The sequence below is a fragment of the Emys orbicularis genome, chromosome 6 (genome assembly GCF_028017835.1).
Source record: "Emys orbicularis isolate rEmyOrb1 chromosome 6, rEmyOrb1.hap1, whole genome shotgun sequence".
NCBI classification, from domain to species: Eukaryota; Metazoa; Chordata; order Testudines; family Emydidae; genus Emys; species Emys orbicularis.
Genome location: NC_088688.1, coordinates 59,944,742 through 61,098,174, shown reverse-complemented (window position 1 = coordinate 61,098,174; position 1,153,433 = coordinate 59,944,742). Strand labels below are relative to the sequence as shown.

Here is a 1,153,433-nt window from a genome sequence, read left to right as displayed (position 1 = left end):
GCATGTATAATATCATAAACCTACCAGTTCCCTAGTCGTCTACATAGTCTTCCACAAAAAACAGGGCAGACGAGACCTGGATTTCTGTTATAAGAAATCAAGCAAGGAAAGTGCTAAAACTAACAAATACTTTCAGACCTTCTGTGAAGTGATGAGTCATCCCTGAACTAGAGCCTGATTAAGCCACATGCAGTGATGTGCAGTTCCTGTGCTAGGCTCCAGACCAGCTCCTGGCTTGTGGATTGATTGGTGACTTTCAGAGCAGGTAGACAGCCTCATAGGAAAAACAGCAGCTCAGTCTGCCCAACATCACTTCGTGGCTTGGAACTCTGCCCTGCCTGATAGTGGTGACACTAAGTGGCCTTAGCCTGCTCCAGTTCTTCTCCGGCTCTAGCTGGCCTCACGCCAACCTAGCTTCTTGCCCTATGCTTGCCTATGCCCCAGCTCTTAACCCCTGATTCCTGTCTCGGTATCCAACAGTTTGGCCAGACTCACCTGTCAGACTCAGTGCCCAAGATGGATCGCCTATGCCCGCAGGTGCCCCCCTACAGTTGAAATGAAATCTATAGGCAGTCCCCCATTTGAGATGGCAGACCTAGTTCAAGGTCTTCAGAACCAAGTGGCCTAGCTACAATGGGAAAATGCCTTCCTGCACTTGCAGGTCCCAGCAGTATAGGGCCTCCCACACCATTAGCCATGATGGCACAAGATCTAGGCCCGAAGATCCCACTACCAGAAAGATTTAATGGGAACCATCAGAAATTTTGGAAGTTTCTCAGTCAATGGTGCCTGCTATTTCTGTTGCACTGGGCAATGTACCTGAATGAACAAACCAAGGTAGTGGTTATTAACAGCTTATTGATGGGTGAAGCATTGGATTGGGCTCTGCCACTTGTGGTGTGGGCAGACCCAATTCTCCACAGCTCTGATTAATTCATTTATCTCTTTGCTCATGTTTGATGACCCAAACTATTCCTGTTCTGCCGAAGTTGCCCTGCAGTTACTCAATCAAGGCCCCCGACCCAGGCGGCCTACCCCACCCATTTTGAACACCTGCTTGCTGACACAGTTGAAACGATGTGGTGCAGATTTACCATTTCTACCTAGGCCACAGTGAATAAAAATGAACTGGCCTGGGTTAATCCCCCACACACTGCATTTCACCCTTGCATAAAGTGGTGTATTCAAATTGACAGCTGACCGTTTGAACATTGTCAGGAAAGCCTAACCCTGCCCTATTCCCATTGCCGCTCTCCGCCCCCAGCAATTGCTGGAGTTGAACCCATGCAGGTAGACATAACACATAGGCACCTCAAATTGAGAGAAGGAATATCATCATCTGAATGGCTTCTGCCTGTACTGTGGGAAACAAGATGGCTTTGCCACCAGGTGCCCTCTCAAGTCCTGTTCTATGGCTAGTCTGGGAAGACAGGCAGGTTCATCCACATTAGGGGATGTGACAGGATAGCAGAATCAGGTTCTCCAGGCAGACCCCCTCTGCTACCTATGTGTATCCTAACCACAGTGGACAAAGGCCAATTGCACCTTCATATCAAACTCTGGCATTGGGCCCTACCTACACCCAAAGCAAGCTGCACCCAGCTCTGCAGTGATAGACTCCAGAGCCTCTAGTTATTTCATGAACACTGGATTTGCTAAAGCAGCCACCTGCCGGGACAAAGGAAGCTCACCCCCGAGCTGGTGGAGGCAATTGATGGCAGATTGCTGTCCTCAGGCCCAGTTGTCTGAGACTGCACCCTGCCATGTTGTAATTCAAGACCACCAGGAAACCCTGCAATTTAACCTGATTGACTCACCCCACTTCCATGCTTGGTAACCCTGGCTCTCCTTCCAGGATCCAGGTAGGTCCTGGAGAGCATGAGAAGCGCAGTTCAAGTCTAATTATTGTCAGCACCAGTGTCTATTCCAGGGGCAGGCAAACATTTTGGCCTGAGGGCCACATCAGGTTTCCGAAATTGTATGGAGGGCCGGTTAGGGGAGGCTGTGCCTCCCCAAACAGCCAGGCATGGCCCGGACCCCCACCCCCTATCTGACTCCCCCTGCTTCTCACCCCCTGACAGCCCCCCCGGGACTCCTGACCCATCCAACCTCCCCCCCATTCCCTGTCCCATGACGGCTCCCCTGGGACCCCTGCCCCATCCACCCCCCCTGTCCCCTGACTGCCCCCCGCCACCACATCCAACCCCCCCTCTCTCTGCCCCCCCGGGACCCTTGCCCCCATTCAACCCCCCCCGTTTCCCATCCTCTGACCGCCCCAACCCCTATCCACACCCCTGCCCCCTGACCACCACCCCGAACACCCCTGCCCTCTATCCAATCCCCCCCCCGTTCCCTACCCCCTTACTGCGCTGCCTGGAGTACTGTTGGCTGGCGGTGCTACAGCCATGCCACCCAGAACACCAGGACAGGCAGCCATGCTGCCCGGCAGGAGCCAGCCACGTCACCGCGCAGCACAGAGCACCGGGTCAGGCTGCGGCTCTGCAGCTGCGCTGCCCGGCAAGAGCTCACAGCCCAGTCGCCCAGAGCATTGCACTGGCAGCGCAGTGAGCTGAGGCTGAGGGGGAGGAGGAACAGCAAGGGAGGGGCCAGGGGCTAGCCTCCCTGGCCAGGAGCTCAGCGGCCGGGCAGGAGGGTCCCACAGGCTGGATGTGGCCCGCACGCTGTAGTTTGCCCACCTCTGGTCTAGTCCAACCTGGTGTCAAGGACACTAGATGGAATCTGGGCAAGACCACCATTTTCTGCACAGGGCAGGTTCTGCGTGAGCATAATTCACCAATTACCGTGAAATACAAGGACTTTGCAGATGTATTCAGTACAAGAAATACCAATGCCCTGCCCCCACACAGGACTTATGACTGCCTCATAGATCTCCAGTCAGGGACTAAAACCCATTCAGCCAAACTTACCCTTTGTCAGAACCTGAACTTGTGGCCCTACAGGAATACCTTTATGAAAATCTAGCAAAGAATTGTAACCATCCTTCTTGATCCCCTGCCAGGGCCCCAATCCTGTTTGTCAAGAAAAAGGAAAGTACCCTGAGCCATTGTGTAGATGAACAAGCTTTGAACACCATCAAGAATAAATATTCCTTGCTATTGCTGAATGAACTACTGGAGAGGATTAGCTCAGCAAAATTTTTCACTATGTGGCACTTATATCCTGGTCTGCATCCAACAGGGCAGTCAATGGAACAAACAGCCTTTTGTACTCAGTATGGACATCTCATGCTTTATGGTCTCTGTAATGCCTCCAGTACTTGTATCCCATTTTTGGACAGAATTATTCAAAGTCCTGGAAGTCCCTTCTATCCCAGTTATAGCTTCCACCCCCAATTCCAGCCATCCATATCACCAATCTCCCACGACCCCATGGTCTTTAATTTGTTTCAACACATCTATCACATCCAAGAGGAATTAAAATCACACTTAAACTCAGCCAAGGAGGACTACAAACAATATGCTGACCTCCATCAACAGAAGTCTTCTTCCACATCAGTCAGAGACAAAATGTGGCTCTCAACTCAGCCCTTGGATTCCTTTCAGCCCTTAAGGAAACTAGATCACCATTAGCTTGGCCCATTCTGGATCAGCCAACAGATCAATCTGGTAGCCTTCAAGCTCTAGTTACCCCATACCATGAAGATACATCCAGTATTCCATGTTTCCTTGTTAAAGAAATATGTGGATAATACACAAACATCCCCCCATCATGGTTCAGGGGCAGGAAGAATACCTGGCAATTTCCTGCAGTATCCTTGAAAAACCTTATTGAATTAAGTTTAGGTATATTTGGATTCCACTGTATTAAATGCAAAGGCTGTGAGTCTGGATGATCAAGGGACTATATTGAACAATTTGGCAGATAAGAATGGTCTTTTGTGACCATACATGTGAAGATTTCCTGCGCAATATCTAGGGGAGATGAATGCAAATTCCCTACTCCCAGTTATGCAAAAACCCAACCTTTTGAAGCTACACCCTGAGAAGTGGGCCTTTGTCTGTTGATTGTCTGTTCCTGGAGTCCCAAGATCACATGATCAAGCTGTATAAAGAAAAGACTACCCCATTCATAGGGGTGTGAGTTCTCAAGTAAGGCTGTTATGAACTTGTAAGCATAGAAACACCCTTTTGTGTGATTGGAAGAACTGACTCCTATCAGAACCCTTGTTGAAGGTGGGGGTGATCTCTGGTAACTTATTAGCATGTGTGTACGTTCTTTTATTGTTTTTAATATGTTTTTTTCTATAATGCTTTCACCTTAAGAATCAATGTGCTTGCTTAGAAAGTACTTGTGTGGTAACTTATACCTATGGACAATTACTTTGCTCATAGCCTTCATAGCGAAAGCAAAGCACAGATGCTGGCTGGTTAGGCAGTCTGGCTTGCTGGGGATCACACTGTAAGCAGGCTGGAAAAACCCCAATCATGAGGGGGAGAGAGATGCATGTCTACCCAAGAGATCTGATGGCTGAAAAGCCAGGAGCCTAGCGTGGGTGCCCTTGGTGGACCACAGTGGGAGAATAAACGTGCAGTTGCTCTGAACTGTGACACTATGGTCTCCCACCTTGATGAGGGGAAGCAGCAACCAAAACTCGCATGAGGTGCAGCAGCAGCAGCAGCATATCTGAATTGAAATATTTCAGTTTTCAGGTATTCAGGTTTTTGATTAAAAATCAAAATTTTCCATGAAAAAAACAGTTTTGACAGAAAAATTTGACCAGCCCTAATCTGAGGGCACAATTTGTCCCAAGACATTTAGTTCTGGATGCAGATCCCCACTAAAGCCTAAGGTAAAGGGGACATGTTGCATCACTTTGGAACATACCCTTCAGATGGCGATTAGAGCAGCACCAAGAGTCCTTGATGGATCAATCTGTAGCCTCCCTCAGCCAATGGGAGGGTCACTGTGAAACTTTTGAAGGTTGTGAGGAGCAAGTAGAGAAAGATGCTGACCCCAAGTTAGTAGTGAGTTCACGAATTGCCACGGTTGTTTGTTTTTTAAAATGTCATAGAAGAAGAAATAGTGCCCGGTGTAGGATTTCCCCCAAACTACTAGAGAGTGGGGATCTCAGCATGATTTCGCTATTTTTATTTTAATGTTTTCTCCCTTTGCCATTTAACTCCATTTAAAATAATGGCAGGGTATATGTTCAAGCCACTTAATAGCGTCCCCCCCCCCCAAAAAAAAACAAACAGCGGTTGCAGATGGTTTTTTTGGATTTTTCTAATGGGGCACTTGTAAGGAAGCCAGCTAGACTGAGATTAGAACTAAGGGGAAGGTACATAAGGCATAGCAAACTTCCTTGCTTCTTGGATACCGCTACACCTTCTGGAAGGGAGATTGGGGAGTGGACATGAGATGGGACTGGTGCTAACAACTTCCAGTTTCAGAAACTGTAGCTTGGCTCAGTTCAAGTTCTAAAAATGGGCAAAGATTCATGAGGATTCTTTTTTTTTCTTAACCAGTTCCCTATTGATGACAACCCAATTAGGCCTGGCATGAAAAGTAAAAAAAAAAAAAAACAGAGAAAAGGGTGGTAAGAGTCTAGTTTTATTACACAATAACCACTATGCAACACATGACAGTGTATGTATGAAAGAGTGTATGGAAAAAGTGTAGTATACCTTTAAGGAACAGGCTGGGCCTAGACCTGGGAATAATTAAGGAGACCCTGCAGCATCCTGGGAGCTGAGTCATATGAACAGGTAGCAGGCTAGCAGAGAGAGAGGGAATAGAGACTGTAGTGGGTGTGGCAGTTGTTTTTTTAGGCACCAGGTGCCAAAGCCAACCTGACCCAGACATTTGGGTGTGAACAGTACGTTTGGGAGCCCTGAACCTGCAGCCTGATGACTGGGCTGTTTTGTTATAATGATGAGCTGTCCTGAACCCTTAGCATGTCCTCTTTTTAATATCTGACTAATTATGAGTTGACTTCTCCTTGACTTGGGTTGTTAAAGTTAATCTAGTGCTGCTCCACTTAAGGAAATGAAGGTGGAGTACACCTGCAATACTACACCAGGCTGCAAAGGAGATGTGCAAAGGCTGCCTACACCTTTACAGTAAGCAATTAAACAGTACATGAAAGCTTGATTTTAATTCCAGTACGATTACTACTGTTACTAGGATGCACTTGTTCCAGTAAACCTGTCTCAGCTGAGCACTTACTGAAGTATTGTTTTAAATCAATCCTGGCTGTAGAATAGTAAGAAGCAACTAATATTGTAAATGATAATTAAATGCCTAATCTTCCCAATTTGTGTATAGTATATAATTTTACCAACAATAGCATTCAAATACCCATAAATGAACCATAATGTGATGATAAATGAACTGAAAGCTTATCCTAATTGCTTGCTCAATGCTAGCTGTATAATCAAAGCACACAAAAACACATAAGTGGACAATAATTACTTTTAACTACTGCAAGTCCAGTTAAAAAAATTTAAAATACCATTAATTCCATCACAGGTCTTGCCACTTTCTGAATAACCCCACTATTCACTGTAACTAACCCCCAAACCTAGCACAGCCTGCTTGCCCAGTGAGGGCAAACATTTTGCCTCTAAAATGTCCTGGGCTGCACTAAATATCAGTGCACCTATGTCAATACGGGTGGTGGCTTGAGCTACCTGCCTGAGTACTATGCAGACGTTGGGCGACACTATGCTGGCAGCTAGCCCAAGCTGCTGCCTGTGTCACTGTGGCCACACTGCTATTTTTAGTCACTAGCTCGAGCAGAGCTAGTGCATGTATGTCCACCCATACTGGGAATTACACCTCCCAGCTGCTGTGTAGACATACTCTAAAGCTTTAAGCTCCGTGCTATATGGAGCCCTCCCTCCTGTCTTCAGAGTATAGAATGTTATCCTCATAATAGCACTCCAAGTCAATGGGTGTCTTGAACCCTGATCCAGCAAAACGTTTAAGCACATACGTGTAGTCAATGACATAGTCACTGAAGTCAACGAGACTGCTGCTCACCTGCTTTAAATGATGTATGTGTTTAAATGCTTAGCTGGATTGGGGCGCTGGTGTGGCTGTTGCCTGGCATCTTAAAAGTAAAGCCAGACGAAATGGAGTGTTTTGATCACCCCTGAGTCTGAAGTGCAATCACAGACCAGTCAGTGGCATCCCCTCCAATCTGCTATCGTTATCATTTATTAATTTATTTAGATTTATAAGTCAAAACCAAGAAAAGGTGCTTATTCTAGTGTAGGCTCTAAGTACCCTTGACAACTAGTTAAATAAACAAGCTAACAATAAAGCCAGCAGCAGCCTCCAGCATATACAGCAGTAACAGGTTAGTCCTTGTAGAAAAGGAAAGTGAGGAAAATACTCTCTCCTCCCTAAATAACAAAATGGAACTTCAGGCCTTAAAAAAAATGACTAGAAAAGCACCACACCATACTGGACAATCCAGGCCTTGAAATGCTATAGAAATTACTAGAATCAGTTAATCACTTCTTTCATGTGTTCTGCTATAATGGGAGAAATGGAACTACAGTGTCCAAATAACCTAAAAGCTTTATGACAGCTGCACTAAACTGTTTCCATCAAAGCATACAATCCTCTAAGGCAGTGGTTCCCAGACTTGTTCCGCCACTTGTGCAGGGAAAGCCCCTGGTGGGCCGGGCCAGTTTGTTTACCTGCCGCGTCCGCAGGTTCGGCCGGTTGCGGCTCCCACTGGCTGCAGTTCGCTGCTCCAGGCCAATGGGAGCTGCTGGAAGCAGCGGTCAGTACGTCCCTCGGCCCGCGCTGCTTCCAGCAGCTCCCATTGGCCTGGAGCAGCAAACCGCGGCCACTGGGAGCCGCAACCGGTCGAACCTGCAGACGGGGCAGGTAAACAAACCGCCCAGCCCGCCAGGGGCTTTCCCTGCACAAGTGGCGGAACAAGTTTGGGAACCACTGCTCTAAGGGAATCTTGGAATGCAGAAACTTAGGATCTGATTCTTGGTTACTTTTTTCTTGTACCTGGAGCAGGGATGGGGGCAAAGATGGCTTCAAGCCACATTTGTACTCTCCTGTATTCTGAGGCTGTGTACCCTTGATGGCCCAATGTCAGTTAGAGGAGTCTCTAATTTACAACCTACATCCATGGCTCTCTAAGGACTCTCTGAGGCAATGCATTCCAGCCACATCCCCAACATGTCTCCAATCTCTCCCCTATGCTGGGGGCTCTCCGCATATGGAGTATTCCCAGGGGGCTATTTCTGCCCACTGCTACACTGGCTACATAATACAAAAGGTCGTTAGTATAGTTGAGAGTTAGGCTTCTTGTCTGGAAACTACTCTTCTGTCTTCCCTCAGGAACAGCACCCTCCTAGAACTACATATAACAGATTATTTTAAAGTAATATCTCCTTCAAATCTGTCAATTAAAGTAGCTATTGGTAACATGTGACATAAAGGTCCTACCAGAGCACCTTTAGGTTTTTAGGTAGGACCAAAAAACACCATTTTTGAAGTGTTCATTTAGTTGTAGCTATTATTTCAGGCCAACTGCACGCTCAAGCAGACATCAGTTAGCCCTTAGCTAGATGGGAAAGTTTTACTAGTTATACTAGTAAAATTATACCAGCATCTCTCTAGCTCTCTTTCTCACACTTACATACCCCCGCCCTGTGTGAACACTTATTCCATTATGAGGGCTTTGTTGTTGTTTAGATTAAACTCCTCCCCAGGTAACATAAACTAAACTGAAAAAAAGGCAATTTTACACCAGAATACCAATGTCTGCATGGAGAATTATCCCAGTATAACTGTAGCACTTAAACTGACACCTTCGGCTACACTGAAAAAGCATTCCCATGTTGCCAAGGTCTTACACTCTGTTCTGATTTTCAAACTTTTCTTCACAACCATGATGTCTAGAAGTTTTTGTTTGTTTGTTTTTATTTGAATTGATTTGGGTTTTTTTATCATGAAAGCGAAGACTATGATCTCAAATATGATTCTAGGAGCAGGGGCCATAGGCACTGGCCTGTAGTGCCTATGTCAGGGGTCTCAAACACGCAGCCCGCTGTTTGGTGGCGTTTAGGACTTTCCAGGAGGGGGGGGGAGGAATGGGGATGCGGTGCTCTCAGGGGAGGAGGCGGAGAAGAGGCGGGGCTGGGGCGGGGATTTGAGGAAGGGATTGGAATAAGGGCAGAGAGGGGGCGGGGTAGGGGCGGGGCCTCATGGACTAGATGAGCAGTCTGAGGTATGAAGTTCAGCATGTATGATTCTTTGCTGTGAGTAGTTGGGAAGAATGTTTGTTAAAAGTGGCAACGTATTTTGTATGAATAGTTACTTTAAAAAGTTCCTGCCATTACAGCTATGTGGATAGACTGTTAGTGTAGATCATCATCAGTGTTACTGACCACATAAGCAATAGTTACAGGTGTTTATTAAAACCCCTCTTTGCATTACAGTTTTTAAAAAGTTAATACATTGACTTTTAATAGCATACTATATTACTCTTCATTTTTTACTATACTTTTGTATCGTTGTATGAAAAGGTTTCAGTGATGCGGACCTCTGGCCAATGTTCTAGTCCTCATGTGGCCCTCGTGGTGATTTGAGTTTGAGATCCCTGGCCTTTGTCTTTATCTGGCTCCAGTCACATACATAAAAATATATGTTAAGCTTTCACTAAATCCAGGGCCGGCTCCAGGAACCAGCCCACCAAGCTTGTGCTTGGGGCGGCACCTGGAGGGGGGTGGCGCGGTGCTCCGGCCGCCGGGGAGAGCGGGGCCACGGCCGGGCTCGCCGCCCTCCCCCCAGCGCTCTGGCCGCCGGGGAGAGCGGAGCCCCGACTGGGGCTCGCCGCTCTCCCCCCGGTGCTCTGGCCGCCAGGGAGAGCGGAGCCCCGGCCGGGCACTCCGCCCTCCTCCCAGGGCTCTGGCCGCCCTCCCCCCCGGCGCCCTCCCCCCGGCCGCTGGGGAGAGTGGAGCCCCGGCCGGGGCTCACCGCCCTCCCCCCGGGGCTCCGGCCGCCCTCCCCCCCGCGCCCTCCCCTGTCGCGCTGGGGGGGAGGGGGGGCGGCCGGAGGCTTTTTTGCCTGGGGCGGCAAAAAAGCCAGAGCCGGCCCTGACTAAATCCATCAAAAATGTTTTGTTAGGGTCAGGTGAATGAACTTTTATTTTAAAGGAAAAATTGTCAAGAGTTAATAATATTGTATATAAAGGTGGTTTGGATTAGTTCACCAAACTGGGCTGCCTAGTTCTGCTTTTTTTCCTTTAACTAACTATGGTACAGAATATCCTTTGCCAGAATTTTAGTACTAAGACTCTTGGAGAAAAGTGCTTGGAAAAGATAAATTTAATATATGGAATAAGCATAGAGAACTACCTTATGCCTTCTGTAGGTTTATTGTGTGAATCTACATAGTTGTGATAACAGGAATAACACTGCGCAATAGTCCATATAAACTGGGACTTTCACTTTTGAATCAGTCCAACTCATGTTAAATTACCATATGATGATGGAATAATACCTATATGAATTATAGTTGTCTACTGACTCAGCTCATACAATGATCTTTGCAGTAGCCAAATGGGTAAGAGCAGAGCCAGAGCCTAAGCCCTGTAATATCCTCACATTATTTTTCCAAATTAATTTTAGAATTACAGAAAACACCGTACAATTATGCATGTAATCTTTCATACCATATAAAGGTATTTTAATCCACTCACATTTCTGAGAGAGAGAATTTAGCACCTAGATATTTCAGCAATAGGCACTCTAAATATCATAGATACTGTAATGGATAGATAGATCTTAGTTGGATACCAAACTATTGGTCCTCTTTGTTGCAAATTCTTGGACTAGTAATAAAGAGTGGCCAAGTAGCACCAGTGTGTTGTGTTATTTCAGCTGGGAAAGCAGCAGTGTGAACTAATACCGCACACCTAACTCAAAACAAGTTAAATCACTTTATTCTATCAGCAGGGAGCCTGTTTTCTGGTCATTTAGGAATGGTGTGCTGTTACACTGTATAGCAAGCATAACATGTCCAACATGTCTAAAAAAATGAAGACTTGTATTGAATAGTCTATTTTCAGATCAGAAAGCAGTTGTGAACTCATCTAGCAACTCTTTGCAGTTGAAGTAATGTGAGGAAATGATACAAAGTGGGCATGAAGTGAAAGCAAGCACTAAGTGGTTCTATCTCCATAGACTCTGAATCACTGCACACACACAAAAATGGAATGCTTGGTTGTTTATGTTCTTGAGCATACATAATTGTAATGCAGTTTTCATTCTGTAACTGTCTCACCTGAGCTGTTCCTGTATTCTGTCAAACAAGTGTTTGTAGGGATGGGGCAGGATGTATTGCTCCCAAACAAAACAGAAGTTCCTAAATACCAAAAGCATCTTGAGACTGGAATAAGGAAACAACTAAGATCAAGTTTCTCTGCTGTAGTTGATATCTGCTCAGTACAGCAGGGAGGAATGGCCATAAGGGAGCCAGTTACAGCTCCCCAGTTCTTTGCACTGCTCTGCCCTACTTTGGCTGCACTAATCTAGGAGGGATAGCTCAGTGGTTTGAGCATTGGTCTGCTAAACCCAGGGTTGTGAGTTCAATCCTTGAGGGGGCCACTTAGGGATCGGGGGCAAAAATCAGTACTTGGTCCTGCTAGTGAAGGCAGGGGGCTGGACTTGATGACCTTTCAAGGTCCCTTCCAGTTCTAGGAGATAGGATATCTCCATTAATTTAATTTAAATTTAAGCAAGTTGGCAGCAGTTCCAAGGGACCATTCGCCAGCTGGAGATAGCTAGAGGGCCAAGCACTTTAGTTACACCCCATTTCTGCCTTCAGCACCCTCTGCAGAGAATGATACAAGAGGTGGCTATGCCAATTGCTGGGGGAGACTTCCCCATAGTAGAAGAGATACAGGTGATTTCCCCAGTGTTAGTGCCACCTGACCACAGGCATTGTGCAAAGGATGCTAGTGAGGAAAGCTGCCCTATGCACTCACAAAGGGGCCATGCACAGTCTAGTCCAAAGTTGGCATTTATATATTTAAAGGTCCCTGCCACAAAAATAAAAAAGTTCACTGAGATAAAAATTTCCCTCAGACTCGCCAAATACTATTTTTAAAGATATAAAAATAGAAATAATTTACTTCAGGTTATATTCAGAGATGATTAGTTGCAATAAAATGCACTCTGGTCTAATCATTCATCAGCCTACAATACAGCTGCTATTTATCCCTTGTATATACTCTGAGGCAAACTGAAAGAGTACTTTTGAAGTGTTCATTTAGTTGTAGAAGCAGCTACATATACTGTGATCCAATATATCATAAACAGCTGGAATAAATCACAGTATGCTTCAAAAGTATGGTATGCAAAAGTGGCTGAAAGCAATACTAGCCTTTAAAAAAGCCAATAAAAACATTGGCATAGCAAGGAAGCTGTGCAAATTACTATTTTATATACCTTTCTAAGGAAATTAAATCACACTTATCATGAGAGATAAATCAATCAAAATCTTTAAAGTGACTAGCACAATGGAAATATTTACAAAAGTCTTACATTAAGTGCTGACAAGCCCAGAAGTCAGAAAATTCAAACCTGAATCTGAAATTCCATCTTTAGCCTTGCATATAGTTACTGCAGCATGTGGTATGTAAAATTGCTTATCGCTTAGAGACCACTGCAATCTCTAGGCCAAAAAAATGAGTTAATCTTAACTTCTAATTTCCTGGCTTTTGCTGATTTAAATTAATCCAGTAATGTTATTTTAACACATTTAGTTTATATAATTTTTCTTTTAATTTTTTCTTTAATTTTGAAGAACCCTCATCAACAAAGATTGCTAAAGAGTAAGTGCACTCTGCTATGCTGGAGTTAGCCCTAAAAAATCACTCTGATGCTGTACAACTAACTTTTGTATAACCCACTAAAAATTCCCCCTAAATCGCTTTGTCTTAAAAATCCTTATTATATATTTTCTCCATACACTTTTCTAAATACAATAATGGGCTTTTTAGAAAGACATTTACTAATACAGGACCCAGTGATGCAAACTCTTTCTCACAAATTCAGTGGAAAACTATTCTTTCAGAATTTTTCACACGATTAAGGACTGTCAAGACTGGGTTTGTAGTTCAGATGGGACTAGTCCACATTTTACAGACTAATTGCCTACAAAGTCACTTGTAAATTACAGGAGTGTGTAACTATAGCTGTAATGGTACAAGCCCTAATGTAGTTACAGCTATCCTGGTACAAAGGTGACTATACTACGGACTTCTGTCATCATAGCTACATCAGTCTGAAGTGTGAAAAGGTGTGATTTGTGACCAATATAGCTGTGCTGGCAAAAGCCCATAGTGTAAACTTAGTTAAACAGGCAAAACTGGACTTTTACCAATATTGCTTGTTTTGCTTGGAGTGGGTGGAATAAGCTATACTGGCAAAAGCACACTTTTGCAGGTATAAGATGCATCCACATTAGGAGCACTTTGCCAGTATATAATATGCTGGTACAAACAGACAGTGCTCATGGACCTTGTCTTTACTGCAAAAACAAAAAGTGGGATAACTAATGTGCATTAGCTACCGTGCTGTAAAATCCTAATGCAGACAAGACATTGTAGTTGTTACCATAAAGTGGCTAGGCAAGATCAACACTATATTCCTTTCTGTGGTTGACCTTGCCTAGTTTACCTCGCAGTAAACCCCACTCCCCAACCACTCTGAGGCAGGATCAAATATACCTAGACCATCCCTCACAGATGTTTGTCTAACCTGTTCTTAAAAGTCTTCAATGATGAGGATTCCGTAACTTCCTTGGTGTAACCTATTCCAGTACTTAATTATCCTTATAGTTAGAAAGATTTTCCTAATATCCAACCTAACTCTCCCTTTTTGCAAATTAAGCTCAATACTTCTTGTCCTACCTTCAGTGAACATGGAGGACAATTGATCATCCTCCTTTTTATAAAAGCCCTTAACATACTTGAAGGCGATTATCAGGTCCGTTCCCCCCACCGCCTCCCAATCTTCTTTTCTCAAGACTAAACATGCCCAATTTTTGTAACCTTTTCTCATTGGTCAGGTTTTCTAAAATTTTAACATTTTTGTTGCTCTCCTCTGGATGCTCTCCAATTTGTCCACATCTTTCTTAAAGCATGACACCCAAAACTGGACACAGTACTCCAGCTGAGGTCCCACCATTGCCGAATAGAGCAGGAAAAATTCCTTCTGGTGCCTTACATACCACACTCCAGTTGATAAACTCCGGAATGCCATTTGCCTTTTTCACAACTGCATCACATTGTTGACTCATATTCAATTTATGATCCACTATAACGTCCAGATCCTTTTCTGCAGTACTGCTGTCTAGCCAGTTATTCCCCATTTTATATTAGTGTATTTGATTTTTTCCTTTCTAAATGTGATACTTAGCACTTGCTTTACTGAATTTCATCTTATTCATTTCAGACCAATTCGCTGGTATATCAAGATCATTTTGAACTCTAATCCTTTCCTCTAAAGTGATTGCAACCCCTCCCAGGTTGGTGTCATCCGCAAATTTTGTAAGTATATTCTCTACTCTATCATCTAAGTTAGGCTAGGTCTACACTGCAGCGGGGGTCCGACCTAAGATACGCAACTTCAGCTACGTGAATACCGTAGCTGAAGTTGCGTATTTTAGGTCGGCTTACCTAGCGGTGAGGACGCGGGAAAGTCGACCGCTGCTGCGCTGCCGCCGACTCCGCTGCCGCCTCCTGCCGAGGTGGATTTCCGGAGTCGACGGCAGAGCGATCAGGGATCGATTTTACCGCGTCTTCACTAGACGCGGTAAGTCGATCCCCGAAAAACCGATTGCTACCCGCCGGATCGGCGGGTAGTGAAGACAAAGCCTCACTAATGAAAATATTATAGTACCGAACCCAGGTCAAACTCTGGTGGGACCCCCTTTAGATAAATCCAGCCAGTTTGACAGTGAATCTTAGATAATTACTCAACTGTATGTTTTTTGACCAGTTGTGGACCCACCCTATAGTACTTTCATCTAGAACACATTTCCCTAGTTTGCTTATGGGAAAGTCATGTGGGACTGTGTCAAAAGCCTTCCTAAAATCAAAATGTATCATGTCTACTGCTTCCCCCCCCACACCTCCACAAAGTCAGTAACGCTATCAAAGAAGGAAATCAGTTTTGTTTGGCGTGATTTGTTCTTGACAAATCCATGTTGGCTATTATTTATGACCTTATTTCCCTTTAGATGCTTACAAATTGATTTTTACAGCTGGCTAGCTAATGCACATTAGCTATTCTTGTAGCAAAAACAAACCTTTTTTGCACTGAAGACAAAACCACACTAAATTGTGCAGACCTGTTACCCTAAAATAGTTAACAATGTTGACATTAAAATGATCATCACTTGGCAGCTGCACTAACAGCTTATTGAGATGAATGGGACAGTGCACAGTTCTCTGGATTATGGTTTCAGGCTCACTGCAGACTCCGGGTATGTCTACACTTAAACCGATAGAGTGGCACAGCTGCCTTCCCACAGCTGCACCACTGTAGCACTTCAGTGTAGACACTGCCTACACCGATGTGAGGCATTCTTCCACTGGTGTACGTAATCCATCTCCCCGAAAGGAGGTAGCTAAGTCAATGGAAGAATTCTTCCATCAAAGTAGCACTGTCTACACTGGGGGTTAGGATGGCATAGTACGTCTCTCAGGGATCTGGATTTTTCATACCCCTGAGGCCTGGTCTACACTAGGAAATTAAGTCAGTATAACTGTGTCACTCAGGGGTGTGAAAAATGCACTACGCAATTAAACTGACATAACCCCCAGTGTAGACAGCTCTATGTCGATGGGAAAATTCCTAGCTACCACCTCTCGGGAGGTGGATTACCTATTCCAACGGGAAAAGCCCTCCCATCAGTGTTGGTAGTGTCTTCACTGAAGCGCTACTGTGACACTGCTGCAGCATTCTACAGCCATGTCTACACTACCACTTATGTCAGCAAAACTTATGTCACTCAGGGATGTGAAAAAACACCCTTCAAACAACATAAATTATGCTATGTCAGCAGGAGAGCTTCACGTTGGGGGTGCCTGGGGCCACTCGTTGGGAGTGGTTTAATTATGTTGATGGGAGAGTTCTCTCCAACCAACATAAAGCGGCTACCTGTGAGATTTTACAGCGGCGCAGCTGCATTGGTACAGCTGTGCCACTGTAAACTCTCTAGTATAGACATATCCTAAGTGTAGACAAGGTCTGTGAGACATAGCTATGCCTGTGTAAGTTCCCAGTGTAGATCAGTCCTCACACAGATGTCTCTGCAGGTACACGTGATTCACATTGTTGAAGTTTTCTTTGCAACCATAAGACTAGACACTTATTTCTTCTATAAAATGAAATCTGAGACTCTAGGGAACAAGACCATAGCTTCAAAGTGATGCTGGTATGGCCTATGGGCACATACTGGCTGTTTCTTAGTCCTGGCCCTAACTGGCCCTAATACACTGTTAGATCTGAGCCTTCGTGTCCACATGCAAAAGTTTCTGCAACAGTGTATGGGACATCATACCTGTGTTCCATCTGCTATGACTATCTTCTCTTCCTTCAGTATTGACTTCTGCCACAATGTCTACCAGAAATGAACCAACTATAATGACTTGGCTCAGGAGTGGTTGGGGAAAGTCTCTGCATGTGTAATTTCAAAACATATATTCATACATTTACTATGTCTAGCAAATGCACTTGCTTGGAGCTACTCTCATCACCGCTGCATGCTGCATTAGGTCATTGTACCATTGCAGTGCGGCTTTGCTATAGACTGAAAACACTGTCATTGCAGCTGCAACAATGCCCTTGGCCCTCCTAGCACTAACTCTACAAGTCCATCTGCTATCTCCTTCATCAAAACCAGTTTGGGTCTGCCTCATCCTTCATCTCACCTCCAGACAAGTATGGACTGTAAACAACATCCTCATTGACCATCCCACTCCTGTCCCGCCATCAGTCCTAATGATCCAATAATGACATTTTCAAAATGGCCTTGTCCTCCTCAGCCACTTCAAAAAAAACCTTTGGAAATCCAAATCTGAATGCATGAACTAAGCAAAAATTTTTGAGTTGTTCAAAAAACACCAGTGCAAGATAATCATATAGAAATGACATAAAGCCTCAAAAGTTGAATACAAAATTATAAATTGGATATTTACACATGGCTGTCCTGTCACAAACCGATTGTGGATTATTGCATCTATCCCACATCTCCCGCCACAGAATGTCTATGATTTGTACTGTAGTTGTAGCTGTGCTGGTCCCAGAATACTAGAGAGACAAGGTGTTTGAAGTAATAGCTTTTATTGACCAATCTCTGTTGGTGAAAGAGGGACAAGTTTGCAAACTTACTTAGAGCTCTTCTTCAGGTTTTCATGTTATAAAAGTTACTAATAAAACTATGTTATATGTTATCTTTGCTGCTCTGCCCATTTGGAAGTAGGGCGTGCCCTAAACTGGGAGGTAAAAAGTAGGGGTGTGATAGGCAGGGCCTTTGTCAGGGCTCACACTCACGCAGCTTCAGAAACCTCCACCCCCATCTTCTCCTCTGTCACTTTCCCTTCTCTGAGGGGAGGGGCCACCTCCTCTCACTTTCTCACAGGGAGAGGCTACCTCCTCTCCATTGAAAAATTACAGTGCGTTCACCCTGATCACACCCTACATCATATATAACCATACAGAGCTGAGTCCCTTTACCATATTTACATTCTGATTGTATACTCACTAATTCAGCCATTTCAGATCTAATAGAACTGAAATAAACACCATTAAATTCTTGCTCTCTCAAGGTTCTCTCAAAAGCACTATTTTTAGGAGATGTTGAATGATGTCTAGGAAGGAAACCTTTATTGCTGAGGAGATTATTCTGGGGCTGGGAACAATAGGGGAGAGAGAAGAATGCTTCCAGAAAGAAAACCCTTTCCTTATGTAAAAAACAGCCATTCTGTATTGACTCTGAACTTCCTACCTCCTCTTAAGAATGAGCTGGAGAAAGAAGCGGGATGTGTTACCTGTCTGCTTGAACTGACTGGATGGTTGAGCAGCTTGTCCTAATTTATTAAAAGAATGGGAGCGGGGGGGAACCTGAGTTTTGATGGTCTGTCCCTCACAGGGCACTTTACATTGACAAATTAGGCCACAAGTGCCCAAAGGAGCTACAGCAAGCTAGAGGGGGAATCCGCTAAGAGTATGGCTTTGTTTGCAAGGATTCCTTTAGAACAGAGACTAACAGCATTTATGTCCCCTAAATGTCAGGTGTCCTTGAAAGGTGGAGACATCAATTTTATCTTGTCACTGAAATCTTTGGACCAGGCAGAGCTACGGGGCCCTCCTGGTAACACCAAGGAGCTAATTAGATTTGCTTCCAACTTAATGAAATCCTGAGTAAAGTCATTAAGGGTTTAGATGGCAATAATTGACTTAGAAAGAAGCTAGTGAGATTCCATAGGGAACTACTTTATTTGACTATAGATGTGAGATTCATTCTATGGATGCTCTGGAAATGTAAAATTCATAAATGGTGGCTCCCAACTGAGAATCTGCAATCTTGACATTTCTGTACAAGACCTTTTCTGTATTATGGTCCCGCACATCCCTAAGGGATACATTGGAGTCTAATGGGCCCACAGAGGATTTGTTGCAGGGTGCTGAAGAAGGGGGAGCTAACAGACAGAACCCCTTGTTTGATTGTATTAACATTCTTAGCTAGTCACTTGGGCTGCCCACCAACTAGCTACTTTTGATGCCCTCTCGTTTGATTGTTGCAGTGACCATGAACAGTACTATAAGGCCTAGAGTCATATAAAGAAACTGTCCACCAATTAGCTACTTTTTCTTAATGAAAACCAACATACACTTTTCTTTCTAGGAATTTTTTGGGAATAAAGGAAACATTTATCATAATTTCTTAAATTTGGCTAAATTTACAAAGACATAGTGATATAATTAAGTAGATCAGCTCTTGCTGAGAGACTGTAGAGGGCTGTGCCTCTAAGGCTCAGAACCACTTCTCCATACCCTAATTTCAACCATAACAAGGCAATAACCACTTTAAGCTGTGTGAAACCTAAAGTGTCACATGAAAATCTAGGTCCACTCCTGAAGATCCAGCCTCTCCCTGTGTAGTAAATTTCACTCATGAGCCATGTTGCCATAAGCTCCCTCTCCAAAGGCTGCATAGTCCCTCATGCTCACCCTCCCAGGTGGGAAAAGTTAAAGGAGAGGAGTTTTTACATCTAATAAACCCCAGAGTAGATTTCTAAAATCACTGGATTTCTAGCAATGAGACTACTCCCATAAATAAGTATTACTCATGTAAGAAAAGGTTTGCAGGATCAGTTCGAAATTTACTAATGTAATATAGTATAACATAAGTTCCAGACTGTTGTTCTCTTCAAGTTTGTCTCAGTACTATAGCTCTTTACATGGACATTTTTCACAGATAAGTGAATTCCATAATAAATAATATGTTTGTACTTATACAGCTCCTTTCATTACAGGATCTCAAAGCACCTTACAAAGGTGGGTAAGTAAGTCTCATCTCCATTTGTAGATGCAAAAATGAAGTGCAAAGAAGTTATGTCTCTTGCCCATGGTCAGTGGCAGAAGCATAAATAAGATACAGGTCTCTCTACTCAATCACATTATTAATTTATTTATTATTACTGTAGAGACTAGGAGCCCTAGTCATGGGCCAGGAATCCATTGTGCTAGGCACTGTGCAAACTCTGATTCCATATTCTACATTTCTATACCCCCTCCCTCATTCACCACCATACAATAACCTCATCCCTGATCCCAATGTTTTTCTGCATTGTCCTAGGGTAAAATCCTGGCCCCGTTAAAGTCAATGGCAAAATCGCATTGATTTCAATGGAGTCAGAATTTCACCCTTAGTACATTATGATATTACTATTTCTCATAAGACATAATTTTCTTTATAAAGGAATGGGTGGTTTTTTATTTGTTTTCTTTTCTTTTTCTTTGGTTGATAGTTGTTGGGTTATTTTTTAATTACACAGTAAAATATATTTATCTGTCTAACACAATGGCTCTCATTAGGTACCTGATTTTTCCACCAAAACTCACAAGTCTTCATTTCAAATGTATAGCACAAATCTAAAGCCTGGAAACTAATGTGGCAGGCAATCATTCCTAGTCATACTTGACTGTTGTGGATGAATGAATGAGCTTCATAGAGCAAACGTAAACCAAAACCAAATGAACATAAATAAGCTGTTTTCACCAGTTCCAGCCTAAATCTAAATTTAAACGTCCCTTCAACAAAATAAAAAGCTTACAACTGAAGAAAAGAGAGACATTTTATTATATAATATGGGTCAGCAAAATCAGATATCTTTAAAAATGCACGTGGGAAACAAGCTGGCAATTACTTTATCACAGAGTGCGATTCACAGTTCTAGTAGTCAGAAGTTATAACAACAGAGGTGGTATTCTGACAGAGCCATAGGAGTGAGTGGTGACTACAACTATTTATAGCAAATGGGATAAACAAACACTTTTACTATACAGCAAACAGGGCTATTTTGTAAAGAAAACACACTGAGGCATGTTCCTATTTAAGGAACGGTATCTAAACCTGTGGGACAATAAGAATGGTGCAGGAAAAGAGAAGAAACCCAAATGTCTGCTACATGTTAAATTACATATAAATTATAGGCTGGAGACTCAAAGAAATTATAGTGAGGAACAATATATTCTTCTAATTGGTTAAATGATTCTCCAGTATAACATAGGTTTATAAAACATATACTGCAAAAAGACTGAAATTCTATTTATGGGAAAATTATAATGAGAATGCAAAAAATCTGACTGTATTTTAACAAGAAATCGGTTTAACAAATAAACTCTACTACTGGGAAAGTATATCAAGGTTGACATGCTAGTAATCATGCAAAAGTGAAGTGGAATACATTATTTTTTTAAATAACCTATATAGTCATAATTTTTAAATATATATGCAAATAACAAAACTAAAACAATGAAATTATATACCAAATAATATGAAACAAGGCCAAGGTCAAGAAAAACATGTAACGCAGCAAAGATGCCCTAAATACACAAAATACACAACATTGCAGATAATCTTCTCCTACTCACACAGTTTAAAAAAAAAATGTCCTTCTACTTCTAGTTAACGTCTTATACTGCATCCTCACTGTCATGTTTTCCCAGAACTGGGAAACACAACAAATATAACCACTTCCTTCCTCCTCATTCAGAACACCATGTAGAAAGTTAAGCAATAATTATCACTATTGTCTTCTAATATGATTCTGACTTGTATAGTACTCTTCATGTAAAGTCAACAAGTTTAATTATATATAGTTCAATCATATATAGGATACTGAGAATAATTAAGAATGCATATTCTTATTTTAAAGATGAACTGAAAAGTAAAAGTTTGGCTCTGTGCTCTTGACTGCTCCTTTTTGCTGTAGAAAGATTGCGTCCAATTTTTGTATTTCTTTTTATTTGTATTTATTTATTTTAAGTTTCTCTACTAGTTTTTAATATTGGAAATATTGGGTCCTCATATGCCAGATCCAAAGACAACTAAAAAAGAAAATGCTCAATTTCTTCAATTGATCTTAATCATACCAGTGAGAGTTTTCCAACATAGACAAAGCCTGAGAGGATAGGAGACGCCGAGTCTTATGCTATCTATGAATTAGCACCTCTACACTTTCATATACGTTGGAGAGGGACGACTACAACTCAGATTGCAGCTTCTTGAGACATCACTGTTCATCACTGCCTCCAAAAATCTTCCTGAGATCCTCCAGCAGAGAGTAGGAAGTGAGAAACTAACATTTCTACTATTTAAAAAGGAAAAGCAGAAATAAAGTTTGACCAGTCTTTATACATCATACAGAAGTATGAAAGGACAAAAACATTCTGCTTTGCAGTTCACTTTTAATAACAACACAGACTCATACACCAGAAATCCCCTAGTTAAAAGCTAAAATAACATATAAATTCAGAGCCTCACCTTTAAACCACTTCTGCAATTCCCAGTGCTGGGCCAGCTGTGTGCCAGACAACTCCTTCAATGTAAATTAAAAGTAGTGTGAAGGCCAATGTAATTTATGCTGACTGTAAATCCCCCCAATGGGCCAATATAGCAACTGGGGATCAGCAAGCTGTAGGGAAATCTTGGCCTTATCTCTATTTCCCAACCACAACCTCTGTATCAGCCATAGGTGTGATGCAGGCACTCTCACACCATCTCTATACTATTAGTGTATATCCCACACGCGGGTTATATTCCCATGAACAACTGTACCGGCTTTAAGGTCACTTTGCATTTGGCGTGTGATGACCCAGGCCATAATCTTCAACCATGAGGAAAATATACCTGAACCAAGGTATATAACAGACTTATTTTTAAACATTTCATCTCCTTTTCATTCATCTGCATTGAAGACTGTTTTAACAAGTGAAAAAAATCATTTCACCATCACTGCCAAGGTACATGAAAGACACATTTTGATATATAGGGAGAAATGTTAATGGTTTGCCTGCTCATCTTTATGACTAGATTAATTAAATCTAACTCTGAGGACAAGAAGCAAATATTTATTAATGTTTATGTTTTAGAAATATATGCCTTAAGTTTGCCTTTGTTAAAATAGGGCCCCCAATACTGCAGGCACTTATGCATGTACTTAACTTTTAGCACATAAGTAGTTCTAGTGTTTATAGAATCATGGCCTAAAATGTTAATAGGCAAAAACAAAAGGCTAAATACAAAAACACTATAAAAAAAATCTTTCTTTGAACTAGCCTTCCATTGTGTTCAGAACTTCCAACAGAAGCTTTAAGTATAGTTATTTCAGTTTATCATTGACTTGATTATATTTTCATTCCACCCTGTTAAATAAATTACCCTCTTTTAATCCACTCTCCCTAGTTTAAATCTTTTAAGCAATACTTTAGTCAGTTTCCTAGCTAATTTAATCCATGAGCTACAAGAATTTATTCCTACTGACAAAAAAATATTGCTAATTGTGATTAGACGTCTTGATTCCTAGAGGTCAAATTGTCATGACATGATTACATTGTATGTACTTGACTCCAAAAGTTGTAATGGTTATTTTCCAGATAAATTATTGATTGGTTTTTCCTACTTCTTAAATCCAAACCTTGGTTACCTTAGCAACTTTCCCATATCCACTGGGATTTAAAATGTTTCTGAGCAATAGGACTTCTGCTGAAAAAAAGAAGACACATCATGCTGTGCAAGGTCGGACTTTTCACATATATCGTGTCCATAGGTAATGTTGCTATTTTAAGACACAGCATTTAATAAATTGATTGTTATCTACAAAGGTCTAATTTCAATGACTACTGTTTTTAAACAACATAAAGCAAAGGATTGTATTTAATGGTAGAGCAAATTGTATGAATAAAGAACAGTTTCATTTCATTTCATGTGCCATTTACCTTTTCTTCTACAATTTTGTTGAATCTCCTGAAAAAAAAACCCACCTAAGTGATGGCTATTATATTTACATAATCATAAAATAATTTCCAGCTATTGTTCTTTTCATCAACCTTTTTAAAAATAGGATCCCTATCTGTTTTGATATATACCTTCTGGGAATAAGCATTATACTCACAGGCTAAACTACAAATTAAATTTTAGGGGAACAGCCTAACACTGCATAAGATTAAATAAAACAATTCTACATTCCAAATAGTGCACTGTTCTTTTAATATGCCTCCTACTAGACTACATGTTCTTGGAGTTCTTTGCACTATTGTTGTACCCATCTGAGGCTGTTGGTCCCAGGATATGAGAGTGACAGGATGGGCTAGTGATATATTTTATTGGACCAACTGCTGTTGGTGAAAGAGACAAGTGAAGGAGGGCTCTGTGGAGCTCAAAAGCTTGTCTCTTTCACTAACAGAAGTTGGTCCAATAAAAGATATTAGCACACCCACCATCTCTCTCTTGGAGTTCTTGGAATTTAACAATGATATTACCTCTAATTTCACAAAGTCAATGACCAGTAGAGACACTAAATTACAAAATCCCAAATATATGCAAGCCCAAATCCAGCACTCTAGAGGGTATGTTGAGTTGGATACATGAGGGATAGATGACCACTATGCAGGTCTACAAGGAAACTGTATGCAGGTTCTATTGCTTGCTACAGCAATGAACAACTGTACAGGCCTATATGAATGGTGTTTGCAGAGCTGATTGCTTGTAAAACAAATACAAATTACACAGTATCTAATTCTGCATAGCTAGTATTCAAGGTGGCATTTCAATAAATTCATAGAATCATAGAACTGGAAGGGACCTTGAGAGGTCATCTAGTCCAGTCCCCAGCACTCATGGCAGGACTAAGTATCTAGACCATTCCTGACAGGTGTTTGTCTAACCTGCTCTTAAAAATCTCCAGTGATGGTGATTCCACAACCTCCCTGGACAATTTATTCCAGTGCTTAACCACCCTGACAGTTAGAAAATGTTTCCTAATGTCCAACCTAAACCTCCCTTGCTGCAATTTAAGCCCATTGCTTCTTGTCCTATCCTCAGAGGTTAAGAAAAACAATTTTTCTTCCTCCTCCTTGTAACAACCTTTTACATACTTGAAAACTGTTATCATGTCCCCTCTCAGTCTTCTCTTTTCCAGACTAAACAAACCCAATTTTTTCAATCTTCTCTCATAGGTCATGTTTTCTAGACCTTTAATCATTTTTGTTGCTCTTCTCTGGACTCTCTCCAATTTGTCCACATCTTTCCTGAAATGTGGCGCCCAGAACTGGACACAATACTCCAGTTGAGGCCTAATCAGCACGGAGTAGAGCGGAAGAATTACTTCTCAGGTCTTGCTTACAACGTTCCTGCTAATGCATCCCAGAATTATGTTTGCTTTTTTTGCAACAGCGTTACACTGTTGACTCATATTTAGCTTGCGGTCCACTATGACCCCCACTTCCCTTTCCGCAGTACTCCTTCCTAGGCAGTCATTTCCCATTTTGTATGTGTGCAACTGATTGTTCCTTCCTAAGTGGAGTACTTTGCATTTGTCCTTGTTGAATTTCATCCTATTTACTTCAGACCATTTCTCCGATTTGTCCAGATCATTTTGAATTTTGGAGAATCCTATACTCCAAACCACTTGCAAACCCCCTCCCGCCCATCTTGGTATTGGCCACAAACTTTATAAGTGTACTCTCTATGCCATTATCTAAATCGCTTATGAAGATATTGAACAGAACTGGATCCATAACTGATCCCAGCGGGACCCCACTCGTTATGCCCTTCCAGCATAACTGTGAACCACTGATAACTACTCTCTGGGAATGGTTTTCCAACCAGTTTTGCACCCACCTTCTAGTAGCTCCATCTAGGTTGCATTTCCCTAGTTTATTTATGAGAAGGTCATGCGAGACAGTATCAAAAGCTTTACTAAAGTCAAGATATACCATGTCTACTGCTTCCCCCCATCCACAAGGCTTGTTACCCTGTCAAAGAAAGCTATCAGGTTGGTTTGACATGATTTGTTTTTGACAAATCCATGCTGACTGTTACTTATCACCTTATTATCTTCTAGATGTTTCCAAATTGATTGCTTAAATATTTGCTCCATTATCTTTCCAGGTACAGAAGTTAAGCTGACTGGTCTGTAATTCCCTGGGTTGTCCTTATTTCCCTTTTTATAGATGGGCACTATATTTGCCCTTTTCCAGTCTTCTGGAATCTCTTCTGTCTTCCATGACTTCTCAGAGATAATCGCTAGTGGCTCAGTATCTCCTCAGTCAGCTCCTTGAGTATTCTAGGATGAATTTCATCAGGCCCTGGTGATTTGAAGAAATCTAACTTGTCCAAGTAATTTTTAACTTGTTCTTTCCCTATTTTAGCCAATTGTATTGATACCTTATGAATGCAATACAAAAAGTGTACAAAAAGTTAAATTAATGTTATTACAGTAATCCACGGAAATTCTAAGTAGACATTTCCAAAAGTAGATGCTTTGAATAACTTTTTTTTACAAACTACCTTACTATTGAAAGATTATCAGTAAGATCAAATTTTTCATATGTACATTTAAAACAGTCAGTGATTCAGGCACTCTTATTTCAGAGACCTGTACCTGTGGAGTCATGTTTTTAACATGTTCAGACGAGAAAATGAATAATTTAGTTGACAGACCACAAAATGTGCCCACATCATTCACCACTCCAACAGCATCATGAATTACACCTGAAGCATCTGTTTACACCTAATCTACAAGGTTCTCACCGTGTACTAAACAGTGCACAAATGATAAAAGAACAGGAGTACTTGTGGCACCTTAGAGACTAACAAATTTATTTGAGCATAAGCTTTTGTGGGCTACAGCCCACTTCTTCGGATGCATAGAATGGCACATATATTGAGGAGATATATATATGTGCCATTCTATGCATCCGAAGAAGTGGGCTGTAGCCCACGAAAGCTTATGCTCAAATAAATTTGTTAGTCTCTAAGGTGCCACAAGTACTCCTGTTCTTTTTGCGGATACAGACTAACACGGCTGCTACTCTGAAACCTGTCAAATGATAAAAGGGGGTGCTTTCTGGTAATACTCAGTTGTTCCTCCCACCCATACACTGACTATTTCATAGCTTTCTCCCAACACAGACTACCTTACATTTAAAACAAACAAACAAAACCTTTACTGGTTAGATTAGGGGACAGCCATCTGGACCTCAGGGATTTTGTTCACCCAAGTGCATCTGAGATTTGGCATTCTATGGATTTTTAACTTAAAGTGATTGAATGACAATTAACTCAAATTAAAAAATGAATGTAGACAAAACCCATGTGAGAAATGGACTGTGGCAAATCTTGGGGGGACAAAAGGTAGTGCTTAAAATGATTGTGCCCCAATTCCCCCTATCCCAGCTGACTGTGCCTATGATTATGCACAGTAACAAGTACTTGCAAGATTGGGCCCCGCTTCTGATTAAAGTGACAAAACTGTAGAACATTTTTTTTAAATGACCAGAGGTCCAGCTAACTAACCAGGGGCTGATCTGCTAGAATTAAAGTCTGTGGGAGTTTTGCCATTGACCTCAAAGGGAGGAGGATTGGACCAAAGGCTTTTCATTGTAAAAGCTCTTTTGTGGTTAATGTCTCCTATGTTATGGTCCCATCAATCTCTTGGAGCCCCTGATGTTGCACTCTCTTGCACCAATGGGACTTTAGCAATGTTCTCCTGATGGGAACTCTCCCTCTCAGAACTAAAATACTTTAGGGGACCCTTTGCCACAAACAAAAGGCGTTTCCAAAGCAGGATTCTATCTCCTTTGTCCCATTCTGTACAATAAACAAAGTAATCCGGATTTGTAGCCATGTGGCAATGACACTGCAGCAACTATAGCCTATTTCTTACTGACAGTAAAGTAAATCAAATACTGTAGGATAGTGAAAACTAAAAAAACATAAGTGCCTTGTGATTGTTGTTACTGCATGTTCATTATCTTTTTTTAAAATGAACTAAAATGTTTAAAACTTTTTGCTTATGTTAGTATCGAATAAAATACAAAAATGAAAAAAGTTGGCAAGAGAAATTTCCTTTTGTTTTTTTTTAATTTGCAATCTGTATAATCATGCATCACTGATCACATCTGTTTTTTCCACATTCCCTCCCTCGTCCCTTCTGTATATGCACTAATCTATCATGCAGGCGAAGGCACTGGAGGAATGCCTCAGTAACCAAGCTACTGACCGTTTTACTGAAAAGCTCCTTGCCCCACAGCATGCAGCTCTCCCTGGGCAAAACTGGCAACAGATGGGAGAAGGTATAGGAATGTCTCCTAACTCTTTCCCCTCCCTTCAACCATACTTCCCCCGCCCCACTCCAAAAAAAAAGCCTGAAATATCCTAAGAGATTTCCCTCTACTTATAAAAAAGAGCCTTTAGAAAGAAACAATTAAATATAGCTTTTTTTTTTTTAACTGGAAGTGGATTTCTTAACTCTGGTGACTATATGATACCATCTCATGAAAAAAATAATCAGTTACTAGAAAGGGAATAGAGACTGTACAAATTTTAGGGCTCATCTACCTATAGAAGTTGCACTTTAAACTTCTATGTGTCCACGCCAATGCTGCACCAATTGAACTAAATCAGTTTAAGATCACACCTTTATTTAAACTGGTACAACTTTGCATCCATCTACAAAGCAGCCGAGAGGTGTAATTCCCAGCTGGGGTAGACGTACGCAGACTAGCTCTGCTCAAGCTAGTGCCTCAAAATGGTGTGGCTGCAGTTGCACAGGAGGCAATTCGGGTAGCTGCCCGAGTGTGCACCCAGGGGGCTGGGTGGGATTGTACATGGGCGACTAGGCCAAACTGCCACCTGTGCTGCCACAGTCACATTGCTATTTTAGGCACTAGCTCAAGCAGTTAGTGCGTGTACATCTCCCCTGCTGGGAATTACACCTCCCAGAGGCTGTACAGACATAACCTTTGTGTGCAGACTACGCCTTTAGATTCTTTCTCTTAAACAAAAATCTTACTTAAAATAAATAGAACCTAGAAAGAAAAAAGAGAGTGGAAGGGCAGATATCAAATAAAACACATAAAAAACATAGCCCAGGCCATATGGCACTAATCTTGCAGCCTATAAACCATAGGCTCATCCTGCAATCAGATCCACAAACAAGAACCTTGACTCCCTTGCAGTGTCCCATTAGCTCTGTCCACACTAGGGAATTTTTGCAAAAGTTCCCCATCATTCAGTTAAAACAGTGAGAGCATTAGCTATACTGAAAGGGAAAGGCTGCCAATGACATTTTAAGCACTGTGTTTTAATGAAATGAATCGCTCTGAGCAGGGTTAGATGAGACGGTGATTAAAAATCAAGAAGCAGTGATAGCCATAAAATTATGGCTCCCAAACTTAGGAAAGTCTTAGATACATGGGGAAATTGACCAGAATAGCTTGTGGAAACTTATTCTCCAATATAAACAATGAGGAGTACTTGTGGTACCTTATAGACTAACAAATTTATTTGGGCATAAGCTTTCGTGGGCTGATGAAGTGGGTTTTAGCCCACGAAAGCTTATGCCCAAATAAATTTGTTAGTCTATAAGGTGCCACAAGTACTCCTCGTTTTAGCTGATACAGACTAACATGGCTACCACTCTGAAACCTATTCTCCAATAGCTATTCTGGTCTATTTCCTTGTGCAAACAAGCCCTAAGAAGACCTGGATCTGTGGTAGAAAGTAGACAAGACCATTTACTTCAGTGGAACTCTGTGCAGGATCCTCATATGTGGATCCATTTACAGGACCAGGCCCTTAGGTCTCACTTTATAAAACAAAACAAAACGCTTTGATACAATCAGCAGCTTTCCCAGCTGTACCCATCACCATTCACGAGACACACTTTGTTTGTGAGCTTTTGGGACCTGATCCAAAGTCCACTGAAATCAATGAGAGCTCATTGACTTTAAATGGGGTTTGGATCAGGCCCTAAGTGAATGAATGAATGACCTGAAACTTTACATTTCTGCTCAGGATTATTTATATCACTGCATCTCCTCAGATGGGGAAATTAACAAACAAACCAAAAACAGATTATATATGGAACATGCTTTCCTTTTGCAATTGCTAAAAATATGTTTGTTTTCATCAGAACAAAGATCACTGACTATCTAATCAAATCTCATTTTCTGCTCTATAGCACACACACAAGGCTTTTTTTTTTTTTTGCTTTCCTTGGAGGAGGGGGTTGGACAGAACGTGTCTGTCTTATTGCCAGGGCTCCTGCAGTGAGTTGTTTGAGAGAGTCCTAGAGGGAAAAGCAGCAGAAAACTCTCGAAGTCTTTAACTGAGGTAAATAGTTCCAAAATGTTGAGAAAATGATTATGCAAGCCACAGAAAAATGGAAAGAGGAGGAGGGGAAAAATACACTCAGTGCAAGGCTAAGTAATGTTTAGAGTAAGGGAACAGATGATTTAGAGGGGGGAATTCCCTGGCTTCTCCCAGGTAGGAAAAGCCCCATTGGCAATGTGTTTTTTCCCTCTATCTCTTCCTCTATCTGTGGTCTGTATTATCATTACATAAATATATTATGACACAGTCCGTGACTTCAAGACCTATATATGGAGTTGTTTATAGCAGTGGTTCTCAACCAGGGGTCCAGGGCCCCCTGGGGGGCCACAGGTATGTTTCAGTGGGTCTGCTAAGCATGGTTGGCATTAGACTCATTAGGGCCCTGGGCAGAAAGCCAAAGTCCCACCATGCAGGACTGCAAGGAATATTGCAGGGCCTCAAGCCCTACCACCCGGGGCTGACGTTGAAGCCTCAGCAACTTAGTTTTGTGGTGCCCCCTGTGGTGTGGGGCCCCGGGCAACTGACCTGCTTCTACCCCTTAACGCTGGCCCTGGCTTTTATATGCAGAAAAACAGTTGTTGTGGCACAGGTAGTCGTGGAGTTTTTATAGCATGTTGGGGGGGGGGGGCGGGGGCTCAGAAAGAAAAAGGTTGAGAACCCCTGGTTTATAAGACACCACTGGCTGTCTACTACCTATATCCTATTTGTCCCTGCATTTTTACTAAGTGACACAGTCCTGCTAAGATTTACATTCTTTCTAGGGAATCAGTCCTGCAAAGAGATGTGTATTGACAGACTTGATTTCAATGGGGCATTGCACGGAGGCATACCAACAAAAAGGTCTTTGGAGGATTGAGAGGGAGCCTTAATGAGATAAACACTTACATGCAGAGAATTACACATTATACATTCAAGAGGTTATTTCTTTTATTTCTTTTCACATATGTATTGTGTTAGTTCTATTTGTGTGTGTGTGTGTGTTATTCTAAAGTTTATTTTTACTAATTTGACCCAGGAGTGGGGTCTATCATTGGCAAGAGAAGCCAAAAGAAGTGTATATTGAGGAAGAATTTTGAGTAGGGAGATTGTATGACATGGAGGATCAGAAAGGACGGTCCAGAGATAGGGAGCAGCTTAGAAGAAAGTGCAGCCACTTCTGGAAGAAATGAACAAAGGGGGTGCAGAAGAAAGCAGAATTAGTAGTGTGCGGTGTCTGATCAGGACAGTGGTGAAAGTCAAGTGATGCAGGACCTTGATGAAGAGGACAAAGAGTTGAATTTGACGCGGAAGGAGATTCAGAGCTAACAAAAGGACACTAAGGGCCATCTACTCTAGGACAAAAGACATATTTTAAAAACATGTTAGCTAACACATTTTAACTAACACGTTTAAAACCCTAGTGCAGACAGGGTAAGTTGTATTTTATCACATCAGTTGGGGAGGGGGGGGTTGAACCTTAGGGCTGGGGTCAGAGTGGAGAAAAAAATAAGGTAGTGGTACTCCTCCAAGTTCTGCCCACAAAATATGCTTCACCAGCATAAGCCACCAAAATCATATGCTGCTCAGTAGCCTGTGCATATATTCCAAATACGATTTGTGTTGCCTTTTGTGGGCTCATTAAACTTGGCTTGTTCTCCATGGGGCTTAAATATGCCTAGGTTCCTTGTGCTTGGCTCTTTCTTGATTTGGGTGACTTGGGTCACCTAAACAAGAAGTACAGATCTGTAACTCTCTATCTCCTTTTTTACAGGAGGAATTAAATAGATGACATTTAAATGATCAACTCTGGGCATCTGTGTTAATGGTTTCCAGGTTCACTGCAGACTTATACAGACATCTGTGCGTCAGGCCGAGTCTACATTAGAAAAGTTATATTGGCATAACTATTTCAGTTAGAGGTGTGATTTTCTTACAAAAAAGTTATACCAGCGTAAACCCTAGTGTAGACATAGTTATCAGTTGCCTTCTATGGAAATAGTTTATTTTGCTTTCACTGGGGGGAGGATGCCATTTCAACTAAAACACTGTAAAGCAGCCTGAGTACTTACCCAGGGGGTCAGGTGGGTTTGTGCTCGGGTGGCTAGCATAGTTAGCAGAGATAGCACTTATCTGTCTACCTGGGCTGGGAAGCACCCTGCCAGCTCCTGTGAAAACATACCCATAGCATAGACAAGCCTCAGTTAGCCTCAAAAATGTGAATCGAGTGTTTCTCCAAAACCATAGCAGCTAGAGACTGACCTCTTTAAAAATACGAAAATTGACACCTGGCCAGTAATGCCACAATCCGCTAGATGCTACCCATGCTACCACCTGGTGAAGTAAAGAAACAGACTGACAAAGCCAGAAGGGTACCCAGAAGTCACCTACTACAAGACAGGCCCAGCAAAGAAAGTCACAGAACGCCACTAGCCGTCACCTACAGCCCCCAACTAAAACCTCTCCAGCGCATCATCAAGGATCTACAACCTATCCTGAAGGACGATCCCTTGCTCTCACAGACCTTGGGAGACAGGCCAATCCTCGCTTACAGACAGCCCCCCAATCTGAAGCAAATACTCACCAGCAACTACACACCACACAACAAAAACACTAACCCAGGAACAAAACCCTGCAACAAACCCCGATGCCAACTATGTCCACATATCTATTCAAGGGACACCATCATAGGACCTAACCACATCAGCCACACCATCAGGGGCTCGTTCACCTGCACATCTACCAATGTGATATATGCCATCATGTGCCAGCAATGCCCCTCTGCCATGTACAATGGCCAAACCAGACAGTCTATGCCAAAGAATAAATTGACACAAATCTGACAGCAGGAATTATAACATTCAAAAACCAGTAGGAGAACACTTCAATCACCTTGGTCACTCAATAACAGACTTAAAAGTGTCAGTTCTTCAACAAAAAAACCTTCAAAAACAGACTCCAACAAGAAACTGCAGAACTGGAATTAATTTGTAAACTGTACACCATCAAATTAGGCCTGAATAGAGACTGGGAGTGGATGGGTCACTACAGAAACTAAATCAGTTTGTTAGTCTCTAAGGTGCCACAAGTACTCCTTGTTTTTACAAAAACTAATTTCCCCTTGCTAAATACTCACACTTTCTTGTCAACTGTTTCAAATGGGCCACCTTGTTTACATTGGTCTCATTAACACTACAGAAGTGATTTCCACTCCTTTTTGTTAACTGTTGAGAATTGCCTACTTCCAATTTAAATTGAATTGGCTCGTTAGCACTGACCCCCCACTTGGTAAGGCAACACCCATCTTTTCATATGCTGTGTATTTATACCTCCCTACTGTATGTTCCACTCCATGCATCTGATGAAGTGAGTTTTAGCCCACGAAAGCTTATGCCCAAATAAATTTGTTAGTCTCTAAAGTGCCACAAGGACTCCTTGTTGTTTTTTCATGTAAAGAAAGACAGCACCTGCCTCAAAGAACTCACAGTCTAAGGTTATGTCTACACTTAAAACACAACAGCAGCACAGCTGCACGTCTGTGCCACTGTAGCACTTCAGCATAGACACATAGACTCCCATTGCTGTAATAAATCCACCTCCCTGAAAGGCAGTAGCTAGGCTTTTGATGGAAGAATTCCCCCATCAACCTAGTGCTGCCTACACCGGGGGTTGGTAGGGTTTAACTGTGTAGCTCAGGGGGGTGGATTTTTCATACCCCTGAGCTACATAGTTATACCAACCTAATTTCCTAATGTAGACCAAGCCTCAATATTTAGGTCAACCTAACTATATTAGTCAGGGGTGTGAAAAATCCACACCTCTGAACGAGATAGCTACATCAACCTAAGCCCTAGTGTAGATGCAGAGTGGTACTCAATTAACTCAAGTTAAATTACACATGTCTAGAGAAACCCAAGAGGATGATAAAAGTGATGGAGGCAGGAGAAGACAAATTAGGTGGTGAAGACTACAAAACCACTGATGTGGGTTGGGCACTTGGCTTGGGGTCTCGGGAGGAAGACATGGATTTTGTGATGTTGTAGATGTAGAGGAAGAAGCAGCAAAGAGTTGCAGCAGCATGGATGTGTGAGGCCAAGGAGGTTTACATTTCTCTATCACCCTTTCAGCCACACATGAACAAACTACACCACCTTGGTTGGGTGGGAGAAGGTGGTGGGCCAATTGTATTCACAAATATGATTCAACACCGCAGCAGACAGCACAGGAGAGGGGAAGAAGGAGCATGAAAAGAGAGAGGGGCCAGATAATCAGATCGCATGTCACAGGGAGCCGGGGGTGTGCATGAGTTTTGATGGGGAGTCACAACATAAACCGACAGTTAGGGCAGCGAAGAACGGCGCTGCTCCCCTATCTGCCTCCTGTTGCTGCAGCTCCCAGGCAGCTTTACAAACGCTGGAGGAACAAGGGGTTTGTTTGGTCAGTCAGCAGTGGCGGCTGGAGCCCCCGGCCTGAGCGCTGGGAGATTCCCGTTTGTCCGCGCAGCCAGGGCAGGCGCGGGGAAGGTGATTCACAGGAGCGCACTGATGGGGAAGGGCTGCTGTGGGGTGTGTGCGGAACGTGCGACCGGATCTGTGACTAACACCCCCGCACGGACACAGCCCCGGGGACAGCGGGGGAGGCCCAGTTGTGCTCCTCTGTCCCCCGTCCTCCCATGTCCGTGCCCCACCCCGGGGGCTCAGGGAAGGGGTGCAGAGCGCCTGCTGGGGGGGGTGGACAGTAACGAGTCACGTGAGAGGCTCAATCCCGGTCGCTGGGAACGTCAATAATGACATCAAACATGACTAAATAAGTCTCCGCTGACGTCAGCACCTCACACCTCCCCCCGCGCGGAGCTTGGCTCGTGTTGGCCCCCCCGGGCCGCTGGCTTGGCCGGCCGGGGCGGCTCCGCTCGTGCAGTGGGCGTGTCCCGCTGGGGCTCCGTGCGGCGCGATAGGCGGAGTGGGCGGGCCCGTTAGGCGTGTCCCCGCCGGAGAGGGCGGGGCATTGTGCTGAGTGGGCGGGGCGTGGTGGCGGCTGCGCGCTGGCGGGGATGGCTGGTACGTCAGCAGCAGGATGGCTGTAGCTGCGGCGGCGGTGGCAGCGGCGGCAGGCAGCGCAGCCCCGGCGGTGGCAGCAGCGGGGTGGGGGGCAGTGTAAGATGGCGGCGCTGCGGGAGGGGGGCAGGTACGGCGTGTCCTGCGGCAGGGTCACCCAGGACAACATCACGGTGCTGCACGTCAAGCTGACCGAGACCGCCTTCCGGGCTCTGGAGAGCTACCAGGGCAATAAGGTGAGGGGCGCTCCTGGGGCTGGCTCCCATCCCTGGCGGGGATGAACCGGGGGAGGGAGGCGGCGAGGGCTCGCCCTGCCCTTCCGTGCCCGGCGCTCGCCCTGTCCGCTCCCCTGGGAGGCGCTGCGAGAGGTGGCAGCTGGTGAGGAGTAAACGTCTCTCTGCGGGGCTGCCAGGCAGCGAAGGGGTCCGGCTGGGCTCCCCTCTCCCCCCGGGGGTTCCGGTCCCTGAAGCCCCCCACCGGTGGGGTCTTGCCCCAGTGAGACCGGCCCCTCTTCCCCCGTCGCCTGCTGCCGAGCCAGTGCCCGTGGCACGGGAACAACACAGCCCTTTCCCCCTTGTTGGTGCCAGCTGGTGTCCCTGGAGTCAGCGGTGACCGGAGCCAGCGGCTCCCAGATGGGGCAGATTTCGCTGAGCTGTCATGTCTGTGTTTGGCTCTGCCAGTCTCCTCCTCCTCCTTCTTCCCCCCCTTCAGACCTGACTCCTAGGGAAAGCGGGGGGTGGCTGACTGTGGGTCTGAAGTGACAATGCCATCCATGACAGTTTTATTACACATCTTTATAATGCTGCTAAGAAAACTTTATTTTATGGCAGCTCTCCCCCACCCTCGTTCCCTGGGCCTCCCTGCAGCAAGGCGGCCCTGAGAGATTGATATGCCCCACGTCTCCAGTGGCAATGGCTGCTGCTGCCTCCAGGGGCTATTGTTCAACACAAGCGAGTTAAAGTTGCAATAGATCTGCTGCTAGTTGGGGTGACCTGCCTTTTGGGGGGTGAGGGTCTTGTCGTTTTTGCCTCTTTGTCCTTAAATCTCTTTCTAGAGGGGGAAATTGATCTTAGGTGTGTCTTGGTATAGTTAAACATTAAAAATTCTGGATGGGAAGTTTTGTAAAGTTTCAGGCAGCATTTTACATCTTGTGTTTAAAAAAAAACAAAACAAACAAAAAAACCCTTCTTTAGAGACTTATGCAGCAGGGCAATGGTGCCCATAATCTTTTTTCCTGACTGTAGTTTTCCAGTTGAAACTTGAGACCTCAAGTTGCATTTAATGGAAGTTAAAAGTGGCTACGTGCTACAGTATGTCCCCGGGAGGAGGAGGAGGAGGAGGATTAAGCTCTAATTAGACTGTCCTTTCATTGGATTTCAAGCTAAATATCTGTCTTTTCCCCTATCCCTTCACTTCATTATGTTTAAAAGATAATTGGGGCTTCTGTGTAATTTATTTTGTAGTGTGTAATGCAGGACTTGGGGAGGAGAAGGTGCTGATTGAACCTTTCTTTTCTGAATATGCTTTCTTAAGTGCCAGCAGGCCTTCATCCAAAAGACCTCTTTCACTCATTGAATCAGCTTCTAGAAACTCTTCTTAAAATATATATATAAAGAGTTAAGTGGTCACACTAAAAGGAGAGATGAAGTTGGGTGATGACTTGGCTGTCAGTAACAGGTTCTTGATTGACACCAGATGCTCTCCCAACCTGGGCTACTCTTTTCCTTTACAGCCTCCTTCACAGTAAAGGCTGACTCAGACCTGGATTTCCCAGAACTGACCCCCAAATTGAGCCTTTCCCTATGACTAATAGCTGCTTCTCCTTCCTCCATAATAAACAGCTTACTCTAAAAGGGTGTTCAAGTGTGCTGTGCTCTGTCTCCTCTGATGTGCTGGCATCTTATGTTTGTTTTAACATGTTTGGCAGCTTGCTTTCATGTTGCGCTCTTACCATTTAGCAATGTCTAGCCAGTTTGGGTTCCAGTGCTACATAATTATACCACAGCTTGTCTTTTTTTTGCCTGTAAAACTGGCTTACTGTTGCCAAATCCAGAGCAAGAATCAAACTCTGAATTGCCACTTGTCCTATATATGATTGGGGAATTGCAGCTATTACTATGGCATGAATAGTTGGGGTTTCTTTTCGTCTGGTGGGCGACTTAATTCCTGCAGCTCTATGTGTAAACCTTGCTTCCTTGGGTTTTATGCATTATTCACAGCCCCAGAATGAGTTCTGTCTGGGCAGGGTTAAAATGGTCACTCATACTCTGTAAACTTTTAAAGGGATGGCTATCCTTGCGAACCAGTGGCTTAAGGACACTTCCAGATGTTAAATGGAGAACTTTAGAAATACTTATAATGCTCCATCTAGTGCCACTTGGTTAAGTAAGTTACAGCATTCTTCCTTATAACTGCTGACTAAATTGTTTGTTACCTATATAAACTGTTTCTGAGCTTGGAAAGTCACAGCAAGTTAAATAAGTATGTGGGAGGGCTGTAAAATCTATTGGCAATGTTATTAAAGGGTTTAAAACAAACTTGCACAATGCACATGTGTACTTAAATGACTAAAGTTTTTGTTGATATTTGAAGTTGCAACCATATTTCAAGTTGTTAAAATCATAAAGACAATTAAAGTAATTATTCAAGGTGTCTTGCTTGTGGTAGTGAAAGAAGGAAACATTCTTACTGGTCCATATATCAGGTGAAATGTGTACTTCTCAGATCAAGTTTGACTATAAGGAAAATATTTCAAATGTGGTTTTTAAGATCTGTAACTTTTAAACAAGTTAATATTTTATATTCAAATTTAATTCTAAAAAGTAATTTTCATGTGTGTAAACTAAATATGTTGTATAATGTTGTAATCTGAAATTGACGCATCTTAGAACAGATAACATTTTGGACACTCTGCTGATGGCAGTAAAACTGCTTTCCTCACTGCAAGTAAATGCTTCTTGAATGAGGTTTAATTGTCTGGGACTTAAAAATAAGGTTATAATTTACCATAATTGTTTTATAAGTGATAATCAGTTTCTCAATTCTTGTGGTCTCTCAAGAAATATACCTAGAAAAATATTTTTATCATTCTTCATTATTCTGCAGTTTAAAGGAAAATTGAAGTATTAACAAAACAATGAAAAATCTGAAGAAAAATTAAATGTCTTCATAAGTACATGTTGCTCTTTTATTATCTTCGTAACTGTGAGTGGGATTCTCTCTATGGAAACTGACTCTCTAGCTACAGTTTAATACAGCAGGAATTGAAAATGAGGGTGGGATCTGTCACCATTTGAACAGATGGCAAGTTAAAGAACTACAAAGCTGTTACATAATACTAATTTTGTTTGAATAAACAAATTTCAAGTTGGTTTAGTCAATTAAATTTGTAGTTTAAAGTTTAAAAAAACTGACCAGTTTAAATGATTAAATCAATTTAAATAATTTTATAACAACTCTGACATTTTTCTACCCAAGCAGTCATCTACATCAGACTGTCAGTGACTGCTTCCTGATCATTGAATTCTATTTGACATGCCTTTCAGTATTTTAGCAATTGATTAGAATATCTTTTTATATCACTACATTTTCTGGGTGGAGAAAAAAGGAGCCACTTTTCATAATCAACATCTAAATGGTCCCAATTATGTCTTGCAATTCACACGTTATTGAGATGGCTGGGGAATGAAGAGTTCTCACTCCTGCAGCTGCTATTTTTTTTTTAGCTGGTAATATCTGTCCGTTAGCCAAAACACTAGCTTAGTTTAGGAATGCACTTTTTGCAATAGGGAACTTTTTTATTGAAAATTTAGAATTTGAATTGCATAGAATTGAGGAATGCTGTAAAATTCTATTCACCTGTACCTGTAATTTCTCTGCTCTCCCTAATATTACCAATTCTTGTTTTGAAGGGTTTCTGTGTAATACACGAGCAACATTTCAGAGGAGGCAGTAGCCAAACTTGCAGAAGTATGAGGAGAGGTCAGGGTCAAGTCCCAGTGAACCCGTCACTGTAGTGTCTAGATACCATGTTAGTACGCTGCAAAGCTGTATTGCGCTTGTGTTTAATACTCAAATAGTTTACATAAAAAAGTGACTGAAAAGCACCCTACCTTGTCATAGCTATTAAACTAAAAGTTTGCCTCCTTGCACATAAACTGAATTCTTAATGCAAGGATTCTTTATATTTTGGTTTAAAAAAAAAAACCAGTCATATCTGCAACAAAACAGTTAACTGAATCTCTTCAGCATGGTTCATGTTGCAGGAAATCCTGATTCTTTACTTGGGATGAAAATGTAGGAGATGGGGCCAGCAGTAATCTATGCCGGAAAGGTCCTAGAGCAGTGTTTCCCAAACTTGGGACACCGCTTGTGTAGGGAAAGCCCCTGGCGGGCCGGGCCGGTTTGTTTACCTGCCGCGTCCGCAGGTCCGGCCGATCGCGGCTCCCATTCGGCGCAGCCGAGGGATGTACTGGCCGCCGCTTCCAGTAGCTCCCATTGGCCTGGAGCAGCGAACCGCGGCCAGTGGGAACCGCGATCGGCTGCGGACACGGCAGGAAAAACAAACCGGCCCAGCCCACCAGGGGCTTTCCCTAAACAAGCGGCGTCCCAAGTTTAGGAAACCCTATCCTAGAGCATATGAAGTGCCCTTTTTAGCATTTTTATAAGGCCAAGTATATACACACTTTCTGGATAAAATCTTGCACTGTTGTACTACCATGTTTGGTAGCAGTGGTGGGAGCACTAGTGTACGCAGGCTCAGGTGACTGCTGGCATTCTTATTGCTGTGTTAGGTAATCCTGCAACGTGATAGTGAAAATGGCTGAGCTCTGTTCACACTAGTATTCCATTCAAAGGTAGAGCTGAATGGAATACTAGTTTGCTTTCCCATGCAAAAATAGAGTGAATGTTGCAGATTATTCTGGGTGCCTTTTAATGGAAAATCCTTCCGTTTTCAAAATCTGAAATGTAGTTATCAAATGACAATGGCAATTGCTACTAGTCTTGACCAATGAGAGAATAGAGAACATGGATTCCAAAAATATACTACCTTAGATTGGTTTTACTCAAAAACTAAGTACATCTCTACCCTGATATAACACGAATTCGGATATAACGTGGTAAAGCAGTGCTCCCGGGGGGGTGGGGCTGCGCACTCCGGTGGATCAAAGCAAGTTCGATATAACGCGGTTTCACCTATAACGCGGTAAGATTTTTTGGCTCCTGAGGACAGCGTTATATCGGGGCAGAGGTGTATTATTTACACTTTAAGCTTATGGAACTCAAGCGGCTAATCCTTTAAAAAAAAAAAAAAAAATCTTCTAGGCAGTGTTTTTGCCCACGTGAGGCTTTTGATTTCACTTGATTGGACAAATCTCTTGAAAATGTACATTAAGGAATAATCCTAGTTGGCAGGAACATGGACCAAAATACCTAATAGGTTGGTTGGATTGATGTGGTCCATGCTTCCTCAACTACCTTCATCTGGCTTTCTGCTCTTTAGTCTTCTCCAGTTTGACTATTTTCTTTTTAAAGACCTGTCAAAGTACAGAAGGTTTCATTATGCATCAAAATCTCTAAGGTGCTTTTGTTCTATCTGTTGAGCCAACTTGGTAGAAAACTGGTGGTACATAATTAACCTTATTCAGGGAGTGGGAGATACCTGCGCATGAGACATGTGAGCAGACAAGATCTCTGCCCAAAGGATCTCTTGATAAACTAAACAGTAAACCTAGAAGAGGACAAGTTTGGTGGTGGTTTTGTTTTCCTCCCAAAACTAGACCTTGACTAATTGAGTGGAGCAGTTCCACTGCAGTTGTTTTGTGACATTCTGCTACACAGGCTTGTATTCATTCTTTACCTCAAATGTGTGTTTAGTTGGAAACTACTTTTTTTCCCCCCTGGGGTAAAATGTGACTGCAGCAATGTTTGAAAGACAAAAGCTGCATTGTATTGCTATTTGATTTAACTTTTACATTAAGGTGGTGATGCTCTGAATAAAGTACCTCATAGCAGTATGGGCATGAACAGTCCTGCCAGAGGGGTTCTCCCTGTGGTCACAAGCACGTCTGAGTTAGACTGCACTTAATACCTCAGTATTTTATTTGTGATCTTTCTGTCTTTCTTGTTGCTATTGGTCACTTACGTTTAGTGCAAAGAATGTATTGCTTCTTTGTTTGACCACACAAACTACTGGATCATTTTACTTGGCAAGGGTGCTGCAAAGCAATAAAGCCTGAACCCTACTTAGGCTTCCACTTAGCAGCTGCAAGTCCGCTAATTTAAGATTTGAACTTTGGGTCCTTCATGATCAGAAAGTCCTGGTGTCATATCAGAATTTGAGATTAACACTGGGTAAATTACTGCAGTGCAGAACTCTTTTGAAGGTTGGGATTGAGGGAAGAAAGCTTGCATTCTGAATGGTTATGTCCTTTTATTTAGATAACATGTTATGGTCTCATTTGCTTATTTTGGGTTGCTCTGCGATTAGAAACTTAAAGTTCTTATGTGGCATTTTCTCAGTTGAAATAGATAACCTAGTGTCTCAGCCAGCATTCCTTTGCTGAATTGAAAACTGGCTTATATTTCAAAATCTGTGAGCTCGTCTAAAAGCATATGGCTATTGCGTTAGCCTACACAGTCACTACATTACTATCTGACTCAATGCTTTGTGAGGAACCTTGATGCATAACTTTTTACTTAGAATATTAAACTAAATTTTACTCCAGAAAATGAAACTATGGATTGTTTCCTCTAAATTTTCTTTGTACTGAGCAGGCTATTAACTCCACTGAGCACTACATTTTTGTCATTGGGCAAGTGTTAGCTTGTATTTGTCACCCCTCTCTCACACAAGTTGTGTGCGTGGAGGGGGGGGGATTGTATGAGGATGAGGGGTATGGTGTGGAGGGGGGAAAGATGTGGGTGGGGAGGTTGCTCCAAGGTGACTCCTCTCCAGTATATCACACTAGTCTCTGTCCCATTTGCAGCCTTAGGAATTCGGCCAGGAGTCAGTTTGGGGGGGGGGGTGTCAGACACACACACCCTCCAGCCAGGTTCTCCACTGCCTCTCAGTGGTAGCAGCAACTGCCACAACCCTGGAAATCAACTGCTGGGTGGGGGCGGGGTGCAGGATTTGGCCCATTCAGACCAGAGCCACTACTGACCTGGATTGGCAGCGGAGAGCCCAGGCAGCCCTCTCCCCTAAACTCCTGTGCGTGGGGCATCCCAGAGCTGCTGCCTTCTCCCAGTTGTGCAAGCATGTCTGTGAGACCTCTGTCCTCCTGAAGTGCTTTCACTCCTCTCCTCTGCAGCGAGGAGGCATGGCCTCATGCACCCTGTGGAGTGGAGGAAGGGAAGAAGCAGGTTCTTAAAGGGCCACACCACATTCCTGCCAGGGCCACCCAGGCATAAGCAGCACTGGAAAAGATTGCCACATGGCCATGCAGTTTGCAGGGAACATTACTACAGACCAACATTAGGAACTTTTACTACGTAGGACGAATTATATGTAAACTGTTCAGAGTACAGTGGATTATTTGAATTGTTGGATACTTGATATGGACCCATAAATATATGCTGACTAGATATATTCATTCAAAAGTGCACCTGAAGAACACATTAAAATGGGCCGTATTTTGAGTTCTGCAGGCTTCTGTGAATGGGAAATTTCAACAGAATGCCACTAATTTGAGGTTGATCTTGACTAGCTACATGAATGTAAAAACTACCTGTGTCTAATCGCTGAGGATTTTATAGCAAGATAGCTAATTTCAGTTAGCTATCCTGTTGTAAAAGGACCTGTTCTTTTGCAGTGAAGCTATGGCCAAAGACAAAACAGTCTAATTTTAACACACACAAGTAGGTTGAGTTAATGACTAGGCTCCCCCAGAGTCTTTAATTTGACCTGTAACTTGTGTGAAAACTACAAATTGCCTTATCTTCACTAGGATTTTAACTGGAATTAAGAATATATCTCTTCTAAGTAAAGACAAAGTCGCAGACATCTTTGCATCAATTACATTCTGGTCATAGTTTTTGAGGGTTGTTTAAACAAGGTGGCTTGGAGTATCTCAAGTGTTCACAAGACACCTAGCCCCATATCGCTTGACAACAAACTTCGCAAGTTCCTTTGATACTATTTCACTCAGTGTGGAGGCAAGATCCTTGACCTTGGAAGCTTCACATAGTTCTGAATGAAGTCTTAAAATTAACTTTTATGTCAGCAAAACATTGCTTGGTGCATATGTTTAGCTACAAGGATGGAAATACGGCTAAGCAAAACTGGAACATGGTATAAGCAGTATTTCTATTAGCGTCATTCAAATTTTCTCTTGGTTTCATTCATATTTTTTTTTCTTGTTGCTTGTTTCAGAGTGGTCAAAACGAAGTTAGATGAACCAACTAAATTGTCTTCTGTATTAGGAAACTGGTAAATTTTAATTGTTTACCCTTGGTAGCTCTTTCTTGGCTTCCACAGTGAAACGTCAGGCCTATCAGACTAAGGGTATGTCTTCATTGCACAGTTAATCCAGACTCTTACCTGGGTTTTAGCCCAATCCCCTATACAATCCACACACAAAAACCTCTAACAGGTTTGGAGGTGCGTTAAGCTCAGGCTAGTTTATGTGGCTGGGGTATAAATAGAACATGAGCTCCAGTCTAACTCAGACTGGAATTTGCCGACTTTGAAGTGAGGATGCAGACAATATCACTGCTGATATTCCTCCAATGCCCTTCCCATAATTCCTCCCAAAAGTCAGACAAGTTTTCCCACAATTAACTTGGAGAAGGAGCCCTATAGTGTCATCACAAAGAACCACGAGATATGCCCCCAGAGTCACAGGTGAGTGCAGAAAATAGTAAGGCCATGGTAAAACATATAGGGCTTAGCCTCGCCAAAGCAACCCCATAGCAAACCTAGATGATCAGATACCAGTGCCAATCACTAGGGTTAACAGTGTTGTGAAGACATACCCTTAATTTGATTACTTTAAAAAGAAATACTGTGTCTGAGAAGTTAGCTTAAACTGCAAATGGTGGACTGTTTCATTTTGTTGGGTAATAGGGAACACACTGTACTATTAGGAGCAGCATAAAAGTTCCATCAACATGAAGGGGTTTTTTTTTGACAATGCTTTGGCTGTAGCAGTGTTGCTAGCATTCACAAAATCAGAGTGATATGATTTAGTCCTGCTGCAGGAACTCTCACGATAATATGAAGAGCTCCTGCTTTCCCACAATCTTTAGCCCTGTGCTTGTGGAAGCTCTCATCTTCCCTCCGTGCAGCCACTACTATCCAGTCTTTTCCTCTGCTCCTATCCTATCACCCCAAACCCCACTCTGCCACTATTCCTCTGTTTCTATTCTGCCCTTCCCTCCCATCAACTCCTGTCACCCCTCATTCTCTGCACTTCTCAGCCTCTTTCCTCTCTCCTCTCCCCCCGCCCCCCCCCCCAACTTGAGTCAGGAAGCATGGAGGGGAAAGTTGTCTCTAAGTTCTTATGGCTAGCAGCCACTGAGGCAACAGAGAGCAATTTCAGGAGAAGTTGTGCTCAGTCCCTTGCAGTCTGGTTTGGGGCACGTCTCAGTTGTTTTGTAGTGATGACAGATGAGTGGTCTGCCAATATATTGGAGCTGTGTAGGGATGCGGTATGATCCTTGTGGATGGAATCTTCAGAAAATTTAGTTACCAGCCTCTAACAAACTTCTACTGAGATATGTGAACTGCAGTTTTCAGAGACTTGTAACTTGGCCAAATTTGGACAGATTGTCAGTGATAGCAAAAGGTACATACCTGACACCAAGGAGACCTCTCCTACCAAATCTCAAATTCCTGCTACAAGACATGGGGCCCTAGAGGTTTCCAGTGAAATGGTTAAAAGGGTTTTTTTAACATGGGTAAAGAATCTTTTGTTACCCTAACCCTGTACTTGGAAACATCTGAAATATTTTGCCTGAAATTTCCCAAATTCTGTCTGAAACATACCTGGCATGGAATATTTCAGCCGAATGGCTAAAGTTTGGCAAATTTATAAGCAACTAGAAACAAGGCCTTATAGAAAGTATTGAATAGCCATAACTACAGGCAATGCTACCAGCTCTACCTATAAATATTTACTGACTGTATTATATTATGTATTGTTTGGAAGAAATAAATGTAATTATCATACAATCTGATAACTTTAGATGGAAAATGTATGCAATTTTCAATCTGATAATATCTCCTTGGAGGGGGAAGGGAGTTGAATCAGACCAGGAAATATGATTTTTATTTTAAAAAAACCTCATGATTTGCAGGGATCTGGTTCAAGCTTTTTGATTTTTTTGGTATTGGCATTATTATGTAGAATGTTGAGCATTAGTTGGTATGCCTTACTGCATTTTTTTAGCACAAAAGCTACACTTTAACATTGTTGTCTAATTTAAAATTAAAACTTTAACTTTAAAAATTACATGGGACTTCTCAACACAGATTTGAGTATATTTTTTGCCACTTAGTGTGTGCAAGACTGGCTACCTTTGTAGTACTTTTACAGTGAAGAGTTTATGTACTCTAGTTTACTGTATTTTGATCAATCCCAGAGTTTCCATTCATGTAGTGTTAGGATGCCTAGCGTTTTTTAGGTTCTCTATTATAGCTTTTTCTGATTAAAATGAACCATGCTGTGTAGGCAGTTAAAACAGGGTGCCATTGAGCATCTTTTAAAAATATTTAAAACGTTCTGAATCAGAGTTAATGATTACATGTATTACCATAACACACGCCTCTTTATTCTTTAACAGGCATCCAGAGCTATTATAAGACAAAATTATATTGCCTTAGTTGTCTTTCTGTGAAATTTTGCTGCTGCCCAACTATATTCAAGCACCTCCTCTCAATTTTTTAAGTTTGTTATATTCTGATCTAAGGAAACCAAGAAACTATAGACTTTTTATGATGCAATATGTAAATGTAAACTTATGGAACACTTGAATGGGCCTTAACACAGTTTATAAAATGAGTTATTTTTGGCTGTTACGTTTACCTTTCACTTAATTATTGGAACTAAAAAGTCATGGAGAGAAACTTCAAACAAGAACTTTAGTTTTACAAATTAACAGACACTTCACTGCCCCACTCCTGGTCTCACAAAATGCTATCTAAGTTGTCTCTAACTACTCTTTCAGAACAAATCCTGAAACAGACTTTCTGTGTTCAGTACTTTTTTTGGAATTCTTTGTTTATGGTTTCAAGTAATGTGTTCCTAACACATTGTTGTAAACTTCAGTAAGTGTCAATTAAAAGAATGATGAAAGACTCTCCTTCCTTTTATGTTGGGTAACCTGCTTCTCTTTGGTTTTTGACATGCAAGAACAGCATGTTTCTACAGTCATATAGTCCCAGTCAGTTTAGTCCCCTCAGTACTCAATTGTTGAGCATGATTTGCAGTTAGCTTCTTACTGTATATTAGCTAAATATCTAGCAGGGAGTGACAAGCATTTTAAAAAAAACCTCTCATTTTTCTTATTCTGGGTGAGGTTGCTATGTTGCTGAGTTGCAGTTAACCCTTTTAGATCATTTAATAATATACGTAGGGCCCTACCAAATTCACAGCCATGAAAAATGCATCACGGACCATAAAATCTGGTCTCCCCCTGTGAAATCTGGTCTTTTGTGCGCTTTTACCCTATACTATGCAGATTTATGGGGGAGACCAGCATTTCTCAAACTGGGGGTCTTGCCCCAAAAGGGAGTTACAGGGGGGGTCGCGGTATTGCCACCCTTACTTCTGCGCTGCCTTCAGAGCTGGGCGGCCAGAGAGTGGCAGTTGCTTACTGAAGGCCCAGCTCTGCAGGCAGCAGCACAGAAGTAAGGGTGGCAATACCATATCATGCCATCCTTACTTCTGCGCTGCTGCTGGCGGCGGCTCTGCCTTCAGAGCTGGGCTCCCAGCCAGCTGCTGCTGCTCTCTAGTTGCCCAGCTCTGAAGGCAGTGCTGTCGCCAGCAGCAGCACAGAAGTAAGGCTAGCAATACCACAACCCCCTCTACAATAACCTTGCGACCTCCCCCACACACACTCCTTTTTGGACTCCTACAATTACAACGCTGTGACATTTCAGATTTAAATAGCTGAAATCATGAAATTTACTATTTTTAAATTCCTATGACCCTGAAATTGACCAAAATGGACCATGAATTTGGTAGGGTCCTAAATATATGTAATCTTAGGAGATCCTCAGTTACAGTTGTACTCTGACTAAAATTAATATAATTTGAAGGATAATTCAATGCAACTATAACTTGGTTTTAAACCATGTAATCTTTGGTATCTGTGCAGTTCAGTGACCAACTCAACATATGGAAGAATGTTAGGTTACATCTGACAAAGCAAATAGCTCTTAAGGGAAAAAAGTTGGATCCAGGCTGAAAATCTTGAAAAATTATTTAATGCATATTAAACCTTTTGTTTGGTTTCTAAATAGTATTATGGCATATATAGCTATTTACAGATTATGGAAACAGTTTTACATCTTCATCAAACTTGTATAAATTTAGAAATACACTAGGTTTGGAGAGCTAAACAAACTTGGTACAATATACAAGTATTTCTTTTACCTAAAGGTTCAGGTTTTCATTTTATTGATAACACTTCTATTTTCATTTAGGGATTGAAGTTCACGGTCAAATGTATTTACATTTCTTCAGATTATAAAACATTTATAAAAATGTAGCTTTTAGCGTATCTTTGTCTCTTGTTACTAAAAGGAATACAGCTTTGTAAATGTCTGTTTATATTATTTTGTAATGGCAAACCCCGTTCTGGGTTGGAATTGTGAAGTTTATTATAAGATTAATGAGTTTTTCACTTCTTTTTTAATTTTTTTATAGAATCGTATTCCTTCTCGACCCTCAATCCAATTTCAAGGACTCCAAGGGGTAAGTTGTTGTTTTATTTTAATTTTAACTTGGCAGATAATGCAGTAAATAAAGCTTAGTTCTTACTTGCACGTCTGCCTTTTTTCTTCTAGAAGTGTTCATAATTAACAACTAATGCAATAAGTAACAACTAATGTATATCTCACAAATAGTTCAGAAAAGATTCAGTTACCTCCTCAGTAAACTCCTTTTCCTTTAAATAGATTTAGATATTAAGCATGTGTTTTCCCTTAAACCCTAAGCACGAAGGAGAGGAGTTAACTTGTATTGTAAATCAGCAGTTTAAACAGAATAATAGTGGAATCAGAAGAAATCACAAATGTAGTCTGCTTGAAAACAGTGTAGGCAGGCGAGTTCTTAAACTATTGTGTCTGAGCTATCAGTGATCTGAGCTCTTCTTGGAACTCTGTAAAATGAAATGTTTTTGGAGCCAGCTGGTGAAGGGTTGAGCTGAGGATGGGAGTGGAAATGGGGTCTATGAAAGGATCCTTCTCTTATGAAGTGGTCCATTTAAATGAAACCGAGTGAGACTTAATGCAGGAGACAAACTTGAGTACAGGTTATGATTTCCAGAAATACTATCATGCAGTGAAAGCATTTTAGATGATTTTCTTAAGGTGGACAGTAACCAGCCTCTATGGAAATAGATTCTGTCTGTTTATAAAACAGACACACAATGGAAAAACATTTCATAAATTTGTAGTTCTACAACAGGCTCAGAGGTGTGGTTTTTTTTTTTTTTTTTGGACTTCATGCCAATATAGTTAACGACTTATTAGTGTTTAAATTCTAAACTTAATTGCCTATTCTCTCCCTCAGCCCCCCCTTCCATTGTCTGTTTTCATTTGTGCAGAAGCTAATGTGACAGATGTTTACTTGTTCCTATGCCCTACTGAGATTGTTCTTAAATAATTGCTGCAAAGAAGCAGTGGGAAGGTTTGAGGTTACTAAATTGGTGATACATTTAACGCTAAAGCTTAAAATCTGTATGGAGTGTTGTGGCCATGTTGGTCCCAGGATATTAGAGAGAGAGAGTGAGAGTATCTTTTATTGGACCAACTTCTGTTGGTGGAAGACACATGAGCTTACACCAAGCTCTTCTTAAAATCTGGGTTTTTATCACAGTATGTCAGATACTGAATTTTTTATATAGGTGAAGTTCTTAACATGTGTAATTTGTGACTGATTCTAAGACAATTTTCCTACTTTACTGCCTAAACAGTTTTAATGCCAGAAGACATTAATGTATATTTTAGTTTTATTCATCAAGGACAGTGTTTTGGAGGCCTCTTCCCTTTCCCCTGCAGTACACTGGAGGAAAAATGTGTGTTCTGTGTACTGAATGCTACTAAAATTCCAGAGTCATGTTAAATACATGTAGTACTTATTAGTATGACACCATTAATGCATGCTCTTCCACACGCAACAGAACAGTAAAATACACTTAGAGGAAAGGTAAAATGTTTACATAACTGTTCTAGTCCTTCAAGGTATCCTTTTTTTTAAATGAATGTAATTTGTGCTAGTATTTTCTATTCACGAGGATACACTACCTTGTGAGGCATTACTAATAAAGCATCAATTTTGTTTTAAGGATAGTCTGGTAGTTATTTCAAAATGTATCCTTTCAGCAAGTGTTTTGAAAGCTTCCCAATCCTCTACACCTCTTTTTGTTTTTTTAGAAGGGATTTAGCAGTGTTGTTCAGTATCTTGCAGCATTTGTTTTTGTCAAATTTCATTTTAAGTCATCAAAAGCACTGATTGATTTGCAGTTGCTAGACTTCTAAAGTTGAACTGACACTTATTTAATATTTTTTTATATTTACTTATTCAAAGATTGCTAATCTGTAATGCAGATGTAAACATTCTTAACAAATATTAACACGTAGTTCAAAAATGGACTCATCTGTCACTTAATTGTTCTGTGACTGAATTCCATACTTGGGATTTTCTTTCCATTGACGTGGTTGATGCCAGAGCTAACATCTAAAACAGAATAAAGAATGCAGCTGCTAAAATACCTCAGCTGTTTGTTTTGGGAGAAATATGCACAAGACCCTGGGCTTGCTTCTCAAGAAAAAAGCACTTCAGGTGATCATTATAAATGTATTTGTAATAAGTTCTTAATGTGTATTTTGTTATTGACTTAGGGTCTGGAAGTTTCCTATGTTTGCTTTAGCAAGTATTAAAAAGATGTTGCATGGAGATACTCTTATGAAAGGGGGATGGTATTTTAGTTTAGTATTACCGTTCATACAATAACACAATAGAAATTGTAAAAATGGTCTTAGTTGTAGGTATCTACCCCTTTCCCCCCAAAACTAAATGCTTTAGACCAGATGGTGGCAAAACCGCAGCTTGTGAACCACGTGCTTCTCTTCTACAGTTAAAGTGCAGCTCGCAGAGCCCCTCATTCCCCACATCTATTCTCTGCCTACCAGACTGTTGGGGGTGGGGGGGAGCTCAGGGTTTTAGCCCCGCAGGGATGGGGGTGCTGGGGCTCAGGGCTTTAGCGCCTCCCGAGCCCTGATGCGCGCCCCTCCACCCTCCCCGCCCTCCTGTAGGACAGAAGCCTAAAGCCCCTAGCCCTACCAGCCCATCAGGTAGGCGGAGAATGGGGTAGGTGTGGGGGGCTCCAAGAAATACTTCAAGAGAAGTTAAGCCCTGGTGAACCCGATACTGTGAAAATGAGATATAATGTGCATGTGCAAGCTTTTCTTTCTATCAGGAAACTGCATCATTCTGTGTTCAGATGTTGTGCTGTGTGGTCCTCGTGTGCTTGCGATCTCCTTTAATTCCACAGAATACAGACTGCATTTACTGTTCATAAGTCACAGTTGAATAGTTTTAGATTGAAGTGTTAACTCTACGTTAATTTCATGGATTGCAATGACCTCTGCAAATTGTAAGAAGTGCAAGTATGAAGAAGAAAACTGAAGTTTTAAACTAGAATGGGAGAAAGATTTTTGCATTCACTGTTAAAGATGGCAAACCCTTGTCTTATCTGCAATGCATCATTCACTCACTACAAAGCAAGCAATTTGAAATGTTACTATGAAATGTATCTCAGCAACTTTTTTCATCTAAATACCCTCCCGAATCAGAATTAAGGAAAAACAAGCTAGCTGCATAAAAATTACACCTAAACAGTCAACAGACACTGTTTTTGGCATTCAGTAAGGAAGCTGACACAACGACCTGAGCTAGTTTTGTTACGTCGTTGGATATCACTCGTGCAAAATGTCCATATTGTGATGAAGAATTTGTTAAGAAAAATATTGCAGAAGGGGTTGCAATTTTACATCCAAGGAACACAAAACTTCAATGACTAATAAAGCAAATTCCAATTTCATGCCACACTGTAAAGAGGCATATCTCCCAGATCAGTGCTGATGTTGCAAGCAAGATGCAAAACAATCTAAAGAATTCTCTATCATTCAGCCTAACTGTCGAAGAATCCACAGATATACAAGCTAAACTGCAACTAGCGATATTTGTTCACTGTTTCCACAGATGTAATTGTGAAAGGAAAAATGTTGGACTTAGTGGCGCTAAAAGAAACAGCTTATGGTGTTGACATAAAGAACGCTCTTGACAAAGCAGTGACAAATGTCGATGTACCGCAGGATAAACCTGTCAGTTTTGCAATGGATGGAGCACCTGCAATGGCGGGGGGAAAAGTAGGCCTTATCGGATTCTTGAAAAGTGATCCCAAATTTCCGGAGTTTATCCCTGTTAATTGCATCATCCAGTGTGAATATCTCACAGACAGATACTTGAAGTATGAAAATGTTATGAAAACGGTCCTAACAATTGTCAATTTCATCTGCTCAAATGGGAAAAACATTTAATCAAAGAGCTGGATCTTGAAGACAAACCTAACCATGTCTCTTTCTACTGTACTGTGAGGTGGTTATCAATCAGCAATGTGTTAAATAGGTTTGTGGAACTGTTGGAGGCTATCGGTGCTTTCCTTGAAGAAAAGGAAAAGGGGAAGTCCTATCCACAACTGGGGATGAGCAATGGATGCAGGATCAAATTTAAGGGAGAAAGCCATTGTAACTGATGATTTTCCTCAGATTACTTCCAGTTTAATTATAAACTGACTTGTTCACATTCTGGCCAGTGAAGGGAACCTTTCAGCTTGCTAGAAAGCTTATACATTTCTTTGATTATAAAGTTCATACAGTCACCTAGATGCCATGGCAATGAGTGCCTTCTAAGTACTTGTAATAGTAATAAGTGGGATATTATAAGGACGGTCATTTAGAAAACGGTTTACTTTTGAGGTAACATAGCATGACTGCCATGCTAATATCTTGCCATAATAGGCTGCACAATAACTAGCTAATTTTACATAAATGTAAAATACAGCATACTTTATAGACACATCACACAAATTTAGGAGCAGTCTGGAATATGATAAACATTACATAACCTTTGTCTAGCAGACAGAGGTTTAATCAGATCTAATGGCTGGAAGATGAAGCTAGACAAATTTGGACTAGAAATACTGTATACATTTTTAACAGTGAGGGTAATTAACCATTGCAATAATTTACCAAGGTCTGTGGTGTGTTCTTAATCACTGGCGGTTTTTAAACCAAGATGGATGTTAGAAATGATATGCTCTAGTTCGAACAGGAATTCATTAGAGAAGTCCTATGTATTAGGGTCACAATGGTCCCTTCTGGCCTTAATCTAGGAACCAAAAAGAATAAGACCCACTCATTATATCACCTGCTTTCTTTCCTACTTTCAAAAGGGTGCCCTAACACTAGAATCTGAGGGGATATACTTCTCTCCTTTGTGCAGCCATAGTCCCCACCAAAATGTCAGCTCAAGAGCAGAACTTGATTGCACCGAGGGAGTCGAGAGCCCACAGTAATTGGAGAAAGTACAGCAACTTCTAGTCATTCTCCTAATACAAAACAACAATCAATGATATTAAAAGATGGCAAATTCAGAGCTGATAATGGGAAATCCTTTTTCATACACAACACAAAATTAGCCTGTAAATCTGATTGCCATAAGATATCATTGATGCTGAGAGTTTAGGAAGATTTGAAAAAGCATTGATCAGTAAATGGATAAGAATTTCTAGAGTTTGTATAGTAAATGTTAACATGTATATGCAAGAGTTTTGTCAGGGATATAAACATTCATGCATCGGGGTATGACCAACTCCTTATTAATAGAGATTAGGAGAAAACTTTCCTTGGAGGCAGGTTGTTTCCGAACTGCCTGATGCATGGTTTCTTGCACCTTCCTCTGGAGCAGCTGGTACTGACCACTGTCAAACAGGATACTGGATTAGATGGACCACTGGGCTGATCTAGTACAGCAATTCTTACATACAGAGAAAGCAGCCACAAAGCACAAACGAAACAAAGACTATGTGGAAAGAAGTTGAGTTACTGTCCCAAGTTACAAAGACTAGCTGTATGCTTTTTAATAAGAAATATCAGTAAACCCACATCTCTTATGCCATTGTTGATCTAGACTTCTAAGAAGTTATGCTTCTTTTGATCTCCTATGATAGTGAGTACTCCTAACTATTGTCATTATTCTCCTTGTTACGGTATTGTGCAGTAAGATGACTAAAAGGAGGGTCTGCTCATTATCCACTATGCCCTCCAATTTTGTCTACATTTTAAAACACTCCTACCTTTCCAAGATAAATCTCACTCTCACAGCCCTGCACTGCGCTAGGGGATCACACACTTTGTAGTTTCTGTAGGATGATCTTATGGCATACACCAGGGGCTCCTTGCATTCCTCTGTTCCACCACACAATCTCCTTGTGTGCCACCCTCCCATCCCTCTCTATTTCTAAAAGGACTTAAGTCATGCAGAGAAAATAGATTTGCTTCTTTAAACCAAGAAACTCACTCCTCCAATTCAGCAGTTCCCGTAGGTGAGAGTAAATCGGGGATTAATTTAATTGGTGTGGTGAATCTCCATACAAACGCAGACTGAATCTTACCTTCCTTTCTCCTCTGCCTTGCCCAAATTGCAAGCTTTAGGAGTGGGTGGTACCAGAAACAGTTTCCTGCCACTGCTACCTAATTAAGTATGGACTTCTCCGTTTTTATGTTCACAGTTTCATTTCATTTCCTATATAGATCCTGTCACCTCCAGAAAAATACAAACTTTTTCATATCCGGTAAACTATAAAGATCCAAATTCAGCACTAATTAATGTTTAATACCCTGGAGTTGGCCACCTCTGCATACTCTTCTTCTGTTAATCCAAGTAATACAAAATTTTTGGTCTAAAATAGTTGTGATTCTAGTAATCCCTGAATGTTTAGACACACCTTCTTTAATCAGCCCAAGATTCTTTTACCTTCCACAGTTACTCCACTGGTTAACTAGGTGTTCGTTAAGAGGGATTTGTCTAAACAGAAAGACAAGGGGAAGGGAGACTCGGAGCAATAGGGAAAGAACAGGTGAGAAAAGAGAGGGAAGGAAGGCAGAAGAGAGGTGTGGAATGAGGCTAGGGTAAAGAGACTGGGGGCTTGTCCACACTTAAAAAGCTGATGTGGCATGTCAGTGAAGATACTACCTAGATAATCCACCTCCCTAAGAGGCGCTGTCTGCACTGGGAGTTAAGTTGGTATAACTGCATCGCTCAGGAGTGTGGATTTTCCACACACCTGAGCAACATAGGTTATACTAGCATAAGTTGCTAATGTAGACCAAGCCTGAGACAGGGTTAGAGGGGGTTGAAGCAAACAGCCAATCAGCACAGGGCAGAAAAAGTCCCGTCAAAATTTTAGAAAATGTGTCCATTGGTCCCACCTGAAGGTGCCTCTGCAGCTGCTGTGCTGGCTTCAGTCTCTGGTTGGCTCTTCCATGTAGTCTTTCTGAAACACCATATAGCTAAGGGGAGGGGATGCACTAAATGGGGTCTGAGGTTAAAATGGGTGTCTCCCTTATATAGTTCTCAGTCCCAAAGTAGGGTAGGTCCAATTTTACCTTTTCTCACATACCCCAGTGCAGCAGTACCTGCTTAAGCTGCTTCTGTATTTACATGCATTGTCTAAGAAAATTTCCTGGCTTTTCAGCATTTGGTGCTGTTGGGCACAGTTTAGCTGACAATGTAGTTACAAGAGATGAACTGAGAGAAGCACTTAGACCAGGTCTTGTCAAGTGGGCTTGGGCTGAATATGGAAGAGAAGCTGAGTTACTTGCCTGGAGGAGGAGGCAGCGGCAGCAGCTGGAAACAAAAAGGCTGAATTTCCTGCTTCAAGTGTTAGAGATTGTACAAGGAGAGCAAAGGGTCATGAGAGCTCTCCTCTGGTACTTTGATGGAGGCACAAGCTCTGTGAGGAGTAGCAGTTGCACATTGCATTGTACACTGTACACCATGGTAACTGAAGGAATTTTCCATGCTTTGGAATACATGTTTATTGAAAACAATGGGAAGGAAGATATATCCCACTTACAAGTTTGTGGGGATGAGAGGAAATGATGCGGGAGGAAACAATAAAGGCTCTGGTCTCCCATACTAGTATTTATTTGCTGGAAAAGTGTCAGATTAAATAATTCTCCCTTCAACAGGTCAGTCTCTTCAAGTATGAACTGGAGAGGACAGTAGTAGAGAGGTAGACCGTTAATTTCACTGTGCCCATATCTACACTAGGGGGGAAAAGGTGTTAAAACATGTTAGCTAACTTGTATATAAATATTACTTATTTTCCTAGTCTAGACAAGACCTTGGTGATTGTGTGGAATATACATCCAGAGACTTTGCAGAGCTTTCTAATCTTTTATTGCCTTTTTTGGGGACTGGGAACTAGTAAGGACAAAGTAGGCCTAATGAAGTATTGAGGCAAGGATTTAATTGTTTTCAGACGGAGGTAAAGAGAATGTATTTTGCTGGTTGTACCACCTTGGATCTATGCTTTCCGACATATGGAGGAGATACAGTACTTGCTGATTTGGAAATCTGTGGGAATGAGATGTAAGGGGAATATGACAACATTCTTTTAAAATGCATTGCATACTATCTACATGGATGCATTTTATTGTAAAAAAAGATTAATCAGAGTTGGGTATATACAGTAGCCTTTCAATAGAACTTAAAACCAAAAAACCATATTACTTCCTGATAGCCAGGAATAGAAAATGCAAGCTGTTCCTGCTAATACAAGTGTTGACTGAAGAATTCTTAAATTATGGCTCTCTGACCTTCTGCTAAGTGTACATCAAATAGGAAAAACAAACATTATAAATGTCCAAAAGTTTATCTTAAGTTGAAACATTGCACTTTCATTCTGATTACCCAGAAGTCCTTGACTTGTGCATGGAAGTTCTCTGAGGATTATTTAATTTTAGTTTAAAGAAAGCACGACTAATAAAAAAAAAGTGTAGTAAAGTTTCTGTTTTACCTGAGGGTACAAAGGCAGAGAAGATTTTTGAAGTTGTAAAAAGATAAATATAACATTTGGGGTACCAGATCCCAGATAGGAGAGTCAGAAGGGAATTGGAAGTGAGGAAGGTGAGGTGGTACCCTCTAAAGAGCCTGGAGGTATGACAAAAGAGAGGCAGCTGGGAATGCTGCTTAGAGATATGGAAGTCAACTGCATGTTTAAGGGTGGAGTAGAAGGAACCAGAGTGACATTTCAGAGTCAAGTGGCACCTGAGCTAATCCAAAGGGTTGTCCTGGGCAACTGCTCTGCCTTATGGTGTCCCATTACGCTTTATTCTCTCTCCCAGCTTTTCAATGGCTACATGAAGCCATTGGGAGAGCTAGTGAGACAACATGGATTGAAGTGTGAGCAGTACATGGATAACACCCAATTCTGTATAGTCTCTACGTCTGAAAATACTACTTCCAAGCTTTTCTTGCTAAGATCATCATGTGGATGAAGAGAAGCTGGCTGACAGTTAATGTGGATGAGACTGAAGTAATGCTAGTGAGATGAGGGAAGCAACCTAATGAACAACTCCTGCATAACTGTCCTTTCTAGTAAATGCATCAACCTTCAAACTGTAATAGAAGGAATGGATAGATATGTCATCTTGGTATTGTCCTCTGTACTATCCACAGTAACTATTTTGTAATATTAAGTATGTAAATGCTTCTATGTAATGTGGTGCTTCCACCAGGCTTTTTTTTTTAAGACTGTCAATTAACATTAAGGTGTATACACTTTCAAAGTAAACTTGAAGCATATGTGGCTGCAGTCATCTGCTTCAATCTATTTAATTGGTTTTGGGGAAATACTCTTGAAGTATAATTTTAAATGGAAGGAAGATACCCATCAATGGAGTGTTTGGAGAAAGCCAAAACAGTCTGCAAAGTACATGGAGCTGTGGGGAGGGGGAGGCTTACTCTTTAGTGGGTCAAAATCTCACAGAATTTCATACAGAATTATCTATCATGCAAGGGACACATACATGAAAATTAGTCAGTTGTATTTTTAAATATTTTCAGGTACCATGCCTGCATCTGAACTTTGCCAATTCTTGTGGGTTTACAATCAATCTTTAAAATATGAAAAAGACAGTACAAATGGGAAATCATGAAACTGACTCGATACAATGCTGTCAGATACACTAAACTTGGGGAAATATTTTTATTTCAATTATAGTAATTCGTGAACGATAGTAGGCTGAAAAAAATTCTGCATAGTAATATTTTTAGTGTTCTATAATAGCCTTGCAGACTCTTAAGATAAATCTCTGTTACAGGATCAAAAATGGCCTCTACAATAGGTCTTTTTATAGCTGATGTTTTATTATTAATCTCCCAGTTGGGAAGATAAACTGTTATAACAGGTTTAGATACATGATCCAAGATTTGTATCTTCTAATTAAACTACTTCACTTAAATCCTTTCTCTTTACTGTATAGCGTTTCATTGAATGGGACAAATACACATGTTTTGAGTTTAAATAGCTGAGTGGTGTGCAGGTTTAGTCCCTATCTTTCTCTCTGAAGGCCAGCAGTTGTCCCAAGCTGCTGATATGCTCTGTCCAACATTGGTGATCAAACCATAAATGGCAGTGACTTTTTTCCTAGGCTTTCATTTCAAGGAAGAAAATCACACATTGGTACTAGTTGTTTAAGTTAACACCAATCATGTCTATTGGCCAATTTTATAAGCAAAATAAAAGGTGTGTACCAGAGGAGGATTCCAAAAAGGGCATTGTGAATGTTGCTTTTAAATAAACAAATGTTTTCCTTCAAAATAGGTTATTTAATGTGTTGAACCTTCAAATAGATTCCACAAGAATCTCTTAGATAAGAGTTTGTCTAACTGCAAAATAAGTTTAACTTAAAATATATAGTACTCAAAAACATCTGCTTTATTTTTGCTTTTGTAGAACGGCATGTTAGAGCATGCATCACATGGTTTTGCTATTCTATTGAGCATGTGAAACTGATACTTTTTAAATCTTCAGAATACAGAACACGTTCTGTACTATGCACAAAGCATAGGATGAGTGTATTGAACCAGGAAAGCAAGTTTTATCATCTGACTTCTGATTTCTTGTACAAAAAGCTATGTGTATTTTGTATTTTTACAAGCAACTTGATTTAAAATAGATAAAAGTATTTGTCTGGGAGGCTTTTAGTCCAGGAGAGTTTAAACAAATCCATATAACTAAGCTATTTTAACAGTCTTATTTTGGTTAATATTCTTGTTTTCTCTCCTCCCATCCTCCTCCTTAAGGTTTGTGCCTTAATTTTTATTCTAGAAATCTAGTCCTGTCTAAATTCCACTAAGAATAACTGTCATTTAAAAGCCAGGAAACAAGGTACTGTAGGTTCTACTTACGTTGTTCTGTGTTTGCTTGGTTGGCCAAACAGTAAGGCTTTTGCTTATTCAGTAATGCACCTAATCAATGCTTAACTTTCAGTACACTAATAGTCCTATTGGAGTCAGATGGGCTCTACACATGACTAAAGTTAAACAAGTGCTTAAGTGCATGCTGAATTAGGGCTATTTATTGTAGACCTGAGCAGGGTTCAACTTGTATAACTACAGGTATAGTCTTGTATCCTGATAAGATTATTTTTGAGAGGAAAGTGTGCCAGCGTTAACTCATTTTATTATATGCTTCATAATTTGAGTGGCTGTCATATCACAAATATTAAGTACACTTTATCACTGCACTTGGATTTAAAGTAAAAAAAGAAAAAGTACTATACAAATCACATTGATGGGCACATGTAAAACTTCAGTTTATATTTATCTTTTAGCTTGTCAAAATTCCCAAAGCTGATCTCCCAAATGAAGTGCATAACTTTAACTTCTACTTGTCAAATGTTGGCAAAGATAATCCTCAGGGAAGCTTTGATTGTGTCCAGCAAACTGTCTCAAGGTAAGCAATACTTAAATTTGTCCTGAAAGCAAATACTACGTTGGTTGTGTGGTCTAGAACAGAAACAGTGAAAGGTTGTAAAACTTCTTTTTTTTTTTTTTTTTTCAAACTACAGTAAAATATAACCTCTAGTTAAAATAGTATGGTCTCTTAAAAACTATAAATACCTGTTTTTACATATCACTGTTTTTGTTTTGCTTTCCAAAAACTAACTTCTGAATACTTTCTCACTTCACTAGTGCCATACTTGAAAAGTAGGCAGTATTGTCAATGCTTGGATCAGATCTGTGCTACTACTGTTTAAATATGGCTATACCTGGCAGCATTCTAGCATGGTTTCTCTGACCATGATGGATAAGGATTTTAAGAACTACTACACTAGTCAAAAATCTTATCCACAATTGTATGACTACCCTGTTCCAGATCTGGTTGCAACACAGCAATTCCTTGACACTGTACAGTTGGGTTTGCAACAAGGCTTATACTGTTTACTTGCATCTATGCAGGCAAGACGGCTGTACCATGCTGGAGTAGAAACTTACAAGTGGGCAAAGGAAAATGGTGTTTCTGGTACTGTAGATGAATCCTGTCTTATAGACCAACTCCCTGGCTAATTTACAATGTTAGAACATGTATCGCAGACAAACAGCTATGCATACTGATCAGGGAAATTGAGCTAAAACTGCAAATAAACATCCATGCTTATACATGGGCGTAGATGACATAGTTCTACTCTCAGTCTAGGCAGTGCTAAAAGTCTGAAGTTTTTAAACCTGTGTGGAGAAACTACTAGAATCCAAAATACCAGTTTTTATGGTTTTAGAACAGTTGTGCAGAAACTTCTTGTTGAAATTTCACACAGTGTTTAATTTGTTCAGTTTTGAGAAGATCCTATGAATTATGATGGAAAATGCAACTGACACTTTTTAAAATAAAAATTTCCTGAAGTTTCATCACTGGAGTTGAGAAACTTAAATTTTAAACTGCAGTGGTTTGGAGTTGCCAACTGGTCAACCCAGGCTGCAGAATTACCCAGCAGTCCCTTTTCTTCTCTGGTCCCTTGTCTCCTTTACTTCTCTCTCCCACTCCAGTAGGCCACCCAAAATTATTAACCATTAGTGGCCATTTTGTAAGTGATAGCGTGCCCTACTTATTTTTGTTTAAGACATAACTAACATGTTTATCAAGAGTCTCGAGCAATTCATTAACATGAACATTTTGGTGTTAAAATGCCAAAGGATAAACTGAATCTTACTTGGGGAAAAAAAAAAGACTGTGCCCAATTGAAGGCTGGAGACCGCATTCAAGGAGTCAAGCAAGGGGTGCAATTTGCCTTGGGTAATGGAATGGAAGGGATATTACCTTGGCTTTTCAATATCCTAGTGCATTCTTTGAGATGTAACAAACTAAAGAACTTGGAAGTTACACAGTATTATAAAATACAACTTAATTTTGTCCATAGTAGAAATGGCACCCTACTCCAGTGGGGCACTCTTGTAGCTGTGAAATCTTAAATGTATTCTGGGATGTTAAAGCTGAGCTTGACCTAGCTGGCATGACTTCAGGGGAGTTAAAAATAAAATGGTAAGTGAAGGAGAAATGATCTGCTGAATGTTCCTTACCCATTCTATTTGGAACATTAAGCAGAGAATTGTGGGGTTGCTTTCAAAAATGTTGCAGGTCAGCTAGAGTCACTGTCCTTTATGGGATCAGAGCTACTCAGATACCACTGTAACTAGTATGCTTTTAACTAGGCATTTATGCTGTACTTGTCACAAAGTGTTAAAAACATAGTCATTGTTTTGAATTTGAATAGTCTTCCCTGCCCAGTACAGAACAGGAACTTTTATATTAAAACTCTTTGAGGAACAACTGTCTCTATAAATATTTACAGGTGTAGCACAGTTTTAATCCAGGTATGTAGGCTTCATTGTTGTTATAGTGTGCTTTAAGGCTTGAAGGGACACTGAACTACACATCTAGTCAGTGTTTTAATACACAAGTTACAAGACACTACACCTGCCCTTGAGTTTTTGTGGTTTTATTATCACACTTCACTGTTTTTCAAATGTTTGTCCCCTGTTCTTACATGTAAGACCCACACAAACAAATGTGGAAACTATGAAAATAGACTCTCTGGTGTGGAGTCAAGTGCAGAAAGTAAGCAAGTTGAGAAACAGAATTGTTTAACTGAAGGGTTAGAGAAATCTTAGGCTATGAGTAATGGTAAAATTGACACTGAGAATTAGGTTGATGGTTTTCCTTAAAAGGTTGGAGAGAGTTAATTAGAACTACATGAATGATTAAGGCCCTGTTACAACAGACAAAAAATATCACTTTTTCACTTACGTGAACTCAGTTGAGTGAGTTTAACATAATTTGAAAAGTCGTCTGAATGCTTAAGACACCAGCTAGGCATGCTTTATGTAGCGTTTTGGTACCATATAACTTTTGGTTAGAGGGGTGACTTTTTTTTTATTGAAATAGCTATACTGTTTTACAACCTCTAATAGCAGTATAAGGTTGTCTTAATCCAGCATCACTGTGTCCACTGGGGGGAGGACGGGGGAGGGGGGGAGGGAGGCGGTGTTCTACCATTTAACTGTACTTGTATAGTTAGTGGTATAACGTCTGTGTAGAGATGCCATAAAACACATATGAAGCTGTGTTAGATGACCGCTAGCTGTGGGATTGAAAAATGCACCCTTTATGGCAAATCTTAATGGGCAAAAATACCTCTAATTTTTATTCTGTATTGATACATTTAAGTTCAGAATAAAGTACTTATTCTTTTGAAACTGTATTTTCTTTCAATACTTTCATAGTTCTGGAGTCTCGCAGCTCAATTGTCTGGGATTTATACAGGATAAAATTACAGTATGTGCAACAAACGACTCTTATCAGATGACAAGAGAACGTATGACCCAGGCAGAAGAAGAATCTCGCAACCGCAGTACAAAGGTCATAAAACCTGGTGGGCCATTTGTAGGTATGGTTGTATCTAACTTTTTAATCTAATAGACAATTAGAAGGTAGTAATTCTGACTGTCTTCAAGATCAGAACTTTTTAGTCTACTGACACTGCTTACATCAGAGCATCTCAATTTTTTTGGTAGTACAGCTTCACATCATCTATTCACACTGCCCCATTCACCTCTTCTCCTTTTTCTCCCTTATTATGCTTCCTCCTTGTTCCCTAGCACATGCTGCCTGGATTTCCATTCTTTCCCAGAACCCTGTACATCCATTTCCTCAGTTCACTACTTCCTGTGCTCCTTGATTATTTCCTTCCCTTCTTAGACACTTAATATTCTCATTGTTTGTAACTACCATTACAAGTTATTTAAATATTACATTTGTTCATGGATTGACTTAGTGTTTCAATTTATAAAGCTATCAATATTGCCTTAACCTGTAGTCTGGAAAAGTGACACAGTGAAGTTTTGGTATACAAGATCATAAACCTAGGAGCTACAGAAAAGTGAATTCTGTATGCAGTGTGATGAATGTATTTTGATTTTAAAATCCAAATAGTCTGCTCTTATTATATAGAGATCCATGACAATAGAAACCATTCCATGCATGGTTGTTAGGCAGAGTCTATAGCCGGTTTGAAATAGTACCAAGATCACAGAACCTAGAGATGTATAGCTGGAAGAAACCTCAAAAGGTCATCTTGTCTATCCCCTCCCCCCCATCCTCATGCTGAGGCAGGGTCAAATAAATCTTTCTTAAAAACCTCTAATGATGGGGATTCCACAACCTCCCTTGGTAACCTATTCCAGTACTTGGCTATACTTTATAGTTAGAGAATTTTTCCTAATATCTGACCTAAATCTCCCTTGCTGCAGACTAAGGTATTACTTCTCCCTTTTATCTTCATTGGATAAAGAGAACAATTGATCAGCATCCCCTTTTCAACAGCCTTTCACTATGTGAAAACTGTTAGGTCCCTCCCTCAGTCTTTTCTGAAGACTAAACATGTCCAGTTTTTCTAACCTTTTCTTATGGGTCCGTTTTTCTAAACCTTTCATCACTTTTGTTGCTCTTCTGAGTCTCTCGAGGTTGTCCACATCTTTTCTAAAGTGTGGCACTCAAAACTGGACACAGTACTCCTGGCTAGAGCAGGACAGTTATTTCCTGTCTCTTACATGTGACAATCTTGTTAATGCACCCCAGAATACTAGCCTTTTTGTAACTGAATCTCACTGTTTGCTCATATTCAGTCTGTGATCCACTGTAACCTCCAGATCCTTTTCTGCAGTACTAAGGTCTAGCCAACTCTTCCCCTTTTGTATTTGTGCATTTTATTTTTCCTTTGTAAGTGAAGTACTTTGCACTTCTCTTTATTGAATTTCATCTTGTTGATTTCAGACCAATTCTCCAATTGTCAGGGTCCTTCTGAATTCTAATCTTGTCCTCCAAGATGGTTGCAACTCCTCCCAGCTTGGTGACATCGGCAAATTTTATAAGCATACTCTTCATTCCATTATCCAGTTCATTAATTAAAATGTTGAATAGTACTGGAGCTAGGACAGACACCTGCAGGATCCCACTAGAAGATTCATCACCCCAATTTGACAGTAAACCATTTATAATTATTCTTTGAGTGTTTTTTTTCCAATCAGTTGTACACCCATCTCATCTAGACCACATTTCCCTAATTTGCTTATGAAAATGTCATGTGGGACTGTGTCAAAAGTCTTGCTAAAATCGGGATCATGTCTACTGCTTCCCCCCATCCACTAGATCAGTAACTCTATCAAAGAAGGAAATTGTATTGTTTGGCATGACTTGCTCTTAACAAATCCATGTTGACCATTACTTACGACTTTATTATCCTTTAGGTGCTTACAAATTGATTGATTAATAAGGTACGCCTGAAGTCCCTGCTCCCTTATTCGTATTAGTGATCCAGTCAACTGTAGTGACCCTCTGTAGTAATAATATCTGGATGTGAATTTTGCCATATGGGAATGTAGAATTCCCTTAACACATATAGCTCAAATGACCTCAGGAAGCACTCACCATGCTGTGCTCCAGCTTACACACTCTTCTTCCTCCTCCTTCATCCAGCAGTGACCTCTGAAAATCTGGAAAGAAAGAGCAAGATATTTAAATCTTACAACAGTACTTCGCTGCCTGCATTTAACATTCAAGTCCAGTTATACTGCAGTGCTGAGTTGGCCTACAGCAAGCCATCTTAAATAGGTACCTACCTGGCCTGTTGAAATGCAAAACTGAATATATGCTGTCTGTGAACTGTAGACTCCAGGAAGGCATATTTGCTTATACTGGAACTATATCTGCTGCTCCTCTGTACAGTGAGGATCAAAATTCCTTCTTCCTGTAGACTGCCTTCAAAGAACAGCCTTTTGTTGCTTTACTGACTGAGATGCCGGTGGGTTTTTTTACTATTTTATTCCATTTTCAACATTCTGATGGGATATTCACCTATTTACTTAAAATTGTGTTCTCTTGAACACATCGTTCACTTTGGCTACATAAGCCTTCTAATTCATATCAACAAGCTTTAAGATGAGAATGTGCTTACCACAAAGAAATAAAAAAGTAGGTTCTATAGCCCTATGTCAGTCTCTCAGGATGTATATCCACAACTCCACTGAATTTTCAACCTCACATAGCTATTCCCTTCTTGAAGAAGCTGAGACAGGGATGGTTCTAATTCCTGTTAAGACAGGCCAAAAGTTTAGTATGGGTATGGAAGGATCTTAATACACTACAAATTTAAAACTAGGTTGCAATGAGGAATTTAACTGACTACAATTGTGTGAAACTAATCCAACTAAAATGACTCACTATTTAACACTGTTGTGCTAAAAATGCAAAGATTTATCTGTTCACATAGTTATGGTTATTTTTGAAACCAAAAGTGCAAGATCTAAGGCATTAATGTGATTCTAGGAATAGTTAAAAATGGTTGTTAATCTACACTGCAAAATGGAAATTTTTTTACTATTCCAGGAGATGACAGCCAACATAGGTGATTTCATACCATAAATGGAGTGGTTTTGTATGAAGTTTTGATGTCAAAGAAAGTATTTAAGAACCTGTTTTCTGGATTCCAGAGTGTCTAGCCTGTATTAAGGAAGAGGCCAGAGCCTCAGGAGTCTTAACACTCTCAGGTTTCTATTTTCCTACATAAGAACAGCCATACTAGGTCAAACCATTGGTCCCTCTAGCCCAGTATCCTGTCTAACAGTGGCTGGTGCCTTATGTTTCAGAGGGAAGGGAAAGAACAGGACAGTTATCGAGTGATTCATCCCGTCATCTACTCACAGTTTCTGGCAGTCAAGGTTTGGGGATATCCAGAGCATGGGGTTGTGTCTCTGACCATCTTGGCTGATAGCCATTGATGTTCATAGCCATGAACAGTTCTAATTCTTTTTTAATCTAGGTTGTTTTTTATTTTGTTTTTTTGTTTTGCTTCACAACGTCCCTTGGTAATGAGTTCCACAGGTTGACTGTGTGTTGTGTGAAGAAATACTTCATGATGTTTGTTTGAATCTGCTGCTTATTAATGGCATTGGGTGACCCCTCTTTCATGTGTTGTCTGATAATTCTGTTCTTTACTATAGTTTCAACCAGATTTCTGGTACTGAAGTTAAGCTTACCGGCCTGTACTTGCCAGAATCGCCTCTCTAGTCTTTTTTAAAAATCAGCTTTACGTTAGCCATCCTCCAGTCATTTGGTACAGAGGCTTATTTAAGCGATAGGTTACAGATCACAGTTAGTAGTGCTGCAGTTTCATACGAGTTCCTTCAGAACTCTTGGGTGAATACCATCAGAGCCTGGTGACTTATTACTGTAAAATTTATCAATTTACTCTATTGACACCTCATTCTTGGACAGTTCCTTAGATTTGTCACCATAAAAATAATGGGTCCCCTCACATCCTCTGCAGTGGAGACTGATGCAGAGAATTCATTTAGATTCTCCACAATGGTCTTGTCTTGCTTGAGTGCTCCTTTAGCACTTTGATCGTCCAGTGGCCCCACTGATTGTTTGGCAGGCTTCCTGCTTCTGAAGTACTTACAAAAACTAACAACAAATTTTTATCATCTTTTGCTAGTTACTCTTCAAATTCTTTTTTGGCCTGCCTAATTATTACTTGACTTCCCAGAGTTTATGCGCCTTTCTGCTTTCCTTAGTAGAATTTGATTTCCGCCCCCCCCCCAACCACTTCCTTTACTCTGTTTAGCCATGGTGGCCTTTTTTGGTCCTCTTACTTTTTTTGTTTTGTTTTTGTTTTGTTTTAATTTGGGTATACATTTACTTTGAGCCTCTGGTCTGATGTGTTTAAATAGTTTCCATGCAGCTTGCAGGCATTTCACTCTTGTGACTGTTCCTTCTAATTTCTATTCAACTAGCTTTCCCATTATTATTCCCCTTTTGGAAGATAAAAGCTACTGTGGTGTGTTTCTTTGGTTTCTTCCTCCCTACAAGGATGTTACATTTAATTACATTATGGTTGATAATACTGATCAGTTCAGGTATGTTCACCTCTTGGACCTAGTCCTATGCTCTGCTTGGAACTAACTCAATAATTGCCTCTCCCCTCTTGGGTTCCAAGATTAACTGCTCCAAGAAGCAGTCATTAATGGTGTCTAGAAATTTTATCTCTGCATCCCATCCTGAGGTGATGTACTCCCAGTTAATATGGTGATAGTTGAAATCCTCCATTATTATTGGGGTTTCTGGTTTTGTAGACTGTCTAATTTCCCTGAGCATTGCACAATTACAGTCAGTCACCATCCTGGTCAGATGGTTGATAGTACATTCCTACTGATCTACTCTTATTAGTCAAGCATGGAATTTCTATCCATAGAGATTCTATGGAAGTTTTGCTTCATTTAAGATTTTCAGTATATTCAACTCTATGCTTTCTTTCATATATAGTGTCACTCCCCCACCAGGGCAACCTGCTCTCATTCCTATATATTTGTACTCTGGTATTACTGTGTCCCATTGATTATCATCATTCCACCAAGTTTCTATGATGCCTATTGTTAGGATCAAGATCCTAATTTAATAACAGGCACTCAAGTTCACCCCCTTTGATATTTAGACTTACATTTTTATATAAGCACTTATAATATTTGTCAATATTTAGTTGTCTGCCTGTGTGATGTAATTGAATGGGACTCTTTTTGTTTGTTTGTTCGTTTGTACCTTATCAACTTCTATCCTCTCCTCTTTCCTAGGATATATAGTATCCCCTTTAATAAATCCTCCCCTAAGGGATGTCCATCTGAATCACATGCACCTTATGCCTGTCGGCTTTCCGCCAGCCCTTAGTTTAGAAACTCCTCTACAATCTTTTTAATTTTACATGCCAGAAATCTGGTTCCGTTTTGGTTAAGATGGAGCACATCCTTCCTGAATAGGCTCCTCCTTTCCCAGAAGGTTCCCCGTTCTTAATAAATTTAAAACCCTCCTCCCAATACCATTATCTCATCCACACATTGAGACCATGCAGTTCTGCATATCTAACTGGCCCTGCGTGTGGAACTGAAACCATTTCAGAGAACGCTATCAAGGAGGTCCTGGACTTTACTCTCTCACACAGCAGCCTAAATTTGGCCTTCAGGACCTCTTTTACCTTTCCTTATGTCATTGGCACCTATGTGTATCATGATCACTTGCTCCTCCCAAGCACTGCACGTACATCCATCTAGATATGTCTAAAGGTTTGCAACCCAGCAGGCAATTCACCACGTGGTTTTCCCGATCATCATAAACCCAACTGTCTATATTTGTGATAATCGTATCCACCTTTACTATTGCCTGTCTCATTCTAATAGCCTTCTGGGGGAGGGGACTCCAGTTATCTTCAGTGTGAGAGGATACCATGACATCATCTGGAAGGAGGGTTCCAACTACGGGAGAGTTTCCCTCCGCTCCAGCTTGATGTTCTTTTCCCCCGAGATTTTCATTTTCCTCAACCTCACAGAAGCTGTCAGACTGGGGGTGGGACCACTCTATTGTGTCCCTGAAAGTCTCTATGTACCAAACTTATAAGGAATTGGGTTTGGAGGAATACTCAGCTTTTAGCAAGTCTCAACTTTACTCCTTGATGGGAGCCAAAATAGTAAACCTATTACAGTAAAGTTCTTAGCATCAATAAATCTGAGTCCTGACTATAGTGGTAAATATTTAAGTGCTAAAAAAAGAATGCCTGGCCACTTTGCTTTGATTTTGGTGGGGAAGAGCTATTGCTACTAACCATTTATCTTTATGGAAAAATAGCCTGTTTGATTAAATAAGCTGTTGAACATGTTTACTTCATTATCTTTGGAGGGTGCCTTTACCAACATGCAGTATCACTTGAATTTATTGGGGAACAATGTTTTCTAGGCATGTAAAACTTTTCATTAGAAAGAGCATTTTTGAAACTTCTATGGATTTGATCCTTGGAACAAAGGTGTTGCATTTGACAGGTTCTTTCTAGTGAGAAATGTCAGGTCAGTTACATGGATTGTTTGGGTAATGGAGGTAAAATAGTTTCATTTTTGAAATTGTGTGGCACCAATGATTGGCTCTGACACTCCATTAATCAATTCAGTACTTGGTGTTGAATGTAAGTTTTTTGTTTTTTCCCCCCAATAAATTTCACAACCATATGGCTTGTACATTCACTTCCAAGTTATGGTGCTGTTAATATGTAGATTTGGGTTCCTTAGGCACCAATGGAGAACATGTTACTCACAGGAAGTACTTATTTGCATACGAGTTTTGTCCTCATTTAAAACATTAAAATATCCCATTAGTTTGATGATTAACTTTTCTCAGCCTGTAAATTACTTAAGAAAATATTGAAGGCATGCATCTGTATAAACAGAGCAACATATCTTGCCCTCCTAGCAATATCATTTACATTTGGGTAACTTCATATCAAACTTTTTGAGTTCTTAAAATGTTGCATTTTATGATACCGTCTTTGGACTAAACAGTACTTGTTCATATAACTCTCTGAATTAAACTTTGGGAAAAATCAGATGTTAATAAATCATACAAAAGCTATTAATTTCCCCCCCCCCTTTTTAAATTCTGGACTTAGGTAAAAGAGTACAGATTCGGAAAGCACCACAAAGTATTCCAGATGCAGTGCCTGAGAGGAAAAGGTCAACACCCATCAATCCTGCAAATACAATACGAAAGACGCACGTAAACAACAGTGTTTCTCAGCGACCATATAGAGACAGGGTGATTCACTTACTGGCACTGAAGACCTACAAGAAACCAGAGCTACTTGCTCGCTTGCAGAGAGATGGCGTTAATCAAAAAGACAAGAACTCCCTTGCAGCTATCCTTCAGCAGGTGAGAACATCTGGACAGGATGTCTTTCCTGCTCTTTCTGCTCCTTCTCCTGGTTGTTTCTTAATATAGTTCAGGACATTACTGCCATATTTCATCTAGAAAAGTGAGGGTTCACTTTGGTGAATGACGGACACATTCATTGATACTGGCTCTTTGACAGACTTCTTGAAAAGCTGCCCTGTTTTATGAGTACTTAAAACAAAACAAACTGGAAGTTTAATGAGTTATAGGGGAAGTTTGTACTATTGAAGACTTCTGAAGCTCTTCATGAGTGTTAGGGAACAATTGCTGGGTATATTTTTAGCTATCTTGTTCCTACTGCAGTTTTTTTCCCCAGGAGGCTTACTCTTGTTACTCCAAGCTGCTTAATTTGTGAACATAGTTTCTCTTAACTGTTCAGACTAATTCATTAAGGAACTTATTATGTTTCCATTGACAAGTTTACTAGCCCTTTTTATAAAGAGGAAAGCAGTTTTGGGGGTAATGATTATGCAGATTTTTTTCTCATTTAAACAAGTGTAGTGGCCTATAAGTTGGTGCCTAACCACATTGAGTTCTATTTCAATCCCAGGATAGCTAGTTAAATATTTTGTAACTCTTATTTAAATGTTACAGTAAACGAAAATATTGGTGTTCTGTCACAGAAAATTTCTTTAAATAGTTCGTTCTTCCCTAAGAAGATGAATGATATTTTAGAATGAACTTCATATCTCTTTGCAAAAGAAAATATGGGGGGACCTGCTATTTATCTCTCTCCACTGTGAAAACTGACCATCTATTCTTTTGTTTCCTATCTTTCAACCAGTTACTGATCCTCTTATCCCATGGCTGCTTACTTTGCTAAAGAGCCTTTGGTGTGGGACCTTGTCAAAGGCTTTCTGAAAGTCCAGATACACTATATCTGCTGGGTAATCCGTGTCCATATATTGGTTGATGCCCTCCAAGAATTCTAATAGATTGGAGAGGCATGATTTTCTCTTTACATAAGCCATGTTGACTCTTCCCCAACATATTATGTTCATCTTTTGTTCTCTCCATGAACGTAACTTTTTTTGTAGTGGAGTTATAATTCTTTTGGCGAGGGTAGTGGATTTTTATCCTTCACCAAAATTATCCTTAAGTTTGCGATCTGTAATTTTAGGCATGCTCTTGGACTCCTGGACTCAAAGAGTTGAGTTCTCATTTCATGTCCCATTATAAACAGTTGTGAAAAAAAATGCTTGCTAGGATACCTTTTTAACACTCTGCTTTGCCTATCCCCATATTGGCTACCAGGAGGCTGTAAATTTAGTCTCACTTCATTTTATTCATCTCTAAAAAAAAAAAAAAAAAAATGTGGTATGGCTTAAGCCACCACTTACAGTAAATATGTATGAAAAGAATTCTGTAATTTCCCTCTCCGTAATGGTTAATTCATTGACTTTTAAACCAGGAATAAGTGTCTTGTGTCCATTTGTGAATTGAGCAATAATAAATATGCTTAAATCAGTTTTTCAGACAGTAAGATTAAATTTTAAGTGTATGTAGACTGAAGTATTTTTATGCAACTGTTAGTGTGTTAGCAATTGTCATTTTCTGTAGCTTACTGTAATAGTTCTAAAAGATTAGGATGACAGATTCTGAAACTTCAGCCACGGTGTAGCTGCGTAGCAAAGGAATTGGACCTAGATGAAACATTGACACCTTTTTAACCTGGATCAAAGAAAAGGATCGCTAACAAACTTTGTACATCTGCCAGAACAATAAATTGAAAGTTTGAATAGTGCTTTTGTTAAAACGTTCAAGGTCAGATGTCAGTTAATTGTCAGCCGGTTGGGACGCATTTTGTCCCGATATCCGCCGGCAGCACTGTTTTTTTTTTTTTTTGCTCAGCCAGCAGGACTCGGCCACCCCTCCACCCCCATGTGTCCCGATATTTTCTTCCCCTCATCTGGTCACCCTATTTTTACTATGACACTGCAGTTCCCTTGTACGACCTACTGATGCTAATATAAAATTCTAAAGGCCAGGCCTGCATAAGTGCACAGTGGGGGAAGGGGGAGAAGGGTTCAATGATTTTTCTCCAATCCATCCGCCTCCATGACTGCGGTATGGAATATCTGTCTCAATGCCTGCTACCTCCCCAGCGCATGCACCTTTCAGAAAAGTGTGCCATGCAAAGTGCTTGAATTACTATTTGGCCTTCAGAAGCCAGCAAGGATGGTTGCTGGTTCAGTATAATGCTAACTCATCTTATTTCTACACTACAAAGTTTTTATTTTTAGTTCAGTTCGCTATCATTTCATCAGCAAAGTTCTAATAGACCTTTTATTAGAAAGTGTTATACCATAAATCAGGGGTGGGCAAACTACGGCCCATGGCTCAGCCCCGCTCTGGCCAGGGTGCAGGGTTGGGGGCCGCGCCCCGTGGCTCCCGGAAGCTGCGGCATGGCTCTGCTCCGGCTTCTACACGTTCCAATGGGAGCTGCAGGGGCAGTGCCTGCGGACGGGGCACCGTGCAGAGCCACCTGGCTGTGCCTCCACATAGGAGCCAGAGAAGGGACATGCCACTGCTTCCGGGAGCCACTTTAGCTAAGCGCTGCTCGGAGCCTGCCCCAGCCCATATCCTCTCCCCACGTCCCAACCCCGTACCCAGCCCTGATCCCCCTCCTGCTCTCCAAACCCCTCGATCCCAGCCCGGAGCACCCTCCTTCACCCCAAACCTATCATCCCCAGAGCCTGCACCCCCAGCCAGAACTTGCACCCCTTCCCGCACCCCTTCCCGCACCCCTGCCCCAGCTCTGATCCCCCTCCGAAACCCTTGGTTCCTGCCCAGAGCACCCTCCCACACCCCAAACTCCTCATCCCCAGGGCTCGCACCCCCTCCCACACCCCAACCCCAATTTTGTGAGCATTCATGGCCCGCCATACAATTTCTATTCCCTGATGTGGCCCTCGGGCCAAAAAGTTTGCCCACCCCTGCCATAAATGGTCTTGAGTACAAAATATATTCACTTTTAGTTAGGGGCTGAAACTGAGAGCCTAAATGTACTTACTGTTTGCACATGTAAGAAAGCATTCTTTATTGAAAGTACTACTGTTACGTTGCTGTTCCTAACAAATGGGTCTACTCTCTTTGATTTGGGTAACTTATTTGTTTCAGACAATATGGTGGATCACTAAAAGGCTTTACAGGCAAAATATAGGCATATACAAGTCCTAGTATTTGTTTCTTGAAATACAATATCACAACCAGCTATGACAGAATACATAAAATACTTTAAAAATGAGATGTGTAACAATACAAAACATACCTAATAAATGTACTTGATCCACTAGCACACATTCAGATACCCTCTTTCTTTGAGACTTAGTCCAAATTTTTTGGGGGGAAGGCAAATCTGCATAAATCACAATGATTGTGTCCATATGCTTTTCAGTGTACAAGGCTCTTTAATATCTTGACTAGGAGTAACAGGCAAAGGGCCGGTTTCTGAACTTCAGAGGTCTGTTACAGATAGTACAGTTTGAAGGTCTAAAATGGGATTTGAAGGGGAAAAGTTGCCAAATTAATGCTTTGATGTGGCAGGCATCAGTGAGCACGGCCTTTTACCAACATGACTTTTTTCAAATACACAAGGAAAGGAAGGGGGACCTGTCAGAAGCTGTCTTAAAGCAGAGCACTAATAGGATGTATATGCTAATAAACAACAAGGCATTAACTAGTATGGAATTATGAGTACAACATTTTTTCCTGGCATTCATGGATATCTGTTTTGCATGTACGCTTGGGGCTTATAGATTTAGGTGTGGAACAGGGCATGTACATCCTTTCTCAGTTACATTTGTGCAAAATTTTACTTGTACCCTTATTGCATGACTAAAATGTATTGATGTACATGGCTGAAATTGTTTTACATCTTCATTAAACCAAAACTTTTTAGGTATACTTAAAAAATAAAAGTCAACTCATTAAACTTCCAACACTTTTTGTCCCTTTTTCATTAAAGGGAAAATTTAGTGCCGGGTCAAGTGTTGTACTATTTTGACAATCTCCGGTGGAATGCTACAACTTCATGTGGTTTCTAGGAAGTGTGCATGTACTAAACTCCATGACCCAGTCTCTGGGAAACAAGAATGGCTACCTATTTTTGTCATAATCATTTGGCTAGATAAAACTGCGATTACTGGCACTGCAGCATGAGTTACCACTATTCTTAGTGCTGTGCCAATTTTCTTTTTTTTGTGATCTAGCATCATTGATGTCAGCAGAACTGTGTTGGCTGCTATTCCATTAGAAATACAGGAAAAATAAACACTGGAATTATAATGTTCGAACTTGAATGCCTAAAGTTAGAATTCTGCATTTGTATTTAGTCACGTAAATATGAATAAGCCTGACTAATGCACATTGACCTTCAGATCTTTTAAAAAATCAGGCCATTCTTTTATAAGTACCTAAATTCACACACCCAAGATTGAAAATTTTGGCATACAAAAATGTTCACTATATGAAAGGTCTGTCCTTTATTGCCTTTAAAGCCGAAGGCTAGTAAATACAGAATACATTTTTCATAGTTATATTTTCAACCTATATTTAAACTGTCCAATTTACTCTAGTATTATAACTTGTAGATAGCGTTAATATTTGTATTTTTAAATATATGTTTGTAGGTAGCCAACTTGAATCCCAAGGACAACTCTTACACTCTGAAGGATTATGTATTTAAAGAGATCCAAAAAGATTGGCCTGGATACAATGAGATAGACAAACAATCACTGGAGTTAGTACTTTCTAGGTAAGTTCAATCTTTTTCTTTAAAGGTAACAATAAAAGAATACATTGTTTGAGAAGTAACAGGCTTCTTTCTTCCCAAATAATGGAAGATCTATTAGAGCATCTTTTTCTTGATTTTTCCTTGTAACCTGGAATATGGGTGATCTTTACAGAAAACTAAATTCATCTCAGAATGCCACCAGCACCAGTCATTTGGAATCTCCTCTAAGTTCTTCTAAAGATGCTGCATCTGCTTCTCCTTCCCAGGTATTTAATTTGTGATTTTCTTTACATTGCAATATGATGCAGTCAGACTTAATACATACGAGTTTTATATTGGTGTGAAAGCTTTAATAATGTAATGAGAAGGCACCAATACCCCTTCTAATGTATGAAGAAGGTGAAGCAACTATTGCTATATAATTGGATGGTGGCATAGAATATAACTTAAAAAAAAATAGTTGCACCATGGAAGACTGTGGAACTGATGTGTGGGGTTTTTGAAAAAAATTCTTGTCATGTAGTTCCTAATAACCCTGTGCAGTAACTCCTCACTTAACGTTGTAGTTATGTTCCTGAAAAATGCAACTTTAAGCAAAACGATGTTAAGCGAATCCAATTTCCCCATAAGAATTAATGTAAATAGTGGGGGTTAGGTTCCAGGGAAATTATTTTCACCAGACAAAAACTCTCTCTTGCTCTCTCAAGTTTTAAACAATTTAATACTGTACACAGCAATGATGGTTGTGAAGCTTGGTTGAGGTGGTGGAGTCAGAGAATGGAAGAGGGTGGGATATTTCCCAGGGAATGCCTTACTGCTAAATGATGAACTAGCACTCGCCTGAGCCCTCAAGGGTTAACACGTTGTTAATGTAGCCTCACACTCTACAAGGCAGCACAAATGGAGGGAGGGGAGACAGCATGCAGACAGACAGAGATACACACCCTGTGTGTGTGTGTGTGTGTGTGTGTGTGTGTGTGAGAGAGAGAGAGATGTGCATTGCTCCTTTAAGCTGAACTGTCAGCTGTTGCACAGGGAACTTAGGGGAGCTACCGGTCCACCCTGGTTCCAAGCCTCCACCTAGCTCCAACAGGCTGCTCTTTCTGCAAGCAGTGGACAAAGCAGGCGGCTGCCAAACAACATTATAAGGGAGCATTGCGCAACTTTAAACGAGCATGTTCTCTAATTGATCAGCAACGTAACAACATTAACCGGGACAACTTTAAGTGAGGAGTTACTGTATTTGGAGAGCAGATAGCGTTGTAGTAAACCAGACTTCTACATAGATGGCTCATAAAATGTTTTGCAAACATAGATTCTCAAACTGTGCCTATTGCTATGGTATCTGAACTCGTAAGTGACCATACAAAATGTAACTATTAATAGCATGCTGGCAAAAGCTGTGTCCTTACTCAGGGTTGAACTTGTCCTCAGAGGCTTAACTTTTTAGGTGTCAGTCACTTTCTGGTTGTTAAATACTTAAACAAAAAATATACCTCATATATTGCCAAACAGTTTATCTTGGTGTGTCTTGGTATTTCAAATGAAGGCAAGGTATTTGTATTACTTAACTCTTGTACCCCGTTGCATGCTGTGGGTGTTTGGTCCTTCTGTACTGTCATATTGTTTTGATATTTCTGGCATGCAGGCATTTTTATGCTGCAGCCTTTTAACCCTTAGTTTAAATGCAGTATCTACCCTGGACAGGACAGAACTAAGGTGTTTTAGGGCAGCAATATTCTGTTTCTGCAAAATATACTTGAATTTATTTTTGCTGTGGGTGTTATTGAGATATCAGTTATGATTAAGTGTAGTCCACTGGTTAAAGCATGGAACGGAGTTAGAAGATCTGGGTTCTAGATTCAGCCTGACTGCAGGTGTCAGAGACCTTGGATAAATCACTTATTTCTCTGTGCTTCCCTTGTTCATATATAAAACTGAGAATACCCACTTTAATAAAGCACTGGGAGACTTGTAGATTAAAACCACTATTTAAGATAAAGTATCAGTGATTGCAGTAAAAATATAAAATAGCACTATAAGAAAGGCAGTAGAAGAGCGTTCTAAAAATGATTGGGTGGTGCTTTCATTTGCTGTTTCAGGACAGGTGAAACTAAGTACTGAACATCCTGTACTGAGGCCATTAACATATTCGGGACGGGGAAATAAAAATACATACCTGTTTCTTGCCAACTTTGGCTACTGTTTCTCATGGTAACAGTGAAATAGTATAAATTGTGTGGTTCTGTCTTCTCATCTGCTTCAACACACACATTGAATCTGGAAGTAATTCAGCTGTGTGGTACAGAGCTGTGCCTGGCACTTCTGGTCAGAGGCACTGCTTTGTACTGAAACATAAGCAATATATGCTTGTTAAGCAAACTGACATGAGTCAGATAGTATTTCAAAAGAACTCCAGTATTCTCTGAGGATAATTTAGACCCCAGGCTCCCTATAGCAGAAACTAGATTTTTCCTTGCCACTTTTTGAGGTTTAGGATTTCTGATTAAAAAAAAAATGTTCCACGTTGGTTGGAACTGCTTGAATAAAACAGACTATATGGAGGCAGCAACTGTTTACTTACTGAATGTATCTGCACTGCACAAATATCTAGAGTACTGACTAACCTGCCATGTTCCAGCATGGACTGTGATACTTCCCCAGACAATGTCTTATGTGGTTCCAAAGTCTTGGTCACAGATCTGAAGGGGATCTTCTCAGGATGACAATTTTTTTAAAGCTATCTAGATTTATTTTTTAAGCATGAAACAATGCACATGTAGCTGTCATGATCTTCATCTTATCTAAAATAAACTAGCAAGCATAAGAGACTAGGTTTTAATCAGTTTATTTTAGACATACCTTAGAATTGGACTAAATGGAAACTAATGGTCTTTTTTTATTGCAGAAACGGCTGTTGGATTCAGATTTTATTGATCCTTTAATGAATAAAAAACCAAGAATATCTCACCTTACCAATAGAGTTCAACCAACATTAAATGGTCACTTGACTGCTTCCAACGAGAGAGCTGCTGCTGCACCACCACTTCCCCCTGCAGTCGCTGCCACCCCAGCTCCTCCAACGCTTCCTTCAACTCGCCTTCCTGTTTCAAATCCTCTTCAGCCTGTAAACTCTAACTCCAATTCCCCTAGCACTCCTGAAGGCCGGGGGACTCAAGACCTGCCTGTTGATAGTTTTAGTCAGAATGGCAGCAGCATCTTTGAGGACCAGCAAGAAAAATATACCTCTAGGACTCCTTTGGAAATGCCAGCACCCACTGTAGTTGAGTTAGCGTGTCCAAAGTCAACAGATGAGATACATTCAGTGTTGCACAAAAAATCCAAAAAGAAGTCAAAAAAACATAAGGAGAAGGACCAAAGCAAAAAACATAACATGGAGAGTATTGAAGAAAAGGAGAAAGACCTTAAGAAAGAAGAAATTGTCAAGCTGAAAAATTCCAGTTTGGATTCAAGTGAAGGTATTTAAAGTGCTGCTTTTTTAAATTACTTTATGGATAAGTGAGACTGATCTGGTGGGTAAAACAATGGACCAGAAATAAGACCTCAGTTCCACTCCTATCTGCTACTGACTTACTAAACTTGGAACAAGTTACTTAACCTCTCTCTGCTGCCTCCTTCCATAGCTTTAAAATGGGAATAATGATAGTTACCTGCCTTTACATATAACAATTTTCACCTGAACCAAAGTGCAAATTATTACCTTACCAAGGTTTAAGGCTATATAAAAACAAAGAGGAGAAATGACACATGTACACAAGTACAGCTATATTGGCACTCCAGACAAAATGTTCTTCAATTTTATTTTTGGCCAGATTGACTTCAGCTTTTGAATAACAGGAATAATTCATATTTTAAAAAAATTATAAACAATTCATTGTTGGAAGGGATTGTTGGATAATCAAAAGGATAGAACAAAAAAGAATACTACTTTGGTTTTGTTTTATAAACTACAAGGTGTTCACATACCACTTTGAGTGCAGGGCAGTTCAATTATTAACTGTGTTGGGTCAAATCAATTTATCAATGGGCATCAGCACTGTTGATGTTTACCGCATTCTTCAGAGAACTGACTGTGACTTCATGGCTGTGAAATAACTTCTAAAGAAAAAGCAAACTAACTGAAATTTGACTGACCATACAGTAAACATTGTTATTGAGAACATTGTACTGTGTGATTCATTTCACAGTGGCTGGGAGACCAACCCACAGAAAATTAATGAATTTTGAAAATTAACAAGTAAAAGTACACACTAAAGGCTAGAGATAATGTTGCATAACATACACTTAATTACAATTTATTTTTAATTATTGTACAGTAGCAATTGTAATTTTGTGCGTTTATAAAAAAAAAAAAAATCTAGCATTGTGAATCTTTACTCCAGAGTATTCCAGATCTCTCAGAGTTGGGAAGAGACTATCAGTTTTCTCTTTACAAAAAACCTTGCAGTTTACTCAGATGGTACTAAAGTCTCGATTTGGAAACTTCTCTCCTTCCTCTTTCCTGCTCCAGAAATTATTCTTACAACTACTTTAAGCAGTAGTGGAGAAGATATAAAAATCTTAAAATCCTGCTTGCAAAACCAAATAAAAGCTTACCTAATACATTTGCTTTCCTAATGCTTTTTAAAAAAAAAAAAAAAAAAAAAGGTTGTGGAATGTAGTTGTTAATTCAAAATCCATAAGATATCAGTTGGAGCTACAAAGTTTTTTAATATTGACATTTAATAAACAAATATCAAGTGTGAGTACGAGCAATTCCTTTAATCTTGCATTTGACGTTTTAAATAGGTTTTGTTAAATCAGAAGTCAGATTCAGCCCTCACCTAGTCTAAAACTGTTGTTTCATCTCTGGAAACAGAGCTGATTGTATAGATTGGACTCTCTTTGAAGGCATCCCTGCTCTTGTAGACTGAAAATCTTTGTGCTCCGTACACCAGTATATGATAGCATTCAGGATACTGTCGGTCAGTTACAGAATTCTAAATGTCTAGTAAAATTCTATATTGTGCCTTAAATTGATATTTATATTGCTAGAGCACCCACAACCTGCTGGGCACATTCAGAGGAAGACCTGATTATAAAATATTTTTATTTAAAAGAAATACTTATTCCTTTTTAAAATTGAATTTTTGTTCAGAGTACTGAAATTTGGATAACATAGGTTTTATTTGTATAATAAAATTAATTTATTTTGTATATCTCACTGAATTGATAGTTACTATTAAACTTTACACTTCTCCTTTTATCATCTGTAGAAACTCCGCGCTGATTAGGCTTCAACTGGACTATTGTGTCCAGTTCTGGGCGCAACATTTCAGGAAAGATGTGAATAAATTGGAGAAAGTCCAGAGAAGAGCAACAAAAATGATTTAAAGGTCTAGAAAACATGACCTATGAGGGAAGATTGGAAAAAATGGGTTTGTTTAGTCTGGAAAAGAGAAAACTGAGAGGGGACATACCTTTTCAAGTACATAAAAGGTTGTTACAAGGAGGAGGGAGAAAAATTGTTGTTCTTAACCGCTGAGGATAGGACAAGAAGCCATGGGCTTAAATTGCAGTAACGGAATGGTTTAGGTTGGACATTAGGGAAAAACTTCCTAATTGTCCAGGTGGTTAAGCATTGGAATAAATTGCCTAGGGAGGTTATGGAATCTCCATCATTGAAGATTAAGAGCAGGTTAGACAAACAACGCTCCAGGTAAACAAAAAATGTATTAGATCAGGGATCGGCAACCTTTGGCACACGGCCCGCCAGGGTAAGCACCCTGGCGGGCCGGGCCGGTTTGTTTACCTGCTGCGTCCCCAGGTTCGGCCGATCACGGCTCCCACTGGCTGCAGTTCGCTGCTCCAGGCCAATGGGGGTGGCAGGAAGTGGTGGCCAGCACATCCCTCGGCCCGGGCCGCTTCCCACTGCCCTTGTTGGTCTGGAGTGGTGAACCGCGGCCAGTGGGAACCGCGATCAGCCGAACCTGTGCACACGGCTGGTAAACAAACCGGCCCGGCCCCTGGCGGACCGCGTGCCAAAGGTTTTTGATCCCTGTATTAGATATTCAATTCAATGATTCCATAGAGTTTAAAATCAGAAAAATTTTGGTGTAGACCCGTTTATAAGCTGACCCCCGCTCTTTGTGTCACTTTTTTTACCAAAAATATTCGGCTTATGAACGAGTATATACGGTACTTGCTTGTGTTTGTGTTAAACCTGCTGCCTGTTAATTTCATCTGGTGACCCCTGGTTCTTGTGTTATGTGAAGGGGTAAATAACACTTCCTTATTCACTCTCTCCACACCATTCATGCTTTTATAGACCTCTTTTATCTTTTAATTGTTTCTTTTCTAAGCTGAACAGTCTGCGTCTTTTTAATCTCTTCTCTTATGGAAGCTGTTCCATCCCCCTAATTTTTGTTGCCCTTCCCTGTGCCTTTTCCAATTCTAATATATCATTTTTTATATGGGGCGAGCAGAACTGCATGCAGAATGCATGGGGTGGGTCTACTATGATTCTATATAGTGGCATTATGATATTTACTGTAGTCTTATCTATCCCTTTCCTAATGGTTCCTAACATTCTGTTAGGAATATGAGAAGAATTTAAAACACAGGCTCTTCCTAAAGTAGAGGAAATAGTCCCATTTTTATTGCTTGCAAACAGATGGATTATTTAGGGATTACATTACTTTCATAACACCTTCCTGAAGAGCAACATATTGTCTTGCTTTTTTTACTTGTAAAAACCAATGTCACCATATTAATGAGGAAATCTTCTTCTGTTCAAAATTAAAGCCTGAATGCTAATTAGATTTGCATAAAATGCTATAAGGACTTCTTTTGTATAGAAAGTGTTAAAATTAAATTATAAACTTGGCTTACCCATAGTTGGGGGAGGGTTGGGTAGGGAAACTTGCACCGAGAAAAGCACTTTGGCTTTCCACCCTATTGTCCTTTAGTTTGGTCCTGTGAGAGTTGCATATTGATGTAAAACTTCTAGCTCCTATTGTGTGGCCACATCTGCCCCCTCAGATTTTGAATTGTTGTGCAGATGCCACAATTTATCTTGATAATACAAGGTTGACCTTGGGTTAAGATTGCATTATTTTGTTGTACAGATTCTACAGTAGCTAGTGCGCTTTAAACTGCTGGTATTGCCTATTGTAGAGTTGGTCATATGGCCCCTATTGTAAATATTCAGTTGTGCGCATGATTACATGGTGAGACAAAAATAGAATTCCTGGGAAGAAGCGTTCCAGACCGTTCAGATTTGGATCACATTCGGTATATTAGAATCTTGTTATATGTCAACCTTTTATTTCCATATAGGTGTTAAAGAGACTTGCACTGACTCTACAGATCCTTCATCAACAAGTGAACTACCAGACTACTTTGTGTAAGTAAAATTATGCCTAAGATTGACATAATCCATGCAGTGCACTAACAGGCAGTTCAAAAATCAACTGTGAAAGGTCTTACGTAATTAGAAAATGGAGTTACCAAAATGTAACTTTTTAAAGGGCCCCGTCAATGCTGCTGGTTCTAAAAGTGGGGCCACACTATTAATCAGTAATCTGTTTAGGGCTCCGTCCTGCAAACACTTGTGCACATGAGTAACTTTACTCATTGAAAGTTGCCTCACTGACTTCAATGATACTGCCCAAGGGAAAAGGGTTATCCATGTGCATGAGCATTCATAGGACTGAGCTCTTTGGCTTTATGCAGGGTGCATAAAGCTATATTATTTAACTGAAATGCAGCATAGTTACAGTTTTTTTAATATAACTGTATACACACACTATATATAATGTTATAGTCACAAAGACCATTAAAGAGACAAAACGGTTGACAAGTTCAACTTTAACATACTGTACACCTGTCACGGACTCTGAAATCTGGTCTCCCTCTGTGAAATCTGGTCTCTTGTGTCCTTTTACCCTATACTATACAGATCTCACGTGGGGGGGGAGACCAGTGTTTCTCAAATTGGGGGTCCTGGCCCAAAAGGGAGTTGCAGGAGGGTCACAAGGTTATTTTAGATGCGGGTTGTGGTATTGCCACCCTTACTTCAGCGCTGCTGTCAGAGTTGGGCGGCCGGAGAGCGGCGGCTGTTGGCTTGGTGCCCAGCTTTGAAGACAGCATCCCACCAACAGCAGCACAAAAATAAGGATGGCAATACCATACCATGCCACCCTTACTTCTGCGCTGCTGTTGGCAGCCGCTCTCCAGCTGCCAGTAAGGGTAGCAGTACCACAACCCCGCCGCCTACAATAACCTTGCACACCCCCCCACACACACACACACACATCTCCTTTTTGGGTCAGGACCCCTACAATTACTATACCGTGATATTTCAGATTTCAATGTCTGAAATCATGAAATATGACTTTTAAAATCCTATGACCGTGAAATTGACCAAAATGGACCATGAATTTGGTAGGGCCCTACTGATGAAGCACTGATAGAAAAGATGAAAACATTTTTTTACTTAAACTTTTTCCCCTATAACATTTATTTTATTTGTACCCAGCTGTTAGCTCTTGCCTTTAACAGTTTAATTGTAATACGTATAAAATTGTCTACTAACTTTTTAACCCTACCTGCAATGAAATTATGGCTAAGCCTCACTTTGTGACATCTAAACTGATTCCATTTATTCCTAAAGACTTCCACAAGACAAAATGTTCCTCCTCGCTCAGCATAGATGAAAATGTTGAAAGAACAATGGCAGGTGCTTGAGGACCGCTGCTCCACTAGGCTAACGTGCACCTTGGGAGTTGTACTGTCTTTCACGTAGCTGGGGGCCTTGTGTTGTAGAGTGGCTCAAGTTTGTCTGGTGTTGGGGCCAAGCAAGGAACTGGCCAGTCATGCCATACACCTTAGCATACTGCTTCCTGCTGAGTTTCCTCCTAATCTGAGGCCTAGCATTTCATGTTTTTTCTGTGATAAAGAGCAATTTGTCACTCTGTAAGTGGAATGGATGGGGTTTTCTGCCCTGCTTTCAATATATCAGAGATTTGTTCTGAGCAAGATGTCTTCCTCACCACCCGTGTTCATATTCTGATATTCCAATGAAGTCATAACACAGTTTAGGACTTCACAATTTCCACAACAGGTTGTGATGTAATAAATGCAGGACTGACATCCTTGCAAGATTAAGTAACAGGAGAAGGTGGGCTGTGACAAAACAAATCGTGGCTTAAATATAGTTTTTGTATTGCTACAAATATGTAAGAAACTAAAATGTAACTGAGGGATTTCAGTGAATGTTTGAATACTTTCACCAACATAAAAGTTCCTTTGTACAGTATGTTAAAGTTGAACTTGTCAACCGTTTTGTCTCTTTAATGGTCTTTGTCACTATAACATTATATATAGTGTGTGTATACAGTTATATAAAAAAACTGTAACCTTGCTGCATTTCAGTTAAATAATATAGCTTTGGCTAACGTGTGTACAAAATATCTATACAAAACACACATTAGCAATGATCATGAAATATGTGCTCAGCTATGTTTCTTTATGAGCTACGTATATCGAACTACAACTTTACATTCCCTGTTCCCTGTATGAACATTCTGGGCTTATCTGACATGAAAAGAACACCAATTTCAGTTAAATCATAGGAACACTTCTCTGTTTCTGTGATATACAGTTTTAGCCCTGTAGGAGCCTGAAGCCCTTGTTGTTTTTTCTAAACTAAACTAAAGCAGCACCACCTTTAATAGGCAAATAGTTGGAAGTCAGCACTTTTTTAGTGAAACACAGTACTCGATGTATTTCTAAAGTGGGAGATTTGTGACCTAGTGCATAGTTTATAGTTTCCAAACTTGCCTTGGGTTTAAAAAAAATAAATAAAAAGACTCTTCAGAGAATATTGTAATGCTACGTCACAGATGTCATCCACTCAGAAACTGTGTTAAGCTACTAAAGCTTTGATGCAGCCTGACCACAGGCTGAACTTGAAACTGCTGCAGAAAATATCCATTTTACCATAAAACTGCTCACCGGAGAGCTGCAAAAATCAGGGGACCTTGATTCAAAATTAAGGTTGAGCTTTCTGAAGAGTACACAGAGCCTTGGTTATGACTACATAGTGAGAAGTAAAAATGTATCAGCAAACACATTTTTCCACTTGCATATGGCACCTAGAAACTAGAGTGGTGAGCATATTAAAATGAATAAATAGGTGTGAAAAACTGCTAATAAAGCTTAATTTTAGCTCCTTAACTCATTCCATAGGAGATCATGTGAAATTTTTCAATATGCCAAAAATGTAAGATTTAGCTGTGTAACTCTTGTCTTGGCACAGCTGAATGTTGAACATTTTCTAGTATTTAAGAACTTGTCTCAGACTGAAACAACTATTGTAGCAGAGCCAATCTGTTGGCTAAATACGTATTCCTAGAACATTTAAAAACCAATATTTACCAGAATTCCTTGGAACAGTTCTAAAAATCCTACATATAGCTTCTGCATTTGCTCAGTAGCTGTTTTTTACTGTTTTATTGGTGGCTTTACATTTTTCTTCAAAATGTAAAAATCAAATAATATCTTGCCCAGTTCCAGTTGTGCTACTAACAAAGCACTCTCTTTTGCTATTCTGTGAAGTTTTTTCTTTTATACCAAAAACTACAAAAAAGCCAACATGGATTTTCTTAAACTCATTCCTCAACTTAAAGAATGAAAATAAATTTGGCCCAGCTTTCAAACTCTTTTGTCTCTTAATTCCTTGCCCCTTGGAGCAATTGATAATCCTGCCCCTCCTACAGAGCTAATATGGCAGAGCAAGACAAGTACCATAATACCAATAGATGCATGTATGGGGCTAGGGTGAAGCCACAAAGCCACCACCCAAGCGTGGTGATGACAAAGCTAACTTACAACTTGACACGTTGGGTGCAAATAACATGGTTACAGCTGGGAAGAGAAAGATATTCCACTTCATGTAGGAATTTTGCTTTTTTTTTTTTTCATATTTGTTTCTGTTCTGATTCAGAATGTAAATTAGAAATTTCCTGCAAAAGGGGATGGAGCAGTCCACTTGGCAGACCCTGGAAGCCCTGCGGTCAAGGAACCAGAGCAGCAAGCTGGCAGGAAACCAGGCAGTGTCATCAGAAACCAGCCTGATTTCCAAAATTGAATGATATACACCAAGCAATTTGATTTTGACAAATTGGCAAATTCCATTAAAAACCTGTGTGGTTGGCATTTTTCTGACCAGCTGTAATTATTACATTAAGGCATATAATGTAATAAAACATGCATGGAGTTAGCATAGAAATATTGTCCAGCTTAATGACACTGCTACACTGATCAGAGTTGATAAGACCTACGTGACTTCATTTTGCTTTTGCATAGATGTAGGAGCAATAAAATAAAACAGGTCTATATTCCACTCTAGTGTATTCTCCTCTTCATGTGGGCTCCTTCTGCTGTACAATAATGGTAGTACTTTGCTTGAGCACTCAATTCAGTGATTACTGCAAAATAAGAATTTGCTTCTATCTTATTTACCCATATGAAATACCTCCTTGTAAATCACCATAGTTGCAGTGGATCAGTCTATTGTGCCAATTAAATTCAATAGACCCTAACAATAAATGTTTATCTTTAAATGGACTATACTAACTCCAGCTATGTGTAGTATAACATACTGCTTCTAGCAAAACAACCTAGGATTATACAAAAATAGGTCACAAAGGGAGATGAATAAACATGGATTGAGGTGTATTACTAAACAGAGCAAGCCTATTGAATTTAAAGAAAGAGTAGTCTGTGGAGGATGTCTTATGTGGAATACCAGCTGATATAGATAGGCAAAAGTATAGACAAAGTTCAAAACTCTTGCCTTATTCTTTGTTGGATTACAGTTGGTCTTGATTTTGTGTATTGCCTATATTTCCTACAATATGAATTTTAATGTAGAAAGACACTATTGTTCTCATCTTATTCAAAATTACCATTTCATCAGCATTTCCTGAAAAGTTGAAGGGTACAAATTGTGTTTATTGGTCATCTTCTATAAGAACATTAAGCAGCAGCTTTTAGAACATTATTAGTTGCATTTGAAAACTACTCCCTAAATCACTCTTAATTTGGACCAGATTGTATCTGTAGTGGTTGAGAAAACAAATATGCATCTTTTCTGATTCAGTTTTGAACAGTGCTCATAGAGTCTGGAAGTGCTATTGGAGTTTTTGGGCTATGATCAGTTGTGTGATTCATGTTCTCCTAGCCTTTTGATATCTACCAGAGACACATCTGTCAATCCCCTTCAGGAGAAACTTGCAGATAAATTGCTTAAAAAGAGGAATGAGTGAGATAAGCTGGTGGCAAAGCAGTTCTGCTGATACTTTGGAGTCAAACTTCCTTGATCCCTGTCAGCCTGCTCGTTCTTTTTAGAGCCTGGGTGTAGAACAGACAGCTGTCAGATTTTTAAGTAGTCTCTAATGTCATTGATCACAAGATAAACATACTTCTGGGTCATGAAAGGAATAGATGGAGGTGCTCCTGCTCCATTACTTTATCTGAGAGCATCCAGAGAGTGTACTACTGGGCAGTGTCTCATCTGCCCTAAATGCTGCTGTTGTACCCTTCTGCTCAATGTATGTAGGGCACTTGGGATTGTAGTGCCTCTGGCAACACGGACATAGTAGTTGGGCTTTTCGAGTGTCTGGTCAGAATAAAGGTTTGGATGAGGACCAGTTGGCTGAGGCTAAAGTCAGACATGACCAAAGGTAACAGTGTATTTGGGAAACCTGAAAAAAAGACAAAGATTCTATCTACTCTTTTGATTGTTTGCCTACTTTTAATCACCCACACAGGTTGGCAACTTGGCCTTGCTAGGTCCTCAGCTGCTTTTGGGGATCTGGTAGCATCAGTGGCCAGAAGCATTTTTTTGTCCCTGGCAAGGTTGTGATAGTCCCTTTCAGCTGCAGACCTCATCACAGCTTGTTTTATGTTGCCTATCATGTACCGCAGATTCTTTAGATGAGTTTGACCCTCACTTAATACAGCACAATCATTAGGATAAAATATTAATTTAACTTCCTATTCAAGAGCGACACATCTGCCAAATCTTGAAATAAATTCTTGTATCGATTCAAACCCTCCCAAATGCCAGCAAAAAAACTGGTCTGCTTAAGCAGCGTTCCCAGAAGGTAAGTGCACTTTGCTCTAGCAGGTCAATACAGGAAACAAATTCTGAAATTAAGGGGCCATCATAGGAAATGAGTTGCTAGCAGCTCCACTCTTATTTAAACAGAGGTATTGGTTCTGTTTAATTTGAATGCATGTTAACTATTCTGTGTATGCACCTACAGTTGTAGATAGTTTAATGACTTCTGAATAAATACCATATAGAGCAAAATACTTATACATGTATAGACTGCAACTTGCCACTGAAATATTGTAGGTTCTGTTAAATACCGTTTGTAATACACTGACTCTAAAAACCATCTCAACCAAAGTGTACAGTTTAATATTTGTCTATCACAACAGGACAGAAGTATATTTTAAATTAGTCAAATCTTTGACTTACTGAGAAGTGAACTGCCTACTAATGTATGTTCCAGCTACTTGCAATGAACTGTAACAATTTTATACCAAGGGCATTTCATGGAAGATAAGTGTAACTTTGCTCTTTCCATTAGAAAATATATAGCTATTGTCTCATATGAGCAACGCCAGAGTTACAAGGATGACTTCAATGCAGAGTATGATGAATACAGAAACCTACATGCCAGGATGGAAAATGTCACTAGAAGATTTATGAAACTTGATGCTCAACGTAAGCTCCTTTCTCCAGGATCTAAGGAGTATCAGGTAAAGAGGAATAGAAGGCATTTTGTTAGCCAGTTTTACCTTTTGCTTTGTTTTTACATCACTCTCTTCTTCCTCTCCCCAAACGTTTAAGCATATAGCCAAATACTCCAAACTTTCTAAAAACTAATATACAAGATAAAAATCAGACTTCACAGAAAATCCTTAGATGAATGTATAATTTGGTAGAGGAAAACACTTAATTTGGCAGAAGCATCTTTTGTCTCAGGTACTTACTTGGATCCCATCACCAAATTATCTGAGAGCCCCACAATCTAATGTATTTATCCCCTCAGCACCCCTGCAAGGTAGGGAGGTACTATTATCCTCATTTTACAAATGAGGAGCTGAAGCATGGGAAGGCTCTGACTTGCCCCATTTCACAGGAAGTCTGTTGCAGAGCAGAGAAATGAACCCAGGTCTCCCAAGGTCAAGGCTAATCACTGAAACAAATTGCAGGGTGCCAGATCATCTAACAAACTATTGACCTGAAGTATATTCTTCTAGGATTGTGTAGTATGTGGCAGTGTAGGTTTCTGCAAGATGAGAAGTTTAGTGTTGTTTGTAGCTCACACTCTTGTGCAGGATTAGAATATACGAGTGGGAGGAAATAAATAAATTAATGAATAGTCTCTGGAGCAGCTACTCTAATTTTTTCCCCATAACCTGCGTCCCCAAGGGGGCATGTTATGGGCAGCAGATGGGCCAGGAAACTGTACTCCTAAACTGTAGATATAGTCCTGCTGTGCAGAGGAATTTGTTCCTCTATAATCTTTACTCCAACCATAGCAGCCCCATAGGACCAATAACCTATGCTGCTATTGGTTACTGGCCTCAGTTTCTCTGACCTCTGTTGCCCGCTGTTCTTTCAGGAAGGTTAATACTGTCTCAGGCAATATTAACTCCACAACTTTTCTTACAGATTTGCCAGGCTTTGGGAGGGTGGGAGAAGATCCCTCCCCTTAGAAGGAGGCAAGGCCTTACGTTAAGTAGCACATGGCTGCACAAAATTTTACAGGGGGCATTGAGAAAGTGGCTATACAAGAGGATCTTCAACATAGCCACTTCCCCTCCATGGCCTTATCGCAGCTTTGTCTGCAAACTTGCTCTTCTCCACAGCAGGAGGGTGACCAGAGAATAAAGGTTTGTCTTTGCAAACATTTATTTCTTGACAAGCTGGGATGTGAATCTATTTGCTGCAGACTAACTATCCATGTGGACTAAAAGTGCATTAATGGACTGTTAATGGACATCAGCAGGACCTACATGGGCAGTTAATCCATGGCAGGCTAGTGCGGGGTAGATTCATACTCCAGCTTGCCATGAACTAAATGTTTGTGTAGACAAGGCTTAAATGTCTGTGTGGTAAAACTGAAAATCTTCATCCCACTCTTCTAGCCCTTTTTAATATTCAGTTGCACTTTGCAACAGTGAAATGGTCTTCAGGTGGTCTTTATTTCAATTTTCTTACTTGCAGGTAGTTCATGAGGAAGTCCTACAGGAATATCGGAAGATCAAACAGGTGTGTACAACTGGGAGGTGGGAAGTATGGATATGTTAAACACTTTCATAATCATTCTGTGTGCAGGGTCTGGATGCCCTTTTTAGTGACGGGCATTCAGATTAAAATATTGCAAAGATGTTTCTGCATCCTGACTCGTTTCTCTTTCTTTGCAGTCTAGTCCCAACTATCAAGAGGAAAAGTACAGATGTGAATATCTTCATAACAAACTGGCTCATATTAAAAGACTAATAGGTGAATTTGACCAACGACAAGCAGAGTCATGGCACTAGAGCTCTGCTTGGACCAGATGATGTGAATAAACTTAAGCTTATTTATTTAAAATTCCAAATGAGTTGCTCTAAGATTCTAAAAAAATTAAACTTTTGCATTACAAAAGTTTCAGTATTAGCAGACTTGAGTTACTACTTTTGTTGTTGAGGTTGCTTCTCTGCATATTTGAAGCTGCTTTTTTTTCTGGTCCCTTCTTTTCTTTAAGACTTATGTTTGTCCATGGAAATCATTTTACCAGTAGATACTGGGGACTCAGTGTCTCTACTTTAAAGTTCTGCACACTTAAAAAAAAATAATGTAGCAAGTTGAAATGCTTTTGGATAAATATAAGCCTGTTTTCTGACCTTTCTTGTTAATGCAAACTCTTTGCCTTAAATGGTAGAAGGTTTAAAATTTGCACAAAATTTTTAAAGAAAGTGAAAACATTGTTTTGGAGGGTTAAAAAGAGGTATTTGTATATATGAAAGCTATATACAGCCTCTTTATCGACAACAGTAACTTACCCCTGCAACTTAAACCCCCATTGCAATGGTTGCCTTAAGGTGTTTGCTTGTGTGTGCTTAGTGTAGTTAAATTATTAGCTACACTGCTTCCCATTTTATTAAAACAACAGGAAGCATTCTGTGGCCTACCAGCGTCTGAAAGCGTGTGCTTGTACTGTATGTGTGCAAGGTTGTGTGGGTGTGAGCATGATGGGGGGAGAAAAAAAGCTGCTACTCGAAGTAGGCCAAACGCTCAGGTTAAAACAACAGACGAGTGTTGCTGTAGGTTTTTTCCTATAAAATTGCTACTTCTATTGTGGAAGATGAAAGCATTTCCATTTCAACAGTTTGTCAGCTTTATTAATGTTGGGGAAAATTGATACTTTACAAAAATTAAACAGATCTATAGTTTTGGGGCAAAATTATAAAATTAAACATGTAGGTGACCTATTTATATACTGCTATAAAGTATTTTTTTGAAGAGAGATATGCCAAGAAGCTATTGCCTACATGAAATGTATATTTAAAGAGTTTTCTCCTGGGTGCCAGGAATATAACACAGAACAGATATATTTAACTATAAAATACTGTGATCATCAAACAGCACAAACTTTCATTTCATGCAGTTTATTGGTTTAATTTGATTTAAACCATCACTTTATCATGTGGGAACATAAATTATTTGGTCAAAAAATTTAGCATTTTGAATTAATTTTTGTTTACTTGTTGTCTTACTGTATTTGTCTTTTCAAAGTGCTGCCAATTGAAAAGGGAAGCATTATGTTTACAAATCTGGTTTTGGAATGTTTGCCAAAATTTTGGTAGTATCTTTAATAAACTTTATCTCCAGCATCAAAACAATTGTTGTGTATCACTGTAAACCAGAAAATGTTTTATAGAATTGCCAGAAAGTATACAGTAAAATAACTGGAACAGTGGAGTTCACCTTTAGTGTCAGTTCTTCTGATACATTAACTAGAAAGATTCAATAGCTTGGAAGACAAGTCCCTCTTAATCAGACCTTTGTTACAGGTACACTACAGATATGTACAGATTTCACTACTTTAATATAGAGTTGAAGTCTCTAACACAATATGTTGAGATTTCAGGTGCTTTTACCTGATTAATTGTAATTGGTACAATCACCATGTTAAGTTTTGAATCACTTGAATGTTTATTAAAAGTGTAAGAGGATGCAAAGGAAATTGCATGCCTCCCATTGAAATAAATGTGTCTTTTAGGGCTGAATTAGATCCCAGAAATGTTATGAAAGTAATGTGTAAACACAATGCCTTGTCACTTGACTTCAGCTTTGGTATAACAACTTTAGATGTTGGTCCATCAGCAAAAATGAAATCACAATGGCTGTATTGTTCAAGCTGAACAAATAATGTATGGTTCTAAAAACGGGCTATTTTAGGTAATACATGTTCTTGTATCTGAAATGTAACTGCAGGGCAAAGCTGCTACTACTACTCTGTTGTTACTCTAGAGCAGTGATAGTATGTGTAGTAATTATCTCAGTGCCTACTTTGTTTGTAATACCATCACTTTATAAATTAGCCTACTGCAATTGAAGCATTCATATTGTCTTTTTGTGCAAAAGGAGTCCCCTGTGCTGGCACACATCTTCTGGTTTACAGGTATCTATTGCAGCTGGAGGTTAATCTTTCATAAAGGTCCAGCATTGCTTATCATTAGACCTGACAAACTACTGTAAAACCCTTATTTTAAATTTTGTTCTTTGCAGTGAGCGTTTCTCAAGCCTTACATAGGCTATTGGGTATATTTTGCATGGCAAAATTCAACATATCTGCTGTTTCCCTGGAGTCTACATTCCTGTTGAACAAATGTCAGAGTCTATTGAAGTAAGGCCTCTATTAGTATTGCCCTTCCTGCAAAATTTGCCCACTCACTCAAACAGATTCAACTTTTTGCAAATGGTGGCAAAACTTGGCTTGAGTTACGCTACTGTTAAGTCTCTTAAAACCCTCTGTAGGTTCTAGAGAAACGGTGAAGGGGAGCCAGTGTGTCTGGTTTTAGGGAACCCAATGAGTCTTGCATTTAAATAAACTGTGATGAAACATTTGAAACACCATTTTGATAATTTCTGTCAAAGGGAATGAATAGTTGCCCACTGTTGGCAAAAAATTCATACACGAAGGGGATCGTTTTTCAGTGTTACTAGTTTGTTAGTCTGATGGGACGAATTGAGGGGAGGAGAGTTAGTGCATTTTTAAAATTGTAGAGGTTAAGTGGTTGTTCTGAGAACATAACAGTTGAAATAAGTTTTCTCTCTTTGCTGGCTACTTTAAATTTTTTTTAAATTTGGTGTTAATTTTTCTAAGTATCCAGTTGATTTTGCAAGTTTTACAATAATTTTCCCCTAAAAGTATTTAACTAAGATGCTATTGTAAAGCATATGCAGACAAGTGTTGGAGGCACGTTACTTAATGGGCCTTAAACAAAAATTGGGTTGATTAAGCAGTTCAGTTACTGTAACTTTTACTTTGCAATAATAGTAATACCACAACCAGTCTCTTTCTGGCAATGTAAATGTGCATTCATTCCATATAGGCTTGCTGTTTGCCTTTGCTACTTGGAAGTCTCCTTACAGCTAATTGTTTTCATAAGTGTTACTAAATAATTTCTTCATGTGTACCTGATGGGAAGAGATATGGGTAGCACTTTGGTAGCCTTTTCAGTTTCGGGGAAGTATATCATTGACATTACTAAAGGAAGATAGGGAATGTCAGACAGCACTGTGGTAATGTGAAGAAAAACAGGGCTGGAATCCCCCTTTCTGCCTTTTTTGAAGCGTTGTTTTAAAACAACTATTTTTCAATAATTCCACACAGACTATGTTAAGAGTCACAAAGTAAAATGCCCTGGAGCATTTTGTTAACTAATGAACACTTGAGCCATTGTTGCCCCTCTGTTCTACACCATTTAAGTTCAATAAAATGTAAACTTTGCAATTCTGACACTTGTTTTTTCTTTGATTATTTACGTCTTTACAATGAAACAATCAAACATGCTCAGTTCTATTGCCAGAATGATTTGCTCACTTTTATGGTGTAACCACATAGGCAGGCAGGCAGGAACGTTGGTGGTGTCTTACGGTTAATGGGTATGTTTCAGAGGGCAATGCAGGAGATGGTATTCTGATGGCTCACTATATTAGTGGCTGCATTGGGGGCACACTCTAGCTGTGGAAGTACTTCAAATGCAGCGGTCAAGTCCCCTGCTCTCATTCTCTACTTTAGAGGAATTTTCCATTCCTCCGACTCCGGCACTTCATCCCCCTCTCCTTCTTTACATCCTTGGGAATTTCTCCTCTCCTCCCCCACTCTTTCCCACCTTAAAATCTCCCCCCTCCCTTTTCCCCCCTCTTCCTTCATTTCTGGTGGTGGTAGAAATTGGGGAGCAGGGGTGTGGTGTTTGAAACTGAGCCTCTCTCTGTGGGGCTTGATAGTGCTGTTGTGTTGAAAAGGGATTGGGGAGTGGGGGCTGGCCCAGGCCTAAAAAGAAATTAAAATATTGTTAAACCCTTGTTTTATTGTTACGACATTAAACAGTTAACTTGACACAAAACCACAGACTAAACTGTCTCTCACTCCCAAGGTAACAGTCAGCACTAAAATCTTTTTTTAACAACACACAACAATTAAAGCATTTGATATGTAAAGAATGAAGGCTTTCATTTGAATATTGCCCGTATTCCTTTTCACATTAGCAGTAGAGCCTCTACAGGAGGCGCCCCCTGCTTAATAGTCCTTCTAGATGACACTAGATGGTACTTAACTGTTCTTTTTCATAGCTTCCGGGGCCAGAAAGGACCACTCTGATCATCTTTAGTCTGACCTGTATAGCACAGGCCAGAGAACTTCCCCAAAATAATTCCTGGAGCAGATCTTTTAGAAAAACAGCTAATCTTGATTTTAAAATGGTCAGTGATAGAAAATCCACCACAACCCTTGTTAAACTGTTTCAAAGATTAATTACTCTTACCGTTAAAGAGTACACCTTGTTTCCAGTCTGAATTTGTCTAGCTTCACCTTCTTGCCATTGGCTCTTGTTATACCTTTCCCTGCTAGACTGAAGAGCCTGTTATCAAATATTTCTTCTAGGGCTGTCGATTAATTGCAGTTAACTCATGTGATTAACTCAAAAAAATTAATTGCAATTAAAAAAATTAATCGTGATTAATTGCACTGTTAAACAACAGAATACCAACTGAAATTTATTAAATATTTTGAATGTTTTTCTACATTTTCCAATATATTGATTTCTATTACAACACAGAATACGAAGTGTATAGTGCTCGCTTTATATTTTTTTATTGCAAATATTTGCACTGTAAAAATGATAAACAAAATAAATAGTATTTTTCAATTCACCTCATACAAGTACTGTAGTGCAATCTCTGTATCATGAAAGTGTAACTTACAAATGTAGATTTTTTTTGTTACATAACTGCACTCAAAAACAAAACAATGTAAAACTTTAGCGTCTACAAGTCCACTCAGTCCTATTTCATGTTCAGCCAATAGCTAAGAGAAACAAGTTTGTTTACATTTACGAGAGATACTGCTGCCTGCTTCTTATTTACAATGTCACCTGAAAGTGAGAACAGGTGTTCGCATGGCACTTTTGTAGCTGGCATTGCAAGGTATTTACCTGCCAGATATGCTAAACATTCGTATGCCCTTTCATGCGTCGGCCACCATTCCAGAGGACATGCTTTCATGCTGATAATGCTGTGACTGGTTGGATCACAGAAACCCCCTTGGGAACTGCCAAGTGATGAGCCAAGACTACTTCTGCCCCTGCTTTCCCTGTCTTGCTGAGCCAGACACGCCCATCTGCTCCAACATAGACCCAGGGTCTGAATTACTTGACCCAAAGCTGCAGACTTATCTGAAAGCAGCTTACAGAAGTGTTCTTGTCTTTAACACTCAGATGCCCAACTCCCAATGGGGTCTAAACCCAAATAAATCCATTTTACCCTGTTTAAAGCTTATACAAGGTAAACTCATAAATTGTTCGCCCTCTATAATACTGATAGAGAGATATGCACAGCTGTTTGCCCCCCCAGGTATTAACACATACTCTGAGTTAATTAATAAGTAAAAAGTGATTTTATTAAATACAGAAAGTAGGATTTAAGTGGTTTCAAGCAGCAACCGAGAGAACAAAGTGAATTACCAAGTAAAATAAAATGGAACACGCAAGTCTATATCTAAGAAACTTAATACAAATAACACCTCACCAGTTCCAGTAAGCTTCCTTTTACAGACTAGTCTCCTGCTAGTCTGGGTCCAGCAATCACTCACACCCTCGGTAGTCAGTAGCGTAGCTGGGGGGGGAGCGGGGCAGCGGCCGCTCTCGCGCCGAGCACAAGTGGCACCTTTTCAATTTCTTGGCGCCTTTTTAATTTTTACTCACCCGGCAGCGCTTTTACTGATGGGGTGGCACTCCGGGTCTTTGGCAGCATTTCGGCAGCAGGTCCTTTGGTGCTGCCGAACACACCGCTGAACTGCCGCCGAAGACCCGGAGCGCCGCCCCGTCAATAAACGCGCTGCTGGGTGAGTAAAAGCGCCGCAGCAGGTGGCGCCTTTTTTGGTGATTGCTCCCCCTGTTCGCTACACCTGGCTATGCCACTGCCTGTAGTTACTGTAGTTTGTTCCAGTGTCTTTCAGGTATCTTTGGGGGTGGAGGGGCTATCTCTTTAGCCAGCAGAAGACCAAAATGGAAGGGTTTCCTGGCATTTAAATAGACTTTCTCTTGTGGGTAGAGACCCCCTCCTCTCTCCTACGCAAAGTCCAGCTCCAAGATGGAGTTTTGGAGTCACATGGGCAGGTCACATGTCCATGCATGACTCAGAACTACAGGTAGCAGCCATGGTTCACATGCTACCTTGAACGTCCTCAAGTAGACTTCTTATGTGGATTGGAGCATTCCAAGATCCATTGTGCCTCCATTGTTCCTTAAGTGCTTCTTGATTGGGCACTTAACTTTGCAAATTCCTTTCTAAAGAAGCTGACCAAATGCCTTACAAAGCTTACTTAGAAATCAAGCAAGTATACAGCCAATATTCTTAACTTCAAGTACAAAATATGTGCACAAATAGGATGAATAGTCATATTCCCATAAAGCATTATGGGGTACAGCGTCACAGATGCTCGTTAAACAAAATAGCTAATTAAATGCGACTGAACTCCTTGGGGGAGAACTGTGTGTCTCCTGTCCTGTTTTACCTGAATTCTGCCATATATTTCATGTTATAGCAGTCTCGGATGATGACCCAGCACATGTTCGTTTTAAAAACACTTTCACAGCAGTTTGGACATGCAAAGAAGGTACCAATGTGAGAGTTCTAAAAATAGCTACAGCACTCGACCTAAGGTTTAAGAATCTGAAGGGCCGTCCAAAATCTGAGAGAGATGAGGGTGTAGAGCATGCTTTCAGAAGTCTTAAAAGAGCAACACTCAGAGCAAACTACAGAACCCGAACCACTAGAAACAAAAAAATCAATCTGCTGGTGGCATCTGACTCAGGTGATGAAAATGAACATGTGTCAATGGTCTGTTCTGCTTTGGATCGTTATCCAGCAGAACCCATCATCAGCATGGACATGTTCTCTGGAATAGTGATTAAAGCATGACGGGACATATGAACCTTTAGCGCATCTAGCATGTAAATATCTTGCAACGCTGACTACAACAGTGCCATGAGAGAACACCTGTTCTCACTTTCAGGTGACATTGTAAACAAGAAGCCAGCAGCATTAGCTCCTGCAAATGTAAACAAACTTGTTTGTCTGAGCGATTGGCTGAAATAGGACTGAGTGAACTTTGTTTTGTTTTTGAATGGAGTTATTTTTTGTACATACTGGTAATTCTACCTTTGTAAGTTCAACTTTCATGATAAAGAGATTGCACTACAGTACTTGTATTAAGTGAATTGAAACTTGCTATTTGTTTTTTACAGTGCAAACATTTATCAAAAATAAATATAAAGTGAGCACTGTACACTTCATATTCTGTGGTGTAATTGAATCAATATATTTGAAAATGTGGAAAACATCCAAAAATATTTAAATAAATGGTATTCTATTATTGTTTAACAGCACGATTAATTGTGCGATTAATTTTTTTAATCGCTTGACAGCCCTAATTTCTTCCCCATGTAGATACTTATAGATCAGGGGTCGGCAACCTTTCAGAAGTGGTGTGCCGAGTCTTCATTTATTCACTCTAATTTAAGGTTTCGTGTGCCAGTAATACATTTTAACCTTTTTAGAAGGTCTCTTTCTATAAGTCTAAAATATATAACTAAACTATTGTTGTATGTAAAGTAAATAAGGTTTCAAAATATTTAAGAAGCTTCATTTAAAATTAAATTAAAATGCGGAGCCCTCCAGACCAGTGGCCAGGATCCAGGCAGTGTGAGTGCCACTGAAAATCAGCTCACGTGCCGCCTTCGGCACGCGTGCCATAGGTTGCCTACCCCTGTAATAGATTGTCACCCCTTAACCTTTTAACTACATTTAACTCTCCTTTTTGGGAGAAAAGAGTTAACTTGGGGAAACTGCTCTATTCACCATCACCTTTCTGTGAATTTTTGTAATTTCAAAGACCTTCCAGTTCTGGATCGGGGCAACCTGAGACCTTTCAAAGTTTGTGAAGAACTAGAGCGACCACTGCAGAATAGCCCACTGGTTAGGACACTCACCTGGAGTGTGGAAGACACAGCTTCATGTCTCTGCTCTGAATCAAGACATGGCAGGGATTTGAGACCTATGTTCAGTTGCTCCTAGGACCCCCCGTGTTTTGTCCAGTAATTCCGTTCTGGACCTGAGAAATCTTCCTGACAAAAGTTAAGTCAAAACTGATACATTTTTGTGAAAAAATTTGTTCCTCTGTGAACTGGCCTTTTCTGACAAAAGTTTGGTTGAAAAATTCCTGACTAGCTCAAGTTCTGAGCTGCTGCTATTGTTAAGTGTAATTCTGTTCTTTGTAAGGTATAATAAAACACACACAAGGGGGAGAGAAAAGAATAGCAGCAACAGTAGGAAATACAACTTCTGCCTCTGAAGCATGCTCATTGCTGGCAAGTTACAGGCACAACACACACTTGTCAACCGTTCTGAGGCCTGGCAAACTTTTATTGTCAGGCTGTTTAAGGTTTTGCTTTTAGCTTGCTTTCCTGATTATAAACTCAGCTGTGTTGCAAGAGGAGTTGTCTTGGCCAGCTAGGCCAGATTCCTGCAAGGGCTGATCTACATACAGCTGTTGTACGGATTTAAATTAATCTCTGTAGAGAAAGCTGTTTATATTGATACTTATTTCCAGTACAGGAGTAAATTTTACATGTGTGTATACCTTATGCCGGTATAACTGCATCTACACTAGAGCGTAAACCAATATAGATAATCAGTATAAAAAACAGTTTGTAGATGAGAAGGCAAAAAAAGAGAAGAGGAGAAAAAGGTGGGGAAGGAAAAAGATACACGAGGTACGGAAGCCGGAGGAACGTCAGTCACATTTTAATGTTCAGAATTTAACAGTGGAGGTGATGTCACTTGATGCCCTCTCTCTGGCTTGGTCTGATTAATATACCTTTCAGGATCAGGACCCTGAAAGCTGAATACTGGCATGGCGAATGTCCAGTCCCAGGAGAGGCGGGCAGGCATGATGGTAAACCTTGCTCCTTCTAGTCTGCCCATCCCACTGGCTCTGTCAGTAACGCCTACATAGGGAATGCCCCAAAAAGGGTGGAAAACCTCAACTTCAATCCAAACACATTTTGGGATGTCAACTATAAACACTTCTCCCATTTCTAGAATCATTCAATTCAACATTATGCCAACTCATGACTTTACCAGAGCCTTGAAGATTCCCGTCGCAGTTCTTTTCACTAAAACAAGCCTGTTTGTACCAATATTTCCTTTCATAAACTTTAGATAGCTGGCTAAGCTGGACTTCTATCAGCTTGGACAACTTAAGACAGGCCTCTGTCCAACAGGGGCGGGAGGTGAGGCAGCCACTCTCCTCGGCACAATCCAGTGGGCTTGGCAGGGATGTGGGAAGGCATGGGAGACTGGGGAGGAGCCACTTCCAGTCTGCACCCAGGCTGAAGGTCCCCACAACTACAAGGGAATGCAGAGGAGGAAGGGCTCAGGTGCCTGGGCCCAAGTAGGCAAGAGCTCCTGATTTCTATCAACTCTAACTCTGATCCTTCCTGGTCCCTTTGGACAAGCTGCAGAGGAGCAGCTGTGGCCTGGGTATCTTTGAGCAAAGGCAGCTGTGGGCTAAATGAAAATGCCTAGTAGGCTGGATCCAGCCCATATGCTTGACACCCCACCCTGGTTTAGAGAATAAAATGAGAACTTGAGATGAAGTGTGTCAATAAAACACCTTTTGTGGGCTGGCTTCAGTTGGAGAAGGCATGGCTTGTAGAGTTGTGTGCTCTGAATCCAGGCAGTATAGTTGTGGGAATAATTCAGAGAAGCCCTTTGAGAAACTTGACCATTGATGAATGTGGAAAAAACAGTATGATCTTGAATCAGTGGATGATGAGCAGACATGGAAGTTAAATGGATGCATAATGAATGTATGGACAGTCCAGAACTCTTTAAAGATTGGTCAAAACTTTCAGTGGAAACCAAGTTGGTAGTCAGGCAGGATGGTTGGCTGGTTCCCACCCTGGTGGATGTCCAAGATCCCTGGTTCCCTGAGATCCACAGTTCCCCCAGGGAAATAGTAGCAAGGTTTGGGATGGAGCAGATCTTAACTGCTAATAATAAGGTCCTACAGGAAGATCTGGATAACCTTGTAAACTGGAGTAATAGTAATAGGATGAAATTTAATAGTGAAAAGTGCAAGGTCATGCATTTAGGAATTAATAACAAGAATTTTTGTTATAAACTGGGGATGCATCACTTGGAAGTAACAGAGAAGGAGAAGGAACTCCGAGTACTGGTTGATCACAGGATGACTATGAGCCGCCAATGTGATATGGCTGTGAAAAAAAGCTAATGCGGTCTTGGGATGCATCAGGCGAGCTATTTCCAGTAGAGATAAGGAGGTGTTAGTACCATTATACAAGGCACTGGCGAGACCTCATCTAGAATATTGTGTGCAGTTCTGGTCACCCATGTTTAAGAAGGATGAATTCAAACTGGAACAGGTACAGAGAAGGGCTACTAGGATGATCTGAGGAATGGAAAACCTGTTTTATGAAAGGAGACTCAAAGAGGTTGGCTTGTTTAGCCTAACCAAAAGAAGGCTGAGGGGAGATATGATTGCTCTCTATAAATATATCCGAGGGATAAATACCAGGGAGGGAGAGGAATAATTTAAGCTCAGTACAAATGTGGACACAAGAACAAATGGATATAAACTGGCTATCAGGAAGTTTAGACTTGAAATTAGATGAAGGTTTCTAACTATCCGAGGAGTGAAGTTCTGGAATAGCCTTCCAAGGGGAGCAGTGGAGGCAAAAGACATATCTGGCTTCAAGACTAAGCTTGATAAGTTTATGGAAGGGATGGTATGATGGGATAGCCTAATTTTGGCAATTAATTGATCTTTGGGAATATTTACCGCTAATAGTCAATGGCCGGTGAAGGGACACTAGTGAGGGTGGGATCTGAGTTACTACAGAGAATTCTTTCCTGGGTGTCTGGCTGGTGAGGCTTGCCTACATGCTCAGGGTTTAGCTGATCGCCATATTTGGGATCGGGAAGGAATTTTCCTCCAGGGCAGATTGGCAGAGACCCTGGGGTTTTTTCGCCTTCCTCTGCAGCATGGGGTACGGGTCACTTGCTGGAGGATTCTCTGCACCTTGAAGTCTTTAAACCACAAGTTGAGGACTTCAATAGCTCAGACATAGGTTAGGGGTTTGTTACAGGAGTGGCTGGGTGAGATTCTGTGGCCTGCGTTGTGCAGGAGGTCAGACTAGAAGATCATGATGGTCCCTTCTGACCTTAAAGTCTATGAGTCTGAGTCCTTGGGCTGGAACCCAGAGTAGTGGGTGGGCCCGATTTCCCCTACCAGCCACTGGGGAAGGGGCACAGTCTGGTCAATAGAATGAAATACTGCCTGAGACAAATCATCCAGTGGGATCTTGATACCCCAGAAAGGGAAAACTATGGTGACCTGGCTGGAAGGTCAAGCCATGAAGAGGAGCATCCTGACTCTCGGGGAAACTACTGTAAGTACTGTATGAGAGGGGTAGCACAAGCAAGAGATGGGAAGGGACATCAGATTGGGCGGAGCTATTCCCCAGATGCAGCCACAAGGAGGCGCACCCCAGCGGTGAGTAGAGAATGCCATCACAGCAACTGTCAAGCAAACTGGATTAAATGGAATTCTAGTCTGATAACTCATGTTCCTCTTTACAGAACGATCTGCTTACTACAAATATTACTGGCTCACATATAAAAGAATTCTGGCACTTATTAGTCCAAATAGGGATGATTGTTTACCCTTATTTTGAAATTGCAAACAACGTGCAAGACCCTCAAATTTATCTTAGCTGTTGGGTTAAAGTTATATTTGATTGCTAGTAAGTGCGGTTTGTGTACTGACAGCTTGAATACAGAGTCCCAGACAACTGTTTTTATCACTTAGGGATCTCTACCACAACTTTAGACTGCTAATCCAAAAAGCACCTACTTAGTCCCCAGTAGTACTGCTTTGTCATAGCCATGTAATAGAATTCCATTGTTTGGCTTGTGTATTGAGACTGATCTTTTCAAGGCAGAGATTCTTTTACTGTGTGTCTGTGCAGTGTCTAGGACAGTCAGATCCTGATCTTCGTGTGGCCTCTAAGTGCTACCATTCATATAAAATAATATTCCTGGCCTAGAAACCTCACAATCTAGGCTGTGACAAGATGTAACAGATGATGAATGAGACAAACAAGCCAGGAGGAATTTTAAGGATAGCTAGTGGCTTTGTAGTGTCCCCCCACTCCAGGCAGTTCTTCCCACTTAAAGGGGTGGCATGAGAAAGAAGCATAGAGGTGTTTGATGGAGATGCAATGAACACTGGGTTTGTTAGCTGAGTAGTGTCATAAGTAAACATTGCAGTGAAATAATAGAGCAGATAAGTAGGGTGGGGCTAAATCATGAAGGGTTACCAAGGCAGACACAATCAGTTGTGCTTGATGGTGTGGCAAAGGGGGAGCCAATGAAATGACACAAAAGAGGTGACATGGTAAATGTGACAAGTATGATGATCTTAGCAGAAGCATTTTGAATTAACTGATAGGCAGCAAAGCATCAAAGCCAGGTTGCAGTAGTCAATATTCATTATTGGATGACTGAGGAAAGGCTAAATCTTATATTACGTAAGGAGGAGTGGTGACATTCCATGGATGAGAGTTCAGAGAAAGGGCCAAATCAAAAGTAACTCCCAGAATATGGGCTTGAGCAACTGGGAAGATAGTGATATTATCTGCGGTAACAGAGAAAAGGGGAGGGAGAAAGGCTTGGGGAGACAGATCAAGAGCTCAGTTAGGCCATGTTAAATTTCAATTGATGGCTGGATGTCTCGCAAGGAGATGTCACAGAGCCAGACCAAGGTACAAGCTTGAATTCTTAGATTTTTAAGTTCAAAAAGAGATATGATGGTCCTCTGATCTCCTGTATAATACAGGCCCCACAATCTCACCCAGTAACTTCTGCATCAAGCCTATAACTTCTATTTGAGGTACAGTAACGCTTGGGGCATTTCTACACTTAATGGGGATTGGTGCTGTGGCGATCGATCCTTCAGGGGTTGATTTTTAATGGGTCTAGTGAAGACCCGCTAAATCGACCGCAGAGCGCTCTCCCGTTGACTCCAGTACTCCACCAGAATGAGAAGCGTAAGGCAAGTCGATGGGAGAGTTTCTCCTGTCGATCCAGCACGGTGTAGACACCTCAAAAGGTCGACCTAAGCTACGTCGACTCCAGCTACATTATTCACGTATCTGGAGTTGCGTAATTTAGGTCAACTAAGCCCTGTAGTGTAGACCTGCCCTTAGAATGATATGCAGTCTTGATTTAGAGACTTCTAATGATGGAGAATCTACCACATCCGCATGTAAATTGTTCCAATGGTTAATTGCCCTAAATGTTAAATTTGCAACTTATTTCTACTCTTAATTTGTTTAGCTTCAGCTTCCAGCCATTGCCTCTCATTATGTACTTTCCCACTAGAACAAAGAGCTCTCCACTATCAGGTCACTAACTAAGGTCACCTCTTAACCTTCTCTTTGGTAACTAAATAGAATTCTGATTCAAGTGTCCATGGAAAGCAAACACGGGCTATGATCATGAATACCAGCAGAGGTGAATTAGTGATTTTATGATTTTTTTTTCCAGAATTTGTCCAACTAATTATGATAAACCTGGAGTTGATTTTTTTCCCTTCATTAATATTTTGGGGGAAATTAGGTGCTCTTGCTTTCGAAGAAAATCCTCTCTGTTTCTGTCTGTTTTGTAAGACTTGGATTTTGATTGGTTTAGCATGTCTGGACAACAGTGTGGAGAGAGAGGGAAAAATTAACAACTAAGTTAATTCATTTTGTGATAAGGAATAGAAAAGGGAAAGGAGGCCAGGTAGCTCTCCTTATCTCTTATACAATGCCCCTTATCCAGAAGGATCAAGTGCAAATTGATATACAATGGAACTGTACCAACAACCACTTATACTGGGCAACCTGTTGTCTTCAGAGGCCATCCTAAAATATCCCCAAATTTACTGAGTACAATTCTATTTTTCTCCACCTTTATACAGTGACTACTTCTGTTACAGTAATTGAATTGTCAGCTTCGAGTAGTTGCTTAAAGCAGGTTTTAGTCTAGAGACTTTCACCTCAGCACTACTTATTTCAGTAGTGAATGAAGTGATCCTTATGTACAAATTGTTGAACAATATCCAGCATCATTACACAATAATTTAGGATAGAAAGGGAAGAATCATTTTCCAGTTCAAACAGTAGCATAAATATGTAAGCCCAGCATACAGTTGCTTGCATTAGAATTTGGCCAGGACAATGCGTTAACTACAGGCTTGTCTGCATGAACAGTTATTCCAGAATAGCTCTGGGTGGATTCTCTTATATGGAATGAGTGCCTACTGAAAGATCAACCCCACTTGCTGCAGTATCTAAATGTTTCTTATCTCTGGTTTTAATTTCAACAAATGAGGAATCTGTAATGTATCTCCCCTTTTTTCTGTTACATTTGCTGCTCCCCCCCCCCCCCACACACACACACACATCCACACAGTTAAACACAGTAGCCTTTTCTGACTTTTCTCTTGGGTTTTTAATTTGATACGTTTCCCATGAGATCAGTCTATTTTTTTTTAAATACCCTCCTCTCTTCCTAAACTGGTAATTAGGTTTTATGATTATTTCCCACATCAATAATGTCTGACATCAGTGACTAATAAATCCTATTTTTGACTTCTGATGCCAGCAGGAGAAAAAATGGACTTGTAGCATGACTAGTCAGAGTCAATTGTTAATTAAAGTGATGTGTATAGTCGTCTTATTTAGTTGGAGTGCAGCAGTCTGATTGGTTTAAAAGCAGTTTTATGTCACAAGTGAATGTAAACACTAGTAATTTCCCTGAAATAAAATACAGATATTAACTATGCTCAATGGAATCAGATTGCTGGTTGTTTAACCTGTGCTGACAGAAGTGTGCATTTAAAAACAGCCCCAAAATTTAAACTGATCAGAAACCAGCTTTTGAACACAGCACTTAGCAACGGCTTATGTAAAGTATAGGCCAGTATCCCATCTCCAGTATTAGCCTATTGGTATGCTAGTGGAAACTATACATAGAAAGCGCCTGGGTTATTGTGCCATGCTATACTAAGAAGGAAGCCTCTTTCAAAGAACTCTCACTCTTTTTAAAGTTCACAATTTTCCCATAAAGAAATCTCTGCTGACCAGTTCCAGTATGACACTCTCTTTCCTGAAGGGTGCACCCTGGAAGAGAATGCAGAGAGGAAAAAGTACCTGAGAAGAAGAGGAAATGATAGCAACTGAGCTAAGAAGAGGCCCAACCACAAGAGAAAAGTACAACCAACCAAAGTCTTTCTCTAGCTTGGATCTCCTTTCTTCTTAAATTTGTAGTTCTCTTTTTTTCTCTCCTTCTGTAAATGGGTAGTGACTCAGTATAATTAAGCTGGGTTGGCTATGCCTATGCCAGCTGGCCAACATATTTCCTGCTTGAATTTAGCCTTAGCTTGTATTTTCTGGAGGCAAATATAAGCAATGTTACATGTTTCTCCATGAGTTATCCAGGAAACAGGAGCTGCTTCATTAACAGTTTATAATGATTTAACTTTTTTTCAGGGATTGCTGGTAACTTGTAAACTAATTGTTGGGTCACAAATGATAACAGGTGACCATCAAAATGTTCAATTCTCCTCAGCATCCCAAAGTTCAACCAGTTCCCATCCAAAGTTTTATTGGCCAAGACCAGGCCTTTTCACAAGATTTACAGATATCGTGGTTGTGGCTGAGCCAGAACTGTTGCAAAATTACCTTTGATCCTGGTCAAATCCTGGAAGTGCAGAGACTCATGAAAATACTATTTAAGCAAAAATTTAATGAGTTTTTCAAACCTCAAAACAGATCCATAGGTTGAATACTGGGTGAACGATTGGGTCAGTTCTTTAACGGAGCCAGTTTCCCTATCCCTAATTCTTGCCCATTCTTCCCTATTAGTATTGCGGTGTCTGGGTGGTTTAATATTATGCATACGTGCTGGTGATGTTGTTACACAGCCTGCCCTTTGTTCTGTATGTTCTTTAATTCTTTCCACGTAGGTATGTACTTTTGTGTCTTATCTGTTTGCTTTCAGCAGTGAGAGTCAGGGAATCTTTATTTCTACCTGATTAGATTCAGTATTTTACTACAGTCAGTGTAACTCGACCCTCCTAGACCATGAGATCCTTTCTCCCATAAAGGAGCAGCAAATATTAACCTTTGAGATGTAATAAAAGGCACACAAATGGGTGACCCATATGCAAGGTATAAACTCTCTCCCCTTTCTCTTTTAATCTATATTATAATTTCTTTATTTTTAAATGAATTTAGGTGTTGGATCGACAGTTTGGGGATCTGCAGTCCTCTCTTATAGCTACAGAACATGAAAAGTTGCCTCTGAAACTAATGTTTTACACAGTGACCCAGTGTTTGCTTGGAAGAACTTCCAAAGTTTTTCAGAGGCACAATGCTATAAAAAGAAAATAGGTCAGATTGTCTTGGAGACGTACTACATGGCTTGAGATCAAGCTCCCGTCTTAGTATGGCTTCCAGAACACCACCTATTTACATTGCAAGTTGTAATGGTTGCCTTTGATAGACTTAGGAAGCGGATGGTCCTGAAGTTAACGGGCTTGCTGAGACAATTTTTCAAAAGGCCAAGGCAGGTATACTGACAAAACTGCCCCTGTGGTTATTCAGGTAATTATTGGAATTGTTGGTGCAAAAGGGTTTTGAGAGACTCAAATAACTATCTGCATGTGGCAGTTGCCCAATCCGCTTATGCAATGGCAGGTGCTTTTGAGATGCAGAACTTAGGCCTTGAAAAAGTGGCCCTTTCTATTCAACAAGCCATGCTGAAGGTAGAGAGCTTGAAAAACAGATCTACCTGCTACAAGGATGGGAGATGGAAGAGCTAAACTGAAAATGGGAATGCGAATATTTGCAAATCATTTGACAATTGTGGTTTTTCATGATTTCTACAAGTGCTTCTTTCTAGTCAAAATATTTCAATAATATCAGAAGTGGAAGGTTTATACTAATAAGTCTGTGCATGTCTCCCTGTCCCCACTGTTCCAATACTTGACAGAACTTTTATGCCCAATGCAGTATGGCTAACAATCAGCCTTATACAGCCACATGATAAATTGCAAAGAGGCAAGAGTTAATTTATTTACAAACTTGAAAACATGAATTCTACTTGATTTCCTGTCAGTGAAAGTGTGTCTATAAATAGAGAAGGACAATTCAGATGGTTATTCTGCCTACATTATGACTAAGGGCCACATTTACAAAGGTACTTAGGTACGTACTGGGATTTACAGAAGTTCCTAAGAAGGGTAGGTGCCTAAGTTTCATTGGGAGTTAGGTGCTTTTGTAAATCCCTACGCACCTATCTGCATGTTTAGGTACCTAGACATCTAGGTCTGGCCCTACGTGGTTTAAAAAACCCTCTCCTAGAAGTTTTGATCTTCTCCCCTTTATTCATCACTCCACTATTTCCAATCCACTTATAGTCTGATATTTTTACTCAGGTCCTTTGTATAAATTACAGTGTGAGTTTTTAAGGGCAATAACCTTGTCTTATTTCTTAATGCTAATGAGCCTTGCATGACTATGGCACTGTATTAAAAACTGAGACTCAATTTGCTAACAGATTCAAATATGAAACAAACTTTGATTATCTTTGGCTATGCAAGAGGAGCTAAAGTTACCCCGAGTGTAAATCTTGAATGCAGGGAAGCCACATGATGTCAGAACTGAATTTTACAGGCACGTGTTTCTTAATTCTAAGCTACCTAGTATGTTATATGTTAGTTAATTGCTTAGGTTGCCTTTCTGCCTCTTCTCTGTGATAGAAATTTGCTTCTTGAAAGATTTGGGGTACATCTACACAATGATACAAAATCTGCGGCACCAAGTCTGAGCCCCAGTCAGCTGACTCAGGCTGCGGGGACATAAAATTGCAGTGTAGACATTTTGGCTCAGGCTCCAGCCCAAGCCCAAATGTCCATCCTGCAATTTTATATCCCCACGGCCCAAGCTCCACCAGTTCAAGTCAGCTGACCCAAGCTCCCCATAGCAATGCTGTGGTTCTTTAATTGCAGTGTAGCTGTGCAACAGAGTTCTGAAAGCCAGCAACTCTGGTCACTGTAAATCCAGTGCATTCCCCTGGAGAGGACCCCATTGAGAAGGAATGTCTAATTACTCGATTAGTCTGGGCTGGAAAGAGCTAAGGAACTAATTATCCCATTAACTGCAAGAGTAGAAAAGGAGCAAAGAAAGTGCAAGGGAAGGAGGAGAGAGGGAGAAAGGCTAGGGGAGGGCAGCGTGAAGGGAGATCGGTGCAGAGAGATCTCTCTTACGATTGTATAACACTGTCAATGAGAATTGCTGCACAGGACTATAAGTGGGTGGAGGTTAATAAAACAAAGTACCCAGTGGGGAATTACAGACCAATGGTGTCAGAGCCATTTACATGGGAAGACAGGAGCAGAGGGCTGCACCCTGTCATAAGTAGGCGCTTGTCAGATCTGCCGTCTCCATGCTGATGGAGAACCTGACAATGGAGCCGGTGCAAAGATTCGGTGGTCCGGGCATTTGAGGAAATATTGCAATGGCTCCTAGAACTGCAGAAGATCCAGCAGTCCCACCACCTGGAGAGACGGTTCTTGCAACAGAAAAGCCCATGGGACTTTACTCAAGAGCAAGCCCATGCAAAGCAGCAGCTTCTCTTCCAAGGTATCCCTGGAAATACAGGTTTAGATGGAAACAGGTTGGGGTAGTGGACACGTCCCACACCATCATACTAGGCATGGACTGGAGCCTCTTCCCATTAAGGAAGCGGGCTGTGGCCTGGAGTCCCCTGTGGGGAGGAATAAAGCCCTCAGGGAATCAAAAGGAGAAACTAGACCTAGAAGGATTGGAAAACACTAGACACAGGAACACAAGCCCAAGGGAAAGTAAGAAAAGGGAGGCCCCCTAGAGATAGAGGGGGAGAAGGAAGAAAACACAAAATTAGCCTTGCAGGATCAGGACAGCCTGTGCTTGTTGACGGGTTGGGTGGTCGCCCAAAACAGGAGGCGGGAACCCATGAGCTGTTTGGAGGCCTGAGAAAACCTGAGATCCCAGATAACCAGGAGGGTGAAGGATGGCAATGGGCCCTACCACAAAACAAAGGGGGTGTGAGATTGGGGAGAGTGTTCTAGCAGGCTGCGCCTGGTGTGAAGATGTAAGGGCTGAGACGGACTTATGTGGGCAGGGCTTGCCCCTCAAGGTGATTTTTGGGTGTGGAGAATGGGTAGACCCCATAAGGGGAGCCTGGAGGACCACCCTGGGGGCAAAGAAGGACTCAATGAGAGCAGCACCTCCAGCAATGGGGAGATCCCATAAAAGGAGAAACGTTTCCCCCAGACAAGGTGGGAGGTGTATAACCAAGTGCTGAGAGCCAGGAGTTGAACCAGCATTCTGGTCACTGTAAATCCAAGTAATTCCCCTGTAGAGAGCCTGACTGAGAGAAGGAATGGCTACTTACTAGATCAGCCTAGACTGGAGAGCACCAAGGAGACAATTAGCCTATTAATTGTAAGAGTTAAGATAGAAAAGGAGCACAGATAGGAAACACAAGGGGAGGAGGGGAGAGAGAGGGAGAAAAGCCAGCAGGGCCAGGGTAAAGGGACATCTCTGCTTGGAGAGATCTCTTCCCTCCCTTATGATTGTATAGCACTGTTAATAAGAATTTCTGCATGGGACTGTAAAAGGGTGGTGGGTGATAAAAACACAAATAAAGTACACAGCGGTGGCTACAGACCGGAGGTATCAGAACCGCTTTACAAGAAGACAGGAGCAGGGGGCTGTGCCATGTCACATGTACTGTTTGTGAGTAGGTGAGTTCAGACTTGAGTATATGTTGCAGAGTGTATAAGCCAAGTCCAAAATCATCTGGTTTACAGGAGGAGAAGTGACGCATGTCTGCCAATTGACATTCCATGGGCAACTTTAGGTAGGCAAAAAATTGCTTCCAGAATAAGTAGGCCAGAACACTGGGCTTAAGGCTTCTAAGGGTTGGGAAGGACATTGCAGGATCTTTAATGACTAGCAGTAGTCAGAATCCTGATTTTTTTTTTTTTTTTAATGTCTCATTTTCCAGCCTTGCAGCGCTCCATGTTAATCACAGATTCGGTATTAACTCAGGGAACAACGTCCCTACTGAATCAACAACAACTCCATTTCCTGCACCACCTTCAAAGACCAAGTACTGACCAAGCCTGACCCTGACTGAGCTAATGAGATATCAGAATCACAGCCAGCGACTGCATGGCCACAGGTTTACTTGCAAGGTGTTACAAAAACCACATCCAGAGATGTTAGTCTGTTTATAATTAGGTGTAACCCTTAATGATTTATACCAAGCAAATCATGTGTTACCAACAGACACTGAAGTGGCATCACACAATAAGCAAGATGTGCTGTTTGCTACAAGGTAGAGGCAGGGAGCACACTAAGTACATAGAGAGAATGGGAGTCCTGCCAGAAGTCTGAAGCTTCTCTCTGAGCTGTTCCAAAAAAACAGGGGCTGGGGTACCTAGGAAAGGCAAGTAGTGTTTTATATCTCTAGCTTTGGCCGTTGCCTAAAGAGGGTGACTAGTTGATTGTCAACAGTCAAAGTAGAGATGCAGCACTTTAAATACAAAGAATTGCAGCAAAAATAAGGGAAGTCAATTGTAAGTACTTGAACAAATAGCTTTGTAACATCCAGCCTTATGTGGGTGCTCATCCCTTATTGTCCAGGAAATTTCACTGAACAAGTGGGTGTAAGACTGGAAAGTCTGCTTGTAATGAGCAAACAGGCAAGTTGTTGCGTGTGGCCGAAACTCTGTGTCCCTGTCTTCCTGCACTCTTCTGCAATTATGACTACATTGTTGCTCTCATATGATTTCAGATTATGTTTGGCTTGTAGCTCTAAATGGCCATTTACTTATATCTGCTATTAAAATAAACTTGGGGCTGCCCCACTATCCTTCTCATTGGCCTCTCTTGAAGGGGAGACCACCAGTCATTTGAGATTATAGGGTGGTGAGGTGATATGAACAAACCGGAGCAAAAAAATCACTTTCCCTTGTGATGCCATCTCTTCAAAAGTTGCATCACCTGAGTATCTGTCTAAAGTGCCTGTCACTATGATATCAAAGTGCCATAGGGTAGGATCCACAAAGGGATTTAGGTGTTGCAATGTTGAACGTCATGGCGCCAAATTTTTAGCCACCTAGAAAATCACAAGAACCAACCCTGCTATCTAAAAAGCCTGAGTCAGGCTCCCTATACAATGAATGGAGAGAGAGAGGTGCCTTGAAATGTGTTCCACAAAAGCCAGCATGCTAGGTGGGGGAGCTGCCTAAGCTAGCCAATGGGAGATGCCATCGAGAGGTGTGCGAGAGCCCCACCCCTCTCTGAGATTGGTGCCTGAGTGCAGGCTGCAGGGAGGCACCTATCTCTGCTGGGCAATCCACAAACAGGAACCTGCCACCATCTGTAGCAGGCGTCTTTGGAGCCTAAGTTCTGTAGTTTCTTGCAGGAATGAGTTAGGTGCCTGCTTCACTTAATACAAAAGAGGAGAAGGCAGGCTCACCTTTAACTTTTATCCCAGTGATTATCACAATCAGCTTCGATGTAGGAAACCCAGGTTCAATTCCCCCTCGGTCGAGGGTTGGGGGAGGAGAGAGGTTTTGAACAGGGGTCTCCCACTTCTCAGGAGAGTGCTCTCACCAGGGGGCTAGGGGATAGTCTGATGGGGTGCTTTCTCAGCCTCTCTGATTGAAGCTGTCCCACCGTAAATAAGAATGAAAGAGGGATTGGTGCAGGGGGGGTAGACTTGGGGTCTTCCACCTAGCTCAGGCCCAATGACCATTTAAATATTTAGCCACAGTGAAACAGCTTCAACAGGAGAGAGACTGAGGGAGTCTCATAGCAGAGTATGCCATCACTCAGTGATTAGTGCACCCTGCTTAGAAGTGGGAGACCACAGTTCAAATCCTTTTTCCCTCTCTGGCAGAGAGGTGGGGAGTGAACACGAGTCTCCCCCTTCCCAACTGAGTGCTTGAATCACTGGGCTAAAAGTTGTAAGATAGGCCCCATCTCCTCTGGCAGCAGTGGGAGAATTCTGAATGGGACCCAATCTCGTAGATGGCCTCTGAGCATGCCTACCGGACTAAGCACTGCATATGACCCTGGTTTGTGGATTGCTCTGGGGCAGTGCACATGCTCAAAAGCAGAAACATAAGCTCGTAGGGAACTTTCACTGAAATTTTAAGTGAAGTTTAGCTGCCTACAGGCAGCCGGGGGAGTTTTGTAGATTGTAGTGGAGGCAAAACTGGGACTGAAGTGCCTAAATAGACTTGGGGATCTAGATTTCCCTCTCCACAAGAACTCAAGACTTTGACTTATAGCAGAAACTGAGATACTAAGGTAAGTGCTTCTTACATCTCCAGCCTGATTAATCACAGCACATAATTCTTTCCTTATACCAAGTCTATTGAAACTGCTCTCTAAAAAGATTGAGTACAAAACTGTTCAGGGGAATAAAATTCCCTGTGTCGTCACCCGCCTTAAGGATGTGTCATATTTTCCTCATTCCTTTGAAATTTGTTCTGTCCTATTAAAATGTCTCAGGCATCGTCTGCCTTAGCATGCAAAGGGTTATTACGCCTCTTACAAAACTGCTAACTTTTAAAAAGACTCCTATTACACTAAGTTGGAAAAGCAAAAAATGCTGATATGCGAGACAAGGCTGTGTGTTTGATTATACAAGTTAAAAATAAGGAGCACTCATTAGATATGTATCGTAGTTTAGATTAAGTTCCTCGCTATAAATTATGTCATATACCACTGTAAAGCAACACAGCCTGAAAAATTAAATATAACTAATAATTGTGTACTGATACAGTAAAATGCCTTTTTAATCCATGTTTTATCCAACCTTTGTCACTGCTTGTATGCACAATACATATTAGTGTACTCTGCCACAAAATGAAATCTATCAGCAGGTTTAAGGGTCTAATCCTACAAGACACTGATGGCCCTGGCCTGGCATACATATCAATGGATATTGAGGGAACTCAACGCCTTGTAGGACATGTTTGACACATGTCAGGAGTGACAGAGCAATGTCACTCAGGAGTTTGATAGGAAGTGAAGAAGCCAATTTAGAAATAGTATTTCGGGAATCTTTCATTCATATTTTTAATTGAAACAATGTAATAGCAATCTCAATTTTCTCAGGTTTGGCCCAGATTTTGGTCTGCAGTTGAGGATGGGTGAGTGCAAAGGAGGTGGTAAACCTGATCCTGGGGCCATCTGGTTGCCAGGACAGTCTCAGGCATAAAGTAGATAATATGCCTCTGGATTTATCTCCTACACTGTGGGCCAGGAGCAGATTCCATGGGTAGGGAGAAACCTCAGGAGCCATATCCACCTGATGTAAGATAGCTCTGGAGGCACAGAACAGTGCCAAGTAGCTCTTACAGGGCCCCATAGTTTTGGAATGGTTAATTTTAGGGCTAGGGGGCATCAGAGGCTATGTAAAATGTTACCGTTTCTCCAAACCATGCAAACAGATTTTGAACATGGCTGTGTGTACATTCATCATCAGTTCAATTGTCAGTGTGACTTTCAGTGTTGCTTCCTTGTGTGTCTACTCCAGTTATAACGGAAATATTTACATGCAGCATTGGAGAGAGACTGTGGTGGCACATCTCTGATAATGGCAGCAGGAGTTCAGGCAGCAACTTCTTGGTGGTGGTGGTGGTCACTTAAACTGCTTTTAGTCAGTCAAAGGCCTGTTTGCAAGCCAGCTAAGGGCTAGCACTGAAAATCTAAGAACATGCTCGGTCCATACTGACTCACAAGGAAATGCACCACTTCCTGCACCATCTAGGATTTCCCTGGAGATCTTCCACCCAAGCATTGGACACAGCCTAGCCATTGTCTATTTTTGAAGGTGTAGGATTAGTGATATTACACATGATCTTAGCTCATAGTGTTACTACATCATCTGTATGGGCCTGCACCTGTGAGATGCTACTGAGCATCCCTAACAACTGCTGCCTTCATTTGGAATTGTGGACATTCAGTACCTCACCGGATTGGGTCCTTTCTCAGCTAGAATTAACATTAATTAATTAATTAAAAAGTCCTTGGTGGGGGAGGAGAGGAGACAAGTTTTTCCACTCTAAAAAGATTTTAGATACTATTATATTTTGAAAGCCACTCTCAGAAGCCATGAGCTATCACCTACTCTTCCTCCTTTAGAATCTGTGCTAGCTGAGTTACTTGGATACCTGTTCAGGCAGGATGTGTCTAGTGGCAACCATGTAATATAAACATCCGGATTTGTCATCTAATAAGAACTTTATCAGCAGCTATTTGGCTACTGCTTTCTTACACACGCAATGGCAATAATTACTTTAGCATTTAGTAGTGTCACCTCCTTTGGAAGATGCATCATGCAGTGCCTAACGCTGTTTTTGCAGTGCCTAACGCGGTTTTATATTGAAGTTTTGGCTTGAACTGTGGGTGTAGTGCTGCAACCTTCACTTACAATTAGTAGGACTTATGCAAGTGGATCTACTGAGGCTGCTTATGCAAGCAAGTACTTGTCCAGGTGTGTACAAGTGGCAAACTCAAACCCTGAAATTGTATTAAAATGGTCAGAATTGAGAAGTCAAATGTTATTCTTGAGATTAATTTTGGCCAACTGGCATTACTGTTAACAGGAGAGTAATTGTTATTTAAAAGTTGTAGCTGCGTCAGTTCTGCTCGTAAGTACATCATATAGATTTGTTCTGTTTGATTTGCAGCTGCTCTTCTCAATTAAAAAGGATTTAAATTGTTCCACTTCTGTTTTAAAATGTATTAATAGAGTGCCATAGGCATCATGGCAGTTTACAAATACCTAAGACAAGCTCCCTACCCTGAAGAAGTTATCATCTAAATTAGATGACTAGCACAAGCAAGAATCTTTGTCCTCCCAACTCTAATTACAGACTATGGAGGAGAGCCTGGATCAGTTAAAATAATTATTCTGTGGTTCAGAATTCAAATCCTCATTTACATTTCTCTGCTTCACTTCAGACCAACACCCCTGCTAATATTGGAATAAGTGATACAGTTTGTCATAGCAGCAAAGAAGCAAAGTTCTGACGCAGTTGTTTAAACATAAGGCTCAGATGCCTAAATTGCACAACAGTCGTGTGTGCAAACTTGATGCTCTGAGCAGTACACCCAAATATAAAAACTGTCGTGCAGTAATCAAAACAGGAATCACTGTGACGTGGATGTGATTTATATTTTCTCAAAGTCATTTCCTTCTGATGGCCCTTCCTCTTATTCTGTTCATTTAATTCTCTCTTTCTTTTAATTATGAAACCTATGGGCCTGATTTTTCTCTCACACCAGTTTTATACCTGAATAACCCCACTGACCTCAAGGGTTGGTGTACTGAGTGTACACCGGTGTAAGTGAGAGGAAAGCTCTATTTATCTGAGAGCACTGTAGTGACCTAGAAGCTTGAATACATTCATAATATAACCTCAACTGTACGAACAATTGAGCAGGATCACTAGCGCCAGGACGTTACATTGATTTTTCCAGTGGGATTATAAAGGCAAAAAGAAATACATTTAAGTCCACACAACAGTCAACAGATGACTGAGCAGCATCTCTGCTGTAGTAGGAGTCAATGAGCAATACTTGAGCAATGAGGGGAAATTACAGCTGGAGAAATACAAATACAGGAAATCTACTCAGCTGTGCAAACATACAATAGGAACAGAGGGGGAAACGTTACTAATGAAAGCCATGGTTAAGTTGAAGATGCTGGACCAAATTCATTCCTGATGTCACTCCACTGAAGTCCATGTCAATACACCAAGGATGAACTTGATCTCCTGTCTTCTTCTGCATGACCAAGTAAGACCAATGGCTTCTCAGCTGATAAGCAAACAGCACTGAGACCATTTTTAAAAGAACATAGTGATTGTTATCATGATGAGCAAACACACACAAAGCTCCCTCACCAGAAACCACTGCAAAGATGATCTATACACACAGGCAGAGTTCCAAATTCATTTGAGAGGACGGATGCCAGTCTTGTGTTTAACGCTCAGATTAGGAGACAGGATCTTGGGATTCAGTTCGTGGCTCTGCCACAGACATCCAGTGTGACCTTTGGTAAATCTCTCAACCTCTTTCCTCTGTGAACTAGGGATAATAATGCTTCCCTACCTCAGAGAAGTGTAGTGAGGTGTTCAAATGGAGTACTGTAAAAATCCATAAAGCTACAATATTTAGGTGTCTACAGATACAGGGCTTGAATATGGTTATGGTAAATAAAATTTAGGCCTGTGAAATACTGAGGTTATCTGATGTTGTATGAAGGAAGGGATGAAGCAGTTTTCCTAAAAGAAGAATCAGACTTTTACCCATCCCATGTTGCTTCAAATCCATTTGCTCTTGCATGGAACATGAGCTCTTCAAGTGAGGACATCTGACATGCCTTTTGCCTTACTGTCTAACTCAGCACTTCAAGGTGACCTGTGAAGGAGAACAGGCTGGGCATTTGCCTTTTTTAATACTTTATGACAGAGAAAGAAGAAATACCAGAAAGATTTGGGGGTTAAATGTTCCTAAATATTTTTACCTTATAAATATCAAGAATATATAGTCTTTTCACCCCTGCTTTCTGCTGGAGGTCTACTTTAGAGCAGTGTTTCTCAACCTTTCTGATACCCAGGACCAGCTTGCTGCCTTCCTAAACTTTGTGAGGGAGATCTCAGGGACCAGCACCAGTCCCTCAACAACAGACCAGTTGTTGAGAAACACTCTGTTAAAGGACTCAGAGAAGGGGATTGGGAGATGTTCAGGCTTTTTAGTTAAATCAGGATTAATGAAAAGCCAAGTGTTTTGAACAGAATAGAAATCACATCTCAAGTAATCAGATTTCACTTTTCTAGTATCTGCATAAATGAGGGTAGACAAGACCTGAGCTTCTAGGGGACTTACCACTATGTCAGTTGTCTACCTGCAACTCTTGAAGTCAGGAGATGAGAATCCTCATCTGCGGACAGAAAAAAAAACAAGTAGAAAGTAACCTTAAGAAAAATCATTCCTTCTTTATATATTGTAAAGAAGCAATAAAGGGCACAAGCTTTCGCAGGTCACCCTTTAAAAGTTATGGGTATAAGTACATCCCACAGAGAAGGGGTTGTGTTTGGACCCAACATGGCCACTCTGTTATCCCTATGCCTTCACCAGAGCTCTGCTGGCTGCCAACACACACACTCTCCAACAGACTCGTCACCTCTCACCGATACTGCAGAAGCACAGCACCCTCTGCTGAGCCCAAGCCCCCATTTAATTACATCTCGTGTAACTGGGTGCTGGGTCCTGCTGCAAGAAGGGGAGCCGTAGGCAGCCTAACTTTTCCTTCCCCAAAAATGGGTGTGGGGCGTGCACACTATGAGAAAACTCTCTCCTGCTATACTGCTGAACATGCCTTCCCAGCCACACACCCCTAACTAGAATCTCTTAACGTCCAAGTGATAAATATCTCTAACAGGACCCCCCCGACCCAGCTGCTGAGCCCTCATATACACACTCCAGTTAGCATGCAGCCCTTCTGAGCCCTTCTCCCAGGCTGCCAAACCCTCTGACAAGCTGCCTTCATTAAACAGCCAGCACCTGGTTATGGAGGAGGGCAAATTAGATTATCACAGTGGTCCCTTTTGACTTCAGAATCTATGAACACTCTTATACCAAGTACAACCTGATGTCACTGTTCCCAGCTGGGAAATCCTCCCAGAAGATACCTACATCCCCTGCTTCCCTGGAGCAAACCTCTACCACCACTTGTCATCCTCCCGCTCTCAGCCACTCACCCCCACTCTTAAAAGCTGGGGCCTCTAGTTTTAGGGTAAGGGCGGGGAAAATGGGAATAGTGTCTCCTAGCTCATTCAATAGAGGAAAGTAGTAAGAGGGACAAATAAACTCTAATTGTGTCTTGTTCAATTTGACCATGTAGGGCCTGATCCAATGCCCATTAAAGTCAATGGGATCCTTTCTATTGGCGTTAGCGGGTGCTGGATCAGGCCCTTAATCAGCTACATTTAATGTAATGTACAGGGTAGTTGATTTCAGAAATAGCACAGCTTTATGTGGCTGAGTTGTTCCTTTTTCTAATTCTCTCATTAGATGTGAAACATCTGATTGGGCCATGAGACCTAAACAATACATGGAAACCGATGAGATCTTGAAAGGGGCTGACTCATTTTTTACTGAACGTGAATTGGCAATAAGACAGCCACACATGCTAATATTTTTAACAAAAAGAAATGAATGTTATTTACTAATGTGATGCTGCTACCTGCTGGACAGCATGCATAGCACAGGGACATCATTACCTAACAGCTTGTGTATGGCAATAAAGAAGCTGATCAGAACAGTTTATTAAGTTTCCTACCAAACCCAAAAGGGCTTGATCCTGAGAAGTGCTGAGCACTTGTAACTGTTGTTAATTGAAAATATAAGGAGAATGTAAACCTGAAGGACTCAGTTCTGCTTTCATGCCACTGTAAATGAGAAGGAATGTCATAAAAGTCAATGAAAATGCGCCAGTCTAAATCAGAATAAGTGATGAGAATCAGCTGCAAATTGTTAGGAAATTTTCAGTTAAGGTTCCACCATCAACCTTACCTGTCCTTATTTTTCAGTGTGCACATCACAGTTACAGAGGGACAAAATGGCTCTGTCAAAATAAGAACTGGCCTAAACTTTGGCCCTTCCCTCAGATCACATCAAAGCCAAATCTTTTTGGAGGTTTGGAAGTGACCTGGTTAACCCTTTCCCCTACCTCTGGCTGGGATCTCACACAAAATTATTATTCGTTGAGCTCCATCAACGTGCTTGACACTGCACTACCATATAACAGAGCCAGCCAGCCTCAAAGACACCAACACTCTGGCTTCTCCTGTCCTATATAGGGTTTATCTCACAGTGCTTGATTGGCCACTACCCTGCCACTGTGTGGCCATTTACTCATATGCCAAGTGGGGGTAGAACACTGCCAGTCTGATCTGGTAGCATTTTACATTCACTTTGCACCAAATGATTACACAAGATGCATGACAGTGCAGAATGAAGCCCCCGGAATTCACACTTCATCTAGGAGGAGCCACATTTCCCTGCTTTAAGCTTCCCATCTAGTCTTCTCTGCCAGGGCAGCTCCAAACCAGGCTAAATTCAAAATAGGGACCAGTGGTTAGTTACCACCTGCTGCTAATAGGGAGAGCCACAGAACATACAAGTGGGGGAAGGGCAACCCCACAAAGAGAGAGGAAGGGATGGTATTGAGGCTAAGGCACTAGGCTGGGTCTCAGGAGATGTTCCTGGCCAAGTTGCATGGGGCCAGATTTTCAGAAGAATTCACCATGCTACAGCTCCCGTTCAGATACCTAAATGAAGTGGTTGGATTTTCAAAAGTGCTCAGCAACTCCCACTGTTCTCAATGGGAACTGCTCTGGTGCAGAGCACTTCTGAAAACCTGGCCACCTCATGGAGATGCCTGAATGCGATCTGAGCTTTTTTTGAAAAAAATGTATCTAGCCTAAGTTATACGGCCCTGTCTACATAGTATCTGAGCATCTCCCAATCGTTAATGTATTTATTGTCAAAACTCCCCATGAGGTAGGGCACTGCTATTATCCCCATTTCACAGATTGGGGCTGAGGTGCAATGAGATTAAGGGACAGGTTTTTAAAGGTGTTTTAGCAACGACTGACGCAGATAGATGCCTAGTGGAGTTTGGCTCCTAGGCACTTTTGAAAATTCCAGTAGGTCCTACCTGCAACTTTAGGTGCCTAAATACCTCTGAAAACCTGGTCCTAAATGACTAGCCCAAGGTCATCCAGGAGGCCTGTGACACAGCAGGGAACCTGAGGCCTAGGCTAGTGTCCTAACCAGTGGACAATCTTTCCCCTCTACAAAAAAAAAAAAAAAAAAAAAATATCTAGCCTCAATTATGGAAGCTGAGAACCTGAAAATGTCACCTTCTTTATCTCTAGGGCTAAGTTCCCCAGTGGTAAACTGAGATAACTCTTTCCTACCTCAGCTATTTGGGGGGTGTTCATTGATGTTTGTGAGGTGCATGATGCTGGCAGGGGTGTATAGGCAGCTACCAGTAGGGAGGTGGAGTGATAGGAAGGCTGTAGAGAGAAAAGACTATAGCAGCATGAGGTCCATTTGAATTTCGAAATGCTTCTCCTAACCAAAGCAAACCTCTGAACTGTTGGAGGTTTACCCATTGCTAATCACAATAGGGTCATTTCATGCTCACACAACACAGGGAAATGTGACCTGCTAGTCGGCAAATAAGACAATGTAACATAATACAAAGGAACTGCACCTTCTGCTCTTCTAGTAAATCCCCTCTGAGCGCTGCATGCTGTGTATATATCACTGCTATAGAAACAGCAAAGGCTTTGCATATAGGCCATGTTTCAAATTAAGATCCCCAAATATTAAAGTTCCTTTAGCTATAAGATCACTGATGCATATTAAATAAAAAGCATTGCCAAAGCCTGCTAGTGTCATTGCCTTGTGGATTTTGTGATGTTCACTGAATACTAATAGTTGGCAGATGTTTTTAGCAATCTATGCAATATGTGTCTATCGGAGTAGTTTATAGCTTATCTAAACACCACATATATTCCCCCCCCCCCCCCCCCCCACACACACACACACACACAGGATGCTTCCCTCCTAATTTCTCCCCCCTCAAAGGGCCTGTGTTTAAGTGACCGTCCTTCTGATGAAGGATGGGACACATCTTCCTAGTGTGACTGACAATTCTGTGCCTTGCATTGGCGAGAAGGGAGTTAGAGCACAGAGGCAACAGGAACCAAACAATGGGCTTAAACTGCAGCAAGGGAGGTCTAGGTTGGACACTAGGAAAAAGTTCCTAACTGTCAGGGTGGTTAAACACTGGAATAAATTGCCTAGGGAGGTTGTGGAATCTCCATCTCTGGAGATATTTAAGAGTAGGTTAGATAAATGTCTATCAGGGATGGTCTAGACAGTATTTGGTCCTGCCATGCGGGCAGGGGACTGGACTCGATGACCTCTCGAGGTCCCTTCCAGTCCTAGAATCTATGAATCTATGTTGCTTCTTTGGAACATCTTGTCCCTGTTGGCCTGGGAAACGAGAAGCCCAAGTCAGATCCTTGGGTCAGCAGCTCAGCACACTGCACAGCTACTAGTGGGTCAGCCAATAAATAGGTTATGTATTAACTGGCATTTAAGTTACATTCCTTATTCTTTTATACACCATGTCCTATGAGTTAGAACCGACGAACATCTCATGCTCTAAATTGATGCCAGTAAATTACACACATTTATTTTAAAATGATATAGTCGATGTGCATCTGCAGTAAAGTAATTAAATATCTATTTTTCAATTATCAGTTTATTCATATGCAACATTACCTCTAACTCTCAAACATTTGAGAACATTCATTTTTAGCTGTTACTATTGTACATGCTTTGCAATAGTAAGATATCAGATCTTAACTCCCTTCTTTATACCTTATTCATTTTCTAAATTTCTCCAGTTAAAACACCACCACATTTCTAGGTAACGAGTGAATATGTTCCATATATGCAGTGACAAATTGTATTTTTCATGTTATCAATGACCGCTCACCAGGCCTCTGGTTAAGAATTGACCTCCCCAGGCCCACCGCTAACATTTCTGATCACTTGAAATGTTTCATACAGCTGCCATGTTAAAAACAAAGCAACTGTCAGAGACAATTATTCCCATGTCCCCCCATTTTGCTGAACTACAGGCTATACCAGGGGTGGGCAAACTTTTTGGCCCGAGGGCCTCATCCGGGTTGGGAAATTGTATGCAGGGCCATGAATGTAGGGCTGGGGCAGGGGGTTGGGGTGTGGAGGGAGTGTGGGAGGGGGTGCAGTGTGCAAGAAGGGGCTCAGAGCAAGGGGTAGAGGTGCAGGAGGGGTGCGGGGTGCAGCAGGAGGCTCAGGGCAGGGGGTTGGAGTGCAGGAGGGGGTTCAGGGTGCGGGCGCTGGCCCAGCGCCATTTACCTCAAGCGGCACCGGGGTGGCAATGGCTCGCAGTGGGGCTAAGACAGGATCCCTGCCTGCCTTGGACCCGTGCCACTCCCAGAAATGGCCAGCATGTCTGGCAGTGGCTCCTGGGGGAGGGTGGGAAGAGGGCAGGCGACTCTGCTGCATACTGCCCTTGCCTGCGAGTACCACCCCCGAAGCTTCCATTGGCCACAGTTCCCCGTTCCTGGCCAATTGGAGCTGTGGGGGGTGGTGCCTGCAGGTGAGGGCAGCGCACGGAGCCCTCTGCCCCTCCCTCCCGCAGGGGCCACAGGGACATGGTGCCAGCTGCTTCCAGGAGCGGCACGGGGCCAGGGCAAGCAGGAGCCTGCCTTAGCCCCATTGTGCCATGGGGCTGGCAATCCCACAGGCCGGATTGAAAGCCCTGATGGGCCGGATCCAGCCCGCGGGCCGTAATTTGCCTTCCCCTGGACTATACACTCCTGGATCAATGACAGATACAATACCTCATGACCATTCAAGGCTAGAGAGAGGGGTCTGATTCTCCATGGCCTTCCACTTCTGTAACCATTTCAACCTGTGCACGTAAGGTGTAAATCATTACCAGCTCAGACCTTAAAATCACAGCATTATCATACATGGGAAAGCAGCCTTGGGTAAATATTAGAGGTTTCCAGCATGTATTACTTTTCATCTGAAAGCCTGGCTTCACAGACAGAATGGGCTAGAATGAAGTACTAATACACATGTTAAAAACTCATTAAATCATTTTTTTCCTATAAAATATGCTTACTGAACACGTGATGATGTCATGTGGCATATAGGTTTTATTGGCACTTGGCCTGGATGACCTGAGTAACTTACGCATTACTCACAAAATGGCAAAGCAAAGCAACCATCACTTTATGCTGATAAAATGTTTATACCCACACTTCAGCATCACGGATTCTCTAGACACAAGTGTGCTCTCAGTTATAGCTCTCTAGAAACTTTGCCTCTCTGGAGAAATTTTAATTATTAAGGCCCCAATGCTGCACTGAAGCCCATAGGACTATCCAATAGCCAAAAGTTAATTATATCATGTGCATCAGTCTTTGCAGGTTTGGGACTTAAATCAGGTTAAAGCAGCACCACCCCCCCCTTTATTCACTAGTTACAGCAACATCCCCCCTTTATTCACTAGTTACAGCATTTATTTCTAATGAAGTAAATGTTACACAGAGTAACATCCCAGAAGTTCCACATTGTGGTCACAAAACTTCTCTCCCCTGAACTCCCTAGAACTGTATCTATGTAGGAAAAGAAACACAGGAATGGAAATCATTACAGCAAGTCTAAGACTCTCCCATGAATTACTGGAACTAAAAGAGCATAGCATTGTAACAGGTTTTTTTTGCTATCAAGTGAAAAAGGGCTAGAGAGAACGTAAACTTTAAGGAGTGTTCTTATTTCCACAATACCTCCACTATTCACATTGTTCTTATCAAACGCTCTGAATGGGCCATTATTAAGTTACCTCATGATGCTACCCATGTAAAGAATATTTTCTGTTATTAAATCATAGAATCTAGAGATGGGCAAGATCTGATTAAGACATCTAGTCCAATGCTCTGCCAAAGCAGGCTTGTTCCCCACTGCACAGGTCTGCAGTTCTGTCAAGTCTGCTTTGTTCAACTCTGTCTGCTTTTCCCCTTTGGAGACTGAGGAGGGGAGGATTCTACTTCTGGAGCTCTCTAGAGATGTGGACAGTGGCAGCTATCCCTTCCATCTGCATGGTGCCACCTGCTCTTCCCATGAATGGGAAGCTCCTACCGCCTCTGGGCTCTTTGGTGATGGGGAATAAGGCCAGCATAACCTCTTCTGCATCTTCTGACCGTGCAGCCCCAGCTGGTCTGCCCAGAGATGTGAGGATTCTTGGGGTGCACAATGTGATGGGGCCAGCATATCCTCACCTATCCTGTTCTGGCTGGCTGGTGCCAGCCTCCCTTTTTTCATGTCTTCATTCCTAGTGTAAATAGGATAATTGCCTATGCTCCAGGGCAGATTGCCTCAGAATTGGCAGACATTCTTCTTAGCACAGCTTGTTGTGCTGCTAACTGATTTATATTACGTCATACATTACTAATAAAGACAGACGGGGTGCTGGAACAATTTGTATAGTGGGGAGAGGAGGGGCTGAGAGCTATTGACCTTGTATAAACCTTGTATAGAATGGAAACCACTTCTGCAGCAGCAGCACCCTAGTTCCAGCACCTATGAAGACAGACATCACTGGGTTTAGCTGTCCCAAAGCAGATTTTACACCTGCCTAAAAAAATACTTCGTTTCTGCCACTAGAGGATGCTATAGACACAACCACAACCTGATACATCTAATTGTAATTATTTTTGACAGTAGCCTGGAGGTCTTTGCACTGCAGTGAGTTATTGCTCTACCTGTCTGTGGTACTTTACAAGGAGAAAATGGTGCCAAAGTAAAATTGTATCATCAGTAGGACTGGAATTTTATTCAGAGGTTTTTCATATTAAAAACATTCCTTATCTAATACTATGACTTCATTTTCATTCCTCTTTCATGAAATCGGGCTTCGGGGCTGGCCATGTGGGAGGGAGAATGACTGCTCCTGAACTTGGACTCTGAGTGACTAACACAGATCCACTGGTAATTAATATGCTTAGTATGTAAATAATGCTTTTCTTCAGACATTAACCAGTCCCCAAGACACTCTTGAGAGGTAATAGGTATTATTTTACAGATGGGGAAACAGACATGCAGAGGTTAAGTAACTTACCCAAGGTCACAGAGATAATGAATGTCAGAGCCAAGATTAGAATTCAGTAATTTCTGGCTGCCAGTCATGTGCTCAGAAGTTTGTTTTAAAAATGCCTATTAGGGTAATAGATACCGGAATGGCCATGGGGCAGCAGCATACCATTCTCTGGGCTTGTTTTCACTGCAGAATTAACTTGAGTTATGACCAGGGCATAAATTCTTATATAATATTTTCTGGAGCCCCTCTCAGACCTCTCTCAACATGCTATAAAATCTCCAGGGGCACTGAAAATATTTACCAGAGCTTGGCTCTGGACAGCTCCAACTGAATTTAAGTCCTGGTTATGACATAAGTGTTGCCCCTAATTAGAGTCCTGTCCACACTCAAAAATCCTTAACCCAGCTGTGGTGATACTTTTAACCTGAGATGACTGGCCCATCAAGAGGTATAGGGGAAAGCTTGAGTTAGCACAACTCATCAGCTGCTAACACAACCACTATGTGCAGCTCCTGAGTTGTTTTGTAATGAAATCACTCGCCCTCAAACAAGGCTATCTTGAGTTAATTCTACAGTGAAGACATACCCTATATATGTTTTCCTTAATATGCATAGAAAACTATTGGCTTAACAAGGATGCATCAGCAAGTCTGAAGAAGCTATGCTCTTTAGCAACTTACCAGGAGTATCTATTTTTCTGTACACTCCAAACACTTCTATAAAATATACAGTTTTTCACAAACACTCTTAAGAGCATCCTGAAATAAGGCCACTAACTATGTATTCATTTTAGGGTTTGCCTATATGGGATTATTAGCAAAGCATGTTGCTTTCTCTCACAATCTGCATGGCTTTCTGTCTTTGATATATAACCATAAGCAGTCTCGCCAGGTTTTATTTCCCCACATAGGGGAGAAATCCTGACCTATTGACATCAATGAAGTTTGATGTCAATAGGGTCAGGATTTCTCCCATTATACTGATGTGATAATCAACAAAAACTAAGGACATGTCCACACATACAGCACTGCAGCGGTGCAGCTGTAGCATTTCTGGTGAAGACGCTCTATGCTGACGGGCAAGAGCTCTCCTGTCAGCATAACAAAACTCTCTGCAAGCAACAGAAGTTGTGTCGGCGGGAGAAACTCTCCCACCAACATAATGCTATGCACATGAGTGCTTATGTTGGTGTAACTTAAGTCACTCAGGGGGGTGGTTTATTCGCCCCCTTGAGTGACTTAAGTTATGTCAACATAAGCTGTAGTGTAGCCATAGCCTTAATTAAAAACTCAATTGAATTACAAGGTTATGGCCTTGGTACTATTTGCGCTTGCTTCCCACAAAAAACTGATCAAATATAATGTGCCAGGTTTTCAAAGTTTTTTTATGTCACTTCTGACACTTGCATGAGTCTAATTTATGCCTGCAAATCTCTACCACATACTTGCAGTCCAGCTATGTTAAGCACCTTATGGCCATGTGCCGGTGCAAATACCTTCTGAGGTCCCAGTTGTACAAGCACTTAAGCACTTGTTTCGTGTTATGCACGGAGGGTGGGTTTTTCAGAAGGGCAAGTCCCACTGCATTTCAAATTCAGTGGGACTTCATTCAGTGGACATTCAATAGGACTTGTGCTCCCAAGTTGCTTATGGTTTGTCTACATACAAGAACGGTATTGTTTTAACTATACTGGCATAGTTAAAGCAGTACGGGCCTCTAGTGTTAATGCAACCATACCAATATAAACGTGTATATATTCATATAGCTTATTCCCATACAGAAAAGGGAATCAGCTATACCAGTGTAAGACTTGCCAATATAACTGCATCTACACTAGAGGGATTGTACTGGTATAACTATTTTGGTTTAAAACAAACAAAAAAAATTAACACACCTCTGACTGCCTTGTTATACCAGTGCAACAACTGTGGGTAGATCAAGCCCTAATCCCAGTCTGCAACAGAGCTAACCATTGCTGTTAGTTTTGTTCCTATATCTTTCTAGGAAACATATGTTTTAGGTTCCTGCCAGAATGTGGCTTTAAAAAGCTGCCTCTCCTTGGTGATTATTGTTTGGCCAGGATTTTTTCTGTTTCAGGGAATTATTGAGGTAATAGAAAGTTCACTGGAAGCCTCTGACTTGAATTTCTGCAGTTGGCTACAGTTCACTGAACTCCAGGAGGACCCTTGATTTAATTGCAGTGTGTGCGAGTTTCCTGGGTGTCAGAGGTGTTTCAATGGGCCACATTCATCATGGTTTAATTGATTCATTTGCTGTTTGTTTCAGTTAAATTTCAAAAACTGAGACAATTTAAAAAACTTCCTAGTGGTTGTGTTTTCTTTTCCCTTCCCCTTCTTGATCAGATCACACTGGACACCACAGCAGCAGCCACTTCTGTGCCCTCCCCTGAGTGCCTCTTCTCTTTGGGTGCCTTTCTGTGAGTAGTCGCATTAAAGTCTCAGGATGTACTCAGAGAAAACTGTCACTGACTTCAATAGGGCCAGGATTTCCCCTATACACATAAATTAACTAAATGTCTAGGTCTGTGCAGAACTGATGCCTAGGTGCACACATACTGGGTACTTACAAGCATACGTTAAATACAAAAAATGTATGCACATAAATGCATGCACCTAACTTTGAACATTTTGTCCTATCTCTTGCCCTCATTTACTAACCTCACAGTATATTTTTATTGGTTCTTACACCCAGGATTTTCTTAAGGAGAAGAAAAAAAAAAAAAAACAATAAACTTTTACAGGTCAAAGATAGGAACGTTTGCACCTACCAGTACATTTTAGAGCTACTTATTTCTAATGCCAGCCAGGATGTCCATGATGAAACTAGAACAGAAGTCTAAGTAGCCTACCCTTACTCTTAGCAGACTCCTCTTTGTGAGAGATGCATAACCATATCACTGCCCAAACTAATCTCTGGGGTAACTCCATTGGCCCCAATGGGGTTACATCAGGGCTTAATTTAGCCCACTGTACCTACTAGTGCTTAGACTTGACAGCAATGTGTGACAGAGACCCCTGAGCCTTGTGGTGAACCTTTGGCTGGTGTGAGATGGGCCTGCCACAGCCACAATAACGCCAGGGAGTGAAACTCATAGAAATGCAGGATAGACTTGCCACAGCCTAATCAGCTTCATAGTCCCAGACAACAAAATTAACCCACAGGATAGTGTGATTAACAGGGCCTCTTATCCCCAGGCCTCAAAATATAGCCTTCCTATAATAAGGTCTAACCCTAAGAAGACCTGTCGTTCTGGCAATGTGGCATCTACTCCACCGTTACAGCTCATATGAATGTCCAAACCCACCCCTGCACAGCTTTTTGACTTCACACCACACATTCCATATCGGGACAATAACCTCATACACCAAGAACTCTCATGCTTCCTATTCCAGAGTGAATGGAGACCAGGTTAAATTTAACAAGTGAATAACAGCCAAAACCGCCCTCTCGCCTTATAGTCTGTTTGCTTTTCCTACTAGAATATTAGCCCCGCCCAGGCCTGGAGTGGTCTGGCAGTTACTATATCAAGGGCAGCCATCTAAAGAGCTTCTGTTCAGCTGTAAGGTTTTTTTAACCCAATCTCTACCACATGTTGTCAGGAGCTTATGTTCTGCTGCTTCCCTGTGAGACATTATGAATAATAAAACAACTCAGATCATGACTAGAAACATAAAATATTCCTGACGCACTGTATAAAACACAAACTGTCACCTTCTCGTTTGGAAATACAAGCTGTGGTCTTTGTAATGTGTGTGGGTGGCAAATATCAGGAGTGACTCCCCAAAGCCAAACTGCAACTCTGAATTTCCTGGCATTTGTCTGTTTGTGTCATAATCTTTATATCATTTAAACATAGGGCTGGTATTTCAGTTACTTACTGAAAGCTGACACCAGAGACCCAGAGGCTCTTTTATGTGGTAAGTTGGTAATTACTGGACTTTTTGCCTAGTAAACTCTGGTAACTCACTCTTTTATTCATTTAGATTTACACAAAATATTATAAAGTACCCAGCCAGGGCTCTAGGTACCTTAACCATGTATTATAGCCAAGCAAAAATAAATGCAGTGCCAACCCAAAAACCAGAAAAGAAAAAAAAGAAGAAAAAAAAACACACAAAAAACAACCCAGTCACAAATCTCAGCCCTTGGCACAAACCTCAGCCCTCCCTCCCTGCAAGTGCCTAGTAAGAGAAATGGATTTTGCAGCTTACCCCACAGGCCAACAGATCCATGTTGTTTCTAACAGAGAGGAGTAAATTCAAAAATGCAGTGCACCTCACAGAAACTGTCTTCTTTCAAACTGAGGGGGGCATGTGTTTCCCTCTCAGACAACTTCATTGGCTGTGGCAACACTGCATGGAAAGTGAGCTAGTCCCTCAAACTAGCCCAATCCAAAGTCATGGGGATGCAGGTTTTCAAAAGTGCTTGGCATCTGCAACTGGGGCAACATTTTTGAAAAGCTCATTTCCCATCAGGGAACCGAAACAAGGGCCTGGTTTTCTAAAGTGCTCAGTATCCAATGTAGTGAGCCCCAAGTGTAGGTGCAAAACACCTGATAATCTGGGCCTTACCTTAAGGGCTTGTCTGCAATAGAAAAATTCCTTCCTGTAACAGCAGCTGTCTCCAATAATGCATCTGCCCTGCTTACAGCAAGTGTGGATCAGGTGTTTTAATCACTATGAGTAAAATTTTCCAAAGCACCTAAGTGACTTGGGAGTGTAAATCCTATTGAAAGTTGCTGGGTCTGCCTGGAAAAGTGATTTCAATGGGACTTAGAAGAACCAGCAGTTCTGCTGTCTCCACTAGCAGTTTTTAGTGACAAAGCCACAACCAGACTCTAAGCCTTATCTACAGCAGTGCAACCTCCTCATTGCTGCACTATGGGTGCCAGTTTTACTCATATCTTTCTAGGAAATGTATGTTTTAGATTCCTGACAGAATGTGGCTTTGAAAAGCTTCTTCTCCTGAGTGATTATGTTTGGCCAGGACTTTTGCTATTTCAGGGGATGACTGGGTTAATAGAAAATTAATTGAAAGCCTTTTTGATTGGACTTGGTGCAGTTGGCTGCAGTTCCTTGAACTCCACCAGGATTTTGACTTAACTGCCATGTGTGGAGGGTCTCCTGGATGCCAGAGGTGTGCAGATGGGATGCATTCATCATTGATTGATTGTTTCATTGTACAAGGGAGTGGGGTTCAATTAAATTTCAAAAAACTCAAATTACTTTTTAAAAAAGTAAGTACTGATTTTGTTATCCTTTCCCTTCTAGAGCAGGCCATGCCAATACAATATCAGTTGCAGCCACTCCCCTGAGTGCCTCTTAACCCCATTCCAAAGCTCTATTTGTAGCTAATATGGGTCAGGTTGTGGAACATTTATTCTGATGGTGAGCAGTTACACAAGTAGAATCATAGAATCATAGAATATCAGGGTTGGAAGGGACCTCAGGAGGTCATCTAGACCAACCCCCTGCTCAAAGCAGGACCAATTCCCAACTAAATCATCCCAGCCAGGGCTTTGTCAAGCCGGGCCTTAAAAACCTCCAAGGAAGGAGACTCCACCACCTCCCTAGGTAACGCATTCCAGTGCTTCACCACCCTCCTAGTGAAATAGAGAACAGCCGAGCTCCATCCTCTTTGGAACCCCCCTTCAGGTAGTTGAAGGCTGCTATCAAATCCCCCCTCATTCTTCTCTTCTGGAGACTAAACAATCCCAGTTCTCTCAGCCTCTCTTTGTAAGTCATGTGCTCCAGACCCCTAATCATTTTTGTTGCCCTCCGCTGGACTCTTTCCAATTTTTCCACATCCTTCTTGTAGTGTGGGGCCCAAAACTGGACACAGTACTCCAGATGAGGCCTCACCAATGTCGAATAAAGGGGAACGATCACGTTCCTCGATCTGCTGGCAATGCCCCTACTTATACAGCCCAAAATGCCGTTAGCCTTCTTGGCAACAAGAGCACACTGTTGACTCATATCCAGCTTCTCGTCCACTGTGACCCCTAGGTCCTTTTCTGCAGAACTGCTACCTAGCCATTCGGTTCCTAGTCTGTAGCTGTGCATGGGATTCTTCCGTCCTAAGTGCAGGACTCTGCACTTGTCCTTGTTGAACCTCATCAGGTTTTTTTTGGCCCAATCCTCTAATTTGTCTAGGTCCCTCTGTATCCGATCCCTACCCTCTAGTGTATCTACCATGCCTCCTAGTTTAGTGTCATCTGCAAACTTGCTGAGAGTGCAGTCCACACCATCCTCCAGATCATTAATAAAGATATTAAACAAAACCGGCCCCAGGACCGACCCTTGGAGCACTCTGCTTGAAACTGGCTGCCAACTAGACATGGAGCCATTGATCACTACCCGTTGAGACCGACGATCTAGCCAGCTTTCTATCCACCTTACAGTCCACTCATCCAGCCCATACTTCTTTAACTTGGCGGCAAGAATACTGTGGGAGACCGTATCAAAAGCTTTGCTAAAGTCAAGGAATAACACATCCACTGCTTTCCCCTCATCCACAGAGCCAGTTATCTCATCATAGAAGGCAATTAGGTTAGTCAGGCACGACTTCCCCTTGGTGAATCCATGCTGACTGTTCCTGATCACTTTCCTCTCCTCTAAGTGTTTCATAATTGATTCCTTGAGGACCTGCTCCATGATTTTTCCAGGGACTGAGGTGAGGCTGACTGGCCTGTAGTTCCCCGGATCCTCCTTCTTCCCTTTTTTAAAGATGGGCACTACATTAGCCTTTTTCCAGTCATCCGGGACCTCCCCCGATCGCCACGAGTTTTCAAAAATAATGGCTAATGGCTCTGCAATCTCATCCGCCAACTCCTTTAGCACCCTCGGATGCAGCGCATCCGGCCCCATGGACTTGTGCACGTCCAGTTTTTCTAAATAGTCCCGAACCACTTCTTTCTCCACAGAGGGCTGGTCACCTTCTCCCCGTATTGTGCTGCCCAGTGCAGCAGTCTGGGAGCTGACCTTGTTCGTGAAGACAGAGGCAAAATAAGCATTGAGTACATTAGCTTTTTCCACATCCTCGGTCACTAGGTTGCCTCCCTCATTCAGTAAGGGGCCCACACTTTCCTTTACTTTCTTCTTGTTGCTAACATACCTGAAGAAACCCTTCTTGTTACTCTTAACATCTCTTGCTAGCTGCAACTCCAAGTGTGATTTGGCCTTCCTGATTTCACTCCTGCATGCCTGAGCAATATTTTTATACTCCTCCCTGGTCATTTGTCCAATCTTCCACTTCTTGTAAGCTTCTTTTTTGCGTTTAAGATCAGCAAGGATTTCACTGTTTAGCCAAGCTGGTCGCCTGCCATATTTACTATTCTTTCTACATATCGGGATGGTTTGTTCCTGCAACCGCAATAAGCATTCTTTAAAATACAGCCAGCTCTCCTGGACCCCTTTGCCCTTCATGTTATTCTCCCAGGGGATCCTGTCCATCTGTTCCCTGAGGGAGTCAAAGTCTGCTTTTCTGAAGTCCAGGGTATTCCTAGTGAGACTACTGGCATGAGGAACTGCTCACCGGTAGGAGCCAGTGGTTCACAATCTGGCCCAGAGCTCTCAATACACTCCCTTAAACTGTATTTTTTATTTACTCTTACTTATTTCTTTTGATTTACATAAACATTCAGTGAAACGGGGCCCTTAGCCTGTATTCTAGGCTCATCTTGACATGTTGTAAAAAACTGATAGATTAAAAACAGATTACTGCTGTTAACACATATATCCCTTCCTTCGATAAATAACATAATCACCCAGCATTCAAAATTTTAGTTAAGATCTTTATAGGCTCCCACCCGAGTGCTCCCAACCCTTCTCAGCTAGAGAAACAAATGGATCTGCCTAGGTCAGGAGCCAGTATTGAGAACTGTGCAGTTGCACACATCAGCCTAGGGAGTTCTCAATACAGGCGAGGGGCCTTAGAACCTGCAAATCAGTTACCAGGCTGACCAAGTGAAAGGGAGAGTTTTCTTTTTGTTATTTAAAAAGACATAATTGTATTTATAGTTCTTCTGTATTAGGCCCCAAGCCTGCAATGGAATTTCTCAAATATATATAATTATGTGCATAACTGTTTGCAGGGCTGGGGCCATGTTCAGTAAACTGCCTTGGTCTAGTAGAGGTTAGAGCACAGGACTGGGATTTAGGATTTCTTTTCTGTCACTGACTCAGTGTGTGACTTTGAGCAAGACCCCTAGCCTCTCTGTATCTCAGTTTCCCCATCTGTAAAAGTGGGATACAACACTTAGAGAGCCTCAGAAGGAAAGCTCTATAGAAGCACAAAACATTTATAATTTATTAATCGGGAAGAATGGGGACTTGATAGTCATCCCAACCAGAGCTTAAACTCCTACATCATTCGCTTTTCAAATCCCTCAGCTCAGGGCTTTTCTAAACAGTACAGAAGGGATGGGAAAGGGTAACACAGGCAGAAACCCTAAACTATTCTGCAGATCTATCAGAGAAGTTCTTCTTATGAACATTAGCCTGGGTAAAATTTCCAAAAGTGCCTAGGTGACTTAGGAGCTTAAGACCCATTAATTTTGAAAGTAATTGACAGTAAATGGGGTGTGGGAGCCAAAGTGTCTAAATCACTTCTGCAGTTGGGACTGAGATGCCCAAGTCATATAGGTGCTTTTGAAAATATTATCCCGTTTCCTTGTAGGAAGTCAGGGAATCCTATTAATTTTCACAATGGAATTTGGGTGGGTGTGCATGCGCACAAGTTAATTTTAACTTCTGGGATGAGAAACGTGATCGAAAGAGGGATCTCAGTTAAGTCAGCTATACAGGTTTGCTGCCGTTTCCCTTTAGAGCAGTGTTTCTCAACCTGGGGGTCAGGTCGTAGGATGTGTTTAGGGAGGTTCGCAATCAGGCCTGGTGTTAAGGGGTCAGAAGCAGGGCAAGTGCCTGGGGCCCCATCCCACAGGGGCCCCAGCAAAGCAAATGTACATATTTCAGCCCCAAGCCCCATGAGGCTGAAGCCTGAAGCCCCGAGGAGCTGAAGCCCCATGTCCTATACCCTGTGGGGCTGAAGCCCCATGCCCTGTAGCACTGAAGCCCTGAGCCCCTAGGAGCTGAAGCCCTGAACCCTGCACCCTGTGGGGCTGAAGCCCTGATCCCCGAGGAGCTGAAGCCCCATGTCCTGTGCCCCATGTGGGGCTGAAGCTCAAACCCCACACCCTGCGGGACTGAAGTCCCGAGTACCGAGGGGGTGAAGCCCTGAACATACGGTAGGGAATCACAATTTTCCTTAGTGGGGGGGAAGTCCAAAGTGGGTCACCAGCACAAAAAAGTTGAGAAAAACTGTGTTAGAGTGATATCCACGCTTCAGTGCAGCTGAAATGAGCAGCAGGCAAGCCACCACACAAACTCAAGTCTGGAGAGAGAGGCAAGGCTGAAGGCTTAACTCTATTTGCATGCATTAGTTAATAAGGCAACATTGCCGAGTAGCCCATTTGTATAAATCTTCTCATATCACAACTCAGAGATGCTGAAATAACAGCTGATGGGCAAATTGCTTCATATTTGAAAACCATTCATCTGTTTGCAACCATGGAATTGCTAAAACAGTGCCCGGAAGTTTGGTGCATTATCTCTTTAAAATCCAAGACTGAGTGAAGGAAAACTCCTCCTACAGGGTGGGGGCCCTATAAGGAAGGCAGTTTGCAGCTTACAAAACCCACAAGCACTTACTGCTTTAGCTATTACTGTTCTGCTTGAAGGATAGAGCTGTCTGACTCCTTCTTAGAAAGCAATACTGTAAACATGACTCAGGAATTTGTGCAGAGCAAAATCAAATCTGATAAAGTGGCTGTTTTTATAAAGCCAACCTGTCCTTACTGCCAGGATGCAGTGAAACTACTCAACAAATATTCCTTCAAGAAAGGCCACCTGGAATTCATTGACATTACCACCCAAGATGATATGGATGGCATTCAGGATTATTTCCAGCAGACAACAGGGGCAAGAACAGTAAGTTTTTCAATTATTCATATTTGACAGTTGCTTAATTGTGGTCACAGTTTTCTCATTTATGTAGTGCCCACCAGAGTGCTAGGTGCTCTGCAGGCACAGAGGGCAGGTCCCTCTCCTGAGGAATTTGCAGTCTAGCTAGGTGGAATAGAAGGGGAAATAAAATACAGCCAAAGACTTTTTTTTTCTCCCAATCCTATTTAATGGGTTTTTAATGTTCTTTGTGGTGTCTTTTGTTTGTTCTCTTGTAAAATGGCTTCCCATGTTCAGAGTAACTGCAGTATTGCTGTCTTGTGTGCTGTAGTATTTTAGTTCACTAAGGTTCACCGTTCTCCTCTCTGTGAGTCTTGCATCTGATTGGTGTTCTATAGCTACTATGTAACTAGTTTAATTAAGGTATGTGATAACTTTTATAGAAATCATTCAGCTTCCCAACTGGATTTCTATGCATTTGGGTCAGTCAGGTTAATTGTATCTATGATGCCTTAGACATCACAATGAGCACCTTCCAAACAGCCAAAAGTTGTGATCCCTTGGATTGTTTCTGTTAGGAGGAAACCTGGATGATGGAATCAGCTATTTGTTTAATGCAATCCCTGTTTATTTACAAAGACTTGTTTCCCTGAACACAGCAAGAGATGGTTATCTGCTCCAAGTCTCTTTCAGCCAGCACTGGGTCAAAAAGCTCTATTAGCTTTTTCTCTGGGCCATGCTGTCTGTGCTTCTGTGACTGTGTTTTGTGTCTGATGTCCTTGCTGCCTTTTCTCAGCTTTTCTGGTCTTTCTGCTGTTTCTGTCCGACACCCAGATGAACACCGCTCCAATCCAGTCAATGCTCTAGCTCCTGCATTTGCTGTATCATTCACCAGGGATACCCTTTGACCCTTATAGTTCAGATTTTACTCAAGCCTTGCCAAGTGCAAGTGTTTGGGGTGATGCTCATATTGTGTCAGCTATCTGGTTTTATAAATGAGCTTAATGGCTTCTTATAACTATATTAAATGGAAGATGGTGGATACGTTTCCCCCAGTTTCAAAGATGACTCTTCACAACCCATAATAATAGGGTTACCATATTTTAATTTAAAAAAAGGACACTCTGGCCCCGCCCCAACTCCGCCCCCAGCCCCTTCCCCAAAGTCCCCGCCCCAACTCTGCCCCCTCCCCTGAATGCTCTGCCCCCCTGCTCCTCCCCCTCCCCTGCTTCCCGCGAATCAAATGTTCGTGGGAAGCCTGAAGCAGGGAGGCAGCAGGTAAGCTGGGGCTGGGGCGGGGCGCGGCCCAGGCCAAGAGGCTCCGGCTCGGGCCCTGGGGCGCCGGCCCTGGTTCTGGCCCGCCCTGGCCCCGGCGGCGCCGGCCCCCGGCCGAGCGGCGCCGGCCCCAGCGGCCCCGGCCGAGCGGTGCCGGCTCCCGGCCGAGCGGTGCCGGCCCCTCCCTCCCTATTTTCCCGGACATGTGCGGCTTTTTGGGATTTCCTCCCGGACGGGGATTTGAGGCCCAAAAAGCTGGACATGTCCGGGAAAATCCGGACGTATGGTAACCCTACATAATAAGCCTAATATTAACTCACTCTGAACATACTGTTCTTGCCTTGTCATTTGTACTGTACGAGTAGCATGGAATCTTAATGTACGCAGACACTATGGTGATAAGCACCATGGAAAACCTGTACATAAGTTAACCTTTCACAACACAAGCAAAGTGAAAGTATGGTATGCTTGAGCATAGGACTAGGAGTCTAGAGTCTTGGGCTTTAGACTCAGCTCTGCCACTCATTTTCTATATAGCTTTAGGCAGAGCCATTATCTGAATTGCCCCACTTTATCTAGTTGTAAAGTAGCTATAATATTATCTACTTCAAAATGCCCTCATTGTGAGTCATAATACTTGGGAATACGTTCCACCAGTGGAACTCCAATTGCTTCACAACTACTTATGAAGCAACTTCCTCATTTGCAGCACAGAGGACACGTTGTTACACAAATCTCACTTGTGACCCTTCAGTTTTATATTTCACAAAGTTGCACAAGGATTGGTAAGCAGATTTCCTCCCAGATAACTATTTGCATAGTAGCAAGCCAGCCTGTTCTAGTAAGTTAAAAAATCATTTCCTGGAAACCTGACTCAGGCTTTACATAGAAAATTCAGTTTTGTTTTGAACATAACATAGATTTTGGTGTCAAAATCATTTGGACAGGCATAGAGATTTGCTTCTGAGTTGGCAATGTGCAGATATCTCATAGGGATGGGCAAGAATCAATTATGACACTCTTCTCCCCAACCCCAACTCTTTTTGTAGTCCTAAAATCCAATGTCTTGAGGTTTGGCAAAGGTCCAGTTAAGAGCTTCGGGCTAGATTAACAAAGGTAAATTAGGTGTTGCAACACCTACATCCTAGGATTCCTGTAGCTCAGTGGAATTTACAGCCCCAAGTTAGGGTCCCAGGTGCTCCATCAATACATGGGAAGAGTTAGGTGCCTAAGGAAAGGATTCTGAGAAGCCAGCCTAGGTGCCTAGACTGACCAGCCAGAGGGAGATGCTTCCTCCACTGGGGATTTTCAGTTGTGAACCCTCTCCTGGAGTTAGGTGCCTAAACCAGATCAGATCTTTCTCAAAAGATAACAGAGCAGAATAGCCAATAGCCTCCGCTCCACCCCTTTCCTCTGAATTTTGCTCTTGGCTAACTTAGATGGCCCCTGCTCAGTTTGCCGGTTCTGCGACTCCTTTCCTTAGGTGCCTACCTCTTTCCATATAACGGATGGCACCTAATGCAGGATTGTGAATTCCACTGGGTGACAGAGCACCCAGGGATTAGGCTTTGCAACATGTAAGTATCCTTGTGAATCTGGGCCCTAATGTCTTCAGAGATCCTGCTGTGCAGCTTGTTTTTCCTCGCCACTGACTAACAAATGTCATTTGTGTGCATGTCTAGGTCCCCCGTGTGTATATTGGAGAAGTCTGCATTGGTGGATATTCTGATCTGGCTGCTTTAGAAAAGCAGGGAAAACTCTCTCAAAAGCTAAAGCAAATTGGTGCTCTATAGTAACATGAAGGTAAGTGAGGGGGAACATAGTCCGATCACTAGGAACCAGCTCCTGTATCGGAGAGGAAATTTGAATGTCATCCGGTAGATCAATGAAATCAATGCTGCTTCTGACTCAAGTGTAACTGGTATTGTGCTTACTGCACCTTTCCAGGGAAACAAAATCAGGGCACCGTCAGTTTCACTCTGCAACCCAAAAGCAAATGTCCTAGTGGTGGTTTTGTGAAAGGTTAGTGGAGGATAATACAAAGCCAGCTCTGCTTGCAGGGCTAAGGAGGCTGCAAAACCATAAACGGCTACATTATTGGTAGCTCTTGTTTCAGATCCAGGAGAATACATGAGGTCACCGCTTTTGCCCATATCCAAATATATTTCAAGACTATTCATTCCCACAGAAAGGTGGAGCTTTGTGTTTCTTAGGTTGAAAACAGAAGCACTCTTGTGGTATTTGGGGTTTTGTTTTAATGCTTATGCCTGACTCAGTATCATAATGCTGAGTGCTGTGATACAGTTGACCAGCATTTGATTCCCAGGTCCACTCATGGTTTCTTTCTACTTGCAACGGCTTGGCTACCAATTGATTATCCTACAGGAGAGAATGTTACACTTGCCCTAGTTTTTGACTGTTTTTTACCTTTTCCTAGCTGGTCTGTGTAGGATATAGGCTGCTGAAAACTACTGCAGCTAATAGACTCTTTACCTCACAGGGCAGAAGCTCCTTTTGGAGTAGAGAGAGAGATGTAGCCTGACTGACAACCATGGAGAAGATGGTGCCATGGTGTCATCATGCAATAGATCTCCTAGAGCCCACAATCTGTTAATTTACCATATTTGTTACCTGATGGTACTACAGGTGTAAAATTACTTTTTAAAGTGGTATTGTCTAACATGTATGGGCAGGGACTGATCTTCATTTTAATCTAATCCTCGGGGGGGGGGGGGGGGAGGGAAGTATTAAGTGGTCTTTCCTAACTTGCCACACTTGACTGAGGAAGATAAAGGGTGGGTAATGCATTGATGGGGTTTTATAGAAACTCAGCATAATATCACACCTAAGAAAATGTGAGGTAGCCACCCTACTGCAGAACTTCCTATACCTAGATTTACACAGCACCAGATCTTGTGCTGCTGAAACATGAACCCCCCCCCCCCCCCTGCTTGGAGAGTGTGAGCATGAGCTGTGTATTATCTACCTCTTTTTAAAAAGGGTGGGACAGAGCACTGGGAATCCACCTTATTAGAACTGAAATCCCAGTACTGTTCTGGCATCGCTAGCATTGGCATAGTGCACTGACGTGTGACTTGAGTCATTGGGTGTGCTGCTATGCAAATATGAGTAATACAAATATTTAAACTTGGATCTGTTCTCTTTTCCTAACTAAACTACTCATTAAACTCAGTCTTCCTTTGTCTTTGGTGCTTCATGGAGCTCAGTGGATGGCATCTCAGCCAGCAGATAAATAGTAATAACACTTGTTACTTTATTGTAAACTTAACTTTCATGCAATACCCTGCTTACTACCCAAATATTGGTAACTTAGATGCAGCTCCTCTAAATAACCCTCTGCTAAATATGCACTTTCCATATGTGAAACTAACCAGTATGTGGTCAGCTAGCTGTTTTGCTTTCTTGAAATTTCATGTTCTTGCCACATTACAGCACTCTCTACCCTCTGATATGAAAGCAATTATCTTGCTCTGAACTAGGGCTGGCCAGAAAACAAGTATTCCATTTACTGAAAAATGCTGAAGTTTTGACACTTGCTTTTATATCTTAAAAAAAAAAGGGGGGGGGGGAGGGGGGAAGGTGGAGAGAGACCATCCCAGAGTCCAGGGATTTGGGAGAACCAGATTCAAGTCCCTGTTCTGAATTAGGCAGGACTTGAATCTGGTTCTCCCACTTTCCAAGTAAGCTCCCTAAAAATTGGGCTATTGGTTATTCTGGTCTCTCTTTCCTTTTGACCAGAAATTTCATCCTGGACCTGAGGCAAGTCTTGTCAAAACGGATACATTTCCATGAAAAGTTTTGGTTTCAACAAATCGGCCTCTTCTGACAAGCTGTTCATCAAAATTCCCAACAAGCTATACTCTGGACTATGACATCAGCCAGTCATATCCTCCATCTGCCTGATCTCTTCATTCTGAAAAATCCCTACAAGTTTTTTTTTTTTTTTTCCTTAATGATTTGAGCAGTAGATCTGTCAGTCAAAGTCGGCTACACTTCCTTGGAGTATCATGCAGTACTTATGTCACTAATGTAACTAGACTTCTTAAATCCATTCTAAGAGCTCTTCTAGGCATGTATTCTTTTGGTAAACTGGCCTCTTCCAAAAAGAACCTGTAATCTCTACTTGTATCATTTCTAATTTCAGGCCCAAAATGACTGGAATCTGTGACTGCATCACCCTGCCACTGGAGCCTTAGCAGTGACTTTCCTGTTGCCATCTGATTTCCTTCTAAATCTACAAGAGAAGTGGATATTGGGCATCTGTTCTTTTGATGGTGTTAATAGTGGTGCAATATGTTATATCCCTTCATCCTGGGAGCAAACCCAGAAAATGATTAGATTTTGCCTAAAGGAATAAAATGTTTGCACTAATGAGGTGTATTTACCCGTTTACAGTACAAACATTCTTTGTACTGCTCAAGCCTTACACTCATGCTGTCTCCCTTCTCTGCGCATTTCTCTCTCTGCCCACCCCCCCCTTAGGATAGTTATCCAGCAACTCACCTCTTCCTTAGTAGTGTAGATAACTTTAGCTGTTTTCCACTTTATGACAATGTATTAAGCTGAAGCCATATAGGGGGAAGTGTAGGATGTTGATGCTTAGGGCCAAATGGGGTCCTGGAACCCTGTTTGAAAGTAGCCACCGGAGTCCGTGCATACTGAGCCAGCCATCTGACAAGCATATGACCCTCTGTTAACCCTGGCATGCCTCTTAACAAAGGTTGAGAAAACAATATTCTCTGCTGTGCTTCCCTTATTACAACATACAGCTACAGGCAGGTGGTTGCAGCTCAGGTAGTTCAGAATGGGTGCAGCTGGATAGGAAAGGAACGCTACATGGGAAAGTGTGATTTTTTTTTTTTTTTTTTTTTTTTTTTTTTTTTTTTTTCTGCAGGGGTGCAGCCTGCCTGTAAACTGTGTTGGGTCTTTAAATAGAAATAACTTGAAAATGACTATTCTGATGGTACTGGCCAATTTCAGGACTCCAGGAGGACGGGGTTGGGCGGGACAGCAGAGTGGGGGCGGGTCAGTGTGTTGGCTGTTAATGAGTAGAACTGGTCTAAACTCTTGGTTCAAAAACTTTCTGCATCAGAAGTGGCTTCTTTCTTTTTAAAAAAAATTTCAATGTTTTTATTATTTCCCCTCTCTTTGATGGCAGAAAACAGAACATTGGACACTGCTCATTTGTTTCCACAGCTGTGCTTCCTTCCCTTGCCTGGTAAAAAGCCCCACACACACACCCAAAAAAAAAAAAAAAAAAAAAAGTGTTGGGGGAAGGGCATACTGAAAACTTTCAGTCTTGAGGAAATCCTGTGTTGAGAACTCCTTGAGGAAATCCTGTGTTGAGAACTCTTGTATGAAATTCTGAATAAAATGGATTCCTCTTCAAAAGCTGCCATTTGAATGTTACTTCACATTTTTTTGTGAAAAATATTTACCATTTTTGGAGCAGCTGTACTGGTAAGGGAATAAGAACCCAGGCTGGTTGATGGGGGTGGGGTGGGGGAGGGAGTGCTGTGGCAGGGACTTGGCAATGTTGGGGATCACCCTCAGCAAAGCATGCTATACAGCACAATTTGTCTCCAGCAGGCCAGCCTAATGTGACTGTGTGAGTCTGTTGTCTAAACTTCTGGCTAGGCCCAAGCTTACAGTCATGCAGCATTCTCATATTGTAGGAGTCCTCCAGAGAGTTCAGCGCTTTATTTCTGCTCTGCTTTTACTTAAACATTGTAGAAATGAAAAGCGATCCAATGAAAACACTTCAGTCCTGGCCGGCAGCTAAACAACGTGCCATGTGCTTCCTTCCATTTTGGAAAACCCATTGGGGAGGGGGGGAAGCAAAGTGGTTCTTGGCCAGCTTAATACCCTCTTCCTCTTGGAGGAATAAAGGTCACATACCTATAAGTTAGCTGGCTTTAGACAGTAGGGTACTGCACAGCTTGTTCCACAAAACCTTTTCTATCACTCCCCGTTTCTTCTCGGTGGAATTTAGCAGACTCTTGTATGCAAATAAAAAGTTCTGTTCCTTAAATTTAACATTTATCAAGTAGAGATTTCTTGAGTCACAAATGCTGCTTTTTTTTTTTTAATCTGTTTAAGTTACACTCAGTACTGTATGCCTAGCATTATGTACAGTATTTCCAACTATCTATTGTAGCAGCTAGAGTTGCTAGTGACTGGGTAAGTCTAATAATAGCAAGTGCCAGTGTACCATGCTTTGGCTCTGCTATAGGAATTTCCCCTGCTCCACTCACAACTGTAGGAAAATCAATCTCTCTCAGAACTCCACCTGCTTATGTGATAATGTAAGCAGAACATATGACTACTCTTGCAGAAAATTACCTGACATTTGCAGCCACAATCACTTCTGATGAGAGAGAATATTTAAGACAGCATTACAATTACCATATATGCATGAGTATTTTATTTGTAGTGATTTATTACATTATGCAGCTGGTGCCTTGCTCATCATTTTCTGGGTAGAGCTGGCTTTTTGGGAGGAAGGGGTGTTATGTATATGATGCAAGTTAGTATGCTTTCTCTTTCACTGAAAGGCATAAATTCCACACTATTGTGACTAGTAAATAGAATATAAAGAGCATTTATTAGAAAGTACTAACTTAGACCACTGATCTAGTAAAATATTTGGCCTCCAGCACCATCCACTATAGGATTCTTCAGAGCGACGTGGGGAGCCTATGCAGTTATATTAATCTAAGGTGAGCTGCAAAGCAAAAATTAAAACAGTTAAGTTTAGACTTCACAACTAAAAATCTGCAATATTCTAGTCATACAGCACAGAAGTTTTGCACAGTTCACCTGTGGTACTTTGTTGCCAGGGGATGTTGTGAAGGCCAAAACTTTACTGGGATTCAAAAAAGAATTAGATACATTCACGGAGGATAGGGCCATCAGTGACCATCAGCCAAGATGGTCATGGATGCAATCCCATGCTCTGGGTGTCCCTAAAGCTGGGAGTGAACAATGGGGGATGCCTCGCTCAATGATTGCCTGTTCTATTTGTGCCCTCTGAAGCACCTGGCATAGGCCACTGTCAGAAGACAGGCTACTGGGCTAGATGGACTATTGGCCTGACCCTGTATGGCTGTTCTTATGTTCTTAAAATCCTTTCTCTCAGCATAGTTTTCTTTGGGGGATGAGTTACAACAAAGGAAGGTTATTTACCTTATAGTACCTAGAGTTCTTCCAGATATGTGATCCCCCTGGGTATTCAATAGCAGTGGTTTTTGGTTTGCACTTGCGTGCTACACTACCTCATGCTGCAAACAGAGGGTATACATGGTGATATGGCCTGACCACCTCTCAGTTCCTACTCTACTGTGGTTCACATGATGATCCAAAGCAGAGAGGAAAGAGGGCGGCTTGTGAATAACTCAGGGACCACACAGCTCTAAGAACGCCAGTTACCTATAAAATAGGTAATAATCCTTTGAGTGCTGGTCCCTAGGGGTAGTCACTGTGCATGATTCCCATTGAGGAGGATGAGGTGAGGTGGTACCTAGCACCACATTCAGAAGTAGTGAACCAAAGTATGCACCAGCTGCCAAGGGACCACTCCGGGCATACGGCCTGGTGAATGTATACACCAAATTCCAAGTAGCTGCCCTGCAGACTTCAGCAAGGGGGACACTATGTAGTAACACTACTGAGGCAGCCTGTGTCCTAGTTGGGTGAGCTTTGATTCACCTTGAGAGTCTCTGAGAAGAGCTGGCTTTGTCCTTCATTCTTTCAGCAAATATCAGATCATCTTCAGTGGGATTCTGCCTGTTCCTAGATAAGGGCAGCAAAGGGGTGACAGGATTGTGATGATAAATAGTTGGCTAAGGGAGTGGTGCTATAAAGAGGGCTTTGGGATGTATGGCCACTGGGAGGCTTTCGGGGACAGAAAACTGTTCTCAAGGGACGGACTTCACCTAAGTAGGGAAGGAAACAGACTTCTGGGAGGGAGGCTGGCTCATCTCATCAAAAGAGCTTTAAACTAGGAATTTTGGGGAGATGGTTGGGAGATGTCCAGTTAATCTCCACGCCAGATTATAACATTGAGAGGGAGGTCGATGAGATAAAGGATATAGCCTGGGGGAAGAGATTGGACATAAGGAGGCGGGGGGGGGTGTGTGGATACTAGACTAATAGGTCATACTGGCGGTACGGTGTCCGTACCAAATTGGATAACGAATGTGAGAGAGGCCAAACGGCATAAATTAAGATGTTTATACACCAATGCGAGAAGCCTAGGTAACAAAATGGAGGAATTGGAGCTCCTGGTCCGAGAAATGAAACCGGATATCGTAGGAATAACCGAAACGTGGTGGAACGGTAGTCATGACTGGAGTACAGGTATGGAAGGGTATGTGCTGTTTAGGAAAGACCGGAACAAAGGTAAAGGTGGGGGAGTAGCATTGTATGTCAATAATGAGGTAAACTGTAAAGAAATAATAAGTGATGGAATGGATAAGACGGAGTCTGTCTGGGCAATACTCACACTGGGTAAAAGAACTACTAGAGCCTCCCCCGGGATAGTGCTTGGGGTGTGCTATAGCCGCCGGGATCTAGCCTGGATATGGACAGATAACTCTTTAATGTTTTTAGGGAAGTAAATACTAATAGGAACTGTGTAATCATGGGAGACTTTAACTTCCCGGATATAGACTGGGGAACAAATGCTAGTAACAATAATAGGGCTCAGATTTTCCTAGACGTGATAGCTGATGAATTCCTTCATCAAGTAGTTGCTGAACCGACGACGGGGGATGCCATTTTAGATTTGGTTTTGGTGAGTAGTGAGGACCTCGTTGAGGAAATGGTTGTAGGGGACAACCTTGGCTCGAGTGATCATGAGCTAATTCTAAACTAAATGGAAGGATTAACAAAATTAAATTGGAGACTAAGGTTTACGATTTCAAAAGGGCTAACTTTAATAAATTAAGGCGACTAGTTAGGGAAGTAGATTGGACTAACATATTTATGGGGCGGAAGGCGCCTGGGATTATTTCAAGTTGAAGTTGCAGGAGCTGTCGGAGGCCTGTATCCCAAGAAAGGGAAAACGGTTCGTAGGCAGGAGATTTAGACCGAGCTGGATGAGCGAGCGTCTCAGAGGGGTGATTAAGAAAAAACAGAAAGCGTACAAGGAGTGGAAGATGGGAGGGATCAGCAAAGAAACCTACCTTATTGAGGTCAGAGCATGTAGAGATGGAGTGAGAAAGGCCAAAAGCCGTGTAGAGTTGGACCTTGCGAGGGGAATTAAAACCAATAGTAAGAGGTTTTATAGCCATATAAATAGGAAGAAAACAAAGAAAGAAGAAGTGGGACCGCTTAAAACTGTAGATGGAGTGGAGATTAAGGATAATCTAGGCATGGCACAATATCTAAACGAATATTTTGCATCGGTCTTTAATGAGGCTAATGAAGGACTTAGGAATAGTGGTAGCGTGATGGATGGGAATATAGGGGGGGGGTTAACATTACCGTATCCGAGGTAGAAGCCAAACTCTAACAGATAAACGGGACTAAGTCGGGCGGACCGGATGATCTTCATCCGAGAATATTAAAGGAACTGGCGTGAGAAATTGCAAGCCCGTTAGCGATAATTTTTAATGAATCTGTAAACTCGGGGGTGGTACTGTTTGACTGGAGAATAGCTAATGTGGTTCCTATTTTCAAAAAGGGGGGGAAAAGTGACCCGGGTAACTACAGGCCTGTTAGTTTAACATCTGTAATATGCAAGGTCTTGGAAAAAATTTTTGAAGGAGAAAGTAGTTAAGGACCTTGAGGTCAATGGCAATTGGGACAAATTACAACACGGTTTTACGAAAGGTAGATCATGCCAAACCAACCTGATCTCCTTCTTTGAGAAAGTAACAGATTTTTTAGATAAAGGAAATGCGGTGGATCTAATTTACCTCGATTTTAGTAAAGCGTTTGATACGGTACCGCATGAGGAATTATTGGTTAAATTGGAAAAGATGGGGATCGATATGAAAATCCAGAGGTGGATAAAGAACTGGTTAAAGGGGAGACTGCAGCGGGTCATACTGAAAGGTGAACTGTCAGGTTGGAGGGAGGTAACCAGTGGAGTTCCTCAAGGTTCGGATTTGGGTCCGATTTTATTTAATCTATTTATTACTGACCTCGGAACCGAATGTAGGAGTGGGTTGATAAAGTTTGCGGATGATACAAAGTTGGGAGGTATTGCCAATTCAGAGAAGGATCGGGATATCCTGCAGGGAGATTTGGATGACCTTGTAAACTGGAGTAATAGTAACAGGATGAAATTTAATAGTGAGAAGTGTAAGGTTATGCATTTAGGGATGACTAACAAGAATTTTAGTTATAAGCTGGGGATGCACCGGTTGGAAGTAACGGAAGAGGAGAAGGACCTCAGAGTCCTGGTTGATCGCAGGATGACTATGAGTCGGCAATGTGACGTGGCCGTGAAAAAAGCTAATGCGGTCTTGGGATGCATTAGGCGAGGTATTTCTAGTAGGGATAAGGAGGTGCTGGTTCCGTTATACAAGGCACTGGTGAGACCTCATTTGGAGTACTGTGTGCAGTTCTGGTCTCCCATGTTTAAAAAGGATGAATTCAAACTGGAACGGGTACAGAGAAGGGCCACTAGGATGATCCGAGGAATGGAAAAGCTTTCGTATGAAAGGAGACTCAAGGAGCTCGGTTTGTTTACCTTAACCAAAAGAAGGCTGAGGGAGGATATGATTGCTCTCTTTAAATATATCAGAGGGATAAATATCAGGGAGGGAGAGGAATTATTTCAGCTCAGTACTAAAGTGGACACGAGAACAAATGGATATAAACTGGCCGTCGGGAAGTTTAGGCTTGAAATTAGACGACGGTTTCTAACCGTCAGAGGGGTGAAGTTCTGGAACAGCCTTCCGAGGGAAACAGTGGGGACGAAAGACCTCTCTGGCTTTAAGATTAAGCTTGATAAGTTTATGGAGGGGATGGTTTGATGGGATAACGTGATTTTAGTCAATAGGTCAATAACGTGCCATTGCTGGTAATTAGTAACAATGGTCAATGATGGGATATTAAAAGTTACTACAGAGAACTTTTTCCGGAGGGTCTGGCTGGAGAATCTTGCCCGCATGCTCGGGGTTCAGCTGATTGCCATATTTGGGGTCGGGAAGGAATTTTCCTCCAGGGTAGATTGGCAGAGGCCCTGGAGGTTTTTCGCCTTCCTCCGCAGCATGGGGCAGGGGTCGCTTGCTGGAGGATTCTCTGCGACTTGAAGTCTTTAAATCATGATTTGGGGACTTCAACAGCTGAGTCAAGGGAGAGAATTATTCCAGGAGTGGGTGGGTCAGCTTTTGTGGCCTGCATCATGCGGGAGGTCAGACTAGATGGTCATAATGGTCCCTTCTGACCTTAAAGTCTATGAGTCTAAAGTGAAGGGGAGGGGGGAGATTTTTGAAATGGCTTTGTCTGATCTGAGTAGAAAGCCAGAGCTCTTCAACTAGTCAGAAAGCATAATATCCTATGATCTCCAATGGTATGCAGCTTCAGCTAAAATACTGGTAAATTAATCATTTGATTCACATTAAAGTCCCACTGGGACCTTAGTAGCAAAATTAGCATGTAGCTGGAGGGACACCTTGTTTCTGTGAAAGATGGTATAAGGTGGATCTGCCTAGAGGGCAACAAGGGTATCTATCCTCCACATTGAAGTGATCACTGTCAAAAAGGCCACCTTTATTGCTAAATCCAGGAAGGAGCATGAAGCTAAGGGCTCAAAGGTAAGCCACATATATGCTGCTAGTACTAAATTTGGATCCCAGGGAGGTGTAGGTCAAGCTGCCAGAGGGAATGTTCTAACAACGTCTTTAAGGAATTGGAATGTTGTGGGATGAGTGAAAACTGAATAGCTCTCTATAGGAGGGTGAAATGCACTGATAGGCATGAGCTGCACACTATTAAATCTAAACTGGCTTCCTCAGTGTAGAATATGCAAATTACTCTTGAACAAGAACCAGCTGATAATTCAGGGAAATACATTATATTGCTGGGCATGTTTGTATAATCACCTTGCATTTGTTCTTAAACAGTATTAAGACAGAGCTTTTGCCTTTGTGTGTGTGATACATGGGTAAGGTGGGGGCTGAAGGTTAAAATGTAGTCTGTTAGCTGAGACACAAGGATTTGAGCTGGGTCATACCAATGTACCATGTGCTCGTGTTGGTTTCCCAGGAAGTAGGAGCTTGGGCAGAAATACTGTGTATCACTGGAGAAAAACAGGCAGGAATTTCTCCTAGTATAAAGAAATGCAGATGTGTGTGGCATGAGATGGAAACTAATTTGTGCATGATTAGGGAGGAAGTATGGTCTTGTTGATAAAGCTCAGAACTGGGAAGTTAGGTCACCTAGGCTGCATTCTTTACTCTCTTGCAGGCTTCCTGTGTGACCTGGGGTAAGTCACTTAACTTCTCTGTACCACACATTGCTCATTTGTAAGTCTGAGACAACTAGAGCTGGTCAGAACCCAAAATTCCTCTTCTATGGGAAATTTCAAAATTTTCTCTTTTCAATTTTTCATTCTAATGTGAAACAAAAAATTTGCAGCGTGAAATATTGTTTTGGAAAAATTGAAATGGCATTTTGTTTTGACCTTGACTGAACTCATATTATTACTATTAAACTCAAAACATTTCAACTTTTATGTCATGCATTATGTATATCATAATAGTTGGAACAATGCATAAGAATAGCCATACTGGGTCAGTCCAAAGGTCCATGTAGCCCAGTATCTTGTCTTCTGACAGTAGCCAATGCCAGGTGCCCCAGAGGGAATGAACAGAACAGCTAATCATCAAGTGATCCATCCCGTCGCCCATTCCCAGCTTCTGGCAAACAGAGGCTAGGGACACTTCAGAACATGGTTTTGCATCCCTGCCCATCCTGGTTAATAGCCATTGATGGACTTTTCCTTGCATAGCACCAACAGAACCCCTCAATGCATTTTTGTAAAGAGGGGGGCAGCCATGGATGGCACCTAAGGGAGGCTAACCCTCCCCAAACCTCATGCCCCCATTTGGGGGCCCAGGAAAAATCTGCCCCCGCTGTGGCCCTGGGGCTGGAGTAGATTTTGCTCCCTGCTGCAGCAGTACAGAGCTTTTCCCATCTTGGGGCCACAGCGAGGAGGCAGCAAGAGCGGGGCAGGGCCTCAGGGGGAAGAGGCAAAGTGAGGGTGGGGTGGGATGGGGCCATGGCAGAAGGGGTGAACGGGGATGGGGCCATGGGTGGAAGGAGCAGAATGGGAGAGGGGCTCCAGGCTTGGAGCTCCAGCCAAGGCTGAGAGCTCTGCTGCGGTCCTGGACGAGGCTGAGAGCTTGACCTTGGCTGGGGCCGAGCTCTCAGCACTCCTCCCCATGTACACATACACTCTATAGCCCGGATCAAGCCTCTCAGCCCCTTGCCTTGGGCCACGAGGGGGGGAAAGAGGGGCCTGAGAGGAGCAAGCGGGGGCAGGCCTTGGCTGGAAGAGGAGGGTCAGGGGGCCAGCCTCCCCCAGGGGAAGCTTCACCCACGGGCCCCATTACAGTAACAAGTTGTAACTAGCCCTCCCCCCTGGACTGTAACAAATCCTCTTACAAAGAAAGATGTTGGCACAAGCTTTCACCTCTCTTCTGTCCCCCTCAACCTTAGGATGATAAATGACTGCTCTCCTTTCCCCTCTGGGATTTTATTATAGTGCATTTTGTCTTTCACAAATACCTCCCCTTATGGAATATCTGTGCCCCTAGAAATGTCACTTACTTAGAAGCAATAAATCAAATTGCTTATGGGATGTGAGTCACTGAAATACTACTTGAAAAGGTCAGATTGCAATAAGAAGGAAAACAACATTTCTGCTACTGGCAGAAGAGCAGATAAGTCATTTCTGTTTTAAATTTGTGTCTGGGTTGCTTATAAACCATCCAGGCAGCCATTTTGTTAAAGCAGAAGATTTCCTCTTACTTTCATCACTATTTCACCAGCGAGGTAGTGGTATATGGGTGTTTATGGAACACCGTCAGGGTGCCTGTGGCCACACAACAGCCAACCCTGCTTCCGAAGGAACTCATAGTCTTAAGACGAGTCATTAGAGGAGATAAAACAGTTAGATTCAGTTGGAAAGATGATCTGGCTAAGGCACTGGACGGGTAGGAGACAGGGGTTCAGTTCCCAGTTCCACCATGGAGTTCCTGTTTTACCTTGCACAAGTCATTTAATTTATGTGGTCTTTCGTTCCCCATTTCGTACAGTAGGGGAATAACTATTTCCTTTTTCCCACCCTCTGTCTTTATTTAGAGTATCTTACTACCTGAATGTGGGACAGATGTGAGGCCGTGGAAGCATGGAAACTTTAGCTTATTGTGATGAGATGTGCCAGATACTATTGGCACATAGGATATTCACAGACTCCTATGTCGATAAATGCTTTATGTATATTTGTGAACTGTGGGTTGTGTTCTGGCTGGGGGAATTAAAATTGGGAGTGAGGGGAAGAAAATAGACTAATGCAAATCCCTGGACAGATAAACAACTTTAGAGAAGTACTACCATTCGGGGGATAGGGGCAGGGGGAACTGTAGCTACTGGTTTTGAATGGTTTCAAGAGGCACAGGAGAAAAAGAATGCAGAATGGTATAAAGTGGACAGCCGGATGTAGTGGAGGGGGGACTCTCATTCGGTCCAAGAATTGTCATGAGACTTTAACCAAGAGTGTCACTCTGCTGGAAGAATTTGAAGGACTTTGAAACCTACCAGGGTCTCCATGGGAAAGATGGATAATAGCTGGTAGGCTTACCATGCATATAGACTTTTTATTTTTCGGTATGTTTTCTCTGCAATGGTTTTGTCCTATGTGAAAAGGTGGCTGGTCATTGTTGATCCTGTCCAAGGTTTAAAAAATAAAATAAAAAAAATCACTCAGTATGTTTGAGACTCTTACTTGAAAGACAGTAGCATCTAGATCAGGTGTGGGCAGACTACAACCCATCACACCTTTCAATTCAGCCCTCGAGCTTCCGCTGGGTAGTGGGGTTTGGGGGCTTACCCCGCTCCACATCTGCCATGGCTCCCCGAAGCAGCAGCATGTTTCCCTCCAGCTCCTATGCATAGGGGTAGCCAGGGGGCTCCGCACGCTGCCCCAGCCCCAAGTGCCGGCTCTGCAGCTCCCATTGGCAGGGAACCACAGCCAAAGGGAGCTGCAGAGGTGACGCCTGCAGACAAGGCAGTATGCAAAGCTGCCCGGCCAGGGACGTGCCTCTGTGTAGGAGCCAGAGGGGGGACTGCCGCTGCTTCCGGGAGCTGCTTGAGATGAGTGCTGCCCGGAGCCTGCACTTGCCCCTCTTCCCATGCCCCATCCCTCTGCTCCAGCCCTAATCCCCTCCCGCCCTCTGAACCCCTTGATCCCAGCCTGGAGCACAGTCCTGCACCCCCAGCCCCTCATCCACAGCCCCACCCCACAGCCTGCACCCCAGCCAGAGCCCTCACTCCCTCTTGCACCCCAACCCCCAATTTTGTGAGCATTCATGGCGTATCCTACAATTTCCATACCCAGATGTGGCCCTCAGACCAAAAAGTTTGCCCACCCCTGATCTAGATGCTCCAACGCTGTACACCAGACAGTTTGTTTACATTTGCATGGCCGCCCGCAGCTCCCAGTGGCTGTGGTTCGCTGTTCCTGGCCAATGGGAGCTGCGGAAAACGGCGCGGACCATAGGGATATGCTGGCTGCCGCTTCCCGCAGCTCCTATTGGCCAGGAACAGCGAACCGCGGCCACTGGGAGCTGCGGGCGGCCATGCAAATGTAAACAAACGGTCTAGCACCCTACCAGCGGATTACCCTGAGGGGCCGCAGGTTGCCCGCCACTGATCTAGATGATCAGAATGGTCCCTTCTGGCATTTAAGTCATGGCCCAGATTTACTTCAAAGGAAAAATCCTCAGCACATAAATCCATGTCAATTTTTAATATGCAGCATCAGGACTCAAATCCGTCCTAGCTTCATACCAAAGTATCCTGTTCTATTTCTCTTTTCTACTACCGAGCTTCAGCTCATCTAAGAGATCAGCACTGAAGAGCAAGTGTTGGCAGGAAGTGCTATGATGGAGCTGGCTACGCTCTGATGCATCACTAAGAAAAAAAACTGAACAGAAACACCTCATATGTCATTCTTTTTCCTCACTTCCCCCTCTCACAGGCCAGTTCAAAAAATTTCTGAGAGTATTAGAGAAGGGATGAAAATAAAGATGGAAGTGTGGCTATGAAGAGGCTATTGCATCTCTATCACTTAATTTGGAACGCTTCATTAAAATGTATCCTCAGTATTTATATACAAACTATGTGAAGAACGCAATGCTGTTCAACACCAATCCTCTTACAAAATGTCTTCCTATGTACAACATGTAGTTCAGTGGGGTCCTAATTCTAATTTGGGCTCTGGAACACTACAAATGAAGAATAATAAAAACAACATTGCTTACTCTCACTTTATCTACCAGCATATGAATTACACAGTTTTGCTGTTTAACTCTTTCCAGCACACTATTCAAACTTTCTAAACAAAAATGGGTAATCACATGAAATTGAGATGCAGTAAAAATGTTTATTGTTTTGTTACAAAGTGTTAAATACTAAATCTAGAAATTGTAAATTTTAGTCAAAGAGAAAATACCATTCCATAACTTATGAAAATATCAAAAGCTGAATTTCAGCACATGCCTTGGTAAAATAATTATTTTCTCCTAAACATTCTTACCTTGTTCACCAAGATCTAAAGACTACAGCAGAGACTCTCTGTCCTGTGGAATTTAATGTTTCTTAAGACAGAAGACTTCCTATGTTAGCCTCAATATAAGCCTCCATACTGGCTTGACGTAAGTGTACATGTATCATAAACAAACATGGAAAAAAGGTGTGTAACAATGTTGTTAACAGGGTTCACTAATAAGGTAGAGGTCTAGTCTCTCAATATGCATTCAAAGCAGTTATAAAAGAATAGATCCTTGAATACTACTATACCATATATTAAACTGATAAGAGGTGATAATCCTACTTCAGAAGAAAAGTGCAAGTTATTAGCAGAACAGCTCTCTTAAAAATGGACTTGATTGCCTATACTAAGCCCAAAGAGTTACTTTCCTAAACTAATGTACTGGTTTTCCTTTTCTAAGCTATTTTAATGTTTCCAGATCTTTTAATTGTTTGAATCAAGTTTTCAGTTTTTCCTAATTTTTTATTTAAACCAATGCAAAAATATACATGTAAAGTCACATATATCAAATTCAGTGGTGCTTTGACTAACTTCTGAATATCATATATGGATTTCTGAATTGTACCTAAGTAACGAGATATTGTTAGCAAAACCTATATCTAAGGCATAGATTTTAAATTTAAAAAGCACATTTCTGAAGAAAAGCATCCGTTTGTTATTCTGTTTGTGTGGAGAAATCACTCATTTTCTCAAATTATCAAATCATTCTGGGTTTGACCTAGTGTCTCCACCTGATATAGGTAACATAATAGGGACACCTGCGAAGAATGGAAAGATATTTTGTGTTTGAGTAATTAGCAAGTTATAAATCTATGGATAAATGTCTCCTCACATTGCTTGGCCTCACTATATAAAGTGTTTGTGGATGATTAACACAAAAGACTAAAATAAATAGACAATACCATAAAATATTCTCTGGTCCACAGAAATGGTTCATATTTCCATTTTACTTTTTTTTTTTTTAAAAAAGCTATTAATGGGGAAAAGGATTTATGAAATCTCCTTCATGAAAATAAATATCCCACTACATTGAGTTACTGGCAAGAAATTCTAACGTAGCAAATCAGATTTTCAAAATATTAAAAACCTAGGGCCACATACAATATGGGCAAACATACAATTTGTGTGTGAGAATATGTAATTACCATGACTGCACACATGAATTTAGTATTTGTGCATACAAACACCAGTTACATGATTAAACTGGCCATTTGTAGGTGCAGATTCTGTGACAGAGCATGTTAAGTAATTGTTCATGCAAATTAGACTTACAATTCTGTAGTCATTTTTGCTGATGGCCTTAAGCTTTCAAAACTTCAAAATTTGTCATTCATCCAGCTGATCTACATCTAGAATTTTTAATTTCTACTGCAACAGATATAAACATTAGGAAATAAGGAGGTAGTTAAATCTTTACTTTTTTTTAAATTATATGCATATTTTGTTTCCACTTTAATGTATGACCATTTTTATTCCACCTTTAACATCTCTTAGTCTCCTGCAAGGAATAAAACAGATGAGTCTGCTACCATGGAGAAAATGTGCTATTCCTAGTTCTGTCACTGACTAGCAATGTGATCTTGAACAAATCTCAACCACTCTGTTTCAGTCTTCCTCATCTGTGAAACAAAGATAATAACGCTGCTCACATTTGTAAAGCTCTCTTAGATCTTCAGACACAAAGCTATATATAAATACTATTAATTAACATTCCTAACTGAGCTAACCTTCGATATTTGGAGCCAGCGGAGTACCATTATTTTTGTCCCAAAATAGGAAACGCTATCTGGACCTCTAAAACTGCACCAGAAGAAAATCCCTTATCGTTCTAGTGTGTAATTTCCAAAAGAATAACTGTGTAGAGATACAAAAACTCCTCCTCTTTATTAACAGAATAGTATAGGTACTAGTTAATATGGTGGGTCTCACCTTCGCCTGGCAGCAATTTTTTCTGCAGGTGCCTTTAAAATGGTTCATCCTGCCTTGTTTTCAGGACTAAGTAACCTTTTCATTAATCTTCCTTTTTTCACATTGTCCCTCTAGGACCAAACACTGACATACCACGCACACCACTCCCTACAATACAAGAACAGTTGGCTAAAGCTGAACCTAAATAAGATTGTGGTTTTGCTGGTAGGCAGAGGGAACCACTTTGAAGAACTTGCTTCCTGCATAAAATTCCTGCTATTGTAGACCTCTATCCTTCAATTGTTAAGATGGTCTGAGCCTGGGGCTCCTTTTGGACTCAGTGCTATTGAATGTCTATACATCAATAGTTGAAAAAAAGCCACTCACTCATCTATGCCTCACCAGAATATCGCACAAAACTATGGTGATCCTATTTAAGATCTCCAGGCTTAATTATTTTGGCTCATATCAAAAAATGAATCCACACAACCTGAACCAATCCAATTAGTACAACATGGAGCATCCCAACTGCTCAGAAACACAGGTCACCGTGAATACATTGGGCTGATGCGCCACTCTGCAAAGGCTTCCCATTGAACAGAGTTGAGTTCTAGGTTTGTTCTGGTAGTCAAAGTTCTCCATAGAACTGGCCATGGCTACCTCTTTCTTTGTGAATATGATCCCCTTGGCAGCTGGGTTCAGCTGAAATGATTTAACTGTCAACCAACAGGGAGGAAGTTTGACTGTGGGAGACAGAACTTTCTCAGGAAAGTTTCCTATGCTATGGAATTTTTACCTTTCACAATTGAATACAAATTTATTCTTTGCCTTTACTTTCCCTTAATTTCTTCACACACACACATATATATAACATTACCACACAATAACAGAAAATGCCCTAAAAATTAAACCAGCTTTTTCTCCTACAGGTTGGGAAGATTGTTATTTCTATTTTTAAATACACAGGAGACGCTCAGACAGTACAACGATGGGGCCATATAAGCACCTAGCTAGAGAGAAAATACCAGTTCATATGATTGTAAGGGCAACTTATGCAGGGAATAGTTATACACTTACCCTAATGTTTTGACCATACTCTTTACCTAGAAAGCCCATACATATGTTACAAGGATCATGTGATAATCCTAGGCTAAAATAAGCAAGTAGGGTGGGATATTCAAAAGCGCATCAGAAAGCTGGGTACCGAACTCCCTTACACTTCATTGAAAATCTCACCCATAGAAGGTTAAACAAAAGATTTACAAAAGTTAAAATGTTTTCAACACCTCATCTAGAAGTTGAAACCACCACTATTGCAGCAAAGAATCCTTAGGGAAAACAGGTTGCAGCTAAACAACAGAGACCATGTCTACATTGCAAACTTTGGTTGACGCAAGTTACATCAGCATAAAGCCACCACTGTTAGTACATCACTCATGTGTATGCATACTTGGCTCCTTGTGTAAGTATTACACATACTCACGAGTGCTTGTGTCAATACAGGGTAGGTATCTCAGTGCAACCCACTACTGTCCAATTCACTGTCTTTTGGGACGTTTTGGCAATGTATGGTGGGGCAGAAACACATCAAGCGCAGTGACTGGGGGCAAGGGGCCAGTTTGCAATTGTTTTTATCCGATCCATGCCATAATGTTATCTATATCCCATAATTTTCATGCCTTTTTCCCATAAACCTATGCAGCCCTCCTCACTGTCCACCGTTTCTGACAGAAGCATGGCGCTGGCACAGCTCTGCACTATTGTCACAAGCGTTGAAAGCACAGGACGCATGATCTTCCGATGTTTGCAGAGCCATAACATGAACCAAATAAGCAGGGAACACAACAGTATCTTGGAGCACAGACTGCTCTGGGACATAGCAAGAACAAATTCAAGTTTGTTGCTGGTGTTCAAACTGGCAGAGCACCACTTCTGGAACCAAGAAATGAGCACTGACGGGTAGGATCACATCATAATATAGGCTTGGGATGACGAGCAGCGGCTGCAGAACTTTCGGATGCGCAAGGCCACATTCTTGAATCTGTATGCCAAGCTGTGCCTCAGCCCTCCAATATAGGGACATCAAAATGAGAGCTGCACTGATGGTGGAGAAGAGAGTAGTGATTGCACGGTGGAAACCTGCAATGTCAGATTGCTACTGGTAAGTGCAAAATCATTTTGGAGTTGGAAAATCCACTAAAGGGGCCACTGTCATGCAAGTGTGCAAGGCCACTAATCATCTCTTGCTATGCAGTACTGTGACTCAGCAACGTGCAGGACATGCTGGAAGGATTTTCAGTAATGGCATTTCTGAACTGTGGTGAAGCAAAGATAGCATACATATCCCTATTTTGGCACAAGCCCATCTTGCCACAGAGTACATCAACAGAAAGGGCTACTTTTCTATAGTTATGCAAGCATTGGTGGATCACTAGGGTCTCCTCACTGACATCAACTTTGGCTGGTCAAGGAATGTGCATGATGCTTGCATCTTTAAAAATACAGAATTGTTCAGAAAGCTACAAGCAGGGACTTTCTTTCCCAACTGGCAGATTACCACTGGTGATGTTGAAATACCAATAGCAATCCTGGGAGACCCAGCCTACCCCTTGGCTCCCCTGGCTCATGAAGCCGTACACTGGCCACCCCAACAGCACCAAGGAAAGTTTTTGCTATTGGCTTAGCAGGTGCAGAAAGACAGTTGAATGTACTTTTGGAAGACTGAAGGGATGTCTGTGTGGTTTACTCACAAGACTGGATCTCAGTGGGAAAAAAAAAAAAGACATCCCACTGGTTATAGCTGCCTGCTGTGTTCTGCATAATCTCAGGAAAGCAAAGGGGGAAAAGTTTCCGCCACAGTGGACTGGCAGTCTGCTGAGTTAGAACAGCCAAACACAAGGGCTATTAGAAGAGCTCAACACCAAACCATACAGCTCAGAGAGGCTTTGAAGAGCATTTTAACAGTGAGCCACAGTAAGGTGTGGTGTACTCTGCTCTACCTGGCCCTGCTGTTTTGGGGCCTGTTAGGAATTGTGTAGTGTACATCTATGAATATAGCACTGTCAATGCTCCTCTTAATTTTGTTGTGCTTGCTGTACATTTATGATTATTATGCTGTTTGTCACTGATCCTATGAGTTGTGCCACACTGTACAGTAATAATTAAGTAGGTGCTTTCAGAATTGCTAGGCACTCTGAAGCATGTGTTGTGAACTAAAAGATTATTTTCCAAATAGAACGTTATTCAGTAGCAAAACCAGTGCAAAGAAAAATCTGTGCAATTTAAAAGCAAATACATTAAAAACTTAATAAATTAATGAAACAGAAAAAACAGCGGAAAGAACATTCCTGTCCATTAATCTACATATACAGCAACCATGGATTTCACAGATCAGTTTGTGAGGCTGTGGTTGTCCTTAATGTCTGCTGGGGTGGAGTGGGAGGGATAGGGATAAAGCCCCTGATACCACATGGAATGTAGGGTGGGAGAGCATAGGGAGGTGCTGTTATGGAGTTTGCCATGGACTGCAAAGGGAGGAGAACCTGGGATTGTTGAAACTAAGTCCACAAGAGTCTGCAGCATCTCTGTTTGCTGTTGGAGAAGCTCCATTATGTCTTGGTGCATCTCCCTCTCCTTTTCCTGCTGGGACTCCTGGGCCTCTCTCTTCTCTGTTTTTTCCTTCCCCAGGCTGTCTGTAATGTTCACCCTCCAGACCCTTTTCTCACGGTCTCACGCAGCACTGGCTTGCAGGATCTCATTGAACATGTCATCCCGAGTCCTCCTCTTTCTCCTCCTCACCTAGCTCAGGCTTTCCTCAGGTGCGGAGGGGGGAACCTCTCAGAGCCGCAATGGCAGCAGCTGCAGATAAAACACACAGAGGTACCACTGTCAATATAGTTACAACAGAAAGTGAAAGTTAAAATTCAGAACCCCCTTCTCTTGCACCCCTAAAATTTTAAACAAGACATGCTTATTGATACTTTTGCTTCGGAGTGCTTGTGCACGGTGCCACTCGATAGTCAGCCATGGTGAGTATGGCCCGCCAAGGGAAGGAAATGAGGGAATTGCTCAGTTGCATGAAACTATGAGTATAGAGCAATGGTACTAAATACTGGCACCACTGTCCACAGGAGGTGGTGATTTTAACTGCTCTCTCACTCCTGATATAACAAAGGCACAGAAAGCACAGCTGCTGCTTATTGTCCTGAAGCCACCCAGGCCTGTCTGCTGCTAGCCTGTGTACTACAAGGGTGCCTGCTGAAGTTATCGCTGAGTGGCATGGGAAAATGTCCTACCAGAAAGGAAGCAATAAGGCTGCCATCCCTAGAAACCTTCAGGAGAGGATTGCAGAGTACCTCCATGAAAGTTTCATCGAGATCTCTCATGAGAATTCAAGGGACATCCCTGTGTACATAAACTGCTCCACATGCCCTCCCTTGCCTAATTCTACAAGAGAATGAAAAGCAGATAATAACAATAGCTGTCTTTGTTGTACTACTACCTCTTTTAGTACAAGTAAATTAATGAAAAGTCAGTAACTGTGCCCTGTTAAATTGGGGGCACCAGCAGTACGTCATTGTAATGGGAAATTCATTTACACACTTACCCAAAGTTCCTTCCCATGCATCGAACTCACCCGTGCTCAACTGCTGGGACTGACTGGACTGCGGTGGAGTCTCAAAACAGGTCCTGGCTCCCTGGTCGCACGTCCCCCATCCTCCTCCTAGCTGTTCATGCCAGGGACCTGTGGCTTGGGGTCCTCAAAGGTATCCATGGTTATGTGCGGGATATCAGTAGGGTCTCTGACAATTATGGCATGCAGCTCTTTGTAAAAGTGGCAGGTCTGCGGGTTAGCACCCGAATGATTGTTGGCCTCTCGATATGGCTGACCAAATTCCTTCACTTTCACAAAGCACTGCTGCTGGCCCCTGTTGTACTCCTCCTCCTACATCCCCTGTGCAATCTGCTCATAGATGTTTACTTTTCTATGGCTGGTCCGTAGCTGTGCTTACACAGCCTCTTCTCCCCACAGGCCCAGAGGATCCAATATCTCTTGTCTACTCCAAGATGGAGTGTGTCTGGAGCATGTAGCTGCCATGGTCAGCTGCACAGTTGCACACAATGGAGAGCTGCTAGGTGTGCTCTCCAGCTGGACAATCAGGAAAATCCATTTCAAAAATTTGCAGGGCTTTAAAAGAGAGGGAGGGCCTTCCAGTCTCCATGACCCCTGGACAATGGCATTCACAATTGTGACCAAAGAGGTTAGCGTCAGACACTGTGGAACAGCTGCTGGAGGACTGTTAGAATTCATATAAGTAACGCAGTGTTTACACTTGTGTTGCGTCGACCTCAGTACATCAACCATGGCTTAATGCTGCTCAGGGAGGTAGTGTTACTGCATTGCTGTTAACGGGGCACTTACATCAGTAAGAGACAGATTTAGGTATAGGCATGCACATGCGGTTTACATCAGCCTAACTTTGTAGTGTAGACCAGGCCTGATTAACTCCTTATGCTGTCCTATGGTATATTTCTTAATCCCTTTAAAACATCACAGTAATTCCTTATTAATGAAAAGAGTATTAGCAAGCACATTATAGAGTACAGCAGGACTTAAATGTTTATTTTCATCCCTGCACAGTTTTAATAGCCTCCATGTAATTCCCAGCCTGTGATTCTCCAGTTTATGAACAGTTTGTGAATAATCAATCTTCTGGTTACATTACTATGCAGTGGCATTTCTGGGAGTTGATGTAATTCCTGTAATCTGCAAGCTGTTTCAAGTACATATGGGAAGGCCATCTGTGCATCTCAACAAAATTGCGCTCTTCCTCTAAAAGTAAATAAATAGTATTAATGTTAAACATGTGTATACACACACACAAATTACAAACTGAAAAACTTCTAAAAATTGGTTTAAACGACATTAAGGACACACAAACCCATAATAGAAGGGAGCGGTAAAGTTAAGGCTGAAACTCTGTTCATTGTGCCTACGTGTTTTTGCAGCACATAAACTGTAAAAATCAACTGCCTGAATACCCTTATTGTTGTGCTAGGCATAAATAAGTTAGTTAATTTTAAATGAACGTAGTATTCAGAAAAGATACCAAAATGACAGTCCTGGAGACAAATCCTCTATCCACAAAAGAGATACAGCATAGGTAGCAACAGTGCGGGATGCTTTTTTATGCAACCACAACAAACAAGGAGTAGTTCATTCTCCACACCTGACTTCCTATACTGAGAATGACAACAAAGGGGATGTGGGTACATCTCTAATAACTGAATTTAAAACTACTACTAAATTTCACACAGACCACCGAAAGCCTTCTGATAGTGACAAAAGGGTAAAATAAGCCCTAATGCTGAATTTCCTTTTTGTTGTGGGTTTAGCTTAATTTTTTTATTTTTTGATTTTGTTACTGATCTTCCTAAAAAATAACTTTTTTTGAAACACAATTTTAGGTCATCATAATTAGGCAAGATACATCCTTCTTCTTAACTCAGTGTCCCAGCATTTCCTGAATCAGATTGCAGCAGCAGATGTCCACAGCCAATTTTCTTGGGCTAGGGACAGGCAGAATACAGATGTCAGCAGAGTACAATAGGGCCATATTGTGAGAGGTGCTGAGCTAACACAACTCCCATTAATCCGTCAGGTGGTTTCTACATTTCTCTTAAAGCAAACTGGGTGGGTGCACCTCACAAGGTTTGGCTTTTTAAAAAAAATGAACTATATAATTTACCTCTTCCACTTCTATTTCCCAAACCAATTTGACTGACTACTTTGTCACTTGGGTTTACTTACATGAATGAAGTGCCATTTAATCATTTGGTTTCATGATATGCTATATCAGCTATTGGACAGCATTAGAGATCCTAAATTATTTTTTTTTAAATGTTATGCTTATTATGTGGTGTTTAAATAGCACGTCCTTGGAAGCAACTTGTAATCTTGATTCAATGTATAAAATAAATAGACTTAAGTACATCTCTCTGAAGTCTTACTTATCTCCTCACATGCTCAGAAGCAGCATTACTTTGCATTTATTCTTCAGTCCAAATATAATGGAAAAAGTGTTTTTTTTAATTTTTAAAATATAGGAATTGGTTAACTACCTGAAAGATCTTGAAATTCAGGCTTTTGACTGAAGATGAGGTAGTTAGTGGCAATAAAATGAAGGAGCCAAGTTGAAAGGCAGTCAGAGTTGTGAAACTGCAAGGAAAAAAGGAAAGTGAAACAGAATACAAATACTGTTCATGATTAAAACAGATAAAAGATAGCAGAAGGAAAAAAGCAAAAGTCATAATTTAAGATTTCCAGTGTCAAAGTAACAGCATAGCAAATGAAGAGCAGTATCCATGGCAAAAATAAATGAGGGAAAATATAGCACAACAAACTGGCAACGACATACAAGTTCTGAGAATGTGTTTGAAATAGCAGAAAACTGGCAGCAAACAGGTAGCTGCCAGACACCATGACAGTCTCACAAAGCAGATTAGGACTGAGAAAATTCAGGGCCAGTTAAAAATCAATTTCAAAGTTGTTGTTGAGAGTATGTATCTTTTCTAAAAATGTTTTGGTTAATATAACAGTGGCTAAACTAAACTAAATTTAGCTATCTAATAAAGTATAACTAATTGCTGTTTAATGCCACAGCAAGATCTCCTAACTCCTCTTCTCCCTTGTCTTTTTGTGTACATTTTTTTTTTTTGCAAGAGTTTATTGTGGGTAAGCTAATTCTGCCCTCTCCTATTTTTTTTTTAATGAAACACTGTTTCTTTAAGAGGCTGCACTTTCTATCCCTGAGCAGTAAAAATGGTTTTATCTGTCTTGTCTTTACTCTCCTTTTCTGTTCCCCCAATCTGTCTTTATTTTTGTCTCTCCTCTTTTCTGTCCTGTTTCTCAGCTCGCCTATCTTCTCTTACCACTTGGTTGTTTATTCATCATTTCCAAATGCACACTCTGTTCTACCCAGTCCTTCTGTGCATTTGAGACGTGGTGCACAGTTGGAGACAGCTCTTCCAGCACTAAAGAAGGAACCACTTCATCTAGACTCACTGCAGTGCTTCTACGATAGAATTTGCACAGTTTAGCTGAATTACTACTATGTGGCTCACGGGCAGGACATGTCACAAATGCATAGACACACTGCAAGTAAGAAAGTTCTCATGGTACAAAGGTGGGGGAAACTGTGCTCTTGGCAGGCTGTACTCTGGCTATCCTTGTGCTACCACAAATCCCTAAAGAACAGATATACCAGTAAATATCCAACCCTGAAAAGTGAAATATCAACAAAACATTTTTTTTAAAGAAATTCCATCACTCATTGTCATAACTATAAAGGGAAGGGTAACAGCTCTCCTGTGTACAGTACTAAAATCCCTCCTGGTCAGAGACTCCAAAATCCTTTTACCTGTAAAGGGTTAAGAAGCTCGGGTAACCTGGCTGACACCTGACCCAGAGGACCAATAAGGGGACAAGATACTTTCAAATCTTGGGGGGGGGAAAGGCTTTTGTTTGTGCTCTTTGTTTTAAGGGGTTGTTCGCTCTTGGGACTGAGAGGGACCAGACATCAATCCAGGTTCTCCCCATCTTTCTAAACAAGTCTCTCTTATTTTCAAAATTGTAAGTAAAAGCCAGGCAAGGCGTCTTAGATTTACTTTGTTTTCTCAACTTGTAAATGTACCTTTTACTAGAGTGTTTATCTTTGTTTGCTACACTTTGAACCTAAGACAGAGGGGAGTCCTCTGAGCTCTTTAAGTTTGATTACCCTGTAAAGTTATTTTCCATACTGATTTTACAGAGATGATTTTTACCTTTTTCTTTAATTAAAAGCCTTCTTTTTAAGAACCTGATTAATTTCTCCTTGTTTTAAGATCCAAAGGGGGTTTGGATCTGTATTCACCAGGAGTTGGTGAAAGGAAGGAGGGGGGAAGGGTCAATTTCTCCTTGTTTAAGATCCAAGGAGTTTGGATCTGTATTCACCAGGGAATTGGTGAAAGGGTTCTAAAAGCTTCCCAGGGTAGGGAATGGTGGCAGCGGACCAGAACTAAGCTGGTAGTTAAGCTTAGAAGTCCTCATGCAGGCCCCTACATTTGTACCCTAAAGTTCAAAGTGGGGATACAGCCTTGACACTCATACTTTACATGTTCATGTATGAGCAATACATACCTTGGCTTTTCTGAGCAAGCTGACAACGCTAAGACTTGTAGATGCTAATTCCCTACTAGGCATACTCTGCAGCTGTGTGATGATATAAAGCTCACAGATATGCTGGAGTCTGGATACCTGGTACATCTCAGCACAAATCAAGAGAGACATGGCTTGCAAAATACTGGCTGGTAAAAAAACCAAACATGACTTATGGTTAGTGCAATCTCATTGGCAGGCTGATCAAAACCATTTTTACAGTAACCACTTAAATTTGCTTGGAATAGACACAAAATCAAAGTGCTTCTGATCATCTTATGTTTCTGCACTGTATTTCACAATTTTTGACAGGTGAACTCTATTTTAGCAGAAAAGTATTTAATTTCAAAAAGAGTGACCACTATTTTATCTTCCAAAAAAAATGAGCTAATGCAATGTTGTTACTAAACTTTCCTATGTTGTAGATCGTGGGTCAAATATTGCTGCTGAAGTGAACAGTCTTCAGTGAATTTAGGATTTGACCTTCCAATTTATATCATTTTGCTGTGTGGAGAAAAAATTGTTTTTATACAATTATGCAAAGTTTCATGAAAAAGCCAGACATAACACAGCAAGGTCTTTCTTTTTTCCCCCCCAAACAGTAAATTACAATAGTAACATTTAAGCAGGTAGTGTTGGACAGAGAGATGAAAAAGAAAAAATAAATAAAGAGCATTATTTAAAAAAAAATAATTTTCATTCATGTCCTCTAGTGGGAGTCACTTGAAATTTTTAAGTACTACAATGTAAAATTTCAATATTTCTTATGATAGCTTATAAAACCAAGGTTACTTTAACCAAAATCTGTTTTAGGGATTTATTCCAGTTCAGTGTAGTCATCCGGTTTTGTATAACTGCATTACGAGATTAGATAGATTTAAGCTTTAAAAAAAAAATGAAACTTGACAAAGAGAAACAACTTTGTACTAACCTGGAGCTCTGACTAAACAGTATTTAAACTGTATTTCTTTTTTCATCTAGAAAATGGCCTCAAGGCATTGGAATGGCATTGAAATGACTTAAGATTTAATTTTCAATGTGTTACTTAAGTAGAAGATGAATAAAACAATTTGTAAATTCTATTATAAATATACTTCATTGTAATGATACACTAATGCATCATATTTTGATAACTTACAAAAAAAATAAAGTTTTCCTTTTTAAAGGAGAGAGAACTTCATTCTCATGTTGTACCACAGAAAGCTACACCTAAGACAAAAAGTTTCTAAGAAATATCTTCAGCCAATAGAAATCCTTAGCCAGAAATACATCGACCAATATGAATACTTTTACTAGTGAATTTAAAGTATCTGGTAATGCAAAACTCTTCCCAATGTACTTTGTTTACAACATTGCCATTTTGACACAAAATGCTAAAGGATGAAGCTGTTAAGAATACGACTAGAAACTTTTCACTTAATTTTTTTATATTGGCATTACACCTGAATATTAATTTACAGAGACGTGTAAAACTTCAATCCTTCATTCAGTATGTTGCAGAAGCAGGGAAATGAAAAGTCACTGGTGTATCTCCTCCCCCTTACTTCCCCCTTTCACCCCCGTAACCCCCACAAAATCTGGGGGCAAAAATATGCCTGAAGTATGCAAGGAGTTAAAGGATATAAGGATATTTTTACATTTGCTTACCTGGACAACAGGAATCAGTATACAGATACTCTAGAAAGGAGAGGAAAGTATCTTTGGAAACCCCATAAACTGGAACCAGAAAACTATTTGCTTCTATATAACTTCCATTAAACATAGCTGCCATTACTTCACAGCGAGCCACTAGAACTGCTCTGTGGGCTGGTACAGTAGCACCTGTCAGATTTAAAACAAAAAATGACACATTTATTACTGCAGCCTGCTCTCTACACCAGTTTTGCAAGTTAGAGAAGTACTTATCACTTCAGGGCAGATCCTCAGCTGGTATAAACTGACATCACTCCACTGAAGTCAATGGAGATATGACAATTTACACCAGCTGAGGATTTGGACCATTGTGTCTTCTGTATGCAAATAAAAGGCATGTGTAAGAATTTACAGTATACCCAAGTAGTTTATTGATTTCAGGAGCATCACTGACATGACTAAAGCTTTGCGAGATCACATTCAAACACACTAAGGCAAATCATCCAAGGTGGAATGCCATTGTACTAGGTGCTGTATAGTCCTTTCTTTGAAAAGCTTATAATCAAGGCCCTGATCCTGCAATTTTTTTGAGTCTAGGTGGATTGCTGCACCTGTGCAGCACTGTACTAAAGGGAATAGGCTCCACACAAGTGCAGCAATTCACCCATATGCAAGAAGTTACAGGATCAGGGCCTACCAAGACAGATAATGTCTGAAGGGTGGGAAGGAGTTATATAGTCAATATATAGAATGTTCACATAAGTATATATATTAGCATTTAACTGATCTGTTTATTATGACAACGTACCAACCATCTTCATTTCCCTCTGAACCTAACCATCACTAATTGGCAGATTTCTTATAGGCATCAGTAAATGGTGTTTGCTTTTTGTTCTGTTACTATTAATCTTTGCTTATATTTTCAGATTATCTAATTAGCACACATTAAATACACTGGTACACCTGTAGCATACATTTTATAGCTATATATGCATATATGTAAGAGGTGCACATTAAATAAAAGACATACTACATAAGATTATTTACAAATATTTGCATACATACACGCATTCAGTATTTAGGGGATTAAATAACCTTCTGTATTTTTTCAACTGGGAGCCACTGTATTTGTATAATGTTTCAATAACACTTACTGAAGTACCAATAGTTTTATAGTCTAGGGGTCCAAATCCTGCAAACTCAATGGAACTGCTCACATACTTAACGTTAAGCACATATGTTTGCAGGATCATGACCAAAGTCCTGTCACAATATATAAAAATGTCTTAATTGTACAATTCGAAAAGTTAAACTGTGCTACTTAAAAAATCAAATCAATTACTACAACTGTGATTGGAAAATTAGAGTAAAACTTACTCTGAGAAAATAGTACGTAGCCACTATTTTAATCCTTTAGTCACCATTTTGGTAATGGATGGCATGCTCCTTTGTAAATGTCAATTTATTCATCAGTGATATTTTCTTTGAAATATGTAGTGGGTGCTATTGTTTCATCAGCTTCCCACAAGGAATATCCCAAGAGTGGAACTTAGAACTGAACTGTTGTGTTGCCAAGTTTTGCATTAGTGTTTTGTTTTCATTATCAAAAGTCCTTTTGTTTTTATTGCATACTGAAAGGGACATCTAGAAAAAAATCCCCTTTTCTCCATGCACCCATTTTTGAGGGATTAAATCTTCATATTTGACCCTGGGTGTTTCAAGTTGAAAACAAAATAATTCAACAATTGTCTAGTGTTTGGGGAGAAGTTTTTTTGCATATGGGGTAGGAGTGGACAAGTCAGGAAAACTGTTAGTGTTCAGATAAGTATCTTGTCTGATACTGATTTGCAACAGCACACCCCAAATGTGTCATCATTTTTTCCATTCAACTGTTCTTTTAGTGGATAAATGCATTTAGTTCTTGTGAAAGTTATCTAGAGTACGCCGTTACTTTTGTGGTGAGCACACATTCTTCAGAGGCAGTGAGAAAACAGATCCAGCGATTTGGTCCCTTTTGGGGCTTCTGACAAGGAATACTTACAAATCTTCATAAACAAACAATCAATCCTGCTCAGTTAACAGTTAATATCCTTTCAAATTATCTATTCAGTTATCTTAAAAAACTTGTATTGTATTTAATCATAGATGGGCAAACTCTCTGGGCTGCTCCAGTAGCATGAAGGGACTAAAAACTGGCTGCATTCCCCCAAGTCACGATTCCCTCAGCAGGCACAGAGGCTGCACAAAGCAGAAAGCTGGTGATAGAGGAGCTAGCCCAGGGCGGGCAAACTTTTTGGCCTGAGGGCCGCATCCAGTTTCCAAAATTGTATGGAGGGCTGGTTAGGGGAGGCTGTGCCTCCCCAAACAGCCAGGCGTGGCGTGGCCTGGCCCCTGCCCCCTATCTGACCCCCACAGCTTCTTGCCCCCTGACAGCCCCCTCTCCCCCCGGGACTCCTGCCCCATCCACCCCCCTACTCCCTGTCCCCTGACGGCCCACCCCCCGGACTCCTGCCCCATCCAACCCCCCTGTTCCCTGTCCCCTGACAGCCCCCAGGCCCCCCGCTGCCCCATCCAACCCCCCACTCCTTCCTGACTGCCCCTCCGGGACCCCTGCCCCATCCAACCACCCCTTCTCCCTGTCCCCTGCCCACCCCCAGAACCCCTGCCCCTGACTGCCCCCTGCCGCCCCATCCAACCCCCTCTCTCCTTCCTGACTGCCCCACCTGGGACCCCTGCCCCCATTTAACCCCCCTGTTCCCCACCCTCTGACCGCCCCGACCCCTATCCACACCCCCGCCCCGACCACCACCCCCTGCACTCTATCCAACCCCCCCTGCTCCCTGCCCCCTTACCGCGCTGCCTGGAGCACCGGTGGCTGGCGGTGCTACAGGTGCGCCGCCCAGAGCAGCAGGGCAGGCAGCCGTGCCGCCCGGCTGGAGCCAGCCACGCCACCGCTCAGCACAGAGCACCAGGTCAGGTCATGGCTCTGCAGCTGCACTGCCCCAGGATCTCGCAGCCCCATCGCCCAGAGCATTGCACCGGTGGCGTGGTGAACTGAGGCTGCATGGGAGGGGGAACAGCAGGGGAGGGGCTGGGGGCGAGCCTCCCGGGGCAGGAGCTCAGGGGCCGGGCAGGAGGGTCCCATGGGCCCGATGTGGCCCGCAGGCCGTAGTTTGCCCACCTCTGAGCTAGCCTGTACTCTTCACAGTCATTTCAATAACAATCAAGAAATTTAAAATATTTAATGTTTATTAAGTCTTCACCTACAATAGATACAGCAACAGAATACAAACAGCACACTGCTCACTATAAAGCAAAACCTTAATCCCAACTTCAGCAACATCACTGTACATATCTGTTAGACACCATGAATTAAAGAAGTGTATGATGTATTATTTTCCATTAAAAAGTATGAGGGGTGTTATTTTCCAGGGTGAGTTCAAGTTTTGTGTCCTAGTGCAGTTGTGGGGAATGTGGTGTGTGTATAGTGTTACTGTACCTGTTGGTGGTGTATGGGACTTACTCATAGCGGGGCAAGTCTGTGAAAAGTAGCAAATGCAATGTGTCTGGATTGGCAAATGTTAAAATGGATACTTGAACTGGGCATTATCTTATTTTAAAGTATTTGGATGGGCTGTTTTTTTATAAGCTAATAACTGGCTTTCAGAAAAGTTTCTTTTTTCTATGGAAATTTATTGGAAAATTATATGGTGATCATGGATCCTATGCACACCTACCACAACACATGGTGTACCTTGTCTGTGCACTAAATGCCCCAAAAGCAACTATGTGGGTGAAACCAGACCATCACTATACTCTCAAACGAACTCACACAGAAAAATTATAAAAGACAAACACCGTTTCGCACCATATCACTTCTCACAAAACGATCACTCCATATATGACCTCTCAGGCCTCATCCTCAAAGGAAACCTGCACAACACCTTCAAAAGACAAGCTTTGGAGCTTAAATTCATAACTTGGCTACACTCTAAAAAACATGGCCTTAAAAAAAGACACTGGATTTATGGTTTATTACAACTATCTGTAATATGCTACTTCCTCTTTTTTGTCCTATGACTGTACGGGTGTTAATGGGCCACTTCCCCTTGAATGGTCCCTGTGACAGGGTGCTGACCAGGAATTGCTGAGCCAGCCCTCTGTCACTCCAGCTCCAATTAAGGTAGGTGAATTGGAGCTGACTTGAGGTACCTGAGCCTGATTGGCAGAGTCAGAACAGCTGCCAGGCTGATTAGCCTGGGGCTATATACAGGTTCAGAGGGAGGAAGGGGCGGAAAGCCAGAGTGTGGAAGGAGAGGGGTAGCTATTCCCTCCTGGCTGCAAGAAAGAAAAGCCCCTAAGGCTGGAACCCCAGCGATATGTGGTAAGAGGTGGTGGGTTTGCACTGTGTAAATAAAGTGCACCAGTGACTGTTGAGCCAGAAGGTCTCTGAGTAATTTTTGGAGCAGTGGCAGAACCAAGGGGGGCCCTGCTACGCCCTGTTACAGTCCCTTATATTATGTGCTAACTATTTATGCTAACCAATCTTTTGGACTAATTTCTGTTGGTGAGAGACACAAGCTTACACAGAGCTCTTCTTCACATCTGGGAAACTTACTCAGAGCGTCAGAGCTAAATACTAGATGGGTCACTGTAGCATTTTAAATATAGACAAGCCCTGAGTACCTTTCCCAGAGCTGAAGAAGAGCTTGAAAGCTTTTCTCTTTCACCAACAGGAGTTGTTGGTTCAACAAAAGATATTACCTCACCCACCTTGTCTCACTAATATCCTGGAACCAACACGGCTACAACAACACTGCAAACTAAAAATCAAGAAGGCGTTTTCCTTTCACAATCTCCTTCTGGAAAGAACATCAGAAGATATTACTCAGCCTCTAAAATATTTAAGGTTCATTAAGATAGGGGGGAAAAACACAAGGAAAAACTGAGACACTATACCTTGTATTTGGAAGATGACATCAGCTAACACATGTGTGTTAAAGAAAAGCCTGAGAGAAGTATCACATAACTGCAAGGGTCTTGCTGTCTGATGAGATCTGCAATTCTTTGAACTATTCACCTGCAAGAGAGAGATACTGACATGTATAATTGCCTACGAGTGGTACACAGGTGTTGCATATGGTTTCTATCATGAAATTAAATGATTCTCATCTTTCCTCCTAATTCCTTTTTCCATCACTGACAACTCCACATCTCTCAAATTTTTTAATCTTGAAGATCCCTGGCACCATTTTTGTCCTCCGCTCACATGCAAAAATCTTGACAAAACCTACGGCTTCTGCTTAAACATTTCTAAAATCTGCCTCTCTCTCTCTACAACCCCCATTATCACAACCTGTTTCATACCACTATTCTCTCTCATTTGGACCATTGTAAACTCTTCCCCTCCGGTCTTTCCATCTCTCACCTTTTCAACATAAAAGAGCTATAAAAATCTTTTTGCCATGTCAGTCATATCTTTACCCTTCTCAAGTCCCTTCACTGGTTCCTTGTCTCTTCCTTTGAAAAGCTGTAATTGCTCGTCCCCATTGTTAAAGCTCCCGTTTCTACATCTCATGTCAGCTTGTGATCAAACCATTCCTCATGTCATTATTCTCTTGGTCTCCTGCTCCCACTTACACCTTTGTGGTTTTTTCCCCCCAATACACTACAGCCTACATCTGCAACGACACCTCTCTCCTGAAAACCAAGGGCTTTTCTACACTGACAGCATTGCAGCAGCACAACTGCAGCTGCGCTGCTGTAGCATTTAGTGAAGACACTACCTACACTGACAGGAGAGCTTCTCCCTTCGGCATAGTTACTCCATCTCCCTGAGAGGCAGTAGCTATGCTGATGGGAGAAACTCTCCCATCGATATAGCATTGTCTACACTGGGAGTTAGGTCGGATAACTGCGTCGCTCAGGGGTGTGGATTTTCCACACCTGAGTGACATAGTTATGCTGACCTAAGTTGGTAGTGTAAACCAAACCCAAGTGCCCTCACTTTCTCCCTTCAAATCCCTCCCCAAAAGCTAAATCTTTCACTTTGATTTCAATTATTGATTTTCAAATAATTTTATGAATTTAGAAACTTTAAAGTAAAGCTAAAATTCATAACTAAAGTTCTGTATAAGAAATTAAGGGAAACCAAATTAAAAATAATAGTAATTAAAATCATATTGCTGATTTTGCTGAATGAAGTTTAATTAAACAGGGCTCAACTGATATTTAAAATATGATCTAATTTATGTAATATTTTTTAATTTTACAAGAAAACCCCTGACTATATATCCAGAGCAGCTAGAGAGGCCGGAGGGAGTACCAATTGGAAAGATTCTCTTTTCAGTAGGAGTCTTCTCTCTCTTTCCATGCCCCTTCCATCTGCCAGTCAGGGAAGCAAGAGAAATGAAAGCTCCATTTAAGACAGAGGTGGCCAAACTACGGCCCGCAGGCCGGATCCGTCCTGCCAGCCATTTCAATCCCGCCCTCAAGCTCCCGCTGGGGAGGGGGGTCTGGGGCTTGCCCTGCTCCGGCGCTCCAGCCAGGGAGCAGGGTCAGGGACCACTCCACGTGCTCCCGGAAGCAGTAGCATGGTCTCACTCCAGCTGCTACGTGTAGGGGCAGCCAGAGGGCTCCGCTCTGCATGCTGCCCCCGCAGCTCCCATTGGCCAGAAGCTGTGGCCAATGGGAGCTGCAGGGGCACCACCTGCGGACGGGGCAGTGCGCAGAGCCACCTGGCCATGGCTCCGTGTAGGAGCCGGGGGGGGGGGGGGGGGCATGGCTGCTGCTTCCAGGAGCCGCTTGAGATAAGTGCCGTCCGGAGCTTTCACCCAAGCCACACACACACTCCCCACATCCCAACCCCTTGCCCCAGCCCTGAACCCCCTCCGAACCCCTCAATCCCAGCCCGGAGCATCCTCCTACACCGCAAACTCATCCCCAGCCCCACCCTAGAGCCCATCCCACCCCAGTTGGAGCCCGCACCCCCCCCACACCCCACTCCCCTGCCCAAGCCCAGAGACCCCTCCTGCACCCTAAACTCATTTCTGCCTTCACCCCAGAACCCGCACCCACAACCAGAGCCCTCACCCCCCTCCTGCCCCCAACCCCAATTTTGTGAGCATTCATGGCCCGCCATACAATTTCTATTCCCAGATGTGGCCCTCAGGCCAAAAAGTTTGTCCACCCCTGATCTATTATATATTTTAAAACAGCTGATAGAATACAAGATTCTGTAAGCCACAATACTTGTACAACAAGGATCATTACGAAAAGTTATTTTTTAATGAGTCCAGCTATTCTACACAAAAAGTGATTACAAAAGAAAATAATGGCAATTGACCTTTCCTGGAGTTTTCAGGATACATTTAACTTTCTCAAGCACAAGCTCAGCTTCTCCTGGGTCTTTCAACTTCTTTTTTATATCTTCTTCCAACAATTCCCATTGGAAAGCACCTATGACAAAACCAAATAACACCCATAAGGCATGGAATAGCTTTCTGGTCCATATTATTAGGTATAAATTAATGTGCATGGGACTTCGCAGACAGATAAAAGAATGTCCATGCCCAACAGTTCAGTTTTATAGAAAAACTTTCACAGCACTTTTGTTGGTTAGATATTTTCAGCAAGTTTGTGCCCTAGAACGCACAAATTATAATTCTGCAATGGTGAACCCTACGCATTGATGTAATGTTGACTTTATCAGGATTGTTCAAGATCAGGCCCCCATATCTTAATTTAGATTCTCAAAGAAGTCTAGGCAATTTAGATATGTACATGTCATGGAAAAAAGTCTAAATCCCCTGGACTGCTTCAAAAATCTCAAGATAAATTTAACTCAAGATCCTGTATAAACTTTGTATGCGCAATTTCAGAAAAGATGCTGTTTGAGCATGTAGAATTAGGCACTTAACTATGTTAGTTTCTCCTAATATATCAGTTATTTGACATTTTGAATGATGCCTACATTGCTGAAGCTTAAAGGATCAGCTGCTTAAAGAAATTTACACACCAGGCAAAACAGGGAAGGGAGAGGACATTTCTACCAAAATCGGTTTATTTATATTTTCGTTTTCTGTGTTTTCCCTGTTATTTTTTCTAGTCCCAAGGTTCTCAAACTACTGTCCTTGGGCCATGAGCGGCCTGCAAAGAGCTGGCTGATAACATAGTGTTGGCTCCTTCCTATTACATTAAAAGGACTAGAAACTACATTAAGTATTTTCCTAATATTACTTTTCCATGTAACCAATTGCTGTAGTTTCCACAGAGATGCTGCTAAATTGGAGAGGAGGTAGTCTGCACAAATGTGAATGGGAAATAACTTTTCTATTAAAATCTGTTTTATGGAAAATTTTGAAAACCCCAATCTATTTCGGGTTTTATACTATGCTCACCTCCCTAGTATGTATGCTCCCAACAGTATAAGTTTGTTCTTTGGCATATGGCTCTCTCTTCCTTAATATCCTAGGATACTGAGAAGAAATTAGATTTTATTTTTATAACACTTTCTAAAATAAAAGTTATCTATTGTGGAAGATATTTGTGTTTCAAGATCTTCCTTTCCAAACCAACTTCTTCTCCTTCGGATTCTGGATTGAATTTATATTTGATATCTCAATGAATTGCCAAGGAAACTACAGCAACATCTTAAATATTAATCAAAAGTTTCCTGCAAGATCAAGTAGAAGAAGCTAGACTCAGAGGAAGAAAGCCACTATTGAAACACACATAAGTATCAAAAAATTCTATTAAAAAAAAAATACAAGTGAAATCTTCCCTAGTGAAAGCCTAGTATCTACAGGTCAAGAACTGTATGCTAAAGTATCCACAAATATCCTACACATATACCTGATCAAAATTTGGAAACTATTCTGAAAGAGAAAAAAGATCAAATATCCACAACTTTCTCAGGTCTTGATAATTCTTACATAGGTTCCAGTTGTTCAGTAGCTGCTCTCCTAGAAATTTATAGTACTTGCTGATATGAGAGAAAAATTCCACCTCTCCAAAGACTGCCGAAATGCAAGATTAAGCATTTCATGGATATTTTGTTTTTAAGAGGTGAAGTCTATGACTCCATCCAGCCCAATCACCATAAAGGGCAACTGGACCCTTAGAAAAAGATACTGAAAAACTTGCTGAATATGGGAGTCCATTAGCATCTGACTGAGAGCTGTTGCTTTGTAACATAGATGCTCCCAGCTGTCATCTGAAGAAAAAGTTTAAACATGTTGTTACAGTCCAAAAAGCGACTATGTAAAAATGGTGCCATCTAACATTTTCAAAAAAAATCTGCTCCCTGTGGGTATTCTGGGTCATAGTGATATGTTAGGCTCTCCACAGATGGCAGCTCTATTTTGGAGAAAGGAAGTAAAATATCATGGACTTCAAAGATATGGAACTAGAAAGAACAGTATTACTCTGTTCTGCTTCTTTCATGGGTCTGGAAGAAATAAGCCTATTTATGAATAAACTAAAGAATGAAAAATGCATAAATGAATATACAGGAGAAAAACTTAAAACTAATTGAAATCTTTACTGTTACTAAGAAAAATAGGTGTAAACAGAAAACACTAACTTCCAAAAAGATAGGTGTTCCCAGTGCTGATCATCCCTGCTACAGGAAAGAAACCTTTCAAGATTCTAAAGGAGCAAAGAAAGCCTTTCTGGTTGATCTGCTTTATGACTGACAATTTTAGCTGTCTCCAAAGAAATAAACCATTCTATAGTGGAAGACTGGCTGACAGGATACCAAAAAAGGAATTGTGTTGCTAAAGGCCTTAGATGCTGTGGTTTTCTCGTGTATGGGCATTACTTCCACAGGCAAAAAAACTTATTTTACTAAAATCTGAACCCAAATACACACAAGGGTACACTAAACAAAAGGTATTTACTGAGCAATTGTATTCAGGGTATTTGGTAACCAGATGAACAGAATAGCATTACCTGATAATTTGATGTATGGTTTTTATACTAATTATAAAGAGCCCCAAGCATCTATGACTATGAAGACTTTTAAAGTGGCAAATTCTGTGAAGATTCATGTTTTCTTCATTTTTTTGTACTTTTTATCATTAAGAGAGGAAGGATGGACCAACGGTTGGAGTGCTGGCCTAGGACATAGGAGATCTGGGTTCAATTCCATGCTCCACTATGTAATTCCCGTGTGACCTTGGGCAAGTCACTTGGCCTCTGTGCCTCAGTTCCCCATTTGTCAAGTCGTTGAGAAGGTGCTGCCAGAATAAAAAGTGCCTATGGAAACATGATGCCCCTATGACCAAGTCAGTCAGAGGATGGACACACACACATTATTATACACCTTTGAAAATTTCAAGGTGCTCATTCTTAAGACACACTATCCCCAGAAAGTGTATCTGAATTACATGTACATGATTTTTAAAGACAATTATCCAATTGAGGGAGTATGTATATTTTCAAAAAAGACTAAACTGCAATTACTAAAATTTTTGGTAGTAATTGTGAAAAACAAACTTTTTAAAAGTTATCTATAGGACTTCCATCTGAACATTACCAAATGGTTATAAGGTTAGTAAGGAGAAAGTCTTTCAGAATATTCTAGCATTTAAAAAAAAACCTCTCCCTTCTTTCGGAGACCTTTATTCTATTCACAACTGCCCTTAACGGGGGTAGGATCCAGCCCTAACTGCACAGTAAATATCTATTTTGCAATAATGTATACTTAATTATAAGTAAATAGCAAATCTTATGGTATCATTTGAAGAAACAAGGTAAACATGCTTTAATATTTTGTCTGAATAAACTTCAAACATCAATGCTTTGTTTAAATGACCATTCGGGTTGGGGGACTCAACTATAGATGAAAGGTACGAAGTCTGAAGGGGTAAGGGAGATGAAAAGGTGGCATAAGGCTCATATTCACATCCTTGTGATGCTGGGGCCCACATTATGCAGGCCAGTCCCCAGGCATAAGTTAGAGCAGACCTCAATGTGCTTTAACATTCATCCACTGTAGTCCAACCCAAGGGGTTGAAACAGCAGCTAGGGATTGATGCAGTATAAAATACCCTGATCTCACCCCCGTCCGCCAGTCATGCCACTTACACCAGCAGTGACGGGAGAGAGGGAAAGGCTATTTCAACTTTATGAACAGAATCCATTGATAGTGGGGCAGAAAGCATCTACACTGTATCTCAAAAACTAGACTTCTATTCTTCCTGACTCAATATTTTCCTTAAAAATCCTCTAAATGGGAAGACCCAAGTTTGATATGTGCCAAATTCTGCGCTGACTTACACCATTTGCGATCTCAATGAGATCACAAGCTATAACTTAGGGAAGAATTTGATCCATAAAAGTATAAATTGCTTGTGTGTTCTGGCTAATATACATGAAGATAAAATTAAGACAGAACACCAGCATCGGCCAGTAAACTGTATTTGCAAGCCAAAGCACAAAGGATTACTGCACTAGTCTTTCTTCTCTGAAGATCTAAATTTGAACCCTGATTTATGACAGAAATTAAACTAATCAGTCACTATTGGTGCACATTAGAAAAACACCACACAGTATGAAAGGATTGGCAGACTGATCAAGAAAAGCCTAGGGCTAGAATAAAAGGGATATTATTATTAGTCACAAATGAGGTATTGTTGACAGAGGCTCACACAGTGCATGCCCATGGTATTTAAACCAACATTATAAATTCTTCACTTTGGTAAGTACTAAAGGGGAGTTGGCTGTTCAATTCCTTTGTGTCTTTGAAAGTCCCCCCCATTTCCAAGTCAGTCACACTTAAAAGAGGCTGAATTTACAGCATTATCAAGGGCTTGAGAGACAAACTGTGAGGAATCTTCTTCCCCAATATAGTGTTTTGTCCTCTGCATCTAATGCAGAACAACATTACGTAATGAGGAAGCAATAGCACACAACAAGGTGTGCATTCAGCCAATACGCCCACATCTTCAGTGTTTGTATACTGGGTAAAGCACACGCCCTTGAGCATGTTACTAAGCTTATAAAATGATTTATAAGAAGTTTAACCATTTAAATATAATATTTATTAAAACAAATAAGATTTACTAGTACCGGTATATTTTTAAATTAAGGAAAATTACTTATTCATTCTATGTAGACTGATTTAAAAAAAACAAAACAAAAAACACAGAGAAAAAGGTTCCAAAACAGTGTATTAAGAACATTTGGCATAGATTTTAAATACATTTCTTTTTGCAATTTTGTAAACTACCTACCTATATTCACTTTTCTCCTTACCCTCCATCTCTTTTCCTTTCCTTCTTCTTGCCCTACTTCTCCCTACCTTTACAACCGCCCCCGTTCCTTCATCTGTATTTCCTCAATCCTCTGCCTGCTTCAAAAAAATAACCCACCCATCAGTCCAGAGATGCTGAAGAGATGAGCCTTTTCAGAGAAGCTGCCACCACTAGTTGAACAGAAAGACAGGAGCAAAGATCTACAGAGAAGCAGTTCACTCAAGTGCTGCTCCTCCTAGTAAGGACTGCTCCAGCCACTCAGCTAAAATACATGGGACCAGCAGAGGTTTTCCTTCTGAAGCCCTAGTTAAGCTGCTAGCATTATACTCAGTGGATTAGTTCCAGTATCATCCTCCTCCTCTGAAGTTCGGAAGAGGAAAGGAAATGGAGTGAGGCAAAGAAAAAGATAAGGAGACAGAGATGAAAATTAAGAACTTTAGAAAGTCATTAAAAGAATATTAATAGTTAAACATTTCCTATATGAATATTATTTGATAAGTCTGCATGTAGCATAGTGATCTAGTTGGTGAAGTTGCTTTATAGACCTAATGTGTGTTCAGTGGGAGATAATTACTACAGAAAATCACATAGGATGATCATCTCCTAATTTCTACTTTAAATTTTGTTTCAGATTATTGACCAGCATATAAATAGTGGGAATATACACAAGTATATAAGGCAGTAGTGAACTGCCAAGTAGCAGCACTAAGTCCTGCCAGGGAAATCCAACCCCACTGCAGCGAGAGATAAGCCATGAGAATCAAGAAGCATGCAGAGCTCCTCAGAGGTGCAGTGTCATTACTGGGGGAGGGAGGCTCAACTCTCTATTTCCTCTAATGTAAACCTCATATAAGATGACCACTCCTCCAAAGGTTGGCATGAGACTTTGGTCAAAAATAAAAATTCAGCTTACACCTAATATGGTACATTGGCTGAAAGCTCTTTCAGCCAACCAGATAAAAATTTACATCCAAATTATTTTTACAAAGAAGTTTGATAATGCTCCGTACTGGTTTACTGAAGGCATAAGCTTGGAATCAGTCTTTAATTCCTCCAAGTAAAACATTCCTGGCCCTTTCCAAAGACTACGAACTGCCATTCCAAGGGAACAGTCCTTTAAATACTTTTGACAACCATCATTCTGGAGATAAACTCAGCTCCCTTACATATAACATCTCTAACTATATAGTTACACATTTCTAATTACAGTGAATGTAATGATGCATTATTTAGAGAACTACTACTTTCTCCCACAAATCTCTTATAGTTTTCATTAGTGGGGATGTCATATGTAATACAATTAGAAGTCATATCAGTACAAAGTAATAGGCTATTCAAACAAAAAAGAGTTGCTAGATGATTTAGTGTTCTTTAATAATACTTCACACTTATTGTGTCTTTCAACTGAGTCTCACAAAATGTTTTACAGTGACAGAAAAATATCATTAGCACCATTTTAATAGATTGGGAAATGGAGGTTAAGTGACTTGCCCAAGGTTACATAATGAAACAATGGCAGAAATGAAAACAGAACACAGATCACATGACTCCCAAGTTTCTGCTCTCACAAACCAGATAATGTTGCTCCCCATTCTCTTTAATACACTATTGTACACAATGTTTTTAACCATTTTTTAACAGTTTTATTTTGTTCTGAAATTATCTCACTGAACAGCTGTTTTTGGCAAGGCGATGTTTGGCGTTACATTCATCTTTACCTGTTACTTATGGAAAATGTATTAGCTTTATAGAATTTTGGAGGAAATTTTTTTCCCACTTTAGAAGCTTCTGGTTTACTAGATTCAATGACTTTGGAATTGAATATATAGTGCTAAAAGCAATAAATTGTAAGGTTAAGCTCCATTTCCACGTAGAAGCTGTTCCAAATAATGGCCTATAGAGATGGACTATTTTAATCAAACTGATTTAATCCTAATAGAGGAATATATTTTGGTAGGGTAATATATACTCCAAAGCAATATGTTTGCTCTGTAAAAAGATAGTAAACAGCTGGAACCATTCTGACAGGATACCTGAATAAATGAAGTGCAGAATGTCTGACAAACAAAAACAGAAGAAAGAGTCTTTAACAATGACTCTAACCGGTGGGCCGCATGGTGAACCTCGGTTAGAAACTGGAAACATAGCCTCACTGTTCACTGCAAAGAGAGTCTGTGCAGTCCTTATGATAGAGGAATCCTGAATATCAGCTGGACTCTTCACATTGAAAAGTAACATGAAGACATGGCTTACAGAGCACAAAACAATCTTGTGTGCTTCTACTACTTCCTTTAAATCTTCTGAGTAAAATATCACATCCACACACTGGCAGCAGATCAGCAAGTTATGTAAATCGGAGTTATAATGCGAGGCTTCACCTTTTAAGATTGGCATTTTTTCTATAAAAGTGAGATATTAAAAATAATGAATGAACGGTTTTGTAACTCTAAACTCCTATTAGTTGCTATGCAAACAAAAGCATCTTTATTCTCAGAAACTGGATTAAATGGAGGACATAAAAGGGTATTTTCTTAATTATCTTCAATAAAAATTTGCTCTTAAAAACTATACATCACCTTCACCATTAGAACAAATCCAGTCTTTCATTCACCTTAAGTGATGTTAGAATAATTAACATTAGAACTGTTTTGTAAAAAGGTTTCCACCATTTTATAGATCTTCCAAAGAAAAATTTAAAATTTCTAATTATATACGTCTAGTCTCTCATGTCATCACATGGTTTTTACATAAAAAGGGACTTCATAAAAAAACCCTATACATAAGTGTATACTTTACCCATAATACGGGTAAGGTAAAACAATCTTTCCTAACTCAGAACTTTAACAATTTAATTCTTTTGCATGCCCACCAGATAAATGCAGTCTCAACACCTTACACTTTGCAGAAATCAGAGAGAGGTTAGAGACAGAACCTGAAAGACTCATAGCATGAGTTAATTGTCAGTAAAAAATGTTTCAGTGCAAAATTATTTAAAGAACAACTCCATTAAACGTTCTAGGCTAAATCCTTTCTTCCCTTAAACCCCATGCAGCCCCTCTGACTTCACAGATGGAGCTCAGATTGGTTACAAGTACTACTCTGATTTTAATCTCAGAACTGAGAGTGTAATGATTTAGGAATGGCTATATAATTATGAGAAGTTTTATAAGAGTATATATTTTGCAATGGGTGATAATTTCTAATATGTTTATCATCGTAATTTAAGGTAACTTCATTTTTACAAGGTAACCAGTGTGGTCTGGTCCTCTTTTCATTTACATTTATAGGAACACTGCCATTGACTTGAACTAGGGACAGGACTGGGCCCCAGATTCTGGGCTAGGTTCAATATTTAGCATTTACTAGAACAAGTTATATTATGCGGAGTTAACATGAAGCACCTTCAAGTTATTATACCACTGGTCTGACCCAGGGTGGCCATTCTTATGCATTTAAATTTGTAATTAAGTTACCAAATTTTAATCAAAAGAACTATAAAAACTAATATGATGTTAAACTGCTGAAACCTATATTAAAAAAAGAAACTACCTTTTAGCCTTTCACGCCTTCTTTCTAACATCTCCCTTTACTTTCTTGTGTTACTACTATTCTCTCTTATCTCTTCACGTGCAGCTTGTATAAACTCAGACTTCATCCATAATTTCACTAAACATTCCATATTCTGAGTTCACTTCAATGAGCACAACTCCTGATTTTTTTTATAAAACATACTACAAATTTTAAATGATCACCCATCACTTATATATATAGTTTTATAAAATCCTCAAGATTCACGAAGTACTTCCCTAAATAATTAAGTAATCCATTCTGAGATAAAAATCACACATCACAATAGTTGCTAGTAATGGATAATTTATTAAACATGTTTTTAAATAATCAATCTGATCAGTACTACACGGAAAAAAACTAATTACTATTATAAGCACCTGGCTGTTCAAGCTGAGGCGGTTTAACTCCATGGCACTTGTGGCTTTTTTTTCTTTTCTTCATTTTTTCAGAGGACTTCTGATTCAAGCTTTGGATCATAAAATACTCCAACTAAAACATGAGATGCATTTTTAAAAACTACAAATAAAGTTATTTAAGAATAAGTTAAACAAAAACATTCTCACTTTTCCCAGTTTGTATACAGAACTGACACTGATGCCAATGTGAGTAGCTGTGCAATGTTGACTGAGTACTAAAATTTTACATAAGAAATCAAGTAAAGTGAATTGTGATGAACTGTTGTTTGGATTAACTTAATTAAAAAGACTATCAATTCAAAGGTTAGTCATTTGTTCTCTGGGGCAATCAAAGCAGAAACCACAGCTGTACAACCAGAAAATAATTCAATAAATCAACCATAACAGGTACTGATATAGGATCTGGAGGAAGGAAGAGCAGGGATTGATAGGTAAACATGGGTAATCTGATGCAAGTCCCAGAAATAATGGTAAACAGTGTAAGGGCTTTATTACTAAGAACTATCCAGGAACACTATATAACATCAAACTTTTATGAGCTGCTTTATTATACAAATAAAGTCAAAATATAAAGAATGTATTTAAATAAGAGCTTAGTTTTCTAAAAGCAGAAGATAAAAATGTAATCAACATAATAGGAATGGTATATATAGTAAAGTTATCCGTTTTCCAAAAGTCTTAAGACAATGTGAAGATGATAAAGTGTAAATACAGAACTAAGGGATCATAGAACAGAAGGAAAGGTGGCAGTAGTGAAGGGTAATTACTTACAAATGAGATGGGTAAGGCAGTTATACTATTACTAAATCTTATATGGTTTGTTGCCCCACAGGTAGTAGGGAGATATCATTTCATGACTGGACAAGCTTTGGTCAGAGGCTTGGAATAAGAAAAAGGTTTCCTCCCATGTTGGAACCAATGACACAGATAAAGGTAGACTAGAGGTCATGCAAATGAGATGCAAATTGTGAGAAAATAAGTGAAACCAGGCCCTCATTAAGTCTCAGAAATACTAACTTCACCCTAATTGTGGTACAGTTTAGAAATCGGAATAATGCAGTTGGCAATCAAATGATAGTTCTATGCCAACAGAGTCAAGTTTGGGATGCAAGTTCTCTCAATCAGTAGATACCACAGACAGCCTTAAAGTGAAAGGGAGCAATTCCATCACTTCTGAATTACCCCTATAATACAATACAAAGGAAAGCACTGAGGGAGGAAAAATAAACATCCTTCTTTGGGTCTTAAATATCAGAAAGACATGGAGACTTTTTCTAGATGTTTTAAGCACTTGGAGGAAGTACTCCAAATTGAAGAACTAGAAAAACATGAACATAGATGGAAATACAACATAAGCTACATTTTCTAAGTAAACCCTAATAGTGTGAAAGACATTGACACCAAAAACGTTGACACCATTGGGATAAACAATGTAACAATGGCATTGGCGTAAATACTGAAGTATTTCAAAGTAAATCAAGAGCACTGAAAAGAGAAATGTAGGTATTGGCATCATTAACCCGGCACACTAACGGCTCTGAAAGTTCAAAGCTGGCTCTAGATCAGTGTTTCAGCCAGCAATGAAATGTGGTGCATGTGTCACTGACAAAGCTAAAGCTATGTGATGAAATGTGTTCTTCAGGCTATATGAGCTTAACTGTAGCTCAAAGCCATAGGTCTGTCCCAACACCACCAATGCTGTTGAAGCTAAAGTAACCAGAAAGAGATCTCCGCAAAGAAAGACAGATAAGGTATTATCAGTGGAGATATACGGTCTCTCACAGAGGTAGACTTCCATCTCGGGAGGTGGTACTTCAAATTTAAATTTGGAATGGAGTATAACCAATGCTGTAAGCGTACCAAAGCTCTGGTGTGCCCACTGACTAACCTGGAGGGAGCAGCTGGCCACTTGTAAAAATGCCAGAGGAGCTGCCCTGAAGCCTATTTTGGTACCAAAACAAAGACTCATCTGGGTTACAAGTACTGAAGTACTTGTGGACTTGTGCTTTGAGGCCTTCTCAGCTACTTAGCAGAAGCCTTTATGAGATCAAGAGAAGTTTGTGTTGCTCACCCTGAGACCTAGCAGCTTGCAGTGGAATCTGAGCATAGATTCCTTAATCAACAAGCTATGACTCACTAAGAGACATCTCAAGCAATAGTCAGGTGCATCTGTAATGGACATTGGTTATACTTATGACTACATCCAGGGCAATGTTTTAAGCCACTGGACTACTTCTCTAACCTTTTCTGAATGTAGAACAGTACATAGCAACAATAACAAATGCAGTATAAACCCAGTGTCAATAAGAAAACTCAAATGAGGCTATAAAAGTAAATTTAAGGTCCATGCGATGCTGAGGTTGGATCTCTTCATAATGTTCAGAATTACATGTTAGTGTGATGGAGGTAGAGGTAAATTCATGTAAAAAATAATATGAAAGACTAAAGTCAGCTACTGCTACAATAGCAACAGTTGTCAGAGGAATTCCCCCAACATCAGCAGTGAAGAAAAAAAAAAAAAAAATACAGGCAACAGGGGGTGTTGTAAATCTTCAGTCGGAACTGATGTGTGCTGCCTGCTGAGGTTTAAATGTACAGCTTGGAGAATTCCAAACAGTTCTGCACTAGGACCACTGACGCAGCAATATAATATTACTACATTTTTTGTAAAAACAACAACTCTTATCAAGTATAGTGATGTGGTTATCTGTTGGGAAACTGCACAACGTGATTTAATCATACAGGAGCATTTTGCTTTTGCATTTAAAAATAGTTTCAGATTTCCAGTTTTTGTATATTGTCTCCCTAATCATTGCACCAACCGTATATCCACTTGGGGTGGGGGGGGTCCACTTTAGAGCACTATACATGTTTTGAATTCTTAAATTTGCTTTTGAATTTGAACACCTCTATATTGCGAAAAAATGACCATAGTTGTGATTTCAGTAGGTTTTTAATACTTTAGCTTTTCATTTACTTCCCCTTTCCCATTGACTTAAGATATTATACTTTTGAAACTTCATGCATTTTGGAAACAAAATAGCAACATGATATTCTTGCAGGTTCCCGAAGAAAGTCCTATTTAGTTTTATTTCAGGGCATTTAATCTGTATTACATTACATGCTCAGTCATGCAGTGAGTGAAAAAGGTCAGTTTCTGACTCAAGGAGAAACGGTTATAAAATGCTTATAAAGTTAACACTCTCAGTGTTAACAGTATAATTCCATTTTCAAACATTACATAGATGAAAAATTATTTTTTGTCTCGCACAATAAGATCTAGGTTAATCAGAAAAATGAGGTGAAGTTAAATAGTTTCCTTCTTAAAAATAACCACACTACCATGCACAGTAAAAGTTGCTTCTATGAAACAGGGCTACTGATGAGATTACATATTTAACAAATTTTCACTGTCTAAGGCACTGCACTCCCTATATGCATGAGTTTTTCACCTTAAAAGATGGGGAAAGAACTTTCAGTTCACCGTAAAAAGTGGAGTCACTAAAGATGACTTGCAACGAGGGAAATAACTGACTTGTATAATTTTTTGGTTCTTTAGGATTGTCTAAAAGATGTTTGTCAAAAAGTGTTTCACTTTTTTTACATTAGACATGCAGGTCCTATCTACTTTGGAAGCAGGGTGAATAAAAATCAATGATTTTAAAAAAAATGGTTTTTGAGGAAAAAAAGTCTAAAGATAGTTTTAATTAAGATAACTTTGAGCTATAATGTATCTCATCATGGAATAGGGATTATAAATTCTAATTCTATAGTATGAGACAATATATTCATGTAATGTTTAAGAAAAGTTTTGTAAATGAGTTCCAATAGTTCATGGATTAGGGACCCAATCTTACGGTGTTTCAGGGGCTTCTGTATAGATTATTTAGGTTAATCTTGCTATCTACTGAATGAGACTCAGTGCTCAGACTAGAAGATACCATCAGAGATGCTTAGTTTTGCAGTTCTCAAATTGTGGATTTGTGTCTTCAGAGATAACATGCTTGTTAACAACAAAAATGTTTTAAAATAAATAAATAATATATAGAGGTGAGAAATAACAGACCTCAACCCTATTGTCTCTCTGCAAATTTGTGTACACAGAGTCAATCCCTTACCTCTCTCTAAAAGTGCAAAGTTTCAAAAAGTTCAATGAATAGAAGATTGTTGGGTGCGGAATAGATCTGGACAAGGAGAAGAAGTCTGGAGATAAATGTGAGAAGGAAGGGACAGGCCGTAGAAACAAAAGTGAAACTGTTTGAAAACATATTCCAGAAGTCTTGAGGTCTTTCTGAGTGTAGCCTTCATTGATTTGAGATCTACCATACCATTCTCTCACTAGAAGGGAAATGCTATAATGGCAGCAGGCCGTAAAAGAGACCCAATTTGGGAATATTTTAATGAAGTTCCTCTACCTGTGGGTAAGACAGGAACGCGTGCAAAATGCAAACAGTGCAACAAAGAAATGCAAGGCCTGGTTGCCCAAATGAAACAACATCATGAGAAGTGTTCCTTCTCCGGAGGAAGCTGCGTTGAAGATGATGAAAGGAATAGGTCTGAACATGCAGGATCTTCAGGTTGGTAAACTTTTTTATTTCATACTTCTTTCTTAAGGACTGCCTGTCTTCCTTCTGGACTATTCTTGAATTCTCATGTTTGAGCAAAAAATATAGTTGTTACTCTATGGTACTATCATTTTAGATGCAGTTGTGATAAAAAAATTAATAGCTGAAATAGGCAGATCTTCCTTTTACAATTTCCCCTCTAAAGTAGTACTGAGTGTCAGTGAATGCAATGAGTAATACTAAATGAGCAATATGGTAATAATAATTAAATAACTGCATTGACTTATTTTGTTTAGGAGAATCCATCCTCAACATATAGGATTCTGAAGACTAGCCACCTTCAAGATCACCATCATTTTCTATAGTTTCAGAGTTATCTGCCAATGATAGTGTTTCAGTCACATCATGTATGTCACATAGCCACAGTATATCACCTGTAGCAAAAAGAAAAAAAAAAATCTCCATCATCCAGAAACAACCATAGATAAGTTTGTGATAAGAACCAGCAGATTACAAAGAGGTAATTGATGAAAAAATTACCTGGTTTGTTTATGCAACAAACTCTCCTTTCCATATGATTGAAAACCCACACTTCATTAACATGGTTCAGTCATTAAGACCAGGATACAGTCCACCCAACAGAGCAGATGTCGCAGGCAAATTGCTGGATAAAGTGTATGAAAGAGAAATTGAGTAGTGTGCAAAAGGTCTAGAGGGTGAAATTGATAACCTGAGTCTTGACGGATGGAGAAATGTCCACAATTATCCTGTTGCATGTGCTTGTGTGACAGCAGAAGAAGGGAATGTCTTCCTTACAGAAACAATTGATACGTCAGGAAACGAACACACAACAGAATACTTACAAGTAGCAGCAGTAAAAGCTATAACAAATTGTGAAAAAAAATTCAAATGTCTAGTACGCAGCTTGGTCACAGACAATACTGCAAATGTATCCAAGATGAGAAGAAATTTAGAAGAGAGTCCCAAGCCAATAACATACGGTTGCAGTGCTCATTTCATGCACCTCCTAGCCAAAGACTTCAGTCTTCCAGAAATAAAGGCTAATATTGTTGAAATTGCAAAATACTTCCATAACAACCACTTTGCAGCAGCGGCTCTGAAAAAAGTGGGAGGAACCAAGCTAACCCTCCCACAACACATGCGATGGAACTCAGTAGTGGACTGTTTTGAGCACCATATCAAGAACTGGCCTAATCTGATGCCAGTTTGTGAAGAAAATCATGAAAAAAATAGATGGCACTGTCACAGCCAAAGTTCTCAACACTGGGCTTAAGAGAAATGTTGAACACGTTTTGAGTACCCTGAAGCCTATTTCTGTAGCCTTGAACAAAATGCAGGGAAATAGCTGTTTTATTGCTGACGCTGTTGAAATCTGGAAGGAACTGAGTGAGATCTTAAAAAGAGAAATATACGACAGAGTTAAATTACAAGCATTAAAAAAAACGAATCGGACAAGCGCTATCTCCAGCTCATTTTCTTGCAAATATTCTCAATACTCAGTACCAGGGTCAAACCTTAACTGCTGAAGAAGAGTTGGCTATGACATGGACATCCAGCAATCATCCCTCCATAATGCTAACTATAATAAACTTCAGAGCTAAGGGTGAACCATTCAAGAAATATATGTTTGCTGATGATGTTTTAAAGAAAGTCACACCAGTGAACTGGTGGAAGTCACTTAATCACTTGGATTCAGAGACTGTTGAAGTGATAATCTCACTTTTAACAGCAGTAGCTTCTTCTGACGTCGTAGAATGAATATTTTCTTCCTTTGGACTAATTCATTCCAAATTGAGAAATCGTTTGGGACCTGAAAAAGTGGGAAAGCTTGTTTTTCTTTTCCAGATTATGAACGAACAGGAAAATGAAGGTGAAGACGACTGAGTTAGCTGCAGAAGCCAATATTTTAAGTTTCTCATGTTGACCTGGCTGACGCAGTCGATTTAATTTTTGTTTTTTAAAAAATATTTCATTTAACTATTTTAGTTAAAAACAATTTTAACCAAAACAAACCTGATTTTAAAAAACTTGAATGTTTAACTAAACAAGCGTATGAATTTTTGAATTTTGTTAAAATATGTTTGCTGTTGAAGAAAAAAAAATCCAGAATACATAATGTTGTTGTTTTAGTTAACTAAAACAATTTAAATGTCAGTCTGGTGATGTTCTCCTAATACAGCATGGCAAGAAAATCCTCCAAATATTAATGATTAACCTGTTGAATTGGAGATAGTTCACCTCCCAATGACTTCATACATATCTGCTTCAGTTACCTTTGGTAAATGAAATAACCAATCATTCATTTTCTGATATAGCTGTAAAACTAATCTGAAAAGTTTTCAAAATAAATGACTTTAAAAAGGTACAGTGTGTACCTTCTAAAAAAGAAACCTACATATTCTTCACAACTCAGAGATAGATGTATTAAGGTTATAATAACCAACAACAATGTACTTTTATGTAGAAATCCATGATTGAGTCTTCCTGACTAGTGATTTAAATCAAATCTACCCTGTTTGGAAGGCTATATGATGAGTGGAAAATTAATTAGAATATATCACAAAGGCTGAAAACTAGCAAATGAGATTGAAAGTGATTTTTTGTCAACACATTTAAAACTCTGTTTAACTTCTATTGAAAGATTGTCTTAGTTAGAAGTTTTAAAAAATCCTTTAAACTAAGTTGTGAGAACTCAGAATAAACATCTGAGATCCCCAAGACTTTATAATTGATAGGGAAGATCACATTTAACATTTCTGATACTCTTAAAATACTAATAAAAAACAGCAGAAAATAAACGTTTTTGGAGAAACAAAAAAAACTTTCGGATCTCCATACACCAAAAAGAAGCAAAAAAGGTGCAACCCAGCATTTTTTAAATTCTTTACAAGTTATCAGTATGGACTACATTTAAAAAAACATGCACTTAAGCAATCTCACAAGCAAGACTTCACTGTTTAATTTGTATTACGCATGTAATCACTCATTTCATATTTGTAAAAAATATGTTTGTTTTTGAAATTTTAGTCCTAACTATCTAACATTAAGGGCTCAATCCTACTTCCACCAAGATTAGTAGAAATATTGTCATTGATTTTAATGGGAGTAGGAGCGGGCACTAAAAAAACAAAACAAAACACCTTATTACGTTACATCTCAAAGTGGGAGAGAAAAAAAGCTAGTATGATAATCCAAGTAAGGATTGATTGTCTTGATTATTATCTGAGGCCTGCTGTATGCACAGTTTTTGTATCAGTATAAGAAAAGGTTACTCACTCTGTGCAGTAACTGAGGCTCTTTGAGATGTGTGACCTTATGGGTGCTCCACTGTAAGTGCCGCAGTGCCCCGTGTCTGGGATTGGAGATCTTGGCAGTGCACATTGGACCACACATGCGCACCTCCCCGTCTCATGCCATGAGCAGCAGGTATATATAAGCACTGTGCGATCCAACCGCCACCCAGTTCCTTCTCTACTGCAGAGCTCATCTTTCAGCTCCAAAGCAGAAGGGCAGACAGCGGAGCACTCATAGGGACATGCATCTCGAGAACCTCAGTTACTTCACCCGGTGAGTAGCCTTCTCTTCTTCTTCGAGTGATGTCCCTATGGGTGCTGCTCTGTAGGTGACCATAGAGCAGTGCCTAGTTGCAAGGCTGGGGTTTCAGAGCAGCATTTAATGCGGACAATAGGACAGTGTGTCCTAGTAGAGTATCTGATGTTGTGTCATGAGTAATAGCGTCATGACAGCTAAACGTGTCCACGGATGTCCATGTGGTCGCTTTGCAAAGGTCAGCGATCAGGACATTGTTGAGCAAGGCAAACGAGGTGGAGAGAGAGCGGGTGGAATGTGCCTGAGTGCCAGGAAGAGGTAGTTGATTATGCAGCTGGTAGGACAGGTTTATAAACTGTGAGATTCGCTTGGAAAGGCATTGCTTAGAAATGGCTGTGCTTTTTGATCTTTCAGCCATTGATAGGAATAAACATGGCGAGCATCTGAAAGGTTTAGTTCTGTCCAGGTAGAAGGCTAATGCTCATCTGACATCCAGGGTGTGTAATGCCACCTAATGCTGGTTGCTGTGCGGCTTTGGGAAGAAGCAGAGAAGGTAGATAGGTTGGTTTAGATGGAAAGAGGATGGTACCTTATGTAAAAATTTAGGATGTGGATGTAACAATCTTTTCTTTATGAAAAAGTATGTGTGTGGAGGGGGGGAGGGGGGAAAAGACGCCATGAGTGCTCCAATTTCACCAACCCAACAGGCAGAGGTGATTGCAACAAGAAATGCTGTTTTCATGGATAAGTGAACATAAGAGCACATTGCCACTGGTTCAAATGGTGGTCTAGTAAGATAATGTAGGACAAGGCCAGGATCCCAAGCTGGGATGGGATCCCGTATGTGAAGATAAAGATTTTGGAGGCCTTTCAGGAATCTTTTCATGAGCGGGTGAGTGAACATAACAGTGGCCGTCTATCTAGGGGTGAAAGACCGTGATGGCTGCCAAGTTCACATGAATGGAGCTGGTGGATAACCCGGATCTTTTAAGGTGTAAAATATAGTCCAGGATGAGTGGTAATGGAGTGCTCATTGCCTTGACATGATTGGAGGTGCACCAAGATTGGAATCTAGTCTATTTGTGGAAGTAAGTGCATCAAGTTGTATCACATCTGCTATTCAAGAGTACTTGTTTAACAGCCTCTGAACAGGTCATCTCTGAATCCTGGAACCATGCCTTCAGATGGAGTAGCTGTGGATTGGGATGGAGGATTTGACCCGCATCCTGTGAAAGGAGACATGGAGTCGGTCACAGAGTATTCGGCGGGCATACTGTCATGCAAATAAGTTACGTATACCAGATCTGTCATGGCCAGGTCGCAGCTATAAGGATGACTCGGGCTTGGTCCCCTTGGATCTTGTGAAGTACTCTGAACAGAAGGGGAAAGGCATAGAGCAGCAGCAGCCTATCCCATGTGAGGAGGAATGCGTTGTGATGCTACGCCCCATATTTTTCATAGAGATATGTTTATGATATTAATATGGCATAACTAAGATATGTTTTATGCAAGATGGGTCATGTGAGAGATCATTGGAAAGGTTCTGATTTACTGAATGTGATTATCCAATTTATATGCATTTATCATTTCTGTATCTGAAGTAAGGAATATTGACTATTTAACAATTACAACTGTGTTTTCACCTGGGGAACACCCACCAGACAGTATGCAACAGCCTGGATGGGCCATTAGGAGGAACAATAGATGCTAATTTCCTCCTTCCTGAGAAGTTTCCTGGGATGGAACTTTGACACTGCAGGGTCAGGTGATCATGTCACCTGTTACTGGACACCATCTTGGACTTCTAGTGGCTTTTCATTAAGAGGGGGTGGGGGTCAAATTGGGAAACAAAGGATTCCTGCCATACGCAAACCCTATTTAAAGTTGGGGAGTAAGTTAATCTTGGTTCGTTCTTCACTGAATTTCCACCCAAGATGACTGCTTGAGACATCGAAGAAACAAAGACAAAAGGGAGGGGGTGGACCCCAGATTGGGAATGGTGTCTGGCCCATGAAGGATATACCTGGAGTTTTAAGCTGCAAGCAAGAGCTATCTGTCCACAAAGAAATTCTGCAATCTGCTTAAAACAACATTTAGGGTGAGAAATGACTATTTGTAGCCAGTTTCTTTAGTGTATTGAACTTAGTTTGCAAGTTTGTTTTATTTGCTCAGTAATCTGCTTTGTTCTGTTTGCTATCCCTTATAATCACTTAAAAACTACCTTTTGTAGTTAATAAACTTGATTTTTGTTTATTCTATAACCAGTTTGTGTAATTCATCACAGGGGATGAAGGGGGGCAAAAAGCTGTGCATTACTTCCTCCACATTGACGGAGAGAGCAAATTTCATGAGTTTACACTATAGGCTGAAATTCGAGAAGAGGTCCATTGTCATTCATACAGTATGAAGGGTATCATGTTCAGATGGGGCCTTGAGGAGACAGTCATCTAAGTATGGAAATATGACAATGCCCTCTTTGCATAGGTAGGGGCAGCCACTACTGTGAGGAGTTTGGAGAACACTCAAGGGGACTGCAGAAAGTATGAAGGGCAGTACTTTGTATTGATAGCAATTGGTTCCCATGATAAATTGGAGGAACTGTCTGTAGGCAGAGTTTATTGTGATGTGAAAATATGTGTCTTGGAGGTCAAGGGCTGAGAACCAGTCTCTCTGTTCCAGTGCTGGTATAATGATGGACAGGGTAACCATCTTCAAGTAGTGCAGTTTGACAAACTTGTTGAGGTTTCGAAGGTCTAGGATCGGTCTCCATCCGCTGGATTTCTTTGGGATCAGAAAATAATGGGAGGAAAAACCTTTCCCTCTGTGCTGGGATGGGACTGGTTCTATCGCTTCCAGTTGCAGAAGGTGGTTTATTTCTTCTCGTAGAATGTGTTTGTGAGAAGGGTCCCTAAAGAGACTGGGAGGGAGGGTGAGTATGATAGATAGGAATGGGATGGAGTATCCTTCCTTAATGATCTCTAGAACAGTGGCTCTCAACCTTTCCAGGCTACTGTACCCCTTTTAGGAGTCAGATTTGTCTTGCATATCTGAAGTTTCACCTCACTTAAAAACTACTTGCTTACAAAATCAGACATAAAAATACAAAAAAGGGTCACAGTACACTATTACGGGAAATTTGCTTACTTTCTCATTTTTACTATATAATTATAAAATAAATCAATTGGAAGTCGCAGCCGAATGTTCTGATCTTTTCTGGCCCTGGCAGTCAGGTTGTGGCAGTGTGTAGTATGTAGAGCAGTATAAACAAGTCATTGTCTGTATGAAATTTTAGTTTTTACTGACTTCGCTAATGCTTTTTATGTAGCCTGTCGTAAAACCAGGCAAATATCTACATTAGATTAGTTGATGAACCCTCCTGGAAGACCTCTGCATACCCCCAACGGTACGCATACCTCTAGTTGAGAGCCACTCCCCTAGAACCCACTTACATGAAATAATTAGCCGCCATGATGGAAAGAGAGGGGCCAAATGGTCATCAAACTGGTGGGATGTTGGAGATGGCTGTTGTGACTGGAACAGGGGGAAGGCTTCTTGGGGCCTCGACCACACCTTCAAAAATTGTTGTTTGGCCAAAGGTGTGAGAGAGGTAGCCCTGTGAGGAGTCGTATGTCTGCACTTGGGGGAGGGAGGGAGCTTCTGTTAACAGTGTTGTGTGTTGTACAGTAAGTGAGGAGCAAACGGCGGTCAGGATCGCAGGGGTATTGCTATTTCCCCAGTCATCTCTTCAGCACTGGCATATAGATGCAAAGAGAGCAGAGAGTACTCGAACATCCTTCAGGGAGTGTAGGTACTCATCCGTGCACTCTGCAAATAATTTGGGGCCCTCAAAGGACAGGTCCTCAATGACGGTTTGTACCTCACTGAGGAGCCCAGAGAGGTGCAGCTATGAGATCTGACTCATGACTACAGCAGTCACAATGGAACAGGCAGCAGTATCTGCAGAATCCAAGGAGGACTGTAAAGCTATATGGGCCAAGAGGTATCCTTCAAGTATAAGCGCCTAGAGCTGCTCCTTCATGTCATCAGGAAGCTTGTGGCAGAGTTCCCGTATTTTGGAATAATTGACAATTATATTTGGCCTCACAGTTGGAGATGCAGAATTGGAGTGTAGCAGATGAATAAGCCTTGCAGCCAAACAGATCTAATCGCTTCCAATCCCTGTCATAAGGAGTGGATCTAGGGTGGTATTGGCAGCCCTTTTTGTGCACGGCCTTGACAACTACGGAATTTGGAGTGGGTAATTTTTTTGGTGACCCACTTGCATATGGTCGCTGGGATCTGCCAGAGCACGTAGGCCAGGTCAAGAAGGGACTCATTGACCGGGAGGGCTATTTTGGAGGATGAGGATGTGTGCAGAATGTTGTGCAATTTATGCTGTTCTTCTTTCACTTCCTCCAAAATAATCTGGAGGGAGTCTGCTATCCTGTGAAACAGCTCCTGGAAGTGTTTAAAGTCGTTGGCTGACGTAGGGGGTGGAGACATGATAGCCTCATCGGTGGAAGAAGAGGAGAAATAGAGTGGCAGTGTAACCTCCTCCTCCAGTTCTTCCTCATCCGCTATCGGTCTCTGGTGATCAAGAGATGGATAGAGATGGTGAATTTGTAGGCCTCTGGCTTTGTTCTATGGGAGACTTCCCAAACTGCAATCTGTATATGACCCACGGATTCCAGTATAGCTAATGTGGCGGGAATGGCACGTGGGGTTGTCCTGGGGTGGTTGGGGGTCGTGGCTAGTGAGGATGTGTAGATGATGTGCTTTGTGCCTGTCCCAAATGTAAGGGGGGGGGAGGGGAAGGCATAGTCTTCCTTTTCTTCCTCATCTTCCTCGCTTGGGAAAGGTAGTGCCGTCCTTGGAGGAGAAACGGAGCAGTGCTGTGACTCCAGAGAAGAGAACAGAGATGGAGGGAGCTCATGTCTGAGTACTTGTGATTCAAGCAGGTCATATACAAGCAGGTCCTTAGGGTATCTGACCTCCTGGAGAGGAGAGAGAAGCCCCATCAGCAGATGCATCAATGCTGAGGAAGAGGTGCATTTTCTTGAGCAGCCAGCAGATGGAGTCAAGGACTTGCTCAGTGCCAAGGGTTTGCTCAGTGCCAGAGGGTGAACCGGTGCCGAGAGCTTGGCTAGTGTTGCATGTTTTGTTGGTGCCGAAAGCAATGTCAGTGGCAACAGAGCTGCCAGTGCCAGTGGTTTCGTCAGTGCCATGGCACACAAAGTTGATCTGGTCGGGGTGGTCAGCACCATTTTTGAAGGTCTCGCATTGCAGTCTCTGGTGCCGAGAGATGATGCTGATCCTGCAGGTCTGCCCGTTTTAGGGTCTTTAGACATATGTTTAGCTCCGATACCAGAAGTACTCGGACAGTCCCTAGAGCTACTTTTCATATCCGAAACTGATGTTGCAGGGAATGGTGTTCTGGCGGGCAGTAGGCAATGAGAAGGCTGGTTTCTTCCCATCAGCGCAGGGAAAAGATTTGCTCTTAGAAGGACTTGGCGAATGAGGATCAGTGGACGAGCTAGCAGAGCGTGAGAACTGTACGGAGGAAGCATCTGGACCAGGGTACAATGCTGTACTCAATGATCTCTCCATGAGGAGAAGACATAGCTGAATGTCCTGATCTTTTCTGCCCTAGCAGTCAGGTTGTAGCAATGGGTACACTTCTGCGGGACGTGTCCCTCTCCCAGGCAGTGGATGCACTGTGGGTGACCGTCGCTTACCAGGAAGGCCTCCTGACGGGAAACGCACCTCTTAAACTCAGGAGATCTGAGCATAAGGACGAGAGAGAAAGCTTCCCAATCAGGAAGGGCAGGAAGCAGGAAAAAAAAAGTGTTAAGCTATGAACTAACAGAGAGGGTAAGAAGAAAGAGAAAAAAAAAATGAAGGGAGAGGATGATAAAGGAAAGAATTAACTACACTAAAACTAACAGGTAAGGCATTATCTAGCAACTCAAAGGATAGGAGGGCTCTGCTGCGGATTCCATCCCAGACCAAAGGCAGTTAAGAAGGAACTGGGAGGCGGTTGGTCCACACAGGGCTGTATGTACACATGCCGCTCACGGCGCGAGATGGGGAGGTGCGCATGTGTGATCCAACTGGCATTGCTAATGTAAAATCTCCAATCCCAGACACAGGGGACACTGACACACGTACAGTGGAGCACCCATAGGGACATCACTCAAAGAAGAGCTTTTTTTTTTTAAACCTAAATAGTTATACTGGTACAACTCCAACTGTGAAAACAGTTTTTAGGCACCTTTAATACCAGTGTAACTCATCCACAGTCAGAGTACCACTTTACCTATCCTGATATAAAACACAAAGACAACATATTTTGCCACATTACAAATGCTTTGCCAGTACAGCTATAACAGCACAGCCTCATAGCACGATGACAGTAGGAGTTCTGCCAGCATAGTAACACCACCTTCCTGAATGACATTAGCAGTGCTGTTGTAGCCGGGTTGGTCCCTGCTGAATATTAAAGAGACAAGGTGAGTGAGGTAAGATCTTTTATTGGACCAGCTTCTGTTGGAGAAAGAGACAACCTTTCAAGCGAACATTGAGGTCTGGGAAATGTACACAGTGTACAAGGTAAAACAGATTGTTTAGCAAAAGTAATTAACACACATTTCAAGGGACCATTCAAAATAAAGTGCCCAGTTAACTCTCTAGTCATAGAGAGGAAAGGGGGAGAGGCGGGAGAAACCCCCCTGGGTGGAGGGTTTAAGTGGGTTACAGATTGTTGTAACAAGCCATAAATTCATTGTCTCTATCCAGTCCATGATCTTTAGTATCTAGCAAAGTTATGAATTTAAGCTCCCAGGTTTGTCTTTTGAAGGTGTTAACACCAACCTTTCCCCCACACCCACCCATTTTTCCCCTATGACTGGCGAGGTGTTAACAGTCCACTTCACCTTGAATGGTCCCTTCAAATATGTGTTGACTATTTATTCTAATCAATCTTTTCCACTTTGTATTTAGCTGTGACACTCTGTACATTTCCTAGACTTGAAGAAGAGCTCTGTGTAAGCTTGAAAGCTTGTCTCTCTCACGAGCAGTCCAAAAAAACACATTACCTCACCCATCTTGTCTCTCTAATTAGCTATGCTCCCAGAAGCACTCTTCTGTCAGCACAGCTACATCTACACTGGGATTTTTGCCCACATAGCTATGTTTTTTTTCCCACAACCCTGACAGACATAGCAATGCTGACAAAACTTTGTGGCACAGACCTGGCCAGAGTCCTTGCCTCAACAAGTGTAAGTGTAACTTGTAATGAAAATGTTCATGGTTTACTTTTTTCAATCACTCTCCTTCCCCTTGTTTTTGCATTTTCAGGCAAAATAAATGAGCTCAACTTTATTTTAACTGACTGGACAGACGGCTTGAGACTGGAAACTGTTTAATGACTGAAAACAAAAGTAACTTCAGGCATATATTAAAATTCAAACACATTAACATGCTCATTTACAAGTAGAACACAACTGTAAGCAATTAACACCAAATATCCCACCTAAGCATCTTGAGTAATTTGGAGCACATCATTAAAGTGACAGGACAGCAGATTATATAACTAGGAAAAAGATCTGTTCCTTGAGTTTGTCATATAAACTTCCTGAAGTTGATTGCAATAGAGGAAGTTCTAGTACTCCCAATATTGCTACAACTGGGGAAGATGCACCACCAGTGGAAAATTTTAGAGAAAAAAAGTTTAGTGTAGATAAGGCCCCAGAGTCACTATTCCAGTTATCCAATTCTCATTTACATAGTACACACTGTTTTAAAGTAAAGCCAACATTTGGCTTTAGAGAGATATCACAAAGATTTTATCTATGCTCTGCTTAGTACAGTTTCTCACTTACCACTCCTCCAAAATATTTTCCTATATAGAAATCACTGAGACTGTGCAATTCAAGGTAAGTAGCTCCTAGTTCTTTAGCGAGTTGAATCCCTTCAGAAGCAGTAACACAGCTCCCTCTGTCTAAAGTGCACAGTGGACAAGTACAAGGTACTTCTGAGAAAACAAAAGATTTATAGAAGACATTTTAATTAAATAGTCCACTACACACTGGCTTGTAAATACTAGTAAAGATATACATTATATCGTAGAATCATATAATGTAGGGCTGGAAAGGACCTCAAGAGATCATCTAGTCCATCCCCCTTGCCGAGGCAGGAGTAAGCATACCTGAAAGGTGTTTATCTAATCTGGTCTTAAAAACCACCAATGACAGGGATTCCACAACCTCCCTATATAACCCTGTTCCAATGCTTAACTATTCTTGTAGTTAGAAAGTTTTCCTAACATGAAACCTAAATCCCCCTTACTGCAAACTAAGCTGATTACTATTCTTGGCAGGCATGGAAAACAATCCATCACCATCCTCTCTGTAACAATCTTACACATGTGAAGACTGTTTATCATGACCCCCCTCAACCTTCTCTTCTCCAAACTAAACACACCCAGTTCTTTCAACCTTTCCTCATAGCCTGTTTTCTAAATTTTTTATAATTTTTGTTGCTCCTCTCGACTCTCTCCAATTTATTAACATTTTTCTTACAGTAAGTATATAGTAAGCAACAAATCAAAGAGTTAACTAATTAATACTGGTACATGCAGTGTTGTAGCCGTGTCGGTCCCAGGATATAAGAGAAACAAGGTGGGTGAGGGAATATCTTTTATTGGACCAACTTCTGTTGGTAAGAGAGAGAAGCTTTCATTAGCTTTTCTATGTCACCAACAAAAGATATTCTCTAACCCACCTTGTCTCTCTAATACTGGTACAGTAAGAAATAAAACATTTTTTTGCAAGTTAGAATATTAACGATCTGATAAAGACTGAATTTAACATAAAAAAATAGTATCACACTAAAAGAATGTGAAGGTTGCTAAAGCAAGCACTGAAAAGTTAGGAACCACCAGCATTAAGGATGCGTGTGCAAATCTAATTCAGCCCCCACGTGCTATGGAAGTAATTACATGATTCCAGCAATACGTGAGAGAGAAGCAGCAGCCCCATGGTGGCTGTTCTGTCCCCTGCAATGTGACCCGTGATGCAGGAAACGTGCAAAGGAGTAAGGGGAAGCATTACCTTTATGACCCCTTTACTCCCCAGTGCAAGTGTATATAGGGAGTCATGATTTTGTCCTGTGTGACTGTCTGTTAAGAACCTTGTACTTTATATACAATCTGTGCCTAGAACCTTGCATTTCCCTGGAACCACTGGTTAATTGAGGAAGGAACAACAATTTTAGCATTAGTCAAGGTGGCTTTGCTTTAACTGACAATGGAAAAAAACTTTTGTCCACCTATAAATGCGTTCTTTCATAATGTATACATCTCACAACCCAAACACGGTCCACCCACCTCAGCAAGCAGCAAATTATGCCAACACATTTTTTTTCCACCATACCTATTTGAGTCCCAGTTCTGTATTGTGATCTGTTTGAGCAGACAGCTGTGCTCACACAGAGCCCCTCTGAAGTCAGTAGGGCTCTATGAGTAGGGCCTACTGACATCAGAGAGGCTCTGTGTGGCACAGCCGTCTGCTCAAACAGATCACAATACAGGATCCAAGCCTAAACTTGGCAAAATATTGCCTACTCTCCCAATAACATTATTTCCAAAGCTTATTTTCACTACCAAAAAAAAAAAAATAAGCTACAAAGGTTCAGAATCATTTGAAGTGGTGATGCATATGTTATTAAACAAATTTATAGGAAAAAGTAAATGTATAAGTAAAAGAATTGGCTTAGCCAAACATGTAGTTAGTTAAATTAACCCTCGCTTTATTATAATCGGACAACTGGAAGATTTATCATCCACCTATATTACTCAAGCTGTCATGTTTTGCCATGTCAATGAATTACAAAGGAAAAAACTGTTCATAAAAGATTTAACATATACAGAATAGCAGCTCTTTTTGGTTCACTGAATAGAGATACCCAAGTAGGCTTTGGCAAAACTGAATGTAATATCTCCAAAGTAGTTATATTTTTATGTACACAAAATTTGTTTGCATATTATAAAATAAAGTTATTTTTGTTTGATTGTTTATACAGTATTGACATGGGATAGAAATCTGCTTATGCTATCTGTCTCGGAGAGTACCCACTTCACAAATTATATCCCTTATTTTTAGTTCATTCCATGTCAAATTTAAAATGCTTCCCTAAGTAAAACAGATGCAGATTTCTTTAATAAGTCATGGGTCTGAATTTTAAAGTGTATAAAAATCAGCAATACCACAATGCTTGGAAGAAGTATAGAATAAAGAATGAAAAACACCAAACTATCAACATCAAGCAAATAAAAAAAAAAAAAAAAAAAAAAAATTTCCCTAGTGTAGGCAGGACAAAACACAGTACCACACATTACAAACACAGTAACGTGTGATCACTGGAGGTCTCCCAGCCAAGTACAGACCACATTTAATTCTGCTTAGTTTGAGAATTTTGAGAAGTCCACACACCATGATTTCAATTTTTAATCACAGTGAAATATTCTGTATTATGTATATACGAAATGTTAAATTATTTTACCAAAATTATTCTGGTACCTGATGTGTCTTTTTTTCCTTTTTAAACACTATACTAGTTTTTATTCTTTTTGTATTGCTACATAGGAACATTGGAACAGTGATCCTCAACCTGCGGCCCAATCAGCACACAGCTGTGACATCCTCAGGGCCATAACTAGGGCAGGGCAGGAGGGTGCAAAAATGGGGCAGCACACGATCGGGCCCTGAGGCGTCAGCTCCCCGCCGCAGGATTGGGCCCAGAGGCATCGGCACCCCCCTTATCCCACAGGCTCGCAGGCCGCACAGCTGAGCTACCTGACGAGGTAGGAGACCAGTGGGTACGGGGGACGAGGGGGCTGTGAGGGGGTGCAAGGTGCTAGGGATGCAGGGAGGGGGGTGCGGCAAGTGCATGGGGGATAGACTCTCCATTGGGGGACCGGTGGCAGTCCCTGGATGTAGGGCTAGATATTGGGGCACAGTCCCTGGATGGGGGAGGTTCTGGAGGGCAGTCCCTAGGTGAAGGGCTGGGTTTATGCAGGGACAGTCCCTGAGTGGGGGACTGGATGCTGGAGGGGGCCATCCCTGGGGAGGAGAGGGGCATTCTGCCCTGGACAGGGTACCTTGTCTCTGCATCGTATTGCTGTCATAATTTAAAGCAAGAAAGAAAGAGAGATGTACGGGTATTATATATATTTGTTATGTGGGCCGCATCCACACGAGAGCTGCATATGCAGCCCAGGTTGAAAACCACTGCTCTGGAATATAGCGCACACTACAGTTATGTGTTTAATCAAAACTCATGTCTAGAGGCTCTACATGATCTTGAGTACAGTCCTGATCTCTCTCCACTTTGTAGTCAGAGGGGTTAGCCCTTCTGTCCCAGTGTCACGCACCCTAACACACTGTAGTTCTTAGTCCCTCCTCCAAGCTAACAGACCTTTAGTTCCAACATCAAATCCAGATCCAGAGGTCCTGGTTCAATTCCTGCAGATGATGAGCCATGCAGGAGTGTTATTTGACAGATCAAAGCATATTATTAATTTGCATTGTCTATATTCAAAAACTTAAAATACATAATATTGATACTAAATTAATCACTGTCAATCTACAGCACCTTAACACATCACATCTTTTTGTCAATGTGACAAACTCTGAAGAAAACAAACTTTTACCATGACTGGACTGAAGATGTAATCAGACTTCATTGTGATTTACCCAACATCTAACTTCAAGATAATATTTCAGCTGTTCATAATATGAGATTTAATACATACCACTTTTTCTTGCACCAACAGCAGAAATTATGACTGGAATTGAACAATGATTTAATGCTCTTTTTATCATTGGAACATAACTGTCCTTTACTTCTTGAAATGAAGATTTGTCATTTACAGAGTATTTAATCACAATGATATCAGCTCCTCCAATAAGATTTTGAGAGGTGTACCAGTCACTGTCAAAAATATCCTAAACAGGAAAAAAAAAATGCATCAAAAGTCTTTTTTATTATTATTTATAGGCAAGAAAGAGAGTCTATACAAATATTCTTGCACATAAAATATAGATAAATTATGTTTTTGAACTGACGAGATGCAACAAAGAGAAGAGTGGGTTTGTGCTTTGTAATTTCTCTGTATAATTTTCTTGTCTGGGAAACAATTTATGCATTTAATAGTAAACTTATGAATACCTGGAATCCTAAGAACAGCAGTTGAAACTCACCGTACTTTTAATAAGCACTGCACGCAGAAATATACGTTGCTCTTTAAATAATTTAACTTCAAAATTGTATTACTAAGGAAATAAAGCAGTGCCATCATCTTCAATTGTAAAAGTATGCAGCAATTTCTGTGATATTGTTAAAGTACTGTAGGATCTTTCTGGGTGGATACACAAACCCTTTGCTGTGTACTTATAGAACTTTTAAGGCAAATTTTAAAAGTTACACAGTTGAATACTGAATTCACTACACTGTATATTTCCATTGAAAAGCCTGCACAAAAGATTCTGGTATATTCACTAACAAGTTACCTATTAAGAGTTTGCAGTTTATAGATTTTATATGACAACTGTATATATCATCTCTAGTTCTGGTTACAAGTAACTATGGTTACTGATTTATCACCGACACTTATCATAACAAGGTTTACACGCTAAAGTTGTTTCATGATTCTAATTAATTACAACTAAAGAAAAGCTCTTCTCTGAAAGCCTACCTACACAGGGATAGTCAGGAAAAGTAAGGCAAATTAACTAAGCTGACCTCTCTTCAGAGATTGGTATCCAGGGTGACAATCTATTGAGAACAGGGGAACAGTTCTCATATCCTATTTCCAATCTCATGTACCAATCAGTTTATCTCACAGTTTGCCTAAGGAACACTAAGCTGGAGAACTTCAAAGTGGTCCCAGCAATATGAGAGCAGCATAATAAGATCTCCCAACACTCTGTATCAGGCAGGAGAGGAAACCAGAGAACCACAGGACGCGGAACCAAACAAAGCCAGGGATGAAATAAGCCACAAAGCAAAGGAGGAAGGAAAGTATGGAGCAGAAAATAAGGCAAGGATGGGCAACTTTAAGGTAGCGGAGGGCCACAAAATCCACTAAAACCCTTTGGCGGGCCATACTCTTTTTTTTTTTTTTTTTAATTAAAAGAACCTACATATTTTATAAACGTTTGCTACAATACGCCTGTGAACATACAATTAACTGTGTATTAACAGTGTAAAACCAAAGTGTTCTTAAAATATAAAAACCCTTTATAGCACATCCTTCAAATAAAAATAAAAACATACACCCCACCCCAAAAAAATTACACACAAATCTTTCACTAACCTTTTTTCAATGTGCTGAAGAGCAGGGAATTAATAAATGAAAATAACAAAAAGTAAAAACATCATTCTTAATGTTTTTTCTCCACTGCTTCCCCATGCACACAGGCTCTGCTACACGAGGTGGAGCCTGGAACTGGGAACAAGAGCTCATGCACTGGGCTGCAAAGCCACTCAAATTTGGCCTGGCCATTCTCTTTCATGCCAACAGGTAAGGAGTTCTGCCACCGTGCCACCCAGCTCTGGTTACTGTCCCCAGATGGCAGACAAGGGGGCTGGGCACAATCACATTGTGGGAGCTGGCAGACAATGATGTTCTTATCAGACGCAGAGCTTGCCAAGCCAATTTGTGGCAGTCTCATCAGCAAAGTTCAGAGCCCTCAGAGCACCATCAAATATGATCAGAGGGTGGCTGTCAGCATTGAGACATCGTCTTTGGCCACAGCCTCACATGGGATCCCTTCTTTGGCCCTAGGTATGAAAGCTGGCTGCACGTTAACCCTGGCCCATTCGAGAAAAACTGTTCAAAAGGGCCCATGAGCAGCATGGCAAATCAAAGCCGGCTACACACATGGTCAGGTCAGTTACAAGAGGGGAGCCACTGGGAAAGCAGTAACCAGAGCCAAGCAGGGCAGAGCCCTGCTCTAGCATGAATGACTGATAGATGGGCCAATGACAGGCACTGCAACGCAGACCATGGGCTCCTGCTCCCAATCCTGGGTTTCACTCCAATCCCCACAGTCACAGACTATGGCTCCATCCCATGCCACCTAGTTCTGGTTACTTACTCTGTTGATGGAGGTGAACCCTACCCTCACTCTGCTTTGTGGGGGGAAGAGGGACCTGGCCAGAACCTGTTTCTCACATCCCAATCAACCAGCCACTGGGGAGGCAGTAACTGGAGCTGTGTGGTATGGGGCTGAATCAGAGCCTGTGTTAATGGGGAAGCAAAGTGGTCTGAGGCAGCAGCAGCTTTACTAAAAGACACGCCCCTCAGCGACTCCGCTCAATTTAAAAAAAAAAAAAAAAATTATTCTCAGGCTGTGACCCCACCTATGGGCAGGACAAATAAAATGATCTGGCAGGCCCGGAGTGGTCCCTAAGCCACTAGTTGCTCATCCCTGAGGTGGAGGGAGGGAAGAAAGATAGAAAAGGGCAGAGGAAAAGGAGGACAGAACAGAGGGCTCAGAAGGAATGGAAAGGAAAGAAGCAGTGTAATCTGTGAAGGGAGGTTGCAGGAATGAGAGAATTGAAAATGGAGAGAAGAGAAATAAAAGGGAAGGAAGGAGAGAAAAGGCAACAAGAGAAAACAGAGAAGGAGAGAGAAAACGGAAGTTAACAGGTAGGAACAAATGAAAGAAAAATCACTAGAACATACAGGTGTGACTGCTTTAATTCTAACTGGAATGTATTGATAACCTCAAAAATATATTTTGTTTTAAAATTGTTAAATTAGTTTGTGAATTAACTGTTGTGTTCATGTAAGTGAAACAAGTAGCAATGACTTGACCTAAATATAGCATTGGCACATATTTGTATAAACTCCTAGATAGCTCCTTACATGCACCTCACGCCCACCTTAGGCAGCAACACTCTTGACATTCCAGTTCTTGGCCATCCCAACTAGAGACTGGCAATCATGCAGAGTTCTGCAATAATCTTGTGCAAGGAAAACTTCTTCTAATTTGGCACCAGAATCCCATATTTATTTTTGTTCAACAACTTAACCTGCACAGTTGTGGATCATCATATTCAAATGGATTTATCCTAGAGACAAGGCTTCTCACACCTGAGATGAGTCACAAAAGACACAGCCAACCCCTTTTCTCTAAATTATGCTGGACTGCATATTCAGATGGTGCAAACAGAGCTAATATAGGGGCAGCTGTAACATTAAAGTTGATATTCACTAATACAGACAAGATCAGGTGCCTTTTCCACAAAGAGACGACAGATGGCTGCAGTCTTATTAGTGACCACCATACATTAAACATCAGCCAATAGTTAGCACAATCATTTACAATTTCTCCAGGCCACTGAGATAAAACATGTGGCAGACAAGACCAGTTGAACAAATCACAAATGTCAACCATCTGGCTTATGGCTGACAATGGCCCTTTTATGTCTAGTCTTAGTCATAAAGGAATGTGAGCAGATTTTTTAGAACTATTCACTCACTAAATCTGCCAAATCCCCATTCACCAGCAGGAGCAATTACAAACGCTCAACCACCATAGGCATGTGGCATTGAAGTGGCACAGTCACCAAATATACCTACAACCTTCAGCCTGCACAAGATAGAAGTCCCCAAGGGATCCATCCTTGAAAATAACCCAAATAACCAGAGACAGCCTCAAGTGTAAGCAAAAACTGCTCATCCTACTGTTCTCCACACTTCACAAAGGGCTTGTCTACACTGGCACTTTACAGCACTGCAACATTCTCGCTTAGGGGTGTGAAAAAACATCCCCGAGCGCTGCAAGTTTCAGCGCTGTAAAGTGGCAGTGTACACAGTGCACCAGCGTGGGGAGCCGTGTTCCTCGCACTGGTAGCTACTCCCCTTGTGGAGGTAGGTTTTTTATAGCACTGGGAGAGAGGTCTCCCACCGCTGGTGCCGCAACTACACGGCAGCGCTTTAATGTTGCTAGTGAAGTCATGCCCTGAGAAAACTCTCACCTGCCCGAGCTGGGAAAGGTTAGAGCAGAAGTTATAATGGTAGCATTCCCAGAAGCATGAAGTGGGTGACAACAGTATAAGCTGCCACTGCTGTTCAGTCACTGTGATCCTAAGGTCTTCAGAATTGAAGTTTTGGTTCTATTAAGACATCCAAAAAGTTCATACGTTTATAAAACTAAAACAAATCCCTGAATGTGTGACATCTCTCTGCAAGCCAGGCAATAGGACATTCTTCTTATACCATTCTCCAACTGTTCACCAACCCACCTTCCAATTTATCCTACTGATTTCCTACAGTCTCTTAATTAAGGGTTCAATTCTGCAACGTTTATTCATGTTGAGTAGCACTTATTCACAGGTCTGGTCCCACTGAGGTCAACAGGACTACACACATAAGTACTATGCAATGGGTGAGAGACTTTCAGATTTGGATCCTCAGTTTCATTTGAATTTTTGATTAAGCAAAGTGATTGATAAAAAAAAAAAAAAAAAAAAAAACAGACCACCACTAGAGAACAGAATGCTAACTAGCCCAGGTTTTAAGCCTTAAACTACCAATGCTTCATCATGCATTTCTTACACTCAAAACTCCTGCAGACTCCAACAGAAATTTTGGGTGTGCAAGGAATGCAGTATCAGGCCCCATATAATATTATTAAATTGAAACTAATGAAGTTGCCAGATGGAACAAACATTTAAATAACCATTTTTAAAAAAGAACAGTGCTCTGAAATAATCACAAAAATAGAGAAGTGCTGTTTCACAATCTCACAAAAACAGAGAAATCAGTCCATTTTTGCATAATGAAAAAACTAACAGCTAACAAAAGCTGAATTTAAACAGTATCAATATTCTTATGCTTTCTGATTTAGGAGCTTATTTTCTACACTTGCTCATTCAGTATTTTTGTTTTCTATTGGATTATTTTCATGCAGTTTTCACTGAACAACGAAGTTGAAAAATACTACCTCCATATAGATGCAACAGATAGGGGCCCTGCTAATGGAGGAACAGGAGTAAAAGACCCTCAAGAGACTGTCAGTATTTATTTTGGTGGTTGTATTTTAACATTAGAAGTAAACTTCCAATCTTTTTTAATTAATATTTTGATTGGTTAAAATACCACTAAAGAGCTAAGACCATCAAAATCATTTGAAAAAACTGTATTTGGACTGAATTAGGAGTGGCTACAATGCTGAATGCAGAACATAGTTTCAGACTAATTGCTTACCCAAAGGGGACAGTCATGCACCACCAGTCTGACATTTCCAAACACACAGGCTTGATATTCAGTAAACATAGGGTTTCCAATGTGGTTGGCAGAGTTCAGCAGCAAACTGCTTTCAGTCTCTGAAATGAGAGCACTTCTCCCAAGATAGGTCCAGATCAGACTTGATTGCTGATTGTCTTCAGAAAATCCATCTCTCTCATTTCCAAAGGCTACAACATGAACAGACCTAAAAACAGTAACAACAAAAAGTGCTATTAGCATAGATTGGGGGAGGAGAGGGGAGAATGGGGGGCTAAGAATATCCTTTCATATCAAAACAAGAATATTAATCCTTCTCTAGCCTCTTCTTTCACCAGACTAACACCCCAGGAGTCAACATTGAGTTACATACATGATCTCAAATCCAATAGCAGAAGGAGAGTAAAATGGAAAGGAGTGCTGTAAATGTTGTTTGTTTTATAAATCACCAGCTTGTTTGGCTTTTTATTTGTCCATTTCCATATGTAGCTTCACAGATGTAACCTCAACGATTCCTGTCACATATTCAGTGGCTTTGGTGTGTTTTCAATGTTCTCTAACCTCCTGTTCAGTCCTTCAGCCCCTGCAAGTCAATGAATGTAACTGCATGTGACAGCAGCAGGACAAGCCCTTGCTGTTAATCCGCTGCTGTTGTAGAATTCAGCACATATCCTCGGCAGCAGGCAGCCCCAGGCTCAGCCACTGCCTCCTGACGTCAACCCTACCCAAGAGCATAATTCATACAATGGAGAGACTTGACATTTCTGCAGAACCAACATAATGTGGCCAGACCAGCAAAGAAAGACAAAGGCTCTTCAGCAACAGCAGCATTCGACTGCACCGAAGGGAGCTGATTATATGGTGCTCTTCTGCTGCTGCCGGGCAAAAAATTACATAAATATATGAGCTCACTGCCAGCCAATCTGTATGAAGACAGCCTTCTGAACTATGAAGATCCTACCCAAATGAGAGAAGAGCAAATGAGGGCAGCCCCCGCTAAGGAAAGGCTGCAAAAAGAAAAATGAAGTATGAAAGGCTGAATCTTTCTACTAAAATTAAATGGTTTCTACCAAATAGCACTGCACATATTGTGGGCTGAGAGAGAGAGAGAGAATGAATAATATGGTACATATAAAACTGATTATAGGAGCAAATTCTCCTCTCAGTTACGCTAATGTAAATCCAAAGAACAAACATTAAATTATGTGGAATCACTCAAACATGATCATTCATAAAATGACCAATGGAATCATCAACAACAAAGTTCCCACTGCAGAATCTGGATTATTTAAAAAACACTAATGCAAAATTAGTAAAACAACAGAAAACTGTATGAGATACTAAACATAAATATCAGTACGCAAGTTTCATACCAGTCAATTGTGAATATCCATACTGACTGGCTGGACCATTTATATAAGCTTCAGTGTCTGACCCTCTCCTCTTAAGTCAAAGGGAGCATTATCAATGACTTCCAGAGGCACAAGATCAAGCCCTAACATATATGAAACACACATATGACAACACCCAAAAATATTTAATACCTATTATAGCAATGAAATAAACTCTACAAATCTTTCCTCCTATTTTAATAGCCTTTATACACTATAAATATTAGACTTTTACAGCAAGAGAGACCAAATGTTAGTTTTCTCAAAAATTTCCTCTCTTTCGTCCTACTTCCCAGTTTCTCCCACCAGGATTAACTTTTGCTTAGGAAGCTGAAAGACCATTGATGTAGTTTCCACTTTGCAATCTGGTTGCCTTTTCTTGGTAGTTCTTCTCAAGGGACAGTTTCAAAACAAAACAAAAAAAGTCACCACATTTGTCATTTGGCTCTCAAACTAGTTGGCAGCGTCACCTAATACATTCTCCATTAGTAGCGACTGACGCTGGATAAAAAGTCAAGTGAGTTAGTGCCAAAACAATGCTTCGACTGTGTCCATTAATCCACTTATATAAAGTAAGTAAAAGCCTTTGGAGACTGAAGGTCTGAACAGAAGAGCTGGGGTTTGCAACATACTAGACTTACAGTAAGACCAAGGTTGAGGAGGATGTTTGAGTGGAATGTTTCCTGTAACCATGCATTTAGAAGCATGAACTGTGAATAACCAAGAACTCTGAAAACGGGTGACTATGAGAATAACCCTGAGGAGAGAACTGTAACGTGAATGAACCAGAACCCCAGAGGATGACTGGGTTTGAGACTGTGACCGGTTGTGAGAATAAAGTACATCCCCAAAGGGATGAATTTCATTGACCTTGTTTGGCATGTGGACTGTGTGAAGATTTTCTCCACTCTGCTTAAACAGTGCAGCTCAGTCATTTTATGAGCACTGGGTCCTGGGTTTGAGCAGGGAGGGGGAAGGAACTGGATGGTCTAGAGCAGGGGTAGGCAACCTATGGCACGGGTGCCAAAGGCGGCACACGAGCTGATTTTCAGTGGCACTCACACTGCCCGGGTCCTGGCCACTGGTCCGGGGGACTCTGCATTTTAATTTAATTTTAAATGAAGCTTCTTAAACATTTAAAAAACCTTATTTACTTTACATACAACAATAGTTTAGTTAAATATTACAGACTTATAGAAAGAGACCTTCTAAAAACATTAAAATGTATTACTGGCACGCGAAACCTTAAATCAGAGTGAATAAATGAAGACTCGGCACACCACTTCTGAAAGGTTGCCGACCCCTGGTCTAGAGCAGGATGACCAGAGGGAACTCTCATTGTCCACTCCCCTCCCCCAGACAGAGAAGAGATTACAAGCAAAATATATTACATTTTGTCTGTATTATCTTTTCTATGGAGGTCATTATGCATTGGGCTGCCTCCTTCAAGGTGACTGCCTTGTGCAAGCACAGCTGAGGAATTCCCTGGCAGTACAACTTCAAGGCAACAACACTGCCAGGGTCTGGGGGAGAACTGTCATAAAAAAGAATTGCTATAAAGACTCAGGGCTTCAGACACCCCAATCTCCTACAGGTACTTGGGGATTCATTGATTGGGGTAAGCCCTGTGGGGGGAACAAGTTCCAGCACCCAATGAAACAATATAGTAGAAAATGTTTAAGGGAATCTTCCCTGAGTTTTCCTCTCCAATCCCATTACATGGGTTTTTCTACAGGTGGGGGCTATCCAATGATCTGTCACAAAAGCTCATTGAAATTTTAATATTGTAAATAGTATTCACAGATACTGGTTGTTTAGGTTTCTTTAAACATGTACTTATGGTCTAACACAGGGGTCTCAAACATGCGGCCTGCGGGGCTATTTCCTGTGGCCCGCCAAGCAGCCCGCACCCGTCCCGTCCCCCCAGTCTACCTCCAGGCCAGGGGTGGGCAAACTACAGCCACATGATTGCCCCCCTCGAGCCCCGCGCCGCTCCCTGAAGTGGCTGGCATCACGTCCCTGCGGCCGGGGTGGCTTCCAGGCACTGACCCCCTCTCCCCCCCGCAGCCCCCATTAGCCGGGAACAGGGAACCGCGGCCAATGGGAGCTTCAGGGGAGGAACCTGGAGGCACGGCAAGCAGCGTGAGGAGCCCTGCATTCCCCTCTCCCAGGGGCCGCAGGGACATGGTTCCAGCTACTTCCTGGAGCGGGGCGGGGGCGGCAGCCTGCCCTGGCCCCGGTGTATGCTGCTGCCACCCCAGAGCCCGAAGCCCTCCTGCATCCCATCCCGAGCTCCCTGCCTGCACCTCAACCCCCTGCCCTGAGCCCCCTGCTGCATCCCACACCCCTTCTGCAACCCAATCCCCTGCCCTGAGCCCCCTGCCTGCACCCCAACCCCATGCTGCACCCCAACTCCCTGCCCTGCGCCCCCTGCCTGCACCTCAACCCCCTGCCCTGAGCCCCCTGCTGCATCCCACACCCCTTCTGCACCCCAATCCCGAGCCTCCTGCCTGCACCCCAACTCCCTGCCCTGAGCCCCCTGCCGCATCCCACACCCCTCCTGCACCCCAATCCCCTGCCCTGAGCCCCCTGCCTGCACCCCAACTCCCTGCCCTGAGCCCCCTGCTGCACCCTAACCCCTGCGCTGAGCCCCTGCCGCACCCCAACCCTCTCCTGCACCCCAACCCCCTGCCCTGAGCCCCCTGTCTGCACCCCAACCCCCTGCCCTGAGCCCCCTGCCGCATCCCACACCCCTCCTGCATCCCAACTCCCTGCCAAGCCCCCTGCTGCACCCCACACCCCAACCCCTTGCTCTGAGCCCCCCTGCTGCATCCCACACCCCTTCTGCACCCTGAGCCCCCTGCCTGCACCCCAACCCCCTGCTGCACCTCAACTCCCTGTCCTGAGCCCCCACCACACCCCTCATGCACCCTCTGGGGGCAGGGAGGGGGCGGAATTGGGGTGGGAACTTCAGGGAAGGGGTGGGAAGAGGCGGGGCCTCATGGAAGGGGTGGAGTGGGGGAAGGGCCGGGGGCAGCGAGGGGGGGGGTGTCAGTGATGCGGCCCTCGGCCCAATGAACTAGCCCTCATGGTCATTTGAGTTTGAGACCCCGATCTAACAAATGAAATCAATGAAACAGTGATTTTGTATAAACACAACTTATTTACATGCATGCATTTTAATAGTCTCATTTAAGGGGAAAATTCACTCCTTTCCGGACAAAGCCTGGGTAATTAAGCTTTGTGTAAGGAACTTGGCTGGGGTTGAGTGTAATAGAATCTTTCCTTCCCCCTCCCCACCACGTGCCTAGGTCTAACAGATTCTGCCCTGTGGGCTGGAATAATGGTACACCCTCTCCATATCCCTACACAGAGGTTTGGATTTTTAGATCTTCACCTGGCAATCTATAACATTTCCTTCCACTCCCACCTATTCTAGAGTGGCAAGAACTTTAACTATGGAGAAGGCTATCATCAGGATTCCACTAGGCTAAACAGGTACTTTTCTTGCACAGTAAGTCAGCTATTCCCCAAGTCAGAAATCTCACAGACTGCCTGTCACTAAATTCTGCTAAAGCCTGACCCCTACTCATCTTACACATACCTTCCTCCGCCTTATAGGGTGAAAAAGTAGCTCCTCTTTTTGTAATGTAACTGACCATTTCCTATTAACATGGACTTGCAAGACTGGGCAGAACATTGCTCAAGGCTTCCATTTAAAGCAAAACAAAACAAAAAAACCCCACACACAAATACATACATAGTAGAAGTCTGAACTTTGCAAAACACAGATGCTGAATTTAATCCTTGTGGGTCATATACTAGATCTGAACTTTGTCTATCAGTTATCAAATACTTTTTAACTGCCTCATCTCTTGTGTTTTTATTTTTCATTTCAGGCCAGAGAGATATTGCACTACCCTGCAGTGTGATGGGAGCCACATAATATAGTAGTGCCTCTTGGGCTCAAATATTTTAGCAGGACGTAGAAGAGGCCACACAGAAAAGGTTCAAGCAAAAAATTAGATGTATACATACTGCTCATGTGCAGTGAACTAAACAGACTCATTGCTTTTACCGGACTGAGCTGTCACAAAAGTTCCAGAAGTCCTTTGTAAAGATTCTGTATTATGATTAAAGATGTATTTATCATTAACAGATCCAGTTAAATATTAGAAATGTCATATGCCATGTAAAGTCACCAGGAGGACACTAATTTCAAACCAGGAATCTTGAATACAGATGCACTATGCACAGGATAAGTCCATTTTACACAACTACATGCTCTGCTATGGTAAATTAGCAGCTATCATAGCAAGTGAGGTACACTACATTAATATCATAAATTAGAGATGCAAAATCTTACTAGCTCTAGTACATACCCCTCAAAGTGCAGGATTGTTCTCACTGTGTAGAGAATAATCCTGTTTTCTGTACAATACCATTGTTCTCTGAGTTCTCATGGAAGGGATGCAATATATTACACATTATTAAATGAATCTTCTGAAAGTATATTGATAAATGCAATTATAAGACAGAAGATTTGGATTATTTTTACAATGTTTTAAGGAAAAACATGCACAATCAAAACTAATATTTATTGCATCCTTTTTAAAGGAAACCTCCAACCACATTTTCATACTAGCAATCAGAAAGTTCAAAAAGCACTTATGTCCATGTACTATGAATGTATTGGAAAATAATAATTGTAATCAGAGGTGGTGTTTCTAACCCTACTGGGGACAATATCTTCATACTAAAAAGTAATGAAATGTTACCTCTATATGGGATTTAAATCTTTCATATTTGTTATACCACAGCATTCAGAGACCCTTTGCACTAAATGTCGTTCTATTTTAATGCCAGTTTAACAACATGAAGAAAAATTTTATGTTTAGTTTTGAAAATAGTTATTGCAGCTACAGGAATTGAGTCACAATGAACATTGCAACTAGCAGACACTTGTTGTTACAGCTGCCAGATGAAAGCAAAATTGTAGAACACTGGGCCAGTCTTTGGCAGAAATCAGAAAACAATGACATATCTGATATCAGTGACATTTAAACAATAGATCATCAAATTGTCTCAAATTATTTCTGCTGATGTATTCACTGGAAATCTGTCAGACAAAAAGATGAACAGGGACAGATTTTCTTGGTTGCTCATGAGGGGAAAATATTGGTTTTGATGGAGAAAAGGAAAGGACAGCTTAGTCATGGATGAAGACTTCATTTTCCTGGAGGTACTGGTGTTACCTGTGGCTTTTCAGATAGGACTTTAAGTGTCCTTTACTGCAGAGAAGATAGAGCTTGGTGCACTTGGTTAGTGTGTGATTTGACAGGAATTCAGAAGAGCTGACAGTTCTCCTGGTTATCTGATCCTGCATTCTTTATGCACACAGAGCTTCCACTGATGTCAATTGGAGTTTTAGGTGCGCAAGGAATGCAGACACGTAAAGATTCTCCAAAACATTTAACGAGAGAAGGAGTGAGAAAGCATTTCAAATTACACATTTATTAAAATTATTATTAAACATAGTTCTCTTTTTCTGAATGAAACAAAATAAAAGCTTACATCGGGTTTGGTTTTAGGGAGCCTGCCATCAGGAATGTTCTTCAGCTATAGGATGGGTCATAAACCAAGCGGCAGCCTTTCCTCTCTTCAGACAAGTATTGACATAAATGTCCCCAACTGCGTGTCAATATTTTGAACACTAGAGCTGGAGAACTGAAATAGCATCATGAGTTAAAGCTGTGTAAACCATGAGTAACTCCATGCACGTCAATGGAATCACACCACTGCAAAGCCCATCAGAGGGGAGTCGGGTCTGGTGCGCCTCCCACCTTTGTTAAACAAACAAAAACCCCAGATTGTCTTAGTACACTGGGCAAAACAGCCCTACCTCCAAAAAATAACCCCCCCCCCCCCAAAAAGCCACGCCAGCGCCGGCTCCAGGGTTTTTGCCGCCCCAAGCAGAGTTAAAAAAAAAAAAGCCGCGATCGCAATCTGCGGCGGCAATTCGGCGGGAGGTCCTTCGCTCCGAGCGAGAGTGAGGGACCGTCCGCCGAACTGCCGCCAAATAGTTGGACGTGCCGCCCTTCTCCGGAGTGGCCGCCCCAAGCACCTGCTTGGCAAGCTGGTGCCTGGAGCTGGCCCTGGCCAGAGCAACAGCACTGCCAGAGACAGAAGCTCTTCACAGGGCTGGCCCAGATTATAGGGGGCAGGGGCTCTGTCAGCTCAGGAGGAGGGCGAGGCCTTGAGCCAGCAGCCTGGGCATGGTAAAAGCAGGAGGTGGCCTCTTAGGCTACAGCCCTTCCCCACCCAACTTCACCCCTCACCCAGCCCTTCTAGGGCCCCGGACACCCAGCGCACTCGACAGGCCAGAGCCGCGCAGAGCAGGCAACCAAAAGCGCTGCCCGAAGCCTCAGGGGCAAGCGGCGCGGCGAGGCTGCCACGGGGGCTTCGGCAAAGACTGGGCCAAGGCGACGCAGCAGCGTCAAACCCGGGCTGCCAGGCAGCCAAACTTTCCCCGCCTGCGCCTTAAATCCTCTAGTCTCCGTCCCCTCCTGTGGGAGGCGGCCGAGCACCGGCAACTCAGCGGGCTGAGGCCAGGCGCCTCGCCCCGGCTCTCCCGTGTCCCCTATTTTACCTGCGTGCTCCCAACACGCTGCTGCGTGGCAGGATCCTCGGGGCAGCGGAAAGCCGCTTCGCTCCCCTCGGCCGGAGAATTTGAAACCGCCCCTGTCCCGCGCAGGCTCCCCCCGCGCCCCGGGCGGGGAATCGCAGTCCGTTCTAGAGCATTCTCTGCCCCTCGTCGCGCTCTTTCCCTCTCTTTGTTCTGGCCGTTCAGGTTACTGGGCGCCGCCGCGCAGGCGCACAGGTTGCCTACTCTGCGCAGCCGCACCGCTTATTCCTTCAACCGCCGCCCTCCCTCGCGGAGGTGTTGGTATTAGCGGCTGCTCGGTTCCCATCGCTGGGGTGCTGAGCCAGGCCCCGGGTCCGCAGCGAAACATGCTCCGTGCCCGGCCCGCGTGCGGCGCCGTCCTGCTGAGGCGGCCGGGGCCCGTTGGGCGCCGCGGGTACTGGCGCACCGTGGGGCTGACCGAGAGCATCATCTCGGAGCTGGACACGGACCATCACTTCGTGCACAGGAGCACGATCCCCACCATGCACTTCCAGGACAGCCTGCCCAGGTGCTGCCCTGGGGCACGGCGGGGAGCCCGGACCCTGGACACCCGAAATGGGGGAAGAGGCGGCTGCAGCAGCAGCGGCGAATTCTCGGGCAGACTCTGGACGGTCTCCCCGCTCTGATACTGCCCTTGGGGCTCCCCCCCTCACCCAGCCCCCGATAGCCGGCCTTCCCCACACATCTCTCCCCCGCACCACCATCGTTCTCGTCCAGGGCCCCCTGGGGGCCGTGAGCAGGGGAGATCCACCAAGCAGGGCTAGCATTACAGTCTGGGGCCCAGGGCAGAAAGCTGAAACCACGCCGCATGGGGCTGAAGGGCCCAGGGCCCTGAGTCCTGCAGCCTGGTGCTGAAGCCAAAGCTTGAGCAATGTAGCGCGGGGCCCCAGGCAATTGCCTTGATTGCTACCCCATCACAGTGGGGCTGGCCTTTATATGCAGTAAACCCCGTGGTGCAGGTGGGCCGTGAAGTTTTTGTAGCATGTTGGTGGGACCTCAGAAAGAAAAAGGTTGGGAACCCCTGCTCTAGAGAGCCAGTGCACAGGCTGGAGCTGATGTGCAGCACAGGCCATCCTAAGGCCCCCTTGCAAACACTTGGCAAGAGCTGCAGTTCTTTGTGGAGGGCAGAACACCCATGCTCTGAGACTGCACTGGAGTGCAAGCCTGTACCTGTCCTAGAGCTGCAGAAATGTTCACGCTGCACCCCCAGACATGGAGCCCTTCCCTACTCACTGCCTCCCTGGTCATTCAGAATTTGCTTCTTCCCTGCAAGGGCTGTTGTTTGCCTGCTTTACTATCAGCCTTTGTTTGGAGCAACTCCCCAGTGCATGCATTTGCTCCCTACGAAGGTGATGAGAGTCCTTGAGCAGAGACAGAAAACTGAGTGGGATGGATCTGTAAAGGAGATTGTCTCCCGCCCTCCCACAACCTGCCTCTGAAGAGTTGAGCAAGGGCAGAGCTAAAGGCCTTAGCACATGCACATCTTCCCCGTTGGAAAACAGAAACTTCCATGCTGGATCAGACCAATGGATTGGCTATCTAGTCTAATATTCTGTTGACTGTGGCTAGTACTAAATATTTCAAAAAATGACTCCCCTCCATAGATAGTTAAGAAATAATCTTCCTATTAGGAATACCCCCCTTCCCAGTTTGATTTAGTGGTTGCTAATGCCCTGGCCCCTGAGAGTTTACATCCATTATTTTTAAAAAGAAAACACCTATTTAATATATTTGTTTTACTCATCTATATAAATGCAATAGTTTTTCAGTCCTTATTTAGATGTTGGCCTCTATGGGTATGTCTACACTACAGTTAAAAACCCACAGCTGGCATGTGTCAGCTGACCCAGGCTAAGGGGCTATTTAATTGCGGTGTAGACACTCAGGCTGGAGCCCAAGCCCAAACATCTATACTGCAATTAAACAGCCCCTTAGGCCAAGCCTCACAAGCCTGAGTCGGCTGACCTGGGCCGGTCATGGATGTTTAATTGCGGTATAGATATACCCTGGGATATATTGTGTAAAATAGTATTTCCTTTTCACTGACATGGTTCTCTTTCAATGGAAAAATATAAACTTGTCTTAAAAAATAGAATTTGCTGACTAGTGTGGAATGTAATCAAAACTATCAAGAGAGACTAACATTATGGGACCAGTACTTGCTTGTTCCCCTTTACCCTCCCGCCCCCCCAATAATGCCTTAGTCAGGTCAGAAAGTATAGGTCTCCTTGTTCCTGTGTGATGCTACACAGGGGGTAGAGTTTTATTAGGCATTGATGAAAGCTTAGATGCCTACTGTGCATGTTTAAGAGTGATTATTTTCAATTTTTTAAATGTTAGCGAAGAAACAGTTCCTTAAGTAGTACAAGTTGCGTGCCTGCTTTGTAGGTAGTTGTGTTCACCATGTTTTAATGATTAGTAACCAAAAAGAATAAAAAAAACAGGAACACTACTACAACCATGCTGGCCACTCCTGTAGCCTGCAAGCAAGTAGGGCCAGCTTAAGCTTAAGGCATACGCACAGTATGGCCATGCCTAGGGCTTTGGCTCTTTGATTTATGTGATGGTATTAGAATATCAACGTTAATAAAACAAAAAATGTTTTTAGCCCTCATAATTGTGAAGAAAATCTTGAAAACACAAACTCTGTGTAACTACTTGATAGATGCCTATTTAATGCATTCTCTCTTGCTTTTAAGAGAGCCTAACTGAGATGGAAGAACTGCCCCATTCACCTAAATGGGGAGCTAACTGTGAAACATGCTGCTTTGGGGGCTGGCGGGGGGAGGGTCCTGCCAACACTATCCCAACAAAAGAATCAGTGTGTGGAGGCCTTTACTGATACCACCTCATCGTGACTCTGCTAGGTGCTGTCAGAAGGGGACTTTGGACAGAGGATTGGTTATAGGCACAGCCAGCGTCCTCCAGGACAAACCCCAGCCTCCCAGAAGGGAGAATGTTATGATCCAGGGAAGTGGGAGTCCCAGCCTGCCCAATTGGAATGATGGGCCACCCACCAGTCCACCTACCAGTCTCATGTGACCCCTTCCACTACCCCCCTTCCCCCACCCACAATGAGGAATAAGGCCATAGTGCAGGTGACATTGCCACAGTGCTGGGGCTGGGTCAAGGGGAGCCCCATGCAGGGGTATGGCTAGAGTCCTGGACTACTTTAATCTGGTCCTGCAGGCAATAGCAGCATCCTTGACCTGTTATGATCCTCTGGTTACATTCTTTGGGCACACTGACCTAACACACAACATCTGCAGAGTGAAATGCCACAGAGCTCCATTGCATATGGTATTTGTAGAAACCCTCTCTGTGGCCTCCCCGCAAACCACAATAGGACTTGCTCAATAGTGTACAAAGTTTCAAGGTCTCATTATTGCAAAATGTAATTGCCTATACAGAAGCATGAGTCATGAAATGAAGTAAAAATATAGTACACCTCTACCCCGATATAACACGAATTCGGATATAACGCGGTAAAGCAGCGCTCCGGGGGGTTGGGGCTGTGCACTCCGGTGGATCAAAGCAAGTTCGATATAACGCGGTTTCACCTATAATGCAGTAAGATTTTTTGGCTCCCGAGGACAGCGTTATATCGAGGTAGAGGTGTATAGATATTGGAGATTGTACCCAGATAAGTAAACTATGTAGTAGTTAACAAAATGAAATTGGTACTGGGTAACAGTTCATAAGATGAGATGTTCTCTTCAGGAACAAATAGAGACTTTTGGTTTAAAATGTAATTCTTGCTTTTTTATAAAAATGCATTTGTTCAGGGCTGCAGTTATAATTTTATTATTGTTTGTATTACTGTAGAATCTAGGAACCCTAGTCATGGACTAGGACACCCATCATGCGAGGTGCAGTAAAAACAGAAGAAAAACATACTAAATTAATAATTGGTGATCTCAGCACAAATCTCAAATACTTCCTGTAGTTACAGAATTATTTGGGATTATAGCCATATCATTTAAAAAAATTATGTATATAATACATAAATCTAGCTCTTGGATGCGGGAATCTATGCCTTAACTTATGTCTCCACTCTCCTTTCAGCTTCTGTCTCCACTCTTTTACTTCTCTTTTCCCAACTTCCACTGCTTCCCCAATTCACCCAGGTTTGCTGTCAGTACAACATTCACCTCCCGTTCAAGAGACTTTGATTAGTCACATAGCATCTTTCATGGGTGCATCACCATACATTTTTTTCATGGTTTTTAATGTTATCGTTGCTCTCCCCATATTAGTAATAAATATATTTTTAACTTATTTAATAGTTTTTTGTTAAAATTCTGCACTTCTAGATTACCTGTTCCAAAATTGGAGGATACTGTGAAGAGATATTTGGCTGCTCAGAAACCTCTACTGGATGATGATCAGTACAGGTACGAAAAATGACACGGAGTAGGAAGCATTTAAATGAAGACCGGATTGTAAATGGGCTATTAGAATTCACACTCATCTTAAAACTTGGCATACAAGTTCCAAGCACAGCATTACTGTTATTTTCACAATATTTCATTAACATGTTTGCTGCCTTTTTTTCTTTGAAGTTTGCTTCTATATTGAAGAGTCACTTTGTTTAAAAAGGGGGGGGGCATTTTGTGGTTCCATATTTATTGGCTCTCAGTGACTCCAGATTAGATCTGCTCACTTTTCAAGTAAAAAGATATTTTTAAATGCCAGCCCTAAAGATTCTTACTAAATCTTAAAGCGAGCTGTTGTTTTTTTTCTGGCTCATGACCATTAATAAAGTTCCATCTATCTGTTTTGCCATCAGTCCTTTGAAGTGTCACAAGTGCAACTGAGGATAAAGTTTGGCTTGACAATTGGAACTTGCGTTCTTAAATGTCTGTAGGATTAGTGCCTTAGTTTGGAACCCTACATATCTTGAAGAAAGAGTTCTTAATCTATTTTTAACCTACAGGAGGGTCAAGCTCAGCAAGAGTTTTCCCATGTTCCCTTGCTTTATAGAAATTATTCTACAAGTAGGTCATGCAAGGATCACATCTCTTGTGAATCAAGTAGGTAGAGACATCTCTTTATTACTGATGAAATGTGTGCCCTTGGGATAATAAGACCCATCCTACTGTACCTCCTATCTACTCTTCTGCTTTTGAACAAAGGTAGGCCCTCATCCTGCAAGTTGTGCAGTGCAGGTAGAGGTTGAAGTCAAGAACAGCTTGCAGGATTAGCATTTTCTGATGACTTTCTTGAATCAATTCATTCCACAAACAAAGCCGAGAACACAAAATATGCCAGAATCCTGAATAGAAAATTAGGTAACTCTTCCTATTACTTGATTTAGTTCAGGAAGAAGCAAGAGCTTACTTATATTATAAGGCAGCAACTTTTTATTTTTTATATCCTAATTCAACTATAAAATACATTAGCAGAAGCTCCTTTCCAAAATACAACTTAATCAAAAGTCAAAATACTCAAAATTTCTCCAGCAAGTACTAGGTACTTTGTCAAGTCATTAGTGGACAGAGGAACAGTTCTCATTTTTCTGTGTGAATCCTTGCACACACACGCAGCCCCATTGACTTGAGTAGAGCTCTGTGGGAACCTAGTGGTCTGTTTATATGGAATTAGTTGCAGGATTGGGAGTATGGTTACCTAATTGGATCAACCAATTGAAGAAGATGTGGTTCATGGACCGGTGGAATTAGGTGCCCTAATCTGTACTTTAAAAAGGGACAGTGTTAATCCCCAGTGTAATTTCTGTGTTGACATTGAAATAGAGCAATAACTACTTGTACTGTGGCAGCACCTCAGGGCCCCAAACAAGAATCTGGGCCACATTGCTAGGTACAGTTCAAACCCATACAAAAAGACAGTTCCTGTCCTAAAGAGTTTACAATCTCATTACATAATGAGCTACACCATAAAGTTGTACTAAACTTTGTTACTACACAAAAGGGAATAGCATTTTAATGAAATACTGTAATTAAAATTTACTCTTAAAAGAACCTATATTATAATAATAATATTGTTTTCAATACTATAGAAATACTGAAAGAATTGCCAGGGAGTTTGAAAAAGGAGTGGGCAGGAAGTTACACCGAGATCTTGTTGAATTCGATAAAAAGAATAAGCATACAAGTTATATATCAGGTTTGTTTTCTATTTTATCATTATTTTAAAAGTTCTAACATTCAGTTGTCTATTGGAATCATTAACCTCTTTTGAAACTTACTATTAAAGTACTTGGATTACTTTTTCTGCTGGATCTGTATGGCAATTGCTGTGCATTTCCATTGAAATCAACTAATGTCAAGTCTGAGTCTTACGGACTATTCCTTCTGACTCGGTTTTGATTTGGCCTTAGTAGCAAAACCTCAACTTGTCTTGTTAATTTAAAACATTTTAGTTTGAATTTGGTATTTCCTAGCTCTTGCCTTCATGTCCTGATGGTAGGCATTTGCTCTCCCAGATCCCGGGAAAAGGGACAACAAGAAGTCCCCCCAGAATCACTCTCTCAGTTCCTTTTAATCAGACAACTGGTTTCTGACCCTTTTCCCTAAATTAGTTACTCAGATGGGATGCAAAGGGAGACCTAGATAAGGCTCCAAGTCATTAAGATGCTCTGCCATATGAACATTTAGGAATAAAATATTGAATATTACATAGAGGTAAACTGTAAAGCATAAATGTACTATTTTGTTTTTATTCTTTACTGCCTCTTTATAATGTGTAAAGACTACTTCAGACTTTTTCCCAAATAATAGGTTTGTTTGGGGTATTTTTGCTTGTTGTTTACTTTTGAAATGTCAGGGATATTATGTCTTCACTCCCTTCTCTTTGGCAGAGAGTCCTAAACTTTATCATCCATTTCGACTTCTCAAATGGTGGTAGGGAGAAATGCAATTTGGGTTAAAGTCTTGTGTGACATCACTATTCGGGTCCTCTGAAGGTATAGCCAGGATCTTCCAACAAAGAGTGGAAAGTAAGGATATGAAATTTCAAATATAAAAAGCAAGCAGAATGAAATAGTTATTTTGAGGAGTGGACAGGGTGGGAATTGAAACAATTTTCAGGCATTATAAAGAAGCAGTGAAAAGCAAAACCAAATGTTTATATTTCTTTTTTTTTTTTTTTGCAGTGTTTTGTGCTTATATAGTTGCTTTCACATGAGGCTCCACAAGTATTTTATAAATATTAATACATTAAGCTTCAAAACACTCATATGAAGTAGATAACTGTTATATTCATTTTACTGATGGGTAAACCTGAAGCACTAACAAATGTACTAACATGCCCTATGTCAAAAAAACAAATCAGTGGTTTTGCTGGGAGGGGAACAAAATATTTGGGTCCTTACTCCTAGTCTACTTTCAAAACTGCTATTCAGTATAGTTTGTATGGGAAATGAGATGTACAGCTTGTGATTATCTATCATAGATATTTCTTAGACACCTGTTACTTTGGTATTGAAGAGCCAACTGATTGCAAGTTTTATGCCTCAGGCCAAATTAAATCTGGGTTTAATGCTGTTGACTTCAGTGGAACTACCCAGTGTATGAATTTACCCCTTAATCCCTATGCACTGCAATGAAAGCGTGTCCTTTTCAGATCTGAAGTGGAAATTGAAAATAGAAAAGATAAATTGGTTATCTTTTCAAAAACTCAGTATGTATCTATAGTTTGAGTGCTTTATACTCTTTTTAGATTATGTTCATAAATGTCTGTACTCATTTGAAACAAATTCATTAAAATAATGAGATGCTGTATACAAATGGTGTGTCTATAAAACTACGTTTGTACATCAAAATGGTAAAATAGATTTTATTAACTTAATTTTCAATTGTTTTTTTGTGTGTGTTTTTTTTTTTGTAGATCCCTGGTTTGATATGTATCTCTGTGCCAGAGACCCTGTTGTTTTAAACTTCAACCCTTTTATTTCTTTAAATCCTGATCCAAAAGAAGCATACAACAGCCAGGTGGTGCGGGCAACAAATCTGGTAGTATCATCAATAAAATTTCTTAACTCTCTAAATAATGAATTTTTACGGCCAGATATCTATTATGTCAATCCAAAATGGAGCCAGAGTAGGCTCTTCAAAAAGTTTATCAGCCTTCTTCCAACCTCTGTGTCTTGGTATGGAGCTTATATGGTAAACGCATATCCCTTAGATATGTCACAATATAAGCATCTCTTCAACAGTTCCAGAATTCCTAAATTAAACAAAGATGAACTGTTTACTAATGAATGGGGAAGACATTTGTTGGTGATGAGAAATGGACATTTTTATGTTTTTGATGTTTTGGATCCTGGTGGTAATATTCTGCATCCATCTGAAATCCAGGCTCAGTTAATTTATATTTTGCAAGATGCAGATCGCTTGCCTGAGTTTTCCCTTTGTTATCTCACCACGGAAGACAGGAATACTTGGGCAGCAGTAAGACAACAGCTTCTCGAAGCAGGCAATGAAGACAACTTACAAAAAATTGATAGTGCAGTTTTTTGCCTATGCTTAGACAATATTTCCCTAAAGAATGATACTGAGCTGTCACATTGTATGCTTCATGGACGTGGTTTTAATCGTTGGTTTGACAAATCCTTTAGTCTGATTATCACTAGTGATGGCACTGCAGGGGTAAATTTTGAGCATTCTTGGGGAGATGGAGTTGCAGTACTTCGTTTTGTTAATGAAGTATATAGAAACAGTACAAGGCACCCAGCTATTGTACCACATTCTAGTCCTGCTGCGTTAAGTGCTACCAAGTGTGAGAGACTGGAGTTTAAATTGAATGATTCAATCCAATCTGCTATAAACGCTGCACGTATGAAATTTGAAGAAACAAATGAGAAAATATCTGTGAGAATGTTTGAATTCAGAAAGTTTGGAAAAGAATTTTTAGTGAAACAAAAGCTGAGTCCAGATGCTGTTTTTCAACTTGCATGTCAGATGACTGCTTATCGACAGTTTGGAAAAATTATTTCTTCTTACGAAGCATGTAGCACTGCTGCTTTTAAACATGGCCGCACGGAAACTATTCGACCCACATCTATATTAACAAAACAATGTTCACGTGCATTTGTTGAAGAACGAAGCAAACACAGTGTAGCAGAACTGAGAAATATGATTGATGAATGTTCAAAATATCACAGACGGTTGCAACTGGAAGCTGCATTAGGTTAGTTCCATGCCAATGTGGTCTTTCAAATTTTAGTAATATTTTTTCTAGGTGTTGTGATACCTGAAGTCGTTTTTAGAAAGGTATGTTAAGATCCCAATTCCTGTTGTTATATATCCATTTTAAACCTGCAAAGGATTTTTTTTAAAATGACCTTCTGCCCTTTTCTCTTCCTTATCATTTATTTATAAAGATTGTCTAAAACCATGGCATTGTTTAAACATGGATTTTGCTTGTTTTTTTAGCTTAGAAATATCAGCAGTGTCAACTCTGATTTGCTGGAGAACTTATTGAGGGTCCTGGATGACATATATTTTTAGATCTTGCATCTTAATTGAAGCAATTAGAGTTGTTGAATCATTAACAGAAGCACTTCTTTTGTCAAAACCACTTATTAGGCATTGAATTTAAATAAGTGTTAACAAAAACAAAGAGTTTTAAAGATTGACTAAAAGTCTCTTCGGATACCCATAGTTCAGTCCCTTTTCTCTTATGACAATTTAGTTGCCACCAAATCTTCCAGGATTAGATATACCTTATACCTGAATTTGTACAGTAAAAAATACAATCTGACTCCCCCTCCCAACCCCTGCTCATGCTTTTTTGAATCTTCCCCCCACCCCGCCATCTTTTCAGGCCTTCTGTATACTTCATAATGAAGTCAAGAACTGGTATCACCCCATTTTTTTCCCCATATCTGCCTTGTAGGCCACCTTTAAGAATTCCTGTTTTGTATTCCATCCACTCAGAGATTAGAATTATAATCAGTTCTATTATGCTCATATACAATACAGTGAAGTGGAGTAACAAGGGAAAGGCAAAAATAAGAGAAGGGGAGGGCTTGGGGAAGTACATAATAGAAGGGAAGGAGGAACAAAGCTGGAAAAAGGAATTTTGATCATAAAAAAGTTAAGTGGAAACAAAATATTGGTGTAATAAAAGCTGAGGTGCATTGAGCTGATTCATCTCTATTTGGATATGAAAAGTATATTGCGTAAATCAGTACATATTTACTCTTATTTAAGTTGCAAGCTGACTGGGGCATGGACCTTTCACATGTATATGTTTGTAAAGCATCATAGCTCTGTATAATGAGTAATACAGCTGGATGTATGTTGCACATCATTTTGTTCACTTTAAGTATGAAGTAAATACAGCCTTTGAGCATGTACAATGTCCCAGTAACCAAGAGAAGGCAATATGGGGAGCTTCTGAATATTTACTTAGGTTTCAAGTAAAAGAATAGAATTATGTGTTTATATATAATGCCTTTCACACTCCAGAGTATCTTAAATCTTTAAATAGTAATTAATTGAATACTAGTGGTGATGTGACAAAATAGGCAATTGGAGCAGCGCTTAATCCTTAGAATTCTTTATTTTGATTTTAGGATTTTAAGTGGAGTAAGTTTACCTGATGTCCTTTCCCTAATCACTCTCAGTAGGAGCCTCACTTCTGTTTCTGTTCTTCCTTCCCTTTTCTTAGGTCTTGTCTGTGCTGGGAAATTGACTGGAATAGCTGTTGCAGAATAAAATTATTTTAAATTATTTTATTCCAGAATAATTATCCTACTGTCCTTCCAAAGTGGAGTAGATGATCCAGTATAATGTAACTTTTATTCTGAAATAGTGTGCACACGGGGTATAGCCTTTATTCTCCCTACTGACTCCCACTGTGAGTGCCAGAAGAGTACCAAATTAAATGCATAAAAGGCTGGCCTGGAAATTCCATAGTTTGTTTTAATCTGTTGGTTTTGGGAAAGAGTCGTATTAAAGAAGCAGTTTCATTTTTGGGGGTGGAAGGGAAGGTGAGGTAATAAGGGAATTGCTTAATTATTAAGAGAAATTTATGCTTACATTATGAGTCCTATGAAGTGCCAAAATTTTCAAAAATGGGTTGCTAAAGTTAGGCTCTTAATTTCCTACTTAGATGCCTAAATAATTGGCCTACATACAAGCAGAAAATATAAGATTGTCAATTTTTAATGTAAGACAATGCCTCTTTTATTATTATAACTACAGGATGAACAGTAAATATCTAATTGATTAAAATGTTGGAGCATACCAACATTATTCTTAGCTACAGGAAAGTTTTGTAATATTGCACTTTAATAAATAACCTGCATATTTTCTGTATTCTTAACACAGTTTGCACTTTTTTGTTTTATTTAGGTAAAGGATTTGATCGCCATTTGTTTGCATTAAAACATCTTTCAGTGTCCAGAGGTGATCCTATGCCTGAACTTTTTCTTGACTCAGCCTACCAAAAACTAAACCATATTATCCTTTCAACTAGTACATTACACAGTCCTGCAGTTCATCTTGGTGGATTTGGGCCAGTGGTGCCAGATGGTTTTGGAATTGGATATAATGTATTTGATACATGGGTAGGATGTAACACAACTGGCTATTTAAATAGAGAACTACAAGAATTTCTTAGATGCCTTGAGTATAGTTTAACTGATATTTTAGATGTTTTAGAAGGAAGACCTCTTGTGTAATAATGGCAATATTAGCAATTATTTTAAAACTAATTTCTGACCCATAAAAATAACGGTGCAAAATCAACAGCAAAAATCTAATAATGAGAATAAGCTATTGGGAAATATATTTTCTACATCTGTAGAAAGTAACTACAAGAGAAAGGGAAACTCTGAAACCTTTATTAGTGGACTGACAAGATAATGTTAAAATGTTATTCTGTTTTTGTCCCTTTTTTTTTAATTATTACTAGTTTTCAACATCCATTAAGGCCTTTAAGAATGTTTTTTCCATATATTTTCCAAACTCTTCCTATTTTAATGAATCCCTTAATTTTATACTTGTTTATTCTTTTTCATACTCTGCTTATTATTTATTTTTCGGAGGAGGATTGTTTGGTTGGGATTTGTTTTGTTTGCTTTGTATTGTTATACTGTATTATGTCTTCATGGCTATGCTTGTTCAAACATGATTATAAAATACAAGTTTAACATCTTAACTACAAGAGACAAATTTTCATAACTGTGCTGCAATTATAGTGGAAGCCAAACTTTTTCTTAGTTTTTATGTACATTAATGTGGAATTGATGTTTCTGTTATAAATCCTGATTTGCTTTGTGGTGTAGTTGAATATTTCTTTTCACTAGTAACTAGATGTACCAATCAAACTGGGTAATCAAATTACAAACAAAAGTGGAACACACCTGGTATCTGCCCAACTATGACTAACTCCTGCTTGCTTTACTCAGTCATGCACACTGCCCTCCAGAATCCGGAATGGAACCCAAGATTTTTGACTTTCACCATTCCTCTGTTGCCAGGAAATGTCTCTGAAACATACTGGCAGAGTACGTGTGTCATCCTCTGCTTGGGCTGGTCCTCATAGAGGATGACAAATTACTGCTTGTGTCAGTTAATCAGCTCAAGTGGCAGAGGTACATGAAGTGGATCTAAAGGCTTCAGCCCTGCTGAAGAACCATATGGGGTGTCAATATGCCACATATATTTTTTTTTTCAGTTTGCTTTAAAAAAAAAAACCAACAACCTAGGAAATTACACAAAAAACTAGGTCAAAAGAATGACTTCAGCCTTCACCAGCACTCAGAAGTTAGGAAATGCCAGTATTAAAGTTATGTGTGCTATCTTAATTCAGTCCTCTTGTACTGGGGTGACCATACCAGGTCAGGACAGTCCCTTTTTTAAGCCCTGTCCCGGCTGTCCTGACTTTTTTGACAAAAGTGGGCATTTGTCCTATTTTTTTTTTTTTTTTTGGCCAACTTGATCAAAGTGGGGTGTGGAAGAACGTGGGGGGGAGCAGCAATGTCAGCCCTGCGTAGGGGGGCAGGCAGGGCTTGGGTGAGCAGCGATGCCAGCCCCATGCAGGGAGGGGGGGCAGGGCTCAGGCAAGCGGGTTGGCCAACCCCTGGGGGAGGACGGGGAGGGAGGACTCGGGCTATCCCAACACGGTATCCCGTTTTCCCTTTAGGAAATATGGTCACCCTACCTTGTGCATATGCATTATGATAGTCTTTAATTACATTATCACATACTATTTTTTCCACAGGAACCCAGCCTCATTAAGTATACAGACTGTACCATGCTCTGGGGTGAATCAGAGTTGTGTAGTGAATGAGACTGTTCTCTGTAGGACCCCTGCTTCCTTTGTTGCACAAGTTAGAAGTTGTGTAGTGAATGAGGTGGGGATTGCTGGAAAAGAAAGCTTAGTCCTATGATAAAGGCAACTGAATGCTTCCTGTGTGAATTGGATTCTATCCTTGCCTCAGCCACAGACTTCCTGTGTAAAGCTAGGCAAATCACTTAAACTTTTCACAGGTGGTCATGAATTATCTGCTCCTCATTTTGTGAGTGCCCAGCTTGAAACCCTGGGGTCTGATTTGCAGAAGTGCTGAGCACTCATAGCTACAATTAAAGTCAGTGGGACCAGTGCTCTGAACATATAAAATGCTATATAATGCTCAGTAATCTGAAAAAATCAGGCCCTCAGCATGTTTATTTGGGGACCCAAAATTAGTGCCTCAGTTCCTCTTGTGTAAAAGGGGGATAATACAACCCCTTCACCTCACAGGCATGTTGTGAAACACTCATATGCTATAGTGATACAGTTTGAAGAGTGTGCAGTAAATATGGGGCCACACATCTTGTGCACTGAATGAGTCAGGGGACCTGTTCAAAACATTAGCATAAGTGCATACACACTCTTCCTACCCTCTGGCCCTTGGGATAGGGATGTTCTTTGAAAAAAGGCATAACGGGGGTATCACTGTTATTGGCAGCTGCCAAAATGGTCCATTAGGAACATACAACTTAAAGCAGTTATGAGAGTGCTCTTACACTGGGATCTCGGAAGTTGTAAATTGGCGTAAAATTATCTTTGTCCTGTTCCCATCCCTTCACTTTAGTCCTCTGAGCATAGTTTAGCAGGTCAAAGAATCTGTGCCAATATATTTAAAACAGGCCCTTTCAGAGTGAAAAAGCCCTGAATACTTCATGAACTACTGCGTACAATAATTATTTCACCACTGAAATTCTGTTGCATGCACCAGAGTCCACTAGCTAACAGTTTAGAACTGGAAAGGCCTGATCTGGTAACTAGTTAAAACTGCAGGAAAAATAAAAAGAATCACCAGAACTGGAATTTAGCCAGGATCTCAGTGTTAACTGGCCTACTGTAAAAAATGCCATGGAATCTTTAATTCTTTGTGTATGTGTCAGTATTGATCCCACTGTAGGTATGCATGTGCCCCAAGCACATAATATCAGATTTTTTTGAATAGCAGTGTCTGTTGGGGTGTATGTACTCTGTGCTGCCTCATGCCCCGGTATGAAGGCAGGCAGCTGCAACCCTCCCTCACATTCCTCTTACCACCCATGACAGCAAGATGGAATCTAGCTGGTCTCTGACCCACTAGACTTTAGCCCTGGCTAAATTTCTCAAAAACTTCTGAGATTCTTCAGAATCACCTTCATTCTTTTATTTTTATTACCCTAGGCTGCTTTAGCACTTGCTGAAGCAAAAACTGCTTGCAGACTGCCCCTCTACCTACACAACCCTCCCCCATAACACACACACCCTGCACAGGACTCAAAAAATGGTGGACTCAAAACCCATTTCAAGCCTTGTCTATCCTGTAACAGGCTAATTCCACTAAAAGGCATAGAAGATGGCTGTTCTGCTTGGGAGAGTTTTGATTCCCAAGCAGGTGCTCACTCTGCCTCTCCTTTTCTGCAAGAACCCACAAGTGGAGGGATGAGAAGCTGAAGCTCTGTCTTCTGGAGCAATCTATGAGAGATCCAGAAAAGCCAAGTTCAAAGACCCCTCTTAACAGTCAGACTCATATCTTCCAGTGTTCCATCTAAAATGCAGACAACCATGAAGACCTCTGCAGAGAAAGCTGCACCAAATCCATGCCCAGCTCCAGCATTGGCATAATCAGCACCAGTGCTGATGCCATTAACAGCCCCAGCTTCAAATTTGACACCTCAAATGTCAATACAGTGTGCCAAAAGGGGCCAGCCAAAATAGAATTAAAGAAACTTGAGAAGGAGCTCTAGGTCCTCCCATAAAGAGGGACAGAGAAGATGTCAAGAGACAAGCTAGCCAAGTCACAAATGGCTTCAAAGACAGGTGGAAAGGAGCAGACTGCAGTGCAACATTCTCCACTGGTACCAGGCCCATCACCAGCAATGCCCCATAGATGTCAACTCTGATACCAACCGCAGAGACACACGGCACACTGGAGCTGCACTTGGCACTGAGCTATGCACTGGCACCAACAGAGTCTGTTGCTGATACTGTTTTACCGGTTAGCACTGCGTATGGAAGAGGTACACTCCTCCTCACCATCACCATCCCCATTTCATAGCAACCCTGTCCTCTCTGGGAATCTACACACCCTATTGGAAGGTGTACCTCCCTCAACCATTGCACCAGCAGAGGCTGCATACCCCATCTTACCACAGATAGATGGAGTACATGCTGGGAATGTCCAAGATACAACAAGGGAGGGGCATCAAGCCTCCTTGACCTCCATCCCAGACTCTACCTTGATGATTCATGAGCAAATTTGATGAGACAGTTGGGAGGCGCATAGGAACCAGTCTACAGAACACAACCTCTGAAAGCCACCTTGCCCCATCCCACAAGGTATGGTTCTGTTAACATCAGACAGATGGGTACTGGAGATTATAGCCCATGGCTACCCCATATAGTTTGATTCCATACCCATCCCACCTTCCCTGTCCCTCTTCATGGACTTGACTCACAAGAGCTTATTGAAAACAGAAGTGGCTTCTTTGCTTTAGCTTGGAGCTCCAGAGAAGATTCCTCAAGCGTACAGGGGAAGTACTGTTAGTATTTTCTTATTCCAAAATAAAAAGACATCCTTGTCCTATCCTAGACCTGAGGGACTCAGCAAATATATATGCTGTCTCAGGTTCAGGATAGTAACACTTGCCTCCATCATTTCCATCACTCCAACCTCAAGATTAGTTCACATTTCTTGACTTTCAGGTTGCATACTTCCACATGGTCATCCATCTGGCTCACAGGAAGTACCTCAGATGCACAGTGGGGACCAACCATTACCAATACAGGACTATGCGTTTCACACTCTCTCCAGCACTGAAAGTGTTCACTAAGTGTCTGTCCATAGTAGGACTCATCTAAGGAAACAGGGAATTCATGTCTACTTATAGGTAAGTGAAGGAACAATAATCCACACCGTGTAGAGTCAAGCACAGGAGTTTATTACGCACAGCGCTGGCGGAGTGTCACTTTGCTTATTAGGCTCAGAGATACTGCAAAACAATTAGTTACAATAGATTATGGTGCTCATTGGGCGGAGAGACGCGACAGGGATGGGTTTTCCCAAACCCCTGGATAGGTTCTAACAGCAAGACAAGATAAGCACAATAAGCCAATGGTCTAAAAGATTACATAATGGTTCTGCCCATGGCCCAAATTAACATATTGCTGACACACAGGTAATTACCCCCAAACTATGTCTATTAAAGTGTATAGGTTAAATCCTAATTTTGGGGTCCAGGGGAATGAGGTAGAAGCTCTCTCGGTTGACCAACGGTACATTCCTAGAGATTTAAAGCGAAAAAGCAGTAATTAGTACTTAACAATTTCACAAGTTTACCCTTGCATTTCTGTGAGCTAGGACTGGCATACATCTGTGAGGGGAAGGTGTCATAATTCATGTCAATTATATTAGGCCTCTCCCCAAACTTTGTCTAGGATCTGAGGGGTATTGTACCACTATCTCCTCCCTGCATTAGGGAGTAACCGTGAGGCCTTTCTCAGCGCTTCATGTGTCTATAACTCACGATAAGGATGCCCAATTACATTCGGAGTTATGCTGACTCCACTCACTGACTTGAAACACACAAGGTTATCTGTTTACACCAGCTTCCTCTGAGCTATGTATTGTTCTCTATTAGCCAGCCCCCATAGCCCAAGCCAAGCTCTAGACTCCGGGCCTATATTGAAAAGTTCTTAGCAGAAACTGCAGTTAAGATCTTACATCCATAGCTAATGGATTCTGACCCTTCATAAGTGACTGGCAAGTCCCAAATGGAGGCTGAAACAGCTCTGGATCACTTCCTTTCCCTGTTCTCCCACTTAGAACTCCTAGTGAATGGGGGAGAGAGATCTCAATATTGTTGCAAAAATAATATTAATAAATACAACTTTTAAAAAAGTAATTACAAACTTGTGTGCACCTTTACTAAATATTAAGAGATAGCTACAAGAACATTATAGTCAAGATGCTTGGAAATATAACAATACACATGCTTAGCTAATTACTGTATGTTACAAAATGTTAAAGCTAGTCAAAGTCATTCCAGAAGGTTTCTGCTTCTAGCTCCCAAGGACAAGCAAACATCAATCTGTGTGAACACTTTTAGGAAGAAACCTGAGTGTGAAAGGAATGTAGGTTTGTGTTATCAGAGCAATAAATCTAGAGGTAAAGTGTGCCCACGCTAAATCCCCCCCCCCCCTTTTTTTTCCCAAAGAAAAATCTTAGTTTAAACCCACTCAAAGAATTCTAGAAATAGCCTTAGTGATATTAATTTCTTTTGTAAACACACTACAGTTTTCATTCTTTAAACTTGGAGAACACTTATGGTGGGCAATTTTTACAGAAACTACTGGCTACTTCCAACTCGTTTTCACTTAGAGGTGAAAACTTTTGTTGTTTCTCAAATGCTTAGATGGCATAAGCTTCTACTAATATGTATATTTGTAAATATTTTGTATTTAAATGCAAACTTTCATATAATTGATATTATTATATAAATCATAAGATGTTTTATGTACAAACTAAAGCAAGGTCATTTGATGCTACATTAATTACTAATGTAAGAAGCCATTTAAGCATAGAATACAGTAATGGTTAATTAACAACTTAGGCTAAAGACTTAGAGTTATTTAAATTTAAAATACTGTTTTGAGAACTAAAAACTTTTAAATAAAGAAAAGAAATTAATGGACTTTTTAAAAACAATTTCATTTCCTGTCAAACTCTAATAAAAATAAAATTTCACAAAATGAACTGAAAGTTATCTTAAAAGTTATCTGAATCTTCACATATTTATGTACACCCACAGAGAGAGCTATTAAAGAAATGTTGCATATTAGAAAGACTGCATATTTAGGAGATGAAAGTATCACCTAAGCCAACCCCTAAGGCATGGAGCCAATAAAAGAATAACAGCAACCAACTTAAATCTGAACAAGCATTAAAGAGGTGTGTTTTCATATAATTTAATAAAAATAATGGTAAGGGTATACAAAATTCTAAAGTGAGCACCCCACACCCCTGGCTACTCAGCTTCAAAAGCAAGCACTCCTCAGTTCAGCCTTTCCACCACTAAAAGGAAGCTGCCACAGACAGATAAGAAAAACATAGAAGAATCAAGAAGAAACCAACCCAAGGAAACCTCCCCAAGCCTTCAACACTGATTGGTAAGAAAAAGTTAACTAAAACACTGTCAGGGATTAGATATAAAAGTCTCATAATGATTTTGTTGGAATACTGAAATAAATTAAGACTAACAGTTTCTCCTGTTAATCACCAACTGGTTAAAATGGATTTCTGGAAAGGAGAGGAGGACTAAACACTGGTAAACAAAAAAAAGTAGGATTTAATTAAATTTAAAATGTTTAATATTGGTTAATTAGCCTGTCTCGATACAACTCCTTAAATGGCTTCTTCTAAGTAACCAATTTAAATGTTTTCTTCTGTTTCATAGAATGTAGTTAAGATTGTTGACTTTGCCAACTATAAACTGGCAGGTTCATCTACCCTAAAATCTCTGGAGTGCTATCTCTGTTAAAAACTCTACACAAAGAGACATAGAGAAAAAATTGTAATGGAAGTAACCAGTTTATCATTTGTGTTTATTGTTTTCTTATTCTTTTCTTTAATTATAAAATAGCCATGGTTAATAGTTGTGATTATTTTTCTTGGTCTTAATCATGGTGTCCCATAAAGTATGTAAAAGAACCTCTGTGACTCAATGGTGGGAACCACACCCCTGAGTTTGTAGTAAGACAAACAATTAGTCAGAGCTGGCCTGCCATTTCTTGTTTCTCTAAACTAAATATTTTTAGTAATTTTTAAAACAAAAGTAGTAGATGTCCAATTCCTTTCCATCTCACATGAACTATGAGAATTTGTCTGTTATATCGCTGCAGATGATAGAGTGCATAGGACTTATCCTCAATTCTAGTTTGGCAAAAGCTTTCCTGCCAGAGGACAGGTTTGTGTACTTTCCGTCAAGTCAATAATATATCACCTGCAGACAAGACTGATAGTTGCAGTGCGTACATATCTGGCTCTCTTTGGCTACATGTCTACATGGGTGTATGTGATACTACTTGCCAGATTTTGCTAGTGACCTATGCATCACTGGCAGAGAACAGTCTGATTCTCATGTTGCCACCTTATAACCAAATGAGTCTCAGTCCCACTATGCATCCTAAAGAACTGGAGTAGTGGATAGACCTGCTGAACGTAAGAAAATTGATACTCTTCTTGGTCCTCCCCCAATTACACTGGGCACAGACACATCAGGAACAGGCTGGGGTGCCCCACTTGAATCACTTGTAAATGCAAGGTTCTTGGTCTCAGGACAATCTAAAATGTCATATGAACATCTTGGAACTGAAAGCAATTGCATGGTGTTCCTTCCTTCCTCCAAGCCACCCATACTGCAGACCTTGATCACAGCACCTCAGCAATACCCTATAGTGCAAATCTGAATTAATAAATAATATATATATACTGCAATACTTCAAGGGAAATGGGTGAAATTCTCAACCCCCACATTTTCTCAGTAAATGGGCTTTATATGGGGCCAGTAGGAACACTATTCTCCTCATTAATAGTGGCAGGGCACAGGCCATCCAGGCATCTTGTCCAAAGGCATCACTATTGTTGTGGTCTTGCTGAACATTACCTCTCAGTATTAAACACAGGAGTTTATAAGCTATACTACTTAAAGACAATTGACAAATACCCCTAGTTCAGAAATGTGGCAATGTTTTGTTTCTGTTCTCTTTATGTTGGCAACCAAAGCAGCCATATTAAGAATCATTTGAATTAAACATTTTTGGCATGCTTGAGGGCTACATTGGTAGTGGCCAGCATTAGTGTGTTGACATTTGGTTATTTCCTTGTCTGGGAGGGAAGAGCAGAAGGAGCCAGAAGCAGCTGGAGCCTATTAGTTTCCCAGGAGCCAACCTGGTGCATATAAAAAGAAAAGGAATAATAAATCACTGGCTGACTGATGGAAAGGCCAATAGCTATATTGAGAGAAACAGTCTACATGCAAAGGACAACAACTATTCTCTTGCTTGTTTAAAACTTAAGGAAAGGGATGGGGACTTTTGTTTGTTTACCTTGAACCTGAAGGCAAAGGAAATCAGAGATTTATTTTGTTTAACCCCAAGACCATGGATTTAGGATACCAGAAGAGCAAGATGTAAAACAGTGAATCCTTATGCAAAACTTGGAAGAAATGTGATAATTTACATGGCAACTTGTGAAAAGTACAGATGATTTTTTTCCCTGATAGGATCATGCCTTGGGCACCACGTATATGCAGAGCATCAAGTGAGTATCTGAGAGATCCACTGTGCTGTCATAAAGGCTCCCTGCCTGGATATGGTGATGTTCCTGTGGGGGAGGGGGGACATGGTGTGCTCATTTGTGATCTGAGAGTCCAGCTGGATTAGTCTTTTGAAGTAACTGGAGCTTAGGACTCGGGAACTCACCCTAGGACACGATGCCCATCAAACCAATTGGATGGATATGTGGGCAGGTGATCAAAAGATTTTCTGGACAATGTACGTAATCCTGGTTGTGATCCATTTAAACCCCCAAACCTTCCTTGTCCTACCTATTTGTACATGTTACCACCACTTTGTTTAATTGATTAGGAGGTTTTGAATTGAATCTTTAATTGCTTCTTTTTTACCTCAGTTTACCTAATCCAGAGAGCAGTTGTGGAAATTATAGATGAGATTAAGGATGAATTTCCAACCATAATTGGATTGCAACAGTCAAACCAGGTAAAGGTACTGAACTACTGTATTTGATTGCCATTAAAGTTCTGATAAAGGTATTTCCCCCTTCTTGTTTAAAATATTATGAATGTGTTTTATCTACCATTATTTAATAAGACATGTTCTGCTGACGTTGATATTTAGTCATTAAATAGTTATTGGAGCAGGGACTGGAACCTGGGTCTGCCAGGTGGGTGCTCTAATCTCTGGGCTGTAGAGTCATGTCTCATTCTTTCTCTGGTGGGGCTTCTCCACTTCCATTTTGTGCTGGGCCCAATCTGGAAACTGGCCTCTGAATTGGACATTGTAGGTGAGATAGGCAGGGGAATGGCCTGAGCTGTTTTATGGCATCAGGATTTAGATGGCTCCATGCATACCCACTGGCAGAAATTTAGGGGAATTTATCAGCAGAAATGTAGGTGCCAAGGTAATTTGTGGGCAACTGAGTGGAAGTTTTGAGAATCTTAATTTGAGAATCTTAAACTGCCTCAAGTGGCAGTTAGATGCCCAAAATCTTTGTGGATGCAGCCTGCAGTCCTCCATTCCTCATCCATGAAATGGTGATAAAATTTCCCTATTTCACAGAGATGTTGTGAAGGTAAAATCCATTAAGGCTTGTAAGGTGCTCAGATTCTATTGTGATAGATCCTCAATTCCTTCTACACTTTCAGTTCCACCGATACTGGCAAATCAGACCGTGAAGCAGGACATCAATTCCAATCCGTCTCGTAGAAATAAAATTAGGAGAAGAAGGCCTGTAAGAAGTTATTGCCTGAAACACCCAACATCCGCTTCCTCTGTTCCTGCTCTCAGACTGCAGAGCATCTCTTGCAGAAATGCTGTGACTAGGTTGACTTCTAACATTACAAATTCATTCTCTTCTCCTTCGGTTCTGCCATCTTCCTAGCTAAACAACTCCACTTAGACAATTTAATTGAATCTCACGTCCACAATCCCAACCACCTCTGATCACTCCTCAAACCCTCTCCTCCTCCTACCTGCACTTCTCTGTGCACAAGTTCTTGCCAATTTCTTCCATGAGAAAATTGACAAAATACAATATGACCTTTCACCTTTTTCTACAACTCTCTCTTCTTCCTTCCTGTCACAGACACAGAAGTTTCTCATCTGTGCTCCTCTAAGCCTTCCTCTTGCCCCAGTGATCCCATCCCATCCCATTTGATTTCCCTCATGCCCACTCTCATTCCTTCCCTTACTCTTCTTGACCTTTTGTGCGCCTCTGGCTCAGTTGACTGGATGAGGGCAGTCTAGCCTAGAGGTCAGAGCAGGCATCAGGAACCAAGGACTAGGGTCAGAGCCAGTAGTGGGAAGCCAGGGCCAAGGATCAAACCAAGGTCAGGAACTGAAGCAAGCAGGGTAACTGGCAAGGAGGGGTTGAAGGCAGAGGCAGGCCAGAAACAAGGCTGGGTGTAAGGCAGGAATAAGGTAACAGGAGCAATCACAGTGGTGGGCATGAACATTGAGCCGATGTCCCAAAAGCCAGCCTGTTGCCCCCTCCAGTCAATCAGGTGGCGTAGCCGATCAGACAGCTGTTGCAGGCCAAGTGTATTGAGGAAGCTGCCTGGAGACTAGCTCTGCAGCAGATCCTGATTCCTGATACTCTTTCCCCTCACAATACAAGCAAGCTTTAGTCTCAATCCACCCTTGATCCAACTTGCCTCTCCAGTTAGTGCTGCATCCTCCCTTCTCCCTTTCGCCTTTAAGCTCATTAGACAGCAAATGTAAACGGCATGTTCCGAGTCCTCTCCTCCAGTTCCATCCTAGACCATGTCCAACTAGCTTCTATCCTTTGCACTTAACTGAAAATTGCTAATGCTCTTGAAATCTTGTCCTTCCTTGCCTTCTGTGACTCTGTCCTTTCCTGATTCTCCTCCTACCTCTCTAATTGTTTTTTTAGTGTGTCCTTTGGAAGATCCTCCTCATTCCCTCTCCAACTTTTTCTCCCTCCTCATCCCTTTCTTTTCTCCCTCCACACTTATCTCTGAAATCTCATCCATAAATACAAATTCAATTACCATCTCTATGCTGATGACTCACAGATCTACCTCTCTACTCCAGGCCGGTCTCATTCTGTCTAAACTAAAACCATGGTCTGCCTCTATGATATTGCTTCATGGATTCTAGCCAATCAGCTCAAGATCAGCATGGCTGAAACAGAGTTCTTAATCTTTTCCACTATATGTCATCTTAAATTCAGACCTGTCTTTTCGTCTTCACATCCAGGCTATATCTAAATCTTGCTGTTTCTTTCCACATAACAACTCTTAAGATTTCCTGTCCATTTACACAGCTATAACTCTTGTCCAAAGGTCTCATCTCACATCTCTATTACTGCAACATTCTTCTCACTTGCCTCGACGAAGTAAATTTCTCCCTGCTCGTATCTATGCAGAATGCTGATGCAAAGATCAATTTCCCTGTGCATTGCTTTGACCACATCACCTTGCTCTTTGAATCCCTCCACTAGCTCCGTCTTCTCTATTGCATCAAACTACTTATTTTCACTTTCAAGGCCCTTTACAACCTATCCTCACCCATCCTACCTATCATCTATTCACTATTAAAATGTCAGCTCCCACTTCTGATCAGGTCATGAGGCCAGCTTCCATCACCAACTCATTAATCAAATGAGCACCTTTGTGCTTTCTCCCAAGCTGCCCCTCACACTTGGGAGATGCTACCCATAAATATCCACAGAGCTAACTCATTATCCTCCTTAAAATTCTCCTTTTCCATTATGCCTATAAAAAACTTGACCACAGTTAGGCTGCTGGCATGCAGAGACCACCAACAATCATGCTGACCAGTATCATCTCATCGTTTCCTTGCACTTCCCCATCTAACTCTGTCTGTGTCCATCTGCTGTCTCTTGTCTTATACTTGGATTGTAAGCTCTTTGTGACAGAGTCTGTCTTTTTGGTCTGTGTTTGTGCAGCACCTAGCACAATGGGGTTCTGGTCCATGACTGGGGCTCCTAGGTTCTACAATAATACAAATAATACAAAATAATAATAGGAATGACACAGCAATGTCTATTGAATGTGTTATAATTTGTATTGCAGTAGTACCCAAAGGCCTCAATCAGGATTGGGATCCTGCTGTACTGGGTGGTGACCCAAAGAGCTTAAAATATGATAGGCAACAAATGCCTTTTTCCATTGCCATTTAGGACTTGATCCTGCTCCTGCTGATGTCAGTGGGTGTTTTGCTATTTTAATAGGCTTGGGATCAGCCTTAAATGAACAAGAAAATATTTATTTCACCTCTTATTGAGATTGGCATCAATAATCCCCACTTTCTATTAGGGGACTAATATGACTGAAAGAGCAGCTACAAATGCCCCCACCCACCTAATTATATTACTGCAAAGCTCCCATTTGGGGAGTTTTGCTTGAGTAAAGATTGCCACCGATTCAGGTGGGAACAGCACTACTAAACCTGCTTGTGGACACTGACAAAATGTAATTTACATTTCTTCCTTGACAACATGAGCTAGAGTGTGTGTGAATGCATATACCATATATAATAGATATGGTGACATTATAGTCATTAGGTTCTAAGGGCATTGTGATACATATAAGGACATAAGAACAGCCATAGGGTCAGACTAATGGTCCAATTAGCCTAGTGTCCTGTCTTCTGACCGTTGCCAGAGCCAGATGCTTCAAAGGGAATGAACATCACAGGGCAATTTATCGAGTGATCCATCCCATGTGGTCCAGTCCCAGCTTCTGGCAGTTGGAGGTTTAGGGACACCCGGAGCATGGGATTGAGTCCCTGACTATCCTGGCTAACAGCTATTGATAGACCTGTCCTCCATGAACATATCTAGTTCTTTTTTGAACCCTGTTATACTTTTGAACTTCACAACATCCCATGGCAATGAGTTCCTCAAGTTGATTATGTGTTGTGAGAAAAAGTACTTCCTTTTGTTTGTTTTTAAATTGCTGCCTATAAATTTCATTGGGTGACCCCTAGTTTTTGTGTTTTGAAGAGCTAAATAATACTTCCCTATTCCCTTTCTCCACACCATTCATGATTTTATAGACATCTATCATCTCTTTTCATCGTCTCTTTTCTAAAATGAACAGTCCCAGTCTTTTTAATCTCATCTTGTAGGGAAGTTGTTCCATACCCCCAGTGTTCTAATTTATCTTTTTTTGAGATGAGCAACCAAAACTGAACAAAGTATTCAAACTGTGGGTATACCATGGATTTACATAGTGGTATGATGATTGATATATATATTCCTTTCCTAATATTCTGTTAGCTTTTTTGACTGTCACTGTACAGTGAGTGGATGTTTTCAGAGAGCTATCCACAATGATCTCTTTCTTGAGTGGTAACAGCTAATTTATACCCCATTATTTTGTAAGTATAGTTGGGATTATGTTTTGCAATGTGCATTACCTTGCACTTATCAACATTGAATTTCATCTGCCATTTTCTCACCCTGTCATCCAGATTAGTGAGATCCTTTTGTAATTCTCTGCAGTCAGTTTTGAACTATCTTGAGTAATTTTGCATCATCTGCCACCTCCCTGTTCACCCTTTTTTCCAGATCACTTATGAATATGTTGAACAGCATAGATACCAGTACAGATCATTGGGGGACACCACTATTAACCTCTCTCCATTGTGAAAACTCGCCATTTATTCCTACAATTTGTTTCCTATCTTTCAACCAGTTACTGATCTATGAGAGGACCTTCCCTCTTATCTATGACTGCTTAGTTTGCTCAAAAGCCTTTGGTGAGGGACCTTGTCAAAGTCCAAGTACACTATATTGAGTGGATCATGCTTGTCCACATGCTTGTTGACCCTATCAGATAATTCTAATAAACTGCTGAGGCATGATTTCCCTTTAAAAAAGCTTTGTTGACTCTTCCTCAACATATCATGTTTATCTATGTGGCTGATAATTTTGTTCTTTACTACAGTGTCAATCAATTTTCCTGGTACTGAAGTTAGGCTTACTGGCCTGTAACTGCCAGGTTTGCACTTGGAGCCTTTTTAAAAAATATAAGTTACATTAGCTACCCTCCAGTTATCTTGTACAGAAGCTGATTTAAGTGACAGGTTACATACCTTAGTTAGTTCTGTAATTTCATATTTGAGTTCCTTCAGAACTCTTGGGTGAATACCATCTGGTCCTAGTGACTTATTACTGTTTAATTTATCAATTTGTTCCAAAACCTCCTCTATTGACACTTCAATCTGGGACAGTTCCTCAGATTTGTCACATAAGAAGATCAGCAAAAGTGTAGGGATCTCCCCCATAGCCTCTGCAGTGAAGACTGATACAAAGAATTCATTTAGCTTCTCTGCAACAGCCCCATCTTCCTTAAGTGCTCCTTTAGCACCTCGACCATCCAGTGGCCCCACTGACTGTTTGGCGGGCTTCCTGCTTCTGATATACTTTTAAAAATTGAAATTAGTTTTTTTGACCTTAGCTAGTTGTTCTTCAAAAAATTTTCTTACCCTGCCTTATTATATATATATTTTACACTTGACAGAGTTTAAGCTTCTTTCTATTTTCCTCACTAGGATTTTACTTCCAATTTTTAAAGGATTTTTTTTTTGCCTCCAACAAGCCTCTTTTACTCTGCCGTTTAGCCACAGTAGTGTGGTCCTCTTACAGTTTTTTAAATTATTATTTAGGGCATAAGTTTCATTTGAGCCTCTATTATGGTGTTTTTAAATAGTCTCCATGCAGTTTGCAGGCATTTCACTCTTGTGACTGTTCCTTTTAATTTCCATTTCACTAGGCTCCTCACTTTTGTGTAGTTCCCCTTTCTGAAATAAAATGCTACTGTGGTAGGTTTCTTTGCATTTCCCCCCCTACAATGATGTTAAATTTAATTACATTATGGTTGCTATTACTGAGTGGTTCAGCTATTATATTTACCTCTTGGACCGGATCCTGTGTTCCATTTCAATGCGCATTCCTTCCTAAATGTTTTGAGAACCTTATGTGGTTTTTTTTTTTTTTTATCACATAGCCAATGGTACAAATCATTTAAGGCAGATCCTCATCTGGTGTAAATTTTCATAGCTCCATTTATTTCAATGGAACTATGGCAAGAATCTACCTCGCATTTTTTTTCAAGCAACATTGCATAGGGTTTAGTTACAGGACTCCCATTGATTTTTAATGGAAATTGCACCTCTGATCAATATCAGATGAAATACAGGTCACTACAGAGCGTACAGAAACACATCTTTGTATCTTACACATGTAAGGAACTATTTCTCTCATTTAGTGCAGTCACTGAAATTCATCACCCTCACTAAATCCAAGTGGTTAGAATTGTGGAGGGAAGACTGCTATGGAGTACTCATACTTGGATCTTTCTCACATAGTCACCCTTTGGCCAGGCTATTATTCCAGTGTATGGACAGGAAAAATGACTGATGCTACATTTTACCTAGCTACTTGGATCATTGTATCCCTCTAATTACAGATCATGTGGTCAATTATAGAGCCGATACAGAGCTTCCCTCCACAATCTCTCTGACCACAGTACAATCACCATGGGGCTTAAGAGGTGCAAAAGGCCTTGTGCTTCCCCCCCTGCATTAGGGTAAATTTCACACTAATCAATTGATTAGGTTTTCTTTAACATTTGTTTGAATCCCACTGGGCTGTAGGACGTAAGTTCAGGTTTCTAAGGGCTGGTCCACACTAAGCCCCCAGTTCGAACTAAGATACGCAACTTCACCTACGTGAATAACGTAGCTGAAGTCGAAGTATCTTAGTTCGAACTTAAAGGTACTTACCGCAGGTCCACACGCGGCAGGCAGGCTCCCCCGTCGACTCCGCCTACTCCTCTCGCGGAGCAGGATTACCGGCGTCGACGGCGAGCACTTCCGGGATCAATTTATCACGTCTAGACAAGACGCGATAAATCGATCCCAGAAGATTGATTGCTTGCCGCCGAACCAGCGGGTAAGTATAGATGTACCCTAAGTGATAACTACCAGAAAAGCACGGATAAAAGATTTTGTCAGGCTTCATGTTTTATGTTACTTGTAATATGGTAATGCTCAAAGGCTCCAATCAGTACTGGGCCCCCTTGATTTTAAATCAATATTTGAGGACTTCAGTAACTCAGCCAGAGGTTATGGACCTATTACAGAAGTGGGTGGGTGAGCTTATGTGGCCTGAAAAGCGTAGGAAGTCCAACTAAAAGGGATGATCCCTTCTGGTCTTAAAGTCTGTGAATCTATGATAAGTGCTGCATAAATACAGATGGCTCTTCCCTGAAGAGCTTACAATCTAAAAAGTCACTTACAGGCTAGCATATAAGCAAAGTATTATCAATGTGATAATAGGAGCCTCTTACTAGTTTTTTAATATATGTCAGCTGTATATGCTGATAGCCCCTCAACCTGCAATGTGTACTATTAGCTTGCCAGTTTTTAGTAAGTGTCCTGGAAGAAGTGGGTGAAGAGGAGGAAAAGGAGGGATTTGAAGGGGAGAGTAGTGGCTTTATTTGTCAGCTCAGGAATGACATTCCATGCATAAGTGGCATGATGGAAGAAAGAGATGTTTGTGGGAGAAGTGGGCTCAGTCAAGGCTGGCATTGTCAGAGCAGAGGAGCAAGGGAAAATGCGTTCAGAGATGAGCAGATGAGTAGAACATATTTTAAAATGTTTACAAATATAGAAGTAGAATATGCCTCTATCTTAAGCATTTCTAATATGCCCATCATTGTATTACCAGGTGGCAATGTTGTAATTAAAATCAATTGGTAAATCACCAACAATAAACCATTAAACTCTTTTGGCTCATATCAAGTGTAGTCTCAGTTTAATCTGATACATCCGCTATTAGGCCCTTTATGTTCTAAGCTGATAGACTCTCTCAGCTAGAACACCTACATCTCCAAATTTATATTTTTAGATTTGCTTTTGATGCTGAGTCTGATGGAAAATATGGTGAGCTCTGCAATATGACAGAGTTTCCTGGGAGGTGCTGACTCCATCAACATCCATAGAAGTAAAGTACTTCTCAAATTCAGATGATAGCTGCACTTTCCTGCTTGCTGAGCCATTGTAGGGCTGGGAATACTGCAAAGACCATACGCCTATTACAGGAGAAGGGTAGTCTTGTGCCCACTAGCCAAACAGGAACTACAAAAGCTTTTTCTTCTTCTAGATGCTAACTGTGCTACATAAATGTATGTTGTTTTCCAGTAAAATATTCTGGTACTTTCTATATGAATATGGGGCAGGATTATCTCTTCCTATGTGTTTATATAGTGTTTTGGATATTGCCACAATTCAAGTCATTATATGTGTTCATTATTATTTGTAGAGTTAGATGAAGAATGATAATTGAGCTTTTAATAAAATAGCTTGTATCTCTGCATAGCCTCAGTATCAAAGGATTATCTTTGGAATAGCCTTTCACTCTCCATAAAGTCAGGATATTCTAAGAAATTTATTTTAGAATCATATGCCATATCATTTCTCAAACACTTCCCTTTCAGGAAATTGCTCCCATTCTACAAGCATCCAGATCAGTTGTGGCAAGTGCATTCTCTTCATCTCCTGGAGTAAGAGTTATTAATGGGCTAAACAGAATATCAACATCTTCAAAATCTGTTGCCAAAGTCTTGCAGCCACAACTTGTACAAAATTTTGCAGAGTTAAATACTATGTCTCATCGTCTTCTGAAAAATGTAAACATACCAAAGCAGCCTCTGTATAAAAATCAGGTATGGGAGCATTAGTTCAATTGCTAATTATTTAGGACCTATTCTGACGTTCTTTACATGCAATGTATATCAGGTTTTCAAACTACTTTCAATTAAAAGTTCTGTTCCACAGCTCATTCAAGTTACTGTGTGCAAAACTGGAATCTTTACCGTCTTGATCTCATTTTTTCCCCTATGAATACTTTCACCTCTATTACATAGTAATTCATACGGGTACAAATCCTGAAGCCGTTGGTTAACTCATTCAGTTAACATGCTCACTGGGCCAAAACAGTAGGCATTTTGCCTGAATAAGGACTGTATACAAACAGATGCTCTGATTGCACCCAATATCTGTGAGTGGTGAGGACCCTATGTACATGGTTCTCCTCCTTCCACATGGAAAGAGAGCTTAGCCAGCTCTGCAGCAGCATTAACTCTCCTCCTCCACCACTACTTTCTTCTATAACCCACAGAAGGCCTGGCCTGCTGAGTCAGAAGAACAGGCAGGCTGGTAGAAGGGCTGTGGTGGATGCTTGTGATTCCTATATGTTCTGGTGACCCACACAGATGACAAAATGAATGTAAATATAAACATTTTAGAAGTGGATATGGATATAGGGAACTGCTCTTAAAATCTTATCCTGTTGAGCAGCATTGATATTTTGGCAGCAAAAAAAAAACTGTTTTAAAAAATGATTTTTCCTTCAGGGTAGAACATTTTCCCTGTTTGATGTGATCTCCTATCCAGCAAAGACTGCTCTTACCAGCATAATGTGTGCTTCCTACGCAGCACTAATTTATGTGGTAAGTATAAGCTTCTTAGTTTTGCAACTGATTCTGCCACCCTTACCCACAGTGCGTAGTGCCTTACTCCATATGTGAAACCAATAGGACTATGTGCAGCATAAAGTACTACTCAATGGGTAAAGGGGACAGAATCAGGCATTTTTTGATCAATTCAGTTTCTTAATATTCATGCTATAGTAATGTAGCCATCAGAAGAAGGTTTAAATGTTGTCATCAACAATGAGCATTTCAGTTTTCCCTCAGTTCTTTTCATATAGGTAGCTGCATGACAGGCGGAATGAAATGGTTATTTATTTTACTCAAGTTGCATTTGGGTGTATCATGTACATGTTTAGGCAGCCTTGCAAACTTGGTCACAAACCAAGGCATAAAAATCTACTCCCCGGTTCTCTGCTATGTTGATTGATAATGGAAAAACTAATGATATTTACTCACTTATAAAAAAAATAAAAAGAACCCATAAAACCACCAACTACTTACCCTGGATAAATGGGATGCTATTATTTTTCAATGCTGCATTAAATTGTGTGTCATGAATTTGTGGCTAATGATTTGCTGATTCTTTACTCAGGATTATTTGCCCCTCTGACCCATCCCCTCTAGCCTGTCTCATAGACTTTAAGGTCAAAAGGGTCCATTATGATCTAGTCTGACCTCCGGCACATCACAGGCTACAGAACCTCACTCACGCACTCCTGTCTCAACCTCTGACTGAGTTACTAAGCTACTCAAATTTTCATTTAAAGACTTAAAATTACACAGAACCCATCATTTACTCTAGTTAAAATCAGCAAATGACCCATGTTCCATGCTGCAGAGGAAGGTGAAACCCCCCCAGAGTCTCTGTCACATTTCCCAACCCAAACATTGCAATCAGTTAGACCCTGAGTATATGGGCAAGACCCACCAGCCAGACACCTGGGAAAGAATTTAATGCATAACTCCTAGTCCTTCCCATTTAGTGTCTCATCTCCGGCCATTGGAGATATTTGGTAATACCAGTCACGGATGGACATATGGGATGGTATACAATCTCATCATACCATCCCCTCCATAAATTTATCAAACTCAGTCTTGAAGCAAGTTAGGTGTTTTGCCACCACTACTCCCCTTGGACGGCTGTTCCAGAACTTCACTCCTCTCATGGTTAGAAACCTTCATCTAATTTCAAGCCTAAACTTGCTATGGCCTTGTTCTTGTGCCCATGTTGACCCTTAAATAACTTCTCCCTCTCTGGTCTTTATCCCTCTGATGTATTTATAGAGAGCCCTCAGCCTCTGTATTTTTAGGCTAAACAAACCAAGTTCCTTAAGTCTCCTCTCATAAGGTTGGTTCTCCATTTCCATCTTAGTGGAGCCCTTCTCTGCACCTGTTCCAGTTTGAATTCATTGTTCTTAAACATGGGAGACCAGAACTGCACACAGTATTCCAGATGAGGTCTCACCAGTGCCTTGTATAATGGCAATAACACTTCCCTACCTCTACTACAAATACCTCGCCTGATGCATCCTAGGATTGTATTAGCCTTTTTCACAGCCACATCACATTGGCAGCTCATAGTCATCCTGTGATTGACCAATACAACGACGTCTTTCTCCTGCTGTTTCTTCTAACTGATAAGGCCCCAATTTATAACAAAAGTTCTTCTTGTTAGTTTGTAAGTGCATGAACTGCTTCTTCCCCACCCAACTCCTTCTCCCAATCCTATTCTCTTTCCCTAACCAGTCCCAGTCTCCACTCCATAGACTTCTCATCCCATTATTCTTACCCACCCAGTCCTAGTCACCACTTCCAGGCTCCCCATCCAAGTCTCTCTCCTTAACTACTTGCCCAATCAATCCCAGCTCCCCACAACCACCCTGACTCCTGTCTCCCATCTCCTCACTCAAACAGTCTCAGCTCCTTGCCTCCTCCTCTGATCTGTCTTCCCCGCATTTTCTCCTAGACCCACTGTGCCTTCCCAGGTTCTTCATCCAATCTCAGTTCTCCATGTTCAATGAGGATTGAATCTTGGTGATTTTAGCTGCTAAACTCTTTGTCATCTCTACTAAGCATGGGTGAATGGAGATTTTCCAAGGTTTATAACTTGACCATATGTGATAGATTTGATAGATACATCCCTGACACAAAGCCAACGCCTGCCAAATTTAAAGTCCCTGCTCCAAAGCCTGGGGGCTCTAGAGCTTCTCAAAGAAAAAGTGACCAGAATTTTATTAAATGGCAAAACATTTTCCCCTACTCTAATTCTCAGAAATGGCTGAACTGTTTTGGATTAAATTTAGAAACAAACAACCCAGACACCTGGCATGGAAAACACCAGCCCTAACAATTAAAGTTTGGCAAAGATAAAAGCAGCTGAAAACAGGGTCTTATAATGGCAAGTTTCAGGCTATTGACACCACCCACCTGTATCAACTTAATATATTTTCCCCCTATATGGCCTTTATCTGTGTCTTGAGATTGTTAACCCTTCAGGGCATGGATTACCTCTTTTCTAGGTGTGTATAGCATCCAACACAATGGGGACCCAATCCCAATTGAGGACTTCGGGTAATACCAGATTATAAATATTTTCTAATAACTAACAAACTTTTTTTTTTTTTAAATTAACCCACTCCAGGCATCTTAAGATATCCAGAATGATGGTTATTTGCACACTGTAGGGAGCAGAGGCATTATTCTACTTCACATAAAACCTGATTTGTGTGAAGTGCTGAGTGCTAACACCCACTTCCAGCAATGGGATCTAAGGGCATCCAGCTCTTTGCAAGAGACATTCAGCATGTTACAGCCTAGCTCCATACTTGACTCATTACAGGCTCCATCCTATCCTGCAAGGTACTGAGTGCTCTCATTCTCATTTAATTCTATGAGACTCACGGTAGCTTGGGAACTGGCAGGATTTGGTTTGCACATCCAAATATGTTGCTAGATGTTCCATTCCAGGACCTGTTTAGTTTCTTATTGCTTAATTATAATCAATTGCCTATATGTTTAGAAGCCTGAAAAATAAAAAGCTGGTATCAGAAAGATGAAGTATTTTTGTCTAGTAGAAGTTTCATAATAATGTATCTTTTAGTATTTTTCCAGCTCTTGTGGCTACAATCTCATTAGTATTTTCTAGTGTCATGTACTATAGTTATCTGTCAGCAATATTATCTTAAATCAGGGAATAAAACATTAAGTCTTATTTTGTGACAAATGTACAAAGTTGGAATATTTTTGAGTTACGTGCATACTGCTCAACCTTTGTGTCCATTTATTCTTTTGCATAGAGACTGTCTGGTTTGGCCAATGTACATGTCAGAGGGGCATTGCCAGCACATGGCATATATCACATTGGTAGATGTGCAGCTGAACGAGCCCCTGGTGTTGCTGATATGGTTAGGTCCTATGATGGTGTCCCTTGAATAGGTATGCGGACAGTTGGCAACGGGGTTTGTTGCAGGGATTGGTTCCTGGGTTAGTGTTTCTGTTGTGTGGGGGTAGTTGCTGATGAGTATTTGCTTTAGATCGGGGGACTGTCTGTAAACAAGGACTGGCCTGTCTCCCACGGTCTGTGAGAGTGAGGGATCATCCTCCAGGATAGGTTGTAGATCCTTGATGATGCGCTGGAGAGGTTTTAGTTGTTGTAAGTATTTACAGTAATACATTCTATAGGAGAAATGTGTAATAGTAATAACTGTTTAAATGTTTGATAGACATAATGGCATTGACCCTACTAGTAAATTCATTTAGCTACAACTGTATAAAGTGTGCGGTTACCATGGTGATGTATAAAAGCTTGATCTTATGAAGTGCTAAACATAGTAGACCTGATCCAAAAAGCACTTAAGCCGCTGCATAATTTTAAGCATATATGTAGTCTTACTGAATTTGCTAGGACTATTCATATGCTTAACTGTATTGGATTGTGGCCAGAGTAGTCAGCACCTCAAAGCACTGAGGCCTTTATTACTAAGATATTGGTATGTATTATAAAACTTCAAAATAAGGGGTACTTATTTATTTCAAATATACAACTCCACATTATGGTTTTCTTCAACTAAACTATATATCTTTATTGGATGTAGGCAGTCTCTATTAACACAGTACTAGGGAAAATAAAACACATTGTTCAAGAAGAAAAGACCTCAGGAGAAAACGCTAAGAATGAGGAAGAAAAAGATGTATTCTCCAAATATGAAGATTTAGCAAGTTTCCCTGTATCCTCTCCAGAGAAGCAAGTATTTTCTGAATTTCCTGCTGAAGATTCAACTAAGAGCAGCATTCACATCCTACATTCTGCACTGGATCAAGATACAGTACTTAGTAGTGGTAACTGAAGCTCAAACAGGCTTGTGAGCTTTGTTAGTGCATTGAATGTTTAAACAAAGACACTTAACATATACAGAATTTACATTCTCTATTTGTTAATAAAATAATAATTAGTACAAATAGTTTAATGTCTTCAGAGTTCCTTGACTAGTGAAAGAAAAAAAAAAATCTAGGTATGTGTCACTCAGAACAGTTGTGGCTGAGGGCCTTACTATAAATGTTTTTAGTGCCATGTTCTATAGCATTTAAATTTCTTCGCGACAAACTGTTGTGTAAATTTCACTGATTATGCAAGTAAAAGCATGGGATTTTTTTAAAGTCTGGAGTCTAGTGTGTTCCTTTTATACCAAATTCCACAATTCTGGCCAATGTCTAATTGCAGTTTTTAGCAGACAGACACTGACTGTCACGGATTAATGTGTACTTTGTCTCCTTTACGGTGGTTCAACCTGCCAAGGATGTTTCTCTCTGATTTTTTCCCTTGATCCAGACTTTTCTCATCTCCTGTCTTGATTCACTGGAGCAGGATGTTTGACTTCACAAAATGTTACAAAGTTTAAAAATAACCATATTTAGTCATGTCAGAAATATGAAAAGAGATTCTCTTTGGGCTCTACCCAAAGCATTAACAGAATACTCTCCTGTGTCCCCTTGTTGCTAAGTTCTGAAGAGGCCATGCAATCACTTATGCTTCATTTTTAAATCTCTTTACAACTTCAAAAGCCAAATTTTAATGAAGTGAGGCCCCAGGTCCACAAGCACCATCTTAATCTAGCATTTAAACACACCCCATTACTCCTTAGTCCATGCAAATACATGATGTACACATACAGCTCTACTTATGTATAAACAGAGATCTAACCATCTGTGATGGGTTACACTCCCACTCCACGGTACCACCTGATATACTGGGGTACTCGCCTGTTCCCCCTTACACTGTCCAGCTGAGCCAGGCCCTCAAGCCTCCGTCAGCACACACACAGGTAAGGACACAACCAGCTTCAGAAAGACACAGACACTGAAATCAGCTCTGCATGGGAAGGCTTCAGCTAAGGAAATGCCCAGCACTCAAGTGTACATCCCCTCTGGAGTGTAAACCCAGAATTGTACTGTCTTGTGCTGCACAGAGAATTGTACAGCAGCATAAGCTCATGAAATTCGCTCCCTTCCTCAATATGGAGGAAGATATGCACAGCTTTTGTCCCCTCCAGTTATGAATTCCACAAACTGGTTTCAGAGAAAACAAAAACAAGTTTAATAACTACAAAGGATATAATCACTTAAAATCTAAGGGATTGCAAACAGATCAAAGCAGATTACCCAGCAAATAAAACAAAAATGCACTATAAGCTTAAGACAACAAAAACCTGGTTCAAGTAGAGTTTCTCACCCTAAATATTGTTTTGGGCAGATTGCAGAGGTTCTTGAAGGCAAGCTGCTCTTGCTTGCAGCTTGAAACTCCAGGCATTTCTTTCACAGGCCAGACACCTTCCCAGCCTGGGCTCAGTCTCCCCCGCTCCCCCCCCACACACACTTTGGGTCTTTGTTTTTTAGATGTTTCCTGCAGTCATCCTGGGCAGGGATTCAGTGAAGAATGAACGCTGATTAAGTCACTCCCCAGCCTTAAATAGGTTTTACATATGGCATGAATCCTTTGTTTTCCACCACCATACTCAGTGGAAAAATACTGGTATTCTATCATGGAGTCCAGTACCAGGTGACAATCACATGACCCTGCAGTGTCAAAGCAGCCATGAGTCGGAGGTTGTTTGTAGCATCCCAGGAAAGCTTCTCAGGAAGGTGGGAGATTAGTATCTTCAAAGACCTATTGTTCTCCCTAATGGTGCATTGACTGGTCCCCAGCTAGTCAGCCAGACTGGTTGCATTCTGTCTGGTGGGCATTCCCCAGGTGCAAACACTTTTGTAGTACAGATGTATAGTCAATATTCCTAACTTTAGATACAAAAATGATACATGCATACAAATAAGATAATCAGATTCAGTAAATTGTAACCTTTCCAACGATATCTCACATGCCTTATCTTGCAATAAACATAGTTATGCTATAATCATATTATAACAATATTTCTATGAAGAATATGGGGTGTAGTGTCACACCATCCTTCACCAGATTCAACTATACCACTAAAACAAAGATGGCCCAGTGCTCTGATTAGATCAGCACCTGGATGAAGAATAGTTGGTTGAAGCAGAAGCTGAGCAAGACAAAGAATATGTTGGTGGGCAGAGAAAAGCACTATGAAGAATTTACAGAAACAGTGCAAATACCTTCCTTTGACTGAAGGTATACGTTCCTAATTGGTGAAGTCAATCTGTAGTTTACGAATGTTCCTGGATTTCTCAATGATGCTAAGCTTTTGCATAACACAAAACATGAGTAATGCTTTCTACTTGATCCAGTTGGCTATGAGATTCTGTACCATCCTGGCAGACAGACAATGACCTGCCCTCAGTTATTCACACCTTCGCCAGCTCCTATCTGGACCACCATAATGCAATATACCTGGGCCTGAAGCCTTCAATGCCTAGGAAACTCCAACTAGTACCAAACTTTGCAACACATCTCAATAACACTGGCTACCATAAGCACATCAGCCCTGTGCTCCACTCTCTACACTAGCTTCACCCAGAATATTGAATCAAGTTCAAGGTCTTGGTCTTATCTTGAATGGCCTGACCCCAGAGTATCTGAAAAATCACCTAAAGCTCTGGGATAAGCACTGTGCTGGACAACTCTGAACCTCAGGCACAATGGGACTTTCTACCATATGAGCAAAGCTCATCTGTCCAAGAGGCACAGCTTTCTCAGGGACTAGTCTGAGACTGTGGAATGAACTGCCCCAGTGCCTCGATCACAAACTTTGCCCACTTTCTGCTCCAAGTACTAGGCACACACTTCTTTGAACTGCCTTGTCCAAGATACCTTCTGATAAGTGTTTACATTTTTAAAATAACCCAAAACCAAAATCCTACACTGCACATCCAATTTTCCTCCAGAGGAAAGAATGACAGAGAACTCACATGTGATAGATGTTTGTCATGTTGGTTAATTGACTATTGGAATGTGCTCAGACACTACCATGATGAAGGAGATACAAGTACTTATTTAGAACAGAACTGGGGTAATTGCACACACAAAAGTAACCATGCAAAAGCACATTACAACACACAAGTGCTTTGTACCTCACTTTATGAAACTCTGGTCCTATGTGTTAAGATAAAATAACAGGTTTTTCTCCTGACCTCCAAATAACGTAACATTAAAAAAAAAAAATCTCCCAATTACATTGAAATGATTATAGTTCTAAACTATTTAATGTATTAAAAAAATTCTATCCTTCAATGGATATTTACCATAACATTTCAAGATGTTTTTATAAATTAATTAAATGCATTATAATATTCCTCCTCCTAAAGGTTAAAAGATTTTAACTCTAGCGATAGAAGATTTAACACTTCAAATATTACAAACTTGACTAATGTACGTACATTAAACTTGTATTTTATTAAAGGCAAATATAAAACTGCACTGGCACAAAGCTATTTCATTATAGAGAGGGTCTTGACCTTTGTTTATGATCTTACTCATTTCTACATTACTTAATGCTTTAATAACAGTAAGATTAACACTGGTATTTCTTTATATTAATATCCAGAAAAAAAATCTGCATATCATTCTGTGATACTGATAATGCCTTGTACACAGACACTGGTATTTTGCATTATGGCCACTGATTTTGAAGTTCAGGATGTGCATTATTTTTTCATATCAGAACTTCCAGTCTTTTTGTACTTATCAGCATAGTAATCAGAGTCACAGCTGATAGGTAAGTCCGAAGGAGTCACATAAACACTTCCATTGTCTACAGTAACCTTGTGAGTTCTTTGCTTTATTCCTTTTGATCGCCATTTTGGTGTTGCTGATGGTTCTGTAGGGTTTATTGCTTGATATAAGCCTTCTCCTGTTGCCAAAGTAATTTTATACTTGTGCCAAGGGCAAATAATGCAGGGCCGTCCATTGATATCCTGGGAAAAAAATTAAGACAACCCACTGAAATCTTACTCTTCCCTATGAAATATCTCTAGACCAGGGGTCGGCAACCTTCGGCACGCGGCTCGCCAGGGTAAGCACCCTAGCTGGCCGGGCCAAGTTTATTTACTTGCTGACGCGGCAGGTTCGGCCGATCGCGGCCCCCACTGGCCGCGGTTCGCCGTCCCGGGCCAATGGGGGCGGCGGGAAGCCGCGGCCAGCACATCCCTCGGCCCGCGTCACTTCCCGCTGCCCCCATTGGACCGGGACGGCGAACCGCGGCGAGTGGGGGCCGCGATCGGCCGAACCTGCCGCGTCAGCAGGTAAATAAACTGGCCCTGCCCGCTAGGGTGCTTACCCTGGCGAGCCGCATGCCGAACGTTGCCGACCCCTGCTCTAGACCAACACATAGCTTTGTGGCCTAGTTGTAATGCCCTGTACTGCCGTGGCAGGAACACCAGGTTCTGTTTTTAAAAATAGCGACTGGAATACCAAATCAGATTACTGATCCAGCTAGCGTAGCCTGTTTCCAACAGTGGCCAATGTCAGAAGATTCAGAGTAAAACCCATAATGCCCCTAACTGGCAATACTCTATCATAATGGGATGTGTGTGTATAGATGGCAGGGATTCTTTCTGACTCCAGATAATAAAGAGAATATCCATTTTTATTTTCAACAGTGTGACTGGAGATGTTTTTACTTACTCACATTTTGACAGACACCACATCTCTCTATGATGTGGAAACACAAAGCATGCTGTCAGTGTTTTATAAAGTAAGTGTCTCTAGTAAGTGCCAAATAATAATAAATGATATTAAACTATTTGTTTCAAAAGTACCTGAACTTGGCCTCCTGTCCCTCAAGCCACCAGGGAGTTGGGGGCATTGTGGAAATTGAAAAATTAAGGACTGTTAAAGATAGTGGTCCATTATAGAGAGAAAGGACCAAATTTTGCTTTCAGCTACACCAGTTTAAATCCAAAGTAACCCCATTGATTTCAGTAGAGTTATTGCAGTGTTACTAAGAACATTATTTAGCCCAAAGTGAGAAAGTAATATAAAATTGGGATTAAAATGTAAAAAGATTTTGAATAATTGTGTGTTATTTTTAGAATGTTTATATACCTCTATCTCTCCAAGATGTAAAGGACCTCCTGCATCTGAAACATAGTGGAATATGGAATTAGAGTCAAAACTCACACTAGCTTACTTTAAAAGTGTTACACACACACCAAGATGATGAGTGCAAACAATCTTACGGTAACAGCGACGGTCCATGGCATAAAATTTCCCTTCATGGTAGAAAACGACAACTTCTCTGTCATGGACACTGGCTGTTATTCTTTGGGACTGTTTTATGTCTTCTTCTTTACCAACATATACAGGAGCATCAGCCTTCACTTTATCAGGTATTTCAATTGAGCTGTGCAAATCCATGTCCTTTAGTTAAAAATATTAAAAAGCCACTTTATAAAACATTAAAACAATTAAAGTTTAGGGTTTCTACACAAGAACACTTTGGATACCAAGTCATTCATAAAGATATTTAACCAAAATATCATAAGCAAAAGTTTTGGTGAAAATATATCTATATTATATTAAGAAAACATTCCTGCTTCATAACAATGTATAGCCAGTCTGTTAGATAAAAGAACAAATGTCATGATACCTATTCATTAAAGTTCATTACTAGACTTAGGTCTTGGGTAATAGCAACACTACAGTTAGGAGCAAAATAGAGGTTTAGAATCTAAACCTCTTTTCATTCATTTATGCCAATCTCCAAAAAAACTCCATATAAACAAAAGCAAATGTGCTAAAACTACTTTTTAGATAATGTCAAGGTTGGGGATATACACTGATTTAAAATAATAAAAGGGTTAAAGTTTACCTGCAAAAGAAAAACAAAGTTAAAAAAAGTCTTTGTATGTACAGAGGAGAATGGGCACAAGGGGAGTAGGAGGGAGTAACCAAAATGGGACAGAATCAAGCTCTAAAGGGGATAAAAGCAATGTCACATCAGTACCTTAGATCCATACTAGAGCATAACAGAGATGAAGAATGGATGAAGAAATGAAGTTGCAAAGTAATGAGTGCAGTTCCCTTCTATAGCTCCATCACATCCAGGCCTGCTCTGTTCTCTATGTATCAGCTCTGATAAGTGCTTCTTTACTGAAAAAGGCTTTCTGAAAGACAGTGGAACTGGTCTGAACAGCAAAAAAAAGGCAGGTTTTGTGTGGGACACAGCATGGCTGAAGTGAACTTTGCAAGAACTGATAAGAGGAAGGCTGCGGCAGGGCTGATAACAGAAGAGTAGAGTTGTTTGCTTCTTTACTCCTTATAATTATCTCATAGCTGCCTTCTCCAGAAGGAATCTTGGAGTCACATTCATTTAAAACAGCATTTAGAAGTTCTTTTATAACATTCCTATGGCCATTCACACATGGCAAACAAATAATTCTAAATCAAATATGTGTGTCACAGCCTCTGCAGATTGGTGTAAACACCATGGTACTTCCCAGGCTACTTACCAGCTGATTATGCATAAATCAAATAGCAGTACAGCTCCTTCAGGCAGTCCCATCCATTTCTGTTTCAGCTCATACCATGTTTCTATTTCTAGCTAAGATTTTATTGTAATTATTAGTCACAGGAATGCATTATCCTGAGAGGTTTCAGAGTAGCAGCCGTGTTAGTCTGTATCTGCAAAATGAACAGGAATACTTGTGGCACCTTAGAGACTGACAAATTTATTTGAGCATAAAATTTCATAGGTAGCCCACGAAAGCTTATGCTCAAATAAATTTGTTAGTCTCTAAGGTGCCACAAGTACTCCTGTTCTCATTATCCTGAGAATTACTCACTTCTCTTTCACAGCCTGCTTTGTAAATAAGCATAGTACAAAATATTCTGATCATGAGACTGGGAACTGTAAACTCCTGATCTCTAATATGTAACCTTCAGCAAGTCACACAGGCCAAAATTTTCAAATACAGTGCCTACAATTAGGCACTCTCATCCTCATTGAGGTGCCTAAATATAAGTGACCTGATTCTGCATGTTGATCAGCATCCAAAACTCCCACCAAGATTGATGGGAATTTTAGCTGCTCAACACCTCTGACAATCAGGCCACATTTATTTGGTTGTCTAAATGTAGGCATGCACCCAAATTTGACTCCGAGTTAAAAAGGCTTCAGCTCAGCCTGATTTTGCTAGCATGTCTTGCACCCACATTTAATAGTTGGGGCAAGTGCTAACATTTAAATACTAAACGTCGTTTTGAGGCACAATCAGGCTGATGTGTTAATAAATAATAGCATATGCTCCTACAATTAACTGCAGGACCAAAACTGCCCCAACAAACGGCAGGTCCGCCAAAGAAAGCCCTTGCGACTGACAATTTGAATCTGAGTAGAAAGTCTGAAGGAAGCCTGTTAAGAAGCACTGTGGCAGGCAAAGGGTTTCTAGCACTGAGGGAGAGAGACAAGGGAATTCTTGCCAAGGGCAAGCTATAATTAGACCCTTTTTTTCAGCCCACTAATGGCCACTCTCAGCTGAAACCAGCTGGGAGCTGGTGGTGAGCATGGGAAGAACTGGCTGGAAGTGGATATTCTGGCTCTGACAGAGCTGACATATGGGAGGAGGAGGCAGGCTCCTTGCCCACTGGGAGCGGCAGTCTCCTTAAGAGAGGGGGGATTCCACGTCGCATGACAGAAGCCTAATCAAAACCACTCCAGCCTTCCTCTGGTATCCTTCCTCCTCATCCTCTGGGCCCGGCTGAGCGCTTCCTAGCCCCCGCCAGAAGCAGCAGCTCTCTCCTCAAAACACTCAGCTCTCAGTTAACCCCCGCCGCTGAAGTGCTACGGAAAGAGGAGTGGCCGAGCCAGCTGCCCCCTCCACCAGCCGCTCACATGGCGCTATGGGCCCTCTAGTTATTGGCCGTTCCTCGGGCAGGCTCGCGCCCTCCTTAAGTTTCCATCCTGCATCTCTTGCCGCGCAGCCCTGCCAGCCCCAGGGGAGTGTGGCCCCAGCCCCCCCCCCCCCCCCGGCTCCCACCGCCTCAGCAGAGAACAGGGAGCGCCATGGCTGCGCTATCGATCCAACAGCCTCCCGGGGCCCCATGCTCAGTGCGAGAAGCAGGCTGGGCGCGGGCGGGAGCTCTCTGGGTCTGGCCGGAGGGTGCCGGTACAGTTGGGGCTCGAGCGAAGCGGAAGGACCCGGGGAGAGCCCGCTTCATCCGTTCCCGGCCGGGCTCGGCCCACGGTTCGCAGCCGCGACAGGGCTCACGAGCCCCATATTTAACAGCCGTTGGTGTTCGCTGTGGCGCGAGCCCCCGGCAGGGAGCGGCTGGCAAAGCGAACAGGGCTCTGTGCCGGCGCGGGGGGAAGTGGGGAGTCACGCGCGCACCCGAAGGAGCTGACAGATCGTGACGGCAGCGCCGCCTCAGCACACACTGGATCCCAGCCGTCACTACGGTGCAGACAGACCCTCTTCCAATGAGCGTCACACACAGCCGGGCCAAGAGACATCACTGCGCCGCCGCAGCGAGCCTCAGGGCCCACCCCGCTGGGGAGACTACAACTTCCGGCAAGCACCGCGCTCGCTCAGACTCTGATAGGTCGCATAACAGAGCTCGCGCCAAGCGTTCTCCGCCGGTAGAACCAGCCCCTTCGAACCCATGGGTGGGTCCAACAGCGGCGACCGACCCAGTCAACTCCCAGCGAGAAGTGCTTCCACGAAAGAGGGGCCGCAAAGAAACACGTGACAAGAGACCTACCAGGCGATTGGAGCCCTGAGCGCCATGTGACACGTGACGAGCGCATATCCTGCACGTGACTCGAGGGATTCCCGGCGATGGAGCCAGTCTCCATTGCCCCCTAGCGGGGAGGCTCAGTACTGCACGCTGAGCGCTTTGGAGGCTGGCACGGAAGGGAGATGTGAGGGTCGCATCTGGCCAGTGGGGCGGGGAGCACAGTATGCGCAGCCTTTGCTGGCGCTGCTCGCTCCCAAAACGTTTGGGATGAAAGAGCAGAAATTCAGAGGGGAGACTTCTGCCATCCAGAAGCCCGGGGGGAAGAGCCATTATCCATGTCTGTTCAGCCGGTAGGAGACGTGAGCCCCTCTCCTTACTTTCAGCAGTGACAGACCTGTCCTAAGGGTGTGGGTTGGTCCTCTGCCCCCCGGTAAATACCAGGCCATTTCATTTGAATTCACTGATGCGGACAGTACAGGTGGTCAACTCTTGGGTTCTGTAGATAGGGCGACTGAAGTCAATGATGACAAGTTTCAGTCCTTGGGACTATTCACCTGCATAAAGAACGTGCATCACTATTTGCAGCATCAAGGCCCTTAGAACATGTTACTTTAAGAAAGAGGGACAAAGCCACCTACTGCTAACAGCCTAGAAATTCAGCTTTAGACTTGAAACTTTCATAGATTCATAGATTCTAGGACTGGAAGGGACCTCGAGAGGTCATCGAGTCCAGTTCCCCTGCCCGCATGGCAGGACCAAGTACTGTCTAGACCATCCCTGATTTATCATCATTCATAGCTGATGATGATGACTGGATTCACGTGCAGCTACAATAATAAAGTGAAAAACTCTCCGAAAGACATTTGTTACCAATGTAGATAAAAATAGAGGACTTATAAAATAAAAATGATTTTTTTAATTTAAATTGAATACAGGTTATTTTTTTTTCAAAATAAGCCTATTTAAAATTAAATATATAATTGACAAGTTTATGCCTTAACATAGGTTATTATAATTTATTGACATAATCTAAATTAAATACAAAAAAATATGAAGTAGGATCTATTTGCTCCTGAAATTTTAAAGAAAGTCAACCCCCTGGAAGTCATTGGCTAAGTACCTGGAACTAGCGTCTGCTGAAGTACTAAACCAACTTTTGATAGCAATGGCCTCTTCTGCAGATGCAGAGAAGTTTTTTTCATTTCAATTTAGTCAACTATTTCACATGAATGACTAGTTCATTCAAAGTTAAGAAACCAATTTGGAGCTGAAAAAATAGGAAAGCTTATTTTCCTCTTCCAATCTATGAATAAAAATTAGAGGATGAGATCTATTAATTCTAAAACCTTAACGGAGATAGGCCCAGATCCATAAAGGGATTTCGATAAATCCACAAAGGGATTTAGAGCATTGTGGTGCTTAACTTTTAGGCACATAGAAAATCACAGGAACAAAACCACAATCCACAAAGCCTGAGTTAGATGCCGAGGCTCCCTATAAGATGAAATGGAGAAATAGGTGCTGTAGAATGCTATCCACAAAAGCTAGGCAGGGAGACACCTAAACTAGCCAGTCAGAGATGCCAAGGTGTATGTGCTAAGCACCTCTTGTCACATTTTGGGGACTACCTGGACTGGTAAGAGGTTTTCTCATTGCCTGCCCGGTAACTTTGGGGGTCTTCGTGCTGTGCAGTTATGGTTCAATTTCTTGACACCAGTAGCAAGCCCACAAGCACACTCAGGCTCTCACCAGGCTCGTTACCCTATGCAGGGTGACACCATCAGGCCTTTCAGTCCTGAGTCTCCCCAGATTAGGGTTACCAATATTTCAGGTTCCCAAAAAGAGGACACTGCCAGAGGGCTGGGGGAGTTGGAGGGGGCATATAGTTGGAGGTGCTGGAGGGGGTATTTGGGAGGTGCTGGGCAGGTGTATACTAGGGAGTATCTGGGGATGCTGGAGGGGTATGTGTGTACTGGGAGGAGTATTTGGGGGGTACTGGAAGGGGTATCTGTGGCAGGAATACACACTGGAGTTGGGGGGCAGTGTCTGTTCTGGTGGCAGGGCAGCTGGTTCAAGCCCAGGACGCAGTGCCAGCTATCAGTCAGCGCCTCCCTGTGGGACCCCTTCCCCAGGGCTAGGAGCCAGGGCCTGGATAGGCGGGGTCCAGCAGCTATGGCTGCAGGGGAATGGACCAATCAGCTGTGGATGCAGGGAGGGACCAGTCAGGAAGCAGACCAATTGGGGCTCTTTCCGAGCTGCAATGATTGTTCTGCAAAACCCACGGGCATTGCCTGTTGTTTGAAAACTCTACCTGGACCGAGGGTGAAAGGTAAAAAAAGAGGCAATGTCCGGGAAAACCCCGATCAACGTATGATAACCCTACCCCAAATTCATTGTAATTCTTCATTACCAGACATTTGGACCATTCCCCTCTGGTTTGTCACACCTGGAAGCATGAAACCAGCCCCATAGATATCACTTACTTTGGCACACACAGTCCACACAGTTTGAAAACCAGAGATCTGCTTTGGAAGAAAATAAAAAGTTTATTTAAGAGAAAAAAACACTGATTCAAAGATGAAATAGTGAGGGAAAGCAAACCTATACAAGTTACACAGGAAATAAATATAAAGATGCAACCTCAGACTTTATGCTTCTATATTAGATAAAATCCTTTGTCTAATACAAAGAAAACAAAGGGTAGGAATAAATGGTCAGTTTTCACAATGGAGAGAGGTAAAGAGTGGCATTCCCAAGGATCTGTATTGGGACTGGTGCTGTTCAACATATTCATAAATGATCTGGAAAAAGGGGTAAATGGTGATGTAGAAAGTTTGTGGACGATACAAAATTACTCAAGATAGTTAAGTCCAAAGCTGACTGTGAAGAGTTACAAAAGGATCTCACAAACTGGGTGATGGGGAAAGAAAATGGCAGATGAAATTCAATGTTGATAAGTGCAAAGTAATATACATTGGAAAACATAATCCCAGCTATCCATACAAAGTGATGGGGTCTAAATTTGCTATTACCACTCAAGAAAGAGATCTTGCAGTGACTCTGAAAGCATCCACTCTGTGCAGCGGCAGTCAAAAAAGCCAACAGAATGTTAGGAACCATTAAGAAAGGAATAGATAATAAAAAAAGGAATAGATAATAAAAAAGAAAATATTATAATGCTAGTATATAAATCCATGGTATGCCTACACCTTGAATGCTGCATGCAGTTCTGGTTACCTCATTTTAGAAAAGATATATTAGAATTAGAAAAGGTGCAGAAATGGGCAATGAAAATGATTACCGGTATGGAATACCCGTACAAGGAGAGATTAAAAAGACTGAAGTTGCTGAAAGCTTAGAAAAGAGAGGACCAAGGGGGAATATGATAGAGATCTATAAAATTATTAATGATATGGAGAAAGTGAATCAGGAAGTGTTATTTATCCCTTCATATAGCATAAGAACCAGTGGTCACCCAATGAAATTAATAGCGGTTTAAAACAAACAAAAGGAGGTACTTCGTTACATAATGCATAGTCAAGCTGTGGAACTTGTTGCCATGGGATGTTGTGAAGGCCAAAAGTATAATTGGGTTAAAAAAAGAACTAGATAAGTTCATGAAGGATAGGTCCATCAAAGGCTATTAGCCAAGATAGTCACAGGACACAAATCCATGCTTCAAGTGTCCCTAAACCTCTGACTGTCAGAAGCTGTGATTGGGCAATGGAATGAATCACTCAAAATTGCCCTGTTCTGTTCATTCCCTCTGAAGCATCCAGTACAGGCCACTGTCAAAAGACAGGATACTGGGCTAGATGGACCATTCGCCTGACCCAGTATGGCTGTTCTTATGTTATTAAGTTATCTATTGCCTTAAAACAGTTTTCCAGAGTATTCCTAGCTAAAGGAAGGATCCAGCATTCATGAACAGCTTCCCACCTTAAGAGTCAAGACTGTCCCTCAAGAGTTGAGACTGTCCCTCAAGTTCTGGATAAACTTCCGTTCCAAGCCTGCTTTTAACAGGCTTTTTCCTTTTTTTCTCTCTCTCACAGCATGTCTACACTACAGAGTTAAGTCGACTTAAGTTACGTTGATGTACAGCCACCGCTGTAATTAAACTGCTGGTGCATGTCCAAGCTATGCTCCTTGTGTTCACATGAACAGCTCTTGCATCAACACAAAGAGCAGTACACTGTGGTTAGCTATCCCACTGTGCAACTGGCCACTATCTGCCGCAGGGCATTCTGGGATGGGTTTGCAATGCTTCATGGCAGCAGGCTCAGTGTCCTATGATGCAGCTTTCTCCATCCCATCATTCCATGACCTTCCTAGTACATTTTACGCTGCTTTTCAACAGCCCCTGTAAACTGCCTGCCCACCATCTCTGTCAGAAAGCATGGATCCTGCACTGCTCTCCAGTATTGTGATGAGCATTATGATTGGCAACACGCCTGATCCTTTACTGTAGTATTTCATGAGCTGTGACTCTGATGCTGCTGCTGCCATGGTATCTGCCCTGTTTTGTGTCATGGACAGAAACAATTCAAGATTGCTGTTAGCATTCACAAGGCAGCTGCACACGGTGGACCATCAGTCCTGGTCTTGAGAAACAAGCTCTGAGTGGTGGGATCACATTGTTATGCAGATATGGGATGATGAGCAGTGGCTGCAGAACTTTTGGATCCACAAAGCCACCTTCCTGAAACTGTATGCAGAGCTTGCCCCAACCCTCCAGTGCAGGGACACCAAAATAAAAGCTGCACTAACAGTGGACAAGCAAGTGGCGATCGCTGTGTGGAAGCTGGCAACGCCAGACGTCTACCAACCAGTTGCGAATCAGTTTGGAGTGGGGAAATCCACTGTGGGGGTTGTAGTGATGCAAGTGTGCCTGGCCATTAATTGCCTCCTGATACAAAGGACTGTGATTCTGGGCAATGTGCATGAAATAACGGATGGTTTTGCAGCAGTGGGATTCCCTAATTGCGGTGGGGTGATAGATGGCACACATATCCCCATTTCGGCTCCAGACTACCTTGAGATGGAGTACATCAACAGAAAGGGCTACTTTTCTATGGCATGCAAGCGCTAATGGATCACCAGGGTCATTTCACCGACATCAACGCAGGCTGATCAAGGAAGGTGCCTGATGAACATGACGAACATGAACAGGGACTTTCTTTCCAGAACAGAGGATTACCATTGGGTATGTGGAAATGCCAATAGTAATCCTGGAAGACCCGGCCTACCCCTTGCTCCGGTGGCTCTTGAAGTTGTACACTGGCCACCTTGACAGCAGCAAGGAGCACTTCAACAACAGGCTCAGCAGGCGCAGAATGACTGTTGAATGTGCCTTTGGTCACTTAAAGAGGCGCTAGCGCTGTCTCCTCCGCAGGTTAGATCTCAGTGAGGAAAATATCCCCTTGGTTATAGCTGCCTGCTGTGTCCTTCATAATATATGTGAATCAAAGGAGGAGAAGTTTCCCCAGGGGTGGAGTGTGGAGGTGGAGCGGCTGTCTGCTGCTTTTGAGCCAGATACCAGGGCTGTGAAAGGGACTCAATGGGGAGCTATTCTGATCAGGGAGGCTTTGAAAGAGCATTTTAAGAATGGGCCATCGGCATAGACAACTCGTGCCTCCCTTGGCATGTTTCTGTGTGTGCTAATATAACACTACAAATGCACCTATTGGTATTGTCTCTGAATGTTAGCAGTAGTCACCATACGTTGGATAATAAAGATTCATTCACTTTCCATAAATTCAGTTTTATTCTACACCCATGCAAACATATTTATGTATTGGTTACATAAACTTCATACACACAGGGAAAAGTATCTTTAAAGGGGAAGGAACAGGAAATTCCCAAGCATATTTGCCAGTGAGGTTCTCAGAGCTGGGTGTATGTCCAGCTGTCATTGTGCTGCTGAGGCCTCAGAGGAAAGGAGGAACGGGGGAGGGGACTGTTGTGGGAAGGTATCAGTACCAGTGCATAGGGCTACTGTACTGAATAATGGCACTGTTTTCCACAGGCAGGGGTGACTGCAGCTGATATATCACTCCCGAGGTTAACCAAGGCTGCAAGGGTCCAGCTCCTGCATGCATGTGGCTGCAGACCAGGACTGTATACTGCTGCCCTTTGTGCTGCTATTGTGCCTGCTGAACTAATCACTGAGTGGTGTGGCAAAGTTTCATATCATGGGGGAAGAAATAAGGCAGCCCTCCCAAGAAACCTTCAGCAGAGGATTGGAGATCAACCTCGAGATCTCTATGGAGGATTCATGGGACATCCCAGTGTGCATAAACAAATTTTTCCGTGAGGTCCCCTCTCCCTAGCTGTAGAGGGGAATGAGAAGCAGATAGAAACTGTTCCTGTGTTGGTTATTCACTACCTCTTGTAGCCTGCTTAAAAAAGAAGTACATGAGCAGATGGTTCCCTGCATTATTGAAGCAGAATGAGTACTTACCAGAGGCTCCCTCCCCTGCATCAGGCTTGCCAGTGCTGGACTGCTGGGAATGGCTAGCTTGTCCAGGAGTCAAAAAGAGGTCCTGGCTCACTACACCACCAGATCACCCTGTTGCCTGTCCCCCATCCTCCTCTGCCTCCACTTCCTCGTCCAGCAGGTCATCCTCTGGGTTCACTCTCGCGGCCAGTGACACCAGCCTTCCCGAAGTATCCAAGGGGCTCTTAGCAGTGGAGATGGGGTCACTGCCAAAGCTCCCTGTAGAAGAAGAATGTCTGCAGCTCTATACCAAAGCGGCCATTTGCCTCCCTTGCCTTCTGGTACACCTGCCTCAGCTCCTTGATTTTTATGCGGCACTACAGCATGTCCCTGTCATAGCCCTTCTCCACCATACCCTGAGCAATCTGGCCATAGATATCAAAGTTCCTGTGGCTGGAGCGGAGTTGTAGCTGCACAGATTCCTCTCCCCACAGACCCAGGAGATTCACTACCTCCCGTGCTCCAGGCAGGAGTGAGTTTGCTGCGTGGAGGCGGCATGCTCAGCTGGGCAGTTGCTCTCCATGTCGAGCAAACAGGAAGAGCAATTTCAAAACTTCCTGGGGCTTTAAAGGGGGAGGGGCATTCACCTGTGTATCTGGCTGCAGGGCAGCAGAGTTCAAAATGTAACCAGAGTGGTCATGGTGTGCATTGTAGGACACCTCCTGGAGGCCCCTTACGGCAACGTAAGCCACGTAGCATCTACACTGACACCACATTGCTCTAAATACATTGCAATATGCTTTATGCCTCTCATCCAGGCAGTTTTATTAGGTCCGTGTAGCAGGCGTGTTAAAGCGGTGGAGGAACATTGCAGTGTGTACACGTCCATAGTTAGGTCGGTGTAAGCTACCTTACGTCAACTTAACTTTGTAGTATAGACATGCCCACAGTCTATGGTTACTCTTGGTTATTCAGCGTGGGGAAATTCCCTATTGGCTTCAGAGCTGGGATGTTCTTTTCAATTTCAAGTTGTCTCAGTGTATTTCCATTACCTGTAATGGTTCATTGTTGTTTTCTGCTGGGTTTGACAATGGATAGTTATTTGAAGCTGGTTTTATGTAAATAACTGGTTTTGGTGGTGCCCCTCCCTGCTTGACTGCTCACTGCTTTGCTGTGAGGTGTAGTACTGATTATGAGCACAGTTTTCTATATACACAAATGCATACATTTACCACCACAGTCTGTTATAAATATTTCATAACCATCAAGTTCAGAACATTGTAAGTTTCACAAAAGACTTACCTGATACACTAGGTTTATAGTACAATAATACAGTATGCAATCATTTGGTTTAAATGGTCATTTTTAGAGTTTAAACCTCCTCTTCTCCCCTTGTGGTATCTGGATCCTGATTGTCACACCTCTCCCCTCACAGAGATAGACACCTACATCTAGGCTGCAGGAAGGTGCCTATCTCTGCTTAGCAATCCATGAATGGAAACCTGTCTCCTGGAGTCAGGTGGCTTAGGCTCCTAAGTAGTTTTTTGTGAGAATGAGTTAGACGCCTGCCTACACACAAAATGGCCGGAGGAGAAGGTGCAGTGGTGGGTCAGGAGGGGCGAATGCCTGGTGGCCTTTAGTTGTATATGTAGCATCCCCACATCAGAATATCCCATAGTTCAGTGGTAGGGCACTCTCCTGAGGAGTAGAAGACCCCCTCTTCAAATTCTTGCTCCCTTTCAGGCAGAAGGGGAAACTGAATCTGGGTCTCCACATCCCAGTTAAGTGCTCTAATCACTGTGCTGAAAGTTATAAGGTGGGTGACAGCGGTGGCACCTCTCCCTCCAGACAGATTTTGAATGGGCCCTGATCTAGGCAGGCACCTCTGAGTATGCTTAGTGGATTGGGCCCTGCATGCGAGATTGGTGTTTATCTGCTTGTATTCCACAGTTCATGGATTGCTCAAGGGATTAGGTGGACACTTAGAGTCAGGCAGCAGTTAAATCAGCATTAAATTTAGCAATAAATCAGTTAGTTTTCAAAGCAAAAGATGTATTGATAAACTTTTATATATAAAAAAAGTCTTATGTATTCAGCACATTTAAGGTAGTTTTATTTAATTTTCAAATATTAAAATACTGCTTTTGTGCATTTTTAATTGAATAGAGCCTGACACAAATCACAAATAAAAAATTAATCATCTAATAAATAAGAAATGCATCATTCACCATTTTCTAATATAATAAAAATGCAAAAATTAAGTATCTGAATAAATGTAAGTTAAGCTATACAACTGCTTAAATAAATGAGTATAAATAGAGTGTATACTCCTAGGCCTGGTCTACACTTACCCCCCAAGTCGAAGTAAGGTACGCAAATTCAGCTACGTGAATAACGTAGCTGAATTCGACATACCTTACTTCGAACTTACCGCGGTCCACACGCGGCAGGCAGGCTCCCCCGTCGACTTCGCGGTACTCCTCTCGCCGAGCTGGAGTACCGCAGTCGACGGGGATCACTTCCTGGTTCGATTTATCGCGTCCACACCAGACGCGATAAATCGAACTCGGAACTTCGATCTACAGCCGTCGAACTACCGGGTAAGTGTAGACTAGCCCACACCTAGTTAGCAAAAAGAAGCACCAAATTTAGCTATATTTAGTTGCAAATCAAATGAACCATTAAATTAATGGTTACCAACTAATGAGAATCAACCTTTCTTTAGGAAAAAAGTAAAATGCAAAACATGATTAAAATCCATGTTTTTAGTCACAGTTTCCTGCTTGCTGATTTTAATCAGGATTGAAAATGGTGCTTTAAATCCCTTTTATTTAAATCAATCCAGCCTGCTTGTTAAGATCCAGATCTTGTGGGAAATCTCCTGACAGTAATGGTTTCAAACCCTGTTCTTTTAAAAATTGGCACACTAGTGAGCTCTTTTACCATAATTGGTAATACTCCTTAATACTAGGCCATTTTATTTCCATGTATGCATCTGATAAGCTTTGTATTGATCTACTAATGAGTTATTTTTAATTACACCTAAACATTTTACAAAGCCAAATAAACTTCTTACCATTTTACTGGTACAGTATATATTTGAAATGTTCGAAAACTATTTAGTGCCCCGTAGAGTAGTGGTGTACATGTAATAAATTTCCCAGCACAGAAAGGTAGCAGTAACCTCTCACAGGTCATATGCTCACAGATAATTTATCATCCAACTAGGAGGAGGTAGTTAATTATACAACCCCTTCCTCCCAGGGGCTTCAGAGTTAACTATGAATGTACCCCTTAATTATAACACTCACCGAACCTGAAGAGCATTTAACTGTCTCATTAACCACATGCTACATGTACAGGAAATAACAGAAGCAAAGCTACTGTCAGTAAAATTAACTAGTTGAATAGCACCTGAGAGGAAGCAAGTGGACAACTTTCTCTCTGACTGGGACAGGTTGGATCTTCCCATGATTGATAATTCACAGCATTTTCTCACATTGGAATGCTCATCCAGTTCAGACCCCTTCCTGCTCTTTGCAGAATGGTCTTAGATAGGTTCCTATTTCCAAGTGCAGTTTGCACCTGATGCCTGGTTGGGTACTGTACAACTGAATTACCCGACACTTTCTCTCACTGGGGGCGATGGGCAATGGGTGGAGTGCCCTCAACAGGCCTTGAAGTCAGTGGCCCACATACGATAGGACCCTTGATTACAGTGTTCATCTGCAGCATAGCTACAATATTCTTTTATGTCCTTTGACTATCAGGTTAATTTGAATCAAAGTCATGTGGGCAGTGTAAGTATAGAAGCCATTTGGATCAAATATGGTGGTGCTATTCTTGTTTATTCAAGACTTTTACTTTTCATGTACTTTGAAAAGAAAATGGATGGCACCTCATGACTGAAAGGACATTTCTTTTTTCACTTGGCCCAAACCGTTGTTTATCTGTGTCTATCTTTGAAGAGCTTTAGGTCTATTTTTCAGACTATGAAATATGTACACCTATCTCTGTGAATAGCATGCAGGGGATGGGATCAGGGCACCAATAAAAATCTAAATACATGCTGAAAAAGTGATGTGATTTCCTAAGGCAGTATCTAGTTATCAAAGGGTGGACATCCATCCCAAACCCACAATTTCCCAGCTCCTGTAGGATGCAATTAGATTAATCTCTGAGAGTCAAAAGGCTAAGTATAATCAATTAGATTAAGTAAACACTTTGAGTCAAAAGGAGGAAGGTTATTTCCCCCCTTTACTTTAAACTGATTGTGTTATTTCATTTGTTCTCAATAGTTTATGAAGAACTTGGCTCCTTTCTTTAGCATTTTCTGAGTCACTTTATCTTATGTTGAATGGAGGCGTCCCTGCAGCCAAGTGCCATCTGGTGGAAATTTTATTAAAAGAGATTGGGTGTAAGGGAGAGATTTGTTCTTTGAATCAAAACACAAACCAGTTCACATGAGTAATAGGTCATTTATATAAAATCTTTCAATTTCCTACTCTTCTAGGTTAATATTTCATATCATACCAAGGGGAGGAGCAGCTGTTGAAAAAAAGAAAATATTTTGAAAGATGCCCGAACAAAGCATTGCCATCGAAGTACAATGTGGTGATGATTAGTATCTCATCAGGAAACGACACTAACTACATACAGAATGCAAGCTCAACAGGCTGCTTTCTGTTAAATGGGACTCGTGAACAGCTTTAGCGTCATTTTGTTTTGATTAAAACAAGATGCCACATTACCCTTTACTTCTGATTTCTTTAGCACTTCCTCGTGTTTACGCTGCGCTCAGGGCTGTGTAATAACAACACACAGCCCAGGACTGAGAATCCTTTTATTTTGTCTGGTATGAAAGACTTTTGAAATTTCCCCGCAGTTTAAAGACCCGGGTCAGATGCCTGAGCTGTCTCCGTCCGAGATTCCTTTCCTCTTACTACAGAGTCCTTAGCACAGACCTCAGAGGTGGAAATGGCATTGGGTGATGCAGGGCAGCGAGAGCGTGAAGGTGTGTTGCGCGCACTTTGGACTGCGCACGGATCTGTTCACCGCCGGTACGTTAATAAAGACTTTGGTTAAGGGCTGGAGAGGAGATGGAGGCGGGGGGCGTATTGTATGGGCTGGGTGAGGGCCATAGCTGTTTCATTATCGGATGGGAGGGGACGGGGTACTGTTGCTTGGTTCAGGTGTTGGGAATTGAGATTGTTGCTAAACTGCAGGGATGCGGGGAGATGGTTGCGCTTGGATCTGGGGGTGGGGAGACTGTGTTGTTGGGGTTACTATCGTTGCTTTGTTAGGGTGGGGTGAAGAGCTAATTGCTTGGTAGGGGAAGACGTTCCTAAGTAGGTGGTACGGGAGAAATTGGCTGTTTGGTTCGGGGGGTGGGGGAGATAGTTGCTGGGTGGGGAGATAATAGGCGTGCTAGCTGCGGTGTGTATGCACAGCCCACCCTCTCTGTGTGCCAGATGACAGGCAAAGCCCCTATATATGCCGCCGGGAAGCGCATTCATCAGTAGCGCAATCCTTTCTCTTGCTTCCCAAGAAAGTTTGTATCCCAAAGAGCAGAGTCGAGCCGGGAGGCGTGCAGGGACGGGGCCGCTGAGAGCCCGGGACCCCGGGATTGCCCTGCACAAGACCCCAGCCCCCCATTTGCTGGGACTCTGCGAGGAGCCATGGGAGATCCTTTCAGCCTAGACGGATTGTCCCCGGTACTCAACCTCTCGAGTGCCCTGCAGCCAGGCTGGAGCCTGAATCTCTCCTCCTCCCCCGGGGACCGGCGCTGGCCTTCCCTTAGCCGGCAGGTGCGGGTGATCTCCGCGACCGCCATCCTGCTGCTGGGGCTGCTGGGCAATTGCCTGGTGCTGCATCGCCTCTGCTGCTGTGGCTGCTGCGGCCGGGGTAGGCGGCGGCGCAAGATGGATTTCCTTATCGCCCACCTGGCGCTGGCCGATCTCTACGGCTGCGGGCTGGCCCTGCTCTCGCATCTGGCGGCGGAGCTGTTGGGTGCCGCCTGGCCAGCGGGGGACGCCGCCTGCCGCCTGCTTAAGCTACTGCAGGGCTCCGGCCTCCTGGCCTCGTCCAACTTGCTGGTGCTCATCGCCATGGAGCGGCACCACGTGGTGAGGCGGCCGGCGGACCCGCCGCTGCCCGCCCGGGCCCTGGCCGCGCTGGGCTGGCTGCTGGCGCTGCTGCTCGCCCTGCCCCAGGCCTTCGTCTTCAGAATCGCCTCCCGCCCCGGGGGCAGCCGCTGCCTCAGCATCTTCGAGCAGCTGCCGCGCTGGCACGGCCAGGCCTACGGCGTGTACGGGGCCGCCACCGGCTTCTTGGCGCCCGTCAGCCTGCTGTGCTGGGCCTACGGCCGCATCCTCCTCGCCCTCTGGGCCGCCCAGGAGGAGAAGCCGCCGGCGGCGCGGGGGGAAGGCGGCAGCGGCCGCCGCCGGGGGCGGCCGGCCGCACGGCCCCTGCTGCTGAGGCTGCCGGCCACCAGCTGCCCCATGCCCCGGGCTCGGGTCAAGACGCTCCAGCTGACGCTGGTGCTGATCGCCCTGTTCGCGCTCTGTCGCCTGCCCCGCTTCGTGCTGGAGCTCAGCATGGCCTTTGGGCCCGGCGGGGAGGCCCCGGCCACGGCCGGGCTGCGGGAGGCGCGGGCCGCGCTCGGCATCGTGGCGGTAACCAACAGCGCGCTGAACCCCTACGCCTATCTGCTCTTCCAGAGCCACCGGCCCTGGGCGCGCCGTCTGCAGAGGAGCCTCTGCAGTGCGGGACCCGGCCCGACCTGCTGCTGCCCCGGCCCCGAGGGGGAGCCCCGCCGCCGGCCGAACCACCGCGCCCCGCACCGACACCGCCCGAAGAACGGGCCGCCCCCCGGAGCACAGCGCGCCGCGTTCTGCACCCCAGTACCGCCGCCCGGCTCAGGCCCCCGGGAGCCTGAGGACACCTCCGCCTGTGAGAGCGGCTTCTAATCAGCCTTTCTGGGGGCGGGGGACAGAGCACCCAAGCGGCACCCACCAGCAGGAGCAAGCAACAGGCCACCGAGGGCAGAGAACGATATCGTTTAAAAACAACAAGGAGTCCGGTGGCACCTTAAAGACTAACAGATTTATTTGGGCATATGCTTTTGTGAATAAAAAACCACTTCTTCAGATGCATGGAGTGAAAAGTACATCTGAAGAAGTGTCTTTAAGGTGCCACCGGACTCTGTTGTTTTTGTGGATACAGACTGACTCAGCTACCCCCTGATACTTGATATGGTTTAACATCCTCCTTGGCCCAGTGCCCGGTCATCCCCCCAGCCTGTCCTTCACCAACACCCCCCCATCACTCCCGCACATGCCTTTCTCTCTTCCCATTACTTTTCTGCCAAGTTAATCTTCTGCCACTTCTTCCTGTCTCTCTCCCATACCCTTCCTCTCAATCATCTCTCCAACTTTCCCTTCTTTCTTTTCCAGAGTTTGAATAAGGACAAATATGGGGTTTAAAGTTAACTCTGGTGAGAGGCTTGTTACATGTTCAAAATGCTCCCAAGACACTGATCTCTGTGGTCATGTGATGACAGAAATTCAATTCCCTAACCAAGCAGGGGGAACAAGCCTCATTCCATCACTCTTTGTAGCCATGTGATGACTAGATGTAATGTGGTTTATAGAAGCTGAACTGTGTATTTTGCATCTTTAATATTTTTATTACAACTGAACTAGCTGCCTCCTTGTTCCTTAGGGATGTGGGGCTCAAAGTTAGGGTTTTCAAACCAGCACCAGTACTTTACAATTATATACAGATATGTATAGGCAGGAAGGAATTTCAGAATGTCTTTAACTGAAAGCCTCCTGAAAACTAGCCAGGATAAGGCTCTGTATGATGAGGTGTTTTTCTGCACCATAACAATTTGAATGTCCTTAACCATAGCATTGTCCTTTGTGTTTTCAGTCTTCTTCTTTTTTTTTTTTTTTTATACAGGAGAAGAGTGCAAAAATCAGCAGGGCTGCTGTTGCTATGCAAACTGACTGAATGTTGTACATATGAATAGCTCTATATTTGTAACCTTTACAAAGCCTTCTGAATCTTTTTGTTGCACTCTGTGGACTTAGTGGTAACCCATTTGTAAATAAAATCAATGAGTATATGAAGTGACATTTTGTTTAAAGAAACAATTTAAAAGTAATGGTTCCATTTTGTTTCAATCTGGCTGGACTCTGTAGGATGAGCTGCTGAATGTGTAATAATTGGCAATGAAGACTGAGTCAGTGGGCTGTGTGGGCAGAGTGTAATGGAAATCTACATGTACAAAACACACCTTGCAAAAGCCAAAGGTCTTCTAAAATTTCTTTATATGCCTGCCTAAGGAACAGTAATATAAAGCTCATTTAATGAGATAATTGGCTCCCTCCTCCTATTGTTTAGGATTTGGCTAATATTGAATATTTTTAGATGCCCTTTTGGGCCCTGTTCACACTACAAATAAAGTGAAACACAGGGCTACATCCTGTTTTCAGATAGCTAGGTAAAACTCCTATTGAGTTGAATGTGAATTGTGTATCATATGGCACAATACATCATGGTATATACATCAACATACTAACATGTTAGAACTGTATTGGGTTCCATCTTTACTATAATTGCAACAGAATTCTGAGACCCAGGGATAACAAGAGTTGTCCTGTAACATAGTGACAACTTGATTCCTGTAGATGAAACCTGAACAGTATTCCGTAATTGGACTTGATGCTACAACTGGGAGCTACATAGTTACTGGTTCTCATAACTTCATTGGAATTGTAGTGTAGAGAGGCCTTAGAATCACATTCCTATACTGCTGGGGTCAAAAGGTGGTAATTTTGAACACAAGTTTTAACTTGTTTAGGCTGTGTCTAGTCTGTTTCCCTCCTAAAGCGTCACACTATTGCTACCACATAAATGGTGTGTAATGGTGTGTGAACCCCACACAGGCCCTGAAAGGATTTATGTGGGCCTGAAAGGCTAATTATGTTACCTGGCTGCTCCTGGAGGAAGAACTAGGCTTAACTGATCATGAAGCCAGTTTGGTAAGAGCAAGCTGGTTATAGGAAATTGAGAGCAGAAGTGGGCTGTAGTAAGGGATGGTGTAGTTATTTCCAAGGAACAGAGAAGTGGTGGGGAGGAAACCTGGGGTGGGAAAAATAAGCCAGGGATCGTAGCCCTGAAAGAAGGGTCAACCCACAGAAGTTATGGGGAAGACGGCCTGAGAGAGGCTGGGTAAGAAGACCGGGGAAACAGCAGCAAAGAGTGGGACCGTACTGACCTTGGCTGCAAGTTACAGGGTCCAGGAGCTGAAATCTGGTGTAGTGTGAGGGCCTGTTTTCCCCTGGAAGAGAGACTAACACAATGACTGTTGGCAGAGGGTGCCAGAATGAAGGAGAGCTGCTATGCCATGCCTGGCCACGAGGAGGCCACTATACACAGCTCTGTTGTGGTAATGATGGTGGGAGCACGAATATAGACAAGGTTCCAACTGAGGGTCCAACAGGACCCTCCGTTGCTTTTTACAGATTCAGACTAACACAGCTACCCCTCTGATACAAGGTTCCAACTGTCACTTTTAACACTTGTCTAACACTGCTGAGATGGAATATAAATTATGCAGTTGTTTAAAAAAAAACAGTGGCAGTTTGTCCACACTTGAGCGCTCTCACCTGTGGAGCTGCACTGGTGTTAGCCACAGTGGGAAGTTCTAGTGGGGGAAAGGCTAATGTATGCTAGGATTCTAGTTGCGTGTTCACTGTTTCATTGGTTTTGCTACAGAACTGTTACTTGGTCCTCCTAGGCAATTCCATAATGCACCATAGAATAGCATGGTCCAGTGAATAGGGCACTGGACTGGTACTCAGGAGACGAGGGCTCTATTCCTGGCCCTGCCACCAACTTTCCAAGTGACCTTGAGCAAGACACTGTACCTTTGTGTATTTCTGTTTGCTGTTGTCTGTTTGTCCCTTTGGATTGTATGTCCTTTCATGCAGGGACCATCTCTTGCTATGCATTTGTACATTGGAGCCTTGATTTCAGGTGAGGTGTCTAGCTGCTACTGCGATACAAATAACTAGTAATAATAGTAGATCCTGCTGGACAAGTTCCCTCTGTGCCATTTCAAACTGGATTAGCGCCTCCCTAGAAAATTACATTTAAACATGGTTCTCCCTAGAAAAGTGATTACATTTTGAAAACTGTGTAGATGGAGCCTAACTGTTACAAAGGATTCTACAGAACCACATTGGGGCAAGCGTTGTCTATACTAGTTAACATAGTTGCTGTTGGAAAGGGGTATTAACTATCGGTGAAGTTGAACCAGGGTTGTAAAGTGTAAACAATTTAACTATGAGGGTAGGCTGGACTAAACATGTTCAGCACAACTTCAGAAATCATGACTGAGCCTTGAAATTCTGCCACCTTACTGGCAATTACAGGCCAGTAAGCCTAACTTCAGTACCAGGCAAATTGTTTGAAACTATAGTAAGAATAGAATTATCAGACATAGATAAACATGATATGTTGCAGGAGAGTCAACATGCCTTTTGTATGGGGAAATTCTGCCTCACTAATCTATTAGAATTCTTTGAGAGTCAACAAGCATATGGACAAGGGTGATCCAGTCAATGTAGTATATTGAACTTTCAGATTGCCTTTGACAAGGTTCCTCACCAAAGACTGTTAAACAAAGTAGGCAGTCATGGGCTGTGTTCCCTCTAAGGTGCGCTCACAAGGCCATCAAGGGACGTGCACCAGCTGCCCAGGTCCGCACACAGGTGAGTGTGGAGAATGTGGAGGGTGGGGGCAGTGGGGTGAGGTGATGGAGGTTTGGGGGAGCTTAGGGCATGCAGGGCTGGGGCAGGAGAGACGCCTCTCTCCCCCGTCCCCAGCTCTGGCTGGGGCTGGGGCGAGGATGGGAGAGACGCCTCTCTCCCCCCCACCCCCAGCTCTGGCCAGGGCTGAGGTGGGGATGGGAGAGGAGCCTCTCTCCCCAGCTCCTGCCGGGGTTGTGGCAGGGATGGGAGAGACGTCTCTCTCCCCTGTCCCCAGCTCCGGCCAGGGCTGCAGCGGGGATGGGAGAGGCACGTCTCTCCCCCAGCTCTGGATGGGGATGTGGCGGGGACGAGAGAGATGCCTCTCTCCCTCGGGGCCACAGAGGGGAGAGAGGTGTGTGTGTGTGTGTGTGTGTGTGTGTCTCATACACACACTGTCTCTCACACACACATGTAACACTGTCTCTGTGTCTCACACATATATACACACAGTCTTTCACACTCACCTTCCAACACATACTTATAATGTTGTTGTTACTTCATGATACTTCCTGCAATGCACATATGTTCTCTGTAATTTTATTCTTTCAAAGTGCTATTTTATTTTTTTTGACTGGTCTATGCATGTCATAATTTTTATTTCTCTTACGCTTAAATTCAATTCTTTGAGTAGTGAGTTCTAAAATACCTAACCTGTCCTGGCTGGAGTCATCATCCCTATGGTAACTTTTTAAAAATATATATTATATCTAGGTTTTTTGTTTCTACTGGTGACGCACATCTGCACATTACCTTGATATTGGTGCACATAAAATTCATTCCACACACAGATGAAAAAAATTAAAGGGAACATTGGTCATTGGATAAGAGGGAAGGGCCACTCATGGATCAGTAACTGGTTAAAAGATAGGAAACAAAGGGTAGAAATAAATGGTCAGTTTTCACAACGGAGAGAGGTAAATAGGGTCCCTCAAGGATCCGTGCTGTTCAACATATTCATAAGTGATCAGGAAAAAGGGATGAACAGTGAGGTGGCAGACGATGCCAAATGACTCAAGATAGTAAGTCCAAATCTGACTGCAAAGAGTTACAAAAGGTCTCACTAATCTGGGTGAGAAGATGGCAGGTTAAATTCAATGTCGATAAGTGCAAAGTAATGTATATTGGAAAACATAATCCCAACTATCCATACAAAATGATGGGGTCTAAATTAGCTGTTACCACTCAAGAAAGAGATCTTGGAGTCATTGTGGATAGTTCTCTGAAAACATCTGCTCACTGTGCAGTGGCAGTCAAAAAACTAACAGAAAGTTAGGAAGTATTAGGAAAGGGATAGATAATAAGACAGGCAAATATTATAATGCCACTATATAAATTCATGGTATGCCCACATCTTGAGTACGGCTTACAGTTCTGGTTATCCCATCCAAAAAAAGAATATTAGAATTGGAAAAGGTGCAGAGAAGGGTAGGGAAAATGATTAGAGGTAGGGAACAGCTTCCATATGAGGAGAGATTAAAAAGATTGGGACTGTTCAAGAACTAGGGATCATCCAATGAAATTAATAGGCAGTAGGTTTAAAACAAAGATATGGGGGTACTACTTTCACATGATGCACAGTTTACTTGTGGAACTCATTGCCATGGGATGTTGTGAAGGACAAAAGTATAACAGGGTTAAAAAAAGAACTAGATAAATTCATGGAGGATAGGTCCATCAATGGCTATTAGCAAGATGGTCAGGGATGCAACCTCATGCTCTGGGGTGGCCCTAAACTTCTGACTACCAGAAGCAGGGACCGGCTGACAGGGGATGAATCACTTGATAAATTACCTTGTTCTATTAATTCTCTCTGAAGCATCTGGCACCAGCCAGTGTCAGGAGATGGGGTACTGGCTAGATGGACCATTAGTTTTAGCCAGTATGGTTGTTTTTTTATGTTCACCTGATGGACTTATATGTCTGTGGATCCAAGAACAGAATTTGTCCTTTACTTTTTCCTTAAATTTCATGGGTTGCAAAATTAATTTGACTTGGACTGCAAGAATAGTAGTGTGGATGTTTAACATTGATGTGAAAATGGTGTACATGGTTAGATAGCTTACACTATTAAAGTAACCAATTTTGAAGTTAAATTGGTTTAACTTTGTACAAGCAGAGTTTATGCTGGGTATCTAGTGTAAAGAGAGAGGGAGTATTAAAGTGCTTCCCTTTTCTCCTCCCTGTGCTTCAGAAAGAAGGCTCATACCCAAAGGAGATTAAATAATTTATTTATGGAAGCCAACATATTTGCTTTTGTGTTTTGTTTTAACAAAGACTTTGATTTCTTAAAAGGTTACAAGAGAAGAATCATGGAATATCAGGGACCTCATGAGGTCATCTAGTCCAACCCCCTGCTCAAAGCAGGACTAATCCCCAGACAGATTTTTGCCCCAAATCCCTAAATGGTCCCCTCAGGGATTGAGTTTACAACCCTGGGTTTAGCAGGCCAAGGCTCAAACCACTGAGCTAACCCTCCCCTCTCCTAGATATGCAACCTTAGTTTTAGAATAAGTATGTGGTGAAGGAAGACACCATACTTACAAATGACAAGAAGTGTTTTGGGATTTTTTACATAGCACTTGGTTGATAACATACAAATGTAGAGATTACAAGACATTAAGCCAATGATTGGTGGTGGTCATTTTTTGTGTGTGTAACTTTTTTTTTTCATAGAGAAAAACACAAAATTGTAGCTCTGCTGCATATAATTTCTTTTGACTCACTTTTTGGATTGCTGTCTTACCCTTGAGAGGCTTGAAAGAAGAGATGTTACTGGGCCAAAGGACAGATGGACATGCCAGGATAAGCAAATGCAGGCCCTGAAAAGTCTGTACTGATCAGAGAGGTACAATGATTAAAGCAAGAGAGTTGGGGCCAAGGGGTCAGCTTCCAGCAACAGGAGAATCAGCCCCTCAGTTGCTCTCTACAGAGTTGGAGAGAGAACTCCATTTGCCTCTTCTCCAAATGAACCAGTTGACCAAAAGCCTCCAGCTTCTTAGGGAGTGTCCCCCCTCAACTACCTGTTCCTGAAATCAATTGGCTACTTAAAGCCTTGGGTAAAGACACAACCAAAGCGCCCTGTTCAGAGGGAGAGGAGATTCTAGCCTCCCTTGTACTGGAAGCTGAGGGAAGACTAAGAATTGATTAATACAAGGACTTGCTCAACCCAGTGAGTGATCTGCCTGCCTCACAATGGGATGCCACAATTGTGAGTAATGTGTGCATTTCTCAAAGCTAGTTAATAAAGGCCCCTGGGTGAGTTAAGAGCTGGTCTGTATATACAGAGCCAAGCAAAGGCTTACATGGAGAAGAAAGGGTATGTCAGCACCACAGTGCTCCTAACAAAGGTCAGGCCTTCAACTTCCCTGTAACTTCAAGTTCACCTTCCTTTGGTCATTCCAAAAGTGCTCCAATACATAGGGCAGTGTGTACATTCCATCTGCCTGAGACTGGTGGGTAGATACTGGGCGTGTACCCCCATTGCCTTTATATTATTTTTGAGGGATATTGATTATAATTAGTTACTAGAAGGAATATGATTATTTCAGGGAGGGTCTGATTATTGTTGTAAGATTAAGGTATTCATTTATTTATCTGTCCCCCTTGAGCTTCCTTCCTTTTTATCCTAATTTTAGTCCTTACTCCTTTAACACTATTCCCCCCCCCCAAAGTGTTTGTTCCTTCTTAAAACTGCTTGGCCCTTGATTCTTTAATAAAGAAACAAGAAAATCAGGATGTTGGGCACTAGGATGGCAAGAGAGGGCAAGTTGCTCAACTTTAGTAATTTTTTTGGACTCATTTGTGGGTTTGCCACAGTCAAGGGGCAGTGCATGATTATGCTGTCCCAGGAATAACCCAACAGACACATGATGACTCTCAGTCACAGTCTGCCTCCTAGTTTCCCCTTCATCCACAGAGGAAGTACCTAGTATTAGGCTTATGGTAGCCAGCACACTGAGGATTGGTAGTCCCTACCCCATCCTATTGTCCCTCTCCTGTTGTGCCCAGTCCTGCTCAATGACATGGAGATGAGGCAGCCCTGCAAAGGGTCCTCTGTGCTGCTACCTATGATCCAGGAAACTGGTGCAAGGGAGTAAACAGGTTGCCATATTCCCTCATGTAGCACACAATGTGCCACAGACTGGCCCCTCTGTGAGCAGAACACCTACCCACAACTACATTTTGAAGCAGGCTCACCAGCTTTGAAAGGTACTGCTGTGTCCACAAAGTCTTCAGACTACATAATTTTCCCTTCTATGTAATTTCTTTAAATGATACATAATGAGATACCACTGGAATAAAGGCTTGTAATCATTCTTATTTTGGAATGTACTGTACAGTATACTGCCCTCTTCCAGATCTTTGAACACTGTAATTCTCTTCGCTCTTGAAGTCTTGAGCAGTCCTAGACATTCATGTGTGAATATTTTTCTCAAGTAATATACTCAGTTTCCAATATATTCCTCAGATCTGATCCCTTTTCTATTTTTCAGTTTTGCTGACAGTGATTTTATCACTATCTGAACCTTGTACTCATTTTTAACAAGAATTGTAACTTACACTGCACTGCTCAGAGATTCATTTGCACTATTAATGTATACCTTTGATTCAGAATAAAAACTGAGGGGGAAATACTAATGGTATGTGTAAGATCTGCTTTAATGTATTATGGGAGCAAAACCATGATACACTACAGTTTAAAATACCACACTTAAAACATCTAGTAAATCAGTCTATCGATTCAGTTACTGAATAGGTGTACAATGTTTAATTTCAGAAAGCAGATGGTATTTTAATGTTTATCTTTACCAGTTTAATTTTAGTGTTGAAATATTTATTATGGATTCCTATTCGAGAGCTCTTAAAAATGAAGCATAATGTGATCGTGAATAGTTACTATAGCAGCTGCACATTGAAATGCTCGTGTAATTATGTATTTCATTAAAAAAACAGAGTAGGTTAGAGTTGCCAGTCAATTTTCCTACCTACGCTCCATTTCTTTGTAAGACTGATTATTTTCTGTAAGGTCTACTAGAAGTGATTTAAAAATATTGACATTTTCAAAGTTAAGCTTTTCTTTGGGATTCCCATTGCAGCACATCTCCTTCCTTTTATCTTTTAATCCCAGATTCTGCATTCAGATGCATATAGGTGTAAGTGTCCACTTGCATGGAGAATTGGTACCTTAGACTGTAAGATTTCCTGACAGACTATATCTATTTTATTCAGTGCACAGCATACAGTTGATGATTAATGAATAGGTCTACTCACAAACATTGGTTTTCATGCTTTGTAGTTTCCTGTCACATATAGAGAAAAATTGGTGTTTATATTTGCCTATTTATTGCTCTGTGATTTATATGCAAAGTTTGCATATTGTTGAGTTCTGGATAGCAGGCCCCAGAAACAGACGTTGAAAACTGTCCATCAAAGTTCATTAGGAGAGGAAAGAGAACCACAGGTCTCTAATTTTTATATGCCTGTATATATATACATATATGTATATACATATTTAGAGAGAGTGAGTTAGTTAGTTGTCTATTCAGGTACCTACCTATATGTCTATTCAGGTACCTACCATAGCCTCAGAATTTTTGTTCAGACCAAAACTAGTTATTGCCCTTTTTTGATGCTCCACATCCTTTCTGGTGTGGGTGTGGGGTCGGAGAATCTTTTTCATTATTTTAAAATCTATCTGGGTGCTAGGATATTTCACTATAATCTGTATCCCACTGGACTGAATCCTGAGGTCTTTATTCAGTTTTTAATTAGTCCTTACACATGCAAAATCTCATTTGAATTTTGTTGCTTAAATATTAATTGGCTAATACATTCTGTATTTTCTTAATACACAATATTTTATACAAAGCAATTTATACATATATATATGTGTACTTTTCTTCCCATGTATCCTTAAAAGCTGATTAACACCTAAAAATATGAAATTTTACATGATGGGAGCTAGGTTTGGTATCGTGGTCAGTTATAAAACAAACACATTTAACTTGCTAACACGGATATAAAAGCTTGCATGAGCTTTATTTTCATGGATTGCTATCTTAAATTAGCAAACAAATTGTGATGTTATGAATTATATAGTGTTGCAATTACAACTGCATATATTCCTTTCCTGAGTGCGTTCATTGTGCTCATTTAATAGAAATTGTTACTATAAGGGCAGTCAATAATCCCTTGTTGCAGTTACTTTATTCATTAGTGTTCATTTGGAGCCACCTGTGAATTGCATCTTTATACTTTCTTGGTTCTTTTAACCAGTCCTGATGCCATCTGAGATTAGCTATAACATTGGAATAATTCTGTCCCAAACTTTGTTTCCAGCTGATAAATTGCTTCTTGTTGTACTTGTGCACAGAGGCAGAGATTCTTGGATAGTTTACTATGGAGCGAAGCTTTTTGTCCAAGGAATGTGAGACTTCTGGAAATGTTGTGGCTATGTTTGTCAGTTCATCTGGATCAGCAGACAGATCTGTAACAAACAAAAACCAGTTAAGCGCAATTTGCCAAGATATGATTTGGTAAAAACAGAACCATTAAAAATATCTAGTGAAGAAATGTGGTTAGTATACCAAAGAGCTGAGGAGGTACTGAATGCCCATCTGAATATGCTATATATTTCCATTTGTCAGTTCGAAGCATATAGGTGGAAGAATTCGCATTACATCCATGAAATTCACTCAGGACCCATGTGGGGTGCAGCCTTCTGGATGAGACTTCATCTTCTGCCCTTTCAGCCAACAATGGTATCAAGGAATATCCACTGAGATTCTGCGGGATAGGAATTCTAGCTATATCTGAACAAAGATATAAACATAGTTAAGACTTCTTTTAATTAACTCTAATAATGATAATTAACGTTATCAAAACACTAAATTATTAGTTTTCTGAACAGTGACCATACTACTGTGTTAAAGCATGCCTTCTAATTATGCTTCCTGATCGGAAACAGAAACACAGAGGTTCACTAAAAAGGACATTATTGAGGCATAAAACCACAAAGCAAGGAAATTCTAAGATACGGTTGTCACATCAATGTGAATTCCACCTTAGTGGGCCCGTGTTGCAGTTCATGTCATGCTCTTTTGTCTTTGTATGTCTGAGGTGAGATCCACCAACACTCTGGACCCTTTATGCCATATGAAAAGACCAGAGCAACGTAAAAGGGCCCTAAAAGCTCCATATGGGACTAGGGGAGGAGTCACCTGGCCTAGGCACTGCATTATTATTACTTAGCTTTTATATAGCGCTTTTCAGCAGATTAAATGCTTTACAAAGGGTCAGTATCACTACTCCCATTTTACAGATGAGAAAACTGAGGCACAGAGAGTTGAAGTGACTCGCCCAAGGTCACCCATCTTCTTGTAATCCCATGCTGGGAGTGGGGTGGGGGGCAGAAGGGGCCTGCCAAGGGCAGGGCCACAGCTTTGACTCAGGAACCTCTTAGTGCCAACTGACAAGGGGCACAGGAATCTCTTCCCTCTGGTATTTACATTATAGCTCAGCAAAACAGTATCATGCAAGGTCTTGAATAAAAGTCTGCGTCACTCAGTATCATTGTGAAATGTATGTACAGACACTATGTAAGGAGTTATGCGTGTGTACATATATATGGAAAATGTCTTCTTAAAGTCTGTGGCTAGGGATTGGTCACCAGCAAAGGTGAAAAACAGGATTCCTGTCAGAGAGGAGATGTTTATCCATCTGTTTACATGTAAATTAAGTATTGTCTGGTTCACAGTGGATTTCCTATCACCAGTCTGAACTGAATACAAATGAAGAATTGTGGGGATTTGAGAAAGAAACTAACAGGAAGAGAAAAAATGGGGGTGGAAGAACCCTATCTAGAGGTGTTCTTCAAACAATTGCCTGAGTATTTTGGTAGGGACAAAGGAGGTGCCTGGGCACAATTTACTGAGGAAGAAAAAGGACCGCAGTTTTGCTTCATGAAAAAGGGTCTCAACCAGACTTAGTTGAAAACACTGGAGAGAACTTTGGGTGAGATAAGCATCTTTAGACAAGAAATTAACCTGTTAGTTTAGCCTCTACAAAGGGTGTTATAGTTTTGTTTAATATGTTATTTGTTTCTAATACTCTTACTCACTATCACTTAAATCTCTATTTTTTTTTATAACAGATAAACTGATTCTTGTTTTCACTATAAATATAAGTGCTGTGATGTCAATCAAAGTGGTGATCCTGGGTTGCACGTTACAAGCTGATGTGTACTGTTCCTTTGGGAGCTGCGAGCCTGGTAATTCTGTGACTGTTCAGTGGATTAAGGGCCTTGATACTGCAAGGAGCGCTCTGAAACTAAGTGGTTGGTGTGTGCCCATCACTACCTGCACACACAGAGTAAGGCCTGAGGAGACCTAGAAGTCAGTGCTTGTGCTGCCAGAGGTTGCTGGTTTCAGCAGGCACAGACAAGACTGTTTCACACTAAGGGCAAGTGGTAGTGAGGTGCCTCAGAGTCATAACCCTGGGGAGCAACACAACAGCACATGGTGCAAAAGAGATTCTGGGCAGGGTGCAGTCCAGGTAGGCTGCCATAACTCAGGCTGCCCCCCAAGAGCTACATTATACTAGGGGACTCTCCAGCCCCCAGAGCAGGCCTAGGTTAGGAGTGTGCAAAGATGCACTGATACTCTAGGAGGCACAATACAGAATATCACCCATGCTATCTAAACACCGAAGTGTCTATTAAGAATGTAGTACTATTTTTATCATACCTTCAAACACAGTATACTATGTGTCATTAATAACTCTGTGTTTTCCATTTCACAGTGGACTGCAGTAGTGTGTTATCTCCTGTTTTATGCATAGGTTATTTCAGGTACATAGAGTAGTCACTTCATTTGCTAATGGCACCTACTGTATGTATATAGCCCATACTGGTGACATATTTTTTCTCAGTAGCATCTAACATCTTTCTTCTCCTCTCCTAACTTTGTTAAATTGTTTCTATAGGCTATGCATCAGTCTATAGATCTGCATCCTGAACAGGTGAACAGGTGGCTTCATGGAGGCAGCATTTGACTTAGCAGTAGGAAGAAAAGTGGTATCTTATGTAAACCAGTAACCTACAGTCTTTGGTCCAGACTATGCCCAGCCCTAAATGGGTGCACAAGGGATATAAGCCCTGGTCCTTTACACAAGGAGTGTTCAAGGCTAACATCTTCAATAGCTGTAGCCTCTCCAATGGGGCTGAGGGAGCCACACCGCCCAAACCACCTCCATGCTGACCAGCAAAGCTGAGGCCACCTGGAGGGAAGGGCGTGTCCCACCCTGTTAAAGGATATGGAATAAGAGTTGCAATCTTAGGGAAATTATGCCTACCACAGAGTTTCTGCCAGGGTCACTCACGACCCTTTGCACCCTCTGCCATTTATCCTCAAATCAGTCAGACAGGCAAGGAGTGAATCTCCAGTTTATCCGAAAACAAAGTATTTCGATAAGATGGTTTCTTGAGAAGAGAGAATATTTCCTTGTGACCATATAAGCCAAAGCAATTACATTTGTAATGGCCAAAGACGCATGGGTTGTTTCATCACTTGCCAGAAAGGAAAGGTTAAAAGATGACTGAGATGCTTCTTCCTTTTTTTTCTTAGTCACCTGAATAATTTAATTCTACTTGATTTATGTTTCTATTTTTGACATACTGATTACAGGAAGGAGGAATTGGCAGAACAGAAGAAGAGTGAGAGAACAGGAAGGAGATGGCTTTAAAAATACAGATTTCAAGAAGAGAGACTGAAAAGAAAAGATTTTAAAACACTTGGATCAATAAATTATTTGGAGGGAGTGACAGACACAACCAAGAAGGGAGTGATTTAAAATCTGTTAATATATTGTTGGGATCAAATCTGGATTTACATCCAGTTCATAAAATGGTATATATCCTGTCCTGGCTCTGAAAGGGCTAATGTTGGCCTGAGCTTAACTGGTTTTTGTTTGTTACAGATCTGTCTGCTGATCCAGATGAACTGACAAACATAGCCACAACATTTCCAGAAGTCACACATTCCTTGGACAAAAAGCTTGTGCTTCTGTTGTTTGTTGCTGTACCTGTTCTTTGGACACAATCACTTTCCAATGTTGGCAGTTCAGCACTTTTAATACATATGCAATTCATTAAGGAAAAGATAACAATGGGCAGAGGAGAAAGGGTGACAAACCAGTGAGATGAAAGGAGAGAAATATGTTGAGGGCAGAGGGATAGGAGGACATATGAGAAGTGGAAGTGGCAGAACAGAAGAGAAAGAACATCTTTTTTCTTAGTGTTCTTTCTTTTCTCTTCTCTCTCAACAACTTTGCCAGTTCTACCCTTTTCCTTCTATCCCTTTTCACTTCTCCTTTGGACAACATTCTGACTCTTCTCTCTCCCCTCAACGTTGCTGTCAGAGTCCACTCCACTCTTCCCCATCCACTTTCCTCTCTGATTTTGACACCTGGCTCTCCATCTTGTAACTATGTACCATTTTCATCCTACTAGCTTCATCATCTGTCAAGTCTGACCTTCAAAGCTAGATAAACTCTCCCACTCACCAAGACAGCTGCTCACTCAACATTGAGGTCTCATCTGCTCTCCTCTAACCTCTCTGCTTGATCCAGTGTGTCAGGGTCTGTGGAAGACTGGTGCCCAGGACATGGGTGGTCTGGTTTGGTGGTCGGTGCAGTGTTCAGGAACCAGAGGCCAAGAGGCAGATCCAGAGCCAGGTGTCAAAGTTGAAAGTCTGAAGCTATAGAGCCATAGCCTAGCATTAGAACTGGAGTCAGACTGGAAACAGGAACTGAAGCCAAGGGTCAGTACTAAGTCAGAAGCCAAAAAACTGAATAAGGTCAGAGCTGGAGCAGTCAGAAACCAGGGCAATAAGGTTGAGGGACCGGAATGAGGCCGAGGGCAGGAGCCGGGAACAGGGTAGGGTTGAAGTCAGGAGGCGCAGATTATGCTAGAAGTGAGGCAGCGGATGGTAGGGTCTGTAGCAGAAGCAAGCCAGGATCCACTTTGTTGCCCAGACAACTTCTAGTCTCTTTGTGGCTTAAATAGTGAACCCGGCCCTATCAGGGACTCCAGAGATCCTCCAGTCGGGTCCCCATGTGTAGTACCTTTAATGGAGTGCAAGGCTTTAGGGCTCCCAATTTCTGGTCACTAGTACAGAAGTTGGGCAGGGTTGTGGTTGTGAACCTGCAGGCTCAGGTTCAGGACCTGTGGACTCTCACACAGTGAACCCATCTTCTCATAACTCCTGACCAACTTTGCTCCCAATCTCACTTCCTTCCTTCCCTTCCTCCTCAATTTCTCCATCTTCTGGCCTTTTCCTTGAAAATACAAGCTTGCCTTCATCTCCCCTCTCCTCAAAACACCCACATTTGACCAGACCTGCCTCTCCCCACATTGCATGTTTCTCTTCTTTCTTGCTCCTCCAATTTCACCGAATGCAGCATCTACAACCATTGCCTTGAAATAATCTTCTTCATCTCTACTCTAAACCCTCTCCAATCTGGTTTCTACCTCCCCTGTTCCACTCAAACTGTTCTCACCAAAATCTTGAAAGATTTTTTTTACGGTCTGATCTATTTCATCTTCAGCCTTGTTGGCCTCTGACAGTGTCAGAAGGAGTAATCATAACTTCTTATTCTTGAAATATTGAAATTGTCCCCTTGGCTTTCATAACTATCTTCTGGTTCTCCTCCTACCTCTCTGGTGGTTCTGAGCACTTATTCTAGTGGATCTGCCTCCTCCCATCCTCCACTTTTAGTGGAGTCTCACAGGGCTACAACTTTCAAGGGCCGCTCTTGTCCCTCCTATAACCTTTCTCTGTCATCTTGACTTCAACTACCATCTTTACACCAGTGACTCACAGACCTACTTTCCCATTCCTGACTTGTTTCCCTTCATCTAATGCTGCATCTTAGCCTGTCTCTATGGTATGTCTACAGCGCCCGTGTCCTGGCTTGCACGCGTATTGACACGTGCTAGCCAAGCCTGCCTGAGTGTCCATGTGCCCATTACCCCACGTAGCCAAGTCCACACTAGTGCAGCAGTTACAGGTGTTTGGCACTAAGATTTCTGGGAACACAGCCCACAGTTCTTAGCACTTTACCAACAGGAGCTATTCTAGGAATTGATTTGTGGTGTATTGTGGAAGAATTTCTGTCCTTCCCAGACTCCTGTGTGGAAGTGGTTTTAGCTTGCCAACACATTTAGCTGAGGCACTTCTAGCTCTGCACACTTGTCACTTCTGTTCATTCTAGCTGGGGGCCATATCATGGATTCCATCAACTAAGCTGCTCCTGCTGGTGGTTGATGTATTTATGCAGCAGGGTACTTTTCTGTGAGATTCTGAATGACATTTAAATGGCAGTTTCTGAAATGTGGAAGGAAGTGGGACCCAAAGGAGGTTATATTCATGGCAGACTGGTGTTTACTGCAGCTGCAGCAGTTTCCCCAAATGTAGGCCAGGGCTTCCAGTGCAGAACAAGTAGCACATTGTGGTTGTATCAGATCACCATGCAGACCTGGGATGACCAGTAGTGGTTCCAGCACTTCTGAAAGAAGTAGTAGACCTTCATATAGTTGGTAGGAGCCTGCCTGGACCCTCCAGCACCAGGACATGCAAATGAGGGAGGCCATACCAGTCCACAAGTAGTATGGCCACAGATGATGGGCACAATTAATGTGCCTGAAATAATAGCTGGATTTCAGAGAATGGGGTTCCCAAACTGCTGGGACCATTGAGGGCATGCATGTGCCCATAGTTTGCCTGCCAAAAGAGGCAAGTGAATGTCAACCACAAAGGATACTACTCCCTGGTTCTACAGGCTTTGGACTACCACAACGGCAGGTTCATCAACATGGGATATATAGGACAGGTGCATGATGCTAGGGTATTGAGGATATCTGGTGTTTACCTGTTTGCACAAGCAGGGACCTTATTCCTTCCAAATGGCATGGTTACCAATGGGGTGTCTGTCAACTTTTATTTTAGGGGAACCTGCTAACCCTTTCCTACCATGATTCATGAAACCATACCCTGAACTCAGAAGACCTGGCAGAAGAAGGTTTAATTACATGCTTAGCAGTTACAGGATGGTGGTTGAGTGCACATTTGGCAAGCAGAAGGCAAGATGGTACTGCCAAAAAACATTTGGATGCCTGTGTGGCCAATGCCATCCAAAATTATTGTGGCCTGCTGTGCCCTACACAACACTGCAAAGCTAAAAGTAAGAATTTTCACATGGAACAGTCTTAAGACACTTGATATATGCAGGCCTGATATATGCAACCAGAAAGTGCACTGATCAGCACCAGGAATGGGTCCAGGCAAGCATGAGAAAAGGCAGTTACCTTTTCCATATCTGGTGTTCTTTGAGATGTGTTGCTCATGTCTATTCCACAATAGGCGTGCGTGCTCGCCACGTCCACCAGTGCCGGAAGTTTTTGCCCTAGCAGTACCCGTAGGGGAGCGCCCCAGCAACCCCTGGAGTGGCGCCTCTATGGCACGGTATAAGGGGTGCTGCGCGCTCCCCCCACCCTCAGTTCCTTCTTGCCAGACAACTCCAACAGAGGGGAAGGAGGGCGGGATGTGGAATAGACATGAGCAACACATCTTGAAGAACACCAGTTACAGAAAAGGTAACTGTCTTTTCTTCTTCGAGTGATTGCTCATGTTTATTCCACCATAGGTGATTTCAAGCTGTATCTGTTGGAGGTGGGTAGGAGTTCACAGACTCTCAGGACGGAGTACAGCCCTGCCGAACCCGGCATCTTCCCTGGGAGATGATCGCATAATGCGAGATGATTGTGTGAACAGAAGACCATGTGGCAGCCCTGCAAATGTCCTGAATGTGGACATGGGCTAAAAAGGGAGCGGACGAGGCTTGCGCCCTAGTCGAGTGTGCCCTCACAATAAATGGCAGAGGGATTCCCGCCAGGTCGTAATAGGTATGGATACACAAGGTGATCCAGTTGGAGAGCTGCTAAGTGGAGATGGGCCGACCCCTCATGCGTTCAGCCAAGGCGATTAATAGCTGCGAAGACTTCCTGAATGGCTTAGTCCGTTCCAGGTAAAAGGCCAGAGCCCATCTCACATCCAGCGTGTGGAGGCGGCGCTCCTCACTGGACACATGGGGCTTGGGACAGAGGACTGGCAGGAAGATGTCCTGACCCATGTGGTAGGCAGAGACCACTTTAGGGAGGAACGAAGGATGGTGGTCGGAGCTGGACCTTATCCTTCTGGAACACTGTGTACGGGGGCTCGGAGGTCAAGGCCCTGAGTTCCGAGACCCGTCTAGCTGACGTGATCGCCACCAGGAAGGTGACCTTCCATGAGAGATGCGACCAGGAGCAGGTATCTAGCGGCTCAAAAGGGGGACCCGTCAACTGGGCCAGCACCTAGTTCAGGTCCCACTGCAGGACTGGGGGCCTAACTTACGGGAAGAGACGATCCAATCCCTTAAGGAATCGTCCAGTCATAGCATGGGAGAATACCATGTGCCCCTGCATCGGCGGGTGGAAGGCCGATATGGCTGCCAAGTGGACCTGGATGGACGAGGGCGCTAGGCCTTGGGCTCTAAGGTGAAGGAGGTAGTCTAAAATGATCTGGATTGGGGCAGCCACGGTGAAACGCCCTGCTCAGCTGCCCACCGGGAAAACCGCGGCCACTTTGCCAAGTAGGCTTGACGTGTGGAGGGTCGCCTGCTTTCCAAGAGGACGTGCTGAACCCCTTCTGAGCACGTCCTTTCCTCCCAGCCTAACCATTGAGCAGCCACGCTATGAGGTGGAGTGCCGCTAGGTTGGGGTGGAGGAGGCGGCCCTGGGAGAGCAGGTCCAGGCAGGATGGCAACGACCACGGTGGGGCGACTGCCAGGCTCGTGAGGGTCCCGTACCAATGTTGCCTGGGCCATGCCAAGGCAATCAGGAGGATCCGGGCCCTGTCCGTTTTTATCTTTTCCAGGACCTTGCCGATCAGCGGGATCAGGGGGAAGGTGTAGAGAAGCTGGCCCGACCAGGATAGGAGGAAGGCATCGGAGATGGCGCCCACTCCCAACTCCCCCTGGAGCAGAACCAGGGACACCGGTGGTTCTGCCGAGTCGCCAACAGGTCCATCTGGGGAGTTCCCCACTCTTGGAAAAGCCTGTGCACCACCTCTGGGGTGTAGAGACCACTCATGCTGAGAGGGGATGATGGAGGCTAGAGACACCATGCGAAACTTGAGCTTTACCATGTTCTGGTTCAGGCCTCGCAGGTCCAGGATGGGCCTGAGCCCCCCTTTGGCCTTCGGGATAAGGAAATAGCAGGAGTAGTACCCCTTGCGTTTGAACTTCGCTGGCACCTCTTCCACCGCTCCTAAGCCAAGGAGCCGCCCCACCTCCTGCTTGAGCAGGGCCTTGCAAGAGTGGTCCTCCAGGAGGGACGGGGGCGGAGGGTGGTTGGGCAGGGTAGAGGTAAACTGGAGGGTGTAGCCCCAGGAGACGGTGTTGAGGACCCAACGGTCTGAAGTCAGCCGCGACCACTCCGGGAGAAAAGCACACAACCGGTTGGAGAAGGGAAGCTTTATTGCGGGTGGACCCCTGGTATGAACTGGTAGGTCACCCCCGGCGTCCTGTCAAAACTGATGTTTTCCCACCTGTTTACCCTTGGAGGACCCAGGCTGGGAGGCAGACCAGGACTGCCTCTGCAGGCTTTCTTATAGTCCCGTGACTTTTTATAAGGGGGCTCATATTTAGAGTGGGTGGCCTGGGTGGGAGCCTGCTGAGGCTTAAACTTGGTCCTGGCTGGAGCTGGGACTTAGAGGCCAAGTGTCTTAAGCATTGTGCAGGAATCTTTCAGGCCGTGCAATTTCATGTCCATCTGTTCTGCAAACAGGGCCTTGGCATCGAATGGAAGGTCCTGTAAGGAGTTCTGCGCCTCACTGGACAACCCAGACAGCAGGAGCCACAACGCCCTCCTCATGGACACCACGGAGGCCATAGACCTTACAGCCGTATCTGTGGCATCCGACACTGCCGGCAGGATTGCCCTGGCAGCCGCAGTACCCTCCTCCACCAGAGCTTAGAACTCCTTCCTGTCATGCTCCTGCAGGGAGTCCTCGAATTTGGGTAGAGCGCCCCACAAACTGAACTCATACCGACCCAGGAGAGCCTGATGGTTCGCCACCCTTAACTGGAGACTTGAGGACGAATAAACCTTTCTCCCGAATAAGTCCAGCCTCGGAGTGGGGGCTGGTTGGCCCTGCCTCTCCCTGTGGTTGACCGACTCGACCACCAGGGAGTTGGGGGCAGGGTGGGTGTACAGGTATCCAGGCCCCTTGGTGGGCACAAAGTACTTCTGTTCTGCCCACTTAGAGATGGGGGGCAAGGAAGCCGAGGTTTGCCACAAGGCGTTTGAAATTTTTGCCACCCCTTCATGGAGTGGGAGGGCACCCTGCCTGGTGCCGAGGCCGAGAGGACGTTGAAGAGGGAGTCCGAGGGTTCCTCCACCTTCTCGGTCTGAAGGTTGAGGCTTGATGCCACCCTTTTCAATAGTTCCTGGGCTTTAGAGTCCTCCTGCGGAACAGAGGGAGGAGGGGCCATAATCACCTCATCAGGGGAGGATGAGGATGCGGTACTCTGCATACTCTGATACTGGAGGTCCCACCACTTGGTCGCCCTCCGGGCACAGAACTGAAGATGCACGCCGCACCGACTCCTTTCTGGGAGGCTGGGAAAGGGAGGCCGACAGTCTTTCCGAGGCTCAGGCCACTGGGCAAGCCCCCACCAGGGGCTGCGTTGGGGGCCACGGGGCCCACTGGTACCACGGTGCCGGCCAAGGAGCCCGGTGCCACTGCACCTGCTGCGGCACCGGCTGAGCAGGCTGTTCAGCCTGATTAGCCTGTCCCTTGGACTGACAACTACGAAGGGAAGCCGGGCTGGCGTACGACCTGCCGCTGTCCCTGGACCGGGAGGAGCAGTGGCGTCGGGAACTGTGCCAACCACGAGACCGTGATCCTGACGTGGAGGAACGGTACCACCGGTAGCAGCTGCTCCGCAATCGGTTCCGACGGGAGGATCCGCGATGGCGAGGTGCCGGCGATCGACACCCGGGACTGTGGGAGCAGTGCCGCTGCGGGGTCCTGGAGCGAGACGAAGAACAGGAACGGCGTTGATGCCTGTATCACAATGGCCTACAGTAGCCTCTCAGAGATGAGGACCCTCAACGGGGCCCGCTCCCCTCACAAGATCTACAGTCCTTCGAGGCGGAGCGGTGCCTGGAACCCCTGTCAGTTGGAATGCAGCCAGACAACCTGGTGGGGGTCGACGGGGACCGACGCGGACTGCGCACGGGGCAGTCGCTGAGCGGTGAACAGTGTCGGGAACATTCCCTCGACTGCGAACGGTACCGACCAGGTGGTAACTGCAGAGATCCAAACGGTGGCTTGCCTCTGGACCGGGGAGCCAATGGTGGCGGTGCCCCTGGTACCGGCAGAGACATAACGTCCCGGGCCGCTTGCAGGGCCTCCAGCATAGAGGGCACCCAGACATCTGGGGAAGCCTGCGCTGAATGGGCCGGACTACTCCTCTCAACCTGAGGCCGACGGGGACCGAGAACTGCCCAACGTGGGTCTAGTCTCATCCTCGGTCTTGCTCCGGTGCCTCGGCGGAGAAGACCTCTTCTTAGCCTTCTTGGCGTGCCCCGTGGATGGGGAGTGGTGCCGACTGGTGGAAGGCACCCAAGGGTCGCCGCGCACCAACACTGCAGTACCCGGTGCCGACTCAGAGTGGTGCACCGGAGTCGGGGTCAATGCCGACTCCATCACAATGGCTCAGAGCCGAATGTCCCTTTCCTTCTTGGTCCAAGGCTTGAAAGATCTGCAAATCTTGCAGCGATCGCTGAGATGGGTTTCCCTCAGACAGCATAAACAGTGCGGGTCACTCACTGCAAGTGTCGCACGACTTAAAGCCCGAGGCACGGGGCATGTCCCGACCCGGGCGCACTAAACTAAACTAACACTAATCTAAACTACTTTGCAGGTACTACTAACTATGAACAAACAAGAGTTCAAGAGGAAAGCTGCAGAGAAGCTGGAGCAGAGCAGTTCCGATGAACCTTGACTGGCAGCAAGAAGGAACTGAGGATGGGGGGAGTGCACAGTGCCCCTTATACTGCGCCATAGAGGCGCCACTCCAGGGGTGGCTAGGGGCGCTCCCCTACGGGTACTGCTAGGGGAAAAACTTCTGGCACCGGTGCACGTGGCGAGCACTGTGACAATGCGGTTCTGGCGGAACCCAACTGAGAGTGCCAACTCAGGACAAATTGCTCAAACAGGGCAGTTACAGCCCAAGGCTGGGGTTTTCCCACCTCTAAGGCAAACCAAACCAACCCGACTAAGAGGACTTCGGTCTCACCCCACCGGCTAACCGCAAGTCTCACAAGCAATCTCCTTGGACACTCCAGTTTCCCAGTATTACCACCAGTGCCACTCGTTATGGGGACAAATGGTTATGAAAACCAAGACCCCAGTAAAAGAAAAAGGTTCTCCTGATCCCAAAGGACCAAGCCCCAGACCCAGGTCAATATACAAATCAGATCTTACCCACAAATCACGCTGTTGCCAATCCTTTAGAATCTAAAATCTAAAGGTTTATTCATAAAAGGAAAAAGATAGGGATGAGAGTTAGAATTGGTTAAATGGAATCAATTACATACAGTAATGGCAAAGTTCTTGGTTCAGGCTTGCAGCAGCGATAGAATAAACTGCAGGTTCCAATCAAGTCTCTGGAATACATCCCCCGCTGGGATGGGTCCTCAGTCCTTTGTTCAAAGCTTCAGCTTGTAGCAAAGTTCCTCCAGAGGTGCGAAGCAGGATTGAAGACCCAATGGAGATGAGGCATCCGCCTTATATAGTCTTTTCCAGGTGTAAGAACACCCCTTTGTTCTTACTGTGGAAAATTACAGCAAAATGGAGTCTGGAGTCACATGGGCCAGTCCCTGCATACTTTGCTGAGTCTCAAGGCATATTTGCCTTTTCTCAATGAGTCCATTGTATAGCTGATGGTTCTTAATGGGCCATCAAGCAGGCTAGGCAGAGCTAACACCAGCTTGTCTGGGATGTCACCCAGAAGCATAGCATAAGTTTGCAATACAGACAGTATAGAGCCAATATTCATAACTTCAACTATAACACTGATACGCACATATAGACAGCATAATTATAACCAGTAATCCATAACCTTGTCTTAGACACCCCATTTGACCCCCTTTATACAAGATTTGGGTGCCACTACAGGACCTTGGTTGCAACAATGATCTATATGGTCCCAGATTATATCAATAACGTCACAAGCACGCACACCTATTGCTGTATACACATGAGCAATCACTCAAAGAAGAAAATGCGGATCCCTTACATGCCACATCCTAGCATCTCAGGGTGTTGTGGATATGGACCTGTGATGCAGAAAGGCTGTGTACTGATGTATAACCTGGTTTGCTATTGTATATTTAATATTGGCTTTTTGTGATGAGACTGATACTTTATCAAAAGCTTTGGAGACAACTTCCTGACTCTTCCTCCTTTTCCATGCACTCACACACACACACACACACCAATGAATTGTGCGACCAAACCATTTATTAACAAAACCCAAAGAAAACAAAACAAAGTAATAGTAAAGCCATTGTAAGCATACCAGCCCACTGGCCATAAACAATTATTGACAAATGTGCAAAGTTAAATAAAGTGCTAACGGTTTGTGAAACAGTACAATTAACTGAAGTCCAAGCTTCACAGTCAGTCTTGCTGGTAGTGGAACTGGATGTCAAATGTGCCTCCTGTTCTCCTCCTCCCTGGCCAAACATGGCAACTGCACTGTACAGGGATGGAGTACACAGGGTACATCTGCTCATTCCAATTCATAGAGCTGTTCACTGGTTGGTCAGTCTGAGTTTTCCAGTCGCTGCACTGGCTGCATGATGTGGTACCACAGAGAGAGTCTGCAAGCACTGGTGATGGTACAGGAGTCAACAGCAGAGCTGGCAATGAAGGTGGCTGTGGAGCTGATACTGGCAGCTGCACCCTGTTGGCCATCATGGTGAACTGTCTGTCTAACAGCAGCTGGGCTTGAGCCCTATTCCTCTGGTCATGTCTGAGGAATTGGGCGAGCATTCTTTCTTCCCACTCCTCTGCTTTTTGGTATTTTTCTCTCTTGTACCCCAGGTCACAGGACATCTCATCTGACCTTTTTCTCCTCCCATGGTGGTTGAGGGTTCTATCCCTAAGAGTCCAGTGTAGTAATGTTGGTGCAGCTGATGTGGAAATGCCTGTCAAGAAAATGAAAGAGCTTATTACTTTTTTCAAGGGAGGCGGAGGGCTGGGAGAAGGAAAGAATCCTTCCCACTTTATGTTTTGCATCAAAATGAGGCCAAGGTTTAAAACTTTTATCAACCTGGTATGCTTTTATTTCAGCATCTTCACATACTGATGTATTCAGAAGCTTCTTCTAGCAACATTCCCAGCCAAAAGACAAACCATGGTAAGAATTTCAGATTTAACTGTTATTTTACAAAAAATGTCAGGAGGTGGTTGTGGGGGCTAGGGCTCTGTTACCAGTATTCGTTTCAATATTATTTCAGGCCAGGGAAGCCTTGGATGATATTATTATTTGGAAGGACAAACAATGTTGCAGGCTGCATGCAGAAACCCATCTATCTAAGCAAGGGAGATTTTTGTGGTTGCCTGGTGATTGAACAACATATCAAAGCATGGAGAGGATTGGTTAGTTATGTAGGCAGCCACTGGAAGTTTGCCCTACCCAGGAATTTTACAAACCTGCTTGAATTTCTCCTGTATGAAAAATTATCAAGCATCTTCCAGGAGTGGGAGAAAATTCAGGAGAATATTAACAGGATGCTGAAGTAGGATGCAGAGAGTTCCGAAGAGCAGAACTGATTTTCACTCCCAACCCCAGCCCAGACAGTGTGCTGTGAATGGACAGAACCAGACGGCCAAGCACTGAAGTCCACAAGGGACTTTACTACTTAATGCAGCCAGTGGGATTTATAATCCATACTGTCTGGGAGAATGCTTTAATGCTACTGGGGTGATTGAGTTGCAGACAGTGGTAAATGCAAAGATATGTAATCATGCTTGCTAAGCCTGTTACTGTTCATAATTTGCTATTATTCTTTTTAAAAAATAGTTAAGAATCACTAGATGTATGTTTAAATCACCCTCCCGCCCTGGGCAATACTTAGAATCACTTTAGATCACACATGATGCAGAGAAAGAGGGGTGGCTTTTACCCTCACTCAAAGCTAAACCCATCCTATGTAATATCCTCCATAACAATGATTTTATTGTTCATAATCCAGAAATCCCACTCTTATACTACAAGTTCCCACATGGTAATAATAAAGATGATTGGTTGCACTTACCAGACTATGGATCCGATTCCTGGTTCCGCATAGCTTCCTCTCCGGACTGTTCCGTGGGCCCATCTCAGAACAGATCCTCTGAAAATTCACCCAGGACACCCACTAGCCCATCCGGCCACGTGGACTGATCCTAGGCTTCCTGCTCCACAGTCTGTTTATGGGAGTTAATTGTGATGTTGGCCAGTGCCATCCCCAGAGTTCTTTTACACCCTTGCTCTGGTCTGAACATAAGATGGTCTGCATTTGGAAGTATGTCAAGAAGGACAGTGGGCTCTGTGCTCAGGGCAGTGGCAAGCACCCGGTCCAAACTCCTTGTAGAAAGGGCATATAGATAGGGAGTTGCCGGACCTGCTGTTGCCATCCTCAGCTTTAAGTGCTTGATGCGCTCCCTGTGCTGCACACCAGTCCGGATAAGCCCATCTCTGCCAGCTTCTTCATGATACTCTCATATGTGGATGTTCTGGATACTCCTCCCAAACTCATAATGCTTGCTGTACTCACACTAGAGGTTAACCAGAACCCTGGAGTGCTCCTGCAGCCAACAAACAGCACAATGCTGATGATGTGCCTCTTCCTATTAGGCACAGTTGAACTGTGCAGAAATGAGCAGGTTGCATGGAAATGAAGGGTTAAATGCCGAGCAACTGTGTATAAACCAGCAGTAGCATCTGGTACATAGTGGGTGACAAGGTGGGTAGGAGAAGGGCCAGAGCATGCAGGTACCAGGAATTGTGGGAATGGCATTGACGGCATATCTAAACACATTCCCAGGTACTTTTGCTATATCCACACTACAAAATGGGTGAGTAGAGGTGTAGCTCACAGCCCAACATGTGCTTTGCCCCACATCCCCAGGCAAGCACATAGCTATGGATTCAGTGTGCACCTATACATGTTTAAGGTTTTGACTCTGGGTGGTGGGAGGATTTGGGGAACAATGTGCAGTTTTTATATTGTTGGAAAGACTTTCCTATTCACTCCTTCCACACCATTCATGATTTTATAGACCGCTATCATATCCCCTGCTAATAGTCTCCTTTCTAAACTGAACACCCTGAATCTTGTTAGTCTGTCCTCCTATGGAAGCCATAACATACCCATGATCATCTTTGTTGCCCTTCGCTGAACCTTTTCCAGGTTCCGCTACAACCTTTTTGAAATGGGGCAACCAGAACTGTACATAATATTCATAGTGTGGGTGCACCATGGATTTTATATAGTGGCATTATGATATTTTCTATCCCTTTCCTATTGGTTCCTAACATTGTTAGCCTTTTTGACCACTGCTGCACATTAAGCTGAGGTTTTCAGAGAACTATCTACAATGACTCCAAGATCGTTCTTGAGAGGTAACAGCTACTTTAGAACCCATGATTATATATGAGGAAAAAAATCATCCCAACTACAGTGTGCATTACTTTGCACTTAACACTGAATTTGAATAAAGTGCCAGAGAAGGTTGGGGAATCTTTGTCATGAGAAGCTTTTAAGAACAGGTTAGACAGCCACCTGTCAGGGATGGTCTAGATAATACTTAGTCCTGCCTTGAGTGCAGGGGACTGGACTAGATGATCTATTGAGGTCCCTTCCAATCCTACACTTCTATGATTCATCTGCCCTTTGTTGCCTAGTTGTCCAGTTTTGTGAGATCCCCCTGTAACTCTTGGCAGTCAGCTTTGGACTTAACTATCTTGAGTATTTTGTATCTGCAAACTTTCCTACTTTACTGTTCACTCTGTTTTCCAGATGAACATGTTGAATAGCATTCGTCCCACTACAGATCCTTGAGGAACCCCGCTAATTACCTCACTCCATTGTGAAAACTATTTATCCCTATCCTGTGTTTCCTATCTTTTAACCAATTACTGATCCGAGAGGACCTTCTCTCTTATCCCATGATTACTTAGTTTCCTTTGGTGAAAGACCTTATCAAAGGCTTTCTGAAAATCCAAGTACACTGTATTGACTGGATCACCCTTATCCACATGATTGTTGACACCCTCAAAGAATTTTAATAAATGATTGAGGAATGATTTCCCTTTACAAAAAAGAGGTGTTGACTCTTCCCCAACAAATCATATTCATCTATGTGTCTGATAATTCTGTTCTTGTCCTCATATTCAAGAAGCTTCATAATTCTATGCCTCCCACGTAGCCACTCTTGTGGTTTTACTACATCACCCCTTGGCCTTCCTCTCGGCTCTTGATGCCCACCTCAATCTTCCTATTTGTCCACTTCTTTCACAAGTTCCTTTACATTTCTGCCATGCTGCCCTTTATAAATGGAACATCGTCCTCAAACTATTAAGTAAAGCCACTACCTTGACTTTGACCTGAAATCCCGCCTCAGGACTCACTTGTACTGTGATGCTTACAGTCAATGGTCAAGTAAATAAGTAGTAGGGATTACTGAGATCCATAACATTGCTTGTGTCTTTACATCTTAAGACTAAAAAAAGAGGAAAAAAATGTAAATATCTGAAACAAACTGATTGCGTACATCACTAGTCTTTGTGACCACATATTCCTATCACTGTTACCCTTGTCCCACTTCTTCCAATCCCTCTATTTAATCCCTACACCACTTGTTGATTTTGTGTTAAATCTGATTGTAAGCTCTTCAGAGCAGGCATTGTTTTTTACTATGTTAGTACATCACCTATCACAACGGAACCCTAAACATAATGCTATTACTACTGCCACCACCAATTCATACCCAAATCTCAAAGTTTCAGTTATTTCAAATAGAATCAAGTTACTTACCAAGCATAGTTGGATAAATATCTACAAGAGATACCACATTTGATAGGTGATGATGAGCTTTAATGCTTGGCCCCATAACTAGAAGAGGAACATGGGAACTTGCTTCATACATGCTCATTTTATAAAACTGCTGATGTTCCATAGCAAGTTCTCCATGATCTGCTGTGAATATAACAATGGTTCTTTTAAGAAGTCCTGTATCACTTAGAGCTGAAATGATCTCACCTGCAACAAAAGAGAGACTTGAAAAAAGTATGTTCAGATATTATGTTAAGCTTCTGCACCTAAAGAGCAGCATGCACATCCTGAGGGGAGGGGCCCTTGCTAGCAACTGGGGTGCTGTTCAAAAGCCTTGGAGCTCCTTTCCTTCCCACTGAAAGCAAAGCCTGAGACTCCACCCCTCACTGCAATATCCATTATAGTCTGAGATTACTGGGGACTGTGAATCCCAGCCTGGGGATGGGGCTGAACCACCACCAAGGACATCTTGAAGGGATGAGAGGCACTCCCTCCCCACAAAGGAGGCCAGCCACAGTTCTGGATGGGATCCCATTGCAGCCAACAATACCCAGAGCAATTGGACAGCAGAGGCCCCCACCCAAAGCATTGGATATTGGGGGTCCTGATTGAGCCCTCACTCTATCCCAGGCACAGTGCTTTTCATTCTCTCTTGTGCATGTATCTCCACAGGAGCTACTACAGCCTCAGATTTGTGCAACGGAGAGAGAAAGAGGGGCAGGATCAATGGAAGCATGGTAGAAGGGATGGCCATGGTTCAGCAAGGTACCTACATATGCGTAACTTGAAGCATGAGTAATCCCACTGACTTTAATGAGACTACTCACATGCTTAAAATTATGTACATACTTAAATACTTTACAGAAGAGGGGCCCTAGTCGAAAGCTACCCTGCACCACGTATTGCAGCAGCATGATCGCTTCAGAATCAGAGGTCCAGGGAGGCCTGACTGTTTCTCCATGAGACCCCTGTGTGACCAGGAGGATTGGTCGTTTGCATATATATATTAGATATATATGCACCCATTGCATATATATATGTTAGAATGATTATATATATATAATCATTCTAACATCACAAAAATATTTAAAGTAACTGTTCTATTTATTGAGAATTCTTGTTCTTTAGATATCACTTTTTAAAATGAAGAAACAAAACACAGTAAATTAAGGCTGATTTGCCTGCATGTATATCTTAAAACAAACTATGGAAACTTTGCGTGCTTATTTAGATTTAACTTATTTTTTCTTGTAATTTTCAATATGTTGCTATTATATCCAGGGACAAACATGGGAGCCTTGCATAGGTCATTTTGTTGTCTACTTCATAGTCACAACTGTTGCGCGCTAGCCCAAGCAGTTAGCTAATATTTGGGGCCTTGCTAGGTTGTTTCCATTCAGAGGAGAAATAATGAGCGGAATCAGGTGTCTGTTTGTGTAGAATCTTTGTAAATAAATAGGATTGCACCAAAGTTCTGTTTCCTTAAGCATAGTAGAAAACAACCAGGAGGCAATCTCATAGTGCAGAAATCCAAGTTTACCTTTTCAGTGAGTATTCTTCCCAAAAGATCTCTTATGACTTCTTTCTAAGGCCACACTCACTCTGCTTCTTTCTAGTCTGCTTGCCTTCTCCCTTCTTTTCTGGTTCCTTCACACAAGGACACTTCATCAATACCCCCAGCCCCTGCATTTGCAATCTCTTGCCAGGAAACCACTTGTGTCACATGGCTTAGCTTCTACTTTGGCATTCCCCTGATGTCTGTGTCTTTGGCAGTTGCTTCTATTGTTTCAGCCATCATTAAACAAAGGGCTATTTAATTGATCCATTGTTTAGCCTGAATGAAGGGTGCTTAGCATATCCATTGACTTTTACCAGGTCTTAACGCTATTAACACCTTTCAACATACAATTACCATCCTGGTCTGAATTCACACCAGTAAGTGAGAACACTCAGGCCTGGTCCCCACTAAGCCCCCACTTCGGACTAAGGTACGCAAATTTAGCTACGTTAATAACGTAGCTGAATTCGAAGTACCTTAGTCCGAACTTACCGCGGGTCCAGACGCGGCAGGCAGGCTCCCCCGTCGATGCCGCGTACTCCTCTCGCTGAGCTGGAGTACCGGCATCGACGGCGAGCACTTCCGGGATCGATCCCAGAACATCGATTGCCTGCCGCCGGACCCTCCGGTAAGTGTAGACGTACCCTCAGTAAAATAGTCCATTAGTAGGCTTGGCAGAACTTGATTTTAAAAAAACAAACACCTTCAACAGGTAATATCCATGTTTGTTTAGGCATTTTTTCTATTTTTATGGATTTTAATTTCACAGTTGCAAGAAAGTATAGGGAGGGTCAGACAGTGGGGAAAGGACCCCTGCAGGCAATTTAATGATATCAAAAAGTTAAAAGTTTACAACCTATAAAACAGAAATTGATTTAAGGATATATCTTTGTATATTTTGACGTGATATAACAATCTCAAATAAGTTCTCAAGCATGATTTTTCTTTCTTTGCCTATCTGTAAATGTTGATCATCACTAATGGAAATATTTTTTCATCAGTTTCATCAGTGAAATCAACATTTACCATCCAAAAATCTAATCCTTCCAAATCTGACAGCAATACTCTAAGCCATCCAGTTCTTTTGCACATGCATCAATTATGTCAGGGGTGGCCAACTTGTGGCTCCGGAGCCACATGAGGCTCTTCAGAAGTTAATATGCGGCTCCTTCTACAGGCTCCGACTCCGGAGCTGGAGCTACAGGCACCAACTTACCAATGTGCCGGGGGGTGCTCACTGCTCAACCCCTGGCTCTGCCCCCACTCCACCCCTTCCCACCCCGTCCCCCTCCGCCTCCAAGCCTCCTGCATGCCACGAAACAGCTGATTGGGAGGTGCGAGGAGGGATGGGGAGGCGCTGATCAGTGGGACTGCCGGTGGGCGGGAGGCGCTGGGAGTGTGGGGGGAGCTTATGGGGGGCTGCTGACGTATTACTGTGGCTCTTTGGAAATGTACATTGGTAAATTCTGTCTCCTTCTCAGGCTCAGGGTGGCCACCCCTGATTTATGCAATATCTAGGAAGCTATTTTACACATAACTTTGAGTAACTCTTTACAAAAGGCTAGCCTGATCAGAGTTATCTACTAACAGCTTCAAATCTCTTTTCTGTATTATTATTCTGGAAGATTACCTACCAAGCATGGCATCCGTCTCTGCACACATAGCATAATAAAATGCTCTGACATCTCTGATTTCTTTCCTTGTAAACTGTCCAGTGCAATTCTTGGTATAAGAAGAATAATAATCTATTGGGTGCATGTCTAAAAGAGGAGGCCATTTTGGAATTTTAATGGCTTCATACGTCACCTAAAAACAAGAGGAAATTGAATTATTTTGGCAAGTGAGTGTAATGCTTTTACAATGGATTTGAGAAAAACATTAGTTTAAATCAGAAATTCTCTAACTGTGGTCCAAGCAGCACCTGCTTATTATCTGTTATATTCCTGCCACTTTCTCCTTGTTTTCTAGATACTTTTACAGATATTCAATCACCACCTTGCAAAGAAGAGCCTGGACACCGGTAAAAATCAGCTGGAAAACTAGAGTAGGACCCAGCTGCATGTGACCTGCCAGCTGATATCTCAAAAAATAAAAATAAAAATAGATAAAGGACATAGTCTTTTAGAACTATATTCAGTAACTAATCTCAGAAGTGTGGGCATAGCACCACATAAAAGAAAGATGTTGTACCATGTGCCTCCATAGGACTAGGCGTCATCTGGGAAAATAGATCAACATGGCAATTTACTCTTTCTGGGAAAATCTCCAGAAGAGCTGGTGTGAAATTTGTATCTTGGAAAAAGAATTCATATGGGTAGTCTAATTTTCAAATATATACTGGATATATAAATTCTGGCATTTGGATGCTCAGATTGGCATTTAGGCCAGTTTTATGCCTTGTGCCGATTTAAATGCCATGGTCTATAATGGATATTTTTTATTTAGGCACCACATTTGTAAACTGGACCCTGAATATAAAAATAAGCATTGCCATTTGACTCAGATTTTAAAATGTTTGTTTTTTTTACTGCTCAAGAATTAATTATTTCTAAATTATATATTTAGAACTGCGAATTACATACTACGCAATGTGAAACCTCTACTTAAAAAAGTAAAAAAGTTTATTAAAACTTTCATGATCTTACTAATTAATAATCACAGCTGAAGGCAGGGTTGACAAGTCCTAGGTCACAATGTACTAGCAGGTCCTGGGAGGCTTACATGCATTTTAGGAAGGCAATGGAGACTGGGCTGGGAACACTTGGCACCTCAAAATGAATTAACAAAACTGACATGTCAGGGCTTGTACAGCAAGTATTTACAGCAGCATGTAAATATCATCCTAAGAAACAAATTCATCATCAACAGAACTTATTTTTTATTCTTGATGAAAATACCACAATATAGACAAAACTCCACAGGCTCTAATGACTTTAGATTCTAAATATGTATGTATGTGTCCTATGGTAGGGGAATATTGACAGAATTTGTGGGACTGATAGAGGACAAGCAAGGTACATCTGGAGCCTCTATTGCTCATTTATTTAATGCTGATGGGGTGCTGAAGCATCAGAGATAGAAGAGTTCAGCAGTGGAGAGAGTTCCCCAAACTCTAGCTAGTGCTACAGACTCCCCACAGCTGCCACTGAAATGTCATTTCCATTACCTTTTCTTGATTAAATACACTATTATTGGGCTAATTAAGAAGGGAACAAAACCAGACTCCAACTCCACCTATCAGCTGACAGTATTCTGTTTCAAGCCAGGGCATGTTGCAGAGATAGCAATTCTCTGTTGAATGAATCCTTGTCCATAGACAAGAGAAGTACATCAACACTCACCCTGTTAGACCTCTCTTCAGAAGTTGGTACCTTTAACCACCAAATACTATTGTCCCACCTTTAAGAGGTTACAGGGTGGTACAGAAACACTTTGAAATGCCTTAACTTCCTCCTCTCAGACCAAACTTGAGAGAAATTATGGCCATTCATGCCTACATCTCCAAAGTCCTCACCTCCCACAAAATTCAATATTCTCTCCCATATTATCCAACATTTATATGAAGTCACTAAAAGAGCTGGTGAGACAGCAAGGTCTGAAGTGCCAGCAGCATACATTGACAACACCTAGCTCGTTATCTCCTTTACATCAAACGTAAACAGCAACAGCTCCAAGTTTTCTCAGTGCCTAAATAAAATGAGAAACTGGCTACACCTGAATTCAGGCAAGAGTGGAATACCAGTAGGGAGAGAGAAATTCCTCAAACAAGGTGGTTCTTCTAGAACATTCCCCATTATTCAAGGCCTCTGCCCTTACATTAAGTCAACATCTGTGACTGGCCAGAAGATTGAACTCCTCCTATAGGCCTTAGACCTGACAATAGTGATCCATTAAATTAACGATCTCTATGCTTGATTGTTGCAACTCATATTCAGGAACAAAGCCATGTGCCGTGGAAAAGCATCAATCCCTACAAAATGCAGCAGACCATCTGCTTAGCAACACAGGGTACTAGAAACATCATGCTGATGCTTCACTCTGCAGTAGCTGCCCCTTGGATATAGAATTTAATTCAAGGTCTCTGTCCTCATATTCAAAGATCTCCATGAGATTGCTCCTAGCTACTTGAGAGACCATGTCTTCCTCCATAACCATGACAACTGTGTTCAGCTGGAACCATGAAATAGTCAACAAATGGGGGAGGGTGGCTCATAAAACCAGGAAAAAAAAAAAATCTTCACAGAAGCTGGCCCTAGTTTATGTAACTCCCTCCTGTAACAGATCGGAATGACCACAGGCCTTCCTGCATTCAAAACTAAATGTAAAAACACATCTCATTGACTTTGCTTTCCCTTAACATGGTGCTCTCACATACAACTCAAAATAAAACAATACATTTTTGAAAAATTTAAAAAACCTCATAATAATCTAACTACTTTTTCCCAGGCAAAGAATGAAGAAAGAGAGTGATTGTTATTTTTATTTTTAAATGCTTGAAAGGGTATCAGATATTATGGTAAGGGGGGGGGCATCAAATTACATAGGTAAACTGACTTTACAACACCCCAGTAGTAAAGACTGGGCAGATAAATGTAAAGTCTCTTCAAAGCCTACTGCTGAGTTACTGGGTTGTGTGAAATCTTGTTGCCATTTAGGCAGTGGGAGCCATGGTAACTAATCGAGAGAGTTTTGTGACAATAGTAAAACTGTATTTGTGGACAATACAAGAGGCAGATAAACAGAAATTATTCACTCCTTCTCCCAGAGAGAATGGTATCTGCTGATTTCCTACACATGGAAGTAGCTAGATTTTTCTTAGCATTAGAATGAAAAACTGAAAGAGCTAGCTTAGTAACCAAAGCATCAGGTAACAGAAAAGACAAAAAGTTACATTGTGCAAGGTCACTGATGTAGCACCTTTGCAGCCATTCTGGGTTAAGATCAACCTGCCAGCACAGAATTCAGACACAATTTGATTTTATATAGCATCTCTTGTACCCAAGTTGCTACCAAATGCTTTACAAAACAATGCGCTAGACACTAGGAGTGCAAGGATTGTACAGGCAAACACCATTAAGTGTCCAGTTTAATATACACTCCTTTTGGAATCAGAAATGGTTTTACTGAGTCGGGGAATATTGGCCAAGAGAGACTGGAGTTGTCACCTTCTTTTTTCACTTCTACCTGGGCAACCTTAAGAAGTATGCTTAACATCTCATCCACAGATGTCCTTACAAGTGCACTATAATATCAGATTTGGGCCTGAGCCCAAGTTTGACGTGAATTATATAGTGTGCGAAATAAGGTACTGTACATACTAAATGCAGTTACAAATTCGTTTTGATTTAAGTTTCTGTACATTTTCACATACCTTTTCAAGCCAATAGGGAGATGTCAGAAATGTAGAGGACCCAAAATTTTCCCCTGTAGAGGGTGACGGGTATGGATGTGGTAAATTTAATCCCAAGTAAAGAACAAATGGTTGACTAAAGTTAGTGGCTTCTTTCCTTATCCAACTTGCTGCTTTATCAGTATTCTGCCAATCTTCTTCCATTACTCTCACAAATGTCCTGTTGCCAGTAAGATTCACCATGGGTCTGCCTTCTTGTCTGAGCAGGAAATCAACATCCCTTGTCCAAGCTTCCACACGGTTACTGAAAATACAAGACTGCATTCAGTGGAAAGCATTTCCTTCTCTTTTCCTGCAACTAAACATTTAGTAACATCACCTCAGTTTTAGAACATCTTTCTAAATTTGCAACTGCATTTTATTTGCATATTTCTATATATAATATTAGTGTTATTAGATTCAAATAACCAACAGCTAAACTGTATATTCATCACTTTAGTTAATATTTTTCCAATTTGGAATCTTTTTTTTTTTATTCCTGGTCATTTCATGCCATAGGGCTCTTTCTTCTGCCTCTGATCCACCTCCCAGTTCTACTTCGGCAAATGAACATATAGACACAGCACTTCCAAACCTTGTTGCCACATCTTCACTTAACGGATTCTCTTTGCTTTTTGCTATGGCTTCATCGCTCATTCTACCTGCTACAGCTAGTCTTGAATTTTTATTATGTAATCTTATTTTCTACTGGACCCTTTCAACCACCTAGAGCATCACATCTTTTGAAACCATACCATTTTATTTTGGATTCTACGATACCACTTTTTGTAACACTGCCACTTTGGACCAAATCCTCTACTGACTTTCCTTGTGCAACCCCGCCGACTCCAGATGATAACATTATCAGAGAAAGGGGGAGCCGGCAATGGAGCCCCAAGAGGCATAAATGAAACAAGTTTCATTATCAAATATGTTTTGAGTCAGATTTTCAGACAATTACTGAATCTCTAAAATCCTGAGAAATCTGAGCTGCAGAGGACTCACTCTGCCAAGAAATGAAATGACACCAGAAGTATCATAAACAAAGATTGGAGAGTGCCACTCCACCTTAGAAACTTTCTTAGGAAGAACCTTTTTTAAAGGAATGATAAAAGAAAGTATGTAGTGGCAGATTCCTCAGGACTTTAGCCATGTAGTTTTGTTAAAGTATAGTGCCAATTATACTTCAAAGAACATTTATGTACTTTTTCTTCCTCATTTGGAATTTTACAAATAAGTTTTTAACTTTTAGCAAAACCTTTGTATCTCACCTTTATCAATAAAACAATTTTAGGTCTTTTTAAATCTTGTGTAGTTATCTGCATTTTCAAGATAAACAAATGTTTGTTATGCTTAACTGAATTAATCACAAATCATCACGATTTATCTCAGTAGGAGATATAATATTTATTGAACCTAATTTTCAAAATATCAGTGTGATGGGGAGTACTACCCCTTTACGGGACAGTCTTCCATTTATGGCCAAAACAGGCAGGAGGGCAATGAAAAAGCATGCTGCCCTATCTCGGGACTGTATATATAAATAAAAAAGCTGAGTAAGACAGAAAGGGATGAGAAGCCAAGCTGGCTGCTATAGGTTGCAGGACCTGGGACACTAGCTGAACCTGGGCCTTAAAGACTTTGTTTTCTGACTAAGTTTGGTTGCTCTGACTCAAGGCTCTGAGGTAAGTGCAGGATGAACTTGGATAAGCTGCTCCTTCCCTGACTTGATGCCTACGGGAGAGCCTGCCTGTTCCAAAGAAGAAAAAAAGAACTAGGAATTCTGCTGGCAGGGGTTGGTTTGGAGGACTTAAGCGGTCAGTTTGATTTTTGCCTCCCAGTTCTTGCATACTGTACAGTTAGGCATCCATTGCCTGTACAAAGAGGTGTGTGCAATTATGGTTCAGATTTTTTGTGCACATTGTATACTATATTCAATGTAATATCGAACTTAAAATATAACATATCTATCTATCTAGATAAAGTTAGTTTGGGGCTTGGGAGAAAAGGAATGGAACAGGTCACTCTCCAGTACTGGAGCAGTGGGGAGAGGTATTGACAGGTCCCAAAGGAAAACAAATCTTCAGACAGGCAGGCAGGCAGGGAGAGAGAGAGAATTGCTGCAACAAAAAGGATGGCAGAGAAATAAATGGGGCAACCTCTATGCCCCATAAAATGCACCATTGACTATATTTTTATCCACAGATTGAAAGGAAGTAAATACTAATGGAGCGTCAAACCAATTGAAGGCAGAAATATGTATTTTCTGCTATAATACATCATACAATTTTAATTAAACCACAGTAAGAAAGTCAGGCAATTTGTTTAAAGGGGTCATCTTCTCTGCAAAGAAGACATGAGAGATCCACAAACTGTAAACAAAGACTAAATTATCAGATGTCAGAGTTCAGGTGGAAAATGAGTTACTAACGAGAATTTAAAAGTTTTGAAATGAATCTTAAACAATTGCTTATAACACTCATAATGAGAAAGAAGCAGGATCATACCTCCTTTGCTGACAGATGGTTCTCCAAAGATAGCAACTTAGAGAGTGGAAACAAACAATGAAGAGATAAAGGACAGAAATATAATGTTGCTTAATAATGAAGAGAAAATCTTAAAAGCTGGAATCATTACTATTGTAAAAGTGAAAACATATAAAAGGCCACTGTCAAGTAATTTATTTCCCAGCTGAAATATTTTAAATAAAATTCTTACATGTCTATAGCACCCTTCATTCAAAAGGGCCTCAAGTATAAATATACAACATTGCTAAAACGTAGTCACTACAGTACTTTGATGGAAAGGTAACAGCTATCCGACAAACAATAGTGGTGATTGGGAAATTTTGGCCAATGCCTACATTATAACCTTCCTCATTTCCTTTTGATATAAGTACTGAATTTTTTTAAACAGCCGAAAAGCGTCATGGTTTATGTTAGTAACAATGAAGAGTCTGTCCAAAAGTGTTCAACTCCTCTGATGCTCAGGTGCTGCAAACTGAACTTAAACTGGTCACTGATTTCCCCTGTGTGTGTGAGATCTCTGTTGGTGTAAAGGTGGAGGCGGCAGTATATGTGCCTCCTACTCCAGCTGCATATCTCTGGCATAAGCAGGAAGGAGGACTTATTGGGTGAGCTGAGAGTGTGATAGGAGTCAGTCAGTAGTAGAAGGGGGTGTGCTACAGCTAAGCTCCCCTACACCTGACCTCCTTGTGTCATTACAGAGCTTACATCAGAGGTGGAAGTTACAGCAACAAAGTGCCTTCTTAACTGCTGGAGCCTGACAGTCAGGGACCTGGGAGCTGTCACTGGCTTCCTGCAGCTGTCACGGTCCACAATATCAAAGAATTGACACTCCTGTCTATTGGATAAGATGTAGAACTGTGTCAGTCATTAAAACGTCATGGCTCTTTTTGGAAGAATAGCAGTTAGTCCCAATGTCCTTGACAAATTCAAAGTAAATTAGTTACATTCTGCCACATAAATTTCCCATGTAGATGCAACTGGATACAGTTTTCTGCTGAGCACTGTTAAACACCTGCCATGTTCCAACCCATTTCAGTGCTTGGTGATGTCATCCCTATATAACACAGTACAGAGCAGTCAACTCTGTTCAGTGGCTCATAGAAAAAAAATAAGACATGGCCCCTACTTCAAAACAAGTGTGCAATCTACTTTCAAATATGATGCAATAATGTGGGTCACAAAGCAGTATGAAGGTGAGGATAGGGACCAAGTTTACATCAATGAGATTATGTAGTCATCGAGCAAGGCTAGCACACAGCATGATAGGACAAACATTTTAAAAATTTGATTTGTATATTAGCCCAGGATGCATGTTCCATCTGTATGTTCCACACTGGATTCAAAGCACAGCCAAAGAGTCATCAAACCAGGCATCACTGGTGAACTGGAAGAGACAGGGTCACTGTGATCAGATACAGACTGTCCCTAAATGACCTCAAAAGCATGTGGCGAAGTTTCTAAAGCATTTCACGATCTTTAGCAGAAAGATGTTTGTGACATTTGGGGGATCACCCAGACCAGTAAAGGGTTCTGTCACCACCTGCCTTGAAAATCTAGGTGCCTTAATGCTATGGCTCAGAGCTGACACACACCAGTAGCCAAGAATAAGAATTAATGCCTCAACCAGACTTCCACCCGCAAGTTACTGATAGCGGGGTGACCCCAATAGCCTTTCTGGTCATGAGTCTCCCCAAATCTATTCCCTGAGTTCTTAACAACAAAACACTCAGACTTTTCCCTTCTGGTTCACCATCCCTGAAGCAGGGAAACCTGCCCCCCCCCCCCGCCCCCGTTATCAGTCCACTTGGGCTGGGACACTCCACCAAGATTGCACAATATAGACCTGCTTAGGGTAAAAATAAACAAAACGTTTATTTAATAGAAAAACCACAGATTCAAAGATGAAATAGTAAGAATAAGCAAACACATACAAGTTACACAGAAAATAAACATGAAAACACAACCTCAGGCTTTATGATTCTGTATTTGTTAAATTCCCTTCTCTAAATACTCCCTACCTATTGCCTCTGAACAATTTCCCAACATGCCCTCTGTCTTAAAGAAGATCCAGTGTTTCAGACAGCAGCTTGCTTAGATGCTAGTCCTCAGTTTTGGGATATGCTTCACTTTAAACATGTTCTCTTTTAAAAGGGTTTGCAGTTTTTGTTCTCTCACACTCTGAGGCTACATCTACACTACAGGGGGGGGTCGATTTAAGATACGCAAATTCAGCTACGCGAATAGCGTAGCTGAATTCGACGTATCGCAGCCGACTTACCCCGCTGTGAGGACGGCGGCAAAATCGACCTCCGCGGCTTCCCGTCGACGGCTCTTACTCCCACCTTCGCTGGTGGAGTAAGAGCGTCGATTCGGGGATCGATTGTCGCGTCCTGACGGGACGCGATAAATCGATCCCCGAGAGGTCGATTTCTACCCGCCGATTCAGGCGGGTAGTGTAGACCAGGCCTGAGACTATGGCAATTCATGGTTACGCAAAGCAGGGGAAACTCCCTCCTTCCTTAATTTTGCAAGACTGGGGTTTTCTTTTTAGTTTCAGTGTCTTTCCATTAACTTTAATGATCCAGGACCAGTCCTATTCAACATATTCATAAATGATCTGGAAAAAGGGGTAAACAGTGAGGTGGCAAAATTTGCAGATAATACAAATTTACTCAAGATAGTTAAATCCCAGGCAGGCTGCGAAGAGCTACCAAAGGATCTCTCAAAACTGGGTGACTGGGCAACAAAATGGCACATGAAATTCAATGTTGATAAATGCAAAATAATGCACACTGGAAAACATAATCCCAACTATACATATAAAATGATGGGGTCTAAATTAGCTGTTACCACTCAAGAAAGAGATCTTGGAGTCATTGTGGATATTTCTCTGAAAACATCCACTCAATGTGTAGCGGCTGTCAAAAAAGCGAACAGAATGTTGGGAATCATTAAGAAAGGAATAGATAATAAGACAGAAAATATCATATTGCCTCTATATAAATCCATGGTATGCCCACATCTTGAATACTGCATGCAAATGTGGTTGCCCCATCTCAAAAAAAGATATATTGGAATTGGAAAAGGTTCAGAAAAGGACAACAAAAATGATCAGGGGTATGGAACAGCTTCCATATGAGGAGAGATTAATAAGACTGAGACTTTTCAGCTTGGAAAAGAGACAACTAAGGGGGGTTATGACTGACGTTAATAAAATCATGACTGGTGTGGAGAAAGTAAATAAGAAAGTGTTATTTACTCCTTCTCATAATACAAGAACTAGGGGTCACCAAATTAAATTAATAGGCAGCAGGTTTAAGAACAAACAAAAGGAAGTATTTTTTCACACAACGCACAGTCAGTCTGTGGAACTCTTTGCCAGAGGATATTGTGAAGGCCAAGACTATAACAGGTTTCAAAAAAGAACTAGATAAGTTCATGGAGGATAGGATCCATCAATGGGTATTAGCCAGGATGGGCAGGGATGGTGTCCTTAGCCTCTGTTTGCCAAAAGCTGGGAATGGCGACAGGGGATGGATCACTTAATGATTACCTGTTTTGTTCACTCCTTCTGGGGCAGCTGGCATTGGCCACTGTCCGAAGACAGGATACTGGGCTAAATGGACCTTTGGTCTGACCCAGCATGGCCGCTCTTATGTTCAGCATGGTCTTTCCCTGGGTTGTACAATGCTAGGTGCTTGGAGTTAGTTTCGTGGACATAGCAAGCCTGAGAGGTGCCCCTCCCTGCCTGACTGCTTCCCCACACAGCTGTGAAGTGATGCTGTGGTTGCATCCTGGTTACAATTACAAATGTCTACACATATATACATGCATACATTCATAACCATAACCTGTATACATATCTCCTAAGGACCATCAAATTCAGAACATTACAAGCCTTCATAAATGACCGTACTTGATATATTTATACACAATAACACTGTATACAAGTTGATTCGATTGTTCATTCTTTGGGGTTCAGACCCCTTGTGGCATCTGGACCCTGATTGTCACCGTGTTATTTAATAAAATATTGTCCACAAAGGAAAAAAATCTTTAAGACATCTGTTTCCCTTAAAATGTTCTCAAAAGAAAAAATGTAGAGACACACCCACACTCTTTATTCTAAAGAGTATTTATGAAATTAAATATGTAATTCAATGTATTACTTTAAAATTGCAGGCAGCTAGGCTGGACTGGTGATCTAGTGGCAGTACAACAAACTGCTACACAGACAATTTAAATTTGGCAACCCAGTTCAGTCCTTTGTTCTGGGCTTGTAAATCTGGGAAAACTGCTGAGATAACAAGAATCAATTCCACTCCCTAACTGGCCAGAAGAATCCTCATATGTCCAGAACATATTGTTTCCACAGAACTCTCACCTCCTGCTGGCCTGGAGAGTAGAAGTGAACCTTGATCTCCTGAAGATCCTAAAAGTTAATTTAGGATGAAATTCTCCCCTGTACAGAGGGCCAGCAGAAGGCCTGTAGCCCACTTAAGCTCCCAAAATGGTGGACAGGCCTTATGCTAGCCCTTCGTACACAAGTGAACTTCACCTTTAATGTAATGTTCTGATTATTCTGTATTATAACTTTCAAGGGGCTGTAACACAATCAGAGTTCATTAGCCCTTTCTCTCCCCAAAAGTTATGTTGTTACACTTTAAAAAGTGAGATCACACATGCACATATACATTATAAAGTTTGCGGACGATACCAAGCTGGGAGGGATTGCAAGTGATTTGAAGGATAGCATTATAATTCAAAATGATCTGGACAAACTGGAGAAATTGTCTGAAGTCAATAGGATGAAATTCAATAAGGACAAATGCAAAGTACTCCACTTAGGAAGTAACAATCAGTTGCAGACATACAAAATGGGAAATGACTGCCTAGGAAGGAGTACTGTGGAAAGGGCTCTACAGGTCATAGTGGACCACAAGCTAAATGTGAGTCAACAGCGTAACACTGTTGCAAAAAAAGCAAACATCATTCTGGGATGTATTAGCAGGAATGTTGTAAGCAAGACATGAGAAGTAATTTTTCCGCTCTACTCCACGCTGATTAGGCCTCAGCTGGAGTATTGTGTCTAGTTCTGGGCACCACATTTCAGGAAAGATGTGGACAAATTGGAGAAAGTTCAGAGAAGAGCAACAAATATGATTAAAGGTCTAGAAAACATGACCTATGAGGGAAGACTGAACAAGTTGGATTTGTTTAGTCTGGAAAAGAGAAGATTGAGAGGGGATATAACAGTTTTCAAGTACATAGAAGGTTGTTACAAGAAGGAGGGAGAAAAATTGTTCTTCTTAACCTCTGAGGATAGGACAAGAAGCAATGGGCTTAAATTGCAGCAAGGGAGGTTTAGGTTGGACATTAGGAAAAAATTCCTAACTATCAGGATGGTTAAGCATGAGAATAAATTGCTTAGGGAGGTTGTGGAATCGCCATCATTGGAAATTTTTAAGAGCAGGTTAGACAAACACCTGTCAGGGATGGTCTAGAGAATACTTAGTCCTGCCATGAGTGCAGGGGACTGGACTTGATGACCTCTCAAGGTCCCTTCCAGTCCTATGATTATTCTGCAACTGATCTGCAGCTGGTGTAAACTGGCATGGCTCTGTTAATTTCAAGGGAGCTATGCTGAGTTACATCTGCGGAAGAGCTGGCCCTTTATTTGTATATACTTCTATTAGCCATACTCCTCAAATCTGATTAATCATGCAACAGTGACAGATGCCTGGTAGCTGCCAGGATCATGCTATGATGCATTCATATTAAACCATTTAATATGGTTGTATCTGATCACATACTTCCTGCACATTTAAGAAATAGAAACTTCACATTTGCAAAGATTATTTTTTCTTATCAATGCCCTAACGGCAACAGTTTCCTAGGACAAATGGAAGTTAGTTTTCCTGGTACTTTATTAAAAAAAAATTAACAGACCATATTCTTTGTCAAATAAGTGTCAGTTAATAGATATATGTAGGCTTGGAAGGATTAGATTTTTAATCGGTAAATGTTGGTAAACGTCGACTTCACCATACATACACAAACCACTGAAAAAATACTTCCGTTGATGCTAATCAACATTTACAACTAGGCAAAGTAAAAAAAAAAATGCTGCTTGAGAACTCAGAGTTTGATTTAAGGGTATTTACGTTGTATATTTTGACATGTGATGTTGACAATTTCTGTTTTAACAGTTATAAAGCTTTAACTTTTTGAATCTCAACCTCTACTGTCTTTAGATATTATGCAGCGGAGGTGGGAGCGGCAATAAATTTCCCACAACTGTGAAAATTTAAATAGATAAATATTGAAAAAAAAGTTTAAAAATAAACATTGATATCCATAAAAATTATATACAACAATCAAATTCTGCCAAACCTAGATATATGTTTAGGGCAAACTCTTGCTCTGTGGTTCAAAACAGAAGCAACTGCATGTTGTATGGATCAAATCTATGTTTCTGAAATATCCATATCTCTATTGAGCCTAACAATCATACATCACATACTGAGAGGACAGCTCTGTTTCTCTTTGCAAGCCTTCTCTTTACCAGGAAACCAAAGCAACAGGACTGCGCTAATTAACTCAACATGCAACAGTAACCTTCCTTATATCTATTCCACACTATTTATAGATTATTTAATTGGCTAGTTAGACTTTTTAAATGTCTACATAGATGCAATTAGAATGAGAGACACATTTTTCTGTAATAAAAAAATCATAAGAGTTTTTTTTAGTTTTCAATTAGAGAGAAATGTATTAAATTTTAAAATTCCACTTACGTATACACTAAAAAAGGCTGACTCACCATGTATTTGTTTTCATTTATTCTCAACCTCCACCCACTTTTGTTCAAGAAACAGTAAGGGCCTGATCCTGTGAAGTGCTGATCCCCCTCAACTCCCACTAAATAGAAATCTGAGAAGGCTCAGTAACTTGCAAAAGGCTTTCAGCATAGCAGGTTCAGGGCATAAACCATAAAGATAAACACTGACTAAAATCACTGAGCTTGATTCACCACTATGTTACTCAAGTTTGTCAGTGCAGAACCACTGATTGTATAATATTTTGTATTACTACTGAATCTGCCTCAAGTTCCTGAAAATTCAGCTCTGGGTGACTAAACAATCATGTAAATACATGATAATATATAAATTAATAATAATAATCTCCTCTGTATATCAGTTTTGCTTGCTTTCTTTTTCTTAAATAAATTTAAATATGTTGGCTTCTTCTTTCTTAACTGTTCTAGACAAACCTGAGCATTTTAGGGTTTATTTAGCTGTATAGAACAAGCAGCGATGAAATTTCATAACGGACTGTGGAGCAAGGCAGAAAGTAACAAAAGCAACAAATTAATATTTTTTGCTCCATGATTTTTTCCACCATAGAGAATTAAAATTTCTCAATTATCCAAACTTTAGTCAGCTATCTAGTCAAACTGTCATTCAACTTTTCTAGGTTGTGTCCATACTACAGTAATCAAATCTGGAAATCAAACAGACTTTGAAAGGATTATACTAAAATAGCTCTACTGGCAGCAGGTTAACACAAATTCATTTCTTTCCCCTAGAGAAGGAGGAATTCCAGATGGGTAGATTGAGGCATAGGCACTATAGGCCTATGTCTATGGCCCCTTGAGCCATGTTATTACGTCAGACCCTCAATTTTTATAAAGATGTTACTAATCCTAATGGCTACCAAAAAAAGCTTGAATATGTGACCTAACTGTAACCAATGTAGTGACATCTGCCCAAATCTGGTCACCCTGAAACAGCATCTTAGAGCTGTGAATTTCCCTATGTATCAATATGGAATATCAACTCCAAGATCCATTGCCTTGGGGGTGTTTCATCAACACCACGACAACACAAGACTGAATGGCAGAAGGAGAAAAATTCAGTGTGCCTGCTCACCCAACCACTGAGGCAGATAAACTTCGGCTGCTGAGGTAAGTATTCAGGTCCTCCACTGACCATGCTGTTTCCAGGGGCGGAGGCCTCCAGCTAATGCTCCTCTGGTATTAAGGGGGCTCCAAACCACTACCCCTCTCTCTAGGGTGGGAGGGTGACCCCCTGCTGCTGTGTGTGTGGGGGGGATATGGGGGCTCTAATTGCCTTAATCTGGCCCTGTAATAGTGTAAAGGATCATCTGTAATAGTGATGAGGATCACCTATTTTATTCATTTTACACCCTTCCAAGCCTTTGGAATGAGACCCCAATCTTCCTGAAGCTTTTGGCTCTGGGAGCAAGAACAGGGATTCAGTGTTAAATCTGGAGCCCAGATCTGTGGGTCTGACCAAGTTTTCTTCACCATAGCCACTTTTGTGCTCCGATAATCTTGTGGGAAGCTAGAAAACCGTTTAACCTCTATCATGAATTAGTGTAAATTAGAGCAGCCCCGGGACTACTCTATCTTGCAACATTCTCTTAGGAGCCCATTATGCTGGTTGGAGATCACTTGGACTTCAAAGCACTTTCTCCCCCAGGGACAGGAACCAAGAGGTAGGATTTAGAATGGGTAATTCCATTTGCATGACAGGTGGGGATGCCTCGACAGATGAGGGGCAGTTTCTGGTATATAGCCATGCAGAAAATTTTCATCTTTCAAAGTAATTTGCATTTGCCTTAAATAATTTTATTCTAGACACACCTGCAAAAGAATGAATCACCCACATAACCATTTATTACATAGCACAAACTCTGACCCATTGCTTTCTCAAAGAAAGATTCTGTGAAGGTGCATTTGCGGTATTTGTATACAGTTAAGATCAGCTATGCTTTTTAAAAAGTATGAATAAACGCAGTACTCAACAAGTTAGCGATGCACATCTTTAACCTACAAAAATACAAACATATGTAAATTGTTTTCTTCCTTTACAGTTAGTTTTACAGCTCTTAACATGGCACAGTGAGGATTTAAATCATACACATAAACCAGTATTGAGAACCAAAAATGAAAAAGGGGTGTTTTTTAATCCTTTTACAAAGTAGATTATTGTTACATATGCTGTCCATGCATCTATTTCTTACTGAAAAAGAAAGACAAAAATTCATCAGAGGTTCTGTAATGATAAAACCTGAAGATACAGTAGGGCACATATATTCATAGTTCAGATGACAAGTTATGTAAAGAGTCACAAAGGGAGAGATTGCATTTAAGGTAAATTTACATACAATGTATTACAGACTCAATTCACTAAAGAAAGTTCTCATTGGCAACGTAAGATTTTGCTGTAGATTCTTCATTCAGAATCACCCTTTCTTTCCAGTGTAGAACCTGAACTTTGAAAAACCTGTGTTCCTTCATCTGTAAAACAGGTTACCTACTTCAGATGAGGATTAGCTAGCTAATGTCTATAAAGCACTTGGAAGATGAAAACTGCTGTGTAAATGCTAAGTATTAATAATTAGCAAAGTCTCCTTTCAACATCTGATTACTCATTTCAGATAGGGAAGGGAGTGAAGGGTAAAGAAAATCTGAGATATTAGTTTAGTAGAAAAGAAGGAGAAATCTCAGTGCTAGTACCATTAAACATTTCGACAGTGGACATAATCAGAAACTAGAAAAATTGTGTACCATATTAAAAACTGCAAAACAGGCAGTTTTTATATGTACTTGGGGAAGCCACAGTAACACTTATCTACTCCATCTATTTATGTCGTATTATGACTATCATTGTGAAAGATGTTTGGTTCCTTAAAATTTTTGCTGTTTTTCATGGCTTGCTTTCATTCACAACTTTTCTTCACAGAAAAATTTTGCAGCAACAATAGATATTCTCACTGAACGTATTTTGAAACATATTACCATATTTAAAATTTTCCTGGGACTTGGGGAGATTTAAAACATCTCAATACTAGCAAAAACTTTTCTGGTTTGCTCCCCCCGCACCCAAATATTTCAGATATTTAGGTTCAAGCAGGCATTGAGGCAAGGCCTAGCACAGACTCTAGACAGCCTATAGGGAAACAGCTTCTGGGCACTCTACCAAGGAAGCAATACAATCTGCCTGAAGTGACCTTCAATCCTAATCTCTCAAACTCTTTCATGCTGGGCAAATGATTTCAGTGATCATATTCTAGCAAAACTGATGAACAGACAGCCTCCTTTGAGACTGATGCAGCTATCTTTATGTAATTTGGCTAAAATTCCCCTCCCCTCTCGCACCTCCCATTCACAGACGGAGCATGCAACAGTTAGGCTAGTCAGCCTTCAACACAACAGGATTACAAACATTAGCATGGCTGCTGTGTGACTACAAACAAAAAATATGAAAGGACATATGGACCAACTAAGCTCACCAACACAAATCCTAACTTTCATCTCATGTAGAGGATCCAATCTGGGAGAATCCATGCTACAAACTGGGCGTGGAAGAAGATAATGTGGATGGAATGCCGCATACTATCTATATCCTGATTAATATCAAAGGACCAGATCACACCATTTAATTTCTCTCCAACTATAATATAACCTATCAAGTACTGCAATATGGCAACATATTCAAATTTGTCACTTGTTCCCCTCACAGTTCGGCCCAGAGGAACTTGCATTGTCTGAAGCGCCAGAACTTGCCAAATTTTGTAGAGAATTATACTATTTCTCCAGACTGGCAGCTACACTAGAGGAGTTCCTAATGACCTACCAAAGAGTTAATATAGATGTAGTGATGCAAAAATGGAACAAAGAATTGGCCATAAGTATCTTACCCCACAGTGAAACAGAACAACATGAGAGATTAAAGAAGCAATCTTGGACCTCCAATTAAGTCTCTTTCAACAAAAAATCATGTTTAGGGTTCACTAGTTGCCCCAAACACTTCACAAAGTTAAAGCTACCCTCAGTGATCAATGTTGAGGTGTGTGTGTGTGTCTGTGGGGTGGTGGTGGTAAAGGAGCCAGCATGCATATGTTTTGATCATGCCCTATTGTTTCCAGCTTCTGGGATGGTATTAGAACCAGAATTAATAAGTTCCTAGAGTTGTCACTTGACCTTAAAGCTGACATCTGCATACTGTACTGGGTCAGATACCCAGCAAATGGAAGCTATCACTATATCAAAGGGAATGGCTACATAGACTTGTACTGGCTGTGAGAGGTCAAATTTTGCTACACTGGAAAAATAAATCTGTCCCTTTCCCCCACATATCCCCCCCCCCCAGCAGGTTTAATGGACTGGCAGACCTGGCTGCAAAGGAAGGTATCTGTAATGGTGTGGCACCCACCTCTCACAAGAACCTCCTTCTGATCAGGTGTGTCTGCAGTCTTTAAACAGTCCCAGCCCTGGTATTGAGCCATACCCCCAGGACTTCCTCCCTGGAGGCAATGGTTTTGCTCTCTCTGGTCTGTTCTGGCCTCAGCTCTCTGGCTGGGCCTCTTAGCAGTTCAGATCCCCCTCTGGGGTTTATTGCTGTCCAACTTAGGCCACTTCCCTAATGGCCTATGGGGGGGAGGGGTGGAAACCTGGGCCCACCCACTACTCCAGGTCCCTTCCCAGGGACCCTAAGAATAGTACCCATTTGCCATCATGTCCCTTTAATAAAACTGCTTTCAGTTCCCTGGGCCACTTCCCCATAGCCCCAGTCTTCACCAAAGCTTCACCCTTACCTCAGGGATCTTTTATCTTCAGGCCCAGCAGCCAGCCAGGAGCTCTTCCTCTCACCCCTGGTCCTTGCCAGCACTGAGCTGTCCATGGTGCTGCAGTTCCCTTTGGCCAGCCAGGAGCACCCTCTACACTCCTCTGACTCCAGCAAGAAACTGACTGTCTCTGCAGCTCTTTTTATATGGCTCTCCTGGGCCAGGAGTGGGTGCTCCCTGCAGCCTCTCTGATTGGCTGCTTCTCCTGCAGCCACTCTAGGTTGCTTGGAGGACTCCTCTCCTGCTCTCTTCCTGGGACATGTGTTCAGGACCCTGAGGCCTCCAGCACAGCACCTCTGGACCTAGTCCACACCATCGCATACAATAGATAGCAAGCCCTAGAAAAAGCTGAGTCTATTTGGGACAATTTCCTAGAACTGGTCAACTAAAAATCCCTGCAGGATGCCTGAAAGAAAGACAGGAGATAAATCTATACCCTTCTTCTGTATTCCCTCTCCTCTCCATCTCTTTCCCCCTGCCTTTTTCCCTTTCATTTTTATTTATTAATTCATTTGGATATATGGTATAAAAATCCATGTGCTGGGAACATATAGTAATTTTTGTACTTGTTTTTTATGTTGGCACCTAAAATATCTTTGGTTTGTTAAATGAAAAAAATTGAAAATTGTAATTAAATCAGAAAAAATAAAATGAAAGGACTTTAAAATCTTTTTAGCCTTTTGTGTGGTTCAGTTAAATGAGTCATCCTTCTTGTAGACAATTCAGACAGAATTTAATGGAAATGGATTATGCCTTTATCATCTTGAAGTACTGGTCCCTGGTTTACCAAGTAAAGCTACGAAAATTGTAATTAGTGCTCTGTACTAAATAATGTATTTTATTCTAATTTACCATAACAAAATGAAATTGACCTACACAAAGAACTGAAATAAAGCTGAGTTTGCCAATTAAAATGAATAAATACATTGCACAAAATTCACCAGAACATGTTTAGGATTTATGGATGAATTCTGGTGAGAATCACAATGAAATCAAATTATTTTGGGCTAGCTACACTGCAATCTTGTTATGAAGCTGTTTTTAAAAAAATATTATTAAAAACAGATTGTATCCAAATGGGCAAAATCAGAGATATATAAACTGAGATTTCTTAAGTATAATTATTTGCATCTGTGACAGGCATAAAGGTCATTCGGTGCCCTCACACCCTTACTTGTCTCAATGTGACTCTTCATGGGAGTAACTGTATGCCTGGGCCTAACATTTTGCAGGACTGGAGCCTTCATACATTTCTAACAGAATTTCTTTAAAAAAGATCAACGCTACATTTTAATTGAAAACAATAAGCCATGGTCAATCTGTTGTTCCATGATCTATTCACATTTAATCACATTTATGGATGCCATACCAGAGAGGAATATATCCTTTGCCTACCTCACTGAGTGATGTCCCGAAGTATAATCTAGTTTCCCATATTTCTGAGTTCGGTAGCCATGCTTTTGCATCAGGTCCATCCATGTTGTATAATTTGGATCTAAACCTTTGAAGTTATTCCAAGATTCTGTTAAATGAGTGAAGAGGCCACTCCACATAGCTGAAAAAAGCAAGTCAGAAACAAATGCCTGTCAACGCATTTATAGAATAATAACTAGGGCTGTCAAGTGATTAAAAAAATTAATCGTGATTAATCACACGATTAATTGTGCTGTAAAACAATAATAGACTACCATTTATTTAAATATTTTTGGATGTTTTGTACATTTTCAAATACATTGATTACAATTACAACACAGAATACAAAGTGTGCAGTGCTCACTTTATATTTATTTTTGATTACAAATATTTGCACTGTAAAAACGAAAAAGAAATAGGATTTCTCAATTCACCTCAAACAAGTACTGTAGTGCAATCTCTTTATCATGAAAGTTGAACTTACAAATTTAGAATTATGTACAAAAAAACCTGCACTCAAAAACAAAACAATTTAAAACTTTAGAGCCTACAAGTTCACTCAGTCCTATTTCTTGTTCAGCCAATCGCTCAGACAAAAAAGTTTGTTTACATTTACAGGAGATAAGGCTACCCGCTTCTTATTTATGTCACCTGAAAGTGAAAACAGGCATTCGCATGGCACTTTTGTAGCTGGCATTGCAAGGTATTTACGTGCCAGATATGCAAAACATTTGTATGCCCCTTCATTTTTTGGCCTTCATTCCAGAGGACATGCTTCCATGCTGATGACACTTGTTAAAAAAAATAATACGTTAATTAAATTTGTGATTGAACTCCTAGGGGGAGAATTGTATTTCTCCTGCTGTTTTACCTACATTCTGCCATATATTTCATGTTATAGCAGTCTCGGATGATGACCCAGCACATGTTGTTTGTTTTCAGAACACTTTCACTGCAGATTTGACAAAATGCAAAGAAGGTATCAATGTGAGATTTTTAAAGATAGCTACAGCACTTGACCCAAGGTTTAAGAATCTGAAGTGCCTTCCAAAATCTGAGCAGGACAAAGTGTGGAGCATGCTTTTAGAAGTCTTAAAAGAACAACACTCTGATGTGGAAACTACAGAACCCAAACCACCAAAAAAGAAAATCAACCTTCTGTTGGTGGCATCTGACTCAGATGATGAAAATGAACATATGTCATCCGCACTGCTTTGGATTGTTATCAAGCAGAACGCATCATCAGCAAGGAAGCATATCTTCTGGAATGGTTGGCGAAGCATGAATGGAGATATGAATTCTTTAGTGCATCTGGCACGTAAATATCTTGTGATCCTGGCTACAACAGTGCCATGCGAACGTCTGTTCTCACTTTCAGGTGTCACTGTAAATAAAAGTGGGCAGTATTATCTCATGCAAATGTAAACAAACTTGTTTGTCTGAGCGATTGGCTGAACAAGAGGTAGGACTGAGTGGACTTGTAGGCTCTAAAGTTTTACATTGTTTTATTTTTGAGTGCAGTTATTTTTTGTACATAATTCTAAATTTGTAAGTTCAACTTTCATGATAAAGAGATTGCATTATAGTACTTGTATGAGGTGAATTGAAAAATACTATTTCTTTTATCATTTTTACAGTGCAAATATTTGTAATAAAAATAATAATATAAAGTGTGCACTATACACTTTGGATTCTTTGTTGTCATTGAAATCAATATATTTGAAAATGTAGAAAAACATCCAAAAATATATAATAAATTTCAATTGGTATTCTATTGTTTAACAGTGCGATTAAAACTGCGATTAATGGCAATTAAATTTTTTAGTTTATCATGTAAGTTAACTGCGATAAATCGACAGCCCTAATAATAATATTAATACTTTGTACTTTTATAACATGTTACATAGCATCCTCCATCCAAAGATCTCAACATACATTATTAAGATTTGCAGTCCCCCTGGGTCATGTAGAAATGTTATCCTCATTGCACAGATAAGAAAACTGAAGTCCAGAGAGGTAAAATGATTTGTTTAAATTCACACAGTAGGTCAATAATCGAGAAGAGAGTAGAATCCAGGTGTCCTGACTCTTAGCTACATGATCTAATAATTATTTTTTAATTTGTATTGTGACACTGCCTAGGAGCGCCAGTCATGGGCCAAGGTCCCACTATGCTAAGCATGGCACAATCATTAAACTTAGTATCTTCTACTATAAAAGAAACATTTTTATTGATTGTAAAAATAATATGCCTTACTTAGAAAGGCCCCAAAACAGCAAAGGACTTAAGCATGTGTTAAATTTCAAGTTGAGTTGATCCCTTAACTTCAGTGGGACTTTTCGTAAGTTTAACGTTAAGCATGTTGACCATCAGAACATGACTAACCCCTTCTGTGGGTCCACGGAGATCACCTCTCACAGATTCGGTATCGTGGTGCCTTAGCTCTCTGGCTATGGCATGCTCGAGTCCTACCTTTTCTGGGGTGTCAGAATCCAAAACAAAAAGGAAGACAGTGATCTCAGAATCAGGGTCATGCATGGGATTGTCAGGAGGACCCTTGCTCTCCTGTTCTGAACAGCTAGTCCTTTTTTGTTAGTTTTCCTGGACCTAGCTGTTCCACCCACCAAAGGGTTCACCCAGGTAGCAAGTTGCCCTAAGCTCTCAGCTTGAACCAGGCTTCCCTGGTCAGCCCTGAATTGGGTTAGTTGTTCTCCTTTTAGCTCTCCTTTCCATGCCGGATATTGGCTGCACTGGGTGCAGGTGCAGCAGGGCAGCATCAACTGGGTCCACAGGCTCTCCTTAACCCTCTCATCATTGCTAGTGGAGAGCCAGTCAGTTTTCCTTTGTTGCCAGTATGGGGCCTCTGTGCCCCAACATACATACATATAAGTGCTTTTCTGAATCAGGGCCATTATCTACAATGTTTTAGATTTCAGTGTGAATACTTCAGGGAGATGAATGAATCAGTTCCTCTCAGAGCTACTGTTTCAGTTCTTCTGTGGACGCAGACAGACATCACTACATTGGTTTCACTTAGTTCATATGTGAAAGATTTCCGCCACAACAATAAGAGCTAGAAACATTAAAATGAAAACTTGGATTCTGAAGCACAACTTTTATCAAATGGTGTATAATATGGCAAAGTTTGTAGTCACAGAATTTCACAATACAAAAGGCTCTGATTATAACTGGTTGAAACAACAGAAAAAGTTTAAAAAACACTATAACATATTTAGGTAATAACTACTGAAAATACAAGATATTTGAGAATAACTGGTTAGAAGAGCTGATGTCTCAAGGCAAAGCTAAAGGTCATCCATCAGTTTCAATCAGTTGTTAGTATTTCATATGCGTCCCAGGCAGCAAGATAGGTAGAAAGTATCTCTGTGCTGGGAAGCCCCAGAGCAGCCCTGAAGGCAGCCACAGATCAATGTTGTAGAGCAATGGTTCTCAAAGCTGGTCCGCCGCTTGTTCAGGGAAAGCCCCTGGCAGGCCGGGCCGGTTTGTTTACCTGCCGTGTCTGCAGGTTCGGCCTATCGCGGCTCCCACTGGCTGCGGTTCGCCGCTCCAGGCCAATGGGGGCTGCGGGAAGCAGCGCGGGCCGAGGGATGTGCTGGCCGCCGCTTCCCGCAGCCCCCATTGGCCTGGAGCAGCGAACCTGCGGCTGCGGCAGGTAAATAAACCGGCCCGGCCCGGCCTGCCGGGGGCTTTCCCTGAACAAGCGGCGGACCGGCTTTGAGACCCACTGTTGTAGAGGACAAACAAGTCCATTGGAATCCTTAAAGGTTTTCAGAAGTACTGAAACCTGAGTAAAGTTTGCAACGGCTTGGGGGGCTGAGAAGTTGAAAGAGAAGAATGCAGTTGGGAGGAAGAAGCATGGGAGGCAGACAAGGGGGGAAAAGAGAAATGGATAAAAACCTCAGAAGGTTTGGATAATTTTAGATAAGCATTTAAAAATGGGGGCTTATTCAGCTCAATACCTCAAACCTCCTTCTGAGGTCTGTCCATCACTAATGAATATTTAAACCGGCTCTCCCCGGGTAGTTACTATTTCCTTAAGAAAATTTTTAATATGATTTTACCTGCACGAGAAGGACAGCATATTGGAGAATTGGTGTAGGCATTGAGAAAAACCGTGCCATATCTTTTCATGAAATTTATAAAAGGTAGGATCACGGTCTGATTTCCTGGATAAAATGTCAACCTTCCATCCTGCAATCAAAAAGAAGGTACTTAAAAACATTAAAATTGATAATGGTAACATTTTCTTTAATAATTAGAAATAAAATATTATGAAAATGACCCAAAGCTACAGTATATGGCAAATTTACCATTCTAGGAATTACGTTCTTGTTGTCCAAGAGTTGCAACAACAGACTGGTAACTATAAACATCACTGGCAGGACTCTCTGTGTGTGTGTATGTGTGTGAGACTGAAAAGCATATGCTAACTGTTGTATTTTCAATAAATGCTGCGTATTTGCCTTCCTCTATAAAGATTCCGTGTGCTTTGTATGAGCATAACAGTCACAAGCGTTTGCAAGACCAGGGCCCTAGACTCGCTGACATTTCATCTTTAAAAGAATAAGCTGTGTAAAATGGATACAGATCATTCTCTAGCATCTGAGTCAGTGATGGCCTAAGAAAAAGCATGTACAGTATAGAGAAGCAAGAGTTACAGTGACATAACTGTTAGAATGTAAGATATGTTGATACGCAGTTTTGAAAGAATCTTTCATTTTTAAAAATAATTGCTTAACATTATGATTACATTTATACTTCACATTGTATTTTACAATTTGCAATACTTAAACAGGAGGGCCAACATACACAAAAACAGAATCATAACTTCTTTTTCTGCCTTTGGCCTTACAGTAGAGATCCATAAAAACATTTTACTCAGCCTAAAGAATATTGTGTTTTTCATGCTACTCTGTTTCTGTGCCTTAAAAGATATGTGGTCAAACTCTGATTTCAGTTATAATGGTATAACTTTATTGGAGATGGTTTCACTGTCTTATATAGTCCCCTGAGGAAAAAAGAAAACAGGGACTAAACAGGCACCAAGAACAAAAGTTTTATATATTATTATTATTTCTATAACCATAACACTTATGAGCCCTAGTCATGGAGCAGGATCCTACTGAGCCAGATGATGTACAAACACAGAAAAAAAAGGCAGTCCCTGCTTCAGAGACAAGAGAAAATAAATGGATACAGACAAAACAGAGAGTACAAGAAAACAATGAAACAACGTTGGTCAGCATGATAGGGCGTAATCTCAGGACACCAGCATCGTTGTCAAGTTTTTCGTAGTCATCACAGAAAAAAGTTTTAGGGAGGGTTTTGAAGGAGAAAAAAACACTTGTTTTGTGGACATTTACAGGGATCTCCTCCTAAGCATGAGGGGGCAGCATGGGAGAGAACATGGAGGGAACTTGTTTGAAAATTTAATAAGGCTTGGATCACGGGACAATCAGAAGTGGGAGTTGACATATAGATAGCAAATGAGAGATATAATGGGGATAGACCATGAAGAGCCTTGAAAGTGAAAACAAGTGTCTTATGCTTGGTCCGATAATGGGGGGGGGGTGTCAGTGGAAGGATGCAAAGAAAGGGGTGATATAGAATCAGAGAGTTTAAGTCTAGAAGAGACAACCAGACCATCTAATGTGACCTCCTGTATATCACAGGCCACCAAGACCACCCTCCAAACACACACTAAGCCCAACTGAAATTAGATCAAAGTATTACACCCACACGAGACGAGACTATTATGTGTCACAGGGAGTGAATAGGAGGGACCAAGGTGCACCAGTGCCTGAGGCCCCCATGATGACAGGGAAATGATTAAGTGGAAAATACCCAGATAAATCTGGTAAAGTGATAAGAAAGGAAAATGATCTTTGCATCAGGGTTCTAAATGAATATGAGCAGGGTAAGGTTTACTCCTCAAAAAACAAATTCTTGCCTAGTCCTTTGATTAACATTAAATAAAGAACCTAAGGAGGAAAATTACAAAATAAAATTAAATAAATAAAATTCAAAGTGAGAAAATAACAATGTGAATTCAGCTTATGCAAACTTTCTTATACAAAATAATCAATAGTTATGAATGTAATGTAGTTTTAATGAACTGTAAAGATTTGTTTGCTCTCCAAAGGAGCTGCCTTCTACCATAAATAAGAAAGGGTATGTATTTATGAATTAAATACAGATTAAATGAAATAAAGTTTTAAAGACGATAAATAATTAATTCAAGGGTCTGATTGCACCCGTTCTATCTACCTGTATAGTTAGATCACATTAATCCAGAGGTGAAAGTAAGCCGGTACGGTGTACCGGTAAGAGCCAGTACACAGCCGACCGTACCGGCAGGGGGCAGCTTCCCCAGGGCCCATCAATTTAAAACGGCCCATGGCTCCCGGCGGCGATTTAAAAGATCCGGGACTGCAGCCCTTTAAATCACTGCTGGAGCCCTGGAGTAGCTCTGGCGGCGGCAGCTGGAAGCCCCAAGCCCTTTAAATCGCCACCGGGCTGTGCTGAAGGGCTGGCTGGGGGAGCCCCAGCCTCGCCCCTTCTGCCCGAGGCCCTACCCTTCCGGTTGAGCCACCCCACCCACCTTGCTCAGGACCTCGGCCACCCTGTGAACTCGTAAGTCCCTTAAGTTACTTTCACCCCTCCATTCATCACTGTAGTTTCTGAGGCCATAGGTGCCAACTTCCTCAGTTCTCGGAGGGTGCCTGACCCCTGCTCTGCCCCAGGACCCACTCCCACTCCACCCCTTCCCCCAAGCCCCCACCTCACTGCTCTGCCTCTCTCCCGCCTCCCCTCCCCCGACTCTTCCTGCCCCCACTCCTCCCCCACCACAGCACCTCCCGCATGCCGCTGAACAGTTGATCATGGTGGGGGGAGCCGCTGGGAGTGAGGTAGAGGAGTTGATCAGCAGGGCTGCCTGCTGGTGCTGAGCACCCACTATTTTTTTTCCCACGGGTGTTCCAGCCCCAGAGCACCCATGGAGTCAGTGCCTATGTCTATGGCCATTATGGACAGAGGGGACATTTACAAAAAATTTTCACCAGCTTTATCCCACTTTAGCTGAACTGGTGTACATATAAGTATAGATAAGCTTCTGGTATTTTTACCACCATGTTAGTTAAACCTGATGAAAGCACAGTGATAAAAACAGGCTTGGGCCCAGTACCATGATTCCCTCCAGTTCAGCTGAACCTGTGTTTAAATTGGTTGGAATAATTCTATAAATTTCCCCATGGTGGAAGATACCAGAATTTCTTATAATTTCTAAAGGCTATACATCCCAAGAATCTCCGATTGTTCCCTACAGTTTTTTATTCGTAGGAGTGTTCTCTTTTCAACATAGGTCAAAGAAATTGTTTTTACATTTCTGTTTTGCAGTGTTCACTGCTACTGTTACGACCAGGTTTACCATAACTGATAACAGAAATAGTTACATGTAATTTGATTATTTGTAAGTAACTGATCAAAATAATAGGTTTCTTTTTAAAAGTGTTATCTTGAGAAAAAATCTGACTCTTTCTTTAAGCTCAAAAATACAGTGTCTTGCAGTTAATTGCAATCCTGTCTTTATGGTCCCTAGCAGAAGTGATGATGCAGTGGACAGCTCTCAGGGGTATAACATATCCTCTTTTTTACTGAGATTGTGGTCCTTGCTTGGACAAGGTAGTTTCGCAAGCCCTGACTGTGGCCAAAATAATTTTCAGAGTCTGTGAAATGCCATTTCAGCATGAGACAAAGACAATTTGACACCGAGGCACACACTGCCTTGGTTCACATCACACAAGTGTCTCTGAAGTGCAGAGGGCATCCCAAACTCATCAGACCCTACAGAAGCTGACAACAGCGGGTTAGTGTTTGGTGCTACCTGCTTTATACGTGCTCAGGCTCTTTCCCTGTGAGCAGAGGCCTGGAGAAGCAGGAGGCTCTGGTGGGATACTTACAAAGGCATCGCACACCACCATCACCACGTTGCGCGCCCTCTGGCTGCTGCCAGCGCCGAGGTGTCCCCAGGCCACAGGACGCGCCTTCGCACCTTCCCAGCGGGTGGAAGCCAGCAGCAGCACCAGAGCCGCCAGCACCACCGTCCGGGCCCCTTTTCCACACCGCCCCCTCATCCTCTCCGCGCGCCCAGAGCCAGGTCCCCGGGCACACGGCCCCTCACACACCGGCAGGGCGAGCAGCGCTCCCCGGCAGCCAGGCTGCAGCCATTGAGGGAGCGCTGGGCCTAGAGCCAGCCCACCCCAGCGCTTTGACACTGCCCGGCGACACGCCCGAGGCCTGAGAGCAAGACCCCGTGACACTCCCGCCCTCTCCCCCCAGCAGACCAAACTACAGCGCCCATCAGGTCTCGCGGAAGCGGGCCACGACAAACTACACCTCCCGTCATGCCTCGGAGGTCAGGCGGCGAGGGAGGTAGGGGGATGAACTACGACTCCCATCATGCCACAGGAGCTGGAGGACGGTAAGATGGCGGAGTGCTGAGTCGCGTCAATGGCCCTCACGCGGGAAGTGTAGTAACCGAGTCAGTGCGCCTGCGCGGCCGAGCCGGGGCGGTCGGGGTGCGGGGAGTTGGTGGCTGGTAATTGAGGCAGGAGGCGGAGGCAGAGGCAGGTGAAGCGCTCAGTGGTAGGGGGGAGCGGGCGCAGGGGGCGGTGCCGCTGGCGGCCCCTGAGGGCCTTTGCTGGCCCCCCGTGGGCGGCTAGGCGGCTCTGCGAGGCTTGCGTGGGCCCAGCGCTCCCTAGCTAAGCCGGGGCGGTCGGGGTCCGTGGGTGGAGGGGGACCCTGTCTCCGGGGAGGGTGCGAGGGGGCTGGTGTACGTTGCCGAGTGGGAGGCCTGGGGCCCCCGTGGGCGGCAGCTGCAGGTGTGGAGTAACGGGGCAGTTCCGCTGGCTGCCGTGGCAGAGGAAAAGAAAGGTCCCAGCTCTGGGCAGGGAAGGCGAAATAGCCCAAAGAGCAACGGCGGCGCTAGAGCTAGATCCACAAAGGGACGGAGGTAGTGTACACTGCAGAAACTCCCTACAGCAGCATGGCCAGAGCCCAGAGCTACAGCCGTGCTGCGCTGACGCCAGAGTGCTGAAATAGCAGTGAGGATGTTCCTGCTTCAGCTCGGAGACCCACCTGTTTACCGGGTTCCACAGCCCAAGCAGGGATATATACACACTGCTATTTTTACCGCCGTAGCGTGGGCCCTGCAAGCCTGAATCTGTACATCGGGTTCTGAGACTTGCTGCCACAGGAGTGTCCCCCCCGCCCCCCGCAGTGTAGACATACATATGCTTATACTCAGGGTTGCAACACCTGATATTTAGGCACCCTGCTGCCCAGTGGGATCCTTAGCCCTGAGTTAGGTGCCCAGACTCCCTATGCAATGCATGGGGTGAGTTAGGCTCCAAAGAAAGGGATTTACAAAAAACAGTATGCTGAGCAGGGAGCTGTCCAATCTGGCAGTAGGAAATGCCAAGGAGAAGCCTGGGGGCTAACCCTCATCTCTCAGAGTGAGTTAGGTGCCTGACTCAAGGCCAGAGATAGAGGGCCTATCTCTACTTTAGCATCACAGATCTGAACTGGGATCCACTCCTGGAGTTAGGCACCTAAGCCAGGTCAGCCCTTTTTCATGAAAAAATGGAGACCCCCCCCTCCACCCACACCATATTATAGCCAGTAGCCTGGTGATCAGGATACTGAGCTGGGATGTGGGAGATCTGTTTTAAAATCTCTGCTCAGCAGCAGGGACTTGAACTTGGTTCACTCATATCCCAGGGAGTAACCTAACCACCAGACTATAGAGTCATTGTTTTTCCTCTCTCGCTGGTCTGTGACTGTGCTAGTTACAGGTGCTACTGTAATACACATAAATAATAATAATAGTAATATATGACTTCTATTCAATTTTTCATAGTGGACCCTTGCACCCCAGTATAGTGTTTCTTTTTCTACTCATTCAGACCTAGATCCTTTTGCCCTGGAGTATCCCCTTCCTGCCACACTCCCCATCCTGGCAATGATGATAATTGCATCCGAACCATGTACACTTTCTAAAGCATGTGTTAGAGTGAGTGTAAATAATGTGTGCATCAGACTGATGTAGGTGTACAATATACTTAAATATACATGTATGTGCTTTAAATGATACTATGTGTAATTTCAAAATATATTAACTTTATTGTTTGTTTCCATTTTTTTACTAAAACAAACTTGAATATTTCCTTCATTCCTGCACACATCCCTTCCAAACTTATGAAGTGCTCTTTCCCTCATTAGGGACTACTTAGGAAGTGGAATTTGAAGTTGATCAATGATGTTGATAGAATGGTATGACCAAAAAGTGTTGGGAAAATCTTTAAAATGTGAATGACAGAGAAACATGTAAACCTCCATATTACTGAACCTCCCTATTTAATGTGCCCCAACTGTCAAGAAAAATTCTACTCTGGGGTGAGAAGTAGCTTTTAGTATTTCAGGGTGATGGCTCAGATCCAGCATAGCATTTAAGGATGTGTATAAATGTGAGTACATGATTGGTCCCAATAACTTCAGTGGGACTACTTACATACTAAAAATGATGCATGTCCTTGGGATTGGGGTTTAGAGGTGTACTATCGCATATATGTTTATATGTGTGTGCACTGTTTTTTTGTCAATACTGGATTGATAGCTATTTGGGGCAGGAATTTTGTCTAATACTTGTACAGCAGTGAACATACTGTTAATATTTGCTAAAATGTTTTCTCTGTGTATGGTAATGCAATATAAGTCGAATGCTTTGAACAGTATTTGATATAAATGTCTTTTCTTGAAAACTAATTTTCTGTCCTTTTGACTTTAGCAGTAATAATGTCAAATAAGGAGGTGAAGGCAGCATTGAAAAGTGCCAGAGATGCAATAAGAAATAAAGAATACAAAGAAGCCTTAAAACATTGCAAGGTAATTAATTCTTCTACTTGTATAAAAATTAATTGTGTGTACAAGTAAAAAGCCCTACTATTTTCTGTCCACTGGAATTGTACTCTATACTTTCTGCAGTAATGTACCTACTAAGTAATGTACACATCTTGGCAGTGTACATAGTGAGTGATTTGCTGTGGGGTAATCACTAAAATCCTTGTGGATGGGTCCTTCTTCCTTTCTTCAATGAAGATGAAGTTCACAGAGTCAGACAAATGCCACTCTTTCAATTCACACACTGGATCTTATTGCTATATGGTAGATACTGTGGTTTGGTGTGGTGTTGATTTCATTAGTTGCCCATGTTAGCTTGTCCAGAAAAGGAGATCAGTTTTCTGTTGCATGTGCTTAAATGCGAAGCAGAGGGTACAGTAACTCCTCACTTAAAGTCGTCCCAGTTAACGTTGTCTCGTTGTTATGTTGCTGCTCTATTAGAGAAAATGCTTGTTTAAAGTTGCACAATGTTGGGTTATAACACCCTCCACCCCCCCCAGCGCCTCCCGCCCACCTGCGGGCCCCACGGGTCAGCGCCTCCCACCTCCCTCTCCATGCCTCCCACCTGCTGCAATCAGCTGTTTCACAGCGTGCAGGAAGGCTGGGAGGGAGGAGGAAGGACATGGCATGCTTGGGGGAGGGAGCAGAACTGGGCGCGAAGAGGCGGGGTGGGAGTGGAGCCGGGACAGGATGAGGCAGGGTGGAGCCTTGGGGGAAGGGGTGGAGTGGGGGCAGGGCCTGGGGCAGAGCCGGGAGTTGATCACCCCCCACCAGTTTTAAAAGTCGGCACCTGTGGCCCCAGAAGCCCATGACTGTCTCCAGCTCTGCAGGGATGTAGAGGCCCAGTGCCTCTGCGTTGTGTGTCCTAAGCATACCATGCAACCTGGCAGATTGGTTCCCTTAGGAGACGACTGGTCTCTCCAGCACCCCAGGGGGTGGGAGGGTGTTCAGTGACTAACTGGAGCAGGCATTTGTGTGATCTGCTGCTCAGAGGCCAGCAGAGACATCCCCATCGGGTGCTGGGGAAGGATGCAGCACAGTGTCCCTTCCTTTGTGCTGCCACTTGCCTGCTCTTCCTGGTTCCTGTGTCGAGCCCAAACCCGCAGAGCTTGCACGGGGAGGATTCTGCAGGCCTAGGAGTGGGGCTATTGTTGGCCCACACCCTCACTGGTGCTCTGGGGCCAGAGGATATTCACTTACCTAGTCACAGCCGTGAGTCAAACTGCACCAAACTGACATAAAGAAATTTACCAAGAAAAAAAAGGAAAGCAAAACAACAATCTCTAGATGTGTTTTTTCGAGTTGGGAATGTTCATCAAGAACAGCAAGAGGAGCAGCCAGACGATCCACCCTCTTCCGCCCTCTGACTCCACCACCTCAAACAAGCTTCACAATCATCATTGCTGAGTACAGTATTAAATTGTTTAAAATTGTTTAAAACTTATACTGTATATGTATATAATGTCTTTTGTCTGAAAAAGATTTACCTAACACCTCCCCCCCATTTACATTAATTCTTATGGGGAAATTGGATTCGCTTAACATCGTTTCGCTTAGTCACATTTTTCAGGAACATAGCTACAACGTTAAGCGAGGAGTTACTGTATTAATTCTCAGATGACTGTGACAAAAGTCTATCTTTAATCATAGACTTTAGAGGAATCCTTCAATGACCACAGTTACTGATACCTGTGCCACTAGGACTGTTCATATGCAGTTTTTTCTTGCTAGAGAAAGCTAGCAGTTAGAAATTAACCTTTTATTAATGCTCTAACTTATGTTATCACTGTGCAGAAAGTAACATCTTGTTAAATAGATACCTAATAAATAAAATTCACCGTGTACCAGACTAGTATGTTCAGGAACTTCTTTTCTAGAAAGTAAGAAAACTGATTAATCAAACTCGGTAGTTGAGTCTGTAAGACACATTTAGTACACTAGCTTCATTTGAACTCTTATATTTTTAGGCAGTGCTGAAACAAGAGAAAAATAACTACAATGCCTGGGTGTTTATTGGCCTGGCAGCTGCAGAGTTAGAGCAGCCTGATCAGGCCCAAAGTGCATACAAAAAGGCTGCTGAACTTGAACCAGGCCAGCTACTGGCATGGCAGGTATGTATTCGACTCTAGTTCCACTTTACCCTTCCTATTAAATGAACTACTGTGTTCTTAAGTATAGGAACAAGATCCAATCAACATTTGACTGTTAGGGCAGATCCTCAAGTTGTGTAAATTGTCATATAACAAATTATACCAGCTGCGGATCTCAGTCCTGGTATGTACAATGTTAAAACCAATGGGAGTTGCATGTGTGTAAAAGAGAGCAACTTTTGGATTTGTTATATTTAAATTATTATAGGTCTTCTAATGGATAAATATGTTTCATTCCCTTGGAAAACAAAAACAAACAAACAGAAAAAGTATGCTTATCCCCCTTAGGTGCTTTCTTAGTTCCCTTGCTCATGACTCAGTAAATTTAGTGTGGTTTTTCTCTCCTATGAGAGAGAGCAATTTGCACAGTAACTTTTTTCCCAGCCTCTGATACAGAGTTTTGCAAATTGGACTATGTTGTTGTTTTCCATGGTCCTAGGCAACAATAATAGACGCTCTTTAAGATGGTTGTGCAGCATATGGTGTGTAAGTGATAATCTGCAATGTGTTCCGTTATATTAGATGTCTGTGCCCTTTGGGCACATCATGAAGCATATGGCTGAAGGCTAGGTCATCGATTCATCTGTCTGGTAAAAGGGAATATTTAGTGCATTGTAACTTAATAAAGAGGTTTTTTAATATCAGTAATTTTAATTTTTTTAAATGCAACAATTGGACATATATTGAAATTACCTTCATTGAATCCTCATCAGCCAGTCAGGCTGTGTCTTTTATGAGATAGTACAAAACAGTAACTTACTGAGAAATTTGTTTTCTGTAGTCTTGCACAATTTAAGATGCTTTATTGTTGTCCATTGGCTGGTGTTAAAAGAAGATTATACTTAACGGTGTTCAGGTAGTCTGTGTTCCACTTCACTAATCTCAGAAATAATTTTAAGTAAATACAGTGAGCTTTTATTATAATGTAAATGATATTTAAGAACATAGGAATGGCCATACTGGGTCAGACAATAGTCTGTCTAGCCCAGTAACCTGTCTTTCGACAGTGGCTAGTACCAGATGCTTCAGAGGGTATGAACAGAACACAGCAATTATTGAGTGATCCATCCCATGTTGTCCAGACCCAGCTTCTGGCAGTCAGTGGTTTGGGGGCACCCGGAGCATGGGGTTGCATCCCTGACCATCTTGGCTAATAGCCGTTGATGGAGCTATCCACCAGGAACTTTTTTGAACCCAGTTATATTTTTGGCCTTCAAAGCATCCCTGGCAACGAGTTCCACAGGTTGACTGTGCATTGTGTGAAGAAATACTCCCATGTTTTTGTTGCCCATTTTTGACCCAAGCAGCTAGTCAAAGTTTGGGGTCCAAGGGATGTTCCAGTTAGGAGAAAAAATTGGTGATAGTCAGGTATTTCTCTGATGCAGGTTTGTTTATTTATAAAGAAAGTGTCTCTGAACATGGAAGGAATTGTATAGCAGAAAGCAGTTCTTTTGCTCACAGCACCAAGTGCACTCTTCTCAGCCTGCACCCCATCCAAAAACCTCTCTGCAGGTTTCTTCCAGGGGCAGAGACTGCTTTCAGCTGCTTTTTCAGGCTGACTTTCTCTGCTCTGTGTTCTGCATTCCCCATCCTTCACAAAACACACTACTGAGCATCTCTGCTCAGACAGTCTGAAAACACTTGGGCAGGGTTACAAACCCTTTTTGACTTAGATGGGGGCCTTGTGAGTAACATACCCTGACAGTTTTGTTAATTGAAGAATGCATTCACACCCACTCTCAAAGAAGTTTCTGATCTAAGCAGTCACCAGTACCTCTCAGCATAACATTATATTCTGATCCTGCATTGAGATTTGAGCAGACAGATCCCGGTACCTGCGCAGAGCCCCACCGAAGGCATTGGGTTCCTTATGGGCACAGCCGGGCTGCATGCCTTAAAATGATCTTGGAAATAGCAGATGTGAAATCTAACATACATTTTACTTTTGTTTAGGGATTAGCAAATTTGTATGAGAAATCTAACCAAACAGATGTCAAAGAAAACTTGTTCAATGTTTACCAAAAGCTCTTGGAACTCTATGAAAGGTAAAGAATATTTTAGATTAAATTATGACACTTCAACATGTTATATTAAAATTTCAGTTGCACTGGAAAAAGTCCAGTTTTAATGCCATCACTGATACATGTCATATTCTGCACATAGTAACTAATTCTAATACTCATGTTGTATTAGAGGTAAGGCTTTGTCACCCCTAGTGGTTTTCTATAATGTGAAGTTGGGGTAGCGATAAATTATCACTTTCCTATTGTCTTTTTATAAGAAGAAATCTTTTGGAATAAATATTATCTAAACTATTGACATTAAGTATCATGGTGTCATGACTGTATCCATTGGCTTAATGTATTGCATAGATGGTTGAACTTTATAAATCTCGTAACTCTCAGTTGATGTTGATGGTTAGCATTAATATCACTAGTACATGTACTCAGTTTTTATGGTCACAGGGAATTTCATTTCCCGTTACAGTTTATAGTTCTAAACAAAGCTAGCACTGGTTGTATGTCACCAGTTTCCACAACTGATTGGAGTGTTTTTGTGATTTATTGCTTTGTTTTTGTGATTTTGGTTTTGTCTGATGGACACTGTCAACTTATAAATCACACATCTTTTTAAACATTTTTAATTACTTCTGTTTAAGTAACATCTAAGATAACTATAATTGAAAGATTAGTGGAAAATACTTTTGTTCCAGTTCGTTTACTTGGTGCATTTGACAGCATTTAGGATAAACTGACTATATACAGTCTGTGTAGATTTTTCACACAGCAACTGCAAGAGAAAAACATTCTAAAAAAATTCACAATAGTTGCATTAGGACTTGGAGGCACATATAGTATCTGCAGCAACTTCTAATGCTCTCATTTAAAAAAGAAAAAAGACAAGATTTCAAGTTGGCAGTGTCTCTTGAAGAATACATTTCTCCATATTTGTTAGAAATCAGACATGGCCTTTTTGTGGTTTTTTCCCCCCCATCATCTTCTAGTACTGACAAGCAGAAGTGGTGTGACGTATGTAGGAAACTTGTGGAACTGTATCACCAAGAAAAAAAATACCTAGAGGTCAGTTACTGATTTACTGTCTCTCCTTTTCCTATGCAAATTATTCATTTTTTTTGCAGTAAGAACTCATCTCTCTTAATTAGACACCTGTGTTCTCCCACCAGCACTTACCACTAAATTTAGAGGCAATCTATTGAATTGACGTGTCTTAACATAAAAAGCAATCCTAGAAATGGTTAGTTTACCTTTTATTAAAGTGAAGTTGCAATCATTTTGTTCAATACAGAGTTCTGAAATTCACCATGTTGATACGTTGTGTCATATAAACAAATTGCATTAAAATGTTAGTTTCTGGTTGCTGTCAAGCATTTGAATATTTTTCCACATTATTTTTTTTTAACTCAGGGACTCAGAAGTTAGGAAATGCCAGCTCAAAGGATGCCTGTGCAACCTTAATTCTGCCCTCTTGTGTGTATGCATTATAATACAGTTTGTAATTAAATGATCACATATTTTTTCTACAGTACTTTTTCACCTACTCCAGTTTTTTGGAAGTATTTCGATTCCTTGAAGTTTTGAGAACTTTAATATTAGTTTCATAGCAAAAATTCTTTGCCAAGGATGATTATTAGTTTGTTATAATCTCTGGATAGCCTGAATATGCTAAGGGAAATTTTGTTTTCAATGGAAGCAAGGCAGACAAACCTTTCAAACCTTTGAAAACCTAGATGTAAAATATAAACCCCAGTTTGTTCAGTAGTAGGAAGGACTGAACCTGGGATCTCAGGTTCTAAAAGCATGAGCCTCTGCTGTGTGAGCCAGAAAATCCAGCTCTGGTGTCTCAAAGCCAGTATCAAACTCATAAATTCAGCTTCCTCTATGTGGTCCAGCCACTAGAGAGAGAGAGAGAGAGAGAGCGCGTGAGCCACACTGTGGTTATTTGATACTTACTTTGTTTCACTTCTGTTAACAGTCTCAAATTTTATTAGGTATTCCATTCTCTAGCCGAATATAATGCTGAGTCACTTCACTGCTGGAAAAGAGAATAGTGCTTGGGGGTGCTATTTTCTTTTTTAAATTGGTCATCAGAAGTATGGTTTATGACCATACTTTCTGTCATATGCGTAATCAAATTCTTTACCTTACATAGTGCATGTAGGGTAGCTTGCTTCTATCAGACCTATTATAATGCAGATTCCTCTATTATGATTGAGTTTTTCAGGGAACACTTGAAGGGTTTCTTTACTGCAGTATTCTGTTATACAGGGTTAAATAAGCAATTAAGGACCATCAGCTACATCCGTAGTACTAAACTGCTTAAATACCACTAGTTCTAAACAGCACGGTGAAGTAATTTGTCCAACACTCACTCATTAGCCCTATCCTCCTGGCACTCTTGCTAAGTGTTAATGCTATTTTCTGACCACTTAATTTGGGAAATTGTAAATCTTATTGGCAAGAGGTTAAAATAAATTGGAGCGATCACACTGGGTGTCAGATTTTTAAATGAGTTACAGAATGATTCATTTCTCTTTCCTGTTGACAGGTGGCTCACACATGGCATAAACTGATAAAGATAAAACAGGAGGAAGGTGCAGATAATGCTGAGCTCCACCAGCTATGGAAGAGGCTGATCCAATTACTGCCAGACAGTACACAGAATCAAGATAATGAGACACAGCAGTTGGTAATGTTTCTCCCTCCTACTCAAATCATAGAAATGTAGGGCTTGAGAGGTCAGCTAGTCCAACCCCACATCATGCTGGGGCAAGACCAAGTATATCTAGAGCATCCCTGACAGGTATTTGTCTAACCTGTTCTTAAAAATCTCCAATGATGCTGTTCCACAATCTCCCTATTCCAGTGCTTAACTATCCTTATCATTAGAAAGTTTTCCCTAATATCTAACCTCAGTCTCCCTTGCTACAAATTAATCTGATTACTTCTTGTCCTACCTTCAGTGGACATTCAGAACAATTGATCACTGTCATCTTTATAACAGCCTTTAACATATTTGAAGACTGTTATCAGGTCCCTCCTCAGTCATCTTTTCTCAAGACTAAACATGCCTTTTTTTTAACCTTTCCTCATAGGCCAGGTTTTCTAAACCTTTTATCATTTTTATTGCTCTCCTTTGGACTCCCTCCAATTTGTCCATGCCTTTCTTAAAGTGTAGCTCCCCAAACTGGACACAGTACTTCCACTGATGCTTCACCAGTGCCAAGGAGAGCGGCATAATTACCTCCCGTATCTTTCTTACGACACTCCTGTTAAATCATCCCAGATATTAGCCTTTTTTGCAACTGCATCACATTGTTGACTCTCATTCAATTTGTGATCCACTATAATGCACAAATTCTTTTCAGCAATATTACTGGCTAGCCAGTTATTCACCATTTTGTGTTTGTGCATTTGATTTTTTTCTTCTGAAGTGTACTTTGCTGTTGTCTTAATTGAATTTCATCTTGTTGATTTCAGACTAATTCTCCAATTTATCAAGCTCATTTTGAATTCTAATCCTGTCCTCCAAAGTGCTTGCAACCCCTCCCATCTTGATGACATATGCAAATTTTTATAAGCATACTCTCCACTCCATTATCTAAGTCAGTGGTTCTCAATTTTTTTTTTTGCGGACCACCTGAAAATTGCTGAGGGTCTCGGCGGACCACTAAATGAGCTTTCCAAATGTTGTTTGTACCATTAGCTAACTATTCTACAGCGTTTTGGATAAAAGTGCTATATTAAAAAAAACCCTTAATAATTAAAGTTTTTTTGTTCTACAAATAAAAGCACACTTCATATTTTAATATCAGTAGTCTTACCTTTCTAATGCGATGGATGTGCCCTCTCTCCCCTGGTGCAGCAGCCCTTGAGCTGGGGCTGGGAAGGAGGGAGGTCTCTTCCCCGCCATAGCAGTCACAGAGCTGACGCTGGGAAGGAGGGCCATCTCTCCCTGGCAGCCTCAGCTCTGGAGCTGGGGAAAGTCGCCTCTTTCTCTGGCTGCCGCAGCCCCGCACGTCCCAAATTCCCCCCATCCCCTCTTCTCACCCCACTGCCCCCTCCCACCTACCCCTTATTCCCGCCAAGGCCACTACCTCACCTTACATGTCCATCTTCTCCAGGGGTCCAAGCACCTAATTAGTGGAGCCATGCCTGCGCGGCTCCACTAATTAGGTAGTTGGCCCTTCATTCTCTTGTGTGCGGCCGCCCAGGCGTGCATCCTAGAGGGAACTATCCGCGGACCACCTGATTGGAGCTCACGGACCACTGGTGGTCAACAGACCACAGTTTGAGAACCTCTGATCTAAGTCATTAATGAAAATGAATAATGGTTCTGGATCCAGGACTGACCCCTCTGGAACCCCATTAGCTATACTATTGATAACTACTCTTTGAGTATAGTTTTTCAAACAGTTATAGTTATTTTAACTAGACCACATTTCCCTAGTTTGTCTATGAGAATGTCACATGGGATTGTGTCAGATAAAATCAAGATATGTCATGTCTACTACTTCCGCCCACCCACTAGGTCAGTAACCCAGTCAAAGAAGGAAATTAGGTTGGTTTGGCATGATTTGTTCTTGACAAATCCATGTTGCTATTGCTTATCATCCTATTGACCTGTAAGTGCTTATAAATTGATTGTTTAATCATTTGTTTCAGTATCTTTTGAGGTATCGAAGTTAGGCTGACTGGTCTATAATTCCCTGGGTCCTTTTTGTTCCCCTTTTTAAAGATAGGTACTATGTTTGCCCTTCTCCAGTCCTGTGGGATCTCACTTGTCCTCCATGAATTCTCAAAGATTATCACTAATGGTTCCAAAATTCCTTCAGCTAGTTCCTTAAGTACCTTTGGGTGAATTTCATCAGACCATGCCAACTTGAATACATCTAACTTAACTAAATATTCTTTAATCCATTCTTTCTCTATTCTGGCATGTGTTCCTTCCCCCTTGTTGTTAATATGAATTGTGTTAAGCATTTGGTCACAATTAATCTTTTTAGTGAAGACGGAAGCAAAATAGCCATTACACACCTTAGTGGATATAGACAACTAGACTTTGGGTAAATTTTTAAAAAGTGCTTAAGTGACATGAAGAGCCCAAGACCCACTGACTTTCAGTGGGATTTAGGCTTTTGAAATTTTGCCCTTAGGTTCCTAAGTCACTTAGGCTCTGCTCCACAAAGGTATTCCGCTGAAATCAGTGGAAGTTGGGAGCCTAAATAATGTTGTGGACCTGGGCCATAGACCCTTTAAAAAATATTACACACGGTGTCCCCCAGAGTATTGGTAATAGAAATGAAATTCGGAGAATTTTCTGGTGATGGAATAATACGCTTTTGAAAAGCCCCTGTGCAAAATAATGTAGTGTCTTACATAACTGCTGATTTAAAAAAAAATCTTTTGTGAAGCATTACTTTTAAAAGCTCAGATTCATTTTGGCAGTGTTAAGGTTCTATCTTAAAGGCACACAAGATAGGAGCATCAAAATGAAAACTTGCATACCAGTATTTAAAAGTTATTTAAGCGCATAGCTCTCATAATAGATAGTGCTTCACATGTACTCTTTTTGTACATATCTTATGCCACTGCATGGATTAGATTGTTTACCTTCTTCAACTAATAGCAGATTTACTACCAGGATTTGAACACTATATGAAAAATATTTGAGTATGAAGAACCACCCTGTTATGTATTTTGCTCTTTGCACAACAGAAGTTCTATGAAGGACCACATGGGCACAGTGGGGCCAAATATACATATTATAATCATGTTCATGGTATACTACGCCTTGTTTAGTCACCCAAAACCGTGACTAAATTTCATAAGTTCACCGTTTGTTGCTTTTCTTGCTAATTCACACTGTTGTACACTTACCAATTTCTTATTTCAGCTTTTGACTGCATTTGAACATGCAGTGAACTCTGCAGACACAGTTCCCAGTGAAGACCATGAAAAGCTTTATAAAAACTTCATTCAGTGTTTGTCAAAAGTAAGAACAGTTTAATTTATAGTCTCTTCAATAACACAAATAATATCTAATAATACTGCACAAATAGCTAAATAAATTGCTTTGACTTTTTTCCCCCCTTACAAGTTTCCTCATGAGACTGCTAGGCTGAAGAAGGCCTGTGATGATATGATGGTTTTGTATCCTACCATGAGTTATCCTTTAGAAGTGCTCTGCTTGCACTTTATTCAGTCAGGTGAGTGGGATGGTTTTGGTTCATTTTTGTTGTTCCAAAGCTTGTATCTTTTCACTGTGACTTTTGTCTTGCCCTTCACTCCCCCAGTCCTTCTCATAAAAAAGGGAACCAGTCTTTCAAGATCTATTACTTCACTTTGTTGAGGGAAGTTGTAGTTTGAGGCAGCTTGCACCACTTTTCAGCACAAATATATTGTCTATATTAGGTGCTATGTTTCTACCACCCTGGAGAGGAAGACAGTTCTGTCCTAAACTATAATGTCTCAGAGCTGTGAAACTTAGTAATACTGTACCATCAAAGGACTTCTTAAAAAAATAAGTATTCTTTGTTCAAGACCAGTTCTGGATTCTTGATTCCTTTGTTGGCAGTGTACCCAGTCCCATGGGAAGAGTGCTTCATGATGCTCAAGAGGAGCCTCTCTAGATAAATGAAGATTAGCTACATGAGGTTTGAAGAGAATCCTGTTTACTTGTCTTTGATGGAAAGGATGGTGACAATTAAACAAAGCTCTAGAGATGGCTAAAGTGAGAGAATTGGTGAACCAGTATACCCCTTTCCTCTTGGCAGGAACATTCATGAATCTTTCTCCACAAGACTTCCTGGTGGGTGGGGAGTAAACAGGGCTTTTTAGGGTATTTCAGTGAAGTGAAGGAAAGGGGTCTTTTTAAAAAACAGATTTGTTTGTTATATGCTTTAAGAAGGCAGCATGCTGTCTTCCACAGTGCTGGGTTTGAAACTGTTAAATTTCAGTTTTGAGCACTCACTATTGCATTAATATTGTACAAGTGAATAGTGATTTTAGATGTGTTAGCTTTGAGTGTCACAGCTGATACCTTAAAGGGGCCAGAAGTGACTTTCAAGTTGGACCCCCCCCAAAAAAAAACTATTTGTAAATATACAGTCATATTGACCAGGAATGTCACACAAAAACTAAGTAGAAGTATATGCCAAGAATCCATACAGAAATTCCTGTGTTTTTTAAACAATAAAGCTGTATAATTTCCTTTGTTAGGAGTGGAAGAATGCCTTATAGTACCAAGTTTCAGGGAGCTAGGCATCATGAAAGTAATACATGAGCAGAAAAATGGTAATACAGAACTCTTAATTTCAGTGTTTAAAATAATTGAACCCAGTGGAAAGGAACCAGCAAGAACAAACCAAACAAGCATAATTCATCTACAAGAAGAGCTAGTACATAGTATTTTGTATCACAGCAGAACAATCCAGAACATGTGTATTCTATTAAATTAAACATAAGTCTGAATCCAAATATGTAATCAGGCTTTTATGCTTAAAACAAAGAGAAGGTAATTGTTAAGCTCATTCTGTTTCTTTGTGACTTTCCTGAGCATCTTAACGCTGAAGTTCCATCTCAAAATAGATATGGCTTGCTGCTCTGGAATGCACTGATCTGCACCAGGCACAAAACTGCTGAATTCACTCCTCCTTGCAAAGAGTCATTTATTATTTTCATCTCTATGTGCCTGGACCAGTATTGGTAAAATGAATCTTAACTATCCAACCATATAGTTTCCTGGGCTTTAACAGTTTTCAGTGTTCTCTCTTTATCCTTGTTGGAATAAGCAGACATCCATTTCAGTTACAGTTATTCCATTAAATTCAATGGAATTACTGATCCTATGCCAGTGGTGAACTTGTTCAGAGACAAAAGGAATTCCTACTGACCATGGAATTTGCTGGGTGATCTTGGCCATGTCACTTCACTTCGCTGTGCCTGATTCCCTTCCAACCCTTTGTCTGTCTTGAAAGATTATAAGCCCTGTGGGGAAGAGACTGTCTTTTATCTAGGTGTTTGCATTGTGCCTAACATAATGGGACCCTGATTGCAATTGGGGTTTTCTTAGCACCACATATAATACACTGTATAGCCTAAATGTAAAGATTAAACAGTGATTTCTTTATTGTAGTGTGCCGATACTACGTTGCAGTCCATTTATACATAAATGGTCATTTAGCTGACAGTTTTGCACTTTAAGAAACGTGGACTTGAAACTGCACTCAAATTCTGGCATGTGTTCACTTATTTATAGAACATAAAACATTGTAAAGATGTTATGGCCAGCACCTCAATGATCACAGAATATAATACTGTACACAATATCTAAACAAATTTTACAAGGTGTATTGTTTAGACCATGCTTCCATTTTCTACAGGCTAATCCAGGTTAAACAAATATATAAAAAGTTATAATTGAACAATCATAGAAATTTAGACCAAGATTTTGAAAAATGAGTGTCTACTTTAAAGGTAAGGCTCGCAGATCCATATTTAAGCACCTAAATAAGTAACTTTAGGGCTACTATGATTTATGCTGTCAACCAGCCTCAGAATTGGGGGAACATGAATGTGGCTTAATGCCACCTTTTTCTCCACTTCTGAGCTGTGCCAAGCACATCTAAAATACAGTACAGGATCTGGTCTGGAGTGTTGAAGCTAAAGAAACAGGGAAGTCAGTTGAATCCCATCTCTGTACAATTATGGAAATTAGAAATTTTGAATCTAGCAGTAGAATCTCTCAAATTTGTCTTCACTCTTCTGGTAGTGAGGTGCCACAATTTATCTCTCTAAAAATGTTACGGGTTTATCGTCAGTTAAAAAATTCTTGTCATCATTGATAATGCAACATTTTGGTGATTTGATACAGCACCAATTGTAGAAATTTCTGCTTTCAGAAAATCCAGTTTGCCTCATCTAAGTTGTTGCTTAGGAAAATATGAATACAAAAATGACTCTTTTTAGACAAAGATCACAGGTAATGGTAACCGACAGCCTTCACTCTCCCATGAATATTTGTGCAAATTCCCAGGATCCTGAACACCGTAACCTCTAAAGGTGGATTGAATTTTGCTTTGAGTAATTTAAAAAAGGGGGTTGATTTCACTAATAAGATGTAGCCCTTCTTATCCCTCATAGATTTGTTGGCCTCGGTATTCAGTATTCCTTAACACTATATACTTTTACAATTTCCATTTTTAATAATCTAATTTCAAGATATGTTTTTGTAAGATATCTTGACCAAGCTTCAGCTTGCTCTAGGAGACTAGGTATCCAGCTTGGATTCATTTTTAAAGGCATGAAATAGTTAGCTATCCCAGCAGAACCCTTCTACTTGAGAATTTCTCAGTGAGATTACAGGGTGCAAAGTAGACTGAGGGAACAGTTACCCTGAGTCGTGGCCTCCCCTGAACAGTCAGTACCTGCTTCTGCTACTTCTGAGATTTTGGCAATGGCTTACAAACTTACATGGATATAACTACATCACTCAGGGGTGTGAAAAATCCATATCCCTGAGTGACGCAGTTATACTGACTTAACCCCCAGTGTAGACAGCTCTGTGTCAATGGGAGGGCTTCTCCCATCAACATAGCTACCGCCTCTCATGGAGGAGGATTATTAACTACTCTGACGGGAAAAGCTATCCTGTCGGTGTAGTAGCATCTGCACTGAAGCGCTACAGTGGCGCAGCTGGGCTGATGCACTGTTTAAAATTTGGACCTACCCTTAGTATGCTGAATCTTCATGACTTTATTTTCCAGCACTTGTGTATAAAATTTTCTGGAGTTGGCATTTTTTTGGGTGATATTGTGTGTACAATCTTGTAGAATGTGGCTTCTTTCTAGGCCCCCTATATACAGCGCTGCTCATTTGACTTATGCGCCTTATGTGTGTTCTGCTGCCCTGCCACCTGGCATCGGCGGCCCAGGTAACACAATGTATAATCAATTGAGAACCACTGAGTTAAAGCATTTGTACTGTAGATTTTTAAAACGACATATATTATGTCAAGTTTTACAAATAGGAAATGCTCATGATCAGAAAATAATATGCTCTAAAAATAGATGGTTTTGGTGTATGTATATATATATATATATATATATATATATATATATATATATATAAAAATAAATCCATGTTCCATTAATGCCATGCAGAAATGCCAGATGCATGTACAGCCATCTGAACAATTACTTTAATCTGTCCTTAATTTTTTTTAACCATTTATTACATTTGTGTCTTGCTTTCTGCCTTGGATCTCTGCCTTCCTTCCCCAAGTCTGCCTATAACTTCAAAGCTGCCACAAACATGGGAAAGCACAGAAGTTGTATTTTCTTTTAAAAGATTGCACAAATTTATTTACTGTGCCACTAGGGCTGCAATTTTCTAACAGTAATTGTATTTCCCTTTTGTATTGGTAACTAAAGATGAGCAGGTTGTGTATGCATACGGGAAATATCACTGACATCCTGATGTGCTAACTGATCCCCAAAATGGACAATCTATCAATCAACTGGCAACTGAAATCTTGTAAATTATTGTAAATTAGTGGAGATATCCTATCTCCTAGAACTGGAAGGGTCCTTGAAAGGTCATCGAGTCCAGCCCCCTGCCTTCACTAGCAGGACCAAGTACTGATTTTGTCTCAGATCCCAAAGTGGCCCCCTCAAGGATTGAATTCACAACCCTGGGTTTAGCAGGCCAATGCTCAAACCACTAAGCTATCCGTCCCCCCGGATAAATTCTTGTCTATAACAAACTGTACCATAAAGTAGGAGAGTCACCACCCAAACTTCTTTTGGTTTAACTGTGCTGCATAGTTTATACACAGGATGAATCTTATTTCAGCGGCTCTTAGAATATCTTACCTTAATGACATGGTCATTTAGACCAGGCTGGAAAGTCATCTTGATCACTTGGGAAGTTTAATCTTGCCTGTAGGTCATGTAGGGTTGATAATAACCTTCCAGCACACACACAGAAAAGAGACTGCAGGGATAATTTTAAAGTGGCAGTAAGTCCTGAAATATGCACGTAAAGTAAGTTCTGCAGATGCATATGCTTACTTTTTAAAAAGTGACATTTGTTCTCTCGTAGGTTTGGGTGGCAACTACAGATACCTTGTATCTATATTTTCATGTTGATGCTTCTCATAATCCATATATAATCAATAAACAGTGTACACTGGTGGTTCTCAATCTATTTACCATTGTGGGCTGCATATGCAGCTCTCTGTTACGTGGGCCGCATCCACACAATATATATGCTACCTGTATGGCCAGGAGGATGTCACATGGGCCGCAGCTGTGTGCTGATTGGGCAGCAAGTGGGCTGCTGGTTGAAAACAGCTGATCTACATGGTATTAAGCTTAACTAGGTTTCAATCATCTTCCATATGAAGGACAGCCTGCTCAGTTTCCAAGTCCTTCAAACCCTTCCAGCAGCATTTTGCCCTCTTAGGTACAATCTCATGTCTTTCTCTGTCTGCTGGGCCTCTTGACCCCAGTATGAACTAGTATGATATTTCTCTGGAATTGTTTACCTGTGCCAGAATCTGCAGTAATTAACCCTCCCCCCCCGATTTTAATTCTCAGGGGGTGAGACTTGGTAACCCTCCCTGATGGGGCTAGACTACAAGTTATATATAGCATTTATAGATACACAATAAATGTAGGGGGGAGGGATAGCTCAGTGGTTTGAGCATTGGCCTGCTAAACCCAGGGTTGTGAGTTCAATCCTTAAGGGGGCCACTTGGGGATCTGGGGCAAAATCAGTATTTGGTCCTGCTAGCAAAGGCAGGGGGCTGGACTCGATGACCTTTCAAGGTCCCTTCCAGTTCTAGGAGATGGGATATCTCCATTAATTATAATTAATTACAAGTTTATGACAAATCCTATGTCACATCTCAATATACTAACTAGTCTTTTGAAGTTTCCATACTTCCATGGTTTCACATCTACTACAGTGGCGAGATAGAGGAGTGGAGTATTCGTCTAGTTACAAGTTCCTGAGTGAAATTCCTGAAGTGAGATGGCATGGGCTTCTTTCTTCCTCTCCTGTGCTGTAGTGACGGCCTCTGGTTCAGTAATGTTTGTACGTGCTGTCCATTTTTACAAGTGGTTTGAACTGAAACTTGGCTGCTATGAGAGCATTTAAGCCACTGTAATTGCTGATTAACAAGGGTTTATGTAGTTCAAGCCTTTTCCCTCTGGAGTTAAACTGGGCATTCCTTTGTTCATAGTGCCTTAGGAGACCACCAGGAGTGAACTTTCTGTTAGGTCCTTTGGGAAGGGGAGAAGGTACAAGAAACTAAGGGCTATATTCACAAAGAAACTAAAGCACCTAGAAAATCACTTGGATTCACAAAGCCTGGGTTAGGTGCCTAAACTCCTGATACAATGAGTGGGAAGAGATAGGTGCTTTAGAATAGGATTCACAAATTCAGCATGGTAGGCGGGGAACCTCCTAAGCTAACCACTGGGAAATGCCAAGCTGAGGGGGTATGTGCTAAGCCCTGCCCATCTCACAGAGAGAGGTGCCAAGTCCATGCTTCAGGGAAGCACCTCCCTCCTCTTGGGATTCTCAGGTGCAGACCCTCTTTTGGAGTTAGGCACCTTTGCTGTTTTTGGGGTGGGAGGAGAAAGACTCCCTCCCTTAAAACTGTTAGCTCAGTAGTTAGGGCCTCACCTGGGATGTGGGAGTCCTCTGTCCACCTGAAGGCAAGAAGGTATTTGAACAGGAATTGGCTACCTCTCAGATGAGTACTCCAATCACTGAGCTATAGGATATTCTGATGTGGGGCTCCCTTAGTCTCTCTCCTGTTGAAGCTGTTCCACTGAAGAAATAATTTGAAAAAAAAAAAAAAAGTAATTGGAATAGGGGGACTGGATCCTGGGTCTCCCATCTGAGTGCTCGAAACATCAAGCTACAGAGTCATTCTCATGTTTGCACACTTTCTCTCTCACCTAACTATTCTTTCAAATTGCATTATGTAGTCAAACTGCAAGGTCCTCTGTAAGGGACTCGTGGGATGGGGAATTCAGGCAAGCGTTAATTTTGGCTTGTTGTAGCAGGTGGGATCTTCACTGGGCTAAATTGAAAGGCCTATCTAGAAAGTAGTTTCTCCTGATGAGGATATGACCTTTAGCAATTTAACCTGAGTGGCTAAATCCAAATTCCAGACTTACAAATTTTGGTATGTGGTTCAGAGGTATTAAGTACCTGTAGTGTTTCTTGACTCTGTCTGTATAGTACTTCTGAAAACTGGTTGCTAGTTTTAGAAATTACTGTATGGTAGGAAACCGCTACTAAAAATTCAGCCAAATTAGGTCTGATGGCTAAGTAAATTAATTTCTTTCTAAATCTGTTGAGTAGAATACATTTTTAAATCTTCTTGTGACTTTTGGTTGTTATGCACCATCAAACTGTGGTTATGAGAAATTTTCTTTTTGTGATACTAGGCAGTTTCACTGAAGAGGCCCTGCGTTGTTGTTGCAGGCTTATGGAGATGGACTCAAGTAGCAGCCTGGGCCTTATTGGTTTAGGTATCAAATTCCTCCAAGAAAAAAAATATGAAGAAGCTGTCAAGAGCCTAACTGAAGGTAAACATGTAATATGAAAGGAATGGATAACATGTTGCATAGTAATGAATATTTCTGCTAGGTACAATTGCTAAATTATACTGGATTTATTTTAGGCTTTGTGCTCAAAGTGGAATCAGCTAAATATTTTATAATTAGGTAAAACAAGCAGTAAATTTAGAGGAACATTGTCTGCTTGAAATCTAGCCAATTTTTAAAAAAAAAGTTAAAAGGTGTTTCGGTTACTACATCTGCTCCTTACCAATTCTGAAATGTTTCTATAAGTATGTTCCTTCTTTTTTTTTTTTTTTAAACACTTTTTTCCCCTCTCACCCTGTTGCTGAGTCAAATCCCACACAAACCCAAAGGCAGAGGATGCATATTATACAAAAGAAACAGTGAAATTGACTGTTCTGTTACCAATGCATAAAGTAAATTATAATATTTTTCTAACCTTTCAGTTGTAGCCTTATGAAAATAGATTAAAAACAAACTCAGAGGTGACTCTTTTTTCATTAAGCTATGGTATCCCTTTAAAAACTTCTTTATGTGTATATTTACACTAAAATGATTGTCTTGACCTTTGAAAGAGAATCTTTAAGCTTTTATACAGCAGCTATAACTACTGCAGTGTTTTATGTTAAACTAATATTTGATTTATTAGTGGCTTGGTTGCACTCAGACGTAAAAGGCTCTCTTAAAATGGGTCATGACTAGAGCTTGTTGGAAAATAAGGATTTTCCCCCCCATGGAAAATTTTCAACTTTTTGACTGGAAATCTGAAATATTTCAATTTATTGATACCATTGATGTCAATGCCTATGGGAGTGATAATCAGGTGCCTCACGCCCCCAGTCAGACTACATCTCCCATGATGACCCATGGCCAGGGATTCCTATGATGTACCTCTCCTCATCACGAGAAGAGACTATGGTGCGTCATGGGAGATGTAGTCTGGCTGGGGAGCCTGGTCCATAGAGACAAATGGGGAGTTGTGGCATCTGAACTACAACCCCAATGAGGCATGGCATCATATCCATATGAAAATATTTCATTTTTTGGTCAAAAACACAGGTTTTCAGGCATTCAGCTTTTTGACATAAAACCAATTTTCTGAAGAAAGCAGATTCTGTGTTTACCCCCAAAAAACCTTAACGTAAAAACCCAGTTTTCTGTGGAATGTAGGGACTTTTGACATGAAATAGATTTTTTGGTTTAAAAAAATTGAATTCCTGAACATCTAAATGTTTTTGGCCAAGAACTAAAAATACTGCAACCAGCCCTAGTCATGAACTCAAATTTCAGGTTCATTTCGTTAAAGTGCCTAATATGGGAAAGAATGAGTGACATGGAGCAAGTGAAACTGAGTCATTGTTAGTTGCTAAACTGCCGCCCCCCCTCCCCCCTTCAAAATATCCCCTTACATTTTTTTTCCTAAACCAAACACTGTGTCTGTGATGGGGGAGTACAGTTAATACCATGCGTTTGTCTGCTGGGTTTCATTTCAAGGCTTTGAGGGAACTTCAGGTTGTGGCATGGTAAGGAAAGTTGAATCTATTGTTGACAGATACCAGTGGACAATCAAGGTACTTACTCAAAAGTGTAACAGATTGGCTTAAGTTTTATTGGGGTGGGAGCGTGGAGAGGGGTGACTAAATCTTAAAACACCAGTGAACTCCTCAATTATCACCAGATTTTTAACATTCTGTTTTTAAGGAAGGCTAGTGAGGAGGTTGTGGTGAAATAGCTTTAATATTATCTAAGTCCTGAAATTTCTTTGATCTCTTTCAGTCTGCCTTTAGACCTGGGTGGAGCTCATGCTGTATTGCCCTCTGTAGATCTTTTGGTGGTGGACAAAGACCTGAGGGGAAATTTTTGGAGTAGTCCAGGAGATTTTGGTGCTTATCTCCCATTAAGTGGAAATTTTTATATTCAAAATGAAAATATATCTCTAAACCATAGTGTTGTGTAATTCCTTGCCTTTTTCTCCCAGTTTCTTGCTGGATAGGAAGAATATTGTGAAAATACTGAATGTGTCATAATAGCAAAACTTGCACTCTTTTTTTTTTTTTAGTTCCTCCTTATTTCATTGTTAATTACAAGTGGCAAGATAATGTTATAAGCCTGGACTAAAATAAAATAAGATCTCTATTTGGGTCTCTGTGCCACTTAGCATGGTGATTCGTGGTGGTGTGTTCGTGATAAAACTGTAATGTACTACCACTTCCAACACCCACTAAGGCTATCTGTATCCCCAGGATTTATTTTAAACAAATACTGATTTTAAAAATATTTGTTCTAGGTTTGCAGCAGACCAGCCAATGTCAAGCAGCATGGTATTATCTGGCAGAGGCGCAAATGAAAATGCATAAACATAAAGAAGCTGTTATTTCCTGCAATCGAGGTAATTATCCTGTAGCTGAAAAGAGTGGTAGTTCCTAATCTTTCACTTTATACTAGATTAGAAAACAATATGGTCATGTTGTTAGCTTACGTTGTAGCAAATACAAAGAAGTGAGTTATATTGTGCTTCTGAACTATAACTATCTTAAGAAATCTGATCCAAAGGCTAATAAGGTGTGTCTTCTCAAAATGTTAGTGAAAAAATAATTTTCTGTAGTGCCAACTGAAGAAGCTAATGTTATGGTTACAAATAGAAGGGTACTCTGCATGGATTTCCCCCCCCCCCCCCCTCTGAAAAGGCCTGGTGCAATTGAAGGATAAAATAATATCTAGCTAGATGTATTCACAAGTCCATCTTACACATGGACAACTTTCCGTGGTGTTCAAGCTCTAGAGTTGTTAAACTGTCTTGATCCTTTGAGATTCTCAGCTATTATTTATTGGAGCAATTTCCAAAACTGCAATTACTGATACTAAGTTCAATCTTGTTTTCCACCTGAATTTTACTCTACACAGATAAGGGAAAGCTAAATTTTGCTTTTAAAGGGACACTGTCAGTTCAAAATGTCTGAAAACTTTGTACCTAGTAAGGTACATGATTATTATAACTGGAAAACTAGTGAAAATAAAGTATTTCCTTTTTTTCCCCAGTTTCTTCTGTATGTTTGACAGCACCTTGTATACAGTCAATTCCACATCCATCCTAGTATAGCTAAGTGCTCTCTTGCTAAACAGACTTAAATAACAGGGGAACAGAAAAGACCAAGTAACACACTTTAAAAAAAAATCTTAAGAAAAATGGTATGATAGAGGGTGCTCTGTCAAATTTGAACACTTAAATAAGTAAGCATCACAAAATGTCAAGTTGATAGTGCCCTTCTTAAATCAAGCATGGAACTAAAATGAAATCTTTCATTTTTAACAGCTCTTAAGATATCAGGACAATTTGATGATGATAGTGGCAATCTACAGCAGAAATACATTGCCCTTCATTTGAAAGCAGAGGCTCTTATTAAAATAGCAGGTGCTGACGCTGCAGAAGAAGCCATTAGCACTCTTGAGCAGGTATTTTTTGGCTGATATAGGTATATTTAAAGCAAATCAAGCTGTCTTCCTATTGCACTCACAATCAAAGAATGTTTCCACTCCCCTTATTTTATTCCCAGTGCAGAGAATTATTTTATATCCACAGTATTTGGTAAAACATGTCTCCCTCTCTCTCACCTTCCACATTCTTAGTCACTTCAACTCTGAGTTGGCAGTCTGTCTTCTACTATCAATCTTTAAATTTTCAACCTGTCTCACTGATGACCTCCATTTTCGCACCTTATTATCTCCGGTCCCTTCTTTTTGTTTTAGCTTTATTTTTGTTTTAATATAAACACACAATGAAACAAAACCTATATAAACACAAGATGGAAAAACCAAAGAAAAAAACAAAATTCAATGTTTATGATTTGTAAAACAAACCCTGAACCCACAGAGGTCACACACAGCATCAGTTATTAAAGTGACTAAATAGATAAAATGAGAACATATCCCCAGTACACATAGGTTTAATACAGGGGTCGGCAACGTTTGGCACGCGGCTCGCCAGGGTAAGCACCCTGGCGAGCCGGGCCAGTTTTATTTACCTGCTGACGCGGCAGGTTCGGCTGATCGCGGCTCCCACTGGCTGCGGTTTGCCATCCCGGGCCAATGGGGGCGGCGGGAAGCCGCGGCCAGCACATCGCTCCCCCGCACCGCTTCCCGCCGCCCCCATTGGCCCGGGACGGCGAACCACGGCCAGTGGGGGCCGCGATCGGCCGAACCTACCGCGTCAGCAGGTAAATAAAACTGGCCCGGCCCGCCAGGGTGCTTACCCTGGCGAGCCGCATGCCAAACGTTGCCGACCCCTGGTTTAATATATACTCAACTGCAAAAGTATGCAATAGTTATGTGACCAGACAGCCTCACATTTTTTCCAAGCGTTTCTATTAGACAGTCATTTTTTGTCCATTTAGGTAGTACTAGAGTGCTCACTAAACAGTCTATGTATGAGGGAGGAATTGCAGATTTCCATTTTCTCAAACTAATACTCTGGGCCCCTATAGCTACTGAAGTTTCTTACTGTGAACTTGTAATACAAGCTCATCCAGCACTCCTAAAATACACAAGCTTGGAGAAGGAATGATAGCTGCACTTAAAGAGAGCACTCAGTATGGAATTCCAGAATACATGCACTGTTTGACAGATATAGAGGATGTGTGAAAGGTTGGGATGTGGCTGTTAGTATCTCCAACATTTACTGTGTGTTGCCAATCTAGCCTTAAACAAATGTTCTGGAGTCCAGCAGTACCTGTTCTAATATCTTGTTCTGAAAGAATCACAAGGATGAAAAACTGCAGGTATCTTCACATTAACTCTGGGTCCTTCTCAAAGTCTAGCTCTGTTTCCTCTAGTTCGCTTCTCTCTGACTTAGTGGAAAAACATTAAGTATACTTTATCTTGAAGCACTCTTTTCTCACTTATTTATGGTGACAAATACAGGGAGGAGAGAATGAGGGACAGCTCCAGGTTGCTGCTTTACTATCCCATCTTGCTCTTTGTCTCCAAAATCTTAGTGCATGCTGTTTTACTCACTGCTTAGACTTCCCTCCCAGCTCTGCCCTTGATCTCTTCCATTTGCTCCCTACACTTCACAGAAACCACTCTGTCCAAGGTCACTTAAGCGCCTATCTAAATCAATGAAATTCTTCCTTTTCCTTATTCTCCCTTAATATGTAAGCTTCCTTTTAAGACTGTTTTAAACTGTGGGAGGTGCACTATCAATGTGAAATTGCATGTTTAATATTAATATGACCTTCAGTCTTGCCCTGAGAAGTGCAGTGTGCCTCACCATATACCTTGGGGGGAGGAAGGAGAATTGACAGCTGACACACAAGCAGAAATGCATAACAGACTTTCAAAGATAACACATTGAAGCAGGTTTTACTTTGGATAGCTCTACTAAGTTTTATATTAACTATTCTGCAGCATTTATCTTCAGTTACCTTGCTGTCTGATTTTTTTTTTTTTTGGAAACTCAGCCCCGAAAAACATCTGCTTAAAATGGTTCATTCCACAACTATAAAATCTGTTCTAATGCTACATTAAGCTTCTTTAGAGAAGATATGCAAATCTTATTTTAAAAATAAAACTCTACCCTTATATGTATATAACATTTTCTATACCCAAAGTCCTTTTACTTGCTGATCTACAAGCTGTAGCATACTTCTTTGCTATGATGAGTCAGTAGAACAAAGGCCAGTTAGTTATAACTTTCAAGGATCTAAATAACCCCCTCCAAAACTTAAATTCATGTATGTACTGAATACTTCTATTGTGAACGGCATTCAACACAGATTCCTAGCATTACTTAATTTCTCTAAAAGATTTGAAGCACAGCCATAACAATTTCTAAGTGGCTTTTGTTATCTGGGGACAGAGAGGGTAGAGTTAATATATTTACTATTTGTATTATGCCTGGAGATGGGTCTAATATCTTAGATGAGTAATAACCTATCGATTGTAGGGTTCAATAAAGTTTCAGCTAGTGTTTACTATTTTCTAGGTTTCAGATATAAATAATGACCCAGTGCTTCTAGCTCTCAAAGGTCAGGCTTATCTGAACAAAGGTTTGATTGATCAAGCTTCAAAGGTAATCTGTTCTTTTTCTTTTAAATTGAACTATTTTTATTCCTGTATATAACGGGGGGAAAAATCAAAACATATCCTTTGGCAGGTTGCACAACAGCTCGTGTTGTCCCACCCTCACCTGGCAGAAGCCCATGCTCTTGAGGGTTTGATTCATTATACCCAAAAGAATTATCAACAGGCAGAGAGAAGGTAGGTTTTTTGTGTGTGACTCTATAAGGCATGAGGGAACTCTTTAAGGATTTATATGACCTTTTTCCTCTCTCCCCACCCCCTGTGCCTCCTCTTTTACTTAGCTTTCAAAGAGCGATTGAAAGAAAAGCTGAAATTGCAGAGTACCATCACTACCTAGGACTCACTTACTGGTTCATGGGTGAAGAAATAAGGAAAGATAAAACAAAAGCTCTCACTCAGTTTCTGAAGGTAACAAAAACACCGTTAACATATTCATGTGGAACTGTTTATTATAAAACCTAAGTTAAAAAATATCTTGGCTGGAATGAGGCTAAATGTGTATCTAATGTTTCACAAGCTGAGAGGTTGGAAAGCTTGCATGTAGGACAAATTAAAAGTGGAAGCTGGGGAAAATGGATCTCCATGCAAACTCTTTCTTGAAACCATGTGACTCCTTGAAAGCTACTTGCTGCCTCCTCACCTTGCTCTCATAGAGGCTCCTAATGCAGCCTAATGGTAGTGACTTAGGAAGCAGCTTCTGACCTACCTTTTCTCCTGGGCTATGCAGTCCAGGCCGATGCGCATGCAACTTCAAAAAGGGGGGAAGGAGGCAAAGAAGGGAAAATTAAAGTGGCAACTGAAAAAATGGGAGGAAAGGGAGGGGCAGGAGAGACAAAAAAGGAGGGTTGGGAAATTTCAAGTTGGATAACCAAGTTGAAAGGTTGGGTGCTACTGATTTAAGTAAGCTGGGGTTTTCCCCTTGTTTTTTTCCTATATAGAAATGAATGTGTACACAATTGTGATGCATGCGACTCACTTAAGGGACATGTCGAGCACGCTGCATTCTTGTTTTTTGGCATGGATTATAAACTTGGTCAACAGATACACCACAGGTTTTTTTCAACAGACTTGTTTTTTATGTTTTGGGGTTTTTGTTTTTTTAAAATAAACCCAAACCACAACCTTTTACGCTCTGTATATAGGGGTATTTCTTTTTCTCACTCTGGCTGGGAAAAGAACATTTATAGACTCCAATCTGAAGAGTGAAAGAATGGCATCCTCATCTACTGCCTCCAGTCTGATCTCTGTGCTGTATGCTGGACAATATGAAAATGACACTTTTAATAATTTATGTATGTTGGCCTTTTTCATTGATCACTACAAAACTGTCACTCTGCTGTTTGTGGCCTTTCAGACCTAAACAATAGCAAAACTGAAAGTTCCCATTGTTAAGATTGTTTAAACTTCAGTACATAACAAAATAAATCAGCTTGAAGTTCTGCATGATGTAATGCAGCAAAACTACAAGCATAGTGCTAGAAAAATGACAGTATTTTTAACTTACAGTTGTAACAACACTCCAAATGCTTATTAAAGTGGATTGTAATGTTCCCTTCACAACTTGTTTTGTCTGATATGCAACATTCACAAGCATTTGGCATATTTATAACCCTCGGTAAACTCTGTGAAACAATTGAGTATTTTTTTTGTTTTAAAATTCTGCCTAGCTTTAATATATTACCTTTGATGCTACATGAGAAATTCACAAGTAACGTATGTCTTTGGTTCGATATGGCCTCTGTTGTGTAAATATTTATACATCAATGGACTCATTCTTGTGTATTTATAATTATGCTTCAAAATGCACCGTATTCTTTTCCATTGATGTGCCTGTTCGTAGGCTGCAAAATTGGACAGCTACATGGGAAGCGTCTTCTGCTATTTAGGTCATTACTACAGAGATGTAGCTGGAGACAAAAGCAGAGCTCGTGGCTGCTATAAAAAGGCTTTTGAACTAGATAGAACTGATGGAGAAGCTGGAGCAGCAGCTGTAGACTTAAGTGTGGAACTTGGAGACACGGTATTGTATATCCATTTTTTTGAGCATTTATGGTCCAATTTGAAGTGACTTGTAGAAGAACAGATTTTCTTGTCTTCAAAATACATAGAGTTTTGAGACTGGACACTTGGTCTCTTTTTCATTGTTTAGTAATGTTATAGCTTCAGGCCTGCTTGACTTCTCCACTTAAAAATATTGATTAAACTTTTTGGGGGGAGAAAATTTGACATAATATTTCTGAGCACCAGAATTAGCATGATTTTGGGGGTGGGACGGTTAATTGGCAAACATGAAAACCTCATGTCAGCCATACAAACTACTCAAACAATCCAAAACATCCTCCCCCAGAATATTTATTTTAGATGAACTTCTTGTCCTACCTGTGTCAACTCTTGTAGCCTATTTATTAAAAAAAAAAAAAAAAAAAAAAAAGGCAAAACCCCACTCTTAATAGTTTCACTAAATAATATGGAAGTCTGGAAGCTTAGTGTTAGGAACTCAGCTATAGAGCCAGTAACTATGGCTTTCAGTAGTTCTGCTCATAGTAGAGAAAATAAAGATCTTTTAATAACGGTGGTAATATTTTTTTTCCCACAGCACCCAGGAGATGTCATAGTTATCTGCCTGTTCTAGTTGAGGTGGATGAAACTGTTAACAGGGAGAAGTCTGAAAAATAAACTGTCTTTAGAATTTATACTAGAGTCAGATTTGGTATGGGACTTCAGTGAACTGCAAAGTCTTTCGAATAACTCATGCTCTTTAAAGATTCTAATGTTCTTATTAAATGCTCAGTTTTCTAATGTACAAAAGCATTACCATCTTATCTGTCACAGATTAATTTAAGCACAGGTTCAAAGTGAGTGTTTAATCTTGTCTTCTAGATCTTTAATGGTTCTCCCCCTCTTTTCTCACCCCCGCAACAACTAGAGGTCAGTTTTCAGGCTAACGCTTCTGATCAGTCAGGACTCATCTGAGATTCAAACAAATCAAATGTAGACTGTAGGGTTTGCATAGCTGCTAGAATTTTCAGTGGAACTTTTGAAGTGACCCATGTTTGTGTAGGTCTACAACAGACAAAAATGGACTAAAAAGCAGCGATGGCTAGCAGAGTCCATGGAGGAAGGAGACAAATTGTTCCTTGCCTCGGTAGTAACCTATTGTGGTAAGGTCAGCTGATAGAAAGTTTTCTATAATTCTTCTTCCATCTCTTCCCTGCCCCCCCATCCTCTGTCTGCCTTACTTTAAGAGATCTGATAAAAGAGGGATGAACAAAAGTTTAAGATTAGTCTATGCAAGTCAGTCTCATTATTCCCCTTGTGAAAGAAATAACATAACTAAAACATGTCCCTTTCCCAGACAATAGTCCATAACTAATATCTGATATGAGAGTGATTCTGGAGAAATATAGGCTTTTTTGTTTTCCCTGTTAAAGTAACTGACCTGCGTCTCAATATTTGAGTAGTATTTGTTAGACAAATGCAAATCCCAAACAATGATTTGTTCTCTTTATATTGCATGTGCATGTAAATGTATCTAATCTGATATTTTTGGGTTTTATTAGGAGACTGCTCTGGCAATCTTGACTGCAGTAACTGAAAGAGCAAGTGCCGGTACAGCAAAGTGGGCCTGGCTTCGTCGTGGACTTTACTACCTGAGAGCCAGTCAGCACTCCCAAGCAGTGGCTGAGTAAGAGAACTAGTAATTGAGTTAAGCTGTTAGCCCCACAGTGCTAGTCAAATAGTTTAATCTCTAAAATCTATTTAGGCCAAAGACAGTGAAAATAACAAAGCAAATCTCCCTATTAAGAGATTTGGCTTATTGCAGTTGATGCTGCAGCAAATGCTATAAAGTCATTTTGTCTACTCTTCTCCTTTTACAGAAAAACTTACCCTTGAGAGCAGTAGTCAGAAATCAGATTTCATTGAGATCATTTATAAAACTTCGTCTCCGTAGGATCTGGAGCCAAAAATTTGAAATTTATTACATTGTATAATGTGCTATAGAAGGATGAAAATTACATAAGAAAAACCTAAAACTATATAATTTCATATACATTCATTACATTTATGCAAGGCAGAGATGTTGTATTTTAAATTAACTAATGGTCTACCTTATTTGAATTTGGGTAACTTTCTTTTGTTTCCTGACATGTTCAGCTTGCAGGCAGCTCTAAGGGCAGATCCAAAGGACTCCAACTGTTGGGAGTCTCTAGGAGAGGCATACCTGAGCAGAGGTGGATATACAACAGCACTGAAGTCCTTTACAAAGGCCAGTGAGCTGAATCCTGAATCGATATACAGTATTTACAAGGCTGCATCAATTGAGCAGATTCTAGGAAAATATAAAGACGCTATAGCTGAATACCAACAAATCTTAAAGAAGTCAAAAGAATATGTACCTGCTCTCAAAGGTAATAAAGATGGATCGTTAACTTAGTGTAAGATTGAAATTGAAGCACCAAATTCTAGATCAGGAAATGCTTGTACTGTATAGAGAGGAAAAATAACTTTGACCAGCAAGCAGCACTCACTGGGCACTAGCAGACAAAAAGTTAAAATGGTGGATATTCTTGAGCCCTAGCAGATAACCCTAAAAGATTCTCAGTTTGGTAGGTGGGATTAAATCTTAGAATTAAAACTAGGTCTGTCAAGCGATTAAAAAAAATTAGTCACGATTAATCGCGTGATTAAAAAAATTAATCATGCGATTAAACAATATTAGAATAACATTTATTTAAATATTTTTGGATGTTTTCTACACTTTCAAATATATTGATTTCAATTACAACACAATACAAAGTGTACAGTGCTCAGTTTATATTTCTTTTTATTACAAGTATTTGCACTGTAAAAAAACAAAAGAAATTGTAATTTTCAGTTCACCTAATAGAAGTACTATAATGCAATCTCTTTCTCATGAAAGTTGAACTTACAAATGTAGAATTATGTACAAAAAATAACTGCATTCAAAAATAAAACAAGGTAAAATTTTAGAGCCTGAAAGTCCACTCAGTCCTACATCTTATTCAGCCAGTCACTCAGACAAAGAAGTTTGTTTACGACATGTGCTGGGTCATCATCCGAGACTGCAATAGCATGAAATATATGGCAGAATGTGGGTAAAACAGAGGAGGAGGCATACAATTCTCCCCCAAGGAGTTTAGTCACAAATTTAATTAACGCATTTTTTTAACGAGCGTTCTCAGCGTGGAAACATGTCCTCTGGAATGGTGACCGAAGCGTGAAGAGACGTACGGGTGTTTAGCATATATGCCACATAAATACCTTGCAATGCCAGCTACAAAAGTGCCATACAAATGCCTCTTCTCACTTTCTAGTGAGACTGTAAACAAGAAGAGGGCAGCATTATCTCCAGTAAATGTAAACAAATTTGTTTGTCTTAGCGATTGGCTGAACAAGAAGTAGGACTGAGTGGACTTGTAGGCTCTGAAGTTTTACATTGTTTTGTTTTTGAGTGCAGTTATGTAACAAACAAAAAAATCTACATTTGTAAATTTCACTTGCACTTTTCTCGACAGATTGCACTCCTGTACTTGTATGAGGTGAATTGAAAAATATTATTTATGTTGTTTATCATTTTTACAGTGCAAATATTTGTAATAAAAAATAATATACACTTTGATTTCAATTACAACCCAGAATACAGTAAATATGAAAATGTAGAAAAACAGCCAAAATAGTTAATACATTTAGATTGGTATTCTATTGTTTAACAGTGGAATTAAAATTGTGATTAATTGCGATTAATTTTTTTGAGTTAATTGCGTGAGTTAACTGTGATTAATCGACAGCCCTAATTAAAGCACACCCTTCTCCTCACTTCTTCCCTCCCTCCACCACCACTTGTGTTTAATCCTAGAACAAAAATCACTGCATTGCAAGGAGAGGAGGAAGAGGTGGTTTGTGCTTGGCCTTTTGCTTTTATGTATTAAAACCTGACTGTGTGCTTTTCGTTTAAAAAAAAAAAAATCTTTGTATTTCCTCTGAAAATATGAGGAATTTCAAGCTCTGTTTTGTTTTTTGAGAGCAAGTTGGAGGAGAACTTTGATAGCTGAAATGTGGATTGAGAGGTGTTTTTTTTTTTTTTTTTATTACCCATAAGTGAAAGGGTAGGAATGGCTGGATTCTTAGCAAAAAGGCTTCCTCCCAAGTGTTCTAGTTAAATGGACATTTAAAAACAAATCTGAAGTTTTTAAACAGTCTAGTTTTAAACTATTTAGGCTTTGGGTTTTTTTGTGTGTATCTGTAATTCTCCAGTTCATATTCTTCCAGGGCAGGTAACAGCTTACTTTCTAACGTGGGCAAGAGGGCCTTCTGTAGCCCTGCAAAGATGAGTGTGTTGTATTATTGCCAGCCAAGCATGCAAATGCCTTACACTCAACTTGGTGCCGTTTCTCATGTAATGCAATAACTTTTGAGCACCATATCCAATCAATTTCAAAATTTCAGGGAATGTTCTGGGCATCAGTGGCTGGAACCCTATAGATTTTAGAGAAAAATCAGAAAACCAAACAGGGGAGACTCAGAGCCCATCTGCTGTTAAGCAGAAGCACAGCTTCAAGCACCTCTGCAGTGGTCTGTAGATCAGACTGGTCCCAGCATAATCATATTCCATTTCATCTTTGCACATCCTCCCATTAGAATTTAATATGATGCCCTGAATGATTTGTCTCCCAGACAATTAGTAATCTTGGGGAGGGGAAGGAGGGAATGGGGGCATGTACACAGCCCCTGCCATGGGATGGCAAATGGGAGGGCGGCACAATCCCTGGCAGGTGGAAATTGAGGACCTTAGTATGGTGGGAGACTAGGGGGAGTTCAAGGAATCCCTGAAATACAGGGATATGGAAGGTACACAGGGACCTTGTGCGGTGGAATGGAGGGATGCAAGGAGCTCCTTCTGTGTGCAGTAAGCTAGGCCTACAGAAGCTACAAAGCATGCTACCCCTTAGTTATCCTTCTTTGACCTGCTGAATGTTCTTTGTGCCATAATATTTGGGTTTTTGAGTTTAACTATATAAAGGAGTTCTTCAAGCTTCTCTTCAAGTCATTCTCCTGCTCTCAGAGTAACCGTTTAATTTCCTTTCAGGTCTGGGTGAGTGCTATCTCATGATGGCACGGGCTGCTCTTGCAGACTATCTTGATGGGAAAGTTCTAGATTATGTAGAACAAGCACTTGAATATTTTACACGGTTAGTACTTCATTCAAGTATGTAAGTCTTAATTAAGATCCTGTGGGATAAAAAAATTCATAGTAAATTAATCTAGCATGAAATTTTATTTTGTATTTTTATGAAATAGCATGAATGATGCATCTTGTATTCAGACCAAATGAAGTGATTAGAAAATTTTAACAATTGATAGGGTTGTTTCTAAATCTGTTCTTGTCATTGTGTGAAGAGACTGATTAAAAAGCAACAATGACATCCTTGCAGAACACTGGGGAGAACTACACCTCTACCCCGATATAATGCTGTCCTCGGGAGCCAAAAAATCTTACCGCATTATAGGTGAAACCGCGTTATATCGAACTTGCTTTCATCCGTTGGAGCGCGCAGCCCCACCCCCCCGGAGCGCTGCTTTACCGCGTTATATCCGAATTCGTGTTATATCAGGTCGCGTTATATCGGGGTAGAGGTGTATGTGGAAATGTAATCACTACTAAAATTGGGGGTGAGAGATGGGTTGTTGTTTTTTTTGTCCCTTTGTGTGGGCCTACCTCCAATCTTTTTCTATGGTCCTTTCAGTCTTCACTGCTCCAGTACTCCAAACTGAGGGTGGTTTACCTTGTGTAATATACTGTTCAGAGCAGTATTGGTGAAACGTGGTTTTATCTCTTAAACTTAACAGACTTAAATTTGTCTTTCATTTTAAATCATACATCGTGACTGTAGACTTTTGTCTGAAACAACCCCTCCCTGTTCCCAGGAAAGAATCTGATATGAGGTGGAGCTTCCTGTTAAAAAGAGTGTGAGGGATTATTTGGGATTGGGTTTTTTGGAATAATGGAGGCTTGCATAGCTCTTGTTTTGAAGTTTACTCCCGCAGTGTAGGATTTAAAAATAAAAGCAGCAAGGACATTTAAGTCTCCTGTACATCAACAAACTCCACGTTCCTCATGCTATATCCTCACTTTCTTCTAATTCTGAGGCATACTGGAGGCGACAGCAGAAATTCTTGTGGGAGAGCTAAAATTTTCATCTGTAGTTCATTTTTAATGAAACTAATAAATTACCTACAGATTACTGTTGAAACTACACTTAACCATTTTGTTAAAGACCGTAGCTTAAATCCTGGCCACACTGAGGAAAATGGCAAAACTTCTCACTGAATTCCAGGGGCTAGAATTTCACCTATACACATAACGCAAAAAAAAAAAAAAAGTTCAGGAGCCCAGGTGACTGTACCTGTGGGAAAAAAAGCTACATTCAAAAGATTAATTAAACTACAATCTTCAATTACTCTTATATACAAGCTGTTGTCTATGGAGTACTTTCTCTTCTTCCTATCGCCATTGCTTATGCTACACTGATTTGTTCCCCCATCTCAGTCAAGATCTCTTGTGGCCCAGGCACATGCAGCCTATGCACATGTCCTATACTAAAGGAGGCGTCATCTGTGTAGTTCCTTGATTGGGCCCATGAGCTACTTCAGGGTTTTAAGGCACTTGCAGCCCCTGTTATTGTGGGGAACAAGAGCCTTGAAAAGCAGGTGCAAAAAGATAAGGTACATAATGAAATGATGGAATATGTGGAGTTTTCTCTCTTTATTGTAACGAGGGATATAAGTATGAGTGGAACAGAGTGAAGATGTAACTGCTGCAAGTTTGTTCTTCAGATTAGTAAAGTATCAACTCTTTCCTTTCTATATTGTGCTGATTAATCTTTGATTAATAAACAGATTTAGCTTGGTTATGTGACCTTTCACATCATAGTCTAAATTCGAGCCTAACATCATCAGCTAGAACTTTTAACAGGAAAAGAGCCCACTCCTGTTGCTTTTTCCATCTCTTTATTTATGACCTTAAATTTCTAGATGTCACAACATCTAATCTTGTTTCTTGACATAGAAGGCTGTTTTTTGGGGGTAGAGGTGATCTCCCAGTAGAAGGGGACTCAGTAAAACATCCCATCTTTGTCTGCCTGCCAGCAGTATATGTCATTCAATAGCAGGGTATATTCTAGATGTGGAGATTCATATAGTTATTTGGCATGGTCTAGAAGAGGGAAAGAAAAGAGAATGTAGGGCTGTAATTTCTAAAGTGCACTAACTTGTGCATTAATTGGTCTGTGTAGACCCTTCTCGTGCGCGCTAAAGCTTCCCTAGTGCGCTTTAACATGGTACACCTCTACCCCGATATAACGCGACCCGATATAATAGGAATTTGGATATAACGCGGTAAAGCAGTGCTCGGGGGGGGGGCGGGGCTGCGCACTGCGGCGGATCAAAGCAAGTTCGATATAACGCGGTAAGATTTTTTGCTCCTGAGGACAGAGTTATATCGAGGTAGAGGTGTAGTGTTTCAGCCAGCACTACATTAACGCACACCTGCAGCGTCTACACAGCCCAACATATTGGGGTGTTTTAGAAATCACACACCCACAGAGTGCATTCCCCCACTATGTAGATAAGCCCTTACTTTAGTAGAGCATAATTCTTTCCTGCTCATACTGGGTCAAAGCAAGACTGCTTTGTAATACAGTCTAAGTCTGTTAGGAGTGGTCTTGAGCTCCTCTTCCTCTAGTTGGATGACTCTTCTGCCTTACCCACATTCTTCCTGAAGTAGCTATGGGAGTAGACTCCCAGTGTTGTTCTTTGTGTAGGAGGCACTTATGAGGAATTTTCACAAGTTCTTCAGCTTACTCCAGTGACTCTGTCGCTGATAAACTTCATCTGTGGTTTTGCTGCTTTCTAGATGGCAATATATGGTCAATTTACCTCCTCCATATGCCACCCACTGTTTCTTTTCTGTCTCTTCCTTTTTGCACTATAGAAAACAACAATAAATTACATAACCCCAATGTTGTCCCTATGGGTGTTCCATTGTAGGATCCAAATGCTTGTGCACTCTTCGTTGGAGACTTTTATTAGCAGTGTCCGTGGGTCCAAACCTGCACGCTGTGCAATTTGGTGCAGGGGCATATAGGGAAGGTCGGACCCACTGTCGCTCCAATTCCTTCTCAACCGCTGTTGTCTCCAGATGGAGCTCTGTGGTGTCTGCTGCTTCTCTAGAAGTATTTGTACTTGTGTGGGGGGGTTATTATTATTTTTCCTTTTTAGCCATAGTTTTGTGCTTTTGGGAGGGTTCCCCTCTCCCAAGCTTTGTTGTTTGCAGTACTCCCTGTTTGGGTTATGCCGAAGGCCATGAGTTTCAAACCCCATCTGACTTGCCAAAGGCCTTTCCCCCTCAGTGACAGGACTTCAGCTGCCTCAAGTGCTTTGGAGAGTCACACTCCCATCAAAGTGCAAGGTCTGCATGGGGTTCAAAAGCAGATCTTGCAAACTGAGGGAGGATAGATTGAAGCTCTTCTTACTGAAGTGCCCTCTGAAGCCCTCTTTGTCCAAATCTCACCCCCTCATCCTCTGAGGCTGCAACAGTGACTGCCAGAGCTCCAGAGGCAGCTTCAGAAACAGTGCATTCGAAGAAAAGAGCCCCATTTCACAGAGAGACTCTAGAAGACGGAATAAGTCACTTCTTTGAGCTAGATTCAAGGAGACTTCATGTTCCGTCATGGGTGTTGCTGAGGCTCCTGTGGACTTCAATACTGAAGCATTAATACAGCCCAAAAAGACCTCCTGTTCCAAGAGGTCTTCCAGTAAACAGCAGTGAGAAGTGCCATCCCTGGTAGAGGCAGCAGAGACCTCCAGGCACCGTGATTCCTCTAAGGCTAAGAATTCTGGAAAAGCTATCTCAGACTTCAGGACTGCCACCTTCTCATAGCCATATGGAGCACTCAGACTGGCCTCTGGCTCCCTGAGGGAAAGAGTGTCATTCCCTGGTGTTGCTACACCTGCTGGTGACCAACTCTCTTCACTCTGGAGTGGGATCCTGATCTCCAGTGCCACCTTGACCTCTGGTACTGCTTCCAGTACTGATGATCAGAGCCACTGGACATGGGAGATAATTCCTCAGACACTGAGGATTTTGAGCTCGGCTCTGCCCCACTCCCATATCTTTGGAGATATTTCGTGAGGAGGACGTACCAGAGCCCAGTGGATGCTCCCAGCACTCCTGGTCGGACCACCCTTGCCCTCTCCTAACCTACCACCACAGTGGACCTACTGGAATTCTTGGGCTTCTTATAGGGATCTGTTTTATAGGGTACCCTCTTGTAAGAGACCTTGTTTAGAGAACCCCAGATCCCGCAGAAGCCTCTGGTCCCACAAGTTCAGCCACCAGTACTACTTCTCCCTGTCCAGGAGGAGACTCTGGAATGGGAGGCAGCAGCTGAGGACAATACACCCCCATCATATAAGTAGTAGTCCTCCTCCCCCAATGAGGCAGTGATGTGCTGCTGCCACCACCATCCTCCTATGCTGACGACTGCAGGGCCTTTCAGGACTAATGAAATGACTGGCTGAATCCCTCCAAATTCCATTGGGGGAAATTCAGGAGACTAAACGTTCTTTGCTGGACATTCTGCATTCCACCCCCCAGGGCAAGGTTGCCTTGCCTGTTAATGAGGCATTATTGTCACCAGCCCATAATGTGTGGGAGATGCTTGCCGCCATCGTGCATACCAGCAAATGGGCAAATAAATATTACATTCCAGCAAGGGAACTGGAATGTTTTTTGCCCCCCTTCATCCCACCCCCAAATCCTTGGTGGTGGATGCAGTTAACAGCAGACACTATCAAGCTCACTCCAGGCCCACCCGCTCAGACAAGGAGTCCAAAAGTTTAGAACTTATTGATTGGAAGAGCTATTTGTCCGTTGCTTTTCAATTTTGGGTGGCAAACTATCAGGTCTTGATAGAATAATAGCTGAAATCATATTTTGCCAAGTTCAATCATCTGTCTCAAGAACCAAGGGAACAATTTCAAGCCCTCATTTCAGAGGGTCAGTTTATAACTAAAACTTCTCTGCAGGCCTTTCTTGATGCTGCTGGCATGGCCTCGTGGTCAGTAGCAACCACGGGTTTGCTGTAATCTTCTGGCCTCCTCAGGGAAAGTTCAGAAGGGAAGGTTTTGAAGACCTTCCCTTTTGAAGGACTTAAGCTCTTCAACTGGTGACACTGACACCTTGTCCTACTCCTTCAATCCAGGGTGATGCTCTGGTTGCTTGGGATTTATGTACCTGGCACAAAAACATTTCTGCAAATCACAGACAGCTCAACATTTTTGACCCTTTCAGTTCTAAATGTACCAGGCTTTTTCAAGTCCTGGGGAGCCTCCTAGAAAAAGATTCAGACCTCAAAGGAAGGGAGCATATTCTATGGTAACCTGTCAGTCTTGCACCTTCCTCTAAACGGTTTTGACAGCTTGATTGAGGATCACAAAGCACCCTCTTCACCAGATCTCCTCAGTGGTCCTCTGGCCTTGAGTTGGGCTGCTCTTCAGAGGTTCAGTCCATGCTTTCGAATGGTAGAAAGCAACCCAAAGATACATTGAAGACCAGCTATTCTGGGGAAGCTCAGAATTGAGGTAATTCTTAGTGTTTCCTTGTCATTTGTTACTGCAAACTAGGTACATTCACTTTTTTTAATTGTGATGGATTAGAGAGGAAATGGAAAGTGACAGATTTTAACTTGTTCTTGCTCTAAGTATGTATGTCTTTTTATTTTTTACACGTTATTTGGAGGGCCAGAAAGGAAAGACTTGTATCAAACTTTGTCGCTCAAACAATTCATACCATATCTTAAATAACTTATTTAAATTAATACCTTTATTTTGCAGAGCAACAAAGCATCGTCCTGACGTTTCTTGCCTTTGGAAACTACTTGGGGATGCATGTACTATCGTGCATGTCATTTCATCATCCAAAGTGAATGTTAAAGTTCTGGGATCCCTTCTTGGTCAGAATGAAGGCAAACAAATGCTGAAGAAAAGTGAGCTCCTCAGTTTGGGAGGAAGGTAACAATCATTATGAGATGCTTCACCATATAAAGTCTACTAAATCTTAAATGTTCTAGACTAAAAAGATTGGAAGACTAAAAATTTCAAATACTAAATCAATATGCATCCAGCATACATATGTGGAAGTGATATAAATGGAATAAATTGCAGAACTTTGTGATAAATGAATTATGCACCCTTTGACCATCACACCCTTCACTTTGCCCCCAATCAATTTTCTTAGGACTCTTTTTCCCTGGAATTCATAACCCCAGAACAATTTCAGACAGCAGTCTAACTTAAAAACGTTGCCACAGAATACTAGCCTGAATTCAGCATAAAGGCTCTGACACTTTTTTCCACACCTGTTTGTTAGTGACCATTTTTGTCTGCCTCTACTTCAAAGCACCTCTGAAGGCAGGCTTCAGTTCAGTGGTTAACTTTTAAGTGGAATGAGTGGAGATAAAACAGTTCTGTGATTCATGTTTCTGTAGGTGTTATGGCAGAGCATTAAAACTGATGTCCTCACCTAACACATGGTGTGATCTTGGAATAAACTACTATCGTCAAGCACAGCACCTAACAGCAGCCGATAGTGACACGAATGAAATCAGTGAACTGTTAGAGAAATCTTTACAGGTATTGCCTGTCTTTCTGCCATCTTCAATGACACTTTTTGAAACACTGTCACTTTCAGGATCACTCTGTGCTCAGTGTAACCTAAAACTGTGACAAAACAACAATGGTTAAAATCTAATGTGCTATAACAACTCATTTAATTCTCTTCATTCCAGTGTCTCAAAAAAGCCGTGAGGCTTGATAGTAAAAACCATCTCTATTGGAATGCACTTGGTGTGGTTGCCTGTTGCAGTGGTAAGTCTCTAAAATTCTGTGTAGCTAATTTAGAGCGCAGCTTGGCTGCTTTTGTTTACAAAATTCAGTTACATCTAATCTCCTGTTTTTCAGGTGTTGGGAATTATGCTCTTGCTCAACATTCATTCATCAAGTCTGTTCAAGCTGAACAAATAGTAAGTGCTGTAGGCAGCTACTGTCTGTTTGAAATGGGTACTCAAGATTCTTTTTATGAAGCTGTTTTTGAATACAGTAATAAACTGGCTTTAATTTTTTTATTTAATTATTTGTTTTGTGTAGAATGTTGTTGCCTGGACCAACTTGGGGGTTTTGTACTTAGCAACTGAAAACATTCAGGTAAATATTCCTCTTCCTCAAATGATGGCTTTTTTAAAAGATGTTACTTTAATGCAATTCTAGAATGCTTTTTAACAGCAAAGGGCACCCTCCTGTTTAAGGTAAAAGTATTGCCAGTTTATAAAATTAAATCTGCTGTACCATTAAGCAGTTACAGGCAAAATCACATACTTGAATTGAGGTTTATTAAATACTGTTTGAAACAAGTGATTTCCATTAGGAGAAATAATTAAAGTATTCTGGTAAATAGCACAGGTTTGGGTTTTCAGACAGTTTAATGAAATCAATATTCTACTGTATGCAATTTTAAGGGACAAAAACTGCAATCCAACATACAAATTCTGCTAGCCAAAAATTCAATTGTAGTTTCTGCTCAGGGGAGAGCTAGAATAATAAGAGTGCCTTTAAATGAAAATTAAAATTTATTTAAACTTGTATGAGGAAATTTGACTGGACCAGAGCATAGTTTAGAAAGAGGCAGTCAAAATCCCAGTTGCAGAACTGAAACTGATCACTGTTTTTATTTTATTTTTTTAAAATTTGCGATGTGAGAAACTGATTTCTTTAAAAATGGATTAGTAATTACTGAAGCTTTCAAAACTTGTTGCAAAGCTCTTTAATGCTCAGAATCTGATTTTTATGATGGGAATGCTGAGACTACATATAGTTCAAAGCAAAATATGGTTTCAAAGAACGAGCACTTCCAGAACTAAGTTAGCTGCATTTTTTTTATGAGGGGGAGAAACTTCAGTATTTCTAGCAATTTGCATTTTCCCCCCACAATAGCAGATATAGCTGTTGACATGGGAGTAGGAGGGGACCTGGGGGGGAGGAGGGAGGTGAGTGTTCCTATAGTTAAAGCATGAGGTGGTACTGAAATACTTTATATGGGTATTATACTCCTGTTCTGTATGCCACATTGAATATTTTTAGTGACTTGATTTTTGTCTCATATAAAGAGTTACACCATTGTTTCTGTATTTCAATAACTAGAACAGCAGGTTTTTGGCTTATGGTGCCAAATGACTCACTGTAATGTACCGGATCTCTTATGTGCTTTTACAGCAAGCTCATGAAGCCTTCAAGGTAGCTCAGTCCCTTGAGCCATCTTACTTAATGTGCTGGATTGGACAGGTAAGATGTCAATATCTTTCATAGCATGGGTTTCAATAGGTTTTAACAAGGTATATAGAATTTCAGCACCGACACAGCAAAGCACTTCACTGGGATTTAAGCGTGTGCTTAAAATTAAGTCTCCGTTTACATTTTTGTATGTGTCTCCTTGAAACAGAAAAAGGCCACGTAGACCTTCCTATTACTCACTTTGGCTTTCTCTAAAGTTTCCACAAAGTTTTCTTGTCCATTATGGGAGCTGTGTTCATTATCAGTTTTTTTCATAACTTATTTTTGTAGCCTGTTACTTACTCTGGAAGGAGCAGTATAGTGAAATTGGCTAATGATTGATGATTATTATTTATATAATGGTTAATGATAGAGTACTGTTTTCAGTGCTGTGAAGCTTTTTTCCCCTGGACATTCTGATCAAAGAAACCTTCTCAAGTATTAAGACACCCTAGCAGCCATATCAAGAGATCATGATCGAGCACTGGTATCCCCCAGTCACCTGCTGAATTGGGAACAGTCAATCCATAATGCTGCTAAACAGAAGTAGTGCTTATGGGTCAAATCCTGCACCCTTTGGTCATACAAATACTGTCATTGATGTCAATGGTACTGCTCCTAAGAACAGTGGGGGAGAAAAAAAAACTTGCTTGTGTAGCATAAAGTTCGGTAATTTAAAGTCAGAAAATGTAAAGTTCTCATAATAGTGGTAGCTCTCCCACATTAAACATTAATTTGCTACCACTGCATTGTGTATTAAGGTATAAATTTAAGTCTGCATTTGCCATCTTGCAGGAGCAGCGATGGCAAAGAGGACTCTATAGCCATCTGCATGTTACTGTCATGGGGGTGGTTGTGATTGTGATAATTGGGCCTACAAAGGTACCCTAATTGTGAGCTCAACTATAAGAAGTGGGGGGAAGGTCATAAGATGTCATAATAAATGTTGGGGGGTGGGGGGGAAGGTGCAAAGGCAAAACAGAGTGAATTAGTCCAAACAAAAAGGCCTACAGATAGTAGGACTGTGTTGAGATAATGCCTGATTTCAGAAAGAAAAAAAAAAAGTGTAAAACTGGATATCGTTGAACCACAATTGGTGTCAGATATTAGGCCTAGTTGGTGAACAAAACAATAAGAGAATGGGCTATTGCTCCCATCGTTCCCTTTTGTGGTCCATAAAGAAAGACTTCAGGAGAAAAATTGGCTTCACTATTATGGTTGCTACTTGAGACTCCAGGAGTGTGAAAGGAAAGGAGGAATATGTGTGGCCATAGAGACATTCCGAACCCTACTCTCTCTTTGTCCTGTTGTTCCCCTCCCATCACTACAGGTGCCCTCTGTAACCTTTCCTTGCTGCCCTGCTAATCATGCATAAGTGAAACTGAACTGTTGAGAGAAGTGGTAAAGATTTATATTATTGCTGTGTCCCAAAGTCCAGGTCAGGATTGGGGTCCCATTGTGATGGGTGCTATGTAATGAGAATCCTTGCTGTGAAGGACTTGCAATGTAAAAGTTCTTTGTTTCACTCCATAGATACAGTGGAACCCTGCTATAACGCGATCATTGGGGTCCAAAAAATTCAATCGCGGTAAATGCGGGGTCGCGTTATAGCGGGGTTCCACTGTACTTGTGTTCAGTTTGCAGCACAGTGTGCGCCCTGGCTAGCAGGAGGGAGGGAGCGGGGGGAGATAGAGAAGTGGGGCGGCCAGCAGGGTCGGCTTTAGGCCGATTCGCCCCGGCGGCGGTTGTCTTCGGGGGCCCCGCTCCCCTGGCCAGAGCGCCAGCTGGAGCACGGCAGCCCCGCGACGCCGGCCGGAGCGCAGCAGCCCCGCTGGCCCGGCTGGAGAGCAGCAGCCCCGCGACGCCAGCCGGACGCTGGTCGGAGCGCGGCAGCCCCGCAGCCCCACCCCGTGACCCCGGACGGACCTCCGGACGGACCGCAGCAGCCCCGCTCTCCCGGCCGGACCGCCCGCCGCAGCCGCCGGGACGGGCTGGAGCTGGCCCTGCCGGGGACAGAGGTGAGAACCCCAGGGGCCCACCGGGGCTGCAGGGAGAGTCGCTCCTGCTGCAGCCGCCGGGGCATGGATCCCAAACACCCCGCACCCGCTGCAGCCGCCGGGGCCAGACTCGCCCCGCGTTATAACCGAATTTGCGGTATCGCGGGGCGCGTTATAGCGGGGTTCCCCTGTACTTCAAATGCAGCAATCTGTTCCATTCCTTCATCTAAGTTTACACACTCTTTAATAGTGATTTTTTTATTCTTGTAGCAGTAGATATTACCATTCTTGTATATTTGGGGGTTTCACAAAGATCTCAGAGAATTTTTTACAGTAAAAATGCACTACATTAGGTGCTTATGAGATTTTTGTGGTCATTTTGTTATGTACTTGGCCATTCTTGGCTTTCAAGAAGAGCCTTTAAGTGGGAATAATGATTAGGAACAGGGCCGGCTCTGGCTTTTTTGCTGCCCCAGGCAAAAAAGCCTCCCGCCGCGCCGCCCCCCCCCCGCGCGCGCGGGGAGCGCGGCAGGGGAGGGCGGCGAGCCCGGCCACGGCCCCGCTCTCCCCGGCCGACCGGAGCGCCGCGGGGAGGGCGGCGAGCCCGGCCGGGGCCCCGCTTTCCTCGACCGGCGCCCCGCTTTCCTCGACCGGCCGGAGCGCCGGGAGGAGGGCGGCCCCGCTCTTCCCGGCCGGCCGCAGGGCCGGAAGGAGGGCGGCGAGCTCGGCCGCGGCCCCGCTCTCCCCGGGGACCGCAGGGCCGGGGGGAGGGCGGCAAGCCCGGCCGGGGCCCCGCTCTCCCTGGCTGGCCAGAGCGCCGGGGGAGGGCGGCCCCGCTCTTCCCAGCCGGCCGGAGCGCCAGGGGGAGGGCGGCGAGCCCGGCCGCGGCTCCGCTCTCCCTGGCCGGCCGGAGCGCCGGAGGAGGGCGGCGAGCCCGCCGCGGCTCCGCTCTCCCCGGCCGTCCGGAGCGCCGGGGGGAGGGCGGCGAGCCCGGCTGCGGCCCCGCTCTCCCCGACTGGCCGGAGCGCCGGGAGGAGGGCGGAGAGCCCGGCCGCGGCCCCGCTCTCCCTGACCGGCCGGAGCGCCGGGAGGAGGGCGGCGAGCCCGGCCGCGGCCCCGCTCTCCCCGGTGAGCGCCGCCCCCCTCCAGGTGCCGCCCCAAGCACATGCTTGGAGGGCTGGTGCCTGGAGCCGGCCCTGATTAGGAAACTCTTATCTGCTTACAGTACCTAATCAAGTAACTTTTTCTTTTAAACTTGTCTGTAGGCTCTTATTGCAGAGGCAGTGGGCAGCTATGAAACTATGGATCTCTTTAGGCACACCACTGAACTCAGTATGCATGTAAGTATTTGAACAGTCCTCTCATTAGGAGGTTCTGAACAACTAGGCTTTTTCATACTAAGGAAAGCATGTGATAAAAGTTCATATTTTATCTTATTAAAGTCAAAAGGTTGGAGGCCTGTTTCAAATTCCCCTTACCTCTCATGTTTTGTATTCTACTTGATATAGGTTTTTATACCACTCTCATCATTGTAGTATCTGAGCACCTTCCTATAGCGCTTTAAGCAATTGGACTAATATGTCATATGGGGCTCATTCTTTCTCTCATCCTTTCTCCATGGGGAGAATTGTTTAATATGTACACTGTGTGTTTATATGAGAGAAGACCAGGTAGAAGTGTGCCTTGCATTAGGAGTAGAGGTTGGTGAGGTTTGCACTGGTGTTTAGTTCCTGTAGGAGTTTGTTCCTCTGTCTTGGACCAGCCCTCCAAGAAAGCGCTGTGTCCTGCACAGGCAAACTTTACCTATGTGGTAGAAAATTCCCTTGTGCCTGAAGAGTAAAGAATGGACACGAGTGATGATGACTTTTGTCCCTTTTATAATCTGTTTGCTGTGAATAGGTTAATAATAATAATAATAATTAATAATATAATATATGGAGATATACCTATCTCATAGAACTGGAAGGGTCATTGAGTCCAGTCCCTTGCCTTCACTAGCAGGACCAAGTACTGATTTTGCTGCAGATCCCTAAGTGGCCCCCTCAAGGATTGAACTCACAACCCTGGCTTTAGCAGGCCAGTGCTCAAGCCACTGAGCTATCTCTCCCCCCATAAAACTTTTTTACATTTATATTCAAAAGAAGAATTATAATTGGAGTTGCAGTAACCTAAAACACAATTGTTAAGTAGTAAAAGGAAAATGCTGACCTGATGTTACATCTAACCACTCTTCATTGAAGATTAGTGTACTATAGAACAGAAAGATTTATTTTTTTTGCATATTGTTGGTTGAGCAGTTAATGATGCCTGCTTGTATGGTGGTGGTTTTGTTTTGTTTTTGAGACCGAGGGAGCAAAAGGCTATGCTCATTGGGTATGCTCAACGCTGCAAGATAAAACCAACAGAGAAACAGAGCTGTATCGGTACAACATTGTTCAAATGAATGCTATTCCAGCAGCGCATGTGGTTTTAAGCAAATACACAGGTAGGTAACATCTTAAAGTTAAAATACTTAATTTCATATCTGTCAGATGTTTGACTGAAAAGCATATTCAGCATGAATGTGTCTTAGCTATTACTTAATCACTTTTGCCAACATTGAGCTGGTCATGAAATCTTGTGGTTGGGGAGGCTCTTCTGAGTCATGAAGCAGACCACCAAAATGTATCATGTGTGTATCTTTGTTTTTGTTAAATTTATGCCTAATGAAAATATGACCCCAATACGATTGAATTCTTTCTGGCTCTCCTTACTCAAGAAAGAATCTCGCTGAAGAGATGAGTAAAGAATGTAGGATCAAGGCCTTGCATGACTTGTCCTTGAATGATGCCAGTAATAGACTCACTTTGACTACTGAACTTGTGCTGTTGACAAGAATATGTCCAATTTTGTAGCTTAATATTGAGGTAAATTTTGCATACAGTATAAAACTTTGAGTCTCTAACTGCAGAATCCTAATCTTTTCTAGTGGGATTCATTTATACGAGATATTGAAAGAGGGGTTTCTATGTTCTAGGGAGAACTGCTAGCATCCAACTTGAAGTTTTAAGTTGATACTTTTCAGTATTTCATTTTAATAGACATGACTTCAAAGCAGTAGAACTGAAGCTAAAACCTTGATATTCAATTTATATTTTGCTAAAGTCTGTAAAAAGTTGAACCTCTTCAGATGTCATTTTCTTAAAAAATATATATATATATTCTCTTTGTATCAGTTTGAGAAATTTTTAAAATAATAGACTATTTGGTAAAATGGAACTTGTTCTTGTGGGCAATAACATTAATGCCATATGAATTAAAATCTTCTCTTGAACTAGCCTGAAGATGGGGTGGGTTTTGATAGATATATTTTTCATGTGTTGTGTGAAGGGTGCTAAAGTGACTCTCAGTGAGCACCTGATAGCTAGAACTCATCAAGTTGCTTTGAAAAATATATCTTGCTGTAATATGTTTCACCATATGTCCCTGATACTTTTTACTGCTCGTTGTGTGCGAGTATGATCATTTCTGGTCTTTCAGAAAGAATTCAAAATGATGCATCTGCTTTCACGATGCTGGGTTATTTGAATGAATATCTGCAACTGAAAAAGCAGGCAACAGATGCTTATCAAAGGTAAACTATACACTGAATAGATTTTAAGTGCTGAAATGTACCCCTCAGGGTGATAAATCTGAGATGGGTTGGTTCTTTCCTTAAACACTATTTGCCAGTTTCCTCAATGCATTTTAACTAATCATATTTAAAGGGGAGAAACTGGATGTCTGATCTGTTTCTAGCTCCTGTTATTGAGATGGTAAGATTAGTCAGAATGTATAAAACTAAGGTAAAATACCTGTTTCTGAGCGTTCTTCATTCACTAGAACATAACATTCTTCTTCGAGTGATTGCTCATGTCCATTCAACTTAGGTGTGTGTGCTCGCCATGTGCACTGGTGCTGGAAGTTTTTCCCTCAGGAGTTTCTGCAGGGGACAGGCTGGCGCCCCCTGGAGTGGTGCGCATATGCTGTGGCATATAGGGTGCTTCTGGCCCCCCTCCACCCTCAGTTCCTTCTTGCTGCCAGTGATGGTGCACGGAACTAGTGCTGTTTCAGCTAGAGCTGTTGATTTTCGTTCGTTCAAACTCTTTTGCCTCTTGAAAATATTACTGTTTATAGTTTTCCTCTAGTTTAGTTCAACCTATTTAAGTTAGAGACTTAGTAGGTCCCTAAAGGGACTTCGCCTCGGGACGAGGCATGCCCTGGTCCCCGGGCTTTAAACCCTGTGATGGCTGTAAAAGGCCCATGCCCATTAGCGATCCACATAATAGTTGTTTACGGTGCTTGGGCGAAGGTCACATTAGTGATAACTGCAAACTCTGCAAGTTCTTCAAGCCCAGGACGAAGGAGTGTGACATTCGCTTGAAGGTGCTCCTGATGGAGTCTGCCCTTACCCCAATGCCAGAGCAGCGCTCTGATTCGGTGCCGAGTACCGTGACCTCCATGCGCAGTGCCTCACTGATACCGTCTATGAGCCGGCACTGGTCTCCTTCCGTGGCTCCAGGCAAAAAGCCCAGGAAGACGGGGTGAGGAAGGTCTCCAGTTTCCTGCAAGGGAAAGGAAAAGTCTGGGGTGGACCAAGGCCCTGTCTTGGGCACCTCTTCACCCCCTTGCGGATCCCGGGCCCCAGCTCAGGTTGAGTAGTGTAGCCCAGCCCACTCCCCGTCGGCTACCCTGGATAGTGGGGGAGGTCCTCGTCAGCTCCGGGTGCCATCCATGCCGGAGGCCCTCCAAGCGGCGCAAGACATTATGTCCCTCCCGGTGCCGCCCACTGTGGCCCCTGCAGGGTCCCGGTCCCAGGGTAAACCTGAGTTGGGACCACCACAGTCTCCACCTTTCCGGCAGCGCTCCCCATCGCGGGGGACGTCCCGCCAACAGTCATCCTCTCAAAGCCGACATGCTTCTGACAATGATAGGCAGAAGCTTCATAGCCCCATCCAGTCTCCGGACCTAGGACAAGGGCAGAGAGGTTCGAGGCGTGGCTCGCCAGTAACTGGGTGCAGACCTCTGGAGGCATGCACCCCCCCGGCAGGAGTTTCGGCGTCAGCACCTGGAATCTCCGCGGCACTGGTATCGCTCCAGGGACAGGTCAAGGGACCAACGGTACCGTTCCCTGGACTGTCGCCGATCCCCCAGGGTGGCATCACCTCGTGCGGCTACATCTTCATAACACCAAGCCCGCTCTAGTTCCCGCTCCACATCCTGGTACCGCTCGTTAAGCGTGAGGCATAGATCGCCGGCCCGGGGCTGTCACGGATCTAGACGTTCGTCGAGGTCAGCCAGATCCAACTCCAGGAGGGGCGACCAGTACCAATCGGGACAGGGCCACCAGTCAGCCCCATCTTGGTCACGGGAGCGACCGCTCAGGCTCTGGCTCAGGTTCAGAGCAAGGTTCTCTAGCGGTGAGACAGGCTCCAGCACCTACAGTGAAGATTACGTTGGCGGCACTGCAGCCGGGCCCGTGGCCTCAGACTCCGTGGCTGGCACATTGGAATCCATGGGAGTTCACTCAGCACTCTCAGGCTGCCCGCTCGGTATCCAGTACTTCGGAGAGACTGGCTACTGCCCTCTCCCACCCCCCTCCAGCCCAAGAGGCCTCAGCTGCAGGCACAGAAGGAAGTGGGCAAGCAAGCCGCAGAACCACCTATGGTTGTGGAGGACCCCTTGGTACCTCATTGTTCCTCCTCATTGTCGCCAGACGAGGCCATAGTAGGGCCCCCTCCACCGGTGCCCCAGGATGATGCTAAGGCGCATCAAGAGCTGCTAAAGAGGGTTGTCACCAACCTGAGTCTCCAGGTGGAGGGGTTGGAGGAACCCACAGACTCCCTCTTTAATGTTCTCTGCCCCATGGCTCCAGCCAGGGTAGCTTTGCCCCTACATGAGAGGGTAGCTAAAATGACAAATGCCCTCTGGCAAACCCCCTCCTCCTTGCCTCTGATCTCCAAGAGGGCGGAGTGCAAGCCCTTTGTGCCATCCAAGGGCCACAAGTACCTTTATACCCACCCTGCTCCCAATTCCTTAGTGGTAGAGGTGGTCAACCACAGGGAGAGAAAGGGTCAACCGGGGGCTACCCCTAAGAATAAAGACTCAAGGAGACTGGACTTGTTTGGGCGTAAAGTTTATTCGTCCTCCAGTCTACAGTTGCAGGTGGCCAACCATGAGGCCTTACTAGGCTGCTATGCTTTTAATATGTAGCAGGCCATGACCAAGTTCGGGAGCGTCCTTTCTGAGGCTTCTAGGAAGGAGTTCCGGGCCATCCTGGATGAGGGTTCGACTGCAGCCAGAGCAGCTCTCCAGGTGGCATCAGACGCTGCGGACACCGCCATCCACATCATAGCATTGGCCATTTCGTTGCGCAGGGCTTCCTGGGTGCTCCTCTCTGGTCTTTCCTTGGAGGCTCAGCAGTCAGTGCAAGACCTCCCTTTCGACGGGCATGCCCTGTTCGCAGAACAGATGGACATTAAGCTCCATGGCCTGAAAGATTCCCATATGACCCTAAAAACATTGGGTCTGTATGTCCCCGGCCTTGCCCGCAAGCGGCTTAAGCCACAGCAGCCTCAGAGCCAGGGAAGCCACCCTCACTAGGAGCCTCCCCACAAAAGAACCAGGGGCTACAAGAAGCGCCCTGGCCACCAACCCCCGTCTACGTCCCAGACTGGCTCGACCCGCAGTAAGCAGACAGGCAAGCACCTGTTTTGAGGGTACACCTGAGGGCAACCTACCAGACTGTTCCCTGGATACTTCCTCCCCTCTGTTTTGCCAACTTCCTTTTTTCCTTCCTCCCTGCGTGGGCGTCTATAACATCGGACCCATGGGTCCTCAGTATGGTGGCGCAGGGTTACACCCTTCAGTTACTTTCTACCCCCCCTTCCCACCCTCCCTTCCCGTCCCTCTTCAGGGACCCCTCTCATGAGAATCTTCTCGTACGGGAGGTAGAGGGTCTACTACAGATGGGTGTGGTGGAGGTAGTTCCTGTGGAGTACAGGAACAAGGGGTTCTATTCCCGATACTTTTTAATCCCCAAAGCCATGGGCGGTCTGTGGCCCATACTAGACCTGTGGAGCTTGAACCGCTACTTAGCGAAACTGAAGTTCCGTATGGTCTCCCTGGCTTCCATCATCCCCTCCCCGGATCCGGGAGACTGGTATGCCGCCCTCGATCTGAAAGATGCGTACTTCCACATCGCCATCTTTGAGGGACACAGACGCTTCCTCTGGTTCACGGTAGGTCCTGACCACTGTCAGTTTGCAGTCCTCCCATTTGGCCTACCGACTGCATCACGGATATTTACCAAGTGCATGTCGGTGGTGGCGGCTTTCCTCAGACATCGGGGTATCAAGATCTACCCATACCTCGATGACTGGCTCGTGAAGGGCAACTCCAGGTCCAAGGGGACGTCACGGTGCTGCTAGCCACGTGCCGTTGACTCAGCCTGTTGGTGAACGATGACAAATCCACGTTAGTTCCGATACAGAGGATAGAGTTAATCGGAGCGGTGCTTGACTCAACCTGCGCCAGGATGTTCCTGCCACTGGAGAGATTCAGGGTACTGACAGACCTCATTGCGGAAGTCTTTGCGTTTCCCCTGACCATGGTCAGGGTTTGCCTATGCATACTAGATCACATGGTGGCGTGTGCATATGTGGTGCGCCACACCAGGCTCTGGATGGCAACCCCTGCAGCAATGGTTAGCGACAGTATACTCCTAGTCCAGGGACCACCTGGAGAAGATCACCACCATCCCCACGATGGTACTTACCTTGCTATGATGGTGGACCGACCCCGGGAAATTCCTGGAAGGAGTTGCCTTCGTCAGCACTCCTCACTCAGTCGAGTTGGTTTCGGATGCCTCGGACCTGGGATGGGGGGCGCACCTCAGCACCCTCCAGACCCAAGGTATGTGGTCCCCAGAGGAAACGACACTACACGTAAATATCAAAGAGCTCAGCGTGGTGCGCAGAGCATGCACAGTCTTCCTACCTCACCTGTCGGGCAGAGTGGTCACAGTCCTCACAGACAACACAGCCTTGATGTTCTACATCAGCAGGCAATCGGAGAGCAATCCTCGGCCCTTTGGCAAGAGGCACTCCATCTCTAGGATTTATGCATCGACCACGGAATCCATCTAGAAGCGTGTCACCTTTCGGGGGCCAAGAACATGCTAGCGGATCACCTCAGCAGGGACTTCTCCTCTCACCACGAGTGGGTGCTCCACCCAGAGATAGCCGGCATGATCTTCCAGAGGTGGGGAACTCACCAAGTGGATTTGTTCACCACTAGGCAGAACAGAAGGTGCCACAGGTTTTGCTCCAGATGGGGTCGGGGCAAGGGCTCCCTCTTAGATGCCTTCCTCCTGCCATGAGCAGGAGATCTGATGTATGTGTTCCTTCCGATTCCGTTCATCAGCAAGGTCCTAGCAAAAATCAAGAGGGACAGGGCACAGGTTATCATGATCGCCCCGGCGTGGCCTTGCGAGCACTGCTCCAGGACACTATCAAGCTTGTCAGCAATCCTCCCTGGCCCCTGCCGAACCAAATGGATCTGCTCTCACAGGATCACAGCTGACTCTCTTGCATCCCAACCTTGTGTCCCTCCACCTCACTGCGTGGATGTTGCTGAACACTGAGGAATGGGCCTGTTTGGATGGGGTCTAGAAGGTCCTCCTCGAGAGTAGAAAGCCCTCGACTAGGCAGACCTTCCTGGCAAAGTGGATGAGGTTCTCCCACTGGGCGACCGAATGGGGCATCTCCCCTTCGCATTCTTCAGTGCAGTCGATCTTGGACTACCTGCTTCATTTGAGGAACCAGGGCCTAGCGCGCTCCTCTATCAGGGTGCACCTGGTGGCCATTTCGGTCTTTCATCCGCCAATCCAGGGACAGACTGTGTTCTCCCATGACATGATGGTCAGGTTCCTTAGAGGCCTTGAGAGGCTCTTCCCTCAATCCGGTCCCTGGCCCCTCAGTGGGATCTCAACATGGTTTTGTCCAGGCTCATGGGTCCGCCCTTTGAGCCTTTGGCCTTGTGGTCCCTATCTCACCTATCGTTGGAAGGTAGCTTTCCTGGTGGCAGTGACATCGGGGAGATGAGTCTCCGAGCTGTGAGCCCTGACCTCAGAACTGCTGTACATGGCCTTCTATAAGGACAAGGTCCAGCTCCGGCCCCACCCGGCTTTCCTTTCCAACGTGGTATCCGCTTTCCACATGAGCCAGGACATCTTTCTTCCAGTCTTCTTCCCTAAGCCCCAGGAGACTAGTGAAGAGAGGCGCCTTCACGCTTTGGACGTAAGAAGGGCTCTGGCTTTCTACCTAGATCGGACAAACCTTTCCGTAAGTCGACTCAGCTTTTCCTCTCTACAGTTGATAGGATGAAGGGCCTCCCAGTGCCCATGCAAAGGATTTCTAACTTGCATTCGGACCCGCTACGAGTTAGCGGGAGTCCCTCTGCTGCCGATCGTCAGAGCCCACTCGACTAGAGCATAGGCATCCTCGGCGGCCTTCTGTTCACACGTTCTGATTCAGGACATCTGTAAAGCCGTGACGTGGTCCTCGGTACACACATTCACGGCCCACTATGCCATCACGCAGCAGGCCAGGGACGATGCTGGGTTTGGCAGAGCGGTGTTGTAATCTTCATGTCCGTGAACGCCTTACCCGCCTCCAGGGGTACTGCTGGGAGTCACCTAAGTTGAATGGACATGAGCAATCACTCGAAGAAGAAAAAACAGTTACCTTTTTTTGTAACTGGTGTTCTTGGAGATGTGTTGCTCATGTCCGTTCCATGACCTGTCCTCCTTCCCCACTGTCTGTGAGTTTCCGGCAAGAAGGAACTGAGGGTGGAAGGCACCAGCGGTGCCCCTTCTACCCGTGCATACGCGTGTCACTCCAGGGGGTACCAGAGCTGGTCCCCTACAGATACTGCTGAGGGAAAGCTTCCAGCACCAGTGCATGTGGTGAGCACACACACCTAATATGGAATGGACATGAGCAACACATCTCGCAGAACACCAGTTACAGAAAAAGGTAACTGTCTTTTTTCAAAGAAGTGCAAATTAATCAATGCCTCTCATAGAAATTACCACAGAACCTTGCAGTATATTGAATCTTTCAATATGATTTTGGAAACTAAGTATCGTTGCATTGTCTCTACTGCAGGGAAACACAGTTCTTCCCCAAAAGGGGGGATAATATGGATGCAGTAGTGGTCACTGAACACAGCAAATGTTTGTAATTTTAAGCCATTATTAAAGAGACAGAACAACACTTACAGTGTAGATAAGTCACTGGCAGTAATAAGCAAAAGTATAACAACCATTTGCTTGTACTCTTGGGCATATTTGTGAATTACTTGTTCTTTATGGTCACTTCCAAGGGCGGTCTCATTGCTGAAGAACTCTGAAGATAAAGAAAAGTATAACATATCAATGCAAAATTATGGTAGATCACTCTGGTAAGCAGTGTTTATTTTGTTTTTTAAGTTGTTACCTCTTGCAATATCACAGTATTACTTTGAGTAATTCCACCACAGAAAAAGGAATGGCCACATCCTTCATTTAATGGGTACTTTATGGTAGATGATAAGCTATTCATATTTAACTTTCATTTTAATCTTAAACCATTTTTATCATATGCAGCACAAAATGTAGAGCTTCAGTATCTTTTATGTATCTTTATTAAATTGATTTCACAGTTTCCCATTCTTAAAGCTCTGAGCTGTACCCATAATAATTCAACAGTTAGGTTTAACTTAGCATTACTTGTCTCTACTTATGTAGTTTGCAGAAGGAAGCTCAAACTCTCTTGGTTTTTCTACCTGCCATCTGACTTGGAATTTATTCCCTTTCTTTTTGCAGGTAATCCAGTTTGTAGTGTGAGTAGTTAGCTGTTGTATGTTGTCACTACTTTTTAAAGCAAGAATTTTTTTGTTGAGATCAGTGTCCAACGGTTCCAGGAGGTTGCCCATATTGGAGTCTAAAGTTATGTGAGAAATCCCCATAGAGTGGGATCTTGTATGTAGTATTCCTGGGATAGGGTTGCTCCTGTAGCAGAGCTGTGCTATTGCTTTGACCTTTGGGGTCATGCTGACTGACTTGAACTAGTTCTTGTAAACAGCACTATTGCACAGATAATTCTACTCTTTATGGTGTCTGCCTCAACAGTCAGAAGCATCAGTACCTTCTAGTCCTCTGATTCCATCTCAGGGGCATAGGATGGAGAGAATCTTGACATCAGAGGACAGTTTCAAACTGCTTCCTTTGTGGTGGCTTCAGCTCTGTTAAGCAAGGTTTTTGAAGTAAATTTTTCTTAGGCAGGAAATATCTACGTCTGACCTCAACATGAGTGATAGAACCAGTGCCCTCAGCCTAGAGAGGTCATGTCTTCCCATGATATTTATTTTTCTAAGAGGATCTTGGGTAGACTAAAGAGATTCACTTAAGTGTTGTGATGCTCAATGTCCTCATTCCATGTTGCATGTATTGTATGAGAGTATGGTCATTTCTGGTCTTCCAGAAAGAATTCAAAATGATACAACATTTTTGTGTGAGTACAAAGTTCCCATGATTGTTAATAAACTTTAGTAAATAGTCCTATTGCATTTCTGCTATCATGGTCTTATTCATAGCAAGATTGCCAAATCTATTCTTCCTCCTCCCCCATAGCAATCACTAGGCACTATCTTTGTATCGCACTATAATATCATTCCCTGGATAGTATATGTGATCAATTAAAATTAGTGTGCTCATATGTTGATAGAAACGTCAGAGAGCTCCAGCAAGCCGTAACTGTATTTATTTTGCAAATCTGACTAAACGTAGTATTTCTGAGCTAGTAACACTCTCTAAGCTTTCACGTAAGTGAAATGGGATTGCAAATATCCACATTAACAATAAGTTCAGACTCCACCTGGATTGAAGGGTTTGAGGGTACCCTAATAGTTCTACATTTCTTTAAACCAAAATTCAACCCCTTTCTTTTTAATGTACTAGGCTTCTAAAAGACAGCGTTAGTGAATTTAGCTGATGGTTGTACAGATCATGAACTAGTCCTGCTTAAAATTGCAGTTCAAAGCTGATTTGGGGCATATCTTTTTTTTTTTTTAGTGCCATAGGTCAATATGACAAGGCCATCCAGGCTTACATGTCCACTCCTCTCACAGCGTTAGATGGCATCGTAGGAGTTGCACTAGCTTACTTCAAGAAAGGGCTTTTACAAGACAGCATTAAAGGTAAGTGTCTGTTTAAACAAAGGTGCAGTACATGGCCTGACACTAAAGGAATATGGCATTTTCTAGATGAACACTTACCCCCTTTTGACTTTGTACATCTGAACGAAAAATTCTGTCCCAAGTTATGCATGCATTGGTGTAGTATGGGGTATAATAAAGGCAGAGAATTTTCAGATTTTCATATAAAATTCATCATAATCACCAGACTGCTACTCAGAAGGTTGCCATGAGCTATTGCAGCGTACTGGGAAAAAATATCTTTTACATATCAATTGACATTTTCAAGGCAGAACACTGTGGCAGTACCAGTACTTGCTTACTCTCTACGTCCAGTATGAGAGGGTAGGGAAATAAAGGTATTATGAACAAAGGTGGAGGCTAAACTTTAAAAATGGGTTTTTGCTGCTTGGGGCAGGGAATCTTGAAACATCAAGAGAACGCATTCCTTTCCTAGATGTTCCTTTATCACCTTTCAACAATTTTTAGCATTCATTACATATGAAAATTTATTTAGGTTTCCAAGTCAAACACTCAAAAGTTAGGAAATGCCAGACTTACAGTTGCATGTGCTTGTGCAACCTTAATTCTGCTCCTTTGTGTCAACCTGTGCACTGAATGTGGCACGGGTCCTGTAGGGAAAAATGTATGTGATCATATAACTAAAGACTCTCAAGTGCATATACATGTCTGTATCTTGTCATTCCAGAATGCTTTTAATTCTCTTAGTTGCTTTTTTAAATTCCTATCTTAATTTAATATTCCCAGCTTATGAGAGAGCCCTATCTCTTGCCAAATCTGAACAAGACAAAGCCCATATCTTGACAGCCCTTGCAATAATGGAGTACAAACAGAATAAAGTGGATGCTGCAAAGACGTTGCTGTTTAAATGGTATGTGGATGGTGTAGCATGAGTGTGTGAGAGAGAGAGAGAGAGACCGTGTCAGAATTTAAAAGTGCCGTTAGAAGCTTTAACTTGGAAGTTTTTGGGGGGCTTGCTTTTTTTTAGTACAAAAGTAATGAGGTACAAACACTGAAGGCAGCTTTGTAAATTTATGTAAAGGCAGTGGTAATGTACCTACCAGGAAAAAATTATCTTATCTTCACATTTGTTGAGTAGCTTGCTGTGTATGTCTAAAATGTGTGTTTAAATTTAGGGAAAGCGTGTTTGTGTGGTGTTCAGCTACAAGAAATGTAATTTTTTCTTAATAAAAGTTTAACCTAAGTAATTAAAAATCGCCCAAAGCACCACACAGTGTCATGGCAGTACTCTCTAGATTTCACTTGAAGGTCAGCAGTCCTGTTTCACCTCTGCATTTTATAAGTGGTTTTTTATCTTTCAGCACTTGGAAGACTAAAAAAGTGCCTGGTCTGTTACTGGGCAGTTGGCAGCCAGAAATTAGCCTCTACCATTTCAGCTCCCAATGTTGAGCAGAGTGGCTGACATTACTTTCCCTGTTTACCAAAGAATACTGTGTCGGAAACATGGCCATATTGACCATCTCCATCCTGCCAGCAAATCCTCAAGTTACTGAAATAATTGAGGTCTGCTACCTGGTGCTTTAAATCCTGAGTAATTGATGATTAACATGATGTAGGAAAATGTTATTTCTAGTTAGTCACGAAAGTGTTCTTTCTATTTTTAACATAAATTTCAACAATGAGTGCTTCCTACATAACATTAGTCACTAGCATTAAAGAAAACTAATAAATGTTCTGGAAATGCATCATTTTTAACTGGAAGCATGTAACATTACAAAGTGAAATCTGTCAAGACTTTAAATTTTACTGTTGGGTTTTACACCCATATAGTGGACTGATGGCAACACAAAAACTTTCAAAAAATAATTTCACATAATTAGACATATTTGGTGTCTATAGCTGACATTAAAGAGTATAACTGTCATCTTGTGTGGAGTCAGAAGAAACAAAAGGTCTAAATGTTCAACCTATTCTTTTGTGCTTTTTATAAAATAAGTATATTTTTCCATCTGTTGTTCACAAAATTTGGTTAACCAAGATGTTGGAGGATTGTTTTTCTTCCATTGATTAGCAACACAGCATAGAAGTAGGATATTAAATTTTTGACCTCCAGTGAAATCATCAGTACTAAAACAGAACAATAGGACCAATATTTTTAGGAACCTTTTCATATTCCATTGCTAAATTACAACAGGTAGTGTCTCCTTTATATTCATATTTATTTCCAATTTTAGGATGTGACCACCAAATAAATGATTTCTCATCATCCCACATTCTGATAGTTATTTGTTTCCTTTTAATTTGATCAGATGATACTGCAACAATTTTCTCTCATATTGAATTTGTGCAACCTCTTGTGATATGTTGTTTTTTTGCATCAGTTTTTCTCCCTACAGCTCTCCCACTTCTTCATGGAAAGCAGTTCTGCTTCTGCATTACCACTATCCAAAGCTTTCTATAAAACTACTAGATAACAACTACTTTTGTACTTATTTAAGCAGAAATATAGTTAATTGTTTTTAATACGTTTTTAGAATACTCTTTATAGAGATGAACATTATTTTGAGTAAATAAAAGCAATTACTTCATTGGGCTTTGAGTCTGTATTCCAATTTCCCCTCCAAATTGGTACTGAAGTTTCACCAACAGTGGCTAATGCACATACATTTCATTTTAATTTCCTAACCTCCTTGCACATGTTTCCTCAGAACAGCTTCATGGAAAGTGCAGCACATATACTTAAGCATGTGGAACAGCAAGACTAATATACTTACTGGACTGCAAATTGTCTCCCTTCTTGATTCCTGTTGCTATAGCATGGAGTTGCAGTAGTCATATTTGTATTTATGGTACAGTGCAGATTGCTAAATATGAGATACTGACAGAAGATGTAAATATTCCTTCCCCTCCCCCATCTGTGTTTTTTTTTTAAACTGGGAAATGCATATATCCTGTACCCTGAATGTTAGCTCTGTGCAGATTTTATTACTCAAACACAATTAATTTTAACTTAGATGATCTTGGAGAATTATACAGAAATTCTGCAGCTACCTGAAACACAATTTTATGTAAGAGGGAATTCTTTTCCTGGCAGAGATTTGATCCTTTTTTACTCTAGGGAATCTAAATCAAAGCTCTCATAACAAAATTATTTACATCACATGTCAAATACTGCCATGCCCTCAAAAAGTGTGTGTATGGGGGAGCAAACCTCCTCCCCAAAAATCAGATTGTTTAGTATGAGTAATTGAGTTTATATTTATAAGATTATGTATACTATTGGAGAAAAGTTTGCTTCAAGAGAAAGTAGATGCGTAGGGTTCAGGAGATATTTGTCTCCATTACCATTCATTTTTTATGGCTACTCTTTTTAAACAAAGACAACTAAACATGCCCGATTCTTGCCAAGCAATAGTCATGAGCTTTAAAAGCTGAAACCCACATTACTCATTGTACTCAATCTTATCCAAAGGACTTAAGAATATTGATGTAGGACTGAGTTTGAGAGTCTCGTCATGAGAGGCTATTAATTCAGTGCACCACATTATTATTGCTGGATTAGGAATTCAAACATACTATGAGCTAAAGAGGATGTTTTGTTGCTCTGAAGAGGTAGTTACAATTTGGAGAGAATCTTGTAAGTAAATTACTGTTTGTTGCACTTACAACACTATAACAAGTGGAAGTAGATGACAAATCCTGCAAACTATACTTGAGGCTAGTATTGTATTGCATAATAACTTGTTTTCCATTGGATTTACAGCTCTATATTAAAGGAACCTACTATAGAAAGCCTGCAGGCTCTGTGCACTCTAGGTCTGGCAAAGCAGGATGCTACACTTGCAACAGCAGCACTTAAAGAATTACTGAAGCACACAAAAAGCAAGGATAACGTTTATGAGAGATGCCTTATTACATCTGCTGTGTATGCGCTGCAAGGTAGAAATGTGGGAGCGCAGAGGCAAGCTTCCAAAGCTGTCCATAGGTGTGTAGTCTGCATTTTTGTATATTAATGGCAATTAAACTTTTACCCTCCCAAAATTATCCTTTTAAAACTTTGGGAGTCTTGGAACAAGACTTACTAAGCAAATATCTACACTTTTACAACATACCTAGGGACAAACTCTGGTATTTTAAGAGTGACAAGTGTCATTCCATTTAGATCAAGTCAAATGGCAGGAGCTGCCTTTATTCTTTCATTTTTGAAATACAATCATACCACCTTTTTATGGGATCAGATTGTTTGTTTTACTCTTAGGACCACATTACACTGTGGTACACAGTTATAAATGTACTTATAGTCAGCATGTGTACCATAAACTTCTGTGTGCTCATTGTCAAGTCTCTGGATTGTTCAATAGAATCTTACCGATAAAGCTGGGAAAGGTCTGCACTGCAGCAGATTCTTCTCTGCACTGATCCCTCAGCTTTTATCTAATGTAATCTTAAATGGTTTCTTAGGCAGTTGATTCCATTAGCTAAATGTTTTTTGATTAACTTAAATGTGGAGGGGCGGGGAGGCGGCATTAAGTTTCAAGCTGTTGCTCTTGGTTATGCCATTAACAACCAACAACTTGTACTACGACCTCTCAAATGTTTCAGACAGTTATCCTATTCTTCTCTCTTTCCAGATTATCTTAAATTCCCTTATCCCAGAGCAGGTTTCTGATATTTAATAACATGTCCCTGTTCTTTGACGACACTGATACATTAGGGAGAATACAGTCTATCTAACCTATAATCGTATATGTCTATTCACTTTAAGTCACTAGCCATGGAAGCTGTTTGCATAACTTTTTTTAAGAATACAGATGTAAGAGTTGATTACAGTAGCGGGTATGAAAGTAGATGCCTATCCAGAGATGTGACAAACAGGATTCACATGGCTAAGTAATTTTTATAGGAAATGCAAATCTGAATATACTTACTCTCTTCTGTAGTAACCCAGATGATCCTGCCCTTTGGGCTCTTCTGTCTCAACTTGTTCCTCTGTATACGCCACAAAATGCAAAGGTAAGTGTGTTGCAATTATCTTATATTAAGCTATGACCATGTGTTAAGCAACATATTTATATTTGAGTAGAGTTCAGTAATTAATTTTTTTAATGCTATTGTACACTAATTAACAAGAACTGCTATTATGATTGCATTCACAATTGCATCTCTGACCAGTTGCATGCGCAACTATCTTCTTTGTGTGTATGCTTTAACAAAAGCAGTGATGCTCCCCTTAAAATAAATAAAAACACTATGCATCAGCTTGGAAGAGAAAATACCTGAATGGAAAATTAGTTCATATTGCTGATCAAGGTCAAGATCAGAAGAATGATCCTGTCATTTCAACATCCCTTGTAAAACCCTGGCATTAAACAATAGTGATGTAATCTGTTCAATATTTATCTTGTAGGGTGGAGCTGTGGCAGGAAATGTTGCTCATATACTTGATTTAAACCATGGAAAGGTTTGTTTTTCACTTCAGACTTTTTAATTCAATAAATAATCCTAAAGTGAACATGTTTTGGCTTTTTGTAAAGTAATATTGAAGCACTCTAATGTTGCTTATTCTTCATGTGTAGAAAGCCCTGCTGCATACTGCAGTTAATCAGTTGGCAGTGGGATGTCATTCAGCTGAAGATGAGAAAAACAATGCACTGAAAGATATCCAAAAGGCAGTCCATCTTTTTCCAGGTGATCATTACTCTGTTTTTTTTATTTTAAACTTCTTCTATTTGTTAGACAGGATTCCACTAATATTTCAGGGAGAGTCCTTTGATCAAGTAAAATAGAACTAGCTTCCCAGGGACTGTTTGAACACATCAAGGGACAGGTAAGTGTTGAAGTTGAGGCTCACTCTGACAACATTGGAAATTATTTAATCTCCCAATGAGAGAAGAGATTTGTGGTGGTGGTTGTTTCACACACCAGTCACAAAATTCGGATATTCAATGAATTATAATCTGCTGCACTGACCAGGAAAGATGTATTCATGATTTTTTGAGAGTTTGGATTGCAAACACTGTATTAATTCACTGAGTGTTGGTTAGTACTACAGGCAGCTGTCCTGTTAGCAAATGACAATCTTTGTTATTATAGTAAATGCAAAACTAATGTTGAGATTGTGAAATCAAGCACTCAGAAGTCAAATACCAAAATGTTAAATTTCTTCTACAGTGTTAATGCTGTGGTATGCATTAACAAAATACATAAAAACTAAACTTTTTTATCACTTTCTCACAGATATAGGATGATTTGACACTTTCTGTAGCTTTGTTTCATTTTCCAGTATTTATTCATTGTTCTCCTTCACATCCCTTCTCAAAAATCTCCTCTGCTATGATGCCTACAAAAACTTAAACAGTGTAGGCTACTGGTGTGCTGAGACCACTGCCTGTCATGCTGACCAATACTGTCTTATTGTTCCATCTGTTGTATCTTGTCTTATACGTAAATTATACGAAATCTCCCTGGGGCATTAGACACTGTCCCAGTGCTACCCTGGTCCATGACCTGGATTTGTAGGCACTATGATAATGCAAATAATTGTATAGGCGGGTCTGATACTGGTATGTGTTAACTTTGTTGCCCAATGCTTCTCATAAGACTCTATTTTCAGGTACTTATGACTTTGTCAAACTTTTACCCATTTGTCTAAAATTTTCCATAGTGAGTATCGGCCTGTAGGCTGAATTTTAGTTTGGAAAATCTTAGCCAGAACAGTTCAACTGTTTCTGAGAATGGGGTTAAGAGAAAATACATTTTTTCCCATTTAAAAAAAAATTCTGGTGATCTTTTCTTTCAACAAAGTTAGCACCTTGTGCTTTGGAGTCCAGGACTTGTAATTTGGCAGGGGAGTGGCCTTTGTGTGATTGGATGTGCCTTTTTGCCATCCCTATGAAAACTTGCCCAAATTAAGTCAAATTATAAAACCTAGAATAAACCCAGTTTGTACTCTCTTCATAGAGATTATGGACATTTTAGCTGCTAAAATCAAGAAAGATTCGATCCTCTCTGAGCATGTTTGAGCCTCTAGTGCCGACTGGTCTGTGTGGGCACCATCCCCACAGAGCAATTTAGCATGCTACCTTCAGCTCAAGACTACAAGGGCAAAGCTAGACTTTCCCTGTAATAGCTGCTTCAGTCTGGGCACTGGAACTGAGAGCAGAGAGTCTCTCTCTCCTGTGCTCTCAATGATCTCCCTGCTGACACCTTGGCAGCCCGGAGGAAGAAGCAATCTAATTTGAATGCAGAGGGGACCAGGTGGGAGGGAAAGGAGTAGATTGTGGCAAGTAGTTTGAGACTGGGTACAAAGGAGAGCAGGCAGAGACACCGAGAGTGGAAGCAGAAGAGTGGAGACTGGGATTGGATAGGCAAGGAGAATGAGACTGGACAAGGAGTCGGGTAGGGAAGAGACAGTATGGTACAGAGATCAGGATGGAGGGAACAGGGTAGAAGGGCAAGCCCTGAAATGGGCAGAACAGTTTGACCTATAGAGCACACTCCCCTCCAAAGCCTGGAATATAATATAGAATTCCTGAGTTGCACCATTCCTCTGCCCGTAGCAATATCTGTGAAATGCACGGGCAAAGTCTGTGTGTTCCTGCTTCCCCCCTCCCCAATTCTGGTCCACAGAGGATGACAACTTACTACTTCTACTAACTTAAGTGGCAGAGGTCTGGGCAGCGCATCTTAAGTTTCCACCCCGCTGATGAACCATGTTGTTGTTGATACACAGGGCCGGCTCCAGGCACCAGCTTAACAAGCAGGTGCTTGGGGCGGCCAAGGGAGAGGAGCGGCACCTGCGGCAATTCGGGGGCAGCAGGTCCCTCACTCCCTCTAGGAGCGAAGGACCTGCCGCTGAACTGCCGCCGCCGATCGCGGCTTTTTTTTTTTTTTTTTTTTTTGCTTGGGGCGGCAGAAATGCTGGAGCCGGCCCTGTTGATACAGTGCTACTTGATGGAATTTGTTTTTTCAGTTCCTCAGTCCCCGCCCGCACTCAGTTCCTAGCTTACCCCCTGCCTGCACCCTGAGTGGTTTTCAAACTTTGTGAACCCCTTTGAGTTATATTTTTTGGTTGTGTCCCCCCCCCCACAGCCCAGACAGGCGGAGTGGTCTCCTGAGTGAGTCAGGGGGTGGAGGGTGGCGCTCCCTCCCTGGACCCTACTGTGCGGAGCTGGCTTGAGCCCCTTGCCCCCCCCCCAAAACAGAAGTAAAACTATGCCTATGCCCAGTGGTCCACCCGGAGCCCCGAGCTTCAGCTTCAGCCCCACTGCCTGGGGCTGAAGCCAAAGCCTGAGCAACTTAGCTTCACAGGGCCTCCTGTGGCATGGGGCCCTGGGCAATTGCCCTCCTTGCTACCCCCTAACGCTGGCCTGGCTTTTATGCAGAAAACCAGTTGTCGTGGCACAGCCGGGCCATGGAATTTTTATAGCATGTTCGGGGGGCCTCAGAAAGGAAAAAGGTTGAGAACCCCTGGACTAGAGGATCACAGTGGTCCCTTCTGACCTTAGAATCTATAAAGTATTTTTTCTACTGAGCCCATCAACATATCTGACTCTTATTTTGTGCTTCCTCATCAATAAAACTATAAATTCTGTCTGTAGAATACTTATCACTAGTGGTGATGCATGATTCAGAAATAAAAGCATGACTTTCCAATCTCACGGGGAGTTTGCAGGGATAACAGCTAAGGAATATGGAGTCTTTAGGACTTTTATCCTATGTGTAAACTGAGAAATGTGTTTTTTAGCCATTGATCCAACAAAAATGGAACTCTACAATGTCATTTTAGACACTTTCCAGAATATAACTGCACATTAAGCCATTAGCTCTTTCCTGTAAGTGTGCTTATAGTGAAATATAAATCCTATTAAGATGTTGGATGCAATTTCGCTTCTTAAAACAACATGGGTAGGGAATGAGCAAAATTACTTGTATAGCTTTCTCTCCCTGCTCCCCAAACACCTTGTATTTCCTGTTAAGGCATATTTCGGCCTCGCTCTATCTGACTCAGTAACCTACACAGAATGGAGTACTTGAGAAGTACAGGATTAGAAATATTGTTCATATTCAATGCTTCCTTTATTGGCAAGGATTGCAAGTAGTTTTTTTGGTGGTGTATGTGAAATGATCTGACCAGTTCCTAGTGAACCTATCACAATAGATGACCACCTTATTGGTGGTCTCTGCAGAGGCCGAAGATGGATTGGGTCATAGAGACTAAACTAATTTCTCACTCCTAAAGGTCCATCTTTGTCAGGGTTTAAACAATTAACAGTAGGTGAAACTTGTAATGTCACTGTCCATACTTTTTCATGCTCTGCTTAGCACAGAATTCCAGGCTTTTAATTCAGCATCTCTCTTTAGCCATACATTTGCTAAAACATAAATTTTGAAATTTCATCTTCAAAGGCATATACTTTCCAGTAGAATAAAATGTATTTAATATTTAGCTAAATATAGAATTTGCTTTAAAAAAAAATTCTGCTAGAGCTTTGCATCTTTCTAATGATACTTAAAATATTTTGTAGTTAAACATTTCCCCAATGCCTAGATAAAACTTCTGTTTAAAATGAAAACAATTTTCCGTGTAATCCCTAATGCATATAGTATCACTTTTAATGAACTTTCAAACAGCTTGAAATTAAATCTCAGACAAGTACAGATCTTGAACAGAATGTTAAATCCCTAATACTTAAAATGTGGACTTCCCATTTATGTGTCTGGTGACTAGCCTGCATTTACGAAAGAAAGTAAATATTGGAAACTCGCAATCCCTCTTCATTAAAATCATTTTAAAAATACCCTTTTCACAAGATTGAATAGGACAATTACTTCAGTACAGCTGAGGAAGAAAAGATGACATTTTTTGCATAGGAAGGTCAGTGGAGGTCTGGAGATAGATACAATGTTAAATGAAATGCTCTTGGTATGACCCTGATATGACCGGGTATATGCTCTTGCATGCCTTGTTACTTATAGCAAATTTATCAAAGAATCTAATAGGAGCGGAAAAAATCTCCCCCTGCCAATGCTGGACTGTTTTCTGTAGTGTATATTTTGTAATGGACGTCCAGTTTAATTTAACTATCCAAACCAGTGAGATTCCCTAACTTACCCCAGTTATTCAAGGTAAATTATTTGTAAAAAATCATTTTTTATAAGTATCATTTGTCAAAAAGTGATGTAAATATGTAGCTTGAAAAAACCACATTCACACCCTGCTCGATTTGTGCTGTTGCAGGCAGAAAGCAGGAATGCAATATTTGGCAACAGGTCTTTGGGTACGTCTATACTTACTTCCTGGTCCGGATGTAAGCGATCGATCTTCTGGGATCGATTTATCGCGTCTTGTCTAGACGCGATAAATTGATCCCGGATCGATCCCGGAAGGCTTGCCGTCGACGCCGGTACTCCAGCTCAGCGAGAGGAGTACGCGGCATCGACGGGGGAGCCTGCCTGCAGCGTCTGGACCCGCGGTAAGTTCGGACTAAGGTACTTCGAATTCAGCTACGTTATTAACGTAGCTGAATTTGCATACCTTAGTCCGAAGTGGGGGGTTAGTGTGGACCAGGCCTTTGAAATCTGTCATTAAGTGGTTAGCAGTGGCCTCGGTGCTTTCATTTCTCTATAGTAAAGATTCTTGTGGTTAGTGCATAGGATTGAGTCTGGCTTGGATTCTCTTCCCTGCTCTGCAAAACTGTAGTTGTTCACAATCTGTAGGTTATTTAATTTCTCTGCGCCTCCATTCCCCCTTAGTAATGTGGGACTATTTGTTACTTTTGCACAAGGATGCTTGGCAAAATTGAAGATATCAAATAGTTTCACAAACATTAAACAGAAGGCACTTTTAAAGTGTTAATTGTAGTCTGCAAAAATTTTGTTTCTTTGATAGAGTACTTCTAATGTTCTCTTAATCAATCAGAAAATAAACCTACATCTTTATCTCTCATGTACAATAGAACTTATCTAGAGAGAGCCATGTCTTGCACACATTTGGGATCATCTCAGTTACACTGTTTATATTAAAAATTGGAAAATGTTTACCTTAGGACATGGGTTTAAGCACAGATCAGTCTGGAGTCATAAGTAAAATGACTGGTGCTGTCAGTCCAGTTCCTGGTGGACATGTGCCCATGCTGTAGTTTAAAAAAAGAAAATAGTTACCATTGGTACACTCGTTGCCAAGGACTGAAAATTCACACTGTGTGGACCGACGTTTTGCAAGACTGCCTCTTTGGAATGAGGACATGTTTGAGGTGCATTGGTGAAGGGGTGTGGAGAAGCTTGCTGTGCTGCATCTTTACTTCTCTTTTTCCTGATGTCTGAGATTTATGCCCTGGCAAGCTGACTTAGCATAAACACATTCTAAATATTTTAGATAAAATTATAAATATCTGTTTTAATTTCATGTTCATTAAAGATTTAACAAGCTGCCTGCTTAATGCTCCTATGCCATTTTAGGACCCTAACTTCACTGTCCTCCCTTTTTGTTCTGGATTGCAGTACTACATAATACTGATGAATTATTCTCTCTCCAACATCAGTGGGGGATGCTTATGAACAGCTGTGTTCTAAAGGTGAAAGAAATGACCAAGCCATCAGACTTGGAAAAATATCATCCTTACAAAAGCACCAGTCACTGTAGTATCTACATGAAAGCAGATTTGAGTTCTAAAAAAGTCCCACAGAACATGCTCTTGCGTAATATAATACTGCACTAGCTAATATAGGAGAATGCGTTGTTGTTGTTTTTTTAATTGGTGCTCTAGTTATCAAATTTTATTTTATAGTCCTTTTCTTATAAAACTAGAATTAAATGCAATTCAGTGATTCATTAAATGTCACTTAACATACAGGTGCAACTCCCATTTAGCTCCCTTGCATTTGAGAGCAGAATTAGGTATGAACATTGTAGAAATTACAAAGACAGAGGTTTGTGTCTGGTCTTTTTTCCCCAAAGTTATTGAGGCCCCTCACCAACCAAAGATCCCATTGATTTCTTTACTTGATTCTAACTATTTTTGTCTTGTATAATTTTTTATGGATCCCTTGACTGCTGTGATAAATCGTATATCAGTTGGAGACTTCTGTAAATGGCATGCTGATAATATTGAAAATATGGGCAATTTTTAAAATATGTTTCCAGATGATCCTGCTACATGGGCAGTGCTAATGGGTGCCTGCCATGCTGAAAATACTGTTGTCTATTTGAGCAACACACAGCCTAAGAGAAGAGACCTAGAAATGACACTTGTAGCCACAGTTTCAGCCAAAAGTAAGTTATACAAACCTTCTTAATTTTCATACTTTTCTAAGAGGAAAAAAATCAATGCTTCTGGTTTGAGGTTTTTTTGTTTGTTTTTTGTTTGCCTTGTAAAGTCGTCAATAGTAATCTAAAGAAAATTGCTTAGAAAAACATAACTCGCTTATACTACTTAAATGCAGGCTGGTAGTGACTCTCAAGCAACCGATCTTAATATTAAACAATGCGTATATTGCTGGTCATCAAGGGCATTGCCACGTATTTTAACCTGTTTATAAATTCACATGTTCCCAGGCACACATTTTTGGTTCAACTGGAGTTAAATAATGAATAGATAATGACAAACTTAAGGGGAAAATGTCTAGCTTACCTATCTGATTACCTCTTGCTCATGGTGACGAGTACTAACAACTCACTTCTTATTTCTAATGTGTATATGGATTGTCACAGTCCCTTTACGAGGCTGGGACTCGGCTGCACCTATGCCAGACTTAGTCTACCAAGGAGAGGGAATGAATACAAGGGTCATGTGACAGGGAGCATGTGACTAAGTACCGTGCGTGCTGGGAGACATAAGGGCAGCCTGTGATCATTCAGTGAGTACAGACCTGGAAGTGAGGCTAAGTAACTCTCCAGGGTCCTAGGTCGGCCTGGGAGAGAAACATGCAGGTAGCAGCGGCCTGCTAGGAGAAGATGCTCAGCAAGACGGGCCTAAAACCTGTACCAAGGATGGTGAGCCAGCAGGAAAGACTGAATGGTAGATTTGTGTTTGGGGAGTCTGATTTATTAACACAATTCAAAAGGGGAGAGTTAGTGAGAACAATTGCAGCATGACGTCTGATTTAACTGGGAGGAAGGAGGAACTGAGCCAGTAGCAGATTTCTGAAGCCATACCAGGTAAACCCAACTACCATTCTACTAGGAACCAGAAATCCCATCTCCTTGAGCCTCTAAATAGAGTGAAGGTTCTAGTCTTTTCTACCTCCTCCCCATATGGCTCTTGGATCCTATCCTTCAGAAATGGACCTGAGGCACCTCTGACGTTGGTGGCCATTTTATGAAGAGGCACCAGACTAGAGTGCCACAGTCACAGTACCATAGTGAAGCATGTGTAGAATTCACAGCACTGTCTAAAAAATGGCATAGTTGTACAGTAATATGAGCAGACATTCTATGACTATTCATTCCAAATTGGGAGGGAGGGATAGCTCAGTGGTTTGAGCATTGGCCTGCTAAACCTAGGGTTGTGAGTTCAATCCTTGAGGGGGCCACTTAGGGATCTGGGGCAAAATCAGTACTTGGTCCTGCTAGTGAAGGCAGGGGGCTGGACTCAATGACCTTTCGGGGTCCCTTCCAGTTCTATGAGATAGGTATATCTCCATATATTATTATTATTATTAAAAAATGGTGACGTTCTTTGGCTTTCGATGAATATTCTATCAAACAACTTTGCTAAGAAAAAATATTCAGAGTGAATGTTGAGCAAATAGTAAAATATTTGTTGAAAGAGACTTTTGAACTTAGAATCAGATTTCTGGTACAAAATATTGCTGTTCATAAGAGGTACTTATCCAACCCTGGAACACAAACAAAACAATGTAAATTGTGTCCAAGGAGCACTACCCAACTCAACTCATATTTTGAATATCAAACACTCACAATGAACTGCTTTGTTTATAGATGAAAAGTTGTTCAAAATTTTTTACCCAACTTCTGCAAACGTAATGCATTTGAGAAAATCATAAGCTTTTGTGGACAATTCACAAATGGAAAAGAAGCTAATGATTACTCACAAATTGCTCCTTAAGTTCTCACTATAATACTTCTGAATACTAGTATCCTTGGTAGGTAAGCAAAGGATACAGGGTCAGAACTAAGATTATTTACAGAATCTTAACTCCAGGTATCCTGGCTTGAAAACATTTTATTTTCAATACTTCTACTACAGTGGTCTGATATTTAAATCAATAAATTGGTACATTATGTACTTTATGCTAAAGAAGTTTTGATCTGGGATAGCCTGCCTTTGTTCATTGTATCTATAGCCTCCCTTACTAAAAGGGCTAACAGTTGACTGACTTTTCTTACTATTTTGAAAATTAATTTCTCTAAAACGTATGCTTCAATTATTTTATCAACTCTACAAGTTGATACCTACCTTAAAACAAAATAAAAACTGTGCTCTCTTTCTAAGTCTGTTTTGCTCTGTGTGTGTGTGTGTGTGTGTGTGTGTGTGTGTGTGTGTTTGTTTATATGTGGAGTGTATATAGTATGTATGTATGTATGTAATAAAAATACTAGGGAGTACTGTCACTTAGCCTGTCTGACCTATCATCATGATATGCACTAGGTCTTCTTTAGTTACTATGACTCAAGCCTGATATGTGGCAGGGCACTAGAGCATATCTAGCAATACATTCTTAAATGCATGTTTACATTTACAGCTAAAGAAAAGGACCTTTCAGCTGAGTACATCCAGGCTCTTGAAGACTGGTCTCTTTGTCAGGCTATTACTGGTTTAAAAGAGACTGGTAGAATTACAGAAGCTGAGGCTCTCTGCACAAAGGTATGGTTATTACCACTGTCATTGCTGCTTCATGACTTTGAGTGGAGCACTAATTCCTATGTATTATATATACAATGGTAATAAACAGCAAAGAGCAACAATCTGTTACAGGAGAGCACAGCCCAAATGCATAAACTGACTTTTTTTCACCTTTTAGTAAAGGAAAGACTATTCTTTATCAGTAGTTTTATAATTCAATTTAAACATACTGACCATTTAAATTGGTTAAATAATTGTTCAGCAGCCATGGTCAGTACATTATAGCACAAAAATCCCTACTTCAGCCTGATCTTATCCCATCTATCTTCATGTGCTTATCTTCTTGTCCCTCCTCACTTATGCCAGCAAAAAATAAATTCTTACAAAAGTTCCAAAGGCATTTTTCTCCAGAGGGAAATGCAGTTGGCTGTATTGTGGGATGAATGACTTGCTGTGTACTCAGTCACATTGATTATTCACTTCCTAGCCCACACTCAATTTTCAGAATCTTGACTGCAATCCAAAGTGATAGGTACCATTTAAACTACACCAGACTGAATCACCTGAATCATTAGAAGTGTTTGCATTGCTAAAGAAAAATTAAATAAATAGTAAAAATTCAGAAAATATCTTATGAAAGCGTTTGTGGTTTGTTAATTTTCTAGTCTCAGAATAAATGTCTTTTTTGAAGTGGCATGTGTGCATGATGGACAGAGAAGGCTGCCACCTTGGCAGAAGTATTTGCAAAGCAGCCCATAGATCTAGTGTATAAGCCATTCACCAAACATTCCAAAATAAATACAACGGAGAGTCCTGTGGCACCTTTAAGACTAACTCTTAAAGGTGCCACAGGACTCTCTGTTGCTTTTTACAGATCCAGACTAACACGGCTACCCCTCTGATACAAAATAAATACCTAATTCTTAGCCAATGTGGCTTTTTTACGAAGGCTTTTGTTGCTGTGGTGACCCAGTCAACCTACTTTGCTCATGTATCACCTTCTCCCTGGCTGCCACAGTCTCTTTTAAGATGCTGTTGGTTACTGCCCTTGAGTAAGGTTCAGTGGACATGCCACCTTTTGAAGAGAAGAAATTCTCTTGCTTGTCAGTTTTCCTTTAATCAGCATATCCATTGACCTTCCTGTACAGGAATACGTTAACAAGAGAATTAGTTTGTACATATTTCCCTCAGGGAAATATCTGTATAGTTCATTTTTTTTAAATGTTAATGAACCTTACTATGGTTTCATGTCTTAGTAAATTTAGGTTGGATAGCACTTTTCCTTGGGAGGGAGTTAAGAGGTAGGTCCTCTGTCCTTGAAAGCTCTAATCACCTCAAGATCTGCAGAAAGAATCTGACTGAGGAGTGAAGATCAGGAACATACCTATCTGTTTTTCTTCTCTGAGCTAGGCAAGACCATTTACTTATGTGAGACCATTCCTTAGTTGTTGAGGGTAGAACTGCTGCAAATACCAATCTCTGACTAGGGACCAAATTGCATCTACTAGACTGTTGCCTATTTAACCCTCTGGAATAGCTTGGAATGTTTTTGATTATTAAAATGTCTGTTACATATGGAGTCACTTAATTCCCAAGATACACCTTTTGCTCCAAATAAATACCTTTTAAAAAGGAATCTGGGTTGAACTAGGTTTTTGAAATGTGTACTGATTTGGACAGTGAAGAACCAGTCTGTAAGTAATATTTTGGGACTTTGCTGCTAATGTAAAGAAAAGTGCATGCATTAGAACCACGTGATGGCTGCTGTTTTATTCTGAAGTCATTTCTGGAAGGGGAAGTGTGCATGTGTGTGGCATCTCCTTCCCCCCAAGACAAAATAAATGGAGGACACTGCCCTGAGAACTCACAAGTCCCTGGAGATACGCTTAAGGCCAGTTCCAACCACAGGATGGCCCTGTGCCTCTACATTAGCTTTGAGACTCCTCCTCTCCTCTGGCTTCTGGGCCCCATGGAGTCATTAGACTCCTATTCCTTGTTCTTCCCCTCCACATTGGATATCTGCCTTTCAACCCCACCTGTAAGTATGGGGCAGGTGCAAGACTTTGGACAGATTCCCTATGGGACTTGGAACAATGAGTGTTCCTTGCTCACTTCCTCGTGTGAATCCATGATCCTGCAGACAGCTTTCAGGAACCTTCCTGATGTGCAGAAAAGGAGAGATTAATAAACAGAAATAGTTTGCTGCAAGTGGATCATAAGGAGGGGGCAATTCTCTCATATTTTTCTGTGCAAAATGAAAAGTATTAATAAGAATGTTCTCAATTTTTAAATATATCTTCTAATAACTTTTTGCATTTAACTCATTAAAAACTGTTTTTGGTTTTAGGGTTTAAAAAGTTGCCCCAATCACCCAGATCTGTTTCTGCTCTTGAGACAAGTTCAGTGTAAACAGCTTTTTCAGTCACACAGAGAGCTTCCAGATGCCATTTTGGAGGAACTTCATAAAACTGTCATGTCCAACTCCACTTCAGTAACAGCATGGCATGTAAGTGGACTCTTTCTTCCTGTTTCAATACACATCCCTATTACAGAGGATTATCTGAGAAGGGACTCTCTGAGTTAACATTCCTCCTCTTTGCACACTAACAGCTGGTGAGATGTGAGTACTAGATAATGATCTCTATTAGAGAACTGAAAGTACATAGTCCTCCTTATGAAGGCAGGAAAAGTGTAAATTTATGTTAACTTAATTAGGTAAACATGTTGTGAAATTTGCCGATCTTGACTTCCACATCACTGGTCCCCAGTGAAACTTTGTAGCTTAATGTACTATAACATATGTTACTAGGCACAAATAAATGGTTCCTGAACAGTGTACAAAAAACTGGATGTGTGCTGTCCCTGTGTTTCCTTCTGTTTGCACTCTCTGCACAGGTGAGTAACTCTTTCCCCGTGTTCAAGAGCATCAAGACTACCCAATTCCCTGGCACATTTAAACAAACAAATAAATAAATAAAAAGCTTTATTTCCTTTCCTTATTACTGGAAGAGAAGATCTAACTAAGGTTACCAATATTGTATTTCAAAAAAGGGACTGTTTTCTTAATCAACCCCACCCTTATATTATTTAAATAATGATATAATGAAAACATTCTTATTAGTACTATTCATTTTGCACAGAAAAATATGAGGAGAGTAATCATTCCTCAAGAATCACCTCTGTGCATTCATATTACCCACCCACCTTCCCTCTCTTCCTCAGTTCTAGGTAACATCAGGACTCTGCAGTTGGGGAGAAGAAAGGCTACTGGTTATCCCCCCACCCCAATGTACACCGCTTTAAGACAGTTCTACTGCTTAATGATGGATGCAAAAATCCCACAAGCATAAACATAGAGGCAACTCTCTAAAAGAAATTCTTAGGAAAGTGCTTAGAATTGTGCCCCAGCTCTCCACTCTGAGAGTCATAAACTGTGCCAGTAGCGGAGGACCATGGGAAAGGGATCATCTAGGGAAGGTTTTAGACTAGAAGATTAGTTGTCTAGATCCTTTCATTGTTTAATAGCTGCTTCATGACCTAACGGATAACTTTCTGTACAAGCATGACTTACTGATGTTGGAACATCTAGGGTATATATGAAAGGATTTACAAACTCCTGATTTCTTTTGCACCAATACATTTTCATGTCAGTACAAAATAAGCCTCAGTTATAGTCCCTTGCCAACCTCTCTTTAAGAGGAGTTCACTCTACTGTGCTGATGGAGCAAGCAGAAGGATGAGAACACTAGGTTAGACAGACTCCCCTAACTCCATTCCCATCTGTAGCTCCTCCAACAGGAACCTTCTGTCTGCAGAAGTTCAGGTTGTTGTCTGGCAAAAAGGATAACTACATATTTTCATCTGAGTTCAAGCTGTAAGATTGAATATTTTTACTTCCTCACATACAGTAGCATGAGATGGGAAATCCATCTTGTTCAAGGGCAGAAACTTTCTAACTTGTCTGAACAGCTTTCCACCATCCTAATAGAACTGTTGTTGGCAATCTAGTGCTAGGTGGCGTGCTCCATTTAAAAATAGCTTAGGAGGTCCCCAGTGGAAAATGAGTTTGGCTACCTCCTAGTTCATGTTCAGATTCACAAAACTACAAAATGGTTGGCAGTGTCTGGTAAGAGACCTCTGTTGTGAAATAACATAGCTATAGTACTAAAGGACAGAGGTACACTGGCAGAGCGTGCATGGAAATTTGCACTCTCCTTCCCTCAAGCAGGTGTTCAGCTATAAAATAACCTACAACTAATTGTGTATAAAGATCAACTTAATATATTCATGAAACTTGGAAAACTTAAATTTACATAGTCAAAAATACCTGAATGATCTGTTTTAACGAGCACTACCAAACATAATGGTTCTCTATTTTTAGTGGCTCGCAAAAGTGTACCAGTCTCAAAGAATGATGGTCGCAGCAGAGATGTGTTACAGAAAGAGTCTACAGTTGGCATCCCAACAGGGCAGTTGGAACGGGAAGTTATCAAGTTTGCTCAGGCTAGCTATGCTTGCACTGGAAATCTGCATGGTAAGATAACCACAACTATTATGATAAAATGAATTAATTTAAAATGTAAGCCATCTGCTGTTAGCTATCTTTTGTAATCTCCCAGATGAAGTCCTTCCATAAACTGCGGGAAACTGTAAGACTTTTGTTCTCTTTTGTGAACTACTCCTCAATAATTAGCAGAAATGGTATTCTCATTTCGTGCTAACATGGATGTGAATAAACCTAATACACTCTAACTTTAAAAGACTATTGATTGTTCTTAGACTTCTCTCCAGGAATATTTTGTGTCTAAAGGAAAAATATATGGCATAATCAACTAAGACCACTAAGCTTTATTTTCTAATACTAGATTATTAGTTCTGTCATCCAAACTGACTGTAGTATAACTTCTAGTTTCAAGACTCTTGCATCACTGAACATGTGACATTTGTATGAGTTGCATTCATTCAGTCTTATTATTTATTTTCATTTTTATTGCACTAGTGCCTAGAGGTTTCAGTCAAGTTTGGGGCACAATTGTGCTGTTTGCTGTACAAACCCATAGATGGTCTTTGCCTTGAAGATCTTAGAGCCTAAGGAATGTCATTCTAACCTGTCTCCCTAAAAGGATTAGATGAAAACAATTACAATGATAGCATAATACGTGCCTTAAAGAAAATATAGGTCATTTTTGACATGCTTTTTCTAGAGATACTGAAATGCACACTATCCTCTTTCAGCAGTACTAGTGCTAAACTTCCCTAAAAATGTAAAGGTATGTGGCTTTTTGGATCAACTATGCCATAGGAGAAAGCATGTTTTCTTTTGTTAGGGCTATTCGTATGCTGTAATTTATTGTGGGTCATCACTTCACTAAAATAGGTTGGGAAAACACTCGCTAAATAATCTACCCTAAAATAAAAGCAAAGGCATCTTCTCTTATGCCCAGAATGTTTAAAAGAGGAAACAAAATGAGTTTCCTTTACACCAAGTAGTTCAGCTAACTGATGTATTTTGAGTAGTGGAAGAAGTTCTCAAAGTATAGGAAACCAAATAAAGCTCTCTTCCTGATGAGTACGAGAACCCCGTGCCTCGGGGAGAAAGGGTTATCTGTATGGGAATGTTGGCCAGTAGTGACCCTGCCACATCTCACGTGATTCTGCCGTCCTGGCTGGTGACTTTGCTCTTCATTTGTAACTGCCCACAAAATATCTCTACCATGGCAGAACCTGGTGGTGCACCCAACCTACATGTCACTAGGTGTTTGTGTAGAGGTCTTTGCATGCTTTAATTTCATTGAAAGAGTACAACTCTCACTCTTGCTTCAGACTATTTTGCACAAGATTAAAGTATGACATAATTAAGACTGTTTTTTGTATAGTGTATTTCAAACTGATCAGTCTTCATAGCTGATTAAATTCTTTTGAAGCAAATAAATCAGCTTTTTAAACAAACCTTTCACTACCCACATTCTCTTGGCATAACCAGAGCAGTTTACAAGACAGTTTCTATTACATAGGTTTGTTTGCTCAGCTTTATCTTTAGCATAGCTGAACCCACTTAAATTGCACCCACTCTGGGGCAAATTCTGGCACATTTTGTAGTCTTTAATTATTTCACTTAGATGTCAGTAGCATAATTGCAGTCTCTTACAGTCTTGAATAATCTGTTTATCTTTCCTAGTGAAAACCTGTGCACTTCATACAAACATTTATATTTTACTGTATTTTCTGTCATGCAAAATTTTTACCAAATACATTACCGTCTCTCCAGTAATCTAATTCAATGGACTTGCCAAACATGAATTGCTGAATAGTGGCTCCACTAAATAAACATCAATTTAGAGTTGCTGTTTAACTTATGATTTTTTCTTTTGACTCTGTGTACCTGTGAGCATTCAATGTGGATAAATTCATCTCTCCAGTGTAGCCTTGCAAGCTTTCATTGGATATACACATGCATCCTTAATATAATAAAGTAATGCTGTTTTACTTTGCTGTTAATAACAACTCTGCAGATGAATGGCCAAGTAGAATTTTGCAAGATTGCTGTAAAAGTACTGAAATAATGCAGTTCTGGCTTTCCAGCCCTATTATACCCTGAGACTTGGAAATCTAATTTACCAAACAGGAAAGCTTAAGAATTAGCAAACTTGCAGAATTAAAGGCTAATCATGTGCAGATGGTATGTGTGCAAACAAATATTATCTTTCCCCCAGTGAAACATTTTGGCTAGTAACGTAGTTACTAAAGTTTTCTTGCTGTCATCTTGCTGATAGGCTAACATTTCAAATGATCATTGGCCATCCTTGGTTCAGGAGGCAACAACTGAAGCCTTGAAACTTTCCTTCTGCCCACTGGCTGTTCTTCTGCAAGCGCTGTTACAGTACAATCGCAAAATGGGGGCGAGGTATGTGTTCTCTATAATAGTGTACCCCACAAAAACAATGTCTGGTGAAAGTGAGTGCAGGTGGTTTGCCTTAGTTCAGGGGTAGGCAACCTATGGCATGCGTGCCAAAGGCGGCACGTGAGCTGATTTTCAGTGGCACTCACACTGCCCGGGTCCTGGCCACCAGTCTGGGGGGCTCTGCATTTTAATTTAATTTTAAATGAAGCTTCTTAAACATTTTAAAAACCTTATTTACTTTACATACAATAATAGTTTAGTTATATATTATAGACTTACAGAAAGAGACCTTCTAAAAACGTTAAAATGTATTACTAGCACGCAAAACCTTAAATTAGAGTGAATAAATGAAGACTCGGCACACCACTTCTGAAAGGTTGCCGACCCCTGCCTTAGTTCAACTTTAAAAGCTGAAAAACCAGTTGAAAGCAGGGAACCAAAGCAGTAGTATTTATAGTTGGAGTCTTTTGTGGTGTCAAAGACAGTTACAGCTTTTGGCTAAGCTTTTTAAAAAACATATAAACTAAATATATTTTAACTTGTTTTGCAAGAACTATCTGATGAGTATTGGTTGAATGGGATGGTAGCAGTGAGGCAGTCTCATTCCAGCATGTGCTGCAATTCCATCCAGTCTCAAGTGAGATTCAAAACAAGTTTCTGACCCTTTTTTTCCCCATGACACATATTTGCAAAAATAGGAATGCTGGTACCAGTGCACTAGCCAAATTCTAACTTGTGTAACCATATTCTGCCTACCTGAATTTCCCCTTGGATGTCACTTTACTGACTTTTCACTTGCCATAAAATTATATAATGCTGTGGCAAGCTATTAAACAGTTGTTTCACACTAAAGATAGACTATAATGCGTGTGTTATACACACTGTTTATACAAATACATTTTACTAAAAACCTTTTTGCTGGTCACAGGACTGGTGTTCTAGTAACTGCTTCCCTAAAAGCAGCTGTGATACCTTAAAGGTTTATATTATAGTTATTAAACAAGAGCAAATGCCTTTTAGGATTTCAGCGGGGTAGTGCTGCCCAAATTGAGTTTATGGGCAGCATGATGCACAACATGCTAGTATAGCAAACATTAAAATTCCACTAGTGTTGGGTTACTACTTGTAGCAGAAGAGTTTACATTTCCAGGTGTACTTATAGAGGATTGTTCTCAGGGTAGTTATTATCCTAAGTGGAAATAAAAATAACTATGAATCATTATGTACGTTCTGGACATTGAGAGGCAGTGCTGGACCCACAGTTGGGAGAAGGGAAGTAGACGTAAAAATTGGTGATATTGCTATCAACTGTTGTCATCGGCTGCAAGACACGTGATTGTTCATACGAATTTTAGCTAAGAGGACAATTTGGTTTAATCACTACAGTTTAAAATAATTCTGACTCTTGGCAGGTTATACAAAACAAGAAAATTGTTAAATGCAACAAATTTCTAGAGATTACTCGGTATTAAATTTTATTTTTGTTCCTAGGGAGACTCGTCGAATGTTGGAAAGAGTGGTGTATCAGCCTGGATATCCAGAAACCATAGTATCAGTTGCACGCTGGTACCTCCTAAGACATTTATATGCCAAAGATGATTACGAATTAATAGATGTAAGAGTCAGTCTATTTCTATACAGATATATGCAAATACCAATCGTGTTGACTAGCTTTCTATGCTAGTCCCCATTTATAGAAATATTTATGGGGTGTGTTATGGAATCTTTCCAGGATTTGGGAAGCAAAAGCATAATATAATTCCAGCTTTAGGTGGAGTCAGTGCTTCAAATCAAAGCTGCACCATGACTGTCAGGCAGTCAGCATAACTAATTGTGACTGAGACTGGATGCTGGCCAATTGTGCACTTCCATCTTGTTTAAGACTGAGCTCTTACAGTAAAAAATTGAGTGTTTTTTTAAATCTGATAATTTATTTAAATACTTCTTAGACTGTCAGCCCCAACACAGATGCAGACATAGGTCAAGACAGAATGGGGAGGGGGACAAGGGGGAGATTTGTTTTAATTACTATTGAAAGTTGCTAAAAAAAAAAAGTGTAAAGAATAAACATATGCATGTCTCCAGCACATCCAAAATAGCACTTGAACTGCTCTCTAAACCTTCAAATTTTGACTGTAATATCAGAAGCTAGATATTTGCTAACTGTGAATTTTAAGGGAATGGTGTTGAAAGTTCCTGTTCCAAAATGTATTAAAATTTTAGACCACATCTGGGGCAAAATTCTTCTGAGTTCCCTGCTTAGACATGCATTATGGGACACGCGATAAAAAAGAATTGGCAATTGAGTTCTTCTGAACATGATTCTGGTGTGGATTCGTTGTATTCCGTTCTGAGCAATCATTACTAGCGAGAAAATAATGTAGAGTTTGGCTAAGTGACCACAGGGAGTGAGGAAGTGCCAAGCAGAACCTATGAACATCTGTAAAAACACTAAGCTGGAGAGATCTTCTTGAATAGTACAAAGGCCTCAAGTCATAGAATTAAATTCAGAGTGGGAAACCCTAAACTGTCAGGAAAAACTCCTGACAATGTTGTATAAGTAGGCTGTGAGAGAGCCCCATCACATGGATCATATATAAAGTTAGACCTACCAAACACCCATAAGGGTCCTGCAGGGAGCAACCCTGCATTGACAGGCCATATGATCTCATTGGTCTCTTCTATCTTCAGTATCTTCCCTCCTGTCAGTGAATCACTTAGTTGGAAAAGTGACCTCAGCCCTAAGCAAAAAATGATGTCTTGCATTGCAGTGGTTGCAATTTAGTTTTTAAGGCATTAAGCAAACTATTGCATAATACTGAAATATCCCATTTATTTCTGGATATTTGGGTTGCTTGGGTTTTTAGGGGAGCTGAATAGGAGAGATTCAAATATTTGGGTATCACAAATAACGTTTTTTTCCCCCACAGGCACTTGTAGCGAATGCCAAAGCTAATGGAGATACTAGATCTCTGGAACTAGACAAGAAATTATCAGCATCTGCCTAGCATGGACTTCTTTCACTGGGCCACCAGAAGGAAATAAAAAGGAAATTCATGAAACCTAATTCACACCACCTGCCAGCAAATCTGTGGGGTTTTTTTTTTTGAAAATGATTTTTTGTTAGACAAAAGCAAATTGCTTTAAAATAATATTTTTTTACGATGGACACTGCCATCAACCTGTTTTTCCTTTACTTAAAACTCAAGTTCATTTAACTTGTATTTTTCCTCACTGATACATTTATGTTGTGCTGCTGCAATGGAGAATCCATTTTTTTTTTCTGTTGGAGTTTACAGCAGATGTCCATGCTCCTCACATGGACATTGCTTATCATTTTGCACTTGCAGTGGTGCAAAGCAGGATAAGTTTCTACTTTTTGAAACAAAGCCTTAAATTGTCAAAGTAGTATGCAAATTCATATTTTTAAGTTATTCCCAACTGTTGTAACTTGCAGAAATCTAAGCTTTCTATAATGTTCATTATATTACAGTTGGTACTCAAATACATTTGCAACTCCACATGCAGTGGCGGGAAGCAAAAAAATATTTAACACTGCAACTGATTAGGTTGCAGACAGGAGGAACCAGATTTCTACAACATACTCTGGGGTCAAGGGAAATATAAATAAGTAAAATTGAGATTTTGCACAATGATCCGATCCATGGTTATATTTATAAATGTGTATGGCAATTTGTATTTGATTTTTTGGTAACCCTGCTGTTGACTGCTTATTTGGATTAATCATGATAACAATCCCTTACTCAAGGGAGGAATGGCAAGGGTCTTCTACTATTACCTTCTCCCACACACCGCCATGTAAGACATTTTCCTTAAGGTGATTGGTCAGATAGTTAATGTGAACTGAATGTAGCTCTTGGGGCGGGGGGGGGGGGGGGGAAGAATAATTGCTTCTCTCTCTAGGGTCCCACTCTCCCTTTGCAGTCTTTGGTTCTTGGCTTAAACTCCACAGGGACTGACTAGGGATCTGACTCTTAAACTTGCTTGCATACATCAAGTAGTGTTACACTATCACTAGCTAACATCCTGTTTCTGCCCACTCATTTGAAGTTTAAAAAACAAACAAACTCACAATGTGAATTCCATGCCTTTATGGTTCATATCAGTTGTCATTTTAGCAATAATCCTGTAGGATGATCTCATCACTTTATATATCAGTAGATCTAAGATTTTAATAATTACTCTGACTAGGGCATTGTGGCCTAGTGGGCTCCTTCCATTCCTCCATTTTTTCTCTCCCACAAGCCTTCTGTATGCCACCCCTATTTTCAGGGGCCCTTTCCCCTATGCCAGGGTCTCTGTGTGCCCTCATGACATGGTCCTCCATTCTTCCCATCAGTGTTTGTGTCCCCATACCAGGGGCTCTGTGCACCCCTATTTCCCCCACAGCCCATTCTTATTTTGTCTTTATCCAACTTTCTTTCAGCATCATCACTTTCAAATTGTATTGTGTTTAAAGGCTGCCCTCAACCGGTTTTTTGATCTATAGACCATTCTAGAGGTGGTTGGAGCTGCTGGCTCTGCTAACCAGACGCCTGAGAGGCTCTACCTTTCCCTTCCTTTCAGTTTTATCACATTACAGGCAAATATACAGAGAAATGTTTCTGAGTTGAATGTTAGACCTTCCTTCGCTCAGCCAGTAAATCTAAAGACCATGTGTATTCTAATGTCAGGGTGGGGGAATAAGAGAATGAATGTCTCCAGTCTGTCATTAGCCTTAGTTATCAATCATATAATGTCAGTAATAATTGTTATTGGACCAACTTTTGTTGGTGAAAGAGACAAGCTTTTGAGCTACACAGAGTTCTTCCGGTCTGGGAAATGTACTCCATATCACAGCAAAATACAAGGTGGAACAGATTAAGCATAAGGAGTTAACATATGTTGCAAGAGATGGTTCAAGATGAAGTAGGCAATTAACACCTCTGCAGTCATAGGTCAAAGGAGGGTTAGTGGGTTACAGATTGTTGTAATAAGACAAAACCAGGGTCTCTAGAGAACAATCTGTTCCACGTTGTATTTAGCTGTGACACTGAATACCTTTCCCAGACCTGAAGAAGAGCTCTTAATAGGCAGCAGGTTTAAAACAAAAGGAAGTTCTTCTTCACGCAGCGCACAGTCAACTTGTGGAACTCCTTACCTGAGGAGGTTGTGAAGGCTAGGACTATAACAATGTTTAAAAGGGGACTGGATAAATTCATGGTGGCTAAGTCCATAAATGGCTATTAGCCAGGATGGGTAAGAATGGTGTCCCTAGCCTCTGTTCGTCAGAGGATGGAGATGGATGGCAGGGGAGAGAGCATTTGATCATTGCCTGTTAGGTTCACTCCCTCTGGGGCACCTGGCATTGGCCAGTGTCGGTAGACAGATACTGGGCTAGATGGACCTTTGGTCTGACCCAGTACGGCCTTTCTTATGTTCTTATGTTCTCTGTGTAACTCAAAAGCTTGTCCCTTTCACCAACAGAAGTTGGTCCAATAAGAGACACTACCTCACCTACTTGTCTACCCCATATCATGGGACCAACATTACTACATCAACACTCCCAATAAGTCATCTGTCAGTTGTAGATGTTCTTCATGTATTAAAATTATGCAAAATATGCTATGGTGCTTAGCATTTCATCAGACAACAAAAGTTACTTTCAAACTAACAATGCTGTCTCCTTTGAATTAGAAGAAACTATTAGTTGATATTTCTAACCAGATAATTTTATAGCCCAAAGGAATTTATTATACACATTGAAGAAAGAAAGCGAGGTGTAGGTGGTGAAGATAATGTGCAAACTGTTAAGGGAAGGCTCTAATTTAAATTAATGAAATCCAAGAAATATAAGACAAAGCAAGTGTGCAGCCTCCAGAGGTAAGGGTGTGCAAAGTATCTGCTGTGTCCTGTGCAAATGAATTCCAGGTTTGCTGAGGGTGGGATAGGTTTTAGCACTTCGTTCATCTGTAGATCTCAAAGAACTTTACAAATGAAGGCAAGCAGAACCCTCATTTTACAGATGGGGAAACAGCCATAGTGATGAAGTGACTTGGCCAAGGTCAGTGGTAGAGATGGGAATAAAAAACAGGTCCACTCATTCCTAGGCAGGTTTGCCATCTAGTGGTGCATACTGCCTTCCTTTAAAGCAGAAATAGGGTGAAATCCTGGCCCTGGTGATGTCGAAGACAAAACTCCCATTGACTTCAATGGAGCCAGGATATCATCCATGATACTAAACTCCCTCATATATACACAAAATAAAATCAGTTCATGAGAATTTTTTAAAAAAAATCTGTATATGCCATCTCTGTGAATCTCCTTTTTAGAGGTGGTAAGCATACCACCCCTCAATAATACTTTCACCAAATAGGATTTTCTTATTCAAACATTGTTTCACACAAAATTAAATCACAAAACATGACCAGCACACTGATCTAATATATTTAGGTATTCTGTATAGTTTAAATGAAAGCAAAGCATTTGTGAGGGATAGGAACAGTCTTATAACCAATACAAACAGTTTTGATTGGCAAAAAAACAATAGTGACAAATAACTACACCTGTCCTTCCAATGGGGTTACGGTTATCTGACACTCCAAAGTACTCTGAGCTGACTATAGCTCTGGAATCTATCTCTCGGTTTAATGCGATGTAAAAATAATATTTTAGCCCAAACTATTTCTTTTTTTAAAAGCATAAGGCCCAGTCCTACATTTTTATTGGATGTGAACTTCCAAGATTGGGCCTTGAATTCTGTTACCTGCCTTGCCATCTGGCCAGACTAATATGCCTTCCACAAAGCCAACAAACAAGGAAGAGCTGCGAACAGCCAGGAACCTTTGGCTGGATGTGAAGAAGAGTATGAATTTGATCATGATGAAAAGGTGGCTAGAAGCTTGTGATCATGTCTTTTTGCACAACGACTGCCCAATCAACAATAGCAATACTGAAGCTCATATAGCACGTTTATTTCACATGAGATTTTAATTCTAAATTATGTCTCAAACTTGCAATGTAAATGCAAATCAATACTTTGGACAAGATTACACCTGCCTTCATGCTAGAGCACAAAGGAGCAAGTCTGCACACCTGCAGCCGTGGTCTTCCCCTTGTGTCAGGTTTAGGCTCTGTGTAGGATGCTCTGGATCAATCCAAACATCTGTGACATAGTGTGCTACTTTGGAATAAATTCCTCAGTGGCCCTATATTTTGCCATAACTTCATGGCCAATACAAGTAACATTATGGCACCTACTAGTGTCACCTTCATAGGCAGGGAATAATGTGAGATCTATAGGATGAGTTCAGAAGACAGCTGGGTAAGGGTCTGTAGAAGTATATTAGGATTCCAGGTGGCACTATAGATTTTCTGCTGTTCCCTGAAAATGTGAGACACAGAGAGTGATGTGATCTTAAAGGGTTGCCAAGATGGGAGCAGCGAACAGTGTTAAGTGCAGACACCTGTCTCATAAGAGTGGTACCTGCAAGGCCCAAGGTGAGTCAAACTTACCAAAACTGAAACACAGAAGGACTGCATTTGACATTGGTCACTATTTTTGTTTTTACACCATTTCCTGTTGTGATTCTAGTTTTTTGCATATACCATAGAAAAGGAAGGTTTCCTTGCAGCAAGAAAAGTATATTTGTTACTGAATTGGATTCTCCTGTTATCTGTACTGAGGCCCCTTCATCAACCATGCTGTTAAAGAGGCTAAGCCGGGCCCCTGCCTGAGGAACTTTTCCCTGTGTGCTGTCCTAGACAAACATGGAAAACCAGAGCCGCTAGGATTATCTGAGTTCTGTCCCATTTGATTTGCTGGAGAGAGGCTCAGAGACAATGAATTTATCAGTTGTGGGACAGAGTATCTACCACAACTGCATTGTGGTCATTCCCCCACCTCTCCCCTGCAAACGCTGGCAAAACTGTCTCTGATGTCAGTGGGACTGGAATTTAGTGTGTACTAGTGCCTTAGAATCCTGGAACCTGAATTACCAGGTAAACTTATTTCAGGGTTGTTTCCTTTTTTAAAGTTGAAGCAGATAAAAATGTATTTAAGATTTTATTTTACCCACTTTAATAATCAAGAACCTAGGTATAACCATCACCTTCTTTCCATGAACCAGAAAAGCAGCTTGGAAATAGATACCATATTTCTGATAATGCAAAAATTATCATTATCTTGCCTTTGATCCATCACTTGCACCAGTTTCCTTGGCTGCATAGAATGACTCAACTTCTCTTTTTCTCCAACCCAAATGACATTGCAGTAAATGATCTGCTATATTCTAGAGAGACTGAGGTGAGGATTGCTATTCTTCCTTCAATTGCCATTTAATATTAATAGGCTTAATGTATGTGCATAGAGCAATACTGGGAGAATTTACTAGGCCTAATTTTGATTTTAGTTGCACCAGTGTAAATCCAGCATAATTCAGACCAGAAGTGGGTTTGTTATGCTTAAGAATTTCAGGGAGTTAAACGGACAGGTGCATCCTAAAAATCCCCAAATAAGAGCTAATTTTTTGTGAAATATTCTTTTCAAATTTGTCCGTCCTTAATATTTATTTTCTTGCCCCACTGACCTTGCTTCAACATATTAAAACAAGACAAAATCACCATAACTGATATTCTTTAGTGTTGCACTAGATTAGGAAGGTTCTACTATAAAATATGATTTAAGGATAGCAGTAACATGCTATGGAGACATGAGATTTTCTTTGTTTCAGTCTTTAAGCCAACAATCCTGTTAGGTTGAGAGAACAACTGCAAATGCTGGAAAAGCTTCAGTCTTCCTGAAGTTCAGTTACCTTGCATCGTATTTTTTTTATGTCTTTCTGGAATTTCTTTTTTTCTAGTTTCAGTTTTGTCGTCTGTATTTGTTGGAGTGAGTTGAGAGCTTCATGAATGGACTGAAATCCTGGTGTAAAAATAGGTATATTTAGTTAAATTATGGTCAAAGGCTTTTATGCAACCCTGCAGTAATTAGCTACTATTTAATCTAAAAACCATTAAAACCATTCTAACTGTCTAATCTGTTTTATTGCATGTCATGGAGATGCTTTAGCATTTTAAATGATAACCTCCTTGTTATTGGAATCATGTCTTCCTGTGTACTGGGCAGCACCAACATTCTGGCAGTGCTCCCAAATTACAGCAATAGTACCAGAACCTGCATCACATTTATTGGATGTGAAAATTGAATTCTATATGATGTCCAAAAGCTTAACAAAAATGAAGTCCTGCTTGTTATTGAAGTTACCTTTCTCCAGCTGTGCAGTTTCACTGTTAAAAGCATGACTAATGCACTGTTTATCCAGTAACTGATTTGTAAGTCTATAATCATTACTTTTGGACCCATGAAATTCTCTAATCACATTTACATACCCCTGGGAGCATTGCTACTGCAAGTGACAGTATGTCAGGAGATCCCTGCACTTGCACAGAGCACCCCCCTTGAAGTCAAGGGAGCTGAGTGCCTTTGCAGCAATCATCCCACATGCTATCAATTGCGGATGTAGAACCTAATCCGATAGTTTTAGCCAGCAGCACTGTAAAGTAGGCAGAGCCTCTCTCAGGGCTCACCCTCAGGCAGCTTCAAAGCCCTTTCCCTCTTTCTAAAGTCTTTTGGGGTTGTGGTAAGTCTTGGGGCAGCAGAAGTTTGTCATCGGTTTCCCTTTCATCTCCTTCCCTTCTGGTTGCCACCCCTTCTTGTGACCAGTTTAGAGTGACCAGACAGCAAGTGTGAAAAATCGGGACGGGGAGGGGGGGGGCTGCGCGGGGGGGGGGGGGGAGAAATAGGAGCCTATACAAGAAAAAGCCCCAAATATTGGGACTGTCCCTATAAAATCAGGACATCTGGTCACCCTAGACCAGCTCTCCTTTTTAAGCTTGCTTTCTCCAACTTGCACAGCAGGCTGTGCAGCCATGTCTATTTGATAAGGATTGAGCCCAGAGGAGCTTGTTAGCCTTCTTCTGATTGGGATGGGGGTGTGCTCCATCACAGATAGGGTTGCTGCAGGGCTAGTGTCTGACTCAGATAACTCATCATCTGTTAATAGATGGCAATGTCAGACAGTGAATATAGTTCAAGTTGGGATACATAAAATTATTTCATTTTAAGCAACTGGATGCTAAACTTTTAGCTTTCGTGTGTCCCCTGCAGGTAGTGGAGTTCATGCAGGGCCGGCTCTAGGCACCAGCAAAACAAGCTGGTGCTTGGGGTGGCACATTTTTAGGGGCGGCATGGCCGGCACCAGAATGCCGCCCCTAAAAATGTGCCCCGGCTGCCCTAGCTCACCTCCGCTGCTGCCGCTTGTGCGCCGCTGCTACCCCTCCCTCCCAGGCTCTCAAACCTGGGAGGGAGGGGGAGATCCTGAGCAGCCGCGGCGCGCGAAACAGCTGATTCACGCGCCACTGCTCACCCTCCCTCCCAGGTTTGAGAGCCTGGGAGGGAGGGGGAGACTCCGAGTGGCCGCGGCGCGGGCGCCGCTTCTCCCCCTCCCTCCCTCCCTCCTAGGCTTGAGAGCCTGGGGGGGAGGAGGCAGGGCTGGGGATTTGGGGAAGGGGTGGAGCTGAGGCGGGGCCGGGGGTGGGGTAAGAAAAAAATGGGGGGGGGGGGGGCGGCGACCAAAATTGTTTCTGCTTGGGGCGGCAAAAATCCTAGAGCCGGCCCTGAGTTCATGCCAAGAAATCCAACACTGAGAACAATTCTGAAGGAGAGCTAGTCTTGGAAGTAGTCACTATTTTATAATACACTATATGTATTAAAAAAGAATAAAGAGATAGTTTTGATGGAAATCATACATGCATTTTTGAGACAGGATAAGGGGGAGCTCAGATACTACTGTTACGAGGGCCTTATATGTACCTAAGTAAATATATAAAGAAAGAGGTTAAAGTTGATAGGTTCTATCATTTCTGAAATAGACAAACTTCTAAGGATGCCAGCTTTTTTTAAAATCAACAATGTTTAATTGTAATGTGGCTATCTAGAGACTGGAAAGTTTTGAACAGTTAGATTTATCCATCCCTGTTTGCAAATTACAGGATCTCTCAGATTGCAAACTAACTGATGTTTGCACAATTTGTCAGAACAGATATTTGATTTTCTTGCTAATTAACATCTTAACCATAGTTTCCAGCTAACTGTCCTCTTAAAACAGGGCTGCCCAGAGGGGGGGGGGGGACAAGTGGGGCAATTTGCCCCAGGCCCCACAGGGGCCCCCACAAGAATATAGTATTCTATAGTATTGCAACTTTTTTTTATGGAAGGGGCCTCCGAAATTGCTTTGCCCCAGGCCCCTGAATCCTCTGGGCGGGCCTGTCTTAAAAATAAAGTGTGTACATGGTAACATGACAGACTGTCACTTTTTCTTTTTTGTTTTGAAACTGTTGTTTAATATGGAGTTCATTTGATCGATGCAACTCTTCAGATATGATTTAAGCAAGTAATTGCAGAGTATTTAAAGTTATAAAAAAATCCAAACAGGTCTCTCATATATTTCAGACATTTCCAAGATATCTCAGCTTATACACTGTATAAGCACCAACAGCAGCTATTGGGACAGCATAAAAATTACAAAGAAAGTGCTTTCTTCTTGTGTTTCTCCCGTTCTCCTTCTTGCTCTTCTTATTTCTTGTCATCCCCACCAGATAGTTAGGAAAGAAAGAGTTACTGAGGAAGTGTTTACAGAAAAGCTGGATTTTGGCATTTTGATCTGAACATGGCTGGATTTGGGCTTAGCCTGATTATTTCTGACACAAAGTTCAGCAACCAAGGACTTGCTGCTAAGAATGCTCATCCTACAGCATCTGCATTTTTAAATTCAGGAATTTTCTAATTGCATCATCCTTCTAGATCCTGTCTTGCCAGGTTGTGAATGGTAGCGTGGTCTTTAAGATAGCCAAGTCCAAATCTGTGACGGTCTTGGTAGAACACGACTAGGTTAGAATTTGGTCTGCAAGTACACTGTTGGAGGTCATTAGCATTCATCATAGAACACAAGCAACAGGTATATGTGTGTCTGCCTGTTTAATCTAATCATCAGTGTACAGATTTGTATTGTGCCACTCTTTGTAGCAAGTTGAAACTTCAGAATGACCTTGTTCTCTGCTACCTTAGGTGAAAATATACACAGCTACACATCATCAAGCAAAGATCTCAGTAACAAGGTTCTTGTGCAAATGGAAAGGTTGCAGCCTCCTGATTAGCTGATGATGGAAGAAAGGATTCTCACCATTAGATGCAGTCCCTAAGGCTGAGTTTGGAAACAGGTTCAGGTCTCAGGCTACAAGCTACTAAAGGAAAATGTCACCATGGGAAAAGGAAACTGGAGTACTGGATTGTGGTGGGCTAATGTAATGTCGGTAAACAGTGACAGGCAGTGAGGAAAAACTATCTGAAAAATAGTTATATGGGACTGAGGAAGAAAGGCATGTTTTGATATTGTTCCCATTTGACTAGGAAGCACTTTCTAAGAAAGCATGTTACAGTCCTGTACAAGTATAACAAATAAACCCTTCTTACCTGATCTATATTCATTCTGGATTTCCTCCAGCTCATTCCAGATCTGTCTTTCAAATCTAGTAATTCTTGCATGCAGTTTAGTTTCATATTTTTTCACCTGGCTCAGCACCATTTCATACTGCTGTGGTTTATTGGTGCTCTCTAGCTTTAGCGGGAGGTGCACGTTTTCTTCCAGTTTCTTTTCTGCTGCTTCCTTTTCAATAGATATCATGTGAACGTCACATAAATACCAGTCAATAAGGCTAGGTCTACACTTACAGCAGTCTATAGAGTACATACACTGCACACCCACCTAACATGAGTATAAATAGCGGTGTAGACTGTGAGGCATTGCTTAGGTGAGTAAAGACACACTAGAACCATAAGGTATATACCTTACATAGTTGTCTACACCCCCAAGTAGTGCCTCCCATGTTTACACTTCTTGTTTTTAGCAGTGAATATCCCACTCCCTCCCTGCTGCAGGAGCCTTTCCCGGATGCAAGGAAAGGCTTTGGCAGTGGGGAAAAGACTCTGGCAGCTCCGCACTGCTGGAGCTTTTGCCCACAGCAGGGAGCTGCTGGAGCTTTTGCCCACTGTCAGAGCCTTACTCTGCCCTGTGTAGTTACACATACCCTGCATGCCACCGTCAGTGTAGAGAGGGCCTCAGAGGATTACATTGCTCACCAGAAAGTTACCTCTTGGCCGGCAAGCATGAGTTAAACCAGTTTTCTTTACCTTTGAAATCTGCATAGACAATATTATATGAACTAAATAAATGCTGCTGGAGCCTTACACCCTTGCAGGATATTCTCCAACCCGTCCCCATCGCCCCCTTCCCTGAGATTCAGGGGCTGAGACAGGGTGGAATGGAAGCTGGTGCAGGACATTTTTTTAAAAAACAGCAATTTAGTCCATGTTTCATCTTGGAATAAATTATTAGAAACTAATTCACACTCCAGTGCAGCTTTCCATTAACGTGCTTTTCTTACACAACCTTCCTAGCCCAAAGTGTTAAACAATAAGGAGCAAATCCAGAGACCAGTGCCCAGCATGAATAGCCAGGCTAGAGCTGAAGTAGATGTACAATTAGGGGCTGGAGAGAAATCCTTTCCCACATATAAGCCTACTGGCTGCAGTAGCCTCTAAAGGCTATTACACAGCCTCTGTGGGGCCCTCCGCCACCTCCCCCTTGCTCTGCACGCTGCAGTACAGGGAGCCCTTGTAGCTCAGAGCTCTGTGTCACACTATGGTCAGCACCCCCTGGTCTTACACAGCAGAACGGCGTGTTTCTGCCGCCAGGGGACCCTGCAAGGCTGCAGAGGCAGGATTTGCCTCGAAATTAAAATGTTTACAAACATAGCAGTGTTGTTGAAACTAGAGTTTAGTGTATTGGTTTAAACAATCTCTTTGCATGTACAAATATTGAAATTATATACAGGTGGCTGATGAAGTGAGTCATCTCCCAGAATAACTACTGCTGTTCTGCACTCATTAAACAGCTCCATCCTATAGCATATAAACTTCAAGCCTAATCTGTGCTCAAGTTCATACAGCTTCTGTATGTCACATGAGTGAAGAGTAAGCAATTGTATCCTCTCTAGGTTTTAAAATGTGCGGCACCTGGACAACGGGATATAACGGTTGGCTTAGCAGTTACGGCCTGATCCTGATTGGTGTCAAATACCCCCACAAAGATACGATCTGAACTTTAGTGAGTAGCTTTGAACACTCCATCCTCCCATATGCACTGCTGTTGAGGTTCTGCTTTGAAGATTCCTCTAAGTCCCACACAGACAACTGCATTTCCAGCTGCGTTTTCATGAAGCAGCAATAACCACCAGTGGACAGTTTGGCTACTCCAAAGTAAGTGTGTAAGTAAATATGCTCTGCCTTATTTCTTCTATTCAAAAAATAGTCCTGCGAGCTCAGCTAATGCGAACGCTGTATGTTTTGGCACAACTTTCATACAATCTCTCTCTACAGAGAAAATAGCACTGCACATAGGGGTCTTGTCTGCAAAACACCCATGAAAAAGCTAGTATCAGAGGCAGCAAATAATACCTCAAAGCTGCTGTGTTTTATAAGCCTGGAAATATTTTCAGTGTCTTCTCTATTGCACACCCAAGATCATACCTGCTGCTGCTGAGAGTCATAATCATGTATTTGATATTGAACCCTGCAGCAGGATGTAGTGTATTTATCAAAAGGCCAAAAAAGCTTTCCAGGCTTTAAAAGAACTAATTAAAATGTATTACTCAAGTATCAATTCCCAATTATTCCTATTAGGGCTGTTGCTTAGTTGGAGTTAACGCACATGATTAACTCAAAAAAATGAATTGCAATTAAAAAAATTAATCGTGATTAATCGTAGTTTTAATTGCACTGTTAACAATAGAATACCAATTGAAATTTGTTAAATATTTTGGATGTTTTTCTACATTTTCAAATATATTTATTTCAATTATAACATGGAATACAAGTGTACAGTGCTCACTTTATATTATTTTTATTACAAATATTTGCACTGTAAAAGTGATAAAAGAAATAGTGTTTTTCAATTCACATCATACAAGTACTGTAGTGCAATCTCTATTGTGAAAGTACAACTTACAAATGTCGATTTTTTTTGTTACATAACTGCACTCAAAACAATACAAAATTTTAGAGCCTACAAGTCCACTCAGTCCTACTTCTTGTTCAGCCAATTGCTAAGACAAACAAATTTGTTTACATTTACGTTAGATAATGCTGTCCTCTTCTTATTTACAATGTCACCTGAAAGTGAGAACAGACATTCACATGTCACTTTTGTAGCCAGCATTGCAAGGTATTTACATGCCAGATATGCTAAACGTTCGTATGCCCCTTCATATTTTGGCCACCATTCCAGAGGACATGCTTCCATGCTCATGATGCTCATTAAAAATAATGCATTAAACTTGTGACTGAACTCCTTCGGGAAGAATTGTATGTCTTCTGCTCTGTTTTACGTGAATTCTGCCATTTATTTCATGTTATAACAGTCTCGGATGATGACCCAGCATGTTGTTAGTTTTAAGAACATTTTCACTGCAGATTTGACAAAACGCAAAGAAGGTTTCTAAGATTTCTAAAGATAGCTACAGCACTTGACCCAAGGTTTAAGAATCTGAAGTGCCTTCCAAAATCTGAGAGGGATGAGACGTGGAACATGCTTTCAGTAGTCTTAAAAGAGCAACACTCCGATGCAGAAACTACAGAACCCAAACCACCAAAAAAGAAAATCAACCTTCCGCTGGTGGCATCTGACTCAGAGGATGAAAATGAACATGCAGCAGTCTGCAGTGCTCTGGATCATTATCAAGCAGAACCCATCATCAGCATGGACATGACCTCTGGAATGATAGTTACAGCATGAAGGGACACATGAATCTTTAGCGCATCTGGCACATAAATATCTTGCAACGCCGGCTACAACAATGCCATGTGAATGCCTGTTCTTACTTTCAGGTGACATTGTAAACAAGAAGTGGGCAGCATTATCTCCTGCAAATTGTAACCAAACTTCTTTGTCTGAGCGATTGGCTGAACAAGAAGTAAGTCTGAGTGGACTTGTAGGCTCTAAAGTTTTACATTGTTTTATTTTTGAGTGCAGTTATTTTTTTTGCATAATTCTACATTTGTAAATTTAACTTTCATGATAAAGAGATTGCAGTACAGTTCTTGTATTAAGTGAATTGAAACATTTTTACAGTGTAAATATTTATTATAAAAATAAATATAAAGTGAGCACTGTACAGTTTGTATTTTGTGTTGTAATTGAAGTCAATATATTTGCAAATGTGGAAAACATCCAAAAATATTTATATAAATAGTATTCTATTATTGTTTAACAGTGCGATTAATCGCACAATTAATCGTGGTTAAATTTTTTAATTGCTTGACAGCCCTTATTCCTATGAAATTTTACATTTGGTAAGATGTAGGTTCTGAACTGAAACGGGTTTATGAAATTCTGTATAGACAAATTTTGTACATCCTATAAATCATGTATGTGATTTTAAATGTGCACTAGAGATCTTTGAGACTTGTGTTTGTAAGAACCAAAGGAAGAAGTTTGCTAAATATATTGCATTCTCTCCAGAACTATTCTTGGGCTGCAAAGAAAGAATCCTTAATGCAGCTGGAAGGATGTTATGCTAGTTCGATTCAACAGTCTAACAAACTAAACCTTCATTTCCTGACCCTGAGAACAGGGCTTTTTTTGAAGCTAAGCACTTATACTTAAGAATGCTTCGGTGCCTTACACAATCAAAGTGGCTCTAGACCTTTGGTGCCTGAGCTCAAAGTGAAAGTGTATAAGTTCAGGATGTGAATTTTGGTACTTTGAACTGTGGGCAGTTTACCAGTGATAGGAGAGCACTGGTATGGTTGGGTGAACTATTACTCGGTCCATGCTGGGGGGGCACAGTATCCAGAGTTAAAGGAATAGCTAAAATAAAACGTACTGCATTTGTTCTCAGGAGAATATTTCAGTTCATAGAAGGACATTGTCTATTGTATATCTTGGTAGTAATTTTGAATGTACGGACCCCAAATATTACACAAAATGAAAAATTGATTTGTTGGGCACTGCATTACCAGGGCTTCTACTATCACTCCTGCAAGCCTTCTCTTATCTGCATCAGTTCTAACTCTTTGCTCATCTTTCATAGTCTCCTCAGTTTGCACCCCTTTCTCTCCCTTTCAGTTTCTTACTCCTTTCATCCTCCCTGCATTCTTCAGTTTTATTTACCCTGTTTCCTCCCCCTTGCCTCTTGTCTTCCGGGGGCTCTGCTGAAAGGGTGATTTCAGGAAAAATATTTTGCCAGACTTCAGGTGGAAGAATTTGTTTGTTTTACCTAACCATTTTGAAGCTTTAAACACCGAAGTTCTTCAGCTATTTCTAAGATGATGGGGAGGAAGGAATGTGTTTAATTTTCTAAAATGCTCGTCTGAATACAGTGCTCATTGAAGGAGCAAGTATGAGATAGCTGGAGTCCTCCGTTTATTCATAGCACAGGTTCAGCGTGGATGGGAACAGCATGAGCTTCTCCATTCTGCTCCAGCCATGTGTCTCAGCTCTGTCTGTCAGGTACCACTTGTGTAGAATGCCCTTGTCCATTTGGTCCTTGGTTTCTCTGATGAGACTGTCTGAGGATGCCAAATGTGGTGGTGTTTTTTTGTGATGTGGACAAATGTCCAATGGAAAATAGACTTAGACCACCAAGCACATAGACCATTAAACGGTCATCAGATAGTAGCTTTTGGTCAGTACCACTGTGAGCTGGATTTGAATTGACACCATCGAGACAAAAGATTTTATATTGCATTACCAGTCCATTTCCATTCTTCGGTCATTTTACTGACAGAGTTATGCTTCTGGGGCTTAAGGATTTTGCAGTTTGTTTTGGATTTTTTTTTTGACTTTGCATCTCTGGACATTTTTACAGAATCAAAAATCTTTGGGGTTTCTCTTGTAATTAGTCTTGGGAGTTCTAGAAATCTATACTGATTTTATCAGTCTGGGATTATAAAACATCTTACCAGTCTCTCCTTTATTGCATTAAGAAATTGATTTGTATTGTAGGCTTGTTCTTGTTCAGATCGCCTCAGTTGGGTTTCTGTCCACTTTTGTTGGTCTTGAATTTGATCCCGGAGGTCCTTTAGAAGACTATTCACCCTAATATTAAGAAGGATTAATCTTTTAGTAATAAACCTGAGTTTTAGTCAATGTTATGTGAAAACCTTAGTCACTTGAGTAAATTGTTTTTAACATGTCCAGCTGGCTTAGTTCTGTTGTCATCTGGGGGAGAAGATTGGAGAAGTGAATATGCATAATAGTTTATTTTCCCATTCCAATCAAATTTACTCTTGAAATGGATTAGTTCCATCCATTTCTGGTCATACCAGGGATCCAATGGGATGTGGTCACTACAGTATCAGGCTGAGCATACCCTATATTGTTGGCACCAGGAAGAGCAGCAAAGTCAGGACTGAGCTGGAAATGGAAACATGAAAAGACAGAATAGAAGCTTGAGAGAGTACAAGGAGACCAGTTTGCCTTGGGGGCATATGGCAGTCTCCCAAAAGAGACAGAATAAAGTCCAGAAAGCAGACAAGGGGGCGGGGGGAGAGAAGAGAGAGAGAGAGAGAGAGAGATCTTGCACACAGAGAAGGGTCTTACATTGTAGAGAGATCAAAATATAGGATCTTGGGAGTAGAGAGCAGGCCCGGGGTGGGATTGAGGCTCACAACAGCTCAGAAATCAGAGCTGTGAACAGTGTCTAGTTAGAGGGGGCTGTGTGCTTTAGACTTTGTTCTTTTTATGCTGCAACATGTGATATAATGTACATTGAGAGACATATTACAGAGATGATTTTAGGACCAAGTTTCAGTTATAAATGTAAATTTCCAAGCTTTGTGGGTGATCTGACCTTAAAGTGTTAGAAAATATTATTTTCTATGCTAATTTTGACATATTTGTTCTCCTGTACACATTGACTCCTGGAATTCTAATTTGAGCGGTACTACTGAGTAAGTGCACAGCTTTGGGGCAAGCCAGCTGGGCATCTTTGTGCCTCAGTCAAAATAGAAAACAGAAGCTTATAACTAAGCATTCCTGAAAGGCACATTTACTTGTAATTCTAAAGTACAAATATTATCCTGAAAAAAATCAAGCGTTGGGTGAAAGGAAAAGAGCCCCCCCCCCTTTTTTTTTTAAACACAATGCTACAGATACAGTGTTATTAGTCCTATAGTAGAGATAATGGTAATTAACAGTAACAGATTCTGAAAATAAGAACAGAGCAATAGTAAATGACTTGCTATACATGGAATTTGACAGCAGTTCTTGCCTGTAGCTCGCACCTTATCAAGAGCTATATAAAATAATGCATTGGGTCATTTTTCGTTATTGCTAAACAAACAAAAAGCAATTGCAAGAGATTGTTCTGAAAGTTCAAGAATGAAAATTTGAGCAATTTTGATTTATATCTTTTGTAATCAACATGGATTTCTCTAGTATCATGGCTATGGACTCACTCTCTGGAAAAAGGAGCCCCCCATTTATCAAGAAAAACATAACAGTCTTGTACTACAAGTATTTTAACAAGGGGCTCTCACAAGCACTTTTCCCCATAGTCAGAGATAAGCCAGGGATGAATATTCTTACAGAAAGGAGTGGTGAGGGACCAGAGAATCAGTTCATTCATTTCCTCTGCCCACTTAAGAGCAATAAGTTTCCTCATAATCCTGCAGTCTTGCCTACTTATAGCTATTCAAAACACTGCTGCAAATATTTTCCTGGCTCATTGTTTCACCGCAACATCTCTCTTTGCATCCCTCCACTGGCTCCCCTTTCTTAACACAAACTACTCTTCTCTGCTTTAAGGCCTGTCATGGTCTATCCCTGCCTTACCCATCATCTTTTATATTACTATTGAGACACCCACTCCTGCCTCCACTATACCAGTCTTCATCATCCATTTATTATGTTTTCAAAAAGCATCTTCACATTTCCTCCCTTGCCATCCCTACCGCATAAAAGATCCCTGTAAACAACCACTAAGCCACCTCACTGGCCTCCTTCAAAGCCCCTCTCTGCATGATGCCTATAAAAAAAAACACTTCAACAATGCTTGGGTAGTTGGCATGCTGTGACCATTTCTGCTCATAGTTATCCATTTCACTAGTCTAACTATTTCTTTGTGCTTCCCCACTGTCTGTTGTATCCACCTGTTATCTCTTGTTTTACTGTTAGGTCTTTGGGTGAGGACAGTATTTTCATTGTGTTGTATAACCTAGTATATCATTGGGGTCCCTAGGTACCACTGAAATGCAAATCGTAATTAGGGAGGTAAGCAACACCACTTGGCAAACAAATTTGTATTAAGTGCATTTCCTGGAAATGTTTATACTTGCTCCTGAAAAAATACACTGAGTGTATTGATATCATACAGATAGTATAGCACAATGGTCAACCTGAGTAATTTAAAGGGAGTCAGGAGGGGACATATAATTAGTATTACTGAAAAGTGAGGGGATGAGTCACTTGACTACATGGTGGAACTGTAGTCATGACTGGAGTACAGGTATGGAAGGGTATGTGCTGTTTAGGAATGACCGGAAAAAAGGTAAAGGTGGGGGTATGGCACTGTATTTGAATAATGAGCTAAAATGTAAAGAAATAATAAGTGATGGAATGGATAAGACAGAGTCTGTCTGGGCAATGATTACACTGGGTAAAAGAACTACTAGAGCCTCCCCTGAGATACTGCTTGGGGTGTGCTATAGACCGCCGGGATCTAGCTTGGATGCGGACAGAGAACTATTTAATGTTTTTAAGGAAGTAAAAACTAATAAGAGCTGTGTAATCATGGGGGACTTTAACTGCCCGGACATAGATTGGGGAACAAATGCTAGTAACAATAATAGGGCTCAGATGTTCCTAGACGTGCTAGCAGATGAATTCCTTCATCAAGTAGTAGCTGAACCGACGAGGGGGGATGCCATTTTAGATTTGGTGCTGGTGAGTAGTGAGGACCTCGTTGAGGAAATGGTAGTAGGGGACAACCTTGGCTCGAGTGACCATGAGCTAATTCGGTTTAAACTAAATGGAAGGATTAACAGAAATAAAACTGTGACTAAGGTTTACGATTTCAAAAAGGCCAACTTTAATAAATTAAGGCAACTACTTAGGGAAGTGGATTGGGCTAACATACTTAGAGAGCTAAAGGCAGATGAGGCCTGGGATTATTTCAAGCTGAAGTTGCATGAGCTGTCCGAGGCCTGTATCCCGAGAAAGGGGAAACGGTTAGTGGGCAGGAGAATTAGACCTAGCTGGATGAGCAGGCGTCTCAAAGGGGCGATTAAGAAAAAACAGAAAGCGTACAAAGAATGGAAGAGGGGACAGATCGGCAAGGAAACCTACCTTATTGAGGTCAGAGCATGTAGGGATGCGGTGAGAAAGGCCAAAAGCCGTGTAGAGTTGGACCTCGCGAGGGGAATTAAATCCAATAGTAAGAGGTTTTATAGCCATATAAATAGGAAGAAAACAAAGAAAGAGGAAGTGGGACCGCTGAAGCATGTAAATGGAGTGGAGATTAAGGATAATCTAGGCATGGCACAATATCTAAATGAATATTTTGCGTCGGTGTTTAATAAGGCTAATGAAGGGCTTAGGAATAGAGGGAGCAGGACAGAGGGGAATAAAGGAGGGGCAATTGCAATTACAGTATCAGAGGTGGAAGCCAAACTTGACCAGCTAAATGGGACTAAATCGGGCGGACCGGATGATCTCCATCCTAGAATATTGAAGGAGCTGGCGCGAGAAATTGCAAGCCCCTTGGCGATAATTTTTAATAAATCTGTAAACTCGGGGGTGGTACCGATGGACTGGAAAATAGCTAATGTGGTTCCTATTTTTAAGAAGGGGAAAAAAAGTGACCCGGGTAACTACAGGCCTGTTAGTTTAACTTCTGTAGTATGCAAGGTCTTGGAAAAAATTTTGAAGGAAAAAGTAGTTAAGGACCTTGAGGTGAATGGCAATTGGGACAAATTACAACATGGGTTTACGAAAGGCAGATCGTGCCAAACCAACTTGATCTCCTTCTTTGAGAAAGTAACAGACCTACTAGATAAAGGAAATGCGGTGGATCTAATTTACCTCGATTTTAGTAAAGCGTTTGATACTGTGCCGCACGAGGAATTATTGGTTAAATTGGAAAAGATGGGGATCGATATGAAATTCCAGAGGTGGATAAAGAACTGGTTAAAGGGGAGACTGCAGCGGGTAGTACTGAAAGGTGAACTGTCGGGTTGGACGGAGGTCATCAGTGGGGTTCCTCAAGGTTCGGTTTTGGGTCCGATTTTATTCAATCTATTCGTTACTGACCTCGGAACCGAATGTAGGAGTGGGCTGATAAAGTTTGCGGATGACACAAAGTTGGGAGGTATTGCCAATTCGGAGAAGGATCGGGATATTCTGCAGGGAGACTTGGATGACCTTGTAAATTGGAGTAACAATAATAGGATGAGATTTAATAGTGAGAAGTGTAAGGTGATGCATTTAGGGATGACTAATAAGAATTTTAGTTATAAGTTAGGGACGCATAGGTTGGAAGTGACGGAGGAGGAGAAGGACCTCGGAGTCCTGGTTGATCGCAGGATGACTATGAGTCGGCAATGTGACGTGGCTGTGAAAAAAGCTAATGCGATTTTGGGATGCGTTAGGCGAGGTATTTCTAGTAGGGACAGGGAGGTGCTGCTTCCGTTATACAAGGTGCTGGTGAGACCTCATTTGGAGTACTGTGTGCAGTTCTGGTCTCCTATGTTTAAAAAGGATGAACTCAAACTGGAACGGGTACAGAGAAGGGCCACTAGGATGATCCGAGGAATGGAAAACCTTTCCTATGAAAGGAGACTCGAGGAGCTCGGTTTGTTTAGCCTAACCAAAAGAAGGCTGAGGGGGGATATGATTGCTCTCTTTAAATATATCAAAGGGATTAATACAAAGGAGGGAGAGGAATTATTTCAGCTCAGTAGTAATGTGGACACGAGAACGAATGGATATAAACTGGCCGTGGGGAAGTTTAGGCTTGAAATTAGAAGAAGGTTTCTAACCGTCAGAGGGGTGAAATTTTGGAACAGCCTTCCGAGGGAAACGGTGGGGGCGAAAGACCTTTCTGGCTTCAAGATTAGGCTTGATAAGTTTATGGAGGGAATGGTTTGAAGGGATAACGTGATTTTAGTCAATTAGGCATTAACGTGCCATCGCGGGTAAAATGAGGGTCCGGCTGTAGAATCTTGCCTGTATGCTCGGGGTTCTGCTGATCGCCATATTTGGGGTCGGGAAGGAATTTTCCTCCAGGGTAGATTGGCAGAGGCCCTGGAGGTTTTTCGCCTTCCTCCGCAGCATAGGGCAGGGGTCGCAGGCTGGAAGATTCTGTTGTGGGTGGGTCAGCTTTTGTGGCCTGCATCATGCGGGAGGTCAGACTAGATGACCATATTGGTCCCTTCTGACCTTAAAGTCTATGAGTCTATGAGTCTATGAGACTGGAATGCTAAAACTCATTTAGGAAAGAGAGTGGGCAGAAGAGGGTGGAGGAGAATGGCATTCTATGTCAAAGATACCATTACATGCTTTAGAATTATTGACAGTTCAGAAGGGCAGGATCTGTTATACGTACAGATCAATGTGCTAACTGATAAATCACAAGATGGGGAATTTGCCCGTACAAGTTATGAATTCTGGTTGAGGATATAAAGTTGTTCTTATGAAATTACTGTATTTTTGAATACCTCTAAGTGCATGTGGCTCCCACCCTTGCTTACATGGGCTGTGTCACATCCTTCCCTGACCAGGTACAAAGATGTTAGAAATTGCTAGCCGCCTGTTCAGGTGGAAGCATCTTGAGACAACAGGTTAGCTCAAGCCTTGGAGAACCTGTCTTATCCTATCTCTCTGCAGGGGGCTGGTGAAGGAGAGAAGAGTAGAAAATTCCCAGACAGGACAAAGAGAAAGAGATGGCAAAGATTTTGAAAAGGACGTGTGTGTGTGTGGGGAGGAGATTCTCAGAGTCACACAGAAAGCTTTGGGCAGGACCAAGGAGATGAGATGGGTGTGCTTTTTTAGTGGGTTGAGGGGGCAATTTATCTGTGGAACCAACCAAGATCAAAACAAGCTGGCCTGCAGAGCGAGCAAATGAGAGAGACGCACTAAGGTTCAGATGATAAGTCATGCTGCTGAAGGGGAAGGGTCTTGGGTTTCCCAGAGGACCCTGGCCCCAGCACAAAGAATGGTCCAGAGTGGTGAAGAAACTGAGCGAGGTGGGAGGGGAAGCGTGTAGGGTTTATTATTTTTGTCTAGATCTGTAAATTTCTCATGCTACTAAGTAAATATCAAATGTATTTTAGACTCCTGTGCAAAGTGTCTGTTGTGTATACATCTCTAACATACCCCTTGAAGAGGTAAACTGTAAACCTAACGGGTGTGTTTAAGTTATGGGGGAGCCAGAGGTGTCACCACTGGTAACAGGGATTGGGCCAGAGGCTGCTCAAGACAATCTGCCCCTCTAGGCAAAACTTCAGTGTGCGACCCCCCCTCCACCTCCTAGAAAAGGCACGTTGGACTTTTTTGGTGGGGAGCCTTCCAGTGATTGTAGTAGAAATGGGGGAGCCAAGTGCCAGGTCACAGTGCCACTCACTCAGGTTTGGCACGGTGTTCCTCCATCATGATGTGGGGAGGGGCCGGCTGGGTAAAATTTGAGTGAGCGGCGTTGTGACCTGGTGCACATGGTTGCAGCACTGTTCAGGTTTGGCCTGGCTGCCATGACACCCTAGGCAGCTGCCTAGTTTGCCTGTAGCTAGAGCAGCCACTGGGCTGGGCAGCTGGACAATGGGACTGCAGGGTCTCAGTTCTCAGAAAGGCTATTAAGCAAGGGATCCTCACTGCGAGTGTGAGCCTAGACACCTCAAGCTGGGGCAGTGCCTGGGCTCTGTTCAGAGTCTGGAGGGATTCAGCATTTGGATCCCCTCAGAGCAGTCTAGTGAGTGTCCAGGAGGGGAAGCTTATCTAGAGCTGTGACAGGGGGTTCTGTTACCACCGAACCACACAAACACAGGGTGAACAGCTCCTTAAACATCTTCTTATAAAATGTAGAAAGAAAAATGTGAGATAATTTTTCTAACACAAAGTATTGTAACCAAGGTGGGGGTAATTCTAAAGTAGACCTCACTCTGATCAATAAAGATGAATTGGTCACTTCACTAAAAATTGATGGTTGCCTAGGTGCAAGTGATCATGACCAGCATATGTTTCCTGATGCCCTGGCATAACTACACTGCCTGCCAGACCTAAAGTTCCACCTATTCCTCACTCTTCCTGCCTACCTGCACAAATGGGTGAAGCAGCATCACTGGAGCCTGCTTCCCTTCCCATGCTGCTTCCCATGGCGTGGGTAGCCAATGCAGGGTATGAGGGGAGTACCTTGATTCCCTGTATGCCCCTGTGCTATCACACTAGCCAGGCTGCAAGTCAGCCATAAATGTTATGGTAAATTGAACAGAAGTATCCAATGCCTTTCTTTAAGTATGGTAAGCTTCATTGACTTTTGTATTTGTTGTTTCTTCTGGGGTGGCATTTAGTGTCTCTTCATTTTAAGGATTAGGTGTAAAATGAATGTTCTTCAATTCTATATTTTTAAATTACGACTGTATTGTGTATGTCTTGTCTCAGCATTTTTGAATGTATATAAATCAGTTTGTTTTGCTGTTTCATGCCAGACTAAAGCATTCAGAGTCCATTAATATAATTAAAAACTTTCCATCACCTACTTGAAATCCAGAAGTTGCAATTCATGGTGTTGATCCCCCTGGACTGTCTTTAAATGAGAGCTTTGCTCAGAGTTGGAAGTCTCGATCTTGTCTAATAGCCGCATTACCTAATGAGAATTCAACAGGGAACGTTTTCATGAGCCGAACTATCAGCACTTACATTAACTACACATTATTGCTACAGGAGCTGGGAAATCAGCCTGAACTTAAGGTGGGTGTGCAATGGAAAGTGCTTTTTCCAGAATTAATGTCACTGAATGCTAAAGGCTAGCAGTCAAACTTCCGGCTGTATACTCTGTTCTCTTTGAACCTGATTCTGCAAGATGTGGACCACCATTTAACTCCCATTGATGTCATTAGGGACTGAGCCCTTTATAAGGTAAAATTCTTATATACGGCTACTTATCTTGGCTCCCAAGTCTATTTACAACCCATGATGATTCACCGGTAGCATTCTTTATAGCATTCCAAATACTTGGTGCTAAATGATGGTTTTATGTAGAGAATCCAGGTCTACGTAAATTGGGAGATCAAATCTGAGAAAATTTGGAATACCAAGAGTTTGGTTATGTTCACTACACTTGGCAGATGAATTTAATTAGGCCCTAATGTAAAGGCTTTTTTGAAGTTCATTCAAGACTTTAATCATGATCTAAAAGTCATCTACTAGGAAATTATAATCCATTTGACAATTAGACAACTGTATATGGCAAATGTAATCCCAAACTCTACAGGGCCCAATTCTGCCACTATTATTTACTGTTAGTACCTTAATCCATAGGAGTAGTCTCATTGAAATCCAGGGGACTATTTAAGGTGAGTAAAGATGGGACAAATCACACCCACAGTGATTACATTGTTTTCTGAACATAAGAACAGCCATACTGGGTCAGACCAGTGGTCCATCTAGCCCAGTATCCTGTCTTCTGACAGCAGTCAATGCCAGAGGGAATGAACAGAACAAGTAATCATCAAGTGACCCATACCCTGTCACCTATTCCCAGCTTCTGGAAAACAAAGGCTTGGGACACTTCAGAGCATGGTTTTGCATCCCTGCCCATCCTGGCTAATAGCCATTGATGGACCTATCCTCCATGAATTTATCTAGTTCTTTTTTGAACCCTATTATAGTCTTGGCCTTCACAGCCCCCCCGGCAAAGAGTTCCACAGATTGTGCGTTGTGTGAAAAAATACTTCCTTTTGTTTGTTTTAAACCTGCTGCCTATTAATTTAATTAGGTGACCCCTAGTTCTTGTGTTATGAGAAGGAGTAAATAAGTTACTATTTTACTTTCACCACATCAGTCATGATTTTATGGCTCTCTATCATGTACCCCTTAGTTGTCTCTTTTCCATGCTGAAGAGTCCCAGTCTTATTAATCTGTCCTCATATGGAAGCTTTTCCATACCCCTAATAATTTTTGTTGCCTTTTTCCAATATATCTTTTTTGAGATGGGGCAACCACATGTGCACACAGTATTCAAGATGTGGGCATACCATGGATTTATATAGAGGCAATATGATATTTTCTGTCATCTTATCTGTCCCTTTCTCAATGATTCCCAACATTGAGAACTTTTTGGACTGCTGCTGCACACTGAGTGGATATTTTTAGAGAACTATCCACAATAACTCAAAGATCTCTTTCTTGAGTGGTAACAGCTAATTAAGACCCCATCATTTTGTATATCTAGTTGGGATTATGTTTTCTAATGTGCATTACTTTGCATTTATCAACACTGAATTTCATCTGCCATTTTGTTGCCCAGTCACCCAGTTTTGTGAGATCCTTTTGAGCTCTTCACAGTCTGCTTTGGACTTAACTATTGTGACAGAATGACCAATGTTGGTATGGTGGGTCCCAGGCTTTTCTTGGCAGGGGGCTAAGACACCACCCCTTGCCCCTGCTCTTGGAGCACCAAGGACCCCACTTAGCCCAGGAAGGTGGTAGAGGAGGGAAGCAGGGGAGGAGAGATCTGGGTTTGTTCCTCACTCTGAGCCCCAGCCCCTCTCAACCCCTGCAGGTTTCTTACCCTCTTCCCCCTTGGGTAGGGTTACCCTCAGTCCTTGATACTGGGGCTAGGTCTCCCTTCCTTCAGTTTTCTGGTTTGTCAAGTCTTATCAACACACCTATAAACTCCATGTCTCTCTCCTACCTCACACACCTTGGCTGCCTGAATCAGGGGGTTTTTATTAGGTTCCTGACAGGGCCTTAATTGACTACAGGTGCTCCAATTAACCTGTAGCAACTCTCCCTAGTTTACAGGGAACCACGCCTTAATTAGCCTAGAGCTTATATATCTCCCCTCATCCACTCTCTCACTGCTTCCTGGCCCTCCTGTATCACAGTATCTTGAGTAGTTTTGTATCATCTGCAAATTTTGCCCCTCACTGTTTATGCCTTTTTCCAGATCATTTATGAATATGTTGAACAGTATTTTCCCCAGTACAGACCCCTGGGGGACACCACCATTTACTTCTCTCCATTCTGAATACTGACCATTTATTCCTACCCTTTGTTTCCTATCTTTTACGTACTGATCCATGAGAGGACCTCCCCCTCTTGTCCCATGACAGCTTACTTTGCTTAAGAGCCTTTGGTGATGGACCTTGTCAAAAGCTTTCTGAAAAGCTAAGTACACTATATCCGCTGGCTCACCCCTGTTCACATGCCTGTTGACCCCCCTCCCACCCCCAAAAGAATTCTGTTAGATCGGTGAGGCATGATTTCCCTTTACAAAAATCATATTGACTCTTCCCCAACAAATCGTGTTCATCTATGTTGTCTGATAATTCTGTTCTTTACTATAGTTTTCCAATATAGTTTTCTGATCAACAGATTAACTTGCATTCAGACTCTGTTCTTCTGCATTCTGTTTAGGGTCATACTGTGAGAAGAAATGTTTTCTCTTCAGTGGACACTGTTGTTCCATTTTCTGCTTAATATCTCTATATGAAGTGGCTGACTTGGTTTTTACATACATTTGTATGCTGCTTCATGTGATTTTAGCACACACCTGTTCTGCTTTTCATTTAGTAGGGAGGCAGGATGTTTTTACATGTATTGAAAGAGACAGATTTCCAAACAGTGTCTTATAATACAGGTAAAATATCTTCATCTGAACTGCCATGGGTAATTCTGCCTTGGAGCAGATGAAGCTGATATTTGCACTGTATGAAATGACTGGAAGCTTGTCTTACATAGAAGCACATGCATGCAGAATGCAGTGAAGTGACTATTTTAAATAAGGAAATTAAAGACTAAGGTATAATAAATTTAATCTAAATAGCAACCTCTAATGAATATGATGGGTACTCACTGGGGTGGAAGGAGGGACCAACAGTTATTACTTGGTAAGAGCCAAATTACCCCGTGTAAAGATACTATTTATGTGCTCAATCCCGCATGATGCTGATCAGCCTGTATTTATATTGAAGGCAAAGGGAGTTGAGGATGCTAGTCTCTCACAGGAGAGGCCGAATGCTAGGAATACTATACAGCACAATTTTTCCTGTTGGCTGTGAAAATATCAGTACATCCATGCTATATACAGATATACACAGCAGAAAAAAATACTTTACAGAAAAAGTGACTGACCAAAGTGAAAGTTTTACCCTAAGAATGACAAGTTCAAGAGCACTTTGGAATGGTTCCAAAAATTTGCATGGCTAATTTAAATATGGCTATTTCCTAGAACTGGAAGGGACCTTGAAAGGTCATTGAGTCCAGCCCCCTGCCTTCACTAGCAGGACCAAGTACTGATTTTTGGCCCAGATCCCTAAGTGGCCCCCTCAAGGATTGAACTCACAGTCCTGGGTTTAGCAGGCCAATGCTCAAACCACTGAACTATCCCTCCCCTGCTGCACTTAAGCAACTAGATCTGTCCTAGCTACTTTTGAAGCTGAAACTAAAGAATAAAATCCTGGTTTCCTGTGGTATTTTCCAACTTCAAAGTCCTTGGATCTGGAATTTCAAGATGCATTTTAAAACAAGAAGGGGCTCGAGGGTCTAAGGTTTGTGTAATGAAATATTATTAGCAAATTGTAATGGGATTTTTTTTAATATTTCATGATCCCCACATCCCAGGAGTGCATTGTTTAGTTTGTATTACTCCTTAGTGTGTGTACACTCCCATCCATGCTATTGTATAATGTTACTGGAATGGAAAGGGGCTTGTTTAAACAAATAAATAAACCAGTGTCAATATCACATCCACCATTAACATTGGTCAGCAGTTGTGATGAGAGAAGATAATTTATATGCATATCTTACAGCCAAAATATCTTCTTTTTTCATTATGTGTTCATCTGCTCACCTTCATCTCTAAATTATTAGCATAACTTTCCGAGGTAGAGCGGATGCCACCAATCCCTTTCTCTAGCCTCTGGATCTCGTGCCTGATTATATTTATGTCTCCAGATAGCTTTGCAATGCTTGCATCACATCTAGAATAAAAAAAGAGGTTAACTACAAAACATGAAGTGTATCAATAGTAGAATAATAATGTTATTTTTGCACTTGAAGACAATTGATAGCCTCAACATGCCACTATTCAATTGCCCCATGTCCCCTGGCAGCATCCTGACTGGTGGCAGGATAGGCTGGGCTAAACATTGATACGATAATCCTGATACCAACCCTGCTTCTAGTGCTGATTGCCTAGGGAAATAATTTCTTTTCTGCAATAATTGAAGTCAATGGGCGTTGAAGGCAGGCAGCATTTGGCCCTTAATTTGCAACTGTGAAGCATAGGGTTGATATGCTGAACATCTCTTGTAAACCGCAGAACTCCCATTGATGCAATGGAAACAGAGGAAGCTCTGCAACTTGTAGGACTGGGTCCTCTATGTTTTGTACAATGAAATAATCCAAGAAGTAAAGAGTTAAATGAGTTCTAAAATGTATGCCCATGGGCTAATTTTGGAGTCCAGGTGCAGCTGTGTTTGCATTAGAAACAAATGCCTAGGAACAGATTTGATACATTGCTGCAACTGATGTTCTAGCTTGTGACTCTAGTGTACCTAGGTTGGAGGCAGATGCTAAGGAAGAGCAGTTTTAGTGCTGTTACTGACAAAAGTATACTGGTTTATAAGCAGTTTGTCACCATCTATTTTAACTCTCCCAGCTGCATTCACCAAAATCTGTGTGATGATTAAAAATGGGCAAATTATTTGACAACGACAACATTTGTTGAACAATGGAATGACTGAATAATATTTAACCAACTTTACTTTTAAGGCAGTTTAAAGTGCTTTTTCTCTTTCTCTCTAGAATCTATTATTTAATACAAGTTAGGCATTTTGTTAAGATGGTCAGGTGGAGTCACATCTACCACTTCTGTGCACATCTTTCAGAGTGAGAGGATTGGCCAATGCACCTGCATAGCGGCCTGGCGAGAGCCACACCAGACACTGCTCCACAGCATGGAAGGGAAGCAGAATGTACCTGCATCACATCTTCACAGTTGGTGCCCTTCCTTGTGCAGAATATCCATGCTGGTTTCACTGCCGTAGAGCACTCCCACAACCTCTCTGTAGGCTGCAGCAGCTGGCCCTATAGGAGGATTTTTCTTTTCAAATGCTAAGAGTACTTATAATAAGATAGTTGATAGGACTTTTAAGGACACCTCATACTATGCAATGTAATATTAATATTGTTATAAAAGTTGAGTAAGGAAATCAACTACATTTTAAATGTTTGAATAAGCTATTTTCCTAAGGACTAGACAGAATAAAACAGGAGAAGGAGCATCAACATTGTTGCTAGATAAAAGTCTGAAGAGACATTTTGGTGGATGTGATTGAAAGTGTTTAAATAAAAGATGACAATAAACCTACTCTGATGATTCTTGGATATTGTGATAGACCTCCAGAGCATTTAGATAAAGTGGAACAGTAAATGTCATTGTAGATAATAGAGACCCTGTAAGTAGGCCAGAATTTTGATCAAAAGGGATTATTGATTTGGAGAACAATTACATAATAACCAAGAAGGTGAACATATGTCTAGAGAGACAGCAGGATTGCTTTCTTACACAGCTTGTTGAATTGTTTACTTAGTCAGCAGCTTTTTTGGCCCAAACCCTGGGAAACAAGCCAAGAATAATATGAAGTACAAAGCATCTACAATCTAGAGATTATGGAATTATTTGTTGTAAATTGCTTGTGAAGGCAAGAGCTAGTGGAAAAAACTCTAGTCAGGGTGAGTCCAATTTATATCTGGTGTAAGGAGGCACAACTCTGTGGAAGTTGAGAGAGCTGCTCCTGCTTATAAATTGGTCCTATAACTTTTAAAATGTTGATTTTGCTGGCATGCAGAAGGCAAAGTCAGTTTTAATTCTGTTCTATAATGTGCAGGACAGAGTTCTAAAGGAGGCAGACCTTTAGAGGGAGAGAGCATCTATATACAACTGACATTAAACCTGGCAAAAGATAGAAGGTCATGCAAATCCCAGACTGCATAACTATTAATATTACCAGAGAGCCTATGAAAGTTAGGCACCCAGCTCCCATTTGCCTGTTAACTCCCTTAGACTCCTTTTTAAAATCCCAACTCTAAGCAATAAGTAGGCTTTTGAAAAATGTAAACAACATGAGAAAGATGAGGATTAAGGGCTCTGTATCAATAAGAAAAAATAATATAAATTATAACAAGCCAAACAAAATAACCTAAACATCAGATGCAGAGAATGTTTAATGCAGGATGTTAAAAGTACAGTCACAGCAGACGAAGGACCTGATTTTCATAATTGGGTAAAGACAATTATTTGCATAACTGGTGGCTAGAGCTTTGGACTGTGACCCATGAGACGTGTTCTATTTCTGGCTCTGCCAGTGGGCTACTGGGTGACCTTGGGCAAGTCACTACACCTCACGATGCCTTAGTTTTCCCATCTATAAAAAGGGGATACTGAGTCCTCCTTTCTAAAGCACTTTGAAATTGACAGAGGAAAAGTTCTCTATAGGAGCTAGATAGCACTATTAGCAAGATTATGTATGCAAATGACCAAATAGATGTCTATGGTGTTGTTTATGGATGCAGTTATTCTGGCTGAACACACAATCGCATAATAATTGTATGTGGAAAATATGTGTGTGCATTTTTGCATACATACACAGGCCTGAAGGCATACTATAGAAAGGAAAATTGGATCACTAAAAAGCTTGTATGCTATTGGAGCAAGGGGATAACGAAACAGGAAACTGTTTAACATGTTGATCTAATTAATTGTTTATAAAAGAGGAAGACAAGAGCTGCCTAAGGTGAGGTTCCTGTTTCCTGGTCAGGCAGGGAGGGGTTAGATAGAGTGCAGACTGCAATGAAAGAGACTATAGAAAGACCTACACACTATAATTCCATGAGATTTAAATAAGTTTGCATATGAATAAGTAAATGATATAGTTAAGCATTTCATTCTTGACATAAATATAGCCCCAAAGTTTCCTACTGCATCCTGAAGGACCTCAATTTTACAATTATAGGAAGTTCAATGAAAGGAACAGTTTCTTTTATACCATTGTATCTAGCCAAGGATTCAAAAAATTCTGAAGCGCCTAGTAACTGTTTCTCATTCTTTAAACTTCATTCATGGCTTGTAATAATCTGATAAAGTTCTGGACTTTTCTGATTTCCATTGCTTTGTGATACAGAGAACTATGTAAGAAAAAAAGAACAGGCAGAATTTAACCTTCAGAACTAAGTGCAAAGTCTATCTCCTTGTTCAGTCTTTTGCTGGTGGGGTGAGGAGAGTACTTTTACGTTTATGGGGGGGGGTCTCTCTTTTTGTTTACATTTGTCAGCTTGTTTTGTATTCTTGCAACATACGTCCATGTGCCCAAAGACAATTGTGCTTGGGCTCACTTTAAAAATCAGGAAATTAGTTCATATATAATTTTCTGAGAGCAAACACAGAATGGGAACACAACAATTAACTGAGATGTTGGAGGTGGGCTTTCCCTGTTATTCAGAAATGCCTATAGAACTTTCAAGAATTATTTGATGACCCATTAGCTGGTAGTGGGACACTTCTACACCATACCGAGGGAGAAAATTCAAATCTTGTATTTGATTGTTCTCTCTGGAGTAGATAAAAGGTATTATGGAGGTGATGATCATTTGGGGAAGAGGTGGAGTGAAAAGAAAGGAGGACATGGTTTGAATGACAAACTCCAGTGTACACTAGCATGCTTTATATGATGGACCATAGAAGGATGAATTACTGTAGCTAATGGACAGAGGGCCAGGGTTCATTAATGTCCATTTCAGCCCAAATAGTTTTGTGCTAAGGGAAACTAAGCTACAAATTCAGTAGGAACCTATAATTATGGGTAGGTGATTCACGCTTCTGTTTAAAAAAATAGTAAATTAGTTACCTAACTATGCAAATTTGCCTCCACCCACTTTGGTTTATGAAATTCCCAGTTTGAACGCTGATTCTTCTTCCTCGTATGTCTGATGTAAATGTAGAGCAACAACTATTATATTACATTTAGATGGTTAAGGCAGATATTTGCATCTGGAGTAGCAGAGTGTATTGCTGTGATGCCTCCTTCATATCTGTGAATCGGGCATTGAGTTGTTATATGTTCCATGGTCTGTTCTGGGTGACCACGGTCACACAGGGCACAGTCTTTAATTTTCCACTTGAGCAGCAAGTATCTGCATCTACTATGGTTTGTACGGATATGGTTTAGGGTTGCCCATGAGCTCCGTGGGAGATCAAAGCCAGAGATCTTCTGCATCGTGTCTTTCACAAGGTGTTTATTTGTGACTTCTTGAATGCTGACTAATATAGAGGTACTAAATTGCATTTTTTTCTTACAGTGGAGAGCAAAGAAATGTGACAAATCAAAGTACTATTCATGATTATAATGGTACTCAGTTTTTTCAGTACTGGGTCATTTCCCTTTTTCACTGGTTCCCAACACTGCAGGTAAAGTGCCCAATTAAGGTTCAGCATTTCCAGAGGGAGACTAGTAGTAAACAAAATGAAAGTGCTTATGATGTGGAAATCATATAATTGTACTGCACCTTAACCTAACAGCAATTATTCATACACAACTCCATTAAAAATTGACTGTTTAAGTGCAGCTAGTAAAGGCATCCCTGGTGCTGTAACATTCGCAAGTTTTGCTGAGGTTAGAAGACTTGCCCTTCTCTCTCTTTAAAAATACATGAGATCCTTGGAGTCAGTTTCTAGAACAGTACTGGTAGTGATTTAGGCCCCATGCATGTTCTGTCATTGTATATGAGCAACCATGTTTCATTTTCAGGTGTTGTTTTCTGCAGTTCCTTTCATTCCTGTGTAGAGGGGTCAACCCAAAGCTAGTGTCAGAATCTTCTTGTTGTGACATCACAGAAATTGCCATGGGAGTGACTATTGCAGCCTCGCAGAATAGGTTAGGATATCAATGCATGGATAAGGCAGGAAGAGGAAGATGGGGCTGATTGAAAGGAAGAAAATGCTTATTTACATACAAATATCCTAGGGGGTGGTGTTGAATTGTACTCTCCCACATGTAAAGCTTTGCAAGGGTAGGATTTAGGTGGAAATTCCTTAACGTCAAAGCCCACAGAGTTTTCAGTGCTTGCCACGGCAGCTCTGGGGGTGATCAAACACCATTGTGGACATAGGAGTGTGGAACACTGTAAGGGATCCCAGAGATCCTACTGAGGGAGCAAACCCATGAGTCTGTGGAGGAAGAGAGATGAAATTGAGAACCCGCAGCAGGCTGACAGTGAAGCTACTGAAGCTATTCTGCCGGCCCATCCGGTGCAGAAAAACTCAAGCAAATTGTCCCACATTCAGCAATAGTCTAAAGGTAGCAGCCCTTGTATTGGCCAAGGTGCATAAGGGAAAATGTGCACTGGGAGGTCACAGGGCAAGGCGTGTTTAATTAGGCACTACTGGAAAATCTCAGCAGTTACTCAGTGAGCATGCTCACAAATGATTTTTCAATTGCTTAAAACTGTATTAGAGAGACAAGGTGAGTGAGGTAATCACTTTTATTGGACCAGTTTCTGTTGGTAAAAGAGAGAAGCTTTGGAGCTACTCAGAGCTGTTCTTCAGATCTGGGAAAGGTACTCAGAGCTAAATATAAGGTGGAACAGATTGGTTACACACATTCTGAGAAACCATTCAAGGTGAAGTGGCCTGTTAGTAGCTCTCCAGTCATAGTACAAAAAAGGGGGTTAGTGGGTTACAGATTGTTGTAATAAGCCATAAATCCATTGCCTTTATTAAAACCATGATTTTTAGTGTCTAGCAAGCTATGACTTTAAGCTCCCAGACTTATCTTTTGAAGGTTTTGTGCAGGTTTCCTTTGAGAACAAGGTGTGAACTGCAGTGACAAGCTAAATTGCAAGTGCAGCTGTGGATGTACACCTCAGTGGGCACTATTCAAGTCTCAGCTTCAGCTGTTTTGAGTTATTTGTGTGACAAAAGAGTGTGCCAATAATTTTTTACAATGGTACAAGTATGCTTTTCTCAGCCTTGCTTAACACATATGGCTGCATGGATTCCCCCCTAAGTTTAAAAAAAAAAATCATCTTTAGGTTGTGTACAACCATGGAAAATTTCAACCCAAAGTGAAATTTTAGGACAGTTCTGAGCAACTGAAAAATGGGGTTTTGCAACCCTCTGCTTATCAAGTGACTAATATAATGGGCCAGAATCTCAGCTGGTGTAAATTGGCATAACTCCATGGACTATAATAGAAATGTGTTAATTTACACTAGTAGAGAATCTGGCCCAATATGTATAATGAAAATAGGTTTCCAGCACTGCCAAGCTGGAAATTTGGCTTCCTCGGGGGCGAATACTTCACTCCAAAGGCTGGGATCCCCAAGTGCTGGCAACCTACTGCAGTTCTATCCCTGGTGTGGGAGTGAGGAAAAAGTGGTGGAGAAGAGGGAGGATTGCAGATGCATGGAATACAGAGCTCCTTGGAGCTAACTGGGACACGTTTGCTGTCAGGCCTGGTGGATGGCTAGTGGATCCATCCCTATATAATTAATCTTGTGACCGTTCCCCTTCTGGAAGGGGCATGATTCTTCCCTGGGAGTTGCTACAGCCCTAGAAGTACAATAGATTATTAGAGTTTAAAGCTAGAAGGAGGCATTAGATCACCTAGTCTCAACTCCTGTATATGACAGGGGCTGTCCACAATTTATGTAACACTGTTTTTTCAAGACTATGCCCTTGTATCACTGAAAAAACACACACAGAATTAAGGCCCCACCCTGTAATATGTCACATAATTCATGGACAGCCCCACAGGCCATTACATTTCACCTAGTTATCCCTGCATTGAGCCCAGTAATTTGTGTTTGATTAACAGATGACTTCCAGAAAAGCAGCCAGTCTTGATATGAAGACATCAAGAGATGGAGAATCCATCACTTCCTTTGGTAGTTTGTTCCAGTAGTTAATCACCTCATTGTTAAAATTTTGTATCTAACTTAAATTTGTCTAGCTTCAGAGTCCAGGCATTGGATCTTGTTAGGCCTTTCTCCACTAGATTAAAGAGCCCTTTAGGACCAGCATTTTCTCCTCATGAAGGTACTTATACACTGTGATCAAGTCACCTCTCAAACTTTTTTGATAAACTAAACAGACTGAGATCTTTAAGTCTCTCACTGGAAGACATTTTCTGCAGACCTTGAATCATTTTAGTGGCTCTTTTCTGGGACCTCTCCAATTTTTCAACATTCTTTTTAAAATGTGGACACCAGTATTCTTGTATTGGTCTCACCAATGCCAAATACACAGGTAAAATTACTTCCTTACTCGTACTCACTACTTCCCTGTCTACACATCCAAGAATCACATTAGCTCTTCTTGCCACAGCATTGCACTAGGGACACACATTTAATTGCCTGTCCACTGTGACCCTTAAATCCTTTTCACAGACACTGCTTTCCACAATACAGTTCGCTCATCTTGTAGGCATGGCCTGCATTCATTGTTCCTAGATGTATAACTGCATTGGGCTGCACGTTTTGCATTTTGTTTGGATAAGACTACATTACCAAGCGATCCAGACCACACTATGACTGCACTGTCCTCATCATTATTTACCATTCTATCAATCTTTGTGTCATCTGCAAATTTTATTAGCAGTGATTTTATGTTTACTTCCAGATCATTGATAAAAATGTTGAATAGAGTCGGGACTAGTACCGGTTTCTGCAGAACCCCACTAAAGACACCCCATTCAATGATGATTCCCCTACTTTTTGAGATCTGTCCACTAGCCAATGCATTCTCAATGCATTCATCATGTGCTCTATAGATATTGTATAGTGTATTGTATTTTTTAAATCAGAATGTTGTGCAGTGCTAAGCCAAACACCATACAAAAGACTAGGTATATTACATTTACACAGTTGCCTTCATCAACCAAACCTGTAATCTCATAGAAGAATAAAATCAGGTTTGTTTGACAAGACCTGTTTGCCATAAAACCATATTGACTGGCATTAATTATATTCCTACTATTTTTTAATTCTTTATCCGTTGAATACCATATCCGCTTTTCCTTTCTTTTGACCGGCACTGATATCAGACTAACCAGAATGGACATTCTGCTTGCCCTTTTTAATATTGGTACAATACTGGCACCCTTCTGTCTTCTGGAATTCCCCCACTATTCCAGATTTAGTAAAAATTAACATCAGCGGGCCAGAGAGCTCCTCAGCCAACTCTTTATTAGGTGCAAGTTATCTGGGCAATATTTGCCACAGCATAGCCTGAGGGGAAGAAATCTATCTTTCCCTAGCACCCTGAAAATTCCCCCAGCACAGCACTCATCTACATATTCCAAAATATTGAATGCACTTTACAGACTACAGCTATCCCTGCATCCACCACTAAAATGCATCCATCTCTGGGGTGGAACACAGTGGTACTTAGCTGTCGTACAGTAGTGTTGCTGTTCTCAGTTTTAGGAGAGGAAATGAAGAATTCTATGCCATATATAATTGAAACTACAGGGGAATTTAGATGGGGAAATGTAATTACTCAAGTTGAAATCTAGCCAGCACATCAAGGATAATATCTCTAAAATGTTATATGTTTTTGAGGAAGAACTGAGTCCAAAAGATGTAATTATTATTCATTAGCATTATATATTTTACCAGGGCCGGATTAATCTTTTTGGCTCCAATACCTGAACCGGGACCCCACCCCCTGCTCCGCCCATGCTCTGCCCCAAGGTCACACCTCCGCTCAGCCTCTTCTCCCTGAGGCCCCACCTGTGCTCTGCCCTGAGGCTCCACCCCCCACTCGGCCTCTTCCCCTGAGGCCCTGCCCATTGCTAACATGGTGGAGAAGGGGCGGAGAGGAGTGAGCAGGGGCGGGCCGGGATCAGACAGGAGCGAGCTCCGGGTGGGGCCTTGGGGAGAAGAGGCTGAGTGAGGCAGAGCCTCCGGACAGAGCGTGGGTGGAGCAGAGGGCAGGTCCACAGTCTGGATGCCAGGGCCCCTTCTGAGTGTGGGCCTGGCATCATGGCACCATTGGCACCATTGTAAACCTGGTACTGTATTTTACTAACAGATTGAACCTGATTCTTATTTACACTAAGAACACTTCACACTGCTCTGGCAATGTAAAAGGGAGTAAAGTATATTGTCATGGGGATAAGAGGGAAGGTTCTCTCATAGATTGGTAACTGGTTAAAAGATAGGAAACAAAAGGTAGGAATAAATGGTCAGTTTTCACAATGAGAGAGGTAAATAGTGGTGTCCCCCACGGGTCTGTACTGGACCAATCCTATTCAACATATTCATAAATGATCTGGAAAAAGGAGTAAACAGTGAGGTGGCAAAATTTGCAGATAATACAAATCTACTCAAGATAGTTAAGTCCAAAGCAGACTGCGAAGAGCTACAAAAAGATCTCACAAAACTGGGTGACTGGGCAACAAAATGGCAAATGAAATTCAATGTTGATAAATGCAAAGTAATGCACATTGGAAAACATAATCTAGACAACTAGACATATAAAATGATGGGGTCTAAATTAGCTGTTACCACTCAAGAAAGAGATCTTTGAATCATTGTGGATAGTTCTCTGAAAACAGCCACTCTGTGCAGCGGCAGTCAAAAAAGCTAACAGAATGTTGGGAATCATTAAGAAATGGATATTAAATAATACAGAAAATATCATATTGCATCTACATAAATCCATGGTCCGCCCACTGCTTGAATACTGCATGCAGATGTGGTCGCCCCATCTCAAAAAAGATATATTGGAATTGGAAAAGGTTCAGAAAAGGGCAACAAAAATTATTAGGGGTATGGAAAGGCTGACATCTGAGGAGCGATTAATAAGACTGGGACTTTTCAGCATGGCAAAGAGATGACTAAGGGAGATATGATAGAGGTCTATAAAATCATGACTGGTATGGAGAAAGTAAATAAGGAAGTGTTATTTACTCCGTCTCATAACAGAAAAACTAGAGGTCACCAAATGAAATTAATAGGCAGCAGGTTTAAAACAAACAAAAGGAAATATTTTTTCATACAACGCACAGTCAACCTATGGAACTCCTTGCCAGAGCATGTTGTGAAGGCTAAGACTATAACAGGGTTCAAAAAAGAACTAGATAAGTTCATGGAGGATAGGTCCATCGATGCCTATTAACCAGGATGGGCAGAGATGGTGTCCCTAGCCTCTGTTTCCCAGAAGCTGGGAATGGGCGACAGGATATGGATCACGTGATGATTACCTGTTTTGTTCATTTCCTCTGGGACACCTGGCATTGGCCACTGTCAGAAGACAGTATACTGGGCTAGATGGACCTTTGGTCTGAACCAGTATGGCCGTTCTTATGTTCTTATACCCACTTTAAGGCCCCTTTACATACCTAAAGCAGAGAAAGTGAGAAAGGCCCATTATGTTTTACTTACCTGGCCACCCTTCCACGCAGGTCCCCAAATCCATATAGGTATTTATGGTCCAAACTTTGAACAGCAAAAGTTGTTCCTGTTGCAACATTATCTCTTGTTCTTATTTGTTTCTCCAAAACCTATAAATTCATAGTCACATCCTATTAGCTTGTTTAGTTTACCACTTCATTATTCATTTATTAATATTTCAGAGCTTAGCAAAAACATCCTTTAAAGAAGGAGTTGTCAAAGTTTTCATTTCAATTTCTACAGCACAGCAGTACTCCTTTATAGTGTCTATCTAAATTACACAAATAAAAACTACATTGCAAGAACATTAAGTTTGCAAAGTCAAGCAATCAAAAGTCAGGAAATCCCAAATGAAGGTTGCCTATGAAAACTTAATTTGCCCCCTTTGTGCATATGCATTATGATTCAGTCTTTAATTATATGATCACATGCTATTTTTTTCCATAGGACCCAGGCTGCATTCAAGTGTACAGCATGAACTGTTTTATCCTCATTGTTCAATGTGTGGGCACATACCTTAATTACTATATTCTACTCAAACCCTACTCTGAAGATAGAGTTATTAATTTTCTCATGTGCTTTTCAAAGGTGTTCATCATTATAACATCTGAGTGCTTCTCAAACATTAATTTATTTTAAAAACATCCTGTGAGGTAAGAGTGTGGTATTACTCCCATTTTACAGATGGATAACTAAGGCACAGAAAGTTTAAGGTAAAAAAATCTACTTATTTTGGGTGCTCAAAATTTTGGAATCTAAGATATGGGATATGGACCTGAGGCTGAAGAGGATCCTAATGGGAGCAGGAAGGAATCCACGGATTGTCCTTCACGTGGAAACAAATGATACTGCTAGATTTTTGCTGGGGCACATCAAGGAAGACTACACCAGACCAAGAAAGACACTTAAAGAAATGGGAGCTCAGGTGATCTTCAGTGGAATTCTACCTGTCCCTAGAAGAGGACAATGAAGATGAGACAATATTACGATGGCTCAGGCAGTGGTGCTATAAGGAGGGTTTGGGGATGTTCGACCACTGGGAAGCATTCACGGACAGAGGACTGTTCTCATGGGATAGACTCCACCTGAGCAGGGAGGAAAATAGACTTCTGGGATAGAGGTTGGCACAACTGATTGAACGAGCTTTAAACTAGGAATCTGGGAGATGCTTATGTAATCTCCATGCCTGATTCCAATACTCACTTTTATAGTCCAGTCACCCTTTCAAGTGGACTCTTCTGAGGATTACCCCTCAAAGCAAAGTTTATTCAAACCATAAAGAAGGCGACGTGGAGTCTGGTGGTGAAGTTGGCTCCATGCTCTTTCTTCTCCGTGTGTATGCTGAAATGCAGATTTGCCTTGTCTCCTGTCGTTTCCCCCTCCTCCTGCCCTGTATACTACTTATATGTAAACTGAAGTAAACACACATTCCTTTTTTTAAGACAGAACTCTTTAACAACTTTTGGCTAGTCAAGATTGTGTGGGTTTGAACATGTGCTAGCAACATTATACGTGGGTATTAATAACTTTACATATAATTTTGCTACACACATTTCACCATGATATTATTGACCAGCAAGTTATCAGTTTTCAAATGATACCTCCCAAAGCATATTTTGTATTAAGACTATTACAATGGTGTGTACAGTGTGAATAGAGGGATGCTTTCGGTCACAGAAGTTACCAGTGGAGTTCTTCAGGGACTGGTGCTGGGACCAATCTTACTTAACATTTTCACTAATACCTAGGCACAAAAAGTAGGAGTGTGCTAATAAAATCTGCAGGTGACACAAAGTTGGGATATATTACCAATATGGAGAAGGACCGGAATATCATACAAGAAGATTTGAATGACCTTGAAAATTGGAGTAATAGAAATGGGGTGAAATTTAACAATGCAAAGTGAAAGATCATGCACTTAGGGACTAACAACAAGAATTTTTGCTATAAGATGGAGATGTATCAGTTGAAGCGACAGAGAAGGAGAAAGACCTGGGTGTTTTGGTCAATCACAGGATGATTAAGAGCCGCCAATATAATGCAGCCATGAAAAAGACTAATGCAATCCTTGGATGCATCAGACGAGGTATTTCCAGTAAAGACAGGGAAGTGTTGTTATCATTATACAAGGCATTGGGTGAGACCTCATTTAGAATACTGTGTGCAATTCTGGTCTCCCTTGTTAAAGAAAGATTAATTCAAACTGGAACAGGTGCAGAGAAAGGCTACTTGGATGATCAGAGGAATGGGGAACCTCCCTTATGAAAGGAGACACGAGAAGTCATTCTTCCGCTCTACTCTGCTCTGGTTAGGCCTCAGCTGGAGTATTGTGTCCAGTTCTGGGCACCGCATTTCAAGAAAGATGTGGAGAAATTGGAAAGGGTGCAGAGAAGAGCAACAAGAATGATTAAAGGTCTTGAGAACATGACCTATGAAGGAAGGCTGAAAGAATTGGGTTTGTTTAGTTTGGAAAAGAGAAGACTGAGAGGAGACATGATAGCAGTTTTCAGGTATCTAAAAGGGTGTCATAAGGAGGAGGGAGAAAACTTGTTCACCTTAGCCTCTGAGGATAGAACAAGAAGCAATGGGCTTAAACTGCAGCAAGGGAGGTCTAGGTTGGACATTAGGAAAAAGTTCCTAACTGTCAGGGTGGTTAAACACTGGAATAAATTGCCTAGGGAGGTTGTGGAATCTCCATCTCTGGAGATATTTAAGAGTAGGTTAGATAAATGTCTATCAGGGATGGTCTAGACAGTATTTGGTCCTGCCATGCGGGCAGGGGACTGGACTCGATGACCTCTCGAGGTCCCTTCCAGTCCTAGAATCTATGAATCTATGAATCTATGACTTAAGGAGCTTGGCTTGTTAAGCCTAACAAAATGAAGTCTGAGAGGAGTTATTATTGCTCGCTATAAATACATGAGAGGGATAAACACCATGGGAGGGAGAGAAATTATTTAAGTTAAGGGCAAATGTTGGCACAAGAAAAAAATGTATATAAAATGGCCATCAAGAAGTTTAGGCATGAAATTAGACAAAGGTTTCTAACCATCAGAAGAGTGAAGTTCCAAGGGAAGTAGTGGGGGCAAAAAAAAATCCTAACTTGTTTTAGTACTGAGCTTGATACATTTTTGGAGGGGATGGTATGAAGAGATTGTCTACAATGACATACAGCCCATGTGCAACTGCTATTAGCAAATATCTCCAATTGCTACAAGATGGGACACTAGATGGGGAGGGCTCTGAGTTACTACCAAGAATTCTTTCCCAGGTGTTGGGCTGGTTGGTCTCGCCCACATACTTATCGTCTAATTGATTGCCAGATTTGAGGTTGAGAAGGAATTTTCCCTAGGTCAGATTGGCAGAGACCATGGGGTTTTTTAGCCTTCCTCTGAAGGATTGGTCATGGGTCTCTTGCTGGTTTGACCTAGAGTATATGGTAGATTGTCTGTAACTTTAAGTCTTTAAATGAAGATTTGAGGACTTCAATAACTCAGCCAGAAGTTATGGGCCTATTACAGGAATGGGTGGGTGAAGTTCTGTGACCTGCGATATGCAGGAGGACAGACTAGATGGTCATGATGGTCCCTTTGTGCCGTACAGTCTTTGAGTCATCTAGGACCTGACTTTTTTTTCCAGAGACTTAGCATTACAGGATATAGCAGTTAATACGTCCAAAGCACAACCCTGTGATTTTTTTTAACATGGGCAAAACATTGTATTTTTCATTAGCCTTGTTCTCAGAAGTGGCTATTCCATTTTGGCTGAAGATTTGTGTGTGTGTGTGTATATATATATATATATATATATATATATATATATATGAAGCTGAGGCACACACCCAGCATGGGACATTTGAGCTTGAACAGATAAGGTTTGGCAAAGTTATAAGTAACTGAAAACAGGGTCATATAATGGGAACTGGCAGGCAACCTTAACATGAAGTTGTGCTACCAGCCCCACCTCTGATTCTGTCTATCTGATATAACTAACAGAGTTGAGTAAACATTTTAGGATGAGTTCCAATTTGAGCAGGAGAGAGGATATATACATTGAAAACTTCCATACTGCACAAACACAGTAGCAGATTTTTCAAGCTATCCGTTGATTAGAGCTGAGTAAAGCATTCTATGTAAAATCAGAGTAACTTGAGATTTGCCTGTTGTCAAGTTCCTGGAGCTTCTTCGAACATGCAGTGCTTAATGCAACATTTTTGAATCAGTAAAATTATCATTGAAGCTGGGTACAGTTTTATCTTTGTTACACAGAATTTAGCAAAAGTTTTGAAGGCAGCTTTTGTGATGCATTGTAGATATTGAGCTGACTTTGGCTGTATTGTGGAAGTGATATAGATGAAAGTCACATGGCCCTTGTTCTGAATCCCTGACTGTCTGAGCCCATCCCATGTATTTCTGAGAGTTAACAGAAATTTTTCTGACTTGTTTTAACACACTGTCAAACAGTCAGAAAAAATTATAGGCCTGATTTATCTTTGACCTGTGGCCCTTTTTAATACCACTTAGATTGGTGCAAAGCGGTCATAGGGCAGCCATAAGGGCCCGAATGCCACCAGGGAATACCCCTAACATAAATGGCCCCTACATCAGCTCTGTAACATCTCTGCAGCAGAAGGAGGCATTCTAGCATTGGCTTGAGAGAGATGGCACATGAGAGAACTGAGGGGGCTGGGAAATGTGGAGAGCAAAACGTAATGACAATCTTTTCATTCTGTCGGCACAGCTGTAGTGACAATGCACATGACATGCATCCGAAATAGTGAGCCCTGACTATACATTTATTTTTGTTCTTTGGTAGAAAAATGTTATTCTCAAAAGGTCAAGTGTATTAGCACAGCTCAAATGATTCATTTGTAGTATGCCTAACAAGGCAAATGTGGTGCGATAAATCCAGAAATATGAAATGTTGAATGAAAGACACCTGCTCTTTGGTTGACAAAAGCAGTATCTGTCTTTCATTTATTAAGATGGAAAGCACCAATATCCTATTTATTGAGAGAAATCACTACTCCAGTTCTTCATCTAATTCCCTGGACTCCAAACAGTATTAAATTTCCACAACTTGCCAGCCTTGGGGGAGTGAAATATATTCAAATAACTGCACCTGTGAAAGCTGTTCAATGCTGGTCAAAGTCAGTGTTCAATCATTTTTAAGTGTTTCTTTCACTAATGGTTTTGTTGTTTTCCATCTGACAAACACTGATTGCTTTTGTCCTGCTGTTTCTTATGCAACACCAGCCAGAACTATTTGATGACTGTATTGTGGTTACCTCTTTTGCTGAGCATTGTTAATGATGTCATCAAAATGTCAGGATGGTTCTGGGAACACAGTTTGTTAACTTAAATTCTTCCTATCAGTTGCCTTTGCCAAGATCTGAATTAATAGTGACTATTACATTCTGTGGTGGAGTTAAAAAATGAATTCCAGGTTAGAGAATACCCCAAGATTATAACAATTTTAAAGTACTCAGATTTTGGGGGTGGAGGGTAAATTACTTGATTTGTATACCTTTAAAAATAAAGGCTATGATTTATGATTTTTAGCATATATATGCTCACCCTGGCTCCGAAGAAGTGGGTTGTAGCCCACGAAAGCTTATGCTCTAATAAATTTGTTAGTCTCTAAGGTGCCACAAGTACTCCTGTTATTTTTGCGGATACAGACTAACACGGCTGCTACTCTGAAACCTATATTTATTATTATTAATAATAATTAATAATTATTAATAATGTTTGTATTGTGGGAGCACCTAGCAGCCCCCATTATGGACCAGGTCCCCCTTTTGCTAGGCACTTTATAAACAGAACAAATAAATTGTAAGCTCTTTGGGGCAGGGATTGTCTCAGTACAATTTCTGTGGTGCACCAGGGGAAATGAAGGTGGGTCAGTGAGCATATAGGAATTATGGGATGGAAGATGAGTGATTTGGTTGTAGATGCCTGCATGGGAGGGATGGGTGCTATCCAGGGGGCCTGGGTTGTGAGGGAACTCTGCACCAAGGCTTGAAGGGCCCTATCGAAGGTCTCTGTTGCTTTATTGCTCCACGGAGCTGAGGCAGCAATGCCAGGGAACCCTTCAAATTCTAGTGCCCTGGTGCAGAGATACTGGCTTCCTCCAGCACAGCTGCCTGGGGTGCAGGACTGCTGAGGCAGTGGCACTGAAGGAACCAAGTGCCCTTGAATGAAGGCACCAGTGCTTCAAGGGCTCCCCATGGCACTGTTGTCTTGGTGTGCTGGGAAGCTGGGCAGCTAAGGCTGCAGCAAATCTGGAGACCAAATTCAAGCGCTGAAGTGTGGAACAGAGGAATTTTAAGTGACAATTTCAGTACAATTAATCTTGGAGTTGCTATCAATCGTCCATATTTCTGGTGAGTGCCACTGAGAACTTTATTGTTAGCATTTCTTGAGGGTTCAATAGTTTAAATTCTCATCTTCTCATTTAATTACCACAGTGCTAAGCTCTATTAACTGTTTTATTTTTACTTTCACAAGCCTTTGCATATCCTGGTTTCACATGGAACTGCAAGCACTCCTATAGGGCGAGAGAGGGTGTTCCCTGGTCCAGTTGAAATAATGACAGATTAGAAATCTGATGAAAAACTTGATCCTGGAAGATATTCAGCCCTAAAGGGGTTGGATACAAATCTTTAGAAATTCACCCCATCACAAAGCCCTAAACAACTATGGGTTTCTCTGTTCATCAGGCCAACCGGTATTTTATGTCTCCATGTGTTTTTAACAAGTCCAAGAATGTTCCAACTTCTAATGAGCAGAATCTTTGAGCCAAATTATCTCCCTTTTCCAGGCCATTTGTGCCACTCTGGAAACAAAATGGGGCCTGAATCTGTCCGTATATGGCCAGTTGTAAATGATCCTTGCATAGGGGAATCAGGGAACAGTAATTAGCTCCCTGATGTCCCTGCTGATGCAGATCTTAGCCACAGAAGAAAATCTAACCTTTTGAGAAGGCCAAGAAGTCTCTGAGAACTGTACCGTGCTCAATAACTGGGGCAGAAGTGGGTAGCTGGCCTCTCAGGGAGAGCAAAGGTATATTAATATTAGCTGCTTATACAATATTAAGTATATTTCTATAGTTGAAAAATATATTGGTCCTGACTGAATCATAGGAAACTAGAGCTGCAACAAATCCCACCAGCTCCAAGAACAAATGCAGACCTACCTCTATATCATGGCTGAGCTTCTTAACTATGCTTGTAATAGTCTGTATGTGGTTTTCCAGTAGTTGTCGTGCTGTTGTCTCCCCCTGTTGATGGCCCTTACTTCCTTGAAGATAAGAAACAATGTCATCTTTGATTCGAAAGGCCTGATCTAGGAGAACAGCTGTGGTCCTCTCCTGACTGGACAACCGGTTTTCTAGAAGATTCACTCTGTTTCCAGGAATCATGGGAATTGCAGGAAGGAAAGCTTGGCTTCTGTCCAGAAAAACACAGTACAGGGTAATGTCTGAATGAGGCTGAAGACTGGCCAGTGTACATTAGGTTTGAAATATGCTGCACGTTACACTTTCATATTACAATAGTTACAGTAAGGTCAAAATTTGACATCAAGCGTACTGGAATAATAACAGTTTCTCTTTTTCTTGCCCTGGTTCTGTATTATACAAATAGGGTGACCAGATGTCCCAATTTTATAGGGACAGTCCTGATATTCAGGGCTTTTTCTTATATAGGTGCCTATTACCCCCTACCCCCGTCCCGATTTTTCACACTTGCTATCTGGTCACCCTATATACAAGCTCCATGATAATAATCATTCATGGAAATCTGCCTAGATGATGGAGTAATGTGACTAGCTGATAAACCTTATAAACAAGCAGATTAATCTATCAGTAGGGCCCTACCAAATTCACGGCCATGAAAAATACGTCACGGACTCTGAAATCTGGCCTCCCCCTGTGAAATCTAGTCTTTTGTGCGCTTTTACCCTATACTATACAGATTTCACAGGGGAGATTAGCGTTTCTCAAACTGGGGGTCCTGACCCTAAAGGGAGTTGCAGGGGGGTCGCAAGGTTATCTTAAGGGAGTCACGGTATTGCCATCCTTACTTCTGCACTGCCTTCAGAGCTGGGCAGCCAGAGAGCGGCGGCTGTTGGCCAGGTGCCCAGCTCTGAAGGCAGCGCTCCACCAGCAGCAGCACAGAAGTAAGGGTGGCAATACTATACCATGCCACCCTTACTTCTGCGCTGCTGCCTTCAGTGTTGGGCAGCAGGAGAGTGGTGGCTGCTGACTGAGGGCCCAGCTCTGCAGGCAGCAGCGCAGAAGTAAAGGTGGCAGTACCATACCATGCCATCCTTACTTCTGCACCGCTGCCAGCAGCAGCACAGAGGTAAGGGTAGCAGTACCGCAAACCACCCACCCACAATAACTTTGCGATCCCCCCACAACTCCTTTTTGGGTCAGGATCCCTACAATTACAACACAGTGAAATTTTAGATTTAAATAGCTGAAATCATTAAATTTACGATTGTTAAAATCCTATGACCGTGAAATTGACCAAAATGGACCATGAATTTGGTAGGGCCCTATCTGTTAGCAGCACTCTGTAGATTGACTGAACATAAATACCTACAGTCATAGAGTGTATGAATGTAATGGGGGGGGAAGCTGATAATGATATAGACCTGTTCTGCAGGAGAAAATATCACCGTTATCACCTTATTGATTGTGGGAATAACATAACTATATTGCGCAAAGTGACATGCTACTCCCTTCGTTCAGAAAGATTTATTTGAGATCTCTGGAGCCTAGATCAGGGATCTCAAACTCAAATCACCACGAGGGCCACATGAGGACTAGTACATTGGCCCGAAGGCCGCATCACTGAAACCTTTTCATGCAACGATACAAAAGTATAGTAAAAAATGAAGAGCAATATAGTATGCTATTAAAAGTCAATGTATTAACTTTTTAAAAACTGTAACGCGAAAAGTCAATGCTAATTTTGACAGTCATTTCATTTTTGGCCACTTAGCTGGCAGCGTTAATTTGTTAATTGTATGAGTTAAAAAAAAATTCTGTCAGCCTGTGGTGGGGTGTCCATCCCACACAAGCCCTGAGTGGGTAAATGTGGGCCAGAAAGGGCCAATTAACCTTATATGTGGCACCTGGAGGGAAGCCAGGGATTGATATGAACTAATGGAAGATGAAGCCCAGCATGGGGAAGATCTGGGCTAGGATGATAAAGCCAGGAAGTGACAGCAGGAAGGAGGCTGCAGGGTGGAGGTCTGCAACCACTCCCTAGAGTGAAAGGGAGTTGGCTAGAGACAAGGAGGAGGTTAGGAGGAGAGTAAACCCAGTGGTTCTGTCCTGGATTAGGGATTCTTACAAGAGGCTTAAAAGGGTGGAGTACCCACAAGGAGGTGCTCCTGCGGTGAGTGGACCCCTTTACACAGATCTGCAAATGTATCTTGTAATTTCAGTCCAGCAGTGTTCTTTCTCACTCATGCTTCTTCACCAGTACTACATTCTGCAACTGGAATTTAGGGTCTTGTCTAACTCCCATTGAAATCAATGGAAAGAATGGCATTGACTTCAGTGGGGGTTGGATTAGACTCATAGTCAAAAGTTCTGTTGATGATGCATAAACCAGAATAGCATACAGCTCATGCTCCCCCACCCTGCCCCTATTCTAACCCCTTCCCCAAATCCCTGCCCTGGCCCCACCTCTTCTCCGCCTCCTCCCCTGAGCATGCCACATCCCTGCTCCTCCCCACTCCCTCCTGGAAAGTCCTAAACACTGCCAAACAGCTGTTTGACAGCGGGAAGCGCTGGTAGGTAGGCAGAGGAGCGGGGACACGTCACACTGGGGAGTGAAGTGGGGGGAGTCAGCGGCTATGGCGGGCCGCAGGAAATAGCTCCGCGGGCTGCATGCAGCCCATGGGCTGCGTGTTTGAGACCCCTGGCCTAGACTGTCTTATTTTATCTGTTTGTACAGAATTGTGATGCTTTGGGGATCACCTAGACCAGTAAGAGGTTCTGTCATTGCCAGTCCAGTAATCTTAGGGCCCTTTGTGTTGTGCAGCTCTGGTTTCATTCCTTGACACCAGGAGCCACCCGACAAGCACAAGGTCTCACCCATGCTCTTACCAGCTTAGTTACTCCTTGCAGGGTGACACCAACAGGTCCTGAGTCTCCCTAAATCTGTCCTTCTCAAGTTCTTAACTATCACACACCCTGACTGTTCCCCCTCTGGTTCACCACCCCCAGTGTGTGAAACCAGCCCCCACATCACCACTTCACTTTGGGGGGGGACACTTCACACAGTTTTCACAACAGAGACCTGCCTGGGGTAAAAACAAAAAAAAAAATTATTTAATAGAAAAGCCAGAGATTCAGAGATGAAATAGGAAGGGAAAGCAAACATATACAGATTATAGACACAATCTCAGACTTTACACTTCCATATGAGATAAAATCTCTTTTCTAATACAAGTTACCCATTGCCTTTGAACAGTTTCCCAGCATACCCTTTAACCATAGGGAAGATCCAGCATTTCATGTACAGCGTCTGCCAAGTGACTGTCCCTCAGTTTCTGGATGTCAAACCACAGACACAAGTTTGTTTTTTAAAGGCTTTTTTCCCTTTTGTTTTTTCCCCCTCTTAGAAATGGGATGTCTGTGTCTTTCCATAACTTTAGTAGGCCATGGCTGTCCTTTCTTGGGCTGGACAGTGGATGGGTACTTGAAGTGGTTTCATGTAAACAACTGGCTTGGGAGGTGTCTCTACCTGTCTGATCGCTCACTGCCCTGCTGTGAGGTGCAGTCAAAGCTTTATGAGCACAGTTCTCTATATACACAAATACAAATCCTCTGATTATTAAAGTTTAGAACATTACAAGCTTTCATAAAAGACCTTACTCAATGTGTTTTTATAGCATTCTATACAATCAGTCGATTCAACTGCTTATTCTTTGGGGTTCAAATCCCTTGTTCTACTTCGAGGTGTCTGGACCCTGATTGTCACAAGCTTGTAGCACACCAGGCTCAGATTAACTGAGGCCTCTAAGATGCTACTGTAATACAAATAATGAATAACAGTAATAATTTGTACATCCCAACCAGCCATTCAATGCAAACCATCAGAATGCCATCACAAGACAAAGCCTTTTGCAGGTGCAGGTGTGTGAAAACGGAGGAGTTAGTCCCATGAATGCCCATGGACACATAAATCACAGTCCAGCAAAATAACACATATGTGGACCTTGGACAAACATAGTACATCTTCTCCGGGTGCCCAGTCCGACTTCCACTGAAGGCAATGGCAAAACTTCTATTTGGTTAGAAGATAAGGCTTCCAGGAAAAGTGAGAAGACTGTGATATAGAGGATGGTGTGGACTGTGTATGGGGCTCAAAGGATGTATAATGCCTGGTACAATGGGGTCATGGTCCATCACTTGGGCTCCTAGGTGCTACTACAATACAAATAATAGTAATATTTCATAAAGTTTTATAATAATACCTTTATTCAATGCCAAATGAAGACCAAAAGGAACATCTCTACTGAGCAGGTTACAAAATACAAGGCATGGCACAATTTCATATTTTTCTTGTAAATGTGTGTGATGGATCAGAGAAACTTCATACCAGCAGAAAAGGGGTTAAAGAGAGCCTATGGGCCCAAGTAGCCCCATCCTGCTACACCTGCAGCCAATGCCAGTCCTGGAGGGGGGAGAAAAGGAGAGAAGCTGGCTCAGTTCAGGGCTGACTGGCGAAGAGGCAGGAGATGGTCCTGCCTCTCTACTGGAGGGGTGCCATCATTACACACCTGACAGACAGGACAGCTGCTGGGGGAGAAGCACTCCTGACTAGGAGAGACTGTTGAGGAGACTGGGGAGCACCCAGCAGTGAGTGAACTTTACTATTTTGACTTTGAGGACATTGTGGGGCTTACATCCACACTGACCAGAGGACCTGAGGCTGTGGCAGGATGCAGCAAAAGCTCCACGAGGGGGTGCTACTCAAGTTGAGCCACTACAGACTGGATGATAGGGGCTATGCCCCAAAGTGAAGGGACATAGGGAGGAAGTAGCCCAGGGCAGTGGACTTGAATTCTCTATTCAGAGGATCCTGCTGGCATTGCTTCCCATGGGGCCATGGGCTAGGACAAGGTAGAGAGGGAAGGCCGGGGTCTCCCTACTGCACCCCTTTAAGGGCTGAGGCCCAGATTCAAGTGGAGGCCAGAAGATTCCCAGCCTAAGATCAGGAATTAGGCACCCCTGCTGCCTGGTCAGAGAAACCAGGGGCCGGAAGTTAGGTATGCTAACTGCTAGGCAGCCAGCCCTTCAAACACTGTATCATAATGTTCTTATTTTTAAAAAATGCCAGTCTGACAGCCCTGAAGACTGGAGTTTGCTGTTTATCTGCAGAACAAGTACAGCCTGGGCAGTAGCTGTGCAAGCTGTCTCTCTCTGTCCTGTCATTATGCCTCACCTCTCACCTGGAGTGACCATCTCTTCCTTTGAGAGGGTAGTTCAGCCCTTGCACCCTCTGTAGGGTCAATTATAATTGATGTCAATTGTGATGGTGAGTGTTTGGTTAATGCTGACACTTTTCCATTGGAAACTGGACTGAAATCCCAAACTCTTTTCACATAAGACCCCCTAACAGCCTTCAAATGGAAAAAAATTCTAGTAATTACTGATGTTGACTGGGTTTGAACTGGGAACATGGACGCAAAACCCCTTATGTCCCATTACCAGTCCCGTGAGTAATTCAATACCTCATCTTAACTTTACTCACACAGTTGCATAGAGCCAAACAGAACATCAATGAAACAATGTAGTTTTAATGCAGAACTGTTCCATAATGCATAGTGCGGTCAGAAATGGTAGCTCTTCTGGACTTGCACAATTTGTACTTGTTCTGGTTAATGTCTCTTTTGTTAGCTAAAGAAAATCAATCCAAATAAAACTTGGTCTTGGATCAAGGCTTCATTTACCTTACTCTGGACAGATTCTGATATTAGGTCTGCTTCTCTAGTGACCTCTACATTACAAGAAGTTTATTCATTTTAAAGGCCTGGTTTGTTTACAATTCTCATTTACTGTCATAGTGAAAAATGGGGACCATATTGCATAATGGTCTTGATGTCATTGTTCCCTCAAGGTTTTTATACTGGGTCCATCAGCATGGTATCTGAGCACCTGTGTGGGTCCACTACTAATCTCCACATATGCAACTGCTTTAGAGTCACCTGTGAAGAGCTCCCACACAAAGAATTAGTACTTGGGCTTTGCACAGGGATAGAAGATTTTTGTGTGTGTATAAACTATACCTGTCTATTCACACACACACACACAGAACTATCTTGATGCTACTGCAGATGGTGTCCCGATCCCCACAGAACACAGCTCTATGGTGTACAATGATTGCAGTCTGGCCACCTTTCTCAGGCTCGCCACCTACCTACCTACCTTAGATTACCCTGCACAGAAGAACTGTGCTAATTCTACTGCCACTCAGGGCTCATCTGCTTGTGGATGTGGGAACACAGGACTATGGCCAGAATAATCGTTTCACACACACACTGAAATGCAACCATCTGTGGGGTGGAATGAACCAGATATTTAGGAGTATGCAGCAAAACTATGCAGCTGTCTAGAGCTGGAAGGGAGGAAGAATATCATATCCATTTTAAATGCACTCATAGATAGGCCCAATCTGGAATTTTTCCAGACACTCTTATTCTTGTAAAAGGTCCAATGGGATCTTTAATTATTGCAAGTGGATCAGAACCTTGGATTTACATCTCATCCAAAAGACCACTTGTATCATGTATCTCTTAATTTAACCACAATGGCATAGGCACGGTACCTAGGGTGACCACATGTCCCGATTTTATAGGGACAGTCCTGATTTTGGGGTCTTTTTCTTATATAGGCGCCTATTACCCCCCACCCCCGTCCTGATTTTTCACATTTGCTGTCTGGTCACCCTAACGGTACCCTATAACATGGTTTACGCTGAAAACCGTAATTTAATAGTAAAGAAAAATACCCAGATAGTAATCTGGAAAGAAATCAGATGCATTTTCCCTTATTGTGATCTTTGCTTTTAGATTGCTATAAATAAATGTCCTGCTATAAAAATAACTTAAAGAAAGAAGAGGAGAAGAAAGTTCAACTGTCCTGCTCAATCAATATAGAAAATGCAAAGATGACAGTTTACTGATTGATGTGTGCCTAAGGGTAATCCACAACAAATTTTACAACCATATGGACTATAAAGATATTCTGCAACTGGCTCCTGGGCTGTGTGTACCAAAATTGTACATTTAGCTGTGCAATTATGATTTAAAAATAAACACAACCATTGCCAGCCATGAAACAGCACTGGAAGTAAACATTTATTGTCAGTCACTGCTCTGTAAACTTTAAATATCAAACTGACCTCTTGAGATTGTGTATGCTGTGCTTTATCAGTGGCTGCTGAACCTAAGTCACAGAAGACTGATTGGGAATCCTTCAGTGTAGGTCAGGCTTATTTAAAATCTTATTTAGTTTTATAAATACATTGCTGTTTCCCACATATCATCTTGTTTAACAAAGAAAATGGCTCCTGTTAATTTATGAAAATGAAACTCTAATAAAGCCTGTTGACATATTAGCTGTCTGACTAGAGAAAGATTTAGGGTTCCACTTACTAAATCTCAGAGAGTTTGCTAGTTAGACATTAATTATTTGATAATTGGAGCTTTATTATTTCATTTACCTACCTTTCTGATGACTTAGCTAGTCATTTGCCAAGAGTCTGATGGAAATTCCTCAATATGCCAAATTGAAAACCCAAGGCTCTTTTTCCGTTTCATATTTTTGTACACAGAGATTTCCATTTTGTCCCCATCCCAGTAGGAGTCAGATGATGGATTGGAAGCAATACATATTACAGATATCTTTTAACTAAGACTTGAACTATATGGGGAAATGTTTATTCTAATCTCTGCTCTGCTGCTGGGTGGCCTACGATAAGTCACTTCCCTACTCTGTGACTCAGTTTTCCTAGCTGTAAAGTGGGGGATAATGTTCCTAACTTCCTTTGTAAAGCACTTTGGAGGGAATGCACGATGTAAGAGTTAGTTTTATTATTATTATTTATTTTATAATGGGTAGCTGTTGCACTATGGTATCTGAGGAATGTGAAAGATCTGTAGTAATTTTATGAATGCTATGTATACATCTCTGGACTTGGTGGTTGAGTTGCTGGCTAACAGGTAATGAAAAGTTAAATTAGTCTTGGTTATCCTGGGATTACTGGAACCAAAAGCTAATGACTAGAGACAGCCCTGACTACCGATACTCAAACATACAATTGAGGTGATAATTTGAAGTTTATCTCCCCTAATATGGAACTGGGACCTGACAGGTTCTGCAGGGGAAGGGAGGGTGGTAAGAAGGACCCCAGCTTGAATCCCAAGAGATTTTTGTGTGGGAACTGTAAAACAGAGTCTGGAAGCAGTTAAAAATGAGCCTCTGATGATTCAGGAGAGACAGTCTGCAGAAAAGCAGGCTGGAACTTGATCCCCAGAAAAATGAAGGGAGGAACAAATGCTAAGTTTAGATAAGACAATGTGCGTTTATGTGTTTGTTGTGATAGCTCTCTTTTCTCTGCTTGTTATGTTCTGTGGATAAATAACACTTTGTTTGAACAAGCTGCATTCTCAAACTGGTCACAGCTCCTGGAGAGGATCAAAGCCAGCTGGTATTGTCCAAGTACTAAGGGTTGGTAAACTGGGGTGCTGAAGCCTGATGATCCAGTCTAAAAGTGGGGTGAAATGTGGGATTCTACGCTGGGTGAAGTGCAAATGTAGGCCTGTCACTTGAAAGAGGTGACCATTGGGAGCCAGAGAAAGGTGAAATGTACAGCTCACTCCTGAACCATATCAGTATTATTCTGCTGTTACTAATTATGTAGTATTGCACACTAGAACCATGCTGGGTAGATGGCTGAAAGGCTGCAAAAGAACAAGCCATGACCCAGCATTATAACACACAAAGAAAATCTACTTCCCTCTTCTATCAGGATTGCTGTTTTAAATTACTCGTTAAGGGCCTGATCCTGAAAGAAGCTTGAGGCCTTCAGCTCCCTTACAAGATAGAACATTAGACTCTTTCACTTTGCCCTCCTCAGGCAGTGCCATACTCCACTGACTGGTTCTGTTTGAGCAGGGAAAACCCATTAGCAGCTTTGGGATACTTCTCTTTATGCAAACATCAAATATGGGAGCATTTGATGTTGATATTTTGCATCATCTTTCAGATTTCCTCCACATTTTATAAGAGTTTTATTTCTTTCTTTCTCCAGCCCATCGGTTTGTGGGATTCATAATGCTGATATGTGTCAAAAGGGTAGTATAGAACCTGTGAGATCTGAGAAAGTGGTTTACCAGATTCCGGAGCTATTATGGAATTTTGAATTGTCAAAGATTTTGGTAATTCATTTACCATAAATTACTGTTGCTGATATTAATCTTTGTGGTCCAGCTGGTTTGAAATAGAAATTACAATCTTTCTTTGGTCATGCTTTTGGTGAAATGAATATAAACTGAAGAACTCCATATGCTATATTTCTAAACCACTTTGACTCATTAATTAACTTCTTCAAAATATCTGAAAGTGTGTGTCATAAACTCAAAGCCCTCCTGAAATCCTGCTGCACAGGCTTTGGTCATAAAACTGTAAAGACATGTGAGATTTTCATTCCATTTTCCTGCCAGAAATGGTGGCTTCAGTAAAGTGGGCCTTATCATGTATGTTGAGATTGTCAAAGCAATCCAGAAGATGTAGATACACATTTTCCATTACAATTAAATGTCCAAAGTTAGGCACCCAAATGCAGACAAGACTGCTTTGAAAATCTCAACCTACATAACAAGACTCACTTTTAATAAAGGAGACATTTTCCCAGGGAAAAGGATGCTTCTTCAAGTTCTTCCTGATCTCTTTGCATTCTCTTTTTGCTCTAGAGACACAATTTTGATTTCCCTTATACTTTCCGAAAAGCAACTAAAGCCAAAGTCCTGAAGGTTTGTGACCTGTCAGGCAAGCAGGATGTGGGCGGTCTGGCCTACAGATCGGAGTGAGCATCAGGAACCTTGCGTCGGAAATCAGGGCCTAGTGTCAGAGCTCACAGTGTAGTCAGAAGCCAGAGCCAAGGATCAGGCTGGAGATCAGACACTAGGACTCAGAGCTGGAATGAGAGACCAGCGGCAAGAGTCAAAACTGGAATCACCAGGAGCAAGCAGGGTAAGGCAAGGGGGAGGTCTCAGGCAGGGACAGGGCTGAGGCAAAGATATGTGCAAGGTAGGAGCAGCAGGAACAAGGCAACACAAGAATAGTCACAGTGGTGGCATGAGCACTGAGCAGCCAGGGAGCCAGAACAGGCCTAGAACAGTACCAGTGTTGCTTTCTAAATGATCGAGATGATTGGCTGTCTTTGACCCCTCATGCCAACGTTGACTATAACAAAGCGAACCAATGCCTCCACCAAACAACCCCCCATCTTTGCTAAGAACATAAGAATGGCCGTAGTGGGTCATTTAATAGTTACAATGTGAAGAAACTAAAGAAGACACAGTAAAGGAGGAGACTGAATTCTGTTCTATATAGGTTCTTATACTATGCTCACTGTAGTATCTGAGCACCTTCCAGTAGTGCATTAAACAATGTGATTAACTTCTGTCACGTTGTTTGTTCTGTCATCCTGTTCCTAGAGGGAGTAGTGTGTGCAGTGTAGTATCTTGTTTTGATAGAAGGTATGTGATGAAGGGTGTGGTTTTTTGTTTTGTTTTTGTTTTTTTATATAAATATATCTGTTGCTACGTGTTTATGTTAGAGAAGGCAAGGCCAACAAAATGCACCTTGGACTTGGAGTGGAAAGTGGTGGGGTTTGTGATCATCCTTAGTTCTTGGGGGAGTTCATTCCCCACTCTCAGACCATCCCCATAGAAAGTTCTGTCTCCTGCACAGATGAGCATTACTCTTGTTTTGACAGTTCCACTATGCCAGAGGAATGGAATTGTCAACCGCAACCTCCAATCACAGAGCTTTCGGCATCTTTTAAGTATCTTGGGCCCAAGTCATGGAGCACTTTGAAGATATGGAGTGAAACTTTGAACTAGATTTGAAATTCTGTGGGAAGCCAGCATTGAAAGCTCTGAGGTGCTTGTGGCAGCCTGTTTTGCTGAGGAGATGCATTGCAGCATTCTGTATTAGTATGAGTTTCCTAAATGCTGAAGGCTTCATGCCCCAGTACACTGCATTACTGTAATCCAGCCACAAGGTGACAAAGGTATGAATAACTGAGGCCAGGTCTTCACCTGCCAGGATGGGAGAGAGTCTCCTAGTCAGGCAGAGATGGCAATAGCATCTATGCATAATGCTTTCTATGTGAGAGCTCAGCATAGGTGAGGAATCCACAAGTACTCCTAGACCATGGAGTGAATTGATCAAACAGCCTGTACTGTAGCTGCAAGCTCTTCAAAATACTTTCCTCTGCCTACCAGCATCACCTCGTTTAACTGGTTCAAAGAGCAAGCAACAGCAAATTGCATGATCAACTTGGATGTACGAATTCAGGAATGCACTCTAGGTCCAAAGGCATAGGCTAGTGAAGAATTATGTTTATTATAAAAAAAATATACTCCTCCCTGAGGGATCAGGAGGAGACTGGGACAGTAAAATTAGGTGGTAGAGGAAAGATGTCAGAGGATCAGCTATACTTCTCTCCCTACATCAATTAGGAATCTGAGAGATCTCTAGAAAGCACTAGATCTCCCAGTGATCCGTAATGTTGCCCCTCCCTCTCTGGCATCATAGTCATGATGTCATTGAAGGGGTACAGATGCCAAAATGTACATGTCTGTGATCCCAAACACAACTGATCATTTAAGATCACATAGCTTCTTTGGAAGATGTGGGGCGGGGGAGAGCAGAACCTCAGGGTTCACCTGGGTCGTTAGTGACCATTGCCCCAACCTGTCAAACAGAATACCTTTAAGAAAAACAATGGGAAAACTGAGACATTTTCTATTGGAAACAATTCTGCTAATATGTTATATTCTGGATTTCTTCCTTTATTCGCATGAAAACAAGATTTTTGTTTCATTAGAATTCATCTGCTCCTGCTACTTATTTTCTATCTGAACTAAAAATTATTCTTCAGTGACATCGTAATCATTTCCACAACAGTCAATTATGATGCAATTCTAGAATTCTGACAATTCTAACTTCAGGCAACCAAGTTTGAAGAAAAAATTAACACAAGAACACATCAAGTAAATTCATGAGAGGAATATTTATAGATGTAATACTAGGGGTAGTTAATCAATTTTCCATTACTTCAAGGCCTTCTCTCATTTCTGCAAAAAAGAATAATTTAGCACGATGGTACTTCACGTTCATGAGCAATAAACATGCTCCTTATATTCAACTCCTATGAACCTTGAATGTTCAGTCTAGAAGCAAATACAGCCTCATTTCTCTGTATATTAAACAGAAAGCAATGAAGGATATGGTTTGAAGGGGACCTCCTAACTTTTACTGGCTAAACAATTGATGGGGAGGACACATTTGATATCCAACCATAAAACACTTTATGTACATGAACTGTCCATTGCCTCGATCCCCAAACTGGCATAATTAACAGTACCACATAACATTTGATTTTCCAATTATTCCATCTTACTTTTTGTCTAGTTTAATCCTCATTAAAACCTAGAGTCACAGTGATTTCCTAAAAAGAACAGGAGTACTTGTGGCACCTTAGAGACTAACAAATTTATTTGAGCATAAACTTTCGTGGGCTACAGCCCACTTCTTCGGTAGCCCACGAAAGCTCATGCTCAAATAAATTTGTTAGTCTCTAAGGGGCCACAAGTACTCCTGTTCTTTTTGCAGATACAGACTAACATGGCTGCCACTCTGAAACCAGTGATTTCCTACTGGCTGAGTGTTGGGTCACTGCAGAGCTTTGCATTCTCTCTGCCATAGGCTTTAGCATGTTATGGAAACAGTGCTCCAAACTCTGCAATCCTCGATGATGGGACACAGGGCTTGAATGATTCAGGCAGTGCAGCTCTGTGGTGGACATTCTACTTGGAAGGGCATTGTGAGGACCACTGCTGCCTTTCCACATGAGTGAATTCTTCTTCCAGTCCAGCTGCTTTGCAGGCACCAGGATGGGAGAATGAAAATTGTACCTCTCTGCTAGGGTTGCCAGGTGCCCGGTTTTCGACTGGAACGCCAGTCAAAAAGGGACCCTGGCAGCTCCGGTCAGCACCACTGACTGGGCCATTAAAAGTCTGGTCGGCAGCACAGCTGGGCAAAGGCAGGCTCCCCCATCTGGCTCCTACGTGTAGGTGCAGCCAGGTGGCTCCACGCGCTGCCACCGCCCCAAGCGCCAGTTCCGCAGGTCCCATTGGTCATGGTTCTGAGCCAATGGGAGCTGCAGGGGTGGCACTTGCAGATGGGGCAGCGCACAGAGCCCCTGGCCATACCTCTGCGTAGGAGCCAGAGGGGGGACATGCCGCTGCTTCTGGGAGCTGCCTGAGGGAAGCATCACCCAGAGCCTGCACCACTGACCCCTTCCCACGCTCCAACCCCCTGTCCCAGCCCTGATCCCCCTCCTGCCTTCCAAACCCCTCCATCCCAGCCCGGAGCACCCTCCTGCACTCCAAACCCCTCATCCCAAGCCCCACCCCAGAATCCGCACCCCCAGCCGGAGCCCAACCCCCCACCCCAGAACCCCTTCCCTCACCCCAAACCCCTCATTTCTGGCCCCACCCCAGAATCCACACCCCCAGCCCAGAGCCCATATCCCCTCCCACTCCCCAACCCCCTGCCCCAGCCCTGATCCCCCTCCTGCACTCCAAACCCCTCATCCCAAGCCCTATCCCAGAGTCTGCACCCCCAGCCAGAGCCCTCACCCCCCTGCACCCCAACCCTCTGCCCCAGCCCGGAGCCCCTTCCCTCACCCCTCATTTCTGGCCCCACCCCAGAATCCACACCCCCAACCCAGAGCCCATATCCCCTCACACACCCCAACTCCCTGCCTCAGCCCTGAGCCCCTCCCATACTCCAAACCCCTTGGTTCCATACCCCAGCTCAGAGCCCCCTCCTGCACCACAAACCCCTCATCCCTGGCAACACCCCAGAGCCCACACCCCCAGCCGGAGCCCTCACTGCACTCCAACTCACTACCTCAGCCCAGAGCCCCCTCCCACACCCTGACCTTATTTCTGGCCCCACCCCAGAGCCTGTGGCCCTATCCTGGAGCCCGCACACATAAACCCACCCTGCACCCCAGCCCCCTGATCCAGCCCTGTGAAAATGAGCGAATGAGTGAGGGTGGGGAGAGTAAGCGACAGAGGGGAGGGGATGAAGGGGACGGGCCTCGGAGGAGGGGCGGGGCATGGGTCAGGGCAAGGTGTTTGGTTTTGTGTGAGTAGAAAGTTGGCAACCCTCCTCTCTACACTTGTGAAGGCAAAGCTGAGCCTGGAAACTGAACCATAATCTTTCATCAGAGTGTGGCTCACTAACCTCAGGGCCAGCCTACTTAACACATTTTTATTGGTAATATTAGAGTGCAAAATATGCAGTACAAGGCTAATAAGGAGGCTTAGTACAATGCTTAAAAAAATTAAAATATTCCTTATCGAGTCTGAAAATAGTATCTGTCACTCAGTTGGTGCATGACTGAGTTCACTCACATGGAGAAATCATAAATCATTTATCCCATTTGGCTTTTTGAAATCTATATCGGGGTAGAATTTAAATGATAACCTAATGGCAGCTTGCCAATGACCTTGCATCCTGAAAATTGTTTTTTATGAGAAATCCTGTAGTTTGTACTTTTGATTCAATCTTGCATTTCCTTCATGTCAGCAATGATTACTTCATTTCAATTAATCTTTAAATGGCTCCAGCTCTGTTCTGAGGTTCAAGGACCATTTCCCGTTATATGCTAGAGGAGGAGGGATTATGCAGCAATCATTGTGCACAATCAAGTGTGCACAGAATCATTTATGAGGCAGGCACAATGCCTCCAGGAAAGTTCACAGCAGTGATTTCTGCTTTCCATTTACTTGGATGCAGTGTGCACTCCTCCTTACTCCAATCTAGTTCTGCTGGCTGATGTGCCACCTATGGCAACTTCCTGCAATATTCTAGATAAACTTGATTGAATTACACTAAACCTTATTGAATTAAGTTTGAGTTTTAGGAGTTTATTTATTAAAAATGCAAAGCTTATGTATTATTTTGGGATTGTGTGTAACTTCTCTAGGAGCAAGACTATCAGTGTAAACATTGGGAAGCGTTATGAGCTTCAAAGGATTATTTTAAACAATGTGCCAGACAAACCACGTGAAGTGGGCTTTCTAGGAAATACCTGGAAGGAGGGGAATGCAAATTACCATGCTCAGATATGCAAAGACACAACCTTTTGAAGCTTCACCCTGAGTAGGGGACCATTGTCTGGCTGACTACCTATTCCTGGTCTCTGCAGATCAAAGACCCAAACTGTATAAAGACACGACTCACAGATTAATGGGTGTGCTTGTTCTAAGCTAACAGCTGTTGTGAACTTGTGACCACAGGAAAAAACTCCTTGGTGGAGTTTGAGGGACTGCTCAACTGCCAGAGCCCTTGTTGGATCTGGGGGTGATCCCTGGTAAGCTTATTAGCATGCATGTAGATTCTTCTGTTTTAATGTTTTTTTCTGTAATGCTTTCACCTTAAGAATAAATGTGCTTGCTTAGAAAGGGCTGGGTGATAACTTGTACCCATGGGTAATTATTACACTGCTTGTAGCTTCTGAGGAGAAAAGCAAAGGAGGCCTTCTTGGTGCAATTGAGAGAAAGGTGCAATATGGGGCTGTTGAGAAAAAGGCTAATATCATTATGGGGTGTGTTAACAGCAGTGTTGCATGTATGACATGGAAGGGAGTTGTCCCACTCTACTTGGCATTGGTGAGGCTCAGCTGGAGTATTGTGTTCGATTCTGGGTGCCACATTTGAGGAAAGATGTGGACAAATTGGAGACAGTTCAGAGGAGACCAACAAAAATGATAAAAGGTTTAGATAATTTAACCTATGAGGCAAGGTTAAACTGGGCATGTTTAGTCTTGAAAAAAGAAGACTGAGTGTGAACCTGATAAAACTCTTCATATATGTTAAAGGCTGTGTGACGGGGCGTATCAGGTCCTTTGAGGCCCTCTGCTGGAGACCTTGTGGTTCTACCACACCATGCCCAGGCAAGAGCAATAGAAGTGGGTCCTCCAGGCTGCCTAGAGAAGCTGCAGGGAAGCAGCCAATCGGAGCTCAGCAGGCTCATGTAAAAGGAGTTGCTGGAGAGAGCAGATCAGTTGCTAGCTGGAGCCAGGGGAGCAAGGATGGTGCTCCTGGCTAGGTGCAGGAGTTGCAGTACCTGGACAGAAGAGCAAAGAAGGTGGTCCTGGCTGATGACTGGGACTCAAGCAAGCCTTCAGCCCTGAGGTAAGGGTGAAGCTGAAAATGCTGGGTCTAAGAAGGGAAGTGGCCCAGGGAAATGCAGCAGCAAGTTAAAAGGAAGCAGCTAGGCTGGGACCTGGAGTAGTGGGCAGGCCTGGGTCCCCATCCTCACCCCCCCCCCCAGCCACAGGTGGAGTGGCCTAAGCCCAGAGAAGGCGGCAGAAGACCTCAAAGAGAGCCAGTATTTATCTGAACTGTTTTGTTTGTATACCTACAGACTGTGCGTGACTCAGCTCTCACTGAAAACTTGCTCAAAAACGTTATCAACAGGGATCACTGCAAGTGAAGCAAAGCTGAGAGAGTGCAGGTGCAGATGCACTCGGCCAGCAGGGGCATTCACATGAAATGAGTGGCCCTGTCACAGGCTGTTATAAAGAAGATAGTAATCAATTATTCTCTGTGTCCACTGGAGGTAGGGCAAGAAGTAATGGGCTTAATCTGCAGCAAGGAAGATTTATGTTAGATATTAGGAAAGTTTTCTCACTATAAGGATAGTTACACTCTGGAATAGACTTCCAAGGGAGGTTGTGGAATCCTCTTCATTGGAAGGTTTAAAAGCAGGTGAGACAAACCTGGCACGGATGGTCTAGGTTTACTTGGACCTGCCTCAGACCATAGGGCTGGACTCTGACTTCATGAGGTCCCTTCCAGTCCTACACTTCTATGATTTTATGATATCTTCCAGTTATTCCCATATTCAGAATTCTATTATGAAGTCTGATATACTTTACTTTCAAAAGAGCGTGGCAAGTCAGCTCTTGCATAGAGACATGGACCATGGAAGCAACCAGTTGAGTGATTTGTATTCCATTTTGAAGAAAATGGTATGATATAGTACAGGCAATACATGCAATAGAACCTGAGCCATACAGAGCAATGGTTCTCTTCCTTTCTTCAATTCAAATTCCAACATAGGTTGCCCCCAGATTAAGTACCACTGATGTAGAGCACCAATCACAATTAGCAAGTACGTACCAATAAATCTACATTGTTCTCTGTTCACCACAGCAGTGGTAGTAAGTACAAGAGAGTGAACGGTGCTTTATGTCCGGGTCTCTGCAATCCATTAAATAAGCACTTGATTGGAATAAACTTCCATTCAAGTTGTGGTAATAGCTGTGATTTTAAGTAATTGCAGACTTACTTGTCAGGGTAGTTAACCAACTCAGTGGAGTTCTCTGACATTTTTGCTTGAAGAAAATCTTATCTAAAGCAAAGATTAAAGTGTTTATTTGTGGTTTCCATGAACGTGACTCAAATGAGCTTACAATCTATACAGTCCATATTTAGAGGACAGGGATTCATACATGAATATATATTTCATAGACACAGCAAACATTCCAGAAGCTATAGCAGAATCAGAAGAGTATTGAGCAGTTTCTGATTTCCATTCAGGGAGAGCAAAAGGCTGGACTTTGACTGTGTCTGATCAGCAAATAATTCCCCTAGCTAAGGGGAACACAGACACAAAGTCAGGAGAGCCAACTCCTGTACCAATGGCATCCCCTGTCCCAGAAGAAGGGGCATGTCAGAGCAAGTCGGGAAGGGGACATGGCAGAGATCAGCTCTATCATGATCCTCCACTGGCCTCTGGTCCCTCAGTGGCCAGTAGTGCAAGTTAGAGCAGCCTACTTGCACCAAAGTCAGGTGTAGTATAGATGGGCATGGCCCATAGGATGAGAGAATATGTGGAATAGCTGTTGTGTAAGGATATAGAGTGTAGCTGTGACTTTCCATACAGGGACTGTGCGTGAACTGCAGGTCACAGTGAACAACAGGCTCTGGTTTCTGTTGGGTAAGAGTTACGTAATCTTTAACTACAAATACCTAGGCTGTTAATACAGGTTCTCATTGCATTAACCAAAAGACCACAATAATCAGAGTCTTGACACCACACTCTCCTACACATATTGCCCTGAGCCGAGTGGAGTTCAGACAGAGAGGAGAGTTTGGCCCTACCTTTCACAATTGTGACCTGGTGAGACTGAATCCTCTAGACCCAAAGGCGACTAACAAGAGAATACGTGAATACTTCTCGAGAGTCAAATTGAATTTGTTTTCACTGTCAACAGCTAATGACTGTCCTCTCCGGATAAAGGGGTTAGGCTAAGAATTGTCACCTGATACCTCTATATTGATATAGTACTGGCATGTATCCTGGGTATTCACATTAAGACTTACTCCCTCCTAAAATTATTGTTCCTTATAACTACCAACATATAAAGGGAGTGAAAATTTGTAAAGTGGTTTATTCTTAGTTCTTACATATGATCTATGAGCTGTCTCTACTTTTGCGCATTGTATAGCATTAAGCTCATTGTTGGTGCTAAACAGATCGCCATAAAGAGCTATACATGAACAAAAATGGGATCATAAAACAGTCATAGAATTATATACTTATGTATATACATAGGACAGAAGGAAAACACTCTTTTATTAAGCATTTATTACAAGAGTGAACAAATAAGATACATATAAATTCCATGCAAAGGCTACATTAAAATAAAGAACTAAAGTTTATAAATTTAATCCCTCAAAAGTCAGGAAATGAATAAATAAAGGACTTCCTGTTCTACCTCAAACTCAGGAAGAGAAGTATGTCTGTTCATCAACCAGCGGGTGTCCTGCTTTGCATTAAATGCTGGGGCAGTTGCCCCCATTCTAAAAGATGCTTAGAATTAGCATCTGTTTCCCTGGAGATGCTGTGATGTCATTTTTCCAGTTCTGTGGCACATAGTTGAAACTCTGAAGTTCAGTGAGTAAAGCATAAGACCGGTTACAGAATTTTTAACCAATTGGATTGCATTACATACCCGTGAACCAGATCCCATTGATGGGCTGAATTCCTTTAGATAGTACATTGCACCTCCTTAAAATGCGCTTGTAAAAGGGTTTGCGCCGGGGCTCGACCCTTCAGGACAGGAGGGGAGCCACACCGACTCCCTACTGCACGAATTAAACAGTCCGTTAGCTCAGGACTCAGCCCCTCTGGTCCAGGGGGCTGAGGAAACCACAGTCAAGAACCCAGGCCCTCTGGAACAGGGGCTGGGCAGGCAGGCAGTCACTAAGCTCAGGCCCTTGGATGCAGGGCTGAGCACAAACAGTCAATAAGCCCGGGCCCTTTGTAACTGGGGCTGGGCGAGCGAGTCTATAAGCTCAGGTCCTCTGGAGCAGGGGCTGAGCACAAGTAGGCTATTAGCTCTGGCCTTGGGTCAGGGCTGAGCACAAACAGTCAATCTAGCTCAGGCCCTCGGTAGCAGGGGCTGAGCACAAGCAGTCAATAAGCTCTGGCGCTTGGAGGCAGGGCGGAGCACAGATAGTCAATTTAGCTCAGGCCCTCTGGAGCAGGGGCTGGGCACAGATAGTCAATTTAGCTCAGGCCCTCTGGAGCAGGGGCTGAGCACAAGCAGTCAATAAGCTCAGGCCCTTTTCAGCAGGGGCTGAGCACACACAGTCTATAAGCTCTGGCCCTTGGAGGCAGGGCGGAGCACAAATAGTTAATTTAGCTCAGGTCCTCTGGAGCAGGGGCTGAGCACAAGCAGTCAATAAGCTCAGGCCCTTTTCAGCAGGGGCTGAGCACACACAGTCTATAAGCTCTGGCCCTTGGAGGCAGGGCGGAGCACAAATAGTTAGTTTAGCTCAGGCCCTCTGCAGCAGGGGCTGAGCACAAGCAGTCAATAAGCTCAGGCCTCTGTAGCCGGGGCTGAGCACACAGGCAGTTTAGGAGCTCGGGCCCTGTGTCAGGGCGGAGCACAATAGTTAATTTAGCTCAGGCCCTCTGCAGCAGGGGCTGAGCACAAGCAGTCAATAAGCTCAGGCCTCTGTAGCAGGGGCTGAGCACACAGGCAGTTTAGGAGCTCTGGCCCTGGGTCAGGGCAGAGCACAAGCAGGCAATTGGCCTAGGCAGGTAAGGGACTCAGGTTCCTACCTGCGTTGGGTGAGGGGGAAGCCTGCCACCCGTGTGTAGGGGTGGCAGGGGGGGACACAGGCCCACCCACTCCACTGTGTCCCAGCCCGGGGCCCTAGCAGCGATTAGTGTCGCTGCCGGTCAGTGGGGTATCCTGACCGAAACACACTGCCATGGGCTCATAGGCCTCTGTAGCCTGACTGGGGTCGGCTACCCCCGGGCTACTTCCATCATCCCCCTCAGGGCCTACCTCGTCTGTGGCACCGGCTGCGGTCCAGTCCATCAGTGGGGCCTCCTCTCGGCCGGGGCTTGGCGGCAGGTCTGGTAGCTCTGTAGGGAAATCCGGCCACTGGTCCTCGGGCGGTTCCTCCGGATAACAACAGGGCGGGAAGGATTCTGGCGGGGCCTCTCCTTCAGGGTTGCTGTGGGGGAGTTCCACGGGCGCTTCCCAGCGACGGGAGCGGACGGGCTCTGGCGGCTCCTCCTCGTAATGAGCTCGGGGCAGCTCCGGCCAGCTACGGCATCCACCTCGGGCCTCCGAGGTATCCTGGCGGGGAGCTCCCGACCGCACGTCTGCTCCCTGCGGTGGCCGGCGCCTGACTGAGCTCTGGCTGCCGGCCTTTATACTTCCTGTCCCGCCCCTTGACTTCCGGGGGGCGGGGACAGGCGGCGGTGGCTCCGCCCACTTGGGTGTTTGCGCCGGGGCTCCCTCTTCAGGACAGGAGGGGAGCCACACCGACTCACTACAGCGCTGTTCATAAATACTCTGTGATCTAGCTGTATTTTTGTGAGGAGGTGAATTTAGTTTTATTTTAGTGCTTATTCCATTGCTCTTTAACTGTGTTTCTCAAATAGAAACAGAACAGCTCTTAGACACAGAATTTTAGGAAAAATAACAACTAAATTCAGGCTGAACCAATAGTTCCAAACAATATATATATATATATATTTGTCTCTTCCCATAGAAAAGAAAGAAAACTGCTCACATGGAATTCCATTTAGTTCATGTGTATAGAATGAACTAGCCCCTTAGGGGCAGGGGTAATTAGCTGTGGCAAGCATCTGTGCTAAAATGTAACCTGTGTTGGGGAGAACTAGTGCGAGGCCTTCCACAGCACTTAAATCCCAGGTTGGGACTATCTGTGGAGAAACTGATGGAGCATCCACTCCAGTGTGCCTCCAAGTTCCGTGTATGCTGCAGGAGTGGTTTCTGTGATAGCTTCACCAAGGGCTGTGTAGAGTGTTGCATCAGGAGAAGGCCAAAGGCAATCTAGGGCAGAGGCCATGGGATCTCTCTGTGGCTCCACCATCATACTATGCAGACAACACAGAGAGACTGCAGCCAGTGCTCTAACCCTAGTTCCAGAACAGCAAGGGTTTTACCTCCCCAGCCTGACTACCCTGCACTTCACCTCCTTGGAGCCTGATGCTTTGGCTTCTCTGGCCTTAAAATCCATGGGACCACTATGGTTATCTAGTTTGACTTTCTGCATAACAAGCCACTCACTAATTGTGGCAGTGGAGGGAATTATTCTTTTCTGCTATGGTAGCAAACACAACAATTTGTTATCTATATTTTAGAAAGACATTCAGTTTCAAATGCAGATGAATTGAACTTCACCTTTATGTAAGTTTATCCTCTCCATATATAGTGCACACACTCTGTAAGGCAGCAAAGAGACAAAGGAAAGAGCTCTCATGAGCAGATTTCAGACACATTGTTGGAGTTGTGCTGAAAAACTTGCACTTCTTGGTTTCCAGTCTTTAGGTCCTCAGTTTCTATGGCTGTCAATCCAGCATCTTTCACAAGCACTAGTACAGTAGAACCTCAGTTACAAACACCAGAGTTATGAACTGACTGGTCAACCACACACCTCATTTGGAACTGGAAGTATGCAATCAGGCAGCAGCAGAGACACACACAAAAAGCAAATACAGTACAGTACTGTGTTAAACATAAACTACAAAAAAAGGGAAATATTTTTTTTTTTTTAAAGATTTGACCAGGTAAGGAAACCATTTCTGTGCTTGTTTCATTTAAATTAAGATGGTTAAAAGCAGCATGTTTCTTTTGCATAGTAGTTTCAAAGTTGTATTAAGTCAATGTTCAATTGTAAACTTTTGAAAGGACAACCATAATGTTTTGTTCAGAGTTATGAACATTTCAGAGTTACGAACAACCTCCATTTCTGAAGTGTTCACAACTCTGAGGTTCTACTGTAGTCATTTTTAAAGAATACAAATGAAAAGTGTTTATTAAATAATGTAAAAGCAGAAAACCATTGGCTGACATGAACCAACACAGGTCATAGGGAAAAGAAAAAAGAGTAACCCAACTGGTGAAGATGCCTAGTAATAATTAAAAGACATGCGTGCACACACACACACGGGACAAATTCTGCTCTCAGTAAATCCAGATGCAATTTTATCACAGTCAATGAGGTTGCACACACTGCAGCCCTGTCATCATAATGACAGAACAGATGGATTCCCAAGAGTTATTTTGAATGCAAAACCCTTTTTCTAATATTACTAGATATTAAATCATATTGTAGCAGATAGCTGTACACCACATCTGCTTGTTTGCAGTTAATTGTTTGCACTGTCACCTTATTTACTGTGCATGTGACTTAACAGAAATGCTATGACTGTATGATGAGAAACAATTTTTCACTAACGATTTCTGTAAGAAATAACTGAAATAGTACTGCATACATATAACCATAACACAGACAAGATAAATTCTCTTATAATGAAGGGAAAATAATGTGAAAAAATATTAGCAGGATATTAGAATTGCATACTTTGACTTTGTTATAGACATTACACCAAGATAACCAAACAACTTTCTACCAGATGAACACTGAAAAACACTGTAATTGTCCTATTTGATGTTAGCTACTGTAAGCCTTTGGAAGGCCAGTGAGTCCAGCATTGAGAATACATTCTCTATGTAGATATCATACTTTACCCTGAAGCTGACATTTTCTTTGTTCTTCTTTTAACTCTTTAAGTCGTTCCCGTTGTCTCAGTCCCACTGTGCATGGGAGCCCCAAATGCTGTTGTCAAGGAAACAGCTAAACTCTCCCAAACACAAATTCCCCATACTGTCATCAGTCCATCTGCAAGTTCGCTGGGCAGCTCAGAAAAATGACAAACTACCCAGGAATACCTGCTGGTAAACTCTCTACAATTCTGCACATTTCTTGGAGCAGACACAGTATTTTGAAATGAAAATAAAATCAGAAAAGGCTGTTGGACTTGCAGAAGACACAGGAGTCACAAGTTCCCTGAGTCTCTTGGATCACTGTTGCTGAGACACTTGTGTTTACTCTTGTTTCTAGGTAACCAACATGCCTGTTCAGATAAGGAAGTGTACAGGAAAATGAGCTGTTGTATTTGTCTTATGCTGAAAGTCATTGATGAGGATTCTGCAGAATAATGTTAAAGGATCTCACATGCTTTTTGTGGGAAGATGCCCTGGATTTGAGGAGAGAGCACAGGAAGTGTCTGTCCTCTTCCAGCGGTGTAGGCGTCAGGCCAAGTAGTAACACAAGTGTTCAGTGAGGATTGCAGCGGGGGTAGAGGGTGTCACAGTGCTGTGGTGAAACAGGAGAGAAAAGTTGAACTGAGGTGCAGATCATAGAAGATTAGGGTTGGAAGAGACCTCAGGAGGTCATCTAGTCCAACCCCCTGCTCAAAGCAGGACCAACCCCAACTAAATCATCCCAACAAGGGCTTTGTCAAGCCAGGCCTTAAAAACCTCTAAGGATGGAGATTCCACCACCTCCCTAGGTAACCCATTCCAGTGCTTCACCACCCTCCTAGTGAAATAGTTTTTCCTAATATTCAACCTAGTTCTCCCCCACTGCAACTTGAGACCATTGCTTCTTGTTCTGTCATCTGCCACCACTGAGAACAGACTAGCTCCATCCTCTTTGGTAGTTGAAGGCTGCTATCAAATCCCCCTTCACTCTTCTCTTCTGCAGACTAAATAAGCCCCGTTCCCTCAGCCTCTCCTCGTAAGTCATGTGCCCCAGCCCCCTAATAATTTTTGTTGCCCTCCGCTGGACTCTCTCCAATTTGTCCACATCCTTTCTGTAGTGGGGGACCCAAAACTGGACGCAATACTCCAGATGTGGCCTCACCAGTGCTGAACAGAGGGGAATAATCACTTCCCTCAATCTGCTGGCAATGCTCCTACTAATTCAGCCCAATATGCCATTAGCCTTCTTGGCAACAAGGGCACACTGTTGATTCATATCCAGCTTCTCATCCACTGTAATCCCTAGGTCCTTTTCTGCAGAACTGCTGCTTAGCCAGTCGGTCCACAGCCTGTAGCAGTGCATGGGATTCTTCCGTCGTAAGTGCAGGACTCTGCACTTTGTTCTTGTTGAACCTCATCAGATTTCTTTTGGCCCAATCCTCCAATTTGTCTAGGTCACTCTGGACCCTATCCCTACCCTCCAGCATATCTACCTCTCCCCCAAGCTTAGTTTCGTCCATGAACTTGCTGAGGGTTCAATCCATCCCATCCTCCAGATCATTAATGAAGATGTTGAACAAAACTGGCCCCAGGACAGACCCCTGGGGCACTCCGCTTGATACTGGCTGCCAACTAGACATCGAGCCATTGATCACTACCCGTTGAGCCTGATGATCTAGCCAGCTTTCTATCCACCTTATAGTCCATTCATCCAATCCATACTTTTAAAACTTGCTGTCAAGAATACTGTGGGAGACCATATCAAAAGCTTTCCTAAAGTCAAGGTATATCCTGTTCACCGCTTTCCCCATATCCACAGAGCCAGTTATCTCATCATAGAAGGCAATCAGGTTGGTCAGGCATGACTTGCCCTTGGTGAATCCACATTGACTGTTTCTGATCACCTTCCTCTCCTCCAAGTGCTTCAAAATGGATTCCTTGAGGATCTGCTCCATGATTTTTCCAGGGACTGAGGTGAGGTCTGTAGTTCCCCGGATTCTCCTTCTTCCCTTTTTTAAAGATGGGCACTATATTTGCATTTTTTCCAATCATTCAGGACCTCCCCCGATTGCCACAAGTTTTCAAAGATAATGGCCAATGGCTCTGCAATCACATCAGCCAACTCCCTCAGCAGCCTGGGATGCATTAGATCCAGACCCATGGACTTGTGCATGCCCAGCTTTTCTAAATAGTCCTTAACCTGTTCTTTCACCAGTGAGGGCTGCTCACCTCCTCCCCATACTGTGCTGCCCAGTGCAGCAGTCTGGGAGCTGACCTTGTCTGTGAAGACCGAGTCAAAAAAAGCATTGAGTACTTCAGCTTTTTCCACATCATCTGTCACTAGGTTGCCTCCCCCATTCAGTAAGGGGCCCACACTTTCCCTGACCACCTTCTTGTTGCTAACCTTCTTGTTTCTGTACAAAACCCTTTTTGTTACCCTTCACATCCCTTGCTAGCTGCAACTCCAATTGTGCTTTGGCCTTCCTGATTACACCCCAGCATGCTCGAGCAATATTTTTATACTTCTCCATAGTCATCTGTCCAAGTTTCCACTTCTTGTAAGCTTCCGTTTTGTGTTTAAGCTCACCAAAGATTTTTCTGTTAAGCCAAGCTGGTCACCTGCCATATTTGTTATTCTTTCTGCACATCAGGATGGTTTGTTCCTGTGCCCTCAATAAGGCTACTTTAAAATACAGCCAGCTCTCCTGGACTCCTTTCCCCATCATATTAGCCTCCCAGGGGATCCTGCCCATCAGTTCCCTGAGGGAGTCAGTCTGCTTTTCTGAAGTCCAGAGTCCGTATTCTGTGGCTCTCCTTTCTTCCTTTTGTCAGGATCCTGAACTCGACCAACTCATGATCACTGCTGCCCAGGTTGCCACCCACTTCTGCTTCCCCTACCAATTCTTCCCTGTTTGTGAGCAGCAGGTCAAGAGGCACACGGCCCCTAGTTGGCTCCTCCAGCACTTGCACAGGAAGTTGTCCCCAACACTCTCCAAAAACTTCCTGGATTGTCTGTGCACTCCTGTATTGCTCTCCCAGCAGATGTCAGGGTGATTGAAGCCCCCAGGAGAACCAGGGCCTGTGATCTGGAAACTCTTGTTAGTTGTCCAAAAAAAAGCCTCGTCTACCTCATCCTCCTGGTCTGGTGGTCTATAGCAGATGCCTACCATAACATCACCCTTGTTGCTCTCACCTCTAAACTTAACCCAAAGACTCTCAACAGGCTTTTCTCCATTTTCATACTGGAGCTCTGAGCAATCATACTGCTGTCTTACATACAGTGCAAGTCCTCCACCTTTTCTCCCTCGCTTGTCCTTCCTGAACAATTTATACCCATCCATGACAGTGCTCCAGTCATGTGAGTTACCCCACCAAGTCTCCGTTATTCCAATCACATCAGAGTTCCTTGCCTGTGCCAGGACTTGCAATTCTTCCTGCTTGTTTCCTAGGCTTCTTGCGTTCGTGTACAGGCACCTAAGATAACTAGCCGATTGCCCCACTTTCTCAGTATGAATCAGGAGGCCTCCCCTGTTGCACCCTCCTCCATGAGCTGAACACACAAATCACCCTCTCCCAGTTGGGATTTATTGAATGGGTTCTAGGTTAATCCAATTGACATGAATTTGGAAAATGTCTCCAGTTTTATTCTTTCCATGCAGCTTTATAAGCAGTGAACTCAAAAATACAAAAGAAGTAGTACAGAGCATTGAGGGTAGCTTTTCTTTCCCCACTGCTCTCTGTCCAGCTTTCTAGTCCACACCTCTCTCTCCTATGAGAGTTCCACTCTCAGACCTGTCTAGTGTAACTGTGACGTTGTGCAGGCTATATGGTTTTATAAAAACATAATAAGAAGTGAATATAATGTAACTGGAATATGTCTCATGCAAAAGGTCTCTTGTAAGGTATCATTACAAAGCTTATAATCTACTGAGTGTGATCATCCTATTTGTATAAATGTACCACTCTTGTATCTGAAACTAGAAATATGAAATATAACTCTGAGGGCCTATTGTAATTATGCAAAGTGTGGGCCATTAATAGTGGTTTGAAATCTTGATGACTCCCATTAACCAGGACCATTGTCTGCAGATGGCTGGGTTTACCTGTTAGTCTTCCTGTGTATGTGTGTGCTGGCAAGTGGGTAATGAAGTCTTGCAGTGACATGTGATCATGTCACCTAACCTGGAATCCATCTTTAACCTGGTGCTTTTCCACTGGGGGGGGGGTGAAAACCCAGAGGGACAAAGGGTTCCCGCCTTATGCAAAAAATATATAAAGGGGTGAAAGAGAACAGAGGGAGAGAGGAGCCATCATGAAGAATCCCCTAGCTATCACCTGAGCTGGAACAAGAGCTGTACTAGGGGAAAGAATTGTGCCCAGGCCTGGACGGTGTCCAGTCTGAGAAAAAGCTTACTGAAGCATCTCTGAGGGTGAGATTCTGTATTCAGTTTGATTAGACATAGATTTGCGCATTTTTTTATTTTGTTTGGTGACTTACTTTGTTCTGTCTGTTACTACTTGGAACCACTTACATCCTATTTTCTGTATTTAATAAAATCACTTTCTACTTAGTAATTAACTCAGAGTATGTATTAATACCTGGGGGAGCAAACAGCTGTGCATATCTCTCTATCAGTGTTATAGAGGGCGAACAATTTATGAGTTTACCTTGTATAAGCTTTATGCAGGGTAAAACGGATTTATTTGGGTTTAGACCCCATTGGGAGTTGGGCATCTGAGTGCTAAAGACAAGCACACTTCTGTGAGCTGTTTTCAGGTAAACTTGCAGCTTTGGGGCAAGTTACTCAGACCCTGGGTTTGTGTTGGAGCAGACGGGAGTGTCTGGCTCAGCAAGACAGGGTGCTGGAGCCCTGAGCTGGCAGGAAAAAACAGGAATAGAAGTAGTCTTGGTACATTGGGTGGCAGCTCCCAAGGGGGTTTCTGTGATCCAACCCGTCACAGTAACATATCTTCTAGGGCACTCAGGCGTACAGGCGGCTGCCCCTTATGGCTACTCATGCAAACCCTGGGCCTGTAGGACTGGCCTGCACTTGCATCTTGTGACTGACAGAGACCGCTGCAATGCCTGCTCTGCAGGCTGAGAAGCTATGTCTGTCTCACTGCTCCCGCTTGCTGGATGGGAGCGGGGAAGCAGAGCTGGCAGGAGTAGGCAAGAGGTCCAAGGGACAGACAATATAGAGGACCCAGTCCTGGCCCCAGGCTCCCTGCTCGCAACCAGCTGCCCCCTCATCAGACACTCCTCCCCACCTCCCAGAAAGCCCATCTTCTGTGCAGATACCCCCACAAATCTAGCTGCCCATGCTCAGGCACCCCAGTATAGTATGCTGCCAAGTTTCATGAAGCTCTGTGTTCTCCCTCCACTGATGCTTGGGGCAGGGTGGATTGACCTGAAAATGAAGTTTATGGCTGAATAATTAGCAAATTATGTAATAAGCTAATTTACATATTAGTAAATAATTTGCATTAAATGTCACACATGTAGCTGCACAAAATTTAGCTGCTATACCTCCTCCTGTGCTTGAAGTCTCAGTTGCACATAATTATCTACCAGCTGGCAGTAAAACCCTCAGATGTCTTCGAACACTCAATAACCCCCCCTAATCCCTTTACTGGCTCAACGAGGTGTTCCTGAACAGACCCCACATCCCTTCCAGAGGGTTTCCAAAAGATATGCTCACCCATTCACAGAGGGTCTGGCTAAAATATACATGACTCTCCTCATCCCTAAGGAGGGAGCTCCATGTGGGTGGGAGAGTTGTCTAGCCATTTGCCCCACCCCGGCATAGCTGCTGTGTCCTGAGGCAGGCACAAGGGGCAGTGCATGCTGCTTCTTTCTGAAGGACCATCTGTAAGGAGCTCTGCTAAATGAATTACCTGTGGCCCACTGAGTCTCTCTGCGTGCATCTGCATTGCCCAGGGAGAATGGCTTGGGTCAGCTCTGCCTGAACACTACAGCTCTGTCCACCCTGCTTCCAATTTGTGTCTGGCAAACAAACAAACAAAAAAAGCCAGAATGTTGCCCTCTCTCTGTAGTCTCCATGGACAAGTTGAGTTATTCATTAATCACAGATGCCCATGTGTGATAGCTGTGGTATCTCACTTAATGTACTTCATTTCACTGAGTTTGTTTATAGCTAGAACAGACTGAAGTCAATAATTTAGCAGTGCTGCTGTCAGCCTGACAGTACTGAAAAAACAACACTAAGTGAGCACGCGTTGGAGGGAGATGACAATGTGACCAGTCAGCTATTAAGATATGAGTAATATACATATAAATATGGTAAAGGGACTCAACCCTGTATGCGGATATATGATTTAGGGTGGGTTCAGGGTAAATGCAGTCTCTTTTTGCTGGAGAGGAGGTAGCCCCTCCCTCTGAGAAAGTGAGAGGAGGTGGCCCCTTCCCTCAAAGGGAGGGGAAGTGACACTTGGAAAAGAGGGAGATGATGGAGGGACAGAGGCAGGATGTGCAGCGCTGAAGGGAGAGGTAGAAAAGGCAGAGAGAAGGATGGGGGGAAACCTGTAAGTGGAGAGACTGAGGTTGAGCAGAACAGACAGATATGCAGAAGGGGGTCCCATTTAGTTTAAAGCTGGCTGGTCAGGTCAGTCCGTGTTTGATGGTTTGTTCCTGAACATCTGTTCCGGTTTGTTCCTGATCATCAGTTCCTGTTGTCTTCTATCATTGATCCATGTGGTCCCAGAGATCTGGAATAGGATAACCAAAGATCTGTCAGATCCCATTGGTTCTGTTCTCATGTGCACCCCGACAAGCAAGCATCACTGGAATCAAGTCAATCTTCTCAGGAAGTCACGAGAGTCGCTTGAGGTTCAAAGACTGACTTGAGCATTAGACAGAACCCAGTGAGATATTTGGGGAAAGGAGAACCTTGGACTAAAAAAATAAAAATAAAAGAATAATAACCTATAAGATAATAGCCTGTACATACAGAGATAGATATGGATATGTTTCTTTATTTAGAGGGTTATATTTAGTTAAGTACACTTAGTAATAAGTTATAGAGTGTGTGTGTATTTGAATCATTATACATTTTTATTATAGATATTCTTTGTCCATTTAACGTCCATGTAGGTAGGTGGAATCCAATTCTGTTTGTTCTAGTTTAAATAAATCCCCATCATGTTATTTATTTTGACAACCCGTTGTATTAGCTTGGCTATCATTAAATAACCTTTTATCATGGTGCAACATCCCTTGCCCCCCACCCAGTGCCCCCTCCCCACAGGTCTCTCCAGCTGGGTTAACTATACCACCATTGTGTCAGACTATTACTAAATCTTGGTTGATGGTTTTGGCATGGGGTGACCCTTGGATGTATTTCAAATTATAACACAGTAGCCCTACTGTGAGAGGTCTGTTTACAGATAGCTATAAAATAAGAGAAGCAAACTGACTATACCTCTCCACAGCAGTAAATTCATCTGGAGAATGTAGGTATTTTGCTTGTGTTATGTAATATTCATAGACTTGACAATATCTGTTAAAGCAGAAGAAATGCAAAATGACTATTATGACTTTCTGGCTTTTTATTGTTGCTGCTGTAAATGGAGAATGACTATGGAATCTTTACCAACATACACAAAAAAGCAATAGCTGAATGTATAATAAAAATAAAAAGCCTGTAGGGGGAGGGATAGTTCAGTGGTTTGAGCATTGGCATGCTAAACTGAGGGTTGTGAGTTCAATCCTTGAAAGGGCCATTTAGGGATCAGGGCAAAAATCTGTCTGGGGATTGGTCCTGCTTTGAGCAGGGGGGTTGGACTAGATGATCTCCTAAGGTCCCTTCCAACCCTGATATTCTATGATTCTATAGCAGATGAGAAGAAACATCCCTGGGTGATGATAAACAATATTGTATCTTGATAAAAATGGAATAGATTAAAAAAGCTGTAAGTCATTCTGTGGCATTCTAAAAATAATGTATCATATGAGTGGTAATTTGACAAAGCCACCAGTACAACAAAAATTGCACCAAAAATGAACACATGGGACCTGATTTTTCAGGTCTACTCTAGAACCTTTGCTTCAGTTGCACAAAAGGGGCCGTAAAACAAGCTTAGCCAACTACCCAGAGGCTCCCCTAGCATAAGGGAGAATCTGAGAATGGCATAGAGGCCACATAGCACCATCTTTCTTGCAGCCTTCCAGCATATGGCCTGGGAAAGGATGTTGTGGCTGAGGCACATCTGCAGAACCCTGTGCGGATACAAAATTTGTTTCCGCACCTGATCTGCAAACATGGTCCATGGATATTTGTATCTGCCTCTGTGCAGAGATCTGTGGATTTGAGGGCTCTACACATCTATGCTCTGACTATTTCTGTCTGCCAGAACAGCCCCTTGGTGCCACACATAACCAGACATAATGTTTTACTGCTGGATCCTACTTCTATTGAAGCCAGTGAAAGATTTGCTGCTAATCTGCTGGGCTTTTTACTAATGAACAGAAAAAGATTACCCCATTTGGCTGAAGAGATCACTAAGGGTCAGGAGCATGTTGTACAATGTTGGTAGAACCACTCTCTCACCAACCCAACTCTTTCTCCAGCCATTCCCCAAAAGACTTCTCCATAACTCAGGCTATGGAGCTGTGCTTCACTAGCATGTGGTATAGCTCTTCTGTAAACCTTCCTGGTATCCTGATTGCCTTGTGCAAAACCTAAACAGTTTTGCTATGTCCCTCTTTGCAGCATTCCATTCAGGGTCCTCCATACCCATAATTTTTTTTCCTTAGTGAAAAGTCTGCATAGTACTAGCAGTTTATGTCAAATGGCCTTACCATAACATACATGGAAGTATTCAATCAATAATGAAAAACAGTAATTACAAGGGGCATTCATTAATTTCCTGCCAATTCCACCATCCCCCCCAATTTTGAACCTCCCTTATCTCTGTACCTAGAAATTGTTTTCTTGTTACATGTGGATAACTGGTCTAAGTTTATCTTCCTTTCCATTATGGAGTAGAGATTCTAGTTACTGTCTGTTAGTTCAGGTGGTTCAATCCAGAGCAGTAGTCCTAAGTTGATCTCTAAGGTCTTGTCTGCACTAGAAAAAATGGAACCTGTAACTCACTACCAGAGTCTGCTAGTGCAGTTCTACAACAGTGAAAGCTGAAGTGTAAGTAAGGTGTTTTCGATCACCATATCATCTGACATCTGCATCTGTTTATACTAGATTTTCCATCATTGCTACTCTTAGTGGTGTTACACTGGTAGACTCTGATAGCCTGTTACAGGTCCCATTTTTTTCTCAGTGTCGATGCAGCCCAGTAAACTGGAGAACTAGCTCTCCAGGAGATGTGAAAGGTCCTCCATACAGACTACACCAAAATAGTTTAGGGCTTGATTTCTCTCCATACCCTGTCTTATTTCCAGATATCTCATGTCCATAATTTGAAATATGATGACTCTCAAGGACCAACTGAAGAGAGATCCCAGATACTTCTCTCTCCAATACTCAGTATCAACTGCTGGTAGCAAGGGGACATTTTGGAGGCAAAGACACTAGTCAGCTCTTCCTGATTGTCTGTCAATAAGGCACTGTTTAATTTATAAACTAAATTGAGGGTTAGATATGATCAGTAACTCATCCCCACATTCAGTCCCAAATCTTACAGGGAACATTTATAAACAGAAAAATATAGAACACTACATTCATCAACCTGTAAGGCAAAACAAAGGAAAATCTTTTTTTTCTTAAATGTACATAATATATTTTTAGAGTTAAGCAATATTTTAAACAAAGTAGATAAAACATTTTCTTCTTTTCCTAACTTCTCAAAACTTGAATTCAAGACTCTGTTTGCACTTCTACAGCTGGTGAAAGCCCCAATCATGCAATCCTTAGTCAGGAAAAACTTCCATTGAACTCCTTTAGCTGCAGCTGCATCCTATACAGACACAACAATTGGGGGGGGGGGGCATCGTCAGAGACATGGGGAGGAGTCAACCACTGATGATGATTGCCTTTCATTAGAGCAACTCTCTCTAAAAATAAAGCATCAAAGCATACGTTTTTATTTATCGCTATGAGAGCAAATACAGATTGAACTTCTCTTTCTTTGCCTGTCTTTAGGGAATGCATATGCTGCCTGTCCATGAGTCTGTCCTTCTCTGCCCATGTGGCACTTTCACTGTTGTAAGTTATACAAAGCTGCAAAACAGATATTTTTTAAAAAGGAAAAAGAATCTGAATGCATTCCAAGCACTGAAGAATATAATTGCCCAGTTCTATGGTAAGTAAAACCCAGTGAGTAACAGTGAAGGCAATTTAAGAGCTAGTGGAAGGCTAACCTTTTGACCAATTGAGAGAACTCCATATTGAAGACTGACTACGTTAGAAGCTAATACTGTCATAGGTTATTGTATTCTGGTCTGGCGGCAAGAAAGAACACTATGAACTGCAAGGCTACAGGCCTTCTGTGCAGATGGTCCTGGCTTCACACAGATCCTTATGTCCATCCACCAGGTTTGGAAAATATTTGTAACAACCTAACGAGAGAAATGCTGATTGGGCATTCCAAATTGGTCTGAACACAAGGAAAGACCAAAGTGAACCATTCTAGCAATAAAAATAATCTTATTTAAGGAACTGGATTTCCTTCACGATCAAAAATCTTTATCACTCAAAGCAAGTGGCAGAAATTCCTTTCCCAGACAGAAGACGTAAGAGAAAAGGACTGAAGCTGCCTACATATTGGACCATAAAGTTTCAGACTGTGGTATGACTGCTCTTGTGATTTTTATCACAAGTCTCATGATTTTTAATGGTTTATTCTGCAAGCCCCAGCTGCTGGACTCATGATGTTGGATTAGAATTAATATCTTTTTTGATGAGATTACAAGCTTGGTTGATAAAGGTAATAGTGTTGATGTAATATATGTAGACTTCTAAAAGTTGTTTGACCCATGTACTTGCATGACATTTTGATGAAAAAACTAGAATGATATAAAATTAACATGGCACACATTAAATGGATTAAAAACTGGATAACAATAGGTCTCAAAATGTAACTGTAAATGAGAAATCATCACCAAGAGTGTGTGTTTGTAGTGGGGTCCTGCAGAGATCGGTTCTTGATCCTACACTTTACATTTTTATCAGTGACATGGTACATAAAATATAAAATCATCACCGGTTAGTTTGCAAATGACACAAAAATTGAGGGAGTGGTAAACAATGAAGAGGAGAGGACACGGATTCAGAGATATCTGGATCACTGGTAAACTGGGCGCAAGAAAACAATATGCATTTTAGTATGGCTAAAAGTAAATGTCTACATCTAGGAACAAAGAGTATAGGTCACACTTACAGGATGGGGGACTCTATCTTGGGAAGCAGTGACTCTGAAAAAGATTTGGGGGTCATGGTGGATAATCAGTGTGATCCTGTGGCCAAAGCAGCTAATGCAATCCTTGGATTCATAAACAGGGGAATGTTGAGTAGGAGTAGAGAGGTTATTTTACCTGTGTATTTGGCACTGGTATGACTGCTGCTGGAATACTGTGTCCAGTTCTGCGGCCTACAATTCAAGAAGGATGTTGATAAATTGGAGAGGCTTCAGAGAAGAGCACGAGAATGATTAAAGGATTAGTAAACATGCCTTATAGTGATAGACTCAAAGAGCTCAATTTATTTAGTTTAGCAAAGAGAAGGTTAAGGGGTGATTTGATTACAGTCTATGAATATCTACATAGTGGGCAGATATTTAATAATGGGCTCTTAAATCTAGCAGAGAAAGATTTAACACAATCTAATGGCTGGAAGGAGAAGCTAGACAATTCAGACTGGAGATAAAGCGTAAATTTTTGACAGTGAGGGTAATTAATCATTGGAACAATTTACAAAGGATCATAGCGGATTCTACATCATGGGAAATTTTAAGATCAAGATTAGATGCTTTTCTGAAAGATCTGCTCTAGGAATTATTTTGAGGAAGTTCTGTTGTCAGTGTTATATAGGAGGTCAGACTAGATCAGCAGTTATCAACCTATTTACCATTGTGGGCTGCATATGCAGCTCTCTATTTGTTATGTGGGCTGCCTCCACACAATATATATACTACCTGTATGGCCCTGAGGATGTCACATGAGCTGCAGCTGTGTGCTGAATGGGCCATAAGCGGGACACAGGTTGAAAACCACCAGACTAACTGATCACAATGGTCCCTTCTGGCCTCGGAATTAATGGGTACATCTACACTGCAATTAAAAACTTGCAGCTGGCCTGTTCCAGCTGACTTAGGCTAAGAGGCTGTTTAATTGTGGTGCAGACATTTGGACTTGGGCTGGAGCCTGGGTTCTTGGACCCTATGAGGTGGGAGGGTCCCAGAGCTCAGGCTGCAGCACTGCAGCCTGAGCCCAAACATCTACACTGCAATTAAACAGCCCTGCAAGTATGAGTCAGCTGGCATGGGCCAGACACAGGTGTCTATTTGCAGTGTAGAGATACCCTATGAATCTCAACTTTCATTTTGAAAAGAGTACATTTCTACGCCTCTTGGTTGCAGAGAAAAGCTCAAAAGTGTGAAGTGAGTTCACCAAAAGGCTCAAAAACCAGAAAAGCAAATAAAAAGTAATCAACATATATCTTTTTTTTTTTTTTTTTTTTTTTTTTAAACCCTCATGGCTTTGGAAGGCTAGACTTACTATTTTTGAATGTTTGGGACTGGCAATACTGCCTCCCTGTTACTGATAAAGTCTCTATGGGTATTGTACTTTATAAACATAGCTCCAAAATACTGTACTGGATTTGTAACTAGATAATCAGAACAATTTACAACATCCTCCTCCTTTAAAAATAAACACACAGAAATACCTACCCTAAGCAAAACTTTCTATAACCTAAAAAGGTAAAAAGCCATAGACTGCAAGAAGTCCGGTAGGGACTTTGCTTTTGCTAGTCATTTTAATTGAAAGATGCTACAACAATGGGTGGTAATATAAAGGTTGCTAAGGTAGATAAATAACTAGAATATTTTGGTTTCTGTGATGCTTATATGCATCATTATTTGATAACGTTTTTCAGCTGCAAATAAAAACCATTGCAGAAATTAGATCTTCAGTGGTTTTGGAGAAATAAAAAGCAATAGGTATACTAACATTCTAAAAGGTATACTAACCTTGAGATAATGTATATTTGCCAGTTGCCCTTAAAGTTGGGATTGAACTAGAGACTGCATCCTTTCTCTGTATCTCAGAGAAGCAGCACTTCCTCCTACTACTCATATGTTATAAAAGCAAGGAGGAAGGGAAGAGGCCATATACACGCTGGGCTATACGTGTAAATAGGAGTAAATCTATTGGGTTCAACAGTGTTACCTCAGCGCAAAACCAATGGAGTTAGTTCACCAATGTAATTGAGAACAATTGGCTCACTGTTTCTGAGACACGTGTGCATTTAGGGATGCCATGTGCTTTTCAAAGATTCTGAGTTCCCATGAAATGAGGCCCATTCTGGCTTTTACAAAACTATATGCTCAGGAAGGCTGAAGTGATTCTGTGGAGCTGCCCTGAGGGATACATTGGAAACTTATGGATTTCCTATGTTTCTCTTGGCAAAGAGATATAAAGTCTCAAGTGCCAGTGGATCACCACTTTCTCTACTGATGGTTTGTTTGATTTAATATTTTTGCCCATAACAATGATATTGGGTGACTGGATGGTTAACAGGACTGGCTCGAGGTTGTTAGTTCAAATTTGATCCAGGTTGAAAGGGATCAAAAGTTTTTACTGGCCTGCGTGAATGAGGATGGTGGTGTCTGTTAATTTCCTAGAGTCCAATCCATTTGCTCAGTGCATTTCATATCATAAATACCACTATCACAGTTAGAATTCTTGTTGGGAATCATAACAGAGAAGATAACTTAAATGGGTACAGACTGCTAACCTTTTAAAGTAGTCTTTTTAGGTCAGGGTTGAGGTATATTCTTAGGGCAGAGTGGGGAAGCCTGGCTTGTTGCTGACCATGCCTATCTATTTTGTGGCCTGAGAGTTTCATCTCTCAGGCTGCCAGCCAAGACTTTTCACAACTCTACAGTCACTTTTTAAAAATGACACTAAAATAAAGCATGGTACATTTGACAAGAGATATTTTTAGGCAGATGGACTCTACATCTCTTGTACCTCAGAAAACTCTCTAGGGCTTGGCATAGCTTTGAAATAACCATGTGTTTCTTGAGCAAGTTCCTCTTGAGCACTGTACTTTAGATTCCTGTGTGATATATTTAGTCTGGGGATGAACAGATGGACTGTTCAGATTGGGCTTCTGTACACTAGATTCCCGCAATATTAAAATGATGTATGCATCTCAGAATGGTTTAAATGGTGATTAGATATACTCTTGGGAAAAAGTAGTTTGTTTTTTATCATTCTGGGTTTTCATTAATAATATAGTTTCACCAGAATGCCCTTACATCATTCAGATTCATGATTCTGTGATATTCCCTTTTTGTCACAGGACATTTTGCTGGCAACATATCACTGTGCCTCATTTCATCAGGGTAAGTTGCATCTAGTAGTGTGTGTGTGTGTGTGTGCAGTCCTGTATTTATATTTGTGTTTCTAGTATCTCTATTTATGTGTATTTACATTTTTATGAGTTTTTTAATGCCTCCAGGAGCCATTCATTTGGACTTCTTCAGGTAATTCATTCCATGATTAGTGGAAATGTTATAAGTAGTTCAGATTTCATGCTATTTTAGCCCTGTAAATGACTCCATGGACCCTCAGTCACTGAAAAAGCCAGTGAAAACCAAAAGTACAAGTACATTTTTTATATTTATTTGGGTAGTAACAGATGTGAGCTTCCTAATCAACTAATCACATAATCAAGAAGAGGTGGATGAGGCTTTTTTTTTTTAAACAACTAACAAAATCATCCAAAGCACAGGACATCTGTTGGGAAAATAACACAGCAAGGCACAGATTATCCAATAAGTTCTTGCAATGTATTGGAAACAATTTTTAAGTGGAGACAGCTACCAGGGGAGAGGCTGTTCTAGATTTGATTTTGACAAATAGGGAGGAACTGGTTGAGAATTTGAAAGTGGAAGGCAGCTTGGGTGAAAGTGAGCATGAAATGATAGAATTCATGATTCTAAGGAATGATAGGAGGGAGAACAGCAAAATAAAGACAATGGATTTCAAGAAGGCAGACTTTAGCAAACTCAGGGAGTTGGTAGGTAAGATTCCATGGGAAGCAAGTCTAAGGGGAAAAACAATTGAAGACAGTTGTCAGTTTTCAAAGAGACATTATTAAGAGCACAAGAGCAAACTATCCCACTGTGTAGGAAAGATAGGTAGTATGACAAGAGACCACCCTGGCTTAACCAGGAGATCTTCAATGATCTAAAAATCAAAAAAGAGTCCTACAAAAAGAGAAACTAGGCCTGCGATAAATGAGAGGGGGGATAGCTCCCTTTTGTACACACCCAGCCAGCCAGTTGGCTATGGAATCCCTCTTGGTGGTTGTTCTCTACTTGCTTTACCTGTAAAGGGTTAAGCCCACAAGTAAAAGGAAAGGAGTGGGCACCTGACCAAAAGAGCCAATGGGAGGCCTAGATCTTTTTAAAATTGGGAAAAAAATTCCCTTTGTCTGTGTGTTGTGGTTCTCTGGGGAAGAGGGAGCAGTTATGCTGTGAGACGCTTAAGCCAGATATGAAAAACCATCAAATCATACCTAGAGATTGCTTATCTGAAACCCCAGATATGTAAGTAAATTAGGGAATGTCTAAAAAGACGTGATTAGGTTTATTTCTGTTTATTTCTTATTGGCTTGTGGACTCCTCTGTGCTAACCTCAAATGCTTTTTGTTTTGCTTGTAACCTTTAAGCTGGACCTCAAGAAGGTTATTCTTGATGTTTAAATTTTGTAAGTGGTTTTTTTAATCTAGCAAAAGCCTAAATTCCAGATGTATTTTCTTTCTTTTTGTTTTTAATACAATTTACCTTTTTTAAGAACAGGATTGGATTTTTGGTGTCCTAAGAGGTTTGTGCACATGTTATTAAATTAGCTGGTGGCAACAGCTGATTTCCTTTGTTTTTCTTTCTCGGCTCTTCTCCAGAGGGGCAGTGAAAGGGCTTGAGGGTACCCCACAGGAAGGAATCCCCAAGTGCACCTTTCTGGTTTCAAATGGGTTTTTTGCATTTGGGTGGTGGCAGCATCTACCCATCCAAGGTCAGAGAGAAACTGTAACCTTGGGAGTTTAATACAAGCCTGGAGTGACCAGTATTAATTTTTAGAATCCTTGCAGGACCCCACCTTCTGCACTCCAAGTGCCAGAGTGGGGAATCAGCCTTGACAAAGTCAAATTACAAAGTATGAATATAAACAAATAATACAAGTATGTAGGGACAAAATTAGAAAGGCCAAGGCACAAAACGAGATCAAACTAGCTAGAGGCATAAAGGGTAACAAGAGAACATTCTACAAATACATTAGAAGCAAGAGGAATACAAAGGACAGGGTAGGCCCGTTACTCAACGAGGGGGGGAAAATAATAACACAAAATGTGGAAATGGCAGAGTTGTTTAATGACATCTTTGTTTCGGTTTTCACTAGGAAGGTTGGTGGTGATTGGACATCTAACATAGTGAATGTCAGTGAAAATGAGGTAGGATCAGAGGCTAAAATAGGAAAAGAACAAGTTAAAAATTATTTAGATAAGTTAGATGTCTTCAAGTCACCAGGACCTGATGAAATGCATCCTAGAATACTCAACGAGCTGACTGAGGAGATATCTGAGCCATTAGCAATTATCTTGTCATGGAAGACAGGAGAGATTCCAGAAGACTGGAAAAGGGCAAATATAATGCCAATCTATAAAAAGGGAAATAAGGACAACCTGGGGAATTACAGACTAGTCAGTTTAACTTCTGTACCCGGAAAGATAATGGAGCAAATAATTAAGCAATCACTTAGCAAACATCTAGAAAATAATAATGTGATAAGTAATAGTCAGCATGGATTTGTCAAAAACAAATCATGTCAAACTAACCTGATAGCTTTTTTTTTAACAGGGTAACAAGCCTTGTGGATGGGGTGAAGCTGTAGAAGTGGCATATCTTGACTTTAGTAAAGCTTTTGATACTGTCTTGCATGACCTTCTCATAAATAAATTAGGGAAATGCAACCTAGATGGAGCTATTATAAGGTGGGTGCAAAACTGATTGGAAAACCGTTCCCAGAGAGTAGTTATCAGTGGTTTACCATCATGCTGGAAGGGCATAATGAATGGGGTCCTGCAGGGATCAGTTCTGGGTCCAGTTCTGTTCAATATCTTCATCAATGATTCAGATAATGAGAGTACACTTATAAAGTTTGCAGACGATACCACACTGGGAGGGGTTGCAAGTGCTTTGGAGAATAGGATTAAAATTCAAAATGATCTGGACAAACTGGAGAAATGGTCTGAAGTAAATAGGATGAAATTCAATAAGGACAAATGCAAAGTACTCCATTTAGGAAGGAACAATCAGTTGCACACTGCATACAAAATGGGAAATGACTGCCTAGGAAGGAGTACTGGGGAAAGGGATCTGGGGGTATAATGGATCATAAGCTAACTATAAGTCAACAATATAACCCTGTTGCAAAAAAAGCGAACATCATTCTGGGATGTATTAGCAGGAGTGTTGTAAGTAAGACATGAGAAGTAATTCCTCTGCTCTACTCGGTGCTGATTAGGCCTCAACTGGAATATTGTGTCCAGTTCTGGGCGCCACATTTCAGGAAAGATGTGGACAAATTGGAGAAAGTCCAGAGAAGAACAACAAAAATGATTAAAGGTCTAGAAAACATGACCTATGAGGGAAGATTGAAAAAATTGGGTTTGTTTAGTCTGGAAAAGAGAAGACTGAGAGGGGATAACAGTTTTCAAGTACATAAAAGGTTGTTACAGGGAGGAGTGAGAAAAATTGTTGTTCTTAACCTCTGAGGATAGGACAAGAAGCAGTGGGCTTAAATTGCAGAAGGGAGGTTTGGTTGGACATTAGGATAAACTTCCTAACTGTCAGGGTGGTTAAGCACTGGAATAACTTGCCCAGGGAGGTTGTGAAATCTCCATCACTTGAGATTTTTAAGAGCAGGTTAGACCAGGGGTTGGCAACCTTTCAGACGTGGTGTGCCGAGTCTTCATTTATTCACTCTAATTTAAGGTTTCGCGTGCCAGTAATACATTTTAACGTTTTTAGAAGGTCTCTTTCTATAAGTCTATAATATATAACTAAACTATTGTTGTATGTAAAGTAAATAAGGTATTAAAAATGTTTAAGAAGCTTCATTTAAAATTAAATTAAAATGCAGAGCCTCCCCGGACCGGTGGCCAGGATCCGGGCAGTGTGAGTGCCACTGAAAATCAGCTCGCGGGCTGCCTTTGGCACGCGTGCCATAGGTTGCCTACCCCTGGGTTAGACAAACACCTGTCAGGAATGGTCTAGATAATACTTAGTCCTGCTATGAGTGCAGGGGACTGGACTTGATAACCTCTTGATGTCCCTTCCCATCCTATGATTCCTCATTATTTTCAGGCTGTTAAGTTGATAGACTTGAAAGCCACGATTGGGAGTGGACCCTGTATGTGAAAGAGAGAGTGAGAGTGAGAGTGAGAGGGAGGGAGGGAGGGGGAAAAAAAAAAGATGTTAGGAAAGATTTTGTCAGTAACTTAAAGACCGTATATATTATATCTGTTTTTAAGAAAAAGGTTTAAAATGGGGTTTTGTCATGAAAAGAACAGAGGGCCTAGAAAGAGAAAATGAAGTCTTGGTATCTTAGAGAGAAATTAGTTATAATGAGTGAGTGGAAGGGGTGAGTAGCTGAGGGGGAGAGGGTGGGACAGCATAGACATTTCAATTATTTCTTACTGAATGACAAGAGAAAATACTGTTAAAGGTATTATTAGTTTTACTGGACTATTTTTAGCTCAGTTGTAAGCGGAAACTGTGCCCTGAATGCATGAGCAAAGAAAGAGAGAGTGCCCTGGAGCAGAAAAGGATCATTAAGGCTAGTTCTGGGGCTATAGGCAGCTCTAGGAGTCAAGTCTGTCCTGATCTAAAGCCCCCTGAAGATACTGGAAAGATTCCAATTGGCTTCAATAGGCTTTGGATCAGGCTTCCAGAGAGAGTTTAGTAAAGAAAGAAAAGATCAAAGAGAATCACTAAAATGATTTGTAATCACCTAAAAGATTTTTCCATCCAAGAGTGCTGTTGATATTTATTTTTTTCATGATACATGACTAACTATATCTGACTTCACATTGGGCCTGTGGCTGCTCCAGCTGAAATAAATATCAATACTCATACTTAAATTGGAGCAACACCCATACTTAAATCCCTTAAATTGGAGCAGGCCCATTATTTGCAAACCTACTTTTGAAATTCAAAGACAACATTTCTGATCATTCTTAAATTGATTGAAAAAGAAAAAATCTTGATATAGTGGTGATGATCATAGAAGAATTGTTGGGTTTTCTTACATTCAAATAAACAAAAGTCAGGCACCTTAATGTCAGAGCAGTCTGGTATTAATGATTAATGAGCAAACTGAGCTGAGGAATATGTGCATTGTAATGGAAGTAGGGATTATTGTGTAGTGACCAAGGAACCTGATAGCTGGAGATAAAATATTGTTCTAATGAAAATTATTGGAACATTAAAGTGATCCCTTAAAATCCCAGTCACTTGATGTTAACTCCTCCTTGTGGCAAAGATTGCACCATAACACTGATACTTTTATACACGGGAGTACTCGGTCAAGTACAAAGGTGTGCAATGCTGCTTACATTTTTGAGTAATTCGTTATATGATTAGAGCTGTTCCAGTTCATTTTTATGGTCACCTGGATGTAGGGTATTAGTTTCCTACAAATGAGAAATGTTTTTTTTTTTTTTGGCCATAATCTTAGCCATGCACATGGCACTAATATTTTTCAATGATGGGCACCATATAAATGTTTATTAAATTAAATAAATACATGAGCGCACACTGTACTCCTCTGATTATTAAATTGTAATTTCAGAAAGCGAAGCTAAGTGAAATATTGTTTAATTTCTTCCATGATTAGATTATGTAGCGTGGCCAAGTGGATGGGGATCAGGCAACTGCACCCAGCTTCCTGTGGCTGACACACTCCACTTCATCTGAGTGCAGTGGAGAACTGGATTCTGTGCATGGAATCCTGACTCCGCTGAAGTCAATGGAAGCTTTGCCTTTAACTTCAATAGGGCTAGGATTTCAGCCCCCTCTCCCTCAGGTGGTCTTATTTTGCAGTGATCTCTTAACTGTGAATTCAAAGCTATTAGAATTAGGAGATACCTGTATCTGACTGCACAGTATACTTTGTGCATATGCTCTGGGGCATGATGTCACTTCTGTCTTCAAGTAAACAGGCCTGGCTAAGCAGAAGAATGAAGTATATGCCTAAACATGTTTTTTCAGTTGCAATCCAAAATGTATGACCCAAGAATAGTGATTTAAAACTTCCACCACTGGCATAAGGTCTAAGGATCAGGCATGGTGGAGCTCCACTCCAGCAGGTTCCCTCTCACCCCCCTGAATGCTCCTGACATATTCCTCCTTTTCCTTATACCAGGAACAAGAGGCAGCCGCCATAGGGAGCTGTGGAGGTGCCTCCTTCAGCTTTCCACCAATAGAGAGTTCCTCTGCACAAGGTGAATTCTCCACTAGCTATCTTTTGACATTTTAAGGCCACTTTGTACCATTTACCAGAACTGGAGAGTCCCACCCTAGAAATTTTTGCTGGATTTTTGTGCCTCTGTAGCTTATAAAAGGGATATTGTGTTGTTGCAAGTGCATTATATGTGGTACTGGTAGAGAAACCAAGTCAGTGGTAAGAGAGATCAGCTTTAATTTAAATTAACATACAAGAATGCACTTGTTTACTACAACTGAATCTGAACTACTGTCTCTTGCATATTTTACTGATTTCTTCCACCCTGTGTTTCTGTGTACCTGTTTACTTTCTGTTAACAAGAGCAGAACTTTGTGCCACTATAATCTGTTGTAATTTCTTCCTAGAAGTCATAAGGCATATGAGTAAGGTTTATTTTAGAATAAAATGAGAGTGGAAGAAAAGGTTTATAAGACTTACAGGAAATAGAAAAAATAGTATTTGAATTAATCTTAAGGTTGATGCAGACTAATCTACATTTAAACCTCAGTTTACACATCTTTTTTACTTTTCAGCCTATCAATAGGATGTTGTTTAAGGGTATGTCTACACTATGAGAGTAGTTCGATTTTACTTAAATCGAATATGTGGAATCGATATTACAAAGTCGAACGTGTGTGTCCACACTAAGGACAGTAATTCGACTTTGTGAGTCCACACTAACGGGGCAAGCGTCGACATTGGAAGCGGTGCACTGTGGGCAGCTATCCCACAGTTCCCGCAGTCGCCGCTGCCCATTGGAATTCTGGGTCGAGCCCCCAATGCCTTCTGGGGAAAAAATGTGTCGAGGGTGGTTTTGGGTAACTGTCGTCATCCAACCGTCACCACCGCCCTCCCTCCCTGAAAGCGCCGGCGGGAAATCAGTTCGCGCACTTTTCTGGTCAGTGACAGCCCGAACGCCACAGCACTGCGAGCATGGAGCCCGCTGTGACCATCGCTGCAGTTATGGCCGTTGTCAACACCTCGCAGCTTATCATCCACCTTTCCCAGAGGCAGATGCTGAGAAATCGGGCGAGGAGGCTACGGCAGCGCGGTGAGGACCTGAAGTCTGAGAGTGGCACAGACCTGTCACAAAGCACGGGACCCTGCGCCGAGGACATCATGGTGGCAATGGGTCATGTTGATGTTGTGGAACGGCGATTCTGGGCCCGGGAAACAAGCACGGACTAGTGGGACCGCATAGTGCTGCAGGTCTGGGATGAATCACAGTGGCTGCGAAACTTTCGCATGCGTAAGGGAACTTTCCTTGAACTTTGTGAGTTGCTGTCCCCTGCCCTGAAGCGCAAGGACACCTGGATGCGAGCAGCCCTGACTGTCCAGAAGCGAGTGGCCATAGCCCTCTGGAAGCTTGCAACGCCAGACAGCTACCGGTCAGTCGCAAACCACTTTGGCGTGGGCAAATCTACCATGTGGGTTGTTGTGATGCAAGTAGCCAACGCAATCGTTGAGCTACTGCTCTCAAAGGTAGTGACCCTGGGAAACGTGGAGGTCATCATAGATGGCTTTGCCGCAATGGGATTCCCAAACTGCGGTGGGGCTATAGATGGAACTCACATCCCTATCCTGGGACCGGACCACCAGGCCAGCCAGTACATTAACCGAAAGGGCTACTTTTCAATGGTGCTGCAAGCACTGGTGGACCATAGGGGACGTTTTACAAACATCAACGTTGGATGGCCGGGCAAGGTTCATGATGCTCGTGTTTTCAGGAACTCAGGTCTGTTTAGACGGCTGCAGGAAGGTATTTACTTCCCGGACCACAAAATAACTCTTGGGGATGTGGAGATGCCTATAGTCATCCTCGGGGACCCAGCCTACCCGCTAATGCCCTGGCTCATGAAGCCCTATACAGGCGCCCTGGACACTGAAAAAGAACTCTTCAACTACCGGCTGAGCAAGTGCAGAATGGTGGTGGAGTGTGCTTTTGGACGTCTCAAGGGGAGATGGAGAACCTTACTGACTCGCTCTGATCTCAGCGAAACCAATATCCCCATTGTTATTGCAGCTTGCTGTGTGCTCCACAATCTGTGTGAGAGCAAGGGGGAGACCTTTATGGCGGGGTGGGAGGTTGAGGCAAATAGCCTGGCTGCTGATTACGCCCAGCCAGACAGCCGGGCGATTAGAAGAGCCCAGCGGGACGCGCTGTGCATCCGGGAGGCTTTGAAAGCTAGGTTCCTGAGTGAGCAGGGTAACCTGTGACTATTAAGTTTGTTTACAGAGAAGCTGAACCTGCCCCCGTTTCTTTACCCAGTAAATGTTCACTATCCTCTCCAGTTACATACCCCGTTCACCCCGTTCCCCCCCTTCCAACACACATTTAAAAATAAAATCACTTGAAATTTGTTAATGAACACCGTTTTCTTTATTACTGTTTTCGCGGGAAAGTGTTGAACCTGGGACGCAGACTGTGGTGGGGAGCGGGTGTAGTGTAGTGATGCAAAGGACGCTTCTAAACTCCAGGAATGACAGGCTCCGCACTGGTGGACTGGTTGTTTCAACGGAGCCTGCCACCCCTCCTGTTCGGGACTCTGTGTGTGGGGCCTATGTGACTTTGTGGCAGGGGAGGACGGTTACAGATCCCCTGCTGCGTGGCTCTGTGATCCAGGATAAGGACCGCTGCATAAGATCTCTAACCGCCCTCCCCCACCACAAAGTCACATAGCCCCCCCCCACACACAGAACATGAAAACCACCTCCCAGACTGACCAGGGTAACTAGTGAATGCAATGTGTGTGTGCCCTGCTACTGAACCTGCCCCCGCGTCTGTACCCTGGTAAAGGTGACTGTCCTGTCCAATTACCAACCCCCTTCCCCCCCTTCAAACAGACTCTCCTCTAAAAGAACATGATGGAAACAGTAATTAACAGAAACGTATTTTTTATTAGCAACTACACATGAAACTGGGGGATGAAACTGGGACGGGGGCTTGGGTGAGGCGGGAAGGAAAGGACTTATCAAATTTTGGGGAATGAGAGCCTTCTGGTACTTGAGCAGTCTGCAGGGGTGGAATGAGAGTTTTCACGGACTCTGCCGCCCCTCCTTCTTGGGACTTTGGGTGAGGGGGGTATGGGACTTTGTGGCGGGGGAGGGCGGTTAGAGAGAGACAGCGGGGCTCTGTCCTCCTGCCTCCGGTCCTGCAGAACATCCACAAGGTGCCGGAGCGTGTCGGTTTGCTCCCTCATTAGTCCAAGCAGCGTTTGAGTCGCCTGCTGGTCTTCCTGCCGCCACCTCTCCTCCCGTTCCATGTGTGATCGGTGGATTTGGGACAAGTTCTCCCTCCACTGGGTCTGCTGGGCTGCCTGGGCTCGGGAGCAGCCCATAAGTTCCGAGAACATGTCCTCCCGTGTCCTCTTCTTCCTACGCCTAATCTGCGCTAGCCTCTGGGACTGTGATGCCAGGGTATTTCGGGAGACAGTCGCAGCTGTGGGATGGGAAAAAGGGAGTGAATTCCTCAGAAAGATAAATTTTTGGTTGAACAAAGAACATAGTCTTTCTCTGTGAACAAGACCATGCACAGCACCTATCACATGCGCACTCAGGACAAGGTCGAATTTTCGGCCTTCGCATTCAGTGCCTGGGGTCTTGCAGTGCAGATCAGACAAGCGGGACAGGACAGCGGAATTTGGGTAACAGGCTGACATGGTAAGCCGTAGACTTGTGGCTGCTTAAAACTTTAATAATAGCACTGGCCTCCTTTCACGTTCAAAGCAATGCCAGTACCTGCTGCCAGCAATCCGGCAAGCATGAACTCTGCCCCTGTCCCACCCCCTCGCGGCTGTCCCAGGGAAAGATCCCTGTATGCTGCTCCTCTCCCGCCTCCACCGCGTGGCTATAAACCGCCGGTTACAGTTCTGTAAAGGAACAGGCAAGCAGTCCCAATACTAACATTCCCCTACCTAATTCAAAGCAGGTCACCATGAGTGACATCACTCTGATGAGGATTTCAGAGACGGAGAAAGAACGGATGCTTCGGGAAAGCCTGCAAACACCAGGGCCATATGCCGCCATGCTCTGCAAGGCTATGATCCCCGAGTACTTGCTTGTCTCCTGGCGCGGAAACGTTTCCTACCACGGAGGACCCAATAAGGCCGCTCTCCCCAGGAACCTGATGCAAAGGCTTTCCAATTACCTCCAGGAGAGCTTCGTGGAGATGTCCCAGGAGGATTTCTGCTCTATCCCCGGACATATAGACTCGATTTTACTGTTGCTGCACTGGCAGGGACTACACAGTAGAGCGCCTAGGGCAAAACAATCATGCTAAACCGGACATTGTTAGATTTTTTTTCAGTAGTTGCACTGCCAAGGACTGAAACGTGAAGCGCCTTGGGCAAAGTAATCATGAAAAACCCATTGTTAATATTGTTAATATTCCTGTTCTGTTAAAAATAAATGTTTACATGTTTAAAACACTTACTGCTTGATCCTTCCCCTGATTCTGTGTCCGGGTTAACGCCTGGGGACGGTTGGTAGGGGATCTCTGTAAGGGTGATGAAGAGATCCTGGCTGTCGGGGAAATCAGCGTTGTAAGCGCTGTCGACTGCCTCGTCCTCCTCATCTCCTTCCTCATCTTCCCCGTCCGCTAACATCTCCAAGGAACCGGCCGTCGACAATATCCCATCCTCAGAGTCCACGGTCAGTGGTGGGGTAGTGGTGGCGGCCGCACCTAGGATGGAATGCAGTGCCTCGTAGAAACGGGATGTCTGGGGCTGGGATCCGGAGCGTCCATTTGCCTCTTTGGTCTTCTGGTAGCCTTGTCTCAGCTCCTTGATTTTCACGCGGCACTGCGTTGCATCCCGGCTGTATCCTCTCTCTGCCATGGCTTTAGAGATCTTCTCGTAGATCTTTGCATTCCGTCTTTTCGATGGCAGCTCGGAAAGCACGGACTCATCGCCCCACACAGCGATCAGATCCAAGACTTCCCGATCAGTCCATGCTGGGGCCCTCTTTCTATTCTGAGATTGCATGGCCATCTCTGCTGGAGAGCTCTGCATCATTGCCAGTGCTGCTGAGCTCGCCATGATGTCCAAACAGGAAATGAGATTCAAACTGCCCAGACAGGAAAAGGAATTCAAATTTTCCCGGGGCTTTTCCTGTGTGGCTGGTCAGAGCATCCGAGCTCGGACTGCTGTCCAGAGCGTCAACAGAGTGGTGCACTGTGGGATAGCTCCCGGAGCTATTACCGTCGATTTCCATCCACACCTAGCCTAATTCGACATGGCCATGACGAATTTAGCGCTACTCCCCTCGTTGGGGAGGAGTACAGAAGTCGAATTTAAGAGACCTCTATGTCGAACTAAATAGCTTCGTGGTGTGGACGGGTGCAGAGTTAATTCGATATAACGGTGCTAAATTCGACATAAACTCCTAGTGTAGACCAGGCCTAAGATACATAATGCTGAGTCATAGAGAATGAACTGAAGACAGGGAAAATTAATTTACCAGAATGTGTCTAGTTGTTGGTATAGTATATAAGCTAAATAACTAACCCTTTTTTGCCCTCCCTGAGCTATATAATTGATTCTGGACTAGATGAGCTGGAAAATAGATTTTGCACTATGTACTCTCAGAAATAAATCCCAAGAGCCTCTGCTGCAAAAAAAAAAAAAAAAAAAAATAGAGAGAGAGGTTGTGAAAAAGTTTTATTTTGTGAGATGGAAAGGAATGTATTCACAATTGTATCTCTACCTAACAAGCCTTATTTTCTCACTTTATTTAGTGCCGGCACTATATGAATTTGGTCCTTTTGGCATTGCATACCACTGTCTCCACTTTTCTCATAGAAATCAGGGTGCACTTTTTCAGCTTTGTGTATTGTTTCAAACAACACATTTGGAAAGGCTTATTGTTAGTAGCCATAATGTTGATGAAAAACAAAGAACATGAATTCCAAACTAGGTTAATCCTAAAAAGATGAGAAGAACATTTTTTGCAATTACTGAGATTATATGTGTGCATTAGGGGGAGATATGTATGGTACAATACTCACAGTAGACCTCACAATAGAATAATCTTAATACTGTCAGTAAACGTACTTTATGTAGCCAGGAGTGAGTCACAAAAATATGAGGCCCATACTGTGGATAAAGATGCACTGTTACTGACAGCATTGTCAAATTAATAGAGTTTAACAGATTGTTTTCCAATACAAGAAAGTATACACTACTTCATATCTGTTACAGTGTTTGTGTAATAAATGATGTTGCACATATTTATGCCATGTATCTATCTCTGCATGCATGTTTGTAAATATATTATACACAAAAGAACTACATTAAAAGAACATTATTAAGGTTACAAAATCAAGCACTCAGAAGTTAGGAAATGCTGAATTAAGGTTGCCTGCGTAATCTTACTTTGGCCCCCTTGAGAGTATGCAGTATGATAGTCTTTAATTATACATTCACATACTTTTTTTTTACACCGGACCCCTGCCTCCGTCAGTGCACAGGATGGAGGTTGCTAACTTAGTAAGCAGCTATTTGACATTTTGTTTTATCCTCATTGTTCAGTGTATGGTCCTGGGCCTTACTTACTTCATGCTGTTCACATCTTTTTTTAAAGACAGAATTAGTAATTTCCTCATGGGCTTGTCTGTGACATTCATCAGCAAATGATTTGATTGCTTTGTAAACATTAACTATCTTCATGACACCTGTATGACATGAGGGGTGGTATTATCCCCATTTTACAGAGGGGGAACTGAGGCACAGAGAGATTAGTCAATAGTATCCACTAATTTTGGGTGACCAATTTGAGACACCTAGTACCTTCAGAGTTCATAGTATTATACAGAACTTCATGTATTCAAGCACATCTTTCGTTGATTTCACTTGCAATTGTTGATTTCACTTGCAATTGCAAAAGATTGACACAAATCTGACATCAGGAATCATAACCTTCAAAAACCAGTAGGAGAACTGTTTAACCTGTCAGGTCACTCAATAACAGACCTGAGGGTGGCAATTTTGCAACAGAAAAGCTTCAAAAACAGACTCCAACGAGAAACTGCTGAACTTGAATTGATATGCAAACTAGATACAATCAACTTAGGGTTGAATAGAGACTGGGAATGGCTGAGCCATTACAAACATTGAATCTATCTCCCCATGTAAGTATTCTCACACTGCTTATCAAACTGTCTGTACTGGGCTATCTTGATTATCACTTCAAAAGTTTTTTTCCTCTTACTTAATTGGCCTCTCAGAGTTGGTAAGACAAATCCCACCTTTTCATGCTCTCTGTATGTGTATATATATCTCCTCAATATATGTTCCATTCTATGCATCCAAAGAAGTGGGCTGTAGCCCACGAAAGCTTATGCTTAAATAAATGTTAGTCTCTAAGGTGCCACAAGTACTCCTGTTCTTCTTAGGGTATGTCTACACTTCTAGCTGGGGATGTGATTCCCAGCTTGAGGAGACATACCTGTGCTAGCTGTCATTGAATTAGCAAGCTAAAATAGAATGCAGCTGCAGTGGTGCAAGCCTTGGGATGGGCTAACTGACCTGAATACATTTCTAGGGTGTCAGATGGGTACATACTCAGGGCGGCTAGCCCTGTCCGCTGCTTATGGTACTGCTGTTGCTGCTACACTCTATTTTTAGCACACTAGCTTGATGAGAGCTAGCACAAGTATGTTTCTTTGAGCTGGGAATCACATCTCCAGCTGCAAGTATAGACACACCCTAAGTTTCATACAGCTGCCTTTTTTGTTTGTATTTGTATCCCCAAAGAAAGGGGGTGTTTGAGAGATTTGGTAAAAGCATGGTTAATTTACTGATCTATTGGAATAGCATTGAACAAACAGTTTCACAGCTACATTCTATATAGATTGTAACCTATGAATGGACTCTGATAGCCTGCTAAAGAAAGAATTAAGTAGTTTAAATTTAAAGTAATAAAGGTATGAAATAGTCTCCATGTCAGTTTGAGAGAGAGCAGTACATTCTGGGAGTGTTCCTAATGTGGTGGAAAGAACATTTGGAGATAGATTTAATATGTTCCTACACACAGTACTCTGTCAAGGACTTTTGACTGATGAAGTAACACTGCAGCTGTTAAGTGGTGGTGGCAGAACAAAGAAGGGAAAAAGGACTTGATAAATGTTCGGGGCCAAAAAATATTTGATTTTTTTAAAATTTCAGTCATCTAAATATAAAGTTTTGAGACACACATACTGATTCACATTTAATGAGGCTAAGTGAGTTTGTTATCGAAAGCTGAAAAAGTAAACCACGATAAAATAAACCAAAATGTTTGAATAGCATTAAAAGGAACCATGTAGACATTAAGCAATATCATACCAAAACTGGAACCTGGGGAAATACTACCTATTTTAGGTATTTATAAGGCTCCTTTTACTATAGTTTCTGAGCACCTTATAATCCTTAGTGTATTTATCTTCACAACATCCTTGGGAAGTACTGTTACCCCATTTTACAGATCATAGAATCATAGAATATCAGGGTTGAAAGGGACCTCAGGAGGTCATCTAGTCGAACCTCCTGCTCAAAGCAGGACCAATCCCCAACTAAATCATCCCAGCCAGGGCTTTGTCAAGCCTGACCTTAAAAACCTCTAAGGATGGAGATTCCATCACCTCCCTAGGTAACCCATTCCAATGCTTCACCACCCTCCTATTGAAAAAGTTTTTCCTAATATCCAACCTAAACCTCCCCCACTGCAACTTGAGACCATTACTCCTTGTTCTGTCATCTGGTACTACTGAGAACAGTCTAGATCCATCCTCTTTGGAACCCCCTTTCAGGTAGTTGAAAGCAGATATCAAATCCCCCCTCATTCTTCTTTTCTGCAGACTAAACAATCCCAGTTCCCTCAGCCTCTCCTCATAAGTCATGTGCTCCAGCCCTCTAATCATTTTTTTTGTCCTCCGCTGGACTTTTTCCAATTTTTCCACATCCTTCTTGTAGTGTGGGGCCCAAAACTGGACACAGTACTCCAGATGAGGTCTCACCAATGCTGAATAGAGGGGAATGATCACGTCCCTTCATCTGCTGGCAATACCCCTACTTAAAATGCCGTTAGCCTTCTTGGCAACAAGGGCACACTGTTGACTCATCCAGCTTCTTGTCCACTGTAACCCCTAGGTCCTTTTCTACAGAACTGCTGCCTAGCCACTCGGTCCCTAGTCTGTAGCAGTGCATGGGATTCTTCCGTCCTAAGTGCAGGACTCTGCACTTGTTCTTGTTGAACCTCATCAGATTTCTTTTGGCCCAATCCTCTAATTTGTCTAGGTCCCTCTGTATCCTATCCCTTCATTAATGAAGATATTGAACAAAACCAGATGGGGAACTGAAGCACAGAATGTCTTGCTCAAGGTCACACAGGAGGTCCTGTGTCAGAGCACATAACTGAACCCAGTGTTTTTTTGTTTTTTTTTTTTTTACTCATAGGCCAGTGCCATAAACACTAGACCATCCTTCGTTGTCTCCAAGGCATCTTAGTAGTGTTACTGACCCCAAACATGCAATCCTTCCTCTGATGAAACTTCCATTTTTGCAATACTTATAACTGAGGGATTTGGCCCACAGACGAAGACAATTGACTGTCGAGTTCTAATAGTAACTAACGACAAGATATAATAAGAACATTATTGTTACAATGAGAGCATTAAGTTGAAATTTTAATTAGTATGTACACATCCATTCACTGTCACCATATACCAAAAATTGTGGTGTTAGATGCCATTTTACTCAGAAATTTATTTCTAAAATATAAGAACACTCTTGTTATAATTGAGGATCTTTTCATTTTTTCCAGAAGCAAAAGATAATGAATTAAGTCTGATTTGCATTATGTTTTGTAAACAAATAGACCTGGGAATAAACTACGGAGCAGATTTTGTTGGTGAGACTCTGTCACCTCATATTTGATTTTTTAAAATTAATTTTCTTTTTACTTTTCAATATATTTCTGCAGAGAAATGCTTCAAAATATCCATAAAGCTCAATGAAAGCTGTGTAGCCTGGAGCTCAGTGCATCTCACTTTTTATTCTGAAGGTAGTGGATCAAATTCAGAAAAGGGTTTGCCAGTTTAAGAATTTGCTTTAAGCTGGTATAATTTATATCTTCTTTTGGCTCCTTGTCTTGTTTGTTACATCCACTTTAGGTCTCTCATGCTTACTTAGACTGTGACTTAATTAGACTACACCCATTTACCAATGTATAACTCACACTCCATTTTATATTTTATGTCTGAGTTTGGCCACGTAAGCTTAAGGTAGTATAAATAACTCACATGCTAAGGATCTGAACTGAGCAGTAAACACAAAGGAAGTATAAAAAGGTGTTAGTTAAACACCATTTCCAACACTAACCGCCATGTAATGCCAATTTCTTAGTATATAGTATATAACTATATAGTATATAGTTACCTTTATAAATGATCCCTTTAAACTTTCTGTGCACAGAATGACAGGCTGGCAGCGTTCACATTTAGAACCTGTGAACACAGCCTCTCCCATTTCCATTTGCCCACTTAGGCTTTGTCTTCACTACCCGCCGATCCGGCGGGTAGCAATCGGTTTATCGGGGATCGGCTTACCGCGTCTAGTGAAGACGCGGTAAAATCGATCCCTGATCGCTCTGCCGTCGACTCCGGAAATCCACCTCGGCAGGAGGCGGCAGCGGAGTCGGCGGCAGCGCGGCAGCGGTCGACTTTCCCGCGTCCTCACCGCTAGCTAAGCCGACCTAAAATACGCAACTTCAGCTACGGTATTCACGTAGCTGAAGTTGCGTATCTTAGGTCGGACCCCCGCTGTAGTGTAGACCTAGCCTTATTCCATCTGCCCTTTGATTCACTCATTCTTAACTCACACTCCCTTCTCATTCAAGCCCTACCCCATGCTTATTATCTTCTCCTTTCGCTTTGTGAGTATGTGAAAGGGAGAGAGGAGGGGCAGAAAGAAATGTGATAGAGAAGGGGGAGAGAGAGAGAGAGAAAAGGAAGAAAAGAGATGGGAAAGGGGCCTTGGAACTCTCTCATTCTTCTTCCCTCTACCACCAAAGGGCAGTGGAAGCAGCCAGAGGAAAGGGGAGCCACTGAGCTCCACTTTGCTATCTTCCCAGGGGAATAAATGCTAAAAGGTCCAACTCCTAGAAGTACAAGAGACCTGGGATTTTGCTGGTGGACCTTGTGCCTACTATAGGAGAAGGGGAGACCTCAAGTCTTTGCAGACTGAGGTGCCCCTTTGGTACCCTCTGTCCCCCTCATGGAGGGGAGGGAGAGAAGATTCAGAACAGTGCGATGAGTCCTAGGGATAGGCTGAAAGGTGAGACCAGCCAGTTATGGGTTACATGGTGGGGACCCCCTATAACTCCCACATTGGACCCACTTAAATGGTATGTGAGAGTCAGGGGAGGTGGAGTGGCTAGTGCCCCTCCCCAGTGTTAAGTTAATAAAGTTGTGACCTGCTGCTTAAATCCATTCCTGTGTCTGTCCTCATTGCCTGCAAGTCCTGATCAAGGACAGCCATTGAGTCCCTTTTTGCCTTCTAGCCAGTGCAATGGAAGCAGGCGGAGGAAAGCAGACCCTTTGAGACCTCCCCCCCCCCTTTGGAAGAATGTCTCCATATTTTTTAAATATAGACTTTTATTTAAAGGTAATGAAACACTATATTTAAAAAATGTGGAGACATTCTTCCAAAGCAATACACAAGGTAGTAATATTAGAAAGAGTCAGGTGGGGAAATCCATTGTTGCTCAGATAATATCTACAAACTTCCCAAAAGTATTTTGGTGTGTATGTGTATTTGTCATAGGTGAAATCTGAAAATAAATTGGGTTTAATGTCATGTGGTTTAGCTGGGAAAGGCTATGGCCTAGTGGACTAGGCATGCATGTCCCAATAAGAACACCTTGGTTCTAACACTGATTTCTGTGGGACTTTGGGTAAAATATATAACCTATTTGAGCCTCAGTTTCTATAAAATGGAGATCATGATAGTTACCAATTTTGTAACTTAATTCAGATACACTGCATCTGCTTATTATCTGCTTATGAAGGTCGGATTGGGTAGAGGTACAAAAAAAAAAACTTACCTCAAAGGTTATTGAATTTGAGTAATTGTTAGTAATCCTTCCTGATTTTTGTTAGTCATATTTTCTTGTTAGTGCCTATTTTACCAACACATTTCCCCCTAAAAATTTAATCTATTTAGAAAATTTTTTTGGAACTAAACTGTAACAACTTTTCAGTGAAATGATGACATTACAGAAGATTTATGCTTGATCCTAGAAGACCAATGGAGTCTACTGATCTGAATTTCCCTCTGAATATCATGGAATGTAGAGCAGTCTGTCTGTTGGAATGACTGTCATTCTCTTGAATGTGTCTGTTCTGAATCTGTCACCCTCTTCTGGTCTTTTTTCTTTCACAAAACTTTGGATACCACCTGTAGGCATCGGTGCTTACTGCATGGGGTAGTGTAGGCTCGAACTCCCCTCCTCGGCAACAAGGCAAACAAAAAGGGAGTTCAGTTATCCATGTAACCACAGATATTGGACCAGATCCCCTTCTTAGCTCCAGCTGCTTTGTGCCACTCTGGCAGTGTAAAGGTGGCAGAGACAGCCCCATGAAGATTCCCTGGCATTGGAAATTCCTCGGGTGACAAAGGTCTGCTAAAAACAACAGCCTGTTTGCTGATAATTTCTGAACAGAAGAAAGAGCTAAATTAATTAGTTTTCCCAATTGTATTTCTAAAAAAGCCTACCTGATATTCATCATTCATTTTGGTATCTGGTATCTCACCTATGGATTGAGATGGATGAACAGAGAGAGTCAGTACTAACAGATAATAAAAATGTTATGGGTAAGAAAGAATGGAAAAATGAAAGAAATTAAGAAAAAAGTGGAATCAGAAATAGATAATCCTTTATGCAGCCATTGGCAGTTCCCACCTTTGCAGAGACCCTATATTGTAACAATTCCATAAATGATTGTTACTGAAGTGACTGTTGATTAATTGCATTTCCAGCATTCTTTCCCTTTCCCTGACAATTAGTATAAGCAACTATCCTGATGGATGAGAGACTAATGTTCTATAAGTTGATTCCCAGGCCAAATAAAAATTTCAGTGGTAAAGACTGCAGAAAATACAGTTGCCCAAGCAGAGGGAAGCCGCTGTAAAGCTAGACTGCTCCTGACATATTGTAGTGAACCAACAATCAGAAATTCTTCTAGTCTTAGGTCAGAGAATGGTTGTCATAGAGAACCAACCCCCCTCAGTTTTCTCTGTAGAAAAATGAACAACTTTCTCCGGCACTGGCAGACATTTGTATTTTCAGTAACCTGGAACCTTCCATCTATTGTCAGTCCTCAGATCTTCAAACCATATTCTCCAGTTTGCTTTCATTCCAATTGGGCTCTACCTGAGTTATGGAATAACCTGAGTCCCAATTCCTTTTCATTTGAGCTCACTCTTAGAGTTAAAGACCATTCCTAAGCCAACCTTCTCCAGAACAAATCCACCTCCAAGTTTTATTTTCCTGCCTCTCAACTAAACCATGCTCTAGAACTCTTCTCCAGTGCATACAGCAATTAAGGGAGTTTTCTGACAGATTCTGCTTACAACTTCAGAAAGTATTGGAATTGAAGAGACCAACTTTGTCACAGGAACATATATTACTCATGCTGTTTTACTAGGCTTGAACGTCATCAGTTAATGTAAAACCAGGTCATTCAGCACTAACATCAGCTCACCACTAGAACACACATTTACAATTTACAAACCTATTAAACACACTCAGGTAATAGATGTGCTGTGCTTAGCCTGGTCTGTGATGTGAGAACAAATTTAGTCTGGTCTTGCTTAAACATATTATAGAAATAGCTTAAGGACCTTGACTTACTTTTAGCCTGTCAAGATATCCACAAGAGGAAGCCCAAGCTCAACAAGCAGTGTTTCAGGAAGACTCAGGGCCAAATTATTATTTGATCATTAATTATACCAACACTTATCATTTTGGCTGCTTGATGTTGCTGACAATTTTCGGCAGTAACTTTTGTTAAAATTCATTTCCATGTTCACTGAGATTTCAGACGTTGAACTGAATGGATTACTTGCAGAAGCCCCTGCTGAAACCAGTCTTTGGTTGTGGTGCAAGATACCATTTCAAAGTATGTGGTGGCACAATCCCTGAAAGATGAAAGCAGTAAGTCAGTAACAGCTGCATTAATGAGACAGTTTTGTCAATATTAGCTACATTTTCAGTGCAGAAGGGGTGCAATTTAAATCAAGGTAGCTGAATGAGATCTGGTAACAACTTCAAGAAACCAAACTAAAAACAAGTGTTGTCCTCTTCTGAGTAACAGCAGATGTGGGGAGAGTTAATTGCACCATTTGTCCAGAGTGATGATCCCAAACTCAGCTTTCTGTTCATACCTAGCCGGGTGAATTTTATGTCATTTTTGAAAACTGAATTCTTGATAACAAAGGCATAAGGGTCTAATCCAAAGCACATTGAAGTCAGTTGAAAGAATCCCATTGATTTCAGTGGGCTTTGACTTTGGCCCTAAGTGAACAGAAAAGATATCAAGCACAAGACACCATGAGTAAGGAGACCTACATTCCTAACCAGAAAAGGGTAACGGTGTAGTTATACAAAGAGAAAAAACAGCCAGGAAGATTATTTTAAAAAAATTAACCACTTTTTGGCTCATACCCTGAGCTGTGTTAAGCACAACTCAGTGGGATGGTGGGGCTCAAAGGTGCCTTAACACTGCCTTTATCCCAACCCACTCACCCACCCAATCCTGGGGTAGCCAGTGGCCAGACCAGTTCCAAGTTTAAGCAGTCAGCCACAGGGCTGCTTTTCTTTGTACTGTCTGCCAATAGCCATGAAGATGACAGATCAATAGCCAAATAAGAAACATGGAGAAGTGCTGTTTAAAAGAAATACTGGGCATTGGCACATCCCAGACATGCCACTATTCACAAGTTCTGTTTTTTTTTCTCCCCAAGGATCCAAACAGCCTACTTTAGCAGTTCTATCCCACCTGAGGAATGCTTCACATTGGGGCGATTCTCAGAAGACTGGATCCATCAACTTTATGGCTGCTTTTCACTGTTTGGGCCAGCATGGGGATTAGCTTGTGGTTCACAGTTATACAGATATTGAACAACATATCCTTGCCTATGTAAACAAGAAAGCAAGCACTGATGCATAGATTCATTGAAAGAAAGAGGACACTGAATGACAGAGGCCATATACCACACTATTGATTCTGACAAATGCTTGAAAATATCTTGGTAGGTTTCATTCGTTGCTACTAACGAGCAGTTATGCTAAAAGTCACTGGAAAGCCTCAAGAGTTTTACTAGTTTACTATCCTCCATGGATCTAGTTTGAAGGTAATTAACCCTGCAATGGGGAATGACCTAAACTGAACTGAGAGAGATGTCACCTTGACTTAATCCAAGCAGACATCATCATCCCAATACCCAGCATCCAAACAGGCAGAGCAGTCTGGAAATCTGTGTGGATGGCAGGTTAGTCAGATCCTTGTAAAAACGCAGAACTTGTGAATAGTCTTTTTTTGAACTCTAATTACATAAAATGGGAAATAGTGGTAATGAAAAATGCAGACAGCAGGCTTTCTCAGCATGTGATATTCTGCTTTTATTAAATAACTACAAACCTGTAGTCTAGTCTGTACATATCACTGTCAATCTGGCAAGAAGGGTTGCCAGTAAAGGGGAGGGGGGTTCAGGGGAGCTATTTGCCTGCATGTAGCAGTGACTTTCAGAGTCCTACAGCATCCAGACAGTATCCTCTTACAGCTAGTGTACATTCATATAGTGTACTGATTTCTTGTAAAACACCTCTTGCTGTAATGATAGGAAAAGACTTAAGTTTTGCACCAACTCTAATTGTGGATAATGTTTTGCAATCATATAGTGCCTTCCATCTGAGAATCTCAAAGCACTTTACAAAGATTCATCAATTTACCCTCCCAACACCCCTATGAATTAAGTATTATACCCATATTATTAATGCTTACTATGGTGCTGTAAAGATTAATGGCACTTTGCAAATCACAGAGAAAGGCATGCTCCATGTCCCAATGAGTTTACACTTTGATAAAACAAAACAGAAGGCTGGATATGGAAGGATGAAGATGGTGCTGAAACCAAATTAGAAATAGATCTGAATATTTGTTAATTAAAATATTTTTGAATTATTAAAACAAAGTTAAAAGCTAGATAGACACTTTTGATTGGCTGCAGTCCATACAGTTGCTTCCATTAGAAATCCATACCACTAGCGAGTCATTAGAGGCAGTGATTGTATGCAATTGAGATGCTGGAAAGACTCACTACAAACCTGTAGAAGAAATGTGCAGAATATGGGCTTTTTATAATCTATTTTGTGCTCATCTTCTTGAAGGTGATCCAGGAGTCTGTACTTTCTCTACTCTTTTTTTTTTTTACATGAAACCAAACCTGATCCATTTCATGATATTCATGAATTTTACAGCACATGTTTATCCTTCATGTTTAAAAATATGCACCATAAAGTTTTTCTGATAGTGGTTGGGATAGGTGGATTAAATATTTTTGGATAGTTAGTTGGATGGGACACTTGAAATTGTTAGGCAAAAGAAACTGATTGGTGGGCTGATTTTTATGTTGTGTGATGAGGGTTGGACAGAAGTATTTTGGGATTGATATGGGGGCGGGAGGATCATTGGTCAAGACAGACTTTGCAGCTTGCCCTGGCTGTTCTTATTTGGGCATTCAACTGCAGCAACTATTTCCCTCAGTTACCACTTTAGGGACGCTGAGAAGGTTGAAAAAGGATCCAAGTTCATGGACGTTGTGTTTACGAGGGCTTGGGCTCCTCAGCCTCTGTGAGAAGGGAAAGACAGAGTAAGAACATATTTTATTTATTTGTACTGAGTTGAACCCAAAAGAGCTGTACAAACACTTTGGAAGACCTGGTCCCTCCCCAAAGAGTTTCAACCCAATTTAACAACATGGTAAGTGAGTTTGTCTCAAACAATTGGAAAGAGGCCAAGAGGTTGATACCAACAGCACCCCAGCAAAGAACACTCCATGCAGATCCCTTATTGGGATGTTTTTGGTGGGGAGGGAGGGGGGCAATGGTTTTCAGAGTTTACAGCTCTATAAGATGAACGGGGCAGATTCAGGCTGTCTGCAGATACAGCTAGTCGACAGTGTACAAGGTACAGTCAGGGCATGTTTTCAAGGTTTCCTTCAGAACCATTAGAGCTAGAAACATCTTTTTAAAAACAAATCTGAGATTATGAAGGCATCACAGAACTTCAGGAGCCAGGGCCCTAGGCATGTGCCCACAGTGGGACTATCTTAATCTGGACCTGAGTCAGACCTCCCCCCCCCCCTCCTCCCAAGGAGGCCCTTTCAACAACTATCCATGTCTTTTGTCACATCAAGATCAGGTTTAGATACTGCACTGTGTGTGGAGGCTGCACACTAACAACTGTGCTAGAAACTGAAGCTAGTGCAGAATAATAAGCAGTTTCACTTTATTCCAGTACTCTGGAATCTGCGCTGGATTCCATAGCCTTCCAGATGAAATTCAAGGTGCAGGTGTAAGCCAGGCCCCTAACTATTTAGGGTTTTATAAGTTATCTGAGAGATCACCTCCCTTCCCAGATACATGGTCACAGCTGAAATCAGTGGAGGCACTAAAGGTGGAGTCTCCTTATTTTAACTTGGAATGGCTACTAGCATCTTCCTGAGAAGTGCAAGATTTTGGAAATAAATTTCCCCTTCATTCCTATTTGGTCAACCATAGCTGATATTTCTTAGCTTTCCAAGCAGACTTCAAAGAAGGGAGTGGGTTAAAGATTAAGGGAGGGGATTATTATATGGGTTATGGAGGGTGGGTATTTTTACTATATTTGTTAGTGGATATATTTATGTATGTTTCAAGGTGAGATGAATAGGTCTTTGTATTACAATATATTGCACTTCAGGATTTTTAAATTGTATATTTTAATTTATGTAATGGGTACACAGAGCATCTATCAAAGATCTTATAAATCTAAGTAAAATAAATATTGCAATAGTTGCATGATTCACTATGATATTGAAATTGTGTATATATGTTACCACTGGTCAAATATTATAGATCTAATACATTCCTCATAACATTTTGTTTGTATTTGATGAATACATTATATGTAAAATGATTTACTGTAGCATATAAGTATCTCCCAAACGTATGTAATTTGTTGATTTATTTGGAGAATAAATTCAAAATTATTTTTGAATAAGCAAAAATCAGTAAATTTGTTCAATGAATAATTATCCAGTTTTTGATCAGTGTTGTTGTTTTAAAGAAATCTGTAACATTCATTACAAAAGAGAAATTATTAATAACAATAATTCCTCCACTCCCACCAATACAAAATTTTTCTCGTGGATACTTTGAAGATTGGAAAATAACTAACTAATTGTGGCTAGGAACAAATCTATCCAACCACAAGTAACAACTGAAATATCTTTCACAAAAAATGTCTTTAAATTCGCATGTATGTCAAGCAACAATAGATCATTTAATAATGTTTAACATTGCTTGTTTTTTAATTTATTTTTTATTTCATAATATTGCCTAAAGCATTGTGAAATTTTAAAGACTCTTAACTTAGTTAAACTCAAGATGGTACGGTTAAAATGTATATTGCAACAAAGATAAAATAACCAAGACTGAGTCTTAGTTTCTGGTCTGAAGCACTGTGAAACAATGAGAGAAAAGTGGAAAAACAAGGAGAATTCTAAGCAAGAGCCCCAAAAGAGGGTATACAAGTCAAAAGAAGAGTGAGACAGAGAGACCAAATAATTTAGGGGGAATGTAGGCAGAAGGGAAAAGCATGTAGGCAGAGTACTAACATGAACTTGAAAAGAGAAGTAAAAGAGAAGACTCACGGACAGAGTACCTGTAACTTGGAGGAGGAGGCTGCATCAGATGAGAAATTATCTATAAGATTTTGGTGTTAGTAAAATATACACATTGCTTTCTATATCATCAGGCTTACCAACCAACAGCCATTATTTTGGATTGTTAGAGAGAGGTATAATATAATGTAGTAAGATAACAAAGGCACAACTATAATAAGAGCATGATACTTAGGAATACTAATAAGAGATTTATACCTGCCTCTGGAGATTTCCATTACTTGCATCGGAAGAAGTGAGGTTCTTACCCACGAAAGCTTATGCTCCCAATACTTCTGTTAGTCTTAAAGGTGGCACAGGACCCTCTGTTGCTTTTTACAGATTCAGACTAACACGGCTACCCCTCTGATACTTGACACCATGCAAGGCACTGCATTTAGCCGTATGGAATGGAAATCTATCAACCTCATGAAGAAACTTGCACAAATACAGATAGATATCATCTTCCTTTCCAAATGCAAATGGATGGACATCATACCAAATGGACTGAAAGTGAAAAATGCATTGCTATCTACATACTGCACAGACCACAGTGAGAGATTATGCCATACACTATCAAAGAAACTGAGGAACCACCTGATAAGCATCCTATACAGCAAACAGAAAAACATCAAGAAAGAGCTCTCCAACCTGGAGACTCATAAATAACCAACCCTCCACACAAATGGACTTTACTAAAATAAGACAGGAGATCTACATTACACACTTCACCTCTCTACAAAGGAAAAAGGACTGTAAGCTGTCTAAAATCCTACCTGCCACATGGGGCCACAACAGGGGTACCCCTAACTCACCCAGCAATATTGTCAATTTATCCAGCTACACACTCAACCCAGCAGAAGAGTCTGTCCTATCTCGGGGACTCTCTTTTTGCCCCAGCACCCCCACAAACATGATACAGTTCTGCGGTGATCTGGAAGCCTACTTTCGCCGCCTCCGACTCAAAGAATACTTTCAAGATAACACTGAACAGCGCACTAATACACAGATACCCTCCCACCAACAACACAGGAAGAAGAACTCCACATGGACTCCTCCTGAGGGTCGAAATGACAGTCTAGACCTATACATAGAATGCTTCCGCCGATGTGCACAGGCAGAAATTGTGGAAAAACAACATCGCTTGCCTCATAACCTAAGTCGTGCAGGACGCAATGCCATCCACAGCTTCAGAAACCACCCTGACATTATCATCAAAGAGGCTGATAAAGGAGGTGCTGTTGTCATCATGAACAGGTCTGACTACCAGAAGGAGGCTGCCAGACAACTCTCCAATACCAAATTCTACAGGCCACTTTCCTCAGATCCCACTGAGGAATACACTAAGAAACTGCACCATCTACTCAGGACACTCCCTACACTAACACAGGAACAAATCAACATATCCTTAGAGCCCCAACCGGGGTTATTCTATCTACTACCCAAGATCCACAAACCTGAAAATCCTGGACGCCCCATCATCTTGGGCATTGGCACTCTCACTGAAGGACTGTCTGGATATGTGGACTCCCTACTCAGACCCTACGCCACCATCACTCCCAGCTATCTCCATGACACCACAGATTTCCTGAGAAAACTACAATGCATTGGTGACCTCCCAGAAAACACCATCCTAGCCACCATGGATGTAGAGGCTCTCTACACAAACATCCCACACACCGATGGAATACAAGCTGTCAGGAACAGTATCCCTGATGATGACACAGCACAACTTATTGCTGAGCTCTGTGACTTTATCCTCATGCACAATTATTTCAAATTTGGTGACAATATATACCTCCAGACCAGTGGCACCGCTATGGGCACCCGCATGGCCCCACAATATGCCAACATTTTTATGGCTGACCTGGAACAACGCTTCCTCAGCTCTCGTCCACTCACGCCCCTTCTCTACCTACGCTACATTGATGACATCTTCATCATCTGGACCCATGGGAAGGAGACCCTGGAAGAATTCCACCATGATTTCAACAGCTTCCACCCCACCATCAACCTCAGCCTGGACCAATCTACACGGGAGGTCCACTTCCTAGACACCACAGTAAAAATAAGCGATGGCCATGTTAACACCACCCTATACCGAAAACCCACCGACCGCTATGCCTACCTTCATGCCTCCAGCTTCCACCCCGGACACACCACACTATCCATCATCTACAGCCAAGCACTGAGGTACAACCGCATCTGCTCCAACCCCTCAGACAGAGACCAACACCTACAAGATCTTCACCAAGCATTCTCAAAACTACGATACCCACACAAGGAAATAAAGAAACAAATCAACAGAGCCAGACGTGTACCCAGAAGCCTCCTGATACAAGACAGGCCCAAAAAAGAAACCAACAGAACTCCACTGGCCATCACCTACAGTCCTCAGCTTAAACCTCTCCAACACATCATCAGTGATCTACAACCCATCCTGGACAATGATCCCTCACTTTCACAGACCTTGGGAGGCAGGCCAGTCCTCGCCCACAGACAACCCGCCAACCTTAAGCATATTCTCACCAGCAACCATGCACCGCACCATAACAACTCTAACTCAGGAACCAACCCATGCAACAAACCTCGATGCCAACTCTGCCCACATATCTACACCAGCAACACCATCACAGGACCTAACCAGATCAGCTACAACATCACCGGCTCATTCACCTGCACGTCCACCAATGTTATATATGCCATCATGTGCCAGCAATGCCCCTCTGCTATGTACATTGGCCAAACTGGACAGTCACTACGCAAGAGGATAAATGGACACAAGTCAGATATCAGGAATGGCAATATACAAAAACCTGTAGGAGAACACTTCAATAGCAGATGTAAAGGTAGCCATCTTACAGCAAAAAAACTTCAGGACCAGACTCCAAAGAGAAACTGCTGAGCTCCAGTTCATTTGCAAATTTGACACCATCAGATCAGGATTAAACAAAGACTGTGAATGGCTATCCAACTACAGAAGCAGTTTCTCCTCCCTTGGTGTTCACACCTCAACTGCTAGCAGAGCACCTCACCCTCCCTGATTGAACTAACCTCGTTGTCTCCATACTGATTTATACCTGCCTCTGGAGATTTCCATTACTTGCATCGGAAGAAGTGAGGTTCTTACCCACGAAAGCTTATGCTCCCAATACTTCTGTTATTCTTAAAGGTGCCACAGGACCCTCTGTTGCTTTTTACAGATTCAGACTAACACGGCTACCCCTCTGATAAGAGATTTCTTGTTATTTCCTGGCCCCAGTCACATGACATGGATCAGCATTACAAATGGCTGTAATATTGTCACATGGTAGGTAGCAGTAGAACTGAATTCCTGTAATTGATTCTATCATTATACCACTACCAAACCCCCATACAACAAAAGACAAAAGGAGAAGGCAATAGTTTAGTCTCTGGAAGGCTCAAACTCCTTGGGTACCAACTGTAAGATAAGGAAAGATGAATTTCCAAGTGAAACAACCTTAGCTCATCTCCTTAAAAATATATATATATATGGAGATACACCTATCTCATAGAACTGGAAGGGACCCCGAAAAGTCATCGAGTCCAGCCCCCTGCCTTCAGTAGGAGGACCAAGTACTGATTTTGCCCCAGATCCCTAAGTGGCCCCCTCAAGGATTGAACTCACAATCCTGGGTTTAGCAGGCCAATGCTCAAACCATTGGGCTATCTCTCCTCCCGTGTTAACAGTTGATGTAAAGAGACACAAAGGAAGCCATTTGCAGTGCACAAATCTCATTGAACCTACAAAACACAGGATCTGTGCTGTATATGTTTGAGCACCAGCTGCTGCTAACTAGATATTTACATATACACAGATATAGTGCTCTCCCATAACATCTCCTATGATTAGGGTAGCCATAGTCAGGGGAAAAGATTACTTGCCTTTCAACTTGCAAAGTTCCAACTGCAGTACAGGGCAGGATGGATCCTTCATAACTAGCCATCAAGTTAGTGGTTCCCCTGTTTAGTTAAGCTCACTATAACATTTTTGTGTTTGGAAACACAACACAGACAGGAGGAAACACAATTGAAGCCTTCCCTTCCCTGAGCTCTCCTCCACATATACGTAATAAAACATACAGTAAAGAAGGTGTCTCCTTTGCACCTTATCTCTTTTAAGTCTCAGTTCTTTATTTTAAAATATAGGTGACATTTTCAGTTGGGCAACACTCGTTATGCACCAGGGCCCACGTACCTGCAGCATGAATCCAGCTGTGTTGTGCTTCGTAGTGGAGATTTAAGCAGAAGTGAGGTGGCCAGAAAACATTAATCATAGGTAAGGCTAAGTTTTTGTCATGGATATTTTTAGTAAAAGTCATGGACAGGTCATGGTAAATAAACAAAAATTCACGGCAGCCCCTGACCTGTCCCTGACTTTCTCTAAAAATATCGCTGACAAAAGGGGAAGGTGGGTTCAGCACCCACTGCTGGGGGTCCTGCACCGATGCTGTGCGGGCTGGCAGAACTGCAGCTGCCCAGCCACCGCAGGCAGGCAGGCTCCCCACAGCTGCCCAGCCACAGCTGCAGCCACAGCCAGCAGCTGGGGGATCCTGCAGCTATCAGCTGCCCAGGGCGATGGGACCCCGCAGCGGTCCAGCCCCATGGGCAAGGGGAGCCTGGAGCTCCCCCGCACTGCATCGGTTGGGGACGCAGGAGCCCCAGCAGCAGTAGGGACTTTCAGTGAAAGTCAGGGACAGGTCAGGGGCTGCCGTGAATTTTTGTTTATTTTCTGTGACCTGTCCCTGACTTTTACTAAAAATATCCATGACAAAAACTTAGCCTTAAGCACAGGTACTGCTGTTTGAGGCTTTGTGGTATTCCATAACATGCAAGGTTGTTTTAACACAGAGGTTCTCCAAATTTTGTAGCTCTAACCAAATTCCTAATGCAGAGACAGTCTCCATTCCCATTCAGAATTGCACAGACTTCCTGCCCCCCCCATTTGAAAACGTATAATACACCTGTAGTAACTAGACTGCTGCTTATGGGTAAAGTAAAGTATTTGTAGCTTTTTATTGGAATTACACTGGTGTAGACAAGGAACCAACACTATATGACTATTAGCTTTCTTTGGACCACCAACAAGCACTCCACAGACCAGCTTGAGAACCTCTGCCTTAACATTTCTTCAGATGCATGTTCAATAAGAAGGTTCAAAATCTCTACTAAAGTTTTAATTATTTTTGATATAAAGAAAAGTGGGTGCTGAAGACTTGTAAATAAAATGTAACCTTATGGCTGTGAACTACAAGTAGTTATCAGTGGGGAATGGAGACGGCAGATAACCACCCCAAAAAAGTGTGAGATACGTCATAAAACATTTAAGGTAAACAATATCACATGAGAATGTACATTTTTCCAGCAAGCAACACACACCTTGGGTACACACCAGGGGCTTCAACACATAAGAGGTGTGTATAAATTGTACACCTTTGACCATTTGGATTTAATGACACAATTGTTGCACTTCTTGTAAACCATTTACAACATAGCATGTCATAAATGAGTTTCCTGAAGAAGGCTGCCTGTTGGAAAAAGTCCAACAGAGGCTTGCCTGATCTCAGTAAGAAGGTAATGCGAATTTGAGGAATAATGTAATTGCATTTTAAGACATGCAGTTGTTTGTGGTGAGCAGAGGAAATAATTTGTGTTATTGCTACAATTTTTAAGGACTTTTATGCTCCCTTTATTTTATCGTTGTTAGAACAACATATACTGGCATTGTGAAGTGTGATGTTCACATACTAATCAAAAATGTGTAGGGGATGTTGCTGAAATTTTTTTTGCTATCATAAGGATACTGGTTCTTCACAATGTATAGGATGTTAAATGGATAATCAATATAGAAATCATGCTTAGCATACAGAGATATTAAATACCAGAAAAACATACTTAGGGTCAGATTTAAAAAACAGTCTCTTTTTACATGGCTAATGGGATTAATAATGGTTCATAGGAAGACTTCTTCCACCATTAGGTTACTGGCTTGAAAACAATTCTGGTGAAAGTCTCATGGGCAAAAGCCCTCTTTGGTGACATAAGTGAAATTAATTTGTGGCAATGGTACTGGTACATTTGATACTGACAAATTTAACACCACAATTGGCACCATTGTTGGCAACCTTTTGAGACAAGGAACTGAATGGGATTTTTAAAGAAACTTAGTAGCTGAAAGCCCATGCTAGTGCACAGGTCTAATCTGTACAATCATGTGTCTGTGTGTTTAAAAAAAGCCAAAAATGCTAAGAACTTCAAAACTGGACAGCAGCAGATTGTGAATCCCAGTGATGACTGAACCTGGTGATATTGTGAACAAAAAGAGCTCTCAATCATGCGTGTCGCTGTTTCCATCACTTCACATAGACATTCTAGGCTTCACAGTGATGTTTGGGGTTATTGTGTGTGCTGATTGTGTTTTGTGACTGGGGGGTTGTCTTGGGAGATTTGTTGCAAGTGGCAAATGTGGGGTGCATGCTGTGGTGAGGGGTGTGACAGGTTGGATCACAGAAACCCCCTGGGGACTGCTAACTGATGTGCCAAGACTACTTCTGCCCCTGCTTTCCCTGCCAGCTTGGGACTCCAGCACCCTGTCTTGTTGAGCCAGACATGCCAGTCTGCTCCAACACAGACCCAGGGTCTGAACCACGTGCCCCAAAGCTGCAGACTTAACTGAAAGCAACTTAAGAAGTGTTCCTGTCTTTAACACTCAGATGCCCAACTCCCAATGGGGTCCAAACCCCAAATAAATCCATTTTACCCTGTATAAAACGTATACAGGGTAAACTCATAAATTGTTCGCCCTCTATAACACTGATAGAGAGCTATGCACAGCTGTTTGCCCCCCCCCCCCAGGTATTAATACATACTCTGGGTTAATTAATAAGTAAAAAGTGATTTTATTAAATACAGAAAGTAGGATTTAAGTGGTTCCAAGTAATAGCAGACAGAACAAAGTGAATTACCAAGCAAAATAAAATAGAACATGCAAGTCTATGTCTAATACAGTAAGAAAACTGAACACAGATAAAAACCTCACCCTCAGAGGAATTCCATCAAGCTTCCTTTTACAGACTAGTCTCCTTCTAGTCTGGGTCCAGCAATCACTCACATCCCCTGTAGTTACTGTCCTTTGTTCCAGTTTTTTCCAGGTATCCTTGGGGGTGAAAAGGCTCTCTCTTTAGCCAGCCAAAGACAAATTGAGGGGTCTCCCAGGAGTTTAAATAGACTTTCTCTTGTGGGTGGAGACCCCCTCCTCTCTCCTATGCAAAGTCCAGCTCCAAGATGGAGTTTTGGAGTCACAAGTCCATGCATGACTCAATTTTTACAGGCAGCAGCCATTGTTTACATGCTACCCTGAAGGTCCTCAGGTAGACTTCTTATATGGATTGGAGCCTTCCAAGATTCATTGTCCTTTAAGTGTTTCTTGATTGGGCACTTAATTTGCACATTCCTTTCTCAAGAAGCTGACCAAATGCTTTACTAAGGCTACGTAGAAATCAAGCAAGTACACAGCCAATATTCAGAACTTCGAATACAAAAATGATATATGCATACAAATAGGATGAATAGATTCAGTAGGTCATAACCTTTACAGAGATATGTTACATGGCATATGTGGCCTAAAACATATTCCAGTTATGTTATATATACATTCATAAGCATATTTCCATAAAGCCTTATGGGGTGCACTGTCACAAGGGGCTATGTGTATTTGGGCTAATTGTGAGTGCTGGTTATATTGTGTATGGGTTGTATTGTGCTGGGAGATTTGTGTAGGTGGCAGTTGGGTGCACAGATGTGGTAACGGGGCCAAGTAATCCATCATCTGTGCAGTCTCCTTCATTCAACTAATGAAATTGTTGTATGCAAACTAACTGTAGAGTAAGGGTAGTGGATGGCTGAGTTACCTCTGATATCACAGTGATTTAGGACTCTTGTTGTGGCATAGAAACATGCCTTACTATCGCTGTACGCTGCATGAATGTAATTCACAAAGTCAAAATGTCTGAGAACTTAAAAATTGGACGGTAACAGATCACAAATCCCACTGATGATTGAACCTGGTGATATTCTGAGTGAAAAGAGCTCTCAATCATGCTTGTAGCTGTTTCCATCACTTCACACTGATTCAACAGAGATTCTGTGCTTCAGCATGACACACAGGTGACAATCCTGAAATCTTATTATATAGCTAAGTAAGTATTTCTGTGGCAAGACACTGTAATTGAAATGTTTTATTCTTAACTGTGACAGAGTACTGGGAATTAGCAACTAAACCAACACTCTGTGCACTTTAAAGCAGTTAGAAGGAGAGGAGTTCCTAATGACCAGATCAGATTAGGGCTGGGAATATAATAAACTAATTACTTATTAACAAGGAAACTGAATAAAAGAGCACAGGAAAGGAGTGGGGAGGAGAAGTGGGGCGGGAGAAGCTAGTGGGGCCTGACAAAAGGGAGTCTCCTGAGTGCCAAGTTAAAATGCCACTGTGGTGTAAAGTTCTGCCTTCCCATATTCACATGCAATTTCAATATGAGTTGAGTACACATATGAAAGAGCAAAATTAGTTCTTAACTAACAATTTGTGCCATATGAAGTCCACAGAAGTTCTGCCACCCACCTGAGCTCTATAGCCAGAGAGGCTACTGGATCCTAAGGGGATCCCTCCTCTGCCACCTCCCAACATGGCTATGTACAGTTTATATGGCTACCTAATTCCCTCCTTTACCAGGAGCAGATTTTATTACACCATTCCAGCAGATTGTCAGATGTGGCAGTCAGGTTCTGGAGAATGATATCAGGGTTTTACTCATTGGTACCCTGGCATCCCACCAAGAGGCAGCTTCCTTTAATAATCAGCCAGCAAAGAGACTTAAAGGTGTTGCATGGCCAAAAGACATCTCCTTGGCTGACAGCTCCAAAACAGAGTTTAGCTAGAGAGACACAACAGGCTGAAATTATCAGCAAGGGAGAAGGAGGAAGCCCTGTGTGAATCCAAACCCTTCAAGCAAGTTACATTTTTGTATAGTTCCTATACACAGTTAGGAATCCTTCTTGATCATTTCCTCGTCGCATCTATGTAAAAAAGTTACTGGAGCCCTAGGGTTGTAACTCCTGATTCCTACATCACTTCAGCCAGAGGGTGAGAAAAGGTTAGGAATATGAACAGGTCTGCTTAGAGCTGAGGGGAATCTCATTGTCATCCCAAATGGACCTCTGCCCCAGGCAGCAAGAAATGGTCCCTTCCTCCACATTGTGCACTATTCTGTTCAGGTACGCAGCCAACTCCTTCAGGGAGACAAAAGACTACAGAACTTGTATCCACTATTAGGCTCTGAGGCCAAAATGTTTAGACTTGGGCACCTAAAGTTAGGCACCCATTCCATATTTAGTCAATTAAATAAATGGTTTGATTTTTACAGTATCGCTTAGTAAAGGGGGGAGGGATAGCTCAGTGGTTTGAGCATTAGCCTGCTAAACCCAGAGTTGTGAGTTCAATCCTTGAGAGTGCCACTTAGGGATCTGGGGCAAAATCAGTACTTGGTCCTGCTAGAGAAGACAGGGGGCTAGACTCAATGACCTTTCAGGGTCCTTTTCAGCTCTATGAGATAGGTATATTTCCATATATTATTTAAAATTTGGAGAGGGGCAGGGATAGCTCAGTGGTTTGAGCATTGGCCTGCTTGAGGGGGCCATTTAGGGATCTGGGGCAAAAATCTGTCTGGGGATTGGTCCTGCTTTGAGCAGGGGGCTGGACTAGATGACCTCCTGAGGTCCCTTCCAACCCTGATATTCTATGATATTCAGCAATGATCTGGAAGAAAGGGTAATCAAAATGAGTAAAGGATGTTAGATTATATTAAGAAAGCAATGAAAAATACTACTGAAAATGTTATATTACCATTATGCAAACTGCTCATACACACTCACCTTGGCCCTCATTCTCCACTGCTTTGTGCAGGCATTTACATCTCTGCAAAGTTGGTGTAAAATGCTTACACATGAGAATGCTAGGGTTTTGCACCCACTTTGAACTCACAGAATTCAATGGATGAAGAAAAGGTTCAGAGAAAGGCAGTACATGTGATCTTATTTTGCTTTGTGATGTTGAAATTTGAAAACTCCACAAGTGAGAAAAGAAGAAGTCCACAACATAGTCATTATCTTCAAATACTAACATCTCTTCTCTCTTCCGGACTAGAGCAAACTGTAGTGCATAGTGAGAGGAAGTAAGGAAAACCCTCAAGAACTGTGACATTTTTAAAGAAGAATATCCCACCAGAAGGAAAAAGGTATGGGGGGGAAAACAAATTCAGGATAGTCCAGACCAAAGTAATATTAAGAGTAGAAAGAGGATGACACTGTAACACCGGTTTTGAACATCTACAAATTTTGGGAAAATGTGTTCCAATCTTTGCTATTGGCTTCTATTGCTACAGTACCTGAAACAAAAATCCCAGATCTTGGGAAATACCCTTTAACTTGGGAAAGGTTAAATTTATATCCAAATTATGTAGCTTGAACTAACCAGAAGGTAAAATATTTTTTGCCCAACACTAATCTATGTATATTTCAAAATTTTCCTAATGTATCTGGATTTTGGGGTTTGGAGGGAGGTATCAGAATTAGAAATTTCAGATCTATATGAACCTAAGAATAAGAAGAAATAGCAAATCTATAATGAGTTGAAAGCCAGAAACATTAAAAATGACATAGTTACAATTGTTAGAGAAAACTGCTAACTATATTAAAAACAAAACAATCTAAGGGATTGATTCAAATCTTATAGAAGTGGAAAGATTCTTATTGACTTCTGTGGGCTTTGGATCAACCCCTAAGTGTGTTAGAAAATAAATTTATGCAATGCATAGTACATAGCATGTCAAAAAGAGCATTACAGTTTCCAAGTCACTGATAACTCAGAAGAAAATTATCTTGTGGCCTTCAATGTGCAGGATATCAGACTAGATGATCATGATGGTCCCTTCTGATCTTAAAGGGTACGTCTACACTTACTTCCTGGTTCGGCGGCAGGCAATCGATCTTCTGGGATCGATCCCGGAAGTGCTCGCCGTCGACGCCGGTACTCCAGCTCGGCGAGAGGAGTACGCAGCATCGATGGGGGAGCCTGCCTGCCGCGTCTGGACCCACGGTAAGTTCGGACTAAGGTACTTCGAATTCAGCTACGTTATTAACGTAGCTGAATTTGTGTACCTTAGTCCGAAGTGGGGGGTTAGTGTGGACCAGGCCAAAGTCTATGAGTCTTGAATGCTTATGGATCAGTGTCCTAACAGGTAAAGCACAAAATGGTGTACTAGTTGGTGTCTCCTACAGACCACCAAATCAGGGAATAGGATGACTGCCTCCTTATGCACCTATCTGTAATGTGTAGGGGGAAAAAAAAGCTGTGTTATCATTAGGGACTTCAATTTATGTGACATATACTGGAGATATCATGCTGCCAGTACTAAACATTCTTGGAATTTCTAACATTATACATGACAATTTCCTAACTCCAAAAGTATTGCACCCAAAATGGGGGAATTCTTTTTTGGACCTTGTCTTAAATGATAAATTGATCTCAGAACTAAAAAATAATGGTAGTTTAGGTACAAGTGATCATGACTGGATTACATTTAAAATGTCCAAACAGAATAAAACCCAGACCAGTAATATATATACTTGGTGCTTCAATAAAGCTAATTTCACAAAGCTGAAAACAATTATGAGCAAAATTAACTGAGAGGAAGAACTTAATCAGAAAAATGTGACTGATAATTGGCAACCACTTGTTAGATGCCCAAAAAGTCATAATCCCACTATGAAGGAAAAATGCAGTACTGGTTAAAAAACTGACCTCATTTAGAGGGGAAAGTGAAGGCAGCTATAAAAAATACAAAAATAATATATAACAAATGGAAAACAGGGAAAGTTGATAGTAATGAATATAAATCAGAAAATAGAAATAGTAGAAAATTGATAAGGGATGCAAAGGGACACAAGGAGAAATCTATAGCTGGCAGAGTTAAGGATAATAAGAAGGGTTTTAAAAAATATATTAGGAACAAAAAGAATCATGACAATGGTATTGGTCCATTACTAGATGGAAATGGTAGAATTATCAATAATAATTCCAAAAAGACAGAAATGTTCAATAAATATTTCAGTTCTGTATTTGGGGGGAAAACATGATATAGTTTCATCATATGGTGATGATAACCTCTTTCCATTCCACTAGTATCTCGGGAGGATGTTAAACAGAAGGTACTAAAGTCAGATATTTTTAAATCAGGTCCAGGTCTAGATAACTTGCATTCAAGAGTTTTAAAAGAGCTGGTTGAGGATCTCATTGGACTGCTAATGTTGATTTTCAACAACTTCTGGAGCACTAGGGAAGTTCCAGGAGACTGGAAGAAAGCTAATGTTATGCCAATTTATTAAAAAGGTAAACAGAATGACCTCTGTAATTATAGGCATTTCAGCCTGACATCAATGCTGGGCAAGATAATGGAGTAGGTGATATGGGACTCAATTAATAAAGAATTAAAAGAGGATAATGTAATTAATGCAAATCAACAAATCAACATTTTATGGAAAATAGATCCTGTCAAATTAATTTAATATCTTTTTTTGGTGAGATTACTAGTTTGATGGATAAAGGTAATAGTGTTGACATAATATACTGAGACTACAGATATTTGACTAGGTTACCGCACAAAATTTTGATTAAAACACTAGAATGATATAAAATTAACGTGGAACTCATTAAATGGATTTAAAATGGATAAATGATAGGTCTCAAAATGTAACTGTAAATGGGAAATCATCATCGAACAGGTGTGTTTCCAGTGTGTTTCCACAGGGATTGATTCTTGGCCCTACATTATTTAACATTTTTATCAATCACCTGAAAGAAAAAATAAAGTCATCATTGATAAAATTTGCAGATGACACAAGAATTAGGGGAGTGGTAAATAAGGAAGAGGACAGGTTAACTGATACAGAGTGATCTGGATCGCTTGGTAAGCTGGGCATAAGCAAACAATATGCATTTTAATATAACTAAATGTAAATGTATACGTCTAGGAAAAAAGATGTAGGCCATATTTACAGGATGGGAAGCAGTGATTCGGAAAAAGATTTTGAGGTCATGGTGGATATCAGCTGAACACGAGCTCCCAGTGCGATGCTGTGGCCAAAAGAGCCACTGTGATCCTGGGATGCATAAAAAGGGGAATCTTGAGAAGGAGTAGAGAGGTTATTTTACCTCTATATTTGGTACTGGGGTGACCACTCTGGCAATATTGTGTCTAGTTTTGGAGCCTACAATTCAAGAAAGAGACTGATAAATTGGAGAGGGTTCAGAGAAGAGCCACAAGACTCAAAGATAGACTCAAAGACTGCAATCCATTTAGCTTAACAAAGAGAAGGTTAAGGGGTGACTTGACTACAGACTGTAAGTATCTAAAATAGTGAACAAATATTTAATAACAGGCTTTTCAGTCTTGCAGAGCAAGGTATAACAGGGTCCATTGGCTGGAAGCTGAAGCTAAACAAATTCAGACTGAAAATAAGGCATACATTTTTAACAGTGAAAGTAATTAACCATTAGAACAATTTACCAAGGGTTGTGGTGGATTCTCCACCATTGACAATTTTTAAGTCAAGATTGGATTTTTTCAAAAAATAATTATTTCGGGGAAGTTCTATGGTCTGTGTTATGTACAGGAGGTCAGACTAGATGTTAACAATGGTCTCTTGTGGCCTTGGAATATATGAATTTATAAAAATGTCACTTTTATTTTTCAACTTGAAACAGGCTTGGGTTAGCCTTGTGTGACTTACAGCAAGAACTAGGAAACACCTCAATGAGTACTGAAGACTGCTTTTATCTCACAAGATTTTTCTTCCTTTCTGACAGTAACAGTGAAAACAAAAAAGTAGTTATCTACTCTGTATTTTCTCTGCCTCTTGCTTGAATTACCAAGTCACTCTGTATTTGTCTCAATTTTAGTCTATAGAAACATAGAGCAGCACAGCAACTAATGACAAAACATGAAAAAATATTTTTTTCCAAATATAAATTATATATTTACATTGTATAAAACCTTATTTGCACATTGTGAAAATATTATTTATTTTTGGTGTGAAGTCCCATATGCCATTGCATGCTCACTCTTGTCTCATTCAAACTAGGAATTTTAAAATTAATGTGACTTCTGGTTTTACAATGGCATGAGCCTTCTTGCTATGATCCTTCTTCCAGATTTAGAATAAGGTTTCAAAAGGTAATTTAGCTCAGAGAATTCAACATGTACAATAGCTCCCTTTCTTATGGACCTGTTTATGATGAGTAGCTTCTGATTAATGCCAGATTATGCCATCATGACTTCTTGCAATTTTGCCTTGGATCATTAGACTGCCTTCCAATCTTGGATGTGTTTAACCCCGAGGATGGTGTGAGTTGCTGTAATTAAACAGCCTGACTCACAAGACCTTTTACTACACACCTTCCAACTTCTGCAACAAATGAGACATGGCCCTTCAGACAAGAGTCTTCTTCACTGTACAACCTTCACAGATTCATCCTCATAGCAGGTCCATCCCATGCACTGAATGGGGCAGGGGTCCTGTAGAAAAAAGTAATATGTGATCATGTAATTAACAACTGTATTATAATGCATAGGCAGCCAAATTTATGTTGCCCAGGCAATCTTAATTCTAGCATTTCCTAACTTTTGAGTGCTTGACTTTGCAATAATGTTCTTTTAAAATTTTTGGGGTATAATTTCTTAGGTTTTTAAAAAAGCAAACTGAAAAAGCAAAAATTACATCATGTGGAATTCATCATAGTCACACCTACATGGTTCATCAGCAGGGTTGGAACCTTTTGATCAGTGGTGGGCAGCCTGAGGGCTGCACGTGACCCGTCAGGGTAATCTGCTGACAGGCCACCAGACAGTTCGTTTACATTTGCAGGGCCAACCGCAGCTCCCAGTGGCCGTGGTTCGCCGTTCCCGGCCAATGGGAGCTGTGGGAAGCGGCAGCCAGCACGTCCTTGCTTTTCATGTGCTATAATATATATACTGCTTACTGTATTTTTCACTCCATGCATCTGATGAAGTGAGTTTTAGCCCTTGAAAGCTTATGCCCGAATACATTTTTAGTCTCTAAGGTGCCACAAGGGCTCCTTGTTGTTTTTGCTGATACAGACTAACACGGCTACCACTCTTATACTGCATGAGTTTGCATGATTATTACTCCAAAGCGGTACTCAACTCTGCTCTGACTGAATTTAATGGGAATCTAGGCAATGGCTTCAAAGAAAGCAAGATTACTAGGGAGCAGTCCAGTTTAGTCACTGGTCAACTCCTGTTCTGTAAATATGGTTTTGGAAAGACAGAAAAGGGCCTGCCCACGTTTAATTCATTCTAGGCAGATGAATGATCTACTTGTAATTTAGGGCTGGCCTGGAATTGTAGCAGTTCAGCAGCCAGTTACCTAACCAGACATCCAGAGTTCAGACAGTGAAAAGTAAGGGCAAAAATAAATTTATTTCTTGCCATTTGTCTTTTTAGATGTTAGTTTGAATCCTTATGTTAAATATTCCTGGCTTTGTACTTTGGCTATTGTGGTTAAATAATTAAGTTTGTCTTGGTTGCTAGGTTTTTAGCATTAACTCTGTCTTTAGGTTTTCTCCTTCTCTTGGGAATTTTGACATATGTCAAGAGTGATTTTAGTGGCCAGGTTTTCAGAGGTGCTGAAGACAATTTGCAAAATATGTTTTCATATGCAAACTGGAAGCTACATGTGCAAAACATGTACAGGTATTTGCATATGCAATTTTGCCCCTTGTCATTATGAATTTTGCAAGCGCAGCTGTTTGCACCTGTATATTCTGTAGGCAAAACATTACTGAAAACCTGGTCCTATATGACATTTCCTTGTGTATAATTGCTTTCTTTTATTCTGAAAGGACATCTTCTCTTTCTCATTTTCTGAGATGCAACAAGTTGAGTTTCTGGCCTTCTTATCATTTCGCCGAGTACTATAAACCACCATTACCACATGTTGGATTTACATCAACAAAACTTTATGTACTACATTAGCAACATACTCATTAGACTTATAGTTTAACTTAAAAAGTAGCAGGAATTTCAGCAAGTGTCCTTAATACTCAGGGCCAGATTCTCAGCTAGTGTACATTAGTGATGTCAATAAAGCTACATTGAGGCACACGAGGTGAGGATCTGGTCTTTTATGTACTTCTTTACTTTAGCTTTGCTGGTGATGGTGGAATGCAGTTCTAAAATGCACCATTTGAATCTCTCAACTTTTTAAATAAATAAACAAACAATAAAGCTTCAGAGAGAACCAAAATTGTATTGTGAGAGCTAATCCCTGATTGTGTTCTATTATTTCCCTATGTTTTGTGTATTGTGATAGGAACAGACAATTCAATGTAATAAGAGACAAAATGGGAGAGGTAATATCTTTTATAGGACCAACTTCTGTTGTTGAGAGAGACAAGCTTTCTAGCTGCACAGGGCTCTTAGAGCACCTTGTCTCTTATATATGCTAGGACCAACTGGGCTTCAGAAATACTGCCTAATTAAGTGTAATCTAATTTATTTATTTTATTTATTGGTGATTTTTACAGCTCTGTTCTTGTTGTAAAGACATTTTTTACTGGTTGTTTTTCTGAAAATTGGAACCCACTAGATGATTTTTCTCATATCTTCAAAAAACTAAGACTGGATATGGATATAGCCACAAACCAGAAGATGTATCCCTGGATAAATTGTGTACTTAGGTCAATGTTTTCTGTGATATCTGGGATTGTTACTGCATCAGTCATTTTAAATAATCATTGCTCCAACATCACTTCCATAGTGTCACTTTCAACAGCGACACTTCTGTGAATGTGTTTAGAGAAAATACTATTGGGAGAATAGGTCAGGTATTCATAATGATCCACGTTGAAAAGTCCAGAACCTGAAGCAGGTCAAACGGGGTAAAGTCTATCTCTAGTTACAGTCTCTATTCTCTTCCTCCCTGAAGCGATCCGTTTGGTGATTTACTTTGATACTGCGTGGGATCATGAGAGTAGAGGTAGCTGTAATATTCCTCTTTCTTTTTATTACTAACATTTGCTTTCAGGAACTCACAATTTCTATTAGGAAGAGAGTGTTACGGTAAAATACCGCCGGAGGCGTAGAGAATTAAAGGCTCATCCCCAAAGAAGTGTGCCTGGCACAAAAGTCATCTGTTTAAGCCTTTCCATCAAATGAGATTTGCCAGACATCGCTTGTCTATAATTTTAGATTAATTTCCTCAGCCCGAGTCCCCATATGCAAAAGCCCAGTTCCCGTCGTGAGCAGCAAACTAACCCTTGCACGCGTGAGGCCAGTGTAGGACAGTTGGAGAGATCTGGAAGGAAAACCTTTGGCGGTGCAGCAGCTCAAGTTAATCGTGCGGAACAGGTCCGAGAACTCAGAGCCAGACCGGCCCTACCTGCACATCGCGGGGGGGGGGGGGGGGGGAGAAATAGGGAGCAAATAGCAAACATTCGTGCTATACATGGAAATCCTAACCCCCAAACACTATTTTAGTCTACGTATAGATGCTATGCCTTTAATTCCCCCCACTTCCCGGAACTAGCCTACAAGGAATCACAGAATTGCAGTTATTTTTATAGTTGCCATACCTACTGGTTAAATGGTAGTATCTGCTAATTGTTCTAATCTCTCTCTCATAGAGACTAGTCACAAATGCAAATACAGTCAGGTGGGGGAAGGGGCAGCAGGAGGCAGGGAGAACCCGCTTATATTACAACTTTGGATGCGTACGGTGACAAGCCACTCACTCATCATCTCCTGCGCAGCTGTGACTACAGTGAGCCAATTAATCAACGTCCCTCACTAAACTCCTAACTTTCACGGTTGGCGTCGTGATAAAAGCGTTTGCAGGATCACCTAGGAGCTCATCCCCAACCCGCGCAGCTGCAGCAGGGCTGTCTGAGTTCTTAGCAGCCCGCAACCGCCAGGGGACTATCTGCGGATTTATCGTTACAAACTTTCCATTCTGATCTGAAGCGATGATTTCCCCCCCTGTTTTGGGTTTGCCCCATGATCGCACACGTGTTTATTAACCCCCCCGCCCCAGCCAGCTCCCGCGAGCAGTGAAAACCGCCCACAGCCGCAAGAAGGGAATTAGGGCAAGGGAGGCAGGTAAACTTTAGTGCCGCCCGTTTGGCCGATCAAGCTGCTGCGCCTGCTGGCCGCCGGCCGGTGGAAAGAGCCGGGGCTGCTGCAGCAGCACCAGGAGGCGGTAGCCCCCGTGCGCATCCCGCAGCGGCGGCGGCGGCCACAGCTTCCTCTCCAGCCGGGGCTGGACTGAAGCGGCCGGGCCCCAGCGGGCTCTGCTGCTGTTGCTCCCGCAGCCTCTGCCGTAGTAGGAGCCGCGGCCCGCGGGGAAGTGGAGGCGGGAGGAAGAGGATGGAGCCACGGGCTGCTGTTGGAGACAAGCCCAGCGAGCCCGAGCCGGCGGCTTCCTTCCAGGCCCGGCTCTGGAAGAACCTGCAGCTGGGCAGCAAAGCCAGGAGCGGCCGGTCCGGCGCTGAGCGCCGCACTGCGGAGCCCCAGCCCTCCGCCGCGCCTCCTCCGGGCGGCAGCAAGAGGGACCCGCTGCCCGGCGCCAGGTGGAGCGGCTTCAAGAGGCGGAAGCAGGTGCTGGACCGCGTCTTCTCCTCCTCCCAGCCCAACCTGTGCTGCTCCTCGGCCGAGCCGCTGGAGCCGGGCGGCGAGCCCGCCTCCGCCCTGCGCCGCCTTCGCGAGCACCTGCACCATCAAGGCAAGGGGCAGCAGCCACCCGGCCGCCCTGACTGCTCTCCCGCCTCATCCTCCGCCGCCTCCTCGCTCTCCTCCTCCCCGCTGCCTCCCGCTGCCCCAGCCCGCGCGGACAAGGCAGGAGGGGAGGAGGGACGCCGGCCCGCAGCACACCTGTCCCACCAGAAGAGCTCCTCTCTGCCCGGCACCACCTGCCTGGAGCAGTTACTGCAGGACGAGCCCAGCGCCGCGCGGAGCGAGGACGAGGGAGCCGAGGGCAGCGCGGTGAGTTCCTCCCCCACTCCGGTACCACTGACAGCTCCGGCTGAGGGGGCGGGAGAGGGTCCTTATTTCCCTGGGCCTGGAGGACCCTGTGGTCTCTACCCCGGGGCCACGCTCAGGGCCTGAGTCCCCACTGCCCCGCAGCTTGGCCAAAGTGTGGGCGGGAAACAGGAGCCTCTTGGTTCGGTAGCATTCCCCTTCCCCCCGCTCTGAAAAGGTGTTAATGGGAGAGCAGGTGCAAGGCAGAGGAAAGTCAGGTCCCTCGCTCCACGGGAGGTGCAGGTAAACCCAGCTCACTTCAAACGCCCTAGAAAGGGAGGCAAACTTGCTTAGGAGAGAAGAGCTGTAAGCTTCACTCGTCAGCTGTGTGTCTTGCACGTGCACACACGAGGGAGAGCCTCAGGCTGTGGGAGGAGCGTGTGTTTGCACTGCTGTTTAAACTGAATGTATAGGGGGCACGGTGTATTTAAGAGGACAAGTGTGTGTAGAGGCGATTGTCAAGGATATCAGGCCGGGGCAAAGTAATCAACACCACCGTCTGGTGCACTGAATGGTCTTCTCTCTTCACAGTACAAATGATTCCAATATCATTCTGATTTCCTAGCTTGTATTGTGACAGACTTATGTTACCAATCTGTCTGAGGCGTTAGGTGATCAGGCTGAGGCTGCAGGATTGTTAGGGGAAGAGATGATAGAGGACACCAAGTGTCTACGTTTTAAAGCTTTAGTAATAAAATAACAGCGGAGAGTGCTGGGGGTTCCTCACGTCACTCCGAGGAAGGAAGACAGCGTTAGCCCCAAGCCCTAACCCACTTTCATACTCGCACATGCACTACCTGAGGCTGGCCATGCCTGGGTGTAATGTAAGAAGAAGAGGGGGAAGTTTTGCAATCCCCTACCCAGCTGGGGCCCCCCCCACCCTTTTCCCACGGTTGACTGGGGTTGGGTAAGATGTAGATGTGGCTGCATGTTTCTTGGCTGCAACAGCGTTAGCAACATACAATGCTGATCTGCCTCCCCAGGGGACCCTCTGAGGGAGGGGGCCATTGGGGTGTGACATTATAAGGAAATAATTAAAAACAAAATGGGCACACCTCCCACTGTGGGCCACGTTCTGCTCTGTGTAAATCTGAAGTCCTTTATTCAGGCCAAATTACCATTAACAAAAATTGAAGTTTTGTGTATTTGGGGATTGTGCCTTGTATAATCCTAACTGTATGTCTTCTAGGCTTCGATCCTGTCATATGAAATTTATAGGCATAAGGTTCCACGTTCATAGATTGGTTTGCAGCTTTTGGAGTCTTAGAAAAGTTGTGACTGGGGAACTCTGAAAAACTCTGGCTCTGATCCTACAACCACTTAATAAGAACATAAAAAATGGCCAGACTGGATCAGACCAATGGTCCATCTAGCCCAGTATGCTGTCTTCCGACAGCAGCCAATACCAGGTGATTCAGAGGGAATGAATAGAACAGGTAGTCATCAAGTGATCCATCCCATGTCGCCTGTTCCGAGGTTCTGGCAAATAGAGCATGGTTTTCCATCCCTCCCATCCTGGCTAATAGCCATTGATGGGACCTATCCTTCGTGAACGTATCTAGTTCTTTTTTGAGCCCTGTTATGTTCTTGGCCTTCACAACATCCTCTGGCAAAGAGTTCCACAGGTTGACTGTGTTGTGTGTAATTTCATGCATGTAAGTAGTCCCATTGAATTAAAAGTTTTATGAGCCTATGTAATTAAAAGTTAAACATCTGTAAGCAGTTGTAGGATCTGGGCCTTTTCAGGAGTAATCCCGTTAATCAAACATACTGGTGATATCAGGGCATGTCATGACATTAACACTGCCAAAATTATTCTGTATGCCTCACTATGGGCTTGTCTAAACAAGAAACTTTTCCAGTTGTACTGATATAACTATACCAGTATAGTTACACCAGTATGATTATAGCAATTTAACTCCACCATGTTGATGCTCTTATTCTGGAATAAGAATGGAAGTGGTTTAAACTACACCACAAAGGCAGTGACATAAGCTAAATCAGAAAAAGGCATTCTCATACCCTCATAAGAGCGTTCACAGGGAGTTATACCAGTATAACTCAAGTGGTTTAAATTCACACCTTATCTTATACTTGTGTAACTTTCCCATGTAGGAAAGCCCTGTGTCTGTTCCAGCCTGATGTGCCCCATTTACTTTAATTTATCGGCACTGCTTTTGTTGGGTAACTTTTCTCGCATAATATAGAAAAGTGAACCTGTTTTGTGCATATGTACAAATACCAGCAGCACAAATAGCATCTGTGATAATGCAAGTTATTTCTAAAAATATATATGAACTTGCAGAATATTTGTCAGACACTACTAGCAAATATTTCACACAAACTGCAGTAATTTCAGGCTGAAATAGTCATTTTTCTCATTATTGGAGGAAGGTGTTGTTCAAAGCTATCACTCTTATGGCTGTCAGTTTGAAGTTAAGTGATGATGCTTGTTGTTGATAGGTCTGTCGACTCCTACAATGGATTCTCTAGTAGAAAAGTTCAGGATATGTGAGTCACTCTGGAGTTAGTGTATGTCTAAGCAATCAAATACTTTTTGCAGAAATAATTATGTGACAATATGGTACAAGAATATATCATTCTTTGATCTTTAGCTATGGGAGAAATGAGTAACTGAATTAAAAGGTGCACTTTAATTTTTGAGTGTCAGGAAGAATCTATAAAGTGTATGTGTATATTTGATTTAGTCCGCACTGAACAGATTCTGGCCCTGATTCTGCAAAGACTTGTGTGTTCTGAACTTTATGCCATTGAAGTCAATGGGACTCCTCATGTGTAAAGTTCATTATTTGCGAAAATCTGTGCAGAATCAAAGCCTAAGCTTAACTTTAACCATATGTCTCAGTCCCATTGACTTCATTGAGTCATAAGTCCTCTGTTGAATCAAGGCCTTTATATAGCTTCCTAGTATTTGAGAAAGATCAGGAAACTTGTTAAGTTACTTTGGCTTCTTGATGTCCGAATCAAAATCACTTCTAAGCAAGAGTTTATAAAATGGGTATTTCTCTTCAGTGACTTTCATCATTGTAATGATCTTCAAGGACTAACTTTTAAAAAAGTTAACTTTGGAATGAGTGGAAATTTTCTTCAATTGGGTGATAATTTTAGTTTGATTGGAAAACTTAGGGCGGAAGACATAGGTATCATGCCTAGACTTGTCAAAACCAGGACACAAATTACAGATAATGAATGAGTGGTTCTTGTGTAAAAAGCTGAATTTCATGAGGAAGTTCTATAAAACGCAATACAATGTATTTAATTTTAAATACAACTATAGGTGTTCCTCCACTGCTCTGGATTACGAGTTATGTAATTACAATAGCTGGGGTATATTTTACCGTTTACAGTCTACTGTATTTGGCAATTTAAAAACATTCTCATGATAAACACGAAAATATTTCTCAACAGTGTTCTGCTTAATTTGATGTTTTGGCAAGGGAACTATATACATCTTTCATATGTTTTGCAATGTTAAGTTTTGTCAAGAGGGAGAGCCTCACTGTAAGAGGCTGGGTCATAACATTTGTAAAACAGTGCCACGTTACGTAAGCAAAGTAGACTGGTGCCCAGGAGTGGATTCACTATGAAACAAACCATGCGGTGACATGGGGGCCCCCAAAATGCAGGACGGTGCAGCAGGGCTCAGGCAGGCTGCCTGCATGCTGTGGCCAGTGGCCCCACGCCGCTCCCAGAAGTGGCCGGCTGCTGGCACGTCTCTGCACGCCCCTGGCGGGGGGGGGGGGGGGGGAGGAGGCGGCGCTGCGTGCTACCCAGACCTGCTCGCCTCCTCCCTTCAAGAGGAGTGCAGAGACATGCCAGCAGCAGGGCTAAGGTGGCTGTGTGCGTATCTCCCCGCATGCTGCCCCAGCCCTAAGCGCTGACCTGCGGCCAATGGGAGCTGCAGGGGAGGTGCCTATGGGCAGTGGTGTGTGGAGACCCTCTGCATTCCCCCTTCCCTCCCCCCCCCCCCACCTAGGAGCCGCTGCGGGTGGGGTGTGTTGTGTGTGCCGGTTGCTTTGGGAGCCACCCGAGGTAAGCACTGCCCCCCCTCCAGTACCCCAACCACCTGCCCCAATCAAGGTACCTCACTTTATTTTCATTAACTTCCCATTACTTATAATATAGGAGGAGGATGAAGGAAAAAAAAATGAAAAATGAGGGGAGATAAGAGCGTGAGTATTCTTTTTCTTGGCTGGATCCCGAGGGGGGGACCTGAATATGAAGTTGTGCACAGGGCCCCACTTACTCTAAATCCACCACTGCTGGTGCCCTCAACTGAATTAGTGGCTTCTTTCTAACTTTGGTCTCATTAATGAAATATAGGGTTTTTTAATAAGTCTAGATGCATTCTATAGCTTCTAGGATTCACTCAGGCTGTGCTTGCACTGCAAGGACATAACTTATTATTGCTTCTTTGTTTACTTCTAATGTTTGTGGCAATAAAAATCAATACAGTAGCTGTGGCTATGCTCATAAATTTTTAGTTTGATAGCTGAATAAATAAAAACTCCCTAAAAACATTGTGTGTTGGGCACTTTGTAGGACATTCAGTCAAGACGATAACCTTTCAAAGAAATTGAAGCTGAATTTCAAATAGCAGATTTCTCACATTTCTAAAATAGCAAAGCCAAAAAAGCAAACCTTAAGGGCATAATCCTACTGTCACATACACCAATTTAATTTCACTGGCTTCAGTGGAGTTATACGACAGAGAGTAATATCAGAGTCCACCTATAAAACAGAATCAAGCCATAAACTCAGTCAATGAAAGAATGCCCATTTATATCAGATGGTCTCTGATTAATGGGTCTGATACAGAGCATATGAGTCCCATCGAAGTTGATCAGAGTTCTGTGTGTGGAATAAATTCAGGATTGATTTTCCCCCTTCTCCCCCCCCCCCAAAGTATTTTAGGGAGAAAAAAGTACTTAAAATTTTTTACAAGTATTGCAGCTTTATAATTGGAGGACATGGTCTTGGGCACATTTCATCTTTAATTAGCAAAAAAATGGTTTATCTTTTAGACAATCTATTATTAATTATTCTCCTGGTGAGGTGTCATGCACACTGATAGTGTAGACAGAGTAAATAAAGATGCAGTCCATGACCTGAGGACTTAAAATCTAATGCCCTGATCCTGCACAAAGAACTGCATTGGTGTAGGGGGTGTACCTGCTGGACTGTCTTTGCAGGATCATGGCTTAGGTAAGTGGTGTCCAATCTTTTCAGCATAAGGAATGAACATGTGATATTATTTCACAAGGTCAAGAGGCCACAGTCAATACTTCATGTCTATTCTTTGCCCACTTCCACTTCCTCTGCTTGACCTAAGTTCCAGCATTTTTAGCTAGCTGGTGTAAGATAGTGAGCTGCAGAGGTTAAAGTAAGTAGAGGGAGCACAACTACTTCTTCTCCGCTAAAAGCGGAGGGAGTGTTCCCTCCTTGCCCTGGCTTGGGTAAGCAGTGCTCTCTATCCAGTGCTTTCTTGTCTAGTGTAGTGATCATCCCCCTCCTGTTTAACCACTGGGGAGCTGTAACTGGTCATTTGTTTTCAGCTTTTTTTTTTCCTTCCCCTTTTCTGGGCTGTCATTGATGGCTGTTAGAGGAAGAGGAGCCAATTTTTACAGTAGTGTTCTCCTAAGTTCAGGTGGACCCAACTGAGTTCCTATACTGTCCTAACTGTGGCTCCCCAGCCAGGCATGGCAGCAGGCAACAATTCTCTTTTTGGGATACCAGAGAAAAAACAGAGGGCATGAGTTTGGGCCAAGAGAACCTCCTATCCGTTAATAGAAAAGTGTAAGATAAAGGAGTGGGGAAAGGAGCTGTTGCTAAAGATTTCCTCTCTTTAGAAAGCTGTTGCAATTTCTGAAGGCTTTCCCTAGATCTTTAATGTTACCAGTGGATGAGTCTAGATCCTGCAATCTCCTCCAGATTCCCTCCATTTATGCAGTTCTGACAGAAGATGTTCTCTTCAGCAGCGTGAGCTGTATTTGTCTACTTCTCATCTTTTAGGCTGTGTCTTTGATCTGTGTCTTACTTCACAATACTTCAACTGTATGCACTTACAGTTGACCTTAAAATCAAAAGACAGTACAGTACAACCGTATATAATCAAGTGCAAGTTCACTTGTGCTTATAATTAACTAAAACTGGTCCCTGGAGTTTTCAAAGTGGATCACTTGCAAAATTGGCTGGCTAGCATTTAAATTTCTTCCCCACCCCAGAGGATGGGGTAACCAGAGCAGAGACATTTCAAAGCCAGCTAGCAACTCTTTTTGTCATCCATAACCTCATTTATTTTGAACTTTCATTTCCCCCCCCCTTGAAATCTTTGCAGTTATGGGGTTGTAATTTATTTCCCCCCCCCCCCCAAATTGCATTTGGGGGAATGAATGGCTTATTGGAAAGTCAGGATTGAAACACAGAAGTAACCTGCTTTTACCCCACACTATCTTTAGATATTGCAATCCCACATCTTTCACTTTTCCTGTTTTTGGCAAAACTACAGTAGTCTTTGTGAACATAGAATTGAATACAATTGTATTTACAAAAAAGTCTTATACAGTGTTTTACCACAATTGTTACAGCATGGTAGTTAGCAACCAAGTTCTTCAGTGATCATTGCTGAATCTTTTATTTTCTATAATAGTAGCATCTATAAGGAAACATTTTTTTTTTTTTTTTAACAAGGGTACTAACTCCTTTGACCAGCAAGGCATGGAAAAGAATAAGGTTTGTTACTGTAGAACTGTTCCATGTGTGTTCCGTAGGTACTATTTTAAAAAAAAAATAAAAAAAATTCATGCTTGATGTACAATTTAAAGTGAAAAGTCTAAAGCACTATGCTACTATGATAGAATTTTAGGATTTTTTTTAATCCCCCGAGCTTCATCTTGCCTATGATGGAGTCACCTGCCTCTTTAAGGGTCTGCGGCCAGTCAGCTGTATAAGGACAGCTGTTGGGCCCTGGTAGAGGGCATTATCAATCCTAACTGGGAAGGGTCTAGGTGATTACTATAAAGGCTGAAAGAGGAAAAGGGAGCTAAAGGAAGCAGGCTGGCTTTTGGGATAAGTCCTGGAATGCAAAAGTCCTTGAATAGCAGGTGTCCCAGTATATTGCCTGTGGGAGGACTGAGGAAAACTGCCAGGAGTAGAGAGGGTCTGACAAGGAAGACCTGTGCCAGTGAAATGCTTTAGCTATTGAACTTGTTTGTTTGTTTGTTTTTTGTTTTTGCTGAAGACTGTTAATGGCACCCATAAATGAGGAAAAGGGCCTCATCCAGACTCAGGTTGTGGTGTCAGTCCTTCCTGGGCTGGGGGAGACAAGGCAGCAGCCTATACTGCCATTATGGTGAAGTGCATATAGAAAAGTTGTTAGAACTCTAAGTAGGCATTATCTCTATCATTTCACTGCAAAGAAAAGTGCTTTTTAGCACTTAAAAATGTCAGCACACACTTTTTAAAACTGACTGTGTGTCTAGTGGGATCCTGCAGGGATTGGTTCTTGGCTCTACTCTCAAACACTTTATCAATGACCTGTAAGAAAACATAAAACCATCACTGATAAAGTTTGCAGATGACACAATAATTGGAATAGTAAATCAGGAAGAAAAGTCAACTGATAGTGATCTGGATCACTTGATAAGCGGGGCGGAAGCAAACTGTGCATTTTAATACATCTGGGAACAAAGAATGTAGGCCATACTTACTTTTTCACAGGATAGAATCTCCCATCTTGTGACCCTGAAAAAGATTTAGGGGTCATAGTGGATATTAGCTGAATATGAACTCTGTGTGATGCTGGCCAAAAGATCAATATAATCTTTGGATGCATAAACAAGGGTTTCTTGAGCAGGTGTAGAGAGGTTATTTGGCACACCCGAGTGTGCTGCTGGAATATTGTGTCCAGCTCTGGTGCTCCCAATTGAAGAAGGATGTTGATAAATTGGAGAGGGTTCAGAAAAGAGCCATGAGAATGATTAGAAAGCATGCCTTATCGTGATAGATTCAAAGACCTCAATCTATTTAGCTTAACAAAGAGAGGGTTAAGGGGAGAGTTGATTAGTCTATAAGTACCTACATGGGGAACAAATATTTAATTATGGGGTCTTCAGTCTAGCAGAGAAAGGTGCGACAGGGCCAGGGCTGGCTCCAGGGTTTTGGCCGCCCCAAGCAGCCCAAAAAAAAAAAAAAAAAAAAGCCGCGATCGCAATCTGTGGCGGCAATTCGGCGGAAGGTCCTTCGCTCCGAGCAGGAGTGAGGGACCATCCACCAAATTGCCACCGAATAGCTGGACCTGCTGCCCCTCTCCAGAGTGGCCTCCCCAAGCACCTGCTTGCCAAACTGGTGCCTGGAGCCGGCCCTGTACAGGGTCCACTGGCTGGAAGCTGAAACTAGACAAATTTTGGGCTGAAAATAAGGTGTAAATATTTAACAGTGAGAGTAATCAACTATTGGAACAAATTACCAAGGGTCATGGTGGATTCTGCTTCACTGACAATTAAGTCAAGATTGGAGGCTTTTCTAAAATCTTATCTAGGAATTATTTTGGGGAAATTCTGTAGCCTGTGTTATGTACAGGAGGTCAGACTAGTGATCACAATGGTCCCTTCTGTCCATGGAATCTATGAATCATATAGTACTCCTAAATTAACTATTTTGTTTTGTGGTATGGCACAGTACACATGCTAGATTTTTGCCCTGGGATGCATCTCTGTGGAGCTCCACAAGGCTTCAGTGAGACCTCTATGCAGGGCCAGCTCCAGGCACCAGCGCAGCAAGCTGGTGCTTGGGGAGGCCCATGGAAGGGGCGGCACGTCCGGGTCTTCAGCAGCAATTCGGCGGTGGGTCCCTCAGTCCCGAATTGCTGAAGTGCTGCCAATCGCAGCTTTTTTATTTTTTTCTCTTCGCCACTCGGGGTGGCAAAAAAGCTGGAGCTGGCCCTGCCTCATCTGAGGACAGAATTTGTCTTTCAGTCTCTAATTTTGTTACTGATTCCAGACCTCAGTCTAATTCATAACATTATATAATCACTATTTAAATTAAATAATGTTAAGCCCCCAATGTTATAAGCTTTAAAAATAAAAATATTTCTTTGCTTTCTCTATAAAGAGAGGAAAAATCTAGCTGTGACCAGGGATGCTGGAACAATTTTTATAGAGAGGTGTGTGTGCTGAGAGCTATTGAATCAAACTGTAAACCCTTTATATAATTGAAACCACTTCAAACCAGGGGGTGTGACCACACCCCCAGCACCCATAGTTCCAGTACTTATGGCTGTGACAGACTTGTGACTACACAAATTATAATTCTTCCCCCATTCACTTCTGCATAGTGTTTTGTGTTGGAGTTCTTTTAGAAAAGGGTGTTACATGATGCATGTAAATGTATTTATGAAATGGATAGAAATTGTGAAAGATATAGTCTGTGGATAGAATCATCTTGGTGGAATATGGTTGGTTCGGGAGCCTAAATTAAATCAGTGAAAACTTTAAATTCTTAACCTGGCTTGTGGTGATAGGATAAGATTTTTGGAGGTGACTTGAGCCAGTCACTTTATTTTAAACAAAACCCTTGGACAGTATTGAACTGGCCTTATAACAGCTAATGACGCCTGGCAGGGGCTTGCATAACTCTTTGCAAATACTGAATTTACACCACGATGCATAGTAAAGTAACAGTGCTGCTAGAGAAATGTAATACAAAAACTTTTTTTGGAATACTGTTTTTAACCTCAGACTGCAAGTTAAATAGCAAAATATACTGAAAGGGTAATAGTCTAATTTGTATTCCACTAGTACTTTTCATCCAGGGCTCTTATAGTACTTTACAAATGTTAATCGATAAAGTCTCATCGCCTTGGGAAATACATAAAAGGATCACTTCACCTGCCACAGAAATGGGTTCTGCTGTGAGTTGGAACACAGCCAGGGGTCTGATTCTCCTCTCTCTCTCTCTCATCAGTGTAAAACAGGATTTGGAGTTGCACTAATTTCACATAGCTGGGAGAGAAGAATCAGTCTCAAATATCTTAGAAGCATACTATACCCAAATTAAAATGTAGGATGAATTCTAGACAGGCCAAATGCAATTACTTGATTTGGCATTTAGTCAGGACAGGGGTAACACCCTATCTCTTATGAAGTCAGAGGGATCTTTAAACAAGTAAGACTACAAATGGTCTGGTTTGTTTACATCTCAGCCAGAAAATGGCACTGCCAGCTGCACAGTACCCTGTAATAGTACAAAAAACACTTCAGTATGGAAAGTCAAGGGGAAGAGTGTCACCTACTAAATCACATCACTTCCTGCAGCAACTAGGTATTTATTAACCGTTTCCCAATACCGTCCAAGTACCCTAACCATCATAGCCCATCAGATCTCTCAAACTAATAACACAAGGCGGTATGGCTGCAGATTTCTATATCTAGATTATATACCGCATGTTATCGAGTATGCACACGCTGTTTGTTTATTCAGACTTTGAGTGAGTCTTCAAAAACCCAATTTTGTGGATTCCTTTAGGTAAGAACTAAGGGTAGAATCCATAGAGCAATTTAGGCTCCTAACTTCTTTGTAGAGGCCACCCTTAAGACTAGTTAAGTACCATGTTAGGATGTAACTTAGGTCTGCTGACAGTGATTGTGTCCTTTTAGATCCTTGTTTAAAAACCACTTTTTGCTTTGCTATGACGCAAATACTGCAGTTAACAAAAAGGTATATCTTAATGCAAAATATAGTAAGGCTTGTTTTTTAAAAAACTACTTACAAGCATTTTCAATGTATTTATACGCATCCATGATACTACATACTATAGCTATCTTTTCATCACAATTGTAAAAATGCTTGGCTCAAAGGAGTACACAACAAAGTCTGAAGGGTTTTTTTGCTCATTATCTTATAGCTTTCACTGCTCAAACATCATCTGTGTGTATGCCTTAAAACAAGAATTCATTATTAGTTGCTTCCTAATATTTTCCAATTTTCTGGAGAAGCATTGGTTATATGATTCTTCTAAAACAACGTAATGAATATTTAGCATTCATGTAAGGCTCCCATTAGGAATGACTAATCCTAAAACTTAATAGCACCTGGGAATTAAGAGTCCTGTTGATCCACCGAATGATATAATAGTAGTGCAAACTTTCCCACACTACCTTACCAATGTGCCTTCAGCATAAGCTAAGGAACAATCTCCTTGCCCCAATTAGTTTTGGTTACTACTTAGCTGGGCCAGTTTTTAACAGATTTGCTAGAGGTGAAAGGCACTCTGGTCCACTCCAATCCTTTAACCCATTCATAATGTTACCAGCTCTCATGACTTCATCTCCATTAATGTGACTCTGGCCCCTGCTTGGGCCAGTCTCCCTATCAGGTGAGCAGCTCCAACCAACTCCTCCCGCTTTCTCACCTCCCCCAGTTTCCAGCCCATCACAGGGGAAAGCCCCTTGTGATTCGATGCCTTCTCCACTTCCACACCTCCTGGGAAGAGCAGCCATCTGTTGCAGAGGACAGACACCATTTTCTCTTGTGGGAGTTGGCAGGAGTTTTTGGGTAAGGGCCAGAGGGTAGAGAGCAGCTGATACCATTCTGACATGAGGGGAGGAGAGAGCAGAAAGAGCCCAGCAGCTCTGCTCCCTCCTTACCCACACCCCTCCTGTGCATAATGGGCTAGTCTGTTCTCTCCTTTTCCTTTCCCACGCTGGGTGCTTCAGGGTCAGAGAAGGGAGAGGGTGTGGAGCCCCTGTAACTGTCCCCCTCCAAGCCTGAGAAGGGGATGCTGCTGCAACTGCCCCTTGGGCCTGGGAGAAGGAGCAAAGAATCCTTGTAGGAGCAGGGACAGATGTGGGATGGAAGGAGGCAAAGTTGATGGGGTGGAGGGCTCAATGAAATGCATAATTAAGTGATGGGCTAGGAAATAGGTAGATCTGGTGCTGGGGCCAGAATTAATTAATTAGAAGTTTTGGGTTTGGGGAGAAGCTGGAAGCTCCACACCTTCAGGCAATCAGTGAGTGTGCCTGTGACTGGCCAAAAGTGCCCCAGATGCCTGCCCTACCCTCCCCCATGCATGCACACGCACGGTCACAAGGGGGATTCAGAAACCAAAGGACAAACCAAAATAACACAATATAACCGGTCTGTTAAAATCTGAGGACTTTTGGGCGAATATCACAATCTTTTGGAGTCTGATTTTATGATTTTTAAACTTTTGGGGCTGGCAATATTGCATCCCATCCAACAGCTCTAATTCTTTTAAATCAGCTTTGCAGATATTGTTTGTTAAATTTAAAATGCATACAGACTTTTGTTCATTTCAGTGTGCTCCAATATTTGTTGTTCTTTACATACGTGTCGTTAAAACAGTTTGTATCAAAAGCCTTTGATTTGTTCAAAGATGGTTCCTTCACCCACACTAAAGCTATCCTATAGAATGACATTTTGTAATACAAAATTGGATTTTTTTTTACTCGGAATATCCATTATAATATGATTTTCAGTGTTATTTTTTTATAGTGGTACTAAATCCACACTATATTTCAAAATTAATTTTCCCAGGAAGAGTGACGAATGAATGGTGCATTAACATTGCTTCTCCTCCTTTACTGAAGCTAGTGTCCTGAATCTTCCAGTCAATTGAAATGATGAAATGACTCTGAAGAAGAGCTCTATGTAGCTTGAAAGCTTGTCACTTTCACCAATAGAAGTTGGTCCAATAAAAGATATTACCCCACCCATCTTGTCCCTCTGACTGGCTGGCAATCATTTGGTGCTTTATACTTTTAAATTAGATAGTTCAAAACAGTGGTTCTAAACATATAATTGAATTCTTGCTCTGATGTCTTTTGAAGCTTAGCATGATTTATACTTGAAATGGTATTCTCACTTGATAGCTGCTGGACATTCCATGAGGTCTTGTTTTTTTCACACTGTTCCTGGCTTTCTCATGAGTGGAAGCCTTTATCTGCTAAATTGATTACCATGTATAATAGCTGGGTGTCTAGTGGTGGTGACTGCTAAATTTTTAGCATAGCAATGAGCTGTCCCTTATACCAGCCAGTGAGATGCAACACTATGCTGCTCTTCTGCATTATAACTATTAGAAGTGCATGTTTAAGAAATAGAGCTCTCCCAAAGCTGCCATCAACAAAGGAATGTAGGAATTGCTATAGTGGATCAAACCCAATGTCCAGTATTATGTCTAACACCTTCCTCTGAAGCATCTGGTACTGGCCACTGTAAGAACTCTACAATAAGCAGATATGGGATAATCTACCCCCACCTCCCCATTAGGTATCATCCTTATTGATGATTAAGTGTGTTTACCATCCCTTCCAAAAAGTTTATAATTATGACTAGGGGGTTGCATGCTCTGTTGCTTCTGTAGGCTGAACACATTGCTTGCACCAGGGGCTCCTTGAACCCTTCCATTCTTCTCTCACAAACTCCGTGTGCCACCTTCCCTCTGTTTCAGGCACTCTGGATGCTCTCCTATTGCCCCATTCTCCCCCTTTCCCTCCATTATTTCTTTTTTGTCTAGGAGATAAGGAATTCAGTGTGTTAAACTGAGGTGACATGGGGGATAATGTTGTGTTGGAAGGTGTTAATGGCTACACAAACAGGTTATTTTATCTATAGACAATTAGAGTATGTCTACACAGCAGCTTGGAGTGTGTTGCCCAGCCCAGACTTAAGCTAGAACACTAAAAACAGCACTGTGGATGTTAAGGTATGGGCTGTGGCTTGGGATAGCTCCTACAGCTCAGATCCAAGTGGTCAGGTAAGTTTGGACTCTGGTGGCTAGCCTGAGCTGCTGCCCCCATGCTGCAACATCCACGCTGCTATTTTTTAGCATGCTTGCTCAAGTGGAACTAGTGCAAGTCTGTCTACTGGTGCTCGGAGTCACACTCCCAGCTGCAGTGTAGACACACCTTTATAGATGCAGTTGAAGCTGCTGGGACTGCTAACTAAAAGCCAGAGGCTGCACATGTCCCCCATTTTCCTTTTCTGGTTTTCAGTTTTCACCAAAATCAATTGGGTTCTTCCCACTGATGCCTACCATATTCCCTGAAAATTTTGAATCTATTGGATAGGGCATTCAAAAGTTATTGATTTTACTTTGCCACAGACAGTTGTTGAACCTATGAGTCTAATTACATGTTGTGTGTTACCCTTATCAATTTTGAACTTGCTAACTTTTAAAATTTGACTGTCCCCTTGTTTTTGTGTTCATGAGAATGAGAGAATAGAAATTCCCAGTCTGCCTGTTCTATACCATTAATTATTTTATATACCGGTACTTTTATCATGTTACCTTTTTATTAATTTCTGTTGTAAAGTAAACATCCCAGCCTTTTCATGAGTCTTTCCATGCCCCTCCTCTTCCTTCTGAGTCTCCTCTAGTTCTGCAGTATCATTTGTGCATTTACCAGTACTGCCCATTATTACAGATGACATTGCACCATTGAATTGATCTGTTATGCAATCAGATGAGGTATAAAAGTTAATCTTTTAAAAAAATCCCCCCACTTTGCACTTGGTATGCTAATACTCTTCTAATAAAATGCATGCTTTTAATATTAAATGTTGAATCTAAATATTCTTGGAAGCAGTATTAAATGTAAAAATACTATCTGAATCCTATATGTCAGAGGAAAGAATGTGTATGGATTCACAAACAAAACGCTAGCTCAGAAAGAGTGACTTCCCTGTCCTGCTCAGTACCTACCTGGTCCTTTGCATCCTCCTTCCATGCCTTCTACACCCTTCCTCCCAACTTTGTGACCAACCTAGTCCCCCTAAACACCCTTGTTCATCATACCCCTCTGGTCCCCTGCATTCCTGCCATTCCAACCACATTTCCCTGAAACTGCTTGAAGCCTCTTCTTATGCTCCTTCTTTTGGGCTCCTTGAACATTCACACCATCTTCATGCCATGGTAGGTTACCATCCCTTCCATGCATCCTCTCCCTGACCTTTCCTCCCATTCTGCAATCAGAGAGTGCAATTTTATGTTCACCTCCTTCCTTCCCTTCAGTAAATGTTCTTCCTGGTCCTCTGCCCTCCTCATTATATGCCCCACCCCTCCTCTTTTAGAGTTCAGGCCCTCCATACTTCCCCATTTCTTACATCGCCTACCTAGGGCTCAGACTAGCTGCTGCTATAACAAAGCCTGGAGGCAGCAGAAGCAGTAGGTCATCTTATTTATGAGCACTTATATTGTTAATGTTCTAAACTTTGCTTCAGGTACATGTAAAACCAAATCTTCATGTCTTTGTAACTTTCCCATTAACCTCTTCTCCCTGTTTCGTTTTTTTTTTTTTTTAAGAGACTAAATTTTCCTGAGCAAGGCCCAAAAAATGAATTTGGAGTTTGGTTTAATGAGCTAAGTATGATTTAGGATATTTTTATACAACTTAACAACAGGGATGCTTTTGATACACTGGAGCTTGAAAAATCTTTTTGATGTCTTCCCCCCCACTCCTTCCTCCTTCTCCTCCTCCCCACACCCAAAAGAAAAAATAGTAGTATCCTGGGATGAGACATGAGATGTGACATGTACAATTTCTGGAGGATTGGTTGATTGATTGGAGAAATTCAAAGGAGGGTTGAACATTTGGCATATAATGCAAAGATGGCTTCAGCCTTAACTATAAAGCAGGACAGGGAAATCCTGCTCCATAATCAGTATAATCAATTTGTTATTTTACCAACCTATAACTCATCAGAGATTCTGCTAGATTTTTTCTTTTTTTCCCCACCAGTTTGATTTTTTTGATTAAGTGTTTTGGAATCTTAAACAACACAAAAATACATGCTTAAACTCCTAGTACAGTATATCCAACTAAAGGGACAAGGTGGGTGAGTTAATATCTTTTATTGGACCAGTGTGTGGTGGTGAGAGGGACAAGCTTTGAAGTTAAAAAGAGCTTTTCTTTAGGTCACCCAGCTTGTGTCTCTAATATCCTTGGACCAACATGGCTACAACAACACTGTATCCACTTAAGACATTCAGCACAAAACTAGTATAGTCTTCCTTAAGCTTTTATAGAAAAGCTTATTATCCTAAGGCAGCAGTTCTCAAATTGTGGGTCAGAACCCCAAAGTGGGTCATGACTGTGTGTTTTAATAGGATCATTAGGGCTGGTATTAGACTTACTGAGGCCCAGGGCTGAAGCCCGAGCCCCACCGCCTGGGGCCAAAGCCCCAGGCAGTGGGGCCCAGGTTATAGACCCCCCCCCCCCCCCCCAGACTGAAGCTCTTAAGCTTTGGCTTTGCCCCCTCTGCCTGGGGTGGTGAGGCTCTGGTTTTGCTCCCCCCTGCCTGGGGCAGCAGGGCTCAGGAGGGCTCAGGCTTTGGTCCCCTTTCCTGGGGTTGTGTAGTAATGTTTGTTGTCAGAAGGGGGTTACGGTGCAATGAAGTTATAAAGCACTAGTTTTCTGGCTATCTCCAGCTTCTGTGAGCATGTCTATGCATCACCAGCTGTTTCATAAATCAAACTGCCTGAATTGTGATTCTAGTATGGATTGGTCGTGTTCACACAAGCAACTGGGTTCAGGGGACCCACGGCTGGGCTCTGGGGGGGGAGGAGGGTGTGAGTGTCTGACCCCTCTCCAGTTGGGCCCTGGAGGGGAGGGGGCAGAGAAACAGGAAATGGGTTGTTGTAGGGCAGTGGTTCTAAAGTGTTGTTTTTTTTTTTTTTTTTTTTTTTTGCGGACCACTTGAAACTTGCTGGGTCTCAGCGGACCACTTAATGATCTTTCCAAATGTTGTTTGTACCATTAGCTAACTATTAAGTTAAAAAACTTAGTTTTTTTTGTTCTACAAATAAAAGCAAACACCTCCTATTTTAATATCCGTAGTCTTACCTTTCTAATTCTTACCTTTCCCCCCACCGTGCCAGCCCCCAAGCTGGGGCTGGGAAGGAGGGCCCTTCTCTCCCCGGCAGCTGCAGCCCTGGAGCTGGGGAGAGTCACCTCTTGCTCTGGCCACCACAGCCCTGCACATCCCAAATTCCCCCCCACCTACCTCCTATTCTCCTCCCCCGCCACCACCTCACCTTACATGTGTGTCTTCTCCAGAGTCCAGGCACCTAATTAGTGCGTGGCTCCACTAATTAGGTGGGGTGTGTGCGGCCGCCCAGGCGCACATCTTAGAGGGAACTATCCGCAGACCACCTGAATGGAGCTTGCGGACCACTGAGAACCTCTGTTATAGGGTTTCTTTAACTCTCTACACCTGGGGGAATGTTTGTGTGTGTCTGTATTGTTACAGACATACTTGCTGACAGGTATTTTGAAATTTCCAAAATAATTGAAACTGGTATGATTATATAGTGTTTTGACAAAATTTGCTGAATTCATAATTTTTTGGTGCAGAATTCCCTCAGGAGTAATTTCTGCTTCATTCAGTAATAGAAGTCCTAGATTGCTTTTTATCCCAGAAGTTTGGAATTCTGCACATGCTGTAATTTGAGCACTGGCTAAAGAGTGTTACGTGATTCTACCAAGGAAACAGCTCTAAATTCTCAAGGGCCAAACAAACTACTTTCTAGGCAGGAAAAAATAAAGGATGGCTTTCTACTTTTGTCTGGGGTATGGTCAGAAAAATAGAACAATATAGTAATTTAGAATGTGGATAGGGAAAGAAAGGAAGTTAGTCAATTAGACTTGATCAATACCAATACTCGTACAAACACAGCAGAAAGCGAGCCCACAGCAGGAGAGCCTATGGAAATTAAAGGGGATGATCCTAAGAATCTGGCAGCAGGAGGAAGAAATGGCACTTCTTCCTTCTGCTTTCTGCTATTTCTGTACCAGTGTGGAGTGAGTTCTCCCTTCTTCGCTTGGCTGAGAACTTCCTCTGCAAGAAATGTGTGATTACAATTAAAAATTACTTATAAAAAGCTATGAACGTTTGATCCTTGTTTTTGCTCTCGTTTTTTGTAACCAGTTGATATTAAAATAAATGCTATTTGAGTCTCAAGATGTCATAGGGGGTGAGCTCTGCTTCTTGAGTATTACACTGTGTGTTTATGAAAATAACATTGGTACACCATGGAAATTGGCAGGTGTGAAGAGAATGTGGACAGGGAAATGGATATGCATGATGTTGCATCTTTCTAAAGCATACAAAACTCACTAAGAATTGTGGAAACACTATCCTAGAACTATAATCTTGATGAAGACACTAAGTCTAAGGGTGTGTGTGTGTGTAGTGTGTTTCTTTTTTTAGATTTAATCCTGAGTGGAGCGCAGGAGCTGGTCCAAGAGGTAACTATAGCGGGACCGCTTGGAAATAGTGACCATAATACAATAGCATTCAACATCCCTGTGGTGGGAAGAACACCTCAACTGCCCAACACTGTGGCCTTTAATTTCAAAAGGGGGAACTATACAAAAATGAGGGGGTTAGTCAGACAAAAGTTAAAAGGTTCAGTGACTAAAGTGAAATCCCTGCAAGTTGCGTGGGCCCTTTTTAAAGACACCATAATAGAGGCTCAACTTCAATGTATACCCCAAATTAAGAAAAACAGTAAAAGAACTAAAAAAGAGCCACCGTGGCTTAACAACCATGTAAAAGAAGCAGTGAGAGATAAAAAGACTTCCTTTAAAAAGTGGAAGTCAAATCCTAGTGAGGCAAATAGAAAGGAGCACAAACACTGCCAACTTAAGTGCAAGAGTGTAATAAGAAAAGCCAAAGAGGAGTTTGAAGAACGGCTAGCCAAAAACTCCAAAGGTAATAACAAAATGTTTTTTAAGTACATCAGAAGCAGGAAGCCTGCTAAACAACCAGTGGGGCTGCTTGACGATGAACATACAAAAGGAGCGCTTAAAGATGATAAAGTCATTGCGGAGAAACTAAATGGATTCTTTGCTTCAGTCTTCACGGCTGAGGATGTTAGGGAGATTCCCAAACCTGAGCTGGCTTTTGTAGGTGACAAATCTGAGGAACTGTCACAGATTGAAGTATCACTAGAGGAGGTTTTGGAATTAATTGATAAACTCAACATTAACAAGTCACCGGGACCAGATGGCATTCACCCAAGAGTTCTGAAAGAACTCAAATGTGAAGTTGCGGAACTATTAACTAAGGTTTGTAACCTGTCCTTTAAATCGGCTTCGGTACCCAATGACTGGAAGTTAGCTAATGTAACGCCAATATTTAAAAAGGGCTCTAGGGGTGATCCCGGCAATTACAGACCGGTAAGTCTAACGTCGGTACCGGGCAAATTAGTTGAAACAATAGTAAAGAACAAAATTGTCAGACACATAGAAAAACATAAACTCTTGAGCAATAGTCAACATGGTTTCTGTAAAGGGAGATCATGTCTTACTAATCTATTAGAGTTCTTTGAAGGGGTCAACAAACATGTGGACAAGGGGGATCCGGTGGACATAGTGTACTTAGATTTCCAGAAAGCCTTTGACAAGGTCCCTCACCAAAGGCTCTTACGTAAATTAAGCTGTCATGGGATAAAAGGGAAGGTCCTTTCATGGATTGAGAACTGGTTAAAGGACAGGGAACAAAGGGTAGGAATTAATGGTAAATTCTCAGAATGGAGAGGGGTAACTAGTGGTGTTCCCCAAGGGTCAGTCCTAGGACCTATCCTATTCAATTTATTCATAAATGATCTGGAGAAAGGGGTAAACAGTGAGGTGGCAAAGTTTGCAGATGATACTAAACTACTCAAGATAGTTAAGACCAAAGCAGATTGTGAAGAACTTCAAAAAGATCTCACAAAACTAAGTGATTGGGCAACAAAATGGCAAATGAAATTTAATGTGGATAAATGTAAAGTAATGCACATTGGAAAAAATAACCCCAACTATACATACAACATGATGGGGGCTAATTTAGCTACAACGAGTCAGGAAAAAGATCTTGGCGTCATCGTGGATAGTTCTCTAAAGATGTCCACGCAGTGTGCAGAGGCGGTCAAAAAAGCAAACAGGATGTTAGGAATCATTAAAAAGGGGATAGAGAATAAGACTGAGAATATATTATTGCCCTTATATAAATCCATGGTTCGCCCACATCTCGAATACTGTGTACAGATGTGGTCTCCTCACCTCAAAAAAGATATTCTAGCACTAGAAAAGGTTCAGAAAAGAGCAACTAAAATGATTAAGGGTTTAGAGAGGGTCCCATATGAGGAAAGATTAAAGAGGCTAGGACTCTTCAGTTTGGAAAAGAGAAGACTAAGGGGGGACATGATAGAGGTATATAAAATCATGAGTGATGTTGAGAAAGTGGATAAGGAAAAGTTATTTACTTATTCCCATAATACAAGAACTAGGGGTCACCAAAAGAAATTAATAGGCAGCAGGTTTAAAACAAATAAAAGGAAGTTCTTCTTCACGCAGCGCACAGTCAACTTGTGGAACTCCTTACCTGAGGAGGTTGTGAAGGCTAGGACTATAACAATGTTTAAAAGGGGACTGGATAAATTCATGGTGGCTAAGTCCATAAATGGCTATTAGCCAGGATGGGTAAGAATGGTGTCCCTAGCCTCTGTTCGTCAGAGGATGGAGATGGATGGCAGGAGAGAGATCACTTGATCATTGCCTGTTAGGTTCACTCCCTCTGGGGCACCTGGCATTGGCCACTGTCGGTAGACAGATACTGGGCTAGATGGACCTTTGGTCTGACCCAGTACGGCCTTTCTTATGTTCTTATGTTTCTTGATTGACAAAGCAAGTTCCGGCTGCATGGTAGCAGATAGTCTCTTGAAATTGTCACACTGCTAATGTTAAAGATTCAGGTACTGTAGTATAACTTCATGAGATTACTTAATGCAGAATAACAATAGGAACCTTCTAATAATGTAGATGTGTGTAGACACAAGAATATTGTTCTGATGGGGGGGGGGGGAGATTTGTACAGCTATGCAAAATTAGATGCTTGTTTTGCCTGGCATATAGACTGGAAACATACAGTGGCTGGCTACACAGTTCTTTTGTGCAGATGACACATTTGGTGTGAAGATGGTCCTCCATGCAGAACTGCAGATAACACCAAGTGTAAATGCCTTTGACAGGAAGATCTGCTATCTTTTCAAAACTTCCAATATGTGTCCCCTGGATTCAGAAAATTGTAGAATTCATTCTTTAGTAGGTCATTTAGTCTACAGTTACTATATACTTCAGCTATTGTGAACTCTCTTTTTAATGTAATGTGTCTGTTAGTCACATAAGACCAAAGAAGAGCTTACTTACAGTTTTGCTCTCACACAGCAATGTTAATATTTGATCAAGATTGGAAAAATGAAAAGTGTCATGTAGAAACTCTGATGGCTTAAATAGAATATATATCATTTTTCAGTGGCATAATGCAACCATATTTACATGTTTCTTCTGACTCTTCTTTTTGTTCCTCTTTCATGCCACCCCCTACACCTGGAATGACCTCCTTATTGTGGTATAGCAAATGCTTGCCCTCTCCTTTCTAATCACTCCTTAAAACTCGGACATTCCCAAAAGCCCACAAATGCTGAACCTTGTCCATAACAAATGCTGTCACTGAGGTGTGCTATCAACAATTATTTACTAAAATAATTAAAATATATAAAAACATTTCAGGGGACAAATGAAAATCGTCCAGGTGGCCCATAAAAGGGCACAGGAATATCTGTCTAAAAAGGTGGTTATATGCTCTCAAATTATTAGAGGCCAAAATCTGCCCTGGAATGTAGAGACCTGATTCTGTAAAAATAGCTTAAGTAACATAGCTTTGACCTCTAATAATATTTGTCCTGGTTTCAATGATTTGACACTTTTTTTTTTTTTTTTTTTTTTTTTTAAAAAGCACTTATTGAGGCAAGTATCTGACATCAGCAGCATCACCACTCCTGGTACCTGCCCAATCAAGTGCCTCCCTATCATTGCAGTCTGACACTATAAACAACTTTGTTCCAGAAATTCTAGTATGATGTGTGTTTGGGTGCAGACAGGGGAGAGGCCTGCATGGGCTCAGAGTGGTATGGATGAGTCTCTTCTCTCTCTCAAAAGGAATTTTAAAGATAGAAGAAAAGTAGTAAATTTTTAAAGCTTTATAAAGCAATGTCTCCGCCTACATTAATATCTAAACTAGTATTTTTATTGTGTGGATTTATTGTAGGAGCCCTATAGACCAAGACCGTAATGTGCTAGATGCTGTACAAACAGAATAAAACGATGGTGCCTGCCTCAAATTGCTTATAGCCTAAGACAAGAGACAATGATTAGATACAGCGACACTGTTACAGGGGTACAAGGAAACCATGAGACCATATTAGTCAGCAGCATAGGCAGTGGTCTCAGCACACCAGCTGCCTAATTATTGTAGAGGTTTTTTGTAGGCATCAGAACAAAGAGTTTTAAGGAAGGCAATGAGGTAGCTTTGTGGATGTCTACTTGGTACTCCTCCCAAGTGTGAGGGGCAGCATGGAAAAAAGCACAAAGGTACTTATTTGAGAGTTTAATAAGTGGGGGATGGAGGCTGCATGGTTGATTCGTTGATGGAAGGCAGGAGTTGACATCTCACTAGCATATGAAATGATAGGTTGTGAAAGGCTTTGAAAATAAAGACTAGCTTACATTTGATTCAAACATTTATCATCTGTCATTCCACCATTGGGGAAGGTGCTATAGTTGAACATGACTGAATGATAGCCCACATAATTCTAATATTGGCCTGCTCAGAATAAGTTTCTGTCAAAGATTACAGAGATCAAGGTTCACAATTCCTATAAGAGGAGAACATCTGAAGAACTTCTGTACCCAGTGTTGCATTTCTGTGAAAAAACAGGGGTCCAGGAGTAGCTCTGAAATGCTTATTGAAATTAAGGATTCAGGTATATCTCTTGAGACAGAGCTGCTCTGGGGAGGAGAAAGTGGAATAAGTGCACCATCCTAGCAATGGTGTATTCAGAATATGTCAGCAAGTGTGTTCATATGTGGGATTTGCTTTGAATGTACAACAGGTGTAATTGGTGTGCAGTGGGAATGGGCCATGATTAGACAAAACCTTCAGAGGTTGTTAGGCAGTATGCCCTGTTTCTCCCCAGAACCTGCGGCCAAATTATGTCTGCCCTTTGCAGGGTGCTTTTGGGAAGGAGGGAGGAGAAAGGAAGGGTGTCCTCTCTACCCTCTAGGGCATTCATGCTGAGTTAGCCTTAATTTGGCTTTTAAAAAATCATCAGAGAAGGAAATGGTTTGTAGCTATAATTTAGTGCATGATTAAATATTTAGCACTTTGAGGTGTGGCAGAGAAAAGGATAGACACTGGTGTTGACTGAGTTGGTTAGTAGTAGGTCAGTATCATGATCTGTGAGTTTATTTGAAAAATATGAAGGTTTTTATTAGCTGTTTGTTAAAAGTATTATTGTTGGGCTTAAGATTGTGGGGGTCATGTCTTTTCAAAGCAAATACTATTAGGCCTTGTGCATGGCCTCAGTACTCAGCCTGAAAACTGGAAATTGAGTAACCAACAGTTTATTGCAAACTGAGTCTTGGGCCACTGGTTGTGAATTAATTATAAAATAATTAATGTAGATATCCTATCTCCTAGCACTGGAAGGGACCTTGAAAGGTCATCGAGTCCAGCCCCCTGCCTTCACTAGCAGGACCAAGTACTGATTTTGCCCCAGATCCCTAGGTGGCCCCCTCAAGGATTGACCTCACAACCCTAGGTTTAGCAAGCCAATGCTCAAACCACTGAGCTAACCCTCCCCCTATTACGAAACATGTTTTATTTTTAATGTGCAAAATGATGCCTCAAGCTGTAATTTTATTGTAATTATAATTTACACAGTCTTGATATTATTGAATACTCAGCCTTCATCTGAAGCTTTTGATAATTAGTAACTAGCTTGGCCCTTCAGTGTGGCTGGTTATTGTGCTATGTCTGCATAAATAAACATGACTGCCGGCAGACATCCTTCTTTAAAAGTAGTGCCACTCCATGTATCCGCTACTAAGAGGCTAGTATCACAGGATGCTTATCTTCACAAAGGTCAGGACCATTCTTTACATCTCATTAACTCACTCTATTTGCTGCTATTTATTGATGTGGTGTTGGGTGGCTACATGATTGGATGTGAAATGCCAGGTAAAGGTTATATTTGTTGTTTAATATTAATTAGAATTTGTTGGGTTGTCTTCATATCCAGTGGGCACATGGGAATCTGCAGTTGTGCTTACCAGTTTACCATTACCAAGTATTTTGTCTATAAAGACTGGGGGTTTCTGATAAAAAGAATTGCAAAGATGCTACGTTGACAGCGTTGAGGATATGCATACACCTGCTCAAATTGCTGAACACGCACAGCAAGTGTGTGGCTTTCTGGGTATTTATTTTGTTGGTTCATAAGTAATGCAAACATTGTAATTTAATATGCATCCGAAGAAGTGGGCTGTAGCTCACGAAAGCTTATGCTCTAATAAATTTGTTAGTCTCTAAGGTGCCACAAGTACTCCTGTTCTTTTTGCGGACACAGACTAACACGGCTGCTACTCTGAAAATTGTAATTTAAGCTCTTGTTCTACTAGTGTGCTGCCTCAGAAATTGCTTTTCCAAATGGATCTTTGTTAACCTGGATGCCAGTCTCACAACACTAACTCTTAGTTGCCACCCAGATGAAAAAAACAGTGGAGTTTCCCTTCCCATCCTAGTTTGATGAAAAATGATCATGACACCCCATTAGATGTGCAGGAACTGTGTAGTATTCAAATTAATCCATAGGGGATAAATATACAAGTTTCTTTCTTTCGTTCTTTCTACATTAGAAAGAACCAATCTGCTGTAAGTAATATTTGGTTTTTGTATGTGCTGCTCCATTGACTATAATGGAAGAAATGCCTAAAAGCTAAAATACATTGCTGCTGTGGTTTCTAACAGAAATCATTTAATAAAATTAAATGCTTCCTCTAATTTTTTTCCACATGGAAAAAAGATGCATCACTTTATTGGTAGTTTGTGTAGCTTATGATTTTGTGAAAGGCAAGGTTATTAGGCAAATTATGATGACAATAAGCATGAAGGTATATCTCGTGTTTTTAACAAACATAGTAGTGACTTGTAATTATTAAACAATAGTCAATCAGTTCTTCACCTTTTCAGTGACTTGGAACTAGACTCTGTATCAACTCAAATACCGTATATTACCCCTACATCCTAATATCTGTATCAAATCAGTAACCATTTAGAAAAACTATGGCTTTCCACAATGATAGCTTTTATTTCACTATTTGAAAAACAAATGTAACCCCACCTTTTAAGGCATGGCTGTAGTCTTCTCCCTTTTCTCCTCTGGGGTATGCTCCTGGGTACACCTATAAGGGTGCCTCCATCCAAGGAAGTCCTGCCTAATGCAGAGAACAAAGGAAAAATATCTAACACCAATCTGTTACAAAGGAGTATCAGTCAGAGCACACAAAAGCTATCACAATTCCCACAGTAATAAAACAGTGACTGGGACTTTACTAGGTATGGGGAACTAAGGGTGGGGGTGAAGGGTGGGGGAGGGGGAGGAAGGATCAGGCTAGCAAAAGCCAAAACCAACAGTATATGAACTATACCCCTCCCAATATGTATAGCCAGTACAAACCACTCTGTGCTTTCTCCCAGTGCCTTCCTAGGAAAATAGTAAATAGATTAGGGTCCGTCTTCGATGGGTGGTGCAGCTCTGAAGGCAAGCTTAAAGCGAAACAGCAAATAAACAAGGATATTTTTTATAGTGTATCTACACCAAGGATGAACAGATTGTCCTTGTGACTCCCTGATCTGGATTCCACTGTGCAGTTATGCTGTTTCTTGATTGCCTGACTCTTGTATCTCTGCTCAGTTTCTCTGGTTTCTGCTGCGATGACACCATTCAATATCTTCAAAATTCCCAAAGGACTCAGTCTTCCCTTGGTAGGAATGTGGAGGGCAGAAAAGTCATCCTGGGCTGTGACACTTCTCTCCCTTTTAGGAACCAAACACAGCCAAAACCGAAAGTAGAACCAAACCCTGATTCTGGTAACGTTGCCAACCAGTTCTCTCTGCTGAGGAGTCGTGAAACTCTGTCACGTTATTTCTGTAGTCTGGGGGAGTCCCCTAGAGGGCTGGTATTCCAGGAGCACCCTCTCCAATGGTATGATATAAACAATACACTTTTTTTTTAAGAAGTTAAGTTTTTTGGTATTGGTAATGGACACTAGGACCACTCAACTATTCCAATTATCTTAATTGTAAAATGTGTATTGTTAGTGTCTGCCCTACTCAAGACCATTGACTTCTCTTTTGCAATAAACACGCTGGCTGAGCTGACAATTTTTGTTTGTTTTTTTTAAAATTGATTTTCATAAAACAACAAACTAAAAAGTGAATGACTTGCGGCTTGTACAGTAGACCCTTAGTGCTATGAACACCAGACTTATGAATTGACTGGTCAAGCACACCCCTCATTTGGAGTTGGAAGTATGCAATCGGGCAGCAGTAGAGATTTAAAAAAAAACAAACACAAAAGCCCCAGTACAGTACTGTTAAATGTAAAGTACTGTGTGTGTGTGTGTGTGTGTGTGTGTGTGTGTGTGTTTTAAGGGGGTGGTGGTGGGGAGTTGTCTTTTTAAAAAAAAATAATAAAAAAAATAAGGAAATTTCTGTGCTTGTTTCGTTTTAAATTGGTTAAAAGCAGCATTTTTCTTCTGCATAATACTGCTTTGAAGCAGTATTAAGTCCATGTTACATTGTAAACTTTTGAAAGAACAACCATAATTTGTTCTGTTATAAACTTTTCAGAGTTACAAACAGCCACCATTCTGAGGTGTTCATAACTCTGAAGTTCTACTGTATATATTTCCAAATATTGCACGCTTCACAGAATCGCTAATAAAAGTTTACAACTTGTAAAAACTGCAAGACGAGGCAATACAAAACCAGAGAATATTACATAGACATGACATGTTAAGATGGGGATAGCAGTGATAACACTGGAAAAAGCATACATAAATGGGAAAAGAAGGGATGTAGGGGAACAGGGAGAGAAAAGGAGGCGATGTTGGGTGGAATGAAGGTGTGGCATTATTTGAGCAGTCTTTTTAAAATCCAAATGTAGCTAGAAATGGGGGTCCAAATTTTGTCAGATCCACATAACTAATCTCTATGGTGGTCATCTATTCTTTGGCTGTTAAATCAGACAGGTCTGAATACCACTGCTCTGTTGTGGGCATAAGCCTACTCTTCCATTTTTGTAAAATCATGTGCTTGGTGATTATTGCAGATCTCAAGAACCAGTCTTTGTATTTCAGTTAAATGCAACTCAGGGTAAATGGGTTTGGCTTATGGATACAAGATTCTGCTACAGTCAGGAATCTCTCAACTCCTCAAAATACAGATGATCCTTATTGTAATAATATCCCCATTTTAATAGGGATGGCCAGATTTATGGATCCTTTTCCTTTATTATTTTAATTTTTTTTTTTTTTTTTTTTTGGGTAAAAGTTCACATAACCAAACAAGTTTCCTGTTCTCGCTAACTTCCAGGTTAGCGGATGGTTTAAGGAGGCTTTGTCAGAAGTGTGCCAAAGAGGAGGTAACTGGAATAATAAATTATTTTATTATTGTGACAGAACCTGGAAGCTAAAATGCCATTGTACTAGGTGCTGTACACACAGAAAGATGGTCACTGCCCAAAGGTGTTCCACCAAATTTGGTGGATGGAGGCAACAGGTGGATATGACAGATTGGGAAGTATGAGAGCAGTGAGATAGCTATGAACAGTGGAATGAAGACTAAGCAACAATTGTACTTGACTAGATAAGAGAGTCCACTCTTTTAGAAGGCAATTATGGAGGAACTGCCACATAACTTTTCTAGCCAAACATTGGGTTGGATGAGGATATATATTGTGTGGGGATTGTGGTGAGTTTTTTGTTTTTGCTTTGTGAAGGAGTCCAATGATCAATTTGCTGCCTTATCAGTTTCTTAATGTGGTATACATTTTCTCTCAGGCAATGAGTCTGCCACTGCTCTGAGAGAGCAAGTCTTTTTTAGAAAGCTTAATAGTGCTATGGATGTCTAAAGTATGCGGCAATTTTTCTTGTAGGTGGGAGGGATCTTGCCTTAAAGATGGTAGAAGTATTTGTTGAAATAGTATGAAAAGCTAGGAAACTGGCAGCCTTTCACATCTCATCTTGAAGCTAAGGACTGTCAGAAATATCACTTGATAAACAGTAACATGAAAATGTTTGTAATATTTTTTTTTTTATTCAAAACAATGCTTGCTCTGTAGGTGCACAAATAGTGAATTCTTTTTAGGTCTATTACTTTTAATGGCAAGTATATGTTTGATATTCGTCTGAATCGCCAGGTAGAAAGTGCAAGAACAGCAAAAATATTCAGCCTTCCAATAGCCCTCCAAACAGTAATACTACCAGGTTTTAATGTAGATGAAGATTACCAACCTCCTATTTAGTAAATTTCTCCCTATATCATTCTGCAACTGAAGATTCACTGCAGGATGAACTATTTCCATTCCTATCACTTCTGTGGACAGACTCGAATTACACGGCAGTCTCTGTGGAATTCTCTGAGTCATTCAAATGGTTGACCCAGACCAAGAAGGAGCAAAGATGAGATGTAGCAGTTTAATTTTATGAAGCAGTTGAATGAAAGCTAATTTTTCTTTGTTTTGGAATTTTAAGTGACAACCTTTTCCTATTCACTCTAGGTTAAAGAACTCCCTGGAACTCATCTGACCTGATTACATTAATTACTGTTGATATCAACTGCTTTTATTACAGAGAATTAAATTCACCAGTAGACCAGATCCTCAACTGGCTTAAATATGCATAGCTCCATTAAAGTTAAGGAACCTAAATCAGTTTACACAAGCGGAGGATCTGACCTGACTGTAGCATGTTTCTATCAAATGTACTTCTCTTAGTGAGCCAGTTGAATGATGGAGCTAGCTCAGGGGTCTTTTTACAATGAAAATGTAGGTGCTAAGACATTTTAGGTGCCTCCAGAGTTGGGCAGTGATAGTGTTATAGCCATGTTGGTCCCAGGATATTTAGATAGACAAGGTGGGTGAGGTAAGGTCTTCCTTTCGCTCACAGAAGCTGTTACAATACGGGTATGTCTACACTACAAAATTAGGTTGATTTTTATAGAAGTCAGTTTTGTTTAGAAATCGATTTTATACAGTTGATTGTGTGTCCCCACTAAGCGCATTAACTTGGCGGAGTGCGTCCACAGTACCGAGGCTAGCTATCTCACAGTTCCTGCAGTCTCCGCCACCCATTGGAATTCTGGGTTGAGCTCCCAATGCCCGATGGGGCAAAAACATTGTCGCGGGTGGTTTTGGGTACATGTCGTCAGGCCCCCCCTCCCTCCATGAAAGCAACGGCAAACAATCGTTTCTCGCCTTTTTTCCTGGATTACCCATGCAGACGACATACCACGGCAAGCATGGAGCCCGCTCAGCTCACCATCACCGTAAGTCTCCTGGGTGCTGCTGGCAGACGTGGTACTGCATTGCTATACAGCAGCAGCTCCTTGCCTTCGTGGCAGCAAACGGTGAAGTATGACTGCTAGCCGTTGTTGTCGTCTCCTGGGTGCTCCTGGCCGACCTCTGTGAGGTCGGTCGGGGTGCCTGAACATAAATGGGAGTGACTCCAGGTCATTCTCTTCTTTAAGTTTTGTCTCCTTGAGATTCAGTCCTGCCTGGAATATCATGCGAGCTGAAGGCTTCTGCCTCAGGTTGCTCTCCCAGCCGGCAGCACAGCGCGGTCGCATCTAACCCTTGCTCCCATGGGTCCTGAAGCCTGGACAGTAGTAAGGAGCAGTTCAATTATAGGCTGAGCAAGTGCAGAATGGTGGTAGAATGTGCCTTTGGACGTTTAAAAGCTCGCTGGTGCTGTTTGCTGACTAGGCTGTTGGCGATCAGAATTGCACAGCAAGGCGCACTGCGCATCACAGAGGCTTTGAAAACCAGTTTCATGACTGGCCAGGCTTCGGTGTGACCGTTGTGTGTGTTTCTCCTTGATGCAAACCCGCCCCCTTTGGTGGTGGGGGTGTGTGGTTTTTTTTTTTTTTTAATTCCCTGTAAGCCATGTAGTCAGTCGCCCCTCCCTCCGTGAGAGCAACGGCAGACAACCGTCGGGGATGTTGAAATACCTATAGTTATCCTTGGGGACCCAGCCTACCCCTTAATGCCATGTCTCATGAAGCCATACACAGGCACCCTGGACAGTAGCCAGGAGCTGTTCAACTATAGGCTGAGCAAGTGCAGAATGGTGGTAGAATGTGCTGCTGCAGGTCCCTGTTATAGCCTCTGTCCTTCATGCCCTTGGAGTCCCCCCCCCCCCCAATATTTGGGCATTTTGTCTTTTGGAACGGAGTTCTGATAGCACAGATTCCGCTCCCCATACAGCGATCAGATCCAGTACCTCCCGTTGGGTCCATGCTGGAGCTCTTTTGTGATTCTGGGACTCCATGGTCACCTCTGCTGATGAGATCTGCACAGTCACCTCTGAGCTCGCCATGTTGGCCAAACAGGAAATGAAATTCAAAAGTTCGCGGGGTTTTTCCTGTCTACCTGGCCAGTGCATCTGAGTTGAGAGTGCTGTCCAGAGCAGTCACAATGGAGCACTCTGGGATAGCTTCCGGAGGCCAATACCATCGACTTGCGTCCACACTACCCCAAATTCGACCCAGCAAGGTAGATTTCAGCGCTAATCCCCTCGTCGGGGAGGCGTACAGAAATCTATTTTAAGAGCCCTTTTAAGTCGACAAAAATGGCTTCATCGTGTGGACGGGTGCAGGGTTAAATCAATCCAACGCTGCTAAATTCGACCTAAACTCGTAGTGTAGACCAGGGCTAAGACTGCCTTTTGAGCTTACACAGCTCTTCTTCAGGTCTGGGAAAGGTACTCTTTGTCACAGCTAAATTCAAGGTGGAACAGATTGTTTAGCATAAGTAATTAACACATTGTAAGAGGCCATTCATGGTGAAGTGGCCAGTTAACACCTGTGTAGGGGGCGGGTTTAATAGGTTATGAAAAGTGTTCACCCACAGGTGCTAGTGTTTTTGTCTTATCATTTTTCTGAGTTCATTTTAGAGCACAGTGAGTAATCTGTCGTGTTCCACCCACATAGTTGTATTGGGGGCATTTAGTGCACTGGATGAGGTACAACACCTGTTGCAAAAATAACAGGAGTACTTGTGGCACCTTAGAGACTAACAAATTTATTAGAGCATAAGCTTTCGTGGGCTACAACCCACTTCTTCGGATGCATCCGAAGAAGTGGGTTGTAGCCCACGAAAGCTTATGCTCTAATAAATTTGTTAGTCTCTAAGGTGCCACAAGTACTCCTGTTATTTTTGCGGATACAGACTAACACGGCTGCTACTCTAACACCTGTTGCGACAGGCACGTGTAGGCCCATGGCCCTTGAAAAGTATGTCATGGGAAGGGTGCTGATCATCACAGCAATGAGATGTCTACAGGATTTTCGTCTGACTGGCAGGGTATGATGCTGCTTTGAGTTGATGCGTGCTGGTCTGTGGGGTGCATGCTTCTGATGATGAGCTTGGAGAGTCTTCGATGGTATTAAAGATAACTGTTCTTTTTTTGGGGGGGGGGGGAGAAGTTTTTAGAGGTGTCTGGAGCTGTCATTGAACACCTATCCTGTTTTCTAGAAGACAAAATAAGGGAGACAAACGCTGAAGGGGAATAAAAAGAACAGTAAAGGTAGAAAATGCAGCCTCTGACTTTCACTTGCAGCCTTGCTGTTGAGAAAAACACAGGCACAGCACAGTGTCTTATCAGCACCCCAGGAACTGGCAAACTTGTATTAGCATTGGACTGTTTGGGGTACTGCATTTAGCTGCCTTTCTGATCACACAGGCTTACAGCAGTGTTGTGAAAATATGCGGTCTTGGTTGGCTAAATTATTCTCTTAATGGATAGAAGGAGATAGAAAAGGAAAAACACATGGGATGGGGAGAGAGAGAGAGAGTCTCGTACCCCGGTGGTATTTGGGATTAGTTGCTGGAGGTGAAGATGTCATCTGGGTCCCTCCAGTGGCATTGGAACAATTTTTGTGTGTGTGGAGGGGGAGGTGCTGAAAGCCATTCAATAAAACTGTAAACCCTCTAATAGAAACCATGTCAAGCAGGGATGCTGCCGGACCCCCAGTGCGCATAGTTCCAGCACTTCTGGCTCCCTCTTTCTCTCTGGCCAGGTCTTATCAGGATATCCCTCAGGATTAGGATGAAGAAGGTTTGGGGACTCCGGAGACAGTGGGGGTGGTAGCCATGGTGAAGCTCGCTGCTGCTGCTTCTTTCAGACAACCACTGATCGTCTGTTTCTCCTAAAGACTCTTTGAGGACCCCAAAAGAGGTGTGATGGCAGAACAGCCTGTTGTCTCATTATTTTGGCCACCAGTTAAGCCTAAAATCTGACACACACCACTCCTGGTTCATTGATATATTTTTGGTCCAATACTTCCTGGTTTACTTGGCATGATCTTAACACAGTTCTTGAGTTATATCAGTAGGCCTCTATTGTTTTGGTCTAACTTAGTCTGTCTTGCTCTTGCACCTTTTCAACATTTGTCATGGGTTATTGTGACACTTCATAAACTTTCACTCACTTACTACTTGAGTTTGCAATTAGGGTAAAATGTAGGCCCAATTATTACAACAGCACACATGACAATCAGAATTTGACCTGAAGAAATTGGCCTTATGTAGTTGCTCAATTTAAAAAAAAAAAATCTTAATGGGAAAAGAATTACCATGCACTCCTTGAGAGCCTTTATCACTGGTGATAATGTATAAGAAGGACAGAACCCAGCTTGAAATACATATAGTATGAGGTTGAGTTTGTATAGCTGGTAGTTGGGGGGGGGGGGAAATACAACTTTATAGTTGAAAACGGAGCACATCTGATGTGGAAGACATTGAGGAACAATAATCAAACAGTCCCACCATGACATTTTTACACAATCAGAGCAGAATTACACTTTAAGACAAGTTTTGCTATAATTAAATGATTGGGCAAATTACTGTAGCCTGCTTCCTAACTCTTGATTGGTGCTGAAGGTGACTGAATTATGGTACTTTTTTACCTTTTTGTTTTTCAAGTTTAAAAGGAAAAAATGATCAAAGGGACAAGTAGAAACCACTGACATTCAGAAATCAGATATACAGAATAGACTGACAGACTGTCCATTACATATCTTGGGGCTTGTGAGGATCTGTTCTGAGGATTGCATGCTTCAACTATCTTTCCCCCCCCCCCCCATCCCAAAATCCTTGTTTATTAGGTCAACTCCCTCACTTTATTCCTCTGTGAATATACTTTTTCATTACAAGTCCTCTGGGGGGGGGGGGGGTGGCGAAGCTCTGATTTATAAGAAAACTTAATATTAAAGTACAAAAAATTGTTAAACATCTTGTTGGTATCTAGGACTGAATGCTATGCTCAGTTGCCTTGTATAATCATATTACATATCAAAAACTGCATTAAAACATTAAGGTTGCAAAGTCAAACACTCAAAAGCTAAGGAATGTCAGAATTATGGTTTGCCTCTGTGTATGCATTATGCAGTCTAATTCTATGATTACATACTATTTTCTTCAAGACCCATGCTTCATTCAATGCATTGAATGGATGCTACTCATTTAATGAGCAACTATTCAACATTTTGTTTTTCTCCTTGTTGTTCAGTGGGTGGCCCTAAGCCTTTTTAATTGCACACTATTCAAACCCTGCTCTGAAAGCAGATTTATTAATTTCCTCATGTGCTTTTATATGGTGCTCATCACTGTAGTATCCAAATATTTTTCCAACACACAAATGTATTTCCCCAACATCCCTGTGACATGAGAGATTATGCCTCAGTTCTCCATCTGTAAAATGGGGATAGAGAGATCAAGCTAAAATGTGTTCACTCATTTTGGGTGCCCAATATGAGAGCTCTAGGACCTGATTTTTCAGTGTTCATGGCATTATTTAGCACTTCGTATGTTCAGAGCACAGCTCCCATTGACTTCATTTGAATGCTCAGCACTTCTGCAAATCAGACCCCAGGGTATCAAATCAGGCACCCAGAAATTGAGGAGCACACACAATTAGAGACCACCTGTGAAAAGTTTGGTTTAAATAACCTGTCCAGCATCACACAGGATCTCTGTGGCAGATGCAGGTATAGAATCCAGTTCTCCAGGGCTTTCAAGCTTTCCCAGACCTAAAGAAGAGCTCTGTGTAAGCTCGAAAGCTTGTCTCCCACTAACGGAAGTTGGGCCAATAAAAAACATTACCTCCCCCACCTTGTCTCTCATGCTGAGACCACATGTCTACAACACTGCATACAGTGCTTGTTGAAGTCATTGGAGTTTTGCCATTGATTTAAACAGGCACAGGATTAAGCCAATTTCTGTTTGTTCTTGTTTGGTTTATTGTTAAAAGTGCTAAGTAGGCTTATTTAGGCCATAACTCTACAAACACCTACAGAGATGAGTATATTTACATGCAAATAAAAAAATCTCTTGCAATGATGTTGCATTTCTACTGTGGCAATAATGCCAAGCAACTAACTAAGGTATCTATGCTTCAGTTGGATGGGAAAGGAGGAAAGAACACCTACTTTTTTTTGTCCCTTGTAACACCTGTAAAATCCTATATTCTGAAAAGATAAAAGGAAATGATTTTTCTATAATAAAATGACAATAGGAATGTTCTGAAGCCTAAGTAATTTGTGTACAACTGGGAAAATAGCATTATTGTAGGTGGGACTGGTTCCCTCACCTGTTAAGGGTGCCCGACACTTTCCATTATAAGACCCCGTTTTTTAAGTTGCTTACAACCTTGCCAGACTAACTGTTCAGACTAAAAGTTTCCACGTTGGGTGTCTGCTTCAGGTTGAACTTCTTGGGAAACTTTCAGCCAAAACAGTTCAGACAACTTCTGAGCATGAGGGTTGGAGAAATTTTTTTTACCAGTGTTTAAAAAAAATTCTGCCAAACTTTCCCTCGGAAAGCTCTAGCATCTCATGTTTTGGAGAAGGGACTTGAAATTTGTCTGAGGCTGGCTCTTCTGTCAAGGATGTGCCTTTTGCCATCCCCATGAAAAACTACCCATATTTGAAGAAGTTATAAGCCTGGAGGGGGGGGGGGGGGAATGGCAGTTCACATAGTCTCAATTGAGATTTGCTAGAGTTTAAACAGCTAAAATCTCCACAGATTCTGTCCTCACTGGGCATTCGAAAGCTTCTCTCTCACCAACAGAAGTTCCTCCAATAAGATATCTGCTCGCCCGTCTTGTTTCTTAAAAATCACTTTTGTATGTAGAAATCAAGAGGTTAACTGTACTTGCAATTTATACTGCCAAAGATAAAAATTTGCTAGTTAAAATTATTCTCATTAAATGGTATAATTTAGTTAGCCATGGTAACTGTAAAGAGCAACAACTGGGTCCTGTGTATTGTAGAATTATAAAGTGCTGACGATGTTAAATTTGTTTTACACTGTAGAGTACAAAAATGAAATTAGTGTTTTTAGATTTTTGCTGTTAGGTGAAGAGGGTGTGGGTTTTGCTACATTTTCTTCTGATTTTAAATGGTTTTTCTTTAATTAAACTGATTATAATTTATGACATTGCAATTCTGAGAAGTTTCTTTGCTGTGTGTCACCAGTAGGAAATCAAAAGCCAAGGACACCATGTAAATAACTTTCTGCAGATTTCCTGAACTGAATAAGATACAAATGGCGGCATTCTCAGTATACACACACTATATTAAAACAAAGGATAAATATCCAAAATGTATTCACATTGTTCTAAAATTGTATTGCATTTCCCTAGATAACTGAATTGATGTATAAATCAAAATGAAGGAAGAAAACACTATGCTAGGAGAATCTTACTTTAAAAAATCTTCCTTCTTTAAGGGAAGAGCTCTCAAATTCTTCACACCCACGACTCCAAATTGCACTCCCCCTCCCCAGAAGACGCTACTGCTGTTAAAAGTGAGATTATCACTTCAACAGTCTCTGAATCCAAGTGCTTAAGTGACTTCCACCAGTTCACTGGTGTGACTTTCTTTAAAACATCAGCAAACATATATTTCTTGAATGTTCACCCTTAGCTCTGAAGTTTTATTATAGTTGGCATTATGGAGGGAGGATTGCTGGATGTCCATGTCATAGCCAACTCCTCTTCTTCAGCAGTTAAGATTTGACCCTGGTACCGAGTATTGAGAATATTTGCAAGGAAATGAGCTGGAGATAGTGTTTGTCCCATTTGTTTTTTTAATGCTTGTAATTTAACTGTCATTGCATATTTCTCTTTTTAAGATCTCACTGAGTTCCTTCCAAATTTCAACAGAGTCAGCAATAAAACAGCTATTTCCCTGCATTTTGTTCAAGGCTAAAGAAATAGGCTTCAGGGTACTCAGCGTGTGTTCAACATTTCTCTTAAGCCCAATGTTGAGAACTTTGGCTGTGACAGTGCCATCTATTTTTTTTTTTTTCTTCACGATTTTGTTCACAAACTGTCATCAGATTAGGCCAATTCTTGATATAGTGCTCAAAACAGTCCACTACTGAGTTCAATCGCATGTGTTGTGGGAGAGTTAGCTTGGTTCCTCCATTTTTTTTCAGAGCAGCTGCTGCAAAGTGGTTGTTACGGAAGTATTTTGGAATTTCAACATTTGCCTTTATTTCTGCAACACTGAAGTCTTTGGCTAGGAGGTGCATCAAATGAGCACTGCAACCGTATGTTATTAGCTTGGGACTCTTTTCTAAATTTCTTCTCATCTTGGATACATTTGCAGCATTGTCTGTGACCAAGCTGTGTATTAGACATTTGAATTTTTTTTCACAGTTTGTTATAGCTTTTACTGCTATTTCTTGTAAGTATTCTGCTGTGTGCATTTCCTGATGTATCAATTGTTTCTGTAAGGAAGACAGTCCCTTCTTCTGTTGTCACACAAGCACATACAACATGTGGACATTGCTCCATCCATCAAGACTCAGGTTAACAAATTTACCCTCTAGACCTTTTGCACACTGCTCAATTTCTCTTTCATACACTTTATCCAGCAATTTGTCTGCAACATCTGCTCTGTTGGGTGGATTGTATCCTGGCCTTAATGACTGAACCATGTTAATGAAGGGTAGGTTTTCAATCATACGGAAAGGAGAGTTTGTTGCATAAACAAATCGGGCAATTTTTTTTCATCAACTACCCTTTCTTGCTACAGGTGATATACTGTGACTATATGACATACATGATGTGACTGAAACACTGTCATTGGCAGATAACTCTGAAACTATAGAAAATGATGGTGATCTTGAAGATGGATAGTCTTCAGAATCCTGTGTGTTGAGGATGGATTCTCCTAAACAAAATAAGTCAATGCAGTTATTTAATTATTACCATACTGCTCATTTAGTATTCCTCATTGCATTCACTGACACTCAGTACTCCTTTGAAGGTGAAATTGTAAAAGGAGGATCTGCCTATTTCAGCTATTTATTTTTATCACAACTGCATCTAAAATGATAATACCATAGAGTAACAACTATATTGTTTGCTCAAACATGAGAATTCAAGAATAATCCAGCACTCCTTAAGACAGAATTATGAAATAAAAAAGTTTACCAACCTGAAGATCCTGCATGTTCAGACATGTTCCTTTCATCATCTTCAATGCAGCTTCCTCCTGAGAAGGAACACTTTTCATGATGTTTCATTCGGGCAACCAGGCCTTGCATTTCTTTGTTGCACTGTTTGCATTTTGCACGTATGCCTGTCTTACCCGCAGGTAGAGGAACTTCATTAAAATATTTCCAAACTGGGTCTCTTACAGCCTGATGACATTATAATTTTTCCCTTCTAGTGAGAGAACGGTATGGTAGATCTCAAATCAATTAATGCTACGCTCAGAAAGACCTCAAGACTTCTGGAATATGCTGCTCAAACAGTTTCACTTTTGTTTCTACTGCCTGTCCCTCCCTTCTCACATTTATCTCCAGACTTCTTCTCCTTGTCCAGATCTATTCCGCCCCCAACAATCTTCTATTCATTGCACTTTTTGAAACTTTGCACTTTTAGAGAGGGGTAAGGGATTGACTCTGTGTACACAAATTTGCAGAGGGACAATAGGGTTGAGGTCTGTTATTTCTCACCTCTATATATTGTTTGTTTAAAAATATTTTTGTGGTTAACAAGCACGTTATCTCTGGAGACACAAATGCACAGTTTGAGAACTGCAAAACTAAGCATCTCTGTGGTATCTTCTAGACTGAGCACTGAGTCCCATTGGGTAGATAGAAAGATTAAGCTAAATAATCTATACAGAAGCCCCTGGAACCCCATAAAATTGGGTCCCTATTCCATGAACTACTGGAACTCATTTACAAAACGTTTCTTAAACATTTACATGAATATATTGTCTCGTACTATAGAATTAGAATTTATAATCCCTATTCCATGATGAGATACATTACAGCTCAAAGATATCTTTAGATAGGGTTTTTTTTCTCAAAAAGCATTTTACCAAAAAAATCCAATTTTTTTTAAACCATTTTTATCCACCCTGTAAGTTATTTTCTCAACATTATAAAGTTGCACACTATTACTGTAAATACCAACAGTCTTTGTAATCATAGCATAGATATGCAAACATTTTCAAAAGTGGGTGCCTGAAACTAGTCTCAAATCCACATTAGGACACTTTAGAAAAATCAGGCTTCTTTATTTAAGTGCTCAGCACACAGCAGCTTTCACTGACATCACTAGGAGCTCAGCCCACTCATTTACATGCTTAAATATAGATGTAGGAATCTAACTTAAGCCTCCATTTTTAAAAAAAATTATTGGCTATAATGTGTATATACCTTTTTAATAGAGACCATATAATAATGATAGTTTAAATTCTCTAAAATTCAGTGACTGGTTGCAAAGCTGCTTTTCTACAGTCTTGGGGTTTGACCCAAAGGATATCCTCTCAGTCCTTGTGCTGACAGTTAAAGTGGAGAGAGATTTTCATCTGAATTTAAGTATTCAGACAAAATATATTCCAGTAAGAGGGAAAATGTCAATCGCTTTGTAAGCACCCAGAGGACAATAGGGTTATAAGGAATAGCCAGCATAGATTTGTCAATAATAAACCATGCCAAACCAGCCTAATTTCCTTCTTTGACAGAGTTCTGGCCTAGTGGATAGAGAGGAAGCAGTAGATTTGATAAATCTTGATTTAAGTTAGGTTTTTGACACTTCCACATTGCATTTCCTTAGTTTGTTTTTGAGAATGTAGTCTAGACAAAATTACTATAAGGTATGTGTGCAACTGGTTGGAAGATTATACTCCGAGTAGTTATCAATAGTTTGCTGTCAAACTGGGAAACTTTGGGGTTTCTTGGGTCCCGTAATCAATATTTTCATTAATGATTGGATAATGGAGTGGAGAGTATGCTTATAAAACTTGCAGTTGATGGGAGGCGGGGAAGTATTGCAAACACTTTGAAGGACAGGATTAGAATTCAAAATGATCTTTTGTAAATTGAAGAATTGGTGCAAGATCAACATGATGAAAATCAGTAAAGGCAAATGCAAAGTACTTCACTTAGAAGGAGTAATCAAATGCACAACTACAAAAGGGGAATAATTGGCTAGATGGTAGTACTGCTGAGAAAGATGTGGAGGTTATAGAGGCTCACAAATGGAATGAATCAGCAATGTGATGCAGCTGCAAAGAGACTAGTATAATTCTGGGATATTTTAACAGAAGTATCGCATGTAAGAAACATTAAGTAGTTGTCCTGCTCTACTCCTCACTAGTGAGGCCTCAGCTGGAGCTCTGTGTACAATCCTGGGTGCCACAGGCCAGGAAGGCTGTGGACAAACTGGAGAGAGTTCAGAGGAGATCAACAAAAATGATAAAAGGTTTAGAAAACCTGAGAGATGAGAAAAGGTTTTTTAAAAAAAAAAAAAAAAAAAAAAAACTGGTCGTTTAGTCTGCCTTTAAGTATGTTAAGGGCTATTTATAAAGAGGACTGTGATCGATTTGTTCTCCATGTCCACTGAAGGTAGAATCAGAACCATCACATTGCTGACTTAATCTGCAGCAAGGGAGATTTAGGTTAAATACTAGACTGTTTTCCCTAACTATGAGGGTAGTTAAGCTCTGGAACAGGCTTCCAAAGAAGCTTGTGGAATCCCGGTCATTAGAGGTTTTTAAGAACAGGTTAGATCTAGACTGTCCCTGACAAGTGTATGTTTATTTGGTCCTGCCTCAGTGAGGTCCCTTCCAGCCCTATATTTCTGTGATGGTGGTGGTGTGGTATGTGTGGTTTTTATTTATTTTTTATTTAGGAACACTGATTCATCTACTTTGCTAGGATTTATAATTATAAAAGTCTATTGGACAAAAAAATCTGTGCATTTGGAAGAACAGCAGTTGATTTGTGGCATCTCCTAACATTCTGTATTAGTATTCTGATGAAAACTACCTTCAGAGCTCCTGCCCTAGAAATGTCTTATGGGTCCCCTAGCTATAACCAGGTTCTAATATGGAGTATGTTCCATATGTTCTTCCATAGCTGACTGTTAGATACAGGAGAATTTTAAGTTGATGTGTGCCCAGCAGTGAATTTTGCTTGGAAAAAGAGCTCTGTTTATGGAGCTCCAGGGAAAAGTAAGAGGACTTATTAGACCAAAGATTCCTTCAGGCTAAGCTGCAGTGATAATGATGATTGAAGAATTCTTCTATCAACCTAGCGGCGACTCCTTGGGGTAGTGGATTAATTACAGTGATGGGAGAATCCCTCTCCTTGCTGTAGGGAGTGTCTACGCTGAAGCAACTGCAGCGTTTTAAGTGTAGACTTAGTCTGAGGCTTTTCACCGAGACTTTCAGTCTGGGAGGAAGAATAGTCTCTGCATGCTTCATATCTGATTAAACTCCTGCTTAGTTTAGACAGACCTTTGGCTGTGATTCCTGTCTCTGACCTGACCCTTGGCTCAGTCATCCAGACTCGACTCTGATGCTGACTCTCACTCCAACCACTAGGCCAGGCTGCCCACGACCCAGTCTCCCTAACCATTGGGCTAAAGGCTGTAAGGGAGGCTGCTGCCGCCATCACCTCTTACTGATTTGTGTGGAGTTAGGTGCTTGCCTAACTCATTCTTGCAAGATACAGCATAGGAACCTAAGCCGCCTGACTCAAGGAGAGAGTTCCTGGCTGTGGAATGCAAGCAGAGATTGGTGCCTTCCTTCCTGACTTAGGCACGGAACTCTGAGGGGATGGGGCTTAAGACAGACTCCTCTGGTCATATCTCCTATTAGCTAACATAGGCTGCTTCCCACCTAGTGTGCTGGCTTTTGTGGATCACGTTCTTAGGCACCTACCTCTCTCCATTAATTTTTATAGTGAGCCTAGACACCTAATTCAGGCTTTCTAGGTGCTTAAAAGTCCCTTTGTGGATCCAGGCCTATGTGGCACAGTCTGAAAGTATACTTAAAATCTGTGTGTGTGTGTGTATATATGTGTGTATATATAAGGAACCTGTAAGGTAGACGTATAGGGCCATAGTGTGCCCTATTACAGAAATACCTAAAGGTTTATGGGAAGACCCAACACTCTCAATTTCCTACAAATATTTCTGAAAATGTAGAAGTAAGTAGTAAACAAATTGTAGAAAAGTATAGGAAGAGTCCAATAGAAGTATAGGGAGAGTCCTCCCGAGGTGGAGGGGTCTTTTTACAGTGAGAAGCATGGGTCCAGGCAGGTAGTCCTTGGCACTTCACAGCGGTGTTGGTGGTTAACAGGACTTGGAAAGGGCCTTTCCAGTGTGGAGCCAAAGCAGTCTTTCGTTGATGGACTTTACATAGACTCAGTCTCCTTGTTTCAATGAATGGCAGGGCTGCTAGGGTCTTTGGGTAGCACTTCTTTTATCTGTGAGAAAAGAAACCGAACACGTTTCATTAATTAGGGTTACCATATTTAACAAATTAAAGAAAGAGGACCCTCCACGGGGCCCTGGCCCCGCCCATTCCCACCCCCAGCCCCGCCCCAACTCCGCCCCCTCCTCCCTCCCACTCCCAGCCACGCGAAAAGGGCTGCCCGAGCGCTACCGGCTTCATGGTTTGCCGGGCAGCCCCCAGACCCTGCGCCCCCAGCCGGCGCTTCCCCAGCGCAGCGGAGCCCGGGAGGGGAAGCGCCCAGCCAGGGGCGCGGGGTCTGGAGGCTGCCCGGCAAACCGTGAAGCCGGTAGCGCTCGGGCTTCGGGCAGCCCCCATGCCTCTGGACCCTGCGCCCCCGGCCGGGCACTTCCCCTCCCGGGCTCCGGCGGCGCAGGGTCCGGAGGCATGGGGGCTGCCCGAAGCCGGTAGCGCTCGGGCAGCCCGGCTCTTAAACAGAGCCGAAGAGTCAGGGGAGGAGCAGAGCAGCCGCGGGAGGGGAAGTGCCCAGCCGGCATTTTTCCCGGACATGTTCGGCTTTTTGGCAATTCCCCCCGGACGGGGGTTTGATTGCCGAAAAGCCGGACATGTCCGGGAAAAACCGGACGTATGGTAACCCTACATTAATGCCTGGCAGTATTTTGCAGATCTCATAGTTGCTTGGGCACATTCAGGCCCCCCCTTTTCTTGGCTGTCAGCCAAGTCTTAGCTGTGGGCAGTGTTCTTGGATGGGGCCAGCGTCTTATCTTTGGACTGAGCTTGCTAGCTATTTTTTCCAGTTAACTCGTTCTGTTTTTTCCTTCTCCCCTTCTTGGCTTCTTTTAACCTACAAAGGAAACTTCCACTCTTCACTCATACACCTTTTCCCAACAATGAACACATACACATTGCCATTATACAGTACATTAGTCTTATTATTCAATGTATGCCATGTACACCCTTCCAGTAAAATAACTTTTATTACAGAGCTTTGGAGCAACAAACCAGGACAAGCACACCCACTTTTGAGGAGTCCACTCGGTACAACTTCTGGTGTCCAATAGCTTTCCTCCCTCCCCAGCCCTCTGGCTAGAAATCTGAGGTAGCCAGAAGGATCCCATGGGCAATATGGGGAGTGGGTTAACCTTCCATGTCCTTGCTTCCAAAGACTGTTGGTATGCAAATTTTAACAACAATTTTTTTTCAATTAAAAAAATCTGGCCAATGAAGTTTCTTTTTCTTACTTAAGCAAATGTATTAGACTTTAGTATATCACATTTTCCTGATTTATCCAAACACTTTGTATTCCAAGTTGAATAAAACAAGTATCTGCTTTTTGATTTAACCCTTCTATTTAATTTTGAACTAGACTGTCTTATGAAAATATTAAACCCAACAATTCTGGCCACAAGACAAACCCCACAAGACAGGACATTGAACACAAAAATAATTCCTATTATACCAGTAAATGCATGGTACGTTGAATGCTGTTCAGCTGTCATCCGTTTTCTCTGATGATCTGAAAGACAAAAGAACAGAGGTCTACCCCTTCTGGGTAGTCAGTCATTGCTTAAAATATTTCCTTTATATACACATACTCTTGTTGATTTTAGACAAAACAGAGGAATTACCCCATATTTCCTTGTATTTGTTTAGGCAGCCCAGGTTTCAGTGGCTTCTACCTTATTAGTTAGAAAATTACATTAATACAGATGCTTTCTGGCTTGCTTCCAGATCCAAAGCTATCCACAGCTTAAAGGTTCTTACTTAAAAAGGGACACAATTAACTTTCCGAGACTTTTGATTGCCTTTTACTTCTAACTCCTGCTTTCAAACACCCAGTGATCTGAAAGAGACAGCACAACCTATATTGGTAGGTTTGCATTTCTTTTACCTCTGCTACAATATACACTGCACATGTTCTGGGGAAAATGCACATCCTATCCACAATTCAATTTCCACAACACTAGCCACATCAATTTCTACACAAGGTGTAACTGTTTCTTTTGTGCTTACAAAATCTCCATGCACCCCTAGTAAAGTGACAGCTCGACCACACAGCCAGGGGCACTGTCCTTCTCTCTCTTTTTACCAGATCTTTTATCTGCTATTTTGTTACCCAAAAACAAATTCAAATCTTTTATTCTCCTGGCTTTGACTACCCTGCTGCAGCCACAACCTTTGGTCTTTAGTTAAAACATTTTAAATCTTGTAAAGAATTGTCACCTTAAGGATTAAATGCTAAATACCATATTAAACAACACTAGTTTCCTGTGTCTGGCAAAAGTATTCTCAGTTTTTGCAACTTTAAACAATACCAATTCATCTCAAACTTATAAAACACAGATCCCACAAAAACCAATAATCTATTTGTCCCGGTGCCTGGTTTTCCAGTACCAGGCACAAGGGAGTTAAGTAAGTCAGAATGTCAAAAGATCCGGATTCGGGCCAATCAGTGCCCAGGGCTGGCCAGTCCTGGGTGCAAAGCTGCAACAAGTGTCTCTTCGACATTCTTTTCTGAACACCGGGTAAAGGCATTTACTTAACATATAATCCAAAGGGCTATCCTTAGAGGGTTTTACCAGAGACCCACCCATCTGCCTGCTGACACTCTAACAGAGAATTACACAGAGAACAGAGGGAATTATGGCCTAATAGGATCCTATTACAGGAATTTTTACTAATACTGACCGCTACAGGGGACGGGACAGAAGGATCCCAATTCGACCTCAGAGCTTCATCGCACGTGATGGCTTCCACTCTGAGTAATTACGAATGAGAGGCTCAGTTCTGTCCACACACCTAACGCCCAAATGTATAAGACAGAAATTCATTAACCGGCGTCGCCAGTAACTGTCACCGAAATATCGGGTCCACCTAGCTGAGAGCCAATAACAGCCAGACAGGGATAAGGAAGAGTTGCTTTATTCTGCAGAAGAAAGGAGAGCCTTGCACCTTGGTACAAAGACTCTGTCTTACACACATTTTACCATTCCAATTATTATCCTGGGGATTTGAAATCCGCATGCTTATAATTACTTACTCCTTTCCTTCCACTATGCCCTCAGTTTCCAACCTGTTTTCCAATCTCTCTATCTGTTGCCTGCCCGCTTGGGCCTGATCCTGCTTTTCTCGCTGAACCGTCCCTTCCATGGGCACCGGCTTTTTCACTACCAATTTAGATAGGAGGTTGGGCTTCTCAACTAGCCCCCACCCTTCCTGGTCTCTTCTCTTAAACATTCTTACTCACAAGGCTACCCGAGTCCTCCCTCGTGAGGCTTGCCACTTGGGCAAAACGCATGGCCCATTGGCGTTTAACTATTCAGTTTTCTCTTGTGGCAAACACACTGCTGTTACAGCATATGCAAACACAAATGGTTAAATTCTGACAAGTCCCTGAAGGACCGGTACTTGCTTAGCCAGTGCTTCCTTTTCTGCTTGGAAGTCCTGTCTCAAGGCTTGCAACTTGCCCTGGGCGTAGGTTTGAGTTGCTGCCTGGTTCATGATCTATGCTCTTAATTGCTCAATTCTAGTTATCAAGTACACAACTCTTCCCTTTTCTCCAACTTCTCTATTGCCCAGTCCTGCTACGATTCAGGTAGATCCACCTGACACCCTTCCTGGTCAACCGGGGTGGAGAGGGGAATGCTAAATCCCTCTCTGGTTCTCAGACTTACTGCGGCTGAGAGTAGGCACACTTTCATACTCACACACGTACGTCCAGACTGGCCACGTCTGTGTATAACGTTCAGAAAAGGTGCTGTGCAATCTCCAACTTTTTTCCTCTCTTGGGAGGGCAGTTCTTTTACACCCTGAGGTCTCCTGGGGCATCTTTTCAGTGATTCCAGTCCAGGTCGGCTGCCTGTGGCTTCTTCAGCGTCCCCAAACCACGCCGGCTCCAGGGTCACAAAGGCAGACTGTTGGATCTCACTGGACAGTTAAGCTTTGCAAATGTAATCTCAGCACTGTAACTTGTATTGCCTTTGGTTTGACTATGTCTATATTTTTTCACAGCCAGCTGGGGCCGAAAGCAGTTTTTCTTTGTACTTAGCCTGGTCTGCATTGATTCTTGACCTTGAACGCAGATTAACTTTCTCTTTATCTCTGGACCAAGCTGAATTTCAAATTAACCCGTTCCTTTCCTCAATAGACAAATTGCTCCCATTGTGTATCAGAGGCTTTTTGGTGATTAAAAGCTCCTCTGAGATGTATGATCTTATCTAGATTGAAGGTACCTTCTAGTGGGCATTGTTTAGATGAATTTTCACGCGTGTAATGATTCCAATTCTCTAAATACCTGCAGGTTTTAGGACCATAATGTACGTACATGAAATAAGCTGGGGTACCCTTAGGGGGTGAGAGGGAATCCTTAGACTGTCCCCCACCCATTTTCCAATCACACACACAGGGAGGATGCCCTGTCCTCTCTATTGGCACATAAACTAATGATCTCTCCCTACAGGGTACTCACACAGGAGAGGCTAACGAGGATGGCCACGACCCTCCTACACCTCCCTTCAGCAAAGAGCGTCGGCTAGTCTCAGAGAGACGGCGCCGCTTACTCTCGTTGCATCCAGTGAGATGATCAGACTGTCAGTGGCTCACACAGAGAGGAAAAGGGGAGGGAAGATGGGTTCACACACTCCTAGACCCAGGTAGCCTCCTCGCCGGACGATGCCAGGCCGAGTTAGCCCACCGTGGGTCGGATCTCCTAAAAGATCCTCTAGTTACCGGGCTTGCGTTAGAGTAGTTCTGGTCACGAGCCAAAAGACTTCGCAGAGTACTCTAGGCGTCTTCTGGTAACTCTCAATTCACACTGGTGTACACACACACCAAGGCCTCTATTTCCAGGTACTATTCCCAAGTACCATGATGCATCTACACTATAAGGCAGTAACAACCCCTCTTGAGGCGGTAAAAACCCCTCAGCACCGGTGCATACCTATGCATCTCTCATATGCATATATGGGGGCGGCCAAACTAACAGGTCCCCAGAACTGCATACAACTACCTTATTGGGGGCGGCAAAACAATTCCCCAGAACCGCTCTGCATCTGACCTTGCTGCACAGTCAATAAGTTCGGATGGCGTGAGCCCAACAGGGACAGACGGCCCCACGGACAGTCCTCCTCCGACACCCCAATAGAGATTTCAAAAGGTCTCCTACCTCTATTGTGGCGCCATGGGGTTCGAAAGGGAACGATCCGTAGCAGCTGCCGGTACCTCTGCGGGCATTGCCATCCCGGACGAGCCCCCAAATTGTCAGAGAATAACAGAGTTCTCACTTTTTGTTTGGGTACAGCAAATCAGATACTTTAACCGCTCTATCAATTGCATAGAGGGAGAGAGCTAAACAGGTCTCAACAGGTAAACAATTACAGCAAGCATTTATACCTTTTGTTACAGACAATAATGAGCAACAGCTGCATTTTGTTTATACATAGGTCATTCTGATATCTTGTTTTGCTCACTAATGTAGACTCTTAGTCTACATTCCATATTATCTATACATTATCTACACAAGGTCGCAACAACTTCTCACACAGTTCTTTCCCACTCGCCTCACACATTCCTCGCTTCTACAAATCTCGCTTTATTAGGGTTACAGTTAGCCTAACTCTTGCTAACGAACTGTCATGCATTGTATCCCCATCCTGTCAGTTCTTTCTCTGCTTCCACATGAACAAGGAGAGCAGAAAATAAACAGATGGACTTTTCAGAGCTCAGAAGGAATTTGGCTTTTTATCATATTTGTATTTCAGAAGTGTTCATGATATCTTCAAACAGGAGCAGATTGTTGCTTTGTGCGCGCGCACACGCACCAAATGAATGACTATCTTTTCTCCTCTATCATTCAATCTCCTGCCCCAGATAAGGAATTCAGAGGTTCCATTTGTGGAACACAGTCCACTATCTATGCCAGTACTACAGACCTCTACCCCTGCTACAGATCCTTCAATGTGTTATGTATATTGTAACCACTCCCACTGCAAGGTGCTGCTCTGAGTGTTGTGGTACACCAGTCCCTTCTAGATTTCTGGTAGTGTGCTCTGTGTACCATGAGCTTGGAGGCAAACACTACATATGCTCCAGGTACATGGCCCTACAGGGTCTCCCCCTTGGTGGATTCCCATTAATGCTCACAGATTCTGTGGTAGTAACAGAGCATTACTTTACTAAGTTGGGCTGCCGGAAAACAAAATATGCAGTTATCTTAGTGGTAATTACTTTAACAGTTACAATGAAGATTAACCGAAGAGTTCCTAACCCAGATCCCATGGGCAGTCAGTCCAAAGATATAAAGGTGACTACCTCATGGGGGTCCTCAGGCCTAGAGCCATGGGTACTCCATTCAGGCTCCCCTTTCTTGGTGGCCTTACTGGCCAGCAAATATCCCGGCCAGAGTTCAGTTCTTTTGTTTGTGGTCTTGTTGGGGCCTGTCTACACTCTGTTCCTGTTGTTCGCGCAGGTGGTTGGGTAGCATTTTTCAAGGGGGAGTCATGAGACCGAGTCCACTTACTGCTGTTATTGTATGCTGTTTGCCAACTAGCAACAGGCTGCTTCCTTGCCCTGTTCTCAGCTTTGTCCCAGCTCTCAGGCTTCCTGGTATTCTCTTAAGTTAGCTCCTAGTCTTCTGCCTCTGACATTCTGGTATTGCTCACACACAGCCAGCCTCTGCTGTGTTACTGCTAATCATATGAATTTCAGGGTTTGGGGCTGATCTCTGTAGTTGCATGTGATCAAACAAACAACTATTGGTGGCTTAGGAATTTTGTCAGTCCCAACTGCAGTTTTCCCCCTCTGCCACTAGAGGCAGCTGTGCTGGAAGTAGCAGAGGTAGATGGCTGTAGTACTGGCATACCCCTATAGAAAGCTTTGGAGCCACAGTGTGTTCCCATTCCTCTCGCCAAGCTCTTCAGCAGTTGTCAGCCTACCCAACCTATTACATTGCAGTCAGGGAATTAGCTGAGGCAGGAGCTCAGGGGCCATCCCTATTCTTCAGGCTGGATATTGGGGACAGTTGCTGAAGCCTGCCACTGTGGTAGGCTCCAGCAGCCTCCACCCTATCTGTGGGAAGCAAGTTCTAGGGAGGGCAATGGGAAGGAAGAAATGTGGGAAGTTGGGGAGCAGGTGCACAGAGGAGCCAGGGCCTGCACTTGTGGGCACAAAGCGCATCTAGGGTTGAATTTTCAACCTATAATTGTGTGTGTGTGTGCGCGCATCTCTCTTGCTTTCACTCTCACTTACACACTGGGTTAGTCAGGGGAGTTCAAAAGCCAGATGACAAATCAGAGAGAATCCTAGAATATCAGGGTTGGAAGGGACCTCAGGAGGTCATCTAGTCCAACCCCCTGCTCAAAGCAGGACCAATTCCCAACTAAATCATCCCAGCCAGGGCTTTGTCAAGCCGGGCCTTAAAAACCTCCAAAGAAGGAGACTCCACCACCTCCCTAGGTAACGCATTCCAGTGCTTCACCACCCTCCTAGTGAAATAGTGTTTCCTAATATCCAACCTGGACCTCGCCCACTGCAACTTGAGACCATTGCTCCTTGTTCTGTCATCTGCCACCACTGAGAACAGCCGAGCTCCATCCTCTTTGGGAACCCCCCTTCAGGTAGTTGAAGGCTGCTATCAAATCCCCTCTCATTCTTCTCTTCTGGAGACTAAACAATCCCAGTTCCCTCAGCCTCTCCTCATAAGTCATGTGCTCCAAACCCCTAATAATTTTTGTTGCCCACCGCTGGACTCTTTCCAATTTTTCCATATCCTTCTTGTAGTGTGGGGCCCAAAACTGGACACAGTAGTCCAGATGAGGCCTCACCAATGTCGAATAAAGGGGAACGATCACGTTCCTCGATCTGCTGGCAATGCCCCTACTTATACAGCCCAAAATGCCATTAGCCTTCTTGGCAACAAGAGCACACTGTTGACTCATATCCAGCTTCTCGTCCACTGTGACCCCTAGGTCCTTTTCTGCAGAACTGCTACCCAGCCATTCGGTCCCTAGTCTGTAGCAGTGCATGGGATTCTTCCGTCCTAAGTGCAGGACTCTGCACTTGTCCTTGTTGAACCTCATCAGGTTTTTTTTGGCCCAATCCTCTAATTTGTCTAGGTCCCTCTGTATCCGATCCCTACCCTCTAGTGTATCTACCACACCTCCCAGTTTAGTGTCATCTGCAAACTTGCTGAGAGTGCAGTCCACACCATCCTCCAGATCATTAATAAAGATATTAAACAAAACCGGCCCCAGGACCGACCCTTGGGGCACTCCGCTTGAAACCGGCTGCCAACTAGACATGGAGCCATTGATCACTACCCGTTGAGCCCGACGATCTAGCCAGCTTTCTATCCACCTTACAGTCCATTCATCCAGCCCATACTTCTTTAACTTGGCGGCAAGAATACTGTGGGAGACCGTATCAAAAGCTTTGCTAAAGTCAAGGAATAACACATCCACTGCTTTCCCCTCATCCACAGAGCCAGTTATCTCATCATAGAAGGCAATTAGGTTAGTCAGGTACGACTTGCCCTTGGTGAATCTATGCTGACTGTTCCTGATCACTTTCCTCTCCTCTAAGTGTTTCATAATTGATTCCTTGAGGACCTGCTCCATGATTTTTCCAGGGACTGAGGTGAGGCTGACTGGCCTGTAGTTCCCCGGATCCTCCTTCTTCCCTTTTTTAAAGATGGGCACTACATTAGCCTTTTTCCAGTCATCCGGGACCTCCCCCGATCGCCATGAGTTTTCAAAAATAATGGCTAATGGCTTTGCAATCTCATCCGCCAACTCCTTTAGCACCCTCGGATGCAGCGCATCCGGCCCCATGGACTTGTGCACGTCCAGTTTTTCTAAATAGTCCCGAACCACTTCTTTCTCCACAGAGGGCTGGTCACCTTCTCCCCATACTGTGCTGCTCAGTGCAGTAGTCTGGGAGCTGACCTTGTTCGTGAAGACAGAGGCAAAAAAATAATTGAGTACATTAGCTTTTTCCACATCCTCGGTCACTAGGTTGCCTCCCTCATTCAGTAAGGGGCCCACACTTTCCTTGACTTTCTTCTTGTTGCTAACATACCTGAAGAAACCCTTCTTGTTACTCTTAACATCTCTTGCTAGCTGCAACTCCAAGTGTGATTTGGCCTTCCTGATTTCACTCCTGCATGCCTGAGCAATATTTTTATACTCCTCCCTGGTCATTTGTCCAATCTTCCACTTCTTGTAAGCTTCTTTTTTGCGTTTAAGATCAGCAAGGATTTCACTGTTTAGCCAAACTGGTCGCCTGCCATATTTACTATTCTTTCTACACATCGGGATGGTTTGTTCCTGCAACCGCAATAAGGATTCTTTAAAATACAGCCAGCTCTCCTGGACCCCTTTGCCCTTCATGTTAGGGAATAGAAAATTAATCCTTTAAAGAGAAAAGACAAGGTATTTTAGTTCAAAGCTGATTCTCTGTTCTGCCATGAAGGGGTCAGCAACAACCTCTAGGGCAGTGGCTCTCAACCTTTCCAGACTACTGTACCCCTTTCAGGAGTCTGATTTCTCTGGTGAACCGCCAAGTTACACCTCACTTAAACTACTTGCTCACAAAATCAGACAGAAAAACCGTGTCACAGCACACTATTACTGGAAAAATTGCTTACTTTCTTATTTTTACCATATAATTAAATTAATTGGAATATAAATATAGTACTTACATTTCAGTGTATAGTATATAGAGCAGTATAAACAAGTCATATGAAATTTTAGTTTGTACTGACTTCACTACTGCTTTTTATGTAGCCTGTTGTAAAACTAGGCAAATATCTAAATGAGTTGATGATGTACCCCCTGGAAGACCTCTGTGTGCCCCCAAGGCTACATGTACCACTGGTTGAGAACCACTGCTCTAGGTGGTACATGTAGCAAAAAACGGTGGCTCTGAAGCCCAGATATCTAGTCTGGGAGTGGCTCAAAGGCCTATCACAAGCAGGGGTGTACTCACAAGGCACAGCAGGCTCTGATCTGTGACAACTAAATTCAAGATAGCATTTATTTTTGTTTTCCATTTAAATTTAAAAACTACTGAGCTCTCCACCAAGTTTGCCTATATGCATTAAAACTCACTTCTAACTCGTCTTGATCTACAATAAGGTTTTTGTATGTTTTGTTTCAAAAAGGTGGGTTTTTTCATTATTTATTATTAAAGGAACTGTTTCTTCCCCTACATGTACAGGGTGACATTCTGGAGGCTGTGAATCTAAGCGTGTAGCATAGACCTTGCATCATGGGGAAAGAGGAGCACTAAGGTGGCTTCAAGTCATGTTTGCATCCTCCTAATCCTGGGCTGCTGCACCCCCTGATATAGCTATGTAGCCGTGGGGCCTGTCTAAATTACAGTAGCCTCCCAGAGCTGCCCTATAGGCTTCAATGCTACCTGGAATATCTGCCTTGTCTCATTTTGTCCCATCTCCGCACTGACCCCTATACCACAGCTTGAGAGCAGAACTGTCTGGGAATTTTCCAACAAAACCGAGAGTTTCGTTGGAAAATGCCAATTCGTCAAACCTGAAATGTTTTGCAAAAATATCTTGGGTTCATTGAACTGCCATTGAATCACATGAAGGTTTTAGTCGGAAACCTGCCTCGGCTCCTGACTGACTGCTGGGGACCCTGGACTTCCAGGGTTGGTAGCTATGGGGCAGCCCCACCATGTGGATTGCCTTGAGACTGTGGACCACAGGCCTTCCAGGGTCTGTGGCTTCAGGGCAGCCCTGCTGTTGGGATTCCCTCTGAGACCTTTTCCACTCAGCTTATCCAGACCCCTTGTCTAATTCTGGGAGAACGCTTCATTCAGTTCTGTGATGCAAAACACTTATCACTCAGGTTCCTTTATTTGGCATACAGCAAAGCTACACTGTTGATCAGACTCAAGTGTAGGGGGTGAGTATAGGGCATATCACACATCCAAAATTCCACAGGGGCAGCCTGGGCCTACTACTCAAGTAGTAGCAGCTAATGCCATACAACTACTAGATGAACCTCACCATGCCAAATGCCTCAGCCAAAGGCATCCTAGGAACAATAACTAGGTTATCAGTCTCCATTACTGTCAGGGACAAAATCCTTAGGCATTTTCACCCATGTGGACAGAACTATACAGATTATGGGCTGTGTCAAAAACTTTCTTGCAAAAGTTTAAATTGATCCCTGAAGTGTATAGGAGGAGGTTTCAGGGAGTTGAGAGAAGAGGCTATGACCTATGCTGAGGTGTCAATCCAAATTAGGAGTTACATAAAAAAATGGGCAAGTGGTTGAGGAGTTACCATAGTTGATAAAGCCTCCAAATGTAAAGGTTTTAGAACAATTCTTCAAACCCTACCTCTGAGAGAAAACATTGTCCAGAACAAGTTGCCTTCCCAGGATATGCAACCAAATACCTGAACCTGAGGAAAGATTGCAGTGGGGTGGGGTGAGACAGCCTCCCGCCCCATGGGAGCAAGAAGTTCTCCTGACTTGACGCTAGGGAGATAAGTTCTCTGCCCTCTTTTACCAGGGACCCAGAGGTAATGCACAGCATGATGATGACTGTCTCCAACCAAAAGTGGGGACACTGAAGTAGCTGCTCTGCTCTGCCAAATGTATGACACCCATGGCGAGAAATGCCCAAGTAAAGTATATAACAGCTGCTTGGGAGATGATGGTGGTAACTACAGCTTGGAAGAAAGGGGAACTTCTCCCCTGTCTGTAATTGCCTGATGATCTGCTCACCTTGACTCGGTGTTTGGGCCAATCCAATGAATTGGGGGGGTGGGGGGGTGAATAATCTTTCCTCTCCTCAGAGAAGCTGAGGTCAGGCCAAAGGGTCCCCAGACCTGACCTCTGTGGAGGTGGGCCAGAGAAAGGCGTTTGGTTATAGGGAGATTCTTCAGACCTCCCTTACCTGACTCCTTTGCTCTTAAAAACAGTGTGTGGTTAAGAGCTGCTTCTCTGGGAGTCAGCCCTACCTTTTTCTCCCTTTTGTCCAAAGAGTTTCTCCCTGGAATATACCAAAGAGGAGTGGGGAATCTCCACCCATTACAAGGACAAACAGTGCCTTGAGGCACAGAGGGACAGCCCAGGCACACTCCTTAGGAACCAGTTGGGAGGCGGGAGGATCAGGTCTCAAGTTCACATGCAGAGATTTTGTGGTGATAGGTGAGAGGGGCTATGAGAGCTCCCCTTACAAATATGCCCCAGGGGTTCTAAAGAGAGATTGCGTAGGGGGAGTTGTCAAATGACGCTGTATGGATTTATGAATATGTGCTGACTTGTTAGCAGAATGTTTATTATATGAATAGTTGAAATGTGAAATTATGAAAGGTAATGGCAGAAACCATCCAGGGAATAAGTTGGGGATTCCCCTAGGATACTAGTCAGGTGCCTCAGGTACACCTACTTCTTTTGGGGGTAGATGGGATGGATATTGCCACTGTGTGCGGTATCTTTGGGGAAACGTATGGTATTAAGTTGATGCATCGTTGTGGGCAGGGAATGTATGCCTGATTGTGTTCTTCTCATGGGGATGGCTACCACAGCTCCTCCAGGAACTAAAACAGTAGGGGTGATTGAGATGAATCTCTCACATTGTAAACATTTCCAGAGGGGTACCACCCCGGGAAGGCTCACACAGAAAACAAAGAAAGGGCTATTGGTATAAAAGGATGAGCTTGTACTGATTTGTGGCCTTCTTTCTGATCCAGCAAATGGGCAGGACCTTCTGCCCAACTCCTCAGCCCTTGAGGAAAAGTGGGAAAGACATAGCTATCAGGCTCTAGTAAGCCTAACTCCCGGTATGTCGGGTGTGTTGTGTTTTAAATCTGTTTGTTGTTTTTATGTTTTCTCAGTAACACTTCTAACTTAAAAATAAAGCTGTACGCTTAGAAAGAGCTGTCTGGTAACTTGTAACTTTTGGCAATACTGTTCATGGCCCTTACAGAAAGCAAAGCATAGGCGCTGGCCCTAGGGCAGACTGTCTTCCTGGGGATATCACAGTGTAAAGACAGGGAGCTGTACTGCCTTAAAACCTTGGATCAGAAGGGAAGTGGGACAGAGGTCCATGCCTAGAAACAGGTGACCGTTAAAGACCAGAGACCTGATTGGGAACTGCTGAAGTGGACCTGGGGGCGGGGAGGGTGGGCTTCAGGTGCAATTACCTTGAAACTGTGACGAGAGGTGTGGGAGCGCCTGTCAGAGGTAAGGCCTCTGAGTCAGGGGCAAAGACTAGCCAGAGCTAGGCTCCCAATTAGGGGATAACAGTACAGCTATAGCTTCTCCCAGATGTCAGGAAACAGCCAAATCTCTCTCCCCAGTTCAAGGCCAGCATTAATTAGCAGCTCAACCACAGCAGAGCATTCTAGGACAAGGCAAATCCAGGGCCAGAGACTCAAGCCAGCAGCCCAAGTTACCTGGACGCCAGACCTGGGAGATAACATGCCAACTGGGGATTATTAGCAACAAGTCAGCAGCAGGCCCTGCATGGCACAATGCAGAGAGAAACTGCCCAAACAGCCAAAATAAAAAATGTAATTATGAGAGAGAACCAACAAGAAGGTGGCTGTAGAAGCTTTTCGGTGCAATCAAGGCAGGATGGTGACTCAGAAGCAAGAGTAATTTTCACCTCTACGTGCTCCACTATGTAACCTAGGGATGCAGCTACATCCCCGTCTGACTTCTAGGGGTTTAACTCCTGGTCTTGTACCCTGTGGTCCATTGGGTGGGTGGGGAGAGCAGTGGCGGTGCCCATGTGAGCCTGGGGAAGTGCCAGCAGAAGAATATTTTTCTTTTAATATAGTATTCTTAACCTCCTGCTTCACAGCATAATCTAGCCAATAACTGATGGGGATTAGGAAGATATTTTGCCTACGGGTAGGCAGGTATTTGATAATTATCCACTATGGAGTTTCTTGCACCTTCTTTTGAAATATCTGGTTCTGTCCACTGTCAGCGATAGGATATTGGACTAGATGAACCACTGGATTCAGTTAGTATGGCAATCATGGGTTCCTAAAGCTTGTTCTATGCTGCTGTCTTTTTCAGGCCTATCCTCTGGGAATCAAAACAGTTGCTGCCTTTTATATAAATGAAGTGCTGCACGTCCACGAGAGATGCAAATTAGGGTATTATGTCACTTGTATAAATCTTACAGATTTCTGGACCTTCTGCCTTAACAACACAGACTAGGTAAGGGGCAAATTTTTGTAAGGCCTTAAAGGTGGTGACTGTTGCATGTTCAGATTTAATAAGTCATGATGTCAAATAACTACTTCAGTTGAAGTTTTATTTAAGTAAAACAATCAAACAATACTTAATACAGCACTATACAGAAAGGGGATCATGCGTACCAAATCTGAGGCTGTAGAAGTGAGGCAGCCTACTTGAATTCACTTTTGACTAACTCCCTAAAACTCACCTTTTTATGTACTGTTCAAAATAATGAAAAATGCTTTCTCATGCTTTCTTGTTTTGATAAGCCAATGCTATTTGTAACTAACTTATCGCTACTGGGATAAATTCTGTGACCATAATTATCTATTAATATTTAGACATAATCCATTAATATTTTGCTGATGCCTTGATTTTTTTTATAACATACCTGCTATACCACATGTACCTTGTCCATTTTGTCAGTTACTAAGTTTGTCAATTACAGAGCATTTCTGAGTATCCCTTATCAATAGGATCCTACCAAATTCATGTTCCATTTTGGTCAATTTCATGGTCCTGGGATTTTAAAAATTGTAAATTTCATAATTTTAGCTATTTAAATCTGAAATTTCATGGTGTAGTACTTGTAGGGGTCCTGACCCAAAAAGGAGTTGTGGGTTGGGTCTCAAGGGAGAGGAGGAGGAGGCAGGGTGGGGGGTGGAGCTGCCCCAAGGACTTCAGCCCCAGGCCGCCCCCTGCTTCAGCTCCACTTGTGGCGTCAGGGGGCCATGGACCCCCAGTTGAGAACCGCTAGTAAAAGGTAAAAGACCAGATTTCATGGTGGGAGACCAGATTTGGTAGTGACTTTCAACTAAAGTAAAACCATGTAATGTTTGAAAATGGACAAAACGATAGATCTTCCCCCCCCCCCCCCCCAACCCAGCTCTTCAGAACAATCCTATGCATTATTAGATTTTCTGGAAGAAGCAGAGAATAAAGACATGATCTAATTTACAATGAATGCCTAAAAATAACAGTGGGTGACATCTTTATTTCACATACCCACCTGAGAATGATAGAACTCACGGAATCATATGCCCTAGAGAACATACTTCAAGCAATTATCTTGAAACGACTCCACTTATAAAACCAAAAGGAAATACTACAGCATACCCATAAAAATGGTAAACTGTTTGAATGGTATTAACTTTTCCTTGTACATTTTCAGAGTTTAAATTTTAAAGCCAGCTATAAAAGAGAACAGAGAGATGTTATAAATGTATTTTAAAAACAATTTTCCTGCCAATCTTTATTGTATGCATTCTTTCTTATGTCTTTTAAAATTAAAAATGTACTGTCATAATTCTTAGTCTTACTTGATGAAGACTGATGCACACACATAACCCCTCCTCCCCCCCCCCCAAAAAAACCTGCCTTAGCCTGAGGCCCCCGCTGTGCCACTGACCAGACTTTTGACAGCCCAGTTAGCGGTGCCAACCAGAGCTGCCAGGGCCCCTTTTCGACCAGGCGTTCCAGTTAAAAACCGGACACCTGGCAACTCTACTCCTCCATGTACTATTCGGGACCATCGTATGGCTGCGAGTGAATTTCAAAATTCACAGTCCCTCATGGAGAATGCGACATCTGTAGTCACTGAATGTGGCTGAGCTATAACCCTACTGGTTTAAAAACAAAGAAGCTGCTAGCAGAGCAATGTGGTATAGGAGAAGCGGTATCTCAAATAAGCAGGTTCCAAGCCACAGTTTTATGGATCAAAAGCAACACTTTTTTGTGCTCCATTCATAATCCAGCTCCTAGTGCATATCACACAACATAGGTCTCATACATTCAGTCAGAAACTCCTCCTAATTAGAAGGCTGCCTTATTTTACATATGTAACCCCTCTTTCCTACTCGGGAGCAGGCAACACTCACCTATGTGCCTGGGCGCCTTATGTTGTTGACATTAAAGGAGATCTGGAGTATCCTGGTGGTGATGTTGGGAATCCTCTGTCCACCCCTCTGCTGCAGTCCCTTTACTCCTAAAGGAATTTAAAATTGGCAGTGCCTCCACCTGGCTGGCCCCTTTACATGCTCAGTGGTGTGCCTTGGGAACATCCAGGAATAAAACTATTCTAATAATAATCAGTGGCATGGGTTTAACTCAGAAATACCAATTATAAATATTATACATCCAATATACTTAAATTAGAGTTAATGCACCTTTACTTAACAACTTAAAAAAAGGGGTATAACAGACCAAGATTAAATGTCACTACTGATTTAAATCCATGGGGGCGGTTGAGTAAAATCAATTAACAGGTAAGTTTTATTTATTATCGTATACTATATTTAACTGGCATCTACACTGCCACCATTTACCCCATCCAGGAGCGTACATTCCTTTGATTTCAGAGTTCTAGACGCTTGTGTGAGCGCGCTTGAAGATCTGAAACTGGAGACCGCACTCTGTTGGTTCTGTGTATCAGTCCAGCCAAGGCAACAACATAAATGACCGTAATATCTAAATGTTCTTATGGCGTGTTTAGGAGCAGGGCCCGCTCCAGCGTTTTTGCTGCCCCAAGCGCCCCCCCCCCCCAAAAAGAGCCGCTATCAGCGGCACTTCAGCGGCAGCTCTACCGCCGCCAATTCGGTGGCAGATCCTTCCCTCCAAGAGGGACTGGGGGACCCGCCGCCGAATTACCGCCGAACAGTCGGACATGCTGCCCCTTTCTGTTGGCCGTCCCAAGCACCTGCTTGCTGCACTGGTGCCTGGAGCTGGCCCTGTTTAGGAGTATTTGAGGGAGTGGAACATGAGTTTGACTGCCTATAAACTTTATACTTGAGTGTTTTTAACTACCTTACGCTTAAGCAACGTTGATTTTGCTGTTGTGACCATTACTGTATACTCAGCAGAAGCCTTCCTTGACTATTCAGTGATGCTCAAGTTTTTTTTCCCCCCTGTGTTTAGAATCCGCTCAAGTGTGTGTATGTATGGTTCAAATTATTCATATCCACTTGTTCTGATGGGGTATGTGAAGAGAGAATACTGTAGCTACAACTTTATGAAAATACGCTGGAAACTGTACTCATCAGACACAAATACAGCAAGCTAGTGAATGCAGACGAGTTGACTCAGTTGGTGTATCTTAACCTTTTGACTGTTCTGGAGCCTCCTTGGCTTTTGGTCAACTCTCTCTTCTCCTGATTCTCCTCTATTAATACCTGGCTCCATACCCCCACTGTATGGTTACCAGTTGGTTGTGCTGAGTCCCAACTGGGTCTGGGTGGAGTCTAGTTACTGTTTCTGGCTCTGGGATTACAGGGCATGCTTCCAGGCTCAGACCTCTTGTCTGACACCCTTCTTTGGGATGTGGGACATTACCACACTTCCCTAGACCCTGAAATCTGTGTCTGAGACCTCAGAGTCCCTCACCCCTCCCCCAGTCATTTACACATCCTCTCTCAGAACTCCAGCTATGCTGTGAGAGTGCCTGGCTTCTAGTTCAATTTCTTCAGGGACAGTGTGGCAGGAAGGCAGGGAATACCGGCTTAGCAAAGGAATTTCTTAATTACAGTAACTTTTACTATTAAAACACTTCAAAGTTACAGATGTCTAAAAACAAAAATCCTGAGATGCACCCTCTCCTGGTCTGATCTCTCCGCTTCTTGTGAGTCTGAGATTTGTCAGAATTTCAGGCTATGTAGAGTTGCTCTTGCCCTTGTCCTCCTGCAAAGTCCTTTGGTTGTGTGTCTGAATGTGTGTGGCGATGTTGCTTCCTTTCCCCTGGCCCCACCACCCAGAGCAGCAGGCTGCTTTTAAGTAGACCTCTATCTCTTGGACATGTCCTTCACTGGGATCTTCAGCCCCCTCCCTGAGTCAAGCTTGCCCCCACCTTGTGTAGAACCATCATTGTTCCATGGGGGTGGGGGTAGGCTAGTAGTTTGGAGCCATTGACTTTGAAGAACTCTTAAAGCTATTAACTCCCTGTTAATTTTGTGTTGGTTCTTCAATGAGCTGTCAAAGCCTTTCCTAGGTAGAGCAGCTGTTTGAAAGTAGAACAGTAGGTTGTCTTTGGGCATGTCCAGATCCATGTTCAACACAATGTATCCCACTCTTACACCCTCTACCAAGCCTCTTAACATTTTTATTATTAGATAGCCAATAATGTTTTCTTAAATACATTTGACATTTTCTGTATATTACTCCTAGGGAATTCTGCACCAAAAAAAATTCTGCACACAATGTTTATTTTAAAATTCTGCAAATTTTATTTGTCAAAATAACATCACATTATCATGCCAGTTTCAATTATTTTGGTAATAGGGTTTTTTTTTAATCAGCAAGTATGTGTGTAACAATACAGACACACACAAACATTCCCTAGGAGTAGAGTTAAAGAAACCCCTATGACAACCCAGTTCCTATTTCTCTGCCTCCTCCCCCACCCAGAGCCTAGCCACAGGACCACCCTTAGCCCAGACACCTGCCCCTCTCTCCCCGCCCTGAGCCCAGGGATCCAGGGAGAAACATCCTGATGTTTGGTCTTAGGCTTGCACGGAGTTTCATGTGTGCTGCCATCTCCTTCTCTCAGGTTGTGCATAGAACTGCAGCTGCTGGTAACCCTCTAGCTCAGGGGTCGCCAACCTGAGCCTGAGAAGGAGCCAGAATTTACCAATGTACATTGCCAAAGAGCCACAGTAATAAATCAGCAGCCCCCTATGAGGTCTCCCCCCAACTGGCAGCCCTGCCAATCAGTGTCTCTCCCTCCCTCCCGATCAGCTGTTTCGTGGTGTGCAGGGGACTCTGGGGGGGAGGAGTAAGTGTACTGCAGGCTCAGGGGAGGGCGTGGGAAGGGGTGGAGTGGGGGTAGGGTCTGTGGCAGAGCCAGGGGTTGAGCAGTGAGCACCTCCTGGCACATTGGAAAGTTGGTGCCTGTAGCTCCAGCTCCGGAGTCAGTGTCTATACAAGGAGCCGCATATTAACTTCTGAGGAGTTGCATGTGGTTCCGGAGCTACAGGTTGGCCATCCCTGCTCTAGCTCCCTCTCTCTCTCCCCAGCAATGTCTTCTATGGGCTCTGCCAGGTCCAGTGTCCCCTAGTGGCGGCCAACAGCACTGTAGACCATTTATGTGGGAGAAAGGAAATTCTGCGCGTACAACATGAATTTCTGCAAATTGTACGTTGTGCAGAATTCCCCCAACAGTTACATAAGGGCTGTTTCTTTTTAAAATAAAAATCACATGTTGCTTACTAAATCAGTTTGGGATACTTTTTATCCTGTATTTTTTCTGCTATTCCTGCCCCTTTTTCAGGCACCTCTACACATGCTGAAGGATGAAGCAGTCAGAGTTCATTGGCTATATTTTCCCTTAGTACAAAGTTCTGATTTGGATGCCCTGTCCCCTAGGGGATGGGGCTATATGGGATGAAGCCAATCAGAAGGGCCCCTCTCTACAGCAGACAAAGCCAGTGCATATGCAGTAGCTGGGCTTGGCTGAGTCAGGAGGAGGCAGCAGCAGGATCAGGCTACGCCAGAAGCTGGGCAAAGGGCTGGAGTTGCTGTATAGTGGGAAGGAGTGATGGCTGGCTGGCTACTTAGGTTTTTGGGTCCTGGTGTTAGGCAAAGACCAAACACGCCAACTCCTCAGTGAGACATTTCCTCTCTGCCATCCTCCTGGCAAAACTCCTGCACTGAGGACATGTGAGGTCTGTCCTGTACTTTTAAAATGTAACATCGGCAACCCTAAGTATTAGGCCCACTTGATGCTATTCAACATTTTAGCAATGATTTGGAAGTAAAGATGAAAACCACTGCTGAGGAAATGTTGTGGATAACACAAAGATTGCAGGAGTGGTAAATAATGACAGGGCAGTCATGCAGAGCGATCTGTTGGGCTGGGCCCATTCAGACAACATCCATTTTAATACAGCCAAGTGCATAGTTCTACATCTAGGAACAAGGGCCATACCTACAGAGTCGGGGGAGGGGGGATGTATACGTTGAGGCAGTTGACTCTGAAAAGGATTTAAGGGTCATAGTGGACAAGCAACTGAACATGAGCCTCCAATGCAATGCGGTGGCAAAAAGGGCTAATGCCATGCTTGGGCTGCAGGGTTTAAAGTCAGCGGGAGGTGTCTGGAGCAGAGCTCTGGTAAATATTTTCAAACCTTGACTCCAACCTGATGCTGCTGTGGTTCTCAAATGGGCGTCTGCAGCCCTTGGGGGGAGGGGTCACAAGCTGGTTTCAGGGAGTCTTCAGGGCCCCATGGGGTTGAAGCCCAGAGCCTGGACTCCTGGCACCTCCCACGGAGAATGGAGGGCGGGGGCATGGTGGACTTCAGGAAATACTCGAGAATTTAAGTTCTGGTTGGATGTATAAACGGGAGAAGTGAGTTGGAGTAGGGAGGTGATTTTTACCTTTTGTATATGGCATTGGTGAGACTGATACTAGAATATTGCATCCAGTCATGGTGCCTACATTTTTAAAAGGATGCTGAAAAATTGGAAAGGGTGCAGAAAAGAGCCACAAAAATGATCAAAGGCTGGAGGAAAATGCCTTTCGGTGAGAGACTGCAATTGAACAGATTGAGATTGAGAGGTGACTTGATTACAATGTGCAAGGACCTTCATGGGGAGAAAATACATAAGAATGGCCATACTGGATTAGACCAAAGGTCCATCTAGCTCAGTATCCTGTCTGCCGACAGCGGTCAGTGCCAGGTGCCCCAGAGGGAACTAACAGAACAGACCCATTCCCTGTTGATCAGTCCCAGTTTCTGGCAAGCAGAGGCTAGGGACACCATCCCTGCCCATCCATTGGAATGTGCGTGCCATCTATCGCCCCTCCGCAGTTAGGGAATCCCACTGCCGCAAAGCCATTCACTATTTCATGCACATTGCTAAGAGTCACAGTCCTTCATAGCAGGATGCGATTAATGGCTCTGCACGCTTGTGTTAATGCAGCCCTAACTGTCAACTTCCCAACTCCAAACTGATTCGTGACTGACCAGTTGCAATCTGGAGTTGCCAACTTCCACACAGCAATCACCATGAACTTCTCCACCAAGAGGGAGGCTCTCATTTTGGTGTCCTTGCGCTGCACACAGTTCCTGGAAGGTGGCTTTCTGCATCCTAAAGTTATGTAGCCACTGCTTGTCATGTCAGATCTGCAGAATGATGCAATCCCACCACTCAGTGCTAGTTTCCCAAGCCCAAAAGCAACGGTCCACCATTTTAATTTAGAGAACATATTTTTAAGTGTGTGCGCTTAATAAACTACCAAGGGAAGTGGTGGACTCTTCATATCAAGAGTAGATGTCTTTCTGGAAGACATGCTTTAGCAAACACAAGTTAGGTTTTAGTTAAATACAACTTTGGGGGCTCAATAAAAGGGTAACTGGGTGAAATTTAATGGCCTGTGATATACAGGATGTCAGACTATATGATGTCTTTTCAGGCCTTAAACCCTATGGATCTATGAACTGAGGCTAGCAGAAATGTACACCGCTTTTGGAGTATTTTCTTTTTAAATTGGCTATTCAGACCATCATTGTTTTCATGGTATGTGACACCATGGTGCCAGTTGGGTTTTGCTTTTTTTTTTCATTTGGTTAAATTAGATTTGAATTTAGCTAAATTCAACTCTAAATTAAAAATTATAGAAACTGGAGGACATTTTTCATTGATAGCAAGTGTCTAATCTGGGCCCTGAATAGGTATTAATGTGCCATTTTAAATGTTAATTTGTTTATATGGATTTTTTTTGTTTGCTTTTTGTTTTAGTTACCCTGTCACTGACGTGTTTGAAAAGAAACTGCACATGGGAATGATAGTTTGAAGAGCTACACCTCCCTTTTCACTGACATGAAATGGCATTTGACTGGTTTATTCTCTGCTTAGATGAATAAGTCAGTAAATGGATAAGATTCAGTTTATGTACACAAGGTCAGAATTACTCTGTAGAGCATAACAATTTCCTTTGTACTTCAGACAAAATAGGGATGTTGATAATAACTGTTATTCACATGATGTTCATGCTGTAGGAGGTTGTGGAAATAGCACCCACAACTGTGAATGACTTTAGTGAGTATTGAGGGGTTTCAGCAGTCTTCTGGATATGCTCAGCACCTTTCAGGATCACACTTTATAACTGAGTTAACTTATAAATTTGCATACATGATTCCGTTAAGAAAACATGGTATGCAAGAAAATTAGTTTAATCACTAAGTAGCTAATTGAAATGAAGATGGGGTTAAAAGCTTTGATATATCTATGCAAAACAGTAGGAAGAGGGGGAGATTCACTGATTTTTGAGTAAGCATGTAATGCCCTAACTAGTGATAAGAGATTGGAAGAGAAGCTGTTAAATTTGTAGAACACAGAACTAATCCACGTACAGTTCATCTAAGACTGGTAGACAGGCCCACCGATGGGGGAGAGGGGCAAAGGGGGCCTGGATGATTAAAAAGGGCCTGGGGGCCCCCGACTGCTGCTGCCGCTGGCAGCGCAGTGGGGCTAAGGCAGACTTCCTGCCCGCCCTTGCTCTGCGCCACTCCTGGAAGCAGCCGGCACGTCCCTGCAGCTCTCGCCTAGGAGCCACTGCCAGAGGGGTGTGCTGGTCACTTTTGGGAGCTGCCCAAGGTAAGCACCGACCCCTGATTTTCCCCCCCCACTCCAACCCTCTGCCCTAGCCTAGAGCCCACACCCAAACTCCATCCCAGAGCCTGCACCCTTCACCCCCTCCCGCACCCAAACTCCATCCCAGAGCCTGCACCCTGCTCCCACTCCTGCACCCCAACCCCCTGGCCCAGGCTCGTGAGGGTGGGGGAGAGTGAGCAAAAGAGGGATGGGGGATGGAGTGAGCAGGGGGCAGGAGAGGGGGAAGGGCGCAGGTGTCTTGGAGAAGGAGTGGGACGGGCATGGTCTCAGGGAAGGAGCAGGGTGGGGAGCGGGGCAAGGGTCTTTGGGGTTTGCGCGATTAGACAGTTGGCAACCCTACCGGGTGGGCATATGGAAGCCCTGGCTGTGCTGGAAGAGTGCGTCCAGCAGCGCAGCCGGCAGCTCGCTGGGCACCAGCCAGCGCAGACGTAGCATGGCCCAAATGTCAGGCAGACTGCGTCCGTGGCTTGTGTGTGAGTGGGGGCCCACTGACTGTTCTGCTTTGGGGCTCTGAATTGCTGTCGGCAGGCCTGCTGGTAGAGGAAATAGGACAAATTGTGTAAGCTTTGGTATAGTTTTACTGTTTGCAAAATTCAGAAGAGAATCTCAAGGTCAGATAATACTGTGACTTTTAACTTTATTTGCCAACAAAACAAAAACAACAACAAAAAACCCTATAGCTGGAAGTGTATTTTAGGCTATAAAAGAGTGTTGTTTTATAAAGAAAGTGGGCATGAAAATGATAAAGGAAAAAAAAGTAGGTTGTTTCATTTACAGTGAACAAGACAATCTTCTTACACTTCATTGTTTTATTATTTGTGTTGTGTTTGTGTCTGGGAACCACAGTCACTGACCACTAGGCACAAAACAACAACAAAATGGTTCCTGCCCCAACAAGTATATAAGTAACTAAGTAAGATATGTCTCCAAAAAAAAAAAGTTTTATTTATCTTCATTCAGACACTTTCAGTTTTGCTTGCAGAGTTTTAGCACTTTTGTTGGTACAGTTGCCAATATTTCATATTATTTGTTTGTGGAATTGAGGCCTATATAAGCAATGTGAAGTGGGTGGGCTTTAATAGGGCTCCACATAGACTCAGGGGGCTTCCTATACATCTTATAGTGGGATCAGTGCCTTGGAAGGTGAAGTGAGTATCCCTAGTTGAAACTGTCAAAGTATGATGTTCCACTAGGAGGAGGAAAAGATTAAAGTGTTGGAAAGCTTGTAGAATTGTGACACATGGGCTGGTGCATGGAAGAGCTGCATACATTTTCACAGGAAGAAGTTAGAGTTAAAAGAGAGGTTATACTTTTTTTTTATTTTGAACATGGGTTATATTTTGAGCTTGTAATTTTTTTTGTTTTGTAAATAGCCAACTTAAAAAAAAAATTGCTGAGCATTACAGCAATTAAACTCAACTTTCCTTTGACTATAACCAGAGCCTTGATGTTGCAAACACTTAATGCTCCTGTGCAATTTTATATATGAGAGCACTGAGTTGATTAGTGACACCTAGGTCCCTTTCCTGAGTTGATATAGTTAATTTAGAACTCTATAAAGTATATGAGTAGTTTAATGCACACCGGAGGAAAACATTTAATTTTCATTTATAGCTACTGAAGTTCATTTTCATTGCCCAGTAACCTAGCTTGGTTTGGGCTCTGAAGTAGTTTCTGGTCTTGGCTAGCCTAATTAAATTTGTCATCTGCAAATTTTGCTACCTCATTGCTCACACCCCTTCCCTACCAGGTCATTAATAAATATATTAAACAGCATGTACTTAGTACAGAACCTTGAGGAACCGTGCTGTTAACTTTTCTCCATTATGAAAATTGACTATTTCTTCCTACTTTGTTTCCTGTCTCTTTGCCAGTTCTTGATCCATGACACTATTCTGCCTCTCACCTCATGATTACTTAGCCTCTTTAGTAGCATCTTGTGAGGATCCTTGTCAAAGGCCTTTTGAAAATCTGAATAATGAATGTCAACTGATTCTCCTAGAGTGCTGAGAGGTTAGTGAGAAACTGTGCTGGTTAGACCCTTTGCAGAAACTGTGCTGGTTAGACCCTAATCCTATCACAATCTTCCAGATGTTTCACTGGCCACATGAAGTGATGCCTAACACTCAACTTGAGGGTATTTATCTGTCCGTCTGTGATGCAATATTTTGAGAACAACCCTCCTGCAAGAACAGGCGCCCCTCCATTCCCGTCTTGCTGAGTTAGACACTCCAGTCAGCTCCAGCACCAACCCAGAGGTTGGGCCACACCTCTCTGCAGTTCACTGAAACTGAGATTCACTCAGCCCAGGGGCTTCTCAGTTAACAGGGACTTTCCCAGCACCTAGTGTTCAGCCTTTCTGGCAGCCTGAACCCCAAATAAATCCGTTTTACTCTGTATAAAGCTTATACAGGGTAAATTCATAAATTGTCTGCCCTCTGTAACACTGATAGAGATGCACAGCTCCCCCAGGTATTAATCACTTACTCTGGGTTTATTAATAAACAAAAGTGATTTTAAGTATAAAAAGTACGATTTAAGGGGTTTCAAGTAACAAAAGACAGAACAAAGTAAGTCACCAAGCAAAACCACGCAAGTCTATGCCTAATACATTAAGAAACTGATTAGAGGTAATATCTCGCCCTCAGAGATGTTCCAATAAACTACTTTTACAGACTAGACATCCTAGTCTGGACCCAATCCTTTCCCCTGGTACAGTCCTTGTTAGTTCCAGCAGACATTTCAGGTGGTAAGCAGGGGTTTTCTCATGACTGGCCACCCTTTTTGTCCTGCTCCACCCCCTTTTATAGCTTTGGCACAAGGCAGGAATCTTTTCTGTGCTTGTCCTCACCCCTGCTTCATCAATGGAAAAGTACAAGGATAAAGATGGATTCCAGTATCATGTGACATGGTCACATGTCTCTGTAAGACCCCCTAGTCTCCATTCTTCCTGGTTGGCCCACACGTACACAGGAAAGTGTGCAGGTAAATAACTAGGACAATCGGTTTTAAATGGTTTAATGGGAGCCATCAAGATTCTAAACCACCATTAATGGCCCACACTTTGTATAATTACAATAGGACCTCAGTTATACTTCATATTTCTAGCTTCAGATAAAAGAATGATGCATGCATACAAATTGGAGGGATATATTCAGTAGGTTATAACCTTTATGATACCTTACAAGAGACCTTTTGCATAAAGCATATTCCTGTTACATCATATTCACACTCATAAACATATTTCCATAAAACATATGGAGTGCAACATCACAAAGACGGTATCCAGTCAATTCCAAAATTTCAGGGAACATTCTAGGCATCAGTGGGGATAAAAAACCCTATTGATTTTGGGGACACTCTGGAAAACCAGAGAAATCTGATATCCAGAGGGTACCCATTTGATGCTCCAGGTGAAGGAGCATTATAACATCAGAGGTAACTCAGCCAGTCATCACTTTCTCCCTCAAGTTCAATTGCATGCTTCAATTCCATTGGGTGAAATAAGTCAGCAAATGAAACTGCAGTTTAGGACTGAGGTGCTTTAACAAAGTTTGGGGGACACAGAGGTTCAGAACTGAAATAGCTTCAGAGCCTGAGCTCCAGCCCAAGCCACAACTCCAAAGTGCTTTCTGTACAGCTATTTTTAGAGCACTAGCAAGCGCCCCGCCATCCTGAGTCTGTCCGTGCACACTAGGAAGCTCAGTCTGAAATGCTGTGTAAACATACCCACAGATGCTACAGAACACTCTGGGAACACCTTGTCTTTTGCTGAACTTGTGTTAGGCCAGGCATAGTGAACAGGAGTGGCAAAGGATGGCCCTGACTGGAGTGCCCTCTTGTGGCAGGCCATGGTCCTACTGTTGCATCTGCCTCAGTTTCCCATCTCAGATAACCCAAGGATCCCACTTCAGGCTCTCTTGCCTCAATGGTACCCTTCGTTGGGGCTGGTTTATTATCAAAACCACAGTGCGAATCCAGTGCAGGTAGTCATTAAAATCCCAAGACATCTCATTCCTCAACACTCCACATATCACAGTGCGATTGGGAGGTGTGTGATTGCAGTATGTGTAGCAATACCTGAGCTAGCTTTGTTTTGAGGTAGTTCAAGGGTTGCTATTGCCTGTTCCACAGGGCAAAGTTCAGGTTCTGTTGTGGTGTATATCTTAACACTGTTTCCTGTTCACAGAGGTTTGAGTTTAGGCTTTTTTCCACATTGTGAAAGGACATGAGGCACTACTCTGCAACCTTAATTCTGAGTTAAATCCTCCCTCCCCCTTTTAAAAAATTTCTCAGTATCACCATGTACTGTGGCCCAACTGTCCCCCTTCACTGTTCTGGATCCTTGGCAACAATTAACCTGGCCTCAGAAAACACTGACTCTACATTAGTCCCTTCACATCCTCCCAACGTTCTGCCTGTCCAGCACTGCCCAGTTCTCCCTCCTCAGCCCACTTCCCCATGGAGAAAAAGGTTGAGGAACTGGGCAGAGGATGCAGAAACAGTGCAAGGATTAGCAGTGAGCCAGTGGGGATATTGTTTTGAAGGGGAAGACAGAAGGGGAAGAATGGATGTGGGGGATTTTGGGAGAACAGTTAAAACTCCTCCATTTCACAGCTCTGTTCCCTTCTTTTCCACCCCACTCTTCCCTGCACTGCTTCAATGCTCCTTCATTTCCCCCTGATTTCTCAGGGCAGGTCCACACTGGGGCGGGGGATCGATCTAGGAAACGCAACATCAGCTACGAGAATAGCGTAGCTGAAGTCGACATTTCCTAGATCGAACTAAATTTACTTACTTCGGGTCCACGAGGCGCAGGCAGGCTCCCCCGTCGACAGTGCTTCCTCCTCTCGGCGAGCAGGAGTTCCGCAGTCGACGGGGGAGCGCTTCTGGGATCGATCTATCGCATCCAGATGAGATGCGATAGATCGATCCCAGAAGATCGATCTCTACCCGCCGAATCAGGCGGGTAGTGTGGACCAGCCCTTAGACTCCCCTCATCCATTCAGACTCCCTTACCACTGCTCAGACACTACCCAGCCTTTTCCAACATTCCCTCCATCACATCAATTCCTCTGACCACACCCACACACCTGCTGCTCCATCCTTCTTGCCACCCCATGCCCCTGGTAAACTTGAATGAGGGGAAGGCGGGAAAGTGGTTTGGGCTGTGAAGAGTCCATGTACCGTCTGGAGGCAGGAAGGGGCAGGAGAATGGAGATGCGGAGTCCCTACCTCAAATCTGGGCCTAGTGTTTGGGGAAGGGGCTCTGCATACCTGTCTGCAGGATAGGAGGCTCAGAGAGGTGTGAAGTAGCCTGTTCCTCACAATGTGATGTTCTCAGCTGAATGAGACTGCCCCATGGAGATGAATACAACCAGAAACAATAGCTCTGAGAGAAGATGAATGGGGCAGTTCACTCAATAGGTGTTCTCGTTCTCCCAGCACTTGTGGGCCTGTGCCATGCACCAAGCATGTCCGTTTTCAGCTCCTCATTGTGGTGTCTGCATTGTATGCTTGTGCCCGCTTAGGGTTGGGCATTGGACCGGTCCAAAAAAATTGGTCAATTGACTTGTCAAATATTGTGCAATATGGTCAAATATTTTAAAGCGCTAATTTATTAGAACAAGGAGTAAGACTTTCTCATCTCCAATAGGCTTAGTCTTAGGTACTTATGCCTAATTACAAAAAACAAGTTACTTAACTGAATTATTTTAACTTGGGGGAAAATGTAAAACAATGAAATTCTTAAAAAAAAAAATACAGTTTTTAGCAATATTAAGTTCACATTTAAATGTGAATGATATTCAAGACTAAACAGTTAAAGAGAAATGAAATTAAACAAAAATAAAAACAAATGCATAGCAACTATTTAAAGTAATTTTTAAATGCACTTACGCTGTAGGCAGAAGGCTAGCGCTTCAAGCATCTTACATTTTATTATCTTTATCAGCTTCAACTGCTTTATCTATATCTTTGTCTTCATAGTCAAATTCATGAGCATCTCCTCTTCATCTGATGAATGTTGAGTCAACTTTTCATCTGCTATTTTCTTCTCTAATCTTATTTTGTGATACATGGTGATCAGCTAGCTTCCCAGAAGTGGAGGTCTTCACTCCAAAACCAAAAAATAGACTGGATGATTTCCCAAACTGACCAATTTTGGTTTGCACATGCAGTAGTACATGGAAGTGTTAATATAATTTCTGTCCTTGTAACTAGAGTGCAAGGGGGACACCTCACTTTCCAGCTTGATGGAGTAAGCTGTTTTGATTCAACTACTGGGATTGCACTCCACATTGTTTTATGACTGAACAGGATGGTTCTCGCTTTATAATTTGCTACCTCTGTCAGAATTGTTTGTATCTCCTTAAAATGTGTAACCGCCTTTAAAATTTCCATCAGATACTAGAGACGTAAGCAGCTTGCACAATAAGAACACCCACTCTTTTTTTCACATTATCCACTTTGGGATTCAGAAGACTTCCCACAAGCCATTTCCATGCAGGTACTTGTAAATTGGACTCAACGTATGAAAAAAGTATAGCATCTAAGGATTTTCAACTATATGAAATGGTTTACTGCTGGCATAAATACCTCTAGCAAATGTACGATCAAGTTTGTTTTTCTAGGCATGGGATATTTTGTCAGAAAACCTCTTAATACCAATTTGATGAACATCTGAAGACTTTCTGGGAGTTAGGATTCTTGATGCAGAAGCAGCTGGAATAGATGAAGAAATAGAATTAGCTTCACTTTTGCTGTCACTCATATCACTGTCTTCATCAAAAAACTCCTTGCTCTGTGATGCTGCTGCTGAAGACTAAGTAGAAGGAGAATGCACAGAAGAAAACAAATTTTGATGCAGACCAGTTTTCCTTTTCTTGGTGTTTGACTGCTATAATTTAGCTTTGACAGTATTTAGACAAAAATTCAACAAGTTTTTCTCCATTCTATCTACATGTCATGTACCTAGAAGTACAGAACTTGCACTTGGCTTGAACAGTTTTTTTCCATGTTCATATCTAGTAATTTTTTTCAATACAATTGACTTTGGCTTTCAATGACTCTGCATAATGTATTATGTCACTGTTGCTAATGTCACACTACGTCTGGAATGCTCTCTAGGTTGTGAAGTCTCTCTTTTGTATTTCAGTCAACCAGGAGCCATTCAATAGCATGTCTACCTGTGGTCCAGCCACTCAAAATGTCTTTGGGCATGCTGCCCTCTCCCTTACAGACTCCTAGATCACATGGGGGTGGGGGGTAGGGAAGCAGGTGGCCCCTTCTCCCTGCAGCAAACACAGGAGATTCATAAGCAGCAGTGGGAGGGGAAACAGAGCATGCAAGGGGGGGCCTGTACAGAGATGTGATGTGTCCCACTCCTCATTAACTTTCATGTTATCAACAAGGTTTGGCTGGGGTGTATATTAGGGGGAGGAGTAAGGAAGTTTATTTACATGATCATTTAATGTGGGTTGTTTGGTTTGTTGAGGATGAGGTAGATGTTGGAGGTGTAATAGCAGTGATACTTTTGTTCAAAGGAGAGGCTATGACTGCATCTTTTCTTTTTGTGTTGGGGAGGAAGTATAATGACTATTAACCTTCCTGTCACTCCCCCCACTCCCATCGGAGTTAATTTCTGTATGTTCATCTAATTAGTTTAGATTGTAAACTCACTGGGGCACGGTCTGTCTTTTAACTTAGGTCATATCTATATGTACAGCACTGCAGCGGCGCCTCTGTACCAATGCAGCTGTGCTGTTGCAGCACATCTGGTGAAGACGCTGTATCCTGACAGGAGAGAGCTCTCTTGTCAGCATAGTAAAACCACCTCTGCTAGCGACAGAAGCTATGTTGGCAGGAGAAGCTCTCCCACCAACGTAGTGCTGTGCACATGAGCCCTTATTTTGTGTAACTTATGTCGCTCTGAGGGGTGGCTTTTTCACACCCCTGAGCAACATAAGTTATGCTGACATAGGTGGTAGTGTAGACATAGCCTTATTTAATGTGCTTCGGAAACGGCCATGTACTTTGATGGCCTGGTATACAAATAAAGATATGCATACAATGTTTGTTCTAAAAGATACCAGCCAGTCAAGATGCCCAATTTTCCATTATTTCACCTTTTTCTCAACAGGTGGCATTAGCATGTAGTAAAGTGTGTGATCAAGACATTTTAAGTAGGGTTGTTAATAGTTGGCACCATGATGCAAGGTAGGCCACCACCTACATCAGGGCATTCTTGCTGGAGTATTTGCCAGTATTTGACTGTGGTCAAATAATAGGTGGTCAATTGACTGATCAGTCGACGCTATTTGACTGGTCAGTTGACTGGCCTCCAAATCTGTGGGGCATACATTGAGCATATTCCCTGCTTCCTGCAGACCCTACTTTATGGCCTTCCATAAGAGTCTAACCTGATTCCTGTAGTTTCTCTGAGTTCTCCCAGCCCTTTTTATGAGGTCCAGGTGTTCATCAGGCTATCCCTTGATCCCCTTAATCCCATCCACTCTGCTAATTATAACACAGGCAGGACTGGCCCTTTTCTCTATAAAGGGGCCACTCACCCTGTGACCGTGAAATACAGGGGGAAATGGAGTGAGTGAGAGTGGTTATGTGCATGGGTACACTGAAAGAGTTTCTATTGGCAAAGAAGCATAAGATAAAGGAAAGAAATACTTTAGCTCTTTTAAGATGTATTTTTCTAAATTGTAAGAATACTAAAAGAGAGAAAGCTGGCCATTAAGTGGTTAACCTGCTAAACAGCTCACTTCCAAGTCATTGGCATAAGAAGTCTATTTATATAGTAGTTAGTTATCAAATATCCTCAACAAGTCTTTTAAAATAAATAATGTAGTACTTATTTATAATAAAATTTAGAATATATTGAAATGTGGAACAATCGCCTGGATTTATATAATCAAATTTGGTTTTGAAAAATTATTTAGGCTATATTGTATATCACTGTCCAAATGAAACTAACATCTGTGTGAATATACAGTAGTTATTTGATTAATGTAGCAATTGTAAAGGGAAGAAAAAATTGTTCCTGACAACGTTGTTGGATTCCAATCTTGTGTTATTTCTTAACCATGAAGGATATACAGCACAGTATATTTTTCTGGGAATTTGGTATAATGTAAATTGAAAACACAGATTTATTTCTTGTGTTTCTTTAGCACTTTTAAAGGCTTGACATTTTTGGAAAATATATTTTTAAAGTCCCCCCCCCCTCCCAATTAGTATACAATGACTTATAACCTTTAACCAGAGCCCCTCAAACTGATTTTTGTCATGTTTCACAAATTAAACCGGGAAAAAAAGTTTGATCAGAACCTGAATGATAAGGAACACTCTCTTCTGGTCTAACCCCACAGATGTCAATGAAGTTACACTGGCAGAAATTTCAGCCCTAAATCTCTTAAGAGACTATAGGTGATGCAGAAAGACTTGTCTGAGCTTCTGAATCACCCTCTTTCTTTTTGAATCAGTACATGAGCCAATACCTAGCATGAGAATGAAGGAGATGCTGAGTTGACATCTTTTAGTAGTGTTGTGTAAGTTCTGTCTGCTTATGCCTAATACCAAGTTTCTGATAGTTTTTGTGTTGCTATTTATTTTATTTGTTTGGAAGAGCAGGAATGTTTGCCCCAGTGCCCTATTCAAATTTCTATTTAGGTAATTCCTTACTTATCATTTCTCCTCCATAGTTTCAGTTGGATAAGATTCTTTGCTCTCTTATCTTGTTCAGTGCTGCTGAAATGGCTGCATTTCATTAGTGGCTCAGGTAATTCCTATATATTAACTTGTAAAGTCTTTTGGGGGTATTTCTGGATGAAAAAGGCAATATAAAATTAAGCCATTCGTCTTTAATCAGTTCCTTTACTAGTACACCAATCAGACGTGCCAAACTGACACTGAAGACTGTTACACTTTTTGAATTTCAAAGAAGTGTGTCTACTGTTATCTTGAAACACCCAACCCATAGCTTTTTAGCTTTATGGGGAAAGTATTGTGACGGGTTGGATCACAGAAACCCTCTTGGGAGCTGCCACCTGATGTGCCAAGACTACTTCTACCCCTGCTTTCCCTGCCAGCTCGGGACCCCAGCACCCTGTCTTGCTGAGCCAGACACTCCCGTCTGCTCCAACACAGACCCAGGGTCTGAATTACTTGCCCCAAAGCTGCAGGTTTACCTGAAAGCAGCTAACAGATGTGTTCCTGTTTTTAACACTCAGATGTCCAACTCCCTATGGGGTCTAAACCCAAATAAATCCGTTTTACCGTGTATAAAGCTTATACAGGGTAAACTCATAAATTGTTCGCCCTCTATAACACTGATAGAGAGAGATGCACAGTTGTTTGCTCCCCCAGGTAGTAATACATTCTCTGAGTAAAAGTAAAAAGTGATTTTATTAAATACAAAAAGTAGGATTTAAGTGTTTCCCAGTAATAACAGACAGAACAAAGTAAGCCACCAAGCAAATTAAAATAAAATGCGCAAATCTATGTCTAATCAAACTGAATACAGATAATCTCATCCTCAGAGATGCTTCAGTAAGTTTTTTTTTTTTTCCCCCTCAGACTGGACACCTTCCAGGCCTGGGCACAATTCTTTCCCCTGGTACAGCTCTTGTTCCAGCTCAGGTGGTAGCTAGGGGATTCTTCATGATGGCTCCTCCCCTTTTGTTCTGTTCCACCCCTTTATATATCTTTTGCATAAGGCGGGAATCCTTTGTCCCTCTCTGGGTTCCCATTCACTCCTTCTCAATGGAAAGACACCAGGTTAAAGATGGATTCCAGTTCAGGTGACATGATCACATGTCACTGCAAGACTTCATTGCCCACTTGCCAGCACACACGTATACAGGAAGACTTGCAGGTAAATACAGCCATCTGCAGACAATTGTCCTGGTTAATGGGAGTCATTAAGATTTCAAACCACCATTAATGGCCCACACTTTGCATAATTACAATAGGCCCTCAGAGTTATATTTCATATTTCTAGTTTCAGATACAAGAGTGGTACATTTATACAAATAGGATGATTACACTCAGTAGATTATAAGCTTTGTAATGATACCTTGCAAGAGACCTTTTGCATGAAGCATATTCCAGTTACATTATATTCCCTCATTAGCATATTTTTATAAACCACATAGACTGCAACGTCACAAATATATTGGCTAATTATAGATCTTGGAGCTCAGTGGCCTGATCCTCCTTTCTATTACTTATGTTTTATACCATTGCAACTCCAAAGGAGTCGCACTGGCAAAAAATTGCTTTAACATAATGGTGAACCAGGCCACAAAACCCCAAATTTTTCTAAGTCAGTGTGATTTATTAGACGGCATCCTTTCCACAAACAATAAGAAAAGGGGGAAATGTGATCCTATTCAGCTGTTTGTGGTGGTGCCAACTCTTAATTAACTGACATAGAGGGAGGGACATTTTTAATTATTGGATAGAGGGCAATACAATCAGAACAAACCTAGTATCTTTATTTGCTCATTATTATAGGAGCTTGTGTGATTTCTAATCCAACCTTTATGTACACCTCATAACAAAAATGTAGTTAAAATATACTTAGGGTTTTACATAGCTACATATCAACTTAAAATATCATATTGTACTACTGTATTATTATTATTATTATTTATTATTTATTATTAGCCATATATTTGAAAGTCAGGAAATGTACCTACAGGTTAAAAAAGACCAACTAAATGTAGTAATCTAAAAATTGCAGATAAGTCTCCAGCATGACTATTACCTTGACTGTGTGCTCACCCTTGCTCTTCCTGTCCAGTGAAAGAAATTAAGTTCATGATGATCCCTTTTGTACCTCTGGTGCAAAGTGGCTGGGAAACTAGTCTAAATGGCCTCCTCAGGATCCCCTTGATTCAGGGGAATCCCAGGATGGGATATCACAAGAATCAGAGAGAGGCATAAAGCCACCTTTGCATGTGCATACTCCCTTCTGAGCTAAGCTGACCACAGCTATTGTATGGCTCTGTATTCTCTTTTTTGTGTATATAAAAATGAATAATATAGTACTTTGTTGTAATGTGTTATAATGAGCACCTATCTAGCCTATATCATGGTTTGGAACACTCAAAGTGTGATGAGTTGTGGGATATGTATGTTATCTCTGTGAGATTGTGAACCCTATGTATCTATGCCAGACTGCCAACTCCATTTTGAATGTGCAGTCTTGCCTTCTCTGTTGGTCTGCTTGCCTCCATGCAGGGTCGTCCCTAGGGGGGGTGCCGGGCCCGGAACATAAGCGCCGAGTTTCTAATCTGCTGGGGGGGTTTCCCCCTGGCTCTGCCCAGGCCCTGCCCCCACTTCACCCCTTCCCCCAAGACCCCACCCCTGCCCTGCTTCTTCATGCCCTGCCTCTTCCATACCCAGTTCCGCCCCTCCCCTTTCCTCCCCCCCCCGAGCGTGCTGCACCTTGCTCCTCCCCCCAGCGCCTCCTGACACCACGGGCGAAACATCTGAGCTATGGTAGGCGCTGAGAGGGAGGGGGAGGCGCTGATCAGCAGGGCCTGTTGGCGGGCAGGAGGCGCTTGGGGGAGGTTCTGGCGGGGGGCTCCTTGCCGTCCCAACCTGCCAGCCTGCCACTCGCCTCCCCATTCGCCTCTTCACCCCGCTCAACCACTCCCCGCCTCACCTCCCTGCCCGCCTCCCGTTGGGGCCCCTAAAGCGCAAGACCTGGGGCGGTTGCCATGATTCGCCATCCCCTAGGGAGGGCTCTGCCTCCATGTTGGGTTGAGATTGCAGAGTCTGGTGGCAAAAGAATAACAAGTGTTCAAGTTAAGTGGTTTGACTACTGAAATGTATGGACTCCCTATCCAGAGGAACTAATGTAGCGGGGGGGAGGTTGTCATGGTGGCAATGAAGTCACTTGGCAGAGGTTTTGTGCTTAAGTGGGTAAGCTGGCAAGAGTGTTACTTGACACAGGGGGCTGAAGATTTTAAAAAGGCAAACGCTGGTCTGTTCAGGGGCCACTTTCTCCAGTCCATGAAGGAGAGACCACTCACAATATAACGGCTTGCATGAGGCAGGGGACATCCTGCCTGCCTTTCTGGACACTATTGGTCTCTAAGGATTCTCAAGGGGAGGGTGAGCTAGAAAGGGATGGGCGTAATGTTTTTTTTTTTTTTTTTTTTTAATATGATCTGTACTCATTGGTGCTTGATATATGATTAAGTATAATAGAACATAAAGGTGTTAGATTGTGCAAAGTGTGTGTGTTGACTGCTTTACAACTGCTGTGGTGCCCCCAAGAGCGCTATGTTTATAAACCAGAAGCTTCACACATTTGGGTTAAGTTATAGGAGGAGGGTGTGTTGAAGTACCAGGGAGTCCAAATGGTCAGTGCAGGGCTAGGTAGTTGGACAGCAGGTTCCAGCCCTCAGGGGAGGGTGCCAAATAGAAGGTCTGCTTCCTGACAATGTGCCTAGGCACCTGGGACTGGGGCAATGGCTGGACTCCATTCAGGCTCCAGGGGCTTAAACTACTTGGAGATCCAGAGCAACATAGGCTTGAATTCCCCTCACAGCTATCTTAGTGGGTGGCCAGGAGGGGCTGATCACTAGGATCTGTGACAAAAGGGCTGTTTTGCAAAAGTACAAAGCGTATTTGTTTACTAGTATATTCAGGGTGGATGTGGAAAACACTGATATGCAATCTTTAATTAGTGAGTAGGTTTACAGTTTACAGGCTAGCATGTAGGGTTTTATTCCTTCGGAAAGTTTGTGTGGAGAGGGAGGCAGGAGAAGGGGCTGTGCCAAGAATAAAAATAGCTGAGTTTTACTGCTCCTGTTAAGGGTCTGGGAAATGGAGCATGCCAGAGAGAGTTTTTCAAGTATGAGGACAAGTGCAGATGAATCAAGCAGTTGAATAGGTTTCAGTGGTAGTGTTTTTTTAGAAGATGATAATATGGTACTTATTGAATATATTTAGAGGTTCAATTTGAACACAATGAGCAGGGAATTAGGCAATGAATCTTCCATTATTGCTAACGGGGGTTTATTTAGTGTTTGAGTTCTGTTGTATTAATTTAGATGGAATAAATGGGCCCAAAGGGTCAAGAGTGTTAACCATGACCCTGTCGCTGTCCAGGGTTGAGTATGCAGAGATCTCAACTTGCCTAGTACCACAGCGCAAACACCTTTAAAAATCCTTTTACCCTTTAATAAAGATATGCTGGGGAGGTGGAGGGGGAGGAAAAACAGTTAAAGCATCTGAAATTTAAAGTATTCAGTAAAACTTTTATTTTAACATCTCTTGTTCCCTTTCACTGGAGAGAGGTTTTTAGAAAGAAACCTCATTTGCCGGACAGTCTCTTAGGTGGTATTAAAGATGGTAATAAGCGCCCTTTGGGAGAAAAGAGAAAGTTAGTTGAGATGGGCTCGAGCTTTTGTTTTTGTTTAAAGTCCAATCCCATTTTCTGGAAGACAAAGCAGGAGAGAAAAGAACAGCAAATATAGAAAATGCAGCTTCTGTCTCCCGTGTTGTCTCACTTGCAACCTCACTGCTGGAAAAACATAGGTACAGCACACTGTTTTATAAGCCCCTACAAAACCTCGCAAACTTGTACCAGCATTGGGCTATTTAAGACACTGCCTTCAGTTGCCTTTCTGATTACACAGGCTTACACCAGTGTTGCAAAATATGCAGTCTTGGTCAGCCTAGCCAAGCTCTTATTAGACAGAAGGAAAAAGGGGGAGAGAGAGAAAAGCGAAGAAATAAGGTAGGGAAGGAAAGGACACAGTGAGAGGGGTGTGTGTGTGTGGTGTGGAGGGAGAGACATTCTCACATCCCAGGTGGTGTGTGTGATTTAGTTGGAGCTGGCAATGTCATCTGGGTTCTTCTCTCTGTGGCGCAGTCTGGTCAGGATATCTCCTAATCCTGAGAGAAGTCACAATGGAATCACACTGGACCTCAGGGTCCGAGGAGACAGTGGAGGTGGCAGCCATGATGAAGTTGGCTTCTTCCCCTTCTCTTGCCTTTTAGTCAGCCAGTATCACAGTAGCCGGCTTTTCCCTACAGACTCTTTTTTTGAGGACCCCAAAAGGTGAATCCCAATATGAGCACCCTCCAACTGCCTCTGTGACTTGCTCTTTGTATCTGCTCCCCGAAAAGGCATGAAAACCTCCCGGGCTGGTTGACCTATAACTTTCCCCAACTGGAGAAGTACAGCAGATTCACCACATTGCTCTCTCTCTCTAGCCCATCATTGCCCATCAGATTAATGACATACCCACGTAACACATAAATATATGGTGTTTGCATGTGCGAATACATCAAGATAGAGTATCACATGCTGGGATCTGTAGTTAAGAGACATCTCAAGCTGCATTGTAGATCTCTAAGGCTGTATATTGGCCACTTGCCTCTCCCTGAGATTGCTACTTTATTAATAGTGTGTGCTTTTCTTAAAAAAAAAAAAAAAAAAAAATTACCTATGCCATTTTTTTTGTGGTTTTGAGTTTTCGCTCTGAAAACAGTAGTTTGAAAAATAGTGGTGTTCATGACAGATGTGCAGCTAAAAGACTGAGATTTGGATGGTTACAGATTATTTCTAATTAGGCTGTAATGTTCCCTTGTGTCCAATGTTCCATTGCTATGGAATAAACCTGTCAAGTCCCAAAGAAATGTTACATTTCAGTAAGTAACAACCCAGCCAAGAAGAACAAACCTTTTAGATCTATTTTTCACTGGTATTTTTCAAACATTTCTACTCCTACACAAAAGGCTCTGTCCTGCAGAATGTATTCTTCTCAGAATGTTGTATTTCTCTATCAAGTATAGATGCTGTTTGTCATGCATCACCTTGCTGCCAAATTAATCCAAGTTCATGCTAATAACTTAATTTGTCATGGTCTCATTCAAATATTCCCATTGTATTTTGTGTAGGAGAGCACAAAAAATGCATCCTACATGCAACAGAATGCTGCAATCTTTGTTTTTTTTTTTTTTTTTAAATGCAAGTTAGAGACAGAGAAACTTCAATCCATCACAGGAGATACATAGAATCATAGGACTGGAAGAAACCTTGAGAGGTTATGTAATCCAGTCCTATCATTGCACTCATGGCAAGACTAAGTATTATCTAGGTCACTCCTGACGGGTGTTTGTCTAACCTGCTCTTAAAAATCTCCAATGATGGAGATTCCACAACCTCCCTAGGCAATTTATTCCAGTGCTTAACCACCCTGATAGTGAGGAAGTTTCCCTAATGTCCAACCTAAACCTCCTGTTAGGGTTCCCCTGACTTTGAACTCTGGGGTGCAGATGTGGGGACCTACATGAAAGTCCCCCCTAAGCTTATATTCTACCAGTTTAGGTTAAAACTTCCCCAAGGCACAAATTCCTTTCCTTGTTCTTGGATGGTATTGCTGTCATCACCAAGTGATTTACACACAAATTCAGGGAAGGGTTACTTGGACTAATTGTGCCATGGCTCAACAAAGCAATAATTTCTTGAGTGGCTGTATTTTTTGCTCCAGAAGTTGAGCATTTTAACACACACTACCTAGCTCTTAGGGTTGCAAAGATAACTTTCAGAATGTGGATCAGAAGTAAACCAGTGCAATGGTATCTGTCTGAATCTGTTAATATGCCTGAAACAATACCCCAAGAGAGAATGGTACTGATCTTAGTCATTTCAGGGGGTATTTGCTATGTCTGATATCTTAAATATGAACACAGTTAATTATTCTGCTGCTGAATAAACTATGCCGGAATGGAGAGGGATGATCATGTTTTGAAGATCTTGACAGTATATTAGGAGGGCATCTCATTTTGCGGTCTCGAGTGGATGGAGCTTTGGTTATAGGTGAAGGTCAAAGGAGAAAAAATTCAGGCTGACCACTGGGAGAAGAGAAGACCAAGGCTAGACCTTTTGTGAGGGATAGTTTTCCAATTTGGGGATTTCCCCCATTCCTGCTGAGGGGAAGGACTACCTGCATGAGAAGTTAGTCAAGATGAAGGCTGTTTTCTCTAAGCACGAGTGGGATGTTGGATGTGCTCACGATGTGGAGCACCATATCTGAATGCGGGATGGTCGGCCTTTTTGAGAGAGGTCAAGATGATTAACCCCTGCTGATATCGAAGATATGAGGCAGCACCTACAGGAACTGGCTCAAGCAGGTATCATTGAGGAATCCAGGAGCCCCTACGCATCGCCAATTGTTGTAGTAGGAAAGGAGTGCGTGTGCGTCAACTATCGCACTCTGAACCAGCAGACGATCCCTCACCAATACACACTGCCCCAGGTGGATGATGCCTTGGATAGCCTGATTGGCAGCTGCTGGTTCTCTGTCCTTGATCTCTGCAGTGGATACTATCAAGAGGTAGTATCCACTGCAGAGATGGCACTAGAGAACCGGGAGAAGACGGCGTTCATCTGCCCCTTAGGGTTTTACCAATTTAATCGCATGCCCCAGGGAGTGTCTGGGGCTCTGATCACGTTTCAGTGACTCCTGGAGCGGGTGGTAGGGGACATGCACCTGTTAGTGTCTGGTGTACCTGGATAACATCATGGTGTTTGGGCACATGTTAGAAGAACGGAAGACTTGGCTGTGCAAAGTCCTGGATCGTTTAGAAGAGGCTGGCCTCAAGTTATCCTTAGACAAATGCATCTTCTGTCAGACATCCATGCGGAATGTGGGGGACACAGTTTCTGCAGATGGTATACCTATGGCCCCGGTGAAGGTGGTAACCACCTGGCCGACGCCCACGACTCTCAAGGAATTACAATTGTTTCTGGGATTCTGCAGCTATTACTGCAGGTTCACAAAGAATTTTTCACACATCGTTCATGCACTCATAGAGCTCACCAAGGGATACCCTCCCACAAATAAGAAGGGGAACCCACCCCGGCATCAATATTTTAATGTGGGCGCACCATTCAGAAAATGGTGGACTGCTGAGTGTGAAGAAGCTTTCCGTAAAATCATTCAAGAACTCACTCATGCACCTGTTTTGGTGTACGCTGATCCCACCCAGCCATATGAACTTTGTTGATGCAAGCTACACCAGGTTAGGAGCCATCCTTTATCAAGAACATGAATGAGGGCAAACTCCGACCAGCAGCTTTCTCAAGTGGAGGCCTCGCACCACCTGGGAGAAACTACTCTGCTCATCAAATGGAGTTCCTGGCATTAAAGTGGGCCAGGACAGAGAGGTTCCATGACTACCTTTATGGGGCCAAGTTCACTGTAAAGACTGATTATAATCCTTTGACGTATGTCTAGACAACAGCAAAATTATCCGCACCAGGACACCGGTGGTTAGCAGCTCTCTCTGCCTATGATTTCACCCTGCAGTACCGACCCGGTCAAACAAACACGGATGCAGATGCCTTATCTTGGTGGCCTCAATCTAAGAACTTATCACTCAATGATCGAATAAATGTGGGGACCCCTAAATTGAGAGCTTTCTGCCAACAGGTATCCATGGGGGGGGGGAGGGAAATCCACAGCCAATGAAGAACAAGCGATTGACTGTCTGGGGGTACCACTAAAAGCCATACCCATAATCTACTCAAATTTTACTAGAGTACAGAACCCTCAGCTGCCCAGACTAAAGGATCAAAAGGTGAAGCATGCCCAGTGAGCTGACCTACGAATAAAGGACATCCTTTATGAATTGGAAAGGATTTCAGGCTATCCGACTGAGTCACCCAGAGGAGGCCCTTTTGCTAAAGGAATGGAACCACCTATTGGTTCGGGATGGATGACTTTATCGAGGGAAGAAGCATCCCCAGGGGCCTCACCCAAAGCAATTGGTACTACCACAGAAGTACTGGCGAGGCGTGTTAGAGGCCTGCCACGATCGAATGGGGTATCTGGAAGTAGAGCAATTGGAGGCCCTAGTTAAGGCAAGATTCTATTGACCCCAAATGGGGGATGACATTGCCCACCATGTTCACACCTGCACCAGATGTATCCAACAAAAGACTCTGCCTAAGCAGGCAGCTCCTCTTGTCAGCATCACAAGTTCAGCACCCATGTAGCTTCTCTTTATGGACTTTGTCATTAAAGCCTGACTGCCGGGGTACTGCAAATATCTTGGTGGTCACTGTCCATTTTACTCATTACGTTCAGGCCTATCCCACCAAACATCAGAAAGCTTCCACAGTTGCCAAAATCCTGTGGAAAAAGTTCTTTGTTCACTATGGGTTGTCCGCAAGACTACACTCAAACCAGGGACGGGATTTTAAAAGTCGGTTAATAAAAGAATTTTGCAAAATAATGGGAATCAAAAAATCACACACCACCCCTTATCATCCACAAGGGGATCCACTGCCAGAACAATTCAACTGTACACTCCTCCTCGTGCTGGAAACCCTGAAGCCTCAGCAGAAAAAATACTGGAGCCAGCATGTGGAGCACTTGGTACATGCCTATAACTGCACTTGACACAATGCAACTGGGTACACGCCATATATGCTGATCTTCAGTCAAGAAGCTCGGTTGTCGGTCGATCTCTGTTTCAGAGTGTCTTCAAATGGGGCACTCCTGGAAACATATTTGGGGTATGTGACTCGCCTAAGAAATCAACTGAAGAAGGCATATCAGATAGTGATGCAAGCATCTGGTCACCAAAATCAAAAGAATAAAACCCAATACAGTAACTCCTCACTTAACGTTGTAGTTATGTTCCTGAAAAATGCCTCTTTAAGCGAAACGATGTTAAGTGAATCCAATTTCTCCATAAGTATTAATGTTAATGAGGGGGTTAGGTTCCACGGAATTTTTTTTCACCAGACAAGACTCTCTCTCTCTCTCTCTCTCTCTCTCTCTCTCTCTCTCTCTCTCTCTCTCTCTCTCTCTCTCTCTCTCTCTCTCTCTCTCTCTCTCTATATATATATATATATATATATATATATATATATATATATATATATATATATATATATATATATATATATATATATATATATATATACACACACACACACACACACACACACACACACGTTTTAAACAATTTAATACTGTAAAAAGCATCAGAGTCCTGTGGCACCTTATAGACTAACAAGTATTGGAGCATAAGCTTTCTTGGGTGAATACCCACTTCGTCAGACGCATGTAGGTATTCACCCACGAAAGCTTATGCTCCAATACTTGTTAGTCTATAAGGTGCCACAGGACTCTTTGTCGCTTTTTACAGATCCAGACTAACACTGCTACCCCTCTGAAATTTAATACTGGTACACAGTGATGATGATTGTGAAGCTTGGTTGAGGTGGAGGAGTCAGAGGCTATTTTCCAGGGAATGCTTTACTGCTAAATGATTAACTAGCAATTGGCTGAGCCCTCAAGGGTTAACTCTCACTCTACAAGGCAACAGGAATGGAGGGAGGGGAGAGAGCATCGCGCACACACACACACGCGCACACACTGTGTGTGAGAGAGAGAGAGAGAGAGAGAGAGCTGCGCATTTCACCTTTAAGTACACTGCCTTGTTAATTAGATCAGCTTGCTGAGGCTGTTGCTGCCAGCAAGCTCCCTCTGTCCTGAGCCCTGAGCCCACGGCAGTCAGGCGGCCTTCGGTGGCTCGTCTGTGGGCGGTCCGCTGGTCAAGCGGATTCGGTGGCGTTTCTGCCGGTGATCTGCCAGTCCTGCGCCTTCGGCGTACCCGCCGCGGGACCGGCGGACCTCCCGCAGGCATGCCGCCGAAGGCTGCCTGACCTGCCACCCTCACCGCGACCGGCTTGTCGCCCCCCGCGGCTTCCGCCCCAGGCACGCGCTTGCTGCACTGGTGCCTGGAGCCGCCCCTGCTGTATGGAAGATGGGGTAAGCGGGATGCAGAAGCAGGGGGAGGGGGACACCCTGACAGCCCCCTAGCTGTCCTCCCCAGCAAGCAGGAATCTCGGGGAGCAGCTCCAAGGCAGAGGGCAGGAGCAGCACATGGCAGTGGGGGGAGGCACAGCTGCAATTGCTAGCCTGCTGGGCAGCTGCTGCACAGGGAACTTAGGGGAGTGGGGAGCTGATAGGGGGACTGCCGGTCCACCCTGGTTCCAAGCCCCCACCAGCTAGCTGCAATAGGCTGCTCTTCCTGCAAGCAGTGGACAAAGCAGGTGGCTGCCAAACAACGTTAGAAGGGAGCATTGCACAACCTTAAACCAGCACGTTCCCTAATTGATTAGCAACATAACAACGAAACGACGTTAACCGGGACGACTTTAAGTGAGGAGTTACTGTATAATCGGCGAGTGAGGCAACAAAAGCTTCAAATTGGTGATTGAGTTTTGGCCCAAAAGCTTGAATTTCAGGGAAAACACAAAATTGCAAATCGTTGGGAGTCACACCCATACATTATATCACATACGTCCGAAAGGCAGTCATGGCCCCACCAAAACTCTCCACAGGTAACAGATGATTCCGGTGGGACAAGTACTGTTTCCCCATAAGGATGTTTCCATAGATTCTGAGCCTCCCGGACCTGCGAGTTGGACATGGTCCTAACGATGAAGATATATCCGGTCTCTGTGAATGCCCAGCTCCTTGAAGAGTAAGGATGAAGAGGGGTTTGGCAAACCTCATGTGTGAGAGGCTCCAACCATAATGGATCCTCTTGTTGTTATACAGGTGGTAAAGGAAAAGAACCCACTCCGAGCATTCCAGAGGCCTCACTGTCCAAAGCTGTGGGACCCCCCCCCAAAAGCCTAATAAGGAAGGTACAGTGCATACAAAATACCCCGTACCGCAAATAGCCACCCAGACACCCTCAATTTCATGCCTCAAGGACCCATCATCTTGCCTCCATGTTCCTGGTGTTACTTCAGCCGATGCCCAACAGCCAGCTTAAACGTTCCTCCAGGGAAGGGAAGCCCAGGTGTGTGCTGACGTATGATTGTTTGGGGGAACCCAGTAACCTAGATATCTCTGGGGTGCCACGGAGGGCGAGTTGCCTCATGGAAAACCTGTTCCATCCCTTGGGGTCCTGTGGGATGGACCATGGGGATGCTCCTGATCAATGGGGGCCCTGAGTCTCCAGCTGGGGATCCATGGCCTAGAGTTGCCCACGTTGCTGGGGACATCAAGGATTATTTCTTTTGGGGGGTAGAGTGTGTAACCCCCTTCAGGGCTCAGAGAGCTTGGCCTTTTAATCTTTTTCCTGAGGGGGGAACATGCTGATTGTTCCAGAAGGAGGAAGTTCTGTTGGAGGGAGGGGGAGCAGAGAGAGAGGGGAGAGCAAGAAGGTTGTGTCTGGAGCTCCAGACAGAAGGGCTGCAGCAAGCAAGCCCTTACAGAGTGAAGCAGCCAAGAACCTGCCTGAAGCCTGGGAAGGACAGAGTGGTTGACCGGGGACACCCCAGGACAGGAGCCAGAAGGAGCACTGTGCTAGGGAGGAATCGTCTGAGAAGAACAAACTGGAGCTGGACCCAGTGTCATTGTTGCCCAGAGTTGCATCGGACTGTGAGTACTGGGGCTCGTGACTTTGCATTGGGAATAAGGAGGGAGTCTATTACCTAGTTAAGCGGAGAGGTTGTTGCTCTGTGTGGCTTTGTAGAGAGAGGCAGAAGAGGGCACTGGAGGGGTTTGTTGGGGAAAGTTTACTGGCGCTGAAGACAACCAGGAGCACCCCAGACTCACCACTGGACTGGAGCTTTGCCCAGGACTCTTGAACTCTGTGTGCAGACACATTGCTCAGTGCCTGCCCTTTCAGACTGTGCTACCACTGGGGCTTTGTGTTGAATGCAACCATGTTTTTACTGCTTCCCATATATTTACTCCTGTTGTTTTTCCCCCTCTCATCCCTCTGTAAATAAACATTTATCTTTTCTATATTCATTGTAATCTTCTGTCTGTGTGTGTGTGTGTGTGTGTGTGTGTGTGTGTGTGTTCGTTCACTCTGGGGGGCTTGGAACAGGTGCCCCTGGGGTGGGAGGGACTTTCCCTGCTGCATTCCTATGCGCACTGTCTCTTGGACAGAGCTGCCTGCAGAGCAGACTCCATCTTGGCCATGTTACAAAATATTAAGCCTGTCAAAGAAATCACTCATTTCAGACTATTTTGGGCAGAGAATACAAGATCAGTTTTTGTTTTTTATAGTAAAATATAACTCACTCATTATCCTGAAAATTTAATATTTAAAACTGACAAGTTTAATATTTTTTTAAATGGCTTGTGCATGTACCTTAAGCTTTAACTTCTCTCCCAGGGTTTTTAAATAATCCAATAGGCTACTTTAAATAGTCATTAGAACACAATGGCTGCGTCCTGTATATTAATATGACCTGTTATCCTGTATCTCACTTGGAAGCATTTTATCCTTTTGGGCCAGAAAGTTGTGGGTAGAGTTGTAGAACAAGACCAATTCTTGCTTTGTAAATATTTTTATGACCATAAACTTACTGTCTTTCGCTTTCATGAAAAATCTGAGATGAGAAAGAGAGAGAAGTGTTTTTTTTCTGAACTCTCAAAAGCATTATATTTTAGGCCAGCATTGAAAATTTTTCTCTTCATATTTTTAGGCATACTACACAAGGACTTGGCTTTGTACCCAGACAGTACAGTGTAATGAAAATTTCAGATCAAGGGTGGAATATGGGCTTCAAAGTTCTGATTCAGAAAAGAAATGAAGACAGTGTAGGGTTGCCAGGAGTCTGGTTTTCAACTTGAATGCCGGGTTGAAAAGGGACCCTGGCAGGGGTCCAATCTGTAAGAAGAGATAACTGGAACTCTAAGCCACAGAAACTCAGCAACTTGCCTAAAACAACATTTAGGGTGAGAAATTATTTCATGAAACAGTATCTTCAAGATCTTAAGCTTAGTATGCATGTTTTGTTTTATTTGCTTGGTAATCTGCTTTGTTCTGTTTTCTATCCCTTATAATCCTGTAAAATCTGTCTTTTGTAGTTAATAAACTCATTTCTTGTTTATAACATAACCCAGTTTGTGCAATCCATATTGGGGGGGGGGGCAAGAATCTGCATATCTCTCTTCGCATTGAGGGAGAGAGCAAATTTTTATGAGCTTGCGCTGTGCAGATCTTTCTATACAGTGCAAGACAATGTTATCTGGGGTTTACCTCTCCACAGTGGGTGTGCATGTGAATGCTGGGTGAATCCTCTCACACAGATCTGACTGCAGTCTGTGTCTACAGCTGGGTGTGGTCTTACCTGGATGTGTGCTGGCATGGGGCTTGAGAGCCTGGCACAGCAACCCAGTGCAAGGGAAACCCAGGCTGGCGGGGCCAGAGGGCTGAGTGGGACCCTAGCACATCAGGTGGCATTCCAGAAGGGGGGTCCAACCTGTGTCAGATATGATCTGAAATGATTGGTAGTTTTTTAAATTTGTTTTTCTAAAACAAAGCTTCAGTGCAAGAGAGGAGACGAATCTGCAAATAGTAAGAATGCAGTAAAGTTAAAAATTGTACTTAGACAACTCTTTGTTAAAAGAATCAAGAACTTTAAGGCAACAGATTGATTTGTGAAGTAAGGAATAGCTAGTGTTTGGAGAGAAGGGCAAAGAGATGGGGAAAGGACATGACTGATGGGCGCTTTGCTGACAAAAAATACATGAACATATTTCTAAATCAAAGCTAATTTTTGAGAGAATTAAGGTTGCTCAAATGCGTTTCCTATTGATACAATCACTAGAAATCAAGGAAATCACTAGTTAATATGATCTTAGCATCTAGACCAACCTCATATTGCATACCTCTCCACCCTAACATCTAAATACCCAGAAACGTTCAGACTACTCAGCTCCACAGAGAGCTCCATTTCAAATCCAAAATATAACCAACTACGGTGCACACATGTTGTTGTTGTTGTTGTTGTTGTTGTTCCTCATAATTGCACTCAAATCCTCACATTTAACTGTGACTTCAAGTAGTTTAAGATCTATTCCCTACAGACATGTGTGCAATGGGTCTGTAATGTTAGTTACTTTTTCATGTAAAAGTAACTATCTTCAAAGTCCATCTTTTCTCTAGGGCATTTGTGAAGTGCTTGGAGGAGACTAAATTGGAGGGGTTAGTATGAGATGTTTACGTGCCTCTTGGAGGGGAATTTTCATTCTTCTTGGAGTGCTGTCCCTGAGGGTGCTCCCAGGACCGGCTCCAGGGTTTTTGTTGCCCCAAGCGGCAGGGGAAGAAAAAAGAAAAAAAAAGCCGCGATCGCAATTGCGATCGGCGGCACTCCGGCGGCAGCTCCACTGCACCGCTTTTTTCTTCGGCGGGAATTCGGCGGCAGGTGCTTCCCTCCAAGAGGGACCCGCCGCCGAATTGCTGCCAAACAGCCCGACGTGCCGCCCTTTCCTCTTGGCCACCCCAAGCACCTGCTTGCTGGGCTGGTGCCTGGAGCCGGCCCTGGTTGCTCCACTCCAGTGCGTCCCGGCGCTGTTGATCGGAGATAATTGGTAGCAGTGCCTGGTCGGGACACACACGCTCAACTGCTGTTTCGCAGTCTTGTTAGTCTGCCTGAGCGCGTGTGTCCCGTGCCCCCCTCTGTTCCTTCTCAACCGTCTTCGGCTGAAGATGGGACTCGGGGCAATGCTAACACTTTTCCCTGGTCTCTGAAGGAAACAATCACAAAAATATAGAAATAGTAACATCTCAGTTGTTTCCCTTCCTTTAGAATAGTTTTTTTTTTTTTTTGGAAACTAACTTTTTTCCCTCAAGCTCATCTCCCACGGAGACACTGTCCCCCGGCACTCCAAGTTCAGTAATGCCAGGGGCTTCAGGATTTAAGAAATGTGTCTCCTGTCAGGACTCTATGCCAAAGTCCGATGGACATTCACGCTGCTTGAAGTGCCTAGGTGAGACACACGTCCTTGCTAAGTGCCTCTATTGCACAAGCCTCAAAACCAGGGCTGCTCATGACAGGGACCAGTGGCTGAAAATGATTCCTATGCAGAAATCCCTGCAGCCGCCTCTGAAGAAGGGCACTGTTAAACCCTTTCCCTCATGCTCCCCGGCCAGGTCCGAACCTACTGGAAGCATGGCTTCACCCTCTCAGGCAGAGAGGCAAGAAGCCCAACTGTCTCCAAGCGGAGACTTTCACAAGGGTAAAGGGTCTCCTGTGAGATCCTTACCCTCAGTGCCATTAGCGCCGAAGGCAGGAGCTTCCGACTGTCCCAGCACTTCAGCGGTTTTGGCGGAGCGCTGAGGCAGGGACCAGACTTCCCATGCAGGGAAGATCTCCTCGGCACCGATCCCTTCAGCACCAAAAATAGACCCAGTGCCGACAGCGTGCTCTACCCCGGTGCCAACAAGAACGTCGGCACTGAGCCTCCCTGCCACTCATGCAGCGGCAGCAGACCTCCCGCAAGGCGCACGCAAAAGACTCGCCAGCACCGGGGAAAGCTAAACAAAAGTCTGTGCATGCCTCTGAGCACAGACCGCACACAGCGCATTCAGACCCTAGGGAACAGCAACAACAGTTCCTGAGTCAAGACACCCTTTCACTGGCACCTGAGCCTAACTCTCTGCTCCTGGACACACAGTACTCACTCTTTGAACAGTCGCTCTCCCCACCTGACCTGACCACCTTTACTGACAGCGAGCCTGATATGCAACAACAGCAGGAGTTCTCCCCACCTGCCTCTCCTCTTGCATCGGAACCTTTTACCATGGCGAACAACCACCAGCCTCAGTTTCCCTACTTTGCCCCCCCCCCCCCCCCCCCGTGGGCTGCACCTAACTTCTCTTATCCAATGCCTTGGCCTCATTGGTACCCTTGGCCAGCTCCTACTGTCACTCGCCCTTATGCTTCTTCCACCAGACCACAAGCTCCTTCTGCATCTCCAGCTCCATCTACTTCTAGAGTGCCTGAACCCCACTCTGAAGACGTGGGCCAGGGACCATACCCTGATTCGCCAAACCCGAACTCTCCATCAGCTCCCTCATGTCTCTGCCTCCACAGAATGTGGGCAACCTGAAACAGTTCCAAGAACTTTTCAAGAGGATGGCACTTAGCCAAGACATACCTTTAGAAGACAACCAGGAGACACAACACAAACTCCTCAAAATCCTTCAACCCTCTGCACCCTCAAAGATCGCGCTTCCCATAAATGACACACTTCTAGAACCAGCTGACACTCTCTGGCAGACTCGAGCCTCTATCTTACCAACTTGCAAAAAGGCTGAACGCAAATATTATGTTCCTGCTAAGGATGGAGACTTTTTATTCTCTCACCCACAACCAAATTCTCTTGTTGTGGGTGCAGTGACTCACAGGACAAAACAGCCACACTACTGGCCCACCCCGCAAGACAAGGACCTCAAACGTCTTGACACCTTGGGCCGCAAGGTTTATACCTCCTCCACTCTGCAATTCAGAATTGCAAACTACTCTGCCCTACTTGCAAGCTATGACTTTGATAACTACAATAAACTCTTTGACTTTACCTCCCATATTTTAGAGGACAGGAGAGCAGACTTTAAGTCCGTCCTTGTTGAAGGCCAATTTGTTCCAGAACGGCTCTACAACCATCTCTAGACATGGCGGATACAGCTGCCCGTACTACCGCAACTGCTGTGGTTATGCACAGAGCTTCCTGGCTCTCTGTATCAGGTATCCCCAAAGACCTGCAGACCAAAGTGGAGGACCTCCCCTTTGATAAAGACAAAAAAATTTCCAAAAAAAAAGGATGAGGTCCTTCACGCCATGAAAGACTCTAGAGAAACCCTACGCACCCTGGGTATCTGCCCATCAATTCCCAGGAGACCATGGTATCCACCTTACCAGAGGCCACGTACACAACAGTATCACCTGTCTCAGAACAGACCCTATGACTTGCTTAGGAATCGCCCTAGACCTCCTAGGCGCAGACAAAACCAAGTGCAAACAGCTACTTCCCACCCACTGGGAAATAAACAACAAATTTGAAGCGTTGGTCGAGGGTCTGCAGGACCACTCCTTGACTCCACCACCTACTTGCCCATTTGGCCACCGCGTCCAGGCTTTCCACCATGCCTGGCAGCAGATTACACAGGACCGTTGGGTCCTAGAAATAGTTCAGTCTGGCTACTCCATCCCTTTTATATCCCACCTGCCTACCCTTCCCTCTTTCCCATCCCTCTTCAGGGATCCCTCTCACGAGCACCTACTTCGTGTAGAAGTGGATCATCTTCTACAGATAGGTGCAGTGGGACCCGTGCCAACACAACATCGAGGAAAAGGGTTCTATTCTCACTACTTTCTGACCCAGAAAAAGACAGGCGGATGGAGGCCTATACTAGACCTATGCCAACTGAACAAATTCGTAAGAGTACAAAAATTCAAGATGGTCACACTGGGCATAATACCTGCGCTGGAACAAGGGGACTGGTTCACAGCCCTCGACCTAAAGGATGCCTATTTTCACATATCCATTCATCCAGCCCACAGACGCTTCCTACACTTCACAATTGGACACAACCATTTCCAATACAGGGTACTCCCTTTTGGACTCTCCACAGCACCAAGAGTATTCTCCAAAACCCTAGCCGTAGTCGTGGCCCATCTCCGCAGACACGGGATCATACTTTTCCCTTACCTAGACGATTGCCTCATCAAGGGCAACTCATACGACGAGACACTTCAAGTTACCCATTTCACCATCTCACTCTTCCACAGCTTGGGCCTACAAATAAACGTCCAAAAATCCACCCTGATGCCTACACAGCACATTGAATTCATTGGAGCTCACCTGGACTCAGTTTGAACCAGAGCCTCACTATCACACAACAGGTTTCTAACCATCAGAGGAGTGAAGTTCTGGAACAGCCTTCCAAGGGGAGTAGTGGGGGCAAAAGACACATCTGGCTTCAAGACTAAGTTTGATAAGCTTATGGAGGGGATGGTATAATGAGATTGGTCCTTGACTATTAGTGGTAAATATGCCCAATGGCTTGTGATGGGATGTTAGATGGGGTGGGATCTGAGTTACTACAGAGAATCCTTTCCTGGGTGTCTGGCTGGTGAGTCTTGCCTACATGCTCAGGGTTTAGCTGATCGTCCTATTTGGGGTTGGGAAGGAATTTTCCTCCGGGGCAGATTGGCAGAGGCACTGGGGTTTTTTTTGCCTTCCTCTGCAGTGTGGGGCACAGGTCACTTGCTGGAAGATTCTCTGCCCCTTGAAGTCTTTAAACCATGATTTGAGGACTTCAATGGCTCAGACACAGGAGTGGGTGGGTGAGATTCTGTGGCCTGCGTTGTGCAGGAGGTCAGACTAGATAATCATAGTGGTCCCTTCTGACCTTAAAGTCTATGATTTTATGATTCCTCACTATCTTACACCTCATACGTACGCTCTCTGTTCGTCCCAGGATACAGGCAAGAATTTGCCTACAGCTCCTTGGACACATGGTAGCCACCACCTTCGTGGTCAAGTACGCCAGGCTGCACATGAGATGTCTTCAGGGTTAGCTCAACTCAAATTACACACTGCTGACTCCTCCAGTGAACGTACTAGCTTCCCTGCAATGGTGGACAAGACCAGAGAACCTTTGCATAGGTGTTCCCTTTCAACAACAATCCCCCATGCTCATGCTCATCACGGACGCTTCCCTGATCGTCTGGGGACACACATGGCACAAGGCCGCTGGCCTGTGCCAGAGACGCATCTACACATAAACCACCTAGAGCTCAGAGCTGTAAGACAAGCCTGCCTCCACTTTCTTCCCCTCATAAAGAACAAGTCTATCTGGGTCCTAACAGACAATATAGCATGTATGTTTTACATCAACAGACAAGGGGGAGCACGATCGCACTCCCTATGCATGGAGGCCATCCGATTATGGAATTGGTGCATACAGCACCACATACAAATTGTTGCTATGTACCTACCTGGCTGTCACAACACTACCGCCGATACACTCAGCAGACACTTCTCCAAAGAACACGAGTGGGAATTGCACCCCACGATACTGCAACAGCTCTTCTCCCAATGGGGCACCCCATCAATAGATCTCTTTGCCACAACCCAGAATCGCAAATGCCACCTATTTTGCTCCAGAGCGGGATTTGGGACTGCATCCCTAGGAGACAGTCCTCATCCCGTGGAACAACTCTCTCCTGTATGCCTTTCCACCGATCCCTCTGATACACAGGGTCCAATGCAAGATCATAGATGACAAGGCCCGGGTCATACTCATTGCCCCGGTGTGGCCAAGACAGACATAGTATCCTTACCTGCTCCACATATCTGCCCGTCCTCCATGGACTCTCCCCAACAGACCAGATCTCCTTTCCCAGGACAATGGATGAATTCTTCATCCCCCAGCTCTAGAAACTCCACCTGACAGCATGGTTCCAGACCCACAAATTAGCCTGTTCTGAGCAAGTCTGATATGTCCTCCTGCATAGTAGAAAAGACTCCATTCATAAAACTTACTTGCAGAAGTGGAAGTGGTTTTCTCTGTGGTGGTTAAACAAATACTTATCACCCCATATCGTGACCCTTCCTAACATCTTAGACTACTTCCTGAAACTAAAACAGGACGGACCCTCGCTCAGCTCCATCAGGGTATACCTAGCGGCCCTTACTACCTTCCATGATTCGTTAGACGGATATTCACTCTTTGCCCACCCCACCATAAAACGCTTCCTCACAGGCCTACAGAATCTCTACCCCAAGATTTATCCATCCGCAGCTGCATGGAATCTCAATCTCGTTCTTTGCGGTCTTATGAAACCTCCATTCAAGCCTTTAACTGCTTCATCTCTTCTTCATATGTCCATGAAGTTAGCCTTCTTGGTTGCCATAACATCTGCAAAGAGGGTAGGAGAATTCAGGGCCCTGATGGCCTACCCTCCCTACACAACCTTCTCTAAAGACAGTTACCCTGCGACTCCACCCTAAATTTCTCCTTAAGATGGTATCAACCTTCCACTTAACCAACCAATATACTTACCTACATTCTATCCCAAACTTCACGAGACTCCACGTGAGGCAACGCTGCAGACCCTCGACGTCAGATGAGCACTGGCCTTCTATTTAGACAGGACCAAACTATTTTGTAAGTCCTCCCACTTATTTGTCTCCACTACCAAGCAGTCAAAGGGTGCAGCACTTTCTAAACAACGACTTTCCAAGTGGATCTCTGACTGCATCAGATCCCGTTACGGCATTCAAAATGCTCAACCGCCCGAAGGCATCAGAACTCATTCTACCCTAGCCATGTCAACATCTGTTGCTTTCTTTCCTCCATAATGTACCCGTTCCTGATATCTGTAAGGCAGCCACGTGGTCATCTGAACACACATTTACTAAACACTATGCTATCACACAGAATACCCCGGCATACACAATAGTAGGCCATACAGTACTGTCTACAGTACTCACTGACGCAACTCCAAAGTCCCACCAGCCTTAGTGGGTACTGCTCCACATTCACCTGGAGTGGACCACCCACAGGGACAGCACTCGAAGAAGAAGAAGAAGAGAAAGTTACTCACCTTGCAGTAACTGACGTTCTTTGAGATGTGTCCCCCTGTGGGTGCTCCACTCCCCGCCCTCCTCCCCTCTACTTTGGAGTTCTGTTCTGACTTCTCCACAGTAGAGAAGGAACTGAGGGGAGTGAGGGACGTGCATGCTCAGGCAGATTCTAACGAGACCACAAGACAGCAGCTGAGCGCCTGCGTCCCGACCAGGCACTGCTACTGAAGATCTCTGATCAACGGCACCAGGACGCACCATCACCTGGAGTGGAGCACCCACAGGGACACACATCTCGAAGAACCTCAGTTACTGCAAGGTGAGTAACTTTCTCTTATGTGTGGGGTGATTTATGGTTATAATGTTGGCAAGTGGGTAAGAGGAGTCTTTTTTTTTTTTTTTTTTTTTTTTTTTTTTTTTTTTTTAAATTGTTAACAAAGCTAAGGGAGGACATTCAGGTGTAGATCATTTATTATTTATTTCTATTTATTAAATTAACCAATAATGATAAGCAAACTATGTGGTTGCAATCCAGCTAGTAGGCAGCAGCACTGACAGTAGTTGGTTATAGAGCTCCGATTTAAAAAAAAAAAAAAAAAAATGGTGGATGTGTTCAGAATTGTCTAGCTGACTTCTCAAAACAGTTTATTTTTATAGGAGGCCCAAAACTGGAATAGCAGGTGCATTACAAGTCCAGATTAATGGTGTTTTTTTTTTTTTTTTTTTTTTTTTTTTTTTTTTTTAAATAAAGCTGTACATAGAAGCTTTCAAAGCAGTTCTTTGAATTGTTTGGCTTTCTCTACAGCTGTCAGTTTGTCACTCATAAGCATTAAAATTCACTAATTTCACTCCTACAGCCACCTGAAACCTAGGTAGAGGAAAAAATGAATTATGATCATTCTCTTTGAATGTGTCAAATGATATTGTGCTTAACACATTAAATAAGTTGTCAGGACCACAAAAAGAACCTATTCTACATTAATGAAAAATAATAACGAACTGAGAAAAGCATGGCTAGTTTAGTTTTTCACAGTGTGATGAGTTCTTTAAAGTGTGTGACTCTTTTTGACTTAACTTTGTCGTTCTAGTTAACACTTAATTCATAAAATACCCCCTTACTGGACTCTTCATAACTCGTGAACTTCTGTGTTGCAATACTGCAACACCACAATTAATTTATTTCTTGCTGTTTATTTCTTAAAGCCTCAGCTATTTAAATTGTGATTATGTAAGAATCTCAGCTTTGTAGTTAGAAAGAAAAGGCAAGTTTCTAGCCTTCATGTTTGTGGAGATGACTGAAAACATAACCTAAGTGCTCAAAAAGGCAAACAGTCCTGCCCCACAATTTATTATTCCATGATTTTATTTTAAAGTCAGTCTTGTGATTTCCAGGTTCGGCTGAGTCATGATTTTTGAATATTTTGATTTGGCAATATTGATTTTATACTAATATGCTTGCTTCACAAGCAGATTTGTTATGGAAATTGAGAACAGGAGGCCAATAGAGGACTGGCCTGCTAAAAAATGTGCCTACCTACCTACCTACCATGAGATGAACCAGCAAAGAGAGGTCCTCAGTAGAGCTGGCTGGGATACAAAATTTCATTTCCATGAAAAGTTTAGAATTTTTATCAGTAACTTTTGTAGCCTGAATTGGGATAAAAGCCAAAACCTTTTTATTTTTATCCCACACAATTTTTCTTGGAAATGAAATTCCATAATTTTGTTTTGGAAACACCAAAACACTCTCACAGCAGAAATGGGTTGGTGTTTCCAAAAAATATACTATCTGGGGAGCCTTAGCTCTGTACCGAGGAGCAGGGGCTGGGCAGACAGTGGTGTTTCAAGTTAAGAGCCAAGTAATTTTATTTAAAAAATACTAAAAATGTATAGTCTACACTAGAGAAACAAGAAAGGGTGGACCAAATGTTAATAACTCTCTCTCCATGCCATTTCAGGGCTATGACTCCCACTATTTTAGTCACATGTGGTTCTTTGCCTGCCTTGGGAATGCTATGATTTAAAAACAAGGAAAATAATTAGTTACAATTACTATGACTAGATTTTTATTTTTTTCCTTAACCGAACACAAACAATGGTTACTTCAGTTACAGCCTCTTCTGTATACGTCTCTGTAGGAAGCATTCAACAGAGATTACGTAAATTTTAGAAAAATATCCAATAAATTGCTATGATGGAGAATCCACCACCACACTTTGGTAAATTATTCCAAGGGTTAATTACCCTCACTTAAAAATTTACACCTTATTCCATACTGAATTTTTCTAGCTTTCACTTCCTGCTGTTTGGATGGTGTTATATCTTTCTTTGCTAGACTGAAGAGAGGGTCTGTCAAGGTAATCAAAATACCTTATTCCCCAAACTAGCAGAGTGTCTTGTTTTAGTGTATCATAAATTAAATTCTCTTGCCATTTTAGGATTGGTGAATCTTGTTTGGTAAATCATGGATAACCTAGACAGTTTACAAATGGGCAAAGATGAGTAATCTTAACTAAATCCTATGAAATAGAAGAGGTTTTTGTTTTTTGTTTTTTTAAATCCGCTATTTAAAAGAAGCCATTGAAGGAGTGGTCCTGAAACAAGCAATTAATGACTATTGGGAATCCTAAATCCCAGTTAAATTCCACTATTTCTTGGTTTATCAAGGCTAGCTGATGGTTCCTCTTCAGGAATACATGGTCTAATCATTTTAATGTTCAACAGTTTCTCCTGTTCATATCTAATAACATTTTAATATCCCATTAAATATTACAAGAATCATTTAAATCTAATTCTTTGGTAGTGCTTTGATGAACTTCAGCATCATGGTTGAGATGAAGAAACAGTGCTGAGCTGGAAGGTTGCTGCTTCTTGATACTGTTCTTTGCCTCTTTGTTCTGTCTGATTACTGCTGTTTGCTTGGAGTGATGAACAGGACATGCAATGATGAGTGCTATAAAGTTGAGGGGTGGAAGCAATGTGTGCTGCATGCTCAGTCCAGAGAGCGATTTTACAACCAGGTCTTTCCATAACTTCACTGAAGGAGGAAGGCTTACCTCTTTCAGGGGGTTGGGTAGATTCAAAATGAACTGCTGTCATCCTTTCATTGGCTCAGCTTCTTTGTGGCATTGTCTTAGCAGTTTCAGCTCATGAATAGGCCATCTGCTACTACATGTGCAGTAGGGTTGTGATTGTTCCTCAACTTTATGGCCATACTGTCTTTGTGGAAGTGACTGCATAACCATTAGCCCCCCCAGAAGAGCTACTACATATTCTTTCCTACCAGTGCACAGAAACTCTGTAACCTACAGCATAAATGAGGAACTTTGAAGTAACATTCAAAGCTTTGACTTACACAAACTGCCATTTGTGAATATCAAAAATGGTAAATGCCCATCAGTGTAATGAACTTAATGTAGGAAACCATATGAACTTGTGCATTTCTTTAGATTCTTTGCTGTGTATCACAGAATATTTAATATTGATTAAATCTAGCCTCTTTTTTTTTTTGCATGTATTTTAGCAACACACCATACTCTTTATATGTGCCTTTGTCACCAAAAGAAAATGATGCATTTTAAAAATGTGCAGTCCTTTGATCTATACATGTTAAATTTAAAATAAACAAGAACATAAATATTCTGATCTTGTTGTATTCCAATCATAGGTAACACTAGGGACAGAAAAGACTTCCTGGAGCATCCAAATACAGACCAATCTTAGGCCTGGTCCACCTAGCTATGTTGCTCAGGGCTGTGAAAAAAATTGTTCCCTGAGAACCATAGTTGTGTCTACACCGGGGATTAGGTTTACCTAACTAGGTTGACAGAAGAATTCTTCCATAAACCTAGCTACTGCCTCTGAGATTAACTACATTGACACACAATCCCCTTCTGTTGACATAGGAAGCCTTTACACTACAGCGCTAAGTGGCACAGCTGCAGCACCGTAGCTGTGCTGTTGTAGCGAAGATGTGGCCTTCGCCATTATGTGTTTGCAGATTAGTGTATAACACCAGAACAATACCGTATTTACATTGAAATATCAAATAAATAAAAAGTATGTAAATTGTATTGCAAGTCATTGTTTAAAAGCAGTAAGGATGTTCGTTTTGTTTCAACACTTTAGAATGGTTTTAATAGTTTAAAAGTGTGGGTGAATTTACTGTCAGTCTGGCCTTCCAGCTTTGTGAGATGCTGAAAGGTATTTCTGAGGCTCTTGTTTGATTTATTATGCACTGCAATTTTGTGGAGGAGTTATTTTATATTCCATTAAAGTTATTGCCTCATGAATTGCTTATTGGCTGTATGGCTGCTTTAGTCAAGCAGAAAGGTCACATTAGAATGGAATAATTGAAATAGAATAAATAAATATACATTTTATTAAAACGTCAAATTACTCAAACAGCTTAAATTAATGCCTACCAGACTTGGGAAAGAGAAGGCTGGCTAACTTTGAGTGCTGATATCAAGGGAGAGAAATGTGTGGTGGTTATGGCAGCTGGCATTGTGATGTTTAGGTATCAATCACATTGTGGAAGGGTTTTGGCAAGTACCCATGCTCGTGACTCCTCACCCATCTCCATCTGTTACTTGGCCTTCTCACTTTCCTGCTTTACCCTACCCCTCTGACATAGAATCCTAGAAATCTAGGACTGGAAGGGACCTCAGTAGGTCATCTAGTCCAGTTCCCTCCACTGAGTCAAGACTAAGGGTACGTCTATACTTACTTCCTGGTCTTCTTCTCTACTATTAGGGTGGTTGGGGAGGGGGGGGATTCATTTTTTCCCTCTTCAAGCCTTCACCCACTGATGTATGCTGGCCATTATCTTTCTATCTTGTGATACTTGAAACAATTCTCTCTTTGAATCCATTATTATTGCTATTCAAGAGAGTCATGGTTGAGATGCATGGGTCATTAGGGACTTAAATATAGTTAGGCACCTAACTCCTGTCCTGGAAAACTGGATTCTTTCTCTGCCTCTGTCACAGAGTTCCTATGTAATGCTAGGCAAGTCACTAAATCTAGTCTTTTCACAGGTGGTCACTAAGTTTGTATTCCTAATTTTCCGGGTGCCCAACTAGAGATACCTGGATTCTGATTTGCAGAAATACTGAGTACTTGCAGCTGCAACTGAAGTCAGTTGGAGCTGGGCTTTGGCTGTGTAACGTGTTGTAAAAATGCAAAGTATTCTAACAAGTTGGGCACCAAAACTAGTGGACAGTTTTGGCAATTTGGCCTTAATCTCTCTGCTTTAGTTCTCCATCCGCAAAATGGGGATAATGATGCCTCGCTACATCACAGATGTATTGTGAAAATAAATCTGTGACACATGGCCAGAAAGAGTCAAGCAATGTTACCAGACGGTTCCTGTCTATGCTGTAGTCTACTAATTCAGAGATCAAAAGGAGATCTTAATATTTAAATGAACTATAAGTACAGTGATACCACTGTATTAATCTCTCTTTGAAATGTATAGCAAATCACCTGCGAAAACAGGCAATTGCCTTACATTAATCCATGTAGCTAATTACTTGTGATTCTTAAGCAAACAATAGGCAATCATCAAGATCTGAAGTAGACCCATTTCCTAAGGACTATGTGCTGTCAAGAGAAGGCTTGGAACTGTATAAAGGTCTCTTGGGTCCTGATCCTTTTAATCTCGGATCTGCTTGATGCTTTATGAAGGGGAAGCTTAAGTTGTAGGACTGAGATCTCCAGTCTCACCTGGATCACCCTGAATTTGAACATTGGACTGAATCTATAGACTAATTCTAAGAACTCGTTGCAACACCAAAGCTCACCATTTCTACTGTGAAACTGATCTCAGAACTGTACTCATGTCTGTATGTATACTGATCTTTTAACCAATACTCTTTTCTTTTTTTACTAAATTTTAATTTAGTTAATAAGAATTGGATGTAAGCGTGTATTGGGATAAGATCTGGAAGCCCAAGGCTGGGTTGCTATAAGGGAACTGCATTTTGGCTTCTATGCAACCAGTAAGGTATTGTAGAAGCTGTTTTGTGGTGGCTTGATAAATCTAAGTACTGGAATATCCATCAGCTTTGAGGATTGTCTGCTCCATTCTTTTCAGTTTGCCCTAATTGAGTAACGTCAGTGTGCCCCCACTCTCCCCCGGATCCCGGTCACAAAATCAATCCATGTTTGTGAAGCACTTGGCTATTATGGTGATAAGTGCCCCGAAGACGCCTAGTAGGAGATTATTAATTCTATATTCAGCACAATATTTGGATGGTTAGTAAAACAGATCTGGATCCACACATCAAATGATGGGAATAAATAGGGATATCGAATAACTACCCATTCAGGAAAAATTCCTTATGAATATATGAAGTAAGACAACTGTGCAATTAAAAACAAAGAGACTAATTCTGCGACCATTTTTACATGTGATTAAAGTCAATGGGACTGTTCATGTGAGCAAAGCTACTTCTCTACATTGGTGTTTGCAGTGTATAAGTATGGGCTTTAAGTTAGCATAACTTGTAATTGTAAACATTATACTGTAAGGAGGAGCAAATGTAATTTAGATAAATTGGGCTTCTGTTATTATACAAACTGAGTTTTCAATCCAGTAAATACTTACTTTCGTGGTTACCTTAATGCACTTGAATAGTCCCAGTTGGATTACTTGTGTGCATAAAGGTAAGCATGCATGTGTTTGTAGGACTGGGGCCTGAAAAAGTTAGAATACTTGTTCAATATTCCATTTTATTAAAAAAAAAAAAATCTCACACTTTCAAAAAATAACACCAAGAATGTGATTTTATTTCAAATTACTTATTTAAATATGGAGTTCTTTGAGTGGTCTTCGAATAAATTTTTAAATCAAATTTATGACTTATCCACAGCTGGTGAGTGCACATCCAGTGCACCTATGTCTGAGAACTTTCTAGTGTGCATGCATCCATCGGGGCAGCACAAGAACCATTCCTTTCCTTGTGCATTCTGCTGAGAGTCTACAGGGCAGGACCCCAGTTCCTTCTCTACCACCTGTGACATGTCTTGGAACAATTGTCTTTGGATTAACTTCCACTTCAGTGTTTTATAGCTAGTTAGCAGTGTTAGTTAGGGTATGTCTACACTACGAGAGTAGTTCGATTTTACTTAAATCGAATATGTGGAATCGATATTACAAAGTCGAACGTGTGTGTCCACACTAAGGACAGTAATTCGACTTTGTGAGTCCACACTAACGGGGCAAGCGTCGACATTGGAAGCGGTGCACTGTGGGCAGCTATCCCACAGTTCCCGCAGTCCCCGCTGCCCATTGGAATTCTGGGTCGAGCCCCCAATGCCTTCTGGGGAAAAAAGTGTCAAGGGTGGTTTTGGGGAACTGTCGTCATCCAACCGTCACCACCGCCCTCCCTCCATGAAAGCGCCGGCGGGAAATCAGTTCGCGCACTTTTCTGGTCAGTGACAGCGCGGACGCCACAGCACTGCGAGCATGGAGCCCGCTGCGACCATCGCTGCAGTTATGGCCGTTGTCAACACCTCGCACCTTATCGTCCACCTTTCCCAGAGGCAGATGCTGAGAAATCGGGCGAGGAGGCTATGGCAGCGCGGTGAGGACCTGAAGTCTGAGAGTGGCACAGACCTGTCACAAAGCACGGGACCCCGCGCCGAGGACATCATGGTGGCAATGGGTCATGTTGATGTTGTGGAACGGCGATTCTGGGCCCGGGAAACAAGCACGGACTGGTGGGACCGCATAGTGCTGCAGGTCTGGGATGAATCACAGTGGCTGCGAAACTTTCGCATGCGGAAGGGGACTTTCCTGGAACTTTGTGAGTTGCTGTCCCCTGCCCTGAAGCGCAATGACACCCGGATGCGAGCAGCCCTGAGTGTCCAGAAGCGAGTGTCCATAGCCCTCTGGAAGCTTGCAACGCCGGACAGCTACCGGTCAGTCGCAAACCACTTTGGCGTGGGCAAATCTACCGTGGGGGTGGTTGTGATGCAAGTAGCCAAAGCAATCGTTGAGCTACTGTTCTCAAAGGTAGTGACCTTGGGAAACGTGGAGGTCATCATAGATGGCTTCGCCGCGATGGGATTCCCAAACTGCTGTGGGGCTATAGATGGAACTCACATCCCTACCCTGGGACCGGACCACCAGGCCAGCCAGTACATTAACCGAAAGGGCTACTTTTCAATGGTGCTGCAAGCACTGGTGGACCATAGGGGACGTTTTACAAACATCAATGTCGGATGGCCGGGCAAGGTTCATGACGCTTGTGTTTTCAGGATCTCTGGTCTGTTTAGACGGCTGCAGGAAGGTATTTACTTCCCGGACCACAAAATAACTCTTGGGGATGTGGAGATGCCCGTAGTCATCCTCGGGGACCCAGCCTACCCGCTAATGCCCTGGCTCATGAAGCCCTATACAGGCGCCCTGGACACTGAAAAAGAACTCTTCAACTACCGGCTGAGCAAGTGCAGAATGGTGGTGGAGTGTGCTTTTGGACGTCTCAAGGTGTATGGAGAACCTTACTGACTCGCTCTGATCTCAGCGAAACCAATATCCTCATTGTTATTGCAGCTTGCTGTTTGCTCCACAATCTGTATGAGAGCAAGGGGGAGACCTTTATGGCGGGGTGGGAGGTTGAGGCAAATAGCCTGGCTGCTGATTACGCCCAGCCAGACAGCCGGGCGATTAGAAGAGCCCAGCGGGACGCGCTGTGCATCCGGGAGGCTTTGAAAGCTAGGTTCCACAGTGAGCAGGGTAACCTGTGACTATTAAATTTGTTTACAGAGAAGCTGAACCTGCCCCCGTTTCTTTACCCAGTAAATGTTTAATATCCGCTCCAGTTACATACCCCGTTCCCCCCCTTCCAACACACATTTAAAAATAAAATCACTTGAAATTTTTTAATGAACACCGTTTTCTTTATTACTGTTTTCGCGGGAAAGTGTTGAACCTGGGACGCAGACTGTGGTGGGGAGCGGGTGTAGTGTAGTGATGCAAAGGACGCTTCTAAACTCCAGGAATGACAGGCTCCGCACTGGTGGACTGCTTGTTTCAACGGAGCCTGCCACCCCTCCTGTTCGGGACTCTGTGTGTGGGGGCTATGTGACTTTGTGGCAGGGGAGAACGGTTACAGATCCCCTGCTGCGTGGCTCTGTGATCCAGGATAAGGACCGCTGCATAAGATCTCTAACCGCCCTCCCCCGCCACAAAGTCACATAGCCCCCCCACACACAGAACATGAAAACCACCTCCCAGACTGACCAGGGTAACTAGTGACTGCAATGTGTGTGTGCCCTGCTGCTGAACCTGCCGCCGCGTCTGTACCCTGGTAAAGGTTACTGTCCTGTACAATTACCAACCTCCTTCCCCCCCCTTCAAACAGACTCTCCTCTAAAAGAACATGATGGAAACAGTAATTAACAGAAACGTATTTTTTATTAGCAACTACACATGAAACTGGGGGATGAAACTGGGACGGGGGCTTGGGTGAGGCGGGAAGGAAAGGACTTATCAAATTTTGGGGAATGAGAGCCTTCTGGTACTTGAGCAGTCTGCAGGGGTGGAGTGAGAGTTTTCACGGACTCTGCCGCCCCTCCTTCTTGGGACTTTGGGTGAGGGGGGTATGGGACTTTGTGGCGGGGGAGGGCGGTTAGAGAGAGACTGCAGCGGGGCTCTGTCCTCCTGCCTCCGGTCCTGCGGAACATCCACAAGGCGCCGGAGCGTGTCCGTTTGCTCCCTCATTAGTCCAAGCAGCGTTTGAGTCGCCTGCTGGTCTTCCTGCCGCCACCTCTCCTCCCGTTCCATGTGTGATCGGTGGATCTGGGACAAGTTCTCCCTCCACTGGGTCTGCTGGGCTGCCTGGGCTCGGGAGCAGCCCATAAGTTCCAAGAACATGTTCTCCCGTGTCCTCTTCTTCCTACGCCTAATCTGCACTAGCCTCTGGGAGTGATATGCCAGGGTAGGTCGGGAGACAGTCGCAGCTGTGGGATGGGAAAAAGGGAGTGAATTCCTCAGAAAGATAAATTTTTTTGTGAACAAAGAACATAGTCTTTCTCTGTGAACAAGACCATGCACAGCACCTATCACATGCGCACTCAGGACAAGGTCGAATTTTCGGCCTTCGCATTCAGTGCCTGGGGTCTTGCAGTGCAGATCAGACAAGCGGGACAGGACAGCGGAATTTGGGTAACAGGCTGACATGGTAAGCCGTAGACTTGTGGCTGCTTAAAACTTTAATAATAGCACTGGCCTCCTTTCACGTTCAAAGCAATGCCAGTCCCTGCTGCCAGCAATCCGGCAAGCATGAACTCTGCCCCTGTCCCACCCCCTCGCGGCTGTCCCAGGGAAAGATCCCTGTATGCTGCTCCTCTCCCGCCTCCACCGCGTGGCTGTAAACCGCTGGTTACAGTTCTGTAAAGGAACAGGCAAGCAGTCCCAATACTAACATTCCCCTACCTAATACAAAGCAGGTCACCATGAGCGACATCACTCTGATGAGGATTTCAGAGACGGAGAAAGAAAGGATGCTTCGGGAAAGCCTGCAAAGACCAGAGCCGTATGCCGCCATGCTCTGCAAGGCGATGATACCCGAGTACTTGCTTGTCTCCTGGCGCGGAAACGTTTCCTACCACGGAGGACCCAATAAGGCCGCTCTCCCCAGGAACCTGATGCAAAGGCTTTCCAATTACCTCCAGGAGAGCTTCGTGGAGATGTCCCAGGAGGATTTCTGCTCTATCCCCGCACATATAGACCGGATTTTACTGTAGCTGCACTGGCAGGGACTAAACAGTAGAGCGCCTAGGGCAAAACAATCATGCTAAACAGGACATTGTTAGATTTTTTTTTCCAGTAGTTGCACTTCCAAGGACTGAAACGTTAAGCGCCTAGGGCAAACTAATCATGAAAAACCCATTGTTAATATTCCTGTTCTGTTAAAAATAAATGTTTACATGTTTAAAACACTTACTGACTGATCCTTCCTCTGATTCTGTGTCCGGGTTAATGGCTGGGGACAGTTGGTAGGGGATCTCTGTAAGGGTGATGAAGAGATCCTGGCTGTCGGGGAAATCAGCGTTGTAAGCGCTGTCGACTGCCTCGTCCTCCTCATCTCCTTCCTCATCTTCCCCGTCCGCTAACATCTCCTAGGAACCGGCCGTCGACAATATCCCATCCTCAGAGTCCACGGTCAGTGGTGGGGTAGTGGTGGCGGCCGCACCTAGAATGGAATGCAGTGCCTCGTAGAAACGGGATGTCTGTGGCTGGGATCCGGAGCGTCCGTTTGCCTCTTTGGTCTTCTGGTAGCCTTGTCTCAGCTCCTTGATTTTCACGCGGCACTGCGTTGCATCCCGGCTGTATCCTCTCTATGCCATGGCTTTAGAGATCTTCTCGTAGATCTTTGCATTCCGTCTTTTCGATTGCAGCTCGGAAAGCACGGACTCATCGCCCCACACAGCGATCAGATCCAAGACTTCCCGATCAGTCCATGCTGGGGCCCTCTTTCTATTATGAGATTGCATGGTCACCTCTGCTGGAGAGCTCTGCATCGTTGCCAGTGCTGCTGAGCTCGCTACGATGTCCAAACAGGAAATGAGATTCAAATTGCCCAGACAGGAAAAGGAATTCAAATTTTCCCGGGGCTTTTCCCGTGTGGCTGGTCAGAGCATCCGAGCTCGGACTGCTGTCCAGAGCGTCAACAGAGTGGTGCACTGTGGGATAGCTCCCGGAGCTATTACCGTTGATTTCCATCCACACCTAGCCTAATTCGACATGGCCATGTCGAATTTAGCGCTACTCCCCTCGTTGGGGAGGAGTACAGAAGTCGAATTTAAGAGACCTCTATGTCGAACTAAATAGCTTCGTTGTGTGGACGGGTGCAGAGTTAATTCAATGTAACGGTGCTAAATTCGACATAAACTCCTAGTGTAGACCAGGCCTTAGATAGGGTAGCTTAGGAGACACAACAGGGAAAAGGGCTTCTCTTCCCCTGATCACTGGGGTACCAGTTGCCATGGCTGAGTATGGCAAGTCCCCGGGCTTCAAGAACTACCCATCCGGCAAGGCAGTTATGCCTTTTTAACAATGGAAACACAAGGTGTCGGTTCTGCCTTGGTAAGGGGCATGCCCCGGAGAGCTGTGAAATCTTCTGGTCCTACTCAAAGTTGACCCAGTGCTTGAGAGAGGCATACCTGAGGATTTTCTCAGAGAAGGTAATGTTGCCAGGTTCCAACCCTGGGTTTCAGGTGTCTAAGTCTTTGGGGGTATGGAGGTTGTCAAAATCTGCCCCGGCATTGACTCTGAAACTGGCTGAAAGGTCACTCAGGCTGATGACTGCCTCATCTGGGAAGCACAGAGACAAATTTGATTTGGAGCCCAAGTCTTCAAAGGAGAAGAGGTGGATATTGCTGTCCCCTGATGTAACTTTGAGGCTGCGTAAGACCATGAGGCTGTCGGACGTTAAGGATGTCTCAAAATGCAGGAAAAGTTCCCTGAGCATTGGTGCCAGTACCAGCTGAATGGATCTGGCAGAGATAGAGGACATCATGTCAGTACTGGTGTCCTTGGTACTGGCAGATGGAACTAGCATCAATTCGTGCAGTACCTGGTGGAAGTCTGACTTTGGTACCGACCATCCTCTTGCCTTTGGCACTGGTAACCTGAACGGTTGCTGCTGCACTGACTGGTAGGGGCTCTGACACTCTGGGCTGCTTCACCAAGACTGGTGCCTTCACAGCTATTGGAGCTGCATTGACCTCCTGATGCCTTCCAGATTCCTGGATCTGGCAGTGTCGATGTTTCTGGCACCCAGTCAGAACTTTCCTAGCCCCATGAACTGAGCATCACCCCTCCTGGAGGACTGTGCTCTCTCATCCTCTGATGCTCAGGAGAACCAGCAGCTGTCCCCAGTCAGGTCTTACGGTGGTTGTATAATTCCATGTCTATGAGGATATGCACCCACCTACATTCTTCACAAAGCCTCATGCTGGGAGAGCATAGCAGAGGTTGCGCACACTGGATGTCTGCAGAGCCATGTTGTTCTCCCTTGATGAGACAAAATCCTTTGGGAAGTCTCCTAGGCTGTTTCTGGCTTACCTGGAGAGAATCAAGAGGCAGACCATGTCTACACAGGATATCAAATTGGATCGCTCAAAAAATCAAGACTTGTTACCAACTAGTGGCCAAACAGATGCCTGGCAGTATATTGGCCCACTCCACCAGGGTGCAGTCTATCTCAGCAGCCTTGCTAGCCAACCTGCCATGCAGAACTTTTACAAGGTCTTCTCCTAGTAATGGTATCTGCCCAGGACTAATCTATTATTTGGCGGTGTCTTAGGAAAAACTTAAGGTGGCTATGTTACCAGGTTACCAAAACAAAACATTCATCCAAGCAGTAGGATTCAGTACTTCAGTAATGACCAAAGTGTTTGTTTTTACATGTTGACAGCAGAATGATTAGCGTGTGTCTGCTTATTGCTGTCCCATGGGTTGGGCTGCCTGAAGCCAGTGATCCTTTATCTGCCAGTTACAGCTTTTCCATCATTTTCTACATTCCCCTAAATGATAAAGTAATGTTAATTCCCTTTATTTGTTCCAAACCCCATCTTCTGCCCCTACTGTATATTCTGTGGAAACAACAGTAGCACACAGAAAAGATGTGTCTGTATGCTTGACTGCTACGTTCTGGTAAAAGTGCTTTGCAGGGGGCCATGCATACACAATGATTGTTACTGTGGTACAGAACTTGGATATTCCTTCTATACAATATAATCCCATCATTTCTTTTACTTCATCAAAAAGGTCAAAAGTCTTACTGACTTTGGCTTTGTTCTTGCCAAAAGTCTGTGTTAGAGGAAGTACTCCTAAGTTATGAGTGTGTTTTTTGCACATCGGTCCCTCAGTGTCATTCCACGGAGCCAGACTGCCCTGTCAGGGCAGACTCAATCCCAGATTGTGACCCTGGGAAAATAGCCTTAAGCAGATGTGGAGGGTAAAACTGGCATTTATATAGATGCTTCTGAAAAGGAAGTACACATCTGCATAAGGTTTAACTACTTCATCTGTGTAACTTTAAAGGATCATCTGCAATATAACAGTCAGAGGCAAATATGAGTTGGATAGAGCCATAAGTAAAGAAAAGGGAGACGTTGGTTGTGTACACCAAAGTGGGTATGATATAACTCTTTACAAAAAACAAATCAGATTTAAATGTTTGTTAATTGTTTTCTTTGCTTATCAGAGTTTGGTGATAGAAATTAATTTTTTAATCAAATTTATGATTTATCCATGGATTTCCTCAAAATGTGCTATATACAAATTCACTTCTACCCAGGTGTGTCAGTGCTGCTCTTTAGTTGTGGGGCTGGGAGGTTGGTCGTGAGTAATGTAGAGTGCTTCCCTTTGGAGCTGAGTGGGCTGCCTCCTCATCTCCTTCAGGAGCTAAGTGAGGTGCTTCCTCTTTTGCCCTTGTCCTGCCAGCTCTGAGAATGTCACTGAAAGTGAATACATTTCCTACATTGCAATGTCCCATGAGGCCAGTATTTCTGCCAGAGTACTTCAGACATTTCTATTTTACATGGTTCTCATCACTGTAACATCTGAGCACCCCACAATCATAAATAGATTTATGCTCCCAATGCTCTTGTGAGGTGGGGAGGTGTTCTGCCCATTTTACTGATGCGAACAGAGTCACAGGGTATATTAAATGACTAGTTCAAGGTCATACAGGATGTCTGTGACTGAGTTAATAAATGAAAACTCAGGTCTTCTGAATCCAAGTTGAGTGCCTTACCCACTACACCACACTTCCTCCCTATGGGAAACTGATGGGGAAGCCTTTTGAATTTGAATTAGATTGGTCTAAGAATTCAGTTTGGGTTTGCAGTAAATTACCCATGTTCACATTAACCAGGTGCATTTTTTGTGTGCATGTTTTGTACTACACTATCCAAAGCAAGCTTTATCACAGGAAGGTTAACTTGACACTAATTAATCATGCCAGGTGGTACATTCATACAAGAAATCATTGGCTTTACCAAGCTTTCAGTCAGCACTGATGAATGAAATTAGTCTAGCAGGATAAAGGGTTTCTCTCTCTCTCTCTTTTTAAATAACAATTATTGTAGAACATTTAATGTTTTTATTGCCTTTGGTGAACTAGAATTTATTGATGCTTCCTAGTAGACTTGATGTGGAATAGGGATCTGCAGATATTGAATACATTTGCACAAATACATCAGAAAGGAAAGCTGTGAAAATTAGCAGCCTTCCCTAAGGTTAGTGAATGAAGTTACAATGATAAGCTGTTAATTGCCTCTTTCCTGACTATTTTCAGAAAATGGATCTCACTTGGAAATTCATTTTACTATGCACTGAAATACGCAAGGTCTAGGGTAGTGGGAAGCAGGTGGTGAGAGTGAGAATGGGGTAGGGAAGAGTGGGCAGCCTGGAGGTGGAAAGATGCAGATTTATATATGAAAGGGAAAGAGTCAAATGGGGGACACAGCTTGGATGCTGTTGGGAAAGTAAGGTGGAAGTAAGTGTGTTTTTGTGTTTCTAGGGGACTGGTTGGATGAATATGGGTTGAGGCAGAATAGAAAAGGGAACTCGGGAGGCCTCTGTAATGATCTTACGGTTCATTAAATAACAAACCAGTGAATTAGAAAGGAATAAAACAAACGGGAGAGTATCCCTAGTGGACTGCAGCACATAGCCATGTGGTGTTCCCAACCTCCACCTCCAGGACACATCTCCAAATTCCCACACTCACAACACAGTCCCTTATGAGGGAGCACCTCCAAATCACAATCTCTCTAGGCTGCCTCTGAGATCAGGCAGTTAGGAGAAAGGGTTGAGGAGCTAAGATGTGGTGGTAGGAGATGGAGTCTCCTGAATGCCAGGAGTGACTGCCATAAAAGGGTTGTAGCACTGATGGGGTACTATATCACTTTGATTTGAGACCTTGACTGGTGCCACTCTGACTAATAGTTTATGTAATAAAAATGCAGTTTTGGCTGACCCGAAACTATTCGTGAATTTGATGTGAATAATTTCAGTTATTCACAAAATAGTCAGATAAGGAGGAAGAGGTAGGTGCTGGTGACGCTGTTGCCCCTTCTCTACCCTTTCCCCTTTGCAACCTTTAGCCCAGTGGTTATGGATGTGGAAGAACTAGGTTCAAATCTCTACTCTGGAACAGACTCAAAATGGACTTTTTCAGTTCCAGTGAAAATTAAAAAAAAAATTCACATTTGGTTCAACCCAAACACACACAAATAATTTTTTTTAAACTGCCACTGAACCAAAAAATCAGTTATTCACCCAGCTCTAGTTGGGAGCACTGGGAACTTTTGCCCTTTGAGTAGTCCTTGCTTCTAAAGTGAAATTAAAAGATTAATGGTCTCTTTGGCTATTGTAGCTGATACAAGAGTCTGTTAATAAGGTTTTCTAGCATCCTTAGATAGCAGTTTTAATTTTGCTGACTCTTTTGCCTTCTGCAGGAAACTTAAACTAAAGTTTCAGTTGGGAGGCGAAATGTATGTTGTTGTTTTTTTCATGTGTTACATCAGGAAGAGTGAAATATATATCTGTCACTGTCCCCAATATGATATGCAAATATTGCCAAAGGTAACTTTTGATTCATACTAGTAAAGTGGTGATTAGAAGGTCTGGTGTAGGAAAAAAATAGTGCTTCCCCATAGGATGTAAAAGTCTTTATTTTCAGAATACTTAAGGTCCTCCTCTTTTATGTCCTATTATGGTTGCTTTGCCAATATGATGGTGTTTTATGTTAATAACTTTGCCCGGTCCAGAATATTGTACATACCTGCTTTCTGTTTTCTTCCTGGGAGGTGGATTCTTGTTGATAAATGTGTGGGTATAGAACAGGTGCTACATCAGTTATTTACATTGTGTTTGTAGTACAGATACAAGGAAATCAGTGTCATGTGAAACTCAGTTGTTTTACTTCACTGTGGTTTGCCAACCTTTTTTTTTTTTAATGTTTAGATCCACACAAGTACAGTAACTCACTTAACGTTGTAGTTATGTTCCTGAAAAATGCGACTTTAAGCGAAATGATGTTAAGTGAATTAATGTAAATGAGGGGGTTAGGTTCCAGGGAATTTTTTTTCACCAGACAAAAGACCCCCCCCCCCCCACACACACACACTATAAGTTTTAAACAAACAATTTAATACTGGTACGCAGTGATGATGATTGTGAAATTTGGTTGAGGTGGAGGAGTCAGAGGGTGGGATATTTTCCAGGGAATGCCTTACTGCTAAATGAACTAGCAATTGGCTGAGCCCTCAAGGGTTAACTCTCTCACTCGACAAGGCAGTAGGAATGGAGGGAGGGGAGAGAGCATCGCAGACAGACACACACTCTGTGTGTGTGTGTGAGAGGGGCGCATTTTCCCTTTAAGTACACTGCCTTGTTAATTAGATCAGCTTGCTGAGACTGCAGCTGCTGCTGCCAGCAAGCTCCTTCTGTCCTGATCCCTGTCGTGTCCCCCCCGCTTATGGAAGATGGGGTAAGTGGGGTGCAGGGGGAGGGGGACACCCTGACATTAGGCCCCCTCTTTCTCCTCTCCCCCCCCCACAGCAAGCAGGAGTCTCGGGGAGCAGCTCCAAGGCAGAGGGCAGGAGCACATGGCAGTGGGGGGAGGCACAGCTGCAATTGCTAGGCTGCTGGGCAGCTGCTGCACAGGGAACTTAGGGGAGCGGGGAGCTGATGGGGGGCTGCCGGTCCACCCTGGTTCCAAGCCCCCACCAGCTAGCTGCAATGGGCTGCTCTTCCGGCAAGCAGTGGACAAAGCAGGCGGCTGCCAAACAACGTTAGAAGGGAACATGCTCATTTAAAGTTGTGCAATGCTCCCTTCTAATTGATCAGCAACATAACAACGAAACAACGTTCACCGGGACGACTTTAAGTGAGGAGTTACTGTACTCACCTCCCAACTTTTACCTGATATTGGAATTTGATGGTCCCCAATCTCAAAGCAAAAGTCGGTCAGAATTGCTGAATCTGTCTTGAAATCATGTAAATCCCCTAATTTCACTTGATTTTTGATGCAAACCATAAATCAGTATGGAGACACTAAAGAGCACCACTTCCTGAAGCATCTAGGTTATCATTGGAATTTTCCCATCGAATTACTGACCAGGTAAAAAAGTCTGAAAATTATCAAACCTTTTGGCTGCATATTGCAGGCCAAATCCTGTGCTTGATTATACACAGGTAGCTCCATTGACTTGAGAAGGATTCAGTGAGGATAAGTGGCAGCAGAATTTGGTTCCAAGGTGTTTAGTGTAGCAAATGGTATTATAAATCCATAATGTTGCAATTTGAAGCCCAAAATAGTAGAGGAACTTGTTTTCATTTAGATAAATCTGCCATTATCATTATAACAATATTTGAGTTTAGTGATATACTTGATCCTTTGATGTGCTGAATACCCTTAGCTCACATAAATGGGGGTTCAGGGCACTCAGTATCTTCCGGAATCAGGCCCTTTGAAGTCTGTTCCCACTGCCACTGAAGTCAATGGTAAAAATTCAGGACCAGATCCTTTTATTTCTGTTATTAGCAGTTTATCTGTAGTATACATCTGGATTCTGTAACTTTTCCTAAACAAAAATTGCCTTTCTACTTACTGAATACCACCATTTTGATCTGTCTTTCCTATAGTGAAAAGCTGTTTTGCTGGTAGAGATGTCTTTGAGATCAGGGAATAAATTCAAAATCTTGCAGAAGACAAAGGCCGTGATTTTTGAAGGTATTTAGGTGTTCCTGTGCTCAGTGTTGCAATGCCTAACTGATTTAGGAGCCTACATTTTCAAAAGGAGTTCAGTGCTTAGGGGCTTAATCCCATTGACTGTCCCATGGGGTTTGGGCTCCTAAGTGCCTAAATGTTTGAAAATGATATTTACGCTCCTAAATCAGTGAGGCATTGCAACACCGAGCACAGCAATACCTTAACACCATGCGAAATCTGGCCCGTACCACAGTTACGAATTTTTGTAAAATTAAGCACAAACATTGGGGAAAAAAAGTGGTAAGCAAACATCTTGAGTATACTTGACAACATTAAAAAAAAATCAGTTGACCAAATTTTAATGACTATTTCATATTTTGCAGCAAGGCAATGGATAAGAAATTGATAATTTTGCACATCTTTTATGTCAAATCACTTGGTGTGTTAAAGTTTTGACCTTCACAATCGCCGCTTGTCAGCAGACTATACCTATTATGGTTGACAGAATCCTTTCAAGAGACAGAACTACTTGAGCTTCTGTGGAGAAAGCTTTTTCTCTATTTCACCTCATGTGACTGAGTAGGAGACAGTATCTTTGAATGGTGCAACTGAGATAATGGGCACTGACCCCAACCAAATATAGAGGAAAGAAAAACAGATCAATATCTACAAGAGTTGACATTCACAAATTAGTCTCCATCAAGACATCAGTAACAAGAAGCAATGTTCTCATTGCACTTTTGTGTAACTGAAGTGCTGCTAGTGATAGAACAAGACAAAATAAGCTCCAGTAGGTTAAACTGAAATAATTGGTCTCTCTCTAAAGCATTTGGTGATATAGTAGATCCTTTTTCATTCATATAAGTAGCTGGGAAAGCCATTGTGGTTTACAGTACTTTGTAACTTAAGAAGTAAGAGAGAAATTGTGAACACGCAACCTGAATTAATGGGAGGAGCTCTAGAGAGGTGCATGGGGTGGAATAGATTTTCCTCTTCCTGCAGATTGTGGAGCAGTCATGGAACCGCTCAACAGCTACTGCAGCTAAAAGACTTCAGTAGGCCCTGTGGTTGCTGTATATTTTACTTTGGTAATGCAAGGACTCATTGCTATTAAATTTTTAATAAAGTGGGGAGCCGCCACCGTTTTTTGTGAATTTTGAAGGGATTAGTAAATTGCTATTGTATTTCATGGGAAGGATGCTATAGAAAAACTAGATGTGTTCTGTCATATTGCACTAGAGTTGTCTACAGGGGAAAGAAAAGCATTCAGCTATTCCTGACGATGAGTAGTGATGCTAGAATATCTTCACTGTATAGGACCAATAAATCTTTAAGATCCTAAGCAAACAAAAAATTGCTTGTTTATACACTCAAAGGTATCCATGGTGGCTGTATTCATTATACTGGTGAATCACGCAAACAATAGCTTCCCCTTTCTGAAATTCTCACAAGTATCAGTTATGCTACAGATGTTCTCTAAAACCCTCATAATTAAGCAATGATCACCTCTGCTGCAGCAAGATGTCAGCCAACTAATGATGGCTAGGTTGAGTTGAGGGGCAGAATTGGCTAGTTGGCACTCATTCTGTTTAACAGTAGGGAGAAAGTTGAAAATATATATTTGTATATAAAATAAAAATATTTGATAGTCGTCGTCTTATCCTTTATCTGCCACTTGTCTTTTTGTCCCATTCCTGCAATGAGCTGCATATAGGCGGATCTCCATTAACTTCAGTTGGAGTTCCTCCAGGATTCAGGATCTGCCAGTGCAGAGCTCATTGCAGGATTGGGGCCTTAGGATCTGTGGGGGTGCTTATGTGATCAGAGCCTTATAGAAGTATACCATAATAATTTGCAATGGAGCGGATCCTGACAACCCTTACTCATGTAGGCAATGTGGCAGGCTGGGACTTGGGAGACCTGGATTCTAGTCCTGGCTCTGGCCTTCTGGGTGACCTTGGACAAGTCACTTCCCCTTTATGTACCTCAGTTTCCCCCTCTGTAAATTGGACATATTGTCACTGACCTCCTTTGTAAAGTGCTTTGAGACCTATGGATGAAAAATGCTATATAAGAGCTAGGTGGTGTTGGTGTTGTGTGAGTTGTTCTATTGAAGTTAATGGAACTGCATGCATGTATGTATGAGAATTACTTGCGAGAGTAAGGATTATAGTTATGGACACACTTTAAATAAATTTCAATAATCAATTCTTTTATAAGCTAAATTATTATAACTGACTGCTTTTCCGTATGCAGTAAGATAAAATGAAGTGCTATTAATGTATTCCTAATACATTTAAAGTGTGCTGCAGTTCTTCTGAACTCGTATTTTTGCTCTTTAGTGTTCAACTATTTTATTTGAGATTTGTTGTATCTTGGTGATACCCATCACTTTTGTCCCAAATTCTGCTTTCAGTTTAAACTAGGGTACATTGAAATGTCTCCCTTTAGAAGAAAACATTTAACGTGAGTTAAAGTTCTGTAGATATGTATGATGAAAAGTTAAGAGAATGAAATTTCATATTGCACTTAACTAGACTTCTGATTTTTAACTGATTTATAAAACGCCCATGGTGAGACTCGTTAAGAATTGAAGAGTACTCCAACTTTGAAAGACACATCTACCAAACACCACTTTGTTGTATCAACCAGGCAAGGTACTAACAAACTTCAACAGGACTTTATTTTTACAGTGGAAACCTCTTTACCAAGCTGCTGCTGCACCCTCTGTAACTCACTCAGCTTTCTCAACTCCTCCCCCACCTTCCTGTTTCCTGTCCTTTCAGACTCCCAACAGCCAGTGCTCCCAGTTCTAATAATCACAAGCAGCATCTAAACACCACATTCCCTCCTCTCTTAAGAAACTTTCCCACGGTGAAGTCATCCAATGCAGAACTGGGTGTTGGCATAATCTCCTCTTGGTGCATAGGCAGGTGCAAGATAAGAAGCATTCCATACCCGCCCATCAGAAAGTCGATAGGTGTAAGGTCCCTTCTCCTCTATGATTTTAAGAAGAGCTGTGAATTTATGGTCCCCTTTGCGTAAGATTCCAGGTTTTCGTATTCTAACGAAGGAACCACACTCAAACTTTGGTTCCTTAGCACCCCGCCGCTTGTCTGTGAAAGCCTTAGACTTTGCTTGGTTCTGTTCAACTGTTTTTTCTCACATCATCCTCGTTTGGGGCATCTGGTCGTGCCTTTAACAATCCAGCAATGTTCAGTTTAGTATTCATCTGTTTCCCATGCAGTAACTCTGCGGGTGATCTTTGTGTTGTGGCATGTCGTGTAGCCCGGTATGCTTGCAAGAAATCAGTAGTGAAGGGTATCCACAGTCGCCCTTCCAGTTTAGCTGTTTGAAGGGGTAATGGAGGGGTACATGTCACTGCTGTCTTATCATGCATTTGGCAAGTGACACAGGATTTTATGAGTGTTTCAGTTTGAGAGTCCATCCCTGGCCACCAATACAGATCCCGAAGTCGTTGTTTGGTTCTGACAATTCCTTGATGAGTATCATGTGCCAGGTGTATGAGTTTTGACTGTAATTCTTCTGGCACAAGTAGCCGGTGTGTACCTCATAGCATACAGCCATCGAGCAAAGAAAGTTCATCCCGAACTCTAAAATAAGGCAGCAAAACTGGGTCAAGGTTTTTAGGGTTACTGGGCCATCTCTTTGTCAGAAATTCCCGTAGTTTTTGTTGAATTGGACACGCTGAACAAGCAGCTTGAAATTGTTCTCTTGTAACTGCAGTAGGAGTGCTTGTAATAAGCGCAACTACTACATCCTCATCCTCCAGTTGACCATCTGGTGAAGGCAAAGGCAGGCGAGAAAGGCAATCAGCTACCACATTTTTGTTTCCAGGCTTATATTCTAGTTCATAATTGAAAGACCGTAGTCTTGCAGACCATCTAGCAATACAATATCCTGCTCTTCCCAGTCCTTTCATGGTGAGCAATGTCGTCAAAGGGCTGTGGTCTGTGTGCAACTTGAACGTGCGGCCTCACAGGTAAGTTCTCCATTTTTCAGTAGCCCAGACACAAGCAAGTGCTTCTTTTTCGATTGTAGAATATTTTCTCTCAGCATTACTTAGTGTCCTTGAAGCAAATGCAACAGTCCTCTCTGTGTTGTCCTCATGAAGTTGTGTGAGGACAGCCCCAAGTCCATAATCAGAAGCATCAGTAGTTACAATTGTGGGCAATGCGTGACTGAATAGTGCAAGTACTGGACTATGTACAATCAAGTCTTTCACCGTTTCGAAACTAGCTTGTGCATCCGTTGTCCACACTAAGGTTGAACTTCTCCGTAGTAATTCTCGTAATGGTTCAATGACAGAAGCATAATTGGGAATGAATTTTGCATACCCGGAGGTAAGACCCAAGAAGGAATGTAAGGTTTGCAAATCTGTTGGAGGAGGAGCATTTGAAATTGCCAGGATATGATCTGGATCAGGTTTTAGTCCAGCCTGTGAAATTGTATGCCCCAGAAAGGAGAGTTCAGTTTGCCTAAATTTGCATTTGGACCTGTTGAGCTTGAGGCCTGCTTTGCTGATGCAGTTTAGTACAGACTGCAGGTTATTGTCATGCTCCTCAGTAGTATTTCCAAACAGCACTGAACTCCATGTTGATTCTTCAGAATCAATGACATCATTTTTTGAAGGCACTTGGGGCTGATGCGAGACCGTATGGAACACGTTTAAAACGAAATAGTCCCTCATGTGTAATAAATGCTGTGAGGTCTCTATCTTCATGCAACATAACCTGGTGGTATGCGCTCTGCAAATCAAGAGTAGAAAACATCTTTGCTCCATGGAGTTCTGCAAATACTTCTTCTATGTGAGGAAGAGGGTGGCTGTCAATCACAATAGCTTTATTTGGCTCCCGTAAGTCCACACAAAGGCGAATGACTCCACCCTTCTTCTGCGTCACTACTATAGGTGAAACCCATTCCGAGGAGTTAATCTCTTCAATAATGTCCTTTTGAACAAGTTTTCTAAGTTCCTCTGAAACAGCTTCCCTGACTGAAAATGTTAAGCGCCGTAATTTCTGTCGTACAGGCATCACATTATTCCGCATTTTAACTTTATGCAGAAAACCATAAGCACAGCCCAGTTTCTCCTCAACCTGGTGTTGGGTCCCAGCTGAAACTGGTGTGTGTACCGCAAGAGTGCTTTGCTGAGGAAGATCAATTCGTCCATTAACTACCCTGAGATTTAAAGCAGCCAATAAATCTCTGCCAAGGATAGGAGTGCCTTTGTGGACAATGCAACGGAGGGTCCTGTGGCACCTTTAAGACTAACAGAAGTATTGGGAGCATAAGCTTTCGTGGGTAAGAACCTCACTACTTCAGATGCATCTGAAGAAGTGAGGTTCTTACCCACGAAAGCTTATGCTCCTTGCTGCTTTTCTGCAAAGGAGTCACAGCCTGGACTGTGCCTCCTGTATCCTTGCTCATTATTTTGATTTCAGCTGTAGCTGACTCAATCTGAGTAGCAATGGTTATTGCTTTTTCTAGTGTAAGTTGTGGTTCTAGAAGTAAACATTCTCTTAGGGTATGTCTACACTACGAGAGTAGTTCGATTTTACTTAAATCGAATTAGTGGAACCGATATTACAAAGTCGAACGTGTGTATCCACACTAAGAACAGTAATTCGACTTTGTGAGTCCACACTAACGGGGCAAGCGTCGACATTGGAAGCGGTGCACTGTGGGCAGCTATCCCACAGTTCCCTCAGTCCCCGCTGCCCATTGGAATTCTGGGTCGAGCCCCGAATGCCTGCTGGGGAAAAAAATGTGTCGAGGGTGGTTTTGGATAACTTTCATCATTCAACCGTCACTCCCGCCCTGAAAGCGCCGGCGGGCAATCAGTTCGCGCACTTTCCTGGTGAGTGACAGCGCGGACGCCACAGCACTGCGAGCATGGAGCCTGCTGCGACCATCCCTGCAGTTATGGCCGTTGTCAACACCTCGCACCTTATCATCCACCTTTTTCAGAGGCAGATGCTGAGAAATCGGGCGAGGAGGCTACGGCAGCACGGTGAGGACATTAAGTCTGAGAGGGGCACAGACGTCTCGCAAAGCACGGGACCCCGCGCCGTGGACATCATGGTGGCAATGGGTCATGTTGATGCTGTGGAACGGCGATTCTGGGCCCGGGAAACAAGCACGGACTAGTGGGACCGCATAGTGCTGCAGGTCTGGGATGAATCACAGTGGCTGCGAAACTTTCGCATGCGGAAGGGAACTTTCCTTGAACTTTGTGAGTTGCTGTCCCCTGCCCTGAAGCGCAAGGACACCCGGATGCGAGCAGCCCTGACTGTCCAGAAGCGAGTAGCCATAGCCCTCTGGAAGCTTGCAACGCCAGACAGCTACCGGTCAGTCGCGAACCACTTTGGCGTGGGCAAATCTACCGTGGGGGTTGCTGTGATGCAAGTAGCCAACGCAATCGTTGAGCTACTGCTGTCAAAGGTAGTGACCCTTGGAAACGTGCAGGTCATCATAGATGGCTTCGCCGCGATGGGATTCCCAAACTGCGGTGGGGCTATAGATGGAACTCACATCCCTATCCTGGGACCGGACCACCAGGCCAGCCAGTACATTAACAGAAAGGGCTACTTTTCAATGGTGCTGCAAGCACTGGTGGACCATAGGGGACGTTTTACAAACATCAACGTCGGATGGCCGGGCAAGGTTCATGACGCTCGTGTTTTCAGGAACTCTGGTCTGTTTAGACGGCTGCAGGAAGGTATTTACTTCCCGGACCACAAAATAACTCTTGGGGATGTGGCGATGCCTATAGTCATCCTTGGGGACTAGCGTGACCAGATGACAGAGGTCAAGTATCGGGACGCGGGGGGGGGGGAGGGGGAGGGAACGGAGGGAAAAAAAAAAAAAAAAGCGGGCGGCGGAGCAAAACAAAAAAAACTGCCGGAGCACAGGAAAAACTGAGAACCCACCAGCAGCTCCAGACCCCACCCCCCACCAGCTTGCCTCTGCTCCGTCTCCACCTCCCCCCTCGGGGAGGGAGGGGGGCAGCACGCAGAGCCCCCCCCCCGCCAGAGGGACCTGCCAGGGGGCCAGGTGAGTCCCAGGCAGTGCTAGCCTTACCTGGAGTGGCTCCCAGGGAGCATCCAGCAGGCAGGTCCTGTCCCTCTGGCTCCTAAGGTCACTCGGGCGGGGACAGGGGAGGGGGGCAGCACGCAGAGCCCCCCCCCCGCCAGAGGGACCTGCCAGGGGGCCAGGTGAGTCCCAGGCAGTGCTAGCCTTACCTGGAGTGGCTCCCAGGGAGCATCCAGCAGGCAGGTCCTGTCCCTCTGGCTCCTAAGGTCACTCGGGCGGGGACAGGGGAGGGGGGCAGCACGCAGAGCCCCCCCCCCCGCCAGAGGGACCTGCCAGGGGGCCAGGTGAGTCCCAGGCAGTGCTAGCCTTACCTGGAGTGGCTCCCAGGGAGCATCCAGCAGGCAGGTCCTGTCCCTCTGGCTCCTAAGGTCACTCGGGCGGGGACAGGGGCGGGGGGCTTGCTGCCGGCGCCTACAAGCCCCTCCGCCCCTGCAGCACACAGTGGAGACCTCCTCGCCGTCTCTGTGCAGGCCTGGGGAGTGGGGCTGCAGCACTCTGCAGGCTCCTGCCAGCCAGCGGGCGAGCGCCGGGAGTTCAGCTGAGCTGCCTCAGAGCCCAGGAAGAAGAGGTGAGCGGCGCCGGCAGTGCCGGCTTGCGTCCTCCACCAGACGGTCCCCTGATATCGGGACAAAGTGCGTCCCGACCAATGTAAGGTCGGGACGCGGGACAAGTCCCCTAAAATCGGGACTGTCCCGATACAATCGGGACGTCTGGTCACCCTATCGGGGACCCAGCCTACCCGCTAATGCCCTGGCTCATGAAGCCCTATACAGGCGCCCTGGACAGTGAAAAAGAGCTCCTTCAACTACCGGCTGAGCAAGTACAGAATGGTGGTGGAGTGTGCTTTTGGACGTCTCAAGGGGAGATGGAGAAGCTTACTGACTCGCTGTGATCTCAGCGAAACCAATATCCCCATTGTTATTGCAGCTTGTTGGGTGCTCCACAATCTCTGTGAGAGCAAGGGGGAGACCTTTATGGCGGGGTGGGAGGTTGAGGCACATCGCCTGGCTGCTGATTACGCCCAGCCAGACAGCCAGGCGATTAGAAGAGCCCAGCGGGACGCGCTGTGCATCCGGGAGGCTTTGAAAGCTAGGTTCCACAGTGAGCAGGGTAACCTGTGACTATTAACTTTGTTTAAAGAGAAGCTGAACCTGCCCCCGTTTCTTTACCCAGTTTATGTTGACTATCCTCTGCAGCTACATACCCCGTTCACCCCGTCCCCCCCTTCCAACACACGTTTAAAAATAAAAACAAATGGAACTTTGTTAATGAACACCGTTTTCTTTATTATGGGTTTCGTGGTAAAGGGTTGAAACTGGGACGCAGACTGTGGTGGGGAGCGGGCGTAGTGATGGAAAGAACGCTTATAAACTCGAGGAATGACAGGCTCCTGCTCCTAGAGCGGTCCGCAGTGCTGGACTGCTTGTTTCAACGGAGCCTGCCACCCCTCCTTTTCGGGACTCGGTGTGTGTGGGCTATGTGACTTTGTGGCAGGGGGAGGACGGTTACAGATCCCTTGCTGCGTGGCTCTGTGATCCAGGATAAGGACCGCTGCTTAAGATCTCTAACCGCCCTCCCCCGCCACAAAGTCACATAGCCCCCCCACACACACACACAGAACATGAAAACCACCTCCCAGACTGACCAGGGTAACTAGTGACTGCAATGTGTGTGTGACCTGCTGCTGAACCTGCCCCCGTGTCTGTACCCTGGTAAAGGTGACTGTCCTCTCCAATTACCAACCCCCTTTCCCTCCTTCAGACACACTCTCCTCTAAAAGAACCTGACGGAAACAGTAATGAACAGAAACGTATTTTTTAACAACAACTACACAGTTAGGGGATGACACTGGGACGGGGGCTTGGGTGAGGTGCTTTTGGAGTGAAGGAAAGGACTTATCAAAACGTTGGGAGTGAGAGCCGTCTGGTACTTGAGCAGTCTGCAGGGGTGGAGTGACTGTTTTCACAGCCCCTGCCGCCCCTCCTTCTTGGGACTTTGGGTGAGGGGGGGATGGGACTTTGTGGCGGGGGAGGGCGGTTAGAGAGAGACTGCAGCGGGGCTCTGTCCTCCTGCCCTGCAGAACATCTACAAGGCGCCGGAGCGTGTCCGTTTGCTCCCTCATTAGTCCAAGCAGCGTTTGAGTCGCCTGCTGGTCTTCCTGCCGCCACCTGTCCTCCCGTTCGCTGTGTGATCGCTGGTATTGCGACATGTTCTCCCTCCACTGGGTCTGCTGGGCCGACTCGGCTCAGGAGCAGCCCATAAGTTCGGAGAACATCTCGTCCCGTGTCCTTCTCTTTCGGCGCTTAATCTGCGCCAGCCTCTGGGAGGGGGATGCCGGGGTAGGTCGGGAGACACTCGCAGCTGTGGGATGGGAAAAAGGGAGTGAATTCCTCACAAAGATACATTTTTGTGAACAATGAACATAGTCTTTCTCTGTGAACAAGACCATGCACAGCACCTATCACATGCGCACTCAGGACAAGGTCGAATTTTCAGCCTTCCCATTCAGTGCCTGGGGTCTTGGAGTACAGATCACAGAAGCGGGGCAGGACAGCGGAATTCGGGTAGCAGGCGGACATGGTAAGCCGTAGACTTTTGGCTGCTGAAAGCTTAATTTATAGCAGTGCCCTCCTTTCACGTTCAAAGCAATGCCCCTAGCGTTGGCCAGTTCCTGCTGCCGGCAATCCGGCCAGCATGAACTCTGCCCCTGTCCCACCCCCCTCGTGGCTGTCCCCGGGAAAGATCCCTGTATGCTGCCCCTGTCCCGCCTCCACCGCGTGGCTGTAAACCGCCGGTCACACTTATGTAAAGGAACAGGCAATCAGTCCCAATACTAACATTCCCCTAATTTAAAGCAGGTCACCATGAGTGATATCACTCTGATGAGGATCTCGGACACAGAGAAAGACCGAATGCTGCGTGAATGCCAGCAAAAACCAGGGCCGTATGCAGCCATGTTGTGCGAGGCACTGATCCCGGAGAACTTGCTGCTAGCCTGGCGCGGAAAAGTTTCCTACCATGGAGGACGCAATAAGGCTGCTCTCCCCAGGAATCTAATGCAAAGGCTTTCAAATTACCTCCAGGAGAGCTTCGTGGAGATGTCCCAGGAGGATTTCTGCTCTATCCCCGGACATATTGACAGAATTTTCCAGTAGCTGCACTGGCAAGGACTAAAAAGTAAAGCGCCTAGGGCAAAGTAATCATGAAAAACCCATTGTTAATATTCCATTCCTGTTCTGATCAAAATAAATGTTTACATGTTTAAAACACTTACCGACTGATCCTTCCCCTGATTCAGGGTCAGGGTTAACGCCTTGGGAGGGTTGGTAAGGGATCTCCGTGAGTGTGATGAAGAGATCCTGGCTGTCGGGGAAATCAGCGTTGTATGCGCTGTCGACTGCCTCGTCCTCCTCATCTCCTTCCTCATCTTCCCCGTCCACGAACATCTCCGAGGAAGCGGCCGTTGACAATACCCCATCGTCAGAGTCCATGGTCAGTGGCGGGGTAGTGGTGGCGGCCGCACCTAGAATGGAATGCAGTGCCTCGTAGAAACGGCATGTCTGGGGCTGGGATCCGGAGCGTCCGTTTGCCGCTTTGGTCTTCTGGTAGCCTTGTCTCAGGTCCTTGATTTTCACGCGGCACTGCGTTGCATCCCGGCTGTATCCTCTCTCTGTCATGGCTTTGGAGATCTTCTCGTAGATCTTCGCATTCCGTTTTTTCGATCACCGCTCCGAAAGCACGGACTCATGGCCCCACACAGCAATCATATCCAAGACTTCCTGATCAGTCCATGCTGGGGCCCTCTTTCTATTCTGCGATTGCATGGTCACCTCTGCTGGAGAGCTCTGCATCGTTGCCAGTGCTGCTGAGCTCGCCACGATGTCCAAACAGGAAATGAGATTCAAACTGGCCAGACAGGAAAAGGAATTCAAATTTTCCCGGGGCTTTTCCTGTGTGGCTGGTCAGAGCATCCGAGCTCGGACTGCTGTCCAGAGCGTCAACAGAGTGGTGCACTGTGGGATAGCTCCCGGAGCTATTAGCGTCGAATTCCATCCACACCTACCCTAATTCGACATGGCCATGTCGAATTTAGCGCTACTCCCCTCGTCGGGGAGGAGTACAGAAATGGATTTAAAGAGACCTCTATGTCGAACTAAATAGCTTCATTGTGTGGACGGGTGCAAGGTTAATTCGATTTAACGCTGCTAAATTCGACATAACCTCCTAGTGTAGACCAGGCCTTACACAAAGCATGGTTGTTTTCTCAATGAGCTGGTCTCTAATCATCTCATCTGCCATATTCCCAAAGTCACAAGTTACAATCAGACTCCTCAGGGAAGCAATATACTGCATTATAGTCTCCCCTGGTTGCTGCTCACGCTGGCGAAATCTGTAGCGATTAGCTACTACGTTCACTTTTGGCACAAAAAAGTTCTTTAATGCAGTGAGTGCAGTCTCATATTTATCATCTGCAAGGGGAAAACTGTAAAATATACGCTGCCCTTCTGCTCCAAGGCAGTGGATTAGCAGAGCACGCTTTCTTACTTCAGAAATCTCTGTAGCACTGATTGCAAGCAGATAAGTCTCAAACATACGGATCTAGACAGTAAAAGCAATTGGAGGCTCACCCGGGCTTTGCAGAAAGGGTGCAGGTGGGTTCAGAGGCAGAAGATCCATCCTCGTCGCCAAAATGTTGTATTAACCAGGCAAGGTACTAACAAACTTTAACAGGACTTTATTTTTACAGTGGAAACCTCTTTACCAAGCAGCTGCTGCTGCACCCTCTGTAACTCTCACTCAGGCTTCTCAACAACTCCTCCCTCCTTCCCGTTTCCTGTCCTTTCAGACTCCCAGCAGCCAGTGCTCCCAGTTCTAATAATCACAAGCAGTATCTAAACACCACACACCTTTAATCCTTTCCCCTCAAACTCTGTGCAAAGAAGAGTAAGAAATTAGAAAATGAGAGAGCAGACTAGAAGCTAAAGGAGGAAAACAACACTGTAATAAGTAAACAAAAAAATTAAGGAAAATTATTTAGTCCCTATTGCACGTGAAGTTTCCATTAGGATGTAATTTACACCTTTGTAACATCAAGCTTATGAAAGAAATGCATTTTAGAGGACAAATGATGAGAAAGTTGAAGCAGCCACTAAAAATGTGAAAGATCAAAGTCATGGTCCTAAAGGACTAGCAAAATTATCACTACAAATAGAGATCCCTTTAAACTGACTGTCAAACAAGGAAATCAATTTACACTCTTAAAAGTAGTCCCATTGTTCTGAAATCCGGGATGAAACTTAATACAAATTTCAACAATTCACTGTATAGATGCGATATAGAGTTAGCCTACCCAGGGGTGGACCCAGAATGGTGATGCACCAGATTCTAATGTGGCACTCGCTGATAGGCAGCTATGAGTAATACCAAACCCAAGAGTTCAAAAATCAGAAGACCAACCAAAATAAACTTAAGTTATTTCTAACCAGAACAGTAAACACAAATCAGCCCCATTACATGTCCTGCAGCAAGCAGAAAACTTATTGGAAAATACACTAAAGGCCAACTTATTTTTGTCCAGTATGTAGTCTCTACTCACTTTTTATATTGACCTCAGTGAGAGTTCTGCTGGAGAAGGACTTAAGGTTTGGGCTGTCATTTGCAGATTGGTGAGTAATACTTTAGACGTTGCCATGTTATTCCCCTGTTGCTAGTGACTGAACCCTTTTGATGCTGATATCATTCCTGAAATCTGATCCACACTAATGGCCCTAATGCAGGCATGGAGTCCCTTCGAACTCTGTGGGACTCTCAGTGTACAGAGGACTGCCTACATGGACCAAATTTTTCAGGCTTGGAACCTTAGTAATTTTACCTTTTGTGGTACATTGGTTTTTTAAGTGTTATTTATAATGTATACTTGTGAAGGTACCAGTAATACAGATGACTTAACTCATGTGCTCATTGAGTGCTACTACAGTGGAATCTGGTATTGCTGACAATGTTGCCATTGAACAACTTAAATACAGCTAGACACTCTTGAAGCTAGCTTTAGTTGTGTAAACTGTACTAGGATATGCTGGACTGAATGCATGATATTGGTACAACACGAGTGTTCTATTTTGTTTCACTGCCAGTGCTCTTCACAGCCTATTTGCACTTGTCTCTAGTTATGATTCACTTTTTATTTTAGCTTCATCCTGTACTGCTGATCGGAATGTATAAACAATACCAAATTGTCTTGTCAGTATTATATGTTAATCCCGCACAAATACAAAACCCTAAGTACTGTCTATACTGGTACGAATTTGTTGGATTAACAGCATAATTTACAAAGTGTGATTGTTGCTGAAGAAACAAAGTATGTTACTGTGCACGATAAATGAAAAGAGAAAGACCTAAGTTTTAATTGCCAATGTGAATTTTTTGTATGACTTCAGTTTATGCTTTTGAGGTTATTAGCTGGCAACATAAAAGATAATCAGATAGTATTGTAGAAAATAACACATCTGGCTTTTTAAAATTGAATAAAATTGACAGTTTATTTTACTATGTAATAAAATAAACATTCTTAAGTAGTTAACTGAAATATAACTGAAAAATTAACCAAACCCAGCAAGTATTTAAAAAATCCAACTCTAATACTTACAAAACATATAAGTGTGACCTTTGTATGTTTAAATGTTGATTCACTAACTGTTGACTTTAGTCCAAAAGACATGAGCAGTAGGGACCTGTTTCTTGCAGTTTTACGAATTACCCATTGCAATCATCTACCAATACCTCTAATTGAACATCAAGGCTAGTTTTAAGTTTTTTAATATCCTCTATCCAACTATAGTGCTTTCCAGAGGCAAAATTTTCTGCGTGTTGCAACATTTGTTCAATAAAAGATTGTAGTGTGGGTGGGAAAACAAATTAAGAACGGTTCATGAGTATCCCTTTAGAGCTGTGAGTGACCACAGCACAGCTCTTTAATCGAGCCACAGCGTCAATGCTGGTTACAATGTATAATGATAACACGCCACATTCAGACTAACACAAAGCTGTTACCTGATTCTACATACACTTAAGATCTAATTCAATACTTTTGATAAAAGCAAGTTGGAAGTTTAAACCCCAGTTTCATTAGCTCCCACGCCAAATTCTATTATATCAGAAACACTGAAGTACAGAATCACTAGAGCTACATTTAAAAAAAAATGAAATAAAGCTCTGCATTGGGCTCTATTCTTCTGTTGAATAAGGCCTCCTATTACACTTTCAGTAAGTTCATGGTTGTTATTGAAACCCTTCCTCACATGTTACATTTGTATTTGTACTGGTATCTAATCAGGAGAAGTGAAAATTTCAGCCTTGATGTTTAGCATGGTAATTATGCTCTACTGTTTTATGTTGTTTTAATTTTGTTAGCCACGTATTTAGATGATTAAATAATAATTAGTGTTTTTTGCCAAAGCTGGTGCTGCCTTTGACAGTGACTGTTCAGCTTTTAAAAGCTAAGTGCCACTATGCTAGAAATTGGTGTTGCTGATAATATTGGCATTGAAGAATTTAAGGACAGTCTAGGTGTATTTAAGGTTGCTTTGGACATATAAACAATTCTGTGTTGGGCTGGATGCACTTGTCTGACCAAACTGCACTCAGTACAGGACTGGTGGAGGAGGGGTGGCAGGAAAGTGAGGGGGCAGCAGGGAAAAAGGTAACTTTAATGTCAACTTTGCAGCTTCCTTATCTTGTTGCTAATCATTGACAGGCTAGGGCAGCCCTTGCTGCAACATAGAACAGCCTTAGGTTTGGCTGTCCTTGGCCCGAGGAGGCCATTCTCACAGCCGGGAATCCGTAAAACACACATATATTCCAGCTTTTCCCCCACTCATGAAGTTCCCTGGTGCTTTTGGGTAGCAGGGCCAACTCTATGCCACCTGGGGATTCCCCCATGCTTGGGAATCCTTAGATGGGAAGTTCTCAAGTTTTTGGTTGCTTTGTGTCCTGGAGCAGTGTAAATCAGGCTGAATAGGGCCAAGGATCTGGATCACAAAGATTTACTGGAATCAGACCTTAACACTTGACTAGAAAATTCATACCAACTCTAACCTTATAGCAGACAGAATTCTATAATGGTTTTTGGAGCCAGGAGCTTGAGGCCAGGAGAACAGTTCCTGACTACCAGAGACTGACGCAGTATCTCTTTTGGCTAACCATATAATCTTCTACCTCAGTGTTCCCATCTGTAAAATTGGGACAATAATATCTAGTTCTTTGAGATCCTTAGATAAAATGTCAACTGTTTATTACTTACAATATTAGTAATCTATATTAGCAAATTCTATGTAATTTAAGTTTATCGTATGTGCCTAAAAGTAATTTAATCCAAATTTACAATTTTTCTGCAGTTTTACACAGCTGTCTAATATATGTATAAATCGTTCATATATTCTTAAAAGCAAATATTTCTTAAAAGACTTGGTAAAATTCATGATTCTACTCTACTTATTTTTAGCAAATTAATACCTGTTCTAAAGTGTTTCACAGTTCCTAACCAACAAGCCATTCCTGCTTATTGCAGAAGTCATTTCAACAGCTTTGTTTTCCTCTCCTGACTCAATTTTTTTGACTGTAAGAAATGATGGAATGTAATTTGCCAGTATATACGATTATATTTATTCTACATAGTCATAGCCACACAGATTGCTAAAGGCTGTGTGGAGTGAATTTAGGTTAATCCATGAAACATTTTCTGTGATTGAAAAAAGAATATGAAATCAGAAACAGCTATATTTAAAATGAATAAGTAATATACAAGGAAATATCTGGAATAACTATTCCTGATTAACATGTTTATACACTCTTATTGTGGAGTGCCTTGTTCCATTTCCATTTACTGTGAAAGTGGACTAGTCTAAACAGGAACAAGGTACTATTATTTGAGGGGGAGGGATAGCTCAGTGGTTTGAGCATTGGCCTGCTAAACCCAGGGTTGTGAGTTCAATCCTTGAGGGGGCCATTTAGGGATCTGGGGCAAAAATCTGTCTGGGGATTGGTCCTGCTTTGAGCATGGGGTTGGACTAGATGACCTCCTGAGGTCCCTTCCAATCCTGATATTCTATGATTCGGGAATAAGTGTGCCCACATGTGCAGTTTTTCTGGAAAAGCTATTGTGCTTTAAATTCACATCCTACCTTAATCCAAATTCATAGATTCCAAAGTCAGTAGGGGCCATTATGATCATCCCCAAAATAATTCCCAGAGCAGGTCCTTTAAGAAAGCATCCAATCTTGATTCAAAAATTATCAGTGATGGAGAATCCACCACAACCCTTGGTAAATTGTTCCAGTGGTTAATTACTCTCACTGTTAAAAATGTGCACCTTATTTCCAGACAGAATTTGTCTAGCTTAGTTAACTTTCAAGTGTAGACAAGCCCTAAAACAAGACTATTTTAGATAATTTGCCAGTGTAACATCCTATATGAGGATTCTCTGGAATAATGCTTTTTTAATTTGTGTGTGTGTAAGATTAGACTGTACAGCTAAATAAAGGAAACAAACCTAGTTAAAGAAATAACGCAAGATCAATATCTGAAATGTTTATATCCTTTCCCTTACAATATAATTGATTCCTTCTTTCCCTTCATGGCTGGTATCAAGGGAGTGTTTTGTTTAAGACTACATCCTCTTGCCATTTAAGTGTTTTCTAGAAGAAGAGTCAAGGAATCATTTCTGTCAACAAGAACAAAGCAGGAAATACTGTAATAGGGAAGGAACTATTGGCGTTTAGAAATATCAACATTATTATTGTAAATCTTCATTTTTTAGGTAACAGCAAGAAAAAATAAATATAGGAGTATTTACCAAGAAATTAGAGAATTACAAACCTGATTAGAACCATCAACTTTGCTGTACATGGTGGGGCTGCCTGAAAGGGGAACTGCAAAATTTTTTTTTTTTTTAATTCTTAAAACTCCTTTATATATTTTCTCCCTTTTTAGCCATTATGCAGACATAATTTAAAAATATAATTAATAGTACATTTTAACACAAGTAAAATGCCTCCTTCCTTAGCTCCTCAGCTACAGATTTCCTCTTTTTCTTGCCAGGTCAAACGATAGCATAAGTACCATAAATAAAACTTTCCATTCTAAGGACTCGGTCCTTTTTTTATTAAAATCAATGGCAAATCTCCCATTGACTTAAGTAGGATCAGAAGTGGGCCCTAAATCCTGTTTTCATCATTTCTCTTTTTCTCTTTCTTTCTGTCATAGTATTTGTGATGTCATTTGGGCAATGAAACCAAAAAGTCAGCTTAGGTTTCATGCAGAGGTGGGGTAAAATACAGAGCTCATTACATTTTTAAACAACTATATGTAGTTTCATCTATTGGGATCTTACCTGTAGTTTTTAACTTTTGGCAAAACTTTTTCACTTCTCCTTTAAGTAGAGATTGCCAAAGGATGCTTAATTGTTGATGTTTTTTAAAAAATGAATTAAAAAACAAACAAGAACAATGAGTCAGATTCTGATTTCCGTCACTGTAACTGAGATCAGTATGGTCACAAACTGTTCCCATACATACCAGTCCTCCTTATATGCCTTTCCCATCCCAACATCAGAGTAATTATTTAAAAAAGCAAAACAGAACACAAATCTGACTCTTACCTCTGGTTTTCTGAGTACATCTTGTTTTCCCTGTGCTTGCCTTTTTTTATATTACAAAATCTTTCAAGATAGGAAATATCTCCATATTAGCATCTACTACAGTTCTGAACATAGTGGTGCTTAATAATAAATTTCTAATAAAAAGAACTCCTATGTATTGGATGATCAATCCTAAACTCATAATCTCCTTTTACACATAGCTCCGTTTTTATATAATTGTACTATTGACATTAATTGAATGCATTTAAACAGTGGTGACGTTTCCTCACCTACATTTGGAAAGATTGCTCTTTTTTTCTGCTTTGTCTAATTCTTTTTTTTTTTCATTGCTATAATGTCTGAAACTCTGACAAAACTTTCTGTTGCAGAAATCTGTTCCAAACTGTGATCTAAAGTTTTAATTAAAACATTTTGATATATAGACTCAATAAAACATTGAAGAGAGAAAAAATCCTTCAGCAATTTTGATGTATTAGATCCCGTACCAGCCAATCCTAACACACTCAAAGTTACTATGAGGTAGTTGGTGATTTCAGACGATCCTAATTTTTTAAAGTCTAGATTGATCCTTTGACTTGACTCACTAACAATTCCTCCCTTATCCTCCCCTTCCCAAACTAAAAGGAGAGCAAGTTGAACTCTTTTCAGGGTGCACTTTAACACTCCCTTCTCATGCCTGGCCAGTTGTGCCTGCTGGGGCATGTGGGTGGTGGAGGCATGACTATGCCCATTACTCACCCCTTACTACCCTTCCCTGCCCACTTGCTCACAGAAGGGAGTATTGGGGACCTTTGCATCTCTGAGTTTTGGATAAAAGCAAAGTGATATGGTAGCAGGCCATTAACAACATGTACAGAATAGCGAGTGCATTCAAATACCAGAGGTCATACACACTCAACTCAAAGGAATGAAACAAGTATAGAGTCTGTGGATCCAGTTAATTGTTGCCCTGCACCTGATGTAGTAATTTGTACCAATTCAAAGAGAGTGCAATAGTTCTCTTCTTTCTCATTTTAACAGATAGATCTACTGATAATTTGTTCATATGAACACAATGGCAAAATCCGATATTTTTAGTTTTCTATAAAACATAAATTATAATTATTCTTAGAAATATTTTAGTTTCCAGACAATTAATAAATAGGAATGACATTTTATGTATTAGAATAAATAATTCTAAAACATGATCTGCTGACCAATTCTGGCCTGCAGTAGCTAAATTTTATAAAGTAATGACAGATGCCTAATGTGTAAATAAAAATGTAAAACCTTTTAAATTTATAATATTTTTTCCCTAGTTTGTCATTAATAAGGAGAATTTAGTAATTAATTGACAAGAGAAGTAAGGCCTGGTCTACACCTAAAAATTAGGTTGACCTAGGCATGTTGCTCAGGGGTATGAAAAATTTATACGCCCGAGAGATGTAATTAAGCCCTGGTATAGTCACCAGTAGGTCGACGAAAGCATTCCATCAGCCTAGCTACAGGCTCTTGAGGGGGAGAATTTACTATAACGATGGAAAAATCTCTGCCATCACTGTAGCACTTGTAGCATAGACATACTCTAAGTTTAGTGTTTTTATTGGAAATCATAAGGTGCACTTTTTGGAAAGCATATTATGGGTTTATAGTTGCATTAAAATACTTACAATAGATGTATTACATTTTCAAATGAACAATGAATGGAGGCGAATTTATTTTAATAAACTCAGTAGGCTGTAAATGGTATAATTCTATCCAGAAAGCAATATTAGTGATTAAACATTAACTTTGAAACTTATGGTTTGTGTATTAAGCCTTTCTAAAAAGATTGTTATGGAAAATCTAGAAGCAAGCAACTTTAAAGGAATTAACATAGGATAGTAGCATTTGGCACAAAATAAAGTAGGTTTAAAGTGAGGATTATATTTTCAGAAGCAGGTTTAAAAATGAAAATAAGTTTGTAATGTTGAACGCTGAATTAACTGAAGGGGCATGAGCTATGTTTTCAAGAAAATGGGGCCAGATGCATCCAGTTGATTGCCTTTCTTTCCTCATCTTCTCAAGGTTCCTTTATGGGGTGACCACACATCCTGAATTGGGTGTGCCAGTCCTGAAATGAAGAGTTCAAGTCCCAGTCCTGGGCTGAATGACTCTGGGACAGCGTTTGTCCTGGTTTCCCTGAGGCGCTGCTCCACACTTGCTGTTGGGCACCCGGGACCAGGGCAGGTGGAGGGCCTGCGGCTCCCCACAGCAGCCTGGGCTCCCTGGAAGACTCTTACCATAGCCCAGCTCTGGCTTCCGGCCTGGCCAGGGGGCAGGGCCTCAGGAGCAGGATTCCTGGGTGTGTCCCACTTTTGGGTTTTCAAAACGTGCTCACCCTATTTCTTTAGCCTTCAGTATCTCCCGTACATAGTCTCTGTATGTAGATAACTGAGTTTAATGAGATGATATTCTTCTATACCAGATTTAAAGCTTTGAAAGACCTATTTCTATTAATATTAAATCAATGTGGAAAAATATAAAATTAGTGACTTGAGGCAAAAATTAAAGAGGAAACCATTTAGGGACTTAATAGTGTGAGATGTTGAGAGCCTCTTGCGTGGTGCTTGGCTTGACTCCCATTAGTCATCTTGACTCCCATTAGTCAATGGGAGTCGAGGGCATGGAGTACCTTGAAGGACATGCTTAGTACAATTAGCAGATTAAATCCTCCCCCTCCCTTTTTTTTTTTAAACTTCTAATTAACATGTATCCAGTCTCTGCTGTTTGTATTAAATCTATCATTATAGGGTTTGCTCATAAGAGTTGGACTAGTTATATTGATCTTTTAAAAAAAAAAAAAAAAAAAAAAAAGTGTGTGTGTGTGTATATGTATATATATATAAAAAAATACTGGTGGAAGATTATGGTATACAACTGGTATCGGGGCTCAGAGCTGTGACTGGAGGAGGCCAAAACACAGTGGAATCACAAAGTGGGTGTTTATAGGCAGTTTTGGAAAAGGGTAAGACTGTGGCCAGTGGTTCATGTGCTGCATTAGATCCACTGGCCACAAATGGCATGTAGTGGGGCATATGGTGGCTGATAGCCATTACTACAGATGTGGAATAATGGTTGCTGTTGAATGCCTTCTACTTTTATTGCTGGGGAACCCCCATGTTGGTCACCCAACACACAGCCTAGACTTTGTACTAAGGATGTAAATTTCACCCCCTAATGAATGAATTTCAGATTGAAGCCTCCAAGGGTCTGCAGTCATGATGACAACCACCTTGTACAGTCAACAGTATTGATAGGTGATCAAAGAGAATCAGCATGGATACTGATCTTCATCCGCTGTTGGATGAAGATAATTAACAGTGGAGTTTCTGTCCTGTACCAAAGCCTAAAACCAGATTGTGGGTCAAGTAACTCTAAGGACACCAGGTAGATTGGCCTGATCACAAACTTGTCAAAAATCTCCCTTTTGGGGGGAAAGTTAAAGAAATGAGTGGCAATTGGCAAGATTATCAATAACAAAAGATGGTTTTTCATTAGATGAAAAGCAGTCAGTTGAGTGTTACTGGTGCCTCTGCCCTCTTGAAGGGAGGATTTGACATTCTTCTATGAAATGAGTACCCCACTGAACTTCCCTAGTGAAGAAGGGCCTGGGTCCAATTTGCATGTCATATCTATAGGGTGTGTGTGTGTGTGTGTGTGTGAGTATGTACATACAGTAAAAGTTCACTTTCCCTGCTACCTGTCTTGGAAAAGCCTTTCTAAATTATATTGTAAATTTAAATCTTCTTACTGTACTAATGTTAATTTGCTCTTTAGATGCTGAAGATATCTGGCTAACTTTTATCATGCAATCTTCTGGTTTCCATGTCTGAAATTTTGCTCCTTGTATAATAAAACCATGGTCATAAATTTTCAGCTATTAAATGTTGTTTTGTATTCCTCTTTGAGCCACAAAATATACTGCAGACGTCAAAAAGTATTTGAGTGGCTTGCCTCTGAAAAATCTTTCTGGTGATTTAATTGTTACATGGAAATATTTAAATTTTTGACTTAGTTTTACTGGTGATCTTTCACTTCAGGGACCAGATGTACTGGTTGAGTATAACAAAAACTTTCCTGCTCTACTACTACCTTTATTTTATCTTTACTCAGCGACTGTCTTTTCAGAGAAAAAGATATTGAAGTTTGCCAGTGTTCCTGGAACAAAAGTCTGAATTTTCCAAAAAGGGGAGGATGAATAGGCATTTGGAATAAGTAAGCTACAATTATATAGCATTTCCTGAAGTTCCTAAGAATATTTATTTTGGAATATAAATCTTAAATCCAAATGCAAATTTACTGTACTTAATTAAAATATTTCCTGTTAGTGTGGTGTCTTGGCTAGCACTGCAAACTAAGAATAATAATGAAAGGATCTTTTTTCCCCAAAGAGAGAGAGACTGGTGGTGTACAATACAGTATTACTTCACTAATCCATAATAGTGATGGGGATACCTACTACTAATTACTACATTTCGTGAATTAGGGCCCAATCCAGCATGGTGCTTAATGACCTCAACTCCAGTGGGAGTTGAGTTCTTCTTGGGAGTGCTCAGCACCTTGCAGAATTGAATCCTTACAGCCAGTTCCTATAAACTTTTTATTCAGATGAGTAGTCCTTCTTCTCACAAGATGTCTTATTGACTTGGTTTTGCTACTCGTGTGAGTAAATGTTGCAGGACACAGGCCCAGTGAACAAACACTTTAAAAAAAATCACAAAATATTAATTGTTCATTTACTTTGAAATGTTTGTAATGTATAAATATACTGTAGAATATTTTGTAACAATAGTGAAATCTTAGTAATATGAAACCTAGCTACAGCATTCTTCTGTTAAATCTTTGCTGAGAAATAGAATCATAGGCCTGGAAAGGCCTTGAGAGGTCATCTAGTCCAGTCCCAGTGCTTAACCACCCTGATAGTTAGGAAGTTTTTCCTAATGTCCAACCTAAACCTCCCTTGCTGCAATTTAAGCCCACTGCTTCTTATCCTATCCTCAGAGGTTAAGAAAAACAATTCTTCTCCCTCCTCCTTGTAACAACCTTTTACATACTTGAAAATTGTTATCATGTCCCCTCTCAGTCTTCTCTTCTCCAGACTAAACAAACTCAATATTTTCAATCTTCCCTCATAGGTCATGTTTTCTAGACCTTTAATAATCATTTTTGTTGCTCTTCTCTGGACTTTCTCCAATTTGTCCACATCTTTCCTGAAATGTGGCACCCAGAACTGGACACAATTCTCCAGTTGAGGTCATATCAGTGCGAGTAGAGCGGAAGAATTACTTCTCGTCTTACAACAACTCCTGCTGATACATCCCAGAATGATGTTTGCTTTTTTTTTTTTTTTTTTTTTTTTTTTTTTTTTTTTTAAACAATACTCCTTCCTAGGCAGTCATTTTCCCATTTTGTATGTATGCAACTGATTGTTCTTTCCTAAGTTTGTCCAGATCACTTTAAATTTTCACCTTATTCTCCAAAGCACTGGAACCCAGTGTAGAGGGTGGGCCCGGGTTCCCCCTATCCACCCAACTCCCTATCTGACACAGGAGGAGTTGACCTGGTCTGTGAGAAACACCAGAAGGGAAGGTCTAATTTGGAAAGGGATCTGACCTGTCCCCGACCCACTAGGTGGGACAACAGAGACTGTGGAATTGTTCTCAGTTTCCCCCATGCTGGCTAGTGATGAGGTTAGCTGAGTGAATGGCAGGTTTGAGCCTCTAGCAAAAGCGGCCAAACTGAGGGCTGCCGTGAACCTCTGAGGTGAGCAAATCCGCCAAAAAGCACAGGACACACCACTTAAATTGCTTTCCACGGAGTCTCATTTTTTGTCATGTTTCAAGCTGTGCATACTGTTCAAAATTTCTAGTACTGGAAGTCTAAGTACTGGGCTGCTGTGCCTTGTAATTGATCATCTCCTCTAATGCATTTATAACTATATTCTCCACTTTTATCTCACAATGAGCTAAAAATACATAGCTGCTAAATGGACACCATTAATGTTTTGGGCCCAAAGTCTGATCTGTGTTTAAAATTTGTGTGATTTGATGAAAACGTGGTTTCGCTATATTTTAAAAAATTAAAGTATCACTCATTCACTTGCAGACAATATAACAAACAAAATCCCTAAAGTAGCTACTCTTTGTATGAGCTACAAAACTAGTAATGTTTTGTGCTGATCATGATGGTCCTGGAACATTACTAACCAATGTCATTTCATTTTTAGAGCAGTATTAACTTAATTATGTTAGTTCACAAAAAGATACTTAGCCATGATAAAGTAACATATAAAGGGAAGGTAGTAGCACTATTTATAAATCTGCATCATACTGTGTATTAATTTCAGGCCATTAGTAGGAAAAATATTAGTGTTTCCCATGAAAAGAGAAATATTATGTTCAGAAAATGAAGCAGTCATTTTGAACAATGAAAAACCTTTACAATAAAATATATATTTTCTGTTTTGAAAGAGAAAATATATATCTCAAAATTCCTGTAAAAATAAAGTATGTTGTTTGATATGATTTATTAATGTGTTCATTCTGATTTGTAAGTCACAATAATATTTGTTTACATTTGAATAAGGGTTCCAAATTTCATCCTCAGCTGATGTAAATAGCAGTGAAACAATTTGTTCTTTGAAACAGGCTTTCTCTGTTGAAGAGCCCAAACTATTATTGACACTGGGGAAAATTCTTTTAAAAAGACACTTAATTACAAATCTAGTAATCCTTGATCACGTACGGTAGACTTTATGCCAAGGATGCAAAAAGCAGACTATTTAAACAGATCATTTAGGAGACCAAATGGGAAGCAGAATTGGCAATCTCTTTAGAGGTTTCAAAGGCTTTCAGCTGAACAGAGTAGGATTATTTAGTTTGTGTAAAAGAGATTTTGCTTTGGGGATAAATATATACTTCTAAACTTAACCATGTATTTACATCTGAGTTCACTGACAAAGTTCATCAAGTTTCTCCTTTTCTACTGCACAATAGAGTAATGCAAAGATGCCCATAATTGCTTGCCATCTCTATAAGCACACCTACCTATAGCATGAGCAATTAGATACAGGGAGAATCTCTAAAACATTGAAAAATAGCCAAGGAATTAATAAAATGTTTTACAGTATGCAGGATCCCATGGCTGCTCCTAACTAGGTCTACCATATAATTTGCCCCCAAAACACTAAACATTCTAATTTCTGGTGATATTGCAGAGTATAAAAATCAATGGTGAAACAGAAGTTTCACCATGGGCCTCATTTACATTCACATTGGTTTTGTGTTACCAGTACTTGGCCCTAAAATCACTGTGTTTTGTGCATTCAGCAAGAATTCATCCACGATAATAGCATTGGCTCCAATATCACTAAACACTGCTCTCATGTTCCCAACCCAAAATAGACAGGCTGCAGATAATATACCACTAAAACTTAAGCCAAATATATCTGAAAATAAATGGGGATCTGACTTTTCACCCTATTTAAGGTGGTTATTACAGTATGACATAGCTACTGCTAATCTTGTTCCTTAACGTGCTTATATTGAGGGACTGGAAGAATAGTTACACTGTCATGAACACTAGTATCCTAGTACCTGATGTATAGTACATGGCAGGTAGTTGTTATGCTGGTAGAGCTGTGTGACACTAACTCCAGTATTTGTATCATGGTTCCATTTTGCTGACCAAGTTGTATCTATCAGCTCTATTTTACTTCATGGAATTTGAAATGAAAAATCAAAACATGATTTAATTAAAAAAAAATTAGTTGAACACTATTCTACATAACATAGTAAAAAGAAATTACTGATCAGTAATTACCAATATACAATACATAATTGAGGATTTGGAGAGGTGATACTTATTGAATCTTGACGTATGGGGAAGACTAATCACAAGGAAAGTGATCTCAACTCAGCAATTCAGTGATCCAGTTCTGGTGTTAGGAATGCACGTACCTGCCACTATACCGGTTTCCCCACATTGAAGATTGTTAATTTTATATGCAAATTTATACAAAGGAAAGTTACCCCTAATGAACATTATAAATGTTAACAACTTTCATGTGATTTGGCTCAGATAAACTTGTCATGCCTTGTCAAACTGAATCTTCTACCTAGAGTATGGAACAATGGATTTCAAAATAATATGTTAGAAATATAGAGTATATGCCAAATAGTGCTGTACTGAAAATGTCTCCGATGTCTAGTGGTTGATAATTCCACTTTTCAGACTTAATATGTTATTTAATGGAGGCTTAATAGTCTTGCCTTCCAGTTACAAGGGGTATGTCTACATTGCAATTAGATACCTGCAGGTGGCCTGTGCCAGCTGACTCAAGCTTACAGGGCTCAGGCTAAGGGGCTGTTTAATTGCTGTGTAGACGTTCTGGCTCTAGGACCCTGTGAGGTGGGAGGATTCCAGAACTTGGGCTGAAGCCTGAGCCTGAACATCTACACTGCAATTAAACAACCCCTTGGCCTGAGCCCTCCGAGCCCAAGTCATATGGCACTGGCCAGCTGCAGGTTTTTAAATGCAGTGTAGACATACCCTAGATGCCTAACAGATGTTAACGCTGCTGCTACTACTATTGAGATGTTGGAGTGGAGGAGTTACTGCTGTTGCATTTGGGTCTCCTTAATTCAGATATGAGCAGGAGTAGGCTCTGCACAGACTAAAAAGGAACTTGTGAGTAAAGTGGCTGATCTGTGGCTGTTATGTGCACCATTCATGTTTAATGAAGGAAACTGCTGAGGTTTTCCAAAGAAGTAATTTAATTACTACCCGGCTTTTCACAAGTACTGGATTTTCTTGGAAATTTAGATTAAAGTCCCTTTTTGCAGCTTGATTAATTCAGTTAGGCACTAGTCAGATTGCTTCAGAAGAGCCTATGATGCACTGTGTCAAGTATCAGGGGGTAGCCGTGTTAGTCTGTATCCACAAAAACAACAAGGAGTCCGGTGGCACCTTATGCCCAAATAAATCTGTTTAGTCTTTAAGGTGCCACCGGACTCCTTGTTGTTTTTATGATGCACTGTTTCCCTTTGAGAACTATTTTGGTCTAGGAGTGATATGAGCCTGTTGAGTGACTATCAGTGGGAAGTTAAATAGTACTTGAACTATACTGTTGAGACTTCTTTTAGGGAAAGACACTTTGCCTTGCCTAGGCATTTACAGTGTGACCTGAATTTACCAGCTTGTATTGCTGGTAGGCGGGTTGTCATCTGTGCTCCGAATAAAGAATTCAGCTATATCAGAGAATCACTCATCTTTCTATCATGCTGAGGTGAACAAAAAAATTCTCTAATATACCTGGGTATATGCAGTCAAAGTGAGTAGCAGGTCACACAACTGATGCCAATATTTGCACAAACTATTTCTTCTGTATAGTAATATAGAGTTAAATGTTTGTTTTGTAAGCAGCTGGAAAAATAAAACCTGGCTGTGCCTTGAAAAATCAATATCCAGTGTGGTGATAATAGAAGTCTATAAAACAGATGATCAGTTATCAAATATATCAGATTATCAATTATTCCCAGATTAGTCTCAAAATTTTTAAGACATATCAGATAATTTCTTTAAACAGACTTGCATGTTGCCAAGTATCAGAGGGGTAGCCGTGTTAGTCTGTATCCACAAAAACAATGAGGAGTCCGGTGGCACCTTAAAGATTAACAGATTTATTTGGGAATAAGCTTTTTTCGTGGGTAAAAAACCACTTTGTCAGATGCATGGAGTGAAAATGACACATACATACAAGCATAAATATATTGGCACATGAAGAGAAGAGAGTTATTTTACAAGTGGAGAACCAGTGTTGACAAGGCCAATTCAGTCAGGGTGGATGTGGTCCAGTCCCAATAACTGATGAAGAGGTGTCAATACCAAGAGACGGGAAATTGCTTTTTGTAGTGAGCCAGCCACTCCCAGTCCCTATTCAAGACCAAATTAATGGTGTTAAGTTTGCTAATGAATTGTAGCTTTGCAGTTTCTTTGAGATCTGTTTTCGAAGTTTTTTGTTGTTGTTGAAGGACAGCTATGGTGCCACTGGACTCCTCGTTGGTTTTTAAACAGCCTGATGTTAATAAATTTCTTGGAATCAATACTTTATCATAGTACAAAATAAATATTGGCACAGGAAATGTAAGAAATAAGCAATACTTAAAACTTTGTGGGATTAAATGGCTTCTCAGGTTGTCACATGTAGTTTTGTAATGGCTCTAAAACAAAAAAGTTATCCATTTAAAATGTATTAATAGTCTATTCATGCCCAAATACAGTACTCTGCTAGTGACCTTAACAATAATACACCTTCACTATTGTGGGGAAATAGAACTGGGGGACCTTCCTTTTAATAACCTGAGTAACACCGAAGGCCCAAATTCAGACCCTCTGACAGAGGCTCGGTACAGGACTAAGCTGTACAATTCCCTGCCAAACTCGGTCAAGGGTCATGACCAGAGGAGGGAGGGGGGAGGAAGTAACAGTGGTAAAGGCCTCGGCAACCTAATAACTGCAAGTTTATGAAATAAATTAAGAAATTGCTTTTGCAAAGAGCTGATCACTCTTGCAGTTGCAGCTATCTGCAAACTTTCCAATTCCAGCTATCTGCAAAATTAGCCAATTATAGATCTTCTTTAGGCGTCCCATGGTATCCCCCTTAACCGTAAAACCCCGGAAAATAACATGTACCTTGCCGAGAAATGTACCCAAAAACTGGTGCCAAGTACCACCCCTGGGGAAAACCACCAAGCGCCCCCATACCCAAATAAAACACCCAATTCTCGGAAAATAATAAGGAAGGTGCCGGGAAGAGGGGACTGACCCCAACCCCAATTTCTTAACTCATGACGTATTGTTTGTACTTTGCTTGCGGTTTAATGAAATAAAAGCTGCCTGCGAGAAGTCCTCGGTGTGTCAGTCTTCGGACTGCACCCCAGTGCACTGGTATGTATGTCAATAAACTGGCCTCAGGCTTGAGTCTGTAAACTAAAATCAATGCGTGTGTGTCTTTGACCACGACAATTTGGGGGCTTGTCCGGGATCACTCGACGTCCCACCGGACCGGAGGACCGTGGACCGCTTCCACGCCGATCCCAGGCGCCAAGTAAGAGACCCTTGTCTCTATTTGGGCTTCGGTGGGGAGCTGCCCATAGGCTGTGGGTTCAGGTAAGGACGCGCTGTGATCCGAACCTTTTGAGGATACTCATTTGCCTGACGCCTGTTCGTTTTGTGTGTGTCTGTTCTGTAACTTGTCTGTTTAATTTCTTGCATCATGCTGTGCTATCTCTATCATTGTTTACTTAGGCTATAAGCTGGGGGGGGGCGTAGGGAACTGTCTGTTTTGTGGTGTGTACACGAGGGTCTTAGACCCGACGGTTTCCTTGGGACAGCCTCGGTGAAATTACTGGGACATCCGTCTGGCAGTTAAACACTTTTAGAGTGCCAGCCCAGTATAAAAACAAGTTTCGGATGACAGGAGATTATTCAGGCAGGAATAGAGGCTGAATAGGCTGGGTGATCTCTCCGGGACATAAAGGAAACCATCACTGACTCCAGAACTGAGTGGCCCGAGGACTAGGGGTAAACAACTGAAAGGGAGACATTTCTTGTCTTCTCCCTATGTCCGGGCATAGCTCACTATCCTATTAAGGGGAAGGCGGTGCACGGACAGCGTAAGAGAGTGTAAATTGAGGTTTCTGATCTCGATAAGAACAAGAAGTACGCCAAGTTCCTATGCTTTGCCTTTTTAAGCTTTCTACTTTGTCTTAGTCAGCTTTGTGGCTCACGCCTTTGGGGAGTGGTTCCCCCAGGGGGTGAAGAACAGGCTGCTGAGGAACCCCGGGAAAGTGGACCCCATAGTAAGTAGGGGGCGGAACCCACTGCGGGCGGGGCAAGGGACTGGAAATACCGGAGACCCCCGCTGCATGAGTGGGGCTAGGTACAGGGCACCCTGGAACCTACTGCGGGTGGGGCAAGGGACTGGGAATACTGGAGACCCCCATTGCACAATAGGACAAGGTACAGGGAATCCCGGAGCATCCGAAGGGGTTGGCAGGGCTCCCACCAGCAATAGGCTGTGTGGCTGGGCAGGACTGTCGTAGTAAAGATCCCGAATTAGGTGTGCTGTGTGATTGTGGGTCGTGAGGGGGTCCCCAGCCTTTTCTGCCCGTTAAGTGACGATTGCGTCTCTCCCTGCTCGGAGAGCGGGGAGGCCCCGGGAAACCGCCCTCGTACTCCTAGGTAGTAGAGTACCCATCCCGTTCTCTTGAAGGCGAGCCGGTGCTCTCTGCTGGGGGAGGGGTGTGCGGGGACTAAGCCTTTCCTAACCTTCTGTGTGGTTGACCTATGACCGAAACCCTTCCCCAAATCGTCCTTTTGGAGCATGGACTCGCGTATCGAGTGAGCTCCCTCCCCTTGCTGTGTTTGAAGGGGAGCCCCTGGAAATCGTTTGCCAAAACCTGGGGCAACAGGGCATCCTACCCCGTTCCTGTTAAAGGCGGATTGGTAACTCGTTGCCGGACAGGGTGCATGCGAGGACCTCCCTTATAAATCCTCCCTAGTGGCGTGAATGTTGAGGAGTTGGCCTCACCTGGGTAAAGAGGCTAGGAAAATTGCTCTCGCCTGGAAAGGAAACCAAGGCTTACTGCAGTGTTCTAGTGTTATGTTGTTTAACCACTCTTTATGTATAATAGCAATTGCTTTGTTAAATAATTAATCCTCTCCTACAAGGGGGGTTAGCCAAAAAGCCCACCCTCCTTGCTGAATTGATAGTAAAACAATTCCTGTGCCCATGGGAAAAGGAAAAAAAAAAAGGATTGGGCCCAAACGGGCAGGCAACCGCAGTTTAAGGAAGTTAAAAGAAAGAAAGTAAAAAGTTAACTTTGTAATTACTGGTGGGAATTAAGCAGTGAAAGTATGAATAAATGTTAAAAGAAAAATTCTTGGTTTCTTTGCAGCCATTCCTTTGGGAGTGTCTGTAAATAATCCAGGCAAAAGGTTATATAGGTGGGATCATTTGACTATAAAAAAGTTAGTTAAATTTGTTAAAAACACTCCTGGTGTGTATAATTTTTTGTTTTATAAGTTTAAGATAAATTAATGTTGTTTTGGGGTTATAGAATCAAAAAAATACTTTTGCCAAACAAAGTAAACTAGTGTTATTTAGTTTTGGTATTTAGCATTTAGTCCTTAAAGTAACTTAATGCTTTACAAAATTTAAATTGTTTTAAATAAAGACCAAAGTTGTGGCTGCAGCAGGGTAGTCAAAGCCAGAAGAATGGAAAATTTTAAATCTGTTTTGGTAACAAATAGCAAATAAAAGCTGATATCAACTAAAAAGCCACAAATTGTTCTTGAAGTGTTGCTGGGTACACCTTATACCCTGATCACCTTTGGCGCTCCCTGGACGGTTGCGCCTCAGGTGCTCTGGCCCTATTTGCTTGCGTGCATCACCGGATGACCGTGCACCGTTGATTACTGCAGTTAAATAGGACTTTTCCTCTGTGGCCCAGCACTACTACCAGCAACATAATGATTAGGCAGGCAGCACTTTTCCCTCTTTGGGAACTTTTTCTAAATATTTGGATTAATTTTATTCAAATGTTTAAATGTTATAATTGTAAGTATGTGTTAGTTTTAGTAACGTATTTTCTTGTAAAAAGGGCAAATGCAAAAACTGTTGTAAAACTTTTGCTTAAGGATTTTGTATCACAATCTGGCATATCTAAACTGATTATAAAAGAGCTATGTGCAGCTTCACAGATCCAGTATGGCCAAATGCCCTTTAAAGGCCACTCCCAATCAAAAGACCAGATTCAGCCCTCATAAAATTTTTACCAGGGCACCCAATGCAACTACCAGCAGTGCCCTGCTGGCCCTGGTTCAAATAAACAGTCATTTAATAAATTACACAATAGTCAGGCACTAACGAAATGTGTTAAGTCTTTTTATATACAGCAGTCCTGCCACTCACTGAAACCAGAAGACTGGGTCTACATAAAGGTCCATCAGCAAAGAACTGCCCTGGCCCCATGCTAAGGGACTCTTATCAAGCCCTGTTAATTATCAACACCGCTGTAAAGTACTGAGAATTGACTAACCGCCCATGTTTCTCATTGAAATGGCTCTTCAACTGATTGGTCTATCTTTCCTTCTGGCGTTGTTGCTCCTTCCGGACAACAGAGGTGAAGGAAGGGGAAAAGGTTACCAGCTTTTTGCCTTGTCCTTCACTTCTGGGTGGAAGGCTGGTGACCTCTCCTTTGTCCGCTGACAAATTCACTAAGCCTTTGGATCTTGCTAAAAGAAACAACAACAACTTCTCTACCTGAGGCCATAATAAAGCCTCCAACCAAGCAAGGTGATTGTGCTAGTAACTCCTCCCTTGCAGCCTCATTGCCGGACAGCTAAGTGAACTAAGACTACGAAATCTTGAAGAATAGCTTGCGGAAGCTAGCCAAAACTACCTGAAGATAAAACTTTTAATATTCCTCAGCCTCTCCTCCTTAACGAACTTGGGGTGGGGAGGAAAAAGTAATATTTTTCTAAATCTTGGCCAATCAGTAGCCTCCAATTTAGTCTGTATCATCAATATACCCCTACTCTACATGACTGCCTCCTAGCCCATCGTTATAATCCCCACTCCCCAGCTACTCCCCCTCATATCTTTTCCAATTCCCATACAAATCTGTCTGGCAGTGGCCTCAGAGAAATTCAGGTCTCAAAACAACAAATGTGGTATAGCACGCCCTACCGACGGAATTATTGTTTCCAACGGTGGATTGTGCCAAATGCTACTATGGGGACCACCACTTTCTCATTTCCCATCTCTGCTTTCCAAATAACTACCCAATACCCCAATTGCTCCCAGGGAGCGGCCATTCGGTTAGCCCAGCTTGTGCAGTGGGAAAGTTTCCACTAAGGGAAAAGAGGCGTAGTAGAAGGGAACTTGCATGGTTTATCAGGGGCAGCTGCTATTTGGACAATAGACAAGGCCCAAGATCATAAAGAATGCCTGGGAAATTTGGAAAGGGCATCAGGCCTCCTTACTGAGGTAGGGCTAACCGGCACCTATACCAATATAAAGGTCCTCCATGCCCTGTCAGGACTGGGAACCACAACCCAAACCCTCCTACAAAAATTAATAAACCCCCTTGCCCTAGTGGGAAAGGACACTGGCTGGGATTCAGCTTGTAGCCAAATGCAGGATTTCTTTAACGGTCTCTTAGCAGAAATGCGAGGCGATGTCCTAGGTCAGCGATGGCCCAAAACCCTTACCACTACTGTGGGAGTGCCACCCGAGCTGTGGAAGTGGAGACATACGTGGACATTGTCACAATGGAGCTGTGACTCCGTCGCATGTACCTTCCAAGCTTCGGGGCCTATTAATGGCACCTGGGCTCCAGTGCAATTGCTTGTGCCTGGGCCATGGGCAAACTGTCTATGGGACTGGGTCATCAATCGGCAGGTATGGGAAGTCAAGCCACCCCACGGACCTAGCCGTTTTATCACCACTCCCCATGGTTTCGCTGCTCAACACGTCTGGGTGGGAATTGGAACCTTGTGGCCCTTGGAGCCCCCACAGTTATTTTGTCTCCGTAAGTTACACCCTGGGGAAGTACTAAACATATTTGATACAGTTTGTTGGGAAGAAAAAGCAGCAGATAAGGCCCCAGGGGGAGAACCCCTGTTTGAAAAAAGGATGGTTGCGCCCTGCCATTAAATCCCCACATCCCTCTCCCCTTTCACCTTAACTTAACCACTGCACAGGGTAGCCACTTTATCAGATGGCCTGCTAATCCCCAAATCTCTGTATCCCTCCACCCAGTCGTCCCTCTTACCTTACTAAGTCTAAATGCTGCACTATGGCCGCTTTAGCAAATTACGATAATGATGCCTACATGGCATCAGAGGAGGGAAATTGTGGGGAAATAGAACTGGGGGGCCTTCCTTTTAATAACCTGAGTAACACCGAAGGCCCAAATTCAGACCCTCTGACAGAGGCTCGGTACAGGACTAAGCTGTACAATTCCCTGCCAAACTCGGTCAAGGGTCATGACCAGAGGGGGGAGGAAGTAACAGTGGTAAAGGCCTCGGCAACCTAATAACTGCAAGTTTATGAAATAAATTAAGAAATTGCTTTTGCAAAGAGCTGATCACTCTTGCAGTTGCAGCTATCTGCAAACTTTCCAATTCCAGCTATCTGCAAAATTAGCCAATCATAGATCTTCTTTAGGCGTCCCATGGTAACCCCCTTAACCGTAAAACCCCGGAAAATAACATGTACCTTGCCGAGAAATGTACCCAAAAACTGGTGCCAAGTACCACCCCTAGGGAAAACCACCAAGCGCCCCCATACCCAAATAAAACACCCAATTATCGGAAAATAATAAGGAAGGTGCCGGGAAGAGGGGACTGACCCCAACCCCAATTTCTTAACTCGTGACTTATTGTTTGTACTTTGCTTGCAGTTTAATGAAATAAAAGCTGCCTGCGAGCGGTCCTCGGTGTGTCAGTCTTCGGACTGCACCCCAGTGCACTGGCATGTATGTCAATAAACTGGCCTCAGGCTTGAGTCTGTAAACTAAAATCAATGCGTGGGTGTCTTTGACCACGACACTATTAAATTTTTTCTAAAGGTATTTGCATTTAAGTAAGGAAAATATGCAAAAGTCTGCAAATCCTGTAACTCTGTTTATTTAGATACATCTGAAAATCCTCTTGAACTTTAACACCTCAAGATCATTGTAGCTGTACTTTTACATAGTTATGATCAACAAGAATTTAAGGGATCTGTAGATTGGTTTGCTAATTCTAAAATATTTGGGGAAATGTACAATTCAAAATTAGGATTCAGATTTTTGGATTGATTTTAAAAACAGCAGGTTTTTAAGTGTACACCAAAATCTGTGAAGAAAGTAAAAAGGATAATAAGGAAAATGTTGAGGCTAAATTGGTCATGTGAATTATCAATTTCCATTGGTACATTTAGGTTAATTGTATTTTTCACTAGAGATGTGGACAGGCCAGTTAAGAAAGCCCAAAGGAAAGGACATGGAGATCTTTTCTATTTGGAACAAATGAGAAATAGAAGCAGCTGATGTATGACTGGGTTGGCTCATGTTGCCAGTGGTACTAGTAAAGGCTTGTTTACACAGAGAGTTATTCTGGAATATCTATTCCTAATTAACTCCGGCTTTGTCTTCACTACCCGCCGATCTGGCGGGTAGCAATCGGTTTATCGGGGATCGACTTACCGCGTCTAGTGAAGACGCGGTGCCATTACAACACCACTGTTCCTGCCACAACTTGCATTGTGCAGAATTCGGAATACAAACGGTCATCCCTGTCTCTCTGCTTCCCTCTAAGACCATCCTCCCCCCCCCCCGGCTTGGTGTGCCCTCTTGTCACTTCACTTGTCTAGTGAAGACGCGGTAAAATCGATCCCTGATCGCTCTGCCGTCGACTCCAGAAATCCACCTCGGCAAGAGGCGGCAGCGGAGTCGGCGGCAGCGCGGCAGCGGTCGACTTTCCCGCGTCCTCACCGCCAGGTAAGCCGACCTAAAATACGCAACTTCAGCTACGGTATTCACGTAGCTGAAGTTGCGTATCTTAGGTCGGACCCCCGCTGCAGTGTAGACCTAGCCTAAATGTGTGGAGGCTCTTATTCTGGAATAAGGGTGCTTTATTCAAATTACCTTATAATAATTATAATTATAATTAATTATAATCCCTATAATCCTCTATTAATCCTTTTTGTTGGATTAAGGTATCTATTTAGGAATAAAGCACTCTTATTACAGAATAAGAGCCTCCACACACATTGTTAATTAGGAATGGTTAATCCACTTTAAATTCACACCCTACCTTATTTTGGATTAACTTTCATGTAGACACTCCCTAAGTAGTTTGCTGGGTCTGGCACTTCTAGTTGGCCAAGCCAGTCAAGAGTTCCCATAAAATATTCTAAAGAAATATATATTCTTCAATAAACTGCTTGTACATAAGTCTTGACTTTACTTCTCTTGTAAAAGACAGAAAATGCATAAGCTATACAGACATGTTATTTAATGAGTTTACTTTTAACATAGGAAGTTAACTTTAACAGAAAATACTGTTCTTGTTCATGGTTGTGCCTGGAATAATGTGGAACTGTCATATTCCTGGTGTATTAAAGAATCTCTGTAATATTGCTGATCTCATTGTTTATTCAATATCCCATTGCTCAGTCCACTTTGTTTAAAATGTTTTTAACTTTCCCATGTTCCTTAGCAGTGATGAGATAAATGCTTAGGAGGTGATTTCTGTGTAAATACTGAATACAAGTTCCAAGTTAAAATAGCTACAAGAGCCAGCTCAGAGGCTGCAACCCTTTCCCCCCTCCTCACCCATTTCCAACCGTGTTACCTACCCCCTGAGATCTCTCACCTCTTAGGCCGGGCTCACCCTTATGCCCTAGTTTCCTCTTCCTCTGCTGTTGTCATGCTTTCTGCATCTTCCTGTGCCCTAGCACCTACCCCCTTTGTCCATTTGTCTATGTGCTAGTGCCCATATTTAGAAGGGGGCCATCTTCTGCATGTTCTTCCTGACTTCCTCTAACCACAACTGGAGATTGTGCCATTACAACACCACTGTTCCTGCCACAACTTGCATTGTGCAGAATTCGGAATACAAACGGTCATCCCTGTATCTCTGCTTCCCTCTAAGACCATCCTCCCCCCCCCCCCCCCGGCTTGGTGTGCCCTCTTGTCACATGCATCCTCCCCCATGATCTGAATTCCTACATCATCCACATGTGGTGCAACTTGTATACATGGCTGCTAAATGACCAAACTTCCCCCATGGTAACGTTGTACCAGATGGCAAAATACAGCAAAATGGTCAGAACCCCCTCACTTGTGACAGGTGTGGGGCTGCCCCACATAATAACATACCCCCCATTCTTCGAAAAAGATGAAAGAGGGTGGGCAAGGGCAAAATCTGATGGCTGTACAAGGAGGTGGGCAAATGCACCATGAACATATATTTTTCCCATCCAAATCGCAAGTCCACTCAAGGTGTCTTGCTTGGGCTCAACACAAGTTCCTATCTGCTTAGCCAGTCCAATGTCAACTCATAAAAGCACTAGATGATTACGGAACATTATGGTGACCTTAATATCTGGTCTCATCAGGGGAACTGCCACCACCTGCTGTCAGTCCCCCTTATGTCACACCCTTGTGTATGCCCTCTAGAGGGCTTCCATTAACTCATTTGATGAAAGTGCCGATTAATTTTCCTGGACACAGATAGCTGGATTACTGCTAAAAGTCCACTGGAGAGAACGTATCCCCTTCGATATCGGAGTACTCACCAGCACATCTCTCTCCAGCAGGGGGTTAACCATAGCTAGGTATCATAACTCTACCACATATTTCTTCACCCACTTCCATTCTGTGACTCCCTCACATTCACTCATAACTGCCTCCCCTGACTCCCCTCTAGCCACATCAATCGCAAACCCCACACCTCCTGGGCCACCTCATCCCCTCACATTGCCTCCCACAACAGCAGCATACGAGTCCAAAGGTTGTTTGCTAGCCAGCCATGGCTCGTGCTGTAAACCTGGAAGGCACTGGCTCTTTCTTCCCGTGTGGCTGTGCAGCCAGCAGGCGTGCTCTTCGTGCTGCTGCTGAGGTTCTTGTTTGGGCAGAGTCTCTGCTTTGCCCATGCCACCTGGGACTGTTTCACTCTGTCAATTTCTGTAGCTGTTTGGCCTGCGCCTCTGTGGATTCTTGGTTGGGAATGCAGGAAAGCAGAGTCTGATGCTCCCGTCTTTTTTTTTCACCTCCCTCCTTCGTCATCCATTTCTCCCCTTGCACATCTCAAGCCATCTGCTGTACTCTACCATAGCCATTTTCCCTTGGGAAGAAAAGAGAGAGAGAGAGGGCAAAGTAGAACTGCCCTGAGATCTGGGTTCCCACTCAATCATTAGTCCTCTCCTTCACTCCTCCAATATCTCTTCTGGTGTCTCCATTGCCAGGGCTTGCAAAGGAGGGGTCACTACAGCCTTCTCTTGCTCCTCTGGCCCACCAAAACTCCAGGGTGAGACTGTACAAGCCTCTTTTGAGCCTATTCCTGTATTGCCAAATGCTCTCCGCTGCCAGCCTCAGGAACTTGAACTGGGAGTCCCAAAAGACAGCTTGTTCCACCTGCCTCATATCCGAGGCAGCTGGGTTCTGAACCCTTGTCACCACCTCTTAACCTTGCACTTGAATTAGTGGTTCTGCTACTCCAAGCAACTGACTTGGTAGCATGTTACTGTGTTCAGCTGTCTCTCTGTCACTGCCACTAGTGTCTCCACCAGTCCAATGGTGGGACTCCCCTACTCCTGGGGTATGCCCAACTGAGATATTGTTGCTGCCCACTTTGGGCATCAGCAACCACCAGAAGAGCCACGATTCCAGCTGCTTCTTCCCTGGCAGCAGTTCCCACAGCCACTGGTGCCCACCCCAGCCTTGCCAGTTGGTTCCCTGCGTGTTCTCTATTTGGCAATCTAAGGTCTGGATGACTTGCAGTCACCACTTTAATCTGACTGCAGCCACAGATGCTCCTGCTGTAACTGCTCCCAATTCTATTACTCCAGTAGTCACTGCCGGAGCTCCCACTGGCTGCTCAGCACCCTCCATTGGATACTGCCCCAGTGATAGTCTCAATCCCCTGCTAAAGGCTTTACCTCCCACATCCTAATTCTAGCAGCCTCCTCTCTTACTCCCCAGACCATTCTCCCACAGCTGCATCCCTTGTCAGGGCTCAGAGACACTCCAGGGTCCCCATTATACCCTCCTGCTCCAAATCACAGCAGTAAAAAGCAAGAAAGAGTCCTGTGGCACCTTATAGACTAACAGATGTATTGGAGCATAAGCTTTTGTGGGTGAATCACAGGACCTAACCAGATCAGCTACATCACCGGTTCATTCACCTGCACATCCACCAATGTTATATACGCCATGTGCCAGCAATGCCCCTCTGCTATGTACATCAGCCAAACTGGACAGTCCCTACATAAAAGGATAAATGGACACAAGTCAGATATTAGGAATGGCAATATACAAAAACCTGTAGGAGAACACTTCAACCTTCCTAGCCACACAATAGCAGATTTTAAGAGAGCCATCCTACAGCAAAAAAAAAACGTCAGGACTAGACTTCAAAGAGAAACTGCTGAGCTTCAGTTCATTTGACACCATCAACTCAGGATTAAACAAAGACTGTGAATGGCTAGCCAACTACAAAAGCAGTTTCTCCTCCCTTGGTGTTCACACCTCAACTGCTAGAAGAGGGCCTCACCCCCCCTGATTGAACTAACCTCGTTATCTCCAGACTGATTCTTGCCTGCATATTTATACCTGCCTCTGGAAATTTCCATTACATGCATCTGACGAAGTGGGTATTCACCCACGAAAGCTTATGCTCCAATACATCTGTTAGTCTGTAAGGTGCCACAGGACTCTGTTGCTTTTTACAGATCCAGACTAACACGACTACCCCTCTGATACAAATCACAGCAGGGCTCCCAAAGAGGCAGGCCACTCCCTTCTCCAGTTCCTTTGGGCTTCCGGCCTCTCTCAGCTCTCTGACCAATATCTGGCCAAAGCATAGATCTCACCAGCAAAGCAGGAGGTGCAGTGCAGGTTGCCAAGTGCCTGGCTGCTGAGACAGCACCCCCCTCAGTCATCAACTTCCTATGGGAATAGGGGGTCAGGAGATAATTTGAAACTGAAGGCCTGCAAGAGCTCAGTTGAGCTGTAGATCTGAAGGAGACAGGGAAAGAACCCAATTATATGACTCCCAGGCAGATGGCTTGGGGCGAGAACTTCAGGGAGTAGAAATGCTCTTGTAGGAAGAGACCTTGGATCAGAGGAGAGGAGAGAGCCTTTGGGAACTATAGCCCATGTCATGCAGAGGAACTTCTTAATTTTGGTATTATTCCTAAATTTTCTGCTTAACCAACAAATTGTGCCCTGAGACAAAGACCTGAGACAGACTCTGGTGTGGCATCACTCCTTCCTGATGAAATAGGAATATTGCAAGCTAGAGGGCTTTCTCAAAATGTGTATTTACACACAGGTCTCAAGTTAAACTTTAGTTAACTAAACTTGTTTTAAAAATTTAGTAGGTTTACAGCTACCTGAATATCTTTTACAAAATGCACTGTATATATGTATAGCGTACTAAAATTACAGAATACGATAATTTTATATGCGCTGCCTCTGAACCTAGATATTCTCTAAAACCAAGAGGCAAGTCCTGCCCCAAGCTTTTCTATGGGGATATAAGGCCTGATAAGCAGCAGAACCAATACAGCTCTACTTTGCAAGAGGGGTGCCTTTGCACAACTTTGCAGGTTGTGGTGAGCCCACACAGGGTGTTTGTATCCCCTATGAGTCTGCCTTCTGGGGACTCGATCTGCTTTTGTTTGGAGAGTTGTTTTGGGGACAGGCCAGAGGACGTGCAACTATGCAAATACATTTGAATAGAGGAGTGGGGTGCTGCATGGTTAGAGATGTCTTTTTTGCGATGAGGTATTAAACTGGCATCGTTTTGACTTGTTTATGATGGGTGTTTAAATGGAAGATGAAGTTCCTGTGGCACTAACCTAAATGAGTAAACAATAACTTAAATCTCATAGCCGGTGTTCCTTTACTGAGCAAAACAGGTTTTTAATTATCCAGACTCTGTGATCTGTTGCAGAGAACTTACTGGCCAGCACATTTACCTACATGCTCTCCGAACTGCAAAGTGCAACATCTGTTGTATTTTAAATGGCTTTATAGTGGGAAACATCAAATATTTTCCCTTTTCTTCAAGATTTCTAAGCATAAAGATATAGTTTGTATTTTTGCAAATGCGAATTTATAAATAATATGATAAAAAGGCAACAAAATAGATTGATGTCAGGCAATGTGTTGTGCAGTTTGGGGTAAGTTCTGACGTGTCCTGCATTCCTGTGTAAAGTGGTTACGAAGGAAGTTGTGTGTGAAAGGAATGTACTTCCATCTTAGAGAGATGTGATTCTGGATGTTTTATTATTGTTCCCATTTCACAGAAGGGAAAACTGAGACAAGAATGTTAAGGTTTGCCCAAGGCTACCCAATATTAATCAGCTGCAGAGTCATGACTAGAATTGAACAGCTTCTGGCTTCTAGACCAGTGCTCTGTCTGTTAGAATCTTAAATGGAGACAAATTAAATCCAGTGACTAGCTAGACTGTAATTGGTGTAAGAACCAGCCTCTTCAAGACTTCGGGCACTTTTTGCTCCAACCGTGGCAACTTATCCCACCGTGAGCTGTGGCTTTTCCTCATTTTCCCTTCAGGTATGGCTGAAATTTACCTCTGTATGAATCCTCTGCACAGGGGTAAATGTCACCTGATTGTGTGCACCACCTTCCTTCCCGCTTATATCTGTGTCCTGGGAATTTCTTTTGGAACACCTATGTGGTGATTTGGGAAATCTTTCTATGTACAGCTTATGAATTCTGTATGATATTGGGGACACTGACCTGTATCTGTGTCAGACTGCATACCCCCTTTTGAGTGTGGAGTTTGTTTGCTTTCCCTGTTTTCCTTTTACTTCCCTGTTGGACCGGCATTCCAAGAGGTAGTAGCTCAGGGCTAACAATAAAGGGTTCATATAGCTATATGCATCCGAAGAAGTGGGTTGTAGCCCATGAAAGCTTATGCTCTAATAAATTTGTTAGTCTTTAAGGTGCCACAAGTACTCCTGTTCTTTTTGCGGATACAGACTAACATGGCTGCTACTCTGAAATAAAGGGTTGTTAAGTTAAGCATGCTCTCATTGAAATGGAACCACCCTAGACAATAGGTCTTCTCTTACCCAGAAGAATCTGTCTGCCCAGGTGGGTTGGCAATTAAGCAACAAATCACCTGGTAGGGTGAGCACCTGATGAGGTTGACCAGGGAGTCAGGGGTGGGAAAAAGAAGAGATGAGAATTAAATTGGGGGTAGGGGGGATTTAGCCTATAGACAAGTATCTTTTTATTGGATTGATGTAACATAACATCTGCTTGTTTCCAAACCTTAAAAAGGTTAAGTAAAATATAATTATGGATGCTTACATTTTTATTCTGTCTTTAGAAGGTCTTTCTTTAATGTGCTGGTTCTTGTATTTTCCTTGTTTTTAGGATTAGTTAATGTTTGTACACTGCTTTGAACATGTAACACTCAATATAAGCGTAAACTTTTTTATTAAAGAACTAGAAGTATATAGCTGTAATGTTAATACCTCTCATTTTATGCTTTTAAGGCCACATGGAGTGTTCTCCCCTCAATATAATTCTCATTACTCAGTATTTTAGGAGGGTGATATTTTATTCGGTAGCACTTAGTTTTAGTCTGTTGCATAGCATACTGAGTGCATTAATCGTTGTTAGTACTATTTTATTTGTTAATGCTGATGAAAGCGATGACAGAGACTGTGCCCTTGTGACATGTCAAGAGTGTTAGAATGAGTTTGGTGCATCAAAAGTCACTGTTAGTATTTATCGCATAATAAAAACCCCAACAGTTTAGGTCAACATAGTTTCTTTAATAGTAGTTGGGCCTCGCCTGGCCTGGGCCAGTAACTGTAGTTCCCCTGCACAGCTGCCTCAATCTGAGCATGAACATGCCAAAATTATATAATTAAATATAGTGCTATATTATGTAGATGAGGCAGAGTTCAAACTGAGGGGATGTTTGGAGTGATTTCTCTGCTGTTGGTAGATTTTATGCTCCTCCCTTGATGCTGCTAAATTATCCCGGACAGGTTGATAAATTTTGTTGTTCGGATATATTTTTAACACAGATGATTTGCCCCAAATGACCTGTATTTTCACAAGGAACATGGGTAGTGAAGTCTACACACTCCTGCAAGGGCTTTCTTTTCCCCTCTGAAAATTACTCAGTATTTTCTGAGCTGTTCTAAGAATATAGCTTGGGCTGCTGGCAAGTACCAGTCCAAACTTGTCAATAATACAAGATAAACATTAGCAAAAGAAGAATACGTAAGGGACCTTTCAGAAGCAAGATAATTTTGTTACAATTATTTTTCCCCACACAAGATCGTTTTCAAGAGCCTTTTCTAACTGTTGAATCACGCTGTGTTACAACAGTTGGGGTTAAATTAATCCCACATAATCCCTCTTGAGCTTTCTCTTGCAAGGTGTTGTTACCCCCTATGTGGTGAGCTGTCAACGCTCACTGGCTTCAGTGGGAGTTGAGGGCCTCTTTTTCATGATTCAGTCCTTTATTTTGCCTCACCCACTGACAGAACTGTGTCAGGTTAGCAATGATTCTGTGTGAGCTCCGCTCCTGCCCAACAGTGCTCTCCTGTTAGTACTGGCAGAAGTCTGCACTGGTATTCGTGCACAACCCAAAGTCTCATTGACTTCAGGGTCAGCAAGGAATTCAGGATTGGCCTCCAAAACATCAACAAAGTTTGTCAATTTCATGGCTCACCAGGGGGCTACTGGGGCTTCTCACCCCAGCTCTCCAAGAGAGAGAGGGGCAGCTGGGCTGTAGCCTCCTGGCTTTCATGTCAATTTCACAGCTCCTGCCTTGAACTTGACAAGATAGCCAACAGCCCATGTAAGGGACACAGTGTCTACACAGACACTGCATTCCCCTAACTACACTGATATAAGCCCTGCACCTCTTGTGGTGGTGTAGTACGGCACTTGCATCGTCAGAAGGAAGGCTGTAGTGTAGACAATGACATAATTAGGTTGACATAAGCTGCCTTATGACAACCTAACTGTGTAGTATAGACCAACCCTTTGTCTTTTTACAATTTGCTGCCTGTATGGCAAGCCTAAACAGTCCCACAACCATTGCTGAACATTAGAGGGTTCAGTCTAGATCAGTGTCTAAAAGTTTTGAAATTTATCTGAACTTTACCTGAACTACCCAATCTTCTTGAATCTGCAAAACTTGGTGAAAGCCAGCATAATAAAGAGGCAAGCCTTACATTTATTTCTGAAGATGGCGATATCTCTGGTTATTGTTGCATTGGTCAAAAGTAAGTCCTAGAGAAAGCATATTCCCCTGAGAACTGGTCATATTACTGTCTTATCCTTCTTCAAATTGAGATGAACATGCATCCTTTACCAAAAATGAGGTAGTTGACCCCTTGTATAGGGGCTTCTCAAAGAGATTATCATATGATAAGTTCTGTTCATATTAGCCTAGATTGGGCAAAGCTAGATCTGTGGAAGAAGATCCTTCAATTGGGAAGTTTAAAATTTGATGTAAAATTGATTTGAAACATCTGTCTCTCTGAATTTTAAATTAGTTATTTTAAAGCTTTTTAGATGCTGTCCCTGTGCAATGCCAAGATCCTGGCTTTCATCCTCTGTTACTATAGCTATAATGAAAGGAAAGTCTTGAAGGTTAACTATAACATTCTCACTGAAGTGATGTCTTTGATGTACTGAAGAAGACTAATAACAAAATAGAATGTTGATGGAAAAACAGGGCTGCAGATGGGGGTCCTATATTTCTGAGAAACTTGTTTTCCTTGGAGTGTATGTTTAACTCTCCCTGTAGTGGGCTTTTTATTTTTTCAGCAGCATGCAAAATGGAATGGACCGAATATTATCTGTAAAGCTATCCAAAATCATTTGTAATCTAACCATCCTGGGCTAGATTGAGTCTTTAGGATCAATCATTAGTACAGGACAGCATATATCTGCCCTGCCTCAGAACAAGTTTTGTGAATGAATTGTGAATTTCTTAAAGGGTCATAATTTCTTTCATGTTCCTCTACTGCTCTGGAGCACAGAAGTTACTTCACCCCTTTTTAGTGTGCAGCTTGGTTTCCCTCCTTTTCACTCGGTTAGCTCTCCTGGCTGACATAGGAGAGAGAGGCACAACCGTGGTTCTGCCCACTCTGTCCCCCTGCTCCATGCAGAAAGGTGGGAGATCCTACTTTCCCTGACTGCCCTGTGTGACTGCATTATGGCTAATCAAAATTGGTCTCCTCTGTATTTTTTGTTCTGGAAGTGACAAAATTTACTTTGTTGTGTCTTATTGATCTGGTATTTTCAAATTGTCTAATTGTTTTCCTTACCTTTCTTTATTGAAAAACAGTAGCACTCACCTTAATCAAATGATTAAGTCCAATTCTGCAATCTAAGGCCAAAAGATTTGGGTGTAGAAGAGATGAAGGATTGGGCCATTAATTCTTATGTCTCATAGCTCTTGTTCATCAAGGACTATTGAAACTGAAGCACAAAGGGAAGCAAATGAAAATCTCAGGGTTCTCCACTCACTGACAGGACTGTTTGAATGCTGTGGCAATTCAAGACCATGTTGTATGGCAGGGGTAGGCAACCTATGGCACACGTGCCGAAGGTAGCATGCGAACTGATTTTCAGTGGCACTCACACTGCCCGGGTCCTGGCCACCGGTCTGGGCGGGGCTCTGCATTTTAATTTAATTTTAAATGAAGCTTCTTAAACATTTTAAAAACCTTATTTATTTTACATACAATAGTTTAGTTACATATTATAGACTTATAGAAAGAGACCTTCTAAAAATGTATTACTGGTACGCGAAACCTTAAATTAGAGTGAATAAATGAAGACTCAGCACACCACTTCTGAAAGGTTGCCAACCCCTGTTGTATGGCAAAGCTAAAAGAATTCTATGACACTCCTGTGGAAGTGGCAACATATAACTGTTTGTGTTCTTTCACATAGTGGAATAATAGCAGGAGTTCTAGTCTCTCACAGTTTTGTAGCTAGTTGGCTGTAGAGACTTGAAAAATCTCATTTCCCTTCTCCCTCCCCCCAGTCAGCTGTACCACAGAACAAAGATGTATATGATAGTTGTGACTGCTGTGTCATCATTTCAACTACAAATGGAAAAGAAATAAAATGTATGCCCAGTGTACTTAAAATCACCGTTGAAATAATTTAAAATCCTATTCTGTATTCAATCTAATTCAATTAAAATAAAATTTTGCATTGAAAAGCCTTAATGCTTTTACATTTTTAAAATTATTTTTGGCTAATTTCATTAGTTAATTTAAAAGTACTAACTAGTAGTTACGACTAACATGAGTAAGTGTATATAAGCCCTCCTACACAGGTCTGTCAACTCACCTGACTTCCTGTTCACAATTTACCCATGATATTCCAGTTTTAAGCTATTATTGAGTGGACTGCCAGTGATAGCCTAGCTGTGGTAAACCTGTCATGAGCGTTTGCTGTGTGCTAGCACTAACCCCCATACATTGTGATCTGGAGACCACTGGACTAGTTGGACCTTTTATTTTCATCTCTTTTGGGATTCTCTCATATCTGGGATACTCAGTCAGACACTACACCCCATTGTTAACAGTCAACTCTAACTTACAGTTGTACTTTAAAAATACTGTTCTTTGAGAACTAGAAAAGAACCTCATAAAAACAAAGGAACATTTGTTAATTTTTGTTTAGTAGAAGGTTACAAAAAGCTGTGTTATTTCAGGTAATGAGATTGCAATGGTTAAAAATGCCACCCACCTGGATCACTGGGTGGGGGATATTGTGGGTTAAGGTAAACAAGCTGAGGTACTGGGGTGGAGTTCTTTATTCGTCACAACTTGTAGCCAGTTTCCAGTGTGGTTAAGAAAATAAAATGAACTGTTCCCAGAGGTAAAAGACCTGGGAGTTTGGTGATGGGCCTTGGGCTCATGTGAAAGGTTGAGATCTTGTTGCCCTCATGGGCCAAGGTCAGACCTTGTGGTCCTTGCGGGCCAAGGCCCCCACCCTGCTCCACCCTCTGTCCCCCTTGGATGGGGGGGGGGGGAGCGAGGGTGCTAGGACTCAGAGAGAGCTGAGTCCTGGGGGGGGGGTAGGCTAAGGAGAGCCACTCTGAATTATGGGTTATATGTAGGGCCCTACCAAATTCATGGGCCATTTTGGTCAATTTCACAGTCAAAGGGTTTTCATGTTTCATCTGAAATTTCGTGGAGTTGTAACTGTGGGGGTCCTGACCCAAAACGGGGTTGTGGTGTGTCGCAAAGCTGTTGTCAGGGGTTCGTGGGAATGTTACCCTAATTTTTGTGCTGCCTTCAGAGCTGAGCAGAGGTTCCCAGAGGTGGAGGTGGGTCTGATCTCCCCTGTGCTGCTGGAAGCACCCCAGTCAGGGGCTCTTAGCTGCTAGTTCTGACTAGGCTGGGGAGGGACTGGACTTGCTCTTGCCCTGCATGGCTGCTCTTGGGGGGGAGCTCAAACCCACCTCTGGGTACCTCCCATGGTTGCAGGAAGCTCTGGGACTGGGCAACAGGCCCGGAGCTTCCTGGAAATGGGTCTGATCTCTCCTGTGCTGCTGGAAGAGCCCCAGCCAGGGGCTCCTAGCCGCTAGTCCTGGCAGGATTGGGGAGGGATGGAACTTCCTCTTCCCCTGCATGGCCACTCTTGGGGTGAGGAGAATCAGACCCACCTTCCGGGTACCTCCCCCAGCTGCAGCTCTGCAGCTGTCTGAATGCAGCGCAGAACTGAAGGCAGCAGCCGTGGAGCTTCCTGCAGCCGTGGGGTGAAGGGGGTGGTATCTAGAGGCAGGTCTGATCTCCCTGCCTAGACCAGCTGTGCGGGGGGAGAAAAGTTCCGTCGCTTCCCAGCCTGGCCAGGACTAGCAGCTAGGATGACCATGTCCTCTGAAGGCAGTGCAGCCACGGAGCTTCCTGCAGCTAGGGGTGGTACCTGGAGGGTGGGTCTGATCTCCCTCCGAGAGCAGCCATGCAGGGGAGTCTGGGGCATGATAGGGGTCTCCTGCCCTGCCCTTTCCTTCCTGTAATTCTTCTGCCCGTCTGAGTTGGCAGCAACAAGGGGCCGGGTTCAGTATCTAGGGGTTCCATTTCAATAACACAATGCAAAACCAGCTCGAGCCTCCACCCAGTGACTTGGGACAATTACATACCACCCCCCGGGCGCCTCTAAGGCCATGTCTACACCACAAAATTAGGTCGGATTTATAGAAGCCGGTTTTATAGAAACCGGTTGTATGCAGCCGATTGTGTGTGTCCCCACATAAAATGCTCTAAGTGCATGAAGTCGGCGGACCGCGTCCACAGTACCGAGGCTAGCGTCGACTTCTGGCGCATTGCACTATGGGTACCTATCCCACAGTTCCCGCAGTCTCTGGCAGTCTCCGGCGCCCATTGGAATTATGGGTTGAGATCGCAATGCCCGAATGATGCAAAACAGTGCCGCGGGGGGTTCTGGGTACATTGCGTCAGGCCCCTCCCCCGCCGTCACAGCAACGGCAGACAATAGATTCGCGCCTTTTTACCTGGGTTACCTGTGCAGACAACATACCACGCCAAGCATGGAGCCCGCTCAGCTCAGCTCACCGTCACCATATGTCTTCCGGGTGCCGGCAAACGTGGGACTGCATTGCTACACAGCAGCAGCAGCTAACTGCCTTTTGGCGGTAGACGGTGCAGCATGAGTGGTAGCCTTCATCAGCGTTCGGGATGCTGGTAGCTGTGGGGCTGGCAGCCGTAGGGCTGCATTGCACCAGCCCCTTGCCTTTTGGCAGTAGATGGTTTATTACGACTGGTAACCGTCCTCGTCGGACAATCATGGATATCAGTCATAGTATATTATTTTCTGCCAAGTATTGTCTGCTGAGCACCCAGAAGAGGCCGAGGGCGATCTGGGTGCTCAGCAGATCTGCAAGAAGAGCTTTCCTCAGGTCTGAAAGCAAGTAAATTTACAGGTTGCCTGAAATGCTCATAGATTATTGTAGCCTGAGCGCCTTTACCGATCCTTCTGGCTACTGTACAGCAGCAACCCCTTGCCTTTAACCGTCCTCGTTGGACAATGATGTCTACCAGTCGTAGTATACTATTTTCTGCCAAGTATTGTCTGCTAAGCACCCAGAAAAGGCCGAGGGCGATCTGGGTGCTGGCAGACATGTGGCTGGCACACGTGGGGCTACATTGCTACACAGCAGCAACCCCTTGCCTTTTGGCAATAAATAGTATATTATGATTGGTATCCATCATCGTCATACTGGTACGCGCCTAGTATTTGCTGCCAAGCACCCAGAAAATGCCGAGGGCTATCAGTCATGCTGCACTGTCGTCTTAAGATGTAAAAAATAGATTTGTTCTGTATTCATTTCCTTCCCCCCCTCCCTCCGTCAAATCAACGGCCCGCTAAACCCAGGCTTAGGAGTTCAATCTCTGGGGGGGGGGCATTCTGTATGACAGTTGTTTGTATTTCTCCCTGATGCACAGCCACCTTTCTTGATTTTAATTCCCTGTACCTGTACGCCATGTCGTCACTCGCCCCTCCCTCCCTCCCTCCCTTCTTCCCCTGGTCTTTAGATACTAGTTTCGCGCCTTTTTTCAGACCAGACGCCATAGCTATCACTGGGATCATGGATCCCGCTCAGATCACCGCGGCAATTATGAGCACTATGAACACCACGCGCATTGTCCTGGAGTATATGCAGAGCCTGGACATGCCAAAGCAAAACCAGGACCAGCTGAGGAGGAGGCGATTGCAGCGCGGCGACGATAGTGATGAGGAAATTGACATGGACCTCTCACAAGGCACAGGCCCCAGCAATGTGGAAATCATGGTGTTACTGGGGCAGGTTCATGCCGTGGAACGCCGATTCTGGGCCCGGGAAACAAGCACAGACTGGTGGGACCGCATCGTGTTGCAGGTCTGGGACGATGCCCAGTGGCTGCGAAACTTTCGCATGCGTAAGGGCACTTTCATGGAACTTTGTGACTTGCTTTCCCCTGCCCTGAAGCGCCAGAATACCAGGATGAGAGCAGCCCTCACAGTTGAGAAGCGAGTGGCGATAGCCCTGTGGAAGCTTGCAACGCCAGACAGCTACCGGTCAATCGGGAATCAATTTGGAGTGGGCAAATCTACTGTGGGGGCTGCTGTGATCCAAGTTGCCAGGGCAATGAGAGACCTGGTGATATCAAGGGTAGTGACTCTGGGAAACGTGCAGGACATAGTGGATGGCTTTGCTGCAATGGGATTCCCAAACTGTGGTGGGGCGATAGACGGAACCCATATCCCTATCTTGGCACCGGCGCACCAAGCCACCGAGTACATAAACCGCAAGGGGTACTTTTCAATGCTGCTGCAAGCCCTGGTGGATCACAAGGGACATTTCACCGACATCAACGTGGGCTGGCCGGGAAGGGTACATGATGCTCGCGTCTTCAGGCACTCTTCTGTTTCGAAAGCTGGAGGAAGGGACTTTCTTCCCGGACCAGAAAATAACCATTGGGGATGTTGAAATGCCTATCGTTATCCTTGGGGACCCAGCCTACCCCTTAATGCCATGGCTCATGAAGCCGTACACAGGCAGCCTGGACAGGAGTCAGGACCTGTTCAACTACAGGCTGAGCAAGTGCCGAATGGTGGTGGAATGTGCATTTGGGTGTTTAAAAGCGCGCTGGCGCAGCTTACTGACTCGCTCAGACCTTAGCGAAAAGAATATCCCCATTGTTATTGCTGCTTGCTGTGCGCTCCACAATATCTGTGAGTAAGGGGGAGACATTTATGGCGGGGTGGGAGGTAGAGGCAAATTGCCTGGCCGCTGATTACGCGCAGCCAGACACCAGGTCGGTTAGAGCAGCACAGCAGGGCGCGGTGCGCATCAGAGAGGCTTTGAAAACTAGTTTTGTGACTGGCCAGGCTACGGTGTGAAACTTCTGTTTGTTTCTCCTTGATGAAATCGCAGCCCCCCCACCCACCCGGTTAACTCTACTACCCTGTAAACCAAGCACCCCACCCTCCCCTACCCTCCCCTCTTCAAGCACCACTTGCAGAGGCAATAAAGTCATTGTTACTTCACATTCATGCATTCTTTATTAATTCAGCACACAACTAGGGGGATAATTGCAAAGGTAGCCCGGGATGGGTGGGGGAGGAGGGAAGGAAAAGGACACACAGCACTTTAAAACTTTAAAACTTTAAAACTTATTGCACTGGAAATCATCTAGGCTGGAGTGATTGGGTGGCCGGAGGCCCCCCCACCGTGTTCTTGGGCGTCTGGGTGAGGAGGCAATGGGACTTGGGGAGGAGGGCTGTTGGTTACAGAGGGGCTGTAGCGGCGGTCTCTGCTCCTGCTGCCTTTCCTGCAGCTCAACCATACGCAGGAGCATATCACTTTGATGCTCCAGCAGCCGGAGCATCGACTCTTGCTTTCTGAGTACAAGTTGACGCCACTTCTCCTCTTCAGCCCGCGTTTCAGCACGCAACTTCTCCTCTTGAGCACGCAACTTCTCCTCTTCAGCCCGCGATTCAGCATGCCACCTCTCCTCTCGCTCATATTGGGCTTTTTTAAAATCAGTCATTGACTGCCTCCACGCATTCTGCTGTGCTCTGTCAGCGTGGGAGGCAGTCTGTAGTTCAGTGAACATTTCGTCACGCGTCCTTCGCTTCCTTTTTCGAATATTCACTAGCCTCTGTGAAGGTGAAACATTTGCAGCTGGTGGAGGAGAAGGGAGAGTTGTTTAAAAAAGATACATTTTAGAGAACAATGGGTACACTCTTTCACGTTAGATTTTGCTGTTCACATCACACAGCACATGTGCTTTCGTTACAAGGTCGCATTTTTCCTCTTATATTGAGGGCCTGCCGGTTTGGTGTGAGAGATCACTCACGCAGTGCCAGGCCACAGATTTCAGCTTGCAGGCAGCCATGGTAAGACACAGTCTTTTGGCTTTTTTAACCTTGTTAACAAGTGGGGATGGTTTAAAACAGTACTGCTCTCATTAACCATACCAAGCACCCGTTGGGTTGGCCATTTAAAATGGGTTTGCAATGTAAAAGGAGGGGCTACGGTTTCAGGTTTAACATGCAGCACAAACCCAACTAACTCCCCTCCCCCACACACCCAATTCTCTGGGATGGTCACTTCACCCCTCCCCCCCACCGCGTGGTTAACAGCGGGGAATATTTCTGTTCAGCAGAGCAGGAAGGGGCACCTCTGAATGTCCCCTTAATAAAATTGCCCCATTTCAACCAGGTGACCGTGAATGATATCACTCTCCTGAGGATAACAAAGAGCGATAAGGAATGGATGTTGTCTGCATGCCAACAAACACCGGGACCATACGCTGCCATGCTTTGTTATGCAATGATTCCAGACTACGTGCTACTTGCCTGGCGTGGTAAAGTGTCCTACCATGGCGGACGGGATAAGGCAGCCCTCCCCAGAAACCTTTTGCAAAGGCTTTGGGAGTACATGAAGGAGAGCTTTCTGGAGATGTCCCTGGAGGATTTCCGCTCCATCCCCATACACGTTAACAGACTTTTCCAGTAGCTGTACTGGCCGCGATTGCCAGGGCAAATTAATCATTAATCATTAAACACGCTTGTTTTTAAACCATGTGTAATATTTACAAAGGTACACTCACCAGAGGTCCCCTGTGTGCCCACAGGGTCTTGGGTGAGTTCGGGGGTTACTGGTTCCAGGTCCAGGGTGATAAACATATCCTGGCTGTTGGGGAAACTGGTTTCTCCGCTTCCTTGCTGCTGTGAGCTATCTATGTTCTCTCCATCCTCATCTTCCTCGTCCGCCGAACCCGCTTCCCTGTGTCTTTCTCCAGCGAGGGACTCATAGCACACGCTTGGGCTAGTGGTGGCTGCACCCCCTAGAATGGCATGCAGCTCCGCGTAGTAGCGGCATGTTTGCGGCTCAGCCCCGGACCTTCCGTTTGCGTCTCTGGCTTTGTGGTAGGCTTGCCTTAGCTCCTTAATTTTCACGTGGCACTGCTGTGCGTCCCTGTTATGGCCTCTGTCCTTCATGGCCTTGGAGACCTTTTCTAATATTTTGCCATTTCTTTTACTGCTTCGGAGTTCGGCCAGCACTGATTCATCTCCCCAGATGGCGATCAGATCCCGTACCTCCCGTTCGGTCCAGGCTGGAGCTCTTTTGCGATCCTGGGACTGGGACTGGGACTCCATCACGGTTACCTGTGCTGATGAGCTCTGCGTGGTCACCTGTGCTCTCCACGCTGAGCAAACAGGAAATGAAATTCAAATGTTCGCGGGGCTTTTCCTGTCTACCTGGCCAGTGCATCTGAGATGAGAGTGCTGTCCAGAGCGGTCACAATGAAGCACTGTGGGATAGCTCCCGGAGGCCAATAATGTCGAATTCCGTCCACACTAACCCAATTCCGACCCCCTAAGGCCGATTTTATCGCTAATCCCCTCGTCGAGGTGGTGTAAAGAAACCGGTTTAAAGGGCCCTTTAAGTCGAAAGAAAGGGCTTCGTCGTGTAAACGTGTCCAGGCTTAAGTCGATTTAACGCGGCTAAAGTCGACCTAAACTCGTAGTGTAGACCAGGCCTAAGAGGCAATACTTCCCCTCTCGCAAGTACAGAGTCTGAGTGGAGCAAAATCCTTTTAATAAAGGAGGGAAACAATGCGGCATTATGTTGGGGAAACACCACAAACAGGATTCATAACACAAACCATGAGCGAAAGACGACCCCCCAAGTAAGTTTGGCAGTATCCTTTTCCCCTCTCAGGGTGTTAAGTCCAGCAACCCAAAAAATCACCCAAAGTCCCAAAAGTCCAACAACCCAAAAGTCTCTGTCCCTGGTCAGTGCAGCCCCAGAGTTCAAAAGTTTATCTGCAGAGTTTTATCTCCCAGCCCGGGGGTGCCCGCACAGCGGTGTTAAGGGGTATCTTACGTGGTCCAAGGCCAACTGCCCCGCCTCTCCATGGGGTTCTGTGGCAGCCTTCACTGCAAGCCACTCCACCAGCTGCTCCGCTCCTCCAGTCGTCCTGTGAACTGCTCCACGAGCTGCTCAGCAACATATCTTCAGGCCCCCCCGCACAGCACTCAGTGATTTCAGTGCTCAGTAATTTTAGCTCTTTAGTGATTTCAGCTTGTAGGGGGGGAGCCTCAGTGCTGGTGCACCCTTGGCCCGAAGTGAATTCAGCTCAGCAACCTGTAACTAGATTCCTATTGGAATTAAAATTAGCTCTGATATTCCACAGTAGAGAGAGGAGGAAGTGTAATTGGTATTTCAGGCCCTCAAAGGGGACCCATACCATCAGGTACAAATACCTGTCCCCAGCCTCTCTCAATTCACTGGGTTTGGAACCCATGTCCCTTGTCTAGCGAGTGCTACTTAGTTGATGGCGAGTCCCTCTGTCATAAAACAGTTTCATTGTCCTTGATTCACGTAATCAGGGTAACAACGCTTTATTCTTCCTGCCCCAATAACAGAGAAACTGGGGATCCCACAGCAGCCAAAGTGACCATTTGGGCTCATGCTAGGCGGGGTGGGTGTACCTATGCAAACAAGATCAGCCCCTGAAGTTCTTTTCCACAACTCGCCACAATTCACCACCAGATGTCAGGGTAGAGCTCATCCTGACTCTGCTTACATTCCAATAGCTAGATTTCACTGGGGAGGTCTGATTTCATGGTCCGTGACATGTTTTCACAGCCGTGAATTTGATAGGCCCCTAGTTATATGGTAAGAGGTCTACAAGCCCTGCTCTGGAACCAATTAAATGCTTGGTATAGGAGAGTATCAATGATGGGCAGATAGCACCCTCCCTGTGTTAAAGTTTAATAAAAATAGTGGCCTACTGCTTAATTCCATGAATGTGTCTGTCCTCATTTTGTCCTCTGTTGTGGGGTCCGATAGAACAAGTGTGCAATTAATGGTGCACACTTGTTCTATCGGACCCCACAACAGAGGCCATTTACTAGCCATTCCTAGCTCCTCTGTGTCACTCGATAGCTCACGTTTTGTAGGTATGTTCAGTGAGCTCCCAGAGTCTGTTTTACTTTTTCTGAGTCTTACAGCTTTTTATACAAAGACTTTCTTTGTTCTTGATAGAGTGAAGTGTCAGCTTCCATTTGCATTTGGGGAGATAATGTCTCCCTTAATACATAATTACATTTTTACAAATAAAGAATCTGTCATTTGCCTTCTGCATATGTTCACTTCAAAACTCTTTCCTTTAATTTTAAAGATGCTTTTTTGAAGCTGTATAAAATGTGAGGCATTTTAAAGGATTTCTCCCTCTTCTTCCATGACCTTTCAGTAGATGTTCTGGTGGGGAATCTTTTTTAGAGAAAGTTAATTAGGAGGCTCTTCCTGTGCAGGATTCTCTTGCTCCATAGCACGGGTAGGGTTACTATTCGTCTGGATTTTCCCAGACATGACCTCCCTTTTATTTTTATTTTTTTATTTATTTATATTTTGGGGTCCTCTGATCTCCATCTGGGAAGATGTTTTTAAAATATGAACTCATGTCCGTGGTATTGCCACCCTTCAGTGCTTCCTTCAGAGCTGGGTAGCTGGAGAGCGGCGATGGCTGGCCAAGTGCTGAGCTCTGAAGGCAGCGCTGCTGCCAGAAAAAGTGCAGAAGTAAAGGTGGGATGGTATGGTATTGCCACCCTTACTTCTGAGCTGCTGCTGGCAGCGGTGCTGCCTTTGGAGCTGGGTGGTTGGAGAATGGTGGCTGCTGTACTCCCCTCCAGTTCCCGCTGCCCCCAGCAGTGTCCTCTATTTAGGAACGTGAAATATAGTAACCTTAAGCATGTGGGCTAATATGTCAGATGTGAACTAGTGTTAAGCTACTATTATTCTTTCTTGTGACTTGAGCTTCCCCCCTACCATGAGAGTTGCCTTGAATAGCTATTTAAAGCTTCTTTTTACAAATATAGTACCAAATATGGAGACTGTCCAGAGAAGTTCTGGCAGAGGTGCATATTCTCTCAGGGGACTAATGGAAAAACAAAATACTAAGAAGTGGTGGTGATTTTGTCTACTAGAGAGAGAATAGGGTATATTTCAGTAAAGTTTCAAGGTACATAAACAACTTTTTGTATAGAACTGAGCAACTGACTCACAATTTCAATAGTGCATAGAAACTTTTTTTTATATCCTGACTTGCTAATGCCTGAATTTGAGGTTGCACCCATCTGGGAGTATGTGTTGTGTACAAATCTTAAACATGCATGCATTGGATGTTGTGCATGTTCAAGTTAGAAGCAAAAGTGCACAGAGGATTTAGTTCACATAAGATTGAAAATATGGAACTGTATGCCTACTACTAATGAAACAAAGACCAGTGTGTCAGATGCAAACTATCTTCTTGGCCTCTTGTAATTTGGCCATCTATAATTTTACAATATTGATAGACTTTTTCAAGGACACTAGAACATATAGAATTATCAGTCTGTAAGGGTACAATAAGCATTCATGATATGGATAAATGTACTACAGTAACTCCTCACTTAAAGTTGTCCCGGTTAGCGTTATTTCATTGTTACGTTGCTGATTAATTAGGGAACATGCTTGTTTAAAGTTGTATAATGCTCCCTTCTAACGTCATTTGGCAGCCGCCTGCTTTGTCTACTGCTTGCAGGAAGAGCAGCCCATTGCAGCTAGCTGGTGGGGGCTTGGAACCTGCAGTTCAGCTGTGTCCCTCCCCCCACTGCCGCATGTGCTGCTCCTGCCCTCTGCCTTGGCGCTGCTCCCTGAGACTCCTGCTTGCTGTGCTGGGGGGGAGAGGGAAGGAAGAGGGGGGCTAATGTCAGGGTGTCCCCCTGATCCTGCATCCCGCTTACCCCATCTTTCATACGGAGGTAGCTTGCAGCAGCTGCAGTCTCAGCAAGCTGATCTAATTAACAAGGCAGTGTACTTAAGGGAAATGAGCATATCTCCCTCCATTCCTACTGCCTTGCAGAAAGAGAGTTAACCCTTGAGGGCTCAGCCAATTGCTAGTTCATCATTTAGCAGTAAGGGAAATATCCCACCCTCTGACTCCTCCACCTCAACCAAGCTTCACAATCATCATCACTGTGTACCAGCATTAAATTGTTTGTTTAAAACTTATAGTGTGTGTGTGTGTGTGTGTGTGTACACACACACACACACATAATATAGTCTCTTGCTTGTCTGGTGAAAAAAATTTCCCTGGAACCTAACCCCCTCATTTACATTAATTCTTATGGGGAAATTGGATTCGCTTATCATCGTTTCGCTTAAAGTCGCATTTTTCAGGAACATAACTACAACGTTAAGTGAGGAGTTACTGTATTAAAAGGAGTGGTTTCTAGGCAGAGAGACTGAAATAGGAACCAAATGAGATATTACGTTTTTCTGCTCAAGGTTACTCCTAGATAATTGAATAGTTTTAATATCCTATTATTTTAACTTAAATTATCCTAGCCCAAGTCTGAAGTATTATTGAATAACTGTTATATGTTGTTAAACAAGAATTGCATCTCATGTTCCCCTTGGGAGTATTCAGAAATACCATATATATAATAAATGACCATTATCCATAATACTTCATTTGTATAGATTTTAGGAAACACATTCTACCAATCCTGTTCTGATATCCTATGTTAAGCCCCAGACCAGTGCCTTAATTACAAGTTCATGTTTCCTTTTATTTACTAGAACAAGGCACTGGAGTGTGACTTATTTATTATTTATATTACTGTAGTGCATAGAAGCATTAGTCAGGACTAGGACCCTATCGTGCTTGGGTGCTGTACAAACACAGAACAAAAGACACACTCTGTTCCAAGGAGATTACAGTCTAGCTATAAGATGATAGATAACAGATGGGTACAGCCAGATAGGGAGTACAAGGAAACAGTGAAATAATATTGGTTACTAGGTCAAGAAGGATGAGGATGGAGTACTGGTTCTGAGCTATAGCTAGGAAGAGGTCATTAAAGACTTTAGCAAGAGCAATTCAATGGAGTGCAAGGAGCAGAAGCAGGATTGGAGAGGGTCTAGGATGGAATTGGAGGAGAGAAATTCCAGACAGTCATTGTAAACAGCATATTCAATGAGCTTAGAGGAGAAAGTGAGAAGGGTCAGTAGTTGGAGAGACCTGTGGGGTCAAAGGTTTTTTTTAAGGTGGGAGAGACTAGATGATGCTTGTATTGTGAGGGGAAAAGAGCCAGAAGAGAGCAAGAGGGTCAGGAGAAGAGTAAGGTAGGGGATGAGAGTGGGTCCTAGGGAGGCTGGGAGCTGGAATGGGATTTGGTCACTGGGGCAATTGGAGGAGTTAGAGGAGGAGAGCATATGAGACACTTCTGTCTCTGACAGAAGAAGGCAGTGAGAGTTATAGGAGGGGAAGGGGAGGCAAGCTGAGGGGAGGAGGAATTTCATCATATTCTGTCAATTGTCTCTTGGAAGAAATCAGTGAGATCTTGTGCAGAGAGAGGAGTGGAGGCAGGAGGGAATGCCTCAAAGGGTTTGATTTTTTGATTTGACCTCAGTTTGATTATTGGTTCTGCCATAGACTTTGTGCAGGAATTTGAGCAACCTGCTCATTCTCTGTGCCTCAGTTCCCCATTTCCTTGTCTTTAAATTGGGGATAATACTTCTATGAATAGCCTCTGCCTGGTTTTTAACCGTTTATTCTAGCCTGGTTAAACCCATTCTCTGGACTGGCAATTTCTGAGAAAGCAGACCTGTTATACCACTTGCATCCTGAGGGTTTCTTGTTCCTGCAGACTTATCCATTGTTGGTGGCAGCTGCCATTCAAAGCGCTAAAAGGTGTCAAGTCCACTGTAGCCCTTCAGATAGAGAGGGTCAGAAGCTAGATGCTCTAGGTAGAAAGATATACTCCTGTCTGACACTAGGTGAGTCTGTGAGTGGCAAACTACCAGTCAGTAATGTTCAGATACCAATATGACTTCTGAAATAAAATTGTACTCTTTGTCCAGTCTGTGCTGGAAGTTCAGAGAGAACTGGTCAAAATCTTACCAAAGGACAGTTAATAATTAAGACTTAAGTCTTATAACAGTGCTTTCATTGGTAGATCTCAAAGCACTTTACAAAGAAAGACAATATTGTTATCCCTATTTTCAGGAAGGGGAAACAGACAGTGACTTGCCCAAGGTCACCCAGTGGGCCAGTGACAGAACTGGGAATAGAATCCAGGTCTTCTGTCCCAGTCCAGTGATCTATCCAATGGGCCGCATTGCCTTTCACTTAGTTGCTAAGCATTTCCTGAGCATGTCCTTCAATACCTCCTATGTGGCTTCTGGAGCTGTAGCATCCGTCATTCCTTTGAGGCACTACTCATGGCTATATTTGTCTGGACTTCCTCTGGAAACAAGAACCTTGATAGAAGACTTCCCATTTGATGGTGAAGGGCTGTTTAGCTCTACAACAGATGATGTTCTAGATAAACGGAAAGACACCAGGTCTCCTGCAAGGCTTCTGGGGATTTTCAATACCTTACAAAAAGGTTTTGTTACCAGCCATACCATTTGCATCTACATTATATTCTTTTCAAACCAAACAATTCTAACAACAGCGGAGAAGTTCAGAAGTTTGTTTGCTATTAGAGTTGGACGTCACAGAGGTGGTTCCCCAGGAATTTCAGGGGAAGGGATTTTATTCTAGGTGCATTTCTGATCCTATCTCTGACCCATTCTAAATATTGAGAAGCTCAACTCTTTCACCATAAAGTTCTAACTCAGCGCAGTTAGCATAGCTCCATTATCTCCTCTTTTTATCTACAGAAAAACAAAAGTCTGGGGCTCTCAGTTGGCAGGATGCCTATTGTCACATCTCACTCATACCTTGGCATTGAAAATACCTATGACTTTTGTGGAAAGGAGATCATTACCATTACAAACAATCCATTTAGCCCATCTTCTGCACCTTGAGTATTCACAAAGTTCCTTTCAGTGATAGCCGCACATCTGAGATTTTAGGGTATCCATGTCTACCTTTATTTAAATGATTGGTTCATCTGGGCATCCTCATGGGAGGGCCTAGCCAAAACTATGTCACAAATACAGCTATGTTTATGAAATTGATACTTCTCAGGGATGTGTTCCTTATCCCCCTTATTCACCCCCCATAACTCCATTCCTCGGCCACAGTCACCTTCAATCCCTACAATCTGGGCTTTGGAATTCATTGCAAGAATTTAACAATTCACAGTTGCTGGAATTCCTTGGAGGAAAAAGTGCATAGCAACGTTCTGGGATTAAGAGTGATATAGTGGGCTTTCAAGCCCTATTCCCCTCATTTATATGGCTGAGTGGATCAAGTGGTTATTGGCAACACTACAGTGATGTTTTATGTTAACCTGCTGGGGGGTGCCGGGGGAGTGTATTCCAGCCACCTGTGTAAAGAGGATTTAGCTTTGTAGGATTGGTGTATTGTACACCACATTTACTCTATAGCTGTCTACCTTGAAGGCAAGGACAGAATATTGGCAGATCAGTTTAGCAAAATTGCACGTTATCATGAATGATCTTGCAATAACTCTGTAGTGAATGACACATTCTCCTGGGGAGGTATCTGGAAATGGACCTATTTGCAACAAGAGACAACTACAAATGCCAGAGCAGGATCTACTGACCCAGTAGTGAGGCTGGATTTACTAGCCATACTTTCACTCTCTCCACTTTGACAGAATGGGCCATAGGATTTTGACAGATTTAGAACTGCACTGTTCAAAAAAAGTAAAGGACATTCTGTTAAACTGCAGGAAGCAGTCAACTAGTCTGTGTTAAAATCATAAGTGGAAAAGGTTCTGTTCATGGGCAGCCAACAATAACCTAAACCCAGCTTCAGCTCCTTTTGAGTCCCCCTTGGAGAATTTACTTCATTTGCAATCCTTGGGACTCTCCTTATCATTTAAGATGTAAAAGTACATCTTATAGCCATTTCAGTTCATTCCACTTTAGTCAAGCAAAACACTATTTTAGCCCTAATATAGTAAAAAATTCTTGAAAGGGTTAATGAACATCTGCTCTTTGATTAGAGAACCCACAACTAGATTCTTATTCAGCTCATGAAACTTTTCTCTCAACCCATGAGAGAATGTTCCCTGTTCCATCTCTCAATATGGTCTTTATCATAGTTATTACAGTAGAACCTCAGAGTTACAAATACCTTGGGAATGGAGGTTGTTTGTAACTCTGAACAAAACATTATGGTGGTTCTTTCAAAAGTTTACAATGGAACATTAACTTAGTACAGCTTTGAGACTTTACTATGGAGAAGAAAAATGCTCTTTACCTTTATTTTTTTAGTAGTTTGTTTAACATGGTACTGTACTGTATTTGTGGGGGTTTTGGGGTGGGGGTAGGGGGTTGGCTCTGCTGCTGCCTGATTGCATACTTCTGGTTCCAAATGAGGAGTGTGGCTGATTGGTCAGTTTGTAACTCTGGTGTTCATAACTGAAGTTCTACTGTACATCCACTGGAAGTCTGAGCAAGCTACAGGCCCTCATGGCTTCTTTTATAATCTTTCACAAAGATAGTGTTCCTTCATCCACACCTAAAATTTCTTCCCAAGGTAGGTAGCAAAGGAATTCCATCTCAATCAGTCCATAAACTTGCTAATATTTTCCCCTAGGTCTCACGTTCACTCAGGAGAAGTGAAGCTTCACAGCTTGTATGCTAGGAAAGTGTTAGATTTCTGTTTGCCTAGATTCTTTTAACCTATCCAATCAATTAAACTGTTTACTACTTTCCCCGCATAAGAGACAGAGGTCAAGCAATCACATCCCAGTGGCTTTCCAAGTGGGTTAGGCCCTGTATTGAAGTGTGTTGTAAACACATCACTATTCTTTTTCCAGGTGGACTTTAAGGCATTTGACTAGAGAAATTTAAAGTTTCCATTATAAAAGGTGGTGTTATATCTCACAAACAGTTTTTGTACACAGGCTTAGAAGATAAAATTTTAAGACACAGATAATTTATAATCACATAATTAACAGGGAACATCTATTGACGTTTCTTCTTTTAATGTATGTTTTCCATAGACTCTGTATTATAGTTCTGAAAAATAACCTTCTAGAAAAATTCCTAAAGTTATTCATCATTACCTTATGGGCATGCTTAGCATCTATTTTAGAAAAAGAACCCAGTACATTGCAGTGACAGAAAAGGATGAGCTTCCAATAATAGGATCACAAAATAGAGCTGTCTTTTTGGTTTTTTTAAACCTTTTCAGTTAAAATTAAGTATAAAGGCCTTGCTGTTGTAATTTTAAATGAAGATAATTTGGAAACTGAAGTATTTGCAAATACTTAAATATTACAGATTCAGGTTTTTGAAGGGAGAGGAGAAGTGAAAGTAACTTTTCCAATTAGATTATTTCAGTAATCTAAATGAACCTGTGTGCTTAGATATTTTTCTCCAAAAATTACAGGTGCTTCTCTTTCAACTGCATTTTAAATGACTCCACATTTTGAAAGCCTCTGTAATCAGAGGTTGTACTAAAGCTTCACTTTTCCCATTTCAAGCTGCCTGTACTTTCTGAATTGATCTTGTTGTGAAAAGCAAATCATTAATAATAAGTGGGTGTTTTAACAGCAGCAAACTATGCATCTTCTTAACCTAAGAGCATTTACCAGTTGGTAGGGTGTAGAATAAACAGATGACACTCTTTTTATGTTCTCGTATCGGATACTAGTCAACTGCATGGAGTTGAACCAAAAATTGTATACTTTAAAAGTGTGTGTGTGTGTGTGTGTGTGTGTGTGTGTGAGAGAGAGAGAGAGATGCTGTAGCAGGAAAAGGGCTTATTAGACCTTATTAGTATAAACAGCCTGCATTTGTTTTTCTTTTTTAAGACTCTTGTAATTAAAGTTACTCATGGAGAAGAATTTGAAAGATTTGGTATTTCCAGTGTAACTACTGGTATGGAAAACTTTTTTGTTTACTTTTATTGTAGAAAAATACACTTTTCTGTTTGCAAAATGTATTATTCTAGTGTTTTGTTGTATTTCTTTGTATTCCCATAGCACCTAGGAGACCTATAATATGGCATCAGTACCATTTCCACTTTGGTGTTCCCTGTGTCTAGGATGTGAAAGTATATCCTCAAATTAGCAAAGTGCAAGTGGATTCTAGAACTCTCATTCAATTTTGTAAGAGGCTTTTGCTCTAGAAGTGTAGTAGGTGAGCAGAACTAGTGTGAATATATATATATATATATATATATATATATATATATATATATATATATATATATATATATATAGAACTATATATTTTCCAAAATATGTAGGGAATGTTTCACAGAGAATCAGGTACCTAGGATAAATCTTATTTGGTGTTAGCACTGTAAATAAAACAGCCTTACCTTTTGAAGAGTTTCCTGTATATTCAGATTTATTATATAGTACAGTAATTGACAGTGGAGGTATACTGAAAATATTTAAAATATTCAGCTCAGCTTCACAGGAATTATAGTCAAGTTAACCAGTTCATAGGCTTATTTCTTATAGATAAGTGGGCTGATGGAAGAGTTGGAAAAGGTAGGCTCCACCGCAAGCATGCTGGCAGAGGAAGGACAGTTTTAGACCCCTTCTTGAAGCAAGTATTGTAGCCCCTTGGTTATTGTTACTGAACTTCTACTTTCCTCTACATATCCATGGATTGAGTAGTCACTCCCAAGGCCTGCCCCAACACTGTCCTTGTGCTGACCTATTTGAAAGTGATTCCTCATATACAAGTGACGCAGAAGCTATTCTATCCATGATCTCCACTTAATGCTCTCCACTTTAATGGTCTGCTGTATGGCGCACCTTCTTCCATGTACTCCAGCAGAGTGGGTTAATTTCTAATTTAACTCTAAACATACTTCCTTCTAAAATTCTTCCAGGAAGGCCAAAAAAATTGGTTGAGTTTCTGTGCTGCACTTCCTTGAGACACAACACAGAATTTGTGGGCCAGGTGGGGGGGGGGGGGGGGAATGTGGAATGTGTTTTGGTGGCCTCAGATTCTTCATGAGAGTATCTATATCACCAGAAAATACTATTACAATTGACCTTTTTATTGGAAGTTTCAACAGAAAGCTCAAGAAGGTAATGAGTATGGAGGTTGTATTTAGTATCTATAAAAATGGCTCCTGTAGATTAGGGATAGACACATGTATGGAGCAATGTAGATGAAGTATGCACTGTCCCCATTCTAGGTAAAGAGAAATACTGCATGGCATTATGTAAGGCATTGGGAAGTTTATTGTAGCAGTTTGGCTAATACGTTTGTGACGGGTTCCCCCTGGGGTGCCACCTGGAACTGGGGTACCACTGAGCCTGCCTGACCCACCAACCTGGGTTCCATTTACACTGTACTGCTCTGACAACCCTCAAGTCCCGTCCAGCACACATACAGGTAGGGACACAACCAGCTGCAGCAACATACAGATGCTGAGATCAGCTCTGCTAAGGAACTGCCCAGTTACTCAAGTGCACTCCCCTCCCCACCCCTCCCCCCCCACCGGTAGGGTAAACCTAAAATTATACCATCTTGCGCTGCACAGAGAACTTTACAGTGTAAGCTCATGAAATTCACCCCCTCTCTCAATGTGGAGAGGAAAATACACTGCTTTCTGACCCAAGTTATGACTCCCACACACTGGTTTTAGACAAAGCAAAAATAAGTTTATTAACTACAAAAGATAGATATAAAGTGATTATAAGGGATAGCGAACAGCTCAAAGAAGATTACCTAGCAAATAAACAAAAACGCAATCACAGCTTAATATATATAAATAAATTAGATCTAAGTAGCAATGTCTCACCGAAATGATGATTTAAGCCGGTTGCAGAGATTCTTAAGGGGCCAGCTGCCCTTGCTCGCAACTTAAAACCCTAGGTATTCTTTTCACAGGCTAGAAATCCCTCTAGCATGGGTCCAGCCCTCCCCCCCCCCCCCCCCTGTTCAGTCCTTGTTCCTCAGGTGTTTCCAAGAGTCATCTTTGGGTGGGGAGTTAGTGAAGAACTATGATGATGTCATTCCCCTGCCTAAATAGCTTTTGCATATGGTGGGAACCCTTTGTCTCCAAGCTTGGTTCCCACACCTGGTGAGTGGAAAAACACTGGTATTCCAAGATGGTGTCTTGTACCAGGTGACTTGGTCACATGTCCCTGTAGGTTCACAGCAGCCATGATTCGGAGGCTGTTTGTAGCATCCTCAGGAAGGCTCCCCGGTGGGAGATAAACTTCTTCTAAGGCCTATTGTTTTCTCTAGAGGCCCTTCCCAGCCAGCCATCTAGACTGATTGCATTCTGCCTAGTGGGCGTTCCCCAGGTGTAAACACATTTGTAATAGATGCATAGACAACATTCCTAACTTCAGATACCAAAATGATACATGCATACAGATAGGATAATCATATTCAGTAGATCATAACCTTTTCAATGATATCTCACATGACCTATCTTGCATGAAATACATCATAGTTATGCCATAATCATATCCTATAATATTTCTATGAAGAATATGGGGTGTAGTCTCACAATGGTTTTTTTTAAGAGTTACAAGATAGTTTTATTATTTTCTCATTTAGCAGTTTAGGTATAGATCCTTATAGTTACCTGATCTATAGCTCAGTCATAAAGCATTGTAAATGTCTGTGGTTACTAGTGATCTGAGGGTGAGTGAAGGAGGAAATAAAGGGAGAGAGTAGGTTGAGGCAAATTTTATTTGGACTCAACTCACTGAGGAGAATTTTGTTTGGTTGTAGAAGTAATCATTTACTCCATCAGCATTCACTCCATGTTTGTTCCAAGAAATCACATTTATGGAGCCTGAACAAACAGGGCCTGATTTTCAGAAGTGCTGATCACCTACATTTTCCATTGATTAATTGGGGTTGTTAGTGCTCAGCACCTCTGGAAAATTAGACCTATAACTTACAATTATTCTTCTGCTACCAGGACACCAACTCTGTAATCTCCATATTTTTGCTATAAAGAAGTGAGTCTTCAAGTGTGTTTTCAGATACAAGTATTATCAACTGAAGGAAAATAACTTTGAACAAATTGAGGAAAGGAAGCCCAAAAGGGTAACTCCTTTTCAAGTTTAAAACCACACGGACTACCCATTTAGTTTGATTCTTATTGCATTACGCAAATACACTGTCAACTGTACATTGATGTGGGTTTTAAATTGTTTGTGTTTTGGTTACTCACTCTGTTCCTTTCCTGGGCCTGAGAAATATTTTCTTTACATACCTGCACTAGCAGCCGCACAATTTGCTTGTGACAGTGGTTCATTTATGGGGAAATTGGGATGTGAGGTTACAACAGTCCTGCAGACCACATAGGTTTTCTTTATGAATGGCACAGTAAGTCCTTGAAAAACTGATGCTCAAAGGAAGCTGTAAACTTTTCTCAAGGCAAACAGAACCATGCTCCTCTACCTGCTTAGCTCAAGGAAATTATTCCACTCTCTCAGGTTAAGATAACACTGTTACTACAGTGATTTACTAAACTCTCTAATCTATTTGCTTGAATGAAGCAAAGTTGATTACTTATTTATGCCTTTAACTCTGACTGAAGATTCTTATTGGCTTAAATGCTGATTTCAAAAGCAAAATAATCTGAAATACACAAATATATACTTTAGTGCACAATCTGTTTTGGTCTAAATATGTACATGTAGTGAAGATTGTACATTTAAAAAACAATTTGCTATATTATATCCTTTATCTGTATGCTGTCTCATGGGAATTATTACTTTTTAAACGTTGGGGCCATGACTTAGCTTGCAGAGTAAGATTTCAAATCTTTTATACACCATATATAGGATTTAAAATAAATATAGAAAAAAGCTTTAAATACAAAAACATAGAGTAACTACATCTGTCTTTAGATACCAAGAAGATAGGCACATTCTAAAAATGAGAAATACATGGAACATAATATGACTTCTCACATTATTCTATTTGAATACTGCCCCATTAAAATGATAGGGAGTCACAGAGCAAAAGTTGAATAATGTGGTTACTAAAGAAAAAACTAAACAATTTTTCATTCATGTCTCTACAGTATGCTTTTCATGGTCAAAATACTTTTATTTTGTTAAATGTTTTAAAAATATTGTTTTGCCAATATTGTGCAACATCATGTTGCTAAGAAGGATTGCTTTAATATGAAAGTTCAGTGCACTGAAGAGATGCTCTCCTCAAATCTGCAATACCAATCTATAGTCATTTCTCATTTTAAAATTCATACTGTTTCTAAGATACAGTTTACTAAATTAGACCCTAAACTTCAGTGCTATTGTATTAAATTCACCAGGAAAAGTTAAGCTTTGTTAAACAATTTTCTGAGCTGTTTGGACCATATTTTTCAATGTAGAGTGATCATTTTGTGCCACACCGTCATTGTAAACTGGGCCTAAAACTGATGTTAGCTGACTCAAGGAGGATCACTTCAGTGCAAGAGCTCTTATGATCAACCTCTGGTGGTTCAGAGGCTCTTAAGCTACTTTTTAAGCCATCTTTGAACATTATATTACCCAGAATTGTGCTGTGTGCATCTTGGGTGTAGGTGGGGATCTGTCTCTTAGGCCTGGTCTACACTACGGGGTTAGGTCGAATTTAGCCGCGTTAGGTCGATTTAAAAATGAATGCGTCCACACAACCAACCCCATTCCGTCGACCTAAAGGGCTTTTAAAATCGACTTCTGTACTCCTCCCCGGTGAGGGGAGTAGTGCTAAAATCGAGTTTGCTGGGTTGAATTTGGGGTAGTGCGGACGCAAATCGATGGTATTGGTCTCCGGGAGCTATCCCAGAGTGCTCCATTGTGACCGCTTTGAACAGCACTTTGAACTCCGATGCACTAGCCAGGTAGACAGGAAAAGCCCCGAGAACTTTTGAATTTCATTTCCTGTTTGGTCAGCGTGGCGAACTCAGCAGCACAGGTGACCATGCAGTCCCCCCCCAGAATCGTAGAGCGTAGAATGTTTCTACGCTCCCCCATCATCTCCATCCCTGAGGTTATCGCAGATTAGAAGGTGGAAAAAAACGCACTTGCGATGACATGTTTTCTGAGCTCATGCAGTCCTCCCGCACTGATAGGGCACAGCTTAATGCATGGAGGCATTCAGTGGCAGAGGCCAGGAAAGAATTAAGTGAGTGCGAAGAGCGGAGGCAGGACGTGATGCTGAGGCTAATGGGGGGGCAAATGGACATGATGAAGCGTCTGTTGGAGCTGCAGGAAAGCCAACAAGAGCACAGACCCATGCTGCATCCACTGTATGCATGCCCTCCTCCCCAAGTTCCATAGCCACCTCACCCAGATGCCCAAGAATGCGGGGGGAGGGTGGGAGATGCTCCGGGCACCCAGCCACTCCACTCCAGAGGATTGGCCCAAGCAACAGAAGGCTGTCATTCAAAGAGTTTGATTTTTATTGTGGCTCCAATAAGCAATGTGGCCTTGTCCTTCCCTCCTCCCCCACCCCACCTGGGCTACCTTGTCCGTTCTCATTTTTTTTAATTAATAAAGAAAGAATGCATGGTTTCAAAACAATAGTTACTTTATTTCAAAGTGGGGAGGGTGATTGGCTCACAGGGAATTAAAATTAACAAGAGGGACGGGTTTGCATCAAGGAGAAACACACACAACTGTCACACCGAAGCCTGGCCAGTCATGAAACTAGTTTTCAAAGCCTCTCTGATGCGCAGCGTGCCTTGCTGTGCTCTTCTAATCGCCCTGGTGTCTGGCGCGAAACGATTGTCTGCTGTTGCTTTCACGGAGGGAGGGGCGACTGACAACATGTAACCAAAACCACCCGCGACAATGTTTTTGCTCCATCAGGCATTGGGAGCTTAACCCAGAATTCCAATGGGCGGCGGAGACTGCGGGAACTGTGGGATAACTACCTACTGTGCACCGCTCCGTAAGTCGATGCTAGCCATGGTAGTGAGGACACACTTCGCCGACTTAATGTGCTTAGTGTGGACATACACAATCGACTGTATAAAATCCATTTCTAAAAATACTCTTCTATAAAATCGACCTAATTTCGTAGTGTAGACATACCCTCAGTATCTAGCAAACTAGAAGAGATGTGTTTTCCTGTCTTAGAGTTTTGAGTAGCAGGCAACAGTAGTAAATGGTATTGCTCCAATTTTTTATATCTTCAGATTGCTTTCCTCCCTCTATATTGTAGTTTTCATCCAGTACTTGTTTTCTACTCTCAAGTATGGAAAGACTCTTTGTAAAATTCTTTGAGATGAGAATAGTAAGAGGAGTGTTTTGGTACTTAAGATGAACTGATCGCACCTGTGAGCTCTAGTCATGTTCGGCAACATTTTGGCTGTATCGTATGTAAATAGAGGGACCAAAAGTAAAACTTGTCTGTGTAGATACTTATGTTGGTCCCATCACAGCAGTATCTGCGTGCATCACAAAAAATGAATTTATGCTCATGACATCCTTATGAGGTTAGAGGAGTATTATTATTCTCCATTTATAGATGGATACCTGAGGCACAGAGGGATTAAGTGGCATGCCCAAAATCACACAGTAGAATTAATAGAAACTGAACCCAGAGCTCCTGAGTTCCAGTCCTCTCCTGCATCTGTGGAATCATTCCTGCAGTTTCTGTCAATGGGGAGAGAAATCTCCTGCCAGGGAGGGCAAATGTCCTATTCTATGCCAGTCAGTGCTTCTAGTGAATTAGTCTAAATTGCTTTTATATGCTAGTAGACAAAAGGGCCTGCCCAAAGGGAAATATTTCCCCCAACTTTCTGCATGAAGAGTTCAGTCTACTTCAGCTGATCCAGGCATGCAAGAGAGCTCTAAGCACCATCTTGTTTTCTGGAGAAGTGCAGTGCACATGCTCTTTCGCTTCACTGTTTTTTTTCCTGGAAAATAGAGACCCCCATTTATAGTATGACCGAGTCAGGAGACCTGGTTATGATCCAATTGTCTTCTGACTTGGTTACAGAACTTCCATTGGGTTCCCCGGGGACATGTCTAAGGCTTTAGCCTGGTGAGGAAACCTGGGTAAGACCTAATCTATGCTACATACAGAAACTATGTACAACCACATCAAGGGACTACTGTGGTGTTACTGGGTCACCTGGTTTGATGAGCATTTGATGAGCCTAGGAGAACATGAGTCTAAGCTTGCAATGTACAGGTTGATCTGGGTTATTGAAATTTGGTTTAGATGACTTCCTCCTACTTCCAGTGTTTCCATATCTTTAGCTGAGGGCCCTTCAACTACCCAAAACTCCATACATTACTCTAATGGGACAGTCTGCAAAGGGAGACAGCAGTAAAGTTCTCTTCTTACCAAATGTGTCTATATTCTAACCCAGAAGAAGACAGTTCTTGTTGGATGTTCATTGTGTCTTCGGGTGCTTCCTTTTAGTTCTATCTGTCAAATACTCAAGTGCTTCATCTGTTTGACTAATTGTTTAGGTAGGTCCTAAGAAAATTTTATTGGTGACTACCTTTGTCAGGTGTATCAGACAACGTATCTCAAAAGCCCTTGAGGTAGAGAGGACTAATGTCCACGGGAGTGGGAGTTGGGGGCGGGAGAGGGTGTCAGCCTTGTCATCTTGTTGGATGGAAAATAATGAGGCCGTGGTGAGACTTAAAAATTACATATATTTTTTTTTGGGCTACTAGAGTTACTAGTCTTGTTTTGGCAGATGTGAAATTCAATGTAAGATTGTAGGGTTGTTGTTTGTATTGTTAGAAATTGTTATACAGATTCTGTTAGTGAAGTATTGATGAGGGGTTTAGAAAAATGCATTTTTACCTACAAGAAGAATTCTTGCATCCAAAATCAACAGTGATGTAGTATCTTTCCCATGTTGTTTGGTGTGTGTGTTCATTTTTAAAGTTCCTAGGAACACATGGTAGGATTAAATGTATCAGGCTGATACATTTAATCTGGTATCTTGTCTCCAGCAATGGTCAGTACAAGGTGCTTCTGAGGAAGTAACATTGTAGCATGGTTGGTGGAAGGGAAACTCTCACTTTTATCTGCCAAGATGATGACCGACTTATGCCCTAAAGCAGTCTCAGATATAGGAATGTCTTTAGAACTTTTGCTCCCTTAGGCAAATTGGAAAATGTGCATGCCTCACAGTCATAACTGGAAGACCAAGTTTAAAATCCACCTTGAGATGAAGTTAATGCTGGAGGGATATTTTATTCTTCTTTCTTTCTTCCTGAAGTGATAAGACAAAACGAAGTGAGAAAAAGATGGAGTGATTTGAGTGGTGGAAAAGCTTTTCATAATTGCAGAAGTTGGATGCTTTAGGGTTTGATAGCAAATATTCTTCTGCCTTAGGCAGTTGGCTATTCCACTGATCTCGTGCTAGCTGTAGTGGAGGAGCAGAAGAGAAATTGTTTTGTTAGACTGCCTATTTAAAATTATCATAGATGTCCCTTGACTATCAATGAGTTTTCAGGGAGATGAACTTTAGAAAGCAGGAAAACTAAAAGTTTAAAGTAGTTTAGTTTTTTGTGCTGCTTGTGACTTGAGGAATAAAAGATGCAATTTATAAAATTAACTCGTTTTTGAATGTCACTACTTATGCTTAATTAACTGAGAAATTAGTGTGGTATTTCTTTCACCATTGAGATTGGGACATTAGATGTGCTGAGGGATTCCAGAGCCAGAATGGTGTTTTTATTTTTGGCCAGAGTCTAAAATAAATTTTACAAATTTTCTGCGTATCCATATTGCAGAAGAGATAATATTTTACATTTTACCTGTGGTCATTGGGCTTTCAGATCCAAATATCTTGTATGAGATCACTCAAGAATTATGCCAAGCCAGTAAAAAAGCAAGGACTTCACATTTATTGAGCCTGATTCTCCTTGCACTTTACATCCGTTCAGATTCATCAACTTCAGTGGAGTCACTCATTTAGACAAGTGTAAACAAGTGGAGAATCAGGCTCTTTATCAATAAGGGGGTGTAAGAGGTTCGTGCCGGGGCTCGACCCTCCTGGGGAGGAGGGGAGCCACACCGACTCACCACTGGTGGAACGACAACCAGTTAGTTCAGGGGCTCAGGCCCTCGGCTGCAGGGGCTGAGCAAACAGACAGTTAGTCCTTAGGCCCAGGCCCTGGATCAGGGCGGGACACAAACAGTCACGGCTCAGGCCCTTTGGGGCAGGGGCTGAGCAAACAACATAAGGGGCTCAGGCCCTCTGGTGCAGGGGCTGAGCAAACAAGCAGATAAGGAAGGCCCAGGCCCTGGATCAGGGCGGGGCACAAACAGGCACAGCTCAGGCCCTCTGGTGCAGGGGCTGAGCAACAATATCACAGTTAGGGAGTTCAGGCCCTCTGGTGCAGGGGCTGAGCAACAGTATAACAGTTGGGGTAAGCCCAGGCTCCTACACCGAGCGTTGGGTGAGGGGGAAGCCTGCCACCCGTGAGCGGGAGTGGCAGGGGGGGACGCAGGCCCACCCACTCCACTGCGTCCCAGCCCGGGGCCCTAGCAGTGGCCGCTGCCGCTGCGGGTCAGTGGGGTACCCTGGCCGAAACACACTGACATTGGCTCACATGCGTCTGCAGCCTGACCGGGGTCGGCTACCCCCGGGCTACTTCCTGGTTCCCCCTCAGGGCCTACCTCGTTGGTGCCGCCGGGTCCGGGCCAGTTCACCAGCATCGGTTCCTCTCGTCCGGGGCTTGGGGGCAGGTCCAGCAGCTCTTCGGGGAAATCCGGCCACTGGGGCTCCGGCGGCTCCTCTGGGTAACAACAGGGGCGGAGGGGCTCTGGGGGCTCCTCGCCTTCGTAGTTGGCGCGGGGCAGGTCCGACGGCTCCTCCCAATACCGGGTGCGGGGGGGCTCCGGCGGCTCCTCCTCGTAGTGGGCTCGGGGGAGCTCCGGCCAGTTAGGGCAACGGTCTTGGGTCTCCCGGCCGCGAGCTCCCAGCAGCACGGCCGCTCCCTGCGGCAGCCGGGCCCTGATTGAGCTCCGGCGGCCGGCCTTTATACTTCCTGTCCCGCCCCTTGACTTCCGGGGGGCGGGAACAGGCGGCGGTGGCTCCGCCCACTTGGGTACCTGCAAGGGTGCTCCCTCTTCTAGGCAGGAGGGGAGCCACAGCGACTCACTACAGGGGGTAATACACATAATGGAAATACTTTAAAGTAAAAGGCATTTCTCTTTCCTCCACTTCCTCTGCATGCAAGTATGGTCACACTCATACTGTAAGTTTCACAGTGTTGTTTTATGTGCTGCAGTTTCCCCTCAGCAAAATAAGGATAGCAATAAATTTTAAGAGTCTGAATTATTTGATACAGTGTTCTCTCTAGGCAGTACACTAAGATACAAACACACAATTTGCATTTTGTTTAAAAGATAAATGTAAACCAAATAGTAAATCATAAATGACCTGTTTTAATAAAACAAAAACAAAACACTTCCTCACCCACTAAACTAAACTGAAACAAAAGTATATTCTTTCCAGAGCGTAGATTAAAGAAATCAATGAAATATTCTACCAATAGTATAAAAAACTGGACAGGCTCTTAGGGATGTGCAGATAATGATATCCAGCAGTGGAATGCGTGTGTTAATGTGACTATATGGCATCATATTCAACCAAAAATCCATGTTTGCGTTCTTTCTTTTCCTTCAGGATTTTTCCCCAACCCCTTCTTTTCCACCCTCGTATGCCCCCATACTCAGCATGAAATCTATCTTTTTTCTCTTTGGTAGAAAGATTTCATTTATGTTGTTAATCTTCTAGATGGTATTTTAATTTGTTTTCAATGTTAACTTTTTAACTCTGAAATTACTTTAATGTAGAAAATTAGAGAGGCAAGGTGGGTGAGGTGATATCTTTTACTGAACCTCACCACTTTATCTCTCATATCCTAAGACCAACACAGCTACAACAGCGCTGTATATAACAAGTGTAGAAATGTTGACAAAGTTGAAAAAATAAATAGCTCTGACTCAGAGGAGACAACTGTTTTACTGTCACGAGATGATGACAGTGCTGTTCAGGATATATTAAGGAAAAATATATGTTTACAGTCTGGGATATTTTTAAAAAGGCACTTTTAAAAGTACTTAGTTAGTTTTCATTAACAGTTTTAGCGTCTTTGACTTCTACCTTTTTATTCTGGACTGGAACTATTCACATTGGCAAGCTTGTAACCACGTTTGGTCAACATTATAGTACATATCTTTTTTTCTACAGATTCTTTGCTATGTGAGATTATTTCTATGGTATATGTGATCACACACATGAATTCTGTGTGGGAAACATGCTAAATAGTAAAATGAATGTTTTAACAGGTAAATGTTTGGATCATGTTTATTTTTATGTATATATAAAACCCGTACGCCCTCCTCATTTTCTGTACACTCTGTATTCAGCATTTAGAGTTGGAGGAAAAGGCAGTTCTTAATGTCTTTTGAGGTGGGGAGATAGCTTCTAAGGATATGACTCAACTATGAAGCAACAGTATTCACAGATCACATTTTCCCCTTACTTTCATTCTGAGTAGCTGCAGTTCATAGAAGCAAGCAAGTGGTATTTGCAAAGAGGCTGTTGCTGCCAGTTGGAGGTGAACAGTATTGCTTAGCTGTTGTCATCTCAGAAGGGCTAGTTGTGGATGTGCAGGTACCTTTTGTAAAGCAAAAGATGTTCTGTTCTCTCCTGTTCCACTATGCTAGATAGTTGCAAGCTGAAAACTGGAGAAACTTTGCTGTTTGGGTACAATAAGGTAAGAATGTTTTTGACTTACCTTTGTGAAGTGTAACATGCTCTAGTGACTTGCAGAAGATCAGATCTTGTTTTAAATCAATTCTGTATAATATTGTTTATCAAGTAATACTGTGTTGTTTTTCTTACACAAATAATAAAGGCTCTCTCATCTGTTATATTGAAATCCAAGTACTTTTACAGATACTTTTTTCTGGAAAATGGTTAAGTAAGTGTGTGTGTGTGTGTGTGTGTGTGTGTGTGTGTGTGTGTGTGTGTGTGTGTGTGAAAACTATACATTCCCTTAAATATGTGCATATTGTAGAGTCAGAAAAATGAATATTGATTTTGTAAGGAAACTGCCTTTAGAATAGCCACTCTTATTTAGATTTTTTTTTTAGTAGCTGTAAACATCAGGCATATATTTACTGAGTTGATTTGATTATACTGTAGTAGAGTACTTGACTAAAAGAAAATTTTAAATATATTTAGATCTTCCATTTTAAAGAAGCAGTGCTAAAATATTATTCTCTGATATATCATTAGAATGTAAATTTAAAAGTAGTAAATAATTATGGGTAATCTCTATTAATTTAAAATTAGATGACTTAATTTTATTTTGTAGTATGGAGATTCAGCTATTCAAACTGACTATTTTTTCTAAATTATGGCTATTCAAGGTGAACTTGAGAAAATGTGCTACATTTACTATAATATATATGTATATTTGTCACCTTTGAAATGGAGGAAGTGCCTCGGTTTTGGATCTTTCACGGGCATAAACATGACATCTGTCTGTGGATATTGATCGAGTTATGCTTTGTGTGCAGTGCTTATGATACAACTAGCAATGTAATCCTGCACTCTTCAGGCAAATCAGAGGCCTTTTGTGTGTTAAGTTTGGTCTAATTTGTTTAGAATTCTAGTTACCACAGAAACTGATTGGCACTAAATGTGTCTGGCACTATGCTTTTCAGATTACTGAACAGTGATGAGGAAATGCACATATGATTTTTGTATTTAACTGGCACATGAAGGTGATTCTAGGATCTCAAACTTCATTTTGGGGAAAAGTGTATTTTAAATGGTCCATGCTTTTTCATGGACTTTGAAGCCCTTAGATATTTGTTTTACATAAGAGCACTGCAGCTCTTGGCTTGGAAATCTATAAGATTTGTTAGCTAGTTCCCTGCAGTCCATCTGCTCCCTCACACACACCTATAACTTCCCAATAATCTTTTTAGCCAAAATGGCAGGGAAGCACATACTCTTCAGCTATACTGAGAACTGAATACTTTTACACATGTGAAAGGGTCAGCTAATTTATTTCATGAGTCTTTTTTCATTAATTCTGCTTAAAGAAGTAGATTCTTCCACTGGTAGTGATGATGGTACTCGTGGGATTTTTCTGAATTCAAGTGTGATTGGAGATTTTTTTGGATTCTGTGGAAGACTTTGAGCATCGTATTTTTTCCTGTGTAACTCTGACTTGATTGGAGTTACACCAGCAATATATTTGGCCTCATGCGACCCCAGAGAATCCCTCTCACCTAACAATTCCACAGAAAAAAACATTTTTCTCTAGTGTTGAATTTCACCTTGAGACTTGTTTTGAAGACACCATCTCTTGGATTTGAGTTATATGCGATACTGTGTATGAAAGTCTGCAGTCAGGCTTTCATGGTGTATGATGTACATTAAAACCATACTAGTCTTTTTCTGAGGAAAGTGAAACGTGAACACTGATCGTTTTATGTTCAGATGTATTTTCTCTCTTGTATTCTTTGAACTTATTGGCAGTACTATGGCTCAAATGAATCCTGATTTGTTTTGTTGAAGGTGCTTGGTAGAAACTAATATTCCCACAGTGCTTATTTTATTGATGAAATCAGCAGTGTTGAAACAGACAATGACCATTCTGTTAGTTTTACTAAAAACTGAACCTCTTGGCTGTTTAACTACTTGCTTTTTGCCTGAAGACATGACATGCTGTACATCTATCAAGAAAGCATATTACATGGCTATATAAACGTATGAAATATGTCTTGCTGTACTACTGAAAAGAATGTGTCTGCCTTCAGAAAGAGTGGCCTTGGGCATTGATGAACACTGGCAACATCGGGGCTGGGGGAGGGGGTTAAATTAACAGCATGCATGGACATTACAATATAGGCTTTCTCTAGCTTGTTCAAAAATGTTCAGCATTTATGCATATCTTGAGCACACTATATTCTTATACAGAAAAAAGAGCAGACAAACTACTTTTGAATCATTAGTTGCAATAGTATTCTTCCAGATCCAGCCAGAATTAGCAGACTGGCGACAAGAGAATAGATTTAACCATATGCCAGCTTTTATAATAAAGTTATTGTTTATTCTGAGCTTCAAAAGAAACAGAAAACAGTTGTATGACCTCTCCTTGTTTACTCCTGCCTATGCTTGTGTCAGAGTGTAAGAAACATGCAGCTAGGCGCTGCGGTGAAAGGCAAGTTGTGTCCGTACTCACTGTGGTCTGTAGCTACAGGCAGCAGTGAAAGGCTCCAGTAGGAGGTTAGGGGGTAGCAGGGAAAGGCTCTGGCAGCTCCTCGCAGGCAGCTGCCAGAGACTTTCCCTGCTGCCTCCTGCTGCCGGCGTCTTTCACTGTGGTAGGGAAAGGCACCGGCAGCAGGCCAATACACTGCTAAAAATAACATTGTAAACGTGGTAGGCACTACTTGGGTGTGTAGACCTATCCTATCCTGAATCCTATGCCCTAGGATTTAGGCCTGTAGGACACTCTACTCTACTCTACCCACCTAAGCACTGACTCAGTACACTGCTATTTGTACCAGTGCTAGCTTGGTGTGCAGTGTCTGTACTCTGCAGGCCACTGTAAGATAAACATGAGAGAAACGAACAGGGGTCAGGAAACTCTTAGAACCAAACATCATTGTTTAGCTTTTGTATCTGTAATATATTTTAAATTGTTAGCCTCCAAGAGGTTTCTCATGATTCGGTACCATATTGAATATTTACTGTCTTTCTTGTGATCACATATGAACTTCTGTACATCTTTAAAAAAAAAAAAAAGTTGTTTAATTTATAAGTATCCAATGGGTATTTAGATTAACAGAAAGGACCATAATGCCAGCACTCTGCACAACATTCATATGGGATGAATAAGCCTACTAACAATTTGTACAACAACCTGAATAATCTGATAAAAAATATTGCCTCAGGAATATTTTGTAGAATGTTTGTTCATTTGCTAATAAAGGGTGGGGGCACTCTTTCTAATTTTATTTTTAGAAGGGATAAAACTATCAGAAAACCAATAATAGTTGCCCCAAATTTGTTTGAGGGAGGAGTTTGGGGGCCTAATTGCATCATCCTTTCTTCTCTCTGACCCCACTAAAGGGTATCTTATGAACAATGTTTGCTCAGCTTTCTCCTGTTAAATGGACATGACAGGCTAGATGGGGGAATTAAGCTGCGGACACATGGACTCAGCAACCTCTGGCAGACTAGCAGGGAAATATCCATAGGATTTAATAATGACCTGGTTGCTGCTATTCCCATTCTGCTTTAACAGTTTTCTTTTAAAGGGGTTTGACCTATGTGGGGGAAGCTGTTATGAAAGCCATGCTGCTGTGAGAAATGAGGTAACTCTCGGCAAACGGCAGAGAGATGATCCGCTCATTAGGAACACCTGGTCGAAAAGGGACCCTGGCAGCTGTGCTGACCGGGCTGCTAAAAGTCCGATTGGCCACAGCGGCTGGCTCCACACGGCTCCCAGAAGTGGCCAGCCTGTCCCTCTGATGCAGAGGTGGCCAGGGGTGCTCCACACACTGCACCTGCCCGCGGTGCAGGCACTGTCCTGAGCGCCAACTCTGTAACTCCCATTGGCCAGGAACCATGGCCAATGGGAGCTGTGGGAGCGGAGCCTCCTGGCCGCTCCTGCTCCCCCTCCCGCACCGCAACCCCCTGCCCCAGCCCAGTGAAAATGAGCGAGGGTGGGGGAGGGGGAGCAACTGAAGGAGGGGGGATGGAGTGAGTGGGGACAGGGTCTTGGAGAAGAGATGAGGCAGGAGGTGGGGCAAGGGTGTTTGGTGTTCTGCAAGCAGAAAGTTGGCAATCCTACTGCTCATCTGTGTGAACACCCTGAAATCTGTAGAATTTCTCTGAATATCTTGGAGCATCCACTGAGTTTTCTGTCTATCTGCCCATGGAGAAGGAATAATTAACTTATTTATGATTCTGGGAGTTGATATTCAGGTTAAGTAGCTGCTTCTTCTTCTTTCTTCTTGGTAGTCCATCGAATCCGATGATGACAAATCTGTGCAGATCATCAGTTGTTGGTCTTATGGTGTGCCCTCTGGTGACTGTACAAGCCAATTCTAGAGGTGCACATTTTGCTGCACATGGTGCATGGGAAGTTCGCGGTCAGTGGATTGTGCGCTGCTGATGCTCTGTGACATCGTTCGCGTGCCTCTTGTAGACGCCGGCAGCGGTCTTCCTCAAAGGCGATGCAGGTATTTCTGACTGTTGCACGCCACTGTGTTCTGTCGCTGGCGGCGTCCTCAAGGTCCCTAGGTTTGATACTGCTGTAGTGCAGATTGGCTTTGATGGTGTCCTTGTAACGTTTGCGTGGACGACCTATATGCCGGATGCCCTGGGAGTGCTCACCATTCAGAAGCTGGCGGGGGATTCTGTTGGGGCATCCATGCGGCTGACATGACCGGTCCAACGTAGCTGTGACTTCATGATCATCATTTCGATGCTTGTCATCTGGGAGCTCTCGAGGACCTCGAGATTGGGCACTTTGTCTTGCCAGGGGATCTTCATGATGTTGCGGAGGCAGCGCATGTGAAATGCTTCGAGCTGCTTGATGTGACGCCTATATAGTGTCCATGTTTCGCACCCGTACAAAAGAGATGAAAGAACAACAGCTCTGTACACAAGCAGTTTTGTTGACATCCGGATGTTGTGGTGATTTAAAACTTTGACACGCAGACAGCCAAGTGCCTGGCTTGCTTTGGATATTCATGCATTGATCTCATTATCCAGTGATCCGTCACTGGATATGACACTACCCAGATATTTAAAGTTCTCCACTACTTTCAGCTGAGTGCCATCGATGGAGATACTCGGCCCAGAAGCATTTGATCCGGGTGCAGGTTGATGGAGAACTTCTGTCTTTCCGAGGCTGATAGTTAGTCCGAAAAGTTGCGAGGCCTCAGCAAACTTGTTGACAATGTGCTGAAGATCATTTTCAGTGTGAGCCATGAAGGCACAGTCGTCAGCAAAGAGTGCCTCAAGAAGGAGTTTCTGCACTGTCTTAGTCTTTGCATTCAGGCGACGGAGGTCAAAAAGTGAACCATCGTGCCGGTATTTCAAGTATATACCTCGGTCCAGATCTTTCAGTGCATGGTTAAGGACACATGCAAAGAAAAGGTTAAATAGGACAGGAGCGAGAACACATCCTTGTTTCACGCCATTGGTGATGATAAAGGGGGCTGATTTGGCTCCATCAGACAATACTTCACCTGTCATGCTGTCATGAAAAAGGCGTATAATCTGGACAAATTTTCTTGGGCAGCCAAGTCATGTTAGAATGGTCCAAAGGGCTTCCTTGTTGACGGTATCAAACGCCTTTGTCAGATCTATGAAGACAGCATACAGGTGCATGTTCTGTTTAATGCACTTCTCTTGTATTTGTCTGACAGCACACACCATGTCGACTGTGCTCCGGCCAGGTCGAAAACCACATTGACTTTCAGGTAGATTTGCCTCGGAAATACTGGCTATTAGGCGGTTCAAGATGATGCGGGCGATGATCTTCCCTCCAACAGAGAGGAGGGATATGCCTCTATAGTTTCCACATTCTGCTTTGCTGCCTTTGTTCTTGAAAAGAGAGACAATAGTAGCATCGCGAAGGTCCTGTGGTATGTTTTCATCCTCCCAGATGTTGATGATCACGCTGTGGAACGCTGCTAGTGCTGCTGGACCTGCTGCTTTATATCTCTCTCTTGGTATCCCATCTTTTCCAGGAGCTTTCCCTGAACTCATCTGGCTAACAGCTTTCTTAATCTCATCTATAGTGGGCGGAAAGTCAAGATCTGTCAGAGCAGGTTGTTGTGGAATTTCATTAAGGACATTATTATTCACGGTTGATGGTCTATTGAGAAGGTTGCTAAAGTGTTCTCGCCATCTTTCGTTGATGCCTTCTTTATCTTTAATCAGCATTGTGTTGTCTAATGAGAGCAATGGGGTGGTCCTTGGTTTAAAGGGTCCATAGACAGTCTTAATAGCACTAAAGAACATCTTTAAGTTGTGGGTCTCAGCATAGTGCTCAATTTCTTTGGCTTTGCTCTCCCACCAGTTGTCTTGTATCTGACGGAGGTCTTTCTGTGTTTTGCTCTGAAGGTACTTGAAATGGTCCCGTTTAGAGACTGAGGAGGGGTCATTCTGCCATTCGATAAAGGCTTTTCTCTTTCCTTCCAATGCTGAGCATATTTCTTCTTGGTTCTCATCAAACCAATCCTGATGTGTTCTTTTCTTTGGTCCAAGAGATGTTATTGCTGTGTCAGTCACTATCTGCTTGAACTGGTACCACTTTTCGGTTACAGTACTGATCAGTTGTCCGTGGGATGTCAGTTTGTCATCAAGACTCTTCTGGAATTTGTTGAAACATTGAGCATCCTTCAGTTTGGCTATATTGAAAGCAGGTCGTACATGCTTAGGGCGTTTGTGCCAAGAAGGAATGATGTAGAGTTGAAGAGACGTCCTGACTAATCTGTGATCTGTCCAGCACTCTGCGCCTCGCATTACTCTGGTAATCAGTACGTCTCGGATGTCTCGCCTTCTAACAATGGCATAATCTATCAGATGCCACTGTTTGGACCTAGGGTGCATCCACGTCGTTTTGTATTTGTCCGCTTGTCGGAACAGAGTGTTGGTAATGGTCAGGTCATTTTCAGAACAAAGACTCAAAAGAAGTAGTCCATTACTGTTCATTTTGCCTACACCATGTGGCCCGATTACTCCTTTCCAGTTCTCGCTGTCAGCCTCGACTCGGGCATTGAAATCTCCAAGTAGGAGTAGTTTATCTGTTACAGGTGTGGCCTTGATCAGTCTGTCGAGATCTTTGTAGAATTGTTCCTTTGAGTTGTCAGAGCATGTTAAAGTGGGTGCATATGCACTGATGATGGTGACATGACGTTTGGCATTTAGTGGGAAGCGTAGCTTCAGCAATCTTTCATTGATACCCACTGGAAGGTCTGGGAGTTGATGCATCAATAAGGTTTTTATTGCCAGACCAACTCCGTGTATTCTGTCCTCTGTCTCAGTCTTACCCTTCCAGAAGAAGGTGTAACCACCTCCTGGTTCACTCAAGAAACCTTCCCCAGGCAATCTTGTTTCACTTAATGCTGCTATATCGATGTTATAATGGACTAGTTCTCGAGCAATGAGGGCTGTCCTTCTCTCAGGTCTTGCAACAGCTTCTCAATCCATGAGGGTACAAACATTCCATACACCAATGGTAAGTTTTTCTCAAACTTTTCTTTTGGTTTCGGCTGCAGATTGGGTTGAACTGCCAGCCACGGCTTGCTGGCCAGTTGTTGTAGGGCAGGCAATTTTTAGGCCACCTTTTCTAGGCCCCTCCCTTGCTAGGGTGAGCAGTGCTGTCCTGAAGAGGGCTGCTCAGACGTCTGGGATGCTGCCGGGCAACTCTGCTGCCCCAAGTACAGAGCTGGACGACTACCTATCCACAGGCCGCCTGCGTGCAGGACTGGGACAACGACTCCCAGTGGTAACCTCCACCTGTCGCTTTGCCCCTCCCCCATCACCGCAGGACTTGGGTAGTATGATGATGATGATGTTTGATGATTTGCACAGGACCTGTGCTTGAAAGCTTTTGAGTGGTAGAGCCGTTGCACGGGAGCAATCCCACTCTCTTGACCTTAGAAGCCAGACACCAATGGTACGAAAAATCGTCACGACTGGTAACTTCTTTGGTTGCAGTGGATGGCCTTGACGTCTTTCGTGCCTCGTCAAGTCCTTCGCTTTCCACAAAGCGTTGCAGACCCTCCTTCTTGGCCGTTGGATCTTGAGTCCCATCAGTTACACTCCTGCAGCTACTTGGAGCCACAGGTGAGAGCTGAGTGACAGGTGGGGACCAAAGTGGATGGACTACCCCCAAAGGGTACGACAAGTCCCCCCATCAGAGGTACTACCCCTCCCTGGCCACCCCATACACCCCAGGTTAAGTAGCTAATGGCCCCTTAATTCCTCTGGCAGGCACTTTGGTGAGGTCTGACAAAGCAGTCACCAAAGCCTTCTCTAATGAGATTCTTGTTCCTATAATCAACCTAGAGATCCTTTTTGTAGTTTTCATCTGTCAAGGTACAGAAAGCCTTGGATATCATTCTTTAGAGTCAGTTGAAACAGACAGAGGAGAGAGATCCAGGGCAGACTTCACTTTCAGAAGTTCTCCATGACTCCTGATGCCTCTTGCAAACAAAACAAACAAAAAGGAAAGACCAGAATTTTATGTTCACTTGTGTGTGCACACCATATTAGCCAGGTAGATCCTGGAAATAATTTGCCACAGATCTTGGATGGCACTGAAATATCTTTCCAAGGGCAGATTCCTTCACTCGCCTGCTTCTTAAACACCATGATCCAGAAAAGCACAAAGCATGTGCTTAAACTCAAAGCATATGAGGTAGGTCCAGTGACTGGAAGGGGACTACTTATCTGCTTAAAATTAAGCACACACTGGTGTGTTTTGTTAGAGTGGGCTCAAAGAGGCCGATTTTTCAACGATATTTAGACTCCTATAGATACAGACGGGCTTCTACTGGCACCTAAATCCCTCCTGGTTTAAGTGCTCTTGAAAATTCCAGTAAGTGCCTATTAACATCTTTAAATACTTAAATGCCTTTAAAAATCTGTCCCCAAAATTCTTGAGAGACACAATGAGTCACCAACAGTTTGCAGAGATTGGAGCCAAATATTGATACCTCAGTTGGAGTTAAACCATAATGTTTAACTCATCTGCTGTTTACCACCAAGTGTACAGTAACTATAAATTCAAAATATAAACTTTCCAAATTAAGCTTCTGTATCTTTGATAGACCTCAAAGATGCTTGCTTCCATAAACCTACCTATTTTGTTCTCTCTGCCTTGGATTCTCCACTTTTCATAACAGCAACAATACAATAAAAATCTCTTCCCCATAAGTTTGCAATTTTCCCGAGAGAGTTTTTCAAAGTTGTAATTTTTCTGATTTCAGCTTTCAGAGAAAAATAAATTTGCATTTGTTCTTTTTGGAAAACTTATTGGTCGGGACCCTTTGGAGAACCAAGCAGTTCAGGACATGGAAATGACAATGATTTTTTGGGGATTGGGGAGGACCTATGGCTTTATAAGAAACTTTTCCAGTGATTCAATATTTTGGAGTGGTGATTGATTCCAGGCTGTATAATGTATGCATCTCCAAGGAAAGGAGACAATAATTCTGTCAACCGCTCTTCTGAAGCTCATGCCTTTCTGCGACTATTATGCATGTTAGTATCCTGCTCAGGTATTTTAACTTGGACACAATATCTCATGAGGATTCTTCAGAAATTTCACTTTTCTCTTTCACTTACCACCGTCTTCAGGCAGCTAGTGGGACGTTAATTTATTATGAAACAAAAGGCAAAAAACTATTATGTACATAGTTTAGTCCTATTCAGTGTCTACTCGGCGCTTCTTGGCTTGTCTCTTGTATTCATTAAATGGAGCATCTCTTGTCACTGTCCAGCAATAGTCTGCAAGCATTGATGGGCTCCATTTGCCCTGATAGCGTTTCTCCATTGTTGCAATGTCCTGGTGAAATCGCTCGCCGTGCTCGTCGCTCACTGCTCCGCAGTTTGGTGGAAAAAAATCTAGATGAGAGTGCAAAAAATGTATCTTTAGTGACATGTTGCAACCAAGGCTTTTGTATGCCTTGAGGAGGTTTTCCACCAACAACCTGTAGTTGTCTGCCTTGTTGTTTCCGAGAAAATTTATTGCCACTAACTGGAAGGCTTTCCATGCCGTCTTTTCCTTGCCACGCAGTGCATGGTCAAATGCATCATCTCGAAGAAGTTCACGAATCTGAGGACCAACAAAGACACCTTCCTTTATCTTAGCTTCACTTAACCTTGGAAATTTTCCACGGAGGTACTTGAAAGCTGCTTGTGTTTTGTCAATGGCCTTGACAAAGTTCTTCATCAGACCCAGTTTGATGTGTAAGGGTGGTAACAAAATCTTCCTTGAGTCAACAAGTGGTGGATGCTGAACGCTTTTCCTCCCAGGCTCCAATGACTGTCGGAGTGGCCAATCTTTCTTGATGTAGTGGGAATCTCTTGCACGACTATCCCATTCGCAGAGAAAACAGCAGTACTTTGTGTATCCAGTCTCCAGACCTAGCAAGAGAGCAACAACCTTCAAATCACCACAAAGCTGCCACTGATGATGGTCATAGTTTATGCACCTCAAAAGTTGTTTCATGTTATCATAGGTTTCCTTCATATGGACTGCATGACCAACTGGAATTGATGGCAAAACATTGCCATTATGCAGTAAAACAGCTTTAAGACTCGACTTCGATGAATCAATGAACAGTCTCCACTCATCTGGATCGTGAACGATGTTGAGGGCTGCCATCACACCATCGATGTTGTTGCAGGCTACAAGATCACCTTCCATGAAGAAGAATGGGACAAGATCCTTTTGACGGTCACGGAACATGGAAACCCTAACATCACCTGCCAGGAGATTCCACTGCTGTAGTCTGGAGCCCAACAGCTCTGCCTTACTCTTGGGTAGTTCCAAATCCCTGACAAGGTCATTCAGTTCACCTTGTGTTATGAGGTGTGGTTCAGAGGAGGAGGATGGGAGAAAATGTGGGTCCTGTGACATTGATGGTTCAGGACCAGAAGTTTCATCCTCTTCCTCTTCCTTGTCTGACTCAAGTGAGAATGATTCTGGTGCATCAGGAACCGGCAGTCCTTCTCCGTGTGGTACTGGGCGTATAGCTGATGGAATGTTTGGATAATGCACAGTCCACTTTTTCTTCTTTGACACACCTTTCCAACTGGAGGCACCATGCAGAAGTAACAATTGCTGGTATGATCTGTTGGCTCTCTCCAAATCATCGGCACTGCAAAAGGCATAGATTTCCTTTTCCTGTTCAACCACTGGTGAAGATTTGTTGCACAAGTGTTGCAGCATATGTGTGGGGCCCACCTCTTGTCCTGATCTCCAATTTTGCAGCCAAAATAAAGGTGATAGGCTTTCTTAACCATAGTGGTTATACTGTGCTTTTGTGATGCAAAAGTCACTTCACCACAAACATAGCAGAAGTTATCTGCACTGTTCACACAAGTACGAGGCATCTCTGCTCACTTTGGCTAAACAGAAATGTGTCCCTTTGCAAAATCAAACACTGACAAATAAGAGAGCACGACACTGTATGATTTCTAGAGCTGATATAGGGCAATTTGTTCAGCAGAGTGATGTAAGCTTCGTTATGATTGCATCATCCAAGACGTCTAGGAATAACATGATGCAATTCATATCATGTATGACGCAATACCAGCTTCAGATTGCATCATTTATTGTTTTGCCTAAAAAGCAAGTACTGTCCAAACCCAGTCATAGATTTATTCATAGATCCAGTCAAAGATGTATTTTAGTCATTTCTGGTTTAAATTGAGATCCCTTCCCTTTATAACTCACTTATCCTCCGCCATTCCCAAGTCAAGGGTCATATATACTGACCCAATAGCATATCTTGAAAACTAGAGCCAATCAACAATTTTAAGCATCATTTTCGTTCTCAGTGACCCAGAATTAGTAAAGTTTGACTACATTTATTTCAGAAGCATTTTGGCTGTAGAGCAGTGTAATGTTTGTGTTTTTTTGTATATAATTGGTAGAGGTCAACAATGTAATCAAACAGTCCCTGTCTATGCTGTATTCTGTTAATTCAGAGATCAAAAGGACAACATTTAAATGAACTGTAAACATAGGATATCCCTGCATTCATCTCTCTTTGAAATGTATAACAAATCATCTGTGAATGGTGGAAAAACAGGCAATTGCCTTATGTTAATCTGTGTGAATAATAACCGGCGATGCTTAGAAAATGAATGTCTAATGTTCGCTGAGGGACTCCAACCTGTCAAAATAGTCCTGAAACTGTATAAAAATGGCTTGGGTCCTGATCCTGTCATCTCAGATCTGCTTGAGGTTTCATGCAGAGGCAGCCTAAGCCATAAGGACTGAGGATACGTCTTCACTACGGGGGGGGGTCGATTTAAGATACGCAAATTCAGCTACGCGAATAGCGTAGCTGAATTCGACGTATCGCAGCTGACTTACCCCGCTGTATGGACGGTGGCAAAATCGACCTCTGCGGCTTCCTGTCGACAGCGCTTACTCCCACCTTCGCTGGTGGAGTAAGAGCGTCGATTTGGGGATCGATTGTCGCGTCCCAACGGGACGCGATAAATCGATCCCCGAGAGGTTGATTTCTACCCGCCGATTCAGGCGGGTAGTGTAGACCTAGCCTGAGATCCCAGTTCTGACTGGACTGCCCTGAAGATAAACATTGGACTATAACCTGTGAACTATTTCTGAAAGAACTCTTTGCATCTACAAGCTCTCCATCTCTGCTATGAATCTGAAGCTCAAGATATGTGGCAGGAGCCTTCCTTAATTTCATGGACTTCGGGCACTGGCAAGCTCGGATGATGCCAATGGGGCATCCAAATTCTCCTGCTGAACCTCAGTGAGTTGGGGCACTTGTATTTTAGCAAAGAAAATTTCCAGGGCTTTCTGTGAAGGGGCAGAATCAGAATTGCATAGACTTTTATAAAAATTAAACTGTTTATTATGCTCATTTCAGATTGCTGAAACAATTCCCCTATCTGACATTTGTGTACAACAGTACACTAAACAGCCTATCTGCCTTCTCCCTCAATTCCGAGAAATCTTGTCTTAATTGAAAAAAGGACAAACTCTGCTTGGGCCACACGCAGCTTATTGAGCTCATACCTTTTTCTGGTCAGTCTGCATAAGAATTCTGGGAAAGGATTTTGAGCATATTGTCAATCCATTTCCTTGACTTTCCTTTCAAGTAGCACGTTTTCCCTTCACTCCTTTTTTTTAGCCACAGCAAAGCTAACAATTCTGCCTCTAAGAAAGACTTTTTTAAAGTTTCCCATCGAAGCTTACTATAGGGAACTGAGGACTCATTGGTCTCCAGGGAGAGATCAGTTTCCTTCTTTATAAGCAACTTGAAATAGGGGTCTAAGATTGCTAAAGTATTAAACTTCCATTTATTTTGTTTCTTGCCCAGTGTGTAGGGGGTAAATTGTAGAATAATGGGTGCATGTCAGAGATCACCATTGTACTGTTGAGTAACTGAACACAGATTGGACTAACTGCCCTGAGATTAGATAGAAGTCAGTAGGTGAATATGTATGATGGACAGGGAAGAAAAAAAGTGTTTGATCTTTCTGTTGGATGTTATTCCTTCAGAACTCTTGGGATATATATATATGCACCATGTGAACCAAGACTTGGTGCTTTTTAAATTTATCAATTTTTTCCAGCACCTCTTCTTTTGGAACCTCAATCCCCAATAATGCCTTATCATTATTATCAGAAAATAGCAGGTTTGGGGTATGTATTTCCAACATTCTCTGTGGGAGAGACTGATGCAAAGAAATCTTGTAGTGCCTCAGATTAGAGAAGAACCACCCAGTGATTCTCTCTCCCATTTCTGATAAATGTAAAGAATTTATTTGTTTTTGTACTTTTAGCTACTTACTCTTCAAATTCCATTTTAGCCCTCCTAATTTACCTTTCGTATTGCCTGGTCTAGTTTATGCTCTTTTAATTTCCATTTTCTGAAAGTCAAAGTCACGTGCATCGTTGCAGGATGTGACTCTAAAAATTATATCTATATCTATATCTATATATTTTTAACTAAGATGTGCTGGGGAAGTCAATGTTATTTTGAACTGATGAAGATTAGCCAGACTAATAAAGTCAGTTACATAACTTTTAGCGGGTGTGGGGTGAAAAATCATATCACAATTGTCTGGCCATACTGGAAGAAAAAAAGATTGCAATGCATGTGTTTTAGTGAGGTTGCGTCATTCTCTTAAAATACTGGGTGTACCTGGCAATAAATTGTACAGTGCAGGTCATCAACATTTCCTTAATCACCTCCACACAAGTCCCCCTTCCTCAGCTCTCTTAATGGGCAGCTCAAAAAAGAAGGGGGGGGAGGGGTGTCACGTCCCTACTGCCCCAGATGTAGGTGCCCCAACCCTCCCCCCCCCCACTTCCTCAGCTCCTTTAAGAGATTATTTCTTTCAAATGCATTTTAATCAAATATTCTTTCGTAACCATATCCCTTCCATAATGCATATCTGCACTGGGCATCTGCCATGAGTTTTACGTACTGAATTGCGACATTAGAACCTAACCCCCATGCACCACCTCACTGGGTCCCGGAAGGTGCGGGAGAGACCCTCTTCAGCCAATCTGTCAGCAAGGGAAAAATTCCTTCCCAGCCCCCCCAGGGGAAAAGGGCTACTAGTGTATTGCCCTCAGCAGGTCATGAGGAATCCCAATCCTTATTTAGATGTCATGGGTAGGTGTGTGCTTCCACCAGCCTTATCCATGTCAAAGGCCTTGGCTATGCTTGCGAGTTACAGCGCTGTAAAGGCTCCCCCAGCGCTGTAACTCAATCCCCGTCCACACTGGCAAGGCATTTGCAGCGCTGGATCTCCGTGGTTGCAGCGCTGCATGTACTCCACCTCTCCGAGAGGAATAGCAAGTATTGCGCTGCCGCTGCAGCGCCAATGTGGCCGCCCAATGCGCTGTGAATGGCCTCCAGAATTATTCGGCAGTATCCCACAATGCCTGTTCTAGCCACTCTGGTCATCAGTTCAAATTCTACTGCCCTGGCCTCAGGTAACCAACCATGTGACTCACCCTTTACATTCCCCGGGAATTTTAAAAATCCCCTTCCTGTTTGCTCAGCCCGGCATGGCGTGGAGTGCTATCAGCGAATCTTTCCAGGTGACCATGCCTCCACGCGCCAAGCGAGCCCCAGTATGGAGCAATGGTGAGTTGCTGGACCTCATCAGTGTTTGGGGGGGAGGAAGCTGTCCAGTCCCAGCTGCGCTCCAGCCATAGGAATTACGATACCTTCGGGAAGGTATCAAAGGACATGATGGAAAGGGGCCATGACCAGGACGCCCTGCAGTGCAGGATTAAAGTGAAGGAGCTGCGGAGTGCCTACCGCAAAGCCCACGAAGCAAACGGCCGCTCGGGTGCTCCCCCCACGACCTGCCGATTCTACAAAGAGCTGGATGCGATACTTGGGGTTAACCCCACCTCCACTCCGAGCACCACCATGGACACTTCAGAGCTGGTTTCTGGGGGGGGGGGGGGGGGAGAGGAGGAAGAGGAGGAGGAGGAAAACGGGAGTGATGGTGGTGGGCCGGATGGAGACACCCCGGAATCCCTGGAGCCATGCAGCCAGGAGCTCTTCTCGAGCCAGGAGGAAGGTAGCCAGTCGCAGTGGCTGGTACTTGGTGGAGGACAAACAGAAGAGCAGGTTCCCGGTAAGCAGTTTTTTTTTTCGGGAAGGAATTTATTCGGGGTGCGGGCTCTTTGGGAGAGGAGGGTTAGGCATGCATGCCTAGATGCGGAATAGTGCATTGATGTGGTTTATCACATCGCGGTAATCGGCCTCGGTAATCTCCTCGAATGTCTCATCCAGAACGTGTGCAATGCGCTTGCGCAGGTTTATCAGGAGAGCCACCGTGGTCCTTGTCCCAGCCAGGCTAACGTGTCCGTGCCACTGTGCCGCGAGGGGCGGGGGGACCATTGCTGCACACAGGCAAGCTGCATATGGGCCAGGGCGGAAGCCGCTTTTCCAGTAGAAGACCCTCCCTTGCTTCCCAGGTCACCCTCAGCAGCGAGATATTGTCCAGGACGAACTCCTGTGGAAAATGTTGGGACAGTGTTCAGTGTAGGAACCCCCTGAAGCTATTGGCTCTCCCCAAGGCACAGAAACCCAGAGGACAGTGCAGCCCTGAAACAATCAGTCCCCCTTACTCACCATTTTGAGGCTCCCGTGGGATATGTGTGCTCTGTTTCGGACGGGAAAATTATGCTATTCTGTAGACCCTGTGTGTTTTCTACTCCTTAAGTGCGGGGGGAATCATTACTCTGTCTGGTATAAACAATGCTGCCTCTGTTAAATGTTGCATTTTGCCTATACAGCTGCATCAACCTTGAGACCTCAGCCATCCCTCTTATCACCTGCTCAGAGACTGCAAAGACTCAGGAAGAGACCGCGAAAAAGCAAAGAAGACATGCTGCAAGAAGTGATGCGGCAATCTATTGAAGAGAATGAGAAAGCACAGAACTGGAGGGAGAGAGAAAGCAGGATCCGCCAGGAAAATGCAGCGCACGTCGGCAAAGCACCACGCACCGGCAGCAAAGCACTGATAGGCTCATAAGCATCCTGGAGCGCCAAGCAGATGCTATCCAGGAGCTGGTAGCCATGCAGAAAGAGGAGCAGTACCCCAAAAGCAAACGCCACCCCCCCCCACAGCCCTTGTCCCAAAACTCTTTCCGTTGTGCCCCACTGTCACCTCCAACCCACTTTCCCCAACTTCCGTGTTCTTCACGCCACCCGCTGCCTCCAACACCAGTATCTTCACCACCCAGCCCTGAAAACCACGACCCTTACCCTCTGCACTCAACCCCCATCACCATGCAGTATAGCTGTCCTGAAGTGCAGCACTCACTGCACAGCACACCAGACAGAACATACGCGAATCTGTGATTGTACTGTTCCCCACTCCACCCCCTTGTTTCTTTTCAATAAATGGATTTTTTGGTTTTGAAAACATTCTTTATTATTGCATAAAGTAAAAGACTCCTTAGCCCAGGAAATAAACAGGCACTGCAAGTCTGCTTAGCAAACACTGATTCCTAAAGATTGGAACTACTGCACTTCACTCCCGTGCAGGGCACCAGATATCACTGCTGGTTTTCAGCCTCAAATTGCTCCCTCAAGGCATCCCTAATCCTTGCAGCCCCGCGCTGGGCCCCTGTAATAGCCCTGCTCTCTGGCTGTGCAAATTCAGCCTCCAGGTGTTGAACCTCAGAGGTTCATGCCTGAGTGAAGCTTTCACCCTTCCCTTCACAAATATTATGGAGGGCACAGCACGCGGATATAACCGCAGGGATGCTGTTTTCGGCCAAGTCCAGCTTCCCATACAGAGATCGCCAGCAGGCCTTTAAACGGCCAAAGGCACACTCCATAGTCATTCAGCACCGGCTCAGCCTGTAGTTGAACCGTTCCTTGCTGCTGTCAAGGCTCCTTGTGTAGGGTTTCATGAGCCATGGCATTAACGGGTAAGCGGGATCTCCAAGGATCACAATGGGCATTTCAACTTCCCCTACCGTGATCTTCCGCTCTGGGAAAAAAGTCCCGGCCTGCATCTTCCTGAACAGCCAAGTGTTCCGAAAGATGCGTGAATCATGCACCTTTCCGGGCCAGCCTGTGTTAATGTCAATGAAATGCCCACGGTGATCCACAAGCGCCTGGAGAACCATAGAGAAATACCCCTTCCGATTAACGTACTCGGATCCTAGGTGGGGTGGTGCCAGAATAGGAATGTGCGTCCCATCTATCGCCCCTCCACAGTTAGGGAACCCCATTTGTGCAAAGCCATCCACTATTTCCTGCACGTTACCCAGAGTCACGGTTCTTCTGAGTAGGATGCGATTAATGGCCTTGCAAACTTTCATCAACACGATTCCAATGGTCGACTTTCCCACTCCAAACTGGTTTGCGACCGACCGGTAGCTGTCTGGAGTTGCCAACTTCCAGGTTGCAATAGCCCCCCGCTTCTCCACTGGCAAGGCAGCTCTCAATCTCGTGTCCTTGCGCCGCAGGGTGGGGGTAAGCTCCTCACACAGTCCCATGAAAGTGGCTTTTCTCATCCGAAAGTTCTGCAGCCACTGCTCATCATCCCAGACTTCCATGACTATGTGATCCCACCACTCAGTGCTTGTTTCCCGAGCCCAAAAGTGGCGTTCCACGGTGCTGAGCATGTCCATGAATGCCACAAGCAATTTCAAGTATCAGAGGGGTAGCCGTGTTAGTCTGAATCTGTAAAAAGCAAAAAACCCACGAAAGCTTATGCTCCCAATACTTCTGTTAGTCTTAAAGGTGCCACAGGACCCTCTGTTGCTTTTTACAAGCAATTTCGTGTCATACGCGTTACGCGGCTCGATAGCATCGTCGGACTCCTCACCCTCACTCTCACTGTCACTTTGGAACATAAGGAATAGTTCGACAACCAAACGTGACGTGCTGGCAAGACTCGTCAGCATACGCCTCAGCAGTTCGGACTCCATTTCCCGCAGACAGATCGCGCTGCACAGAAACCGTTGAAAGATGGCGCCAAAGGTGGACGGAAACAAAGGGATTTCTGGGATGCGAAGCGATGCATCACGGGGCATTGGGACAGGACCCAGAATCCCCCACACCCACGCCCCCTTCCCACAACCCACGGCGCCAGAATGGGAAAAGGTGCTCTGTGGGATAGCTGCCCATAATGCACCGCTCCCAATAGTGCTGCAATTGCCACAAATGTGGCCACGACAGTGCGCTGGGCAGCTGTCAGTGTGGACAGACTGCAGCGCTTTCCCTACTCAGCTGCACGAAGTCAGGTTTAACTGACAGCGCTGTACATCTGCAAGTGTAGCCAAGGCCAAAGAGGGATTTCTTCAGGGCTGTATGGGGTACAAATACCTCCCTCTTCTGGTGAGCAGGAAGGGCTGTGCCTTCCTGTCCTCTCCACCTGACCTGGTTCAGCTGCTTCTTGCTCTTCCCTGTGCCATCCCTATAAACCTTCCCCCTCCTACTCCTCTTCCCACATTGTAGGGCAACCCCTTAAAAGGGGCAATAAATAATCCCTTTTCTTCTAGCCAGACAGACAAAACACCCAGAGCATCAAGCTTCTGGGACCAGTGAGCACACTTCCTGACCTCTAATCTTGCTAAAACTGGTATGAATATAAAGAAACAAAGCAAAAACAATTACCAGAGATGTTGATGTGGCAAATTTGAATTTTAACAAGAGTTTAAAGCCATATTGACGAAATGTAAACTGAAGCCTTCCCTTAAGGACAAGTTTTTATGTTTAGTCAATTTATCTCCAGACCAAGGGACCTGATTTTCAATACGTGTTTTACTTAAATCACCTCTAAATCATGACCCTACAGTTCCATTATTACAGACAAAACAAGAAATAAATTCACTACCCAAGGTTCTTATAATGAATCAATGCACTTTCAATCTGGCAGTGTTTACAATTTTGCACTTTTAGTTAAAACCTAAAATGAAGATATTGGCTACAGTTTTACTATCCATTACACTTTTTCCAAATAATTCTTTGTGATGCAGGGTTAGCTTTGGAGAGTAGGGAAGAGCATGGAGGGACACTACCAAGTTTAAAATGGGGGGGGGGGGAAGCCACCACATTTTATCACAAAATCTTTACATTTTTAAACTGTACATTTGGCTGGATATTTAAACAAAGATAAAAGTATAACTTAAATTGGGCCCCTGATTCTGCAAATGTTTACACATGTCAACAGGACCAGGTGTTGGAAGGTACTCTGACTGAAAGCTTTTGCAGGATTAGCTTATCAGTAATTTTAATTTTCCTAAAATATTAATATTTATAACTGCTGCTTTACAACATTAGCATAAGGAAGGAAGGAAGAAAGTTTTACTCTCAAATATGCTTGCAACTTCCAAAATCAATGAGAACTACATGAATAATATACCCCATCTCTCTCAAATTCACTTTCTCAATTCTTTTTCCTTCTGACACTACAAAAAATTCAAATGTTTATTATAAAAGAATGTAATCTAATTTCATTTTTCTAGACTGCAGACAGCTATTTCAGCTGTTTACACACACAAAGGTAGTTTTCCTTTGGCACAGGCACCTAATATAACGAAAGCCTGATTTGGAAGATGAAGGAGCAAAGGGGAGCATGAGCAGGCCCCAAATCTCTATTATATCTAGCTTTTAAAACCAAACACTTCTTGAGACAGGCATAGATGGCCTGTGGCTGAGACTGCAGCTCTGCTGAAGTGCAGACAGTTTAATACATAAATTGATTTCTTCACTACCCATAAACAGCCCATTATAACTACTTATATGCTGTTCCATGCAGGCCAACAAGTGGGCAGAGGATAGTTACAGAGGCCAACAGCTGTCATATTAAGTAATTTTATTAACCCAACAGAAAATTAATTGTAAAGTATCAGCATTTTTTCAATTGGGTAATTTTTCTTCCACTGTTTTGATAGAAACATCTTCAATGTTGAAAATTGTTGAGATTACTGGGAGACCTTAAATATTCAGAAATTAATGTTCCCCTAGCCATATTCGAGTCACTTCTACACTCAGCTATACAGAACATTTACTTTCTCAACTCCAGGCATGTGCAATGTCTCTTACATAAGAGATTTCAAACTTCCTTATTCTTTTTAATATAGCTTCCTTTTGTATTATCTTTAGACCTCCTATGGGTCTATCATCAGAAGGGCAGCTTTCCACTTTCAGCAATTAAGCTATATCTGTTTGGATGAGTTCTACAAACTAGTGAGATTCATATTTAAATATTCTATCTGCTTGTCAACCTTAATCATTTGGGATAACAACAATGTAATCATCAAAATGTTAGCTCTGTGTCGCACCCATCTTGTCTGGAACAGAAAGTAAATTACTGCTCTTTCAAAACTCTATAGCAAATTAAGTTTAGCTATTTATTTCAAGAGGGTAGTCCAAAGTTAACATGCATCTTTTTATCTGCTGGCCCTGACAGATGTATTGGAACAGCCTGTTCTACATCCATATTTCAAGTAGGTGCTTTACATCTTTATTTTCTTGGCTATTCCTGACAACCTAAGGAATGTTTTTTCTTTTATATACTAATATCTCTATGATAAAATTATGCATGATTTTGACAGGCATTTTTTCAAAGCCTGGCTGCAATTTACATATCTATTTCTGTTTACACCGGCTTTCCCTTTATACTACATTATTTTTCATCTATTACAATTTACACAAGCTCACATAAAGGTGGCAAATTGTGGTCATGATCCTGCAAATGTAATAATCATCCCCTTGGTCATCACAAGGAATTGAACCTGAAACCTCAGAGTTCAGAGCATAACCTTCTATAGCTCAAGCTAAATGACTTTTTAAAGAAGTAAAAATAGCAGAGTTGCTTATGTGGATCAGGCACATAGGAGCTCATGTCATATAGATTGAATGGTGGGCTTCACAGTTATGCATGTGCTTAAATTGACAGATGTGGGTAACTCAACTGAAGCCAGTGAAGCTACTCACATGCATATAATTATGTGCATGTTTGCAGGATGCCTAAGCAACTAAAGAGAACAAACCTGCTAATTACATTACTCAGCAAGACCCAAAAGGGTATCTGAGTTGTGATTCTGGCACGTCCAGCATGAGGATGAAGGCAGAGTTCTAAAACTTGCGAAGACTCAACAAAACTTTAGTATATAAAACATTGTATTGTAATAGGTGAACACTGTTAAATATTATTTCAGGTCAAAAGGAGGAAAAAAGGTTAACCTACTTTGGTATTTTCCTATTCTCTTCATCAACTCCAAACTCACCTGGAGTGAAGCTCACTCCATTATATTTCCATCACCATTCTCACAGATAATGCAGTTTTAAATTTTTCTTTTTGAATTCTGTACTAGGTGTGATTCTACATTTTGTTCAAATCAATGGATTTATACAAATGTAAAACGGGTAGAAAAATTGCAAATTAGGCCTGGCCCAACAACTTTTCATTGTGTATCACTCCTGATGTTGCAGTCTTGTTAGGCAGCATGCAGGGCATTTGAACGCAACCTGGACAAAGTGTGGTGCAGAGCCATGTCCCAGTGGTAGTTTCAAAATTGCTATCATCTTTATTCTCACATCTGATATGAGTCTCTCAGCAGTGCCACAAAGAGGCACTTCTATATGGAACATGGGCCACCTCTCTTTCTCAGATCCCAGCAACACAAGTGAATCAAGAGAAAAACAGAACTTCTGAATAAGCAATACAATAAATTATAATTGATAATCATTCCTTTAAATGATTAAAAATATAAAATGACATTAAGAATTTGTGTTTTATGGACACCAGTTAGTGGAATCATAATGATATTTGTTGTGATCCTGTTTGGCAAATAAAAATTAACTATATCTGTGGTGGTTTTCCCAGATAGCTCCACCACAATTATTGACCTGTCAGACAACACGATTCCTCAATGTTATTTTATATCTGCATTTATGTAGATACAAAATTGGCGCATCTAACTGTTAAGATTGTTATAAGTTTTACTACTAGAAAACAATTTCCATAATCTAAAATTAAATATAAAAAAGAGTGTCTTAGAAATCTGTCAGAAGGAATACCAGGTGGCTATATAGATTTAGTGTAGCTAAAGACATTTTTCATGCTTCAAAGTTTAAAATCCTGTTGTGCTGAGTACCCTTTCCTCTACTGTACCTCTTGCTGTAAGCCTTAAAACTGTTGCTAGAAAATAATGGAAAGCAAGTTATTTTGTTAATAGCCCTACACAGAGCAGTGACCATTTATACCAAAGTAATATAATAATAGTTTTTGGTATGAAGCTGCTTTGGCTCCAGTTATCTGTTTCCTCACTGATCTTGAGGGACTTAAGCAAGACATACTTGTCCTGAGCTTCAATTTAAACCAGAAATGACTAAAATACATCTTTGACTGGATCTATGAATAAATCTATGACTGGGTTTGGACAGTACTTGCTTTTTAGGCAAAACAATGAATGATGCAATCTGAAGCTGGTATTGCGTCATACATGATATGAATTGCATCATGTTATTCCTAGAAGTCATGGATGATGCAATCATAACGAAACTTACATCACTCTGCTGAACAAATTGCCCTATATCACCTCTAGAACTCATACAGCGTCGTGCTCTCTTATTTGTCAGTGTTTGATTTTGCGAAGGGACACATTTCTGTTTAGCCAAAGTGAGCAGAGATACCTCGTACTTGTGTGAACAGTGCAGATAACTTCTGCTATGTTTGTGGTGAAGTGACTTTTGCATCACAAAATTGGAGATCAGGACAAGAGGTGGGCCCCACACATATGCTGCAACACTTGTGCAACAAATCTTCACCAGTGGTTGAACAGGAAAAGGAAATCTATGCCTTTTGCAGTGCCAATGATTTGGAGAGAGCCAACAGATCATACCAGCAATTGTTACTTCTGCATGGTGCCTCCAGTTGGGAAAGGTGTGTCAAAGAAGAAAAAGTGGACTGTGCATTATCCAAACACTCCATCAGCTATATGCCCAGTACCCCACGGAGAAGGACTGCCGGTTCCTGATGCACCAGAATCATTCTCACTTGAGTCAGACAAGGAAGAGGAAGAGGAAGAGGATGAAACTTCTGGTCCTGAACCATCAATGTCACAGGACCCACATTTTCTCCCATCCTTCTCCTCTGAACCACACCTCATAACACAAGGTGAACTGAATGACCTTGTCAGGGATTTGGAACTACCCAAGAGTAAGGCAGAGCTGTTGGGCTCCAGACTACAGCAGTGGAATCTCCTGGCAGGTGATGTTAGGGTTTCCATGTTCCGTGACCATCAAAAGGATCTTGTCCCATTCTTCTTCATGGAAGGTGATCTTGTAGCCTGCAACAACATCGATGGTGTGATGGCAGCCCTCAACATCGTTCACGATCCAGATGAGTGGAGACTGTTCATTGATTCATCGAAGTCGAGTCTTAAAGCTGTTTTACTGCATAATGGCAATGTTTTGCCATCAATTCCAGTTGGTCATGCAGTCCATATGAAGGAAACCTATGACAACATGAAACAACTTTTGAGGTGCATAAACTATGACCAACATCAGTGGCAGCTTTGTGGCGATTTGAAAGTTGTTGCTCTCTTGCTTGGTCTGCAGACTGGATACACAAAGTACTGCTGTTTTCTCTGTGAATGGGATAGTCGTGCAAGAGATTCCCACTACATCAAGAAAGATTGGCCACTCCAACAGTCATTGGAGCCTGGGAGGAAAAGTGTTCAGCATCCACCACTTGTTGAATCAAGGAAGATTTTGTTACCACCCTTACACATCAAACTGGGTCTGATGAAGAACTTTGTCAAGGCCATTGACAAAACACAAGCAGCTTTCAAGTACCTCCGTGGAAAATTTCCAAGGTTAAGTGAAGCTAAGATAAAGGAAGGTGTCTTTGTTGGACCTCAGATTCGTGAACTTCTTCGAGATGATGCATTTGACCATGCACTGCGTGGCAAGGAAAAGACGGCATGGAAAGCCTTCCAGTTAGTGGCAATAATTTTTCTCGGACACAACAAGGCAGACAACTACAGGTTGTTGGTGGAAAACCTCCTCAAGGCATACAAAAGCCCTTGGTTGCAACATGTCACTAAAGATACATTTTTTGCACTCTCAACTAGATTTTTTTCCACCGAACTGCGGAGCAGTGAGCGACGAGCATGGCGAGCGATTTCACCAGGACATTGCAACAATGGAGAAATGCTATCAGGGCAAATGGAGCCCATCAATGCTTGCAGACTATTGCTGGACAGTGACAAGAGATGCTCCATTTAATGAATACAAGAGACAAGCCAAGAAGCGCCGAGTAGACACTGAATAGGACTAAACTATGTACATAATAGTTTTTTGTCTTTTGTTTCATAATAAATTTTATTTATATAACTCTTTTGCTGATTTTTAAAGTGTTACATAAACAGGACAGGTGAAATATTATCATGTAAAGCAACCATAAACACATGAAAAGACCTAGGTTTACAATTTATGATTAAAACGCTACTATCTACACAATATACATAGACATAAAATGTAAAAACTTAAATATCTTAGAAACAGTAGCCAATCAGTTGTTTTAATTGTCATATTTGAATTCAGCACATCAAAATACATAATAAATAGCATATTTTATCTCTGAAGCAGACGACTTCTCAAAAATTGTAGACCAGTGTTATCTGTTGTGGCAGAGCTCCTTCTCTACCTTAGTGGGTTCCACACTGCCTGTTAGTGGTGGGCTGGGGGATTCCTCTCTCGTTGGGAATTTCCCCATGCCCCTCGGTTTACTGTCCCCACCTTGTCTGAGTAGGGGTTCCTCCCGGCCTCCCTGACAGGGGAGGGGGAGGAGAGCTTCTTAGGCATTGGCTACACTTGCAAGCTAGAGCTCATTAAATTAGCCCGGGAGCCCTAACTCCTGAGGTGTCCACGCTGGCAAGGCACTTAGAGCACCTGGACTCTGCAGCTGGAGCGCTCCTGGTAATCCACCTCCATGAGAAGAATAGAGCTTGCTGTGCTCGGGATGGAACGCCGGGGTGTCAGTGTGGACAACGTGTTGCATTACTGCGCTGTGATTGGCCTCCGTAAACGTCCGATAATCACATGAAGTCAAGTGGCCACTCTGGTCATTGTTTTGAACTCGGCTGCAGGCATGCAGATATCCCCTTTCAAAGCTCCGTTTCTGACAGCCTGCATGCTTATCTGCTCCGGGACACAAAGCAAACCATTACTGTGGAATGCTCCTGCTGCAGAGGCAGGGGTGTGTGTGTGTGTGTGTGAGAGAGGTGCAGGGGGTGGGGGCTGATGTCAAGTTTCCCCCTTCCTCCTGCCATTGTCTGAACTTACAAGATAGCATGCTGACACACTGCCCCCCAAAACACACTGTCTCTCCCCCCATATACACACAACACACTCCCTCATTTGAAAAGCAGCTGGCAATCTAATAGGATGCCCATGGAACAATGGGATTGGGGAAACCTGCATCATGTGATGCTGTGCCTGCCCCATTAGGCATTGCAAACCCTTTTCAAAGCATGCTGCAGCTACTTGCACACTGCGATAGCTACCACAATGCACTGCTCTCTGTGGTGTTGCAAGAGCTGCTAATGTGGACATGCTTCACAGTCACGAGCACAATGTGAACACACAGCAGCACTTTCCCTGCTGCTGTCTCTGAGGGCTGGTTTAACTCCCGGCGCTCTACATCTTCAAGTGTAGCCATGCCCTTAGTCTCTGGTAGCTCCTCCGGGCACAGTAGCGGCAGGCCAGACACCCAGTTCAGTCTCTCCCCTCTGGTGGGGTCTCTTCCTTCAAACCTTTGAGGCCCAGAAGGGCTGTACGCCCTGTTGTGCAGGGTTTCCCCTGCTCTTCACCTCTGTACCTGTGAGGTCTCCCTCCTGGCGTTTGTCAGCGTCTGCACCGTCCGGCTCACCAATAGCATGCCTGCTCCCCTACAGCTCCTATTGCGTGCACCTATCTGACTGGAGAGGAGGCTTTTAACAGGTTCTGGCAGGCCCTTGATTTGCAGGATTAAACCCAGAGTTCCATGGCAAAACACCCCAGCTATATAGTTGTAAATTCCCATTTGAGTCCATGCATTTTGCAATGTCATCCTGTAATCATTAGTCCTTAAGTGGTGTTATCATTTGATGGTTATTGTCAGGCTTCCCATCATTATCTCCCATTTGTTGTCTTGCCTTCAGGGGTGCCTGCCTCGCCTCTGAGATGTCAATGCTGCTAACACGTTTAGCATCGGATACAATAGATGTTTTCTGATTGTCTCCTGGTCTTTCCAAGTCTCTCACTTTTTCTTGACCATCTGGACATTTGTGATGGCTTTCACACCTTATCTTTTCCTGATGCATGCATTCCTCATTCACACAAACAATCTCTTACAGAAACCTTCAAAGGTATACAGACAGCAGCATTTTGTATTCAGCAGAATACATTGTAAATCAAGCCTTGCTAAATCTTATAACTAAAACAATTCACATTGGGGCTTCAGGCTCTCAACATCCTTCTAATCTCCTTAACATAGATACAATACAAGATCCTGTCTCTTACTTACTAAAACCTTAAAACAAAGAAATGTATATTTAACTAGAGTGCCTAATTTGCAATACATATAGGAAACCATAGTAGACATTATAACTTATCCTAAAACAAAAGGGTGACCATACTCAGTCATAAGGATTGTTCTGGTCTGTCATTCCTTTCTGCTATTCAAAGAGGGTGGCTGACAGGATAAAATCAAATCATACATTAATTCTCATAGTACAATTATAAAATCCTGCTCCTACAAGAGGCAATTAAATACCCGGGGATAAAAATATAAAGAAATGTTGAAAAACTTGCAAAAATGAATTTGGAACCCACCCTTCTACAGCTAGCAGAAGACACCAGGTAGTGACAAGCACTTTCTCTGAGCTTGGAGGGTGGAATTAACAATGCCTAGATGAGCTTCATTTTGAGTGAGCTACTTTATTAAATCTTTTAACATAGGATAGTTAAATGACAAGCTCATTAAGATCTGAGGATGGACTACAAGCTGTCAGGAACAGTATCCCTGATGAGGCCACAGCACGCCTGGTGGCTGAGCTTTGTGACTTTGTCCTCACCCACAACCACTTCAGATTTGGGGACAACTTATAGCTTCAAGTCAGTGGCACTGCTATGGGTACCCGCATGGCCCCACAATATGCCAACATTTTTATGGCCGACTTAGAACAACGCTTCCTCAGCTCTCGTCCCCTAGTGCCCCTCCTCTACTTGCGCTACATTGATGACATCTTCATCATATGGACCCACGGAAAGGAGGCCCTTGAAGAATTCCACCTGGACTTCAACAATTTCCACCCCACCATCAACCTCAGCCTGGACCAGTCCACACAAGAGATCCACTTCCTGGACACTACAGTGCAAATAAGTGATGGTCACATAAACACCACCCTATACCGGAAACCTACTGACCACTATACGTACCCACATGCCTCCAGCTTCCATCCAAGACACATCACACGATCCATTGTCTACAGCCAAGCCCTAAGATACAACCGAATTTGCTCCAACCCCTCAGACAGAGACAAACACCTACAAGATCTTTATCAAGGATTCGTAAAACTACAATACCCACCTGGGGAAGTGAGGAAACAGATTGACAGAGCAAGACGGGTACCCAGAAATCACCTACTACAGGACAGGCCCCACAAGGACAATAACAGAACACCACTGGCCATCACATACAGCCCCCAGCTAAAACCTCTCCAGCGCATTATCCACGATCTACAACCTATCCTGGAAAATGATCCCTCACTCTCACAGACCTTGGGAGGCAGGCCAGTCCTCGCTTACAGACAACCCCCCAACCTGAAGCAAATACTCACCAGCAACTACACACCACACCACAGAAACACCAACCCAGGAACCAATCCCTGTAGCAAACCTCGTTGCCTACTCTGTCCCCATATCTACTCTGGCGACACCATCAGAGGACCCAACCACATCAGCCACACCATCAAGGGCTCATTCACCTGCACATCCACTAATGTTATATATGCCATCATGTGCCAGCAATGCCCCTCTGCCATGTACATTGGCCAAACCGGACAGTCCCTCCGCAAAAGAATAAATGGACACAAATCGGACATCAGGAATGGTAACATACAAAAGCCAGTAAGTGAACACTTCAATCTCCCTGGTCATTCTATTACAGATTTAAAAGTCACTATCATTGAACAAAAAAACGTCAGAAACAGACTTCAAAGAGAAACAGCAGAACTAAAATTCATTTGCAAATTTAACACCATTAATCTGGGTTTGAATAGGGACTGGGAGTGGCTGGCTCATTACAGAAGCAGCTTTTCCTCTCCTGGAATTGACACCTCCTCATCTATTATTGGGAGTGGACTACATCCACCCTGATTGAATTGGCCCTGTCAACACTGGTTCTCCACTTGCGAAGTAACTCCCTGCTCTCCATGTGTCAGTATATAATGCCTGCATCTGTAACTTTCACTCTATGCATCCGAAGAAGTGAGGTTTTTACCCACGAAAGCTTATGCCCAAATAAATCTGTTAGTCTTTAAGGTGCCACCAGACTCCTTGTTGTTTTTGTAAGATCTGGATGTGAGCCGGGGGCATAGTACACAATGGCTACCCTGAAGAGACAAAAACAAACAAACAAAACCCTCATGTCAGTAAACAGTGTAGCAGAGAAACTGATCAGACAGCTACAGACAAAGAAACAATCTTTTTACATCAAGTAGAACGTATGCACACATGCGTTATGACTTCCTGGATTACCTAGTAAAACTGAAAGTTAAGTAGAAAACACCAGTGAGTGGTTTGCCAGGGCAAAATGCCACCCCACATCCATAAGCTAGGGAAGGGATCATAGTTAAAATAATTTGTGCTTTTTTATTAGTATTTCATATCAGAATTGCAGTGAGCTAGAAAAACTGTGATTAACCACTTAGGTTTTATTCTCTATAAAATACTTGTTTGGAAATAGTGTATGTTTATGTAAGCTTGAATTGTTAAATATAGTTCTGATCGCCATCAAGTGCTATTTGATAGCTGACATTAATGCCTACTTAAAAGTTTCCAGGCAGCATATCTCTCTTCCCCCCCCAACCGCCCCCCCCCCAAAAGTGAAATGGGGCAAGCCAGGGTATAAGGGCCTGGGTGTACAGATAACCCCAGATAATTGGCAGTTTCTTGGGTTCATCCCAAAGGATGAAAACCAGCAAAGGAGACATACAAATTTACATAAGAGTTTGCATCTATCCAAATTTCATCTGTTGATAACTCCAACTTTTGGAAGTGTGAGGGTATATAGATAATTCTAGAAGTCCCTCCAGTTTGTACTTTTTTAAATCTGTGTTTCAAGAGGTTTTTTTTGCCCTACATTCAATTCAAACTGATTCTAGCACCTTTTCTTTCCTTTTGGACAGCTGTATTTTGAATTAATAGAAACTAATGCCAAATACCTTCATGGCTTCTGTACTTTATACCACCTTACTAATGATGATATTGTCAAACACTCCATTTTGCTTCGTTTGAAATCATTCCTGCATTGTTTGTTTTCAGCTCAGAAAATCATACTAACATGATGGAACTAAAAAAAGCTACACTGAGCCATCTAGGATGAAATCCTGGCCGCACTAAAGTTCAGAGGTAAAACTCCCATTGACTTCAGTGGAGTCAGGACTTCACCCTGATCATCTAAGGCCTGGTCTACACTACACCTTTAATTCGGATTTAGTGGCTTTAATTTGAATTAACTCTGGAACCGTCCACACAACGAAGCCATTTAATTCGAATTAAAGGGCCCTTTAATTCGATTTCTGTACTCCACCCCGACGAGCGGAGTAGCGCCAAAATCGAATTTGTCAATTCGAATTAGCGTTAGTGTGGCCGCAATTCGATGTTATTGGCCTCCAGGAGCTATCCCACAGTGCACCATTGTGACCGCTCTGGCCAGCAATCTGAACTCGCATGCACTGGCCAGGTGGACAGGAAAAGCCCCGGGAACATTTGAATTTCATTTCCTGTTTGCACAGCGTGGAGAGCACAGGTGACCACAGAGAGCTCATCAGCACAGGTAACCATGCAGGCTGATAATCGAAAAAGAGCACCAGCATGGACCGTACAGGAGGTACTGGATTTGATCTCTATATGGGGAGAGGATTCAGTGCTAGCTGAACTGCGTTCGAAAAGACGAAATGCCAAAACTTATGAAAAAATTTCCAAGGGCATGATGGAGAGAGGCCACAATAGGGACACAGATCAGTGCCGCGTGAAAGTCAAGGAGCTCAGACAAGCCTATCAAAAAGCAAAGGAGGCAAACGGTCGCTCCGGGTCAGAGCCGCGGACATGCCGCTTCTACGCTGAGCTAAATGCATTTCTAGGGGGGGCCGCCACCACTACCCCACCTCTGACTGTGGATTCCGAGCTGGGGATAATCTCATCAGGGACACCTGATGATTCCGCGGAAGGGGAAGAGGAGGAGGAGGAGGACGAGCTGGCAGAGAGCACCCAGCTCTCCGTTCTCCCCAACAGCCAGGAACTGTTTCTCACCCTGACTGAAGTACCCTCCCAAGCCTCCCAAGCCAGCACCCAAGACCATGACCCCATGGAAGGGACCTCAGGTGAGTTTACCTTTTAAAATATAAAACATGGTTTAAAAGCAAGCATTTTTAATGATTAATTTGCCCTGAGCACTTGGGATGCATTCGCAGCCAGTACAGCTACTGGAAAAGTCTGTTAACATGTCTGGGGATGGAGCGGAAATCCTCCAGGGACATCTCCATGAAGCTCTCCTGGAGGTACTCCAAAAGCCTTGCCACAAGGTTTCTGGGCAGTGCAGCCTTATTCCGTCCTCCATGGTAGGACACTTGACCACGCCATGCTAGTAGCAAGTAATCTGGTATCATTGCCTGACAGAGCCTGGCAGCGTATGGTCCCGGTGTTTGCTGGCATTCAAGCAACATCCGTTCTTTATCTTGCTGTGTAATCCTCAGGAGAGTGATATCGCTTAGGGTAACCTGGTTGAAATAAGGGAATTTAATTAAGGGGACTGAGGTGGCCGTTCCTACTGGGCTGTTTGCCTGTGGCTGAAAAGAAATCCTTCCCTGCATTTAGCCAAGTGCAAGGGGGGGGGGAGGATTGGCCCAGAGCTTTTCGCGTTTTGCTAGCAGGGATCTTCCCTGATACCAGCCAGGCGGTGGGGGGAGGGATAAAGCACTCATCCCAGAGAATTCATGGCGGGTGTGGGGGGGGGGGGGGGTTAGTTTGGTTCCTGCAGGGATCTTCCCTGATACCAGCCACGCGGTGGGGGGAGGGATAAAGCACTCATCCCAGAGAATTCATGGCGGGTGGGGGGGGGGGGGGGTTAGTTTGGTTCCTGCAGGGATCTTCCCTGATACCAGCCACGCGGTGGGGGGAGGGATAAAGCACTCATCCCAGAGAATTCATGGCGGGTGGTGGGGGGGGGGGGGGTTAGTTTGGTTCCTGCAGGGATCTTCCCTGATACCAGCCAGGCGGTGGGGGGAGGGATAAAGCACTCATCCCAGAGAATTCATGGCGGGTGGGGGGGGGGGGGGTTAGTTTGGTTCCTGCAGGGATCTTCCCTGATACCAGCCACGCGGTGGGGGGAGGGATAAAGCACTCATCCCAGAGAATTCATGGCGGGTGGGGGGGGGGTGTTAGTTTGGTTCCAGCAGGGATGTTCCCTGATACCAGCCACGCGGTGGGGGGAGGGATAAAGCACTCATCCCAGAGAATTCATGGCGGGTGGGGGGGGGGGGTGTTAGTTTGGTTCCTGCAGGGATCTTCCCTGATACCAGCCAGGCGGTGGGGGGAGGGATAAAGCACTCATCCCAGAGAATTGGATGGGGGGGGGGGTGTTAACCTTCAGCAGCAGAAAACAAGCTAACAGGAAAACTGCAGCACAACGGGCTTTGCTTGGTATGTGGGAAAGCAGGGCGCAGAAGCCTAAAGACAGTGGCTTACCATGGCAGCATGCAAGGTGAATTCTGTTGCCCCGACCTGCGTCTGTGATCTCTAGCAGCAAAGCCACAGGCACTCAATATTAAGAGGCAAAATGCGACCTTGCACAGAAATCACATGTGCTATGTAATGTGAATAGTATACACCGTGAAAGAGTATAAGCATTGTTCTGAAAAATGTATCTTTTAAAAAAATTCTCTCCTTTTTTCACTCCCTCCAGCAGGTGCAAATGTTTCAAGCCTCCCTCCTCCTTCCCGAAGGCTATCCCAGATAAGGCGTCGTAAAAAAAAAACGAGAGAAGAGATGTTTTCCGAAATCATGCAATCCACCAGGAATGAAAGAGCTCATCTGAATGAGTGGAAGGAGACGGTTTGCAAGTATAGGAAAGAAGCCAGTGACCGTGAGGACAGGAGGGACCAACGTGAGGACATGAGGGACCAACGTGAGGACATGAGGGACCAACGTGAGGACAGAAGGGACCAACGTGAGGAGAGGAGAGACGCTCGAGATGAGAGGTGGCGGCAGGAAGATCAGAGGAGTCGGGAAGCAACGCTGGGGCTGCTGCGTGAGCAAACAGACATGCTCCGGCGTCTGGTGGAGCTTCAGGAACGGCTGCTGGAGAACCGAGTGCCGCTACAGCCCCTGTATAACCCCCCTACCTCCTCACCATGTTCCATAGCCTCCACACCCAGACGTGTAAGAACACGGGGGGGGAGGCTCCATACACCCTCCCATTCCACCCCAGTGGACAGCCCAAGCAAAAGGCTGCCATTTTTTTAACCTTTTTTTACTGGGCTTTTCCTTCCCGCTGATCCTCCTCCCAAACCCCACTCAGGTTCTGTGCCGCTACAGCCCCTGTATAACCCCCCTACCTCCTCACCATTTTCCATAGCCTCCCCACCCAGATGTGTAAGAACACGGGGGGGGAGGCTCCGTACACCCTCCCATTCCACCCCAGTGGACAGCCCAAGCAAAAGGCTGCCATTTTCTTAATCTTTTTTTACTGGGCTTTTCCTTCCCGCTGATCCTCCTCCCAAACCCCACTCAGGTTCTCTCCCTCTTTTTATAATCAATTCATAAAGAATAAATGATTTTTAAACAATGGTGACTTTATTTCCTTTGAAAGCAAGCTGGGGGAAGGGGGAGGGTGGGTTCCTTACAGAGAATGAGTCAATAAAGGGGGCGGGTTTTCAGGAAGGATAAACAAACATAAATTTCACACTGTAGCCTGGCCAGTCATGAAACTGGTTTTCAAAGCTTCCCTAATGCGCAGCGCTTCATCGTGTGCTCTTCTAATCGCCCTGGTGTCTGGCTGCGAGTAATCAGCAGCCAGGCGATTTGCCTCAGCCTCCCACCCTGCCATAAAGGTCTCCCCCTTGCTCTCACAGAGATTGTGAAGCACACAGCAAGCAGTAATAACAATGGGGATATTGGTTTGGCTGAGGTCTGAGCGAGTCAATAAGGATCGCCAGCGACCTTTTAAACGGCCAAATGCACATTCTACCACCATTCTGCACTTGCTCAGCCTGTAGTTGAACAACTCCTGACTCCTGTCCAGGCTGCCTGTGTATGGCTTCATGAGCCATGGCATTAAGGGGTAGGCTGGGTCCCCAAGAATAACAATTGGCATTTCAACATCCCCCACGGTTATTTTCTGGTCCGGAAAGTAAGTCCCTTGCTGCAGCCGTTTAAACAGATTGGTGTTCCTGAAGACGCGAGCGTCATGAACCCTTCCCGGCCAGCCCACATGGATGTTGGTGAAACGTCCCTTGTGATCCACAAGTGCTTGCAGCACCATTGAGAAGTACCCCTTGCGGTTTATGTACTGGGTACCCTGGTGCTCCGGTGCCAAGATAGGAATATGGGTTCCATCTATTGCCCCACCACAGTTAGGGAATCCCATTGCAGCAAAGCCATCCACTATGACCTGCACATTTCCCAGAGTCACTACCTTTCGTAGCAGCACCTCCGTGATTGCTTTGGCTACTTGCATCACAGCAGCCCCCACAGTAGATTTGCCCACTCCAAATTGATTCCCGACTGACCGGTAGCTGTCTGGTGTTGCAAGCTTCCACAGGGCTATCGCCACTCGCTTCTCAACTGTGAGGGCTGCTCTCATCTTGGTATTCTGGCGCTTCAGGGCAGGGGAAAGCAAGTCACAAAGTTCCATGAAAGTGCCCTTACGCATGCGAAAGTTTCTCAGCCACTGGGAATCGTCCCACACCTGCAACACTATGCGGTCCCACCAGTCTGTGCTTGTTTCCCGGGCCCAGAATCGGCGTTCAAAGCCTATAACCTGGCCCATTAACATCATAATCTCCAAAGCACCGGGGCCCGCGGTCTCAGAGAATTCTGTGTCCGTGTCCATGTCCTCATCACGCTGGTCGCTGCGCTGCAATCGCCGCCTCCTCCTCCTCCTCCTCGCCTCTTGTTTCTGGTCCTGTGTAAGCATAAACTCCACGAGAAAGCGCGAGGTGTTTATAATGTTCAAGACTGCGTTCTGGAGCACAACGGGATCCATGCTTGATGCAGAATGGAGTCTGCAGAGTTCACTCAGGAAAAAAGGCGCGAAATGGTTGTCTGCCGTTGCTTTCAGGGAGGGAGGGGGAGGCTGTACCCAGAACTACCTGCGACAATGTTTTTTGCCCCATCATGCACTGGGGTCTCAACCCAGAATTCCAAGGGGGGTGGAGACTGCGGGAACTATGGGATAGCTATGTAAAAGCTACCCACAATGCAACGCTCTGGAAATCGATGCTACTATGGTAGCTTGGACGCACACCACCGAATTAATGGTGCCTAGTGTGGCCGAATACATTCGAATTTATAAAATCGGTTTCCTAAATTCGAATTATATAAATTCGAATTAATCCTGTAGTGTAGACATACCCTAAGGTCTGAGATTTTAGTTTACTAGAAGAGCTCAAAATTCTTCACAGGTTTCTGGTGAAACAGATTCAGAATGCTTGCTCCTACCTCCTCAGATAAAAACCTAAGTAATGCCTGGTGCTCATTGTTTATTATTATTGTGTTGAAGTGTCTTACTTTGAGATTTCTCCCAAATGTCTCCGTGTGAAGCTGTCAGCACTTAGAATGCTGCCTGAACCTTTTAATGAATGCTCAAGGGGTCCTTTCAATTGATAGTGATGAAACTTCATTGTTATGTAGTGTCTCTTAAGCACTGTGACTATGATACAGATATTTTCCTGTTAGTGGCAGATCTCTCATTCACTGAGACAAATGGACACAAACTAGGTATTTTGCCTTTTAGCGCTGCACTGTGGGCTGGTCTAGTCAGGGTTGCGGTGTTTTTTGTTTTTGTTTGTTTTTGTACCTATTTAACTATCTGTTTGGAAACTGATGTCATTAAATTGTTGCAGCCTTTTAATGTGGATGCGGTCATATTAGCACCTTTATACCATTGTAACTGTATTTTGATATAACTGTCAGTTTCTAAAAAGATGTACTTTAATCAGTACAATAACTGTTTTAGATTACATCAGAAGAGAATAAATCGCTCTAAGAACTGTGCAGTGAGGTTTATTGTGATTTTCACTGGTAAAGGAGTCTATCATCAGGGCCGCACTTATTCTGTGATTCTGCATTTGTGGAACTGGCTGCAGAATCCACCTTTTGCTGCAGAAATGTGCAGGAAAATCTAAGCTTTCATATTTTTTTTAAAGAGGTTTTCTGCAAAACATAATTTTTTTTTCAAATTTAAAACTAGTATAATCTGATACAGAATGGTCTTTCTGAAACACTAATAGATGTGTGAATTGCCCTCATTAACCTAAGTGTTAACTATGAAACTTAGTGATAACCTTAACTATTTATTATCCAACTATTTAACTGTTGATCATTTTAGTAAAACTTTCAGCAAATGTGTTTTTCTGTTGTCCTTGAGTACAGTGGAAGATATTGGGACAGTGGGCTGTGGGGCTGCTTTTTGCTCTCTGTGGTTTCTGGGACTGGGAAGTAAGTGCAAGCTTCCTACACAATTTTTTTCTAACTAAAAGTCATTTGTTTGTTTTCTAAAACAATAAAGATTATTGTAGCACAGCTTCTTAGAATAAGAGCTGTTGATTGGTATTGTTAGAGGGATAGGGCATCATCTGCTGAAACAATGTGACTTTGTTATACATAAATTATAAAACATTTTCTTGATAATTGAAACAGAAGATGGAAGTTTGAGGGAGGATAACAAATATGACTGCTTTCAGGCTGTGGAATTCATTAAAGAAACTAATTAAATGTGTTATGAAGTTGTTTTTGTTGGCACAGAGAGAGAAGTACATTATCTTGTTTGAGGCAGTTTTTTGTAAATCTACTTGGCAGATGAAGAAGAATTTTCAAAGGTACATCCATCAGGAGTTTCCAGAGTACAGTATGTTTAAAATGGCATAACATGTAAATCACTTCCTCCTAAAATGACAATCATTAGTCCATAAAGACATGGCTTGCCTGAAAAGTTTACAATCTAAGGCCCCAGTCCTGCAATTTGTTGAGCATGGGTGGACTGCTATGCCCATGAAGACTCTCACTGACTTCAGTGGGGCTTTGCACAATTGCAACAGTTGATTTTTATGCAACACATTTCAGGTGTGGGGCTTAAATTCTGGCATGACACAGCAAATGAGAATAGTAAACAAAATATGGGAAAGGAGAGAGGTAGGACAAGAGTTGAAATAATAGGATTTTGTGGTGACTTATTTAAAGTGTGTTCCTTGTTGGTTCTTTCTTTCTTTTTTAATTTTCTTTTTATACATTTTATTATCTCACTCTGTATAGGTCATGTTGAAGAAGTGGGGTTTTAGAAGGGGTTTGAATGAGAAAAGGGTGGTGGCTTGGTAAACTGTTTCTAGTTTTAGAGGGCATTCCAGGAATGGGGGCATGTGGCTGAGCCTTATCTGGTTGCTGTAGTAATGTTGCTGTTGACTTGGTTTCCCTTGCTGGTAAGTTGGGTTAGTACTTCAGCTGAAACAAAAAATAAAATAAAATGGAGCACTGCATGCTGAAATGTCTCACATACCAATTACAATTGTTAATATTATCCATACATCTGAGTATTTGGGTTGCAGGAGGAAGTTCTGGCCGGGGATCAAAAGTGATTAGTGTAATGTGGAAAATAAACACTTTTGAAGCTCTTACTTTTCACTCAAAAATAGAAACCAATATTTACTACAGACACCCAATTAAAATATGGCAGGTTGTCTCGAGAGTTAACCATCAGTTATGTTTTAATTTTGATGGTTTGTTTTTAAGATTTTTTTCAGAGCACAGTTAAACATGGTTTTACACAGTTATTTTAATTCTTTCTTAACCACAACATCCTTCCTGAACATTTTAACAAAACAAAGTCCCACTCAGTGTTGTATATTGACAGAGAGGGCCTGATTCTCCGTGCACTCAGATTTAGACTGTGACTTTTTTTGCATGTAAAGGCTTAGGCCTATTTGATAATTACCTTCTCTTATTGGACTACACTTTGTTCTGCTGGGTCAGCCCACTCCCTGGGATTAATTTTAGGGTTACCATATTTTAATTAAAAAAAAGGACACTCCACGGGGCCCCGGCCCCGCCCCAACTCCACCCCCAGCCCCACCCCCTGCTCCTCCCCCTCCCCTGCTTCCCGCGAATCAAATGTTCGCGGGAAGCCTGAAACAGGGAGGCAGCAGGTAAGCTGGGGCTGGGGCGGTGGCGGGTGCGAGGAGGCGCCGCCCAGTCCGGCCCTCCCCGGCCGAGTGGCTCCCTCCGGCGGCCGGCCGGCCCCAGCCAAGAGGCTCTGGCCCCGGCGTCTCCGGCCTGGCTCGGCTCGGGCCCTGGGGCGCCGGTCCTAGTTCCAGCTGAGCACCCCAGCCCCGGCCGAGCACCCCCGGCCCTAGTGACTTCAGCTCGGCTCGGGCCCCGGGGCATTGGCCCCGGCCCCAGCCGAGCAGCTCCGGCTGGCGGCCGAGCACCTCCCGCCCCAGTCCCAGTGGCTCGGGCCCAGCTTGGCTCGGGCCCTGGTTCCGGCTGAGCGGCTCGGGGCCCGGCCCTGGTCGAGCGGCTTGGGGCCCGGCACCGGCCCTGGTCGAGCGGCGCCAGCCCCAGCGGCTCCGGCTCCGGCCCCAGCGGCTCCAGCCCGGACCCAAGCCCCAAGCCCCCTCCCTATTTTCCCGGACATGTCCGGCTTTTTGGCAATTCCCCCCCCCGGACAGGGATTTGAGGACCAAAAATCCGGACATATCCGGGAAAATCCGGACGTATGGTAACCCTAGTTAATTTGATTGAGCTTTCTCAAGGAATCCAGGGAAGCTATTTGTCAGTTTAGGTAGCTTCTTTAACTGAGCCTTCGTAGGACAACATAATAACCCTTGCAGACTCTTTCTTCAAAGTCTGTGCAAGAATAGCAATCCTTTCCCCAAACTAGTCTCTTACACCTGTAGTTCCGGTAACCAGATTTGCTGGCTTTTGCCTCAGCCTCAGCAATACAGAATTCCCAGCCAGTCTCCCCTTTTGTCTATTTGGTTTTCTGGAGCAATTCCTCTCAACAGTAACTTCAGTAGCAGTCCACTGAGACACTGCCTCTGACCCCTCAATTTCCTGGAGGGTATTGCATTTCCTCCTCCCTCAGCCATATCTTGCTGATCTATCTATATAAGGGTCTGCTAATTAAGGTCCACCTCTTTCTCAGGTGCCATGGGGTGTGACTAATTAGACAGCCAGGCCAGCTCCCAGGCCTCTGACCTTAAGAGAGGGGTATCACTTATTCCTTCATAGTGCCACAGACCTGCATCTGAGCCTGCTTCAATGGAGCTGTGCTGACTTGCACCAGCTGAGGACCTGGCTCACTATGTCAGCTACTACTGATACATACACGTAGATATGTGTATGTGTAAGCGGGGGAATGGTCCCGCTATTGTGGGGAACTTTCCTGGCTTCTGCACTACCCCGGTGAAGTGGGCTAGCGAAAGGATCTGAGTCCTCGCTCCCACTCCCTTTACCCAGAGGCCTCACTGCCCTTGAGGACTCCCCTTCCACTCTCCTGTCTGGCAGAGTCCTCGTAATCCCAACAAGGCTGGGCCCAGGATTCCTGGGGGGCTCAACCCCCAACCCTGCTGTGGTCACCTAGGACAGGGGCTAGGGTGTCCCCACTCCGGGGTACCCTCTCTGCACTGGGCACCTCCCTGACCCACTGATTATTCCATACAATTTAAAGCAAATACAAGTTGTTTAATTAACAATTAATCTAAAGAAAAGAACAAGGAAAAATGGGAAAGGTTAAAGGAAAACACATCACCCTGCTTTGTGGCAGGGAACATCACAAACAGTGTCTCTGGACATCAGGGCACTTCGCAGTCTGTTCCTTGTAGGTCCCAGATTTCCGTCTCAGGCCCTGGCTGTGCTGCAGGTATGCTGCGGGTTGGACACTTGCAATGGTGGTGGCCACACACCTCCGGGCTTTGAGTGGTGGGACCCTTCTTCCCAGCGTCAGCCCCCCGTCAGGTTAAGGTCCCCCTCCTGGTCTGGCCTGCAAGGGCCCTTGGCTAGGGGTGTCTTTCTGTGCTGGGCCCTTTGCCCAAGGTCCCCCCTTGGCTGACCCCACTTGCTCACCACACCTGGCTCTGTGGCTGCAGCTCTGCTCCCAGCACAGGATCTGCTCTCCCTGGGCTGCGTCTCTGGCTCTGTGGCTGCGGCTCTGCTCCCAGCACACGATCTGCTCTCCCTGGGCTGCGTCTCTGGCTCTGTGGCTGCGGCTCTGCTCCCAGCACAGGATCTGCTCTCCCTGGGCTGCGTCTCTGGCTCTGTGGCTGCAGCTCTGCTCCCAGCACAGGATCTGCTCTCCCTGGGCTGCGTCTCTGGCTCTGTGGCTGCAGCTCTGCTCCTGACACAGGATCTGCTCTCCCTGGGCTGCGTCTCTGGCTCTGTGGCTGCAGTTCTGGCCCCTCTGGATCTGGCACGGTTCTGCTTTCCAGCTCAGCTTGGGCCCCTGCTTTCTCCTTAGCTCGGCCCCACTCAGTCTGACCCAGGCAATTCCAACTCACACGGCGGACGGGACCCACCCTGGCCTCCTGTCATGCTGATTAGCCTGCCCGCCCTGTCAATCAGGCTGACCTGGAGCATTGGCCTCTCGCCATTGTTCCTGGGGACTGTCAGTCTCAGTGTCCTGATTTCCCATCGACCCCTCCCCTTTTAGTGCTGGGAGCTAGCCAACCAAAACACCCCCACTGAATGTTAGTAAGGGGCAACAGTCCCCTTACATATGCATGGCAACATGATTTCATATTTCTCTATATGAGCTTGTAAATATAACTTCTTTAAAGACACATTCCTCTGATGTGTAAGCACTTTTTGCAGTATATGAGCCTTTTATTTTGGAAGGAATTCATTTTTGGAGGTCAGATGTAGGTTGCAGCAGATTAACTATGTTACTCAAGTTCTTTAGATGGGCAAATATTTGAAATATTAAGAACATAAGAATGGCCATATTGGGTCAGACCAAAGGTCCATCCAGCCCAGTATCCTGTCTACCGACCGTGGCCAATGCCAGGTGTCCCAGAAGGAGTGAACCTAACAGGTAATGATCAAGTGATCTCTCTCCTGCCATTCATCTCCACCCTCTGACAAACAGAGGCTAGGGACATCAAGTCAAGGGCCTTGAAGCAGAATGCCTGTGTTCATGGCCACATAAAGAGGGACAGAAATGCTGATGGACAGAACAATAAAGATCCTGTGGGCCATTGAACCAATGTGTGGTCTTGGAAACCGCTCTCAAATGGGTTGTAAGGAGATATCCCAAAATAATGGTCTGAATTCTGATTTTGCTGTACTTTGGTATAATTCCATCAGTATCAACAGATGTAACTCCTAACTTCACTGGTGTAATTGAGCTCAGAATCAGACTCACTGTGTTTTGATTGTCCCTAACACGCTTTTTAAATGATGACATAGTTTGCATGTAGCAGCAACTTCAGTTGTCTGCTTCAAAATTTGAAAAGTACATTTTCCCCGTGTTTCAATTTAACAGCATTTGTCCAGTGAATACATGGCATGTTGGAAGTAGGATATTGTTTTCTCTAATGTGAAATGGCCCTAAAAGCTGTTTGACTGTATTATTGAAGCAAGCTCTTTGCTGCTAGGATAAGACTAACAGTCCACTAGCTTAGTCTTTTTATTTTCTTCACATCCTTTATTATAATAAAAACATTTTAGTGTACTGTTGTTATAGTAAAGGCATTGAATTGTTAAAGACATGTCATCCAATTGCTCATTAGATGGCACAACATGTTGCAAATTTGGAGATCTGGGTAAAACACTTCAAACTCAGGAGGTGAAACTTCCACCCTTTGCTTTACCTGGATGAATATCATGGGCTCTGGTAGAGGAGAGAGAGAGCGAGAAGCTCCCTGAGCAACAAAGTACATGCCATGGTATAAAACTGCAGCCTGAATCCTGCAGTTTCTCTAGAAATTCTTTAGGATAAATAAATGAGCTTTCTATCATATATAAGCAAAAAGGGAGCAATTCCCTATCTGTAAAAGCTCAAATGTGGTGTAACACTTAAATAGATATGGATCAGAATTCACAAGCTGAAATAGATTAAACTGTGTCAGCTGCATTAAACAGAAACTCCTCAGCAGACAATGACCTCAGTGATTGTCATGACCAATAACACACTAGGATTCTTGAAGACAAACATTTTGTACATATATGGGTCTGCAAATCAGCCTTTTTTGTGCTAAGGTCCACAGGTTTGTTACAGGGGTGGTACTGCAAACTGCGTGCAGCTTGGGGGTAAAAATTGTCATTTGCTGGCACCAAGGAAATTCCCTACTTCCTGAAGTTCCTTTCCTTTTTCTTTTTCTTTTTCTGCCTTTGCAGCAACTGGTGGCTCAGCCAGTCTTCCCTGGCTGCAGAGCTTTTTGAAGAAAATTCCAAACTTTATTTCAGATTTTTAGACTAACAGTTTTGGTTCATTAATGTGTTTGTCTAATATCAAGCCAGTGCCCTCTGCAAGATTCACTGAGAGAAACAGGCTGAGAAAAGCTCAAGGCAAAAGGAAGGGAAGAAGAAAATTCACTTATCTCATCCTGACAGTTTTTCTGACCAGGGCTCTACAGAGAGGTAAAGATGAGGGAAACACACAGAGTGATACGAATTCTGGAGTATCTTGGATTCAGCGCAGTCAGACACTTGGTGCCAGGGAAGTCAGTATTCATCCTCAGCAATGGCCTCCAACTATCAAGAACAATTTTTTTCACCTGAATGAATGTTTTTCTGTTGAAAAATGCCTTTTCTGAAATTTTTAATTTTGTCCCAAATTTTGACTTTTCATCAGGAAAGTTGAGTTTACAGCTCCCCGACTGTCCGCATGTGAAGTGAAACTGACAGAAGCTTTCCTAGAGGATTGCCCAGGCACTCTGCCACCCACTCCCTTCCCCCTCCCGTTCCACCCCCGCTTCCCCCGCCAGCTCTGGGAGCTGGACTGGGAATGATCCCTAGGCACAATTCTCCTTCCCCTCCAGCTCCAGGAGAGACAGAGAACCCCTGCCTTCCTTTTCCTCCCACTGCCTTCCCAGCTGCAGATCTTCCCGTGGTAGGAGGCTGAGTGTGCAAGCTCCCTGACTCTCTGGCAGTCAGGTTGGAAAGCCTTTCAGGCAGGGAGCCAGGAAGACAACCCCCTTTCCCCCCTCTTTTTTTGTTTTGTTTTCCACAAATGGAATTTTTTCTTAAACTCTTTCCATACAAACTTTTTTTTATTATTTTTATTTTTTTAAGTTTTGTCCTGGGTCAGGATGACTTTCCCCCATCCTCAAAAATGATAAATTTTTCATGAAAAGGGATTTCATTTTCTAGCCAGCTCTAGATTCAAGATCTTACCTCAGAAGGATGATGTTTGAAGATGGCTATAATAGAAAACAAGTGGTATTGAAACAAACAAACAAACAAAAAACCCTACATTTTATTTTTTAAAAAGGTTAGGTTAGAAAAATTTCAACTAGCTCTAGTGACGGATGAAGTAGGTGGATATATACATTAAAAAAAAAGGGGGCATAATTTCTTCCATAACTAGAGGTGAGAAGGACTAATTTTTTTCAAATTTTATATAAAAACAGTCATACTGGGTCAGATCAATAGTTCATCTAGCTCAGTATTCTGTCTCTGACAGTGTCTGGCACCAGATGCTTCAGAAGGAATGAACACAACAGGGCAATTTTGTCATTCAGTCCAAGCTTCTGGCAGTCAGAGGTTTAGGGTCACCCAGAGCATGGTGACCATCTTCACTAATAGCCATTTGTACTGGAATAAGTTATGGTGTTTCTTTTCAAAGGGTAGTTGTTTATCGTCTTCAAAAGGACCCCTGGTTCATTCAGTGCACAGGGCAGATCTACTCAGCATTGTGTAGTGAAGTAAGCTGTTGTCTATAGGAACCTTGGCTCACCTGAAGTTTGAAGATTTGTAGTGAAAGAGGCAGGGGGTTGCAGTGAGAGAAAGGAGTATCAATCTTATGGTTAAGGCAGTTGAATGCCCCTATGGAGATGCAGTCTGTCTGTCTCTCTGCCACTGAGTTCCTATGTGATGCCGTCACTTACACCAAACTTTTCAGATAGTCACTTCTGCATGTAATTAAAGGCTGTATCATAATGGGGGCTGAATTAAGGTTGCGTGGGCAACATTCATTCTGGCATATCCTAACTTAAGAGTGCTTGACTCTGAAACCTTTTAATACTTTTTAATCCTTAATTTTGTATTTCCCACTCTTTTTGATTCAGTTTATTATTCACAGCAATCTTAACTAACGCTAACTAAAGGTTTTTGCTTGTGAATTTAGACAAAACTCACTGAAATTATGCATTTTTAGGACATGTAAGAAAATTCATTTAAAAATGTCACGAGTCAGTAACAAGTTATAACTGAAGATCCATTTATTTTAAATTTAGACTATTGAAAAATGTACTGCCGGTTTAGAGTTTTAACTGAAAATTAAAGCAGCACTCTTACTGATTTGATAAAAGCACTGATAACGAGAGTTTAATGCAATGTCTTCTAAACATAAAATACTGTTACAATTGATATATCTCTCCTGATCTTTTTAATCAGACATCTTCTTTTCATCATGCTCATGTTTCTGTACAATTTTTATTCTATTTCAGAGTTCTAGGGCAATGATGGTTGTATTAGCTAAATAAACTGTTTTCTTTTGAGAGAAAAATTCATCCATATTTTCATTGTGAATTAAGTTGGATCCAAGAACTGTAATATCATTTAGCTAACAAGATTATTCCTAAATAGAATGAGACAAACTACCAACATAACAAAGCAATTTCAAAGTGCAGTATACAGCTGAAAAGTAGTTGTTCAAGCATTGTTTCCCTTAGAGGATTTCTAGTTGTCTGAGAGCTTAAACACTTAGGCCTGGTCTACACTAGGCGTTTATGTCGAATTTAGCGCCGTTACATCGAATTAACCCTGCACCCGTCCACACCACGAAGCTATTTAGTTCGACATAGAGGTCTCTTTAAATCCATTTCTGTACTCCTCCCCGACGAGGGGAGTAGCGCTAAATTTGACATGGCCATGTCGAATTAGGCTAGGTGTGGATGGAAATCGACGGTAATAGCTCCGGGAGCTATCCCACAGTGCACCACTCTGTTGACGCTCTGGACAGCAGTCCGAGCTCGGATGCTCTGACCAGCCACACAGGAAAAGCCCCGGGAAAATTTGAATTCCTTTTCCTGTCTGGGCAGTTTGAATCTCATTTCCTGTTTGGACATCGTGGCGAGCTCATCAGCACTGGCAACGATGCAGAGCTCTCCAGCAGAGATGGCCGTGCAATCTCAGAATAGAAAGAGGGCCCCAGCATGGACTGATCGGGAAGTCTTGGATCTGATCGCTGTGTGGGGCGATGAGTCCATGCTTTCCGAGCTGCGCTCCAAAAGACGGAATGCAAAGATCGACGAGAAGATCTCTAAAGCCATGGCAGAGAGAGGATACAGCCGGGATGCAACGCAGTGCCGCGTGAAAATCAAGGAGCTGAGACAAGGCTACCAGAAGACCAAAGTGGCAAACGGACGCTCCGGATCCCAGCCACAGACATCCCGTTTCTATGAGGCACTGCATTCCATCCTAGGTGCGGCCGCCACCACTACCCCACCATTGACCGTGGACTCTGAGGATGGGATATTGTCAACGGCCGGTTCCTCGGACATGTTAGCGGACGGGGAAGATGAGGAAGGAGATGAGGAGGACGAGGCAGTCGACAGCGCTTACAACACTGATTTCCCCGACAGCCAGGATCTCTTAATCACCCTTACAGAGATCCCCTACCAACCGTCCCCAGCCGTTAACCCGGACACAGAATCAGGGGAAGGATCAGCCAGTAAGTGTTTTAAACATCTAAACATTTATTTTTAACAGAACAGGAATATTAACAATAACAACAATGGGTTTCTCATGATTAGTGTGCCCTAGGCGCTTAACGTTTCAGTCCTGGGCAGTGCAACTATTGAAAAAAAATCTAACAATGTCCGGTTTTGCATGATGGTTCTGCCCAAGCCACTCTACTGTTTAGTCCCTGCCAGTGCAGCTACAGTAAAATGCGGTCTATATGTCCGGGGATAGAGCTGAAATCCTCAATGGACATCTCCACAAAGCTCTCCTGGAGGTAATTGGAAAGCCTTTGCATCAGGTTCCTGGGGAGAGCGGCCTTATTGGGTCCTCCGTAATAGCAGACATTTCCGCGCCAGGAGACAAGCAAGTACTCCGGGATCATTGCCCTGCAGAGCATGGCGGCATACGGCCCTGGTCTTTGCAGGCTTTCCCGAAGCATTCTTTCTTTTTCCGTGTCTGAGATCCTCATCAGGGTGATGTCGCTCATGGTGACCTGCTTTGAATTAGGTAGGGGAATGTTAGTATTGGGACTGCTTGCCCGTTCCTTTACAGAACTGTAACCGGCGGTTTAAGGCCACGCAGTGGAGGCGGGAGAGGGGCAGCATACAGGGATCTTTCCCTGGGACAGCCGCGAGGGGGTGGGACAGGGGCAGAGTTCATGCTTGCCGGATTGCTGGCAGCAGGGACTGGCATTGCTTTCAATGTGAAAGGAGGCCAGTGCAACTATTAAAGTTTTAAGCAGCCACAAGTCTACGGCTTACCATGTCGGCCTGCTACACAAATTCCGGTGTCCTGCCCCGCTTCTCTGATCTGCACTGCAAGACCCCAGGCACTGAATGCGAAGGCCGAAAATTCGACCTTGTCCTGAGTGCGCATGTGATAGGTGCTGTGCATGGTCTTCTTCACAGAGAAAGACTATGTTCTTTGTTCACAACTAAATTTATCTTTCTGAGGAATTCACTCCCTTTTTCCCATTCCCACAGCTGCGACTGTCTCCCAACGTAGCCTGGCATCACACTCCCAGAGGCTAGCGCAGATTAGGCGTAGGAAGAAGAGGACACGGGAGGACATGTTCTCGGAACTTATGGGCTGCTCCCGAGCCCAGGCAGCACAGCAGACCCAGTGGAGGGAGAACTTGTCCCAAATGCACCGTTCACACATGGAACGGGAGGAGAGGTGGCGGCAGGAAGACCAGCAGGCGACTCAAACGCTGCTTGGACTAATGAGGGAGCAAACGGACACGCTCCGGCGCCTTGTGGATGTTCTGCAGGACCGGAGGCAGGAGGACAGAGCCCCGCTGCAGTCTATCTGTAACCGCCCTCCCCCGCCACCAAGTCCCATACCCCCCTCACCCAAAGAAGGAGGGGCGGCAGAGTCCGTGAAAACTCTCACTCCACCCCTGCAGACTGCTCTACTACTAGAAGGCTCTCATTCCCCAAAATTTGACAAGTCCTTTCCTTCCCGCCTCACCCAAGCCCCCGTCCAAGTTTCACCCCCCAGTTTCATGTGTAGTTGCTAATAAAAAATACGTTTCTGTTAATTACTGTTTCCATCATGTTCTTTAGAGGAGAGTCTGTCTGAAGGGGGGGAAGGGGGTTGGTAATTGGACAGGACAGTCACCTTTACCAGGGTACAGAGGCGGGGGCAGGTTCAGCAGCAGGGCACACACACATTGCAGTCACTAGTTACCCTGGTCAGTCTGGGAGGTGGTTTTAGTGTTCTGTGGGGGGTGGGGGGTGCTCTGTGACTTTGTGGCGGGGGAGGGCAGTTACAGATCTTATGCGGCGGTCCTTATCCTGGATCACAGAGCCACGCAGCAGGGGATCTGTAACCGTCCTCCCCCTGCCACAAAGTCACATAGCCCTCCCACACACAGAGTCCCGAACAGGAGGGGTGGCAGGGTCCGTTGAAACCACCAGTCCACCACTGCGGAGCCTGTCATTCCTGGAGTTTGGAAGCGTCATTTGCATCACTACACTACGCCCGCTCCCCACCACAGTCTGCGTCCCAGGTTCAACACTTTCCCACGAAAACAGTAATAAAGAAAACGGTGTTCATTAACAAAATTCAAGTGATTTTATTTTTAAACGTGTGTTGGAAGGGGGGGAACGGGGTATGTAACTGGAGAGGATACTGAACATTTAGTGGGTAAAGAAACGGGGGCAGGTTCAGCTTCTCTGTACACAAACTGAAAAGTCACTGGTTACCCTGCTCACTCAGGAACCTAGCTTTCAAAGCCTCCCGGATGCACAGCGCGTCCCGCTGGGCTCTTCTAATCACCCGGCTGTCTGGCTGGGCGTAATCAGAAGCCAGGCTACTTGCCTCAACCTCCCACCCCGCCATAAAGGTCTCCCCCTTGCTCTCACAGAGATTGTGGAGCACACAGCAAGCTGCAATAACAATGGGGATATTGGTTTCGCTGAGATCACAGCGAGTCAGTAAGCTTCTCCATCTCCCCTTGAGACGGCCAAAAGCACACTCCACCACCATTCTGCACTTGCTCAGCCAGTAGTTGAAGAGTTCTTTTTCAGTGTCCAGGGCGCCAGTATAGGGCTTCATGAGCCAGGGCATTAGCGGGTAAGCTGGGTCCCCGAGGATGACTATAGGCATCTCCACATCCCCAAGAGTTATTTTGTGGTCCGGGAAGTAAATACCTTCCTGCAGCCGTCTAAACAGACCTGAGTTCCTGAAAACACGAGCGTCATGAACCTTGCCCGGCCATCCGACGTTGATGTTTGTAAAACGTCCCCTATGGTCCACCAGTGCTTGCAGCACCATTGAAAAGTAGCCCTTTCGGTTGATGTGGTGGCTGGCCTGGTGGTCCGGTCCCAGGATAGGGATGTGAGTTCCATCTATAGCCCCACCGCAGTTTGGGAATCCCATCGCGGCGAAGCCATCTATGATGGCCTGCGCATTTCCCAGGGTCACTACCTTTGAGAGCAGTACCTCAACGATTGCGTTGGCTACTTGCATCACAACAACCCCCACGGTAGATTTGCCCATGCCAAAGTGGTTCACGACTGACCGGTAGCTGTCTGGCGTTGCAAGCTTCCAGAGGGCTATGGCCACTCGCTTCTGGACAGTCAGGGCTGCTCGCATCCGGGTGTCATTGCGCTTCAGGGCAGGGAACAGCAACTCACAAAGTTCCAGGAAAGTCCCCTTCCACATGCGAAAGTTTCGCAGCCACTGGGATTCATCCCAGACCTGCAGCACTATGCGGTCCCACCAGTCCGTGCTTGTTTCCCGTGCCCAGAATCGCCATTCCACAACATCCACATGACCCATTGCCACCGTGATGTCCTCGGCGCTGGGTCCCGTGCTTTCTGACAGGTCTGTGCTACTCTCAGACTTCAGGCCCTCACCGCGGTGCCGTAGCCTCCTCGCCTGATTTATCTGCCTCTGCCTCTGGGAAAGGTGGATGATAAGCTGCGAGGCGTTGACAACGGCCACAACTGCAGCGATGGTCGCAGCAGGCTCCATGCTCGCAGTGCTGTGGCGTCCGTGCTGTCACTGACCAGAAAAGTGCGCGAACTGATTTCCCGCCGGCGCTTTCAGGGAGGGAGGGCGGGAGTGACGGTTGGATGACGACAGTTACCCAAAACCACCCTCGACACATTTTTTTCCCCAGAAGGCATTGGGGGCTCGACCCAGAATTCCAATGGGCAGCGGGGACTGCGGGAACTGTGGGATAGCTACCCACAGTGCACCGCTTCCAATGTCGACACTTGCCCCGTTAGTGTGGACTCACAAAGTCGAATTACTGTCCTTAGTGTGGACACACACGTTCGACTTTGCAATATCGATTCCACATATTCGATTTAAGTAAAATCGAACTACTCTCGTAGTGTAGACATACCCTTAATGATTAATGTCTTCTGTTTCATAGAATGTGTAAAGGCCTTCTGCTATCTGCCATTCCAATGTTTTTATTTGACTTCATAGTGAAGATAATATATTTCAAGACCCTCACTACATTCTAGGATGCTAGAAAGGAAGACAAAATTTTCCTTCAGACTCTGCTTCTTCAGATGTCTTAGCTTTATCTTCCAGTACTAACTTAAAGGAATGGCAGATGTCACAATAAAGATATAGGTCTGGTTCTGGGGTGTCTATTCTGGATACTTGTGTGGAAGAAAATACTTCTCACTTCAAGTGACAAGGTGGAGTGTGGGAGTTTTAAGAAATTATTGTTGACGCTATTAACCAGTAGATTCAGAGAAGCTTCTAGTCTCTGAAGGACACTTCCCAGGTTTCTTGTTGCAAATTGAGACCACCTGATTTGTGTTTTTTTATGTATGCAACAAATGGCACGAGGGCTGAAAGCTGCCTTTCAACCATTGAATGCTGACTTTCATTTTGGCTACAGTGTTATAGGCTAGGATGGTCCTGAGTACATAGGGAGCAACTTATTTGGACATAAATTTCAGTAAGACCCAAGACATAAAATAGTGGATTAAAACAAATCCCTAAATGTAAGTTTAAAATCCTTGTAAAACACTTCAATAGCAAGATTTTTAATCCCTGGATATTATTTCTGATTTTGTCTGGAACGCTTATGCTATGAAGTGTTTTGTAATCTGTTGGTCATAAAGTTTGTCTTAACATTTTTCCAAAGGAGACAGCAGCCTTTCAGTGATCCCTATGTACTAATAGTAATTTTCTGACTGCTATTTTTTATGTTTGTTAAAGATAATTGGAAAGGTGGTTCATTTGCTAGTCATATCTATAGTTTGTCTCCATTTTTAATCATTTAGTTGAATAAGCACCACTCCTAATGCAGATAATGGCTCGACTTTCTACCACTTACTGTTTGCAGTGTTGTTGTAGCCATGTGGGTCCCAGGGTATTAGAGACACAAGGTGGGTGAGGTAATATATTTTATTGGACCAACTTCTGTTGGTGAAAGAGACAAGCTTTTGAGCTCACACAGAGCTCTTCTTCAGGTGAGACCTGAACAAATGAGTTGCCAAATTCTGCACCAGCTTTGGTTTCTAGATGTGCTGTGTAGTGTCTCCTATTTAACCTGGGAGGCTCCTGATTTTGTTTGTTCTCACACAGGCTCTTCATTGCCAGGGGAAGCATTGCTAGTCTATATGGTCTTGTCTAGGTTACTCAACTCTATGGTAGAGTGTCTCGTCCCCACATCCTATTAGGCCTCAGAGTGTAGCAGTTATGCCTCACCCTCTTTTTGGCCCTGGGAGGGGCTTTCATACTGGATTGTTTTAGTTTTGGAAAATAATCCTATTCCTGAAGAAAGGCACTGGAATTCTGCTGTTGGGAGCTTTGTGACTCAATGGCTTACATGCTCCCCGACCAGAAAAGTTGGTATTATCTTCACCAGCTTTCCATTTGTTTCCCCTAACCAACTAACATCACCATGATCTTCTCTATATTGAGTCTGTCTGTTAATTCTTATCCATGCCCCATTTGTATCCAAATACTGGGCAAGGCAATTGACTGTCTTGCCTGGATCAAGTGCTAGTGAAGAGATGGGATATTGAAAGGAAGAGTTGTTTCAGAATCAAATGGTTACAAATGAGTTTCACTTTGTTTTGCTTTGCAAATTTATAGTGTTTACTGGACCATGTAGTTAGGTCAAACGTTATTTTAATTTGCTTTATTCATTTGAATTTTCTAATCAATGTGAAAAGTTTTACTGGCAAATTATCAACATGGTACAAGTATAACATTTTTTTAACTTTGGTGTAAAAAATCCCATAAGAACTTAGAGCAGAGCTTTGATGCTAAAATCTAACCCTCAGCTACCAGCCAAGAGAGATCTGTCGAAACAACACCATTTTTATCCATTAACTACTTCATTGGATCCATAAATTATAAAAGGTCAAGATTAAGGCTTTAATATATGTGGGAATTTACTAGTTCTTGAAATAATCGGGAACTTCCAGGAATTGAGCTGTAGCTATTCGCCTGAATAACACAAGAAAAATAACAAGGAGTCCGGTGGCACCTTAAAGACTAACAGATTTATTTGAGCATAATGCCTCTGAAGAAGTGGGTTTTTTACCCACAAAAGCTTATGCCCAAATAAATCTGTTGGTCTTTGAGGTGCCACCGGACTCCTTGTTGTTTTTGTGGCTACAGACTAACACGGCTACCCCCTGATAAAAGAAAAATAGCCTTTCCTGTATCTATCGGAACAAAACAAATTATGAAAAAATGAACAGAATAAAATTAAAGTAAAAATGGGAAAAGGAAAAATATTATTTATTTCAAAGGCTGATTACACAGAGGGCTAGATTGCTACCAGTGACTTTGGAGTGTTAATCATCCCAAAGAAGGCAGAAATAAGGTGGGCTATAATCTTGCTCTCCCTGGCTGGCTGGTCATAGAGAGGGGACCATGCTGCACCATCCTTGAGGATTTTAGGTTTCCCAGGTGTGGAAACTCCTATTATAAGGAGCAGATGTTGGCATCTGAGGAACTTACATTGGTTTCTTTTTGGTTTGGTTTGTTCTCTAAGTAGCAGAAACCCAGTGCAAGTGGGAATATTCTAAAGTGAAAGTGGGATCCATTTATCTGCCCATTTTTTTTTTTTTTTTTTTTTTTTTTTTTTTTTTTAGGGGTTAGCAGTTTTTAATTGTGAAGATAATGCTTTTATGTTCCAGCTTCTGATCCCATACCAGTGTAACACCATAGGCTTCAGTGGAGTTATTTCTGATTTACACCAGACAAAGTGAAATTAGAATTATGCTCCATTAATTTTATTTTATAACAGATATGACATGTCACTATTAGACAGCTGTAAATAAAAGGAAATTTGCAAAAGCTATGAAAATATAGCCAGGGTCTCTGCTTTCAGAATGATTGTATATTTTCTGGGAAGCTGTCCCCTGGATGGTGTAATTAGAGAGAACTTGTTGGAATTCAGACAAGGTGAAGACGGAATGGTATGGAGAACACCTGCAGTTCCTATACTGATATTTCTAGAAAGAGTCTATTTGTTGAAATGCTATGGACATCCATGGTGTTATATAAATAATACTAAAAGTTTGGTCAGAGTGTTCCTTCAATACTTTGTGTATGAATGCTTCCATTCCTTTCCTGTCCTCTTATTCCCTTCAGATTCCCCTTTCTTATTTTGGCAAACCTGCCACTTTGGTACATAGCCACGGTAGCACCGGCAGTGATAGGAGACATGCCAAGGATGTTTCCACCCATTTCGGGGGGATTGATTAAGCTGGGCCACCACTGCCTGTGCTACTGTGGCTACACTGCTACTTATATTCACACTAGTTCAATGAGAGCTAGCATGAGTATACGTATGCAAGATGGGAATCTCACCCCTAGCTAGTAGTGTAGACATAGGCTAAGAGTTTGCTAATAATAATATGTTAGGAATTAGCCAGCTGGGCTTCCACTAACAATGATTAGGTCGAGCATTTTGTAGTCACCACTACTGTGACATACATTACTTGTTCTGTACCAGTCTAGATTGGGTGGGAAGTTCAGAGCTCTCTTCGTGAATGTATCTGCCTGGCTTCACTCCATTAGACTACAAACCTGTAATTGACTCCATGTGAGTGCATATTGGTGCCCATGTGAGGAGTTCCACTGAAGTCAGAGGGACTTTGTGTGGGCTTGGGGTTCTGCAGCCTTAGTTCTAGGATGTATTTTTTGTTCTTTATTCTGCCATACGTATTATATAGTTATTTTGTTGGTTTTTTTGCCTTTCAGAGAACAAATACAATTGGAACTAGTAATGCAGATTTTCCCTTGGCTGATACCGGAATGTACCAGTTGGACATTACATTAAAAAGGGGTCAAAATTTAGCAGCGCGGGATCGTGGAGGTAAGAATATGCTGATAAATGTGGTTTTGTATGTGTCGTGTAAGTTATGTTTTTGGTAGTTGAATGAAGTACAGTACTAATACTTCTAATGGCTTATTGGCCTTAAAAATGTTTTTAAGGGCTTGTCTGTATGGGAACACTTAGGAAAGTTAACCCAAATGAACTAAAGGTGTGAATTTAAAGTGCATTAGTTAAACCGTATTAACCCTGTGTGTGGATGCTTTCATTCAGAAGCTACAGCTAAAGTGAACTGTGGACGATTTACTTCTGAATGAGAGCATCCACACAGGAGATTTAGTTAACTGGGTTAACTTTCCCAAGTGTCTCCATGTAGGCAAGCCCTAAGTGTTAGGTTGTAATGTTTGGCTAAGAACAAATATGCCCAAATGTGTTTCTCTGAGGTAAATAATGCACATACATTAAAAAACTCTACTTGATCAGTTTTTTTGTCATAGTCTTGCAAATACAGTGTGTCTGCAGCTGCTGGCTACATATTAGTGCTTCACAAGTTGCATTTGGGTCATGCACTGGCACCCTAGTTTAGAAAAAAGGAAACATTTTTACAGGGCAAATTGACCTATAGGAATACACGGTTTAATATTTTTTTTTTTCTTCCAGTGGTGCAAAACCTGCATCTGCAGCTCCCATTGAAAACCAGACCACCTGAACATAGTATATTCAGACTTTTATGAGGAGTGAGTCTGATGAAAATCTGTCTAAAAAAATACTTTGACTCTGTTGCAAAATAGACCCTGTCAGACACTGAGGAGCTGTGTAGGAAATATAATAGCAACAATAATATTGTCAAGAATCTTTCCAAGAAAAACTTATTGATCACATCACATGATCAGTCTAAATTTGCCTGGCTAGATTCAGATCTCAGCTACAGTGGTGTAAATCTGGAGTAATGCAATTTAAATCAATGGTGTTACTTCAGATTTACACCAGTGTAACAGATCTGAATATGGCTCTCTGTTTCAAGAATAACTTATCACTCTATTCTTCCTCGTGGTGTATAGGTACATTAGCAAAGTGTGCTTGATGTTCATAAAACAAGATATTATGATGTTCTATGAGGTAGAAAGATGCCCATATAATTGACTCAGACTCTGAATCAAATGCGTTAGAATAAAAACATAACTTATTTTATTTAAACTTGAAATTAAAATGTGAGTACAAATTTCTTGCTTTTTGCGTGAGCAAGATTCTTATAACTAACTATCATAATTACATTTTTTAATTATTTTTCTTCTATAATTTAGAAGTTTAATTCCTTTGGTAGGCCTTTAGAAATATGGGGGCATTAATCAAGCAACCATGCAAGAGAGCATCTGAACTCGCTGCACACTGCAGAGATGCTCTGCATTAGCCTTGTATAGGCCAGGACAGAAGGTGGTAGGGTGACCAGATGTCCCGATTTTATAGGGACAGTCCTGATATTTGGGGCTTTTTCTTATATAGTCGCCAATTACCCCCTACCTTGGTCCCGATTTTTCACACTTGCTATCTGGTCACCCTACCATCAAGGTGGTGATGGGGCAGTACACAAGAAGGGCCATACAATTACGTATAGCCAGGTGTCCTCATACCCTGGGCTAAGAGCACAGAGGTGTTACTGTGCTATTCCAATCCATAGGTTTGAATAATGATCACAGGAATGCTTCACTGTAGCTTCTCACTCTAAGCCCTAGCTTGCAGGAGTGAATTGCTTTTCCACTCCTTTTGTCTAAGCCCTTGTGCAGTTCACTCAAATAAAGTCTGATTACTTGGCTTTTATGTGGATGAAATTAATTTCACTCTTATGGAGTAGTTAAACTACATGATGGAGAATAATTGACTTTTAATTTTACCTTTTCATCTTCATTAGTTTGTGAACCGGAATTCCACACCAGTTTACAGGAACCTATTAATAAACATGTTGTAAACCTGGAATTCAAAACTAAATTACTACTAATTGTGACAGACCCAGACCAGTGGGGTACAGGAGTCTGGTAGAGGGCAAATATACTGGTCACTGGATGAGTAGTTTTCTGTTCCTTGAGTGACCAGAGCAGGGGCTGCACTAGAGTAATCAGGAACCTGCTAGAACCAGTTAAGGCAGGCAGGCTAATTAGGACACCTGGAGCCAATTAAGAAGAAGCTGCTAGAATCAATTAAGGCAGGCTAATCAGGGCACCTGGATTTTAAAACGGAGCTCACTTCAGTTTGTGGTGTGAGTGTGAGGAGCTGGGAGAAAGAGGTGCAAGGAGCTGAGAGGGAGAGGGAGAGGGTGTGCTGCTGGAGGACTGAGGAGCACAAGTGTTATCAGACACCAGGAGGAAGGTCCTGTGGTGAGAATAAGGAAGGTGTTTGGAGGAGGCCATGGGGAAGTAGCCCAGGGAGTTGTAGCTGTCATGCAGCTGTTACAGGAGGCACTATAGACAGCTGCAGTCCACAGGGCCCTGGGCTGGAACCCGGAGTAGAGGGCGGGCCCAGGTTTCCCCCAAACCTCCCAATTGACCTGGACTGTGGGTTCTTCCAGAGGGGAAGGTCTCTGGGCTGTTCCCCAACCCACATGGTAAATCTCTGAGGCAAGAAAATCCACCAATAAGCGCAGGACCCACCAAGAGAGAGGAGGAACTTTATCACATAATATTTTCACTGTAAGGCCGTTCAAATCTTCCAAGCAGAGATGGTATATATGAATTGTGCATGCTTCCACTTTCCCAAACTTGAATACACCGAGTCCACATCAGTCTTGGAAGGAAAAGTTTGCAGCTGTATTTATGTAGCTAACTACAATAAGACACAACACCAACATTAATCATGGCAATTAGCTGGTAAATGGTACAATTGATCATCAGAGATGATAAAAGCAGTTAATCAGGGGAAAACATCATTCTTTTTCTAGTCAGAGAACCAACAACTTGCAGCTGCATGTAATGAAGTGTTGACTTCTCAATTTTGAAAATAACACCTAATGTTAGCAAATGGAATATTCATGTTTCCTGTATGTGCAATATGATGGAAGGAAATACTGTTGTTCATCCCAACTGACTTTCATAGACTGGCAAAATTCTGCCCTCCTACCCATCCAGCCTCCTGTCCCAAAACAGTGTAGAACTTTTGAGTTACTTGATGAAACATGCTACACTTTTTGCTTCTGGCAATAGTATAGTGATCACACGCATGACTTATAATACTTCCCTTGGTCAAACCCCTTCCAAAATAACCAATATATTCAATTTAGTGTGATTATTTCGCAAGGCTTTTTCCTAATGGATTTGGAAAATGGTTACATTGTGGGTCTGCCAGATGGTGGGAGCAACTAGAGTTAATGGTAAATTTACCTCAAACCCACCACCATGGGAGATGATTTTCGTTTTGCCTCAATAATGTAAAATGACACCACTTATTATAATGTGTGTTCAGACTCAAAAGATATACTGTGAAACAATAATTCAGATAAACTTAAGGGACAGAAATGCTCCCACTAGTATGTGTAGCATTAAAAGGATACTTTCAAGAAGATCAGGCTGAAACAACAGAGGGTCAGATTCTCCTCTCTCACCAGCATTCTATCCCTGTTCAGCAGAGTATGTAATTTAAGCACATGCTTAATGGTAGGCATGTGTGTAAGGGCTTTGCTGAATAGGGATGGACTTAAGTACTCACATACATGCTTTGGAGCTTAATCAAGTGTAAATCCATTAAAATAAATGGTTTTAGCGTGATTCATATGGGAGCAGAATCAAGCCCCAAAGTTGTACAAAATCTCATTTTAATATAAATATTTACATGATTTATTTTTACTTCAGTACAAACAGTGGTGGACACTTCCAGAGAATGTTTGTCAGCGTGTTTCCTTCGTCTGGCCCTTATAAATTAGGCCTGTTGTCAGCAGTGCCTCTCTGATGCGCTGAGGAGCACATCTGGGGTTGCTGAAAATATGTAGTCAGACCAAAAGTCCTCACTGCATATCAATGTGCTGTAGCTTTGGGCCATCTCTGTGAGCATGTCATGCCTTTCTGGGCTGTATAAGGGGCTCAGGGGTTCATACTTACCAACAATAGCATTGCAATGTATTATGTGAACAGGTAAGGGGGAGTGCCCTCCAGGGTCCTCTGCCAAGAGGTGATCAATATGTGGCAGTTCTGATCGAGGAGAGTATCACTCCAATAAGCAACCACTTGCCCAGTGTCCAAAATAATCTTGCAGACCATGTCAGCAGGAGTTTTTCCTTGAGTCACGGGTGGTTCCTTATTTTTGTATTTTCCCATTGGAGTTGTTAGCGGAATTAAATTGATCTCATGTAGTGGCAGCAGAGAGAGTAAATGAGTGATCTAACCCATTCCTATTCAAATAATATTTTTAAACATTAATAAGAGGTTGCTGCTGCTACCACTTAGTTGGTGAGTCCCCCCTTATCTTCATTAATCATTAACAGGAAGTGTTGCCTCCAGAGGGTTTTCTAACAGCGTATATGGTCACATGAGAGGGAAAGTGGAGTACTGAATTCAGGGCAATTTTTAGTTAATGTTATGCTAGAGGGTGTTAGTGGCTGCCAGCAAGTGTGTCTTTGATCTCTGGGCAATCACAGGCCTAACTGAAGCTATTGAGCATGTTAGCTACCTTTCATTTGGGCCCAATGAGAGAACAATTAAATGCCCCTTGGTATAGTGATAGCTGAAATAATAGAAGCCACCGGACCTGAAGGGAAGGCCTGAGCAACATCTAAGTAAGGAAGAATAAAAAGGGTTTTCCTGGGACCGATTGCAAGTGAAGGGTAGGGTTGCCAGGAGTCTGGTTTTCGACCGGAACGCCTGGTCGAAAAGGGACCCTAGCGGCTTTGGTCAGCACTGCTAACCAGGCCGTTAAAAGTCCTGTCAGTGGCACAGTGGGGCAAGCAGGCTCCCTACCTGGCTCCGCGCAGCTCCCAGAAGCGGCGATATGTCCCTCCTGTTCCTGCAGGGGTGGCGGTTCAGGGCGAGGAAAGCATTCCGAAATCTATAATAAAAACAGATAAATCAGCTAGTAGCATAGCCCTGAGAAGGAGCAGAGATAAAACTCCATGGAGCACAGGACTGGCTGGAAAACAGACTTGGATTTACAAACAAGGACACCTGTTGTTGTACCTACTGTGTTCAGAGAAACAGAACCTGTGTAAAATTCTTTGTAAAGAAATAGGATTGCATCAAAGAAATAACTGACTTCATCGTTTTTTTCTTGTAATGGAAATCACCCAGCAAGGAATGGGATGTTGGCTAGCTGGTTGGACCAAGGGGCAACAATAGTTTTAAAAACAAAAATTGTGAGGGCAGAGGAGTAGTCTGGGTGAGCAAACCAGAGCCAGTTAGGGGGAATAGGATATGCGCTCATATGCTAGGATAGAGGAGAAAGTAAAGGTGGAAGAAATAGCCCTAATGGGAGCTAAACATAATCCTAGAACTGGAAGGGACCTTGAGAGGTCATTTAGTCCAGTCCCCTGCACACGTGGACGGACTAATTATCTGGACCATTCCTGACAGGTGTTTGTCTAACGTGCTCTTTATAATCTCCAATGATGGATTTCACAACTTCCCTAGGCAATTTATTCCAGTGCTTAACCACCCTGACAGTGGGAAGTTTTTCCTAATGTCCAACCTAAACCATCCTTGCTGCAATTTAAGCCCATTGCTGCTTGTCCTATCCTCAGAGGTTAAGAAAAACAATTTTTCTTCCTCCTCCTTGTAACAACCTTTTACCTACTTGAAAACTGTTATCATGTCCCCTCTGTCTTCTCTTTTCCAAACAAACCCATTTTTTTCAATCTTTCCTCATACGTCATGTTTTCTAGACCTTTAGTGATTTGTGTTGCTCTTCTCTGGACTTTCTCCAATTTGTCCACATCCTTCCTGAAATGTGGCACCTGAACTGGACACAATACTCCAGTTGAGGCCTAATCAGAGCAGAGTAGAGTGGAAGAATTACTTCTCGTATCTTGCTTACAACATTCCTGCTAATACAGCCCAGAATGATGTTTGCTATTTTTGCTGCAGTGTTACACTTTTGACTCGTATTTAGCTTGTGATCCACTATGACCCCCAGACTCCTTTCTGCAGTACTCCTTCCTAGGCGGTCGTTTCCCATTTTGTATGTGTGCAACTGATTGTTCCGTCCTAAGTGGAGTACTTTGCATTTGTCCTTATTGAATTTCATCCTATTTACTTCACACCAAAATGGTCTAGACAAACTGGAGAAATGAATTTTAATCCTATCCTCCAAAGCACTTGCCACCCCTCCCAGCTTGGTATCGTCCGCAAACTTTATAAGTGTACTCTCAATGCCATTATCTAAATCATTGATGACGATATTGAACAGAACTGGACCCAGAACTGATCCCTGCGGGACCCCACTCGTTATGCCCTTCCAGCATGATGGGGAACCACTGATAACTACTCTCTGGGAATGGTTTTCCAACTAGTTTTGCACCCACCTTATAATAGCTCCATTTAGGTTGCATTTCCCTAGTTTGTTTATGAGAAGAAGGTCCAGTTCCAGCGTTTTTGCTGGCCCAAGCAGCGCAAAAAAAAAAAAAAAAAGCCATGATCGCTTCATTCTTCGGCAGCAATTCAGCGGTAGGTTCTTCCCTCCGAGAGGGACTGAGGGACCCGCTGCCGAAGAGCCGGATGTGCCGCCCCTTCCCATTGGCCGCCCCAAGCACCTGCTTGCTGCGCTGGTGCCTGGAGCCGGCCCTGATGAGAAGGTCATGCAAGACAGTATCAAAAGCTTTACTGAAGTCAAGATATACCACGTATACCACTTCCACCCCATCCACAAGGCTTGTTACCCTGTCAAAGAAAGCTATAAGGTTAGTTTGACAAGATTTGTTTTTGACAATGCATACTGACTGTTACTTATCACCTTATTATCTCCTAGATGTTTGCAAATTCATTGCTTAATTATTTGCTCTATTATCTTTCTGGGTACAGAAGGTACGCTGACTGGTCTGCAATTTTCTGGGTTGCCCTTATTTCCCTTTTTATAGATGGGCACCATATTTGCCATTTTCTAGTCTTCTGGAATCTCTCCCGTCTTCCATGACTTTTCAAAGATAATTAATTACTAATGGCTCAGATATCATCTCAGTCAGCTCCTTGAGTATTCTAGGATCATTTATCAGGCCCTGGTGACTTGAAGACATCTAATTTGTCCAAATAATTAACTTGTTCTTTCCCTATTTTAGCCTCTTCTGATCCTACCTCATTTTCACTGGCATTCACTATGTTAGACGTCCAATCACCACCAACCTTCTTGGTGAAAACCGAAACAAAGAAGTCATTAAGCACCTCTGCCATTTCCACATTTTCTGTTATTTCCCCCCGCCCCTCATTGAATAATGAGCCTACCCTGTCCTTGGTTTTCCTATTGCTTCTAATGTATTTGTAGAATGTTTTCTTGTTACCCTTTGTCTCTAGCTAGTTTGATCTCAGTTTGTGCCTTGGACCTTTCTAATTTTGTCCCTACATACTTGTGTAATTTGTTTATATTCATCCTTTGTAATTTGACCTAGTTTCCACTTTTTGTAGGATTCTTTTTTTTATTTTTAGATCATTGGAGATCTCCTGGTTAAGCCAGGGTGGTCTCTTGCCGTCCTTCCTATCTTTCCTATGCAGTGAGATAGTTTCCTCTTGTGCCTTTAATAATGTCTCTTTGGAAAAACTGCCAACTGTCTTCTATTGTTTTTCCCCTTAGACTTGCTTCCCCTACTGAAGGGTTAAAATCCATGTGCATTTTATATAACAACCTGGTATATGGATTGTGCCAGCTCTTTTCCAGACCCAAAGTCCAGAGTTTGGACAAGAGACCAGAGGCCTAGCAAATAGTGATTAGCTAGGAGAAAAGCAGAATAAACAAGATAACATTGCCTTTGCTAAGATATGCTTGGTCAGTAGAAATGCCAGATGTTGAAGCAATAACTGAATAATTACATTTCAAATTGAACAAATAAGCCCTGTTTCGGTTGTTAGTTTCTTCTGTAGGGAGACGTTCTTACCACAGATCCAATTTGAGTTTATGAAAAGTTGGCACATGTCAGTATAAGGTATGGCATCCTCCCACCTCCCCTTCCAAGGGACCAATGCCTGCCTTAAGACACACAGAAGACAATCTTTATTTCCATATACTTTCACTGTTTCTTTGCTTTAACCCCTAGGAATGTACCTATTGGACAATCAAAGGAGTTTCTCCATTCCTATGGACCCCAAATCAGAATTAAACATATATATTTTATACTAACAACATTTTATCAAAGTATTAATTAAATGTTAACTTGCTAACTTGAAACCATGGGCGGAGATATTATGTAACCTGTTAACCATTGGCTACTGTGCTATCTTGTCTTGCTGCAAAACCTATACCAGGGTGTGGAACTGCCTACCCCATCACTTTCCCCCGCCCATGGAAAATCCATATATTCCATTGTAATCAATTGATTGACAGTGTCTCTGAGCCTAATAAGCACGGTGACACTCCACCAGCTCTGTGTGTAATAAACTCCTATGCTTGACCTCTACACGGTGTGGATTTATGTCCTTCACCTACCAACTCCCTGAGTTTGCTAAAGTCTGCCTACTTGAAATCCATTGTCTTTATTTTGCAGTTCTCACTCCTACCATTCCTTAGAATCATGAATTCTATCATTTCATGCTCACTTTCACCCAAGCTGCCTTCCACTTTCAAATTCTAAACCAGTTCCTCCCTATTTGTCAAAATCAAATCTAGAACAGCCTCTCCTGTGGTAGCTGTCTCCACTTTCTGCAATTAAAAATGGTCTCCAGTACATTCCAAGAACTTACTGGATAATCGGTGGCCTGCTTTGTTATTTTCCCAACAGATGTCTGGATGGTTGAAGTCCGCCATAACCACCAAGTCCTGTGCTTTGGATGATTTTGTTAGCTGTTTAAAAAAAGCCTCATCTATCTCTACTTCCTGGTTAGGTGGTCTGTAGGAGACCATCTCGGTCCAAGTGAATATATTTTTAATATATAAGGCAACACCACCTCCCTTTTTTCCTTTCCGGTCCTTCCTGAGCAAGCTGTACCCTTCTATATCAATATTCCAGTCATGTGTATCATTCCACCAGGTCTCTGTGATGCCAACTATGTCATAGTCGTGTGTGTTTATTAGCATTTTGAGTTCTTCCTGCTTATTCCTGTGATACAGCATGGCCAGAGGGCAGCAGGAGAGTGATAGAGGGGAGATATGTAAGCCCCAGGATGATGAGAGCCTTATTCCCTGTAGAAGAGAGGTTGCTATAGATTAATTAGAGCACCTGAAGCCAGTCACCTGATAAAAACCCCCTGCTTCAATCAGACAGGGAGAGGAGTTGAAGCAGAGAGTAGTTTGGAGGAGAGCAGTTTGGAAGAGTTGAAGCAGAGGAGAGTTTGGAGAAATACTGTGGTGGGCCAGAAGACCAAGACCCCAGGTAAAGGGAAACCTGGCTCAAGCTGAGAGAGGGCAGGAAGCCCCACAAGCTAAAGGGCCGGAGAGGGAAGTAGCCCAGGGGAAGGAATCGCTAGTTCAAGTGGTTTGCCGCTATCCCTAGGGCCCCTGGGCTGGGACCCGGAGTAGAGGGCAGGCCCGGGTCCCTTCCTCTCCACTCTCCTTCTTTGGAATACTAGTGGGACAGTTGATACCCCAGTTCAGGGGCGAGAAACGGCACCCTGAACCCCCCACGAGAAGAGAAAGCATGGGACCTATCATAGTAGTGCCGGCAATTTGCCACAATTCCCCATACTTCTCGCATTAGTATACAGACATCTAAGATACTGATTTGATTCCCCCCCACCCCTGAGTTCTGTCTTGTCTCTCCTTTATCCCTGCTATAACAGCCCTGCTCGCCCCAAATTCCAAACCTTCTCCCAGGTTGCTATGTTCTTGACATACCTGTGGGTTTTGCTCACCTGCCCCCTTCGAACCTAGTTTCAAGCCCTCCTCACTAGGTTAGCCAGTCTGTATCCAAATATGTTCTTCCCCTTCCTTGATAGGTGGACCCCCATCTCTGCTTAGCAGCCCTTCTTCCTGGAACAGCATCCTGTGGTCAAGGAATCTGAAGCCCTCCTGGCAACACCATCTTTGCAGCTAGGCATTCATCTCCAGGATGCATCTGTCTCTGCATGGGCCCCTACCCTTGACCGGAAGCATCGAAGAGAATACCACCTGCGCGCCGAACTCCTTCTCCCATACTCCTTTTGGATTATCTCGGATTGTGGATAAAAATTAGAGATTACCTTAAAAATCCTGCATAAGAGAAAAAAATACATCTTTAGGATATTTGGTGTTATCTGTTTGGTATAGTACATTGTGTGGGTCTGACCAGTCTATGAAATTTTTGGATACCTGGCATAGTTAATAAAACAAAATCCTTTTCTCCCCTTGTCCTCTGTAGAAAATACTTTTCATTACGTATGGGAGGTACTGGTGCTCAGCACCTTTGAAAATCAGGACATCTTTTAGGTGCCTAAGCAAGCATTTTGGAGCTTTACTTTAGGTACCTCTCTTTTAAAATATTGGCATAGGTAGAGGGTGGACACATTCCAAATTCAAGGTTTTATAGCTCTCTGATAGCCTTTTTGTCTCTTAAAAAAGATACCCGAGTTTTGTTGTTCATTTCACTGTGATTGTCTAACTTTTCTTTTTTGTATTAAACTTTAATTGGTGTCAACATTCATGTAAGGAAGGACCCCTTTTTGTGGGTGCTAATCTTTACTGGAGACCTGTGAGGTGGATTCATGGCACCAGGAGAGCAGAGTTGCAGCGGAAGTGGTGGTTAGATGATGACGGTTAGCAGTCCTACTGCACCATCTGCTGAAAGCAGTATGGCATTTGCATGGAAAAAAGGCGCAAAACGATTGTCAGCCATTGCTTTCACGGAGGGAGGGGCGACTGACAATATGCACCCAAAACCACCCGCAACAATGTTTTTTGCCCTATCAGGCATTGGGAGCTCAACCCAGAATTCCAATGGGCAGCGGAGACTGTGGGAACTGTGGGATAGCTACCCACAGTGCAACGCTCTGAAAGTCGACGCTAGCTATGGTACTTAGTGGGGACACACACAATCGACTATATAAAATAGCTTCCTAAAAATCGACCTAATTTCATAGTGTAGACATACCCTAATCATTTACATTTATCCTGCTCCTCTCAACAGACTAGTTATTCTTCAACTTGGTTTCTGCTGCATTGCAAATGGAAACCTTCTTCAAACCTTCTCTCTGGTAATTCATAAAAGCACTAAAAAGCGTATAATGAAATACTCTTTGTATTTGTAAACTGAAACTTTTCAAGTTCACAATGCTTTTCTTTTGGTATATTAATTCAATTGAAACAGTAACATAAATTATACGTCTGCATCTGTTCAATAATATTTTAAAGGTGGCTAGCTATAAATTACTCCATTTCTAGTTGAGAACTCAGTTTTCAATTTGTTATATTTGGAGACTGCTGTCACAGATGTAAAGGAAACACGATTTGGCCATATAGTGAAGATATAGTAGGGATTTTTTGTGGCTTTTAGACACAAACTTGTGTTGGAGGCAGTGCAGACCCTCAGTGGCACAGTAGGGCACCAGGAGACCTTTTAGGCTATGTCTACAAAGCAGCTGATTCCCAGCTCAGGTAGACAATACATATTAGCTCTTCTAGAGCTTACGCACTAAAAATAGAAGTGTGGCTGTACTGTCATGGGCAGTGGCAAGTGCAACCCTTTCCAAATTCCCAGGTGCATGCTCAGGCAGCTGTCCTTACCGCTTTAGCTCAAGCAAAGCAAGTGCTTGGATTTGAACACACACAGTAGTTCAACTGTAAATCACATTGACTGACCAATGACAATTATGAACCTTATTCAAAGTGTTGATGGCATTGAATTATCAATGGTGATTTTGAGTTTTCCCTTGTGGATTATTACAGTCTAGCTACTTGGAGTGTGACTTTTTGCATCAGACCAGAAGGTTGATGTTTTTAGTTTAGTCTTTGAATAAAGATAATGAGTTTCTTTTAAATATCAAAAGATTCTGCTGATAACACCAAAGGCCGCCTTATTATCATAATTATCTTGAGTTTTCATTATGATTTGGGAATGTCCATGTTTAGATTAACAGTGTTGAGAAGAAAACGTATTTCCTGTTTTCCTTTCTCATTGTGAATGCACTAGAGAATGAATCATTCAGTAACCACATTTATTAAATAATGAGAGTCAAGCAAAATTCCATTTCTGTCAGTCTCATTACCATGGTGCTCACTCTGCAAGTCTTGCAGAAAAAAATGTACATTATCTACTTAATTTTAATGTAGGATGGATTATCTTGTTAAAATTAACTTTTTCTTTCTCTAGATGTGCATTTTCTGTGGAGCTTAACGTAATGGTGACTGTACTACAAAATTTATTTATGTATTAGCGCTATGCACAGAGGCTAATATTTTACTCCTTTTCAGAAGTTTGTTGCTCAGCTTTGATATATAAATATCACTCATTCAAAGGATTTAAAAAAAAGCCATGTGAGTCCTTGGATATAGATGTAGATTTACACCTCGCGCCCCTAGGCACAGCATCTTCTCCCCTCCCCCCCTTCACCCCTCTCGCCTACAGCTGACCTTTGTGCTGCACGCAGTTTTAGAGCGGTAAGGCACACCTAGGCACATATCTGCTGTGCCTAATAGGAAATCCGGCCCTGGGTATAGTTGTAAATCTTTCTAACTTACTGAAATTTGTATCTGTTGGGACTTTGTATCATGCACTCCTCTGAATATAAAATACTCCCCTGTCTAGGACTTACTTCAAGAGCTAAAGGCTTCTGATGACCAGGACCCTCTATGGTTCATGTTTAAAGCAAGTTCAGTGCTTAAGAAGTCTATCACTGTCCATGACTCGGTCAAGAATGAGGCAGCTGAATTTTACTAGGACCTGGCTGGATTTTGCCCCAAAGGCCATATTTTCCAGTTGTCTCCAGGCAAGTATTCAGTTCAGCAAGAGCATTTAGTTTATTTTGGAGGAGCTATGCTAGTTGAATTTGATATCGAATATAGGATGTCCCCCACTGGATTAGTTTAAGGGTGTCTATCTTGTGAGTGTGTGTGTGTGTGGGGGGGAGGTTGTAATATAGGTTTAAAGTGGGTATTAGTGTGGTGTGTTGGTCACACTGCTGTACTTTAGATTCCCTGGTTGAAATGAGCTTGTGCTAGTCTTTATTTCATTTATAAAGTGGCTCTGTGTCTTCAGTGGCAGGAGAGTTCCTCCTCTGCAGTCTGTATGGATGTCCTCAACGCTCAGCCCAACGTAGATTGTGCATGAAAATCAAGTTTTTGGTCTTTGGTTCTGGTCTATCACTTTAGGAGCTCCAGACTGCTGATTTTGATGAACAAATTATGCTTGATATTTTATTACTATTATTTATATAGCACCATAAACATGCCTGGCACTTCACAGACAGATAAAAGGTAATGGGATGAAATTCTAGCCTTACTGAATGCAATGACAAAACTCCTGTTGACTTCACTGGGTTCCGGATTTCATCCACTGTCCCTGATGAAGAGTTTACAGTGGAAGTTAAGACAAGGTGTTGTAACAGATGTCATAAAACATTGGGGAAATTAGGGTGGGAAAGGGTGGACAAAGACTATAGCAACATCATGCAGAATTTTAAGTTCATAAGATGAGTATGGTTTTTTTTTTCCCTCCCAAATATTTACTTGAAGGGAATAGGGAAAGATTAGCATTTATACAGATCTCCTAAATTTGTTAGTCTCTAAGGTGCCACAAGTACTCCTGTTATTTTTGCGGATACAGACTAACACGGCTGCTACTCTGAAACCTGTTCTAAGAGCTGTTGATATCCCCTTCATATCAGATTTATTTTTGAAAATCACTCATAGTGAAATAAGGTCTTTTTACATTTTAGTATTCTAATGATCAACTGACAGAATTTAAAATAAGAAAATCAAATGCAATAAATGTGAAGTGTGTACATCCACAGACGTGGTATTGATTTGTCGTTTGATTTGACAAACAGATAATATATATAAATATATAACATGCATTTCTTATGCAGTTTTCTGCTCAAAACATTCATTAATCATCTAGATGTTAGTACTGCCTTTGGTATTGTCATTAGACAGCACATTTGGTGTTTTGTTGGGGGAGGAGGGAGTTGCAGAAAATGTTTGTTTGGCTTGATTTAAGATTAATGAATTTCCATACTAAGAAAACTTCACTTCATTTGTGTTTAGGTAGGGTGGGGTGAGTGGGAGGATCAGGGAACATGAATAAGTACTAGAGTGGTGGTGGTGTAGCAAGGACATTTTATTTTTTGTGCTTGTATTTGTTGTTGATGGCAGAATAGGTATTAATGTGTTAGTATTAAAGCAAGCCACAAATTGTGCAGGAGACTTGATTATAAACCCATCATGAAGCCACTAATGATCTTATAACTGTTTTATAGATCTCATTGTAGGCAGAGCTGGTAGCACTGCCCATAGTTAAGGTTGCCCCACACTTTCCATTATAAGGCCCTGATTTCAGTTGCTTTAATAGTTTTGCCAGATTGGATTAAAATTTCCCATGCTAGGTGTCTGCATCAGGTTCAACTTTTTCTGGAAAGTTTCAGCCAAAATATATTGCTTTGCCAGTGTTTAAAAAAATCATACAACCATTTTGTTGTGAAGCTCTAACCTACATTTTTGGAACAAAGGCTTAAGATTTGGCAAGGGGGTGCCCTGGTGTCAAGGACATGTCTTTCGCCATTCTTCTGAAAATTTACCCAAATATAGTCAGGTTATAAACCTCTAGAAAAAATCTCAATTCACACATGCTTAGTAGAGACTTGTTAAAGTTTACCAGCCAAATTCTTTGGGCATTCGCTGGGTATGCTGCAGTCCAGGGACATAGGGGATGAACAGTACGTTCCCTGCAATTGTTCTTTCCATCTGCTTGGGACTGCTGTGGTGTTGGAAGGAACTGAGAATAGAGAGATGGTCTCTGCTGCCCTCTCAGTTAGGGTTGCCAGGCGTCTGGTTTTTGTCTGGAACACCCAGTCAAAAAGGGATCCTGTGGCTCTGGTCAGCACCGCTGACCGGGCTGTTAAAAGTCTGCTTGGCAGTGCAGCGGGGCTAAGGTAGGCTCCCTGCCTGCCCTGTCTCCACGCAGCTCCCGACATGTCCCTACGGCCCCTAGGTGGAGGGATGATCGGGGAAGCTCCATGCGCTGCCCCCAGCGCCAGCTCCGCAGCTCCCATTATCCAGGAACTGTGGCCAATGGGAGCTGCGGGGGTGGTGCTTGTGGGCATGGGCAGTGCGCGGAGCCCCCTCTGCCTAGGGGCTGTAGGGATATGCTGGCCACTTCCAGGAGCTGCGCGGAGCCAGGGCAGGCAGGGAGCCTACCTTAGCCCCATTGCACCGCTGACCAGGAGCTGCCTGAGGTAAGTGCCGCCCGGCACCCTAACTCCCTTCCAGAGCCCACATCCCTGCCCCAGCCCTGAGACCCGTCCCGGAACCTGCACCCAATATCCCCTCCTGCACCCCAACCCCCTGCCCCAGCCTGGAGCCCCCTCTTGCACCCCAAGCCCCTCATCCCCAACCCCGCTCCAGAGCCTGCACCCCCAGCTGGAGGCCTCACCCCCTCCTGCACCCCAACTTCCTGCCCCAGCCTGGATCCCCCTCCTGCACCCTGAACCCTCATTTCTGGCTTCACCCCCTCCCACACCCCAACCCTCTGACCCAGCACAGTGAAAGTGAGTGAGGGAGAGCGAGCAATGGTGGGAGGGGGGATGCAGTGAGTGGGGGGCGGGGCCTCTGAGAAGGGGCTGGGTAGGGGCGGGGCCTTGGGTCAGGGCAGCGGTGTTTGGTTTTATGCGACTAGAAAGTTGGCAACCCTACTCTCAATGTGTCTGTTGCAGGCATTCAGACAGCCTGATTGGAACGCAGAGGGGTGAGAAATGGAGGGAGGGGGGTAGGGATACATGGGGTTCCACTAAAACATAGTAGAAGACAATGGGCCAGATTTACTCAGATTGAAAAGTGGGCAACACTTGCATGAGAGAGCATGGCATAGGTGTTGAGGGGATGCACTGACTCAGCATATTCCTACTGCTGCCCTCATTGTCAGGGTTCCTGTGAAAGAGAGATGGAGATTAAAGCTGCCTTCCCATGGGGGAGTCTCTGGTGCATGGTAGTGCAAATGCTGCCTGGCCTCCCATAAAGGTGAATTTCCATCTCCAAGCACAGCAGCCATCCTTAGTACAAGAGTGTGCAGTCTGCATCTCCCTCACTCCCTGCATTACCTGGGGAAGAAGCTAGCCCAAGGTATTTACTGTGCTGTCACATCCACCAGTCAGGACTGTTGGATTTACTCATTATTTCTACTTGCAGTCAGGCAGCTGTAGCCAGATGGCAAACTATGCTTTTCTCAGTCTTCAATAGTTTGCATCTTATTTTCCTGATGACTGGCACTTCAGTCTTTGTTCAGGCATGCTTACATAGTGGTCTAAATCTTTACAGCTCTGCCATTTCCTACAAATGTATTGAAAAAGAATAAATGCAGGAAGTGTCGAGTACATGTTAATTTCAGTGCTTCACTTTAAGTTGACCTCCTTAGGGCTTGTCTACACTGGCAATTTACAGCGCTGCAACTTTCTCGTTCAGAGGAGTGAAAAAACACCCCCCTGAGAGTGTTTTTCCCCCTGGGAAAGCTGACCTGACTGACAGGACAGTGCTGGATCAGTATCTAGATGAGAAACACTAGGAGTGCTATCTCAAATGTCCTAATCAACCTGCAATACAGATAATTATGTTTTGTCTACCTAAATTGAATCTGCAGCTTCAAATGGACACACTATTATGCATTTCCTGCCCTACATCCATTTAGCACCAAACTCCCACTCATATTGTTTTCAATTAGAACTCATTCTACTGTTGCTTTTCTTGACTTAGGGCACGTCTACAAGGGGACACCGATGAAAATTAAGGCCAATCAATCAATTCATGCAGCAATCCCAGGTGTGATTGCAGTCTGGGTAGATATACCCATGTTAGTTTTACCTGCACTAGGATGGCTAAAAATAACAATGTGGATGTGGCAACATGGACTTCTGCGTGGGCTGACAATGCATGTATGTACCTAGGCATACTTGGTGTGCTTGTATAGCCTGCACTGAAGCCCAGGCCCCTGTATCTAAAATTGCTATTTTTAGTGATGCTAGTGTGGGTATGTCTTAAGCCCACTTAGATGTTTTAGGAGTAGGAGTAAAGTGAACTTAGTCCATGCAGACAAGCCCTTAGCCTCTCAAAGTTTGATATTAGGACCTCTTTGTGGATGGGTAGGAGGGGAGCAGCTGCAGCAGCACAGGAGCCAGCAAATAGAGCTATAAACAGGGAAGTTTGAGTGGGAGTTTGCAAGGGGAGTTTGGGAGAAGACTAAGAGAGCCAGGCAGAGGAACAGATAAGCTAGTGAAGGGAGTGTATGGTGGTCTGGCAGTGTTTTGGTGCTTGTTGGGGGTTTGTGTTGCTGTGGGTGGTGGTGTTTTGGCTTGGTTAGTGTTTCCCGGACTAACAGGACTTAGGTGAGAAGGCTATGACAGATACAGAGGCAGCAGTGGTAGTGACCCAAGCAGTGGAAGACACAATGAAGATGACTGGATGTGGAAGCTGCGGCATGTACATGATCCTGGAGGGGGTACCTAAAAAGAGTTTCATTTGCATGAAGTGCTGATGGAAGAAAAGATCCAAGAATTGGAGATGCAGGTGGAAACTCTGGTTGAGTTTAGAGGGGTTGAGTTTAGAGTTCAGACTTGCAGATGGAAGAACTCTGAGGGGAGACTGCTGGGTGAGGAAAGTAGACAGTGGAAGCATGTGACTAAGAGAACCAGGCAGAGGAAAAGACGGGCTAGTGAAGGAGAAATAGAGCTCAGGAACAGGTTTGCGGAGTTGGAAAATGAAGAAGGGGCACAGCAGGAGGTCGCTGAAGGTGAGAGGGCAAAGAAGAAGAGAAAAGCAGCTAGTCCTATAGGAAGAGGGGAAGCATCAATGGAGATAATACCACGTATGAGCCCCAGGAGGATACGGGATGGATTGTGGAGAATTGCAAGGGACAATAGGAATCGAGAGGACTTGCTGCCAGAGGATATACCGGAGAATCACACCATCACCAGGAAAAGGCAGGTCTACGTGACTGGGGACTCCTTACTGAGAAGAATAGACAGGTCTGTAACTAGAGCTGATCCAAAGAACAGAAGGGTGTGCTGTCTGCCAGGTGCTAAGATATAGGATGTGGACCTGAGGATGAAGAGGATCCTAACGGGAGCGGGAAAGAATCCACTGATTGTCCTTCAAATGGGAACGAATGATACGGCTAGATTCTCACTGGAACATATCAAGGGAGACTATGCCAAGGGAAGACGCTTAAGGAAATCGAGGCTCAGGTGATCTTCAGTGGGATTCTGCCTGTTCCTAGAGAAGGGCAACAAAGGTGTGACAAGATTTTGATGATCAACAGATGGCTCAGGCAGTGGTGCTATAAGGAGGACTTTGGGATGTATAGCCACTGTGAAGCATTCATGGACAGAGGATTGTTCTCTTGGGATGGACTTCACCTGAGTAGGGAGGGAAATAGACTTCTAGGATGGAAGCTGGCACAACTGATTAAGAGAGCTTTAAACTAGGAATTTGGGGGAGATGGTTGGGAGATGTCCAGGTAATCTCCATGCCGGATTTTAACATTGAGAGGGAAGTAAACAAAATAAGAAAGGTTACAGCCATGGGTGGGAGAATGGACATAAGGAGGAAGGGTAGTATAGATACCAGTCTAGTAGGTGATACTGGCAGTAGAATGTCTGTGCCTAATTGGGTAAAGAATATGAGAGAAGCCAAACAGGAAAAATTAAGATGTTTGTACACTAATGCGAGGAGCCTAGGTAACAAAATGGAGGAACTAGAGCTACTGGTGAAGGAAGTTAAACCAGATATTATAGAGATAAAAGAAACATGGTAGAATAGTAGTCATGACTGGAGTACAGGTATTGAAGGGTATGCACTGTTTAGGAAAGACAGAAATAAAGGCAAAGGTGGTGGAGTAGCGCATTGTATATCAATGATGAGGTAGACTGTAAAGAAATAAGAAGTGATAGAATGGATAAGACAGTCTGGGCAAAAATCAGATTGGGGAAGAAAGCTACTAGAGCCTCCCCTGGGATAGTGCTTGCGGTGTGCTATAGACCATCGGGATCAATCTGGATATGGATAGAGACCTCTTTAATGTTTTTAATGAAGTAAATACTAATGGGAATTGTGTGATCATGGGAGACTTTAACTTCCCAGATATAGACTGGAGGACAAGTGTTAGTAATAATAATAGGGCTCAGATTTTCCTGCGATAGCTGATGGATTCCTTCACCAAGTAGTTGCTGAACCAACAAGAGGAGATGCCATTTTATATTTGGTTTTGGTGAGTAGTGAGGACCTCATAGAAGAAATGGTTGTAGGGAACAACCTTGGTTCGAGCGATCATGAGCTAATTCAGTTCAAACTAAATGGAAGGATAAACAAAAATAGATCTGTGACTAGGGTTTTTGATTTCAAAAGGGCTAACTTTAAAGAATTAAGGAAATTAGTTAGGGAAGTGGATTGGACTGAAGAACTTGTGTATCTAAAGGCGGAGGAGGCGTGGATTTACTTCAAGTCAAGGTTGCAGAAACTATCAGAAGCCTTCATCCCAAGAAAGGGGAAAAAACTCATAGGCAGGAGTTGTAGACGAAGCTGGATGAACAAGCATCTCAGAGAGATGATTAAGAAAAAGCAGAAAGCCTACAAGGAGTGGAAGATGGGAGGGATCAGCAAGGAAAGCTATCTTATTGAGGTCAGAACATGTAGGGATAAAGTGAGAAAGGCCAAAAGCCATGTAGAGTTGGACCTTGCAAAGGGAATTAAAACCAATAGTAAAAGGTTCTATAGCCATATAAATAAGAAAACAAAGAAAAGTGGGACCGCTAAACACTGAGGATGGAGTGGAGGTTAAGGATAATTTAGGCATGGCCCAATATCTAAACAAATACTTTGCCTCAGTCTGTAATGAGGAGCTTAGGGATAATGGTAGAATGACAAATGGGAATGAGGATATGGAGGTAGATATTACCACATCCGAGGTAGAAGCCAACTCGAACAGCTTAATGGGACTAAATTGGGGGGGCCCAGATAATCTTAATCCAAGAATATTAAGGGAACTGGCACATGAAATTGCAAGCCCATTAGCAAGAATTTTTAATGAATCTGTAAACTCAGGGGTTGTACCGTATGACTGGAGAATTGCTAACGTAGTTCCTATTTTTAAGAAAGGAATAAAAGTCGTCTAGGTAACTATAGGCCTGTTAGTTCGACATCTGTAGTATGAAAGGTCTTGGAAAAATTTTTGAAGGAGAAAGTTAAGGACATTGAGGTCAATGGTAATTGGGACAAAATACAACATGGTTTTACAAAAGGTAGATCGTGCCAAACCAACCTGATCACCTTCTCAAAGAAGGTAACAGATTTTTTAGACAAAGGAAATGCAGTGGATCTAATTTACCTCGATTTCCGTAAGGCATTTGATATATGATTCCACAAGGGGAATTATTTGCTAAATTGGAAAAATGGGGATCAATATGAAAATTGAAAGGTGGATAAGGAACTGGTTAAAGGGGAGACTACAACGGGTCATACTGAAAGGTGAACTGTCAGGCTGGAAGGAGGTTACTAGTGGAGTTCCTCAGGGATTGGTTTTGGGACCAATCTTATTTAATCTTTTTATTACTGACGGCAGAAAAAGTGGGAATGTGCTAATAAAGTTTGTGGATGACACAAAGCTGAGAGGTATTGCCAATACAGAGAGGGACCAGGATATCCTACAGGAAGATCTGGATGACCTTGTAAACTGGAGTAATAGTAATAGGATGAAATTTAATAGTGAAAAGTGCAAGGTTATGCATTTAGGGATTAATAACAAGAATTTTTGTTATAAACTCGGGACACATCACGTGGAAGTAACAGAGGAGAAGGACCTCAGAGTATTGGTTGATCACAGGATGACTATGAGCTGCCAATGTAATATGGCTGTGAAAAAAGCTAATGCGGTCTTGGGATGCATCAGGCGAGGTATTTCCAGTGGAGATAAGGAGATGTTAATACCGTTATACAAGGCACTAGTGAGACCTCATCTGGAATATTGTGTGCAGTTCTGGTCTCCCATGTTTAAGAAGGATGAATTAAAACTGGAACAGGTACAAAGAAAGGCTAGGATGATCCGAGGAATGGAAAACCAGTCTTATGAAAGGAGACTCAAAGAGCTTGGCTTGTTTAGACTAAACAAAAGAAGGCTGAGGGGAGATATGATTGCTCTCTATAAATATATCCGAGGGATAAATACCAGGGAGGGAGAGGAATTATTTAAGCTCAGTACCAATGTGAACACAAGAACAAATGGATATAAACTGGCCATCAGGAAGTTTTAGACTTGAAATTAGACAAAGGTTTCTAACCGTCAGAGGAGTGAAGTTCTGGAATAGCCTTCCGAGGGGAGCAGTGGAGGCAAAAGACATATATCTGGCTTCAAGACTAAGCTTGATAAATTTATGGAGGGGGTGGTATGATAGCCTAATTTTGGCAATTAATTGATCTTTGACTATTAGTGATAAATAGCCCAATGGCCTGTGATGGGACACTAGATGGGGTGGGATCTGAGTTACTAAAGAGAATTCTTTCTTGGGTGTCTGGCTGGTGAGTCTTGCCCACATGCTCAGGGTTTAGCTCATCGCCATATTTGGAGTCAGGAAGGAATTTTCCTCCAGGGCAGATTGGCAGAGGCCCTGGGGTTTTTTCGCCTTCCTCTGCAACGTGGGGCATGGGTCACTTGCTCGAGGATTCTCTGCACCTTGAAGTCTTTAAACCACAAGTTGAGGACTTCAATAGCTCAGACATAGGTCAGGGGTTTGTTACAGGAGTGGGTGGGTGAGATTCTGTGGCCTGTGTTGTGCAGGAGGTCAGACTAGAAGATCCTAATGGTCCCTTCTTACCGTGGAGTCTGAGTCTATGGAGCAATAATTTTCTTTTATCATTTAAGAAGTTATCAGGAAGTGCAGACATATACCTGTTAAGGGAATCTAGTAGATTTTAACAGTGATTGTGATCTGTAATGCAGAGTAATTGGTGTCAGTCTGGTAATTTACAATTGAACAAGTGTACAATTGCAGCTTTTAACATTATAAAAGAACAGACACACCCCACTGTGTTTACTTTTAACTAAAAGTGGTTAAGATCCAAAATAAAGAAATGTAGGGCTTGTCTACACTGGCACTTTACAGCGCTGCAACTTTCTCGCTCAGGGGTGTGAAAAATACCTCCCTGAGTGCTGCAAGTTTAGTGCTGTAAAGTGGCAGTGTAGACAGTGCACCAGCGCTGGAAGCCGCGCCCCTCGTGGAGGGTTTTTTTTTAGAGTGCTGGGAGAGCTCTCCCCCAGTGCTGTGTCATGACTACACAAGCCACGTTAAAGCTCTGAAACAGCTATATATTATCTTACAAATATTTCTCAAAAATTAAATTCCACATATAGTTGTTTGCTGTTGTTTTTATAATAAAAGAATAAGTAATGTTACAGTAACAGATGAGGACTATACAATCAAAATGTTAGCAGGGTGATGCTGCACCATTGACCTAGCTGACTGTGAACGCAGCATGGTGACGTTTAAAATATCTCTTGTCGTCTTTGAAGAACAAAAATGCTTCTTGCTTTTGTGCATTTTATTCCTCTCTCCCAGGAGCAGACTTCAGTCGCCCCATTACTACTGAACTGAAGTTCTGAGAGACTTGACTGCTTTAATCTTGGAGAGATGATCGTTTAAAGTACATCAAATGAATCATACCACATGTTTTCCCAGTCAGGCATTCCAAGTTGTGGAGGGACATGTATCTCTTCAGGGGAAGTCTGGTACAAATGGAGGGAAATATGATAGCAGGGCTTCATATGTAATGTGATTGTGGCTGTGTAAATTATAATACAATTGTCCTTTTCTGAATTTGCTTCATAATTGTGTTCCAGAATCTAAGGTTTAAATTAAAAAAAAAAAAAAGTCTAGTTTTTATGATTGCAAAGAAAATCTTCCAAATGAGAATAGATTGTAAACTGTTGCAGTGTTGTCTTGCTGAGTCTGCAGTAGGCCTGAAACAATAGCTCTAAGAACTTTCCTGTTTCTCTCAACACTGTTACATTTGAAGCCTAATAATTTACTTTACATGTCAACATTGTGAAGTACTTTACTGGTGTTATTCCAGCAGATACATTAATATAATTCTCTGTTGTATGTAGGGGCAGATGGTGGGATGTCACATAGTGAGGCAGCCAGTTGTCAGAGCTTGCTGGAGCGAGGCATGAAGAATTCATCACCTCTTCCCCACCAAATTAAGTCATCGCCCCCGCCCAGAAGGAGGCATGAAAAGAAGATGCGTTTCCCACCCAATACGAAAAGCTTAAACTACCTCCTAGGGTTAAAAGTCAAAGAAACATCCCAAACTCTGGCCTTGATAGGTGCCAAAAATCACACCTGAATGCTGCACAGGGGTTTCCCTGCTTTCCCACATCAAGTCCTTCAGCAAAAATTGGTGTTTTCAATGTATAGCCGCTGCTCCCCTTCCCCCCTCCCCCGCCCCGAAATACACTGGAAATTTATGGGCACTGTATAATAGGTGGTGGAGATACTAATGATTGTAATATACTTGAACAGCAGGAACGACAGTTGGGGAGAGGGCTTGTGGGGGGGGGGAAGGCTTTAAAATTCTAGGCATCATGTTATATAATTTAAGTCTAATGTTTTAACTAGAAAACAAGACTTCTTATATTTTTCATGGTAGCCCTACAAATTATCTTATATCATTATAAAAGATTCTCCTGTTGACTGAAATTTCCCATGCTTTGCTTCAGTCTAAAGAAGATTTTTTTTTTAAATAAGCAAAATTTATTTTACTGTATCTGAGTTGGGAAAGTAAGAAAAGGATTTACCCATTTTTTAACCAATTTCTGCTGTATGATCTTTAACAGCTTGATTCACCTCTCACTCTGATAAATCTGTTGAAGTCAGTGGAATTACATAGGCATAAGTGAGATCAGAATCAGGCCAGAAAACTTTAGATTTCAAGTATAAATGTGAAATATTATATTATGTTTTATACAAGTACATTAGTCATCAATTTAATCCTCACAACACCCTTGTGAGTTAAGTAGATAAATAGTATTATTCACATTTTACAAATGGGGAAATTGAGGTACAGGGTGGAAATGATTTGCCTGAGATCATACAGTGGGTCAGTGACAGAGCCAGAATTAGGTCTCTGAACCTGCTGACATGCAATCCTGTGCTCACGTCTCTAAACAATGCTGGTGAGTTCTCACTAAGTTTAGGAGGTCTCTTTTGGATGTAGTAATTCTTCTGTGGCAAGAAAAAATTACCGTGGAATGTGCCTAAAGTGGAGACAGACATAACTGGCAATAAATTTAAATAAAAAGGCACATTTTTGTGGAAAAATATTTAATAGTGAAGTTTTAAGCAATTGAGGATCTGTTCTGTGCTATGGCATAGTCAATAAGCCATGTACTAATTGTGGCTGTGCTGCACATGAAGTAAAATACTTTACATTTTTGTCTAGTTGTGTTAGTATTTGTGTTTTGATTATTGTACCTTACCAGTAGAGTTGGGTGAGTTTTTAAAAACAAATAATTTATTCACCCAAAAGTGTTGTTTTGGTTGACCTGAAACGATTAATAAATTTGACATGAATTTGCTGAATAATTTTATCCAGAACATTTGTTTTTGGGAGTTAGGAGCCATTCACAAAATGAGGGGAGTAACCACTTCATAACTTTTAGCTTGTTGGTTAGGGCACTCACCTGAGATGTGCAAGACCTGTGTTCAGTTCCCACTCTGCCTGATGCAGAGATGGATTTGAATTTGAGTCTCCTGTATTGCAGGAGAGTGCCTTGACCACTGGATTGTAGGATGTTCCAGGTTGGGTCTTGCTCAACCTCTCCTGTCAAAGCTGTTCCACTATGATTAAAATAATTGAATAGTCACTGTGCCAGAGGGAGTGAGTGAAAATGACTCTCTAGCCTGGTGGTTAGGGCACACATGTGGGAGAGGAGACCCAAGTTCATGTCCCTACTCAAATGACTTTTTAATGATTTAGACACAATGGAACAGCTTCAATAGGAGAGACTAATATCTAACACTGCTAATTTGCAATCTTTCAAGTTAGGTTAGGTGCTGAGTGCTCTTTCCTGTGTTAGATGGAGTCAGACCCTGTGATTGTAAAGAAATCCTTCTAAATGTGACCCAGTGTTTTGCTTTTTAGCCTGAAATAATAGTTCTGAAAGGAATGAACCACCACAAACATCACAATGGGTGTTAAATCTGAAGCCGAACTATGCCAATTTGAATGCCAACATTAACCATTTCACTGCTGATAATTTTAGCAGAAACACCAAGATAATCCATTTGATCAATGTACCATCACTTTTCTTCCAATTCTGTCCCCAAGGTAAGTAAACACAAACCTTATTAGGCATCTGAGTTGCGGCTGCTAAGTAGATAGCTATGTGATAAATATAGTATGCTTAATGGTTAATTTTTAGGCTTTCATGTATTGCAGTATTCAAATTTTACCAAAGCCAAATGGCTAGGAATGAGCTTCATCATATGTATTGTGAATATAAGGTCTATTAGAGTGTGAACTTTTTATCATTTTTTTGAGGTACTCAGAAATTTATTTAACTGTTTAAGTGATTAATCTGGAGCAACAGATAAGCCACCACATTATTGGAAGGTGTTTTCAGTATGCAAGGGAATAATGAATGTAGGGAATACATAGCATACATACTTCATTACTTTCCATTATGGTTTTCTAGTATCTCTGTTTCTTGATAACTCTAACATCTCCACAGAGTGCTTTTTATAGGCCATTATAGTTATCTGGAGATTAATTTATACAGCAGATGTGATTTCAGCTTGATTTTTTTTTGGTAAGGTGGACCATTAAAACTTGTGAAGATACATTTAACTGTTCGGAGGTTTGGGTGATATGAGCACCAACAGATTTGGCCCTTAATCTGAATCTTATAACAAGTTTTCTCACAAGTCTTCTAGTACTCTTTGATTATGTGGGCCATCAATATCCAGTAAAAATAGCTTTACTTATATTATTTTAGTTCTGATACATGGAAGTGCAGAATTAGGCAAATATCAAAAGAAAAACCCACCAAAAATCATACAAAAGTCAAAAAAGGCTCAGGTTTAAATTTTAGACTATGATTTGGTCGTTTTATCCAAACTACTTTATCTGCACCGATAAAAGCTTTGATCACACTTTGAAAGTTTGTAATAGAATTGCTCATTGTTACTCTGCCCTGTGATCCCACTAAAATAAGAGTGTGCCTCTGTGGTTTGTATTTAAATGAACTAAGGTGGTTGAGTGTATGCAAACAATGTTTACTGAATTGTTTTGCATCATGGTTTTAATGTATTGCAATGTACAGAATCTTTGTGAGGAAAGTGAGAATCGAAACATGAAATAACTGCACCTGTACAGCTGAGTAGGGAAAAGTGCTGCAGTCTGTCCACACCAGCGCAGTGGTGTGGCCACACTTGCAACATTTGCAGCTGTGTTGGGAGCGGTGCATTATGGGCAGCTATCCCAGCATTCATGTGGCTGCAACGTGCTTTTCAAAACGGGTGGGGTGGGGTGGATTGTGACAGGGAGTGTGGGGGGAGAGAGAGTGCTTTTTGGAGCATGTCAGCTCTCTATTTTGCAAGTTCCGAACTCCCGGCCCCCTGCTCATTCATTTACTCACTCAAAGCAAGCTGCAAACTGTTTGCTTTTCTCTGTGGTAGGAGCTTTGAAACCAGCACTTCCGCATTCCTGCAGCCGGTCACAACAATGGAGAGGATTGGCCACTTGACAAGGTGATTAGTACAGCGCTGCAAGCGTTTACACTCACACCCGTGAGTCGTAGCCACTCCGCTGCAGCTGTTATTCCTCTCGGAGACATGGAGTACCTGCAGCGGTGTACCCAGGGAGGGCTGGTCCACACTATCTACGCGATAGATCGATCCCAGAAGCGCTCCCCCGTCGACTGCGGAACTCCTGCTCGCCGAGAGGAGGAAGCGCTGTCGACGGAGGAGCCTGCCTGCGCCGCGTGGACCCGAAGTAAGTAAATTTAGTTCGATCTAGGAAACGTCGACTTCAGCTACGCTATTCTCGTAGCTGAAGTTGCGTTTCCTAGATCGATCCCCCGCCCCAGTGTGGACCTGCCCGGAGATACAGCTCTGTAAGTGTCCTGCCAGTGTGGGCTGGGAGTGAGTTACAGCGCAGGGGGAGGCTTTACAGCGCTGTAACTTGCAAGTGTAGCCAAGGCCTTAGGCAATCAGATTTCAAAGACTTACTAGTACATGAAGCAAGTTTCTGTAACCTACCTGGCTGTTACTTGCTTCCTTAAGAGTTTTAACACAGTTGCAGTTTTTATTGAGCCTTAATTTTAGGCTCATTAAACAGCACTAATCCCTGTTGTTTATCTATAGAACACCACAGATTCATGTAATCTCCACAATGAGTACTGCCTACCATGCAAGTGTAAAATCATGCTCTGTGGATGTGAAATTGCCATTTTTGCTAGTGATGTAGCTGTTTGCTTGCTTCTGATGATACTTGTGCATACTCAGCACTAATGGGCTTTGAGAAATAATAAGCAAGAATGAGTTTAATTAGTGGTACAGACAGGCTCTGAGATACACAGATTGATCTGAATAATTTCACAGTGAATTTTACTTGCTCACACGCTGGCCATTATAGTTTCAGAGCTGTATATTGTGAACTACCAGTAAACGGGTACTTAAAGGTACTAATACATAAAAAGATTCCATCATGGATATTTAGTGGGGGGGGGGGTTTACACATGGCAGTCCTATTCTATGCCAATTCTGTGTAGCTGTTTGGAGATAAAATGATGAAGTATAGAAAATGTTTTGTGTATTTCTTTTGCGTTTCTGCTTCACCAGAAGATTTAGCATTTTAAAAAGTTAGAGTTTATTAACCTAAGTTATATTAGTGAGGGCCATAGTACAATTTGGGTGTTTAAGTCAAATGACATTCTTCACATCAGGGTGTTCTTTAAAAGAAAAGTTGAGTTGTGAGTGGTATAACCAACCTGTCCAATTTTTTACCTTTTCAAAACTGGCAAAGAACATTTTTTAAATTTTGAATTCCTTGTTGATTTTTAAGCAAAAGGAACTACTCTTCCTATTATGCCCGTGAACTCCATGTGACCTTGTAATTGGCATGCTCATCTTTGGGATACTAACTAATCCTGTATCATTTAGACTAATGAGTGCCCTGTGAAGACTGTAGATGAGTCTCTGGGAAGGACAAAGTCTGGGGCAAGGGTAGGAATGGACTGTGTGGACTAGCTGCTATTGTTATGTAGGCTGTGGGAAGTGTCTGAAGACACATTGGTGCTTGGCAGTTTTTAAGCAAAACAAAAAGCTGGAGATTCAACTAATGGCAGGTTCCAATTTCTGTGTTATATGTTTATAAAAGGGAAAAAAAATAAAATTTAATTTGTTGAACAAAGCTCCTGTAGCTTGAGTGGGAAGAAACAGTAGGGTTAGGACTCCTGGGCAGACCAACAGTGCTGTCTCCTCCTTTGGCTGTGAAATGCCTATAGAAAGTAGGAATGTATGAAAGTATAAAAACTGATGGATGTCTCTCTTACCTGAGGTATTCATTTGACACAACTCTAAGCGGCCTTCTTTTCTGATATTTGTGATTTTTGTAATTATTTTACAAGAAAAATAAACCACAAGATTTCTGCTTGGAGGAGCTTATGAATGTAAATTGGTCTAAAAATCAACAGCAGAGAAGTGTGTGCCCCGGAGGGAGAGTTTTGGTGGTGATGGAAAGTATGTGCAAGCAAAAAGAAGAGTATGCCAAAACTTGCAGGGTTTCCTGTACAGGGGTGAAGATAATAGGAGGAGCTAGAGTTAAAATAATAGCTTTTGAATATTGTTTTAATAATTAATTTTGTATTGACTGAATTTGTCCACTTTTAATAAGGTGAGATAAATGAGCTTCCAAATTTAGTTTCCTTTGTGTGCAGTCTTCTATTGAATGTGGTTCATTAATACGCGAAAAACAATACTTTAGCATTTTTATCCAGAGCTTTTATCTAAAGGTTCTAAATCAGATTTTGAAAGAATCCTTAAACACCTGTATTTATAGTTTAAAGGGCCAAATTTTGATCCCATCGAAGTTAATGGATGTTTTGTCATTAATTTAAGTGAGACTAATATTTCTCCTAAACTAATATTAAATTTCAGCTTAATTTGGGGAAGGAATTCCAGCTCTCCCCCCCACAAAACCTATCTATATGATGATTGGATTTTCCAACTTCCTCCAAAATCCAAATGTCTTCTCCACAACAAAATATCTTTCATTCATATAATATCTTTTATTCTGAAGGATCCCTAAATGCCTCACAAACTTCTTAGTAAAGTGTCAGTCAGGCTGTGCCTGCACTGGTACGCAAAATCCGTTAACTGACCATGTACGTGCTCATGCATGTTCCCCACATCTATGGCGAGTGTCCAGAGATGCTCTGCTAGAGGCGCATATAGTGTGCTGTTATGTAATGTTAGCGCTACAGTTTCAGGGGCGGTATCCAGAGTTCTGTGCATCACAGGAGACACTCTAGGAGCTGCTTTGCTGTGTGGTGTTGGTACTATCTCCTGCCTTCACACATTTGTTGATGGCATTTCCTGCTCACTTCTCCTTCCTGCCAAACTGGATGGGAGACATGGAGTAACTGGATGATGATCTGGTTCTTCTCCCACTCCTTATTGAGGGACAAATGTTTATGCGGTGGAGTAGATAATCGTCAAGATGCAGGATGGAACCTGGGCAGATAGTCTTTCATGCCAAAAACAATAGACCATGTGGATGAATGACAGTCCTTTCTGGTCTCATGGAACAGATATGGTAAATGCCAGTATTGCCACAGTATGCCCTGGATGGATTGTTGCTTCTGATACAGGAGATCCAGCACCATGTGGTGGATTCGCATCATTTTGGAAATCTGGGATGACCAGAAATGGCTTCAGAACTTCCAAATGATGAAACAGACTTTCATGGAGCTCTGTGACAAGCTTACCATACATCTCCATCACCAGGACACTCAATTCAGGAAAGCCGTACTGGTGCAGAAATGGGTGTCTATTGCCCTGTGTTAGTTGGCGACAGTAGATCACTAACGATCAGTTGCAGACCACTGTCAGCATTGTGGTTGTGCAGGTTTGCGAGGCAGTTAACACTGCAATCTACCCACATGTGGTTGCCACAAGAAAAGTTCCAGAAATAACAGATGTATTTGAGGTTGGGGTTTGTGAACTGTGCAAGGGCATCAATGGCACCCACATCACAATACTTTGCCCACCAAAAGAGGTGAGTGAGTATGTGAACTAAAAATGTTACTATTCATTCATTCTGCAAGGTTTGTTGCACCACAGAGACAGATTTGTGATTAGGAAACACTGGAAAGGTCCATGAAACCAGGGTGTTGAGGTGATTGTACTTGAAGAGAAGAAGGGACTTTATTCCCCAGAAATTATGTGGTTCTTTATGGTATATATATGCCAATGGTTATTTTGGAGGACCCTGCATACCTGCTCCTAGCTTGGCATGAAACCATACGTTGACATCAATGACCCTGAACAATGGGAATTCAGGTACAAATTCAGTAGCTGCAGAATGGTCGTGTAGTGTGTGTTTGGTAAGATGAAAACTCGTTGGTGCTGCCTGTGCATCTATCTGGATGCCAGTGTGGCAAATGCCATTCACATCACCATCACTTGCTGTGCATCACATAACATTTGTAAGAGTAAATTGGAGTGGGCACAGAACAGGTCTGGTTTACAAACTCTACAGACAGCTGAATCCAAGCCACATGCACAGTGGTCCTGGTTTCCAGGGACAAGGGAAATCCGGGATGCCATATATGCACACATTTTGGAACAGCAGGTAGGCAGAAGGTGCTGGTGCCAAGGGACACCTTCATGCCCTGTGCACCTGCTGGAAATGCAGGTGGGAACGTTGGCATTTACTTGTAGGGCTATGTAACTGTGAGGGTTTTGTTCCCCTGTCATTGTCATTAGCCATTTGTTCCTCTGACTATTTGTCCATTACAGACTATTATAACAAGATGCATTAACTGAGTTAACATCTTACATTTGTGCTGTGGAGGGTGGCAGCTGAGTTGTAATGTGGTCATTGTGCAATGCTTTTGTCTTAAATGTTCACACTTGTTTACAAACCTCTGTTTTTGGGAGCACTCAATTTATCTTAATGACCTTATCAACATTTGGTTTGGGTGATGGAGGAGTTCACTCTTCTCCAGCCCCCCCCCCCCCTCCCGGCCTCTCTCCCTTCCCCATTCATTGTCAGTGGTGCACACTTAAGAATTTTTCTGGAGCAAGTAGCAGAGGGGTAGCCATATTAGTCTGTATCCACAAAAACAACAAGGAGTCCGCTGGCACCTTAAAGACTAACAGATTTATATGGGCATAAGCTTTCGTGGGTAAAAAACCCACTTCTTCAGATGCATGGAGTGAAAATTACAGATGCAGGCATTATATACTGACACATGAAGAGAAGGGAGTTACCTTACAAGTGGAGAACCAGTATTGACAGAGCCAATTTAGTCAGGGTGGATGTGGTCCACTCCCAATAATTGATGAGGAGGTGTCAATACCAAGACGGGGAAAATTGCTTTTGTAGTGAGCCAGCCACTCCCAGTCCATATTCAAGCCCAAATTATCAGTGTTAAATTTGCAAATGAATTGTAGCTCTGCAGTTTCTCTTTGAAGTCTGGAGCACTGACCCAAAGATTGAAACTGGTGAAGGTTTTGGGGTGGGAGGGGAGTGGGAAGGACGAGCTGTTTAAACAATGGGTAGTGGCAGATACCTGTATTATTACTTTCATTGTGTTTCATTGTTCTGCATGCAAACTAAGCCACAAAGATGTTAATCTACTCATTTTCTGTGTTGAGTTCTGCTACTTTTAAAACTATCAATGCTTTGTAAGCACATAATATACTTTCCCTCATCCTGTTCATGTATCCTTGGGACTTCAGATATTTCTTGACCTTGGAGTTGGGGGGTGGGGAGGTGGGGAGTTAATGGGTGTGGGATGGACAGAAAAGTGTTTGCAGTGTGATGGTTCCAGATAGTTACACTATTCCAATTCATGTGCTGTGAATTGTGGGGCCCCCAAACCTGAAAACATTTCATATTCTTCATACTTAAGAATGAGGGTCCATACACAAATCAAGGAAACTGACATTTGTTAAAATAAATATATACAATGTGTAATGGAAACTTTTTGTCAAAGGAGAAGTAAATCAAAACACAACGGGATTGAATCTATGAAAAACGGCCAAATGCCAATGTCTCTGAACCCATCTCCTTGCCCTTGCCCCTGCCCTTCCCCTCTCTCTGATAAGAAAAGAAAATTGTCTTGAGGGCAGCCGGGGTGTTTCCTATGCGGGATTTAGGGGGCAGGCACTTGGTGAGCTTCAGGGACTCCAGTGAGCTAATCATTCCCCTCCTTGACGCTCAGGGGATCTCTGGTGAGAGGTTTGCAGGCTCCTCCGAATCACTTGATGGAATTGGGTCCGCTGCCACCACAGCACCCTGGGTGACAACTGGAGGAGGGCGAGAAGGAGGAGGTGTTGCCAGTTCCCGGAGAGGCATAGTGGCCAGGGCAGCAGGCAGACCCCAAATTCATTTAGCCGCCAGTTCTATGAGCCTCTCCATTAGGCCATCTTCTGTTCCCTATGCCATTCTGAGATAAGAGCCAGTTCATCAAAATGTCTCTTCCTGCTGAAGAGCCTGATTCTCTCATATCCTAGGAACTCAGAATGCCCTGGTTCCTCCTGTCCATGCCAATAAGCAGCTCCTGCAAGATCTTCTGTCTGTCTGTTGTGCTTCTCCTGCCCCATCCCCATTCCCAGTGGAATGGTTTCCCTCTCAGGAACCAAAAGTCCTGCCAATTCAAAAGATGAGGCTAGCATTATAATTTTTTCCCTTTGATGAAGTCGAGAAATCCCCCCATATTACATGACTTTGCTGTGGGAGGCCACAATATTGATATTTTTCAGCATTCCAGGAATGCAACTGTTAGCCTGTCCTTGGTTCTCAAACAATTTTAACAGCCCCCGAGGAAGGAGCAGAAGCTAATAATGGTGAGATAAATGTACAAATGTTTTCAAAAAATATTTGTTTATATTTTCTCAGGAGGGTGAAGTGGGGGTGGGAGATGCAGTTACTTCCAGAGGGCTATGTTACCAGTTTGCAATTTCTTCTTTAAAAGCTGAATGTTTGGAGAACATAGCTATTTTCAGGGTACCATAATGGAAAAGAGAGGTGGCTCTCCAGTCCTGTAGAGGAGGTCTAGCCATCTATGCCAGAGAGATGTTTCTGCTAATGGTCACCCCTCTACATTTTGCTGAATGAAGGGGTTTGGTCAGCTCTGAAAGTGAACCAAGCAAATTTGTAGTGCAGTTGACCCAGCTAGAGTTTTTGATATACCAGAAATTTGCTGAAATATGTGTAGCCTTTAATTTTATTTAAAGCGAATTTAGTGATGTTTTATTATACCACCATGGGTTTGGCTCTGGTTGCTACAGTTTCAGGCTCAATACAGTGAAATTGTCTCTGGTGCTTTTCTCAAATTTGGAGGCTCTAGGAACACACGAAAACCAAGGGTAATAACCACAGACACAAGCAAAGTACAAAGTCTTATCTGTACTACAAATTCTATTAAAGCAATAAATAAAGTTACAATTACTCCTGAATCTAGAAATCCTACAAAAACCTATGCAATACCGGTAATTATAACTGTTGTCATACTTACATCCTCAAAGGTATTCTAGGATCTGGTGGACCTCTCAATAGACGATCATCAGTAGAGGGATAGTTGCTGTTGGGTCATCCCTTGGGTTTTCCCACTTATACCCAATCAGGGGACCAACCCTCTTTTATATTGTAATTCTGAGTACACTTAAGGTTTTATTCATATGCATGAAGATGTCAACCTTCTTTTCCTTATCTGTACTTTTGCAGCCCATGAATACTGAACTGCCCCAATTTTCATAGGTTGTTCCTAGTTTCTCTTATTCTCATTAGCATTTATGCATGCCATCTACCCGCAGGGTCAAACAGACATTCAAAAATGTTACAATCAGGTGTCTTGTGGTCTTGGAAAATACATTGCAGTCTATTCCAATCCATTTTTCCATAACCTCACCTACTGGCACATCTTATGCAATAAACTTGTGACCTTGCTGGCATAGGGTTATTCCTTGGTCACTCACTCATGTCAAGCATTCTTAAGCCCTATGGCCTAGCCTGGCTAAGCTAAAACCTTACATGTCTCTGCCTGTCAACCTTTCGTTTCAGCCATGCTTTACTAATACCTAATTCACACTCATCATTCCTAAATATTTATCAATCCTATATTTCAATAATCCTAGAATTTAAATCTAGTTACCATACATGGATTATATATGAAATAGCATACAAGTTGACCATAACATCACATAATACAATGATAAATGGATGATAAAATGAACTAATTGACTACATATGCTTACAGGACTGGGATGCAGTTTGACTGGAAATTGACTATATTCTCAGCTAGCATATGGAGTTTCCAGGGCACAAGCGAAGCTAACCATGAACACCAGCTGTTCCCCCTCAGCTTCACTAGAAAATCCTGCCCCTGTGCCCACCTAACAATGGTGAAATGGACAGGGAAAGAGACACGCCACAACTTTATTTTGTTCCCCAAAGTTTCAGATCAACACCACAACTACCTCACCTCTCTATAGTGAAGTGACACCGCACTGCATTTGTCCAACTGCCACACTGGTTCCTTGTCCTACCCCCATTTTTCCCAGCTTGTTCAGCATGGCTCAATATGTTTGAAAGGGGATGGTAAGATATGGGTGGAGGAAGGAGCATGAAACTGTGTAATCTTCCAAGGAACAAAGATGGCTGTTACTAACTTTAGACAACCAACTATACATTTCTAGCCCCTCCTTTCCTGTGGTCAGCGTGGCCCCCACGCCTTTGCTGCCTGTGGATTGGCCGAGAAATGCACAGACACAGGGGCACAGTGATTATTATCAAACAACTTGTTTTATAGCTTCTGGCAAATGCATAATAGTGGTTCATGGGAAATCAATACAATCATTGATTTATAGGTTTCAGAGTAGCAGCCGTGTTAGTCTGTGTCCGCAAAAAGAACAGGAGTACTTGTGGCACCTTAGAGACTAACAAATTTATTAGAGCATAAGCTTTCGTGGGCTACAACCCACTTCTTCGGATGCATATAGAGTGAAACATATATTGAGGAGATATATATACACACATACAGAGAGCATGAACAGGTGGGAGTTGTCTTACCAACTCTGAGAGGCCAATTAAGTAAGAGAAAAAAAACTTTTGAAGTGATAATCAAGATAGCTCAGTACAGACAGTTTGATAAGAAGCAAGTGTGAAAATACTTACAAGGGGAGATAGATTCAATGTTTGTAATGGCTCAGCCATTCCCAGTCCTTATTTAATCCTGAGTTGATTGTGTCTAGTTTGCATATCAATTCCAGCTCAGCAGTCTCTCGTTGGAGTCTGTTTTTGAAGTTTTTCTGTTTTAAGATAGCCACCCGCAGGTCTGTCATAGAATGGCCAGACAGGTTAAAGTGTTCTCCCACTGGTTTTTGAGTATTATGATTCCTGATGTCAGATTTGTGTCCATTAATTCTTTTGCGTAGAGACTGTCCAGTTTGGCCAATGTACATGGCAGAGGGGCATTGCTGGCACATGATGGCATATATCACATTGGTAGATGTGCAGGTGAACGAGCCCCTGATGGTATGGCTGATGTGATTAGGCCCTATGATGATGTCACTTGAATAGATATGTGGACAGAGTTGGCATCGGGCTTTGTTACAAGGATAGGTTCCTGGGTCAGTGTTTTTGTTCAGTGATGTGTGGTTGCTGGTGAGTATTTGCTTTAGGTTGGGGGGTTGTCTGTAAGCGAGGACAGGTCTGTCTCCCAAGATCTGTGAGAGTAAAGGATCTATAAATAAGGATTTATAGCCGTGTCTTGCTTGGGGACCATATAAGGGTTGAAACAGAGCAGGGTTTGGGCTTAAAATCAGGAGAGTAGCACCTGAACAAGAGGAGATATTGGTGTGGATCCATTGTAACTTACCTGCCTTGGGGTCTGGTTCCTGCTGTAGCTTGTGGTTCCTCCTCTGGTTCATACACGGGGGGTTCCTTTGTTAGCTCCTCCAGCTAGCAGTGCAGAATCACGTGCTCCTCGTCTTCCAGGGCATCCTCTGTGCTCCCTGCTGCTTCCTCACTCTGGCCCTCATCAGCATCCCATTGGACAATGAGGCTAGCAGGGTTGAGGAGGCAGTTATGAGCCACTTCAGGCTCTGTATTGGGAGCCCTTGACCACACCCAGTCCAGCTCATTATAAAAGGGGGCATCTATGATGATTCCTCCAAAGTGACTATTGGAGTTATTTGCCCTCCTGTAAAGGAGCTTCAGGTTCCTGGCACTGGGCCAGAATCTGCTGAGTTGCCCGCCTACTCCAGCCTTTGTGAAATTTCCAGGTACAGGTGAATATTCCTGCTACTCCAGGTGGATGATGGTGTACTCTGACCATACTTTGATCAGCACATGGTGTGGTGGGTAGACCAGGCATCTGGTCTCTGAGATGTTCACCTGCATTGATCTGTAAAAAGTGTAGTGGAAAGGTATTCTGAGGTGATCAACTCACTACTACCAATGAAAATGGAAGGGGCAGGGGGAGGACAGGGACCCTTATAGACTGGGTAAGGGTCAGGCAAAAATGGGTACAGTGCACTGTAGGACTAGGGGGTGGAAGACTATTGAAATGCATGATCTGGTACACACCCCTTTGCCCTGTCCACACTGCAAATTGGCACAGGTACAAGGCTGTGCCACAGCCAAAGACACATACTTACCCATGCCCCTCAAGGGTGCTCGCTTACTCACCTTCAGACACAAGTGTCTGGAGTTTAGATGGATGCATGGACACATGTATGGTCGCTAGTGTAGATGTATCGTGAAATGCAGCATGAAAGGCAACAGCTAAGCAGACAGCTGGTACACTTAACAGTGAAGGGGTGGGGGAAACTTTGTTTGGGTATGATGCCAAACTGTTTTAGCTATTATTACTATTGCTTATTTTGTTACATACACCCAGAATTTTCTAGATGCTTTACAGAACAAATGCAAAAAGACATGATCTTTACATTGAAGAGGTAGAAGAGTGAAGGAATTGGTTGACTCACTATTTCTTATCATTGGACCATACATTGTGTTGCCAGTGAAACTAAGATCCTATTATAATAAATGAACTAGACTTAAACCTGCTTGAAATATACCCACGGCTATGGTTTAGAATGGAGTGTATAGTTTTTAGGTAAATAACAGCGCCATCTAGTGGCTAGATAAAATACTGCAAAGAGCACTGTAAAAAGTCTTATTTTTGTTTAGAGGTATAAAGTAGTTTCACAAAATTCATTTATTAAATTTTTGTGGATATGATTATAAACTTTTTACGGTATACAATAATATAAATAAGAAAATTTGGAAAAGTTCTACATTCTGTGTTAGCGTTTTTTTCTTGCATCTCTTGTAATTGTGGTGACATTGAAGGTATTGCATTTATTTTAAAATCGTCTTGGATTAAATGGAGCTAAACAAAAGTTTTGTTGCAGACAGTTAACAGATAGAATCAGCAAAATTGCAGTCAATTCAGCACCTTTTATGAAATTTAAATTCAATTTTACAAAAGTAGGTTAAAATTGATTGGCATCTTGGGAGTGTTTACCCAATTTTAATGTTTCCAAGATTTTTACAAAATTGTAACATTAAATTTTATATTTAAAAAGTACAGGGAAAGAGTTGTGGTATTTCTGCACTTTATCAGTTTGATTCTGTCAGGGCGCCATCAAAGCAGGAACTTAGAACAGCACAATTGCAACTAAACAGAAATAAATGTAGGTCATACGCTAAACTGTATTTATGATATGAAAGCCTTTGAAAATTGCCATTCCAAATGCTTTCTTAGTGTAGGCATTGAAGTCCCTCTTTGACAGTGTATAGAGTACAACTTTGGAAGAAACCGCACAAGAACTGGTGCCAGAGTGATTTAATTACAGTTAACAAGGGTTGGAGCCTCTCTTAGATGGGCAGTGGGGATGACTGCAGGAAGGGAGTGAGTTTAGACACTAAACCTGTGCGGATGTGGGTTTGTGGTGTTGAGAGTGGTGCAGGGGAATTTGCTTATTCATGGTAGTGGAAGAAAAGCTTCCCAAATTAAAGGTAAAATCCTGGACACAATAAAATCAATTGGAGTTCTGCTAGTGACTTCAATAGGACCAGGATTTCACCCTTCATATTTTCCCATTGTCCTAATAACATAACTTACCGATGTATAAAATAAAATCCTAAAGTAACAAAACAAAGTTATTTTTCTCTCTATCAACTCTATTTTCTTCTCTCCAAAGTTCATATTGTCAGTGAAATTATATTTAATTCATTTTAGGGTGATTTAAATTTCCAATGTACGCAAGTTATGTAATTAAATTGCATCAATGTGTCTCTCTCTAACAGGGACCAGCGATCCATATGTCAAGTTTAAAATTGGAGGAAAAGAAGTGTTTAGAAGTAAAACTATACACAAGAACCTCAATCCTGTGTGGGAGGAAAAAACTTGCATTCTTATTGATCACCCTAGGGAACCATTGTATATAAAGGTGAGCCATTCATTTATTTTACTTCTGTAGAAGTTTTACTAAACAATTCAAGATACTGTTCTTTATCTCTGAAAAAATTATCATGTAATTCTACATTTCATAAAGGGACATGGTCAGCTAATTTTTATCCTCTAAAGTATTTTTTTTAAGCAAAACAGTGGTAATGACTTTCATTATATTTTTATAAAATCAGGTAAATCAATTTTTAAAATTTAAATACATCTTTTTCATGTTGTCATTTTAGACAATAGTGTGCTAGTACAGAAAGTGAAACTGATTAAAAAGAAGACGTCCGTCTTTCTTATCTAAGTTGAGTGAAATGCAAAATTAAGAAATAAAAATTGTAAATTAGGTTTCCAAAGCTCTTCAATTTTTAATAGTCTATTGTTATTAGTAAAGAAAAGGAAAAAATTAAATGAGTTTTTTATAGATAATGTTTTTAATTTGTATTTATGGGAATACCACTATACATAGTATAATTTTTACATGAAACAGATTTCTGCCATATTTAAAAAACTGTTCTTTGCTGAAGGGTATTTCGAGCCTGATCCTGTGAGGTGCAGAGTTCTCAGCTTCCATTGTTTTTGATATTCATAAATAAATAAGGTGTCTTTTTTTTATGTATATTTTGCATTGCTTTATATTGTTTTCCTTGGGTGTAAGTGTGCTCAGAGCCTTGCAGGATTGCGGTATACCTTGCACCATTCAATCATTAAAAAGAGAGTGGTTATTTAAAAAAAAAAAAAAAAAGACTTAATCCAAAATTGAAGGGAAACTGGGATCTGAGGTACCATTTTTGTATTGATAACACCTCTTCAGGGTGTTCCAATTTAGGATTGGAGATCTCAATCTTGGGCTTAAGCTTCCACTGCCTGAAGCATTAAGTAGATCTGAGCTAAAAAGAATTGGGACCCAGGCATCTTTATACAGTTAGGAGTCCTTAGGCAAACAATAGGCAATCACGGATACTTTGATGTAGACCTATTTCCTAAGCATCACTGGTAATTAGCTATCCAAATTAACACAAGGCTATTCATCCATTAGGCAGTCTATCACAAACTTTAAAGAGACATATAGACAATGACATTATTTCACCCAAGATTCATCTAGATGTTAATATTCCCTTTTGATCTTTAAATCAACAGCTATAGTGACAGACAGGAACTGTCTGTTTACATGGCTAACATTTGACAAGATATGAGTACACACATACAATTAGTATCACCTCTGATTTCTAACAATATAGGTTTGCATTTCAAAGTTCTAGCCTATCTACCATGGAATGGCCCTAATTACTGTTTACATACTCTTCTAAACACGTTTCTAATGGTTGGCTTTGTGTCATTTAGCCTGCAAGCTGCTTAACCATTTCTGGCCATGTGTCACACTTTGTATAAGATTTGTTGCTTTTATATAACAGTGGTAGCAACAATGGTTTGCATGGTCATACTTTACACACACACACACACACACACACACACACACACACACACACACACACACACACACACACACACACACACACACACACACACACCAGTCTGGTAGGTGGAGAATGGGGAGGGGAGGTCCGTGAGCTGCACTTTAACTGTAAAAGAACCGCATGAGCCACAGTGTGGCCACCCCGGTTTAGATGCTTCGTGAGATCTGCCATCCTCTCGTGGTAGACAAGTCAGCTAACAGCCACCACATACTGATTTATTAATTTTTCCAGTGATAAAAATCCCCATATGTAAATCTCCTAATTGCTTAATTTAGATTGTAATTCCTTTTTAAAGAAAATTCTATAAAGCACCTTGCAAAATTATACTGCTAGCGGTGTATTATCAGTACTAATACTTCCACCACAGTCCATTTGCTTCTGACAACTATATCTCAGCCCTCCAGCCTGTGCTTTATAGAATTACTCAATGCAACAATTTAGGTATAATTCATAATCTGGATGCTGAATCTGTGATATTTTTTTTTAAAAAAATCTCTTGCATCTGTTTTTCCTCTTCAGTCTCAATAGATTTGTTATAAAATGGCTTATTCTGTCAATAGAAGGTTGATATTATTTTATGCAGTCCAGATCTGATAGTTCCTTGGACATTTCCATAAGTAGGCACACTGAACTTTAAATGAGCAGCTTCAAATTTTAATTTACTTACCTCAGATAGGCATGAACCCTATGGTAATCCTGCTTTAACAGGATGAAAATCTACTCTGAGAATGGACACTTAAGAAATATTTATTAATTAAGGAAGTTTCAAAAAAAAGTTTTCTAATACTGGAAATACTTTCTTCTCTTGTATGTCTTAGGTCTTTGATTATGATTTTGGATTTCAGGATGACTTCATTGGCTCAGCTTTTATGGATCTTGCGTCACTAGAATTAAACAGGTATGATGCAGGTGTGAAAGTCCATGGAGTCATATATGCACAGTCCTTGAGGTGTCAACTAATCTCATACTGGTGGCATTGCAAATAGAATTTTCAAGATGCTTAAAAATAACTAGCCTCTGCCACTTCAGCTAACAGTCAAAGGACACGTAGCCTTAGAGCATTGTTGTAACATTAATGTTAATAATACTGTGTTAAGTCATCATACATAACACTTGCAGCAGTACCTACAGATGGCTTAGGATGCAGCCATTTTATTTCTGTTCCCATGGTTTTTGTTGTTCTGAGCTGTACCTCATCTTGTTCTTAAATTTAGTTTTCTTCTGTTTTAATTGAAATAAATGTTATAGTTCAGATTGAATTGCTTCAGTATGTCCAAGCTGCTTAGAATTTGAAATTGTCAGGATCCCAACAAGGGCAGTTGGGACCAAGGGTTTGAGCAAGGTCAAACCTGAGGCTGAGAGTAGCAGAGGAATCAGGATCAGAGTCTGAGTCAGGTTTCAACGGCTAGGTCGGGAGGAAAGGTCCAAATGAAGCTGAGGTTGAAGCCAGGACTTCAAGAGCATGAATGGAATGATTGTGGCAGCTACAGGAGATGTGTGCTGTTGCCAGGACACTTCCTGGAACACCCTTTGGGTTTATATACAGCAGGGAGCTAATCAGTAGCTGTGAGGCTGCTGCCTTGCAGACCTCTTGAGGCAGGGCTTCCCATGATCTGTGTCCACAGGAAGTCATGGATAATGGGGCATGAGCTGGTTATAGCTGCTGCTGGGTGGCAGTATGGAGATGTTCACTGCCTGGCAGCTCAGCAGATCTAGGTTTGAGACATGCTGGCTCTTACACAAATGTATTTAGATGTCTGTCCTGAAGAATAGAAATAAACTAAAACTCATTAAAGTAATTGATTTTTTAAAAATTATTTTCTAAGTTGTTTCATATAAAATGTGGATTCTGTTGAGCCTGATGCTTCAGAAACATCATTAAACTGGTGCTCGAAATTCAGAATAAATGTTTGTCTTTTGGTCTGCTAGACCAACAGATATCAACTTGACTTTGAAGGATCCTCACTACCCTGACCATGATCTGGGATCTATATTATTATCAGTTCTACTGGCTCCCAAAGGACAGAGGGAAGTGGTAAGTTTAAAAGTTTCAACAAGTAAGTGTTAACCTGTTTTCACTTACAGAACATAGATAATATGATCCTTCCATGGTCATATGATTAGTAGCATAAGAAGAGGAGACTGCAATCTTGAAACAAATTTGTTATAAGTAGACACTATTGATCAGTGTTTATCATGCATTTGAGCAAAAGTGTCCTACTTTAGATCAGATCCTCTTGTGAAAATAGTGAGGGATCCGGGTGGAACATAAATGTACAACAGTCTCAAATAAAATTCCAGGTGAATATTAGTAATTATATGGAAGTGCACTGATGAACCATTTTCTTGTTAAAGAATTTTAGACCTAGTGCTGCAGTGTCAACATTTCAGGCATATTCCAGTGTTGGAATGAAGAGGGAAACTTGCTTCTTGGCATTTAATTGCAGAAACACTGGATATTTTTTGATGTCTTAGTAAAGTGCCATAAATAAAATGACCCTTTCTTTTCTGCACTTACTGTAATTTACTTATCCATCATGCCATGTAAAAGACAAGGGCATGGCACAAAAATAATGGTCAAGAACAAGGATTCAGAGATCGGGAGAAGCACAGAAATAAATACATTAAATAACTTAAACAAGCATTTTTTTGGTCAGGATGGATTTTCGTTGTCAAGCTTTTACCAGGTAACTATTTGCTTTAAGAAAGAATCTGTGAAATCTGCAACATATTAAATCTGATTCACAGCTTCATAAACTAGTTCTCTCTCATTTTCAGTTAAAATCTATAAAGAGAGACAATTTTATTTAGTTTGCAGTACAGAACATGGATGCAACTATAGCTTTTAAAAATATGAGAAAGTTAAGTAATGAAGAATTAAAATGTATATTGTGTCAATTTTTATTCCTGAGCATATTTCCTTTTATTTATTTATGCTGACCGCAAAGCTATCACTTTTCATTCAAAGGATGACATTTCATAGAATCAGAGAGGATACAGCAGTAACATCAAAATGGGCACTTTAAAACACTGGAAAATGTTGACATTATGTGGGCATTTTGGCCATTAGATGCAGAAAACTTGAGCTTTCCTACATTTCCTGTATTTTTGTGGACCCCTTTATTATTACCTATGTCATTAAATTTGATCTTTTGTGTAAAATTTCTGAAAGTGTATGTCCTATTGACTTTCGAGTCTAAGACACTTCGATGATTTTGAAAATGTTATCCTTTGGTTTTTCCAAATGCCCATATAATGTAAATTTAGCATTTAGCTTGGATCTTTTCTCCTGTTGACTTTTGAGTTGCAAGTGCTGCTGGCCAATTTACATTAGAAATTTAACTAAATTAGAAATTAGAAATGTAGAAATTAACTACAGTTTGAACAGTGCCTGTAAAATAACATGGATTCTCTTTCCTATAACACACATTTTTAGTCCCACAGGGGCAGAGAATTGTTGTAATCTCATGAAGGACTCCTCTATTTAAATGAATGGGAAACCTTAGTCTACCCCCTAGAATTTCACAAAGGAAGTGGAGAGAATCCTTTCTGGAAAGCAGCATCAGCCCCTTGACAAGTTATATAGTGAGATGCGTTTTAAGGCCCACTGTATGATGGTAAATCCTCCCCACTGCCTTTTCCATTCACCCTCTCAGTGGGCCACATAAGAACATACCCAATGGTTCATGGAATTTGGGTTGACATATTTGTCTTTGCTCTGAATTATAAATAGATTTTGTGTGAAATAGATTTCAAGAAATATTTAGTACTCACTCCTAAACACCAAAATTGAAACAATCCTTTTAATCTTCTGGGTGTTAAATAGGGAGTAAAAAATCCTTCCGCCACAGCCAACAATGAAACATAAGTCTTACTACCTGAAGCAAGCATCAAAGGTCAAGTAAACCAAGCTAAGTGATTAAGTAGGTAGGAGAACAGAAAAAAAAAGTTTGTCTCCATGGTCTTCCGCAGACTGTATTTTACCCTGTTTAATACAGGACTGTAGTATATAGTACATAGTCTTGTTGGAGTGTCATACAACTACTATCTACTTACAAGATGAGGAAGGCTGTGGAGGACTGAAACATTGTTTTTCATTTTTCCTCCAGCTATAATTAAACCACCAGTACATGAATGTGTATGCCTGGTACTTGGAATGCTGTAGCGTTAGAATTCTGCAAACAATTCTCCCACCATTAAGCCCCCTCATGACATTCTGTAACAGTTGCCTGAAAAAAAGACAAACCTGTTGTGTGCATATTCAAAAAATGAAAGTGCAATCTCTCTTTTAAACAATGGCTTCATCCATTTTGCTCAGCACAATATCCTACAAATTTGCATCATGACAAGTATTTCTGATAATAAATTGTAAAACATATCTGAGATTAAATTTTGTCATTAAAGCAGGTATTACTGAGCTATTTGGCAACAACCCTGTTGCTCAAAGTTTAACAGTCAGAAGAAGGAAAACTTCTGATGTAGAAAGTAACATTCTACAGATTTTTTTTTTTTTTTTTACACACATACTCAAACACAGATATTGTGAAATCTAAATATTCTGAATATTACCTCATAACAGCATGGCTTCTTCATTCCTGCCGCTCAACAGGATCTTTACCTTATGGGATAGAAACTGAATGTGAGAAGGGACAGGAGTGCATAGGTTGTCTGGCTAGCAGCCTCTTCCAGATTCAGTGAATTATGATAGTAGCAACAGGAAGACATGCTGTTATGTTAGATCTTCAACTCCATTTACTTTCTATATATTATTTTAGCAAAAGGGACAATTTTATTCTTCCATTCAAACTGTCATCGTTTGAGACCTCCCATTTTGAAGACGGTCTGAGACCTTCATTATTCTATTTGTAATTTGAGGATGGAATTTCTTTTTAAAAAATAGCATGCCAAACTATGCATATTAGAGTAAAGTTCTAGCAAAGTTACATTAAAAGAGTTTGTGTCACCATGAGGGAAAGAGGACCTACCAACTTAACACTAAGTTGGTTCATAAGAATGCATCAATTATTTAAAGATTCAAGATTCAATATATCTTGTGTTCAGCTTCCATGTTATTTACTTATTTATTTTAGTTATACATAAAGATTTAAAAAACTTTTCATTCCAATTAAACCATCATCCTAAGGTGTTCTTTTAAAAGGTCTTGTAATAATGAGGATAGTTTTCAGAGAATTAAATGTAGATGAGATTCACGAGACAGTTAATTATATTAGAGATATAAAGCAAAACGTTTCCCTTAGTTACTCCTATACAACTTCATAGGCAAGATGTGGTCCTTGTAAAATAATTATTCAAATAACATACATGGTCCCAGAGTAAGTAATGAGAGTGGATGGTCTGTAGTGTTTGAGTAAATAATTTTCCTTTATACTCTGCCATCTTTATTGGTACAGTATACTTATTAATTAATGTGTACTTTGGAATAGGACTGAAATCTTTGGAGCATCTCCAAACATGGTTTAATAGTTATAAATACTGGAGTTAGAAGTACTGTGTTTTAGGATGTCATAAGTTCAGAAACATCCTTAGGTTCCATGGGTAGGGTATCCCTATGCTACTGACCTGAAGGATAGTGCACTAGGAGCTCTGCAACTTTTACATCATCATTCGGCAGTGGAGATTAGTCCTGGTACTCATGCCTCCTGTATGGATTCTGTTCCTCTGTTCAGCCCCTCCCGAACAAACATTGCCAGTAATTATATGAACCTTTGAACTATAATGTTGTTTGATGCATTCTGTATTTCTAAAATACAGAAAATCTGCGAAAGCATATTAGGTACTGGGAAGAGTGAGGTGGTATAAATTGTGTAAAGTTATGCTAAATATTCTACATTTCCGATATTTCTTCTAGGAGAAAAAGAGACCTTAGCTTAAAAGAAATTCAGTACAATATTGGTATAAGCACATTCATAATGCATCACTAAAATATCATGAATAAAAATTGTAGTTCTATAGTTTTAGGGCCATTTTAACTATAAAAGCTATTTTTCTTGAGTTCTTTTCCAGAAATGGATCCTAAATATATATTAGTTGCAGTAGCACTAGTTTCAACAATTCTAAATCAGAAAATCTTGTGTATTTGCTGTGTGGTGCTAACACTGTCCTTTACTTACATGAATAATGCAGTTTGAATCATTTGTCATTGTGTAGACTGGCAGTTTGGATAGTCAATGCAAGCAAAAGAAGAGTTGAGAAAAATAAAATGTGAGAAGCACTAGAAAAATGCTATTTCTAATTACAAAAATTAAGCAGTACTGTATGAATGATTTTACACTATTAATTGCTACATATAAAAAATCTAATTAGAAAAAATGAGGCCTAAAATTAGCTTTAAAATTATATGAGTCATGTATGAATAAAGCTTGTTTGGTTTTTTAACTCATTGCATTTGTTTATGATAAATATTTGTTTTGTAAAGTGTAATGTAAAGCATGGCATATATATAATTTACAACTGCGTGCATACTGACTTAAAAAGCATATTGGTGTGCCTCTTGTAAACTTGTGTCCTGTATCATGGTCATTTGTGCTATTGTGCATGCATGAGATTTTTCTAGCTCTTTTTCTAGCAAAGTTCAATGCACAGATTTCATCATTGGAGAACTTACAAAGTAACTGTAAGTTCATTTGAGCTGCATGTTCCATTATGTTTTCTAGAACTATAAACTGCTTGGCTAATGTTAGAAGATTAAAAATAAAATAAAAGCTAAAAATTCTCAAATATACAAATGTTAAAAGGATATTACTGATGAATACAAATAAAATCTGTGGTATTGATTTGTTTCTGAAGTGGTTTATATCAAATGATGTATAATCTTAGTTTGATTTTAGAAAAAATATACCCATTGTTAAAATGTAGTTGATTTGTTTGTTCCCTTGAATTCTATTATGTTTTACCTCTGTAATATTTATGTATCTGCCTAAAGGTTGTTAATATCACAGAAAAAGAAAATGAAAGAGTGGAATGGATTCAAGTCATGGAATGTTTTCAGATGATACCATTTCCTGCAGCTCATCTATCAGTCTGTTTTGTGTTATGCATTTATTTTATTGACTTCTAAGGAAAGTTGATCAGATTGTTATTACTACAACTTTAAACTTGTACTGCAACAGCCTGTGTTAATATTGATAAGCTCAAACGTACAATCATGCGTTTCTGTAGCTAGAATACAAAATACATTTCTCAGAGATTAAATAGTATTAGATTTCTATCTATTGGGGCCCAATTCTTTCCTCACTTAGGATATGATCCAAAACACACTGTATTCAGTGGGTGGCAGTATGGTACACTGAATAGGACTCAGGAAATCTGAGTTCTAGTCTTGGCTCTGCAATTGACTCAGAGTGTGACCTTAGTCAAGTTACTTAACTTTTCTATGCCTCAGTTTTCCTATTTGTAAAAATAAAGGTAATAATACTTCCCCAACATTGTAAAGCCCTTTGACATCTGTGGATGAAAAGTACTTGTTAAGATTTGAGTATTATTTATTGAGGACAGAATTTGGGCCTTTAGGTTTAAACTATCCTTAGCAGCTTAAATAAATACACATGGGTTAACCATTTTTCTTCCAATTTTCCAGTTAAACAAGGTTTTATTTTTGGTATGGAAAAATCTCATCATTTATTTTAAGATTATCAATAACATGCATCTTTCTCCCCTCCACTTTTTTTCCTCCATGGAGTATTTTTATTTCCTGACAGTGAAATCTCATATTTTAAATCTCTTTTCTGGCCACCTGAAAAAGAAAGTGACTAAAATTAAGCATAGTGCACAATTTGCTTATTTTGCAAGGGACAAAGAGAGTTCAGTGAACTTAATGCCATTTAATTTGTTCACACTAAATGAAAACTTACATTAACCTTTTTATGAATATAAGGTACACAACTTAATTGCTCATGTAAAATGCTTGATGTGGCAGTTGGAACTCAGCTAAATTGTCCCCCTGCATCCTGACCAGTAGAATCTATCCTGTTCAGTGATTAAGAATTTGTGTCCATGCTAGTTCCGCCCTCAGAAATGACAGCGAATGATTCCTGGGATTGCTAAATTTTGACAAATTATTGAGGTAATATCATGTGGGCCCATTTGTTTAAAAATGAGTCAGAACAAATATCATAATTTTGTAAGATTAATACCAGAAAGTGTAGTGTGCCAATAATAAAAGGTTATTGGAGACCTTCAATTCTTTAGCAGTTTTAGTATACAACATCCTGGCTAGACACTTGACACCTTAGAAAACATATTGCTTCCCAGTACTGTGGATGAAATTTAACTATAGAGAAGGCAGAACATGATCAGTGCTTCATAGCACAGCAACTAAATTTTGAGAATGTTCTAATTTCTTAGCAGCAGAAAATAAAATCCAGAAATATTTCAATTGGCCAGAGTCTCTTGAGCAGCCAAGGAGTGCTTGGTGCAAGTCTGGAGATGGGCAGAGAACAACTTATTTAAGCAGCCTTTGTGTTCACCTGATCCTAGGATTAGCAGGCACTAGCCTGGACCCTGGAGCAAGGAAGATCAAACTAAAGGCTGCACTGGTGGCCAGGGATTAGCCAGACACACGGGAGCCCCAGTCACACACCTTTTCCCTGACCACATCCCCAGCACCACTAACTAATAGGAGGGTAGTATTAAAGATTCTATAGTGGCTGCACACCACCCAAGGATGCCATTATGCAGGAGGTATCCACCTGTGGCTGTATCTGCTGTGCAAAGGAGCTAGAGTACTCTAAAGTATTGGAGCACATGTTCCTAAAATTCAAAGCTTATTACTCAAGTGATCAGTCAAAAATTGCAATTGCTTTTAAAATAATTGATTTTTTTTTCATTGCTTTATCCACTTCCCTACTTTTTTTTTATTTTAGACATTCTTCGCGTTCATTATCCTAATTTCTCCAAAAATATTAGGAGAACCAAATCCATCTGAAGGGTTTGCTTGAGTATGAGAGATGGTTCTAGTTGCTTTGATTTCAGTCTTGTGTAGTTGTCACTGGAAAATATCTGTTGTCACTACAGAAGCTGTGGTTAAATGTGGATTGTCTCTTTGGAAGACAGTTAGCCTCCTTTTTTCTATGTCTGTCAGAGTAAAAGGTAATTAAAATGCTTTATTTCATTTACAGACCATGCTAATGAGGAAGAGTTGGAAAAGATCAAGTAAGGTAATTCTTAGCATGTGGTCTTTTAGCATTATTTTTTAGAAGAATCACATTTCATACTAAATATCTCTTAGCATTGCAAACGATGGCATAGGATTTATTCTCTATGAAGTTATATTTTTATATAATTTTGGAGACAACTGAGTGCGCCTTTTCAGTAATAATGAAACTACTCAACTGTGTTTTTACAACCTTTTAACTTGTCTCAAATTCATCCAAACACTTCAAGTTATTTATGTAACTGGCAAACATGGCAGTGTTTTCCCTAACATTGGTAACCTATCATGTATGGTAATTTTTCTTGTACACAACAGGGCCTAAAAATAAAAGTTCATGTGCTAAGCTGAAAGATATATGGGGATCTTTGTGTCCCAATATCACTTTAACTATTTTTTCGAATTTGATTTTAATTGACTGAAATTATGCTTGCAAATGTTTCTAGCTTGATAGTTCTAAGGAATTAAATCCTCTAACCACAGGACAGACACAGGAGAAACAAGAGTAGTCAAGTTTTCCTACTGTACCCCCACTCCAACAATGTGCCTCAACCGTTATTTTGAGGGACCAGGTCAGGGAGTAACAAGTGGTAGCTGAATAGGCCTATCTCCAAGCCAGTTCAGATGTTGGCCTTTCTGCTAACATTCTCCACCATAGTGTAAGCAGTTATGGTTGTGTATGCAATGTACATATCTGGCTACTAAGACTTTGACTGAGATCACCAACACCAAACAAAGTTAAGTTTTACATATTTGCTGTGCATATTTCTGCACACTTTTTAAAAGTTTTTGTTGCTTTTTTTAGGAACTGATACCACAGAAGTACAGTATGCTTTCTGATGAAGCATATACTGTGTATAGTATAGGTACTGCTCTTGAGTTGTATTCATTTTTATTTATGTAACTTTAAAAAAAAGTAGGAAAACATCTCCAAGATTTGAAATTGACCGCAAAGTCTGATTTTGAGAATAGCTGTTTATCCTTTAAATTCCTTAAAACATATTAGCCATCCAAGGGCGAGTTTTATTTTTTTTTAAAAACATGCTTTACTTTTCTAGTATATAAACAAACTTAACTATAGTGTCATTGCAGAGGGCAATTCTATATTACATACTCAATGGAAAATGCTTAAATCAATATATTTATCATTTAATCATATTTAAAGTACAGAACTAGGGTTGCGAGTTCCTGGATTCTGTTCCTGGCACTCACATAAACTTCCTGTGTAAGATTAAGCAGGCCACTTATCCTCTCTTTTCTTTTCCAAATCTGTAAAATGACGATGACAGGTAATTATCTCACAGTAGTGTGATTAACAATAATTCTTTGATGTTTGTACAAAAGTTAGCTTCTTAGATGGAAGATGCTATGGAAGTATGATTATTAATTTAAGCATTTTCCAGCAATTTCCATAATACACTGGGAACTCAGATTGGAGTTCTTCTGAAGTGCTAATGAAATGTTGTGGGGCTGGTGAATCACTTTGGTTTACATATCCTGCAAATGAAGCTTTAACTTCTGATGTTGTAGTACCTTCGTTCAAGTGGGACTTCCCTAGTTTGAAAAGCAATTTCTCATGTTTTATCTGCGTTTGATGATGGGCAGTTAGCAGCCTTGATAATCCAAAATGCTTGATGATATCATAGTTAAGAATTCTCCAAAATGTCCCACCTATATGATTTGTTTTATATTCACTTTCATGTTAGTTATTTAACAGCAATTCATTTAACAGTTGCGACTCTCACTTATAGGCATATAAAAAGGTTTGGTACATACAGAATGTATTAATTTAATATTGTATTCATGTATCTATAATTCACTGAAGCCAGATTCACTGGAGTTCATATACATACATGTTTCTACAATATATATGATGGTGATAGGTTATAAATTGCATATCCATGTAATAAACTGCATTTATTATGCATCTTAGGCCGTTTCAGTTGCACTCTGCCCATTAGTCCATCTTCACCGGTACTATTTTTACAGTTGCAAACCTCTGAGAAACTTCAAACAGCTGCCTTTTTAAATTTAAAAAAAGCAATCTGTACTAAAGATGTTTTCTTGTCTTCACAAATATAGAATTTCTTTCAAAAATTGCAATAATCTGAGATGCAGGATGGATCAATATTAAATGAAGTATCATTGAGGTTTAAGGAATGTCTGGAAATAGGTACTTCATATTATTGTGTAGGAGGGAAATCTTCTGCTCCACCCCCTCTTCAGTAGGACACAGTATTTATTTGTGGACCTAGGAGCTTGAGATCTCAGACCCTAAAATCATGATATGATTTATTGGAAAAGCTAATACAGATAACTTTTAGGGGTATCTAAAATAAAGTACATTTTTAACCCTCCAAGGTCTTTACAGTTGCACCTATATTAAGGGAATCTGGCTTTACAGATTGTGGGGTATGAATTGCTTTTATAAACTCCCTAATACATTCTAAAAATAGTTTTTCAGTAATTAATTGTTGTAATTGGTACTTATGAGAGTCAGCACTATGTCAATGCGGTGAAACCCACAGTACTAGCTTTTCAAGTTGTTTCCAGCATACAATACTGTGATACAACTATTAATATAATTAGAGCTTTCATGAACAAAGAACATCAACTTGAATTGGTTGGTTATGAAAATGTATTGGAAAAATAGATTCATTTCCAGCCCTTCTCCATCCAAAGGGAAGATGATGTCTGAGCCCCCTTGTAAAATGTTGGCCAACTATCAATGAGTAAGAGAGGCAAATGAGACAATCTTTTGCCTTTACAACTTTTTATACTCCTATACAGTGCAATGTTATCTGGAAAGGGTTAAACATATCTCCTCTGTATTATTGAGCCTGAAGGAAGTAGTAATCACAGAGAGAAATCTGTAGCATTGGTTTTTTTTTAATGTAGTATTTATCCTTTCGTACAAGATGACGGCATTCCCATTGCTTAAGTACTCACTCAGTATTTTCCTCATCTTGACTTCCGTTAATGAGGTTTCTTTCTTTCTCACCCATACTGCCAATAATAGGGGTTTTTTTTCCAAATGAAATCTTATTACTTCTGGCACTCGCATAATGTGAGATTGGGTTGTGTTTAGTGTTGAAATCAAAAGGATAAATAGTAAGCTTGTGGCCTGTGAAACAGTAAATGAACTTCAGTATTGATTTATATGTCAGCAAGAGCAAATGCGTTATCTGCCCAAAACCAAACATCATCTGATCATAATAAGAAACAGGAAGGGGATAAAAATCTGCAAAACAAAAATGTTTGTTGCAAAATGTTAGATTATTAGTGTTTACTCACACTAGTAATTGCTAACTTTACAGACACTACTACCACTGCGAGATGTAATGTATACCTTTAAGATCCAAGCTATTATTAAAAAACAGATGGGGCTGATACGTAATTTTACCCACATTCAGCAATTGGTTGGGTTTTTTTTTTCTTTGTGTAGACTTGGAAAAGCTAAAGGCTTTCCTCATGATTATCTCTTTAACAAAGTTGTATTTTATTGAAAAATGCAGTCTACTCTCATGAAGGACATGGGGATGCCTCTAATATTTTATGAATATGTTCCTTCCATTTGTTTGATATGGTAGTTTTTGCTATATGAATACAAGGGATTAATTCAAGCTGAAGTTGCTTGTATCTATGCAAGAAGGGGGTTGAGAGCTTCAAATAGCCTGTTTACTAGCCCTTAAAGAACAATGCAAGTGTAATTTGCTTTTGAAGTTTTACCTCTGACCAGGTGGAGTCCAACAGTCTGGCTTGTAACCACAGGAGGGAGAATCAGAAGTGGGGAAAAAGTGTAAAAAGGATCTTTGGAGAGTAAAAGGACAATTTCTTAAGGACAGGCAGAGGCAGGGTCTGATGGGGAGATGGGGACAGACTGGAAGCCTGTGTCGCTTTTTCATTAGATAGATTTACACTTTGTGTTCCTGAGCACCACTCCCATAAAGGGCCCCCTAAACATAACAGTAGATCGACTCAGCTGGAAAACATCGATCAGATCTCTGGGCTGATCTCTGAACCAGGCAGTTTTTCAAGAGATTGCTTGAAAGTTCCAACATCTGAATATAGATTTTTCAGCAATATTATCAAATTGCAAGATATCACTATTCTTTTACAGAGAGACAGACTAAAAAACAGTAATGAATGTGCTATCTTGAGTGGCCTCCTCTGCTACTTTATGCGTTTTACCAATTCCCTTACTTTGATAGAAAGTGATGAATGCGCTTTTGGGGTGAAATCCTTTGTCACTGACTTCAGTGCGGCCAGGATACCTGAGCAATACATAAAACTTTTGAATTTACTGATGTCCTGGAAAGAATGTGGACTACAAGATAGTGCTCCACCTTTTCCTACAAGAAGTTCTCTCCCTTGGAGGTAGAGCCAGTACCCTCAGGGGACATGTATCTTCTTGTATCAAACTTTTGCACTCCAGGGGAGTAGTCCCTCATCATTCAGCTTCAAATCTTCAAATTCCTTAAACTGCAGAATAGGTTAATCCACCCAGGAAACTCAGTGCTATACCACAGGCATTCACAGGCCCACTAATCATTTACACCCATTGAGACTCTAGTGCAGGCTATGTACAATGTCACTTTATTTTCTTACTATTATGCTAGAGGTCCTAGCAGTAGTTATGTCCACACATAGTCTCAGAGCTGGGAGCAATCTAGTTGGAAACTCACTGCTCCATTTTTCATGGCATTGATGACATAGTGGAGTCAATTTATAAGGACATTTTCCATTTCACAATATTTTATTCTTGCCATTTTGTCCTTAAACAGAATTCAAGAAGTCAAAACTGATTTTTCTCTACTTTCATCTCTGACGGGGGTCAAAAGGTCATTTCTACAGGATATAAAATTGAGTGCATTCAATTTACAAAATCAGGGATTTAATCCCACTTTAAGGATCCAAAGCCCAGTCCTAGATCGATGGCCACATTCTTAGTAGAGAAGACCAGCATGTCCAGCAAAGAGAGTATGCAAAGTGGCAACATGGACCAACATCCAAACCTGGAAGCTGACCCTACAAGCTGCCCTACACAGAATTGTTCAGGAATATGATGCTCCAAGCCATGGTTCCACCTTAATCCTGCCAGTATAGTCTCTTTTTTTTTTTTTTTTGTCTGTTAGTATTCATATACTGTTCTCTGTTGTATTTTTACAACTGGCTTCACCAAATAATTTAGTCAATTTAGTCACCAACTCAATAGAGAATGGAAAATGTTGACTGATCTGTCGATTTCTCTTCTCTGAGAAAGGCACGTCCAGTGATCTGTCCCTCCTTATTCCTTTGTATATGAATGTTTTCTACAGTTGGATTTACAATATTGTAAAGTAAATCCAAAAATATCCAATCAGCTTCTCAACTGAGAAGATATCTGACATAAAGCTGTTCCATTTATTCTTGCTGAAGTTAACCAATTTCTAGTCATAGAATGCTTTGAAAAACTCTCTGAAAGAGACCTCCAGGCTGGGCCCACATATGACTGTTAAGATATATTCTTTCTGCCTCTGGCATGACCAAAGAGGGACCCTACCTCACATGCAGGTTACAGACCCAAAATGATTGGACCAGTGTAAGGATAAAGCACATAAACCAGCATAAGAATAACTGTTAGACAAAAATCTGTCAGGGATGGTCTACATAATACTTAGTCCTGCCATGAGTGCAGGAGACTGGACTAGATGACCTCTTGAGGTCCCTTCCAGTCCTATGATTCTAATTTCCATATCCACTATGGTTAACTGATAGTTCATGGAATTCAAATAACGGACTGTGTGCAAGGTGTTGTAATGATTTAGAAATAGGCAAAATAGTCATCCTAGATATTGGAAGTGAGAGATAAGTGCAATTAATTGCTATTGGAACTGTGGTCTAAATCCTCCTATGCTGGAGTCAGAAAATGGGTTGGTTTTATGCGAATACAGTATGTCCACCCTTTCTGCTAGTTTTGCTTATGAAGTAGTGGTATAGGAATGATTAACATCAGGGTCTAAAGTAAGCCTCCTAACAAGCAACTGAGAAGGTCTCACTTTAATTCTGGCATATGATAGTGTTGCCTTACAGGCAGTGTGCAATGTCTGCATCAGGTCACATATCCAGATTTGGAGCTGGATAAACTAGAATATTGGTTTATCAACAACCATTATAGAAGCCAATCTTGTGTTTACCATTAAAAAGTCTGAATCTTCCAGCACTAACCACGCAATGTTATGCAATTACCACAGCTTTTCCTTAAGCTTAGAATAGGATATGTCTGTGGTAACTTATAATAGTTGCCAGAGGTTGACTTGATAATGGCTTCTACTTTCGAATATTATAAACATTCTTAAAGGCCCTGACTAAGGACTGGTACACACCTAAAACTTAAGCTGACCTGGTTATGTTACCGAGGGCTGTGAAAAATTTTGTGCCCTCTGCAATGCAGTTAGGTCGACCTACCTCACACAGTAGATGCAGCTACTTAGAATTCGTCTATCAACCTGGCTACTGCCTCTCAAGGGGATGGATTTACTACAGAGATGGAGAAACCCTTTCCATCTCTATAGCAAGCATCTACACTATAGTGTTATGGCGGTGTAGCTGCAGTGCCTCTTGTAGTGTAGACATACCCTCAGGTGATTAAGCAAGTGCCTAACTTTGAGCGTGTGAGTAGTTTTTGGCAATATTCTTGATGAGTCCACTGGAGGTACTGGCTGTCCAATATGATGATTAGAGCTGGCTGTAAAAAAATATAATTCCCATGGGGGGAAAATTGAATTTTTTGGGAAAAAATTAATTGCAAATCAGAAGAAACATTCAAAAATTTGAATTTTTTCATAGGAGCTAAATTCTAAAAAAAAAAAAAAAAAAAAAATTGTTTTGGGAGAGCCAAAACTGATTTTTTCATCCTGCTCCTAGGGGCTACCCAACTCCCCAGGGAGAGTCATACTGCCTAGGTAGTTGGGGCGCTAAGAAGCCTGGGCTCTCTGGTAACCCGTCACATAGGCCACCAAAGAGCTGAGGGTTTGCAAGCCCTGGGACCTTGACTCCCCAGCAACCTGTTAGACAGGCTACTGAGGAGTTGGGGAGTCCAAGGAGGCAAACAGGCAGAAAACCTGCCTATCTGCCTGGTTTCTGTCAAGTTTTGACTGAATCTGCACATTCCCATGGAATGTTTTGATTTCATTGAATCAGCATTTCTGATGGAAAACCAACCAATGCTTGCTGTGATCAGTGACATAATTCTGTCGTTACATAAACAGCTTTATTTTACATCTATAAATACCACTTGCACTTCGCACTCTCATGAGTGTCTAATTAACATGCTAAGTGCACTTAAGCACTGTTTGCATGCCAAGAAATGAATCCAGCTGCTGACGCTTTTTTATGTAAGACTCTTATCATCATCAGTTTGGCAGAGGAATTTTAATGCAAGATAATACCTTATAGCAAAAGCTTGCCAAAATAAGGCCCTGGAAGGGAATATTGTTCATTTAAACTGAAAATTATTTTCAGCTCAGTAATGGCCTGCTCTTGCTCCCATTGAAATCAAGAGCAGAATTCCCATTGACGTCAACTGAAGCAGGATTGGTCCTTAAATCTGGAGGGCATAGTTAAATTTGATACATTAATGACACATTAAAACACATCAGTAAAACCCTCTAAGTGCCTTAATTTAAGGAAAGGTGCAGTAACAGATTATCTTGCACCTTTAGTCAAACATAATGGAAAAAAGTAGTCATTAACCATTATCAGCTCTTCTCTGTCATGTCATGGTGTACTGGTAAAATTTAGGGGGAAATGTGAAGATAAGAAATTGTCTTCTAAAATAAGGCCTTTGCTCTTAATTAGGTCTGTAGTCAGTATAATTTTTTAGTTCCAATCTGTAGTTTGAAGTAGCAAACTTTATGGGTTCAGAAAAAAAGCCCCTTCCCTCTCTTCCCTCCTCCACCTTCAGTTGCCAAGGAAAAGTTGTTTTGAGCTCTGGTAGTGCTCCATTAAGAATGTTATCTACCATATTAGTACTACAGTATATAAAGCTGGTATAATCAAAAAAAAAGACTGAAGTCCATTCTCCATCACTTCACCTAGAAATAGTCTGAATTATAGCAAGTTTTTATTTTAATTAACAGCATCCCAGTAAAAATATTTTGGCATCCTGCAGTGTGTGTTTGGAAATTACTTTTGATTCACCAGACCTACAAATTTTTGTAAAATAGTTATGACATTTATTGACAAAAGAAGGATGAATATTTAAGAATGTTGTTCCTAAATATTTATTTTCCTTTCCATTTACAACATTAAATTATGCACTTAACTTTAACTTGCATTACAGCCACAGTTTTTGTCAGAACTCAGTGATAGAATTGTGTATGTTGTCTAAAATATACATTTTCATGTATTATTTATAAAAAGGATTTGCGGTAACAGTGCAACATTTGCTTTACCCATCTCACTGATTTTTTTAAAATGTTGTGTGCACTTCCGGAACAAGTCTGAGTTTGTACGAAGTGAAAGGCTGAAAGTGGTGGCTGTATTTTATAATGATTTTGTGCCTGATTCAAGATGTTTAAGTTTGTAGTCACTGATTTCCTCCCCCCTCCCCCCCCAGTGTTGGCAGCATTGTCAAATGGTTTCCCTTATTAGAATTGAGGCACAGCCTCTAGTGTTGCATGAGGCTTCATGAGCTGAGAAAAAAATGGGAAATAGCACATTATATTATAAAGATTATGGCAGCAAACAAAAATACTGATTTGTATGATATTTCTTAATTCAGAAAATGATTTAATATGTTGCAATAATTTAGTATAATTTGGAAGTGGGAGGGGAAATATAATTTTAAAAAGTACTTTAATCTATAAAGTATGAGAATTTTCACTTTCATAAAATATCCACATCTAGATGTCAATTTGCCAGCAATAAATGATGTTTACAGGAAAAATTACTGGGATGATAGAAGGTAAGAATCAATAGCAGAGCAAAACACTTGAGAATAGTGGCTACCACACTAAATTTGAAAAGACAACCAGAGATTCAGTAGGGCTTATATTTGTGTTAAATGTGAGTGGAAGAAGAGAGCCTATCTGGTTAATTATCAAAACAGGTAAGTAATATTTCTGTGTAAATGTCAGTGTTTTCAGTGTTCACTCTGTTACGCAAGTTCAGATGGGTTTAAGTACCAAGTTTCCACATGGTTTCGATAATCACTTTAGTCCAGTCCTGGACTCCTTGAATAGAAGAAAACTATTGATGTTACCAAAACACACAAATATATGTTGAAGTTTAATTCCATTTTCCTTTGCAGAGATTGAACGTGCACTAAACGTAGTCAGCAGACTCACTTTGGCGAAAACATACTAACTTTCTGCAATGTTTGTAACACATGTGAAAAGAGCAGTTACATCACTAACTGAAATATTCAAACACAGCTAATTTATCTCTGACATTTACACTATACTGTGGTATTGTACTGTATAGAAGACAAAAACTATATAATGAGTCTCCTTTATTGTCGACCCTAATTCTAGAACTACTTTGTGTGATGATGTGCTTTGTAAATGAGAATGGGAATTATCATTAAGATGGCAGAGAAGTCTTCAGAATTGTATAATATTACAAATAGACAGGAGGGAATACTGACAGTAGAAATATTTCTTTTGATGCACGTACACTTCGTGGCATGCTTCTTTTATTGAATATTGAAATGTCAGTTTAAATTCTGGATAGCCAATCATATCAAACTACTGCAAATAAGGACTCTTCATCTGTGTCAGAATTTCTGAGAGAAAACAAAAGATATGTTTTTTTAGAACAAATTTGAGAGAACATTTTGTAATCCGAAGATAGGTTTTTAAAAGGATACAAGGATTTTTCCACAACCAGTGAGGCTGTTCTCTAAATTCCCTTTTGGGACATGTGGCTAGTAGATCAACTAGTAGTTGTACTTAAGTTCAATTAAGCTTTTCATTTTTTGTTTTGTTTTTAAATATCAGTGCTCAAATTAGGAAGTGGCCTACATAGACATCAGCAAAACTGAAGGGATGACTGCTGAGAATCTAAAATGGTGCCTCTGTAAGATTGGCCCTCCCCTGGTGTTTTTCCATAATAGTCAAGTGTTTGTGGGTATAAGAATCATTTTAGTGACTGCAGATTATCATTCTGAACTTTATTTCCCTCCTCTTCTGTAGCCCTCTTTCCCCTCCCCCCCTTCCTGCTTCTCATAGTGCTTTGCATTATTTTAATCAAGGTTTCATCTCCCATAATATTTTTGACATTCCTTTTTCAGGTTCATTCATTCAAACAATGCCTCTTCATCAGATCTTAAAATATTTATTTGTAGCATAATTATTCCTGTGGGCCAGGGGAGGAAGAGATTATGTCCTGGAAAGCAGTAACTCTGAAAAAGATTTGTGGGTAATGGTGGATAATCAGTTGAACACAAGTTCCTGATGTGATGCTGTGGCCAAAAGAGCTAATGCGATCTTTAGATGCATAAACAGGGGGATCTTGAGTAGGGATAGAGAAGTTATTTTACTTGTGTATTTGGCACTGTATTTGATTTGTAAAAAAAACCAAAAATCTACAGATAAGGGAAACAAACTTTTCAGCCTATGTTTCAATAAATGCCGGAAGAATAAATTACAAAAGAAATGTTTGCATATTTTAACTAAATCTGTTTTTTCTTTAACATGAAGTTTCAGCCCCAGAGTTTACGCCTGTCAGACATGCACAGAAAATCTCAGCTCTGGAGAGGAATAGTCAGTATCACTTTGATAGAGGGATGTGAACTGAAGCCCATGGATGCAAATGGATTGAGTGATCCCTATGTGAAATTCCGGCTGGGCCATCAGAAGTACAAGAGTAAGGTAACTTCTTTTAACTGTGTTCGTACTTAACATTTGGGATCTTCTGCTTGAATGACTATTTTAATACTTCTGGAACTTTGTTGTATTACTGCTTAGGTGTTACAGCTCCTAGAACCTTTGTGTAGTTGTCATTTATTAATACTAAAATTGAGGTAAATATGTGGATGAAGAAAATGAAGCATTAGAAAAAAGTAATTTTTATTTTATTTTTCAATATGCCAAATACAGCAATGTTATGGTAACATGCCCAGGAGTTTACGTTTACCAATACTCTCATCTAGGGATTCAGCAAGTGCCGGGCTCTCTCATGCCCTCATGCAGGGGTTGTTTGTGCCCGTGATGGTGATTTCCGTCTGCATGGGACTTAAGCACCTGCAGATCAAACCAATCTGGTTTGTGTGTTTGGGTTTACTGCAGGAACTGGTCACCCACTTATGACTTCTATCCTTACAGGACACTGACTGCAAGTAATAGCACAATTTTAGTGTTTTTAATTTATTTTTCCTTTCCTTTTTCATTGTTCTAATTAATTGGTCAGATTTCCAGGCTGCTGTGGGGATGGATTAAAACTAGGGCTGTCAAGTGATTAAAAAAATAATTATTATTAATTGCAGATTTAATAGCACTGCAGAATAATAAAAATACCATTATAAATAAATAAATATTTTTGGATGTTTGCTACCTTTTCAAAGATAATGATTTCAATTACAACAGAATACAAAGTATACAGTGCACTTTATTATTTTTTTATTACAAATATTTGCCTTATAAAAAAGATAAACAAAAGAAATAGTATTTCAATTCACCTCATACGAATACTGTAGTGCAATCTCTTCATCATGAAAGTTGAACTTACAAATATAGAATTATTATTTTTACATAACTGCACTCAAAAATAAAACAATGTATAACTTTAGAGCTTACAAGTCCACTCAGTCCTACTTCTTACTCCTCCTTTAGAGGAGTTGTCTTGGCTTATTGAAGAGATAAGATATTTTATCTCAGAAAGTCAGTATTCTGGAGATGGGAAGGGTGAGAGTTGTGCAGGAGAAGGGTGAATTCTTGATGCTGCTCCTATTGGGTTGGATTTCTGGGCTTGCCTGCCTCCTGTCCAAAGAGGAAGAGAGTTTCATCTTAGAGATCTGCATTGAGTGTTTGGAGGGAGCGGGGGAAGGAGAAAGCAATAACTTGTGCAGGAGAAAGGTGAGGGAGGGTTGCTTGCTGCTTCTGGAAGGGTGGTTTCTGGTACTGGGCTCACCTCCTTTTACTGAGCTAGGTGGGCTCCCTTCAGCCGAACGAGCCCTTGTTTCCAAGGGAGGGTGGATTTTACTTCAGGGATTTGGCATGCAGCAGGGGAGGAGAGGCTGGCGTAGGGAGCTGTTCTCTATGAGTGCGCCCCCCCCCAGAGTGATGGGCCAGCCAGGGGCAATGGGGCACGGCACGGGAGGGATATGGGGGGGGGGGGTAGACCGCCAAAGCGAGGGGCTAGCTGGGGGCATTGGGGCACTGCGCAGGGGGTGTGAAAGGGGTTGGTCCTCATAGCAAGGGGCTGGGTGGGGGTAACGGGGCAAGGCATGGGGGAGTGGGAAGGCACAGCCATGAGCACTGTATTTTGTTTGGTTGCCAGGATGGTCAATATGAGCTCTGTGTTGCTTTCTCCCCCCCCCCCCCCCAAATATTTCTCTTTTTATCTTTTCAAACTGTTTTTCTCACAAACTCAGACTGTGGGGGACTAGACAGTTTAGAATGATCTAATCAGCTATAGCTTAATAGCTACGTTGTCATTGTTTGCGCCAACAGAGGTCAGAAGACACCATATATTTTTTTGGAAAGAACATTGTGTTGAACATGGTTTCAAAGAAACTAATAAAATTTCTTTTCAAACATTTCAGATAAAGTAACATGCAACATATTTTCAGCTTGAAGAGTAACAAAATTACTTTTCTGTGTTACATGTCTAAAAAGTAATCTCTTAATGCAACGTTTGCTTTGACCAACCTGGGCAAAACAAAGTCTGACTTAAAGACTAATAACAGAGCAGCCAAAACCACTTTTTCTTCCTTTAGAAAACCCTACAGGGAATATTTTGCCTGTTTTTTTTGATCTAGGTACTTTTTTCAAGTACCATTTTTCCATACCTTGCGTTTTTTGCTTGAAACAAACAGCTTCGCTCTTGTAGTTCCAAAGTGAATGACGTGATACTGATGGGAAGGGACAATGTGATTATGCTGTATAGTTTTAGAAACTGCCAGTTGTCTTCAGACAATTGTTCCATATTTCACATATTTCCATATTTTTTCTGACTTAGTGTCTTTATTCTGTAAATAAAGTTGGAATGAATGTTCCTTATTTTTACTATGCTGGTATTTGGGCTTGAACCACAATTACTATACGGATGGTGGACTCTTGTCTTATTTTGACCTTTTCACTCCCTAACTCTGATTAACTTTTCAATTATAAGAAATTTTGAAATTATAATACCTATGCATTGTGTTGTCATTAACTCCTTATTTGATACCATAAAGCTCTTCAGATGTCTGAAGGTCTGTTCATAGAATCAGTAGGGTGAAATCAGTTCTCCTGCATCCTCTTGCATCTCCCACAACTTGCCCACCCATCCAGTCCCACATAGAGGCTAGAATTAACAAAGTTAATTGCCACGTGCTTTATACAGAGTTGTGTTGAATGTTACTTATTTTGAATTGTTGGCATCTCTAAGCTGACACATTTTTATATGTACAAACCAAAATGCTGAAACCAAATTTTCGCCCACACTTTAATGTTAACTTTTGGATGTTTAATTCTACTAAAAATGATTAAAGAATGCACTTTTTAGTTCTTTCAAAGGTCTGTAAGACTCCTAGTGATAAATCCAGTGGAATTGTGGCCTTTGTTGAAGTCAGTACACCTCTACCTCGATATAACACTGTCCTCGGGAGCCAAAAAATCTTACTGCGTTATAGGTGAAACTGTGTTATATCGAACTTGCTTTGATCCACCAGAGTGCGCAGCCCCGCCCCCCTGGAGCACTGTTTTACCACGTTATATCCAAATTCGTGTTATATCGGGTCGCGTTATATTGGGGTAGAGGTGTAGTTGCCCCATAAGGAAGACATTGGGCCAATTTCCACTCCTGCTCAGTATAGAAGTTACTGCTGCTATTAAGCTATGATGGAGGAGATTGCTTCTTTTTCTCTAGAGAGGGCTTGGTTTATAAATTATATGCAGAGGTGGCTCTATGGTTTTTGCCGCCCCAAGCACGGCAGTCAGGTGGCTTTCAGAGGCACGCCTGCAGGAGGTTCGCCGGTGCCGCGCCTTCAGCGTCCCCGCCGCCGAATTACCACCGAAGCCGCGGGACCGGCGGACCTCCCACAGGCATGCCGCCGAAGGCAGCTTGACGGCCGCCCTCACACCAACCGGCAGGCCGCCCCCCACAGCTTGCCGCCCCAGGCACGCGCTTGCTGCGTTGGTGCCGGGAGCCGCCCCTGATTATGTGTTTCTTCTTTGAGTAGCATCCCTCTGGGCCCAATGCACATGTGCTTTTGATCTGAGATTTTCAGTAACAGAGCCCATTCAGTTCACACATCCACTTTAGACATCCTCATACCTTGGACTGAGGATGTCTAGAGCGGATGTGTGAGCTTCACGGACAGACCACCCTCAGTTCCTTCTCAACTGCCTGGTGGCCTGAGACTGAACCTTTATTTTACCTGGTCCCAATTTTTTTCCTGGAGTTCACCTTTACTGTAACTTAGTATAGTTTAGTTTAGTCTAGTCTAGTAATTTATTTGTCATTATTAGTTGAATGAGCCCCCCTTCTATTTCTGTTGTTTTTTTCCATTTAACACCTTCTTCCCTCCTTTTTTTTTTTTTTTTTTTTTTTTGAGGGGCATCTATCAGGGGTTATCACTTGTTATGCCAAGTTCCCCAGGCTTCAAGCACTGCCTTTCCAGCTGGGGTCCACCCCGGTTAGCAAAGGTGGTTCTCTATGCCAGCACTGTTTAGGGGACACCTATATACGATCCAAGTGTAAGATCTGTACTACTTTTAATAGCAGATCTGGAGATGGAAACAGAGAAATTGAATTTTGGCTTCTTATGATAGAGGAAGCCCTGATACCAGCTTCAGACCTGGGTTTGGAGGACCCTCTTGTACACCAGCCTTCAAGTGCACTTAGTGCCCCGTCAACCTCTGTATCAAAGTGACAGAGACGTTCGCAGTATAAGGATGAAGGTACCGACAAGACTCCATGGAAGAGAAGTCCTGAGTCTCCCACCAGAGATTTTTCTTTGAAGAAATCTCAGTCACCCCAGGAGACCTCAGGTCCTGGAATAGGTACTATTGAGGCTCCTAGCAGTTCTGGTACCAGGAGCTCATCAAGGCTTTGAGTTCTTCTGACAACCATGGTACCAAGCATGCTTCAGTACCAATGAAACATGATCTGAGCAGAAAGCCCAAGAAATCTGCTTCTTAGAAACCAGTACCATCTGCAGACCCCAAGCATTCTGACTCTAGAAGGCTGATAACATCCATCTTCGTACCCAAACTGGTATCCCAGTCTGCTACACCAATGCACCAGAAGACATCAGAATCTTTGGTATTGTCACCGTCTGTTAGACACGCACCTCCAAAACAATCAGCACCCTCAGATTGAGACAGACACCAGCGAAGCAATCAACATTATTATTGACCATGGCTGTTGTGGAGCCTCACTTAATCTCAGCTCAGATCCATTCAGCACCACAAGAATTCAGATTCTCCAGGGGTCTTTTTGTTTCTAAAGAACTGGAGTCCCCATTGCTAATGGGTACCAAGCCCTTGTCAACAGTGTTCTTTCTAATTTTTCCCATGCATGTGCAGAATGAATGCTGTTATGTGCACCAATATGGAGGAGATGTGTAACACAATTCATGTGGTGGGGGTGGAGCCGGGGGGTTCAGAGTTTAGGAGGGGGGCTCAGGGCTGCGGCGGAGGGTTGGGATGTGGGGGGGGGGGGGTGAGGGCTCCAGCTGGTGGTGCGGGCTCTGGGGTGGGGCCGGGGATGAGAGGTTTGGGGTGCAGGCTACCCAGATCGTACGACAGGGAGAGACGACTCCCCCCAACTCTATCTCCCCACAGCAGCACCTAGGCTTGGGGGGGGAGGGCAAGAGGCACCTCTCTCCCGGTGGTGGCAGGTCTGTGCCAGGGCTAGGTGGGGGCTGGGGGAAGGGCGCCTCTCCCCAGGTCGTGCAAGTCAGGGGCAGGTCTGTGTTGGGGCCGGCAAGGAAAGGTGCTTCTCCCTGCTGCGGCAGGTCCGTGTTGGGGGCAGCCGGGAGAGGCACCTCTCCCCACCGCAGCCCTGAGCCCCTGCGCGGGGCTTAATAGGCAGCTGCATGGCTGCACAGGTTAGAGGGAACTTAGCTTGTCAGTATCAAGATCTTCTGGGTCACTGAGATCTTATCTTTCCCTGGTGACTCTGACTTCTCCAATACCTGCTGCACATGGTAGACAACTACCTTCATCTTTAGTTCTGCCTCACTGTTGGACTACATTAAGAATGATTTTTCTTATGCCCAGATCTCTGTCTAGGTGTCTCCTATATACCATGGAGAGACCATTTCCTGGGTCACCCATCATGAGAGGAACGTGCATAAGGATAAATAACCTTATGGCCCTTCTCATTAGTATGATCAACACTGGATGTCCGCTCCTCTACCTTATGGTCTCCCTCAGTAGCCATATTGGTGTGTCTATCACCAGCAGTTTTTGAAAGCTCCTAGCTACTCCCATGGGGAGCATAGAAAAATCTCCTGTACCATATCTTCCTCCTCAGCCTCAAGAGGAAACTTTCAAGGAGCAAGAAGCTAGAGGTGAACCCCCCATCCCAATACAAATATCTCTGTCATCTCCAGAAGAAGATGTAATGCCTCGACCACCTTCTTTGGTGGATGATTTTGAACAGTTCCAGGAACTGATTAAACATGTTGCTGACTCACTCCAGTTTCCTTAGAGGAGATCCAAGAGTCAGAACATAAACTTTTGGACGTTGTACATTTGACGGTCTCTGGCCAAATTGTGTTGCCAGTCAATAAGGCTCTTATGGAACCTGCTAAAACCATCTGGCAGACCCCTGTCATGGCATGGCCTATCTGTAAATGGGCAGACAAAAGTATTCTATGCCAGCCAAAAATTCTGAGGTTTTTTTTTCTCCCACCCACAAACAAATTATTTAATCAACGAATGTGGCAACAGCACAATGCAAAAAATGAGCCTTACAACAAAGACCAAGAGTGACTTGATCTGTTTGGTCACAACAGCTACTCTGCAGCGACTCTGCAATTCAGGATCACAAATTACCAAGTTCTGATGGCAAAATACAACCACCCCAGTTATGGTAAATTCAACAACTTTATTGAACATCTCGCTGAGGAACACCTGAGAACAGTTCAGAGCCATCATAACAGAAGGTCAGTTCTTAGCAAAGACCTCATCGCAAGCCTCCCTAGATGCAGCTGACTGTGGCTCAGTCCATCTCCACCACCGTCATCATGCATTGAGCATCCCAATTACAATTATCTGGTTTTCCTAAGGAGGTCCAAGACTGTGGAAGGGCCTGCCTTTTGATGGACTCATGCTCTTTTCAGAGTCCACGGATGAATCCTTACATACCTTAAAAGACTCAGAGCACACTCACTTCTCTCGGAATATATATGCCTACAATCAAAGAAAATATAGTAGATTTCAAACCACACAGAGATCCCAAATGGTCTAGATTTCGAAGTATCATGGTTCTGTAGAGCCACCAAGAAAGAGATCAAGATATCAAAAAAGAGACACCTTAATGGAACTGTTACCACTACCCAACTGTCATCCTCAGCTATGATGATGGTCTGGTTGAAGGTCTGGGAATATCCTCCTTTTGAGAATACCCAGTTTTAACCCTTTGGAGATCAGTTTTCCCATTTTCAACCTGCCTAGGAACAGATTATTTCCAACAAATGGGTTTTGGAGGTTATAACAATGGGTTACTCCAACCATCTTATCTCCAACCCTATTTAGGGGCCCATCTCACAAACTGTTGAGACAGGAAGTCATCTCTCTCCTACTCATAGTGGCCATAGAACCAGTTCCAATCCAGCACAAGGGGAAGGGCTTCTGTTCCAAGTTATTTTTGGTTCCAAAAAAAGTATGGGAAATGGAGACCAATATTAGATCTTAGGCTCCTGTATGCCTTTGTGAAATCACAGAATTTCAGGATGGTGTCTCTTGCAGCTACAATTCCATGATTAGATTCCAGAGATTGGTTTGCAACCCTCGACCTTCAGGATGTATATTTTCATGTTGCTATTCATGCCTCTCACACGAGATTAGTCGGTCAGGATCACTTCCAATATCAAGTGCTTCCCTTTGGCCTCTCCTCTGCCCCAAGGGCATTCTCAAAGATCACAGAGATCTTTGCTGCTCATTGATATGAACTGACAATCTGATTCCCTTACCCCAATGATTGGCTGCTGAAGGGCTGTTTTTCTTTGCAGTACAGTCAATAATGTCCCTATTCCTCAGGCTAGGATTTCAACTCAACATTGAAAAGTCCATTTTGACCTCAGTACAATAAATACACTTCAGAGGGGCTTATCTGGATGCTGCAACAATCAGATCTTACCTTTCTGTGGACAGGTTTATGACTTTAACAAGACTCAAATGATCCTCCAAACATTGGCAAGAAATTGCACCCAACTGCTGACACTCCAGGAGTATCTTCTCCCATTAACCTCCTCAATCTGAGAGCTGTCAGAAACACCTGTTTCCACTTCCTTCCATTAATCAGGGACACATCTGTCAAGGCTGTGACAGATAACATGGTCTGAATGGTCTACATCATTAGTCAAGGAGTGGGACAAGATCCCCCCGTCTTTGTGTCAAAGCAAGAAAGCTATGGAACTGGTGAATAGCCAATCATATCTTCATCTCAGCCTCCTATGAGTAAAAAGGATCACGGCCAACAATCTCAACAGGCATTTCTCCCAAGATTGAGTGGGAACTGGACTTGTGGGTTCTCAGACACATTTTTCTGACTTGATGGTTCACAGAAGTGGACCTCTTTCCCAACACCACCAATAGGAAGTGCATACAATTTTGTTCCACAGGAGGAATGGGTCCTCAGTCCCTGGGGGATGCCTTCCTTATTGCTTGGATGAAAAGCCTTCTCTGTGTATATCCTATAATACCATTTGTCTTGAGCATGTTGAATGAGAACAAACAACAAAGCCAGTACCCTTATATGAATCGTCTCGCTTCTTGTCTGGCATCGAAACTGCCATCCATTTCTCACCTGTTTATTTTAGGACTCCCGTCACCTCTTCATCTGAACCTAGGAATTCTTCACCTTAGAGCTTGTTTACTTAATGGTTTTCAGGGTCTCAGACTTTCTGTTCTGCAGAAGTCTAACAGGTATTGTTAAACACCAGGAAGATATCTACGTGAAACACTTACCTTCAGAAGTGGAAAAGATTTCACCACTTGTGTACATGATGACAGTTTTCACCTGTTCCTCCTTCGTTCTCCACTGTTCTTGTCTATCTGTTGGAACTGATAAAGTCAGGTCTCTACACGATTTCCATCAAGGTTCACTCTGCAGCTGCATTTCATTCCTTTGTGGAGGGATTCTCAGTGTTTGCTCACCCCACAACAGCAAGATTCATCAAGGAGTTGATGAAACTTTCCCCACAGATTAGAGAGTACACTGCTTTATGGGATTTAAATTTGGTCCTTAATTGTCTCATGAAAACTCCCTTTGAGCCTACGACAACCTGTTTCCTTCTTCACCTGTCCATGAAAGTGGCTTTTTTTTCATGGCCATAAGCCCTGCCCGAAGAGTTGGAGAAATCGGTGGTTTAATGGAAGACCATCTCTTTTTCAGTATTCTTCAGGGAGAAAATTTTGTTACAACCACCTCTGAAGTTTCTACCAAAGGTATCTTCTGAATTCCGTATCAACCAGATTGTTTATCTTCCAGTCTTTTTTCCAAAACCACACCAGACCACAGAGGAAGTCATCCTCCATGCTTTGGATGTCAGAAGGGCATTAGCCATCTATCTGGACAGAACCTTTTAGAGACTTTTAGAAAGTCTCCACGTTTTGTTTAATTTACAGACAAACAAATCCAGAGTCTCCACTCAGAGACTCTCAAAGTGGATTTCTGGATGAGGCTGCCAACATTCAACTTCCTTGTAGGGTGTTAGCCCATTGTACAAGATTCCAGTCTGCTTCCATGGCACTCTTGAGAGAGGCCATCTGGGCTTCAATATATACTTTCTCCAAACTCTATGCCATGGTTCACGATGCCAGATCACATGCTGTGCTTGATAACACAGTGCTATCTTCAGTGTTGGACTTGACTCTTCTATCTTCCAGTGATACTGCTTGGGAGTCATCTGAAGTGGAGCACTCATAGGAACACTACTTGAAGAAGGAGAGTTTACTCACTTCAAGATATGTATCCCTATGGATGCTCCACTATCTGCCCTCCTTGCCTATGCTTCAGAGTTGTCTCAAGGAAATTCATGGCGGAGAAGGAATTGAGGGCAGTTTGCCTGTGCCGCTCTATGTATCATTAGTGCAAGGCATAAGGATGGTCTGGAGCACATGTGTGGGTTGAACAGGCACAGCTAATTAAAATCTCTGCTCAAAGGTGCATGGGGTGCAGGCATACTTGAAGTTGAACACCCACAGGGACACACATCTTGAAGAACAGCAGTTATTGCACAAGGTGAATAACCTCTTCTCAGAGATAACTAGAGTAAAAATCACTATTGAAGCTGTCTACTTCAACCTGAATTCATTTGCATCCTCTCCTGTAATTAAAAATAAACAACAAATTAGCTTGGTAAATTCATTTTCCCCACCCCTACAACCTCAAACATTATAATGGCAAGAAAAAGAGGAGGAGATCATGCGAAGCTGGTTAACTGCAGTTGCTGGTTAAATGCTTTCAGTTTCAGTCTATTTGTCATTTTCAGGTAGCCTTTTTTTTTTTTTTTTTTTTTTTTTGGTTTTGCTTTAGAAAGACAACTTTGTCACTTTCCGGTCACTCAAGATGAGGAATCATTACTCTAGAGAAAAATGGTTCAGTTCCCAGGGCAAATTCATTGTTTTACAGACTTTCAGTGGTGATGAACTGAGAGATTTTGGAGGTTGGTACTATGTCCAACGGGGCATGGGGTTGTTCAGTAGCCTTATTTTTTTTTCGTTTAAAAAAATCACCACTAAAGCCATTAATTGTGTGAATAAGACTTTCTGGGCAGCATCTAAAGATTAATTTCACTGTTCAGGAAGAACATGGCTGCACAGTGCAATAATGACTTTCTTTACTCTCCTTTCAGATTGTGCCAAAAACGTTAAATCCTCAGTGGAGGGAGCAATTTGACTTTCATCTCTATGAAGAGCGAGGTGGAATTATTGATATTACTGTGTGGGACAAAGATGCTGGCAAAAGGGATGATTTTATTGGCAGGTGTGTGCAATTACAACCTACTAGTACTCTGGAGATGAGAGCATATGATTACAATGAGTCTTGTTGTTAAAACTATTCCTTATAACCATTTGTCCTTGTAAAGAAAATACTGAGCTTTTACAAAGTATAAGTACATTTTCCTGCATTTATGACCGTCCTTGTTGTAATGCTGACAAAATAATTATTTGCTTGACCAGTAGGTGGCAGATTTTACCTATTCATAGACGTAGATTTTCAAATGTGGACATATTGTATTAAGAGGTATAATCAAGATGCAGGCGGTTCCATGCGGCAATGTTTTCAGGGTTGGGGTTAGAGGTGAAAGAAATATCATGAATTACAAAATGCTTGTAAGACTAAAACACATCCTCATTTTTAATCTACTGTGTGGGTGAAATGAAAATCTTAAAGCACTGCACACAACCTTTTTTGCAATAAAATATGATCATTGATGTAATTAATTCTCAAGGGACTCCATATTTGGGATCTTTTCTCAGAATTCAGGAAATGATTTCTATCTGAATCACCAAACTCAAACTGTTTTACTGTGGTAGGTCATGGTAAATACAGCCCATTTGTATCCGCTCATAATAGAAAAAAAGTCTCAAAACTATTAAATGTGTGTAGCTACTGTGAAAACTTAGCCTTATTGGGAAGTTCAAATATTCAGTTACATCATATGAAGTTACAGCACATTCTGGTAAATTGTATTAATCCTATTTCTTCTGGGTAGTTATCTGTCAGAGTAGAATATTAAAAACTTGTAGATGCTATGACTAGTACATTGATGCTTTGTAATCAGTAGAATTAGTCATTGTTGAAAGTACATATTCATGAATGGAATTCCTATGAACTAAGCCATATATTTTCCATGTCAATGTGTTAATCTTTCCTCCTTGTGTTTAGAGTAGCGCCTTTGTTTACCATACTAGATGATGGGGCAGACTGGTCATAATATTACATTTTACCTTCTCTTGGAGACAGCGTTTTATAGAATGTGAAGAATCAGAATAGATTTAAATTTTTTGGTGTATAAGAGCCTTAATGTCAATCAGTTTTTTAAAATATATATTCATTGGAATTGTATTTTATACAATGATACCCTATTATCTGGGATTAATATATGTGTATGTTTTGTCCCTGTCTCATCTGCAGTGAGTGGATATAATAATAACTTTAGTTTGGCAGAGTAGCTGAATGGGTCTGTCCTATGTGGGTACCTGTTATGCCTTGGAAAATAGCTTCTATTCTGTATTCATTTACTACAGAGTTTTTTCTGAAAAGATGAGATTTTAAATTCCAATAATTGACTTTGCAGGACTCTTTGTATTCAAGGCAGCTTTCGCTTTTTATTATTATTAACAAGAAGTAATATTATTACCACTAAAGTATTTTACAGATGAAGATATAGTCCCTGCTGCAAAGAGTTTGCAGTCTAAATAAAGACAAAGCATACAAGTGTAAAAATAAAGTAATTACAGAGCAGGAAGAAGGGTCCATAACCACAGGAACATGAGGTTGTGTAGATAATTATGCACACATCTAAAAGAGTAATATGTTTGAGTTTTTCTTTAAAAAAAATAACTTGTGGGCATCATGAAAGTAGTGATTTCTGTTTGTTTCATGAAGACCCCTGATGGATAATACCAAGATAATACCTTTCTCTAAAAAGACTGCTTGTAACCATTGCTATTTTTAAATGGGGAATAAATAATTTGAATGGTTTTGGTGGTCTGCCTCAAGATATGAAAGTGATTCACATTATATAAATACTGAAATAGACAGACAGACCTCTTTCTAGGCATATCTCAGAACCAGTAATCTATCCTCATCCTCCTTAACCTGTCAGCCACCTTTGACAAAGTTGACCAAGGGGAATAGTGGTGGGGGGAAAAAACTGGCTTCAAGACTGAGCTTGATAAGTTTATGGAGGGTATGGTATGATATGAGGAGACTGCCAACTATGGCATGTAGTTGATCTGCAACTGCTAGTAGCAAATATCTCCAACGGCCAGTGATTGGACACTAGATGGGAGGTCTCTGAGTTCCTACAGATAATTATTTGGGGGGAGGGATAGCTCAGTGGTTTGAGCACTGGCCTGCTAAACCCAGGGTTGTGAGTTCAATCCTTGAGGAGGCCACTTAGGGATCTGGGGCAAAAATCAGTACTTGGTCCTGCTAGTGAAGGCAGGGGGCTGGACTTGACTCAGTGACCCTTCAGGGTCCCTTCCAGTTCTATGAGATAGGTATTATTTCCCAAGTATCTGGCTCATGAATTTTGCCCATATGCTCAGGGTCTAATTGACTGCCATATTTGGGGTCAGGAAATTATTTTCCCCTGGTCAGATTGGCAGAAACCCTGGGAGTTTTTCAACTTCCTCTGCAGTCTTCCTCTGCATAGGTCACTTGCAGGTTTAAGCTAGTGTAAATGGTGGATTCTCTGTAACTTCAAGTCTTTCAACCATGATTTGAGGACTTCATTAACTCAGCCAGAGGTTATGGGTCTATTACAGGAGTGGGTGGGTGAGGTTCTGTGGGTTGCAATGTGCAGGAGATCAGACTAGATGATCATGATTGTCCTTTCTGGCTTTAAAGTCTGAGTCTGAGACCATGCTGTTACTCCTGAATTTTTGTCTTCCCTTGGCTTCCATGACTCTGTCCTCTCCTGCTTCTCCTCCTACCTCTCTAATCACTTTTTAGTTTGTCCTTTGCAGGATCCTCTTTGTCCCCTCTCCAATTTTCTGTGGGGTTCTACAAAGCTCCATCTTTGGTCCCCTTCTCTATACTTATCTCTGGGTAATCTCATCCACAAACACAAATTCAATTGCCATCTCTATGCTGATAATTTTACAGACCTTCCTCTGTACGCCAGATCTGTCTCCTCTTGTCCGTACTAAATTTTCTCTCTCTCTCTCTGATAGCTCCTCATGGATGTCTAGCCACCAGCTCAAGCTAAACATAGCTAAATAAGAGCTCTTAATCTTTTCTTCCAAGTCTTTCCCACACCTATTTTCTTAGCCACTGTGAACAAAACCACTATCCTGCCTGTCATGCAGGCCTGTAACCTGGGTGTCATTGTTAACTAGGACCTCTCTCTGGGTCCTCACATCCAGGCTATATCTAAAATTTGCAGATCCTTTCTGCATAACATGTCTAAGATACAGCCTTTCTTATTAAAACTGGTCATCCAGGCTCTCATCATCTTATGTCTTGATTACTGCAACACCCTTTTCTCTCTCTCTCTCTCTCATTGCAATCTTGCCCCGCTCAGATCCATTCAGCATGATGATACAAAGACCATTCTCCTAGCCTTTAACTTTGACCACTTCACCCCTCTCTTTGAATCCTTCTACTGGCTCCCCCTTCTCTATCTCATCAAACATAAACTGCTTGTATTCACTGTCAGGGTCCTTTGTGGCTTATCCCCACTGCATCTGACATCTCATTTAGTACTGAAATGTGGATTTGCATCTTCTCTTGACCAATAATGCTAGCCTCCCACCCACTTCTCAAATTTTCAGTCATGTACTTGTGCTTACTGCCATGCTGCCACTCATGTTTGGGAGGAGTTTCCTGTTAACATCTGCAGAGCTACCTCACTATCCTCCTTCAAAATCCTCCTTAAAACTCTCCTTTGCTGTGATGTCCACAAAAAATTTGACAACGATTAGGTCGCTGGTACACTGATACCCCTGCCTATCATACCGATCAATGCTGTATCATTTTTTCCTTGTACACCTCTACCCCAATATAACGCTGTCCTCGGGAGCCAAAAAATCTTAACATGTTATAGGTGAAACCGTGTTATATCGAACTTGCTTTGATCCGCCGAAGTGCGCAGTCTCCCACCCCTTCACTCCCTCCAGAGCGCTGCTTTACTGCGTTATATCCGAATTCATATTATATCGGGTCGCTTTATATCGGGGTAGAGGTGTACTCCCCTATTTGTCTGTATCCAGCTGTCATCTCTTGTCTTATGCTTAGATTGTAAACTCTTTGGGAGAGGAATACTGTCTTTTTGTTTTTTGTTTATACAACATCCAGCACAGGGGGGTTCTGGTCCATGACTGGGGCTCCTGGGCACTTTGGTAATATATAAATAATTATAAGGGTGACATGAGATCTTTTGCTTCCAGTATCAGAAGAGGTGATATGCTTAGGATCTAGAAGGGAAATTGAAAACTGTTTCCTGCTTAGCTGAGTGATTGGGCATTTTTCCTTTTATCTTAAATAAGGACCTCTTGCCACCTTGAATAATTTTCAAGCACTAGCAATTCTCTTCTAGAGGTAAATTTGTATATAATGCAAATCTAAGACTCCATCTTGAATGATTGCCATATCTGACTAAAGTTTGGTGAGGAAGAAACCATGTTTTATGATAAAGGATGAGTTTCCACTAATGGAAAAAAATGGAACAAATAGAAAAAAGGTATTCATTCATTATTTAGGGAACAAGTCTCATCTTTGATCCACAGTGCAGTTCTCTATTGCACATTTTGCATTCATTCTGCTTGCAGAGCACTCATGAATGTCAGCAGAAATTGTGAGGAATAAATGCAGAATATGCAAAAAAAATTGTTGCTTTGTGGATCTCAAAAAAGATATTTGCCTTTAGAATAGTATATGTTAGTGTCACAAATCCAGCTGGTGGCTCCTGTCCAGCTACCCACTGGACTGCTGAGAGGGGAATCCAACCCTGTGGATCCTCAGGTATTTAAGCTTCCCTGTGTCTCAGCAGGCTGCCTGCACTGTTTCCTCCCTAGGCCTCTCTGGCACATGTCCTGAGCACTGACTCTGTCTGCTATGTCTTCACAGAAATGGAGCTCCTTAGGCTCCCAGGACTGATGCTGACTACCCCACCATGATGCTCCAGTTGCTTACACACTTTGTCCCAGAATCCCATTCCAAAATTGTGAAGCTGCTGGTTTACAATTTAACTCTCTCCTGAAACACACAGCAGTTGTAAAGCATTTAACGTGCAGAAACACTGCCCAGAGTCTAGCCCCTTACTACTCTTCTACTGACTCATATAAAGCACAAATAAGTACAGATCATACAAAACAATAAGCATCTTACAATGTCCCTCATTAGCACACCCTTCCCCTGTGAGTTCTTGTGGGGACCATCTGTGTCCAGGGAGGCAAGCAGGCTCCCTTCCCTCTCACTGACTCTTACTTGCTGGTTCTTTTCTCCCTCATATACTGGAGAAAATGCCCCCTGAGCAGAATAACTTCTCTTTTAAAACTTTCAAATATCTTGTTCAATCTCTTGCTGGGTCAGAGGCCCCCTGCCAGGTGACTTTGTTGACAAGGCGAGCTCCCTCCTGCTAAACCAGTTGTTCTGAGCAGGGACCAGTCCTTTGTCAAGAGTGAATAGATTTCCAATGACTGGGTACTTAGTCAACTATCCTCTATTGTCAACACTGTATCGCTACATCTTGGGACTACAGCCCAACATGGAGGCAAAGGATAACAGATAAGGCTACCAAAAAGCATGCTCAAAATGGAGTGTGGAGCTTGGGGTGTTTTATTTTTCTCTTTCTCTCTGTCTCCATCGACACAGTATATTCTTGATTTTTGGTAACTCTGTTCTCCAGACCTCAACATTATTTGAATCCTGTCCTTGTCACCCAGCATGGGACAAGAATCATAGAATATCAGGGTTGGAAGGGACGTCAGGAGGTCATCTAGTCCAACCCCCTGCTCAAAGCAGGAACAATCCCCAACTAAATCATCCCAGCCAGGGCTTTGTCAAGCTTGACCTTGAAAACCTCTAAGGAAGGAGATTTCACCACCTCCCTAGGTAACCCATTCCAGTGCTTCACCACCCTCCTAGTGAAAAAGCTTTTCCTAATATCCAACAAGGATGAGATTTGGATAATCGAGCAGAGATCCCTGGGCCACAGAGGAGGCCACTCTGCTGCTGAAAGGCTCCTGCGTGGCAGCGCAGGTAGACCTTGGCAGCCCTGCTGTCACAGGAGTGAGCGAGCAGGGCGCTGACAGTGGAGCTGCAGAGGGTTCCTGTGCTACCGCAAGGCTGATGACACCCAATCCCGGCCAGGATTCTACTCTGCCCTACCAGGGCTGCTGTCTCCTGGTGGTGCTAGAGTCTTGTCTGCACAAGTTGTACCAGTTTAGCTTATATCACTGTACCTTGTGCCTGCAATAATTGAAATGGCAGGTGTGGCAGTGCACTGCCCTCTTGATTATCCAAATAAAATCTCTGTCTGGCATTCTACTCAGCTAACCAGGAGTGTGTGTGTGTGTGTGTGTGTGTGTACAGACTCTCCTGGTTACCTGAGTAACATGCCAGATACAGATTTTATTTGGATAGATATAGATATTTGTGTGTGTGTGTGTGTGTGTGTGTGTGTGTGTAAGTAAAATATCTATCTCTCTCTATATATATATATGATCTCCCATAGAATTTATAAATTGTACAGACATACTCCCAGATTATCACAGTTCACACATAAGATTCCCCCCATCCCAAAGCTTTATTCTAGAATTTTTTCCTCTGATTTAATCAATGAACCCCCACATCACTGTCATTTTCTTCCTGGTAAAACAAAATTGGACCAGAACCCCTTCACAAAAGGACAATACAATTTATTTTTAATGATATAAGGTATTCCTTGTTCCAGCTCGCACCTGGGTGAGGTACCTTGCTTGGTAGGACTCCCATGAAATAAAAGAATTGGGAATTGAAGCCAAATTCCTTCAACCTTTTACTCAGGGGAAACCAGTCTTGCCCTTTTTGTATAATTAAAATAGACCATAATATTAACTGTGTGTCCCTTAATGCAGTGAAATATTTGAAAAACAAAATGTTGTATGTATCATCTAGCACGCTATACCCACGAAGTTCAGTTGAGTTTGCACTGTACAGTACTTGAATGCATTCTCCCATACATGCTCCTATTTATTAACTGGTGAAATTATTCAGGTAAAACAAGAACAAGGGCAAATTGTTATCCATTCTAGTTAAGCTGAAACTTTACTAGAATGTGTATCTCAGAGTATTTTTAAAATATATAAACCTAGAGCCATTTAAATATATAGTTTTAGGATTTCAAAAGCACACAGGATGCTCTTGAATAATAGAACTGGGAAAGACTCAGAGTGCAAATACATTTTCAGAGACATGCAGGCTCAGGTGAGGGAACATTGGGTTCTATCACTAGAAAGAGCCACCTAGCCTTCAAATTTATTTGGGCATAAGCTTTCGTGGGCTAGAGCCCACTTCACCAGATGCATGGAGTGGAAAATACAGGAACAGGTATAAATACATGAAAGGATGGGAGTTGCCTTACCAAGTGTGAGGTCAGTCTAATGAGACAATTCAATTAACAGCAGGATACCAAGGGAGGAAAAATAACTTTTGAAGTGGTAATGAGAGTGGGTTTTGTAATGACCCAACTAGTCCCAGTCTTTATTCAGGCCTAATCTGATGGTGTCCAGTTTGCAAATTTCCCCCTGCTGTTACTCTCACCTTCTTGTCAACTGTCTGAAATGGGCCACTCTCATTACCACTTCAAAAGTTCTTTTCTTTTTCCTCCTTTGGTATCCTGCTGTTAATTGAATTGTCTTGTTAGATTGACCTCACACTTGGTAAGGCAACTCCCATCCTTTCTTGTATTTATACCTGCTCCTGTATTTTCCATTCCATGCATCTGATGAAGTGGGTTCTAGCCCACAAAAGCTTATGCCCAAATAAATTTGTTAGTCTCTAAGGTGCCACAAGGACTCCTCGTTGTTTTTGCTGATACAGACTAACACGGCTACCACTCTGAAACCTGCCACCTAGCTTTGTAAACACAGAAGCTAGGACCTGCTATTGGAGGGTGGAAAGAGAGTGTATTCAATCTTCTAAAGATAATACAAAAGGTTAAGGGTGCCAAGGTCTAGGGAATAGGAGGTTGCCGAAGGTACATTGGGTTCCAGATTTTTCTGGAAAGCAACAGAACTTGGAGGCTTACAGGCAGCCTTTATAAGTTCAGATAAACATGTGAAAATTGGGATGGTTTTCTGAACCTCCCAAAGGTTTTGGAGGATCAGTCATCACTTCTAATGAGTATAAACTTTCACCAAATATTTTTATTCTAACTTTTACATCAACAATATTGAAAAACATAATTTGAATGTCCAGATCATGCAGTTGGCATGATCTGGTCACAGATTTACCATAACTGGAAGTAAATGTTTTCTATTTCCTTGTTGAGTCAGAAAATAGACTAGTTTGATTAAAAACCATAAACTGTAGAAAGTTTAGGCAGCTAATATTAAGCAGCGACTATTAAGATAAAAAAATCAAATTAAGGTGAAATGATTTTAATCTCCATGTAATTATTTAGCTTTCTTATCACCTGCATTTTTGAAGGCGATCCTGACTCTGTCACCTTCACAATAATCAGCTAATAAATCCTTATGATTGTTATACCTTTATGCATAGCAGTAATTGGAACAAATTGGCTGCTGACAACTGCCATAAATTGCCAAGAATGAGTGCTGTCAGAGAACAAGTTATTTCTGTGAACATGCAGGATAAGTAAATCCCATGTCATGCAATTTTATTCAGCTGAAGTTATTTGCAATCCAATACAGCAGGATTTATAACATTATTTATTAGTGGGAAAATGCATGTTTATCTTCAAAATGACATTGATTTTTGCTCACATTTTATGTTAGGGGATTACTCTTGACTATCTATATCTATCTATCTATCTAGTTAATAGTAATAGCGTGTTTGAGTATTTTCATCAGTATCTGTGAGTCTTCACTACCTTCCAAAATTGATGCAAGCTGTGAGTGGAACACCTTGTGTTGTATATTCATTACTCTACATATTGTTTATATTTGTTGGGAGAAGTTTCCTTTTTCATATTTTTGTCTCTGAATATCATTAAAATTTTATGTGTGTATTCTACATATTTCTTTGACTTCACATCTTGCTAAAACGAATGTCATGAAAACATAAGGTTAAAAACATTGGAAAATTAGTTATTTATTTTTCAATTTTTGACACCCAGTCCGTTATGGTTTGTTTACATAATCTTTTTCGCAGTAAGTAAGCTATAGAGGCTCTGTTAGCACACACATGAATAAAAGCAGAATGAGAACTGTACTGTTGCATTATTAATCTGAAAGCACAATGGTATACTTGTCAGGAAGCTCTAAACTGAAGAGGTGGGATTTTGTATATAAAACATTTATATCTCAGTTTTCTTTTTTTTTAATTGAACAGTGCTACTAATCTTTGCATCAGTTCTCTAAGATGCACCTACATCTCCCATTGATTTCATGTACTCAGCAACTCTCAGGATTTGGCCTTCAAGATATTCCAAATCATATACATAGTTATACTGTGAAAGCTAAAGAGCCACTAAAGTTGCAAGACAAAAAATAGTGAACTAGATTATATTTTGGCTCACAAATCTGCAACAGTAGCTATTTATTAATTTTGTAGAGCCAGCTTCTTTTGTCCCTTTCTCTACCAATTTTTTTTTGGGGGGATGGGGTCAAAATTACTCCACTGCATTAAGCTAAGGGGAGTAAAAATGAAAAGACTGGCATAGGTGTCAGGAACACAACAGCGAGTGGGGGAAATGAGAGCAGAGATATTAGGTGGAAGAAGATTATGAAGAGTTATGTGAGGATAAGGTTCCTTTGTGAAGAAATTAGGCTCGGGCTCACACAGGGAAGATGGACTTTGAGAACCAGGGGGAGGCAGACTGGAACACACATTCTTTGAAAAGCAAACTGAGTCCAGGCTGGGTGCCAAGAGCTCCTGGGCTTGCTAAAAGAATGTAAGCAGGGTCAGTTCTTTTCCTGTAGCTCAAAAGGGAAGTCCATCCATGGGAATTTACCAGCTTTACTATACTGATACAATCTAAACCAAAAAAAGGGACACTGGTACTACGAATGAGTGTCTACCCAGGGCTTTATACCGGTATAGTAATGCTGGTAAATTGTAAAATCATTTTCTCTAATGTTTGGTTCCACTTGCGAAATGAACCTGCTTGTTTTAAGAAGGATGTTTGTCACTGTATGGTGCTAGTCATAGACTCCCTAAGGAAAGAGATGCAGGTGTCCAGTTGGACCTGCACTGTAACAAGAAGTGGGCATAGATAGGGCGCTGGACCCAGATCCTGGACTAAGAGTGGGAGATTTGCAAAATTCAACCCCTAACAGGTAAGGGGAGGCCTAACACCTGAGGGGTCACATCCAGAGAGCAGAAAAGGGACAAATGTACAAGCAGCACTGTAACCATGAGCACAGCTCTAGTGGTTTTACACTCTTCTGCTCCCTGTCCTTCCCCAAGCCTGTCTGTATCCTCCTCTCTTCCTATCCTCCCCCACCTCCAGGCTCCTGCCCCTTTCCTCCTCTGCTCCTATCCTTCCCCTCCTCAGCTGCATCAATATACCCTCCAGGATTTGCACACCTCTGCTGATATCCAATCCTGCCTGCCCCTGGCCCTTGTATCCCTCCCCGTTTGCTGCCACCCTCCCAGCTTCTGTCTCTCACTACTTCCCACCCCCCCCCACACACCACGTCCTCATCCAGTTACTGTCCCACCTCCCCTTCTCCTTCTCACCCATCTGCATTCTAAGTCAGGCTACTTACTTCTTGCTGCTTGGTTCACAGTAAGGGGAGCATAGGAGGGACAATCTCCCTTCTCTTAGTTCTTCTGCCTGATACCGCAGCAGCCTGGAGCAGCAACTGCAGGGACAGCCCTGTTCAGCCTCTGCAGCCTCAGAATAGAACATTCTCAATCACTTTGTGGGGATGGTGCATGTGTAGTCCAATCAGTACTTAAGAGCTGTGAGGGGGAAAAAAGGAGAAGTGCAGTAAGGAATTGCAGAAATGATTTTGGGGCTGGAGAAAATGTCTTACGGTGAGAGACTGAAGAAGATCACTCTATTTAACCTATCAAAAAGTAAATGTAGACGTGACTTGATTGTGTTGTATAAACACCTTCGTTGGAAGACAATACTAGGGTACTAAAGGGCTCTTTTAACCTATCAGAGAAAGACATATGGTGTAACACTACTCCCCATGTACTTCATAGTTGTAGGATTATGATATAATTATGACCCATTTTGTACAAGATACATCGTGTCAGTTGTCTATGGAAAAGTTATGATTTGCTGAATATGATTATCCCAGTTGTATATATGTATCATTTTTGTATCTGAAGTTATGAATATTTACCAGGTATCTGTATTTCAAATGTGATTACTCTGGGAACACCCACTGCTGCCTTTCAGGTACAGCAATGAAGAAGCTAAACATTGATGATGGCCCATCAGCAAAGACCATGGTCTATGGAAGAGCTTAGCCTTGCTGTAAACATTTCAGCCAGCTTGTAAGTAATGGCTGCTATGACTCAACAAAGGCATGTGACCAGACCACATGTTACTGAACTTCAATTTGGTACCTGTATTTTTCCACAAACTGGGCTTGGAACTGAGTTTGGAACAAAGGGTTCCTGCCATATGGTAAAGCTATATAAAGTGGGGTGTGACATCATCAATCCCCACACAAGGAAACTCCTGGAAACACCTGAGGAACAGAGATTGAACTTGGGAAGTGCTGGTCCCAGGTTAAAGGGATTTCTAGCCTGTGTAAGGAAACCTGGTATCCTGCTTGTATCATCAGCCAGGGTGAGAAATTGCTAATTCATATCTAATCTATCTAGTATGTTAGGCTTAGCTTGCGTTTTGATTATTTGCTAGGTAATCTGCTTTGATCTGTTTACGATCTGTTTACGATCACTTATAATTTAAGGCTGCAAATTTGTCAAGGAGGTCTCAGAATTCACGAATTCCGTGACTTTCCGGGACCTCTGTGACTTCTGTGGCGGCTGGTGCAGCTGGCACTGGGGCTGCCTGAGTAGCACACTGGCTGCTGCTGGGGCAGTCTCAGGCCACCGTGCCCTCCTCCCCCCAGTAGCAGCAGGAGTTTGGGTGTGGGAAGGCGCTCAGGGCAGGGGGTTGGGGCGCGGGAGGGGCTGAGGGTTGTGGGTGGCACTTACCTGTGTGGGGCTCCCTAGAAGCAGCGACTTGTCCCTCCCTCAGCTCCTAGGCAGAGGCGCAGCCAGATGACTCTGTGTGCTGCCTCTGCCCAGGGCAGAGGCAGCGCACAGAGCTGCCTGGCTGCGCCTCCCACTAGGAGCCGGGGGAGGGATATATCACTGTTTCCTGGGAGCCATGCAGTGCCAGGTAGGCAGCCTACCAGCCCCAGCAACCGCCCCCCTCCCAGCAGCAAGGGTCCTAGGCTATGCACCACTGCCCGCCCTCCTCCCCCAGCACTAGCAGGGGTCCCAGTCCACCCCCACAGAGCACCAGTGGTGCCCCTCTTAAAATCTGTCTTTTGTAGTTAATAAACTTGTTTTTGCTTTGTCTAAGCCAGTGTGCCTTTGAGTGAAGCATCTGGGGGAAAATCTCAGCTTGGTTAACACAGGCTTGTTTCATATCCTTCCCACATTGAGAGGAAGGTGAACTTTATTAATGAGCTTACCTTGTACAGATCCCTGTGCAGTGTAAGACTCTATAATTCTGGGTTTATACTTCAGCATGCATGCAAGGTGGTGGAGCTGTTGTCTCCTGCCTGTCTTTGAGTGGCTTAGGTACAACATTCAGGTAGCTAAGTTTGGGTGTGTGGCGCCACCTGCTGTTGTGTTGGGCCTGGAGAGGCTGAATCATCAGCAAAGCAGTGTGGGCAGGGCCAGCCCAGCTGGGTGGTTAGAGGGGCATAGTGGTTCCACAGCTCCCAGACTGCACCCCGGGTGTGACAACCTGTCACAATAGGAACTAATAATTGGAAATTAAAGCCAGACAAATTCCAGTTAGGAATAAAGTAGGATGCAGATTTTTAGGCGTGAGGATGATTAACCATTGGAAAAAATTATCTGGGGACATAGTGGATTCTCCATCTCGTAAAATCTTCATATCAAAACTGGATGCCTTTGTGTAAGATATGCCTTAATTCAACACAAATTTATTGGTCTGGCTAGAGAAGTACCTGGGTGAAATTCTATGGCCTGTGTCATACTGGGAAAAAGACGATGATTTGATGATCCCTTCTGGCTTTAAAATCTATGAATCTTTAAGTACCTGTGTAGGGAGCAGATTTTTCCTCCCCCAAATTATAGCACTTAGTCTTTGAGTTTTCTGAGAATTCAGTTCTGTGTTCAAAGTATATCAATTAATTGATTTATGAGTTCAAATTAAGTTAAAAAATTCTTCATTTAAGAAATGTAGCACCTGGTGTTGGACCTTTTTGTTCTTGAATGATCTCAATAATAGAATAACACTCTTCAAACTTCCCATATAGTTAAAACTCACTAAAATCTTGTGTATAGGCTACATTTGAATATGTACATATGTTAGGATTAATGGGAATTTCTGTCATAATTCTTCATAACTCAAATTTTTCTTCTCCAGAGAATTCCATAAAGAACAGTCCTCATTTGAAATGTCTTCCATCTCCTGTTTCCAGAGGCATTAAAGGTCAGAGGCAGAGCTCAGTTAAGATGCGGTTCTCAAAATGGCTACCATTTCTAATTGTTCTCAGTCTGACTATGGCCAAATGTTACACTAAGCAAAGATTCCCACCACCATTTACCTGCTCCTCTCTGCTTCCTGGCAACATAAAGGTTCACTTTCCTCCCCGGGAATGGCTTGTCTTCACTCCTGTTGGGGACAATGGGAGGCGGGTGGACATTTTGAAAGAGGGCTTCTTAACTGACGATACTCTGTGGTCTCAGTCCTATTCAGAACTACAGGAGATGGCAGCCTTTTTGAAAGAGGGCAGTTCTTAACAAATTTCTTCTAAAGCAGAAAATTTTATGTGCTGGCATCTGCTGACAGATAAACTTCTTTGATCGATTATCCTCACCTAGTCCATTCTTGGTGTGCATGCACTCCATGAGCATAAGATGAGATTCTTTTGAATAGCAGTATCTGTTGTGGCTGTGCCTCTGCCGGTATTCTCCCACATCCACCGGAATCAAAGTTCCTTCCTACCATCTGTGGTGTGAGGTGGAACACCAGCAGTGTCCACATCCTCATGTGACATAGCTATTCCTCTTGTTTCACTTCATGGACTTGTTATAATTTTGCTTAATATTAGTTTAGTTTTTATTTTCACCTGTTGGCTAATTAAAAAAAAAAGTTAAAGTAGTATCAGAATTCTGCTGCCCACCCACCCCCATACAGAGGAGTAATCCCACATCATTGTGGACCATATGTTTCCTGGCTTCAAGACCCCTCCGTTGTGTGACTCCACCATACCCACTAATGGGAGGCACTCCAGATGTCTCATCATCTGTCTTAGAGAGGAGCACATACCAGAGTAGCTTGATTAGCTTAAGAAGGGAAAAAAGCCAAAAATGGATGCATTTCAACCTCCATCCTGTCTGCAATTGTCAGGGAATGTTGCAGAGAACTGGAAAAAATTGACAGATTTGAATTGTATTTAGCAGCCATGGGGCAGAGGTGAGAAACTCAATCTGGTAAAATTGATGCTCCCACTACAAGATCATATTGAACCTGGCTATGAAGCACTCTTTCAGGAATATCGTGACTTGTTTCAGGGGTTGTGTTGCTTGAAGGGTGACCATCCAGATAAACAAGCAGGTCCCTCCAGTTATCCATCCATGTAAAATGTGCCATTTTCACTCTGTAATAAACTCAAGTCTGAGCTTACAAGGATGGAATCAATGCAATTAAAACAAAAAATTGAGGAGCCAGCAGAATGGGTGAACTCCCTAGTCATTGTGGAGAAAAGTAATGGCCAGCTACGCATATGCTTAGATCCCAGAGACTTCAATAAGGCTATAAAAAGAGAATGTTTCAAACTACCAACCAGAGAACAGATTATGGCTCAAACTAAATAGGGAGACATGTTTTAGGGGTTACAGAACTGACTTTTGTTGGGGACATTATTTCCAATAAAGGTGTAAAACCTGATAAAAAGAAGATTTCAGCCATTGAAATGATGCCACATCCCCAGTCAAAGAAAGCTGTCCATGGTTCCTGGTATTGGTTAATTATCTTGTAAAATTCATGGTTAATCTATCTACCAAAGCAGCAACTTTGAGAAAACTCCTAGAGAATAAAAATGGATGATATTGGGATGAAGAACAGGAGGAATCATGGGAAGGTTTAAAACAACAACTGATACAAGAATCAGTGTTGAAGTTTTATGCCCCAGGAAGGCCTATTAAAATCTCAGCAGATGCTTCACAGTCTGGGTTAGGTGCAGTGATTTCACAGAAGCATGAGGGTTGTTGGTAACCAGTGGCATATGCATGATACATCCAAATCACTGACTGAGGCAGAAACCAGATGTCGGCAGATTTAAAAGGAGTTTTTAGGAATATTGTTTGCCTGTGAGAGATTCAATCAGTATATTTATGGACAGAAAGTGGAAGTTGAAATGTCCCACAAGCCCCTAATAGTGTTATTTAGCAAATGATAAAGCTGAAAAAGTATGATTTGGTTGTGACTTACATGCCTGGTAAATTTCATGTTTACAGCAGATGCACTTTTCAGAGAAGTGGCTCCCACAAAACTAGAGAAGACTTTAGAGATAGAGATGCAAGCCTATGTAGGTCTGATTGTAATTCAATTCCTATAGCTAACAGGAAATTGCAACAAATAAGAGAGGAAACGAAGAAAGATGAATCATTAGGAATCCTTAAAGAAGTGATAATTAAAGGCTGGCCTGAAGAAATAAACAGTTGCTATCTAAGGCTTGGTCTACACTTACCCCCCAAGTCGAAGTAAGGTACGCAAATTCAGCTACGTGAATAACGTAGCTGAATTCGACATACCTTACTTCGAACTTACCGCGGTTCAGACGCGGTCCACACGCGGCAGGCAGGCTCCCCCATCGACTTCGCGGTACTCCTCTCGCTGAGCTGGAGTACCGCAGTCGACGGGGATCACTTCCTGGTTCGATTTATCGCGTCCACACCAGACGCGATAAATCGAACTCGGAACTTCGATCCGCAGCCGTCGAACTACCCGGTAAGTGTAGACTAGCCCTAAGTATAAAAGAGTATTGGACTGCAGACATGAACTTACTGTGATAGATGGGGTGATTTTCAAGGGCAGTAAGGTTGTAATTCCAATGAGCCTCTGAAAAGGAATGCTACAGAAGATCCACAAGGGTCATTTAGGAATTGAGAAGTGCAAACAATGAGCACGAGAGGTGCTATGTTGACCACAGATGAATCACATCATTAATGTGGTAGGAAACTGCTTTTCCTGCTTGAAATACAAGCTGTGCCACCAAGCAGAGCCACTGAGACCTAATCCACTTCCATTAAGGCCTTATGGGAAGGTAGGCACTGACTTATTTACCTGGCAATCAAAGGTTTATTTAATAGTCACAGATTATTATTCTCTGTATCCAGAAATTAGCACACTGCACAGTACTAATAGTAAGTCAGTGATAGCTGGCAGGAAGGGAATCTTCTCCAGACATGGAATTCCAGATGAAGTCTTTAGCGATAATAGGCCACAATTTTCCAGTGCAGATTTTAGGCAATTTGCCATAGATTGGGACTTTCATCACAAAACATTAAGTCCAAATTACCCCCAATCAAATGGACTTGTGGAAAGGTCAGTAAAGAACCTTATGAAAAAGACTTTTGACAGTGGGGGGTGATTTGTATAAATCTTTATTGATTTACCAAAGTACACTGCTGGAGTATGGCCTTTCTCCAGCTCAGCTGTTAATAGGAAGAAGGATCAGATCTAATTTACCAATTACTGATAACCTGCTGAAATCTCATAACAATGCACCCATATGGAAGATTAAAGAAAATCAGAAATATTATTTTGACAAAGGGCCCGTGATCTCACATCTCTTAACACGCCTCTAATAGGTACTATTAAAGAACAGCTGCATCCAAGGTCTTGTGTAGTCCGGACAGACCAGGGGGAGACATGTCCATGTAATCGAAGGGATGTATGAGTAATTCCAGAAAGTTCCAACACATTGACAACTGAGGTGGACTCTGGCATTTCCCATCTGACTGATCTTTTATCATCAACACACACAGGAGAAACTGTCAAGGAACAAGAGAACAACTCAGACTCTAATGAAAGACTGATACTGAGAAGATCAGAGTGGGAGATTGAACATCTTGAAAGACTCATAGAGACTTGCTAACCTGCCTGGAGAAAGGGATATTTGAGGAAAGTGAGTGGTAAAGACTCACTCAAGAGTGATGTTCTGGTAACCTCTCCTCTCTAGGTAGTTGACCCATTGGGTTTATGGAAATGTACTAGATGGGTTGAGAATGTAATGTATGTGTTGTTAGCTGTTTTTATTTATTTTTACATATATACACACACACACACACACACACACACACACACACGTATATAAACAGCTATGTTAATTCATTTTTCTTTAAGAGGGAAGATGTAGAGATATGTTTATGAAAGATTGTGATTTGCAGATGCTCCCTCATAAGGCACAGTATTGTGAGTGTGGGAATTTGGAAATGTGCCCTGGAGACAGGTTGGGAACACCATGTGGCTGTGTGTAGCAACTCACTACAGAAACTCTCCAGTTTGTTTTATTAAAGTTATTTTCCTTTCTCATTCACTGGTTTGTTATTTAATGAACCCCAAGATTGTTAGACATGTTTAGTTTTGAGGAAAGAAGTCTTGAGGTGGGACCTGGTAGGTCTTCAAATATGTTTAGAGGACTGTGATCAATTGTTCTCATTGTCCACTGAAGGCTGGATAAGAAGTAATAGGCTTAATCTGCAAGAGGGGAGATTTAGAGATATGGGAGATATGAGAACGTTTTCCTAAATATAAGGATAGTTAAACTCTGGATTAGGCTGCCAGGGGAAGTTGTGGAATCCCTAGCACTGGAGGTTTAAGAACAGGTTGGACAAACATCTGTCAGGGATGGTCTAGGTTTATTTGATCCTGCCTCAGCACAGGGAGCTGGACTCAGTAGCTTCTCAAAGTCCCTTTTAGCCCTACATTTCTATGATTCTATATGGACAGTATTTTCTCTGTCTGTTTTCCTTTTAAATAAGAATTTTAAGGTAATATTTATTAAAGAGTGCTCTCAACTTGAACTCTTTGAGATAGATTAAATAGCATATCATTAATTTGTTTTTATTAAATTCTTTACAAATTTATAAGGGTTTTTATAGCTTCCCTACTGATGTTTATAAAGGATATTTCAGCAATAGCATTAGCACTTAAGTAAGATCTTCCAGCTTCTAAACGCCTCACTGGAACCAGCAGTGGCATTCTAAGGAACGAAGAACCCCACCTCCTCCTACCCTCTCTCGGGCTTTTGTTCATCCCTGCTCCCATGCAAGGATCTGGTGAGGAAAAGAAGTAGCGTGGTTGAAAATTTTCATTCAAAATGTTTTTAATGTAAAATGTGATTTGTGATTAAACAGTTTTTTCCATAAAGTGTCTAATTTCTGTGAAATATTTTTTATTGAAAAAACTAATGCATGTAAACTGAAATATTTCAGACAAAATCCAAAATATTTCAATAGAATATGCCCTACAGTGCCTCATCGGAGTTGTAGTTTGGTTTCCTCATTTCCCTATTCTCCTCTGTGGGCTGGGCTTTCCAGACAGACATCATCTCCCTTAATGTACTGCCTGGCCTCAGAAAGAGGAGAGACCATAGTGCATGATGAGAAATGTAGTTTGCTTAGTGAACGTAACCAATAGAAAAGAATGGAAGAATGAGGCACCCAAACTACAACTCCCATAAGGCACCATGATGGCATTTTCAAAACAAAATATTTCATTTTTGGCCACTATATTTCAGTTTTCATTTTTTGCCCCCAAAATTGAAATTTTCATCAGAAAAAGTCCCCTATTTCTGACTAGCTGTAGAAAGAAAGAAAAAGCTCCCATGGATCATCACTGTGCTCCAGCCCCCAGGTAACAAACAATCCCTTGCCCTTTGTGTGATTCCTGAGAGGAAAGATGATTCTTCTGATGCGCACCCCTTGCTGCTGTTGCTCTATGCAAGGGGTCCTAGGAGCGTCAAAAGGAGAGACGTACTCTGGGCCCCAGAACTCAGAAAGAGCAGTAGCTCTGCTGCTATGTTACTGGAAAGCACCCCCTTACAGGTCCTTGGAAGGAGTGTGCATATACATTTTGCCCAGAGTGGTGGTGATAATCTATGACGCATCAAGTGCAACTGGCTATCAACAAAACATTGACTGTTTATGCACTGCTGTTGAATGTGTAGAATAAACCAGCTGAAGTAGAGAAATGTTTTCCAGTTGACTTCTCTTAGTTACAGTAATATTAGATGTCGTGTGTAACTGTAGAATTGTGAATACAGCCATTTTGAATAGAGTTTTGATGTTCAGGTTGATGGTGTCCCTTTTAACATATACCAAAAATAGCAATTGATATGTGGAATGGCATGTTAATGTTGGAGGAGAAGAATATAACTTTTGGAATTGATATTTCAACTTTAACATTCCACAAAGGTTCTTTATTTGCATTTATAACACAGACAGACTAGTGGATGAATAGATCTGTATGTGTGTGTATACCAAGACTCATCAATTTCTCCTTTTTTTTTTCTGGCTAAGACTCTAAAATGACTAGTCGATTTTGGATTACAGTTGGATTACTGATATCATTAAGTCCTAGTGACTCTCTCTTACTGACCCTGTTGGCAGAATTTAAACTATTCAAATTAAATACCATGTTTATAGTAATACTGACCATGACAACACTGCTGTGTTGATCACTGGAGACATTTTTAAGGATACTTTAGGGTGTATGCTGCCTATTTTGGAGGAGGAGCATTGGGGGTGCAAAATAACTACACTGGAATATATAATACCAGATTTTAATACTAGAAGCAATCCAAATCACAATAAATCTGTTACCTTTAATTGTAAAGTAATGATCATTTGATGTTATATTAGATCTCTGCGTACTTAATTACCAATATTCATTATAGTAAAGAAGGATTTGTTCTTTATTGCAGCCAAAATTGTAACTTTATAGCACAGGAAGATGAATAGCATTTATACTGACCAGGGTAGTTTTAATCTTTTCCATATTCCTATTTCTCTCACTTCCTTCCACTGCTTGCTAGTCTTCATACAAAAATCCAAAATGAAAGATAAATGCCAAGCTCCGAAAGCTCTTTTACTCGGTTTAAAAATTTTTCATTGTAAGATAATAAATTGAATCTAACTAGTATATCAACTTTGGAGAGGTTGAATTTTAACAGCTAAACAATATACAGTAAATGGGAGGGAGGGGGGAAATATCCTTGTAACAAATTTAATCTGTCCATGATAGCAGAGTGCCCATTTTATGGGGCCACATTTATTCTCATAATTGGCTATTTCCTGTCTTTAAATGCCTATTTATTCATGTCTGCCACCTTTCTCTCAGTTTATTGGCCCTGTGGTCACCACATTATCTTTCTCTTCAAAATCAGTTCGCCTTTTTATGAAAAGAATTTGTGAGACGTTTAGCTTAATCAGAGTGCCAGATAGAACATGGACCTATCAGATTAAACAATTGCTGTTAAAACTACATTATAAAATGGCAAAACTATAAGTAGAATGTATCCATTTATTTTATCTGGATTTTATTTTCATGGATTGTTAATTTATTGCCATAACTTTAAGAAAAAAAGTTATGATATAAATAGTTGAAGTAATACTTTTAATGATTGGTGTTCATTGTAATGTGGCAGTTCTATAAGTTTTCAGAATGAACATAATATGAAATTCACAACTACATTCTAGGAAAGATTAAATATATGAAAATACACTAATACACCTTTACCTCGATATAACACTGTCCTGGGGAGCCAAAAAATCTTACCGTGTTATTGGTGAAACCGCGTTATATTGAACTTGCTTTGATCCACCGGAGTGCGCAGCCCCGCCCCCCTGGAGCACTGCTTTACCACGTTATATCTGAATTCGTGTTATATTGAGGTAGCGGTGTATATTAAAAATACCAGACAGTTTTAATTACAAGAGGCCTAGAATATATATGTAGAATATTTATTGACTGTATTATTCTCCTTTAAGGCTTGATTAAGCATTTAGGCGCGGCCCTGTGTGAGTAGTGGTGCACAACTCCTTCCCTGTTTCTCTCTGGCTTTTAAGGATGAACCATATTTCAGTTGTGCCCAGACATTGTTGGCTGGCTCATGTAGAGGCTACTCCTGTCCACTTGCTCACAGTGGGAAGTATAGTGTGTGCAGCTCCTGCTCTGTCTCTTGTACCCAGAACCACCATAAGAGGTTTAATGCAGTCATTGGAGGGATGCCTCCTTCCCCTTACTCCCATGTCCAGCCATGTTATCTGCTGTCATAGTCAATCCTTTAATGAAGAATTTTTTAAAAAAAAGCACGACTGGTATTAGTTTTAGTGTTCAAAGATTTAAAAAGGCACACTTAATTCTTTTATTTTATTTGTACGTACGAAACTGACTAAAGCTTCACAATTTGGATCTGAATCTGGATTTCTAGCACCCTAATTTGGTGGTAGATTTTCTTTCTGACCCCTCTCTAGTGTATATATTTAAAATAAATGTACAGTGCTTCTGCAATATAATGAGTTGAAGCTAAAAATAGGCAAGAGATATGGCTGAAACTGAAGATAAATCCTTCCACAGACTGGGAAGGAATTTCCACTTATTTATTTTTTGCATAGTGAAGTGCAGGTCCGCCCATATGGCACTTGTTTGATCTTGTGAAGAAAGCCACTCACTGATTCAAAACGTTTGTTTTTAGGTGTCAGGTTGACCTGTCGGTCCTGAGTAGAGAACAAACTCACAAGCTGGAGTTGCAGCTGGAGGAAGGAGAAGGATGGTTGGTACTGCTGGTCACCCTGACAGCATCAGCTGCAGTCAGTATCTCTGACCTCTCTGTCAACTCCTTGGAGGACCAGAAAGAGCGAGAGGAAATACTAAAGAGATATGTATGTAACACTTATCTCTTATCCTTTTTAACATAATGTTGCAAATAATTAACTAACTACTATGAGAAAAAATTTCTGAACAGATCTACCATGTAATCAATGGTGCTGATTTAAGCTAATAATTAGTACTAGTAGTAATTGACTTAAATACCTAGATATCATCAGAGCCCTAAAATTTACCTTTCTATAAATGTTGTGTACATGAATATTCAGCTACTGTATTTGACTACGTGTCATTTAAATAGTTAATTTAACTACTTTATGTAATTTTGATTATTTTTGTTTCCAAGTGCAGTATAATTTAAGATGTTATTTAGCAGTTTTACAGTATTTCAGAGAATCTTTACAACAGCAACTATTCATTTCAGCACCCATATCCTTTTCAAAGGTTTTGCAGTTGTTATACAGCATACTTGAAAGCAAGATGACTTCTTATTTTTTGACTAAGTGTTAGAGTTTGAAGCAGTGGTTTGTGTCATTAAAATAATGATATTAAACCATCTTTCCATTTCAGAACATTCTGAAACAAATTATTTTATTTCCCAGCATCCTCACATGGTGCAGAATCTGTGTAGTTTTATCAAAGCAACAGAGAGGGGAGCTCTTACTCCAGCACTTATTAATACCTAAATCACTAAAAGTAACTGTCTGTCTTTCTACATATGAAGAATTAAAAAAAAAAAAAAAAAAAAGGCTATTTCCACTTAAAATTACAAAGCTTTTATTGTACAATGCTGCCAGGTGTTTAGAAGGCTTCTCTAGACACTCAGCCATTAAACCAAGCTCTGACTAACAAAGAGCTGCTTAATTTTTTTTTTTTTTTTTTTTTTAGATTTTAAAATATTCCTATTCCCTGACTGACATCCTTTCAATAACTGAATTTAATAAAGATGTACCTTATCAGGCTGTGCAGATAACATGAAGTGCTAGTACTAATGCTGTACAATATTCTTCAAACAGATTAGCAGGATGTGCGCTTCAGCAAATTTATTCTGGCTATCTCCACTGAATCAGCTGTCTGCTAATGCTTGTACAACTCATACACCAATAGTGTTATCATAAACACAGTTTAATAGAGGTGACTTAGCAAGGCTAAACGTTATATTTTCTAACCCAGCTAAGAGCTAAGGTATTGTGCACCATCTCTGAAAAATAATTACAATTATGAGAATTATTTCAGATTTTGGTATCCACCAATACAGAGTCTGTTGTCAGAATAGATCTTTATAAATATAATGCATTCTGATAGATTAATTTTATAGTTACATACATTTTGATATCAAGTGTAAAAATACCATATTTTTGTGGATTATTGTGGTAGTATGGTACAAGTTTACTGATACTAATAGTTTTCATAGTTTAGCAGCAGTATAGAAAAATATTATTGCTTCATATTTTTACATAGCTTTCTTAAATTCCCTTTTTGCTTCATAAATTAAACACATAGCATTATTTATGTGGTAAAAGAATGCTCAAATGATTTCTTATTCTGACATGTTCTTATATACAAATCTTCATTTTTCAAAATGTAAATATGTTTTCCATATGCACAATCGTGTGCTTATGAAGCTTGAGAAAACAAATAAGCATTGTTTGAAGGATGTATTTCATTTGATATGTGGTAGAAAAATAAGGTTTACAATTACATGTGTTCCAGATTTTAACATTGGAATGCCTGCTGAGAAATTGCAATACTTTGTTCACTAAAGTGACCCATAAATAGCAGCAGAAATGGAGGACAAAGACTTACAATACAGTATTTACAGAATTCAAATTTTCTTTCCTTAGCTGTCTGCTTATCTTCAGTGTTTGTGTCTGCCTTAAAGGACAGAGATGTAATAAACCTGTACTATGCAATTAGTGAGATACACTATATCATTTGGTGTCTTTATTTTAGGGTTTTTTATTTTTTCCTTTCTAAAAGAATCTAGTTGCCATCTGAAATGTATTTTGCACCCATTCTTGTGGCCAAAAGCAGTCCATGAGCTGACCCTGGCATCAGATCAAGTAGCCTTGGAAAATGACTCTATTACTGTCATTTAACCATTTGTAGCTGAACATCAGAGCCCTACAAATTAAACAGACATTACTGTTTGAACCGTTATTTTATCACAATTGTCTGAGAAGATTAATTCCTTTTGGGTTCGGGGGAGGAGCGCAGTAATGGGTACAGACCAAGAGAGATTGTATGACCTTTTCAGAACGGGTGTGCTGAACCCCTGGTCCCCCTTGTCACAGTTTAAAAACCAGAGGAGCTAGTTTAGAGAAGAAGTTGTTAGCATTCCATTTTTATTATGACATTTCACAGTCATCCGATTTAATGTCCCTTGACCGGATTGTCCACCGCGAGACGATGGGCTTGAAATGTTATTTAGAGCATTGATAAAAGGTGAGCGGTTCTAAGATGACAGCGAGTCATAAGGCTGGTGGTGTGACATTAATTTTCTCCATAACAGAGATGGAATAAGACGTCACGGTGACAAGCTGTCAATCAGTACTGGCCCCTCAGTGTATCTCGATGCCATAGGATGGGGTATTGCTTCTCCCATAATAGAGCTGAACTGAGATGCTCTCCCTGACAGCTGCTGCAGCCATACAGAAAATATATTATACAGCCTTTCATTAAAAAAATAAAGAGGACTCATCTCCAGAGCATTTCAATCTTTTCCCATCTATTGAGGGCTGAAAGGATTCACAGCAAATCATAGATTCCTCTGCTATGGAAATTTCAGGCTTCAGAAACCATCCAGGTTTTGAGGCCTTCAACAATAATCATAAATAAGAAGATAGAATATCTTTTGGTAAACCATTACTTAAAGTTACATATTTAAAGTAATGTATTAAAATAATTCATATTTCATAGTGTCCCTACAATAATATTGTACCATATGTCAGGGGCCCAGTCTGTCAGAATATGCAATAAATGACTCTAAATCAGCTGACTTGCTGAAACTAAAATTTCAAACAATAATTATTCTGCAGAGTCTGAAGACGGGTATCAGGTATTGAGAGTGAAATATAGCAATGTTTCCTCTTTGCAGAATGAGCTTACCAATGTTGTATGTGTTTTGGGGGGTTTGGGAAGGTTTATTGTTTTTTGTTTGTTTTAGCCGCCATGAAACTTGGGTTAAGTAGCTTCAAAAAAAGATGGTGGAGAAACCTTTTTGTAAATCTCTTCCCTTTCCACACTGAATTAGAAGAGGGAAATAATTTGTGTTATGGTACCAGCCCTGATAAGAAGCTTCCAAAACTTGATCATTATTGTAATAAATGACAGACTGTGCCAACAAACATTTGAATTATAACATCACTATCTGTAACACCACCTCCACCACCCTCAATTTGCAAGCACATAAATAGAGGGTGAAGTATATTTTGATTAAAGTTTGTCATCTGTCTATTTTAAACAGATTTCTGAAGATAAACAAATGTATAAAAAGATTAAAACATAATCCTTGTGATAAACACTATTCATATATGAAAAAAGTAAAGCATATGAGATTACACATAACTGCATTTCCTCAGCTCAGTATACCAAGGTCAAACCTTCACTGTAAACAATAAACAGTCAGATGGGACTTATAAAATTAATGTCAGAGTATGATTTGACTGTCAAAATTTTCTTATTAATAAAAGACAAGGATGCATTTTATACTCCTAACATTTTAATGGCTATGTTTGGTATGCATAAATATAATATATTTTTCAAGCAGCATAACATTTAAGATTATATTCAAACAGCACCTTTAACATGTAGAATAGCAATGTTAGTTTACTCACATCAAACTCTAATTTTCCATAATAGTCAGTTTTACCCATGTAATAGAATTCAAAATCCTTGACTCAGTGTCTCTGTTGATGCTTGCATGACCTACAAACCAAAACATTGTTATAAATATTCAGACATAAGTAAGAGGTTTCACATTCTTTATCTGTGTCACAATAATAGAATAAGGCCATGGGCATAAAACTGTTGGCCTTAAAAAAAAAAAAAAAAATGGCTCCAAGTGTTGTGTTGATGAGTGACTTTGTACACAAATGATAACCTTTACGGCCAAGATTTTCAAACACTTCTGAAAATCAGACCACATCCCTAGGTGTCTAAATCTGGACTTGGAAGCCTAATTTTAGTTTCCCAGTTTTGGCGATCCTGATTTAGATGTATAACATATAAATGCTAGCAGTGGTCCTCTCAATTAACTGTGGGGTTAAAACTGCATCTGTGGAACTGGCCACTGCATTCAGGCTTTATAAAAAATGTTTCTTGCCTATTGCACTCAGTTACTGTAATACCATGCTGTTACTTTGTTATTTAAAAACATAACAAAATACTGTTTCTAAATAGTTGTCTAACAGAGAATTCCAAAAAGATTGCTTATCATGAATAAAAGCTAATACTCTATTCCAGTTTTTTTTCTTCTTTTTATAAAATGTGTCTACATTATACATAAACCTTGGTGGTGGGGGAAAAGAGATTTATTATGAGAGTTCCTTGTAATGTACTGAGAGCCATCTTTCAGTCTCTTGTTCTCTCTTTGCATGTGTCACTCCTGTTAAGCATAGTGGTAGTTGCATATATTCCTCAAGGGGAAAAAAAATTGGCCCTTAATCACACATGAAACTGTCTTGCGCAAGCTATAACAAGGAAAACATAAGTATGATTCTCATGTGCAAGAGGAACTATTGTATATTGGATCATTTTTATTTTTTTATATTTTATTCTAAATAGGATATCAAAATTTAAAACTTTGTAGTTAATAGCTCAAATATCTACTATTAGGATAGTAATACGGTAGCATTGTATTTAATGAATTTTGGATCGGGGAGGGAAAATCATTAACCTCTTTCCTCTCCACACAGCCCGTAATAACTTTTTATTATTATTGTTTAGAGCACAATGAGGATGTTTCACAACATGAAGGATGTAGGATTTCTACAGGTGAAGGTCATCAGAGCAGAAGCATTGATGGCAGCTGATGTCACAGGCAAGGACTGATTCAGTTTCTGTGATAGTAGATAGTATAATTAAAGAGTCTTGGATTTGGTCATTTTTTAAAAATCGATCAGTTTCCACAAGGTGTGAAGTTTAAGGAAGATAAGTGTGTCAGAATTTCATTGCCCAGTTTGCAAATAATCCCATCTTCTATTCCCAAAAAATCCCCAGACAAAAAAACCAAAACTTTTTATATGCTGGGCTATGAGCCATTGTAATACCAGTGAATAGAATCCTATATAGAGTATCTATGGGAAAGGAGAAATACACCTTTTTCTCCATCAGAGGTCCTGCAAAGACATTTCATGAGCTACAAGTGCAGGACTTTATTCTTTAACGGATACAAATATACAAAATTCTCAGAATCAAAACAGTTCAAAATATGATAGACTCAAATATTTCTCTTGGTACTTGCTAAAGAGCTTGCCACACTGTATGTGGTTTAAAATAAAATAAAAAAATCGTCCAAAGAAATAGTGTCCTGCAATCATCACTACAAATGTAAATGACCCATTATAGGTAAAAGACTGGACCTTGAATAACCACTTCCAAAATAGTCAGAAGAAAATACGTTTTTCAAATCATTCTGTTTCTAAATCTTCTTGTTTTGTCCTTGTACTAAAAATTAGCTGATTGGATAATTTTGCCTTCTGCTTTTTGGAAATTATTTAAGAATAATCATTGCAGTCATAGTAACCATTTTTCTTCAGAAATATGTTATCTCTTAAAAGTACACCCACCTACACACTGCACATGCTGAATGGAACAAGATGAAATTGTCCTCTTTCAGAGAGTAGCCATTGCAGCTGTAAGAATTCATGAATATGCTGACTACATTAACTTAGTTGGCTTAGCTGCCACTTGAGAACTTGAAGTACAAATTCTTTCACAGGTATAAATATAGATATATGGTAGAAAATTCCTTTCCTAATAGTTCTGTGTAAATTAACATGAATATCAATAGTTTGTTATCTTAGACGATCTAACAGGACAAAAATTTTATTGCTGAAACAGGTCATCCAGTTGGTGGAACATAAAATAACAGATTCTTTCTTGGGCAGAGATTGGAGAAACACTTTCAAAGGTTCCTCACTCTGCTTTGACCTTATAATCCAATGTGGTCTGAACAGAGAGGGAGATTAAGTTATTCGGGGGAATGGGATAATTCAGTCTCTGACCTTGTTCAGTCTTGGATTTTTCCTGATCAACATGTCATTTGTGCCAGTTGCAGAAGTTTTTGGAAATACTTTTGATTCAATTAGAGATGTGCATAACAAACTATTTTCAGACTCTGTACATTCAGAATGACTGTCTGTTAGCAAGTGGAAGGAATATTTGATATCCTCCCCATTCCTATGTGTCCTAAATAGTTTGTCCACCAGGAATAGCCAGAACAATTATTTATATAATATAGGTGTTTGTAAAGAGCTATGTATTTCAAATTTTATACAAATTATTGCACCTTTTGAGGAGAAAAAATGCCATCAGTTTGAAAGGCAACCAAAAGGTTTATTAAGAAATGCTGTAATTTACACCTGTTTTGTGTAATGACCTTTAGAATGATGTGACTGATCTACCTTCAGATTAAATTTTGAATTTGAATACTGTATGTTTAGAAATAACTGATGATTTATTTGCTGATTGTTTGGTCTTTAATTATTCATCGTATGTTCATCCCACGTACACCTCCAGTAAAGTGTCTTGTAAATAGCATTTAGGACCTCATCCTCCAACTCTTACTTAAGTGAGTAATCCTTACTGATATGAGTAGACCAGCTGACATCAACAACGCTCATATGAATATGGATCAGGATGCTAATCTTCATTTTTATCTATAATAATACAAATAATAATAATACATCCTTTTTTCTGATTTAATCTTATGGTTTTTTCTCCTGAGTCTAAGCAGCAACACACAGACATTCCTGTACAGTACCAGTTTGATTTGCTCCCTTTCTGTAGGCTGAAAATATCCCATTTCACTTTCAGGCATTTTTTAATATAAAGTAATAAGTCAAAATTCATTAGTTTAGGCTGAATAGTTAAAAAAATCATAATATTCCATCATTAAGCATAAGCGCAGAGTGGGAAAGATTTCTGTAATCTTTTAAGTAGTCATCAATCTTACTACAGTAAGAAAGAATTTTTTCCTTTCAAAATGTAAAATTTTTCTTTTGTTACTATACATTCATTGAGAAGCACTGTAATACTGTATTAACTCTGTGTGAATAAAGAGCAATTGAGAGTCCCATTGAATGAGGGAGTAAAAAGCACAAATTACTTTTTAATGAAACCCTCAATTCTTTTCCTTTCCACAAAAAGCCCATAGCCTTGTTCAGCTGAATACTACTACAGTAGGTCACTTCAGTTAAGCCCCTAATAAACTGTTGATAGTAGAGGGTAGTTTTTTCTTTAGGCTCAATAGCCTAGTGTTGGACAGTGCACTTCAAATCATTAAGGTTAATACAGATTAAAATAAGAGATTAACTGGGTGGTTAAGGCCTCCGTTTACAACTCCCACACATACACATGCATTGAACAAGACACGAGAGTGGATTGAAATTTCAGTCAAGTTGTGGGCAGGCTTTCACAGCCTGAGAAACTGGGTGCTACAGTTTTGAAAATTGGTCACTGTTAAGTGTGCTATAACTAGGCTTGAGACGTATTGAAAAGTACTATTCGGTGGACCCATTTATAGGAACACACGAAAAGGGCATAATCCTCTGAGGTGTTGAGTGCTCAGCACTCCAGCTTGATTTCAATGGGAATGGAGAGTGCTGAGCATGTTGTAGGATTGGTCTCTAAAGGAACTGACCTACTGTAAGAATATACTTTCCTTGCACCAGACAAAAATACAGAGCCGTGTATCTCAAATGTGGTCATGGAATTCCTGCCTGAGGCCAAAAATATTAGGGCCTTCACCAATGTCAACTTTTATTAAGTTGGGAAATGTGGTGGAGCAAAGGGCATTCACCGGAAAAATATTACAAAATAGATTTTTGGAATTCTAATTTGACCAAATGGAATAGAACAAAATACTCTGTTTGGTTTTCTTTTCTGCCTTAGACATTTTCATTTAAATCCCCTACTGAACATTACTTATTCAGCGCTTGGGGGTGGGTTATTGCAGGGTTGCGATTGATTTTTCTCCCCCAAGTCCTCAACAAAAAAAGAAAAAGTTCACATCCCTTTCCGCCATTTTACCTTCAGCTAGCTTGTGATTCCCTAGAAAGGATCAAAGTCTCCTCGGAGAAGCAAGCCATTTGTGGTATATACAATTAAGCCCTTTTAAATGAAGGTATATACTGGCAATATAGTGAAAGGTAATGCATAATGGAATCATCATGTAAGTTGATCTCTCAAATTAATATATTTTATGTGTACCTAACCCAAATATATTTCAGAAAGCAATAGGCACTTTTTAAAATGAAATACAATATCAGTTAAAGCAATAGTCACGTAAATGGTTTCTCCTTTCTGCAACAAGGTTACATATATAGAAGGCTTAGCCCTCTGGAGTGAAAAACCTACTGGTTTAATAAGATGGTGTTTGCTACTCCTTTATTAAGGTAGACGTGTTCGTGCTTTTCTTTTGAAAAAGCTGCCTTATTATCGATGGCAGATTATTTAAGGAAGAAAACAGAGGAAAAAGATATGCCCCCATTTTTATCAACTTCTCTGAGACTCTTATTGTCTTAAGAAATAAGAGTTAGCAACTCAGATTCATTAGTAGTGCTAAATCTAAGCTCCATTTGACAGCCTGCCTAGAAAACAGTTTGTTTTGCTGTCTGTGGGCTTTAATTAAGATGTGTTCAATTCCAGTCTCCTAGCTCTCCCCACCCCACTTGCTGTGATACAGACTGGTGATCAGACGCTTTCAGATGGTCCAGCCCATGACTTTGACCTTCTGCTCAGTCCAGCGTTCCCTGGGGAACCGTTCAGCTCATGAGGTCTGATTTCACACTTCCAGGATGCCTCGGCTCTCTTAACAATGACAGGGAGACAAAGCCCTTTAGAGCAGGCCGCATGGGGACTTGTTTAAATTGGAAACTAGAGAGGAGTCAAGGAACAAGGTTATGGGCTACAGAATAGTGCTTTTAATAAAGAGCTCACAGCTCTGGTTCAGCTCAAAGAGGGCTACCTCTGTACAATTAATTGAGCCATTTATCTGGAGCATCTTAGACCTCTACTTTCTCACAGTATTATGTGATAAATATCAGCTAAGAGGCAAATGAGATATGCATGAAATGAATTTTTAACACTTTGATTACTGTGTCTCCAGACTTCATTAGAAGTAAATTTACTTGTATTTCTGACCTCATTATCAGTTGATTGTTAGTGTGTTTTAGGTTCTGAGATTTCTAGATAGAGCTTGGTATAAAAGGTATATTTTATTAAAGTCTTTACAATCGTTGGATTTACTGTCATAGATAGCACTGAGCTTCTTCAGAGAACAGAAAGAAAATGCAGTTTGAGTGAACCATTTTAAATATTTTTTCAAAGTTTTATATAAGACACTCAATCCTGTTCCCAGTAAATTTAATATTAAAATTTTGATTGATTTAATTGAAAGTAGGATCAGAATCAAGATGATAAAATTTCAAGAATGTGGAGTGCAGATAGTCTTTTTTTAACTGTAAATTTTTAAGGCCATGTTTTCAAAAAAATCATTTGAATTTATTCCTGAAATGTTTGCAAAATTTTGCAAATCAAATGTCAAATTTATGTGCACAAATGGTCATTCTGAGTACAGATATGGAAGGCTCTACACAAAAAAATTGCTGGAGCAAATTTAGTAACCCTTTGAGATCATGGCTCCAAATGTAATTTGCACTATCTAGTAGCAGCATATCCAGTGTCTATATAAGTTTTTAAATCAGTTTTTATGAAAGTAACTACCAATCATGCAAAATAGACAATATTGTAAGGTAAATAAAAACTCAAACGGACCCTAATATTTTATGTACTCAAAGGCTTTAGTCCGCACTTTTAATTAACGGTCTTAACTTCCGTTTTTTTAAAAATAAAATGTTTATTTTTAAATTATTAAAGGAAAAACCAAGTAACAAAACTATGTAAGATGTTTATTTTCTGTTCCTTAATTGGATGAGCAGAGCTCTCAGAATCAGGTTTTTGGTGCAAATATTTATGATTACTAACCTGAAATTTGCTTTATGCAAATATTCTGCAACATTTGTTTAAATGTGGTTGTTGAACTGAATGTCTTTGTCAGATATCCTGAATATTCATGACACTCAAACACATAATTAATCAATAACAATGTCAATGTGAGGTAAATATTATCATCATTTCTGTTTTATAGATGGAAAACTAAGAAAGGTTAAGTGACTCAACTAAGGCCACAGACTAAGTCATTGTCAAAGCTGCCATTAGAACGCAGGAGTCTCTTGGTCTTGGTCCTGTGCTTAATCCATTAGATAAGGCAGCCTCTCATAGATTTAGCTTCACACATTTTAAGCCCAGAAGGGACCATTATGATTATCTAGTCTGACATCTGGTATAGCACAGACCATAAACACGCTGTTGAGCTATAGTTCCTTGTGGCCAGAGGTCATACTAGCTGCTCAGTTGCAGGCAGGTGGCTGGTAGGGAGCTTGCAGCAATCTTTGTGACATTAGAGGCTGCCCCAATGGCACTGACCGCCACAGTCATGAACTGTCTTTCAGTTTTTCCAAAAATGAACAAATTTTGTCAATGGGTTTCATAGATCGCAATGGCCAGCCGTGGGCAATTGCATGATGATTTGTGATATTTTCAAACAATAAATGACAAACGTTCAATTCTAGCAACTGAATTACATTTATGTAAATATCCTTCTGAGGAGAAGGCCTATGAACTTATTTTTGATAAGTGGAATTGAAAGGACTTCTGACATTTCTAAGTCTTCAAAATAAAGTCATCACTGTTGCAGGTCTCAAAGGAAAGGTTTGCTCAGGGCCAGGAGGAGGTGGGAAGGGAATGACTGTGAGTATAACATGAACAGTGCAAAAAATAATTCAGATTATGTTTATCTTGGGAACAGAACTGATATTCAAGTTCTAGCCTAATTACAATCTAGCAAACTCTATACTAGAATTTGCTTGAGTAATATAAATACCATAGCTTTATGGTCTATTGGAGCCCACACAAATTTAGGTTCTAGGCTACATTCATTCCTGATTTATGCTGGTACATGGTCCTTCTTAGTTTAAAAAAAAAAAAATGCCAAAGGAACAATGTGACCATGGTCTTGGAAAGAGGCATGGACAGCCACATGTTGATTCAGTGCATCCTCACTGTAGCCATCTGTGTAGCTTAGTGGAGCTGGTGGGGGCGCTGCAAGTGAATCTTCACTGGGCACAGTGGGCTTTTTGGGGCATATAGAGGTGCATTGCACACTTCTTGTGTTTGCTGAAATGAATCTAGCTCTGTGAAGGTTAGCAGTTCTAGGGAGAGAATAGATCAATGGCAGTTCTGATTAAGAACATACAAATTACCCTTTTGGAGAGACCACCTGTCCTTTAAGTCTGTTATGCTCTGCTCTCTCCAACAGTTATTAACATTGGATTTTAAGAGAAGGTATGAAAAAAAGAAATACAAAAAACATGATGCACATAATTCTATAAAGTAAACATTCTACCTTATCCTAGTTGGAAGTCATCTTATTTCCTGTAGTATGAATATTGGTGACTGTCATTTTAATCCAAATGAATGTATCTGCAAATGCTAGTCATACACATTTGAAGTCTCACTTTTTAAAATGTCTAACCTACTTATCCCAATAAAATTATGCAGGAGAGAGTTCTGTACATTAATATTTTCATGTTGCTTATAATTAATACCACTTTATAATGAAAATGTTTTTGCATTATCCTATGTAAAATATAGACAGTGAGAAATTTAAATCAAGGGCCAAATTTGATGGCCTTTAATCAGGGAAAACTCCTATTTATAACTTTGCATTGCTAAAGTGGTTGGGACTAAAGAAAAGGGGAATCAAGAGCATTGAAATACAGTAGCTAAATCCATTCTATCCTCTCAAATGCCTTTTTCATCATTGCTCCATGAAGTTAAACAGAAAAGGCCAAAAGTACAGTGCACCAGATGAGAAAATTGAGATGAAATCTAAAATTGTGTGATTCTTTAAAATATAATTTTCTTTTTCTTCTTTTGGGGGATTATTATTGGACAGTTTTGTGGAAAAAGTGCATTTTAAAGAAGGATTTGAGGTAGTCAAAATAGGTAGGTTAGTAGATCCCAAGTTGTCATATAAGATTCAGTGGGAGCATTATGGACCTTTTCCAAAGCCCACTGAAGTCAGTGAGAAAAAGACTGCAATTGACTTCAATTGGTTTTGAATTAGGCCCTAATATAATGAGAGGATAAAAAGGGGGATGAGATTAGAGACTTTGGAAAAGTGTCACCAGTGGTCTCATTGTTATTATTCATTCAGATACCATATGGGAGGCAAAGTTTACTGAATGTTATGGTGGCTATTTCCTGCTAATATTTAAAATGAGTAGATGAGAAGACATTAATATGGGTAAGCATGTCTTGAAAAATGATTGCCCATGTTTGGCTTTTTAGCGTCATAGAGTTTAAGGCCAGAAGGGAACACCCGATCTTCTAATTGGCCCTTCTGTATGTCACAGACCATCAACAACCTTCAGCACCTGCACACTAAACCCAATAGTGTACTTCTTTTAGTTTATTCTTATTATATCTTAATTATCTGTGCAGTGCCTTAGTGACTTGGCACGGTTGGAAAGAGAGTACAAAAATGCAACTACATTGCTTGAAGAATTACCTAAAATAAAAGGAAATTTGCCCTGAAATAAAGAATTTTCACTTGGTAGAAGAGGTGCTAGGAATAAAAGAAGTTTCCTCTGGCTTCTGCACCCTACAACAGGTTTGGAGCTTTGGTGGAAGGGATAGGTTAGGGCCACGGCCACGTGACTTGCTTAGGAGAACAAGGGGCTGAGGCAGTTGAGAGTTCTATCACTGCAGCTAATGTTAATTTGATGTTGCTTTATGTAAGGCATTTAGATGCCACGAAGGAGCCACCAATTAATGTGCCTGTCTTTTGAAGACAAGATAGAAAAAATAGATGATGTCCAGGAAGGAAACAAGATGAGTTAATGTGTCGGGAAGGCTCTCCTACCTTCATACTACAGAATCAGAGGAGGAAAAATGTGTTAGCAGGAAGTATTAAAAATATCTCTGGAAAAATCTGATTTGGAACAGAGTTAGGAGTTTTCTCTTTTTATGGTCTGATTCAGGGGAGACAGTACAACAAGGGGATTGTAAATTATCCAAGGAGATTCATTTGGAAAGGGAGGCAGGAAGCTGTAGCAAAAGTGGAAGTAAAAAGGGGAAGCATCCTGGGTTCAAACGGAAGTTGGAATGTCACAAAAGTAATCGTAAAAGCAAGTCAAGTTCTTGGTTTTTTTTAAATTAATTTTATTGTGACGGTGCTGAGTGGCGTATACGAGCCTAGACTTCTAAGTGCCCCTTCCTCCTGATATAGTCACTGTTATTTATTAATATTTTGGGGCAGCCTAGAGGTCTTAAGCTGGTCCAGTCCCTTTGTGCTAAATACTTAAACAGACACATGGGAAATGCTAGCTTTTTGGGAAAGGGACTACAGCATATAGTTATTTTGTCAGTGTCCAGAACCAGTGAGATGAAGGGTAAGATTTCTCTGGATTTGTCTTTGTGGATGATGTCCACTTATTCAAGATGAGACGTTGATTTGCCAACTCGGAGTAAGGTTTGCTGTGCCTATACCTCTAGAGACCACACAATGGAAGATGATGTATGAGTTTCAATTTTGGATGCTTCAAGGAGAAATGCTAATATGGAGGAGAGTAGTAAGGCCCCTCTGAACCTAGTGTCAGATCCTGCCTCTGCCTCAGTTTTTCTTCAGTTTGTCATTCACTAGTTCCTAGAATTCCTGATTCCCAGTGTCATCAGGTGGCTGCAGTGATCTAGCCCTGTAGCTCAAAACAAACACAAATCTTCCAGCGCTGCCCTTCTTCTGAGCTCAGCTTCTACCTCTTTTGGGCTTTAGTCAGTCCCTCCATCCACACCTTGTTTCCAGGGGTCGCTGCTCCTCCTCACCAAGTGGCAGCATATGGGGAGTCCATGTCCACCCTCTACTGTGGGTTACCAGGGTTGGAACAATGAGGCTATTTGCCCTCTATAGTCCAAAACTGCCTTGTCAGCTTCCTGGTGTCTCTTCCTGTATTCCCAGCCCTCCTGGCTGCTCTCTGACTCTTTATAAAGAATCAATTCCCAGGTCTCCTGTCCTTGGAGTCCCTCTCCCTTTGAGCCCCCATCCCCACTCCTACCCCTCCCTCACTGAACCACAGGCTGCTCCTCTTCTCACCACAGGCCTACTCTTAGCCAGTTGATCTTTTGTCACTTATTTCTTCTACCTGGGGCAAGCTAACACTGGCACAGATGTAGCCCAAAGCCCCTTAAAGGGCCAGTTCACCTTGTGACAAGGTGCTTTGTCATACAGCTGCTTAACTCAGATATGAGGGCTTTAGTATATGGAAAAATATGCTCATGGACAAAGATTGATTAGTCTTTGTCTTCCCATGTGAGATCCCTTCCCTCCTTTTTGAGTAAGATGCTATTCCTTGATGGAGATGGCAATGGTGACAAAACTTCTGTTGGGGTAGTAAAAGAGTATATGGGATACCTCATGTAAAGTGTCATGATATTCCCTTATGTCCTAAAGCTAGGTCAACATTATTCCTTCATTTTTCAATTCGCCTGAAACAAAAGTTGAACTTATGCATGCAGAGGGGTTGTTTTCTTTCCAATAATGATGGAGAAATTAGATTCAGTGTAGAGGAGCAGGAGAATGTGCTCAAATGTCCACCATGATTCATGTCACTTATTATTTGGCCTTCTTGACTGGAGTGGTATTAATATAACTTAGTAAGAAAAGAGTTAAGGAAAAAAGTGATATATCAAAGTATTCAGTAAATAAAAAGTGTTGTCATAATTTCATTTTCGTAATTAATTTATTGTATCAGATACTTCGTCTTTATTTATAGAAAAGGGCATTTAGACACTGCAGTGAAAGTAAACTTTTAACCATATTCCTCTTTCTGTGTACAATGAATTCACACAAATCATGTTCTACAATCATATGCAAATATAAGTGAACAAAGGAGATGATACAGTAACAGTTTACTCTGGTCAGCTAGTACATTTGTTCTGCTTTGTAATTGTGACCATCTCTTTTCTTTTGAAATATTGAAACATAGAAACCCTAAGAAATGTGAGAAATCAGTCTCTAATTTCCTTTTAGAGTTGGTATGTGACAGGTAAACATTCTGAGATGCAAGATTGTATCCGTCTCTTTTTTCAAGTTTAAAAGATTCAGTAATATTCAACTTTTTATAGAATGTAAATGTCCACTGTGACTGTAATTCACATTGTATTTAAAATAATTATTCTTTATCATTAAAGTTAATAATATCCACATTAACCTCTGTTGTAATCTGAATCAATATTGCAGTTTGGAAGACCTCTGGAGAGCTTTGTTTAAATATTGATTTCATTGTCATTTGTAAAAGGTATGAACAAATTACATGCCTTACTAATATCATTAATGTAGCGCCATTGAGCCATTGAATTTATGTGTTCTTATAATACATGACATCGCATTACAGGAATATTGAAGACACTGTGAAATATAGTTGCTTAGTACGCTAGATTTGATTGTAAAGAGCTAATGCCAACACTCAATAACTTTCAAACACTTTGCTCTCTATGGACAGACCAGAGACAAGGATGAGCCACTCTGTAATATGGGGTTTAGTTGTTGATGTTAATTTGCATGAGGGAGACATAACTTATAGGAGTATGAGTTATTTTGGGGCTTGGCACTAATGTATTGGTACCCTTAATAATGATTTACAGCCCTACATGCAACTTCTGTACACATGTGCACCTTGTGTTAAACATATTGACTTAAATAGGATGCTCGTGCATATAAATAAGCATAGAATTTGGCTATGTTGGAATTTACGTGTAATGTTCTTGTTGAGCAAATGCTACCTCATTTTATTAATTAATCAGATGGGAGGGGAAAAATGATGCAACAAAGTGAAGTGATTGTCTTCTTTAAGTAATCATTATGGAAATAAAAATAGACGTAGAGCTGGACACACTCTCTCTTCCCCCCATGAATTAGTTTGAGTTTTTATTATTATTTGAGGGGAAATATCTAACTTGAAGTATCAGCTGAATAATTTGCTTCACGTTATGCCTCTTTCTTAATTTTCTGTGTGTCAGGATGATATAATTATCTGATCAGTACAGCTAACTATACGGTTGATCATGCAGGGTGCTGAGACTCTTCGAAGCCTTCTGGTTGTGCTCAGCACCTTGAACGATCATGCAGTTTGTGATCAGAAAAGCAGTACATATGAATTTATCTTTACATTTACTGCTTTTTTTTTTTTATCCAAGTTGAGAGGTGGTTCTGTGAGTTTTAGGTGCAGAATATTCATGGATTTTGTTTCATGTGTTCTCTCTCTCTCTCTCTAGGTAAAAGTGACCCATTTTGTGTAGTTGAGTTGAACAATGACAGACTGCTGACACATACAGTCTACAAGAATCTCAACCCTGAATGGAACAAAGTCTTCACATTGTAAGTTTTTTAAAATCAGAGCTATCTACTGCTAAACTAGGAAGATAGAGTTAGAACATGGTTATTTTTTAAACCAAATAATTCATTGAAAAGGAATTCAGTTGAGGATATCAAAAAATGTTTTTAAAAAAATGAAGATTAAATCACTTTGATGGTGAGAAAATAAGTCCCATTCCTATGAGATGCTAAGGGTGAAGTGTTATGCGTTCTAAATTCCCACTAGTTTTAGTGACAGTTGATGTCACAGGACTAGGGCCTAGTGTTTGGAAATGAGGAAATAGGTTGATGCTTATGAACTTTATAAAATGTAATTATAAAACATTAGTTAACAGTGTGAAGAAATGTAAAACACACTTCTTTTTCCTCTCGTTTTGTCAAATGACCGTGTCACAATAGTATTCTATATTATACTCATGCAGTGCTGCTATTGGATAAAATGCAGTATCTGAAACATTCATTTTGTGGAGGAAGTGGTGCACATTGTTTTTATTTCTCTATGGTTTTGAAAACAATAAAAAGTTTTGACAAATTCAAAGCAGAATTTTTCTTCCAAGAATGAAGTGTCACCTTGTTTCTTTCTTTTTTTAATACTTTGTTTCTCCCTGAGTGCAGCACGGCACCAATGAGGAGAAAATGGATCAGAAAACTGAAATCCACAAACAATCCACTCTAAAGCCCACTAGAAACTTCAGCTTTTTGTGTGTTTGGCATAAATGAGAATATTAAGTATTGCTCTTGATCCCAAAACAACCTCTAATTTAATTTCCCCATTGTTCTTAAACTTTGTCAGTCATCTCTTTACAACCTATGCTACAGGATCTATCGATCGCTGCTCCCCTTCCTCTGTGACGGGGCCTCAGTAATGAACACTGAACAAAAGAAAAATCCCACAATTGTACTTCTCGGTAGCTTCCTCACAAGTTCTCATTTATAGATCTGTAAAAATGTGCAAAATTCTTCATTAATTTTTTTAATTAATGCTAAGAGAATCAGTAACTAATCAACCTCCACTACCTGACTGTGTTCTCTGAATGAGGAATCAGATGTTTTTGTAAAGGACAAAAGACTGGTCAGAAATCAAATCGAAAAACTCATACAATCGTCAAGGAGGCTCTTCACAGGATCTTCTGTAATATGTATAATTGTATCAATTGTTTGGGATGGTCCCAAATTTGCTGATTGATTTTGCCTTTAAAAAGAAATTTCCTACGTGTGTGTGTGTGTGTGTGTGTGTGTGTGTGTGTTTTACCCAAGTTGAATTATTTTCCTTTAATTCATGTTTTAATTCAAGCAATTTGATCAAAGAACAAACAACTTTTGTTTCTTTTTCCAAACCAAAAATCTGAATAACTCGCATAAGATTTTACAACATACAGTGCCATCTGCTATGCATGGTAATGGACTATTTAATATTTAGTAGCTGAAATACTATAAATGCTGAATAATGTTATATGCTTTGTATACATCTTTTCAAATTTCTTTTTAGTGTGGCTATTGCATAGTTTGGATTAAACTGGAATTTTTGAAGTAGAGGGCTCATTCTGAGCCCAAAGATCTGCTCAGCTAGTTCATTATTATTTATTTTCATTGAGAGAGCTACAGCTATCAAAGAGGTTGCCATTTGAAATTATCTCAAGGACAGTAATATTTTAAGGATAGTCTTTTATGGCTATCAGATCTGCTGTCTGCATCTGTAAATCCCTCAGTGCTACTCAGCACTGCTTTCATTGTAACTCTTGCAGTGCACACACCAGGTAGAAGATTCGAAGAATCATGTCTAATGGCGTAAGGTCGTGCAAATAACTGAAATGCCATGCTGCCTATGAAGTGACCAAAACGGTGGTTTTCCTGCATTCAGGGGCTTTTTATTTACCTAAGTTTTGTTCTCTGGATACTTTTTAAAAATATACATATTACTTGTTTTTTGCTAACTTTATTATGTTTTTGTCCTTGGTAACCATTAATATCGGTGACATTTATCTCCCCCTCCCGCCCCCTCCTCTGTGTGTATTTTTTCCTGAATAGCAATATTAAAGATATCCACTCAGTTCTTGAAGTGACAGTTTATGACGAAGATAGAGATCGGAGTGCTGACTTTCTGGGCAAAGTTGCTATACCGTTGCTGTCTGTAAGTTTCATTCACCTGACATATTGCTCTGTATTTCTTTTGCTCAAGGAAAACATAAAAGAATCTCAGCTCTGTCTGTCATTTCTCAACCAAGGTCTGTAATAAGAACACTAAAATTTTTTAACATACTCAATTCACGGCCATGTTGAATCCCATGATAGTTAATTTTTCCTGACAGACTTGGTCCTGGTAATGAACAGGTACTTGTCAGAATTGCCACAGTTGTTTTGGGTTCTCTGTCAGTTTCAGCAGCTGGGGGTCAAAGGTTACTGAGGAAGTGTATTCAGTGGAGACCGCGAGACAGACGGCTGTCATGTCCTTTTCCCGCAGATTCAAAATGGTGAACAGAAAGCCTACGTCTTGAAAAACAAGCAGCTGACAGGGCCAACAAAGGGGGTCATCTATCTTGAAATAGATGTGATTTTTAATGCTGTAAGTCTTAACTTTGGCTTTTTTGTACTGCTAAAGAGTTCAGTTTCATGAAAGCTTTTGTTCCTGATTTGTAGAGAATTTCTGTCATTCCTCATTTTCTCGAAACCTTGATGTATACTACAGAATACTCTTCTGCCACTGGCTGGCACACCCACTCTTTTTGTTACTGTGCTGCTGCTGCTGCTGCTATTGCTGCTAATGTAAGAAACAGAAACTTGTGCCTGTGTATACATTTATATTTTATGGGCTTGGCAGCTATGACTTTGAAACTTAATAATTATTGCAAATTGAAGTCTGTATTATTAGTGAGTATTAAGTAAGCCCATAACATTGACACATATTTTGATGTATAGGTGAAAGCCAGCATACGAACATTAATGCCCAAAGAACAGAAGTACATTGAAGAGGAAAACAGACTGTCTAAACAGGTAAAGCGTAAGAAAAGACTAATCCTTTTGCAAAGACTTAATATCAGGCGTAAGCTTCTAGACACCTCATGTCAAACTTCAGTGGGGGAAAAGAATAACATTTCCATTATCTGTTTACAAAACTAAATTATGAGATTCAAGAAGAGAGAAAAACAAATATATAATTATTATATCAGTTCATTGTAAATTGCAATTTGATTTCTGTGAAATGTGTGCGTGAGAACACAATTGAAATCATCAGTGTGTCCACACGTATCAGGTTATAGCACAGGTGGATGTAAGCTAAGTCTAGCATAAATTTATGCCATTAACCTTGATCTGAAAGAACTCCATTTTGTTTGGGGGTAAGGAGTGTATTAACATTCTCTTAGCTAGGTTTGAAATGTTGTGATCTATTAGAATCTCAAATGAGACTACTAAAATCAAATAATGTATAAATTTTCAGGCCATCAGATTGGAAAAACGGTGTCCCCTTTTCCTTTTCAAATATTTTTGCCTCATAGGGTTACAATATTTTCTGGTAATAGTTATTTTAAAGGCACATCTTATGTTTTTGTCCTAAATTATATTTGATTGAGATAGATAGATAGATATATTTTACTTTCCACAGTACTGTATTTTAGTTATGGGGAATTGGGTATTTGGTTGGGCTGTGAGGAGTAGAGGGTTTTTTGTAGTGGGAAAGGGGAACGTTTTAAACAATTTTATTTTGTCAGATCCTAGTCTATTCAAGTACTAATGAGCCTTCATAAACATTAATATGATTTGCAATATCTGCCACATGAATTATATATGCATTGTCCATTGTATTTCACTGAGCGATTGTAAAGGGCAAAATACTGTCTTTCTTCACTATTGTAAGGGAAGCAGTTTCTAGAGCTGCATTTTTTCCCCATTATTACAGCAAACAAACAAGAAGGCCTTTTATTCAAGATACGCTGTTCTCCCCACTTTCATAACAGAAAATGATGGTTATTGTACTTGCTTGCAGTTGGCAATAAACTTTAAATACCCTCTTTTAGTTTTAGGATATTAGCTTATAATATAATACATCATATAAAAGAAAAGGACTATTCAAAAATTACAAAGGGAGATCTTGAATTAATGGTAAATACAGTAGCATTTTAAAATGTCTAAATTTCCTAATGAACAGTGGGATTTTACTTTCATAGATGAATTTAATGTGTTAATCCTAAACTTAAATTAAATGATGCATTACTACATTCAGCTCTCTTATAAATTAGGTCTCATTATCATTTTAGGTAATTTAAAGAGTTTTCTCCCTGAATTGAAACCTGTATCTCCTTATGACTCAGTTTTGTGCAGATAAGGATAAGACTTCTTATGGTTAAGATTACAGTGATAAATGCTATAAAATACATGATGACTGCAAAAGCAACTATAGCAAGATATTCTAAAGCAAAGGAGAAAAAATTGGATGCGCTGAATATAGGTGATCTGTTTGATTAGAGTTATAATTTTGCACAGTTTGTGCACAATGGCCCACAACACAAATTTTAAAACTAAGGCCAAGATTTTCAAAACATTAAACTCATTGAGAGCTACTGGATGCTCAGCACTTTTGAAAAATCATGCCACTTACTTGGGTGTCTAAATATAGACTACAGAACCTAATTTTAGGTACCCAATTTTGAAAAATTTTGTCAACATATTTAATAGAACTCCCAAATTTCATTGACCAAATAATGCTTGAATTTTTGCAAATGATGTTTCATGTTCTTGTTTATTATATTTTTTAAACACAATATCTGAAATGCCTGGGAGAAACACAGACATTTGTATGTCATTCAAAATTATAAACATTAGAATTAAGTTCAACAGGTGATAAACTGACTTGTATAACAGTACAGATTTGCTTCCCCTTCCCATTCTTCAGTAAATACTGATATTATTCTAGATCCGTAAACTAAACAACTTGACATATTCTTTCAGCTTTACTAACTTGCTTTAATGAGAATGAGCTTGAAGATGTTGTAAGCTCTCTTGATAGTTTGAAGTCTTGTTTTTTCTGAATATATTTTCATCTTTTCATCTTTCCCACAGCTGCTATTAAGGAACTTTATCCGCATGAAGCGTTGTGTCATGGTGCTCATAAATGCTGCCTACTATGTTAACAGTTGCTTTGACTGGGATTCGCCCCAAAGGAGTCTGGCTGCTTTTGTGGTATGATCATCCTGTAACACTTCATATAATTATTAATTACCTTTGGTAATCATAGTTGTGTGTTTGTGTAGCTACAGTTAAAGTTAATGTCAAAGTTGCCATGCTAAAATCCAGTCCTCAGAATGGCTGTACGCATTCTGGCTGAAATTGGATCTGCTGTACCCAGGTGTCTCAGTCATGGAACATTTTTTTTAAATTTACATTTCAAAAACAATTTTAAAATTGCATAGGTGCAAAGAAGGAAAAGCTTACATAGTTTATACTCAAATTTGCACTTATCTAAATAAAACTAGTTTGATATAACAAAAACACAGTTTTGTAAACTGTGGACCGGACCCTAGTCATCTTACCCTCACAAATAGCCCCATTGACTTCAGTTTGTTCAATTTGCTGAATATGGCACAATTAGTCTATAAATTGTTTTTAATGCTTTTGGTACTTTGAAATAAAAATGGATCAAAACAGTGAGGTGGCAAAGCTTTCATAAGAATTTTTAGTACACCTCATCAATATGAAATATACATTACCAGTGGGATCAGCTCCTTCATTTTTTAACAAAAAATTATACTTTTAAAATTGTTTTTTTAAAAAGGGAGCATCCCTAAACACCAATAGCACCTATTTAGATAAAAAGTAATCAGCCACTTAAATTGCAGTTTTTAAAAATCACCAGATACCAAATTCTGGCCACAGTTCTGCATCTAGTGATCCCATGAAACTTACTCATGCTTGTCAAAACTGGAAAATACGAAGTTAAAACTCAACATTTACTAAGGGGACACAATTTATGTGCCTTTTTTGTTTGTTTTCATTTTACAGTACATGAGCTGCCAATAGGTGGCCAGATTCACTGATTGGGTTCTGCTGGTGAGAAGACCAGCTGTAGCAATAGTCGTGTGTGTGCACACACTTTTTTGAGGGGCTTGGAGCCATGTGTTGCAACTCACAAAGTGGGAAGAGCTGCCTGTGGCATCTTGGAGCTGCACTGAATTAATGTATCTTCTAGGGAGCATCTGCTAGCAGGGCTCCTTTCATATGATGGCTAAAATTTAAAGTTATTCCCTGGCAGAGGACAGCAGCAGTACCACTACACCTGGAAGTTGAATTCTTCCTTGGTTGCAGCTTCTACCAGAGGTGGAGGGGGCTTCAGCTGTGCCCCAAGATGTGATTGTAGCACAAATGGTCAGTCTGACTTTGAACTCCTTGGCTGTTTTTGGCTTATCCTGCTATCTAAAATAATTTAAATGTTCTTTTTAGTACTTCATTGTTTCAGAGTTCAGAATGATAAAACTTTATTAGGATAATGCACATTTCTCCATAAGGCTCTGTCCTATCCAATATAAGTTCTTATACCCCACTTGTTGTCATAGTACCTGAGCCCTCTCCAGTAGTGCATTAAGTATCATGACCACATCTGTCATGTGTTGATTGTTCTCTCATCCTCTCCTCAAAGGGAGAGGTGTGTGCAATGGAGTGTCTTGTGTTGATAAAAGTATTTGTTGTTTTTATTCATTCATTCATTTATTAAATAAGTATGCCTGTTGCTATGGGTTTACATTAGAGATGTCAAGGTCAAATAAATGTGCCTTGCACTTGGAGCAAAAGCAGGTTTATGATGATCCTTAGTTCCTGGGGTTGTTCATTACATAGTCTCAGACCACCTCTGGTCTGAGGTCCTGTCTCCTGCACAGACAAGCTTAACTCCTACTGTTGAGAGTTCCATTGTGCCACAGAAGCGAAGTTGTTGACTACTATCTTGGTCCTTTAGACAGTCTGTTAGGTACCCTCTGCATGGGAAATGGAGCGCTTTGAAGATAAGGACCGAGACCTTGAACTTGATTTGCAATTCTATGGAAAGCCAGTGTAGAGAGTGGAGGACAGGTTTGATATGCTCACAGTAGCTTGCATTGCAGAGGAGACGTGCTGCAGCATTTTGTACTAGTTGTATTGCTATTAGGATTAATACATACACGTTTGTTCAGTTCTCCTTTTGACATGGAACTCCCTTTTAATATCAGTAGAAGACAGGAAAGTGGAGTGATATCCTGCTTTGTGGGTCATTGCTAGAGTCTACTTCACTTGCCAGTCTTTCTCATGGTGCACTGCTGTCACCATTAAATCTTAACAGAACAAATTCTGTATGACCAGAAGAAATCTTAAGAAGCAGCTGAGACTAGATAAATACAGATATTTTATTTTAGTGTCATAATAAATATACTTTTTAACACTAGCTATTGTAAATTACAGTAAAAACATATTTCTGGTTATATAGTAATATACTTTCTTTTCTATTCACCAACACGACTCTTTCTTCTTCACAGAAGAGAATTGGTTCATAATTAGATTGAATTTAGGAACAGATGTTGATAAGCTGTACCAATTTCAGTGCTGTGACTTTAAATGTGTTGTGGTCCTGCCCTGCAGAAGAGGGGATCAGCTATGGCTGCTATTTTGGAGTCTCTCTTTCTGAGAAGCAAGTCCCTGTGGGTGTTTGTGAAGCATTTAAAGCTTTTTTCTCCCTCGGTTTCAAAAAGCATTTGTAATGTTGCCTGTCATAAAATAGACATTTGTTACTTAAACCAAATCTATAAGAACTTCAAAAAGGGATTGCAGGGCTGTGGAGTTTTCATTTCAAGATGGTGGCTGGGATTTTCACAGCTTCCTTGGGCCCCTGCAAAATCTTGCACAGCCTTGTGAAAGCATGACTTATTTCAGTTGGCGGTATTGTGTTGTCTTGTGCTAAGGTTGTGCCAGAATTCAACACTCCCTTTGGAAATCAATTTTATAATAATTCTTACCTGATGTATATCACTTTTCAGCTTCAAAATCCTTTACAAACCATAGTCCTTAGAGGACTTCCAAAGATCATAGAATGAGTCAGTATCAGTATCACAACAGGGATTAAAAATAGGGTTTTCCAGATGCCCAGCTCCATGTGCAGACAAGAAAATAATGTTTTATTATAAAAGTTTAAAATTAACATTCAGCCTTCTCCATAAAACCAACACCAATCCTTTTAGAAGCCAACAGCAAAAACCCAACATGGAGTTTCTGGACCAAGCTGTGTTTGATAGATAGGGTTAAAATAAAGATTCAGAACAATTTTACAAAAGTGAAATACTGTAGGTATGATTTTTCACATCATAATCCACAAGCATCTCATGTGAATAACCAAAAGTTTAAAAAAAAATCACAAATACCCATTCTTTCCACCTTCTCCTCTTTCTTCCCCCCAACACTCTCTCTCACGCGCTCGCAGAGGACTAGCTTAGGTTTCACAAATTTAGAAATGGAGTCAGAACTTTAATTATGAAGTTAAAGGTACACCACTGAGAAATAGACTTTAGAATGGAAACACATGCAGACTCTTAATTAATATTACGATGCTATAATAAGCTACAGGTATTCACTCTGGGCTTTTTGCACATTGAAGTATTCACTGGGGCACTTTTCAAAGTCAGTAGGTTTAATAGTAAACACTTAAAATTTTATCTGCCATAATACTCATCTCAGAGAATTCAAAAGTTTTCAGTGGATGCTTTCTGATTGCTTATGCGCCACATCTGAGTTGCTTGTTGAACTTTAGAATGTGATGATACTATGAAAAAGACTTCGTAAAATTGTCATCATGGAATTCTCTGTTTATTTTTTTTTTCTCAAGAATTTCCAATAATATTTGCTCAGTTTGTAAGTAAGAATACATTTTGTCTAACTCCCAGTTTTACAAATTCAGTCTGGGATCTGAAAGTCAAGCTTGAGGCATTCTGGGTCATGCAACACCTATACTAAATATTTTCCAGGTCTCTCTTTCACTTTTGAGTACCATTATTTTCAATGGGAGTTCAGGGATTTAGCTCACTCTTTTTTTTTTAGCCGCGCCTCAATATCTCACAATAAATATAACAGTACTGGAGAAACACTTTATTTTTGAACAGACAATAATATACAAGCTCTTATTCAAAAATGTAGCATTTAAATTAATAAGGCAGTGCCTCTGAATATCCCATTTATGTATAAGCAACTCATAAAAAATAAATTTCTTCGAGTGCTTGCTCAAGTCCATTCCTTGTTAGGTGTGTGTGTGCCAAGTGCACTGTTGCCAGAGATTTTTCTCTCAGTGGTATCCATTGGGCCAGCTCTAGCTCCCTCTAGAGCCGCATGCTCGTGTGCTGGTATACGGGGTGCTGCCGGCCACGCTCTCAGTTCCTTCTTACCGCCTGTAATAGTTGCTGGAACGACCGTCTTGCTTCGGCAAGACTTCTTCCCAGTGGTTTTTGGACTCTAACTCTTAGTTTATCATAGTTTAGTCTATATTGTTATTGTAATTAGTGTAGGTCTACATATTTAGTGTAAATAGATAGTCCCTATCATCAAGGGACGTCTTTGCCCCAAGGGGAGAGCATGCCTTGGTCTCTGGGCTTCAAACTTCATGCCTCCTCTGGCAAACCTATGCCTATGAGCGACACACACTCTAGCTTTTAGAAGTGTTCACATGAGGGACAATTGGCAGATCTATATGGACTTTAGACCCCACACTAAAAAAGATCAAGACATCAGGTTGAAGGCTATCCTCATGGAAGCCACCATCAGATCCACCTCAGCTGAGCTGCTCCGATTTGGCACCAAGCACTTTGGCATTGATGTGAAGTGCTCCTCCGGCACTGAGCTCTTCTGGAAACTATTCACCATCTCTGGTGCTGAGGGAGAAACACAAAAAGCAGTGCACCTGTTACCCAGGGTTCTTTCAACCCAAAGCTCTTGGTAACTTTTACTCTGTGCGAGGTGGTGTCAGGAAATAAATCAGGGGAGACACGGCCGTCCGACCAATAAATGGCTGGCACAAACAGGACAGCACAAGAGTGCTTTCACTGAAAGCTAAACTTTACTTAATCCCCAGCACTTACACACATCCGCAACAGGTTAGTAAAACACCCCCAACCCTTGATAATTACCAAAGCTGAGTGTGGCTCTCGAGTAACACAGCGGCAGGCTTCCGGTGGCCAAATCTTCCGTCTGCCGGTGGGGACCGCAAGATGTATCCAGAGGGAGAGTCCAAACGAGTCCCAAAAGAGTCTAACTACCTCAAACTGTTTCCCCTTATTTATACATTAGTAATAGAATGACATGTCCCTTAATGAAAACTTGTTAATTAAGCAGTTTCAATGGTCAAGCAAGAGGTTCCTTCTGATTGATTAACCAGGTGTGGATTTTTCCAGAGTTTGTAGCCTTGAGGCCCCAATAGACATTCCTGGGGCACATCCTGCTCTTCTAAAATGCATGTATCAGCAACTTCAACACAATTCTTATCAGGAAGGACGCGGGGTCAAGCTGCCCTTTCTGTGGCACCCAAAACCCCCTCCCCTCCTGCCTTGGTCAAGCTGAAACTGCTGACTAGGCTGCTTTTAGCAATAAGCCATAGTGGTTTCAGGCACTTTACTGGTTTGCCAAAATCTCCCTGTACACACCAACAGAGGGTACTCACTGGTGCACCAAAAGGACAAGCAGGGGGAAAGCAATGCAGTGAGACCCATGCTGAGCCACTCTTCCACTCCCGGCCCCATGATGGCACCGTCGACTCCGCCTAGAGCATTGAGTTCAGTGCAGAGCCTTCCCCGACATCTGGAAGTCACTGTGGCACCAGCAGTCTGACTATCCCGTTGACACCGGAGCCTTTTCAAGCATCCAGGGATTTACTGTCTCTCCTGATACCCCGCCCCCAACTCCAATGCCAGCTCTGATGACCAGAAACAGATGGGAACAAGGAGCTTCGAGCTCCTTCCTGGTACCTTTGGAGATGGTCAGGATGATGTGATTAGGTCCTGCTTGCCTCTGTCTGCTGCCAGTCCCCATACCACTGACACCACATAGAAGAAGAGGTGGGTATCGCTCTGCTGTGGTCTCCATGAGAGGGCTCCTCTTCTGAGTCTGAAGGGGAATCCTATGCACAACCTAAGGGTCACCACCAGTTCCCACCCTATTCGCCATGGGATTTTGGTGCCGGTCCGTGCACCGGCACTGGCCAGCAGGTCACTGGCCAATACAGTGGCTCTATTGGAACCCCTGGGGTTTCTCCCAGTACTGGATCTTCCTCCCATCGCTCTTACTCGGTGGTTTCCGAGAAGCGGGTTACTGCTCTTTCCCGCTCGGCACCAGACCCTGACTCCAGTACTGACCCCAGTACCGACGTAAAGGATATGGCTCCTGTGGACATTGTTGAGGCTGAGGAAAAGGAAGGAGCCCCTCCTCTGGTGTAAGCCTCCTTGTCCTCCTCCTCCCCAGACGAGGCTATAGCAGGAACCGCAGGATAACTTTAGGGCCCATCAGGACCTCCTCAAATGGGTAGCAGTAAACCTGGTGCTTAAAGAAATCATACAGCCTTATTGATATTCTGGCTGCAGCAGTTCCCTTCAAGGTGGCCTTACCCATCACTGAGGCTCTGATACGTCTGGTCAAGGCCCTGTGGCAAATGCCTTCTTCTCTTTCCCCCCACCTCAAAGAGGGCAGAAAAGAAGTATTATGTGCCAGTGAGCAGATTCAAATACCTATACTCACACCCCCCTACAGGATCTCTGGTTGTGGCACCAGTCAACGAGAGGGACATGCAGGGCCAGTTGAGAGCTAGCCCCCAAACAGAGATGCCAAGAAACTGGACCTTTTTGGAAGAAAGGTTTATTCGACAGATAGCCTTCGACTACGTATCTCTAACCAGCAAGCTTTGCTGGGGAGATAGAACTATAATAATTTGTGACTAAATTTCTGCCCCAAGATTCAAGGCAGAAATTCATTGCCCTGTAGGGGGAGGGTAAGAATGTGGCCAGGACCTCTCTCCAAGCAGCTCTGGATGCAGCTGACTTGGCAGCTAGGACAATAGCCTTCACTGTCACCATGAAGCATTGTTCCTGGCTTCAGTCCTCTGGACTGCCTCACTAGGTCCAACAATCCGTCCAGGACCTCTCCTTCGAAGGCTTCTCTTTATTCTTGGAGCAGGCGGACACAAGACTTCATGGCCTAAAGGACTCAAGGGCCCCCCTCCGATCCTTGGGCCTTTGTGCTGTCGGCTTCCAGGAAGCACTTCAGGCCCCAACAGCCTCCTCGTTTCTCGGTTCCTCCAAGAGAGGATCCCTATAAAAGAAAAGGGAGAGGTTATAAGTGGTGCCATCCACTCCCGTCCACCTCAGCCTCCCAGCCAGAGTCTCAGAGATACTCTGGGGGGCCGAAGCGGGCCTTTTGAAGGTGCGCCCAAGGGCACTATACCAGACACTACTTCAGATCTGACTTTCCCTTTATTTTTGGACCATCTGTCCCATTTCAGCCTAGCATGATCTGCATAACATCAGACTGTTGGGTGCTCAGTATGGTGACAGTCAGCTATACCCTTCAGTTTTTATCCACTCCACCCCCATCCCTCTTCATGGACCCTTCCCATGAGCAATTCCTCATCCAGGAGGTGCAATCCCTCCTATAAATGAGGGCTGTGGAGGAGGTTCCACAGGAAGGGGTTTTACTCCCAATACTTCCTAATCCCAAAGGCCAAATGGGGTCTCTGGCCCATTCTGGACCTGGGTTGCCTCAACAGATATCTAAGAAACTGAGGTTCCACGTGGTCTCCCTGACCTCCATCATTCCCTCCCTGGATCCAGGGACTGGTATGCTGCCTTCCACTTAAAGGATGCATAATTTCACATTTGTCTTCAGTGGCCACAGAAGATTTCTCAGATTTATTGTAAACCAATGCCACTAGCAATTCACTGCTCTCCCCTTCGGCCTGTCGGCAGTCCCACTGGTTTTCACAAAATGTGTGGTAATAGTAGAAGCCTTCCTCAGATGGCAAGGCATCCAGGTCTACCCATACCTTGACGACTGGCTGATCAAAGGTCAGCAAGAGACTCATGTGCGGGCCAGCATCAGCATGACCAAAGCCACCTTCTAAGCACTGGGTCTGCTGATAAACACTCAAAAGTCAACTCTTGTCCCAGTTCAGAGACTAGAATTTATTGGGGAAATGCTTGACTCAATCCAGGCCAGAGCCTTCCTTCCGGAGGCCCAGTTTTAGACTATGTCAGACCTGATATCCAAGGTCATGGTACACCCAATTACAACTGCTCAAGTTTGCCTCAAGCTATTGGGGCACATGACTGCATGTACTTTCATGATCCAGCATGCAAGGCTGAATCTCAGGCCCCTACAGATGTGGCTGGCATCAGTTTACCCCACGAACAGACACCACTTAGACTCTGTGCTCACTGTTCCTCACCTGATCCTTCCTTCCATGGACTTGTGGACAGACCTGAGATTGGTAATGATGGGGGTGCCCTCTGTTGCCCTCAACTGTCAGTGTCCTCAGTTTCAGGTGAGTCAGACCTAGGTTGGGGAGCCCATCTTGACTGCTTCAGAGCCTGTGGTCCCAAGAACTCTCCCTGCACATAAATGTCAGGGAACTCAGAGTGTAGCTTGCCAAGCGTTCCTCCTCTAGGTCTCCGGCAAGGTGGTGCAAATTCTGACAGACAATACCCAGCCATGTTCTATATCAACAAACAGGGAGATGCTTTATCCTCAGCTCTGTATCAGGAGGCCATCCTTCTGTGGGAATTCTATGTGGAGCACTGCATCCACCTGGAGGTGTCACATTTTCCAGGAGCCCTGAACGCACTTGTGGATTACCTCAGCAGTTCCTTTTCCTCTCACCACGAGTGGTCTCTTTACTTGGAGATAGCCAGATTCATCTTCCAAAGGTGGGGGTCTCCCCACGTAGACCTGTTCGTGACCAAGCAGAACCAGAACTGCCATCAGTTTTGCTCGCTGCGCAGGCACAGTCCAGGCTCCTTCTCTGATGCCTTCCTGCAGAGGCTTTATGCTTTTCCCCAATCTCTCCAGTTCACAAGGTCCTCCTGAATATCCAGCGGGACAAGGCGAGAGTTATTCTTATAGCCCCAGTATGGCTGCGGCAACACTGGTTCGGCACACTGCTGGTCCTTTCAGTAGCACCCCTTCTCTTCCGCTCCCACTCTGTCCAGATCTGATCTCAGAAGACCATGGCAGGCTGCTTCCCTTCACCTAATGGCGTGGATGCTACATGGCTGAACCTGGAGGAGTAGGCCTGTGCAAAGCAAGTTCGTTGGGTCTTGCTAGGCAGTAGGAAACAGTCCACTTGGGCTACCTACCTGGCCAAATGGAAATGCTTTTCGATGTGGGCATTCCAGCGATGGCTCTCTCCAGTTCGTTTCTCCCTACAGGCTATCTTGGACTACTTGCTCTATCTAAAGCAGCAAGATCTGATCCTTGTATCTATCAAGCCGCACTTAGCAGCGATCTCATCCTTCCACCCGCCAGTGAACGACAGGTCAATATTCTCCCATGAGATGACGGTCTGATTTCACAAGGATCTGGAGAGGCTTGACCTGCAGATCCGTGAGGATTTAAACCTGATCCCTCCATGGGATTTAAACCCGGTCCTGTCAAGGCTAATGGGTCCTCCGTTCAAACCGCTAGCATCATGCCCTCTGCTACTTCTCTCTTGGAAGGTTGCCTTTCAGTGGTAATCACCTCAGCCAGAAGGGTCTCTAAAATCAGGGCCTGTATGTAAGAACCACCATACACTGTGTTCTTCAAGGACAAGGTCCAATTGTGCCCCCACCCAGCTTTCCTAAGGTGGTTTCAAAATTCCATAGGGCTATTTTCCTGCATGTCTTCTTCTCAAAGCCTCACAAGAACTCTGAAGAGCGGTGGCTTCACTCATTACACATTAGATGTGCCCTTGCCTTTCATATTGAGAGGACTAAATCCTTTCACAAATCCACACAGCTCTTTGTAGCAGTAGCAGAAAGGATGAAAGGGCTTCCAGTATCAGCCCAGAGGATCTCCTCCTCCTCCACCACCTGTATTCGGACTTGGTATGAGCAGGTGAATGTCACACCTCCGACCATCCTAACCACTTACTCCACAAGAGCTCAGGCCTCTTCAGCAGCAGTCCTTGCACAAGTCCCAGTCCAAAACATCTGCAGGGCAGCAACTTGGTCATTGGTGCGTACCTTTGCTTCCCAGTATGCCATCGCTCAACAGGTTTGAGATGAGACCAGGTTCGGAAGAGCAGTGTTGCAGTCCGTATGTCCATGAACTCTGAGCCCACCCCCTGGAGTACTGCTTTTGTGTCACCTAACATGGAATGGACATGAGCAACACAACTTGAAGAACAGCAGTTACAGAAGGTTAGTAACCATTTTTTGTCTGGTTACAATGATATGCCTTTGGATCTGAAATATCAGTAGATTTGAAATTGATAAAGTTCTCCCACTCTCCTACTCTCCTATTTGATAAAGTTCTCCTACTCTCATATTTGTTCTTTTCCAACTGTTAAAGGCAAAACACAAAAATAATATCAAATTAATGTTACAGTTCTAAAATGGCCCTGTTGTGCCTAGGTATTGGACCTAGAATGTATGATCTCTTTCTGTACTTGTTCTTCTCTAACACCCAGGCAAAAAGGAAGTAAGCAGAATACTGAGTAGGAGCCTTCACTTTAAATTTCCTAGCTTTTCTATATTTAAGACAGACCGTTAGCATTATTTCAACAGATTTCTTAAGTTCAGTAATTAATACATTATGTTTTATGCATAAGAATTGTACTACAGTCATATACTATGCAAAAGTGGCAAGGTTTCTTTTTGGAGTAATCTACTGTAGGCAATGAAATGTCTACTAAATTGGGCCTAATTTCCATCAGCCTCTTGACCAGACATTTGTGTTCTTGTGGATGTCAGTGGGTGCAATATGGGGAGGGGGGAGTGTACACTGTCTCTTTCCAGTACTGTCATTTCTCACTGTAATGAGCACAAAAATAATTGGACAACTGAGCTATCAGTAAAAGGACACACTTCAGCATGAGTCAATGAATTATTTTACAGGACAAACTTTAATCTTTAAATGTGATTGTAGATAATTTGTGCTACCATCTGTCCATTTTGAATTGTTTTAGCCTTTTCAGTCGTTATGCAGTAAGTGCTGCTGTGTTTAACATTAACATTTGATATTTTACACATTTAATTTCTGTACTGCTACGTCGTCCTTCGGGAGCTGAGCTCTAGTGCTACATGAGAGAGACAAAGTATTGATCAGTTAACATTTCAGCTACATTTATGTATGTCGCAAAATTAATGAAAATGCCAGACAAAAATGTCAGAGTGCACAAAAAGGTAGAATTTAAATTTGGTAGTTTAATGAAAAGTTTAAGATGTGCATTTGCAAAAATGTCCCCTTGCCTTTAAAGTAAAATTCATAACTAAAGGGAACCACATATTATACTTAGAGGAACATTGAACATGAAATATTATGGAATATCTGATCCTCTAAGTATTTGGTGTCCCAGAATGGCCTGAATAAAGCACTTTAATTGCCAGTTTGAATGTTTTACTCTTACTCATAAAATAAACTTGTTTCCTTTCTCATTCTGAAGACTAGCGCCACCATCACCCTAAGAAAGATATAGACAAATATGGAGAGTCCAGAGGAGAGCAACAAAAATGATAAAAAGTTTGAAAACCTGACGTATGAGGGAAGGTTAAAAAAACAACAACAACAGAGCATGATTAGTCTTGAGAAAAGAAGACAAAGTATGAGACCTGATAAGTCTTCAGATACGTTGAGAGCTGTTATAAAGTTCTGCATGGCCACTGATAATAGGACCAGAAGTAATGGGCTTGATCTTTAGCAAGGGAGATTTTAGATTAGATATTATAAAGTTTTTTCTAACTATAAGGATAGTTAAGCACTGGAACAGGCTCCAAGGGAGGTTGTGGAATCCCCATCACTGGAGGCTTTTAAGAACAGGTTAGACAAACACCTGTCAGGGATGGTCTAAGGTATACTTAGTCCTGCCTCAGTGTCTCAACGTCCCTTCCAGTTCTACGTTTCTATGATTCCATGATCACCTCCACTTTCCAGTGCACAGTGAAAGGAAGGTTTTCTATGCACTTATCCTCCTCTTCCTCTTCTGATTCCCCATACCTTTGTATAAGTCAGACAAGGGGAATTGTTCTTTCTTGAACTTTTAAACTGCGATTAAATGTTATCTTCGATTTACGTCATTGTTCAGATCTATTTCACCTTTCCTTTTTCTTCCAACATCACACAATTGGTGTGTATTAATGGCATAATGACTTCCTGAGAGGAGCAGGCTCTTCATGAAGTGTTAGTCCTCTCAGACTTAGTCAATGAAGTAGCAATGTTATAACACTATTTAATAGAAAAGAAGATAGAAAAAGGAGATAGGCTTTAGAACAGGGAATAAGAAATTAGAAATAAGTGTACTATGTTATCTCAACTGACATGACACATTTTGTTATCCCCCCCCCCCCCAAATGCCCACTACAGTATTTTCAATGGTTGCTTTTGTAAAAGGAGTTTTCTATTTGGGAAGAGAGATGGTTGATGTATCAACAGAAGTGCACATTTCTCTTGTTTTTGCTTTACAAATACATAATATAATTTTGTGGCTGTATTTAATGGTCAGTTGATGTTTCCATTATCAATCCAATTTTTGAGGGCCTATTATATAAATAACTTCAAATCACATTGGCTAAATCTGTGTATAGAAGTCTGCAAAATTGGAAGGAAATTATTTGTAGAAAAATATTTTTTTTGACAAACTTTGATTTAGAGATTGGCTCCTCACTCCCATCCCCCACCCCCCCAAAAAAACAGATTCCCTCTTGCAAGCCTCCTGTCCAAAAACTGATTGGAAGGGGCACTGTCAAGGTGGTTGATAATGCAACCTACTGTAGCCTGAAAATAACTTTTTTTTTTTAAAGTTCCTGTTGATGACAAGACTATCAGCTTTCAAAAGAGAATTCTGCAAAAGCAGAGTGATACAGTGGTGACAGACACAGGTGATGGATTCATTTATGACAGCATGCACATGCATGTCCAACGGTCTCTCAGCTCTGCCAGCTTCATCCTTATCATAAGAAAAGGGAAGGAAATCACAAGAATCAGCTTCTTCCTTTTTTAAAGCAGATAGAACCCACAGTCGTCTAAATCCTGTTCATGGCTTCAGAAGACTCTGCAAAATTGATGTGGTCCGGCAGAATTTTAGGCAGAATTTTAGGTGTTTGCCGCACAGCTGGCTGAAAGTTGTGACTTTCAGTTTTAAAGAAGTTTTGACTTTTCAAAGTTTGGTTTGGTTTTGAATCAATCAAAACCAGTTGTTCCCTAATTTATCTTAAACTAGAAATTCCAACACATGGTATTTCCAAAACGAAATGTGCTGCCCTGGACCAGGAACTGTTGTGTGAAATGGACATTCATATCCATTTAACTGCTGCTGTGGCATGTTGAAGGTCAATTTAATTCAGCAGTTGCCAAGGCTCCCAGAGGCTGTGGCTCCTGGGCAGACCTGCCATGTGATCCCATGGCTTCCAGACTCCTGGGCCAGGTCGAGTTTGGAGAACTAGTCTGTGCACCACTCTGGGTTTGGGGGAGAGGAACTTACAGGGCTGGTAGATCCTGGTGGATCTGTGACTGAGGATCCATCAGCCATTCTCAACTACAGAAAGGAAACATAGCAACAGGAGTAGCTGTTGTAACCCTGAGTCTTCAAGTGCAACTGTGGAAGGTTTCTGCTGCCATTCCTTGGCAGAGGGGAGGATTCCTTCACTCCAGTCCACTCCGATCTCTAGCTCACAGACTACCCACTCAGGCTCTGTGTTGCGTCCCTGCCTTTGGCCCATTGTGCATGTACATGGCTGTAATACAAACCAAACTAGAACAGTATTTGTAAGCTTAGGCCTGTTGGCTTTAATTAATTTTTTTATATTTATTAATATTGCCTCCCCCCTTTAATTTGTGTACAGTCATTACAAAACCAGTTGTATTGTATGCTAAATTAATGGAAATTATATACAGAAACAGGATTTAAAAGCTTTTAAACTTTTGATATACCAGAAAATCATAAAAATAGGATGTTCAGTATTAAGGCTACAATTCTATTACTAATGCACCTCATTGAATCTATCTATCTATCTAAGCTTATATCTACATAGTCACCTTGTATCGGGGGCTGCAGAATAGTAGGTGATATTATTAGCTACAATACCTGAACATAATAGGAAGAATTAAGGACAGAAAAGCTGGTTTCATTCTGAATATACTAAGATTTGATGGTTTTAAAACATTTTGTATTATAATGTATTTTACATAATGATAATTAAACATGTTTTCTCATAGTCACTTTTTCCCTACAAACCATAACATCATTATTTCAGCACATTATTTCAGTATGACTAACTGTACTGGTGTTCATTTGCTTTTATTTATGTTTATAAATAAAGCCAAAATGAATATCTTAGGTAACCATTGTTACAGTCTGCATGATATGGCACATGCACCAGGTGTTTTTGGGGAGAGGCCAATGGTATATGCTCCCTTTCCAAAGGTGGCACAATTTGGGCAGACAGTTTGACAATTAACTTCCCACTTTGGAGACAGCAAGAGGATGACCTTTTGGTGGCCTTCTTTTTATAAAAAATAGCAGAACTGTCATGGAGAAGGTATGGTCCATTCTCTGTACCTCTAAAGACAGCAGGATATTGGAGTGAAGGCCGATGCAGCCCATCCATCCCCCTTCTCATCTCCCCTTCTCCCCCCCCCCCCCACCCCGGTCTGCTTTGGAACCTGCGGATTATTACGTGTGCAGTTAGATGATAGGCTGTGGGTGGCTTGTTCTACCCTAGAGATGGCTGGTTCTCTCTGATTGACAAGCTTTCCCTTATCTCTTGACAACTTTGCTTTCTTCTGCATAAGATGGACTTTCTATCATTAAAAGTTTAATTTTTATTTCAGTTGGAATAAGCTCAAAATAAAATTGCTTTATGCAGTTTAAAAAAATGTTATGTATCAGCATGCCAGGTTTGACTACAGATAGAAAAATATTGCTCCATTTGTTTGTTTTAATCAGAGGGACTTTCTCATAAAAGGAAAACACTAGTGTAGGAAGAGTTCCTTTGATTAGTACAAGATAGATATAATATTGCTGTGTTAAGAGTATTACAAAGGCTCTGTTTTAGTATCATACGGACAAGATAATAAGGTGTATAGTAAAGCTAGGGAACACCTGAGAAATTTATAGATCATAAAGCCGGAAGGAAACCACTGTGATCATCTATTCTGACCTCCTGTATAACACAGGCCATGGGACTTCCCTGAATTAATTCCTGTTTGAACTATAACACTTGAACTATATTTTGTTGTTTGAACTATAACATCTTTGAGAAAAGCATCCAATCTTGATTTAAAAAATTACCAGCAATAAAGAATCTACTACAACCCTGGTAAATTGCTCCAATACTTAATTACCCTCACTGTTAAAAATGTGTTCCTTATTTCTAGACTGAATTTATCTAGCTTCAGTTTCCAACCATTGGATCTTGTTATACCTGTGTCTGCTAGATTAAAGTTTATGTATATCAGTTTCATTTTGTTTTTAAAATGTAAGCAGACTTTTGCTGTCACATTACTAGCATAATGTTAAGATGGGATTTTTTGTTGTTTTCAAGAGCAAGCTGTTTTCCATATTTAAGGGACTAGCATTATGCCTTTTTCATGAGGAAAATGGTTACCTTGATGCTTCTCTAAGCTATCCATCCACATTGTTCCACCCCCCCCTTCTTTTCAGATCTTCAAGAGCTGCCTTGTGTGGACCCCAGACAGCAGCTGCAATTCTTATTGACAAGGCTTCATTAAACAGATTGCAGTCTAGGCAGGGTATTTACTTAAATTCCTTAATTATGAGCCAAACTGGTGGTCTGGCAAAGTCATATAGGAGAGTGCTAACACGAACTTTGTGTTCCCTGTCTGTAGTCAGTGGTGAATACTAAGTACATACCGTGCCCAGTCTTATAGACTAACATCTTATACTGGTTACAGCATTGTAAAGAGCAATAAAGAGTGCCTTTAAACTCCTTTTTGTTTAGTAGGATTACAGCAAACAATATCACCTATACAGTTTTTCAATACATAGAACTAGTTTTGTTAGACAGCTACAGGTGTGTTGAATATGTACTGAGTGTCAAGCTTAAGTGATTCACCGTCCATAAGAGGAAAAAATTGCAATTGACCTTGAAGTAAAATGTCTATATTCAGCAAGTGGTTACAAGTCTTACAAGAAATCATTTTATTAGTTTAAAATGAAAACAGTGTTAGGTTGAGAACTATTTTGAAGTCTGTCTCTGATATGGTACTACAGTTTCTGTTTGGAACTAGAAATGTACGATTTATTTCTAGTCCATTTTTAGATTTTTACTTATTTTGACTGACATAGTTCTGGAATAACTATCAATTATGCAGTGGAGATAACTCAGTTTAGTGATCAGTAACGTGATCTTAGATAAAGAACATAAGATTGGCCTTACTGAATCAGACCAATGGTCTATCTAGCCCAGTATACTGTCTTCTGACAGATGCTTCAGAGGGAATGAGCAGAATAGGACAATTTATCAAGTTATCCCATCCCCTGTCGTCCAGTCTCAGCATCTGACACTGAGTTAGAGACATTCTGAGCAATGGGGTTGCGACCCTGCATCCCAAAGAAGGATTAATAAGTGTAAGGCAAGTTACTGCATGTAATACAGAATGGATTTTCTTCTTACTAGATTTTTCTGTTGCTTTACAAATCTTTAAAACGTATATATTTCCATGAATAACATCAGAATTACCGCAATGCTAAAGTTACAGGATGTGCACTGCTTTCCTAGAAATAGGCACACTAAAGTTTATTACCTATTCTGCAAAAGCAAAAATTTAGTTTTGTTTATACAGGGCCGGCGCAACCCATTAGGCGACCTAGGCGGTCGCCTAAGGCGCTAACATTTGGGGGGCGGCGACTGCGGCGGCCGGATCTTCGGCCACCCCCGGCGGCGGCGGCATTTCGGGGGCGGGACCTTCCGCTGCCTCTGTCGGGGGCGGCATTTCGGGGGCGGGACCTTCTGCCACCTAGGGCGGCAAAAAAACTGGCGGCGCTCCTGTGTTTATATAAGATAAACACCCCATCCCCCCAATATCTATCATTATCTCTGCAAAGTTGAGTGTTGTTAACTGGTATTATGCACTTGGAACTTCTTGGGTAATTAGTACAGAGCACTGACTGTATAGTAGACATGATTTTCTCTCCATAACCATATAGCAGTCATGGTTAGGCATGCCTGTATTCGGATTCTAATTGACTAGCCTCTTTAACTAGACACTGTTCATTAATGGCAGACATAGACATTTCTTTACTCTATTAAAAAAAACTAGCAAAGAAAAAATTCTAAAGTGAATGAAACCAATTATATTTGGTTACACTGCATATATTTTTGCATCTGTCACTACAACAAATGATATAGCACGTTGAGAAAATGCATTTGAGTCACTGTTAACATATACCACTGTGATCCTCCACATGCAATAAACTTCTTTTGAAGGCTCATCATCACTTCAGAGGTAAACGTGTAAAGCTGAAGGCAAATCTGTAGTGTAACAACAGTAGCATTGAATGAACCTGGGCTTCTTTCTTAATAGTTTTTGTCATGCCACACATTTATATTCTTATGAAGCGTATCTTCTACCTTCTTCTGCTATGAGATTCTCACTTCAGTGTTATTCTCCACTTAATATCAGCTTATATTAACATTTTTCTTCTCTCTCTTGGGGGCTCCACTCTTTCATGTGTACTTACCTTTATAAGGGAGGGAGAATCTCCTTTTTCTCACTCTTTCACTTTCTGTAAGGTTTGTTCAGTGGCTCTCTCCTTCTTACCTCTAACAGGTTACAGGATAGCTTAGGTAGCAGCATTCTATAAACCTCATTTTCTCCCTCTCTGCTAAGGAAGTTGAGCAGCTCCCATTCCACCATCCCTCATCATTAAGTCCACTTCTGATGCCCTTATTGTTTGTGCTCTTCCATTTGCTGTGCCTAAGACCCGGTGGAGTGAACACCAAATGGAATGTTTCCCGCAACAGTATAGAACAGCATGAGCATGAGTCGCAAACCAGAAGACAGAGGCTTACTCAGGCCCATTTTGAACCCCATTTCTAGGAACCACAAACCTTTAAATCGCCAGGGAAGACACATTTATTGTAATTTAAAATAAGCAATTTCCTTAACAGATGTAAAGGATGGTATAATGCATACCGGTAATTATTATTTAAGCCTCCTTGGTAAAGTATATATTATCAGTTTCTGCTTGAGATATAATATTAAGTTTAATTGTTTGTCCTTAAAGAAGCACTAATGCTAGAAGATACTGTATCCCTTTAAGATGACTGAAGGATTAAAAGTAGGCATTTTTAATATTTGCTGCCCTCTTAATTACTTGCTTAACGCACCACTGTTAGCAAAGGGATTATGAGTTAATAAAAATGTCACAGTATTAGTATATGAAACACAATATAATTTTCCCAAGATAATGATTAACAGCATAAGTCCATATTTACAACACTCTTTGTATTCAGTCCCTAAATGCCTTTGATTTTCATCTTTTAGAAAGTACTTTTACACCAGAAATTTTAAATATTTTAGAGAATTTAGTTTTTTTTAAAACAGCTAATTAATTTAACAATTTTAGATTTCTAAATTTTATATTTTAAATGTTTTCTATTGTGTTTCTAAGAATTATAATTTTAAATCAATTATACAATCTAAATAGTGGCTTTTAAAAATATATTAAAGCAAAGTTACAATAAAACATTAACATATTACATTGTACATTACTTATTACTTATTTAGAATTGGATTAATATTAAAAAAAACCTGGCTAAAGGTTCTGGCTTGCTGGCTGGAGAGCTCTCCTCTGAGTATGCTAAAAAGGGTGACCACATTTCTAAATACCTATCCTATTTTTGGTGCTTCCCTTGTGTACCTACTGCATGTGAAATAGCTACTAACATTGCATAAAGCAACTTCAGTAAAACAAAGAAAATCTATTTGTCATCACACTCTATTAGAGCAGTTGGAAAATGAAATTAAGAAGCTATTAGATAATTATTACGTATTCGTTCTGCTCACACAGAAGGATGGTTTATTTTGCTCTCTTACAACATCTCTTGCTTTGTTCCAAAGCTGCGGCTAACTGTTGGTATGTATCTTTATATCATCAGAATGAATGAGATATATCTGTATAAATGATTGATTCACTTGAACATACCTTACTAATTCAGAGCTGAAAACCCTGGCAGCCCCGTCTAATAGAATGATATAACTGAACAGAATGAAGTTACCTACCACAGCAACAATTGCTCACTGCGGGTCAAATGCCTTCTTGCCTTTCTACCTGAACACCTGCAAATTGAGCTGTATCCCATTCAGAGTTTTAAGAACAGCTCCATTGTCACAGGAAGTAGAGTTTGTTTCTGAGAGAAAATTATGCCAGTTCTACTTCTGAATGAATGACAAGTCTGTTATTACTCAGAGGATATTAGGCCTCACTGCTTTTTTGAGAAAACAAATTTGCTGTAACTTTATCCGTAGTTTAGTACTGAATGGGTGCAAATAGACTCTACATTGTATGGATAGAAGAAAAAAAAATAGGGGTTTGTTAAAGCCATAAAAGGGATGTGTAACCATTATATTTCCGAAGGAGGCCTTATCAGAGGCATAGGTTATAAGGGGAAATATTTTGGTTACAGCCTTAGCATTAAACACCTGTTTTGAATTTAACTTAAAAGTAGGTTGAAGAAGGAAGGTTTTTGTCTAAATTGTGCATATGGTGAACTTACAGGTTTCCTGAAAGTAAATATGCAGGTTGTCTTTGACTTAGAGCTTAGCCAGTCAAGGATTACAATAAAGACCATATTAAAGTAATTCTTCATGAGGTTAAGCTTAGATATGGACCTAGTTACTTTTTTTTTATTTTCCCCAATAAATGGATAAAGTTCATGGGTTGTTCTTATAGTCTATGCTTTTGCAAAATAAATAAACGGTTAAATTACTTAAGTAAAGTTTTCCCTTTATTGGTTGGCTCTAGTTAACCGTTTGATATGAAATAGTAACATTAGTTGTCCATAAGCTTTGTCTTGTTTTATTGGAAAAGTACAGCACTTGCAAAACAGTGCCGGAGTCATTGTACAAGCTGGTCAACTTCAGTCAACACAGTGTTTTTATCACAGCACAACTCATTTTTTATGATTGTGTAATTGATCAGTGCCTTGAATTCTGATTAGATAATAAGAAATCCACAGGCCATGTTCACTTGTTCAAACCATTTGCACAAGTTTGACCTTAGTAATTTGCAAAGTTTAAAGTTAAGAGTTTAGTTAATGTGGTTCCTGATCAGCCAGCAGCTGTCATTATTGAGTGACAGTGTAGTTAATCCCCTGTCCCTCTCGCCACTCTTAAGTGCAGAACACGTCACCTACATGCATGCTCCCAATCCCCGTTGAGAGCAGGGATTGAGAATCTGACCCCAGGATTTGAACCTGAATCTGTTGCTTAGTTAATGTGTCTCACTATATCTAGATAACTGAGCTGCCCTTCTGTTGCTTTATTCAAAATTTCATATATCTTCATTTATTCCCCAATTGTAAGACAGATGGAATTTGTTTTGAAAATTGGGACTATCCCTCGCAATGAGAGAGAGTTAAAGATCATATGTGAAAATACTAATTTAAAATCAGATATCTAAACTTGATGGGACCAAGGCTTAAGATAATGTGGGTCACTCAAGGTCATAGATTCAAACGAAATCAGTAGCAAGCTCTGAGTTGGGCAAAGGGGGAAGTGATAGAGGGTTGTTTCTGAAATAGCAATCCACAAGGAGTGGAACTACAGTGCACATACAGGGCAAAAAGGGTACATGAAATGGATGAGGGATTTCTGTGCATTTCAGGGTGGAAATAAATCCCATACGCTTATTTTGGTTTATCTTCTGATGACTTTTTTAACTCATTACTTTGGCGGTACTGTCATTTGCCAGTTGGGAAGGGTTATGTCAGTCTCTTTATTGGGGGGAGGGTTATGTGAGGTCCTTTCCCAGATATCCTCTCAGCAGGCTGGTGACATTATGCTGCACGGCTCCTTGGTTGGCATTCATACCATGTTACCCAGATATCCACTCCACTTCTACTTTCTAGAATTAAAAAAAGAAAGAAAGAAAAAGAAGAAACATTGTCCAACTCAAAAGAAGGATCAGAAATGCCTTTAAACAAGCTGTCTGAGCTCTAAAATGTAGTTATGAACTAATGAAATTCTGTTGTCTGGCAATGACAGACTTGGCACATCTTTGAGACCATTTTAAGGCCTGTATGGTTGAACTAACACCCTCACCCATCTCTAAAGTACAGTACTGTATGGTTGTTCATGATGCATCTAGCCCTGGTGACTTAATCTCTGTTTTTTAGAGCTAATAGTTGAATACAAACTATAAATTGTTTCAAGAATGACAGATTATGTCGGGGGTTGGAGGGAGGGGGTTCAGTGTTCACCTTTATGACAGTTGCATTTTTTTAAGATAATGTGGTTTAAAAATCATTTTAAGTTACCCAGCCCGAATAGTAGAAATGAGATATTGAATTCACAAACAAAAGCTTTATTGGTTTATGACAAGTAATCCATCTTTTTGCATTAGTGCAGCAATTCTGCACCAGATTATTTTTCACGATTGATAATTTGTGAGTCATATATTTGTTATCTATTCTTTTATGGGTTTTTAAATAGTGAATCATGCCAAAGGTCAGAGAGCTTTCATAAAGGAAATGCTTTTATTTATTTATTTTATGTTGGTTTTCTAAACAAGTCTGTGAATGTTCCAGAAAACATAACAAAAGAAAGAATGATACTATTGTTCCTGCTAGAGAGAAACTATGTGTGGGAGATAATGTTATAACAGTACAAAACGGGAAAGAATTTTTAGTCAGAGTGCACATCGAGTGCCAGGACAATGGGGAAGCATAAGTAGAATCCCACTATATTTAAAAAAAAAAAAAAAAAAAAAAAAAGCAATAGCAGATTTAGAGAAATACTGTTTTATCTTTAAAATGTATATATTTCTACATATTTTTCACTGAATTAGGAATAAATACTTACATTTAAAACTAGTTTTGCTGTTTTTATTTTTTTCTTACTGGAAGCATTATTTTAGCCAATTTTGGATGATATGACCATGTGCCATTATACACATGTGTACCCCCCACCCCACCCTTTTAGGGAAATTCAGTTTTGCTCATAAAATCTGATCAGGAAATGTATCTCAATACCTCAATATTATTGTATGTGCTAAAATAAGGCTCAATATTTGTATGTTTGTTGGCTCCACACAAGTAATTGATAAAACTTGGACATACGATTTAAATTTTAATTTGCCGAATCAGACAGGTAATAACTTTTTTCCTTATTCATGTTTCTCTATAACCCATGAACACAGGCACTAACTAACTGTGATGCCATTACAAATTTTGTTAAATGAATAAAATATGAAAACGTTAAATCAGTGGGAAAGGTAACTTAAAATAATTTACAGACTGCTTTATAGGAGGTATAAGGTATTTTTAAAGAAATTAAATATTAATTTCAGGGCAAATTTGTTATGAACATACTTTCACAGTTTATATGGTTCTCTCTTCAACATCTATTAAAATGTTCTCTGTACAGTTTAATTATAGTGAGGACATTTCTAATAAAAATGATTCATGATTATCTCCTTAATTAAAATTGAATTGAGCTCATTTGTGATGTAATTATATTATTTTATACAGTTAAATCTCATAAAAATAAAATCAACAATTGCGCTTTTTCAGTTTTAAAAAGGGGAAAAGAATAATTATTTGATTTTCAGATAGTGAACAGATTATTCAAATTTTAATCAGAAAATTGTGACTAATTCAGGATTTAATTTTGTCAAACTGCTATTGTTTCAGTATTTCATTTTAAAATCAGTTACAATATTCAGTAATATCAATAGAATTGATCTTCAGTCATCTATAATTAAAGCAATAAAGTTATGCATTTTCTTTTAATACTTTAGCTTTCATCAGTACTGACCTTTTTCTCTGATTAACACATTATTTCTTATTTTGTTCAAATTAATATAGCTTATAATTAATGTTAGTATAAATAATAATTCATCCTGACTTCATTTCAGAAATTCAGTTTAACCAGTGTGCTTAGTCTTACATGATATTTTAAATAAAGGGTTTGGTTGTTCTCTGCTGGGCAAGTAGTTATGAAGTTTGAACTTAATATATATAAGTGAAGGTGTGTCTTAATATTTATACCTAAATAGTTATACAACAGTTTGGAGAGAGAAACAAAATATTACTCATTTTCAAATAATCCTAATTATGACACTTGTAATTATATTAAAATATATTTAATTGTACTTGTGACAAGTTGATGTGCTTTAGTCACTGTGGATATAAAAATGTATCCTTAAATACAGAAGTACTGAATTATAGTGGTCTCTGTCTTTTGTCCATTTTATACTACTTTGGAAAATGTAGCCGATGGTAAAAGGGAACGGGGAGTCCAATGTCACAAAGTCATTTTGCCTTTTGAAAAAGTCACAACATCCTTGGATTAAAATCCCTGGCTTGTCTGAATATTAATTAATTTAATGAAAAAATACTATGTGTTGCTTTTTTATTCTTGTAGTGTCCACAGCATGTTAAGCACATACACGTAGAAAGATGTGGTTCTTGTCCTGAAGAATTCGTAATCTGAGGGCCTGATCCTGCAAATACACTTTATTCTGTTAAAATTAATGAGACTTTTCCCATAAATAAAGCTACTCACATGTGTAAATGTTTTCAGGATCAGGCCTTCATAAGACAAGCTAGCAGCATACAAAGGGTACAAGAAATAGAAATTAAAATATATATTTAAAATAAATTACAATTCCCAAATATTTTTTAATAATCTTAAACAAATCTGTTGGGAAAAGATGAATGTTTAAGCTTTTTATAAATAATTTCTCATATGATGATACCCTGCTGAACTTAAGGGACCTATTTTATCATTTATTTTATACTGGTGGTATAGTTTCAAGAAATATTTAATATGATACATATATTTCTTGTCTAGATGCTTGTTAGTGGCTTGGTAGACCAAAACCACGACTGTGACCTTTCAATAGTTATGAATGTCAAAATAATTTAAAATAATTCAATTTCTGAAATATAGCAGAAGGATTTAGCTGGTATTTACTTTTATGGTAGCAGAAAAAGTTAATCATAGAAAACAATTCCATATAGATAGAAAGAAAAATATTGGCATCATTGTAGGAATTAGATAATCTCAAAAACTGGTTAACTGTGAAAATCTCAATAAGAATTTGAATATAATGTTTTTTCTGTATAATGTATATTGCTTATCTTACAAATAACTAAGCTTTTAGTTTTTCTGTAGATAAAGTAAATGCTGCAGTTGTTTGTAGGTTCATCATGATTTTATATCCCAGTTGAATGTCATTCTCCACTCAAGCCTGTAGGTAGCACCCTTGCACCACAAAACAATCAGTCTTTGTAGAGACATTTATTTAGGTTGGGAAGTCTTTACCAGTGCAGACCTCCTAAATGTAGCTAGTATTATTTGCATAATTTCCAGACTTTGAGGACAATCTTGGTTCTTAAAACAGAAGCCTAAAGATCGTGTATTAAGTTGTTTGGCCATATGATTCACTTTTTTTCTGTGATGAATTGTCTTTTCTCTGTGACCTGCTGGACATAGGGCACAGCAGAATAGTCCAGTGTGTAACTTGGAATCTTGAAGATATAATGACCTTTTGTCTAAAAAGTAATAATTTGTTGCCATTGAGATATTGATAAATCTGTGGAATTCTTCAAAAACTCTAGATAACATTTTCTTCCCTATGTTACCAGTTATGTGACACTTGCTTTATTTTTAACTCACTAATGAGGTAAACAAACTTTCTGATCAGTGTGTATAATCTTTTAATCTTGCTTCTCTTCATCCTCTTCACTTCGGGCTTGATCCAACACCTGTTCAAATCAATAGATTTCTTTCCATTGGCTTGAATGGGAGCTGGATTAGTCCCTATGAGCCTGGTCCTGTGACTTGCTAACTATTTCCTGTGTGGTGGTGGAGTGCCCTCAGTTCCCATTGAAACCAGCACCTTACAGGTTCAGGCTTTCCGTGAGTGACCACTGCTGATATGGTGGATAGTAGCCATTAGTGTTTCTGTTTTAATAAATGCAATGAAACTTCAAAACGCTTGTTTGTTCAACACTTTAAAGTAAACAATGTAAGAAAATATAAAAATTCTAATTTTTAAATCCTCTGTTGTTAAATACACCACATATTATCTTCAGAGTTTGTGGCCCAGATGGTAAACTGTGTTGAAGTGAGCCGTTGCTACTACCTGTTCCTCCATTTTCTACATCCTTATTAAGTAGCACTCTGCTTCCCAAAATGATAGCTTCTTGTTCCTTCCTGAGATGCTGTTGCATTATGCCTCTCATTAATATATACATCAGAGAATATTTTATCATACTAATCAGTAATCATGGCTTACTGGATAAAAATGTTGAGCTTTGTTCTACTTTATTAATAATTATAAAGCATTGAGAAAAATACTGTTTTGAAGTTTTATTGTATTTATTGTAACTTGCCACTAAGAAAGGTGGGCTTTAATGATTACATTAGTTTCCTTTTATTTATTTAGTTTTTGGCTAACTTATGACAGCTGTGAATGTAAAATTCATTGAAATTCACTAAGTGAGGTTCAAAAAACTTTAAAAGCCCTTATTAATGTGTATTTTTATTATTCCTTTGTCAGTGTGCTGCACCATGGGATATTTGAGAAGGGAACACTGCACATTTGAGAGAGCCTTGTATGAACAAGCTGTTTTCTAATCCTATTATCTGCACATTTGTGCGTATACTAGAACATGCAAAGTCAGATGCAGGTGGGAGGGAGCTAACCTTTGACTCACTGCAGCAGCAAAAATATTTAAGACTATCAGCATGGGAGTTTTCAGCCTTTCATTGTCTCTCTAGAATAGACTGTATCTTTATCATGAAGGAAAGACACACAGATAGCCTCTCCACGCACACTGCACCACTGTGTGCATGGATTTTTATAAAACGCGAACCTTCTAATTTTCTAAATTGTAAAGGGAATCCAGCCACAAAAGAAACTGAGAAGAATGCTTTTTTGATTAAATCTTGTTCCTGTGTGAATGCAGTAAGGCTAACAAGAAGAGCTTACTGGGTCTTGAAGACCCTGCTTCAATTTGCAGTGTCAGTAGCCAAGTTAGAACTGCAGCTGGTATTCACAGCAAATGTTTCTATCTTGACTAGTTAGACAAGGGAGTCATTTTCCAACATGGTGGTCCCCAGGGGAAGAAAGAAGCCCCAAAAGAGGGATTCTTAATGACTGAGCTCTGTCAACAGAAACACAAACTGGTGGAGAGTAGAGGGAAATAAATTTAGTGTGTGGAAAGGAGGCTTTTATATCTATAGATCATGAAATCTGTTTTTTTTTTTAGCGGCACTTGCTTTTCTTTTCGAAAGTTCCCCTATTCATGCCATCACAATAATGCATATTTCTTTTTTTGTGTCTCCTGTTTTACATGCAAGTCATACATAGATCTTAATTTGCATAATGACAAATGGCTAAACGTACAGAGATGATTCGTTGTTTTTTTTCCTTACACATATATATTTTATTCTCTTCAAGAACATTTCTGCTGGTTGCAAGTGCTGGCTAAAATAAGACAACTCTAAATGTAACAAGCTAGATCTGCTTTGTAGAATTGTTTTGCTGTTTGAGTTGAAGTAGGGTGGTTGTGGGAAAACAGGTACCTAAAGAGACTTTTTGAGTGATCTTTTGCTAGTTTTCCTAGTTGCGGTTATAATATTGGGGAAAACTCTGTGGCAGAGAGCATGCAGTGAATTGACCAGGACATGCAAATGAATGAGGACAGACCCAGGCAAAAATGCTAAAAATGGGGCAAGAGGCCTGAGAAACCCAGGGCACGGTTTAAATAAATGATTTTGGGAAGCAACAGATAATTGGCTTGCATCTCTCTGGCTGACCAACGGGTAGCATATCCCCCAGGGAGAGGAGGACCTATTAATGTATACATTACCCCTTTTATTCTAAAGCTGTCTGGCTCCTTGCAGATCCAATGAAGTTTCCCAGCCATTAAATTGGTTGTGGCAATGACATCATGTGCTAATACTGGTTATCATGATGGGCTGTAAGGTTAGAAGAAGTTGTAAGAAAGGAAACTGGCAAAATAATGTCTGATGGAACATTTAGGATAAAACTGGGACAGAGCAATTTTATTTTTAAACCCTGTTTTCTTCCTCAGCAAAATAAATTTTGAAATGAACTAATTATATACAAGGATTAGTCAGTATATTAATAGTTGATGGCCCTCACCATGAATGAGCAGTTACAATATATAAAACTTTTTAAAGTTGTTTTTCAAATATTCTCAGCCATTTAAAATTTACATGGTAATCCATTTAAAGAGTTTCTTTCCTTTGATGTCATTCAGGCAATTAGATCAAACTCTTTTTCAGTAAAGGGCACGCTCAGTCCATATGAATGGGTTTACCTGAAATATTCCCTCACTTATGGAGGAATATCTTTTATCAGGAAGGTCCACTGAGCAAAAGAACCAGTGCTTTGTCACTGTCAAGCTACAAGATCAAATTTTGAAAGAAAAAACTGGAATGCAATCATGAGCTTTCAAGAATGAAAACAGACACTGGGAATCGTGGCCTTCCTCTTAATGTATTTTTCTGTCTGAAATATGACATGAATAAACATTATTAATGCAGAGTATTCACTGCCTTGAAGGTTTAGTGTTGATGCTTTGCAGTATAATGTGGAAATCTGATTCTATTCTTGTTTAGACCAGTTTTACACTGGGGCTTAACTTTCTTGAAGTTACTCCTGACTTTACACCATTTTTGAGATCAGAATAGGCCCCAGATATCTTATTCCTAAGGCTTGTGGGCTGGGAGGCACTATGAAGGCAATGCACCTAAGCCCGACTTTTTAAAGGTATTTAGGTGGTACTGTGGTCAGCCTTGCAATGCATAACTGATTTAGGAGACTAAATCTCATTTTCAAAAGGGAGGTAGGCACCTAGCAGTCTAAGTCCCATTGACTGACCTAAATGACTTAAAAAACCTGGGCATAAGCATGTTGGGAGAGGAGACGTTAGCTCAACAGTGACCACACTAACCATTTTAGAGCTAGTCCAAATTGGACTTAGAATGAAGTTTCATCCAGGCTTCATCTGTAAGGACAGAAGCTGAATTAGAGCCTCTATTTGTGTGTCTTTTTATCTCTAGGCTCTTATATTGGCATCTTTCATCTTCATATCTTGGTGCTTCCCAACAATATGAATGACAACAATATCTCTCTGTGAGCAAGAGTCAGGCTTATGGGTCATAGAATCATAGAATATCAGGGTTGGAAGGGACCTCAGGAGGTCATCTAGTCCAACCCCCTGCTCAAAGCAGGACCAATTCCCAACTAAATCATCCCAGCCAGGGCTTTGTCAAGCCGGGCCTTAGAAACCTCTAAGGAAGGAGATTCTACCACCTCCCTCGGTAACCCATTCCAGTGCTTCACCACCCTCCTAGTGAAAAAGTTTTTCCTAATATCCAACCTAAACCTCCCCAACTGCAACTTGAGACCAAGTATTTATGTTGTTGTTTTTTAATGTAATATAGGAGTGTGAGTGTTTTTGCGGATGATGATGGTACTATTGCAGGAAAGATTTTAATTGGAGATATGGGTTTTGAATTTATCTCTGAATTCGGTGAGGTTAGCGATCATTCTTATTTTGTCTAGCAGTAAGTTCTGTAGTCCTGATCCTGCTCTTGTAAAGACCTTGCTAAGGTCACGAGCCTCTCTCTGTTGGTTAAGTTTCATTTTCTAGTAGCATGAAGCTGTTGTGTGATATAATAATCACATTGAGACACACTATCAGGTAGCTCAAACCAATTCCATACAAAGTTTTCACAATCCTTGAACTGAATACCTGTACTCAGTGGAGGATCAGTGTAGAGCGGTGTATCAGGGTGATACGTGTCTGAGCAGATGGGCTACAGCATTCTGAACTAGCCAGAGCTTTTTCAGGGCCTTCTTACCTGACCCCAGAAAAAACAATTTGACTTAATTTCACAAACACCAGTTCATAAAAGGTCTGGTGACAGTCCCCTGATAAAAGGCATTCAACCACCTAAAAAACGCATTGGTGTTCCAAACCACCCCAAGATTTCCCATAAATAAATACACACAACTCAGTCAAAACTCTTATTTTTATCTAAACAGATACTCAATCCCACTCTCCACTTAAAAGGACTCCTCATTTCAACACTCCTTGTATTTATGCTCAAAAGTTAGTATCAACCCCCAAAATCATAATTCCAATGAAACAAATCCTCAAATGGTTCTTTCCCTTTTTTCTCAGAATGGGTTCTTCATACATATATATTATTTCCATTTTGAAAATCTATTGCCATTAACCTTCTTGGGGCTATTTCTGACATCAGAGGCATCAGTTCAAAAGAGAAAGCAAACAAAATTCCTACCACGTTGTAACTATTATACCCCCTGCATCCAGACCAGCATGACTGTTGCATTGAGATGGGGCCATATTAATTTCTGCTATCACTTATACACTTCTCCTGCACTATTAAAATGTGTGCTTCTAACTCTGCAAAAACCACCAGCTTCAGGCCTTTCTTGCTTTAAGGTTAGTGAGCTGGAGCAGCCATATTGACAATACTGTTTTACCTAGGGCACATGAGAACTTTATTTTCCATATATATTATTACATTTCTCTGTTCTTTTGTATATTTCATCTTTCCTCTGTTCCAAATATTGTTTCCCTTTCCACATTAGATGATGAGACACCCCCCTCTTATTTTACCTCTGCCTTATTTAAGCCTCCCATTCTACCTTTGCTTCAGTTTTCCCTCTTTCACTAGACATAAAACCCCCTCTTGCCCACCGTTGTCAGCTGCACTTCCCATTACCAATGGTAAGAGTCATATACTGCCCGCCCTGTATTCTCATTCTTCTCATATCTCACTCTCTGTCCCCATCCCACTTTCTACGTTTCCACCAGAAGGAAAAAGGGGGAAAGACGATACCTAGACACCAGAGGAGGCATTTTTGGGAAACATGTAAAGCCTGCGCAAGGGCAACACTAACCAGATCTTTATTAACTTCAATACAAGTTAGAGCCTGCACAAGTGAGAGAGTGAGTACGAGTGAGAGACAGAATGATGGAATTATCTTATGATTTTGGCACTGCACTGGGGCTCAGGAGATCTGGGTTCATTGGGCAAGTCACTTAATCTCTGTGTGTGTCAATTTTCCATCTGTAAAATAGGGACAATACAGAAATGTTATGAGAAAAATTGCTTGTTTGAAATGCTCAATTATGATAGTTTTGGTAGATAGTCAGTGCAACAGGAGACAAACACACTCTCGCCAACCTCATCCCTGCACTCACAATCTCCATTATCTCTGTTAATCTTAAACCAGTGGCCTTGTCCACTGCAATCCATAGGTCTCTCTTTTTTCCTTCTGATGGTGCCCCTTCTGCATCACTATTTTCTTCGGGATTATTACTTCGCTCTTAGATCTTTTGTAGCATTGCTAATGAGTGTGCTCCCATACTGGCAATATTTCAAAAGGATGTGGGGAGTTTCTCCTTTTGCCCCCTGCACTCCAATCTACTTCTCTCTCTTATTTTCTTCTTGCGACTTCATTATTACATTAGCAAAGATAGTTTTGATTCCTTTATTCTTATCTTTCCTGAGGGTCTCTGCCGCCGAGAATTCACATCTTCCACCTTCTCCTCGTGTCTCCCCATATCTTTCTCTGTCCTTAGCTCATTCTCTCTTGTCATTCTCTTTCTTGTTCTGTTTCTATTACAACCCCACAAGCTACTCATTAAGTGTCTCATTCTTTTCTTCAACATACTTAGGCACAAAAATCCTGTGATTAAGTGCTTAAGTCACTTAGACACAGAAAATTTTACTCCCAGTGACCCACACCAAAATCTGAAAGGACATAGCAATACTTTATGGCCAAAAGCCCACAGTGGTAACACTTTTTATCAAATTGCTCAGTAGACTTCATTTTTTATGTCTGAGGTTGTCCTGCATACAAAATGAATCTGTTCTTTTTCATTTAGAAAGGAATTGGGTAAATGAGGCCTGCTCTCCCTAAACTAATAGAGGATTACATATTTTCCCCTGACCATGGCACATGAGAATCTATTTTAGTTTCCCTGATAGCTAAAATATTTTGTTTCCCCTTCCAATCATTAATCAAATCTTATGGTGCCAATTTATTTCTAAATAACACCATCTTTCTCTTACCGTTAGGGTTAATGAGGGAGATGGGGAAAATTCTTCTACTGATCTACTCGCCCTTGCCTAACCTCTTCAATTTTTTTCCATAAATTTATATTCCTGGTGGAAAGTTTTAATGTTTCACCTTACTGGACTTTGAAAATTGACCATCATTTGTCATGCTGGATATATGGCAATAGCTTGCAATTCTGGTGTTGGACGCCTGTGTTTTGTAGATGTTAAACTTTTTTTATTGTTTTTGTAACCTATGGATATGTATTGTTCTGTTAGATCCATTTCTCATTCTCATACTGTATCCTTGCTTCCTCTAGTCTCTTAAACACTTAAATTTGTTCAGATGTTTGAGAAGATCCCTTGATCTCACAGAATAGACTTCCTGAGTTAATATGCATTTTAGTTTACACATTCACTTTGAGCTATTTTTCTTGTAAATCAGCAGTCTTCAATGGAATGTGTCTTTAGTCTCTCTTATTCTATATTCATCAGCAATTTCCATAAGATGTGCATACTATACAGCTAAATAACTACAGCTAAATTAATTAGTCTGGTAAATAAAACACTAAAGATACTTGAAATCATTTGTCTCTGTTTACAAGAAGTACAGGTATTTACATGTGACATGTACCTATGAGTTTTTGCAAACATGTTTTCATGTCCTTTAGTTCTGTGGTGTTCTATTATTCCTCTCAATTAGATATTTGTGGCGTGATATTATGAAATTGCATCAGGTATGTTCTCTCACTCCCAGCAAATAGGCTGGTGTATTACACCCTTTGAATCCAGGGAACTGTTAGTAATTTTTATTTTTAAATGTATTGTTGGTAAGATTTGTTTAAAATAAGATATGTATTATATAGATTGCTTCCTCCCTAGATCCTAAAAGAGGTCATTACCATTTCAGTGGCCAAAATACATGAGTAGTTCTTGTTACAAAATGTTTACAAAGTGTAAAGTTATAAACTATTTTTTTATACTTTTGAAGCTACAGGTCTAGGGTGCTATGTATTTGTTTTGACTTTACAGAAAGCAGAGTTAAAATTAAGGAAGGTACTGTTCATTTTTATTTATTTATTTTATATCACAATAGTGTTATAACACTGAGCTGATACCTTCTGGAAAAGTAAATAAGACATCCAAAGAATCTCAACCTGTTTATTTCTCAGCTATTTTACTTTTTGTTTTTTCCTCATTCCATTCATATTTGTAAAGAACCTTTTCTTCCCAAGTTTATTTAAGCAATACAAGACCTAAATCAGTCCTAAGTGGCAACCACTTCTAACAATGTTGTGTATGTGTGCTAATTAACTGAAATAGATTATCCCCTGGTGTGTGGCTTAGTGTTTGTGGTAACTTTTAGTGTGCATAGTTTCCTGACGATTTCATGTTTATTTTCATGTATTGAGGCAAATTCTCAGTATGTCTTCAAATTATCTCCTTGGGGGTGTTTTTTCCTGAGCTAATCCTGACAGAATCTTCCTGCCAGATATGCCCATCATCAAGAACAGTAGAACACTACATATACAGGAACCTCTGTGCTTGGGGCTGTATGCAAATTTTATGCCCAGCTCATTGCTGTTTCCTTTACATGAATGACAGACATTTTAACAATAACTTCTCCTTTTCCCTATGAGAATCCCATCGAATTACTGTATGTATATGAGTGCACATATGCATTTGTTCTGTATGCGTGTTTGTCTATCAGGAACATATATACATACAAATGTGTTTTTATAGTTTTGTTTACATACATTTATATAAAGATAAAATGCATATATGAATATGTGTGTCAAGAATTCAACAGTCAAGCAGCTCTTTATCAGAGCTGTATATAGATCCCAGGGAGACTTATCAGTTACTAAAAAATAGATAGGGTGGAAAAAGTGATAAACAAGAAATTGACATTGAAAATAATTCTACAACATATGGGGGTTTCTTGCCTTCATAAGGCAGTGAGAAGCAACAGCATAGAAAATGAGCTTCTTTTTTTTTTTTTGGATGTTTGAAGCAGGCACAGTGAGAGCAAATGATATTCCAACAATTGCGAATAGAGCTTTCTCCACATATGTCATATTCTTCATGACTGACCCAAAATTTGTGAGTGAAATGAACACTCTCAGGTGATGCAGTTTTTGGAAGGGTAGGAAGTAGTGGAAGAGCTGCTAAATTAATTCTTCCTGAATTGTAAAAACTGATACCAACATTTTTTAATTTGGGTGCTTAAATTTAGGCATCTAAATAAAAAGTGGCCTGACTGTCAGAGGCCCTGAGCAATCACAGCTCTCCTGCTCCTCCTTTACCCTCCTCCCAATAAACTGTTTTTGTGAAGGGAACAACGTAGAGGTTGGAAAGATTTAAATGCTCTATCCTAGTTGCACGCCGGACACATGACTGTTTCTCAGCTTCCCTCTGGCCAAGATTCTGACATTATTTGTTAATGTTACCATAGGACCTAGGAGCCCTAGTCATGGACCAGGACCCTATTGTGCTAGGTGCTGTACAAACACAGAACAAAAAGATGGTCTCTGCCCCAAGGATTATACAAGATCAATATAACTTGAGACTGATGGACACACATAGATGGGGTAGTGCAAAGAAATAGATGCAGTATTGATCAGCATGCCAGCTGCCTAATCATAGCCACGTTTTTTGTAGGCATCACAGCAAAGGAGAGTTTTGAGGGTGGGATTTGAAGGTGAATAACGAGGTAGCTTTGTGGATGTTTACAGGGAGCTCCTCCCAGACATGAGTGGCAGCACATGTCAGAAAGCATGAAATTATTGAGTGAACATTTAACTGGGTGGGAGGGTGGCATTGTTCATAGAATCATAGGACTGGAAGGGACTTCGAGAGGTCATCCAGTTCAGCCCCCTGCACTCATGGCAGGACTAAGTATTATCTAGACCATCCCTGACAGGTGTTTGTCTAAACTGATCTTAAAAATCTTCAATGAGGGATATTCCACAACCTCCCTAGGCAATTTATTTCAGTGCCTAACTACCCTGAATGTTAGGAAGCTTTTTCTAATGTCCAACCTAAACCTTCCTTGCTGCAATTTAAGCCCATTGCTTCTTGTCCTATCCTCAGAGGTTAAGAAGAACAATTTTTCTCCCTCCTCCTTGTAACAACCTTTTTATGTACTTGAAAACTGTTATCATGTCCCCTCTGTCTTCTCTTTTCCAGACTAAACAAATCAAACTTGTTCAGTCTTCCCTCATAGGTCATGTTTTCTAGACCATCAGTCATTTTCGTTGCTCTTCTCTGGACTTTCTCCAATTTGTCCACATCTGTCCTGAAATGTGGTGCACAGAACTGGACACAATACTCCATTTGAGGCCGAATCAGCGTGGAGTAGAGCAGAGGAATTACTTCCTGTGTCTTGCTTACAACTCTCCTGCTAATACATCCCAGAATGATGTTTGCTTTTTTTTCAACAGCTTTACACTGTTGACTCATATTTAGCTTGTGATCCACTCTGACCCCGGGATCCCTTTCTGTAGTACTCCTTCCGAGGCAGTCATTTCCCATTTTGCATGTGTGCAACTGTTTGTTCCTTCCTAAATGTAGTACTTTGCATTTGTCCTTATAGAATTTCATCCTGTTTTCTTCAGACCATTTCTCCAGTTTGTCCAGATCATTTTGAATTTTAATCCTATCCTCCAAAGCACTCGCAACCCCACCCAACTTGATATTGATTGATTTGGAGGTGAGAATTGACATTTCAATACTGAATGACAGATGGGGTGGAGATAGGCCATGAAGGATTATGAAAGTGTGTGTTTTGATGAGATAGAGAAGGGGGGGCTAGTGGAGTGAGTGAAAGTGAGGGATGATATGGTCAAAGTGAAGGGCTAGGAGAATGATCTTTGTAGCAGCATTTTGAGTGGATGTGAGCAGGTCAAGATTGCATTTGTTAAGGCCAGAGAGAAGCATATTGCAGTAATTGAGATGTGAGATGATGAGAGCCTAGATGAGACTTTTAGCAGTGTGGATGGCTAGGAAAGGACATATGTTGGAGGTGTTATGCAGAAAGAATCAGCAAAGTTCTTCAAGTGCTGGTCCCTATGTGTATTCTGCAAATGGGTATGTATGTACACCACGCGACTGGGAACAGAAAAACTTGCAAGAAATACAGTTGTTCTGCATCTGTGCCCTGGATCAGCAATGAGGCATAAGGGGAGGTGCAGTCAGACTGCTTCTTCAGTTCCTCCTTATGGATGGCCTGAGTTGGAATCCTTTGTATCTGAAGCTATCTTTGCACTTTCATCCTGATCTGTACATGTTATTGAATATATATATTTTAGTGTTCTCTTTATAGCTAGCTTAAATCTATTTTCCAAGCTTTGGGACCTCCCCATTTTCCCCCTCTCAGGAGAAGGACAATGCCCAGAGTTCCAGGTGAGCCTGCATAAATAAGATGAAATGGCTACACTGTCCCTGGATGATTGGTTCCTAACAGGCATATCCAGTTGGGAAGTTCCCTTGTTCTGTGTTCACCAGACAAGTGCATGCCAGATTCCCATTCCACACACAATGTGACCATTATCACAGACACATCCCTCATAGATTGGAGAGCCCACGTGGTTGATCATATGACACAAATAGGTGGATACCTTGGGAGGCCAGGATGCTGCATATCAATATTCTGGAGCCAAGAGCAGTCCAGCTGACCTGAAATCATTCCTCCCACTTATACAGTCCCCACATGTCCAGAAAATGTCAGAGAACATGATGAGCATCTTCCATATAAACAAACAAGGAGGACTGAAACCCGTTCCTGAGTGCATAGAAGCAGTATGCTTATGGAACCGTGTATCCGGAACCACATCAGACTGTCAGCGACATACCTCCCAGGTGTGCAAAACTCTCTGGCAGACAATCTCAGCAGGCATTTCTCCACCAAGCACAAGTGGGAGGTACATAATTCAGTGCTCAACAAAATCTTCACTCAATGGGGAACTGGCGCCTGAGACCTGATGAACAAGAATTTCAATGCATATTGCTCCAGAGCAGCATGAGGTTGGAACTGCCAGGGTGATGCCCTCCTGCTAGTACCAGTCAGACCACCTGTGGTACTCCTTTCCTCCTATTCCACTCTTACCACAAGGTCTGCAGAAGATTTGCCGCAAGGAAGTGTCTCAGGTAATTCGGGCTTCCAAACCTCCTGTGAATGTCAACCCACCCTCCCATTTGCAGATGCCATTTTAGATTTGGTGCTGGTGAGTAGTGAGGACCTCGTTGAGGAAATGGTAGTAGGGGACAACCTTGGCTCGAGTGACCATGAGCTAATTCGGTTTAAACTAAATGGAAGGATTAACAGAAATAAAACTGTGACTAAGGTTTACGATTTCAAAAAGGCCAACTTTAATAAATTAAGGCAACTACTTAGGGAAGTGGATTGGGCTAACATACTTAGAGAGCTAAAGGCAGATGAGGCCTGGGATTATTTCAAGCTGAAGTTGCACGAGCTGTCCGAGGCCTGTATCCCGAGAAAGGGGAAACGGTTAGTAGGCAGGAGAATTAGACCTAGCTGGATGAGCGGGCGTCTCAAAGGGGCGATTAAGAAAAAACAGAAAGCGTACAAAGAATGGAAGAGGGGAGAGATCGGCAAGGAAACCTACCTTATTGAGGTCAGAGCATGTAGGGATGCGGTGAGAAAGGCCAAAAGCCGTGTAGAGTTGGACCTCGCGAGGGGAATTAAATCCAATAGTAAGAGGTTTTATAGCCATATAAATAGGAAGAAAACAAAGAAAGAGGAAGTGGGACCGCTGAAGCATGTAGATGGAGTGGAGATTAAGGATAATCTAGGCATGGCACAATATCTAAATGAATATTTTGCGTCGGTGTTTAATAAGGCTAATGAAGGGCTTAGGAATAGAGGGAGCGGGACAGAGGGGAATAAAGGAGGGGCGATTGCAATTACAGTATCAGAGGTGGAAGCCAAACTTGACCAGCTAAATGGGACTAAATCGGGCGGACCGGATGATCTCCATCCTAGAATATTGAAGGAGCTGGCGCGAGAAATTGCAAGCCCCTTGGCGATAATTTTTAATAAATCTGTAAACTCGGGGGTGGTACCGATGGACTGGAAAATAGCTAATGTGGTTCCTATTTTTAAGAAGGGGAAAAAAAGTGACCCGGGTAACTACAGGCCTGTTAGTTTAACTTCTGTAGTATGCAAGGTCTTGGAAAAAATTTTGAAGGAAAAAGTAGTTAAGGACCTTGAGGTGAATGGCAATTGGGACAAATTACAACATGGGTTTACGAAAGGCAGATCGTGCCAAACCAACTTGATCTCCTTCTTTGAGAAAGTAACAGACCTTCTAGATAAAGGAAATGCGGTGGATCTAATTTACCTCGATTTTAGTAAAGCGTTTGATACTGTGCCGCACGAGGAATTATTAGTTAAATTAGAAAAGATGGGGATCGATATGAAATTCCAGAGGTGGATAAAGAACTGGTTAAAGGGGAGACTGCAGCGGGTAGTACTGAAAGGTGAACTGTCGGGTTGGACGAAGGTCACCAGTGGGGTTCCTCAAGGTTCGGTTTTGGGTCCGATTTTATTCAATCTATTCGTTACTGACCTCGGAACCGAATGTAGGAGTGGGCTGATAAAGTTTGCGGATGACACAAAGTTGGGAGGTATTGCCAATTCGGAGAAGGATCGGGATATTCTGCAGGGAGACTTGGATGACCTTGTAAATTGGAGTAACAATAATAGGATGAGATTTAATAGTGAGAAGTGTAAGGTGATGCATTTAGGGATGACTAACAAGAATTTTAGTTATAAGTTAGGGACGCATAGGTTGGAAGTGACGGAGGAGGAGAAGGACCTCGGAGTCCTGGTTGATCGCAGGATGACTATGAGTCGGCAATGTGACGTGGCTGTGAAAAAAGCTAATGCGATTTTGGGATGCGTTAGGCGAGGTATTTCTAGTAGGGACAGGGAGGTGCTGCTTCCGTTATACAAGGCGCTGGTGAGACCTCATTTGGAGTACTGTGTGCAGTTCTGGTCTCCTATGTTTAAAAAGGATGAACTCAAACTGGAACGGGTACAGAGAAGGGCCACTAGGATGATCCGAGGAATGGAAAACCTTTCCTATGAAAGGAGACTCGAGGAGCTCGGTTTGTTTAGCCTAACCAAAAGAAGGCTGAGGGGGGATATGATTGCTCTCTTTAAATATATCAAAGGGATTAATACCAAGGAGGGAGAGGAATTATTTCAGCTCAGTAGTAATGTGGACACGAGAACAAATGGATATAAACTGGCCGTGGGGAAGTTTAGGCTTGAAATTAGAAGAAGGTTTCTAACCGTCAGAGGGGTGAAATTTTGGAACAGCCTTCCGAGGGAAACGGTGGGGGCGAAAGACCTTTCTGGCTTCAAGATTAGGCTTGATAAGTTTATGGAGGGAATGGTTTGAAGGGATAACGTGATTTTAGTCAATTAGGCATTAACGTGCCATCGCGGGTAAAATGAGGGTCCGGCTGTAGAATCTTGCCTGTATGCTCGGGGTTCTGCTGATCGCCATATTTGGGGTCGGGAAGGAATTTTCCTCCAGGGTAGATTGGCAGAGGCCCTGGAGGTTTTTCGCCTTCCTCCGCAGCATAGGGCAGGGGTCGCAGGCTGGAAGATTCTGTTGTGGGTGGGTCAGCTTTTGTGGCCTGCATCATGCGGGAGGTCAGACTAGATGACCATATTGGTCCCTTCTGACCTTAAAGTCTATGAGTCTATGAGTCTATCAATATCTAACCCTCTCCAGATCTGCTAACTCAGGAGAATGGCAGAATCAGACATCACAACCTGGATTCTCTTCACCTCACGACCTGGCGTATGGATGGGCGTCAGACCTACAGCATTCATGTTCAGAGGCAGGTCAAACTATTCTCAATCACAGTAGAAAAGACTACCAGAAAACATTATCTAGCTAAATGGGGGCATATCTCTGGCAGGGCGCAACAAAACCTGTTGTCCACAGAGACATTGGATATTCCTGCTATTCTACACTACCTCCACTCTCTCAAGACATTGGGCCTGTCTGTTAGCTTGCTGCTGGTCCACCTATCCCCAGATAGTGCCTTCCACCCTCGTGTTGAGGGCTACTCTGTTTCTACTTACCCAATAATAACTATATTCCTGAGGGTCTCACTGGGTAATTTCTGATTTTTATATAAATCAATTCACTTACCAATATTTTTCCTGAAACCTCGTGCCTCCAGTGTGGAGTGGAGTCTTCACTCTCTCGATGTCAGATTAACTTTGCTGTTCTACCTCCAAAGTATTAAACCAATTAGGAAAATGCTTAAACTACTTGTTGCTGTGGCAGAATGAACATGGGGTCAAGCAATATCTGCTCAGATACTCTCTAATTCAGTGGTTCTCCAAACTTTTTTTCGTGGACCACTTGAAAATTGCTGAGGGTCTCGGCAGACCACTCAATGACCTTTCCAAATGTTGTTTGTACCGTTAGCTAACTATTCTACAGCGCTTTGGATAAAAGCGCTATATAAAAAAACCTTAATAATAATTAACGTTTTTTTGTTTAACAAATAAAAGCACACAACTCGTATTTTAATATCAGTAGTCTGAACTTTCTAATGCAATGGATGTGCCCTCGCTCCTGAGTGGTCCTGAGTGACAGGCAAGATGGTAGTGTTGTCCGCTGTGATTGAGAAAGGAGGAACAAGGAAGGGCTTGAGGGGAGGAGGAAGATGAGCTATTCATGTGCCTAAAGTTAGGCAGCATAGCAGAAGTGGGTCTTAAAAAAAGGACTTAAACATGGAAACAGTATGGGTCTGGCAGATGATCCAATTATGTATGAGGGGTTCATGAAAGAGGGAATTGAAGTGATAAATATTGGTTCTTCATGAATTTGAATTTGAATTAGAAAAGTTTTCTCCACATTTTTGGTCAATTTGTATGCTACATTTGTGTTTTAATAAATGTTTTCCCCCTCTAACTTTCCCCAATTTATTCTACTTTTGCAGTATGCGGCTTCAAGAATCCTCATTGCTACCCCCACCTATTTTTACTTTTTACTGTGGCACTTGATCTATTTTGTTTTGATACTTAAGATTAGAATAGAATTGTACTGCTGAAAAGAAAACCCATTTGTTACAGTAGTCTAAGGCTGCTGTCAGAGCTCCATAGAGAAAGTTTTTACAAAACTAATAAATATTATTCAGAAATAAGAACGTATTATGCAGATAATTTAACAGCTAATTCTTTCTTTTCATTGTTTAAAATATAAATTTGGCTCCATCTCCCAACACTGCCTGCATTAAAATTATACAAATAATTTAATTAAAGAAAGTGTTTCATAATTGGGGCATGTTAGACATAATTTATTATACCTAGTCAATTTCAGAATAAGAGTTATTTACACAAATAAAACTCCAGTAGTGTGGTGGTGAATAATATATTGCTACAATGCCTAGGATGAAAGAAGTGATGTGATTAGATGATGAGGTTTGCCATTGCCCTTATTTTATTATAACTACATGGGTTGATTAGCATCATAACATAAGAATACATTTACATATGATTAAAATAAAAATATTTTAAAGAGACTTCAAAAATTCTGGTATTTCAATACATTTTTACACCAATTAATTTTTCTTCTTTTTTTATTTGTTCATTATTGTGGTGCTCTGGGTTTTTTGGTTGTATTTCTTTGACTGCTTTCTTCACCTTTTCTGAAAGCTGTTTATAACCCTCTCGGTGTGCAGTCATATTGAGATAACTAAGTATCTTGGAGTGTGGAAGTAAGAAGAGACCAACTCAGTTAATATGTGTTATCAGATCACCACACACCCTGCTTTATAGTCAGTGTAGTCCTTCATCCTTCTGAGGCAGATAAATAAGGGGCTATACTGCTTATTGTGTATTTGTGTTTTGGATATGGCCTTTAAGAATGTGGTCTCAGCTGTTCTGTGTTTGGGTTTACACTAGATTCCTTTCGTTAAAATTCCTATAATTGCTTTCACTTACATAGTTCCACTGATACTAGCAATGATGGGAACACAAGTGTAAACTGGCCACCAATTTTTTAACTATCATATTGTCTAGACATGCTCCAATGTCTTTTCTATTTAAAACTTCCACCTTTGTCCTCCACAAACAAAAAGATGAGACACAAGACTTGTGGTTTAATTAGGCTGCAACTTTATTAACTTGACTCATCTGGGAACTATCCAGCAATAATTTATATAGTGCAGATTACCATTCATTCCTTAATCGTTTCTACCAGGATGGATAAAAATCAATACTTCTTTTTTTTTAATCAAACATTTTTAATTTTAAATCTGATTTTTTAAATAATACATTATTAAATAAATCAACTGAAAATCAAATTTGAAATTTAGTACCTATATTAAGGCTTAAATTTAGGATAATCTATTAAAATATCAATGAAATAAATATTTTCAAATAATAAATCTTTGCTGCCAGATTTTAAAGGAAGTCAGACCACTGAACTGGTGGAACTCATTGCTAGACACACAGTACCAGAGTAGGTTAAAGTGCTAAAACAACTTTTAACAACAGTGGCCTCTTCTGCAGGTGCAGAGAGAATATTTTATTCATTTCAATTTATTCAATCCGTTTAATCCAGTTGAAAGTTGAAAAAGCAGGTGAGCTTGTTTTCCTCTTCCAATCTATGAATAAAAACAAGTTCTGAGATGATATCTACTAGTTCTTGAATGCATGGGGACCAGAAACAATCAGTTCAATTCACTAACTACAGATACTTCCTTTGTTTAGAAAATCAGTTAATTTTAAATGTAGCACATATTTTGATAAACTTACTTCCCCCCCCTTATGTATCCAGCACACTTAAGGTGGTTTTATATAACTAATAAACATAATTTTAAAATGTTGTTTTTTCCATTTTGATTGAACTTCAATTTCCATCCAAATATAGCTTGACACAAATCACAAGTAAATAATTAATCATCATCTGGTAAAAAAGAAATGTCATTCACCATTTTCTAATATAAAATGTGTATGGATATAATTTATCCTCCTGGTTAGCAAAGGTAGTACCACATTTAGTGCAAGGGCTGTATTTGGTTTCAAATTAACATGTTTTAATGGGTACCAACCAATGAGAATCAATCCCTCTTGAGTAAAATAACTTGAAAGTGCAAATGCAAAACAATAAACTTGACTTTATCACTTTGATTTAAATTAATCCACCCCGGTTTCAACCTGGGGGAGGGCTGCCATCAGCTCCCCCCCCCCCCCCACCTCCACAACTGATCCCCAGCCTGCTGTTGGGACCCTACCCCCTTCCCTTTCTATAAGGGGATTGAGAAAGGGGTTAACATTAGGACCCCTAGCTTTTTTAGGGATACCTTCCCCATAAATTTGCTTCCAATTCTGATTGATCAAAGAACTAGATCTTTATAAAATGAGTACCTGCTCTGGATACCTCCTAAATTGCAACAAATTACCTCCTGACCTACCCCACTGGGTCTCTGAGCTGCTGTGGGAAAATTGAAAAAAACCCACCCTATCCTTGCCAATCTAGTGGTGAGGGGAAAATTAGTGCCCAGTCCCCAAACCAGCAACTAGCACAATGTCCACAACAGATCAAAAAAGCTGATCCTACTCTGATTTTGAGTGTGGCAGTGGTTAATTCAGGGCTGAGAAGGGGTTCAGGTTGGAGGGGTGGTGTTTATGTACCCTCCCCCAGTTGCACACAGTCAATGGGTTAGCTGAGCCCCAAGAGCTCAGGAATGCCTTCTTGTCCATGTAGCCATCTCCCTTCTGAGGGAAGAGGGGACATCTGAAGAGGCCTTCTTCTACCCTTTATTCCTGCCAGTCCAGATAAAGCCCTGCGCCACCCACTGCCTTGAGGTTGCAAGGGGTTGTATTTTGTCCTGGACACATGGGGAAAAAAGAGAAGATGCAAGGGATGTGTTCTAATTAGTATGCAGTTTTATATTATTTTAACTCATCTGAGAGCAATCCACTGTAATTCATAAAATGAATGCCTTAATTCCTTCCTTAATTGTTTCCACCTGGTGGATAGCTGCCATCAGCTTTCCACTCTTCCACAGCGGATCTCAGCTTGTTGCTGAGACCCCACCACCCTCCCCCTGTATGAGGATTAAGGGGTAGGACAAAGTGTGGGGGGGGTTCTCCCTGTTGTACCAGAAATTAGGAACCCTACCCCCTTCCCCACCTCTGTTAGGGGATGCCTTCCCCTAAATCTACTTCCAATTCATCAGGGATCTTATGTACCTTATGGAATGAGTACCTGCCCTGGGCACCTACCACAAGGAGGCACCATCTATTAGCTGGGTTGCCTCCCCCTTCCCCCTCAGATTCAGCCAGGTTTCCAGATATTTAACAATTCCTTCCATAATGTCAGCTAAAATATATCTGTTCCCCAGTCACAGAGGTGTACACTATCATCTTTGAGTAACTCAGGTATCAGATCTGATGGGTTTTATGGGATGGGCCTTGTCCACTTTTAGTAGCCTGGTGGCTTCATACTGTATCACCCACTTCATCATTTCAGACCAGCTGACAGTCGTCCTCTGGGAAAAGGTCTAGATCCTCTGATACTAGCAATGATGGGAGCACTGGTATAAACTGGCTGCCAGTGTTTTAACTATCATGTTGTCTAGACATGGTACAATGGCTTACCTACTTAAAGCTTCCACCATTGTTACCACTGGCAAATCTGCACTGGTGGGACATTTTAAGGAGAAAAGTCTAATGCAGACAAGGTCTATGTGGACATTAAAAATCCCATGACTGGTCTGTAAGCTTAGTTTTCTTAAAATATTTAACATTCCTGCACTGTTGTGCAGCTTGGTTGCCTGCCATCTTCAACCCAACTGTCAGCTGCATTTCAGTGGCACTGAATTATATATAGGTTGAGATGAAAGGAAGTATATAAATAGAAAATTGGTATTTATTGCTAATATTTCTTGTGTTATAATGAACTTTTACCCTACTAACAAACTATAGCAAAAAAGAGGCTCTTTGCATCTTTCATTGCTGTTTTATTCTATTTTGAGGAACTTCTGTAGGTTGAGAGCCTTAATGTGCCAGCAGAACCTCTAGGTAGACTGAGCATAATGAAGACATCCAAAAATACATCAGTACCAAAGTAAATTCAAATATTACAAATAGAAGAGCCAACTAGGCAGCAAAAATGTATGGTAACCTTGTCAAACTCATTCCTAAACTGCTGTGTACATTTTTTCAAAAGCATCTAAGTGAATTAAGATCCTAAGTCCCAGATCCTCAAAGGGTATTTAGGCACCTAACTCCCATCGAGGATCTGGGACATAGTCATTTTTGAAAATGGGACTTAGACTTTAAGTCATGTCAGCACCTTTGAAAATGTACTAGCTATTTCTTTTGCTGGTGATGATGCCTACGTGAGGACTGGAGAAGTGGCTGGATGAGGGCTGGCTGTGAAAGGGAGAGAATGAAAAAGGTGGATAATAGATTAAGCACTAACATACCACAGCTACATGCCTTTCCCACAGAAAATGAGTAAAGAGGAAAACTGAAATGGTTTATTGTGTTTAAAAAAGCTCTGTAGGTACTGTCTGCTCAAAAGAGCTTCATCAAACAGAAAAAAGCTTTGAACAATTGTGAAGTGGCTATGAGGTCTCCCGCCTCTCCCACAGGGAATTTACTATGGTGGCAGTATTCATGTTTGATAAATTAAAAGTTCGAGTTGTTTGTTTGAATCATAGATGCTAGAGATGAGAAAAGGCCTATTAGGTCATTTTCTCTATCGGACCCTCTGCTAGTGCAGGGTTGATTCTTATAAAATCTTTTCTAGTGCTTTGTACAGTCTACCTGAAATGCCTTAAGCAGTCTGCCTCTTCCCCAGCTAACAATGTTCAAAGAAGCTTTTCACACAAATATTTTATACTTTCCAAAATGTTGATGGGAGAGTAAATACATTTGACAAACATTTCCCAATTTTGGAAGGCTGAGATTCCATGATGATGGGCACAATATAAGAACCTGAATAGAATGAGACACTGAAATCCGTATCTGCAATTAGGGTTCACCTGCTTCAGCAGAAAACCAGGATCTTAAATTTTACCTCAGGGAGTTGTCACATTTTTCAGATGGTGCCATTAAGTCAAAAATCAAATACCTGTTCATCCATTAGAAGAGCATGTCATATGCCAGTGAGAGAGAGCTGGTTAGGATGGGGCTCACTAACAAGATACTCTGTAGCATAATTATGAAACAGATATTTTTCTTGCTTTCTTGCTTTTTATTTCCCTTTTGTAGGAGAACCATTGCCTTTCACTGTATTCTCTTGACGATTGCAAATCTGGCAAATCTGGAGACATTTGTGCCAAAAGAATATATGCTTTATTTTATGTGAAGAGTATTCTCCTAGTTTCAGCCTCCTTTAATGATTGGTGATCTATTTAAAAAAAAAAAAAAGAACCTGCAGCATATCTTAGCCAATATGTCACCTGACACAATATATTTTTGTATAACATCTTTAATATATAGGGATAACTAAATCCTTCACACTAATTTAAATTTGTTCTTAAAAACATATAGACTGTATGCACTACCGGAAGCCTTATTGGTGGTCTAGTGATATGTAGTCCTGGTATACGTTCCCAACAGTTTACCTCCCTCTGCGTAGAAATCTCAAAAAATATTTGGTTAACATCACTTCATTATAGTAAGTATGCTGTAGCAGGGTTTGATGTAAGGTACACTGAGTGATTTATGCAAAACCTTAAGGATATTCACAAATATCATTGAACTGTTAACTATCTTACTGGCTAGTAAAATGAGATAGTGCCTTAATATATGACACTGAGGTAGTACACACACATACACAGTTTTACGTTCTCACTGCACTGTGGAAAAAGATTGCTCAACCAAGTTTTCAACAAGATTGTTTGCTTGTAGCCTGACAAAACCCTTATAGTGCAGAGAAGACGGTGAAACACTGAATTTTTTTGTCATTAAACCTGGAATTTCCTCTGTGTTTACACATTTCTTTGTGGTATTTTCCTGAAATGTTTATATTATGTTCCAAAAGTAACCACATATTGATTAACTGGGAATGAAGCCATAACAACAAAAATTAAAAATCTTGGCTTTTTTAATAGATTTTTTTTCACTATGAAACCATCCATCATTAGAAAAGACACACATCTATTTAGAGGCTTCTAGAGGACAAAGGCCCTTCTAATAAAGCGGTATGATTTTTTTAACGTAAACCTTTCTTTAAAATTGAAGAAGGAGATTACAGAAAGATGTCTTGTAAAGTTGCTCTAAAATATCCTCAAACGAAAGCCCTAGGCTTTTTCAACTCTGATATTTCCCACTGTTCTCAACTGATATTTTGGGCAGGCTTTTAACTGCCTGCCAGTTCCTGATTCTGTTCATTTATTCTTTAACATAATCCCTCTGCGTGTGAGGAAGGTAGTAAGGAAAAACAGATTAATCAAATGTTATAAAATACAGTTGGCTCTATTGAAGACATGGCTGTCTGGAGCCATACAACGATATGACATAAATAATGTTGTGAGTTAAGCAGAAAGTGCTGGGATAAGTGTCAGACTTTGGGTCAAAGTACAGCCTCCAAAGAAAATTTGCAGGTAACTCAGAGGTCAGAGTTAACTGCCCAGAAACCTTATATCACATCAGTGGTTAACCCATATAACACACCTGTTCCACTCTGTCCTTATGTTGCATTACAGATGGTTCTAAGGGAATGAATCATAGATTCTCTCCTGCAATGCAGCCACCTTGCACTGCTTACTCAGTACAAAGTGGCCCTAAAGCAACATAGCTGGCCATGGGAAGATCACCCCAGCACGGGGGATGCCCTAGTGGTCAGTGGCCAATCTAGTGGTTTGTGCATCATCCTTTTTTCCCTCTGAGGGTGTAGGGGTCATGGCAAGTGAAAAGGGCTAGAGCTGAAGCTTGTGTACACCCATCCATCCCAAGTTGCCATGTTGGCTCGATGGGGTCATTAACAGTCAACAAAACTCATGTGCTGAGAGATAGGGGCCTGAAAAAGTCCTCTTTACCTGAGTTACAGTGTGTGCTCTTCAGAGCTGTATGCAAGGATCTGGGCCAGACTTTTCCACTGACTTGCACTTTGTGTAGTCATTTAAACCTGTCTAGATGAAGTGTGCCATGGGTGTGAGACACTTTCTGATTTGTGGCACTTTACAATCACTTTTCACAACTGTAAATGATTACACAAGGTGCAAAGCAATGGAGACTCAGTCCCAGACAGGTGAAACTGAGAACAATATTTAACCCATAATATAGGTGTCAAAGATGCATAATAGAGATCGGAAAATATAACTGTATTTGTTTGTATGTTATTTCTATTCTAGAGAAAGAGAGGCAGGAAAGATTACTGTTATTTATATGTATTAAGACTCATTCACTGCTCCCTATGATGGGGTGTATGTGTGGTTGGTGCCCCTGGCTGCTCTCTTGAATTTCTTGATGCACCCCAACTGAGTAGTGCTTCTAAGAAGAGGCTTTGTGGAGCCAGAGCTCAGACAATGAGATGCCACTGAGCCTTGTTAAACTAAAGCCTTGGAAGGGGAGCAGGAAAGAGGTTTGATGACCAGAAGGTGGTGAGCTCTGGAGAGATGAGCTTGGCATGTTTGTTTGTTTTTGAAGTTCGAACACTGAAGATATATGAAGGGACTATGGAAAGGGACATTGCTGGTTTGTATTTTTTTGATAGAATAGGAGATCTGTAAAAACTGGAAACTAGAGAAAGGTATCTTTGATTAATGTGGACCTCCTGTGAACTTATTTTCCAACCCTTCAAATCTCAAATCATTATTTTTGTCTAATATTTATTACAGATGGTGAAGGTATTGCTGCCTGTGGTTAAGGTTGCTTAACACTTTGCATTATAAGACTCTGTTTTCATTTGCTTATAACTTTTGACAAATTTTAATTGTTTGCTCTGAAATATTTCATACTGAGTGTCCAACATTTTTGGGACACTTCAGCTAAAACAATTTAGTTGTTTCAGAAAACAAGGTTAGGGAAAAATACATTGTGTTGCCCATGTTAAAATACTTACACCCATTTCATTGAGAAGCTCTAGAACCTCCAACCTTTGGAGTAGGAACTGTAAAGTTGGCAGAGGGTTTATCCTGGTTTGAAGGGTGTGCCTTTTGCCAGACCCATGAAAATTTGCACAGAGTTGGCCAACTTATGAGCCTTTTTAAAAAATTACACATTAGCCTATGCTCAGTACAAACTAGTTACAGCATTATATTCCCAAAATATTCCATATTCACTGGCCAGAGTGACTGAGCATTGGGCTCCAGGCACTGAGCAAGACTCTCCCTGCAGTTGATCCTCCCAGCAACTGAGAGCAGGGAGCTGTCTTTTCTGCATTCTCTGTTTCGCCTGCTGGTGCCCCACAACACTGAGGGGAAGAAGGAAGCACCCTGACTTGAATGTGGAGGTGAGGGAGAGAGGGAGAAGTGATGCAGGCTGTGGGGGACAAGGAGCAGAGGCACATGGAGAAGAATGGGGAAAGGGACAGCAGTAGGGGAAAGGGATAGGAGTGTGGGGGATAGGTCATAGGCAACAGCTGGGGGACAGGAGCAAAAGAAAGGAAATGAGGACAGGAAAGAAGATGTGAGGAGAGGGACCAACAGGAGGAACAAAGAGCACAAACAAGGATGAGAGGCAGGGAGTGGGGAAAGATAGGAGCAGAGAGTGGAGGAGGAGAATATGAGCAGGGATGAAGTACAGGGTCAGGAGCGAAGGAGGGGCAGAACAGGCAGAAGCTGGAGGGTTATGGGGTCAAGAACTGGCGAGGGAGGATAGGAGTAAAACAGGACAGAGATATGTGGCAAAGAGTCTATAACCACTAGAGAACACTCTCCAGCAGAATCAGGAATTGAATTTTTGAGTCTCAACATTTCTCTGCTGTCTAGCAAATAGCTGTGAAACACACTGGCAAAGTGTATCTCATTGCCCTCTAGTGGCAGGTCTACAAGAAGATAACAGTCTACTATTGTGATGAGTTAGTCCATTAGCTCAAGTGGTAGAGGATGGTGCTATGGAGCTTCCAGACCTGCTCATGACCCATCAGTCTGCTTCAATGTGATGGAATTTCAGTTTTTTTCAGTTTGCTTTTTAAAATGTTAGGAAATTATATCAGAAAACAAAAACAAACAAAACTATAAGAGAACATTAAGGTGGCAAAGTCAAGCACTCAGAATTTAGGAAATGTTAGAATGAAGGTTGCCTTAATTCAGCCCCATGTGCATGTGCATTATGATGCAGTGTTCAATTATCTGATCTCATAATAATTTTTTATACAGGATTGCCACACTATTTATCTGCTCCATGGGTTTCCAGTGCATTGTCTTCTGCTGCTGCTCCTTTGATAGTGGTATGGATTCAGGCTTAGACTAGCATGTTCATATTCAACTATTATTTTGGCATGAATCAAAGCATCTTGAGAGAATGGGAGTGGTGATATTAAACAGTTTATAATGCAACTAAATCTGACTGGAATTTAATGGGAAAAAGTAAAAGTACTCCGCTGACCGCACGCTTTTCTTTCTGCTAAATTTAAAAAGCCTGCTTCAAACAGTGATGGGGCTAAAGTCTTTCAGTTTTTTCAGAAAATCTTTTATAATGGCAAATGTTAAGCAACCTGCATATAAGGGGCAGTGCCGTGTACCTTATCCAGATGTCCTGGTTTGGCTGAAATAATCTTGATATTGAATGAACAATTCTTGTATATAAGCAAAACAAAACCTCCAATTTTAGGCTGTGCTTGCTTAACCTTCTGAGATGTCCTACTTCCTGAGAGAACTACTTCTAAGGATAACAATCTTCTTTCCCTATTTAACTACGTATAATATGTTAGAAAGGTGCTGTCCTTGTTTTGAAGTTGGAAAATCTGGCACACTACAGAGTCAATGGCTAGCAAGAAAGGGTGCATTATATTTTGTAGGTAGCTCCTTACAATACCATACTGCGCATTCTATTCCCCACCTTTCTAAGATTTGCTTTAAAATGAGCAGATCTAAAATGCAATATTCGTCTTTATTGGATTAGTAAATGTTATTGATGGTATAGCTGGTTCGGTAAATGCATATATAATAATTAGAGTAAGAAGAAGTCTTTGAACATTTCTGTGCTCAAGTTTGGCTAAACATGTCACGAATGCAAAAGTATAAATAAATGAAGTGTAATGTAGCTGAAACAGTGAACTATTGAAAGGTGAGCTGGATTCTGCAAAGTGTCATATACTTAGAGCACAAAGCCACACCTGTCTCCCTGTGAGCTAATGTAGCAGAGAAAGCTGACTGTAAAGAGGGAGCCAGCTTAGATTGCAGCACTTGATGGCTGCTGGAAAAATGACTATAAAAACAATGGGAAATCTGCCAGCGCACACCTGTCTTTTCTATACTTGATTTAATTTAGTTCATGTAAAAACACATTGATAAGTTTCATTATGAAGAAACAATTGGAATGGCAAGATTATTATTTTGTAATTGTACAAAGATACAGGATTTTTCTGCAGTACCTTAAGTGCTTGAACAAAAACAGTGGGGAGTAGTTTCCAGCTTTATTTCACTCTTCCTGCTGTGATCATCAGTTTTCATTTCTGCTTCCTTGATGTAATATACTGAGGAAAACAAACCCAACAAAACAATGAGAGTCAGTCTCAGTGACCAGCATTTACCAATAAACTATTGCTGGTCTCTTTCAAAGAGTTTTCCTGCTGTGTTTGTGGCATGAATGGAGAGAGAATTTATTTCTCAGTACAATGGGTAGGACCATAGATAAGTTGACGAGAGCGAACATTAACAAACTGAAATGAAAATATGTAAAATCTCATGCCAAAATTAAGTTAGTCAGCATGATTATAATACAACTATATTTTTACTTTCATGACATGCTGTTTTCTTCCAAATTCTCTCCTACCCAGTTCGCCTGACTCCACAGAGCTTTCTGCCTGTTTTGTTCACTCATGGTTGTTCTCCATCTTTGCTTTCCATTCAGTCATAAATGGAATAAACTTTTTTGGATCCACTTCTTGTGATTGTGAATTAACTCTCCCCAAAATTTCATGTTCTTTCTTTAGTTATAAGCCAAAAGCAGACACTTTATTGCCTTCTACTTGGTTTTGCTAAGCAAACCCCTTCTATTTTGTCTGCACATAACACTTCAGTTATCCGATGGACATATTTCATTTCAGAAGTCCAGGTGCTTCTCATCGCCAGCTTTCCCAGGAAGCTAAATTGGTATGTGCACCAGTTATGTGGGCACTGATGCAGCCTTTTCACAAGAGATAAATGTGTCACAGCCATCATCAAATGTATGTAACTGGAATAGTCCCCATCCTCATGTATACAAGGCCCAGTTCTCCATTGCTTGCTAATCCTCATCAGTTCAGAAAGTGACTCTCTCTCTAGTCACAAGAAATGCCATTGGGTTCCTGATGATATAGAGCTTAACACTCAGATGCAGCTGATCTGACCTTAATACATCTAAGAAGAGAGGAGTGTAACTGGTGTCATACCCCCTCTGCCACTCCCAGCCCCCCCAATCCTGGGACCAGCCTCAGGAATCCTTTAATTTATACCAGTAACAGGCTAACTTGCCTTATGGGTTGGATAGCTGGGGCAAAGCTGCTGTGATTGCAGAATGAGCCCTACCTGAGAGGAATCAGGTGATTCCAGTATAAAAGTAGCAGGAAGCTGCACTGAAGGGGGGAAGTCCAGGACACCAGAGCTACGTCTGTAGACACAGCAGGAATTAAGAGTGCTCTTCCAGGGTTCTGAATGAGTAGGGGGAGGGTAACAGCTGAGACAGCCTGAGGAGAAGAGCAAACTCCAAGCAGGAGGAACTGGGAAGCAGAAAGACAGTCCCTTGGAGGAGGGGCTGTGTCCAGCTGAAACTTGGGATAAAGACTGTGTGAGTATGTCTTTGTTATTTTGGCCTGCCAGGAGAGAAACACTGAACTAGGATTGGAGTCTAGAGAGCCAGTATACACTGGAGGACTCAACAAATTTAACCCCCACAAGGGGATCCTTTGAACTGAGTGAGTTCTTAAGGAGGTGCCTGAAGAGGGAGAAAATAGAGGCAGGCTGCATATAGTGTGATCCTAGACTCTGAGGGGATGCACAGGAGGCAGCTTACCCTATTTCAATACCAGCAGGAAGAGTTCCCGATCACTGGAGTGAACTGTGCTCTGGCCCTTCCTTTCTTGGCTCTGAACACATACCCTACCTCCCAAGTGGTGTGTATGGGCTACACAAGCTGTGGATTTTCCCACTGCATAGGGCAATTTTAAGTCCCCTTCTACTGCTGGATCTGTGCAAAGGGGTCTAAGTCTAGTGAAGGCACATGGAAATCAAATTAACTCCTAGTTCATATGTAATATCTTAGTTGCACCGAGCAAGTTTAAGGTGTACCCTCTGTGCCTCTGGAGGGGAAAATAAATACCAACAAAATTCTTTGTTTTCCATCCCTTTTCTGGGACACTGTGCAGTGGTAAATGTGTTGAATGAAAAGGACATTGTTTCCACCATTTATGTTAATAATCGATATCTATATTTTGTTTATAGCACAGGTGTTTTTACTTCTACCTGAATGTACTTTAGCTTCCTCAAAAATCTCTGCATTTTCCTAAAGAAAACCCAGCTTAGAAGGCGCTTAAAGAATTATGTTTTGTTGCATTTTGTTTAAAGAAAGTATTGTAGAATTGTATTAGAGTCATCTAGGTATCTAAAAATACCTGCCTGTCTCAGTGGCCTTGGCCTAGGGCCTTTCTTTTTACCTTTTTTCTTTTTACCACAGAATTCAGGCTGTTTGAACAGTTGGAGCTTGACTTGCTTTGCTGTCGAAACAGTATTCTCTGTTGACTTCCTATTACTGCAGCCTTTTCGAAACGAGTGTTTAGAGGTTTGGTAAATATAGAAGAGAAATATATACCTAGTATACAAATATATAGCGCTCTCCAGAATTAAAAAACTAGCAGCTCAATCAAGAAAAAAAAATCAGTTTTTCCCCTTAGGCATCATATAGCAAAAGTAAAATACTGTAAAGAGAAGAGAAGTCTCCTAAATCAGCCTAAGATTAATATTTGAATTGCAAAGAGAAACATGCAGACATTGCTAGAGATGTTAACCATAACTTGTGAAGTTTTTTCCAGAACTGAGGATAAAAGATTTGAAATCAGTGAAGGAGAAAATTAGAAAATTACAAGACAGACTGGGAGATGCAGTTACAAAGGGTGGTAAGGTAGCTGAAATATATTATTATTCCTTAAAATGTATTTACATGGAGTATAGTTATTTTTTTAACTAACATCAGCGAAATGACTTTCCAATTGAGACACAGATATTAAGTATTTAGGGAGAATGGAAAGTCAACAAATCTTTAGCACTGTTCGTTTATTTAGCAGTTACTCCTAGCCAATGTTCTAGGCGTCCCATAACAGTAAAATGGAGCAGGTCCATGAAAATAAATCCACATGATTCCAAATGAGTTTAAGCCAAATGAGAGTTAATGGCAATCAGCACCTAGCAGGATGGGCCTAATATTGAAAATTAAAAAAAACCACAGGGAAATTTAAACAAATCCACATATAGTAAAATTTGAATAAAGAGAAACTCTTGTGGGTTTAAAAAAAAATTGGTTTCCTACTTGACTTCTCTTTGGGAGAAGGAGGTGGAGGGAGGAGGAAGGTTAATGATACAAAGTTTGGGGTCTGCATGAATGGCCAGATTTGGAAAAGCAGTACTTTGTAGAAACAATTAAAATCCCCTGACGATCAAAGTAACCAATTTGTAGAAGCAACCAGGTACTTACATGTCCAACTGACCTAACGCCACCAACAAATATTTGTGGGAGCAAAACTGCAGGATAAGTCTAATCTGAAAATTTGGCCTTGAGTATCTCCCAGAAGAGCTCTGTTTAAGGGCAAATCAAATCTGATCTGTGAAATCGGATTTTAGGACATATTGCATAATTTTCTATACTCTCTTCTTAGAAAGTATCTTAGTGTACAGACAGACTGAAGCAAAACTACAAAGAAAGGGTTAGACTGCCCGCTTTCCTCTTAACCAGGTGACTTTGAATCCTAATTACTACTGCTTAAATGTCAACATTGACTGTACATCCAGCAAAGTATACATTTACCTGTTTACCAAATGCAACCACAAAATTTGCTTGTACAGCAGCTAGACTTACCCTGCATATCCTGATGCTCTGTACATTTGAATGGAAATTCTTCGTTAGAATATGTGCCTTTTCTAGTAATAATAAAGGTGCTTAATAAATTTAAATTTATGCATATGGTAACTTTTAGAAGTAGAAAATTCAATTTTTTTTTCAGGGAAAAAGGAAATATCTCGGCAGGTATTTCATTTATTTTTCCATATTTGGATAGTCACTGGCTATTTCAGATACAGGAAGAGAAGTTGAGCAGTATCCCTCAAGAGTCAAAGTGGAAGTTTCCATAATTGTACAGTTTCTTCATTTCCTGTTTTGAAATGCCATGTAGTTTTGCTGTGTCCTTAATGATGGGTTTGGGGATAATGGCCCACTGGGTAAATGAGTGGGGATGGGGAGGAATTCTATGATAGGATACAATTTGGGGCTTGGTGGAAAAGCCAGTGACAATGAAGAGGCAGATGGAAACTGACCAGGCAGAAGGAATGGAGTAGCTAGCATGGGTGAGAAGCTACAGATCCTCTTCTAGTTGGGACTGTGGTTGAATTGAAAAAAATCTTTTCTTTAACAGCCTGAAGAAGGAACTCACCAAGATTCCTCCAATCTATATTGCTGGAATAATGGCCACAGAAGGGTAATATTGCATTTCTACAGCTTGCCCGAAGTTTTAAGTCAGCCCCCATAGAGTTTCCACACAATTACAAAAGCCTTGTGAATTTCACCCAACATTATTATGTCAAACCTTGTCTACACTAGAAGGGTTTTGCTGGCTATACCAGTATAGTTGACCCAGCAAAATCCTCTGGTGCGGATGCAGTTAAATGGTATAAGAACAGTCAGATTGGTATGACTATATCTATACTAGGGCTTTTCCCAACATAGGTATATTAAGTGTAGACCAGGCCTAAGGAGTTACAACAGTAAGATGAGACAAACCCAGGCCTGGACTACCTACAGATGATGTACCAGCATAATTGTGTTGGTTAGGCGTGTGATTGTATAATAATTAACAGGTACAACCCCTAGTGTGGGCACAGTTATACTCGTATAAAGGTACCTTATACTGATTATTCCCTTTCCGTGCTGGGTTGGAGGGGAGTTTAGCTATATCAGTATAGTTAAAGCAGCACAAAGTGTTGCAACTTTTGTGTGTAGCTAAGTTCTAAATTGGTTATATTTGCTGATCATGTATATTTGATTATTGCAGTGAGCACATAGAGATAGGTAAATAATTCAAAAGGATTTTCACCTGGGTTATTATGCGGGGAAAAAAACTTTAATTTTGCAGGTGTAGTAAAGTCAAACATATTTAGTCGTTTCCACATTCAATACCTCCTCCTATCAGTGAGAAAACTACAGAAGAACCTGCTGAAATTGTAAAGCAGTAAATTCCTATGTAAAAATATAGAGACAATGTTGTAAAATAGATTTAACTGTTTAGAAAATGTGTCTAAAATGTAAAGTGTATTGTACAGAAATGATACCTTTTGTATCAAGGCACTTTGAAATGAAATAGCATGTTCAGTTCTGTAATTGTGTTAAACAGTCATTGAGGAAGCTTAAGAGGCAAGAAGAATTAGATTGATCTCAAACCTAGAAGGCATGAGCAATGAGGGAAGGCTTAAAAAGCTGCATTTTGTATAGCCTAGAGAAAAATCAGACACTTAACAGGGATATAACTGATTTATATAATGCCTTGAATCTTTTAGACAGTGATTACCCCTGCATCAGTGCTGCACTGAAAACAGTAACTCTACTTAAGATGCACATGGAAAAGTAAAACAAAAACAAATTGAGGAGAGGCATTAAAAGCACTTTTTCACTTAAAAATAATTAATGTATAGAATGATTTGCTAGGTAATGTTGCAGAGACAAAGACATGGGTCATTCAAGAAAAAAATTGAGACTCTGTTGGGGAAATGGAGTACTAAAAAGGGACAAGCTTTGATGAACCTAATAGCCTTATTCTGAGGAGTTTCTTTGATCTAGTCACTAATGTATCTTTGTAGGGAAGTCGTTACTTGATACCAGTGTATTTGTCACAGGCAGAGTAATACCAATTTCTCTTAATTGTGTGTTTTGTAAATCTGAGAGAACAAATATGTATTGAACTTCAGTCCAGAATGGCAGTAGACCTGCATACGCTGATCTTTTCAGTGAACCAGGCTTAAGAATTTCTGAGCTGTATTAGTGATAGTAGCCAGGTAGAAAATCTAAAGTGAAAGAGAGAATGACCCAAGATTCAGAGTGGTAGCCGTGTTAGTCTGTATCAGCAAAAACAACGAGGAGTCCTTGTGGCACCTTAGAGACTAACAAATCTATTTGGGCATAAGCTTTCGTGGGCTAGAACCCACTTCATCAGATGTATGGAGTGGAAAATACAGGAGCAGATATAAATACATGAAAGGGGGTTGCTTTTCCAAGTGTGAGGTCAGTCTAACGCGATAAATCAATTAACAGCAGGATACCAAGGGAGGAAAAATAACTTTTGAAGTGGTAAGAGAGTGGCCCATTACAGACAGTTGACAAGAAGGTGTGAATGACAGTAGGGAGAAATTAAGTTCTGCAACTTCATGTTGGAGTCTGTTTTTGAAGTTTTTTTGTTGAAGAATTGCCACTTTTAGGTCTGTTGTTGAGTGACCAGAGAGATTGAAGCTACTGGTTTTTGAATGTTTCTGACATCAGGAATCATAACATTAAAAAACCAGTAGGAGAACCTGCAACGTGAAGTTGCAAAACTGGAATTAATTTGCAAATTGGATACCATCAGATAAGGCCTGAATAAAGACTGGGAATGGTTGGGTCATTGCAAAACCTAAACTCAATTTCCCCAATACCAATTTCTCCCTACTGTTACTCACACCTCCATCCTTTCATGTATTTATACCTGCTCTGTATTTTTCACTCCATGCATCTGATGAAGTGGGTTCTAGCCCACGAAAGCTTATGCCCAAATAAATTTGTTAGTCTCTAAGGTGCCACAAGGACTACTCGTTGTTTTTAGTGACCCAAGAGAGAGTCAACATTTTGTGAATATGTACAGATTCCTTTGTAAATATGTCGTTTTTATTTCCATCTAACTTTTGCTATATGAAAGTCATAAGTGGTATGAATTTTACATCTGTAATTCACGTGCTGTTAATGTGATGCTTGTATTCACAGACTCTGGGGCTCGCTTTTTTGGAATTGTCAGTATCCTCAAAGCAAAGTCATAGCACTTTCTTCTTTGACTTCTATAAAATGATGTGAAATGTCAGTACAAGTTGTAAGTGGGGGGAAAATCTAAATTTAAATAAAAATCTTTCAAGCCTCTAGCTGGCAGGTTTTATTGGTGCTGACAAACTTGTCAAGACACAGGTAACCTACATTATGTTATGATTGGATGATAGCATCGTCTTTGAGGTTGTTCGGGTGAAATAAGTCCATTTAGCTATAGAGCTGTTTCTACAGAAGATTGGGTGGGTTGAAACACATCAAATGAGTCGTATCTAATTCTCATACTTGCTTCTTTAATAGCTGGAGTCAAACCATGCTTACATGAAAGAATTTAAATGTAATATAACTATTGACTTATAATACAAGCTCTCGGCATGCAAAAACCAAGACCAGAACTGTCCCGTCTGTTAAGAAATGTTAACTTTGATATCAACTGTTTTTCTTTATACTGCACCAAAGTATTCTAACTAGATAGCCAACATAATTTTTAATATGCCAAAGGGCTCATCAGGGCTTGGATTAAAATAAGAATTGACCTGAAACTTCACTTAAAGCTTGAACTAAACCTCAACTTAACGCTTCTTTAGGTTAAAATAAAAGGTTACTTAACATTTATGAAATTATTTTTCATCTTGGATGCCTCTGCATTTCCTGGTTCTAGGCAGGATGAAAGGGGAAAAAATCCAGATCGCAGTGAAATGGAGTACATTTCCACAGCACTGAAAGGGGGAAAATATAGGAAATCTCACAATAGTTTGTTCCTGTAAGTGTTAATGCTTACTGTATTTATAGCTCCTCAAAGGATTTAGAACACTTTCAGGGCTCCAAAGAGGCACTTTTAAATGGGGGAAGCTGAGGTAAGAGGTTAAGTGACTTATCCAAGGTCACATTGCAAATTTGAGAGTGGGATGGCTCCTGATACTTTTCTTTAACTATCACACCATGCTTTCACTCTTTTTCCAGGCTACTTTTGCATACTGTAGATGTAGATAGCTAGGCTAAGGTTCAGACCTTTTGAATTTCACATAGACCTTGTGTTCAGGTAATCAGCCTGAAAAACGTAGGAGTATTTTAATATTTGCTTACGAAGCTCATTTTCTCCACACCCTTCTGAATGTGCATGCTCTGACTCAAATATGATGTTTACATTTACACTTGCAGGATGCATGGGATCCAATGAAGTGGAAGAAAATGCTTTTTTAAAAATAAAAATATCACCGAGGGTGAGATGGGAATTAACCACCAAAGGCAGTACTTACATTCCTTGTGTGTGTGTGTGTGTGTGTGTGTGTGGTTTTGGGTTTTTTTTGTTTTTGTTTTTTAATGGATCAGGCAGCAGACTACAGGCCAAGTTGAACTGAAACAATTCTTTCAGTGTTTTACAGTGCAGAGAACATACACTATTTAATTGAAGCCTCGAAACCGACAGCACGTAGATAGGAGACCCAAACAATACATTATGTAGGTTTTCTTTCCATTTTTTGAGAAAACATCCAAGAGTCCAAAAACATGAGAAAAGAATAATACCCACAAGAATTTTAAGCTTAAAGGGGGAAGGGTGATGTTATGATTAAAGCACAGGACTCAGAGTCACAAACATAGGCTCTGTTCCTGGCTGTGGCAAAGACTCTATATGAAGTTTGGGGTAAGTCCTTAAGGACCCAATAATGCGACCCTTACTTATGAGAGAAATACCACTTAAATCAATGAAATTTTTCATTGGAGTAAAAATTACATGTATTAATGAAGATGGCATGATCATGCCTTAATCTCAGTTTTCTAATGTAATTTATCCTGAAGGACTAGCCTAGCACAGCCAACCCAGGCTTGGGGAGTACAAAGGTAGTTTACAACCACACTTGTACCTTCCTTCCCTGCACCTTTAGCTGTAGCTGAAGATATATGGGCCATAGTATCTAGGACTTACTTGACTATTTCTCACAGTTTCCTTTCCTAGTGGTAAAATGTCTGATACATGTTTAATTATAGTAAAAAATAGGGGTAATATAATAGGGGCAGGCTTAGGTGACAAATAGGTAAATGCTGTGAAGGCTTGGGTGCAAATGTGGGTTCAGTTAAAAAAAAGAAATGAAATTAGAAGGGAGTAGCTATAAAGACATCTGAAATAATTGTTCTGTAGGATATGGCCTTTCCACATAGGCAGATTGCTTTCTCTTCACTTCTGTCTGAAGAGAGTCAAATAGAGAATCTCGTCTCTTAATTAGAAAGAAAAATACTCATCAAACACACCTCATCACTGGAAAGCTAATGATCCACAGCTGCTAGCCTGAAAGGGCAGGCTTTTTTTTTTTCCTGAACAGTAGGAAGTGTTAATCATTTTGGATGAGATTTCTTTTTAAAATACTATAGTTTGCAAAAGAATAGGATATTCAATATTCCAACTTAAATTATTTTTTGAAGTGTGGTACACTAGGGTAGTATCACGTGTCTCACTGAATAATCATTTTATGCATATATATCTCACTAAGGGTATCAACTGGTGTGATGTTGTAACTGACGGGTTCATGCCTATGCTCTTGAAATCCTTGTCAGCAGGGGAAAAGGAAGGAAAAAATCCTCCTGTGTAGTATCCTATGCAGGAAATGGCAGCTATATTAAACTGTAACCTTTGGGACACCCACTCCTCCCTTAAAATAGTTGGCTTGTTTCAGTAGTAATGAAGATCCTTTTTTTTTTCTTTTAAGCTTGAGAGGACCCATTATTTCTTTAGAAGAGATCATAGCAGATATAGTCCATGTTCAATTGGATGTTTTACAGGTATGGGTAGGGCCCAGGAACCTTTCATCCTTCCTTTTCTTTTCCACCTGTTTCATTCTTGTATTACCTGTACTTGTTTAATGGAGGAATATGTAGTTTCCCTTCCCTTTCATGGGTGAAATGAAATTAAAGGAATAGATTCACATACACAGCTTTTTCTTTTTTAAATAGTTGTAAGATGCTTTGTCTGTGGGAACTGAAAAATACCCCTAATTTTTTTTCATCATTTTGCCCCAGATATTCATGTATGTTAGTCTCTTTCTAATATTGGGAGTTTTTAGTTTGTTGCATGTCTTATTTATTGTGCATTTTTCTAATGGCGGGGGGGATAGTGAAGCGGATTGAGCTGCAGTCCTATCACTATGCTGATTTCCCATAGCCATTCATTTCATTTTCATAGCAAATGTGGTGTTCTTGCTTTACTAGTGTCTGACTGAGTCAGGTGTTTTAATGAGAAAATTGGTTGAAGCTCATCCCAGACAAGATGGAAATAGTGCTGGTGGGTCAGGAAAATCATCTAAACGAGATGGCAATGTATATGTACTCTTTGTATTCATTGGAAATGTCTGCGTATTGTTAAAGGTTTCTAGCCTAAGAGTCCTTTGTTTTCATGCATGGATTCAGAGCTTGCAGCAGTAACCAATAATGCTTGCTTTCATTTGCATCAAATTAGGAGCTTACACCCTTTCCCTCCAGATGTGGGCTTTGCCATAGTTAACTATGTCTGTCTTCTTACTAGAGTGCATTATTATAGTGAACTCTGCTTGGTACTACCCTTGAAGACCAGGAGCACATTACGTCTGTATTCCATAGACGGAACTGGTCACCAATTTGTTTCAGGGTGTTGTTTTTATTCTACAAAGCCATATGCAGTTGGGTCTTTCTTTAGAAATTACTTCTCTCCATCTACCGGTCACCAGATTTAAAATTAAGGCTAGGGACATCTGCAGGCAGGGGCAGTTCACAACAGGCAGTCTCTGGAATTTGTTTTCCCCTGTCTGTCAGAGTTTACTTCCAGAGCTCCTATCGAAGTCTACAAAAATGATTAGAGGTATGGAATGGCTTCCATATGAGAAGAGATTAATAAGATTGGGACTTTTCAACTTGGAAAAGAGAGGACTAAGGGGGAGGTATGATAGAGGTCTATAAAATCATGACTGGTGTGAAGAAAGTAAATAAGGAAGTGTTATTTACTACTCATAACACAAGAACTAGGGGCCACCAAATGAAATTAATAAGCAGCAGGTTTAAAACAAACAAAAGAAAGTATTTTTTCACACAACGCACCATCAACCTGTGGAACTCCTTGCCAGAGGATGTTGTGAAGGCCAAGACTATAACAGGGTTCAAAAAAGAACTATATAAGTTCAGGGAGAATAGGTCCATCAATGGTTATTATCCAGGATGGGCAGGGATGGTGTCCCTAGCCTCTGTTTGCCAGAAGATGGGAACAGGCGATGGGATGGATCACTTGATGATTACCTGTTCTGTTCATTCCCTCTGGGGCACCTGGCATTGGCCACTGTTGGAAGACAGAATACTTGGCTAGATGGACCTTTGGGCTGACCCAGTATGGCCGCTCTTATGTTCTTACCTATTCACTCAAGCCTTTTTCTGAGCAAATAGAGGTGAGTTTCTTTTCTGAGCTGGAGATTCCTGTTTTAAGCTGACTTGAGTTGATCTTGCTAAATCACACTCCTGTAAATGTTCCTCTCAAAATGTATGTTAGTAAATCCTTAGAAGAATTCTCTCATAAGTAATTCTTACAGATCTCTGGAATTCTCTTAAAACTTGTTTCTTACTCAACACTACTTCTAATAGGTTTCCTTTTAAACTAAATAACCTGAACAACATACAGATTTCCCAAATGCAGTAATGAGTATCAAAAGTGCCAATACCCCTTTAATTGTGTGATACCACATAACACCTTTCCGTTGCAAAAATTTCAATAGCTATCAAGCTTGTCCTGCAATCTCCCAAGACATTCATATACAGGCCATTTGGTGGCCGTAGGACGGAAGAAGGCAAGTTAATTGATCTGGTAGTGTGGATTTCTTAAAAATGTAGGTTTTTACACTGGTATTTGCATTAGTCTTTTATGATCCGATGTTCTGTTTTGGCTCTATTAAACATAATCCTCAATTTTAAGGGATTATTAAAATCCCTTTTTAGTTCTTGATCAAACCAAAATGTACCTAAAGTATAGGAATGAGAAAAAGGAGCCATTTTTTAGTTTGAGTTAGTACAGCGGTTCTCAAACTGTAGGTCAGGACCCCAAAGTGGTTCGTGACTCAATTTTAATGGGGTCACCAGGGCTGGTATTAGACTTGCTGGGGCCCAGGGCTGAAGCCCGAGCCGCACCGCCTGGGACCAAATCAAAGCCAGAGGGCTTCAGTCCTGGGTGGGAGGGCTCAGGTTACAGGCCCCCCGCCTGAGGTAGAAGCCCTTGGGCTTCGACTTTGGCCCACCTGCACGGGGCAGGGCTCGGACAGCCTCAGGCTTCGGTCCCCCCTCCTGGAGTCATGTAGTAATTGTTGTTGTCAGAAGGGGGTCACGGCACAATGACATTTGAGAACCTCTGCTCTAGTTAGCTATGTTTTGGTTTGGGTTTGCCATAGTTCTGGGACACTGCACTTGATTAATTTTAGAAAGCAGAAGAAATGTAAGGAAGTGCAAGGCTTGAATATAGTATTCGGAAGAAAAGCATGTAGTGTTACCAATACATGATGCTGAAGACTGGGAGCAGGTTCAGCAATAGTATCATTTACCATAGTATTTTCAGCTACCATTTTTGTCATGTGAGAGGAAAATCAAGCAAGTAATTTTAGATCTCTTAATTCTAGAGTTTTAAAAATGTTAGTTGTGAGAGCTGGAAGTCTATTACAAGAAGAGAAAAATCTCAACAAATACACCTCTACCCCGATATAACGCTGTCCTCAGGAGTCAAAAAATCTTACTGCATTATAGGTGAAACTGCGTTATATCGAACTTGCTTTGATCCGCCGGAGTGCGCAGCCCCCCTCCCCCCCCGAGCGCTGCTTTACTGTGTTATATATGAATTTGTGATATATCGGGTCGCGTTATATCGGGGTAGAGGTGTATGTGTACAAGTGTCATCTTGTTCACCTTTTCTTTAGTATTTTTAGCTGAAAGCTGTGCCCCATGAAGACTCTCTTAATAAACCCTGGGAATGTTGTTGTTGTTTTTTTTTAAGTTAAACAAAATCTTTATTAAAGTATTTCTGATCCTTTATTGTTATTGCTGTTTATTCAAATGTTTTCACATTTTTGGAATGTTTTATATTTCCTTTTGTATATATTTAGTTTGATGCTTTATATCAAATTTGTCATGTCACCACTGATTTTCAGAGGTGTAGTAGCTTTCAAACTTGTGGTTTCAGTTGCGCATTCAGCCACATTAACCAATCATTCCTGGTCTCTGTTCAGAGAGAGAGAGAGTGTTGTTTTGTTTAGATTTGTTTAATGTACTGCTCCTTACTTTGAATAAATTCAGAGTTTAATCATTTATCTCTCCTCTATCTTTTAGCTTTTTCTTTTTGTGGTTTGGAACTTTGAGCTCTACATGATTCCGCTTGCTTTGTTGTTACTGTTGGCATGGAACTATTTCTTGATCCTATCGGGGAAAGATAACACGCAACATGATACAGTAAGTATTTACTTTTTTAAGCACATACTTGTACTTGTTTTTTAACTTATACTAAGACAAGATTTTAAAACTGAGTTTGTTTCAGAAACTGAATTGCTCTACTTAAATACAATGTCCTTTCAAAAACATTTCAGTTCATGATGTTTGATGGACAGTTCTTCCTAGCCATGATGGAACTTTTTTTCCAGCTGTTCAATAAATGTTTCTACTTTTGTTGAAACTAATTTTAAAAATGCATTAGAGCATGCTCCGTCCTCAAAACTGGTGTGTATGTTTGGTTATTTTACTGGTTAGGGAAGGGCAAACAAATCTTTTGAAAACCGTGTGTGTGTGTGTGTGTGTGTGTGTGTGTAGCCCCGCTGAAAGCTTATAAAAACTATAGTCTGACATTTTTTTTTAGTTACTGAAATTAAAAAGTGCTGATTCTGCCAAAATTCCTCTCTTCCACTAAGAACTGCAGACTTGTCAGATGGCTTTCAAGATAGGTCACAAATCTTTACGTGATGGTCTTAGCTGAGCTCACTAACACGTATCATGTGGAAATTTTACAAAGTATCATCAAGAATATTTCTGCCTTCTAAATTACTACACAATGAAAAAAATAACTGATTAGTGAAGCAATGTGCTCTCTTGGATAGAGAATGTCCTGGAAATCGGAAGATCTGGGTTCTATTTCTGGCTCTCGCAGTGACTTGTTGTGTGCCCTCAGTCAAGTCACTTAGTACTTATCTGTAAACTAAGCATATCCCCCACCTTAGTAAATTGCTTTGAGATTGTCAAGCTAAAGGTTCTGTAAATTGTAAGAGCAAAGTATATTTATTATTAATTAGTGTTTTTAAATGCTCAACTCCCAGCACATGAATTTATACTCATTAATAAAGAACTGTTCTTTAAACTTGTCTAATATGAATGAAAAATAATCAGACACATTGGTAATCTTGAAAGGAGAACAACTGGGGAGTTCTTTGTGATTTTTAATACCCCTACTACATGCCAATCTCAATTGTCTAACCAACTGAAGCATAAGAGACTGTACTCTGCTGCAGATCAATGAAATAATTTGCTGAGTAGATATCTGGATATGAGAGATGAACCAGCCTTAAGTCATCCTTCTTAGAATATTTTTACAGCACAGGAATCATTTTCTCTGCCCTCATAGGTGCCAACCCTTTTGTAGCACATTGGTGCTTATTCTGTTGTGACATAATCCTTTCTTCTCTTGTCAGATGATCTGAAGAATTTTGTTACAACACAAGTCACACCCAGATAATTTGTGTGTGAGCTAGGTTAACCTGCCACTTAGTCTGGCTTTTGATAAATTGTAAACACAATGAGTTTGGGAGGTTAAATTCTAGTTCCTACATCATTCTTTGGCATATGATACTGGTCAGTTTCTGTTCAAAAGACCCACAGATTAGTATATACAAACATTGCAAATCTGCTGTGAACTAAAATGCCAAGGGGGTAGGCAGGCTAATATGTCCAATCATAAATGGATGCTGACTTGCTTCCATTTCATGCACTCATACACAACATCTTTATGGTTGCTGGTTCACTTGAGAGTACTGCCTGTCTTGTCATTGTCTCCAGCTCTACCTTCTGCTTCCCCTAACACCTTGTTTGATTACTTTCCTATCACATGGCAGTGGTGAATTATCACAGAGTTGCTATGTTCCAACACTGAAGAAGGAACTTTTCTCTCAATGCTTCAGCGGACAGGGCTGGAGCTAGATGTTTTGGTGTCCTTGGCAAAATTACATATATGCACCCCAATTTTAATTCATTATCACCAACCCTCAACTCCATCTGACTTGCATAGGTTTTCTTTAATAATTATTTTCCCACTAAACCCCACAAAAGTGCCCTTGTTGTACTCCTTTGTTCTTGTTCTCCAGATGATGACACTCCTTACATTCCTCCTCCTTTCCTGTGATGAAAGATAGGGGAGACAGGGCTTCAGCTTTTTCCTTGAGTCTTGCATGGTAGCAGATTGACAATTTTACTTCAGGAGTACTGGGCACTTCTGCAGGTGCAGGAGCCCAGAGCAGAGAAGTAATCTTGGTGGGACTAGGTGTGCAGAGAAGACAACAAAGGATCCCAAAGTAAAGTTGGCAGCAGGAGAAGTAGCCTGCTGGAAAAATGGAACTGCTTCCCCATTATATGGGCTCCTGTCTGAAGGGCACTGTCACTCTGGGGGCCTGTCACTGGTTACTCAGTAGCCAAAGGCCCACTTGCTTCATAGATTCTCTGATCAGGACTCTCATCCCCTGTCCAGGTGCTCTGCAGTGACTACCCCATGTTTATGCCCTACCAGCAGCTCATGCTGCCCTAGGGTCACCGCAGCAGACAGACATCCTCCTGGTTGCCCCATTGGCCTCCACTGGCTGTGTCACCAACACCTGTGCCAGCTTTGGCTAGGTTTGTCCTCCATGGTGGCACTTACCATTGTCCTGCCCAATGTCAATGATCACTCTGACATTTTCTTCTAACCCCAGAAGCTGCCACCAACATACAGCAAGTAAGACCAAAGCAAAAATGCATCAGGAAGGGAGAAAGACTGGGGGAGGAAGAACTGCCCCCACTCAGAGTCAAGGACTCACAGCAGTAGCAACACTTCTTGGACCCCACCAGTAGGACAGCCATACTCCTGCGTTTACTCAGGGTAGTGGCTGCTGCAGTGCCTCCAAGGAGCAAGGAACTTTCCCCCAAAAGAATACACACAACTGCACCACCACAAATTCAGCACGTTAGGTAGTCACCTTTGTGGCCCACAGCTAAGGTTAGCCTGATCACTGTAGAGCTTCCACAGATTTAAAGAAACATTACGTTCTCTCATCTTTCTAAACAATCTTTCCACTTTTTAAACAATCCTGTTTAAATATTGTTAAGCAGTCTTTAACACTACACACATTTTTGCACCATTTTGATCTGCATAAAGAAGAATGAATATTAAATAAGTTATAGATGCAGATGAATCACATGAGCTTCACCATTTGTCCAGGTCATCTGCTTTAAGGAGGATTTTGTCCAGCTGATTCACTTGAATTAATAAAAATGAAAGGTGTAGACTTCTGTTCATTAACTTTAGGTCTCATCTAAATGTGACTGTTTCCTTTTGCTAAGGTTGTGGTCCGAGTACTAGTGGTACTAGGGTCTCACAGCAATACATGTGGTCCAAACTAAGTAAACTTTTTACATCATGTCGTGACAATTGTAAAGTATCACAGAAAGAATCGCTTTCTTTTAACACTGAATGAGGAACTTTAGTAGAATAAGTAAAATAGTATTATCCTTAGTGCTTTTCTTTCTCTCTTTCGCTGCAAAGGTTCTGTCTGAAACCCTTCCTAGCTGCCTCTTCCTTGTTTTCTTGCTTTATTTAAAGAAACACTACACACAAGCTCACATTTTCTCCTGTCAATAAGCATGCCCTTGAATATCTCCCCCACTAAAATAATTTCTATTCAACTTAGCAATTCTCCTCCTAGAACATCTTTATGAAAATGAACGCACACACAAGATGAAGGCTCACTGTTAGAAAACCAGAAAGAGACTGGACAAAAGAGAAGAAATACTTTTGTCAGGTTATTTTTAAGTTGCAAAAGATTTTGGAATGGAAGCAGAATGAAAAGGAGCCCAGGTGGCAACATTAAAGGATGAATGATGTTGAATCCTGGGACAGTATGAAACAAAGTGGTATCTATTTCTCGTACACTTTCTACCTTGCTGTCCACCCCTCCTAGTCAGCTTCACTGAATCTGTATTTTTGGAAGTAACACTTCCTGTCAATCAGTCACTGGTAGGAAGTGTTGCCTCTACATGGGACCAGCTCAGGTAGTTCATGTCAAATGTAATGTTGTAAGTATTTTTGTTATGCTTATTGCCACCAGGTGGCCAATGTGAGAATAGCTATTTACTGTTAGAAGCCCAAAGGCTATAGTGAGCATGCTCCAGGGCGTTGTGGGTGGATGCAAGGAAGTTTTTTTCCAAGATGCAGCCTGATTAATTTTCTATGTGAAACTTTACTCCAATAAAAGATCTCCTTTTTCACTTCTAATCTGTTTTGGGCCTCCATATACTATGTACAGAGTAGCAGAGCATGACACAATGACAGACCACTTGGCCTATTGAAGGAGAACAAAGAGAGAGGGAAGCAAAGAACTGATATTTTTATTGCCTTGGCAAACAGGCAACATATCTAGTGCTTTTCTTCTTTATTGTGCTTTACAAACATTACCTAATTTAATTCTCACAACAAACCTATGAAGATGATAAATAGTATTGTTTCTATTAATAGATGGAGAAACACTGGGGTTATGTTGTTTGCCCCAGGTATCATAGAGAGTTGCTGATAGATCTGGGATTAGCACATGAGTTCATTAGTTCATTAGGAAAAGCTGCCTTGTATTTAAAAAAGCATAAATGGTAGTGGTAGCCAGAGAATAAAAATCTTCAGGTTCACATATAAATACGTATATATAAACTAGCTTTTGTTTTGTAATCCCATAAAGGTAAGGGGAAAACAGAGTTGCTTTCACTGTACAATACTGTTTAGGATTGCACAGCAACAGTTGTGCAGCATATTCAGCATATTCACCAAACAATAGCTTGCTATCTCACAATACAATGCTCTAGTTCTCCTGTATACAGTAAGATGGGCTGCGACTAATCCTGACATTGGTTCTGCTTGAGACACATGACATTCAAAACTCTTTCATCAGTGCAGGAAAGTGCACAAAGGTTATTTCACAAAATTAGTCTTCTATAACTTGTCTCCTTAGTTGCTGACTTCTACAAAAATATAACCTGTTCTCAGCTTATACTCTCAACAGCACAGTGATTGGCTAAAAAAAATCCTTTATAGATGGGTTCCAACCTGTATACTCACTTTGGGCTCCTTCGGAAGATAGAGACCACAGGCAGCATGAGAACCATTCCTCTTTTTATGGAGCTAAGTGTTTATTCCTTAAATACTACATATATAGTAAAGAAGAAAAGTAAACGATCTTACCCAATCAGACCAGGGGATGGGCTCATTTTAATAAATCACAACTGAAACATGAAAATGTCAGCTTAATCAAGCATTTACATTTTATTAATCAAGCCTAATTTTTATGAATGCAAATAATCACTGAAGCTGGACAAATTTGTTCTAGATTGCATCAGAAACATAATTTTAATATTTAATGGCCTGATGAATTTAAATGGAGAATTATCTTTATGAAACAGTCTTCATAATCTGCCATTAAATGAGAAATGAAAAAATCAACATAAATCTTACATAAACGTTATTTAACTAAATGTTGGTACTATAAATATTACAAATACATTATGCACTAATTTAGCAATCACACAGTACACTACATAAAGAAAAAATTAGGTTGGTTATGCAGCATTTCTCTTCTACAATGAGAAGGAATGCATTATTAAAGTTGGCTATTCATGCCACTATAGTTAAGGAGGCTCAGTCTAAGCTTCCATTATAATTCTCTGCCTTCAGGGTTTTATATTGTATCTCTGCCATAGAAACTCACTAACAGGGCATACAAGGTCTCAGCCCAATAGCACTTTTTAAAAAACTTCTCCAACCCTAGCTTACTTTCAGTTGTTTTTGCCCACAGAAAGGGAAACAAATCCTAGAAATGTTCATTTTAGAAAGATTTTTACCCTTTTTTCCTCAAAACAGAGTAATTTTTAAAGTGAAATTTTGCAAAACTTTCCCCCCCTGAAGCCTTACACTATTGTATGGAAAATGCATAGGCATTCTTTTGTACAGAATTTCTTAATGATTTTTTTTCATTTGTGCCCAGACTTATGTAACTACTGGATTGACATAATACTGTAGCAGTTCCAACATGTCTTGGTCAATATTCTTTAAACTAAGAACAATTTAGTGTTGGAGTAAAAACCCCATTATATGAGGTTATTTTTAAGCATGTTAAGGATGTTATTTTTAAGGATGTTAATTCAGACTAGATCTCAGTAATTTTCAAGTTGTTTTCCAAAATTAGTGTGTTTCTCCAAATATATAATTACCTAAAAAGAGTTGTCATAATCACCTGGGCTAATGTTACAGTGACATATGTATAATAAGGATATACAATTCGAAATATGTGACAGGGCAAAAATGCTGCCCCAACTTTAAGTATCCTAACTTTTGGCACCACTCACAAACTCAGTTATTTAAACAAATGTACATGTTGTGGTGTAAGTATATATGTAGATGAGTGGTGTTTTGTCCTCCTAGAATCCTAGTGCTAGCTGAAAAGTTAATGATTAAATTTAAGACAAACAATTACATTTTAGTTCTGTTGACAAGAAATATAATAAACTACTTTATTGTCAATGTTTTATTTAAACTCCGTGGTGACAAAATATTTTAAAATGTTATTGTTTAAAAGTTCCTTGTGTAGTAAATTAACAATTTATATTTAGCCAAATGTAGAATATTTTTTTCTGCTTCACTGGTTTAAAAAATGTCATAAAGCCAGACAGATCAGATTTTGTCTACAAGACAAATATACAGTACATTTTGAAGCCTTTAGATGGAGATATACTTCAGATAAAAACCTAGTATTCTGTTCACAATGCTTTGTGTAAATATCAGCTAGAATTCCTGAAAGCATTGAGATCCAAATATTTAAAGAAATGCATTGAAAAACTTCTTCTGATGCCATATTTTATATGAAAATTGTTTAGTCTTAACTGCGTTAGCAACTAAATATTGGGTGCATATTAAGCTGACATCAAGCAAAAAGTTATATGTTCTTGTGTAATAAAGTATATTACAGAGAAACTTCTTATACTGCAAATAAAAATTCTTTTGTTGATATTACCAGACTGTATGTAATCAGTGGCATGCATCAAAAGGCATCTGATAGCCACATTAAAGTCACATTTCCTATTAAGCATCAGACTAAATTACATCATGAGCACTTCCCAGAATGAGCCAAAGAAATGTATTCTGTAAGAAGAAATAATTGTATCTGTAAAAATCAGGAAGTCTTTTAGCAGTAAAGTACTAATGCTTTTCTTTTTAGTCTCCTCTTTTGTACTGCAATATATTCAGCCTTACTGGCAAGCTTATCACACTAATTATTATTACATCTAGTAGTTCAGTTATCTTGATGACTCCTGTAGATGAAATACTTCAAGGTCAAATCTTTAATGGTGTGAATCAAACTCAGGAGCTACCATAAGTTCAGTTGTATTTCAGATATACTACATTGTTAAATTAAAATCTGTTAGTGAGTTTTATTGTCTTTATAAATATGATGTAAAATAGATGGATATTTTAATTAAGCTAGGTCTTTTGAAAAATTTCTCCTCAACAACCCTGTGAGAAAAGCAGATGTCCTTTTGTGACTATGACCACATAAACACAGTAATAACAAGCTTATTGACTATGAATGTTTTCAGTTTGACCTCAGGTACTTTCAAGATGCCTGAAATAGCCTGAACGATTTTGGGAATCCTTCTCAATCCATACACATTTGATAATTTTATATTACATTTACACAGAAGTGTTGTAAATCCACTGACATACCAACACATGTTGTAGTTAGTTTACATGGAGACAAAATTATCTAAATGAACTCCAGACTGTGCTGAAGAATACAGCTAACCAGCAGTAGGGTGGAAATGTTCATTTGGGGCCCAATCCTGTTTTCTTTGATTTCAATGGGAGCAGGAGCAGGCTCCTGATTTGTGATAGGTTATATCAAAATATTAGTGTCTGCAGGCATTTGGACATTTTAACAAAATAAATTGGAATATTACATGTTTTTCATTTGAAACTATTGTTTTAAAGCCCAATCCATTGAGGTGCTGAGCAAATCAGAAGTGCTGAACACTTGAACTACCAGTTCAGGGCACCTACCTACTCCTTTTTAGGAATTGCTGAGCACTTCACAGGATTCTGCCTTTAAATTGTATTAAGATTTCAGTCATTAAACACATCTGGATGACTATGGTTCTTCCTTTTGAATTCTCTTACATTTCCAAGTGAGTAGTACCACAATACTCTTACTCTAATACGCAATGTATCAAAAATACCCCTTTAACCGCACAGTTGTTTCCATTGGAATAGCTATAGAAAAGTTGGTGGTAGCAGAATGTACTTAATTATTGTGCGTTTGCTGTGATTATTTAGTAACTTTTCTTCTAGAAACTGCAGGAGTGTTCTAAAGTAAGAAACAATTTTGTTAACATTATACACGCAGTTAATATACTTCCTTTGTGTGAAAATTTTTAATTTCAGTAGATATTTTTAAGGATCTTTGGAACTGAGTTATTCTTCACTCTTATTCTGACCTAAGATGGTTGTAAATAACTAGACTGTACTACTATTTTATTGATGTTGCTATTAGATGTTACATTGAACAGTCCCACTACTCCCAAATCCCATCTTTTAATGAATTATTAATAAATAGTTTGATTTTTTAAAACTCTAGAAGAGGAGTAACTAAAAGAAGTAATTAATTGCCCACTAAATTCTAAGAGTACATGCTAGTCCAATTTTCTTCTCTTGAAAAGCATGAAGAGGGTAGTGAAGCTTCTTCTATATATTTCTGAATGTAACTAAGATAACTTACTGTATAAAGTGGCTTCTGTTACAAGTGCTCCAGGAACACAGTGTGAATTACTCAGCATTTGCAGACAGAATTCTGTTACATTGTAGAAAGTGGGAATGGGGCAAGAGTGATCTCCTATCATTATATACAAATTATTCTGCATGTTTTTTCTGTAAAATATTTACTGTTCAAAACTATTTAGTACAGGAAGGGCTTTGTTTTGCGACATTTTAATATCATCTGCTTACTGTTTGGCCATAAAGTAGCTGATATTCCATATTTGAGGCCGTCTACGTGTGTTTTTTAAAATGTCATCTGTATTAGTCTTATATTCAAGGAACAGTACCAAGAATCAGGTTCTTTCAAGACCTTCTACCAGTGTGTGGCATATAAGGCTGTGACAAGTGACATTACAGAAGGTCATGTCACTTTTAACTGCTTGCATTAGATCTTTCTGATTTCCCCAGTGCCCTTCCTTTGTTTGATTAATACTACCTTGATTTCAAGCAAGGTATCGGAAAACATAATTTAGAGTGAGTATTCTAGGGCTGATCTAAGATTTTTTTCTTAAAACTTTTTATAAAATAACTGATATTTTGTTAACTGATATGTTTTCCCTTTAATATCATTTTTCCCTTTAATATTTTTTCTCATTGAAAAAGCATGATATTGTTATAGATGTCTGGATTAATGTACTGTGTTGCTGAAGACCAAAGTAGCACATATAAGGTTTATTTGAAAAGAAGCCAGCTAGAGTCAAAGAAAAAAATCCTTTTTCTTACTCTTGGTTTGATCCTAGGTATGGCATTAAACTCAAAAGCTGGAATCTGTTGAATTTGCATTTGCTGTAATGATCTTATAAATCCTTGCTTTACGTGTCTGTGTAAATAGATTGTTCTTAAGTGTATTTTTAAAAAAAGACTTCAGCTTGCAGATTCTTTCTATATCATGGTTATAAGGATTCTGTTTTCATTGTTTCAGTTTTGGGTAGCAACCAGTCTTAAGAAACTTGAGTATCTGAATTCCTTCTGGTACACTGTATCATTGTAGTGATGTGCTTTCACTCTGCATCTTTTTTTCTAACTCTTCTTTCAAAGTTTCATGAAGAGTGAAAACATGGGTCAATGCTTCATATGCCATAAAGAATAATTTATGCTGCCCAGAGATGGAAGTACTTTTATTACGTTTTATTTTGATACAATAACTGAGTTAAATCATTTTTCATTTCCAGACAATTTGACACTCCTAAAGCTTAGTTTAATTGATGATGTGACTAACACGGAATAAGAAAATAGGATGGAATAACATGGGGGGAAGAGGGAATCGTCTTCTGGCTAAACAGGAGTTGGGAACTGGAGATCTCGGTTCAATTTTTGGCTGTCAGACTTTTTGTATGACTTTGGGCAAGTCAAACTTCTCAGTTATAATAATAATAATAATAAAAATAATAATACTCTATAGGTCATAGCAGTATTGTGAGGCTTAGTTGGATGAAAATCACAGTACACGTGTGAAATAATATTATCCTGATTATTTAGAATAAGAGTGTTTGTGATCTAAACAGAGTGTCATTATTTGCAATGAGCCAGCTAAGGTGGTGTCAGCATTTCCATTGTAAACCCTGATATGTAGAAGTTTACAGTTCAATTAAATGTCTCCATGCAACCTTGGGTCCTGGTTTAATTAAACTGAATATATATCATATTTTTAGTTACGCTGGTGGAACTTTGCATGTAGCCGTCCCTAAGGAAAAAAGTAGGTGTAACGGGAGTGGCTTAGCTCCATTTTTCAGAACTTAGCCCTTGGGGTGAAATTCATTAAGGTGTAGAGGTCCCAGGCAAGGCCCTCAACACCAAGCCCCATGGTGGGGATGTAGGAGGATAGAGGGATGCAACTGAAATGGTCACACATCATTCCTCAGGGACTGTTCTCCACACCTGCCTGTTCGGGGCCACTGTGGTCAGTGCCCTCATTGTGAGCCACAGGAGCTAAACTTATGAGACCAAAGACTGAAAAAGGAAAAGTGAGATTCTCACCCCCAGCTCAACCTCCTTTGTGCTGTGTCAAAGAGCCACAGTGTGGTGTAAAGGGGCCCTAAAATCCCCATAACTGCCCAAAGGAGGATTCTCCTAGTGCAGGTAGTGAAGAAAGACTGCCTCTTGCACACCCTCTCTTAAGCCCTGGTGTAGGGGATGTTCCAGGAGCAGGGCCACAGTATGCAAAACTGTAGCCCATAGAGCAACTCTACGGAGGCTGCTGTAACTTAGATAACACTGAAAAATCTGTCTGTTACAGTGGGGGTCTCTCCAACCCCAGTACAGCCTAGGAGCATGAAGGAACAAAGGTGGCTGAAAGCCACGTTGCGTGCACCCCACCCCCCTTTCCTCCCACCCCGATTCTTCACTGGGTTGCAAGTTCTGTGCTGAAACTTCTGAGAGGTGCAGCATAGCACTTCACCTGACGTGTTTTGGGGGAATGGCCCACCAAATGAAATAGAGGCCATGGAGGGACTGTGTTACAGCACTGAGGACTGGCCACTTGTTGGAGAGGGTGAATTCCATTCCCAGCACCTGTAAAGTTCCTGCACTAAGACTTACTCTGTTTGGGCTTTGTTCAGAGTGGGATAAACCTCATCCTTAATGGCCATTCTCAATAAATGTTCACATTTATCTCCAAAGGAACCTTTCTGGTCTTACAAGTAGTAAGGGGTAACAAGGGTTCTATAAATGCTTTTAAACACATTTAAGCAATTAACTTAGATAATAAGCATTTGTTTCAGAGGATGGATTTGATTTTTTTTTGAGGGAATTAATCACAAAAATCCCTCCATAGATTAAATAATATTTAAAGTTAAAGTAAGAACCAGTAAATAGCTACAATTCAGAGTTGAGGCTGATACTTTGTCCTTAGCGGCTTTTTTGTTTTTGTTTTCCTTCTCCCCAGGGTAAGGCTTTTGGTGGCTTTTCCCAGCAATGCAAGTTAATTTCCTTACTTTTGTCATCTTGTATTGCAACTTTACATTTTAAATGAAATTTTCATACATATAATATAGGGCTTCTGCAATCCCTCTGTGCCCAAAATTTCATTTCTGGCCTGATACTCTAGCTACCTGGATTCTGTTCCCAGCTCTGCCAAGGACTTGTAGTTAGGGTGACCAGATGTCCCAATTTTATAGGGACAGTCCTGATTTTTGGGTCGTTTTCTTATATAGGCTCCTATTACCTCCCACCCCCATCCTGATTTTTCACACTTGGTGTCTGGTCACCCTACTTGTAGTATGACCTAGGGTAAGTTGTTTGACCTCTTTATGCCTCAATTTCCCTATCAGGATAATGATATTTACCTTCCTTTGTTAAGTGATTTGAGATCTATGGCTAGAAAGCACTGTATGAGTTTACATATTGTTTTAGTAATATCTCACAAACTACTAGCGTTAGTTTAATACTTTATATCATCTGAAAACTTGGATTCCCTGCTGCTTCTAGTGGCATAAAACATTGTTTCTAGGTCCAGAGCTTCACAAGATAGTGGTCACTCAGATCAGGCCAGAATGATATGCGTCCATGGTCCATTTTTTTGTGATCTACAGTATCTAAAAGTAAATACTACATACCACAGGGAGACTGTGGATCTCAGCCATCCAGTGTCATACCACATTCATTTCTACCCTGGTGGTTCATAAGATATCAGTCACTGGATCAATCGCTTATCCCTTGGATTAGCAGTGTTTGTTTTGGTACTGGTCAAGGACTTAATATAGCATGTCTCAGAACTCAAACTAATGTACTTTTAGGTCTCTGGATAGGACATCTTGCAGATACATTAGTATTTATATTGTAGACAACTGGAAAAGAAAGAACTTTGTAGGTCGTCTAGCACATCCCCCTGCACTAATTCAGGATCACTATTCACACTAAGCCATAAATAGCTTATCCAGTCAATTATTGCTGGCTCTTTGGACTAAGATTCAAAAAAGAAATAGTCTAAACATATTATTTTAAATGGCACATGTGACAAATTTAGAGCGTTCTTGTGCTTTAAGGCATTGAGTGGGGGTGGGGTGGCTATGTATGGTTGCAGTTGGAATCTCCAATAGGCACTATGCCTCCTTTAGGCATGCTCGCTATCAGAGATCCTTGATATAAAATTTGTTAGTCTCTAAGGTGCCACAAGTACTCCTGTTATTTTTGCGGATACAGACTAACACGGCTGCTACTCTGAAACTTGATATAAAGGGGAAGCTCACTCACTGCTACACCCCCTGAGAAGGTGCAGAGTGAGTTCCCTTTCATGGCCAGCCTACTCACTGCGAGAGGTGTGTGCAGATGTGTGAGATTACAGTTTTGTCCTGCCGCTGCATGGGGAGCTGAAAGGGTAGAAGGCTTCTTGTGCCTTCTTTTCACAGTCTGTACCCACGCAGGATATGGTCACCATCTGGTCTTTACATTATTAAATTCTTAGGGCAGGAACTTACTTATTTGTCTCTACATTATTATTTTAGTGGTAATTTATTGACTGAAAATATAGAATCCTCTTGTAAATTTCATGTCTTGGACAACAGTTTACATCACTTCCTGGTTTTAATATGCTTTATATACTTAACATACAAATTAAGGGCTAGCTTTTAGTCTGTGTTAGAGGCTGCTTTGTACCTCTGCAGCACTGCAGGTCAAAATTGGAATCTTGCTTCAATATACTGTAGCAACTGAAACTCTGGTGAGCGAACATATGTAGTTTTCTTTAGGGCTGATGGGAGTATCTGTGTCCTCCTGCAGAGCAAAGAATATGTTCCTTAAGTTTCTAATGTGACATCCTCTTTTGTCATTATACTTTATAATATAGAATTATGGTTTAACTTCTTCCTCTGTAATGATGTATGCTATGATGTTAGTTTATAACTCAATGTAAAATAGACCAGAATTTTCACCTTTTGTATCTACAGCTCTGTCTTGACTTTTGTGTATGTACAGATATAGAGATAAATTATCTTTTAGTATAAAGAGGTACAACTCTACTTCCATTTACACCAGCAGAGAATTTGGCCCATAGTTTGGATGTTTGATCATGGGGTTATTAGGCAGGAATTTTTGAGGTCTAAGTCTGGTTCTGCCATTAACTCTCCAAGTGCCTAGAAAGTCACTCTCTCTCTCTCGGTGTGTAAAATGAGTATAATATTTACTTATCTCACAACCATACAGTGAAGATTAATTATTAATGTGAGTACAGTGCCTTGAACACATAAAACCTTAAGCGGTAGGAATCCTCTCTTTCTCTCACATATCAATCTACCTGTCCACCATCTATTTAAATGGACAGATACGGGCACACATGTAGTACAGTTACACATAACGAGAGAGAGATGCATGTGCAGTATATTAGATATACTAATAGTTCAAAATCACTATTAGGAAACGCTATGCTGATGATAATACAGCATGCACCCTGGGTCACTGCGGTGGGCCATTGTCATAAAGAAGCAAGTTAGCATGAATTTATTCTTGGGATTGAACGCTTCTTAACCCTCCTGATGAGCAATGTAAATTAAGTTCAAAAGGTTGTATGTTTCTCAGGTTAACTGTAAATCCAAAGTAAGCACTTGAACTGTATTTCATAGCCACCACTAGAGCTGGTAAAAAGGATTCCTTAGTTAAAAATATCCTAGAGTGAATTTTGAATTACCTTTTAAATACTTAAATTGTCAAGATAGCATTTTATACAGGTAGAGGTTTTCAGTGTCTTATTCCCTAATGTAGGTCAATTAAAGTTATAACACTTTCTTAAACTTGAATCTCTAGATCAAATGATTTTCTAGTTGTACATTTTCCTTCTGTGCATTTATTTCAAATGTTAATAAACTTTTCATCTACAAAAGGTTTACTATTGACAGAACAAAATTCTTCCTTTTTAAATTATGACAACTACTACTGTTTCTATCTGTAGGTAGTGGAGGACATGCTAGAGGACGAGGAAGAAGAGGATGACAGAGATGACAAGGTAATTATCTTTCCTAGCACTTGGGTACCTGGGGATGGGAGAATTTAGACATGACACTGTTTTTACAGACAGTTAAAAAAGGAGTTGAAATGTTTTAGTCCAGAAAATTGGACAGAGCTGTTTATCATCCTAACAATGCTACTGTACGTTGTAGGAAGGGATAGAGGACTATAAATCCTCTTCTTTTTTTGTCCAGAGCAGGGTCAAATATTTTTCTGCCAGGAACAAAAATAATTCAGCTTGTCTGGAACTTGATAGCTCTTGTGAAGATAACTGCAGTGACAACTGTTTCTGAAGGACAAACATTTGTCCTGTCTTGGGTATTATAAATAGGGCTGTACTTTAGGGGAGGAAATGGTGTAAAAATAGTAACTCCACACTGGTTGAAAATGGGATATTGCCATCTGTAATTTTCAGTGAATTACTTGGTAGAAGAATGGCTGGTATGTTCTGCACTCTGTATGATATTTAAATAATCACAATTCTCATAGACGTCTACTTGATTTGGAGCTGGCATTGTGGCCCAGCAAGCTAGGAGACTGTTGCGGATCTTTCAGCTTTTGAGAATACGTGGTTCAATTCCTGGGCTGCTGGTTGAGTTGAGGATTGCAACCACAGTAAATAACAGCTCGTTTCCACATCTTATTGAGCCAAGCTATGGGACTGCTTGGATTGGTTGTCCCCTGGGGAGAGGGAAAAACCAGAGGGAGGAAATTAGAATGACCTCGCACCACTGAAGCAATGGAGTGATGGAGAGACAAGTGCAGTGAAAACAGCCTTGTTGTCTGTGGGATTTGCATACCAAAAAATGAGACATGAAAGAGAAAAAATACAGATTATTTTAAAACCGCTTTGAATTAAATACGGACAATTTTGACCTTCACAAATGTTCTCCCTAGTTCTGTTATAATAGAGCAATGAATTCTTTTTTTAAGAGAGGAGAAAAACAGTGTATCTTAATTTATGCCCTTGACCTTTGTTTCTAGTAGAGATGTACAGTTATATACCACTGTAAGAATTTGTATGCTGGCAGCAAGTATTTGAAATGTCAGAAAATTCACTGTGATTAGTTAATCCCCTGAATGATTATTTTTCTGTTAGCTAACCCAAGATTTGAGAGAGGATAAAAAAAAAAAGAGTATTTCCCTCATTCTATTGCTAGTTCAAACATTTTAGAATTGACAGAAAGATATGTGAAATTCTTCTGTACATCGTTTAAATCGTTAGCTACATCATTTTGGAATAATCAAGCATTGTAATAACATTCTCCTTTTTACAAAACACATATGTGCTAGTTTTTAGCACTAAATGATATGAGCATACACTTCTGGCAATAAAACATGATTTATTGCAAAGGTCAATCATGTAGGTGTAGAGAGCTTGTATTTTAACTCAACATGCAAGCTCTGAATCATCATTTCTCTTCTGATAAACACTGATCTGCCATCCATTTATGGCCATTTTCCCCTGCTTGTTGCTGCTTTATTATTAAAGCAATTATAAGAGCTTCATCCCAGTAGTACAGTATACATATTCCTGGAAATGTTAGTACAGTAATTTAATAATTGTAGTTTGTCAGTCTATTTACCATTTAGTTGGGGGAGGGGGAGGTTGAGTTATTAAACAAACGATAACCCTTTTTTAAAAAGCCCTTTACAGTCTAACTAAAGTAGATGCCAAACAGAACATACCAGGTTAGAAATAACACCAAATCTCTGGAGCTGTATCAATTGTAATCTAGTGTTTAGCTGTCTGAAACTGACACCAGGGTTCTAACACACTTACAGATATAGTTACCAACATTGACTGAAGGTGAGTGCTTAAATTACTGTGTGAATTCAGTGGTAGTCTTTATTTGATGCCTAAGAGCAGTGCGTTTCTTATATGAAAGGTATGTAGGTTGATTTCTATAAATTCAAAGTCTTGTTTCATTAATATGTAAGTTTTATTTGAGCTCTTGTAATTCAGTATGCTATCATGAAAATCACATCTTGAATGGAAAAGAAAATGACATACATATTTTTTATTTAAAAAAATGCTTGTACTGTACAGTGTACACAGTTATTCTTAGAATGGACATTTTATTTCAGACACTAAACTATAAATCAGACAACAAAAAGCTTTTTTTTGCCAGTTTCCTCCTTCAAGTTGTATCATGTACTGTTTATTGATGATGAAGATTTTTAATATTGGTGTGTCTGAATTGAAGGAGCACAGTGTTATACTCCTTTTTTAAATTCATAGATTCCTAATCTTAAAGTTTTGTGCATAATGAAATTTGGTGAGAAAACAAATGCACATTTTGCAGTACTGGCAGGTACTGACCTCCAGCTGTCATTACTTCTGTTTTCTCATATGGTATAATAGTAAAGTCAGGTCAATGGGTCCTCTTATAGGATAAAAGTAAAAAGATTAATAAATGTGCCAAAGCCTCACTTTAATTGAACCTGAAGCATATGTTGCAAGTATGTAAAATATGTCCCAGATGTTTAACCATGGCCAGTGTCTTTGCTTTCCCTGATTACCACAAGGCAGCTATTAGTCCTGTAACCTTTGGACTTGGGGGTAAATGGGGTATTACATGGCACAAAAATAAAACACCTGTTTTCCATTCAATAAAGACCCCTGGCAGGCTTTGCCTAAGCCTATCCATATGTTTTCATTTAGCAGATTGTTGTGCGATTATGAAAAGTGTCTTTCTTTAGAGCCAGTATAGATATTAGTCACTTACTCACAATGAAAGGGCAACTCATTGGCTACTTGATGAGGTCCGTGTGGGCACACACTAAAATAGGTTATTGGATGTGTGGTGGAGGGCTGTTTTTGACATCCCTATATAAATTGCAGAATCACAGAAGTGATAAATTGAGACTGATAACTATCCAAATGATTATAATTAGCTAAAATAATAGTTTGTAAAATCTTTTTATTAATAATGACCTTTAGTACCTGTGTGGAGTTTAATTAAGGTTGGCAAGGTACAGTTGTAATTAGGTTGTTGCTTGTTTCCTCAAACCTTATTTTGGTTTTGTTCCAGATTTACCATTTTACATTTTTATTTCACCTTGCAGTACAAATAATCGGACAGGCAAGATTAAAGATTTAAGGTCGTGTGATGCCGAACACTCTTTTAACTAGAGGACATTAACATTTGTTTTCAATTGAAATATGATTAATACTTAAAAATGGCAAATATACTTAATGTTATATCAGTTACAGTCTACTGTTCAACAGTGGGTCACCACTTTCTTAATAGTATTACTTACTAATGTGCTTTTAAGAACTGAAATGCTGTTGCAGTTTTCTGTTTGGTTCAGACATTTGTCATAAATTTAATACTCATGTTTCAAAAAGATAACACTGCATTCTGCATTCCATATATTCTGTACTTTTCAATAAACCTGTGCCAACCACAAATTTACAGTTGGATCTTATTTTTTTTTACCCTGTTCCAAACTCTGACTCTGTGGTTAATACAGTATCTTTGCAAACAAGGGTTAGTTAAATTACTTGGAGTCAAGTTATCAACAAACCATAAAATGGCTTTTTACAGTGTTCTGTAGTAATAATATAGTGGTTTATGTGCATAATTTAGTCATCTAAGTAATGAAGTTAAGATTTCTTTCTGTGGCTTAAGAAGTTTTTAGGCATGCTTTTCATATAGCTTCTTATGCTTTTAACAAGGTCCAGGCAGTCACAGGGACTGATGGGTGAGGTGATGAGCATCTAGCTCAGCATTTTGCGGGAGGCACTCAGCACTTTGCAGAATCACACCCCCAAATAGTAGTAATAGTTCAGATTTGTAAGAGGAAAAAATACGTGAACTCTGGATTTTAACTATATTAGTTAAAAAACTTTATTAAAATATTCAGGTCATTTGCACCTTCAGCTTTTTTCTCTAACCATTTGTACTTTGTTTGGAAAAATCTCTGTAGTTCTAAGTCAATGTTATCATGTATGGAGATAACTTGATGCTATTATAATGAAACATAGTTGGGTTAAAATATATTTTTAAGCTTTTAATCATAGCTGCCTGGACATACCAACTTTGTTTTCAAGCCCAAACATGTTTGTAACCTGCCTCAGAAGCATGGGGGTGGGGTGGGGAAGGGAGATAACTGTGATATGATATAAAAGAAAAAGATTCTCATCTGTCAAAATGGCAGTTATTTTCTATAAAAAATAAATGCTCCATAGGAAAACAGGTAAAAAAAAAAAAAAAATAGGGGAGGAGATGGAAAGGGGATTTTTTAAAAATTGAATGGAAAAATCTTCAGACACACTTATGGTTTGATTCTGATCTTAGATTCTGTACATGTATACCACCATAAACAAGAAACAATATATGTGTTTGAGCATATTGAGTGTTTGAGCCTCTAACCAAAATTGTAACTGATATTGCTGTCCTCTGAAAAGTTAGTTAGGACACATACACTTATTTAATATATGTGATTGAATAATCTGAAATAAATATGTGGCTAGAATAAAAGTGAAACTTTTTATCGCTGTATGCCAATTATTCATTTAGGGTGATAGTCAAAAAATCACCATAAATTGGGCAAGTAAATGGGCTTTATATAGTTTTCCTACATAGGGGAAGGTATGATGAAAGCCACTACCTCTAACAAAGGGTCCAGGTATGGCAAAGCCAGGGTCCCTTTGCCTCTGCTGCTTCAGCCTATAGGCTGGAATAGCAACTGATGTTCTTCCCTGGCCCCTGTGCAGGGGTTTTGTGGCCACTGCATCCACACTGAACGACAATCCTGGAGCTTGCCTCCCTGGCACCCCACTCCATGTGTCCTTTCTCTCCCCGGTCCCCAGAACTACCACAAGGCATGTGGAGCTTTGCATGAGCACCTCCCAAAAAAGCAAATTTCACCCATGCTTCTGTCTGGTATTGGTGCCCCCTCTGGTATTAGTGTATCCTGGACATATTTCATAAACACAGTATATTCTTTATGGGAACAACAACTGAGAAAAGCCGCCTCAGATGGTTAGTCACTAGGGAGCCGGATTCTGATCTCAGTTATACCGGTATAATTCTGGAGTAACTCCGTTGAAGTAATTGGGGGTGACTCTGGAGTTACACCAGGTGGCCCGCTGACTACATACGGATAACTCAGATCCAGATGGAAAGTTCAGCACTCAGGGATATCATGTGCATGTGTGATAGTCTCTGGGGGACTTTGGGTCCATAAACTATTGAATGGATTACACTCATTCATATATGTAGTTTTTTCACCTGTGACTAATATAATATGGGTAATATTCTTCATTTATTAAGTAATCTAAGTATAATTCAATAAGCTATTACATCAAATGAAGACCATCTCTAAATTATGCTGTCACAAAACGTGACATAATTTTACCCCTGCAAATTTTTTAATTTTTAATATTATTTCCTATGATAACTAAGCAGATTGAAATGCCTTTTTGTCTAGGGAAGGATTTATTTTTGTACTAACTACTCATGGAAAGGGGTATAAGCAATGTGCCTCTAGTACCCCTTTTGTGACTCAAAAGAAGGGAAATATTTATTTGCCTCATCCTTGGGACCTTAATGTGAATGTAGGCCTAATAATTGTTTGACTCCTAAATTACAAAGAGGGCATTCATTCATTATGACATTTTAGAAACCAATGGAAAGAGCCATTTCTGACTCTCAGAGAAACTTATGAGACTGTGTTTAGGTTGAAGCACAGGAATGAGAGTCTGGAGATCTGGGTTCTATTCCAGCCCCTGCCGCATACCTCCTGGGTAGCTTCAGGCAAGTCACATAAACACCAAAGTTTGAACATTTTGACAAAGTTAGACAGACATCTAAATCTCTACTTAAGCTCTTTTGTGGTTCCCCGCCTTAGCCTTTCCCAAAGCTTATTTGGCACAGTGGTGGATTCAGCCTGATATATCCAACTTGGATGGAATCTTCTGAGCTGAGCACCCAGAAAAAAGTGATTTTCAAAGACAGGCCCAGAGCATACAATAACCTTTTATCTAATTCTATGACAAATCAGAGACATTGTAAAACTGAGGCACAACTTTGGGGGACTATGATGGGGTGGGGAGTGTACCAGGTCTTTGGGGGCCCCCCAAAGACAGCTGTTACTAGCTGTTTTACATGCAAATAAGTAGTTGGAGAGATCAGCTAAACAAGATACAATCCTGACAAAATAAAACAAAAGAACATAAGTGAAAAATCACCTAGAGACTAATGTGGTTTGAAAAGACAAATTTAGCATTGTATAGTTGTCTCCATGAGGATAGAACTCCCCGCAATAGAGAGCAGCCTCAGGAGCTGCTGAGCTTCCATGGATTAGCAAGCAGAGAGCCAAATTTGTCATGAATGGAGTTCCTAAATAAATAGTACATGTAATCAGCTCTAGACTACTTCCTTTTCATTGTATGGATATATATGTAACTGTAAGAGCCCTATCATCCCCTACAGAGTGCAGTGCCTAGGAAACTGCATTTATAGTTTTTTTTCATAAAGGAGGAGGGGTGGTTTGCTCCAGCCACCCCAGCAGAAGTTACAGCTTCTAAACCTGACACATCACCTGTGATGTCTGGAGACCTTGTGCCTCCTTTAGAAGCCATGTTTCCAGGCTTCCAGGTTTCAATAGCCTCTGCCCCACATAACCAGCTTTCACCCCCAGGTGTATGTGTTCCACATAAGGGAGGGGAGAAGCATGTTAAAGCGCAGAGTTGGAGGGGGTACAGTGCTGCCAGGAGGAGCCAAATCCCAGGCCCATCCCTCTCCTACTCCATGGAGCCCAGTCTCCAGTGGCAAAGGAGATGATATGGCTCTTAATTGCTAATTTTTTATGGATTTTCTGTTTGTCATTTTGGTGCCATTTAACATCTGATACACACAAAACATTTTTAACATCCTAGTTCCCCAGTATTCACAGTCCAAACCAATGAAATCAGCGGCGTATTATCACCTAGGCCTAGGGCGGCAAATTTGCAGGGGCAGCAAATTTATAATAGCGGCATTTTTGTAATCACGGCATCAGTGACGCTGCAATTCTACCAATCATAGCGCGTATTGAAACCCCCAATGATGGCGTAATGTCATTTAGTAAACATACTCGCGAGAATCCTAAACATTAATAATATGACCCGAAGGAAGAAATTAAGCAGTTCTCAGTTTTGGATCCAAGTGCGGTCCCGCGCTATAAGCGAAATCGCGGTATACAGACGCACGTTCAAGCAAGGGTCCGCTGTACTTGTAATTTTATTTATAATAAAACTTGTAAATGTTCAATTATTTTAATGATATTTAGATTCATTTTAGTTCAAACGGATTTGTAAAAAAACTAAAACAAGTTCATATGGGGCCGGGAGCGGCAATTATTTCAGGGCGGCAAAATCATTAATCCACCACTGAATGAAACTGAAGGCTAAATTCTTTAAAGAATAATGGTTCCATAGTTGTGCACCATAGATATCCATTCCCCTGATCTACCTATATATACACGTACATTTATATAACTTTAAATTTAGAATTCATCATGTTACAGGATATGGAAAAACATATAAATGCTCACTAATTTCCTTACAGCACTCTTTTAAAAAATATTAGGTGTAACCCAGGCATTGGGGTGGTATCTGTTATCTGAATGATCAGTAAATGCATGTTTGAGCATTTTGGGAACAGACAAGGTAATATGATAGGCTAACATACAGCTGCGGCAGTCTGATAATGTAATGTTTTTATTGATTGTCTAACTGAGTAACTACCATGGGTATTAGGTTTGCTTGTCACAGCATTTAGTGCCTGGGGTAGTCGAACAAGTTACTTTTCCATTGAGTTGACCTAAAAGTCCCCCAGTCTTTGAATCAGACGCCTCAGATTTCATACATTGGCAATTTCTTTCCTTTTCGAATGGGCTATATTAGAGAAAATGTGTCACCTTTTGCACCATGTAATACCAAATCAGATCAGAATTCATGCACAATTGTGTCAGTGGAAATCTAATATTACAGACCTGCTTATCTCTAGATAGCACATGGAAAAATAAACTTACACAACTGACAGATTTACTTGATTTACAGATAAGTTATTTGTAAGTAATCAAGCTAAAGAATGTAACTGGATTATTTTCATACTTTTCAAAAACATCATCAGTAAAATGGCTGTTAAAGAAACAAAGCTTAAATATTTATTTTCCCCCTTTTCTTTTTTAGTTTGTTCAAGTCGTTAGGTAATAGTCTGGGATGGGGGGAGGAATATTTTACATTAGTGAACTATTGTTGTTCAAAAGACTAATGTGTTTGAAAAAACAAAATTTATATAATCCGTTTATATAAAAGTAATTCTAACATATGTAATGGCCTCTAAGTAACATGAAGTTATGAGAAAAAGTCTACTTGGAAGCTGATGCTACTATATCTTAAAATGATTCATTTTTATTTTTCTCTAATAATCTGAAAAAGTCAAAACTGCATCAGTAATATTGAAGCCGCCTTGCAGCCAATTAAAATAATTTAACATGAGCTATTCAGCAAATATGCTTTTTAAGTATTTTAGACTTAGGATTTCTTATGAATGTTGTAATCCTTTTAACTTTGCTATATGTGACTACCACATGTATTCTGTTACGCCTTTAGTGCACCATATTAGCTGTCGCTCGAAATTAAGTGCAGGCATGTTCTTTGTTGACCTTGAAATATTTCTTGATTAAAACTTTAAATAATGGTAACCGTATGAGAAGAGAGATGGCAGTCCCAGGGGAGACTTCCTTCTCTGGTTTGTGGCTGTATTATTTAATTTTTTGGGATAGTCTAACATATATAATGACATAAAAATGTCGTGGAGTTGATTCTGTGGAGTTCCAGCACTGTTATGTTGTCCCTTCTCGGTAAACAAATCACATTTGTATACTTTAGATCAACATACAGCATATAGGAAATAGCTCAGTCAGCTATTTCCCCAAGTTTAACATACACCCATGCATTTTGATAGTGGCGTGGTTTGCATAGTAATAGCTGTATTGTGTGATCACTTCTAGTAAAAACAAGGGTTTTCTAAATCTAATAACTCAGCTATGAAAATTTGCCCTGAATTGAAATGTAGCACATAGGATATTAGCCCAAGAATTAGGTTCCTTTAAATAAAATTTTGAAGATACTTGTTACACTGTTTTTAATTTATAGAAGAAGGAGGAGGGGAAGAAAAGAAATATCTGTTTTAGAACAAAGTATGTTCCCCTATCTTGAAAACTGTTATGTTGTTCTGAATTTTGTAGGTTTAGTCCATAAATATGGAATTATTTCCTATAACTGTTCTGAAGTGAGGCTTTTTTCCCCAATGACATTTCATAAGGATTTTTAGAACGTAGACTCAGACCGTATGAATGGCAGCTGCATTGAGATGATAGACCCTGATGGACTTGCTGATCAATAATCTGTGAGCTAAGGAGAGGTACTGCAATGCCTCAGTAAAAACTATAATTTTCAAGCAGGTTTAAAGTGCTTTTTGAAAGGGCCTAATTAGGAATTTACTCAATAGACCATTATGGGCATGAACAGTCTCAGGCAAATACTACTACTAATAATTCTTAAATTTTTATATCTTCAGAACCAAAATGGATAAATTAATTATTTGTAAGTCCATTTTTCAGAAGACATCTTGCAGGATTCTGTGTCTCGCCTCCTTAACTGAGACCAGCAGAAACCCCAAGCTCTTTGGCTCCAAAAGGCCAGGATGGCATGTTGGAGCAGTTGTCCTATCATCCTGTGAGCTTAAGGACAGCCCTTAGAACTGTCCAGTCAATTTCTTCTTGACCACAGTCAATAACTTAAACTGCGGCCAGACCTCCTTGTATCTGGCCAGCTTCGAATCTTGGCTGTAGCCAAGGCTCTAGCCCTTAATCTCTAACATTAGTGATTTATGAAATGTTGGTTACTAAAATCATGCCATGATTAAAATTCAGGGGACAGTAAAAATGGTAATCAGATTGACCTGATTGTGCAGGACTTTCCTTAGACTTTGGAACAAAGTCTGATGTATGTTCTGTGTAACCATATCAGATCATTGTAACTCTTAAGCATGAAAAAGTAATTTTTGAATACTGGAGTTTTCTGCACTGAATTCTGATTTTTCCCCCCATCCAATACATGTTTACTAATTCAGAAGACTGAAATAAGCTTCGTTTCTTGTTCTCTCTCTCTCTCTCTCTCTCTCTCCCTGTGCCCCACAGGCACAGAGGGCCAAATCCTGCAGTCCTCCTTCTAGCAAAACTCCTATTGAATTCAATAAGATTTTTGCTCCCATAAAGAATGCAGGATGTGATGCTTACTCTCCAGATACTTTGACTATAGAGAATGCTTCCTTTGAATTTTGATGACTATCAGTGAAATTTTAATACTGTCCTCCTAAACCTATATGAAACATTACTTGGGGTGTGTGTGTGTGTGTGTATATATATATTTATATTTATTTTGTGGCAGAGCTCTGACCTTGTCCCCATGGGTCCTGCGCTTCTAGGCGGTATATGCTAGCCTCAGTGACTCTCTGTGACCCTCCACATAGCCCTTCTCTCTCTAGGGCCAGGGTTACAGTCTACTGAGCCCTTTTCATCATAAGCCAGCAAGGAGGTTGGTGAGAGAACTCCCACAGTCTCTGTTGTCCCTAGGGCTTGTTTTAGAACAGTTTAGCCTCCTGTCCTGACAGGGGGCTGACTTCCCCTCCCAGGAGGTGTTCCTGTAGTGGTGGGTTGCAGGGAACCCAGGCCTGCCCTCTACTCCGGGTTCCGGCCCAGGGACCCTAATGGTAGCAGCTGTTAGCAGCCAACCTTTCACTGCCAGAGTTGCTACATTTCCCTGGGCCACTTCCCCACAACTCTCCTGCTTCTCCCTTCTTCACCCTTACCTTAGGGCTCCCTTATCAATAACTTGAGGGTGTCTTCATTAACCAGCCCTTCAGTCTCACTTCCTCTCCTCTGCCTGACTGGAGTGAGCCCTTTTTATAGCATCAGCGGGGCCTTAATTAGAGTCAGGTGGTCACATTAGCTTAATGGCCTCACCTGACTCTTTGCAGGTTAATTGGAGTCAGGTGTTCTCATTAGCCTGGAGCAGCCCCTGCTCTGGTCAGTCAGGGAACAGAAAACTGTTAATCCAGTGGCCAATATATCTGCCTTCTGCTATTCTGCTGTACCCAACTGGCCTGGGTCTATCACAATATATATATGTATTATGAAGGTTCCCCCCCTTTGGACTTTTTTCCTTTGTTCTCATTTTAACATTAAATATTACTATATAACATACAGTACTAATATGTTTTGTTCTCATAATTCCATTCAAAAGCCTGTACATGAATACAAGAAGAATAGGGCCAAGTTGTGCCAAGCCAGTATGTGGATGCACAAGATTGAGAGCAAAAGGGGCCATTCCCCTCTCATTCTTCCCCCTTTCTACCCCTTCTCCTCTACCCCATGTAGTGGGTAGGCATAATTCCAGTCCCTAATAAATAAAAAGACAAAGAGTGGTGTCATATGCCAAAATTATTAATAGCTCTTGGAAATGACAATTTGAAAAGTAGTATGGTGAAGAAATTATTTAGGAAAGTAAGAAAACAAAGGAGAAAATGACACTAGTTATTTACTATAGTTCACCTGGAGAGGTATAGAGAGAGAATGAACAATTCCCAGACCAGCTCTCAAAATTCTATAATCTGAAAGATGGTGTACTTATAGGGAATTTCAACTGTCCAGATATCAGTTGGACAACAACTACAGCAGAAAATGTAAACTCAAGATTATTAAAATATGCAGAAGATAATGAACCAGATTGTGGAGACTTCTATCAGAAAATAAGCCATCCCAGATCTACTTATTGTTAGAACTGATTCAGAATGAGAGAAAAATGAAAAAATCAGGAATTAGCTATCCGAGTCCAGCAAATTAAGAAATTTACAGAATATGGCAGATGAAGGATATTAGATTTCTGGAAATCAAAGTGAGGTACAGCAGTCTACAATTCCTCTGGAAAACAAAGAATGTGAGAAATAAGTGTCAGTCAGTGTAACTTCATAAGAGAGAGCACAAATAACTGAGGTTAAAACAAACCTGAAATGGAAAAGGATTTGACCAAATAAGATTACTCAGTCAGTTAAGGCTTTTAGGGCAAAGATAAGGGCAGCAAAGAAGTAGAATGCATTTGTTAGCCAAAGGGATTAAGGGGAATAAGAAGGGCTCTAACAAGTATAACAGTGAAAAGGGAAGTGCTAAGGAGAAATTAGGTCCAGTAATACATGAGGAGAGGCATAAAATTAATTATTTTAAAATAGCTGGTACTGAGCACCTGTGACATTACACCTCATATTCTTTATGGAAATATGCTTATGATATAGATATGGCATAACTGAGATATATTTTATGCAAGGTGGGTCTTGTAAGGTATCATCGAAAGGTTATGATTTACTGACTGTGATTATCCAATTTGTATGCATGTATCATTTCTGTATCTAAAGTTAGAAATATTGACTATGTAACAATTACAACTGGGTGTGTATTTTGGGAGACACCCACCAGACAACAGGCCATCAGCTTTGATGGGCCATTAGGAAGAAACAACAAGACCGTGAAGATACTAATCTCTCTCCTTCCTGAGAGGCGTCCCCTAGCTGTAACACTACTAGGTCAGGTGGTCCTGTCACCTGGTACTAAACACCATCTTGGACTTCTAGTAATTTTCCACTAAAAGGGGGAGGGGGAGGGTCAAGACTGGGAAACAAAAGATTCCTACCTTATGTAAATCTTATTTAAGGCTGGGGAGTAAGGCAAGCAGGACTCTTTTCCTTTGCCTTCCTGCCCAAGAAGAAAGACTGCTGAAAGTACCTGAAGAGACAAAGGAAGTGAGCGATGGGAAAGGCAAGGACTGAGTCCAGACTAAGGGTGCGTCTACACTACCTGCTGGATCGGCAGGTAGTGATCGATCTATCAGGGATCGATTTATCGCATCTAGTGTAGATGCAATAAATTGATCCCTGATCGCTCTGCTGTCGACTCCTGTACTCCATCACCGTGAGAGGCGGAAGCAGAGTCTACGGGGGAGTGGCGGCAGTCGACCCCACGCCGTGAGGACACGAGGTAAGTCAACCTAAGATATGTCGACTTCAGCTACGCTAGGTCGATCCCCTCCCCCCCCCCCAGTGTAGACCAGGCATAAGACAGGAGTCTAGTCTGTAAAGAGAAATAACTGGAACTCTAAGCTACAGAAACTCTGCAATTTGCCTAAAACAACATTTAGGGTGAGAAATTACTTCTTGAAACCTAGAGCCCCAACCAGGGGTATTCTATCTGCTACCCAAGATCCATAAACCTGGAAATCCTGGACGCCCCATCATCTCAGGCATTGGCACTCTTACAGCAGGATTATCTGGATATTTGGACTCTCTCCTCAGACCCTACGCTACCAGCACTCCTAGCTATCTTCGAGACACCACCGACTTCCTGAAGAAACTACAATGCATTGGTGATCTTTCTGAAAACACCATTCTGGCCACCATGGATGTAGAAGCTCTTTACGCCAATATTCCACACAAGGATGGACTACAAGCTGTCAGGAACAGTATCCCTGATGAGGCCATGGCACACCTGGTGGCTGAGCTTTGTGACTTTGTCCTCACCCACAACCATTTCAGATTTGGGGACAACTTCAAGTCAGCGGCATTGCTATGGGTGCCCATAGAACAACACTTCCTCAGCTCTCGTCCCCTAGCACCCCTCCTCTACTTGCGCTACATCGATGACATCTTCATCATATGGACCCACGGGAAGGAGGCCCTTGAAGAATTCCACCTGGATTTCAACAATTTCCACCCCACCATCACCCTCAGCCTGGACCAGTCCACACAAGAGATCCACTTCCTGGACACTACAGTGCAAATAAGTGATGGTCACATAAACACCACCCCATACCAGAAACCTACTGACCGCTGTACTTACCTACATGCCTCCAGCTTCCATCCAGGACAGATCACATGATCCATTGTCTACAGCCAAGCCCTAAGATACAACCACATTTGCTCCAATCACTCAGACAGAGACAAACCCCCTACAAGATCTTAATCAAGCATCAAGTCCGCGCTTACAGACAGCCCCCAAATCTGAAGCAAATACTCACCAGCAATTACACACCACAACACAGAAACACTAACCCAGGAACCAATCTCTGTAACAAACCCTATTGCCTGCTCTATCCCCATATCTACTCTAGCGACACCATCATAGGACCCAACCACATCAGCCACACCATCAGGGTCTCGTTCACCTGCACATCTACTAATGTGATATATGCCATCATGTGCCAGCAATGCCCCTCTGCCATGTACATTGGCCAAACCGGACGTCTCTACATAAAAGAATGAATGGACACAAATCAGACATCAGGAATGGTAACATACAAAAGCCAGTAGGAGAACACTTCAATCTCCCTGGACATTCAATAACAGATTTAAAAGCAGCCATCCTTCAACAAAAAAACTTCAAAAACAGACTTCAAAGAGAAACTGCAGAGCTACAATTCATTTGCAAATTTAACACCATTAATTTGGGCTTGAATAGGGACTGGGTGTGGCTGGCTCACTACAAAAGCAATTGGTATTGACACCTCCTCATCAGTTATTGGGAGTGGACCACATCCACCCTGACTGATTGGCCTTGTCAACACTGGTTCTCCACTTGTAAAGTAACTCCCTTCTCTTCATGTGCCAATATATTTATGCCTGTATCTGTAATTTTCACTGTATGCATCTAAAGAAGTGGGTTTTTTACCCACAAAAGCTTATGCCCAAATAAAACTGTTAGTCTTTAAGGTGCCACCGGACTCCTCATTGCTTTTGTGGATACAGCCTAACACGGCTATCCCTCTGATTCTTGAAACCAGTCTCTTTAAGATCTTAAGCTTAGTATGCATGTTTTGTTTTATTTGCTTAGTAATCTGCCTTGTTCTGTTTATCCCTTCTAATCACTTAAAATCTGCCCTTTATAGTTAATAAACTTGTTTTTGCTTATTATTAAACTCAGTTTGTGCAATTTCTAAGTGGGCAGGGGCAAGAAGTTGTGTATATCTTCCTCCATATTGAGGGAGGGGGCGAATTTATGAGCTTACGTTGTATAGATTTCACTACAGCACAAGACAATATTAATTTGGGTATACTTTCTGGAGGGGAGCTGCTCATGAGTGCTGGGCAATTTCCTAGCTGAGTCTTCTCATAGAGAGCTGCATGCAGACTCTGTCCGATTCTACAGCTGGTGCTCCCTACCTGTGTGTGTGTGTGTGTGTGTGTGTGTGTGTGCGCGCACTGCCAGAGGCTGGAGAGCCTAATTCAGCAAAACAAGGAGAGGGAGCCCAGGCTAGTGGAGCAGGCAGGCTCAGTGAAATCCCAGTACATCAGGTGGCATCCCAGAAGGGAGGTCCAACCTGTCACGGCACCCTTTTAAAAAAAGTTTTTAATGCAAACCATATAGAATTGTAAGCAAAAAGAAAAAAAGACTTGTTATTAAAGATTATGTAAGGGAAAATTTGGAAAATATGTAAATAAGATGATTAGGAATGACATACCTTTTAGGTTATTAATGGCATCTAAGAAGCTTACTGCACTACTGACATTTGCATTTGGAAAGTCCTGGATAACTGAGAAGGTATCGAATGATTGGAGAAAAACAAATTATAGTACCAGTTTTCAAAAGTGAAAGGGGAATCTTCCTCACAATTAATGTTTGTCTTTTGTTGTTAGTAAAAGAACAGAACAAATTTAAAGAGGAAAAAATGGCTAAATATCCAGGGCCAACCACAGGACAATCCTTTTGACCCTATTTCTCTCCACGTTCAGATCCAGGACCCCACACAGCTCCATAAAGAGGCTTCTATAGATTTGGAGTTAGAAGGAATGAAATGTTGAGGAACCTCCAGATTCTGGATACTCAAGGGGCACAGAGCATGATGTGGCACATATTATTTAAAATAACATCTGTGTATACACTCTGACATAAAATGCATCTATTTTGTTTAAAAGCCTACAAAATGCTCACTAGAAATTAGATTTACCATACATTAAAATGATCTTATCAGTCCAAGTATTCCAATTTACAATCTACATAGGCTTCCATTTGAGAGCATTGGCCATTATTTTTTAATCAAAATGCACTCCAAAAATCAGTGTCAGGAGTTGGAAATTTGACAGATTCTCATATTTTTTTCTTTTTTACCCATCTCCCCATTCCAAAGACTGTGTGTTTCCATACTTCTTGTCAATTTCACAGCAAGGTGAAAGAAGGTTGAAGAGATGAGTCTTCATGATTCCTAGCTGAAAAATACCTAGAGAATGTAATGTAACCACTTTCAAAAGAGAATCATGAAATATAAAAGCTTGCCATCTTTGGAACTTTAGTCTGCTGAAAATCAAAGTCCTCATGTACTTCTAACATCTCTGTCTCTTCCATCATGTGTGCCTAAATTATAGGTCCTGCCTTAGATGAGTTTTGGATAAATGTCAAGAGGCCATTTACAAGAAAGAGGTTTGTAATGGTTGCCAGGGAATCAAAGGTAGTGTATTTTCTCAAGGATGAAACTAAACAGGGGAAAGATTTTTACAATTATATCCTTGTAATATCCTTCTTTGCCCTCTTTTCCTTATTCACTGTTGAGCATGCTCAAGGACACATGCCATTCAAACTCACCACCTCTACCTTGACATTCTTAGTGTCATTCTTTCCTTTTAGAGATGTCAATACCATGCATACTTTATACATTTCTTCTAGGCACTAGGTCCCTAGGTTGATATTATCCAGAAGTATATCCTAACAAAAGCCCGGAAAGTATATCCTAACAAAAGCCCGGAAAGACAATTGTGCTTCAGAGGATAATACCTATAGACCTCACAAGTTTATAAAGTACAGACTATAGTAGGCAGGTTACTTTTTATTAGTACTTTCAAGGACTTATGTATGGCTTTTATTTTTCAGTGGTTATTTTTTTCATTTTGGGGAGTAATTTTTAGCCACTTTTTTAGGTTTATGTAGCTGTCTAAAAATCGGAGGGTTTGTGGCTTTCTTTTTCTATGTACTATAATATATGCATTACTTATTTAGTCTGTATTAGAGTAATCTCTTTGTAATGTGCCCTAGTGTGCTTTAACATAGTACTGTTTAGATCAGCACTACAGTGAAGCGCACTAGGGAACCGTTAGTGCACACCAGCAGGGTCTACGTGGACTAATTAATGTACAATATGTTAATGCATTTCAGAAATTACAGTCCTGTAGTCCACATTACTCTGTGTAGATAAGCCCTTAGATACAAGTAGCCATTTTTGTGTGTGTTGGGGGTGTTTTATCATTGTAACAGTTAAAACCTAAAATCAGAAGCCTTCCTTATATATTTATGGGCCTTTTGGTTTTCTTCTTTCCCCTTCTTTTCTCAAGTACAATCTTTCTTGCTTTTGCTCTGTAGAAGGAAATTAGAATTGTGATTTGATATGATAAATTACCTGTACTAAAAACTATAATTTGCAATATTAAGTCATCACGGTCATTTCATAGATTTAAATTTCTTTCGCTTTAAACCACTAAATCATGGCTTACAAATGATTTATCATTTTAAAAAATGTTCATAGTAGCAATAAGGCAAACTAAATGTGTAAATAAAGTTTAAAATATACTGTTTCCTAATAATAATTTCAAACAAATCATTCTGTGTTTATATTAAAATTCCATAGCTCCATTCTTTTGTTTCTTTCCATAACTTGTGTGAGAGTGGATTTGGTCATATAATTTTATGGTGCAGAGGTAGAAAATCATGAACTTGGAAAGACATGAACACATACAGAAAAGCTTACTGAATAAAAGCCACTAGGGTTAGATTGTGTAGATTTTAAACCCTTTGGAGCAGGAACTATCTTTTTAGTCTGCTTGTAGAGTGCTTAGCATATTGGTAGTTGAATCCTGAAAGGGGCCTCTAGCCATTGCTTTAATACAAATGATAAATATTAGTAATAACTTGGTGAGATGCATAAAGGCTATTTGTACAAAGAAAATATTAATAATGACCACCAGTCAGCAATAAATTCAGCTTCTTGCTTCACTTTGGCTTTGTGGGCACAGTTACCCCGTAACTCTATCATCATTAAGCCTGTTTAAAGATACTTGCTAACTTAATCTCTGACGTCCTTTCACTTCCTTCACCCACCTTCTTTGATCTAGCTAGCTGTTTTTCTTTCCCATCCCCTGATTCAGTACCCAAGCTAGGCTAAGCCTGTGGGGCTACCTATGTCTACCCAGAATCCCACTCCTAGCACAGTCAGGAGAGAGAGAGAAAAATTCCAGTGTCTGTCTGTCTGTGTCTTTCTCTCTCTCAGAACAAAAACCTCTTAATAATAATATTAATAATCCTTCTCCCTGCAGTGAGGAGCAATTTCAAACAAAACACTTGAGCTGCATCCAATCAGGACTTGCCATCTCGGGTTGCCAAGGGAACTTTCTTATATTCACCTCACATTAGCATAATACAATGGGGGTATTTCCCAGTTGCTTACAGGTACTTGGGAGAAATGCTCTGCAGACTAGATACTTCTGTAGTCTTTGCTCCAGTGTTTTGAATAAGCCTTGCTATTGAATTCCCCCCACAGACATATATTAATATTTTCTTCTGCACAGGAATCAAAAACACTAACATCAATATACAAAGAATAAAATTGCTGGGTTGATTCAGTGATTTGGCTGTGGCAATATAATAGGATACTGTGCAGAAGATACAAGCTCAGGAGAACCATGAGGTTCCCCATAAGTTTGGATGCCTTGTGAAGGTGACGCTCGCTATTTCTGAATGCAGGAACACTGGCCTATGCACTGATTTTTTTGAAGCTCCCTCATCAGAAAAACAAAACAAACTCACAAATCTCAAAACAAACCACCACCAAGGAAATCCAGCACCTTTTTTTGAAAAACAAAAACAAAAAACACTTCAGGTGGTTTTTATATTTGGCTGTGATTCTGGCCAGGTGTTCACATTCATCCATGTAACATGGAGATTATTGGGGGGGGGGGGGGAGGGGAGAGGGACTTTCAAATAGAAATGAAGTGAGGATACTCTGATTGTATTCTTGTCATGAATTGGAGGAATTTGTCTTTTAAATTTTTTGTTCTTAACGAATCTTAATAAAATGTAATCTGTTTCAAAGCAGGAAGTGGCAAATTTTAAAGGGGTGGGGGAACATGGCCTAATGGTTAGGAGATAGGACTAAGAGTCAGGAATCTTGGGTACTACTCCTGGCTGTGTCAGTGACTAAAGCTATGACCTTGGGCAAGTCACTAAATCTCTTATCACCCGTTTCCTATCTGTAAAAAGAAATAATGCTTGCCATATCTATGGTAGATAGATCTGGTGGTCCCCTCTAGCCTTAAACTCTATGACTCTGTCTCACAGAGGAGTTGTGAGGCTTATTCGTTTAGAATGAAATTCATCCCCTCCGTATCCTTAAGTCAAAATAAGGCTATGTCAGAGCTAAGAGGTAGAAGAGACTGCTGTGCCTGCTTTATATCAGCTAAGAGTTCTCCTGCAGGACCTCTCAGCTACGCTGCTGTGTTCTGGTTTCAGCCCCTTCGCACCTCTCAGGTGGCATGGAAGGGCTCCAAGCAGTGGAAAGCATCCTTCCAAGGTTTGTGTAGTAGCTATAGTTGATGATGAAGAGAAGTTGCAAAAGAAAGCTAAAATGTAGTTTTCCCCTCATTTCCAGTGAAAGGAAAGCACAGTTGTTTGTAAATGCAAATATAATTGGCATAGTAATTGCTAATAACGTAGTTCTTCCTTGGGGCCTGATCTAGCACCCATTAAAATCAGTGGGAATTGGATCGGCCCCCGATGAATAACATATCCCTCTTCTGGCTGCAAAACAAAAAGGGAAAAATATTATTTCATTTATGAATCATAGTTTTGTTTTCTTTTCCCCCCCAAAAAACATGTGAAAATGTGTTCCTAATCCAATCATTTTCAGTTAGAGCCAGCACTCTGATCACTTAGGCACCAATCAGTTTCCCTGGAGAAGGCTGATTGGGCAATATACGGCTAATTGGCTGATCAGGCTGGGAGGGCTGATGAACCAGTTAGCCATCAGCTGAGGGTAAAAGACAAGAGGGGTATAAAAGAAACGATGTGGGAGGACTTGGGCTAGCTGAGCCCTGTATGCTCTGAGAGCTCAAGGAAGGGAGATAGCTATTTGTCCCTGGCCTATGGGAAATGGCTAAAGGGCAAGAAACACTGGAAATACTTTGTTGCGTGAGACTGTTGGTAATGGGGATATAAATACACTCCCATGAAACTACCATTTATTGGACAGAATCTGTAAGGTTTCTGGGGCATTAGAGGACAGGGACAGAGCATGTCCCGTTATACCTACATTAATGCTTTAAAAATGATCATCTTTCATATTGTGTATTTCTGTAGTGAAGTAGTCAAGGCATGTATATGTTGTTTTGTTTAAATAAATAATATTTTGAGCAGGTTTGGTGACCCAGTGATGCTTACTTGCTTCTAAAGATCACCCTTGTATTGCTAGTATTGTGTCGAGCAGAAAGTTTCTGTAATTTAACTAAGCTGGAATTTACAATTGGAATAGAAGAATGACAAAAATTCTATAGCTCTGATTTCCTATTGGAAAGCAGTCATCTGTAGAAACCTTTGGGTAGATTCCTGCAGGAAATAAGACATGGTTCTTCATAGCAGGTTTAAGGAAATGGTTTTATGTGCTTGTAAAAGCATAGTTTGTAATTTGAAGAGGAAATTTTGACTATTTGTGGTTCACTCAGGAAGCAGTGAGAGAGTGAAATTTCAGAATCTGACTCTTTTCATTTCTATTTCTGAATGTTAGATGAAACATTTTAATGAGAAAAGAAAAACCATAGGAAATGAAAGAAAAACCCTTTAAAAGTAATCAGTTACAAGGAATGGAATAAATTCATACAGCATTTAAATTAACTTTCCCTTCCTGAAAGACTGGGAAACCTAATTTAATAAACAATAACAATTTATATAGTGTTTTGAAAAGAAAATAAATGTGGTATCCTATTGATAGCTGTAACAGAAAGAGGCTAAAGAGAGTAGTGCTATACATATGCTGAGAAATTGTAATGAATTAACCCTGTAAATCAGCATGCATATAAGAGATGTATACATTATAGAAGAGTGAACTCAAGAATAAAAAAGGGGAAAAAAAGATAAAATGCCACTTTCTGAAATCTCATTGAAAAATGCTGACTCATACACACACATACAGTGGTCAGACTTAAAAAATGTGGTAATTTAAACTGGCTTGAGAGAGAATAGTAGGTACTATTCTGCGTATGTACACGTATATAAATATTTATAATGTGTCTTAATAAAGTTCAGATATCGTTATCTGATTTGTGAAATTTCAAACCTGTCAATGTGGCACAAGCAATCAAAATTTGTCACAAATGACCATAATGTGCAACACCTGAATTTGGTTGCATGTTTCACCATAATGGACATTAATACATGTTTTTAAACTATAAAATCTGCTTTAAAAGATGGTTTAATTCACACAGTGAGAAACCATTTTAAGAAGGAAACTGGAAAAAAACATGTTCTGTCACATGCATCCAAGAGATTCTCCCACATAGATCATCAGCAGGATATGAATACTCTGGACTTTCACATTCCATCACAAGGGCTCTACTACTTGGGCTACAGGAGTCATCATTGTTCTTTCTCTGGATTAGTCACTGGAGGGGGACTTGACACACATTTTGGAAATGGGCTAAACATCTGTTTGCTAGACTGCAGTAGCATATTAACAGTCAGGAATCCTGGGTTGTATCCCTGTCTTTGGAAGGGGAGTGTGGCTATAGTTGTGGTTAGATATAGTCCTAACCAAAGCACCTAGATTTAACTCGGGCAGTCTGAAAGGCTGTAGGCTTAAGCTTAGGTCTGCTATATTAGAGACTGGTTTCTGTTCCCAACTCTGCCTAAAGTGACATGCAGCTTCTCTTTTACTTTATTTATAAAATAGGAGAGCTACTCCTGGACTTATTTCTATGGCTGGGGTATGATGCTTTGATCAGAAATTTGGTCTGTAAAGTGTTCAGAAATAGAATTGGTTGTCAGCTGAGGTGAGACCAGAACTCATGGTCTAATGGCTCCCCAGCCCAATGCACTTCTCTGATGCTACAAGATATTTAGATGGCATTTTGTCTCATATTGCCCATCTTCGTGGCAGTAGAACAGGTAGCTGCATTAAGCTCTCAATGCAGAATGTGCTCCAAAAATTCAAGTTCTTGGATCATTACTTTGCAGTCATTTTTTTTAATCATCCCAAACCTTTTTGTGGCCCTAATCATGACAAGGAACGAGCACCCACAGTTCACATGGATATGTCAAGATGTGAATTTGAGTAAATAAGTAAAACACAGCAGCAACAATTTCTACCATGGGGGAAAAAATACTTGCAAATTTGGTCATAAAGTTTTCTGCCATCTCAGAAGAACAACATGCTTAGCACTTAAAAACATAGGAATTGTCATGCTGGACAAGATTAGTGGTCTGTCTGGTCCAGTATCCTGTCTCTGTCCATGGCCAGTAATTAGATAATTAGATAATTAACCGTCTCTAGAGAAAATCTATACTTGGACAGTCAGGGAATAACCTTCCAAAAGTGAGTATGTCTTCCTAACTCCTGTCAGTCAGTGGTTATTTTAGGAAGCATATGGGTTTATAACCATTCTGGTAAAAAGAATATCTAATTCAACAATGGATGTTCTTATTTACTAATATAAATATCGTAAGATTCAAAAAATTATTAGAAGTTCTTGGCCTCTGCTATCTTAGCAGTGAGTTCCACAGGTTAATTACACATTGTGTGAAAAATGTCTTTTATCAGCTTTCAGTTTCATTGAGAGATTTTTTTACTGTATTATTGGAGTAACTAGGAGTGCCCAGTTTACTTTCACTAAATTATTCATTATTTTGTATATCTTGATTGTGTCCTTCATTCATCTCCTCTCTAAACTAAAATGTCCCAATGTTCTTCTTTGAGTGCTTGCTCAGGTCCATTCCATATTAGGTGTGTGTGCTCGCCACATGCACTGCTGCCAGAAGTTTTTCCCTCAGCAGTATCCTTAGAGGACCGCTTTGGCACCCTGTGGAGTGGCGCCCACATGGTGCGGTATAAGGGGCGCCGCCGGCTCCCACCACCCTCAGTTCCTTTTTGCTGCCAGTGACAGCGCTGGAACATCTGCTGCTTCGTCTGGTGTTGTTTCATTTTCTGTTCTTGTGAACTTTGAAAACCTGTAATATAGTTGTATATAGTTAGTAGTTTCTTAGTTACCCTTAGTAAGTAGTTCTCAAACACTTCATTAGTCCCAAACAGGACTCAGCGGGGGGATGGGGCATGCCCGGTCCCCGGCTTTAAACCCTGTGATGGCTGCAAACGGCCTATACCCGTCAGTGATCCACATACCAGCTACCTAAGGTGCTTAGGCGAAGGGCACATAAGTGACAAGTGCTGTATCTGCAAGTCCTTTAAACCTAGGACGAAGAAGGAGGGCAATATCCGTCTGAAAGCGCTCCTAATGGATTCGGCACTCACTCCAGCACCAGAGCAGCGATCTGACTCTGCACCGAGCACCATGGCCTCTGTGTGCAGTGCTCCACTGGTGCCGTCCATGAGCTGGCAGCGGTCCCCCTCCACGGCTCTGGAGAAGAAACCGAAAAAGACTGAGGGGAAGATCTCCTACCGCCCGTAAGGGACAGGAAAGGGCTGTGGTGAGCCACGACCTGTGCTGGGCAGCTCAACACCCCCTTTGGGAAGTCGGGCCCCCGCTCAAGTCGAGTGGTGCAGCCCATCCCACACTTTGTCTGTGACCCCAGATAGCGGTACAGGCCCTAGCCAGATTCAGGTGCTGTCAACGCCCAAAGCTCTTCGAGTGACTCAAGAGATCCTGACACTCCTGGTGCCGCCCACACTGGCTCCCACAGTACCCCAGTCTCAGGGAAAACCCGCAGCGGTACTGATCCCCATTGAGAGGGAAATCCCACCGGTGTTCGCCTGTCCGAAGCTGTCATGGCTCAGGTCTGGAGAGGCAAGCTAAGCGGAGCCCTCTTCGATCCCCAAACCGGGAGCACCAATTAAGGGACTCGAGGCATACCTCATTGGTAGATTGGCGCAGATCCTCTGAGGCATGCGCCACCTGGCAAGAACTCCGGGACAAGCCCCGGCCATCTCCAAGGACCCGGTACCGATCCTGGGACTGATTGGACATCAGAGACCGCCGATCGCTGGGGCGTCGTCATCTGTCTCTGAGAAGGAGGTCACCGTACTCAGGACGATCATCCCGGCAACTGGCCTGTAGTAGCTCCCGGTCCCGTTCGACGTCCTTGTATCGGTCGAGAAGCGTGAGGTGTGAATCGCCAGGTATCCGACGCAGATCCGCCGAATGCCATCAGTCCCCGAGAGCCCGACCAAGACAGTCTCGCCCGGACAGGTCAACTTTGGGACACAGCAACTGGCACCGGTTGGACAAGAGCCACCGCTCAGCCTGATCCTGGTCACCTGGTACCGACCTCTCTACTGGTAGCTCTGGCTTGGAGCGAGGTTCTTTGCCTGTGTGACAAGCCCCAGTACCGGCGGTGCCGACTACATTATCAGCACCGAAGCCTGTCCCAGGGCCCCAAGCGCAGTGGCCGGCCCATGGTATCCGTGGAAAGCTTGTGGGTTTACCCAACCTTCCCAGGCTGGCTGATCAGTGTCGGGAGCCTCGAAGAGGCCAGAAGCCTCAGTATGCTGTCCCCCTCCAGTGCTCGAGGCTTCTGGGAGGTAAGACCCCACAGGTCCAGGAGGACCCAGGGGAGCAAGCTGCTGGACCACCAATGGACATGGAGGTTCCCGCGGTGCCAGCATCGTCCTTGTTGTCGCTGGACAAGGCTATAACAGGGCCCCCTCACCCAGTTCCTCAGGATGACGCCAAAGCGCACCAGGAACTTTTGAAGAGGGTCGCTTCTAACCTGGGGCTTCAGGCGGAGGAATTGGAAGAGCCCTCGGACTCTCTGTTTGACGTCCTCAGCTCCTGCCAGGGTGGCTCTACCCCTTCATGAAGGGGTTTCCAAAATCACTAATGCCCTGTGGCAGACCCCCTCTTCCCTGGCCCCTATCTCTAAAAGGGGCGAAAGCAAGTACTTCGTGCCAACCAAAGGGCCCGAGTACTTATACTCCCACCCAGTCCCTAATTTCCTTTTGGTTGAGGCGGTTAACCACAAGGAGAGGCAAGGACAAGCTGGGGCCATGCCCAAAAATAAAGCCTTGAGGCAGCTGGATATCTTTTCACATAAGGTTTATTTGTCTTCCAGCCTTCAGCTGAGAGTGGCCAACCACCAGTCCCTCCTTGGCCAATATGACTTTAATATGTGGCAAGCCATGGCCAAGTTTGAAGAGTTGCTCCCTAAGGCTTCCAAGAAGGAGTTCCAAGCGATCTTTGATGAGGGCACGACTGCAGCCAGGGTAGCCCTCCAGGCAGCGTCAGATGCTGTGGATGCTGCTGCCCACACCATGGCTTCCGCTATCTCCATGCAGCGAGCCTCTTGGGTAGTCTTCTACCCTTTACCCTCTACCCTCTCTGGATTATCCACCAAGGCCCAGCAGCCATTGAAGGACCTGCCCTTCAATGGCAGAGCCCTATTTGCGGAGCAAACAGACAGCAAGTTGCATGGCCTCAGGGACTCCTGCACCACCCTGAAAATCCTGGGTTTTTTTTGCAGGGGTGAAAGTGGGCCAGTACAGGCCGGTACAGCATACTGATAAGAAGCCGGTACCCGCCCCTATGCAACCCACATTAAAGTGCTGCCCCTTTTGCCTCCCCCATCAGCGGCCCTGCTGGTAGGGACCCTATCGGCAGGGCCGCTGACGGGGGAGGCAAAAGGGGCAACGACGTTAAAGCGCTGTCACAGCGCTTTAATGTCATTGCCTCTTTTGCCCCGACCCCTTCAAGCCACCTGCCTCCACTCTCGGCCCAGTCAGGTTCGATCTGTAATAAGCAGGGGGGCAAACAGTCATTTGAGGGTCCGCCCGAGGGCCATCTACCAGACTGTTCCCTGGATCCATCTTTCCCAGTGTTCTCCGACCACCTTTCCCCTTTCCTCCTGGTGTGGACCACTATAACTTTGGACCACTGGGTCCTCAGTACTCTCCAGTTTCTTTCTACCCCCCCCCCACCTGCCTCCCCTGTCTCTCATCAGGGACCCTTCTCACGAGAGTCTCCTCGCGCAGGAGGTAAAGGGGTTACTACAGCTGGGTGCGGTGGAAGAGGCCTCTCTCGAGTACAGGAACAAGGGGTTCTATTTCCGGTACTTTTTAATTCCAAAGGCGGTCTACAGCCCATCCTGGACCTGCGAGACCTCAACAAGTACCTAAAGAAGCTAAAGATCTGCATGATCTCTCTGGCTTCTATTATCCCTTCCCTGGATCTGGGAGACTGGTATGCCACCCTCGACTTGAAGGATGCATACTTCCACATAGCGATCTTTCAAGGGCACAGACACTTCCTCTGGTTTATGGTGGGGCCCCACCACTACCAGTTTATGGTCCTCCCATTCGGCCTGGTGACATCACCGAGAGTGTTTACCAAGTGCATGTTGGTGGTAGTGGCTTACCTCAGATGCCGGGGTATCCAGATCTACCCGTAACTCAACAATTGGCTCGTCAAGAGCAGCTCCAGGTCTACGTGCCGTGCTCTGGGCCTACTGGTAAATGACAAAAAGTCAATGTTACTGCCAGTGCAGAGGATAGAGTTTATCGGAGTGGTCCTCAACTCGACCTGCACCAGGGCATTCCTGGAAATGATAGAAACGTTCCACACGTTGACGAACCTCATTGCAGAAGTCTCTGCATTCCCTCTGACTACTGTCAGGGTCTGCCTGCGCCTGCTGGGCCACATGGCAGTGTGCACTTACGTGGTCCGGCTGTAGAATCTTGCATGTATGCTCGGGGTACTGCTGATCGCCATATTTGGGGTCGGGAAGGAATTTTCCTCCAGGGTAGATTGGCAGAGGCCCTGGAGGTTTTTCGCCTTCCTCCGCAGCATAGGGCAGGGCTCGCAGGCTGGAATATTCTGTTGTGGGTGGGTCAGCTTTTGTGGCCTGCATCATGCGGGAGGTCAGACTAGATGACCATATTGGTCCCTTCTGACCTTAAAGTCTATGAGTCTATGAGTCTATGGAATGCCATGCCAGGCTCCGGATGCAGCCCCTGCAACAATGGCTGGTGACAGTCTATTCCCAGTTCCGAGACCCCCTGAAAAAGATAGTTACCAAAGATCGATACTTGCTGCGGTGATGAACCAACCGCAAAATAGTCCTGGAAGGGGTTCCATTCGATAACCCTCCCCCCTCCATCGAGTTGGTGTTGAACACCTCAGACCTTGGCTGGGGGGTGCATATCGGCATCCTCCAGACTCAGGGGATGTGGTCCCCAGACAAAGCACGGTTGCACATAAACGTCAAGGAGTTCCGAGCAGTCCGGCTGGCGTGCGGAGTCGTCTTGCTCCACCTGTCGGGCAAGGTAGTACGAGTCCTGACGGACAACACAGCCTCGATGTTCTACATCAACAGGCAAGGGGGGGGTGCGCTCATCGGCTTTCTGTCAGGAGGTGCTCCAGCTATGGGACTTCTGTATCAGCCATGAAATCCACCTGGAAGCTTGTCATCTTCCCAGCGTCAGGAATACACAGGCAGACCAGCTCAGCAGGGACTTCTCTCACCATGAGTGGTCACTCCATCCAGAGGTAGCCTGCATGATCTTCCAAAAGTGGGGAACTCCCCAAGTGGACCTGTTCACTACCAGACAGAACAGGAAATGCCACCAGTTTTGTTCTTGACAGGGTCTGAGCAAGGACTCCCTTTCCAATGCCTTCCTCCTGTCATGGTCAGGGAGCCTGATGTACGCGTTCCCTCTGATTCCACTCATCAGCAGGGCCCTGGCAAAGATCAAGAGAGACCAGGCGCAGGTTATCATGATCACCCCGATGTGGCCTCACCAGCACTGGTTCAGCACGCTCATGAGCCTGTTGGTGGCCCCTCTGTGGCCCCTGTCCAACTGACCAGACCTGCTGTCACAGGACCACAGTTGGCTCTTACACCCCAAACTTCGGGTCCTTCCACCTCTCAGCATGGATGCTGCATGGCTGAACCCGGAGAAGTGGACGTGTTCAGAAGGAGTCCAACAGGTCCTCCTGGAAAATAGGAAGCCCTCAACTAGAATGACTTACCTGGCCAAGTGGACGAGGTTTTCCGGCTGGGCGTCTGAATGGGGCATCTCTCCCTTGTGTTCCTCCATACAGGCTGTCCTGGACTACCTACTCCATTTGAGGAACCAGGGCCTGGCACACTCTTCCATTAGAGTGCATCTTGTGGTCATCTCCGCTTTTCACCCGCTGATCCAAGGACAGATGGTGTTCTCCCATGACATGACAGTCAGATTCTTGAGAGGGCTGGAGGGACTCTTCCCACACCGGGCTCCCGTCCCACAGTGGGATTTTAACTTGGTCCTCTCTAGGCTCACTGGCCCACCCTTTCAACCGCTAGGGTCCTGCTCCCTTTCCCATCTGTCATGGAAGGTCGTGTTCCTGGTGGCGGTGATGTCGGCGAGATTGGTCTTGGAAATTAAAGCCTTCACCTCAGAACCGCTGTACACGGTCTTCTACAAAGATAAGGTTCAGTTGCGGCCCCACCCGGCCTTCCTGCCAAAGATGGTCTCCACCTTCCATATGAACCAGGACATCTTCCTCCCAGAGTTCTGTCCCAAACCGCACAAGACCAGTGAAGAGAGGCGTCTTCACGTCCTGGATGTCCGGAGGGCCTTGACTTTTTACTTAGAATGTACCAAGCCTTTCTGTAAATCAACTCAACTCTTCATCGCTACAGTTGATAGGATGAAGGGTCACCCGGTGTCCTCACAGAGGATTTCCAATTGGATCACCTCGTGCATAAGAACCTGTTATGACATGGCGGAGGTTCCGCTGCCACCGATTATCAGAGCCCTCTCGACGAGAGCTCAGGCATCTTCTGCGGCCTTCCTGGTGCACATTCCTATCCAGGACATCTGTAGAGCCGTAACATGGTTCTCTGTCCATACGTTTACCACTCATTATGCCATCACTCAGCAGGCCAGGGACGACACTGGATTTGGCAAAGCTGTGTTGCAATCTACATGTTCGTGAACTCCTACCCACCTCCAAGGGTACTGCTTTGGAGTCACCTAATATGGATGGACATGAGCAAGCACTTGAAGAAGAAAAGACAGTTACCTTTTCCGTAACTGGTGTTCTTTGAGATGTGTTGCTTATGTCCATTCCATGACCTGTCCTCCTTCCCCACTGTCGGCGTTTCTGGCAAGAAGGATCTGAGAGTTGGGGGAGCCGGCAGTGCCCCTTATACTGTGCCATGCGGGTGCTACTCCAGGGGGTGCTAGAGCCAGTCCCCTACGGATACTGCTGAGGGGAAAAGTTCCAGCACCAGTGCATGTGGCGAGCGCACACACCTAATATGGAATGGACATGAGCAACACATCTCGAAGAACACCAGTTACGGAAAAGGTAACTGTCTTTTTTCAGTCTCTCCTCCGTGCTTTTAATCGTTTCCATTGCCCGTGTCTGCATCCTTTCTGTTTCTGCCCTTTTTAAAGATGAACTTGAACACAGTATTCCAGGTGATGGCATATAATTGATTTATATAATATTATAATACCTGATTATAATTTGATGTGTCAACAATGAAATTAATCTGCCACCGTGCTGCCCATTCGTGTAGATTTGTTAGGTCCCTCAGAGTGTTCTCTGGTATTGACTAGCTTAAATAATTCTGTCATCTGCAAATTTTGCTACCTCAATCTTCATTTCTTTTCCAGCACATTAATAAATGTATTAATAACAATTAGTTATAGAGAATCTTGTGGCACTCTATTGTTAACCTTATGAAATGTTAGAAATTGACCACATATTCCTACTCTCTTTTTGTCTCTTAGCCAGTTTCCAACCCAAGTAAGCATTTTACCTCTCACTCCTGACTCCTTAGTTACTTTAATACCCGTTTGTCAGGGACTACATGAAAGGCTTTTTAAAAGGCCAAATAAATTGTCGATTGTTTTTCCTTTCCCCTTTCTTTTCTGTACGCTCTAAGAACTGCAGTAAATTAGACCGTCAGTTTTCCTTTAAAAATCATACTATTTGTCCCTAATCTATCATGCCCATCTAGGTTTTTTTATAATTCTGTATTTAATTGTTTTATCTAGTTTACCAGGTCTTGATGTAAGGTTTATTGAGCTGTAATTCCAAGGACCACTTAATCGATTTTTTTTTTAAAGACCAAGTACTTTTGCTACCTTCCATCCTTTTGATATACTAACTGATTTAAGTGAGGAAAAAGCTTCCCCATTTCCTAATGAATTTAACCCTCTTTTCTTTGCACCATCTTGTCCTCCGTACAGTGAGACTACCTAATAGCCCTGCACATGGAACTAGAAGCATTTCAAAGAGAGCTTCCACAAGGTACATCTACGCTGCAGCAAAAAAAAAAAAAAAAAAAAAAAGAGCCCCCAAACAAAAAAACCCCATGACAGTGAGTCTCAGAGCCTTGCTGAGTTCGGCTTGCTGGCCTTGTGCTATCCAGGGCTCAAAATAGCATAGACATTCCTGAAAAAGGTGGGAGTCCAGGCTCTGCTACCATCTCCGGGTTTTGGAGCCTGGACTCCAGCCCGAGCAGGAAAGTCTATACTGCTATTTTTAGCCCCATACCAAGAGCCCCACGAGCCTGAGTCAGTTGACCCGAGCTCTGAGACTTGCTGTCTTGTTGTTGTTGTTGTTTTTCTGTGTAAATGTAACCATAGAGGTACTGGATTTAAGCCCTTTTCTGTTAATCTAAATGTAGAGTAAAATCCTGGCTCCATTGAAGTTAATGGCAAAAGTCTCAGTGACTGAAATTGGCCAGAATGTCCTTCAGACACAGGACCTCTCTCCTACACTGCCCTGTTACTGGTCAAGTTGTATGCTACAACCGCAGGTTTCACATTAGCACTTGCTTGTCTTGCATGTTCTTTGCATAGAAAACCACCAAAAGATTCTCAGTCATCAGATACGTAGTTATCAATATTTCTAACCATCACATCTGCTACCTCCTGGCTCACAATTGTGCCCACAACATACTGCATGAGTGTTGTACGGCAGGCAATCTCCCCAGTACCCCCTTGTGGCCTGAGGCTGCTCTGCAGCAGCCCTGCCTCAGTTTCCCCCATAATGGGCTTCCTTAAATAAACTATACACAGGTTTTTTTGATCAATAATGCCCCTTTTCCCAGGGTCTAATTTATTGGCATAAAACACCAAAGTCCTGGGGCTTCTCTTCTTCCCCCCAAGTCTGCTCTTTGGAGCTCTTCCCTGCTTTGGCAGGCCACTAACAGTGCTACCTGACGGGTCTTTTTCTACTCATGTGGAGTCCACTCTCCCTGGCCCTCAGCCATCGCTAGCTCTCTGACTTCCAGGCCCAAACCTTACCTCACTGCAGCTCTTCCGAAGTTTCTGCCACAGCTTCTTCTGGTTCTCTCCCAAAGCACCTCGCCCTCCCCTCTCCCCCCTCCATCCCCCACTGGCTGAAGCTTTCTACTGCTGTTATAGGGGAAATACCTGATCCCATTCATATGTGCCTACTTAGTTACTAAGGTTGGCTTACTCTGGGCCTCTAGTGTTTAAAAGGGACAAGTGATCCTGTTACAACAAGGAATAATCAATACATTTTCAACAGCAATCAACTTAGAACTGTTCTGTATATTACTAAAATCATGTAATATAAATCTGGCCCTTTTAAAAAGCTATTTTAATCCTGATCGGGTTGCTTTCAGCAGTCTGTTCCTAACAATTTTGCAGTGAAGTATAAACATCTCAGAGGTGTTTGTGCATTTAATCTCAAACTGTCAGACTAGAGAAGTGCAGATCATTTTCTGGAGGAATAGCACCTGCTCTCTTCCTGATTTTGTCTTCTTTGGGAAAGGTTGAATACAGTATATCCTCCCAACCAGTTGTTTCAATGATGATAAAAATTTCACATCTCTCCTCCCTGTTTACTTAGTACTGCTGTGCCCTAGATATGACAACATGTGCAGATCCAGTAGTAATAATGAAATCTATGGAAAAGAGGCACACAGAGGAGAAAAAAGACATTAGATGATGACAGCTTTTATTCCCTGCTGTTGTTGGACTGCAAACGGGTAGATAGTTTGCAACCAAGGCTGAAAAACATTTAAACTTTATTTACTAGACAATAAATAATAAAAAACCTGCCTGCCAAATGTTGAAGATGAGAGCTGTCATTGAATTCATACTGTGGCTGGTGATGTTTTCTTTTTGTTAATCTCACTAAAATAAGCCAGGATTTTTCTGTTTTGGAAAAAAAAGGGGCCCAATCATCCCCTCCACTGACAAAACCCAGGGGGATTTTAATAAAAAAAGTATTGTAAAAATACTGCATCTTTTGTGTACTGTATCATTCCCTCAGTTGCACAGGGATGGCAACCTTGCAGAAGGGGAAGAGCAGTTGCCAAGGTCAAAGATAATTGGGAAACACTACAAATCCCCATCCAGGCCTTCAGAGCAGATGCCCCCTCTCTCCCCCCGTGTGGAATCCTGGGCCAAAATATGATTGTACAAGCACTTGTAGAAATAAAAGATTAGGATTTAACTTTTTAGATTACATCATTACATGTAGCGGTTTGGAGATCTTTCTGCTGGTCTTCCTCCACCCTTGAAAGTGACACTGCATGCAAAGGCTTGCGGGCCCACTGGGTGTATAATGTGATCCAAATATGATATCTTTCATCAACTGTCAAATTCTTTTAATTCACCCCTTCTTCCACTGTTTCACTCATGCTTGCAGTTCATCTGCCAAACCGTCCAGAATCTTCCCCTGTATGATAAACTCAAAACCCTAAACTAGGAATCCTCTGGTTTCCCTTCATTCTGCTGCTGTCAGGCCCACCAGTCCTCACAGCTTTCAGAAACCCTCCAAACATCCATACCTCCATGTTAAAATTTTAGTATGAAATCAGAGAGAGTTCTGGGAAGGGGATGGTGGACTTGTCACAGAGGTCAGGAGAGTGAGCAGCTAGAGGTGATGGGGAACCAGAGTAGTGCCGCTTATTTCTTATTTTCTTTTCAAAGCTGGGAAAATAAAATATAAACACATACAAGTCTGTTCCAGTATACTGGATTTCTGCTTATGTTGCTGACTGTATGCTTTAGTACAGTGGTTCTCAACCACTGGGGGGACTGTGAGCAGGTTTCAGAGGGTCCTCCAAGCATGGTCAGCGTTAGACTCGCTGGGGCCCAGGGCAGAAAGCTGAAGCCTGGGGCCATGAGCCCTGTTACCTGGGGCTGAAGCCGAAGCCTGAGCAATGTAGCTTCTCGGGGGGCCCTGTTGCATGGGGCCTCAGGCAATTGCCCTGCTTGCTACCCCCTAACGCCGGCCCTGGCTTTTATATGCAGAAAAACAGTTGTTGTGGCACAGGTGGGCTGTGGAATTTTTATAGCATGTTGGGGAGGCCTCAGAAAGAAAAAGGTTGAGAGCCCCTGCTTTAGTATATTATATCATCATCATCAGTGATCCAAAATGCTGCATAAGTAGCAAGTTAACATTATCAAGAGTAGCCTAACATTTCGTGTGCTTTTTGCCATTTGTGGTTTTCAGTTATCATTCTTAATGCTGCACTAATCATGTGGAGTTTGCATTTAATTCTAACAATTTTTGTGCTGCCATCTGAAACATTCACATTCATTATCCCTGCAACTGAGAGTTTCATTATTCATCTCTCAAAAGCAAATTCACCTAAGGTGACTGAAAACAACCTAGCAGGTTTTTCTACAAGGTTTTGTATTGTAATGTAATAAGTGTATACACACTGTACATACACAAAGCTTTTGCAAGTCATAATGGCTTAATGTTTGTTTATTTGAAGAAGCAAATAGATGTTTATGTAAATATTTGCTTGTAAGCACCTTTTTAAAATTTTAATGTAACTTGTACTTCAAATCCTAAAGACCTTAATCAGTTTTTACTCAGACTTTAATTCATTGGGGCCCTGTATGAATATGGAAAAATAGGTGCATTTTTTCTGATGAAGCATGAGAAGGATATAATGTATGTAGAAAATACCCTGGAAATACTTACACATTAACATCATATTGTGACAGGAGAGCCTGTACCTCAAGGTTGTAGATTCAGTGGGCTTGATAATTCTAAACTGATGGTTGAAACTGCAGCTAGTCCAAAAATGTTAAATTTCAAAGTTTTCCAGCTAAACAAAGGGGATAATTTTTTCATGAAAATTCACCCCATTCTTCTGCCAGCTCTTGCTGGATCCTTCACCTGACTGTGAATTGTCAGATAGTGTCAGTCACTTAATACAGGGGAAGGGCTCAGCTTTATCTTCAGAACATTCCCATCTGCCTTAAACTTATTCCTTTCCATGTCTTCTATCTCCTTCCTCTTCTGTCCCCTGCTTCCTTCCTTATGGCAGATTAGCCTTACCTGTCCCCAGGACCTTAAAGTAGACAAACTCAGCAGCGTGAAGCAGAAGGAACAAAAGGAGTATGTATCCTGTTGCAAGTGCAGGGCCTCCTTTGTACAAGAGGACTGCTTGCTTTGTTCCCAAGAAAGATTATCCCAAGGCGCCTCTCTGACCTGGAGGAGTGTCCTATAGAATCACCAGGCAGACCAGTATGGAGCATCCGTGGATCTCACTGAGCCTTTCTGACTCCCTTGCAGATAGGCGGGCAGCTCTAGGATGGAGTCTCAACACTGTGGAAGCTCTAGCCTATCAAACCTTTGAAGTCCTGCAGCCTTCAGTGGGATCAGGCAGTAACTCTTTAGTGCCCCATGCCTAGCACAAACAGGCCAATAAGCAGAAGGGGAAATGCCTCAAGAAGATAACCCTTACAGCAGCCTTTCACTCAAGTAGCTTCAACCTGCTCCTTAACTGGCCCCTCAGTCAGCTGGTATAGTGGATAATAAGCAGTCTGTGTGCCTCCTAAGACCCCTCTCTGGGACACTTCCTCCCAGCACATCATGGGATTTTAGCCTGGGATCTCTGGTCCAGGCATCCAGCTCCTTGCTGAAAGTGCCCCGAGAGTGTTGATAGATCAGTGATACTCAGACCTCAGTGGTTCAGGAGCCAGATTAGAGATCAACTTTACCCAAAAGAGCCACAGTAATAGTATGATTCCATTGTTTCATTTATTGTAGTATTATATATTCAATCACACGGTGTTTTAATATGTGCTGCAAAGAGCTGCATGAGACATATTAAAGAGCCACTGTGGCTTGAAAGCCTCAGTCTGAGTATCACTGAGATAGATGCTGCTAACAATGCACAGATAGATGGATTTCTTTACTCTACCCTCTAATGTCTCACAACTCATTCACCCTTCTCTTGTTGTAACTGGGGATAAAAATATATTTTAGCCAAACTTAAACCTTATCAGGAGAACTCATAGAAGCAGTAGTGCTTTTTCTGAAATTCTGTCTTCAGTTACATTAATCTTCAGCAGCGTGCTTGAATAATTTAATTATCCCTTGAAATAAATATATTCAATACACTCAAAGGTCGCTTAGTTAACCATCTTTGCTCTAGAAATAAGATCTCTGTGAGGTGGTAACTGAAGAGATGATCATAGTGGTACATCTTGCACTTCAGGGTCTAAGCTCACCTCTTTATTTACCATCACCTCTTGAACTTCTAGTAAAAATGTTGTAGGCTCTGTAAAGATCGATTTGCTGCTTTGAAATTCAGTCTCAAAACTTCTCCCAAGATGTTTTTGCCACCATTAGAACTTTCATTATGAGCTAGGAAGCCCAGAACTCCCAAGTTACTACTTTTAATACTGTTTTTATAGAATCCTATTTAGAATGAATGGTTTCAATGAATCTATACCGATTAGCACCAGCTAAGAATCAAGCCAATATCTTTAATCCCAGTATTTAATACTATATGCAAAGAATCTGCGTACTCGCTGCTAACTTGAGACTGATCTTTTCAGTTTAAAATTTTAGGGCTCGATCTTCATCATAGTAAATCAGCTTAGCAGTCTTGGTTTCAGTGCAGCTACACTGATACATATCAGCTGAGGGTCTGGTCTGTAGTGTTAAACTGAACTGTTGATCCATAGAAATAATTCTCCCAGGAATGTAGTCTTTTTTTCCCCCTCTGGTTTTTCATGATAAGTCACATTAAATTAAATCAATAAACTGAAAAAAGTGGCCAAAACATTTTGGTTGGTCAGCAACAAAAGATTCTTGTTCAGGGGAATAGATTCATATCTTTCAAGGCAGAAGGGACCATTGTAATCATCTAGTCTGACCTCCTGTATAACACAGGCCATAGAATGTCCCCAAAATAATTCCTAGAGCAGATCTTTTAGAAAAACAGCCGATATAGATTTAAAATTGTCGTTGATGGAGAATCTACCACTACCCTTGGTAAATTGTTCCAATGGTTAATTACTATCACTATTACAAATTTACACCTTATTTTCAGTCTGAATTTGTCTAACTTCAACTTCCAGCCATTGGATCATGTTATACCTTTGTCTGCTAGACTAAAAAGCCCATTATTAAACATTTGTTCCCCATTTAGATACTTACACCCTTAACCTTCTCTTTAAGCTAAACATATTGAACTGTTTGAGTCTACCACTATAACACAGGTTTTCTAATCTTTTAATAATTCTCATGGCTCTTCTCTGAGCCCTCTCTAATTTATCAACAGCCTTCTTAAATTGTGGGCACCAGAACTTGCAGTATTCTAGCTGTGGTTGCATCAGTGCCCAAGTACTCCTAGTCAAGATTCCCCTGTTTATGCATCCCAGGATCACATTGGCTCTTTTGGCCACAGTGTCACTCAGGGAGCTTATGTTCAGCTGATATCCACCATGACCGCAAATCTTTTTCAGAATCACTGCTTCCCAGGATAGAATCCCCTATCTTCTAAGTATGGCCTATGTTATTTTCCCTCAGATACTGTATATACAATAGCTAACCTGGTCTCTGTAGGGGAGATGTGTTTAGAGCCCTCGAGTACAGTATGCTCTCTGTGACCACGTCCAGGTAACTTACAACTAAAATCAAGGGGGGGAAATTCCCTGTCAGTATTTTTAGGAATCAAAAGGTCGAAGCAAATAATTTCAGCAGCTAAGAATCAAAACATCATTGACTTGGAAACCCCTGATCCAATAAAAAAGGTGATGTGTATGGGTGGGTGGGTGGAAATAACTGTGAAACAACCATAGCAGTGAGGCACTTGGAGCAATAGGGCCTAGACACTGATTAGAAAGGAGCCAGGATTTATAGGTTCCTCTCTCTGGTATCTGTTGTTGAGCAAGTAAGTCTCTATCTGGGTGACCGCTGTTGCAGCAGTGGTAGCATCTTTTAAGTTTTCCTCTCTCTGGTGCATCCTTCCTGGAGCTGCAGCTCTGAGGCAGCAGCAGCATTTACAGTAGCTCTCTATTAGACACCCCTCTCTTGGGTGTGCAGGTCTAGCTATAATTTAGCCTAAAATCTTCATCTCTGTTTGTTTAGTTGGACTCAAGAGAGAGTTATAACATCATAATATCTTATTGACAAGGACTTTCAAAACAAAATAAATTTTCAAAGCATAGTCTGACACTGAGTTAAAATGTCATAAATCTGTACGATGAAGATGATCTTGACTATTTAGGTTCTATATCTGTGAACTTGTTTATCCTAATGTTTTCAAAGAGAAAATGAAAATTACGTTCCGTGGTCTAAACTGAAACATCGGTCTAACTTTTACATCTACTATATTTGAGCCAATCTACTTCATAATTACGATTAAAATGATAAATTAACATAATTCCAGCAGAACTACATAATCAGCCCTACTGGGACAAGTATCTAGATAGGATGGGTACAAGTTTAAATTGTCTTACTGTAGCTGACAGCTATACTGTAGCTTCGCAGGGCTGATGGAATATCCTGCTGGTGTGTTAGATTTTCCCATTTGTGGCTAATTGTTGTTCTGTGGTCACAAAAACACACAGTACAAACAATAACCAGAACAAATTATTATATATCTTTGTTATTTAATCCCAATAATTTTACAGCCTGACAAGCATTTAAGATACAAAAAAGATTGTCCTCCAACTTGGTGACAATAATATTCTTGAATATAGTGAGACCTACATGTACCCCATATTCCCATGGACAACAAATCTGTTTTTGAAAATTTTAAAAAGTTAGGCCAATAACTGACCTGACAGCACACTGGCCTAACCTTAGGCCTCTGACCTGAGTCTTAGTCTATGTGGGACTTTCTCCTTTGTGAAAGTGATGTTGACTAGACTAAAAAGAAAAGAATACTATACAGGCAGGCCACAAAGAAAATAGTTTTTCAGTTCCAGCATGATTCAGTTTCACTTAAAATAGAGGATTTTATTTTTCCCATTTAAAAAGGAAAAGGTCAGCCAAAAGGAAAATCTGAGGATTTTCAATCTTGCACTTTCAGGAGGCATGCCTCATAGATTCCCTTTCTCCCAATGATTTACCCCACAATAGACTGCTAGAAACATAAGGAACTAAGTATTTATGCAAGCAACAGATAAACCTGCTGTCCTCTTGAAGCATCATTTTGTTTTAGAATATTTTTGAAAACAGTAGTTCATAAATATGTCATGTTCACCAAAATCGGCCAATGTTTCCATTATTCAGTCAAAATTTAAGTGGATTATTCTTTTCCCACTAGATGGCTTCTCAGTAAAATGGCATGTCAGACTATTAATTGGCACTACTGCTTTAATGTCTTTGTATTGTATCTGGAGTGGTATCTCTTTTGAATTAAAGCATACAATGAAAGTAAGATCATGAAGGAAAAGATTTAAATTGTATTTGGTAACAGTGGGGGGGAGGGGAAGGAGCAGAGAGAAAATAAAGAAATTGATGTCTTTATAATGTTCTTTTTTTTTTACAATATATAGATTTTAATGTTGCCTGTGTTTCCTTAGATTATCAGTGTAGCTCTTGACTTAATTTGGTTAAATTTATATTTATATTCTATTATAGCAGCAGTTCACACGTAAAAAGTCTAATTTGTAACATGGGTAGAAATGCCAAAAAGTCACACACAACAGAAGATTCAAAATGTTTTTTATCAGCTCTGCATGGTATGTTTGAGGCAGAGTAGATTGTGATAATGTTCATGCTCACAGTCATGGTGTCTTCATAAACAGTGACTCTACAGTGTTTTATCTGTATGTTTACATTGTTTCTTGCCTAGTTTCTGCAGTATTAAATATTGAACACTTATTAGTTAGTAACCTTGTTTTACTTTAATAACTGATAACCACAAATATCCTTTTCTCCATAAAGTGTTGTTAATAGTCATTTGGCCTTTTGCCCCCCAGTTTTGACTTTCAGTAAGGCATGCAACTGTGCATGCACATACTATCTGTGCACTAATATCTGTAGCTGCAAGTGGTAGAATTGGCATATACAGAATTATGTTAGCAAATGGAATTTGCAGGTCAAACATTTGGCATTTTTGCATACAGGTGTCAGTACACCAAAAGTGCAGTCATTGATGAGATTGTGAAAAGTTGTAATGCACAAGTGGAGGCCAGAATCTGAAAATCAAGCTCTGATTATTGTTTGTCTCAATGGTTCATTTTCATGATAGGTAATGACTATTGTAAGGTTCTGCTTTTTCATATTTCTTGGCTGAGTTAGACAACCTATGATTCAGGACCTTCCCATTCCATAACATCAGTAGACCTTGGCCTTTCATATAACAGTAGACTCCAAAGGGCTGGCTTGGGAAGTCCAGAACGTTGCTTCATGATATAAGTCTCTCTCAGAATGACTATAATGTATTATGTAATACGTAAAATAAATTACAATATAATAAGTCTCCCTTCCCCCCAGTATCTGCATTCCCTTTACATGATTAAGATTAGGAAACTACAGGATTTGCTCAAAATGGGGAGCACATACTGGTACCCCATCTCTCTCTTCAGGATCCAACTAGCTGCTGTGAAAAAGGACCAGGACGTGGGATATCACTAGCTAGGAGATTAAGGACTGGATTCTGTGAATTGTTAAACACCCTCAACTGCCATTGAAAGAATCTCTCAATCTCTTCACAAACTTGTTAATAAGAAGGATGACAAAATTGCACCATTATGGTACTCCCCAGGTGACAAGTGTAAGGAAGAAGAGCAATTAAAACATCCTAAGCCTCTGAGATCACTACAAAAATAATGAATGAAACCAGTTCTAGATCATTTATGAGCCCCATCAGGTCCCGGGGACAAATCAGCAGCACCCACAGCATCAAAGCCTGCTTAGATCTAGTAGTATCATTGTGGATGTCTGACTTCTTCTCATTTCCCGGAGGAAATGATACACTAATGAATCATCTGTGTGCCATGCCCAGGTCTGAAGCCCAACTGATACTAGTTTAGAAAAACTGGAGAAAATCAAATACTATTGGGGTTGGCCTGCTATCACCTTCTCAGTGATCTTCCACAGAAATCAGGGGTTACAGTCTGGCAGGTAATTGTGAGGTTGTTAATACCTAGTGACAGTTTTTATGAGCCAGGGCCAGGCCATAGCATAGTGTTTAACAATAGCTGCCAGTTTGACCTCCCTAAGGGAAGCATTAACAATTCCTGCCAATAAAGGACTAAGGCATTCCCAACTGACATGGGTCTAATTCACAGGTGGCTGAATGGACATTTCCCAGTGCATTTCAACTGTGAGACTGGTTGAAACTCAGTCAGGGGAGGCACTGCATGTGATTCCTTCTGTTTTGATGTTGCATCTACTCTACTACTGAGACTGACCCAAATCTAATCACTCTTATCTGCAGAGAAGATGAGAAACTCCTCATAGGGAGAAGCAGTCGACTCTGAAACCTTGTAAAGGCAGTGTATATTGATGGGGAGACGCATGACTTGGAATGGGGCTGCTGGGTAGGATTTTGCAGATGGTATTCCTACTGCTAAAGTAGTTCTTCCTCATCTCAAATTATTGAGACCTTTGGTTTTAGTGCTGAAGGTCAGAGGTTGAGTCCCTACTGATGTGCAGTAACTGGTAATTCACTGGGACAGAGGCAAAGAATTAAATGTTTGTCTTTACCACAACCCTGGGATAGGTTAGAAAAAACTCCATATGGCACAATGAGAAGATTCGTATCTGGTCTTCTACCATTGATAGCTTAGTTTCCTCTTCTCCTGCTTTATCTATTACAGGCCAGTCAGCTTTAGCCTTTGTACAAATAACCACCCAACACACACCTTGCTGCTCCTTATCCTGAGGGAGCAGGTGGGAAGAAAGGCTCAGGAAATGAGGGATGCTCTGTCTTCCTGCTCCCCACCACGGCACTGCCTAAAAACTTAGAAACTACCTACTTCCACTTGTGATTCTTCCCCTGCCCTCCAACTTCACCCATCTCTGTCTTGTTTCCAAAACTGCCCCACTCCTTCCAGTTAGTCAAGTTACATCTATGTCTAGGACATTTATCCACTGTAACCTATTCAGAGCTTTGATTTCTACCTTTAAAATGTTCTGTCACTTAAAACCAGTTCTTCATATGTTTGAGTCAATTAACTTCAGTAGAGTTACTCCTGATTTACAGCAACATGAGTGAAGAATCCTTTTTATTTTTGCCCCTTTTCCTTTTTTAAAATACATGCTTCTGGGTTGCCCTTTAACTCCCCAAAAATGGTGCTAGAGCTATTACTCTTTTCTTAAATCACCGCATTGCGGCATGCTATTGCAAGTATGGTCCAGTGGTAGGGCATGAGACGCAGGTGAGCAGGGTTATATTTTGTCTGTCTCTCATAAGGATCAGCAATGTGATCTGGGAGAAATCATTTAACTTTCTTCCTCAGATTCACTATATCTAAAATAGAGAGATGGTTGAAAATCACTGTATCCGTGCCAAGTGGTTTTATTTGTCAGGCAGTATATCCACTGTAAACCACAATTTATGAGAAGACAATCTCAATCCTTACTCTGAATTCCCTTCCTTTTGCGAATTCAAGTCAGACCAACATTAATTTGACATTTTTTGTGGTTTATTCTTAAACCCATCCCTCGCCAAACATCTTGCTTTTTGAGTTACCTTAAGCCTACTGCAAACAAACAAATCATAGAAATTAAATAGTAATAAAACTGTTGTTGGCTTCATATCATAAATTTTATCCAGTATTTAAATGGCAATTATTTCCAGAAACTTGGCAATTGTAGCCACATAAACGATCAAATTGATTCCCGTCACAGTCCATCTTTGTCTGGAAAGGAAATGCCAGTAGTGTTTGAAAAATGGATTATTAAGGACCTTGGTTCTCTGAAGGTGGCTCATATGTTCTATTTGCTAACACAGCATCTTACTGGAAAAAAAATATGTGCAGCTTTTCCCTATCCCAGATTATTTTCTCTACAAATCTTTGGAGCAGGGGCATGTGGAATTAGTTTAAGCAAAGCCGAACCCTGATCCTTCTGACCGCCTCATCTTTCCTGTGCTGTTTTGTCTATGCCTGCCTCAGAATATGTCAACAAATTTCCTCTAAGCTCAGAAGATGGGGGGAAGGAACAGTGATTTTGTCCTTTTTTTTTTTTTTTTTTTTTAAGGGAATAATTTAGAACAGACATGCTTTCAAAAATGGTACAAGTTTGTCTTGTAAAATATTTGTAAAGAAAAATAGCCTCAGGATCTCCTAAAGTAATCCCTGTTGAGTTTTGGAGACGTCACAAAGGGCATTGTTTTTATTACATAGCTATAATTCTTTTCTCACACAATTTGATTATGAATCAAGATACATTTATAACGAAAGCAGCATCTGAGAATGTAAACTGAAGAAGCAAAACTACATACAGTATAAAGAGCAGAAAGCATCTGTGGCTGAAGTGTGGTTTATTTGTTTCCTACTATATTAAAAAACAGATTTCTTTTCATGTATCTGAGGTAGCCGTGTTAGTCTGTATCCACAAAAACAATGAGGAGTCCGGTGGCACCTTAAAGACTAACAGATTTATTTGGGCATAAGCTTTCATGCATAAAAACCCCACTTCTTCGGATGCATGGAGTGAAAATTACAGATACAGGCATAAATATATTGGCACATGAAGAGAAGGGAATTACCTTACAAGTGGAGAACCAGTGTTGACAGGGCCAATTCAATCAGGTTGGATGTGGTCCACGCCCAATAACTGATGAGGTGGTGTCAATACCAAGAGAGGGAAAATTGCTTTTGTAGTGAGCCAGCCACTCCCAGTCCCTATCCAAGCCCAAATTAATGGTGTTAAATCTGCAAATGAATTTTAGTTCTGCAGTTTCTTTTTGAAGTTTTTTTGTTGAAGGATGGCTACTTTTAAATCTGTGATAGAATGTCCAGGGAGACTGAAGTGTTCTCCTACTGGCTTTTGTATGTTACCATTCCTGATGTCTGATTTGTGTCCATTTATTCTTTTATGTAGAGACTGTCCAGTTTCGCCAATGTACATGGCAGAGGGGCATGATATCATATGGCACATGATGGCATATATCACATTAGTAAATGTGCAAGTGAATGAGTCCCTGATGGTGTGGCGGATGTGGTTGGGTCCTCTGGTGTCGCTAGAGTAGATATGGGGACAGAGCAGGCAATGGGTTTGGCCATGTACATTGGTCAAACCGGACAGTCTCTACGTAAAAGAATAAATGGACACAAATCAGACAGCAGGAATGGTAACATACAAAAGCCAGTAGGAGAACACTTCAATCTCCCCGGACATTCTATAACAGATAAAAGTAGGCATACTTCAACAAAAAAACTTCAAAAACAGACTTCTGTATTGTTGGGTGGGCTAAGGGTACCACTGTTTTCATTTTTGCTTGATCAATACGTTATTTGAACTAACAGCAATATGGTTATTAACCTCACAAATGAATTGAGGATACAATTTGACTCTTATTAGTGGGTTCAAAATGACTTGCATGTTTTGCATCCCCTGGTATTTACAGCTTTTAAAGTATACTGAATCATTAGAAATAGTTTTGTCATATATATCCCTCATATGATTGCTGCATTACAGGCAACCCATCTTTTGTGCCTCAATTCTTTTAACATCTTCAGAAGAAATCTTGACACTGCAGTTTTTGAACCAGTGTCACTAGAGAACCTTTGGATGTTTAAACACTAGATGAGATTTCCCTCATCCAAGCTGGTTTATAAGGAAAAAAGCAAAAATGACACTATAAGAAATATACCAATGCATTTTCTACTCTCAAACTATTGAACATTAGTGGAAAAAGTAAGAGATATTAGAATGCAACACAGAGCAATTCCATTACCTACTGTGGTATTGGGTCAGATACAATATATAAAGAGTAATTACTTCATTCATAGGGGACCACGTTAGTATGTACTTTGTAATGGAAGAAGTTTTAAAGTAAAAAATTTCTATCCAAACATTTTGCTTTTCAAAACTTTGCTAACCCTGAAAAGCATCTTTTTAAATAGAACGCTTCTAAGAAAATACATTATAGGCAGGATGACAGTGAATCAATCCATTAGTAAATTTTTGGCCTATTTATCAAACCTCTGAATCACGTATGTTCTGAGAAAGGCCAGGAGAAAATGACTTTTAGCCACTGTAGTGGTAGAGTCGTTACATGCAGCATTTTTCAGTGGTAGAATCTGACTCCATATGGATCTGATGCTATGTGGCTACTGGGTGAGGATTCTTGGGGAGGTCTCCTGGGGGGAGGGAACAGAGTATCAACATGGGACGTACCTTGTGAGTAGTCCTTCAGGTGCATATCTGCTTAGCCTACTTGTTGTCAGTTTAATCTGTTCCGCTGACTAACGGTTCCTTCAGGAGGCAAAAAACACAGACAAAATGTTGCTGTTAGTAAAACCATCAGCATGAAAAGGACTTGTAAGGGATGATTCCTAGTTTTCAGAGGCAAATGGTCATCCTGTTTTGGTCATTTCACAAAAAAAAAAAAAAAAAAAAATTGATCAAAGGATCTTAAAAGTTGAAAAAGATAATGAAATTGGATGTATAGTTAATTAGACCTTTATATTAACACTAGGTGCATGCTGTCACATGGGTATAATTCATGGAGGGGAGGGATAGCTCAGTGGTTTGAGCATTGGCCTGCTAAACCCAGGATTGTGAGTTCAATCCTTGAGGGGGCCATTTAGGGATCTGGGCAAAATCAGTACTTGGTCCTGCTAGGGAAGGCAGGGGGCTGGACTCCATGACCCTTCAGGGTCCCTTCCAGTTCTATGAGATAGGTATATCTCCATATATTATAAAGTGGAAAAAAGACAAAAATGGCTGAGAACTTAAAAATTGGATGGCCATGGACTGCAAATCTGTGATGATTGAACCTGGTGATATTCGGAATAAAACAAGAACTCTCAACCATGCTTGTAGCTGTTTCCATTGCTTCACACTGACTGTACAGAGACAAGGTGGGTCAGGTAATACCTTTTATTGGACCAACTTCTGTTGGTGAGAGAGAGAAGCTTTTGAGTTTACACAGAGCTGCTCTTCTCCAAGACCTGAAGAAGAGCTTTGTGTGAGCTTGAAAGTTTTTCTCTCACCAACAGAAGTCGGTCCAATAAAAGATATTACCTCGCCCACCTTGTCTCTCTAATATCCTGGGACCAACGTGGCTACAACAACACGGATGTTCTAGGCTTCAGAGTGACAACACAAAGTGACAATCCTGGAATCTTCTTATGTAGATAAAGTAATGGCTCTATGAATCAAAATCCAATACAATTTGGAAACCTGGCTAAGGAAGTAACCAAACTACCATACAGAATGCCACCTCTCCTGGGAAGAGGGTGTGTGCTCATTGGCTAAATTCAGTGGAATGATTGTCAGACATACCAGTGACCTCAACAATTTAAACACACATCTGTCTGCTGCTAAATAGTGCACACAGGTTTGTCTGGGGAGACTGCACCTGCTGTGCTGTGGGTGTACCAGGATGTCCTAACAGGCTATACATTTAATTGGAATGTTAATAGACAATAGCAGCATAGTGGGTGCAGCATAGGATCAGCAGTGCAAGGGTTTCTTTTTGTATGTCTATAATATTCAGCGCTGAAGGGAGGAGCTGCAAACCTTCCTATCACACTCAAGTTAATTCATTTGGCATTTCCCAATAGTGTCTCAGTCAAATTTAAAGTAATCCCTGCCCAACGGTGAGAGGAGGGGGAGAAAAATCATATACAGAAACTTGACAAGTCATTTTCTAAGGTCAGCAGCCTGTCCTTAGGACCTGAAGTGTGTCTGGTTTCTTACTCCCTGTACTTCCAAAGGAGCTTTTATCATCTTGAAATGTGGATACCCACATCAACTGAAGAAAGTGCAGTTCAGAAATCTGAGATGTAATATAGCTGCTTGACTCTTATCACTGACCAGAGTTCATAGGATATGAAAGTGGCATCCTCTCTAAGCCAGAGAGCTGAACTTTTGAAATGTATTTAGGAAACTGTTACAGTGACAGATGAAACTATGCTCCATTATGTACCTGGTTTATACACTGTCTGTACACAATATTCAAAGTAGAGGGAAAGAATTGTGGTATCTAAGATACTGCCATGTGGTAAGAGTTTCTAAATGCTGACTTTTTACTGATGAGCATTGTGTATGTCTGCAATATGTATGATTTTGAAATATACTTCAGAAATATATAGGACAATGAGTACAGTCAAAAAAGTTTTCACATAATTATTGCTGCTACTTCCTTTTTATTTTTTTTAGGATAGTGAAAGAAAAGGATTTATGAATAAACTCTATGCCATCCAGGAGGTGTGTGTCAGTGTCCAGAATGTCCTTGATGAAGTGGCTTCCTTTGGAGAAAGGATAAAGAAGTGAGTGCTGACACATTGGTGCTGGATTGCTCTCTGATGGTGCTCACATTTTTTCCCTCCATACAAGCTGCAAGATGTTACATTCTTTTGGCGAGGACGACAGTTTTGGATGATATATTGCTAAATCTCATCATTATTTACTTTGCTTTATGCTGGCCCTTGGATGCATGAAAGTCCTGTCATTTTAATTCTGGAATTTAGAAATATATGAATTGGAAAAGAATCAGAACTGTGGCTTTGAAGTAAGAAATAAGACTGTCTTTCAGATGAGAGACATAACACTCTTTTTAACCCAGACATTTTTAAAAAATCAATACAAAGTAATGATAAAAGAAATAAGCAGACCTAAATAAGGATTTCAGAGATTTTAAAGATACACATGTATTCTATTACTAGGAAGGTTTTATTTAGATCAGGTTACCTTGAAAACAATTTCTCATCCTATTTTATGTGTAATTTATAGTCTTTGTGCATAAAATATATGACTTACCAACATACTTAACCACTGCTTATTTTTTAAGATTTAAAACGATACAGCATATGTATAGATTGTTTTTGAAAACAAAATTATGCAGTGTTTGCCTTTGATTGATGCTGGCCCATTACAGGAAGTTTGGTATGTGTTTGACATGTTAAATGAATGAGTAATTTAATGTTTATTATTTGAGACGAGAAACATTCCATAAAGATTCTCTCAACTAAAAGACAGGACTAAATTCAACCTGGATTCTGCCAACATAAAGTCAGGTACATGTCCCCCTAAGATGGAATGTTTGGTGCAAAGCATTCACAACCTCCTTTCTGCTATATCAGTGCAGCCAAAAAGGTAGGGAGCTGCACTGATTCAGAGCATCCCCTCAACAGCCTCTACCAGCAGGGTTCCTGTGATACACTCAATGGACTCTAAAGCTGAGTGACAGTGAAAGCATTGTTTTCCTGCCTCATTTTCAATACTGTCCAGGGTCCAGACTTCACACATCTCTGTACTAGATTTGGTGAATCTGGCCTACGTGATCATTTATATTCCATGCTTATGAGATTGCAATATGTGCACAGTGATATAGCCACAAAAGAAATACTCCCAGTGGAAGCGAATCAGAAGAAAATGGCATATTGGTAAGTGGCCAGTCCACAGGACATATGAGGCTTATCATGCTCTCAAATGCTGCTTTCCTTCACCTCTTAATAGGCTAGTAGAAAGTGTTTTAGAATCAAGATGTTTTAGGTTTAGGGTGGTGTTGGTGACCTGTGATAAACAGGTCAGACTAGGTGATCTGATGGTCCCTTCTGGCCTTAAACTCTGTGACAATGGTGTTACAGAAAGTTGTAGTCTATGAATTTCAGAACAAAGGCTTTAAAAGGAAAACCTGAGAGCTCTTCCAGTGGGAGTATGTGTGTAAAATAGTGCATTATACAACTTTAAACCAGGCCAGACGCACACCAGCAGAGGTAAGCACAGACACTTTATATTGTGCAAGTTCTAAAAACAAGCCTCCTTTTGAAAGAAACCTTTCATTAAAAGGCTGCACAGGGAAGTCATCTTGATTATTTTGTTAAATTGTGCATTTTGGAATTAGATATTTTTGCTCCATTGTATAAGAAAGCAACATAACTTGCTAAACAAGTGAGATTAATGACACTTACTATAAATCTTTGTAATTTGTTCCTAAAAATGTAAAAGGAAAATTGTACTGAATACAGTGCTAACACAGCACATACGGAGGTTTGCTAAGTGAGGAGCCAGTGTTCCCACACATGGGGTGTCTGTGATCCATAGCACCCAAGGCGAGTCACAAGAATGCGAGCAGACCCTCAACCTTCTGTTCCCCCCAAATACATGCAGAAGAAGGGAAAAGAGCAGGTGTCCCCCAAGATTTAGGGAGTGATCCTACAGCAATTGACACTTACATAATGTTCACTCTGGAGACATGTCAAAATTGCTGGGGAGGAAAAAGACAAACACAACCAAAAGAAGCCCGAGATCATTATGAAAAATTATAGCTAGCAACTCAGACAATAGTAATTATTTAACCACAGAAGCCAGAATCATTTAGCCAAAATGATCCGGATACATATCTATTAATAATAATTTAAAGGGACACTGTCAACCTTTTTAGAGCCAAAAGCATACTTTTCTTATGGGAAGACAAAAGCCAGGGAGCATCCTTGGAGTGGTAGTGATTTTTATATAACAATCCCTTTTAACCAAACTCCATTTAACAAAAGCTCCCCTGGGATTTTTTAAAATCAGCCATCTGGCCTTCATCTCTTCACTGCACTTCAGGGTGGGAGACCCACAACATAGCTGTTTCCAGACTCAGGCTCTACAAAACTGGCTGCTCAGCAGATCTTTATTACACTTTGAGATCTGGGACACACACACGTAGGGGTTTTTTAATCTGAAGGTTTGATGTGACAAGCCATTTCCCTGAAACTTCCGTTGGAGCCCAATCCCTCTGTTTTTCCTTTGTCTTTGAATGAATAATGCCCGTCCCATTTTTTTGAGATTGGTACAGCTTGTTTCCTTATTGTAATTTCCTTTCTCTTTGACCACTCCCTTCTTTTGTTTTTCCCTTTCCTTTGCTGCCCTGCTTCTGTCTTTTTTCCTTCCCTTTCCTCCCTATATTGTCCCTCACCTTCAGCAAAACCCATCGTACATACCTTTCCCTAACCCACTAACATTAGTGTGAAAAGGTTGCCTACCTTGCACGTAGGCACACTTTTCACTCAGTCCTCCCCCACTGTGATTGAACGATCACTGACAGGAAGTTAAACAGAGAAAGACGTGCCCTCTGATCAGCTTTTAATTTCTTTCTCTGGCCATGTATTTCAGACAGAGCACAGGGGAGAATCAAATCAGACTACCCAAGCAGCACTGTATAATACTCTCATTCCAGTTAAGAGTGGAGGGATGCCTTGGACTCTGTTTGAGCAAGTGAACAGAGGGCAGGGATCTGGGGCTAAAATAGGGGAAAGTATTGGAACTCCTAAGGCCATAAGCATTGGTTTTCAGCTTGCATACAGGCACTTATAGGTGCCATCCTGCGTGGGATAAAGAGTCTAAGCCCCAGTTTCATCTTCTCAGGGGGTGGGATCAAACCCGAGATCTCCAAAATATTTAGCATCCATGCATTCATATGCAGTTTCAGTCCTCTCACTGCTGAGTACTGATTGGTCCATTTACAGAGTTGTAGTCTGCCCGCCCATTGTTTGTTCTCTTATTAGTTCTGTGAAGTGATCAGACTTCTGACTTATGTTAATTTTTCATTCAGTACATTCAACTGGACTGTCCCATTCTTAAGCTGGCTGGCAATTGTTGCCCTCTGTGTGTTCACAGTCATCCTGTATTTCATTCCACTGAGATACATTGTCCTTGTCTGGGGTAAGTAAAGCCTTTTTTTAACTGTCTGTGCCACTTAGAACAAACTGTTTTTTAAGGGATGAGTTATACTGTCAGTAGTTTTCAGTATTTATGGTCATGAAGCTATTCCATGATGGAAACAGACAGGCTAGTTAAAAATCACAACTGTGTAAAGATTTAGGCCCACCTGCAAAATGCATTTTTCTTGTCTGGCATTCTAGACTTCATCATACTATAAACATGTAGCCATGAGGATTCTTCATATATCAAAGTGTAGCTTTGTCTAGATATTACTCTGATTTATTTTCACCACTTATACACGAACAGGGGCATTTCAATCTATATAGTGCATTTAGGACAATATGTTTTTGCTGCAGCACTTTATCTTGTGTAAGTGTATGTAAACACAGTGCTTAGACACCTGCTTAAAGGGTCACCTTTAGACTAACAAAAACATATATGCTATTTTACTGGTGGATAATGAACAAAAGTGGGTTGGCTTTTTTTTGTTTGTTTTTGGTTTTTTTAGGAGACAGCTTAACCTCTCATATATGCTTGTGTATTTTATTTATACTGATTTAGAAAAGCTACTGTACAGTATACTAGTTATAAAGATTGTTCAATGTTTTCGATCATATATTTTTAACACACCCCCACCTCTGTAGAGGCTGTACCTGCATTCTGTAACTACACACCCTGTACAGAGAAAATTCTCATGTAAGTCTATGGGAGTGACTAGCTTTTCTTTTCTGGAAAAACTCATGTCTTGGAGAATTAAATGTTCAGACTCCATGGACAACATATAAAATCACTAAAATGACTTCAAATAGTTAGTTTTCTTATATTTAAATCAGGATTAGGAAACTTGAAGCAAACTGGGTGGAGGCAGAATATTTTGAGTCCTTACACATAAATGAAATGACACCAAAATTGATTATACAGTTCAGAAAACTTGTATTTGATGAGCTATGAACACAGAAGAAACAGGGAGCAGTTAAGAAGTTTTAGGGAAAAAATCTATACAAATGAAAGAGGCAGGTATGAGGTGTTTTATGTTCAAGGATTTCATCTTACTACTTACTTTTCTACCGCTAAGCTTCTCTTGCTATGAGGCACAGTCTTTTAGTTTGTTTCCAAAATTGCATTTTCCCCCACATAGACCAAGAGCATTTGTGACAGAAGTTTAAACTGTTGACTAAGTCCAGAAAACTGTTCTTGAAATGGAGCCCAGCAAACACACACACATTTTCACTTTATTTGGAGTTTCTACCCTCATTGATGTATATTCAACTCCTCTTCTCATTCATTTTTTCTGCATTTAAAAGCAAATGCTTATTTTTATTTGGTTTTAGTGAAAGACAGGTTGTCACCTCCAGGAAAGTAGTTTCTGAGCTGCTTTGCAAATTCATATGGCCATGCTGCTGTTTAGTGAGGCAACTCTTCTCCTTAAGAAATTTCCTCCATGCAATGTCAGATAGGATCTGCATTGCTACATTTTTCTCTTTTGCACCCACAGAAGACTTTTTCTCCTAGACTCTTCATTCCAAAGGATTCTTTGCTCTTTCCTCTGAATAAACTAAGAATTCTCAAACTTGTCCAGTGTCTCTTCTGGACCACCTGCAATCTAATTCTGTTAAGAAGCACCTGATTCCATGTGGTCTGCCAGCTCTTCCTTACCAACAGATGGTCCAAGATCAGTTTGAGAAGGTCTGTGATAGACACTTGATTTCTCAGTGCCTCCAGGCTGAATTGGGTCCCCTCAAATGGATGTGTCTGGGTCTCAGATTCCCTATTCACCAATTTTAGTAAGGGCTGGAATTTCAAAACGTACACCAATTACCAAATTCACCCCCTCAGGGTGCAACTTTCTCCTCTCCTCATGTGCTGCACTGCAGGGCAGTTGTGTAGAATTGTGGATTCACTCTGTCGAAGGCCAGTGGTGTTACCACTGCTGCTCTGCTATACACATTCTGCCAAGGGCATGAAGCTTTATAACCTGGCTAGAGTTTCATAGATGATCTACCAGCAAAGGCTGCCTGAATGAGAAACTGAATCAGCTTATGTCCAGCTAGCTTGGTCCCAAAACCGACGGAGCAGGCCCAGTTCATTTTGAGTGCTGTCCCAGCTTGCTCTGGCTGATGTGGGATTCTGGGAGGCTTGTGCCATTGTGGGCCCTGCTTTGGACATATTTGTTTCCACAGCCTACAAACTAGGCCTTGCCAGGCTATTACCCAGGGAGCCCTCCGGGATGCTTCAGACCCAGTGTCTAATATGCAATAGCAATTGTAATTTAGAAATGCTGTTTTAGCTTAGACTTGGTAAGATGGGCGTGGTGCCTTTGAACTTTGGTTGCTGATTTGAATAACCCAGTACAGCTTTTCTTTTTGTGGAAAAATAAATTATCAAACCTTCCATTCTAATAATATTCCTAAGTCAAAATATATATTAAAAAAACTCACAACAAAACTGTGACAGGAGCTTGAATCTGACAGTATAGCCTGAGAGTTCTGAAGCAGAGGAGTAAAGATCATTACTTTGATTTACTGTAAAGTGCCAGAAAGTAAAAACAAAACAGTTGCCACTAGAGCTGACCAGGAAATCAAATTTCCATTCTTCAGTAATGGAAGAGTTTTCAGAAAATTTGTCCCAATCGGGCCAAAGAGTCTAAATTTTTTGTGAACTGAAGTTCTGCAATATTTAATTTCAGAAATACCAAAACACATTTCTGGAGTGAAATATGCTCCCCAGGACCCTTGGTGGTTTCTGACTGAAACTGACATGCAGTTTTGTAATCAGAAGCTGCTAGGGCTTCCAGGATACCCAGCTCCATGACAGTCCCTGAATGTTCAGAGTTGAGGGTGCCATGGAGCCTGCCAGCCCCAGCAACATATTGCATATTTCAGAAACATCATGTTTTAGTGTTTCTGGGATGAAATATTGTGGGATGTCAGGACTCCCCAGCTCTCTGGGCAGCTTGCTCCCCAGACTCCAGAAGTTGGGCAGCCAGCTGGTCCAAGAGTCTCATATCATGGCAGAGCTTCCCTGGAGCTGTCAACTCCGGAAGCACTGGGGTTCCAACTCTAAGACAATTCTTCAGGCCAGCTGCCAGGGAGCTGGGCAGGCAAGCTGGCAGGAAACCAAGCAGGTTTTTCACTGAAATGTGCCTAGCAGGCAGGTTTTGAAACATGACTAGCAAGGTAGGGTTTCATCGGAACCCTTCTCAAAATCTACATGTTACCACAAAATGTTTTGCTTTTGACAAATTGGCATTTTCTAACAGAAAAATGTTCCATCTGAAAACTTCCAATCACCTTTAGGTGTTACTGCCAAGATGAAAATTAAAGGAGGGGATAATGGGGGGGGGGGGGGGGAATACTCCATGAGCACATTTAGAGACTGATACCATGTCTACACTACAAAGTTTCGTCAGTGCAAGTTGCATCGGGAAACAGTCGTTGACTTTTGTATATCACTTGGGTACTTGCGCGCTTGGGTGCTTTCGTTGGTGCTACACATACCCAACATAAGTGTTGCGTCAGTGTAAAATCTGGCACACCCTGGGTAGGTATCCCAGTGTGCCCTGTGCCACTGCCCAGCCCACTGTCTTTTGGGACATTTTTGCGGTGCTTTATGGGATATCAGGGATTTGCTTAGTCATTTCTGGGACCGAGAGGTCAAGTTACCACCATGCTGCTTTCTCCATTCTGAAATAATTCCCACATCCTATAATCTTCACACCATTTAAAAAAATCTCCACAGCCCCATGCACTGCATTTTTGTCTCTGCCATCTCTCTGGCAGAAGCATGGATCCGTCACAGCTCAGCACCATTCTCATGAGAGTTGCTAATAGAAGATGCACGATTCGCCTGTATTTGCAGAACCTGAACCAGTACTACTACAACCAAGATTGTGATGAGGAAGATGAAGAGATGTTCAAGCACAATAACTAGATACTCATGGGGATGATGAAAAAAATGCCAGGTTGCTGCTGGTGATTGCGGAGCCGTTCCACATGGTGGATCACTGCTTATGGGCTTGAGAAACGAGGGCTGATTAATAGGATCTCATTGTAATGCAGGTTTGGGATGATTAGCAGTGGCTTCAGAACTCTTGGATGTGACAGGCCACACTCCAGTATCTGTGTGCTGAGCTTGTCCCAGACCTCCAGTACTGGGACATCAAAATGAGATATACTAACAGTGGAGAAGCAAGTGGCAATCATGATGTGGAAACTTGCAACGCCAGATTGCTGTCCATTAGCTGACAATCAGTTTGGAGTTGGAAAATCCACAGTGGAGGCAGTTGTCATCAAGTGTGTAAGGCCACTAAGCATCTCCTGCTACACAGGACTGTGATGCTGGGTAATGTACAGGAAATAGTGGATGGATTTGCAGCAATCGGGTTGTCAGATTATACTGGGGTGATACACAACATGCATATCTCTATTCTGGCACTAATCCACCTTGTCACTGTGTACATCAACAGAAAGGGATACTCTTCCATGGTTACGCAAGTGCTAGTGGATCACCAGGAGCACTTAATTGATAGCAACATGATACTCTCATCTTTAAGAACACAGGACTTCTCAAAAAGCTGCAAGCAGGAACGTACTTCCATGACCACTGGATTACCATTGGTGATGTTGAAATGCTAACAGTGATTCTGGGGGACCCGGCCCACCCATTACTACCCTGGCTCTTGAAGCTGTACACTGGCTACCTGAACAGCACCAAAAAAAGATTCAGCTACTAGCTCAGCAGGTAAAGACCCTTGAATGTGCTTTTGGTAGATAGAAAGGGTGCTGGTGCTGTTTATTCACTAGCTAGGATCTCAGCAAGGCCAACATCTCCTTCATTATAGCTGGTTATTGTGTATTACATAATATCTGTGAGGATGAAGGGGACTGGGTGTCTGCTGAATTTGAACAACCAGACACATGGGCTAATAGAAGAGCCAACTGGAGATATATGGCTAAAGGAGGCATTAAAGAAAGACTCTTTTAACAGTCAACCACAATCATGTTCTCTGATGGTTTTATGAAAGTGACTGTCGTGTGTACGAAGATTAAATACCAGTGGGTGTTTGCTTCCTGCTGTGAATTCTGTAATGCTTGGTGTAAACTAATAAAGATACCGAGTTTCCAAAAAAAGAACTTTGTGTGCAAAGAAACAGACAACAAAATTAAAGAGCCAACAAACAAAGTTAAGTCTTCTACCAACACTGTAAAAGGGTGAACCATACTTGAAAACGCCAAGAAAAAAGGAAGTAAAGCGTGATCATTAATATTCATATATGTAAAACCTACTACAGTATAGTAGGTTGTGGCTACACATGCACCGTGTGGTTTTCACAGTTCTGTATATGTATAGCTATGATTCTTCTTCTTGTCCCGCCCGTGTGCAGTGATAGAGATAAGGATGTAGAGTAGGCTGCCATCTGGTATGTTGGGGGATGTAGGGAGCTGCGACTGTGGAGTTCTCCAATAACTGGAAAGGCTGTTGAGTCCAGGATCTTGGGCATGTAGGTCAATACTGCTCTGCAACATCTGAGTTTGTTGCCTGAGCAAATTCATGATGTCCTGGTGCGCTTCCCGATGCACCTCTCTGTCTTTTTCCCTCTCCTGAAGCAACTGCTCTCTCCATTCTCAGTCTTTCATGGTCATATGGCTCCTCCCAAGCCCTATGTTCACAGACTTGAGGCAGTAGAAGATGGGAGGGAGTCAGAGAGCAAGTCCTTCTGAATCCTATTCTTTCTCCTCCTGATCAGGGTCAGACATTCAGGGGCATCTTCAAACAGATCCTGCCTCACAGTATGGTCCTTGCCACATCTCCTCCCCACCTCCTTTCTTGTGGAGGAAAGACCTCAATATTGATGCAAAAATTACATTAATAAAATTATTTTGACTTAATTTCTTAAGTCATTACAAACTTGTTTGCACCTTTATTGAATATTAAGATATAGCTTTAAGAAGGTTATAGTCAGGATGTTTGGAAATACATTTGGCTAGTTATGTTAGGAAATGTTAAAGCTAATCAAAGAAATTCCAGGTTTCTGTTTTTATTTCCCATGGACAAGCAAATATCAAGAAATAAAGCATGTAAACATTGATGTTTTAGGAAGAAACATGATTCTGAAAGGAATGTAGGGTGTTATCAGAGCAATAAGTTTAGGTAAAGTGGGCTCTACCAACCCCCACACTCTTGCAAGAAAACCTGCTTGTGTTCTTAAACACTTTAGAGAAAAACATGTTTAGTTGGAGATGTTTTAAACTTTTATTTATTTCTTAAATGTTGAAATGACAAACACCTCTGTGAAATGCAGACTTCCAAATACGTTAGCTAAATGAAAACTTCCTAATATAGCTCCTGATGTCATTGCTGTGTAAATGTTAAAATGCCTTATGGACCAACATGGAATCTAATGACCTTGCTCAACTAGTGTGAGAAGCCATTTAAGTATAGGATATTCACATTAATGGGAAATTAATTTCTGGCACTGCACAAGCAAACCCTCAACCAACTCTGGAATAGAAGAATCAAATCTCCAAAGTCGTCAACACTTAATTATTGAAGCTCAAGACTATTTGAATTATTTAATTTAAAAAAAACTGTTTTAAGAACAGAACTTTTGTATAAAAACAGGAATGTTTTGGACTATTGGAAAAAGATTAAAAGAGAAAACTAAAAAAATATCTTAGAAAATGGACTGAACAAAAAGAAAATTTTAATTTTAAAAGATATCTGGATCTTTCCATCCCCAAGAACAAAGGCAGTTAAAGAAATGCTGCATATTCATTAAACAGACTGCATATTCAAGAGCTGAAAGTGTCACCTAAGCCAACCCTGAAAGGATGACAGCAATCAACTTTAATCTAAAAATTTTAAATCTAAAAACCTCAAAAGGGTGTGTTTTTCTATAATTTCTTGAAAATAGGAAGGAGACGGGTGTAAAAACTCTGAAGTGAGCCCCTCACACATGCATACAGCCCCGTGCCCCTACCCCTGCCCCTGGCTACTCTTCTTAGACAGCAAGCACCTCACAACCCATCCTATCCATCCAGCAAGCTGCCACAGACAGATAGGAAAAACACAGAAGACTCAAGAAGAAACCAAGGAAACCTCCCCAAAACGTCAACCTGGTTTGGTGAGAGAAAGTTAACTAAGACACTGCCAAGACCCTTGTAATGATTTTATTGGGCTATTATAATGCTTTTGTAACTTAAAATATTAACTTTCTCCTGTTAATCATCAGACGGTTAAACCATGTCTTCCTGGACAGGAGATGCGCTAAACATTGGCAAACAGAAATAGTGGATTTTAATTGGATTTAGGATTCTTAATATTGATTAATTGGCCTGAAATGGCTTCTACTAGGTAACTAATTTAAATATTTTCTTCAATTTCATAGGATTAGTTAAGATTGCTTACTTTCTCCAATTATAAACTGTCTGGTTATTTAAGCTTAAGCTGTTTATGTAGAGGCAACAATAGTTTGTTTCAGTATCTAATACGATGCTAAACTGCATTCACAATAATTCTAGGCAACATTATACTTTGGTCTTAACTTACTAAGAGAAGAGCACCCCCTGGACTGGTTCACTCTCCAGGGTGTAATCTCTTTTAAAGCTCTCCACAGAGAGAGAGACAGACAAGAGATTGTAATGGAAGTCACCAGTGATTTACTTGTTGTTTTCTTTTCCTTTATTTAATAATAAAATTATTAATAATTATGATTATTTTTCTTTGCCTTAATCGTGGTGTCCCCTAAAGTATGTAAAAGACCCCCCATGACTAAATAGTAGGAGCCACATCCTTGGGTTGGCAGCCAGAGAAAAATTAGTAAGAGTTGGCCTACTGCTTCGTGTTTCTCTCAGCTAAATAGTTTTAGTAATTTTTAAAATAAAATTACGTTGTGTCCAACAATTTAAAATTACCCCTTTCCAGTCCACATCTGCCCCCCCATCACTGTTCACAGCCGGGATCTCCTCCTCAGGCTCCAGCAAAGCATTCACAGTGCTCTGTAGAGTGTCGGTAGAGTCACCACCAAGTATGGCATGGTTTGTTGTAAAACGGCAGGTCTGGGGACACCACCAGATTTATTGTTGCCCTCCCTTGCCTTCTGATATCCCAGGCAAAGTTCCTTTGCTGTCAGGTAGGTGTCACTACTGTTCATCCCTCTCAGGCCCCTGTTTCAGCATCCCCTGTGCAGTCTGCACATAGCTGTCAATATTTCTGTGGCTGTTCCATAGATGTGCTTGCACAGCCTCTTCTCCCCACACAAGTAGATCCAGAACGTCTTGCCTGCTCTCAGCAGGAGTGCTTCTAGTGCCTCTGGAGCTGGCAAGGTCTGATGCACACAAAAAAGGTGAGCTGATAGGTGTGTTCCTCAAGGGGGAGGCAGTTAGGAAAAGGAATTTTTAAAGGAGGGGTGAGGAGGTGGTGGGCAGCTTTGGGTCTCTGTGACCTCTTGGCTGTGGAGTTTGTGACCAGAGAGGCCACTGTTGCAGGAATAGGGGCACCTTGGGACAGCTACAGGAGAGCAGTTAGAGTTGACATAGGAAATGCAGTGTTTACAGTCGCACTGTCACCCTAAGTAGGTCAACTGTGTCACTTGGGGAGATGGTGTCATTGTGTCACTGTAATGGTGTGCATATGTTGGCAGGAGACAAATTTTGGTGTAGACACATGCCACAACTAGGTTGATTCAAGTCAACATACGGTGCCCTAACTTTGTAGTATAGACCAGGCCTGAGTATACAGTGCACTAAGTTACTGCTAAAAATCAGCCTATGAAATGTATCTTAAAATCTTTGTCAGAAGTTTGCCAAAAATGTTTTTTTAATAACTGATGATATAAAAACTCCAGAGATTTTAATAATGTTTGAACTATCACTTTTCCAGGCATCAATAAATTTACAAAGAAACTTCGCAGTCCATATGCAATTGATAACAATGAGCTACTTGACTTCCTTTCCAGAGTTCCCTCAGATGTACAAGTGGTGTGTATATATTTTTTTAATTCTCATATGGTTGTCAATTTAACATTAGATTAATAATTCTATGGCTTTGTTTTTTATAATTTTAAAAACTGTATTATTTTGTTTTGACTTTATATTCTCTGGCTCATAGAAATTGAAACTCAAACAGGCTGGTGAGTCTTCTGCACTTTTTCCAGTTAGGGAATTAGTTTTTGCCTTGGATGTATCTTTAGGGAGCCTCAGGGGCAATCAGAAAAAGAAAAGAAAAAGAAGGTTTGGGAAATGGTAGTGGGTGACCGAGTTGCTATTAACTAACTTGCAGGGACTGTTGTAAATATCGCTGGAGTAATGTAGTGCTGGGGTTTGTTGCAGGAAGTGCTGCTGCCTGAAGCCATCAGCCCCTGAAGAGAGGAAATAGGGATATCACATAATGAAAGGAAATTCAATAGTGCAGTCAATGGCAGGCTGTTTTGCTCAGTATCTTGGGGTAGCACTGTGAATTTGGGTGGTTGTTGCCACCTATTTTTCTAAGGTGAAAATTGTTTTATTTACTATAGGGGATGAGGTTGCCCTTTTAAAAAAATGTGTTATGAAGTTCATGCACTTATATTGTGGTGTGGGATCTTACATGAACTGTTAAGTGTTACAGCATGTTGTTCTCATAAATCACTAGGTAGATCAAGAGGATAGGCTTTAACATTTTCAGATGCTGGGTTAAATTCATACTTGGTGTTGCACTTGCATACATTATACCGGAATCTGCCCCTCTACATGGTGTGGGCTTTGCATTACTGGAGAATGTATTAAATAACAGATTGTAAGGAATTTGTATTGATCTCTTTCAACTGGATACTGTTTTATTTTCAATGTAATATTTTGTGAGGAAAACAAAAAGACTTCACGAAATCAATACCCTATTTTATTTCCTGGCAGGATTTTCCTAATTCTGATTTTTCTTCTTACTCCAGATCTATCATTCTATTGTTTTTGCAGCCCAGCTGCAGATCCCATACAGTTTGAAGCAGAATAGCACTTTTTTCCCCCAAGGAAAAAAAAAATCTCTTATTCGTTTGGTGCTCTTTTTTTCTGCTGGTGAGTGGCCACCTGACCAGTTTCTTTCTGAACGTTGTGTTTAAACAGGTGCACTACCAAGAACTGAAACAAGATCCCAGTCACAGCCCAAATAAGAGGAAGAGAAACAATCCTGGCTAGCCAGCTTCATCTCCTGAGGAGTCTAGCATCTGCTGAGGGAAGATAAAAGGAAAAGCCCAAAGCCTAGGCAGCATTTCCTTTCTCTAAGCTTTTTGTTTATTTTGCCTTTTTATCACAGTGGAGAGAATTTGTAAATATTGTACAAAGGCATTTATCATTCAAAATGTATTTAGCATTGTACAGAAAAATTTGATGAAGCCTTCAAATATGGGTTATACTGTGGGGAAAGCCTGTGATTCATAACACAACACAATAAAAATACCTAATGTAAAATAAGTGGTAGATATGTAATATCTTTTGATAGTAGAAGGCACATAAAACTAAATTAAATATTCAAGTCATGCTGATTAAATCTGCAAAAATATAAATTTAAATCTGATTTGAAAATGTAAGTGCAGTTTTATTTGAACGTTAATATTTTTATCCAATAAGTTTCCATTACAGTTTTTTATTTTTTATAAATTTAAACGGAAATACAATGTAATGGAACCTACTGCATTTAAGTTTTATCAAAGCTTTAGACACTCTTGTTAACTTCTCATGCAGTGTATTCAGACTGACTTGGTGTATTTCTCATTAGCTTACAAGTAGCCCAAGTGAAAGTCTCTTACTAGAGCTCCATTAATTGAAGAGATTCCTGCCTTTTTTATCATTCCATCATGAGACTTTAAAATACATACATATATCTAAAAATACTGCCAGGTTTGTAACTGACTACATCTCTTTTTATATGTACCAATAATATTAATTTGTACTAACTAGTTTAGTGAATGAAATACATAGTAAAGAAAATACTATCAAACTAAATCCATATTGCTTCAGGTGTCAGGTTATGAACACCATTTGTGCACATAAAGACTTTTAATACTAAACTGTTACAGAAAATGTTTTTGCTTTCTAATTACAAAGTCATATTAAAATGCTTTATGGCATATTATATTACCTGTTACTGGTGTGACATACAGTGTAAGGGAAAAATGCAGTGGTAAAAGTGATATACCAGTTTTATTTCTTTATTTAATAAAGTAATCAGTCCTCCTGATACAGACATCCCCCACTGCCTGAAAGTCTATTTTGTAAATTAAATGGCATGCACACAAAAATGATTTACATTTCAAATGTTTTAATAGCCATTGTATAAATAATACATAGAGATATATTCTCATATCTCTGCATGAAGAGTTCTACACCTAAAGTAACTCCCCACAAAGGAGTGTACTATCCACTACTAAGGGCCTACTTATTTGACTCTTAGTCAACACTCTTAGTAATGTCACATGGAATTTTGCCTGAGTAGGAACTAAAGGATTATGGCCATGAGAAATTCTCTGTGCCCTACTTTGTGGGGCAGCTGACTTGTGTTGTGATTGCTGGGAAAGTTGCATTGCACTACGTATTTGAAAAAGATATTTAGAAATAGCGCGTGCAGGGAAATGTATATATGTGTCTAGCTCTCATGAGCAATGCAGTTAATTATTTAATTTGGAAACTTATTTTTGTTGTAAAGATATGTTGCTAATTACTGCTTTTTATAATAGAGCTATTTTGATCTTTTCTGTTTGTATAACATGCCTGAAAGAATGCCACTCCTATTACCTTTCTGTGAAAAGCCTTTGGCCTAAATGTGCTCCAGTTAGATCATTATGTTATAGTGATCTATTTAAAATGCACCCATACCTATCCTGTCACTGTTGGTTGCTGAAGAACAATACACCATTAATGAACAACTCAACCTTACTAAAGCATCATTATTGTGGGACTCTTGTTTGAAATAACTTTAAATTTGATGAAGTGTAAAAATTTGTCCCCCATTGATGTATCCAGACTTTCTCTGCTGTACTGAAAGCCTTGTACTCTATCTTGTCCATCCGTTGTTGTGCAATTTCCTATACTGAATTTCTAATATTTAGTTCAATGGTAATGTCTACCTTATGAACAGTTACAGCATTGTCCAGCTACACTGGAAGGAGGACAGGAGATATGCTGTGGTTTAATGAGCTGCCAACTTTATTCTTAAATGTCTGGGCATACCTCACAAATGAAAGTGCAGGTAATTCCATAAACCTATAGGGAGGGGGCTTCTGTCACTCTCCTCCTTACATATTCTAGTCCCCTCACCATCCTCCCACCCCCTCAAATGTGGGTGGTGGTGGTGGTTGTTTTTGGGGGGGAGGAGGGGAAAGAGACTATGGACAATATTGGTTCCTGTCTGTACGAGTCATAGGAGCTCTAAACAGCCTGTTTCTGCTCCTTTAAATAATACCTCCTTAAAATGGATTGGTAAAGGATTTAATCTGATCACTCTGTCCCTTCCCTATGGAGTATCCACACGGGACAGCTTCCCCACATTTACATAAGGAGTTGTGACATCCTAGCCTAACTCCTCTTTCATGTTTGCCCCAGCTAAGACCCCTGAACCTGCTGTGGGGAAAGTGATAAACCCCCTCACCTTACTTTAGCCAATCTGATGCGCTGGGAGGGAGAACATAAGAATGGCCGTACTGGGTCAGACCAAAGGTCCATCTAGCCCAGTATCCTGTCTATCGACAGTGGCCAATGCCAGGTGCCCCAGAGGGAGTGAACCCAACAGGCAATGATCAAGTGATCTCTCTCCTGCCATCCATCTCCACCCTGTGACAAACAGAGGCTAGGGACACCCTTCCTTACCCATCCTGGCTAATAGCCATTAACGGACTTACCCTCCATGAATTTATCCAGTTCTCTTTTAAACGCTGTTATAGTCCTAGCCTTCACAACCTCCTCAGGCAAGGAGTTCCACAAGTTGACTGTGCGCTGTGTGAAGAACTTCCTTTTATTTGTTTTAAACCTGCTGCCCATTAATTTCATTTAGTGGCCCCTAGTTCTTGTATTATGGGAACAAGTAAATAACTTTCCCTTATTTACTTGCTCTACATCACTCATGATTTTATAAACCTCTATCATATCCCCCCTTAGTCTCCTCTTTTCCAAGCTGAAAAGCCCTAGCCTCTTTAATCTCTTCTCATATGGGACCCGTTCCAAACCCCTAATCATTTTAGTTGCCCTTCTCTGAACCTTTTCTAATGCCAGTATATCTTTTTTGAGATGAGGAGACCACATCTGTACGCAGTATTCAAGATGTGGGCGTACCATGGATTTATAGAAGGGCAATAAGATACTCTCCATCTTATTTTCTATCCCCTTTTTAATAATTCCTAACATCCTGTTTGCTTTTTTTGATCGCCGCTGCACACTGTGTGGACGTCTTCAGAGAACTATCCATGATGACTCCAAGATCTTTTTCCTGATTTGTTGTAGCTAAATTAGCCCCCATCATATTGTATGTATAGTTGGGGTTATTTCTTCCAATGTGCATTACTTTACATTTATCCACATTAAATTTCATTTGCCATTTTGTTGCCCAACCACTTAGTTTTGTGAGCTCTTTTTGAAGTTCTTCACAGTCTGCTTTTGGTCTTAACTATCTTGAGCAGTTTAGTATCATCTGCAAACTTTGCCACCTCACTTTTTACCCCTTTCCCATTTATGAATAGGATTGGTCCTAGGACTGACCCTTGGGGGACACCACTTGTTACCCCTCTCGATTCTGAGAATTTACCATTTATTCCTACCCTTTGTTCCCTGTCTTTTAACCAGTTCTCAATTCATGGAAGGACCTTCCCTCTTATCCCATGACAACTTAATTTACGTAAGAGCCTTTGGTGAGGAACCTTGTCAAAGGCTTTCTGGAAATCTAAGTACACTATAGCCACTGGATCCCCCTTGTCCACGTTCGTTGACCCCTTCAAAGAACTCTAATAGATTAATAAGACACGATTTCCCTTTACAGAAACTATGTTGACTTTTGCCCAACAATTTACGTTCTATGTGTCTGACAATTTTATTCTTTACTATTGTTTCACCTAATTTGTCCGGTACTGACATTAGACTTACTGGTCTCTAATTGCTGGGATCACCTCAAGCCCTTTTTAATTATTGGCGTTACATTAGCTATCTTCCAGTCACTGGGTACAGAAACCGATTTAAAGGACAGGTTACAAACTATAGTTAATAGTTCCGCAACTTCACATTTGAGTTCTTTCAGAACTCTTGGGTGAATGCCATCTGGTCCTGGTGACTTGTTACTGTTAAGTTTATCAATTAATTCCAAAATCTCCATTGCTACTACCGCAATGCCCACAGTGTATTCTGCCAATACCTGGTATTTCTCCACAGGTGGGAAGGTGGGTGCTGCTCCACCCAAAAGAGGGCTTTTGCTGCACTGGCATGGACTTGTATAGTCCCTCCCCTCTCTTCTGGTCAGCAGGAGGTGGGGAGGAATGGGTCAGCCTCCCCAGCTGACCTAGTTGGTAGCAGAAAGTCACTCCCTGGTTTACTAGCCCTTAAAGGGCATATACCTTTTCCAACAAGCTAGACAACAGCCCCCACTACTTAATGTATGGTGAGATCATTAAACAAGAAGAAGCTGTCAGTATTAGGTAGATCAGTATGTTCGATATTTGGCAGCATTTTTCTTTGGTAACCTGTACTCTTGTTTTCTCGTGAATTATATGCTGGAAGACGCATGGGCTGAAGCAGAATGAAAACTTCATTTTTTCAGTATACAGCAGTAAATTTTTCAAGATTAAAATCAAAAGTAGAGAGTTATCACTTAATATTTTTAATGCTTCACCCACCTACAGTGCATCTCATTGTGCAAATGAAATTTACATAAGCGACACTGATTAAAAATGCAACCTCGTTATATAGGATGGGCCTGCAGCAATTAAAGTCAGTGCTCCACCATGGTTTCTCACTGATTTGTCTATGGCTCCATTCTTGCTCTCTGAGGGATGTCTGTGGTATAGGGTGCCACTTTGGAGACTAGTGACTCATGTTAGTAGATTAATTCCAGAGGTAATTTATACAGCTGTTTAGATACTTAATGTGAAATTATCTCATGGCATTTCTGAGAAATGACATTTTTTGTATAGCAACATTTTACTACCTTTATAAAAGTTAATTTCTTGGTAATGTATACGTTCACAGAAAACCCCCACCGGGGTTAGTCTAAACCTTTTTCCCCCTCCTTTGTGGCAGAAATGAGAAGGTATAATCACTCATTTAGTACCTTTTCTGAGAAAGGGATGCTGCATTAGAACTTAGGTCAAACAGAGGGGTTTTCACAAAATAAATATGTAGGGTGGAGTGTGCTCTAGGAGCACATGTGGCAAGGGACTAGCAGTCAGGAGGACTTTATTCTTAGCTCAGGGGTGAGACTCAGGGCTTGTCTACATTACCCGCAGGATCAATGGGCAGCGATCGATCCATCGCGTCTAGTCTAGATGTGACAAATTGACTGCCGAGCGCTCTCCCATCAACTCCGGTACTCTATTGGAGTGAGAGGCGCAGGTGGAGTCGACGGGGGAGCGTCAGCTGTCGACTCACCGCAGTGAGTAGATTTAAGTTATTCATGTAGCTGAAGTTGCGTAACTTCCCCACCCTGGTGTAGACTAGACCTCAGTGACTCAGGCTGATAGTATCTTAGTTGTGCTATAAGTAGTTCTCACACTAGTGAGAAGCTTAACTGAAAAGTGCTACCCTGTACTTACTATAGAACAAGTAAGAGTTAAAATATTAATATAAGCACAGTAATTAAGAAGGTTGCATGTTATAACAATTTTTTTTACTATGCTATTAGGCAGTAAGACTGTGGCATGCAGTACTTTCAGGAGGAAGGGGGAAAGAGTTAAAACTACCAACAGCTATCCAATATGAAGATAATAGAAAATCACATTTCTTCTAAAACAGACAGCACAAAATAAGGGAGGGAGAAGAGACCCCCCCCTAAGAAAACAGCCACCACAGTACTTTACCCTTTCTACCATTTAACAAATCACAGAAAGCTAAGATAGCTCTAAAGATTTATATGGATTCTTTCCCAAGCAGCAATACGCTCTCTGGCTCTAAATCAGGGCCGCCCAGAGGATTCAGTGGGCCTGGGGAAAAGCAATTTTGGGGGCCCCTTCCATAAAAAAAGTTGCAATACTATAGAATACTATATTCTCGTGGGGGCCCCTGTGGGGCCTGGGGCAAATTGCCCCACTTGTCCCCCCCCCCCAGGCAGCCCTGCTCTAAATAGGTACACTAGCCTCCTAGTTCTCCTTAATCTATTCTGCTATGAGAGGCTATGTTTACAGGGGAAACAGACTTTTTCTCATTTCCCAGCATGCCACAGTCTTGGTAGGGTGATTTCCAGATTGCTTTGCAAGAAACAGCTGGTTGAAGCAGAGGCCACTCCCTTTTTAAAATGGTGATTGCTAGGTTCTAGGAAGAGGCCTTCTCTCCCATTCTTTCACCACAGATCAACTCCTCTGATCTGAAACTTTCCTTTTCCAGAGGCTTTGGAAAACAGGACTGCAATTACAGGTATGGGGGCAGTAGAAACATTTGGAACATTTTATATTAACTTCAGTTTAAGACAACTAAAGCATAAAAGAAACCAATCTTCAAATCCTTTACTAGGGAACTTTGCTCTCAGAAAGAACTCTGAGATACTTAGGTTATCAACGGGATAGATGTAAACATGGTATCTTTACAAAAAGCCACTATTATCTTTTCAAGAGCACTTAGAGAACTAGGTGGAAGATGACCAAGGTTGGGAGCATGAAGCAGTTAGTCAAGTGGCTGGGGGTAGAGCAAAAGGAGTGATGATGGGAAAGGAGAGAGGTGCAGGAACTAGAGCATGTAGGTCCTTAAAGGCAAAAAAAATAAAAATAAAAAATTAAGGAGCATGTAACACTGTTGCCAGCAGTCCTAAAGAATTTGAAAAGGACAAGGTCAGAGCATCAGGCAAGGTAGATTATTTTTGCAGCATGATTCACTGTAAATGCAATATATCCCTTAAATTCCCTGGATTTATTACTGTAATGTAAGTTTTACTTATAAATTAAGATTTTTTAGATCAATAAAATATTCATTTAAAAACTGACATGCACATTTCATGAACTGCTACGGTATTAATATCCAAAGAAGTAAGAATCTCTAATAGATACTTATTGCTCAGAGAGTGTGTGTCATACTTCTACAGAATTTCATTTTGGTGTGTAAGAATTTATTACCTAACGAATTAAGCCATAGCCATATTTTTAAATCAGTTAAATTAAATCTGGATATTTAATATAAAAATCCTAAAAAGACAAACTGAGCCCCAGTAAGTTGGTAAGTAAATATAAACATTATTTCCCAGATCAATTATAATTGGATTTTTTTGTTGTATTACGTCAAAAATGCTTTTTTATATTTGTCAGATTATTCAGTAGAAAAGCCTAAATAGTTTAGCCTCTACTGGTGTAGCAATAAGTAAACACAAATGTTTCTTTTAACATAAAAGATCAATAGAACACCAAGTCAAAACTCTGTTTCTCAGTCAAATTCCAAATAAATTAGAACAGGTTATTTACAGAAAGTCCACAAAATTATTTGCTTACTTTCTTTATCCTGCTGGGATGATTCAATAGTACAATTGTATCACTAGTGAGTAGCTTTTCATAATTTTATAGACTTTGCTCTTAAAAAATGCTTTTAGGCTGAAAGTTGATAAAGAAAAACTTTTAGGAGCAAAACAATCACTAAAAAACAAATAGGCAAACATCATTACTTCCAGTATGTAACTTTGTGATTGCATTTGGGTACAATGATCTGCATTGACCAGTGGCAAAGGAGGGACAGTCAGCTGGAAGTCTTATTAAATAAAGGGGAACCTTGAATATCAACATGATTAAGCTTCACAACTCTCAATTTAGAAAAGAAATTAAATGTCTTAAACAACTGTTTGTAACAGATTGTTCTGGACACTGCAGGAACACAGACAATACATCAGGATTTTGGTTTTAATTTATTAAAACACATCTGGGAAACTATTTGGCAATAACTCATTAGGTGCAGGTCATTTTTCCCCCCCGGTAATTTGCATCACCGGGGGAAGCTACTCGCAGCCCTCTTTTCCACACCTTTAACTTGATCTCAGTACTATTGCTGGGACCCCTTTTGTTCCTAAGATGTTTAAAAAGATATGAGGAATAGGGAGTGGTTCCTTGCTGTACCACATATTAGGAGCCTCAATCCCATCCCCCGCAACCTCTTCAAAGATGCATTCTTCTAATCTTGCTTCCAACTGTAGTTTGTCATGGAACCAGACCCCTAGTGAATGATGACTGGCACTGAGCACTTGCCAAGATGCAACAACACAATCTTTGCAACCTAACCTACTCAACAGGGGCTGGGCTGCTAAGGGGAAGTCAAGAAAATCACTTCTGTGCCTCAACCCCTCGTCCAAAACAAAGGCCTTTTCCTCTTTTCAGGGTGCCAATTAATCCTCCCCTTGGGTGCACAGGAGCCAATGGGCTTCCACTGCACCCTTCAATCCACCTAATCAACGAGGAAGTTCCCCTGCCCCAGCTTATTTCCTACTTCTCAAGCCCAGGAAGAAGATGGAAATCCTTAAAGGAGTCTCAGGTCATTCTTTCCCCCACTGCCCCATCTCTGAAAATAGGTCGGCTGGGGCATTTTTATTGTGAAGCTGAACTGAGGAAAGTGGCCACAAGCACATGCATGGTAATCTTTTAAGGATTGTTAGGATATATTTAAACAAGATCTGCTCCACCTCTGAGAATCTGACCACATACCCCTTGGTATTGTTAAAGGTAAAAAATACATTTTTCAAGGCGATTTTAGGTAAAAATGTTAGTTGCTACAGAAAAATGTATTAAAAACAACTGTGATGTCTGATTAGTAATAAAGCACTAATCGTTTGTTTAAAGGACAAGAATTTTAACTCCAATATGCTCCTGAAAGTGAATGTTGTTTACAAGAAAACAAACATGATTTACTGGAAAAAGGATGGAGCACATACTAAAGAAGTCACTGAAAGATCAGTGTCCTATTTTTATTTTCCCTTCATGACAAAAGCATACTCTCTTCTCCCCCATCCTGCAAACAGAACAAAAAAGCTTTGTCCCTACCTCCCTCTCCACCTACCATGCAATTTCTTTTCACCTCTTAACTGGCTGAACAAATCACTTTAACTGTTGACTTGAGATCCCCTCCAGTCTAGTTTCTGCCATTCCCCTCCACGGTTAGAGACTACTCTCATCAAGGGCTTTAAGTGTCCAGTTCCAAGGTTTCTGCTCCATCCTCCTCCTTGACCTTTTCACTGCTTCTACACAGATAACAACCTTTTTTAAAATCTTGCCCTTTCTCAGCTGCCACTTCTCCAACTTCTCTTGTCATTCCTTCAGCATCATTTTCAGTGAGTCCACTTCCTCTCCTCTCTATCCTTCGCCTTCTCCTAATCTCCTGGCAATCCTTTCTTCACACAGATTCAACTACTATCTTTAAACCAATACATCAGTTTTACCCTAACTCCTGGAGCTGTCTCCAGTCCAGTCCTACATTTTTTCCATGTGTCTCACCCTCCACTTAAACAGAGCTCCTTGTCTTTCCTTCAAGCCCTCCCCCACTTCCTCTTTTCTCTCATTCACCACTGCCATCCTCCCTCTCAATCATGCCTACATCCTGGACCCCATCTTCTTTCTAGATCCTGCATCTCTCAATCTCATAGAAATCTTCAACTTTGTCCTCCATAGTATCTTTAAGATTTGGCCTCTTCTTCTTGTCCACAGCACTGAAATTCTAGTTCAGGCCCTCATCTACCATCTTGACCTACAGAAACCCCTTCTCTGGGCTTCCTAACACAAGACAATCTAGCTATCCTGTGTAAACATACTTTCATATTACTGTAACTCTCATCTGCTTCCCCCATTTCTTCTAAATATTTACTATGCCCATTTGTTATGCTTAGTCTGAACATTAGGTTATAAACTCTTTAGAGAAAGATTGAACTCTGTTATTACAGCATTTAGCACTATGGGGCTCTGCTGGTGGCTAGGGATACTGGGTGCTATGGTCTTTTACATAATATCCCCCCTGTCCTTGGTAGACATTTCTCCTTCCATGCTGGTTAGGTACTTAGCTGCTCACTTTCACTGCTTAAGGTAGTTGTATTTAAACGGTGGGCACAGATTCTGAAGCATTTGGGAATCCTGCCACATGAAAGGTACTATAGAAATGAAAAATACTAGAACTCAAGATCTACCAGTAGCATTTGGAAATAAAGGGAAGAAACAATCTTTGGCAGGAGGTTGTGTAGGTGTTACTGTAGTATGTAAGCATTAAACTATGGGCTAGGTCATTTGGAGCTAAAGTGTACTGATTTACAGAATCTGGCTGCACTCCAGTGAAAGGGGAGGAACTTGTGCTTCTGAATGATTAGAATCAAATCATATATTTTGCATTTTATTTTGGAAGTGTTTAAGGACAAGGCCACAACAACAAAAACAGGAAAGCAGTGGTGTGTAAAGAGTGTTATGTTTCCAGTAAGCACTCATGTCACAGCAAGGACATTTGGGGATGGATATAAGAAGAGGGTTATTCTAATGAATTATGCAAAGCTGAAAACTAAATTTTCACACTGCAGTTTTCCTGTTCTTTTGCTAAATCCTGTTGTTTATATAATTATACACAGTGATTTGATTTTTGCAGTTTGGCCCCTTTCTCTAGAGGGCAACACAGAGGTTGTGTTTTGACCCTACTCTCTCCAAAACAATGACATTTAAAAATAAAATAGAATTTTAAATGATTAACATTTTTTAATTGATGCACAGTCAAATGTGAAAATATTCAAATTTAGGAATGCTATTTAGATTTTAATTCAACCAGAGGTAAATCAAAGAGAGGAAAAAAGAGTCTCAGTGGTGCAGCTTAAGTGTTCATACCAGCAGTCCAGCTAGAGAACTGGGTTTCAAATCTTACTGAGGACACAGATACTCAAGAGTTTCGGTGTCTGCTAGTCCTTAAAATCACAGACCCACCTTATAATCTGGCGCAACTGAAAGTAACCAGGATTAGAAGAGCAGGGTTAATGCAAATGAGGCTTTAGGTGCACTGTCATACCTGTGTGTGGAGGTTTGCATAGTATCTGCCCATGGTGCTCCTGGCTCAACCTGGTGCATTAATCCCTCGCTTTTCATTAGCACTAAATTAAATGTGACCAATTTAAAAAGGAAAATGACAACAGATAAGGATGAACTATCAGCCTTACCTTTGAATTTCCTGGGTTTTGTCTGTATCTCGGCCCTGAAAAAGTTACATTCTTCTTTGCATTTAACATTACCGTTGATGAAATATGACATACATTACTGCAACTGTTCGACAGGGTCTGTACTGTTGCTATACTGATATTTTATTTTAGTTCATGTCCGCGGACCCCTACAGAGTGAACATCCAGCACTATCATTTAACAGCAGCCTTTTACCCTACATTTTAAATCCTTGTAACACCAAAAAAGCTATTGATCTAGTGTCTGAACTCAGTATATGCAGAAGTAGTAAATGCAAAAGCTACTAGTTTTATACTTCCCTCAGCTCAGTGTTAAACCACATCTACAAATGAACTCTAGTAACCAAATGTTATTTGATGTTTTTAAAACATTGATGTCACAATTTCAAATCCACAAACACATTCTCATATACGTACATCCTAATGAAATCTATTTGGGACGTATCATTTACCAAAAGTAAAAAGACGATGGCCAACATTTTTTTAAAAGCACCGAAGTTCCATGGACTTTCACGGAGACTTAGGCACCAAAATCACGCAGGAACTTCTGATAATTGGTCTTGACTGGCAAATTTGCCAACCTTTCAAACCAAACCCCTCACCTTTTAACTTCAGCTATACCATGATCTGCAGCGCCTGCTACCAAAGACAAGCAATTAAATGGTTAGTGTAGAATGCTAAACTAGATAAAACGCTTATCACTTAGGACAAAGTAACCCCATAATTAAAGAACAAAAACAAATGTGTATAAGCCATAAGAGAATGGACCAGATTCAGCCCTGCTATGCCAGAGGAAATGGGAAGGCATAGTGCCACTGCCAATGATGAGATGAGGCACCTTTACTTCTGCATGGAATTCCAGAGAACCACTTGAAAGGGGTTCAAATCAGCACAGAAGCAAACAACATACTTTGTTGCAACTACTATTTACAGTAATTTAGGCCAGCTTCCCCCATAGGTTTTGGGAGTAGGTTGAGAATCTGGCAAAGCTTAGTTAGGTCCCCTGGTGATTGGAAAATGCCAACCCCATGCTCCACTTGGAGTCCCTACAGTGCCACCCAACCCTACACTAATTGGGTAGTGGGATGGGTGGAACTCAACCCCAACCCCACCCAGCCTAGATATATGGGTACTTTCCTATGCATGCAGAAAGCAGAGGGGAATATAGGACCTAAGACTGTAAATTCTTCAGGACAAGGACCATGTTTCCAGATGGATCCATGAAGCCCCAGGTATACCCAGTGCATTGTAAAAATAATGTAACATTATGTTTAGGAATTCCAAGATCTGGCTGGGGTAACAGAGGCAGGCAGAAGAAAGAGTAAAGGAAATAAAGTTTGCTGAGAAACTGAAGGTGTATACCGCTTACATATACTGTAGTTATAGAATGGGTAGTTTACCAACCAGCTAGTTATACAATCTGCTTGTGTTTCCAGTTGATCAGTTGGTCCCTGGCTTTTGCTGACAGTTGGGTGGTTTTAACTCAGACTACTTTGCCCGTTCAGAAAAAAATATAGTCAGCGGATATAAAATGAAAAGTTTGAAAATTAGACAGTTCACCTGTGTAAAGTTTCTTTTACATTAGTTGCTTTCCTTCTTTCCACTGTGGAGGCATGAGATAGCACCCTTTGACAGAACAGTAAGCCAGCAATTTGACTGGTAGCTAGGACTCACTGTAGGCAAACTAGATAATACCATTTCAAAGCTTTATCTCTTAAACTGGATACTGCTGTCATACAATATGCATTTGAAAGCATTTTTCTGGATTTGACAAGAAAAAAGAACCTTAATCTAATAACCGTAGTGAACTCCCTATAAATACATCTATGGTAGAGCCTTTGATAAGTGTACCCATCATTTAATCTTATCAGTTCCCTCCCTGCTTTTTTGTGTTGAGTTTGAAAAGACCCATCAGGGAAACAAGTAATTCTTCATGTTCCATGAACACTCCTAAAATCATAAGGGGTTGATAGAGAAGATACGTTATCATCAAGCCACATGGTATCCATATGAAAAAGTTCAATCTTTAGCAGTTTAAGAGCCATTATAGATAGCATGTCCCTCACACAGAGAAGGTCTGCTTTGAGAAGGCTTAAACTAATGATTAGTAGACCACCTCAAACTGACAGATCAGAAACATTCTCAGAGGAAAATTTCAGCACATACCTTAAATGTCCCCAAAATACCCATCTATATAACACGATAAGACCTCATTAAAAAATCCTGTAAGGAACAGAGTGCTAGCATCACAGCTTAAGTGTGAAGTAGAAAATATCAAATTAAGACTAAATGGACAACTAGGGCACAGACAATATTAGAAAAATAATCAATACGTGAAATAATGTTTTATTGCAATCTGATTATATAATAGCATTTATATTCTAAAAAGAGCTTCACACACAAATCATTACATCATACCTGCTCTATCTTCAATGACTTTTCAATAAAATAGTTCTTGCTTCTCTGAAAAAAGACAGGATAACTGAACAATAGTTGTCTTATTACAGATTAGTAGTCTGACTAAAACATACCCTATTTGTAAATACAACAGCACTGTTGGTTGAATTAAATGTACCAGTTGTTGAGGAGGGTCTCACATTTTTCTCTTAATTACCAACCTGAATATCTATGAAAATTAAGAAATGCATAAAAGAAGTTCAGTTATGAGAGAGAAGAATTACGGTTCATTACTCTAACCTTTAGCTATATACAAGGGACTGTGATGACAGATAAAATTCTTTGTGTGTGTCAGCACTCCTAGATTAACAATCTTTATAGACCAACTACTCAATCATTCTTTTGTTTTTAATTCTTTTGCAATCAAGATGAATCACAACTTTCAGAGGCCATACAGCAACAACCCATATGAAAGACTGGTGGAGTGCTTGAATGGGTGAAACTTAAATGCAGGATCCTAGGTTCAGATATGCTTGTTTTAATGTAGTATAGAAACAGAAAAGCATTAAATACTGCCATCTTTTCCCTTTTTCTTCCCAACCAGTAATCTCTTCCACTGTAGCAGTCTACAACAGTAATTCCTACTAGCATTACTGACAAAGGAAATAAGTATCTCCCATTTTTCCCCTTATTAACTATTATCAAGTTTAAACATAGGGATGCACAAAAAGATCTCAATCCTAGTGGATCATGTCTAAGTATTTTTGGAGTAATTTAATCAGTCATTTAAAGCATAGTTGCTTACAGATACTCAGTGTAGCATTACTACAGTCTCGGAGCCTTAAAATTCCACGTGTCCTACAAGGGATTTCCTCCCCTACTGTGTGAATTCCCTTGAATAATACGGGAGTTCCTCTAAAAACAAAGGTAATTTTGCTTAAGGAGAGGTGCCGTAAAGTTTTCAGGACTGCACACATATGCTAATAGTGGTACCTAGTGAAAACACAATTTACAGTAACTCACCCTGAACCACATTGGTTTACATGGGGAAAAATAAGCACTTGTATTTTAATGAGTTGATGGGTTAAGATGCTAAACATTGTCAAGTCTAAAATTAAGCCAATACTAAAGACTTAACATGTAGATACCATATAATCATAGTAATAAAACAATTTATACTTTTCTATTGGGCCTTTCATTGAAAAGGAGTCCATCACTCTTTACACATTAAATATATACAGCATCACTGAAATCAAGCTAGGTGAGCAAGGAGGCAGCCACTGAACACAACACACTGGGGGGAAACAGTAGGGGAAAGGGGAATGTTTTGGCCAGTGACATGAAGGCAAACTCCTAATCTTACTAAAAACACCATTTGATTTTTAACATCCATGCAAAGCAGGCAGGAAATTTTTTTAAGGCCTCATCTTAAAAACCCACCCACACATCAAGATTCTATTTATCTACCTTAACTGGGACTTGTACCAGTGGTTTCAAGGTGTGTAAGTGTTTCACATCTGGTGGTTAGACTACTAAGCTCTCATTCCAGTTTATGAACATTTTCTCAAAGTTTACTAAATGTGGTTGCCTTAATTTCTGACACTGATAGTTGTATTTAAGACTTAGCTGCAAATGCAGACATCAAGCTAGTAATGCTCATAAATATTTGTTTTATTTCCCCCCATTAATACATCAGAAAGATAAATAAATGACAAGCTTCCCTTGTAGGACAGACTTACATTTAAGTGTTCTCAGATGGTTTGAATCAAAGCTATTTAGATTTAGACTTTGTGTTCAAATTAGCCTATTTATTGGGCCTGTTTTCAAAATACCATGATATTGAGCAGAAATATTACAACACTGTATCATCCCAACTTAAATATTATGTTAAATATTATATGACATTATGTTCCAGTACATTCAACAACATCAAGTTCAAGAGAAACCTTAAAAGCAAGCATATAGGTCAGCAAAGGCCTACAGTTCAAATTCAATTTTTGACACAGCAACTTTCAATAATACTGAAGACAAGGAATTGTTAATTTCCAACAAAATATATTCTTTAAACGGCATGATGGGTTTGCACAGCACTTTACAAAAACAAACAATTAACAGGTATTCAATATTAAACTCACTGACTGGTAGCCTGAGGATGACAGCCTTCAGAATCAGAGGGAGAAGATTGCAAGAAAGTAGGCGGTTTCTCCCAACTCACAAGGGAGAATAAGCCAGACTGGCCTGAGCTATGGATAGAGAGGTTACACTTAGGGTATGTCTACACCCAACCGCTAGTTCGGCGGCTGGGAATCGAAGTTCTGGGTTCGACTTATCGCGTCTTGTCTGGACGCGATAAGTTGAACCAGGAAGTGATCGCCGTCGACTGCGGTACTCCAGCTAGACGAGAGGAGTACCGCGGCGTCGACGGGGGAGCCTGCCTGCCGCGTGTGGACCGAGGTAAGTTCGAACTAAGGTACTTCGAACTTCAGCTACGTTATTCACGTAGCTGAAGTTGCGTACCTTAGTTCGAATTGGGGGGTAAGTGTAGACCAAGCCTAAGATAAGGTCACTGTTATTTTAAATCCACTTCTCTAAGTACCGAGTACCTCTTAGGCAAAATAAATCAGGCTTTGTTTTGAAAAAGCTGTTTTTATCTCACTGCAAATGCATGCTGTCACTGGCTCTGAAAGAGAGAACCCTTGCAGAGTCCAACCCCAGTTAAATCTGCTGAATTAGTCACACTTGATATCCAGGGGGCTGTAACCCAGAACCTGGTCTGAGAGTGGGTGAATTGTGGAATTCCATCCCAGAAGAGGTAAAGACATGATTTCTAATACCTATGTGGGGTGCACTCAGGGAGACCTAGAGATGGGACAATAGGGCAGCCTACCAAGGTACCATAACAACGGGTACTTTTCCAGTGGAAAAAGAAGGGTCTGCAAGGAAACAGCTTCTTCAAAACTTCAGGAGGAAATGGAGAATCTCCTCAGTACTGGAGAGGAAAAAACCAAACAAATTTACTTTTCATCAACTTAAGTTTCATTTTACTGCAATTATTAATTCACATAAAAGTTTTGCTTTGAGACAAAAATGTAGATTTTCCTATGAACTTACTAGAAATATAGTATGTGTTGGGAAGAGTTAGACATAAAAAGGATTCTAAAATTACTGAATTTGCTATCTTGAATACATGTAAGGTAGGATTAAAGCAAAGAAATGTCAGAAGGTTGCACAAAAGCATCTCCTTTGTGCTATAAACCTTTACAGCCAACTTTTATTCAGATATGGTGCACTGTGTCAACTCTGGGCGAGCGTCTTACTGGGAAAGGGGGCAGATCAGTGTAAAGGTGATCAAACAATCCTTGATCTCCTGAATGGACTTGTTACACTGACAGTAGTTTTCACCAATGAATGCAGATTTGGATCGACCAAAACATTTTGTGAATTCATGTCAATTTCGGCCTACATGGAAAAAAAATGGAAGCGTTGAAAAGGTGTGTTTGAACATTCTCAAAGTGAATCATTTTGATTTGTCAGTGTGGATTTTCAGAGATTTAGGTACCATTCACAAACCACAAGAGGTGAGTGGTCACATTTTATCCCAATAGTAGTGGGATGTGAGAGATGCAGGTTCTCACTCTGGGGCACTCTCTGATGAGTGCCCTTACTGCTAGCTAGGCTATTGGATAGCAATAGCTGGTGGACTGGATTCTTGCAGTTTCTCCTGCTGAGGCTGTTTTACTTTGTATGACTCATTGAATAATCATTGGACCAAGGACTTTAAGCCAGAGTTACAATGGGGGGAGGGATAGCTCAGTGGTTTGAGCATTCGCCTGCTAAACCTAGGGTTGTGGGTTCAATCCTTGAGGGGGCCACTTAGGGATCTGGGGCAAAATCAGTACTTGGTCCTGCTAGTGAAGGCATGGAGCTGGACTTGATGACCTTTCAAGGTCCCTTCCAGTTCTAGGAGATAGGATATCTCCATTAATTTCATTTAAAAACTGGGTGACTAGGCAACAAAATTGCAGATGAAATTCAATGTTGATAAATGCAAAGTAATGCACATTGGAAAACATAATCCCAACTATCCATACAAAATTATGGAGTCTAAATTAGATGTTACCACTCAAGAAAGATCTTGCAGACGTTGTGAACAGTTCTCTGAAAACATCTGCTCAATATGCAACGACAGTCAAAAAAAAGCTAAAAGAATGCTAGGAACCGATAATAAAATAGAAAATATCATAATGCCACTATATAAATCCATGGTATGCCCACACCTGCAGTTTTGGTCACCCCACCCCCCAAACAACATATTAGAATTGGAAAGGGTACAGAGAAGGGCAACAAAAGTGATTAGGGGCATGGAACAGCTTCCAAATGAAGAGATTAAAAAGACTGGGACTGTTCATCTGGGGGGGGAAGATGTCTAAGGGTCTATAAAATTATGAATGGTGTGGAGAAAGTAAATAGAGATGTGTAATTTGCCTCTTCACATAACATAAGAACCAGGGTCACCCAATAAAATTAATAGGCAGCAGGTTTAAAACAAACATGAGGAAATACTTTGTCACATAATGTACAGTCAACCTGTGGAGCTTGTTGCCACAGGATGTTGAAGGCCAAAATTATAACCAGGTTCAGAAGAGAATTAGATGAAGTCATGGAGGATATGTCCATCAACGGCTATTAGCCAAGATAATCAGGGATGCAATCTTATGCTCTGGGTGTCCCTAAACCTCTGACTGCCAGATGCTGGGAGTGGACAACAGACGATGGATCACTTGATAATTTCCCTGGTTTTTTCATTCTCTTTAAAGCATCTGGCACTGGCCACTGTCAGAAGACTGGATACTGGGCTATGTGGACCATTGGTCTAACCCAGTATGGCTCTTCTTATGTTCAGGTTAGTGCCCTAACCACTGGGGTATGGAATCATTCTTATGTTCAGACTCTGGCTAGGAGAAGATTCCTGTGGTGCAGGAACTGGAGAGAAAAAAAAGTCATAAGGTTGCTTTCAGGGGACCAGTCTTGGCATGCTGGGAGTGGGGCTGCACTTTGTAGCATTACGGAGATTTCAGGCAGTGCTGTGCCCATAGGCAGCTAAGGACAGGCAGCTGCCATAATTCTGACAGGGCCACCAGCGCTGTCTAAATTATGCAGGCTACAGCAGAGCAGCTCAAGGTTCAGGTAATACAAAGATGGCTTAAAGACACCATAAGACCCACTGTCTTACAGGCACAGCCCAGACTCTCATATTCCATGTTTTGCTTTGCAGGAGAGCACCAATCATGGCAGTTCGACAGATATACTATCTAGACACACTCAAAATAAATTTTATATATAAGCAGGTCTTAGAATTGGTAATTGTACTATTCTTTGTTGCCCTGAATAAATGACAAAATAGCAAGTAGTGGTGGGAAATATATTGGACTAAATGTAAGTTTAAGGAAGCAAGTAAGAAATTCTCTCATCATCAGGTCAAGGAAAAGCCATGAAGGCTTTCATCTCTGTATCTAAGATTTTTTTTAGTCTGAACCAACACCTTGCAAGTATTACCACTATCCTTTCACTGTGGCTTTCTACGACCTGATAATGTAACCAAGTCTCAAATTCATGACTTAAAAAAAAAAATCTAATAAAATGTGACCAATTAAGGGCATATTTTGCATTCTTTGCAATGTCTGTACATAAGAACACTTTCACTATGCCTGTTTACTACAGCATACACTGAAATTACAATTGCTATCACATTTCATCTACAACAAAGTTTTATTTTATTGTAAAGTATCAGAGTAGAAAAGTCAAAATGCTCAAAACAAACAAATCTAACCTAAGAGGACTCCTTATCCTCACTAGAACAGTTTGCTCTATATACATGCTTAATAAGAATAATCAGTCATTAATAACCACTGAACATTTGTAATAAATATCTGGTTCCAAGACCAAACCAGCCTGAGCAACATCAGTGGATTTATTGCTGAGATCATGTCTCCATTGCATGAAGGCTAAATGGAAGTTTTAATGTGCCTCAGCCAGCTGTATCAATGTAACTTATTCCCTCTAGTCAAGCAACACCAATTCCAGAAACTGCTATTATCCCCTTTTCTTTTAGTTTCTTTAACACTATACATTGCTATTAGAAAAGAACTGCAAATTGAACCATTACTAATCAGTCCATTCCTTCTGACCCTTAAGATTTTAGATTAATCTTTTAATGAATTATAATTTGTCCTACTATTTCAGTAAGTATCCTTATTGTAAAGCAGCATTTCTTTGCATTTTCCTTTATGGGCAAATTCTCTCCCCAGATCTCATCCTGAATTGAATTGGGCACCGGATTTGCACAGAGGAGTGGGGAGTGAAGAGTATCTGTATCTTGGCAGATCCTCCATTGCCATCCCATTCTCAATTCCCTGTGCAGGGCAGCACAGTATGGCCTCCCCAAATTCTGTCCTCCTTCAGCCGTTCCTCTTATGAATCAGAATCATCTCAGTTCCCTCACATGAACAGCCTCTGTACATTAGGAGGTGGGGGCAAGATTTGCCCCTTCTATATAATTAATTACTAAGCACAGCCAATATAATACTTTATAAGCACACAATCCTAAATTAGGTTAGAGGATTAGTTTATCAGTTTAGAGGATTTATCTTGTCTAGTATTCATATATTCTTAGTACTGAGGACAAAATCCTAATATTAATGGGGCTGCAATTTTTAAGGAGGCTGGTGCCCCAACTTCAAATAAGCAGCATGGAGCTACCTTAAAACTGCCATATCTGGACAGGGTGAGTTCCCCAGCTACTAAAATGTCAGTTCTGCACAAGTACCACCACAGGCTTGAGGATGTCACCACAGCATTTCATGCTTTGGCAATCCCCGCCAGTGATACAGACCTATATAGGGCTATTACAAGCCAGCATAGTTTGGAGAAGCCCCAAGATTGTGTAACTTATGTTGGGGGCCAAACTGGGCCACAGCAGCCTTAGGAATCTGGAAAGCATAAAGGAAGCTTGGTTACTTTTAACCCTTCCCTATTCAGCTCTGCCAACCAGAGTTCTAATGTAGCTGAGGATCTGAGTCAAGCTGATCATTATGCAGGTATAAATGAGCAAGTGCCACAATGCTACAGAAAGCTAGTAGAAAGTTTAATGGCTCATTTGCATGAACAACTTTGTCAAGATCCTTTGATACAAAATCAGTAAGGACAATATGGGAAGTATTGTAAACTAGTACTGTAAATACACACAATTTTAAAAACTAACTTTTGAGCTGAATTTTTAAATGTATTTTAAAGATATGTATTTCCTAGGATGATAATATAGGAAAAATGGATTGTTTTAGTAGTAGTTTTTTCATTTTTGTTTTATTTATTTGACAACTATTCAAAAAGTTAGTCACAAAAAGTTAGAGGCATAACTGTACGCCCTGGAAAAAAGTAACCAACTGTAGTGTCTAAATCAAATTTAGGGTCAACATCCTTGGAAACCAGCAAGAATTCTGGCACAAGGTTCCTCATGACAGAAAATGTGCTAGAAGGGGGAAAAAAGAGGGGTTGGTAGGGTGCAAATGAACTCTCCTCTGCTGAGGGAGCCACAGGTATTCAGTTCAGCCTGAAAAGTTGATGACATTGGCCACAGAGGGGTAGTGGCCAGGAGGTGCACTTATTCAGTACTTCCACGCTGCAGCTTCCTTCAGTGGAACTAAGGAAGCCTTTGGTTTAGTGCTTTAAGATTCCAGAAGGGATCAAAGGAATATTTCCTAGGTAGCACTAGGCCAGCCTGGTGTAGGATGTGCCATGTGCACTCCTGTATTCACAAGAATGAATCTCGCCCCGTGTCCATGATAAACTATCACAACTGAACCAATGGAACTGAAAATTAATCGTAATTGTTAGAAAGATGAAAAGTAGACACTGGAGTTGCCATTGCAATAGTTTCTAGTGTTGCCAATAAGGGATATACCTGTTCTCCAAAAGATTTTTTTAGGTTCTCAGATATTTCCTGAATAAACTCTGGAAGTTTCTGGGAAGTGTGTAGCTCTCCAACATAAAGATCTACTAACCAATCAGTAAGAGACCTACTTTTCAACTTACAGCCATTAATAGCCACTAATGGAAGTGAATTTAAGTGGGCTTTAAAAGGTAAAGGAGAGGGTGAAGATAAGTTATAAACTGAACAAAAATTTAGCAACATCTTACTAAATAAAATTAACCAAAGTTCTCTTTGCTGGCTGTGGAAATCTTTTTCCACACGTTCACAGAAGTTCTTGACAGTCTCTTCTGGGTGGACAATATCCAAAAGTTCTTGTTTCACTGGTAGGGACTCCACATAATCCAGTGGCAATTTTCCATAAAAGTCCCTCTGCTGTAGGAGCAGTGGTCCTGCAAGAAAAATATAAAGTATTAATAGTAACAGCATTTTTAAGAAAGCAGCTGAGCAGTGCTGCTATTTTGGGGGGAGGTGGGGCAGCACTAGGGGTTCTGTTTATAACCTCTTTTAGTACTAAATTATGTTGGCACAATTAACTAGTTCCATACTGACTGCCTAGTCAAGACAATTGCCTAGTTGTGTAAAGAATTATATAAGCCTTGGTTTACCACCTGATATATTATATGAAAAGCAAAATATTATTTGGAAAAGGACAAAAATCACAATCGTCTTAATTGTTTTAAATTTAAGTAACAATATACTGGAAACATACAAAATAACATGCATTGTATTGGAAGTGTTGCAAATGTTAATTGTCTGGCTATACCGGAAGAAGGAAAGGAGACACATAGATTCATAGATTCTAGGACTGGAAGGGACCTCGAGAGGTCATCGAGTCCAGTCCCCTGCCCTCATGGCAGGACCAAATACTGTCTAGACCATCCCTGATAGACATTTATCTAACCTACTCTTAAATATCTCCAGAGATGGATATTCCACAACCTCCCTAGGCAGTTTATTCCAGTGTTTAACCACCCTGACAGTTAGGAACTTTTTCCTAATGTCCAACCTAAACCTCCCTTGCTGCAGTTCTTCTTGTTCTATCCTTAGAGGCTAAGGTGAACAAGTTTTCTCCCTCCTCCTTATGACACCCTTTTAGATACCTGTAAACTGCTATCATGTCCCCTCTCAGTCTTCTCTTTTCCAAACTAAACAAACCCAATTCTTTCAGCCTTCCTTCATAGGTCACGTTCTCAAGACCTTTAATCATTCTTGTTGCTCTTCTCTGGACCCTCTCCAATTTCTCCACATCTTTCTTGAAATGCGGTGCCCAGAACTGGACACAATACTCCACTTGAGGCCTAACCAGCGCAGAGTAGAGCGGAAGAATGACTTCTCATGTCTTGCTCACAACACACCTGTTAATACATCCCAGAATCATGTTTGCTTTTTTTGCAACAGCATCACACTGTTGACTCATATTTAGCTTGTGGTCAACTATAACCCCTAGATCCCTTTCTGCCGTACTCCTTCCTAGACAGTCTCTTCCCATTCTGTATGTGTGAAACTGATTGTTCCTTCCTAAGTGGAGCACTTTGCATTTGTCTTTGTTAAACTTCATCCTGTTTACCTCAGACCATTTCTCCAAATCATTTTGAATTATGACCCTGTCCTCCAAAGCAGTTGCAATCCCTTCCAGTTTGGTATCATCTGCAAACTTAATAAGCGTACTTTCTATGCCAATATCTAAGTCGTTAATGAAGATATTGAACAGAGCCGGTCCCAAAACAGACCCCTGCGGAACCCCACTTGTTATGCCTTTCCAGCAGGATTGGGAACCATTAACAACAACTCTGAGTACGGTTATCCAGCCAGTTATGCACCCACCTTATAGTAGCCCCATCTAAATTGTATTTGCCTAGTTTATCGATAAGAATATCATGCGAGAATATCAAATGCCTTACTAAAGTCTAGGTATACCACATCCACAGCTTCTACCTCGATATAACCCGACCCGATATAACACAAATTCAGATATAACGCGGTAAAGCAGTGCTCTGGAGGGGCGGGGCTGCGCACTCCCGTGGATCAAAGCAAGTTCAATATAATGCGGTTTCACCTATAATGCGGTAAGATTTTTTGGCTCCCGAGGACAGCGTTATATCGAGGTAGAGGTGTATATGGGTTAATCAGGACGCAACTTTATTATTAGATGTCTGGGACTACCCAGCAGATAAAAGTGTACAGTGCAGGTAACTCCATGTTCATTCAATGTCCACCTGGGGGCTTCTGCCAGCCCCTGCCCCTCTTTTCCATCCTGGTCCCTGACAACCCATTGCTGGGACATTACCATCCCCCCACCTTGAATGAGGGTTAAGATGGGCTATAAAGGAATTGGGGGTTGGCTCCCTGCAATGCCAGTCATTGGCATCCCAAACCCCACCCTGTTCAGCTCCTTTAACAAACACCTCCTTTAAGTCGTTTACCAAGCCATTTATCTGATCATTGTATCACAGACTCATAGACTTTAAGGACAGAAGGGACCATTGTGATCATCTAGTCTGACCTAGTGAACATTGCAGGCCACAGAACCTCATCCACCCACTCCTATAATAGAGCCCTAACCTCTGGCTGAGTTACTGAAGTCCTCAAATCATGGTTTAAAGACTTCAAGTTACAGAAAATTTACCATTTACACTAGTGCAACCTGCCTGTGACCTGCGCCCTATGCTGCAGAAGATGGTGAAACCCCCCCACTGTATCCCTTCCCTATGGAGTAATAATAATAATAATAATTAATGGAGATATCCCATCTCCTAGAACTGGAAGGGACCTTGAAAGGTCATCGAGTCCAGCCCCCTGCCTTCACTAGCAGGACCAAGTACTGATTTTGCCCCAGATCCCCAAGTGGCCCCCTCAAGGATTGAACTCACAACCCTGGGTTTAGCAGGCCAATGCTCAAACCACTGAGCTATCCCTCCCCCCCATGCAGAGTACCTGCATGGGACATCTGCCCCACACTTACATAATGAGTTGTGACATCATAGCCTAACTCCCTTCCCTACTCGCTTTAACAAAGCTGTCTCCCCCCCCCGCCCGCCAACCCTCTGTGGGGAAGCCGAAGAAAACTCCACTTAGCCTTGGCCAATCTGGTGGTAAGGGAAAAATTCCTTCCCAGCCCTCCGAGAAAGGAGCAGCTAGTGCAATGCCCACAGTGGGTCCCAACCAAACCTGGTAGTTTGCCACTTCCAAGGGTGGGAGCTGCTCCACCTGCTCCAGGGAAAAGGAGCTTCTCCCACTGGGCTTGCTCTTATCAACTCCCCCGGTTTCTGAGGGATGAGTTAGTGTCACAATGCTGACCCACCCTACCTTTGCATCAGCATCTGTGCCTCTCTCCTCCCAAACCTTAAATTGATATACCCTTTTCCCCGGCAAGCCAGACAATGTCTCCCTTCCCTTCCCCCACCCTGCTGATTTAAGGTGCAATGTGGTCAGTTTCATTAAGAATTTCTAGTGATCAGTTATTTGATGTACACTTGCAGAAGCTGGGCCCAAATGCAGCATCTATTTATTAGCATAGTTCAGATTTTACCTTATGTTATTGCTGGGCTAGCTAAAGCACAAGCTGGTCAAGTAACTTTTCCCCAGGTCATGCACCAAGTCAGCTGGAAAAATGAGAATCCATGTCCCTCTCAGCGACTAAATACTAAGTTACAATACCTGTTTTTAGCAATCTCTGCAATACAGAGGTTAGGTATTGTATTAAAGTGTGTTCAATTAACTTTAAATAGGCAACATGTTGGCTCTTCAGACTGTCAGATTCTTCCTTTTAATAATCCCTAAATTTATTACTAAAATAGTTTACAAATGTATTGTTCAGGAGTAAATTAAATGGCCATACCAGAAATATGTTAATGCCCAACACATGGTGTTTGGGTTGCTATAAAATGAAATAGTTTCTTTAACATAACGTCTCTTTATTAGCCTATCTTTTGAAAAGGTAAATTGCAGTTTAAACTTCAATAGAAGATTATTGTACCATGTGCATACCAGTAAATCTAGCCACAATAGCTAGAGAATTTTAATGTAGTTAATGCTGCTTTAACAGCAGCTATAACACTGTTTTAATCTAACACTGATTACGTAAAGTAGCTACAATAACTTTTGCAAAGTGAAGCCTTTTTGGAGAAAAAGAGAATACCTTGTAAAAACCTGAATACTAGAGGGAGAAAGAGAAAATGAAAGTTAATGCAGAAATGCTCCAAATTACAGCTACCAAGCCTTAGAGAATCTAAGATGAATGTGTAATGCAGTTCCCACCACCATAGTGTCAAACTGGCTGACAGGCCAAAACCCAGAATCTGACAAAGGCAAAGATAAGGCTGCATGCAGTCTGTACAGTTGCCAGAAGACCTTGATGAATGCAAGTGCAAGTAGATCTCCCCGAGGACAAGAGGATCATCCACTGCCTATTCTTCACAAAGGCTCAGGAAAAATGCACATCTGTCAGTGCAATGCCATTTTCTATTGAAGGGTTGGGCTTACTATAATATTGGCTCTTGCATCACTTAGACCAATTGAAGGGAGGCCAGGTATTGGCTTGGCATGTCAGATACATGGGTCAGTAGATAAATAAAACACCTGGGAGACTCAGCATTGAAGCTCATCAAACATACTAAGGTAGAACAGCAGAGGAATGTATTGATTATGAGATGATGTCTGCCCAACAGACACAGAAGTAGCCTTTAGGGGGCAGGAGAAGACTGTAAATACAGAAGTCTTATAATGCCAGAAACCAAACATAATTTTGTCTCTAGCTGAATTAAGTTATAAGTCATCTAAATACAGTGCATTCTTTTGCCTTATGTGGTTATGTGCAGAATGATCACCATCACAAAGATTTGGACACGGGATATAATGCATAGAGATTAGATTGACACAAAGTAGGTGTGAACAGTACAAGCAACATAAATCTTTGTTTTAGCAGATGAGACATCAACTGTCTTTTTTAAAACAGTCAATTTTTTGCATTAGCTTTGTTCATGAACATGGTAAGTTAATTCAGCTGGTATAGCATTTATCAAGACATGATCTAAGAATTCTGTCACTAAAGAAAAAAAATTATTAAAAGCATGCATTGTAAATTGTATTGGGAGTAATGTATGCATGATAAACTATGGTCTCCCTCCTACTGGTACCCCTCCTCTCCTCCCCCCCCACCCCCCAACAGCAGTTCTGACAACTACAAAGTGTCCTTTCTTCAGCTAGTTTGCCAGCAAACTGTATTCTTCAAAGATCATCACGGTCATAAATACCGAGCAAGTTTTCATTTAAATATATAAACACGACATGGAAAACTAGACTAGTAAATCGCTATAGACATCATTGCAATATAGATTAAAACAATTTAAACAATTCTGTAGATTTGCTTGGTAACTGGGTAATCTTTATGTTCACTCACTAAAATCTTTCAGAATATAACTCTCTAACTCATCATGGGAGTATAAAACATTTTAAACAAAAACAAAGAAAAAAATCAAACCACTCAAACCCTGAAAAAAATTTACAAGTCAGGGATATATTATGTTAATTTCATATTTTTATGAGAATCTGAATAAGTGAAAAAATCATAAGGATTTTGTCTATCGTGACCAAAACAGCTTTTAAAGTTTATTTTAAACATTTCTTTTAACATAGTATTGTATTTTAACCATCAGCAAAGAAGGATGCTATGAACTTCATATGGACTCATTTAACACTGGACAATTTCTTAAAACCAGTTTAGCATAAATGCACTCACCCCCATGCTGAAGTAGCAGTTTGCCAATTTCTACATGTCCGTTTGACAGTGCATCATGCAAAGGAGTCACCCCGTCCACTTGACTGAGCAGGTCTACCTCTGGACAACGTTGCAAAATTTCACGGACACACACTGTGCTACCATGGTTACAGGCTTCATGCAATGGCGTCCAGCCAGCATAGTCTGAATTATAAATCAAGGGAAGTTTTAAAAGAGCAAAAGTAGTAGTAAACTGTTCATAATATTATAATTCTGATTCATTAAACAGCACTACCTTCATTCTGCTAAATAGCACCACACTTACCTTTTAACATTTGAAGTTTAATCCCATTTTACCATTTTAAAATAATAAAAAGAAATTCATTCAAAAACATATGGAAAATTTTTAAGACTTCACATATGACTTAATAGAAAACATGCTTGGACTTTAGTTACAAGCTAGCTGTTCAAAAAACCTGTGCTTTAAGTCATGACTCCATATTATTAAAACAATTAAGATTTTCTTTAATTATTTCTAAAAGGTGAACTTTGTATTTCAAAATGAAAATACTAAAATTATTTGGTTGGTTTAATATGTTGGTTCAGTACAGAAAATCAACAAGCTTACCTTTAACATTAATGTCTGTTCCAGGGAAAGGGAGAAGCTGAATCAATCTCTCCACTTTGTTTCTTATGCAAGCTATATGCAGGGCTGTCTCTCCTACCATAAAAAATTAATGGATTATACTAGACTAGGCAAGATAGCAACTAAAGAAAATAATCAACTAGGAACTAGGAGATCTGGCTGCATGCCAGAAAATTCAATAATGAGTAAAATTTTCCTTTGTCCTGTTTAAACATCTTTAAAAAAAAAAAAAAAAAAAATTCAAAAAAACCCACAGAGCTTCTGTTCCATCACAGATCCAGCAATGAAATTGTACTGCAAAAGGTTTAACACTGGAATTATCGCCCCCCAATTCAAGGTTTAAAGCTTCAATCACACTATAAAAGCACTGAATGATCACAGAACACCAAAAATACTGGGTTTTCAAGCAATAAAAGTTTAGCGTGCAGTTGCCCTCCCTTAAATTTATTCATGAACCTACGTTAAATGTATGGTTCTTTTTACACAGCATTTATAGCTTAATTCAAATGAATGTTTCTGGCTAAGCACGAGTGCCTCTACACATTCAAGTATAATTCAGAATTTCAAATCTGTTAACAGATGGTTTGCTGTTTCTCAATAGGCTGTCTGACTTGGCTACCATGGGGGGGGAGGGGGGGGAAGAGAGAGAGAGAGAGAGAGAGAGAGAGAGAAATGAAGAAGTCGTTTAAAAAAAAAAAAAAAAACACAAGGAAAAAAAAAAAAAATCATCCACAGAGGCAAGGTACCATTTAAAGCTGAAAAGCAAGAGACTGAACTGCTGTGTATAAGTAAAGACACAGTTAATGAATACATGGTAAGAACTTCAGGCCTACTGTATGTATAAATTTGTTTTCAATAAGTGATTATATCTGAAAAAAAGCCAGAGCAAAATCTTGATGCAAGCTGACTGAAGATACAACAGCAAACAGGTTAGAAATGAAATATATATCAGACTAATTTTCTCCATCTATACAATAGTGCCCAGACAGTGTCTTTTTATTATATTTAGTGCGCACATTAAAGAACAGCTGTCAGTTCCCTACTAGCTCTTTTTAGTAGAATTTTTATTTTTTATTGAGCTGCTACTTGAGATTTTGGTAGAGAGATGGGGGAGATGAAGAGTTGACCGTTTTCTGCCCTATTCCTTTAGTTCATTTTGCCTTTATAAAGGCAGTATACAATCATTCACATTAATTTTACTTACAGAAGCAGTAAAGGGAAAGGGCACCAATTTTTAAAATGCATGGTCTGGCTCTGTTACTGATGAAATTATTTAAAAAAAAAAAAAATCCCAAAATGGGATGAATGTTTTGTCCCTCATTGTTTGTGACATACACTACTAAATATAAAACCTTGAATGATCAGGGCTTTTTTTTGCCAATTTTACTCCAGTTCTCCCTTGAGTGTCTACATGATAGATATATTTGTATTAGAAACACTATAGAGAAGGTTCAGATTAAAAAAAACAACAACCAAAAAAACAGTTCCAGCAAGTGATTCTGGCCAGGTACAGACTTGTGTAAAGTGCATTTTATTAAATTTGTATAATAAGTGAGGCCTGAGTGAATTACTGCAGTGCTATTTCATTCTAAGGTACTTGGGTTCCAGTATAGTTAAGACTAAAAGCCAAATGCATTTCATAGTCTGGGCTCAATGCCTGGAAGAAAACTGTCCATATGCTTAACACAGCTATGCAACATAGCATACTTCTCAGTCTTTGTTCACAAAATGTCTAGGACTGAAAGAGATGAAGACTGAATTATACTTTCAAATCAGAAGACGTTGATCCTACCAAGTACAGGTTGAGGTGGATTAGTAAAGTAAGACGGGCAAGACTGGAATGAGCTCACACAAGCTATACACGTTCATATTTTTTGGGGGGTGGGAGGGGAAATAGAGAAAGTAGCTTTATTTCACCATATACAAAATGATTTCTCTCTCAAATAAATGTTGAAAACAACAAATATGATACACCAGGAAGTATTTCTTGGGTTTGGGACATCTCTTTAGCTCAGCATTCATCACGGCAAGTGTATTAAACCTGAAAGTACTGATTATAACCATATGAAATTTTTAGCATAAATTAGATATACAGAATACCTTTAATATTAGTCTTATAAAAGTGCATCTCTTCATCCAAAGGATGACGATTCTCTTTGGTGTTTGACACCTCAACTTCTGCTTTCATCCTTAACTTCTTTGATAATGGAGGGAATTTACTGAAGATCAGTTCACTAAACGGAAATCAAGCAATGACAAGTATATTTTTATGAAACTAATCTTTTTGGAAAATTATTAAATGTATGTACATATTTAACGTTATTACAGCATGTATATACTCCATACATACAATGTGTGTTTCAGAATTAGAGAGTCTGAAATTTAATATTAAAAACAACGAGGAGTCCGGTGGCACCTTAAAGACTAACAGATTTATTTGGGCATAAGCTTTCGTGGATACAGACTAACACGGCTACCCCTCTGAAACTTAATCTTAATTGTATTTTAAAAACATTTGGCAAAGTATATACTTGTTAAAAGCAGTAATTATATGGCGAACAGACTTTAAAAAATTCTGTGAATACTTACATTTTCCCATTATTAATGTAAAATGCTTCCCTAGGGAAATGAATGTGCATCAATATACGTATAAATCGAGAGAGGAAAAAACCTACTCAGATGTGTTACAAGTTTAAAATGGAGCTTTCTGCCAGTCACAGTAATTTGCAGACAACAACACAGGTCACATAAAGTTCAAGAAATGTGTCAGGTCAGAAGCTGTCCCCCAAAGCAGAATAAAACTGGTGATGTTATAGGTATTACTTACGGTAGATCAGGCAGCTGTTTGGCTTGGTTCTGCTTATCACCATTTAGCATCAGTAATGCCCTTTGAGACTCAGGGCAAGGCCACTGCCCTATTTTCTTTTTCTTCACTTTCTGCACTTTCCCAGTCTCATGCATACCTACTTCTCCTAAAGCAGGCAAATAGGAACAAACCTGTTGCAAAAATAATATGTTTGTTACAATTTTTATGACTGTGTTTAGGAAAAAAGAAGTAGTGCTTAACTGGTAATTAGAAATTACAATTCATTTTCCCTCCATCTTTTCCTGCATTTACTCTACTTAAGACAGTCTCCTACCACAATCACATTACTACACCCATTACTTTAAAAAAAGTTTAAGAATGTTCATACTGCTAAGGTGGGACTACTTAGGTAGCAAGATACTACTCAACAGGAGTTCAGGTGGCAAAATTAGGCCAGAAATTAATACCACCCTGGGGAGGACAGGGGAATCTCTATGAGGCCAAGAAAAAATTGCAAAAGGAATGAGAATTTGCCTTATGCACTGAAAAAATGTTTCCATTTACTCTACTGTGCAATTGTCATATGAAGACTTAATAATGCTGACTATGTTATATAAACATTAGTAGAGTTTTCTATTGTGTATGTGTTGATTACACATGTTAAAGCTAGCTCGTACGTTCATTTCTTGGCTTGTTTTGTCAGGTTACATATGTCTTTCCCCAGTGCTCTGCTTAAAGACAATTTATGGTGAACAATGCATTAAAAAGTTCCAATCTATCTTGAATTCTTCTATATCCATATGTAAACTGAAGGCAACTGTTCTGTATAGAAGATTTGCGAAGCTGTCTGACTTTGAATCCACCTTCAAGAATTTAGGGGTTTAGGCTGATTTTCCACTTTAATAGAGCTCCACTCTCTACTGCCCCCTCCTCTCCCTGTCCTGCCTACAACATATCCTTTGAAGATATTCTTGACATTCCCTACCCAAGCACCAGAAATTGTGATGTGAAGGTAGCAACTTTGACAGAAGCAGAAGATGGAACATTAACAGGAGAAAATTTAGATGGAACACTCCTGCCCAGAAGCATGAAACAAAGTTGTGTTTGGGAAGAATATAGTGGTTAACCTTAAAAAAAAAAAAAAAAATTGCCTTTTTTCAGTATTGACTTTATCACACAAAATTGGGCATATTCCTACACCTGGAATTTAATATTGCAATAAAAAAAGATTATTTTTAAATGTTTTTCACTTTATCTGATGGTGTAGGCTGCCACATTAACAAGACAGTTGTCACTAAGAATTGCTTGGTAAGCAAAAAAAAAAAAATCATATCCATATTTGAACTATGATTTCAGATCTGTGGCAAGATAAACCCAATCCTAATATTATTTTTCATTTAAATGCTTTAAATTCTCCAAGGATGGAATGCCACACAGGCAATGCATATCTCCTCTAACTGTGGTGTAGGACAAGGAGAAGGCAAATAAGAAAGAATTATTGGTTTCCAGAATTCCATCTCATTAGTCTGTTAGTCAGATTACATTCCAAAGTATAGTTCAGTATCAAGCAGTACAAATGCTACTTACTATTTTGTGAAGAGAAAGAGGTTCGGCAGAAATAGTAATGTTCCTCCGTAAACATAAATGTTTAAAGACTGCCTCTGCAACAAACATTTGAAGCCAGAGAGATGGTATGGAACAAATGAACATTTTTAATTCCTCTGTTGAAAAGTCTAGGTTGGGGAAAAATTAAAAAAAGAAACCAAACAAATAAAAGACAGATACAATACACGAGCCCTATTCATGAAGGTGAAATCATAGTTCATCCCCCCCCCCCCCCCCCCCCCGCTGGATTTCTTTCCTACTACTGCTAATTCATAAATTAAATTAGTAAAACGGCCAATTTACAAAAAACATATAATCCAGTAGCTAACAAGCAGAGTTTTTGTGACACTGCTCATCAGGTTTTTAAAAGTGAATCTGCTTAAAATATTAAATCAGTCTTTTATTTAAAAATGATTCTCTGATACAATCTGCATAACAGCTATGCTAAGATTTTTGAAAAGGAAAGTCTTTATTCAAGGAAGTTACACTAGTGATAATCTTCAAAATTTCAGATAGGACAATATAAATACCATCCATATTAAAAAAAAGAAAGTATGAAACATTAGCCAAAAAGGCATATAACAAAAGCAACATGGTGCACTAGCAAATCCTGGATGAATATTATGCTGTCATGATGCTGACATGTTAATAGTATTCAATATCAGGAATGTCCAATGATTGTAACAAAGCTGGAGATGGGAGCTAACTCCCCTCCCCCCAAACATGCTCAACATTGTTTATAACCAAATCTTTTATCACCTATTTTGACAAATTTCATATTCCATATGAAGGCATTTAGAACACTTTCCCTCCTCCCCCAAATTAATAAATTAGATGCTACATTTGTATATAATGTGTATTTGGTTAAAGTAACAAGGTTTTTTATTAAGTTGAGGGTATGTCTACACGGTGATAGAAAAAAAAAACACCCAGCACCAACTCTCAGAGCCCAGGTCAGCTGACTTGGGTTCATGAGGCTTGGGTTGCAGGGCTATAAAATTGCTGTGTAGACGTTCAGACTTGGGCTGGAGCCTGGGCTCTGAGACCCTCTGCCTTCGTGGGGTCTGAGATTCTGAGCTCAGGATCCCAAGCCCGAATGTCTACACTACAATTTTATAACCCCGCAGCCTAAGCCTCGTGAGCCCAAGTCAGCCGACCTGGACCAGCTGCAACAGGTCTTTTATTGCAGTGTAAATGTACCCTCAGTTTTTGTGTAAGGGATCTTCATTAGAGGAGGGCAAGTGGATTTAGAACAGAAATGCCTTTCCTGGATTACTTCCTTTCTGGATATGGCCTTTTCCCAATTATGAGATTTTTGGGAAGCCTGCAGGCAGCTCAGACTTGTCTGTGAAGCTCCAGGATTTTGCCTTACTCCTTCTGCAGTGTCTCTAGAGGAGTACATCCAAAGCTGTTCATCCAAAGTGAAAACACTATGGGCCGGATCCTCTACTGAGATCCAGCTTCACACCACTCAGGAGGAGGAAAGGGGCTGGAACCCATCTCCAAGTAACCTGCCAGCTCTGAGCCCTATTATTACCACCTCCCACTCCCCTGGTGTGGGGAAGGTGTGGAGGGTGGAAAGGGGACATGGTGGAGCAGAGCTTCACTATGCCTATCCTTCACTGGCATAGGGTCCACTAAAGGATCCTAAACCAATTGTGGAACTTACAAGCTGCCTGGCAGCAACATAAATTTTACTGGGGCCAGGGCTACCCCTGAGAATCAAAGTGCAGTAATTGGTTCCCCAGCAGCCCCCTTCTCTTCTGCATTAAGCAGAGGTCTGATGCAGAAAAGAATCTACCCTAAATCCTTATTAGTAGATTAAAAACATTCTTCTTAAAAGTAATGCCTTATTCTACTAGGCCACAGGAAGACATTGTGTAAGAGCAGAAAGTATAGAGTGGACTTGGGGAGATCACTTCCAGACAGGAAGTGGTCAGGTAACAAGCATTCCATTCTAGACTCTGACCTCTACCTTGTAAATTTGGGATTCAGTGAACAGTAAAGAAAAACAAATTGCTAGGGAGGAAGAGAGAGAGGTAAGCAGCACATTAAGACTTATCTCTTTCCCCAAAAGGTACTATAACATTATTTAGAGGCCACTAGCTAGAGTACCTTTCTTCCAAAGGAAGCTTCTGAGAAGGAACGAAGGTTATGCCTGTGGTGCTTTATAAAAAGTGTAGCTAGATAACCAGCTGATAACTTTACAGATCTTTTTCTGTAAAGGCTGACTCTCTCTGTTCCTAGTATGACACTAGTATGACAGGGTCTTTTCGGCTCTGGAATCAATGTATCTGTGGTTGAATATACTTCAGTGGTACAGCACTGAAACCCCCAACTGTAAAGTACACCTAGACCCAGGCGTTTAGTCTGTTTAAAAGTAAACAGATGTTTTCATGAACTGCTCAGCTCTATTAAGCTGGATTTGAAATTTCTCTTCTCAGACCTATCACATGCCATGCATTTTCATTCAGGTATTGAGGCTTTGTGCAAAATAACTGAAGAATAATTTCCTGTTGAGTATGGAACCTGTACGGTTAACTTTCATTATGAAGGACTACCTTGTCCCTTATGGGAAGAGTCTTCTCTTTTAAATAGAGATCTCATAGACTCTTCTTGCTGATGTAACTGCAGCCAGGAAGCAGGTCTTTACTGAAAGGAACTAGACTCAGACTCATAGACTTTAAGGTCAGAAGGGACCATTATGATCATCTAGTCTGACCTCCTGCATGATCCAGGCCACAAAATCTGACCCACCCACTCCTGGAATAATTCTCTCCCTTGACTCAGCTGTTGAAGTCCCCAAATCATGATTTAAAGACTTTAAGTCGCAGAGAATCCTCCAGCAAGCGACCCCTGCCCCATGCTGCGGAGGAAGGCGAAAAACCTCCAGGGCCTCTGCCAATGTACCCTGGAGGAAAATTCCTTCCCGACCCCAAATATGGCGATCAGCAGAACCCCGAGCATGCGGGCAAGATTCTCCAGCCAGACCCACATTGACCATTGATACTAATTACCAGTGATTGCACGTTATTGACTTATTGACTAAAATCACGTTATCCCATCAAACCATCCCCTCCATAAACTTATCAAGCTTAATCTTAAAGCCAGAGAGGTCTTTCGCCCCCACCGTTTCCCTCGGAAGGCTATTCCAGAACTTCACCCCTCTGACGGTTAGAAACCGTCGTCTAATTTCAAGCCTAAACTTCCCGACGGCCAGTTTATATCCATTTGTTCTCGTGTCCACATTAGTACTAAGCTGAAATAATTCCTCTCCCTCCCTGGTATTTATCCCTCTGATATATTTAAAGAGAGCAATCATAACCCCCCTCAGCCTCCTTTTGGTTAGGGTAAACAAACCGAGCTCCTCGAGTCTCCTTTCATACGACAGGTTTTCCATTCCTCTGATCATCCTAGTGGCCCTTCTCTGTACCCGTTCCAGTTTGAGTTCATCCTTTTTAAACATGGGAGACCAGAACTGCACACAGTACTCCAAATGAGGTCTCACCAGCGCCTTGTATAACGGAAGCAGCACCTCCTTATCCCTACTAGAAATACCTTGCCTAATGCATCCCAAGACCGCATTAGCTTTTTTCACGGCCACGTCACATTGCCGACTCATAGATCCTGCGATCAACCAGGACTCCGAGGTCCTTCTCCTCTTCCGTTACTTCCAACCGATGCGTCCCCAGCTTATAACTAAAATTCTTGTTAGTCATCCCTAAATGCATCACCTTACACTTCTCACTATTAAATTTCATCCTTTTACTATTACTCCAGTTTACCAGGTCATCCAAGTCTCCCTGCAGGATATCCCGATCCTTCTCCGAATTGGCAATACCTCCCAACTTTGTGTCATCCGCAAACTTTATCAGCCCACTTCTACATTCAGTTCCGAGGTCAGTAATAAATAGATTAAATAAAATCGGACTCAAAACCGAACCTTGAGGAACTCCACTGGTAACCTCCCTCCAACCTGACAGTTCACTTTTCAGTATGACCCGCTGCAGTTTCCCCTTTAACCAGTTCTTTATCCACCTCTGGATTTTCATATCGATCCCCATCTTTTCCAATTTAACCAATAATTCCTCATGCGGTACCGTATCAAACGCTTTACTGAAATCGAGGTATATTAGATCCACCGCATTTCCTTTATCTAAAAAATCTGTTACTTTCTCAAAGAAGGAGATCAGGTTGGTTTGGCACGATCTGCCTTTCGTAAAACCATGTTGTAATTTGTCCCAATTGCCATTGACCTCAAGGTCCTTAACCACTTTCTCCTTCAAAATTTTTTCCAAGACCTTGCATATTACAGATGTTAAACTAACAGGCCTGTAGTTACCCGGGTCACTTTTTTTCCCCCTTCTTGAAAATAGGAACCACATTAGCTATTCTCCAGTCCAACGGTACCACCCCCGAGTTTACAGATTCATTAAAAATTATCGCTAACGGGCTTGCAATTTCTCGCGCCAGTTCCTTTAATATTCTCGGATGAAGATCATCCGGTCCGCCCGATTTAGTCCCGTTAAGCTGTTCGAGTTTGGCTTCTACCTCAGGTACTGTAATGTCAAACCCCCCTCCTTTATTCCCCTCTGTCACGCTGCCTCTATTCCTAAACCCTTCATTAGCCTCATTAAAGACCGATGCAAAACATTCGTTTAGACATTGTGCCATGCCTAGATTATCCTTAAGCTCCACTCCATCTACAGTCTTCAGCGGTCCCACTTCTCCTTTCTTTGTTTTCTTCCTATTTATATGGCTATAAAACCTCTTACTATTGGTTTTAATTCCCCTCGCAAGGTCTAGAGGCCTTCAGCTTGAAAAGATGGATCATAAGGGTCTGTAGCACTGTGAGCAGATTCTAGGTAGAAAAGATCGTTCTAACTGTTCATTTAAATAATTAGCTGCCTCAAGATAACCTGATGGTACTGAGGTATTTACTAGAGATTGCAACCAGCCAAAGTTTAGGTTTTTGTTTAAAATTCACTGAAAGAATGGAGATGTGATGGTGAGAGCACAGAGGCCTATATCTAGGATATTGTGTAAGAAATTCAGAGGAAGAGGTATGGCTGATTGCCTAAGGCTAACCCTTCTATCTTGTACTAGCAGGGGATTTTGTCAAAACACTTACTGAGGCAGATAGATAAGAGGGCCTGCACAAGGCTAGGAGAATCTCTACTATACTGTAGGAATATCCCATTCTGTTTAGAACTTGCCACTCAATAACTGATCCACCCAACTCAGTATAAATTGGGTAAAGAAGACAGCTTTAGGACAGCAGATGCTTCCTGCTGGAAAGATCAAGAGAACTGTGCAACTGCTTGTCTAAATCCCATGGACTTCTTGGCTATGTTGTGGTGACAGCTAAAAATAGGTATAGAAATCCCTAGACTCATTAGCCAGACTATCATTACTATCAGCACCCCGTGGACATTCTGGGGAGTGGAGGACAGTTTGAAGGGTGCTATTTTAGAACAATTATGATAGTTTCCATAGGTGAAAAGCCCAATGACATAGTCTGACTGAAATATGTGAAAAAGCCTCTGCCAGGTGCACTAATGTCAGAAGGTCTTCTGGAGACATAACAATAGTGAAAGCTAGAGGCTTTATATCAACTGTTTAGCCTCTTGAGGTATAAGACTGTCTGTGATCTTATCCAGATCTTGTCTTACTATGAAGGATATAGACTAGAGCCTGGAGGAGGATTATTTGTCTTGTGGGGCAGGCTCAAGCGCTCAGAGGTGAGATATTTCTATCAGGATAGACTGACATTTCTTGTCAATCCTCAAGGCTGGACAGGGCCTGTAGAAGGGATGCAAAGGAGGAAACATTTAATTTACGTTACAGTAACTGTGGTAGGGATTTTTTGAGATGTGTTGTGTACAGAAACTAGTGTTTGTGTGTACACATGTCCAGTTCACTTGAATCTGGATTCTTTTGGCCAGCAATGTCCGTTGGGAGCTTCATTGTGTCCTAAGTGACCTCACACCTCCAACTGAAAGCATAAAGGGAAGGGCGACCTCAACCACCCCTTACTTCTTTTGCCAATATAGAATACAGGTGTTATCAGACTCCATAGTGGCAGGGAAGGGGCTAAGTTGTGAAATATATATTGACAAAATGTCTCAAAGAACCACAGTTACTGTAAAGTAAGAATTTCTTTGAGTATTTGTCCATATATATTCCACAGTTGGTGACTCGGAGCAGTGACCTAGATCACAGGAGGTGGGTGCTAAGAATCTATCTAAATAGTGTTTGTAGGAAAGCTCCATCAAAACGAACATCAGAGCATGAGTTCTCCATTATAGAGTAATGCTCGATGCATGTATGTATTGTGTCCCAAGTAGCTGCCCGACAAATCTCTAGAATGCGAATATTTCTCAAAGAAACAATGGAGGTTGCTTGTGCCCCAGCAGAGTGAGTGTTCACCCTAATAGGTATGATTGCCAATTCATATGATAGCTTAATACAGCTAGAGAGCCAGTTAGAAAGTCTGTGTTGAAATGGTCTGTGCTTTAACAATGTCTCCATAAACTAAGAATAATCTAGGGGATACCTATTTATGTAAAAGAAGAGTAACCTGAAAACAGAGTGTGGATCTTAGCCTTGTCTTTATTTGAATGTGGGTTGGGGGGGAGGGGGAATATAGATAAGTGGATGACCTGAGTGAAGTGAAAGTCAGAGACCACTGCTGACAAAAAGTCTTAATGACATCTGTCTTCATGAAAAATTGTATATGGGGTCCCCTTTTCTTCTGGCTGATGTTATTGCTACCAGAAAGACTGTTGTGATGTAAAGAAAACATGTAGTAGACCATGAATCTCTTCCATTTAGTGGCATAAAGTACGCCTGACAGAGTCTTGTCTACTGTGTATTGGTATGTTTTGTATTTCAGATTAACAGGATCTTTCCACTATCAGCCTGCCAGCATCTATACTTTGAGATGCAGGGACCATGGATTCAGATGAACCATTTGACCATGCTTCTGTGATTTCGCCTCTGGCTGGGGAAGTAACTGTATTGGAGAATAGATTCTTTAGCTCTGAGTACCAGAACTGTCTCAGTCATGCTAGAGCTACCATGATAATTCTAGCAGAGTCCTGCCTGAGCTTCCTGAGAACTCTCAGGATTAATGGAATTGGAGAGTCAGCTTACATCAAGTCTAGGGAGCATGTGACTATAAATGTATTGGACAGGCATCCCTAACTCTGCCTCCTCTGGAGCAGAACTTTTGACACCTCCCATTTTCTCTAGTGGCAAATAGGTCTATGGTTGGATGACCCCACTTGGCTCTTGCAGATATGAAAAATTCACAGATGCACAGCCTGCTGACACAGAGAGGTGCATCTTGCTCTCCCACCTCCACCCCACTGCTTGTTTATGTAAAACATATTTGTAATATTGTCAGTCATCATTTTGATGGTCAGTCCTTCAAGAAGTAGGAAGAAAGCTGTGTACACCCAGCATATGGTTCTTAGCTCCAAGACATGTTCTATGTGGAGTATTTTTTCCTGAAGAGTACACATACCTTTTATTTGAAGGTCATCCAAATGGGTTCCCCATCATAGTTTGGAGGCATATGTAATGAATGTCTTTGATTGTAATGGAGTGGAGATTGGCATTCCCTCATAGACTTTTAGAGGGTCCTTCCATCAATTTAATGATGGCAGAAATTCTGGTGGAACATGTACTAATATATCCAGGTGAGGTCTGACTAGCATATATACAGACTTCCACTGCCCTTACATGCAATGAAGATAGATTCTGGTCTCCCATGTTTAAGAAAGATGAAGTCAAACTGGAATAGGTGCAGAGAAGGGCTACTAGGTTGATTAGAGAATCTACTTTACAAGAGACGATTTAAAGAGCTTGACCTTTTTTAGCCTATCAAATCAAATACTGAGGGGAGATATGATTGCTGTCTATAAATACATCAGAGGGATAAACACCAGGGAGGGAGAGGAGTTCATTTAAATTTAGGGTCAATGTTGGCATAAGAACAAATGGGCATAAACTGGTCATCAATAAGTGTAGGCTTGAAATCGGACAAAAGGTTTCTAACCATCAGAGAAGTGAAGTTCTGGGAATAGACTTTCAAGAAGAGTAGTGGGGGCAAAAAACCTCACTTGTTTCAAGACTGAGCTTGATAAGTTTATGATGAGATTGCATACAATGGCATATTGACCTTCAGCGACTGTTACTAGCAAAAGTCTCCAACAGTCACAGATGTGACACTAGATGGGGAGGGCTCTGAGTTACTACCAAGAATTCTTTCCAAGATATCTGACTGGTGGGTCTCACCCATATGTCCAGGCTCTAACTGACCACCATATTTGGGGTGAGGAAGGAATTTCCTCCTAGGTCAGACTGGCAGAGACCCTGGTGGATTTTAGCCTTCCTCTGCAGCATTGGGCATGGTGGTTGCTGGTTTAAACTAGAGTAAATGGAGGATTCTTTGTAACTTGAAGTCTTTAAATCAAGATTTGAGGACTTCAGTAACTCAGCCCATGGTTATGAGCCTATTACAGGAGTAGGTGGACGAGGTTATGCGGTTTGCAATGTGTAGGAGGTCAGACTAGATGATCACAAGAGTCCCTTCTAGCCTTAACGTCTATGAGTCTGAGTCTATGAAGGTGTTTAATTGGCTCAGATCCTGAAATGAGAATTTAACCAGAGACTCCCAATTCACATAATCATAATTTGCAAATAGGGCTTGGCAGTTGGCAATTCTCATTTAGAGGACTGTTGTGAAATATTTTGTCCAAATTTAAATTTTTGGGGGTTCCTTCTCTTTTGGTGTCACTTAATTGGCTTTGTCTCGACCTCTCATTAGCCACAGTGACAACTAATGACCCCACTATGGAGTATGTATAAAATTGCTAGAAAACCTAGGAAGGAACTTGAAGGTGGCAGTCTCCTCTCTTCAAAGTTGGTGACAGGGAGGCAGGCATCTGCCAGAGCTATTTAGACAGCTCTAAAAGTCCCTTATGATGAGTATTGCAAGTCTTCCAGGAACCAAAGTGTGGATGATGTTCCAGAGCTTGAGTGATTTTTTTCCCCCTGGACTATGTCCACGGGAATCTCCAGTGTGGCAGTCATTATATATAACGTGTCCTGGAATATCTCTGGGTTGAGACTGGGAGACCCTTCATCCAGTCTGCAACATCCACAGAAAGTTGAGTAGTTTTCCAAAACAATTGAGACCTGTGTAGAAGGACAGCGTGCATCTGACATTTAGTGAGTAAAGTCTCTGCTCCTGTTTGTTGGCTTGCAGTTTCGGATAGAAGACCAGAAGGAATATGTCCTGGTTACTATGGGACTGTGAAACCATCTTTGGGAGGAAGGCTGGTTGAGAATGCAGCTGGACCTTGTCCTTGAAGAATCCCAGGTATGGAGTAAGGACCCTAATCTAGCAGCAAAGAGTCCTGTGGCACCTTATAGACTAACAGACGTATTGGAGCATGAGCTTTCGTGTGTGAATACATGCATCCGAAGAAGTGGGTATTCACCCACGAAAGCTCATGCTCCAATACGTCTGTTAGTCTATAAGGTGCCACAGGACTCTTTGCTGCTTTTACAAATCCAGACTAACACGGCTACCCCTTTGATACTTGACCCTAATCTAGGAGACCCTTCTCACTGAAGTAGTAACCACCAGAAGGCCACCTTCCAGGACAAGTCGAGCAGAGGACACGTTGCCAATGGCTCGAATGGGGAACCCATGAGTCTCGACAATACCATGTTGAGATCCCAGGGTGGGATTGATTGACGTACCTGGGGGCGTAGTCTGTCAAACCCTTGAGAAACCGACTGCAGATTGGTTTTCAAAGACAGACTGGCCCTTCACCCACAGGTGACACCCAAAATTGCATACAGGTGGACTCTAATCAATGACACCAATAGCCCTTGCTGCTTCAGGTGTAGCAAGTAGTCCAGAATGAAAGGCACTGATGACCACATGAGTGAGAGACCTTTCTGCACCGACCAGATAGAGAATGTGTCTCACTTTTCCAGGTACATAGCTCTAGTGGATGGCTTTCTGCTCCCTAAAAGAACTTCTTGAATCGGTCTGGAGCGCCAAAGGGTTCAGCCATGGAGCTTTCAGGCTGTAAGATGAAGGGAATCAAGGTTCAGGTGATGCAGGCGACCAGAGTCCTGGGATATCAGGTCTGGATTGGTGTTTCCACTGGCAGGTTCAGGAGCGTAGTGAACCAGTGCTGTCATGGCCAGGCTGGGACTATCAAAATGACTCGCACTCTGCCCGTCTGATCCTCAGCAAGACCTTGTGTATGAGAGGAATGGGTGGAAATGCGTAGAACAGATGACCCGTCCAAGGCAAGAGGAAGGCTCCTGTCAAAGATCCTGGACTATGGCCCAGGAAAGAGCAGAATTGGAGACACTTCTTGCTGTGCTTTGTTTCAAAGTTCTATTTGGGGCATTCCCCACTTCTGAAAGATGACTTGTAGGATCTCTGGGCAGATGGACCACTCACGATGGTTGGAGAAGACCTTGCTGAAATGATAAGCTAGTTCATTCTGAGAACCTGGCAGATAGGAGGCCTCGAGGTGACTCGAGTGGGCTATGAAAAATTCCCATAAGGACAGTGACTCCTGGCACAGGTGAGAGGAGTGTACTCCATCCTGCCTGTTGATATAGAGCATGGCTGTTGTCTGTAAGGACTGACACACACCTGCCCGCTATGTGGGGTTGGAATGCTTGGCAGACCAGGCAAACTGCCCTGAGCTCTCTGATGTTGATGTATAACAAAAGCTCTTCTGGAGACCAAAGTTCCTGAGTCCTGAGGGACCCCAAGTGTGCTCTCCATCCCATTGTCTGTGACAAGGGACACTGATGGTTGGGGTCTTGAGAAAGGGACTCCTGCACACACTCCTAGCAGGACTAGCCACCATTCGAGGGAGGTAATCACCAATGGGGGAACTGTAACGGAGTTTAGATTATATCAGCTTGGCAAGTATACCAAGGCAAGCCATGCTTGGAGGGATCTGAGACGAAATCTCGTGTGCTGAACCACATAGGTACAAGATACCAACGTGGCCCAGGAGCTGTAAGCAATTTCTCACCATGGTGACAGGGTGATTCCTGAGGCTTTATTTAAGCCTCTTTATTACTTGGAAGCGTGCTTCTGGAAGAGAAGCTCTAGAGAATTACCCTGATGAATTCTATCCTCTGGACCAGGTAGAAGGTGGATTTCTGCGCATTTATGAGCAGACCTAAGTACTAGAAGGTCGACAATATTAGTCTCACATCTGCCTCTACCTGAAGTCTGGACCAACCTCTGACCAGGAAGGGTACAATGACATGTACTTCATGAACACCCAAGGGGCCGCCGAGAGACTGAACGGGAGCACCCTAAATTGGTAATGCACATGGTTCATGACAAATCTGAGGAACCTTCTGTGTCCCTGAAAGATGGAAATGTGGAAATAAGTGTCCTTTAAAGTCGAGGGCAGCATACCAGTCTCCTCAGTCCAAGGAAGGAATGATGGAGGCCAAAGAGACCATGCAGAACTTCAGCTTCTTCATGAATTTGTTGAGGTTTCATAGGTCCAGAATTGGTCTGAGACTGCCATTGCCTTTTGGGATTAGGAAACAGAGGGAGTAGAACCCTGGGCCTTTAACTCTGGTGGAACCTCCTCCACTGCTCTCACCCTTAGGAGCAACTGCACCTCTTGGGTTAGAAGCTGCTCGTGAGAAGAAAGATGGGGAGGGAGGGTTGAAAGGAGGGGAACAAAAAAACTGAAGGGTGTATATCAGTGCTATCATGCATAGCACCCATCAGTCCGAGATGATATGGACCCATGCCCAACAGAAGTGGGATAATTGGTCCACAAAAATTGGGGAATTTGGATCCATGAACTGTCCTGGCAGATAGTTCCCAAACGTCCCATCAAAAAGCCTGCTTTGACCCCACTGAGTATCTAGGGGGTGCAGATGCAGATGAAGACTGTGGCGGAGATCTCCTGTAGCCCCTGCTCCTCCTCCTGCTATAGTCCTGTCGAGCAGGCAGGAGGGGGGAGAAGCGAGCCATTCGTTGTGGCTTATAATGCTTCCTGAAGGGGGCCGGAGTATGAAGGCCCAAGGACTTGTGTGGCCCTTGAATCCTTTAAACTGTGAAGTTTGGAGTTCTTCTGCTCAGAAAAGAGTGACGTACTCTCAAAGGGGAGGTCCTGCAAAGTTTGTTGGACCTCATGCGATAAGCCTGAGGATTGAAGCCACAAGCTTCTCTGCATAGCCACAGCCGAAGCCATGGATTGGGCTGCAGAGTCTGCTGCATCCAGGGCTGCCTGTAGTGACGCTTTTGCCACGGACTTGCCTTCCTCAACAATAGCCACAAATTCTCATCCTGACTCCTGAGCTAGCAATTCCTTAAATTTTTTCCATAGAGTTCCAGGAGTTGAAGGTTTACCTGCTCAGGAGTGCCTGCTGATCAGTGGGGTCTGCCACAATGCCCTGGGGTCCATGATGGTATCATTCAGGGGCAACACCACTCTCGCAGGGTCCGTTGCCACCAAGATGTCCACAAGGGAGTGGGAGGACTCTCTAATTTCCTCCCCCTGGATACGCAGGTTCTGAACTGCCCTCCTTAGGAGCTCTTGATGCACCTTATAATCCTCCTAAGGGACGCAATATCAGTTCCCATGAGTGCTTCATCTGTGGAAGAGGAGGAAGATGCCTGAACCAGTACTGGGCACTGCTCTTAACCCTTGGCACTGGCTGGGTCCCACGATGCCATCTCTTGATACACGGCACCAGCCTCAGTACTAGAGCCTGGACCATGTTCTGGTGGCAGAAGCAGTGTCGTCTCCAAAGCCACTGAATATGACCTCCTAGAATGGGAACCCGGCTACGCTGGAAACACCCAAGGGTTCCAGAAAGGCTATTGCACAGGGAACTGCCACTGCCCCGGTGGCCACGCTGCTGATGGAACCATAGTAGGATAACATCTGCTGGAATGGCAGTGCTGACTCCTCCACGAGACGCAAGACTCCGCCCGAGTCCATCTCTGAAGATCCTTTCAGAAACCAGGGCAGAACGGTGCTGACCGGCGTCGGTGAGTGGTGCCGGGAGGGAGGGGACCGGGGTTGTGCCATCATGGCTGGTTTCCCCTTTGAAACTATCTGAGGCCTCAAGCCTGAAGAAGTCTTTCCCATCAGTGCCACCACTGACAGCTCCTGTACAGCCAGGGAGTCAGTATCAGTAGCACGAGCAAGTCCCTTGGCGACACAAATACCTCCAGCACTGACGGTATCAGCAGAATTGTAGGGCTCTGGTGCCTCTCTCGTGGCAGCGAGTCTATTGCTGCTGGACTCAGTGGCTCCCGTTCCGGGACTGGAGTCGATGTTGCAGTGCAGATTGTCGGTGCCACAGGGTGGCCTGACGCAAGTTGCACCCTACCAGTATCCCTCTGTCCCGCTGACCTCCGTGTTGGTGAGCAGCATCTGTCGGTCTTCCTTTTCTTCTTCCTGGGCACCAGCGATGGTGATCGGTACCTAGGTTCTCTTGCTGGTGCATCCTTCTTTGACACAGGGATGTTTGATAGTGCCATGATTGCTTAGACCCAGTCGGAGTGTCTTGCCTCAGTGATGGAGATGGGGGAAAAGTGCCAGATGTCCTGATGTGAAGCAGGGGTGCTCCTCATTAAGGCTGACGTACTTGATGCCAACTCCAAGTGGCCCAACTCTGATGGAGGTCACAGTGCTGCCTCCATGAGGATAAAGCGGAGTCCAGCATGTCTGTCCTCCTTAGTGTGGGGCTTAAAGTCCCTACAAATCTTGCACCGCTTCTGCATATGAGCTTTTCCTAGACACTTGAGGCAGCTTGAATTGGGGTTACTCACAGGCACAGGCTGGTGACAAGATACACAAGGCTTGAAACCCAGAGACTGAGGCATGCCCCAGTGCTGGGAGGGGGAGGGGTTAACCTCACTTAGCTGGAAGCTCCTAAATTACTAATTAATAAAAGAAACTTAACTACTAAATTCAATCAACAATACAATAATAGAGAAAAGTACACTGAGGAGTACTAGCAGAAGCAAGAACGAGTCAGTTCCAGCAACCGTCATGGGTGGTAAGAAGGAACTGAGGGAGTGGCGGGTTGGCAGGGCCCTTTATACCAGTGCTATGAGACCGCGACTCCAGGGGGCACCAGAGCTGACCCAACTGATACCACTGAGGGAAAAACTTTCCAGCACTGGCACTCGGGGCAAGCACACACCTACATGGGAATGGACGTGAGCAAGCACTCGAAGAAGAATAATCTGTTTACAGTTGGCAGAGGAACAGATTGAGCTGGTGGTAAAGCCCCCTTGTGAGGTGGAAAAAGGAATTATCCCCAGATTAGGAAGTAGACACTGGTCTTCTGGTGTGGTGTATTCCACACAGAGCCCAGTAGGGTCAGGAATATTGATATGCATAAGGGAACTACTGGCTAGGTAAGGGGTGGAGGGTTTTGGCTTTGTGGAACACTGGCCCACTTTCTATGGGGAGAAGGGGCTGTATAGCTTGGGTGGCTTCCATCTCAGTAGAAGGGGAACCAATCTCCTTTGGGAAAGGCTGGCTAGAGTATTCAGGAGGGCATTAAGCAAATAGCAAAAGGGAAGGGTAAAAAGAGGGACAATAAGAGCACTTAGCACAATATTGAGATGTTGAGAACAAAATTAATCAAGGAACCAAGCACATGAAGAGAAGAAATTTTTGAATTGCCTATACACCAATACTAGGAGTCTGGATAACAAACAAATGAGCGATCTGAATTCCTCTTAGGAGCATAAATATGATCTAGTTGATATTACTAAAACCAATGGGATGATTAACCATGACTGGGATGTTAAAAATCAATGGTTATAGCCTATTTAGGAAGGATTGAGTGGGCAAAAGTTCCCCTGTGGGTCCATGGACAGAATAGGCCCACTGCTCCTCCTGCATGTTGTAAGAGGCGACTAAAAGGGGACTGCCTGGAGAGGGATGGGCTCCGCCGGGTTAGAAATTTGCCCAAGACACACCATATAATGAGCAAGTCATCAATGTCCATACCGGACTGATTGCAGCCTGGATTAATAATGACCGTGCCATCCGTCTCCCACCAGGGCAGACGCGACAAGTATACTACTGGTGTAACCCCAACAAAGAGGATCTGTGGAACAGATAACATCACCATAGCCACATGGAATGTAAGGACATTGGAGCCAAATAGGGAGGTTGAAAGAACTCACATACGAAATGGAACACACCTGGCACATCCTAGGAATCTCGGAGGTCAGATGGAAGAACTTTGGAGAGGTACTAATAGAAGAAGGCCATGTACTCTATTACAGTGGAGAGGACAAGCATGTCAACGGCGTAGGATTTCTTGTGCATAAAGATATCAAGAATTCAGTATTAGGATGCCTTCAGCAGGCTTATTTCAATCTGTTTAAAGGCAGTACCGTTTAATATCACAATGGTACAAGTCTACGCCCCTACAACAGACTTTGACGATGAGCAAATTGAAGACTTTTACAATCAGATCCAAGACATCATCAATAAGGTACACAAGAAAGATATCCTGATTGTACAAGGAGGTTGGAATGCTAAAGTGGGTACTGATGCATAGGCAGATTGGCGAGATTATTGTGGCCCTTTCTGTAATGCGGTAACCAGTGAGAGAGGATTGAGACTTTTGGAGTTTGCCAGCTATAACAATCTGGTTCTTGCAAACACATTAAGAGCACATAAAGCATCCAGGTGATCAACATGGCACACACCTAATGGTCTACATCACAGCCAGATCGACTACATCATGGTGCAAAACCAATTTCGTTCTGGGATTAACAGAGCTAAAACAAGGAGCTTCCCTGGTGCTGATATTGGAAGTGATCACGACCTAAATTTTTTATGCTAAATTTTTGGTTGTGGCTAAGGAAAATCGTCAGGCCAAAGTTCACCAGAACCAAGTTTGATTTAGAAAGACTCAGAGACCGAAACTTTGCAGAGTTATTCCAAGCAATGATCGGTGGAAAATTTGCCCCGCTACTTGCTCTACAGGAAGACGTAGAAACAATGACCAACAATTTCAACACTGTAATGAATGAGGCAGCAATGGACATCCTTGGGAAACATCATAAGACAAAACCATGGGTTACAAATGAAATACTACAAATGTGTGACATTAGAAGAGAACTTAAGAAAGACAAGAACAGCACTGAGGGAGCTGATAAATACAGAGTGACTGGGAGAAAGATCAAGAAAGGAATGAAAATGTCCAAGGAGATATGGATTGAAAAACAATGTTCTAAAATTAAAGAGAGTGTATCAGTAATAAAAATAGCAAACGAGCCTTCCAGGTTGTAAAAGCTCTGATAAAGGAGAGATGGATCAAAGCTAATGCAATCCAAGACAAATAAGGGAACAGTCTTACAGAAGAAAGGGACATCATAAATAGGTGGACAAACTACTGCTCTGATCTATACAACCACCAGACAAATGGAGATCTTAGTGTCTTAGACAGCCCAGATTCAACAGAGGAGGATGACTTTCCAATACTATGTGAAGAAGTGGAGACAGCTGTGAAATCACTCAAGAATGGAAAGGCTACAGGTATTGACAACATCCCAGCCAAACTGATGAAATTCAGAGGAGAAATAGTAATAGATGTACTCACCAAGATCTGCAACAAGGATCTGGCAGACAGGTGAGTGGCCCTCCACGTGGACACAGTCACTAATCATTACTCTGCCAAAGAAAGGCAACCTGCAATTGTGTCAAAATTACCGGACCATAAGCTTAATTAGCCAGCAAAATGATGTTGAAAGTCAGATTGAAGCCACAAGCAGACAATATCAACGCTGAAGAACAGGCTGGCGTTCCTGCTGGAAGAAGTACCACGGAACAGATTTTCAACCTTCGTGTTCTATGTGAGAAGTACTTATAACACTAGCAGGACATCTACCACGTCTTTGTTAACTTCAAGAAGGCGTTTGACAGAGTATGGCGTGAAGCTCTCTGGGGAACCATGAAGAAGTACAATGTTGGTCGTAAGCTTATTCTTACCATTAACCAACTGTATGCCAGGGCCAGCAGTGCAGTTCTCATCAATGGCACAATAGGAGAGTGGTTTCGCACGACTGTTAGAGTCCGGCAAGGCTGCCTTCTTTCGCCCACACTGTTCAACATCTACTTGAAGTGCATAATGACTGATGCCCTAGATCACATATGCACAGTCGGCATTGGGGGGGATGAACAATTTCAAATCTTCGGTTCGCTGATGACATTGATGGCTTGGCAGGCAACAAAGATGAACTTGCCAACCTTGTGAAACAATTGGATGAAACCTCTGCAAAATATGGCATGGAAATCAGTGCAGAGAAAACCAAGCTGACAACAAACAAATGTGATGGGATCAGCTCACATATCACTGTCAGTGGACAAGAGCTGGAGACAGTGAAACAGTTCAAGTATTTGGGGGCAATCATCACTGATGAAGAATCCAAGGCAGAAATTCGGGCAAGAACTGCACAAACAGCAGCAGCAGTGGCAAAGCTAAAGCCAATTTGGAGGAATAAGAACATCTCCCTGGAATCCAAACTGAAACTGCTGCACGCATTGGTCATCTCCAATTTACTGTATGCATGCGAGACATTGACCGTTACGGCAGAACTTGAATGGAAAATACAGGTAGTAGAGATGAGATACCCAGGATTTTACAGAAGTATCTCCTACTTCGACCACGTCACTAATGAAGAAGTCCACAACATCATCACCCAATGCGCTGGATCATATGAAGACCTCCTGATGATCATGAAATAGCACAAGCTGAAGTGGTATGGCTGTGTAAAAATATCATCTGGCCTATCCAAGATCATCCGCCAAGGGACAGTACAGGGGAAGAGAAGAAGAGGTAGACAGAAGAAGAGATGGATTGATAACATAGAAGAGTGGACAGGAATGGACTTCACGGAGACTCAAGCACTGACACACAATCGTCAGGGGTGGAGACGATTGGTTGATTTCTCATCAATGATGGTGCCCCAACAACCAGTGCGGTTATGGGAGTGGTGATGATGATGATGATGATGATGATGAGTGGGCAAAAGGGGAAGGAGAGTGTCACTATATGTCAAAAATGGCATTACCTGTTTCCGAGTCACTGATAACTAAGGCTATGATTTAGTCAGGGGTATTTTTAGTAAAAGTCATGAACAGGTCACGGGCCATAAACAAAAATTCATGGCCTGTGACTCGTCCATGACTTTTACTATATAAATACCTCTGATTAAATCTTAGCAATTCCTGGGGCCCCGGACATTGCTGCTCTGGGGGGCCCCAGGACACCGCTGCTTTGGGGGCGTGGGGGCTGATGGCTAGCGCCGGGGGCTGACTGCTCCCAGCCACCCCTGCTCCGAGACCCTAGGAACCGCTGCTTGGGCGCTCCCCGGGGCCAGCTACTCTCGCAGCCCAGAGATCAGCCGCACCGGCCATTGCAGCTATGAAAGTCACGGAGGTCGCGGAAAGTCACGGAATCCATGAGTTCTGCGACCTCCATGACAGAATCGCAGCCTTACTGATAACTAGAAGAAAATGATCCTGAATGCTTATGGAGCAATGTCCTAACACATAAAGGACAAGATGAGGTATTAGTTGGTGTCTACTACAGACCACCAAATCATACTAGGAAACAGGATGACCACTTATGCAACTATTTATAATGCATGATCATGTTGGTTTTCAGTTTGGAAACTGGAGATCTCATACTAAGACAACCTTGCAATTTCTAAACATTATAGATGACAATTTCCTAACCCAAAAAGTGTTACAGCCAACATGAGAGAATTCTGAATTAGACCTTAAATAAATAAATAGGAACTGAACACAGAACTAAAAGTTTATGGTAGCTTATGTACAAGTGATCATGATTTGATCACATTTATGATGTGCTATAATATAACTAATATACATATGTGCGCGCACACACACACACACACACACACACACACAGTTGGTGCTTTAATAGGGCCAATTTCACAAAGCTGAAAACAATTATGAACCAAATCAATTGGAAGGAAGAATTTAAAATCAGAAAAATGTGAATGATAATTGGGAATCATTTAAGACTGTCTTACTAGTTGCCCCAAAATCTACAGTCAATGAAGAAGGCCATAATCGTTAAAAACCGATCTGTTTATAGGGGAAGTGAAGGCTATAAAAATTTAAAAAAATAATATATAACAAAATGGAAGAAAGGGGAAGTTGATAGTAATGAATATAAGTCAGAAGTTAGGAGCTGTAGAAAAATAAGGGAAGCAAAGCAACGCAAGAAGAAATCTATATCCAGCAGAGTAAGGGCAATGAGAAGTTTTTAAAATATATTAAGAACAAAAAGAATCATGACAATGGTATTGGTCATTACTAGATGGAAATGGTAGAATTATCAATAATAATGCAAAACAAGTCAGAAGCATTCAATAAATATTTCTATTCTGTAGTTGGAGAAAAACAGATGATATAGTCTCATCATATGGTAATAACACTCTTTCCATTCCACTAGTATCTCTAAAGGGTGTTAAATAGCAGCTACTGAAGTTAAACATTTTGAAATCAACAGGTCCAGATAACTTGCACCCAAGAGTTTTAAAAGAGCTGATTGAGAAGCTTGCTGGACAATTACCGTCAATTTTCAGTAAGTCTTGGAGAACTGGGGCAATTCCATGACAAGGGTTCAGTACCAGGCGATTTATGTGATACCAAAAACCTGTTCCTGAGGCAGTGTCTGACTGGGTCCCAAAAGGACCCTGTTTTGGGCCTTGTGCTATCTTAACGTCAGAGACTAGAGGGGATTTGTGGTTCTTTGAGGAAGGGCCTGGTGAAGGAGACATACGCCTCTTCTCTCTGTGGTCTTTCCTCCCTGTCACTCAGGCAAGGATAACATATCTTTGGAAGTAGGAACTTAAGCCCTATAGGTACAGGAGCCGCAACTTTTACATGAGTGTTCAGCACTTTCTGCCTCAGGCATCCCAGTGTTTGAGAAGAGATGCATTGTTTTCTCCAAAAGAAACATTTTTTTCTTAAGAGAACCCAGAGAGCTAGGGAGTCTCAATTAAAAGATTTACAGATGGCACATTTCTCTAATGTGCCCCTCAGCAAGACACAGTAGGTATCTGGTATGCCCATCATTTAAAGGCATTACACTTTTGTGTTCAGTCATGACTGATCCCAGTACCAGGAGTAACTCACAGGCAAAATAAAGGAGCAACTTTCCTTGTAAAAGCAAGAAAGTAATTTCTTGATAACATTTCCTAACACTAATTATTAAGTACCTACCTATTTACAATTGTTTACACAAGGAATAGACTGCAGGGTGAGTGAGACAAGGCCACTGAAAATTTGCATTTCTAGTCACGGGCAGTGAGAATGAACTACGGGACAGTTGGGGTCATCTCACCCTTTATACCCTCAGTTAGAGGCATGAGAATACTCAGGGTACAGGTGTGGTCCCCCAATAGCCAGTGTTAGCCAGAATAATATGAACTCAAGTGCTTTGTTGATATGCATGTGCCTAGAGGAACATATATGGATAAGGCACTCGAAGAACCACCTGAAGTTCCAGAAAGTATCAGTGCAGCAATATCTCCTGTACCTACCCTTCTGGCTGAAGATGATGGGAGCCAGGTGTCGAGAAGTGCCTGCCCCCTGTGTGTACGAGTCCTTGGACTTAAGACACAATTAGTTCCTCAGAATTGCGTTGTAAGTCGAAATGTAAGGCAAAACCACTTTTCCCATAGGAATCAATGATATGAAGGGGGGGATTGGTTCCCGAACCAAGGCTTGATACACTATTTTCACCACAGTAACCCAGATTTTTGTACTAAATGAATTATAGATGACTTATGTTGCAACATCAATGTATTTACTGGACACTATTTTGTAAATAGCATTCAGATAAACATATAAACTCACATATGCTGCTCAGAATGCCAGCAACACAGGCTCAGAAAGCCAGGGAGAATGGCACACATGCTGAGCCTCAGCCAATCACAGTTCAAGCTTTCTCATTGGCTCCCGGCCCCGGGCACTGCCAATCAAAAACAAGCAGCAACCCTAAACGGCAACAAGCTACCCTCCTACCTCGAAGCCAATCAGAAGCGACCCCTTCCAGCTCCATACCACTATAACGCAACCAGGAAGTGACTTCAAGCGAACTTTATGCAAATCGAGCATTGTAAGGGCAAAACAAGCGTCGTAGGGACGAAATGGGCAGTCAATTGAAAAGCGTCATAAGTGGTGTCCAACGTAAGTCCGAGGACTTCCTGTATTCCTATACTGAGACAGGCCCTGTTGTAGTAATGCTAGCTATTTGGACTAGGAGGAGGACTTGGACCTATTCCCTGATCTAGATTTCTCTCTGGTGTTTGAGTGAAGGTAATACAAAGGGAGTCCATTTGTGGTATCTTTTGGTGGGTAGGAGCTTGTGGGAGATGAGTACGATTTTTTTAGATTTTCTCTCTCCTCTCCCCCCCCCCCACTTTTTTTGTTTGTTTGTTTCGTTTCCCCTTTGGGATCATCCCTGGAGGACAGAGCTCTTCTCTCAGCTGGAGATCCCTGTTGGATCATGGTTGTGGTGGTCAGTTTGTGAAATGGTGTTCCTCATTATTTAATACGTAATTTCAGAGGCAGTGATGGGTCTTGTAGTGATATTTCCCTACAGGACCCCAGGTCTTACTCTTGGGAGAAATGGTAACCCAAAAGAACATCTGATTTCTTGCCCAGTGACTCAGTAACTGATTTAAGGATGTGGGCTGAGACACTGGTGCTTTTCCATCAAGGTGCACTGGACATGGGAATTCAAAGTGATTTTCAAATTTGTTGAAAAAAGTCTTTGGTCAGCGAGGAGGGTACAGTTTGCTGAGTCTCAAGAGCTGAAGGAATAATCTGACCTAACAGAGATGTCCCTAGTGGAGTCCCAGCAGATATGGGGTATGATGAGACCCCAATAAGCCTCCCAGGCTCTGAGCCTCTTCCTGGGCTGACAGCATTTGCAGCAGAGCTCCCACTCTGCAACTCAAGAGGGATTTTAACAAGAGTTGGAGCCTGATGAAAACAAAACCTGTCCGGCAGAAATCTGCCAGGAAAGCCTATTAAATTTTGGCCCTTGCATCAGTCAATAGACAAAGAGTCAAACATTGCCCTTTTTATATTTTAAAATATCTATGCAATGAGATTGCACAGGCATAATGAAAGGCAAAATAGTTTAACAGGAAACTTAAATTAGGATTTTAATATCTGAGACTAACATTTAAAAGAATATAAAATGTATCCCAGACACTCACCGTCACATGAAATGGCAACGTAATTTGCCAGGTCATCTGCCACTTGATGCAACACGTTTCTGTCCATCATAAAGCCAGAAAGAATCCAATATTCTACTACAGTTCCAAGAATTCCAGTTAGCAGTATAGCTACTTCATCTTTGAAGACCTAAAACAGAATGTGCAGTATTTGTAGAATAGACTTATGAAATACCGAAAAAAACAAACCAAACCAAAAAGATAATGGGTTGGTAAGAACAGTAACAACAAAGATCCACTCCGCTGACAATTAACTTTCTCAAATACTTTACTTTCTCCAGTGCTAACTCTTGCAAGGTAGATTAATATGATTAACATGCCATTAATTACAAGTCAATTGAACACTCAGAAGAAAGTGCTTTACAGTATTTAAAAACAAACATATGCAAAATGAGATCAATACTTAAAGTCACACACAAAAGAGGTGGTGTCAAGTCTGGGTTTAAACGCATGATTTCAAGTTGTGCATTTACTTCAATTAAGCTGCTTATTTACTTTTATAGAAATCTTCCTCCCTTGTTGCCCATTAAAATTATTTTTTTCAAAGATATCATCAAATATAAATTTAAAGCTAAATTATGACTGACCAGACATGGGTTTGCTAGAGGCAGGTGAAGATGTAAGGAGGTCCTTTGCTCCGCAGAACACAAGTGCAGGAGACAGGCAAACTCTGCCTACTAGCATTTTGGAATGGGGAACTTTCTTAATACTGCCAATAATTTTCTGAGACCAAAGTCTGGTTGAGGATCAAATTAATATTAAAAACAATTCTCTTAGCAGAACTGGAAAGCACCAATGACTGAGAAAGTACGAGTTTCATAACTCAGATGGAGATTTATGAAAGAATAATGGCGACTATGGCACAAATCAGACTTAAGGTATCTCTAAACCAACACACACACTCACACTCAATATATCTAATACACAGGGACAGCCTCCACTTAGAACACAGTAAAATGAAGAAAAACTAATACTTTACTTAAGATGGAGTGAGAAATTTTATTTTAAAAAAAAGAGCGAGGAAGGTAGAATTGAGGAAATTAGTTGGCCAGGGGAAGGGTAAAAAAAAAGTGGCACGCTTTTTCCCTGCCTGTTATACGTATTTTATTACATAAGTAAAAAAAATATTTTAAATATTCCTAAGAGTCAGGAACAGAAAGCAGGAAAGATTAACAGAATTTAAATTTGTTTTGTTATAATTCACTTTTAAGAGCCAGTGGTGTGCAAACTTTTCCAGTCACACCCCCTCTTACCGTTAATGGAATCTGTCTGTATGCCGCTCCCTCCCCGCCCACTGTGGGGGCTGGCCCAGGCCCTGCCGTGTGCCCCCGTCCCCCTCAATGTTCCTCCTAAGGGGCCCAGGCCCTTAGGGGATGCGTCCCATAGTTTGTGGACCACTGAGATAAGCAGAATTACTGCAGAGATATTAAGTGATTTGCCCAAGATCACATAAGTAGTCTAGGAATAGAACCAGATATTTGGAGTCCTTCTCCTGTTCCTCAGCCACCTCTCCATCCTACTCGTTCCCTGATTTTTCTTTCTGGCAAAGGTTGCAGGTATCTTGAAGTGTAAGAGGGGAAAGCAGCTGCTTATAGAGCAAAATGCCACTCACCTGCCTAAATTGATGGGGCCAGCAATGAAAGGGGACAGCCCCAGCTGTGAGGGAGACTCTCGCTGATGAGGGACACCAGGTAGTTTCTCCTACCTCCCCTTGGAGTCTCTAGCGCCCACTGGCCAGTTGGGGTGGGGGAAGGGTGCTGATTGGCCAGCTTTCCCACCACTCCAGGGATTTAATCTAGAGCAGAGACCACATGGAGCCTCTTTTGGCACTGTTCCAGAAACCTGCTTATAGAGCATATGTTAATGGTGTTCTACAAAACAGATAGCAAAGAGCTGCAGAGCAATTTGGCAGATGCACAAATTGCAGCTACAACTCCTCCACAATTAAGTATCTCACCTCTGTCCACTGCCAAGGAAAGCCTACTGTATTCTCAAATTCTTGACAATGAAATTTACTGCTGTGATGTCAGCTGGCAGGACTGGCATACATTCAGTTGGCTGACGTGATAAAACAACATTTGCATAAACTAAGCACTTCTGTTTAGTTAATGATTTGAAGAGAATGCTTCAATGCTATATTGAAGAAAATGATATCCTAACCCACTAAAAGTAATGCCTATGAAAATGCATGAAATTATTTTAAATGAAAATTGCCAAAAAATAGCAAGTGAGATACTGGATCCTAGTAGTGATATATACTTTAATTAAAGAGTATGTGTATAAAAAAAGTCTCAGTTAACTTCCACATTAAATATAGAAATTACTATCATGCGTAGCAACAATCACTGTGCAATATAGCTCCTATTTATTAACCATAATAGAAAACTTCAAACAAAAGTATTAAAATAATCTATACTGCTATTGTACAGCTCTACTATGCTTCCTAAACATTTTAACCCTTGCATTTTTACATAGTCCTTTTGCAGCTTAGTGAACTATTTTGATGAGCAGTTTTAGCATATAATTGAAGGCAAGAATCTTATACATGATGAAGAGACCTTTTATCAATAATGATTTTGGTATTTAAAAATAAACGATGGCTTTGTAAATCTGAGTGTTTATTAAATGTTCAAATGAGTGTTGAAATGGCAAACACCTTTGTGAAATGCATACTTGCAAATATTAGCTAAAAGCAAAGTTCCTAGTATTCCTAATATAATTGTTTTGTAAATGATACACTTTATGTACCAACCTGAATTAAACTGATTACCAATACAGGAAGCTATTTGAGTATAGAAAATTTATATTAATGGGGAAAATAATTACACAGTGCTCAGGCAGTTCCCTCAACCAACTCATGAAGACAAGAATCATCATCTCACCAAAAATTGTTTTGAAGAAGCAACTTCTTTAAGTTAAAGCCTCTCTAAGAATTATTTAATATTAAAAAACTTTTGCAAACTAAAAAACGTTTATATAAAAGCATAGGAGTGCTTGGACTTTTTGGAGGCAGAATTTTGTTTCCTGTTAAACCCTAATGAAACTGAAAACACTCTCAGAAAATGGACTGAACAGAGAACTAAAACACTAAATGTAAAGATGTTCTAAGAATCTCCTGTCAAAGACAAAGGAAATATAACTGTCAAGAAAGAATTACAACCCCAATACATATATAATTAACAAACTACATATTCTTAAAAAGAAGATGCTCCTAAGGACAACCCATAAAGATACTGAGCCAATGAAAGGACCACAGCCAATTCTGATTCTAAACAAGCCTGAACGTAGCATATTTTCCTACGATCTTGTGAAAGTAGAAGTGTAAAAACTCCGAAGTGAGCACTTCTCACATGCCCTCTCCTACCCTGCTCAAACACAGCACTCAACACAACTCATTCTGTCCATCTCTACAAGCAAGCTACCACAGACAACTAAGAAAAACAGAGAAGACACGAAGACACCAGCCTAAGGAAAACCTGCCCACAAACTTCAACATGGATTTGCAAGAGAAAGTTACTGAGGGTATATGTCTACACTGCAGCATAAGCCTGGGCTCAGACTCAGGCTTAAGCCCAACCCCCTCTTCCTCTATATACAAATCTCTCAGACTTGGTCTTGGACCTAGGGTCCTAGGACCTTGCGGGATGGAGGGTCCAAGTCCCAGTCAAGCCAGGATCCAGGGTTCAAGCCCTATTGCTCTGCAGTTTAGATGCGCCCCACCCTCCTGAGTCGACTCCTAGGAGTCTGAGGGTATGTCTACACTACGAGAGTAGTTCGATTTTACTTAAATCGAATATGTGGAATCGATATTACAAAGTCGAACGTGTGTGTCCACACTAAGGACAGTAATTCGACTTTGTGAGTCCACACTAACGGGGCAAGCGTCGACATTGGAAGCGGTGCACTGTGGGCAGCTATCCCACAGTTCCCGCAGTCCCCGCTGCCCATTGGAATTCTGGGTCGAGCCCCCAATACCTTCTGGGGCAAAAAATGTGTCGAGGGTGCTTTTGGGTAACTGTCGTCATCCAACCGTCACTCCCGCCCTCCCTCCCTGAAAGTGCCGGCGGGAAATCAGTTTGCGCACTTTTCTGGTCAGTGACAGCGCGGACGCCACAGCACTGCGAGCATGGAGCCCGCTGTGACCATCGTTGCAGTTATGGCCGTTGTCAACACCTCGCACCTTATCATCCACCTTTCCCAGAGGCAGATGCTGAGAAATCGGGCGAGGAGGCTACGACAGCGCGGTGAGGACCTGAAGTCTGAGAGTGGCACAGACCTGTCACAAAGCACGGGACCCCGCGCCGAGGACATCACGGTGGCAATGGGTCATGTTGATGTTGTGGATTCTGGGCCCGGGAAACAAGCACGGACTGGTGGGACCGCATAGTGCTGCAGGTCTGGGATGAATCACAGTGGCTGCGAAACTTTCGGATGCGGAAGGGGACTTTCCTGGAACTTTGTGAGTTGCTGTCCCCTGCCCTAAAGCGCAAGGACACCCGGATGCGAGCAGCCCTGAGTGTCCAGAAGCGAGTGGCCATAGCCCTCTGGAAGCTTGCAACGCCAGACAGCTACCGGTCAGTCGCGAACCACTTTGGCGTGGGCAAATCTACCGTGGGGGTTGTTGTGATGCAAGTAGCCAACGCAATCGTTGAGCTACTGCTCTCAAAGGTAGTGACCCTGGGAAACGTGGAGGTCATCACAGATGGCTTCGCCGCGATGGGATTCCCAAACTGCGGTGGGGCTATAGATGGAACTCACATCCCTATCCTGGGACCGGACCACCAGGCCAGCCAGTACATTAACCGAAAGGGCTACTTTTCAATGGTGCTGCAAGCACTGGTGGACCATAGGGGACGTTTTACAAACATCAACGTCGGATGGCCGGGCAAGGTTCATGATGCTCGTGTTTTCAGGAACTCTGGTCTGTTTAGACGGCTGCAGGAAGGTATTTACTTCCCGGACCACAAAATAACTCTTGGGGATGTGGAGATGCCTATAGTCATCCTCGGGGACCCAGCCTACCCGCTAATGCCCTGGCTCATGAAGCCCTATACAGGCGCCCTGGACACTGAAAAAGAACTCTTCAACTACCGGCTGAGCAAGTGCAGAATGGTGGTGGAGTGTGCTTTTGGACGTCTCAAGGGGAGATGGAGAACCTTACTGACTCGCTGTGATCTCAGCGAAACCAATATCCCCATTGTTATTGCAGCTTGCTGTGTGCTCCACAATCTGTGTGAGAGCAAGGGGGAGACCTTTATGGCGGGGTGGGAGGTTGAGGCAAATAGCCTGGCTGCTGATTACGCCCAGCCAGACAGCCGGGTGATTAGAAGAGCCCAGCGGGACGCGCTGTGCATCCGGGAGGCTTTGAAAGCTAGGTTCCTGAGTGAGCAGGGTAACCTGTGACTATTTAGTTTGTTTACAGAGAAGCTGAACCTGCCCCCGTTTCTTTACCCAGTAAATGTTCACTATCCTCTCCAGTTACATACCCCGTTCACCCCCTTCCAACACACGTTTAAAAATAAAATCACTTGAATTTTGTTAATGAACACCGTTTTCTTTATTACTGTTTTCGCGGGAAAGTGTTGAACCTGGGACGCAGTGGTGGACTGGTTGTTTCAACGGAGCCTGCCACCCCTCCTGTTCGGGACTCTGTGTGTGGGGGCTATGTGACTTTGTGGCAGGGGGAGGACGGTTACAGATCCCCTGCTGCGTGGCTCTGTGATCCAGGATAAGGACCGCTGCATAAGATCTCTAACCGCCCTCCCCCGCCACAAAGTCACAGAGCCCCCCCACACACAGAACATGAAAACCACCTCCCAGACTGACCAGGGTAACTAGTGACTGCAATGTGTGTGTGCCCTGCTGCTGAACCTGCCCCCGCCTCTGTACCCTGGTAAAGGTGACTGTCCTGTCCAATTACCAACTCCCTTCCCCCCCTTCAGACAGAGACTCTCCTCTAAAAGAACATGATGGAAACAGTAATTAACAGAAACATATTTTTTATTAGCAACTACACATGAAACTGGGGGATGAAACTGGGACGGGGGCTTGGGTGAGGCGGGAAGGAAAGGACTTATCAAATTTTGGGGAATGAGAGCCTTCTGGTACTTGAGCAGTCTGCAGGGGTGGAGTGAGAGTTTTCACGGACTCTGCCGCCCCTCCTTCTTGGGACTTTGGGTGAGGAGGGTATGGGACTTTGTGGCGGGGGAGGGCGGTTAGAGATAGACTGCAGCGGGGCTCTGTCCTCCTGCCTCCGGTCCTGCAGAACATCCACAAGGCGCCGGGGCGTGTCCGTTTGCTCCCTCATTAGTCCAAGCAGCGTTTGAGTTGCCTGCTGGTCTTCCTGCCGCCACCTCTCCTCCCGTTCCATGTGTGATCGGTGGATTTGGGACAAGTTCTCCCTCCACTGGGTCTGCTGGGCTGCCTGGGCTCGGGAGCAGCCCATAAGTTCCGAGAACATGTCCTCCCGTGTCCTCTTCTTCCTACGCCTAATCTGCGCTAGCCTCTGGTAGTGTGATGCCAGGGTAGGTCGGCAGACAGTCGCAGCTGTGGGATGGGAAAAAGGGAGTGAATTCCTCAGAAAGATAAATTTAGTTGTGAACAAAGAACATAGTCTTTCTCTGTGAACAAGACCATGCACAGCACCTATCACATGTGCACTCAGGACAAGGTCGAATTTTCGGCCTTCGCATTCAGTGCCTGGGGTCTTGCAGTGCAGATCAGAGAAGCGGGACAGGACAGCGGAATTTGGGTAACAGGCTGACATGGTAAGCCGTAGACTTGTGGCTGCTTAAAACTTTAATAATAGCACTGGCCTCCTTTCACGTTCAAAGCAATGCCAGTCCCTGCTGCCAGCAATCCGGCAAGCATGAACTCTGCCCCTGTCCCACCTCCTCGCGGCTGTCCCAGGGAAAGATCCCTGTATGCTGCTCCTCTCCCGCCTCCACCGCGTGGCTCTAAACCGCCGGTTACAGTTCTGTAAAGGAACAGGCAAGCAGTCCCAATACTAACATTCCCCTACCTAATTCAAAGCAGGTCACCATGAGCGACATCACTCTGATGAGGATTTCAGAGACTGAGAAAGAAAGGATGCTTCGGGAAAGCCTGCAAAGACCAGGGCCGTATGCCGCCATGCTCTGCAAGGCAATGATCCCCGAGTACTTGCTTGTCTCCTGGCGCGGAAACGTTTCCTACCACGGAGGACCCAATAAGGCCGCTCTCCCCAGGAACCTGATGCAAAGGCTTTCCAATTACCTCCAGGAGAGCTTCGTGGAGATGTCCCAGGAGGATTTCTGCTCTATCCCCGGACATATAAACCGGATTTTACTGTAGCTGCACTGGCAGGGACTAAACAGTAGAGCGCCTAGGGCAAAACAATCATGCTAAACCGGACATTGTTAGATTTTTTTTCAGTAGTTGCACTGCCAAGGACTGAAACGTTAAGCGCCTAGGGCAAAGTAATCATGAAAAACCCATTGTTAATATTGTTAATATTCCTGTTCTGTTAAAAATAAATGTTTACATGTTTAAAACACTTACTGACTGATCCTTCCCCTGATTCTGTGTCCGGGTTAACGCCTGGGGACGGTTGGTAGGGGATCTCTGTAAGGGTGATGAAGAGATCCTGGCTGTCGGGGAAATCAGCGTTGTAAGCGCTGTCGACTGCCTCGTCCTCCTCATCTCCTTCCTCATCTTCCCCGTCCACTAACATCTCCAAGGAACCGGACGTGGACAATATCCCATCCTCAGAGTCCACGGTCAGTGGTGGGGTAGTGGTGGCAGCCGCACCTAGGATGGAATGCAGTGCCTCGTAGAAACGGGATGTCTGGGGCTGGGATCCGGAGCGTCCGTTTGCCTCTTTGGTCTTCTGGTAGCCTTGCCTCAGCTCCTTGATTTTCACGCGACACTGCGTTGCATCCCGGCTGTATCCTCTCTCTGCCATGGCTTTTGAGATCTTCTCGTAGATCTTTGCATTCCGTCTTTTCGATCGCAGCTCGGAAAGCACGGACTCATCGCCCCACACAGCGATCAGATCCAAGACTTCCCGATCAGTCCATGCTGGGGCCCCCTTTCTATTCTGAGATTGCATGGCCATCTCTGCTGGAGAGCTCTGCATCGTTGCCAGTGCTGCTGAGCTCGCCACGATGTCCAAACAGGAAATGAGATTCAAACTGCCCAGACAGGAAAAGGAATTCAAATTTTCCCGGGGCTTTTCCTGTGTGGTTGATCAGAGCATCCGAGCTCGGACTGCTGTCCAGAGCGTCAACAGAGTGGTGCACTGTGGGATAGCTCCCGGAGCTATTAGCGTCGATTTCCATCCACACCTAGCCTAATTCGACATGGCCATGCCGAATTTAGCGCTACTCCCCTCGTTGGGGAGGAGTACAGAAGTCGAATTTAAGAGACCTCTATGTCGAACTAAATAGCTTCATTGTGTGGACGGGTGCAGAGTTAATTCGATGTAACGGTGCTAAATTCGACAAACTCCTTGTGTAGACCAGGCCTCACATACGTAGCCCACAATACCATAGGCCAACTTTCTTTGTCCTCTCTATTGCAAGAATCGCCAAATACTGCAGGGAAACAGAAGCAACCTTCCTTGGTGTAGTGCAGCAGCTCGTTGAGTCAGCATTTAACCCTTCTATTGCCTTCTGAACAGCAAGCTGCAAAAACACCAGACCCTTCTGTGTTTGCAAAGATGATTGCACAGCAGCTTCACAGTGATGGACGCACATCTAGATTTTGTTAAATCTCTGGTATGAGGCCAGCTAAACAATGGACTTTACTGAGTAAGAGTACCTGGAATGACCACGCATAGCAGCAAATAGCAAAGAAGCTGGCAGCTTTACAAATTTACCGGACCAGTGACCAATGCCGGGAGTGGATTAAGCAGCTCAAGACTGAGTACAGGAAAACCAGGGACCTGAACTGCATCTTGGGCAACTTGCTGACAAGCCTGTTTTATGAGGAATTTGATCGGGTGCTGGGCACTGTACCAAATGCAGAGTCAGCAGTGGTGCATGATGACCTGCTCAGCCCTACTGGCCCCAGATTCCAGCATGGGGACTAACGAGAGCTAGAATCAGGCACGAGTGAGGACATTGAAGTGACTCTGTCGCTGAAACCAGTCTCAAGCGAGGCTTTGCAGAAGTAGCAGCAGCACATCGTTGGGACCATACTTGGAGGAGCTTCTTGATAATCCCCTGAAGAAGAGCCTGTCATAGACATGGAAGGAACAGCCTGTCATAGACATGGGGGGGGAGGGATAGCTCAGTGGTTTGAGCATTGGCCTGCTAAACCCAAAAACAGTACTTGGTCCTGCTAGTGAAGGCAGGGGGCTGGACTTGATGACCTTTCAAGATCCTTTCCAGTTCTAGGAGATAGGATAGGATAGAAGCCATCCCAGAGCCTAGTAAATTTCTGGCTCTATTTTAATGTTCATTAATATAGGAATTGGAGGGATTTCCATTCTATGAATCAATGCAAAAAATATTATAAGCCTGGGCTAGTAGCATGAATCCGCCAATGGTAGCTTGGCTCCCTCTCCTCCCCACCAAATTGAGTTCAAAGTGGCAACTGGGAAACTCAAACAGTAAAAAAAAAAAAAAAAAAAAAAAAAAAAACACCACCTTGAAAGTGAGTTTTTACTGAAAAGGCAGAAATTTTGCCAACAACAACCTTACATTGCCATGCTTGTAATTATGCCGCTCTGTAATACTCAGTGGCGTAACAAACTGCTTGGAGATAGTTAAATATAGTGTTGGGAGGAGGTAGACATGTGTTCCATTTACAAATCTAGTACATTTTAGTTAAAGGTGGTCCATGCAGTCCATAGATGAATCATTTGTCCCAAATACGACAGGGGTGTTTGAAATTTTGTTCAGAAATGTGCCGGATGTCGGGGGGAGGGGAGGGAAGAGAGAGGTTAGGAGGATGGCTGTGGAGTTCTGTGTATTTCTGTGCAATCATAACAGGCTAAGCTAACACAGCAGCATGTTGATTCCCTCATGAATTCTGACCCAGTCCCAGGTACTGATAGTTGCAAAATGTTCCTGGAGCAGGAACTCCAGATAGGTATTCACATTTCAGGGAAGGGCATATTTTCCAGGGATACCCCAGTAGCTGATCAGCCTACTCTACTCATAGATACGCTGTTCAGTCCCTGTATGTTTGAATACTTCAGCTGCAAACACTGATAGTTTCCCACCAGCAGCTTGGAAGAACATCTCCCTTTGCCAATTGGGCACCACAGAAAAAACAAACAGTTACCTGCTGTGACGTTCTGTACCTCGGGGGGATACTCTGCACTCCCATGTTCATCCTTATAATATGATTGTGTGGTATCCAATGCAAAGTTTGTCATGTCGGGTGTCTTCAGAAGGCTCATGATACACTGAGCATTGTTGTTATAGTAATTGTTATAGTAATGTTATAGGTTGTAATTTCATGTATATAGTTATGAGGCTGAAAATGTGTCCTTATGGCTTAAAACAGGCCCAGGCAAAACTCTCCAAGAGCAGAGGGGCAGTTTACACCTCATCAGGGCATGTATGGGACAAACCCAGCCCAGCCCCACAGGAACAAAGGACACTGGCCTAGGCATTAACAAAGGATCTGTTGGACTCGAGTGAACCCCCTGCCCCCCTTCCTTTGGTCAGTTTGGGACTGCGATGAAGTAATGCTCACCTGACTCTGAAAGGGGGAGGGGACAAAGCCAAGAGGGAAGAAAGAACATGATAAAAGGGAGAGACGTTTGCCATACTCTTCCTCTCTCTTCCACCTACATCTACAGCCACCACACCAAGCGACTGAAGTGCTGATCAAAGGGGAAAGCCTGGCTGAAGAGCAAACAGCCAGCCTGTGGTGAGAAGCATCTAAGTTTCTAAGGGCATTGTAAGTGTTAAGATCAGCACAGAATGTGCTTTGCTTTTATTTCATTTGACCAAATCCGAATGGTTATGCTTTGACTTAAAATCACTTAAAATCTGTTTATTCTACCTGAAACAGTATGTTTGGTTTGAAGCATGTCAGACTCCCCTTGGGATAACAAGCCTGGTACATATCAATTTCTTTGTTAAATTGACAAACTCATATAAGCTTGCAGCATCCAGCGGGCATAAATGGACACTGCAAGGCAGAGGTTCCTAGGGTTGTGTCTGGGACCGGAGATATTGGCTTGTATGATTCGGTTGTACAATCCAAGGAGCAGTTTACATGCGAGGATTGGATGGACCTAGCAGATCATCGGTCCAGATAACACCAGGGGAATGTCACACCTACCTTTCGTAATTGTTGTTCTTCGAGATGTGTTGCTCATGTCCATTCCAAATAGGAATGTTGGAAGGTTTTCCCCCTAGTGGTACTCGTCGGCTCGGCTGTGGATCCCCTGGAGTCGCGCCTTCATGGCGATGTATATAGGCCCCTGCCTATCCGCCATCTCTTCAGTTCTTTCTTGCCAGATACTCCAACAGATTAGAGGTAGGTGAGTCTTGGAATAGACATAAGCAACACGTCTCAAAGAACAGTTATGAAAGGTAGCTAACCATTTTTTCTTCTTCGAGTGATTGCTCATGTCGATTCTAAGTAGGTGACTCCCAAGCAATCCCCTGGAGGAGGGGTCGGAGTTGCAGACTGTAGCACAGCTCTACCAAATGCAGCATCATCTCTAACCTGCTGTGAAATGGTGTAGTGTAACGTAAGTGTGAATAGATGACAACGTCGCCAACCTGCAGCTATCCTGAATTGGGACCTGCACCAGGAATGCTGCAGACGAAGCTTGCACTCTCCTGGAGTGCGCTGTTAATGCTGGGGCCGGTTTCTTTGCTAGGACATAGCACGCCCTGATAAAAGCCATGATCCATGAAGAAATCCTTTGGGATGACACCAGGAGCCCTTTCATTCGCTCAGCAATTGCGATGAAGAGCTATGTCAACTTTCAAAACATCTTTGTCTGCTCAATGTAAAAGGCTAACACCTGTCTGACATCCAGGGAATGGAGCATGCGTTCTCGATTAGTGGCATGTGGCTTAAGGAAGAACACTGGCAGAAAAAATGTCCTGATTCATGTGAAACTGCAAAGCCACCTTTTGGACAAAAGCTGGATGCAGCCGCAACTGTACCTTGTCTTTGTAAAACACAGTATAAAGGGGGCTCAGACATCAGGGCCTTGAACTCAGATACCCTCCTAGCCGAAGTTACAGCCACGAGGAATGCCTCCTTCCAAGAGAGGTAAAGGAGAGAGCATATCACTAGGGGCTCAAAGGGAGGGCCCGTCAGTCTCGAGAGCACCAGACTGAGATCCCACGGGTAAATCAGCTGTCTCACTTGAGGGTACAGTCTGTCTAGCCCCTTGAGGAAGCGGCCAACCATAGGGATAGCAAATACTGAACGACCCGCTGAGCCTGGATTGAAAGCCAAAATCGCGGCCAGGTGCACTCTTATTGACTATACCGCTAGCCCCTGCTGCTTTAAGTGAAGTAAATAGTCCAGGATGAAGGGAATCAAGGATTGTAATGGAGCAGAGTTCTTCTGAAAAGACCAAATTGAAAATCTCTTCCATTTAGCTAGATAAGTGGCGTGAGTGGAAGGTTTTCTGCTGCCAAGGAGAACCTCCCTAACCAAGTAGGAGCATGAAAGTTCTAACAGGTTCAACCATGGAGTGCCCCAAGGGTTGGTCCTGGGTCCGTTTTTGTTCCATATCTTCATTAATGATCTGGAGGATGGCGTGGATTGCAGCCTCAGCAAGTTTGCAGATGACACTAAATTGGGAGAAGTGGTAGCTATGCTGGAGGGTAGGGATAGGATACAGAGGGACCTAGACAAATTAGATGATTGGGCCAAAAGAAATCTGATGAGGTTGGACAAGTGCAGAGTCCTGCACTTAGGATGGAAGAATCCCATGCACTGCTACAGACTAGGGACCTAGTGGCTAGGCAGCAGTTCTGCAGAAAAGGACCTAGGGGTTACAGTGGATGAGAAGCTGGATATGAGTCAACTGCGTGCCCTTGTTGCCAAGAAGGCTAATGGCATTTTGGGCTGTATAAGTAGGAGCACTGCCAGAAGATCGAGGGACGTGATCATTCCCCTTTATTCGGCATTGGTGAGGCCTCATCTAGAGTACTGTGTCCAGTTTTGGGCCCCACACTACAAGAAGGATTTGGAAAAATTGGAAAGAGTCCAGCGGAGGGCAACAAACATGATTAGGGGGCTGGAGCACATGACTTATGAGGAGAGGCTGAGGGACCTGGGATTGTTTAGTCTGCAGAAGAGAAGAATGGGGGGGGATTTGGAAGCTACTTTCAACTACCTGAAAGGGGGTTCCAAAGAGGATGGATCTAGACGGTTCTCAGTGGTAGCAGATGACAGAACAAGGAGTAATGGTCTCAAGTTGCAGTGGGGGAGGTTTAGGTTGGATATTAGGAAAAACTTTTTCACTAGGAGGGTGGTGGAATCTCCTTCCTTAGATGTTTTTAAGGTCAGGCTTGACAAAGCCCTGGCTGGGATGATTTAGTTGGGGGTTGGTCCTGCTTTAAGCTGGGGGTTGGACTAGATGACCTCCTGAGGTCCCTTCCAAACCAGATATTTTATGATTTTATGATTTATGATTCCAAGCTGTGAGGTGGGAGAGTCTAGGTTGGGGTGCTGGAGGCAACAGTGGTCCTGCATGAACAAGTCTGGAACCAGGGGCAGAGTTATAGGCGTATCCACCGACAGATCCAGCAGCGTGGTGAACCAGTGCTGACGTGGCCACGCTGGTGCTATCAAGATTAACAACACCTTCTCCCATCAGACCTTGAGGAGAAATTTGTGGATGAGCGGGAAAGGCGGTAATGCGTACAGCAGGCACCCTTTCCAGGACAGTGAGTGAGCCTGGACTGTGATTCAGGAAGGAACAGAACTGCTGACACTTCCTGTTGTGTCGCGAACAGGTCTATCTGGGGAGATTCCCACCTTTGGAAAATGTTGATCACGACATCCGGGCAAAGAGACCACTCTTGGCCGTGAAAAGACCTGCTGAGGCAACTGGCCAATTCGTTCTGCAAATCCGGAAGTTAAGAGGCCTCTAATTGTATCGAGTAGGTGATGCAGAAATCCCACAGCTTGAGGGCTTCCTGACACAGGGGAAAGGAGCGAGCACCACCCTGGCTGTTTATATAGACCATTGCTGTGGTATTGTCTGTCAATACCAATACACATCTGCCCTGAAGATGGGTTTGAAACATCTGGCAAGCAAGGTGCACCGCACGCAGCTCCCTGATGTGCTGTGAAAGTTCTGCCTGGGACCAGAGACCTTGTGTCCTGAGTTCGCATAGGTGCATTCCCCATACCATCGCTGACGCATCTGTGACTAGTGACAGTGATGGCTGAGGTTTGGAGAAGGGTATTCCTGCACATACTGCTTGTGGGTCAAGCCACCGCTGGAGGTGGTTGAGAAACTAAGGTGCGAGAGTGACCAGTCTGTCTAGGTGATCTTGATTCGGTCTGTAAACTTGGACTAGCCAAGCCTGAAGGGGATGTAGCTGCAGCCTGGAATGCTGTACCACATAAGTGCAAGGAGCCATATGCCTGAGCAATTTTAGGCAATTCCATGCCGTCGCAATGGGGAATCTTCTGAGATCCTCTTTGATGGCATTCATGGCAAGGAAATAAGCTTCCAGAAGAAAAGCCTGGGCCTGAGTGGAGTCTAGGAGAGCTCTATCCTCTGAGTGGGGGTACGGTTGACTTTGCCACATTCAGAATGAGGCCGCACCCAGGGAAGGTCATGCGCACCAGGCTCACATGGTCCTCTACTTGGGTCCGAGATCAGCCTGTTGTCCAGGTATGGGAATACTTGCACCTGTGGTTTCCGTAGGAAGGCTGCCATGACCGCCTTGCACTTGGTGAACATCCGAGGGACCACCCAGAGGCCATAGGGGAGGATAGTGAGTGTTGCTGACCACTAATCGAAGGAACCATTTGTGGGACGGGAAGGATGCATCCTTCAAGTCAAGGGCGGCGTACCATTTTCCCAGATCCAGGGAAGGAATGACGGAAGCCAGGGCGATCATGCAGAACTTCAATTTCTTTATGAATCTGTTGAGGTTTCACAGGTCTAAAATAGGCCTGAGCCCACCCTTGGCCTTGAGGATTAGGAAATAACGGGAGTAGAATCCCCTGCCTCTGAACTCCAGAGGGACTTCCTCTATCACTCCGAGTTGTAGAAGCGTTTGCATGTCCAGTACTAGAAGTTTCTCATGAGAAGGGTCCCTGAAGAGGGTTGGGGAGAGTAGGTGGGAAGGCAGGAGGGAACAGAATTGGAGAGAATATCCCAATTCTACCATGCTCAAGACCCATCAGTTTGAGGTTATTTGAGGCCAAGCATGGTAGAAATGGGATAGATGATTCACCAAGTGGGGCAGGGGGAGGGAAGGATCCAGGATTTGGACTGGTGCTTCGCCCCCGAGCGCACCTTAAAAAATTTTTGTTAGATGCTGGAGACTGCCTCACCGAGCTTTGGCCCCGGTTAGAGGAGGACTGTGGAGGCCTCGCCTATTACTCCTACCCAGTTTCCTGCTGTAATCTTATCTCAGCTGAGAGGGGTAGAAGCGAGGCGGGGGCTGAGGCTTAAAATGCTTCCTCTACAGGGCTGGCGTATGGAGCCCCAGTGACTTTAATGCTGCTCTAGAGTCTTTCAGACTATGGAGCATAGAGTCCGCCTGCTCTGTGAACAGACCCGAGCCATCGAAGGGCAAATCCTGAATGGTCTACTGGACATCAGGTGGGAGGCCCAAGACTTGCAGCCACGAGCTCCTTCGCATAACAATGGCAGTGGACATAGTGCGGATGGCCGAGTCCGACGAGTCCAATGCAGCCTGCAAGGAGGTCCTTGCAATAGTCTTGTCTTCCTCGAGGATGGCCCCAAAGTCAGAGTGGGAGTCCATTGGAAGTAGCTCCTTAAACCTGGACAGAGAGTTCCAAGAATTAAAGTTACAGTGGCTAAGGACTGCTTGTTGATGGGCAATCTGAAGCTGGAGCCCCCCAGTGGAATAGACCTTTTGGCCAAAGAGGTCCAGATTCTTTTATTCTTTCCTTAGATTTTGGCATGAGACCTTGTTGCCCTTGCCTTTCCTTAGTGTTAGCCACATTCACGACTGGTGTGCCCAGCTGAGGATGGGTGAAAAGGTATTTGTACCCCTTGGAGGGTACAAAGTACTTCCTTTCCACCCACTTAGCGGTGAGAGGAATGGAGGCAGGAGTTTGCCAGATGGTCTTGATGGTGTTACAAATGGTCTTGATCAAGGGCAAGGCCACCCTTTTTGGACCTTCTGGCATCAGAATGTCCACCATGGGATCAATCTCTTCAGACACCTGTAGGCCCAGATTTTGAGCTACTCTTCTGAGCAGCTCTTGATGGGCCCTATTATCCATGGCCGGCAGAGAGGCAGATGAGGCCGCTACTGCCTCGTCTGGGGAGGAAGCCCTTATTGGCACGGGGTCCTCCTGACCCTCTAATTCGTGGAGGTCCTCCCACGCTGAAACACCCTGCATGGTGGCAGGTTTGGTGCCGGCGTGGGCACTGGACTCCAATCCCCACAGAGGTTCCCTCATCATTGAGGAAGATGGGGAGACCTCATGTGTCCAAGGCAACTGATAGGGACCTGGAGCTCAGCCCCTGGGATTGATGGTATACTCATGGGATCCAGAAAGGCCACTGTGTGGGCACCTGCCATTACAGTGGCCAGGGCATCATGGGGACTTGGTGTCCTTCACGCCTCGAATGCTGAGAGCGGTGCCGGCTCCTCCTTCAGACATACGATTCTGGCTCTGACCCCGAAGATGAGTCTGACCTTAGAGACCACAGCGGTGCCATGCAGAACAGTGCCAGAGAGCGGTGCCAAGGTGAGGGTGACCAATACCGCAGCATGGCTGGTTTGCCCTTGGAGAGCACGGCCCCTCTGTGTGGTGCCAGTGCGGTCGTTGTCGGGGACTGTAGGGCTGCCATCTCTATGAGGTCCCTGGTGGCCTCAAACGCGTCTGGGACAGATGGCAGTTCCAGCTCCCCTATTTGGCAATCCCGTGCCGGAGAGTCCAACGAGTTCAACTATTTAGAGTGCAAAAGGAAAGTTCGCTAGGAGATCGCTTGCCTGAAGCAAGAGAGCGAGAGAAGTACCTCCAACGACCATCATGGGTGGTAAGAAGGAACTGAAGAGGTGGCAGGGTCCTATATACGCCACCATGAAGACGTGACTCAAGGGTGCTCCACGGCCGACCTGATGTGTACTGCTAAGGGGAAAATCATCTGACAACTGTGCATGCAGAGCGCACACACCTACTTGGAACTGACATGAGCAACCACTCGAAGAAGAACTGTTATGTTCTCCAAAATGTGTAGGGCCTGAAATGACAGAAAAAGCTTTTGTAGCATGGCCACTGATGCCCCACCCCCACAAACCCAAGTCTGCAATTTTTAGAAAACAAAAAACAGCTTTGAATTTTTAACTTACCATTGTCTTTGAACTTGTTTCACTGTGATTAACCAGGCTGTGTCCAGGGAGCTTCTGTGATAGGAAGCATCCCTCCCACACTACACTGAAGTACAGTTTGGAAAAGTACTATTTTATGTCCTTGAAATTCCAGGAGGATTTTTTTCTGTGCTCCTACCCTGAGCTATACCAGAAAATAACCCTCAGTGTCTTGTCCTATTCCAGGCTCCTCAACCTCTACTGGCTGCAGTACCTCCACAGCTCACTCACATTGTAGCAGAAGCCTGGGCCAACATACCTCCATGGACCGTTCCAAGAGGAAGCCTTTCCATGATGAACTTCTGGTTGAAGTTATGGGCAGTGCCAAAAAACAGAGGGCCATATGGCTAGAAGGAAGGCATGGTGAGAGGCAAGAGGAAAACCTCAGCCTGGTTGCATAGCTTGAGGACAGGGTTTCAGCATGGGAGCAGGCACTTGCTTCGGAGTTCCTGGAACAGGAACAGCAGCTAAGAGAGGAGGACAGAGCTCAGCAGAAAGAATTGTTTGTTATTACTAATAGCTACAAGAGTACCGGCTCCTGCTGCATCACCCACACCATGGCCTGAGCCCCCTACAGGGTATCCCTATGATGCAGTCCAGAAACAGCTTGGAAAACTCCATGGCTGGGTGGCTGCTCAGGTTAGAAAATGCTTCATATAGGGTTAACAATCAATGTAGACACTCAAGCCCTGGGTTCTCTAATCAGGGGTCAGATGACAAGTCCCACTAGCCCTGGACTCACATTGCAGTATAGATATACTCTAGGGCTACGTCTACACTACCCGCCTGAATCGGCGGGTAGAAATCGATCTCTCGGGATCGAATTATCGCGTCTCGTCGGGACGCGACATTCGATCCCCGAATCGACGCTTGTACTCCACCAGCGGAGGTAGGAGTAAGCGCCGTCGACGGGGGAGCCGCGGAGGTCGATTTGCCGCCGTCCTCACAGCGGGGTAAGTCGGCTCCGATACGTCGAATTCAGCTACGCTATTTGCGTAGCTGAATTTGCGTATCTTAAATCGACCCGACCCCCCCCCCCCCCCCGTAGTGAGGACGTAGCCTGAGACACAACCAAATGATTAGATTTAAAACTCTTGTAATAATTTGTTGGGATATGCAAATATTGTAAACTAAAATACCAAGTTTATCCAGTTAATCTCCAAAAGGTTGGCCTATGTTCCTGGAGAGGAGACAGACCTAAACATTGGTCACAGAAAAATAGTGGGACTTAATTGGATTTAAGATTCTTAATATTACATTTATTGGCCTATCTTAAGAAAGCTTCTTTTCTAAGTAAACTCACTTAAATGGATGATTTAGTTGGGGATTGGTCCTGCTTTGAGAAGGGGGCTGGACTAGATGACCTCCTGAGGTCTCTTCCAACCCTGATATTCTATGAAATATTTTCTTTGATTTTGTAGGGTTTAACTATGCTTGCTTTCTTCATATATCTATAAACTGGTTATTAATAACAACCAGACAGTTCTCACCAATCCTCCCCATACCGAAGTTTATGGAGAGAAGGGGAATTCTGCTCCCTGTTTGCTAAGCTCAACACTCCAAATTTTCCTTCTGCATCTCTAAAACAAAGAAATAGAAAAGAGAGGCACAGCTAGCTATGTACCGATGGGGAGGATTTGCTCCTGAGGGTATTTCTTTTGAACTAATCTTTTCATCTATCTGGACAAAGTTTGGTACCCAAGTTTTGCAGACAATAGCTCAAAACTGAAAGCACAGAAAGGGATAATAGTGAGCTTTGCACATATCAGGGAGCAAGTTATTCATACAAGATTACTAACAAAACATTTTTTCTAGATCTTATTTTTGTTAAAAATGTGAGGCAAAGAAATTAAATGCACAGCTAAGGAATGAGGGCTATTTAAAAAAAAAAGCAAAGCAAAGCAAAACATCACAACATGGTAGCTTGTCAGGGAACAATATAATATAGCTGCATTTTAAGACCAGATTTCACATCTGCTGGTATGTTATACAATGTAACGTATAAAATGAAAGTTGAACAGCAATGGGAACCTTGTTTTTGTGGAAAAGGACAACTGATACTTTAGGTTTAAGTCTATTGCAGACTTCTGTGTATGTCTGATACTACAGTTCAGTCTTGTCAAAAGTTTTCTGTTTCTTTTTAATCCATACACCTTATACTGTAGTCTACTTGTCCTCAAGTGAATATTGTACTTAGGGAAGAAACAATACAATTTGCAACACTGTATAGTTTAAAAAGTTGGAATTTTTGAACAGAAGAAAGGGCAAGATTAAAAAAAGAAAGTGGGTACCTACATTTAAGCTCCAGAATTTACACTTAGGAACCTAAAAGAATGGTTTGATTTTCAAGCAGCATTGAATTCCCACTGAAAGTCAACTGGACAATTGCTTTCTTGGTGCTCAGAAAAACAAACAAACAAACATCATGCCACTTGTTTAAGCTGGTAATATGGATTTAGAAACCTAAATCTAGGCACCTGAAATATATGTATGTTTATGTATATTTCTTGACTATGGATAAAGACAATACTTTATTTCTGCATGGCTTGTTTCGCCCTCTCTCAAAAACAGTAGGTGGACTGGCTAGAATTAAAGTAAAGTAACCTGAGCAAAGCTTTCAATGTGTTTAAACCCCTCTGCCTTCTTCACACTATACAAAACAATCAGGTAGTACATTGGAAATGTTTTTCTTTCTTTGTGATAGTGCTGAAAAGATGTGCGTTACCTATGTATTCTATACTTCCACAATAATTTTTAAAGAACGGTGACGAGTTTGTACTTTTGTATGGGAACTGAATAGTCAAAGACACTTCAGAAAGGCTTTAGCAAGGGCGGGGGCAGGGGTGGTATAGACTAGAGGACAGCCAGTTTCAGTTCAGGTCACGGTCCTGCTGGCCAGCATGCCATGGAACAGCAGTTATGTTGTCTTCCATTCTGTTTGGATGAAAAAGAACTAGAGAAGGCACCAAAGGAAATTCAAGGGATTGGGAAGAAAACTGGTGAGTTCATAGAAAAAGTTTCAGGTTAAAGAAGGTGTATAAAACAACAAAAACCCATTTGTTTCATTAGTTCTATCCTTCAGACAATTTTTACTGAATACAATTTTTTCTAAAAAGTACTTTTCATTGTAAAATAAGATAATTAACTCATTGGTTACAGTTTATTTGATAAGGCGTCCTAACCTTATGTCCCTACTGACTGTAGTAACACCTGCTGGTAAAGGCATATGAACATCTGAATGCAACCAGAAAACCACTCATGACTCCATTACATTTCCTCTTTACAGATCAATATATGAGAACCTTATAGAGCAGTTCATTTCCTTTTGTGGAGCAAAAGTCAGCATGCTTCACAACAAAAGGCAGATGTAACAAGCAGCTTTGATACTTGAATGTAGTTTCTCAGAAAGGAGTGAAGAAATAAATGCTTTTAAAAAAATTCATTTTCTATAAAAAAAAAAAAAAAGGTCAATGTATCATACTCACATCATTTGTTTTGAACTTTTCTCTATAGGAATGTATGACCCAATCTACCAGAATATTTATATGTTTGGTAAAAAGCAGAGAGGTTTCATTTCCCAACCAAAAGGTCTTCAGAAGAACTGTCTGTGGCATAACTTGCAGAAGCTGTGAATTGGCCCCTTTACATAATCTATACAAGAAAAAGAAAAAGTGAACAAAACCTAAAGCTTTATGCCAATTTGATTACTATAGTTACTAGACAGATAACACGTCTCCTGTCAAAACATACAAAGGTTTGGTAATTTTTAAGCACAGAAAGCTCATACACTATTTTTGATGAATAATATATGTAAAATAATGACAGCCAAAGTGAAGGAACTCAAATGTTGTGTTAATATTATATAAATATAATTACAGTTGGAACAAAAGGAAAATTTTTACTTTATAAGGCAATCATACATACATCTATTCATTTACATTGATTAGGGAGGATGAGAGATAATACAAGTGCTTACAGATTAAAAAAGACAACAACATGTATGTTGTATGTTCAAGGTCTTTCACATTAAGAATTTGTGAGACAATGAAAAAAAAATCTAAGAACTGCAAAGTTACAAACTCACCCCCTTATGAAACAAAATTAAACACCTATCCACACACATAACATAGTGGGAAAATAATATGTAAAAAATTAGAAGTCTCCATACTAACATCCAGGCAGAATATTCTTTTAACATAATGAAAGCTAGTTATAAACAGGCAAAGAAATGAGAGATTTCAGAGGAAACATTTAGCAAGTGCATGGCCAAATACTACTTTCAAACCTCTATGAGGACAGCATCCCATTTCAGAGACAGCAAGTATAGTAATGACAGGGTACAATTCCATTGTGGATTGAGAAATGGGTTTGAATTTTTAAACAGAAGAAGAAAGTAAAGTATTCTCCTATAAAACTTACCTTCTGGTTAAAGCCTGTACTTCAGCTTTCACTAAATTAAAGAAAAACTTGAGTAATGTTTTGTGAACCACCCTCTGTTCACTTATTTTTTCTGAAACAGAGACTGCATGACAAAAGCTTTTGCAGTAAAGGCAAGATCTGAAAAATAAAGTACCAGAAATTCTTTAAGTTTCAAATGATCTACTGACTAATCAATACACGAGGCAATTCTGACATTTTAGTTCCAAATTTGCAACAAACATACTTGTGAGGTTTTGTAAATGCAATCAAATCAGCAGTTCAGAAATAATCATAATTAATAAAATGACAAAACAGTGACCCCATTACTGGTGGGGATTCTTTAACTTGGTCAAAACTTTGCTCAGGATGAAACTTGGCATATACAATACACCTCTACCTCGACAGAACACTGTCCTCGGGAGCCAAAAAAAAATCTTACGTTATAGGTGAAACCGCGTTATATCGAACTTGCTTTGATCCACCGGAGTGCGCAGCCCCGCTCCCCCGGAGCACTGCTTTACCACGTTATATCCAAATTTGTGTTATATCGGGTCACGTTATATCGAGTTAGAGGTGTATCAATTTAGGAGGGAATTTCTCTATGTCCAGATTAAAAACAAAAATGAAGAATGTTAGTTATTTGCGTACAAAGGTTTGAACTTCACCAGTGTACAGAGGGCCAATGCAAGGCACTACTCACGTCAGTTCTATTCTGAAGAACTAAGTAGAATTTAAGTAATGCATAAGCCTTGTGCTGGCCCAGTGCACAGAGTGAGTTCTACTCAAATTAATTTTTACTTAAAGGACATTAACTTGTGTTTCTTATATATTGTAAGTAAATGTATATTTTCATACCAATACCACTAATGATTTAAGGCCAGGTTTTCAGCAATATTTAAAATATATATTCTGTGCTGGCATGTTCACTGATTAGGTGTTTGATCTCATGTGTTATTTTGGGGAGGGGGGACGTTTTAATTAAAGGTGCATGTTATAGTGTGAGGTAAATTATTGTTGCATTTAGCACATTTCCTTGTGCACTGAAGAAGGAAGGGAATTCCTTGTGGAGGGGCAGAGTTCTTGTATTTAATAGAACATTTATAAAAAGGCTTTAATTCCTAAAGATTTCCTAGCACTTTGGAAACCACAGCATGTGCCTGTAAACCTTTACTCATATGAGTAAGAGTTTCCATGATGAGATCCTATTTGCATATCATTTTAGCCACACCTTGATGAAACATCATAATTTAACAACATGATAAACTGTTTTAAGAGCAAGAGCAGAACATCTTTTCTAGTTTACATTTTTGAAGGAATTTGACATTGGCATTGGCATACCCTTGATATATCCAGCACTGATTCATTTTGTATTTTTCTACAATTGTCTTCTGCCAAAGGTCTGAAGAGCATTATCAACAATTATATCCCCAAATCTCAGATATTTTTTAGCATCTGAACATTAATGGGTTTATTTCTTGTTTCTTTTTTTAAATTAAAACCTCATTAGCTTAAGTTTCCTACATTGAATTGTATAAGCCACCTATTATCCCAACGTCCTATGTCTGTTGATGTCATTCTGAGTTTGAGTGCCTTCCTTCCCTGTTCAGGATGGTTTGACAATAAGCCTTCTTAGAACAGTGCTTTGCAAAGCATTCCTATACAAAATTACACAGATTCAACTTTTTCCTCTTCACTCACCCTGGAAAAGTTACCTCTGGTCATGAGCAAGTGGCTTTTTCAAACCCTGCACATAACATATGGCTTTTAAATTCAAGGAGTTGCCTCCTCCTCTTCATCCACCCACAAAAAAATAAATCACACAGCCATCTCTTTTCTACCCATCATCAGGATAATCATTTTAGTTTTCAACTATTTTCTCTGTCTGTACTTGAAAGTATGGTGTATCAGCTTTCAAATGCTAGTATTAAATTATTTGACTGAGAGGTAGGAAAACATGAACACATCAAGGACTCCCTACAGAACCAGTGCCTTGGTGTGCTACGAAGTTAAGGCACCAGCCCCTGGCAGCTCAAGCTCTTATGGCTTGCCACAGTGACTTGGCTCCCCACCCCAGGCCTGCTGCAGAGTCCCTGCCTACCTACGCATAATCTTTCCAACTCAAGTCTGCAATACAACCCCACCTTACCTCTGTCCCCCACACTGCTATTCACCCTCCTGGTAGCTCCCCACACAGTGCACTAGGAAGGTAAGAAGGCTATGAATATACAACATTCATGTCTTCCCTGCAAACCTCTGGAACAGGTTTCCACACTACCCAGTTGTAGCCTTGGTGGATGGGTTGTGTGTTTGATTGTGATGTAGAGGAACTGGGTATGTGCATTATGACTGGCTATATGTTAGGAAGTATGAGGGAGTTTGCTGGGGAGAGAAGTGTGCATTTGGATAGTATGATGACTGGCTATTAAGACAAATGATAAAGGCTGCCTTGGACTGGTGATTTCATTGAACTTTAAAAATGGAGGAATGTGCATTTTAATGACCTTCCTTGTAAGTGAATGGAGTTTGTATGTGAGTGTAACAACAGTTTATACTTACAATTGTTTCAGAATATGGAAGTATGTATTTAAACAAAAAAACCCTATATGCATTTCTATACTGGTCAACATTGCCATATTAAAGTACTTCAATGTTAAACTAGAAAAGATCACACAGTGATGAACTGAGGTGCACTCACTCTTTCCAGAGATGGAATTAATCAGTTTCTGTTCACAAAAGTCAGAAACCAGAAATTCTCCTTCTATCAGGTGGAAGCACCCAAAAGGAAGCTGTCCTGAGTCTTGTGTTTGTATAGTGATTAATTAGGACCAATGCACAAGTCTGCAAATTTCATGCTTAAAATCAAAATACAACATGAAACTGCATATTTGACAAGATAAGATTTATACTGTTTTATTTGCAGCAAAATAGATATACAAAACCCAGTAGTAATATACATTGATCTAGATTGTCAAAAGCCACATAATATACAAATAATTATGCTCAAACATTGAATATAGAAATGCAAAGAAGGGGAGAAACAATAAATGTATGATTTTTTTCTCTATAGTGACAACCATTTTCAGTGAACTCAGATTAATTGAAATTTATAATAAAAGTTCTGAAATGTACAAATGCTATTCTAGGTATAGAAAATCTTCACTCATAATGAATTAATTAGAGTACATTGAAAAAGTGACTTCCATATAATAGGGCTTCCCTTTATATGTAAATTCTATCATTTTTAACTAAGGAGACCTTTTTATGAAAAAGTGTGATATTAATTGTTTTCGCTTAGCTAAGCTTTTAGAGAGAGAGAGAGAAGCCCCCAAAACAAGAGAACATACAAACAAACAAAAAAAACCTTTCCAACTGCTTCTTACCTCACAAGCATCTCTAGCAGAGACCATGTTCCTCTCATGCAAATAGGACACTGAAGAAATTCCAGATAATATCTTAACATGGAAGGAGACTTCCAAGGAGGATCAAGTTGAAGAAGAATATACAAGATGTGAAAAAATTTAGCAGAGAATACTGCGTCTGTATTTCCCTGTTTTAAAAATAAGAAATAAATATTGGGTCTGTACTGGCCAGAGACTTAATAGTGAAGAACTTTTGTGTTAGTCATACTCATCCTAAACTCAAACTCATTCAAAACTCAAATTCACTGATGACAAATGTTAGCTTAATATCGTGTGGGAAACTGAGGGGGAGGAATACAAGAGGCAAAATATTGTAATTTGCACAGAAAAGGAAAAAAATAAGGGTAACTTGCCCCAAAAATGGTATTCAGCTCCGATATTAACTCATTTATACCAGTGAATTTCATCTCTTACAGGGTTGGGAATGATGCAGTGTAAGTCTGTATGCAGCTGCTTTCTATACACCCTCCTGCTCGTTGCCTTGCCGGCAACTACCAATTCAGACCCATGTGTGCGCGCAAGTCACACTCATTTTGCAGAATCACAATACCAAAACAGTGCAAGTTACATTATTTGCTTAATCCTGTTCCTGACCAATTTACAATTCGTTCCAATTCTGACCGGTTTCCTACAAATTATCTTTATGCTATTCAGAGAGACCAAGATTTCTATTGCTGCCAACCAAAATGACTTGCATTGCATTTGATAAGGATAATTTATGGTTTGACTTAAGAGTTGATAAATACATATGATTTTGGCATTGTCTAGACAAGATTTTTTTAAGTGGGCTCAATATCTATGGCAAATTTATGCAAAATTACAGAAGATCCTGCTGTTTCTCAAAGTACTGGAAAGCTTCAACCTCACTGCTTACTCTTCCTTTCTGTAACTGTTTTTACATTTACATGCAAGGACAGCATTTAACAATAAGATGGGTACTACATTAATAGGGCTAATGAAAAATACTATTTGGTTTTCGATTATTTTCAATTATTTAAATAAACTGTACTGGAGAAAAAATTGAGAGTGAGTGCAAGTGCACACTCAAGTATTTCACTTTTATCCATGGATGTCCTCTATGGTCTTTGAGTGGTTATCCTAATATATACTATAGTCTCAGTTGATACAAACATGTAACTTACTATAATTTGTTACCTGCATACATATAGATAGTACAGTCCTAAATTAGGTAATAGTGACAGTATGAAAAAGATAATATTTATTTGCTCGTTCTGAATGAATAATTTTCTGTCTTGCATGGTATGCTGGGATTTTACTGTTTCAACAATATATTGACAGTATATTCTGGTGAAGTAGTGGTTAAGGGAACATTGGTTAAAGAAATCATGGATGAAGACACTCTTTTTTAAAATATACCATTGGTATCTGACTAAGACCACGTTTTTTACATTCCCTCCCCCAGTTTAATACTGTGAAAGACCAAGCCTTTAGTTCTCACCTGTAGCATATGCTCTAGAAGAGAATGAAGAAGCTGCACAGGAGGGATGAAGTATTTTTGAGTAGCAGCAAGTTCTGTGATTACATCAGTAAAGAAATGTCCTTCTACTAGTCCTTCAAGTATACACAATATACCTCTGGAGAGGTCAATATTTTTAACCTAGGAATGGCAAATATTTGTGAATAACTGCATAGAATGAATGGCTGAATAAAAGATTTATAAACAGTTCTATCTTAAAAGAAAAATGAGAACCAACTAAAAGTTCAGTCCCTTTAGATACAAAAAGGAAACATTTATGAATCTTTATACAAAATTTCTTTAGCCAAAAGGTATGTATATACTTTTGTTCATCATATAACAAGGTAAGAAATTGTTTTAAGATATAGAAAACAACAGTTCTAATTTAAAGTAATTACTAATTTATAGTGCGATCCACTGATATGCTGATATCTTCTGCAAGGGCCTCACTGCTCCTAACCCCTACTGATTTGAACTCCCACTAAAAGCACTCCGTACCTTGCAGGATATGCTTATCATCTCAGGAGATGGAGTCATAATATATTATTATTTAAGCCCCAGCAATTTAACTGTACTTACTCTCTAAGGTCTCGTCTACACTGGCACTGGTATGTAGGGTATGCGTAGTTACATGCTGCAGTGAAGTGCAGGCAGTGTCCACACTGCAGTGTGTAGCTACACGTGGCAGTGAAAGGGGGGGAAAGCAGTGGGAAGCAGACGGAACCCTTCCCCACCGCAAGGAACTGCTCCAGCACCAGGATGCTATACTGCTAAAAACAGTAGTGCAGATGGAGGAGGCACTGCTTGGGCATGTAGAAAGTCATGTAGGATATATACCCTCAGGTTCTGGTGTGTTTTTATTTGCCTAAGCAGTGTCTCACTGTCTACACTTTATTTATACCTGTGCTCGGGGTGTACAGAATCTACTGTACATGCCGTTGTAAGTGTAGACATAGTCTAAGCGTATATACTGTAGGAAGTCTTCGCTCTGTTGGGTGTGCCTTCTGAGAGCTTGGTAGAAAACTATCACAGAATAAAATTTCTAAAGCCACGGGGTGCCTCACATAATCACCCCCACAATGGAAACCACAGTGATGTCCAATGCCTGCAACTGTCAAGTTCCTTTCTGGGAGAGGTGAAAAATTATCAACTGAAAAAACCTGCTCCAAAACACAGATCCCTTATCAGGGAAGATGATTGGATAAGTACTAAACTATTATAACTTACACCTTCAGAAATCATGAATTACAGGTACTTACCTCTGTGCCACATCCACTCAGTTGGTCTATTTGAATAGACTTCTGTTTCACATTCTGTAAAACAGAAATAAATCAAGGGCATACATGAAAACCCTTAGATTGGATAATGACAAAATGCTACATTTAATGACCAGCAAAACATACATCAGTGTTAAAAAAGATATTTAACCAGTGGTTAAAAAATAAATGCAAATGTAACAGTTAGTTCTCATTTTTATAGAAATAGAAGGTATACTTCTTATGAAACTTTTAACAAGAGTAGGCTTCAACAAGAGGTGTCCTGAGTCAACAATAATCTGGGCAATTTCAATCTTCAAATCTAAACTGTCCTGCAATTTGAATTAATGCATTATTCTTCACTTTTTGTTTCAAACTGTTGCTATGTGAAGACAGGGTCAGTTTAAGATACTTAATTTGCACTTAAGCATACTTTTGATTTTCTTTTCTTTTCTGTTTTTCCAATGGTGCGATGTTGTGTATACACTAGTGTTTATTCTGTAAAGTGCTTTGGGAGTCTATGAGATAAAAGGAACTAAATATAAATGTAAAATCATTTTTACATCCAGCTAGGGGCCATCACTATGGTTCTATTAAAGGACATTACAAAAACTGCATCTTAAAAAAAGCATGCCCCCTGGGAACGCCAGCCTTCATTAACCCTCTGGGGCACACACCCATCGTTGTGCACAACCCTTTAGCAAATGACCCTCTCCCAACATAACTGGCCATCCACCAAACATCCACAACTACTAGCATTTGGAGAGGTGTGTAAGAGGAAGGAAAAGATGGGGGCAGAGGTAAGGTTGTAGTGAATGGTCTGATGTATGGTAGTTGTGGTTTTGATAAATCATGTGCCTGTGGGTAGAAGAGCATTGGATATTTACTATTAGAGGGTTAAATTTTTATTCTTTGCTTTTGTGGGTGTAGCAACACTAAATTAACAACATACCTTACTGCATAATAATAAAACAAGTATTAATATATACCATGGACCTGCTCCTAAAGACACACATATTCATAAATATAAGTCTACAAACATGTGTTTGCTGTATTAGGGTTCACATAAGAACTACTAAATAACAATCAGTATATTATGGTGGGAATATATGCTGTACTGATTCAAAACAATTAATTGCTCATTTTTCTAAATATGAAATAATGCCCTCACTTCCTAATGCACTTCATCATTAAATCTGTGATATTATTAAAATGGTAGAATGCATTAAGTTTTATTCTCCTTAACATACATTCCACACAGCAATAAGAATTCTTCATAATGCTCAGCAAAATGTTTCTGGTTCAGGGATTTCTTTGGTTTTGAGACGAACATGTAAACATAAATATAGCTATTTAAAGGCCAGTCATAGAAAGACTAAAGGCCAATCCACTGTTTTGTGAGACAGTTAAAAACCAAAATGAAACAAAATGACCAATCAATTGATATTTCATCTAGTCCATCATTTTTTCATTAGACACATATTAAACAATCACCTCATAATAGAATGAATCTTAGTTTTGTATAAGATAGTATTGTACTAAATACTGTATAGAATTTTTAAACTTTACAAATTACTATATATTGTTACAATTTCTGCAGATGTTAAGAAATCTAATGTTATCTTTGTTACATTTGTGTTTGAAGGGCAAATATACCTAGGGAAAATTTTATTACATTTTTACAATTAAAAGTTTAGACAGTCCTGTTTTTTTCTTACCTGAGTAAAATACATATGGTTTATTAATGCATTTTTCATTGCAACAAGTTGCATGTCAGACATTGTATCTCTGGCTTCTTGTTCGGCTAAAAGATGGTTCATTTGGTTATCTTCAGGAATATTTTGTATTTCATTCTGTGAAGGTCAAAAGATTTAAAACTTGCATATACAGAGACTGCTGTCTAAAACAACTCTACTTGCACCTTTTTTCTCCTCTTTAGATATTTTTGCATTTTTTTTTATAAAGTTTATAAAATTATTTTGGACTAAAATAGGATATGAAATTAAAAGATAACTATTCCTGATTAATTCTGTGTGGATGGACGCGCTCACTTTGAATTAGCTTAATCCAGGGGTTAAGGCACTTTTATTCCAAAGTAAGAGTGTTCACACCAGGGCCGGCTCCAGCATTTCTGCCGCCCCAAGCAAAAAAAAAAAAAAAAAAAAAAAAAAAGCCGCGATCGGCGGCGGCAGTTCAGCGGCAGGTCCTTCGCTCCTAGAGGGAGTGAGGGAACTGCCGCCCCCGAATTGCCGCAGGTGCCGCCCCAAGCACCTGCTTGTTAAGCTGGTGCCTGGAGCCGGCCCTGGTTCACACAGGGAGTTAATCAGGAATTGTTATTCTGTAATAACTCCTTTTCTAGAGAAGCCCCAATTTCATAAAGGGCAATAAAATACGATCAGATGTCAATCCCTTCCGGTGGCTGATTAGCAGTGATTAAGCTCAACTGGCAACCTACAGTTTAAAGGTTCTATATCTTATTAACCAGTTTTCCAAGTCATCCAGTCCTTCTAGGTCTTAAACTCTTCCCTTAGTAGAATCACAATCAAACTACAACTACACACTGCTCCATACACAGGTCTTTTGGCGAAGCTACAATTTAGTCCATTGCTGTTATAAAATAATTACAAATTAAATTAGTCAGGTACTGTATAATATGGGGAAAAATACATTTCATAAAGATTTTCAGTGCACGATTTTAACCAAATGTTAATCATTAATTTTAACCGATCATTAATCCAATCCAACCAATTAATCAGTTAATTGGTTTTAACCAATTGTTAATCCAACCAATCGTTAATCACCCTTACTGTTCAAAATTTATGCCTAATTTCTGATTGAAGCCAGACAAATTATAGTTTTCAGTCATTGGTTCTTTTCTGCCTTTCTCCACTAAATTAGAGATCTTTAGATCCAATATTTTCTCCCTGTGAAGATACTTATACACTGTAATCAAATCACTTTTTTTTTTTTTGGATAAATTGAACAGACTGAGATCTTTAAGTCTCTCACCATAAGGAATTTTTCCCAGCCCTCAAATGTTTTTGTGACATTCTTTTGCTCCCTTTCCAAACTATCAATATCATTTTTTAAAATAGGGAGGTGAGAACTGGAGGCAGTTTTCTAGTATAGGTGTCACCAATGCCACATTGAGAGGTAAAAATCACCTCCCTTACTTATAGATCCACATTAGCCCTTTTTGTCACAGCATCACACTGGAAACTCAAGCTGAGTTGCTTGTCTATTATGACCCCTAAATTCTTTTCAGAGTCACTGCTTTCCAAGATAGAATCCCCTATTCTGTAGATCTGGCCACATTCCTTGTTATTTTATCACTATTTGAATCTGACATTCACTTTGAGGGAGTAATAAACTAAGGCTCAATCCTGCAAGGTGCTGAGCACTCCAGCGACAATCCTGCTGTAACAGAGTGGTCTGCCCTGTTTAAAAGGTAGTGGGGACTGTGGCCAGCCAAATCCTGTTCCAGGAGCTCTGGAGCAGATGCTGAGAAGAGTAAGTAGTCCTGGGATAATAGTTAAGAGTCTAGGGAAACCCAGGTAACTGTATCTTTAAAGAACTGGGACCTTGCGGTTTGGGTGGGGCAAGGCTCCCCTTCCTTTCAGCCAACCAGTACAAGGTCTGGGGAAAGAAAGAAGTACATAAGCTGTCTCTTCCCTCATCAGAGGAGGAGACTCTGAGAGCAAGAAGTTCCCTGCAGGAGCCTGTGAGACACATGGTGAGAAAGGACTACAGTGGTGTGACCTGGCCTCCAAGCTGTGGAGGGAGGCAGGAAGTCTGTGCCACAGCAGAGATGCATGGAGGAAGAACTATTATGAAGGTTTTGGTTCTGTTTCTTGAAAGACTGTTGCCAGCTCAGGTGGAACCTGAGAGGGAGAGGGAGAAGCACAACACAAGCCGTGGAAGGAAAGTTGTGTAATCCCTTAGCCAAGAGGGAAGGGTTTGGGTCTGCAGGGTCACTGGAAACTATGTGGAAAGAGTTAATATTTTAGAGTCCAGAAGGGGATTCTTGTTCTAAATACTTCTGATGGTGGAAAGTTACTGGCCATTGAAGGTGGGGTGCCTGAAGGGCCATGCCCTGCCATGAAGGGGTGCTCTGAAGGTACCATCCCTGCTACATCAGCACTCAAATGTGTGCTCAACTTTAAGCATGAGAGAAGTCTTATTGGCTTCTGTGGGACTACTCATGTGGTCTTCATCAAGCACATGTTTATGTACTTTGCTGATTTGCCACAGTGCCAAGCAATTGAGGAAACTGAGTTCCTAATGACCATCCTACAGGAAGCTTTAATGCAAAATTCTGAAAACCATAGTATGACTTCAGACCACAATGCAAAATAAGATTAGTGTAAGTGTACAGCTGTCACAATGTCAAGTTCAAGCAAAATGATTTCTGTTCAAGGGTGCGGAGATGGCATTACAATGTCAAAATGAAACCAAATAATTTTAGTCACACACCGTTTTAAGAAGGATAAGATTCAGCCAAAACCAAGATAATAAAATGAAGGCAACTTGCCTGTAAGTGGAGTTCTTTAATGTGACTTCTGCACATGCACACTCCTGGGATGCACGGACAGAACCTTTTAGTAGCTCTTGTGCCCTTCCCTCACCAGTCTTGAATGTTCTAAGGCTGAGGCTACAGAAGGGAGTGCTGTGCTAGAGCTGTCTCAGTTCCTTCTACCACCTCCTCACATCCCCTCTTCCTCTGAGACTTAACTTAATTTGTGGAAGGAGGGTGGAAAATGTGAATATGCACCGGGATTCTCAAAGAACGCCAGTTCCAACGGTTCAGAAACATTGATCTAACTTAACTAGACTGATTGGATAACTAGAGAGCTAAGGTGGCACTGAGACCAATCAGCTCCAATGAAGCCAGGTCAGAAAGACCCACTGAGTTTCCTGGTCAATCTGCTGTCACAGTTAGAAGTAACAGAAGCCTCTGAAGTACGGCACCCCCTTTTATAGCCTTGCCATCAAAGTGTTCAGTGACAGAGAGGAGAGATGCTGGAGGGGGGCAAAAGTGATCCAACAGGCACTGCTATTCTGAAAGTGTGATATGAACAGGCTACATAAAGAAGAATTCTCCTTTATAAGACCTTTAAACTGAGTCTGTTCCCTACACCTGTCCTCTATTTATTTGTGATCTAACAGACAAAGTCCAAGTATGTCACAGTTTATAACCACTTAGATACTTGAAAGTTCTCTGAATAAAATCTGTTGCATGCTGGTTTATCGTAAGGTTGCATATAAATACCAAATTAGATTTCTAGCATGGAAATATTCTGCATCCTTTCTTCTTTGCACATCATCTTCCTCTAAGCCTCAAGCTGCGGCCACAATTTCCCCTGGACTGGATAACTAACTCCTCCTCGGGACAAATAAGGCAGATCCTAAATTGGACTATAGAATCAATCCAAGTTAGCATGGAACACTCCCTGCAGGAGTCCAGGCTGTATCCAGCTACAATGAAATTAAAGAGGAGTTCTACCATTGGCCTCAATGGGAGCAAGATTCAAATGTACAATGTTCACAACTGTACTTCCTTTTTAGAAAGCGTTCCCTGGCCAAAGTTACAGAGTAGAAACTGAAAGCAGACTAAGGCCTGCTCTGTAATTAAAATTCATGTCAAAATAGCTGTGGTACTCAGGGGTGTGAAAAATCCACACCCCTAAGTGCTGTAGTCATACCGACTTAACCCCCAAATGCTTTCGTCAGCCTAGGTACTTTTGCTCAAGGAGGTGATGTTCCTACAGTAATGGAAAACGCCCTTCTGTTGCTGTAGGCTGTGTCTACACTACAATGTTATACCAACATATTATATAGTTCCTGTAGCGTAGACATGGCCCCAGGTCTTTCACATAGTATTGTGGAACACATTGCTTTTTTTCCCTAAAACTGCATTAAAGATTTGGCTTTGTGAAGTGCTGAGTGAAAAGCAAGACTCGAAGTTTTGAACCTACCAATTTTGAGTTCCTTTTCAGTTTTATAACTGCTACAATATTACTAGGCACTATGGTCCAATTAACCACTGGCAAGCTGCATTTGCTTTCAGTAAGTTTCTGAATTTGTAATATGATCTGGATGAAAATGCAGGGTAACTTATGAGTTCATGCATGGGGGCTGGGAAGGTAAATCACTAAACTGATTTTTAGAGTGTTAAGGTACAGTTTTAATGCAGTTAAGTAGACATTGTCAGACTTGAAGAAAAAATCCACTTCTATTTGACATTTTTGTACTTAGATACTAGAAAAACAATTACAGGGGGGGAAATAGTTTTAATTTGTCATTTTGTGACTAGTTAGTTTCACTATTTTGTCAGTTGCATCACTTTCACGAACTGCTCAAAGTGTATACCTGTAGCTCTAACAATGTGTTTACAAGTAACAGCAGTGAATAAGCCGCAATTGAAGAGATAGTAGGCAGGTATGTGCACAGAGAAAGAGGGTGCTTGGTGGTGTTGCTATCCGACCCAACCAAAAGCAGAACAGAAAACCTGGCTATACACAATCTTCTCAATGACACTTAACCTCCCCCACCCCCCAAAAGTTAGCACATGCTATTTAAAAGGTGATCAGAATTAAAAAAAAAAATAGCGCATTTTAAAAAAAAGTTGATAGCATCCCTTTCACTTTTGTCAGAGTTGCAGTATGTTCTAATCAATAAACAACACACTATTAATGAAGCATTAATTTCAGTTAAGAATATTTATTTTACTTACCTCAAAAAGATAATCCCCTATATATTGCACAGGATAATATGGAGCCTCAAAGAGATGTTTCTCTCTCTCTATGGTGACACTTTTATTATCAGTGAATACATGAGTAACAGCTCTCACTTCCTTTTGTGGTGGATATATAATTGCCTTTCCAGCTTCTAGAACTCTAAAAAAAAAAAAAAAAAAAAAAAAAAAAAAGTTATATATTATATACACACACACACACAGTTTAAAATATATATTTACTGAAAATTTGTTTTAAAGGTATTTTTTAATGCTCACAAGCTACAATGCACCCAAAATTTACAGAAAATGGTCAGGTATAAAGTCACACTTCCTTCCTTAGCAGGCTAACTGAGCACTTCAAAGCCCAGAGACAAGTAGGTAACCCAACTAAACAACTGTCTTCTCAGTTTAGAAGAGAATACTAATTTTCTTCATCTTTTAGGAAGCTTCTACAAGTGCATTTTTATAAAGATCAAACTTAGTATTACAGTAACTATGGTTTATTGCAATATAGCTCAAGAGACTTAGTGGATCTTTATCTAAATAAAGAGGGATTTACTGAAAATGGGGTATTTGCCTTACCTGTAAATTGGAAAGGTAAGATTTCATAAGATATACACCTCTACCCCGATATAACACGACCCGATATAACACGAATTCGGATATAACATGGTAAAGCAGCACTCCAGGGAGGCGGGGCTGTGCGCTCCGGCAGATCAAAGCAAGTTCGATATAACGCGGTTTCACCTATAATGCGGTAAGATTTTTTGGCTCCCGAGGACAGCGTTATATCAGGGTAGAGGTGTACCTACACTGCAGGAATGACTCCACAGCAGTGCAGTTAGTCCCACCTAATGTAATACCCAAACAGCTCAGCTAATGTTTCTGGCCCACTCCCTGTAATTATTTCCCCATACACAACTTCCAAAGGTGCACTGCTGCAATTTATATTTCTAAGAAAAGATGACAGGTAACAGAGGGGGAGAGGAGAAAAAGGGATCTTCTAAATTGGTGGATGCATATACTAGAAAAAATAATTGATGGATAAAGAATAAAATGCCCTGGTCTCACCTACTTTTTATATATTACACACACACACACACACACACGCTAGGTTAGTCATAATTGGAGAAAGGCAGAGGTGAACAAACAGTAGTATTAAGTATAGCTAATAGAGAGAGAAAAATCAATCCTTTTAAAAAAAGTTACTGGCACCTATAGGACACTTGACCGAAAGCTAGGTTTTCAGAAAGCAAAATATCTACCTTGCAATGCTTTTGTGCATGAGTAAAGGGATGCCCAGGTTGTTGTATGGTAATGTCTTGGGGGGAAAAAAATACAGATTCCCTGATGCACACAACTCCCAGTTCATTTGTCTTGCTGATGTAGTTGCTATTAAAGGTTACTTTCATTCTTAACAAATAGGGATTTGCAGAACCATGTTAAGATTCCAGTGAAAGAACAGAATGTCTTTCAGAAGTGCTGCAGGATGTATGTACCCAGAACCCAGACACTGAAGATGAGGGAAGAAAACCTGTCCCATTTTGTAAAGGACACCTTAGTTGGCAAGCTAAAAGGAGAGGTAGTCAGCTGTGTCTCACTGGGACAGCAACAAAGAAAGAGGAAGTGGAAAAACGATAACTTGTAGTGGAATGCTAAAGCCACAGGTCAGGAATAGTGGCTGTTTACTTTCCCTGCCAAGAAGGAAATTGGCTTGTTTATATCCTCTGCCATTAAAGCAATACTTAACACATTTTGCTTGAGAAGGGCACAGGACAGCTCAATTTCCCCCTGCCAAGAAAGGAGAAACCATATACAACTTAATCAACTAGATGTTAATGGTTCTCTCTTTTGGAATGGGGTCACAACCCACAATTTCTGGATGCAGGCTGACTACCTACTTACAAGGAGGTTTCAGTCTAGTAGTAACCTAGGTTAATATTGATATGTGAAGATGAAAAGACTAGTGGTTATTACGGCCTGTGTCTTGAGGTAGTTTTAGAGAGCTACATGAGATCTGTAAGGAGCTTAGGCCCTATAAGAATAAATTTGGTTTTGTCTTGAGGGGAATTACATTGGTCTCCTATAAGCAGGAGCTGGGATTTTCAGATCTCTACTGTTTAATCTATAGTAATTAATTTGACAGAGGAGCCTGCTGTTAAATGCCTATGGATTACAAATATAAAATTAAGTTGGACTTCAATCAGCTTTAGAAAATGGCTTGGATGAAAGTTGCAGTCCTGAACACTCTCCAAACTGACATGTCAAACTACTACCCTATCTTCCTTTAAATCCCTACAAGGATTCTTTTTATAGTCTAAAAAAACAAAACAGTATTAAAAGGATGAAGAGATACTATGTAGTATCATATGCTCATATACCAATCATTTGCTTTCCCCCTGCCTGCCCAAGTGTTGTAATTGCAGCAAGAGTATTGACCTACTCTAATTTCTCTCTGCCGCCTTACCCCTAAACCTGAGGAGGAGGAGGAGGAAGGAAAAAAAAAAATCAAATATGATAGGATGTGCATGTAACATTGTATAGCATCTCCTCCAACACCCTTTTATACTGTTTGTCTTTTTAGAATATAAGCTTTTCAAGGCAGGGACCATGTCTACATCTAGACCTACTGTAATGAGGCTTTGATCTCAGAGCCTTTGTTCACTGCCTAATATAAAATCACTTTTACTATCCCAATATATGCAATTTTAAGGAGCTGTTCCAACAAAATAACACAAAAGTTTGTTTTAAATTCAGTTTAATATTCCAGTTGGAAAATATTCTTTCTGCTCCAGATGCTTGAGCTCAAACTTGCTTAGTGTAAGGAAGGGAGAGTCTTTAGCAGACCCTGATAACATAGCAATAAGGATCGTAAAACTTTTAACATGTACTGTATCATGAGGCTGAAGGCAGAATTCCTTCAACCACCCAAGTAGTGCAACAATAACCACCTGACGCACTAATGGCTTAACTGGCTATTGGAATGAGGTTTTTTTAATTAAAAAAAAATTATGAACATGAGGAGCAGGTATTATGCCCTATATTCTACTAGAAACTTTTTCATCGTAATGTTTGAGCGTTAAGATCCTTCTCATTCACTCCTATCCTTCAGAAGCCTACCTGCCCTGTCAGCAGCAGGATGTGGTCCAATGGCCACTTTCAGCTCACCTTTATTAAAACATATGCATCTCAGAACTAGGTCTTAAAATATTAAAGAAGACCAAGTTTGTTTTAAAACAAAGTGGGATAGAAGTGGCTAGATATCCCAAAAGGCTAACTGAGCACTTTTAAACTCATTTTTTCCCTTCAGTTCCTTCTCCTCCCATCCCTTCCTTTATCATCATCTTTTGAATCTTCCCTATTTACCATGAGTAAGTTTTTGTCTTTCAGTTCTGAGGCTGCAGCAGTGTACCACTAGAGAACTGCTGCATGAGTGTGACATAAGAGGTCCAAGTCAGTCAGAATGTGGCTTTACAATATGTCGAACCATACTTAGCATATTATTTCACTCTTACCATATGAGACAGTCTTGTTTTCCTCTAGGATTGCCACTCATATAATAAAAGACAAAGTTGCCATCCCAGAGAAAAGGGAGGTAGTTTTACAATAGACTACGATCACAACAGATCTAACTGTATTCCTTGCCCTTTTAATCACACACCCCGCCTCTCCAAGTTCAACCTGAGCATTTAGGCGCTACAGTTTTGGGGGAGGAGAAGGCCAAAAACAGTGAGGGGGGAAAAAAGTGGAACTAGACCAAGATCCTCTTATTTTAAAAATACCAGAGTAATGGAACAGTTTAATGGTATTTTCATATCTAATCATTTATCAAAGTTAACAAAATGCTAGATGCATAGATAGAATGTAACATCAACTCAAAGAAAGCTTCATTACACAAATGAAATATGGTTCTGGACACTTCATTTTGGTACCATAGCAGCATTCTTTTATTTTTCTAATGAGCATGAACTCAGGCTATGGCTATGAACCAATCGGGGGAGGGGGGGGGCGCAGAGGAAGTCTTCCTAGGCTATTAATTTAAAATATGCATAAAACTGTAAGTGCTATAGTCAACAATGTGGTAATAGTAATAAGTCAAAAGAAACTGAACTGGAAGATAAAAACATTTTTTACCATTCCAACTATTATAAATATGTGGAACAGTAGGTTATACAGAGACTAAAGCACTGGGAGTTGTTGTGGACCAATTTAATTGGGATGGGAGAGGGAGAACAACAATGTAATTTAGCTATATCAACTATTTTATCATTAATTACTTCAACTTTAAGTAGTAGCATCCTACCTTGTGATAGAATCCCTTCGTTTATCACCTTCTTTCACAAGGAGGATAACTTTCCATCTGTGGAAGGCCCCTAAAGCACCAGAGCATGTCAGTTCTTTGCGCCATCTTTTAGGTGCAGATTGCATTTGAGGTGAATAATGGGAGTCTTTTTCAATTTTATATCCCCATTCGTAAGTTGTTTCATCAAGCCATCTGCCACTTTCAGCACTATTAATTATGTAGTCCTTAGTTAGTATCCACTTTCCTAGAAAGCAAATGAACTGTCAACCACAAAAGAATTTTTATACAGACAAATGGCAAATGAAGATCAAATATAAAATTAACTTCAAGCTCTCTCATTCGAAAACCACGTTATAGTTTTAAGTAACATTTCAAAACAATTTTCCTTTCTACTCCAAAACTTATCCTTTCCTAATATTTTATCAGAATTGTGCAAAGTCACTGAACATGGTAGTTTTGCTTTCTTCTAATGACATAATATCCTCTTAGCTCTTCCAGAATAAAATAATCCCAGACAAAAGAACAATCATGATATTTATTTGCCTGTCTAGATTTTGCTCCTGTGTCTTTTGTCCAGTATCAACTTAGCCTTAGTATTCTTATATGATGTTTTACAATACACTGTACAAATAGATTTCCTGACTGCAAACAGACATTCTGTGCACTCAGAGAAAATGCAACAGCTCTGTCAAATCACCTCTATGAATAATCGGTTTGGATATACAAATAAAGGCATCCCATGCTAGTTTCTTATTTAAATCCATAAATACCCCGGCACCACCAGCTAACACAGCTGTCTAAATTTTTAGCATACTAAAAGCACAGCATCGTCCATCTCTAAACTCTGAAAGTCTAGACATTCCTAATTGTGTAAGTTTAGTGGATACCAATATTAGGGGGAAACTATTTTAGACTAGTACTCTAGTCTCTCTCCTTTCCACATCCTTTTCCCTCACCTCCTCTGCCTCTTCTTCTGTACGAAATGATCCTCCTTTTCTAAATGTCTCTGTTCTTTCAGGTTCAGATCAGGAGTTGTATTGAAACACTACTTATACTATACATTAAGTGAAATTGACTAATTGTGTGATCCTAATCAATTTCTCAGAACAGCAGGGATGACTGGTAAAATGCATCAGTGCAGGAGCAGATGGTATGTCTAAAGGAGCTAGCACTGGGTGCCAGCAGACATCTAATGGAAAGACACAAAGGTGCTCTGTACATAACCTATAGCTTAATAAACCCCTCGTCACCAATTCCTACTCAATAGGTTCCACATTGGTTTGCTTGTTGGAAATTTCAGGGTGAGGATAAATACTGAAGGGGATTAGAATCTAACCACACTCTTACTACAGTTTTACCAAGAAAAGGTGGTGGAGATGCAGGTCTCCTTTTCCCCCCACACCCGGCCCAACACCCAAAAAAAAAAAAAAAAGTGCAGAAGGGCAATATTGGGCATTACTAGGGAATGATTATGGGTAAAACTATAGAAGGTGGGACGCATATTTAGTGTTCTTTGGAAGATATATTGTGTCAATGTGAACTAGTAGTGGTAACAAGACCAAAATGCAGTTTTGCATCACTTTATCGTTTATGGATAGGGCCCTACCGAATTCACGGCCATGAAAAACGCGTCAGACTGTGAAATCTGGTCTTGTGTGCTTTTACCCTATACGATACAGATTTCACGGGGGGGAGACCAGCATTTTTCAAATTGGGGGTCCTGACCCAAAAGGGAGTTGCAGGGGGGCTGCAAAGTTATTTTAGAGGGGTTGTGGTATTGCCACCCTTCTGCGCTGCCTTCAGAGTTGGGCAACCAGAGAGCGGCAGCTTTTGGCCAGGTGCCCAGTTCTGAAGGCAGTGCCCCGCCAGCAGAAGCAAGGATGGCAATATTATACCATGCCACCCTTATGTCTGTGCTGCTGCCTTCAGAGCTGGGTGGCTGGACAGTGGCGGCTGCTGACTGAGGGCCCCTTTCTGCAGGCAGCAGCGCAGAAGTAAGGGTGGCAATATCATACCATGCCATCCTTACTTCTGTGCTGCTGCTGGCGGCGGCTCTGCCTTCAAAGCTGGTCTCCCAACCAGAAGCCGCCATTCTCCAGCTACCCAGCTCTGAAGGCAATGTTGCTGCCTGCAGCAGCGCAGAAGGAAGGATAGCAGTACCGCAATCCCACTCCCACAAATCACCTTGTGACACCACCACCACCCCAACTCTTTTTTGGGTCAGGACCCCTACAATTACAATACCATGAAATTTCAGATTGAAGTATTTGAAATTATGAAATTTACTATTTTTAATATCCTATGACCGTGCAATTGAGCAAAATGGAATGTGAATTTGGTAGGGCCCTATTTATGGACACTGAAAAATTCATTCTCTCTCTCTCTATATTTATTTTAAAGGCATATCTTTATAGACTTCCATAAATGAAAAAAAAGTGGTTTTTTTTTTTTTTTAAACTTTGCTGCACAAGTGCCATAGGTTCACAATGGCTTAAATAAAGAAATTCACAGAAAATATGCATATCTCCATGTAATTTTGAAAGTAGTCAGCATGCCTACATTTGGTCTTTGAATACCACTGTATTTTTGTAATTATAATGGCTTATCATATCAGGGCACACCACCTTTGACTCATACCCAAAAGTAGCACTGGCTAATTTGTGTGTTCACTCTGAATTTTTGTAGCTCCTTCTGGGTTACACCCTATTATATTTTCCGAGTTTAGCAGTGCTCTGGCACATGTAAGTATTTTCTGAAATTACACTATGGCCCAAATCCTGACCCCCCCACTGTGAGAGTGTAGTACCTACATGGTTGCAAAACAAATGTGATTCTGCACAGTATATAGGAGGGCTCGATGATGAAGAGAGCAGAAGTACAGCCAGTGCATACATGACTATGAAGATCTACTAATAGAAGGGATGCGACAGTCATCACAGAGCAGCTCTACTGGCACTCTGTAAATTGAAAGAAGGATTCCATCCTTCCTACCCCACTAAGAAATGCTTGAACAAAGTCCTTTGATTAATGTTTGGTGAGATGGGGAGTGGGATTTACCCCTAAATTAAGATTTCAGTGACGAATAAATTTTCACCCTATTTTAGTTCATCCACTATGGTCTCTGGACCACAGTTTAAAAAAGATTCTGAATGCATTGAGTTGAGGGTGGTTGTTTTTTTAAATCATGTAAACAGACACTCACAAAACTTAAGTACCATTGGAAAGTAGGTGGCCTATCCCTCTTCTCCCAAAAGCTAACTTGCTAACGTACCTCAGAGATAATTAGAGATGACTATTAGCCTTTAGTCTAAAAGTCAAATCTCTTATGCTCAAGATGTTGATACTACCTTTAATAGCAAAAGGTGACTTTTAAAACATGCACATGTTTTACTTTGGGGATAAAGTAATCCAGTCCTTTTTACTAGGTCTGTGCCACAGATCTTAGTTATATAATGTTCTGATTTGTAAACTATGATTTCTATATACAATGATGGTATGTTTCTCAATTTTCAGATATAGCAATTTTCTAAACCTCTGGTACAAATTTATGTCAAAATGGTATAACAAGCATGTTCAGGTATTAGTCTGTATCAGTTTGATTATATTTTCTATTTTATGCCTTAATTCCTTGATACTAAAGAATGCAGAATCAAAACTGGAAGGTACCATCACACTGGGCACTGCTTTGTACTTATTGTTTAAAAAGACAGAAACTGTAGAAACTGTAGCATAAACTTTGAAACAAGTGGAGGGCTAGAAAGGATTTACAGGGTCTAGAACAGAGGTAGGCAAACTACGGCCCAGGTGCCACATCCGGCCCTCCAGACGTTTTAATCCGGCCCTCGAGCTCCCACCGGGAAGTGGGGTCTGGGGCTTGCCCCACTCCGCACGGCTCCCAGAGGCAGCGGCACGTCCCCACTCCGGCTCCTATGCATAGGGGCAGCCAGGGGGAACCACAGCCAATGGGAGCTGCAGGGGCATTGCTTGCGCACAGGGCAGTGCACAGAGCCACCTGGCTGTGCCACTGCATAGGAGCGGGAGTGGGGACATGCCACTGTTTCTGGGAGCTGCTTGAGGTAACTGCCACCCGGCGCCTGCCCCCCATGCTCCAACCCCCTGCCACAGCCCTGATCCCCCTCCTGCCCTCCGAATCGCTCGGTCCCAGCCCGGAGCAACCTTCTACACCCCCAAATCCTCATCCCCAGCCCAACCCCAGAGCCTGCACCCCCACGCTCTCCTGCACCCCAACCCCCAATTACATGAACATTTATGGCCCACCATACAATTTCCATACCCAGATGTGGGCCTCGGGCCACAAAGTTTGCCCCCCCGGTCTAGAACAAGGAACAAAGAGAAGCATTGCTCTGCTCTCCAGAGATAACAGCCTTATCACCACCCCATCCCTCTAACAAGTCTCATATTTTCACACTTCTCTACAGAGGAAAAAGGACAGTAAACTATCAAAACTCTTACATGCCACAGGGGACTACAACAGTGGTACCCTTAACTCACCCAACAATATTGTTAATCTATCCAACCACACACTTAGCCTGGCAGAAGAGTCTGTCCTATCTCAGGGACTCTCTTTCTGCACCACCCCCACCCCCGTGATACAATTCTGCGGTGATCTGGAAGCCTACTTTTGCTATCTCCGACTCAAGGAATATTTTCAAACACACCACTTAACTGTGCATTGACCCACAGGAACCCTCCTACCAACACTACAAGAAGAAGAATTCTGTGTGGACTCCTCCTGACGGTTGAAACAACAGACTGGACTTCTACATAGTGTTCCACAGACATGCACAGGCTGAAATTGTGAACAAACAGCATCACTTGCCCCATAACCTCAGCCGTACAGAACGCAACGCCATTCACAGCCTCAGAAACAACTCTGACATTATAATCCAAGGGGCTGACAAAGGAGGTGCTGTAGTCATCATGAACAGGTCGAATTATGAACAGGAGGCTGCCAGGCAACTCTCCAACACCACATTCTACAGGCCCTATCCTCCGATCCCACTGAGGAGTACCAAAAGAAACTACACCATCTGCTCAAGAAACTCCCTGCTATAGCACAGGAACAAATCTACACAGACGAACACCTAGAGCCCTGACGAGGAGTATTCTATCTGCTACCCAAGATCCATAAACCTGGAAATCCTGGACACCCCATCATCTCAGGCACTGCACTCTTACAGCAGGACTACCTGGATATTTGGACTCTCCTCAGCTAGGAGTGCTAGCAGCATAGGGTCTATCTTCGAGACATCACCAACTTCCTGAGGAAACTACAATGCATTGGTGATCTTCCTGAAAACACCATCCTGGTCACCATGGATGTAGAAGCTCTTTACACCAATATTCCACATGAGGATGAACTACAAGCTGTCAGGAACAGTATTCCTGATGAGGCCACAGCACACCTGGTGGCTGAGCTTTGGGACTCTGTCCTCACTCACCACCATTTCAGATTTGGGGACAACTTATACCTTCAAATCAGCAGCACTGCTATGGGTATCCGCATGGCCCCACAGTATGCCAACATTTTTATGGCGGACTTAAAACAACGCTTCCTCAGCTCTCGTCCCACAGCGCCCCTCCTCTACTTGTGCTACATTGATGTCATCTTCATCATATGGACCCATGGGAAAGAGGCCTTTGAAGAATTCCACCTGGATTTCAACCCCACCATCAACCTCAGCCTGGACCAGCCCACACAAGAGATCCACTTCTTGTACACTACAGTGCAAATAAGTAATAGTCACATAAACACCACCCTATACTGGAAACCTACTGACTGCTATACTTACCTACATGCCTCCAGCTTCCATCCAGGACATATCACATGATCCATTATCTACAGCCAAGCCCTAAATTACAACCACATTTGCTCCAATCCCTCAGACAGAGACAAACATCTATAACGCGGTAAGATTTTTTTGGCGCCTGAGGACAGCATTATATCGAGGTAGAGGTGTATGTACCAGCGATGCCCCTCTGCCATGTACGTTGGCCAAACCCGACAGTCTATACGTAAAAGAATAAATGGACACAAATCAGACATCAGGAATGGTAACATACAAAAGCCAGTAGGAGAACACTTCAATCTCCCTGGACATTCAATAACAGATTTAAAAGTAGCCATCCTTCAACAAAAAAAACCTTCAAAAACAGACTTCAGAGAGAAACTGCAGAGCTACAATTCATTTAGAAACTTAACACATTAATTTGGGCTTGAACAGGGACTGGCTGGCTCACTACAAAAGCAATTTTCCCCTCTCATCAATTATTGGGAGTGGACCACATCCACCCTGACTGAATTGGCCTTGTCAACACTGGTTCTCCACTTGTAAGGTAACTCCCTTGTCCGTGTGCCACTATATTTATGCCTGTATCTGTAATTTTCACTGTATGCATCTGAAGAAGTGGGGTTTTTTTACCCATGAAAGCTTATGCCCAAATCAACCTATTAGTCTTTAAGTTGCCACTGGACTCCTCATTGTTTTTGTGGATACAGACTAACACTGCTACCCCTCTGATATTTTCACCTTGTCTCTCTTTGCCATTTTGTTGTTTAGTTGTCCTTTTGAGAGACAGAAAAGGGGGGGGGGGTGAAAAGAGTCCTTCCATGCAGAAACCTGATGGAGAGGTATGAGGTGCAAGAGACCTTCCTGAAATATCCTTGACAGAGTTCCCTTTACACCAGGGTGGGCAATAATTTTTGCAGGGTGGGGGGGCGGGGTCACTCGACTAATTTTGGTAAGTTGTCATGGGCTCCATATTTCTACTATATTAATGGAGGAGGTGCTCCGGGCTGGTGCAGAGTGTTGGGGTGCAGGACAGGGAGGGGGTGTGGGCTCTGGGAGGGAGTTTGGTGCAGGAGGGGGCTCCGGGCTGGGGCAGGGGATTGGGGTGCAGGAGGAGGTGCAAGGTCTGAGAGGGAGTTTGGTACAGGAGGGAGTTCTGACCTGGGGCAGGGGGTTGGGGTGCTGGAGGGGGTGCAAGGTGCAGGCTCTGGCCGGGAGGAACTTACCACAGCTGGCTCCCGGCCGGCGGCGCAGCAGGGCTCTAGCAGGCTGCCTGCATGCCGTGGCCCCACGCCACTCCCGGCTGTGGCTGGCTGCTGCTGGCACATCTCTGTGCACCCCTTGGGGGGCAGCAGGACTCCGTGCGCTGCCCATGCCTGCAAGCACCGCCCCTGCAGCTCCCATTGGCTGGTTTCTGGCCAATGGGAGCTGTGAGGTCAGTGCTGGGGACAGGGGCAGTGCACGGAGCCACCTCCCCCCTCGCCAGGGGCACACAGAGATGTGCCAGCAGCAGCCAGCCACTTCCGGGAACAGCATGGGGCTACAGCAGGCAGGCAGCCTGCCTGAGTGATCTGCTGTGCCGTGGGACTTTTAGCAGCCCAGACTCAGAGATCGCGAGGGGGCAGAGGAGGCCAGACAGAAATGTTAGATGGGCCAGATCCGGCCCACGGGCCATGTTTTGCCCACCCCTGCTTTACACTCTTACCTCAAGGGGAAGAATCTGAGGGAAGCCTCAGAGATTAAAGAGGCTTCCCCTATTCTGCTAAAAGCAGGTAAAGCTCCTTCTCCATTCCCTGGCTTAGGCAAGGAGCGCTTCCTTGCAGCTGCTCCTGCTCAACTGGTTGGTGAAAGCTGCTCACCCTGTTTTCAATGTATTTTAACCACCAAGGGTGTGGAGATGGGAAAGGATTTCCAGCCTTAAGAGACTTATCAAGACCCTGTGCCCACAGAGGGGGAGCCATCTGCATGGATGCACTACAGCCAATCCCTAATAGTCTAAAATCATGAGTCAGATAGCAAGAAAGATTAAAATAATCTGGGATTTGTTTTTTCATTTCCCTTCTAGTTTTTTAATCTTTAGATAGGGGACAGGTAGCTTCCAAGTCTGTGATTGTTTTCATGCTCAAAATATAACGTGACAAGCACATGTGAAATGTGAGTCTCCCTGGTAGCTGAGAGAGAACCTAACAAACTTTCCTAAGCCCTGGAGTGGAGGAGCTGCCATCCTGTCCCTGTCCATCTCCATCCTTTATCGCTATCATTACTCCACAGGGAATTCTGTGTCACTGCACATGTGCAGAATTCATGGCCCCCGCATATTTCTTTGCTTCCCCAGAGAAAAATTACTTCTGATGGGGAAGCACAGGGAAGCCGCAGGAGTGGTCACAAGCCCTGCCCTGGCAGTGCAGGCAGGTCAGTTTGGGCACCTGGAACAGCCGGTAGAGAGACAAATCACTGCCGAGATGGGAGGGCTGGGAAGTCATGCGTGAGAGAGAGAGAGAGAGAGAGACACACACACACACAGACAGACACTGTCCCTCTCGCTTGCTATTGTGGCACACTCAGCATGGAGGGGCACTTTTTGAATCAGTGCATCAATCAGATGATACACTCTGGATACTGCTACCTCAGTATAGGGTGTCTGACTATGTAGCGTGCTTACTGGAGGAACTCTACCACAGTACATTTAGTTGTGTGAGGGTCAGTGGTTGTATTAGACTGGTTTTCAGTAGAATCGGGAGTATTCCAGGGATGTGTTCTCTCTCTCTCTCCCATATTATCTAATATTTTAATAAACTGATAACGAAGCTGATGGAGGCCAAGTAGGAGGGGTGAAATTTGAAGAGTCACCTTTAGAGGATCTTGAATATGTGGATGATATTGCCTTATTTGAAGACACTACTGACCAACTACAGCTAATGCAAAAACTATGGGACTTAAGATCACCGGTGATAAAATGGAAACAAATGACCAGTTGACACTGCAGGTAGATGGTAATGATGTTGAATGGGTGAAGAGTTCTTTATCTGGGTAGCTGCTTGACAGCAAGATGTTCTATAACCGAAGTAATCGCATGTTGAATCGGTCTTGTGTCAATCGTATTCAGTGTGTTCAACGGCCTCTGTTTAAGAGGCAGGATGTTTATTGTTTAATGTGGTGGTGATTACAACCCTGTTATATGGAGCAGAAATATGGCCATTGAACAGCTAAGGAGAGGAAAGTAAACAGTTTTCAATATTAAAAGTTACAGCATATTCTTAACATCCACTGATCTGATTTTGTCACAAACAAGGAGATACTTAGATGATCCAAGCAAGTTGCAATCTGTCATCAGTGAAGAACAAGAAGAGTGCAGCTGTGGGGTCATACCCAACATGTAGAAGAAGGTACGCTTCTACAGAAGGTTTACAGAGCTGAGATGAAAGGAAGCAGAGCACAAGGTCTGCCTCAAATGAGTTTGGAAGATGCAGTTTTGAAGGATTTAAGAAGCCTGAATTCTCCCATACTGACTCTTGATGAAGGAAGAAGACTTGTAAGGGATGATTTGAGATGGAAGTCCATTGTATGCAACATCATAACCATGTGAATCTGCTTCATTTCAATATAGGTAAAGGATTTTTCATATTAGACAATGTTAAGCATACGCATACATGCTCACACTTTGAATTTGGCCAATAGTTTTTTGGGTTTTCTTGACTACTGAAAATGTGCTTTAATAGGAATTTTCTTTTTCATGGACCCATTTTCTCTTTTGCTTGATCCTGCCTTGAAATAATCCTGTTTAAGTGCCTGCACCTTTGGAGGAGATGCCGTCTAGACAGGAGACAGAAAATCAAGACTCAATCTTGACTCAGACACCAGTTCTCTCTATGCCTTCAAGCAAATCACTTAACCTCTCTCATTAAAGCCCCAATCCTGCAAGGAATTCCAGCACAAATAGAACCTTGTCTGCTTTTGCAGGCATGGAACTTGCTGCAGGATCAGGACCTAAATTCTATAGCCCTGACTTCAATAAGGTTCTGCATGGGGTGCCAGAGTCTACCCACATATAGCCAATTGTCATTAGATGCTAGAATTTTAAAAGGTGTCTCTCACTGGCATTTAAATGCCAATACAACTGAACAATTTTACAATTATCAGTAAATACTGATTTAGCATATCTGTGTATATAAGCCTGTTAGCCTTATACCAGTCTTCAAATTCAAACTGTGACAGACTGACAATATCCTGTAATATTCTAAACAAATCTTACAGAATTAAGATTAACTTTATTGAATTAAATCTTATCAAATTAGGGTGAATACATTTGAGGTACACTGTATTATAAAAACAATTGTGCATGTGTTAGTGTGGCATTGTATGTACCTTCTCTTGTGGGGGTGGTGGGGAGAGAGGATGTACTTCCTTCTGTTATCATCCCTTTGAAGCCACCCCCTTGCAGAGCTATGTGTATATACTAATTCAGACAGGATTCTCCAGGGACCAATAGAAAAAGACTTTTGGATAAACAGCCTGGTTTAAAACTGGCTATGGGCCTTCTTGAGCCAGCAAATGGACAAGAACCCTGGTCCATGGAGGGCCCCAATCCTTAAGGTAGGGTTGGAAGGACTGGGACTACTGAGGTCTCATAAGACTAAGGCAGTGGGTCTCAACCTATTTACCACTGTGGGCTGCATATGCAGCTCTCTGATGTGGGCCACACCCACACAATATATATACTACCTGTATGGCCCTGAGGATGTCACCTGGGCCACAGCTGTGTGCTGATTGGGCCCACAAGTTGAGAACCATTGGACTAAGCTGCAGCGGTGATGAACTAGTAACCACAAGGAATCCCTTTAGGTGGGAATGGTGGTTGAAGGACTGCTCCTGCCAGAACCCATGTTAGGATTGGGATGATGTCTGGTAAGTTTATTAGCATGCATGTAAGGTTTTTGTTTGTTTTCAACACATTAAAATAAAGATAAAAAACTTTACAGATAAAGTAGGCTTGCATAGAAAGAACTCTGGGGTACTTACAACTGTAGCAATTACACCGGTTAACCATCTCTGACGAGAAACAAACAGGTATTCCTTGGACAACCTGTCTGTGCTGGAACAACTCAGTGAAGGCAAGGAACTGTGTAGCTTGGAGATACCCTGGTCAGAAGGGAGAGAGATGGGGGTCTCCACCCAAGAATGGTGCCAGACGGGGGAGCTGGCTGCCTAAAAATGGTGTCCTTGCTGGACCACTGAGGGGAAACAAGAGTGCAGTTGCCCTGAACCTATGACTCCAGCATACATGCATGCTTTAGTCTCTCCATCTCAAAAACCCCCAAACACAATATCTTAACCCCACTTGCCTATAACTACTTCCCCATCTCCCATCTATCTATAAACTCATTGAATGCTCTTGTCTACAATCACCTTCTGGAGTTCCTCTCCTCCAGTTCCACCTTAGACCCTTTCCAATTTGGCTTCTGCCCTTATATTTCATTGAAATGGTTCTTACCAAAATCTCTAATGCCTTCTTTCTAGCTGGTACTCCGTCCACGTCCTCCTTGACTTGTCAGCTACCTTTGATACAATCTTGAAATCTTATCCTTGCTTGGCTTCTGTAACTCTCTTCTTTAAGGGTTCTCTAATTGCTCCTTCAGCATGTCCTCTGAAGGATCCTCATCCATCCTGTAACTTTATGTGGGGGCTCCATCTTGGTTCTGTTCTCTTCTCCCTCTGCACTTTATCTCTGGGTAATCCAATTCACAAACAAATTCAACCACTATCTTAATGCTGATAAGAGGCAGATTTGGGAGTTAACTCCAGACCTGTCCCATTCTGTCCAAACTAAAATCACGACCTGCCTCCCTGAGATGATCTAGCTGCCAGCTCAAGCTAAACATGGCTAAAATAAAGCTGCTAATCTCCCTTCCCCCAAACCCTTCCCTACTACTTTTTCTCAATCATTGTAGATAACACTACCACCCTTCCTGTCATTCAGGCCTGTAACATGGGTGTCATCTTCAACTCCACCCTTTCTCTAGGCTTCATATCCAGGCTGCATCTAAATCTTACCAATTCTTTATGCGTAGTATCCATCCACACAGCCAAAACTCTCCTTCAAGCTCTCATCATTCATGTCTCAGTTACTGGAACACCCTTCTCTCTGGCCTTAACAAATGCAATCGTGCCCTGCTCATATCCATTTAAAATGCAGATACTAAGACTTTCCTAGCCCATCACTTCAACCATGTCATTCCTCTCTTTGAATCACTTCACTGGCTTCCCTTCTCTATTGAATCAAACATAAGCTGCCTGTATTCTCTTTCAAGGCCCCACATGGCCTATCCCCACCTTATTGTCTCATATTCACTATTGACCTGTTAACACTCACCTCCAATCATTCCATGATGTCAGATTCCACTGCCCACTTGTCCATGCTTTCTCCCAGGCTGCCCCACACACTTGGGAGGTTCCCTCTTTAAATATTCACAAACCTACCTCATTATTCATCCTCAAATCCTTCCCCAACATTCCCCGTTGCAGTGAGGCCTATGAAAAACTTAAGTTAGGCTGCTAATGTGCAAAGTCCACTGCCTACCATGCTGAGCTATACCTCATTGTTTACTTGAACTCTCCCATATGTTTGTCTTATCTTATGCTTAGATCATAAGCCCCTGGGGGTACAGACCATCTTTTTGTTGTGTGTTCGTACAGCACCTAGTATAAGGCGGCCCTCCTGGTGTAGGCTAGGGCCCCTAACCACTATGGTAATTCAAATAATTATTAGTAATATATATGCTTCAACACCTAATATATAGGACACAAGTATGATGAAAAGAAAATAGGATAATACTCGAAATGGTTACCATATCAATATATTGCCATTGCAAAACTTACATCCATAACCACAGCCTGTAAACACCATAGAGCCCTTCCAGGAAGCCCTTCATCAAAAACTTCTTACAGTATAGAGATCTCATCTTGAAAACCTTAAAACCGTTACTCAAGCAATTACAGAATCAGGCCACAGATATGAAAAGAACAAAGGAGTAAAACTGGAGTCTATAATAAGGCAGAGGTAAGGGGTTTTTCTTTTGGCCATAGGGGGTTGCTGTGCAGGCAGAAGTTTGCAGTCTGTGAGTGAATGTTAGTGTGAAGTTTAGTGTCAGAATTGTATGCTGCCAATAGCAAGTATTCCAATACTTTTTATTCTCTCTAATAAATAACTTGTGACTTCTCAGTCTTAACTATTACCTTAGCCAACAATTATCTTTTTGTTGGGTAACAGACTTACTGATTTCAGTCAAATAAGGGGAAGAGAGAAGGTGAGAGGAAGCAAATCCAAGCTTGAGCAAAAGTCTTGTTTATTAGCAAAGATAAGAACAATTATGAAACAAGGTTAATAACTTTATTTGTTCATTAACTGATACAGTTAAAGAGGATACCACAATTTGTTACTCACCTGCTGCACAAGCTGCTAAGAACTTTTCACTCTTGGAAAGCTGTTTTGCTATAAGATGTGTGCAATTTCTGTATTGCTAACAAAAGAAAAACAGAAGTGTCATTGAAAATGGCTTTTAAAAAAAAAAAAATTTTTTTTAGCTACTAGCACAAACTTAAGTCTAGACCATCATCCAGCCTATTTATCTATAGACTTCTATCTTATCTGCTGCTTCCTTTTGCTTCATCTGTGAATTTAATGAATGAAACAACAAAGGTATATGCTCACCTCAGTATCAATAAAAACACAGTCCAGTGTAAGTAGTAATTCAACTATAGCCTCCTTTTCTTGTTTCTTAAATCCAGTTAGTTGGATTCTTCGCTTTTGGACAGCGCAGGCCATCTGTACATTTTTTTTTTTTAAGGGGGAAAAGCATATGCATAAATTGTTTGTACAGTTGTATTTGAACTTCCACATTTTTGGATAAAATTAAAGACAATATAGCTATATAAACAAATGCTTCTATTAGAGTAATGCTACTACAAAACATAACCATTTTAAATGGTTACTAAGTAGCATTAATGTACACTAAAGAGAATAGCCTAAAGTTGAGGTTCCAGACAACACTGAACACCTACATGATGCTCCCAGCTCTGCACCTTTGTGTGCCAGCCTGCCCACCTCAAAGAAGAGAGTTAGACCTGCCAACAAGGTCTGCTGCTGAAGCTGCTTTATAAAAGAAGCTGACTGTTCCCTAACGAAACCCCTGGGTACAGACAGAGGGACTCAGACCAGCCACTGTGGGGAGGGGGGAGTCCATAATAAGCAAAGGGAAACCAGCTGCCCTAGGCAAGGTAGGCTGCAGCAGAAAGGCCCCCAGGGAATCTTAATAGGAGGAGTAGAACAGAAGGGGAGCAGGGGAGGAGACAGGATGTTGAATGGAGATGGCGCCAACTGCATTTTCAAACCTGAACCAGCAACGGTACTTCATGGGGCACCACCAGTCAATTCTACATCGATATTAGTGCACAGTTTGCGTAGCAGTGCTGGGCCTAGGGCATGCATCACGGTGGGGTACCCAGCTCTCACCCGCCCACACCTACCATGGGAGCAGGGGGAGGCCACACTCGGTCACCCCGGTGCGCTCACCTTTCCCTGCCGGGGTACGGTCGCGCTCACACAGCGCAGGGGACCAAACAGCCCCGCTGGCACTGGCAGCCCAAGCGCTGCTCTGGGGAGGGGGCAGCGCCGCAGCGGCTGTAGAAGATCCGACCCCGCCGCTCCCGGAGCCGCTGTAAGAGGCGGCGGGCGCCCCGCCATACCAGCCCCTACAGCCTCCTTCCCGCCGACAGCGGCCGGCCCCGCCCCCGGATGTAGGACCCAGCAGTTCCGGGACGTTGTCACTGACGCTCCCTGGTCTCTGGGGCTGCGAACACGGAGCCGAGCGGGGCCCGGCCGGTAAGTGAGCCTGGCGGGGCGGAGAGACCGTGGGCAGGGTCCGAGACGTCCCCGGGCCGCTATGTACCAACACGCCTCTGCTGGGGAGCTGGGCCCCTCTCGAACCGCCCCGGCAGGCACCCGTGCCCCACTAACCCCTCTTCTGCCCCCCGGGCCCGGCTCCCCAGCCCCCCACAACAGGACGCTCCTTATGGCTGACCGTTAGTCCTCCCTGTGCCTCTTAATAACGAACCTGGCTGTTTGACAGCGTGTGGCGTTCCGGCGGCGCTCGCCAGGGCTGGGTCACACGCCCTGTGCCGCCGTCTGTCGCGGGGTGAGCACCTGGTGGCGACCGCAGGCTGCCGCCCCCACAATTTATTCCTTTTGCCAAGTGGTAGTGATGGTGCTATAAATTAAAGAGGGCACATTTGGTTAGAAGAAGGGCCTGGAACTAGTCGGGACACTGAGTTGGGGAGGGTCTGTTTCTGGTCCTGCGCTAACTTTATTTGGGCATAAGCTTTCCTGGGTAAAAACCCCACTTTTTCAGACGCATGGAGTGAAAATTACAGATACAGGCACATGAAGAAAAGGGAGTTACCTTACAAGTGGAGAACCAATGTTGAAGGCCAATTTAGTCAGGGTGGATGTGGTCCACTCTCAATAAGTGATGAGGAGGTGTCAATACCAAGAAAGGGAAAATTACTTTTGTAATGAGCCAGCCACTCCTAGTCCCCATTCAAGCCCAAATTGATGGTGTTTAAGTTTGCAAATAAATTGTAGCTCTGCAGTTTCTCTTTGAAGTCAGTTTCTGAAGTTTTTTTGTTGAAGAATGGCTAACATGTACCTTCTTTGCCTCAGTTTCCCCACTAGGCAAATAAGTCTTAGCCATCTACTTCAAAAGAGATGTTGTGAAGTTTGATTAATGGCTAGTTTGAAAATGCAAGTCTTCTACAAATGCTAGGTATCCCTAGTTAGGATTATCTAGGTCAATTATTATCTATTACTAGATGGAAATGGTAGAATTATGGAGAAAAAGCAGAAGTGTTAAATATTTCTGTTTTGTGTTTGCAGGGGGGAAACAGATGATGTAGTCATGATAATAACACTCTTTCCATTCCACTGGTGTTCTCAGGAGAATGTTAAATAGTAACTATTAAAATTAAACACGTTGAAATCAGCAGGTCCAGATAACTTGCACCCAAGAGTTTTAGAAGTGCTGCTTCAGGTGCTCATTGGACCATTAATGTTGATTTTCAATAAGTCTTGGAATACGGGGGAAGTTCCAGAACACTGAAGAAAATTAATGTTATGCCAGTATTTTAAAAGGGTAAGCAGGATGACCCGGGTAACTATAAGCCTCTTAGTTTGCCATCAGTCATAGGCAAGAAAATGGAGTGGTTGATATGGGACTGCATAAATAAAGAATTAAAGGAGGGTAACATAATTAATGCCAATCAACATGGGTTTATGGAAAATCCTCTCAAACTAATTTTATGTAATTTTTTTTATGAGATTCTGAATTTGATGGATGAAAAGAATAGTGTTGATGTAATGTGCTTATATTTCTGTATGGCATTTGACTTGGTACCATACAACATTTTGTAAAACTGGAACAATATAAAATTACGATGGCACACATTAAATGGATTAAAAAATGATTAATTGATAGGTCTCAAAATAGAATTCTAAGTAGGGAATAATTATTAAACAGCTGTGTTTCTAGTGGGGTCCAGCAGGGATCAGTTCTTGGCCCTCTGCTATTTGACCTTTTTATCAATGACCTGGAAGAAGACACAAAGTCATCAGTGATAAAGTTTGCAGATGACAGAAAAATTTGGGGAGTGGTAAATAATGAAGAGGACAGGTCACTGATACAGCGCAATCTGGATTGCTTGGTAATCTGGGCGCAAGCAAATAATGTGTTTTCATATGGCTAAATGTAAATGTATGCAAGTAGGAACAAAGAATGTAGGCTATACTTGGGGACCTCTTTCCTGGCAAGCAGTGACTATGAAAAAGATTTGGGGTCATGGGGGATAATAAGATGAACATGAGCTGCCAGTGTGATGCTTTGGCCAAAAAGGCTAATGCAGTCCTTGGGTGCATAAATAGGGGAATCTCAAGCAGGAGCAGAGAGGTTATTTTACCTCTGTATTTGGCACTGGTGTGACAGGTCCTGGAATATTGCGTCCAGTCCTGATGCCCATAATTCAAGAAAGATGTTGATAAATTGGAGAGGGTTCAGAGAAGAACCACAAGAATGATTAAAAGATTAGGAAATGTGCCTTAGAGTTAGGCTTGGAAGAATTAGCTTGGTGTCCGTTTCACCATACACACACACACTCAAAAAAAAAGTTTCCATAAAAAATAATTGAAATTTACAGATAGGTAAAGTAAGAAAAATACTGCTTAAGAACTTAGTTTGATTCAAGGATATTTACTTTGTATATTAAAACATATATGTGATGTTGACATTTTGTTTTTAATGATTATAAAGTTTTAACTTTTTGAATCTCAACATTGCTGTCATTAAATAATTATCTGATACCCGTTGTTGTCTGCCCCCCATAATTTCCCACAACTGTGAAAGATTATAGATAAAAATGAATGAAAAATACTTAACATATAATTTTGCACAATTTTGGAACTTTAAATAGATCATGAGAAAAATGCTTACAAATATACATTGATATCTGTCAAAATTATAAAAAACAATAAAATTTGAATTCTGCCAAGCCTACTTATAGAAATAAGTTAAATAGATTGAGCTTCTTGTGCCTAACAAAGAGAAGGTTAAGAAGGGACTTGATTACAGACTGTAAGTACAGTAACTCCTCACTTAACGTTGTAGTTATGTTCCTGAAAAATGCGACTTTAAGCGAAACGATGTTAAGCGAATCCAATTTCCCCATAAGAATTAATGTAAATGAGAGGGTTAGGTTCCAGGGCAATTTTTTTCACCAGACAAAAGACATATATATACACACCCACAGTATAAGTTTTAAACAAACAATTTAATACTGGTACACAGTGATGATTGTGAACCTTGGTGGAGGTGGAGGAGATAGAGGGTGGGATATTTCCCTTACTGCTAAATGATGAACTAGCAATTGGCTGAGCCCTCAAGGGTTAACTCTCTCACTCTGCAAGGCAGCAGGAATGGAGGGAGGGGGTATGTGTGTGAGAGAGAGATGTGCATTTCCTCCCTTTAAGTACACTGCCTTGTTAATTAGATCAGCTTGCTGAGACCAGCTGCTGTAAGCTCCCTCCATCCTGAGCCCTGGTGTGTCCCCCCTGCTCTATGGAAGGTGGGGTGCAGGAGCAGGGGGGAGGGGGACACCCTGACATTACCCCCCTCTTCCTTCCCTCCTCCTCCCCCCCGCACAGCAAGCAGGAATCTCGGGGAGCAGCTCCAAGGCAGAGGGCAGGATCAGCACATGGCAGTGGGGGGAGGGACAGCTGCAATTGCTAGCCTGCTGGGTGGCTGCAGCACAGGGAACTTAGGGGAGTGGGGAGCTGATAGGGGGGCTGCCGGTCCACCCTGGTTCCAAGCCCCCACCAGCTAGCTGCAACGGGCTGCTCCTCCTGCAAGCAATAGACAAAGCAGGCGGCTGCCAAACGACCTTAGAAGGGAGCATTGCAAAACTTTAAACGAGCATGTTCCCTAATTGATCAGCAACGTAACAACGAAACAAGGTTAACCAGGACAACTTTAAGTGAGGAGTTACTGTACCTGCATGGGAACGAATATTTGATCATGGACTCTTCAGTCTAACAGAGACAGTTATAACACAATCCAATGGCCGGAAGTTGAAACTAGACAAATACAGACCGGAAATGGTGTGTCAATTTTAAACTGAGGGTAATAACCATTGAAATAATTTAGCAAAAGTCATGGAGGCGTCTCCATCACTGGCAATTTTAAATCAAGACTGGATATTTTTTCTAAAAGAAATGCTCTAGGAATTATTTTGGGGAAGTTCTATGGCCTGTGTTATACGATGGGCCCCTCTGCCCTCGGAATCTATGGAAATTATAGGTGGAGCTTGCAGCACCACCAATAGTAAATGTTGGCTAACACTTTCCATTATAAGCATTTTCATTGCTTACAACTTTGCCAAACATTGTTAGTTCAGGCTGAAATTTTCATGCTGCATCTTTATCTCAGGTTGAATGTTTCTGGAAAATAAAAACAAAAAACAGCAAAAATAGTTCAGCTATTTCTCAGAACAAGGTTAGGGGAAAGTACATTGGCAAAACAGTGTTAAATTCTTGCAACCATTTTGATGAGCACCTTTAGCATCTAATATAGAGTGCAGTAGCGAGTGGAATTTTGGTAGGGGGTTCACCCTAGCAGCAAAAAGGTATCTCTTGCTTGAAAATCCATACCAATCTGGATGAGTTATAACCATCTGAAAATCACAGTTTGTCATGCTCAATAGAGTTTGTTAAAGAAGAGTGAGGACAGGGACAGGAGCTAGAGGGGTAACAGGGCAGTCTGGGGTGGGGGGTACAGAAGCACAGGGGGACATGCTAGGCAACTAGGCAGAATGGCTCAGGCTTGGGACGGAAGGACAGGGTCTGCAGCTTCTGTATCCCCTGGATGACACTACCTCCAGGAACTTGCAATAGAAGTGAGGATTCCTGTGCCTGAACATACCTTTGCGGCCAGTAAATATCAGTGAAACCGACTGGCAAAGTGTGTCTCATCTCCCTCTAGAGCAGCGGTTCTCAAACTGGGGGTCGCGACCCCAAAGTGGATCACAAGTTTCTTTTAATGGGGTTGCCAGGGCTGGTGTTAGACACCCTGCTGCCGGGGGCAGAAGCTAAAGCCCGAGCCCCACTGCTCGGGGCTGAAGCCAACACATGAGCCACTTATTCCACAGGGGGCCGAGTGAAACTGGGGCCACAGGCGATTTCCCTGCTTACCGCCCCCTAACACTGGCCCTGATTCTAGACTCTAGAATCTAGAGTAATACAGGACACTGGGGTCATGTAGTAATTTTTGTTGTCGGAAGTGGGTCACAGTGCAATGAAGTTTGAGAACCCCTGCTCTAGAGGCTGATCTACATACTGGATGACAACCTGTTCCTGCTATTGGTTACTATGTTAGCTCATGTAGCAGAGGTCTGTACAGTGCATTAAAGGTTCTGTTACTCTAGGGTTACCATACGTCCGGTTTTTCCCGGACATGTCCGGCTTTTCGGCAATCAAACCCCCGTCCGGGGGGAAATTGCCGAAAAGCCAAACATGTCCGGGAAAATGCCGGCCGGGCACTTCCTCTCCCGCGGCTGCTCTGCTCCGCTCCTCCCCTCTCAGACTTTCAGAGCCGAGCTGCCCGAGCCAGCGCTACCGGCTTCGGGCAGCCCCCCTTGCCTCCGGACCCGGAGCCGCCGGCCCGGCACTTCCCTTCCCGGGCTCCAGCTGAGCTGCTCCGCTCCTCCCCTCTCAGACTTTAAGAGCTAAGCTGCCCGAGCCAGCGCTACCAGCTTCGGGCAGCCCCCCTTGCCTCCGGACCCCGAGCCGCCAGAGCAGAGCAGCTGGAGCCGGGTAGGAGAAGTGCCTGGCCGGCGGCTCGGGGTCCGGAGGCAAGGGGGGCTGCCCGAAGCCGGTAGCGCTGGCTCGGGCAGCTCGGCTCTTAAAGTCTGAGAGGGGAGGAGCGGAGCAGCTCAGCTGGAGCCCGGGAGGGGAAGTGCCCGGCTCGGGGCGCAGGGTCCGGAGGCAAGGGGGCTGCCCGAAGCCGGTAGCGCTCGGGCAGCCCGGCTCTTAAACAGAGCTGAAGAGTCAGCGGAGGAGCAGAGCCTCCGCGGCCCCGCTCCTCCCCTGACTCTTGGGCTCTGTTTAAGAGCCGGGCATGGGGGCTGCCCGAAGCCGGTAACGCTCGGGCAGCCCGGCTCTTAAACAGAGCCGGGCTGCCCGAGCGCTACCGGCTTCGGGCAGCCCCCATGCCTCCGGACCCTGCGCCGCCGGAGCCCGGGAGGGGAAGTGTCCGGCTGGGGGCGCAGGATCCGGAGGCATGGGGGCTGCCCGAAGCCCAAGCGCTACCGGCTTCACGGTTTGCCGGGCAGCCTCCAGACCCTGCGCCCCCGGCTGGGCGCTTCCCCTCCCGGGCTCCAGCTGTGCTGGGCAAGCGCCGGCCGGGGGCGCAGGGTCTGGGGGCTGCCCGGCAAACCGTGAAGCCGGTAGCGCTCCGGCAGCCCTTTCCCCGTGGCTGGGAGTGGGAGGGAGGAGGGGGCGGAGTTAGGGCGGGGAAGGGGCGGAGTTGGGGCTGGGGGTGGGGAAATGGGCGGGGCCAGGGCCCGTGTAGGGTCCTCTTTTTTTATTTAATAGATATGGTAACCCTAGTTACTCCAAATCAGACCCAGGGTACCCCCAGAATAGTTTATCTATTGCCCCCTCCTGGGTTTACCAGAGGTCCCTTCTAGGTAGCCTATTAATCTGTTTCTGCATGGTGAATGGGGGCTTGCTCTAGAGAAATTCCCTAGGTTTACTAGAGGTTCCCTTTTTAGAATAACTCCCCAGAGTATCTTAGAGCAGATACAGTCTGCTGATATAATTGCTTGACACACAGACAGTACTTTTCCAAAACAAAGTATCTTCTATTACAGTAGCACACTGATGATCCCTGGCTACAATGTAATCTCAGCAACACAATTCCTTAATAATAACAATTCCTAAATATCCGAACTGCAATGTCATACAATTAGAACAGTATTAAGTGTTGCGCCCTACACATGGTGATTAGCCGTGTGCAGTTACTGACAGAAATCTTACATTGTTTTATATGTATAAAGTTTAAGCTCTAACACAGTGGTTCTCAACCAGGGATACGCCTACTGCTGGGGGTATCCCGATGTCTTCCAGGGGGTACATCAGCTCATATTGATATTTGGCTAGTTTTACAAGAGGCTACATAGAAAGCACTAGTGAAGTCAGTACAAACTGAAATTTCATCCAGAGAATGACTTAGTTATACTGCTCTATATACTGTACATTGAAATGTAAGTACAATATTTATATTCCAATTAATTTATAATATGGTAAAATGGGAAAGTAAGCAATTTTTAAGTAATAGTGTGCTGTGACACTTGAATTTTTGTGTCTGATTTTGTAAGCAAGTAGTTTTTATATGAGGTGTAACTTGGGGATATGCAAGACAAATCAGACTGCTGAAAGGGGTACAGTAGTCTGGAAAGGTTGAGAGCCACTGATCTAACACAAACACACATCTTTATTGCTCCAAACATATTAATATGATTTCTATTCTATATTTACATTATAACTAGCATGCCTACTCTCCGTAGGTTTCTTTCCCTTTGTTGTGTCAGGGTCTGCTAGTTGCTGCAGGTGCTGGCACTGCTTGTGGTGTTTTTTCCTTCTGCTGCAAAAACCACCCCAGTGTTCTGACCCTGATCTTCTCCTCCCTCTGTGAACAACTTCACGAACATCTTCACCTTCTCCTTCTCCTCCTAACTAAGTAACTATTGCCTACTGACTGTCTGTCTTTTATACAGTTTTGCCAGCCAGGAGACCCTTTCTGATCATGCTCGCATTCCAATCATTCCAGTCTCTCTATTGGTTCTTTTACGATCCTTCCCTTATTATCCAATAATAGTTGTTTGCTGAGTGATTCTTATATAACAGTTTGATATTATGGTCTGTATTAGCTAATATGGTCTGCCAACTATTATGGTCTGTAACCTTTATCCTATATTTACACTGAGCCATGCTTGACCTACCTACTTAGGTGACCTTAAGTCTACCTCTGTGCTGAGCATGTTCCACTTTTACTTGGATGCATGCCAACATTCCACACATACCAAACTGTAAACAATTACCTCATCCTTAAACTGACAATTGGATACATACTGTGTGTACCGTATATTGATATTATGGTCTTCTGTTACCACTCTATTTCCTGCCAATTTAGTTAATCTTATTTTAATTCTTCCCCCATTTTCAACTAATGGTGGCAAGATGATGCTTTTAATGCTGTGTTTATGAAACAGAATAGAAGAGCTAAAAATCTCTGGTATTAGTTCCTGACCTACTGATAACCCATGTGAGGACCAGTATAATTCTACATGATGGAATATCCTTAGTTTTAAAAAAGCAAACCAGGGTGGATTTGATTTAAATCAAATAATGGATTTAAATCAAATCATGATTTAAATCACTAGTCAAGAAGACTCGATTTAATCATGGATTTCTACATAAAAGTGCATTCTTGTTGGTTGTTATAACCTTAATACATATTCTTCACAACTCAGAGATAGATGTAGGTTTCATTTTTAGAAGGTACATGCTACACATTTTGAAAGTGATTTATTTTGAAAAATTTTCAGATTAGTTTTACAGCTATATTAGAAAATGAATGATTGTTTGGTTATTCCATTTACCAAAGGTAATTGAAGCAGATATTTATGAAGTCACTG

General features: G+C 41.9%; 12 protein-coding genes across 18 annotated transcripts; 7 read left to right on the top strand and 5 right to left on the bottom strand.

Annotated features, from left to right (window-relative positions):
* The first annotated feature begins 35,044 nt into the window (after positions 1 to 35,044).
* On the top strand, positions 35,045 to 93,382 carry ELL2 (elongation factor for RNA polymerase II 2). 2 transcript variants are annotated; one of them, XM_065406035.1, is made up of 12 exons: positions 35,045 to 35,176; positions 47,813 to 47,860; positions 59,077 to 59,198; positions 62,024 to 62,187; positions 69,280 to 69,539; positions 74,192 to 74,316; positions 74,468 to 74,561; positions 77,204 to 77,774; positions 81,634 to 81,700; positions 87,960 to 88,131; positions 89,606 to 89,650; positions 89,806 to 93,382. In XM_065406035.1, exons 1-12 carry the CDS (start codon positions 35,045 to 35,047, stop codon positions 89,920 to 89,922), a joined length of 1,917 nt encoding a protein of 638 aa, XP_065262107.1. In that variant the 3' UTR covers positions 89,923 to 93,382. The 2 variants fall into 2 exon arrangements, with proteins under 2 accessions (XP_065262107.1, XP_065262108.1); XM_065406036.1 differs by lacking the exons at positions 35,045 to 35,176; positions 47,813 to 47,860 and having other exon boundaries at positions 59,109 to 59,198; positions 62,024 to 62,183.
* Positions 93,383 to 134,793: 41,411 nt separating this feature from the next.
* Positions 134,794 to 140,739, top strand: GLRX (glutaredoxin). 2 transcript variants are annotated; one of them, XM_065405999.1, is made up of 3 exons: positions 134,794 to 135,099; positions 138,030 to 138,150; positions 140,513 to 140,739. In XM_065405999.1, exons 1-2 carry the CDS (start codon positions 134,893 to 134,895, stop codon positions 138,138 to 138,140), a joined length of 318 nt encoding a protein of 105 aa, XP_065262071.1. In that variant the 5' UTR covers positions 134,794 to 134,892; the 3' UTR covers positions 138,141 to 138,150; positions 140,513 to 140,739. The 2 variants fall into 2 exon arrangements, with proteins under 2 accessions (XP_065262071.1, XP_065262072.1); XM_065406000.1 differs by lacking the exon at positions 140,513 to 140,739 and adding an exon at positions 140,107 to 140,504.
* A 20,043-nt stretch (positions 140,740 to 160,782) lies between these two features.
* Positions 160,783 to 214,932, bottom strand: RHOBTB3 (Rho related BTB domain containing 3). 2 transcript variants are annotated; one of them, XM_065406242.1, is made up of 12 exons: positions 214,533 to 214,932; positions 207,550 to 207,775; positions 202,084 to 202,276; positions 198,152 to 198,303; positions 182,098 to 182,209; positions 180,184 to 180,549; positions 173,239 to 173,351; positions 170,853 to 170,973; positions 165,909 to 166,082; positions 164,244 to 164,410; positions 162,188 to 162,284; positions 160,783 to 160,898 (listed from the first exon to the last, which is right to left on the bottom strand). In XM_065406242.1, the coding sequence occupies exons 1-12, from the start codon at positions 214,559 to 214,561 to the stop codon at positions 160,783 to 160,785; spliced, it is 1,866 nt and encodes a 621-aa protein (XP_065262314.1). In that variant the 5' UTR covers positions 214,562 to 214,932. The 2 variants fall into 2 exon arrangements, with proteins under 2 accessions (XP_065262314.1, XP_065262313.1); XM_065406241.1 differs by lacking the exon at positions 160,783 to 160,898 and having other exon boundaries at positions 161,991 to 162,284.
* Positions 214,933 to 215,969: 1,037 nt separating this feature from the next.
* LOC135880502 (carnitine O-palmitoyltransferase 2, mitochondrial-like) lies at positions 215,970 to 227,293 on the top strand. Its single transcript, XM_065406815.1, has 5 exons — positions 215,970 to 216,151; positions 219,957 to 220,037; positions 221,663 to 221,769; positions 223,492 to 224,793; positions 226,965 to 227,293. Exons 1-5 carry the CDS (start codon positions 215,970 to 215,972, stop codon positions 227,291 to 227,293), a joined length of 2,001 nt encoding a protein of 666 aa, XP_065262887.1.
* A 9,092-nt stretch (positions 227,294 to 236,385) lies between these two features.
* On the top strand, positions 236,386 to 251,028 carry SPATA9 (spermatogenesis associated 9). Its single transcript, XM_065406077.1, has 5 exons — positions 236,386 to 236,419; positions 236,789 to 236,877; positions 245,388 to 245,615; positions 246,306 to 246,401; positions 250,478 to 251,028. The coding sequence occupies exons 1-5, from the start codon at positions 236,386 to 236,388 to the stop codon at positions 250,727 to 250,729; spliced, it is 699 nt and encodes a 232-aa protein (XP_065262149.1). The 3' UTR covers positions 250,730 to 251,028.
* A 931-nt stretch (positions 251,029 to 251,959) lies between these two features.
* On the bottom strand, positions 251,960 to 259,370 carry RFESD (Rieske Fe-S domain containing). 2 transcript variants are annotated; one of them, XM_065406078.1, is made up of 6 exons: positions 259,182 to 259,370; positions 257,304 to 257,395; positions 256,799 to 256,958; positions 256,032 to 256,212; positions 255,898 to 255,932; positions 251,960 to 254,768 (listed from the first exon to the last, which is right to left on the bottom strand). In XM_065406078.1, the coding sequence occupies exons 4-6, from the start codon at positions 256,207 to 256,209 to the stop codon at positions 254,499 to 254,501; spliced, it is 483 nt and encodes a 160-aa protein (XP_065262150.1). In that variant the 5' UTR covers positions 256,210 to 256,212; positions 256,799 to 256,958; positions 257,304 to 257,395; positions 259,182 to 259,370; the 3' UTR covers positions 251,960 to 254,498. The 2 variants fall into 2 exon arrangements, with proteins under 2 accessions (XP_065262150.1, XP_065262151.1); XM_065406079.1 differs by lacking the exon at positions 257,304 to 257,395.
* A 12,086-nt stretch (positions 259,371 to 271,456) lies between these two features.
* On the top strand, positions 271,457 to 272,931 carry GPR150 (G protein-coupled receptor 150). The gene is given in 2 exon segments (XM_065405957.1): positions 271,457 to 271,582; positions 271,585 to 272,931. Coding segments are annotated over 2 exon segments (1,473 nt in total).
* A 9,534-nt stretch (positions 272,932 to 282,465) lies between these two features.
* On the bottom strand, positions 282,466 to 331,691 carry ARSK (arylsulfatase family member K). Its single transcript, XM_065406654.1, has 9 exons — positions 331,518 to 331,691; positions 327,621 to 327,750; positions 323,520 to 323,679; positions 310,449 to 310,484; positions 307,924 to 308,206; positions 304,187 to 304,358; positions 300,977 to 301,201; positions 283,371 to 283,595; positions 282,466 to 283,270 (listed from the first exon to the last, which is right to left on the bottom strand). Exons 1-9 carry the CDS (start codon positions 331,689 to 331,691, stop codon positions 282,990 to 282,992), a joined length of 1,686 nt encoding a protein of 561 aa, XP_065262726.1. The 3' UTR covers positions 282,466 to 282,989.
* Positions 331,692 to 332,016: 325 nt separating this feature from the next.
* On the top strand, positions 332,017 to 412,771 carry SKIC3 (SKI3 subunit of superkiller complex). Its single transcript, XM_065406299.1, has 41 exons — positions 332,017 to 332,038; positions 334,403 to 334,500; positions 336,483 to 336,626; positions 338,619 to 338,710; positions 339,670 to 339,745; positions 341,232 to 341,372; positions 344,580 to 344,678; positions 344,784 to 344,892; positions 352,150 to 352,290; positions 354,572 to 354,673; positions 355,598 to 355,737; positions 358,265 to 358,351; positions 358,436 to 358,539; positions 358,644 to 358,770; positions 360,203 to 360,382; positions 361,923 to 362,047; positions 362,518 to 362,771; positions 365,471 to 365,573; positions 371,278 to 371,454; positions 371,931 to 372,075; positions 372,231 to 372,309; positions 372,403 to 372,464; positions 372,589 to 372,645; positions 373,711 to 373,779; positions 377,030 to 377,104; positions 378,108 to 378,249; positions 379,284 to 379,377; positions 386,169 to 386,246; positions 387,898 to 388,022; positions 388,788 to 388,911; positions 391,765 to 391,986; positions 392,942 to 393,014; positions 393,409 to 393,462; positions 393,578 to 393,689; positions 400,147 to 400,275; positions 402,708 to 402,829; positions 405,156 to 405,314; positions 407,190 to 407,342; positions 409,582 to 409,712; positions 411,201 to 411,324; positions 412,640 to 412,771. The coding sequence occupies exons 1-41, from the start codon at positions 332,017 to 332,019 to the stop codon at positions 412,715 to 412,717; spliced, it is 4,728 nt and encodes a 1,575-aa protein (XP_065262371.1). The 3' UTR covers positions 412,718 to 412,771.
* Positions 412,772 to 418,498: 5,727 nt separating this feature from the next.
* Positions 418,499 to 458,825, bottom strand: FAM81B (family with sequence similarity 81 member B). Its single transcript, XM_065405892.1, has 8 exons — positions 458,818 to 458,825; positions 457,694 to 457,994; positions 450,488 to 450,606; positions 439,893 to 440,022; positions 435,577 to 435,683; positions 427,789 to 427,924; positions 422,242 to 422,434; positions 418,499 to 418,632 (listed from the first exon to the last, which is right to left on the bottom strand). The coding sequence occupies exons 1-8, from the start codon at positions 458,823 to 458,825 to the stop codon at positions 418,499 to 418,501; spliced, it is 1,128 nt and encodes a 375-aa protein (XP_065261964.1).
* Positions 458,826 to 539,119: 80,294 nt separating this feature from the next.
* MCTP1 (multiple C2 and transmembrane domain containing 1) lies at positions 539,120 to 1,036,564 on the top strand. 3 transcript variants are annotated; one of them, XM_065406107.1, is made up of 25 exons: positions 539,120 to 539,673; positions 559,236 to 559,243; positions 662,026 to 662,078; positions 767,070 to 767,090; positions 768,710 to 768,726; positions 782,484 to 782,596; positions 821,378 to 821,520; positions 823,822 to 823,901; positions 824,933 to 825,038; positions 832,141 to 832,179; positions 842,855 to 843,025; positions 853,387 to 853,517; positions 875,303 to 875,489; positions 880,381 to 880,474; positions 892,051 to 892,153; positions 894,179 to 894,281; positions 894,612 to 894,713; positions 895,067 to 895,141; positions 897,206 to 897,325; positions 961,395 to 961,514; positions 976,025 to 976,078; positions 1,022,904 to 1,023,013; positions 1,026,286 to 1,026,395; positions 1,035,276 to 1,035,373; positions 1,036,493 to 1,036,564. In XM_065406107.1, exons 1-25 carry the CDS (start codon positions 539,120 to 539,122, stop codon positions 1,036,562 to 1,036,564), a joined length of 2,784 nt encoding a protein of 927 aa, XP_065262179.1. The 3 variants fall into 3 exon arrangements, with proteins under 3 accessions (XP_065262179.1, XP_065262181.1, XP_065262180.1); XM_065406109.1 differs by lacking the exon at positions 832,141 to 832,179; XM_065406108.1 differs by lacking the exons at positions 559,236 to 559,243; positions 662,026 to 662,078; positions 767,070 to 767,090; positions 768,710 to 768,726 and having other exon boundaries at positions 539,120 to 539,734; positions 782,482 to 782,596.
* A 21,430-nt stretch (positions 1,036,565 to 1,057,994) lies between these two features.
* Positions 1,057,995 to 1,144,786, bottom strand: SLF1 (SMC5-SMC6 complex localization factor 1). Its single transcript, XM_065405891.1, has 18 exons — positions 1,144,711 to 1,144,786; positions 1,143,850 to 1,143,963; positions 1,143,583 to 1,143,658; positions 1,130,332 to 1,130,575; positions 1,126,026 to 1,126,188; positions 1,121,011 to 1,121,145; positions 1,119,296 to 1,119,349; positions 1,118,019 to 1,118,177; positions 1,116,521 to 1,116,687; positions 1,113,141 to 1,113,278; positions 1,112,207 to 1,112,372; positions 1,091,203 to 1,091,350; positions 1,068,864 to 1,069,009; positions 1,067,298 to 1,067,467; positions 1,066,571 to 1,066,704; positions 1,064,453 to 1,064,545; positions 1,063,846 to 1,064,028; positions 1,057,995 to 1,058,497 (listed from the first exon to the last, which is right to left on the bottom strand). Exons 2-18 carry the CDS (start codon positions 1,143,961 to 1,143,963, stop codon positions 1,057,995 to 1,057,997), a joined length of 2,793 nt encoding a protein of 930 aa, XP_065261963.1. The 5' UTR covers positions 1,144,711 to 1,144,786.
* Positions 1,144,787 to 1,153,433: the final 8,647 nt, after the last annotated feature.

What these genes read in the sequence shown, in the direction of transcription:
- RFESD (XM_065406078.1), bottom strand. Translation starts at nt 256,209, where the DNA reads ATGGATTTGCACAGCTCAATTGAAATACCTGATAAAGTGAAGGCTGAT. An exon ending in CATGGACCGTCGCTGTTACC is followed by an intron (nt 255,933 to 256,031) that starts GTAAGATTGTTT and finishes ACTATGTTTCAG; the next exon opens with ATGCAGGAGGTCCTTTACAT. An exon ending in TACATCTTGGAGAGATAGAG is followed by an intron (nt 254,769 to 255,897) that starts GTATATAAACAT and finishes TTTTTTTCCCAG; the next exon opens with GATATCAATGGACGGCCCTG.
- LOC135880502 (XM_065406815.1), top strand. Translation starts at nt 215,970, where the DNA reads ATGCTCCGTGCCCGGCCCGCGTGCGGCGCCGTCCTGCTGAGGCGGCCG. An exon ending in TTCCAGGACAGCCTGCCCAG is followed by an intron (nt 216,152 to 219,956) that starts GTGCTGCCCTGG and finishes CTGCACTTCTAG; the next exon opens with ATTACCTGTTCCAAAATTGG. An exon ending in GCATACAAGTTATATATCAG is followed by an intron (nt 221,770 to 223,491) that starts GTTTGTTTTCTA and finishes TTTTTTTTGTAG; the next exon opens with ATCCCTGGTTTGATATGTAT.
- SKIC3 (XM_065406299.1), top strand. Translation starts at nt 332,017, where the DNA reads ATGCCACAGGAGCTGGAGGACG. An exon ending in CCACTGAACTCAGTATGCAT is followed by an intron (nt 377,105 to 378,107) that starts GTAAGTATTTGA and finishes TTTGTTTTTGAG; the next exon opens with ACCGAGGGAGCAAAAGGCTA. An exon ending in GGCAGTCCATCTTTTTCCAG is followed by an intron (nt 393,690 to 400,146) that starts GTGATCATTACT and finishes ATATGTTTCCAG; the next exon opens with ATGATCCTGCTACATGGGCA.
- SLF1 (XM_065405891.1), bottom strand. Translation starts at nt 1,143,963, where the DNA reads ATGGCCTGCGCTGTCCAAAAGCGAAGAATCCAACTAACTGGATTTAAG. An exon ending in CTCTTTCTCTTCACAAAATA is followed by an intron (nt 1,067,468 to 1,068,863) that starts GTAAGTAGCATT and finishes TTTTTGCAACAG; the next exon opens with GTTTGTTCCTATTTGCCTGC. An exon ending in AAACAGCTGCCTGATCTACC is followed by an intron (nt 1,066,705 to 1,067,297) that starts GTAAGTAATACC and finishes ATTTCCGTTTAG; the next exon opens with TGAACTGATCTTCAGTAAAT.
- FAM81B (XM_065405892.1), bottom strand. An exon ending in CTGCGTGGAAGGGTGGCCAG is followed by an intron (nt 440,023 to 450,487) that starts GTAAGTAAAACA and finishes TTTTTATTCTAG; the next exon opens with ATGTGATGCAAGCATTGCAA. An exon ending in TTGCAACTTCTGGATTTCAA is followed by an intron (nt 427,925 to 435,576) that starts GTAGGTGATGGA and finishes TCTTAATATTAG; the next exon opens with GGTGAATAGTCTTCTAAAGG.
- SPATA9 (XM_065406077.1), top strand. Translation starts at nt 236,386, where the DNA reads ATGCCTTGGGCACCACGTATATGCAGAGCATCAA. An exon ending in ACGTATATGCAGAGCATCAA is followed by an intron (nt 236,420 to 236,788) that starts GTGAGTATCTGA and finishes TTTTTACCTCAG; the next exon opens with TTTACCTAATCCAGAGAGCA. An exon ending in ACGCAGCACTAATTTATGTG is followed by an intron (nt 246,402 to 250,477) that starts GTAAGTATAAGC and finishes TATTGGATGTAG; the next exon opens with GCAGTCTCTATTAACACAGT.
- MCTP1 (XM_065406107.1), top strand. Translation starts at nt 539,120, where the DNA reads ATGGAGCCACGGGCTGCTGTTGGAGACAAGCCCAGCGAGCCCGAGCCG. An exon ending in GGCCAGGTGAGTCCCAGGCA is followed by an intron (nt 662,079 to 767,069) that starts GTGCTAGCCTTA and finishes GTTCGCGGGAAG; the next exon opens with CCTGAAACAGGGAGGCAGCA. An exon ending in ATCAGAAGTACAAGAGTAAG is followed by an intron (nt 843,026 to 853,386) that starts GTAACTTCTTTT and finishes CTCTCCTTTCAG; the next exon opens with ATTGTGCCAAAAACGTTAAA.
- ARSK (XM_065406654.1), bottom strand. Translation starts at nt 331,691, where the DNA reads ATGAGGGGGCGGTGTGGAAAAGGGGCCCGGACGGTGGTGCTGGCGGCT. An exon ending in TGGTGGTGTGCGATGCCTTT is followed by an intron (nt 327,751 to 331,517) that starts GTAAGTATCCCA and finishes TTTTGATTGCAG; the next exon opens with GATGGAAGGTTGACATTTTA. An exon ending in CTCCCTATTGGCTTGAAAAG is followed by an intron (nt 304,359 to 307,923) that starts GTATGTGAAAAT and finishes TCTTGTTTTTAG; the next exon opens with GTGACGTATGAAGCCATTAA.
- GLRX (XM_065405999.1), top strand. Translation starts at nt 134,893, where the DNA reads ATGACTCAGGAATTTGTGCAGAGCAAAATCAAATCTGATAAAGTGGCT. An exon ending in AGACAACAGGGGCAAGAACA is followed by an intron (nt 135,100 to 138,029) that starts GTAAGTTTTTCA and finishes GTGCATGTCTAG; the next exon opens with GTCCCCCGTGTGTATATTGG.
- RHOBTB3 (XM_065406242.1), bottom strand. Translation starts at nt 214,561, where the DNA reads ATGGCAGGCTCCCTAAAACCAAACCCGAT. An exon ending in TCCCTAAAACCAAACCCGAT is followed by an intron (nt 207,776 to 214,532) that starts GTAAGCTTTTAT and finishes TACTGTTTTTAG; the next exon opens with GTCTGTTCATGTTGTAGCCT. An exon ending in GAAAATATTTTGGAGGAGTG is followed by an intron (nt 182,210 to 198,151) that starts GTAAGTGAGAAA and finishes CTCATGTTTTAG; the next exon opens with TTGGAGTATTTTATGATCCA.
- ELL2 (XM_065406035.1), top strand. Translation starts at nt 35,045, where the DNA reads ATGGCGGCGCTGCGGGAGGGGGGCAGGTACGGCGTGTCCTGCGGCAGG. An exon ending in CAGTTTGGATTCAAGTGAAG is followed by an intron (nt 77,775 to 81,633) that starts GTATTTAAAGTG and finishes ATTTCCATATAG; the next exon opens with GTGTTAAAGAGACTTGCACT. An exon ending in CAGGATCTAAGGAGTATCAG is followed by an intron (nt 88,132 to 89,605) that starts GTAAAGAGGAAT and finishes TCTTACTTGCAG; the next exon opens with GTAGTTCATGAGGAAGTCCT.